This window comes from Malaya genurostris, chromosome 2 (assembly GCF_030247185.1).
Source record: "Malaya genurostris strain Urasoe2022 chromosome 2, Malgen_1.1, whole genome shotgun sequence".
In the NCBI taxonomy this organism is placed as follows: Eukaryota; Metazoa; Arthropoda; class Insecta; order Diptera; family Culicidae; genus Malaya; species Malaya genurostris.
The window spans coordinates 306,500,798-307,606,676 of record NC_080571.1 but is presented as its reverse complement, the minus strand read 5'-3'; the positions used below and the strand labels follow the sequence as shown (position 1 = coordinate 307,606,676).

The window sequence follows — 1,105,879 nt, the reverse complement described above, 5'->3', positions numbered from 1 at the left end:
TCAATGTCTTAAAAGATACTGTGCAATTTCATCCAGATCCGACTTCCGGTTCTGAAATTAGATGGCGATGAGAGTCAAAACTTTCAAACTGTCATTCAAAGTGATGCAAAACTGGTACGCATCGGTACGTGGTGGTACGGAATAAGAAAACACCACCGGCTTTGCTCCGCTCGCAGCGTGCTTTGTTCAATTTTGTATAGCGTGTAGGGTTGTCACATTTAAATCTATTTTAACTTGACATAACTGTTTACGAATTCAAAGTCTATGGTAGTTTATACCCAAAGAAAATTTTTGATTTTATTCAAGTTGGGAAGAAACAAGAAACAAACTGTTAAATTTGAATAGTAATGTTTTAATTTTTGTTTCTTGTTGTTGTTGTTGTTGTTATTTAACATCGACAACTTTAAATAATTGAATTATCATATCAGAAATTTTTGGGGAATTTTCGAACACAAAATTGTAAACTTTCTTTTCGTTCAAATTTAATTTTTTTTGTAGATTTACGTTATGGGTGTAGACAATTAATCAAATAGTTGAAACAACAACAACACACATTAGTTGGTACACACCAAAGAATTATGAAGTTTACAGGAGACGAATATCCTTGTATGGAATAATTCAACACAGTTCGAAATAATTTTGTGATTTTACATCTTATAAAATGCACACATTTTGAAAATTACTTGGCTTGAATTGAATAAAATAAAAACAATAGGTCGATAGCAATAGCGCGACTTGAACCGAGAAACATTAGATCACGAAGCACGCCAGTTAATCGACTGAGCCATAGAAGCACATATCTGCTCAATGAATAAATGATACATATAGATCCATACAGCGGCACTTGGTAGTCGAGTGCAAATTACATTCGGAGCCTGTAAAATTCTGTACGAATGGACAAGTTAAATAGTTATGAATTGTATCGTTTTTAGAATTATGTCACCTATTTATATTTTTTTCTGTAAATTACACAAGAACGTACACACAAAAAATAATGGAATTTACACGACATGTAATTCAATGATACTTTGAAATCGAGATCAATTGAAACAAAAATTTGACTGAAAACCATCATCGATGTAAAAGTAAATCAGAATGTCTTGATTTTTCAATGAATTATACAACATATTTAAATTTACGCTTGGTTTTGCTTTTAAAGTATATTGAAAAGTAAAGACATGAGGAGTAGCTTTATATTCAATTTCCTGCTCCAAATATGTGCATGAAAATAGATGTAAATATTTTTCTCTGTTTAGTTCATAGAATGACAGAATTTTACAAGACAGTTTCGGGTGTCAAACATACCCCGCTTTTCAAGCAGACGTGTAAATTTACATGTTCCAGTACTGAAGAATATATCAGAATGCATCAAACATGTGTTAGTTCAACTTTAAAATTGAGTCATCTTGACGCCCGAATATGTTGCTCTCAGAATACATAATAACTATTCCATTTCAATTCAATAGTTGCAAAAATTATGTGACTATTCGATTCTCGTGAACCGAAGAGAACCCGTGAGAAAGAAACCGAACGTAAGAAGATGAAATTTTGCGTGCTGTTACGATCAAGAATTGGTCAAATAAGAATGAGTGTAAATAGTTTCAATGTTTCATTAGAAATTCATACCATGTCTATATTCCAAATACAATTCATACAAAATACAGAAAATTCCAGGTTCAGAATCCAGATGGTCAGAATGGTTTTCAGAATTCGAGTCCAAAATCTTGTTCAGAATCCTGAGGTCAGATCCAGAATTCAAATTCATGTTCGAAATTCAGAAACAGAATCCTGCTTCCCGGTTCAACATTGGGTTTAGATCCAAAATTTCTGTCAATAATTCACATCCAGAACTAGGCCTGGAATCAGAACTCATGTCCAAAACACACGCAAATCTATGTATTTCTGTCAGGAGTTCAGAGGTCTATAACCCAGGTCCAAATTGGAGGACTGGAATTCGGATCCCGGTTTTTTGCACAAGAATCCAGGTCCATGTTCTAAAACTAGGTCCAGAATTCAAATCCAGAATTCAGTTGAAGAGTCAAGAGATTCAGGATCTAGTTTTAGGTTCAAAAACTCTGTCAGGAGCTGATCCGGGGTCAGAATTTTGGCCCAGAACCAAAGTCCAAGCCCAGGTAGAAAATTAAATTGCAGAATTCAGGTCCAATTTCAGAATTCAGATCCAGACTAAGAATTCCGGTCTAGAATCGAAGTCCCGTTTTGAAGTTCACTCTGTACTCAGATCACAAATTCATGTTCAGAGGTTAGGTCATATACAGAATCTGAATCCAAGGTCAGAATGCAGGGCCAGAACTCAGATCCAGAAACCAGGTCCTTAGTCATGCTTCAAAATTTTGGCCCAGAATCCAATTCCAGAGATATGTTTCTGAATCCAAGAAATCAGGTTCAGGTCTAGAATCCAAATCCATGCTCAGTATCCAAATGTAGATTTCTGCCTCAGGATCAGAATCTCTGTCAGAATTCTGGTTCACAAACCATGTCCAGATTCAGTATTCAGATCCAGAAATTTTGTCGGATATCCAAATCTCTAGGTGTAAAATCTCTGTCGACAATTTAGGTACACGTTTAGAATTGAGGAATCCATAATCCAATAACAGTCCAAATGCAAAATAGGTTTATTTTCGGAAACTCCGTCAGCAGTTCAGAAAACAAAATTCTGGCGCAGAATCCGGGTCCAGCATGTAGGTTAAGGTCTCTGTCAGGAGTTCAGATTCACAATCTTACCTTCAGGTGTAGAATCCAGATCTAAGTTCCGAATATAAGTACTGAATTCTGCTTCAAGTTCTGAGCCCATATTCGGATAAAGAATCTTTTTCAAGAATCCAGATTCAGTAAATCTTGTTCGATAGTTCAGTATTCTAATCCAGTATTCAGGACCAGAATCCAGATCTAGATATCGCTTAGTTATTACTAGGCGAGAGTACTTGCGAGTTTTTCTAACAATCATAGAACCAAATACTAACCAATGTAAGAAATACAGTCATGCACATCTTTGTTACCAAAACTGTTTGATTTCAAATGTTTTCATTTTTGTCTCTCACACATGTAAAACCAAAACCGAAAATGACTCGAAAAGCTACATTTGGGTAAGCACCAAAACAAAACAAAACACAGTGTTGTCCACATATGCCACGAGAAAACACACCTAATGCAGAACGTTACGTTAAAGACAGAATCAAATCATGACTGATAAAATGAAAATAACGAAATCCAAAAACCGGCGTCTCAGAGACAGTTACAAATCCGTCCGCAACCTACTCCAATCCGGAAGTATCGTTCTGCCAACTGAACTACTGTGGATGTTATGACACACAACTCAAAAGTATTTCCCGTTAGAAAAGAACTTGGTATTTGATCTGACTGTGCATGGTCGGTTGAGTTCACATTTTAGTTTATCCCCCGTGATCCAATTTCGCACTTAAAAACTTCATTCCGCTACCAGTCGATCTCACTTTATTTCTCCGGTTAAGCAATGATATGTGAGATTTGGTGGTAGTTTTGCTTACCCAATGTTTGAACGATAGGGAAAGCAAATTATTTTTTGTATCATTTCTATCTATTTTATATTTAAATCTCGAGTTAACTGCATCAATGTTGATTGTCGCAGAATTTTTTTGTTCTACTTGGTAGGCAGTAGAACGAATAATATATTTAAAATTTCGACCGAAAAAGTTTGGGAACCACTGATTTAGACAATTGATTAGTAGTGCCACGTTTCATTCAATCGAATGTACAAGAAACAACTAATATTTAGTTTTATTTCTATTGCCATTGGTTCCATTTGGTGCCCATTTCGCTGTCTTTGATGGGTACCAAGAGCTGGTGGTGTCCATTTGCAGGGTTTAGTTACAAAATTTGCTACCACACGGAACCACTCGCGATCCATTTTCAACCAGAATATTAGTTGATTTTCTGAATTCGATTGGTTAAAATTTGGTACAACTAATTGTTGTTTTAACTAAACTGTCATTTTTGTTTTTCGATTAACAGAAACGATGGTTGAAACAACTAATTTAACTGTTTGAAAAAAAAAATGCTGTTAGTTGAAAAATAAATCGGTTTTATTTGTTTTAGACATTGCAAATAGTTGAATCAATTCGAACAATGTTATTGATTTGCGAAAATAATCAAAATATACTTACTGATACACGTCATGATCTATTTGAAATAAGTTCGGTATGTTGAGATTCATGAAATAAAAATAATGTTAAAATATTAACAGTATTTTATATTGACATGCAATATCATTAGGACTGGGAAAACCACCGATCACTACTGATTTCAAGTGATCTTAACCAAGGAATAAATTATCATTACGAAATCAGAACTGATCTGATCTCTAAGAGATTTTGAATTTTGTATGATCATGATCATGTCAAGTCGAGATCAGTAAAGATCTAAATTCTAAAAAAATGCTTCTGATTCGATCGGAAATGATTGATCTAGAAAAACGTTTTTAATCAGCGAAAGTTCCCAAAGGGGCGAGTAAATTAGCGAAATTATTAATTTTACCTAAAATGAGTATCGAAAGATGATGCCTTCAAACGGTTGAACTAAAGTTATATCAGTGCATAACTTTAGTTCAATTTTAGTCGATTTATATGAGCTCGGGTGCATCAACCGCTGGGAATTGGAATTTTGCGACGGCAATTCAAACGCGCCATTCAATCGCAGCGCGTTCTGTGTGTTTGAAACCATTCGCTCCTGTTACTTTTATAAATTAAATTCATGTCAAGAAGCGTTTTATTGCTAATGCAAGAACATCATCATCGATATCAAACAGATGGAAGTAAATCAATGATAGAATTTGAAGCATAAAATTTTTGCGCATACCTGGAAGACTACGAGATGATCATTCATTAACACTTTCCAATTTGTTACCAAATCTTTTTTATCTTAAGCAAAGTTCACTTAATCACAACACCGGTGTTAGATAAACACTTGTTATCATAAATTTCTCAAATCGAATGAACACAATTTCACCAAACGCTTTAACCATTGATGTTGTTTTTATTGACATTTTGAAGCGACGCGAACAGATTTCAACTAAAAAAGTTGTTGATTTTTCATTGCGATTATTGTTTTGCTTTCAACTGTCCTCGGCATTTAACAGCATTCAAAACAACATATTTTTCAACTACGTAAATATATGCAAATCAAAAATCATATTGGTTGAATCAAAAAGAAATTAGTTAAATCAACTATCGCAAAAATCAAAAACTTCGATATCGCAATTTTATGATCGAAGGGTTCTCCGTGCAGAACTTGAATCAAATCATCAGAGTGTAATCTAGTATTGTGTAAACCGCAAGCATCAAGAGTTGCGGTGAAACCCACGCACACACGCACTCTCTTTGCAGCTGACACACGCAGCCATACACAATGGGAAAAATTCAAAAGTTGTTCGGTTTGTTTGCAATCAAATGATCGAGCAACATTTTAGCACGACACAAAACCAGATATTATCACTGTGAACTAGTGTTGCCGCACCTACATATAATCAGTTCTTCAATTTATTCCATCTGCTAAAACTGTTTCTCTTCTCAATGAGATGAATATAGGTTCGGTTGCTCTGAAGTTACAAACTCTGGTTTGCGTCTGACGCACTAAAGAGTTCCTTCTCTCAACCACAAGCACATAAATAAATGCTTCGAATTCATTTAAAGTGCTTCCCCTACCAGGAAAGCCGCTTCTGCCCGAAAGACCAAAGTAAATACACACAGAAGACACAAATCTCAGCTTGTTATTTGAATTAAACCACTTTGGAAAATGTTTTATGGCTACTTGCTGCCCAAGGGAGAGCTGTTTTCTGCCTTTAAAACTCGTCGAGAACCGGAGGAAGTTCTAATGTGCGGTTTCCTTTTTTCAGCAACAAAGAAACAAAAAAAAAATACCAACACTTTTTGGATTGTTTTACTGTTTGTTGAAAATTGCATGCGTTCATTGTTTCCCTTTCGTCGGTTGATCATGTACAAACCGCAAATTAGTGCCTCAGACTGAGCATTCTGTTAGAGTAGGAACTTAGCGAAGTTCAATGTGCTGGAATTTTCGATGGAAGGATAAATGTCTTGCACAGAATAGCCCCCAGGGTTGCAGCTTCCGATGCTGGAACACGAATAACGGTATTTTGTATTCATTAGCGCCGCTTTGTTTGCCTTTGTTCCTATCCTACTACGTGAACTACGACGCCCGCGATTTTTTCCACCTTCGAAAAATAAATAACGCCAAGGTGGTTGTACTGCCTATTGAAAACGACAAACGGTGGGGGTACATTGAATTGACTCCTTTGCGGATACTCGTTTGATGTAGGCGTCGTCACGTTGCACAATACAAAGGACCACGCGAGTCCCTTGTAATGGGGCTCTTAATTTAAAGCTTCCCGTTTTAATGACTGTTATGTGCCACATAAAATGGTGTGAATTTTTACTTGCAGCTTTTAGTGGGTTGCCATGTCAAACGTTTAATTATACAACAAAAAGCTATATTTAATTATACAACAAAAAGCTATCGAGAAATTTTTAGTTGTCAAAAATAATTTAGCGATAATGCATCAGCTACAGGAAAAAAATATAAAAACAATACACAGTATGGATGAAGAGAGAAGTCACGCAAGGTTTTTCGCTTTCTTTAGTTTTCGTTTTTCAATTTCATGCAATGTTGAAAATCACTCTTAATTTTCAGTCGACATGTTCACTGACATCCCGACTGTGGAGAAAAAAAAACCTGCTGAAATGAGTTGAATAGTGTAGGGTCGAGACCGAAGCAAAATTAAAACTTAATTTTCCTGCCATATATATAGCCCGTAAATTAATTATATTGCGATTGCACCGATTGCGACTCAAGTCAGAAACGAACGGTTCTTGTTTATGAAAAAAAATGAATAAATGACGGAATAAATTAGTTTGCGTTATACCAAATTTATTCAATTTGAATAATGAGGATTGAAATTAAAATTCACAAACATGTTGGAATATAGATTTCGTCAGAACAAATTAGATTGGAAATCGCCATCTTTTTATTTCGACCTAAAAAGTAAATGATTGGTTTAGTATTAGAACAAGAGCTGATTGCAAATGCCACCTCGGATGTTTTGCAGTTTTATTTGTGCAATTATTTATTTTCTTTAGATTGGATTATATGTAACTTACTAGAGATCTAGGGGATCTACAGTGCTTGGGAGATGCGCAGTGGTTTGTCTGAGAGGATTGAATCAAGCAACAAGTTTTCAACTGGTACCCGAATCTGCAGGTTTGTGTAGATATGTGGCTTTCGAATTTTGATTTCCAAAGATGCCCGTCCGCGATGATAAGCAAAATTTCACTACACGGAGAACCCTTCGATCATAAAATTGCGATATCGCAGTTTTTGATTTTTGCGACAGTTGATTTAACTAATTTCTTTTTGATTCAACCAATATGGTTTTTGATTTGCATATATTCAAGTAGTTGAAAAATATGTTGTCTTGAATGCTGTCAAATGCCGGAGACAGTTGAAAGCCAAACAATAATCGCAATGCAAAATCAACAACTTTTTCAGTTGAAATCTGTTCGCGTCGCTTCAAAATGTCAATGAAAACAACATCGATGGTTAAAGCGTTTGTTGAAATTGTGTTCATTCGATTTGAGAAATTTAATATAACAAGTGTTTATCTAACAGTGGTGTTTTGATTAACCTTGTTTAAGATGAAAAAGATTTGGTGACATCTCGTAATCTTTCAGGTATGCGCAAAAATTTTATGCTTCAAATTTGATCATTGATTTACTTCCAGCAGACTGTTTTACTTCCAGCTGTTTGATACCGATGATGATGTTCATGCATTAGCAATAAAACGCTTTTTGACATGAATTTAATCTACAAAAGTAACAGGAGCGAAGGATTTCAAACACACAGAACGCGCTGCGATTGAATGGCGTGTTTGAATTGCCGTCGCAAAATTCCAATTCCCAGCGGTTGATGCACTTAAGCTCATATAAATTGACTAAAATTATCGGTGCATAACTTTAGTTCAACCGTTTGAAGGCATCATCTTCCAATACTCATTTTAGGTAAATTTAATAATTTCGCACTCGCCCCTCTGGGCACTTTTGCTGATTCAAAACGTTTTTGCAATGTCTAAAACAAATAAAACCGATTTATTTTTCAACTAACAGAATTTTGTTTCAATAACAACATAAGTTATTTCAACTAAAATATTTGTTGAAATTGAAAGGTATGTGTCCTCACTAATTGACAGCATTTTTTTTCAAACAGTTAAATTAGTTGTTTCAACCATCGTTTCTGCTAATCGAAAAACAAAAATGACAGTTTAGTTAAAACAACAATCGATTAGTTGTACCAAATTTTAACCAATCGAATTCAGAAAATCAACTAATATTCTGGTTGAAATGGGATCGCGGGTGGTTCCGTGTATAAAAAGTCGTGCCAAGGAGCTTTACACAAATTTTTAGCCATCGTTTTCTTGTACCAGAACGGACGACGAAACATAGGTGCTCGAAGACTGTAAACAGCTTTCGGGGTTGGTTTTTTATACTGCAATGCAAAGAAACGCCACTGCCTATCATTTCCGGACAAATAAAGTGCTCGAATTCCCGAAGAAATATTTGATTTAGCAGACCAAATGTAGTTTCGGTTATGAGTTGGATTCGGGTACTAGAAATTGCTAACCCGACCATCTCTACTTTCCAGCTTGGTTTCGATCTGATTTGGCATCTTGTCACTATGCGGAATCTAACACGAAATGTCCAGAGCTTTACCCAATAGAGAAGTACTGGGCTCTAGTTAAGTGGAAGTTGTTTGAAACTAAGAAGAAAGCAAAGTGTACCGATGATTTTAGGAGACTGTCAAGAGCTTGACAGGTGTCTCAAGAAAAGTTTCAAAGAATTGTATAACGCTGCGGTTGAAAACGCTACCTTAACTTCAGTTCTTAGTTCGTGAAGAAATTTATATTTTGAATTTTGAGGACACTTGTGCACAAAATTCATGTTAAAAATGTTTTGTGGTACCGCAGGTTATAACAAGACTATGACAACCGAATCAAACAGTAAATATGCTATCTATTTCATACAAAGCGATTCTTTTGATGTTCTTATTAAACGGATTGTATAGTCTGCATGAATTCTAGATCTTTCGAATAGTTGAAAAATTGAATTCTTTTTGGTTCAGATGTCTTAGTCCTCTCTATTGTATTATATTAGTAGGGGAAAGTGGGGAATTTCAAACCACACTTTGGCTCTGACTTTGTCATTCGACATACGTATTTTTCCCAAAGTTATAGAAGTTAGCTGAAATGCCCTGGGCCTAACACATAGATTGCGCTAGTTTTATTGCAGTTATCTTTTTTCAGTTATTACTAACCTTCAAAAGACAGCATAAAAATTAAAATTAAAGGTAAAAGTTAAAATTTCATGATATTCTATTCATTAGTTTGTGAGTTATTGTGCTAAGATTGACACTACTTTTGTTATTTTCAGAGCAATGGATCAAAAACAATTTCGTATTATAATTTTACACTGCTTCCTAATGGAAAAAATACCGTTCAAGCAAAGCAATGGCTTGAAATGCGTTATGGAGGCTCCGCTCCATCAGAAACAAAAATAAACTTCAAACGTGGTCGTAGAGATGCCGATGATGCAGAACGCAATGGACGTCCAAATGAGGCGGTAACATCAGAAAACATAAAAAAGTCCATAATATCGTTTTGAATGAACGAAAAGTGAAGTTGTGTGAGTTAGCTAACGTCGTAAAGATATTAAAAGAACGTATTGGTTTTATACTGCATGGGCATTTGAGTATGAGAAAGCTCTATTAAAAGTGGGTATTGATGACTCCGAGCAGTGTTAGGCCATGTTCAAACGTAACAAACCGGAATTTTTGCGTCGATATGTGACAATGGATGAACCATGGATTGATCACTTCACTCCGGAATCAAAACGATCGTCATCTAAATGGACAGAAGCTGGAGAACCTCGTTCAATGCGCCCAAAAGTGCAATGATCGACTGGAAATGTTATGGCCTCGGTATTTTGGGTTGTGTGTGATGTAATATTTATTGACTATCTTGAGAAAAGAAAACTCATAAACAGTAAATATTATATACGTTGATGGAGCGTTTAAAGGCTGAAATTGCAAAGAAACGACCGCATATGACACAGAAAAAAATTGTTTCATCAAGATAACGTATCGTGTCACAATTCAATCAAAACAATGGCAACACTACATGAATTAAACTTCGAATTGCTCCCACATCCATCGAATTGGCTCCCAGCGACTATTGGTTGTTCCTAAACTTGAAAAAAAAATGCACGCCGGTAAGAAATTTTGAATGAATGAAGAGGTTATCGCTGAAATTGAGGTCAATTTTGAACCAAAAAATTATTCGTTCTACAAAAGTGGTATTGAAATGTTAGAGCGACACAGGAAGGATTGCGTTGCTCTTGATGGAGATTACATTGATGAATAAAGATAATTTTGAACCAAACAAATCGTGTTCTCTTTTTTGGGGCCGGGACTTTTCAGCCCACGTGTTAAAGGTTAAGCTGGAAGCAAAATGTCACATCGTAGGATGTACTAAATTCAAAATTTCGATGTTATTTCAAAGTTATAAGGATCATTAAAATATTTTCAATATTGACATTCATTTATGACTTCGTAATGAAAATAAGATTTCTATGAAAAATACAGATAAAAAAATGATTTCCTATTGACCATTGATCACAAAGCTTTTAAGGTGCGGGTACGGTCTAACACTTTAAAAAAAATCATTCATTTTTTCTTTGTATTTTCTTACAGTAAACATGTCAAATTTTCACGTCTTTTCGGAACAAAACCCTGGATGTTATGGGCCTTTGTCTTTGCTTATCTTATACTGCGAAGAGGCAAGAGCTCGGTGCACAGGCCCATGAGTTCTGCTTCGATTGACTTGAAAATTTAACAAAACATTATTGAAAACACTATTCTTTACGTTTCGTCTTCTACTCGCCGGTGCAGAACAGTTGAAATTGAACTGCATACTGCAAAAACTTAAACAGTTCAATTTGAACCGCTAAGCAGACGTAAAGCCAACACTATTTGCGAAACACTTTTTTATTTGGCGCCGAAGCACCATGTCTTTTTTGACGACCCGAGTAAAACGAATAGGTGACTGAACTGGTCGATCACAGATTTTGGTTGTTCAGGGGTTTGGATTTCTAATGTTTTTTTTTTGCTTCAAGGAGGAACTATTACATCATCATGCAGCTGCTAGTCGTTGGCATTGTAACAAAACATGGAAACATGGAACAATAGTGGAAAAATTTGCACAAAACAGCTCTTCTAAGGGCTATTAATGTTTACAAAAAAGCTATAAAAATTATTCAACTGATAAAATTTGCGGATCGGATGTGAAAATCATTATTTTAGTGCATCGTTCGCAGTGCTTTGCGCTACAGGAAAAAAATCGACAATTCTTTTCTTCTGAAAGACAGAAATGAGTTTCGTATAGCATTATGATAGTTTCTTTAGTAGAAATATGTAAATCCGAAACGAAAAAATAAGACCACCCATTTGACAAAATGTACAAGCGAAATTTCGTAAAAAGAAAGCCCTTCAAAAAAATTGCTTACGTATTGAATCAATCCGCACTGCAAGCAGTTCTGCTGCAGAACGTTCACAGGGGGAGAAAATATACTGAAAACATTCTACAAAATCGGCCCTTCTAAGGGCTCTAAGTGTTAAATAAAAAAACTATAAAGATAACAATCGTCAGTTTAGTGCAATTTAAGAAAAAATCAATTATTTTTGTGCACTTTTCGCAGTACGAGCTTCGCACCAAACAAGTGCTTCGCGTCTGAGAAAAATTCTCCAAATCGCGTTCAATATTGTTGAGAATACCCGAAATGGATCTCGTGCAGTAATTTGATAGTTTCTTTCATTGAAATATGCAAATTAGAAATGAAATAATCAACATCTAAATTCAGTATGTTGCTATTTTTGCAGCCCTTAGGACCGCCCATTTGTCCATTGAAATATGTCTGCAAATCAGCAGTAGAGTGATTAGTTCAGTACAAATCCATCACGATATTATTAATTTAGTACATCGTTCGCAATGCGAATTTCGCATCAAACAAGTGCAAATAAATTCAACATTTAGTGGCGTTGTATTCGAAAAATATGCACCGCAGTGATCAATATCAAAAAAAAAATCCACAATTCCGCAATTCTAAGGGCCAGAAATGAATCCCAAGCAGTGCAGTAAAATTTCATTTTCAATCGAATAATATAAGATGAAAATGAAATTTATAGCCATTGACCGTCAGCATATCCCTTCTAATTCATTTGACTTTTGCTGCCATTTTCAAGTGAAGCTCCCATAATTCATCGTCAGTTGAATAATCGTACCTAATCATTTGAAGTTTTGCTTGCTCAGTTTCAAGTGCCTTCGCTATTGGTAGTGAGCAAGTTCGAATGAATAGAATTATAAATGGAATAAAGTGTTGAAAATGAAAACTTAAGGAGGAAACAATTAATTTATGTGTATTCTGTGATTGATATTTCAGCTATCTGATTAGTCTTTCATCTATTATCTTGAACCAATTCGAATGTTTACATGAACCTCATTTGAAGGCCGCTCTCACACTATTGAATGAGATATTTTGTTACTTCAAGAGATCAACTGACGGTAGTTAAACTGAGCCTCGATTGAAGAGAAACGAGTGATGAACTGAATGCTGCTCGTTCGGGCCGTCAGCAAACTTTGTGTGTGTCAGCGAGTGAAGCTTACTGCAGTGGAGAGATCGTCAATGTGTTCCACATTCAGTTTCAATTGAATTGAATGAAGTTTTACTGCACTGATCCCAAATAGTGTTATGACAGTTTCTTTCGCTAAAAAATGCAAATCCGAAATGAAGTAACCTCAAAATTGTGTATGTTGCTATTTTTGTAGCCGTTAGGACTGCCCATTTGGCAAAATGTACAAACGAAGTCACGTAAAAAGAAAACCCTGCTCAAAAATTGCTTCACTATTGAATCAATCCGCACTGTGAGCAGCTCTGCTGCTGGGCGGATGATAAAGTCTAACCGATGTATTACATCGTGTAAGCTTACAAATGAACCTAAACGAAACCAAAACTTACGACTACTTAGGAAAACAATTTATAATATTATTTAAACAGTATATATTTAACATCTGGATATGGCAACCCTTAAACGAGCAAAACAATTCCAAACCTTCTTCCATTTCGGGTACCAAAAAAAGCGATAAACCCACTAAACCTCCGCCGTCACATGTTTACACATTTCATAAAACCGCACACTACATGCGCTCCTCGACCGCACTAATTGATGGGGAACATCATCACCTTTTCGGTTTTCGCTGTGGGGTGAAATGGCACTGACATGTTTTCCAGTTTTTCACACTTTTTTCTCCGCCACAATCCGGCTACTACTTCACTACTTTTCCGAGGCAATGTTCCACTTTCACTCGTCTCCAACCGAAAGATTAAACCGGCTCAGTCTGCTTGTTCCGGAAACGGTTGAAAAAACTTTTTAAATGTTTGAAGCCGGATTTTCATTCGCTGCGGCAGCACGGATCGTGAGGTCCCGATATGAGGCAGGATATGAGTTAATGCATTTTCCAGACATTGAACAAGAAGGCAACTGAATGCGAAGTTCACCGGTCCGGGTCTGTGATGTAGCAGCTACTAGGTATGGTGAATAGGTCACATACCAAACGAAATCCACCTCCACGTCGCATCGGAGCCGGTTTACAGTTTCGAGTGCCGGGGCGAAACTGGTAAAGCGTTCCGGCTGTTTACCCATCAAATTCCGCAAAAGTTGTCTGCTAACCAACATATTTTCGAATTCACGTGTGTGTGTGTGGGTGTGTCTGTATGTGGAAGCTGTTTTCACTTTACCGGTTGACAGTGGGAACAGTAAGTGTGCTCTACTGGAGTAGGTTGCACTGGATGTAAAACTTTTTCATCTTTTCGGCTAATAGATGTTCAGCTCCGCTGGTTCAGAAAGAATTCAGGATCTTCCGTTTTATGGTTGACAACATTGTGAGCGGAAACACGAAATGAACTGCATGATTCTATTATTCGGAATGTCATATTGAAACTGTTGGTTTGTATTCTTTCGGCTTATGATTATGGCTTACTTTGATGGTGATTTGTTAGAAAAGTGAAGAACCGTTTGCGACCTTTTTCATGATGAGTTACATCATTTCAATCAATCAGGAAATTTTTTATTCTACTTTCTAAACTATTGATTTACTTGTCCCAATAAATAAAATAATGAAATGGCGATCATAGTTCTAACGGTTTGAAATGGGATCGAGCTCTTGTCAGAACTAAATTCATTTCCTGTTGCATCGAAATATAATCGCTCATTTCTATAACAGAGTACCGATTAATTTGCTATAGAGCAATTCCATACAAAATCGAAGGTCTATTTTTCTGGTATTTTTTTATTTGGCTCGAATTTTTACGAATTTTTTACGATCAAAAGAGACAATTTGCATCATAAGTTTTCCATTTTTACTCTAGCCTTACTTTTGAGAATGGACTAACTAAAATTCCCTTGAAAATTTTCAATAATATATGTTCCAGAAACAATGAGTCGATGAATATTCTTCGGTGTTTTAGTTCTCATGACATTATTTAATGACCGTCGTTTCAAGCGGTAAATTGAAGTTCTATTAACTCATTACCCTGTAATGTCGAACCTGCCAATCGGATCGAATTTGAATCTAAACGTGTAATAGTCGATTGAAAATTCCATGAGATGTCGAAATAAGTTTCCGGCTTAGAGTTTACGATTATTTACGGTACTACCAGAACCGGTATTCAGGAACCAGCATAACCGAAAACGATTCGTATAAATTGCGATAGTTTTGAGTCCAACTTTGAAGCTTTTTTGGATTGTCATCTTCTATATCGGTATGAATTTTAAAAACTCATCACACTGTAATTCCAGAATCGGATAAAACTAGGGTAACGGCTCCCTATTTCATCTGAGCTCCTATTTCCATCTCATCCCTTCACCTCATTACTTTGAACATGAATAATATTTTACAACCTACCTGAACCAAACTGAAATGTTTTAAAATGATTATAAAAGCTATTATCACACTTTCCTATTGAAAGAAATGGTTTTAAGTTCTTCGGTTATCGTTTTTTCAATTTAAAATAAACTCACTTTTCAATTTAGGATACATTTTCGTCTCAAGATTTTCAGTTCGTCATGTTTCTCGTCTCAAAACATGATCACTACTTCGCAAAATTACACTACCATTGAATGCTGGATGGCTTCATAATTAGTAATGTTCACTTGCCACTTGTTTAATTAACGATTTAAAACTTCAAAAATTACCCTACAAACAATAAAAGTCTTTAAAAATACGAGATGAAAGTTTTTCACTAAGTTCACTTGATTGCGCTTTGTTTTCATCTCATTTGGTTTCGCAAAGTTGCCAAGTTATCTCATATTGTTACAAAAAATAAATTGTTTTTCTTCTTCAAATTATTATCAAAAAGTATGGTTTTGGTATCCGTGACATTAGTTTAATTATATTATTGGTATTAATATTTAAATAAAACTGGTTTGGCTTCAAATATTACCAGAAAGAGCGTGTTAAATACTAATGAAATAACATTTGTGGCAAATCTAGTAGCACTGGTTTCATTCCGCTATACGTCAACATAACGCTGTGAAGTGTGTGTGTTTCATCGGCTGTGCACAGAGATGCCAGATATTTTCACAGAAAATATGTATTACATTGCATAGAAAGTTTATATCTGCTCTATCTGTTTTCACTTTAAAAATGATGTTAATCTTAATCAATTATCTGCATAAAAGATTTCCATTTTAACATGTGATTTGTCCGTTGATCTATAAACTTTTAAAGAATCACTGCAATCAAATACTAATAGATACTCAGAGAGAAAATTCTAATTTTTTACTTCTCACTTTCTATGAATCTGTACAAATCTGTATTAAAGTAAGGAAATCTGTATAAAATCTGTACTTAGATTTCAATCAGTATGCGAACGCAAAGATCTATACGATACAGATAAATCTGTATAAATGGCATCTCTGGCTCTATACTTTGTTTTAAGAAGGGCTAATGACAAAATAAAAACAATTACTTTTTAGTGAACTTTAACACCAAATTAACTATACAGTAAAATTTTAAATTTAAAGCGAAAGGTAACGGAAACGACCGAAAAATTTTTAAACGTTGAAATGATTTCAAACTGGTTCTAAAAATATCGTTTGTTGTCCGTTGGCATTAGGCCGTTTTCAAGAAGAATTCTGACATTTTGAACCTGCGAGTGTAATAGTGGAATATTTTGTTTTGATTGCTGTCGCCGTTGCTAATTTATAGGATCACTTCCGGTGAAACCCTCAACGAGTGAACACGTCGTATCGTGTTAGTGCGGTGAAAATTCGAGTATTTCGCGAGAAAGAAAGGATTTTCATCCGTACTTCGGTGACTCCACGTTGTCACATAGCGAGGGTTTCACTTGTAGTCCAGTGAAAAGAAAGTCCATTGGACTATAAACGAAAGCTAACTGGCAATATAGCTAAATCGCTGTGCCATCAATCGGCGTCATCTCAAGTGAGGTGACGCCACCAGAAGTGAAGAAGAAGAAGAAGAATTTATAGGATGAATAAAGGATCAACGATAGGATGGATAAAAATCCATTGAGATGGAATTAGGAGCAGAGTAGTGAACACATCTTAAGTGTTTTTAGCTGTTTTATGAATATTTGTTAAATTTTCAAGAAATGTGAATCAATTCTCAATGTGGAGCAAGGCGAATGAAGCAGTTATATGAAATAGTTATAGTGATTTTAGTGGCTAAATCGGGGTTTGAAGGCGACGTCCTTACCAATGAGATGAAATAGGGAGCCCTTACCCTAATTAATTTTGTATGGGACCATAAATCCTTTCATTTGAATTTTTGTTTTTGAAATTCGATTTGGCTTTTTTTGAGAAACGATTCGATACTGGAACCGGAATTCTAAAATCGGTGTAGCCGAAGTCAGTTAAACCCACCTTAGGAGCTGTATAGTTTACATTTGATTCAAACTGTTTAGAATCAGTGCACGGGCAAAATTCCGACTCGAGAAATGAGCAAAACGAGTCATGATTTTGGGAAAATAGTATATTGTCATGTTATGATAATACACCATGATTAAAATTTCTCGGATCTTGATCCATTCCCACTTAGAAAAAAACGTTCAACGGTGGTCCTTCATTGGTCCAATACGTTGGATCGTTGGTCCAATGAAAGTCCAATCAATCGTTCAACGGGAGGCCAACACGGGACCTTCGTTTGCCGATTTTGAAACAGACCGTTGAACCGAATGCCATTTTTTTCGTTCAACAAACCCGGCAGACAGAGGTCCATTGTTGAGCCATTTTTAACATGAGGAGTTGGAGCCCCGTTGGACTAGTTTTACTGCAGAATTTCTGAAGTTTTTTCAACGTATTTGTTTGAACTAACAATACATACCTGCACAATACTTCTACTTCACGTAGAATAACAGCAAATTTTCTTTCTATGGAACGGTAACACTTAGGGCATATTCAGGAGTGTTCTAGTTCTAGATGCATAATTTATGTCAGTTTTAAAATTTAAATCTAGAAATTATAACAAAATAAACTGGCAGCCCCGACAGCGTTTTATCTGTGTTTCAAATATAGAAAAAATAGAACGGCAATGTATACTAGTTTTAAATTTGACAGTAGAACTGGTCGAATAAATAAAACTAAAACGGATTGCTGAGGATACGTTTGTTTCAGTTTCATTTACATTATAGACCACCCATATGAATCTTGCAGTTGCTGAATTTGCTCTTAAGTTTCACACTATTTTTACAAGAGAAAAAACAACAACAAACCGTTCCAGCAAATTGAACGAATATTTCGTGCAATATATCGTTCAACAAGCGCTCAAAAATCAACAAAATTGAACGGCCTGCTGAGAGGGAATTTGGACTGAATTCGTTGAAATTTAGCGTAACGCATTTGACGTTGTTGGGTTTAACTTCAGGCGTGTTTCTGCTACGATGATAATCTTTGCAACATAAATCCAGGCGCTATGTTTTAAAATATGAAGATTTCAAATATGAATGAAATGGAATGGTGTGAAAGTGTGTGGCGTATTGTTTACACGATTTCAACTAATGTCTCAAATAATGTACATTTGAATAGCAAAACAGTGTATGTTTTGTGAGAATACATTCAGATATATTCATACAAAATGTAAAACTTATGATGTCAATTTTCGGTTCATTATCTTTATGTTGTCAATTCTCTGTCAGCCGGTGGGTAAACCAACACAATTATAAACTAAATATTCCTCAGGATCAAGTAAAAATTTTCAGTAGTTATTGCTTTTCAATGTCTGCTTTTTGTCTATTAAACAACCCATCACATCATTTCTCAAGTAACGCATTTTCGGACCATGATTAATTTTCATGGGAGAAGACTTTTTGCTCATCTTTTCATGAGAAGTTCAAATGATTAGTTTCATGATTTTCTAATCATGACTGCAGTAACGGATTTCTTTCCGTGTGTAGACATCTTTGAGAAATCGTAGTGCGAATCAAATTTTTGGGTACCTTCCAAATCGAAAACTGAAACTGAAATAGACATTTTTATACTAATCACCCTGTATCCCCTAAACCGGTAGTTGGATCTGACTAAAAAGCGAAATGTTTTATAGGATCTTAAGACCTTTCATTTTAATCTTTTATGGTTCCTAGATTTCATTTGAATCTTAGATAGGTTTAGCCATCTATAGCTCCGGAAACAGAAGTCGAATCAAAACGTAATTCAGGAACCTTTTCATATGAATACGACATACGACTTTTCATATGAGTTTGTAGAACACGGTTGAGTCATCTCCGAGAAAATTGAGTGAAATTATTTATCACACACGCATTTGCTGATCTCGGCGAACTGATTCGAATGATATATGAGTGCTATGTTCTTCCAGCATTTATTGCTGTAAGTAGTTTAAATCAATATAATTATGGAATTGCCTTCAACACGAAAAAGCTGCCATCATCTGGTTTACATGTGTCATATTCGAACAATTATGTTGCCAAAAACGAACCGTGCTAAAATCGGTCCGAGGCAAAATTTCATGAAAAAGTATGCTGTACACAGTCTTTTTGGTGCTGTATTGAAACAATTGTATAAAAAATCGTGTTCCACGTTGCTCCCAAACATTACTTTGTCATTCAGCGCTCAAAACTCAAAGTCGCTTACACAATAATATCGATATCTCCGTTAAAATGGACGGATTTTAACAATCTATGGCTTTTTGGATAGCTATTACCGTGCGAAATCTAAGTCTGGAAACTTATTCTGTTTTCAAAGTCAAGTGTGACAGATACTGTCAAAAAAACTGAAAATTTTCAAATAAACCATTCAATAGCGTTCTGGGTGACGGGGAGACCTTTCATATGCGACTAGTTTGTTCAAAATCGGTCCGGCCATCTCTGAGATCTCCATCGACTGGCACCATTGAAGAAGGTTACACACTCTCCTACTCAGTGCGTGAGCGAAAAATAGGTATAAAGTGAGAAGACTAGTGTTTGATGGATAGAGCAGATGTTCGGATGTATGGTATCGGATCTACCTTGTCTGACTGGCGATTGAGAGTGTCTAAAACAAGATTCAGAGTGGCGAAATGGTAGCGCGTATGCACGGAATGCATAAGAACGCAGGTTCGAGTCCTGTATCTGTAGCGTATCTTTTTCCAATAAATCATCTTTTTGTTAGTTTTTCATTCATTTGGCTTCTCCAATATATGTTTTCGCTCAGTCATTGCAAAAACTGAACTTAGTTATGGTGGCTTGATGACAAACCAACTAAAATTAATAAATCTTTTCATAATTTTATCCAATTCTGGAATTACAGGATGATGTATAAGATGACAATCCCGAAAAGCTTCACAGTTGGACTCAAAACTATTGCAATTTATTCGTCATATGGCCATACGAATCGGTTTGGGTTATGCTGGTTCCTGAATACCTGCTCTGGAAGTACCTCAAATTACCGTAAACTCGAAAGTGGAGCTTACTTCTACATATAATGGAATGTTTAATCGATTGTCATACTTTTAGATTCAAATTCGAATCCGTTTTGCAGTTTCGGCCTTACAGAGTAATGAGTGATTAAAATCTCAAATTGCCGCCTAAAACGGCGGTCATTCTAATAATGCCATGAGAACTAAAACACCGAAGAATATTCATGCAAAAAAAAGTACGGGTGTGTAATGTCAAAGACATAACAAGATGTCGTGAATACGAATAAAACTGACACGCTTTCTTTATACTTCCGAATTCGAATTGGTAGTTGATCGATTGTGTGAATTGTGCAACTTTCCCCTTTTTCGCTACTAGAATTTTAAACGATGCGCCTAGACTAAATTACAGATTAGTTACATTAAACATTTTGAAACACAATTAAATATTATGAAATAACTAGATAGTTCTTTATAATAAAAATGGGCCGTATAGAGTACCGTAAAGTAAAATTTCGCATAATTTTTTGGGAGTATTATTATGGTTAAAAAAAGAACCGATTTGAAGAATTCTGGAATTAGGAACTGGACCTGAGTTCAAGAACTAAATTCAGAACTTAGAACAGACTCAGAATTTAGTTGGATTTTAGTTCTAGAACTACAATTTTGAAACTGAAATCAGTTCCGGAATCTTTTTCCAGAATCCAGTTCAGCACACAGGCTCTGAATTCTAAACCCATATTCCGGAACTAAGCCCTGAAAGGTGAAGACGATTTTTCGCCACGACCATCAAAATGGGTTGTATAGAGTACAGTAAAGCAAAATTTCGCATATTTTCTTGAGAGTATTATTATGGTTCTAAAAAGAACCGAATAGAATTCTAGAATAAGGAACTGGACCTGAGTTCAAGAACTAAATTTAGAACCAAGAACAAACTCAGAGATCAGTTGCGATTTTAAAACTATAATTTCGAAACTGAAATCAGTTCCGGAATATAGTTCCAGAATCCAGTTTCAGCACGCAGGTTCTGAATTCTAAACCTATATTCCGGAACTAAAATCTAAAACTTGAAGACGACTTCTCGCTACGACTACCGAAAAAGGTCAGCTTTCATTGACGACTGCTCCATCTGACGACTGAAGTCCAAATGAGAGCACGACCTGAGCGTTTGAGGTTTTTAACCACGCAGAAGGTGCACTCTCCGAAGTTGCTGGTCCCACGAAGTCTGCTTGCATCCAACGCACAAGAAGAAATGATCGAATTTCGACCACGGTTCCCCTTTTATACGCAGTCAGTTGAAGATATGTGCCTGACTACCTCAAAATCGTCGTCCTTGCGCGAAAAAGTCAAGCAAAAGTAAAGAATTTTCCGCGTTGTTTTCAAAGTTTGCGAAATCTTAATATTTGAGTTGTTTGTGGTGAGTTCAAAATATTATCCTAAATTCCTGATCATATTTTAGATTAAATGGTGAAAGAATTATGTTGCTGCCTTTAATACAAGTCGAGATATTCACGATTAAGTTCTGCCCATTCTTCCATATGACTAATTTTGAAAAGGCACCCCATAGTAAAGTAAGTCGTATTCACGACAAAAACACATGCGGATTGATAAAAAACCCCTTCTTAATACACCTAGTGGTGTGATAATGCCTTTCTCTTCTTTCATAACAGTCTCATGAAAATATGTTTCATACTTTTATTAAATAATTTTGGACACTAATTTTGACAACAATTGATGCAGATTGATTCGAATAGTTCACAAAAGCATGCTTCAGTGTTTATGTCACACAGTCAGCATCATTTTTCCAAACTAGTGCTTGACATTTGCGTTGCATATTTGTAATCAGTGATGCTAATCTAAACTATAGAGAAAGGCAAAAAGCCTTCTTAGTCCACTTAGTGGAATTTTCATATATCTTGAAAAATCACCATAGGGGGGAGTACATGAAATTTTCGAAATCGAAAAAAAATTTTTGATGCCAAAAGGCTTAGAATTGCATGAAACGTCGAGATTTAGTGTCATCTCGAAAAAAAATTTTTTTGAAAAAGTCGACTTTTTGGGACTTAGAAAAAATATGAAAATTTGTCTAAATCCCAGAAAGTTGATTTTTTCAAAAAAAATTTTTTTTTTGAGGGGACACTAAATTTCGATGTTTCATGCAGTTTTAAGAGTTTCGGCATCAAAAAAAATTTTCGATTTTGGAAATTTCATGTACTCCCCCCTATGGTGCTTTTTCAAGATCGAAAATTGTCAAACCTTTACCACCGGGCAGCACCCCTTAAGCATGTCCGATTTAGGTCAAATTTTGCATGAAGGCTTTTTTCGAGGTGCTTAAACTTTTAAGCAATAGAACTTAACGAAAATAGAGGTGATCCCAAAATTTTGGCACCCTTATATATATGAGCGGTAAAAATCAACGTGTTTTGTCGGTTACGTCACTTATACCATCATATATCTGGAACCAAAAGTCACAACCATTTGATCTTCGAACTTGATCAATGGCCCGACAGTAGCTTTCAAACGAGCCCAAGTTTGTTAAAATCGGTTCAGCCATCTCTGAGAAAATTGAGCGCGTTCAAATACAACGCTTTTTGTCGGTTACGTCACTTATACAATCATATCTCCGGAACCAAAAGTCACAGCCATTTGATCTTCGAACTTGATCAATGGCCCGACAGTAGCTTTCAAACGAGCCCAAGTTTGTTAAAATCGGTTCAGCCATCTCTGAGAAAATTGAGCGCGTTCAAATATCTTCGAAAAGTGCACACACACACATACACACACACACACACACACACACACATACACACAGACATTTTCCGATCTCGTCGAGCTGAGTCGAATGGTATATAACACTATGGGTCTCCGAGGCTCCGTTCGAAAGTCGGGTTTTCCAGCAATTCTAATACCTCTCTATAGAGAAAGGCAAAAACCCTTCTTAGTCCACTTAGTGGAATTTTCATATATCTTTAAAAATCACCATAGGGGGGAGTACATGAAATTTTCGAAATCGAAAAAAAAAATTTGATGCCAAAAGGCTTAGAATTGCATGAAACGTCGAGATTTAGTGTCATCTCTAAAAAAATTTTTTTTGAAAAAATCGACTTTTTGGGATTCGAATAGTTCACAAAAGCATGCTTCAGTGTTTATGTCACACAGTCAGCATCATTTTTCCAAACTAGTGCTTGACATTTGCGTTGCATATTTGTAATCAGTGATGCTAATCTAAACTATAGAGAAAGGCAAAAAGCCTTCTTAGTCCACTTAGTGGAATTTTCATATATCTTGAAAAATCACCATAGGGGGGAGTACATGAAATTTTCGAAATCGAAAAAAAATTTTTGATGCCAAAAGGCTTAGAATTGCATGAAACGTCGAGATTTAGTGTCATCTCGAAAAAAAATTTTTTTGAAAAAGTCGACTTTTTGGGACTTAGAAAAAATATGAAAATTTGTCTAAATCCCAGAAAGTTGATTTTTTCAAAAAAAATTTTTTTTTTGAGGGGACACTAAATTTCGATGTTTCATGCAGTTTTAAGAGTTTCGGCATCAAAAAAAATTTTCGATTTTGGAAATTTCATGTACTCCCCCCTATGGTGCTTTTTCAAGATCGAAAATTGTCAAACCTTTACCACCGGGCAGCACCCCTTAAGCATGTCCGATTTAGGTCAAATTTTGCATGAAGGCTTTTTTCGAGGTGCTTAAACTTTTAAGCAATAGAACTTAACGAAAATAGAGGTGATCCCAAAATTTTGGCACCCTTATATATATGAGCGGTAAAAATCAACGTGTTTTGTCGGTTACGTCACTTATACCATCATATATCTGGAACCAAAAGTCACAACCATTTGATCTTCGAACTTGATCAATGGCCCGACAGTAGCTTTCAAACGAGCCCAAGTTTGTTAAAATCGGTTCAGCCATCTCTGAGAAAATTGAGCGCGTTCAAATACAACGCTTTTTGTCGGTTACGTCACTTATACAATCATATCTCCGGAACCAAAAGTCACAGCCATTTGATCTTCGAACTTGATCAATGGCCCGACAGTAGCTTTCAAACGAGCCCAAGTTTGTTAAAATCGGTTCAGCCATCTCTGAGAAAATTGAGCGCGTTCAAATATCTTCGAAAAGTGCACACACACACATACACACACACACACACACACACACACATACACACAGACATTTTCCGATCTCGTCGAGCTGAGTCGAATGGTATATAACACTATGGGTCTCCGAGGCTCCGTTCGAAAGTCGGGTTTTCCAGCAATTCTAATACCTCTCTATAGAGAAAGGCAAAAACCCTTCTTAGTCCACTTAGTGGAATTTTCATATATCTTTAAAAATCACCATAGGGGGGAGTACATGAAATTTTCGAAATCGAAAAAAAAAATTTGATGCCAAAAGGCTTAGAATTGCATGAAACGTCGAGATTTAGTGTCATCTCTAAAAAAATTTTTTTTGAAAAAATCGACTTTTTGGGACTTAGAAAAAATATGAAAATTTTTCTAAGTCCCAGAAAGTTGATTTTTTCAAAAAAAAATTTTTTTGAGATGGCACTAAATTTCGATGTTTTATGCAGTTTTAAGAGTTTTGGCATCAAAAAAAATTTTCGATTTTGGAAATTTCATGTACTCCCCCCTATGGTGCTTTTTCAAGATCGAAAATTGCCAAACCTTTACCACCGGGCAGCACCCCTTAAGCATGTCCGATTTAGGTCAAATTTTGCATGAAGACTTTTTTCGAGGTGCTTAAACTTTTGAGCACTAGAACTTTACGAAAATAGAGTTGATCCCAAAATTTTGGCACCCTTATATATATAAGAGCGGTAAAAATCAACGTGTTTTGTCGGTTACGTCACTTATACCATCATATATCTGGAACCAAAAGTCACAACCATTTGATCTTCGAACTTGATCAACGGCCCGACAGTAGCTTTCAAACGAGCCCAAGTTTGTTAAAATCGGATCAGCCATCTCTGAGAAAATTGAGCGCGTTCAAATACAACGCTTTTTGTCGGTTACGTCACTTATACGATCATATCTCCGGAACCAAAACTCACAACCATTTGATCTTCGAACTTGATCAATAGCCCGACAGTAGCTTTCAAACGAGCCCAAGTTTGTTAAAATCGGTTCAGCCATCTCTGAGAAAATTGAGCGCGTTCAAATAGCACGATTTTTGTCGGTTACGTCACTTATACAATCATATCTCCGGAACCAAAAGTCACAGCCATTTGATCTTCGAACTTGATCAATGGCCCGACAGTAGCTTTCAAACGAGCCCAAGTTTGTTCAAATCGGTTCAGCCATCTCTGAGAAAATTGAGCGCGTTCAAATATCTTCGAAAAGTGCACACACATACACACACACATACACACACACACACACACACAGACATTTTCCGATCTCGACGAACTGAGTCGAATGGTATATAACACTATGGGTCTCCGAGGCTCCGTTCGAAAGTCGGTTTTTCCAGCAATTCTAATACCTTTCTATAGAGAAAGGCAAAAAGGTACACAGGTGTGTTGTGAAATTTTGAAAATGTACCCAGGTGAGTATAGTAAAAAAAGACGTAGTCCTACGTCAAAAAATGTTTTGTTATGACTATGACTGAACGGAAAAAGAAAGGCATTATCACACCACTGGGTGGATTAAGAAGAAGATTTTTATTCTCATTTTTGGTATAAAACATACAGAAAATTATATCCCTTCAGGTAAGTTCTGAACGGAGTAGTTTCGGACCTGTCCTTGAAGCTCGGATGAAAAATATGGTTTAGAAAAAAAAAACTTGTTTCATGTTTTTCTAACAACGTTCCTTGAGAAGCACGAGACAGAAGGGCTGGGGTCCGATGGAAGATTGATAGTACTTATTATCTTTTTTCCGGGCAGGACCAGCCTGCAAGCCGTGTGGAATCCGGCGGCAAAACAAATGTAGCCAAGAGTAGATTCACTGGTTTCCTGCTTCCATGTCGTAAATGGCCACTACTGTGGGAGTTTTTATTTTCCTAACATATATTTTCTTTACTATCACTTCGTTCAACAAAGTGCTTTTATTTCTTCTATATTTCTATTCATTCGAGCTTTTAAGAATGGTTTAGTCGGGAAGAAGTATTTTGCTTCTTTCGTGTTATTTCTCGTTTTTCAATACTATAGGTTATGGTGAGCTCAATTCATACGCGTTCCTCATCGCTCATGTTTATGTTGACGAAGCTTTCATTGAAAGCGTTTCACTTGGTTTGTTTGTAGTCTTCTTTATTTCACATGCTTATTTTACTAACTTAAATTTTGAATTTAGTTTTACAATGCTAAGCAGTCTGGATGATGGTGTGCAAATTCATCAGCGTCTTTTGTCTCTTTGTCGAATATGGCAATTTTTCAGCAATAAAATTTGTTCCACTGGAACAATATGCGTAATTTTATTAATCTAGCAAACATTTCTTCTAACTAAATATGCTTTTTTATTTTTTTGTTCTGCCCGGTAAACGACCAAAATGATTACAGCCGGGGTAAAATAAATGATACAAAATAAATTATTTTTTGGTTCGTATTTGTATGACCAACTGGGAATCTATTCGGATGGAGGACAAATTATATAGACAAAGTAGAATCTCGGAACCATCGAATGGCTAAGCTTGAATTCTTTTTTATTCAGACGTTTTGAATTGTGATTAGTTCAACTGTCTAGATATCAAAATTTATCTTGGAACTGTTAGAATGAGAGTAGCTTCAGAGCACAATTAAATGAGAAAATAATCAAGCATACATTTAAATCAGCTAGCTATCGTTATGAGAATGTGAGTAGGGATTTCATTCGTGTGATGTCTAGACTCATGTCCAATCACTACACGTTAGATACACATCTCCTCCGAATTGGACTTTCCATAACTAATCATTGTGCTTGTGGTGAGGGTTATCGCGATATTGTGGAGTATTGTGATGTCATGTGTCAACTATTGAATTCCTTGCGTAACCAAGGTTGACTATTCAATGTCCCAGTTCGTGATATTCTTGCTTGTCGTGACCTATCGTACATGAAATTCCTTTAAATTAAAAAATACATTGGTCTTATTTTAACATTTCCATTGCACCTCAGTTCAGGACTAATTGACCTTAAATTAAAATATCCGCATATTGCTCTATCGGTAACCGGCTGCCTAGACATTTAGGAAAACAATAAATTTAACAAATTTACATTTTGCTAGAAATTTTCCATTGCATTTCGACTATTTCAAATCAGATGCTCGTTATAAATAAGCTGTAATATCCATTTTTGTACATTATGGTTATAAAATTATTGTCCTTGATATCGCGGGATTCGGTTGGTTTCAAATCGATTGACTAAAGACTGTCTCAGAAAGTATGGACGCACTTTGATTTCGCTGTAAATAATTCATAAGTGTTAGATATTCAAATTTTATTCGATATACTGATAATATTAGACTACAACAACAGAATATTATTCTCAACATTTGCTACTTAGCCATTGTGGACTAGCTGGCGCACCTTCTTGCGAAGGTGCGAAGAAAATTATTTTGAAGAATACCACAGTATTATATATGATAGTATGATTGATATGAGAAAGGCATCATTACACCACTAGGTGGATTGAAACAGGGTTTCAAAATCTTTTTCGAACTGTTGAATGGTTTCGGCTGCCGAGACATGTTTCCTAAGATGTGCTTTCGTTAATGCCCAAAATTCCTCAATTGGTCGAAGTTGTGTGCAATTTGGTGGATTCATGTCTTTTGGGACGAAAGTGACATTTTTACTAGTATACCATTCTACCGTTGATTTCGAGTAGTGGCAAGAAGCAAGATCTAGCCAGAAGACAACAGGATCCTTGTGGCTTCGAATCATGGGTAGAAGTCGTTTTTGTAAACATTCCTTGATGTATATTTCGCAGTTCATTGAAGCAGTGATGATGAAGGGTTTCGAAATCTTACCGCAGCTACAAATTGCTTCCCAGACCACAGCTTTCTTACCCAATTTTTCGACTTCAATCGATGTTCCGGCAAGGATTTGTAATCGAGTTTCACGTAGGTTTCGTCGTCCATGATTATGCAGTTCAAATTTTACAGCAAGAATCGTATTGTACAGCTTTCGAACTCTCGGCCTGATCGATGCTTCTTGTTTCGGACTACGTTTGGGTTGTTTCTGCTTCTTATAGGTTCTAAGATTCAAACGTTCTTTAGCACGAAGAACATTTGACTTCGAAGTGCTCACTTTTTCGGGCACATCTCGAACTGAAACCTCCTTTTTTTGGTCGAACGCCTTCAGTATACGTTAACTTAACTGAGGGTTAGCAGGACCTTTTTACTTTTTTTTATATGTATAAAAAATAGGTATAGAATTTTTTCTACCTGTTTTCGGTTTATTCTCAAAGGTGTTATCCTCACCTAATTTCCTGATTGCATTTCGCGCGGCTTTTTCACTTACTCCTTCCATTTTTACTATATCTTTCTCAGTGCTAGTCCGTGTTCTGTGCACTATTTGTACACAATTTTTCGACGTTGTTCTGCTGAAAGTCCACGCATTTCGAAACAAACTAATGAAAACGAATAAACAACTGCACATTGGTTAGAGAAGAGTGTAAACAACAGAACGCAGCCATAAAAATTGACAGATTCTGAACCATTGTGAAATGGCAGCGGTTTTTGGTTCTGTCCATACTTTCTGGGACAGTCTTTACTGTCCTGAGAATTTGAACTGTACCTGACGTATGTCACTTCTAAGAAGAAATATTTCACCTCGAATGAGTTATATCACGCAAACTGATTCGCTTCCTCTCATTTTGCAACTTAAACGCAAAAGCATCCTCGTAGGATGGCTTGAGATAGAAAATATACTGTCTCATCTCGTAACAACCAGAAGATTTATACCCGCAAATCAAGTCATCGTCGACATAGCTCAACATTGTTTATTCAACCCCAGGGATCGTGAAGTCTGATAAATGTTAAAAGATGTCAGCCAGCTGTTTCCTCTCCCAGTACAATTCCTGTCCCGACTGTATGCTGAAATGCAGAGGATGCCTCTATTGGACTAATATTCCTTGAGTTTATGGTCAGCACTTCTGTGTTAAGACGCACGTTCCTACGTTGCAGTAAAGTTGTCATACAACATGCAAACTATCAGTTTTTCTGATGTGAATGTTTGATTGTTTATTTATTTTTCTGTGAATTTCTTATCAATGATCCTGAATGCAAAGCTCCAAGGCTCATCAACTCCGGTGCGTTACGAAACGAATAATGAATCTTGTTCTGAAAAGAAAGGATTCGATAACAATGCACCACAACCGGTTGTGTCGGGGTCCGGACGTACGGACGTATCTACGTTTAGGTCAATAAATCAATAACGTTAGTCATTTTCAACAATGGCTCATCCGGACGGATTTCATTCGACCATGCCGAGGCAAAACCCTATGCACCATGTAATGTATTGCAATGGTGCAAATGAAGACCTATTGGCTTCTGTTTGAACAGTGCTGACAAGCAGGAGAAACACGAGGTGCAGATGGGCTTGCCTGGGTTGGGCTGAAAATGAGCTGCGGATGTTTGTTGAACGCCTTCCTGGATTAGCAAGTTTTCCATTTTGATATTTATTTTTGATTTAAGCGTTACTAACTTATCACTAATCAATTACTTGAATATTAGGAGCCCCAAGCTACAATCAATGACGTTTCTCGATTATGTCTCTTTCATCGTAACATGATGACAAACAGGTTCCAGATTGGCGCTTGCCGTAATGTGTAGATTGAGTAGTATACTGCATCGTGCCAGCTAAGACCTAAGCTAAAGGCTTGGGACTGAGTGAGGCACTGCTGCTGTTCTTTGCAAGTATTGTGCCAACAGAAAAAGTGCCGTTTTCTCAGAGTTGAGTCAAGCCTCAACTTAACCCTGTGAACCAGTTGCACGATCCTCCATTATAAAATGTAAATTTCCCAGGACGAGCAGCGTCAGCTATTTATCATCACAAACCAGAGCAACCCGAAGCTTTGAGTTAAAGCACTGGCTGGTAGCTCGGTTTTATGTAAGCTAAAGGTTGCAACAAGATTAGGAAAGCACTCGTACCTGCAAGGTCGAATCCTTTTTCTCTGCAGTGGCGGGGCGGAAAGGGGTGGCAAGTGGAAATCTAATCCTTTCACCGAACTTCATCCTTTTGAGCAAACATATTCATGAAACATATTCGACATGCTCCGCTCAAGATCACTTTCGAGTAGATTTTCTTTTGTTCTGGTTGTCGGTTCTGACAGCGATTTGAATATTAGCTTCTCTTGTCTTGTGTTGGCATTACTCATCACTTCAAAAACACTGCTCAAATTGTTTAACTAAATACTTTAATCTGAAATGTGTTCGCCCCTCGCCACTCGCAGCCTGCACTGCCTGCCTGATCATCTCGGGTGGTTTTCCATCTCGTTTCGAAGATGGATGTCAAGAAATGTTCGGCTAAGTGACCCATTTTCACATCAGGCAAACTCATGTTTCAAACAAGCTAGTAGAAGGAAGTAGAAGAAACATTTACACTTTTTGTCTAATGAAAGGCAGCTCACAGGAAGGAACAGAAAGTTTAGTTGAAATTATGACTTATGTTTTTTATGAACCGGACATTTCGGTATCTTTGATATGAATTGCTTTATACGAAAATATATGAGATTTTGAAATGGCGGAAGAAATGTATTTTAAGACAGGTTTGTAGTCAAAATAATATGGGGTCTATTATACTTATTTAAACTGCATCAATGAGTCTTTCATTTTCCGTGCAATGAAACCACTAAACAAGTCGTTCAAATAAAATTTCCACAGATTGAATTTAGTTGGAATGAAATTAGTAGTAAAGAAAATGTTAGAATTTAATTTAGTATGTGCTCTATTTTTATACGCCATGTTTTATATAAAAAAGCTTTTTGGTTGCTGGAAGGTGTGATACTGGATGACTGTTGTTAGTACTTACGTCATTGTTGCGTGTTATGAATTCTAGTTGAAGCTAACGGAGAATATGCTCTATCGGTCGAGACTTGTGAACGTTAGTTTATGCGGTTTAACAGTGGTGATTTGCAGAAATGCGGTTGAGTAATGTCAGGAATATAACACATGGGCTGAAAAGTCCCGAACCACCTTTTTGCTTTTCTCATATAGAAAGGTTATGCAGTCACTGTGAAAATCGATTTTTTAACCGAGGCCCGGAGGGCCGAATGTCATATACCATTCGACTCAGCTCGACTAACCGAGCAAATGTCTGTGTGTGTGATCCGACTTACGGTTCCGGAGATATATGATGATATGCACCAAAAATATGGAAAAAAATATGAACTCACTTTTTCTGAGCTGGCTTAACCGATTTTCACAAGCTTAGATTCAAATAAAAGGACTAACAGTCCCATAGCCTGAAATTGAATTTTATTTGCATCCGACTTCCGGTTCCGGAGTTACATGGTAATATGTGAAAATTAGACAAAAAATGTGCACTCATTTTTCTCCGAAACGGCTCAACCGATTTTTACAAACTAAGATTTACTTCGACTTCCAGTTCCGGAACTAAAGCGTGCTAAGTGAAAAATTACCAGTTTCATTAGTAGTTTTTCACAAACGATGGTCAAAAACAGGTACAAAGCCGATAAAACTGTCTGATGATGATGGTCCCACCTCATACCCCTACAAAGGTGTGAGCTGAACGAGTTATCTAAGTGATAATTAATATTATTACATGCTTTAACCAGTAATCAAAAATTGAAACGAGCTGGTTAACTTAGCAGGCATAGATATTCCTTCGATAGAGCAGCTGAACAAAAAAAAATTACTATACTACATTATATATTACAATTACTGTCCAGGGTTGATCAAGAAAATTTCCAACCCGGGAAGATCCTTGAACAAATTAGGAATCGAACCCAATATCTCGACCAGTATCAGACAATAATTCACCAGGCCCTTCCCGCCGGACCAGTTCATCGTTATCACCACCAGCTACGATGGAATAACGAGACTGCGAATGAACAGAGCCAAGCCCAATTTCATCAACAACTGTAGATCCCAGCATAACTCAAGAAAACCATAATTGGTCTCAAGCAATAACATATCTTAATTCAGCTATATTCCATTTCTAGATTGTCTTTGACTGCGTTACGCGCGCGGGCTCAAACTTTGGTAGACAACTCATTTATTTTTACCTTTCTCATATAGATAGGCTATGCAATCACTGTGAAAATCGACTTTTTAACCGAGGCCCGGAGGGCCGAATGTCATATACCATTCGACTCAGCTCGACGAACTGAGCAAATGTCTGTGTGTGTGTATGTATCCGTGTGTGTGTATGTAACAAAAATATGCACTCACTTTTCTCAGAGATGGCTAAACCGATTTTCACAAACAAAGATTCAAATGAAAGGTCTCATAGTCCCATAGCCTGCTATTGAAAATTTCCGGTCCGACTTCCCGTTCCGGAGATATAGGATGATATGTACCAAAAAAGTGAAAAAAATATGCACTCACTTTTTTCAGAGATGGCTGAACCGATTTTCACAAACTAAGATTCAAATAAAAGGGATTATGGTCCCATAGCTTGCTATTGAATTTCATTTGAATGTGACTTCCGGTTCCGGAGTTATATGGTAATATGTGAAAATTTGAGAAAAAGTTTACACTCAATTATCTCTGGAACAACTCAACCGATTTTCGCAAACCGAGATTCAAATGAAAGGTCTTATAATAAAATAAGGTATTAAAAATTTGTGGAACATTTTATCAGGATCCGACTTCTGGTTTTGGAACTAAAGCGTGATAAGTGGAAAATTACCAATTTTATTAGTATTTTTCCACGAACGATGGTTAGAAACAGGTACAAATCCCATAAAACTGTCTGATAAATTCTTCTAGTTTGCAGAGCTTGTTAGTTTGTGGGCATGGAAACTTAATTCGGCACTACTGGTCCTCTCTTTTCCTGTTCCGAGAGCACCGAAAGTGGAGAAGAAAAACTCCTAAAATTAAATTCACTTCGATTTCTCTGCGATGCTTGAACCGATTTTCACAAATCTTGATTTGAATTAAAGTTAATACTGTCTTTAAACCTACTGTGAAATTTCATCCGGATCCGACTTTCGGTTCCGCAGTTACAGGACGATGAGTGTCAAAGTTTTCAAATCGCCATATAGAGTGACAATATGTACAACACCGAAAGAAGAAGAAAACACAAAACGAACAAGGCGTGCTTTGTTCTATTTCGTACACGTTGTGTAGTGATGTCAATAATAATAATAATCCTACTACATGTTTCATGCTGCTGATTCATGCTGTTTAGCACGCAGTAGTAACAGAAACGCAGGTTCGTTTCGTTAGATTTCGTTCAATTGGTTTGATCGAAATAGAGCATGAGATAGTAAGTACAGGTTTAACTACGTTCAAAACTGTTCCAATTTGTAGGTCATATTTGTTGGTAGTAAACGAACCAACTTCGGCTATTCCGATTATCTGAATCCGGTTTCGGAAGAATTGGAAATAGTGATCAAAAACTGCAAAAACGATCTCACTTACTTTTCTTGGAGATGGCCAAATCGATTTTCACAAACTTATAGGTTCAATAGAATAGTCTTACAGTTTCATACGGAATTCCTTAATTTGTTGTGGATACTACTTTCGGTTCCGGAACTACAGGGTTAACAGGTTTTATAGAGTTTGTGAGATTAGATCCGAACAAATTATCCTATTTCTATTCAATAAACAGTTGTTTTTGCGAATTTCACGATTATATTTATGATGTAATGAGTAATATGAGAAAGGCATCATTACACCACTAGGGGGATTAAAATAGATTTTTTTTTTATCTATATCAATTCTAAAATACTAATAACAAAGAATCCATCATCATCATACCGATCATAATAACTTCGAACATCTACAAAAAATAGTGATAAGTCATAATACATTCTTCCTCATTTTACATAATTTTTAAGAAATCAAATTATAATAAATATTTTAAAATCGGTTCATAACACAGATTTTACATGTGAAATACATAATTGTTTGACCTCATTTAGAGTTGTAGCACGTTTAATTTAGGGGTTAGCCAAATTTTGAGCTAGGGCACATAACCGTTTTCATTATTTTTACGTTTCGTCTTTGACTCATCAGTGCAGAGCATACAGTCTTGATAAAATTTTTAGCTATTCTATGATAAGTGCGATTAAAGTCACTGCACTTAGTCGTCGTCAAGTTCGTTTATTTTAACTGTTTTCGTTTGTGTAATCAGTATGAGTTGCGAAATTTGTGCACTGGATACCTCCGTCGACACAATCATGTGGACATGCGTTGGCTGCCCTCGAAAATTTCACGCGGCTTGCCTCGGTGATACCATTCAGTGCGGTTCTCTCAGGAAGAGAGACAAAACAGCAGATATTAATTCTTATGTGCTGCCATGTTGCTAGGTATGTCAAGAATTACTACAAGTTAAGATGCTTTATAGCAGCCTTGTTGAGCAACAAAAGCTGCTGGAGAAGAAACTTCAGGCCAGCACGGAAGTGCTGCATAAGTTTGCATTTCAACAGGAGAAGCCAACTGTAATACATGAGGCGATTGATGGACTAGAAGTCTTATTGACTACCATAAAAAATGAGCTGATCGCACTAAATGCAAATAGCAGTTTGCCGGGAAGTGTGACAAGTATTAAAAATCACATGACTGCACTGCTAGATACAGCTTTAAAGTCGACAAAGGAAAGTGTGTTCTCGACACTGTAAACCGTGACGTCAGAATTTTCTACAAATTTGCGAGACCTGAGTAACGAAATAAGTCAACTCAGTCAGCTATCACTTGACACAGCAACCTGTTTACCTAACAATTCGAATTCTGCGGTCGAGTTGGACATTCTAGAGGAGTTTTTTTTTATTTAAAAGATATTTTATTCAGGCCTATTTGCGTATAAGCTTTACGTGGCCGATTTAGCTGAGTTTTTAGATAATTTTTTTTGGTATTTGATCTCGTTGTCCCCCTTTTTCTAGGGGGAGAGGAGCTTCCATTTTCCTCCTGCGAGGATTGAGGGGCAGTTTGTTCGTGGTTCGTCTCGTCATCCATTGCCGTGGTATTGTTGTTGATTTCGTTGCTAGTTGCTGTAGATGCGCCTTGTTGTACATTGTTTGCAGTTGCTGGTTGGTTGGATGGTAAGCTGTTAACTGCAGCTGGTGTACTTTGTTCTATAGGGGTTACGTTGGATGGTTTCGTTGAAGGGAATACTTCCCTGTTGTTGGTGACTGTCACAGGTGTACTGGAGTTGCTTGGGGTTGATGTGAAGGAAGCACCGTTGTCCTTTGGTATAGTTGTCTCCTTCTCCGGTTTATCACATGGCTTACCGTAGTGAACAGATTTTTGGCAATATTGACATGTGGCCATCTGATTGTCATAGGTAACAAGTGATTTGCACGGTATTCTTGCATCCTGACCGAATGTCACAAAAGAAGGTATAGGCCTCCTCAAGCGCATGCGTAACAAACGTACGCCATTTAGAATACCGGGGAAAAAAATCTTCAACTTTTCTTTTTCGATAGAGAGAATCTCCCCGTATTGGGACATGGTATGGCGAATATAAGAATCGATGACGCTTGAGGGAAGATCATGCACACGCACTTCTATAGCACTATCTTCCATATATACTGGAATGTTGTACTTGATATTTTCATGCTCCACCTAGTTCACATTATTATTGTCTTTAGCGAATTGAATTGCATCCAACTCTTTATAGAACTGGATATAAACAACATTATTTGTCTTATTGCATTGAAGTAAATGCACACGTTTAATGTCAAGATGCATTTGCTCCTTAAGCAAACCTTCAAGTTCTCGTATCGAAGGTCGAATTTTGCACTGTCTGAAGTCAACAACAATTGTACTCTTTCGTACCGGCGGTAGCTTTTGTTCGTTTGGTTCACTCATTTTCGAGGTCTATTGTTCACTACACAATACTGTAGTTACTTGGTTTCTTCTGTCCCCAACGTAAGCGGTTTTGTTTTATCGACTGACTATTTTTACCCATATTTATGAAAAAAATAGCATTAGATCTTGCAACCCCTTTGTGCTGGCTTTTTAATAATTCGTTTCAGTCTGGGGTTTTTCCAGATACGTGGAAATACTCTTTCCATATACCAATTTTCAAAAATGGAAAAAAAGCAGATATATGCAACTATCGGGGGATTGCTATTCTTTCTTGCATTCCGAAGCTCTTTGAAGCGATCGTTAATGACAAACTGTTTAGTCAAATAAAAAATAGAATTACTCACATGCAACATGGGTTTTTCAAAGGACGTTCCACTACTACTAATTTGCTTGAATTCGTCCACTATACCGTGACCGCTATGAGCAAGGGAAATTACATTGAAGTTCTTTATACAGATTTCAGCAAAGCATTCGATCGTGTTGACATACCCATGCTTATGTTCAAATTACAGAAGTTGGGAATCTTACCAGGTCTTCTTAATTGGTTGGGATCTTATCTAACAAATCGTCAACAAATTGTAAAATTTAAGGGTAAAAAGTCGAGCCCCATTCATGTCAGTTCCGGGGTCCCCCAGGGATCTCATTTAGGTCCTCTTTTATTTATCTTGTTTGTTAACGACATTTCCTTTCTTTAAAAAAAATAAAAATTCTAATATACGCAAACGATACAGGGTCCGGCACTCGAAGTGTAACCAATTAAAAAGGCCATAAATTCAGTTTGGAAAATTACTTTTACTTGATTCAAAGTACAAAATGTGTAAAAATAATACAAAATTCAGAATCAATTCACTTTTGCTCGATATGACCACCTTTTGCCTTGACTATGGCGTTGAGACGGTCAAAAAACGAATCGCAAGCTGCCCGAATGTGACTTGCAGGTGTATTTTGGCCCACTCGCGGACAATAACTTTTTTCAGCGCCTCGAGACTGGTGTATCTTTTAGTTCGGACTTTGCTCTCCAAAATGGCTCAAAGAGAATAATCCATTGGATTCGCATCTGGTGAATTCGAGAGCCATTGTATGGACGTGATGAAGTTCGGAACGTTGTTTTTCAGCCATTCTTGGTTCACTCGAGCTTTGTGAGACGGTGCCGAGTCCTGCTGAAACGTCCATGGTCTGCCACCGAAATGTTTGTCTGCCCACGGCTTCAAAGCAACCTCCAGAATACTTTCCCGATAATATGTCGCATTTACCTTGACGCCAGGCTCGAAGGTCTGAAGTTGGTTACACTTCGAGTGCCGGACCCTGTATAAAATTATTTTTAGAAATAGAGAAAAGTGAGGATGCCAAGGTTTATCAAGAAGAAATTCTTTCTTTTTATACATGGTGTAAAAAAAGTCGTCTTCAACTAAATGTACCTGTTTTGGTGCATATCATCCTATATCTCTGGAACCGGAAGTTGGATCGGGATAAAATTCAATAGCAGGCTATGGGACCAAGAGAGCTTTTATATTTTGTGAAAATCGGTTCAGCCATCTCCGAGAAAAGTGAGTGCATATTTTTGTTACATACATACACACACAGATACATTTGCTCAGTTAGTCGAGCTGAGTCGAATGGTATATGACATTCGGCTCTCCGGGCCTCGGTTAAAACTCGGTTATCACAGTTATTGCAGATCCTTTCTATATGAGAAAAACAAAAAGTGTTGTATTAGTTGTGTTCAAACAATTAGTCAAATATTGGATATATTCACTACAAATTATTGTTGATTAAATATGGATAGCTTTCTTTCTTCCTTTCAGATTCTGCTTTAACTTTCGGGAAGTCAGGAATTCGACGACATGTCATCTGCACATTTTATAATTGTACGTATTCGAAACACAAGTAAAGTAATGTATATTTATGTATGTTTATGCGCAAATAAAATGAAATCTTGATCCCGAATTCTTTGTTTTCTTTTAATTGCTCATTAATTCATAAATTTCACTTCGTTGCTTTTGCCTAACATTCAGTAAAGGTTATGCCGCCCAGACAGTAAACTGTTTATTGACAATTCCGGTAATAGCTGGCGGTTGTCAAATTTGAGATTTTCGTGACTCCGCAATTTTATATTTTGCCGTGATGATTACATCACAATATTTCATGTTAATTCACCTCATCGGAGGTTTCCTTGTTTCACTGGAGAAAACAAGTTTCTGAAAATTAAATTGAACGCTTTCACTGCACTGCCGACAAATATTGGTAATTGAAGTTAAATTTAGACTAGTGTTAAATTCAAAAACTAATCTACATTTTATCAACACTAAAGACTGTCCCAGAAAGTATGGACGCACTTCGATTTCGCTGTAAATAATTCACAAGTGTTAGATATTAAAATTTTATTCGATATACTGATAATATTAGACTACAACAACAGAATATTATTTTCAACATTTGCTAATTAGCCATTGTAGGCTAGCTGGCGCACCTTCATGCGAACGCTCCTCATTAAATTCCGTACAGACTTCTTGGCGACAAGTTTTGACACCTTTTTCCAATCTTTTTCGAACTGTTGAATGGTTTCGGCTGCCGAGACATGTTTCCTAAGATGTGCCTTCGTTAATGCCCAAAATTCCGCAATTGGTCGAAGTTGTGTGCAATTTGGTGGATTCATGTCTTTTGGGACGAAAGTGACATTTTTGTTAGTATACCATTCTACCGTTGATTTCAAGTAGTGGCAAGAAGCAAGATCTCACCAGAAGACAATAGGATCCTTGTGGATTCGAATCATGGGTAGAAGTCGTTTTTGTAAACATTCCTTGATGTATATTTTGCTGTTCATTGAAGCAGTGGTGATGAAGGGTTTCGAAATCTTACCGCAGCTACAAATTGCTTGCCAGACCATAGCTTTCTTACCAAATTTTTCGACTTCAATCGTTGTCTTGGACTGGCTTAACACTTGCGATTCTCGTACCGTATAATATTGTGGTCCCGGCAATGATTTGTAATCGAGTTTCACGTAGGTTTCGTCGACCATGATTATGCAGTTCAAATTTCCAGCAAGAATCGTATTGTACAGCTTTTGAACCCTCGGCCTGATCGATGCTTCTTGTTTCGGACTACTTTTTGGTTGCTTCTGCTTCTTATAGGTTCGAAGATTCAAACGTTTTTTAGCGCGAAGAACATTTGACTTCGAAGTGCCCACTTTTTTCGCCACATCCCGAACTGAAACCTCCTTCTTTTGCTCGAACGCCTTCAGTATACATTTATCCAACTGAGGGTTAGCAGGATCTTTTTTGCGACCCGTTTTCGGTTTATCCTCAAAGGTGTTATCCTAACCGAACTTCCTGATTGCATTTCGCACGGAGTTTTCACTTACTCCTTCCATTTTTGCTATCTTTCTCTGTGACAGTCCGCGTTTTGTGCACCATTTGTACACAGTTTTTCGACGTTGTTCTGCTGAAAGTCCACGTATTTCGAAACAAACTAATGAAAACGAATAAACAATTGCACAAGTGGTTAGAGAAGAGTGTAAACAACAGGACGTAGCCAAAAAATTGACAGATTCTGAACCATTGCGAAATGGCAGCGGTTTTTGGTTGCGTCTTTACTTTCTGAGACAGTCTTTAAGGCACTGATTGGAAATGACAAACGAAAAAGTTCGGTTGAATTGGTTCGGGATTCAACTGTACGGCCTGCATTGGAATAAGTTATCCTTCATTATTTTTTGTTGCAACAGAAAATGCTTGAAGTCTATCATAAAGGATCGGATTTTCAGAATACAATCGTTTTAATTGTCATCGGCCAAAGCTCAATGCATTAAGTACCAAGTAATACAGCCGCAAATGATTTATAATTGACATAGATCATAATGTCAAAAGTCTTCGTCTAGTCTTTAGTAAAATTTTCTGCTGTGTATTTAGCCATTCGAATGACCTATTATGGTGTGCTAGTAATGGCTTTATCCGACGGTTTTTTTTATGACCACAACCTCAAGCAATCTGCCCGCAGTCGGCTTGGCGACGATGACGGCAGTACAAATCTAATTGGCTTCCGAGTGATGCGGTGGCAAGCATTAAGCTATATTTAAAATAAATTATTGCAGCCGGTAGCGAAACTTGCCAACAGGCCTTCCGGGCATAATTTATACCTTTAACGGACGTGATTTAATCCAATTCGTCTCGCATACGCCAAACGCGGCCGGGTGAAATTTGAGATTGTAATAATTAATGTAATTTTCATTTTCTCTGGTCGAGTGGCGATATTAATGATGCTCTTGTTAAATTGGACCAGACGATTCTAGAAATCAAACGGTTCGTTTTATTGGTGTATGATTAATGTTTGTCCGAGCCTTTTTTCAAAGGAAGTTCGTTGCCTGGGGGACAGGGAGTGGTGTTTATAGGTGTTGGTGTTACACACCAATCGCCATATGTTCGAGGATTTATCTGTATCACTTGGGTCGAATCGTATAAGCTTCACAACCAACACACAGGTTACTGCTAATATGAGTGCAATTCACGAAGCGATTAGATGCACTGTTATCGATGCACTTCACTTTTACTCTGGCATGTTTGCTTTGAACGAATGTAACAAGCTCGCAGCGTGTGTTGCCATTTCGAAACTTCACAGAAAAAAATTATGAATTTTACTTGCGACAGAATTCTACAAACGATACAATTCATAGCTACTTAACTTTTCAAATGACGCAATATTCCACTCGCACAAAATTTTACAAGCTCCAAATGTAATTTGCACTCGGCTACCAAGTGCCACTGTTTGGATTTATATGTATCAATTATTCAACGAACAGATATGAGCTCCGTGGTTTAGTTGAGTAACCGATGTGTTTGTGATCTAATGTTTCTCGATTCAAGTCGCGATGCTGCTAACGAATTTTTGTTTTTTATTTCGTTCGAATTCAAGACATATAATTTTAAAATCACATAATTTTATATGTTCTTGAATATAAATTTGTGTGAAATATGACGCTCCGATGATGTGCATCTTATAAGATGTAAAATTACAAGATTTTTTCGAACTGTGTTAGTTTAAATATGTCAAAAGCAAAGTCTTGGCATTACATTCCTTTCGTGGAATTTGGCCTTTCTGTTTCAACAGACTTTGCAGCCGATTCTTAGCGTACAGAATCATTGCATGGCTAGTACTATGGATGCTACTGACACAAAGAATCCTTACAGGTCGGGGCTCGAACATACGACAGCTGGCTTGTAAGACCAGCGTCCTACGCATTTAACCGCCAACCCGGGAATTATGTCAGCAACCTATGAATTTCTTTATTCGAAACACTAAAGATCAATTTCCTTACCGGAAAAACAGAGGAATAGAATTAATAGGGAAATAGAGAAATGTTTCGGCGGTTTCATTGCATAGCGGGACTTCTACCTTGTGGAGTCGAAATCATGCCATTTCTTGCAGATTTTTTTGACAGTTGTATGAAATGAACGCAGCTGATAACTTGCACAGTCATTAGACAAGTCGAATAAAAAAAAACAAACAGGGGAAAAGAGGCTTCTATAAAAAGGCGGAAATCGTCTAGAAAGCGCAGTAATTGAGCAATCGCTATGAAATTATGGACATATTAAAATGGTGTTATAAGGGGTGTAGCCGGATTTGCATATAGAAACTGCCCCCAAACAGAATAAAATTGATATACGGCGTTTGAAAGGGTTTATACTGGAGATGATTTTCCCAAAATTTTAATACTTTACCTGCAATATAGGTAGAGTTAGGGTGGTCCTTCTGATTTTTATTTTATTTAAATTTTTCAAGAACCTCTTTAGCAAAAAAATCAGGAATATTTTAGAAATTATGGGAAACCTTTCTGATTTTTTTTCAGAATTTTTCAAAATGTATTTCATGTGAAAAAAATGTCAAAGTATTCGAAATTTTTTAATCGCACCCGCAATTAACCCAAAATATTATGCTTTATACGACTAAATCAATTTCTAACTAAAGACTGTTCCAGAAAGTATGGACGCACTTTGATTTCGCTGTAAATAATTCACAAGTGTTAGATATTCAAATATCTAATACTGATAATATTAGACTACAACAACAGAATATTATTCTCAACATTTGCTACTTAGCCATTGTAGACTAGCTGGCGCACCTTCTTGCGAACGTTCCTCATTAAATTCCGCTCAGACTTCTTGGCGACAAGTTTTGACACTTTTTTCTAATCTTTTTCGAACTGTTTAATGGCTGCCGAGACATGTTTCCTAAGATGTGCCTTCGTTAATGCCCAAAATTCCTCAATTGGTTGAAGTTGTGGGCAATTTTGGTGGATTCATGTCTTTAGGGACGAAAGTGACATTTTTGGTAGTATACCATTCTACCGTTGATTTCGAGTAGTGGCAAGAAGCAAGATCTGGCCAGAAGATATCAGGATCCTTGTGGCTTCGAATCATGGGTAGAAGTCGTTTTTTTTTATTCCTTGATGTATATTTCGCAGTTCAGTGAAGCAGTGGTGATGAAGGGTTTCGAAATCTTACCACAGCTACAAATTGCTTGCTAGACCATAGCTTTCTTACCAAATTTGTCGACTTCAATCGATGTCTCGGACTGGTTTAACACTTGCCCTTCTCGCACCGTATAATATTTTGGTCCCGGCAAGGATTTGTAATCGAGTTTCACGTAGGCTTCGTCGTCCATGATTATGCAGTTCAAGTTTCCAGCAAGAATCGTATTGTACAGCTTTCGAATCCTCGGCCTGATCGATGCTTCTTATTTCGGACTACGTTTTGGTTGTTTCTGCTTCTTATAGGTTCGAAGATTCAAACGTTCTTTGAAACCTCCTTCATTTGCTCGAACGCCTTCAGTATACGTTTATCCAACTGAGGGTTAGCAGGACCTTTTTTTCGACCCGTTTTCGGTTTATCCTCAAAGGTGTTATCGTCACCGAACTTCCTGATTGCATTTCGCACGGCTTTTTCACTTACTCCTTCCATTTTTGCAGCCATCTTGGTAACTCGGAAGGTTTAGGGTTCTCTCCATGGTAGTTGGCGAAGCTCAAAACGAATAAATTTATGTTGAATATTTTCTATGCCTTGAATGTCGTTTTGATAGTAGGGTGACCAAACCACAGCTGCATATTCTAGTGTAGAACGGACCAAAGCACAATATAATGCTTCGAGGCAATATATGATTTTGAAGTCTCTCGTTACACGAAAGACGAACCCTAACAGTTTCGAGGCTTTATGGATGGTATATTCAATGTGCTGTTTGTAATTCATTTTCGAATCCAAGATAACTCCCAAGTCTTTAATACACGATTCTCGTCTAAGAACAGTTTGAAAGATCGAACATTTTTGTAACAGAACATTTTGAAGCATTAACGGTCATTCGATTTACTCTACACCAATTTGTAAAAATGCCCAGTTGTGACTGCAAGAACCTGGCGTCTTCGACGGTTTTGATAAGGTGAAAGAGTTTGAAATCATCAGCATACGATAACTTCATGCATTATAGCAAAATATTTAAATCGTTTAGGTAGAGTAGAAATATGAACGGTTCAAGATGACTGCCTTGAGGAACTCCGGAGCTGACCGTAAATGGAGACGTAGTGCAATCTCCTATTTTCACTGACATGTCGCGATCAGTTAAATATGAGCACAGCCAATTAAGAAAAGGTCCTTTGAATCCAAGTCTACTCAATTTCGAAATTGTGATCCGGTGATTGATCTTGTCGAAAGCAGCAGAGAAATCAGTATATATAGCATCTATTTGCAGAGATTTAATTATAAATGAAGTGTAAGATACGAGATTTGTAGTAGTAGATCGTTTTACTGCCTTTCTTAAAGACGGGAAAAATGTGTGTGTGTGCGTGTGTATGTGTGTGTGTATGTGTGTATGTATGTATGTATGTGTGTGTATGTGTCAAATAATCTCACTAGGTTTTCTCGGAGATGGCTGAACCGATTTTGATAAACTTAGATTCAAATGAAAGGTCTCGTGGTCCCATACGGAATTCCTGAATTGAAACTCCGACTTCCGGTTCCGGAATTATAGGGTAAAGTGTGTTCAATATTGTACACCGTCACTTAAACCGGCGAAACAAAAAACGTAAAAAAATTTCTAAACTGGTCTCAAAACTATACAAATCGATAGTCATTATCAGTAGGCAACTAAACAAACCGATTCCGGCTATCCTGGTTCCCGGTATCCGGTTCCGGAAGTGCCGGAAATAGTGGTCATATATACCAAAATGGATCTCAATCACTTTTCTCAGCGATGGTTTGACCGATTTCCACAAACTTAGATTCAAATGAAAGGTCTTCTGGTCCCATACGGAATTCCTGAATTTCATCCGGATCCGACTTCCGGTTCAAGAGTTATAGCGTAAAGTGTGTTCAATGTTGTACACGTCACTTTTCGGATGCAACAAACATTTAAATCGTAATTTAGAGTGCGTACTAGAAGAGTTTGTGTGTCATGTTAGTTGGTGGCCGTACGAGCCGACTTTGATTATAGCGGTTCTCGGGTTCCGGTGCCGGAAGTGCATATCATAGTGAACCCATTTCGTTTTCTTAAGGATGACTTACGCAATCAAAGCACTGTTTTATTCTGTATGTTATGTATAAACAATCTATTGGTTTCTTTCAAAAATCGAAGAGAAAATTTTGAATAGAATACCACAATTTTATATGTACATGAGAAAGGCATCATTACACCGCTAGGTGGATCAAAACAGGTTTTAGTAATATTTATTTATTTATTCCATTTATTCATCTGACAATATAATAAGTTTTAATGAATATATCAGTCAAGTTATAAAATATTCGATCGTAACACTTTCTGAATAAACCTATATGTCGGTTCATTAAAATCGAAAAGATTTTCAACAGTGGAAAATGTTCTTATATATGTAGTTATCGGTTCATGGAATCCGAACGTCGTTCGATGATATCTCGGTGGAAGTAGACTGGCACGGAAATCAAGTAGAGACAAAAGTTGCGGTGAGTCGATATCGCCATTGATTAGTTTTGCCACAAACACAGCTTGTTGAATTTTCCTGCGCCGTTCCAATGAATCCAATCAGACCAATCAGACGACAGCGATTGGGGTACGGTGGAGGGTCAAGCGGGTTTTGCCAGGGAAGATTTCTTAGAGCCAGCCAGACAAATCTTTTCTGAATACGTTCAATCCGTAAGTTCCAAACAATCTGATACGGGCTCCAAACTAAACTAGCATTCTCAAGTAGCGGTCGAACCAATGAACAGTATAATGCCTTCAATTAATGGGGATCTTTGAAGTCACGTCCGATTTTGGCAATAAAACCCAGCTGCCGTGTTGCTTTTGAAATCAAAGTTGAGCGATGTAGGTTGAATGTAAGTTTGGCATCCAACAAAACACCAAGGTCGTTAACATGATCAACTCTTTGGAGCATTTGTCCATCAATTTGATAATCAAAATGCAATGGATTCTGTATTCGGTGGAACGTTATGACCTGACATTTCGCAGTACTGATAATCAGCCAGTTTTTTTTTGCACCAAGCAACAAATGTATCGAGGAGCTGTTGGAGCCGGACACAGTCGTCAATAGATCGAATTACATGGTACAATTTCAAATCATCAGCGTAAACTAATCTGCAGCCGTTACTGAGCAGCAAAATAGCATCATTAAAAAACAAAGAGAACAGAAGCGGACCCATATTGCTGCTTTGAGGTACTCCTGACACATTCGTAAACTGAGATGAAACGCTCGAGCCCAGTTTTATTCGTAAAACTCTACCACAGAGGTAAGAGTATAACCAATCAATGAACTTTTGAGTTCCACCTAATCGTAACATCTTTCGAAGGAGTGTTCGGTGGTCTATTCGGTCAAACGCTGCTTTTAGATCCGTGTATACCGCATCGATTTGTACCTTTTCCTCCATACGCGAAATGCAGGTCGAAGTGAAATCTAATAGATTTGTGCTGACCGAGCGTCCAGGCATAAACCCATGTTGTTCAGTTGAGATATAATGTTTAGTGCGAAAGAGCATCTCATTGCTTACAATTATTTCAAAAAGCTTTGAAGCAGCAGATAAACTTGTTATGCCTCGATAGTTTCTCACATTACGACGGTCACCACTCTTGAATACAGGGAACATGAAGGATTGCTTCCAAATCTCAGGAAAAATGTCTTGCTCGAAAGATTTGTTGAAAATAATGCACAGAGGCTCAGCTAAAGCAGCATTACAATTAGATGAGATCCCATCAGGACCAGCCCTGAATGATGACTTAAGCTTGGAGCACGCTTTGCTAAAGACTGTCTAAGAAAGTATGGACGCACTTTGATTTCGCTGTAAATAATTCACAAGTGTTAGATATTAGTTTAAGTGTTAGATATTTAGTTTTATTCGATATACTGATAATATTAGACTACAACAACAGAATATTATTCTCAACATTTGCTACTTAGCCATTGTAGACTAGCTGGCGCACCTTCTTGCTAACGTTCCTCATTAAATTCCGTACAGACTTTTTGGCGACAAGTTTAGGCACATTTTTCCAATCTTTTTCGAACTGTTGAATGGTTTCGGCTGCCGAGGAATGTTTCCTAAGATGTGCATTCGTTAATGCCCAAAATTCCTCAATATTAAAAGTTGTGGGCAATTTGGTGGACATGTCTTTTGAGACGAAAGTGACATTTTTGGTAGTATAGCATTCTACCGTTGATTTCGAGTAGTGGCAAGAAGCAAGATCTAGCCAGAAGACAACAGGATCCTTGTGGCTTCGAATCATGGGTAGAAGTCGTTTTTGTAAACATTCCTTGATGTATATCTCGCTGTGCATTGAAGCAGTGGTGATGAAGGGTTTCTAAATCTTACCGCAGCTACAAATTGCTTGCCAGACCATAGCTTTCTTACCAAATTTTTCGACTTCAATCGATGTCTCGGACTGGTTTAACACTTGCCCTTCTCGCACCGTATAATATTGTGGTCCCGGCAAGGATTTGTAATCGAGTTTCACGTAGGTTTCGTCGTCCATGATTAGGCAGTTCAAATTTCCAGCAAGAATCGTATTGTACAGCTTTCGAACCCTCGGCCTGATCGATGCTTCTTGTTTCGAACTACATTTTGGTTGTTTCTGCTTCTTATAGGTTCGAAGACTCAAACGTTCTTTAGCACGAAGAACATTTGACTTCGAAGTGCCCACTTTTTTGGCCACATCCCGAACTGAAACCTCCTTCTTTTGCTCGAACGCCTTCAGTATACGTTTATCCAACTGAGGGTTAGCAGGACCTTTTTTTCGACCCGTTTTCGGTTTATCCTCTAAGGTGTTATCCTAACCGAACTTCCTGATTGCATTTCGCACGGCTTTTTCACTTACTCCATCCATTTTTGCTATCTTTCTCAGTGACAGTCCGCGTTCTGTGCACCATTTGTACACAATTTTTTGACGCTGTTCTGCTGAAAGTCCACGCATTTCGAAACAAACTAATGAAAACGAATAAACAACTGCAAAAGTGGTTAGAAAAGAGTATAAGCAACAGGACGCAGCCATAAAAATTGACAGATTCTGAACCATTGCGAAATGGCAGCGGTTTTTGCTTGCGTCGATACTTTCTGGCACAGTCTTTAATTTCAGTGGTCGTAATAATTGGATGAGAGCCACAGGGAGTATGCAGAGGAACGTTACCGGTCGCTTCATGAATTCGATCGTCAGTTAACATTTCGTCCGAAAAAAAAACACTGCTAAAATGCATACGAAACAGATCACAGATTTCAAGAGATGTTGATGCTTGAACTCCATCAAGTGACATTTGTGTTGGAAAGCCCGTTTCTTTACGTTGTTCGTTGACGTAACTCCAGAAGCTTTTCGGGTTCGTTCTAAGACTTCTCTGGATCCTCTGTTGGTGGTTATGGTAGAGAGTCTTAGTTAGACGTTTATAACGGTAGGTAAGACGCGAATAGTGCAATCTGAGATGTAGCGAAGGATATTTGGACAACTTCTTCAAGGCAGATCGCTTAGCACTGTTATAGTTTTTCAAGGTAGAATTAAACCATGGTGGGTGGATTGCTTGACGAGGTGTCTTTTTTTGGTATGAACTGATCCATGGCGTATAACACAACATGAGTTCAAGTTACTGCAGCTGAGTTGCATTCATTGGATAATATAGAGTTCCAATCTGAAGATGAGAAAAAATTACTCATAGCAGTGTAGTCTCCTTTTTTAAAGTTGTAGTATGTTGATTCAGTGATGTTCTTAAAGGTGATAGGTGGTTGGTCACAGAGAGTGTTGGTGATTGCCGAAAATTTGACAGAAGCTGCTCGACATTTATCAATATTGTATACAACATTTTCAATGCGGTAGAAGATGCTACAAGAACTCGAGTCTCTCAATGCATGAACCGCGAGAGAATTTTTCTACATTTCTTCGCTCCACTTCATACTCTGAGTATTTCACGGCTCTTAAAAAATTTACAGTCTGATAATGACTGGTGCTGTTGGGTATTTACCAAGAGAAAATCGCAAGTTGACAATTATCGCAGAAAACCGAATTGATGATTCGACTTGATGATTCTCATACTAGGTTGCAATTTTTGCAATTTCCCTTGTGTGGAGCACTCACACACATTTTCATAGACACAAGTTATACAAAAGTTAAATCCACATAGTTAGAATAAGCGGCAATAGTAAAGAGATTCTATCGCAATTATCCACTGCCCATACAGAATCGGATCGCGAAACGAGAATAAGTGACCGTTTGTTGCTTCAGAGAGAATCCCCACAGCAACCAGCTAACAACGAGAAATTCGCTCTCGCACTGGTGTCTGTTCTATGTTAAATGAACCATGCCGGTTTTTTGTTGCTGCGATGATATCCGTCTCTCTTTGATGGCACTGATTTAATCGTGTGAAGAGTTGCTAGTAAGTGTCCTTCGATACGATAAAAACCATTCTTGGTCACAGATATATATTCGAAGCGGTGGATGATGGTTACAAATTTTAACAAGTGTAGCTGGAGCTTCCGTTAGTGTAATCGAGGCAGAAAGTTCTTGACTGATGAAGCAAAGATCCAGCAGGCGCCCATTGCTACTATAAACGCCATTTAATTGGACTAAGCCGGCTGTGTTGTAGTCATCCAATAATTTTAAAGCTGTAGAAGATAACGAGCTTGTAGAATCAGGGTATAAGTATCTAGAGGAACAGCGAGTCCACTTGATACGAGGAACGTTGAAATCACCGATCACAATAATCCTATCGTTCAAGGATACTTGTGCCGTTATAAACGAGAGAGACTTTAACAGTTCGGCTGAAAAGTTCGTATCGTTTAATAGAAACACACATTTTTTGCCAAAATTCGTTTTTATTATTCAACATAATTGCACTCAGAGGCGATACAGCGATTATAGCGATCTTCCAACTTTTCGATACCATTTTTGTAGTACGATTTGTCCTTTGCCTCAAAATAGGCATCAGTTTCAGCGATTACCTCTTCATTGCTTCTAAATTTTTTACCAGCGAGCATTCTCTTGAGGTCTGAGAACAGGAAAAAGTCACTGGGGGCCAAATCTGGAGAATACGGTGGATAAGGGAGCAATTCGAAGCCCAATTCGTTCAATTTCAGCATGGTTTTCATCGACTTGTGACACGGTGCATTGTCTTGATGAAACAAAACTTTTTTCTTCTTCAAATGAGACCATTTTTTGAAATTTCGTCCTTCAAACGCTCTAATAACGCTATATAATAGTCACTGTTGATGGTTTTTCCCTTTTCAAGGTAGTCGACGAAAATTATACCATGCGAATCCCAAAATACAAACGCCATAACCTTACCGGCCGATTGTTGAGTCTTTCCACGCTTTGGGTTCGGTTCATCGCGTGCAGTCCACTCAGCTGACTGTCGATTGGACTCCGGAGTGAAGTGATGGAGCCATGTTTCGTCCATTGTTATATATCGACGAAAAAAATCGGTTTTATTTCGATATAACAGCTCCAAACACTGCTCAGAATCATCAATTCGTTGTTGTTTTTGATCGATTGTGAGCTCACGCGGCACCCATTTTGCACAAAGCTTTCTCATATCCAAATATTCGTGAATAATATGTCCAACACGTTCCTTCGATATCTTTAGGGTGTCAGCTATCTCGATCAACTTCACTTTACTATCATTGAAAATCATTTTGTGGATTTTTTTCACGTTTTCATCGGTAACAGCCTCTTTTGGACGTCCACTGCGTTCATCGTCTTCGGTGCTCATATGACCAGTACGAAATTTTGCAAACCACTTACGAATTGTTGCTTCGCCCGGTGCAGAGTCTGGATAACACTCATCAAGCCATTTTTTGGTATCGGCGGCACTTTTTTTCATCAAAAAGTAGTGTTTCATTAACACACGAAATTCCTTTTTTTTTCATTTTTTCACAATAACAAAAGTAGCTTCACTCAAAATGCAATATCTCACAAACTAATAATCAGATAGCTGTCAAATTTATACACGTATTTTTTGAAGGTTGGTACTAACTGAAAATGGTTTGGATTTAATGCTAGTGGCGCCCTCTCATAGAAACGATACGAACTTTTCAGCCGATCTGTTAAGTGTTGATCGATTAGAACAGAATCATTGACACGATCAGGCGGTAAGGACAGCACGCAGAGGTAAAGTGTGTAATTCTTGAAACTGATAGCAACCCAAATTTGCTCAACACAGTTGCAGTTCGGTATAAATGGCTGGCGTGATTTGATTTCAGAGCGGCAGGCGACTAGAACTCCACCTCCAGTTTTTTAACGCTGTTATGTGAGTTTCTATCCTGTCGGAAAACTGTATACACATTACCAAAAATCTGCTTCTATAATGTTTGGTCATTGAGCCATGTTTCAGTAATATCGATTTATGGAAGTACTCATATTGTGAGGGTTTTCAAAAAAATACCCAAAACTGGAGGTTGTCTTCTTGAATTTCTGAACGAATTTCACAGTGTAGTTTGACAGTGCACAATGCATCTAGCGTTCTGTCAAATACCCGACGAAAGTCACTGTTTGGGAGTTCTTCAATCGAAATGAAAACGCCGGTAAAAATTGATCATCAATTGGGTGCTTTAATGAGATAATGACCCTAAATGCCAACTCACGGGAAAACCAATGCACGATATGAAGTAGTTGGAAAATTTGGCAGAATTCGACAATTTGGACAATCTAACCATCGAAAAACTGTTCGAAAGTATGCCCAAAAGTTCAAGAATGGCAACGAATATCTGACCCTTTTTAAATTGTAATTCAATTTTTAGGTGAATATATTCACTGCTTAAATAAATCCCACTCGCTTTCTTCTCACACAAACTGTACATACAAGCCCATTCAGTATGAATAAGATTCCCTACGGCGAACCAATTTAATCGTTTTTGAGTTGTTTTCAAAGCTTCTCTTCCAATGAGTTTAAAGCCAAATAGCTGCTGGGATGCCACGAATCGGACAATCAAAGGTAAATGTTTTTAAAGAATGTTTTTCCACTGCAAAATACGGTAATGATAGACATTTTGGAATGAAATATACTCACAATGAGAGAAAACTCTTGTTAAACCAAAGCTCGAAAAGTACAAAAACTTTGCGCTTCCGTTCTGCCTTTTTATCAACATTCGTTATCCGCATGAAATGTTATTCGTGATGGCTCAATTACTTTTACAAGCTGCTGTGCTCAAGTTTCTTCGCACATCCGAACATGACTGAAATTGTTAACAGAAGAATACGACTGCGAACATTCTTCTCAACTTTTCCCAACTTTGTGGTGAAAATAAAAGACACGTAAGGATCAACAGCACCGATCTCCAATGGCTCGCTTCTCCGGTGCGGGTGAGCAAATACGACCTGACACGAAGCTCCAACCGCCACTGTGTTTATGAGTGGGAAATGTGCAGTGCATTCCGGCAACAATTCCACCACCAACCGTCAACAAACCCCACAGAGGTTAACCTGGGCTAGATCTGCCATTAGTACCCTCAGCATCTAAACCATAAGCATGTTCACATCCTTTCTTGGTTCTTGGTTTTGGTTTTCCAGAACGGGAAAACGAAAAACGGGCTACTGAACTACTAAAGTGCGACGGTTGGAACTGCCTTGTTGAGTTCTTTTCAGTAAAAAATAATTCTTTGTTATTCAGTAGTGCAGTGCCTGTTCAATTGATTAGTATGATTCGAGTTAGGATAATTTCCCGTCGACTGAGTTCGTTCTTCATATTTACACCTAAGGGGTTTTTTAAGATCAAACATTGAACCGTGAATATGTTGCAGTTTTTTCATCAGACATTGGAGCAATCTGCTTATCCATAATTTTAAAGGTATGATGGTAGCATCGTGCCTTGTGAAGAGTTTTCACAAATACTCTCTAGTTGTGAAAATAGCATGAAAAAAAAAGACGAACGCATCAATATTCTGCCCACGAATCGCGAATATTCGACTTACTCTCATGGTAAGCGGATCTTTTATCGACAGCCAGGAAGATTAATTGGAGGTAATCAAAAGCCGGGAGACGGAAAAACGTTGAAAGCAAGCTAGGAGTGTCATCAAGCTTAGCCGAATTGTTGATTTACAGGTGGGGGTGGTGAGACTAAATCGTTACGATATGCAAAACAGGGTACGATAGTGGAAGCTGTACATAAAGATGCTGACGAAGTTTGATTGCATGGTACAGGAGGATCAAGCATACGTCAAAACAGATACTATATGACCACTGGGAAAATAGAGGTAACCGAGATTTTCAAACGCGTTAAGCTATCGAAGTTTGCAACAATATCTGGTGTGGCAAGCCATCTGCTCCTGTGGCATGAAGAGCAAGCGAAAATTCCTTCCAAATCGGGGCCAATAACCGAAACCAGTTTAGTATTTTGTGTGTTTGTCCTTTCCTCTAGCAACTCAATTGGTCCGTTCTGTTTTGACGATATTTGGCATCTTGTCATTGCGAAAAATGGTCATGGAGTGGTATATTTCGAACAACGTGCAGGTGGTGTCCATGGATATGAACTCTATAAACACTCCAGAGATCCGTCCAATAGAAACATATTGGGAATTCGTCAATCGGAATCTCGGGATGAGTGATTGAAGAGCCTCTGAAAAAACTTGATCTAAGGGGTCAAACGCTAGACTCTACAGTTTGAATTCGCTGAATAAGAATGTTTTTTCTTCATTCTATATGAATCGAATTTTAAAAAGAAATTAGATATTTAGGAATTAAGTTCGACCGATTTATTTATTTCAGGGAAGTTTAATTTACTTAGTTCAAAATTAAACCAAAACAACTCAAAAATATGATACGTATAGTGCAGAAAAAATTTGATCGATGTTTCGTGAATGCCGTTGAAGATATTGTCTACCTAAAATCAGTTTGAAAAATTTAACAGCAGTACGAGTTCATTGAGCGAAACGAGAAGTGGTAATGAAAAGTAAATTCTAAAATCTATGGTAAATTAACTGTAAAATTTTTTTTAACGTTTGTATATCTCAGTATGTTGGACTTTGGCTGGAAACATAAATAAGCAATTTCAGGTTGATTTCTCATGATTAACAGTTGTACCCCACCTCACGAGTCAAAATTGAAGAAAGCTCGATAGACTTGTTCGTTTCTTTCGTTTGTTTAGAAGCAGCGAAACATATATTTTATTTTAGTTTAATTCGTGACCAAAGCGAAGTCCGCTTGAGTAGAGTTATTCTATGAATCATCATCTCCGGCAGGCATGAAACCCCCTCGTTCTCGTACTAGAAATAGTAGTCAGAAACTTCAAAACGGAACTCACTCAATTTTCTCAGAGATGGCTGACGTACGTATGTACTTGCGTTGCGTACGTGCGTACTTGCGTTGCCTACGTCGATACTGAGACTGGCCGCGCGATCGAGTACGACTTTACTTTCACGAACGATTTAACGACCTTTTTAACCGTAGTAACGCGACCGCATTTGGGGTTCGGATCGAGTGACGAACAAACACGTCTGTTCAGCTTTATTCAAATTCTATACTAATCGTTTGTTCAACTGTAAAGGTTGGTTGGCCCTCATTAGTAATGATAATGTGGTGCGTTTAGTAGCACGATGGCTGATGTGAAAACATTTTGGGCAATAAATTTCAAGAATAAAGTGATTGTCTAAGTGAGTGCAATTTAACACTTAATAACAATCGTTTATAAATTTATTGACTATAAATAACTCAAACATTATGCTCAAATAAAAGATTTTATAGCCTCATAAGCTGCTATTGAATTTTATCCATATCCGACTTTCGGTTCTAAAAGGTGTGCAGAAAACTGCAAACCGTCCAAAAGGGAAATCACTTCATTGTCTCAGAGACGCCTTAACCGACTTTTACAAACTGCAATGCTCAAATGAAAGGTTTTATGAACACATCAGTTGTCATTGAATTTCATGCGAACCTAACTCTCGGTTCCGGAACAAGAGAGAGAGAGAAGTGTGTTGAAAATCTCAGTCCGTCATTCATTCAGAAAAATTCTTCCTAATTTGACATGATTGTTTACAAACTGAAAAGGTTATAGTATTTTATATCTCAATAAAATTTCTAGTTTTTATTCAAGTTTGAAATAATTTATTTTGGAAGAATCTTCTAATGATATTTATGAAAATATAAGTAATATGAGAAAGTCATCATTACACCACTAGGTGGATTGAAACAGGTTTTTTTTATTCAAGTGATTCTTAGTTTTTATTACCGTTAATTTACATGCGGTATAAATTTCATAATTTCACTCAACGAGTTTTAATCATCTATTGATTTGATATGCACTTTATGAAACACAGAGTTCACAGAGAGTTTCATAACCTCAAAGCTGTATCACCCGCCATACATTTTTTTCGTATGTGTTTCGTGAAATATCCACACAAGTGAGTGACAATTACTGAAACTAATTTAACCATTGTTCTAGTAATGCCTTTTCTGAATTTCTCTTATCGAAACTTACTTAGGCTTTTGGCGTGAGACTACGCCTTTGTTTTCTATACAGAGGTGCGAGTTCAAAAATGAAGCCGTACGAACATTGATCAGTTTTTGAACATGTGTAGCTCAACCAATTTTGCATAATTTTTTTCTATCATTACACCTTTCAAAACAGTTTTGAAACATTTCTACCCATCAATTGGAGTAGATAAAATTATGTATTTTTAAAAATTTGTGGTTAAAACTTCAAATAACAACGAGCAATGTTCAATTTCCCCTGTTTTCCGTTATTATAGTTTTTATGTTTCATAAGTTAGACCCTAAATGAACCCCTCTACTTTAATTATAATTCGTGAAAAATTCAGTTCAAGAAATGCGGTGAATGACAAAATCATTTATGAATCAAGCATACACAAAACTCTGATCCTCGAAGTTCACACGTGATTTTTTGTGTCTGCGAAACTTGATGACCCACAGAAATATCGCTAAAGAGAAAATCGAAAGGAAGTGGAGTCTCCGATGATATTTCGATGCTGCGTTTCCACTACGCTTCAGTTCGACACCGGAGTGATTCGTGCAAGATTTAATCATTAAATTTCCATCAATGAAAAAATCTCAACTATTTACTCAACTGAGTCGCAACTAAAAAATTATGACTGGACTGTTTTCGATGCACGTAGGGTGGTCAACATGAACAACAATATTTTTTTTACATTCCAAGTAGTGATTATAGCGAAGAAAAACTGTCATAATTCCAGCTGGTTGATTGCACTATTTAGAATAAACCCAATAACACGCTATTTAGCATGAATTTGATTTATAGAAATAACAGGAGCGCAGCATGTTGCATGTCTCTTACATACATCATGACGCGTATGATTTCGTGTAGCGATAGCCTGCGCTCCTGTTACTTCTGCGTATGATATTCAAGTTGATTGGGGTAAAATTATCCAATCAGTTTCATAACATGCTTTGTGATTGTTTTACCTTTCTCATATAGAATGGCTATGCAATTGCTGTGAAAACCGACTTTACAACCGAGGCCCGGAGGGCCAAGTATCATATACCATTCGACTCAGTTCGTCGAGATCACAAAAAGTGTGTGTATGTAACAAATAATGTCACTCATTTTTCTCAGTCATGGTTGAACCGATTTTCACAAACTTAGATTCAAATGAAAGGTCTTATGGTCCCATACAAAGTTCCTGAGTTTCATTTGGATCCGACTTTTGGTTCCTTAATTACAGGGTGATATTAAAAAAAAAAATAGTCACACACGTTTCTCAGAGATCGCGAGACCGATTTTTACAAACTTAGATTCAAATGAAAGATCTTATGGTTTCATACAATTTTCTAGAATTTCATTTGGATCCGACTTCCGGTTCCGGAATTATAAGTAAATATGTGCAAATTTATTAAAAAATGCGCACTCACTTTTCTCGGGAATTTCTTAACCGATTTTCACAAACTAAGAAGCGAATAAAAAGTTTTAAAATTCTTTAAAAAGTCCCCGAAAAGTTGATCCAGATCCAACTTTCGGTTCCGATATTAAAGTGCGATTAGTGAAAATTTTCAATTTCATGAGTACTTTTCCACAAGCGATAGCGAAACGAGGTATACATTTTTATAAACCTTACTGCTAAATCCATCTAGTTGGCAGATCTTGTTAGTGAGCTTGAGCTTGAGCGACCACCCCTGGTTGCTACTCCGTTACTGATCGGTATTAGCTGAAATTGAACTGGTAATTCATCCTTCAATGTATATCTTCTGGTAAACCCAGAATTCATTGATCAGTACCGGCGCCGGCCAGGTCCGAACGTAGATCGTATAAGGAATGGGAAGGGATGTTAGTCCAACACTTGTTGTTACTAGAGGCGTATATACTACTGCGCACTCCACAAGTATCACGGGAGAAGGATATTTGTTAGTAAAAATTTCAGTATTGGTATTATTCGCGTGCGACTAAGTATGTTCCGGTTTCAAGATGCTCGGATGCACCACTATACTCACTGACTTCCCGAGTGAACGTTTCAACAATATCCTATATTGAAGACCCAGGAAGTCTTGATTCACAGCTCTTATTCGAGGAAACTGAAGAAAAATTTGCAATACTATCGCGTAAAGAATAAAAACTTCCCTATTTTTATAAATGAAATTACGTGATACAAAATAAACGAGTGAATAGGATTTAGACAAAATAGTTGATTTATTGCATTGACATATTCTACAGTTGTTATAAAATCATTTTAAATCACCAACTAAGGGTCAACAGATTTCACACGCGGCTTTCTTATCATTTCCGCTTTATTATTTTAATTATTTATTAAAATTATTAATTGGTTATGTTTGTTGATATGGGCAGCCGGCTACCGAGAAAAATATTAGTTTATTGTTTGAAATATTAATATCAAGTATTTTTTACTATGTATTCAATATACCGATATATGTTATCTCTGTTATTAACTTTGTAATATCAACGGATTTGCGCAATAGTTGATTTTTATCATTCAGTTTGTAATCCTGAAAGACAATCAATAACATGGAAGAAGAAAACATTCCACATAAAACTTTTCTCCGAAGCTAGACGGAAATTGATAGGTTGAATGAAGAGATAATTTAGTAAAATAGAGTAATCAGAAGTGAAACATTGAAAATATCTGATAACTGAAAGGAAAAAGAAACTCCTGTAATTGTTGCCTTTCATGACATGGAAGCAGAAACCCAGTGGATGTATTCTTGGTTCATTTTTTTTCGCCGGATTACAAAACATATTCGATTGAAATGAAGTTTTACCGCACTGCCAAGTAATTTCAAATTTCATTACCAATCTAAGTTCTATATACCGGAATCTAAATTCAATGAAAAAAAAAAACGAATTGACGAAATTTACGACATAGATATAGATTCAGGCTGCGATACTGAATAAATATATATTATATATAAATATACAAGAAAAAGGAAATACTCATCCGTATATGCGTTCATAATCTGAGTGTCCAGAAATTGAAAATTCTGCGCTAATGTTCCTCCTTGATAGTGTGAGGGATTACTCCGTAGTCTCTTGTACTTTGGACTGATTTTGATTGTTCATTTTTAATCTTAACTAATTTAATTTCTCTAATTTATTTCACTTTCACTTCCTACAAACTTCATACCGGTTTTACTCCATAAAAATGATTTAATTTTCCAAATTTCGGGAGCCTTGGCAGATTTTGTTAGTTAGTGAATATATAAAATAACTTTGGGACTACTAATCCTCGGTTTCCGCTTCAGAAAGCACCGATAATAGTGACGAAAGTCTCAAAAAACGGAACTCACTTCGATTTCTCAGCAACGGTTAAGCCGATTTTCACGAGTCATATTTCAAAAAAAGGCTTTCATTGTCTTTAAATATACTCTGCAATTTCATCAAGATCCGACTTTCGGCTCCGAAATTATAGGGCGATGAGTGTCAAAACATTCAAATCTTCATTCAAAACTGGTACGCGCATAATTACACCACTAGGTGGATTAAAACATTGTTTTGCCTTTCTCTATAGAAAGGTATTAGAATTGCTGGAAAAACCGACTTTCGAACGGAGCCTCGGAGACCCATAGTGTTATATACCATTCGACTCAGCTCGACGAGATCGGAAAATGTCTGTGTGTGTGTGTGTGTGTGTGTGTGTGTGTGTGTGTGTGTGTGTGTGTGTGTGTGTGTGTGTGTGTGTGTGTGTGTGTGTGTGTGTGTGTGTGTGTGTGTGCACTTTTCGAAGATATTTGAACGCGCTCAATTTTCTCAGAGATGGCTGAACCGATTTGAACAAACTTGGGCTCGTTTGAAAGCTACTGTCGGGCCATTGATCAAGTTCGAAGATCAAATGGCTGTGACTTTTGGTTCCGGAGATATGATTGTATAAGTGACGTAACCGACAAAAAGCGTTGTATTTGAACGCGCTCAATTTTCTCAGAGATGGCTGAACCGATTTGAACAAACTTGGGCTCGTTTGAAAGCTACTGTCGGACCATTGATCAAGTTCGAAGATCAAATGGCTGTGACTTTTGGTTTCGGAGATATGATTGTATAAGTGACGTAACCGACAAAAAGCGTTGTATTTGAACGCGCTCAATTATCTCAGAGATGGCTGATCCGATTTTAACAAACTTGGGCTCGTTTGAAAGCTACTGTCGGGCCGTTGATCAAGTTCGAAGATCAAATGGTTGTGACTTTTGGTTCCAGATATATGATGGTATAAGTGACGTAACCGACAAAACACGTTGATTTTTACCGCTCTTATATATAAGGGTGCCAAAATTTTGGGATCAACTCTATTTTCGTTAAGTTCTAGTGCTTAAAAGTTTAAGAACCTCGAAAAAAGTCTTCATGCAAAATTTGACCTAAATCGGACATGCTTAAGGGGTGCTGCCCGGTGTGAAAGGTTTGACAATTTTCGATCTTGAAAAAGCACCATAGGGGGGAGTACATGAAATTTCCAAAATCGAAAATTTTTTTTGATCCCGAAACTCTTAAAACTGCATGAAACATCGAAATTTAGTGTCCCCTCAAAAAAAAATTTTTTTTTTTAAAATCAACTTTCTGGGACTTAGAAAAATTTTCATATTTTTTCTAAGTCCCAAAAAGTCGACTTTTTCAAAAAAATTTTTTGTCGAGATGACACTAAATCTCGACGTTTCATGCAATTCTAAGCCTTTTGACATCAAAAATTTTTTTTTCGATTTCGAAAATTTCATGTACTCCCCCCTATGGTGATTTTTCAAGATATATGAAAATTCCACTAAGTGGACTAAGAAGGGGTTTTTAGATTAGCATCACTGATTACAAATAGGCAACGCAAATGTCAAGCACTTGTTTGGAAAAATGATGCTGACTGTGTGACATAAACACTGAAGCATGCTTTTGTGAACTATTCGAATCAATCTGCATCAATTGTTGTCAAAATTAGTGTCCAAAATTATTTAATAAAAGTATGAAACATATTTTCATGAGACTGTTATGAAAGAAGAGAAAGGCATTATCACACCACTAGGTGGATTAAGAAGGGGTTTTGTTTTTATTACCATTATAACTAATAGGATGCTGCTTTTATTGAAGATATTACACCTCCACCACGGTATTACTGGATTAATTTCGAATACATCACCACTATTGATTTACTTATTAACCACTCTACGCGCACTGAATTTTTTCCGAAAAGTTCAGTTTCAGATCATCGGTGAATATATTTATCATGTATTCTGTAAAGGGTTGAGATAGGGCTAAACTTCATTGCCCAAAAATCTTTTGTTTGAGAATTATATCCGATATATTCACTGACGAAATTTTTTCTTATGTTTCATCGAGGAGAATGCTCGCTTGTGAACTTTCAAACAGTTGATTTTTGCCATGTTAGGTCAGTGTCAGTGAGAATCGCGTTTGCAGAAAATCAGTGGTAAACTTTTCTTCAGTGAGTTTTCTGATCGATGTTATATTTTGTCTGAAAATCAAATTTCAGCCGCGATTTTCGATATTTTTGTTTTTTTTACCAACACTGAATGACACTGTTTGAATGCCAAGAGGTGGAGTAAGAAAATATTATATTGAAATCGTTTTTATATTTCTGGTATTTTCCAAACTAAGTTGTTACTAAAAAAGATTGTTATCAGTAGCAAATCTGTTTAATCTCTTTTTAAAAGACTATCTCATTTTTAACAAACGTTTCTGCTATTAAGTCACAATAAAATACTTGAAAACTACCACAAACATTCGCAGCACCGTCGTCGAGCGGCAAAGGAATGCACGTACCGGAATTATTTGAAGCAGTCTCCAGATAAAAACCTGGCACCATTAGGTGCTACCTGGTAATTTTTTTTAGAATGCACCCCACGGTGAGATATACTACACTGATTCTTTTACTTCACTTTCAAAACTACTAGTAATAGTATAGCCATTTTCTGTGAATAATGCTTTTTTCATTGGTCACACATTTCACCAGAAAAATTTACATTTCCATCGAGACAACGCCACCAAAAAAAACAGGACACTGAACTGAACATCGTACAGCCAGAGGCGTTGTAAAAGGATCATTAAAACTGAAATTGAAAATACACAACTTCTGGTTGCTCCAGTAATTGTGAAAACTTTCAAGAAATGGAAAGAAATCGCAATTGAACTAATTTTCAACAGTGCCAGCTGTGGCAAAGCCAACTTTGATTGAATGGAACGGTGGAAACATAATCGTAATTGGTCGAAGTTTGCCGTATAGCAAAAGTCAGGGTTTTTTTAAACTGCAGTTTTATGATGCTTCTGTAAGCAACTAATTGGCAACATTGTTTGTTTTGTGTTTCGATACTGTGAATGGGAATATCATGTTCATTGAATCAACCGCAGAAAAAAATGGTTAATGTTAATAGTTAAGAGTTAGAAAGTGATCTTTCTGTTTGCGGTTGTTGGAACTAAATACTCATCACAGCTGATACCGCAAACCAGTCATCAACACACACACACACACACAAACACCATCTCATTCTTCTCATCAACAGTGGCTGCCCCATTCAAGCTAGAATAAATTCGAAATCCACTTCTCGTCACCTCTCACCCATTGAAGCCCCCTTTTCTGTGGTTCACCCAAAGCCATTGAATTTCTCGCTCTCGTTCTCAAGTACAAGCACAAGCACAAACACAGCCAGCAGTTGTTCCTGAAACACTAGCAAACATTGGAAGACGACCGACCCTGTTCCCGCAGAGAGCTGTCCTGGAATTAGCCTGTCGAGGCAAACACATTCCGTCTAATCCCGGTTCGGCATTGGAGTTGACCCGGCGGTACTCGGTCACCTCTTCGTGACACCCGACATCACCTTGTTAATGCAGCAGTGAGCAACATAAAACAGACCGAAAATTGTCGTAAATAACCGTCGCCTCGTTGCTTGGTCCGGACGGGACGGGGAAACTGTGCTCTACTGTTTCGGTTCGGTTTCCTGGTTTCCGACTGGTCTCTTCAAATTGTCTGTTTGGTTGGTTTACTAAGGCTGGAACCGGACTACGGGAGTGTATTGCTACAAGCAGAGTGGTACAAGCCGAGCGGTAAATCAGAGGCCGAAAAATATCGTGCTGACAACTTAAATTTACCTTTACACTTTATCATGTTGTAGCTGTTTGCATGCGGAATTTAAAAGTAATATCAATTCCAAGAAGCCTATTTCGCAAGTGCTAAACAATTTCGTGGCACCCATGGTTGTTGGAATTAGTTAAAGAAGTGTTTCCGCAAAGAGTGGTAAATTAAACTGTATATGTTTTAGGGTAAAGGCTCCCTATTTCATCTGAGCTCCTATTTCCATCTCATCCATTCACCTCATTACTTTGAACATGTATAATATTATACAACCTACCTGAACCAAACTGTGAAATGTTTTAAAATGATTATAAAAGCTATTGTCACACTTTCCTATTGAAAGAAATGGTTTTAAGTTCTTCGTTTATCGTTTTTTTCATTTAAAATAAACTCACTTTTCAATTTAGGACACATTTTCGTCTCAAGATTTACAGTTCGTCATGTTTCTGATTATCTACTAATCGATTCGTCTCAAAACATGATCACTTTTTCGCACAATTACACTACCATTGAATGCTGGATGACTTCATAATTAGTAATGTTAATTTGCCACTTGTTTAATTAACGATTTAAAACTTCAAAAACTACCCAACAAAACAATAAAAGTCTTTAAAAATATGAGATGAAAGTTTTTCACTTAGTTCACTTGATTGTGCTTTGTTTTCATCTCATTTGGTTTCGCAAAGTTGCCAAGTTTTCTCATAATGTTACAAAAAATAAATTGTTTTTCTTCTTCAAACTATTATCAAAAAGTATGTTTTTGGTATCCGTGACATTAGTTTAATTATATTATTGATATTAATACTTCAATAAAACTGTTTTTGCTTCGAATATTACCAGAAAGAGCGTGTTAAATACTAATGAAATAACCAGTTCAGTTCATATTGGTTCAAAATTTTAATATAAATGTTTGTCAGTGTTCATTATCAATTATCTACATAAAAGATTTCCACTTTAACATGTGATTTGTCCGTTGATTAATAAACTTTTAAAGAATCACTGCAATCAAATACTAGTAGATACTCGGAGAGAAAAGTCTAATTTTCTACTTCTCACTTTCTATGAACCTGTACAAATCTGTATTAAATTTAGGAAATCTGTATAAAATCTATACAATACAGATAAATCTGTATAAATGGCATCTCTGGCTCTACATTTTGTTTTAAGAAGGGTTAATGAATAAATAGTAACAATTACATTTTGGTTTTTATTTAAAGTTCACCAAATTAACTTTACAGTAAAGTTTTAAATCCAAAGCGAAAGGTAACGGAAACGACCGAAAAATTTTTAAACGTTGAAATGATTTCAAACTGGTTCTAAAAATATCGCCTAGTTTGCATTAGGCCGTTTTTAAGAAGAATTCTGACATTTTGAACCTGAGAGTGTAATAGTGGAATATTTTGTTTTGATTGCTGTCGCCATTGCTAATTTATAGGATGAATAAAGGATCAACGATAGGATGGATAAAAATCCATTGAGATGGAATTAGGAGCAGAGTAGTGAACACATCATAAGTGTTTTTAGCTGTTTTATGAATATTAGTTAAATTTTCAAGAAATGTGAATCAATTCTCAACGTGGAGCAAGGCGAATGAAGCAGTAATATGAGATAGTTATAGTGATTTTAGAGGCTAAATCGAGGTTTGAGGGCGACGTCCTTATAAATGAGATGAAATAGGGAGCCCTTACCCTAGCTATCGAACAAGCCGTAAGCGACTTCTCGCCTTATTCCAGCAGTAGGAGTTTTGAGCGCTGTATGACAAATCAATACTTGGGAACAACGTGAAACACGATTTTTTATACTGTAATATACAATTGTTTCTAAGTACCAAAAAGACTGTGTACAGCTGAATTTTTCATGACACTTTGCATCGGACCGATTTTAGCACGATTCATTTTTGGCAACATAATCGTTCGAATATGACATGTAAACCAGATGATGGCAGCATTTTCAAGTTGAAAGTAAAGGGTGATTTTTTAAGAGCTTGAGAACTTTTTTAAACAATAAAACGCATAAAATTTGCAAAATCTCATCGGTTCTTTATTTTAAACGTTAGATTGGTACATGACATTTACTTTTTGAAGATAATTTCATCTGCCACAACGTCGAATTTTCAGTGAATGGGCCCTAGAAAAGTTGGCAGAAAATCCGCTTTTTTATCGACAAATTCTGTTCAGCGATGAGGCTCATTTCTGGTTGAATGGCTACGTAAATAAGCAAAATTGCCGCATTTGGAGTGAAGAGCAACCAGAAGCCGTTCAAGAACTGCCCATGCATCCCGAAAAATGCACTGTTTGGTGTGGTTTTGTACGCTGGTGGAATCATTGGACCGTATTTTTTCAAAGATGCTGTTGGACGCAACGTTACAGTGAATGGCGATCGCTATCGTTCGATGCTAACAAACTTTTTGTTGCCAAAAATGGAAGAACTGAACTTGGTTGACATGTGGTTTCAACAAGATGGCGCTACATGCCACACAGCTCGCGATTCTATGGCCATTTTGAGGGAAAACTTCGGAGAACAATTCATCTCAAGAAATGGACCAGTAAGTTGGCCACCAAGATCATGCGATTTGACGCCTTTAGACTATTTTTTGTGGGGCTACGTCAAGTCTAAAGTCTACAGAAATAAGCCAGTAACTATTCCAGCTTTGGAAGACAACATTTCCGAAGAAATTCGGGCTATTCCGGCCGAAATGCTCGAAAAAGTTGCCCAAAATTGGACTTTCCGAATGGACCACCTAAGACGCAGCCGCGGTCAACATTTAAATGAAATTATCTTCAAAAAGTAAATGTCATGTACCAATCTAACGTTTAAAATAAAGAACCGATGAGATTTTGCAAATTTTATGCGTTTTATTGTTTAAAAAAGTTCTCAAGCTCTTAAAAAATCACCCTTTAGTTTCATAATTATATATTATATGCATAAACTATTTAAAGCAATAAATGCTGGAAGAACATAACACCCATATACCATTCGAATCAGTTCGTCGAGATTAGCAAATACCTGTGTGACAAATAATTTCACTCAATTTTCTCGGAGATGGTTGAACCGTTTTCTACAAACTCAGATTCATATGATTTTCGTTTACTCCCAAACAAGGTTCTTGAATTACGTTTGTATCCGACTTCTGATTGCGGAACCACAGGATGATATGTGAAACGGAATTAATACAATGCAACTCATTTTTCTCGTAGAAAAACCGATCTAAGCTTCAAATGAAAAGTCTTAAGATCCTATAAAACATCTTGCTTTTTAGTCAGATCCTACTTCCGGTTTAGGGGATACAGAGTGATTAGTATAAAAATGTCTATTTCACATAAACTAATCAGGTTTATCGGGCTTATTTCAGTTTTAATGGTATTTAGCTTTCGATTCGGAAGGTATTCAAAAATTTAATTCGCACTACGATTTCTCAAAGGTGTCTACACTGATTTTTGAACATTTTGAATCAAATCTAAACTATACAGCACCAGGTATACTATATAGGTTCCAGTATCGAATCATTTCTCAGGAAAGGCCAAATCGAGTTTCAAAACTAAAAATTCAAATTAAAGAATGTATGGTCCCATACAAAACTAACGAATTTTATCCAATTCTGACTTTCGATTCCGGAATTACAGAGAAATGAGTTTTCAAAATTCAAACCGGTATAGAAGATTTGTTCAGGATTCAATTGAAAGAGTTTCATTGGCATGCAAATTTGATGAAACGATGAAGCAATTAATAAATATTGTCAGAGATTCACCGAAACGTGCTGAACAATTTAAGGAAACACAGATTGATGCGGAAATCGAGTAGTAACCATAAGCATTAAGTGATAGCACTGAACTGGCATGAAATCAACACTAATACGATATAAATGCCGTATTGTAATTCTAACATTGCGTTCAAGCCATATATTTGAAATGTAAATGCATAAAAAACACTGCAATCACGTAGCATTGAAATCAACACGTTGTTGGCTCGATTATAAAACGCTAATATAAAATGTACAAGTATTAGCGATTTTATGCTGTAAATATTGATTTAGTGCCACTATCGAACAAGTATAATGCTATTATAATACCGATATACTGCTTTAGTTTTTTTTCTGGAAAATCTTGACAGTTCAATTTGCCTGACGAGAACATAACAAGAGTATGAAAAAATATATGGGGACTAATTTCCTCAAAGTGTAGCTTTTTATTTATCAAGTAGGGACGAAGGAATCAAATTATTTGTTCCGTCGAATTCCTGAAATGGAAGTTTTGAAATCTTATTTTCATTTCTCTTGTTTATTGGGCTAACTTTACTCATTGCAAATCGAATGTAGTTTAAAATCGAATAATCAAAAATTTCGACTAGATAGCACTGCTAAGGAGAAGTTTCTAAACAGAGTAGCAATAAGATTCAAATTGAACACATTTCACTACACTCAAATGTATTCGGCATGGTTCAAATAGAAAAAGCAGAGCTTCAACAAATAATACCAAGAGAAAGTTTCTAGGTTAGAGATGCATCAAAAATATAATAACTGATTTCGTTTTACTTACTCGAGAGTTAAATGTTGGAACTGTTGATAAATTAATTGAAAGGAAAATAAGCAATGAGGAACTATCACTTGCTAATACGTTTGTTTTTAAATTTATCGGGACATACTTAAGGAGTGTATAGATAAGTAGTTAGCAACATTCAAACAGTTATTACTCTAAAATGGCATAATTTTTTGAAGCGTGTTTTGCGGTGACATGTTTGTTTACATGTCAATAACAGCTGCTCAATCGATTGGTTTCGGTACGGTTTATCGTTTCAATGATGAGTCGAATTGATCTGGAAAAGCGAAAGAAAATTCTGCACACTTGGTGCTCAGAAAGTGGTGTCACGTACAACGAAATTGCAAAACGGGTGAAAGTGTACCACACCAGTGTCAAAAATATTATCGAGAAGTTCGGTAAGACCCTTTCCATGAAGGATTTGCCCCGATCCGGTAGGAAAACGGGTCCCATCCAGCCCAGCCGGGACTTAAAAGTGGTTGAGTACATCAGGAAAAACCCATCGGTGTCGACGCGGGATTTGGCCAAGCAGTTCAACACCAGCATTGGGATGATTCAACGGATCAAAGTTCGGAACTCCCTGAAAACGTACAAGAAACAGAAGGTGCCGAAAAAGTCCCTGGTATAGCAAGTTCAGGCCAAAACAAGAGCGCGAAAACTGTATAACCGGATTCTACAGAATAAAGACGGTTGCATCCTGATCGACGACGAAACCTACGCCAAGGAAGACTCTCGAGCACTGCCCGGACCGCAATATTATACGAAATCGGTGTACCAGGACCTGGACGACGCTGACACCACGGTGGCGATGGAAAAGTTTGGGCAGAAGGTGTTGGTCTGGCAAGCAATTTGTACCTGTGGTTTGCGGTCGTCGATTTTCTTCACGAAGGGCACAATTAACGCCAAGGTATACCAAGAAGAATGTTTGAAGAAAAGAATGCTGCCACTGTACAGAAAGCATAAGGTTCCTCCTCTCTTCTGGCCGGATTTGGCTTCAGCTCACTACAGTGGTTGTCAAAAAATAATGTACAATTCGTGGAAAAGGACATCAACCCACCGAACTGCCTGGATCTTCGGTCAATTGAAAGGTATTGGGCAATTGTCAAGCGGCACTTTCGGAAGGAAGATACAGTGCCCCAAAACATCAAGGAGTTAAAAAAAACTGGACAGCTGCCACCAGGAAAGTCACAAAAGTTACTGTGCAGAATTTAATGAAGAATGTCAAGTCCAAAGTGCGAGCGTTTCACAGAAACTAGAATTTCCTTCAATATAGTCAGTGAAATGCATAAAAATGTAATTTATCTACAATATATCGAAAACTGATGCCAAAATATGTTTTTTCGCTTTTTTATTCAATAATCAATGTTGGTAACTAATTTTCGATACACTCCTTACTATCTATAATCTCTGAAATATGTAGGTCAAAATTTAAAGTAGTAGTAATACAATCGTTGCGAATATGTATTCGAAAAAAACATCAGCGGTGTAAAACAATTTTGTGGACGAAGCTTGAAGGTCCGGATCTTTCTCATCGTGTCATCGGTAAGAAGATTAGATCATGTGTAAAGCGTAACATTCCATCTGCGACAGCCGAAACTATCAACGGGTAGATATGTATAATGGAAATGCTTCCAAAGGCGTATACTTCCACACAATGATTCTACGCTACGCTGGTCGGATTTAGCTTCGTGCCATTGCTCGAAAAATGTTTTGGAAAGCTACAAAGCTAATGAGTCGTACCGAAGGACTTCAGTCCCCCAAACGCTCTGGAAGTGTGGCCAATTGGGAAGTTCTAGGCCACTATGAAGCAAGCGTGCTGAAAACATCCTAAGGAAGTGAAATCGGAGTAAGATGTTGAGAAAACATGGATTTCCACTCAAAAAATGTACAAGATCTAATGAGTTTTGTAAAGAGGAAAGTTTGTGATTTTAGATATGGATTTGATTCTCTGAAAGTAAAAATTATTCAAATATCGATAACTTCGTTCTCTGACTCAAAATTGAACAAACGGATAGAAACTCAATCTTTGACTAAGTGAAAAATTAGGTATGTCACTCATGACAATGAGAGTGTAAATCAGCTACTCTAGAAGCTAATAAAACAAGCTTGTCATACTATTGAATTCTCATATTGTCAATACTCGTACTTAACAACACATCTATTAATGCTAGATTCTGTTTGATTTTTTTATTTGTTTTAATTACAGAGAGAACAAGTTATCTAATTTTTGTTTATTGAGTGTTCCACGTGAATTCAGATGATCTGAGCGATCGGGTAAAGAACAAACGATATTGGATTCGAATGTATGGTAATATGAGTCGGCTATTTGGATTTTCGGATCTAGGACTTCTAGATCTTTGATAGCATTCCCATCTGAAACCACCAAAACTTTAACACTAAACAACAGGGATATTGCGATATTATATACTTTCTAAAGTATTATCTATGCACTGTAGAAAATTTGCTCAGCCCAGCATCTTCCAAACGATATAGCAAACCTTTGAATGCCAGCACCGAACCAATTCTAGCTTGTTTCCAATATGATTCACCATCAATCAAATTCAGATTTGTAGCTGCTCAAATCTCTACCATTCTCAAATGAGCGATTAGCAGAATTGGAACATCGATCGTACAAGTGCTCGTTAGATATAACTTGACGAAGTGCACCACCGGAAACCACCAAACTACAAAATGTTAATTAAATTATTCGGTAATTTACAATTACGTCTTGCTGCGAAAATTGATCCCATCGTGGATACGAATTTGATTCGGATTGGATGCCAGGGTTCGGTTATATTTGAGAGGGAGCCGAGTCCGGCGCATTTTCCATACTCCAATATTGTTCACGTTAAACTCACGCTAACCTCAAACTAGACGCTAATGATATTTGCAGTTGGATTTTCAATATTGAAAGCATATATCTATAATGTTGCGGTCGCGGTTGAGAACCAGCCCGTTGTTGAGCGGGATGTTAGCGAGACACGATGTCCAATCGTAATCCTAGTGAGGAATACTAGATTAGGTAAATATTCTCAATGGTAAGCACGTTAACCGGTTTTACTATTGGAGCGTTACACGGAGATCTGGGGGTTTGAATTGATTGATGTAATCACGGTGTATGGCGTATGAAACCGCCATGGACTTAGTAGCAATTTGTGGGCGCGGTATTTTATTGCTGAGTCTCGACGAAAAAAATGCCGAGATTTGCATCGCCGTGTGCTCGGTAATCGTCTCGGCAAAACGTATAATTACTGAGCATCTCTCAAATAACAACTTTTGTAACTGCCAGTTATTGTCGAAATTATCAGCAAGAAATTAACTTATAGCTCGGCAAAAGCGCCCAGAAAAAAAAATAAATTGCCGAGTCATCAGTCATGAAGCGTACAAAGAATTCCTCAATTTCTCTACCTGTAAATGAACAGATAACAAGTAAATTTGAAAAGTTGAGCCTTTAGTTCCACTTACTCAGCAGCCCGATGAATCCGCCGCTTATGTCTCACACGATTTGTATATTTTTCCGTTTCACGAGAAATGGCGACATAGCGCGACGCAAAATCGACTAGTGACTTTAAATGACAAGTGTCCTGTCGAATGTCGCTAAAAACAAACTCACTGTTCGAAGTTTCGGCAAACGTATTTGCTGATTTCGGTGTTCAAGGTGAAAAATTATGGTTCAAGTTCAGCAAATTATGTTGCCAAACTTCGCTTACTCCATAGTGAAAGTGACACGCGAAACGTCGATCAACGCGTGCGAGCTAATTGGATTAGATCAAAGTAAACCAGTCAGGACATCGAATCGTTTTGCATAGTTTCGCGTGATGTTTACTGTATGTCTTCAACCTTCCTCTAACATGTATCATGTCAAACTAAAGCATTAGTAATAATTTCGGGTAAATTTTTAGTTTCACGCGCTTACTTCCCTTACTTATTCAAAACCATCGTCTTTGTTTGGGAAAGCCCGTAAGCCAGCAGAAAGAATGCACGAAATAAAACTGCATCACAAGAAAATATTCGGCCAAACTCCCAGAAGGGGGTCCTTGGGCCCTGGCCCCTCCGAAATCGGACACTTTCTTCGGTTGTTTAGATGCATACTATTTATACATTCATTTGACCACTACTTTCAGTACTTCTGGAACTGGAATCTGAGAGCCGGTATTGCAAAAACCGATCATTGGCCATCAACTAACAAGACCGACATATTGGAAAAGTTTTATAATGCGGGGACGGGTATAGCGTGATGGGTAAGTCGATGCCTTTCACGCAGCCTGGGTTCGATTCCCAACCCCGCAAAATCGAAACAAAAAAAAAGTTTCATAATTCCAAAACCGGTCCAAAGTCGGATCCATATATATTTTCATAGTTTTTTTTCATAGTAATGTGGGATGACTAAATCTTTCACTGAAATCTACGTTTGTGAAAACCGGTCGCACAGTCTTCGGAAAATCCTCTTTAGGATTTTTAATCACTATTTATGTAATGTAATGTCCTCTTTAGGATTTTTAATCACTATTTCCGGAATCGGGAACAGAAATAAGTTTTTTGGCCATCAATCTTCTAATTAGAATAGTTTTAAATAACCTGCTTAGTTTTGCAATCGAATTTTTTGTGCTTATCACCCTGTATTTTCCGACCCAAAAGTCAGATCTAAATGAAACATTTCAGAATTTTTCTATTGGATCTTAAGCCCTCTCATTGAACATCGGTTTCGCCATCTTCGAGATAAGTTAGTTCACATATTCTCATTTTTGAACACTAATAACCCTGTAAAATCGGAACCGGAAGTCGGAGCCAGATAAAATTCTGGAAGGTTATACCTGGCCACAGGACATCTCGACTAAGTTTAAGTTTGTTTTAAAGTTTTAGTTTGGTTTATCTCGACGTACTTATTCGAATTGCATGTGGGTATCGGCTTAAAAGTCGGTTTTCACAGTAATTACATAAAGACTGTCCCAGAAAGTATGGACGCACTTTGATTTCGCTGTAAATAATTCACAAGTGTTAGATATTCACATTTTGTTCGATATACTGATAATGTTAGTAAATTCCGTACAGACTTCTTGGCGACAAGTTTTTTCCAATCTTTTTTCATTTTTTTACAATCTTTTTCGAACTGTTGAATGGTTCCGGCTGCTGAGATATGTTTCCTAAGATGTGCCTTCGTTAATGCCCAAAATTCCTCAATTGGTCGAAGTTGTGAGCAATTTGGTGGATTCATGTCTTTTGGGACTAAAGTGACATTTTTGGTAGTATACCATTCTACCGTTGATTTCGAGTAGTGGCAAGAAACAAGATCTGGCCAGAAGACAACAGGAGGCTTCGAATTATGGGTTGAAGTCGTTTTTGTAAACATTCCTTGATGTATATTTCGCTGTTCATTGAAACAGAGGGTAAAGAAGGGATTCGAAATCTTACCGCAGCTACAAATTGCTTGCCAGATCATAGCTTTCTTACCAATTTTTTCGAACTGTTCAATAGGTTCGGCTGCCGAGACATGTTTCCTAAGATGTGCCTTCGTTAATACCAAAAAATCCTCAATTGGTCAAAGTTATGGGCAATTTGGTGGATTCATGTCTTTTTGGACGAAAGTGACATTTTTGTTGTATACCCTTCTACCGTTGATTTCGAGTAGTGGCAAGAAGCAAGATCTAGCCAGAAGACAACAGGGTCCTTGTGGCTTCGAATCATGGGTAGAAGTCGTTTTTGTAAACATTCCTTGATGTATATTTCGCTGTTCATTGAAACAGTGGTGAAGAAGGGATTCGAAATCTTACCGCAGCTACAAATTGCTTGCCAGACCATAGCTTTCTTACCAAATTTTTCGACTTCAATCGATGTCTCGGACTGGTTTAACACTTGCCCTTCTCGCACCGTATAATATTTTGGTCCCGGCAAGGATTTGTAATCGAGTTTCACGAAGGTATCGTCGTCCATGATTATGCAGTTCAAATTTCCAGCAAGAATCGTATTGAACAGCTTTCGAACCCTCGGTCTGATCGATGCTTCTTGTTTCGAACTACGTTTTGGTTGTTTCTGCTTCTTATAGGTTCGAAGATTCAATCGTTCTGTAGCGTTCTTCCTTCGTTTCAGAAGTGCCCATTTTTTTGGCCACATCCCGAACTGAAACCTCCTTCTTTTGCTCGAACGCCTTCAGTATACGTTTATCCAACTGAGGGTTAGCAGGACCTTTTTATCGACCAGTTTTCGGTTTATCCTCAAAGGTGTTATCCTCACCGAACTTCCTGATTGCATTTCGCACGGCTTATTCACTTACTCCTTCCATTTATGCTATCTTTCTCAGTGACAGTCCGCGTTCTGTGCACCATTTGTACACAATTTTTCGACGTTGTTCTGCTGAAAGTCCACGCATTTCGAAACAAACTAATGAAAACGAATAAACAACTGCACAAGTGGTGTGAGAAGAGTGTAAACAACAGGACGCAGCCATAAAAATTTACATATTCTGAACCATTGCGAAATGGCAGCGGTTTTTGGTCGCATCCATACTTTCTGGGACTGTCTTTAACGAAGCCCAATAGTTCCCTGCATTATCTATTTAAGAAACGTTCGCCATTTCTTCAAACCGAACCAGAATAACATTGCTGGTTTTGATATTTTTAGCTAAAAGTGCAATAACAATTCTGTACTAAAGTAATTTTTTACGTTTATACGCGCCAAAGATTGTCGATGTCGGTGTTGTCATTTCCGAACCTAAATAGCGGAGAAACAGAGCACACATACACACAAAGAAAATTTCTGATCTCGTTGAGCAGAGTCGAGTTTTTCAAAACACCAAGGGTCTTCGGATCTTTGACCAAGAAGTCGATTTTTGCAGTAATTGTATCCATCTAGTAATTGTAATGATACCTTTCTCATTTGCGTTTGTCTGAGAAATCGATGAAATTTCAGCCTTCTGTTTATTAAAACTCGAATCCGGATGGAGCATCCGATGGGATCGTAAGAGATTTCTTTGGATTCTAAGATGATTTAGTTCCGTTTAGTCATATATTACTAATCGACGTGAGCTCCAATCTGGCGGTTTTAACCTCTACTTTCAATGCTTCCGGAACCGGAAATAATGGACTGGTAAATCAAAGTGAGTCTGTGTTGCCATAAAAGAGCAAAACCTGCAAATTTGGATAGTTTTGAGAGCATTCTTAAGGATTTCGTAAATTTATTGCGTTACCTGGACGGTTTGACATTTTTTACGCTTATCGACTTTTAACTCTCGAATTGGAAGTCGAATCCGGATAAAATTAATAACAAGCTGTTCCGCTATAAGATCTTTCATTAGAATCTTACTCCGAAAAAATCGGTCACTCTGGGAAATCGATGTGAGTCAAATTCCAGAAGCACGAAGGGGAACCGTTGAGCCGAATTTAGTTGTGTAGACCATTAGACCATTTGACCTGCTAACTGAGAAACTTAACTGATCAATTTTAAGAAATTCTCTGCTTTTCTCTTCATCGCACCTAAAAGCATGCTTAAATAGTGTTCTAAGGGATTATAAGACCTTCAAATGCCATCGGTTAAGCCATCTTTGGATAATTGAGTGCTCATTTTTATCATTTTCGCATATTCTTTATCTCCGGATCTGCATAATATAAAAAGTTTCGCTTTCAAATGACTTTTCAAACTTTTTACTAGTTGAGTATTTTCAATTGAAATTTTGGGTGAAACTAATTCAATGTGTAATGTTAGGTACAATATAAGTAACAGTGGTAGTTTTGTTATCGTTGCGATGATGGAATGGGAAGAATAATAGCGTTACGACGCTAATTTTAATTTGAAAATCCGGATCTCTCTTACGGTTTCAAAAAAGCAGAGCACTCTAATCGTGACAACCGAGACGATTAATGGGCAGGTATACATAAAGGAATGCTTCCAAAAGCGTCATCTTCAACTTCACAGGTCACACAATGGTCCAACGCTTTTTTGGCTGGAATCAGCCTCATGTCTTGGAGTGGTACAGAGCTAGTGTGGTAAACTTCCTGCCGAAGGACTTCTATTCCCCGGAAGTACCGTAATTGGTACTGGGCCATCATGAAGTAAGCGCTTTGGAAACATCCCAAGGAAGTGAAATCGAAGAAAGATTTGAAGAAAAATGAATTTCCACTCAAGAAAATGTGGGTCGAAATGTGATTCAAGACCTTGTTTGTGCATATGTATATGCTATTGAAATTGGATAAAACGAATATGAAAAATGATAAATAATAACTTTGATTTTATTACCAGAAAGTTAGGAGATGATCGGTCGAAATGGCGAATTTTGCCGAATATTTTCTAGTGATGCAATTAGATTCCGTTCATCTTCTGAGGTCTTCCATTCCATTCTCAGTATCTGTAGATTGAACTAGTCAGCTCTAAGAAAATTGAGTTCAATTTTTGAGAATTTGCAAATTTGACCGCGTAACTTCGGAAGTCAAATCTGGATAGAAAAAAAAGCGTTCTATGGAACAATAAAACCTTTCATATGAAATTAAATATTTCAGTGATATGCTCACACATGTATATATTTTGCGATCTAAACGAACTGATTCTAATGTTTCATGACATGGTTAAAAAGGTTAGTTTTTTTTCAGTATATCTATACGAGTATGGCAAAAACTGATATGGCAAAGCGAATCATAGATCGAACAATGCTACACGGAAAGACCGAAATCAGCTTTTTGGCGAAAAAATTAGTTGATTTTCTGATTTTAGTTAGTTATTTTTTGAGACTACTAAAAAAATCTTACTTTTGCTAATTCAGATTTTTTTATTCTAATTCCCTTATTATCAATAATATATTTGTTGAAATGGCTATATTTTTAGTTGAATTTAGCAATCAAACGTGCTGTCATTTCTTAGCTAAGGCACGCTTCATTTCCATTCAACTAATTTTTCAGTTGAGTTAGAGAAATAAAACGTTGTTTTCAACCAACATAAATGGTTGAATTGGTTTCTGCAATTGGCACCTATATGGCGCTCTGTCACCGAAAAAAACGTTAACACCGTAATGACTACTAGCCACTAGATGGCACACTACTGTCGAAAAAAATTTCAGTCGCGGTTGTCTTCTCTATATTGGCAGGTATTTTTTTTCTTCTAAATCGAAAATTTTTCTTCTAAATCGCTGTTTTCTTCGTTCGACTTCGTGAAATCGACTCTCTCACTGAAAACTTTGAGCACTCGGAAAACGTAAACCGAATACAAGTAGCACACCGGGCGGAGTAGCCCGGAAGGTTGGAAGATACAAAAAACATCATTTGACATAACAATTAGAGTGCAACATTCAAAACTCACTTCACTGTTCCGCGTAAAAACATTATAGGCTATCTGCACAGCTCCGGAAGCGCCACCATGCGGCGCATAGCGTCTCCAGCGCGGTGCGCTGCATCGAGCGCATGAAATGTCCAACAAAGTGTGATAGCTTACAAAGTTTACAATGGTCTCTAATTTCATCATTTACATAAACGCAACTGGAATTTCGAACACTTCTGTCCGCATTATCTGCAAAAACCAGATTTTGTTGGTGAGTTTCCACAAAAATTTTGTAAATATAAAAAATAGGTATCAGGAATCAGGAATCAGAACAAATTGGCTCAAATGGCACGTTCCCCTTGATATTTGGAGATTTGTGCCTTGCCATCAATTTGTTTTTAGCATCATTTTCCCGATATATAAGAGGGAAGGATTGAAAGGAAATGGCAAGGGTTGGACTAGGAGGATGGGAAAAATTGACGACACAAAAACACATAAAAGCAGAAGTAAATTCTGCACCCCTAAGGGATGCTGAACAATCTGCTGAGGATCACATTTAGTGGAAGCAGAAGGAAATTCTGAACCTCTACGAGGTCCCGAACAGTCTGCTGTTAATAAAACCTCCAACCCCCGAGAGGATTTGAAGATCTTACAAAAGCGACACCATTCTGCACTCCCGGAAGAATGCAGAACGATTCGCAGTATGTACGAGCAGAAGTAAATTCGGCACCCCCTAAAAGATGCCAAACAATCTGCTAAACCCTATTTAAGGTAAATACAGAAGGGATTCATTCACTCCAGGAAGAACGATGAATCCTTCTGACTATAGCTCCTTACCACATTGGGTAAGAAACGAGAGAATATCCTTCAATTTTAGCTCCGCATACACAGACTCAACCATGTATGGAGAACCAAAAACCCGGATACGTAGCTGCGTCAATGCGGGACAGTTACATATCAGATGATATGAAGTACCATAATCGCATTCACACAAATCACACGAATAATACTCAGCACGTTGAATAGTAGCCATGTGATAATTGAGTTTGCAATGTCCAGTCAGAGCTCTGACCAGAATACTGCAATGATGCTTGGAGAAATGCAGTAGACACTTTGACATTTTCAGATTTAAATCTGGTAGAAATGCTTTTGTCTGAGCGCAAGTTTGCAAGCTGCGCCAGTAGCTGGCATGTTTGGATACAGCCCAAGAACGAATCTTGTGCTTTATCCAACTAGTTGAAAGTGGTAAAGCTGGTTCAGGACCAACGAAATCATTCGTTGCACCAGCTCTAGCCAACTCATCAGCCCATTCATTTCCAGTAATACCAGAATGGCCGGGTACCCATAAGAAGTAAACAGCATTTGAAATGCTGAGGTCTTCAATTTGAGTTCGACATGCGATCACTAGATTCGACCGTGAGTCATTCGAACTGAGTGCTTTTAAGGCTGCCTGACTGTCGGAACAAAAATAAATTCGCTTACCACAGATCCTCTGCTGAAGTGCCGATTGTACTCCACACAGAATCGCGTAGAAACACAGTACAGTATCTACCAAGTGAATGAGACTGCTCCAGCCTCATTTCACGACAGTAGACACCAGCGCCAGCACGACCATTCAACAGAGAACCGTCCGTATAACAAACTATGTGTTCATCAAGTTGTCGTTCCAGACAACCAGACAACCATTCCTCACGAAAAGGATAGCTCACATTGAATGTTTTGAAAGGAAAACTGCATGTGAGAGTTAGGTCACTAGGAGCGAGTAAATACTCATCCCACGTAACCATTTGAGACCACAAGCGAGTGTGGCTGGTAGCATAATCTAATGGGTTACTGTTCCAAAGCCCTGTAACCTTAAGACGATATGCACAAGATAATGCTTCTTGTTTTAGGAACACATGTAGTGGTTTAATGCACAGTAGCGCCTCTAGAGCAGCAGTAGGAGTTGTCGTGAATACTCCTGTCATCGCCATTAGGACCATCCTTTGGAGATGATTTAGCTTTGACTGAACTGTCGCGACTTCTCCTTTCTGCCACCATACAAGACATCCATATGCTAAAATTGGTCTAACAATAGTTGTGTAGATCCAATGAATATATCTGGGTTTGAGTCCCCATGATTTTCCAAAAGCTCGTCTACATTGGCCGAAAGCCATGCAAGCTCTTTTAATTCTGAAGTCAATGTGAGCAGACCAATTCAGTTTTGAGTCAAGAATAACCCCGACGTATTTAACTTGTTCGACCACAGTGACCTCTGAACCAAAGAACTGCAACGGACGAGCTCCTGTGATTATCCTACGATGAGTGAAAAGCACCATTGATGTTTTGCCCGGATTTACAGATAATCCAACCTGACAACACCATTGTTCAACAGATCGCAGGGCTTGCTGCATTAAATCAAAAAGAGTGTTAATGCTTATACCGGTCATCAATATATGATAATCGTCGGCAAAACCATAAGTCGGAAATCCAAGGTTATTAAGTTTCCTTAACAAACCATCAGCGACTAGGTTCCATAAAAGTGGGGATAGTACACCACCTTGAGGACACCCACGGACACTCAGCTTTCTAATCTCTGCTTGCCGAAGCGATGAACAAAGAAGTCGATTGCTAAGCATTGCGTGTATCCAATTTGTGATACTTGAAGGTATGCCATGACCACGGGCTGCTACCAGAATTGAATTGAAAGACACGTTATCAAAGGCACCTTCAATATCTAGGAAAACTCCCAAGCAAGATTGCTTTTGTGAGAAAGCTTTTTCAATGTTGTACACAACATCATGTAACAGGGTTGTAGTGGACTTTCCACGCTGGTAAGCATGTTGCATTCCATGTAGCGGTTGCACGCCCAGACTAACATTCCTGATATAGTGATCGACTATGCGTTCCACTGTTTTAAGTAGAAATGAGCTAAGACTGATAGGCCTGAAACTCTTCGCTTCCTCATAAGTGTCGCGACCGCCTTTGGGAATAAATTTGACAATTATTTCCTGCCAGGCTCTTGGAATATATCCTGTCGCAAGACTAAAAGTAAGTATTTTCTTCAAAACATGTTTGAAATGTTCATACCCTTTCTGCAGTAACACTGGGAAAACTCCATCCTTTCCAGGAGATTTGTACGGAGCAAAACTCTCAACTGCCCATTTGACCGATTCAATCGTCACAACGCTTCGAGCAAGGGCCCAAGAATCGTAACTACCTGAAAAAGTCTCGGGAAGAGCTGTCGGTGATGGATCCATACATCCTGGAAAGTGAGTGTTAAAAAGATAGTGAAGTACATCACCTTCATCAGACAAGTGTTCACCATCTGAAGTTCTTAAGAAACTGACATTAAAGTCCTTAGACTTCGAAAGTAACTTATTTAATCTGCTAGCCTCGTTGAGACTAGAGACATTTGTGCAGAGGCTTTTCCAACCACTTCGCTCAGACGATCGAAGAGCATTTTTGTAAGCCCTTCGAGCCAACACGAATGCCTCCGACCCATTTCTGCGACGGTGGTTCCAAGCTCTTCTGCATAGTTTCCTTAGTCTAGCAAGTTCAGCATTCCACCAAGGAGTTCCTCTAGTAGCTCGCACAATCCGAAGTGGACAAGCCTCTTCATATGCTGCAACTATGAGTGAGTTTGTCTCGTCGACAACATTTTCCAAATCAATTGGGGTTTCAATTGTTGGTTGGTACCCGTAAAATCTAGTCGCCAAGCCCTCTTCATAGAGGTCCCAGTTTGTAGATTTGGGATTACGATATGCGATAATATCAAATTTAACGTTTGAATGATCAAAGAATATGTACTTATGATCAGACAACGAAGGTTCGAGCTCATCGGAGACGAGCCAATTCACCAACTCATGCGCAATTCTATCAGAGCAGAGAGTTACGTCCAAAACTTCCTCTCTTCCAGATCTCGCAAAAGTTGGGCGGTTTCCTGCATTGACTATGTGCAGGTTTGTACTGCTCACGAATTCCATCATATCAGAGCCTCTCGAATTTATATCTGTGCTGCCCCAAATGATATGGTGAGCATTTATGTCACTGCCGATTACAAGCGGTAAATCACTTTTGCAGCAGTATGATACAACCTTTTTGAAGTCATCGCTTGGCGAAGGTTGGTTATGCGCTGCATCGAGCGCATGAAATGTCCAACAAAGTGTGATAGCTTACAAAGTTTACAATGGTCTCTAATTTCATCATTTACATAAACGCAACTGGAATTTCGAACACTTCTGTCCGCATTATCTGCAAAAACCAGATTTTGTTGGTGAGTTTCCACAAAAATTTTGTAAATATAAAAAATAGGTATAGGATTCGCTCGAATTTTGGGAAATTAACTGAGGCAAGGAAGGCCATCCGATTCAGCTCGACGAACTGTTGTGTGTTGTTCACAAAGAGGTCAAAGGAAAAGTCTTCTCGTCAGCCAGTACACAACTGATTGATTCTGCGATTTGATGTTTCAAGCCATAGATTGTAAAAATCCATTCACTTTCAACAGCGTGCTAAGTGGTCCCAACCACATCAAAATGCGTTTTCTGTTTGAGTTTCAGAAGTTGATTTTGGAGCTCATTGTATTCAGAAAAACTTTTGTTTGGAACTGTCTTCTTCTTTGAATAAAATCAAAGTTGTCATTAATCCACTTAGAAGTGAGCTATAGGTTTTGATTTGCATACATTGCGTGGTAGTGAATTCAAGCCTCTTGAAGAATTACAGAACATGTTATTACAAAAAATATGCTGAACACATGAGCCCTTTAAAATGCATTGGTGTCGATATAAGGAGCATAATTGATATGAGGCTCCCAAAATGTAGTTTTTCCATCATAACTTTCTCAAACAAACAGACGAAAAAGGGAATTGAGGGAACCACGTGGTGGTTCCACAATTTTTACGCGACTCACTGTGATCAGGCCTTAAATAAATATGAAAATACACTTTTAGAAATGAGTGTCCTAAGATTCGTTACTAAACGTAGCACTCTAATATGCGTTAGTTTTTCCTTAGTTGTTCCCAAAATCTGTTGGGAGGTGTAAAAATGTTAATTCATTATTTCTATCTGAAACAAATGATAACGAACGAGTCTAAAATAAAACAATTACTGGTAGATAAAAACTGGCGTGTCGTTTACGTCACTTATATCATCACTTCTCTGGAACTGGTAAGGATAGCCATTTGATCTTCAAACTTCACCAATAACTCAATAGTAGCTTTCAAACGAATCTAAGATTGTTTTAATTGGTTCAGCCTTCAACACACACAAACACACATACACACTGAGAAACGTTTTCCGATCTCGTCGAGCTTGTCGTCTGATCGAGCTCGATCAAAAGTCGTTTTTTTCCTGTAATTCTATTACCCTCTATAGAAGAAGGCAGAAACATTGATGCAAAAGTATTCAAATGTATGTAGTGAGATTAAGTGTGGTTAATCGTTTTTGTACGCGAGTTTCCTTAAGGGTTAAGGGTCAAAACGATGGAAAAATCATCATTTTTGGGAATTTTTTCCAGAATTTTCGTTCAACAAAATGAATTCAAATCTTTTGCATGATATAAAGCATCATTCGAACAACATTTAGTAATTTTTCGGGAAAAAATAATGAGAAATAAGTCGGTAAACAAGTATTTTTAAAGACGCTTCTTAAAAATCATGATTTGCGGTGTCTACTGTATTTCAGCGCAGACTAATCAGAAGTGAACAAATGAACGCAGTATAGTTAGAGTAGAAGTTTTTCTAGACCCTAATGTTTCTGTTTGTTTTTTTTAAATTTTTTTTAATTTATGGTGGTTGTTCAAAGCGAAAACTACGATTTTTCACGAAAAAATCCGCCATTTTGTAGCTGTAAAACCTCCCCAAAGTAACAAACAACGAAAAGGAAAACGTTGGGGTCTGTTTTTTTATATGTAGAAAGTGTGCAACATTTGAAAAAAATGGTGCAGTAGTTTTTGAATGACGATGGACACGGACTTTCAAAACCTGCTTTCGAGAAAAACGCGTTTAAAATTTTTTGTCTATAAAATCAATGGAAACAATTTATTCCTCCAGGGAGCCCGTAAGACCTAACACTTTCAAAAAATCATATTTTTTCGTTTATAATTTATTATAATGAAACATTTCCAGAATGTTTTGTCAAGTTTTAAAGTCAATCGAATTAGAAATCTTTTGTCTGTGCGCCGAGCTCTTACTTCTTCGCAGAATGAGATAGCCATACATAAAGGTCCATAATTTCCAGAGTTTCGTTCCAATAAGCTTGAAAATTTAACAGAATATTCTTAAAATGTGTTACTATAAGAATATATAAAGAAAATAATAAATGATTTTTCAAAAGTGTTAGACCCAACTCTCGAATAAGGGAATTGACACGAAGTAAAGATAACTAAAAAACGGGATAATACAAATTTTCGCGTTTTAGCGAGCTATTGGTGCGCGAAACAGAAACCCATTGTAATTTCGCTCTTCCTTATTTTATTCCTTTCCTCAACGATTTACTAAGGAATTTTATTTGATTATGCAAATAATATTAATTACAATAGTCGAGTTTAGCTTGTAAAACCATGGTTAAGGATATTACAGAGTACCACGCTGGATATATCGTAACACATGCGAAAAACATCTAAACAATTTGCAAGCAGTTTCAACAAGACTGCCCTCTTTAGCCTTTTAATGGATTGTTTTGCTTTGACACTACTCATGAGTTTTTGGCTAAAAAACTTGTTAATAAAACCAATTTCATTTTTGTTTTCTTTGTGCTGTCCTTCAGTTATGATGGTGATAGATAAATAGAAACAAATTTTCTGATTTTAATAACAAAATTAGTTATAAATGAGAATTTCATGTTGGAATGAAATATTGCTGGTTTGTGTCCAGGATATTCGCCAACTAAACACATTCTCTAAAAATAAGAGTTTTTTTCAGCAAAGTAAATTCTCAATTTTAACTGACTTTATAGCTATTTTGGAAATTCTGTTGTTAAAATCAACTAATTCAAAAACAGTAATACGAATTAGGCGCAGAGCTAATTTCGGTCGTTCCGTGTATGGGTTATGATTTTATTTGTTTGAATTGTGATGAAAAAATAAGCTCTTTTCATATATGCCATTGAATTCTGCTGCGTGCAATAGTTCAACAAAAGTTCAAGCTTTTTTTCAGTGACTTGTATTCTTCTGGTACATACATTTGCACTCATTTTGCACCTCGCTACGGCCGATCAATGTTTTCGTATTTCGTGTTTTTCGTGATTTTTTGCACAGCACATGGTTTTATTTTCCACAGCTTTTTGTATGCTGTATTTGCCATCGATCGCTGTGTTTCAATGTTATTTCGCAACTTTTTCATGACCGGCTGTTTTTTTTCCAGAGAGAATCATATCGGGTCGAACCGATGGAATCTGAACCGATGGAATCTGAACCGATTATGGAATTTAAAATATGCTTTTTGTTTGCACATTGAAACGCACTGAATTTCATACCGTGGACCCACCGGTTGACGAACGAGGTGACAGAGGGCATGTGGTTTTCCCTCTTGTTGATTCTATTTGTTTACAATTCGATGTTTGGGCCCGAATCTAATACGGCTGGCGTGGTTGTCCTGATTGGAACAGATAAAAAATTGTATTCTACCCGGCGAAGTAATTCCTGCAAGCGAGTAATTGTGGTATACATTTTTAATGAATGAATAGTTTCAGTAGGATCAAGTCATTTTACGAGTTTTTGTTTTGAATAGTGATGTTTCATGTTTGCGATAATTGAAAAATCATCATGGTTTTTTTTGTGATGGCTAGGAACTAGTATAATTCCTGGTACATCTGAATACAGGCTTCGCTGCAAAATAATGAAATTAAAAACGAAACCTTATGAACTGTAAAGTAAGCTTTTGCGTCATCTGGCCGATTTCAATACCAATTGCGAACGTTTTTGGGTTCTCACCTGAAATATCTTCTAGGAATAGCTCGCAATTGCCAATTCAGAAACTAAAAACCTACGAAAGTAAAATACTAATTTCAAAAGCGGAGACGTGAAGATTCTTTGAAAGATCGAATCATAATTTGAGGAATTGATGCAAGTTCTGGTCATTAGCTAACAAGTTCAATATATCTCAGACTGGTGTCAATGGTTTTGTATGAATTTTTCATCGCCATTTTAAATTAAGACTTGAAATTCTTAGCACTATTCGTCCTACAATACCGGAACCGGAAATCGGACCGTGTAAAATTTCATAGTAGTTTAGTAGGCCGTAATATCTCTCCTTTGAGTCTAAGTTTGGGAAAGTTGATTCAACTGTAGCTGAGAAATCGAAGCAAGATTCGATTTTTTTAAAACTTCTGAGCACTGTTTTTGGTAGTTCAGGAATAGAAACATAGAGCCACCGCCAAAGCCGACTCTAGATATAGATCTATATATTACTTTTATGGTCCCTGAATCGAAATTTTTTTTTGGCATTAAAAATGCCTTACTCTTCACTATATGGGGCCGGGTGTCAATTAAAAGTTTCAATAATAGTCGCGTATCCTTTTTGTGTCATAATTTTGAACGTTAATAACTCGATCATTTGTTGATGGATTGTTATAATTTAACAACCAATCGATTCGGAAACTTTTAACTTAAACATGTATGACGACGTCGTTAAAGTATTTCAATAGCATACTATTGAAAAAATAGTTGGAATCGACCTATGTTTTCATCCACCAATCCCTGTTGTACAAAATGACGTCAACTTCTTGTTCGGCATAGGAGGCTTTGCGTCATGCATAAAGAACACCGCATCGTTATGCGTAGTATGAAGAGAAATATATGCTGCACAATATTTCTTTGCCTAGTTGATGTTTGACTGTGAATGAAACAAGTAGCTTGTCCAGTGAGCTGATGACTGGATTGTATATGCGTTCACTTGCTGGATTGTCACTTTTGCATTATGTGTTGGTGAAATATCCTGTTGTCTGTGCAACACCGTGTTCGCTTGAGTATATCATCTAGCTATTGAAGGACCGAATCAGCGTGGTTACCGATTCTTTTGAAATATCCCATGTATTTAGCAAATTTTTGGTCGATTTTGGCATTAAAAATATCTTACACTTCGCTTCCCGAGGCTGGGTGTCAATTTAAAACATGCAAAACTAATCGCGTAACATTTTTCTGCCATAATAAACGCTTATAACTCAGTCATTTGGTGATGGATTTATATAATTCAACAAACAATCGATTCTGAAACATTTAACTTAAACTTATGAGACAACGTAATTTGAATATTTCAATTGCATACCATTGAAAAATTGTTTTGAATTGTTCCTCGATTGTTAATGAATTGTCCTAATTTAAATGATTCCAAAGCTTCAATATTGTAAGCTTAAAAATGTTTTAATTTGTCAACGGATCGGTTTGCATACTTGAATCTCCATTCCCATACGAACAAAACGTGACAATGTAACTGAACAAGTTGTGGTCCCACCAGGAACTAAACGCTTCAAAAGATTCAAAATTAAATTCTGAAACTTATCGAACGAAGCAAAGCCGCACTTACCGTCGCTTACTAGTTTTGCATCGTCATTTTTAATGACGATTGGAATGTTTTGACATCGCCCTATAATTCCAGAACCGAAAATCGGATCAGGATGAAATTGCACAGTATATTTAAAGACAATAACAGCTTTAATTTAAATCATGATTCGTGAAAATCGGCTTACAGTTGCTGAGAAATCGAAGTGAGTTCCGTTTTCGGAGCTTTTCTTCACTTTTATCGATGCTTTCGGAAGCGGAAACCGAGGAGTAGTAGTCCCAAAGTAGTTTTATATATTCACTAACAAACAAGGTCTGCCAACTAGATGAATTTAGCAGAAAGTTTTATTTTATAAAAATGTGCACCTCGCTTTTGAAAAAATACCCATCAAATTGAAAATTTTCATTAATCGCACTGTAATACCGGAACCGGAAGTCGGATCTGGATCAACTTCTCGGGGACTTTTTAAAGAATTTCAAGGCCTTTTATTTGATTCTTAGTTTGTGAAAACCAGTTAAGAAATTTCCGAGAAAATCGAGTGTACATTTTTTAATAAGTTTGCACGTATTTCCTTGCAATTACGGAACCGGAAGTCGGATCCAAATAAAATTGAGGAAAATTGTATTAAGGCATAAGACCTTTCATTTGAATCTAAGTTTGTAAAAATCGGTTCAGCCATCTCTGAGAAACGTGTGTGACTATTTTTTTTGTCTTTTTTTGGGTGCATATCACCCTGTAATTCCGGAATCGGAAGTCGGATCCAAATGAAACTCAGGAACTTTGTATGGGACCTTAAGACTTTTTATTTGAATTTGTGAAAATCGGTTCAACCATCTCTGAGAAAATTGAGGGAAATTTTTTGTCTCATACACACACACATACACACACAGACAGACATTTTGTGATCTCGACGAACTAAGTCGAATGGTATATGACACTCGACCCTCCGGGCCTCGGTTGTAAAGTCGGTTTTAACAGCGATTGCATAGCCTTTCTATATTAGAAAGGCAAAAAGTAAAACGTAAAGCAGAAACTCTTCGGAATTTGTTCGGTGTCCGAAATTCTACAATTAGGCTAAAATTGCAGCGGTTTTCATAAAAATCGAGCGCACTTTTTTCATTTTTTATACAGTTTATCTCGTTACTCCGAAAGTTAGATCCGGACATAACACTATAGCAGGTTATGAGACCTTGAGACCTTTATATGAATTTCTGATCGTGATTATCGGTCCAGCAGTTTTTTGCGGAAAATGAAGTCCACTTTCTTGTGCACATTTTATTCCGGAACCGCTAGTTGAATCCGGATGAAATTTCATAGCAGTCTGCGGGACTATGAGATTTCATCTGAATTTAAGTTTATAAAAATGGGTCCAGCGGTGCATCTGAGCACGAGGAACTCCTCATTACTTTGGACTATGTAGGCTTTCATTTAAAGCTACATGTTTTGAAATCATTTGAGCGGTCTGAGAGAAAATGCAGTGCATTTGTTTCGCAAATTTTGCCCGTTACTTCTGAACCGGAAGTTAGATTTAGTTAAAACTCAACAACAAGCTATGAGACAATGAGACGATTTTCATTTGAATCTGAGTTTTTAGCGATAGGATAAGGTGCTTTCAGTTTTTCATATATAAGTTTATTTTGACCCGTTACTCTGGACTAAAAAACTACAAGGATCAGTCCCATGAGGTTGTTTGAGCTTGTGATGTGGAAGAAGGTAACCAAAATTTCTACTGATCGATATTTTCAATTAAACAGTTAAATAAATCGAGTAATTCGACCACGGTATGAAAGCTCTTTTGAAGTAGTTTAATATGTAAGTAGTCTCATCTGCACCTTCCTGCGCCTTTTGATAATAGACAAGTTAGAATTTTATTAAAAAAACCATGAAAAATTGCTCTATTTCATTAAACTGAAATGATAGCAGCATAGTATGTTTGAGAAAGTTGTGTAGCTTTTAAAGATGAAAAACTTTGTATAACATGAAAAACTCATATAAATTGAAAATATATATGTTTTCTTACAAAAACTGGTTTTTGGATACCCTTTTCAGAAAATACATTCTATCTTGAATTACGCTCAAGTTACGGGAATAGTATCTTTAGCAAACTTGTTTAAAATTACTTTTTGCACAACTTCGTCCAAGTAACTTAGCCCCTATGTTGCCCCTGAGCTAAAATAAAATTGTTATCTCACTTTTAGGTGGTTTAATCACATAAACAAATTTTGCCAAAAGATGGCGTTTATCATTCTAAGTAACTTTGCTGAAGATACTGTACCTCAAAAGCCACGATCCTATGAGTTATCAATTAAGAGCGTGAAATTGCGCTTTTGAACCACTGTGCACCGGTGCCATATTACTGTACTACAGGCTGTAAAAATATCATATACATCGCGAAGTATGCAATTCCGACGCATATATCTTTTTAAACTTTAATCCATTGAAATTCATTCCTTCGGGCGAACATCTCGTACAGTGGCTATGATTTGTCTCTACATCAGCATTCAACCGAAATCACATACCGGTAACAGACATTCGTTTCTACACCGTGGTTCTGACATCTTCAAAACGGTTGAAAACTCGTGCTCATGTTTACTCGATGTCGATGGACTCGCTTGGGTTTTTAAACCAGTGCTTCGATGTCGACTTTTGCTTTCTTAACCGCGTGTGTGAAATCGAATACCGCACATCGAGTGTTTCGTTCGTTGAGGCGGTATTATGTTTTCTTCTACGGTACCACCGTATAAAGGTACCGGTGCGCTTCATAGGACGGTTTGAAGCGTTTGACACTCATCACCTTGTAATTCTGGAACCGAAAGTCAGATTCGGATGAAATTCAGGAGTTAGCTTGAACCTCTGTGAGCGATGGGTATGAATTTTGCCGAAGGGAAGGAAAGCGATAAGTGAAATAACAATTGGCAAAAAGATCTAATTAGTGGACACCGAGATTGTGATGCTGATGATAATGTTGATGTTGACAGCGGAAGGGGACCCGAAATAATGTTTGATTCTGATAACAGACATTCTAGTGGACAATGATCCGAAGCATCAAAACCACCTCTATAGCACCTAGAAGCAGGAAAATGACATCATCATCTTGTATCTGCCCTCGAAAATATTGGAGCATTCATGAGGGCAAAATTTATAGCATATCAATTGAAAAAAAATTAAGCTCAAGTACAAGTCAGTTCAGTTGAACTAACGTAACAAGGTAGATTGTTAAAATCTCTAGTCGTTAGAGTCAAAAAAAGAAAAACTTAAATGATATAGTGCATGAACACCAATTTCCTGACAATCGCTATGGAAATCAACCAGTGTAATCCATCATAAACGGAGTTTAAATTGAATCCAGTTCACAAATGTTTTTATTCATAAAACTATGGGCGGGATAGAATGAATATTTAAATCCGTTCCGAATTCAATAGAGCGGAAAATATGGCAAACCCGGAGTTAGCTCGAAACATAGCGAAATCCCGTTTGGAGAAGCATCGTTGCACTGAGGTCAGAAGGAAAACTTTCTCATCTGGCAAACTATCTAACGGCTGATGAGACGGTCAAGTAGTTTTCCCCACCGACCGGAAAGATATATCGACTGCACTCTGCTGTGCATCACTGTAGAATGTATATTCGCATTCGTAATGACTGCGTGTTTCCTAGGGAAGTAGCAGTTGCTGGAAACGGTCGGTAGAAAGGTTTCGATCGAACTATTCTACGACGAAACAAAATCTGGCCAGTGATAGTCAGTAGTGTTTTAAAGGGAAGAAAAAAGCATATCCGAAGTCCAAGGTTTTCCCTTCCAACATTTCACGTCCGTCGCCGCGTCCATCCGGCAAACCAACTTCGAACTAATAATAAATCCATGCGAATCCATTCCAAATCCATTGTTGGAAACTTATTCCGAATGGTAAAAAATGCATACGGATACCATTTTACATTGTCTGACAGCTGTTGCACCGCAAAAATCGCCCTAATCGGTGCGGGAATCGGTTGAGCACTTGTGTATATTAATTATTCACAATCGGTCAACCGCATTTCATCACCCGACCGGACAACGGTTGGTTGGCCACTGACTGAAATTTAATTGCGACTTGAGGCTTCGGTATTGTTTGTGTGAGTAACGATGCAAATTAAGGGAAAAGTTTTGCTCTTTATTCATTGATACGATCATATCGGTTGGCAATTTAACACCATAGTGATATATGAGACAAAATAGAAATATTGTAAGCGAATGTTTTTTTTTTTTTTTTTTTTTTTTTTTTGACAGTGGCTCAGACCTATTGATCCATAAAGCCCGGTCTTGTGAATTGTGTTGCCAAATTAATCGAACTTATTAACGCGTCTATTTTGCTACCATAATTTGCTTCATGGCCCAGTTGTGACCGACCATGACTCGTCTATACTAATGTAATAACCTTCTCAAACATTCCTACCTATCTTCGCCAGATAATGCACTATCGACATGCAATCTTCTGATTTCTTTCCTCTCAGTATTTCGTTCAACGGTACTTTGTCTTGAAGTATTCTGAATTTAATTCGAACCTTACGATATTCTGGACAATCATATAAGATGTGGTGAAGATCCTCTGGAGTGTGACATGTATCACAATTTCCTGAAACTATCAGATTCCATTTTGCTAGTCTATCTTTTGTAATAGTATGTCCTGATCTAATTCTGGATAGCATTATAACGTTGAGTGTTTGAATGTTCATTGCTTTGAACCAAGGTGTCGACGTGACTGTTTTTGAATGTTCATAGTGAAATACTCCCTTTTCAGTTGAGATCTCACTATAATTTTCTTGCCATTGCTGCCAGATATCTTGTTTGAAGATGTTTATTAAGTCATCTTTGCTATAACTTATATTTTCTATATTCTCACTAGTTGTTCCGTTTTTTGCCGCGGTATCTGCCTTTTCATTACCTACTATGTTAATATGACCTGGTATCCATTGGATTTGTACTTTTTTTATATTCGAATGTAATATTTGATTAATTACTTTTATAACCATCGGATTGTCTGAATTTGTCGCGTTCATTAGCATTGTACATGCCACTTGGCTATCCGTAAATATGACTACTTCCTTTATTCCTAACATTTTGATATGTTCAATTGCTTTCGATATCGCTACTATTTCTGCGCTTGTTATTGTGAACCCCCGTTTCAGTCTACCATTTTGTTCACTATTTTTTTGTGGGTCATAATAGCCGTACCCTACTTCTGAATTTATTATTGATCCATCTGTGTATATCTGATATTTTGTTTTGTATTTTTGGTCGATCATTTTTAGTACTATCGATCTCTGTGTTGATACTGCCTGATCTTTACGATTCAAATCTTTGATTTTGTTAATCACTCGTATCCTGTCACTAATCGTCGTTCTATCAATTAGATCTATTTTTTTTCCATCTGGAAGAAGTAAAAATTGTTAATTGATGCGATTTTTTCAAGGTATGTCATGTGTTTGGGTAAGTGGTTTAGTTTCATCATTGTGGTAAGATTTGTGATTATTGGGTTATTGTTGTAATATAGTATTTTTGTAATTTCTTTTAAAGCTAATTGTTCAGCTCTAATTTTCAACGGTAGCGCCCCTGCCTCGAATAGTACTACGTGATTGGGAGTCGAGCGCAGCAGTCTGAGTGATATTCTAAGTGCCAAGAGGTGTATTGATTCTAATTTCCTTAAGTTGGTATTAGATGCTGCCGCTGTTATCGTAATTGCATAATCTAGGTGTGGTCGTATTATTGCTTTCGTTAATTGCAGCATTTGTAATGGATGTGCTCCACTTCGTTTTTTGCTGACCATTTTAAGTAAATTGATTTTAGATTTTGCTTTTGTTACTGTTTTATCTATATGCATTTTATATAACATCTTGTGGTCTATGTATACCCCTAATATTTTGTGGTATTCTTTTATTGGAATTCGATTATTGTTGATTCGTATGTTTATATCTGGATTGAATTTGTTTGTGAATACTATAGAAGCTGACTTATCAGCGTTAATTGTCATGCCCAAAGTGTCGGTGATTTTTTTTATACGCGTCAAGAACTTATTCATTCTGTTACTAGTTATACCCGTATTGGGTCCTACAACTATTGCTGTAAAGTCGTCTGCGAACTGTATTAAAACTTCGTCATCTTCATCTATTACTGCTCTGTGTATTATTATAGTGTAGATGTTGAATAAGACAGGGGATAATGGGCAGCCTTGTGGCAACCCTTGATTGGTAGTTCTTATTATTTCTTTACCATCGTTAAGTTGTAATATTGCCGTTCTCTTTTTAAGATATGTATAAATCCAGTTGGTAATTTCAGTCGGTATTCCTATTTCTATCAGCGTACTAATTAGTTTATCTGTATTTACTTTATCAAAAGCTTTGCTCATGTCCAAGAATGTGGCTATGGCAACCTCTCCTTCTCGTTTCGCTTGTTGGATTCTGGAAGCTAGTGCATTTACACAATTAATTGCTGATGATTTTTTTCTGAATCCGAATGAATACGATGGGATCATCTGATTGTTATCTAGGAATTCTACTAGTTTATCTTTGACTGTTGTATTAATAAGTTTAAGCAATACCGATAGCATTGCTAGCGGTCTATACGACTCGGGGTTATTTGGATCTTTTCCTGTTTTTAACAAGGGAATAATCTTGATTTTTCTCCAGTCTTCTGGTATCCTCTCGGAGTTTAGGACATTATCTAGCATTTCTATTATTTTAGTCTTGAAATTTAGGTTGATGTTCTTCAATATGTAGAATGATATATCATCTATCCCCGGAGTTGAGTGGTCTTTCTTTGACCTAATGTTTTCTTCTATTTTGCTATATTTGACCCTGATCAGATTATCAGTTGCGCTTCTAGTGTAGCTGATTTCTTTATCTATCATAGGGAAATTGAGATCCATAAATTGAGTAGCTAATTGCGGATTATTTAAAAGATTTACGTTATTTTTCGATGGTCTACCTCCCCCAAGGATTTTTATTTTATTCCAAATCTCTTTTTGGTTAGTGTCTGGGTTAATTGAGTTTATTGTTTCGTTCCATGTTTTCCTTTTTTCAACTCTGATTAATCTTTTCAGTTTCGCTCTGGCCTTTTTGAACTCTATAAGATTATCATAAGTAGAATACTTATGGAATGTTTTAAGTTTGTAATTTTTTATGTTTAATTGTTGTTGTATTTCTTTGGTCCACCATTTCTTTGGTATTTTCGTATGATTTATATTAGTTAATGAATATGTTGCTTCTTGAATTTTTTCTCTTATTAACGGTATAATATCTTCTGGTTCATGTATCATCTGTGGTTTTAATTTATTTATTTTTTCAATTGCTTGTTTTTTGTTGAAGTATATTGTTTTATATAGATATTTTGTGGCTGTATCGCATATTTCTAATTTTATTATGCGATGGTTACTGAAGAAGTCTTCGTTGATAACCTTCCATTCTGCCCTTGCAGCTATATTAGATGAAACGAATGTAAGGTCGATTGCCGAAGGAATCGTATTCGGGGCCTTAATAAGCGTGTTTGATCCATCATTTAATAGTACTAAATCACTATCTTCAAGAAGGTTAGCTATAAGTTCTCCTCTTGGACAATTAGGATGTGTAGGATTCCAAGACTGATGGTGCGCGTTAAAGTCACCAGCTAATATAGTGGTTATTTTCTGATTGTCTATGAAATCTAAAAGTATTTGCAATGGTGTTTTTATTTGATTATTATTTATGGGAAGGGGTGGGATATAGATCGATAAGACTAGAAGACGCGGGTTGGTATTGGTGAGCACGGTTGCTATCGCCTCTACCGGGTGTAGATTCGGTAAGTCTATTTTAGTTATTGTGATTTCTTTCTTTAATAGCAATCCTACGCCTCCATAACCTGTTGGTCTAGCATTATGTAAAAATTGGTAACCAGAAAACTTAAATTCTTCGTTAGGTTTTAGCCATGTTTCGCTGAGAATGGCTACATCTATGTCGTTTTTATTTAAATATTCTTTAATTGCTTCTCTTGTATGTGATGGTCTTATACTTGTTACATTATTTTGAATTATTTTGAGACTCCTGTTGTTTTGTGTATACATTTTGTGTTTTATTTGTTTTTTTATTCATATTATCACTGTTTTCAAAAGGGAGAATAATAGAGTTCAATTCGCTACTAATATTGACTAATAAAATATCTTGTTCTATGGATTCCGTTTTATGTGTATTTTGTAGTATTATATTTTGTATAGCTTTTATTTTTTCCGAAATGTTTCTCATATTATATTGTTCAATTAGATTTTCTTTTATTTCGGCTGTTAATCTCTCTATCTCATTGGTTCTATAAGGATTGACATCAAATACGTGTGGGATCTCCGGGATTTTTTCAGCTTGTGGGAAAATATTTTTGTTAGTTTGGTTTTTTATTTGTTCTAGTGTGTTCATGTTAGTAGAATTTCTATTTTGATTTAAATTATTTGATCTGTCCTTGTTTATATTTTGTGAGAGCAGTGGGAAATCTTTTGGGGATTCTAATCGGTATTGTGCTGATGTATTTTTTGGGTGTTTCTTTGATGCCTCAAAGAATGATAATTTTCCTGTTGACATTTCAATTCTAATTTTGTCTTGTCTTGCCCTTTCTGGACATAATTTGTCCGAAGCTTTGTGTTTACCTTTGCAGTTGGCGCATATTGGGATAGCCTGATTGCATTCGCTTTCAGTGTGTTCTTGACCACAATTGTTACATTTAGGAGACTTCGTTTTACAGAACTTTTCACGGTGACCGTATCGCCAACAACGGTAACATATTTTGAGAGGGAATATATACTGTTCACAAGGTGCGTTTATTCCGAATATTTTTACCGATTGTGGAAGTTTCTCTCCCTTAACTAATATTTTAATTGTGTAAGTGTCAATCAGTTTGTTATCAGGAGATTTACGTTTTATTCTTTCAATTTTTTGTATTGCGATATTTTCACTTTCAATATTATTAAAAATTTCGAGTTCTGTGAGTGAGGGGGGTACATTTCTTACTATACCGATAGTTTCTTTAAATCTAGTAGGCACAAATACGTTATACCCGAATGTTTCTTTGAGAAGCTTAGAATTTATTAAACTCTCTGCGTCTTTAGGCTTGTTAAATGTTATTTGGAATCTGCCCTTGCCGGCAGATTTCAAATCTGCATAAGTTTTAACTCCTATATTGTGTAGCATTTTAGCTATTTCCATGGGGTGAGGAAACTTTTCCCTGACATTATCTACTTGCAGCTGCAGTGCTTTGTCATTTTGTTTTTCTAAATAAAATGTTTTATAGATGGTGTTTTTCACCCATCCGTCATTACTTTTATGGTCCTTATTGTTATTTGTATGGTTTAAATTCCCTGTCATGTTGTTAACTGTCAATGATGCGTCATTTTTGTCCGAAGTCTTTGTTATGTCCTTCTTCTTACCTTTAATATCCTCGTTTTCGTCTTTTTGACTGATTACCTCTTCATCTAGCTGTTTTATCAATCTGTTTGAATCAAAGTTCTTGATCTTCTTGAATTTAGATCGTAAGATTTTTTCATCCAGCTCCAGGTTATCTGGCATCTTCATTCCCTCTTTTATTCTACGCTTATCCTTGCCTCTCTTTTGTGACCCTCCTCCTGTATCATCACCACATCTTCCATCTTCATCATCTACTTCCATTTCATCCAAAATGGACGCTAAAATGCTTAAAATTCACACGTCGATAATCTATCTCCGGCAACGACAGTTCGAAACGGAGACCTATAACTTATTCTCAAGACGAATCACCGTCTAATCACACCAAATCACCACTCCACTCGTATTTAAACAAAATAGTTGGTTTTATCTCATATAAAATCGTAAAAACTTTTCCGCGAATTCACAAGCCAAATTTTGGATGGACGTCCCTGTCAGGGTGAAGCGAATGTTTTGTTCATGTAAAGTGCAAAGCTATAGATAAGTAAAATGGTTGAACCCTGGATTACAGTTTTATATTACTTGTTGACAGTACAGGAAGAGATTTTTAATTATATGTCATATAGGGTAAGGGCTCCCTATTTCATCTCATTTGTAAGGACGTCGCCTTTAAACCCCGATTTAGCCACTAAAATCACTGTAACTATTTCATATTACTGCTTCATTCGCCTTGCTCCACGTTGAAAATTGATTCACATTTCTTGAAAATTCAAATAATATTTATAAAACAGCTAAAAACACTGATGATGTTTTCACCACTCTGCTCCTAATTTCATCTCAATGGATTTTTATCCATCCTATCGTTGATCTTTTATTCATCCTATAAATTAGCAATGGCGACAGCAATCAAAACAAAATATTCCACTATTACACTCTCACCCGCATTCCCATGGCTGCCAGATGGCTGACTAAACGCTGTCAGCTGGAAAAATATGGCTTGCAGACATTCTGGTGACCGACTGCCTTATCGCTGCCACATATACAACTCAAACGATACAACCGTACCCACCAGGATTTTTCCACATTATTATTATTGGTAAAAAATTTACTCGTTGAATTATCTAATTAATGGGGCAATGACTTACGGAGATCTAAAGAACTATCTTTTAACATCATTTTATTAGTGAAAACAGATAGAACAGATATAGACTTTCTATGCAAAGTAATACATATTTTTTATGAAAATACCTGGCATCTCTGTGCATAGCCGATGAAACACACACACACTTCACAGCGTTATGTTGGCGTATAGCGGAATGAAACCAGTGCTACTAGATTTGCCACAATGGTTATTTCATTAGTATTTAACACGTTCTTTCTGGTAATATTCGAAGCAGAAATAGTTTTATTGAAATATTAATATCAATAATATAATTAAACTAATGTCACGGATACAAAAAACATACTTTTTGATGATAATTTGAAGAAGATAAACAATTTTTGTTTTGTAACATTATGAGATAACTTAGCAACTTTGCGAAACCAAATGAGATGAAAACAAAGCGCAATCAAGTGAACGAAGTGAAAAACTTTCATCTCATAGTTTTGAAGACTTTTATTGTTTGTCGGGTAAATTTTGAAGTTTTTAATCGTTAACTAAACAAGTGGCAAGTGAACATAACTAATTATGAAGTCATCCAGCATTCAATGGTAGTGTAATTGTGCGAAATAGTGATCATGTTTTGAGACGAATCGATTAGTAGATATTCAGAAACATGACGAAGTGTAAATCTTGAGACGAAAGTGTGTCCTAAATTGAAAAGTGAGTTTATTTTATATGAAAAAAACGATCACCGAAGAATTTAAAACCATTTCTTTCAATAGGAAAGTGTGACAATAGCTTTTCAAATCATTTTAAAACATTTCACAGTTTGCTTCCGGTAGGTTGTAAAATATTATTCATGTTCAAAGTTATGAGGTGAAGGGATGAGATGGAAATAGGAGCTCAGATGAAATAGGGAGCCGTTGCCCTATTTAGAATGACAGGGTACTGGTAGGCATCAGAATTTAATTCTGTTGGTTGATTCTGAGTGGGATATTCATATTTCATAGAAATTAGATCTGTTTCCTGAACGTACTCTCGTAAATCGGAACTAGTGAGTATTTGTGCCGAGATATAAACCTTAATGGGAACATACTTTCTTGATGTGGAACACATCTTTGTTTTCTATATAGGGGTGTAAATTAGAAACTCAAGGAAAAAACACACGAAGAAATGTGGTCAGGTTTTGAACACTTACAGCTCAGTTTCAATTTTTCTCAACTCATCCAACAATCCCCCTCGCTCACGTGCAAAAGGTGGTAACCCTATCGAGCCAATCACTAACCGGTGAATCAAATGCAGCGAACACCCACCCAAACGAACACATATTTGGCATACAGCTCCACACTGCAAAGCAAAGTCCTGGCATTACATTCCTTCCGTGGAATTTGGCCTTTCTGTTTCAACAGACTTCGCAGCCGATTCTTAGTGTACAGAATAATTGCATGGCTAGTACCTATGGAGTATGGATCCTACTGGCACTAAGAATCCTTCCAAGGTCGGGGCTCGAACATACGACAACTGGCTTGTAAGACCAGCGTCCTATGCATTGAACCACCAATCCGGGCATTAAAAATCTATCAACGAAAGTCCTGAATTGGCCTGCTAGTTCCCGCAGAATCAACAGATTCAATATACTCAAGCGAACACGGTGTGCAGCAGATGGAAGAAAAAGACACACCACAAAAAGCAAGCATCCAGAGAACAAGCTTCCTGCTTCGTCGGTGGCTGGCTGCCGATTATTGTTAAAATTGTACGATGGCATTTATTTATAGATACCCTTTTGTGCGAACGTTCTGGCGATGCAGAAGGGAACGATACTTTCCAGTGATGCCGCTTTTCGTTGAAGTCAAATCCGTAGATTTGGTTTCAAGTGCACTTAAAGACTGTCCCAGAGAGTATGGACGCACTTTGATTTCGCTGTAAATAACTTACAAGTGTTAGATATTAAAATTTTATTCGATACACTGATAATATTAGACTACAACAACAGAATATTATTCTCAACATTTGCTATTTAGCCATTGTAGACTAGATGGTGCACCTTCTTGCGAACGTTCCTCATTAAATTCCGTACAGACTTCTTGGCGACAAGTTTTGACACTTTTTTCCAATCTTTTTCGAACTGTTGAATGGTTTCGGCTGCCGAGACATGTTTCCTAAGATGTACCTCCGTTAATGCCCAAAATTCTCCAATTGGTCGAAGTTGTGGGCAATTTGGTGGATTCATGTCGTTTGGGATGAAAGTGACATTTTTGCTAGTATACCATTCTACCGTTGATTTCGAGTAGTGGCAAGAAGCAAGATCTCGCTAGAAGACAACAGGATCCTTGTGGCTTCGAATCATAGTTACAAGTCGTTTTTGTAAACATTCCTTGACGTATATTTCGCTGTTCATTGAAGCAGCGGTGCTGAAGGTTTTCGAAATCTTATCGCAGCTACAAATTGCTTGCCAGAACATAGTTTTCTTACCAAATTTTTCGACTTCAATCGATGTATAATATAGTGGTCCCGGCAAGGATTTGTAATCGAGTTTCACGTAGGTTTCGTCGTCCATGATTATGCAGTTCAAATTTCCAGCAAGAATCGTATTGTACAGCTTTTGAACCCTCGGCCTGATCGATGCTTCTTGTTTCGGACTGCGTTTTGGTTGTTTCTGCATCTTATAGATTCGAAGATTCAAACGTTCTTTAGCACGAAGAACATTTGACTTCGAAGTGCCCACTTTTTTGGCCACATCCCGAACTGAAACCTCCTTCTTTTGCTCGAACGCCTTCAGTATACGTTTATCCAACTGAGGGTTAGCAGGACCTTTTTTTCGACCCGTTTTCGGTTTATCCTCAAAAGTGTTATCCTCACCGAACTTCCTGACTGCATTTGCCACGGCTTTTGTCGTGAATACGACTTACTTTACTATGGGGTGCCTTTTCAAAATTAGCCATATGGAAGAATGGGCAGAACTTAATCGTGAATATCTCGACTTGTAGTAATGGCAGAAACATATTTCTTTCACTATTTCATCAAAAATATGATCAGGAATTTAGGATAATATTTTGAACAGTGTGAGATAACCACAAATAACTCAAAAATTAGGTTTTCTCAAAATTTGAAAACAACGCGGAAAACTCTTTACTTTCGCTTGAGTTTTTCGCGCAAGGACGACGATTTTGAGGTAGTCAGGCTCATATCTTCAACCGACTGCGTATAAAAGGGGAACCGTGATCGAAAATCGATCATTTCTTCTTGTGCGTTGGATGGAAGCGGACGTCGTGGGAATGATTTAATCAACCAGCAGCTTCGGAGAGTGCACCTTCTGTGTGGTTAAAAACCTCAAACGCTTAGGTCGCATTTGGATTGCAGTCGTCCGGTGAAGCAGATGTCAATGAAGGCAGGCTTTTTGCGTGGTATACAGCCTCAAACGTTTAGGTCGTGCTTTCACTTGGACTTCAATTGTCATGTGGAGCAGTCGGCAATGCTTACATTTGGACTTCAGTCGTCAGGTGGAGCAGTCGTCAATAATAAGAGCAGACCTGTAACGTTGTACAAAACAACATTATGCAAAATCAACCCTTCTAATGGCTCTAAATGTTACCTAAAGAACTATAAAGATTACTTATTTGTAAATCGAAAATTAAAATTATCAGTGTAGTGCAAATCTAAGATAATTTGATCAGTTTTTTGCAATTTTCACAGTTCTAGATTCGCAACAGTGTTTAAAATCGTCATATCCAATCAGTGTTTAATATCTTAGAAAATTATACAAGTTGGCGCTTCTGGGATGCCAGAAATTAATCCCGTACAGCATTTTGATAGTATCTTCTACTAAAATATTGAAATCCGAAATTAAATAATCGGCATCCAAATTTTCTAAGGATTTGCTATATAAAATGCATAGCACCTGCTCAGAAGCCATTCATTTCGAATTTGGCTGTCGTTGTCATCGTGTTCATTATGGTGCGATCGAGGAATCTCCAAGCAAAGCTTGTTACCGCAAGTGGAAGAAGCAGGAGAGTCCAATAAAACACATATCAGTTTCGCATTCACGGACAACAGGTTATCCTGGAAATAGATGACGGAAGTCAATGGTATCCATCGGAATTTGAACTCAACTCGTCACTCTCCATCACGAACGGCTTCATAAAAGGTTCTTTTCAGAATCACCATTATTTCATCATAAGGTTATTTCGTAATATTTGTGTGTCAGAGTGTTTAATGTAACTAATCTGTACTGTAGCCTATCGATCAACTAATTTATATTCGGAAGTATAAAGTAAAATTATCAGTTCTATTCGTATTCACGACATCCAGTTATGTGTCAGACATTACACACCTGTACTTTTTTTCACTTACTTATTCTATTTTTGCTATCTTTCTCAGTGACAGTCCGCGTTCTGTGCACCATTTGTACACAATTTTTCGACGTTGTTCTGCTGAAAGTCCACGTATTTCGAAACAAACTAATGAAAACGAATAAACTACTGCACAAGTGGTTAGAGAGGAGTGTAAACAACAGGATGCAGCCATAAAAATTGACAGATTCTGATCCATTGCGAAATGGCAGCGGTTTTGGGTTGCGTCCATACTTTCTGGGACAGCCTTTAAATTGAGGTTCTAGTGTATAGCTCACTTTACCATGAGGTGCCTTTTAGAGATTTACCCTGTACAAAAATGGGTAGAGCGTAATCGTGAATATCTCTTGTTGTGTTCAGAACAGCAGCTATATTTTTTCTATATCATCGAAAATATGGTCAGAAATAACTCAAAATAGAAGTTTTCTGAAATGTTTGGTATGAACGTGCATCAAGGTGAAATTCAGTGCAAAAAAAAATTGCTCAAAATCTTCAACCGCATGAATAGAACGAATCATCACACAAAGCGTATCGTGCAAAACAGACTCATATAAATACGGAATATTTTCAGTGGTTGAATGCAACGGGTTTACTTTTTTTTCGCCAGTAAAACAGATACCAACTATGTATGGTTATGAACCATGAATATTTTCATTTTTTCACGGAGACACATTTATGCAAGTTGTCAAATTAGTCATTCAATTTATAATTAATCCGCTCTTATAATTACTATTCTGTCATATACCGAAATTGTACATTCTAATGATGGTATGATGACAACTTTTCAAAAAAAAAATTGAATAATATTCAAACAAGATCTTTTTTATGTGGAATTACAACTGGCTTGTAAGATGTTCACTAAAAATAACTGGTTTGTGAAATACATATCATATCCGTATTTAAGTGAATAATATGTTACCATTAGGGGCTGTCCATAAAAGACGTCCCGCTTTTTTGGCGATACCGACGACACGACCTGCCACTCGCTTTCAAAACTGTATCGTAAATTTAACTACCCCTCAGTAACTCCTAATGTCAAACTGAAGTCTTTGAAAACATATTTGAAACTGGCAACTTAGGACTTTAAACTGTTGTTTGTAGAATAACAGTTACCAGAGCCATGGTTACTTATTTTGTATAAATGAAAAATGTAAATAGAACAAAACGAACCAAGATGTAGCACCTAATTTCACCACGGTTTTAGCGTCGTTTGCATACGAATAAGGTGAAAATATTTCATATAGGTATAACAGAAATATTTAATTTATATAACCCCTAATGATTTATATTATGCGTGTTTTACATAATCAAAATGGTTTCAGAATTGAGCTGTAATTGCTGATATAAGACTTCCCTCCCAAATACGACTAGGAGAATGACCTACTGATCAAATTATTATAATGAAGAGAGGCTTTTATTTGCAGTTAGGCCCTTTTATCGTAGGACTACCAAAATATAGTATTCGGATTCTTAATCCGAATGTCTAGGAATCCCAATAAATGAAAAATCTTATAGAAAGTAATCGAGTGCAACAAATAAGTGGACGCTCTTTGAAATAGAACAAAAGAAAATAAGAACAAGTTTACCTGACCAAAACAGCAAGTTCTTTGAATAAGAAGACTACTACAAATTTCTTAACTACTACTCCATTATTTCTACTTTCTTTTTCCAAAGAACAATTGGATGGCCAACTCTAATTTTCGAATTGATTGATTGAGTTCGCAATCGTCACTTCTTTTTAGCGTCTCATGCGAAACCTCGTATAAAACTACAGTTGCATAAAAATGGATAATCTTGGACACTCAGATTTCAAAACTTTGCGGGTACCATCTCTCTCGATTTGAAAGTTGAACGTAATAAATTTAAGAACAGGAAACAAATCTAGATTCAAGATCAAGAAAACAGATGCGTGTATACTGAGGCGGTTTTGTCTCTTTCAAAATTGAAGAACTTGTTGGAGCTTCCAAATAATGTTACAATTAGGTTTCGGTTTTATTCATGAAAATACATGCTGCTAGATGACAGAATTAACATATAAGTCGTTTGAATAAAAAGTAATAGTTTTTTCAAACTTGCGCAGAAGTAATCGAGCGATACTCGAAATCAGAATAACTTTCCCAATTTGTTTGTTTATTAACTTTACTGGAGCCCCTTGGTAACTAACTTTTAGCAACCAGAACAGTGTTGTCTGAGAAATTTGTGCATTAATTATCCCTGGTCCCTTGAAAAAGATCACAACCAGTGGTCGAAACGTCGGGCAGAATATAACAGCCGTTCTTATTTAACAGACCGCTAAAGCCGAAACCATAAATTATGCAAAATATTTATACGGTCGACTAATAATCTTTGAGAAATTTGTTTTATTGATTTACAAGGGGACGCCCAATTTGCGGTAACTAGAGGTGAATCACTCACGAACACCTTTTATTCAGATTTTTCTTTGGAGTGGCTGGTCGTGTCGTCGGCAATACTTAAAATTTTCTCGATATTCAATCGAAGGAATCTTCTTAATAGATTAGACAATATATATTTTATATATATATTTTTCCTATAGAATGTAAACCTTTATTGTGAAGATTTTTTCTGGAAATAGAGCAAAGCAGTAATATAATTAGGTATTTCAAAAATGCGCTCATTGAAAATATTGGACGTCACATTTAAACAACCCTCCCCCCTTCCTCCTGTCACAAAAGGTCCGTTTTGTGAATCACCCCCCTCCCCCTTGTGGCGTGACGTCTTTTATGACAGCCCCTTACTCATAAATTTATGCAAGAATTATAGATAATTTTTGTCCATCCTTTGCGAGAAAATATCAGTAATTTATACTTTTAGAATTCTTAAAATTGTAGATGGCGGCTTTCGGTTTGTGCATATTCTTTCAAGTCGCTATACAATTTGTATATTCGATTAGTAAGTAATTGAAATTAATATCATATTAATTTCAAACCTATATTTAGAAATCCTAGATGACTAAAAACGTTTTGCTGTGGATTTTCCAATTCGTGATTAATTCGAACATTGCATTTCTATTCAATCGGTCTGTTCCAGTACACAACTCCGTATTTTTATTCTCGTGTGTTCAAGTAAAGTAAAGTATTGAAAGTTTGCAAAATTCACACATTCAATCAGCTAGTACGTGCGATTATCGATTTTTGGATAAGAGGAAAAATTATAGGAATCGAAAAGCAGTCAAAATGACTTTCTTAGGTAATCTAGTGTTTAAGAAAAATTTTGAAAAATATCTGTATAGCGGAAATAAACTACAGTGTGCCATAATTTTGTGTTCACCCTTTACAAATCTTTATCTATTTGTATCATTAGAATAGCTAAAATCAAACTCACTAATCTAGTAGTTTTTTAAACTTATCTGAAAAGTTGGAACAATGTTTACACATTCCCTTCTGGAGATTGTTCGGATAGCTCAATTTAGGCTCGTTACACTGATTGTATTCTTCGATTTGTACTACCGACTGATGCAATAATTAATTGAAAACTTCCACAGGCTCGGCTATCAACTGGATGAATTCAGTAAACATAAATTACCGTAATAAATCGTTTTGTTCACACCTTCGTCTTTGCCTGCCAGAGTCCGAACGCTCAGACCCCGGATAACGGAGGAAGTTGTCCAGCCGGAAGAGTGGTTCGTTGGAAACTTTCTGGGACAGGAAAAATTCAACTGAGCATTGCAAGTGTAGTCAAATTAGTCGGGAAATAGTTTCGCTGGGTGGCAAAGTTTTATCATCTCTCACAGATTCCGATCCTGCTTCCTTACCCTGAAAAGATGGCCACTGGCGAAATGAATAATGTTCTTTCCTCTCGGGGATGAACCATCCGCTTGCGATGACCTCCCCTCGAAAAAGGGGGTAAATGTCGAGGCAGAGAAAGTTTTCCAACGTTTTGTAAATGGGAATTTGTCTAATTGCGCAAAAACTGTACCTTGTTTTTAATCGTTCCAGAGAAGAGAAAGCTTCGGAAAGCGAAAGTATAAATTTTGTTATCAAGTGATTTATTAATGTTCCATGTCATAACTTACATTGGTTCAAGCATGAACATATGACAACTGGTAACTCTGAGTTCAGCGCATTTCCTTCCAAATCGTAAGACCGGATCGGATTCTGACTCGTATAATCTCGGTGTTACGATCGAAATTTCTCTACTCTTGAAACCGATATTTTCAGGTCAACGTCTCATTTTATCGTGTCTACGCCCACTGACCCAAGTTCAAGTTTTCGACTAGCATTTTTTTCAGCAGTTTACGGGACGATGAAAATAGCGAACTATCGTAAAAAAATCATTTCAAGCACCAACCTAATCCACTGAACTGAACCGTTCAGCAACACAAAGATAGGGCAGTGTTTGAAAAGAATTTTCCTTCTTCGAAACCATTTCGTCGTCTGGGTTCGAGTGTTAGCTTGAAATTGCTGCCGTCTCAAGCAGGGGGCTTCTTCTTCTTTTGATGATAATTTGTCGTTTCGGCTACATCAGGTGCTACCCAGAAGCGTGCAGATTTCATTAAAATCGGTGAATCGTGGTGCACCTGAACGATGCAGGCAAGGGAACGGACACTAAATATTAATTACTTTATTATATTTTATTAAATATGTCCTTATCGATGTTAACAATAATGACTTCTCCATTCAACAAGGCTTGCTTTTGAAACCCTCAACGTTTACTGATTCAGGATCGAATAACAAATTTCGCTGAAAGCAGAGGCAGAACAAGTGATTTGTTTAATATATTAATAAGTAAAATTCAATCTTATATTGGCAAATACGATTCGAAATATTTAAAGAGTTTTAAACTTTTCTTGGGTCAAAATTGATATCAATTTAACCTGTAGCTATAAAAATACCAAATGCGGTTTATCACACTTAGAAAAATTAAACGAGAAACCAAATAGAACCACACAGCTTAGGTAGATCGTTCGGTTCAATGATTTTATCACCCTGCTATGAGGAGATGTTTTGTTTTGAGACACAAAGCAGTGCTGGAAAGTTCAAGAGTGACCACGATGTAAATCTGTCCAAAAGTTTGCTCTGAAATAAAATGGATTCTGCCCGGGTTGGCTTGAATCGCCCAACAATTTGTTTTCATTAGTGATTGGACTTCAGCTAAGAGGATTTTTATTGAATGTTATTTAATGTGTATGTTATTTAAACTTTTCTGATTGATTAAAGAGAATGATATTACTGAACAAACCAAATTGGTAAGTAACATCTATAAGGTAACACATTCTAAATTTTTAATCATTGGTTTCAGGTTTCGTTCTCGACACATAACCATTTTAATTCGTTTACACGTCATCTTGAACTCATCAGTGCATCAGTAGTTTATGTTGAACTGATATACCGCCTAGTAGTTCAACATAAACGGCTATGCAAAGTAAAGTATCAGCCATTTTCAGAACACTTTTTGTTTTGCCATGCTATAACTGACGTACTGAATGAAAACATATTTTCGAATTATACTGGCCGATTTAGGTTTAGTCATTCAAGGGTTAGGCTAATTTTGTGCTTAGAGCACAGAATCAATTTTTACTTATTTTCGTTTCGTCTTAGAATCATCAGTGCATAACAGTGGTTCATGTTGAACTGCAAGGTGGCACAATAGTTCAATATAAACTGTTATGCATTGATGAATGTTAGACGCAACGTTAACAAATGAAACTAGCTAAGTAAGTAAAGTAAGCAAAGCAGAAGCAAAGAAAAAGCAAAGCTAAGGAAAAGCCGAAGCGAAGCACAAGAAAAGAAAAACAATGTAAACAGAAGAAAGCAGAAGCGAAACACAACAATAGCACAAGAAAAACGCAAGAAAGGCACAAGAAACGCTCAAGAAAAACATAAACAGAGCACAAGAATAACACAAAGGAGAAGCAAACGAAACGCGCAAGAGAAACAATAAGATAGCATGGGAAAAACGAAAGAAAAGCACAAGAAAAGCTAAAAAACATAAACAAAGTACAAGAATAACACAAATGAGAAGCAAAAGAAAAGCACAAAAGAAACAATAGAATAGCACAAGAAAAATACAAAAAATGAGTAAATAAAAAAGAAAAGCACAAGGAAAGCAGATGAAAAGCACAAGGAGAGTAAAAGATAAGCACGAGAAAGGCAAAAGAAAAGCACAAGAAAAGCGCAAGCAAAGTACAACTAAAGTTTAAAAAAGAAAAGTAGTAGCAAAGTAACAAAAGTAAAAACAAGAAAAGTAGTAGAAAGTTGACACTAGAAAAGCACAAAAAATCACATGAAAGCAAAAGAAAAGCAATAAAAAAGCACAAAAAAGCACAAGCAGAGCACAAGAAGAGTACAAGAAAATTACAAGGAAAACACACGAATAGAACAAGAAATGCAAAACAAAAACACAAGAAAAACAATAGAAATCACAAGAAAAACAAAAGAGCACTAGAAAAGCACACAAGAAAAGCGAAAGATAAGCACAAGAAAAGCTCTAGAAAAGCATAAGAAAGGCACAAGAAGATCACAAAAAATGAAAAAAAGCTAAAGAAAAGAACAAAAAACACATGAAATACACAAGAAAAGCACGAGAAACGTAAAAGAAGGCATAAGAAAAATACTAACAAAGCACAAGAAAATCAAAAGAAAAACTTTAGAAAAGCACAAGAAAACATAGGAAAAAAAAATTTAAAAGAGCTTGAAAAAGCACAAGAAAAGCACACGAAACTCACGAGAAAAGCAAAATAGAGCTTTGGGAAAAAACTAGAAAAGCACAAGGTAATCAAAACAATTTTTTAAAAAGGCACAAGACAGCACAAGAAAAACACCAGAAAAGCAAAGAAAAAGCACAAGGAAAACACTATAAAAGCACAAGAAATGCACAATAAGAGCAAAAGAAAAGCACAAAAAATGAAAAAAAGCCCAAGAAAAACACATGAAAAACACAAGAAAAGCAAAAGAAAACACTATAAGAGCATTTGAAAAGCACTAAAAAAGGCAAAAAAAACACAAGAAAAGCTATAGAAAAACACATGAAATGCACTAGAAAAGCACAAGAAAAGATAAAAAATAGCACAAGAAAGGAAAAAGAACAGCTTAAATGTCGAAATTGCTATAAATCTCTCGTGGAAGAAATATTACTGAAATGATTGATGCTCTCCGCAAGGCAAAAATGCTAAGCCGAATTGATAACCTTGCTAAAAAATATATTTCTGCAGAGTCCGCATTGTTTTGCCTGCCTCATGAATTTTTAGATCAGTGTGCGCAGTTTTCTTCAGTTTTAGTAAAACATTGATATAAAATTCAATGAGAAAAATACAAGAAAAGCTAAAGGAAACAAAGGAAAAGCATTTGAAAAGCACTAGAAAAGCACAAGAAAAGCATTTGAAAAGCGCTAGAAAAGCACAAGAAAAGCAAAAAAAGCACAAGAGAAGCGCAAGGAAAGCGAAATAAAAGCTCAACAAAAGCACATGAGCAGCCCAAGAAAGAAACAAGACTAGCACAAGAAAAGTAGAATAAACTAAGAAGAAAAGCAGCAGAAAAGCACAAGCAAAGCACAAGAAAAACAAAAAAAAGTAAAACATGATCACAAGAATATCACAACAAAAGCACAAGGAAAACACAAGAAAAGCAAACGAAAAATAAAAGAAAAGCATTCGAAAAGCACTGAAAAAGCAGAAGAAAAGCATTTGAAAAGCACTAGAAAAGCACAAGAAAAGCACAAGAAAAGCACAAGGAAAGCAAAAGAAAAGCACATGAGCAGCCCAAGAAAGGCACAAAAATGGAGAATAAACGAAGAAGAAAACTATTGGAAAAGCACAAGCAAAGCACAAGAAACACAAAAAAATGAAACATAAGCACAAGAATATCACAACAAAAGCACAAGAAAAACACAAGAAAAGCAAAAGAAAAACAAAAGAAAAGCATTCGAAAAGCACTAGAAAAGCAGAAGAAAAGCACTAGAAAATCACAAGAAAAGTACAAGAAAAGCACAAGAAAAGCACAAGAAAAGCACAAGAAAAGCACAAGAAAAGCACAAGAATAGCACAAAAGTAGGACATGAAAAACACAACAAAAGCACACGAAAGGCACAAGAAAAGCACAAGAAAAGTAAAAGATAAATACTAGTAAATTACTAGAGAAGCACAAGTGAAGCAAGCTAAGTACGCTATAAACTAGCAATAAACAAGCAATAGACAATAATAGACAAGTAAAGAGGCAATCGAAGACGCACGAAAAGGTGCAAGCATAGAGGCAAGCGTAGATCAGAAAGGGATAGCAAAGGCAAGAAACGCAAGCTAAGTCAAGCAATTTGTCTGTATATTCGCTGGGAATTACAATCCGTTAGTGAATTTTTACCATTCTGTTTTATCAGACTTCGCAGATTCACATTCTTAGTGTACACAACCAATGTACTTCTTGTATAAGAATCCAGTTGACTCTAAAAATCCTTCCAAATGGGTCCGGGAACTTGAGGTGAAATTGCTGCTCGTGTGCTCGTCACGGTTTTGACCAATTAAACAAAAACTAAATTGATTTTCGAGAAACAGAAAACACACAGAAGCATTTCGAAGTTAAATTCTCAACAACTAAGTAAGTTTGGAAATTTCAATTGGCTTGTTAAAAATGTAATTGTTTTCTGTTCCCTTCTTCGGTAATGATTCGAAAATTGAAAAGTACTGTTTGAGGCAAATTTAAATTCGGTTCTTCAAACCTGTTTGAATTTACCAGAAATAAATAAATTTTCTAAATATTCCGAAATAAATTTGAATTATTCGGTTTCGCTTCACAATTATACATTTTCTTTCTATTGAATGAAGCTCTGCAGCATTTTGAGGATTGCAATCCTTTTGATACGGTGTTGATGTTGTCTTCTCCGTGTCGCTTAGCAGTCGCATTTGCATAACGGCAAGACGTTTATTCAGGCCAACACCGAAATTATGTGCTTTTGGATGAATGGTAGCAGTCGTTCTTGCTCAAATTTGTTGACTTACACTATTATTTTTTTTTTGTTTTCAATTATAGAGGTTTCAGCCTAAAGGACATTAGCCTCCTATTGTGCAGGTTTTGACGGATTTGAAGAAACTGAAAGTGGCCAGTTTTGATTCTGGAACAATTTATTTTAAGGGTTTTCAGGGATTATCAACGAATTGTGGAACGATTTCAAGTACCTTTATTAAGATGTTTATTCTTCACATCCGTTCAGAAAATATTCATATGATTGGTCAGGTTCGAAACTGACTGAAATTTTAGTTCGATAACGTTGAAACTAGAGAGCCAAAACCAGAGCGACGATAGCTATTCGCTTTGAATGACAGCTTTTTCCAAATGAGCAAAAGACCTGTGAAATACAATGTAAAGAATTGTTGCCAACTTTACGGATGAAATGCCGTCACTTTGGTTTTAGACACACTAGTTGAAACTAGGTTCGAAATTGATTTCAAACAAACGGGAAATTGCATAAATTTTAGACCTGCCGTCTTGATCCATTCTTGTGTGCATTGGCTTGATGGGTTTGAACAACTGGCGTCTCCATCAGCAACGTTGATGTGGAGGCTCCCATATGTTAGTAAATGTTCCATGCTCTTAAGTCATCGAATCTCCCATGCATTTCCCAGATGCAGAAAATAGTTTTTTTTGACAAAACCGGAACATTTTGCCATTCGAGCGAAAGTGTGTACATGCCTGGTTGGTTTGGCCTTCAGAGAGAGAGAGAGAGAAAAAAAATTAACCCAGCTTGCGGAAGCAAACCCAATTTCCTGATTGCGTATTGTGTGAAATCAGGTTTCTGAAACGATGCCGAATTCCACTAATGGTGACTCAGAGCCCCAGCACTAATTAAAGCGCACCAACACTGAAACGTCCGTGCGGCTATCGAGCAGTGCATATAGGCTGGACAATTTTCTGAATGCTTGCAAAACTAACTAACTTACTGGCAGCTTTCATTTTATTTTATGTTTTTTTTTCGTAAGCACGATTGGCTACGCGCGGCATTCCGGAATGCGTGAACTTAGAAAAAAAAGTAACGAATTGTTTACAATTTTTAGGTTTTAATTAGCACAGCTAGTGAAGAGATAAAGTTCCAAAAGTGATATGATGAAAAAGTCGGTTCAGTTTAACTAGAGAACTAGTTTTCTTATTGTCGGAATGACAATTTATTTTTGTTTCTCATATTTTACTATTTTTTTTTCTAGCTGCACGGAAAAGCCCGTGATCGCAAAACAACTACATCATTAGCTTTTTGTTTTGGAATTTGATTATTATTTTTTCTTATCAATTTGGATTTATTAGAGCTTCCTGGATAATGGATTTGGATTTATTTAAGCAGAAACGGATAGTGAAACGCTAAAATTACACAAAATATGTCATTTTTACAACCGAGCAGTGGCACACTTCCTGCAGTTGTGCACCTGTGTTGTTTCATCTAACGTAGTTGTTGATTTGGAAATTTACCTGAAATGGAGGTAAAAAGTGTCAAATTTTCAAAATGCCTAATGCAAAAATCTTTTCCTAATGTCTATTGTAAATATATCACTATGTAAAGAGTGTATTGATAAGTAGTGAGCAACAATCAAACAGTTATTATTCTGAAATGGCTTAGTTTTTTGCAGCGTGTTTTGCGGTGACATGTTTGTTTACATGTCAATAACAGCTGCGCAATCGATTGGTTTCGATACGGTTTATCGTTTCAATGATGAGCCGAAATGATCCGGAAACGCGAAAGAAAATTCTGCACACTTGGTGCTCAGAAAGTGGTGTCACGTACAACGAAATTGCAAAACGGGTGAAAGTGCACCACACCAGTGTCAAAAATACTATAGAGAAGTTCGGTAAGACCCTTTCCATGAAGGATTTGACCCGATTCGGTAGGAAAACGGGTTCAAGCCAGCCCGGCCGGGATTTAAAAGTGGTTGAGTACATCAGGAAAAACCCATCGGCGTCGACGCGGGATTTGGCCAAGCAGTTCAACACCAGCATCGGGATGATTCAACGGATCAAAGTTCGGAACTCCCTGAAAACTTACAAGAAACAGAAGGTGCCGAAAAAGTCCCTGGTACAGCAAGTTCAGGCCAAAACAAGAGCGCGAAAACTGTATAACCGGATTCTACAGAAATTCACATCCAGTCCCCTGAACCATGCCTTTGTCGATATTTTAGGAATAATTGAGTGCATCCATCGACCCAGATCATCTTTATCCTAAGAAGCTTGCCAGCTGGTAAGTGTTCTTTGGCGAGACGCGCTATAGAATTCGTTGAAAGCAATCGGTCTCTCATAAATTTCACCCTCAATAGCACCACGTTTGGCTAAAATATCGGCTCTTTCATTGCCTGGAATGAGCCGGGTCCAAACTATTGTGATTTGATAATTATTGTTCAAAATGTCGTTCAAGCACTGTTTTATTTTGCCCAAGAAAAACGGTTCATTTTTGCCAGCAGCGTTTGAGCGGATAGCTTCAATTGCGCTCAGACTATCTGTGAAGAGATAATAATGGTTTGGAGATAATGTGACGATTATACTCAAACTATAATGGACTGTTGCTAACTCTGCTATATAAACAGATGCAGGTTCTTGAAGCCTAAATGAGACCGAAACATTATTGTTGAATATACCAAATCCAGTAGCCTCTTCAATTCGTGATCCGTCCGTGTAAAATATTTTCTCAGAGTCAATATGCCTGAACTTACTTGTAAATATTTTTGGGATTTCCATCGAGCGTAGGTGTTCCGGGATTCCACGCACTTCGCGTTGCATGGATATGTCGAAAAATAAAGTTGAGTCAGGGACATTTAGGAGGCTGACACGGATAGGAATATATCTTGAAGGGTTTATTTCCTGTGACATATGGTTAAAATATACTGTCATGAATCTTGTTTGAGATTGAAGCTCAACTAGCCTTTCGAAGTTATTAATAACCAGGGGATCCAGGAAACGATCTTTCAATGGAAGAACTCCCGCCAGAACTTCAAGACTCATATGTGTCGAATGCATGCAGCCTAAAGCAATTCGCAAACAACGATATTGAATTCGCTCTAATTTGATAATATGAGAATTTGTAGCGGAACGAAAGCAAACGCATCCATATTCCATCACTGAAAGTATCGTTGTCTGATACAAATTTATTAGATCTTCCAGATGAGCACCCCACCAAGATCCTGTTATTGTTCGAAGAAAATTTACTCATTGTTGGCATTTTGTTATCAGAAACCTAATGTGTCCTCCCCACGTGCATTTGGAATCAAACCACACCCCAAGGTATTTGAAAGTCAAAACCTGTTGGATCATTCTTCCCATCGTATGAGGTTGAAGCTGCGCGGGATCATGCTTTCTTGAAAAGACGACCAGCTCTGTTTTCTCCGCAGAGAATTCGATACCCAGATGAACAGCCCTAACAGACAAGTTATCTAAGGTATCATGCAATGATTTTTGCAGATCAATAGCTTTGGGTCCAGTAACTGAAACTACGCCATCATCTGCCAATGGTCTTGGTGTACATGGGGTTACTAGACAGCTGTCAATGTCATTCACGTAAAAATTATAAAGGAGCGGACTAAGGCATGAGCCTTGCGGTAGACCCATGTAGCTAATTCTTATTGTTGCCAAATCGCCATGTGAAAACTGCATGCGTTTCTCTGACAAAAGGTTGTGCAAATAATTATTTATAACCGCTGGGAGTCCATGTTGGTGGAGCTTGTCTGAAAGAACATCAGCGGAAACTGAATCAAATGCTCCTTTAATGTCTAAAAATACAGATGCCATTTGTTGCCATTGAGCGAAGGCAATTTGGATGTCAGACGAAAGTAATGCAAGGCAATCATTCGTCCCTTTATTTCTACGGAAACCAAACTGAGTATCTGACAACAAACCGTTCGTCTCGACCCAAGTGTCGAGACGTCGTAGAATAATTTTTTCGAACAATTTTCTGATGCAGGACAACATCGCAATGGGTCTATATGAGTTGTGATTGGAAGCTGGTTTCCCCGGCTTTTGAATGGCGATAACTTTCACTTGCCTCCATTCAGGTGGAACAATATTTTACTCAAGAAACTTGTTGATCAATTCCAACAGACGTCTTTATTCGAGGTCGGGCAGATTCTTTACCAAGTTGAATTTTATTCTGTCCAACCCAGGAGCGTTATTGTTACAAGACATGAGTGCTATGGAAAATTCCATCATTGAAAAGGGGCTATCAATGGAACCATTATTTGGAAAAGATTCCCTAATAATGCTATGCGTAGGAACAGAATCTGGACAAACTTTCCTCGCAAAATCATATATCCATCGGTTCGAGTATTCCTCACTCTCATTTCCTACGTTAAGATTCCTCATTCGTCTGGCCGTATTCCAAAGAGTGCTTATTGAGGTTTCTCTTGACAAACCTTTGACAAAATGTCTCCAATAGCTACATTTCTTGGCCCGAAGTATGTTCTTGTACTTTGTTTCTAAAGTCAAGAATTTTTCAAAATTCTGAGGAGTTCCTCCTCCTCGTTTTAAAAACGTCTTGAACGCATTTTGTTTCGCGTGCTTAGCATCTGAGCACTCTTTGTCCCACCAAGGGTTTGGTGGCCTTCTGTTAGACGATGGACCAAGAAATCGTTTGGTTTGGGCTTGTTCTGCGGCCTCCAGAATCGAACAAACGAGGAAGTCATATTCTTCAAGTGGGGGGAGCTCTTCCATTGAAGTTAAGACACTTGAAATATTACTTTGGTATTTAATTCAGTCAATATTTTTTGTCAAATCGTATGGAATATTAACTGAATTAGCAATGCCTTTGTTACTGCTAATTGAGATGATGATTGGTAAATGATCGCTACCGTGTCAATCAGGAAATACTTTGCAGGTGCAATCTAGTCGAATTGAAGTCGAGCAAAGAGATAAATCTAATGCACTTGGACGTGCAGGAGGTCTTGGAATCCGTGTCATGCTACCCATATTTAGTACCGTCATGCTAAAATTGTCGCAAATATTATATATTAGAGATGATCTGCTATCATTGTAAACGGAACCCCACATAATTCCGTGCGAATTGAAATCTCCTAAAATCAAACGTGGAGCAGGGAAGGGCTTCGACAATTTCATTAAGCTGTCGTTGTCCAACTTGAGCTCTTGGAGGAATATATACCGAAGCAATGCAAATGTCCTTTCCTTTAAACTTCTATACTAGAAGTCGAAGGAATGTTTAATCTATAAAAATAATAACATTTCTTAATTCCTAAAAGCACTCCACCATACGGAGAGTCTCTATCGAGACGTATAATGTTAAAGTCATTAAAATTTAAGGCTATGTTTGATGTAAGCCATGTTTCGCACAAAGCAAATACATCACATTTTTGACTATGCAACAAAACTTCAAATGAATCAAGTTTTGGCATGATGCTTCGACAATTCCACTGCAGGACATGTGTTTCAATACCAAGATATTCTTACAGTCAAAATGCAAGTATGATGAATATTTTCCTAGCATCCGAATCGGCTGTTTTGCCTTAGTGCATGAATCAATTCGGTTGTTTATTGTGGGGAAAGACAGTTCCTTTTAAGTTTCTGATAAGGTACGAAGGCTCAACTAGTTTCATGAAAACATGTTCAGTGAGCTGCTTTCTATGGCAAACCTTGCACGGAAACAGCTAAATCAACTAACTAAGCTGGAGATTTTTTTCTTCTCCAGCATCAAAAATTACAACTGAGCAAGAATTAAGAAACCCAACACTATAAATAGAACGTGGTTGTCATCAAAAACCACCAAATTATACACTATAATTATGTACTTGCTATAACCAACATAGACTTGAGCAACTCGAACAACAGTGATTGTTTATTTAATATTAAGATCAGGACTACATAGCATAAAATTTCACTATAAGACAAACCGAGGATCACTGAACTAGATCGGTAGTCGTTCATAAGAATCAGATCATTCGAAATTAAATAAAAAATCAAATTAAAATAACTCCATATTTCTCTCTCGGTAATCGGCTGCCGAGAGATTGAGGAAAAATATATAATTTAAAAAACCAACATTTCGTTAGGAATTAACGAATGCTTTTCGGCAATTCTAAATCAGATAACCATTATGACTAAATTGTCATTTTCATTTTTGTAGATTATTCTTATAAAATAATTGTCCTTGATATTGCGTTTCGAGATACGATCGGGGATTCGGTTGACAACCATCCTGAAACATCGTGGAATCAGTCGTCGTCGAGAAATCGGTATTTTAATTATTAATTTACATTAAGCGTTCAGGTTGCGTATATCGCGTGTAGATTTTCAGCTAGTTAGATCGAATTTTATTTACTAAAGTAACTAGTTTGGCCTAAATTCACACAATTGGTCAACTTTTTTCTACGTTTCGTCTTAGACTCTTTAGGGTTTATCTTAGACTCTTTAGGGTAATTGCTAATGCATTGATGAGTCTAGCATGAATCGTAAATTTTATTCCATTTTATGATACTGTACTCTAAAATTCAACAAAAACACAGCGGCCAGGTTGGCGCCTTTGGCGGAGTGAGTCCTGTTCTGTTTGGCACCGAAATTAAATTACTCTTCAGAACATCACACACAAACACACTTAGACACACACAAACATTCATTTCCACAGCTCAGCCGTAAACAAGGAGGTTTGAATGGTATCACTGCATTTTATACCCCGTATTGAATGGGATAGGACCGAGCAGATAGACAGAAGTATCGCCACTGGAAAACCGAACTCCAAGAGCCACCGAAAATAAGACTAAATTGAATGAGTATAAATTCATGCAGTTTATTTTACACTGGATCACATATCACGTCCTGGGTGGGGCTTCAGTGTGGCAGCAGGCATGTTTTCTTTCTCTTCTGTCGTTGTTGTTGGGGCCGTAGGGAGGCGCTGCTACGCCGAGGATCAAGCTTTCGATGGGCTTGTTTGATATTTTTCAATACAATTGGCTTCAAAAAATATCTGCAAAAAATAAAGCATTTATGTCCATAACCTATTGAATATTCTAATTGGCGGAAGTAGTTATGAATAAGAATCCTTTTGGTTCCACCCCATTGGCAACGATGGCTTAGCTAAACTTCATTGTTCAAACGTTGCACGTGTTGCGGGATCCGGGACCATTCGAAACCAAATGTATCGAAGTCAACCCGCTGAGCGATGTGAAAGCTAACAGTTAAATTGCACTGGGTGTTGGAGTTCCGGAGCCAGCTGGGACCATCCATTTACTGCTGGAGGGTGGCCGTTTTGAGTGCTGCAGCACAGCTACCGGCCGTGGTTAAGAGGATCAACGTTTGTCCTGCTGGAAACTTATTTCCTGTTGACCGCACTGGAGCCCTGCCTCTATCTAGTTGGGCTCTAAATTAATTGCATCAATTTTAGTGTGTGTGTGTGACTGGAATTTAAAACGAGCATAAATATAACTGTGTCCCCGTTGGTTACTTTCAGTTTCCTAGGCTTTGTCATTATTTGTGGTTGTTGCATAGAAGGTTAACTAAGTGACAAAACCTCTGTGAAGGACTGCAATTACACTGGAACTGGTCGGTTGGAACATTAATAAAAGACAACGCTTAGTTGTCATATATTGCCACCATATTTGAAATAACTGGCCATTTCATTCATTGTATTTATTTCGAACTGGTCTCAAAAGTTAGTTGACGCGTGATCGATTTCAATTGCAAAATCGTGGCTTGGTACGAAAACTAGTGCATATTTTTTCAAAAAAAAAAAAATGGAAATTGTAGCTGACGGTTAAAGCTACACAACGCACAGTGGTTCAAAAGCGCAATTTCACGCTCTTAATTAATAACTCATAGGAACATGGTTTTTGAGGTACAGTATCTTCAGAAAAGTTGTTCAGAATGATAGAAGCCATCTTTTGGCAAATTTTATTTTTGTGATTAATTCCCCTAAAAGTGAGATAAAAATATTAGTTCAGTTCAGAGCCAACATAGGGGCTAAGTTATTTTGACAAAGTTGTTCAGAAAGTTATTTCAAACAAATTTGCTGAAGGTACTATTCCCGTAACTTGAGTGTAATTCATAATATAATGTATTTTCTGAAAAGGGTGTCCTAAAACCAGTTTTTGTATGAAAACACATATATTATCAATTTATATGAGTTTTTTATGTTCTACAAAGTTTTTCATCATTACAAACTACACAACTTTCTCAAACATACTATGCTGCTATCATTTCAGTTTAATGAAATAGAGCTATTTTTCATGGTTTTTATTACAAAATTTCAACTTGTCTATCATCAAAAGGCGCAGAAAGGTGCAGATGAGACTACTTACATATTAAACTACTTGACAAGAGCTTTCATACCGTGGTTGAATTACTCGTCTGCGATCGTCTGCAGGCGAGATATGTTCTTTTCAAATATGCTTGTCCTTGACATTTGCAATGATAAAGTACACTTCATGTCATATCAGATTTCAGTATATATTCATTACTATGGTACTTGCCACAAAATATGATTTTTTTTGCACATCGAAGTCTATAAATTGAATAGTTTGGTAACTGTTTTGTCACGATTTTTTAAAAAACATTATATCGAATTAAGTTATGTCATTTTCTGGTAGAGAAAAGTATGATCGAAACTCATTTTTAGTTATTTGTATTTAGTTTATGATAGCTGACAATGTTCTTAACCAGCTAAAAGACTCTTAGCATCATCCGACAGATTCTTCTTGGACTGGCCATTCACGAATATTTTTAGCCAATGGATCTGATGAAACTAATAACCAATTCATGGGATCCCGATTCGAAAGTGATATGTATTGCTTGTCTGTATGAAAGAAACTTCTTAATGATTGTGAACAGTACAATATAGCACGCGTTTATCGATCTTCACTTCAATTGATGAATGGAGGATATTTGTCCGCAGAGATTTTCTATAGAAAAACTTACCAAAAAATAACATGACGTAATTCGAAATGATGATTGCCTTTTTTCAAAGCCGTGGCTTTTTATCTTACTTTCAGAAAACGTCTGGTATGATTACTAAACTTTTCTATTTGTAGACTGTAGACTTATTGTGAGAGTTACCATGGTAACGAATATATACTGAAATCTGATATGACATGAAGTGCACCTTATCATTGCAAAATTCAAGGACAAGCATATTTGAAAAGAACATATCTCGCCTGCAGACGATCGCAGACGAGTAATTCAACCACGGTATGAAAGCTCTTGTCAAGTAGTTTAATATGTAAGTAGTCTCATCTGCACCTTTCTGCGCCTTTTGATGATAGACAAGTTGAAATTTTGTAATAAAAACCATGAAAAATGGCTCTATTTCATTAAACTGAAATGATAGCAGCATAGTATGTTTTAGAAAGTTGTGTAGTTTGTAATGATGAAAAACTTTGTAGAACATAAAAAACTCATATAAATTGATAATATATGTGTTTTCATACAAAAACTGGTTTTAGGACACCCTTTTCAGAAAATACATTATATTATGAATTACACTCAAGTTACGGGAATAGTACCTTCAGCAAATTTGTTTGAAATAACTTTCTGAACAACTTTGTCAAAATAACTTAGCCCCTATGTTGGCTCTGAACTGAACTAATATTTTTATCTCACTTTTAGGGGAATTAATCACAAAAATAAAATTTGCCAAAAGATGGCTTCTATCATTCTGAACAACTTTTCTGAAGATACTGTACCTCAAAAACCACGTTCCTATGAGTTATTAATTAAGAGCGTGAAATTGCGCTTTTGAACCACTGTGCAACGATATACTTAGCTTTTTAAAAACCTAGTTGTAATTGATGTTTTTTTTTAAATTACAAAAAGTGTCCAGTTTAGCCCCGTTCTCTCCTGAAAAGTTGAGTTCAAAAATATATTGTTAGGAAATCATTCGGAAATTATAAAACAAGTATACACTGATAAAAAAAACATGAATGATTTCGTACTTTTCGATTTGGCTCCAATTTTTCAGAAGCATTTTACATGGCCAAAATAGACAACTTATTTCATCAGTTTGCATTTTAACTCTAGCCTTACGTTTGAGAAGGAGGTAAACAAAAATTTCTGGTAAATTTTCAGGAAGCTAAGGAGTGTATCGAAAAGTAGTTAGCAACATTGATTATTGAATAAAAAAACGAAAAAAAAAAACATATTTTGACATCAGTTTTCGATATATTGTAAAAAAATTACATTTTTATGCATTTCACTGAAGAAAATCCTAGTTTCTGTAAAATGCTCGCACTTTCGACTTGACATTCTTAGTTAAATTCTGCACAGTTACTTTTGTGACTTTCCTGGTGGCAGCTGTCCAGTTTTTTTTAACTCCTGAATGTTTTGGGACACTGTACCTTCCTTCCGAAAGTGCCGCTTGACAATTTCCCAATTCCTTTCAATTGGATGAAGATCCGGGCAGTTCGGTGGGTTGATGTCCTTTTCCACGAATTGTACATTGTACATTTTTTGACAACCACTGTAGAACGGAGTTGGTGTAGTGGGTTAAAGCCAAATCCGGCCAGAAGAGAGGAGGAGCCTTATGCTTTCTGTACAGTGGCAGCATTCTCTTCTTCAAACATTCTTCCTCGTACACCATGGCGTTAATTGTGCCCTTCGTGAAGAAAATCGACGACCGCAAACCACAGGTACAAATTGCTTGCCAGACCAACATCTTCTGCCCACTTTTCCATCGCCACCGTGGTATCAGCGTCGTACAGGTCCTGGTACACCGATTTCGTATAATATTGCGGTCCAGGCAGCGCTCGAGAGTCTTCCTTGGCGTAGGTTACCGAACTTCTCGATAGTATTTTTGACACTGGTGTGGTGCACTTTCACCCGTTTTGCAATTTCGTTGTACGTGACACCACTTTCTGAGCACCAAGTGTGCAGAATTTTCTTTCGCGTTTCCGGATCAATTCGACTCATCATTGAAACGATAAACCGTACCGAAACCAATCGATTGCGCAGCTGTTATTGACATGTAAACAAACATGTCACCGCAATACACGCTGCAAAAAATTAAGCCATTTCAGAGTAATAACTGTTTGAATGTTGCTAACTACTTATCGATACACTCCCCAAAGTAAAATTACTCCCGGCGGAGGTCAAGAGTGACTGGCCGGTGATGTTGAAGGCCGCATCCTGCTGTCCGTGAGGGTCCGCGGGAAAATCCCCAAGTCGCAAACACTCGGCGGGTATCCCGCATGCTGGACATCAAAGAGAGTGGCTCTCGGAGAGCGGTGAATAATAGCAATGCAGGAAAGAAAGGAGAGAAAAAGAGAGAAGTGAATATTGTTGGGCTCCAAATTATATTTGAGTTATTTTGTGGAAATTATGAATGTTAAAAATCGTTAAAAGGGTTAGATTTTTGCGGTAAACGAGTTATTTTTTAGGAAGTCATATGAGTTACGAAGTGTAACATACGTTGCTCTTTTGTAAGTTGCATGCGTTACTTTTAGCCTTTCTCATATAGAAAGGTTATGCAATAACGTAGGGCCGAGTGTCATATACCACTCGACTCAGTTCGTCGAGTACACGAAATGTCTGTGTGTGTATGTGTGTGTGTATGTGCGTATGTGTGTATGTAACGTTTTTTTACACTAACTTTTCTCGGAGATGGCTGAACCGATTTTCACAAACTTAGGTTCAAATGAAAGGTCCTGTGTTCCCATACGTAATTCCTGAATTTCGACTTCCGGATCCGGAAATATTAGGTAAAGTTTGTTAAAAATTGTATACAATCATTGAAAAGGGCGAAAAACCGGAAAAAGTTTTCTAAATCGACCTCAAATCTACTCCAATTAATAGTTTTTATCAGTAGACGGTCAAACAAACTGATTTCGGTTATTCTTTTTAGGAATCGAAGAAAATTATTTTGAAGAATACCACAGTATTATATATGATGGTATGATTGATATGAGAAAGGCATCATTACACCACTAGGTGGATTAAAACAGGTTTTTGGAAAGTTGTAGGTAAGTTATAAACATTACAAAGCGTTACATGCGTTACTTTTTTGCCTTCCGGTACGAAGCGTTACACGTGTTACTTTTTTTTTGAGCCAAAGAACCGGAAAGAGGAAGTGCACGAGCATGCCTTAGCTAAGCAAGATTCTGCAGATGAGAAAAATATCCTGCCGCTGGATCCCGCACAAACTTATTTGGGGTTAGAAAGACGAACGCAAGCTCATTTCGAGTACATGTTTGGCTGAATTCATTATTATACGCCAGAGAACAGAATGATTACTTGAAAATAGATTGAAGTCAGCACGAGTGTTTCAAAGCGGCATGAGTGTCTCGTAGGGTGTCTCAATGGGACGGAAAGATCACAATGTCGGCTTTCTGGGATCGGCATAGTATACTGTTGGACTACCTCAAATAAGAAAAACGCCAGTATTAGTGCATTAATGAAGCGATTGACGACCGAAATCGTTGTGAAATGGTCTTACATGAAGCACATGAGCATCGCTATCATGGTTAAACTCAACGGTTTAGGTTTCAATTACTTGGGCATCGCCCTCGTTCACCTGATTTGGCTTCAAACGTTCAAAGTGTCTATTAAACACGCCGGTAAAAGGCACACCGGGAATTCAGTACAGAAGTAATCTTCAGTAACTTTATTTGAGGGCCCCTCCCGGAACGAAATCCTGGGTACGGGCCTGTTTCATAAGTTGCTGATTGCTCGTGTAGATCTCAAGACCTATTTTCACTGAAGTTGTTGGACTACGGAGAACATTCCTGAAACAGCTCTAAATAGATAAGTAAGCAAATTGTAGTTCTAGAAATATGAGCAGCAAACAAATAACAGACTTTAGCCGTTGTAGTTCTTGCTGTGGCACAGTGTAATTCCAATGTGTAGGACAATATTCCTAGTAGTTCTTGGAATATCACTTGCGGATTGCCATAGTCTCAGAATATACTCATATGATCCTACACGGAACGACCGAAATAAGCTCTGCGCCTAATTCGTATTACTGTTTTTGAATTAGTTGATTTTAGCAACAAAATTTCCAAAATATCTATGAAATTAGTTAAAATTGAGAATTCACTTTGCTGAAAAAAACTCTTACTTTTAGAGAATGTGTTTAGTTGGCGAATATCCTGGACACAAATCAGCAACATTTCAATCCAACATGAAATTCTCATTGACAACTAATTTTGTAATTAAAATCAAAAAAATTGACTCTATTTATCTGTCACTATCATTGCTGAAAGACAGCACAAAGAAAACAAAAATGAAATTGGTTTTATTAACAAGTTTATTAACCAAAAACTCATGAGAAGTGATGAAATTGAAAACAACGTTTTATTTCTCTAATTCAACTAAAAAATTTGTTGAATGGAAATGGAGTGTGCTAAGAAAGGACAGCACGTTTAATTGCTGAATTCAACTAAAAAAATAGCCATTTCATCCAATATTTTATTATAATTAGGGGAATGAGAATTAAAAAATCTAAATTAGCAAAAGTAAGATTTTTTTAGTTGTCTCAAAAAATAACTAACTAAAATCAGAAAATCAACTAACTTTTTCGCCAAAATGCTGATTTCGGTCTTTCCGTGTAGTTGCTTTTGTGTATGAGCGTAATTAGATTTTTAATGTTAATTATACTAAAATTGAATGGAATTGATAAAAACCTATTTTTACACGAAAGACTTGAAATTACGCAATGTTTTATTTAATTTTCGATACCCCGACTGTGCGCGTAAATTGAGGTTCCAGTGTATAACTTTCTCCATATAGTCCCAATAATCATCTAAAACATTTTCAAACAAGCAACTTGTTCAAGAGATATAGTGATGGCTCCACTCGATCCAAAATTTTTATTCTCGAGAAATAAATGGATTACGGTAATATTTTCTAACCCGAGTGCACTAAACGGTGGTAATTTATGGTAAATGGGGAACGCTTTTAGTAGTTTCACAGTAAGTTGGCATTGTTCCAACCCATGCCACTGAAACCGCTTCCTTCATTCATCAAACTTTTCGAAATATTTAGAATTTCTCTCCCGCTGTCTAGTAGCAACGAAACTTCCAGACAGCTCGCCATTGTTGGGCAACTTTGTTTCCACAGCTACTTTCGGTCGTTCGAGTGTTTATTTGGAATCAGTAACCATGTCCATCGGAAAACAACACACCACGGAAACGGAGACTGGATGTGTCGGGGGAAAATACTTCCGATGCAAGTTTTATAAGATTGAATGGGGCGAAAACATGCAGCTTAAAATGTTTGAAATTGAATTTACTGAGAATGCATGTGTGGTCACGTCTTAAGAAGCTTTATACGTGTTTTTGTGGCTTGCATCAGCGGTATTGGCTCTTCTCAGATTTACGGCATATGTTCTTAGAAGCTGGAGGTTCAAAGAGTAGAGATTAGTTTTAAACCATGCGGCAAATCGACTCGTTTCGTACAGTAATTAACCGAGTTAATGAAATTCAATGAAACAGGCAAATAGTCTAAAATTTATACAAAGTTTTTGATGCATACTAAAAATGCTACCAGTAGAATAGTTGAATAAAACATTTTTTCACTCCCACAAGCGCCTCCATATCCATTCGTTCTATGCAAATGACAGAATCCTGAAGGACATTGTAGGCGAAAATCGAACAGCTTCCTGGAAGCGCCTGTTATCAATATTGTTTCGGAATAATGTGGGCAGCAATGAAGGAATGAATACTCACATTTTTTTGGCACGTTCCGGTCGTTTTGCTGATAGTAACATCAGGTCGCACTAACGTAGATGAGTTCGAAATCCGCCAGTGTCCAGTTGGGAACGCTGTGCGGTGCACTGAGCCAAAACGACCTGAACGATTGAATATTCATACACGAGTGAAAATTGTTCATGAATAAAATATTCTGCTGTTAACTACCGGAGCTGGACCGAATGATGGCGGGAACAATTTTCAGGTACGGTACGTATTCCGATTCCAGCAGAACCGATTCCGGTATCCATTTGGACTAGAGCGACTAGAACGAGAAAAAGTGCTTTAAAACGCAACCGATATTCATTCCCGGAGCGGACAGCAAGCTATCATTTCTGATGGCCCAAATGATCTCACGGAATGTGATATCTTATTGATGCGAAATCTAAAACGAGACGGGCAAAACTACATCCAATTAGGCTATTCACAATGATTGTTAAAATACCTGTTGGATTTGTTCTGGAATATAAATTTATTATTTTTTACAAAAAATAGCTTTGAACGAAATTGATGCTGAATATTACTTCGAATATGAAAGTGACGTTTTTTTTAATAACTATTTAATGGAATATGAGTTAAAATTAAATTATTAAGATTTAAATTGGGTGTTCAGCCACAAGTGGTGACTTTTCAGCTTTATTATATACATGATTTGGTTATTACCATGAGGACATCATTTGCTTCCGCAATTCTGAGATTTTTGTGTAGATAAAATTTTAAACCTACTTGTATTGTTTAATGGGGAAAAGGAACTTATATACTAACTTACTAACTAATACAGAGAGCGAATCGATTCAATTGAATATTGCATCAATTTTTGTCGGAATTTGCTTACAATATTATGTGACATTACATCTAATGGTTCTATATTTGTGAGTTTGTGTAACTCATTTGTACTAAACCAGGGAGGACGCTTCAAAATCATTTTCAGAATTTTATTCTGAATCCTTTGAAGCGTTTTCTTCCTGGTGGAACAACAACTTGACCAAATTGGTACTGCATAAAGCATGGCTGGTCTGAAAATTTGTTTATAAATTAACAATTTGTTTTTTAGACAGAGCATAGAATTTCTGTTTATAAGATGATATAAACATTTAATATATTTATTACACTTTGCCTGGATTCCTTCAATGTGATCCTTGAAAGTGAGTTTTTCGTCATACGTTAAACCTAAGTATTTAGCTTGATCAGACCATGTCAATTCCAAGCCATTCAATTTGAGAATGTGATTATTGTTTGGTTTAAGAAAAGAAGCTCTTGGCTTATGAGGAAAGATAATTAATTGCGTTTCTGCTGCATTTGTTTTAATTTTCCATTTTGACAGATAATCACTGAAAATATTTGAACTTCTTTGTAGGCGACTGCAGATCACTCTTAGATTTCTACCTGTGGCTAACAGACTTGTGTCGTCACAGAATAGCGATTTCTGACAACCAACGGGTAGATTTGGAAGATCAGAAGTGAAAATATTATACAAGATTGGAGCTACGCTCGAACCCTGCGGAACACCGGCTCGTACGGGTAGCAATTCAGATTTACAATTCTGATAGCTAACCTGAAGAGTACGATCAGTTAAAGAATTTTGAATCATTTTGATCGAATAAATAGGAAACTGGAAATCAGACATTTTTGCTATTAAACCTTTGTGCCAAACACTGTCGAATGCTTTTTCTATGTCTAGAAGAGCAACTCCAGTGGATAACCCAAAAGATTTATTTGATTTTATCATGTTCGTTACTCTGACAAGTTGATGAGTAGTTGAATGTTCATGACGAAATCCAAACTGCTCTGGTAAAAAAATTGAATTCTCATTTATATGAGACATCATTCTCAACAAGATAATTTTTTCAAAATGTTTACTGATAGAAGAAAGTAAGCTAATTGGGCGATAACTTGATGTTTCTGCTGGGTTTTTATCAGGTTTCAGGATAGGAATTACTTTAGCGTTTTTCCATCTTTTTGGGAAGTAAGCTAATGAAAAACACTTGTTGAAAATTTTAACCAGGAGTCTCAAGGCAACATCGGGAAGATTTTTAATAAGAATATTAAAAATTCCATCATTACCAGGAGCCTTCATGTTTTTGAGTTTCCTAATAATTGATTTAATTTCATCAAAATTCGTCTCAATAATGTCATCGTGTGATAACACTTGGGTTGAAATATGATCATATTTCAGTGAGACTTCATTTTCAATAGGACTCACAACGTTTAAATTAAAATTGTGGACACTCTCGAACTGCCGAGCAAGTTTTTGAGCTTTTTCGCCATTTGTAAGAAGTATTTGGTTTCCTTCTTCGAGAGCAGGAATTGGTTTCTGAGGTTTCTTAAGAACCTTAGAAAGTTTCCTGGAAGGTTTAGAATATGGTTTAATTTGTTCAACTTCTTTAGCGAAATTTTCATTTCGCAAAAGAGTAAATCTAAGTTTAATTTCTTTTTGTAAATCCTTAACTACTAGCTTAACTGCTATTAAAAACAGCAGGATCACGAGAACGTTGATATTGTCGTCGACGAACATTCTTCAACCGAATGAGCAGTTAAAGATGGTCATCGATGATAGGAGAATTTAATTTAGTTTGAGCTTTGGGATCTGAAAGATTTCTTGTTTCGATAATGTAATGATTCAAATTATCAATTGCTGTGTCGATGTCCGCAGAATTTTCTAAAATAGTTTCATCATCCACATGATTTTCAATGTGAGATCTGTAATCCAACCAATTAGTTCTATGATAGTTGAATATAGAACTAATTGGATTAATTATAGCTTCGTTGGAAAGTCTGAATGTTACAGGAAGATGATCTGAGTCAAAGTCAGCATGTGTAATCGGTTCACTACAAATGTGACTTTGATCCGTTAGAATCAGATCGATTGTAGACGGGTTTTTCACGGAAGAGAAACAAGTCGGATTACTGGGATGAAGAACTGTGAAGTAACCAACTGAGAGTTGATTATGAAGTATTTTACCATTACTGTTATTTTGCCTACAATTCCACTGGACATGCTTACCATTTAAGTCCCCTATTACGAAAAATTTCGATCGATATCTTGTAAGTTTTTGCAAATCGCCTTTAAAGAAATTTAATTGTTCGCCGGTGCATTGGAATGGCAAATATGCTCCAGCGATGAAATAAATTCCATGAATGGTTTCAACTTCGATTCCCAAACTTTCAATAACTTTAGTATTGAAAAAAGGTAAAATTCGATGTTTAATTTGCCGTTAAACATAAATGGCAACTTCACCACCCATTCCAGTAAACCTGTCAAATCCAGTAAAAACCTGTCAAATCGATGAACCACATAATGTGGATTACTTTTCAATTTGACATTTGGTTTAAGAAAAGTTTCTGTCACAATGGCAATATGGATTTTGTGAACTTCGAGAAAATTATAAAATTCAACTTCACTCGATTTCAAAGATCGAGCATTCCAATTTAAAATATTCAAATAATTATTTAACATCACTGTTAAATTTTAAATTTATTATAATATTATTTGCAAATTGTCATCCGATTTGAAATGCTTCAAAAAGTGATGAAGTCGAATTCATTTGGATGATCATTTGAAAAAGTTGATCTTGTAGGTAGATCATTTTATTTCAGTTATATCGCCTAAATCAACTTCATTTAAAGAAGCGAATGGCATTGAAGGAATATTTGTAGGTAGACTGCCATTAGAAGAAGATGATTTGGCCGGTCTACCTATTAATAAATTGTTTTCGTTGGAAGATGAACTGGAAAGCGGTCCTGTGTTTTGATTATTTACATTAGAAGAAATAGGTGGTAGATTTCTACCTAATATACCAGCATAACTGTCATTAACAGTTCGGCTGAAAAGTTCGTATCGTTTAATAGAAACACACTTTTTTTCGCCAAAATTCGTTTTTATTATTCAACATAATCGTCATCAGAGGCGATACAGCGATTGTAGCGATCTTCCAACTTTTCGATACCATTTTTGTAGTACGATTTGTCCTTTGCCTCAAAATAGGCCTCAGTTTCAGCGATTACCTCTTCATTGCTTCTAAATTTTTTACCAGCGAGCATTCTCTTGAGGTCTGAGAACAGGAAAAAGTCACTGGGGGCCAAATCTGGAGAATACGGTGGATGAGGGAGCAATTCGAAGCCCAATTCGTTCAATTTCAGCATGGTTTTCATCGACTTGTGACACGGTGCATTGTCTTGATGAAACAAAACTTTTTTCTTCTTCAAATGAGGCCGTTTTTTGAAATTTCGTCCTTCAAACGCTCTAATAACGCTATATAATAGTCCCTGTTGATGGTAGTTCCCTTTTCAAGGTAGTCGATGAAAATTATACTATGCGAATCCCAAAATACAGATGCCATAACCTTACCGGCCGATTGTTGAGCCTTTCCACGCTTAGGGTTCGGTTCATCGCGTGCAGTCCACTCAGCTGACTGTCGATTGGACTCCGGAGTGAAGTGATGGAGCCATGTTTCGTCCATTGTTATATATCGACGAAAAAAATCAGTTTTATTTCGATATTACAGCTCCAAACACTGTTCAGAATCATCAATTCGTTGTTGTTTTTGATCGATTGTGAGCTCACGCGGCACCCATCTTGCACAAAGCTTTCTCATATCCAAATATTCGTGAATAATATGTCCAACACGTATCTATCTATGATATCTTTAGGGTGTCAGCTATCTCGATCAACTTCGTTTTACGGTCATTGAAAATCATTTTGTGGATTTTTTTCAAGTTTTCATCGGTAACAGCCTCTTTTGGACGTCCACTGCGTTCATCGTCTTCGGTGCTCATATGACCAGTACGAAATTTTGCAAACCACTTACGAATTGTTGCTTCACCCGGTGCAGAGTCTGGATGACACTCATCAAGCCATTTTTTGGTATCGGCGGCACTTTTTTTCATCAAAAAGTAGTGTTTCATCAACACACGAAATTCCTTTTTTTCCATTTTTTCACAATAACAAAAGTAGCTTCACTCAAAATGCAATATCTCACGAACTAATAATCAGACAGCTGTCAAATTTATACACGTATCTTTTGAAGGTTGGTACTAACTGAAAATGGTATGGATTTAATTCTAGTGGCGCCCTCTCATAGAAACGATACGAACTTTTCAGCCGATCTGTTAGAAGAAGATGATGACGAGGTCGATCTACCTGTCAATAAATTGTTTTCGTTAGAAGATGAATTGGCAGGCGTACCTGTTTTTTGTGTTAAATTAAAATAAATCAGTGCCTTAGAAGAATTAGGCGTGGCATTTGTATCGGTTTTTTGATTTTCAGGTATGTTCTGTAAATTTAAGGTCGTTGATTTGACTTGTTGTCTAAGCGAACGAGCGTTTAAAATTTTTTCCCTGACAGGACATTTCAAATAATTGAATATATGATTTCCATCGCATTTTGAACACGAAAATTTTTTAGTGGTTTCATTCATTGGACAAACGTCTTTCGAATGCGATTTACCACAATTCAAACACCGTACATCCGTATGACAATTTTTGGTTCCATGACCGAAGCCTTGGCAACGACGACATTGCGTTAAGTTTGCAATACGATTATGTCGTTTATAATGTTCCCAATGAATTTTAATGTGGGAAATGAAACGTACTTTTTCTAAAGTTTTCAAATTGTTTACATCACTTCGATTGAAGTGTATTAGGTAAAGTTCATGGGAAATTCCAGAGCGTGGTTTAGAAGTACCATTCGCTCTTTTTTTCATAAGTATTACTTGGGAAGGGGCAAAACCAAGCAATTCTTGTAGTTCATTTTTAATACTTTGATCATTTGATAAGCCTTTCAAGACAGCCTTGAAGGGTCTGTCTGATTATATATCATATGAATACAATTTATGAAGTTTATCGGACAAATATCGAATAAGACGTTCGTAATCTTCCAATCCATCAACCAAGACTCGACACGGGGACGGGTATAGCGTGATGGGATAGTCGATGCCTTTCACGCAGCCCGCCTGGGTTCGATTCCCAACCCCGCACATAGGGTCAGAAAGATTTTCTGGTCCGAAGAGGCGAATAACCTAAGATGTTAAAGCCTCTATAATTGAAACAAAAAAAAACCAAGACTCGACATTCTCCTCTTCGTCCGATTTGAAATGAGACTTTTACTTCCGGGAGAAAAGTAGAAAGCTCAGTACGGAATGCTTTGAAGTCGGAAATCATCACCGTCACTGGTGGAATAGATTGTTGTTTCTCCCCAGAACGACAAGCATCCATTTTGGGAATTTTTGAAAAAATTTCTTCTATGTCGCTACAATCGGATTCAGGAAGAATCTCGTAAATATTGTTAGACGGCATAGGATCAGCGGAAGGGAAATCCGTCCGTTGTCTTTTATTTTTACATTCAGATTCTATAAGATCGTGAATGTTATTAGGAAAATGTTGAATAACGGATTGTGATTTATTCGGTATTGAATTTTTTTTAGCCTTAGGCTTGTTGCCTTTCCGGTTGGACGCAGGCATTTTTTAAATGAATGAGAATTTAAATTAAATTAACTAGGCTAAATTAGTCTTCGATTAGACTCCTAGCTAGCCTTAAAAAAGGCTGATTAATTTCTTAGTCACTCTAATATCACTCTTTGCATCACTTAGTCACTCTAATATCACTCTTTGTATAGCCTTGAGAAAGGCTGACTAATTGTTAGTCTTTAAAATGACTGTTAGTGATTCAGGTAGCCTTGAAAAAGACTGAAGTCTTGAATCAATGAAACTCTAGGTAGCCAGAAAAAATTTCCAGGAGCCAAGAGCTATACGCGTGCGGTGCGAACGACTGTTCAACACCGACTATGAAAGTGACGTTTTTTTTTTTTATTTAATAACGTATTATAAGGCACATTGCGTTAAGCTATAAGATGCCGAGGGCATATGTTTAAACTACTTAAACTAGATTTTTTTTTATTTTCACATCATATGAGCTTTGGGAGATCTAGTCTTCAACGGGTGGTCGGCAGTGGCTGGCTGGATCTTGTACGCTGGAGTAAACTGGCACGACGTTGGTACGTATCACTGTTGGTCGCATCTTTTCGTTCGTGTGGGTCCGCGGAAAACACCCCCGACTACGGGGAGGCGGCTGATGGCCCGCATAATCATCGACTTGAGCGGCTCTCCGTGGTGGTGAATTTTGTGGAAGAGAAGGAAAGAAACAGAGAGAAGTTTATGTTGTTGAAAAAGGTGGTAAGGGAGCGAAACTACTTAGGTCAGCGATAAGATCTAATTAGTTGACATCGAGATGGTGAAGAGACGGGGACGGGGGAGCAAAAATTAGTGACAGCAGAAAGATCTTGTTAGTTTTTCGATGAAGATGGTGGACAGACGACAGTTGGGGAGGTTCGAGCGGATGTTAGGTACGAGGTTGAAGGAGGATGTTGTGGAACCCTTCAGCAGATCAGACTTGTAAGTTAATGTTCTTTATGAACTGATATAATAGCAGCATATAGGGAAGGTCTCGATGGGCCAACACGTCTCGTACTGGGACCATGGGTGATATACCTCGGGCCCGAAGGGAGTCAATTAGCTGTGATCTGGCGCCACAATACTCGGTACATACCCAGACAACATGTTCAATGTCGTGATAACCCTTACCACAAGTGCAGAGACCGCTCTCCACGAGGCCGATACGCCGGAGGTGTGCATTCAAGATGTGGTGATTAGACATGAGCCGGGACATCACACGAATGAAATCCCGACCCACATTCATCCCTCTGAACCAAGGTTTCGTCGATACCTTTGGGATAATGGAGTGTAACCATCGTCCCAGTTCCCCATTACTCCATGAAGTTTGCCAACTTTCGAGCGTCCTTTGACGAGATACACTGAAAAATTCGTTGAAGCAAATTGGTCTTTCATAAATTTCACCTTCTAATGCGCCCACCTTAGCCAACGCGTCTGCCTCTTCATTGCCTGGAATGGAACAATGTGATGGGACCCAGACTAAGGATATTAAATAAGACCGACCAGATAAAGTTCTCAAATGTTCCCGTATTTTCCCCAGGAAATATGGGGGATACTTTCCTGGCTTCATTGCCCGGAGAGCTTCTATTGAGCTTAGACTGTCCGTCACAATGAAGTAATGGTCTTTGGACAAGGTTTCAATGATCTCGAGGGTGTACTGAATAGCAGCTAATTCTGCGACGTAAACTGAAGCCGGATCACTGAGTTTGTAAGAAGCGGTGATGTTTTGATTGAAGATGCCGAAGCCTGTGGACCTGTTGATGTTTGATCCGTCAGTGTAAAACATCTTTTCACAGTTGACTGTTCTAAATTTATTATAAAAAATATTAGGGACCACTTGAGGGCGTACGTGATCCGGAATTCCACGAATCTCTTCTCTCATGGAAGTGTCGAAAAACACAGTAGTATCAGAAGTATCCAAGAAATGAGCACGGTTGGGAACAAACGAAGAAGGGTTAATATTCTGAGCCATGTAATCAAAATACAAGGACATAAAACGGGTCTGAGAATTGAGCTCGACAAGCCTTTCGAAGTTTTCAATCACCATCGGATTCAAAATATCGCATCGGATTAGCAATCGATATGAGAGATCCCAAAATCGATTTTTCAACGGTAAGACGCCCGCAAGCACTTCGAGACTCATCGTATGAGTCGACTGCATGCAACCTAAGGAAATACGCAAGCAACGATACTGTATTCTTTCCAGCTTAATGAAATGCGTATTCGCGGCGGAGCGAAAGCAGAAACACCCATATTCCATTACGGACAATATCGTTGTTTGGTACAGCCTAATCAGGTCTCCTGGGTGGGCACCCCACCAAGTTCCGGTTATTGTACGAAGAAAGTTGATTCTCTGCTGGCATTTCTGTTTCAGATACCTAACATGACATCCCCAGGTGCCTTTGGAGTCGAACCAGACCCCGAGATATTTAAATGTGAAGACCTGAGCTATGTTTTCACCCCCTAGTTGAAGCTGTAGTTGTGCTGGTTCTCGCTTCCTTGTAAATACAACCAGCTCAGTTTTCTCCGTAGAGAACTCGATACCCATCTGCAGAGCCCATGTTGACAAGTTCTCGAGGGTATCTTGTAATGGTCCTTGAAGATCGGCTGCTTTGGGTCCTATAATAGACACAACGCTGTCGTCGGCAAGTTGTCTTAGCGTGCAAGATGGATTGATACATTCATCAATGTTGTTTACGTAAAAATTGTATAAAAGGGGGCTTAAGCATGAGCCCTGAGGAAGACCCATGTAACTGAATCGTATTGTCGACAAATCACCATGCGCGAAATACATGTATTTCTCGGACAATAGATTATACAAAAAGTTATTCAAAATTGGTGAAAGACCATGCTGATGCAACTTCTCAGATAGGATGTTTATTGAAACTGAGTCAAAAGCCCCCTTGATGTCTAAGAAAACTGATGCCATTTGTTCTTTACGAGCAAATGTCATTTGAATTTCTGTTGAGAGCAACGCAAGACAATCGTTCGTTCCTTTGCCCCTGCGGAAACCAAATTGTGTATCTGAAAGTAAGCCATTAGTCTCGACCCAATTGTCTAGACGAAACAGAATCATTTTTTCGAACAATTTCCGGATACAAGAAAGCATGGCAATCGGCCGATACGAATTGTGATCGGAGGCTGGTTTTCCTGGTTTTTGAATGGCGATAACTCTTACTTGTCTCCAGTCATGTGGGACAATATTATCCTCAAGAAGCCTGTTGAATAAATTCAATAAGCGTCTTTTAGCAGAGTCAGGCAAATTTTTCAACAAGTTGAATTTAATTTTGTCTAACCCCGGAGCTTTATTGTTACACGACAAGAGCGCAAGTGAGAACTCTACCATCGAAAAAGGTGTTTCGTTTCTGTTTGATGAGGCGACGCGCATGATCGTCTGTTCCGGAACAGAGTCAGGACATACTTTTTTAGCGAAATCGAATATCCAGCGGTTAGAATATTCCTCGCTTTCGTTCATGGTGTTTTTGTTGCGCATTCGTCGGGCTGTGTTCCAAAGAGTGCTCAACGATGTTTCTTTTGTTAATCCGTCAACAAACCGTCGCCAGTAACCTAGTTTTTTTGCTTTAACTAAGTTTTTCATTTGCTTTTCTAGCGCCGCGTAATTGCGATAATTATCAGGTGTTCCATATTTTCTGAACTTTTTGAATGCTAAAGATCTTTCCGCGTTCAATGATGAGCACTCTTTGTCCCACCACGGATTGGGAGAACGGATGTTAGTTTTCGCGCCGGGTACACGTTTCGTCTGAGCTTGAATCGCGGAGTCGAGAATCAAGCCAGCCAAAAACGTGTACTCTTCCTCCGAAGGAAGTTCTTGTGTTGTTTTGAGTTTCTCAGACATCGAATTAGCGTATTCTTTCCAATCAATATTTCGTGTGAGGTCATACGAAACATTGATTGTCTCCGATGGTCGTAATCCGCAGGTGATTGAAATTACGATAGGTAGATGATCGCTACCGTGGGGATCAGGGATCACCTTCCACTTGCAATCCAGCCGTAGTGATGTCGAGCAAAGGGATAAATCCAGCGCACTTGGTCTTGCTGGTGGTGCAGGAATCCGTGTCATTTCTCCCGTATTAAGAATTGCCATATTGAAGTTATCGCAAAGATCATAGATCACGGTTGATCTATTGTCATCATGAAGACAACCCCAACCCGTACCATGTGAGTTGAAGTCACCTAAAACTAACGTTGGTGCGGGAAGAAGCTCAATGATATCGCTTAGCCGCCGATGCCCAATCGAGGCCCTTGGAGGAATGTAGATGGAAGCAATGCAAAGGTCTTTGCCTTTAATTCTGACCTGACATGCGACAACTTCAATACCTGGTATCGATGGGAGGTTAATTCGGAAGAAGGAATAGCACTTTTTGATCCCCAAAAGTACTCCTCCGTAGGGATCATCTCGATCCAGGCGAATTATGTTAAAATCGTGGAAGTTGAGGGTTACATTTGAGGTCAGCCAGGTTTCACACAAAGCAAATGCGTCGCATTTCAAACTATTTAAAAGAACTTTGAAGGAATCAATTTTCGGGAGGATACTTCTGCTATTCCACTGTAGTACAGTGATTGCATCCTTAACCTCGTTCGATGTATTAGCCATCAAAGGATACAATCTCTGAAAGGAGGGGCCATTTTGCAGTCAACTGTTTCAAAAATGCTTTAATTGTTGGCATAAATGTCATCAACAGACTCTTGAGAGGATCAGTGACGTTGAAGGTTCTAAGAATCCAGTCCACAATGTTAGAGAATTTCAGTATTCCAGCACTTGATTGATTCTCAGTTTGTATTTTAGGGGTACTCGGGGTTTTTGGTGTACCGGGAAGTGCAGGAAACTCTTGGTCTGATGCTAAGTTCGCTAGACCAGGAGCCTTTTGCTTCGGTTTTTGGGAAGCACTTCGAGTATTTGTAATTTTTTTGGTCCCCGCAATGGATATCCTTGGGCCTTTACAAGGCAGTTTAGGAGATGAGATCGTATGAAAGTGACGTTGATTTTCGATTCTGTCTTACATTGAAGACTGCTTATCCGAAACGTCATTCAGCGAAATTACCCTGTTTGTGAATAGTCTTTTTTCAATATTTTTGATTGACATTTAAAACCTGAATATGAATAGAATAGGAACTGTTTTGGACAAAAAACTAGTTTCCAATAATTCCATTGGTCATTATGAAGTACACACACACACACACACACACTTAGAAAAACCTTTTTTTATTCTACCTAGTGATGTAATGATGCCTTTCTCATATTACTTACATTTTCAAAAATATCACTAGAAGATTCTAGACTAGAGTTTATTTTTATATGAGAAAAGCAATAAGTGTACTTTTATAGAATAGAACCGTTATGATGGTTTTGTGATAATATTAACAAGGTTGTACAAGTTGAATAAAAGATTTACAGATTTACATATTTTCACCTGAAAAATATAGTTTTAAATTTGGCAACCCTGCATGCTATACTAAATTGAAAAAAGCATGCTGCGAATGGATCAAAGCCGATGGTGTTTTCTTTTTACGTACCGCACGTACCGACGCGTACCGGTTTTGTATTTTCATTTGGAATGGCGATTTGAATAGTTTGAAACTCGTCGCCCTATAATTTCGGAACCGAAAGTCGAATCTGGATGAAATTTCGCAGAATCTTCTAAGACAATGAGAGCTTTATCTTGAATAAAGAAATGTGAAAATCGGTTTAAGTGAATTCCGTTTTTGGAGATTTTCTTCACTATTGTCGGTGCTTTCGGAACCGGAAACCGGGGACTAGTAGTCCCAAAGTAGGTTTATATATCTTCCAACTAACTGCCTACTAAATGATTTTACCAGTAAGTTTTATCAAAATTTGAACCATGCTTCGCCATCACTTGTGTGAAAATGCTCATGAAATTGAAACTTTTTCACTTATAACGGTGTTAAGGCCATCGTGCCAATGTACCATGCGCGCGGATGGTTTTAGGAAAATTTCGATACCAAAAACATACAAACCTTTGAAAAACTTTTATCTATCTGATGGCCGAAAATGGTTGAAAATTCGGAGGATCTTCCGAGTCTTATTAAAAATAGCTCTGTAAAATGAGTGTTTTTGTGATCTTTCACAATTATTTGGAGAAATAATGCGATGACATGGCGGTTTTTTTTTCAAATAAACCTTATGCTGGCTACAAGGATTACATTCAGACACATTTTTGGAAAAGCTTTTCACGCTTTTCATGGAAAATCAATGAACTTCATGTAACCGATGTCGTTGTATTTTGACGATTTGGAAGTACTAAATGGTATACCAATTATTTTGCAACGATGCTAATTCAATTTATAAACAGAATGATGTTATTTTTGTAAAATTTTCTAAGTTTTCCACAGAACAATATAAATTTTTCAATGAACTGAAGAAATGCCGCGTCTCGCGCCCGCTAACTACGAAAAGCAACAAAATGCAATAACATCACTCCCGCTCATTCTCCCACTGCAGCCAATGGGAAGCCAGGATACATCAGACAATGCAACCGATTCAGCTATAAATACACATTTTCAATAGATGTAAAATCAGGATTCGTCATCTAACACTCGATGTGGATAGACGAATAACCTACTACGACTAATTTCGATTTTGTTTTATTTTTTATTCGCAGTTGTCTACCTACCCAAGCTATGGGTAAAAACCGCCATAGATCCGAGAAGGATCCAAAGGATGCTAAGCGTCTGAAGCCAAGTGATGTACAGGTAAACGACCGTTTGCTGAGTAAAAACCAATATGCTGATCTGCCAGTTGATGTCGAAGAGGAACTGCAGAAAAAGGAAAAAATGCCGCCTTTCTACCTGAAGGGCTTCCCAGCAACTCTACGCTCGGATTTCAATACGCTGATCAGCAAAGGACTACAGGCAACAATCCGTTTATGTACTGAAGGCTACAAAATAACTGTTCCGGCTTTGAACCACTACAAAGGAGTGGAATGTTATCTGAAGCAGACAAAAGCGGAATACTTCACACACGATATTGCCGCCAACAAACCTATGAAGGTTGTACTTCGAGGACTACCCGACATGATGGAAGCCGAACTAAAGCAGGCACTGTCGGAGGCTGGACTAAAGCCTATGATGGTGTTTAAAATGAAACGACATAATACGGACAAAAAGTTTAGAGATCAACTGTACATGATTCATCTGGAAAAGGGCTCCATCACCATGAGTCAACTGAAAACGATTAAATCGTTATTTCACATAATCATCGAATGGCAAAAGTATAAACCGGTACATCGGGATGTCACACAGTGCACGAACTGTTTGAACTACGGCCATGGAGCGAGGAATTGCCACATGAAAAGTCGGTGTGGGAAATGTGCCGAACCACACAATACCAACGATTGCCTACTAGATGACATCGCTGTAAAATGTGTGAACTGTGATGGCGACCATCCATCTACTAGCAAATCGTGTCCCAAACGTGCTGAGTTCACAAAAATTCGACAATAGGCGTCCCGTAAACAATCAACGCGCAAGGATGTTCCACAGAAGGTTGAAATTAATTTCCCACGGCTCCCACCGAAGAGGGATATTCCGAATTTGCCGCCACTTCCTCGCAGCAATCCAAAGACTTCAGCCGCTGGATCTCAAAAAGAATCTTCCTCAAGAATCCCTCCTGGATGGGGCAATAATCAACCACAAGCAAAGGATGACTCTGGCGATTTATTCTCTGCTGAACAACTGATCGTCATTTTTGAAACAATGACAACAAAACTACGAAACTACAGAACGCGGTTAGATCAAATCAACGCCTTAGGCAAATTCATCATCGAATATGCAATATAATGAGTTGGTTATAGTAAATTGGAATGCTTGCTCACTCAGGAGCAAAACTGCTGAATTGTCCGACTTTCTTCAAGAGAAGAATGCCGATATTGCTATTTTAACTGAAACTCATCTTAAACCTGAAATTTCTATTTTTATTTCCAATTACAGGATTCACAGGCTCGACAGGACAACTACCAGAGGAGGGGGAGTTGCCATTGCCGTTAAACGATCCATTCAGCACAGGTTTCTGTCAGCCTTTAAATTGCAACTTATAGAAGCCATCGGAATTGAGATTGCAACGACGATGGGACCCATCATCATCATTGCAGCGTACTGCCCCAAACAAACCAATCTTCGAGACGGTACATTTGCTTCATTGAAGCGAGATCTGGCTATGCTCACTCGACGACAGAACAAATTCATCATTGCTGGGGACCTGAACGCACGGCATGAGCTGTGGGGAAACAAAAGACAGAATCGAAACGGATTCGTACTTGCCGAAGATTACGAAGCTGGACAATACAACATCTTCGCTCCGGATCAACCAACGCGACTTTCCAGATCGGGAGTTCATTTCATTTTGGATATATTCATCAGCAACATCGCCATAGACAGCTCTCCAGTTGTCTTCAACGAGCTCTCTTCGGACCACTTTCCAGTAATATTGACGTTGGGATCTTCACCAGAAACAGTGCCTATTCAACCTCGGAGGAACTATTATCGCACCGATTGGGTCCAATTTCAACAAATCGCCGACCGACTTATTAATATCGATCTGCCACTTGATTCCCCGATGGAAATCGATGCGGCCCTATCTTCCTTCCAGCATTCAATCACAGTCGCTCGTGATAGGACGGTTCCAGTACAACATATGCCGAGTTCCTCTCTTCAAATCGACAGTGTCACCAAGAAACTCATCCGACTTCGAAATATTTACCGGAGGCAGTATCAACGAACTGGCATCCTAGATAGGAAGACTTCTTATAACAACTTAACTAGGATAATCCAGGAAAAGATATCTGAGCTTCGCAACAGGAACTTCCAGGAAAAGCTTCGAGAAATTCTCCCACATTCAAAGCCCTTCTGGTCCTTAACGAAGGTGCTTAAGAAAAAACCGAAGCCTATTCCTCCTCTGCTGCCACCCCAGGACGCAGCTGAAGGAATACCTTTAATCACACCAGTAGAGAAGGCAAATGCGCTTGGCCAGCAGTTTGTGTGTTCTCACAATTTAGGACTCAACATTGTTAGTCCACATGAAAGAGCCGTTGCTGATAGCGTAGCTGAGGTTGACCAATCAGACAGCTTGGTTCCTGAGGAAAGTAGAGTCACTGCGAATGAGCTGATGGCTATTGTGGAAAAATCCAAAAATATGAAGGCCCCCGGTTTCGACAACACATTCAACATTGAGCTGAAACATTTGAGTGTTCGCTCATTTGTCTTCTTAGCTAAAATTTTTAACAGGTGCTGGGAGCTTGGTTACTTCCCTTCAAAGTGGAAGTTAGCTAAAGTTATCCCAGTTTTGAAACCGGGGAAAGATCCTTCCTTTTCCAAGAGCTATCGGCCCATCAGCTTACTCTCTGCCCTATCCAAGCTGTTTGAAAAGTCAATACAAAGGCGAATTCTTGCTTTCGCAGATGAACAGGATATATTTCTGGAAGAACAGTTTGGGTTCCGGAAAGGAAGATCCACCATCCACCAACTCACAAGGGTTAACAACGTCATCCAGCAAAACAAATCAGTGTCCAAAACGACTGCCATGGCAATATTGGATATTGAAAAGGTATTCGATAATGTGTGGCACGATGGCCTGGTGTTTAAACTGCATCGGTATAATTTTCCCATGTATCTTATTAAAATTATCAAAAATTATCTTGCAGATAGAGCATTCCAGGTTTCTCTGAATAATGCACTTTCAGAAAGATTTACTATTCCTGCTGGTGTACCCCAGAGAAGTATCCTAGGTCCCATTCTATACAACATTTTTACATCAGACATCCCACCTCTTCCGGGTGGTGGTGTTCTGCCACAATTTGCTGATGATACTGCCATTCTTTACAAAGGTCGTGTCATTAATGCTCTGAAGAATAAACTACAGACAGGTCTGGACGCTTTAACGGAATATTTTACAAGCTGGAAAATTGTGATCAATGCAGCAAAAACTCAGGTCATCTTGTTTCCACATTCAAGATCTCCAAAACTTGTTCCATCAGACGAATGCAGAATACGATTCGGTGATGAGGTCATTCAATGGTCCGATGAAGTTATCTATCTAGGACTCACCTTTGACAGACATCTGATATTCAGGTCACATGTTGACAAAATCGTTCAAAAATGCAGCATACTCATTCAGAGACCTAATCCGCTGATTTGTAGAACATCTAAACTATGCCTGAAGAATCAGATGGCTGTCTATAAACAAATCATCTACCCCGCAATTGAATACGCAGTCCCTGTTTGGCGGGGCTGTGCACGAACACACAAACTTAGGATTCAGCGCATTCAAAGTAAGATCTTAAAGATGATTCTAAATCTACCCCCTTGGACAAGGACTAGTGAAGTACATGAGATGGCCTCCCTGGATATACTAGAACAAAAATTCGAACAATACTGCACGAAATTCGAAGAGAGGTGCTCAATCTCTGAAATACAAATAATTCAAAATTTGTACGTATTAGGTTAAGGATAGTTATAAGTAGGTAGATATTTTATTAATAATTAAAATAAATATTATGATTAAACATTAGTATGTAAAACAAGAGTAACTAAAACACCTATTATTAATAACGAATCGTATGAACAACAAAGATGAAAGGCCAAAGGGTCAAAACACTTGTACTGTAAAATGTTGATGTAATACACAAAAATAAGATTAATAAACAGATATTTATGCAAAAAAAAAAAAGATGTAAAATCAGTATTTTTTAACCTTCGAATAGAAAACATTAAAAGCAAAAGCAAGTGAACTAATCATTCATCCGAACAATTCTTCTGGTGCTTTCGAACAGTCTACAGCCAGAACACTGCCGGTGGAAACGCTCTTGGAAAAAGCGGTGTTGTCTTCCGCTTGCTGTCGATTTCTTCCAGTGACCTTTCTTCGATCGATAGTGTTTTAATGCTTCAGTACAGTCGTTGCATCTCCTGCAAAGAGTTCTTCGATATAATTCAGATGCACCTTACTGAAAGTTATTAAACAAATCGTTCGCCGTCCTCCCTGTGATGCTCCAAGAGATGCAAGTATTCCAGTAGGTATTAGTTGAGTACTTGCTTTCATCAAACGTTGGCGCAAGCCAACAATGAGACTCGGAAAATCCTTCGAATTCTTTAGCCATCTTTCACAGATGAAAATATTTTGTGAATTTACATTTATTTTCATGCACATATTTGGACCAGACAATTGAATGGAAAGTTACATTACAAAACTAAGCGGTTTGCAAATATACAGTCTTGTTTAATGAAAAACTAAATGAATTTTCACAGTCGGTGTTGAACAGTCGTTCGCACCGCACGCGTATAGCTCTTGGCTCCTGGAATTTTTTTCTGGCTACCTAGAGTTTCATTGATTCAAGGCTTCAGTCTTTTTCAAGGCTACCTGAATCACTAACTAAGTGACTAAGTGATACAAAGAGTGATATTAGAGTGACTAAGTGATACAAAGAGTGATATTAGTGTGACTAAGAAATTAATCAGCCTTTTTTAAGGCTAGCTAGGAGTCTAATCGAAGACTAATTTAGCCTAGTTAATTTAATTTAAAATTTCATTAATTTCAAAAATGCCTGCGTCCAACCGGAAAGGCAACAAGCCTAAGGCTAAAAATAATTCAATACGGAATAAATCACAATCAATTATTCAACATTTTTCTAATAACATTCACGATCTTATAGAATCTGAATGTAAAAATAAAAGACAACGGACGGATTTCCCTTCCGTTGATCCTATGCCGTCTAACAATATTTACGAGATTCTTCCTGAATCCGATTGTAGCGACATAGAAGAAAATTCTTCAAAAATTCCCAAAATGGACGCTTGTCGTTCTGGGAAGAAACATCAATCTATGCCACCAGTGACGGTGATGATTTCCGACTTCAAAGCATTCCGTACTGAGCTTTCTACTTTTCTCCCGGAAGTAAAAGTCTCATTTCAAATCGGACGAAGAGGAGAATGTCGAGTCTTGGTGGATGGATTGGAAGATTACGAACGTCTTATTCGATATTTGTCCGAAAAACTTCATAAATTTTATTCATATGATATAAAATCAGACAGACCCTTCAAGGCTGTCTTGAAAGGATTATCAAATGATCAAAGTATTGATGAAATTAAAAATGAACTAAAAGAATTGCTTGGTTTTGCCCCTTCCCAAGTAATACTTATGAAAAAAAGAGCGAATGGTACTTCTAAACCACGCTCTGGAATTTCCCATGAACTTTACCTAATACACTTCAATCGAAGTGATGTAAACAATTTGAAAACTTTAGAAAAAGTACGTTTCATTTCCCACATTAAAATTCATTGGGAACATTATAAACGACATAATCGTATTGCAAACTTAACGCAATGTCGTCGTTGCCAAGGCTTCGATCATGGAACCAAAAATTGTCATATGGATATACGGTGTTTGAATTGTGGTAAATCGCATTCGAAAGACGTTTGTCCAATGAATGAAACCACTGATAAATTTTCATGTTCAAATTGCAATGGAAATCATAAATCCAATTATTTGAAATGTCCTGTCAGGGAAAAAATTTTAAACGCTCGTTCGCTTAGACAACAAGTCAAATCAACGACCTTAAATTTACAGAATATACCTGAAAATTCTTCTAAGGCACCTGCCAATTCGTCTTCTAACGAAAACAATTTATTGACAGGTAGATCGACCTCGTCATCATCTTCTTCTAATGTCAGTTATGCTGGTATATTAGGTAGAAATCTATCTCCTATTTCTTCTAATGTAAATAATCAAAACACAGGACCGCCTTGCAGTTCTTCTTCTAACGAAAACAATTTATTAATAGGTAGATCTGCCAAATCATCTTCTTCTAATGCAGTCTACCTACAAATATTCCTTCAATGCCATTCGCTTCTTTAAATAAAGTTGATTTAGGCGATATAACTGAAAATAAAATGATCTACCGACAAGATCAACTTTTTCAAATTCTCATCCGAATGAATTCGACTTCATCACTTTTTGAAGCATTTCAAATCGGATGGCAATTTGCAAATAATATTATAATGAATTTAAAATTTAACAGTGATGTTAAATAATTATTTGAATATTTTAAATTGGAATGCTCGATCTTTGAAATCGAGTGAAGATGAATTTTATAATTTTCTCAAAGTTCACAAAATTCATATTGCCATTGTGACAGAAACTTTTCTTAAACCAAATGTAAAATTGAAAAGTAATCCACATTATGTGGTTCATCGATTTGACAGGTTTACTGGAATTGGTGGTGGAGTTGCCATTTTTGTCCAACGGCAAATTAAACATCGAATTTTACCTTCTTTCAATACTAAAGTTATTGAAAGCTTGGGAATCGAAGTTGAAACCATTCATGGAATTTATTTCATCGCTGGAGCATATTTGCCTTTCCAATGCACCGGCGAACAATTAAATTTCTTTAAAGGCGATTTGCAAAAACTTACAAGATATCGATCGAAATTTTTCGTAATAGGGGACTTAAATGCTAAGCATGTCCAGTGGAATTGTAGGCAAAATAACAGTAATGGTAAAATACTTCATAATCAACTCTCAGCTGGTTACTTTACAGTTCTTCATCCCAGTAATCCTACTTGTTTCTCTTCCGTGAAAAACCCGTCTACAATTGATCTGGTTCTAACAGATCAAAGTCACATTTGTAGTGAACCGATTACTCATGCTGATTTTGACTCAGATCATCTTCCTGTAACATTCAGACTTTCCAACGAAGCTATAATTAATCCAATTAGTTCTATTTTCAACTATCATAGAGCTAATTGGTTGGATTACAGATCTCACATTGAAAATCATGTGGATCATGAAACTATTTTAGAAAATTCTGCGGACATCGACACAGCAATTGATAATTTGAATCATTATATTATCGAAGCTAGAAATCTTTCAGTTCCCAAAGCTCAAACTAAATTAAATTCTCCTATCATCGATGACAACCTTCAACTGCTCATTCGGTTGAAGAATGTTCGTCGACGACAATATCAACGTTCTCGTGATCCTGCTATGAAAAACATAGTTAAGGATTTACAAAAAGAAATTAAACATAGATTTACTCTTTTGCGAAATGAAAATTTCGCTAAAGAAGTTGAACAAATTAAACCATATTCTAAACCTTTCTGGAAACTTTCTAAGGTTCTTAAGAAACCTCAGAAACCAATTCCTGCTCTCAAGGAAGGAAATCAAATACTTCTTACAAATGGCGAAAAAGCTCAAAAACTTGCTCAGCAGTTCGAGAGTGTCCACAATTTTAATTTAAACGTTGTGAGTCCTATTGAAAATGAAGTCTCACTGAAGTATGATCATATTTCAACCCAAGTGTTATCACACGATGACATTATTGAGACGAATTTTGATGAAATTAAATCAATTATTAGGAAACTCAAAAACATGATGGCTCCTGGTAATGATGGAATTTTTAATATTCTTATTAAAAATCTTCCCGATGTTGCCTTGAGACTCCTGGTTAAAATTTTCAACAAGTGTTTTTCATTAGCTTACTTCCCAAAAAGATGGAAAAACGCTAAAGTAATTCCTATCCTGAAACCTGATAAAAACCCAGCAGAAACATCAAGTTATCGCCCAATTAGTTTACTTTCTTCTATCAGTAAACTTTTTGAAAAAATTATCTTGTTAAGAATGATGACTCATATAAATGAGAATTCAATTTTTTTACCAGAGCAGTTTGGATTTCGTCATGAACATTCAACTACTCATCAACTTGTCAGAGTAACGAACATGATAAAATCAAATAAATCTTCTGGGTTATCCACTGGAGTTGCTTTTCTAGACATAGAAAAAGCATTCGACAGTGTTTGGCACAAAGGTTTAATAGCAAAAATGTCTGATTTCCAGTTTCCTATTTATTTGATCAAAATGATTCAAAATTATTTAACTGATCGTACTCTTCAGGTTAGCTATCAGAATTGTAAATCTGAATTGCTACCCGTACGAGCCGGTGTTCCGCAGGGTTCGAGTGTAGCTCCAATCTTGTATAATATTTTCACTTCTGATCTTCCAAATCTACCCGTTGGTTGTCAGAAATCGCTATTCTGTGACGACACAAGTCTGTTAGCCACAGGTAGAAATCTAAGAGTGATCTGCAGTCGCCTACAAAGAAGTTTAAATATTTTCAGTGATTATCTGTCAAAATGGAAAATTAAACCAAATGCAGCAAAAACGCAATTAATTATCTTTCCTCACAAGCCAAGAGCTTCTTTTCTAAAACCAAACAATAATCACATTCTCAAATTGAATGGCTTGGAATTGACATGGTCTGATCAAGCTAAATACTTAGGTTTAACGTATGACAAAAAACTCACTTTCAAGGATCACATTGAAGGAATCCAGGCAAAGTGTAATAAATATATTAAATGTTGATATCATCTTATAAACAGAAATTCTATGCTCTGTCTAAAAAACAAATTGTTAATTTATAAACAAATTTTCAGACCAGCCATGCTTTATGCAGTACCAATTTGGTCAAGTTGTTGTTCCACCAGGAAGAAAACGCTTCAAAGGATTCAGAATAAAATTCTGAAAATGATTTTGAAGCGTCCTCCCTGGTTTAGTACAAATGAGTTACACAAACTCACAAATATAGAACCATTAGATGTTATGTCACATAATATTGTAAGCAAATTCCGACAAAAATCGATGCAATATTCAATTGAATCGATTCGCTCTCTGTATTAGTTAGTAAGTTAGTATATAAGTTTCTTTTCCCCATTACACAATACAAGTAGGTTTAGAATTTTCCCTACACAAAAATCTCAGAATTGCGGAAGCAAATGATGTCTTCATGGTAATAACCAAATCATATATATATAACAGGGCTGAAAAGTCACCACTTGTGGCTGAACACCCAATTTAAATCTTAATAATTTAATTTTAACTCATATTCCAATAAATAGTTATTAAAAAAAAAAAAAAAAAAAAAAACTAAATGAATTTTAATGTAATTTTACATCAATCATGGCTTTAAATCAGATTTTCATTTCAACTGATGTCAATTTCATAGTACTATCGGTTTACATGTCGTGTAAGTTTCATCTTTTCTTTCTGTGTTGTTCTGCAAATAGATAAAAGTTTTTCAAAGGTCTGTATGTTTTTCTTTCTGGAAAATTTTTCAAAATGTTCATCGAAAATTTCCAAAACCACCCACGCTCATGGTACGTGGACAATGGCCTTAAAGCGGAACCGAAAGCCGGATCCGGATTGACTTTTCAGGGACTTTTTAAAGAATATTATAAACTTTTATATGAAATTTCCAAGAAAATTGAGTACGCATTTTTTCATGAATTTGCACAAATTTTCTTTCAACTCCGAAAGCGGAATTCGGATCGCAATGAAATTCAGGAACTTCGTTTTGGAATGTAAGACCTTTCATTTGAATGTAAGTTTGTGAAGATCGGTTCAGCCATCTCTGAGAAACGTGAGTGACATTATTTGTCACATACACACATTTTGTGATCTCGACGAATTGAGTCGAATATTATATGACACTCGGCTTTCCGAAACCCTCTAAAAAAATTAAATTTACGCTTGACATAAATTCAATATATTCATAATATTCATCTACTAACATGTAAATACAAATTTTGCGTTTGTATCGATGTAAGCTTCAGTTAAATGACCTGTGAAGTCAATGATATCATTTATCTTTATAAGCCTAGTATTGTGAATGTGAGTGAATCGTGACGCTCCTTTTATGTGCATCTGTAGCCTTTCCATATTAGAAATGCAAAAATCGTGTAAATTTACGTCATTTCAGTTGCACATATAAGGAGCGTCGTAAATCACCTAAAATTTACAATTCAAAGCATTTAAAGATGAGTCATTTCCTTAAGTTCACAGTTAATTTAGCTGAAGTTTACTTTACATCGATACAGACACAAACATTATTTTCACAAGTTAATATTGTGTCATCGCCGAAGAAATTACGGCATGTTTGAATTTACATCAGGCGAAAATTTTGTTTATCCTAAGAGTGCAGCACAAGTTCCAATTTAAACTTTGAGCGACTTGAATTTTTAGGGGGAAGTAGGAAACCACACTTTGATTGTTACTGATAACTAACCAGAAATACGTAAGTTTTCAAAACTGTTGGAGTAAAGGTTAAACTAAAAGTAAAATGACACGTTTTAGGATCTACCGAATATAAAAACTCGAGTTTATTTCAAAGTCTTAAGGATTATAAAAATATGCTTCATTTGGTTTCATTTGGTTGGAACAAATATTCATGGAAAATACTCATTCATGAATTCATGTAAAGAACACAAGATTTTTATTAAAATTATCGCCAAAAATATTATGTTGTTTCCACAGATTGATCATGTTTTACTACGTAACGCGGCAAATTGGTGATAAAGCTTGAACATAACAAGGCACTTCTTTTTTGTTCATAACTTGTTTATTTTTCACGAGCACTTTTTATTATAACAGGTAATGAGAGCCGTCAAACCTCAAATTCAAATGCTCAAATAAATTGTGAAAAGTCCCGGACCTCACACATAGATGGCGCGTGTTTTGTTGCAGTCACCTTTTTTCAGTTAATACTAACCTTTAAGAGACAACTGTTAAAATTTCATGATATTCTATTAATTGCTTTGTGAGTTATTGTGCTAAGAGTGACGCTATTTTTGTTATTTTTAGAACAATGTATCGAAAACAATTTCGTGTTTTAATTTTACACTGCTTCTTGATGGGAAAAACACCGTTCAAGCAAAGCAATAGTTTGAAAAGTGTTATGGAGACTCCGCTCCATCGGAAAGAACAATAAAACGTTGGTTTACTGACTTCAAACGAGGCGTCTAAATGAGGCGGTAACACCAGCAAACATTAAAAAATTGTTTTGAATGATCGAAAAGTGAAGTTGTGTGAGTTAGCTGACATCGTAAAGATATCAAAAGAATGTGTTTGATTTATGTTGCATGAGAATTTAACTATGAGAAAGCTCTGTTCAAAGTGGGTCCCGCTTTTGCTCACTGTTGACCAAACAAGAGAACGTGTTAATGATTCTGAACAGTGTTTTACCATGTTTAAAGGTAACAAACTGGAATTTTTGCGTCGATATGCAACAATGGATGAAACATGGATTCATCACTTCACTCCGGAATCAAACCGATCGACATCTGAGTGCACAGCAACTGGTGAACCTCGTTCAAAGCGCCCGAAAGCACATCAATCGGCTAATATATTTCGATTATTTTAAGAAAGGAAATGGCAAAACTACAAGAATTGAAGTTCGAATTGCTCCCACATCCACCGTATTCGCCAGATATGGCTCCCAGTGACTGCTGGCTGACTACGCAAACCTGAAAAAATGCTCGCCGGTAAGAAATTGAAAGGTTGTCGCTGAAAATGAGGCCTATTTGTGAGGCAAAAGATAAATCGTTCTACAAAAGTGATATTGAAATATTTTAGCTGCGCTGAAATGATTGCGTTGCTCTTGATGAAGATTACGTTTATGAATAAAGTTAATTTTGAACCAAAAAAATCGTGTTCGCTTTGTTAGGCCCGGGAATTTTTCAGCTCATGTGTTATAAAGTTTGTTGCAAGTAGGCTTTAGTAAAGATGGTTTTTTCAATTCAAAGAATCGGCTCGAATCGAAACATTATGATTTTTGGATTGTGTGAAATTAATCTGTTATGAATGGATATTAATGAAAGGCTGGTGTTTCTGCGTATCATTTTTCGTCGGCTCCAGATTTGTTTGGTATCCTAATAATTTGTATGGCAATGTTATTCTACGCTCAGTACCTGATTTGTGTACTAAATATATTTAGTGGCAAAATTGCAATTTGTGTAGGAAGCCAGGTAAACAGTAGAACTTCTACGCGAGCACTGCTCTGTTCCGTAATACCGACGGTGTCGAAACATTTTCGTGTGAAACCGAGTGGAATACCTTCCTAATCACATTTACCGAATCCAGCAAACATTTTCGCACTTCGACGCCTTTCCGACTGGGTGTGGGCAATGGGTGATGTGTGAAAGTACACACACGCACACACACACGTAGACGTACGCGAGTACATTTCGGCTGGTTGACTCCATCTCTGGCAGTTGGTTCTTAGATTTGGTCGCCAGATTGTGGTTTTGCGGGTGTTGTTATCAGCATCGTCAATGTCAACGGGCCCCGGACTGTTGTAGCACTACAGTACAGGATCATTATCCGGTGCCGGTGCCGGAGCAAGGCAGAGTGTCCTCGGCGACGATGACGGGATGCAACATTTTACCAGCACTTTCGCTCGTTTGCCAGATTGTGGTAGCGGTTTCTGAGTGGCGGTTTGCTGCATTCTTTCGGGGAAGATTTATATTTTCAGATTACACCGGTACTGGCGAATTCGCTACAGTCTGAAGCCATTTCTTTTGATGATAGCAATCCAACGGAGAGCGCACTGGATGTGGTTGGATGTTGTGAGAATTGCTAATGGCGGTCGGTTGCTGCGTGTGGCTGTGCCATAACGATTTACACATTATACCCAAGAAAGCAATGTCATAACGCTTAATGGGGTCATTATCGTCTATATTGTTTTTGTTTGTGATAGTTTTATAATATACTGCAGCAAATTATTACGTACGAATTGGATGCAAAATTGTAGAAGTTTTAATTGAGAGCCTGTGGGGCAACCATTTAATTTCAGGTGCTGGATAATTTACCGTCATTGATATTCGTTTAACGGCAGATTCCAATTGGTTGTGAGCGAATCGATACTGACGTCGTAACACTTTGTTCTTTCGAATGGATAAAGTTAATCGACTCGGGAGGTAACAAAATCGAGAAGTCAAATGAAATTTTTTTTCAGGTGCTATTTTCTGCTAGCTTGATTGGATCAAGCGATGAGAAGATATTGACAAAAATAATTAAAATATGCAATCCTCTTTTTAATTGAATTCTGTTGATCAATTTAAAATTTGATATTGCAGCTTCCACGCAGTTATTATCAGCTTTATTGAAAATCAAACAAAAATGATAATAGTTTCGTGACGAAACTAACTTCGACAATAGTAACGTGCAGAATTGTTTTTATTGTTATTCATTGTGCAAAAAATGGGTACAAATCTTTGCTAATATTAATATTGATTTCAGTGATAATATACGAATATTCATTGTTGATATTTAAATGTGCCATACTTGAGAAATCGTTGCTTTTCACCATTATTTCCAATACCGGTATAACTAATTAGTTCTTCAACTATTGCCACCTGAAAACTAGAAACAATTATTAACCAATTTTAGGCAAAAGCCAATCTTCACTCGGTCGCTTTTGAAAAAAAACCTATTGAAATTCAAATATGTTTATTTAACCCAGTGAAAATACGAAAGTTTCCTTGGGATCTTAAGGGCATTCATTTGAATCTAAGCTTATGACATTATTTGTCTCCGAGAAAAGTGAGTGTCATACCATGACATTCACATTAGAAATGGTTGGGTAAGCTATTATTTGAACCCGAACCGGATCCGTACACGATCGGAAATGAAAATAAATTAGCGATACCCGACCCGAACCCGAGAATAAATTGTATTCCAAAACCGAACCCGACCCGTACCCGCTAAAAAATAATAATCTTTTCCCGTACCCGGGCCAAACGCGAAAAAACTTTGGTAACAATACCCGAGACCCGTACCCGTTGAAAATGGAAAAAAATCGTTACTCGCAATCGACCAGAACCCGACAAACAATTTATTCTGTACCCGAACCCGACCCGTAGCAGTTGGGTTCGGGTTACGGGTGAAAATACCCGAAACCCGACCATCTCCAATTCCCATCCGTGATTTTTTTCTGTCAATTGGTTTATTATTGTGATTCGAAGAAACATTTCTTTGATTGGGACTTGTTTCAACAGAACACCGTACATTTACACTATATGCAGTCGGCGTTGGTCTTTGGTCTCTTTTGTTTCGGTTTGGTATCACAATTTCTTCATCAATCCTTGAGTTCCTTTTTATATATTTTCATGTTTATCTATCTCAGTGCTTTATTCGTTTTTTGCCTTTCTCATATAGAAAGGTTATGCAAAAAAACAAACGACTTGCGTACCGAGACCCGGAGGGCTAACTGTCATATACCATTCGACTCAGTTCGTCGAGTGCACATTATTCCACATTTTCAAGTCACTCATTATTCTCGGAGATATTTTTACTAGTTGGGAAAAATTTGGGCTCGTTCGAATGCCATGATTAGGCCAATAATGAGGTTTGGAAGGTTCATGGCGAACAACTTCAGTTCAGATGACAACAGTTTAGGAATAACGTAATCGGCATACCACACTCCATTTCTTGGAGATGCCTGAGCTGATTTCGACTGATTTAAAAGCTACTATTGAATCATTTGGTAAGTTGAATTGGCTCATGGCGAACACCTATTGGTCCGAATATGTATATTTGTATGAGTGACGTCACCGATAAACCGCTCTTTTTTTTCATTTGATAATTCTCTCAGAGATTGCAGGGCCGGAAGATTGCGTTACTTTTTTAACTTTAGCGTGGTCAGAGATTGAGATGAATGGATGAATACTTCCGATTCAGGACATATAATAGTATAAGTGACGTAACCGTAAAATTTCTCAGAGATAGTTTTACCGATTACGACAAACTAGTTCTTTTGAAAGCTACCAATGGAGTCAATGATGAAGTTCGAATGCGGTGTATGCGTCAAAGCAGGCCTGAAATACCGAAATTATTCTGCAATTTCTCTCCGTCAACGACTTTATTTAGGTTAAAGTTGGGGTTAGAAAGGAATTTAAAAAATCTAGAATTTATTGTGAAAAGTAAATTTATTTCGAAAAATAGCCTAATAAAAACTATTACAATATTACTAATTTAATTATTCCATAGTCCAGAGTCCAGAGTCCAGAGTCCAGAGTCCAGAGTCCAGAGTCCAGAGTCCAGAGTCCAGAGTCCAGAGTCCAGAGTCCAGAGTCCAGAGTCCAGAGTCCAGAGTCCAGAGTCCAGAGTCCAGAGTCCAGAGTCCAGAGTCCAGAGTCCAGAGTCCAGAGTCCAGAGTCCAGAGTCCAGAGTCCAGAGTCCAGAGTCCAGAGTACAGAGTCCAGAGTCCAGAGTCCAGAGTTCAGAGTCCAGAGTCCAGAGTCCAGAGTCCAGAGTCCAGAGTCCAGAGTCCAGAGTCCAGAGTCCAGAGTCCAGAGTCCAGAGTCCAGAGTCCAGAGTCCAGAGTCCAGAGTCCAGAGTCCAGAGTCCAGAGTCCAGAGTCCAGAGTCCAGAGTCCAGAGTCCAGAGTCCAGAGTCCAGAGTCCAGAGTCCAGAGTCCAGAGTCCAGAGTCCAGAGTCCAGAGTCCAGAGTCCAGAGTCCAGAGTCCAGAGTCCAGAGTCCAGAGTCCAGAGTCCAGAGTCCAGAGTCCAGAGTCCAGAGTCCAGAGTCCAGAGTCCAGAGTCCAGAGTCCAGAGTCCAGAGTCCAGAGTCCAGAGTCCAGAGTCCAGAGTCCAGAGTCCAGAGTCCAGAGTCCAGAGTCCAGAGTCCAGAGTCCAGAGTCCAGAGTCCAGAGTCCAGAGTCCAGAGTCCAGAGTCCAGAGTCCAGAGTCCAGAGTCCAGAGTCCAGAGTCCAGAGTCCAGAGTCCAGAGTCCAGAGTCCAGAGTCCAGAGTCCAGAGTCCAGAGTCCAGAGTCCAGAGTCCAGAGTCCAGAGTCCAGAGTCCAGAGTCCAGAGTCCAGAGTCCAGAGTCCAGAGTCCAGAGTCCAGAGTCCAGAGTCCAGAGTCCAGAGTCCAGAGTCCAGAGTCCAGAGTCCAGAGTCCAGAGTCCAGAGTCCAGAGTCCAGAGTCCAGAGTCCAGAGTCCAGAGTCCAGAGTCCAGAGTCCAGAGTCCAGAGTCCAGAGTCCAGAGTCCAGAGTCCAGAGTCCAGAGTCCAGAGTCCAGAGTCCAGAGTCCAGAGTCCAGAGTCCAGAGTCCAGAGTCCAGAGTCCAGAGTCCAGAGTCCAGAGTCCAAAGTCCAGAGTCCGGAGTCCAGAGTCCGGAGTCCAGAGTCCGGAGTCCAGAGTCCGGAGTCCAGAGTCCAGAGTCCAGAGTCCAGAGTCCAGAGTCCAGAGTCCGGAGTCCAGAGTCCAGAGTCCAGAGTCCAGAGTCCAGAGTCCAGAGTCCAGAGTCCAGAGTCCAGAGTCCAGAGTCCAGAGTCCAGAGTCCAGAGTCCAGAGTCCAGAGTCCAGAGTCCAGAGTCCAGAGTCCAGAGTCCAGAGTCCAGAGTCCAGAGTCCAGAGTCCAGAGTCCAGAGTCCAGAGTCCAGAGTCCAGAGTCCGGAGTCCAGAGTCCAGAGTCCAGAGTCCAGAGTCCAGAGTCCAGAGTCCAGAGTCCAGAGTCCAGAGTCCAGAGTCCAGAGTCCAAAGTCCAGAGTCCAGAGTCCAGAGTCCAAAGTCCAGAGTCCAGAGTCCAGAGTCCAACTTCTACCAAATAGTCTTGTAATCCCATATAAAGATTCCTGAATTTCATTAGTATCCGACTTCCGGTTCCAGAATTACACGGTGATATGCACCAAAATAGTGAAAATAATACCTTTCGAAGGGCACTGATCAGATTTTCATAAACTTAAATTCAGATTGAAGCTATTTAAGATCCATTCAAAGTTCGTAAAATTCGTTCGAATCCGATTTTCGGTTCCGGAACTAAAGAATGGTGTGTGTTGGAAAATGAAAATCATATCATTCACTTTACTCGAAGATGCCTAAACCGATTGCCATCATTTTTGATTCAACTGAAACGGCTTAAGATGTCGTAATGAACTCCCAATTTTTATTCAGATCCAAGTTCCGGTTCCGGAGATATAGGGTGTTTAATATGTCAATTCCAAGAGTATGTTTTCCATGAGCAACCATCATAAATTATGTTCATCATAGTCTACGACTAAATAAACTCGTATCAGATTTGCATGAGCTCAAATTCAAATAACGAGTTTGATAGTCCCATAAAAAATTGTTTGATTGTATACAAGTCAGACTTTCGGTTGTAGAATTATCAGATAAGTTTAAAGTACTTTGAACCGTCACAGTGAATGACATTACCGAAACCCGTAAAATTTGTTAGAGTTAGACTAAAAACTTTTCCAATTTGTAGGGCACGTTAGCGAATGGCCATAAGAACTGTCGACATGGAACCAGATATGCGAGTATGGGTAGTGAAGAAAATATCATTTCGAAACATGGTGGTTAGTTTAATTGAATAAGCTATTTTGGACATTTTTGTTCATTGCGACATTTCGGCTACATCGAGAAATTAAAACACTTCTCTTAAGTTACAAGTCCAAATCCAAGTGTCTTTCTTTTTTTCATTAAATCGGTCGTATATATCTAAAAGGTTCTGAGCTCCCTGGCTAAACTAAATTTTAAAGTTCTCAGAGTATTTTAAGTGTGTATCCGAAAATGACGCTTTCGGGGTTTATGAACTTAATGTGAGCCAATCGCGTTGCTCTAAAGACTGCCACAGAAAGTATGGACGCACTTTGATGTCGCTGTAAATAATTCACAAGTGTTAGATATTCAAATGTTATTCGATATACTGATAATATTAGACTATAATAACAGAATATTATTCTCAACATTTGCCATTGTAGACTAGCTGGCGCACCTTCTTGCGAATGTTCCGTACAGACTGCTTGGCGACAAGTTTTGACACTTCTTTCCAATCTTTTTCGAACTGTTGAATGGTTTCGGCTGCCGAGACATGTTTCCTAAGATGCGCCTTCGTTAATGCCCAAAAATCCTCAATCGGTCGAAGTTGTGGGCAAATTGGTAGATTCATGTCTTTTGGGACGAAAGTGACATTTTTGGTAGTATACCATTCTATCGTTGATTTCGAGTAGTGGCAAGAAGCTAGATCTGTCCAGAAGATATCAGGATTCTTGTGGCTTCGAATCATGGGTAGAAGTCGTTTTTTTTTTATTCCTTGATGTATATTTCGCAGTTCAGTGAAGCAGTGGTGATGAAGGGTTTCGAAATCTTACCACAGCTACAAATTGCTTGCTAGACCATAGCTTTCTTTCCAAATTTTTCGACTTCAATTGTTGTCTCGGACTGGTTTAACACTTGTCCTTCTCGCACCGTACAATATTGTGGTCCCGGCAAGGATTTGTAATCTAGTTTCACGTAGGTTTCGTCGACCATGATTATGGAGTTCAAATTTCCAACAAGAATCGTATTGTACAGCTTTCGAACCCTTCAGCTCCTTGTTTCGGACTACGTTTTGGTTGTTTCTGCATCTTATAGGTTCGAAGATTAAAACGTTCTTTAGCACGAAGAACATTTGACTTCGAAGTGCTCACTTTTTTGGCCACATCCCGAACTGAAACCTCCTTCTTTTGCTCAAACGCCTTCAGTATACGTTTATCCAACTGAGGGTTAGCAGGACCTTTTTTCCAACCCGTTTTCGGTTTATCCTCAAAGGTGTTATCCTCACCGAACTTCCTGATTGCATTTCGCACGGCCTTTTCACTTATTCCTTCCATTTTTGCTATCTTTCTCAGTGACAGTCCGCGTTCTGTGCACCATTTGTACACAACTTTTAGACGTTGTTCTGCTGAAATCACACGCATTTCGGAACAAACTAATGAAAACGAATAAACAACTGCACAAGTGGTTAGAGAAGCGTGTGAACAACAGGACGCAGCCATTAAATTTGACAGATTCTGAACCATTGCGAAATGGCAGCGGTTTTTGGTTGCATCTATACTTTCAGGGACAGTCTTTATAGGCGAAGCTTTCGTGATGGAAGAAGGGTATGTGATAGTAGGGGTGGATAGAGTGTCAGTGGCTTTGCATTCCTACGAAGAGAATGAGTAGGAATTTGAAAGGAGAGTGAGAGTATGAGTGACCCGATAGAATATGGGTTTCTCATGAGCTTGCCGGGTCAAGCGTAAGAATGTTTTATAAGCTGAAATGTTTTGTTTGCGAGTGTTGTTATTACGTAACTGTTGAAATCGGATCGTTTCCTTGTTCGAGTGATACCGTTATGCCGAGTTGATATTTATGGTTGGAATGTTATTTGTAGTTTTATGGATTTTGGTTTTCGTGGGAAAGTTGTTTGGTTGCTTGGGAAAGTTATTAATTTTGATTGCTTATTGAGTGTAGGATAGATATTCATATTACACTATAAAGACTGTCCCAGAAAGTATGGACGCAACCAAAAACCGCTGATAGTAAAAATGGAAGGAATAAGTGAAAAAGCCGTGCGAAATGCAATCAGGAAGTTCGGTTAGCATAACACCTTTGAGGATAAACCGAAAACGGGTCGAAAAAAAGGTCCTGCTAACCCTCAGTTGGATAAACGTATACTGAAGGCGTTCGAGCAAAAGACAGAGGTTTCAGTTCGGGATGTGGCCAAAAAAGTGGGCACTTCGAAGTCAAATGTTCTTCGTGCTAAAGAACGTTTGAATCTTCGAACCTATAAGAAACAGAAACAACCAAAACGTAGTCCGAAACAAGCAGCATCGATCAGGCCGAGGGTTCGAAAGCTGTACAATAGATTCTTGCCGGAAATTTGAACTGCATAATCATGGACGACGAAACCTACGTGAAACTCGATTACAAATCCTTGTCGGGACCACAATAGTATACGGTGCGAGAAGGGCAAGTGTTAAACCATTCCGAGACATCGATTGAAGTCGAAAAATTTGGTAAGAAAGCTATGCCCTGACAAGCACCCTTTATCACCACTGCTTCAATGAACAGCGAAATATACATTAAGGAATGTTTACAAAAACGACTTCTACCCATGATTCGAAGCCACAATGATCCTGTTGCCTTCTGGCCAGATCTTGCTTCTTGCCACTACTCAAAATCAACGGTAGAATGGTATACTACAAAAAATGTCACTTCCGTCCCAAAATACATGAATCCACCAAATTGCCCACAACTTCGACAAATTGAGGAATTTATGAAAATATGAATATCTAACACTTGTGAATTACTTACAGCGAAATCAAAGTGTGCCCATGCTTTCTGGGACAGTCTTTATTCGAAGACTTCGTTGGATGTTGTTTCGTAAATAGCACAGTAAACTGTTGAATGGTGACGTTCTGCGAAGTTTTGCCTTCATGAAAGCCCAAAATTTTACGATGGGGCGGTTTCGGACGGTTGACCGTTGAAAATGCCAGATTTGAGTAAGGGCTGATTTTTTAGGGCACATCAGCATACTGCTTGCCAAACATAGAACTTTTTTGACGAATTTCGAATGCTTCTTTTTCCACGGTAGCGCAGTTTGAGTATATTAAATAAATTGGACGTGAAAATCTATCATAATGTAAATAAAATATACAAAAAATATATTTTTTACATAAATAATTTGTAGAAGAAGCACACTCCAGAAGCAACTAAATCATTACTACTATAGGGTAATTTAGCGATGTACAACACATGCTCGTTCTCGTAATGTCTCTTGTAAACAATCCTACGGGAACGGACGACAAACCGAGCTTTTCACTGAATAGCGTCGAATAAGTTTCCGATTCAATCACCATTTCCCATTGCCAACCGAAAAGTTTATTTAGTCACGTTCGGTTTGCCTGTCGACGGAGAACGTTTCTCGCTTCCGAAAATTTTTGTCTCATTTAGCGCGTGCTTGTCGAAGAATTAAAGAATGATTTTTCCGCCACGAGTCATCGAGCGCTTTCCTGCTTGTTTCTGTTGCCCCAGTTGGCATGGTGGAGAACTGGATGCTGGCCGGAAATCACCAATTTTTGAGGTAAACATTCCCTACGCCTCCCTTTTTTTTTTTGTTCAATCTTTGTTTGTGCACTAGGTATTTCTGTTCTTGTCACGTATCAAAAGACAATATTTTTGTCCTTCGATAGCAGGATTTAATTTTAAAAAAATTTTATTGGCTGCTCTGCTGTTCTTATGAGATACGTCCAGACCGGTAAATTGTATTTCTAATTAACGAAAAAAAAAGAAACGCTTTGAAAATAAATCATAGACCACTGGAATGGGAGATGGGTTGAACCACACGAAGCTCGCCGATGATCGTACCAACAACTTTTTAACCCTCGAATTCAGAGCGAGGTCACAAATCAAAAGTTTCATTTTTCAACGAAGAAAAAAGTACATGCACTCACTATTTCCCTAGGGGAAAATTAAACGAACTTTACTGCATTGTTTCTCTAATTAAAATATTTCCCACGCGGGATATAGGAACGCTTGCAGCTCGTAGGAAAAGTACACTGCGAATAGCTAGTAACGGAAGCTGCATATGAAAAATGTATAGCAGGAGAATTTCTTTAGTTAGTGGGAGAATTTCCGCCTGCTGACGTCTTTCCTGGCCTCCGAAATCCACCCCCAAAGCAGCTGAGAACCACTGCCAGTGTGGCATTCATTTTTCTTGTCCTCCAGTGCAAATCCGTGAATAAATCCAAATTAGTGACGGCTTACGAAAGTTGGTGGTGCTCTCCGCGGGACTAGGCACTAAGGCCGACTAGGACTAGGATACTGCCGGAGGTCGGGAGGAAGGGCACGGCATCGGACACGTGAAATGCAATTTTCTACCCAAAATGAGAAAATTAGTGTTTTCATTCTAGTCGTTTCGTTGCAGTCGAGTGCAATCGTGGCAGTACAACACGGCTCCGGAGGCTGTAACGACACCAGAATTGGGATGTAGTTTGGCGTCCTCTTTTTGACATCGGTTTGGGAATGGAACATTTTCCTGAAGTTGTTTGGGATGTAGAACTTTTCGTCATCTGAACGAGACAAATACTCCAACAGTGAGAATCCAATTCTTGCGTGATGGATCTTTATTAACTACGTCTCCGTACCGTGGTTGACATGAATTTGATTAATTTTGTAAATAGAAAATTTTAATTTACAAAGAAGAATACGTAAGCTTTCGGTTTTCTTTAGAAGGTCGACTTATAAAAATTTAGTCTTTTTGAAGAATATCCTCAACTCAACAAGCAATATGTTTCGAATGTCCTATCATAACTTCACTTCAAACTTCTTACTTGTATCCACTTGAAGAGTCCCAGAACGACTACAACAAAGTAATTATGGGAGGAAGGGAATGGAAACATACAACCGGAAGAGAGGTCGCGAATCTTTTGATGTTCACTGGCAACGGAAAAGCTTTACTAGAACCACGAACCACGAACCACTTTTGACTGTATGCAGTTTGTGGCTAATAGGAACTCGTTCTTGCATTCAGTAAGTGAATATTTGTTTCTCATTTGTCATTTTCGGACCAGCATCCATCGGTCAATTACGTTGGCCGAGAGTCTGGGTGCACCGAAACTGTAATATATTTCCGTTGAATGTTATTAATTAACAATAGATATTGCCCGCTAGATGCATCATATGGGAAGAGTTGGTCATTTCTCTCACTGACTCTTTGCCAAAGTGGTAAATATATATTCATTTTGCAATCGTGAGTGTAGGACATGAAATAAATATCTTTACTTTAGTTTACCTTTGGAACACACCCACACACACATACACCGGAAGTTAAATCTACTACATGGAATAAGAAGTCCCGAGTCTAACAAAGAAGTATAATCTCGATCTAGAACGATACGCCTGACCAATCGATCCTCCAACCAGTGTTGGTGATTGCCGAAAATTTGACAGAAGCTGCTATATTGCTCTCTATATTGTATACAACATTTTCAATCCGTTAGAAAATGCTACAAGAACTCGAGTCATTCAATGCATGAACCGCAAGAGAATTTTTCTACATTTCTTCGCTCCACTTCATACTCTGAGTATTCCACGGTCCCTTAAAAAAATACAGTGTGATAATGTTCGTTGCTGTGTGGAATTTCCCAAGAGAGAATCGCAAGTTGACAATTATCGCAGAAAATCGAATCGATGATTCGACTTTATGATACTCATACTAGGTTGCAATATTTCAAAACCCTTGTTTGGAGCATTCACAGATATTTTCATAGACACAACTTATACAAAGGTTATAGGCACATAGTTAAAATAAACAGCAATAGTAAAATGATTCTATCGCAATCATCCACTTCCCATACAGAATCGGATCGCGAAACGAGAATAAGCGACCGTTTGTTGCTTCAGAGAAGATCCCCACAGCAGCGTGCTAACCTTTGATTCTCAGAAATGTCATCAAGAGAAATTCGCTCTCGCACTGGTGTCTATTCTATGTTAAATGAGCCATGCCGGGTGTTTATTGTTGCGATGATATTAGTCTCTCTTTGATGGCACTGATTCAATCGTGTGAAGAGTGAAGAGTGAGCGTTCTTTGATACGATAAAAGCCATCCTTGCCTCCAACATTTTGATACGTTTTGAAAAAAAAAAGGATTTGTCAAGGCCTTCAAAATAGGCTTCCTTTTCAGCAACGACCTCAGCAGTCGACCAAAAAATATCTTTCCCTGGAGAAACCTTTTCAGGTTTGGAAAATAGATAATAGTCGCTGGGGGCCAGGTCTGGAGAATACGGGGGATGGTGGATCAATCCGTTGCTTTGCTTGCTTTTCTGCATGAACGCGCATCTTTTTCCATAGCTTGATGAAAACTAGAACTGGTTAGATTGGTATTGGTATTGGGCCATCTAGAGGCTAGTTTCTCATTAAAAATATGCACGGTTTGAAACCATTCACGTCTTTTCTGTGAGGGGTTCGAGACTTTTCATTCCATGTTTACTGAGGTCTTTTTCACGCGGTTTCTTTTTACGCGGATTTCCGAAGTTACGCGTTTTTTTTAAGCAGATTTCCGAAGTCGCGTGGTTTTTTATGTCTTAGAAATGCATGAAACGTCGAGATTTGGTGTTAGTTTACATCATTTGGGATTTGGTTTGTAAAAAACTCTAAGGATCAGCCCCATAGGGTTGTTCGAGCCATTATCAATAGAGTTCATTTTATATAAATTAGAAATTAATCTTAGACACTCAAAATTTACCCTGGATAGTCTCAGTTAATTTCTCAGGCGAAACGAATATGGAATTTCATCCGGGCTTGCATGACACAACTTCCAGCAGTTTCGCTTTTGCATCGATCGACCAAACAGAGCGATGCTTTTCCTTTAAAATCATCACGAAAAACTGTGATTTGTATTTTTGCAGTTAACTTAAGTTAAAAATGTAAAGTAGAGAGAAAAGGCGTAAAAACTAGTTTTCTTCCCAATTCTTCTATTTTGAGTTGTGTTTCATCACATCCACAGTAGTTCAGTTAGCAGGTTGAGTTTCGATAACTGTCTCTGAGAGTTTGTGTTGCCGGCTTTCGTATTTCGCTATTTTCATTTCATCAGTCATATTATTAGCCTGTCTTTCAGTTGGGTAATGGAAGAATTTCTACTTTGTGTGAATTTTTATGTGGCATATGTGAGAAAAGTGTGTACTTTTCTTAGGTGGTTTTCTAAAAGTTTTTATTAAGTATTGAAGCAGAAATAACTGACAGTTTCTTACAACCAATACGTATTCGTAACTAACTCCACATTTATTTAATCGTAAAAAGTAATTCAGATGTACAAACTACTCAATTCCACTCATGTGGAATAGCTTACCGCACTTCAGAACATGTGTTCAACTCTTAACCGTAACTATCTTTTTGATACATTCATGGTTCTGGTTTTACATCTTGTGTGAGAGAAATTCAAATAATGCCACAAGTTTTAGTGTGAAGGATGTGCATGATTGTCTTTAACAATTTAGTTAGTATTTGGTTCTTTGATTGCTCGAAAAACTCACAAATCTTCCCACACTGCTATGAATATGTGTAGTTTGACAACTATAGCTATATTGAATATATTGACCGGATATGAAGAAGGAATCGTAATAAAATTTTTGCAACAATATTTTATTGGCATGAATAAAACTTTGGAATGAACTTCTGGGTCCAATTTGAAATAACGTCATATCTCGAGATAAAGTCCTTCGGATGGAATTTTAAATGAATGCAATATTTCTGCAGATCACCATCATTAGCCTGTCATTTGGCGAGATATAGGCAATGTGTAAACTTCCTGCATCTCATATTTAGTTTACGCTTCAACAGTTTGCATGCGAAACTCAAAAGGTTAATGTCTCAGTGAAATCAATTAAAATCAAAGAAGTCTGTTGAAACAGAAAGGTCAAATTCAAAATTTTGCTTGTGCATCGCGAGAACTCATACTACTCGCTTGGAAAGCTGTCGAAATTGATGAATATGACCAAATTTCGGTATCTAATGATCGAATCCGATTCGAAAATACATTAGCATTCAAGGATTTTAAATAAACCAAAAAACGCCATCTTGGGTTTGGATCAGGGTCACTTCGCCGAAATCCATTTCGCCGAAAGCCGTTTCGCCGAAAGTCATTTCGCCGAAAGGGTTATTTCGCCGAATGACATTTCGCCGAATGGGTCACTTCGCCGAATGCCATTTCGCCGAATGCCATTTCGCCGAATGACATTTCGCCGAATGGGTCACTTCGCCGAATGCCATTTCGCCGAATGCCATTTCGCCGAAAGCCATTTCGCCGAAAGGGTCATTTCGCCGAATCCTGAAATCGTATTGAAATCGTAATTAGACTTGATTTAAATTAAAGACAAACGAAAAATGATAGCGTTAACGCCCGTTTTGTTAACCTACCATTGTACTTCTTGAATAATGATTGACTATTGTATTCTTGAATAAAGATTGATTCATGAACCTCAGAAAGAATTTCCCAAGTTTGTATGCAAGAGGCCGCCGCTTCCGACGGCGGGTCGGCGGCCGACTCAGCTGGCGTCGGCTCGGCGGCTTTGTGCCGCCGAGCCATCTTGGCTTCGGTTATGTGGCTGCGCCACATCAGTTATACAGGAGACATAACATGCACGGATATGACCCCTACGACGAAATTACCCTTTCGACAAAATGACCCTTTCGGCGAGATGACCCTTTCGGCGAAATGACCCTTTCGGCGAAACGGCTTTCGGCGAAATGACCTATTCGGCGAAACGACTTTCGGCGAAATGGCATTCGGCGAAACGACTTTCGGCGAAATGGCTTTCGGCGATATGACCGGCTCCCCTTGGGTTTTAGGATCACCTTAAAGATCGTTTTTCAATATCTACTCAACAAGCCCGTTCCGAAATTCTTATACTGTAAGGGCTTTGAGGAATATCAAAATACCAGAAGTCGCCATCTTGGAATTCAAAACCACCTCAAACATCATTTTTTGACATCTACTCATTAAATTCGTTCCGAAAATACACATATTGTAACGGTTTTAATGAATATAAAAAAACGGAAGTCACCATCTTGGATTTAAACCCGTTCCAACAATTCCTATATTTTAGTAGTTTCCATGGAATACAAATGAGCTAGAAATCTTTTTCATTGTATGTAGAAACCTCTTTTTACGAAGTAGGCTCGTAAAAAAAGTTTACGTTATTTGGGATTTGGTTCGAGAAAAGAGTTACGTGAAAAGAGGTATTTCGTAACTTAATGTCAACAATGCTATCACCTTGTTTTAACCAGTGGAGCATAAAAAACATATTCGTGCTCTAGTTGCAACGTAGTTTGTACTTAGTCGTATCAGAACTGGTTTCGGATTGCTACATGGGGTGTAATGGGAAGTCTAGTTTGCAACTTTCCAAAGTCTTATTATTCCTAATATCTCCACGATAACATCCATGAGTTTCACGAAAAAAACATGGCATGCGAAAGTAAATGTTAGTTAACCAATTTTTTTACCAAGTTGCCCACGAATCTTTTTTTGGCAAATACATACAATATGTGTACAAATGCATAGATAGTTCCTTTATATTCGTATTTAGTCCCCTAACTTAGCTAAGAAACTTACTGTTAATAAAATATCAAAATCAATAAATTAACAAAATATGATCCACAGGAGAAACAATCGGCAGCGAAAATTTGTGCAACATTACTGTCAAAATACACTTTTGGTAATGTACCCCTCAATTTTCAATTTTCAAACGTTTCACAACTTTCTTCAATTTTTTTTTGTTACTAAAAGTCACCTACAGTAGAAATTAAACTGTCGGTAACTGTTATCGATCGACAGATAATGAAATGTTAATTGCGATCGTTATCGAGCCATGATAAATGTTTGTGTCTATTGTCTATTAAATGATTTGAAGATTTTTCATATAAACCTCAAAAAGCGATGTAAATTTTAAACAAAATTTTCTCATTATTTTGTACCATAATGAAACAGTTACGAAGATGGAGATATTTTAAATTTATCTCACCTATCTATCTGTTTGTCTCAACTCATATACGAAAACCATTAGCTAGAGTGAGATCTGTTGTCTTTGTTCGATAGATTGACTTTAAAAGTATGATGAAATTAAAAGCGTTCGCTCGAGGTTTTGCTTCGCTATAGCAGTAGTATTGAACAATTTTCGAACTGTTTTTTTGTACGGTATTACTTCTTAGAGCCGAAGCATAGATATTGTATTCGTTTTTTTTTCAAAATTCATTGATTGGATGTCGAGTAATCGGCAAAATAACCTGGTGACTCTACTAATGAGATGACTATTGGTACAATAGATCTACATTATGATACATTACAAGTGATTGCCGCCTGTGCGTTTTATGTAAAAAGCGAAATTTCTCAAAAATAAAATCTCTGAGAAAGTCAATGCATATTGAATGAGGTTTTCCAAAATGTACATTTAGAGTGGTAAAAAATTTTGCTCCTCGGTTTGATTTTGTGCCTCATCTGAGACTAAGACTAAGAATATAAACCTGTTTTAATCCACCTAGTGGGGTAATAATGCCTTTCCTCATATCAATCATACTATCATATATAATACTGTGGTATTCTTCATAATAATTTTCTTCGATTCTTAAAAGAATAACCGAAATCAGATTGTTTGACCGTCTACTGATAAAAACTATCAGTTGGAAAAGATTTGAGGTCGATTTAGAAATTTTTTTAAGGTATTTCCCCATTTTCAGTGATGATATACAATTTTTAACCCACTTGACCCTATATTTCCGGATCCGGAAGTCGGATCCGCATGAAATTCAAGTATTACGAATGGTACCACATTACGAATGGTTTGTGAAAATCGGTTCAGCCATATCTGCTCATTTTACCCCATAATTTCGGAACCGGAAGTCGAATCCAAATAATATTCAGAAATTTTGTATGGGACCACAAGACCTTTCATTTGAAACTAAGTTAGTAAAAATCGGTTCAACCATCTCCGAGAAAAGAAGGTGCAAAAAAACGTTACATACACACATACACACGCAGACATTTTGCGTACTCGACGAACTGAGTCGAATGGTATATGACACTCGGCCCTCCGGGCCCCGGTTCAAAAGTCGGTTTTCACAGTGATTGCATAACCTTTTTATATGAGAAAGTCAAAAACAATGCGGTGTGGTGAGCAATAACACTTTTGCTAAATGGACTAGCCTGACGACCAAAAACAATGGTTATTGACATCAAACGGTGTCAAACGGTGGATCTGCGGAGCAATAGATTACACTTTTGCCTTAGGAGCAAGTTCATCTCCTTCTAGAAAATATGCGTGACATTTAAATGAACAAAAGTAATAGTGCAGTTTACATTCAATTCTCCTTCGAGTGCGAGGTAGCTGAAGAAGCCACCGACAATAACAACATACAATACGTTGAACTTGAACTTGTTAAACGTCACATACCAGTGAACGTGAAGGACCATGCTACAGGAGTGCGTGTGCATGATCCTCTTCCTTCTACTACCGAAGACTATGGTTTGAAAGCGATGTTGCAGAAGTGAGAGGTTCTTTCCATAGAAAAATGAAGGTGGAAGAATTTTTCGCTTGGCATCCTCAATTATGTCCGTGTAAGGGATTGCTTAAAGAAACTAATTCCTTCTTATGCAAGTTTTGATCAGAACACAATGTACCCATGTAAATCACTAATGACCTACAACAATCAGCTGGCCACATGTCAATATTACACTAATATAGTATAGATTAATTATTGTCAGATGAATTATTTCAAAGAATAAACTAATAATTACCAAAAATTCATTCACTACGGTAAGCTTTGTGTGAAAGTGGATAATGAGACATCTACATCGGAGTAAAATAAAGGACACACTATTGCTTGTCTGTTTCTCATAAATTTTTCATAATTCTAGACATGGTCGAAAATACCTACGGCTGTGCCTTTCTAATTTCGTCGAAACAGTCGCTTTCATTAAGCCGATTTTTAACTCTTATTATTTTTCCAAAGTGAACCCAAATGCATTAGGATTCAGATTGATTTTCTTAAATCACAAAAGCGCTCTGCAACGCTTACTTGTCGCTTGTTCGGTAAAATGTATAGAACGGAAAGTATCAGCAGTACTACACTTGAACTTGATCCTTGAGAAAAAAAATGTAGCTATAAACAGTGTGGTTTGTCGGTTACGTCTCTGTTCCCATTATATGTCCGGCAGCGTCATTTGTGTTTAATGACTCAACAGTTGCTTTCAAATGAAATCGGTTCAGTTATCTCCGAGAAAATTGCATGTAACAACATCGAAAATTGTGATTGTGGCCAAATATAGCTTTATCAAACAGTTTTCTGATCAACTACTATTAAAATGTGTCGGAAAAGTCGCTTAAACAAAAGCATTCACATGAATATTACCAATCTTTAGTGTGTTGGATAGGTATCATAAACCATTTCTTAGCGGAATGTGAAATGAGAATGTCTTTCTCGTGTCAAATTTAGGCAAATTTCAGATTGAATCGATTGAATTTACAAAACTGATGTTTGCGCCTTTTATTCGGTAAAATTCTAGAAGCAAAAGTATCAACAATAAAATGATTGAAATTAATCATGGACCATTTTGGAAGGGTATACGACCCAAGTAGCTCTAGATCGATCCACAATCGAGAAAATTGTGCGAAAGAGTGTGGTTTGTCGGTTACGTCACTTATTCGGTTATATCCATGATCATGCTCTATTTACAATGTGATCCGAGATCACATTGTAGCGTCCAAACTAGCCAAACGAGACTTAAACGGTTGAGTCATGCTTTTTGTCGGTAGGTTACTTATTCATTTATTTACTGGAAATAAACCGTTTGAACGTGATCTCATCTTATCGTTCTTAAGCGAGTCCTTAAGTTTGTCGAAGTCGGTTGAAATTTCTCTCGCGTAGCGCGTTTTGTCACCACCATTCTATAAAAAACAAATTATGGAAACAGATGTTGTTAACTTAACAAACTGAACTCTATCGTCTGATATCCTTTTAGAAAAACTTTTAATTATATTCCATTGACCTATAATGAGATTCATTTCTATTTCTACGCAAATTTCACATCCGACTGCTGTTGCGTTTTAAGTTTTAACTGTAAATGCAGCGTCCGAGTTGGGAGTTGGCCTAGCTACGGAGTTATGGTTGATACGGATTCAAGTTCTAGCTACCAATAATTGGGCCAAACCTCTTCAAGCACTCGCTTCGCGCTTCATGCAACGAACCCGGCTAACGAAGCATCGCTACCACGAGCTGACTGCATTAATTTCACGGTGCTACTTCCGCGGAATCGCCCAACTCCGCTTGCGACCGACACATATTTCCATTATTATTTGGATTCTTGTACCTTTGCATACATTATTCGCCTCATCTCTCGTGCTGGTGCAAACACACAACGTTGTATCCGTGCATCCCTCTGCTTTTATCACCCTGATCTCGTAAATCATCCGGGCGTTGAGTCCCGGGCTCTTCCGGCGATCCCCGGAGCCAGCAGTCTCGGTACTATTATGGCATTTAGTTTACATGACGGTATGCAAAGTTTTCTCCCGCCAAAGTACTTATTTATCTATGGCAACGTTGCATGGCAGCATGGCGAGGCCTCCCGGAGGAGCTCTTATCCCATATCGTACACAAGACGGTGCAGTTTTCCCTGCATGGATTATTCACGTTGGCGCTCGAACGAATGCACCAGCACATTCGGTGGAAGTCGTCTCGCGACCCAGTGGAACACTTGCACCGGGGTCAGACGGAAAAAGTTTTTCCACGTTGGGCGCTTCCCCGGAAATCCACCTGCCAGCTTCGGTTAGGATCTTTTCGACCTCGGTGGTGGGAAAGGAACTGGCGACTGGTGCCTGGTTTGGTGAACAACTATTCAAGTTCGCGTCGGGTTAAAAAAATAATGTACCAACAGCCGCCTGTACAACAATGTCTTACAAAGGTTTTTCTTTTTCAATCATGGCGAGAGTTTCTTGCCAAACAGTGAATTTCGTTATTGCATGAAGTTTTAAAATTCACGGCGAAAGATGTAACTTTATTGAAAATATGATATTGCTAGCTGGCATCGCCGACTGAAGCCTGATGCCAGAATGCTTCCGACAGGTTTGAAAGTTTATTATTTCAACGAAACTGAATTGAGTACAGCTCTTTCTCGAAACATCTGTTTGAAGTACATACTATTGAATTTTTTGCAATACCAGCGATACGTATATTGTTGGAGCCGACTATTACTAAGAGGCTCCTTATTGGTAAGCAATAGGAAACCGAATGCTTTTTGTTCTATTCTTGAAAACTATGTGTGAAAAAAATAATAGAGCTTAATAGATCTAGATCGGAAGTCGTACCCGGATTAAATTAAACAGCAACCTATGAGACTATAGGAACTTTTACTTTAGCCTAAGTTTGTGGGAATCGATCTGAGTCGCGTGGTATATGACACACTTTACCTCCGGGCCTCGGTTGTAAAGTCGATTTTCACAGCGATTGCATAACCTTTCTATATAGGACCCAAAGCTGCCGATCTCCAAGGACCACTACAAGATACCCTCGACAACTTGTCGACATGGGCTCTTCAAATGGGTATCGAGTTCTCTACGGAGAAAACTGAGCTGGTAGTATTTTCAAGGAAGCGAGAACCAGCACAATTACAGCTTCAACTAGGGGGTGAAACCATAGCTCAGGTCTTCACATTTAAATATCTCGGGGTCTGGTTCGATTCTAAAGGCACCTGGGGATGTCACATTAGGTATCTGAAACAAAAATGCCAGCAGAGAATCAATTTTCTTCGCACAATAACCGGAACTTGGTGGGGTGCCCACCCAGGAGACCTGATCAGGCTATACCAAACAACGATATTGTGCGTAATGGAATATGGATGCTTCTGCTTCCGATCCGCCGCGAACACCCATTTCATTAAACTGGAAAGAATTCAGTATCGTTGTTTGCGTATTGCCTTAGGTTGCATGCAGTCGACTCATACGATGAGTCTCGAAGTGCTCGCGGGCGTCTTACCGTTGAAAAATCGATTCTGGGATCTCTCATATCGTTTGCTAATCCGATGCGATATTTTAAATCCGATGGTGATTGAAAACTTCGAAAGGCTTGTCGAGCTCAATTCTCAGACCCGTTTTATGTCCTTGTATTTTGATTACATGGCTCAGAATATTAATCCTTCTTCGTTTGTTTCCAACCGTGCTCATTTCTTGGATACTTCTGATTCTACTGTGTTTTTCGACACATCCATGAGAGAAGAGATTCGTGGAATCCCGGATCACGTGCGCCCTCAAGTGGCCCCAAATATTTTTTATAAAAAATTTAGAACAGTCAACTGTGAAAAGGTGTTTTACACTGATGGATCAAACATCGACAGGTCCACAGGCTTCGGCATCTTCAATCAAAACATCACCGCTTCTTACAAACTCAGTGATCCGGCTTCAGTTTACGTCGCAGAATTAGCTGCTATTCAGTACACCCTCGAGATCATTGAAACCTTGCCCAAAGACCATTACTTCATTGTCACGGACAGTCTAAGCTCAATAGAAGCTCTCCGGGCAATGAAGCCAGGAAAGTATCCCCCATATTTCCTGGGGAAAATACGGGAACGCTTGCGAACTTTATCTGAACGGTCTTATTCAATATCTTTAGTCTGGGTCCCTTCGCATTGTTCCATTCCGGGAAATGAAAAGGCAGACTCATTGGCTAAGATGGGCGCATTAGAAGGAGATATTTATGAAAGACCAATCTGCTTCAATGAATTTTTCAGTATCTCTCGTCAGAAAACTCTCGAAAGTTGGCAAACTTCATGGAGCAATGGCGAACTGGGACGATGGCTGCATTCCATTATCCCTAGGGTATCGACAAACCTTGGTTCAGGGGGATGAACGTGAGTCGCGATTTCATTCGTGTTATGTCGCGGCTCATGTCAAATCACTACACCTTCAACGCACATCTCCGGCGTGTTGGGCTTGCGGAGAGCGGTCTCTGCACCTGTGGCGACGGTTATCAGGACATCGAGCATGTCGTGTGGCCGTGCGTAGAGTATCGTGACGCCAGGTCGAAGCTACTGAAATCCCTTAGGGCCCGAGGTAGACCGCCTGAGGTTCCGGTTCGGGATGTGTTGGCGAGTCGGGATAGTTCATATATGCTTCTCATATACCAGTACCTTAAACACATTGATGTACAAGTGTAATGTGATTATCCTCGTTCAGAAAGTATAAACTCCACCTACAGGCTCGACACTAACATCCGCCCGATTCTCTCGATCCCCGTCCCTGTCCACCATCTTCATTGGAACTAACAAGATCTTTTTTTTGTCACTAACTTTTTCGTACCCCCTTCCCTGTCTCTTCACCATCTCGATGGCAACTAATTCGATCTCTATCGTTTTCAGACATTTTGTTCCCACATCCCCTTTTTTACCCCGTTTCCACAATATTTATTATTTTTTTTTTCATTCTCTTCCGTAACATCACCATCATCGTCCACGGAAGACCGCTCCAGTCGAAAACCAGCATGCGGGCCACCCGCCAGGCCTTCGTAGCCTGGGGGTGTTTCCCGCGGACCCACACGGACCGAAGGATGCGGCCAACATGGATATTTGCAAACGCCATATGGAAGACCCTCATGCGATATCCAATTCACCGCCATTACATAATGATACTGTTCTAGTTTTAATATAGTCGTAATTAAGATTAGTATATACCCTTGGCATCTTAGAGCTTAAGCAGTGTGCCTTAAAAATTATATTATAATATTGAATAAAAAAAACCTTTCTATATGAGAAAGGCAAAAATGGTGGAGTTTATGCGTACAGGATTGTCACGAAAAACTTCAAAATCAAAATTTGAAAACTAAAACGCGCGAAATTCACACGAAGTCGAAGACTAAAACGCGCGAAATCCGCGCAATGTTGAAAGCTAAAATATAATTTGAAAATCTGCATAAATTTGTCATATAAACACAATAAACAAATCCGCATACAAACCACATGAAAACGATTTTATTTTTATTCTCCATCTCAGTTAATTTATATTCTCTTATGTATGGAAAATAAGAAGTTAAACAAAATTCCGCGAAGCTTTTCCTTCTCGGCAAGATTTACTCTTTTTAATTTCAGTTTCAATTATCTATCGCCTCCTGATCAGCTTTTATTTTCTGAGACAGTGCCTTCTCCTGACGTCGGATTTTGCTCTGAATGTCTTTCTTTTCCTCCTAATATTTTTTATTCTTTTATTTGGAACAAGGAAAATCCCACTGGAGTTAGTTTCTGTCAAACTTGCTCTCCAACAGGCATAAATCTCCTCATCTTTTGCATCAACAGATTACAATCGTCCGAATGATACATTTCCTTAAATTTAGTGCTTTTATAGTAACTAAATCTAATGATACAATAACATGAGGAACGATGTCTGGATAATATCACGTGACAAATGAAAGTCGAAAGAATTGAAACATTTGTTAAATATGCAGCACATGCTAGCAATGGGCTCGTTATATTCATAGTTAGTTCTAACATAGAGAATTCGAAGAAAAAAAAAAAGATCAAAGATTACGACGTCGAATGTCTAATTGTAACAATGGCAATAGCTTGGAGCATTCGATTCGCGACTGAAGTAGGTTTGCCACAAAACTATCCTTACAAACATCGCGACGGACACATAATAAATCGAGACCAATCAGTATGCCGCGGCTATGATATCTTAGTAAATTTAAAGGCTGTCTCCATGGAAAGTGTCGAAGAGTGAATCGGATAAATTTGCGTTGAAAAGCTTAAATGCGTTGGATACCGTTTTGATAATAAGGTGACCAGATAACAGCAGCATATTTGAGAGTTGAGCGAACTAAAGCGCAATACAGAAGTTACAAGCAATGTACATCAGAGAATAAATAAATTGTCATAACTTAGAGGCTTTGGAGATAGTAAACTCTATGTGCTCCATAAAATTTAACTAGGAGTCCAGAAGAACAGCTAGGTCCCTAAAGACGATGCGTGTTCGAGAACAGTTTGTGAAATATTATAGTCGAACTTGAATACAGACTATTTGCGACTAAACGAGATGACGAAGCATTTAGTGGCATTTAAACCATTTTGCTGATGTTACACCAATAAGTTAAATTATCCAACTGTCCTTGGAGGAACCCTGAGTCAGCGGCAGATTTGATTATATGGAATATTTTAAAGTCATCGTCGAACGATAGTTTTAGACATTTGGAACGTTGAGATACAATAAAAGGATCAGGGTCATTTCGCCGAAAGCCATTTCGCCGAAAGCCGTTTCGCCGAAAGTCATTTCGCCGAAAGGGTCACTTCGCCGAATGCCATTTCGCCGAAAGCCATTTCGCCGAAAGGGTCATTTCGCCGAATCCTGAAATCGTCTTGAAATCGTAATTAGAATTGATTTAAATTGAAGACAAACGAAAGATGATAGCGTTAACGCCCGTTTTGTTAACTTACCATTGTTCTTCTTGAATAATGATTGATTGTTGTACTCTTGAATAAAGATTGATTCATGAACCTCAGAAAGTAGTTCCCAAGAAAACTTGTTGACTATTAGCTAGTAAGCATCAAAGCAATTGCATAGGTGTAACTACCAGGCAGATGTAGGTGGTATTTTCCGTTTATTAAGTGAAAATGAAATAATACTAATGCGGCTACGCCACATCGTTTTAGTTCATGTGCTGTCCGACCTCGCTACCGCTCGTTCGGACCCAACTAAAGCAAAGAAACCTAGCTTTAAATAGACCGGGCAAACGAGGCGGTTACAGGTTTGTATGCAAGAGGCCGCCGCTTCCGACGGTGGGTCGGCGGCCGACTCAGCTGGCGTCGGCTCGGCGGCTTTGTGCCGCCGAGCCATCTTGGCTTCGGTTATGTGGCTGCGCCACATCAGTTATACAGGAGACATAACATGCAGGCGATATTACCTTTACGGCAAAATTACCCTTTCGGCAAAATGACCCTTTCGGCGAGATGACCCTTTCGGCGAAATGACCTATTCGGCGAAACGACTTTCGGCGAAATGGCATTCGGCGAAACGACTTTCGGCGAAATGGCTTTCGGCGATATGACCCGCTCCCCAATAAAATTATAAACGATCCAAGGTGACTTTCTTGAGGAACTTCAGAGGTAACAGCAAATGGTGAGGTTATATTTTCACTATCATTTCATGATCAGTTAGATATGATCGAAGCTAATTCAAAAATGATTCGTTAAATCGCAGTCTACTTAACTTGGAGATCGTTACGTGATGATTGATTTTGTCGAACGGTACAGCGAAATCGGTGCATATAGAATCTACTTGTAGTCGTGCTTGTACAGAAGGTATGATGAAGGTAGTGTAGGTTACTAAATTTGAGGAAGTTCTACACTTTGGCATGAATCCATGCTGAGTCTTAAATATGTAGTCAAAGCAACTATGTGTTATAAAATCCAGAACTATAATTTCGAACAGCTTCGATACAGCTCACAAAGCAGCAATTCCACGATAGTTGGATACTATGTGTTCTTGTTCACATAAGATTTCTTCCATATTTCAGGAAAAATTCGATAACGCGAAGAACAAGTAAAAATATTGGATAGTGGAACCAACAAACTATTTCTTATCACCACGGTTGGAATACCGTCGGGTCCAGCACTAGATGAACGTTTTAACTTTTGTCGTGAATACGACTTACTTTACTATGGGGCGCCTCTGAGAGAGTGATCAGTTTTTGATCGTGAATATCTCTTGTTGTATCTAACGAATCAACATAACTTTTGCTACATGCCATCTTAAATATGGTCACAATTTTATGAAAAAAATATCAGTTGTGTGACATAGTCTCAAATAATTCAAAATTAAACTTTTCTGAAATGTTTGGTATAAACGAGTTTGCGTGTTTGCCTTTCTCGTATTTTTAAAGCTCATAGCTCAGTAATCTGTGAAAGGATTTATATAATCTAACTACCAATCGAACCTAAATTTTTCAACTTAAACGTGTATAGCAACAACATTGAAGTATTTTAATAGTACACTATTGAAAAACCTGTTTCATTTGACCCATGTCAGCACCAGCCAATCAGAACGCGTTCTGAGGAAGAGAACAAAATATCTGTTGCTGTACAAGAGTAATTTTATTTTCTCGCAAAAATACGCCGATGATAGTTCTGGGGGATTTATTTTATTTGGGAGCAGGGAAAAGCCCGCTGGAACTGAAATTTACAATCTCTCTCATCCATCAGGCATAAAACCTCCTCATATCATAGATGCTTCAAAACAAAATACTATTAAATTCATTGATTTCATGAGCAAGTATATCAAGTTGGACATGAAATCTCTTTCACAAGCTACTACGCTTGGGGCACATGTATTAATCTCGTATTTGTTAAAAATGCCGTAGATATGTTTAATACTTTTCATATCATAGGCCTATTGTATCATTGATCAACCCAACGAATTAATGTTTTCTTCATTGGAAGATTATAATCGGTTGTAAGCGCTATACTTCCGCCGACAGACAACAGCTCAGGTTGGAAATAGATGACGGTCAGTCAGCGGCATCCATCGGAATTCGAATTTAACTCGTCACTCCCAAGCGCGAAAGTATCCATGAAGGGTCAACTAACTGATATTAGGAAGCGTTTCAGTTTTATTCGTATTCACGACATCCAGTTATGTCTCAGACATTACCCACCTGTACTTTTTCTTCTTCGTTTCTTTTCTTGTCCAACTTCGTTTTGTAAGCCTGTGTGCAAATTTTGCTTTAAGACTGCGATTTTTATCACACACTATATTTGTGACCATATTATTGAAGAATAGCATTCCATTTATTACGTTCTTTGCATTATTGAATGTGTTATCACTGATATGATATCTTTCATCAGATATCAATATCTTTGAGTGTGAACATCTTTTTGCGATTTCCGCTTTAGAATTGGAAAACGCTAGCACAAATATCGAAAAGTTTTTGTAATTCCTGGTATCTGAAATAGCAATTTGCAACCACTCGAGATCAGAGAGCATAAAATGGACAAAATTTTGTCCACTGAAGAAAACATTTGCTAGAACCTGCTTTCTGGTAAATTTTGATTCTATCAAAGTGAAAATTCACCAATTCGTCCAGCTCGACCAATTTCTGAAACGTTCGCCCATCCTTAATTTTATGGGGTTTCATAAAACTCACAAGTTTCAAAAATTTACAAAGAGGATGTTTCTTGAAATTCGCGCGAAATCCGCGCCGTAGCCTCAAAATCTGAACAGAAACCGCGTTAAAACCGCGAAAATCGCAAAATCCGCGCGACCATCACAACCCTGTGTATAAGAAATGAAAATTTGTAGTAGAGTAGCGGCTCTCTATTTCATCTTAGCTCCTATTTCCATTACATTCCTTCATCTCATAACTATGAATATGAATCATATCCTTTAACGTACCTGAACCAAACTGTGAAATGATTAATAATTGTTTATTTAAGGTATTGTAAAACATCCCGTTGAAAAATATAGGTTTTAAAACCTTCATTGATCGTTCAATGTAGGAAACATTTTCGTCTTAAGTTTAACAGTTCGTCAGGTTTCAGAGTATTTACTAATCCACTTGTCTCAAAACATGATCACTATTTCACATAATTACACCACTATTGAATGTTGGATGACTTCATAAATAGTCAGGTTCACTTGCTATTTGTTTAACTAACGATTTTAAACTTCTAAAATGACCCGACAACAAAAAAAGTCTTTCAAAAATATGAGATGAAATATTTTCAAGTAATTCACTTGATTGCGCTTTGTTTTCATCTCATTTAGTATCGCAAGATTGCCAAGTTTTCTCCTAACGTCATATAATAATTTTTTTTCTTCTTTAAATTGTCATCAACTAGCTTTTTTTTGTAAGTTTAAGGGGTAAAGGGTTTTTTACACCCGCATAACCAATTTTACTTAAGTTTACGTTTCGTCTTAGACTCATCAGTGCGTAGCAGTTTATGTTAAACTGCTACCTCCGACCTGACGGTTCAACGTAAACCGCTAGGCAGACGTAAAATTAATGCTATTTGCAAAACACTTCTTTGATATAACATCTATGTCTAATATCAAAACTGACGTCTCGGACGAAACGCGATTCGGCTTGCTAGCCGTACAGATTTTGGTAAGTTTAAGGGGCAAAGGGTTTTTTACACTCGAATTCATGCTAAGTGCACATAACTTTTGTACATATGTTGAACCGTCAGGTTGGAGGTAGCAGTTTAACATAAACTGCTACGCACTGATGAGTCTAAGACGAAATGTAAACTTAAGCATTTTTTTGTTTTGCGTGACATTAGTTTAATTATATTATTGATATTTATATTTCAATAAAACTGTTTCGGCTTCGAATATTACCAGAAAGAGCGCGTTCAATACTAATCAAATAACCATTGTGGCAAATCTAGTAGCACTGGTTTCATTCCGACAATACTCTTTGCAAGCGTATGAACAAATACAACAATGTGTGCGCAAAAACGAATTCCGGCGCTTCTCTTCCTGATTTTAATCAATACATCTTCCAAATGGTTGAAAATAAACAAATCAGTTCATTCTACTTAGAATTGCAATTCGCAAAAATCTAAGTCTAAAACTCTTCCGTTTTCCTTAAAACTGCTCCAGAAAAATTATTTCAGTTTCCGGTTACTTCCACTAACACATTTGATTAGGAACGAACACATTCCTATATGGATTTCCTCTTGCAGAAATTAAAGCGAAATAAAGATGCACGTACCTGCTTTTAGTAATTCCGCAAAATAGGATCCTTTAATTTAAGACGCGAAAGGCAATGGATATTAAATGTTGTCGTAAAACTATTTATTTTTCCGGAAAACTGCTTTTGTAACAGAAAATATTTAGTTTTGTTTATTTAGTTTTAGCGCAATCTAATACAACTGCATTGAAACAGTGTTGCTAACTTTTTTATTAGGGAAATAAAATCTACATTCATAAAATGTAAGCAATTTTCCATCAAACGTTGGTGAAAAATTGATCAAAACTGATATTTCATCGAAAGAGTCAGGCTTAACATTCATTTGAGAATAAATTATTGTTCAAAAATATTGTTTGAAAGTCAATCGTGCAAGCCACTTTGATAAACTGGTTTTACTGCATATAGGAATACATAGATTTATGACATACGTACCAAATAAAATGTACAAAAATGTGTATTACACACAAATTACCAACACAAGTTAACTTGGCTTACTCTTGATCCTTAAGGGTGTATGTTTCATCGGCTATCCATCTGATATTTTCATATTTTTTAAAAGGCCATTCCAGATTAACCTTACAGTAAAATTTTGAACGTAAAACGAAAGGAAGCGAGCCAAAAAAAGCCGAAATGATTCCAAACTGGTTTTGAAAATATTGTGTGTTGTCTCACAGTTGGCGTTGGGCCGTTTTAAAAAGAATATTGACATTTTAAACCTGAAGGCGTAATAGTGCAATTTTTTTTGATTGCTTTCGCTATTGCTAATTAATAGGACGAATATAGCACCAACGATAGGTTGAATGAAAATCCTTTGAGATGAAATTAGGAGCAGGGTGGTGAACATATCATAAGTATTTTTAGCTGTTTTATGAATATTAGTTCAATTTTCAAGAAATGTGAATCTATTTTCAATGTGAAGCAAGGCGAATGAAACAGAAATATTAAATAGTTATAGTGATTTTAATGGCTAAATCGGGGGTTTGATGCAACGTCCTTACAAATAAGATGAAATAGGGAGCCGTTGCCATACCTATTTTCATTAAAGGAAGAACATTAAAAATTGTGTCTTAAATTCCATGACATGAAAATCACTGAAATAAAAAAAATTAATTCTAATAGCGACCGCCGCGACTTGAACCGAGAATTATCGGATCACAAAGTACGTCTGTTAATCTACTGAGCCAAGTCGGGTAGGGAAGCACACATCTGCTTGGCAGGTAAAAGGTGCATTTAAATGCATACAGTCACACTTTAACTAACTAACTAACATTAAGTCATCACAAATAAAATTTCCCGTCATTTGACCAATTAGGTCTTTATGAATTACCTCGCATGAGGGATTAAGTTACCTGTAAAATTAATTGTTTTTTTTTCGGTTCCGGAGTTACAAGGAAATATGTGCAAATTTATGAAAAAATGCGTACTAAATTTTCTCCAAAATTTCTTAACCGATTTTCTCAAACTAAAATGCAAATGAAATGTCTTGAAGTTGCTTAAAGAGTCCCCGAAAAGTTGATCCAGATCCGACTTCCGGTTCTGGTATTACAGTGCGATTAGTGAAAATTTTCAATTTCATGAGTACTTTTTCACAAGAGATGGCGAAACGAGGTGCACATTTTTACAAAAAGTCAAAGTCTTGACATTACATTCCTTTTGTGGAATTTGGCCTTTCTGTTTCAACAGACTTCGCAGCCGATTCTTAGTGTACAGAATCATTGCATGGCTAGTACTATGGATCCTACTGACACTAAGAACCCTTCCAGGTCGGGGCTCGAACATACGACAACTGGCTTGTAAGACCAGCGTCCTATGCACTGAACCGCCAACCCGGGACATTTTTACAAAGCTTACTGCTAAATTCATCTAGTTGACAGATTTTGTTAGTAAGTAAATATAAAAAATTACTTTGGGACTACTAGGCCGCGGTTTCCGCTTCCGAAAGCACCGATAATAGTGACGAAAGGCTACAAAAGCGGAACTCACTTCGATTTCTTAGTAACGGTTAACCCCTTAACGCTCAAGGGAAATATGTTTCTCTTCTATAAAAATCGTTATCGATTCTTCAATTATTATTAAATCGTCGTTTTTTTTATTGAATGTTAAAAAACTTATTTCCAAGGTGACAAATGTGTTTCTGAACGAATAAAAACAAAGAACTGCCAATCTTTAATGCACTAGAAAAGTTTGTGCAAAACGACGTATAGAAATAAAAAAAACGTGTTATGTGCAACGTCCACTTGTGCTAAACAAGTACACGAAATCGTTTCGTAGAATACCGTAACTAACTATTTATTTTACTATTCTGATAATTAAAACAATTAAAGCAATTAAAGCAATAAATTAGATTACGATAAATTAAACCTAACCTATCGTTTATTTATTTCTGAGGATCACATTAGAAAGTGCCCTTGCATCTTAGAGCTTAAGCAGTGTGCCTTTATATATGTTTTTATTGAATTAAAAAAAAGTAAAACTCTCATTGTCCTCAAATATACTGAGAAAATTTCATCCAGATCCGATAATCTGATTTCGGAGAAAGAATGAGAATTGAAATTCGACTGATTCTCTCTGCTCTTATTTTGGTTACATTGGTATTGTCATCGGGGAGCGAGTGACGTTGGCATTGATACTCTCTTTTGTTTCAGTGAGAGACGAAAATGTTTCGTCTGTTTTTGTTTGCGTTGGTTGCGATAGCTCACAAATGATGCAGTGATTTAAAGGAATATGAATATACTGTTGGATTGGATTTTTGTCATTGAAAATATGCGACAATTGTAAGCTCTGCTGGGGATATGTTAGATCCGGTTTAGGTCTTATTATCCATCTTACAAATACAATTTACAGCTGCTTATAATTACAATGATTGGACGATTAATTGTGAAAATAATTGTCTCTCTTGAAATACAGTTTCATTCGAATTATAAATGAAATTTTGTTGTAAATAGATTTCGTTTTTTAAAATCAATTTTTCGAAGTTATCTCATCTGTATTTTGTTCTCGTTCAAAAATTTGATTTACTCAAACTATACATTTTGTTATTATTTGTTCTATTTTAGGGATCTATTTGAATAAAATTTTTAGAAAAAGTTTGGTACGAAATGCGTCCCATCTGTTGTTTTGAAAAATCAGTCTTGAGTCGGATTGATGAATGGTTTGTTATGCTGAAGAAATGTACAAAGTTTCATCCAAATCGAAGTATGCGATTTCCATTTCCAAAACTGTCCCAAGGCAAACAACGTATTCATTACGAGTGGACAATAAATGTCAATGCACATTTTCTCTCGGCAATCGAAATCTAAATGAATAGCTACTAGCACACAGCATGGTTTTCAATTAATTTAACTCTACCAACAGAAATAAACTTACTCCAGCTAAATGCCAACCAGTCAGCCAGCCTGGCCAATTATTCTACCACGGCTCTGCCCCGGAATGTAACCGTTTTGTGACGGATAAATTAATTTCACATAAGCTGCTCACAATGTGCCGCACCTTGCTGCCTGCCCATTTGAGATTGTTCCGGGCGAGGATTTGTTGCACGTGGTTCACTTTGTCGTGGCTTGTGTTTAAAATTTGTTCAACCACATAAATCAGAGCCCGGAATGATTAATTATGTTTGCAGTGAAATAAGCATTGTTTCGGAGCGCGCCGAAAACATGCCGTGCCGGCGCATAACAGTAGCAGCATGCAGTTTTTACCAAAATGCATACTGTTTTGGTTTGTTTACTTTCTGAATCATGAGCGATGGAGCCGAGCAAAATTTCATTTAAAGGAGAAAGACCCGCAGATATCACAAATTGGACACTTGGGTGAATGTTTCTTAGCATCAACTGCTTTGTCAAACTTGGCATCTGCAGCTTTTGAATGGTAAAGGCAAATGGTAAAGGCAAATGGTAAAGGCAAATGGTAAAGGCAAATGGTAAAGGCAAATGGTAAAGGCAAATGGTAAAGGCAAATGGTAAAGGCAAATGGTAAAGGCAAATGGTAAAGGCAAATGGTAAAGGCAAATGGTAAAGGCAAATGGTAAAGGCAAATGGTAAAGGCAAATGGTAAAGGCAAATGGTAAAGGCAAATGGTAAAGGCAAATGGTAAAGGCAAATGGTAAAGGCAAATGGTAAAGGCAAATGGTAAAGGCAAATGGTAAAGGCAAATGGTAAAGGCAAATGGTAAAGGCAAATGGTAAAGGCAAATGGTAAAGGCAAATGGTAAAGGCAAATGGTAAAGGCAAATGGTAAAGGCAAATGGTAAAGGCAAATGGTAAAGGCAAATGGTAAAGGCAAATGGTAAAGGCAAATGGTAAAGGCAAATGGTAAAGGCAAATGGTAAAGGCAAATGGTAAAGGCAAATGGTAAAGGCAAATGGTAAAGGCAAATGGTAAAGGCAAATGGTAAAGGCAAATGGTAAAGGCAAATGGTAAAGGCAAATGGTAAAGGCAAATGGTAAAGGCAAATGGTAAAGGCAAATGGTAAAGGCAAATGGTAAAGGCAAATGGTAAAGGCAAATGGTAAAGGCAAATGGTAAAGGCAAATGGTAAAGGCAAATGGTAAAGGCAAATGGTAAAGGCAAATGGTAAAGGCAAATGGTAAAGGCAAATGGTAAAGGCAAATGGTAAAGGCAAAGGCAAAGGCAAAGGCAAAGGCAAAGGCAAAGGCAAAGGCAAAGGCAAAGGCAAAGGCAAAGGCAAAGGCAAAGGCAAAGGCAAAGGCAAAGGCAAAGGCAAAGGCAAAGGCAAAGGCAAAGGCAAAGGCAAAGGCAAAGGCAAAGGCAAAGGCAAAGGCAAAGGCAAAGGCAAAGCAAATAATAATTATAATTCATCTCATTATGAATCTTTGATCCTTTCTCCATTAAAAGGAAGCACAACTAAACTCTTAATTGAAAATAAAGTTTATTCAACTCTCACACCAACCAAAATGAAGAACAAATGAATATCAAATACGCCACCGAAGGTTAAGACTCCATCATTGCTGCCGTATTTTAGATTGTGCAAACATTTTAAGTTGAATCCGTCCAGCGGCCAGCATCTTACCGTTTCACATTATCGCACCAGCGAACGGAAAGCCCGAACGTGCCCCACCCCATCGGGCGCTACCTGAACCGGTTCTGAAGACCGGGCCGAATAAATGTTCAACACTAATCATTCTACCATAAATTTAAATATTTACTCCACTCTCTTCTTTCGCATTTTAACTCTGAACGAGCCACTTGGATGCAGAATCCATTTCTTCTTTCGGGCACGGAAGGAACGTTGCCGCCAGTTCCTCCGATATCGCCCATTGGACCGACGGGGACGTCATCGTGAGGAAATCTGTGGAAAAAAAAGTGGAGACCAAACAAACCATACCATAAATATTCCATTCAGGCAAACAATAGAGAAGGGGCACAGAACAGGATGGAGCAAAACGAGAGGAAACTGTTTTTCATCTTCAAGTGGAAGTAGTTCCCCGTTATGCAGAGCATCGGCCAGAGGACGCTTCATGTTTCGACTGTTGTTTTGGCAATGAAGGACTTGTTTACCCGGCGGGTCGGGACCTGACCGAAACCATATCTTGACGTAGTCCGGCAGTTCAGAGGTTTCGAATGGAACGGAACCGTTATAAAAAATTACTTGTACAACGATCTACTAACGATGTTTTACAATTGGTCCTTTCGGCAAGGGTTTTTTATTCTCTCCGATAAGTAACTGCAAAACTGCTGTCGCGTATTTGTTGCGTTTTTCCCGTTGCTATATATTATGTTGTGAATAAAGGCCACTCCAAAAATGCGACAGAACGAATGCACATTGATTCAATTTGTTATTTCACTGATTGGCTGTTTTATCCGTTTATCGTTCGCACATTTTCATCTGTTTTCAATTTACTTATATTTATTATGCTGTAAATTTTACAAAATTCACAGCACAACAAAAAGTGCTTACGATTGCAACGAAATTGAAGCCACATAGTGCTACTCAAAAACAAAATTCAAAATAATGGAATTAATTTAATGTTTATACCGGCGCTTTTCAACCCGAGGTAAAGTATTTTTCAGTTGAACTTGGTAGTTTTTTTTGCCATAAGTTGTGACAGACATTTGTTTTTGTATTTTTTTTTTAATCGCGACCTACTGGCTTCAGCCCTTGATACTTATCTCTTTGGAAATACTTCATTAAGGTCTGAGGTCAGTAAGTCACGTAAAACCACGTGGCTCGCTGTGCGTATTATATTTCTCTACATGCTCTCTCGAAAATGTACAAAATGACTCTCGATGTGGCCGGGTGGCCAAGAAAGTTTTGAAATTTTCGTTTGCAAGTTACACATAAAATCTCATAAAGCTACCCCTTGTTTGGCATCCTTTTTGAGCCGATTTAATTTCTCTCTCATGTTTCGTTACGTTTCCTGGGAGCTGGAGCAGAAAACAATGGCGCCGCCGTAGAACGCGGTAAGTCGATTAACAAAATTAACATTTACTTCATTTTTATCGCGACAACATATATGTTTTTAAGCACCAATCGAATCGGTATGTGTGTGTGAATCGATTTCACATACAAAACTCCTGAATATTATTTGGATCCGACTTCCGGTTCCGGAATTATGGGGTAAAATGTGCAAAAATTATGAAAATAAGTGCACCAACTTTTTTCGTTGATGGCTGAACCGATTTTCACAAATTTCTCAATTTCATTTGGGTCTGACTTTCGGTTCCGGAGCTATGGGATAAAATGTTCAAAACAATTAAAATATGTGTTCTAACTTTTCTCATAGATAAAACGACCGATTTTCACAAACTTAGATTCAAATGAACGGTCTTTAGGTCACATACTCAATCTGGTGACATTTGGTGATACTCCGGTTTATAAAATGATCTATTGATAACATAGATGCTTCTGTGATTAAAAGATTTGTTTTCTTTCCACAACTGAATATGATGCAGATACATATTTGCAGAGATGCCAGGTCTGCAGATTATAATAATAAGCAAATAAGCTGAAGACATGATTTTGATGCAGACGTTTTTGTAGATTTTAAAAATCATATTATTTACAGACTTTTGTCACAATTTGAAAACTATTAAAATCGATGCAGACTTAATTTTTTCTTAGTTTTGCTCGCTAAACCGATTCCGTGCATCGTTCTTTATGGAGAACTTGAAGTTCGCTGATATTTTTAAGAGTTTACAGACTTTTCAATCTTCGGAAGCCTTGCTAAATCATCAAGTAGTGAGTAAATTCATCTTGAAAGACAAATTGAATTTTGATCGTAGCGCTTCCCTCAAGTTTGCAATCTTTCCTTTTGACCCCCAGTTGAATTTTCACCGTGAGTGTGGAAAAGTTGTTCTCATTTTTCTCTAATAACCTTCATCGACCAAATATTATCTGGAGCGGTCCTTAGACTTACATTAATGCTTAATTTATTTGTTGCCTTTAGACGGTTTATCCCAAGAAATTGACGTTTTCAATTGTAAGGATATTTTAGATTATCAACTTGAAAACGGCTCTTTCCTTTAAATTTCAGATTTTTTTTCAAAAATTAAATTATTTATTAACTAAACTAAAATTTACTATAAAACTACTCGAAATAAAAATTATTACATTAGGTTTTACATGATGATTTGATATTTTTAATATAATAATGTGGACTTTTTAAATTGAATATTTTTACATTATGAACAAAAAAAAAGAAGAGAGTAAAAAACAATAACAAATTTTTATAATTTGGGTGAAAATCATCTGGAATGGCGAAAACCGTGTTGATGTTTTTTTCTTTGATAGAGTTTTAAGTTTTTTAATTTTGGTCTAGAAAAGTTGATCTGTTAGTAGTGCACAGTTCGGGTGAACTAACACTTTCCTGAACGATAAACATGATTAGAATAACTTCATTATTCGAGTTCAAACGTAGCCTTCGCCTACTTGGAATGTCATAGAACGCGTCTCAGAAGACAACCTGATGGAACAGAGCTTCGTATATGTTCCGACTTTGCACGGTCGGTGATCAATTTTCCGTTCCGAACCTGTGGTTTTATATCGCAAGCAAGCACCAATAAGCCGTTTCCAGTTACCGATTTCGTCTCGCTTTCATCCTTCGCTTTTAGAACACTGACGGAGTTCTGAGTCAGGTTTTCTCACTTTCATAGTAGCATAATTGGCAGAAAGGTTTCCCCGAATTGAAGATGATAGCGAATCCACGTCCTGTCCGTAATTGTTTCGCTATTCAATTGATCAGTCATTTTCTTGTCAGTTTTTTCGTTGAATACTGATACAAACGCTTAAAACAAGATTTATTACTCAGTCCGTGTTGAACAGTCGTTCGCACCGCACGCATATAGCTCTTGGCTCCTGGAAATTTTTTCTGGCTGCCTAGAGTTTCATTGATTCAGGGCTTCAGTCTTTTTCAAGGCTACCTGAATCACTAACAGTCTTTTTAAAGACTAACAATTAGTCAGCCAAGGCTATACAAAGAGTGATATTAGAGTGACTAAGTGATACAAAGAGTGATATTAGAGTGACTAAGAAATTAATCAGCCTTTTCAAAGGCTAGCTATTCAAAGAACTATTATTCAAAATTGAAAATTCCATTCATTTCAAAAATGCCTGCGTCCAATCAGAAAGGCAACAAGCCTAAGGCTAAAAATAATTCAATACGGAATAAATCACAATCCGTTATTCAACATTTTTCTAATAAATTCACGATTTTATAGAATCTGAATGTAAAAATAAAAGACAACGGACGGATTTCCCTTCTGTTGATCCTATGCCGTCTAACAATATTTATGAGATTTTTCCTGAATCCGATTGTAGCGACATAGAAGAAAATTCTTCAAAAATTCCTAAAATGGACGCTTGTCGTTCTGGGAAGAAACATCAATCTATGCCACCAGTGACGGTGATGATTTCCGACTTCAAAGCATTCCGTACTGAGCTTTCTACTTTTCTACCGGAAGTAAAAGTCTCATTTCAAATCGGACGAAGAGGAGAATGTCGAGTCTTGGTTGATGGATTGGAAGATTACGAACGTCTTATTCGATATTTGTCCGAGAAACTTCATAAATTTTATTCATCTATATATATATAAATGCAGAGATCATTCTTTGTAATCGCATCACGTAAGAACGGATGGACGGATTGAGATGCTTTTTTTTTGTTTGATCAGTTTTCACCCCCACCGGGTTCGTACATCAAAAAAATTAGGAAAACTTACCGGAAAAGTGGGAAAAACCAATAAAGTTATTTTGTATGGACAATGGAATTTTCCACTGAAAAAGTCGCCAATGATTGCTAGATCATCGATAGGTGTTTGGCGCATAACGAGTTGCATAAGTGTTTGGCCGTCGAAGAAAGGAATACTAGATCGTTGAAAGAATCTTTTGGCGCGCAACGAGTTGATTTGTGTGAAGTGCATGCTTGATTCATGTGGTTCATGATTCCGAGCCACGTGCTTAATTACGTATCAACATTATTGATTGCCAAATGATTTAATGATGGAACGCATATGAGTGTTCTAGCTATACCGTAAACGGGATCAAAAATTCTGATATTGTTTACCAGAAGATGCATTGTGTGCAATGTAATCAGTTAGATGATTATTGTTGGCCATTTTAGGCGTGAGTTGAACAAATCACATTATAGAACGATTTTTGTATGAATCAATGATAGGATTCTGCTGTTTAAATAATGAGACCAAACAAAGAGGTTTGCCTTGCATTTAATATGCTGAAGTTCGTTCGCGTCGGTTTAATTCTGGTAGATTGAAAACCATTATTTTATGCATTGACTCGAACGATAAGCTGAAGAAGAATTGCACATTATTTTCATATAAAACTTTCTGATATAGATTCTCAGTACCGAACTCCACCATTCATTAATTGTAGGTGGGGTACTAAACAAAATGCTGTGGTGTCGACTAATGAGACGACTATTGATACAACTATTAAACGAATGCAGTATTCATGTAAAAGTTAATGGACACAATATTTAAAAGAATGATAACTTGAACGTTCGAATGTCCAAGAATTACTCATTTTATCTTTCGGTTTTTTAACAATATCAAACTAACTAGAGATTGTGAGAGAAGAAAGAATATGAACAATGTAGAGCAATAGTACTCAAGGAAGAGTAAGGATTTAAAGATAAAGTGCGGAAAAATTCGACGTAACAAGGTTCATTTAAGTAAGAAAAGGTTTCTAGCATCTAAACTTTTACCTTCTACCAGAGGAATCGAACTTATCGATGCGAAACATCCGAGTCTCTGATATGTCAAAAAATTACTGAATAATTACTGACTGACCAGAAGTTTAAAGTTTGATCGCAAAATTGTTAATCGAAACGAACATTCATCAAATAGTCGTGTTTAATATCACCAGACTAGCGAGAGTGATGAACTACAAGTCGCGAGGGTAGCTTTTGTAAATTTGTGGAATCAATTTAAAGTAGTCATCTTAGTTTTTTTTGCTTCACTTTTTATTGCTATATGTAGTTCACTTTTTATATACTATAGTTTGAGAGAGATCTACAATCGCTGTTCGATGCACTGACTCAAAAGATGATATGGCGATCGGTGTATTCGCCTAATTTTTGCGTAACAAGTGCTTTTAACATATTCACAATTTTTTTTAATGAATTCATCGCAGCCAAGTAATCAGTAAAATAATGGATCAAGAGTAAACCAGGTTAACTTGTGTTGGTGATTTGTATATTACGTACATCTTATTTGGTACGTATGTCATAGATTTATGTATTCATATATGCAGAGCAACCAGTTTATCAAAGTAGCTTGAACGATTGAGTTTCAAACAATCTTTTTCAAAAATAATTTATTCTCAAATGAATGTTAAGCATCATTCGAACAACATTTTGTAATTTTTTCGTGGAAAAATGTTGAGAAATAAGTCGGCGAAGAGGTATTTTTGAGCACGCTTCTAAAAAATCATGATTTCCGGTGTCTACTGTATCTCAGCGCAGACTAATCAAAAGTGACCAAATCAAAGCAGCATAGTTGTTGAAAGTGAAAACTACGATTTTTTTACGAAAAAGGTAAACGTTGGGGTCTGGTTTATTATATGTAGAAAGTGTGTGCAAAATTAAAAAAAAAAAAATTGTTGAAGTAGTTTTTGAATGACGATGGACACGGAATTTCAAAACCTGCTTTCGAGAAAAACGCGTTTGAAGTTTATCGTCTATAAAATCGAACGAAACAATTTATTACTCAAGGGAGCACGTAGGCTCTAACATTCTCAAAAAGTCATATTTTTTCTTTTGTATTCTGTTATAATGAAACATTTCGAGAATGTTTTGTCAAGTTTTTAAGTCAATCGAAGCACGTAAAACGTTTGACAATCCTACTGTCCGAAAACATAAATTAAAAAAAAAAATCGGCGAGACGAAGTTCGATGGGTCAGCTAGTATGATATAAAATCAGACAGACCCTTCAAGGCTGTCTTGAAAGGCTTATCGAATGATCAAAGTACTGATGAAATTAAAAATGAACTAAAAGAATTGCTTGGTTTTGCCCCTTCCCAAGTAATACTTATGAAAAAAAGAGCGAATGGTACTTCTAAACCACGCTCTGGAATTTCCCATGAACTTTACCTAATACACTTCAATCGAAGTGATGTAAACAATTTGAAAACTTTAGAAAAAGTACGTTTCATTTCCCACATTAAAATTCATTGGGAACATTATAAACGGCATAATCGTATTGCAAACTTAACGCAATGTCGTCGTTGCCAAGGCTTCGGTCATGGAAACAAAAATTGTCATATGGATATACGGTGTTTGAATTGTGGTAAATCGCATTCGAAAAACGTTTGTCCAATGAATGAAACCACTGATAAATTTTCATGTTCAAATTGCAATGGAAATCATAAATCCAATTATTTGAAATGTCCTGTCAGGGAAAAAATTTTAAACGCTCGTTCGCTTAGAGAACAAGTCAAATCAACGACCTTAAATTTACAAAACATACCTGAAAATAAAAAAAAACGTTACAAATGCCACGCCTAATTCTTCTAAGGCACCTATTTCTTCGAATTTAAAACAAAAAACAGGTACGCCTGCCAATTCGTCTTCTAACGAAAACAATTTATTGACTCGTCATCATCTTCTTCTCATGTCAATTACGCTAGTGTAACAGGTAGAAATCTACTTCTTCTAATGTAAATGATCAAAACACAGGACCGCCTTGCAGTCCATCTTCTAACGAAAACAATTTATTAATAGGTAGACCGGCCAAATCATCTTCTTCTAATGACAGTCTACCTACAAATATTCCTTCAATGCCATTCGCTTCTTTAAATGAAGTCGATTTAGGCGATATAACTGAAAATAAAATGATCTACCTACAAGATCAACTTTTTCAAATGATCATCCAAATGAATTCGACTTCATCACTTTTTGAAGCATTTCAAATCGGATGGAAATTTGCAAATAATATTATAATGAATTTGAAATTTAACAGAGATGTTAAATAATCATTTGAATATTTTAAATTGGAATGCTCGATCTTTGAAATCGAGTGAAGATGAGTTTTATAATTTTCTCGAAGTTCATAAAATCCATATTGCCATTGTGACAGAAACTTTTCTTAAACCAAATGTCAAATTGAAAAGTAATCCACATTATTTGGTTCATCGATTCGACAGGTTTACTGGAATGGGTGGTGGAGTTGCCATTTTTGTCCAACGGCAAATTAAACATCGAATTTTACCTTCTTTCAATACTAAAGTTATTGAAAGCTTGGGAATCGAAGTTGAAACCATTCATGGAATTTATTTCATCGCTGGAGCATATTTGCCATTCCAATGCACCGGCGAACAATTAAATTTCTTTAAAGGCGATTTGCAAAAACTTACAAGATATCGATCGAAATTTTTCGTAATAGGGGACTTAAATGCTAAGCATGTCCAGTGGAATTGTAGGCAAAATAACAGTAATGGTAAAATACTTCATAATCAACTCTCAGCTGGTTACTTCACAGTTCTTCATCCCAGTAATCCTACTTGTTTCTCTTCCGTGAAAAACCCGTCTTTAATTGATCTGGTTCTAACGGATCAAAGTCACATTTGTAGTGAACCGATTACACATGGTGACTTTGACTCAGATCATCTTCCTGTAACATTCAGACTTTCCAACGAAGCTATAATTAATCCTATTAGTTCTATTTTCAACTATCATAGAGTAATCCAACCATTACAGATCTTACATTGAAAATCATATGGATCATGAAACTATTTTAGAAAATTCGGCGGACATCGACACAGCAATTGATAATTTGAATCATTACATTATCGAAGCTAGAAATCTTTCAGTTCCCAAAGCTCCAACTAAATTAAATTCTCCTATCATCGATGACAATCTTCAACTGCTCATTCGGTTGAAGAATGTTCTTCGACGACAATATCAACGTTCTCGTGATCCTGCTATGAAAAACATAGTTAAGGATTTACAAAACAGAAATTAAACATAGATTTACTCTTTTGCGAAATAAAAATTTCGCTAAAGAAGTTGAACAAATTAAACCATATTCTAAACCTTTCTGGAAACTTTCTAAGGTTCTTAAGAAACCTCAGAAACCAATTCCTGCTCTCAAGGAAGGAAATCAAATACTTCTTACAAATGGCGAAAAAGCTCAAAAACTTGCTCAGCAGTTTGAGAGTGTACACAATTTTAATTTGAACGTTGTGAGTCCTATTGAAAATGAAGTCTCACTGAAATATGAGCATATTTCAACCCAAGTGTTATCACACGATGACATTATTGAGACGAATTTTGATGAAATTAAATCAATTATTAGGAAACTCAAAAACATGAAGGCTCCTGGTAATGATGGAATTTTTAATATTCTAATTAAAAATCTTCCCGATGTTGCCCTGAGACTCCTGGTTAAAGCTTTCAACAAGTGTTTTTCTTCAGCTTACTTCCCAAAAAGATGGAAAAACGCCAAAGTAATTCCTATCCTGAAACCTGATAAAAATCCAGCAGAAACATCAAGTTATCGACTAATTAGCTTACTTTCTTCTATCAGTAAACTTTTTGAAAAAATTATCTTGTTGAGAATGATGTCTCATATAAATGAGAATTCAATTTTTTTACCAGAACAGTTTGGATTTCGTCATGAACATTCAACTACTCATCAACTTGTAAGAGTTACGAACATGATTAAAGCAAATAAATCTTCTGGGTTATCCACTGGAGTTGCTCTTCTAGACATAGAAAAAGCAGTGTTTGGCACAAAGGTTTAATAGCAAAAATGTCTGATTTCCAGTTTCCTATTTATTTGATCAAAATGATTCAAAATTATTTAACTGATCGTACTCTTCAGGTTAGCTATCAGAATTGTAAATCTGAATTGCTACCCGTACGAGCCGGTGTTCCGCAGGGTTCGAGCGTAGCTCCAATCTTGTATAATATTTTCACTTCTGATCTTCCAAATCTACCCGTTGGTTGTCAGAAATCGTTATTCTGTGACGACACAAGTCTGTTAGCCACAGGCAGAAATCTAAGAGTGATCTGCAGTCGCCTACAAAGAAGTTTAAATATTTTCAGTGATTATCTGTCAAAATGGAAAATTAAACCAAATGCAGCGAAAACGCAATTAATTATCTTTCCTCATAAGGCAAGAGCTTCTTTTCTTAAACCAAACAATAATCACATTCTCAAATTGAATGGCTTGGAATTGACATGGTCTGATCAAGCTAAATACTTAGGTTTAACGTATGACAAAAAACTCACTTTCAAGGATCACATTGAAGGAATCCAGGCAAAGTGTAATAAATATATTAAATGTTTATATCCTCTTATAAACAGAAATTCTAAGCTCTGTCTAAAAAACAAGTTGTTAATTTATAAACAAATTTTCAGATCAGCCATGCTTCATGCAGTACCAATTTGGTCAAGTTGTTGTTTCACCAGGAAGAAAACGCTTCAAAGGATTCAGAATAAAATTATGAAAATGATTTTGAAACGTCCTCCCTGGTTTAGTACAAATGAGTTACACATACTCACAAATATAGAACCATTAGATGTAATGTCACATAATATTATAAGCAAATTCCGACAAAAATCGATGCAATCTTCAATTGAATCGATTCGCTCTCTGTATTAGTTAGTAAGTTAGTATATAAGTTCCTTTTCCCCATTACACAATGCAAGTAGGTTTAGAATTTTCCTTACACAAAAATCTCAGAATTGCGGATGCAAATAATGTCCTCATGGTAATAACCAAATCATATATATAATAGGGCTGAAAAGTCACCACTTGTGGCTGAACACCCAATTTAAATCTTAATAATTTAATTTAACTCATATTCCAATAAATAGTTATTTAAAATAAAAAAAAAAGATTTATTACTACTTTAAATCCTATCGTATGGAATGTAATGAAAAATCTTTCGCATTAAAGTTAATCTGACTCGTAGTTATGAAGCAGCGTGGTATATTGTGCGGATGTAGTTCGGGATGTTTGTTTGCTGATCTAAGTGCAGGAGACTGAACACAAACGAGCTCGGCGAAAAATAGTGGAATAGACTATTCAGTTATAGGTCTACGATCACTTCCCTTCTTCACCAAGAGTTTAACCTTTAAAATTTTCGCGACCTCTCCATTCTATACATTTTTTTATTTTTTTTTTGAGCCAGAGCCACCACCGATATTTTGACTACGTTCGGGCGATTGCCTGTTGCATCGTGAAACATTTTTGGCGTATGTTTTAGTTGCTTGGCAAACATTCAACAGCAGTATGCCAGCGGGACTTTATTTGTCGATTCACTATCCCTGGCTTTACGGGTAGGCGTATGTACTTTTGCCCACCTGTTCGTATCGTGTTCGATTGCGAGCACGTTTCGCTCGCGGAGGACCAAACTGATTCAGACTGAAAAAATCGATACGACAGAGTAGTTTGTACAGATGTTGGCTTCCGGCGGGGATCCTACAACCGTTTCGTTGCGAAGTCAAAAATCTGTCGACCACTATTCAGTTCCGGTGTCGTTCTAATCGGATTAGATTCAATTTGCATCAACTTTCTACTGTCTCTCTAGAGCTTGAGGGTTTTTATTTTAATAGATGATACATTATACGATGATCGATTTCGGAAGAAAAAAAAACGAGTACAAATCGACGGTTTAAATGTTTTAGCTAAAAATTCATTCTCAGCGATCCTACTCCCCATGTTGGGAAGTGATAATATCAGCGTTTCTTCTTATTTTCCCTTATCTGTGTTCGTATAAGAGATTTTGATTTCTTGTTGAAAATAACTCGTTCTTTACATAAATCGTGCTCTAATAAATTGGATACTATAATCTGACTCGGTTACATTACATGGCTAAAAAATCAACGAAATAAAAAATACGACAAAGATTGGTAACGACTGGGATTTTAACCGAGAATCATTAATTCACAAAGAGCGTCCGTGTATCGATTGAACCACATAAGCACATATCTGTTTGTTATTTAAAATTCATCATAGGCATAGTCGATCAAAACGAATAGAACATCAGGAAATCGTAAACTTTCCACCAATTACTACCAATTTTAACTAGGTGAGTGCGACACCTAACGGCGAGCATTTGTATTTATTGGACAGATGATTGCGCATGCGCTGCCGCATTGTGAATGGATAATCGAATTATACGTATAGAAAAGCTGCGCTGAGTGCGGAATCAATGTGACATAAGTATTCTGACTGATTGGGCAACAAACATCGTGGAATTCTTGTGGTAGATCACATGGATATTTCAAATAACCTTCCTGTATCATGAGAGATACAAAATATGAGGTTTTCGATCATTTTTGTTCGTTTTTTGCCTTTCTCATATAGAAACGCTATGCAATCACTGTGAAAAACGATTAGCAGAGGCCCGGAGGGCCGAATGTCACATACCATTCGACTCAGCTCGACGAACTGAGCAAATGTCTGTGTGTGTCCGTCCGCGCGCGTTTCTCTTTCTCTCTGTGTGTGTGTGTTTATGTGTGTGAGAGAGAGAGTGTAATAAAAATATGCTCTAGCTTTCCTCAGAGATGGATGAACCGATTTTCACAAACTTAAATTCAAATGAAAGGTCTTATGGTCCCATAGGCTGCTATTGAATATCATCCTGATCCGACTTCCGTTTCCGGAGATATAGGATGAAATGTACCAAAAATATGGAAAAAATATGCAAACACTTTTTTCAGAGATGGCTGAACCGATTTTCACAAACTAAGATTCAAATAAAAGGTCTTATGGTCTTACAGCCTGCTTATTTTATTTGGATCCAACTTCCAATTCCGGAGTTACATGGTAAAATATGAAAACTAGAGAAAAAGTGTGCACTCAATTTGCTCTGAAACGGTTCAACCGATTTCCACAAACTTAGATTCAAGTGAAAGGTCTCATAGTTTCCTAAATAATTGTAGAGCATTTTATTAGGATCCGGCTTCTTGTTCCGGAACTAAAGCGTGATAAGTGGAAAATTTCCAATTTCATTCGTAGTTTTCCAAGAACGATGGTCAAAAACAGGTACAAATCCGATAAAACTGTCTGATAAATTCTTCTAGTTTGCAGAACTTGTTAGTTTGTGGGCATAACAACTCAATTCGGCACTACTGGTCCCCCCTTTTCCTGTTCCGGAAGCACCGAAAAGTGTGAAGGAAAACTCTAAAAATAGAATTCAAGTCGATTTCTCTGCGATGCTTGAACCTATTTTCACAGATCTAGATTTGAATCAAAGCTCATATTATCTTTAAAGCTACTGTGAAATTTCATCCGGATCCTACCTCCGGTTCGGCAGCTACAGGGCGATGAGTGTCAAAGTTTTTGAATCGCCATATAGAATGACAATATGTACAACACCGGTAGGTTGGGGTACGGTAGAAGAAGAAGACACAAGACGAACGATGCGTGCTTTGTTCTATTCTGTACACGCTACAAAGAAAAAGAATCGGTTACGGATGTCTGCTACTAGTGTGTGATATTGATAAAAGACGGTGCTGCGGTTAATTAAAAATTTTACCTATTTTATGATAAGTGCGGCCGGAAGAATAAAAGAATGTAAAGCTGAGATAAAATAAATGATATGAAAAATAAAATAAAAGAATGTCAATGAATTGCAGTTTTTTTGAAAAAATATGCAATTTGCACAGCCGGTAGTGCAGTAATACCGTGACGGTGGTGTAGTGATGTTAATAGCAATAATAATAATAATAATAATAATAATAATAATAATAATAATAATAATAATAATAATAATAATAATAATAATAATAATAATAATAATAAAAATAATAATAAAAATAATAATAATAATAATAATAATAATAATAATAATAATAATAATAATAATAATAATAATAATAATAATAATAATAATAATAATAATAATATTAATAATTGTCGCAAACCCCTCGTCGCGACGCCCTTACATCCAACACCATGATCTTCCCAATCGGGTTCCCCACCTCTGGTGCGGCACTGAGTATAAAACGTCAGCCTACGAATGGTAAGATCACGACGAGTAAGAAACAAAAAGCAAGTGTTGGTCATCGCCATGCCACGTTTGATTGAACGTGCTGTGGATTGTTCAATAAATTTAAAGTGAATTAAGATCCGCTAGTTAGCCGTAAGTTTGTGACATCCACAATCTCTTTCGGATTGATGCAATACATTAATATAGGTTGTATTCAAGAAGGTAAATGCAAGAAGGTCATTGAATTCGATAACTTAACCTAACTCTTAGACTAACTTACATATAGATCACATTTACTTAAAACTACACAGAATACTGGGAGGACCAGTCGGATTGATATAAATAATGTCACTAGAAGCGTGACGGACAGAATTAAAGTCTAATAGAGAAAGGGACACTAAAACGTAAGTTCGCTCAATTTATATTAATTACACCTACAATGAACTATATACAACTTAAAAGTAATTACATACTATACACAGTGCTATTTAAAACATATCTTACATGGTAAAATGTAAAATTCGCTACAAATATTGCTATTATATTGGCAGGAATTTTTTAACGTCAGTCAACGTTAATGAACACATTACATCGTTTAAAAAATCGGAAAACTGTCTTTTTCTCTTGTTGCATTCGCAACAATAATAATAATAATAATAATAATAATAATAATAAAAATAATAATAAAAATAATAATAATAATAATAATAATAATAATAATTCTACTACATGTTTTATGCTACTGTTTCATGCTGTTCAGTTTGACTTACATATGCAGAAGTTACAGAAACGCAGGCTGGCTTCGTTTGTTAGATTTCGTTTAATTAGTTCAATCGAAATAGAGCACGAGATAGTAAGTCTAGGCTTGACTAGGCTCAAAACTGATTCAATTTGGAATTCCTAAATTGGTTGTGGATACTACTTCCGGTTCCGGAACTACAGGGTTAACAGGATTTGTAGAGTTTGTTAGATTAAATTCGAACAAACCTTCTTATTTATATTCAATGAATAGCTGTTTTTACGAATTCCACAATAATAATTATGATGTTATGAGTAATATGAGAAAGGCATCATTACACCACTAGATGGATTCAAACAGGTTTTATATATGAGGACTTCCCAACTATATCCCCTATAAAAGCTTTCAAGGACGACGAATACCACAAATTAAGTATTGAATAAATTAAGCGCCGATTGAAGTTTCTAGTTTTATCACTACCTTCTGCTGACCTTGTAATCACAAATCTCGATCCGACCATTCAACTATCCATCTCCTTTATTCCTTTTGCACTATCATCCGGAAACATATTGTTATGCACTTCAAACAGGTTTAGGTGATTCATATTAATTCAATGACGATCTAATCTTTATAAATAGAAAATAATCTGAGTAATCTTTCGTGAGAGTGTCAGGTAATCTACTTCATGGAAAACCCCTTGTTTGTTGATTAAGATTAAAAATTCATCCGTTTCCCATACAAAAACAGTATTTTGCCGTAGCCGAGTAGTTGCCAACCTGTTTACTTCGCAAGCGTCAATCAACCCAGGGACAGAAGAGAGAAAGAGCCCATTCAGCTGCAAGTTGAGAACAATTAAGTTCATTCCACGGCAACGTGGATACTAGAACGGTTCAACTTTGGCTTTGGTTTGATAATTAATTTCTTTTGGGGTGCCTGTGCTACGGAACAGAATGTCACGGCAAATAATGGGCTTCACAAGTGTCTCGAAATTTTGCATGGCGATCGAACAGGAAAATGAAAACAATATCATTTTAAAAAGCCATTACTTCAACCCATAAATTTGATTTTCAATAATATGTGGTCAGAACAATTGAAACCAACTGGCTAGTTTGAAGACTGAGCGTAGATCGATTGCTTTATTGGAAAGTGATAATACTACCTTGATCAAAAAGCCCGTTGCGTTAAAAACGGGTTCAATGGTGCGACGACATTGCCAATGTTAGAAGAGTGTTTCGGCAACGATACTCTGAAGAAAACAGTCGTTTATCAGTGGCTCGAACGTTTCAGAAGTGGCCGTGAGTCTGTGAATGATGATGAGAGAAGCGGTAGGCCATCGACATCGAAAACCGACGAAAACATCAACAAAATCAAAAAATGGATGACCGTAGCCCGCAAATTGACTATTAGGGGTATTATTTGGAAGTTTTAAGACGTTTACGTGAAGCTTGTGGATCTTGCATAGTCACACAATGCCATCGTTATCCGTGAACATTTGGCTAAACACGTAACGAATACCATTCAGCAACCCCCGAATTCACCTGATTTGGCTCCCTGCGGCTTTCTCCTATTCGGTCGACTTAAGAAACCGCTCCGTGGAACGCGTTTCAGCGCCCTAGATGAGATTAGGGAAAAATCGCAGATGGCTCTGATGGCCTTTCCAAAAACTGAGCTCCAAAACTTTGAAGGTTTTCATCCTACCTTTCTAAACCCTGGTCTTCTGGTTCAGATTTCTAGCAAGGATTTTGTCTTATTTCTTTGTTTCAGATTTTGTTGTGTGATTTCTACGTTATACGATGTGATTTTATTTTTCCATTTACAAACGAGAATTTGCGATTCTACAGAACTCTCTCCCATTTTCGTCGTTACCTAAAAAAAATACGCCTTAGAAATGGATGGTTCGTTTATATTACCCTGTAATTCCGGAACCTGAACGTGGATCTGAATGAAATCCAAAATGTTTGTATGAGGCCGTAGGAGTTATCATTTGAATCTATGTTTATATAACTAGAATCAGTAATTTCTGAGAAAATTATGAAGAATTTTCTTACTTTTTTTAATAAAGCTTGCTTCATTTAGAATTGGAACAAACTTTTGTTCATATTGTGGCGCACCTGGTAGACAGATTTGGAAGTTCACGAATGATTTTTGACATTCCGCAAATCGACTGTATTTTGTAAACAATCAACATGGAAGCCGAAAGAAGTGAAAAAATTGTGCACAGTTATTTGGAAAATCCATTATGGTCTGCATCTAAGCTAGCTAAACAGCTGAAATTGCCCAGAAATACCGTATCACGCGTTATCAAACGGTATAAGGAAACATTGACAACGATTCGGAAGCCTCAAGCCAATCGTCGGAGTGGAACTGTCGACCGGAAACTGCGTGGTAAGATTTTGAAGACGATTAACAGGAATCCTAATCTGTCGGACCGTGATTTGGCCAGCAAATTCGGTGCTGCCCATAGTACCGTGAGGAGAACTCGACTCTGGGAAGGAATCAAAGTCGTATCGAGCTAGCAAACAGCCAAATCGAACCATAAAACAGAAGAGTGTGGTCAAAATTCGTGCTCGGAAACTGTATGACCAGGTGCTGACCAAGTTCGACGAGTGTCTTCTGATGGACGATGAAACCTATGTCAAGGCTGACTTCGGGCAAATCCCAGGTCAAAAATTTTGATTGGCAACGGCTCGGGGGGATGTTCCAGTCAAATTTAAATTTGTTTTTGCCGACAAATTTGCAAGAAAATTTATGGTTTGGCAGGGCATTTGCAGCTGTGGCAAAAAAACGAAAGTTTTCGTTACAAATTAGACAATGACATCGAAACTATACCAAAAAGAGTGTCTCGAAAAACGAATTTTGCCTTTCATTCGATCCCATGACCATCCCGTAATGTTTTGGCCAGATTTGGCAAGCTGTCATTACAGCAAAGTCGTTTAAGAATGGTATGCAGAGAAAGGGGTCCAGTTTGTTCCGAAAAACCTTAACCCACCCAACTGCCCCCAGTTCTGCCCTATTGAGAAATACTGGGCAATCATGAAGAGGAGACTAAGGGCAAAGGGAAAGATTGTCAAATGCATCAATCAGATGACGACCTGGTGGAATGAGATAGCTAAAACGATGGACGAAGAAGGTGTGCGCCGACTAATGAGCCGTGTTACAGGAAAAATTCGAGAATTCTTCGAAACCGTGACGAATAATTTTATCCGTATTATTTCTTAAAAGTATGAAGAAAACGCTACATTTGTATAGAAAAAGATCTTCAATTCAATAATAAATAATTGAAATACAGGCAATTGTCTTTGTTCCAATTCTATCTGAAGCAAGCTTTAAGTATCTCCTTGTATCTCTCGAACCGGTAGTCGGATCTGAGTTGAAATTGAAGAAATTGTTATGGGCATTAAGAAATTTCACTTGAGCCTAAGTTCGTGAAAATCAACGATCTCGAGAACCTGAGTCGAATGGTAAGTGACATATAGTTCGAATGTCGGTTTTCCCCGTGAGTACACGGCCTTTCTATATGTGGTAAACTAAACCATTAGAGTAAAAATACCATATGTGAGACTAATATTACTCAAATTCTCATAAATAATATTGTGGTATTCTTCAAATTGATTCTGCTCGACTTTTGAATAAAAACGAAAAGATTATTCGGATATCAACCAACATTGCTTACAAATTAAAATGGTTCTCTACTAAATTTAGAAGACTTCTTATGCTTTTTGAATCGTTGCTCTGAATGACGGTTTAAAATTCTAACATGTATTACTCTTTTCGGATCTTTTCGGAATCGCAAGTTGGTTCCGAATAAAATTCAGGAATTCCGTATGGATCCATAAAATCTTTCATTTGAGAATCGATTTAAACTCAAAAAGTTTCATTTTAAAGTTTTTAGCAATCTCATATAGAAAGGCTAATCAATCACTGTGAAAACCGACTTTTTAACCGAAACCCGGAAGGCCGAATGTCATATACCATTTGACTCAGCGACCCATTCTCAAAAAATAAGATTTAAAGGAAAGGTCATAAAGTTTCCTAAAAATTTTTAGAATATTTTATCCAGATCCGTCTTCCGGTTCTGAAACTAAAGCGTGATAAGTGGAAAATTATCAATTTAATGAGGATTTTTTCACGAACGATGGTCAAAAACAGGTACAAACCCCATAAAGCTGTCTGATAAATTCTTCTGGTTTGCAGAACTTGTTAGTTTGTGGGCATATACACTTAATTCATCACTATTGCTTTTCCCTTTACATGTTCCGGAAGCACCGAAAGTAGTGAAGAAAGGTTCAAAATAAGAACTCACTTCGATTTATCAGCGATGCTTGAACCGATTTTCACAAATCTTGGTTTAAATTAATACTCACATTGTTTCAAAATCAACTGCTGAATTTCATCTGGATCCGGTCGGAATTTTAAGCTTCGTAATGTAAATGCAATTTTCACAGCCGATAGTGCAGTAATACCGTGCCGGTAGTGTAGTGATGTCAATTCTAACAATGATAATAATAATAATAATAATAATAATAATAATAATAATAATAATAATAATAATAATAATAATAATAATAATAATAATAATAATAATAATAATAATAATAATAATAATAATAATAATAGTAATTATAATAACTATAATAATTATAATAATTATAGTAATTATAATAATAATCTTACTACATGTTTTATGCTGCTGATTTATGTTGTTTAGCCGGACTTACATACGAAAAGAAACAGAAACGAAGGTTCGCTTCGTTTGTTAGATTTCGTTTATTTGGTGTAATTTTGTAGGTCATATTTGCTGCTGACAAACGAACCAACTTCGGCTATTCCGGTCATCTGAATCCGGTTTCGGAAGTAGTGGAAATAGTAATTAACAGCTGCAAAAAGGATCTCACTCACTTTTTTTTCAAGATGACCACAAACTTATAGGTTCAAAGGAAAAGGCTTACAGTTTTATACGGAATTCCTCGATTTGTTGTGGATACTACTTCCGGTTCAAGAACTACAGGGTAAACAGAATTTGTTAGGAATACACCACTAGTTGGATTAAAACAGGTTTTTTTTTTAATTTGGATGACCACAATATTTAATTTTTGGGGACGGGTACAGCGTGATGGGTAAGTCGATGTTTTTCAAGCAGCCATCCTGGGTTCGATTCCCAACCCCGCACACAGGGTCAGAAAACTTTTCTGGCCCGAAGAGGTAAACGAACTTAAGGTTAAAACCTCTATAATCGGAACAAAAAAAATATTTAATTTTTCTCTATAAAAATTGCAATCAACCAGGTGTTTACATAGAAGCTCTATAAGAAGAAAACGGACGATGCTTAGTTCGAGTAGTTATGATAGATAATAGATCTTTAATGGAGTCGCATGGTTGAATGTTAATTTTTTAAGAAAAACTTAATAATTGTGCCAAAAAAATATGAAACCGAAGCACTTCAACGTGTTCAAAAATTATTCATTAAATAATAAAAATCCAGAATGCTACCCAATTGGAAGTGCAAAACTATATGTTTCAAAATTTTTAAGTAGGAATGCAAAAAATAAACTTCAAACCCTCCTGACAATGACATTCCTGATTTTTCTTTTCTAATCTTTTGGCATGTGTCAATGTTTTGCTTGACATTTTTCAAAGTTAGATTTTCTATCAAATGAATAATCACAATTGACATTGACAATTCACTAAAGCATCCGTTAGAGTTTGCAGAAAATTTTATTACCAATCATTTTATAGTCAATTCATTTTTCGAACTATTGAACGAACGGTAAGTTGTTGGAAGCTCTGTCCAATTTTCCAAGTGTGTAATTTTCTTACAACCATTCGGTATTCTCTAATTCAGAATGGTTATTAATGGTAATCATTGAGATGGATGAAATAGTGGTGTGGTATTCTGAGCCATATGATATCTACAGTGAGTTTGAGTATGTCGATGTTAGCGTGTAAGCGGTCTGAACGGAAGTGAGTGAAAGAGAGTCGAGGCTTATGACGAGTGCTTGAAGGGATAGGGATATTTGCTGTTAGGGGAATATTTCAAGTGGTACTACGGAAGATTATCTTTCTACGTCAGTTTAGCAGCTTAAGTTGCATTGGTAGTTCATTTTAAGATGCTAGGTAGTGAACTGTTGAAAACGAATTGTGGAAAAGTAAAAAAATTATGTGCATTGCAAGGGATTGCCAAAGACTGTAAATTTCGGGTTTTGAGATCCAGATCTATTGATGGAAAGTGTTGTGTTTCTAAAATATCCGTTTTTTTGTCGGACGGATTGTCATATAAAGACTGTCCCAGAAAGTATGGACGCAACAAAAAATCGCTGCCATTTCGCAATGGTTCAGAATCTGTCAATTTTTATGGCTGCGTCCTGTTGTTTACACTCTTCTCTAACCACTTGTGCAGTTGTTTACTCGTTTTCATTAATTTGTTTCGAAATGCGTGGACTTTCAGCAGAACAACGTCGAAACATTGTGTACAAATGGTGCACAGAACGCAGACTGTCTCTGAGAATGATAGCAAAAATGGAAGCAATAAGAGAAAAAGTCATGCGAAACGCAATCAGGAAGTTCGGTGAGGATAAACCGAAAACGGGTCGAAAAAAAGGTCCTCCTAATCCTCAGTTGGATAAACGTATAATGAAGGCGTTCGAGCAAAAGAAGGAGGTTTCCGTTCGGAATGTGGCCAAAAAAGTGGGCACTTCGAAGTTGTTCTTCGTGCTAAAGAACGTTTGAAATTTCGAAGCTATAAGAAGCAGAAACAACCAAAACGTAGTCCGAAACAAGAAGCATCGATCAGGCCGAGGATTCGAAAGCTGTACGATACGATTCTTGCTGGAAATTTGAACTGCATAATCATGCACGACGAAACCTACGTGAAACTCGATTCCAAATCCTTGTCGGGACCACAATATTATACGGTGCGAGAAGGGCAAGTGTTGAACCAGTCCGAGACATCGATTGAAGTCGAAAAAATTGGTCTGGCAAGCAATTTGTAGCTGCGGTAAGATTTCGAAACCCTTCATCACCACTGCTTCAATGAAAAGCGAAATATACATCAAGGAATGTTTACAAAAACGACTTCTACCCATGATCCGAAGGTACAAGGATCCTGTTGTCTTCTGGCTAGATCTTGCTTCTTGCCACTACTCGAAATCAACGGTAGAATGGTATACTACCAAAAATGTCACTTTCGTCCCAAAAGACATGAATTCACCAAATTGCCCACAACTTCGACCAATTGAGGAATTTTAGGCATTAACGAAGGCACATCTTAGGAAACATGTCTCGGTAGCCGAAACCATTCAACAGTACGAAAAAGATTGGAAAAAAGTGTCAAAACTTGTCGCCAAGAAGTCTGTACGGAATTTAATGAGAAACGTTCGCAAGAAGGTGCGCCAGCTGGTCTACAATGGCTAAGTAGCAAATGTTGAGAATAATATTCTGTAGTAGTAGTTTAATGTTATCAGTATCACGAAGTGCGTCCATACTTTCTGGGACAGTCGTTAAATATTTAAATTTGTTACAAATTTTAACCAACAACAACCCAATTTGGTGCCGGTTCCTACGGACTCCGCTTGCAGCCAGTAAAGTTTTGTGGACCAGATAACCAGATTGAAATAATTTCCTCCATTAAAATTTGAGCCGTTCTAATGGATTCGTCGGTAATCACTTATCCAGCAGGACATAGAAAAACAGTCGACTGGTAATTGCTCTTCAGCACAGATCATTATTCACAATGTAAACGGTGCAGCTTTATGTATCTCCTCTTAACCCACCTAACGGTACTACAGTGCTTTTCTTTCACATTATAATCACTGAAAGCTATTGAGATTCTACACTGGTGTGAAAATGAGGTGAAGATTGTTTCAAATAAACCCATCAGGGGATAAAGTGTTATTTTGTATTCCTCATGTGACCATAACAATTTTGTTTGGCATTTTGAAGAAATCTAATCTCGCGAAAGTTTGATCCCGAAAGGCACATATTTTTTGAAGAAAATTGTTCTTGGGCGTCAATTGCCGAACATAATTTTTCTTCTCTGCTCATCGCAGTTTTCATTGTGCCGTACGTTTTCAATTAATAAAGTCATTCTCGTAGAGGATTTCTGCTTATGACAGCTCGATTCATATTTGATTGATTGCTTTTGAAAAGAATGGTTTTTTTCGAGTATTGCGATACCTATATGCAGGATGGGAAATAAGTACTTATTCTCATTATGTCGAGTTGATGAAATGTTTTATTTGAAAACATATTTAAAACAAACTATTTAGATTAAATTTTTGTTTAACGAATACCAACTTTTAACATCCGGAACGATTACGCTGCATTTCTGGCTGACAAAAGTAAAAACTGTTTCCACTATTTGCTCGAGTGGGTTTAGAATCGGATACGGCTAATGTTGCCACCCCATCGCAGAAATACACTGCGTACAATGAAAATGACGTGTACCCATAAATCAAATGCCAAGTGCAAGCAACCGACCTACTAGCCCACATCCCTGCACCATGGCCACCAGAGTCCCACTAGCCGGGGGTTTCGGGAAGGAAGGAACCGACCTGACCCGATGCAAAAATATAACATCGCAAACCGACGAACGAGCGGAGCGCATGTCCTGGGAAGAGTTCACTTGGATCTCGACAGTCAGTCAGCGGTTCATTTTACCGCAACACTAACCAGAGAGCCAGTGTCAACAAACCATCTCTTGTCCTATCGTCCTGGTGACGTCGACAGGCAGAAAAACATCGCACCACTGACACCGTTCTTTTCTGTTCTGTTTCTGTGCTCTTATCGAACGAAATTTATTCTACAATCAGGAAACGGATGAATTCAAATCCGATAGAGCTGTTGCGAGCACTGAAATCGCTTTAATAGCCCACCACGGGCTACGGTCATGACGAAAAGGTGAAAATTTCCGGTGAGTTGCGAAATGAATTGCTTATAAACAAAGTTGAAGACTTACAGCCTGAACATGGACAAAGTGAGTAAGAATCATCCTTACTGTGGATGTTACGAGGTCGTATTTTTGTGAGTAATCGGTTCCTAGTACTGGGAGTGGCAGGAGGTTAAGGGTTACACACTAAAAGTCAATTCTGTATAAAATGTTCAAAACGACGAATGTAACAATGAAAGATTCTCTTTGTTTACTTTCTCTTTCGATTATTACGGTACTATTAGCAATCCTTCTCTCCAAGTATTTACAGGTAATAATAACTAGGGCTATCTTTTTTTAATCTGCATTGAAGAAATTCCCGAAAAAAGCAGGAATATTTCGCAATAATCGGAAGAGAAAGTAAACAAAGAGATTCTCTCACTGTTACATTCGTCGTTTTGAACATTTCATACAGAATTCTTCAACACAGCTCGAAAATATAAACAATATTTCGTGTTCGAAAGGGAATCAAAAATAAAAATTGAATGTGAAATATCTTTTCTATTCCGATCTTGACTCTAATTAATATCCGAAACATTTCGTAGCGCATCAACATAATTTTATTTTAAAATTTAGTAATTTTATTACTTATTGCAAAAAATAATACACATTGTTTTCTCAGATGATCGCTATGACATAACCCATCCGCTTTGAACTTTCCAACAAGATGGTAGTGACTAGATTAACAACCTAGAGTATCAGTTTTGCAATGACTGAGCGAAAAAAAAAAACAGATTGAGAATTTAAACGAAAAAAATACTCACAGGAAAAGTGACTTTTAAAAATAAAACCACAACTATAGTCCGTGTCTTGCCTATGAGTGTAGCTTTTATTTTTTTTAGGTATTTAAAAAACAATGCACTATGGTCCGAAACGGGGAATTAGCGTGACAAAAATATTTTCACTATTAAATATTAGTTTTTTGTAGTTGGTGTCTTCACAAAAGTTGTTTGTAATCAAATGGCGCTCCTTTTGATAAAAAAAGTTACTAGGGTGGTACTTATTTTGATTGAAATCTGAAATCTAACTTTCTTAATTGAACTCAAAAATGATTTTGTTGTACAATATAGTTGTAGGAAATTTTATTGCGAGCAACTTTGCTGGAAAAAGCACCTCTCTAGCTCTTCATTTGATGAGTTACATCAATTTTTCCAAGTAAAAGTAGGGTGACTCCTGAAATATCACTTTTTTGTTCTTACTTTTTTTGTGATACATTTCACCGAAAAGTTGTCTTCAGAAGAGTTGTTGAACTAATCATTGCGCACAATTTTGTTCAATCAAGCTTTTTCATATAAGCTACCAGTAGAAAGTTATGATTGTTTTTTCATCAAAAACTAGTCATGCTTCGAATATCAATATTAATTCGATGCCAGATCGATAAAAATGTATCCTATGAGGTTCCTAAAAGGTCATAATATAAGTAAAAATTTAAGAGAAAACTGGAAGGGTGTTATTTTTTAACTTATTTAAATTAGTTTCGAAATTACTTTCAAAAAACTCAAAAACATTGCTCAATTTTCTCAGAGATGGCTGAACCGATTTTAACAAACTTGGGCTCGTTTGAAAGCTACTGTCGGGCCATTGATCAAGTTCGAAGATCAAATGGTTGTGACTTTTGGTTCCAGATATATGATGGTATAAGTGACGTAACCGACAAAAAACATTGATTTTTACCGCTCTTATATATATATAAGGGTGCCAAAATTTTGGGATCACCTCTATTTTCGTTAAGTTCTAGTGCTCAAAAGTTTAAGCACTTCGAAAAAAGCCTTCATGCAAAATTTTACCTAAATCGGACATGCGTAAGGGGTGCTGCCCGGTGGTAAAGGTTTGACAATTTTCGACCTTGAAAAAGCACCATAGGGGGGAGTACATGAAATTTCCAAAATCGAAATTTTTTTTTGATGCCGAAACTCTTAAAACTGCATGAAACATCGAAATTTAGTGTCATCTCAAAAAAATTTTTTTTTGAAAAAATCAGCTTTCTGGGACTTAGAAAAATTTTCATATTTTTTCTAAGTCCCAAAAAGTCGACTTTTTCAAAAAATTTTTTTTTCGAGATGACACTAAATCTCGACGTTTCATGCACTTCTAAGCCTTTTGGCATCAAAAATTTTTTTTCGATTTCGAAAATTTCATGTACTCCCCCCTATGGTGATTTTTCAAGATATATGAAAATTCCACTAAGTGGACTAAGAAGGCTTTTTTTTTAGATTAGCATCACTGTTCTCATACAAATAGGCAACGTAAATGTCATGCACTAGTTTGGAAAAATGATGCTTACTTTGTGACATAAACACTGAAGCATGCTTTTGTGAACTTCTCGAATCAATCTGAATCAATTGGTGTCAAAATTAGTATCCAAAATTATTTAATAAAAGTATGAAACATATTTTCATGAGTCTATTATGAAAGAAGAGAAAGGCATTATCACACCACTAGGTGGATTAGGAAGAGTTTTTTTATTGTTTGATAACTTGAAAGATGTTTTTTCAGTTTATATTTTAAAAAATAAATTAATTGCTTACAATTGTTTATTAGACAAAATATTGGTAGATGCAATACATGTTGAGTTATAATTGTTTAAGAATAATGTAGGTTGAAACACTTACGCCCTCTTCAAAAATTAGTCTTGAGTGAGAAAAAATCTGTGGACTAAAGACTGTCCCAGAAAGTATGAACGCACTTTGATTTCGCTGTAAATAATTCACAAGTGTTACATATTCAAATTTTATTCGATATACTGATAATATTAGACTACAACAACAGAATATTATTCTCAACATTTGCTACTTAGCCATTGTAGACTAGCTGGCGCGCCTTCTTGCGAACGCTCCTCATTAAATTCCGTACAGACTTCTTGGCAACAAGTTTTGACACTTGTTTCCAATCTTTTTCGAACTGTTGAATGGTTTCGGCTGCCGAGACATGTTTCCTAAGATGTGCCTTCGTTAATGCCCAAAATTCCTCAATTGGTCGAAGTTGTGGGAAATTTGGAGGATTCATGTCTTTTGGGACGAAAGTGACATTTTTGGTAGTATACCGTTGATTTCGAGTAGTGGCAAGAAGCAAGATCTAGCCAGAAGACAACAGGATCCTTGTGGCTTCGAATCATGGGTAGAAGTCGTTTTTGTAAACATTCCTTGATGTATATTTCACTGTTCATTGAAGCAGTGGTGATGAAGGGTTTCGAAATCTCACGCAGCTACAAATTGCTTGCCAGACCATAGCTTTCTATACAAATTTTTCGACTTCAATCTATGTCTCGGACTGGTTTAGCACTTGCCCTTCTCGCACCGTACAATATTGTGGTCCCGGCAAGGATTTGGGATCGAGTTTCGTGTAGGTGTCGTCGTCCATGATTATGCAGTACAAATTTCCAGCAGGAATCGTATTGTACAGCTTTCGAACCCTCGGCCTGATCGATGCTTCTTGTTTCGGACTACGTTTTGGTTGTTTCTGCTTCTTATAGGTTCGAAGATTCAAACGTTCTTTAGCACGAAGAACAGTTGACTCGAAGTGCCCACTTTTTTGGCCACATCCCGAACTGAAACCTCCTACCTTTGCACGAACGCCTTCAGTATACGTTTATCCCACTGAGGGTTAGCAGGACCTTTTTTTTGACCCGTTTTCGGTTTATCCTCAAAGGTTATCCTCACCGAACTTCCTGATTGCATTTCGCACGGCTTTTGTCGTGAATACGACTTACTTTACTATGGGGCGCCTTTTCAAAATTTACCCTCTGAGAGAGTGATAAGTTTTTGATCGTGAATATCTCCTGTTATATCTAACGAATCAACATAATTCTTGCTACATGCCATCGGAAATATGATCACAATTTTATGCTAAAACTTTCAGTTGTGTGACATATTCTTAAATAGTTCACAATTAAACTTTTCTGAAATGTTTGGTATAAACGAGTATCAAAGAGGATAATTCATATGGCGCGTTTGCCTTTCTCGTATTTTGAAAGCTCATAGCTCAGTGATCTGTAGAAGGATTTATATAATCTAACTACCAATAGAATCGAAAATATTCAACTTGAACGTGTATTACAACAATATTGAAGTTTTTCAATAGTACACTATTGAAAAACCTGTTTGATTTAACCCATGACAGCACCAGCCAATCAGAGCGCGAGATGTCTGTATCTATACAAGAGCATCCATATAAAAGTTGAATGGTTCACTTTTCCTATCATTTGCTGAGCAACTCTCCCCGAAACAAGACACACGACAGCAACATCGAGGACCTGTCGTCTCATTGTTTCCCGATATGAATGCACGAGACACCGTCAGCACAATGAAACCGAAAAAGGCAGCCAAAAAGTCCAGCAAGGCCCATTGCCGAAACAAGACACACACGAGAACCATCTCAGATCTTAATATTTCCTACCAAAAGATTCATCAAGATGGGAGTTAAAATAATTTGCACCGTCACTAACACATTCAATTACGAACGGCAATGCGAAAGCGAAAGTGATGATTTTGAACACATCTTTATACTAGTTTACAAATATGCCGTGTGAAACAGAGTTGCCACAGATCAATATGTATTTTTGTCGCGAGTACTTTAGTATGCGGCCGAAAACAAAAATTGTTAGAACAAATGTTTCCACTTGATTTGCGCATTCTACTTTCCAGGCGTATCAGAACTGGCTAAACTTAAAGCAATTCTAAATATTTCTTTATCACAGTGATGTGGTCATCCTGAAAAGGACGGGGTTTTCAACGGATGGCCAGCTGCAGATGACGAGGGAAGATTTTCGTTTTCGTTGTCATGGGCAGCGTTACCGGTCAACTCCAACACTTCGGCAACCAAGTACTCCATCACTGCCGCCAGATAGACCGATGCACCAGCACTGACACGCTCGGCGTAGTTCCCCTTCCGAGGCAAACGATGGATTCTGCCGCCAACTGGGCACTTCAGACCAGCACGGTTTGAGCGGGACTTTGCCTTGCCCTTAATTGTTCCTCCACAGCTCGACGACCCATTCAGTATTACTGGCTGCCGCTCTGCTAACTCTCTCTTTTATATCGTTTCACTGTTTCCCGTTCTGCGTATAGGAAAGGAATTCTAACAAAGGGGACGTCCTACCGTGCTACCACTAGCACGTATAAAAGGAAATGTGATGTGAGAAATAGCGTCATTTAAGTTAAAGCAGCTACTCTGTACGTACGAGACACCGTCAGAACGATGGCTCCGAAGACAGGTAGAAAAGCAGATTTGTACCGTCACTAACACATTCAATTACGAACGGCAATGCGAAAGCGAAAATGATGATGTTGAACACATCTTTATACTAGTATGGGGTCGTGTGAAAATATGCCTTGCGAAACAGGGTTGCCATATATACAGATTAATCTGTATTATCATTATTATTATTATTATTATTATTATTATTATTATTATCATTATTATTATTATTATTATTATTATTATTATCATTATTATTATTATTAGAATCACTCTTGCATACCGAAGATCGTAGATACATTTCAGACCAGGCCATTGCAATTGTCTCGTACTGAAATTTCGAGAAGAATCAGATATCTTCGAACTTCATAGCTTCAATAAAAATAAACTACAAATTTGTCGTACCTAGCTTCCTATATTAGCAAATTAAAAAGGAATTGTTTCAAGTTTGGAATATATAGTTGTAGAATAGTAGCTGTTTAATGTAACTAAACTGTACTTTAATGTAGGTGTATCGCTTCAAATTCTATTAGTGAAAAAGAGGAAAGCTTGCACAATTCATACAATCAATCAACTAACTGATATTCGGAAAAGTGATGGGAGCGTGTCAGTTTTTTCGTATTCACGACATCCAGTTATGTCTCTGACATTACTCACCCGCCTTTTTTCACTTACTCCTTCCATTTTTGCTATCATTCTCAGAGACAGTCCGCGTTCTGTGCACCATTTGTACACAATATTTCGACGTTGTTCTGCTGAAAGTCCACGCATTTCGAAACAAACTAATGAAAACGAATAAACAACTGCACAAGTGGTTAGAGAAGAGTGTAAACAGCAGGACGCAGCCATAAATATTGACAGATTCTGAACCATTGCGAAATGGCAGCTACTTTCTGGGCCAGTCTTTATTATGGTCAAGTCATATACAAGATTCGTGAATTTTTTCTTGATCTGAATTTCTAACTTTCAAACCGTGCTTTTCAAGCGACAATGCGAAGAACGGAACAAAAATCTTCTAAATTAGGCTCCCCAAATTAACGTTCTTGTTTTTAACTCAAGCTTTAATGAAAAGTTTTTTGAAGAACTATGAAAGTATAAGTGATATTCATCACACTAGTAGGTGATTGTCTAGAGTGACCGATCGAATTATTTCTACCTACAACTGACAATACACTTTTTTTATGCACATTGTTTCATACATGGTTTTTTACTGACTCTTCCCAAATACAAGCAAAAAGTTCCAATGAAAGCACGATTACTCAAAACAGGAACTCGCTATTACAGGAACAATCTGAAACATTCATTTAAGCGAACCTGTTAGTGAACCTATACTTAGCAGCATGATTCCATAGAGCATTCGCATATAACAAGCTCCAGAAGGAATCGTGTTTTTACAAGAATGCACACTTCTAATAACAGGTATTGAATAGCATGAAGGCTACGCCAAATGCTATTTATGCACAACACATTCCAACCCGTGACATTAATACTGCTATTAAAAATTTGCGCTGCAATCTCTCGTGTCAACCTCGCTGTATATTTCAATAAGCGGGTGAAACGTTCGTTCTGCTTTTCCGTGATACATTTGCATTCGCCTGCACTTATCGAGTTGACAAGAGTATTACAACGGAACCTCCCATTCGGGTGCTACACGGAACAACAAATTCCGTTGGAACTCTTCCGCGTGGCTGAAAGAAGCTTCCTGGAAACTGAAAACACCCCATCGTGTGCATCTGATCCAATCACGGAAAGCTCGGTTTAAAACTCAAAGAAAAATGTCCTTCTCGAGTGTTTCCCACCCCCCAAAAGGGAACCTAAACAATGACCCTTCTTTTAAGCCCAACGATTCAGCACAATCCAATCCACCTGAGCCACCGAATCCCGACTGGAGCGCCTTTCTGTGTCTCGCGTGCTAATCAACCATTATGGCTCCCTAAACAACGCTATCTAACGTCTTGGAGTGTAATAATAAAAGTACCTACAACGCCTCCCATAACCCGATGAGCCCCGGTGGCGCATTTTTAGTAGCGAACAATAAATTACAATTTTACTCACCGCGTAAAAACAACCTATTATAAACCTCACTATTGAAAACTAACCTGGTTTTTCCAGGTACTTCCTGCCATCCACCAAAACCGCCTTCGGGCAGATGAAATTCGAACCCGTTATCCCGTGGCCAAAGTACCTACCACCGAAATCTCCAACGGTTTTTTCTTTAAACAAATGCAATAATTTTATACATTAAATCTCAAACGTATTTTACGATGCGGTACTTGATGGGCTAGCACAAAAACCGTGAAAGTGTGCCGCGTTGGGTTCTTGCGATGCGTGCTTAGTGAGGAAGAGCAAGCAGACGGAACCGTTTCAGGCAAGTTCCCATCGGCGTCAGGTAGGGTTCCCGTATTTTAATTAAATTTTTAACCTAATTCAACGGCAACGTAGCGCATTCTGACAGAATCGGTGCCACTTTTGGGGTGGAGATAGACTGGAGTTATTTTTTTTTGTTTTCAACACTTGATAACGAGATAAGCAAACAGATTTTCTTTTTGGAAAAAAAATCGACTAAAAATGCTAAGTGGGATACAATGGTTTTTGCCGAAATCATTTTGCAAATAAACGACAATTCGAAATACGATGGGGGGCATTTAAAAATAAAGTAACGAAAAATTGAGGGGTTGTAATGCAAACGTTTTACATAGAAAGTAATAATAATTTAGATTTTTTCCTTTTCTCATATAGAAAGGTTATTAATTTGGTTGAAAATTGGACTAAAGACTGCCCCAGAAGGTATGGAAGGTTTGTAGTTTGACATGAATGCGTCTTACCTTACTCTGGAGCACCTTTTCAAAATTCACTCTGAACAAGAATAGGTAGAACTTAATTATGAATATCTCTTGTTGTATTTAAGGCAGTATCATATTTTTTTCTCCAAACCGTCGGAAATATGTTCAGCCATTTATGATAAATTTCTCAGTACTTTGAGATACCCATAAATAACATAACTCTAAATTGAAGGATCTAAAATGTTTGGTATAAATCAACATTATAGTGAAAAAATGAGGCGCGCGAAAATTCAACCGCATGAATTCAACGAATCATCGCACAAAGCGTATCATGCAAAACCGACACATAGAAATAAGGAATTATTTCAGTGATTGAACGCAGTGAGCTTACGACACGTCGCTATCGCTATCAGTATTCATTTTTTTTTATCTCATTGAATTTTATGTCATGGAATTTTAGACACAATACCAAATGTTCTTCCAGGAAAATTTGCGTGAACTGCGACGCTCCATTTATGTGCATCACATCACATGTAAAATCACAGGGTTTTTTTTTAAAAGTGTGTAGGTGTTCTTGAAATTTCACGTTTAACACTCCAAATGCCAAGCCCAAAAAAAAAGTTGGAACGGTAACTTTGAGCTGTCATAGCTCAGCTGTTTTTCAACCGATCTCAATAAATTTTACACCCTCGAATTTTGTACATTTCGTAAATTATTTTAAGTATGTCATTATTGACAATCGGTTAGGAAAAATGAATGAAAATGTGATTTCTCCCGTTCCAGGTTTTTTTTGTCAGGCGCAAAAAAATGCCCTATCTGCTATCTAATTTTGTTTCCTTTGGCATCAACGTCGCGACTGAATGTTGAGAGCTCCAACTTTATCGAGTCATAACTTTGTTGATAGTCAACCGATTTTCAAAATTTGTTCACCATTGAAATGGTAATAGTTTCAGAAATAAAATGCACTAAAACATCAGTAAAATAGAGTTGTCTACCTAAAGTTATAGAGAAAACTGTAAACAGAAGACCACAAAAAGATGGGATTTTTTACAATGGTCGTAAATATCTCTGAATTTAAAGCGATAACCTATATGTTTTTATACATCATTGGATTGCTAATAAAACCAGTTACAAATAGGGCTAAACTAGCAGGTTTTTATATTCAAAAGCATCTAAAAATAAATGATAAACACTAAAAAATTCCAAATTTTAGTTATTTTTACAAAATGCTTAGAAATTAAAGCGATGACATACACTTTTTATACACTTAATTATTGTTATTAATACTCACCATTATTTATAACAAATTAAACTCAATGTTCTTAATGAGAATCTAAAAACAAACGGCAAAAATACAGAAATTTCAAAACCTTTTACCTTTCTCATAAGGAAAGGTTATGCAATCACTGTGAAAACCGACTTTTGAACCGAGACTCGGAGGACCAAGTGTCATATTCCATTCGACTCAGTTCCTCGAGTACGCAAAATCTCTGTATGTGTGTATGTGTGTGTACGTATGTATGTATGTATGTATGTAACATTTTTTTTGTACTCACTTTTCTCAGTTTTTGCACCATCAAAAACAACCTGAAAATATACAGTGTAAATGTAAATATTGACAAATATCACAAAAAAATTATTTTTAACATATAATTCATAAATGAATGCGACGACTTCTACATTTTTTGCTCTTAATTGTTAGAATCATTATCATGAAGATTGTTTTGATGAATAAAATTATATATCTTCTCAAAACAACTAAACAAATGGGTAGAAATACATTCAATTTCTATCAGCGGAAATATATTGCCTAAAGTTATCAAGCCAGAACAGTTTCGTTATTGACTAATATAATTTAAAATTTTTTATATTTTGAAATCAATTTATTTAAAATTTACTCAAAAATGGAAGCTTCAATTTTTTTCGATTTTTGTGCTGTACTAAAGAATGAACACATATGATTCAAATAATTTTTATGTACATATAAAACAAACTCAATTGATATCTACTACAATTTTGAATTTGTCCAACATTTCCGTAGAATCTAAAAAATCGGTGCAGGATCGGAAATTTTAAAATTTCTGTTATGCCTTCAACGTTTCAGTATACACTCTAACCTCAATTTACGCGCAAAGTCGTGGGTGCGTAAATTAAATTTCGCGTAAACTGAGATTTTATTGTATCAAAATATGTTTTCATACTTCTATCGTTTGCAATCAATAGAAACTATAATTCTTAGAGACTCATAATTTGAATTTCACTAATAGATTTTTAGTTTTTAGATAAAACGGAAATTCTTAATTTTGGCGATGGCTTTGTACAATAAGAAAGTAGAACTTGAACTCGTGGTGTAACGATGCCTTTCTCATCATCAACTAGTATAACCTACAGAGTAAAGCAGTTCTCAGATCGATAAGACCATTTCTGAAAAAACGAAGTGAGTTCCGTGAACCGGTACAATCGAAGTCGGTTCGAGAAAAGTGACTGGGATCCATTTTGGAATAAATGAACACTTTTTCCGGTGCTTCCAGAATCGGAAACCGGGAATCAGGATAGCCAGAACCGGTTTATTTTATTTGTCCACTGATAATTACTACCGATTAGAATAGTCACGCAGTTAGTCTAAAATTTTATTTATGTTTTTTTGTTTCGCCACTTTAAGTGACTTTATTAATTTTCAACAGACTTCACCCTATAATTCTGGAACCGGAAGTCGCATTCTGATGGAACTTTGGAGTTTTATATAGGACTATGAGATCTTTCATTTGAACCTAACTTTGGTTAAATCTGCCACGCCATCTCTGAGCAAAGTGATGAAATAATTTGAAATTGTAATTTTTATACTAATCACCTTGTAATTCCGGAACCGGAAGTTGAATCGAAATGAAATTCAGGAACTTTGTATAAGACATTTATACCTTTCATTTGAATCTAAGTTTGTAACAATCGGTTCAGCTATCTCTGAAAAAAGTTAGTGCGCTTATTTTCATTTTTTTGCACATATCATCCTGTAATTCCGGAACCGGAAGTCGGATTCGAATAAAATTCAGGAACTTTATACGGGGTTACAAGACCTTCCATTTGAATCTAAGTTTTTGAAAACCGGTTCAGCCATCTCTGAGAAAAGTGAGTACAAAAAAATGTTACATACATACATACATACATACATACATACGTACACACACATACACACATACAGAGATTTTACGTACTCGAGGAACTGAGTCGAATGGAATATGACACTTGGTCCTCCGGGTCTCGGTTCAAAAGTCGGTTTTCACAGTGATTGCATAACCTTTCTTTATGAGAAAGCTTAGCATAAATTGTAGCTGGGTTGACTAACAATCGAATAATGTACAAAAACATATACTTCAGTGCTTTGAACTCAGAGATATTTACGACCATTGTAGAAAATCCCATCATTTTTGTGGTCTTCTGTTTACTATTTTCTCTATAACTTTAGGGGGGGGGGTTGGGGTTCGAACCCTAGTAGACTGCGTGAAAGGCGATTGTCTTACCCTTCACGCTATTCCCGCCCCCAGTATACACATATTAAACAAATCGAACGTTTCTTATATTATCTGGACACCGGAAATTAATCGAAAAAAATAAAACTAAGAAAAAACGCATCCTATTTTTTCATATTTTTATTTTGTATTTGTTTTAAAAATCTACATTTAACTTTTATTTGATTAGTCTTTCTAAAAATGAAGATGTTTCAATTTAATTAAGGTTTTAAATTAAAATAATTCGAAAAGGGGATCAGGTGTATTGTAGTCTTGAAAAGTACGGAAATGACTGCTATAATCTAATACAATTTCGTCAGAACATTGAATTTAAGTTGAAATGGATGCTATACAAAACTGTACAATTGTTAAAGAATTCAAGAACACACAGTGACTTCCGTAAAGAGACTGATGGTCGGTACCAAACACTCACCCGAAGGAGAAAATCAAGCCATATTCCCACGGTCGCCCCGCAACGCTCCCCTCTACATCGTAGGAAAACACCGAAACATAAATTCGAATAACCGCCCGGTCGACTGAGTTGTTTCGCCATCGCCAAAGTTTTTTTTTCTATTCTGTCGAAAAGAAAGGATGAATCAAAACTAACTCTTTCTTGCCAGTTCAGCAAAACAGAGTCGGGGTTGCTGCAAACTTAGAAGAGCAAAGTATTTCTTGTTGCCAAGATTGACGGAACTTCGGTTCCAACCTGCTACCGTGGGCAAGCTGAGTTTACGTGTTTAAACTTTTCTCCGTGTTCGAACTGCATCCCCCCCTCGAGTGAGACGTCAACAGAAAAAACAACTATTCAAGCAAGCAAGTGGCAGCTGGACTGCAAACTTTGGAGAGTAAATTAGTCAATGTAGATACTGACCATAACGTGACAGTCCGGGATGGAACTTCTGGCAAACTTTTGGTGAATTTCTGTTGCATTTTAATTTTTCAAGAACATCAGGACAGCGCTTCTGTCGACAGAACGATGAACAACTTATGGTTAATTTAGTGATGAACAATCATTTAAGAATCATTGTTTTGAGAATTTATGGGAGTGTGTCTCTGTTACCATTAGATTGAAATAGCTTATAGCTTAGACCAAGACCAAGACCAAGACCAAGACCAATACCAAGACCAAGACCAAGACCAAGACCAAGACCAAGACCAAGACCAAGACCAAGACCAAGACCAAGACCAAGACCAAGACCAAGACCAAGACCAAGACCAAGACCAAGACCAAGACCAAGACCAAGACCAAGACCAAGACCAAGACCAAGACCAAGACCAAGACCAAGACCAAGACCAAGACCAAGACCAAGACCAAGACCAAGACCAAGACCAAGACCAAGACCAAGACCAAGACCAAGACCAAGACCAAGACCAAGACCAAGACCAAGACCAAGACCAAGACCAAGACCAAGACCAAGACCAAGACCAAGACCAAGACCAAGACCAAGACCAAGACCAAGACCAAGACCAAGACCAAGACCAAGACCAAGACCAAGACCAAGACCAAGACCAAGACCAAGACCAAGACCAAGACCAAGACCAAGACCAAGACCAAGACCAAGACCAAGACCAAGACCAAGACCAAGACCAAGACCAAGACCAAGACCAAGACCAAGACCATGACCAAGACCAAGACCAAGACCAAGACCAAGACCAAGACCAAGACCAAGACCAAGAAATTTCACTCCTACAAAAACGGACCAAAATCATATTTGAAAAAGACGGGTGGGTAATGCCAGAGGCATAACTGGATGACGTGAATGCCAGTAAAACTGATATACTTTTACTAACTTCGGAAATTTTTTCTTCATCGCAGAATGGAATAAGCATACATAAAATCCCATAACTAACAGAGTTTCGTTCCAATCGGGTTGAAAGATGTTTTACTATATAAAAATATAAAGAAATTGTTTTTTTTTTTCAAAATTGTTAGACTTGTACGTTGGTACAAGTGTATTGGGTCCGGCGGGATTACTTTGAGGGGGACGAAATAGATCTGGAAAAATAAATAAAGAATTTTGAAATTGTAAACAAAGTATTACTATTTTTTGCCCGCAGTAGTAGATTTATAGGTGATCAGTCGACCACAACAAGCATCACACTCAGCATTCACACATCTCTTGCTAATGAACCGAATAAACAGTACACAGCCCATGCGAAAGACTCTGATCTGTCACAAAAAATGAACAATTTCGCTAGAGGCGAGAAATATTATAAGAGCATTTTGATTATAAATTGAACGACTAAATTGGACGTCTTAAACAACATGAACAAATATGTCTCTCTCATATTAGTCAAATGAAAATACTCGTGGTTTATTTGTCGATTTTGCGTCGATACATTTTGTGCGACGATTCGTACGGGAGCGGGTCATTTCGCCGAAAGCCACTTCGCCGAAAGTCGTTCCGCCGAATGCCATTTCGGAGCTAGGTTTCTTTGCTTTAGTTAGGTTTGAACGAGTGGTAGCGAGATCGGACAGCACATGACCCAAAACGATGCGGCGTAGCCGCATAAGATATTTTTTTCATTTTAACTTAATAAAAGGAAAATACTACATACATTTGGCTGGTAGATACACCTATGCAATTGCTTTGATGTTTAGTAGCTAAAAGTCAACCAATTTTCTTGGGAACTCCATTCTGAGGTTCATGAATCAAGCTTTATTCAAGAAGTACAATTGAAGGTTTTTTTTGACGCTGTTAACGTTATCATCTTCCATTTGTCTTTATTTCAAATCAATTCTAATTACGATTTTAAGACGATTTCTGGATTCTGCGAAATTGCTTTTGGCGAAATGGCATTCGGCGCCCATTCGGCGAAATAACCCTTTCGGCGAAATGACCCTGATCCGATTCGTTCATTTTATGTGTTTGGAATTTTGCGCGCCTTATTTTGGCACTGAATTTCACCTTATGCTCGTTCTTACCAAACATTCTAGAAAACTTCAACTGAGTTATTTTTGGATATTTCATATTACAGAAAACTTTGTCATGAGAACATAATTCTGTGGTATGCAAAAGAAGTTATGTTACTGGTTTAAATACAACAAGAGATAATCATTGTTCCCAGGAACAAGATAGGAAAACATTGTTATTGATAGCAGATTTGAGCACAACTCAATTTGTTTCCGACTAATACTCCGACAATCCGACAATCTCAAATGTAACAACTAGCTGCTATAAATAACTTTTAATTCACTTAAAAGTAAAATTCATTTGAAATTTCAGTTAAACTGAACGAGCACATCGACGCTATACTTTTCTTCTCACTACGATTAGCAGGTTTCCGTTAATCTCTTTGGTGGTTCAGTTCAGCATCCGTTCCCATTATTTTCGAAAGAGTTGCCAATCGTGAACTATCGGTGCCAACAATAATCACGATCAAGTTCTACCCATTCTGTCGCTTTCACGAAAAAAATGGCTTCATTTCGAAGAGACAAATTTCCGAAAAATTTCTTTATATGTACCCGAAATTTTACTTTCATTTTAATTCGATTTATAATGAGAAGATGTGGTGCAATAGTTCATGTTATATCACTTTTATTCATGATGTATTTTCAAAATTTGGAAATATTTCCTGTTTCTGCGTTCTTGAATATTTTATTTTAGTTTGAGAAATGACCGAATTTCACAAATTTAGATTTCAATGCATCGTCTTGTGGTTCAAAATATAGTATCTGAATTTTATTTGAATCCTACTTCCAGTTCCGGGTGATAAGTGCGAATAACTCCAATTCTAGTGTGTTTGTGAAAAGCGGATTATTCAAAACTAGTGAGCATTAACTGTAATCTAAGTTTTTGACCCAACAAACTTATTTCAGCAATTCCAGCTTCAGCAGTTTCCGGTTTTCGGTTCCGGGAGTACCCGATACAATTATTACAAACTTGTAATTGGACCTTACCTCGATTCATCGGGGGCGGTTGGGCCGATTTCCACAAATGTAGTTTCAAACAAAAGATCTTATGATCCCTAAGATTTTTTCGAAATTTCTACCGGATTCGACTTTTGGGTCTGTAATAAAAAGGTGAAGAAAGTTGAATATGTTTAACTGTGCTATAACTTATTTCAAAATGTAGATCTTGTTATTTGAAGATTAAACGGCTCCCAAATCACCTGCAATAGTGGTCAAAGGTCCAACAAAATGGAGCTCACTTAAACTTCTAAGGGATAGTTGGTTTCAGGCTTATCATTCAGGTGAACGAAATTGCTGTAATCACCAGGAAAGTTTCATGTTGAAAACTTTCAATGGCAAATGAACGTCGTTTATGTCAGTTACGTAGTGGCCGTTTCATGTAAGTGAAAGTATGCAGAAGAATGTAAAAGTTTATTGTAAAACAAGTTTTCCATGTTTTAAATAGATATTTCTATAATATAAATGTTTTAATTTCATCTGCGAGTAATGTATTTTCGGACAGTTCATGTCAATGTAATTACAAACTCTAACGCCTTCAAAATTGCTGCTAAAGTGAGGTGGTACTATTCGTATTTTCTTGAAAGTGCATCTGTAGCATTAGGCTTATCAGTAACACTCTAAAAAACAGAATCAAAAAAGCTCTTCCCGCGAACCATTCTGCAAGTGAAGGACAAATTTCTTTATGCCCTGTGAACGTTCTGCTGGTGAATTCCCTCGTGGGAATTTGAATTTTTGTTGCATTTCTATACCATCAGCTATAAGCAGCTACTTAGGCAAAATTTCGTTGTTAAAGCGGTGAACGATTAGCTGCTTCCGAAAAAAAACTTATTGCAATAGACGTCTTAAGTTCAAATAACTGAATAATTGGTTAGAACAACTGAGACACTTTTTTCTTTCATGCATACTGGAAACTTAGCTGGAATTGTGTCATTGTTCAGTTGCACGAGTGACACCTCATTGAAACGTTTCATTTTCCGCTTTGGGTGTATGTCATTGCTCAACTGTAACGTTTCATTACTTGTTTGTGGTGCGTGTCTTTGCCGGGTGTCATTGCTATACTGCCAGCACGGTAAATCAAAAATGACAGTTCAGTCAAAACAACAATCGATTGGTTGTACCAAATTTTAACCAATCAAATTCAGGAAAACAACGAATATTTAAGTTGTTTTGCGATCGCTGGCTTTTTCATGCAGAAATAGTAGTCAGAAATTCTAGAATGGACCTTGGTTCAATTTCTTATATTATCGGCATCTAGAAAGGTGCCATTACACCACTAAGTGGATTAAAACAAGCTTTGTAATAAGATGCTTCTCTCAACAAATCAACGTTTATTATGTAACGTCGTGTTGAAAGTATTTAAAAGCTTTGAATTAAAGAGTAATCAAATATTGCACGGAACGACCGAAATTAGCTCTGCGCCTAATTCGTATTACTGTTTTTGAATTAGTTGATTTTAACAACAAAATTTCCAAAATAACTATAAAATTAGTTAAAATTTAGAATTTACTGTGCTGAAAAAAAACTCTTATTTTTAGAGAATGTGTTTAGTTGGAGAATATTCTGGACACAAACCAGCAATATTTCAATCCAACACGAAATTCTCATTGACAACTAATTTCGTTATCAAAATCAGAAAATTTGATTCTATTTATCTATCACCATCATTACTGAAGGACAGCACAAAGAAACCAAAAATGAAATTGGTTTTATTAACAAGTTTATTAGCCAAAAACTCATGAGAAGTGTCAAAGCAAAACAATCCATTAAAAAGCTAAAAAGGACAGTCTTGTGAAACTGCTTGCAAATTGTTTAGATATTTTTCGCATGTGTTACGATATATCCATATATAAATTTCTAAACCGATATGTAAAAATGACATAAACTGTCAGTGTATTTATTAAGAATTTGTGCGCATTTGAAGCAATTGTGGGTAATAATGTTTTTACGCGAAACAGTGAAGTGAGTTTCGAATGGTGCACTCTAATTTTACACGTCAAATGATGTCCGGTGTACTACTTGTATTGGTTTTTGTTTTCCGAGTGCTCAAAGTTTTCAGGGAGAGAGTCGATTTCGCGAAGTCGAATGAATAAAACAGCGATTTAGAAGTAAAATTTGTGAAAAGAAGTTTATGTTTCGCTTATGTCTTTTTCTCCAATACAACATCGTATTTATACATGCCAATATATAAAGGATAACCGCGACTGAAATTTTTTTCGGTTGTAGTGTGCCATCTAGCGGCTAGTAGTCATTACGGTGTTAACGTTTTTTCGGTGACAGAGCACCATATAGCTGCAAATTGCAGAAACCAATTCAACCATTTATGTTGATTGAAAACAACGTTTTATTTCTCTAATTCAACTAAAAAATTAGTTGAATGGATATGAAGTGTGCCTTAGCTAAGAAATGACAGCACGTTTAATTGGTGGATTCAACTAAAAAAATAGCCATTTCAACAAATATTTTATTATTATTAAGGAAACTAGAAATAAAAAAATTAAATTAGCAAAAGTAAGATTTTTTTAGTTGTTTCAAAAAATAACTAACCAAAATCAGAAAATCAACTAATTTTTTCGCCAAAATGCTAATTTCGGTCTTTCCGTGTGTGTCTAATTTTAACGTTTTAAAACTGTGTATTTTCCGATAAATACACATAAATTCTTTCAGTTTCATTACACTTAGTCTTCGTGTCATCAGTGCACTAGCAGTTAAAAAAAGTTTGTCATTGACACCTAGCAGTTCAACTTAAACCGCTTCAAGATATTCAAATTTCAACAGATTCTGACCAAATTTTGTGCTAGGGCACATAACCGTTTTTATTAATTTTACGTTTCGTCTTTGACTCATCAGTGCAGAGCAGTTCAAATTGAACTGCTTAGTGCTAAACTTGGCTGTTCAATTTGAACCGCTAAGCAGACGTAAAGTTTCTGCTACTTACAGAGCACTTTTTGTTTTGCAACGGAGTGCAGTGTCTTTTCTGACGTGCCGAACGAAAACGTGTTTTCGACTATTTCTGCCGCGTTTAGCACTAAGCAGTTCAATTTGAACTGCTCTGCACTGATGAGTCAAAGACGAAACGTAAAATTAATAAATTCTTATTTGCTGCATTTGCCCTAGTTATAGCTCAGTTCAGTGATAACGTCTTTCACCAAACTCGGTTATTTTCACGGCTCATCAAAATTTCATGTGAGACGACTTGGTTCTGTAGAAAAATTCCTTTCCTTCGTATCACCTTTAAATATTACACATCTCATGAATGAGATGCTCCCCTTGGTATCGTTGTCTATTTGCACATAACTCATGGCATACCGGAACCGGTGTCTTCCTGATATGTTTGTACTCTTTCTGGCAGGTGGGCATTCAAAAACACAACAAATGAATGTGGTACAAAGTCCTACTGTCATCTACCGCCCCATCCGCTCTGTCTGTCTTTCGTGTAGAGTGTAGAGTAACGACGTGGGTCTTTGTTAATAAATTTACTGTGACGAAATCCGGACAAGCGGCCCTGCGTGGGAAGGTGAACCGTTCTCCGGAATCGTATTCGGTTCGACAGAACAGGACTTGTGTGCCTGATTCATTCTCGAGAAGGTGGGAAGGTGAGCCTGGAGCCAATGTCGTCAGTAGACGATAAACCAAACTGGCCTGGAATTTAATTATGTTGGATTTATGTTTGCAAACGTGGGTGTTTCCGAGTGGTAGCCTTGGTGAACTGAGGGATGCGGATTCAAACGATAAGGATTGTGTACTATTCTTGGCGTATGGATTTGGAAGGACAGAATTGATAAACGTGAAGCTATCTCTTTCGTGAAACTTTTCCTATTCAATTATCGCACAATCATTTTAGGAATATTAAATTTCTGATAACATTCTCGATTGAAGTTTGGCTTTACTTAAGTGTGTAAAGTATATTGTATCAAAACGCCTAGTGCTACGTTTCCTATCACAATTTTAATCCTAGTAAAGTACTTTCTTTGCCAACATCATTTATGCTAACATGTTACCCCGATGCTTCTTGTTCTGATCTCCAACTAAGATGTCTACTCAGGATTGGTCTGCAGTACTTTATAATTAAAATGCTTGAAGTAAAGCAACACTCACTCGGCAAAGTTTCTAGCAGCTGCACTACAGTCAGCACAAACACAGGATGGTTCAATTGGAAGAAAATCGATCGGACAAAAAGCTTCAAATTACACAATTTTGAAAGTATATTTTCGATTTGATCCATCGCATATGGGAAGTACTTAGCAATCGTAGACTGTAATAAGTTATGAAACGAAAGTTCGGCATCGTCGTTGGTAATGAAGTTTTCATTTTGTAGACACCATCTAGAACGACAGGACCATACGAAAGGGAATTGAAAAGCTTGGATTTATAAGGCTCAATTTGTAAGTTACATACACTTCGAAGGGGTATACATTAGAATCTTTGCTTAATTATATTCGTGTTCTTTTACCTTACCTAGTACAACACATAACTTTAACTGGTTCTAAGATTGGTTCGAACGAATGAAACTAATTAGTTTCGGTTCAGCATACATCACCAAAGAATAGGAGGAGAAAGTAAGTTTTTCCGTTGAAGAGAAGTTTCTTTTAGAATGAAATCAAGAGTCCGCTAAAGTAAAACCCGGGATCGGGTTGAAGATGGTAAATTCTTCGTTCTACTTCGTGTGTCTTCGTAAAGTTCTTTTTCCTTACTCAGTGCGTTTTCACTTTTTGCCATTAATGAGCAAAGTAGCGTAACGGGTTTTTATTCCGGTAGCATCCTCAACTTGATTTCCTAATCACGTACCCGAGAAATTCCTTTCGCTGCAACAAAAGCTCAATGTGCCACAATCACATAAATGTAATTACCGCAGCTTTGGAGCTCTCGATGCCACTCCTGCCAGTCATCTCGAACAGTGCGAAGGCAGCTTCGAGATCCACGTCGTGGGCCCTTCCATTCCACGGAGTGCCATTTAAAGTCTAATGACCAAATGACACGATAATTTTCTCCCTTTAAGCAGATTAATGAAGTGATGGGGTTAAGAAAATGGTGTAACCGAATTATCCCTCTCGTTGGCGGTAACCTTTACCAACTGATGGTTGGGGTAGGGTGACACGAAGTGACATCATTATGGACAGGAAGGTTCGGTGATTCATTCAATCAAACCAATTATTGCTTGGCCGACTCAGGACTGGAAATTCACTTACGACGGCTTGGATGATTCTACGGTTTATTGTGATTGTATTTCATTCCCGCGTGAAAAAAGGCGGGTGGGTAATGTCAAACACATAACTGGATGTCGTGAATACGAAAAAAACTGACATGTTCCTTAAAACTTCCGAATATCAATTAGTTGATCAATTGTATGAATTATGCAAGCATTCCCCTTTTCCACATTTTTCGCAAAAACAAAAAAGGCTTCACTTGATCTCGATTACTGTGAATTTCACACAGCGAAAAGTGCACAAATCTAACCAAACTGTTCTAGATTTGCGATAAACTGAGGATATTTCCTTTCGATTTGCGAACAACAAATCCTAATAGTTGCTTAGAAAACTTTTAGAGCCATTAGAACGGCTGATTTTGTGTAATGCTCTCCACCGTTGCTTTTTCACCAATGTAAATGACTGCAGCTGTGACGTAATCTCTTTTGTCGGAGGCGAAACTAGCTTTGCAAACGACTCAAAATACGTCTGCTCGCAGTGGCGATAGCATCAAAACTGATCCAATTTTTGTTGAGAGGCTTGTTTTTACCTGATTTCGTTTGTAGCTTTTTCACTAATGGGCGGTCCTAACGGCTATAAAACTAGCAGCATATAGAATTTTAATTTCGATATTTCATTTCGGATTTGCATTTCATTGAAAGAAACTATCCGGATGCTGTACGGGATTCATTCCTGCCTTTCAGAAGGATCAAATTGTGGAACTCACTTCGATATTAAACACTGTTCGGAACATTTTTCTCGAACGATTTGTTGTACAGCAGCAGATATTTTGTTCTCTTCCTCAGAACGCGTTCTGATTGGCTGGTGCTGACATGGGTCAAATGAGACAGGTTTTCCAATAGTGTACTATTGAAATACTTCAATGCTTTTTCTTTACACGCTTAAGTTGAAAAATTTCGATTCTATTGGTAGTTAGATTATATAAATCCTTTCACAGATCACTCAGCTATGAGCTTTAAAAATACGAGAAAGGCAAACGCGCCTTATGAATTATCCTCTTTGATACTCGTTTATACCAAACATTTCAGAAAAGTTCAATTTTGAATTATTTGAGATTATGTCACACAACTGAATATTTTATCATAAAATTGTGATCATATTTCCGATGGCGTGTAGCAAAAATTATGTTGATTCGTTCAGTCGGTGTTGAACAGTCGTTCGCACCGCACGCGTATAGCTCTTGGCTCCTGGAATTTTTTTTTCTGGCTACCTAGAGGCTTCAGTCTTTTTCAAGGCTACCTGAATCACTAACTAAGTGACTAAGTGATACAAAGAGTGATATTAGAGTGACTAAGTGATACAAAGAGTGATATTAGAGTGACTAAGAAATTAATCAGCCTTTTTTAAGGCTAGCTAGGAGTCTAATCGAAGACTAATTTAGCCTAGTTAATTTAATTTAAAATTTCAAAAATGCCTGCGTCCAACCGGAAAGGCAACAAGCCTAAGGCTAAAAATAATTCAATACGGAATAAATCACAATCCGTTATTCAACATTTATCTAATAACATTCACGATCTTATAGAATCTGAATGTAAAAATAAAAGACAACGGACAGATTTCCCTTCCGTTGATCCTATGCCGTCTAACAATATTTACGAGATTCTTCCTGAATCCGATTGTAGCGACATAGAAGAAAGTTCTTCAAAAATTCCCAAAATGGACGCTTGTCGTTCTGGGAAGAAACATCAATCTATGCCACCAGTGACGGTGATGATTTCCGACTTCAAAGCATTCCGTACTGAGCTTTCTACTTTTCTCCCGGAAGTAAAAGTCTCATTTCAAATCGGACGAAGAGGAGAATGTCGAGTCTTGGTGGATGGATTGGAAGATTACGAACGTCTTATTCGATATTTGTCCGAGAAACTTCATAAATTTTATTCATATGATATAAAATCAGACAGACCCTTCAAGGCTGTCTTGAAAGGATTATCAAATGATCAAAGTATTGATGAAATTAAAAATGAACTAAAAGAACTGCTTGGTTTTGCCCCTTCCCAAGTAATACTTATGAAAAAAAGAGCGAATGGTACTTCTAAACCACGCTCTGGAATTTCCCATGAACTTTACCTAATACACTTCAATCGAAGTGATGTAAACAATTTGAAAATTTTAGAAAAAGTACGTTTCATTTCCCACATTAAAATTCATTGGGAACATTATAAACGGCATAATCGTATTGCAAACTTAACGCAATGTCGTCGTTGCCAAGGCTTCGGTCATGGAACCAAAAATTGTCATATGGATGTACGGTGTTTGATTTGTGGTAAATCGCATTCGAAAGACGTTTGTCCAATGAATGAAACCACTGATGAATTTTCATGTTCAAATTGCAATGGAAATCATAAATCCAATTTTTTTAAATGTCCTGTCAGGGAAAAAATTTTAAACGCTCGTTCGCTTCGACAACAAGTCAAATCAACGACCTTAAATTTACAGAACATACCTGAAAATCAGAAAACCGTTACAGGTGCCACGCCTAATTCTTTTAAGGCACTGATTTCTTCTAAACAAAAAACAGGTACGCCTGCCAATTCGTCTTCTAACGAAAACAATTTATTGACAGGTAGATCGACCTCGTCATCATCTTCTTCTAATGTCAGTTATGCTGGTATATTAGGTAGAAATCTATCACCTATTTCTTCTAATGTAAATAATCAAAACACAGGACCGCCTTGCAGTTCTTCTTCTAACGAAAACAATTTATTAATAGGTAGACCGGCCAAATCATCTTCTTCTAATGGCAGTCTACCTACAAATATTCCTTCAATACCATTCGCTTCTTTAAATGAAGTCGATTTAGGCGATATAACTGAAAATAAAATGATCTACCTACAAGATCAACTTTTTCAAATGATCATCCAAATGAATTCGACTTCATCACTTTTTGAAGCATTTCAAATCGGATGGAAATTTGCAAATAATATTATAATGAATTTAAAATTTAACAGTGGTGTTAAATAATTATTTGAATATTTTAAATTGGAATGCTCGATCTTTGAAATCGAGTGAAGATGAATTTTATAATTTTCTCAAAGTTCACAAAATTCATATTGCCATTGTGACAGAAACTTTTCTTAAACCAAATGTAAAATTGAAAAGTAATCCACATTATGTGGTTCATCGATTTGACAGGTTTACTGGAATGGGTGGTGGAGTTGCCATTTTTGTCCAACGGCAAATTAAACATCGAATTTAACCTTCTTTCAATACTAAAGTTATTGAAAGCTTGGGAATCGAAGTTGAAACCATTCATGGAATTTATTTCATCGCTGGAGCATATTTGCCATTCCAATGCACCGGCGAACAATTAAATTTCTTTAAAGGCGATTTGCAAAAACTTACAAGATATCGATCGAAATTTTTCGTAATAGGGGACTTAAATGCTAAGCATGTCCAGTGGAATTGTAGGCAAAATAACAGTAATGGTAAAATACTTCATAATCAACTCTCAGCTGGTTACTTCACAGTTCTTCATCCCAGTAATCCTACTTGTTTCTCTTCCGTGAAAAACCCGTCTACAATTGATCTGGTTCTAACAGATCAAAGTCACATTTGTAGTGAACCGATTACTCATGCTGACTTTGACTCAGATCATCTTCCTGTAACATTCAGACTTTCCAACGAAGCCATAATTAATCCAATTAGTTATATTTTCAACTATCATAGAGCTAATTGGTTGGATTACAGATCTCACATTGAAAATCATGTGGATGATGAAACTATTTTAGAAAATTCTGCGGACATCGCCTCAGCAATTGATAATTTGAATCATTATATTATCGAAGCTAGAAATCTTTCAGTTCCCAAAGCTCAAACTAAATTAAATTCTCCTATCATCGATGACAATCTTCAACTGCTCATTCGGTTGAAGAATGTTCTTCGACGACAATATCAACGTTCTCGTGATCCTGCTATGAAAAACATAGTTAAGGATTTACAAAACAGAAATTAAACATAGATTTACTCTTTTGCGAAATAAAAATTTCGCTAAAGAAGTTGAACAAATTAAACCATATTCTAAACCTTTCTGGAAACTTTCTAAGGTTCTTAAGAAACCTCAGAAACCAATTCCTGCTCTCAAGGAAGGAAATCAAATACTTCTTACAAATGGTGAAAAAGCTCAAAAGCTAGCTCAGCAGTTCGAGAGTGTCCACAATTTTAATTTAAACGTTGTGAGTCCTATTGAAAATGAAGTCTCACTGAAGTATGATCATATTTCAACCCAAGTGTTATCACACGATGACATTATTGAGACGAATTTTGATGAAATTAAATCAATTGTTAGGAAACTCAAAAACATGAAGGCTCCTGGTAATGATGGAATTTTTAATATTCTTATTAAAAATCTTCCCGATGTTGCCTTGAGACTCCTGGTTAAAATTTTCAACAAGTGTTTTTCATTAGCTTACTTCCCAAAAAGATGGAAAAACGCTAAAGTAATTCCTATCCTAAAACCTGATAAAAACCCAGCAGAAACATCAAGCTATCGACCAATTAGCTTACTTTCTTCTATCAGTAAACTTTTTGAAAAAATTATCTTGTTGAGAATGATGACTCATATAAATGAGAATTCAATTTTTTTACCAGAGCAGTTTGGATTTCGTCATGAACATTCAACTACTCATCAACTTGTAAGAGTTACGAACATGATAAAAACAAATAAATCTTCTGGGTTATCCACTGGAGTTGCTCTTCTAGACATAGAAAAAGCATTCGACAGTGTTTGGCACAAAGGTTTAATAGCAAAAATGTCTGATTTCCAGTTTCCTATTTATTTGATCAAAATGATTCAAAATTATTTAACTGATCGTACTCTTCAGGTTAGCTATCAGAATTGTAAATCTGAATTGCTACCCGTACGAGCCGGTGTTCCGCAGGGTTCGAGTGTAGCTCCAATCTTGTATAATATTTTCACTTCTGATCTTCCAAATCTACCCGTTGGTTGTCAGAAATCGCTATTCTGTGACGACACAAGTCTGTTAGCCACAGGTAAAAATCTAAGAGTGATCTGCAGTCGCCTACAAAGAAGTTTAAATATTTTCAGTGATTATCTGTCAAAATGGAAAATTAAACCAAATGCAGCAAAAACGCAATTAATTATCTTTCCTCACAAGCCAAGAGCTTCTTTTCTTAAACCAAACAATAATCACATTCTCAAATTGAATGGCTTGGAATTGACATGGTCTGATCAAGCTAAATACTTAGGTTTAACGTATGACAAAAAACTCACTTTCAAGGATCACATTGAAGGAATCCAGGCAAAGTGTAATAAATATATTAAATGTTTATATCCTCTTATAAACAGAAATTCTAAGCTCTGTCTAAAAAACAAATTGTTAATTTATAAACAAATTTTCAGACCAGCCATGCTTTATGCGGTACCAATTTGGTCAAGCTGTTGTTCCACCAGGAAGAAAACGCTTCAAAGGATTCAGAATAAAATTCTGAAAATGATTCTGAAGCGTCCTCCCTGGTTTAGTACAAATGAGTTACACAGACTCACAAATATAGAACCATTAGATGTAATGTCACATAATATTATAAGCAAATTCCGACAAAAATCGATGCAATCTTCAATTGAATCGATTCGCTCTCTGTATTAGTTAGTAAGTTAGTATATAAGTTCCTTTTCCCCATTACACAATACAAGTAGGTTTAGAATTTTCCCTACACAAAAATCTCAGAATTGCGGAAGCAAATGATGTCTTCATGGTAATAACCAAATCATATATATATATATATATAACAGGGCTGAAAAGTCACCACTTGTGGCTGAACACCCAATTTAAATCTTAATAATTTAATTTTAACTCATATTCCAATAAATAGTTATGTAAAAAAAAAAAAAAAAAAAAAAAAAAAAAAAAAAAAATGTTGATTCGTTAGATACAACAAGAGATATTCACGATTAAAAACTTATCACTCTCTCAGAGGATAAATTTTGAAAAGGCACCCCATAGTAAAGTAAGTCGTATTCACGACAAAAGTTTATTGTATCGAGCTTTTTGCTCTATGCCTTATGCTTTGTTTTGATAACGATCCTGCGTCTCCATCATTGACAAAATCGTGGAGGCGCGTTGTTGTTTATTAGGCCGTTGCAAATCTTGATGTGAATACGTCATATTTCACTGTAGGGTGCCTTTGGTAGAATTCAATCGTGAAAACATCTCGTTGTACCTAATGATACTAGACAATGTTTGCTTCTTACCATCGGGATATAGTCAGCAATTCATAATTCATTTTTAGTAGTATGAGATATTCACGTATGTATAAGTAAAACATTAAAATTTTCTAATATGAATGGAATCAAAGAGTATTAAAGAGGAACATTCAGGACGTGTGTTTGCATTTCTCCTACTCTGGCGATGGTTTCGATGTAATAAGTCACCTTTAATTCAAATATCACCCAAGTAAAATTTTGAATAATTTGATTCATTCCAGCCTTCGTCGGTGACTGAGCATGACGTTTAAACCAGTGAACCAAAAGCACGTCACCTCAGTCGCTTCCAGGCCGATGTCTAAAACCAGATCATCCTGAATCAAAGGCAGTGCCGTAGTGAGGGTGAGACGAGTCAACATTCAGTGGGTACCAAAACATGATGGAATTGGTAAAAATTCGTAAGACAATTAGTTTATCAAAAATTTTATTTGTTCCGGAAAAACTATTTAAATTACTGTTATGAAAATCCGACGAGACACCGCCGTAATCTTTATCATTGATTTGCATGAAAGTGCAACTATGCTGCAATTTAGAATATAGAGCGCCATTCAGCGACGACCGCACCAATTGTTTTTCATAAGCAAAAGACGCTTTCTTCCCGATCGCGGACATATACTTGGACTTAGCAAAGATCAAATTTTCAGAAAGTTCACCTGCGAAGAGCAAAATTTAATTTTCTTAAAGCAAAAAATAATACTGATTTGTGCGTCCTCTACAGTGTGCATTTTAACACTTTAGTTTGGATAAAAAGGACATTTTTGTGATTGATTTGCTCATTCAGAGAGTTCCTCTTCCACCAAATAATTGCTTTCTGAGAGGGATTGCAATTCCCGAAAATTTGCTATTAGGAGGTCCAAATTTAGAAAATACACACGCACACATTTTTTTTAAAATAACTATTTATTGGAATATGAGTTAAAATTAAATGATTAAGAATTAAATTGGGTGTTCAGCCACAAGTGGTGACTTTTCAGCCCTATTATATACTCGATTTGGTTATTACCATGAGGACATCATTTGCTTCCGCAATTCTGAGATTTTTGTGTAGGGTAAATTCTAAACCTACTTGTATTGTGTAATGGGGAAAAGAAACTTATATACTAACTTACTAACTAATACAGAGAGCGAATCGATTCAATTGAAGATTGCATCAATTTTTGTCGGAATTTGATTATAATATTATGTGACATTACATCTAATGGTTCTATATTTGTTAGTCTGTGTAACTCATTTGTACTAAACCAGGGAGGACGATTCAAAATCATTTTCAAAATTTCATTCCGAACCCTTTGAAGCGTTTTCTTCCTGGTGGATCAACAACTTGACCAAATTGGTACTGCATAAAGCATGGCTAGTCTGAAAATTTGTTAAATTTGTTAAATTAACAACTTGTTTTTTAGGCAGAGCTTTGAATTTCTGTTTATAAGAGGATATAAACATTTAATATATTTATTACACTTTGCCTGGATTCCTTCAATGTGATCCTTGAAAGTGAGTTTTTTGTCATACGTTAAACCTAAGTATTTAGCTTGATCCGACCATGTCAATTCCAAGCCATTCAATTTGAGAATGTGATTATTGTTTGGTTTAAGAAAAGAAGCTCTTGCCTTATGAGGAAAGATAATTAATTGCGTTTTTGCTGCATTTGGTTTAATTTTCCATTTTGACAGATAATCACTGAAAATATTTAAACTTCTTTGTAGGCGACTGCAGATCACTCTTAGATTTCTACCTGTGGCTAACAGACTTGTGTCGTCACAGAATAGCGATTTCTGACAACCAACGGGTAGATTTGGAAGATCAGAAGTGAAAATATTATACAAGATTGGAGCTACGCTCGAACCCTGCGGAACACCGGCTCGTACGGGTAGCAATTCAGATTTACAATTCTGATAGCTAACCTGAAAAGTACGATCAGTTAAAAAAATTTGAATCATTCTGATCAAATAAATAGGAAACTGGAATGCAGACATTTTTGCTATTAAACCTTTGTGCCAAACACTGTCGAATGCTTTTTTATGTCTAGAAGAACAACTCCAGTGGATAACCCAGAAGATTTATTTGATTTTATCATGTTCGTTACTCTGACAAGTTGATGAGTAGTTGAATATTCATGACGAAATCCAAACTGCTCTGGTAAAAAAATTGAATTCTCATTTATATGATAACAAGATAATTTTTTCTAAAAGTTTACTGATAGAAGAAAGTAAGCTAATTGGTCGATAACTTGATGTTTTTGCTGAGTTTTTATCAGGTTTCAGGATAGGAATTACTTCAGCGTTTTTCCATCTTTTTGGGAAGTAAGGTAAGGAAAAACACTTATTGAAAATTTCAACCAGGAGTCTCAAGGCAACATCCGGAAGATTTTTAATAAGAATATTAAAAATTCCATCATTACCAGGAGCCTTCATGTTTTTGAGTTTCCTAATAATTGATTTAATTTCATCAAATTCGTCTCAATAATGTCATTTGGTAATAACACTTGAGCTGAAATATGATCATATTTCAGTGAGACTTCATTTTCAATAGGACTCAACTCAAATTAAAATTGTGGACACTCTCGAACTGCTGAGCAAGTTTTTAAGCTTTTTCGCCATTTGTAAGAAGTATTTGATTTCCTTCCTTGAGAGCAGGAATTGGTTTCTGAGGTTTCTTAAGAACCTTAGAAAGTTTCCAGAAAGGTTTAGAATATGGTTTAATTTGTTCAACTTCAACTTTCTTTTTTTTTTGTAAATCCTTAACTATGTTTTTCATAGCAGGATCACGAGAACGTTGATATTGTCGTCGACGAACATTCTTCAACCGAATGAGCAGTTGAAGATTGTCATCGATGATAGGAGAATTCAATTTAGTTTGAGCTTTGGGAACTGAAAGATTTCTAGCTTCGATAATATAATGATTCAAATTATCAATTGCTGTGTCGATGTCCGCAGAATTTTCTAAAATAGTTTCATGATCCACATGATTTTCAATGTGAGATCTGTAATCGAACCAATTAGCTCTATGATAGTTGAATATAGAACTAATTGGATTAATAAAAGCTTCGTTGGAAAGTCTGAATGTTGGTCAGGAAGATGATCTGAGTCAAAGTCAGCATGTGTAATCGGTTCACTACAAATGTGACTTTGATCTGTTAGAACCAGATCAATTGTAGAGGGGTTTTTAACGGAAGAGAAACAAGTCGGATTACTGGGATGAAGAACTGTGAAGTAACCAGCTGAGAGTTGATTATGAAGTATTTTATCATTACTGTTATTTTGCCTACAATTCCACTGGACATGCTTAGCATTCAAGTCCCCTATTACGAAAAATTTCGGTCGATATCTTGTGATTTTTGCAAATCGCCTTTAAAGAAATTTAATTGTTCGCCGGTGCATTGGAATGGCAAATATGCTCCAGCGATGACATAAATTCCATGAATGGTTTCAATTTCGATTCCCAAGCTTTCGATAGCTTTAGTATTGAAAGAAGGTGAAATTCGATGTTCAATTTGCCGTTGGACAAAAATGGCAACTCCACCATCCATTTCAGTAAACCTGTCAAATCGATGAACCACATAATGTGGATTGCTTTTCAATTTGACATTTGGTTTAAGAAAAGTTTCCGTCACAATGGCAATATGAATTTTGTGAACTTTGAGAAAATTATAAAATTCATCTTCACTCGATTTCAAAGATCGAGCATTCCAATTTAAAATATTCAAATAATTATTTAACATCACTGTTAAATTTTAAACTCATTACAATATTATTTGCAAATTACCATTCGATTTGAAATGCTTCAAAAAGTGATGAAGTCGAATTCATTCGGATGAGCATTTGAAAAAGTTGATCTTGTCGGTAGATCATTTTATTTTCAGTTATATCGCCTAAATCGACTTCATTTAAAGAAGCGAATGGCATTGAAGGAATATTGGTAGGTAGACTGCCATTAGAACTGCCATTAGAGAAGATGATTTGGCCGATCTACCTATTAATAAATTGTTTTCGTTAGAAGATGAACTGCAAGGCGTTCCTGTGTTTTGAACATTTACATTAGAAGAATTAAGTGGTAGATTTCTACCTGTTACACTAGCGTAACTGACATGAGAAAAAGATGATGACGAGTCAATAAATTGTTTTCGTTAGAAGACGAATTGGAAGGCGTACCTATTTTTTGTTTAAAATTTGAAGAAATAAGTGCCTTAGAAGAATTAGGCATGGCATTTGTAACGGTTTTTTTGATTTTCAGGTATGTTCTGTAAATTTAAGGTCATTGATTTTACTTGTTGTTCAAGCGAACGAGTGTTTAAAATTTTTTCCCTGACAGGACATTTTAAATAATTAGATTTATGATTTCCATAGCAATTTGAACATGAAAATTTATCAGTGGTTTCATTTATTGGACAAACGTCTTTCGAATGCGATTTACCACAATTCAAACATCGTATATCCATATGATAATTTTTGGTTCCATGGCCGAAGCCTTGGCAACGACGACATTGCATAAGTTTGCAATACGATTATGCCGTTTATAATGTTCCCAATGAATTTTAATGTGGGAAATGAGACGTACTTTTTCTAAAGTTTTCAAATTGTTTACATCACTTCGATTGAAGTGTATTAGGAAAAGTTCATGGGAAATTCCAGAGCGTGGTTTAGAAGTACCATTCGCTCTTTTTTCATAAGTATTATTCTGGAAGGGGCAAAACCAAGCAATTCTTTTAGTTCATTTTTAATTTCATCAGTACTTTGATTATTTGATAAGCCTTTCAAGACAGCCTTAAAGGGTCTGTCTGATTTTATATCATATGAATAAAATTTATGAAGTTTCTCGGACAAATATCGGATAAGACGCTCATAATCTTCAAATCCATCAACCAAGGCTCGAAATTCTTCTCTTCGTCCGATTTGAAATGAGACTTTTACTTCCGGGAGAAAAGTAGAAAGCTCAGTACGGAATGCTTTGAAGTCGGAAATCATCACCGTCACTGGTGGAATAGATTGTTGTTTCTTCCCAGAACGACAAGCGTCCATTTTGGGAATTGTTGAAGAACTTTCTTCTATGTCGCTACAATCGGATTCAGGAAGAATCTCGTAAATATTGTTAGACGGCATAGAATCAACGAAAGGGAAATCCGTCCGTTGTCTTTTATTTTTACATTCAGATTCTTTAAGATTGTGAATGTTATTAGAAAAATGTTGAATAACGGATTGTGATTTATTCCGTATTGAAGTATTTTTAGCCTTATACTTACTTGGGATAATACTTTACAGAAAATTAGATAACGAAATTAGATCAAAGAAGCTCAGTTGCAGAATTCGAGTCCAGAGTTCTAGTTTATTTTCTATATAGGAGTACGAACCTAAAATACGTAGAATAAAACCGTGCTTTTAGTGATCAGGTCGAATCGATTTGAGTAGCTAAAACTATATATAGCTACGACCACCAATTATCTTAAATATATATAGTAACTAGTTGAAGTTTCACGACTGTGAGTGGGTATTAGTTTACGAATTTCGGATAATCAGTCTACTGTAACAGTAAAAACAACATATTGTTTCAAAGTCCGACTGTTTCGGTGATTAATTTCACCTTTTCCAAGGATTAGAAACTATGCGTTTTGTTGTCCCTACAGGGACATAGTTTCTAAAAAACTACTACTACTACTACTACTGGAATAAGGCGAAAAATCGCTTACACAAAAATATCGATATCTCCGTTAAAAATGGACTGACTTTAACAATCTATGGCTTGTTGGATAGCTATTACCGTGCGTTCAGGGTGACGGGGAGACCTTTCATTTGCGACTAGTTTGATCATAACTGCGACTAGTTTGATAAATTATAACTTATCACTAGTGTTGATATGAATGGTCATTTTACAGTCCTTGCTCCGAAATTTTAAGCTTTCAAAATTGACCAATGCTCACATCCAGGTCAGTATTAGTCTACATTAATCTGAAAACTCCAACAAATTCATTGATTATCCAAATCGGCTCAGTAGCAACGAACGATACAGCCATTTGGAAATACCGTTCCGACAGTTTTTGAGGCTTGGTAGTCGGAATGTTAAGGAATGAAGAACTGCTCAAGTCCGTGCGGGTCGTGGGTTGTTCCGAAAGTATTGATCTTCCCACTCTAAAACTTTGAATAAATCAAACCCTAAGAAAAAAACCTATTTTAATCCACCTAGTGGTGTAATGATGCCTTTCTCATATTACTCATTACATCATAAATATAATCGTGAAATTCGCAAAAACGACTGTTTATTGAATAGAAATAGGATAATTTGTTCGGATCTAATCTCACAAACTCTATAAAACCTGTTAACCCTGTAGTTCCGGAACCGAAAGTAGTATCCACAACAAATTAAGGAATTCCGTATGAAACTGTAAGACTATTCTTTTGAACCTATAAGTTTGTGAAAATCGATTTGGCCATCTCCAAGAAAAGTAAGTGAGATCGTTTTTGCAGTTTTTGATCACTATTTCCAATTCTTCCGAAACCGGATTCAGATAATCGGAATAGCCGAAGTTGGTTCGTTTACTACCAACAAATATGACCTACAAATTGGAACAGTTTTGAACGTAGTTAAACCTATACTTACTATCTCATGCTTTATTTCGATTAAACCAATTAAACGAAATCTAACAATCGAAACGAACCTGCGTTGCTGTTACTTCTGCATATGTAAGTCAAGCAAAACATCATGAATCAGCAGCCGTAGCAGTTATTATTATTATTATTATTATTATTATTACTCCGGAACCGGAAGTCACATTCAAATGAAATTCAATAGCAAGCTATGGGACCATAATACCTTTTATTTGAATCTTAGTTTGTGAAAATCGGTTCAGCCATCTCTGAAAAAAGTGAGTGCATATTTTTTTCACTTTTTTGGTACATATCATCCTATATCTCCGGAACCGGAAGTTGGATCGGAATGAAATTCAATAGCAGGCTATGGGACTATGAGACCTTTCATTTGAATTTTTGTTTGTAAAAATCGGTTTAGCCATCTCTGTGAAAAGTGAGTGCATATTTTTGTTACATACACACACACATACACACACACACACGGACACATACACACACACAGAGACATTTGCTCAGTTCGTCGAGCTGAGTCGAATGGCATATGACATTCGACCCTCCGGGCCTCGGTTAAAAAGTCGATTTTCACAGTGATTGCATAGCCTTTCTATATGAGAAAGGCAAAAAACAATTAGGCCCAGGTACAATTTTTTTAATTTGATTATGAACTTTTAACTTTTATCATTGAATAAACAATGAGGTTGTTTTTTGGAATCGTTTGTTTGAAAGCTATGGGAAAGTCGCTTATTTCGTGTGTTTTACGAATTTTTGTAGCTCTATTAGATTTTTCCGTATAGTTAGTTGATAAAAGTACTTTTTTGTGAAAAATTTAACGTTGAGATTGAAATAAAAACATACGTATCGAATATTTTTGATTTCTAAACCGAAAAAAATAGTTAGATGGAAAAAATATTAAGGTGGCTAATTTATACCATTATTTTACTGTCAATATTTCGGTATGAAACTATCCCTGTAAACACGGAATAATCCAGATAACTCTTTATGGGTTTCCTAGTAATCCGAACGGTGGGAGATCCTTAGATTCTGTTTATTCCGATATTTCAGTCGTTCCGTAAACTTTTAACCTGTTCGCTTGACATTCTAATAAATGGGAAGAAACTCTAAAAATGTGCTCACATTCACCGTTTGAAACATTTTATGTCTAGCCTTTGCCCGCAGTTGTGTCGTGTCGAACCCATCAGGATGGTAATGAGTCGGTAGATTACACCTCTAAAAGCATCAGATGTCGTGTGTAAAACAAACAGAACAAAAAGTAATAAACCTTTTGTGTGTGTGCTGATTTTACTACTTACCGGCTAATGTCGTTTGGCAGAAAACGTTTCACGTAGATTCGCCAGCTTATTTGGTACGGCATTCTCGCCTTTCCTGCCTTTCACGGGAAACTCGGGACCGGAGGCGTGTCGCCAACTCTGGCACACAGTTTGTTGGCTTTGTCAACAACTAGAGGAAAATAGGATAACCATAAAGCATCCTAATTGTTTCTTTTCTTAAAGCCCTTTCCCACTCTGTCGCTTTCGCTTCAATCAATCGTTAAGCTTAAGCCCTCGATTAAAGGTGTCATAAAGTAGTTTGCCTTATTTGATCCCCCGGTGGACTTCGTTGGGTTACTCTCGCTATCGTACCGAAAGGCGAAGGACCATGACTCGGTCGGTTGGTTGGTTGGTTGGTTGGTTCGTTGGTCTATTAGTGCTCGTTGCGAATCGTCCTTTCCGTAGGCGGAAATTTACCCGGAATAACGGACCAACGAATGGGAATTTGTTTTCCTCGTACGCTACACCTGAGCTGTTCAGCCCCTGGCAGAACGGAACGGCACGGCACATTTTCTCGGTCGAACGAAGGCGCAGCAAAAATGCCGCGCTAACCGCGCTCTTTCGCACAGGATAGCGACCGTTGGCCTGCGGGAAATTACCTGTATCACACCGGATCACACAAAGTCCGACAGATCGGCAGACAGCGGAGGCGGATTAATGGATTCAGGGTCGTTTTAACAGGATTTGGGCAGCATCTATTAGTGTCCGTTACGGTGGCGAGGCGATTCCATTCCGTAAAGGTTTCAGGAAGAAGAAGAATTGTCGGTTTGAAAAAAATATTAAATAGTTGATAGAAATTATTCGGCAGCGTTTTTAACGAATATAAAACAAGAATGATAATTATCAATATCATGAACATAAATTAAGAAAAGTAGTTGCAACATTATATTCCAGTCAAAGAGTGCAATTTTGAATGAATAAAACAGAGCAGGTCTAATTCCCAGCTCTGGGCCAACACGCCACAAGCAAACCGAGTGAGTTCAGTCTACAAAACGGGAACTGATTGCGTGTCACTTCGACGAACACAAAGCTGACCAGTAGGAAATGTACTGAAATTTTAATTTCTAGGTGGGTAAGCTGAGGTACTGATTGCAATTGCTACCGGTTTGTTAGTCGGTAGGATTCAGTTGCATCAGTGACGTAGCGACGTCGGGTGCTCTTGGTCACACAGGGTATTCAGGAATCAAAATATCAAAATCGATTTGTGTTCAACATCTCATTAACGAATATCTGTTAACACGATTTCAAAGGCACACTGGGCCCATACTAGCCCCCACTCCCTCCCGGTACATACGCCACTGGTCCACAAACACAGAACAAATGAGTTGTGTTTTGCCAAAGTACTGTAATTGCCATTTTAACGTGGTTTGCCTGCCTCACATTGCTTGCATTCGTCAGACAGAGAGAAAGAGAAGGAGAGAGAGAGAGAGTAATCGCGTTTTGTGTAATTAATGTTGATTTTATAGTCATGTAAACTATGCAGGGATTATAGAATAGGAATATTAATTTTACATAATCTTTTCAGTCGAACCGATAACGAAGCTCTGTGCTCTGACCAGGACCTTCCGATTTGCCCGATGGGGACGATGGGTGACGACGGAAATTTATGCTAGCAGATAAATTATTGGTATTACATGCTTAGTGTAGTGTTTATACCATTGCAGGGCGAGTTTTGGGGGTAGATTTGTAATGAATATTAGAATATAATAACTTTTTCTTTGATCTTGATTCTATTCACGCAATCTATGCTCACTTCAACCATCATATTATAGAAGCCATTTGTTACGGATAATGTTTTTGATCCGTTGAACATTAGGCCGAGTTAACAATTTTCTGAATAGGAACTCGGGCAAGTAAAAAACTACAAGGATCGAGCCATTGATGTGGAACAAGGCAACCAAAATTTCTAATGATCTACAATCAAAAAGTTCAATCAATCGTCACACTTTCGAATCCGCAATTGCACGAGAGTCTGCTTAGATTGATCTTGATTAGGAACCAACACCGAAAATCGTTTGTTTTGATTTGTATTTGTTTTAAAGCCGACGAAATTACACCAATATTCCAAAAGTATGCAATTATATCTTTGTACATACTTGCGATACAGATTTTGATATTAAAGCTTCTCTTCGCCAAGCTTGTGTTCAAGTTTTGTATGCAAGCAGTTATTTTTATAGCGTTAAGTTTCTTTACCATTCTGCGATTTCAGTTGAAGCGATAAACTTTTTCTCATTATCAATCGAGTTCATCTTATATAAATTAGAAATTAATCTTAAGCACTCAAAATTTACCCTGGGGTTGTTGCAAATTTCTCAGGCGAAAAGGACATAGCATGGAGTTCATTCCGAACTCGCATGACACAAGATCAGAGCATATCAATTAAAGCTTCAAATCGTCTTGCTGTATAGCAACAACCAACCTCTAGCATGCTACGCGTAGGACTGACACGTTAGCTATAATTTCGCTTCTGTTTATAGATTTGCGTGCTTCCAACAACTTCGCATTTGCATCGATTGATCAATCAGTGCGATGCTTTCCCTTTGATATATCGCTTACTCCTTCAAAACCGTCGTCTATGGCAGGGAAATCCGGTATGCCGGAGATTTTTAGCAGACAAAATAGGAAACTGCTCGTTATTAAAATTTCAATCATATATAATTGAGAATACGTGGCTTGATACATTCGAATCGAAACTTAGAAATATTTTCAATCAAATGATGAAATAATATTAATAATTGATACAAAATAGACTGAGCTGTAAGTGTTTAAAACCTGACCACATTTTTGCGTGTATTTTTTCTTGAGTTTCTGATTTGCACCCCTATATAGAAAACAAAGATGTGTTCCACATCAAAAGAGTGATAGATAATAATGAATATGCATGATTTACAAATTCAGAAATAATGGTTCCCGGGACTTCTGATCCGTAAAACAGTGAGTAGTTATAGGACGAACTTAAAACTGCATTAAAAACCATGAAATGACTGAAAGAACTCCGTTATAGTTGTCATGAATAAAAAATCATGAAACCAATCATCCTTTTCTCTCATGAAATCATGACATTTATTCATAAATTTATGACCAAAATGATTCGGCCAAATCATGAGCAATAGCTCTTCCTCCATGAAAATCCATCATGGTCTTTATATGCGTTACACGCGGAATGCAATTTATTCGAAAATCTTAACTCCATTTTTCAAACCGGATTTCACTTTGGACCTTTCGAATAAAACGACAATGTAATAGATTGTGTGATAGATTGATGGGTAAAATTCGGACATTAACATAAAATATATACTAATATTGTGAACTTGATTGTGAAAATAATTTATCTAATAGTTTGAAAATAAGTGTGTTTAACGGATGTGAAATAAAAAGCGATTTGCGATTTTTTTTCAGAGCTATCGTTAAGGTCTGAGGACAGAGGGTCGCGTGTTGAGTTTTAAATTCCCTTTGCGCATCGTATTTCTCTTGTACTCTCTCGTATATGAGCAAACTGTACCGCGTTGCCATAAATCTATCGTATGGGTTGGACATTACATGATTCCAATGAACAATGAAAAAATATTCAACTTTCACAAAGATTGAATGTCTGTGTGTTTGGCAGCCTTGTCGAGCCAATTTTATTTCTCTCTCCTTTTTCAGAATGCTATCAGTAAACCAAAGCTAAAAAAAAATGGTGGATGCATTGAAACTGACTTTATTTCACAGAAAAATATAAGAATTTATTTTTATTGCGATAACATATATGTTTTTATGTACTAATCGAATCTAAACTAAATTATCTAGACTTTGACACGGTAGGTTTATGATATAAACCTTCAAAGCCGACATATTCGATGAACAAGTAGAGGTATGCATTTCCGAGCGTTCCAATTTTTAGCAGTTTTTCATTCAGAAAAAAATACAACATGACCGCTAAACACAATTAATCCTTCTGAAAATTGCACAGAATATTCTCAACTAAATTTCGAAGACATTGTCAGGTGGGTTTTTCTACATTCTGCACCGTTTCCAAGAAAATTTTATTTGAAACGGGAAAGTAGCAAAATCCTACCACTTTACGGTACTGCCCTCAGCCCTTAATAAAAAATAATTTTAAAGGTTTTGCATAATACAAAGTATCATTCGAACATCATTCAGTAATTTTCAGTAGAAAAATATGAAGGAATATTTTGAGGACGCTTCTTAGAAATCATGATTTACGGTGTCCACTGTATCTCAGCGCAGACTTTTCAGAAGTCAACTAATCAAAGCAGCATAGTTATAGTAGATGTTTTTCTAGACTCCAACGTTTTTGTTTGAGTTTTTTCTTAATTTTTGGTGGTTGTTTAAAGTCAAAATTACGATTTTTCTTCGAAATTTTGTAGCTGTAAAACCTTCCCAAAGTAACAAAAATCTAAAAGGAAAACGTTTGGGTTTGGTATTTTACATGGAGAAAGTGTGTGCAAGATTTGAAAAAAATTGGTGAAGTAATATGATCAGTATCTAACGGGGAAACAGATTGGAAAACTGACATATGAACACAATGATGTACTGAAAACCGCGAAAATGTTACCGCAGAGACGGGACTCGAACCCGTAGCTAACTCCTAACCGGGGAAATTGTTTTACCAATTAAACTACCCTGCATATGAAAACACATGAAGAGAAAGTTCAATTGATTGGACGAAACTAAGCATGCTTCACTGTACTTAGCCACCACGGTATTCACTTACAGTCCCCCGTATCGACGGAAACAAATTCAACAGAAACACATACAATGATCACGAGTCTATTTCTACCCATCTAGTTTTGCCGCACGATACTGATTCGAGACTTTTGTTTTTGTCTATTTCGCTATCTACGAGGTAACACACACGATAGTTTCATCCATCGATTTCATGGATCTCCACTAGTGTGTGGTAGCAGCAGTGACGATTGTGTGATCTAAAACACAATGGTAAAGGTACACAAACCTTTTATTGACCTTCAACGATTTGTTTTAGTCTTTTGTTAAAACGTAGAGCCGTCTTGAGCTAGTTTTAATATGATCAGTATCTAACGGGGAAACAGATTGGAACACAGAGTTAGCTACGGGTTCGAGTCCCGTCTCTGCGGTAACATTTTCGCGGTTTTCATTACATCATTGTGTTCATATGTCAGTTTTCCAATCTGTTTCCCCGTTAGATACTAATCATATTAAAACTAGCGCAAGACGGCTCTACGTCTTAACAAAGACTATAACAAATCGTTGATTGGTGAAGTAGTTTTCAAATGACGATGGACGACGTATTGTGTATAAAATCAAAGAAAAACATTTTTTTTCCTGAGGGGGCACGTAGGTTCTAACGTTTTCTACTATTATATTATTATTTTTTTTTTCAAAGTAACACATTCCAAGAATGTTTCTTAAAATTTTCAAGTTAATCGAAACAGAACTCTTGAGGCTATGCGTTCTTCTTAGTTGAATTCTAATACTATAAGAAAATACAAAGAAAAACTAATAATTGTGCATTATTATTCTTCTGAAAACTAATTACAGTTCAAAATTTGTCGGAAGTTGTAGGTTGTTATTTATATTGAATGAGTTCTCTCTTCACGAGAGCTCAATACCGCTCGATAGGTCGCAATTCCGGGAAGCTAGGTGGATTTGACGTTTTCGGTACAACATGGACTCCATTCGTTTTATATTATTCCAAAAGAATTTGGATTTTGGTGTAGTAACAAGATGTCAAATCAGGTTAGCATAGCGAGAGAGCTTCATGCCTACAAAGGAATGATAGCAATCGCTTCTTTAGGTATTCTTCACGTTACTGTTACTTTTTTAAAGTTCCGGTAGTGATGAAGCTTTGGCTTCCTCAACCACAGCTGCATATAGCTTGCCAAACCAATTATCTTTTGCGATACTTGGCCTAAATCTTCGTCAAGAAACGCTCCTCTACGCCGTTTCCTTTTCGGGTCGAATATTTACTTGTTGAGTTATACGAAGTTTTTTGTCGCAATATTTTAGTTTTTTGACAATATCTGTCACAATGTCTGTCACCTAGAAAACGAAATGTGATTTTAGACTAATAGCACGGTAATAGCGATCCAATGAGGCATAGAATGTTGAAATCGGTCCATTTTTAACGATTAACTTCGTTTTGGCCTTCTTCTTGCTCTTCTCTATTTCCGATACAAAAATTCACATTAAAATAAATTTCTGGTCCCATACAGAATTGGTGAATTTTATCCAATTCCGACTTCCAATTTCGAAATTACAGGGTGATGAGTTTTTAAAAATCCCAACCGTCATAGAAGATTTCTGTGAAATACAGTCAGTTTCAACGCGGTCACCATGGATCAGGGTCATTTCGCCGAATGGGTAATTTCGTTGAATTCTTCAATGGTCTTCTTATCGTGATTGAAATTGATTTGAAATAAAGACAATTGAAAAATGATAATGTTTATTTTCGTTTTGTTGAACTACATTCTTCTGAAATAATCCAGAAAGACTTGAATGATGGAATGATGGAACGGAATTTCCAAGAAAACTTGTTGACTTTATTAGAGTATCTATCAGGTAATTGTTTGTGGTATTTTTCGATACTGAGTGCTATCTGACCTCGCTACCGCTCGTTTGGACCTAACTGAAGTAAAGAAACCTATTTTGATATGTTTACGTTTCGTCTTTGACTCATCAGTGCATAGCAGTTCAAATTGAACTGCTTTATGCAAAACTCGGCTGTTCAATTTACACTAAACGAAATAACCCTTTCGGTGAAATGAATCTTTCTGCGAAATGACCTCTTCGGCGAAACGTCTTTCGGCGAAATAAGCCATTCGGCGAAATGGCATATTTTTTCACGAGTACTAATCATTAAAGGTTGCTTGCTAAGTTATTGAATATCTTCTACAGGACAAACCAATATAACGAATGAAAATTGTTGTCATAAGCTTCCCTAACCAAGTACTACGATCAATAAACTTTTTCTAACATACAGCCTCTTCCACTTTTTAAAATTTTCGTTTTTTTTTAAATGACCACTCTGATTATATCAACTATAATCGAAACCCGTATCAGTTGCGAAATCCGTGCTAATAAAAGTCGCATTAATTTTGGAATCCGCGAAAAAAATGTCGTTAATAAAAAAAACGTGCGAAAAAATGGGGTAAAATGAGATCTCAGTATACACGCTTAGAACATTTCGAAGAACTCGGTAATTTTTTAATCGAATTTTCAACAGCTGAACGTTCTGTGAATAATGGAATTTCCTTTGTAAACGGAATCACCCAGAGTGAATCACTTCTTACCTGTGCAGCTGTCCGTGATGCAATCCAATGAATGGTCGATGATTCGATTGACCTAGTGCCATCGTTACCCACACACGTTCGGTAAAGGATTTGATTGCCAATCGTTCGGTAATTGCTGAATTGTCAAACAACTGCCGTAAACTGTAAACGAAATGGATCTAACAAATCGTTTTATATTTTTTGTTGTGTTTTGTTTCTCTTGATTTGAATTGGATTTAAAAAAAACTTGGATTTGAATCGAATTTCAAAAAAACAACCTAAATTTTCAGCTTACGATTAGGTTTTTCGGATTTTTTTTTCTTAACAGAAACGAATGAAGAAAATTCGAATCAGTAGTGGCAATGGTTTTATTGCACTGTATATCCTCGAAAAGAAAAAAAAAGGGTTAAGAAAATAAATGTCCCAGTTGAGCGGAATTATGAGTCAGAAATTCATTTCTTTTTTACGTTTCGCATTCAGCTCATCAGTGCGTCAGCAGTTTATGTTGAACTGCTAACGCCACCTAACGGTTCAACATAAACCGCTGAGCAGACGTAAAGTATTTGCTACTTACAAATCACTTATTGGCACCGAAGTGCCATGTCTATCCTGACGTGCCGAAAGAACAAAACAAATTGACGACATACTGGCCGCCAACAGATTGTAGTCATTTAGGGGTTTGGTACCTCATGTGTACCGTTTTGTGCTAAAGTGCACATGACTATTTTTCATTTTTTTACGTTTCGCATTCAGCTCATCAGTGCGTCTGTACCTCAATTCATTCGACGAACCCTTCAAGATTTTTTTTCATTTGTTCAATAAAAAGACACTTACTGGAAATTTTAATAACTGTTTGACAGTTTTCACGACAATCAGTATTTACAGAAGTTCGGTTGTTGGAAGATAGTTTTACTATATGGACAGAACGATTTTTGCCGAACTCGGCAACTATTCAGATTTACCGTATGAATTGTATATTTATTTAAAGAATTCTGCAATGAAAACTTGCGTAAAACTGATCGTCCGATAAAACTTTGCATAATTTTTGTACAATAAAATTCATGAACCGAAACATCGGTTATTACTATTGATTACCGAAAGTTTACGTCAAAAATATTTCCGAACAAAGGAATTAAATCTTAGTGTGTACATCGATTTCTCATATTGACATCGATGTGAAAGACATCACCACACCAAATAGATGGATTAAACAGGTTTTTTCTTCAATATACCAAAAAGAAGTATTATCGGCGACGGTAAAGAACAGATATAAAATAATCGACTATTTGGTAGATAACGAAGTATTTCTATTGCTGAATCTATAGCTAAAATTGCAATAAAATGGCTTCAAATGTGCAACAAATATTATATTTTTTTTGAATTATGAAATAAAATTAGATACGAGAATACATGACTCTTCTTGAACCGAAAACAAAAGTATGAACACATCTCATTCGTTATTTACGCTTCGAAAATTGACTACCCTCAATAATTCTTTCACTCTTGGTTCCAAAGTCAACACTTAATAATTGTTTATTTATAAATTAACCTATTCAAAATTAAATGAGTTCTGCTACTTTGTAAATAAAGTGTCCGTTAGCCGTTGGCAAAACAACTTAAATTCGTTTGGTTCCATTCAAAATTATCTGCTGTTTAGAAAACTGAAGCAACCGCCACGCCTCTCTCTTGGTTCCGTCAATGGTCGATTTAATTAAAAATTCCGTTAAATTTGTCTTCCTATCATAACGATGGCAGCCACGTGTGGAATATCCCTTTCGGTCCTAATTGAGCCAGTTAACGATTTTTCGTGTCTCATCATGTTCAGGTAACATAAATTTCACGAAATCCAACGATGCCAAGCCGCCAACATTCTCATTCAATTAACTACGGAGCGGGTGCCGGCAGTATGTCTTTTTTTTGTCCTGTTAATGTCAACTAAATATTCCTACCCGGAGCGATAGTTTACCGCCGGGACTGGATACCTGCCCGAATGTTTACCCTAATGCCTCTACTCTTTGCAATGTGGATGCCATTTTTGCGGGGTTAACCGAAAAATTTGAGTACCTGTAAATTGTACTGCAATCGTATCCCCTCCACCGAACGATTGTAAATGTGCGGCAGGTAAAAACGATTGTCAATTACTATTTAAAATGTCTCCGGCCGAGGTCAAAAGTATTCAGTTCGTTCCAATAGTTTCCAGTGTCAACATAAGCAATCGTAATTTGGGGCGATTGTCGGACTAGTCGCTTTTCGAAGTGTAAACCTAAGTGACTAGACCGAACACTCGCGTCCTAAAACTCGATCAGTTCAACGGTGGACCAAAGTGACCAGTGGTGGTGAGTGGCGGATTCCGGGATGCTTCTGCTCTAGCTACTTTGGTGTTCTACCTTATGATTATAGGAGTAAAAAATCATAAAGCTAGACCATCACTGCAGATAGTGTCGGATTAGGCAGCGCAAAGTTGGCCAGCCGGACGTCGAATCTGCGGACACTTTCGAAGGTGACGAAAGTAGAAGGAACTCCCGGTGTGATATATGATTCGATTATATCACAGCAGTAGTTACCTGATATTTTTACACCGAATGCATCGACGTGGCGGTTGTGGAGTGTGAAGTACAGTTTTGGTGTTTCAGTGAACGAATCAAGAGGTTTTGCTGCCTACGTTGAAGGAACTTCTGCTGTGATCTGAGTTGTTGTCATATCACAGTAGTTGTACTTTAACGTCGGTATGCAGCGAGCGACGAATGAGAATTTTCTAAGGAATCTCGGTGAAAATTGAATACTAGTCTGTTAGAGAAAACATGTGCGGTTTATGCGTCAAACTCGGTCCAGTTGGTGGCATTGAAAGTATTCATCACTGGGCATAGTTTGTCGCATAATAATAGGAAAAACGACGAGATATCGGAGTTGAATATTGTGATTTCAGTTTTAAATACTGATAGACCATGAACACAAGTTACTAAACGAACTCTCGAATTGTTTGTGATTAAATGTTCTATGTTTAGTCGAAAAATTTATGTAAATGTAAGTATATTACCATGTTTCAAAAAGCTGTTAATCGTGAAGGCTTCGGGATCACAGCCAAAGCTACGAAATTTTAGCAGACTATTAAGAAGAAAGTGGGCTGTTACAGTTAATTAGATCTGAGTTTACGTAAAAATCGGGAGCTCGTAAATCGAGTTATGACGGAAAAAAAAGTTTACGTTATTTGGAATTTTGAACGTAAAAAATGTTTAGATTTAAACCTCAAACATCGTTTTCCGACATCTACTAATCAAACTCGTTCCGAAAATACCCATATTGTAAGGGTTTTCAAGGAATATTAATAAACCTGAAGTCGCCATATTGGAATTCAGAACCACCTCGAACATCGTTTACCGACATTTACTCAACGAACCCGTTTCGAAAATATTTCAATATTGTAGTAATTTCCGTGGAATATAAATGAGCCGGAAGTCTTTTTCATTGAATGCAAAAACCTTTTTTTTATGAAGTAGGTTCATAAAAAAGTTTACGTTATTTGGGATTTTTTTCGTAAAAAGAGGTGACGTAAAAAAGTGGACGTAAAATGAAGTAACGTAAAAAAAAAATTACGTAAACGGAGGTTTAGGTGTAATTGACTCACTTCGCCGAAATCATAATTTCTGCAATTTTTTTCCATTGTTTGTTTTCGTAAGCTTGTTTCAGCAAAACGTCTCGAAGAAACCGTCTGCTCGGCGAAGCATATCGCAGTATGAATTAATTGCGACAAACCGTAGTCAAAAACTGCTTGTACTGGATTCCGTGATCAGTGTTGGGAAAATCACAATTTCACTATCACTCGGGAAAAAATCAGTTCAAAAGATAAAACTCAGTGACTGAAAAAATCACTTCCGATATTAATGAAACAAGCATCCAAAAGCTCTGAACCTCGAAGTTTACAAGTGGTTTTTTTGTGTCAGCGAAACCTCATGACGAATTTTCATCCAAAGAGATAATCGACAGATAGAAGAGTCTCCGATGATACTTCGATGCAAAACTTTCACTACGCTTCAGTTCGACACTGAAGCGATTTGTGCTTGATTTAATTATTGAATTTTTATCTGCAAAAAATCTCATTCGCAACTGAGAAATAATAACTGCAATATTTTCGATGCATGTAGGGTGGTTAATATGAACAAACATATTTTTGCTACATTCCAAATATTTTTTTTTATTTAAATAACTATTTATTGGAATATGAGTTAAATTAAATTAATAAGATTTAAATTGGGTGTTCAGCCACAAGTGGTGACTTTTCAGCCCTATTGTATATATGATTGGTTATTACCATGACGACATCATTTGCTTCCGTAATTCTGAGATTTTTGTGCAGGAAAAATTCTAAACCTACTTGTATTGTGTAATGGGGAAAATGAACTTATATACTAACTTATCAACTAATACAGAGAGCGAATCGATTCAATTGAAGATTGCATCGATTTTTGTCGGAATTTTCTTATAATATTATGTGACATTACATCTAATGGTTCTATATTCGACCCCTCGTCCTGTCCACCATCTTCATTGGAACTAACTAGATCTTTTTGTTGTCACTAACTTTTCTGTTCTCCCTTTCCCCGTCTCTTCACCATCTCGTTGTCAACTAATTAGATCTCTGTCGTTTTCTAGGCATTTCGTTCCCATATCCCCTTTTTACCCCGTTTTTCTACAATATTTACTAGTCTATGTCTCTTTTATTCTCTTCCGTAACATAACAATCAACCCCAATGGAAGACCGTTCCAATCGATGACCAGCATGCGGGCCACCCGCCGGGTCTTCGTAGCCTGGGGGTGTTTCCCGCGGACCCATACGGACCAAAGGATGCGGCCAGCATAAATATTTACCAACGTCATCTGGAAGACACACGCTATATTCAGTTCATCAACCACTGCGGATTGCCAGCTGTAGACTGGTTTCTCGAGAATAGACAATTTCAACACCAATATTACAGTTTTATATTAGTCGTTAACTAAAATTAGAAAAAGCCGGCATCTTAGAGCTTAAGCAGTGTGCCTAAAAAATTATATTATATTGTTGAATAAAAAAAAATAATGGTTCTATATTTGTGAGTCTGTGTAACTCATTTGTACTAAACCAGGGAGGACGATTCAAAATCATTTTCAAAATTTTATTCTGAATTCTTTGAAGCGTTTTCTTCCTGGTGGAACAACAACTTGACCAAATTGGTACTGCATAAAGCATGGCTTGTCTGAAAATTTGTTTATAAATTAACAATTTGTTTTTAGACAGAGCTTAGAATTTCTGTTTATAAGAGGATATAAACATTTAACATATTTATTACACTTTGCCTGGATTCCTTCAATGTGATCCTTGAAAGTGAGTTTTTGGTCATACGTTAAACCTAAGTATTTAGCTTGATCAGACCATGTCAATTCCAAGCCATTCAATTTGAGAATGTGATTATTGTTTGGTTTAAGCGAAGAAGCTCTTGGCTTATGAGGAAAGATAATTAATTGCGTTTTTGATACAATTTACATTTTGACAGATAATCACTGAAAATATTTAAACTTCTTTGTAGGCGACTGCAGATCACTCTTAGATTTCTACCTGTGGCTAACAGACTTGTGTCGTCACAGAATAGCGATTTCTGACAACCAACGGGTAGATTTGGAAGATCGAAAGAGAAAATATTATACAACTGCTCGTACGGGTAGCAATTCAGATTTACAATTCTGATAGCTAACCTGAAGAGTACGATCAATTAAATAATTTTGAATCATTTTGATCAAATAAATAGGAAACTGGAAATCAGACATTTTTGCTATTAAACCTTTGTGCCAAACACTGTCGAATGCTTTTTCTATGTCTAGAAGAGCAACTCCAGTGGATAACCCAGAAGATTTATTTGCTTTTATCATGTTCGTAACTCTTACAAGTTGATGAGTAGTTGAATGTTCATGACAAAATCCAAACTGCTCTGATAAAAAATTGAATTCTCATTTATATGAGACATCATTCTCAACAAGATAATTTTTTCAAAAAGTTTACTGATAGAAGAAAGTAAGCTAATTGGTCGATAACTTGATTTTTCTGCTGGATTTTTATCAGGTTTCAGGATAGGAATTACTTTGGCGTTTTTCCATCTTTTTGGGAAGTAAGCTAATGAAAAACACTTGTTGAAAATTTTAACCATTTTAACTTTGGAAAGATTTTCAATAAGAATATTAAAAATTCCATCATTACCAGGAGCCTTCATGTTTTTAAGTTTCCTAATAATTGATTTAATTTCATCAAATTCGTCTCAATAACGTCATTTGGTAATAACACTTGAGCTGAAATATGATCTTATTTCAGTGAGACTTCATTTTCAATAGGACTCACACCGTTCAAATTAAAATTGTGGACACTCTCGAACTGCTGAGCAAGTTTTTTAGCATTTTCGCCATTTGTAAGAAGTATTTGATTTCCTTCCTTGTGATCAGGAATTGGTTTCTGAGGTTTCTTAAGAACCTTAGAAAGTTTCCAGAAAGGTTTAGAATATGGTTTAATTTGTTCAACTTCTTTAGCGAAATTTTTATTTCGCAAAAGAGTAAATCTATGTTTAATTTCTGTTTTGTAAATCCTTAACTATGTTTTTCATAGCAGGATCACGAGAACGTTGATATTGTCGTCGACGAACATTCTTCAACCGAATGAGCAGTTGAAAATTGTCATCGATGATAGGAGAATTTAATTTAGTTTGAGCTTTGGGAACTAAAAGATTTCTTACTTCGATAATGTAATGATTCAAATTATCAATTGCTGTGTCGATGTCCGCAGAATTTTCTAAAATAGTTTCATGATCCACATGGTTTTCAATGTGAGATATGTAATCCAACCAATTAGCTCTATGATAGTTGAATATAGAACTAATTGGATTAATTATAGCTTCGTTGGAAAGTCTGAATGTTGGTCAGGAAGATGATCTGAGTCAAATTCAGCATGTGTAATCGGTTCACTACAAATGTGACTTTGATCCGTTAGAACCAGATCAATTGTAGAGGGATTTTTTACCGAAGAGAAGCAAGTCGGATTACTGGGATGAAGAACTGTGAAGTAACCAGCTGAGAGTTGAGTATGAAGTATTTTACCATTACTGTTATTTTGCCTACAATTCCACTGGACATGCTTAGCATTTAAGTCCCCTATTACGAAAAATTTCGGTCGATATCTTGTGAGTTTTTGCAAATCGCCTTTAAAGAAATTTAATTGTTCGTCGGTGCATTGGAATGACAAGTATGTTCCAGCGATGAAATAAATTGCATGAATGGTTTCAACTTCGATTCCCAAACTTTCAATAACTTTAGTATTGAAAGAAGGTAAAATTCGATGTTTAATTTGCCGTTAAACAGAAATGGCAACTTCACCACCCATTCCAGTAAACCTGTCAAATCCAGTAAAAACCTGTCAAATCGATGAACCACATAATGTGGATTACTTTTCAATTTGACATTTGGTTTAAGAAAAGTTTCTGTCACAATGGCAATATGAATTTTGTGAACGTTGAGAAAATTATAAAATTCATCTTCACTCGATTGTAAAGATCGAGCATTCCAATTTCAAATATTCATATAATTATTTAACATCACTGTTAAATTTTAAATTCATTATAATATTATTTGCAAATTGCCATCCGATTTGAAATGCTTCAAAAAGTGATGAAGTCGAATTCATTCGGATGAGCATTTGAAAAAGTTGATCTTGTCGGTAGATCATTTTATTTTCAGTTATATCGCCTAAATCAACTTCATTTAAAGAAGCGAATGGCATTGAAGGAATATTTGTAGGTAGACTGCATTAGAAGAAGATGATTTGGCAGATCTACCTATTAATAAATTGTTTTCGTTAGAAGATGAACTGCAAGGCGTTCCTGTGTTTAGATTATTTACATTAAAAGAATTAAGTGGTAGATTTCTACCTGTTACACTAGCGTAACTGACATTAGAAGAAGATGATGACGAGATCGTTCTACCTGTCAATAAATTGTTTTCGTTAGAAGACGAATTGGAAGGCGTACCTGTGTTTTGTTTTAAAATCGAAGAAATAAGTGCCTTAGACGAATTAGGCGTGGCATTTGTAACGGTTTTTTGATTTTCAGGTATGTTCTGTAAATTCAAGGTCGTTGATTTGACTTGTTGTCTAAGCGAACGAGCGTTTAAATTTTTTTCACTGACAGGACATTTCAAATAATTGGATTTATGATTTCCATTGCAATTTGAACATGAAAATTTATCAGTGGTTTCATTCATTGGACAAACGTCTTTCGAATGCGATTTACCACAATTCAAACACCGTATATCCATATGACAATTTTTGGTTCCATGGCCGAAGCCTTGGCAACGACGACATTGCGTTAAGTTTGCAATACGAATATGCCGTTTATAATGTTCCCAATGAATTTTAATGTGGGAAATGAAACGTACTTTTTCTAAAGTTTCAAATTGTTTACATCACTTCGATTGAAATGTATTAAGTAAAGTTCATGAGAAATTCCAGAGCGTGGTTTAGAAGTACCATTCCCTCTTTTTTTCATAAGCATTACTTGGGAAGGGGCAAAACCAAGCAATTCTTTTAGTTCATTTTTAATTTCATCAGTACTTTGACCATTTGATAAGCCTTTCAAAACAGCCTTGAAGGGTCTGTCTGATTTTATATCATATGAATAAAACTTATGAAGTTTCTCGGACAAATATCGAATAAGACGTTCTTAATCTTCCAATCCATCAACCAAGACTCGACATTCTCCTCTTCGTCCGATTTGAAATGAGACTTTTACTTCCGGGAGAAAAGTAGAAAGTTCAGTACGGAATGCTTTGAAGTCGGAAATCATCACCGTCACTGGTGGCATAGATTGTTGTTTCTTCCCAGAACGACAAGCGTCCATTTTGGGAATTTTGGAAGAATTTTCTTCTATGTCGCTACAATCAGATTCAGGAAGAATCTCGTAAATATTGTTAGACGGCATAGAATCAACGGAAGGGAAATCCGTCCGTTGTCTTTTATTTTTACATTCAGAATCTATAAGATTGTGAATGTTATTAGAGAAATGTTGAATAACGGATTGTTATTCATTCCGTATTGAATTATTTTTATCTTTAGGCTTGGTGCCTTTCCGGTTGGACGCAGGCATTTATTAAATGAGTTAAATTTGAAATTAATTTAACTAGGCTACATTAGTCTTCGATTAGACTCCTAGTTTCGAAAAGTCTTGATAAAGACTGATTTTGTGGTAGTCTTAATAAAGTTTGATTATTTCGAATAATAGTTCTTTAAATAGCTGGCCATAATAAAGGCTGAGAAATTTCTTAGTCTTGAAAAAGACTGATTATATTAGAATATCACTCTTTGTATAGCCTTGAGAGAGGCTGACTAATCTTTGGTCTTTAAAAAGACGGTAGCCTTGAAAAAGACTGAAGCCTTGAATCAATGAAACTCTAGGTAACCAGAAAAAATTTCCAGGAGCTAAGAGCTATACGCGTGCGGTGCGAACGACTGTTCAACACCGACTGAACTGAGACGTTTTTTGCTTTTAACATACAGGTAACTTGCACTGGTAACTGGGAGTCTGTCATTGCTCAGTTGAACGCGTGACGCTTTATTGAAACGTTTCATTTTACGTTTGGGGTTTATGTCATTGATCAATTGTAACGTTTCATTGCGCGTTTGTGGTGCGTGTCTTTGCTGGATGTCATTACTAAGCTGCTAGCACGATAAATAAAAAATGGCAGAATAGTTAAAACAACAGTCGATTAGTTGGACCAAAAATTATAAAATTCATCTTCCTTCGAGTTCGAAGATCGTGCATTCCAATTTAAAATAACCAAATGATTATTTAACATCACTGTTGAATTTTATATTCACTATAATATTGTTTGCAAGCTTCCATCCAACTGAAATGCTTCAAAAAGGGATCAAGTTAGTACTGAATTGCCTGATAAATAGTTTTGTAGTGAAGAATGTTATGAATTTAACCAATCTCAATCCTGTGATTACGCTTTCGATGGGCCTTTGTTATCTAATCACCAATTTTCCCATTACCGCATGTCATTATGCTACCGATTTAGTTACCGCTAAATAATTGGGGTAAGAAATCACTTCCTTTTGTTTGTTCACCCTTCCGAGGAAGACGCAAAGTTAGTTTTCCACTAACTAATTTAGCGGTTCAATGAGCTGAAACTACGACAGCAGTTTAGACGATTCGCCGAACGTAAATTGTTTTAAAAAGTTATTAACACTACACTATTTGATATCATTAGCGATGTTTACTTCATGGCTTCAACACTTTTGATGGCACGGTCTGATCGTACGGGCACACTGGTTACCTAGCATACAATGTCGCAAAGTGATTTCCACCCGGGTTTGTACGCAAAGAGAAGACCCCGAAGGATGAGGGTGAAAAGTTATGGAAAATGAAAGTTGGCCTGGGGAGCATGGGGGAGTAAAATGCACAGCCGAAGCACTGATAATGAGACACTCTGTTCATTAGAAGAGTCATTTTACTCCTTTAAACCATTAATTTATGCCTACGGTACTCGCAAAAGCACTCTACGATAATGAAATTAAACTCTCACGTTAAACACTCGTGCTCTAACTAGCTCTTCCGCACGCGTGGTCTGTCTCCGATAATGGGGGCAATTTATTGACATGGGCGGGTGCACGTCGTCAAGTACCTTCTTTAATTTATGCCCTCCAAGCCGCCAAATTATACAAGAAATGGTCTCTTCTCCGCAGGAGGAAAAAAAAAAGTAACAGCCTGTCAGCCGGGACATGAGTGCTCTGTTAGTGTTGGAGTGGTCCTTTTCGGGAAACCGAAAGAGGCAGCGAAACAAGTTGTCTGGTCTGGAATGTATGGATGTGTTCCCGACACCAGACCGGCGGATGGTCTCGAGTGAACGACGGCATCATCAAAGCAGCGCACCGTTCCCTCAGCTGGTGGTATTGTGAGCGAAGGTTTATGAAGAGCTTTCCGCTGGGTTGTAGTTAGGAGTTGGCTGGATAGCACCGTCTCTTGAAAGCACTTCAAGCAAAGAAAGGAAGTCACGCGCTCAGGATGCAGTTCGCAATCTCTATTCGTTAGGAGATCATCTCAGCGATCCGTTCTTTTCAGTGTTGTTAGAGAATCGTTAACACAGCTTCGAATCCGTACAGTTTTGATATGGTAAACTTTTACGGTTGAGAGTGGAAAAAATGCCTTGTTCTTAAGCTTTCTGCAACAATACAATGACAGAATCCAGTAACCACCAAAGGAAAAAAAAAACATGTTTGCTATCCAGCTGACGAAACATGCTTCTTCCTAGCAGTCTGATTTTATGCTTTTATTTTTCAATTATAGAAATGCTATGCAATCATTGTCAATTTCTGTGACTTTCGAATCGAGACCCGGAGGGACTGTACACGAATAAAATGATAACAAAATATTCGCTTTAAGATGAATATTTTAGAAGCTCTGAGGAAATAAATCAAACACTAATTAATCAAGTAATTGAAATGTTTTGTTTAGTAATATCCAGATAGTGTATTTTTGGATGAACAAATCGATGAATCATTCGTTAGAATCGAACAAAAATTATGGAAGTTATGTTATTGTTTCGTAACTAAACAAAATGGCTCCGCATATGTATTAGGATGTCAATAAAATAGGATTTTCTTAAGGCAAAAAGCAAAGTCTTGGTTTTACATTTCTTTTATGGAATTATGTCTCAACAGACTGGTTAGACCAGTGCCCTATGCATTGAACCGCTATCCTGGGACAATGCGGTAGTATGATGGAATATTAAAAAAAAATTCGGTCTTGAAAAATCATCAAAGGAAGTTACTTTTTTGAGGTGCCAAATCATGTGGGCAGTATCGCGTTACGAAATTAGTGATGACTATTTTTTATTAACTCCATTAACAATAGTCAAAGCAAAATAAAAGTCATTTAACGAGTGTACAAAAGAAATATTTTAAGTAGCACCGTGTAATCGGTAAGGATTTTTCTACCTGGCGGGTTTGGCGGAATTAGAAGACATCGACATATATTAAACAACAACATTGGCCATGTACTTCTCCATAATCGGCTTCACGCAGTAGCACGATGCCAGATTACACCAAAACAGAATGTCACGTTCGCGAGACCGAAAAAAGAGCAACATGCGCCTTTTTCTTGATGTATTTGGCCGTTAATGATTGTGATTGTAAAGTCGGGCTTGTTAAATTAACCGCACCCACAGATCGCTTATCGCACTGTCATTTATTGTAGATATCATAATGAATTAATATAATGAATAATGAAGTCACTTACGGTTCCGGTAATATAATAACACATGGATCAATAAGTCCCGAGACTAACAATGGAAATAACATTTTTTTTGCAAATTTTTTTTTATTCATCAACATAATCACCTTTTAGGGTGATACCATGGTTCCAACGTTTTTCCAATTTTTCAATACCATGTTTATAAAAAAAATTATCTTTCGCTTCAAAATAAGCTTAAGTTTCACCGATGACCTCCTCATTTGAGCCAAATCTTTTTCCCTGGAGCATTTTTTTAAGATCAGCAAAGAGCCTGTAGTCACTGGGGGCTAAATCTGGCGAGTATGGGGTGTGGGGAAGCAGATCAAAGCCCAATTCGTTCAATTTCGCCATTGTTTTCATCGACTTGTGGCAGGGTCTTGATGAAAAAGGATTTTTTTCTCTGCATGTGCGGTCGTTTTTTGCGATTTCCTCCTTCAAACGCACCAGTAAGTCAATATAATAATCACTGTTGATCGATTTACCTTTTTCGAGGTAGCCAATGAAAATCACGCCATGCGTATCCCAAAAAACTGACGCCATGACTTTGCCAGCTGACTGCTGCGTTTTCGAACGCTTCGGACGGCTTTCGCCAGCTGTGCGCCACTCAGATGACTGTCGCTTCGACTCTGGAGTGTAGTGACCATGTTTCGTCCATGGTCACGTAACGACGCAAGAAATCTTTTGTGTAGCGAGTAAATAGCGATAAACTGCTTTCTGAATCATCGACTCGTTGCTGTTTTTGTTCCATCGAAAGCAATCGCGGCACCCACTTGGAAAAAACCTTTTTCATGCTCAATTTTTCATGAAGGATAGTAAATACACTTCCATATGATATCTGTGTCATCTCAGCAATCTCACGGAGCTTCACTTTACGATCTTTCATTATAATTTTTGTCACTTCACTCACATTTTCCGGTGTAAAGGCTTCGACTGGTCTACCCGAGCGTTCCGCGTCATTTGTGTCGGTACGACCACGTTTAAACTCGGCCAACCACCGAAAAATCGTTGCTTTTGATGGACAAGAGTCCGGATAACATTTTTCAATCCATTGTTTCGCTTGCACGGTGTTTTTACCCATTAAAAAACAATGTTTTATCAAAACACGAAAATCGGGGTTTTCCGTTTTTTAAACAAACTACAAAACGACTTTACTCCAACCTCGATAACTCAGCTGTTTCTGGTCGGATCGACTTAAAATTTTGACCCGTTTCAAGCAAAGGTTAGTACTCTAGAAAGACGTGGTTACTGGTTTACTACGAGCGCCATCTCTGCTTTTGTCTCGGGACTTATTGATCCATGTGTTAGTATAGGTAAACGTCAAAACTGATTACCGTTCAATTTTCTCGGATATGGACTATCCGGTATCGATAATTTTAGACTCGTTATGTGAGTTTATTTTGTCGGTCGCATCGAAATTCCATGTTTTGTGATATACTTGAAATTTATTCAGCAATACAGTCGTGGTGGAGTAATATCATCAATAAGAACAACTAATAATATTAACATACATACTGCAATGAATAAAAATTATAATGATAAGAAAAACATGCCCAAGCACAAAGCGTGCTATGCAGCTGATTAATAATACCCCATTTAGCTATAATATCATACACAGAAGTAACATGAGTGCAGGATTTTTCTACGCCAATTCAAAGGCCCAATGCTGCGCTCCTGTTACTTGTATAAATCAAATTCATGTCAAATAGTGTTTTATTGGGTTTAATCTAAACAGTACATGAACATCATCATCAGCATCAACCAGCTGGAAGTAAAACAAAGTCTTTTGTCGCTATAATCACTATTTGGTGTGATATATTTTTGTACTATTTTTGCATTCCGTATTGCTATTGCGCAGTGAAAACTATAAAAACTAACATTATCAATGTGATTACGGTCCAAACTGATTATTTTCATAAAACCATCATCTAGCATTCATTTCCCTTCATCTAGTGTTCATTTCATTGCGAATAATTAAACAACAGGTTGCGAAATCTAACACGGTTTGTATCAAACGAGAACATGTGTTGAAACTTCGTAAACCGTGCCGTAACGAAACCGATATTTTTCCCAACTCTGGCGATAAGGACTGTTAAAGGAGCATTCCAAAAAGTTAAAAATTGACAACTTTCCCTAATTTGAGCACCCTCAAGAATATAAATTGCCAAAAATCATTGATGTATATGCTCCTTTAGTATTTCTTATCACCCATCATTAAACATCCCAAAGATAGAAAATTGGAAATTTTCCAAGATTTTAAAAGTCTCATTGATACGCGGTAGTTAATTCCTGTAGGATTACTGTTGTCACTAATTTTCACACCCCTCATTGATTTTGATCGATGTTATTCAAAGATCACTGATAAACTGGTCTTAAGAGGATTAGATAACGAGCGATAATCTTCACTAGTGATAATGATTTGATGATTTTTCGAACTTGATTTTTCCAGCCTTTTTGAAGTTAACAGTTTCACTGCCTGTGAAGTTCCAGAATTCAACTGCAAGATCTTCTACATATGGGTATCGATTTCTTATTATCTTATTTGAAATTCGCAACAAAACGTTCTATCAAATGAGCACAACAATCAAACTCGCATATTTTTTTAAATATATTCCTGATTTTGTTTATATATTCGACATAAAAGGTAATTTGAAATTTACGTGTGAGACCACAGTTATGAAGATTTATAACCTTTTCGTGTTCATTATAGACCACTATAATTTTATATTCATTACACATATTGAATGTTATGTATTTTATCTAACAGATTCAAAGTCGTTTGCTGTATTAATTAAATGTATGTGCTTGCAACCACAGCCGGTGAAACATATTAAGCCCAGGTGGGTAATTATTCGTACCGGGGAGAACGACCCACTATTTTGAAGTATTATTTAGTCGATTGTTAAATAATATTTTGATTCGATAGAACTTTGCATTAGACGCGTAAATTCGAAGCTTGAAGCGTTTTCCATATTTTGTTGTAAAACAAAATTGCGCATTTAAGGGTTAAATGCGATATCAAACTACAAACTTTCTGCCGGGGAAAACGCAACAGGTAGCTGCAGCAAGTATGGCGTCAGTTTTTAGTTGCCCGAGGTATAATTAACGTCGACTATCTTGAAAAGGAAGTACCAACAAAAGTTTTTATTTATTAATGCGTTAGGAGTTATTAATTCGTTTGAAGTATGGAATCGTAAAAAACGGCCTCATATGAAGCAGAAAAAATCATCTTTCACCAAGACAATGCAATGCAGTCAATGAAAATTATGGCCAAATTGAACGTATTGGGCACCGATCTGTTTCTTCACCCACCATATTCTCAATAACCTAGCCCCTAGTGACTACTTCTCATTTGATGATCTGAGAGAGTCATCGCCGCAACTGAAGCCTATTTTAAAGCCATGGACAAATCATTCTATAAGTATGATATAAAAATTTAGATAATAAATAAAGAAATTTTGCTCAAGAAATGTTGTTTTCCTAGTTAGTTCCTGAACTTTTTGGACGATGTGGAAGCAACCTTCTCTACGGCAGTATCGAACCGCAGAAAGTGCAAGTCGATTCGACACTGAATTTGGTTTTCTGTGAGTAATTTTCTCAAATGCGTACGCACTCATTGAATAGCAGAAATCATATGGAAACCGTGAACTTATGTATACGAAACCGTCATATCAATTAGAGGAATGACAATGGTTTGAAAAACAGGGAGAATTAGACATTGTTCGTGGTTGAGTTGTAGATGTTCAAAACCTAGACAGTGGTTATGATTTTACTTCTATATTTTGAATTTGTACCCCGGTATAGAAAACAAAGACGCAATCCTACGTCAAAAGATTTAGAGTGATTTCATTTATGTGAAGAAAGAGAATGGAAACGCGAGATGTGACAAGGTTGATTTTAGCAAACTGAAATCTTTTACTAACTTTACTTTCGCAAGAGGAGTTGAACTTAAGCATCTCATCAATGCAAATCACTCGAGTCTCTGGTATGCCGGAAAGTACCGATAAAGGTCTTTTACCACTTACTATCCGAACCGACAAAACAACCTAGGCTAAACAGCCAGCACGCTGTGACTCTGGGGGCATAAGCAATAGTTCGAACAAACCTTTCATTCTGATGTTCAACTAACTGTATAGAGATTGAGAAAAATATCCATTCAGTGGAGAACTCAATGTGTATAAGAATGCTGTCGCAAGTAGAAACTGACAACTTCTGGTAACTTTTCTTTTACCGGTTCGTATAGTAAATGGTAAAATACCTTTTTCGGTACTTTCCGGCATACCAGAGACTCGAGTTATTTGCATGAATGAGATGCTTAAACTGTACTAGCATTTTATAATTCTGATTTTATTTCTTATTCTCTGTTACAATAGAACTATTTTTATTGTTATAACTGATACTAATATTACTATAATTTTTCGTTAGAAATTTCAGGTGGTTAATTACCCACCTTTGGAATTTTCGGGTGGGTAGTACTTCCCACCGTACCCACCTCTTTCACCGGCCCTGTTTGCAACCCACTATTTAACCAACAAGTTGTTTGAGTGCTAAAATATTTTTTTAAAACTAGATATTGGTGGCGAACATTTCATTTTAATCTGATAGTCTATGTCATGTTCATTAAAATATTTTCAAAAGATTTAAATTCATTAAAATTGTGAAAAATTACTCCTATTATCGATATTATCAGGTTTAAAAAGTAGTTTAATATAATTAAAATTACTAACGTGATTACTGTATTTGATTCTTGATCATATTTGAATGGTTTTTATGTATGACCACGCAAAATATTTTAAATAAATTTCAAGGTGGTGTAGAGCAACATCGCACCAGGATTTCCAAGAAATATAGAGAACAGGAAGGATTCTTAGTGTCAGTAGGATCCATAGTACTAGCCATGCAATGATTCTGTACACTAAGAATCGGCTGCGAAGTCCGTTGAAACAGAAAGGCAAAATTCCACAATAGGAATCTAATGCCAAGACTTTGATTGTCAATAAAAGTAAGGTTTAATATTTTTACAAAAATGTACGAGGTCTGTTCAAAAAGTTCCCGGAATTTTGTAATTGCGCGCGTCTGGAGAGTCCGGTGGTCAAAATTTTTTTTTATTAATGTTGGTACATATGTCCCTAATGTATGGTGAAATTTTCAGCTGTATTCATTGTTCACATTCTGTCTTGTAGCGGCTGGTGTAGACGTGTTTTTTTGAGCTCGGCGATTTTTGTCTTGGTGACGTTGGGTGCTTCCACGTGGACGATTGTGCTTTTGTTTCGACATCATAACCGTACACCCATGTTTCATCACCAGTTATGACCCTTTCAAGTAAATTTGGATCGTCGTTGACGTCGTTTAACAGCTCCTGAGCGATGGTAATGCGTTTGTATTTATGATCAAAATTCAGCAGTTTTGGAACGAATTTTGCTGCCACTCGTTTCATGCCCAAAACATTTGAAAAAATATGATGGTATGAGCCAACTGATATGCCAACTTCATCAGCAACTTCTTTAATAGTGATTCGGCGATCATCCATAATCATTTTTTCCACTTTTCCCACATTTTCATCGATTATTGACGTGCTGGGTCGACCGGAGCGTTCGTCGTCTTCAACGTCTTCGCGGCCATCTTGGAAACGCTTATACCACTCGTAAACACTTGTTTTTTTCATAGCAGACTCACCGTAGGCTCTCTGTAACATTTCGCACACTTGGTTACACTTTATTTCATTTTTCACGCAAAATTTAATACAAATTCTTCAATTCTTCCATTGTTCAAACTAACAAAAATCGCCGAGCTCAAAAAAACACGTCTACACCAGCCGCTACAAGACAGAATGTAAACAATTAATACAGCTGAAAATTTCACCATACATTAGGGACATATGTACCAACAACCATCTTTCCGGAATTTTTCGGATCCCGGCTCGAAAAAAGGAGTTCTTTTTTGACGCTATCCATGAAGCAATCCATTTTTCCAACTCTTCGATGGATTGAAAATTTTGATCTGCCAGGCCGTGTGCCATCGAACGGAATATGTGGAAGTCAGAAGGGGCGACATCTGGGGAATACGGCGGGTGGGGCAAGACTTCCCATTTCAGCGTTTCCAGGTACTTTTTGACCACTTTTGCGACGTGAGGCCGAGCATTGTCGTGTTGGAGGATGACTTTGTCATGTCGCTCTTGATACTGTGGCCGCTTTTCTTTTTTTTTCTTTTAGCGACTAAGGCGCATCAGTTGTGTTCGGTAGCGATCTCCTGTGATGGTTTCACCCGGTTTTAAGAGCTCGTAGTAAATTGTTATTCATCTTTGAAGGCTTTTTCTCTTCCACCATCATGTTTGTCTTCGAAATCGAAATCACCATTTTTAAAACGTTGAAACCACTCCCGACACGTTCTCTTACTCAGAGCAGCATCACCGTAAGTTTCGGAAAGCACTCGATGCGCTTCAGTTGCATTTTTTTTCGAATGGTAACAGAAAAGTCAAACTTCCCGCAAATGGCGAGAATTGGGCACATAAACAGACATTTTCGAGCGTGAATAATTCGAAAACAAGAGCAACTGTCCCTGAAACGGCGATGACAATTCGCAAGGCACTGTACACACTCACTTTAAAGGCATTTATGTATTTTAACCAGCCTCAGCCGGTACAGCTACCTATCGGAAAACGGCGGAAGCAAAGTTGTACACCTGATATTAATGTTATATTGTGATCGGGAACTTTTCGGAGGGATTAGCACAGGTTGCGACGCCATTCTCATGCGACTGGAGCACTCGTAACATAAATGCGTGAACCTCTTCGCTTGCGCGTGGTTGTCCTCTGAGAATGAGAACAAATTTGTCTCAGCACAATAAAAAGAGCTCGCATGCATAAGGTCTTCTACTACACTGTGTAATATACAATTTTGTTGCCTAATTTTTTAATTCACGGTGTTTGGTTTTTTGATTCACAATCGGATATCTTGATTCACATTTTCGTGCGCAAAATGAGCTTATTTCCATCTCTGGTTTGCGCGATATGATGGTATAAGTGACGTACCAATAAATCGTGTTGATTTCGCTACCACTTAATTCTCTCGAAGATGGCTGAACCGATTTCAACAAACTTATGTTCGTTTTTATTCTTCTATGTGTTAATTAAACAGGTATTAAGTTCAAATGGCTATCAATTACGGTTCCGACAATAAAGTGGTATAAAGGACGTGAGCGTCAAAACTCATAATTACTCATTTTTTTTTGGGTATGGATTAAATGATATCAAAAATTTTAGGATCGATCAATACTAAAATTGAGCTGTGGGTCGATTTCGATGACCATATGGCTGACATGTCTAGTTTCGGAAATATAATCGTTTTAAAGTGACGTGTTCGTCAAGTTATTTTTTTTTATAATCGCATCATTATTTGACTCAAAACAGTTTCATTTTGTAGGTTATGCATGTTGTTGTCCAAACATACATTCTTGTTCTGATGCAAGAGTCAATGAAAAGTATTATGAAAACCCCTAAGTAATATAAGCTTGAGAATATGCGAGTAATTTGAGAAAGATATCACTACATCACTAGGTGGATTAAATCCACTTTTTCTTATGTACCGAGATAGAGAGAGAGAGAGAACAGAGTTGGTCCTCGATGCAACGCATCGCAACCCACGATGGCAAATGTAGAGGGAAGTAATTAACAGGTTTTAGTGATTTTTCATATCAAAATCATTGTGCTTCATTCCACCACCGGCGCCCACTTGCACCAGTGCATCCACTGCTGTTCGGTTGGAATCAGGAATCAGAACAAATTGGCTCAAATGGCACGTTCCCCTAGATATTTGGAGATTTGTGCCTTGCCATCAATTTGTTTTTAGCATCATTTTCCCGATATATAAGAGGGAAGGATTGGAAGGAAATGGTAAGGGTTGGACTAGGAGGATGGGAAAAATTGACGACACAAAAACACATAAAAGCAGAAGTAAATTCTGCACCCCTAAGGGATGCCGAACAATCTGCTGAGGATCACATTTAGTGGAAGCAGAAGTAAATTCTGAACCTCTACGAGGTCCCGAACAGTCTGCTGTTAATAAAACCTCCAACCCCCGAGAGGATTTAGAGATCTTACAAAAGCGACACCATTCTGAACTCCCGGAAGAATGCAGAACGATTCGCAGTATGTACGAGCAGAAGTAAATTCGGCACCCTCTAAAGGATGCCAAACAATCTGCTAAATCCTATTTAAGGTGAATACAGAAGGGATTCATTCACTCCAGGAAGAACGATGAATCCTTCTGACTATAGCTCCTTACCACATTGGGTGAGAAACGAGAGAATATCCTTCAATTTTAGCTCCGCATACACAGACTCAACCATGTATGGAGAACCAAAAACCCGGATACGTAGCTGCGTCAATGCGGGACAGTTACATATCAGATGATATGAAGTACCATAATCGCATTCACACAAATCACACGAATAATACTCAGCACGTTGAATAGTAGCCATGTGATAATTGAGTTTGCAATGTCCAGTCAGAGCTCTGACCAGAATACTTCAATGATGCTTGGAGAAATGCAGTAGACACTTTGACATTTTCAGATTTAAATCTGGTAGAAATACTTTTGTCTGAGCGCAAGTTTGCAAGCTGCGCCAGTAGCTGGCATGTTTGGATGCAGCCCAAGAACGAATCTTGTGCTTTATCCAACTAGTTGAAAGTGGTAAAGCTGGTTCAGGACCAACGAAATCATTCGTTGCACCAGCTCTAGCCAACTCATCAGCCCATTCATTTCCAGTAATACCAGAATGGCCGGGTACCCATAAGAAGTAAACAGCATTTGAAATGCTGAGGTCTTCAATTTGAGTTCGACATGCGATCACTAGATTCGACCGTGAGTCATTCGAACTGAGTGCTTTTAAGGCTGCCTGACTGTCGGAACAAAAATAAATTCGTTTACCACAGATCCTCTGCTGAAGTGCCGATTGTACTCCACACAGAATCGCGAAGATTTCTGCTTGGAACACAGTACAGTATCTACCAAGTGAATGAGACTGCTCCAGCCTCATTTCACGACAGTAGACACCAGCACCAGCACGACCATTCAACAGAGAACCGTCCGTATAACAAACTATGTGTTCATCAAATTGTCGTTCCAGACAACCAGACAACCATTCCTCACGAAGAGGATAGCTCACATGGAATGTTTTGAAAGGAAAACTGCATGTGAGAGTTAGGTCACTAGGAGCGAGTAAATACTCATCCCATGTAACCATTTGAGACCACAAGCGAGTGTGACTGGTAGCATAATCTAATGGGTTACTGTTCCAAAGTCCTGTAACCTTAAGACGGTATGCACAAGATAATGCTTCTTGTTTTAGGAACACATGTAGTGGTTTAATGCACAGTAGCGCCTCTAGAGCAGCAGTAGGAGTTGTCGTGAATGCTCCTGTCATCGCCATTAGGACCATCCTTTGGAGATGATTTAGCTTTGACTGAACTGTCGCGACTTCTCCTTTCTGCCACCATACAAGACAACCATATGCTAAAATTGGTCTAACAATAGTTGTGTAGATCCAATGAATATATCTGGGTTTGAGTCCCCATGATTTTCCAAAAGCTCGTCTGCATTGGCCGAAAGCCATACAAGCTCTCTTAATCCTGAAGTCAATGTGAGCAGTCCAATTCAGTTTTGAGTCAAGAATAACCCCGACGAATTTAACTTGATCGACTACAGTGACCTCTGAACCGAAGAACTGTAACGGACGAGCTCCTGTGATTATCCTACGATGAGTGAAAAGCACCATTGATGTTTTGCCCGGATTTACAGACAATCCAACCTGACAACACCATTGTTCAACAGATCGCAGGGCTTGCTGCATTAAATCAAAGAGAGTGTTAATGCTTATACCGGTCATCAATATATGATAATCGTCGGCAAAACCATAAGTCGGAAATCCAAGGTTATTAAGTTTCCTTAACAAACCATCAGCGACTAGGTTCCATAAAAGTGGGGATAGTACACCACCTTGAGGACACCCACGGACACTCAGCTTTCTAATCTCTGCTTGCCGAAGCGATGAACAAAGAAGTCGATTGCTAAGCATTGCGTGTATCCAATTTGTGATACTTGAAGGTATGCCATGACCACGGGCTGCTTCCAGAATTGAATTGAAAGACACGTTATCAAAGGCACCTTCAATATCTAGGAAAACTCCCAAGCAAGATTGCTTTTGTGAGAAAGCTTTTTCAATGTTGTACACAACATCATGTAACAGGGTTGTAGTGGACTTTCCACGCTGGTAAGCATGTTGCATTCCATGTAGCGGTTGCACGCCCAGACTAACATTCCTGATATAGTGATCGACTATGCGTTCCACTGTTTTAAGTAGAAATGAGCTAAGACTGATAGGCCTGAAACTCTTCGCTTCCTCATAAGTGTCGCGACCGCCTTTGGGAATAAATTTGACAATTATTTCCTGCCAGGCTCTTGGAATATATCCTGTCGCAAGACTAAAAGTAAGTATTTTCTTCAAAACATGTTTGAAATGTTCATACCCTTTCTGCAGTAACACTGGGAAAACTCCATCCTTTCCAGGAGATTTGTACGGAGCAAAACTCTCAACTGCCCATTTGACCGATTCAATCGTCACAACGCTTCGAGCAAGGGCCCAAGAATCGTAACTACCTGAAAAAGTCTCGGGAAGAGCTGTCGGTGATGGATCCATACATCCTGGAAAGTGAGTGTTAAAAAGGCAGTGAAGTACATCACTTTCATCAGACAAGTGTTCACCATCTGAAGTTCTTAAGAAACTGACATTAAAGTCCTTAGACTTCGAAAGTAACTTATTTAATCTGCTAGCCTCGTTGAGACTAGAGACATTTGTGCAGAGGCTTTTCCAACCACTTCGCTCAGACGATCGAAGAGCATTTTTGTAAGCCCTTCGAGCCAACACGAATGCCTCCGACCCATCTCTGCGTCGGTGGTTCTAAGCTCTTCTGCATAGTTTCCTTAGTCTAGCAAGCTCAGCATTCCACCAAGGAGTTCCTCTAGTAGCTCGCACAATCCGAAGTGGACAAGCCTCTTCATATGCTGCAACTATGAGTGAATTTGTCTCGTCGACAACATTTTCCAAATCAATTGGGGTTTCAATTGTTGGTTGGTACCCGTAAAATCTAGTCGCCAAGCCCTCTTCATAGAGGTCCCAGTTTGTAGATTTGGGATTACGATATGTGATAATATCAAATTTAACGTTTGAATGATCAAAGAATATGTACTTATGATCAGACAACGAAGGTTCGAGCTCATCGGAGACGAGCCAATTCACCAACTCATGCGCAATTCTATCAGAGCAGAGAGTTACGTCCAAAACTTCCTCTCTTCCAGATCTCGCAAAAGTTGGGCGGTTTCCTGCATTGACTATGTGCAGGTTTGTACTGCTCACGAATTCCATCATATCAGAGCCTCTCGAATTTATATCTGTGCTGCCCCAAATGATATGGTGAGCATTTATGTCACTGCCGATTACAAGCGGTATATCACTCTTGCAGCAGTATGATACAACCTTTTTGAAGTCATCGCTTGGCGAAGGTTGGTTATGCGGTAAATATGCCGAACAATAGACATATTTTCTGTCTATGCCATCAATAGTCATACCAACTGTGACAGCACAAATATCCCGAGTTGTGAGCTCCGATATGAGAGAAACATCGAGAGCGCTGTTTGCAAGTATGCATGCTCGAGGCATTTCACGTGGATTAGTCATACCGATCTTGTTGAAGGCAACAAAGACTGGGTTTAACAATTTTCCAACGTAGAAGTTTCCCTTTTGGAAATATGGTTCTTGAACCAAAGCTATAGAAGCTTTACCTTCTTGAAGAAGTCTGGATAGATTCATAGTTGCTGTACGTTTATGCTGAAGATTGATTTGTGCCACTCTAACCATTATAAATTAGAGTAACGAACATTCCACCTCCAGCACCAACCGTACAACAACTACAAGAAACCAAATATATTGGCTTATAATCGCCTATAGCGAACCATGTAAGGATTTTTTTAAATGTTATTATCATTTAAATCCCACGAGTTGCGAAGAAAGAAGTCGTCCACTGTGCCAGAGCTTCGCTTAACACAGTAAGGGAACACCCCAAGATATTCCGTTCACGACTGCATTGTTTAACCTCCTGCAGCCATTCAGCCATCGGCACGGAAATACACCTTGGTTTAGGAGTTCCTATTTTTGTGGCCTTTTACGACATGGAACAGGAAACCAGTGGATCAATTCTTGGTAAAAAATAATTCCGCCGGATGCCACACGGCTTACCTGTTTGGTGGACTTATACCACCAGTACAGGTGGACCGTAGCGTTATTCTTAGCCAGTTGGGAAACCGCTACCGACACTACACGGCTATCTAGGCTGCTCAGAGAGGGAAGTTGACATTGATGGTCAACTTCCATGGATGGCCGAGCAGCCGACAATGAAAAGTATTATGAAAACCCCTAAGTAATATAAGCTTGAGAATATGCGAGTAATTTGAGAAAGATATCACTACATCACTAGGTGGATTAAATCCACTTTTTCTTATGTACCGAGATAGAGAGAGAGAGAGAGAGAGAGAGAGAGAGAACAGAATTGGTCCTCGATGCAACGCATCGCAAACCACGATGGCAAATGTAGAGGGAAGTAATTAACACGTTTTAGTGATTTTTCATATCAAAATCATTGTGCTTCATTCCACCACCGGCGCCCACTTGCACCAGTGCATCCACTGCTGTTCGGTTGGAGTGGGCCCACTGTGCTTTGTCTTCGATGCTGCACCGCCAGACACACGTAGACAGAATGTGCTTAAACACCGCCAGCTTTGATTCTGGAGTTCTTTTGTTTCGCGTACAAACGAGAACGAACCACGCCCGAAGCTTTTCATTTTTAATTGAGATTATTGATAGTGACATCGCTGCAGTTAGATACAGCTTGTTTTGCGGAGTGTTTTGTTTTTCCCTCAACTGTTTCCTGATCTCGCTATCTAATAACGCAAACCCATTGATAGTGAATGTAGTGCGGGGAATTTTTGCACCCCCTGGGGTGATAACCGGAAACCGAAGAGCTAACCCAAATTGTGTTATTAGATTATCTGAACATACACCCGTATCATTTTGCGGCGAGGAACCACTTTCCTTCCTTTTCTTGCAACATGTCTTTTTTTTGCTGCCAGTGACGCTCCAAAAAAGTTAGTAGTAATTTTATTCTAGACCTTTCGGAATAAATTTCTACTCCCAGTGTGATCGTTGGCCCCCCAGTTGGGTAGCAGCAGCACACTTGAGTGGGGCGCTTCGTTGTTTTGTGTTTGTGCTTTGACTGAAGGCGGTAGTTTGGCTGCCCGTCCCTGGTTGACGTGGTCGGGACAAGTTTTCTTTCCATGCCAGAGACGAAATGATAATAAAATGTGGTCGGTTCGAAAGTTTTAACCGCATTAGTTCGGGCTCCGTTGTGCCAAAAGTTGGGCTGCGCAACCGTCGTTTTGGTTCCGCTTCTTGATTCTCCTGGTTTTGGTGGTCAGAGGGTGCACAATATGTGGAAATTAGAAAAGCATACGTGACAAGAGGGAAAAAAAATTAAATTCTGTAAAGTGCAGTCAAGGCGAACACGGTCCACGTATGCCCTTGAAAAGAGTGCACAATTTGAACTTTTGACCTATTTTTTAAAGCTTTATTTCCCCACATGTTGTGTGATATGATATTGTGGAAATAAAAGTGTAATAAGTCGAAAAAAGAATAATGCTAATTCATCTCAATCACCAACACGTATCATACGAAAAGTTCCAGAATCGATCACTAATTAAGTGAAGTCAAACATTCAATACCGGCATCACGCTGAATTCATGAATGTAGTTACAGTTAGGAAGTTAATTACCTGATATGAAATATTGTTTAGCCCGAGCTGATGGGTCAGAATATGAGGCTCTGTACAGGGCCGGTGAAATTGGTGGGTGCGGTGGGTAGTACTACCTGCCCGAAAATTCCAAAGGTGGGTTTTTACCCACCTGAAATTCCGAGCGAAAAACAATAATGATGTTAGTATTATTTATAACCATAAGAATATTCTTTTTGTAACTGGGAATAATAATTAAAATCCCGAACCCAAAAAAGCCCCGAAACCCGAAAAAATTCTAATCCCGACCCGACTCGTACCTATTGAAAATGAAAAAAAATTGCACCAGTGCATAACCCGAACCCGACAAACATATCTTTTCTGTACCCGAACCCGACCAATACCCGTCGGGTTTCTTGTACAAATACCTGGCAGAAGGTATTACTAAAAGGCTAAAAAAAAAGTAAAAGGTATTACTAAAAAAAAGTAAAAGGTATTACTAAAAGTAAAAGGTATTACTAAAAAATTACTAAAAGATTTCTACTTGCTTAAATTAACCTTTTTACGTTCTTTGTCTTCACATAAAAAAATCACTCAAAATCTTTTGACGTAGAACTACGTCTTTGTTTTCTATACCGGGGTGCAAATTCAAAATACAGAAATAAAACTACAAGGATCAGCCCCATGGGGTTGTTCGAGCCATTGATGTGGAACAAGGCAACCAAAATTTCTAATGATCTACAATCAAAAAATTCAATCAATCCGAACCAACACCGAACATCATTTGTCTTGATTTGCATTTGTTTTATGACCGACGAAATTACACCATTATCCCAAATATATGCAATTATATCTTTGTACATCCTTGCGATTTCGATAATTAAGCTTCTCTTCGCCAAGCTTGTGTTCAAGTTTTTTATGCAAGCAGTTTTTTAGCGTTAAGTTTCTCTACCGTTTTGCGATTTCGGTTGAAGCGATAAACTAATTCTCATTATCAATTGAGTTCATCTAATATAAATTAGAAACTATTTTTAAACACTCAAAATTTATCCAGAGGTAGTTGTCAATTTCTCATGGGGAAACGACATTAAATGGAATTCCGAGCTTGCATGACACAAGATCAGAGCAGACCAATTAAGGGCTGAGGCCAGTGTGTTTTAGGGCGTTTTAAAGGGCTATTTTCACGCTTCAAATCTGATTTTCTTCAGAAACGATGACGAATATCAAAAAACCCAACTGACAATCTCTTAGAAATTTAGTTTAGATTATTCTGTGAAAAATTCAGAATGATTCATTGACTTTAGCGGTCGGAAAAGTCTTTTTTCTGAAGGAAGAATTGCATAGCTGAAAACGGCAACTTTCAACTTGTTCATTGAATATCTCGCCTTCAAAAGCATGGATCAAAAATCTATCCTGAAAATGTCTAGATAATTTAGTTTAGATGCGATTAGTGCATAAAAACATATATGTTGTCGCGATAAAAATTAAGTGAATGTTATTTTTGTAATGGTAAGTACGTTTCTATGGCGGCACCATTTTTTTCTGCTCTTGTATCCTGGTAACGTAACGAAACATGAGAGAGAAATAAAATAGGCTCATCAAGGCTGCCAAACAAGCGGTAGTTTTATTGGATTTTATGTGATGTAGTCAAACTTGTAACCGAAAATATCAAAGCTTTCTTGGCCACCCGGCCACATCGAGAGTCATTTTACACATTTACGAGAGAGCATGAAGAGAAATGTAATAAGCACAGCCAGCGACACGGTTTTACGCTAACAACTGGCATCAGCCCTTAAGCTTCAAATCGTTTCATGGCACGTTTTTGTCTTGCTGTCTAGCAACAACCTACCTCTAGCATGCTACGAGTTGGATTGAAACGTTAGCTTTAATTTCGCTTCTATTTATAGATTCGCGAGCTTCCAACAGCTTCGCTTTTGCATCGATTGCTCTCTCTTTGATACATCGCTTACTCCTTCCAAACCGTCGTCTATGGCAGGGAAATCCGGTATGCCGAAGATTTTTAGCAGCCAAATAGGACACTGCTCGCTACTAATCAAAATTTCAATCATATATAATTGAAAATACGTGGCTTGATACATTCAAATCGAAACATAGAAATGTTTCCTATCAAATGATGAAATAATATTATTAATTAATACAAAACAGACTGAGCTGTAAGTGTGTAAAACCTGACCACATATCTACGTGTAGTTTTTCTTGTGTTTCTGATTTGTACCCCTAATTAAGATGTGTTTCACATCAAAAACCTTAAAAACAGTGATCAGGTTTTGAATATCTAAATCTCAACTATTTTATGACTGATTTTCGATATCGTTATACATACTGTTTGGAAATTATACGCATCGATTCGAGTAGATAAATCCATATATATATATATATATATATATATATATATATATATATATATATATATATATATATATATATATATATATATATATATATATATATATATATATATATATATATATATATATATATATATATATATATATATATATATATATATATATATATATATATATATATATATATATATATATATATATATATATATATATATATATATATATATATATATATATATATATATATATATATATATATATATATATATATATATATATATATATATATATATATATATATATATATATATATATATATATATATATATATATATATATATATATATATATATATATATATATATATATATATATATATATATATATATATATATATATATATATATATATATATATATATACCATGTGTAATTATATCTAACAGGTCACGACAGTTTTCGCTGCTATTTAATGAGTGCATTCGCATTTAAGAAAATCACTCACACAACACAAGATTCGGTATCGAATTGATTCGCACTTCGTACTGTTCGATACTACCGTAGAGAAGGTTGCTAACACATTGTTCAAAAAGTCCACTAAACAACTAGAAAAACTACATTTCTTGAGCAAACAGTTTTTTTATTCATCAACATGTTCACTTTCAAATGCAATACAATCGTTCTAGCACTTTTCTAACTTCTCGATCCAATACTTATAGAATGATTTGTCCATGGCCTCAAAATAAGCTTCAGTTGCGGTGATGACTCTTTCATTTGAGCCAAATATTGTTGAGATTAGCCAAAGTCAATATTGTGGGTGAGAAAATAGATCGGAATCAAATTCGTTCAATTTGACTTTCATTGCTTTCATTGACTTGTGGGACGATGCATTGTCTTGGTTAAAGATGGTTTTATCTTCTTCATATGAGGCCGTTATTTTTCGATTACACACTTCAAACGAATTAATAACTCAATGTAATAATCATTTTTGATGGTAACTTCCTTTCCAAGGTAGTCGATGTTAATTATACCTAAGCAAAGTTTTGGCATTACATTCGTTTTGTGGAATTTAACCTTCCTGTTTCAACAGACTTCGCAGCCGATTCTTAGCGTACAGAATCATTGCATGGCTAGTACTATGGATCCTACTGACACTAAGAATCCTTCCAGGTCGGGGCTCGAAGTTAAGTTAATCATATCTTGAACATCTAAAAACTTACGCCATGATTGTTGCAGCTACCTGTAGCGTTTTGAGACGGTTTTTCCTGTCTGAATGCTTATATGACTCCGGAGAAAAATGGTGGATCCATGATTCGTCCACTGTTTCATACCAACGCAAGAAATCCATTTTATTGCGACTAAACAGTGCCAAACAGCTATTTGGCTCGTTGATGCGTTGTTGCTTTTGATCGATTGTGAGCGAACGAGACATCCATTTGGAAAAGACTTTTTCCATGCTCAGATTTTCGCATAAGATCGTAAATGCACTTTCAGTTGATGTGCTAACCATCTCAATACATCTAGTGTCACGAACTTTGATTTGGCGTTCATCCATCATGATTATAAAAACTTGTTTAATTTTTTCGGATGACTGCTTCATTTGGCCACATTTTAAATCAGAATACAACAAATTTTTTTTATTGAATCCGGGTGCGGGTAATACTTCTCAAACCATTGTTACGCTGGTGTGGGTTTTTACCTTTAAAAATCAATGTTTTATCAATACACGGAATTCAATATTTCCATTTTTTATTCATAAATGATGTAATGTCACTTATATGCCGGTTGGCTTAGTGTTTGTAGTCCGATTGACTTAAAAAAAAGACACGTGTCATCTGATAATCTGGTTTGACATTAGAAACGTCGTCTCTTGGTCTCTCGTCCTGGGACTTTTTTAACAGTGTGTTGTGCACATCAGCGAGTCTACTGCTTATGGCTTAGTTTTGTGCGCCGTTTGATTCGAACAAGACATTTTGATCGAGAATCAGTTTTTCGGCGTATTTTAAGAAATACAGGATAACCTCGGTCATAGAGTACCTGATGAATGAGTTCAGCACCTTTCATCATCAATTCCAATAAACTAATCAGTCAGGGTAACCAAAACTTTCAAAGAATTGAAGACACAAAAGACTGCTGCCTTAATATTCAAAACAAATAGTGGCAGTGATTTTTAAAACTAGTTGGGTAGCCCTACGTCAACAGATCAAACAACATCAAAGTAGTTTTATGTTATATTCAACCTTGAAATGCACAATTTTGTTTTAAAACAAAATACCGAAAATGATTCAAACTTCGCGTTTACGCGTTTCATGCATAGTTTCATCGAAACAAAAATCGATCTTGCACTATTAAGTGATAAATATCATTTTCATTAGAATTAAGAAATACTTCAGAATACTAAATTTCTGTTTGAGCTGTTAGTAGAATGTTGTCACTAATAGTACTGTTGTTGTACCGTTGAATTCCACTATGTTATATCACGTCATTACACTCTCACAAAGTCACTATTTTCACAGTCACTATTTTTCCGAAAGTGTATCAAACGTTATAATACAGATACGTATTTCGGAAGGCTATTTGCATCCTTCTTCAGTGTATCGGTTTTATAAGTTTATTGAAAGAATGCTGCAATGAAGTTCCTTTTATACAAACTTAAGTAGGTAGAAACGTAAGTAGGTAAACCACAAAATGAAAGGTAAAAACAGGTAACAGAAAACTGGAAGAGTTAAGTGTTTTCTATGTTTGTTTTTATCTTGGATATGGGTAGTAACTGGAAAAGCCAAGAAGATCTATTCCCTTGGTCTCGGTTTAATAAAGAGATGGAGTTATTTTTGAAAATTTCTAAACTTTCTGCTGAATCTAATTTCCATGGATTGGAAATTTGTCTTAAGATTTTTATGTCATTAGTAGAGAGTTCATGATCTTCAAAAAAGGCATGTTCTGCTACTTTTGACTTGAAGTGATGTGGTAGTCCCTTTTCCAATTCTTTGGATGCTTTCGCTATTTCTGAGATATGTTCCTTGAAACGAATGTCCAGTGTTCTCTTTGTTTGTCCGATGTATATTTTATCGCAATGAGGACACGAGATTTTGTATACCCCAGACTTTTTCAAATTCTCTGTAGGATCTTTTGTAGAACCTAGTAGAGTTTTCAATTGATAGTTCATACTGCTGAACACTAAATCTAAACCAAATTTTCTTAGTTTTGATTTTAGTGGGTGTGAAATGTTTTGATTGAAGTCGACTGATATTCTTTTAAAATTTTCAGAAGGGGGGGGTGTGAGAGTGTAATGACGTGATATAACATAGTGGAATTCAACGGTACAACAACAGTACTATTAGTGACTTCAGAATAGTGAGTCGTACGAGAAGTTACCCACCTGGGCCTAACATGTTTCACCGGCCCTGGCTCTGGTCTAACTATCCAGATGTCGTATGATGTCGAGTTCTGACTTGGAAAGATGTATGGCTGTACACTCATGAGTCGGCTACGAAGTCTATTAAAACATCGGAATATAACACCGTGGTTTTGCTTTTTGTCTTTTTCTATAGAATGGTAATAGAATTACTGAAAAAAACGACTTTTGATCAGAGATCCAGAGACCTCTAATGTTATATATCACTCGACTCAACTCGATGAATTCGGGGAATGCCTGTGTGTACCTATCAACGATTTTTCCTTCTCAAAAACTCGACCAAACCGTTTTCATCAAACTGTGGCTCGTTTTGAAGCAACTATAAAGTCATTGAGCAAGTTCGGAGTTCAAATGGGTGACACTTCAGGCTCTGGAAAAAATTAAAAATCAGTTATAATAATCGTCGGTTATAGTCATTCTCATAATCATCGCCGAAAATGTTGACGGAAGTTGTTTGATTTTCCGGGAATGATATTGGGATACCATTATCACTTCTAATCGATGTTGGAAAAATAAGAAATAAATAAATATCTCCTATGATAAAAATCTAGCGCGATTTTCGGCATCGATTATCACTATCCGCAAAATCAATTATAATTATGGTCATGCGCAAAATCTCAACCGGTTTAATATACTATCGTGATGTTCCGTAAACTCACATACGTTAATGAAATGATGATCATTCAACATCATTCTCAAGATTTACACCCTTGCAGCGATTTTCACTGTATCATGATGTCGGATGTTCAATACGCAATTGCAATATGCAACGTAAACACAGAGCAAAATAATTTTTTTTTTTATATCGTTTATTTATACCCGGCAAAATAATTCATTTTGAATAATGATTATAGAGACAAATAACTTTTTTGATTGTTTTACGTTTCGCATTCAGCTCATCAGTGCATTAGCAGATTATGTTGACTGCTAATGCCACCTCGCGGTCAACATAATCTGCTAATGCACTGATGAGCTGAATGCGAAACGTAAAACAATTAAATCAGTCATGTGCACTTCTGCACAAATCGGTACCCACGAGGTACCAAAACCTAAATGACAAAAAAAGTTGTTTTAATTCCAGAGTTGATTTACCTTAATTTTAAAACCAATTGAACGCTATTTATCACGAATTTGATTTATAGAAGCAACAGGAGCGCAAGATTTTGCTTGTCTCGAGCAGCCAGTGTATGCAGCCCTTGAAAACTTGTGTTCGTTGCATTTGTCGAGTTAGACAGACAACGAGGTCTCGCGCACCTGTTGCTTATGTGTAGAAAACTCAAGCAAATAATGTAATATTTTAGAAAATTGCTGCATGAAACATACTTTGAGATTGTGGTTATACTATTAAAATTATTATCATTTTAAATGTTATCAATCTCAGCATGTATGTTTATGGAACATCACAATAGCGATATTGAACGGCATGGGATTTTGCCCATACTCTCTTCAAGTGATCAAGATGCGAATTTTGCGAATAGTGATAATCGATGCTGCAAATTGGGCATGATTATATTCAGCGGTTAGAATACATTGGTATAAGTGGGGTATCCAATAAAACGCATTTTTGCCTTTCTCAAATAGAACGGCTATACAATCACTGTGAAAACCGAATTTTGAACCGAAGCCCGGAGAACCGAATGTCATGTAAAATTCGACTCAGCTGGACGAACTGAGCATGTATGTGAGTATGTGACAAATAATCTCACTCGATATCCTCAGAGATGGCAGAACCGATTTTCACAAATTCAAATGAAAGTTCTTATGGTTCCATAGATCTCTATTGATTTTTATCCCGATCCGACTTCCGTTTCTGGAATTACAAGGCAACATGTGCAAATCTATGAGAAAATGCGCACTCAATTTTCTCGGAAACTACCTAACCAATTTTTGCAAACTGAGATGCAAATAAAAGGTCTTGAAATTCTTTAAAAAGTCCCCTATAAGTTGATCCAGATCCGACTTTTGGTTCCGGTATTACAGCGCGATAAGTGAAAACATTTCAATTTCATGAGTATTTTCACTCGAGTGATGGCGAAACAAGGTGCAATTTTTTTTATAAAGTTTATTGATAAATTCATCTAGTTGATCTTGCCTAGTTGATTTTGTTATCCACCAATATACAAATCTACTTTGGGACTACTAGTCGCGGTTTCCGCTTCCGAACGCACCGGTTATAGTGAAGCAAAGCTCGAAAAACGGAGCTCACTTCGATTTCTCAGCATCGGTTGAACCGATTTTCACAAATCTTGATTCAAATTACAGCTCTCAGTTTCTTAAAAGATACTGCGTAATTTCATCTAGATACGACTTCTGGTTTAGAAATTATTTGGCAATGAGTATCAAAACTTTCATACTGTCATATAAAATTATGCAAAACTGGTACGCATCGGCACGTGCTGGTACGGAAGAAGAAAACGCCTAGCACACAGCGTGCTTTGTTCAATTTTGTGTTGCGTGCAGGGTTGCCACATTTAAATCTATATTAACTTGACATAACTGTTTACAAATTGAAAAGGTTATGGTAGTTTATACCCAGTTTTTTATTCAATTCAAATTTTAAACAAATCGAGGCCGAACCTTCTCGTGATGTTTTTTTAAAATATAAGTAATATGAGAAAGGCATCATTACACCACTAGGTGGGTTAAAAAAAGGTTTTTCTCTTAACGCTCATTTTTCTCGGAGATGATTGAGCTGATTTCAAAAAGCTTAGGCTCATTTGAATGCTTCGATTGAATTATTAATCAAGTTGACAAATTAAATTGCGGTCACTTCTGGTTTATATGTTGAAATTGTTTGTAAACAACAAATGTTCCGGAATCAGCAAATCCGTTGGCCGAGATTTCGAAAAGTTTTGCTAGCTTTTTTTTAGTTCTTCTACAGATCTTATCACAGTATGTCAATTTTCTGTGAGTATGTTACATTTTGTGCACTCAATAGACATATAAAAGTAATTATATACAATATTTGTTTTCCAGATAATTCTTAGATACCCACGATCTTATTTAGCGCAAATTCAATAAATAACCGCGTAATCTCGAATAAAACGCGTGAAAAAAGTCGCGTAAATTACATTCGCGTAAATTGAGGTTTTAGTGTATACTGGTATGTTATACTTGATGTTTTCATGCTCCACGTAGTGCACATTGTTATTGTCTCCTGCGAAATGAATTGCTTCCAATCTTTTTAGAAAAATTAATGTAAACAACATTATTTATCTTGTTGCATTAAAGTGAATGTACCCCTTTTAATATCAAGATGCTCCTTAAGCAAACCTTCAAATTCTCGTATCGAAGGTCGAATTTTGCACTGTCTGAAGTCAACAATAATTGTATTAGGTTTTTTACCGTCACTGCTAACCTCGATCGGATGAACACATTTTGACAGTTCAGCAGTACTGTTTGTAATCAGACTTCTTTTGTTTGCATATTGACAAACGGATGAGAACGTTGGTGGCGGCGGTGGCTTTTGTTCATTTGGTTCACTCATTTCGAGATCGTTCTATTGTTCACTACTCAATACTGTTCTTGGTTTCTTCCGTCCCGAACGTAAGCGATTTTGTTTTATCGGCTGACTTGGATGAGATGTGAAAGCGAACTGAATTGTAGGACTTTGAATTTATAAACTTGGCAGTTTAAATAAATGATATGATACAAACCAGAGCCTATTACCTATTACTCACATTTATAAAGTTTCAATTAATATCCTGCATCGAATATTTTTTGTAAAAAGAACGTGTTATGTAATGTTATGCAGTTTTCAATATCAATAATTATCAATATTTACTCTTGGATTGCTGAAAAGCCCCAAGACAAAGAAATATGCAGATGTAATTTCACTTTTTGAAACGCGCAACTTTTCAGTTCAATCACGGCAGAAAAAATTTCTCTAGTTTATAAGAAATAAAACTACATCGCTATACAAATAAGATCATAGATAAAATGAATCAAACTTTTTCTTAACAGTAAACAGGTAAAAACAGAATTTAATCAATATAGATGTTGCCAATAAAATCAACTCAAGTTTCGTTGATATACAATGAATAGGCAATTTATTTCAATAATAAAATCACCTGAAACAACCTTTTTGCCTTTCTCATATAGAAAGGATATGCAATCTCTGTGAAAACCGACTTTTTTACATTGATTTTGGGTATACCGGATCTTCGTTCCTGATTCCGGAAGTATCGAAAAAAAGTGATCATGTACTCCAAACCGGAAATCACTCCAATTTTCCACAAAAAGGGCTGAACCATTCTTTTACTCGAATGAAAGGTCTTATGATCCCATACAAAATGTTTGAATTTTGTTTGGATAGGACTTCCGGTTTCGGAGTTATGGGGTGAAATGTGCAAAAAATGATAATATGTGCACGGAAAGAAATCCGTTACTGCTGTCATGATTAGAAAATCATGAAACCAATCATTTTAACTTATCATGAAACCATGAGCAATAACTCTTCTCCCATGAAAATTAATCATAGTTCGAAAATGCGTTACTTGAAAAATGCATTTCTTTCAAAGCTCGTAACTCCAATTTTCTACCCGGATATCACTTTGAACCCTCTGCCTCAAGTGATGTGATAGATTGCTTAATAGATTAATGGTAACGCAAAAAGCAGACATTGAAAAGCAAGACCTACTGAAAATGTTTACTTGATCCTGAAGCATGTTCATTTAATAATCGTGTTGTTTTACCCACCGGCTGATAGAGAATTAAACATAACATAAAAATAAAGATAATGAACCGAAAATTGACATCATAAGCGACTAAGCACGGCTACGTTTTTCATTTGACAAACATCAATGTTACATTTTGTTTGAATGTATTCTTACAAATTTGATGTGACCGTTGTTGCTAGAATAAAATTCCGGGAGCTAGCGTAAGCCAAAAAATATATTCGATTGTGAATTTGGAACACCATGTAACGAAAATCAGAAAAATATTTTGTTCAACCACTTTGATTAATTTGTTACATAGATATAACAACACAAGCTGTATTGATTTACCTAAATATTATGAATTTTTTTTGCAAGAGTTCGACATAGAGTTTCTTTTTAAGAGGTTTGATTCAAAAGTGTTCTTTCGTGCAGTTCGTTTAAGTGTTTAAATTCTGAAACACAAAATCAAAACTGAAGCAATGAACGCAAGTAAACACGTTATTTTAGGCGTCGTCGTTTTTCAAAAACATCATATTTTAATTGTTAATGATTCTGAAACGTTTAAATTTCAGCGGAATCAGTCCAAATAGATCATGATCCGAGAAATTTTAATCATGGTAATTTTTGCCAAATCATGACTTTTTTTGCTCATTTCTAGAATCGGAATTTTGCCCGTGTGTGCTATTTTTTCTCGAAGATGGCGTGACCGATTTTCATAAATTTGGAATTCAATAAAAGGTCTTCTGAATTTTATCAGGATCCAACTTCCGGTTTCGTTTTATACCATTACTGAAAAGGGCGAAAAAAACACTTTTCAAAACTGGCCTCAAAACTACTCCATTTGATATCTGTAGACAGCAAAAAAAATACTGATTCCGGCTATCATGGTTCCCGGTTTCCGATTCCGGAGGCACCGAAAATAGGGGTCTCACTCACCTTTCTCAGCAATGTCAGCAATGGTTTGATCGATTTTCACAAACTTGAATTCAAATTAAAGGTCCTGTGGTCGCATATGGAATTCCTAAATTTTATCCGGATCCGACTTCCGGCTCCGGAATTGTAGGGTGAAGTGTGTTAAAAATTTTATACCATCACTTAAAGGGGAGAAACAAATACGTAAAAAAAATCTAAATCAACGTAAAACCTGCTCCGATTGGTAGTCATTATCAGTAGCCGGTCAAACAAAGTGATTCCTTCAAGAATCGATGAAAATTATTTTGAAGAATTCCACCGTATTATATATGATAGTATGATTGATATCATTACACCACTAGGTGGATTAAAACAGTTTTTACCTTTTTTTTTATATATAAAAAATAGGTATAGAATTCGCTCAAACTTTCGAAAAATTTTCCGAGGCCCGGAGAGCCGAATGTCATATACCAATCGATTCAGCTCGACGAACTGAGCAAATGTCTGTGTGTGTGTGTGTATGTGTGTGTGTCTGTATGTGTGTTGTCAACTAAGAGGTCGAGATCTCAGAGATGGCTGGACCGATTTTGATCAAACTAGTCGCAAATGAAAGGTCTCCCCGTCACCCAGAACGCTATTGAATGGTTTTGAGATCGGATGTTTACTTTTTGAGTTATACGGAGTTTTATGTCAAAATTTTCAGTTTTTTGACAGTATCTGTCACAATTGACCTTGAAAACAGAATATGTTTTCAGACTTAGATTCCGCACGGTAATAGCTATCCAACAAGCCATAGATTGTTAAAATCCGTCCATTTTTAACGGAGATATCGAATTTTTTGTGTAAGCGACTTTTCCCCCATATTCCAGCAGTAGAAGTTCTGAGCGCTGTATGGCAAAGAAAGGCTTGGGAGCAACGTAAAACACGATTTTTTATACTGTTACATACAATAGTTTCTAAGTACCAAAAAGACTGTGAGCAGCATTATTTTTCATGACATTTTGCCTCGGACCAATTTTAGCACGGTTCATTTTTGGCAACATAATCGTTCGAATATGACATATTGGAAAGATGGTAGTACTTCCGAATTCTGAACAATTTCATAATTATATTGATTTAAACTGCTTACAGCAATAAATGCTGGAAGAACAAAACACCCATATACCATTTGAATCAGTTCGTCGAGATCAGCAAATGCGTATGTGACAAATAATTTCACTCAATTTTTTACCTTATTTTCGAAGATGACTCAACCGTTTTCTACAAACTCAGATTCATATGAAAATTCGTATGCTCCTAAAAAAGGTTCCTGAATTATGTTTGGATCCGACTTCTGGTTCCGGAACTACAGGATGATATGTGAAACGAAATTAAAATTGTGTAACTTATTTTCCTCGTAGATGGCTGAACCGATCTAAGATTCAAATGATATCTAAGAATCATTGTCCCGGGTTGGCGGTTCAATGCATAGGGCACTGGTCTAACAAACCAGTAGTCGTATGTTCGAGCCCCGACCTGGAAGGATTCGTAGTGTCAGTAGAATCGTAGCACTAGCCATGCAATGGTTCTGTACACTCTGAATCGGCTGCGAAATCTGTTGAAACAGAAGGTCAAATTCCACTACAGGAATGTAATACCAAGGCTTAGCTAAGAATCATCTAAGATTTGCTGATTTGAATAGTCGACAACCAAATAAACTTATTTCAGTTTTAGTGGTATTCAGTTTTCGATTCGGAAGGCACCCAACAATTTAACTCGTACTACGATTTCTCAAAGATGGCTATACTGATTTTTAAACATATTGAAACAAATGTAAACTAATCAGGTGAATTTGTCTGACTTCGGCTACACCGATTTTCGAATTCCGGCTCCAGTATCGAATCGTTTCTCAAAGCTCAATCGTTTTCTCAAATAAAGCCAAATCGAATTTCAGAAAAAAATTCAAATTAAAATAAACTTATAGTCCCACACAAAATTAATAAATTTTATTCAATGCTGACTTCCGATTCTGGAATTACAGGAGGATGAATTTTTAAAATTCAAACCGATATAGAAGATGATAATCCCGAAAAGCTTGAAAGTTGGACTCAAAACTATTGCAATTTATTCGTCATATGGCCCTACGAATCGGTTTGGTTTATGCTGGTTCCTGAATACCGGCTCTGGAAGTACCTTAAATTACCGTAAATTCTAAAGTGGAACTCACTTCGACATATCATGAAAAGTTTAATCGATTGTAACCTTTCTAGATAGAGTAATGAGTGATTAAAATGTCAAATTGCAGCTTAAAACGACGGTCATTAAAATAATGTCATGAAAACCGAAGAATATTCATGAAAAAAACACATGCGGATTGATAAAAAAAGGTATCATCTCACTGATAGGTGGATTAAGCACGTTTTTCCGTTTGGCTAGACTAAAATTTTTATTCACATCAAACAAAGATCAATGTTGATGTTGAAAGAAAAAATAGGATTGAAACAAACATATGTAAGCTTGAAATTAGAATAAATCATATTTAAAAATCTACTAACTGTTAAATTAATTTATTCAAGTTCCTTTTCTCTGTGTGTAAACGTCTAAAGCGCTATTCACACTAGGCCGAGACCGGATCGTGTCCGCAACGTGCCGGGATTTGTTTGTAAAATATTCTCATCATATCGTGCACTTTCCGTGTCGCTGCCGTTGCTATTAGTAACATGCGCAATAGTTGCGTTTGATGTTCTCTGTTCCTCACCAAGATGGCACAGAATTGGTTGTCATTGCACTTGCTCTAGATGACGAAGCCAATCAGCATTTTTAAAAACAAAACAAAAGGAAGATTTGGGTGCGCGAACTTTGGTGAAAGAGAGCAGTTGAGGGAGATTTCGCCACCTTATATAAGCAGCTAAGAATGACGAGATCAAATTTCGAATGTCATAACCCTGTTTCAACTCATAAACTTCATCTGTATCGTAAAAAAAACATGACACACATTCCGATTAGCAGTGACTCCCCGAGAGAGGCTGTCAGTTTGCTTTAGGTATTTTCATTGATTTGTTTACAAAATTTCTTTGTAAATGTCAAGCAAACTCCAAACAAAAATTGTATAGAGATCATGGCTTATAGTTAGTATTCGTCTTATGATATCAGATATCTAGCAACAGGAGACACGCTTAAGACTATAGCATTTAGTTACAGACTTGGGGCAAGTACTGTCCACTCGATTGTTCGTGTAATTACCGAAAAATTAATCGACGATGCAATGCACAGTGGAGCAAAATGGACCAAAAACACGACGATTATTTTGAAGGCATGATACAGCTGACCACAAAGCACTTTTTTGGTGTAAAATGGTCAGTAAAATCGATTCCATGTATTTAGAAGAACCGCACGAAACGCTATCATGTTCATTTTACCACAAACTCCCTTTTTATACCGTATTGTATTCAGGCTTAACTATATAAGTATTTCCGATGTAAAAAAGTCTAACACATCGATTGCATATAGTTTTATTGACAGTATAAAACTCGTTATACCGTTTTACCCCATTTCTTTTCCAGTTATAATATTCAGTTGAAATATGATCTACAATCCAAAAGCAGATCCAATAAGATCTATCAATATTGATTCATATTACGCGCAAAACATCTGTGATCCAATTAAACACAAAGGGAATGACAGCACTAGCCTGTTTAACCCGTTTTACCCCAATTTATATCAAAAGTCGTATTTCTGGTTAAACTTTCTCTCGCATACCGAAAGCAGGCTGATTGCGGTTAATGAAAATCGATTGATATTACGAAGAAAGACCTGAAAATAAGATTACAAATGAATTCAATGACCGCACGACTCTTGTTATACCGTTTTACCCCAATTTATTTCAAGGAATTGGAGCAAAACGGGTATGATACTGGATTAGGCCTATCTTCTAACTATCATAAATCGTTTATACGGAAAAATTTGCATAAGAAATACTAACTTTGAAAATATTTGCTTAGGTTTTTTTAAAATTATTGAGCAAAGTCACGTTTTTGATCGTTTTTCCCCACTGTGCAATGCCGAAACCAACAGAAGATATGTAGAAGAAGATTGCCGCGATTTTTACACTATGTAGAACTTCCCGCTGTGTCTTGGAGCCTTGGATGCTAATATTCAAAGGCGCTTGCATTTGTAACTGTCAACGCATTAATGTCTTTGAGTCAACGCATGCTTTGACCGTGCTTCAACCGTGCTTCGAACGTGTGTCGATGCAGACACGGTTACGGCACGGTCTAGTGAGAATATTCACAAATTTGAAGCGTAAAGCGCTATCCACACTAGGCCGTGACGAATCCGGAACGGGATTTATTTGTAAAATATTCTCATCATACCGTGCACATTCCGTGTCGCAACCGTTGCTATTAGTAACATACATAATCGTTGCATTTGATGTGCTTCTGTCCCTCACGAAAATGGCACATTTTTCCAACGAACAACGAAGTCGATAGCCTTAATTGCAACTGCTCTGAATGACGAAGATAATCAGCAGTTCAAAAACAAACAAAAAAAAGAAATAAGATTTGGATGCACGAACTTTGGCGAAAAAGAGCAGTGCAGGGGGTATTCATCACCTTATATAAACAGCTTGTGAATGACGAGATTCAAGGAATATTTCCGAGTGTCAAAAGCCTGTTTCAACTCGTTGTTGAGTAAAATTCATCCGTGCCTTAAAAAGCATGACACTACATTCCGATTAGCAGTGACTCCCGAGAGAGGCTGGTCGTTTGTTTAAGGTATTTTCATTAATTTGTTAACAAGATTTCTATGTAAATTTCAAGACAACTCCAATCAAAAATTGTATAACGATCATTGAGATGGCTTATAGTTTGTGTTCGTCTCATGATTTCAGATATTTAGCAACAGGAGATACGCAAAAAAACCAATGCATTTAGTTACAGACATGATACTGTCTACCAGATTGTTTACGAGATATGTCATGTGATTACCGAAAAATTAATCGACGATGCAATGTCGAAAAGAACAGAAGATATGTAGAAGAAGATTGCTAACGATTTTTGTGGAATTTCCCGCTGTTTCTTGGAGCCTTGGATGGAAGCATGTGACATTTCCCGCGTTTTTTTTAGAACGGCCAATAAGCAACCTGTCAACTTCCACTTTTGAAAGAAATTGCAAGCGAGCTATGAAAGATAGAGTATTAAATTTAGCACCCGACGAAAGAGAAAACTTTTCTCTGCCGTTTACTATTATGACTTACTCTCAGCGAGTGCCGAGTCATTCGAAATTACTCTTCAAAGTGAATGTTGATGGATGGTTTATCGGCCGTTCTAAAAAAAAAGGCGTGAATTCTAGTCCCTGCCGAAAGTAACTTTGAGTCAAGGCATGCTTTGACCGTGCTTCGGACGTGTGTCGATACAGACACGGGTACGACACGGCCTAGTGTGAATATTCACATGGAGCTGCATTAAATAAATTTGAAGCGTAACCCGGACGGGATCCGGTCCACTCCCGTTCCGGATACGTCACGGCCTAGTGTGAATAGCGCTTAATGCTGAGGACGGGTGAGCCCTTTTGATAAGGTGACGTGAATACCGATGGGACTTTTTTAACACTATTACAAAAATTGTTCAATGTGTTTAATCATTATATCATCGCATTATAATGTATCGAATAAAACCGTTACGAAAATGCAACCGGTCTCCATTCCAGGTACAATATCGATGCCAGAAGATGTCGATTAGGGTGAGGTAAGGTTGTATGGGATTTGGTATGGGGAAATAAACTATAAAAATCAGGGCATGTGTTATTCTTCGTAGGAAATTTAACGAGGAAAAAAACCTTCGAGAACCGAAAAATAATCTGACATTTGTAGAAAAAGTTTTTAAAGGAAATCCCACACGATGTCCGAAAAATGACTTATCCCTTATATCTAGAAACAGTGGTTGTTTTTCTTTTTTTATCCTTGAAGATTGTTTTTCGGTGACGAACTTTGTTCCAAAACTCACTGTAAAGACTGAAACTGGTGGAGCTGAAATCGAAATGTTGTTCCACCCTAGTGTCCATCATTGCACGATATTCTCTTACTCGAAGCACCAGGATAAGGATAGCGCGATTGAAGAATGTGACATCCATACCAGGATGGGGTTCAGGAACGCCATTGCCGCCAATATATTTCAGCACCACTCGAACAAATTCATCGAGTTCCAGTGAGTTGATGCATAGTTGACGCCAGTGCCGTTCAACCTCCTGCCACCTTTCATTTCGGTTCGCATGTGCAAACCTGTTCCGATCGTCCTGACTGCATCAAGTACTGAAGAAGATTGAGTGCAATAAAGACATTCACCTTCATCGTTGCACCTGAAACCTGTGCAACCGTTCCTTAGGTACGGTCAAGACGAAATCATTGCTCTTTTAAGTTTGATGTTTGGTTTAGCACACTATCGAGATGATGATTGGATTTATGTGCGTTGGTTGGTTGAGAGTTATCGGGGATGTTGAACCGTTCTTTTCTCTGTTTATGCTGAAAATAAAAACGATATTTGTTCTGAATACGATTAACGACATTTTGAACAGTGGCAGGACAAACCGGTTCAGGTATCTATTAAAATCTTTAAGGAGCTTCAAAAGGGACATTTTTGCTTTGACCAATGATTTCGAAACCTAACCAAAATGTATGCAGATTTTAATTCAATAACAAATATTTACCTACACAATTGATGTTAGCTGGTAATATTAAATTTATTTTCTTCTATCGACAGTTGCCACATCATCCTTCGATAATCATTTCAGTTAACGGTTTACTTACAACAGTGAATGGTTCGAACGGGGGAAAAGATTAAAAGTCAGACGAAAATAAATTAACCTCTCAATCAGCGTTAATTAGGTCCCGCGGGAGATCCTCAGCGACTAAGTCGAATTTCGCTTCTATTAATGCGCTTTCACTGAATACCGACCAGTCCCGACTGCTCTCAATTGGGTCTGATGATAATCCTTCTTAAGATTTTTTTCGTTGTTCAAATTTGAACAGGAAATTTCCTGAATGATGGATGTTGCCACTAGAGAAAAATCCGAAAGGAACCCGTTAACCGGCATGTTCCGGACTTTTATTTCGACAAGGCGTGGGATGTTGCTTTGAAATCCGGGGCAGATTATCGATGCTTTGGACTAATGATGGCTTTAGGTTGGTGGGCATGGCTTTCTGTTCAAAAGTATGCTCCTGGAAGATGAGCAGCAATCTTTTCCATAACCGTGAAAGTGAAAATCTTTATCAATTTGATTTATACTGTCTACCGTTAGGAAGCAATTTATAACAAAATATGTATTACTTTGTATGACTTCCAAACGAGAAATATTGAGATAAATGAAACACCGCAAAATTGTGAAATTGTATCTCTCATACGCAAACCCCGGTCCTGTCGTCCAGTCACAAGTGGTGACAATTCTGATAGCTGACCTGGAGAGTACGATCAGTTCAATAATTTCGAATCATTCGGATGAAATAAATAGGAAACTGGAACTAGGATATTTTTGTTATTATGTGCCAAACGCTGTCGAATGCTTTTTCTATGTCTAGAAGAGCAACTCCAGTGAATAACCCCGAAGATTTATTCCTACTTTTGTCATGTTCGTTACTCTAACAAGTTGATGAGTAAAGTTAACTAAAGCTTGATGTTTCTGTTGGGTTTTTATCCGGGAATTACTTTAGCGTTTTTCCTTCTTTTAGGGAAGTAAACTAATGAAAAACACTTGCTGAAAATTTTAACCAAGTGTCTCAAGACAACATCGGGAAGATTTTTAATAAGGATATTAAAGATTCCACCATTACCAGGCGCCTTCTGGTTTTTAAGTTTTCTAATGGTTGACTTAATTTCATCAAAATTCGTCTCAATAATGTCATTTGGTGATAACACTTGAGTTGAAATATGATCATATTTCAGTGAGATTTCATTTTCAATAGGACTCACAACGTTCAAATTAAAATTGTGGACACTCTCGAATTGTTGAGCAAGTTTTAGAGCTTTTTCGCTATTTGTAAGAAGTATTTGATTTCATTCCTTGAGAGCAGGAATTGGTTTCGGAGGTTTTTTAAGAACCTTAGAAAGTTTCCAGAAAAGTTTATAATATGGTTCAATTTGTTCAATTTCTTTAGCGAAATTTCCATTTCGTAAAAGAGTCAATCTATGTTTAATTTTTCATGTAAATCGTCAACTCGGGGTTTCATAGCAGGATCACGACAACGTTGATATTGTCGTCGACAAACATTCTTCAACCGAATAAGCAGTTGAAGATTGTCAATTTAATTTAGTTTGAATTTTGGGAACTGAAAGATTTCTAGCTTCGATAATGTAATGATTCAAATTATCTATTGCTGTGTCGATGTCCGCACAATTTCCTAAAATAATTTCAAGATCCACATGATTTTCCATGTATTCAAGCCAATTAGCTCTCTGATAGTTAAATATAGAACTAATTGGAATCCATAATCGTTGGAAATTCTAAATGTTACGGGAAGATGATCTAGGTCAAAGTCAGCATGAGCAATCAGTTCACTACAAACCAAATCAATTGTAAAGAGGTTTTTACGGAAGAGAAACAAGTCGGATTACTGGTATAAAGAACTGTAAAGGGACCATAACCACGTAGACCAAAATCTGGTATTTTTTACCACCCCTCCCTCCCCCTTCGTAGACTTTCATAGACTTCCCATTCGTAACCAATAAACTTACATTTTCCCTTGAAAATGACCATAACCGATTCGATAGGAAATAGAAGAATGAAAGAAAAAACAATAAAGTCGCCTGTTGTTGAATATACTTCTACTTGGTCACAGAACTACGGAGTATCTCATTTGATATTCACTTTCACAGAACAGAATACAGTCGACGATGTTTTTAGTCAGTCTGTCGAGGTCATTCGACGTGACAAATTGCAATTCTGCTCTCAAGCAACATGCATTTGGTTGAAGGTTGAATACTCAATTTCAACTGTCTTTTTGATGATTCGAAGGAAACGCGCGGCCGGCTAATTCAACTAAGTAAATTGCTTGAAATATTTAAAAAAATATGAGACTACGTAGACTTTAGGCTAACGACCTCCCCTCCCCTCCCCGGAAACAAACGTTGACTATGTCAGAACTCCGAACCCTACCCCCCCTCCCCCCCTCCCCCACCGCTTCCCTGTGAGTCTACGTGGTTTATGAATGGCCCCAAAGTAACCAGTAGAGAGTTGATTATGAAGTATTTTACCATTACTGTTATTTTTCCTGAAATTCCACTGGACATGCTTTGCTTTTAAGTCCCCTATTTCGAATTATTTCGGTCGATATCTTGTGAGTGTTTACAAATCGCTATTAAAGAAATTCATTTGTTCATCGGTGCATTTGAAGGGCGAATATGCTCCAACGATAACAAAGATTCCATGACTTTCAATTATGATTCCCATGCTTTCGAAAACTTTAGTGTTGAAAGAAGGTAAAATTCGGAAGTTAATTTACCGTTGAACAAAAATGGCAAATTCACCACCCATTCCAATAAACCTATCAAATCGATAAACCACATAATGTGGGTTGCTTTTCAATTGGACATTTTGTTTAAGAAATGTTTCTATCTTCACTATGAATTTGAGAAAATCATAAAATTCATCTTCACACGATTTTAAAGATCGAGCATTCTAATTCAAAATATTCAATCAATTATTTATCATTATTGTTAAATTTTAAATTCATGATAATATTATTGGCAGATTGCCATCCAAATTTAAATGCTTTAAAAAGTGATGAAGTCGGATTAGTTTGGATGATCATTTGCAAAAGGTGATCTTATAGATAGATCATTTCACTTTCCGTTATAGCGTCTAAGTCGATTTCGTTTAAAGAAGCAAATGGCATTGGAGAACTACAGATAGGTAGTTGTCTACCTGTAACGCTAGCGTAACTGTCACTAGATGAAGAAGATAACGTAGCCGATCCACTTGTTAATAAATTGTTTTCATTAGAAGATGAACTGAAAAGCGTTCCAGATTTTTTGTTTGTTTACATTAGAAGAATTATGTGGTAGTTGTCTACCTGTTACGATAGCGTAACTGTCATTAGAAGAAGTTAATGATGTGGACGATCTACCTGTTAGTAAATTATATTCGTTAGAAGACGAATCAGAAGGCGTCCTGCTTATTGTTTTACATTCGATGAAATAAGTGTCTCAGAAGACTTAGGTGCGGTATTTGTATCGATTTTTTATTTTCAGATATGTTCTGTAAATTTAAAGTCGTTGATTTGACTTGTTGTTGTCTAAGTGAACGAGCGTTTAAAATTTTTTCCCTGACAGGACATTTCAAATAATTGGATTTATGATTTCCATCACAATTAGAACATAAAAATTTATTAGTGGTTTCATTCATTGGATAGACGTCTTTCGAATGCGATTTACCACAATTCAAATATGACAGTTTTTGGTACCATGGCCAAAGACTTGGCAACGACGACAATGCGTTATGTTTGCAATACCATTATGCCGTTTATAATGTTCCCAATGAATTCTAATGTGGGAAATGAATTCTAATGTGGGAAATTAACTTTTTCTAAAGTTTTCAAATTGTTTACATCACTTCGATTGAAGTGTATTAGGTAAAGTTCATGGGGAATTTCAGAGTGTGGGTTAGAAGTACCATTTGCCTTTTTTTATAAGTTTTACTTGGGAAGGGGCAAAACCAAGTAATTCTTTATTATTTTTACGTTTCATCTAAAAGAATTACTTGGTCATTTGGTTAACCCCTAAATGACCAAGTAATTCTTTTTGTTCATTATTAATTTCTTCGATACTTAGATCATTTGATAAACCTTTTAAGACAGTTTTGAAATGTCTTTCTGATTTTATATCATATGAATAAAATTTATGAAGTTTCTCGGACATGTACCGGATAAGACGTTCGTAATCTTCCAATCCATCAACCAAGACTCGACATTCTCCTCTTCGTCCGATTTGAAATGAGACTTTTATTTCCGGGAGAAAAGAAGAAAGTTCAGTACGGAATGCTTTGAAGTCGGAAATCATCACCGTCACTGGTGGCATAGATTGTTGTTTCTTCCCAGAACGACAAGCGTCCATTTTAGGAATTTTTGAAGAATTTTCTTCTATGTCGCTACAATCAGATTCAGGAAGAATATCGTAAATATTGTTAGACGTCATAGGATCGACGGGAGGGAAGTCCGTCCGTTGTCTTTTATTTATACATTCAGATTCTATAAGATCGTCAATATTGTTAGAAAAATTTAAATAACGGATTGAGATTTCTTCCGTATCGAATCATTTAATATTTATTTATTATTACCTTAGGCTTGTTGCCTTTCCGGTTAGACGCAGGCATTTTTGAAGAATATAAATTAACTAGGCTAAATTAGTCTTCGACTAGACTCCTAGTTTAGTTGAGTCTTCGTAAAAACTGATTTTGTAATAGTCCTAATAAAGACTGATTAGTTCGAAGAATAATTCTTTGGATGGCTAGCTTTGAAAAAGGCTGATTTATTTCTTAGTCTTGAAAAAGACTGATTATATTAGATTATCACTCTTTGTATAGCCTGAAAGGCTGACTAATTTGGCAGTCTTCAAAAAGACTGTTAGTGATTCAGGTGGCCATCGAAAAGACTGAAGCCTTGAATCAATAAAACTCTAGGTAGCCAGAAAATTTTTCCAGGAGTCAAGAACTATTCACGTGCGCTGCGAAGGATTGTTCAACTCCGACTGATATTCTCGTTTTGTTGTTTGACTTTGCTCGGGACATCAGCGTCATCATTGTGCTCACTGCCCTGCAATGAAAATGCGAAATTTTTAACCAAAGACACCTGTTCTGCATCGGTATCTAGTATATTCATCACATTTGGTACAACAAACAAAAATATTGCAACTATTGTGAAACAACACAAACACAAAAAAACAACCACAATTGACGGACATTTGATCTTTGAACTTGGTGCCTAATTTAATAGTAGCATTGTTTCAAATGAGTGTGTTAAAATCGGTTCAGCCGCTGTCTCTGAGAAAATTGAGCGGTAAAAAACAACCCATTTTGTCGGTTACGTCACTTATACCTTCATATCTTCGGAACTGAAAGTGCCAACGATTTGTTCTCCGAACATGATTTACAATTCAATCGACTCAGCCAGTTCTGATAGAATTTTGAGCGGAAAAAGAACAACGCATTTGGTCGGTTATGTCATTTATACCATTATATCTCCGGAACCGGAAGAGCCAACGATTTAATCTTCGAACTTGACTCACAGTTCAATAGTAGCTTTCAAATGAGCCTAAATGTGTTAAAATCGGCTCAGCCATCTCTGAGAAAATTGAGCGGGAAAACAACAACACTTTTTGACGGTTACGTCATTTATAGCATTACGTCTGCGGAGCCGGAAATGTCATCCGTTTGCTTGATTTACAATTCAAGCCATCTCTGAGAAAACTGAGCAGTAAAGGCGGAGCCCACACATACATACACACACAGACATTTTCCAAACTCGTTGAGATGAGTCGAATGGTATATAACACTACGGGTCTTCGAGGTTCCGTTCGAAAGTTGGTGTTTCCAACAATTCTACATTTCTATAGAGAAGGGAAAAAAATGAAGATGAGATTTGCGAGCCAACGGTCCCCCGACCTATGTTGAATTGGAACGAGAATAACGAAAAAATGTATTATTAATTACTAGTTAAAAGTTCTTTAAAAGACTGTTAGTGTATCAGTTAGCCTTGATGTATGAAAAACTCGTCATAATGTTAATAACAGAAAGTCATAATTCGTACTTATGACTTTAAAAGGTTTTATTAGCTGAGTGTAAGTAATTTTACTCAACCAATTAGTTTTGTCCAGTCAACTAAAGAATAAAGGTGGTTTATACAAGTACTATTTTCCGCATTGCATGGCTGCTTTTGGCTAATTGTGCTCTTTCTTTGCAAAGAGCGAGTGAAAGGAAATATCCAGGATAAAACTCAAGGGTAAGTAAAAAGTACTAAATTATTCAGTGCCTTACTGGATCCGTGTAGAATAATTTTCATTAGAGTAAAAACTTTTCTTCTCGTTGATTGCTTTGATCGTACTTTGAAATTGGATTTTTTGTCGTCACGGCAAACCACAATTTTTTGACGTTTCTGTGTGATTGTTTACATTCTCGGTTCAACATTAGACAAAAATAAGGCCATAGTCCATGTAAACTGTCCTACCGAACTGTCAAGGACGAAGCTTATGAATCTAAACATAAGCACTGCTATATGTTTGCATTATTAGATTTTACAATGAACTCATGATAAATCTAGTACATGTTTGACATGACCCGGTGGTTTTGTTTATATTTTCGATAACACGTGTTCAAATTAAAATGAGTATGTAACGCTGTTAGCTGCCAAATGATGCTCATTTAGCAATATTTGTGAGGTTATGTCATGTTCGAGGTAAACCTAATATGGAATAAAGTTTGCATATCTAATTTAATTCAGCGGAATCTGTCAAATTCCGTATATTGTCTACATTACAAAATTGTCTCTACGTAGAAACAGGAGTTTAAAGTCACACAGTCACGGTTTCTACGAGCAAATCTAATTTAGAGAGCTTCTTCCGGTTGGATTAGTTGATTTACATCAGGAGGGCTGATGTCTTCTCATTAGCAGATTTTTTTCATGCAGCGAATTAAGGATTGGATTTCTGGTCGCCGGTAAATCCCTGATGAAGATGATGATGATGATGAAGAAGAAGATAATGATGATGAGATAAATGGATTGTGGTTAGAAAACATGGAATTGGATTGAAAGTCATTTTCACGGATATAAATTTTCGTTTGATTGAAAAATACACTTTTGGTAGCTTGTAAAGTCTCGGATGATGATGATGATGATGAATCCTAGCATTTTCTGCTTTGGTAAATCTGTAGAACAAATTATATTGAATAGACAAAGACTCATTTTATAACACGTTTGTTTCAAACAAGTCTTAATCTGTTTTACGCTCTCTATCGTTTTTTATGACATACGCATAGAATCCAGGATGGAATGAAAAATGTCATAAAATAGCTACATTCTAGGCAAAAGCTCAAATCAAAACAACAATTTCTTCTGACATCCGCTACATTCGGGTGACAGGCGAATTTGATTGACAAATATTTATTGCAGTCATCACTGTCAGACCGCGTCGTCAATGGTTGCGACGGACGGACGGCTGGCCGCCTGTACTGTGCAGCATGGCCAACTGTGTGAGGCGCTAGCCGTAGAAAAATTCACGAACGATGATACGCGTTTTATTGTTCCCCAGTAACGCATCGATCAAGCTTTTATGACTTCGGTTTGGCATTCTTTCTCGTGTGTTCACTTGAACCGAATTCCAGCGACAATTTATCAATTTGATGCCTACCAGCGTTCCATTCGCAGGTCACTAGCTCGGGATGCACGATGTTTCGATATTTCCGATATATTTCATGTCGACCGCCGGAGTTCAACTTTGCTGCAACATATATAATGACATTCGCGTCCAGACATTGGCACGCTATCGGTCATTTTCATTAGTGAAGCTATGTTATGTAAGTTGTATGGATTGCACCGTGAATTGTTGTTTTTAGATTGCAAAAACTAAGGGTTTTTCTCGTCTTTTGCTTCTAGTTTTGTAGAATTAGCGGAACATTGTTTCGAATAAATTCTTAACAGTGGAACGAAACTCAGACTTTAGTCTTTTAGTCTTTTAGTCTTTTAGTCTTTTAGTCTTTTAGTCTTTTAGTCTTTTAGTCTTTTAGTCTTTTAGTCTTTTAGTCTTTTAGTCTTTTAGTCTTTTAGTCTTTTAGTCTTTTAGTCTTTTAGTCTTTTAGTCTTTTAGTCTTTTAGTCTTTTAGTCTTTTAGTCTTTTAGTCTTTTAGTCTTTTAGTCTTTTAGTCTTTTAGTCTTTTAGTCTTTTAGTCTTTTAGTCTTTTAGTCTTTTAGTCTTTTAGTCTTTTAGTCTTTTAGTCTTTTAGTCTTTTAGTCTTTTAGTCTTTTAGTCTTTTAGTCTTTTAGTCTTTTAGTCTTTTAGTCTTTTAGTCTTTTAGTCTTTTAGTCTTTTAGTCTTTTAGTCTTTTAGTCTTTTAGTCTTTTAGTCTTTTAGTCTTTTAGTCTTTTAGTCTTTTAGTCTTTTAGTCTTTTAGTCTTTTAGTCTTTTAGTCTTTTAGTCTTTTAGTCTTTTAGTCTTTTAGTCTTTTAGTCTTTTAGTCTTTTAGTCTTTTAGTCTTTTAGTCTTTTAGTCTTTTAGTCTTTTAGTCTTTCAGTATTTTTGTCTTTTAGTCTTTTAGTCTTTTAGTCTTTCAGTATTTTTGTCTTTTAGTCTTTTAGTCTTTTAGTCTTTTAGTCTTTTAGTCTTTTAGTCTTTTAGTCTTTTAGTCTTTTAGTCGTTTAGTCTTTTAGTCTTTTAGTCTTTTAGTCTTTTAGTCTTTTAGTCTTTTAGTCTTTTAGTCTTTTAGTCTTTTAGTCTTTTAGTCTTTTAGTCTTTTAGTCTTTTAGTCTTTTAGTCTTTTAGTCTTTTAGTCTTTTAGTCTTTTAGTCTTTTAGTCTTTTAGTCTTTTAGTCTTTTAGTCTTTTAGTCTTTTAGTCTTTTAGTCTTTTAGTCTTTTAGTCTTTTAGTCTTTTAGTCTTTTAGTCTTTTAGTCTTTTAGTCTTTTAGTCTTTTAGTCTTTTAGTCTTTTAGTCTTTCAGTATTTTTGTCTTTTAGTCTTTTAGTCTTTTAGTCTTTTAGTCTTTTAGTCTTTTAGTCTTTTAGTCTTTTAGTCTTTTAGTCTTTTAGTCTTTTAGTCTTTTAGTCTTTTAGTCTTTTAGTCTTTTAGTCTTTTAGTCTTTTAGTCTTTTAGTCTTTTAGTCTTTTAGTCTTTTAGTCTTTTAGTCTTTTAGTCTTTTAGTCTTTTAGTCTTTTAGTCTTTTAGTCTTTTAGTCTTTTAGTCTTTTAGTCTTTTAGTCTTTTAGTCTTTTAGTCTTTTAGTCTTTTAGTCTTTTAGTCTTTTAGTCTTTTAGTCTTTTAGTCTTTTAGTCTTTTAGTCTTTTAGTCTTTTAGTCTTTTAGTCTTTTAGTCTTTTAGTCTTTTAGTCTTTTAGTCTTTTAGTCTTTTAGTCTTTTAGTCTTTTAGTCTTTTAGTCTTTTAGTCTTTTAGTCTTTTAGTCTTTTAGTCTTTTAGTCTTTTAGTCTTTTAGTCTTTTAGTCTTTTAGTCTTTTAGTCTTTTAGTCTTTTAGTCTTTTAGTCTTTTAGTCTTTTAGTCTTTTAGTCTTTTAGTCTTTTAGTCTTTTAGTCTTTTAGTCTTTTAGTCTTTTAGTCTTTTAGTCTTTTAGTCTTTTAGTCTTTTAGTCTTTTAGTCTTTTAGTCTTTTAGTCTTTTAGTCTTTTAGTCTTTTAGTCTTTTAGTCTTTTAGTCTTTTAGTCTTTTAGTCTTTTAGTCTTTTAGTCTTTTAGTCTTTTAGTCTTTTAGTCTTTTAGTCTTTTAGTCTTTTAGTCTTTTAGTCTTTTAGTCTTTTAGTCTTTTAGTCTTTTAGTCTTTTAGTCTTTTAGTCTTTTAGTCTTTTAGTCTTTTAGTCTTTTAGTCTTTTAGTCTTTTAGTCTTTTAGTCTTTTAGTCTTTTAGTCTTTTAGTCTTTTAGTCTTTTAGTCTTTTAGTCTTTTAGTCTTTTAGTCTTTTAGTCTTTTAGTCTTTTAGTCTTTTAGTCTTTTAGTCTTTTAGTCTTTTAGTCTTTTAGTCTTTTAGTCTTTTAGTCTTTTAGTCTTTTAGTCTTTTAGTCTTTTAGTCTTTTAGTCTTTTAGTCTTTTAGTCTTTTAGTCTTTTAGTCTTTTAGTCTTTTAGTCTTTTAGTCTTTTAGTCTTTTAGTCTTTTAGTCTTTTAGTCTTTTAGTCTTTTAGTCTTTTAGTCTTTTAGTCTTTTAGTCTTTTAGTCTTTTAGTCTTTTAGTCTTTTAGTCTTTTAGTCTTTTAGTCTTTTAGTCTTTTAGTCTTTTAGTCTTTTAGTCTTTTAGTCTTTTAGTCTTTTAGTCTTTTAGTCTTTTAGTCTTTTAGTCTTTTAGTCTTTTAGTCTTTTAGTCTTTTAGTCTTTTAGTCTTTTAGTCTTTTAGTCTTTTAGTCTTTTAGTCTTTTAGTCTTTTAGTCTTTTAGTCTTTTAGTCTTTTAGTCTTTTAGTCTTTTAGTCTTTTAGTCTTTTAGTCTTTTAGTCTTTTAGTCTTTTAGTCTTTTAGTCTTTTAGTCTTTTAGTCTTTTAGTCTTTTAGTCTTTTAGTCTTTTAGTCTTTTAGTCTTTTAGTCTTTTAGTCTTTTAGTCTTTTAGTCTTTTAGTCTTTTAGTCTTTTAGTCTTTTAGTCTTTTAGTCTTTTAGTCTTTTAGTCTTTTAGTCTTTTAGTCTTTTAGTCTTTTAGTCTTTTAGTCTTTTAGTCTTTTAGTCTTTTAGTCTTTTAGTCTTTTAGTCTTTTAGTCTTTTAGTCTTTTAGTCTTTTAGTCTTTTAGTCTTTTAGTCTTTTAGTCTTTTAGTCTTTTAGTCTTTTAGTCTTTTAGTCTTTTAGTCTTTTAGTCTTTTAGTCTTTTAGTCTTTTAGTCTTTTAGTCTTTTAGTCTTTTAGTCTTTTAGTCTTTTAGTCTTTTAGTCTTTTAGTCTTTTAGTCTTTTAGTCTTTTAGTCTTTTAGTCTTTTAGTCTTTTAGTCTTTTAGTCTTTTAGTCTTTTAGTCTTTTAGTCTTTTAGTCTTTTAGTCTTTTAGTCTTTTAGTCTTTTAGTCTTTTAGTCTTTTAGTCTTTTAGTCTTTTAGTCTTTTAGTCTTTTAGTCTTTTAGTCTTTTAGTCTTTTAGTCTTTTAGTCTTTTAGTCTTTTAGTCTTTTAGTCTTTTAGTCTTTTAGTCTTTTAGTCTTTTAGTCTTTTAGTCTTTTAGTCTTTTAGTCTTTTAGTCTTTTAGTCTTTTAGTCTTTTAGTCTTTTAGTCTTTTAGTCTTTTAGTCTTTTAGTCTTTTAGTCTTTTAGTCTTTTAGTCTTTTAGTCTTTTAGTCTTTTAGTCTTTTAGTCTTTTAGTCTTTTAGTCTTTTAGTCTTTTAGTCTTTTAGTCTTTTAGTCTTTTAGTCTTTTAGTCTTTTAGTCTTTTAGTCTTTTAGTCTTTTAGTCTTTTAGTCTTTTAGTCTTTTAGTCTTTTAGTCTTTTAGTCTTTTAGTCTTTTAGTCTTTTAGTCTTTTAGTCTTTTAGTCTTTTAGTCTTTTAGTCTTTTAGTCTTTTAGTCTTTTAGTCTTTTAGTCTTTTAGTCTTTTAGTCTTTTAGTCTTTTAGTCTTTTAGTCTTTTAGTCTTTTAGTCTTTTAGTCTTTTAGTCTTTTAGTCTTTTAGTCTTTTAGTCTTTTAGTCTTTTAGTCTTTTAGTCTTTTAGTCTTTTAGTCTTTTAGTCTTTTAGTCTTTTAGTCTTTTAGTCTTTTAGTCTTTTAGTCTTTTAGTCTTTTAGTCTTTTAGTCTTTTAGTCTTTTAGTCTTTTAGTCTTTTAGTCTTTTAGTCTTTTAGTCTTTTAGTCTTTTAGTCTTTTAGTCTTTTAGTCTTTTAGTCTTTTAGTCTTTTAGTCTTTTAGTCTTTTAGTCTTTTAGTCTTTTAGTCTTTTAGTCTTTTAGTCTTTTAGTCTTTTAGTCTTTTAGTCTTTTAGTCTTTTAGTCTTTTAGTCTTTTAGTCTTTTAGTCTTTTAGTCTTTTAGTCTTTTAGTCTTTTAGTCTTTTAGTCTTTTAGTCTTTTAGTCTTTTAGTCTTTTAGTCTTTTAGTCTTTTAGTCTTTTAGTCTTTTAGTCTTTTAGTCTTTTAGTCTTTTAGTCTTTTAGTCTTTTAGTCTTTTAGTCTTTTAGTCTTTTAGTCTTTTAGTCTTTTAGTCTTTTAGTCTTTTAGTCTTTTAGTCTTTTAGTCTTTTAGTCTTTTAGTCTTTTAGTCTTTTAGTCTTTTAGTCTTTTAGTCTTTTAGTCTTTTAGTCTTTTAGTCTTTTAGTCTTTTAGTCTTTTAGTCTTTTAGTCTTTTAGTCTTTTAGTCTTTTAGTCTTTTAGTCTTTTAGTCTTTTAGTCTTTTAGTCGTTTAGTCTTTTAGTCTTTTAGTCTTTTAGTCTTTTAGTCTTTTAGTCTTTTAGTCTTTTAGTCTTTTAGTCTTTTAGTCTTTTAGTCTTTTAGTCTTTTAGTCTTTTAGTCTTTTAGTCTTTTAGTCTTTTAGTCTTTTAGTCTTTTAGTCTTTTAGTCTTTTAGTCTTTTAGTCTTTTAGTCTTTTAGTCTTTTAGTCTTTTAGTCTTTTAGTCTTTTAGTCTTTTAGTCTTTTAGTCTTTTAGTCTTTTAGTCTTTTAGTCTTTTAGTCTTTTAGTCTTTTAGTCTTTTAGTCTTTTAGTCTTTTAGTCTTTTAGTCTTTTAGTCTTTTAGTCTTTTAGTCTTTTAGTCTTTTAGTCTTTTAGTCTTTTAGTCTTTTAGTCTTTTAGTCTTTTAGTCTTTTAGTCTTTTAGTCTTTTAGTCTTTTAGTCTTTTAGTCTTTTAGTCTTTTAGTCTTTTAGTCTTTTAGTCTTTTAGTCTTTTAGTCTTTTAGTCTTTTAGTCTTTTAGTCTTTTAGTCTTTTAGTCTTTTAGTCTTTTAGTCTTTTAGTCTTTTAGTCTTTTAGTCTTTTAGTCTTTTAGTCTTTTAGTCTTTTAGTCTTTTAGTCTTTTAGTCTTTTAGTCTTTTAGTCTTTTAGTCTTTTAGTCTTTTAGTCTTTTAGTCTTTTAGTCTTTTAGTCTTTTAGTCTTTTAGTCTTTTAGTCTTTTAGTCTTTTAGTCTTTTAGTCTTTTAGTCTTTTAGTCTTTTAGTCTTTTAGTCTTATTGCCGTCATTTGTATTCTAGTCGTCTTTTAATCATCTTGTAGTCATATTTTAGTCGATTTTTAGTTTTTGTTTAATTGTGTTATGGTCGTATTTCGTAGTCTTTTTGTTATCTTTTAAGTCATCTATCAATTGTTTTTCAGTTGCCTTATGGTCGTATTTAATTCGTGTTTTAGTTTTTCGCCTATTAGTCGTTTTGTCATCTTTTTGTCGTCTTTCAGTCTTTTATTCGTATTTTAGTTGTCTTCTTGGAGTTTTTTAATCGTCTTTTGATCATCTTATGTTGGTCGTTCATGACGACTTAAAATCTTTTAGTTGTCTTTCATTCGTCTTTTAATTGTTTTTAGTTATCTTTTGATTGTCATTTTGTTGGCTTTGTGTCATAGTTTTGTCTTTTTTTAGTGGTTTTTTATGTGTCTCTTAGTCATTTTTTAGTACTCTTTAAGTCGTCTCGACTATTAGTCATCTCAACTATTAGTCGTCTTTTAATCGTCTTTTAGTTGTCATTTCGTTGTTTTAGTTGTATTGTAGTTGTCATTTAGTCGTCCTTAATTATTCTTTTAATTGTCTTTCAATTGCCCTATGTCGTGTTTTGGTTGTCTTTTTGTCGTCTTTCGGCGTTTTCTATCGTAGTTTTTGGCGTTTTTCTGTCGTATTTTTGTCGTCTATTAGTTGCATTGTAGTCATCTTTTAGTTTTATTGAAGTAGTCTTTTGGTCGTCTTTTTGTAGCTTTGTAGTCTTTAGTTTTCCTTTTTTTAGTCTCCTTCCAGGTATTCCATGGTCGTTTGTTAGTCGTCTTTTAGTCATCTTTCAGTCGTCTTGTTGTCGCTTTTTAGTTTTTTTGTCGTATTTTCGTTTTCTTCTAGTCATCTTTTAGTAATCTTTTAGTTGCCTTTTAGTCACCGTGTGATGTCTTTCTTTTTTATCAATTTCAGTCATATTTTAGTCTCATTGGTAGTTTAGTCGTATTTTAGCCATATTTCAGTCATGTTTAGTCGGTTTTTAATTGTCTTTTTATCGTTTTTCTGTAATCTTTTAATCGTCTTCGTCTTCGTCTTTAGGCAGTGTTTTAGTTACCTTTTTCTCGTGTTTTAATCGGTTTTAGTTCGTTTTTTGGTCTTTTTAACCGTTTTTCATTTATCTCCTAGTCCTCTTTTTCGTCGTTTTTTTATCGTCTTTTTGTTGGCTTTTGGTCGTCTTTTAGCTTTTGTTTTTGGCGTTTTGGCGTTATTTTAGTCTTATTTTGGTTATATTTTAGCTTTCTTTTCGTAGTTTTTTAATCGTCTTTTAGTCGTCTTATGTTCGTCTCCAGGTCGTCTGTTATTTGGTTTTTAGTCGTTTTGCATTAGTTTTTAGCCATCTTGTTTATGTCTTTAGTCGTCTTTTAGTATTATTTCAATCGTTTTAATCGTTTTCTAGCCGTGTTTAGGTTGTCTCTTGTCCTCTTTTAGTTGTCGTTTAGTCGTACTTTAGTTGCCATTCAGTCGTCTTTTGGTCGTCTTTTTGTGTTCTTACAGTTCATTCTTATTTTAGTCGTCTTTAAGTGTTCAAGACAACCTTTCTATTTAATGTTTTTTCGTAATTTTTTTAGTTTTGTTAGTCTGCGTCTAGTCTTGTATGTCTTGTATGTTTGTATTCCGTTCTCTATTTTCTGTTTTTCTAGAGTTTCAGCAAAAGTTTTTCTGGACTAGAGGTAAAATTTATCTGTAGAAAAATTGGAGCTTTCCTTCCTGATTGGCAGACCGCAAAAAAAAAAAATTCGAAGCTCTCGGTTAGGATTCGATTGATTATTTAAATGAAAATAAATTTGATATCAACTTTGTCTGTTGCAACTTTTCGATCGGAATGATACTGCAATACTTGGTATTTATTTTCTTTCGTTTTCCCAGAACATTTTATTGACCGCCGACATTAGCCGGCTCCTGTGGAAGGCAGGGCACTGGTTCGGTCAGGCTCAGATGCTGGAATGGTTTTGTTGAGCACTCGGTCAATATTGCGGGCTTTAAGCGGCTACAGCTATTTTCGTTCGGTGCTGATCTGGAGGAAAACTCTCTCATTCGGGCACTTTGCACAAACAGTCAGTCAAATATCATTTTGTTTTGTTTTTTTTTGGTTTTATTTCGTTCGCTCATTGTTCGCAGTATGGTTTTGACCCATCCGGTCGATGCGATTTTCGGTTAATACTTGGCTGTTGGATTTGCTTCTCTGTTTGTTTGTTTTTCCTTCGTATGGAAATTATGCAGAATCGATTGTAAATGTTTTGCTGCATTGTTGATGTTGCGTAGATGCGACGATTTCCGAACAATGAAAGAATCAAATAAAAATATTTGTATTGTTCATTGCTAAACAAAAGCAGGGCAAGTGTAGTGGTTGTATGATTGGTTGAACATTTGATCGAATAGCAGAATAGAAATAGTTTTTCCTCCCCGTAGTGTGAGTTGTCATCACAGGAACTTTCCACAGTGGATTTCTTACAAAAATCTGTTTTATTGATATCACCAAAAAGTATTGAATGAACGGTCAACCTTAAGCCTAACAATCCGTTACTCTGATATTGAATCTAAATCTGTTCTAGTTTTTAGATACTCACACTATTAATGCATATATAAATGAAGCCCGCTTTGAATGAAATCCTGCTTGTGTCATCCAGCCTCGATTTGGGCGGCCCTAACCATAGGTTTCATCAATCTTCTAGGAACCCATCCAATTCCTCGTTGAAAATACTTTTTGTTTCGTCGGGGGAGCGTTCGGTTTTCCTATCTTCCGTACAATCTGACTATTGACTAAAACACCACAACTGGAGTTTGCGAGATCCCGCGGAGGAGGGGCTCTCCTACTAAAACCGTTATTTGCTTTGAGAAAGTGGGAGTTGGTGGTTGTGGTTGTTGAAGGGGCGAAAGAAAAAAAAAAGGAAAAAAGGGGTTCTTTTCCCTGTTGGTTGTACGTACATCTATTTACAAATTGTCTTACATAAGAAATCGTTTGTCATCCGCCCTCCGTCGTGCGCTGGCTGAACAACCATTAATAGCTAATTACAATTAGTCAAGTTTAGTCATCGAGGCACTCACGCAATCACACTCGCACGATTCACACACCCACTCGTAGCCGGATAGCGGGAGATCGGGTGGGATTCTCTACAATAAATACAAACTCACAGACAGACCGTTTATGTACACAATGCCACCGATTACTGGTTCTGGACGACTTGGAGCCGCCAGTCAGATGTGAGGACGGTGTTCCTAGAACACGTCCTTCTTTTTGCTGTTCCTTAAAATACCACGAAGCGGAACGGTTGTCCCTCCAGAAGTACTGCCGCTGCTGCCCATGCTGCTACTGGTGGTGATGGCACTGGATGAGGTGCCAATGCCCACTATCGATGCGGATGAAGAATCGTCCCCGATGATGGCCACCGATGATGTTGCGATGGTGGTCGATGGACCGGAAGTGCCGGAACCGCTGGCACCATCGCAACCGGAGTTAGCATCATCGTGCTCCGTTCGTTAATCGAACCGCTCGATGACGTTGGCGGTGAGCTTGCCGGGTGGTGGCGGTGGCGGAGGGATGCACATTTCGTCGATCGTGCAAACCCGGTCGGTGTACGGGAACTTGAAGTTGATTTCGCTGCCTGCGGTCAGCAGTGACGTCTCGGTGCCATTCTTTTCGATGGTGGAATCTGCAAACGAAAAACCAAAAACAAAAAAAAAAAGATGAATAATAATGGTGTCGTGAGCAGGACGGCTAAAGACATTTTAATTGTGTGGTTTGAAAATGCTAGGGTTCACATTCTACGTGTCCGCACCGCTAATGTTGCAGTAGTCTAAATTACATGCTTGGGCGGATGTTTTGCTTCGCCGAAACATGTATATTTTTTCCAGTTTTTTTTAACAAGGCAGAATACCTTATTATGTTTTAATGAGTTAGACAAAAGGATGTGAAATTTTGGTACCGAAATCTGTATTTCTACAGATATAATGAGTCTGATCACCACCTATGGAACTGACAGTCTAGTTATCTGTCGACTAAAATGAATGTGTCATTATATGAAGTGGCAAAATAAGGCGGAATAAGTTTTTTACTCTCCTGAAAGCTAGGAAGGTTGTAGGTATACGAATCCAATAGAACTTCGAAATCCTTAAAGATAGATTCTCATTTGAGAACAGCTAGGGAATTAGTGTTAATCAATGCGACTGTTGTGCGTTCGAGAGAACGTTTAAAAGTGTTCTACACATTTTTATCTGATCTCATCAAATAGAAAAGATACACTAAGGTCTCTTTTGACACGGTTTTTTTTTCGCACGGTTTTTTTATACACGGCTTTTTTACACGGATTCCGGAATTAACACGGTTTTTACTTACACGGTTTTCACAATTAACACGGTTTCTGATGAGAGGTTAAAAAAGAACTGTCATTTGTTGTTTTGAGAAAAATTTTAAAAAAGGGAACAGGTTGTCTGTAAGAAAACGATTATGAGAGTTAATTTAAAGTTTGAAAGTTAACGAAAATCATTCATTCAACAATTCACGGGAGTATTGACTGTCGTTCCATAAAATGATTAATCAGTCTTCATCCATTCCAAGATTGCGACTTCCGGTTTGTTGATATTACTTGAACCCATATTGTAAGGGTTTTCAAGAAATATCAACAAACCGGAAGTAGCCATCTTGAATTTCAAAACTACCTCAAACATCGTTTTCTGACATCTACTCATCAATTCCGTTCCGAAGATACCCATATTGTTAGGGTTTTAGGCAATCTCAATAAACCGGAAGCCGCCATCTTGGATTTTGAAACGAGTCCAAACATCATTTTCTTGCACTTACTCTTCACATCTGTTCCGAAAATAAACTTATGATGCGCGGTTTGAACAATAATCACACAAAACTTTTTACGAAGTAAATTCCAAATAACGTAAACTTTTTTTACGAACCAAATCCCAAATAACGTAAACTTTTTTTACGAACTACCTCTTTTTACGAACCCCCGTTTAGTTCGTAAATAGAGGATTCGGTGTATTGTACTGTATTTTCGACTCAAATACTGTGTACTGTTTTTTACCCTCAAATCTACTGTATTTTAATTTGTACTGTATTTTTACACTAAAATTTAATGCAGAATTTTAAATCTTCAACGCATCGAATTTCGATCTGTGGCAGTACAAGAACATTAACAACACGTAGCGAATGTGAATGAGAACACAACAACAACACACACAAATTTTTTCATTAGTAATTCTTGTTCAGAGCGCGTCACAACAATCAAGCGAAACTTTGATGATTAAGAAAAATGTCTCAACCAAAAATAAAATATACTCTAAATCAAAATCATTATCAAAAACATCCGCTTCTCCAAAAATGTTATTATTACTTTCGCGCATTTTTCAGTTTTTGACGAATTTTAAAATGTCCTAAAAAGGAATTGAAAAATAATTGAGTTTATGAACATGCTTTGAACGATTTGTTTAGTCTTGTTAAGACGTAGAGCCGTATTGAGTAAGTTTTACATGATATGCGAATACAACTGTGTGATGAAAACCGCGAAAAAGCTACCACAGAGACGGTACTCGAACCCGAAAATAGTTCCTATCCTCCTAAATCGTTTTGCCAATTAAGCTATCCTGCATGTGAAACATACAAAAAAACGGACTAATTGAGGGCTGAAACACCTTGCGGAGCGATTGTTATTGAGAAATGACTACAAATGAACGCCGTAGGGCCCGAGCACAGCTGAACATGCTCGGTTCTTATGTTCAGTTAGGCTGTTTGTATGTGTGTCTCACATGTAGGATAGTTTGATAAGCAAAACGATTTACCCGTATTTGGCTTGCTACGGGTTCGAATCCCATCTCCGCGGTGGCATGGAATAATCATGGTCGACGAAACCTACGTGAAACTCGATTACAAATCCTTGCCGGGACCATATATATTATACGGTGCGAGAAGGGCAAGTGTTAAACCAGTCCGAGACATCGATTGAAGTCGAAAAATTTGGTAAAAAAGCTATGGTCTGGCAAGCAATTTGTAGCTGCGGTAAGATTTCGAAACCCTTCATCACCACTGGTTCAATGAACAGCGAAATATACTTCAAGAAATGTTTACAAAAACGACGTCCACCCATGATTCGAAGCCACAACTTCGACCAAATGGGGAATTTTGGGCATTAACGAAGGCACATCTTAGGAAACATGTCTCGGCACCCGAAACCATTCAACAGTTCGAAAAAGATTAGAAAAAAGGGTCAAAACTTGTCGCCAAGAAATCTGTACGGAATTTAATGAGGGACGTTCGCAAAAAGGTGCGCCGGCTAGTCTACAATGGCTAAGTAGCAAATGTTGAGAATAATATTCTGTTGTTGTAGTCTAATATTATCAGTATATCGAATAAAATTTGAATATCTAACACTTATATTATTTACGGCGAAACCATTATAATTGTTTTTAATTACTGCTCGACATATTGAAGTTAGTTTTAAATAGTTTATCAATACATCATCTACCATATTGAATATTACCATTTTCAGTGAAAATCGCTACGGGACTGATAATCGTGAGAATGATTTTGAATGATTATCGTTTTATGATCACGTGTGAGTTGTTTGAAACATCACTAAAGTGATATTGACCGGGGTGGGATTTTATCCATACTCTTCGAGCGATCATTATCGTCGTTGATTTTTCGGATAGTGATAATTGATCGATAAAATCGGGCATGATTTTTTTTTCAGCGATGATATTTGATAATTTGATATTTTCGCTACATCGAAGTCAACAGCATAAATATCTGCTCCGTACTGACGAGTCGAAGGGTGAAGTCAGAGAGAAAGTGACACGCGAAGCGATGCGAACCTTGACAGATCGCACGGAGTCGCGCGGCAGAGCTCCGTCCACTCAAATTCAGCGGAAAAATGACATGTATGTCAGAGTGAGTGTGATGCGTTGCGAAGCGACTATTGACCGATCGCATCGCACTCACTCTGACATAGTTACATGTCATTTTTCTGCTGAACTTGAATGGACGGAGTTCTGCCTTGCGTCTTGGTGCGATCTGTCAAGTTTCGCATCGCTTCGCTTCGCGTCGCGTCTCCTCATGCGGGTGACAATTTAAAGAGGTATTTTAGCTCTTAATTCGAATATCACTGCTGGTCGAAGAAAAGGGCTAAGTATGTTTTAACTATTTTCTTTTGATCGGGTACGAGTGATAATAAAATGAACTTTTTTCTGATCATGAATTTCCTAACACTGATTACTTCTAGCGAAAATATGAACACCACTGGCACTACTTATTTAAAGGTGCTAAATTATTTGTTCGCTTCCGTTGGATTTGTTCTGAACGTTGGAGTTGATTATTTTCAGACACTTTAAGGGCTGAGGCCAGTAGGTCTCGTATAACCACGTGGTTCGCTCTGCGTATTACATTATTTCTCTATGCTCTCTCGTAAATGTGGAAAATGACTCTTGATGAGGCCGGGTGGCCAAGAAAGTTTTGATATTTTCGATTACAAGTTTGACTACATCAAATGAAATTCAATAAAGCTACCGCTTGTTTGGCAGCCTTTCCGATTGGCCGATTCCATCTTTCTCTCATATTTTGTTACGTTACTAAGAAACAAGAGCAGAAAAAATGGTGCGTCTATAGAAATCGACTTACCTTCACAAAAATAACATTCACTTCATTTCTATCGCGACAGCATACATGTTTTTATGCACTAATCGGATCTAAATTAAATTATCTAGACATTGTCAGGATATATTTTTGATCCATGCTTTTGAAGGCGAGATATTCAATGAATAAGTTGAAAGACGGCGTTTTCAGCTATGCAATTCTTCCTTCAGAAAAAAGACATTCCCGACCGCTGAAGTCAATGAATCATTCTAAAATTTTCACAGAATAATCGAAACTAATTTTTTAAGCGATTGTACGTTGGATTTTTTGTTTTTCGTCACCGTTTCTGAGAAAATCAGATTTGAAGCGTGAAAACAGCCCTCTAGAACGCCCTAAAACACACTGGCCTCAGCCCTTAATAGAAATACTCTTAATAAGTAGTTTGATTATTTTGTTCGTTGAGTAGGTGAAATTGTTCCCTGTTTTCAAACCCAGACGTTAGATTGAAAAAAAAATCGTCTAGGCAAATTATTAGTTGAATATATCGAAATAGAATATGTGTGCTCGAATTCCGATTGGGTTTACTGGGGTGACAGACTGTGAACAGAACAAACGACAAACCCGGATCGACCTTCAACGATATTTTCCAAAAACGGATGGCGGTACTTCATGAAGGTTGACGGACACGTTGCGATGCGGAGGACAATGCGTTCATGATTATTTGTTGGTAGTGTCACAATGCGTTGAAACTTTACGGCCCCAACTGCTTACCTCGTTTCTCCTCGTGCGTGTAATATCTCGCCCGATGTCTCGAGAGGCAGATTGCTGTCGAAACCACAACGATGGCCAAAACAACGAACAGAAGCAAACCGCAGAACGCAAGCACACTGGCACTTCCAGCTGTAAAATTGAAAACAAAAAAAAAGAGAATGAGAAGGGATGAGTGAGTGTGTGTGTGAGAGATGAAGTCAACCGTCCCGGGTCCCGGGCAGGCCATTAAAAAGCGCCACTTGACAGAGTGCACCCTTACCTTGTTCCAAAAAGTTGTGCGATGTGCTGGCAGCATCATGGTCCTCGTCCACAATCACCTCCATGCAATCCTCGATGGCAAAATGTTCTAGGTCACTGATCACAATACCTCGCAGGCGTTCCGGCAAGAAGCACTCCGGTTGTTCCCTCCATGACAGCTGAAGGAAACGGTAAATGAGATTGAAAATTTGATGAAATGACGCAGTCGTAAAATTAAATTCAGGGGTTTTCCATCATCAGCAAAATTTGGTCAGCTTCATACCTCGTTGGCCATATCGATGATGGCTCCCATATGGCAACGGTCACATATCAGAGGATTATTGTCCATCCGTAGGTCACCGATCCGGGCTAGTTGGGCCGCATATCGGTCCTCGATTCCGGACAGTTGGTTGCGAGAAAGGTCCAGCAGCTGTAAATGGGTAGGACGATAAGTGAAAAAGGAAAATTATGGTAGGTGATAAGAAGGCGGTTGATTCCATCTAGCAATATCGTAAATTTCCCCAAAGCATGCAATCAGTTTTCAGTGTTCTATCACCGCGAAAGAAGAGATATACGATCAAATATTCACGTGACATGTTCAGACGGTGGTGGTGGCATAAAAAGGACACCCCACTGCAGCACTCTTCAAATTACACAATAAAATGCATACCACATATGAATTCGCCACGCCGGGCGGGTGTCGTCCAAAGAACACCGAGTGCTGGGAACACTTCCACTCTCACATAATAACGCAAGCACCATCAGGATATATCCTCCACCGTGAAGCGGCTTTCGGCTGGCTGGAGATGATGATGATGATGTTCCGTTCTGCACTTTGTACGGTAGGTGAATAAATTCAAGATGGAAACACGACGGGGTGTCTATTAGTGCCAAACTAAGTGAATAAAACACTCCGTTTAATCCACTCAGCAGTCAGGTTGATCATTTTATAGTTTGCGCATTTCAAACGGGTCGCATTCAGGCGCTTGTGGTTTTTGCGAGGGCTTTAAAACAAGCATCGGTGAGTAATTGTGATGGAAATGGAAGCTTTTTTCTGCATGAAAACTATCCGTTTTTGCGCTTCTGTTTTCATACCACCATAATTTTTTTTCATAAAGTTCATGGCTTTGTTGTCAGATATCGGTTGAGCCAGATGTTCATGGTGTTTGATTTTTTTTTTCAACGTAAGCATTTTTCACGAGGATAATCGAAAAATTAACTACATGTCACTGAAATTTTTTTTATGCAGATAAAGGCATATTTGTCTCTCAATTTCATTAAGTTTCTTATTTTTCCAAAGTTCGACAGCTGGTTGGCGGTTCTCTTAGAATCTGGATTTTTATCGATACCTTCCTTAAAGATTCGAAAGGTTTTATCAGTGATTGGATTAAAAGTACACCAGTGGTGCGGAGAGAGTTTCGTCTCGTCATTTTTCATTTTGAAATTCTGAACAAATTACCAGAACGACGGAGAAAGGTACACAGTATTCAGTGAAGTCACAGGGAATTTATACGATCGAGTTCTGTCGAAGCATAGGTAATACCTTCTCATTGATCGATAAACTCATACATAAACAAATAATTACTTGTTTACAGCGGGAGGCGATGTTTGCATGCAAGAAAAATAAAGCATTTGGCAAGGAACTTGAAACAGTGGGCTCAAAAACAAACGTTTTGTGCTGCTTCCACAAAACAGTTAAAGATCAAGAGTAAACCAAGTAAACCTGTGTTGGTAATTTGTATACACTAAGGTCTCTTTTTACACGGGTTTTTTTCGCACGGTTTTTTTATACACGGTTTTTTTTACACGGATTCCGGAATTAACACGGTTTTTATTTACACGGTTTTCGCAATTAACACGGTTTCTGATGAGAGTTTAAAATGCACTGTCATTTGTTTTTTGAGAAAAATTCAAAAAAGGTAACAGGTTGTCTGTAAGAAAATGATTATAAGAGTTAATTTAAAGTTTGAAAGTTAACTAAAATCAAAAGCTTGTCAATGGAAGTCGTCAGTAGTCATGGGAGCGTTGTTTAGTTTTGAGTTGGAATTCATTTTCTCTGGAATCCAATTGGAAATCACAATGAATTCCGAGTCAAATTTCGATCGAGTTTACCGAGTTTTTGAGATGGCTCTTGATCTCAAATCTAACTGCAGATTCTGTTGGTCGTGACAAGTTCAAGGCACTTTTCAGTCCCACAGATCGTTATTAAGAATTAATTGAATTTTATTTATTTCTTACCAAAGGCATCGGTTCTGAATATATTTCATGTTTCTATGCAGATCAAGAAATCAAGAGCGATTGCGTCAGCCTGCTGCTGGTCGTTTGCATTGCAGCAAAATACAATGAAACAACCTTACAAATAAATGTATAATCGTTGAAATCTATCAAACCGTTAGTTTATTATTGCATTTTTATATTAGAAAGTTTTCGTGGAACACCCTGTGCAACGAAAACTGAACAATTTTAAGCAACATTATGCAAAATCAGTCCTTCAAATGGCTCCAAATGTTATCTGTAGAACTATTTGAATTACTTATCGGTTATAATATGCAAATCGGAAGTGAATATAATCAGTTTAGTGAAGGTTCACAGTTTGATAGATTCTAATTAGCCTGCGTAATTGACTTGTTCAGTTCAGACCAGTATCTAGGTCCAGAATCCAATTCTAGAAATCAGTTCTGAAATTCAGTTTTAGGATCCAAGACCAGTTTTTTTTTTCATTTTTAGAATCCAGGTCTAAACTTCAGTTCCTTATCCAGAGTCCAAGGTCAGAATCGAGTACCAGAACTCTGGAGCTGAAACCGAATTGCAGAATTTGATTTTAAGCCTAGATCTGGACTGAGAACTAAAGTTTGGAAACTGAAATTAACGCTCAGACCAGAACTCAGTTCCCAATTCAGATTTTAATTTGAAAAACTCAGTTCTTAACATGGAGTTATGGTACTATGGACCTAAATCCGGGATGAGAATTCAGATTCAAAATATAGTTGTATTTCCAGAATTCCGTTCGAAAATGCAATAAAAAATCCAGGTTCGGAATTCAGGTGCAGCCCTAGAAATTGATTCCAAAACTCAGTTCCAAAATTATAGAAGTGTAACTGGAATCATGAACTAAACTCTATAGATTTTTGATCGAAACTCAGAATCTGGTTTCTAGGACTGAATTTGTACGTATTATCGTTCTTTTGAAAACTGAATGCATTATACAGAAGGCATGAGCCATTTAGAATAATTTGCTTATCGTACAATGCGTTTCCTAAGTGTTCTAATTTTAATTTGTCATCCAATGTGTTTAATCAAGTATGACTGGACCCTTCTCGTAATCCCAGGCTGTATTTTAGATTTCCGTTTCTATTGTGAAATAACAGTTACATTTTCACAGTTATGTGCACCTGGCATAAGTTTGGTGGTTAAAAATAAGCTTTTTCCCCTTCAAATTATCAAAAGTTACATTTTATCAAAAACAATACAAACAAATAATCAAATCTACGGTTTTTGGAATTATTACATCAAGTTTTCCACGCGGTTTTTTTTGTACGGTTTCCGCAATTAACACGGTTTTCTTTTACACGGATTTTTTTAACACGGTACATAACCCCCGTGTAAAAAGAGACCTTAGTGTATTACATACATTTTATTTGGTACGTATGTCACAGATCTATGTATTCATGTAGGTAGCGCAACCAGTTTATTACGGTGGCTTGAACGATTGAGATTCAAACAATCTTTTTTAACAATACTTTATTCTCAAATGAATGTTAGGCTTGACTTTTCTGGATGAAATATCAGTTTTGATCGATTTTTCACTTACGTTTGATGAAAAATTGCTTACATTTTATGAATGCAGATTTTAATTCCCTAATAAAAAAGTTAGCAACACTGCTTCAATGCATTCGTATTAGATTGCGCTACGCAAAATAAACAAAACTAAATATTTTCTCATTTAGGGGTTATCCTAAGTTTGTGCTTTGTGCACATAACCGTTTTTACTTTTCTTTACGTTTCGTCTTAGACTCGTCAGTGCAGAGCAGTTCAAATTGAACTGCTTAGCGCAAACTTAAACAGTTCAATTTGAACCGCTAAGTATTAGGCAAAAAAGACGTTTTCGTTCGGCACGTCAGAAAAGACATGAAAAAGTGTTTTGCAAATAGCATTAACTTTACGTCTGCTTAGCGGTTCAAATTGAACTGTTTAAGTTTGCACTAAGCAGTTCAATTTGAACTGCTCTGCACTGACGAGTCTAAGACGAAACGTAAAGTAAAGTAAATATTTTCTGTTACAAAAGCAGTTTTCCGGAAAAAAAATAATTAGTTTTACGACAACATTTCATATCCATTGCCTTTCGCGTGTTAAATTAAAGGTTCCTATTTTGCGGGATTACTAATAGAAGGTACGTAAATCTTCATATCGCAATAATTTCTGCAAGAGAAAATCCATATAGGAATGTGTTTGTTGCTAATCAAATGTGTTAGTGGAAGTAAGCTGAAATTGAATAATTTTCCTCGAGCAGTTGTCAGAAAAACGAAAGAGTTTTAGACTAAGATTTTCGTTTTTCATGAATTTCAATTCTAAGTAGAATGAACTGATTGGTTCATTTTTCAACCATATGGAAGATTTATTGATTGCAATCAGAAAACCGCTTGAGTTGAACGAATCGCCGCACTAAGCATAACAGGCCAAACCAACACATAGAAACCAGGAATGTTTTCTGTGATTGAGCGCAGTGGGCTAACCACACGCTTTGTTGGCTTGTAAAAGAAACTCTGATTGATTCGTTATGAATTTGTAAATATTGCACAATTTGATTATACCCCAATTCAATCGTTATTGTTGTTGACTAGTATTACACTAGCACTATGAACAATTTCATTATCGATTAAAAAAAAACTGTTGAAATAAGAAATTACTGGACAATCACTAGATAACGAAACTGCACCAATTAAATACAATTTTCGTAAACGTATATAGTTTTGAATTGTGGTTCTGACACCAGATTATATGAACGTTTCAATGTTCTAAATGAACGATAATGCTTGGCTTGTATTCATTTCATTCAGTAGCCTGTCTATATAAAATTTTTAGTATTGCTACAATCAGAAGTAATATCTATTAAATGATATCACACAACAAAGCAACATCAATGCATTGAGCTAAACAGAGTTGGACATTACAAGCATTATTAACGTCAGTTACCTTAGAAAATGAACGATTTCATATAACACCCGTTTTATTGTATTCAACTCGATGTTATTTCAACACAAAACCCAATGCATAAATTCGTGTCATTTTTCATAAGTATTTTTTTTTTCGTTCACGATATAACGCCACCGAACCCTCTGTGCACTCAAGCAATATAGAAGACGATGAGAAGTTTATCGAATTCACGTGAAACTTTTTCAAAATTTTGGTCGTTTCGGTTATTTTGGCTAATGTTTTATCATTTTCAGTTGCCTTTTCAGATTCTTTGTGAAATTTTACTTTAAACACTATTTGTCTTTCTCATATAAAAATGTTATGCAATGTGTGTGTGTGTAACGTTTTTTTGCACTAACTTTTCTTAGAGATGGCTGAACCGATTTTCACAAACTTAGATTCAAATGAAAGGTCCTGTGGTCCCATACGAAATTCCTGAATTTCCGGAAATATAAAGTAAAGTGTGTTAAAAATTGTATACCATCACTGAAAGGGCGAGAACCGTAAAAAAATTCTAAACTGTGGCCCCATACAAAATTCCTGAATGTTATTTGGATACGACTTCCGGTTCCGGAGTTATAGGGTAAAATGCGCAAAAAAAATAAAATATGTGTTCCAACTTTTCTCATAGATGGCGCGACCGTTTTTCACAAGGTCCTGTGGTCCCATACGAAATACCTGAATTTCATCCGGATCCGACTTCCGGATCCGGAAATATGGGGTACAGTGAGTGAAAAATTTTATACCATCACTGAAAAGGGCGAAATCCTTTGAAAAAATTCTGGATCGATCTCAAATTTTCTCCGATTGATAGTTTTTATCAGTAGATGGTCAAACAAACCGATTTCGGTTTTTCTTTTAGGAATCGAAGAAAATTATTTTGAAGAATGGCATCATTACACCACTAGGTGGATTAAAACCGGTTTTTCAGTTATAAAATCATCCCCGTGAAACGGAACCGTTAACCGTTTATACATACAAAAAACCAATTCCGGCTTGGCAAAGCAAAATTTCAATTTTCGAAGAATACTTAATTGTGATGAATTTATTTACGAAAATTCAAAAACTGTTTTTAGTTTTTCGAAATGCTGTCTAGTTTTTGAATAATTGATAAAAACGCGACGCGTGCACTCTACTACATTTTACCTTGAACAGCTGAATAACATCTGGGTTGGTTAATTTACTCTTCATAAAATGCAAAACAAGTATAGTTCTATAGAGTGCCCGATTGATTTCTGAAAACATTTTGTAGGACACCAATTAAAAATCAGAATTGGTATCTACAACCGTGCAATATTAATGATTAGTAATACTGGAAACGTGTACAAAACTTCATCTTAATCAGAGTATGTGAAGGCTGCTAATGAGCTACGCAGATTTTTTTGTTTGTTTTGAGTATTCTATGAAGTGACTATGAGCCGCTTTGCTGCTTGGTTATGGATGCAAGCTGATCTACGCTGACGATTTGAAGCTGTACTTAGTAATTCGTAATTATGAGGACTGCGTCCATCTTCAAGAACTGCTTGATGAATTTGTCGCATGGTGTCGACGAAACCATCTTGTGATCAGCATTGCCAAATGTCAAGTAATTACATTTCACCGAATACTTCGTCCATTAATCTTCGACTACAAAATTGATGGACAAACACTTACAAGAGTTGACTGTGTTAATGACCTTGGTGTTGTATTGGATGCAAAACTCACATTTAATCAGCATCGTTCTGCTTTAATATCTAAGGCAACGAAACAACTCGGATTCGTAGCTAAAATCAGCAGAGATTTTAAGGATCCACATTGTTTGAAGGCGTTATACTGTTCCTTAGTGCGACCATTGCTGGAAAATGCCAGTTTGGTATGGAGTCCATATCAACTCGTTTGGAACTTGCGGATTGAGCGTGTTCAGAAAAGATTTATTCGGCTTGCGCTAAGAGACCTTCCCTGGCGAAATTCCTTGGATCTGCCACCGTACCCTGATCGATGTCGCCTGTTAGGTCTTGACACTCTGGAACGACGAAGGAAGATTCAACAAGCTGCGTTTGTGGCGAAGATTATCAACGGCGAAATCGACTCTCCAAAAATCCTGTCTCTCATCGACTTCCGGGTTTCACAACGAACTCTACGATCAACAGGTTTGCTACAACGAAGATTCCATCGAACATCGTTTGGAGCCAACGAACCTATTGCAGCGTGTGTTCTAACTTTCTCCCTAGTTGAAAATTTATTCGATTTTGGTGAATCATCGCATAAGTTTGTTCAGAAAGTGTCGCAATCCTCGATTTTATGACTTAACTTTATATTCTTTAAGACTTTTATTGTCAGATGGAACAAGCAAACAAATAAACAAATAAACAAATATGAGCTGCTAGGTGGCATAACAATTCGACATAAACTGTTATGCATTGACGAGTAGAAGACGAAATGTAAAGAAAACTAACGGAGTGTCGCCAACTTGGACTCCGAATCAAGTTCAAACATTGTTTTCCGGTAATTATTTGTCCAATCAGTTTCACGAATTCACTATACGAATATTGTCATAGGCCTTATTTTCGTATTGTGCAAAATGCTCCTTTTACGAAGTAGGCTTGTAACAAATAGTGTACGTATTACTCATATCATCATCAACATTACCATTAACATTCATTGGTAATGTTAAATATTATTCAACAGTTTATTGAATAGAAACATCAATTTTGTTCGGGTCCTAATTAACATTACCTGTAATTAGTTTTAGATCAGAATTAGACGAATTTCGATTTAATTGAGTTTTTGGCTTTAAACAGTTCTTGTTCACATCTTATACCCACACAGTCAAGGATGGTGTACGGTCGAGAAGACAGAAACTAAGAAAATAGAGAGAAGTGAACAACAATGCCTTTTGAAATGAGCAAATTCAATTCACAAAAGCCTGAATCTTAGCCTTCTAGTTAAAATCAATCTGTGTTGATTTACTTACAAGAAGAACGAATGCATCTAGACGTAAAAGATGTATTTGAAATACATTTCAACAACGCTTGTAGCTCAGTGTTTAGATGCGAACGAGATGCAATTGCATTCACTTCGGTTAGCAATGAGTTGTAGAGTATGGAGTGTGATAACGTTTAATAGAAAATTAGCCAGGCCAATTAGCATTACACTCGAGAAGATCTGTCGCAAAGCCGAGAAACTCTTACGGTCGGGAGAAAAGTGTGGCGGATTTTTTTCTGCGCTATCCGCAACGGTGTGCGCGTGTTGCATATGCAACTACATTAGGCGATTCTAGCTTATGTGACATTTGGTAAGAGCGGAAGGTGCCCTTGTAAATCGCAGGTAACCTTCGAAAATCAGCTGAACACATGTCAGTTTTGTGAACAACCTACGGTTAACTACGGTAAGCCTCGCACTGGAACCGCGAAAAAGGATAACTGTTCAGAAACGATAGCGATTTCAATTTCAAGATTTCAATCCACCTAGTGGAGTAATGATACACTTTTCATATGACTCATATTTTTATGAATATCGCTAGGGGATCCTACAAAAAAAATTGTATTTAAAACTTGAATAAACACTAGAAAGTTTATTTGGGATAATTTATCCATTTTTTTGCATCGTCGCTCTATATGACGGTTTGCAATTTCTAACACGCTTTAACCTGTAACTCCGGAACCGAAAGCCGGATCGGAATAAAAATCAACAACGTTCTTTGGGAAAGTATATTTCATTTGAGCCTAATTTTGTGGAAATCGGCTCAGCCATCTCTCTTAGAACGTCGAGTGTATCTTTTTGTTACAGACACACACACATACCCACAAACATTTTGCGATCTCGACGAGCAGATTCGAATGTTATATGTCACTTGGCATTTGGATCACTGTATTATACTTCGTGAAAAAAAAACGTTCATGAGACTTTAACAAAATCTTAGTGTCACTTTCGAGAAACTTGATGATGATTTTTTACCCATAGAAACATCGCTTGAGAGATAATCAAAAGGGAGAAGAGCCTCCGCTGATATTTCGACAATGAATTTCCACTACGCTAGATATAATTAGAAAATCTGTAATGATTAAATTCGCAACTAAGAGATAATGATGGCAATATTTTCGATGCACGTAAGGTGATCAAAAATATTTTTTTGTCTGCTATCTTATCACTGCTCCATTGATAACAGTTCGGCTGAAAAGTTCGTATCGTTTAATAGAAACACACTTTTTTTGCCAAAATTCGTTTTTATTATTCAACATAATTGCCATCAGAGGCGATACAGCGATTATAGCAATCTTCCAACTTTTCGATACCACTTTTTGTAGTACGATTTGTCTTTTGCCTCAAAATAGGTCTCAGTTTCAGCGATTACCTCTTCATTGCTTCTAAATTTTTTACCAGCGAGCATTCTCTTGAGGTCTGAGAACAGGAAAAAGTCACTGGGGGCCAAATCTGGAGAATACGGTGGATGAGGGAGCAATTCGAAGCCCAATTCGTTCAATTTCAGCATGGTTTTCATCGACTTGTGACACGGTGCATTGTCTTGATGAAACAAAACTTTTTTCTTCTTCAAATGAGGCCGTTTTTTTGAAATTTCGTCCTTCAAACGCTCTAATAACGCTATATAATAGTCACTGTTGATGGTTTTTCCCTTTTCAAGGTAGTCGATGAAAATTATACTATGCGAATCCCAAAATACAGACGCCATAACCTTACCGGCCGATTGTTGAGTCTTTCCATGCTTTGGGTTCGGTTCATCGCGTGCAGTCCACTCAGCTGACTGTTGATTGGACTCCGGAGTGAAGTGATGGAGCCATGTTTCGTCCATTGTTATATATCGACGAAAATAATGCAATATCTCACAAACTAAGAATCAGGCAGCTGTCAAATTTATATACGTATCTTTTGAAGGTTGGTACTAACTGAAAATGGTATGGATTTAATTCTAGTGGGGCCCTCTCATAGAAACGATACGAACTTTTCAGCCGATCTGTTAAGTGAGTCAATGGCAGTTTCAATTCGATAATTTCAGACATTATCGGTGAGCGTAGGGTGGCTCTGTATTGAAAACCTTAGTTTATATTTTAGGAAATCAAAAGATGGGTGGTAAAGAAGATGAACGGAGCATGCAAATCAAAGTAGTTTGCCAATTCTTATGTGTGAGAGTGATCAAATTGATAAAAATTCAAAATTCAGAACTTCAATAATACTGACGTAGGTTTTATAAAGATAATCGGTTTGGATTTGTCACTACGCAATAGCAAATGCAAAATTAGTGAAAAAAAATCCACACAAAATTGTGATTACAGCGAGAAAAGAATATGTTAATTCTAGTTGGTTGGTTTACACTCATGTACTATTTTTATTAAGCCCAATAAACGTTGTTTAGCCTGAATTCGATTTATAGAGTAATAGGAGCGCAGGCTTTGACATGTGTCGGACACACAGCAGGCGCAGTGTTTGAATGGCGCGTTTGATTTATCGTAGCAAAATTCTGCGCTTCTGTTACTTCTGAGTACAATGAAGTCTTTTTTTTATGCGAATTTACGTACCGCATAAAAAAAAACCGCATAACTCTGAAAATTCGCATAAAAAAAACCGCATAACTCTGAAACTTCGCAGAAATAAAAAATCGCATAACTATGAAACTTCGCATAAAAAAAGACCGCAGAAGGGCAACCGCATAACTCTGAAAATTCGCATAAAAAGAACCGCATAACTCTGAAAACTCGCATAAAAAAAGTCGCGTAAAAAAAACCGCATAAATAAAGACCGCATAAAAAAAGACCTCAGTGTATAATATTCAAGCAAGCTATATATAGGGTTATATTTATTACTGAGCTCCGTAACATATTTTGTGATTGTAATTTTGCTAATGCTTCTATTATTATTATTATTATAATGATTATTAATCACAGCATGTGTGTTATTATAATTTTTTCAATAATATTTTGTGATTTTATGATATAATAAATTTCGTATACATCACAACTAGTGATTCACTAATCAACAGAGTACCAGCCAAAATTTAGCATTTTTTCATGCCCCTATGCTGGTTATTCGAATTAGGCAATCCTCGCATTTGATGCTTTGTAATAACATTTGCTAAGCGGCTGTTGATAAGGATATATCATAATTAATAGTGCAATCGTCTTCTATAGTTTCGACAATTTCAACTGTGATTAAAAGATTGATCTTGAAAAGAACGAATCTTTTTATTCTACTCTAGGATATGTTGTTTGAAAAAAAAACTTTTGACTTTTCATTTCGTCATAATTTAAGCAGTTCGAATGTATTGATGATTTAATATTAAATGGATTGCAGAAAATTTGCTCCTAAGCAGTCATTCTCTGTGAGGAATCTGTTTGAGGTCACGCCTCCCTCGTTTCCTGCTGGTGCTGTATATTAAAACTATAGAGGAGTAGTGTATGTGTATGAAGGAAACTGCATGAATGATGGATCTTTAGTTGTGTAGTTCAAAACAGAGCAACAAAAAAAAAACGGGAAGTTGAAAACAATGCCAGATGTGACAAAAAATAATATATGCGGTGCACTTTATTTGAGAAATTGCACAATATTTCACTATTCAATGCAGATCGAAAGTACGTTTTAATGCGGTAGATGTGAATGCAGTTGGTTCTCAATTTGTTCAGCAGCGCCACAGCGGAAAACAAAATGGCGATAGCGATGATTTATTTTCCTAACAATTTTAATTGTTGCTTGCTAGGGATGTTCGTAAATAATCCTGGCAGTATACATCTATAACACGCTTTTGTAATTATTATCCTGCTTTGGATCACATTAACCTAGTAATTAGTAGCTTAACGAAAATGTGCTTGTATCATGCCTTTCCGATTACATTCGTAACATTTCTCAGAACCCCAGCGGAAAACTACTCACCTGTAAATGCGCCAACGGTTGGATTATCTGCAGTGTGATGTTGTCGATGTGATTACCGGAAAGATTGAGAGCCCGCAGCTGTTTGAAGGGTCCGAACAGCTTCATCGGTAGCGGACCCATATCGGCAATCGCCAGGGTGGAGATATTCGGGATCATCTGGTGGAACGAAACAACACAGCCCAATATTAACAAACATTTCATCGGAATATGTCACATGGATGGGAAATAGGATTAGCCATTTGCTAGTTTGCCAGGACAGGGAATCAGTTGACCGGGGGTTGTTGGTTGGATGTTATAAATTACCTGGAAGGTAGGATCCACTTCCATCAGGTCCAGCTGCAGGTTGCCACTGATGTTGAATGTTTGTAACTTCGTTACTGGCTCCAGGCATTCCGGTTCGATGCGTGATAATTTATTGTACGAAACGTCCAGATATGTGAGATTCGATAGATTCTCGAATGCCTTTTCCGATATTTTCGCCAATCGGTTGAAGGAAAGATCTGCGGGAAAGTAGGGGAAAAAAACCGTTGGCATTGTATCGTTCGTATGTGCCACCAAAGTCAGTAGTGTTGCGTTGGTTGGTTTGTTTGTTTATTTGTTTGTTTTGTAAAATGGAAATTACGATGGTCCATGGGGAAAAATCTCACTTGTAAAATAACAATCGAAGTAATTTCTAGGCTAGGTTCAACCGGGCAAGGCAAGAGTATTCAATATTCATTGCAATCATATTTGCCAGACAAAGGGATATTGTTGCTGTTGGCTTACCTAGAAAGTCGAGTCCCTTCTGGTACTCGAACAGTTTGTCGACGACGACTGATAGCTGATTGCCGTCGAGTCGCAGCACCCGCAGCCGCTTCAGGTCCTTGAATTCCGTGCGCACAAAGTAGGTGAACTGGAAGTCGGAGGAAAAATGAAAAACAGAAAAAAAAGAAAAACCGTTGTTAGTGTGAAAAATTCATACGGCAAGCAATTTCACTCAAGAGCTTCCGCGCTCCGGTCTTTTGGAAGCTATTAGGAGAAGAGCTCTTGCATATAGAGTTTTTTTTATCAATAATCCCCGTGCTGCCTGAAAGTGGATCAGCGCCAGGAACGATGATTTCGGTGTTGTTGTCAACAAGTTTCCTGCAGATAAGTGTTCGACGTTCGAAAGTCGATTGTCGTTTGGGTCTGTGTATTGATCATAAGATATTGATTTAATGCGATATTGAGATAATGGGGGAGTGAATTTAATCATCAAGAGACGGGTATTTAATATTCTTGTGAAAAAAAAAACTGTTCCAGAAGTATGAACGCACCTAGTTCTCAGTGAAAGTAATGTTAAAGTGTTGGGAATTTAATTTTTAATTGTAATATGAGACTAGCACAACATATTAGTATTGTCAACTTTTGTAGGTAGTCAGGCACAGCTTTATGTGAAAGTTCTTCATTCGACTTTTAACAATCTTTTCCAATAGTTTCGGGTGTTGAAACATGTTTCTTCTGATGTGGCTTCGGCAATACCGAAAATTCTTCAATTGATCGAATTTGCGGGCAATTTTTGTCGTGAATACGACTTACTTTACTATGGGGTGTTTTTTCAAAATTAGCCATATGGAAGAATGGGCAGAACCTAATCGTGAATATCTCAACATGTATTGATGGCAGCAACATAATTCTTTCACTATTTCATCAAAAATATGATCAGGAATTTAGGATAATATTTTGAACAGTGTGAGATAACCACAAACCACGTCGTGGAAATGATTTAATCAACCAGTAGCTTCGGAGAGTGCACCTTCTGCTTGGTTAAAAACCTCAAACGCTCAGGTCGCAACTCTCATTTCTCGGTTGATTTTTCAATAGGGCGTATAAGCAAGTGACAGTTTCTTTTTAATCACTCTCTCTTTCGATTGTTGTGATGTGATTAAAAAGATTTTCTTTGATATCACTATTCTGTTTGAAAGTCGAAAATTTCGGGTATCATTTCATGCAAAGAGTTGAGTGATAAACGTGGAAACCGCTTGGTAATTAATAGAAGAGAAAGTAAACAAAGAGAAACTGTCACTTGATTATACGCCCTTTTGAAAAATTAATCGAGATTTGGACTTCAGTCGTCCAGTGGAGCAGTTGGCAATGAAAGCAGACCTTTTGCGTGGTATAAAGCCTCAAACGCTTAGGTCGTGCTTTCATTTGTACATCAATCGTCGGGAGTAGCAGTCGTCAATGCATTCACTTGGACTTCGGTCGTCAGGTGGAGCAGTAACTAGTAATGAGAGCAGACCTTAAGCGTTGTATAAAACCTCAAACGCTCAGGTCGCAGAGCCAGTTTCCCTTCGAAGAAGTTCGATTACATCATCCTGTTGGTGGTCGTTTGCATTGGAGCAAAATACAACGGAAAATGGTCAACAATGTGGAACATTCTGCAAAATCAGCCCTTCTAATGGCTCTAAATGTTACCTAAAGAACTAAAGGGTGATTTTTTAAGAGCTTGAGAACTTTTTTAAACAATAAAACGCATAAAATTTGCAAAATCTCATCGGTTCTTTATTTTAAACGTTAGATTGGTACATGACATTTACTTTTTGAAGATAATTTCATTTAAATGTTGACCGCGGCTGCGTCTTAGGTGGTCCATTCGGAAAGTCCAATTTTGGGCAACTTTTTCGAGCATTTCGGCCGGAATAGCCCGAATTTCTTCGGAAATGTTGTCTTCCAAAGCTGGAATAGTTACTGGCTTATTTCTGTAGACTTTAGACTTGACGTAGCCCCACAAAAAATAGTCTAAAGGCGTCAAATCGCATGATCTTGGTGGCCAACTTACCGGTCCATTTCTTGAGATGAATTGTTCTCCGAAGTTTTCCCTCAAAATGGCCATAGAATCGCGAGCTGTGTGGCATGTAGCGCCATCTTGTTGAAACCACATGTCAACCAAGTTCAGTTCTTCCATTTTTGGCAACAAAAAGTTTGTTAGCATCGAACGATAGCGATCGCCATTCACTGTAACGTTGCGTCCAACAGCATCTTTGAAAAAATACGGTCCAATGATTCCACCAGCGTACAAACCACACCAAACAGTGCATTTTTCGGGATGCATGGGCAGTTCTTGAACGGCTTCTGGTTGCTCTTCACTCCAAATGCGGCAATTTTGCTTATTTACGTAGCCATTCAACCAGAAATGAGCCTCATCGCTGAACAAAATTTGTCGATAAAAAAGCGGATTTTCCGAATGGACCACCTAAGACGCAGCCGCGGTCAACATTTAAATGAAATTATCTTCAAAAAGTAAATGTCATGTACCAATCTAACGTTTAAAATAAAGAACCGATGAGATTTTGCAAATTTTATGCGTTTTATTGTTTAAAAAAGTTCTCAAGCTCTTTAAAAATCACCCTGTATTTTGCTTGGAGATTCCTCGATCGCACCATAATCAACATGATGACAACGACAGCCAAATTCGAAATGAATGGCTTCTGAGCAGGCTTCCCAAATGTACCGCCGTGCGACATTATTATTGAGGCTGTCTTGCTACTCTTTCCATGACAGCCTTGTGATAGGTTTCATCACGACAGCCCTTAGACAAATAGTCCTGTACAGCCAACGTTGCCGTCATTCACTTCGTTCGACAGTTTATTCCATCTCAAGACATTTTGTCGTGGTCCACGACAGCCGAAGAAGCATGAAGTTCTCGCTGTTGCGACAGTAAACTTCGGGTATCAGTCACTGCGTTGTTTCTGTCGAGAGCAAAATATTACTCTCCCTTGACCAGGTCTGCGACAATAGCCGGTGCGGTTCAAATTTGTTGCTCTTGGTTTGCTATGAAGATTCGAGGCAAGCATGTGGGTTTTAGTTTTGCCTTTGGTGATTGCTTTGCGCAGCGGTTGATCATTGCGCACCGGGCATTGATAACAATATAATTGATAATTAATAATATACGAAACTACTAATACGAAATGGATTGAAGTACGGACTTTGGTTTAAATGAATAGTTAATTTTTATATTTTGGTCGATCTTCTTTGAATCGATCGATAAATGAAATTCTATAGAAAGAAAAGTTTGTTTTCAAGAAATTATATTCATAATTAAAGAGCTGAGACAGTTCGGCGTGCTCGTTTCAGAGTCGAAAATTTTCTACTCTAATTGGCTAAGTAGCTTGTAAAAAAAGTAGCGCATTTAAAAAAATCAAACGTTTGGAACTTTAAATATTGTAAATGAATAGTGGAACATTCTGAGAGCCGAGTTCATTGCATATATTTAACAGTTTTCTTTCTGAAAAGAAATTATGTTAAAAAAATGAAAAATGATATATTGAAAAATGTAGGTGTGATTCCCCGGTGAACGACCACAACTAAGTTTGAAAGCGGGAATAAATAAATATAATAATAATAATAATAATAATAATAATAATAATAATAATAATAATAATAATAATAATAATAATAATAATAATAATAATAATAATAATAATAATAATAATAATAATTATACTAATAATAATAATAATACTCAACACGTTGAATAGTAGCCATATGATCATTGAGTTTGCTATGTCCAGTCAGAGCTCTGACCAGAATACTGCAATGATGCTTGGAAAAATACAGTAGACACTTTGACATTTTCAGATTTAAATCTGGTAGAAATGCTTTTGTCTGAGGGCAAGTTTGCGAGCTGCGCCAGTAGCTGGCATGTTTGGATGCAGCCCAAGAACGAATCTTGTGCTTTATCCAACTAATTGAAAGTGGTAAAGCTGGTTCAGGACCAACGAAATCATTCGTTTCACCAGCTCTAGCCAACTCATCAAATAATAATAATAATAATAATAATATTGTGGCTGTCATTTCCGACCCTAAAAAATTCATTGGTTTAGTTATCCTAGGAGAAACAGAAAAAATCAAAACGTCGTTATTCAGAATAAGGGTGCATAAGATATTTTCGGAGTATTATCAATGAATGCTAGTGTATCTGTTTTTTTAGGAATAAGAAGGAAGCACTAAGGATGAATACTTCAGTAATTCAGATATATGAGCCGTTACACAAAACTCTCTGTTTATCTTTTAATTTTCGTTAGTTATTAAAATTCATTGCCTTCGCCGACAGAATATAAATCTAAAACAATTTCTTTATTTCACAATGGTATTGTAATGAAACGTTACTAAAGTTTCCTGTAAAGGTAATCCCAACAACGCAATCGTATGTACTAGTACCATTTCATTGAGGCAGCCGAAATAGTGCGAGCGCACTATGAACCACAGCTCGTCTCCAGAAACAGCCGGTTTATTGCTTCAAGAGACATTGATGAGACAGCCGGCTCGCGACAGCCCTTCATAACAGTAATTCCCTAAAAATCAAAGGATGTCTTCGATTGTCTAAGGCTGTCCCCGTAACATTTTATGCGAATGAGTGAACATAAAGAAACAGGATACAAACAGCCCGTTCGGTTTGACTACTCTCCGGATAGAATACTCTCATCAAACTGGTGAGTAGAAACTGTCTCAGTGACAGCATTCATTTAGGCATGCGAGCGCTGTTGCCATTACAGTTCGGCATATGCTTACACACATATTGTAGACTGGGCTTTCAACTTTGCACTCCGACAGTTCATGCTATCTCGTGGCGGATGTCATTGAAAAGCAGTACTGCTGGGAAGCCTGCTTCTGAGTCGGTGCTATGCATTTTATATAGCAAATCTGCAGAAAGTTTACTACAAACTACAACTGGTTGAAAAATGGGCCGTATACAGTATAGTGAAGTAAAATTTCGCAAAATTCTTTGGGTATAAAATTATGGTTCTAAATGGCAATTTAGAGAATTTTGATGTCGATTATTTCTTTTCGGATTTGAATATTTTAGTAAAAGATACTATCAAAACGCTGTACGAGATTAATTTCTGGCTTCCCAGAAAAGCCAAATGGTATAATTTTCTAAGATATTAAACATTGATTGGACATAAACGATTTTAAACACTGTTGCGAATTTAGAACTGTGAAAATTGCAAAAAACTGATCAAATTAACTTAGATTTGCACTACACTGATAATTTTAATTTTCGATTTACAAAGAAGCAATCTTTATAAAGGGTGATTTTTTAAGAGCTTGAGAACTTTTTTAAACAATAAAACGCATAAAATTTGCAAAATCTCATCGGTTCTTTATTTTAAACGTTAGATTGGTACATGACATTTACTTTTTGAAGATAATTTCATTTAAATGTTGACCGCGGCTGCGTCTTAGGTGGTCCATTTGGAAAATCCGCTTTTTTATCGACAAATTTTGTTCAGCGATGAGGCTCATTTCTGGTTGAATGGCTACGTAAATAAGCAAAATTGCCGCATTTGGAGTGAAGAGCAACCAGAAGCCGTTCAAGAACTGCCCATGCATCCCGAAAAATGCACTGTTTGGTGTGGTTTGTACGCTGGTGGAATCATTGGACCGTATTTTTTCAAAGATGCTGTTGGACGCAACGTTACAGTGAATGGCGATCGCTATCGTTCGATGCTAACAAACTTTTTGTTGCCAAAAATGGAAGAACTGAACTTGGTTGACATGTGGTTTCAACAAGATGGCGCTACATGCCACACAGCTCGCGATTCTATGGCCATTTTGAGGGAAAACTTCGGAGAACAATTCATCTCAAGAAATGGACCGGTAAGTTGGCCACCAAGATCATGCGATTTGACGCCTTTAGACTATTTTTTGTGGGGCTACGTCAAGTCTAAAGTCTACAGAAATAAGCCAGTAACTATTCCAGCTTTGGAAGACAACATTTCCGAAGAAATTCGGGCTATTCCGGCCGAAATGCTCGAAAAAGTTGCCCAAAATTGGACTTTCCGAATGGACCACCTAAGACGCAGCCGCGGTCAACATTTAAATGAAATTATCTTCAAAAAGTAAATGTCATGTACCAATCTAACGTTTAAAATAAAGAACCGATGAGATTTTGCAAATTTTATGCGTTTTATTGTTTAAAAAAGTTCTCAAGCTCTTAAAAAATCACCCTATACAAAGCTTGTTACTGCAAGCGGAAGAAGCAGTAGACTCCAACAGAATAAATATCAGTTTCGCATACACGGACAACAGGTCATCCTGGACATGAGGTCTTTCAGTATGACTTGGCAAATTATGATAACATAAAGTTAAAATTAAGTAACATTGATTGGCAAACCATTTTCAGGGAGTCTAATGTTGAAACTTCTGTGGAAATGTTTTATAAGATTTTATTTGATACTATTAATGATCAGGTATTTTTTAAGAGAATCAGACGACGACTTAACTATAAATATCCAATATAGTATAATGATAACATTGAAAATCTAAAAAATCGATAACAGAAGGCCCATAAAAAATATAAAAGAGACAGTAGTAGCGTCAACTTAGGAACTTACTTACAAACTTGTGAATTGAATCTGGCAATTGAAATCGCTTCCGAGGAGTACTATTCGAAAACGGAGAGTGAAATCAAATCTTGCCCGAAGAATTGCTTCAATTACGTAAAACAAAAACTGAAATCTAATAATTTTCCCTCAAAAATGTTTTTCAAGGGTAAGACTGCTGACAACTCGGAAGATATTTGTACACTATTTGCAAATTACTTCCAAGAAACAAATACTACGTTTTCCGAAGAGGATCGAGACCGTGAATATTTTAATTTCTTCCCTGAACATGCTTGTGACATTAATATTCATCACATTAGTGTCCAAGATATTATGCAAGCGCTCAATAAATTAGATTTTTCTAAAGGTCCCGGACCTGATGGAATTCCTCCCATAGTCATGAAAAAAACTATCGTTAGAACTAGCCACACACTTGTTTTGGCTTTTCAATAAAACACTCATGACCGGTATTTTTCCTAAAATATGGAAGGACTCCTATTTGGTACCGATTTACAGAAGTGGAAAAAAATCAGATGTGTGTAATTATCGAGGAATTGCAATTATCTCCTGCATTCCTAAACTTTTTGAAGCGATAATCAATGAAAAAATGTTTTATCAAGTTAAAAATAGAATCACTAATATGCAGCATGAGTTTTTTAAGGGTCGCTCGACTAATACAAATTTACTCGAATTTGTCAATTAACAACTGGCTGCTATGGATAAGGGTAATTACATAGAAGCTCTCTATACTGACTTCAGCAAAGCATTTGATCGCATTGATATACCTATGTTATTATTCAAACTACAAAAAATAGGAACTGGTCCTGAACTACTCAAATGGCTGGAGTCGTATCTGACTGATCGTCAGCAAATGCTTCGATTTAAAGGGAGGATATCCAACCATGTCCTAGTAACCTCAGGAGTTCCACAAGGTTCTCATCTAGGCCCTCTCTTATTCATTTTATTTGTAAACGATATATCTTTTTTTTTTTTTTTTTTTTTTTTTAATAACTATTTATTGGAATATGAGTTAAAATTAAATTATTAAGATTTAAATTGGGTGTTCAGCCACAAGTGGTGACTTTTCAGCCCTGTTATATATATATATGATTTGGTTATTACCATGAAGACATCATTTGCTTCCGCAATTCTGAGATTTTTGTGTAGGGAAAATTCTAAACCTACTTGTATTGTGTAATGGGGAAAAGGAACTTATATACTAACTTACTAACTAATACAGAGAGCGAATCGATTCAATTGAAGATTGCATCGATTTTTGTCGGAATTTGCTTATTATGTGACATTGCATCTAATGGTTCTATATTTGTGAGTCTGTGTAACTCATTTGTACTAAACCAGGGAGGACGCTTCAGAATCATTTTCAGAATTTTATTCTGAATCCTTTGAAGCGTTTTCTTCCTGGTGGAACAACAACTTGACCAAATTGGTACTGCATAAAGCATGGCTGGTTTGAAAATTTGTTTATAAATTAACAATTTGTTTTTTAGACAGAGCTTAGAATTTCTGTTTATAAGAGGATATAAACATTAAATATATTTATTACACTTTGCCTGGATTCCTTCAATGTGATCCTTGAAAGTGAGTTTTTTGTCATACGTTAAACCTAAGTATTTAGCTTGATCCGACCATGTCAATTCCAAGCCATTCAATTTGAGAATGTGATTATTGTTTGGTTTAAGAAAAGAAGCTCTTGCCTTATGAGGAAAGATAATTAATTGCGTTTTTGCTGCATTTGGTTTAATTTTCCATTTTGACAGATAATCACTGAAAATATTTAAACTTCTTTGTAGGCGACTGCAGATCACTCTTAGATTTCTACCTGTGGCTAACAGACTTGTGTCGTCACAGAATAGCGATTTCTGACAACCAACGGGTAGATTTGGAAGATCAGAAGTGAAAATATTATACAAGATTGGAGCTACGCTCGAACCCTGCGGAACACCGGCTCGTACGGGTAGCAATTCAGATTTACAATTCTGATAGCTAACCTGAAGAGTACGATCAGTTAAATAATTTTGAATCATTTTGATCAAATAAATAGGAAACTGGAAATCAGACATTTTTGCTATTAAACCTTTGTGCCAAACACTGTCGAATGCTTTTTCTATGTCTAGAAGAGCAACTCCAGTGGATAACCCAGAAGATTTATTTGCTTTTATCATGTTCGTTACTCTGACAAGTTGATGAGTAGTTGAATGTTCATGACGAAATCCAAACTGCTCTGGTAAAAAAATTGAATTCTCATTTATATGAGACATCATTCTCAACAAGATAATTTTTCAAAAAGTTTACTGATAGAAGAAAGTAAGCTAATTGGGCGATAACTTGATGTTTCTGCTGGGTTTTTATCAGGTTTCAGGATAGGAATTACTTTAGCGTTTTTCCATCTTTTTGGGAAGTAAGGTAAGGAAAAACACTTGTTGAAAATTTTAACCAGGAGTCTCAAGGCAACATCGGGAAGATTTTTAATAAGAATATTAAAAATTCCATCATTACCAGGAGCCTTCATGTTTTTGAGTTTCCTAATAATTGATTTAATTTCATCAAAATTCGTCTCAATAATGTCATCGTGTGATAACACTTGGGTTGAAATATGATCATATTTCAGTGAGACTTCATTTTCAATAGGACTCACAACGTTTAAATTAAAATTGTGGACACTCTCGAACTGCTGAGCTAGTTTTTGAGCTTTTTCACCATTTGTAAGAAGTATTTGATTTCCTTCCTTGAGAGCAGGAATTGGTTTCTGAGGTTTCTTAAGAACCTTGGAAAGTTTCCAGAAAGGTTTAGAATATGGTTTAATTTGTTCAACTTCTTTAGCGAAATTTTCATTTAGCAAAAGAGTAAATCTATGTTTAATTTCTTTTTGTAAATCCTTAACTATGTTTTTCATAGCAGGATCACGAGAACGTTGATATTGTCGTCGACGAACATTCTTCAACCGAATGAGCAGTTGAAGATTGTCATCGATGATAGGAGAATTTAATTTAGTTGGAGCTTTGGGAACTGAAAGATTTCTAGCTTCGATAATATAATGATTCAAATTATCAATTGCTGTGTCGATGTCCGCAGAATTTTCTAAAATAGTTTCATGATCCACATGATTTTCAATGTGAGATCTGTAATCCAACCAATTAGCTCTATGATAGTTGAAAATAGAACTAATTGGATTAATTATAGCTTCGTTGGAAAGTCTGAATGTTACAGGAAGATGATCTGAGTCAAAGTCAGCATGTGTAATCGGTTCACTACAAATGTGACTTTGATCTGTTAGAACCAGATCAATTGTAGACGGGTTTTTCACGGAAGAGAAACAAGTAGGATTACTGGGATGAAGAACTGTGAAGTAACCAGCTGAGAGTTGATTATGAAGTATTTTACCATTACTGTTATTTTGCCTACAATTCCACTGGACATGCTTAGCATTTAAGTCCCCTATTACGAAAAATTTCGATCGATATCTTGTAAGTTTTTGCAAATCGCCTTTAAAGAAATTTAATTGTTCGCCGGTGCATTGGAATAGCAAATATGCTCCAGCGATGAAATAAATTCCATGAATGGTTTCAACTTCGATTCCCAAGCTTTCAATAACTTTAGTATTGAAAGAAGGTAAAATTCGATGTTTAATTTGCCGTTAAACAGAAATGGCAACTTCACCACCCATTCCAGTAAACCTGTCAAATCGATGAACCACATAATGTGGATTACTTTTCAATTTTACATTTGGTTTAAGAAAAGTTTCTGTCACAATGGCAATATGAATTTTGTTAACTTTGAGAAAATTATAAAATTCATCTTCACTCGATTTCAAAGATCGAGCATTCCAATTTAAAATATTCAAATAATTATTTAACATCACTGTTAAATTTTAAATTCATTATAATATTATTTGCAAATTTCCATCCGATTTGAAATGCTTCAAAAAGTGATGAAGTCGAATTCATTTGGATGATCATTTGAAAAAGTTGATCTTGTAGGTAGATCATTTTATTTTCAGTTATATCGCCTAAATCGACTTCATTTAAAGAAGCGAATGCCATTGAAGGAATATTTGTAGGTAGACTGCCATTAGAAGAAGATGATTTGGCCGGTCTACCTATTAATAAATTGTTTTCGTTAAAAGAAGAACTGCAAGGCGGTCCTGTGTTTTGATTATTTACATTAGAAGAAATAGGTGATAGATTTCTACCTAATATACCAGCATAACTGACATTAGAAGAAGATGATGACGAGGTCGATCTACCTGTCAATAAATTGTTTTCGTTAGAAGACGAATTGACAGGCGTACCTGTTTTTTGTTTCGAAGAAATCAGTGCCCTAAAAGAATTAGGCGTGGCATTTGAAACGGTTTTTTGATTATCAGGTATGTTCTGTAAATTTAAGGTCGTTGATTTGACTTGTTGTCGAAGCGAACGAGCGTTTAAAATTTTTTCCCTGACAATACATTTCAAATAATTGGATTTATGATTTCCATTGCAATTTGAACATGAAAATTTATCAGTGGTTTCATTCATTGGACAAACGTCTTTCGAATGCGATTTACCACAATTCAAACACCGTATATCCATATGACAATTTTTGGTTCCATGGCCGAAGCCTTGGCAACGACGATATTGCATAAGTTTGCAATACGATTATGCCGTTTATAATGTTCCCAATGAATTTTAATGTGGGAAATGAAACGTACTTTTTCTAAAGTTTTCAAATTGTTTACATCACTTCGATTGAAGTGTATTAGGTAAAGTTCATGGGAAATTCCAGAGCGTGGTTTAGAAGTACCATTCACTCTTTTTTTCATAGGTTTTACTTGGGAAGGGGCACAAGCACTTCTTTCAGTTCATTTTTAATTTCATCAATACTTTGATCATTTGATAATCCTTTCAAGACAGCCTTGAAGGGTCTGTCTGATTTTATATCATATGAATAAAATTTATGAAGTTTCTCGGACAAATATCGAATAAGACGTTCGTAATCTTCCAATCCATCCACCAAGACTCGACATTCTCCTCTTCGTCCGATTTGAAATGAGACTTTTACTTCCGGGAGAAAAGTAGAAAGCTCAGTACGGAATGCTTTGAAGTCGGAAATCATCACCGTCACTGGTGGCATAGATTGTTGTTTCTTCCCAGAACGACAAGCGTCCATTTTGGGAATTGTTGAAGAACTTTCTTCTATGTCGCTACAATCGGATTCAGGAAGAATCTCGTAAATATTTTTAGACGGCATAGGATCAACGGAAGGGAAATCCGTCCGTTGTCTTTTATTTTTACATTCAGATTCTATAAGATCGTGAATGTTATTAGAAAAATGTTGAATAACGGATTGTGATTTATTCCGTATTGAATTATTTTTAGCCTTAGGCTTGTTGCCTTTCCGGTTGGACGCAGGCATTTTTGAAATGAATGAAATTTTTTTTTTTTTTTTTCATAAATACGTTTATTTCTTAAGGCAGTTTACATAAGTTTTTCTTCGCCGTAGCATCACTTTTACATAATATTCTTATCCTAATTTAATTCTAACATAGTCACAACGTTTTGCATTTATTAAAACATATTCTCTTATTACTTAAATATCATCTTAGGTAACTCGTCATTAATTATGAAATCTACTCGGAAATATTATTTGAACCAAACGATTAACTTCTATAAATTATAAAATAAGCTGTTATTTTCAGACATTTTGTTAATAATTTCATAAATTGTTTCGAGTTTGTTTGTATCATTACATTATTTTTATTCTAATTTAGCTATTGGTTGAACTCATGGACGCAGCTGGGATCAGAACTAAGTCTTGAAAGGGGCCTTTATTAAATTGAAACTCCAGTTTTCTTTATGAAATGATAAATAAGTTTCATGTATGAAAGGTCACGACAAGCAAGAATGTCTCGAACTGGGATATTGGATAGTCTACCTTGGGTACGCAAAGAATTTATTAGTTGAGATCTGACATCACGATACTCCACGCATGTCCAAACGACATGATCAATATCTCGATAACCTTCGCCACAAGCACAATGATTAGTCTCGGAGAGCCCAATTCGAAGGAGATGTGCATCTAACGTGTAGTGATTGGACATGAGTCTGGACATCACACGAATGAAATCTCTACTCACATCCAGTCCCCTGAACCATGCCTTTGTCGATATTTTCGGAATAATTGAGTGCATCCACCGACCCAGATCATCTTTATCCCAAGAAGCTTGCCAGCTGGCAAGTGTTCTTTGGCGAGACGAGCTATAGAATTCGTTGAAAGCAATTGGTCTCTCATAAATTTCACCCTCAATAGCACCACGTTTGGCTAAAATATCGGCTCTTTCATTGCCAGGAATGGAGCAATGAGCCGGGACCCAGACTATAGTGATTAGATAATTATTGTTCAATATGTCGTTCAGGCACTGTTTTATTTTGCCAAGGAAAAACGGTTCAGTCTTGCCAGTCATGTTTGAGCGAATGGCTTCAATTGCACTCAGACTATCTGTGAAGAGGAAATAATGGTTTGGAGATAATGTGACGATTACACTCAAACTATAATGAACTGCTGCTAACTCTGCTATATAAACAGATGCAGGTTCTTGAAGCCTAAATGAGGCCGAAACATTATTGTTGAACATACCAAACCCTGTCGCTTCTTCAATTCGCGATCCGTCCGTGTAAAACATTTTCTCAGAGTCAATATGCCTGAACTTACTTGAAAATATTTTTGGGATTTCCGTCGAACGTAGATGATCCGGGATTCCACGCACTTCGCGCTGCATGGATGTATCGAAAAATAAAGTTGAGTCAGGGACATTTAGGAGGCTGACACGGATAGGAATATATCTTGAAGGGTTGATTTCCTGTGACATATGGTTAAAATATACTGTCATGAATTTTGTTTGAGATCGAAGCTCGACTAGTCGTTCGAAATTATTAATTACCATGGGATTCAGCACCTCACATCTTATTAGCAGGCGTGATGAAAGCTCCCAAAATCGATCTTTTAATGGAAGAACTCCCGCCAGAACTTCAAGACTCATTGTATGTGTCGAATGCATGCACCCTAAAGCAATTCGCAAACAACGATACTGAATTCGCTCCAGTTTGATAATATGAGAGTTTGCAGCGGAACGAAAGCAAACGCATCCATATTCCATCACTGAAAGTATCGTTGTCTGATACAATTTTATTAGATCTTCCGGATGAGCACCCCACCAAGATCCTGTTATTGTTCGAAGAAAATTTACTCTTTGTTGGCATTTTGTTATCAGAAACCTAATGTGTCCTCCCCACGTGCATTTGGAATCGAACCACACCCCGAGGTATTTAAAAGTTAAAACCTGTTGGATCATTCTTCCCATCATATGGAGCTGAAGCTGCGCGGGATCATGCTTTCTTGAAAAGACGACTAACTCTGTTTTCTCCGCAGAGAATTCGATACCAAGATGAACAGCCCAATCGGACAAGTTATCTAAGGTATCTTGCAATGGTTTATGCAGATCAATAGCTTTGGGTCCAGTAACTGAAACCACGCCATCATCTGCCAATTGTCTTAGTGTACATGGGGTTACTAGACAGCTGTCAATGTCATTTACGTAAAAATTATAGAGGAGCGGACTGAGGCATGAGCCTTGCGGGAGACCCATGTAACTATTTCTGAGTGTTGCCAAATTGGAATGAAATTTTAAATTAAATTAACTAGGCTAAATTAGTCTTCGATTAGACTCCTAGCTAGCCTTAAAAAAGGCTGATTAATTTCTTAGTCACTCTAATATCACTCTTTGTATCACTTAGTCACTTAGTTAGTGATTCAGGTAGCCTTGAAAAAGACTGAAGCCTTGAATCAATGAAACTCTAGGTAGCCAGAAAAAAAATTCCAGAAGCCAAGAGCTATACGCGTGCGGTGCGAACGACTGTTCAACACCGACTGAAAACGATATATCTCTTATATTAAAACACATAAAAGTGTTGATTTAGGCCGATGACATGAAGCTCTTCCTAGAAATAAAGAGTGTCTACATCACTGGTGGTATTTCAAGATGAAGTGCAAACGTTCCATGTCTGGTGTAACAAAAGCCTTTTAATTTAAAAGATATTTTTATTCAGGCCTATTTGCGTACAAGCTTTACGTGGCCGATTTAGCTGAGTTTTTAGATAAATCTTTTTTTTGTATTGGATCTCGTTGTCACCCTTTTTCTAGGGGGAGAGGAGCTTCCATTTTCCTCCTGCGAGGATTGAGGGGCAGTTTGCTCGTGGTTCGTCTCGTCATCCATTGCCGTGGTATTGTTGTTGATTTCGTTGCTAGTTGCTGTAGATGCGTCTTGTTGTACATTGTTTGCAGTTGCTGGTTGGTTGGATGGTAAGTTGTTAACTGCAGCTGGTGTACTTTGTTCTATAGGGGTTACGTTGGATGGTTTCGTTGAAGGGGATACTTCCCTGTTGTTGTTGACTATCACAGGTGTACTGGGGTTGCTTGGGATTGGTGTGAAGGAAGCACCGTTGTCCTTTGGTATAGTTGTCTCCTTGTCCATTTTATCACATGGCTTACCGTAGTGAACAGCTTTTTGGCAATATTGACATGTGGCCATCTGATTGTCATAGGTAACAAGTGATTTGCACGGGATTCTTGTATCCTGACCGAATGTCACATAAGAAGGTATAGGCCTCCTCAAGCGCATGCGTAACAAACGTACACCATTTAGAATACCGGGGAAAAATTCTTCCACTTTTCTTTTTCGATAGAGAGAATCTCTCCGTATTGGGACATAGTATGGCGAATATATGACGCTTGAGGGAAGATCATGCACACGCACTTCTATAGCACTATCTTCCATATATACTGGAATGTTGTACTTAATGTTCTCGTGCTCCAAATAATGCACATTATTATTGTCTTCAGCGAATTGAATTGCATCCAACTCTTTGTAAAACTGGATATAAACAACATTATTCGTCTTATTGCATTGAAGTAAATGCACACGTTTAATGTCAAGATGCATTTGCTCCTTAAGCAAACCTTCAAGTTCCCGTATCGAAGGTTGAATTTTGCACTGTCTGAAGTCAACAATAATTGTATTCTTTCGTACCGGCGGTAGCTTTTGTTCGTTTGGTTCACTCATTTTGAGGTCGTTCTATTGTTCACTACATAATACTGTTCTTGGTTTCTTCTGTCCCGAACGTAAGCGGTTTTGTTTTATCGACTGACTTGGATGAGATGTAAAAGCGAACTACTAGAGGTCATCTTGTTCTCGACAAAAATATACACGGTTCGAAACTATCCACGTCTTTTCTGTGAGACTACAGTTCGAATTCCCAGCAAGCATAGCATTGTGCAAGTTTCTGGGGTCTGGGTCAGATTGATGCTTCTTGTTTCGAGCTGCGTTTTTACTTCTTCCAACTCTTACAGGTTCGAAGATTCACACGTTGTTTAGCACGAAAACCATTTGACTTTAAAGTGCCTACTTTTTTTACCGCATCCCACACTGAAACTTTCTTGTTCTTTTTTTATTTCGATTTACAGTTAAACATTGTCATTCACCTCTTTGGTCAGCAAAACTTCCCGTCCTCTTTCTCGTTGTTCTCGGGCGTGTTTAGTAATAAGACTCCAATACATTACGGATTAGTACATCCGAGGGTCAGCAGGACCGTTTTTCGATTTATCTTCTAAGGTGATATCTTCATCGAACTTCGTGATAGCTTTTCGAACGGCTTCCTCACTTACTCTTTTTATTTATGCTATTTTTCTCCGTTACAGCACATCATTTTGACGTTGTTCTACTGAAAGATCACGCCTTTTGAAACAAACTGACGGAGACAAATTCTCAATTATTACGAACTTGCACTGGTTTTTGACTGCGTCCATACTTTCGGGGACAGTCTTTAGCATTGATTAAGTTCGAAGATCAAACGGCTGTCACTTCTGTTTCTGGAGATTTAATGGTATAAGTGACTCATTACCGGTCAATTTTCTCAGATATGGAAGTACCGATATCGATAATTTTGGGCTCGTTCGAGACTAAAATTTGGCTGTGGTTTGATTGTGAAGACCACATGGTTGACACTTCAAGTTTTGGGGATATAATCGTACAAGTGACCTAATTGACACAACAATTTTATATTATCCGTATAATCATTTTAGATAAGTGATCTGTGATCATGTTCAAATGTATTATTTATGATAAACTTGGTTTTAAGAAATGTTGTGACATAAACGCTTATTGTGAGCTACCCGAGTCAATATAAATAAATTGGTTTGTAAAATTAGCCTTAATTGGTGTCAGAAATGATCATAATAAGAAGGAAAGAAAATTTAATGAGACTGTATCCCTAAGAGAGAAAGGCATTTTCATAGCACTAGGTGGATAAGGAATGTTTTTATCGTTGCTTATTTTATTGCTGCGTTTGTGATGAGATCGATGCATAGTAATAGAAACCAACATGATAAAGACTGTCTCAGAAAGTATGGACGCACTTTGATTTCGCTGTAAATAATTCACAAGTATTAGATATTTAAATTTTATTCGATATACTGATAATATTAGACTACAACAACAGAATATTATTCTCAACATTTGCTACTTAGCCATTGTAGACTAGCTGGCGCACCTTCTTGTGAACGTTCCTCATTAAATTCCGTACAGACTTCTTGGCGACAAGTTTTGACACTTTTTTCCAATCTTTTTCAAAGTGTTGAATGGGTTCGGCTGCCGAGACATGTTTCCTAAGATGTGCCTTCATTAATGCCCAAAATTCCTCAATTGGTCGAAGTTGTGGGCAATTTGGTGGATTTATGTCTTTTGGGATAAAAGTTACATTTTTGGTAGTATACCATTCTACCGTTGATTTCGAGTAGTGGCAAGAAGCAAGATCTTGCCAGAAGAGAACAGGATCCTTGTGGCTTCAAATCATGGGTAGACGTCGTTTTTGTAAACATTCCTTTGATGTATATTTCGCAGTTCATTGAAGCAGTGGTGATGAATGGTTTCGAAATCTTACCGCAGCTACAAATTGCTTGCCAGACCATAGTTTTCTGACCAAATTTTTCGGTTTAACACTTGCCCTTCTCGCACCGTATAATATTGTGGTCCCGGCAAGGATTTGTAATCGAGTTTCATGTAGGTTTCGTCGTCCATAATTATGCAGTTCAAATTTCCAGCAAGAATCGTATTGTACAGCATTCAAACTCTCGGCCTGATCGATGCTTCTTGTTTCGGACTACGTTTTGATTGTTTCTGCTTCTTATAGTTTCGAAGATTCAAACGTTCTTTAACACGAAGAACATTTGACTTCGAAGTGCCCATTTTTTTGGCCACATGCCGAACTGAAACCTCCTTCTTTAGCTCGAACGCCTTCAGTATATGTTTATCCAACTGAGGGTTAGCAGGACCTTTTTTTCAACCCGTTTTCGGTTTATCCTCAAAGGTGTTATCCTCACCGAACTTCCTGATTGCATTTCGCACGGATTTTTCACCATGAAAATTGACAGATTCAGAATCATTGCGAAATGGCAGCGGTTTTTGGTTGCGTCCATACTTTCTGGGACAGTCTTTAAGTTGCACGATCAGTATAAAAATACTTGACAGCAACTTAACGTGCTACTGCGATCGAAAGTTAGTGCATTTTCCCCAAATAAACGAAACTAATAATGTTGTCTACATCCAATTCTATAGGAAGTAGAAAGCATTTCAATGCACTGAATTAAATAGCCATGTGCGCTAGATGGATCATAAAAATTTTACGTCCGACATATTAATAGACGTGTATGAAGGATTTGTTCCTAGGTTGGCGGTTCAGGGCCCGGGGCGCTGTACAGTGGCCCCAATCATATAATAACACGCCTTTTTTTATTTGCGCTTCAGGGGTTGATTTTTAATCTTTTATTTTTTGGAAGAATTTCTGTTTGATATAGTCCGCTTTTTTAGTGTACTCAAAATTGTCATTAATCCACCTACAACTGAGTCAAAAAATTATTTTGCACATAATACGAAATAGAGCATTTATGTTTTCAGAAAAATTGTAGATCATGTTTCAACAAGAAACCATGTCAAAGACATGAAGACTTTGAAAAGCATTGGTGTCGAGATATTAGGGTAACAGAGGTATTTTGGCCCACTTTAGGATTCATTTTATTTTGGCCCACTTTGTAAAAATATCCACCAAATGCTGTAATATCTTTGAAAACCCCTTCCCCAATAGATAATTTAATGTGATTAGCTTCAAATTGATGCAACATGGGTTACTTAACATCGATCAAATCCATAAAGTTTGGTCGATGAAGTTAGGTGGGCCAAAATATATGAAGTGGCTAAAATACCTCTGTTACCCTATGCATTGTTTATTAGAGACCCCAAAATTCCAGTTTTTCCATCTTAACTTTTGTCAATGAATTTTTCGAATTTTCAAATGTTCTGCTATTATATTTTAATTATTAAAATACAAGTTTTAGTCAAAGAGTGGATATTTTTTTCCGTTTACAAACTAAAAAGTTTTTAAATAATCCAATTTCAAAATATCACATGTTTAAGTACCAATATTTCAAAAATGTGGAAATATGTGGAACCAATTTAAAAAAAAATTGAAAGTATGATCAAAACACTACTAAAAAAAATATTAGTCACAACTTAAATTCGCTTAAATTTATATGAAACACAGCCGCGACTAAAAAGTTCTTATCGATAGTAGTGTGCCATCTAGTGGCTAGTAGTCAGTACAGTGTTAGCCAACTCAACCATTCATGTTGTTTTAAAACAACATTTTATTATTCTAATTCAACTAAAAAATTAGTTGAATCGAAAAGTAGTGTGTTTTAGCTAAGAAATGACAGCTCGTTTAATTGATGAAATCAACTAAAAAAAAAGACATTTATACTAATATTTTATCATTATTATGAGAATGAGAGTTGAAACATTTAAATTAGCAAGAGTAAGATTTTTTTCGCGGTCTCAAAAAATAACTAACTAAAATCAGAAAATCAACTATTTTTTTCGTCAAAATGCTGATTTCGGTCTTTTCGTGAAGAAAATTGTTCCTTCCCATAATCCTCAGTGATTTGCCATTGGATTGTAAACGTCTTCAGTCTACCATTAAACCTGCACATGAAAGGACTAAACAAAAGTTTCGAGGGCAGCCTTAGAAAATAGGCGACTCAATTCTAAGTAGAGTAATCCGTACCCTCTATCATCTCAGCTCCACCCTTCATCTCATATGACGAAATGATCAGTTAAAGAGGGATTTCTGTTCAGTGCATTGGCTGAAAATTAAAAATGCGATGACAATGAAGATAAACGTTAACCCACTAGTCGTTTGATAATTCTGCCATCCGAAAATGTATTTTCAAACGGATAAATTTAGGCGAGTCGAAGTTCGATGGGTCAGCTAGTTTGATATAAAATCTTTTGTTATATGTGGTGTCTTTAGTTACACGTACACTAATTAGAAGTAATGACTTGAGTTGGAACTCAATTTTCATATAAAATTTACACTGTACTAGTTTCTAGTTAGTCTTTAAGCTCCATAGATTTTTTTATACCAAGTTCGAAATTAAAAAGTACAACCCCCCATTTAAAGGAAAAGCTTCCCTTTAAGTTTGGGGTTTGGAGTGGACACCAGCTAATATGCCACCTTGAGGACGAGCAACGATTTTTCGATCGTAATGTGATATTTTCGGTCATACACACACTGGGTTAACACAATAACCGGAACAATTTTTCGATTCGTGCTCACATTATATATCGATACAAGACTAACATTATACTTGTTAGAAGTTTTCTTGATCTCTCGAACCTATTCAAATAGCACGAAAACAATATCTATAAACACATTTTGATTCTTTAAAAAAAACTTCTGCTTTGTTTGGAACCTTACTCAGTTTCTGTTTGCATTGCAAGGAGAAAAAAATCCTTTAATTTACCAACTAAAGATTTGTCCGAACGGGAGAACATAAATGCAGCTGTTTGAACGAAACAAAAGCTTGTACAATCTTTTGAGCAACGAACTGATGACAACTACAATGATGAAAAAGACATTCAACCGCTTGTAAAGGGAGAGCAGTTTTAGTCGTATTAATTGGATCGCCGGAAAAGTCGGAAAACAAAAAACCCAGTGGCTCCGAGGCGGACAACTCTAGCATAAAGACTGTCCCAGAAAGTATGGACGCAACCAAAAACCGCTGCCATTTCGCAATGGTTCAGAATCTGTCAATTTTTATGGCTGCGTCCTGTTGTTTACATTCTTCTCTAACCACATGTGCAGATGTTTATTCGTTTTCATTAGTTTGTTTCGAAATGTGTGGACATTCAGCAGAACAACGTCGAAAAATTGTGTACAAATGGTGCACAGAACGCGGACTGTCAGAAAGATAGCAAAAATGGAAGGAGTAAGTGAAAAAGCCTTGCGAAATCCAATCAGGAAGTTCGGTGAGGATAACACCTTTGAGGATAAACCGAAAACGGGTCGAAAAAAAGGTCCTGCTAACCCTCAGTTGGATAAACGTATACTGAAGGCGTTCGTGCAAAGGAAGGAAGTTTCAGTTCGGAATGTGGCCAAAAAAATGGGCACTCCGAAGTCAAATGTTCTTCGTGTTAAAGAACGTTTGAATCATCGAACCTATAAGAAGCAGAAACAACCAAAACGTAGTCCGAAACAAGAAGCATCGATCAGGCCGAGGGTTCGAAAGCTGTACAATACTATTTTTGCTGGAAATTTGAACTGCATAATCATGCACGACAAAACCTACGTGATACTCGATTACAAATCCTTGCCGGGACCACAATATTATAGGGTGCGAGAAGGGCAAGTGTTAAACCAGTCCGAGCCATCGATTGAAGTCGAAAAATTTGGTAAGAAAGCTATGGTCTGGCAAGCAATTTGTAGCTGCGGTAAGATTTCGAAACCCTTCATCACCACTGCTTCAATGAACAGCCAAATATACATCAAGGACTGTTTACAAAAACGACTTCTACCCATGATTCGAAGCCACAAGGATCCTGTTGTCTTCTGGCGAGATCTTGCTTCCTGGGACTACTCGAAATCAACGGTAGAATGGTATACTACCAAAAATGTCACTTTCGTTCCAAGAGACATGAATACACCAAATTGCCCACAACTTCGACCAATTGAGGTATTTTGGGCATTAACGAAGGCACATCTTAGGAAACATGTCTCGGCAGCCGAAACCATTCAACGATTCGAAAAAGATGGGAAAAAAGTGTCAAAACTTGTCGCCAAGAAGCCTGTACGGAATTTAATGAGGAACGTTCGCAAGAAGATGCGCCAGCTAGTCTACAATGGCTAAATAGCAAATGTTGAGAATAATATTCTGTTGTTGTAGTCTAATATTATCAGTATATCGAATGAAATTTGAATATCTAACACTTGTGAATTATTTGCAGCGAAATCAAAGTGCGTCCATACTTTCAGGGACAGTCTTTAAATTCACACCACTGTTCGTTTAGCGTTGAAAGCTGTGCAGTCACCGTCCAATAAATTGTGCTTCGTCTTCGTAACTCCGGACACAAAATAATAAAAAACAATGCATACACTCACCTGATTTTGGCCCAGATCCAGCTCGGAAAGATGTGTCAGCATATTGTACACCTGCGGGTTCACGTTCAGCAGATGGCAACCTCTAACTTTTAGCACTTTCAATTCCTAGCGGGAGGAAAAACAAATACGGGGCAATGTAGTGTGTGCGAGTGCGAGTACATTTCCACTTCCAGTAGTGGGAAAATGTCAGCCGAGCGGAAATTAAACAACACCCACAATACGCACCTGCACGTCCTTGAACACTTCCGGTGGCAGATCGTCGATGGGATTACGACTCAGATCCAGATGTTTGAGTTTAGCCAAATGTAAAAATAGCCGCGCGTTCAGCTCGTCGATCGAATTGTCCGCCAGGTTCAACGATTTCAAGCTCTGTGGAGAAAAAAGAGAAAACAAAAGCCGTTTTAAAAACAAAAGATTTCACTAATGTAAAATGTCACGTTGATAAATTGGAGCCAGCTGTGACTGGTAACCCAGTAATTAATTTTAAGAGGTTTTCACATTTTTTCCATTTTGCATTAACAGTGCCGCTTTTCGCCGAATGGAGTAATTATTCGACATCAACTGTTTGGTTGTGGCAGCAAAAACGAAAAAAAGGAACGTTGTTTGTCGGACTCTCCACCGCCGCTTCTCGCCGAAAACTTGCGTGCATACTTTTCATTTTTCGAAACATCTGAAGAGTAGAGAGGGAAAGGTCGTTCGCATAAAATGCAAGCACCCATTTAACAAATTTCACTTTGAATGGAAAAAGTCGCGGGCGGAAATGCGGCATCCGTGTCTGGGATAGTGACGGGGGAAACATTCGACATAATTGTAATCAATATGGAACAAAAACTCAAATGGTTTTTCGGCCAGTGCTGCAATCGGCACCGAGCACACATGAGTCCTAGTTTTCAACCGTTTTAGAGAAATTAGAATCACGGCATAAACACGAATGTCTGTTACCGGTGTGTGATTTTTGTTGAATACAATACTGAGGTAATGGCAGGATAAAGAAAGATGTCTATTATGGTGGATTAAAACAGGTTTTTTTAAGGGTCTCGTTATCATAACAAACTTTCTAACTTAGCTGCGATTCGCGAAATTAACCTCGGAAAAGGGGCGACTCGATAAAGTCTTCTGTATAACAAACAATTAATTTTTGTCTACTAGAGAGATCGATTCGACTCAAGGCAATTTTTTTAAAAGAGGCAAATGTAATTTGTGTATGCATATCTCTCAAATCGTCGTAAATCGTAAAGACTAGGTGTCCATCGAGAAATCATAGGAAATCAAAACTTTCTAAAGGTTGTGCACTCAAAAACAAAAATCAATCGAAAAAAAAATAAAATCGATTGCTTTTTTTTTTCTCGCAACACTCTCAATTTAAACTAGTTTTCATTCAGATTAGTAACTTTTTAATACTGAAGAAGTTACAGTTGAAACAATTTACTAGCATTTGTTTCCAAAGCTTAGTAAAAAATAGGCAACTAAATGTCAGAATAAGAACAATAAAAGCTATGGCCAGGTGAAATTTGCCCCAAAGGAAGTTCATATCATTATACCATAATCGAAAGAGCTTGAACTGGAAATATTTTTCCCAAAATTACAATCCTTTAGCTACCATATAGACGAAGCTGGAGGTGGCTCTATTGACTTTCATTTTACATCGAAACCTTCATTTATAATTAGGTGTAACAGATCGGCTGAAAAGTTCGTATCGTTTCTATGAGAAGGCGCCACTAGAATTAAATCAATACCATTTTCAGTTAGTACCAACCTTCAAAAGATACGTGTATAAATTTGACAGCTGTCTGATTATTAGTTTGTAAGATATTGCATTTAGAGTGAAGCTACTTTTGTTATTGTGAAAAAAATGAAAAAAAAAGGAATTTCGTGTGTTGATGAAACACTACTTTTTGATGAAAAAAAGTGCCGCCGATACCAAAAACTGGCTTGATGAGTGTTATCCAGACTCTTCACCGGGCGAAGCAACAATTCGTAAGTGGTTTGCAAAATTTCGTACTGGTCATATGATGATGATGATGGTCCCACCTCATACCCCTACAAAGGTGTGAGCAGAACGAGTTATCTAAATGATAATTAATATTTTTGCACATATCTTAACCAGTAAACAAAAGAAAACGATCTGATTAATCTAGCAGGTATAGATTCTTCTTCAAAAGAACGACTGACCACAAAATAACATTCAAATATCTCGGATTTACTATCCAGGGTTAATCAAGAAAATTTCCAACCCGGGAAGATCCTTGATCACATCAGGAATCGAACCCGATATCTTTACCAGTATCAGACAGTAATTCACCTGGCCCTTCCCGCCGGACCAGTTCATCGCTACACACATCAGCTACGATGGAGTAACGAGACTGCGGATGAGCAGAGCCAAGCCCAATTCCATCAACAACTGTCGATCCCAATTAGTTTCCCGAATCTATTCCTTAAATAATTATCCAACCTTGCGATCAAGGTCAAGAGCAAACTTAACACACTGAATGCTAAGGCTCTTCGGCCAGTCCTGTTCGCTTTCCAAATAGTCACTACCTGCTTCGCGCGCGAGGCTCAAACGTTTGTAGACTGCTCATTATTTTTAACTCTCAAACAAACTAAAAATCCATCATCATCATACCGAACATAGTAACTTAATACGTCTCACAATAATATATATAAACAAAAAAAAATACAATCTTCGTAATACGTAAAAAAATAAAAAATCTAAAAAAATTGAACTAACTAACTAAATATTTGCTTACAAAGCGGACTTTATGTGTGAAATACATAACTTTTTGAACTCCACCAATGAGGCCGCGCGCTTGATCTCTCTTGGCATCGAATTGAAAAAACTTATTCCCTTGTACAACAATGAGTTTTGCGATCTGGCTAACAAAAAGCTTGGTGTTCTAGCATCAGACGCGTTTCTAGTATTGTACCTATGCAAATCAGTTCCTCTTTCAACTCGATCACACAAATATCGAGGCAGCATGCCATTTAATATCTTGAAAATAAATACCATGGTTAAGTAGTAAATTCTCTGTTTCACTGAAAGCCATTGTAATGCGTTCAGTAGAAAATCTGAGGAGGTATATCTACTACATTTTAGAATTAATCGCATGATCTTATTTTGCAGTCGCTGTAATCTCAAGATTTGTGTGTTATTAGCAAGAAACAGAATGGATGAGCAAAAGTCAATGTGTGGTGAAATGACTGTTTTATACAAAAGAATCTTACTATGGGTCGTTAAGTCATTTTTCAAACGACATAATACATCATATTTTTTGGCAATCTTCTTGATGACGTTATTGATATGAGATTTGAATGTTAACTTTTCATCAATTATGACTCCAAGATACTTCATTTCTCTAACGCGATCAATAATTTCACCATCAATTTCCACATTGGCGTCATGACCGGTGCTGACAGAAGAAATAACCATATATTTAGTTTTCGCGACGTTTAGTTTCAGTTGCTTAAATTTTAACCATCGAACCAGCGAACTTAGATCCTCGTTTAAATGTGCAACAGCTTCATTGAAATCTCTAGCCGTAATGAACAGAACAGTATCATCAGCAAACAAATTTATATCACAGAAACGTAAGACTCGCTTCATATCATTAATATACATGATAAATAGAATAGGACCTAACACACTTCCCTGAGGCACACCAAGTGAATTGCCGAGGGAACTAGACATTACATCGTTAAAAACAGTCTTTTGAGATCTACCACATAAATAGTTTTCAAACCATTCATGTGCCATTCCCCCGATGCCAAAACGCCGCAATGTCTGCAACAATAAAGGTCTTGAAATTGTTTCAAAGGCTCTCTTCAGATCCAAGAACACAGCAAAAATACTCTCTTTGGCTTCGATTTTCTCCTTCCATTTTGCCAATACTAGGTTCAAAGCGGTTTCACAAGAGTGACCCTTACGATATCCCGATTGTTCCGGTATTAGCAAACTGTTAGAGTTCAAATAGTTAATCAGCTGATCTTTAACAACAAGTTCCAAAATTTTTTCCAGCGTGTGCAGCATGTTAATGGGACGGTACTCCTCGGCTTTATCCGTTCCAGTAACCTTGGGGATAGGAACAACCAGAGATTCTTTCCACACTTTTGGCACGTGCCCCGTGTACAACGATTCATTTACCAGATCCAGTAGATCGTGTCCGATAACATGAAAGCAATCCTGTATCACTTTTGAGTTTACATTGTCAATACCCGTCGATTTTCCCAAATTAAAACAAATATTTTTCAGTTGTTCAAAAGTGATTGGTTGAAATTCATCAAGTCTACAATAGTTATTCATCGGCTGTGTTATTTCAACAGGTTCACCTACCAATTCAATACTTTGATTGATCTGCTGAACACTATTTATGAAATAACTGTTGAACTTTTCAGATATAATTTGTTCTGTGTGTTCTTCTATACCGTCAAAAGTTATACTTTTCGATGCACTATGTGTAGGCTTGATAAGCTGTTTGAGAATTTTCCATAACTCTCTACTGTTTTGTTGATTTTGATCGATTCTCCTCTGTATGTATTCATATCTAGTCTTCTTCAGTGCCCGTGAATAAATATTTCGTGCTTGTGTATATCTACTCCAGTGACTATCATTGTTAGTTCTACAGAATCTCTTGTACTGTTTATCCCTCTCCCGTTTTAACCGTAAGAGGTCTATTGAGTACCAACTACTCGAGCTGTTCAAACTAACATACTTTTCAATTACTAATTCATTAGTACACTTTTTCAGTATGTCAGTAAGAATAGATGCCCTGTGATCCAAATTTCCAGTCAACTGTGTACAACCCAAGCTTCTTGATACAAGTCGAGATATGGTTTGCTTTGAATGGTTTTTCCAACTCTTGATTTTCACCGTATCTTCCTCATTTCTAGAGCTACTCGTTACGGAAATTGCAATTGTTTCATGATCTGAAATCTTGCAATCGGATTCCGCATTTGAATAAACACCGTCGAAATTGGAATACACGTGATCTATCAATGTTTTACTGTATCTCGAAATTCTTGTAAATTCATTCACAGTTTGCCTCAAATTGAAGAATTCTGCTAACTGTTTCAATTGATTCGAACCTTGATCACTGAGCCAATCAATATTAAAATCTCCAGTAATAATATTTAGTTTACCAAATATGAGCACCGAAGACGATGAACGCAGTGGACGTCCAAAAGAGGCTGTTACCGATGAAAACGTGAAAAAAATCCACAAAATGATTTTCAATGACCGTAAAGTGAAGTTGATCGAGATAGCTGACACCCTAAAGATATCAAAGGAACGTGTTGGACATATTATTCACGAATGTTTGGATATGAGAAAGCTTTGTGCAAAATGGGTGCCGCGTGAGCTCACAATCGATCAAAAACAACAACGAATTGATGATTCTGATTCTGTTTGGAGCTGTTATATCGAAACAAAACCGATTTTTTTTCTTCGATATATAACAATGGACGAAACATGGCTCCATCACTTCACTCCGGAGTCCAATCGACAGTCAGCTGAGTGGACTGCACGCGATAAACCGAACCCAAAGCGTGGAAAGACTCAACAATCGGCCGGTAAGGTTATGGCGTCTGTATTTTGGGATTCGCAAGGTATAATTTTCATCGACTACCTTGAAAAGGGAAAAACCATCAACAGTGACTATTATATAGCGTTATTAGAGCGTTTGAAGGACGAAATTTCAAAAAAACGGCCTCATTTGAAGAAGAAAAAAGTTTTGTTTCATCAAGACAATGCACCGTGTCATAAGTCGATGAAAACCATGCTGAAATTGAACGAATTGGGTTTCGAATTGCTCCCTCATCCACCGTATTCTCCAGATTTGGCTCTCAGTGACTTTTTTCTGTTCTCAGACCTCAAGAGAATGCTCGCTGGTAAAAAATTTAGAAGCAATGAAAAGGTAATCGCTGAAACTGAGGCCTATTTTGAGGCAAAGGACAAATCGTACTACAAAAATGGTATCGAAAAGTTGGAAGATCGCTATAATCGCTGTATCGCCTCTGATGGCAATTATGTTGAATAATAAAAACGAATTTTGCCAAAAAAATGTGTGTTTCTATTAAACGATACGAACTTTTCAGCCGAACTGTTAATTTCAAAACCTTTTATTTTCGAATTAGTTTGTGAAAATTGGTCGAGAAATTTCTGAGAAAATTGAATGCGCATTTTCTCACAAACTTGCACATGTTATCTTGTAATTCCGGAACCGAAAGTCGGATAGAGATTAAATTCAAAAGCAGACTATGGAACCATAAGACCTTTCGAATTTAAGTTTGTAAAAATTGGCTCAGCCATCTCTGAGAAAAGTGAGTGATTAAATTTTTTCATGAAAAGAAATGAAACCATTTAGATACATTGCTATTTGTTTTGGCATTCTAAAGTATTTGGCATACTCGACCAGTGCGGTAAAATTGTATTTTCAATCGAATAATATAAGATGAAAATGAAATTTATGGCCGCTGACAGCATATCCCTACTAATTCATTTGACTTTTGCTGCCATTTTCAAGTGAAACTCCCAGAATTCATCGTCAGTCTAATAATCGTACCTAGTCATTTCAAGTTTTGCTTGCTCAGTTTCAAGTGCCAAGTAGTCTAATTGCGTCATTGTCTTCGCTGTTGGTAGTGAGCAAGTTCGAATGAATAGAATTATAAATGGAGTAAAGTATTAAAAATGATAACTGAAAGAGGAAATTTCAGCTATCTGATTTGTTTTTAATCTATTATGTTGAACCAATTCGAATGTTTACATGAACCTCGTTTGAAGGCCGCTCTCACAGAAAAGATATTTTGTTACTTCAAGAGATCAACTGACGGTGGTTAAACTGAGTCTCGATTGGAAGAGAAACGAGTGATAAACTGAATGCTGCTCGTTCAGGCAGTCAGTTTTACTGCACTGTACACGACTCTACCTTACTCTTTAAATAATCTAGTAGAGTAGTGAAAAGCATCAATCATTATTCTTGGGCAAGTTAGGAGAATACCTGAACGATTTGTTGAATAGTTATTATCGAATCACCATAATTTTGGGTTCGAAATCATTATTTTTTAATTCCTTAGAACGAGAGAGTGAACAATTTGGTCATATGTGGTGCACTATTTGTAGAAATTTCACTGCTTTTTACGACGTTTTCAGTGTGTCTCTGCTGAGTGTGGGTATTTGTCTACCGGAAAGCATATTGGGATTATGACGATCTGGGTCAGTGGTAGCACTGAAATATTTCCAAAATATGATCCATTGCATAGGTAAACAATTTTGCATCGTCTGCTTCTAATGCATATAAGTGGTGTGACAGAAAGGAACAAAACAAAATGAAATACTCCAAAGCATCCTGCCGGCGAGCTATGGATAAACGAGAGAAGTTGAGAGTGGGTGGGACAGTTACCCGAGTGTTAGTTTCTGAATAGAGTTCAGCCAGAGCAATCAGTACTGTAAAGCTTTATTCAATTCAATTGAAATCGAATGTGCACACACTGACGATTACTGTACACCGAAACCTCCATTTACGAATTAAACGGGGGTTCGTAAAAAGAGGTAGTTCGTAAAAAAAGATTACGTTATTTGGGATTTGGTTCGTAAAAAAAGTTTACGTTATTTGGGATTTGATTCGTAAAAAAAGTTTACGTTATTTGGAATTTAGTTAAGGAATTTAGTAAAAAAAGTTTTGTGTGATTATTGTGGAAACCGCGCATCATATGTTTATTTTCGGAACGGATGTGAAGAGTAAGTGCAAGAAAATGATGTTTGGACTCGTTTCAAAATCCAAGATGGCGACTTGCCTAAAACCCCTAACAATATGAATATCTTCGGAACGGAATTGATGAGTAGATGTCGGAAAACGATGTTTGAAGTGGTTCTGAAATCCAAGATGGCGACTTCCGGTTTTTTTTATATCCCTTGAAAACCCTTGCAATATGGATATTTTCGGAATGGGATTGATGAGTAGATGTCAGAAAACGATGTTTGAGGTAGTTTTGAAATTCAAGATGGCGACTTCCAATTTGTTGATATTCCTTGAAAACCCTTACAATATGGGTATTTTCAGAACAAGATTGATGAGTAGATGTCAGAAAACAATGTTTGAGGTGATTCTTAAATCCAAGATTGCGACTTCCGATTTTTTTTATATTCCTTGAAAACGCTTGCAATATGGATATTTTCGGAACGGGATTGAAGAGTAGATGTCAGAAAACGATGTTTGAGGTAATTTTGAAACTCAAGATGGCTACTTCCGGTTTGTTGATATTCCTTGAAAACCCTTACAATATGGGTATTTTCGGAACGGGATTTATGAGTAGAAGTCACCAAATTGTTTTCCGAAACGAGATCGAACATCGTTTTATGATATTCAATCATCAAATCCATTCCAAGAATACTCTTATTCTAAGGGTTCCAAAAGAATATCAATAAACTGGAAGTCGCCATCTTGGAATTCGGAACGACAAGAACAACATTTCCATGAAATATCAATTACTTAGAAATCGTGATCATTGTATGCGAAAAACTCTTTTTACCTTTTAGTAGGTTCATAAAAGTTATTACGTTATTTGGGATTTGGTTCGTAAAAAGAGTTACGTAGAAGGAGATAACGTAAAAAGAGGGTACGTAAACGGGGGTTTGGGTGTGGTTGAATCTCATTTGGCTTGTGTGCAATATCGTACTCAAGTTCAGCACAGTGTCCTACACATGTTCCAGAGAAGCGTAGTTGGTAGAGCGTCTCCCCGGGAAGGAGAAGTTTGAAAGTTCGAGCTTTTCCGATAGGCAATATATTTTCCCCCAAATCTTCATTTTTCGCTGTTTCATGCATTTTAATCTGCCCGTTAGTAGTGATGTGTACAAAATTGAGTTCCAGACTGGTTTACGTCTTAACACAAAACCCAACAAAGTTAATTGATATTTTTCAATTTAACGATCACTTTTCACCGATTTGTATTTTCGGGCCATTTAGTATTTTTTACACACTATAGTTCCTTTCCCAACTTCTGCCGAACGCAAGTTCACTAACTTTAAATAAGAGTGATGTGAAAACTTTGACTAAATTGTGAGAATATCAATAGAACATGCCTCAAAAAGAAATGTTTTTCATGTGATTTATAGTTGCTTACAGTTCGAATAAAACCGAACCCAGGTAATTCACTCAATTATGTGGAAATGCTTGCTACTTGCAAGCAATACTCCTTGTGCAATAGCCATTTATCAATTCCACAGTCTAAATCGGATTTTTCTCGAAAACTTCTGCAAGCCCTGCCAGCTGAAAGGCTCCAGTTCAGCGGTAAAACCGGGGCATAGTGGGATGCCAAATTAAATTACACCAAACGATCTTGAATGCACGGTAGCATTTTATTTCTTTCTCTCTCTCTCTCCCTCTCTCCTGCGATGCACGTGTTCCAACTCTCGAAGATAGAAACAAAACATGTGATGGTATTTTCTCTCTCTCTCTCTCTCTTTCTCTCTCGAGTCAACCGATTTCTGCTTTCGAGCAAATAATAATATTCGAATTCAGAAGAAATTATCATGGAAATTCAACTGCCATGTATTTACATTTTTTACGAGTCAAAACGAAGCAGCTGCCGATATTTACCTACTTTAGTATGAGCTCCGGACGAGCTCACGTTCGACAGCGTCAGCCGGAGTTGAATGTTTTTTTTTTGCCTACTTACCTTCAAATGGCCGAATGTTCCGCTGGCAATCCGTTCCATTCGATTCTTGGACAGATCCAGTTCCAGCAGATTGTCCTGTCCCCGGAAGTTGTCGACGATGATTTGGGTGATGTTGTTCCGGGATAGGTCCAGTGTGCGCAGTTTGACCAGACCCCAGAAGGAGTTCATGCCGATGGCCGGCACGTTGGCGTTGTTGATTTTCAGCACCTCCAGCCGGGAGAAGGTCTGAAAGATGGGCCCGATGTTGAGCGAGTTCTTCGAGCCCCGGATCAGAATCACCTCCACTTCCCGGTCAATATCCGGCACCGGAATCGCTCGCCATTCGACTGCAGAGAAACGAAATGGAGAAGAAGAATTGGATTTACTGTTATGTTGATTGCTTTTCAGTGCATGCCGGGGTGCGCAGTGCGCGCCCAACCGGAACCCGCGAAGGGAAATATTTCTTCTCGAGCCTTATGTTCGAGTCCAATACACCGTGAAGTGGCTAAAAATTTATTTCTTTTAGTTCCATTGATGTGAGAAGAAGTTGTTTTGCAAGAAATTTCCAACGGTACCATTAAGGGTGATATTTTAGCAAAAGGAACTCTTGGTAACGGTTTGAAAAGTGTTTTGCCATTTTTTCGATTTCTTCAAGTTTCGCTTTCAGCTCATCAGTGGTTAAAGCAGTCCAAATTGAACTACCATCTCCGTCTAGCAGTTCAATTTGAACTACTAAGCACTTTTTTTTCTTTTTCTATCGTGGTTTTTGTTCAACTCATTTATAGATAATCTTTAAAAGTATTTATCATAAACAAATTTTAATACATAAATAGTTCTAAATCTTAATAAAACGTTCCCAAATATATTTAATTCGTTTACAAGTCCTGAGGATTGAAGGTTTTTGGTTACAATTAATCATGCGTCTTCTTAACCGAAAACTTCATGGAGACGCATGACCCTTTGTTTACAAAATGCAGTAGGTCGGATCGACGATGATTTCCAGATAGCTTCCCATAACTGTTTTGAATTTTGATTATTATTGATCGTAAACTTTGAGACTTTTGTAACAGAAAATGTTTTCGTTTTTTCTTATATTTGGAGATCGCCAACCAAACCCAATTTTGGCTGAGAGATCACGTTAAGTATGGGGATAACATTTTCCAGTGGAACTTGACCATTCCGTTTAATCAGAAATGGCAGAGCTACGTACTTAATGGTACTATGAACACTTCCACATTTGAGCGTGATCAAACGACAGCTGGTTCGTAAGATTGTTTCTGAATGGTCATCAAACTTCAACTAATTTTACAAGACGGTAGTGCACAAATGCTCTTATCAAAATCTGTTTCAATCCTCCTTGTGGTGTGATGATGCCTTTCGTATCGTTTCTATGAGAGGGCGCCACTAAAATTAAATCCATACCACTTTCAGTTAGTACCAACCTTCAAAAGATACGTGTATAAATTTGACAGCTGTTTCATTATTAGTTTGTGAAAAAAATGGAAAAAAAGGAATTTCGTGTGTTGATGAAACACTACTTTTTGATGAAAAAAAGTGCCGCCGATACCAAAAAATGGCTTGATGAGTGTTATCCAGACTCTGAACCGGGCGAAGCAACAATTCGTAAGTGGTTTGCAAAATTTCGTACTGGTCATATGAGCACCGAAGACGATGAACGCAGTGGACGTCCAAAAGAGGCTGTTACCGATGAAAACGTCAAAAAAAATCCACAAAATGATTCTCAATGACCGTAAAGTGAAGCTGATCGAGATAGCTGACACCCTAAAGATATCAAAGGAACGTGTTGGATATATTATTCACGAATATTTGGATATGAGAAAGCTTTGTGCAAAATGGGTGATGATTCTGAAATTGAACGAATTGGGCTTCGAATTGCTCCCTCATCCACCGTATTCTCCAGATTTGGCCCCCAGTGACTTTTTCCTGTTCTCAGACCTCAAGAGAATGCTCGCTGGTAAAAAATTTAGAAGCAATGAAGAGGTAATCGCTGAAACTGAGGCCTATTTTGAGGCAAAGGACAAATCGTACTACAAAAATGGTATCGAAAAGTTGGAAGATCGCTATAATCGCTGTATCGCCTCTGATGGCAATTAGGTTGAATAATAAAAACGAATTTTGGCAAAAAAATGTGTGTTTCTATTAAACGATACGAACTTTTCAGCCGAACTGTTATAACCTACAGAGTGAAACAGTACTCAGGTCTGAGGAAACGAAGTAATAGTGGAACAGGTACTTCCGAAACAGGAGTCCGGAATAGTTGAAGTCGGTTCGAGAAAAGCGACTGGGATCCATTTTTGAGTCTATGGCTACAATCTCCGGTCGTTAATCGAAAACCGAGAATAAGAAAAGTCAACTTAATGTTTGACCGTCTACTGACAATGACTACCGATTGGAATAGTTCTGAAGCAAGTTTAGAAATTATTGTACGTTTTACTTCCGGAATCGGAAATCGAAAACTAGCATAGCCGGAATCGGTTTGCTTGGTTGTCTATTGACATTGGCTACCGATTGGAATAGTTTATATTTTTTTAAACGTGTCTAGTATAGCCGGTTTAAGTGACGGTATCAAGTTTTTAATACACTTCACCTTGCAATTCCGGAACCGGAAGTCAGATTCGGACAAATTGCAATTGCTTCATATGTACCCATGAGATCTTTTGTTTGGTCTCAGTTTATAAAAATCGGCTCAGTCATCTCTCGGTCAGTCAATCGAAGTGAGCTCCGTTTGTGGAAAATTTGACCATTTTTTTCGGTACTTCCAGAACCGAAAGCTGGGGATTGGTACATTCCAAGTTGGTTTGATTGGCCATAAACAAACAGAACCTACACACTGAAACAGTTTTTAGCACTGTTCTGAAGATGCGGATGAAATTCAAACCATATTAAAGTCTAGATAAGTTTGTGAGAATCGGTATCACAATCTCAGAGAAATTTATGTGAGTTCCGTTTCAAGGTTCAAATGTAAACCAAGTTTACTTGTGTTGGTAATAAGTGTATTATTACTTTGTACTATGTATGTATTACTTAATAATGCAGTAAAATCAGTTTATCAAAGTGGCTTGAATGATTGAGATTAAAAAAATCTTTTTAGCAATAATTTATTTTTAAACGAATGTTCAGTTCATGTGTAACATTCGTCGCGTACGGTCGAGTTTTTATTCTCTCCGCTCTGTGTCCATACGTTGTGTTTTGCTTGAGTTGCGCCAACTGGACGAATGTTTGCGTTTAATTCTTAAATTCTTTAAAGTTAAAGTGTTGTGTTGTGTAGGATGATCTTTTGTGTGCAGAGCAGAGATCGAAGTCCAGTTTGCAAAGAATTTTCGTAGCGGGCGATTGTTTTTCTCTGTCGCTTCTTCATTGTAGGTTTTGCTCGGGCTACGCCATCTGGATTACAATTGTACTCGGACCTTACTTTCCGAGTACTGAAAATTTTCAGTGAGATAGCAATTTCGATCAGTTGAACGAAGCGGATAGTGTTTGGAAAGACAGATAGCTTCGCTGATAGCAGAATGACTGTAGTCTATAGAATTCTTTTTTGCTCGTGTGTATTTTTTTTGTAATAACAGGCAGGTATTCTACCTACCAAATTAGAAAAGGTAATCGCAAGTGAAAAATCTTTTTCGGACGTAGTGCGCAATCTAGTGGGTAGTAGCAGTTACCGTTTAATATTTCGGTGACATGAGTTTGGTTGTACACGCTTAGAAAAAGTTACTCAGAGTTTGAGTACTAGTTACTCATTTTCAAATGATACATGGAAACGTCAAAAATTGAGTAGTTACCATCAATGATATTGAGTAACTCCTACTCTAAATTTGAGTTTAATGCAATAACTCGTTTTTTTGTTACTATTCGCAAGATCAGTCTAAAAGTTGTAATAACCATTTGTAGCAACAGGTTGTATTTTTTGTTAGTGAGATCGCGTATTTCGAGGGTGAGTCGCTCAACACAAACGGTGTTGTGTCTGCAAAAACCGGAATGATAAACTCCGTGTTGTGCTTTAGAATGGAAACGAATATGCTCAAATGTCATTTATGAGAAATAAGTGTATGATTGGTGCCTGAGCATAACTGACATGTATGTTAATTTGCGATTGACACACTACTCCAAGCGACCACCACTTGATATAGTATTGAGTTCAATTACTTAATATTTTAATACAATACATTCAGAAAAGGAGCAATTTTTTTGCAAATTTGGTATATGTGAAATAAAATTTCACTCAAAATTTGGGTGATAGTTACTCTATTTTTGGTACATGTACAAATAAAGTTTTACTCGGTAAATGAGTAGATTTTACCCAAATATCGTTTCCAGTGGAAGAACTCAAATTTGAGTAACTTTGGAGTTACTCTAAATTAGAGTTGTTCCACTTTTTCTGTAGATGAGTGAGATAGTACTCATTTTTGAGTAACTATTTTTAAGCGTGTACTGATGGTAAATTTGTAAACTGCAAGTACCCGAGCGCATTGATGAAAATGCTAGATACTGGTGAGATCGTTTCATAATATTGCATTTATTTGTTAATAATAATGGTTTCCTGTTCAGCAATTATAGTAACTATTATTATTATTATTATTATTTTTGATTTATCACTCATTGTCAATACAATGATTGAATCATTGAATGGGCGTTTCCGATTTTTTTTTCACAAGGATGCCTACAAATTTATCATGACATTTGGAATCATTTCACTACGCAATAAATGAAAATATGTTATATTATATTGTATTATAGTATTTTACATTATATTATATTATTTTATATTATATTATATTATATTATATTATATTATATTATATTATATTATATTATATACTATAAGCATATTTTATGGTATTATATTATATTGTGTCACAATACATTATATTGTTTTGCATTATATCGGATTATACTACATTTTTTGCCTTTCTCATATAGAAAGGTTATGCAATCACTGTGAAAACCGACTTTTGAACCGAGGCCCGGAGGGCCGAGTGTCATATACCATTCGACTCAGTTCGTCGAGTACGCAAAATGTCTGTGTGTGTATGTGTGTGTGTGTGTATGTGTGTGTGTGTGTGTGTGTGTGTATGTGCGTATGTGTGTATGTAACGTTTTTTTGCACTAACTTTTCTCGGAGATGGCTGAACCGATTTTCACAAACTTAGATTCAAATGAAAGGTCTTGTGGTCCCATACAAAATTCCTGAATATTATTTGGATCCGACTTCCGGTTCGAGAGTTATGGGGTAAAATGTGCAAAAAAAAGAAAATATGTGTTTTGACTTTTCTCATAGATGGCGCGACCGATTTTCACAAACTTCAGTTTAAATGAAAGGTCCTGTGGTCCGATGCGTTATTCCTGAATTTCATGCGGATCCGACTTCCGGATCCGGAAATATAGGGTAAAGTGTGTTAAAAATTGTACACCATCACTGAAAATGGGGAAAAACCTTAAAAATTTTTCTAAATCGACCTCAAATCTTTTCCAATTTGATGGTTTTTATCAGTAGACGGTCAAACAAACCGATTTCGGTTATTCTTTTAAGAATCGAAGAAAATTTTTTTTTTCGCCTTTTTCATATAGAAAGGTTATGCAATCACTGTGAAAACCGACGTTTATACCATTCGACTCAGTTCGTCGAGTACGCAAAATGTCTGTGTGTGTTTGTGTGTGTGTGTGTGTGTGTGTGTGTGTGTGTGTGTGTGTGTGTGTGTATGTAACGTTTTTTGCACTAACTTTATGGGGTAAAATGTGCAAAAAAATGAAAATATGTGTTCTAACTTTTCTCATAGATGGCGCGACCGATTTTCACAAACTTAGGTTCAAATGAAAGTTCCTGTGGTCCCATACGTAATTCCTGAATTTTATCCGGATCCGACTTCCGGATCCGGAAATATAGGGTAAAGTGTGTTAAAAATTTTATACCATCACTGAAAAGAGCGAAAAACCGTAAAAAGTTTTCTAAATCGACCTCAAATCTTTTCCAATTGATAGTTTTTATCAGTAGACGGTCAAACAAATCTATTTCGATTATTCTTTTAAGAATCGAAGAAAAATAATGTTGAAGAATACCACAGTATTATATATGATAGTATGATTGATATGAGAAAGGCATCATTACACCACTAGGTGGATTAAAACAGGTTTTTTATATTAGAATATATTATGTAGTATTATTCTATAATGTTATATATCGTATTGTGTTATACTATATAATAGTATGTTCACACTACGGTATTTAAACGTGATTTAAAATAATCAACAAGAAAAATGATATCAAGATAGCCTTAAAACGCATTTTTAAATCGAGGTGTGAACATCGTATTACATTAACTATATTGTTGTTGCTGTATTATGTTATGAGTTATTAGAGTATTTTACATAATGTTATATTATATTGCAGTTCATCATATTATATTTATTATACTATATTACATTATAATCCGCACTATATACAATACATGATAATCGCATCAGGGTATCATTGAAGTTACAACTGGACCATGAAGTGGAGTGCCAATCGGAGTCAAGGAGGAAAAGTGTTAGTCTTTAGATACTGATGCATTGCTCTCCTACAGTTGTAAAATATTCGACGCGCCCTTCTTCATCGAACCATCTAGTGGAAAGCTAGACAAGTAAAAACAAAATCATTACTCAATCTATTGGATCATACCGTTGGATGGAGATTCTTTGCTCTCCGCGGTTTTTCTCGTAGGTCATGCGGCCGCCCACCTCTTTTTAGCTCCATCACACAGTGGTATGTTGAATTTAGATTGGTAACGAATTTTGAAGTTACTGTCGAGTGGAACCGCATGCAGAGCAAGACTCCAGCTAGGATGGTGGCTACCTACATTCATATATACACGGAACCACCCGCGATCCCACTTCAACCAGAATATTAGTTGATTTTCTGAATTCGATTGGTTCAAATTTGGTACAACTAATCGATTGTTGTTTTAACTAAACTGTCATTTTTGTTTTTCGATTAGCAGAAACGATGGTTGAAACAACTAATTTACCTGTTTGAAAAAAAAAAATGCTGTCAATTAGTGAGGACACATACCTTTCAATTTCAACAAATATTTTAGTTGAAATAACTGGTGTTGTTATTGAAACAAAATTCTGTTAGTTGAAAAATAAATCAGTTTTATTTGTTTGTTTGTTTTGAGATCAGTAAAGATCTAAATTCTAAAAAAAATACTTCTGATTCGATCGGAAATGATTGATGTAGAAAAACGTTTTTAATCAGCAAAAGTGCCCGGAGGGGCGAGTAAATCAGCGAAATTATTAAATTTACCTAAAATGATGCCTTCAAACGGTTGAACTAAAGTTATGCACTGATAATTTTAGTCAATTTATATGAGCTTGGGTGCATCAACCGCTGGGAATTGGAATTTTGCGACGGCAATTCAAACGCGCCATTCAATCGCAGCGCGTTCTGTGCGTTTGAAACCCTTCGCTCCTGTTACTTTTATAAATTAAATTCATGTCAAAAAGCGTTTTATTGCTAATGCATGAACATCATCATCGGTATCAAACAACTGGAAGTAAAACAGTCTGCAGTCCAGTAAATCAATGATCGAATTTGAAGCATAAAATTTTTTCGCATACCTGAAAGATTACGAGATGATCATTCATTAACATTTTCTAATTTGTCACCAAATCTTTTTCATCTCAAACGAGGTTAACTTTATCACAAACCCGCTGTTAGATAAACACTTGTAAAATTCTCAAATCGAATGAACACAATTTCACCAAACGCTTTAACCATCGATGTTGTTTTCATTGACATTTTGAAGCGACGCGAACAAATTTCAACTAAAAAAGTTGTTGATTTTGCATTGCGATTATTGTTTTGCTTTCAACTGTCTCCGGCATTTGACAGCATTCAAAAAAACATATTTTTCAACTACTTGAATATATGCAAATCAAAAACCATTTTGGTTGAATCAAAAAGAAATTAGTTAAATCATCTATCGCAAAAATCAAAAACTGCAATATCGCAATTTTATGATCGAAGGGTTCTCCGTGTACATACATAATTTATTCTTAAACGAATGTTAAGCCTGACTTTGGGGATCGAATATCAGTTTTGAGCAATTTTTCACCAATGTTGGAAGGAAAAATGATTACAGGGTCCGGCACTCGAAGTGTAACCAATTAAAAAGGCCATAAATTCAGTTTGGAAAATTACTTTTACTTAATTCAAAGTACAAAATGTGTAAAAATAAAACAAAATTCAGAATCAATTAACTTTTGCTCGATATGACCACCTTTTGCCTTGACTTGATGATTTGAGAGAGCGAAGGAGTTGCTTCGTTTGGCCGAAAGCGGTCAATTTCCGAACATTGTATTTTCTGACGAGAAAATTTTTCCAATTGAGCATTTCGTAAACTCTCAAAACGATAGGTTTACTTGACCGACCGTTCATACGAGAATTTGAGTCATCGATTGGCCACCAGGAGGCAGCACCCGCAACAGATAATGGTTTGGGCCGCTGTAACCGCAGATGGGCGCTCTCCAATCGTTTTCATCGATCCTGGCGTCAAGCTGTATGCGACATATTATCGGGAAAGTATTCTGGAGGTTGCTTTGAAGTCGTGGGCAGACAAACATCTCGGTGGCAGACCATGGACGTTTCAGCAGGACTCGGCACCGTCTCACAAAGCTCGAGTGAACCAAGAATGACTGAAAAGCAACGTTCCGAACTTCATCACGTCCAAACAATGGCTCTCGAATTTACCAGTTGTGAATCCAATGGATTATTCTCTTTGGGCCATTTTGGAGAGCAAAGTCCGAACTAAAAGATACACCAGTCTCGAGGCGCTGAAAAAAGTTATTGTCCGCGAGTGGACCAAAATACCTGCAAGTCACATCCGGCCAAACGAAGCAACTCCTTCGCTCTCTCAGGGCATCAAGTCAAGGCAAAAGGTGGTCATATCGAGCAAAAGTGAATTGATTCTGAATTTTGTATTATTTTTACACATTTTGTACTTTGAATTAAGTAAAAGTAATTTTCCAAACTGAATTTATGGCCTTTTTAATTGGTTACACTTCGAGTGCCGGACCCTGTACATTTTAGGAATGCAAAATTTATTTCTCTAATAAAAAAGTTAGCTACAGTGCTTCAAAGCATTTGTGTTAGATCACGCTACACAAATGAAACAAAATTAACTATAAAGTAAGCTGAAACTGAAATAATGAAAAACAATTTTCAGAAAAACGGAAGAGTTTTAGACTAATGTCGTTTTCGCTTGAGAAAACTGAAACTAAGCCAGGGTAGTTTCATCAAACAAACACTATTCACGAAACTGTGTTGATTTCGCACTTAGCAACGGGGGTTTGAACAAACCTGATATAAAAGCCAGGTTCGAAACTGGCTAGTTATTTCCAGCATTCCTAGAATCTAAGACTGAAACCGGAGGCTGGAGACCGGTATAGCTTGAGAAGTTTATGAAAAAAATTCTAGGAAATTTTTGCTCTTTACGTAATCATTTAGGAAAAAATACCCTAAAAATCAAACTTGATAAAATTCAGAAATTTTGTGTGCTATTTTCAGATCTTTCATTCGAATCTAGGGTTGTCGGATCAATCATCTCTGAGAAAGGTTTATGAACATGTTTTTTTTTTGCACATTTCATCCTGCAATTCCGGACCCGAAAGAGGTGTCAAATTCAAAAGCGACCAAGTGATGAGTAGCGAATTCTTTTAAATTGGATAATAAAAATCTCTAGTTGGCAGATCATGATAATCGATGACCAAATCAGTTATACCGGTTAGAGATTGCCGGGTAAGCAATTTCTCAAACCCGAGCCCGATCGGAAATAAAACACTTCTATCCGTACCCGACCCGAATCCGAAAATGATTTTTCTTCCAAACTCGAATTCGACCTGTACTCGATAACAAATAAAAATCTTTACCCGTACCCGACCTGAACCAGAAAAAGTTCGAATGCCCGAAAAACTCAACCAAATTTTTGAGCCTGAACTCTACCCGAACCCGTTCAAGTTAAAAAAAAATCGTCCCAAACTCCCAAACATTTTTTCTGTAGAGCCCAAACTCGTGCCCATCGGGTTGGGTTTCGGGTACAAATACCCGAAATCCGACCATCTTCAATACCGGTATCCGGTTTTCGGTGCCGGCTATACCAGAAATAGTGATCAAACACTTTTTAATGGAATGAAGTTCGATTTCCAAGATGGCTAAATCGATATTGATAGGCTTAGAATCAAATGAAATCGATTACGATCTTATAGAAGACATTTAAATTTCAATCGTCTAAAGCTACACTGGTATCCAGATTTCAGTTCCGGAAATAGTGATACTACCTCCAAAATGGAACTCATTTCGCTTTTTTTCAGAGACGGCAAACTCGGTTTTCATGAGCTCACATTAAAGTAAATGAACTTACAGTCCCGTACAAAATTTCATCATGAATTTTACCATTCTGTAATTATAGTAATTACAGTTTGTAGTTCAAATTAGTTGATGATAAAACGAACCAAATTTCATTACAGTGGTCCCAAGTTCGGGTTCCGGAAGGTATTGGGAATACTGGTCAAAATATTAGAAATGGAACTCTTACAGTATCCCTTGAAAAAGATCATAAACAGTGGTCGAAACGTCGGGCAGTATATAACAGCCGTTCTTATTAAATATACCCTGTACGGTCAATTTATCAGTTCCTTAACTTTTTAGTAGGTGGATTGAAGTAGGGTTTATTTCAAATTTTGACAAGATGTTTGAAACGATGAACTGATCCTGGTGAATTATTGTTTGATACCGATAGAGATTATGCGGTTCGAATCCTCATTTTTTCAAGGATCTTTTGAGTTGAAAATTTTCTTGATTAACCCTAGATAGTGAACCGGAAGCATTTGAATGCTTTCTTGTTCTCAGTCGTTCTTTAGAAGGTCCCAGATCGTTTTTTTCGTACAGTGATACAGTATTATTCATCAGCTAGACAAATATTCTAACTCACACCTTTGTAAGGGTATGGACCGTCATCACCATCAGGGACAAGAATCATATATCATTCGATTCAGTTCGTCGAGATCGCAAAATCTTTGCTTGTATATATAACCAAAATATGAATTTTTCTCCGAGATATCCGACCGAAGTTTTCACGAACTTAGTTTTCAAATCAAAGCACTTTTTAAAACTTAAAAATTTTATTTTTTTTTGGATCCACCTTTCGAATTCGAAATTATCGAGTGATGAGTGAAAAGAATTCAATTTCAAGAGAATCCTTTTAAGAATGATAAAAGCACACAACTTCCAGAAAATTGTTCGAAAGGCTTGAAAATTTCATAGAACATTTTTGAAATGTATTCACTTCGGATATAGCTAAAGCTAGTATCCGTACTATATTCCACAGTAATGTACCGTTTTTTCTATCCAAATACTGGGTACTGTTTTTTACCCTCAAATGTGCTATATTTAAATTTGTATTGTATTTTTCCATTGAAATGTATTGTATAAATACAGAATTTTCTTTAACACATCGAATTTCGATTTGTCGCATTACAAAACGTCAGAAAGAACAGTGATAACACGTAGCGAATATAAATACATCAACAAAGCCTTGCTATTAAGGGAGAGTGTTCGGTTACCGGCACCCTTTTATTTCAAGCTCATAACGCCTGACTTAGTGCACATTTTGCGGACATCTATATATCAATGGAAAGCTAAACTCCCTAGCTAAAAACTGATTAAAGAACTAAGTTCATCCATTTGATTGAAAAAAAAATTATTGTCAATTTAGTAAAGAGATAAATTTTGGCAATTTCAAAAAAAGTTGTTCGGTTACCGGCACCCTAAGAAATTTTGAAAAAATATTAGTAAAGAATGCAATTATTCCGGAATTTATTCTTTTCGGAGGCGTTTTGGACAAAAGTCTTCATTGTCTGATTTTGACTTCGCCTCGGCTCTCTTGGCCGATGATTTGGATGGTGGCGCCTTTGGTGTTGATTTGGCCGGTCTTCCACGTTTTTTTCTTAGCCGGAGCATCATCTGGAGCTAGATGTTAGGCCCAAACTTTGGCTTGCTTTGTCTCGATAGCAGCCTGCACATCACTGACAATTTTTCACGATTTGTCGAAAAAAATGGGCTGCCAGTAACCGAAATCGGTAGACATTTTGAAAATGACAAAACAAATCTGCGAAAAATTTTTATAGCATCCGGTATAAAATCACGAAATATATCGATTTCACCTCATAAATATTCAATCCACCCACCTTTCCGATTTATACTCTTCAATTTATGATACCATAAAAAAAGTCAGAAAAAACATTTGTGTTGATTTTCACGCAATTAAAATTGTTTTAAACGCAGCAAAAAGAACAAGCGTCTGTTTGCTTCGGCACAAAAAATCGTGCTGCTATTACACACACATGACATTTGCGGGAATGACGATATCTGCTTTCTGTCAAAAGTTACGGTGGGGTGCCGGCAACCGAACATCTTCCCCTACATTCAAATTCAAATTCTTTTGTGGAATTTGACTTTCTGTTTCAACAGATTTCGCAGCCGATTCATAGTGTACAGAACCATTGTATGGCTGGTGCTATGATCCTACTGACACTAAGAATCCTTCCAGTTCGGAGCTCGAACATACAACAACTGGCTAGTAAGACCAGCGTGCTATGCAATGAACCGCCAACCCGGGATAATATAAAACCATGTAAACAAAAAATAGATTTGTTTCTTTCTCTTCTTTTTATCGTGTTTTTCTTTCAATATTTACTCCTGTTCAGAACGCGTAGCAACAATCATCATCAAAAATATCCGTTTCTCGAAACGAAAATAAGTTTCGTGCAAAAAATATTTGATGAGAAATTCGTCAATTTCTAATTTGTTTTAACTGAAAAATGCCTTAAATAGGGAAATAAAAAAAGCTATTGAGATTATGAAAACAAATCATCTGATGATTATTTGTTTTTGTTCTTTATTGAATATTGTCAGGAAAAATGCGTTCTGCTAAAAGTACTGTTTTTTTTTTCAAAGTCGATGTACCACATTTTCTTGATTTTTACGCAAAATGCACTGTTTTTCGTCAAAAACAAAAACAATGTACGAGTGTTACACACACTTTAAGAACCCTGTGATTTTGCATCTGCACATAAATGAATGGAGCGTCGAAGCTCACGCAAAATTTACGTGGAAGAACATGTAATATTGTGTCTAAAACTCCATGCATGAAATTCATTGAAATAAAAATAAAAAGAGTACTGAGAGAGCAACCGTCGCGACTTGAGCTTGAGCTTGAGCGACCACCCCTGGTTGCTACTTCGTTACTGATCGGGATTAGCTGAAATTGTCCAGGGAGTTTCTAGATGATCCGACCTGGGACTGGTAAATCATCCTTCAATGTACATCTTCTGGTGATCCCAGAATTCTTTGATCAGTACCGGCGCCGGCCAGGCCCGAACGTAGATCGTCTAAGGAATGGGAAGGGATGTTAGTCCAACACTTGTTGTTACTAGAGGACGTATATACTACTGCGCACTCCACAAGTGTCACGAGAGAAGGATATTTGTTAGTAAAAATTTCAGTATCGGTATTATTCGCGCGCGACTCAGTATGTTCTGGTTTCAAGATGCTCGGATGCACCACTAAACTCACTGACTTCCCGAGTGAACGTTTCAACAATATCCTATATTGAAGTCCCGGGAAGTCTTGATTCAAGGCTCTTATTCGAGGAAACTGAAGAAATATTTGCAATATTATCGCGTAAAGAATAAAAACTTCTCATTTTTTTACAAATGAAATTACGTGATACAAAATAAACGAAAGAATAGGATTTAAACAAAATAGTTGATTAATTGCATTGACATATTCTAAACAGTTGTTATAAAATCATTTTAAATCACCAACTAAAGGTCAGCAGATTTCACGCGCGTCTTGCTTCTTTATTATTTCCGCTTTATTATTTTAATTATTCATTAAAATTATTAATGAATTGGTTGATCTGGGCAGCCGGCTACCGAGAAAAATATAAATTTATTGTTTGAAATATTAATATCAAGTACACTAAGGTCTTTTTTATGCGACTTTTTAGGCAAATTTTCAGAATTATGCGGTTTTACCTTTTTTTATATATATAAAAAAATAGGTATAGAATTCGCTCAAACTTTCGAAAAATTTTCCGAGGCTCGGAGGGCCGAATGTCATATACCAATCGATTCAGCTCGACGAACTGAGCAAATGTCTGTGTGTGTGTGTGTGTGTGTGTGTGTGTGTGTGTGTGTGTGTGTGTGTGTGTGTGTGTGTGTGTGTGTGTGTGTGTGTGTGTTGTCAACTAAGAGGTCGAGATCTCAGAGATGGCTGGACCGATTTTGATCAAACTAGTCGCAAATGAAAGGTCTCCCCGTCACCCAGAACGCTATTGAATGGTTTTGAGATCGGATGTTTACTTTTTGAGTTATACGAAGTTTTATGTCAAAATTTTCAGTTTTTTGACAGTATCTGTCACATTTGACCTTGAAAACAGAATATGTTTCCAGACTTAGATTTCGCTCGGTAATACCTATCCAACAAGCCATAGATTGTTAAAATCCGTCCATTTTTAACGGAGATATCGATATTTTTGTGTAAGCCTTATTCCAGTAGAAGGAATTTTGAGCGCTGTATGAAAAAGCAATGCTTGGGAGCAACATGAAACACGATTTTTTATACTGTTACATATAATTGTTTCTAAGTACCAAAAAGACTGTGTACAGCATCCTTTTGTATTTGCCTCGGACCAATTTTAGCACGGTTCATTTTTGGCAACATAATCTTTCGAATATGGCATATGTAAACCAGATGATACCAGCATTATCGAGTTGGAAGTAATTCCATAATTATATTGATTTAAACTACTTACAGCAATAAATGCTGGAAGAACATGACTTCCATATACCATACGACTCAGTTCGTCGAGATCAGCAAATGCGTGTGTGACAAATAATTTCACTCAATTTTCTCGGAGATGGTTAAACCGTTTTCTACAATCTCAGATATGAAAAGTCGTATACTCCCAAACAAGGTTCCTGAATTACGTTTGGATCCGACTTCTGATTGCGGAACCACAGGATGATATGTGAAACGAAATTAAAATAATGGAATTAATTTTTCTCGTAGATGGCTGAACCGATCTAAGATCCAATTGACTAGAGAAACCATACTTCGCTTTACTTGGAATTTACTAAGAGTTATAAAACAAGTTACTAAGATAACAACTTGTTTTATCTTTCCAATATGGTTCCTGATTTCGGGAAAAAAAATCTGATAACTGAATTTTCTAGTGCAGTAATTTTAGTGTGAACTCATAATTGAATTTTAAGACCAAGCCTCAACCAAAGTGGATGTTTCTGTGTACCAACTTTACATTGTTAGTAGAATCGTTTTTAATAAAACAATCGCCGGTTAAGTGGAATGCACTAACGTTGTCTTTTCCACCGACGATGAAGTTTCTCGGTGAAAAGTTCAGTTACCCGGCGCAGTTCAACATTCCGGTGTTTTTCCCTTGAGAGTACCTGTGAGATAATCTAAATAAAGCAGGAAAGTGCCGGGTGCCGGGTACTGGTAGCAAAGAATGTCACTTCCCCAGCCGAGTGAGCTGCCGTTGTCAAGTTGTGAAAGCAAACGACGAAAGCTTATAATGATAGATAAACCCAATTTACTAAATAAACTCACCTTTGGAGCAGCTCGTCTGGTAAAGCCCTCTTTGATCAAGGCTGCATTCACAATCCGACGGGCATCGTTTGAGGGCCTGACCAGTGGAGAACGGCAAACTGGCCACGGTCAGCAGCAAGACCAGCATGGCCAAGGTCGACGTGCTTCGTGCATTCCTGCCTCTACCGACGGTTGGATGTCCTCCCATCTCGGATGGATTCATTTTACTGGAACGATAAGGAAGTGATATAGTTTAAGAAAACATTGCTTGAATGGCTGGTGTTGGTTTTGGTATGAGCAGCGGAGTGTTCCAAAATATGCCTTCTGATGCCGGGAAAATCTTTGCAGAATATGTTAAGTTCAGCTTCGATATCATCCATTGGCCAGGTAATTGTCTAACTTCCAAAGTTTATAGTCAAAGCTGTGTCTTAATTTATCTCCTTTAATCAACTGAATTCCATTTATCTATTTGTGGTATTTTGATTGAAATCAATTCATCGCAAATGCTTTCTAATTGATGGGTCATTCATAAGAAGCAATCAATTTCCATCAGGAAGCTCAAAAGTGATTTCCATTAGAATCATTCAAAAGCTGCATTTGCAAATAACTGAACACTTAAACTACTTGTTGCTGTTCCAATGTTACTTAAGGTTTTGTTTCGTCTGTTATTTGGCGCAACACGTTTTCTTCTCCATATCATGAAATGTGTACAGAAATTTATAATAAAATTTTCAGTAGTATGAGATTCGAAATCGATGTTTTCTTAACTGTTTGGTATGAACAACAGAATATTATTCTCAACATTTGCTACTTAGCCATTGTAACAGATCGGCTGAAAAGTTCGTATCGTTTCTATGAGAGGGCGCCACTAGAATTAAATCCATACCATTTTCAGTTAGTACCAACCTTCAAAAGATACGTGTATAAATTTGACAGCTGATTGTCTGATTATTAGTTTGTGAGATATTGCATTTTGAGTGAAGCTACTTTTGTTATTGTGAAAAAAATGGAAAAAAAGGAATTTCGTGTGTTGATGAAACACTACTTTTTGATGAAAAAAAGTGCCGCCGATACCAAAAAAATGGCTTGATAAGTGTTATCCAGACTCTGCACCGGGTGAAGCAACAATTCGTAAGTGGTTTGCTAAATTTCGTACTGGTCATATGAGCACCGAAGACGATGAACGCAGTGGACGTCCAAAAGAGGCTGTTACCGATGAAAACGTGAAAAAAATCCACAAAATGATTTTCAATGACCGTAAAGTGAAGTTGATCGAAATTGCTGACACCCTAAAAATATCAAAGGAACGTGTTGGACATATTATTCACGAATATTTGGATATGAGAAAGCTTTGTGCAAAATGGGTGCCGCGTGAGCTCACAATCGATCAAAAACAACAACGAATTGATGATTCTGAGCAGTGTTTGGAGCTGTTATATCGAAATAAAACCGATTTTTTTCGTCGATATATAACAATGGACGAAACATGGCTCCATAACTTCACTCCGGAGTCCAATCGACAGTCAGCTGAGTGGACTGCACGCGATGAACCGAACCCAAAGCGTGGAGAGACTCAACAATCGGCCGATAAGGTTATGGCGTCTGAATTTTGGGATTCGCATGGTATAATTTTCATCGACTACCTTAAAAAGGGAAAAACCATCAACAGTGACTATTATATAGCGTTATTAGAGCGTTTGAAGGACGAAATTTCAAAAAAACAGCCTCATTTGAAGAAGAAAAAAGTTTTGTTCCATCAAGACAATGCACCGTGTCACAAGTCGATGAAAACCATGCTGAAATTGAACGAATTGGGCTTCGAATTGCTCTCTCATCCACCGTATTCTCCAGATTTGGCACCCAGTGACTTTTTCCTGTTCTCAGACCTCAAGAGAATGCTCGCTGGTAAAAAATTTAGAAGCAATGAAGAGGTAATCGCTGAAACTGAGGCCGATTTTGAGGCAAAGGACAAATCGTACTACAAAAATGGTGTCGAAAAGTCGGAAGATCGCTATAATCGCTGTATCGCCTCTGATGCAATTATGTTGAATAATAAAAACGAATTTTGGCAAAAAAATGTGTGTTTCTATTAAACGATACGAACTTTTCAGCCGGACTGTTAGACTAGCTGGCGCACCTTCTTGCGAACGTTCCTCATTAAATTCCGTACAGACATCTTGGCGACAAATTTTGACACTTTTTTCCAATCTTTTTCGAACTGTTGAATGGTTTCGGCTGCCGAGACATGTTTCCTAAGTTAATGCCATGTTACCTTCGTTAATGCCCAAAATTCCTCAATTGGTCGAAGTTGTGGGCAATTTGGTGGATTCATGTCTTTTGGGACGAAAGTGACATTTTTGGTAGTATACCATTCTACCGTTGATTTCGAGTAGTCGCAGGAAGCAAGATCTGGCCAGAAGACAACAGGATCCTGGTGGTTTCGAATCATGGGTAGAAGTCGTTTTTGTAAACATTCCTTGATGTATATTTTGCTGTGCATTGAAGCAGTGGTGATGAAGGGTTTCGAAATCTTACCACAGCTACAAATTGCTTGCCAGACCATAGCTTTCTTACCAAATTTTTCGACTTCAATCGATGTTTCGGACTGGTTTAACACTTGCCCTTCACGCACCTTATAATATTGTGGTCCCGGCAAGGATTTGTAATCGAGTTTCACGTAGGTTTCGTCGACCATGATTATGCAGTTCAAATTTCCAGCAAAAATCGTATTGTACAGCTTTCGAACCCTCGGCCTGATCGATGCTTCCTGTTTCGGACTACGTTTTGGTTGTTTCTGCTTCTTATAGGTTCGTAGGTTCAAATGTTCCTTAGCACGAAGAACATTTGACTTCGAAGTGTCCACTTTTTAGGCCACATCCCGAACTGAAACCTCCTTATTTTGCTCGAACGCCTTCAGTATACGTTTATCCAACTGAGGGTTAGCAGGACCTTTTTTTCGACAACTGCACAAGTGGTTAGCAGAAACTTTACGTCTGCTTAGCGGTTCAAACTGAACTGCCTAGTTTAGCACTAAGCAGTTCAATTTGAACTGCTCTGCACTGATGAGTCAAAGACGAAACGTAAAAATAATATTTGAGTTTATTTTTTGGAATAATAGCTCAAGAAAGAACTCACAAAAAAGTGTTATTTTTCATTCGTTAGACCCTACCTCCCTCTTAAACTGGTTCGAATATGAGAGTTCAATCAAACAAGAACTCGGTTCGCAGCTCACAGGTGAACTTTACGCAGTATTTTTAACGAATCACGACTGAAAATGTTGCTGTGTATCACTTATCAGAGAGGATAGGTTTTTGTGAATAAAGATGATTTTAACAGCCGATTTAATGGAAATCTCCCGACGTTTGATATGAAAAATTGAAATTCTACTAGGATTAACAAAGGAGAGAACTAATTTATGAACGGATCCGAATCCATATGATATCAGAAAATATTCAAACAGCAAGAAAGAAGATTCTCTCGTTTATTTTTCACACTAATTTAGTAAAACTAGAGTTCAAAATTGTCATTTAAAACGCTTCGTTGAAGAACACCGTCTCCGCTAGCAAATCTTAGCCAAGAACCGACAGTGACTACAGTGATCGACATAACTTATTTTTTATCTGAACTCGCACGTCAACGCACAAAGATAAAAAAAAACTTCCATCTCCCCAGTGACGTCTCTCAGATCATTTGCCAGCTTTTTCAAGACTAAATTGTACGATTTTCGCCCCACATAAAATCTCGACTGGTGTTGTTGATTAATAACATGATGTCTCATTTTGCCATTTTGTTGCAACAAATTCAGTCTATCAGTCCAACCGGCTTCCAACTCGGGTGCATCCTTTCCGGTGCCAAACAAGGATCACATTTTACCGTTTACATGTTTCGGTAGCCTCCTACGGTAAGAACGGTGCTTACCATAGCCTCCAATCATGTTACCCGGTTGGCCCAGGCTCGGATGTTCACGTAAGCCGCCCTTAATCATCCTCGGCACAGCCACGAAGCAAGCATCAGCTCAAAAAGGATTTGTCTGTTTTTTTTTTGCACTTCATCGTATTCACACGCGAATGCTTCCATCATATTTATAAGCTACCGTTCTCGTGGTGGTTAGTGAAGGTGGGATTTCCTTGTTTTTTTTCTTGCTCCAAATTCCGCAATCTTGACGCTAATATATGGGTTGTAGGGCTATGAAGAAAATATGCAAAAATACGGTCGATGTGTTATCATGTTTGTTTTTTTCGTCAGAACAACCTGCGGTGTCGTGAATCATATCTTCCTCCGAAAAAGAGACGCTGTAGTACAACCTCAATTCATACATAATTTTTTTTTATAACATGCCTTTACTTCGATGTGTTTCACATGACACTGCGAAGCCATTTTTACATGGTGAAATGCAATATTTTTGAAACAAAAAAAAAAACAGTTTTTAATAAAAGACTGAACAAACGAATGCGTGTAAAGCAGCACGTTAATGAACAGTAATTATACAATCCTTTTTGGTGGCACGTAACAACATGTATCCTTTTGTGCGAACCCTTTAGCCGGACACTACAGCTTTTCGACCGCAGGCAAATAGTTGATTGCGGTACAATTATGCTAATTAGCGGATTATCGCCCTCCCCCAACGCAATTAATAACGATCCGAACGCTTAATGGAGTCAATCTTCCCGATCGGAATGTAAATCGCCAACTTCAAGCTGCTCCTACTTATTTGTTTGACAAGGGTATGAAAGCCTTCCCATCGTTCGGTCACGAGGCATCCTTCCGGAATAGGCACGATTAAGGGGGTTCTTTTTTGAAAAAAAAAAATCAATTGCTTCAAAGGGGGTCCCTCAATGCAAAATTGGTTGTTATTACTCTAATTGATAGATTATCAGTGAATATAATTGATATAATTGTACAGTTTTAAAGACGTACCTCGAATACCAACTGCCACGAATACTTTTCATTTTTTAAGATGTTAAACAGACACGCGCATGAAACTCTAAAAGCTTAAAGAATTTTTTTTTGACGTGGGACTACTTAAGCGTAACGAAATTAATCCAGATTTGATTCTCGCTGTTTAAGTATTTTCTTCAAATCTTTCACGAAGCAAATGGAAGAAGGCGTAAGATTAGTGCCACGTTTATTACGAAAACATAGTTTAAATAATGAGAAAATAGGTCCAACCACGTAACATCAAAATCAACTGAATCTTAAAATAGACCTTGTTATACCGTTGCTAGCTTCAGTCTTTGATAATCCATTGAGTGCGCAGACCTCCATCTATGTCAAAACAATGGAACCCGGCATCATTCAACTGCTGTTTCAGTCAATGGCGAATATGAGGTTTCGTTCCTCAAGCCTAAACACAGAAAAAACAACAACTAGTTCTTCTGTAAGCATATCTGCTGTTGGACGTGTGAATTTCGCTTCAAACAAGAGCGATTGCGTCATCCAGCTGCTGGTCGTTTGTATTGAAGAAACAAAATGAACGAAAAGTGGACAACGATGAGGAACATTGTACAAAATCAGCCGTTCTAAAGGCTCTAAATGTTATCTGGAGAACTATTAAGATTAATTCCTTGCCAATCAAAGGTAAAAATCATCAGTTTAGTGCAAATCTAGAATAATTTGTGGTGCACTTTTAGCAGTGCGAAATTTGCACCAAACGAGTGCAAATAAAGCCAGCATTTGACTGCTTTGCGTTTAAAAAAAATATTCCGAACAGTTTTTAAATATCGTATGTAATGCCACAATTTGTCCCTTCTGCAAGCCGAAAATGAATCCCATACAATTTTTTGATGGTTTTTTTCACTTAAATATTTAGATGTAGGAAATATTGCAATATATGAGCGATTGTACGGCTTATATTACGATTATATTTATGTAATGACTTTGTTCTAGGTTAAGACTCGAACTAAAGAAAGGCTTAGAATGGCGTCTTACTTCCTAGAATCAGAGATGGCATTTCACCAGAGAGATACACGCTAGAGTCAGATTTTTGCCACACCGAGGATGAAAAAAACGAAGCACCGCACAAAGAGGAAAGCGCACTTCTTCTCAGTGTCGAATAGACAGCATTTGAGTGTGTGCTTGTGGTTAAAGCAGCTGGCGTGAGTGAAACACATTCTCTTCGCATGAATCGCTCACACGCGCTCTCGTCTAAATATACCCAAGTGACCACTGGCGCGTGATGGTGAGCGAACACTTCTGTGAACTTCAATTAATAGAGAGTAGATCTGGCCTTGCTATGAAAAATTTGCAAGGAAAACCGAAAATTTTACGATAAATTGTTTTATTTTGCTGATTTTGCGTGTCCACGCTTCATCTACGAAAACCATACAGCAGAGTGCTCACCGGCGTGTACACCTCTGTGAAAGTATCTGCATCCACCTCAGAGAATTTATTAGCTAATGCTCTAGCACTTTGGTGCGATTCAGTGGAAGAGGTAAAAGGAAATAAACAAACGCACTCATGATGCGTGTACACTTTACACAACAGTGGTGTATAAATGTGAAAGAGAAGAGCTCTCGTTGAAGTTGTCAGTGCGAGGGGAGCAATTTTGCTTGCTCTTCGTCACACAGAGGAGATAGACATCTCTGCCTAGAATACAAACATAATCATCCGTAACCAAATAGTTTTTTTAGGACTCCAAAGCTACTAACGGTCTTTTTCAGGACCCTAGAAGTAACGTAAAAAAGTAACGTAATTTAGGAAACTGTATTCAATCGTCGCCCTACTTTCTAGAAAACAAACACAATCTTTTCTCGAATGCAATTCTACGTCAATCTAACGTCATGTCTCTGGCATTACCTACTCAATGTTTTTTTAAAGTACTTTTAAATAAAAACACCAAACAATTTGAGCCAAATCAAACCATAGAAATGGGGTCACTTCTACATCCAAAGCAAAGTCTTGGTGTGACATTCGTTTTGTGGAATTTGACATTCTGGTTTCAACAGACTTCGCAGCCGATTCAGAGTGTACAGAACCATTGCACGGTAGGTGCTACGATCGTACTGAAACTAAGAATTCTTGCAGATCGAGGCTCGAACATACGACAACCGGCTTGTAAAACCCCTATGAATTGAACCGCCAACCGACGGGACGTTTTCGATATCTGAAATCGGAGAATCACCAAATATATTTGTAGTCAGATGTCTTAAAAAACGCGAGAAACGAACATTTTATTTTTGAAAAAAATAGCCGTGATTGTCACCAATTTTCAGAAAAAAACCTTCATGGTCAACTTGAAAAATGCTAAGGACTGTCCCAGAAAGTATGGACGCACTATGATTTCGCTGTAATTAATTCACAAGTGTTAGATATTGAAATTTTATTCGATATACTGATAATATTAGATTACAACAACAGAATATTATTCTCAACATTTGCTACTTAGCCATTGTAGACTAGCTGGCGCACCTTCTTGCGAACGTTCCTCATTAAATTCCGTACAGACTTCTTGGCAACAAGTTTTGACACTTCTTTCCAATCTTTTTCGAACTGTTGAATGGTTTCGGCTGCCGAGACATGTTTCCTAAGATGTGCCTTCGTAATGCCCAAAATTCCTCAATTGGTCGAAGTTGTGGGCAATTTGGTGGATTCATGTCTTTTGGGACGAAAGTGATTTTTGGTAGTATACCATTCTACCGTTGATTTCGAGTAGTGGCAAGAATCAAGATCAGGCCATAAGACAACAGGATCCTTGTGGCTTCGAATCATGGGTAGAAGTCGTTTTTGTAAACATTCCTTGATGTATATTTCGCTGTTCATTAAAGCAGTGGTGATGAAGGGTTTCGAAATCTTACCGCAGCTACCAATTGCTTGCCAGACCATAGCTTTCTTGCCAAATATTTCGACTTCAATCGATGTCTTGGACTGGTTTAACACTTGCCCTTCTCGCACCGTATAATATTGTAGTCCCGGCAAGGATTTGCAATCGAGTTTCACGTAGGTTTCGTCGTCCATGATTATGTAGTTCAAATTTCCAGCAAGAATCGTATTGTACAGCTTTCGAACCCTGATCGATGCTTCTTGTTTCGGACTACGTTTTGGTTGTTTCTGCTTCTTGTCGGTTCGAAGATTCAAACGTTCTTTAGCACGAAGAACATTTGACTTCGAAGTGCCCACTTTTTTGGCCACATCCAGAACTGAAACCTCCTTCTTTTGCTCGAACGCCTTCAGTATACGTATATCCAACTGAGGTTTTTCGACCCGTTTTCGGTTTATCCTCAAAGGTGTTATCCTCACCGAATTTTCTGATTGCATTTCGCACGGATTTTTCACTTACTCCTTTAATTTTTGCTATCTTTTTCAGTGACACTCCGCGTTCTGTGCACCATTTGTATACAATTTTCCAACGTTGTTCTGCTGAAAATCCACGCATTTCGTAACAAACTAATGAAAACGAATAAACAACCGCACAAGTGGTTAGAGAAGAGTGTAAACAACAGAACGCAGCCATAAAAATTGACAAACTATGAATCATTGCGAAATGGCAGCGGTTTTTGGTTGCGTCCATACGTCGATACTGGAACAGTCTTTAAACGTGAGGAGGGGTGGGGGTTAATGCATGAGATTTTCGATATCTATTTTTTCCAGATATCTTAGAACTGCAAGAAACGTCGAGGTTTAGTTTTTTTTAATAACAATTGTTATTCAACGGTTAAGGGTATTTTTTCACCAAACGCGCTTTCCTCGTCCATTTTTCTGACGCCGATATTGACTAATTTTCCCTAGCTTGGAATGCTCTATGCAGGATTGTTTTCATCATCAATTTACTGAAAATTAGCAGTATGCAGCTTCAAAACTATGAACAGATAACAAAATACACTTAAGCTGTTGTTTTTTCTGCTGAAATGCAGTGTACATCTTAAGGACAACATTTCAAGTAATTCTCGAATCTTGGAAGAACACACACACAGACGTTACAAGATACTTTTGCGTATGCCACAGTTAGATTTTATATATTATATATACTAAAAAACTTGAAAAAACACTTTTACTTTGCGAAAAATTTGATATACACTGAGATCTCTTTTTACCCGGGTGATACGTAGCGTGTAAAAAAAAACCACACACAAAAACCGCGTAACTTCGGAAATCTGCGCAGAAAAAAACGCCTAACTTCAAATTCACGTAAAAAGAACCACGTAGCTTCGAAAGCCGCGTAAAATAAATGCCAAATAATCTAAAAATGCACGAAATGTCAATTTCAAAATATTTTTGTTTTTTAAGGAAAAAATTTTACGATTTCCGTAGACGAAAATTTTTGTTGATGCTCAAAATCTTAGAAATGCATGAAACGTTGAGATATGGTGTAATCTCAAAAAAAGGCTGTTTTTAAAAAATAACTTCTTTGGGACTTGGATAATTGGAGACCGCGTAACTTCGGAAATCTGCGTAGAAAAAAACCACAAAACTGATTATTTTTTGTTGATGCCGAATGTCTTAGAAATGCATGAAACATTTAGATCTGGTGTTTTCCGGAAAAAACTATTTTGAAAAAAATCGACGGGACGAAGAAAATTTTTTAGATTTCCCAAATCGAAAATGTTTGTTTTTCGATGCCAAATACTTAAAATACAAGAAACGTCGAGATCTGCTGTAATAAATAAAGGAAAATTTTCCAAGTGCCAGAGAGTTTCGGGATAACACCAGATCTCGACGTTTGAGCAATTCCAGAAATGCTTAGCAGATCATCAGACTCGACCTTCTCCGATTTGGATGAAACTTTGCACATGGCTTCAGTATGACAAATTATAAGTTTTGAGCCAATTCCGATGTTTTCTTTTTATTTAACTTTTTCGGATTATTTTGTAACTATTGAGAAAAAAATCAAAATTTTTTTTCAGTGTATATTTTTTTAGAGTGCCCAATCGATTTCCTACAACTTCATCCTGAACGCCATTTTTGTACGATTAACAGTTTCCGAGTTACAACGATTTGAAAAAGGCAATTTTTGTGAAATGCAAAAATACATACGCCTTTTTTAAAAATCAGTCGTGATTGGGTTTGACCTCTCCATCGCTTCAAAACTGATGGTTTGCTATACTGAAGCCATTTGCAAAGTTTCATCCAAATCGGAGAAGCTTGTCTGATGATCTGCTAAGCACTTTTGGAATTGCTCAGTAGTATGAAATGACCACAAATGACGCAAAATTATAGTTTTCGAAAATGTTGGGTATCGACGACTATCAACGAGAAAAACTCATGACTTTAGCTTGTCATTCTCGTGCTCGACTTTGCCGCAAGGGGCGCCATTGCATTCTCGCGTTACAACGTTTTATTCATTCTAGTCTGCGCAGTTGATCTTGAAGTATTTTGATATTTTCTTCCATCGAAACAAAAAAAAAAATATTTACACGATCTATCAACTTATAAGAACGGTTATATCTAAAGTATGAAGTCATCCAGTTATGTCTATGATATTACCCACCCACTTCTTTACTCGAAATTCTGAATATCATTATATGATAAAAAATAATTTCGAGGCAACACTCCCTCAAATATAAAACCAGAAATCTGTCTTTTTACTTAAATGATTTATAGTCTACTTATCGACCGAAATGGTGGCAGCACCAAAAAATAAAATTTATATTTTGCGATCTTGACGAACTGATCCGAATGGTACATGGACACTAACTCTTCCCGGTGTTTTACCGAGATGATGATCGAGTAGTCAGCGGTGCAAATCTCTGTAATTTATCTACAAAACGATTCAACGAAAAATTGTGGCTTGAAATTCTATCTAAGAGATGCCAGAAAATAGCTGCCAAAAGCAAGATTTGAACCGAGATACATTAGATCTCAAACTACACCCGTTAATTGGCTGAGCCACCAGAAGCACACATTGGTTTGATGGATTTGGTACATATAAATCCATACAGCAGCACTTGCTGAGGTTTTCATGAATTGTATCGTATGTAGAATTCATGTTTTGTCTGAGAATGTTTGGTGTAATTTTAATAATGCGTTTTTAGGATGCGAAAATTCAAAGCTATAACAATTTTGAGAGCGATTTATTAGTTTTTAGTTGGTTTGACGTAAAGCCGCCATATAACTAAGATCAGTTTTTGCAATGACTGAGCGGAAACATATATTGGAGAAGCCAAATGAATGCAAAACTAACAGAAAAGATGATTTATCGGAAAAAGATACGGTCAGAGACAGGACTGCGTTCTTATGCATTCCGTGCATATGCACGAAAAGACCATGTTCGGATGTAGACCATGTTCGATGTACGTTCTACTGTGTCTGACTGGCGTTTTAGAGTGACTAGAACAAGATTCAAAGTGGCGAAATGGTAGCGCGTATGCACGGAATGCATAAGAACGCAGGTTCGAGTCCTGTCTCTGAGTGTATCTTTTTCCAATAAATCATCTTTTCTGTTAGTTTTCCATTCATTTGGCTTTTCCAATATATGTTTCCGCTCAGTCAGTACAAAAACTGAATTTTTAGAGGTTCTTCTGAGAATTCCTTTGAATAAAACAATTTATTTTGTGCATTACCTTGAGAGATTATAATTCATTTTCTATCTCACGGTTTAACGATATTGAAAATGGCACATAATCTACGTCAAGCAAGACGTTGTTGAAACATCAAAACAAATGACGCTCGAGTCAAAAAACTTTCCTTCCATAAAAGTACGATCAAAAATCTTTCAATTCTTTCAACTATGCACACAAGTTGTGTTTCAAAGAACCGGTGGAATTTATGATTAAAGATGGACCGAGCATCGTTCGTTAGATTGGAGCATTTGCGCGCATAAAGGCTCATCGATTGCGCTTTTTCGAGCATAAAGAATGATACGTCGAGTCCGTACGCATTTATCCGTACTGAAACGTCAAACATCAAACGAAATAATCCGCACTGGGGAATGAATGCAGTGTAATCCCTACGACAGGGTGAAAGGTCGCCGTCCACAAGCGGATTCGTATTCAGCTCGTTTCCTTTTTTCTATTTGCTCTTTTTCAGGGACATAAACCCTATTCGAGACGCGATGTTCTGAATTTCAGCAAACCAATCCGTTCCCGGCTGTACATCCTTTTGAAAAAATAAACGAATTACAACAGTTTGTTGGAAGTTAAGTATAATGTATTTTTATTTTACACACAAGAAGACCAAGAGGAAAATAAACCAAAGAACACTGGGAAAGAACGGGCTACGAGTTAAGCGTCGACCTTCCATTCTGAAATGAATTGATCCTTTTTCAAATGTATGAGCGTGTATGCGTCGTATCACGAACATTCAATAGTAGCTATTCAGTGAAAAGCAATACACAGTCACTAAATACCCCACAAGCTTTTCTTTACAATCTCAGACTGTATAATCTCCCCAAAAAAAAACTTCAAAGCCCTCTGAGAAAATTCTGATTCTGGGAAAATTGAGCAGGTTGCTGTCACAGAAGAGAAGTGAGCAACATTTCGAGTGCCAGCAATGCCATACAAGAAATGTGATTTGTTGAATTTTAATTTCGGCAATCTTGACAAGCAGAAATGGAGGGAATGAAATTTGAATATCAGTTTAATTAAAAAAGAAAAAGGAAAAGAAATGGGTTGCCACTTAAAATTGGATATTGCAAAGGGGGGGTTGAGTGTGGCTTTGTTGGGTTAGGACACACTTTTGTAACAGCTTCTGATGAGTATTACGCTGCTTTGTTGTGCTGTTTTGTTTCAAATCGTTTGACACAGTCAACCAGTTATAACATTTTATTTTGTTTCGAAACGATTTTTTGTGCAAAGCAACCAGGGTTAAAATTACTTTAATTCTCTATAGAAACGGTTCACTACAATAGTCTCACACAGAAAGAAATTATGAATTTTACAGGTGACATAATTCTACAAACGATACAATTCATAACTACTTAACTTCTCAAATGACGCAATATTCCATTCGCACAGAAATTTGCTGGCTCAGAGTGTAATTTGCACTCGGCTAACAAGTGAGACTCTACGAATTTAAAGGCACGATTTACCAGTCAAGCAGATATGTGCTTCTGTGGCTCTCTCGACTAACTGGTGTGCTTTGTGATCTAATGTTTTTCGGTTCAAGTCGCGTTGTTGCTGTCGATCTTTTGATTTTTATTCCATTCCTTTTAAAGCCATGTAATTTTCGAATCACACAATTTTACATGTTCTTGAATATTATAAATTTGTGTGAAATATGACGCTCCATTTATGTGCATCTGATAAGATGTAAAATCACAAGAATTTTTCGAACTGTGCACTTCGGCATTTTTACTACCGTGTTCGTTTAGAAATCAGTACCTGAAGCAGTTAAACATAGAAAATAGTTCGTTACTAGATAGGGGAAAGTGTTATAAAAACTGGCCAAAACGCTCCCCTTCCTTTTTTAAGTATTCAAGACTTTTCTAAACAAAAGTTTTATCTCTAATGTTATCTTTTCGTAAGATCTTTCTGGTATGCAAGTTTGGCAGTTGTGGTTTGCTGGAAAATATGAAAAAACTGAAAATATCATTAGATAGCTTTTCGATGTAAGGTTTTGCTTCGATTAAACAAGCATTTTAATCGTGAAAAACGTCTAATGGTCGGTTGAAACTTAGTAATTAATTTTCAGCAGTGCTAATGTCTCTATTTACAGTATAAATATCTAGAGAAACAAAGCCATTTCTTTGATATACGAATTTTCTCATAACAATCACTCTATGGACATTATGCCCCACCTTCGATTCAACAGTATCCTTCTAGTTAAAATATTGTTTTAAAGATTTATAACGGTTATTAAAACAAAAAGTAGCGTTGGGAGGATAAAAAATGTTGGTTTTCAATTGTAATTAATTGATTATGCAATTGATTTCTGATGCAAAGAATATCTTCTTTATCTGCCTTTCTTCTATACCGACATTTCAAGTGGCATATTGCATCATTGTTGTGGGGCATACCACTAATTTGTTGTGAGGCATATTATACGGTTGCTGGGGCATTATGCCAACAGCAAGCGAAAAAATTGATAATGTGGTCGTTTTGGAAAATGTGTTTGTATCAATCAATTCTCATCACTTCTTCCGAAATCATTGAAAATTATGTTCCTCAGACGTAACAGATCGGCTGAAAAGTTCGTATCGTTTCTATGAGAGGGCGCCACTAGAATTAAATCCATACCATTTTCAATTAGTACCAACCTTCAAAAAATGGCTTGATAAGTGTTATCCAGACTCTGCACCGGGTGAAGCAACAATTCGTAAATGGTTTGCTAAATTTCGTACTGGTCATATGAGCACCGAAGACGATGAACGCAGTGGACGCCCAAAAGAGGCTGTTACCGATGAAAACGTGAAAAAAATCCACAAAATGATTTTCAATGACCGTAAAGAGAAGTTGATCGAGATAGCTGACACCCTAAAGATATCAAAGGAACGTGTTGGACATATTATTCACGAATATTTGGATATGAGAAAGCTTTGTGCAAAATGGGTGCCGCGTGAGCTCACAATCGAATTGATGATTCTGAGCAGTGTTTGGAGCTGTTATATCGAAATAAAACCGATTTTTTTCGTCGATATATAACAATGGACGAAACATGGCTCCATCACTTCACTCCGGGGTCCAATCGACAGTCAGCTGACTGGACTGCACGCCTATTTTGGCCTATTTTGAGGCAAAGGACAAATCGTACTACAAAAATGGTATCGAAAAGTTGGAAGATCGCTATAATAGCTGTATCGCCTCTGATGGCAATTATGTTGAATAATAAAAACGAATTTTGGCCAAAAAATGTGTGTTTCTATTAAACGATACGAACTTTTCAGCCGAACTGTTATTGCAAAGAAATACATACATTCTCGAAGAAAATATATCAGTACATTTAGAAATATCTCAATGTGTTTTTAAGGGGGGCATATTATAACACTTTACCCTACATAACAAAGTGACTAGAATGTAAATTAATGCTCAAATATCGTCTATACAAGAGTTTATTCACTTTGGATAATTATATGTATTGTTAATTCTAAATAATTGGATTATAAAGACTACACTCCAAAAAAATTTGAATTTTACAAGGTGACTTAATCCGACATACGATGTAATTCATGAAGACCTAATTTGTCAAATGACGGAAAATTCTATTTGTAATGACTTAATGTTAGATGAGCTTGAATTTTACTGGTTTCGATTGTAACTTGCTCTCTGCTAGCAGCTGCGACTGTATGAATTAAAATGCACCTTTTACCAGCCAAGCAGATGCATGCTTCTGTGGCTCAGTCGATTAACAGACGTACTTGCGATCCAATGATTCTCGGTTCAAGTCGCGGTGGGTTGCTATCAGTATTCTTTTTTTTTTTATTTCAATGAATTTCATGTCATGGAGTCTTAGACACAATATTAAATGTTCTTCGACGTAAATTTGCGTGAACTGCGACGCTCCATTTATGTGCATCTAATAAGATGTGGATTTTTCAAAGTGTGTATACACTTAAAAATTTTTACATCTTATTAGATGCACATAAATGGAGCGTCGCAGTTCACGCAAATTTACGTGAAAGAATATTTATTATTGTGTCTCAAACTCCTTGACATGAAATTGATTGAAATAAAAAAAAAAAAAGAATTTTGTAGCAACGCACCGCGTCTTGAACCGAAAATCATTGGATCGCAAAGTACGTCTGTTGAACGACTGAGCCACAGAGGCACACATTTGCTTGGCTGCAGCAGCAGCGCGACTTGAACCGAGAAACATTAGATCACAAGCACATCGGTTACCCGACTGAACCACAGTGCTCATATCTGTTCACGAAATAATTAATACATATAAATCCATACAGCGGCCGAGTGCAAATCACACTCGGAGAGTGTAAAATTCTGTGCGAGTGGAATAATACGACATTTAAAAAATTAAGTAATTGTGAATTGAATCGTTTGTAGAATTCTGTCACAAGTAAAATTAATAATTTTTTTCTGTGTACTTTCGTCGCATAGTTGCGTTTGTTTGTCAATAGCGAACAATCGAAAACGGAAATCTATGGACAAATCAATAAAGTACTTATTTACTGTTGATGATGTACCAAATAGTTTGTGACAAAAAACACAATCAATGTGGTTTCAATCGTTGCCCGTTTTCATATATTGAATCAATAAACATGACGATCCGCTTATGTCCCACTTCGGCGCTGACAGTTGAAGGCACGAAGCATTCCCATCATGTGACAGAGTTTTTGTTTTTTTTTCCAATCCTATAAAAAAAAATTGAAAGTACCTACGACAAGCGCAACGATGCTGCTACTACATTTGACCTGTCAAGTGCAGGAAAGGCTGAACGTGGACAGTTCCATTCGACACAGCATCCTGCCTGCCTGCCAGGGGCAGGGCTTCTGCCGGTTGCAGTGCAAAACCGAGCCACCAATCGTACATTCAATCCGAAATGAAATGTGAAATGACTGATGGAACGCGATTGGAAAGCTGACTGACACGAGATCGATTTTCAGTCAGCGAACAATTGGTATCTTCTGGGAAAATGGGAACGGTACTGGAATCATTTGCAAATGGATTTTTTTTTTCCTGTAATTGTTCGTGGTAAATTCTCTCAGTGCTCCTGACAAACGAAGTTTCAAAATGAGAGGTTATTGCATGTTAAGAAATGTGCAAAATTGCACTCATTTATTCGCATATCCGGATGTTCGTTCGATCCGTTTAATATCTAAAACGTGTCACCAAGCACCAGAAGTGCGCTGATGGACGGTCGTGTAATCATTGTCCTTTCATGTTCACCACGTAAACTGAATGTCTTTTCACGTTGGCTTTCCAGTTAGGCTGACGGGAAACAAAAAAAAATCTACCGTTGATATTGCGTAGTTCAATTATTTTCTCAAACGAAGAGCATGATAGGTTTTTATTCGTTCTGTCAGGGCAGTTCATTTGAAGCTTGGCCTTTGTTAGCGGAAGAATGAAAATGTATTGCAATGAAATGATCCACACCTTCATTTCATGTTTCATTAAATGCTTTACTCTGCCTTTCTTTACTGAGTAAGGTAATGAATCAAGCTGTCGTTGAATTAATATTACTTATTTTCTTATAAGCAATAGATTGATCCTACAGAATTAAGAAACAGTTTCTGAAATTGCCGAATATTTGAAAGCATATAAAATCTACTGATCGGATTTTGAAGGCATGGATCTAGAAAAATAGTTTGATCGCTACTTTCTTTCAAAAATCGGGTATTTTTGGTGTCGATATCACATCAGAGCGATACTCTTAGTATCAATACTTTTGGTCTCGATACTTAAAGTATCGCAACAGATTGAAGTCAATTACCATTAAGACTAAACATTTGTTTTTGTTTTAATTAAAGAAGCTTTAACCTTTAAAGTCGTTGCTGCCTCTTCGGGCCAGAAAAATTTTCTAACCCTATGTGCGGGATTGGGAATCGAACCCAGATAGGCTGCATAAAAGGCATCACGCTATACCCGTCCCCAATAGAACATTATTATTTCTTCGGCTCGAAACGTAGCGCAAAGTTCGCGCATGTATTGGTATGACGTAGACTAGCCGTCGTTGAAATTCGTTCTCGACAATCTCGCTTTGTCCCACAGGTGCGCTGAAAGAGAGTGCAATGAGAGAAAACCATCAACAAAACATGCACATAAAGGTCATACTCTCAGAGAATTCAATCATTTCAATTTTTCACACTTATTGCACTCTCTTTTGAGTGCGCTTAATAGCGAAGGAATAAAAGCAATAGGAATTGTTGAGAAAATAAGTGAAATGTAAAATCAACACAAAGGGGCGTGCGGAGATTTTTTGACGTGGACCAAAAATCGAGAAAGGCGAAGTGGCAAGGAATATGCGTATATTTGTGGCACAACAAAACTATGCACAGAAAAAAAGAATTGTAAAAATCTCGATGTGATTATCAACTGACGTGAACAAATTTAGACGTACTGAACATCAAATGCAATAATTTTCTGTTTCCAAGAAATATTTCAGATAAATCACACGTTATTACATCGGAACAACGTATTGACTACATTACATCACCTTAACTGAATACTGTATATGATTCTGATAGGAAATTCACGCATCTTTTTGTGTAATATTATAACGTTTAGAACGACACCGACATTGTTGGGATATTATATTGTAATCGCTGCACCTCAGTAGTGAGTAGTGATGTGCAGCAATTTTGATTTGAGTTTTGATACATCGTATCGATACCCAAAATTTCGGTATCCCGATACCCTAGCCATCGATACTTTGCCTTCCGAGTACCATCCCTACAAAGTACACGTACTCGATTTTGCCTTCGCTTCTCGTGATCAGTCCAGTCTCTTCAAGCTGTTTTGCTAATACCGCATTGTAGTTCATTCCGCACCGCTAAGCTGACACAATTAACTGTGTAATATTACCTTGTTGAGATCTAACGGCTTCAACTCGTACGGCGCTCAATTTACAACCCTTTGGATAAACACTAAAGTTTTTGGCGATAAGCAACGATTTTTTGTGTTTCGCTTAGTAATCCAGCAAACTATTCATAAGGAGGTTTTGATTGCTCAAAACTAACCAATTTGTGGTGAGTGTATGTGCCTGTTTTCATTTTCTAGCGTTTCTTCTTCGACTGATCAGTGCATTATCAGTTTATAATGTACAACTAGTGCAACTTAGTAGGCGATGACGTATCGAAGACGAAACATAAAAAAAAATTTTATCGAGCTCTTTTTCTGGTCTGATATAGCTTTTCAGGGAACAAAACATCAAATTCCTGAACTTCGAATAACACATGGGCTGAAAAGTTCCATGCTTAACACATAGATGGCGCTAGTTTTATTGCAGTCACCTGTTGATGTGGAACACATCTTTATTAGGGGTGCAAATCAGAAACTCAAGAAAAACTACACGTAGAAATGTGGTCAGGTTTTAAACACTTACAGCTCAGTCTGTTTTGTATCAATTATTAATATTATTTCATCATTTGATAGGAAATATTTCTACGTATTGATTTGAATGTCCATAGTCATGTATTTTGAATTGTATATCATTGAAATGTTGGTAAATAGCTAGCAGTGTCCTATTTTGTCTGCAAAAAATTTCCAGCATACCGGATTTCCCTGCCATAATCGACGGTTTTGAAGAAGTAAGCGATGTATCAAAAAGAGAGCATCGCTCTGATTGGTCAATCGATGCAAAAGCGAAGCTGTTGGAAGCACGCGAATCTATAAATAGAAGCGAAATTAAAGCTAACGTTTCAGTCCTACTCCTAGCATGCTAGAGGTAGGTTGTTGCTAGACAGCAAGACAAAAACGTGCCATAAAACGATTTGAAGCTTCAAGGGTTGATGCCAGTTGTTAGCGTAAAACCGTGTCGCTCGCTGTGCGTATTACATTTCTCTCCATGCTCTCTCGTAAATGTGTAAAATGACTCTCGATGTGGCCGGGTGGCCAAGAAAGTTTTGATATTTTCGGTTACAAGTTTGACTACATCACATAAAATCGAATAAAGCTACCGCTTGTTTGGCAGCCTTGATGAGCCGATTTTATTTCTCTCTCATGTTTCGTAACGTTACCAGGATACAAGAGCAGAAAAAAATGGTGTCGCCATAGAAACGTACTTACCATTACAAAAATAACATTCACTTAATTTTTATCGCGACAACATATATGTTTTTATGCACTAATCGCATCTAAACTAAATTATCTAGACATTGTCAGGATAGATTTTTGATCCATGCTTTTGAAGGCGAGATATTCAATGAACAAGTTGAAAGTTGCCGTTTTCAGCTATGCAACTCTTCCTTCAGAAAATAGACTTTCCCGACCGCTAAAGTCAAACAATCATTCTGAAATTTCCACAGAATAATCTAAACTAAATTTCCAAGAGATTGTCTGTTGGGTTTTTTGATATTCGTCACCGTTTCTGAGAAAATTAGATTTGAAGCGTGAAAATAGCCCTTTAAAACGCCCTAAAACACATTGGCCTCAGCCCGCGTTCATACGACAACAATAAATAAGGAAACATAAGCATCAAATATCACCCAAAACAAAACAGTTATGTCATTTCCCGTTTCTCCACGTTCCACACCTCTCTCAAACAAGTGCCATACGGCATGACCTAGAATAACAGCAACTCAGGAAAACACACTGACTCGAACCGACACTCACGAGAGTTAAACCTGACTACTCTCAACCTCCCCTTTCTGTATCACACTCACACACTTGTCTAGAAACATTACTCACTCTCTCCTACTCAAATACAATACAATACAATGACCGAGACATGTCATTGGTTAAATCAGATTTACGCTGCGCGTTCTAACTCCTCCCCCCGGATTTTTAGCAATCCATACTGTAAAAATCAATTAGCTAAGTTAGGAGAGGATAGGATATAAATAAGTGATTGATTTAAATAAAACATCATTATTATTCGTTTAAACTTAAAGACATGCTGTTTATAGTAAACTTAATTGGTATACTCTGATCTTGTGTCATGCAAGCTCGGAATTCCATGTTATGTCGTTTCCCCATGAGAAATTGACAACTACCTCTGGATAAATTTTGAGTGCTTAAGACTAATTTCTAGTTTATATTAGATGAACTCGATTGATAATGAGAAATAGTTTATCGCTTCAACCGAAATCGCAGGTATGGTAGAGAAACTTAACGCTAAAAAACTGCTTGCATAAAAAACTTGAACACAAGCTTGGCGAAGAGAAGCTTAATTATAGAAATCGCAAGTATGTAATGCAAGTAATTGCATACATTTGGGATAATGGTGTAATTTCGTCGGTCATAAAACAAATGCAAATCAAGACAAATGATGTTCGGTGTTGGTTCGGATTGATTGAATTTTTTGATTGTAGATCATTAGAAATTTTGGTTGCCTTGTTCCACATCAACGGCTCGAACAACCCCATGGGGCTGATCCTTGTAGTTTTTTCAATTAAAACTAGTCTTTGAAAGACGGCTGTCGAAATTTCATGATATTCTATTCATTTGTTTTTTGAGTTACTGAGCTTAGAGTGACGCTACTTTTGTTATTTTCAGAACAATGGATCAGAAACAAATTCGTAATTTAATTCTACACTACTTCTTGATGGGAAAAAATACCGTTCAAGTGAAGCAATGGCTGGAAAAGTGTTATGGAGACTTCGCTCCATCAGAAACAACAATAAAACGTTGGTTTGCTGACTTCAAACGTGGTTCACATTCACAAAATCGTGAGTTGCGTGAGTTAACTGATATCGTAAAGATATCAGAAGAACGTGTTGGCCTTATATTATATGAGCATTTGACTATGAGAAAGCTCTGTTCAAATTAGGTGCCGCGTTTGCTCACTGTTGACCAAAAACGAGAATGTGTTGATGATTCTGAGCAGTGTTTGACCATGTTTAAACGTAACAAACCGGAATTTTTGCGTCGATATGTGACAATGGGTGAAACATGGATTCATCAATTCACTCCGGAATCAAAACGATCCTCATCTGAGAGGACAGCAACTGATGAACGTCGTCCAAAGCGCAACAATCGGCTGAAAAGGTTATGGCCTTGGTTTTTTGGGATGTGCGTGGTGTAACAATAATCGACTATCTTGAGAAAGGAAATATAATTAACAGTGAATATTATATAGCGTTATTGGAGCATTTGAAGGCTGAAATAGCAAAGAAACGACCGCATATGACGAAGAAAATTTTTTTGTTTCATCAAGACAACGCACCGTTTCACAAGTCAATCAAAACGATGCCAAAACTACATGAATTGAACTTCGAATTGCTCCCACACCCACCGCATTCGCCAGATTTGACTCCCAGCGACTACTGGCTGTTTGCAGACCTGAATAAAATGCTCGCCAGTAAAAAAAATCGCACGAATGAAAAGGTTATCGCTGAAACTGAGGCCTATATTAGGCAAAAGATAAATCGTTCTACAAAAATTGTATTGAAATGTTAGAGCGGTGTTGGAATGATTGCGTTGCTCTTGATGAAGATTACGTTGATGAATAAAGTTTATTTTGAACCAAAAAAATCGTGCTCTCTTTGTTGGGCCCGAGACTTTCCAGCCCATGTGTTAATCTAGAATTTCTAAAACGGTTTTTGTTTCCAAATTCTTCATTCTGATATTTTCTAAAGTAAACGATAGGCCACTGGAACACTTTTCTAATCTATTTGACACGAAATTTGCCATGTTCGAGTTATAAAAAAATACTCGATAGCGATAGAAAATCATCTATGTTATGGTATAATGGCAAATGTCCACACTTCTAATATGCCAGAAGAAATTTGACATTCCTACCAGAAGTGCACCGGCAGTGCCATCTTTTGTAAAGCACTGAAAACTTTATTCAATAAATTTGGTACCTCTTGGATACCGGTTTGGGCTGAAGTGCACATGACTAGTTTCATTATTTTACGTTTTTACATAAAATGTGCGTCTTTTCCTTATTGGACGCTAAGGAAAAGACCCACATTTAGTGTTTTGGACGAATTTTAGATTTTTCGGTATAGGCTGTTGAAAAACGGCTTTTCCAATTTCCAAAAAACAACCGTATTGTTTATTCAATGAAAAAAGTTGAAAGTTCATGAAATGGGTCTAAGCTTTTTCTTTTTTTAGTTGAAAAAAGTAGCCTTAGGGGTTTCAAATATTTATGTTTTTGAGTTTTTGTCAGCGTCAGATAGAATGTGAAATCAACAACAAGTTTGAAAGGCAAATTCTAAATACGAACCAAACGGCCCTGCTAGGAATATAAAAAAAGGATTATTCGTTATCTATTTTGCAGCTCTCGACGATGATGGATCAATTGGTGAAATGACAATGAAGCTAACCTCCGAATCCATTCAACCCGTGAATTTGTTTTAGTTTGTTTTTTGGTTTCGTTCCATTCCATTATCCATAACCGCAAAGCAAAAACAATATCAATTCATAAGTTTTCTGCTCAACGGGACTCGAAAGGATAATCAAAAAATACTTGGCTGATGACTGACTGATGAGAGGCGAACTCGAAAAAAAGGACAATCCAGTACTAGGGGCATCCACTTGTTTTTGCTATCCAGAGGCAACTAAAACAACGAGAAAAGTTTTTGTTTTTCTGCTGTCCTTGAAAAGATACTTTTCTTATATAGTCACATTTTACAGCCACTGGAGAATGTTTTGCAATCATCGCAGAAGTTGGCGCTCCATCCGATCATCAAGGAGTTAAAAAGAATCCGAGAGTAGGCCTATAGGTTTTTTTTATTTGGTACTTGAAAAACAAAGGAACCAAAAAATATAATAATCTGACACAAAAAAGGAAAGCGGCTTACGGCTTGGAGTCGTCGAGGACCAAGAAAGTGACGTAACAAGCGATAACAGAGCGCAACCGGAGCGCAGATAAGCAAGCAAAATAAACAGAACTGCGATTGCTGGACTGTGATCCCTTTGGGGAGGAGTTCAACAAGTGGAAGATAATATGAATCTTGAAATGAAAATGAGCGATAAACTTTTCCATTTTGCAAGACATCGTCAGTGATTTTCGTTTGCTTCGGTTCGGAGACCGCCGTGCTTCACTCGTATCTGTGGGAATTCGTTTCGTTAGTGGATTACCATAAATATTTTTTAATAATTCAATCATACTGTGGCCGTGAGCGAGAAGCGTTTTTTTGTGCGACTGGAAGAGAGAAAATATGATAGCCAAGATGGGGATTAGTTTTTAGCACTAATATAAAACTGACACAATTTTCGTCGCAAAGACAGGCTAAGTGCGAATGTTCAAACTATTCCCAGTCCGTCGTTCGACTGCTGCTCTCTATATCCCGTTCGATGGTTCTCAAGATTGCATTGCAATATTTTCCAGGGGGCTTCGATAGAATTTTTTTTCTTACTCTATTACTCTGTAGGTACAATAAAACAGCATCCGTAGCAAATCGAACCGCCATTGGAACCCGAAGCAATGAACGCATTGTCATTCCCCGTTCGTTTTTTTTTTGCTTCGGAGATGGAAGCATATTGAGTTCCAAGTTTGCAACTGCTCTATGAATCAAAGTGGTCTGAAATATCTTACAATCGAGAGATTTTTACTATTGTTCGCAGCAATGTAAAATCGAAACAACTCGAACTGTATGGTTTTGGTTTTTTCCTCAGACAATAGCAGGTGCCTTATGCAATACTGACAAAATATTTCTCATGCATTGTTTGAGTGAAAGAGTTTTTTAAGTTTTTTTTCGTGATCCTTGTGCATCAATAAATATTATTTGGCCTACATTTTGTGTGACCGTATCTCTCAATATGGTGGATTGATAAAACAACATCGCTTTACAGATAGATAATGTGTGTAACAGTAACTATTCTATACTCGATTGTTAGCGAGTAACTGTTAAGAAGTGTATCGAAAATAAGCTATTTACATACATTTGTGTTGTACGCATGTATTTGTGATGATTTTTTATGCTCAGATCACATGCTGTGCGTTTGGATGTCAGCTTTCGTTTGTTTACTTGTTTGTGCGGTTGAAATTCTGCGTTTCAAAATGTCGCGTATTGAAAAGGAAGTGAAAATTAAGGTTTTGGACACATGGCTAAGTAAGAAGGGTATTACTATGCGAAAATTGGCGAAGCGGTTTGGAATTCATCATGCCAGTGCTAAAACCATTATTAATAAGTTTGGGGAACACTATTCTTTGGATGAGCTACCAGGAAGAGGCAGAAAACCCGGTTCTTTTAACTCAAAACTGGACCAGAAAGTGGTATCTCTGAAGAACAAATCAATGTCAATACGTGATTTGGCAAAAAAAGCAGAAACGAGTGTTGGAATGATCCAGCGTATCAAGAGGCGAAATCACCTGAAGACCTACAAGAACCAGAAAATCTCGAAACAAAGTGTAGAACAGAAGAAGCGACCAGCAACAAGGGCCCGGAAATTTTATTCGCGTCTTTTTCAGTGTCCGGATGCATGAGTTTTGATAGACGATGAGACTTATGTAAGAGGACTCAAAACCAATCACCTTCCAGGTCCACAATACTTCGTTGTCGTCGTTGGGGAGGATGTGAGCGATGCGGACAGGTCGATTCAAGTAGTGAAATTCGGTCGGAAGGTACTGGTATGGCAAGCAATATGTTCCTGTGGTTTGAAATCAACAATTTTTTTACACTACCGGAACTATAAATGCAGAAATCTATCGATTTGAGTGTCTCCAGAAAAGATTGCTGGCTTAATATAGGAAGCATAGTACACCTCCACTGTTTTGGACGGATTTAGCATCGGCTCACTATGCCAAAACCACTCTCAATTGGCTTGCGGAAAAGGGTATAAATTACGTTGAGAAAAATATCGATCTACCAAATTGCCCTCAGCTTCGACCCATCGAACGTTACTGGGCAATCGTGAAGAGAGTCTTCAAGAAGCCTGGTAAGGTAGCTGGGAACATGCAAAAAAATTTGGGCTCAAGCGTCCGAAAAATGCGATGCAACACTTGTCCGGAACTTGATGAAGAGCGTCCGATCAAAAGTTCGAAAATACGTGAAGGAATAACTCAAATTTCATCCGGTTTTCATTATGCTCAAGTTTAGCCTCGTACAATAAAGGATCAAGTTTTAGTTTGAATAGAATATCGTTTTTTTTTATTCAATAATATAATATAATTTTTCAGGCACACTGCTTAAGCTCTAAGATGCCGGCTTTTTCTAATTGGTGTTGAAATTGTCGATTCTCGAGAATCCAGCCTACAGCTGGTAATCCGCAGTGGTCGATGAACTGAATATAGCGCGAGTCTTCCAGATGACGGTGGTAAATCGCATCCTTTGGTCCGTATGGGTCCGCGGAAAACACCCCCAGACTACGAAGACCCGGCGGGTGGCCCGCATGCTGGTCATCGATTGGAGCGGTCTTCCATTGGGGTTGATGGTTATGTTACGGAAGAGAATGAAAGAGACAATATCGTTTTTTTATCATAATTTGAAGGAAAAATTTGTGGATAGCTTATTTTTGATACACTTCTTACAGCGTACCTGTATCTATTTTTCAACGTACCTTATGATAAAAAAAGAACCGGAATTTTATTAAAAACGTGATTAATCCACCTAGCAGTGAGATGATACCTTTTTTTTTTATCAATCCGCATGTGTTTTTGCATGGATATTCTTCGGTGTTTTAGTTCTCATGACATTATTTTAATTATCGTCGTTTTGAACGGCAAATTGAGATTTTTATCACTCATTACCATGTAATGCCGAAACTTCAAATAGTATCGAATTTCAATCTTAACGTGTGACAATCGATTAAACATTCTTTGAGATGTCGAAGTAAGTTCCACTTTAGAATTTTTCGTTATAAATGATGGTACTTCCAGAGCCGGTATTCAGGAACTAGCATAACCCAAAATGATTCGAATGACCATAAATTTATACGCCAAACAATTTGCATCATCTATATCGGGATGAATTTTAAGAACTCATTATCTGTAATTCCAGAATCGGATAAAACTCACCAATTTTGTATGGGACCTTAAGTCCTTTAATTTGAATTTTTGGTTCTGAAGTTCGATTTGGCCTTTTTGAGAAATTGATTGAGCTTTGAGAAACGATTCGATACTGGAACCGGAATTCTAAAATCGGTGTAACCGAAATCAGTTAAATTCACCTGAGTAGTGTGTAGACATCTTTGAGAAAATGTAGTGCGAATTAAATTTTTGGGTACCTTCCAAATCGAAAAATGAATACCGCTTAAACTGAAATAAATTTATTTGGTTAGCGACTCTCCAAATCTTCCAACCCGATATACCTGATTAAATTATGTGAAATTGACGTTTTTATACTAATCACCCGGTATATCCTAAACCGGAAGTAGGATCTGACTAAAAAGTAAGATGTTTTATAGGATTTTCAGACCTCTCATTTGAATCATAGATGGTTCTTAGAGTTCATTTGAATCTTAGATCGGTTCAGCCATCTACGAGTCAAATGAGTTGCATTATTTTTACTTCGTTTCACATATCATTCTGTGGTTGCGCAAAAATATCGATATCTCCGTTAAAAATGGACGGATTTTAACAATCTATGGCTTGTTGGATAGGTATTACCGTGCGGAATCTAAGTCTGGAAACATATTCTGTTTTCAAGGTCAATTGTGACAGATACTGTCAAAAAACTGAAAATTTTGACATAAAACTTCGTAAAACTCAAAAAGTAAACATTCGATCACAAAACCATTCAATAGCGTTCTGGGTGACGGGGAGACCTTTCATTTGCGACTAGTTTGATCAAAATCGATCCAGCCATCTCTGAGATCTCGACCTCTTTGTTGACAACACACACACGGACATTTGCTCAGTTCGTCGAGCTGAATCGATTGGTATATGACATTCGGCCCTCCGGGCCTCGGAAAATTTTTCTAAAGTTTGAGTGAATTTTATACCTATTTTTATATTTATAAAAAAAAGGTAAAAACGCAAAATTTCAATTTTTAATAAATTTCTTTATTATCGCCTGCAAAGTACTCTCCTCCTGCGACAATACATGCATGTCAACGCTTGAACCAATTTTCCATACAAGTTTTATAGGCCGCCAAAGGTATGGCCTTTAGTTAACGCAGCGAATTCTCTTTTATGGTCTCTATGGTCTCAAAACGCGTTCCCCGCAATGGCAATTTGAGTCTGGGGAAGAGAAAAAAGTGACACGGGGCCATATCTGGAGAATACGGTGCTTGGTTGATGATATTGGTTGAGTTTTTGGCTCTTTGGCCACATCAACACGACGCTGTTTTTGAATGAAATTCAGCTTTTTTGGCACCAGCCGAGAAGCGACGCGTTTCAAACCCAAAACATCAGTTAAAATGTGTTCGGCTGATCCATAAGAGATGCCCAACAACACAGCAATCTCTCTAATCGGTACAGAACGATTTTGCAACACGATTTGCTTCGCCGATTCGATGTTTTCTTCAGTAACAGATGTTGTTGGGCGGCCAGGGATCTCATCATGATCCAAGCTTGTACGACCACTTTTGAAGCGTTTATACCACTCGTATGCCTGTGTTTTTCCTAGACACGATTCACCATAGGCCTTTCGGAACACTTAAATCCATTTGCTACACAAAATTTGATGCACGCACGTTGTTCTAAATTTTCATCCATTATACAAATCGCCACACAATTAAAATAATTAAAAGTGCAAAAAAGGGTCGAAAATCGTCGTTTTGTTTTTTCTCGATAGAATTTTTTCATTCTAGTTCCGACCATAGCCGATTCGATACAGAATATGAAACTGTTTTGCCTTATTTCAAGAAATGATGATACTCACCAAAAAATCGAACCAGTTTGAGCAGCTATTTTTAGAAGCGACATATTGAAAAAATAAAAAGAGTTTCAATATATGGGATATTCCATACAAAATCAGCCACCCATATTTTCATCCAACTATTTTTTTTCGGTAAAGAACTCAAAAATCTGTATAAAATGTTCAAAATGACGTATGTAACTATGAGAGATTTTCTTTGTTTACTTTCTCTTTTGATTATTACGGCACTCTTAGCAATCCTTCTCTCCAATTATTTACCGATAATAATAACTAAAGCTATCATCTTTTAATCTGCTCTGGAGAAATTACCAAAAAACAACCTTTATAGTTTATTTTACAAAAAAAAAAGTTAAAAATTAAGAAACGAATAAAAAAATTTCAAAGTTTCAGAGTGGAAAGATCAATACTTTCGGAGCAGTGAATTTTTCAATCACGACCCGCACGCGCGAAGTGTACCGCAGTGCAACTCACTCGAATACGGGCTTAACTTGTCGACACATGTCGCGCCACTGATCGAATTCTAACTTTGAAAGTTGCCATATGTACTTTCATCTACCAAAAGTATAATTATGAAAGATTGTTCAAATAACAAGCGGAATTTGAAAAAATAAACAAGTTTTTTGGAGCTACTTGGCCGTAAATCTCATAGTTTTTACGGTTGCAACAATTCAAACGTGGTACGGAGTTTAGTGCTTTCCACACTAACTATTGGAATACATTTTGACGCTTGGCTTGTAGTGGAATAATCAAAACCGAAAGCTTATCCCACAGAAATTCCGAAGATTTATTAACGAAAAATGTCACATCCAAACTGCAGAAAGCGGTGATGTAGATACTGAAGATAGGAATAAATAAATTATATTTATATTCATATATGTCGAGTGCAGTAAGTCGAATGGCAGAAAATGATACAGGAAGTAGAATCAAAATCAGCTTATGGATAGCTCTACTAGTGGGATTATAAACTGCATGACATAAAACAAAATCAAATGCACTGGTTTCCTGGTATTATCCGATCTCCCGTCATCCGCATAACATGAACAAGCGGAAAAAGCATTCAATCTTTTTCAGACAACCTTAACGTTCTTTTAATGGGTTTTGAGCAAAACACCAAAACAACAACGAATGCAATTGATTTATTGTGTAAGTGTTACCAACATTTAAGGACATTTTTTATCACATTATCACATACCAACAAAAATCAAATGAATTAGCCGTCAGTTATTTATTTATACACAAAATTCTTTTTTTCCGTGGGTGATCCGTTACCCCGAATTGAATCCGGACATAAAAAATCTGCTTAGGGAACCGGACAAAAAACTAAAAAACCATGCTTAATCCACATAGTGGTGAGATAATGACTTTCTCTGGACGTTTAAATAGTATCATATTTACATTTATGAGATTATACCCTCAGTCAATAGTATTCTGCCGTGCCACGCAAGATTGTCCCATATATATCTCATATCTATTTACAAATTGAAAAGTTAATGTTATTCTTAAATAAACTTTTTAATTTTTATTTTAACTCATATGATTTGTAACCATCAATTTAAGAAAATTATCGCACGCAAAGCTATCTAGCTTCTATAACTTCACGTAATGCTTCTCATCTCACGATAATATCGAGTGAAACGCTTCGTCAAATGGAACATGGGTAAGTTGATGTCTTTCACGCAACCCGCCTGGATTCGATTCCCAATCCCGCACATTGGATTAGAAAGTTTATCTAGCCCGGAGAGCGGAGAGGCAAATGCCCTTAAGGTTAAAACCTTCATAATTGGAGCAAAAAAATTTATAGTACCTTTACTCAGGTGTTGACTCAGATTGGCCTCAAAACACTTCGTTACGTATAATGCTTCGAAAACTACTATTTTATACATCATTTGTAGGGTAAGGGCTCCCTATTTCATCTCATTTGTAAGGACGTCGCCTCAAAACCCCGATTTAGCCACTAAAATCACAATAACTATTTCATATTACTGCTTCATTCGCCTTGCTCCACGTTGAGAATTGATTCACATTTCTTGAAAATTTAACTAATATCCATAAAAAAGCAAAAAACACTTATGAAATGTTCACTACTCTGCTCCTAATTCCATCTCAATGGATTTTTATCCATCCTATCGTTGATCCTTTATTCATCCTATAAATTAGCAATGGCGACAGCAATCAAAACAAAATATTCCACTATTACACTCTCAGGTTCAAAATGTCAGAATTCTTCTTAAAAACGGCCTAATGCTAACTATGTTACGAGACAGCACACGATATTTTTAGAGCCAGTTTGAAATCATTTCAACGTTTAAAAATTTTTCGGTCGTTTCCGTTACCTTTCGCTTTGAATTTAAAACTTTATTGTAAAGTTCATTTGGTAAACTTTAAACAACAACCCAAATGTAATTGTTACTATTCATTCATTAGCCCTTCTTAAAACAAAGTGTAGAGCCAGAGATGCCATTTATACAGATTTATTTGTTTTGTATAGATTTTTGCGTTCGCATACTGATTGAAATCAAAGTGCAGATTTTATACAGATTTCCTAAATTGAATATTCTCGTGAGCGGGGCAATGACTTACGGAGATATAAAGAACTATCTGTTAACATCATTTCATTAGTGAAAACAGATAGCAAATATCGACTTTCTATGCAACGGAATACATATTTTCTATGAAAATATCTGGCATCTCTGTGCACAGCCGATGAAACACACACACTTCACAGCCCTATGTTGACGTATAGCGGAATGAAACCAGTGCTACTAGATTTCCCACAATGGTTATTTCATTAGTATTTAACACGCTCTTTCTGGTAATATTCGAAGCCAAAACAATTCTATTGAAATATTAATATCAATAATCTAATTAAACTAATGACACGGATACCAAAAACATACTTTTTGATAATAATTTGAAGAAGAAAAACAATTTATTTTTTGTAACAAGATGAGATAACTTGGCAACTTTGCGAAACCAAATGAGATGAAAACAAAGCGCAATCAAGTGAACTAAGTGAAAAGTTTTCATCTCATATTTTTGAAGACTTTTATTGTTTGTCGGGTAATTTTTTACGTTTTAAATCGTTAATTAAACAAGTGGCAAGTGAACATTATTAATTATAAAGCCATCCAGCATTCAATGGTAGTGTAATTGTGCGAAATAGTGATCATGTTTTGAGACGAATCGATTAGTAGATTTTTAGAAACATGACGAACTGTAAACCTTGAGACGAAAATGTGTCCTAAATTGAAAAGTGAGTTCATTTTAAATAAAAAAAACGATAACCGAAGAACTTAAACCCATTTCTTTCAATGGGAAAGTGTGACAATAGCATTTATAATCATTTTAAAACATTTCACAGTTTGGTTCAGGTAGGTTGTAAAACATTATTCGTGTTCAAAGTAATGAGGTGAAGGGATGAGATGGAAATAGGAGCTCAGATGAATTAGGGAGCCCTTACCCTATTATTATTAAAGTAATTTATGTTACCCCGTTTTCATCCTCCATTTGATGTGGTTCTGCTTCGTAGGATCTGCCGCTGTGTCCTTTGTCGGCAGTGGAGTTCTGACCAGTGCAGTAAAACTTCATTCAATTCAATTGAAACTGAATATGGAACACATTGACGATTTCTCCACTGCAGTAAACTTTCACTCTCTGACACATACAATGTGTGCTATCAGTGAAGTCTTCACGAAATTAAATACGAAAAAAAGATATCATTGTATTATCACGATAATTTGAGTAGGCTTTTTTTTGTATGAATAATCCATACCAATAATTTCCGCCAAAGTCTAGAGCATACAAAATCATGCCAAGGGTTTCGCAACTATAATCACAGATACTGCCATTCAAAACCTCAAGAACTACGGGCGTAAAATACACACACGATAAGAAAGCTGAAAAAGAGCTGCTGACAGACATTATCTAAATTACGAATAAATTTCCCCCCATTAGTAATTCTCTTCTAGTTTAATTCACCTAATGGTGGAGCTTTACCTTTCTCAGACGAACAACGCGGTTCTTTGTGTCCTGGTCAGGAAATAGCTCTTCCGGAAGACAGTATATTGATGCAGCTTGGCTAAAATCTGTCCAAGTTCGGTTCAAGTAGTTAACCCCTCATTCCTTTTGAGAACAGCTGCCTAAGCCGACATTCACCATGACAGTACGATTTGTCTGCACTGCTTTGCTCTGCTTCGGACGACCAGTCATTAATTATCAGCAAAGTAGAACCGATTTAAAAACAAATTACTTTCAACCTGACGTTGCAAGGCAGCGGAGGCACGAAAAAGATATATAATCCCTGCCAGCATTTGCCCAGGTGTAAGCTGCGGCCTCCAGCTTCGACAACTCTCGCCTGTTCGAAAAGAAAAAGGAATTCGACAACTTCTACCCGGGCAAGGCGAGGCAAGGCAAGGCAAGGCTAGTGTTCGGGAAGAAAATCAAATTAGAAGCCAAATTTATAGCTATCCATCAAAGTGACGGCTAGCGTGAAGGTGCCTGCGATTCCGAATTTGCCAATATTTAGCTCAAGTGTTTCAATTTTAGCTGTACTTCGTTTATCGATTGGTTGGCTGGTTTGTTGATGGGGGTGGTCTGTTCCAGAGAAAGTTTTTATGACTAATAAATAGATGGAATCAAAGTTTATGACGTTGATGGTATGCGCAAAGTGTTGAACCGAAATTTTCTACAATTTTTTTTTCAAGGCTAGGTATTTGGTTATAGCTTCGCGATAAATAGCAGCACACGTATCACTTTTTATGTTATTCTTTTTCTCAATACATTAGACAGTGATAGCAAATTTCACTTTAACTAATGATTTCCATACATTAGACAGAATTGTGGAGCCAAGATGATTAATGGTTCAGTTACACAACGCTTTTTTCCATAGATTTTTTCTATCTAACGAATTTCGAGATGTAGTTCTGGTTCCTCTTTTAGGATCGACTCAAAGATCTTATTAATTAAAGAGGAATTATATTGATGAGCACATTATTGACGATGTATCGTAAAATAAAGGTGGTGACAATAGATTATCGGCCCTAGATCTTAATGCAATCGCGAAGGACATAGACTAGTTGGACAACAATAAAGCGGCTTGCGCGGTGATGCATAGCCCTGCCTTGAGACATTACCAAAATCCAGGCGGACGAGAGCCGGAGATCCGTATCCGTTTTTTTACACTCAATGTTTTTATTCTATTTTTGAATTCGAACGGATCTTCCAAACTTGTCCACTTGAAACTACAGTGAAAACAGATCTTAAGAGTAATCCGCAGATTATGTATAATTTTTCAAAATTATTCATAGTCGTGAAGTCGTGGATACAACGAGTATGGATCACAAAAAAGAAACTCAATCAACCATGAGGTCTAAATTTCAAAGAGGGTTTCGGATGAACAAGAACTTTCACTGACATTATCACAATACCGCACTCAAAAGTCATGTAAAAGTCACCAGTCACGCGTTTATATACTGATTTCTTTTTCCCGGAAAAACTCTTGGGTACCCACGATTTTAAGTATGAAGATAAACAATTCCTTAAGGTACATTTCATAATATCCAATTTCCTGAAGTATATTGGATTGTTTTGCACATGTACAATTTAAAATTTCCTTTATTTACTTGAGTGAATTGAGTTGAAAATCACATTTATTTAAAATAAAACGCTTAAAAGAGCAGCGTATATCAAATTCGCGGAAATTAGGTTCGCGTAAATTGAGGTTTTAGTGTGTTTTTTTACAAAAAAAAAAATGAACCGCGTTGATATTACCTACTGTTGTGCAAAGACTCTAATAAAGAAAAGTATACCCGGGTAGGTGTAAATAGCAAACAAAGATCAAAATAATAACAAATTTTACCATCATATCTTGGCTTGATGTTTCTGTGTTATCATAGCGATACTTGATATTTTCGTGATATTGCATCCAAGGAATCAAAAAATTCTACGATATCTGTTTAACATCAAAATTAGTTATAATATCTTATTTCATTATTGATGAGCTATTCCAATTTCATTAAGTAAATTGATCCAGTAGTTCTATCTTTAAATAAAATACTATTGAAAAAAATGCATCAGAATCAGATAAGAGAAATACTTATGATGTTACTCTATTCTGAATGCTAGAAACTAAAATAATTGAGAAATTCGTCTTCTATAAATATTTTGTTCTTGGTTTCATATTACAATGACAGAATTTGATATTTTGTAGCTATTTTCTCATGCAGGTTTTGTTATGATTTTGATATTTCGACTCTTATTTCAAACTAAATAATGTTAATTTCTACCATTGAGATGTTTGGTTTTAATAACAGAATTTGTTATTGGTTTGCAAATCACTTCTACCAGGGTACACAGCACAACATTCTGAAATTTACATGTGGCGTGAATGCATGTATGACACAATTTATAAGAACCTGTTTTAACCCACGGATGATGCCTTTCTAATGTCTATGACATTCTCATATCAGGTGTACAACTTTGCTTCCGCCGTTTTCCGATAGGTGGCTGTACCGGCTGAGGTTGGTTAAAATGCATAGATGATAATGCCTTTAAAGTGAGTATGTACAGTGCCTAACGAATTGTCATCGCCGTTTCAGTGATAGTTGTTCTTGTTTTCGTATTATTCACGCTCGAAAATGTCTGTTTATGTGCCCAATTCTCGCCATTTGCGGGAAGTTTTACTTTTCTGTTACAACTGAAGCGCATCGAATGCTTTCAGAAACTTACGGTGATGCTGCTCTGAGTAAAAGAACGTGTCGGGAGTTAGTTTCAATGTTTTAAAAATGATGATTTCGATGTCGAAGACAAACATGGTGGTGGAAGAGAAAAAACCTTCAAAGATGAATAACAATTTACTACGAGCTCTTAAAACCGGGTGAAACCATCACAGGAGATCGCTACCGAACGCCACTGATGCGCCTTAGTCGCGCGCTAAAAGAAAAGCGGCCACAGTATCAAGAGCGACATGACAAAGTCATCCTCCAACACGACAATGCTCGGTCTCACGTCGCAAAAGTGGTCAAAAAGTACCTGGACTTCCACTTATTCCGTTCGATGGCACACGGCCTGGCAGATCAACATTTTCAATCCTTCGAAGAGTTGGAAAAATAGATTGCTTCATGGATAGCGTCAAAAGAGGACTCCTTTTTTTCGAGCCGGGATCCGAAAATTTCCGGAAAGATGGGAGAAAGTTGTCGCTAGCGACGGACAATACTTTGAATAATACATCTGTGAGCACTTTTTCGCAATAAAGCTTTAAATTTTGGAAAAAACGACGGAAGCAAAGTTGTACACATAATATATAAAACTTTGGTTTTCTATTCAAAATATTTTTCTTCGGTTCTTGAAAGGAACCAAACAGATTGTTTGTGAATTAACTAGTATAACCTAAAGAAACTTTTCTCTGATCAGTTAGGCCATCTCTAAGAAAATTTGGTGGTAAAAAAAAACATCGCACTTTGTCGGTTATGTCACTTATACCGTTAAATCTTCGGAATCGGAAGTGACAGCTATTTCCTCGTCAAAATTGATCAACAGCCCAATAGTAGCTTTCAAATGAGCTTAAGCTTATTGAAATCGGTTCAGCTATCTTTGAGAAAATTAAGTAGCTTTTCAACGGGTAAGCTGGTTCAAATCGGTTCTGCAATCTCCAAGAAAATTGAACGATGGAAAAACAACGCGTTTGTCGGTTAGAATTGTTAAAATCTCTGAGAAAATTGAGCTGAACAAAACAACGCTTACGTTACGTGTAATATCTCCGGAACCAGAAGTCACCGTTATTTGATCATCAAAATTGATTAATGGCCCAACAGTAGCTTTCAAACGCGTTAAAGCTTGTTGAAATCGGTTCAGCCATCTCTGAGAAAATTGAATGGTAAACAATCTCCATGAATGTGCTCGCACATACACACACAGATATTTTCTGATCTTGTCGAGGTAAGTCGAATGATATATGACAGTATGGGTCTTCGAGGCTCTGTTCCAAAGTTTTCCAGCAATTCTATTACCTTTATACAAAGAAAGGCAAAACTCTGTCCTATACGACGGATGATTATGTTAGGATTTCGCTTATAATATAAGTTGTGTCATAATAATGAATAATAGTGAATAACCTTTCACTCCCATCTAGTATTTCTTCCACGAAAGCAACCAACAACCTACCAGCTATAGGCCCGGGGTGTCTTTTGCTGTATCAAACATACGTCTCCACATAACTCGGTCCATGGCTGCTCGTCGCCAGCCACTCAAGGCACGGATGCTTCTGAGATCACCCTCCACTTGATCGATCCACCTTGCTCGCTGTGCTCCTCTTCTTCTTGTACCAGTCGGATTAGATTCAAGAACCATTTTCACTGGGCTGTCGTCCGACATCCTTAGGATATGCCCAGCCCATCGTAGACGTCCGATTTTAGCTGTCCGTACGCTAGGTGGTTCACCTAGCAGCTGTTGCAATTCGTGATTCATACGCCGTCTCCACGTTCCGTCTTCCATCTGCACTCCGCCATAGATGGTCCTCAGTACCTTTCTTTCGAAAACACTGAGGGCGCGTTGGTCCTCTGCCAGCATAGTCCAGGTCTCGTGGCCATAGAGAACAACCGGTCTAATGAGCGTTTTGTAGATGGTCAATTTCGTGCGGTTGCATACTTTTCTTGATCGAAGGGTTTTTTTTGAGTCCAAAGTACGCACGATTCCCTGCTAAAATACGTCTCTGTATTTCTCTGCTGTGCGTGTTCACGAAAAGACCTTTCTTTTAAATTGAAAAAAAATTGGGGGTGAATTTTACCTCGTGGTTGTCGTTCCTCGTTATTTTGAAGAATTTTGTCCCGTTGTAAGATTCTCTACACACATTTTTTTCGCTGGATCTCATCATCATCTCTGCAAAAGATACAAATGCGGAGTATTGGCAATCTCTAATTTGACAAACGTCAGTCATCCTAAGGGGAAGGGTATAGCGTGCTGGGTAAGTCGATGCTTTTCACGTACCCCACCTGGGTTCTATTCCCAACCCCGCACATAGGCCCAGCAAGTTTTTCTGGCCCGAAGAGGCGAATGAATGATTAAAACTTCTTTAATAGAAACAAAAAAAAAACTATTTTAATCCACCTGGTGGTGTAATGATGCCTTTCTCATATACCTTATGATAAAAAAAGATGGCCAAAGAGATGATTTCCAACGCAGATAGTGACCCCACATTCATCGAATGCATCATAACTGGTGATGAGGTGTGGATCTATGAATATGACGTCGAAACCGCACAACAATCCATTATAAAAATCGCCACACGAAAATTTTTCAACTTCTTTGTATAGACGCCAAACAAAAACTAATCGTACGATATGCGTCAAAATTTAACAGAATGTGTATAAAAGTGTTGCCAACGTTGAGAGAATAAAAGATTACCGATTGGACAAGCGCGGGAATTTTAAAATGAAAATTCCGGTTCTTTTTTGATCATAAGGTATGATACTTTGGTATTCTATTAAAAATGTTTTTCTTCGATTTTTGAAAGAAACCAAGGGATTTTTTGTGCATCAACTAGTATAACATAGAGAGTAAAACAGTTCTCTGGTCGGTTAGGCCATCCATTGGAAAACGAAGTGGGTTCACTATTATATGTACATACTTCCAGCACCGGAACCCGAGAACCGGTATAATCGAAGTCGGGTTCATACGGCCACCAACCAACATGACGAACAAACTCTACTAGTTTTTATTCAAACTTTGAATATTTTATACGATTTTGCCATCGTACTCTATGCAGTAATTTTTGGTAGGATCATAAGACTTTTCATATGATCTTAAGATTGGGAATAACGGTTTTGAGTCCAGTATATAACATTTTTTACGGTTTTTGTTCCGCCAGTTTAAGTGATGGTGTACAATATTCAACACACTTTACCCTATAACTCCGGAACCGAAGGTCGGATCCAGATGAAATTCAGGAATTCCGTATGAGACCTTTAATTTGAATCTAAGTTTGTGGAAATCGGTCAAACCATCGCTGAGAAAGGTGAGTGAGATCCATTTTGGTATATATGACCACTATTTCCGGTGCTTCCGGAACCGGATACCGGGAACCAGGATAGTCGGAATCAGTTTGTTTAGTTGCCTACTGATAATGACTATCGATTTGTATAGTTTTAAGACCAGTTTAGAAATTTTTTTACGTGTTTTGTTTCGCCGGTTTAAGTGACGGTGTACAATATTGAACACACTTTACCCTATAACTCCGGAACCGAAGGTCGGATCCGGATGAAATTCAGGAATTCCGTATGGGACCATGAAACCTTTCATTGGAATCTAAGTTAATCAAAATCGGTTCAACCAGCTCCGAGAAAACCTAGTGAGATTATTTGACAGACACACACACACACACCTTCCAGGCCTCGGGTAAACAGTCAGTTTTCATAGTGATTGCATAGTCTTTCTATATTAGAAAGGCAAAAAACGAACATGAGACTGTTGGATTGGATTCTTTCAGTGGGAATGTGTGACAATTTTAAACTCTGATGTTGAGGACAACTAAGATGGCTTCTTGTTTTTTGGTAAAAATTTGAGCCATGTGCACCAATAAAAGTCGCTATTCAAACAATATTTCAATCCCGACGATAACTTTTGTTTCTATGGCACACAGCTCGAAATTTTTTTCGATTTAACATTTTGTAAGATGCACATAAATGGAGTGTCAAATTTCACACAAATTTATATTTAGGAATATGTAAAATTGTGTGGTTTTAGAATTACATGGCTTGAAATCGAATAAAAATATAATCAAAAGATAGATAGCAACAGCGCGACTTGAACCGAGAAACATTAGATTACAAAGCACTCCAGTTAATCGACTAAGCCATAGAAGCACATATCTGCCGAATGAATTATTGATACATATAAATCCATACAGCGGCACTTGATAGCCGAGTGCAAATTACACTTGGAGCCTCTAAAATTCTGTACGAATTAAATATTGCGTCATTTGACAAGCCAAGTAGTTATGAATTGTATCGTTTGTAGAATTATGTCATCTGTAAAGCTCATAATTCCTCTCTGAGTTGTTCGACTTATTTTCAAAAGTTTTTCTTTGTTGAACTCAGTGTTGTAATGACGTCTGTTTATTCCTGAAGTGTACACACCAAACAAAAAAAGAATTTTGCAGGTGACTTAATCCCTCATACGATGTTATTCATAAAGACCTAATTTTTCAAATGATGGGAAATTTCATTTGTAATGACTTAATGTTAGATAAGCTGGAATTTTACTGATTTCGACTGTAATGTGCAATGTGGCTAGCGGGTGAGACTGTATGAATTTAAATGTATCTTTTATCCACCAAGCAGATGTGTGCTTCTGTGGCTCAGTCGATTAACTGACGTGTTTTGCGATCCAATGATTTTCGGTTCAAGTCGCGGCCTCGCTATCAGTATTCATTTTTTTTATTTCAATATTCTACCACTTCTACTTCTTATTAAATGTTCTTCCACGTAAATTTGCGTGAGCTGCGACGCTCCATTTATGTGCACCTAAGAGATGTAAAATCACAGGGTTTTTTCGAAGTGAACCGATTAGTGATCACAAATAACCACGCGTGTCCATCATATTCATTCAATTCGTTTTGTAAACTACTTTCGAAAAATGTTATGTTAGAGACTCAAGTGTAAAAGTAATCATAAATAAAATACATCCATATTACCCAGCGAATAGTAATGCAGCTCTGATAAAAATGGGCGCGTAAAAACTCTTGAAATGTATTGGAAAAAAGTACACTAGAAGCGCTGTCAATGTCTCCGCGTCAGTGGGAAAATCTTCATTTATGGTTGAACATAATCGAATATCCTGTCAAGTAAAAAAACCATCGGAAAGAGGTCCCAGAATTACCCTAGACTAAACACCTACCTTCTAACACCGTGCACTGTTTGACAATCCAATTCCAGGGTAGCGCACTGACTCGGTAATTAAATTACCGCAAAAGTTGCGCAACCAGCGAGTTGCTTTTGGGTTGCTGTGTCCGCCGGCGGAAATCCTGTGCACATCCGGCTGCAACTTCGACGGGGGAATGGCACTGATTGCTGTTCGTGTAAGCAATTACCAGTCCGGGAAGCAGTTGATATCGGATCGAGCTCGCGGTCACACCGAAACCGATAGCATATGAAAATCACAACCCACTCGTCGTCACGATGATTTTCCGTTTACCTAGCGTTACTAAACTAACGACACACTACAAGCGGGCAAATGCCCAGTCAGCGGTAATAATTAAAGTGCGCTTACAATTTGGCACACGATTGATCACCGAGGCGATGTTTGTCCTTGTGCAGGCAGGCAGGCAGTCAACCGTCTGCCCGTATTTCCGTCTCTCTCTCTTTGCTGAGTTTGGTTTACAAATTTCACGTTTCGCGAAGTTTCAATCGAAGCACGCGTTGGAATTAATTGTACAGATGGAAATGATAAGCCTTTCCCCAGTCGACAAAACGGGGAAAATGTGACTGCTAGTTTCAATTATACCGATGATCGATTTCGCCCTTCAGCCGTGGCCTGTGGTCACGTTTGTGCTGCGAAGCCGGATTCTCCTGCTAAAAGCTATCCAATTTTCCCGTTGATTTGTGATCCGGTCGTACATTTATCTTAAATGTCTCCTAATTGATATTGGTCGATCTGCAAATGGAGAACAGATGGGCTTTAAGTTTAAGAGGTTTACCGCAGTCGTTTCTCTTTATTTAGTGAATGGTATTAAATCTAAAGTGGTTCAAACTAAGCAGTTTCAGTATGGAAAGTGCAAATATTTTACAATCGCACCAAAGCACCAAACAAACAGGACCATCCACGGGAAAAGTTATTGCTACGGAAAATACATTTCACTTTTACCTAAATCAGTTACAAAGCTTTTCTCGCAGAAAGAAGCAGAACGAGAGAGAGGGAGAGGGAGAGAGTGAAAGAAAGCTGTAGCGGTGAATGGAAGCAAACAAACCAAGCTTTCCAAGCTATTTGCAGAATAGGAACAACACGTTTGTGTACTTTTCATAATCAAACAGTTCCTTGTTCACCTGGCCGGAGCAAACCAGAGGACCGGTGTGATAATTGTTCAGTGCCGTGTCCTGCACAGTAATAAACCGACACATGACTGCACCAAGGGTACTATTCCCGGTAATCAGTTCCGATCTCCGTACGGCACAGAGTCCCGAGTCCCGGTGCCACTTCCGGAGCCATTGAGTTCCACAATATGCCGGAATGGTAAATGTAATTTAAGCTAATGGAACAGAGATAAAGTTTCTATTATTGTGTCGTGGGCAGTACCGAATCGGTAAGTGCGTTTAATAGTGGCGATAGTAATAGTAATAGTAGTAGTAGTAGTACGAGAGCAGCAGATGACAGTTTTAAGAAACCCTGAGACTGTGGGGTGGGGTGGGATGGAAGTTTTAAAATGGAAATCGACTTACTTATTCCACCAGGAATAGCTACTAAATGAACTGCTTTCGTTGCTTAACTTCATTAGGAATCGTGACCAATGAAGCTTGAGGGCTGGATCGTATTGAAATGAATTCAAGAAATGGAACTTGTTTCTGTCGCTAGTAGCATCATTGTGTGTAATGACGAGTAGAGAGTTTCCTGGATAATGCAAGTTTTTCATTGTTGTGATTGGAACATTTTGTAAGTAATGTAAGTTCCGTCGCATTTTCACAGTTATCAATAGGATAGTTGTGGTTAATATTATTTTTATTATTATTGTCTTTATTTAACTCCGGTTCTTTTGTGGTCAATCAGAAATAAAAACAAAAGCAGGAAATTGAGGTGAAACTTTTCTTTCGTGTATATTTCATTGCTGAAGTACTAGTTAAGGTCTGAGGACAGAGGGTCGCGTGTTGAGTTTTAAATCGACCACGTGGCTCGCTTAATTCCCTTTGTGCATCGTATTTCTCTTGTACTCTCTCGTGTATGAGCAAACTATACCGGGTTGCCAGCATACATTTTATTATTTTGATGAGAAGTTTTATCACATAAATCTATCGTATGGGTTGGACATTACATGAATTCCAATGAACAATGAAAAAATATTCAACTTTCACAAAGATATAATGTCTGTGTGTTTGTCAGCCTTGTCGAACCAATTTTATTTCTCTCTCCTTTTTCAGAATGCTATCAAGAAACCAAAGCGAAAAAAATGGCGGATGCATTGAAACTGACTTTGTTTCACAGAAAAATACAAGACTTTATTTTATCACGATAACATACGAGGTCTGTTCAAAAAGTTCCCGGACGTCTGGAGAGTCCGGTGGTCAAAATTTTTTTTTATTGTGTTGGTACATATGTCCCTAATGTATGGTGAAATTTTCAGCTGTATTCATTGTTTACATTCTGTCTTGTAGCGGCTGGTGTAGACGTGTTTTTTTAGCTCGGCGGTTTTTGTTAGTTTAAACGATGGAAGAATTGAAGAGTCAAAGAATTTGTATTAAATTTTGCGTGAAAAATGAAATAAAGTGTAACCAAGAGTGCGAAATGTAACAGAGAGAGCCTACGGTGAGTCTGCTATGAAAAAAACAAGTGTTTACGAGTGGTATAAGCGTTTCCAAGATGGCCGCGAAGACGTTGAAGACGACGAACGCTCCGGTCGACCCAGCACGTCAATAATCGATGTGGGAAAAGTGGAAAAAATGATTATGGATGATCGCCGAATCACTATTAGAGAAGTTGCTGATGAAGTTGGCATATCAGTTGGCTCATGCCATCATATTTTTTCAAATGTTTTGGGCATGAAACGAGTGGCAGCAAAATTCGTTCCAAAACTGCTTCTGCTTATTCGTGATTTTTTGGCTAAAAACAAGACTTTAATCATGCCCCAACCTCCTTATTCATCAGATATCGCTCCGTGTGATTTTTTCCTGTTCCCAAAGTTGAAGAGACCCATGAAAGGACAGCGTTTTTCATCGATTGAAGAGATAAAGGCAGAATCGCTGAGAGTGCTACAGAGCATTACAAAAAGTGACTATCAGGGGTGTTTCGAAAACTGGAAAAAACGCTGGCATAAGTGTATTATATCTAGGGGGGATCACTTTGAAGGGGACCATATAGATGTAGACGAATAAATAAATATTTTTTTAGAAAAATGAGAATTCCGGGTACTTTTTGAACAGACCTCGTATATGTTTTTATGTACTAATCGGATCTAAACTAAATTATCTAGGCTCAGATTTATGTTACAAGCCTTCAAAGCCGAGATATTCGATGAACAAGTAGAGGCATGCATTTCCGAGCGTTCCAATTTTCAGCTGTTCTTCAGTCAGAAAAAAATACTACACGACTGCTAAACTCAATGAATCCTTCTGAAAATTTCACAGAATATTCTCAACTAAATTTCGATGACATTGTTAGGTGGGTTTTTCTATATTCTGCACCGTTTCCAAGGAAATTTAATTTGAAACGGGAAAATATCAAAAAACCTACCACTTCACAGTACTGTCCTCAGTTCTTAAAAGATAAAGTTGTTAACAAAATACAGACAGACCCGGCAGATAGAATGGGTTACTTAGTAGTTGTATCCACTCGAAAATTTCCGAGTTGGTAAAATACCGAGAGCATGATTATATTTGACAGTCGAGAGACACTGAAAAAAATGTTGCAGAACAACTCCTATTTCTGAGCTATATTAAAATATACTTCTGTTTAACTTTTTTTATACTTTCAGTCAAAGGAAATACCCCAAGAAAAATTTTAAATATATTTTCAAATGAAGTAAGTTTTTCTCGAAGTTCTTCTTACATTCTCTGCATTGCAGTTATTATACCACTTGTTATCATTTCATTTTCAGTGCAAATATGAACCCAGTAACATTCCATCCATCAAACTTTGAATTGAGCCGTAGTTTTAGTTGAATTTAACTACTCGATGGAAAATGTCAAATTTTAACCAAATGTTAAAATTATTCGCGACAAAGTTCACAGCGTTAATGGAACCGATTTTTACTTGGTTCATAAGTTCCTAGCACAGACAGACAGACACGACACTCAAATTAAGTTTTTGAAAGTTTAATGGCAATTCCATATTCGTATACAAGAAAAATATACAAGCTCGTTTTGATGCTTATTGGTTACTTTGGTATACTATAAAAAAACAATTTGAAAAAAAGATTGAATGATGAGTAAAAGGTTCGTATTCATACTAATGATCTTTTACACGCTGTAATAAATCAATGACAAATCTACTTGTATATTCCGTTCCATTCATGAACAGTAGAAACGCAGTCGAGGACTTTTTATAAGAGGGCAAACTACCGACTCAGACCAAAAATAATCTACCGGGCCTGAATACAGAAATTCGAACCATCACGAAAGTTATATGTTGTTTAATTTTCAAAATATATTAACCGAAGTAATCACTTAATTTCTCACGACACTTGTTATGATTAGTGCAAATAAAACTCTTATTATCGGTTGTATTCCTTCCAGAGACACCGAAAAGAAACTCACTAAAAGTTGTTAGTGTTGCTCTAGAACGGGACATAAAGGATATTAGTATTAAAAAATCGGCCATACAAAAATGTGTGGTCAAACTTCGATTAATCAACAAAAAAATCGATGCGTGCGTACAATAAATAATGATGTTAGCGATAGTCTTTGCTCCAGCCAGCTGAGAAGATTGTGATGGAATGAGATTTTTTGTTCAAAACAATTTTTAGCTACTTCATCCATGTTATCGAGAATTATTTCTAATTAATAAAGCTTTATACAATTGTGTTCGTGCGGTAGATAGAAAAAAAAACCTTTTTCAATCCAACTAGTGGTATTATGATGCCTTTCTCATTTTACTCATATTTTCAAATATATCACTAGAAGATTTTGTAAAGGATTTTTTTTTTCAATCTTGAATAAAATAAGAAACTTTCTTTGGGTATAAACTAACAACCTTTTCAATTTGTGAACAGTTGTGTCAAGTTAATATTTTTTTTTTCTTTATTTTGCATCGTCGCACTAAGTGATTAAATACACTTTACCCTATAGCTCTGGAACCGGAAATATGACCCGGATGAAATTAAACAGAAATCTATGAGACTATAGGAACTTTTATTTGAGTCTGTTTGTGGAAATCGATCATTTTATCTCTGAGAACATTGAGTGAGTCTCGTTTTAAACTTTTTGACCACTGAAAAGAATAAATTTTAATTTTGCAACCCTGCACACTATACGAAATTGAACAAAGCATGCTGCGAACGGAGCAAAACCGTCTCTATTTCTCAGCAACGGTTAAGCCGTTTTTCACGAATCATGCTTGAAATTAAGGCCGATGAATGTCAAAACATTCAAATCGACATGAAAAATGACGATGCAGAACTAGTACGCGACGGTTTTGCTCCGTTCGCAGCATGCTTTGTTCAATTTCGTATAGTGTGCAGGGTTGCAAAATTAAAATTTATTCTTTTCAGTGGAAAATGAAAAGAATAAATTTTAATTTTGCAACCCTGCACACTATACGAAATTGAACAAAGCATGCTGCGAACGGAGCAAAACCGTCGCGTACTAGTTCTGCATCGTCATTTTTCATGTCGATTTGAATGTTTTGACATTCATCGGCCTTAATTTCAAGCATGATTCGTGAAAAACGGCTTAACCGTTGCTGAGAAATAGAAATTAGTTCCATGTTTTTAGCTTTTTTTTTACTTTTATCGGTGCTTTCGGAAGCGGAAACCGAGGACTAGTATTACCAAAGTAGTTTTATATATTCACTAACTAACAAGATCTATCAACTAGATGAATTTAGCAGTAAGTTTTATAGAAATGTGCACCTCGTTTCGCTATCGCTTGTGAAAAAATACTCATTAAATTGAAAATTTTTACTAAAGACTGTCCCAGAACGTATGGACGCAACCAAAAACCGCTGCCATTTCGCAATAATTCAGAATCTGTCAATTTTTATGGCTGCGTCCTGTTGTTTACACTCTTCTCTAACCACTTGTGCAGTTGTTTATTCGGTTTCATTAGTTTGTTTCGAAATGCGTGGACTTTCAGCAGAACAACGTCGAAAAATTGTGTACAAATGGTGCACAGAACGCGGACTGTCACTGAGAAAGACAGCAAAAATGGAAGGAGTAAGTGAAAAAGCCGTGCGAAATGCAATCAGGAAGTTCGGCGAGGATAACACCTTTGAGAATAAACCGAAAACGTAGTCCGAAACAAGAAGCATCAATCAGGCCGAGGGTTCGAAAGCTGTACAATACGATTCTTGCTGGAAATTTGAACTGCATAATCCTGGACGACGAAACCTACGAGAAACTCGATTACAAATCCTTGCCGGGACCACAATATTATACGGTGCGAGAAGGGCAAGTGTTGAACCAGTCCGAGACATCGATTGAAGTCGAAAAATTTGGTAAGAAAGCTATGGTCTGGCAAGCAATTTGTAGCTGCGGTAAGGTTTCGAAACCCTTCATCACCACTGCTTAAATGAACAGCGAAATATACATCAAGGAATGTTTACAAAAACGACTTCTACCCATGATTCGAAGCCACAAGGATCCTGTTGTCTTCGGGCCAGATCTTGCTTCTTGCCACTACTCGAAATCGACGGTAGAATGGTATACTACCAAAAATGTCACTTTCGTCCCAAAAGACATGAATTCACCAAATTGCCCACCACTTCGACCAATTGAGAAATTTTGGGCATTAACGAAGGTACATTTTAGGAAACATGTCTCGGCAGCCGAAACCATTCAAAAAAGTGTCAAAACTTGTCGCCAAGAAGTCTGTACGGAATTTAATGAGGAACGTTCGCAAGAAGGTTCGCCAGCTAGTCTACAATGGCTAAGTAGCAAATGTTAAGAATAATATTCTGTGGTTGTAGTCTAATATTATCCGTATATCGAAAAAAATTTGAATATCTAACACTTGTGAATTATTTACAGCGACCATACTTTCTGGGACAGTCTTTAATCGCAATGCAATACCGGTACCAGAAGTCGGATCTGGATGACTTTTTCGAAGACTTTTTAAGGAATTTTAAAACCTTTTATTTGCTTCCTAATTTGAGGAAATCGGTTAAGAAATTTCCGAGAAAATTGCGCATTTTTTTAACAAGTTTGCACATATTTCCTTGTAATTATGGAACCGGAAATCGGATCCAAATGAAATTTAGGAAAATTGCATGAGGCCATAAGACTTTTCAATTGAATTCAAGTTTGTGAAAATCGGTTCAGCCATCTCTGAGATAAGCGAGTAAGTAAGTTTTTAATTTCGGAACCAGAAGTCGAATCAATATGAAATTAAGAATTCTGTTGGACAATAAAATCTTTCTTTTGAATTTGATTTTGTGAAAATCGATTTAGCCACTCTCAGTCGTAAAGTTAGTGATCATATTTTATATTTTTTGCACATTTTACTCCATAAATCCGAAACCGGAAGTCAGACCCGAACAAAATTCAGGAATTCTTTATGGAACCACAAGACTTTTCATTTGAATTTAAGTTTGTGAAAACCGGTTCTTCGAGAAAAGTTGGTGTATAATTCCGGAGCCGGAAGCCGGATTCAAACAGAATTCAGGAATTTTGTATGAAATCACAAGACCTTTAATTTTAATCTAAGTTTGTGAAAATCGGTTCGGCCATCTCCGAGAAATGGGCAAAACATATTATATACACACACATACACACACAGACATTTTGCGTACTAGACGAACTGAGCTGAATCGTATAAGAAGTCGGTTTTCACAGTGATTGCATAACCTTTCTATATGAGAAAGGCAAAAAGGAACTTAAATGATTTTCTCAGAGATGGCACCACCGGTTTTGACAAGCTTAGGCCCAGATAAGAAGTATTTCGGTAGACCGACTCCGGGAACATGTTCTTCCGGAAAAAAATCCGGAACATGTTCTCAAATCTATTCCGATTTGTATTTTATGCTAGTTATTTTTTTTACGAATACCACAGTAGAATTTATGAGTCGAATGTCGGTATGCTTCCTATATAAAACAGAGGTGGAAATAAGCCCATTTTGCGCACGAACATGTGAATCAAGATTTCCGATTGTGAATCAAAAAACCGAACACCGTGAATTAAAAAATTGGGTAACAAAACTAAAATTGCGATATTTTTTCTAAATTTTGAGAACTGTAACAGTTCAGCTGAAAAGTTCGTATCGTTTAATAGAAACACACATTTTTTTGCCAAAATTCGTTTTTATTATTCAACATAATTGCCATCAGAGGCGATACAGCGATTATAGCGATCTTCCAACTTTTCGATACCATTTTTGTAATACGATTTGTCCTTTGCCTCAAAATAGGTCTCAGTTTCAGCGATTACCTCTTCATTGCTTCTAAATTTTTTACCAGCGAGCATTCTCTTGAGGTCTGAGAACAGGAAAAAATCACTGGGGGCCAAATCTGGAGAATACGGTGGATGAGGGAGCAATTCGAAGCCCAACTCGTTCAATTTCAGCATGGTTTTCATCGACTTGTGACATTGTGATTGTGAGCTCACGCGGCACCCATTTTGCACAAAGCTTTCTTATATCCAAATATTCGTGAATAATATGTCCAACACGTTCCGTTGATATCCTTAGGGTGTCAGCTATCTCGATCAACTTCACTTTACGGTCATTGAAAATCATTTTGTGGATTTTTTTCACGTTTTCATCGGTAACAGCCTCTTTTGGACGTCCACTGCGTTCATCGTCTTCGGTGCTCATATGACCAGTACGAAATTTAGCAAACCACTTACGAATTGTTGCTTCGCCCGGTGCAGAGTCTGGATAACACTCATCAAGCCATTTTTTGGTATCGGCGGCACTTTTTTTCATCAAAATGAAGTGTTTCATCAACACACGAAATTCCTTTTTTTCCATTTTTTTCACAATAACAAAAGTAGCTTCACTCAAAATGCAATATCTCACAAACTAATAATCAGACAATCAGCTGTCAAATTTATACACGTATCTTTTGAAGGTTGGTACTAACTGAAAATGGTATGGATTTAATTCTAGTGGCGCCCTCTCATAGAAACGATACGAACTTTTCAGCCGATCTGTTATATTACACAGAATAGCAGCAGACCTTATGCATACGCCCTCTTTTTTACTGTGCTGAGACAAATTTGTTCTCATTCTCAGAAAAAAGCGGCAGAAATGAATGTACAACGCCTCGTACGTACGAGGTTTGTAGGACCCTCTGATAAGTCTCCGATCACAATATAACATTTATACAGTTTTGTAAGAATATCAAACCCTACATTTCTAGGTAGTTGTGTTTTTCGAGACTTTTTTAATTACTTTCCTTGGCGTACGGCACAATTGTTGATAATTAGGTTTTCGGAAGCGGGGAAAAGTATCTGTAACTATTCAATCATTCTAAAGCTTTTTTTCATCTACTTCTTAAAATTCATTCCAAAACGGTTTGCGTGGTCACAGAGATGGCATTTCACCAGAGAGATACACGCTAGAGTCAGATTTTTGCCACACCGAGGATGAAAAAAACGAAGCACCGCACAAAGCGGAAAGCGCACTTCTTCTCAGTGTCGAATAGACAGCATTTGAGTGTGTGCTTGTGGTTAAAGCAGCTGGCGCGAGTGAAACACATTCTCTTCGCATGAATCGCTCACACGCGCTCTCGTCTAAATACACCCAAGTGACCACTGGCGCGTGAGGGTGAGCGAACACTTCTGTGAACTTCAATTAATAGAGGCCTTGCTATGAAAAGTTTGCAAGGAAAACCGAAAATTTTACGATAAATTGTTTTATTTTGCTGATTTTGCGTGTCCACGCTTCATCTACGAAAACCATACAGCAGAGTGCTCACCGGCGTGTACACCTCTGTGAAAGTATCTGCATCCACCTCAGAGAATTTATTAGCTAATGCTCTAGCACTTTGGTGCGATTCAGTGGAAGAGGTAAAAGGAAATAAACAAACGCACTCATGATGCGTGTACACAACAGTGGTGTATAAATGTGAAAGAGAAGAGCTTTCGTTGAAGTTGTCAGTGCGAGGGGAGAAATTTTGCTTGCTCTTCGTCACACAGAGGAGATAGACATCTCTGCGTGGTCATACATAAAAGCCATTCTAATGTAATCTAGAATTAAATATAGTAATCACATCAGTAATGTTAACTATATAGAACTACTTCTGATAATATCGATAATAGGAGTGATTTGTTAGACTTTAAATAGTTTTGATTCCGAAAAATATTTGAATAGACATTTATTTATTTATCTATTTATTTGAAAGCAGGAAAGTCTTCTGGAGATGAATTTTATAATCTCTTTCTCCAAAAGGCATAAAACCCCCTTGTTGTTTTCTACCAAACAGATTATAATATCCAAATGGTATAATATAAGACTTCGATAAAACTAAATTACATTACAAATAGTTGTATGGTATTTGCTTGTAAAATTACCCTAGCCCTAGATGAAAACGGCCTTGTGAACATTCCTTCGAACAGATAGCAGATCCAAGTCGATAAGTCGGCAGCTCTCCACGTAGCTTGGAAGGTTGAATGGTTCACTCCATGGTATATTATCGAACTTAGTTTGTCATGATAAAAATATCTGATTTCTGTACAATTTGATTAAAATGAAGGGGTCGTCATCAATATTCAGCATTCAAAAATCTCCTAGATCTTAAACAACTTGTAGGTTAAATATGTGGAATGAATCCCGCAACCAAGGGAAACACTTAGAAAGTTTCCATGCAAAACTCAACACTCTTGCTCTGTAAGTACCGGCTAAGAATTTATCTGGTTATCCCATTCAAAGTTTTTTGTCCGGTTCTTGTACTAAAAATGGCTTCAAACGTTTTCTGCTCAGGAAAGTTCAAGTCTGGTTTTGCCACACAAATTATTAATTTGGTTCTCGTATTCAAAGCTATGTTACTTAAAGAGGTTTTCAGTGATAAGCTGCAATTCTGCAATTCCAGAATTATGAGGATTTTAACCTAAAGGTAGTTCACCTCTCTGGATCAGAAAAATTCCACCATAAAAATTAATGAATGAAATAATGAACACAAAAAGGTTATAAATCTTCCAGACTGATCCCACGCATACATTTCAAATAACCTTCTATGTCGGATATAAAAACAGATTCAGGAATACATTCAAAAACTGGTTTGATTGTTATGCTCATTTGATTAAATCATTTTGCTGAGAATCTACCAATAGTTTAGGCATGATTTATTCAAATTCTTGCATCTAATTAGAAACCGATCCCCATACGTGAAAGATCCTGCAGTTGAATTCTTGAACTTTACAAGCAGTGTCTCCAATCAAGATTAAAAAATTATCAGATCGTAATCACTAGCGAAGATGATCGCTTGTGTAGGAGAGCAATATTTGGCTCGGCATTTGAATGGTGCGTTTGATGTGTATGATTTTCAAGTTAACAGATCGGCTGAAATGTTCGTATCGTTTCTATGAGAGGGCGCCACTAAAATTAAATCCATACCATTTTCAGTTAGTACCAACCTTCAAAAGATACGTGTATAAATTTGACAGCTGTCTGATTATTAGTTTGTGAGATATTGCATTTTGAGTGAAGCTTCTTTTGTTATTGTGAAAAAAAAAATGAAAAAAAAAGGAATTTCGTGTGTTGATGAAACACTACTTTTTGATGAAAAAAAGTGCCACCGATACCAAAAAATGGCTTGATGAGTCTTATCCAGACTCTGCACCGGGCGAAGCAACAATTCGTAAGTGGTTTGCAAAATTTCGTACTGGTCATATGAGCACCGAAGACGATGAACGCAGTGGACGTCCAAAAGAGGCTGTTACCGATGAAAACGTGAAAAAAATCCACAAAATGATTTTCAATGACCGTAAAGTGAAGTTGATCGAGATAGCTGACACCCTAAAGATATCAAAGGAACGTGTTGGACATATTATTCACGAATATTTGGATATGAGAAAGCTTTGTGCAAAATGGGTGCCGCGTGAGCTCACAATCGATCAAAAACAACAACGAATTGATGATTCTGAGCAGTGTTTGGAGCTGTTATATCGAAATAAAACCGTTTTTTTCTTCGATATATAACAATGGACGAAACATGGCTCCATCACTTCACTCCGGAGTCCAATCGACAGTCAGCTGAGTGGACTGCACGCGATGAACCGAACCCAAAGCGTGGAAAGACTCAACAATCGGCCGGTAAGGTTATGGCGTCTTTATTTTGGGATTCGCATGGTATAATTTTCATCGACTACCTTGAAAAGGGAAAAACCATCAACAGTGACTATTATATAGCGTTATTAGAGCGTTTGAAGGACGAAATTTGAAAAAAACGGCCTCATTTGAAGACGAAAAAAGTTTTGTTTCATCAAGACAATGCACCGTGTCACAAGTCGATGAAAACCATGCTGAAATTGAACGAATTGGGCTTCGAATTGCTCCCTCATCCACCGTATTCTCCAGATTTGGCCCCCAGTGACTTTTTCCTGTTCTCAGACTTCAAGAGAATGCTCGCTGGTAAAAAATTTAGAAGCAATGAAGAGGTAATCGCTGAAACTGAGGCCTATTTTGAGGCAAAGGACAAATCGTACTACAAAAATGGTATCGAAAAGTTGGAAGATCGCTATAATCGCTGTATCGCCTCTGATGGCAATTATGTTGAATAATAAAAACGAATTTTGGCAAAAAAATGTGTGTTTCTATTAAACGATACGAACTTTTCAGCCGAACTGTTAAATAGAACAGTTCGAAAAAATCTTGCAATTTTACATCTTATAAGATGCATATAAATGGAGCATCGTATTTCACACAAATTTATATTCAAGAACATTGTGTGATATGAAAATTACATGGCTTGAATTGGAATGAAAGGAAACCAAAAGATCGACAACAACAGCGCGACTTGAACCGAGAAACACTAGATCACAAGCACATCGACAACTCGATAGAACCACAGAAGCACATATCTGTTCATTGAATAATTGATACATATAAAACCATACAGCGGCACTTGGTAGCCAAGTGCGAATTACACTCGGAACGTGTAAAACTCTGTGCGAGTGGAATATTGCGTCATTTGAAAAATTGAATAGTAGTGAATTATATCTTTTGTAGAATTACGTCGCCAGTAAAATTCAAAATTTTCTTCTTTGCTTTGTGATTGGAAATGTTTTTATTATCATTATAATTATTATTCATCGCAGCATGTGTCTTAAAATTATTAGCTGTTTTAATTGATGATATTATTCCACAACGACGGTATTACTGAATAAATTTTAAATATATCACGAAGCATGGCATTTCGATGCGACCGACAAAATAAACACCTTACGGTCCTAAAATTATTGATATCGGATAAACCATATCCGAGAAAATTGAGCGATATTCAGTTTTGACGCTTACGTCACTTATACCATTATATCACGGCAACCGTAAGTGACAGCCATTTGAAAAAAAATCATTCATTTCAAAGTTCATTATAATATTTACAATATATATGTTATACGAAAAGATAATACTGACTGTTTTTATTAGCTGTGAATAAAAAAATGTGCTTATTTCCATCCCTGATATAAAAGATACTGTGCTACCCACAAAAAAGCCTTCAGAATTGATTTTTTTTTGATAGGTTATGAGTAGGAGTTTTTGCTAATCTGAACGACAAACACGATTGAAAGCACCGACAGGATGAAAATTGAATAATAAAGAGTTTTTTTTATGTTTTTAATTATGTTTGTATAGATTTTATTCCCGTAGCTTCAGATCTCGATTGTCTATCGAGAAAAGAGGTCTTCTTGGTTAGTGCTATCGAATCGCAATGTACCACCGACAGCTCGCAGAGCCAAGTTTTCGAATATGAAAATAATTTTCAAGCAATTCGATTCGAATTTCCACTCCATCCGGTGTTTGCCATAGCCAAAAATAAAAAAAAAGCTTAGACTGTTTGCACGTTGTCCAAAGCACGAGTTCTCAAAGAGCCATAACAACGAGAAAGTTGGCAGGGTGGCGAATTTGGCGAACTGACTCCCGCAAAACAAACAGGAAATCGGTAAACTGAAGACAGTAAAACTCATTCGACTAGCGTGCGCCGAAATGCCTTCTGCTGTGGAAAAAGTCTGCTATCGCCAAAGAATAAAAATCGAATACTTTTCCGATGGAGATTTTTTCAAGTCTTATGGTTGAATATGGAAATTGAATTTTGGATGATACTTTCAAGCAAAATGACAGCAAAGTTCGATCAACAACGCAGATGACGATCTAGACAAATCCATTGGCTGTTGGAACTGCGGGCGGGAGGACATTTCAAAATTCCCGTATATTTCACGCTGATAATAGAAATAAATCAAATGAAATCCCCACGGTATGACTGTGGTTGTGGTGTGACATAAACCCATTAAAACCGGTGCTAGCTAGTGCAGTCGACATCGGCAGAGCAAATCCTTTTCGACATTTACCGCCCAGCGGATTTTTTCTGTTGTCTATCGTCAGGAGCAACAAAACAAACAAAAAAAAACGCGACATGAATACCCTCAAAACAACTGCCATGCAGTTTCCCAATCACGTTCCGGCTGTAAATCTAATTTTTCTTGACTTCATCCCCTCAGAAGTCCAACCGACCGACAGTCAGTCTCCCAAGCTCTTAACGACCACCGGCACCTAATAAATCGGATGGCAAGCTTCTCCACAGACTAGCCATAGGGAGGATTCGCGGTTTGGATGATGTTTCGGAAGCCAATCGGAAACCACTTTGAGATTCAGTTAAAACTTTTTACGAACTGGCTGGCTGGCTGTGAAACTGAAAAAAAAAACAATTTGTTCGATTTAAGCAAATGCAAAACCAGTTTATTTCAACTTTGCACGGAGCAAGAATAAACCTAATGCGGAATATTTTTTATCTTGCCGAAATTCCAGCGGCGAAATTTCATAACCAACATCCCATCATTTATTTGCACACTTTTGATTTGTACAGCAAATATTCGGACGGTGGGTTTCGAGAGAAATTATTATAAGTTAAAAAAAAACAACCAGGGAGAACAAAAACGCGAAAACGACCTTCACACAAACAAAGGAACCATGGCGCAGCAAAGGACGATGGAACAAAGCTATAAAAAACGGTTCTCCACCCCGCGGCCGAACGGGGACAAATCAATTGAGAATAAATATGATAAAATAAAGCGAAATGGAAGCAAAAAATTTAGTCATAATTGGAATTTCCCTCTTTTTCGTCGCGGTTTTTGAGCGGAAGTGAGGTTGGAAATAAAATTTTCTGCACTCGTCCCCTGTTTAAGAGGAGTGGTTTGCTTTTACATTCCATGCCCAATCCAGTGTCAACAGGAACGGGGAGGTAGCCGACATGCCGGGGCAGCGTTTTATTTATTTCGGAAATATGATTTATTTGATTTGATAAACGTTGCTGAATGATAATAATTTCGTACGACGACACGGGGTCGGATCGGGTGTGAAGAGTTTCGGGACTGCTGCTGCTGCTGCCAGTGATGGAAATCGGACAGAAACGAAGTATTTCGAGGAAATGAGGGCGGGTGTTCTGCCGGAAATGAATTGCATTAAACTTAAAATAAATTGACGGTTGATTCGGAGAACGTTCGTACCGGCATCGGCACCGAGCAAACAGTTGGCGGAACTCTTCTGGTTAGGATTTGGCTAAATTGCTTCCGATCAATTCTAGCCGGGATTTGGAATTCGCCGAAAAAAATAAATGATTGAATATTATTTTTGCGACGGGTCGTTTGAATTCTTGAAGTACTTAATTCATTCAGGAGTTCCGCCAATATTTATATATGAATCTAGATCTACCAACAAAACTGACTTGGTTTAGTGTTTTGGAGAATCCAGCCCTGCTCTTCACAATTAGAATCCTATGAACATTCAGACAGGAAAGCATACGATGTCTAATGTAGCTATAAAGAGGGTTTCTGAATCGTTTGGTGAATAAAGAAAAAACCTGTTTTAATCCTCCTAGTGGTGTAATAATGCCTTTCTCATTTTACTTATATTTTCAAAAATATCACCAGAAGATTTTGTAAACAAATTTTTGTTTTTTCAATCTTGAATAAAATAAGAAACTTTCCTTGGGTATAAACTAACATAACCTTTTCAAATTCTAAACAGTTATGTCAAGTTGATAAGAATTTTTCTTTATTTTGCACTGTTTAATCATTGCATTTAATTCATAATTTGCAGTGTTTAATCATTAACACTCTTTACTCTATGGTTCTGGAACTGGAAATCGGACCCGGATGAAATTAAACAGCAATCTAGTCTATTTGTGGAAATCGATCAAATCTCTAATCGATCTAAGAAAATAGAGTGAGCCTCGTTTTCAACTTTTTGACAACTACTTCTGGTACTTTTGGAACCAGGAACTTGGAACCAGTATAGCCAAAGTCGGTTCGATTAGTAAGTAACTAATTCAGCCTACGAATTGAATCAGTTTTAAGCCAAATCTAGAAGAATTTTACCCTCTAAATGACGGTGTGAAATTCAATAGCAACCTACAGAACTACAAAATTTTTTTCATGAGTGACATTATTTGACACATACTCACACACAGACACATAACATACATTGCTCAGCTCGATGAACTGTGTCGAATTATATAGAACATATTGTATAAACTTTCTATATGAGAAAGCCAATAAGAGAACTTTTATTGAAAAGCATCGTTATCATGATCTTGTATTAACACTAACAAGTAGGTACAAATTGAACAAAAGGATTAGAAATTTACATATTTTTCTCCTGAAAAATTTAAATTTTAATGTGGCAACCGAAATTGAACAAAGCACGCTGTGAATGGAGCAAAGCCGCACGTATCGTCGTGTACCAGTTTTGCATCGTCATTTTTTTTCGATTATAGAGGTTTTAACATTGTTGTCATTCACCTCTTCGGGCCAGAAAAGTTTTCTGACCCTATGTGCGCGGGGTTGGAAATCGAACCCGGGTGGGCAACGTGAAAGGCATCGACTTACCCATAACGCTATACCCGTTCCCCTGCATCGACATTTTGAATTGGAATGTTATTACACTCCTCGCCCTATAACTTTGGAACCGGAAGGTGGATCAGGATGAAATTGCACAGTATGTTTAAAGACAACGAGAGCTTTAATTTGAATAATGAATCGTGAAAAACGGCCGTGAGAAAAAACCGTTGCTGAGAAATTGACGGGAGTTCCGTTTTTGGAGATTTTCTTTACATCGATGCTTTCGGAAGCGGAAACCGGGGACTACACGGAACCACCCGCGATCCCATTTCAACCAGAATATTAGTTGATTTTCTGAATTCGATTGGTTAAAATTTGGTACAACTAATCGATTGTTGTTTTAACTAAACTGTCATTTTTGTTTTTCGATTAGCAGAAACGATGGTTGAAACAACTAATTTAACTGTTTGAAAATAAATGCTGTCATTTAGTGAGGACGCATACCTTTCAATTTCAACAAATATTTTAGTTGAAATAACTGTTGTTCTTATTGAAACAAAATTCTGTTAGTTGAAAAATAAATCGGTTTTATTTGTTTTAGACATTGCAAATAGTTGAATCAATTCGAACATTTGCGAAAATTTTAGTCAATTTATATGAGGTTGGGTGCATCAACCGCTGGGAATTGGAATTTTTCGACGGCAATTCAAACGCGCCATTCAATCGCAGCGCGTTCTGTGTGTTTGAAACCCTTCGCTCCTGTTACTTTCATAAATTGAATTCATGTCAAAAAGCGTTTTATTACATCATCATCGATATCAAACAGCTGGAAGTAAAACAGTCTGCTGGAAGTAAATCAATGATCGAATTTGAAGCATAAAATTTTTGCGCATACCTGAAAGATTACGAGATGATTATTCATTAACATTTTCTAATTTGTCACCAAATCTTTTTCATCTTAAACAAGGTTAACTTTATCACAACACCGCTGTTAGATAAACACTTGTTATCATAAATTTCTCAAATCGAATGAACACAATTTCATCAAACGCTTTAACCATCGATGTTGTTTTCATTGACATTTTGAAGCGACGCGAACAGATTTCAACTAAAAAAGTTGTTGATTTGGCATTGAAATTATTGTTTTGCTTTCAACTGTCACCGGCATTTGACAGCATTAAAAACAACATATTTTTCAACTACTTGAATACTTGAATATATGCAAATCAAAAACCATATTGGTTGAATCAAAAATAAATTAGTTAAATCAACTATCGCAAAAATCAAAAACTGCGATATCGCAATTTTATGAACGAAGGGTTCTCCGTGTAGTAGTTTCAAAGTAGTTTTATAAATTCACTAACTAATAAGATCCGTCAACTAGATCAATTTAGCAGAAAGTTTTATAAAAATGTGCACCTCCTTTTGCCATCGCTAGTGAAAAAATACTCATGAAATTGAAAATTTTCACTAATCGCACTGTAATACCGGAACCGGAAGTCGGATCTGGATCAACTTTTCGGCGACTTTTTAAAGAATTCCAAGACCTTATGTTTGCTTCTTAGTTTGTGAAAATTGGTCAAGAAATTTCCGAGAAAATTGATTGCATATTTTTTCATAAATTTTCACATATTTCCTGGTAATTCCGGAACCGGAAGACGGATTCAAATGAAACTCAGGAAAATTGTATAAGGTCATAAAACCTTTCATTTGAATCTAAGTTTGAGAAAATCGGTTCAGCCATCTTTGAGAAACGTGTGTGACTATTTTTTTTCCTTTTTTGGTGCATATCACCCTGTAATTCCGGAACCGGGAGGATATGAAACTCAGGAACTTTGTATGGGACCTCAAGACCTTTCATTTGAATCCAAGTTTTTGAAAATCGGCCATCTCTGAGAAAATTGAGTGACATTATTTGTCACACACACACACACACACACACACACACACACACACACACACACACACACACACACACACACACACACACACACACACACACACACACACACACACACACACACACACACACACACACACACACACACACACACATTTTGTGATCTCGACGAACTGAGCCGAATGGTATATGACAATCGGCCCTCCGGGCCTCGGTTCACAAGTCGGTTTTCAAAGTGATTGCATAACCTTTCTATATGAGAAAGGCAAAAACAAAGCCGAACTGACATGAATACAATAAAAACAGATAATAGCGAGCAGTTTAATAGCTAGAAACGTGCTTAATCCACCTAGCAGTGAGATCAATCCGCATGAATATACTACAGTGGTTTTAGTTTTCATAAAATTATTTTAATGACAGTCGTTCTAGATGACAGTTTGAAATTTCAATCACTCATTACCTTATAATTTCGGAACTGCAAATTGTATCGAAAAGAAAAACTATATCGAATCATAAAATTATTCCTTTCAATCTAAGCGTGTGACAATCGGTTAAGCGTTCCATGATATGTCGAAGTGAGTTCCACTTTAGGATTGTTGATCACTATTTATGGTACTTCCGGGACTGATTTTCAGGGACCAGCACAACCCAAAATGGTTTGTTTGGTCATGAGCTAACAAGTCGAGCAAATTGGAATAGTTTTGAACCGAACTTTGAAGATTTCTGACGATTATTGGTACCGGCATCCTCTATAACGGTATGCATTTTAGTAACTCATCCTCCTCTAATTAAAGAATCGGAAGTCGGAATAGGATGAATTCACCAATTTTGTAAGAGACTATAAGATTTTTAATTTGAATTTTATTAAATTTGTTTTTTTAACTTCCTTCACTCGCATAGGTTACTGCGATTTTCTCGAACAGCTATGCTATTACAAGAGACACAGCAAAACAATTTGATATCTACAGGAGACGGAAATTCTCACACGAATCAATTCATAAGAACGTAATTCGTAAGATGACTGAATTTTACAAGAATGTTTCCAATATGTGTCAAACCTACCCAGGCTTTGAAGCAGGCGTGGGAACTTCAATCTTTCCGTATTTTGAATTTTATTTGAATGCATTCAATTTGTGTTGGATCAACTGTAATAAGTTATTTTTACGCTCGACCTCCTGCACGTCCAAGTGCATTAGATATATGATATATCTCTTTGCTTTGCTTCAATTCGACTAGATTGCTCCTGGAAAATACTTCCTGATTTACACATTAGCGATTATTTACCAAACATCGTCTCAATTAGCATTAACAAATGCATTGCTAACAGTGTTGGTGATTGCCGAAAATTTGACAGAAGCTGCTATATTGCTACCTATATTGTATACAACATTTTCTATCCGGTAGAAGATGCTATAAGAACTCGAGTCTCTCAATATATGAACCGTGAGAGAATTTTTATACATTTCTTCTCTCAACTTCATACTGTGAGCATTTCACGGCCCTTAAAAAAATTACAGTCTGGTAATCAACGGTTCTGTGTGGAATTTCCCAAGAGAGAATCGCAAGTTGACAATTATCGCAGAAAATCGAATCGATGATTCAACTTGATGATTCTCATACTAGGTTGCAATATTTCAAATCCCTTGTGTGGAGCATTCACACATATTTTCATAGACACATAGTTTCATTATATTTTCATTATATGCACATAGTTAGAATAAGCGGCAATAGTAAAATGATTCTATCGCAATCATCCACTGTCCATACAAAATCGGATCGCGAGACGAGAATAAGAGACCGTTTGTTGCTTCAGAGAGAATCCCCAGAGCAGCGAGCTAACCCTTGATTCTCAGACAGATCATCGAGAGAAATTCGCTCTCGCACTGGTGTCCATTCTATGTTAAATGAACCATGCCAGTTTTTTGTTGCTGCGATGATATCCGTCTCTCTTTGATGGCACTGATTCAATCGTTTGAAGAGTTGCTGGTGAGCGTTCTTTGATGCGATAAAAATCATCCTTGTTTGTTAATTCATTCGGTATTCCATATGGTTTGACAGAATAATACTGACTGGATTAAAAACCAAAGTAGTATCTCTAGTATTCTAAATTCAATGGAAAAGCTCCTTCTACTTGAAGAATATGACTTCTTCGTTTGTTCGATTCTGGAGGCCGCCGAACAATCCCAAACAAACGTTTTCCTGGCTAACAAAAGACCTCCCCTCCCCCTGGTGGGACAAAGAGGCTAAACTAGCAAAATAAAATGCTTGCAAAACGATTCTAAAACGGGGAGAAGGAACTCCTCAGAATTTTGAAAAAAATCGTGGTTTTAGAAAACAAGTACAAAAGCATACTTCAGGCCAAAAAAAGTAGCTATTGGAGATATTTTGTCGAAGATTTGTCAAGAGAAACCTCAATGAGCACTCTTTGGAACACGGTCCAACGAATGAGGAATCGTAACGTAGAAAATGAGAGTGAGAAATACTCGAACCGATGGATATTTGACTTTGCTATGCAACTTTGCCCAGATTCTATTCCTACGCAGAGCATTATTCGGGGGTCTCCTCCAAATAATGGTTCTATTGATAGCCACTTTTCAATGATGGAATTTTCTATAGCACTCTTGTCTTGTAACAATAACGCTCTTGGGTTGGGCAGAATTAAACTTAACTTGGTGAAGAATCTGCCTGACCTCGCAAAAAGACGTAGTTTGTTGGAATTATTCTACAAGTTTCTTTAGCAAAACATTGTTCCACCCGACTGGAGGCTAGTGTAAGTTATCGCCATTCGAAAACCGGGGAAACCAGTTTCCAATCATAACTCATATAGATTTCCATTGATGTTCTATTAAGGGGCGGATAGGGTCTAACACTTTTGAAAAATCATTTATTATTTTCTTTATATTGTCTTATAGTAAAACATTTCAAGAATATTCCGCGAAATTTTCAAGCCTATTGGAACGAAACTCTGGAAGTTATGGACCTTTAACTATGGCTATCTCATTCTGCGAAGAAGCGATTGACTTCAAAACTTGACAAAACATTATTGAAATGTTTCATTATAATAAATTATAAAAGAAAAAATACGATTTTTTGAAAATTTTAGACCCTATGGGCTCACTGGAGTAATTAATTGTTACCATTAATTTTATAGACAAAAAACATTAAACGCATTTTTCTCGAAAGCAGGTTTTGAAAGTCCGTGTCCATCGTCATTCAAAAACTACTGCACCAATTTTTTTTTCAATTTTTGCACACATTTTCTACATATAAAAAACCAGACCCCAACGTTTTCCTTTTCATTGTTTGTTACCTTGGGGAGGTTTAACAGCTACCAAATGGCGAATTTTTTTGTGAAAAATCGTAGTTTTCACTTGAAACATCCACCAAAAAAAAAAAAAAACAAACTGAAACGTTGGGGTCTAGAAAAACTTCTTCTCCAACTATGCTGCGTGCATTTGTTCACTTCTGATTAGTCTGCGCTGAGATTCAGTGGACATCGAAAATCATGATTTTTAAGAAGCTTCCTCAAAAATATCTCTTCACCGACTTATTTCTCAATATTTTTCCATGAAAAAATTACAAAATGTTGTTCGAATAATGCTTTTTAGCATGCAAAACATTCAAATTCATTTTGTTGAACGATTTTTCTGGAAAAAATTCGCAAAAATGATGATTTTTTTCATCGTTTAGACCCTACCTCCCCTTAAACGAGCCTTTTGTCAAAGAAATACATGCATTTTCCACATGGCGATTTGGGATGGGTCTTCCGCAAGGCTCATACTTCAGTCCGCTCCTCCATAATTTTTACAATTGACAGACGATGGCGTGGTTTCAGTTACTGGACGAATTCTCTGCGGAGAAAACAGAGCTGGTCGTCTTTTCAAGAAAGCATGATACCGCGCAGCTTCAGCTTCATATGATGGGAAGAATGATCGCGCTGGTTTTGATTTTCAAATACTTTGGGGTGTGGTTTGATTATAAATGCACGTGGGGAGGACACATTAGGTATCTGATAACGAAATGCCAACAAAGAGTAAATTCTCTTCGAACAATAATAGGATCTTGGTGGGGGCTCATCCGGAAGATCTAACAAAATTGTATCAGACAACAATACTTTCAGTGATGGAATATGGATGCGTTTGCTTTCGTTCCGCTGCGAACTTCCATATTATCAAATTAGAGCGAATTCAGTACCGAGTTAGTAATTCAGAAATTGTTACTGAACAAACTTAATAATCATCACGATGTCCAACCAGCGACTGGCACCATTAAAGAAGGTGACAAGCGATTATAAATACACTCTCCTACTCAATGCTTGATCGGAGAAATAGGTATAAAGCGAGAAGACTAATGTTTGATAGACAGAGAATATGTTTGAATGTAAGGTATCGGTCGGGTGACGGCCAGGATGTAGACCATGTTCGATGTACGTTCTACTGTGTCTGACTGGCGTTTCAGAGTGACTAAAACAAGATTCAGAGTGGCGAAATGGTAGCGCGTATGCACGGAATGCATAAGAACGCAGGTTCGAGTCCTGTCTCTGAGCGTATCTTTTTCCAATAAATCATCTTTCTGTTAGTTTTTTTCATTCATTTGGCTTCTCCAATATATGTTTCCGCTCAGTCATTGCAAAACTGATTCTTTCCTTTCAGCTAGAACCAATACAAGAGCTCACTTTTGGATTCACTCCATTGGGAAAGCTCATTCAATGGCAATTTAAAAAACAATTTCCTTATATGTCTTGATCACATCACATTTCGAAATCAGTTCATCGCTAACTAGTCCACCTATTGCTACAATAGGAGGTAAACATATATCGTCATCTTCTATGAATCGTTTACATTGATGTAAAGTTTTCTGATCGCCGTAAGTGCATAGCATTTTCTGCTCATCAGGGGAACTATCGTGAAGAATAACGAACGAAGAGATAGATAGCTAATGGTATGGCGTGTTTTGTAACAATTTACAAAGAAAAGAAAATATCGTGTTACGAATATATCACCCATAATAGTTGATGGCCAAATAATTTAATATTTTACCATTGTTGGAATGAATAAAAAACATCTAATAATGACACCATCCCTTATATTTCTGTGCCAGTTACAGGCAACCGACTTGACATAACTACCCACAAAACACATGAAGACATGCAGTTTCGCGTTCCTGTCGATATTTCAAAGTGTCATGATTTTTTTTGCTTGCTCCCACTCAACGTTTATCCGTTTCGAACCGATAACAAGCCAAAATGTATAGGTTTCTACCGCACACTCTGCGCAGAAGACACACAAATCTCTCCCCGTTTGCCGTTATGATACTTGACTCTTGAAAAAAAAAAAGCGATTGCCAGAATTGACACGAAGCCACCCGCCGCCCAGGCTATCGCAAAACGTTGGCCTTGTTCCGATCCGATGTTTCGCACGTGGCTTGGTGACTTTACGGGTGTTTTATGATAATATGAAAAGCCATAAAGCAATATTTACGGCTTGAGACCGCGGGGGAAGTTATTATATATGGTTTATTGCCGGTACGCGTGGGAACAACGAATTCGGGGTTTGCGCGGAAAAGCTGCGAGACATGGCAACAGGTTAAGACTATCGCCGAACGATTCGGCAAACGAGTCAAGATCCGAAACACGATAACCAGGGGTGGCATTATGTATCTCGATTCGACTGAAATTTTATCGAATCGACCACGTTTCGTATTATGGTTCTCGATTCGAAGTCGATCATCGAGCTTCGTTCGACTTCACTCGAAGAAGTATTAGATTATCGAGAAGTTTTGGCATTATGGAACCAAAACAATCGAGCTCGTAAACGACTGAACTCGATAAAAAATGGTCGAAAGCCTTATTACTATCGACTATGAGTTTTCGAATACGTTTCTTTTTTATTTAGGTAGTTATCGATAACATCTTAGATTTTTCATAATTTTTTTTTCGAGTTATCGATAACATCTTAGATTTTTCATATTAATTGAAAGCTGCGTGGTGTTTACTTAAAATAACAAAAGTAAGTCGAAACTAACCTATGCCCAGTAACTGTAGTTTGTAATAAAATTTCTGAATCCTGTGGACAGAAAACGTCGCTCAAACGGATTGTAGGAAAAAGCTTATTCGCTCGATAACACGTTTTTACCCATATATCTAACTCAAGTAAATTGGAAAATTTGTCCAAACACCTTGAAAGTATTTAGAATATACCAAAAGCATCACAATCTCGTGCTATTAGCGTGTATTTGACTCTTCAATAGTACCTAAATAGATTATGAACACTACAAAGAATGGGTTGCTCCTGGTATATTAGCTAAAGCAATATCTCCTAATAAATATGATAAAATACTACAAAGAAAGCTGCAAAACCTAAAAGCCTTTGATTAAAACTACACATATGGATGACGTAAATTGTATTAGACTTGAAACAATACATGAAAAATACAGATTTTTTTTAATTATAATTTCAAAAGTTCATCGATAAATTGTGTACAAGAACACGCTTGAAAAAATTCTTTACGTTTTCAAATGAAGTGGAAACGAATCTGCTTCTTGATTTAAATTTCAGAAATGTGTTCATGTTAATTTCGTGCGGCAACTTAAAACCGCAGTATTACAAACAGTTTGCTTCTTTTCAGTACTTGAACTGAATAAATGTAATCGAAAATCGAAACAATAATTCAGTTTAATTTTTTTCATGATTGCAATGTATATGGGTTTGTTTACCTATGTATGTTATTACCAGAGATGCCAGATATTTTCATAGAAAATCTGTATTGATTCGTGTAAAATATCTTTATTTATCTGTATTCGCTAATAAAATGAAATTTCTACAATACAATTATGTTAAAAGGTGTTATTCCAATAGATTATGGTTATAGAGTGGTAGATTAAATTTCATATCTTATATTATATTCATCGACGAAATTTTATAGTTTTTTCCTATCAACAACAATTGAATTATGGTGCCATATACTTGTCTAATTTGAAAATGTTCACTTCATAAGTTGAGATGGATTTCAAAACCCAATATGCAACGTCGAGTCAGGTAATACAACTGTCAGTCTGGCAATAATGTTTCATGATGCCAAGACTTGTCTAACTTTTAAGATCAATTTAGTTACAAATTTTAATATAAATGAATTTCAGTGTTCTTCATTAAATATCTGCACAAAAATATATATTACAAAAAGTGATTTGTACGTTTGTTCCTAAACGTTTATCTCGTCATTGCAATCAAATACTAATAGATAGCTGAAATACTAATAGATAGTTTAATTTTTTCCTTAATACTTTTGGTGAAATCTGTATAAATCTGTATTAAATTTAAGAAATTTGTAAGAAATTTGTACTCTGTATTAAATCTGTATGCGCATGTAAAAATCTGATAATACAGACAAATCTGTATAAATGGCATCTCTGGTTATGACAGTTCGAGCAGCGTCAGTCGAAATCTAGTACCACATTGTTAGAATCTCGATCACGAGGTCGAAAGTGATACGTAATGCCTCAGTTCAGTCGAATCTACTTCAAAAATAATCGTTTCGAGCAACTCGATTCGAGATGCATAATGTCAGCCCAGGTTTAAAGCACGGTGTCGATTCGTGTGGGATGAATAATTATTTTCAAATATTTCCCGACGGGTAGCACATTTTCCACCGACCAGATTAAAAATAGACGACTAATTATGATTCCTCATTTTCACAGCTTCTCACAACGAAAGCAACAACAAGTGGAAAATAAAATGCGAAAAAACATCCCGATTCCGGTACACCACCGGACCCATTAGCTTTCAGCACTGATGAATGTGCGGTCATTATCATAATTAGTCCCAGTGTGGTGAAATATGAGAGACCTCGGACTGACGGACCGACTGACCATTTAGGCTTGGCTTCCACGAGACCCACCATTGTCCGTCGGCCGGCCTCCGGTTGCTGTCATTCGAGACCATCTGCAAACAATGACACCGAAGCTTCCGCTCCATCGAGTGCTTCACAGTGAGGATATTTTGTTCCGGTCCGTTCCCGAAAGGACTTGAAAATGTGTAAGGACGGAAGTGGTCTGTTTGCAAAGGTATGAAAAATAAATTAGCTCATGTCGGTGCTACTAACTGGGGTATGGTCTGGTCTCTCGGTCTAATAAAATGAGACGTTGATTGATTGAGGACGCACCCCCGTTCGACTGCCGGAAGGCTTTATCCAAAATAGACCGAACGATGTCCGTCTGTGACGTTTCGCGAGCACCTGGCACCAAATCTATCGTACGACTCGGACTGGGTCTATAAACGGCACGGTTGGGTCATTTGTCAGTTGATTTGATTGGTGGTAAATTGGTTTATCACGAAGCTGCCGGCAAGGATGATTTCGCGTTTTTTTTGGTTCATACAAGCTAGCCTAAAAAACACCAAGCAATCAGAATGTCTAATTAGTGCGTCCCATTTTTTTTTGTTTGTCACATAAACTGAAGCAACATGTGCTGTTGCTGCTGCTCGACGGCAGATAAAAATCCCGCCACAATCCCGAATAATCTAATTATAATCACTATTCGCAGTTCGATGCACACTCGGCATCATCAAATATATTCGCCCATTTCGTTATTAATGAGCAACTGTTCCACCACCATCGCCCATCGTCGAATGTCCAATTTTCTGCGAATTATTGCGCGTCGAAATTAGCACCTGACATTGCACCATCCACGCGAAAGCAGCAGCTTTTATCATGCATCAATTAGTCCACCCATGGGCGACTCGCGTAGTCCTGATGAACTATTGTTTGTTATCGCTGTTGTAGTACGAGAAAGCTGTGATAATGTTTATGTTGATTATGTTGAACGAGCGCTTTCGGAAAGTGGGCGACGGCCCCATTCCCAATCCGGATCCCAGACCGCCGGTGACTAATGAGTACCGTTCGGGCAAACTAACGCTAACAGGACATGGAAACAACTCGTTGAGCTCGTTCCAGATGGCCATTGGCGGTAATCTGTCATCATTTGTCTAGGTTTGCGACCGATTACGCTTAATGTATCGGTGCACTTTGGGATAGTTCCGCGGGAACTAGCACCGAAAAATAGGAATAAATAATCAATATATTCTCGTGATTTAACTCCTGATGCTGTGTGACCTCCAGAAGGAAAAGAAAAATCGTAAATGAAAATGCACTACCATCGCCGGTTTTATGACACGAACCGAGACGACGTTATTTCGTAACTCATGAAGCGGTGCTGCGTCGTGACTCACATGAAGGATGTTGATGATGCGAGGATTTTTATCCGATTATCGTAAATCTGATTTTCAGTTGAGGCTTGCACTACAAAGAGTTGAGTTTTATTACCCGTAAACTTGAAACGGGTATGAAAAAAAAGAGTCATCTCGAAAGGAAATATGTACTTTCGTCTCCACTTTGGGATCGGTTGCCTTTCTGTCGGTCGACATCCAGTGTATGCTGAGCAAAAGTGAAAAGAAAAAAAAATACCAGAGTAATGATAGAAAATCTGAATACAACATTGTTTCAAGGTGTTCCTATGTATTTATTTTACTTTATATGGGGGTTCCCGACCGATACCGTAGTCCTCCTCCAGATCGGAAGGTTGAAAAATCGTACAATTTGCGCGATGCTAGCTCCGGCAAACATCAGAAAAAGTAAACTACTTTCAGGTTCTATAATAAAGAATGGAAGCAAACCGTAATCCGCTGATCGCACTATCTCCGAAAGGACGACGGTTCATTTTTACGACGACGACGAGATCCATTTCTCAGCCCGGCTAGTTTTCGGGCAGCAGTGCGTGAAATTGCGTTCCTGTCGTTTGTCGCCATGTTTGCTACCTCAGCTTCGGCATCGCCATTAATTCCGAGCTTAGAACTACAATTTATGGCAGTGAAATATCGTTTTCCGCAGAAAACTGGGAATTCTCTTCCTAAAAAGATTAGGTGCAATAAGCTATCATAGCATAGAGTTTGGTAGAAACTTTCCACCGTGATTACGCCACATTGAACTGAAGTTACATTAATTTGCAGAGTTTCACTTTGAGTCCAGGCGAAAACTTTCATCAGCGGATTTCGGCTCTTCCCTAATAATTGTAGCGAATGAAGCGTAAATCGAAACAAGTATGCTTTTATTGATGGTCGCCTTTGTTCAATAATGAAGCTTTTTGACACGGACACGTTCCAAACCTCCAAACCTGCTGGAAGAGACCCTAGTTTTATGAAACAATTTATTTGAATTTCAATGATTGTCATACGCAGATTGAATCAAGCTATTCATTTTTACACGGATCGAAACTCCGATCCGAGAGTAACGAGGTAGAATGGGCTTAATAAATGAAAAAAATGTGCACTCGATTTTCTCACAGCCAACTTTATCGATTTTCACAAGCTTAGACTCAAAAGAAGGACCCTACAGTCCCAAAACCTGATATTGAAATTTATTTGGATCCAAGTCCCGGAGTAATTACACCCTGGGTGTAATGATGCATTCCTCATATCACTCATATCTATCTATATGGGATAACGGTTCCCTATTTCATCATGTTTCTATCTCATTCCAAGAATATGTAGATTTTATTTCCCTAATAAAAAAGTTAGCAACACTGCTTCAATGCATTTGTATTATAGATTGCGCTAAAACTAAATAAATAAAACTGAATATTTTCTGTTACAAAAGCAGTTTTCCGAAAAAAAAAGTTTTGCGACAACATTTAATATCTATTGCCTTTTGCGTGTTAAATTAAAGGTTACTATTTTGCGGGTTTGCTTATGGAAGGTACGTAAATCTTTATATCGCAATAATTTCTGCAAGAGAAAATCCATACAGGCTAATCAAATGTGTTAGTGGAAGTAAGCTGAAACTGAAAACATTTTTCTCGAGCAGTTTTAAGGAAAACGGAAGAGTTTTAGACTAAGATTTTCGCTTTTCTTAACGTCATAACTCACAAAAAAGTAACGCATATAACGCTTCGTAACGCCTATAGTTCACAATAACGTTACATGCGTTACTCATTTGTAAGTAACATGCGTTACTTACAAATGAGTAACGCATGTAACGCCTCGTAACGTCTGATTACAAAAATGTATTATATATAATGCTTCGTAACACCTATAACTTGCTAAACAGTAACGCATGTATGACTCACAAAAAAGGAACGCATGTAACGCCTTTATTAGATTAATCATTATTATTATTATTATTATTATTATTATTATTATTATTATTATTATTATTATTATTATTATTATTATTTTTATTATTATTATTATTATTATTATTATTATTATTATTTTTATTTTTATTATTATTATAATTGTCATTTATTTTTCCATGGTTTCATCCTCCATTTAATGTGAGTTTGATTCTGTTCTGCTTCATGGGACATGCTGCTGCGTTCTTTAACGGCAGTGGAGTTTTGACCATCACGTAACTTTCAAAACCTCTATCTCACGGTGTAATCTACAGGATCAATAGCCCCATATTATTTCTCAAGCTCAAGCTCAAACACACATTCAAGCACTTGAATATGTGTTTGTGTGTGTTTGGGCCCCTTCTGGGTACGTGACTGCTTGTAGATCTGTATAAGTGTTTGCTTAGTGCAAACACTCATACAGTTCAATTTGAACCGCTAAGCAGACGTAAAGTTAAGGGGGTCAAAATGATGAAAAAAACATCATTTTTGCGATTTTTTTTTCAGGATTATCATTTAACAAAATAAATTCAAATGTTTTACATGATACAAAGCATCATTCGAACAACATTTTGTAATTTTTTCGTGGAAAAATATTAAGAAATTAGTCAGTGAAGAGGTATATTTTAGGACACTTCTTAAAAAACATGATTTGCGGTGTGTACTGTATCTCAGCGCAGACTAATCAGAAGTGAACAAATCAAAGCAGCATAGTTAGAGAAGAAGTTTTTCTAGGCCCCAACGTTTCTCTGTCATTTATTTTTATTTTTTTGAATTTTTGGTGGTTGATTAAAGTGAAAACTACGATTTTTCACGAAAAAATCTGCCATTTTGTAGCTGTGAAACCTCTCCAAAGTAACAAACAACGAAAAGGGAGATTCTGGGGCCTGGTTTTTTATATGTAAGAAGTGTGTGCAAAATTTCAAAAAAATTGGTGCCGTAGTTTTTGAATGACGATGGACACGGACTTTCAAAATCTGCTTTCGAGAAAAACGCGTTCAATGTTTTTTGTCTATAAAATCAATGGAAACATTTTATAACAAAGGGAGTCCGTAGGGTCTAACATTTTCAAAAAAAAAATCATATTTTGTCTAATATAATTTGTTATAATGAAACATTTCAAGAATGTTTTGTCAAATTTTTAAGTCGAATCGAAGCAGAAATCTTGGGCCTGTGTGCCAAACTCTTACTTCTTCGCAGTATGAGATAAGCGAAAGTAAAGGCCCATAACTTCCAGAGTTTTGTTCCGATAGACTTGAAAATTTTACAGAATATTCTCGAAATGCTTTATTTCGAGAAAATACAAAGAAAATAATAAAAGATTTTTCAAAAGTTTTTGACCCTACCCTCCCCTTAACGCTATTTGCGTAACACTTTTATATATTGCGCCGAAGCGTAATGTCTTTTCTGAAGTCCCGAGAGAAACGAATAGGCGACTGAACTGGCCGAACACAGATTTTGGTTATTTAGGGGTTTGGCTAAAAGCCGCTTTGTGTTTTGGGCTGAGGACAGTACCGTAAAGTGGTAGGTTTTTTGCTATTTTCCCGTTTCAAATTAAATTTTCTTGGAAACGGTGCAAAATGTAGAAAAACCCACCTGACAATGTCTTCGAAATTTAGTGGAGAATATTCTGTGAAATTTTCATTGAGTTTAGCGGTCGTGTTGTATTTTTTCTGACTGAAGAACTAATTTAGTCTAGATGCGATTAGTACATAAAACATATATGTTATCGCGATAAAAATAAAGTCTTGTATTTTTCTGTGAAACAAAGTCAGTTTCAATGCATCCGCAATTTTTTTTTTTGTTACGATAGATTAATGTGATAAAACTTCTCATCAAAATAATAAAATGTATGCTGGCAACCCGGTACAGTTTGCTCATATACGAGAGAGTACAAGAGAAAAACGATGCGCAAAGGGAATTGAGGGAGCCACGTGGTCGATTTAAATTCAACACGCGACCCTCTGTCCTCAGACCTTAAACACACAACCGATTTTACTAATTTTTACATTTCGTCTTCGACTCTTTAGTGCAGAGCAGTTCAAATTGAACGGCTTAGTGCAAAAACTTTAAATTGAACCGCTGCAAAAAGTTTAATTTGAACCGCTAAGCAGACGTAAAGTTTACGCTATTTGCTTGTAGATGTTTTCAATGCTACATCATAAATCTTGCATTAAGACTTTAAACACCACGAAAGTCTACTGAATACCTCTATAAGAGGATATTTCTGCCAAGTGGCAATTGTTCATAAGGTTTATATACCAAAGTGAAGAATCAGCATAAACCTGCGTTAATCATCAGAATTAAAGAAAATTTTCAACGATACGATGCATACAAATCCTTTCAGTGGCACTTAGTAACCTTAGTAACCAAGTGCAAAATACACTCAGTGCCTGTAAAATTCTGTGCGAGACGAATTTTGCGTCATTTGAAACGTTAAGTAGTTACGATAGTAACCAATCGTTTGTAGAATTATGTCACCTGTATTTTTTTATGAGTTGGAGAACTGATAATTTATCTTCAATGTAACAAAACTAACTTGGAAAACCAGTGATCGGTTCGTTCGGGAAAGTATGTCTCAGTACGGTGAAGTTCTTTCCATCGAAGGAGAAGTATGGCGGAATTTTTTTCCGGGTATTCGGAATGGCGTGCGAGTGGTACATATGCAACTACGTAAAGAAATTCCATCTTACATCATTTGTGATCAAGACGGGATACATCCGTGTAAAACGCTGATTACGTATGAAAATCAGCTGGTTACATGTCAGTTTTGTGACCAACCTGCACACTACGGCAAACCTTGCACTGAAACTGCGAAAAGGACATCTTCAAACAAAAACAAGGACAACCGCTCAACAACGGAAACTAGTGAATGCAGTGCTCCTGTTTCAAAAACACTTTCACCATCAAACCAACTATCAACTGCAATTAATGTACAAAGCGCATCTACAGCAACTAGCAATGAACAAGGAAACGGAAACCACTAACAACTCCAACGATGTAGCAGTGGATGATATGAGCCACGGACAAAGTGACCTTCAATCTTCACTAGAAGGGAACGGATGCTCCTCTCCGCCTAGAAAAAGGCTGACAACGAGATCCAAAAATAAAAAACCTGTTTTAATCCACCTAGTGGTGTAATGATGCCTTTCTCATATCAATCATACTATCATATATAATACTGTGGTATTCTTCAAAATTATTTTTCTTCGATTCTTAAAAGTCGGATGCGAATAATATTCAGGAATTTTGTATGGGATCACGAGACCTTGCATTTGAATCTGAGTTTGTGAAAATCGGTTAAGCCATCTCCAAGAAAAGTTAATGCAAAAAACTTTACATACACACATACGCACATACACACATACACACACACATACACACAGACATTTTGCATACTCGGCGAACTGAGTCGAATGGTATAGGACACTCGGTCCTCCGGGCCTCGGTTCAAAAGTCGGTTTTCACAGTGATTGCATAACCTTTCTATATGAGAAAGGCAAAAATAATATTGTCTAACGAAAACATAGGTGAAACGGCCACGTAAAACTTATACCTATATATACAAATTGGCCTGGATAAAAACTTTTATAAACAAAAAAACTCAAAAAAAGATCCAGCATTGCGTAAGTGGTAAATACTTTCGTTTACTGATTACGTAGATTCATCCCGGAATGGTGCTCTGCTAATTGCGTGTGACAACACGAATTTGCACCCACTTTCGACAGAACTTTACGTAAGTTGCCTTCACATCACTTTTGTTTTCATTCTTTTCGTACAGCGTAACAAACACAAATTAAAAACAGATTTACAATGTTTTTTTCGGTGATGAAATGAATTGTGTTGAGTTTGTATAGCAAAAAAAAAAAACTGGTATCTCTCTTGTACAGATTGGCCACGTGAGTGATTATCGGTTGACGTTACTCAATAACAGTGATTGAAAATAGTTACTTCCAGCCTTGGAAATAATAGTAGGCCTGTTTGAATCTGTTATTGATTCGACTAGAGTTAATACCATTTCATAGCCTGATGAAATGGAAACGGTATGGAAAATTTGTTTCGTTTACTGAGATTGTATTGCAATTTTAAGAATTATTCCATAAAAAAATGTATCATCTGACAATTTGTCAGAAATTTTTCAATCCCAATGATTTATTCTCGACTAAAATTTGTATCAGAATTGTGATAAATTGTTCAAAAATTAAGGAACATTCCAATCCAGGAACTTAATCGTTTGGTTCTCTGATTGTTCTCACTACAAACTGAACTTCATTTGATATTTTTCATCTATTTAGAGAATCTAATTTTTTCCTGTTTTGATTTTTTTTGTTTTCGATTATAGAGGTTTTAAACTTAAGGTCATTCACCTCTTCAGTCCAGAAAAACTTTCTGACCCTATGTGCTGGGTTGGGAATCGAACCCAGGTGGGCTGCGTGAAAGGCATCGACTTACCCAACACGCTACATCCGTCCCATATTTTGAAATTATCGTATATTCTCAGATCAATTTTTTAATATTCGATGAATTGTTGGTTTATCTATAAAAGGTATGTAAATTTGACCAGTTTTCCCCCATAACTAGTAATGCAAATTGTGGTAGTAAGTCCTTTTTTTCTGCTCACTGATAATTTATTGCGCTTGATACAGATTTATGAAAAAATGGCCTGACAACTTTTATATAGACAAACCAAATTGTTGTTTTCTACAAGGCATTGGAATAATGTTTAATTTTGTTCAACTTAGAAAAGATAGATTTTCTGCATGTGTTTCTTAAGGCATTTGTTCTATTTTATTCGTTTGATTCGAATCACCCAAAATGTCTCAATATACCTATATCACAACGAATAATGATAAGCTTTGCCATGGATTAAATCGTGCAACGTCGAGTATTTAAGATAGTTAACAACAATTCTCTTTTGTCCTAGTGACCGCTCAACCCCAGCTTTCTCCCTTCGGCTCTTCGTTCTGCGAAGAAAGATGTCCCTCATTCTTAGCCTTAATATTGCAGGATTGCTGCTGTCGTATTTTCTTTCCATTTTTTTTTCTTTCTCACGTCAAGATTTTTATGATAATGCAGCATAAGTCGACGTTGCATGGCTGGGGAAAAATTGAATTCCGAGTGGTGAAGCGGAAAATCGCACTCAATAGGTGTCTAGCGAAGCAACACGCGAACGAGATTTCAGTCGAAAGATGAATTTATGCGTTTTTTCCGCTTTTTTCTCGGAGCGACGAGTGAAAGCCGGTGGAGCGAGGCTTAAGTCGATCAATCGATCTCCCGCTATTATGGATGCTTACAGGATAATTTTTTTAGTGAAAGCTCAGCAGAAATCAGGCCGGGTACTATCGAGCAAAATCTGCGGCACTAGGCAGAGAGAATCAGAATCCGCGTATTTAAGTTCATGAGTTTTATTGGATTATACTTTCAAGAAAAGGTTAAATCTTTTTACTACGAGAAGTGGCATCTTCGAATAACGCAGAAACTGACAGCAACTAAGAGTGAAGGGAATTATTGTGACTTCCAAGTAGTAGGCAACACGTTTTTTGTAACAATTTCATAAATCAACCAAGAAAAGCAATCATCTGTAGACAGTTTCTGTCATTCAGTGTTGTTATCAGTCCCTTTACGATACAATTTCATTCAATTAATTAATTAATAACAGCCTACGAGCAAGAATGACGAAGAAAAAAACTCGTTTCAAAACTTGAAATAAAGGTGAGCACTCATTCGCTGGTGCCAGTCCTAAAACATGAACAAAGGGAATCACTGAAAAGCAACTGTCAATCAAATTTCTATGCCCGACAGGTAAAACGCGCTGCTCGAAAAACCAAAAAGAGAATTGTTTGTCGAATATTGGGAATGTTCGATTTTGAGGTTAGAATAGCATTGGTGGCCAAACATTGAAATGGACGGCATAAAAGATCGTACTGCAAACCGCAACGCAAGGAGGATTTTGTGATTGTTGAATGTGAAAAGAAAACTGGCTAACCAAAGAAAACAATCCGTTTCGACGCATTCCCGGAACACTTTTTCGCTAGCAAGGTCTTCGCAAAAGAACGAAATCATTCTTGTTAATGGTGTTCTTCTTTACCGCCTAATTGACAGCAGTGCGCGCCGTCCTTCACTCGGCACAGTTTTTTTGTCAATATTTTCATTCCATTACATGAATTAAAGCCACCGTTGCACAGTGGTTTGAATCGACAAAAACGTGAACTTAATTCTCTAGCTGGTAAACCGTTGATCCGATATACACAGTTTGTTTGGAGAACTCATTCACAAAAATATTCCTCCTGATTTGATCACAGTAAAAAATGTGCAAAGCCTACTACGATAAAAATTCATTTCAACAACTTTTTTTCCTTAAGGAATAGAAAAACGATGTCTTCTACGAAGTTTTAGAACTTCTAACGAGAAAAAAACTTTACCGAAGAAGCTATAGGTCTAACGCCAAAAGGTTCGGATATATGAAGCATTTTCGTTTGAAACCATTTAAAATCAATTTTTTGTACATAATTTTTTACACGATTATTTTCAGTGTCTACTATGTTAGAGACAATTACTAAAAACATTCGTAACCGAATGTTCGAAGTGAGCACACGCGTTTTTTTTTAACAATCGACATCGGTAAGACGAAGGTGCCTATCACAGCAGAGGCTGTAGTATAGGCATTAAATAAAAGTGATAAAAAGTAGCATCCCCGCAAGTGAGTTCTGTCTGTGCACCGGTTTTGTATCGGTATCGACAGTAGACGCTATTGTGCTATCCTCGGGCAGCAGTTATTTCTATTGTTTGCTACCCGCATCGCAGCAGCCAAATCCTGAGTCAAGGTCACGCTGAAGCACAACGAAGGAGTGAAGGAGCAACTCACCTAACAGCTTACCGTGACATACTGTTAAGTATTTTCTCAAACTTTTTCTTTCAACTTTTACTATTCATATATTTTCTTTTCATTTTATTTCTTTCTTTCTCATTTCAAGTGCGGGAGACTTCTTTACTCCCGCACTTTAAATATGAATATTGATGACAGTGGGGGTGTCTCGGAGGAGGGCGAAGCTGAACGAATGAACGAAGAACATTTAGAGGCTGAGTTTGCTTCCGAGATGCCATCTACCCCTCCTATACCATCTCCCCCTCCGATACCATCTCCCTCTCCAATGCCATCTCCCTCTCCGATGCCTCCATCTCCCTCTAAGATATTGCCTGCTCGCCAAAAAGTTTACCAAGACGATGGCTCGGGGGGTCCGTGGGTGGTATACTTCCGGCCCAAATTAAAGTCTCTCAGAGTTTTAAATATTGCTCGGGACCTGGAAAAACATTTCTCGGCAATAAAAACAATAGATAAGGTTTCGCCAAACAAGTTACGCGTTGTTGTGTCCGACCTGAAGCAAGCAAACGAGATTGCTACCAGCGAGTTGTTCACGAAGGAGTACCGCGTGTACGTCCCGTCTCATGTGGTGGAGATCGACGGTGTGGTCCGTGACGAAAGTCTGACAATCGAAGATCTGATGAAGGACGGGGTAGGCCGTTTCAAAAACCCCGACCTTCATCCAGTGAAAATTTTGGAGTGCAAGCAATTGCACTCCAAATCGATAGATGGTAAATTTTACCAATCGGACTCATTTCGCGTGACTTTTGCCGGATCTGCACTTCCAAATTATTTGGTAGTGAGTGGAGTTCGTCTACCTGTTCGGCTGTATGTACCGCGGGTAATGCATTGTACAAGCTGCAAACAGCTAGGTCATACGGCAACCTATTGTTGCAACAAACTGCGATGCGGCAAATGCGGAGAGGCCCATGAGGACGATCTCTGCAGAAGAGCAGTGGAAAAGTGTTGCTACTGCGGGGAGAATCCTCATGATCTTTCGGTGTGCCCTACGTACATACAGCGTGCGGAGAAATTGAAGCGATCCGTGAAAGAACGTTCCAAACGTTCTTATGCGGAAATCTTAAAAAGAACCACTCCATCGACCCCTGAGAACCCGTTTGCAATCTTGCCAGTTGAAGAGGATACCTCTGACGACCCAGGCGAAGGACCTTCCTACACACAGGTTGAAGGAAGCAGGAAAAGACAAAATCTGGCTTCTCCCAAGCTTCCTCGTAAAGGCCTCAGACTGTCCTCTTCGTCACAAAAGAACCAAACGGAAACAAAAAGTGCTGACTCAAAACCGAAGCAAACACCTCCTGGGTTCAAAAAACTTAGGGATGATAAGGAGTACCCAGCACTTCCTGGGGCATCAAAAAACCCGAATGACCAAAAGCACAACCAGAAAATCCAACAAACGCTGGATTATTGAAATTTTCTGATATCGTGGACTGGATATTAACAGCCTTCAATATTACTGATCCTCTGAAAAGCTTCCTAACTGCTCTACTGCCAACAGTAAGGACATTTTTAAAACAGTTGACTGAACAATGGCCCCTCCTTGCAGCGATCGTATCTTTTGATGGATAATTTACCACTGAGAATCGAAGATATGATCATTGTGCTTCAGTGGAATTGCAGAAGTATCATCCCAAAACTTGATTCTTTCAAACACTTAATACATACTCATAATTGCGATGTATTCTCCTTGAGTGAAACTTGGCTTACTTCTAACAACAACCTCGACTTCCATAATTTTAACATAATCCGCCTGGACCGAGAAGACTCTTATGGAGGGGTACTTTTAGGGATTAAAAAGTGCTATTCATTTTATCGTATTAACCTCCCCTCGACACCGGGAATTGAAGTTGTTGCTTGCCAAATTAATATTAAAGGCAAAGATCTATGTATAGCTTCTATCTACATTCCTCCCAGAGTCTCGATAGGGCATCGTCGGCTTGCAGACATCATAGAACTTCTTCCTTCACCGCGGCTGGTTTTAGGGGACTTTAACTCGCATGGTACAGGATGGGGCTGCTTATATGATGATAATCGTTCTTCGTTAATCCAAGATCTGTGTGACAACTTCAATTTGACAATTCTAAACACGGGAGAAATGACACGGAACCCTAGACCGCCAGCACAACCAAGTGCGCTGGATTTATCCCTTTGCTCGACTTCGCTACAGTTAGATTGCAAGTGGAAGGTAATCTGTGATCCTCACGGTAGCGATCACTTGCCGATCATAGTTTCTATCACCAACCGTGGAAGACCATCGGAAACAATCAATGTTTCGTACGATTTCACACGAAACATTGATTGGAAACGTTACGCGAGCTCGATGTCTGAGAAACTAGAAACATCACAGGAGCTTCCTCCGGAGGAAGAGTATACATTTTTGGCTGGCTTGATTCTTGACACCGCAATTCAAGCTCAGACGAAACGAGTACCTAGCGCGCAAACTAGTATGCGTTCTCCCAACCCATGGTGGGACAAAGAGTGCTCAGAGCTGAAAACGAAAAAAGCTTCAGCCTTCATCTCGTTTAGAAGGAACGGAACTCCAGATAATTATCGGAAATACGCGGCGTTAGAATTTCAAATGAAAAGTCTGATTAAAGCTAAGAAACGCGGTTACTGGCGAAGGTTTGTTGACGGATTAACGAGAGAAACAGCAATGAGCACTCTTTGGAATACGGCCCGTCGCATGCGCAATCGAAATCACGCGAACGAAAGCGAGGAATATTCTAACCGCTGGATATTTGATTTCGCTAAGAAAGTATGTCCTGATTCTGTTCCGGAACAGAAGATATCCCGCGTCGCGACATTGAATACAAACGAAACACCGTTTTCGATGGTAGAGTTCTCACTTGCGCTCTTGTCGTGTAACAATAGAGCCCCGGGGTTAGACAGAATTAAATTCAACTTGTTGAAAAATCTGCCCGACTCTGCCAAAAGGCGCTTGTTGAATTTATTCAACAAGTTCCTCGAGGGTAATATTGTCCCACACGAATGGAGAGAATTGAGAGTTATTACTATTCAAAAACCTGGAAAACCAGCCTCCGATCACAATTCGTATCGGCCGATTGCTATGCTTTCCTGTATTCGGAAATTGTTGGAGAAAATGATTCTCTTCCGTCTAGACAATTGGGTCGAAACAAATGGATTGCTTTCAGGTACACAATTTGGGTTCCGCAGGGGCAAAGGAACGAACGATTGTCTAGCGTTGCTCTCAACAGAAATTCAAATGGCATTTGCTCGTAAAGAACAAATGGCATCAGTTTTCCTCGACATCAAGGGGGCATTCGATTCAGTTTCCATTAACGTTCTATCTGAGAAGTTGCATCAGCATGGTCTTTCACCAGTTTTGAACAACTTTTTATATAATCTATTGTCCGAGAAACACATGCATTTTGAGCATGGTGATTTGACGACAAAGCGATTCAGTTACATGGGTCTTCCTCAGGGCTCATGCTTAAGCCCCCTTTTATACAACTTTTACGTAAATAACATTGATGAATGTATCAACACATCTTGCACGCTAAGACAACTTGCCGACGACAGTGTTGTGTCTATTATAGGACCCAAAGCTGCCGATCTCCAAGGACCATTGCAAGATACCCTCGACAACTTGTCGACATGGGCTTTTCAAATGGGTATCGAGTTCTCTACGGAGAAAACTGAGCTGGTTGTATTTTCAAGGAAGCGAGAACCTGCGCAACTACAGCTTCAACTAGGGGGTGAAACCATAGCTCAGGTTTTCACATTTAAATATCTCGGGGTCTGGTTCGATTCCAAAGGTACCTGGGGATGTCACATTAGGTATTTGAAACGAAAATGCCTACAGAGAATCAATTTCCTTCGTACAATAACCGGAACTTGGTGGGGCTCTCACCCAGGAGACCTGATCAGGTTGTACAAAACGACGATATTGTCAGTAATGGAATATGGATGTTTCTGTTTCCGCTCCGCTACGAATATTCATTTCATTAAACTTGAAAGAATTCAGTATCGTTGTTTACGTATTGCCTTGGGTTGCATGCAATCAACCCATACGATGAGTCTTGAATTGCTGGCGGGCGTCTTACCGTTGAAAAACAGGTTCTGGGATCTCTCATATCGACTGCTAATCCGATGCGACATTTTGAATCCGATGGTGATAGAAAACTTTGAAAAGCTCGTCGAGCTTAATTCACAAACCCGTTTTATGTCCTTGTATTTTGACTACATGGCTCAGAATATAAATCCTTCTTCGTTTGTTCCCAATCGTGTTCATTTTGTGGATACTTCTAATTCTACTGTGCTTTTCGACACATCCATGAAAGAAGAAATTTGTGGAATCCCGGATCCTGTACGCCCTCAAGAGATCCCAAAAATTTTTAATAATAAATTTAAAGAAGTCGACTGTAATAAAATGTTTTACACTGACGGATCATATCTAGACGGGTCCACTGGCTTCGGTATATTCAATGTAAATTTCACCGCTTCCTATAAACTCAGTGATCCAGCTTCAGTTTACGTCGCAGAACTAGCTGCAATTCAGTATACCCTTGAGATCATTGACACTCTGCCCACAGATCACTACTTCATTGTATCGGACAGTCTCAGTTCCATTGAGGCTCTCCGTTCAGTGAAGCCTGGAAAGCACTCACCGTATTTCCTGGGGAAAATACGGGAACAATTGAGTGCTTTATCTGCAAAATCATACCAGATTACCTTGGTTTGGGTCCCCTCACATTGTTCCATACGGGGCAATGAGAGGGCGGACTCGTTAGCCAAGGTGGGCGCACTAGAAGGTGATATCTATGAAAGACCAATCTGCTTCAATGAATTTTTCAGTTGCTGTCGTCAGAAAACTCTAGCTAGCTGGCAGAATACATGGAATAGTGGAACTCTGGGACGATGGTTACACTCAATAATCCCACAGGTATCGACGAAAGCTTGGTTCCGGGGGTTAGACGTGAGCCGAGACTTTATTCGTGTAATGTCAAGGCTCATGTCTAATCATTATATGTTCAGCGCGCATCTCCGTCGTGTGGGGCTCGCTGAGAGTGGTGTCTGCGTTTGCGGTGAGGGTTATCATGACATCGAACATGTTGTTTGGACATGTGTCGAGTATTGTGATGCCAGGTCCCAACTCATAGGTTCCCTTCGGGCCCGAGGTATACCACCCTTCGTACCAGTCCGCGACGTCTTGGCAACTCGAAATCTTCCTTATATGACTCTCATCTATAACTTCTTGAAAACTATCAATGCTCAAATTTAGTGCTCTCCCTATCTCTTTCTCGTCTACAGCTCTACCGCACTCTTCTTTACGTTGCTGGAAGTATGGCTTGTGTAAACGATGCTTCGGAGCATGCACCTGCCTTGAACTGACTGAGTTGCTGGAAGCTACCCAAAAACGTCACATCAACGTCAGAACACACCAACGAAGCATCCCAATCCAGAATAATCTCTTCATTGCTACAAGCTGAAAAACATGAAGATTCATCGAACGCAAAATGTGTCTAAAAGATGTATGCCACAAACCAATGATGTATTCAAATTTCAATTCAATACTGTGTAGGTCCCACCCTCCCTATGTCCCCTTACTAACTGGGGAGTATGCCGCCCCGTAATACGGCATCCCTTTCTCTCTCCCTAACAACAAGACAATCGGCCACGTTAAGCTAAAGCAAATGAGCCTAATAAAAATTTTATTTGAAAAAAAAAAAAAAAATTACTAAAAACGTATAATTACATATTTTTGTTGAAGATTGTGCACGGATTGGCCTTTTCCCTAAAAAGTTATTTAACATTTAAGCTTTTATATACACTAATTTTAACTACTAATAGGAAGCAGGGTCGCAGACCAAACGGCATAGTTATACTTTTAATATATATTGAAAAATGAATCACAGTGAAGTAACTTTATATTAAATTTCCTGCTCCAAATATGCACTGTTGGTGTTGGTGAGAGCAGCAATAACATATTATTTTTAAGAACACAAAAGAGTTGGTTAATAATACAAATGCTGGTTCAACGTTACATACAGGCGTACACGTTAAAGTATCAAATCAAATTATATAAATTATGAGCCTAGACATTTTTTTAAAAGAAAAATACCTGAACTTGAGTATAAAAACGTGCACAGACTAAGAATAAAGTATAATAACCAACAAAAACAAGTTTGTTTGGTTTAAGGGAAATGTTGCCTTACTGCAATTATATTACATTTTCTACTGAAGTCGGTAATATCTCACGATTTTTTCGTGATAACGGTCAATAAGACATCTATCAACATTCACTTTGAAGAGGAATTCCGAAAGACTCGGTACTCGCTGAGAGTAAGTCATAATAGTAAGCTATATTGAAAAGTTTTCTCTTTCGTCTGGTGTTAAAACAAATGCTCTATTTTTTATACCTCGACTGCTATTTCTTGCAAAAGTTGTTGCCTAAAGGTAACTTATCGGTCGATATCACAAAAAAACGCGTGATATGAAGATAAACAATTGTATTAATGTACGTTTTTCCTAAGAAAATGGTAAAAAACACTCTACATTTTAAAAGGGCCACGCTACACACTTCGTAACTTTTTATTACTTCATTTAAGCTTTCCAAAAAGTATATGTACACAGAAAGAAATAATGAAATTTACACGAGATGTAAATCAATAGTAACATGGAATAGAAATGGGTTGAATCGAAATTTTGATTGAAAACCTTCATCGATGCAAAACTAAATTGAATTGCATTGAATTTTCAATGAATAAAACTGTATCTTTCAATTAACGCTTATTTTGCGATTAAATTGTATTGAAACGTACAGAATTGTAAAGTAATTTTATGTTTAATTACCTGCTCCAAATATGTGCATGAAAATAGATGTAAATTCACAAAATATTTTTATCTGTGTATGTGCCTTTTGGTCTGCGACCCTGCTTCCTATTAGTAGTTAAAGTTTGTGTATATAAAAGTGTAATTTTACGTTTTTAGTAATTGTCTCCAACATAGCAGACACTGAAAATAATTGCGAAAAAAGTTGGTTGCTAACAAATTTCTCTCCATAACTAGCTTTTGAAGTAGAAAATGATCTACCGTACAGAGTATGCACACCTAGAAACAATCATGTAAATTTACGTCTTCTGAAACCGATATTTATGAGCGTCAAAAATGACTCAATTTTACAATAATTCTAGCTTATATTTAATGCATAATGACATATTTTAAAGTGCTAAAACATGTAAATTTACACGTTTGCTTGAAAAGCGGTTTATGATTGACGTATATTTATATCATTCTTGTGAAATTCAGTCGTTTCACGGATTACGTTGTTATGAATTGGGTCGTATGTGGATTTGCGTAACCTGTAAATTTCATAATTATTTGCAGTGTGCACGCTTAGAAAAATGTACATTTTGATAGATGCACATAAAAGGAGCGTCGCGATTCACTTACATTCACAATTTAAAATATAGAAAGATAAGTCATATCTTTAACTTCACAGTTAATTTAGCTGGAGCTTACATCGATACAGACGCAAAACTTATTTTTACATGTTAGTAGATGTAATATTGTGTCCTCACCGAAGAAATTACGGCATGCTTGAATTTACGTCAAGCGTAAATTTAATTTTTTCTAAGAGTGTGGTTCTAAATTACTTGGGTTTACTTTACCAACAGATAACCGATTTGCTATAGTTTCACCGCAAAAAAGGTGGATGGGTAATGTCATCAAACATAACCGGATGACGTGATTACGAATAAAATGGATGAATCAATTTCTTTGATGTTAAAGAACCCGAATTCTGCATCTGGAATTCAGGAACCGAATTTTGGAACCGAATGCTACAACTGAAATTCTGAAACCTAATTTTGATGCTAGATTCTGGAGCTGAATTTTGAACCCGATCTCGGGAACTGAATTCTAAAACTGATTGTTAAATTGTATACGATTCTGGTTCGACATTGAATTCGTAACCTGAATTCTAGCCGTGAACTATGGACATGGATTCTGGCATGCAGCTGAATTTTAGCTTCAGAATTACGGTCCAGCATTCAGTTTTCAAATTCGGATTCAGAATTCAGTTCTAGAATTTAGAATGCGGAACAGAACTGAGTGTTGGGACCAAATTCGAAATTCCTGGATTCTGGTATGTATTTCACAATCGAACACTAGAAATACTACTGAATTTCGGATCAGAATTCTGGTCCTGTATTTCGGTCTTAAGTTCCAGAACTGAAACCGAATTCCGGATAGCAATTTTGGAAGTGAACTCTGACCTTAAATTCAGTACCAGGATTCGGTTTCAATATTCAGATTGTGGTCCAGGATTCCAAAGATTCTTCTCTCAATTCCAGATATCGGTTCCAAAACCCAGGCTCAGAGTCAAGTTTTGGAGTTTCGTTTCAGTTCCAGAACTCTGCAAGTCGAATCTAGCCTTGGATAAGGAATTGAATTTTAGATCTGCACACCAAAAAAATCTCAATTTTACAGGTGACTTAATCCCTCATACGATGTAATTCGTAAAGAACTAATTTGTCATATGACGTACAATTTCATTTTTAATTACTGAGATTAGCTTGAATTTTACTGGTTTCAACTGTAACTTGCATTCTGTTAGCAGGTGCGACTGTATGAATTTAAATGCAGCTTTTACCAACCAAGCAGTTGTGTGCTTATGTGGTTCAGTCGATTAACAGACGTGCTTTGCGATCGAATGGTTCTCGGTTCAAGTCGCGGCGCTCGCTGTCAGTATTCATTTTTTGTTATTTAAATGAATTTCATTTTATGGAATTTTGAACACAATATTAAATGTTCTTCTACGTAAATTTGCGTGAACTGCGACGCTCCATTTATGTGCATCTAATAAGATGTAACACCACAGGGTTTTTTCGAAATGTGTGCACACTTAAAATTTTTTACATCTTATTAGATGCACATAAATGGAGCGTCGCAGTTCACGCGAATTTTCGTCGAAGAACATTTAATATTGTGTCTAAAACTCCATGACATGAAATTCATTGAAGTAAAAAAACGAATTTTTTAGCAACCGACCGCCACTTGATCCGAGAATCATTGGATCGCAAGTTCGTCTGTTAATCGAATAAGCCGCAGAAGCATGCATCTGCTTGGCCGGTAAAAGGTGCATTTAAATTCATACAGACGCACCTGCTAGTAGAACGCAAGTTACAGTAGAAACCAGTAAAATTCAAGCTCATCTAACATTAAGTCATTACAAATAAAATTTTCCGTCATTTGACAAATTAGGTCTTTATGAATTACATCGTATGAGGGATTAAGTCACCTAAAAAATTCATTTTTTTTAGAGTGTGGGTTCTGCAAATCTTAATTGCAGACCCTGAAGTTAACAAACGCATTCACACCATTACACAAAAAACCCAATTTTAAAAGCGAGGAAAGTATGCGAAAAAAAATCTAATTCAAATTTATCATACTTTTACTAAACATATTATTTTCACTTCCAATTTGCATATTTCATCCGATAAGTAATTCTAACAGTTCGGCTGAAAAGTTCGTATCGTTTGATAGAAACACACATTTTTTGCCAAAATTCGTTTTTATTATTCAACCTAATTGCCATCAGAGGCGATACAGCGATTATAGCGATCTTCCAACTTTTCGATACCATTTTTGTAGTACGATTTGTCCTTTGCCTCAAAATAGGCCTCAGTTTCAGCGATTACCTCTTCATTGCTTCTAAATTTTTTACCAGCGAGCATTCTCTTGAGGTCTGAGAACAGGAAAAAGTCACTGGGGGCCAAATCTGGAGAATACGGTGGATGAGGGAGCAATTCGAAGCCCAATTCGTTCAATTTCAGCATGGTTTTTCGTTGTTGTTTTTGATCGATTGTGAGCTCACGCGGCACCCATTTTGCACAAAGCTTTCTCATATCCAAATATTCGTGAATAATATGTCCAACACGTTCCTTTGATATCTTTAGGGTGTCAGCTATCTCGATCAACTTCACTTTACGGTCATTGAAAATCATTTTGTGAATTTTATCACGTTTTCATCGGTAACAGCCTCTTTTGGACGTCCACTGCGTTCATCGTTTTCGGTGCTCATATGACCAGTACGAAATTTTGCAAACCACTTACGAATTGTTGCTTCGCCCGGTGCAGAGTCTGGATAACACTCATCAAGCCATTTTTTGGTATCGGCGACACTTTTTTTTCATCAAAAAGTAGTGTTTCATCAACACACGAAATTCCTTTTTTTTCCATTTTTTTCACAATAACAAAAGTAGCTTCACTCAAAATGCAATATCTCACAAACTAATAATCAGACAGCTGTCAAATTTAAACACGTATCTTTTGAAGGTTGGTACTAACTGAAAATGGTATGGATTTAATTCTAGTGGCGCCCTCTCATAGAAACGATACGAACTTTTCAGCCGATCTGTTAATAGTATTTTAGTGAACATTTATAGCCCTAGAGAGGGCTGATTGGTGGAATTTTCTCGGTCGTTTTTTCACTTTTCAAGACATTTTGCGTCAAGCAACTGGATGACGCAATCGCTCGTCACTATTTTTCACCTGGAGCTGTTAGTGGAATGTATTCAACAGTTGCACTTTTCTGTACCATTTAATTCCACTATTTCACTGTCACGTTATTACACTTTCACAAAGTCACTATACTTTAATGAAGCATAACAAACGTTACAATACAGATACGCGTATTTCGGAATGTTACTTACATCCTTCTTCAGTGTATCGGTTTTATAATATCGGTTTATCGCTCGTGTTTGAAGCGAAACTCGCACTGCGAACGACTCTCAGCAAAACTGCTTTCTGTGCAGATTGATTCAATACTGAAGCAATTTTGATGAAGGGATTGGAATTAATTTCTGGCGGTGCACTCAAATGTTTATTTTCATTTCCAATTTTCATATTCTAACAGATAGGCAATTTTAATAGTTCTTTTGTAAACATTTATCGTCCTTAGAAGGGCTGATTTGTAAAATTTCCAAGATCGTTATTTATTTTTCGGTGTGTTTTGTTCCAGTGCGAAGGATCAACAGCTGAATGCCGATGGAATTGCTCTTGTTTGGAACGAAACCCAAATCAACTACATTAAAACCGTCGGCTCGGGTACGAAACGCGTCAAAAATTTTCTTCTTTGATACGCATTGATACCGAACATTTCTGAAAGCTTTAGATTTGAATTATTTGTGATTATTTTATACAACTAAAAGTGTTATCATAAATTGATGATCATACTTCCAATGGCATGTTGCAAAAATTGTGCTGATACGTTAGATACAACAAGAGATATTCACGATCAAAAACTTATCACTCTCCTAGAGGGTAAAATTTGAAAAGGCGCCCCGTAGTAAAGTAAGTCGTATTCACGACAAAAATGACTAATACAGAAGATTATGAGGATTATCAGTTAGGATAACGTCCTAATGCCACCGTTTAAATTTTTATAATTTAATCTTGAATGGACGCTGGCAATGTTGGAGGAAGATTTGCGTTCAGCGACTCAATTAATTTTTGGTTGAATGGATACGTCAACAAGCAAAATTGCAGCAGAGCCATCTTAGATTCGGTTATGTGGCTGCGCTACATCAGTTGTTAAGAAGACATTGTTCTTTCGACGAAATTACCCATTCGGTGAAATGACCCTTTCGGCGAAGCGATTTTCGGCGAAACGACTTTTGGCGAAATGGCTTTCGGCAAAATGACCCGCTCCCGATCTCGATTCCAATCAAGATTTCATCAATTTTCTCAATTTTTTTTTTGTTATTTTTATTGAAAACCAAATCATCCTGTACATAAAATGTATGGGTGTTCCGCATAGAAACTACAAAATCGTCTTCGATGAACGAGAACAAATTAACAAACTAGGTATTCTTTTGTCATAGTTATTTGCCGGGAGTCGAGAGATTGCTAAACTAATTGCAACTAAAACTGCTGCAATCTAAACAATCATCCTGCAGTTCTCTTCGCACGTAATAATAATGCACATGATTCAACATTTGAAAAAAAAAAATTTTATAACACTAAGAGATTAGACGCAAAAACTGAATAAAACTTGGTAATAGGGTGCAAAATTACTTCCAATGTTCGGAATTCTAGCAAATCGAACTTTTTTCCATCTGCCCATCCGGGATTTCTTGGTACAAACTTTTCTATTGATCCGGAAAATATTGACTGACTGTTGCGTTCTACTCTCCTTTCCTTTCTGTTTCGTTTCACTGTTCTGGTGAGTTACCAGCAAGTAGTAAAATACAACGGAAAACAATTGGAAACTAAAACAGATAAGAGAAAACAATCTCGCAGTTCGCTTGGGTCTAATTTGGAATAAATCCTGTCAGACGACGTGTTTTTACATCCTTTATTTTAGTTCCCCGTGACCTTTTTCGCGACTGGTCCGAGCCGAGCAGAGCGAAGCAGTTCACCTTTTTAGCTTTCAGCACACACTTTAGGTTTGACTGTTCATGGTAGGACGTTTCGCGTCGCGAGAAATAAAAAGACTATGATTTTTGTTTAGATACAGTTGTCATTTGCCTATCCGTGCGTACCGTAAACAATGTCCGCGATAATCGTTTTTCCTGCTAGATTTAGAGTTCACACTGTAAAAACATTTTTGTGCGCTTAACGATCTTCTGCTGTTAGTTTAGAGAAATTTTCTATAAAGAGTAACGAAGAGCGGAGTGGCAGACCCAGTATACAAACCGTGATCTCTGATAGACCAAAAACTGCGGTCTGTTTCGATGATTGATGATTAGTGTCCTGGCTGATGAATTCCGTTTCACTTTAGATGCACTACAGTCTTCACGTCGTTGAAAACTGTTCCAATTGCAGGTGGTGAGATTCTATACAATGAAGCTGAGGTTCTATACTTAGAAGTGAGCGGAGATTGTGTAGAAATGTGAAGTAAGTTTGTCGGAAAATAAATGTGCTATAAGAATGTAATGTCACTATAACAAAATGGTCGTTACATTTCCAACGTGCCTCGTAAATTTCTAGTTTTCATTACGAAATATTAAAACATTTCCAGCGTAACAAATTAGTAAACAATGTAGTTACCACCACTATTGCGAATGGCCTGATACTTTCGAGACGTGTTTTCGACGAGCTTTTTAGTGTAGTTTATTGGAAGACAGCATAAAATCTTTAGAGTTTTCCGATAAAACTGCAGTTTTATCGGCTTTTCATGGTGATTCAGACATCCTAAGTAGCAATCCGCAACTAGTTCAGATACAACCCAAACCATTTTGCAACAAGAGCATGGATATGTTTTTATGTTCCACTGGTTGAAGCAAAATGACGGCAATGTTTCCTCACAACGACATTAGTTATCAAATATTTTTTTCGGTTCCCGGTCATCACATCTTTTGGTCATATTTAACTAATTATCATCTATACAAATATCGTTACTTAATTTAAACATATCTTTAATTACAGCAATGCTTTCAGTTACTAGTTTGTTACTTATTTGTCGTTGTGAAATCATTATAAACACGTAAAGACTGTCCCAGAAAGTATGGACGCAACCAAAAACCGCTGCCATTTCGCAATGGTTCAGAATCTGTCAATTTTTATGGCTGCGTCCTGTTGTTTATACTCTTCTCTAACCACTTGTGCAGTTGTTTATTCGTTTTCATTAGTTTGTTTCGAAATGCGTGGACTTTCAGCAGAACAACGTCGAAAAATTGTGTACAAATGGTGCACAGAACGCGGACTGTCACTGAGAAAGATAGCAAAAATGGAAGGAGTAAATGAAAAAGCCGTGCGAAATGCAATCAGAAAGTTCGGTGAGGATAACACCTTTGAGGATAAACCGAAAACTGGTCGCAAAAAAGGTCCTGCTAACCCTCAGTTGGATAAACGTATACTGAAGGAGTTCGAGCAAAAGAAGCAGGTTTCAGTTCGTGGCCAAAAAAGTGGGCACTTCGAAGTCAAATGTTCTTCGTGCTAAAGAACGTTTGAATTTTCGAACTTATAAGAAGCAGAAACAACCAAAACGTAGTCCGAAACAAGAAGCATCGATCAGGCCGAGGGTTCGAAAGCTGTACAATACGATCCTTGCTGGAAATTTGAACTGCATAATCATGGACGACGAAACCTACGTTAAACTCGATTACAAATCCTTGCCGGGACCACAATATTATACGGTGCGAGAAGAGCAAGTGTTAAACCAGTCCGAGACATCGATTGAAGTCGAAAAATTTAGTAAGAAAGCTATGGTCTGGCAAGCAATTTGTAGCTGCGGTGAGATTTCGAAACCCTTCATCACCACTGCTTCAATGAACAGCAAAATATATAAAAAGGAAGGTTTACAAATACGACTTTTACCCATGATTCGTAGCCACACGGATCCTGTTGTCTTCTGGCCAGATCTTGCTTCTTGCCAGTACTCGAAATCATCGGTAGAATGGTATACTACCAAAAATGTCACTTTCGTCCCAAAATACATGAATCCACCAAATTGCCCACAACATCGAACAATTGAGGAATTTTGGGCATTAACGAAGGCACATCTTAGGAAACTTGTCACGGCAGCCGAAACCATTCAACAGTTCAAAAAAGATTGGAAAAAAGTCTGTACGGAATTTAATGAGGAACGTTCGCAAGAAGGTGCGCCAGCTAGTCTACAATGGCCAAGTAGCAAATGTTGAGAATAATATTTGTTGTACACTCTAAAAATTTTACAGGTTACTTAAGCCCTCATACGATGTAATTCATAAAGACCTAATTTGTCAAATGACGGAAAATTCTATTTGTAATGACTTAATGTTAGATGAGCTTGAATTTTACTGGTTTCGACTGTAACTTGCGTTCTGCTAGCAGGTTCGACTGTATGAATTTAAATGCACCTTTTACCAGCCAAACAGGTGCATGCTTCTGTGGCTCAGTCGATTAACATACGTACTTGCGATCCAATGATTCTCGGTTCAAGTCGCGGTTGTTGTTATCAGTATTCGTTTTTTTTTATTTCAATGAATTTCATGTCATGGAGTCTTAGACACAATATTAAATGTTCTTCGACGTAAATTTGCGTGAACTGCGACGCTCCATTTATGTGCATCCAATAAGGTGTAAAATCACAGGGTGTGTAGTCTAATATTATCAGTATATCGAATAAAATTTGGGTATCTAACACTTGTGAATTATTTACAGCGAAATCAAAGTGGATCCATATTTTCTGGACCAGTCTTTTTGGGCGCCCTGTGAATTGATATAGTTGTAACATAAATATTACAAGATTATAACATACAATTTCTGTACCGATTCAGATAGCTATCGGTTGGTTTTTGCAACGCAACAATATTAACCTAGAAAAGTTTTCGTTCGCTTGAATGTTGCAAACACGTTATGGAGTCACAAGAAGTTTATGAACATAAATAAAACAAGCAAGTGTTTTTGATTGGTACAAGTTGTTCAAAGAGAGTCGAGCACGTGTTGACGACGAACCACGTCCCGGACGGCCATCAACATCATCTTTGATTATCGGGGTGTGGTGCACTTCCAATTCCTTCCAACCGGCCAAACTGTCAACAAGGAATACTATTTGAGTGTTACGCGTCATTTGTGCGAAGCTATTCGTAAAAAGAGGTCGAAATTATGGGCCGACAACTCTTGGTTTTTGCACCACGATAATGCACCGTTGCATACTTCATGATTTTTTCGCCGAAATTTCAACCAATATCGTTCCGAAACCACCGTATTTGCCTGATTTAGCTCCGTGTGACTTCTGGCTTTTCAGGAAACATAAGCGACTACTTCTGGGAAACCGTGTTGAGTCAATTGAAGACATCACACGTGAATTGGAGGCTATTGACTTTAACAACTGTTTCGAGGATTGGGAAAAACGTTGGTTTACTTTGAAAGTGATGAAATAGATTTGAAAGAATAAAGAAATAATTTTACCGAAAGAAACAAAATTGCCAAGCTCAAATCGAATTTCAAGAAAAAAATGAAGGTTAGCTAACAAAATTATCAATAAGTTCCGGATAGATGACTATAATTGGCTTCACGGAACATTCGAGATTCCAAGGCCGAACCTATAAGACTATAGGAACTCTTATTTGAGCCTAAGTTTGTGGAAATCGATCAAATCATCTCTGAGAAATTGAGTGAGTCTCGTTTTAGAGTTTTTGACCACTATTTCCGGTACGTCTGGAACCGGGAGCTTGGAACCAGTATAGCCGAAGTCGGTTCGTATAGTAACTAACTAATATTACCTACAAATTGAATCAGTTTTGAGGAAAATCGAGAAGAATTTTACCCTTTTTTGCATCCGGGCTCTAAATGACGGAGTGCAATTTTAAACACACTTTTTACCCTATGAAATGGAATTATGAGATTTTTTATTTTATGAGTGACATTATTGCTAAAGCTTGCTTCATTTAGAATTGGAACAATCTTTTGCTTATATTGTGGCGCTCCTGATGGACGGGTTTGAAAGTTCTTGGTGTCCACGTGTCGGGAATTTTGTCAGCTTCACGTATGCTTTTGACATTCCGCAAATCGACTGTACTTTGTAAACAACCAACATGGAAGCCGAAAGAAGGGGAAAAATGTGCACAGTTATTTGTAAAATCCTTTGTGGTCTGCATCGATATAAGGAAACATTGACGACGATTCGGAAACCTCAAGCAAAGCGTCGGAGTGGAACTGTCGACCGGAAACTGCGTGATGAGATTTAGAAGACGATTAAGAGGAATCCTAATCTGTCGGACCGTGATTTGGCCAGAAAATTCGGTGCTGCCCATAGTACCGTGAGGAGAACTCGACTCCGGGAAGGAATCAAGTTGTATCGAGCTAGCAAACAACCAATTAGGACCATAAAACAGAATAGTGTGGTCCAAATTCGTGCTCGGAAACTATATGGTACTGACCAAGTTCGACTGGTGTCTTCTGATGGACGATGAAACCTATGTGAAGGCTGACTTCGGGCAAATCCCAGGTCAAAAATTTTACTTGGCAACGGCTCGGGGGATGTTCCAACCAAATTTAAATTTGTTTTTTTCGACAAATTTGCAAGAAAATTTATGATTTGGCAGGGCATATGTAGCTGTGGCAAAAAACGAAACTTTTCGTTACACATAAGACAATGACATCGGAACTATACCAAAAAGGGTGTCTCCAATAACGAATGTTGCCGTTCATTCGATCTCGCGTCCATCCCGTAATGTTTTGGCCAGATTTGGCAAGCTGTCATTACAGCAAAGTCGTTCATGAATGGTATGCAGAGAAAGGGATCCAGTTTGTTCCGAAAAAACCTTGACCCACCCAACTGCCCCCAGTTCCGCTCTATTGAGAAATACTGGGCAATCATGAAGAGGAGATTCAAGGCAAAGGGAAAGGTTATCAAAGTAATCAATCAGATAACGACCTGGTGGAATAAGATAGCTAAAACGATGGACGAAGAAGGTGTGCGCCGACTAATGAGCCGTGTTACAGGAAAAATTCGAGAATTCCTTCGGAACCGTGACGAATAATTTTATCCGTATTTTTTCTTAAAAGTATGAAGAAAACACTACATTTGTATAAAAAGAGATCTTGAATTCGATAATAAATAACTGAAATATAGGCAATCGTCTTTGTTCCAATTCTATCTGAAGCAAGCTTTACATTGCTCAGCTCGATGAACTGTGTCGAATGATATAGAACACTTAGCCCTCTGGTCCAGTTCCTACTAGTTAATTTTTCAAGTGATTGCATAAACTTTCTATTAAAGAAAGGCAAAACCTGAAAGAAAAGCATCGTTATCATGATTTTGTAATAACACTAACAAGTAGGTACAAATTGAATAGAAGATTCAGAAATTTACATTTTTTTTCACCTGATAAAAATAGATTTAATTGTGGCAACCCTGCATGCTATACGAAATTGAACATAGCACGCTGAGAACGGAGCGAAGCCGCACGTTCCGTCGCGTACTAGTTTTGCATCGTCATTTTGAATGACGATTTGAATGCTTTGACACTAATCGTCCAATAATTTCGGAATCGGAAGTCGGATCTGAATGAAATTGCACAGTATATTTAAATACGATGTGAGCAATTGTTTGAATCATGATTTGTGGAAATCGATTGAACCGTTGCTGAGAAATCGAAGTGAGTTCCATTTTTGTAACATTTTTTTCACTATTATCGGTGCTTTCGGAAGCTGAAACCGGGGACTAGTAGTCCCAAAGTAGTTTTATATACTCACTAACTAACAAAATCTGCCAACTAGATGAATTTAGCAGTAAGTTTTATAAAAATATGCACCTAGTTTCGGCATCGCTCGTGGGAAAATACTCATGAAATTGAAAATGTTCACTAATTGCACTGTAATACCGGAACCGGAAGTCGGATCAACTTTTCGGGGACTTTTGTTTTTAAAGAATTTTAATACCTCTCAAATGCATCTTAGTTTGTGAAAATTGGTTAAGAAATTTCCGAGAAAATTGTTTTCATAAATTTGAATATATTACCGTGTAATTCCGGAATCGGAAGTCGGATCCAAATGAAATTCAGGAACTTTGTATGAGGCTATCAGACCTTTCATTTTGTTCTAAGTCTCTGACAAACGTGTATGACTATTTCTTTTCCTATTTCCTTTTTCCATATCACCCTGTAATTCCGGAACCGGAAGTAGGATTGGGATAAAATTCAATAGCGATCTGTGGGACCATAAGACCTTTCATTTGAATCTGAGTTTGTAAAAGTCGGTTCAGCCATCTCTTGAAACATTGAGTTGCATTATTTGTCACATACACACATAACATTTTGTGATCTCGACGAATTGAATCGAATGATATATGATACTCGCTTGTAAAGTAGGTTTTCACAGCGATTGGAACTTGGTCTAGTATAATTAACAGGTGAATCGGATGTGATGAGTTTTCTGACGGTTAGTGATAGTATGTGTTAAATGTGAATTGTATTTAGGTGAAGAAGCCCAGAAAAACCTTGGAATTTCATATGAAATATGTTTAATAATACCAAAATGCCCCTATGGGCGACGGTCTGACGAGCATATGGCTGGATTTGACATCATGCCACTTCCCGAAGGGCGTTCTAAAGTGGTATATGACGAAGGATGTCGATTTCGTGCTGAAAAGTCTGAACGCTCCGATCACTCAGAAATTGCACCCAATAGCAAAATGCTTGGTCGTTCTGAAAGAGCACTTTCCAAAACAACCTAAAGTAGTGAAAATATAGAAAGAAATGAAAAAAAGCCTAGTTTAACAGTAAAAACGTGTTTAATCCACCTAGCAGTGAGATGATACCTTTTTTATCAATCCGCATGTGTTTTTTGCATGAATATTCTTCGGTGTTTAAGTTTTCATGACATTGTTTTAATGACCGTCGTTTTAAGCGACAATTTGAGATTTTAATCACTCATTACTCTGTAATGTCGAAACTGCAAATCGGATCGAATTTGAATCTAAAAGTGTGATAATCGATTAAACATGATATGTAAGTTCCACTTTAGAGTTTACGGTAATTAAAGGTACTTCCAGAGCCGGTATTCAGGAACCAGCATAACCCAAACCGCTTCGTATGGCCATATGACGAATAAATTACAACAGTTTTGAGTCCAACTTTGAAGCTTTTCGGGATTGTCATCTTCTATGTCGGTTTGAATTTTAAAAATTCATCATCTCGAAAATATGATGATATCGAAATTTTTGTGTAAGCGACTTTTTCCCCTTTTCGGGAATCGGAAGTGGTAATTGGATAAAATTAATTAATTTTTGTATATAAGTTTATTTTAATTAGAATTTTTGTTTCTGAAATTTGATTAGGCTTTTTTTGAGAAAACGATTGAGCTTTGAAAAACGATTTTATACTGGAACCGGAATTCTAAAATCGGTATGGCCGAAATCAGATAAATTCACCTGAGTAGCTGTATAGTTTACATTTGTTTCAAAATATTTGAAAATCAGTGAAGACATCTTTGAGAAATCATAGCACGAATTAAATATTTAGGTGCCTTCTGAATCGAAAACTAATTACCACTAAAACTGAAAAAAGTTAATTTTTTTATCGACTATCCAAATCTGCCAACACGATAAACCTGATTAATTTATGTGGAATAGACAGTTTTATACTAATCATCCCGTATCCCCGAAACCGGAAGTTGGATCTGACTGAAGAGCAAGATGTTTTATACGATCCTAAAACTGTTCATTTGAATCTTAGATGATTCTTAGATTTCATTTAAATCTTAGATCGGTTCAGCCATCTACGAGAAGATTTCGTTTCACATATCATCCTGTAGTTCCGGAATCAGAGGTTGGAACGAAACATAATTCAGGAACTTTGTTTGGGAGCATACGACTTTTCGTATGAATCTGAATTTGTAGCAAAGAAATTTTCCGAGAAAATTGAGTGAAATTATTTGTCACACACGCATTTGCTGATCTCGACGGACTGATTCGAATGGTATATGGATGTTATATATTATTCCAGCATTTATTACTGTAAGTAGTTTGAAACAATATAATTAAAAAAAATCTGCCATCATCTGGTTTATATATGTCATATTCGAACGATTATGTTGCCAAAAACGAGCCGTGCTAAAATCGGTCCGAGCCTAAATGTCATGAAAAAGGATGCTATACACAGTCTTTTTGGTACTTAGAAACAATTGTATGTAACAGTATAAAAAAATCGTGTTTTCCGTTGCTCCCAAGCATATCTTTGTCATACAGCGCTCAAAACTCCTACTGCTAAAATAGGGGGAAAAGTCGTTTACATAAACATTTCGATATCTCCGTTGAAAATGGACGGATTTTAACAATCTATGGCTTGTTGGATAGGTATTACCGTGCGGAATCTAAGTCTGGAAACATATTCTGTTTTCAAGGTCAATTGTGACAGATACTGTCAAAAAACTGAAAATTTTGACATAAAACTTCGTATAACTCAAAAAGTAACCATCCGATCTCAAAACCATTCAATAATGTTCTGGGTGACGGGGAGACCTTTCATTTGCGACTAGTTTGATCAAAATCGGTCCAGCCATCTCTGAGATCTTGACCTCTTAGTTGACAACACACATACAGACACACACACACATACACACACACACACGGACATTTGCTCAGTTCGTCGAACTGAATCGATTGGTATATGTCATTCGGCCCTCCGGGCCTCGGAAAAATTTTCTAAATTTTGAGCGAATTCTATACCTATTTTTTATATATATAAAAAAAGGTAAAAACCCTTCTTAATCCACCTAGTGGTGTGATAATGCCTTTCTCTTCTTTCATAGCAGTCTCATGAAAATATGTTTCATACTTTTTTTTACATAATTTTGGACACTAATTTTGACACCAATTGATTCAGATTGATTCGAGTAGTTCACAAAAGCATGCTTCAGTGTTTATGTCACACAGTCAGCATCATTTTTCCAAACTAGTGCTTGACATTTGCGTTGCCTATTTGTATGAGAACAGTGATGCTAATCTAAAAAAAGCCTTCTTAGTCCACTTAGTGGAATTTACATATATCTTGAAAAATCACCATGAAATTTTCGAAATCGAAAAAAAATTTTTGATGCCAAAAGGCTTAGAATTGCATGAAACGTCGAGATTTAATGTCATCTCGAAAAAAAACATTTTTTTGAAAAAGTCGACTATTTGGGACTTAGAAAAAATATGAAAAAGTCACAGAAAGTTGATTTTTTAAAAAAATTGTTTTTTGAGATGACACTAAGTTTCGATGTTTCATGCAGTTTTAAGAGTTTCGGCATCAAAAAAATTTTTCGATTTTTCATGTACTCCCCCTATGGTGCAGTGTTAGTGAGTGATCGGGTAGTGGACACAACACCACAAACACCCTCCGAAATAAAAGTCGGTTTAAACAGTGAAAACTGCGCGAGTGGAAGCTATAGCAGTGGTTTCAGTGTTTTTAAAGGGTTGTCGCACCCTATAATGATGCAATGAGTGCATTTTAGTGGCTGGAAACAGCTTATTTTAAAGTGCCGATCAGCCAAATTGATGGCTGCTGATCTTTTTTCGCCATGGTCGCTTCGATCATCGCGTCTTCGCAAGCCTGTGTTTGTGTTTTTATTATATTGCCGGTCAAACATCGGTATATAGGATTCCATTAGCACTTTTGCTAGTAAACAGGTTTGATATGAACTCATACCATTCAGGTAAGTTTATTCTTCCTATGTGTGTCACTGTGGAAAAATAAATGTTTTTGCACTCTATCTTCACATTACATTCGGTGCCTTTGGGCACACCCATCGGTTGTCTTTAAATCGCAACTGGTGGTGTAAAACTATTGTACTGGTCAATACCGGTAAGATAGTAAAGTTTCAAACTTTTTTGTTTGGGCACTCGCTATATGTGTTAATAGCATTTTGGCTCATCTTTACACGATCTGTCGCTGTGTGATCGTTGGATTTAAATTATATCCCTTTACTACTTGGCGCCATGCAGGGAATCTGCCCGGTAAGCCAGCTGTTCTATATAGATACAGGAGTGTTAAATTGTACACCGCGGTGTGGACGGTTTGGGAACTGCTCGCGAACAGTGCTGCTCAAATTGATGTCCTGGTCGCTTCCTTTTTCCCTTGGCTGTGGGGACAGTGTACTGGATGCAAATCAGATGTCATTTTTGCACTTTGACCTCTGTGGTATTGATTGTTCTGTTGGTTTATAACAGCTTTTGGGGGGGCTGCTCTGGGGTTTTCAGTTGGGCTGCGGGTTTGCCGAGCATGTCTCGAACGTTTGCACCACTGTGTGTACAATTTATTACTCCGATTTAACACTTCAAGTGTATCTTTGGTCGGTGTGTGTAGATTTGGACAGTTTGTCACACTCGTCCATACGAAGCATTTATATTTACTTGTGAATATAATTGCGTACAAATTCTCTGCCATAGACGAATTTGGGATTACCTAATTAGGATTAAAGTATTAGTGAGTATCCAACTCTGTTCTTTTGGAACGGACTTTCGGCTTTCTTTTACTTTGGATCGCACTAGCGAAAGGTTGAGTATTTCCTCGCGCGCTTTCACGCTTTAAATTCGTATCGCTTTTTTCTCTTTTATTTTTCGGAAAATGGATACAAAGTACATCCAATCATCTGACTGCTCTCATTCCGAACCGTCTGATGGCCAGAAACCTGGGAGTTCCGTCACAAAGTGTCGGAACGACCAGAATATGGAAGTCAGAGGGAATGGATTCGAGAGTAGTCAGACTGCGATGGATGTTCAACCCGGTCCTTCGCCTTCCACCGTTGAAACAGAAGGCGAAGACAAAGGTAAAAACTTTGAGCGAAATCTAAAAAAGAAGATTCGCAAAAGACAACCTCTCGGAAAGGCAGCTTCTGCTTCCAGAGGCCACTTGTCCGAACAAACTAAGCGCTTTCAGGTCCGGATGTTGAACGGTATGTTCACTGAGGACCTGAAAGCCCATTTATTAAGAGACTTGAACAAATGTCTCTTCACAACGCCGTCTACGGAGTTTATACCAAGCTTCAAAGGCTGTGGACTTAGGTACGGCATCGTCTGGTTCTCTCCGGAGAATGAGATGAGCAGTGCCTGGCTCAAGCAGAAGCTTGGTTTGATAAACCAGCAGGCTGGCGATAGCAAGTTCATTATTGAACCCTACAGTCTACATCAAAATCGGGTTTGCCTTCCTATTCCTTGGGATACTGAGGAAGGGTTAGCAGAATCCGATGTTCTGATGAGATTAGATCTGCAAAATCCGGGGATTTTGTTGAATCGGTGGATGTTACTCAAGGCGGGTCCGGTTACTGTGGGAAAACGCATGTTTTTCTGCAGTATCGACGATGACTCAATGAGCCTTCTAGAGAAAACAAAATTCCGTCTGAACTATGGTTTTCAGAAAATCTATGTACGTATCGTTCATCAGAAAAACGTACATAGTAACAAACCTGAATAGGCATTAAGAGCAGACTGTTCGGGACCTCGCAAAGGTTCAGAATTTACTTCTGCTTTCACTAAATGTAATCCCCAGCAGATTGTTCAGCATCCCTCAGGGGTGCAGAATTTACCTCTGCTTTCTATGTTTTTTTTTGTCGTCAATTTCCCCCATTCTCCTGGTCCAAACCTTACCATTTCCCTTCGATCCCTCCCTCTAACACATCGGGAAAATGATGAAAACAAATAATATGTATGGCAAGGCACAAATCTCCAAATATCAAGGGGAACGTGCCATTCGAGCCAATTTGTTCTGATTCCTGATTCCTGATTAGTGGAATTTTCATATATCTTGAAAAATCTTAGAATTGCATGAAACGTCGAGATTTAGTGTCATCTCGAAAAAATTTTTTTTTTGAAAAAGTCGACTATTTGGGACTTAGAAAAAATATGAAAAAGTCCCAGAAAGTTGATTTTTTCAAAAAATTATTTTTTGAGATAACACTAAGTTTCGATGTTTCATGCAGTTTTAAGAGTTTCGGCATCAAAAAATTTTTTTTTTGCTTTTTCAAGATCGAAAATTGTCAAACCTTTTCCACCGGGCAGCACCCCTTAAGCATGTCCGATTTAGGTCAAATTTTGCATGAAGGCTTTTTTCGAGGTGCTTAAATTTTCGAGCACTAGAACTTAACGAAAATAGAGGTGATCCCAAAATTTTGGCACCCTTATATTTATAAGAGCGGTAAAAATCAACGTGTTTTGTCGGTTACGTCACTTATACAATCATATCTCCGGAACCAAAAGTCACAACCATTTGATCTTTGAACTTGATGAATGGCCCGACAGTAGATTTCAAACGAGCTCAAGTTTGTTAAAATCGGTTCAGCCATCTCTGAGAAAATTGAGCGCGTTCAAATATCTTCTAAAAGTACACTCACACATACACACACAGACATTTTCCGATCTCGTCGAACTGAGTCGAATGGTATATAACACTATGGGTCTCCGAGGCTCCGTTCAAAAGTCGGTTTTTCCAGCAATTCTAATACCTTTCTATAGAGAAAGGCAAAAACTGTCGATTTTGAGCTCCTGCAGAATCTTCTAGCCTGGGTGGGTGCCAAAGTTCACGCATACGGATATAAAAATGGAACAATTTATATGAATGATGCCAGAACTGATTTGTATTGTTTCTTTTTACTCCCTGAAAGTTTTGTGATAATCGGACTAAATTTAAACGATACAAACTTTAGGCAACCAGAAAAACTTCCGGGATCCAAAAGCTACTCGTGTGCGGAGGGAATGACTGATCAGCACCGACTGAGAGAAGAAGCTACTGTGTTCTACTAGAAGAGTCGTATGCAATTAAATCCACGGAAAAAATAATCAACTCATCACAGGGCGCTCATGCAATGCAAATGAAAACTATCGTTTAGCAATCAAGCATTAGGCGAAAACCAATTTAAAATTGCCAATACCGCAAGCAGAATCCGTACCGAAGTACCGAAGTCGGAAGCCTTGAACAGAAAAGCAATAACGATCTCGGTCTGTGTGTGTTCGGCGCAGCTAGCTTCCCATTCATATTCAGCAGAAGTAATAAGCTCCTGCAGCAACAAGTTAGCAATCATCATCGTTCACATCAATAAGATGAGAAGCTTTGAGAATCGAAAGATTGTTTTTTTCCATCCACCTACGCCACCCACGTTGGGATGAATTTTTCATTACGAGAAATTTTGCCCGAGATCGTTTCAGTCCGGTCACGATTGCGCCTCCAAATGCGCTCGATTCTGGGTACCATATGTTGAACGTGTTATCGCGTGCTTCGCGCGGGCTCCGGTTGTACAAACCCCCCCCCCCCCACCCCCTTCTGCGGCACCACCAAAATAGGTGCAAATGATAAAGCTCTACTCCATTTGGGCTCGGTTGGCTCGTCGGGGCTCGAAATAATGATACGCATAAAATTTACATGCTGTATCTGATGGGATATGCGTTGTGTTAGCGTTTCGGAACATTTCGGAGCAGCCTTCAAGGGATTCTGTGATGTACCGAAAATTTAAGAGCATTTGCCTTCAAATTCCCGCGATGACGCCATCGAATGCTGATAGGAGCGCGCTGAAAAGGTGATACGGCTTTGCAGTAAACCCCCGAATTATGAAACTGAGCTAGAAAAAGACTCCGTCGGTCGGTGCAGTGTTCTTTGAAAAGCGAGGGTTTACAGCTTTCTAACCCTCATATTCGGATGGGGTATCAGCGGAAAACATGCACACGCACGATTTTCTCTGCGGTTCAAACCTGGCGGTTGATGATGAAATAATAGAGGGATGAAACAGAGAAATTGTTATGATTATGGATGCCATCATCGAAATAATGACGACTGGGTGTCGGTGTGCTCGGGCATGACGGGAGTATGATCAAAGTATCATGTCGTAATTCGGTTCGTTTTTCATGTGAACATCGTTATGAGGTTGGGCCCGACCGCTGGAGAGAAACAAATGTATTATCTCATCTGGACCATTTCGGACTTGAGCGTAAAAGCTTATCAGTAAGCTGATTTGATTTGGTTTACTCACGACCAAACAAAAAAAAAATAACGAAAAATAACAATTCGCTTGGGTCAGAAATTCCCATATAATCGAAAATGCGGATCCCGGGCAACAAGTAGCTTATTTCGTAGGATGAAAGAAAACTGGAAAATGATTTTCCCCTGGCCACCGCTTCCCGCGAGGTTCGCGAAGGACAACTGGGCATTAAATGAGTTTTACAGGGACCAGACGAATCGACCAAATTAAGGGAACCGACGGGGCAAAAAGAAAATGTAATTGGTTCGAGTAAGGAGAGCGGAACGCAAAATTCGTATGATGTTGAATGTATATTGTTTTAATTTTTCAAGCGAAAGAAATGTGCATTGCCATTGGGAGTTACAAGGACGGAACAGGATATGAAGCGAAGGTTAATATGTTGTACGATTTTTGAAAGAATTTAGATTCGGATTGTGATGTTTCTATCTGAATCTGACGGTGTTCTTTTCAGTGGGACTCCGATCAACACAGCGTATTCAAACTACTTCTGTTTTTACCTTTTTTTTTATAAATATAAAAAATAGGTATAGAATTCGCTCAAACTTTAGAAAAATTTTTCGAGGCCCGGAGGGCCGAATATCATATACCAATCGATTCGATTGTATGGTTTTGAGATAGGATGTTTACTTTTTGAGTTATACGGAGTTTTATGTCAAAATTTTCTATTTTTTTGACAGTATCTGTCACAATTGACCTTGAAAACAAAATATATTTTCAGACTTAGATTCCGCATGATAATGCCTATCCAACAAGCCATAGATTGTTAAAATCCGTCCATTTTTAACGGAGATATCGACATTTTTGTATAAGCGACTTTTCCCCTATTCCAGCAGTAGAAGTTTTGAGCGCTGTCTGGCAAAGAAATGCTTGGGAGCAACGTGAAACACGATTTTTTATACTGTTACATACATTTGTTTTTAAGTACCCAAAAGACTGTGTACAGTATGATATTTTGCCTCGGACCGATTTTAGCACGGTTCGTTTTTGGCAACATAATCGTTCGAATATGGCATTTATAAACCTGATGATATCAGCATTTTCGAGTTGAAAGTAATTCCATAATTATATTTATTTAAACTACTTACAGCAATAAATGGTGGACGAACATAACAGCCATATACCATTCGAATCAGTTCGTCGAGATCAGCAAATGGGTGGGTGACAAATAATTTCACTCAATTTTTTTCGGAGATGACTCAACCGTTTTCTACAAACTCAGATTCATATGAAAAATCGTAAACTCCCAAACAAGGTTCCTGAATTATGTTTGGTTCCGACCTCTAGTTCCGGAACTACAGGATGATATGTGAAACGAAATTAAAACTGTGTAACTCATTTTTCTCGTAAATGGCTGAACCGATCTGAGATTCAAATGAAATCTAAGAATCATCTAAGATTCAAAGGAAAAGTTTTAAGATTCTATAAAACATCTTCAGTTTTCAGTCAGATCCGACTTCTGGTTCAGGAGATACAGGGTGATTAGTATAAAAATGTCTATTTCACATAAATTAATCAGGTTTATCGGGTTAGCAGATTTAAGTAGTCGATAACCAAATAAACGTATTTCATTTTTAGTGGTAATGAGTTTTCGATTCGGATTAAATTCGCACTACGATTTCTCAAAGATGTCTACATTGATTTTCAAACATTTTGAAACAAATGTAAACTATACAGCTATTCAGGTGAATTTGTCTAACTTCGGGTACACGGAATTTCGAATTCCGGTTCCAGTATCGAATCGTTTCTCGAAGCTCAATCGTTTTCTCAAAAAAAGCCAAATCGAATTTCAGAAACAAAAGTTCAAATTTAAATAAATCCAATTTTATCCAATTCTCAGTTCCGATTCTGGAATTGCAGGATGATGAATTTTTAAAATTCAAAGCGATATAGAAGATGACAATCCCGAAAAGCTTTAAAGTTGGACTCAAAACTATTGCAATTTATTCGTCATATGGCCATACGATTGGGTTTGGGTTATGCGGGTTCTGAATACCGGCTCTAGAAGTACCTTAAATTACCTTAAACTCTAAAGTGGAAATTATTTCGACATATAATGGAATGTTTAATCGATTGTTACACTTTTAGATTCAAATTCGATCCGATTTGCAGTTTCGACATTACAGAGTAATCAGTGATTAAAATCTCCAATTGCCACTTAAAACGATGGACATTAGAATAATGTCATGAAAACTGAAACACCGAAGAATATTCATGCAAAAAACACATGCGATTGATAAGAAAAGGTATCATCTCACTGCTAGGTGGATTAAGCACGTTTTGTTACTTGTTAGAACATTTTGATATTTTAACTACTAAGGTACAAGACTTGTATCAGCTCTTGCTACGAAAACAGCTTTTCATTATAAACTTGTTACGGCAGAATTTTAACGGTGAATTTATACTAAAGACTTATTGGCGATAAATATGTTCTACCACACAATTAAATAACGCGGAACAAATAAAGGAAAAGAAATAGCAACAGACAGAATTTGGATGTCGATTATTTCATTTCGGATTTGCATATTTCAGTGGAATAAACTATCCAAACGCTGTATGGGATTCATTTCTGGCATTCAGAAGGGCCAAATTGTGGAATTTTATACGATACTAAACACTGTTCGGAACATGTTTCTCGAACGCGCTAGCTTTATTTGCGCTAATTTTGTGAGAATTTCACACTGCGAAAAGTGCATAAATCTAAACTATTCTATATTTCACTAAATTGATGAATTTTACCTCCGATTTGCGTAATCGTAATAGTTCTTTAGATAACATTTGGAGCCATTAAAAGGGCTATATTTATATATATTTATACACACACACACACGCGCGCGCTCAGACGCATACATTGCTCAGCTCGATGAACTGTGTCGAATGATATAGAACTCTTAGACCTCTGGGCCAATTTTCACTATTCAATTTTTCAAGTGGATGCATAAACTTTTTATGAAAGAAAGACAATAAGTATACTTTTATAGAAAAGCATCGTTATCATGATCTTTTAAAAACACTTACAAGTAGGTACAAATTGTATAAAAGAATACGAAAATAACATTTTTTTCAACTAAAAAATATAAATGTAACACGGAAAGAAATCCGTCACTGATGTCATGATTATAAAATCATTAAGCCAATATTTTTTTTTCTCATGAAACCATGAGCAAAAAGTTTTCTCCCATGAAAATTAATCATGGTCCGAAAATGCGTTACTTGAGGAATGTATTTCTGTCAAAGCTCGTAACTTCAATTTTCTACCCGGATATCAATTTAAACCCTCTGCCTCAAATGATGTGACGGATTGCTTAATAGATTAAGGCAAAAAGCAGACATCGAAAAGCAAGAAGTACTGAAAATGTTTACATAAAGATAATGAACCGAAAATTTACATAATTAGAGACTAAACACGTTACATTTTGTATGAATATATCTGAATGTATTCTAACATATTTGATGTGACTATTGTTAGAATAATATTCCGAGAGCTAGCGTAAACCGAAAAAAAATTCGACTATGAATTTGGAATAATCTAACGAAAATAAGAAAAAAAAATTTTTTTCAACTATTTTGAAAATTTTTTTTCATAGATTGCTGTATTGATTCACCTAAATATTTTAAATAAGACGATTTTGCAAATGATGTTTCGAAGAAAAATAAAGCAAAATCATTCCGCGGTATATGCAAGAATCCGACATAGAGTTCTGTTCACTCGTGTTTTTTCATGCAGTTCGTTTAAGTGATTAAATTCTGAAACAAAAAATTAAAACTGAAGCAATGACCGCAAGTGAACACGTTATTTTAGGTGTCGTCGGTTCATAAAAACATAATATTTTAATTGTTAATGATTCTGATTAGAATAAATTTGTCGTGCTTTTAACTATTTGGCTCTCAAACGTATATCATTTGAGACATTAGTTAAAATCGCCCAAAAAATTCGTTCATCACACCATTCCATTTAATTCATATTTAAAATTTTCATATTTTAAAACATAACGACTAAATTTATGTTACAAAGATTACCATCGTAGCAGAAACACGCCTGAAGTTATACCCAGCAACGTCAAATGTTTTACGCTTAAATTTCAGTGAAATCAGTCCAAATGGATCATGATCCGAGAACTATTCGGACATACAGCTACTTACTGTAGTAATAAGTCCAAATGTATCAAATGTCAAGGGCCTCATAAGGATAATCTTTGCGATAAAGATGTTGAAAAATGTGTTTATTGTGGGGAAAGTCCTCATGATGATCTTTCAGTGTGCGCTGCATTTAAGCTGCGTAAAGACAAAATGAAGCTTTCTTTAAAAGCACGGTCTAAGCGCACATATGCAGAAATGCTCAAAACGGTCATACATGTCTCCCCTTTGGAAACCGAAAACGGTTTTTCAAATCTTGCGGAGCCAGAGGAATCTGACTCTCACGGAAATAGTGAAGATACCTCGTTTGTCACTCCTCAAGGGTCTGTTAAGAGAAGATTAACAAACCACAAAATACCAAAAAAGACACCTAAAATTATACCTTCAAAAAAAGATCCCCGTGGTAAAGCTAAAAAGCCAAATTTAAAACCAAAAACTGTGCCTCCTGGTTTGTCAAATTCACAAACCAATCCAGGAACTAGCTCAAGAAAAGACAATAATCCAGTGGGCTCCATTTCACATTCACCAACAGGATTACTGAAATTTTCGGAAATTGTAGAATGGATTTTCGCTGCATTCAATATTTCTGAACCTCTACAGACCATCATAACAGCATTCCTTCCAATAGCTAGAACTTTTTTGAAACAGTTATCAGCTCAATGGCCAGCTCTTTCAGGTTTTGTATCATTTGATGGATAATTTATCATCCGCCGCAAATGATTCAATCACTGTCCTGCAGTGGAATTGTCGAAGCATCATGCCAAAACTTGATTCATTTAAAGTTTTGTTGCATAGTCAAAAATGTGATGTATTTGCTTTGTGCGAAACATGGCTTACATCAAACATAGCCTTAAATTTTAATGACTTTAACATTATACGTCTCGACAGAGACTCCCCGTATGGTGGAGTGCTTTTAGGAATTAAGAAATGTTATTCCTTTTATAGATTAAACATTCCTTCGACTTCTAGTATAGAAGTTGTTGCTTGTCAAATAAACATTAAAGGAAAGGACATTTGCATTGCTTCGGTATATATTCCTCCAAGAGCTCAAGTTGGACAACGACAGCTTAATGAAATTGTCGAAGCCCTTCCTGCTCCACGTTTGATTTTAGGAGATTTCAATTCGCACGGAATGATGTGGGGTTCCGTTTACAATGATAGCAGATCATCTCTAATATATAATATTTGCGACAATTTTAGCATGACGGTACTAAATATGGGTAGCATGACACGGATCCCAAGACCTCCTGCACGTCCAAGTGCATTAGATTTATCTCTTTGCTCGACTTCAATTCGACTAGATTGCACCTGGAAAGTATTTCCTGATTTACACGGTAGCGATCATTTACCAATCATCATCTCAATTAGCAGTAACAAAGGCATTGCTAATTCAGTTAATATTCCATATGATTTGACAAAAAATATTGACTGGATTAAATACCAAAGTAATATTTCAAGTGTCTTAACTTCAATGGAAGAGCTCCCCCCACTTGAAGAATATGACTTCCTCGTTCGTTCGATTCTGGAGGCCGCAGAACAAGCCCAAACCAAACGATTTCTTGGTCCATTGTCTAACAGAAGACCTCCAAATCCTTGGTGGGACAAAGAGTGCTCAGATGCTAAGCACGCGAAACAAAATGCTTTCAAGACGTTTTTAAAACGAGGAGGAGGAACTCCTCAGAATTTTGAAAATTTCTTGACTTTAGAAATCAAGTACAAGAGCATACTTCGGGCCAAGAAATGTAGCTATTGGAGACATTTTGTCGAAGGTTTGTCAAGAGAAACCTTAATGAGCACTCTTTGGAATACGGCCAGACGAATGAGGAATCGTAACGTAGGAAATGAGAGTGAGGAATACTCGAACCGATGGATATTTGATTTTGCGAGGAAAGTTTGTCCAGATTCTGTTCCTACGCATAGCATTATAAGAGAATCTTTTCCAAATAATGGGTCCATTGATAGCCCCTTTTCAATGATGGATTTTTCCATAGCACTCATGTCTTGTAACAATAACGCTCCTGGGTTGGACAGAATCAAATTCAACTTGGTGAAGAATCTGCCCGACCTCGCAAAAAGACGTTTGTTGGAATTGTTTAACAAGTTTCTTGAGCAAAATATTGTTCCACCTGACTGGAGGCAAGTGAAAGCTATCGCCATTCAAAAGCCGAGGAAGGCAGCTTCCAATCACAACTCATATAGACCCATTGCGATGTTGTCCTGCCTTAAAAAACTTGTTCGAAAAAATTATTCTACGACGTCTCGACACTTGGGTCGAGACGAACGGTTTGTTGTCAGATACTCGGTTTGGCTTCCGTAGAAATAAAGGGACGAATGATTGCCTTGCATTACTTTCGTCTGACATCCAAATTGCCTTCGCTCAAAAGCAACAAATGGCATCTGTATTTTTAGACATTAAAGGAGCATTTGATTCAGTTTCCATTGATGTTCTTTCAGACAAGCTCCACCAACATGGACTCCCAGCGGTTATAAATAATTATTTGCACAACCTTTTGTCAGAGAAACGCATGCATTTTTCACATGGCGATTTGGCAACATTCAGAATTAGCTACATGGGTCTACCGAAAGGATCATGCCTCAGTCCGCTCCTTTATAATTTTTACGTGAATGACATTGACAGCTGTCTAGTAACCCCATGTACACTAAGACAATTGGCAGATGATGGCGTGGTTTCAGTTACTGGACCCAAAGCTATTGATCTGCAAAAACCATTGCAAGATACCTTAGATAACTTGTCCGTTTGGGCTGTTCATCTGCGTATCGAATTCTCTGCGGAGAAAACAGAGCTGGTCGTCTTTTCAAGAAAGCATGATCCCGCGCAGCTTCAGCTTCATATGATGGGAAGAATGATCCAACAGGTTTTGACTTTCAAATACCTTGGGGTGTGGTTTGATTCCAAATGCACGTGGGGAGGACACATTAGATTTCTGATAAAGAAATGCCAACAAAGAGTAAATTTTCTTCGAACAATAACAGGATCTTGGTGGGGTGCTCATCCGGAAGATCTAATAAAATTGTATCAGACAACGATACTTTCAGTGATGGAATATGGATGCGTTTGCTTTCGTTCCGCTGCAAACTCTCATATTATCAAATTAGAGCGAATTCAATATCGTTGTTTGCGAATTGCTTTAGGCTGCATGTATTCGACACATACAATGAGTCTTGAAGTTCTGGCGGGAGTTCTTCCATTGAAAGATCGTTTTTGGGAGCTTTCGTCGCGACTGCTAATAAGATGCGAGGTACTGAATCCCCTAGTTATTAATAACTTCGAAAGGCTAGTTGAGCTTCAATCTCAAACAAGATTCATGACTGTATATTTTAACCATATGTCACAGGAAATCAACCCTTCAAGATATATTCCTATCCGTGTCAGCCTCCTAAATGTCCCTGACTCAACTTTATTTTTCGACACATCCATGCAGCGCGAAGTGCGTGGAATCCCGGAACACCTACGCTCGATGGAAATCCCAAAAATATTTACAAGTAAGTTCAGGCATATTGACTCTGAGAAAATATTTTACACGGACGGATCACGCATTGAAGAGGCTACTGGATTTGGTATATTCAACAATAATGTTTCGGTCTCATTTAAGCTTCAAGAACCTGCATCTGTTTATATAGCAGAGTTAGCAGCAGTTCATTATAGTTTGAGTGTAATCGTCACATTATCTCCAAACCATTATTTTCTTTTCACAGATAGTCTGAGTGCAATTGAAGCTATTCGCTCAAACGCTGATTGCCAAAATGAACCTTTTTTCTTGGGCAAAATTAAACAGTGCCTGAACGTCATATTGAATAATAATTATCAAATCACAATAGTTTGGGTTCCGGCTCATTGCTCCATTCCAGGCAATGAAAGAGCCGATAGTTTAGCCAAACGTGGTGCTATTGAGGGTGAGATTTATGAGAGACCGATTGCTTTCAACGAATTCTATAGCGCGTCTCGCCAAAGAACACTTGCCAGCTGGCAAGCTTCTTGGGATAAAGATGATCTGGGCCGGTGGATGCACTCAATTATTCCTAAAATATCGACAAAGGCATGGTTCAGGGGACTGGATGTGAGTAGAGATTTCATTCGTGTGATGTCCAGACTCATGTCCAATCACTACACGTTAGATGCACATCTCCTTCGAATTGGACTTTCCGAGACTAATCATTGTGCTTGCGGCGAAGGTTACCGCGATATTGACCATGTTGTTTGGACATGCGTGGAGTTTCGTGATGTCAGATCTCAACTAATAAATTCCTTGCGTACCCAAGGTAGACTATCCAATGTCCCAGTTCGCGACATTCTTGCTTGTCGTGACCTTCCATACATGAAACTTCTTTATCATTTCATTAAATCCATTGGAGTTCCAATTTAAATTTTATTTTATGTTAGACTGTTTTCTCTTCCATGAGTTCAACCAATAGCCAACTATAGGATATTGAATATAAGTGGTGAACTGATACAAACAATCCTGAAATAGTTATAAGATCATGTACAAAATAAATGTATTTTATTTAATGTAATTTAAAATAGCAACTCACTTGATAAAAACAGTGTTTAGATTAACTAATGAGTACCAACATACTAATATGATATTCGAAATGTATTAGGTTTAAACTACTATGTATTGTGGATGCCACGGCGAAGAAAAACTTATGTATATTGCCTATGAAATAAACGTATTTATGAAAAAAAAAATGATCCGAGAACTGTTAATCATGGTGTATTATCATAACATTAAAATATACTCTTTTCCCCAAATCAAGACTCGTTCTGCTCATTTCTAGAATCGGAATTTGGCCCGTGTAATGTGGCAACCTTGCACGCTATACGAAATTGAACAAAGCACACTGTGAACGGAGCAAAGCCGCACGTTCCGTCGCGTACTAGTTTTGCATCGTCATTTTGAATGACGATTTGAATGTTTTGACATTCATCGCCCTATAATTTCGTAACCGGAAGTCGGTTTTGGATGAAACTGCATAGTATAAAGTTTGTATATATCGATTGATTTGGAGTTTTATCGAAAAAAATGCGGCTTTCTCAGTCAAATGGTAATATAAACAAATCGTTTGCCTATTTCTATTTGACTGAGAAAGCTGCATTTTTTCCGATAAAACTGCACAGTATATTTTAAGACAAAGAGAGCTTTAATATGAATCATGATTGGTGAAAATAGGCTAACCTTTGCTGAGAAATCGAAGTGAGTTCCGTTTTTGGAGATTTTCTCCACGATTATCGGTGCTTTCGGAAGCGGGAGCCGGGGACTAGTAGCCCCAAAGTAGTTTTACATATTCACCAACTAACAAGATCTGCCAACTAGAAGAAACTAGCTGCAAGTTTTATAAAAATGTGCTTCTCGTTTCGCCATCGCTTGTGAAAAAATACTCATGAAATTGAAAATTTTCACTAATCGCACTGTAATACCGGAACCGGATGTCGGATCTAAATCAACTAGTCTAGGGTTTTTTAAAATTTTAAATTTTCCTTAGTTTGTGGAAATCTATGAGAAATTTCCGAGAAAAGTGAGTGCGTATTTATCAATAAATTTGCACATATTTCCTTGTAATTCCGGAACCGGAAGTCGAATCCAAATGAAATTCAAGAAAATTGTATGAGGCCATAAGACCTTTCGAATGAATCTAAGTTTGTAAAAATCGGTTTAGCCATCTCTGAGAAAATTGAGTGACATTATTTGTTACATACATACATACATTTTGTGATCTCAACGAACTGAGTCGAATGGTATATGACACTCGGTTTTCACAGCGATTGCAAAAATCAACTCACAACGGAACTCGCAAGTATTTATTTACAGTATTACTTCGAAATATTCGCCGTTTGCTCGTATAACAGTTTCGAAATGATGTCTTCCTATTCTACAGAACTCTGGCCTAAATTGTTTTACGAAGGAAATCGCAATTACGATGAGAAAATTGATACAGTCGTCGTTTCAAGAAGCTATGGGATTTTCATCGTAGAACTGAAATTTGAAACATAAACGCTCAAATTACCCTGGATACAAAGCAGCTGCTGTTGCTCTAATATGCTTATGATTGAACACGGTAATTTATTTCCCAGGTCAACAATTCTAAAGAGGCCGAAAAAGCCGACAACTCACTGCCGAAAACGCGTACACTTCTAACCTTGAACTTGATCGACTAATCCTCTGCCTGTGTTTTATTCCCCTCCTACTCGCTCAACAGTCAAGTATTTATGTTGCCACGCCGAGAGCACTTGAAGCAGGCAACCGAACCAGAACGAACGTTTCGTGTCCCATCGCGATGATGTTCAGCCACTGGAAACAGGGACCGAGTGTCGGAACCGGATCACATCGACATCGGCGACGGGGGCACCACGGCGATCTGCCAGTCAAATCTTAGGTGATTATAATAATTGATGATTTGTTGTTGAGAGGATGAACAGCCGGTTCGCTGGAAATCGTTCCTTGGGCCACAAAACGATCGCCGGTGTAAGAACGCTGAGTGGAAATTTATGTACTTTTTCCTGCCGCACTGCCAGCCATCGGCGACGGCGGCTACACATTCTCGAATGACTGGTTCTTCGCGCTGCCAATCGAGCCAACCAACAACCGATTGAAGCCAACAGCAGCAGCAGCCGGCAATTATCTGCTTCATCTTTATTTATGGTCGCCTCCCGTCCGTCCGGTAGATTGGTGGCTTCGGGGACTTCCGTTTCACGGGTTCGGCTGCCTCCTAAAACGAGAATCTCCAACATATCGCGAATCGGCTGTGATTCGTGGGAACGAATCGCGGCGCGGCTGGAGCCAGTAGCAAACACTTGAATTTAAGCTGATCGATTGAACACGTCTCGGGTGTGCTCTTGTTACGAATAAAATAACTGATAAATTGTATCCTGCAAGTTATTATTTTTTTTTGCCCGCAATATAGTTAGTGTCTTGCTCAAGAAACGCAATGTTTCCTTTTGATATTTATTGAATTAGGAAAGGCGCTTTTCGGATCCATGCTCAATTCTATACGCCTGCGGCTACAGAACGAACCGAATTCCAATCTTGTCACTAATAGTCCGTGACTGGCTGAACAAATCTGTACGCTATAGTTTACGATTGGGTGGTCCTGAAGGCATAAAAAGTTCTCTCTATCTCTCTCTCTCGCTCGAACTGAGTGCAAACTAGAAATCTTGGGTCTGCGTTCGCCGAACGAACCACAGATTGCCGGAAATTCCCATACCCGAAGCAACACTTTAATTGGTTTAAATCACGAAAAGAAACTCATTCTGTCGAACAAAAGCGATTACCTGACTTGAAAATTAGAAAATAAGAAGAAAAAAAAAACGTTGCCCATTTTTTTGACACGCTGAGACAGCTTTCTTTCGAAACAAAAAATAGGGCCTTAACAACCGGACTCGGACACGGACTAATTAGATACCTACGTACAAGAGCGCCGCGTCATTCGAACTGCTTGCCGCGGCACATACAGGAACTGGTCCCAAATTGGCACCCGGGGGGGGCTTCGTTCGGTACGACTACAAGGATGATGTGACTCAGTCTGCAAAAAAAGGATACAACCAAACATGCGAGCAATGCAAACAGCGCCCAGTTGACTGCTCCGGAGGGTCTTGTAGTGTTCACCGAGTTGTTGGTGCGGTGCGGCGGTCCCGTGCTTTGTCCCCACGGCGGAACATTCAAACGTGAGCTCCGAACCGAGCGTCTGTTGGCAAATTGTGGTACCTTTGTGTAGTAAATAGAAAAAAAAAGTTCAAAGGATTCTACGCTACGGTACGGGCACAATGGTCCGTGCTCCCAGGTTGTTTGTGTTTTGTTGTATTAGATTTTTGATAAACACCTTTGTAGAAGTTTGTTTTTCGGTGTGCCCACCTTTCTGGCAAAACTGAAATGCCTTGACAGTGAAAGGGTTCATCTTTTGATGTTTCTCTCGAGTGACATTTTAAATTCTCGGTTTGAGTGAGCATTTTCATCCAAATGGAACAATAAATAATCGGATGGTGCCATAACTGATTAAATTAGCGGGTTGAGGTATTACTTCCCATTTGAAGATTCCCAGCCATGGGACTGGCAACTCAATCAGAAAACCGTATCACAATTATATTAAAATTGTAGCTCGTTTTGATATTTATTCCGAAAATGGCATATAACTACGATGTTCAGTCCATAGATAATTATATTTAAATTGCACCAAAATTCGATGCGTTAATAGTGGTATTTATTGATATATAGAACTATAATAAAAAATTAGTTGTGTTTTAAAGAATATATCGAAAATAATTTGTGTTAAACGCATGTATTTGTGAGGGTTTTTTATGGTCAGATCACAGCATGCTGTGCATTTGGCTGTCAGCTTTCGTTTGTTTACTTGTTTGTGCGGTTGAAATTCTTCGTTTTCAAAATGTCACATATTAAAAAGGAAGTGAAAATTAAGGTTTTGGACACTTGGCTAAGTGAGAAGGGTATTACTATGCGAAAATTGGCGAAGCGGTTTGGAATTCATCATGCCAGTGTTAAAACCATCATTACTAAGTTTGGGGAACACTATTCTTTGGATAAGCTATCAGAAATAACCAGAAAATCCGGTTCTTCCAGCCCGAAACTGGACCAGAAAGTGGTATCTAGTTAACTATAATTTTGCTTCTATTTATAGACTCGCGTACTTCCAACAGCTTCGCTTTTGCATCGATTGACCAATCCGAGCAATGCTTTCCCTTTGATATATCGCTTACTCCTTCAAAATTGTCGTCTATGGCAGGGAAATCCGATATGCCGGAGACTTTTAGCAGACAAAATAGCACACTGCTCACTACTAATCAAAATTCCAATCATTGATAATTGAAAATATCTGGCTTGATACATTCAAATCCAATCGTAGAAATATTTCCAATCAAATAATAAAATAATATTAATAATTGATACATTCATTCCTTTCGTGACCGTCTTATCGATCGGATGGTAGTTTGCATTAGAGCAGCTGTGCGTTAATCCATTCTAATCCGTTTCAAGGTCATTTATTATCAGATCTTTTGTATTCGTGAGCTTGTGCAGTATAATCATACAATACAGTATAAACAATAAATACCGTTAGACAGTGCCGGGTGCTATTGTGTTAAAACAATACGAACAGTGAACGGACGTTTAGTGTGGTGCCGTGAACCGGTGCTGTGTGCATATTAATTCTCAGAGGTCGTTGTAACTAACGCTTGGCCTCAGCGGCCGAGTTGCTACGGATCATTAGCTAAGTATTATATTTTTTCCCTTCGTGTCCCTTTATCGTCTTATATTTTGACTCCCCCTATAATTTGCGCGGAACCTCAACCGCGCTATGGCAAGTCCATTAAATTCTCCCCAGCCCACCGAAGATAAAATGGAAACAGATTTTAAATCTGCTCCAAATAGTAAGACTCACCGGGTTAAACAGTATCCCGAAGAGCCTTCACCCTCGGCCGGCCTTTATGTGGTTTATTTTCGGACCAAAGAGAAGAATAAACCGCTTAATATTTTGAAAATATTTAAAGACTTGGCGTCAAAATATACAACATTGAAATTTATCTCAAACATTCGTCCCGATAAGCTCAGGGTCTCGTTGACCAGTCTGAAACATGCTAATGAGATCGCTCGAAACGATCACTTTACGCGGGACTACCGCGTTTATATACCAGCTCGCGAAGTCGAGATAGACGGAGTGATCACGGATCCAAGTCTGACATGCGAGGACATTCTCAAACATGGGATCGGATGTTTTAAAGATCCCTTGCTTAAGAATGTCAAGATACTGGACTGCAAACGTTTGCATTCAGTATCGATCGCCGCGGATGGGACAAAGTCTTATCCCCACTCGGACTCGTATCGGGTGACCTTCTCCGGCTCGGCTTTGCCGAAATTCGTTCTCCTGGACAGGGTTCGTCTACCTGTACGACTTTTCGTACCACGGGTAATGAATTGCACTAGTTGTCAACAACTAGGACACACAGCTTCCCATTGTGGAAATCGGCCCCGCTGCTCGAAGTGTGGAGAGAGTCATGCGGATGGCGTTTGCGACAGAGACATTGAAAAGTGTCTTTACTGTGGGGCGGCCCCGCATGACCTCACAGCATGTTCTGCGTATAAATTGCGTGGAGATCATTTGAAACGATCTCTCAAGCAACGATCAAACCGCTCGTTCGCAGAAATGCTGAAAATCGCCACACCACCTGAACAGAACCCCTACACCTGCTTGTCTGCGGACGATTGCGACTCTGACGATCCTCAAGAAGGTACATCTTCAACTGTCCCTCGTAGTTTTAGGAAGAGGAAAAATATATCATCTCCTAAACTGCCTAGCAAGGGTTCGAAGATATCTCTTGAAGGCCCTCCAAAAGTAACAGCAGAAGGAAGTGTTGGTAAAAAAAACGAAAAGAAGAAGCCAAAAGCTCCTAGTTTCGGAGACTTGAAATCGGAGAAAGAATATCCACCACTTCCGGGGACACCCAAAACCCCGAAAGTCCCCAAGGAACCAGAAAACACATCAAGTGCTGGACTTGTAAAATTCAGTGACATTGTGGACTTTATATTTTCCGTCTTCAACATTTCTGACCCCCTAAAAGGTATTTTGATGACTTTCCTGCCAAAAGTTAAAATGTTTTTGATGCAGCTGACTGCAAAATGGCCCCTCCTCTCAGCAATCGTTTCCTTTGATGGCTAATTTTTCGAACGAGGTCAAGGATTCGATCACTGTTTTACAGTGGAACTGTAGAAGTATCATCCTGAAAATAGATCCTTTTAAATACTTAGTAAATAATCTGAAATGTGACGCATTTGCATTGTGCGAAACTTGGTTAACTTCTGATGTATCACTAAACTTCCACGATTTTAACATTATTCGCCTGGATCGAGATAATCCCTACGGAGGAGTACTTTTGGGGATCAAAAAGTGCTATTCCTTCTTTCGAATTAACCTCCCCTCGATATCAGGTATTGAAGTTGTCGCATGTCATGTCACAATTAAAGGCAAAGACCTTTGTATTGCTTCCATCTATATTCCCCCTAGAGCCTCAGGTTGGTACCACTGGCTCAGCAGTATCATGCAACTTCTTCCCGCACCGACGTTAGTTTTAGGAGACTTTAACTCTCACGGTACGGGATGGGGTTGTCTTCATGATGATAACAGATCAGCTATGATCCATGATATTTGCGACAACTTCAATATGACAATCTTGAATACGGGAGAAATGACACGAATTCCCGCACCACCAGCAAGACCAAGTGTGCTGGACTTATCCCTTTGCTCGACATCGCTACGGTTGGATTGCACGTGGAAGGTAATCCCTGATCCCCACGGTAGCGATCATCTACCTATCGTAATTTCAATCGCCAGCGGATTAAGACCATCGGAAACAATCAATGTTTTGTATGACCTCACACGAAATATTGATTGGAAATGCTACGCAATATCGATATCTGAGAAACTAGAAACAACACAAGAACTTCCTCCGGAGGAAGAGTATACGTTTATGGCTGGCTTGATTCTCGACACTGCGATTCAAGCTCAGACGAAACGTATACCCGGCGCGAATACTAACATTCGTCCTCCCAACCCGTGGTGGGACAAAGAGTGCTCATCACTGAACGCGGAAAGATCTTTAGCATTCAAAAAGTTCAGAAAATATGGAACACCTGATAATTATAGAAATTACGCAGCGCTAGATAAGCAAATGAAGAACTTAGTTAAAGCAAAGAATCTAGGCTACTGGCGACGATTTGTTGACGGATTAACAAAAGAAACATCGATGAGCACTCTTTGGAACACAGCCCGACGAATGCGCAACCAAAACACAACGAACGAAAGCGAGGAATATTCTAACCGCTGGATATTCGATTTCGCTAAAAAGTATGTCCTGATTCTGTTCCGGAACACAAGATATCCCGCGCCGCGACTTCGAATACAAACGAAACACCGTTTTCGATGGTAGAGTTCTCACTTGCGCTCTTGTCGTGTAACAATAAGGCCCCGGGGTTGGACAGAATCAAATTCAACTTGTTGAAAAATCTGCCTCACCTCGCCAAAAGGCGCTTGTTGAGTTTATTCAATAAGTTCCTTGAGGGCAATATTGTTCCACATGATTGGAGACAAGTGAAAGTGATAGCCATTCAAAAACCAGGAAAACCAGCCTCCGATCACAATTCGTATCGGCCGATTGCTATGCTTTCCTGTATCCGGAAGTTGTTCGAAAAAATGATTCTCTTCCGTCTAGACAATTGGGTCGAGACTAATGGTTTAATTTCAGATACACAATTCGGCTTCCGCAGGGGTAAAGGAACGAGCGATTGTCTTGCGTTGCTCTCAACCGAAATTCAAATGGCATTTGCTCGTAAAGAACAAATGGCATCAGTATTTCTAGATATCAAGGGGGCTTTTGATTCAGTTTCTATAAATATCCCATCTAAGAAGCTGCACCAGCATGGTCTTTCGCCGGTTTTGAACAACTTTTTATATAATCTATTGTCCGAGAAACACATGTATTTTGCACATGGTGATTTGTCGACAATACGATTCAGTTACATGGGTCTTCCTCAGGGCTCATGCTTAAGCCCCCTTTTATACAATTTTTACGTGAACAACATTGATGAAAGTATCAACACATCTTGCACGCTAAGACAACTTGCCGACGACAGCGTTGTGTCCATTATAGGACCCAAAGCTGCCGATCTCCAAGGACCATTACAAGATACCCTCGACAACTTGTCGACATGGGCTCTTCAAATGGGTATCGAGTTCTCTACGGAGAAAACTGAGCTGGTCGTATTTTCAAGAAAGCGAGAACCAGCACAATTACAGCTTCAACTAGGGGGTGAAACCATAGCTCAGGTCTTCACATTTAAATATCTCGGGGTCTGGTTCGACTCCAAAGGCACCTGGGGATGTCACATTAGGTATCTGAAACAAAAATGCCAGCAGAGAATCAATTTTCTTCGCACAATAACCGGAACTTGGTGGGGTGCAAACCCAGGAGACCTGATCAGGCTGTACCAAACAACGATATTGCCCGTAATGGAATATGGATGCTGCTGCTTCCGATCCGCCGCGAACACCCATTTCATTAAACTGGAAAGAATTCAGTATCGTTGTTTGCGTATTGCCTTAGGTTGCATGCAGTCGACTCATACGATGAGTCTCGAAGTGCTCGCGGGCGTCTTACCGTTGAAAAATCGATTCTGGGATCTCTCATATCGATTGCTAATCCGATGCGATATCTTGAATCCAATGGTGATTGAAAACTTCGAAAGGCTTATCGAGCTTAATTCTCAGACCCGTTTTATGTCCTTGTATTTTGATTACATGGCTCAGAATATGAACTCTTCTTCGTTTGTTCCCAACCGTGCTCATTCCTTGGATACTTCTAGTTCTACTGTGTTTTTCGACACATCCATGAGAGAAGAAATTCGTGGAATCCCGGATCACGTACGCCCTCAAGTGGCCCCAAATATTTTTTTATAATAAATTCAGAACAGTCAACTGTGAAAAGGTGTTTTACACTGACGGATCAAACATCAACAGGTCCACAGGCTTCGGAATCTTCAATCAGAACATCACCGCTTCGTACAAACTCAGTGATCCGGCTTCAGTCTACGTCGCAGAATTAGCTGCTATTCAGTACACCCTTGAGATCATTGAAACCTTGCCCAAAGACAATTACTTCATTGTCACGGACAGTCTAAGTTCAATAGAAGCTCTCCGCGCAGTGAAGCCAGGAAAGTATCCCCCACATTTCCTGGGGAAAATATGGGAACACTTGCGAACTTTATATGAACGGTCTTATTTAATATCGTTAGTCTGGGTCCCTTCGCATTGTTCCATTCCGGGCAATGAAAAGACAGACTCATTGGCTAAGGTGGGCGCATTAGAAGGTGATATTTATGAAAGACCAATCTGCTTCAATGAATTTTTCAGTATCTCTCGTCAGAAAACTCTCGAAAGTTGGCAAACTTCATGGAGCAATGGCGAACTGGAACGATGGCTGCATTCCATTATCCCTAGGGTATCGACGAAACCTTGGTTCAGGGGAATGAACGTGAGTCGTGACTTCATTGGTGTGATGTCTCGGCTCATGTCAAACCATTACACATTCAACGCGCATCTCCGGCGTATTGGAATCGTGGAGAGCGGTCTCTGCGCTTGTTGCGACGGTTATCAGGACATCGAGCATGTCGTATGGACGTGTACGGAGTATCGTGACGCCAGGTCTTTATTAAAGGACTCCCTAAGGGCCCGAGGTAGACCACCTGAAGTTCCGGTCCGAGATGTGTTGGCTAGTCGGGATATCTCTTATATGCTTCTTATATACCAGTACCTCAAACACATTAATATCCAAGTGTAATCTGTTATACCTCGCTCAGAAAGTATGATCTCCACCTACAGGTTCGACACTAACATCCGCCCGATTCTCTCGATCCCCGTCCCTGTCCACCATCTTCATTGGAACTAACAAGATCTTTTTTTGTCACTAACTTTTCGTTCCCCCTTTCCCTGTCTCTTCACCATCTCGATGGCAACTGATTAGATCTCTGTAGTTTTCAGACATTTTGTTTCCATACACCCTATTTACCTCGGTTTCCCCAATATTTACTTTTTTTATTTTTTCATCTCTTCGTAACATCACCATCACCGCCTACGGTCCTACGCTCCAGTCGATGACCAGCATGCGGGCCACCCGCCGGGCCTTCGTGGCCTGGGGGTGTTTCCCGCGGACCCACACGAACCGAAAGGAAGCGGCCATGTATAGCACCATCTGGAATTTATGCAATACTCAATTCACCGACACCTGCCGAACACCAGCTAAAAGCTTTTTTCAAAAATTCTAGACGACATAATCTAATGATACTATTCTAGTTTTAAGTTAGTCGTTAATTAAGATTAGAAAATACCCTTGGCATCTTAGAGCTTAAGCAGTGTGCCTAAAAATATATATTATACTATTGAATAAAAAAAAATAATTGATACAAAATATACTGAGCTGTCAGTGTTTAAAACCTGACCACATTTCTACGTGTATTTCTCCTTGAGTTTTTAATTTGCGCCCCTATATAGAAAATCAAGATGTGTTCCACATCAAAAAAGTGGAACTTCCTCCAACTTTACCAGCGCTCATTCATGATGAAATTATAGATAAAAGACAGAACGAGTTTCACAATAACATAAGACATGACTCACGCGTGATCTGTCAAAAACAGTGTTGCCAAAAAGATACCACCAAAAAATCACCTATAATTAAAACCAAAATTGAAGGTTGAATGAAGCGATGGTTTAGTAAAAAGAGTCTCCAAATTTGATAATTCGGATAATCGAAAGTAGGATAAGACAAATTCATGCAGTTGTCACTTTTAACGACATGGAAGCATCTATTCTTAGCTATTTTTTCCGCTGGATTCTACATAGCGTCTAGGCTAGTCCTGTTCGGAGAGAGATACTAGGTACTATCAATCTCTTAGTGAACCACAGTCCCTTTCCTCTGTGAGAATTTCCAAGAAGAGTTTAAACAGGTTTGTCAACGTGAGACCGAACGTTGTCGCGCAGTAGAATAACATTTTAGTGCATTTGTTCGGATTGAAATCGCTTTCTGAGCAGTGCTTGGTTCAATTGCATTAATCTAGTTCGATATCTTTCATTTTCGCTGTTTTGATTCGGTTTATGAAACTCATAATAAATAACACTGATTTGGAGCCACTGGAAAACCTATAAAACATGATTATCCGGCAGAACTGAACACATAGAAGCATATCTGACTACTTCCGTAGATTGTTCCTTTTTTAATTATTGTAATGTAAACTTGAATTACACATTCCGACGAAAAAACCGTTTTTCCTCCACTCACGAAGTGATTGTTCCAAAGCTTAAACACGACACTTCAAGATGTTCTTTTAAGGGTAACTTCTAATGCAGAAGAAAGCTTTAAAATACGTTTGATTCCTATAATACTAAAGGGTGATTTTTTAAGAGCTTGAGAACTTTTTTAAACAATAAAACGCATAAAATTTGCAAAATCTCATCGGTTCTTTATTTTAAACGTTAGATTGGTACATGACATTTACTTTTTGAAGATAATTTCATCTGCCACAACGTCGAATTTTCAGTGAATGGGCCCTAGAAAAGTTGGCAGAAAATCCGCTTTTTTATCGACAAATTTTGTTCAGCGATGAGGCTCATTTCTGGTTGAATGGGTGCGTAAATAAGCAAAATTGCCGCATTTGGAGTGAAGAGCAACCAGAAGCCGTTCAAGAACTGCCCATGCATCCCGAAAAATGCACTGTTTGGTGTGGTTTGTACGCTGGTGGAATCATTGGACCGTATTTTTTCAAAGATGCTGTTGGACGCAACGTTACAGTGAATGGCGATCGCTATCGTTCGATGCTAACAAACTTTTTGTTGCCAAAAATGGAAGAACTGAACTTGGTTGACATGTGGTTTCAACAAGATGGCGCTACATGCCACACAGCTCGCGATTCTATGGCCATTTTGAGGGAAAACTTCGGAGAACAATTCATCTCAAGAAATGGACCGGTAAGTTGGCCACCAAGATCATGCGATTTGACGCCTTTAGACTATTTTTTGTGGGGCTACGTCAAGTCTAAAGTCTACAGAAATAAGCCAGTAACTATTCCAGCTTTGGAAGACAACATTTCCGAAGAAATTCGGGCTATTCCGGCCGAAATGCTCGAAAAAGTTGCCCAAAATTGGACTTTCCGAATGGACCACCTAAGACGCAGCCGCGGTCAACATTTAAATGAAATTATCTTCAAAAAGTAAATGTCATGTACCAATCTAACGTTTAAAATAAAGAACCGATGAGATTTTGCAAATTTTATGCGTTTTATTGTTTAAAAAAGTTCTCAAGCTCTTAAAAAATCACCCTTTAGAAAATAACAGTCGAAGCGGTAACAAAATCAGGCTCGACTTTCTCCGATTCAAAATGAACTTTGCACATTTCATCAGTATGCAGATCATTATTTTTAATCGAATAGAGAGATCAATTCGACTCAAGATTAAATTTTAAAAAAGGAAATGCATTTTTTGCTTATAGAGCAAAGTCTTGGCATTACATTTCTTTTGTGAAATTTGGTCTTTTGTTTCAGCAGCCTTCGCAGCCGATCCATAGCGTACATAATCATTGCATGACTAGCACTACAATCCTACTGACACTAACAATCTTTCCAAGTCGGAACTCGAAAATACAACGACATACAGTTGCTTGGTTGACAAACAAACGAGTTATGCAAATTGATTGTGGAAACTATATCGTATATTTTGCCGTGATTTCGTTTATTCTAAAGTTTAAAATTGTACTGGATTGTAGATCCTGTAACGTGCTTTAACTAGTAATTATTCTCTTGTGTGTGCTACATTGAATCACGAAGTTATCATCAGAATTGATTACTATATTTCGGCTGAACCGAGAAGCCTAAATAACAAGTGATAGTACGGCATCATCCGCTGTTGTGTTGCCCGCACTGGGGCGAAGAGGAAGAAAATGACTTCTGTTCAATGCAGTGTGTGCTCTGCGCGTATTATTTCTGAAACCGATCGGATTTATTGTTTCGGTGGCTGTAATCAAGTGCTTCATATGAAATGTTCTGATCTGGGCAGTGCTTGTTTGGGTTTGATGCAAAAAAATATTGGCTTGAAGTATATGTGTTTCGACTGCCGTAAACATCAAACTACGCTTAACGATGTGTTAAAGATGTGTTCTGAACTGCTATGCAAAATTGATTTGCTGTCCACCGCTGTGAATAATCTTGAACCGAAATTTTTGGACACGATTAAATCGCAATGCCAAGAAGTAGAAGACCGCGTAGTACTGCGTATTGAATCTACTTTAGAGAATGTTGCTCAAACTGAAGAAACTTTTGCTACAGTCACTCGTTCCGGAAAAAATTCAAAACGAAAAGCCACTGATTTACCAAGCAATGACAATACAACGAATCTTACTGACAATAGTGGACTGTTGAGATCCGGCAAGAGACGTAAAACGGTTTTTCTAAAAACCGATAAAGCTAACACCAAGACTAGCCACAGTTCAGAATCAACAAGCAGCCTGCCTAGTACTGAAGTAGCATGCAATGAAACTATCATGAAAATGAAGCAAACTGTTCTGTTTAAGCCGAAGAAAACCCAGCCGATTGAAGCAACAAAACAGATAATTCGCGAAAAATTCGACCCAGTTACCTTTTCTGTGAAAGAAGTACAATACCGCAATACCGGAGAAGTTTCAGTACGTTGTGACTCGAATGAGCGTGCACTAAAACTGATAGATAGTGCCAAAACTTTGTTGCACGAGAACTACGACATCGAACTGCTGAGACCACTACGACCAAGATTAAAAATTGTCGGCATTACAGACGAATTATCAGAGGAGGAAATCGTTGAAAAAATCAAACTGCAAAATAATTTACCTGAGACAAGTTATTTGAAAGTTATCAGAGTGCTGAACAAACAAACCCGGAACAATAGTGGATTAACAGTAATAGCGGAAACCGATGCTCTATCGTTTTACCAATTGACAAAATTACAACGAATCAACATCGGCTGGGAGCGGTGTAAAGTTTTTGAAGTTGTTGACGTCATGCGCTGCTATAAATGCTCCGAATATGGACATAAGGCGGCAACATGCGTGAAACAGCTGTGTTGCCCAAAATGCGCGGAGGCTCACGAAGCTAACGAATGTGTTTCTGATATTGCCAAATGCATTAATTGTCACAACCAGAATGAGAATTTGAATGCTTTAAACACCGAGAAACTTGATATCAGTCATCACTCTTGGAGTTCACAGTGTCCCCTTTACAAAAAGCGACTAGAAAAAGCCAAACTTAGAATTGATTACACTATCTAGCAATCAATGTATGGTGCCCTTCCGGATGAGGATGTTCAAACGATATCGAATGAGTCAGTTGAATCTCCTGCTCTGTCAGGTAAACACATAACAAGTATATGTCCTTCCGAGGCTTCGATAGATACTACGCACGCTCAAAGTGGACTACACTTCCAGCTCTCTGCTGCTGTTGCCGGTTCGACCAATGATCGTGAACTCCATGAGTTTAACCTGCCAGCCACTCAGGGAACCAATAATAAGGATGTAAACCTCGCTCTTCAATCTCCTGATTCGTTCATCAGTCAAATTCAAGATACTGCTACTGAGCACAGTTTCTCAGGTAAATTTACTACACGTATATGTTCAGTCATAGCTGGGTCAGAAAACTACACTGCCTTAAATAGCCCCCCTTGCGTTCCAGACTTACACTCTAATATGGATACCGGCGAGCTGACTTTGTACTATCAGAATGTAGGCGGCATCAACACATCCATTGCAGAATATTCACATGCCTGCTGCGACGACGCATTTGATATTTATGCTTTTACCGAAACTTGGTTAAATAATGACACACGATCTAGTCAATTATTCAGTTCTAACTACAATGTATACCGTCAGGATCGTTCGAGCTCTAATAGTTCTAAACGTCGCGGTGGGGGTGTCTTACTCGCCGTTCGCTCGTGCTATAAAAGCCGTTTAATTGTTCCTCCTGAATCATCGGGTGTCGAACACGTATGGGTTGCAATCAGTTTACGCACCTGTACACTCTTCATCTGCGTCATCTACATTCCGCCTGACCGTACCAATGACACTCAATTTATAAATGAACACTTGCAATCCATGTCTTGGATCGTCTCTCAAATGCTAACAACCGATAACATCGTGATTTTAGGCGACTTCAATTTCAGTGGAACACTATGGCAATCCCATTCATCTCGCTACCTGTTCCCCGATGTTAGTCGTTCATCTATTGGAGCGTTGGCTACTCAGCTGTTGGACGAGTATAGCACAGCCGGTTTAGTACAAAAGAATGGATGTACTAATGATAACGATCGAATTCTGGATCTTTGTTTCTGCAGCAATGAAATTGCAAATACTTTTTCAGTTCAGAAAGCTCTTATTCCCCTAGTCAAAAGCAGTACTCATCATCCTCCGCTTTACATCAACTTTCTCTGCAGCCAACCTGTCACATATAATGAAGTTACAGAAGCAATATCATACAACTTCCGTAAATCTGATTTTATATCAATGAATCATTTTTTTGAAAGCATTGATTGGAACAATGTACTTCTCCATTGTGACTCTCACCAAGCTGCTGAAAAACTGAGCCATGTATTGCTTTATGCCATCGACCAATTCGTTCCAAAAATTACAAACTCCCATCCCCAGCCTAAATGGGCCTGCAAGCGACTCAAACGATTGAAAACTGCAAAAAAATCCGCTCTGAAAAAATATTCGAAATACCGAACCGATTACCTTCAATCTCGATATTTAGCTTTAAATAACTCATACAAACGGCTTAACAGAAAATTATTCGCAGCTTACCAGAAGAAGGTACAAGACAATCTGAAAAATAATCCTAAAGCTTTTTGGAAGTATGTCAACGAGCAGAGAAAGGAAAGTGGACTTCCGAGTTCGATGGTCTACGGTGATGTCGAAGCAACTACGACTGAGAGTATTTGTAACCTTTTCCGTGAACACTTTGGCAGTGTATTCAGTAACGATAACCTTGACTACGAAGCAATCGAAAATGCTGCTAATAACGTACCTTACTATCCATCGGTGGGTTTTCCAGCCAGTGTTTCATTTGACGATGTTATTGAAGCGTGTAAAAATCTCAAATACTCTTCGAATCCAGGTCCTGACGGTATTCCATCAATAGTACTAAAAAAATGTGCTTATAGCATTGCAGCTCCACTAGCCTATGTGTTCAATTGTTCGCTGTCTTCTGGCGAATTCCCTAACATTTGGAAAAAGTCAATATTATTTCCTGTGCACAAGAAAGGCGACAAGCATATCATCTCGAACTATCGTGGTATTGCGTCATTGAGTGCAGCTTCCAAGTTGTTTGAGTTGATCGTCATGAACTTCATGTTTCGCTGCAGCTCACATTACATCTCTGCCGATCAACATGGATTTGTTCCTAGGCGCTCAACGAATACAAATTTAGTACGTTATACTTCATTTATCATCCGTGAAATGGAAAAAGGTCATCAAATAGACGCTATTTATACTGATTTATCAGCTGCATTTGACAAGATTAATCATAGAATTGCATTAGCAAAACTTGAGCGCATCGGTTTCCACGGAAGGTTCCTTGACTGGATAAAGTCGTACCTTATTGGCCGCAAAATGTCGGTAAAAATCGGAGACATCACTTCTCAATCCTTTGCTATCACATCTGGCGTACCACAAGGAAGTCACCTAGGACCTCTTCTGTTTCTAATTTACATTAATGACGTCAATCTCTCGTTGAAATGCTCTAAGCTCTCATACGCAGACGACTTCAAATTATTCTTCAACGTGTCCTGCCAAAACGATGCTAAGTTTCTTCAGGAACAACTTGATATTTTCGGAAACTGGTGTCAGGTCAACAGAATGGTACTGAACGCATCAAAATGTTCCATAATAAGCTTCAACCGTAAACGAAATCCAATAATGTTCAACTATTCGCTTCTCGGTGTTGATCTACATAGAGTAAGCTGCATCAAAGATCTTGGTGTCATACTTGATAGCAAATTAACTTTTTGTGAGCATATATCGTACATCGTCTCAAAGGCATCCAAGCAACTCGGTTTTATCTTCCGAATGACGAAGTCGTTCAAAAACATCCACTGCTTAAAAGCATTATATATTGCCCTGGTTCGCTCTGTACTTGAGTTCTCGGCAGTAGTCTGGTCACCTTATTACCGTAATGGAGTACAACGAATCGAAGCTGTGCAGCATAAATTTGTCCGATTTGCTCTACGTCAGCTGCCTTGGAGAGACCCTTATAATCTTCCTAGATATGAACACAGATGTAACTTAATTGGACTTGAGCTACTTAGCGATCGACGCAACGTCTCTAAAGCAATGTTTATCTCCGACTTGATACTTGGTCATATAGACTGTCCTGATCTTCTTGAACAAATGGATATAAACATCCGACGCAGAACTCTCCGGAGCAACTCTTTCCTCGTCATCCAGTTTTCTAGAACAAATTACGCGAAGAATGAACCCCTGTCTAGTATGGCTCGCATATTTAATCGATGTTATACAATATTTGATTTTAATCTATCTCGTGTCACTCTCAAACGTTTATTTATTGCTTTTTTTTAAAACTTGACCTATTATTGAATGTATTTAAGAACCTTCGTATGTAATTTAATTTTGCTTAAGTGTAATGTAGTTAATGTTTGAATGTAAAGTATAGCTCGTATTAGTTTTAAGTAAAATTGTATCATTTGGATTTTGTATTATCTGTTGGTACTAAAAGATGAGGAGGTTTTGCGCCCTTTTGAGTAAGTACTAATAGTTGGTCAACTCAAGAGGGTTTTTCCCTGCTCCAATAAATAAATAAATAAATAAATAAATAAATAGACTGTCTTGTAAGACCAGCGCCGTATGCATTGAACCGCTAACCCGGGTTTTTTTTCTTGCACTTTCTTCATGTCGTTATAACTCGAAACAAGTATACTCTTGTACAAAAGAAGTGTGCAAGATGAAGTTGTAGAACGACAAGCGGGTATTTAAAAAAAAAGTGTATAAACAATTTCAAATATCAAAAACAAAATCAAGATCAACTTGCTTCAATTTGGATGAAACTTTGCACATATCTCCACTGTGACAAACCAATTTGACTTACGTTTGATTTGTGGGAATCCATCTTGAAAGCGACAGTTCGCTTACCTAAACTGAGAGTGTCTATGTGGGAATTCATTCATCAAATTATTACAACGTGTCGAAAAAGAAACGATATGAAATTGATTGGGCAGTGTAAAAATTATACACTAAAAAAAGACAGTAAAACACATATTCTAGAATTAAAAAGTCGACCAAATAAACATAATTCTCGGTTAATTTTTCAAAAGGGCGTATAAGCAAGTGACAGTTTCTCTTTGTTTACTTTCTCTTCTATCAATTACTAAGCGGTTTCCACGTTTATCACTTAGCTCTTTGCATGAAATGATACCCTTGGGACGGGTATAGTGTGATGGGTAAGTCCATGCCTTTCACGCAGCCCACCTGGGTTCGATTCCCAACCCCGCACATAGGGTCAGAAAGTTTTTCTGATCCGAAGAGGCGAATGACCTTAAGGTTAAAACCTCTATAATTGAAACAAAAAAAAAATGATACCCGAAACTTTCGACTTTCAAACAGAATAGTGATATCAAAGAAAATCTTTTTAATCACATCACAATAATCGAAAGAAAGAGTGATTAAAGAAAAACTGTCACTTGCTTATACGCCCTTTTGAAAAATTAACCGAGAATTATGAAAAACAAACAGAGATGTATACGAGGCTCGATCGATCACGATGACATTCAAAATGCTTCTGCATATTCTCTACGGTATTGTCGAACCGAACCGACTACTAGTCGGTTCGATAGTTTAATTAATGATTTTTTCGTCAAACAAATGTAAACAAAAAAAGTTACAATGGGTTCTTATCTGCTATTCTTTATTGCTATGATACGGTTTTAATTTATCTTTCATTTGTTTCCTGGACACAGTTAGATCGAATTTTTTTAGAGTTTTCGTTGTAAAAGCACATTATTTGATTAAAAGGTTTATTTTTGGCATACTTTGTCTTATATTTTGTTTTCCGAGAATATTTGTCGACTTCTAAGATGGCGGCTAGAAGCATAAAATTTTAGTTGTCGTTGATGAAATAAAGCATTTTAAGTGTGGTAGAGGAAATGTAGTCCAGTATAGTCTACGAAGCGAATACAATGGAAATTGTTTTTTGCACAGATTCGATGCGTTCGTGTACGGATGGGTTCCATACTATGCTACGGTATTCCAAACTTGGCCTGACATAAGTTGTATTTAATAATTATAATGTGTAAGGGTTCTGGAAATTATGATTGAAACGTTTAATGATGCCGAATATACAAGTTGTTTTATTGACAATTGTTTTACAATGCTTCACGGAAGTAAGTTTTGGGTCTAAAATTACGCCTAGATCCTTTTTAACACAACTTGTTCAACGCAATACTGCAAAGCGAGCAGTTGAATATACATCAAATGGATAATAAAGCGAATATTTCACCCATCCGCTCTGCATGAAGGCAGGCGTTGACTGATAAAAAATGTGATAGAGACAATATTTTTAGATTCTGTTTTGTGTGAAAGTTCATACTATGCAGAACGGTGGGGTATTTTTTCATGCATGACGTGAAACCTCCATACAGCGATACCAAAGCAGATCTGCTACTGGATAAAATGTAAGGTGCAAAGCAACGATCGAAACTGTCGGCCGTGGTTGAGGAATCAAGTGGATGACATCATTATGGCGTGCTGTGATTGATCGTGAAAACAAGGTCAGTTCAACCTGATTTTTCAATGGTGTACTATAGAAATACTTAAACGACGTTGCAATAGATGCTTAATTTAAATGTTTCCGAGTTGATTGACAGTGTAATTATTGAACATAATCAACTAGTGGTTGATTAAGTGGTTTTAAGTGTTGAAAATTATGTCAAAACACTTTCTTAATCCATTTATTGGTGTGATAATGCCTTTCTCTTTCTTTAAAACAGTCTCATAAAAACGTTTTTTATCTTTTTATTACATCATTTGTGACACTAATTTGGGCTCATTTTTGACACCAAATGATTCAAATTGAATCGAGTAGTTCACAAAAGCACAAAAGCGGATGATGAATAAAAGTTTTTAAGGAATATCGATAAACCGTAAGTCGTCATCGTGGATTTCGAAACGACCCCGTACATTGTTTTCCGGGACCTATTCATCAAATCCGGGTCGAAAATACCCATAAATGACCTGGAAATTGTTTTCATTTTATTAAAAAACTTTTTTTTTACGAAGCAGTTTCGTAAAAAAAGTTTACGTTATTTGGAAATTGGTTCGAGGAAAAGGATACGCAAAACGAGATAACGTAAAATAAGTGGACGTAAACGGAGGTTTGGATGTATGAAGTGATATTTTTTCGAACCGTTGTCGAGGAGTGAGTCGATACTAAGTGCAAATTGTTGGTATCTATTTCTAGTCAATGTGTCTAATGAACGGTTCCAATATAAGTAGCTTTTTGCGTAAATTTTAGACACAAAATTGCTGTAATCTGTGGTTCACCACATCCGCAGTAGTGCAATTGGCAAACAAGTGCCGTATCTGGGATAATTTCTTTGCAAATTTCCGTTGTTTGCGATTGTACTCATAACTTTTCTGGTCTGTTTTTTGTTGGATACTGATAAATTTTCAAATAAATTGCATAGCTGCTGTTACGCCATGACGAAGAAAATCAAAACACGATACGACGCAAGCTGCCATTATCGGTTTTATTTAAAAGTCAGAACAAATAGACTCAAGTGGCACGTTTGTGCAATTTTCTAAGGATTTATTCCAAACGGCTGTTCTAAAAAAGAAATGCAACCATTTTTTTGTATACCACTCTTAATTGCAGGTGCAAAAATTAGTGTAGAAAGTGCCAACGTCTACCCAATTATGACTCTATCATTATCCACCCGCTATTATTCAAATTCGATTGCAGATATTTTCAGCTGAGTGAAGGTCGATCGGAATCACTAATTTCTCAAACGGCATAGAACCGTTTTAATATACTAACTGCTTCGTCTTCGACTCGTCGGTGCATAACAGTTCATGTTGAACTGTTATGCCATTCGGCAGTTCCACAAAAAAACCGCTAAACAGACATAAAGTTTCTGCTACGTTTAGATCCTTGTAGCAATACTACCAATGGTTTTAACAACGAAGTGACATTCACAAACTTCCACCATCGTTTACCAATCTGGCATCCTTTCTGTTTAGTGGGAGTGCCTTCCGTAAGCAAGCATCTGCTGAGTTATGTTGGGATGCTCGCTCGGATGGGCAATTCAATTACGAGCACTGTGCAGTCTCCGACGTGACCGGACTAAGCGAATAAAACTGGCCTCTTCTTACTGTACCAGGGGAACCGAGCAACTCTCGACAATCCAAAGCGGAAATAGTTTTAATAAGCTAGGAGTGTGCCGGAGCTTTCAGCGAAGTAGAGTGGCTTTCGCGGTAACACTAATCAGAATCGGAATTTAAAAAAAATGCAAAAGACTGCTCCTGTTTTTATGATTTGAGAATCATCTATTAATTCTCTTAGAGAAAACACGTGTTTCACACGTTGAATAAAATTTTTATACCAACGAAGTACTCTACAGCATTCAACAATCCTTCAAAGGTATCCAAGGCATTGCCAAGGATTTGGTAAGGAAAAATCGGACCCCACCGATAGATAGAGGATCCGTTTTTTTTCTGTGCGAAAAGTGCATTTATCTTCTATCAAATTTCGGTTTCCGTTTTTATCGAGCCGGCCGAACTTTCAACAGCAGAATCTTTTTCCGACCGGCAGGGCAGCTTCCACAATCATCAATCTTGGTATGCTGCTGCGATGCCACCGAACAGTGAGGAAAAAAGACATGGTCTACCCATCTCCGATCAGCGAACGGTTTTTCCTCAAGCCGGCACGCGTGGCTTCCATCCATTTTGCTTTGTTTTTGCTTCAATCCGATTCGGGTTCAATCTTGTTAAGTTAAACAAAACGAAATCAACAATTCAACAACGAGAGCGCGCGGCGAAGGAAACCTGTTCGAGCGGACAATAAATCAAGCTGCTGTTGCTTCCCATCGAAAAAAACGGAGACGTTGAATGGCTGGAGAAAGTTTGCGATAGGACGTAACAGGAACAGCTTCTTTTTTTTTTTTGTTGTTGCAACCTTTTTCGACTATTGAAACCGAAAAGAACTTTACGAACAAAAAAAAAACAAGTTATTAATGATAGAAAAACTAGATATAAAATGTGACACTCTGAGCTGTTTGCGTCCAATTGAAATTTTGCTCAAGACGGGTTCGCTGCTAATGCTGCTATCTTGGCGGCAAATCTTACCCAGAAAGCATCCGTGAATATCGCAGCCTTCCAGCAGTCGGGGCCCACCCGAATGGTATCCGATAATGTCAGGATTAAAAAGTCGTTTCCTTCCACGTGCAGTCACTTGAGAATGGTGAAGATAAGCCTTCTCGATTTTTCTGCCGGGCTTTCCTGTTCGTGGGAAACGAAAGAAACCCCCGGTGCAATTCAGCCAACACAGGTATAGAGCTATGCGCCGATCCAGGCCATCAAAATCAGCGCCGTTAGACCATTTTTGACCGATGGCGGCGGCGGCTTTATTCGGCGTGGATTTGTATTAATTATTGGTGATGATGTCTTATGATGACAGAAAGGATTTTTTATTTTCTATCCAACGTTTCGATCTTTGGAGTAGACCTACATCAAGGAACATAACATTTAGATTTTAAAGCATCGTCTGGGTAGCCGTTTTAACATCCTAAACTATTTTTCACAGGGCTATTCTCATCGTATTTGCTGTGAGCGATAAAATAAACCCTTATTTCAAAATAATCGTTTTCATATTTATCGTAGGACCCCCTAGTAAAATAATTTCAAAATTGTGCATTCTTTAGAATCGGGTAAATAGAACGAAATGTTTATTATTAGGACAGTTTATGGCATTATGCAATAAAATAATATGTGAATTAATCAAATAAGTTGACGACACTGCCTACGCATATAGTTGATTGTCGTCAATATTTCGGCAGAGTCCATGAAAAGCAAGAAACACATAAATGAAAAGTCAGTTGTCTCATCCGTTAAGCTCGTAGCTTGTTTCCAGCAGGGATGACAGGTCATTTTTTCAAAAATCTGTGATCAAGCCAAAAACCTATCTGTGCAAAATCTGTGCACGTTCCCCCGTTTCCATAATAGCTGATCGGAATCATCTTGGTAAGCAAAAAAAGCTCTCACTACCGCTCTGTAATTTTTGGTGCTAAACTGTTATCAATTTCCAAAATCTGTTATCGATTTCAGAATCTGTGTAAATCTGTGACAATTTTCAGAAATCTGTGCCATTTTTTGAATCTGTGCAAAAGGTTGAAAATCTGTGGAACACAGATTAATCTGTCAACCTGGCTTCCCTGCTTACCAGCTGGTAAGCTGCGATGCTTTTAAAAAGAGCTGTGAGCTATCAAGAGAATTCCAGAGAGTCACACGAATAGTACTCAGGATATTCTCATTGGAAAATAAATTGTATTATGAATATATTTTCCTATAAGTATTATGAAAGTTTGCTGCATTAAGTTGCATATCTCGCTTCAATACAAGGTTCTCTAAGTAGAAATAGGTAACATGATGTATAACTTTTCCAGAAAAGAATAAACCTATGCATTACCTTCCACAAAATTATGGGGTTTTATATTTTCTACAATTATTCCAAACAAAGTATGTATAAAAAATAACTTTAAACAAGTTATGATTAGAAAACTAGTTTTGAGGGGGTTGTCATAATTCAATAACTAAAACTAACTTTGAAAAGGCCTTAAAAAAGTTCCATCAAGTTGCACTTATATTTTTGCCTTTCTCATACAGAAAGGTAATGCAATCACTGTGAAAACCGACTTTTGAAACGAGGCCCGGAGGGCCGAGTGTCATATACCATTCGACTCAGTTCGTCGAGTACGCAAAATGTCTGTGTGTATGTGTGTGTGTATGTGTGTGTGTATGTGCGTATGTGTGTATGTAACGTTTTTTTGCACTAACTTTTCTCGGAGATGGCTGAACCGATTTTTACAAACTTAGATTCAAATGAAAGTTCTTGTGATCCCATAAAAAATTCCTGAATATTATTTGGATCCGACTTCCGGTTCCGGAATTATGGGGTAAAATGTGCAAAAAATTGTGAAATATAGTGCACTAACTTTTCTCAGAGATGGCTGAACCGATTTTCACAAACTTAGGTTCAAATGAAAGGTCTTGTGGTCCCATGCGTAATTCCTTAATTTCATGCGAATCCGACTTCCGGATCCGGAATGATGGGGTAAAATGTGCAAAAAATTGTGAAAATAAGTGCACTATTTTTTCCTCAGAGATGGCTGAACCGATTTTCATAAACTTAGGTTCAAATGAAATGTCTTGAAATCCCATAAAAAATTCCTGAATATTATTTGAATCCGACTTCCGGTTCGGGAGTTATGGGGTAAATAGTGCAAAAAAAAGAAAATATGCGTTCTAATTTTTCTCATAGATGGCGCGACCGAATTTCATGCGGATCCGACTTCCGGATCCGGAAATATAGGGTGCAGTGTGTTAAAAATTGTATACCATCACTGAAAATGGGGAAAAATCATTAAAAAAATTCTAAATCGACCTCAAATCTTTTCCAATTGATTGTTTTTATCAGTAGACGGTCAAACAAACCGATTTCGGTTATTCTTTCAAGAATCGCAGAGAATTATTTTGAAGAATACCACAGTATTATATATGATAGTATGATTGATATGAGAAAGGCATCATTACACCATTAGGTGGATTAAAACAGGTTTTTTTTTATAGTATTGAGCATATCTTTACCTATAAATTTTGTAAAAATCAGCTGCATAAAGTTGCATATTTCGCTTCGGTGTAAGGTTTTATCATAGGTAAAAAAAGGTCAAATGTTGCATAACTTTGCCAGGAAACAACAAACCTGTGTACTACCCTCAACAAAAATATGGGATTTTTTATTGTCTTCAATTATTCCAAACAAAGTATGCATAAAAAAATAACTCGAAACAAGTTATGAACAAAAAACTGATTCTAAGGGGGTTGCCATAAAAACGCTTTGTATATCCGAAACGGTGCGACCTAGACTTTTGGTATATTTCACAAAGTAAATTATTTTCAATAGTTCTAAAATTTTGTAGAAGAAAACAAATTTCTATTTCTCCAGAAACAAAAGTTATGGTTATATTTTTTGTCAAAGTAGGCCATGAACAATTAGGGATAGAATCACATTATGCATAAAAATAACGGTTTGGCAGCTACTGATTTATGTTCACGTTTTTATTGATTCGAACCACTGTGCGTTCGGTTTTCAGACCATCGGCAAGGGTCGAGTAAACTGCGTTCGAGACGATGCTTTGTTGATTTCAGTTCTCGCATCCTGGTTTTGAAATTATCAGTGCACACGTGATCAGCACAAAAAAAAAGTTTTGCTCGATTGATAAATCGATCAATAGCAATTCAAATGGTATTATTTTTGACATTATCAGTGTGCGTAGGGTGGCTCGATATGGAAAATAGTAAGTTTTTTATCTTTTGCAAATTTGGTTATAAAATCAATAAAATAAGAATTGAAAAAATTGTTACATTTCCAGTGGGCATGTGGTGGTTCTAAAAATTTGTAAACTTTTTGACTATAATTTGGACATATTCAGTAAACGTAGAGTGGCTCAAAATGAAAAAAAATGGATTTTTTTACTGAAAAAATGGATTCAATATTTAATAAAACATCATATTGGCAAAAGTCAAAATATTCACAGATTTTCATATTGTGCCACCCTACACTCGCTGAAATTGTAAAAAAATATTCAATTTGAACTGCTGTTGATACTCGCAATGGTGGTTCGCATTTTGGTTCGGAACGAACACGTTTTGCGTGTTCGGAATCGATGCTTTACCACCACTGCTTATGATAAAAAGGATTTTTTTCTATCCAACGTTTCGACCTTTGGTGTAGACCTTTTTCAAGAAACATAACATTTCGATTTTAAAGCAACGCCTTGGGAAGCGCTTTGACATTTTCGATGTATGTGCATTCTTTAGAACCAGGTAAAATAGAACGTAATGTTTATCATTAGGACGGCTTATGCCATTATGCAATGAAATAATATCTGAATAAGTAAAATGAGTTGACGACCCGTTGATATAGTTGATTGTCGTCAATATTTCGCCAGGGTCCATGAAAAGCAAGATAAACCTAAATAAAAAGTCAGATGTCTCATCTTGACTTTGGCTCGAAAAACTGACACGTCTTGTCATTTTAGAACAATTAAAATTGACCAGACAATGTAGCGTCCGACTTCGATTATTATTATTATATCACATTACTTAGCCTTGATATTACCCATGAGATCGTTCGCCGAGCGGAGAAATGTAGCGTAGTGCGCGCGTCACGTTTTTTATCAATTATTCAAAAACTAGACGGAATTTCACTTTAATTTTCGCAATTAAATTTATAACCACTAACTCTGCTTAGAATTTTGAAATTTTGCTTTGTCAAACCGTAATTGGTTTTTGAAATGTTTAAACGATTACTGTTCCATTTAACGGGAATGATTTTAGAGCTGAAAAATAGTGTTTGTAGCAAAATTTCACAAAGAATCTGAAACGGCATCGTAAGCCGAAATAACCGAAATTTGAAGAAGTTTCTAGTGAATTTCATAAACTTTCCATTTTCGTCTATATTGCTTGTGCACTGCTGTTTCGTATGCAGACGGTGTGTTAAATTCACGGTGGGTTTGGTGGTGTTATATCGTGAGCAAAAATTACACATAAAAATGACACGAATTTATACATTCGATTTTGTGTTGAAATAACAACGAGTTGAATACAGTAAAATAGGTATAAGAAGAAATCGTTTAATTTATAAGTAACTGACGCTCGTAATGCTAGCAATGCCTAATTCTGTTTAGCTCAATGCATTGATATTGTTTTGTTGTGTAATATGATAAAATAGATATTACTTCAGATTGTACCAAAGCTAAATATGTAAGCCAGATAGGCTAATGAATGACATGAATATGAACCATCATTCGTTTAAAACATTGAAATTTATAACATTCGTATATTCAGAATTACAAATCAAAAAATATACGTTCATGGTAAATGTTTTTATTTGGTCTAGTGAATGTTCAGCAATTTCTTATATCAACAGTTTTTAATCGATAATGAAATTCGGCGAAATTCTTTCATGCGGTGAATCACTTATGGTACTGGTAAAGATACTGTAGTTTTTTTATGTGGTTTCTTTTTACGCGGTTTTTTATACGCGGATTTCCGAAGTTACGCGGTTTTGTTTTGTGCGAATTTCCCAAGTTATGCGGTTTTTTGTTTTGTCTTAGAAATGCATGAAACTTCGAGATCTGGTGTTATCCCGATTTTTTAAGTCAACTTTTTGTCACAAAAAAATGTACAGATTACACCAGATCTCGACGTTTCATGTATTTCTAAGACATTAGGCATCAAAAAAAAATTTTCGATTTTGGAAGTCTCTATTTTTTTCTGTTCCAAGGTCGATTTTCACAAAAAAAATTTTTTTGAGATTACACCAGATCTGGACGTTTCATGCATTTCTAAGATATTTGGCCGCAGCCGATTCTTAGCGTACTGAATCATTGCATGGCTAGTGCTACGATCCTACTGACACTAAGGAGAACCTATGCTTGCTACTAATCTCTGGAATATACTCTGTTAGCATATTTGTCAATACATATAACCTCATGCTAGCCAATTGTGAATATTAAAAATTTAAAATTGTATAATATTCACAAATCCATAACGAATCAATAAGAGACCGCTTTTTTCAAGCCAGCAAAACGTATGGTAAGCCCACTGCGCTCATACACTGAAAATATTCCTGGTTTCTATGTGTCGGTTTTGCCTGTTAAGCTTTGTGCGATGATTTGTTCAACACAAGCGGTTAAAATTTTGAGCGCATTCTTGGGACTACATTTTACCTTAACATTCTTAGTAAGTTAGTTATTGTTCAAAGAAGAGAGAAATTCACATTGACAGCAAATGAAGAAAATCGATGATGAATGTTTGGAATTTGATTTCAATTCCTACTTAGGATCTATCGCATATATTCCGTTCAATATTTTATAATTAGATGTATTATTGTTTAACTAAAAACTAATTTTTATCCACCTAATGGTGTGATGATTCCTTTCTCAGTGAGCTCCATTTGGTAATATTGACCCACTATTTCTGGTACTTCCTGAACGGGAAACTGGGGCCGGTATAACTGAAGTGAGCTTATTTGGAGTTTTGCCAACAATATCTACAAATTAGAGAAATGTATGAACAAATTTCAAGGATTTGCAACTATTTAAGTTGTCATTTGTGGAAAAAAAACTCTTTCAATTAAAATTTGTACATTGACAACCCTGTTATTTCGGAACAGGAAGTTTCATCAAGATAAAACTCAGGGTTCCAGTAGATTCTTTCATTTGGATCTAATACTATGTTAAAACGGAACTGTTCACACTTGGATTACGTTATACTCATGACATATTGTTTGTTATTGAGTTTGTTTAGAAACAAGCTGCAAAAATACGTCTTAGAAATTAATCACTTGTGTTGCATTTTCATCCCTCATCAAGAGCGAGTGGCGGTTGCTCTTTATTGTTTGTAAAAATCTGCGAGAAAAAATTCAAGATTTCATTTCCGGCTTCAAGAAGCTTGGTTTTCCACAATGCCTCGGAGCAATTGGTATTACTATTAATTCAATCGCTGCTACTTTTTCATAACTTCAATCAGAAAATTTTGAAAGCATCGAAACGTTAACCATTTATGTGAAATAAACATGTTTAAGCAACAATTGACCAAAAGTAATAATACCAAAAAATCATAATACAAAAAAAAAATTATTGTACCAGTTTCAGCAGGAACAGATTAAATTTTATCGAATTCAGCGTCTGAATACTGGATCTGAATTCGGGAACTGAATTTTAGATTGGATTCTATAACTGTACTTGATTTCAGGCTTACAATTTAATTTCAGAAAAATTCATAATTTAAAACAATGATGTTCGGTATTGATTAATTTATTCTCGTTATTCAAATCGAGAATTTTGATTCATGAATAAAATTCAGGATATGGTTTCAGAATTAAGTTCGGGCCCAGAATTGCAGTTCTGTTTTAGATAAAAGAAATAATGGCAAAAAGGATGTAAACTTCGGATAAATTCCGCTAATCTGTTCTAAGCTCTAAGAACCCTAAAAATAATCCAGTTTTATTCGAATTCACGTCCTTCAGTTATGTCTGTGACATTAACCTTCCATCTTTTTCTACGAATCAAACCCCAAATAACGTAAACTTATTTTACGAACCTACTTCGTAAAAAGAGGTTTTGGCATACAATGAAAACGATTTCCGGCTCATTTATATTCCATAGAAACTACTACAATACGAGTATTTTTGGAAAGGGTTTAACGAGTAGATTCCGGAAAATGACGTTTGAATATTTTGGAAATCCAAGATGGTGACTTCCGGTTGATTAAAATTCCTTGAAAACCCTTACAATACGGGTATTTTCAGAAAGGATTTGATGTGTAGGTGCCATAAAAAGGATGTTCGTGATCGTTCCGACTCCAAGATGGCCACTTCCGGTCTATTGATATTCCTTGAGAATACTCATAATCAGAGATGGCATTTCACTAGAGTGATACACCAGGGCGTAGGTTTCAATTATACACTGCGGATACATTTGCTCCGCTCCACACAAAGAGGAAAGCGCACTTCTTCCCAGTGTCCAGACAGACAGACTTTGAGTGCGTGCTTGCGATGAAAGAAGCTGGTGCGAGAGGACAACATTCTCTTCGCACGATTCGCTCTCACGTGCTCTCGCCTAAATACACCCAAATGATCACTGGCGCATGATGGTGAGCAAACATTTCTGTGAACTTCAATTAATAGAGAGTAGATCTGGCCTTGCTATGAAAAATTTGCAAAGAAAATCGAAAATTCAACGATAAATTGTTTTATTTTGCTGATTTTGCGTGCCCCACGCTTCTACTACGCAAACCATACACCAGAGTGCTCACCGGCGTGTACACCTCTGTGAAAGTATCTGCATCCACTTCAGAGAATTTATTAGCTAATGCTCTAGCACTTTGATGCGATTCAGTGGAGGAGGTAAAAGGAAATAAACAAACGCACTCATGATGCGTGCACACTTTATACAACAGTGGTGTGTATATGTGAAAGAGAAGAGCTCTCGTTGAAGTTGTCAGTTCGAGTGGAGAAATTTTTCTTGCTCTTCGTCACACAGAGGAGATGGACATCTCTGCTCATAATATGTATATTTTCAGCTTTGATGTGTAGTTACCAAAAAAAAGATGATGTTTGTGGTAGTTTTGAAATTCTAGATAGTGACTTCTGGTTTTGTTATATTCTTTGCAAACTCTTATAATTGAGATAAATTTGGAACGGATTTAATGATAATATACGAGAAAACAAAGCTTGAGGTTGTTCCGAAATCGAAGCTGGCGACTTCCGGTTTTCGATATTTCTTGAAAACTCTTACAATATGGGTATTTTTGGAAAGAATTTAATGAACAGATGCCGCAAAACGATGTTCGGTGTCGTCTCGCCTTCTAATATAACAACCTTCGGTTTATCGATATGCCTTGAAAACTCTTAAAATAAAGGAATTTTCGGAACAGATTGGATACCAACAAACGATGTTTTAGCGCGTTTCAAAATTCAATGGGAAGACTTCCAATATAGTGTTCTCATGCAATATCAAGTTTATGGAATAGGGTAATAACTCTCAAGGAATACTAATAAACCGGAAGTCGCCATCTTGGATTTCTAAATAACCCCAAATATTATTTTCCGGTACGAATTTTTCAAATCCATTTAAAAAATACCCATATTGTAAAGATTTTCAAAGAATATCAAGAAACCGGAAATCGCCATCTTAGGCTGTGAACCATTTCGCGGTTAATTTTAGCTTTTGGTTGAAATCTGACACTTGAGTGGTTATTTTGTGTCGAGTAGTTAAATTTAATTAAAACTGCGGCCCATTTCAAATTTTGACGGACGGAAAGTTATTTGGGTTTATTTTCCACTGGAAATTAAGTTCAACTAAAGAATTAATGTTAGAATTTTCATTGCAAGATTTTTTTCAGTGTCGGAAAATAACCATCGATCTGTCAAAAATAACCATGCTCTCGAGCAGAGTTATTTTTGGCATCATCAAATTAACCGCTCGAGTGTCAGATTTTAATCGAATGTTAAAATTGACCGCGAAATGGTTCACAGCCTTAGAATGCAGAACCACCTCAAAAATCGTTGTCCCGTTCCGACAATACCCGTATTGTAAGAATTTTCAAAAAATATCAAGAAACCAGAAGTCGCCATCTTGGATATCAGAAAACATCGTTTTGCGACATCTACTCATCAATCCCGTTCCAAAAATACCCATATTGTAAGGGTTTTCAAAGAAACCAAGAAACTGGATGCCGCCATATTGGATTTTGAAACGAGCCCAAACATCATTTTCTGGTACTTACTCGTCACATTCGTTCCGAAAATAGTCTTATGATGGGCGGCTTCCACATTCATTACACACACTTTTTCATGTTTTTGTCAGTGTAACACAATAAAAATTTCCAGTTTTTCTTGAAACAGGCCTACCCCAAAGGCCGAAACGTCGGACAGTAAACAACATTCGTTTGTATTATAAGACTGAGACTGTTTTCCTGTTTTTCACGATTTTTTACGAACAAAATCCTACATAACGTTAACTTTTTTCTACGAACTACTTCTTTTTACGATTTTTTTAGTAAGTAAATAAAGGTTTCGGTTTCGAACACACAGACATTGTACACGATACAGCGTTTGAGAAAAATCATAACCACTTTACTGGAGCTAAAGCTTGTTTCAGATAGAATTGGAACAAAAACAGTTGCTTGTATTTCAGTTATTTATTATTGAATTCAAGATTTTTTTTTATACAAATGTAGCGTTTTCTTCGAACTTTTTGGAAAAAATACGGATAATATTATTCGTCACGGTTTCGAAGGAATTCTCGATTTTTTCCTGTAACACGGCTCATTAGGCGGCGCACACCTTCTTCGTCCATCGTTTTAGCTATCTTATTCTACCAAGTCGTCATCTGGTTGATGTCTTTGACAACCTTTCCCTTTGCCTTGAGTCTCCTCTCCATGATTGCCCAGTATTTCTCAATAGGGCGGAACTGGAGGCACTTGGGTGGGTTAAGGTTTTGCGGAACAAACTGGACCCCTTTCTCTGCAAACCATTTTTGAACGACTTTGCTATAATGACAGCTTGCCAAATCTGGCCAAAACATTACGGGATGGTCGTGGAATCGAATGAACGGCAATATTCGTTTTTGGAGACATTCTTTTTGGTATAGTTCCGATGTCTTATTTGTAACGAAAACTTTCGTTTTTTTGCCACAGCTGCAAATGCCCTGCCAAATCATAAATTTTCTTGCAAATTTGTCGGTAAAAACAAATTTAAATTTGGATGGAACATCCCCCCGAGCCGTTGTCAAGTAAAATTTTTGACCTGGAATTTTCCCGAAGTCAGCCTTGACATAGGCTTCTTGGTCAGCACCTGGTCAAATAGTTTTCGAGCATTAATTTTGACCCAATATTCTGTTTTATGATCCGATTTGAATGTTTGCTACCTGATACGACTTGATTCCCTTCCGGAGTCGACTTCTCCTCAAGGTACTATGGGCAGCACCGAATTTTCTCTTAATAGTCTTCAAAATCTTACCACGCAGTTTCCGGTCCACAGTTCCACTCCAACGATTGGCTTGAGGCTGAGGCGAATCGTCGTCAATGTTTCCTTATACCGTTGGATAACGCGCCATACGGTATTTCTGGGCAATTTCAGCTGTTTAGCTAGCCTAGATGCAGACCACAATGGATTTTCCAAACAATTGTGCACAATTTTTTCCCTTCTTTCGGCTTCGTGTTGGCGAAGTAATATCATCAATAGAAACAGCAAATAATACATGCTGTGATTAATAATTATTATAAAGATATAAATAATAATTATAAAGATCACAAAGCATGTTGATATTTAGCTTGAATAACATACACATGAGTAACAGGGGTGCAGGATTTTGCTACGTCAATTCAAACGCGTCATTCAAACGCTGTGCCTGCTGTGTGTTTGAAACATGCGAAACCCTGTGCTTCAGTTACTTTTATAAATTAAATTCATGTCAAATAGCGTATTATTTACAATAGAAAAACATGATACATACGCAGAAATACGTAGAAATCTACATTATATACGTGTTTAGCCTCCACAAATTAGCGTTGAAACTAATTTTTATTGAGTTTCGTTGTAAAATAATGCCCACAGGTGAAAAAATCAGCAACGAAAAAATGATCGAAAATCATTGTGTTGATGCACAATTGCATACGTCAGAAGACAAGTTTAAGTGAGCTTCACTGTACATGAAGTAGAAGTCGATCAACGTTATTATTCGATCAGTTTTATTAGTAGTTGAGAGAGTTTGCGATTACATTCGTCTGCGTTATAGGCTTTCCGGCATATTCCACGTAATATGCTTTCCGGTAGAGACAAACTTTGTTCATATAATAATGTACGCAGACTATATAAGGGCAGTGCAGATCAGATCAGACACGATACTGTTCTATTACGGTATTGCGATACTGTTCCATTACGGTATTACGGTACTGTGGTATTACGGTACTACAGTACTACGGTACTTCGATAGTATATTCAGTTTTTATATTCGTCGTGATTGTCGTAGTCATAGTAATTGTTTGTCATAGTCATTTTAATATACTAGTCAGTTAATCAAGAATAAACGCGTACCAGTTTATTACATCACATCCGAAGTGTTCCGCGGTGTCCCCATCCGTGCGAAAGCCGTGCCATGGCTTAATGTATTCGAAGTGTCCGCAGTGTCCCAATCTGCACGAAAGCCGTCCCAGGCTTAAGTTGGAAGCCGTCGCAGACTTCATATTTCCGTACAATTTAAACACAACGTAGGGTTCAGATGAGCCTCATCATAATCGTGTGGTGAGCGCCATCACATTGTTATTTTGAGCTATGTAAACCTCATTTTCAAGGAAACGATTTACAACATTCATCAACTACCCTTGGTACCACATACATCCGGGAGTATAAATTCCACGCCGGAAATTTTTTCCCTAATATCCTTCCAAAAAAATCGAAATAGTACTATCAACACTAGTGATAATAATATTTTACATCGGCGTGATTTAATAAATCCGGCGCCGGTTTTTCCTTAAATTCGGCGGCATAACAAAACTACCGACGGTGGTGGCATTTTGGCGCTGCGGCACACAGGTCTACACACGAATCACGTGCGAAATCTTTGCATCCGTCCTGTTGAAGGCGATCTTGATATCCAACAGCAGCCGCAAACGAGCTGGAACTCAATGCGATGTAGTTCGCCGCAAAAGGAGTTCGAAGCTCGAGTAGAGTTTTAAACCTACGACTGAGCTTTTAAATTGAACCCAAGTCGAGTTCTAGAATATCAGGTTAGATTTTGACGGCTTGTCCTGAAGGGTGGTAGTCGAAAGTAGACCCTTTTAGTGGATTGCATTTTTGAACATTGACCTCATCATCTTACAGGAATCTAAACTCCGGATGCTCCGACAACATGAACTTATTACTGTAATGATTTGTCGGTGCTATCGTGTTTCCGATAGTCGATGTTGAGGAGCTTAGAGGAATAAGACCCATCATCGGCTTACTTTCTTTCGGACTGTGCCTCATCGATGGCACTCGGCACATCACACACACACAGCACCAGACAGTCCTTTGTTACCATCGGTAGATCGATGTGGAACACAGTCACATACACAACAGTAAAAAATAAGCAAACTGTCAAATAAAATGAGGATGTCACGGAGCCCGGGAACCAGTTTGAATCGAAAAAATCCGTCGAATGGAAGATGATGAACTGGATGCGATTGATTGCACGTACGGTGAAGCAAAAACTTCCAGATAAACAGGATAAGCGAGCGTGAGAGAGACGAATGAAAAAATAAAACACAAAACTGGTGCAATCAGGTTTCTGCAATGCGCGGCAAGGATTTCGACGGCATCTCAAATAACGGCGATAGCGATGGCGACGTGGTCAAAAGCGCCTGAGGCCATTGAAAAAAAAAGCGACAAACACTTGAATCGTGATTATACTCGATAATTTATAGTGCCATGGTCGGCTTGCAGCTGGTGTTTGAATGGGAGATTTCGTTAGTGCCTACGAAGGTGGTAAAATACAAGAACAGCATACGAACTACTTATGGATCGGGGCGGCGTTTTGTAAGACCAAGCGAGCAGTTCTCGGAGATAGAGGAAGCGTAAGTTAACTCTTGTAGTAAATAATGTTATCAAGGATTGGAGTAAAAATGTTGTTTCAAGCTTGAATCATGACACACTGATTATTTTGCGGTAGCGCTCCTAGTTGTCGGATCTGGAATGTGTCGACAGCAGTTTGTTCTGAAACGTTTGCTCATTCTGTGTTGATAATGTCGTCCCGATTCATTCCATTTCAGAAAAGTCATACTTGATGGAAGCCGCGAACCGAAAATTAATTCTTTGACAACGATTTTAAAATGAAATCATTTGTTCAAATTCTTCTACCATGCTGGTCTTATAGGCTTATAACCAAACAAGCTCACTGTGGCTGAACCCAAGGATTTTAAAACACAAACGTAGTAAGACTTAATTTTTAACAGGACGTCTTCTGAGTTGGGTCTCATCACATCCACAGTAGTTCAGTTGGCAGAACGATTTCCCCGGATTGGAGAATATATAACTGTCTCTGAGAACTTGTGTCGGCAGTTTTCCTTTGCATATTTAAATTTGTGAAAATCGATTTGGCCTTATAGAAGAAAAAGAAGAGAGATCCTTTTCGCAGTTTTTGACCACTATTTCCAATACTTCCGAAACCTAATTTCGAGGACCGGAATAGCCGAAGTTGAATCATATCACCAGCAACAAATATGACCTACAAATTGAAACAGTATTGAATCTACCTGAAGAAACTTTCCCTCTTTTGCTTCATCGCTTTACCCAAGTAGCAATCCGCAACTAGTTCTGATACGACAAAGTCCAAACTATGTTGCAACAAGAGCACGAATATGTTTTACTGGTTGAAACATGGTGACAGCAATGTTTCATCATAACATAACTAGTTACGAAATAGTTATTTAGGTTTCCAATAATAACATCTTTGTGTCATATTGAATTAAATATAATTTATAAGCTATCGTTACTTAATCCAAACATATCTTTAATCACAACAATGCTTCTAGCTACTAGTTGAAAATAAGTTTATTTGACTTCAATAGTAGCAACCCGTAACTAATTTTGATATCACTTAACCCAACTGTGTTGCAACAAGAGCACGAACATGTTTTTATGTTATACTGGTTAAAACAAGGTGACTGCAGTGTTTCTTTATAACGTAAACATTGAACTAACTATCATTTGTAAGTTATCGATACTTGATTCTAACATATCTTTAATCACAGCTATGCTTTTAGGTACTAGTTGAAAAAAGGTTTATTTTCCGTTGCGAAACCATTATAAATACATAAGCGTATATGTAAATCGTTACTGTGAATTGATGTAGTAATAACTTAGATATTATAAGATTATAACATATAATTTCTTCATTGATTCAGATAGTTATAGGTAGGTTTTCCCAACGTTATGATAACGAAAATGCAAACAAAACAACCTTTGTTGGCTTGAATATGGTGAACACAATATGGAGTCTCAAGAAGTGTATGAAACATAAATAAAACCAGGATATCACTTGTTTTAAAACTACTTTTTGCCGTGAAAGGCAGAATAGTCATTTTTGTTCTATGCACTGTCATAAACACGAAGAAAATAATATAGGGATTGAACATCGATTGTGATAATATTATAATTCTCATGATATATGGATTTAAAATGATGAGAAATCACTCTACTTGGAATAATTTTGAACATTATGAACATAGTGTTATTTTGCTGTTTATTTTTTATATCTTTATAAACAGATTTTGATTGAAGGCGCATAAAAAACAGTTAAGTAAAATTTAATTCCGCTCGACAGTTTCAAAATCGTTGTGAAATTTGTACCTTGTATCAAGTTTGTGATTTAAAGTACTCTTCTGCTTTCTTATTGATGATAGAAAAGTGTTCTGTATTCATTCAATGTTATAATGTCGATTGTGACTAAATTTCAACTAGTTTACTTGAAAACAAGTTATTTTCAAGTTATGAAAAGATAAGTTCTTTCAGTATGGCATTACAACGTAACGACAACTTATTTTTAACCGACATAGAAACTAGTAGAAACTGCGCTTTTTGAGTCATGCAAGTGGTTAGATGTTAGTAACAATCACTCAAATATCTGGTTGCAAACTAGTCACAAACAAGCTAGCGTAACAAAAATTGTTACTTGGGTAGGTAGGGATAAACAATTTTTAAGGCTTAACCCAGTAGTTCCGGAACAGGAAGTCGGATCCAGAGGCAAATCTGGAATTTTATTTGAGATTAAAGACTGTCCCAGAAAGTATGGACGCACTTTAGATTTCACTGTAAATAATTCACAAGTGTTAGATATTCAAATTTTATTCGATATACTGATAATATTGGACTACAACAACAGAATATTATTCTCAACATTTGCTACATAGCCATTGTAGACTAGCTGGCCCACCTTCTTGCGAACGTTCCTCATTAAATTCCGCACAGACTTCTTGGCGACAAGTTTTGACACTTTTTTCAATCTTTTTCGAACTGTTGAATGGTTTCGGCTGCCGAGACATGTTTCCTAAGATGTGCCTTCTTTGATGCCCAAAATTCCTCAAATGGTCGAAGTTGTGGGCAATTTGGTGGATTCATGTCTTTTGGGACGAAAGTGACATTTTTGGTAGTATACCATTCTACCTTTGATTTCGAGTAGTGGCAAGAAGCAAGATCTGGCCAGAAGACAACAGGATCCTTGTGGCTTCGAATCATGGGTAGAAGTCGTTTTTGTAAACATTCCTTGATGTATATTTCGCTGTTCATTGAAGCAGTGGTGCTGAAGGGTTTCGAAATCTTACCGCAGCTACAAATTGCTTGCCAGATCATAGCTTTCTTACCAAATTTTTCGACTTCAATCGATGTCTCGGACTAGTTTAACACTTGCCTTCTCGCACCGTATAATATTGTGGTCCCGGCAGGGATTTGTAATCGAGATTCACGTCGGTTTCGTCGTCCATAATTATGCAGTTCAAATTTCCAGCAAGAATCGTATTGTACAGCTTTCGAACCCTCGGCCTGATCGATGCTTCTTGTTTCGGACTACGTTTTGGTTGTTTCTGCTTCTTTTAGGTTCGAAGATTCAAACGTTCTTTAGCACTAAGAACATTTGACTTCGAAGTGCCCACTTGTTTGGCCACATCCCGAACTGAAACCTCCTTCTTTTGCTCGAACGCCTTCAGTATACGTTTTTCCAACTGAGGGTTAGCAGGACCTTTTTTTCGACCCGATTTCGGTTTATCCCTAAAGGTGTTATCTTCACCGAACTTCCTGATTGCATTTCGCACGGCTTTTTCACTTACTCCTTCCATTTTTGCTATCTTTCTCAGTGACAGTCCGCGTTCTGTGCACCATTTGTACACAATTTTTCGACCTTGTTCTGCTGAAAGTCCACGCATTTAGAAACAAACTAATGAAAACGAATAAACAACTGCACAAGAGTTAAAGAAGAGTGTGAAAAACAGGACGCAACCATAAAAATTTACAGATTCTGAACCGTTGCGAAATGGCAGCGGTTTTTGGTTACGTCCATACTTTCTGGGACAGGCCTTAAACCTAAGCTCATGAAAATCGGCCAACCCATCTCTGAGAAAATAGTCTGAGTTTCTTTTTAAAGTATTTAAACTCTACTTTCGATGCTTCCGGATTTGGAAATCGGGAGCTAGTACAGTCGAAATTAGTTTGATAGACTGTCTACTAACAATGACTAACGGTTTGAATAGTTTCAAGCCCAATTTAAGTTAAGAATAGTTTCCAGCCCAGTTTAAGTTAAGAATTTTTTCACGATCTTTGCTTCGATACTTAAAGTTACAATTTTATTAATACTCTTCACTTCGTAATTCCGGAACCGAAAGTTGTATTTGGATGAAATTCTAAAGCTTTATATGGGATCATAAGACCTTCAATTTAAATCTAAGTTTATAAAAATCTCTCACGCTCTATCAGAGCAAAGTGAGTAAGTAATCAACCCGCTGTATTTCAGTTTGGTTTTACATCTCATCCAAGTCAGTCGATAAAACAAAACCGTTTACGTTCGGGACAGAAGAAACCAAGTACAGTATTGTGTAGTGAACAATAGACCTCGAAAATGAGTAAACCAAACGAACAAAAGCTACCGCCGACACGAAAGAATACAATTGTTGTTGACTTTAGGCAGTGCAAAATTCGACCTTCGATACGAGAACTTGAAGGTTTGCTTAAGGAGCAAATGCAGCTGGACATTAAACGTGTGCATTTACTTCAATGCAATAAGACGAATCATGTTGTTTACATCCAGTTTTATAAAGAGTTGGATGCAATTCAATTCGCAAAAGACAATAACAATGTACACTATGTGGAACACGAGAACATTAGGTACAACATTCCAGTATATATGGATGATAGTGCTATAGAAGTGCGTGTGCATGATCTTCACTCAAGCGTCAACGATTCTTATATTCGCAAAACTATGTCCCAATATGGAGAGATTCTATCTATCGAAAAAGAAAAGTGGAAGAATTTTTTCCCCGGTATTCTAAATGGCGTACGTTGATTACGCATACACTTGAAGAGGCCTATACCTTCTTATGTGACATTCGGTCAAGATACAAGAATTCCGTGCAAATCACTTGTTACCTATGACAATCAGATGGCCACATGTCAATATTGCCAAAAAGCTGTTCACTACGGTAAGCCATGTGATAAACTGGACAAGGAGACAACTACACCAAAGGACAAGATGTAGGTGCATCTACAGCAAGTAGCAACGAAAAGAAAACGGAAATCGACAACAATACCATCGAAGCGGCAATGGATGACGAGACGAACCACGAACGAAGTGCCCCTCAATCCTCGCAGGAGGGAAATGGAAGCTCCTCTCCCCCTAGAAAAAGGGTGACAACGAGATCCAACTCAAAAAAAAATTTTTTTTTTAAACGGCTCAATCGGCCACGTAAAGCTTGTACGCATATAGGCCTGAATAAAAAATATCTTTTAAATACAAAAAAACCCCTGTATTTGTAAAGGCGAATTGTGTTTTATTCTTCCGTGCCAGCTCGTACCGGTGCGTACTGGATATGTATCGTCATTTTATAAGGCGGTTTGAAAGTTTTGACGATCATCGCCCTGTAATAGCGCATGAAAAATATGTAGTAAAATCTGTTGTTTTGTAGTATATTCTAATTTCACAGAGTATAATGCGATGCAAACTAGAAGAATTTATCAGTCAGTCTTATGGAATTTGAACTTATGTCTGCCTTCGTTTATGAAAAAAACGTACATTAGCTCCAAAACCGGAAGTCGGATCCGGATGAAATGTTATAGAAAACTTTTAATTAATAAATTTCGTTTGAATCTCAATTCGCGAAAACCGGTTAAGCCACTTCCGAGAAAATCGAATGCATGTTTTTTAATTAACCCTGTAACTCGGGAACCGGAAGTAGGATCCAAATGAAATTCAATATCAGGCTATGGGCAGTAAGACTTATTTTATTTTAATCTAAGTTAGTGAAAATCGGTTCAACCATCTCTGAAAAAACTGAGTGCATATGTTTCCCATATTTTTATGAATATCACTCTGTATGTCGGACCCGGAAGTCGGATCAGGATGAAATTCTTTGGAATGCTATGGGACCATGAGACCTTTCATTTGAACCTACGTTTGTGAAAATTGGATGAGCGGTCTCTGCAAAAATCGATTGCACGATTTTAGTTCATTTTGCACATTTTACCCCGAACCGGAAGTCAGATCCAAATTATGGGACTATAAGGCCTTTAATTTAAATCTTAGTTGAAGAAAATTAGTTCAATTTTTTCACATTTCACCCCGTTACTTCCGAACCAGAAGTCGGCACCAGATTAAATTCAATAGCAATATATTGGACCTAGAGAATTTTCATCTGAATCTAGGTTTGTGAAAATCGGATCAGCCATCTCCGAGAAAATCGAGTGCACATTTTTGTTACATACACACACATATACCCATCTACACACACACATGCAGACACCCACACGAACAAATATTTGCTCAGTTCGTCGAGCTGAGTCGAATGATATATGACATACGGCCCTACAGTCCTTGTTTGAAAAGTCGGATTTCACAGTGATTACATAGCCTTTCTAAGTGAGAAAGGCAAAAAGTAATGGTATAATAAATCGCCTTGTTTTAGATCCCGATAGTACAGGACCCTCTTCAGGCGCTATCATATATCTGTTGAGCTTCGTTCATAGTTCTTCAGCTACGTAACTACGTGACGTGACTTTGCCTGTAGCATTCTTGTAACATTTTCAAATTATGAGAGAATATTTATGTGTTTGTTTAAAAAGTTATGTGCATTTTGTAAGTAATTTTTATTGCTGGTAAGTAATCAAGACTGTTGAAAAGTCTTGGGTGGAGTGATCGAAATTCGATTCAAATAAGTACACACCAAAAAAATCTGAATTTTACAGGTGACTTAAATCCCTCATACGATGTAATTCATAAAGACCTAATTTGTCAAATGATGGAAAATTTCATTTTTAATGACTTAATGTTAGCTTGAATTTTACTTGTTCCGACTGTAAGTTGCATTCTGTTAACAGGTGCGACTGTATGAATTAAAATGCACCTTTCACCAGCCAAACAGTTGTGTGCTTCTGTGGCTCAGTCGATTAACAGACGTGCTTTGCGATCCAATGGTTCTCGGTTCAAGTCGCGGTGTTCTCTATCACTATTCATTTTTTTTATTTAAATGAATTTCATGTTATGGAATGTTTTACACAATATTAAATGTTCTTCCACGTAAATTTGCGTGAACCGCGACGTTCCATTTATGTGCCTCTAATAAGATGTAAAATCACAGGGTTTTTTCGAAGTGTGTACCTTATCATCCTATAATTGACTGGTATAGTGATCTGGTGGAACCGCTCACCTTGGCTCTGTTTACCTCTCAAACTTTGAGTTTTTATTTCATTTATTAGATATAATTAAAATTATACTCATTACATGAACAAATGGATTAACTTTTATCACAATTTTATTATCTAATTAATTTTTATGTGATTATTTGTAGATACCGCAACTTTTTTTTACCCGGGTTGGCGGTTCAATGCATAGGGCACTGGTCTTACAAGCCAGTTGGCGTATATTCGAGTTCCGACCTAGAAGGATTCTTAGTGTAATTTCAGGACTTTGCTTTGCTTGTAGCTTTTTATTGTTCTTTTAGTTTCATAATCTAAAACGTGAAACTCACGTTAAATTCTCACCGGTCAATAGAAACAAAGAACAAAACGGTATCGATAAGAGCAAATCCATCAAAATGCTAGACAATGCGATGAAAAAATACAATCGCGGTTAACTACAGACAGTGTAGAATTCGACCTTCGATACAAGAACATGAAAATTTGCTTAGTAAGCAAATGCGTCTCATCTCGAAACATGTGCATTTGCTTCAATCGAACAAAACGATTCATGTTGTTTACATTCGATTTTATAAGAAGGATAAAGCAATTGCCTTCGCGAAAGACAATATCAATGTGTGCTATTAGGAGCATGGATAGTAGAATATACGAATTTATAAGGAAGATTCAAAGAATTTCATCTTTTCGAATACATTCATAACTAGTGTTCGTGTAATAGTGCGCTTGCAATTCAACTTTAGCGTATGCTAGAATTTTATGTATGAATTCTTTTTATGTTTGACACTTTGTACAACTTGTTTCGATAGCGAGTCTTGCTGGTCCTGATTATCTGGGGAGGAAGTAAATGCGTGTTACAAAGTTGGCTTTGTTTAGTGTCTATTTATTCGTCAGTGCTTAAAGTAGTTCAAACTGAACTGCCATCTCGTGCCTAGCAGTTCAACTTAAACCGCTAAGCAGACGCAAAGTTTGCACTATTTATGCAACCCTCAAATAATATTGCATAGTGCTAGTTTGAACTGCTTTAAGCACTGACGAGCCGAAGGCGAAACGCGAAGACATAGAAACAAAATATGTGCTTTTTGCACAAACCAACAAAACCCCTAAATGTTTGTTTAGTGGATTCTTCATCTTTTCCGTGAAGCACATGTTGTTTTAACAAAACGACATCTCATTCGAAATGTTGGCAAAAACTCAAACTCAACAATTTAATCTGAAATGTTAGGTTTCTATTGTATTTGACGATACAATCAAAAATATGTTTTTCAAACGAACTCATAACTGAGCCTGGAGAATGCCGAAAAACCTCTGTCGTAGGGATGTCCGATACCGAGTCGATACTTTCTTTCGAGAATCGGGTATTTTTGGTATCGATATTACATCAGAGCGATTGTAGATTCTTTAACCTTAATGTCATTATAGAGGCTTTAACCTTAAGGTCATCAAACCCAGGTGGGCAGAGTAAAAGGCATCGACTAAACCATCACGCTATACCCGTCACCGATGGAACATTTTTTGACGTGAATACATCTTACTGTACTATGGGGCGCCTTTTCAAAATTTACCCACTGGAAGAGTGGTTTTTATCGTGAATATTTCTTGTTTTATTCAACGTATCATCATAATTTTTTTTACGCGTCTAGTGGTTGCAAATTTCTAGTAATATAACCACAAATAATTCGAAATTAATACTTCATATTCGGTAAGTGAAAAAGGTAAAAATTTGATGCTTCTTTTATTCTAGCCTGCGTAGTTGTTTCATTCAGTTCAGATCGGAATCCAGGTCAAGAATCCAATTCTAGTGTTCAGTTCTGAAATTTGGTTTCAAAATCCAAGATCAGAATCTATTTTTCATTTTCATAATCCAGATCTAGTATTCTGTTCCTCGTCCGGTTTCCAGGTCCAGAATTGAAATCCAGAATTCTGGAACTTGGACCAAATTTAAGAATTTTATTCTAAGCCTGGTTTATGGACCCGAAATCTGGAACATAGATCAGGATCTTGGTTCTAAACCTAGACTCTGGAGCTAAAATTTGGAAAAGAAATTTTTTGACTTGAATATGAATTTTGAAATAGAATTCTGGATTTAAAATTGAGGTTCAGACCAGAATACAATTGCAAAACTCCTATCCAGAATTCGGACCTATAATTTAAGTTCAGAATTCGGAAATTGAGTTCTGAACCTCAAGTTCTGGAACTGCAGCCTGAAAATCTGGATCAAATTCAGATCTAAAACTCAGCTTTTTTTCCAGATTTTTTTTTAATGCTTTTCAGAACCTGGTTTCAGTTAGAGAATGCTGGTCTAGAATTAGGATACAAAACTCACTTTCACAATTCTAGAAGTGTAACTGAATTCAGAGACTAGATTCTGAAAATTTCTGAACTATATTCCGGATCTGGATTATACAATTCAGTTTCGAAGCTAAATTCTGGATCCGATTTTGAAAAATGAATCCTAGATCGGACTAAAGCGAAGAATCCTGGTCTGGAATTCAGTTACAGATCTCAGGTTCAGTGATCAGTTCAACAATCTAGATTCAGAATTCAATTCTTGGACTTAGTTTCAGAATTCAGTTCCAGAGTCTATCATCATCCGGTTATGTTTCTGACATAACCCACCTCGCTTTTTTTTCTTCGACTTCGATGAAGCGCCAGGCTCGCGCATGTATTGGTATGACGTGGACTAGCCGTCGTTGAAATTCGTTCTCGACAATCTCGCTTCGTCTCACAGGTGCACTGAAAGAGAGTGCAATGAGAGAAAACACGCACATAAAGGCCACACTCACTGAGGATTCAATCATTTCAATTTTTCACACTCGTTGCACTCTCTTTCAGTGCGTCTGTGGGACGACTTGAGATTGTCGAGAACGAATTTCAATGACGGCAAGTCCACGTCATACCAATACATGCGCGAGCCTGGTGCTTCCGTTCAGTCCGTCCTCGGTACCGTCGTAATGGCAATAGGAATTGGCTTTTAACATAGTGTAGTATTCATGTATCGACATAAAGGTTATGACATGAAAATTTTTAAGAAAATATGTGAAATGTGAAATCATCATGGCTCCAACACAAAGTGGAGTGCGGATAATCTTTGACATGGACCAAAAGTCGCGAATACATTCATTTATTTTATTTTGAAATGAATGAATGTGCAAATATCAATTGATGCTTACAGGTATCGATACTTCATTGCCTTTTGATACTTTGTATCGATTCCCAAAATTTCGGTGTCCCGATACCCAAGGTATCGATACTTTGCCTTCCGAGCACCATCCCTACTCTGTCACCAGAAATTAAATGCTTGAAGGAGGAAATTTGCTCGAAACTGACTTCAAACAGTTAGGGTGTAATTTGAGTTAAACTCGGCAGTTAAGCACAGACATAAGTTAACTATTCAACCGTCTGGTGTGCATTTATTCGTCATTTTGTATGATCTAACAAAACCTAAACGTGCTAAATGTTTAAATAGAGCATTTTTATACTTACGTTCCTATGAACAGGTTAAATTTGACAATACCTGCAAAGAGACAGAATAGAAAAAACATACATTATTATACATACGAACATAAAAACAAATAATAAAACAACGATCAATGCCACTACTTGAGTTTCAAGTTGTTTACAAGAGAAAAATGTAACGGTTGTCCTGTTTGCACTCAACCTTCTGTTTTGCTATTGCTGCTAAAGAAACACGAATAACCTAATAAATAAATAAAAACATACACACACACAAACACAATCGATGCTTCCGGCACATTTTCAACTGTCGCAAGTTTGCCGTTTTCGAAAATGTAGGCACAAAGGAAGCTCCCACGCTCTATCTTGGTTCGCCGCCTAGGGGGCAAACGGAACCGTAAACTTCCGTCTGCAAGTCAATTCCCGTCGCTACTACCAGGTTAATGGCCGACCGAGAGTGTCTTGCTTTCTTCTTTCGAAAAGGGCACTTTTTTGCTTGTTTGTTAAGTACCACTCCGAACGATGGACTGTGAGGGAGGGAGAGGGGAAGTCTCGGTGATCGTTAATAGCTGCTGAACGACTATCCGCATTTTATGTCCAGAGCCGGGTGCGATGATTGCGAAAAGCACCCTCTTTTCTTTTTGTTTTGATTTACACATACAATTGGCAACTGATTAAAAATAGGCGGCTCTGGAACCGGCATATTAAAATAAAAATACGTAAGTAAATCGAGGACTATTAAACATCGTTGAAAATATTGAATTGAGAATCTAGGTTTTGCAAAAACTAATAACCAGTAGTCGAGTTTCGGTGGCAGAAGACATTCATCAGAGTCCTAGTGAAGAGAAGAAAACCTTAAAATGTTTTTCGCTTCTCATAATTGTCTTTTTCTTCTAAACGAATTCAACAGTTGAGCTCCAGTCACAGAATCTCTTGGAAGGAAAAAAGAATTGCAAAGAAATTTGACTAATTTTATTTACTTGTAATTCCAGTAAAGCTCAAGAATGATTTTTTTTAAACACTTGAAAAAGGAAAGAAAAAACTTTCTTTCTAATTTTTTTTCGCCAAAATCTTAAAGCGCCAAAAAATTTTTTCTTGAACTTGACGGTACAACCTGATCAGTTCTCCTGGGTGGGCACCCCACCATGATCCAGTTATTGTACGAAGAAAGTTGATTCTCTGCTGGCATTTCTGTTTCAGATACCTAATATGACATCCCCAGGTGCCTTTTGAGTCGAACCAGACCCCGAGATATTTAAATGTGAAGACCTGAGCTATGGTTCCACCCCCTAGTTGAAGCTGTAATTGTGCTGGTTCTCGCTTCCTCGAAAATACAACCAGCTCAGTTTTCTCCGTAGAGAACTCGATACCCATTTGAAGAGCCCATGTCGACAAGTTGTCGAGGGTATCTTGCAATGGTCCTTGGAGATCGGCAGCTTTGGGTCCTTTAGGGGTTAACCTTATTTTGTGCTAGGGCACATAACCAATTTCACTATCTTTACGTTTCGTCTTAGACTCGTCAGTGCAGAGCAGTTCAAATTGAACTGCTTACTGCGAACTTAAACAGTTCAGTTTGAACCGCTAAGCAGACGTAAAGTTATTGCTATTTGCAACACACTTGTAATAAGCACCGAAGTGCTAAGTCTTTCCTGACGTGCCGAACGAAAACAAGTTTCGACTAATACTGGCCAAGTTTCGACTAATACTGGCCAAGTTTCGACTAATACTGGCCGAGCTTTGGGTCCTATAATAGACACAACGCTGTCGTCGGCAAGTTGTCTTAGCGTGCAAGATGTGTTGATACATTCATCGATATTACTTAAGTAAAAATTGTATAAAAGGGGGCTTAAGCATGAGCCCTGAGGAAGACCCTTGTAGCTGAATCGTATTGTCGACAAATCACCATGCGCGAAGTACATGTGTTTCTCAGCCAATAGATTATACAAAAAGTTATTCAAAATCGGTGAAAGACCATGCTGATGCAGCTTCTCACATAAGATATTTATAGAAACCGAGTCAAAAGCCCCCTTGATGTTTATGAAAACTGATGCCATTTGTTCTTTACGAGCAAATGCCATTTGAATTTCTGTTGTGAGCAACGCATGACAATCGTTCGTTCCTTTGCCTTTGCGGAAACCAAATTGTGTATCTGAAAGCAAGCCATTAGTCTCGACCCAGTTGTCTAAACGAAAGAGAATAATTTTTTCAAACAACTTCCGGATGCAGGAGAGCATAGCAATCGGCCGATACGAATTGTGATCGGAGGCTGGTTTCCCAGGTTTTTGAATGGCGATAACTCTCACTTGTCTCCAGTCATGAGGGACAATATTACCCTCGAGGAACTTGTTGAATATATTCAACAAGCGCCTTTTGGCAGAGTCAGGCAGATTTTTCAACAAGTTGAATTTAATTCTGTCTAGCCCCGGGGCTTTATTGTTACATGACAGAAGCGCAAGTGAGAGCTCTACCATCGAAAACGGTGTTTCGTTTGTATTCGATATCGCGACGCGGGAGATCTTCTGTTCCGGAACAGAATCGGGGCATACTTTTTTAGCGAAATCGAATATCCAGCTGTTAGAATATTCCTCGCTTTCGTTCGTCGTGTTTTGGTTACGCATTCGTCGAGCAGTGTTCCAAAGAGTGCTCATCGATGTTTCTTTTGTTAATCCGTCAACAAACCGTCGCCAATAACCTAGTTTCTTTGCTTTAACTAAGTTCTTCATTCGCTTGTCTAGCGCCGTGTAATTCCGATAATTATCAGATGTTCCGTTTTTTCTGAATTTTTTGAATGCTAGAGATCTTTCAGCGTTCAGAGATGAGCACTCTTTGTCCCACCACGGGTTGGGAGGACGGATGTTAGTTTTCGCGCCGGGTACACGTTTCGTCTGAGCTTGAATCGCGGAGTCGAGAATCAAGCCAGCCAAAAACGTGTACTCTTCCTCCGGAGGAAGTTCTTGTGTTGTTTCTAGTTTCTCAGATATCAAGATTGCGTAGCATTTCCAATCAATATTTCGTGTGAGGTCATACGAAACATTGATTGTCTCCAATGGTCTCAATCCCCTGGCGACTGAAATTACGATAGGTAGATGATCGCTACCATGGGGATCAGGGATTGCCTCCCACTTGCAATCTAGTCGTAACGAGGTCGAGCAAAGGGATAAATCCAGCGCACTTGGTCTTGCTGGTGGTGGGGGAATCCGTGTCATTTCTCCCGAGTTCGGAATAGTCATATTGAAGCTATCGCAAATATCATAGATCGCGGTTGATCTGTTGTCATCATGAAGACAACCCCATCCCGTACCGTGAGAGTTGAAGTCTCCTAAAACTAACGTCGGCGCAGGAAGAAGTTGCATGATATCGCTGAGCCATTGGAACCCAACCGAGACTCTTGGGGGAATGTAAATGGAAGCAATGCAAAGGTCCTTGCCCTTGATTGTGATATGACATGCGACCACTTCAATACCTGGTATCGAGGGGAGGTTAATTCGATAGAAAGAATAGCACTTTTTGATCCCCAAAAATACTCCTCCGTAGGGGTTATCTCGATCCAAGCGAATAATGTTAAAATCGTGGAAGTTGAGGGAAATATTCGAAGTCAACCAGGTTTCACATAATGCAAACGCGTCACATTTCACACTATTTATTAAAATTTTGAAGGAATCAACTTTCTGGATAATACTTCTGCAATTCCACTGTAAGACAGTGATTGAATCCTCAACCCCGTTCGATGAGTTAGGCATCGAAGGATACAATCAATTGTTCCGATAGGATTGGAAATTTGGCTAAATATTCTTGAAATATTTTACTGTAAGAAAATACATAGAAAAAATAAATCAGTTTTCGAAAGTGTTAGATCCTACCCGCCCCTGAAGACCAAAGATGATACATTTTTTACCACAGTCATTTGAAAAAAGTTCAACACCTACGGAACAGAGTAACACATACACACAAAACCATAATATTAACTTTTGTTAATGGAAATGAAAATAGATACAAATCATCAATACAAAAAAATAAACAATTGTTTTGAGTAAACAGAAGGAGAATATGTTAGTTGAAGTCTTAGTATTTATTTCAAAGTTCAGTCATCAATTGTTATAATCAGGGCATTTTTTGTTGCTGCTCTCTGAGGAGAAAATATTGAGCTCATTCTATTCCTCATTGTTACAAAACAGTAACTATTGATTACAATATAAGTAGGACATTTTAAAGCAGCTGAGTGAAAATTTCTTAAGTGACCCCCTATTTTTCACAAGGTAACCGATTTTTCAATAAGTGTTATTGTTTTGGATTATTAGTATCTACGAACACGTTCGTGAAATATTTCGTCAATATTCGAATTTTTTGTACTATTTTCAGTTACATAAATATTTATATACCTTTTCATTGTAATGCTTCCTGAAACTTCAAAATCAGCAAAAAAAATTGTTGTGCTCAAATAGGGTTTTTGAAATATTTGTTAGTGGTATTCAATAAAAAAAGGTTAATGTTATAAGCTCAGTACGTTTACTGCACTTCATGAGAAAGATTATAAAATTAGGGCCGAATGGAATTCTTTCGCAGCCTCACATGGGAACAAAATTTGCTTTGGAATAGGCAGGACCGTGAAAAGACAGGAATATAAATTTAGTTTGGAGCAAATCCATACCAATCGAACCCAAACTGCGCATAATCTATTCAATTGAGCAAAGGATTCATTCAAAAATATAAACTTTGATTTTTGCATGATAAACGAACAAGACATTCAGGATAAACAAAAGCAACATCGATTTAAAAACGTAATGACGATTGAACAACACGGGAATGTAAGATTTTTTCCGACAACGAGGAGTTTGTTGTAAATGTTCTGTTCAAACCACCAGAAAAGATAGAATAATCTAGAGCCGAACTTGTAAAATAATATGTGATAGATAAATTTCCTGATGTACGTACATAACTAATAGAAAAACCTGTTTTAATCTACCTAGTGGTGTAATGATGCCTTTCTCATATTATTCATTTTCTCTTATACCTATGATCAAAAATGAACCGGAATTTTCATTTTAAAATTCCCGCGCTTGTCCAATCGGTAAACTTTTATCCTCTTAACGTTGGCAACACTTTTATACACATTCTGTCAAATTTTGACGCATATCGTACGATTAGTTTTTGTTTGGCGTCTAACTTCTTTAGTTGAAAAATTTTCGTGTGGCGATTTTTATAATGGATGAAAATTTAGAACAACGTGCTTGCATCAAATTTTGTGTTGCAAATGGATTTAAGTGTTCCGAAACGTTGAAAATGTTAGAAAAGGCCTTGAATGAATCGTGTCTAGGAAAAACACAGGCATACGAGTGGTATAAACGCTTCAAAGGTGGTCGTAAAAGCTTGGATCATGATGAGATCCCTGGCCACTAAACAACATCTGTTACTGAAGAAAATATTGAATCGGCGAAGCAAATCGTGTTGCAAAATCGTTCTGTATCGATTAGAGAGATTGCTGTGTTGTTGGGCATCACTTATGGATCGGCCGAACACATTTTTACTGATGTTTTGGGTTTGAAACGCGTCGCTTCTCGGCTGGTGCCAAAAAAGCTGAATATCACGATAATGCGCCGGCTCACACAGCGTTGGTTGTGTCGCAGTTTTTGGCCAAAAACTCAACCAATATCATCAACCAATTACCGTTCTCTCCAGATATGGCCCCGTGTGACTTTTTCCTCTTCCCCAGACTCAAATTGCCATTGCGGGGAACGCGTTTTGAGACCATAGAGACTTATTGAAAAATCGGATACCTCGTGAAAAAAGGGGGGGGGGGGGGGGGGGGGGGGTGTTGACTTAAGACATTTTTACTTAGCTTCCAAACTTTAATCAAATTTTTGCTCATAAATCTTTTCGCAATTATGAACTGTACTGTTTGAGTCTATTACTTCGCATCATACTTCATAGGGTAAAAGTTGTTTAGTGATGGCCTATAGATCTTGAAAATCAATAGCAATTAAACCTTTTTTCTGAAGAAGTCATTATTAAGACCATCTATGGAAATCCTCTCTCGCATTCCCTCGTTACAACTGCTATGTTTTGGACCATACGCGTACTCTGAAGTAATTTTTTTCTGGTAGAATTTTCTCCGATTTAAATGAAACTTTCTGGACATGTGGACTTTGTCCTAAATTGTCACATTACATACTTTGTTTTTCCAAAATTGATCTAGACTGTCTTTAAAAAGGGTTAAACTTTTCTAACCATTTGTTTTTTATTTTAAATAGTTTACGAAAACTGACAAAGCCTACAAAAAGTGTTATACTAGTGATTTTCACAAATCAATCAAATTTTCCAATATACTGAAAAACTTCCATATCGAATAATTTCTAAAAATTAAAATCAATTTAAATCAATCAATTATTCATTATCATCCGAGAATGCAATGAATCTCAATTTGAGAGGAGATTTCACAGAATACTGGTTGCCCGATATTTGCGGAAAGTATCAGGAATGGACAAGAAAAGGTTTTAGCGATCATCGGGAACATTATAAACGGCATAATCGTATTGCAAACTTAACGCAATGTCGTCGTTGCCAAGGCTTCGGTCATGGAACCAAAAATTGTCATATGGATATACGGTGTTTGAATTGTGGTAATTCGCATTCGAAAGACGTTTGTCCAATGAATGAAACCATTGATAAATTTTCATGTTCAAATTGCAACGGAAATCATAAATCCAATTAATTGAAATGTCCTGTCAGGGAAAAAATTTTAAACGCTCGTTCGCTTAGACAACAAGTCAAATCAACGACCTTAAATTTACAGAACATACCTGAAAATCAAAAAACCGTTACAAATGCCACGCCTAATTCTTCTAAGGCACCTATTTCTTCGAATTTAAAACAAAAAACAGGTACGCCTGCCAATTCGTCTTCTAACGAAAACAATTTATTGACAGGTAGATCGACCTCGTCATCATCTTCTTCTAATGTCAGTTATGCTGGTATATTAGGTAGAAATCTACCACCTATTTCTTCTAATGTAAATAATCAAAACACAGGACCGCCTTGCAGTCCATCTTCTAACGAAAACAATTTATTAATAGGTAGACCGGCCAAATCATCTTCTTCTAATGACAGTCTACCTACAAATATTCCTTCTTCTGCCTGTTCGTTTATTTGTACCCCGGATAATGAATTGTACCAATTGCAAACAACTGGGGCATACAGCTACTCATTGCAGCAATAAGCCACGTTGTGCTAACTGTGGGGAAGCTCATGCGGACGGCTCTTGCGGTAAGGATGCTGAAAAGTGTCTCTACTGTAAGGAGGGTCCGCATGACCTCTCTGACTGTCCCGCTTACAAACTGCGAGGAGATCGGATGAAGCGTTCCCTGAAGGAACACTCCAAGCGTTCCTTTGCCGAGATGGTTAAGAGTGCCACCCCTCCTAAACAGGCAACGAATCCATATGCCTGCTTGTCAACTGACGAGAGCGATTCTGACGACCCTTTGGAAGGTCCATCTTCAGCGGTCCCTCATAGCTGTAGGAAAAGAATGAATAAATCTTCTCATAAGCTACCTAGTAAGGGTTCGAAGGTGTCTTCCGAAGGGCTTCGAAAAGTTACAGCTAACGGGAATCGGGAAAAATCACCGAAGCAAAAAGCTCCTGGTCTCGGAAAACTCAATTCCGAGATGGAATTCCCACCGCTTCCAGGGACTAAAAAATCCCCAAGCGTCCCTGAAAATTCACCAGAGAACCAACTAGGTGCTGGACTTATAAAGTTCTCTGATGTTGTGGACTGGATTTTTACAACTTTCAATATTTCAGACCCTCTTAGAAGCATTTTAATTGCTTTCATGCCAACAGTAAAAACATATTTGAAGCAGTTGACTGCAAATTGGCCCCTTCTTTCAGCGATTGTATCTTTCGATGGCTAAATCATCCACCGAGGTCACGGATCTAATCACTGTTTTACAGTGGAATTGCAGAAGTATTATCCCAAAAATAGATTCATTTAAATTTCTAGTAAACAATCTGAAATGTGACGCATTTGCATTGTGCGAAACTTGGCTAACTTCTGAAATACCCTTAAACTTTCACGATTTTAACATTATTCGTCTGGATCGAGATAATCCCTATGGAGGAGTACTTTTGGGGATCAAAAAGTGCTATTCTTTCTATCGCATTAACCTCCCCTCGATACCAGGTATTGAAGTTGTCGCATGTCATGTTACAATCAAAGGTAAGGACCTTTGCATTGCTTCCATCTACATTCCCCCAAGAGCCTCGGTTGGGCATCGGTGGCTCAGTGATATCGTAGAGCTCCTTCCTGCACCGACGTTGGTTTTAGGAGACTTTAACTCACACGGTACGGGATGGGGCTGTCTTCACGATGATAACAGATCAACTATGATCCATGATATCTGCGACAACTTCAATATGACAATCTTGAATACGGGAGAAATGACACGGATTCCTGCACCACCAGCAAGACCAAGTGCGCTGGATTTATCCCTTTGCTCGACATCGCTACGGTTGGATTGCACGTGGGAGGTAATTCCTGATCCCCACGGTAGCGATCATCTACCGATCGTAATATCAATCACCAGCGGCTCAAAACCATCGAAGACAATCAATGTTTCGTATGACCTCACACGAAATATTGATTGGAATAGCTATGCGACCTCGATATCTGAGAAACTTGAAAGAACTCAACAACTTCCTCCGGAGGAAGAGTACACGTTTTTGGCTGGCTTGATTCTCGACACCGCGACTCAAGCTCAGACGAAACGTGTACCCGGCGCAAAAACTAACATCCGTCCTCCCAACCCGTGGTGGGACAAAGAGTGCACAAATTTAAACGCGGAGAGAGCCTCCGCGTACAAAATATTCAGAAAAAATGGAACACCTGATAATTACCGGAATTACGCGGCGTTAGACGTTAAAATTAAAAACTTGATTAGAGCTAAGAAACGCGGTTACTGGCGTCGGTTTATAGACGGCTTAACGAAAGAAACATCTATGAGCACTCTTTGGAACACAGCCCGACGAATGCGCAATCATAACACCACGAATGAAAGCGAGGAATATTCCAACCGCTGGATATTCGATTTCGCTAAAAAAGTATGCCCAGACTCTGTACCGGAACAGAAGATCACCCGCGCCGCGACACCAAACACAAACGAAACACCGTTTTCGATGGTAGAGCTCTCACTTGCACTCTTGTCATGTAACAATAAAGCCCCGGGATTAGACAGAATAAAATTCAACTTGTTGAAAAATCTGCCTGACCCCGCCAAAAGGCGCTTGTTGAGTTTATTCAATAAGTTCCTTGAGGACAACATTGTTCCACATGACTGGAGACAAGTGAAAGTGATCGCCATTCAAAAACCAGGAAAATCAGCCACCGATCACAATTCGTATCGGCCGATTGCTATGCTTTCCTGTATCCGGAAATTGTTCGAAAAAATGATTCTCTTCCGTCTAGACAATTGGGTCGAAACTAATGGCTTACTTTCAGATACACAATTTGGTTTCCGCAGGGGTAAAGGAACGAACGATTGTCTTGCGTTGCTCTCAACAGAAATTCAAATGGCATTTGCTCGTAAAGAACAAATGGCGTCAGTTTTCCTTGACATTAAGGGGGCTTTTGACTCAGTTTCTATAAATATCCTATCTGAGAAGCTGCATCAGCATGGTCTTTCGCCAGTTTTGAACAACTTTTTACATAATCTATTGTCTGAGAAACACATGTATTTCGCGCATGGTGATTTGTCGACAATACGATTCAGTTACATGGGTCTTCCTCAGGGCTCATGCTTAAGCCCCCTTCTATACAATTTTTACGTAAACGACATCGATAAATGTATCAACACATCTTGCACGCTAAGACAACTTGCCGACGACAGCGTTGTGTCTATTATAGGACCCAAAGCTGGCGATCTGCAAGGGCCGTTACAAGATACTCTTGTCAACTTATCCACATGGGCTCTTCAAATGGGTATCGAATTCTCTACGGAGAAAACTGAGCTGGTTGTATTTTCGAGAAAGCGAGAACCAGCACAATTACAGCTTCAACTAGGGGGTGAAACCATAGCTCAGGTCTTCACATTTAAATATCTCGGGGTCTGGTTCGACTCCAAAGGCACCTGGGGATGTCACATTAGGTATCTGAAAAGAAAATGCCAACAAAGAATCAACTTTCTTCGTACAATAACCGGGTCGTGGTGGGGTGCCCATCCAGGAGACCTGATCAGGCTGTACCAAACAACGATATTGTCCGTGATGGAATACGGATGCTTTGGCTTCCGATCCGCGGCGAACACTCATTTCATCATGCTGGAAAGAATTCAGTATCGTTGTTTGCGTATTGCCTTGGGTTGCATGCAATCGACTCATACGATGAGCCTCGAAGTGCTGGCGGGTGTTCTCCCATTGAAAAACCGGTTCTGGGATCTCTCATATCGTTTGCTCATTCGATGCGACATTTTGAATCCTCTGGTGATTGAAAATTTCGAAAGGTTAGTTGAGCTTAATTCTCAAACCCGTTTTATGTCCTTGTATTTTGATTACATGGCTCAGAATATTAATCCTTCTTTGTTTGTTTCCAACCGTGCTCATTTCTTGGATACTTCTGATTCTACTGTGTTTTTCGACACATCCATGAGAGAAGAAATTCGTGGAATTCCGGCTCACGTGCGCCCTCAAGTGGCCCCAAATATTTTTTATAATAAATTTAGAACAGTCAACTGTGAAAAGGTGTTTTACACTGACGGATCAAACATCAACGAGTCCACAGGCTTCGGCATCTTCAATCAAAACATCACCGCTTCTTACAAACTCAGTGATCCGGCTTCAGTTTACGTCGCAGAATTAGCTGCTATTCAGTACACCCTCGAGATCATTGAAACGTTGCCCAAAGACCATTACTTCATTGTCACGGACAGTCTAAGCTCAATAGAAGCTCTCCGAGCAATGAAGCCAGGAAAGTATCCCCCTTATTTCCTGGGGAAAATACGGGAACATTTGAGTACTTTATCTGAACGGTCTTATTTAATATCGTTAGTCTGGGTCCCTTCGCATTGTTCCATTCCGGGCAATGAAAAGGCAGACTCATTGGCTAAAGTGGGCGCATTAGAAGGTGATATTTATGAAAGACCAATCTGCTTCAATGAATTTTTCAGTATCTCTCGTCAGAAAACTCTCGAAAGTTGGCAAACTTCATGGAGCAATGACGAACTGGGACGATGGCTACACTCCATTATCCCTAAGGTATCGACGAAACCTTGGTTCAAGGGGATGAACGTGAGTCGTGATTTCATTCGCGTTATGTCACGACTCATGTCAAATCACTATACATTCAACGCACATCTCCGGCGTATCGGGATCGTGGAGAACGGGCTCTGCACCTGTGGCGACGGTTATCAGGACATCGAGCATGTCGTGTGGTCGTGCGTAGAGTATCGCGACGCCAGGTCGAAGCTACTGGAATCCCTCAGGGCCCGAGGTAGACCGCCTGAGGTTCCGGTTCGGGATGTGTTGGCGAGTCGGGATAGTTCATATATGCTTCTCATATACCAGTTTCTCAAACACATTAATATACAAGTGTAATCTGTTACATCTGGCTTAGAAAGTTCCTCCTATTTATCGACGTTGTTTCAACTGTGGCTAAGAATTATTTCTCAACTGCAGGTTCGACACTAACTTCCGCCGATTATCCCGATTCCTCATCTGTCCACCATCTTCATCGGAACTAACAAGATCTTTTTGCTGTCACTAACCTTCGCTTCCCCCCTCCCCGTCTCTTCACCATCTCGATGTCAACTAATTAGATCTCTGTCGTTTTAGTCATTTCATTCCCATATCCCCTTTTTACTCCGTTTTCCGCAATATTTACTTCGCTATATTTTTTTTTTCATTTTCTTCTGTAACAACACCATCATCGCCCACGGAAACTTATCAACAGCATGCGGGCCACCCGCCGGGTATTCGTAACCTGGGGGTGTTTCCCGCGGACCCACACGGACCGAAGAATGCGGCCAACATGAATATTCACCAACGCCATATGGAAGACTCTCATGAAATATTCAATTCACCGGCCGATCACCACATGAAGGCTGGATCTGCCAAAGTCAACCACTGCGACCCAAATATGACATTACTTAATGATACAACCCTAGTTTTAAGTTAGTCGTAAATTTTAAATTAGTAAAAGCCCTTGGCATCTTAGAGCTTAAGCAGTGTGCCTTAAACATTATATTCTTGAATAAAAAAAAAATATATTCCTTCAATGCCATTTGCTTCTTTAAATGAAGTCGATTTAGGCGATATAACTGAAAATAAAATGATCTACCTACAAGATCAACTTTTTCAAATGATCATCCAAATAAATTCGACTTCATCACTTTTTGAAGCATTTCAAATCGGATGGAAATTTGCAAATAATATTATAATGAATTTAAAATTTAACAGTGATGTTAAATAATCATTTGAATATTTTAAATTGGAATGCTCGATCTTTGAAATCGAGTGAAGATGAATTTTATAATTTTCTCGAAGTTCACAAAATCCATATTGCCATTGTGACAGAAACTTTTCTTAAACCAAATGTCAAATTGAAAAGTAATCCACATTATGTGGTTCATCGATTTGACAGGTTTACTGGAATGGGTGGTGGAGTTGCCATTTTTGTCCAACGGCAAATTAAACATCGAATTTTACCTTCTTTCAATACTAAAGTTATTGAAAGCTTGGGAATCGAAGTTGAAACCATTCATGAAATTTATTTCATCGCTGGAGCATATTTGCCATTCCAATGCACCGGCGAACAATTAAATTTCTTTAAAGGCGATTTGCAAAAACTCACAATATATCGACCGAAATTTTTCGTAATAGGGGACTTAAATGCTAAGCATGTCCAGTGGAGCTGTAGGCAAAATAACAGTAATGATAAAATACTTCATAATCAACTCTCAGCTGGTTACTTCACAGTTCTTCATCCCAGTAATCCGACTTGCTTCTCTTCCGTAAAAAATCCTTGTACAATTGATCTGGTTTTAACAGATCAAAGTCACATTTGTAGTGAACCGATTACACATGCTGACTTTGACTCAGATCATCTTCCTGTAACATTCAGACTTTCCAACGAAGCTATAATAAATCCAATTAGTTCTATATTCAGCTATCATAGAGCTAATTGGTTGGATTACGGATCTCACATTGAAAATCATGTGGATCATGAAACTATTTTAGAAAATTCTGCGGACATCGACACAGCAATTGATAATTTGAATCATTACATTATCGAAGCTAGAAATCTTTCAGTTCCCAAAGCTCCAACTAAATTAAATTCTCCTATCATCGATGACAATCTTCAACTGCTCATTCGGTTGAAGAATGTTCGTCGACGACAATATCAACGTTATCGTGATCCTGCTATGAAAAACATAGTTAAGAATTTACAAAAAGAAATTAAACATAGATTTACTCTTTTGCGAAATGAAAATTTCGCTAATGAAGTTGAAAAAATTAAACCATATTCTAAACCTTTCTGGAAACTTTCTAAGGTTCTTAAGAAACCTCAGAAACCAATTCCTGCTCTCAAGGAAGGAAATCAAATGCTTCTTACAAATGACGAAAAAGCTCAAAAACTTGCTCAGCAGTTCGAGAGTGTTCACAATTTTAATTTGAACGTTGTGAGTTCTATTGAAAATGAAGTCTCACTGAAATATGATCAACTCAAGTGTTATTACAAGATGACATTATTGAGACGAATTTTGATGAAATTAAATCAATTATTAGGAAACTCAAAAACATGAAGGCTCCTGGTAATGATGGAATTTTTAATATTCTTATTGAAAATCTTCCCGATGTTGCCTTGAGACTCCTGGTTAAAATTTTCAACAAGTGTTTTTCATTAGCTTACTTCTCCAAAAGATGGAAAAACGCCAAAGTAATTCATATCCTGAAACCTGATAAAAATCCAGCAGAAACATCAAGTTATCGACCAATTAGCTTACTTTCTTCTATCAGTAAACTTTTTGAAAAAATTATCTTGTTGAGAATGATGTCTCATATAAATGAGAATTCAATTTTTTTACCAGAGCAGTTTGGATTTCGTCATGAACATTCAACTACTCATCAACTTGTCAGAGTAACGAACATGATAAAAGCAAATAAATCTTCTGGGTTATCCACTGGAGTTGCTCTTCTAGACATAGAAAAAGCATTAGACCGTGTTTGGCACAAAGGTTTAATAGCAAAAATGTCTGATTTCCAGTTTCCTATTAATTTGATCAAAATGATTCAAAATTATTTAACTGATCGTACTCTTCAGGTTAGCTATCAGAAATGTAAATCTGAATTGCTCCCCGGACGAGCAGGTGTATAATTATTTCTCTTCTGATCTTCCAAATCTACCCGTTGGTTGTCAGAAATCGCTATTCTGTGACGACACAAGTCTGTTAGCCGCAGGCAGAAATCTAAGAGTGATCTGCAGTCGCCTACAAAGAAGTTTAAATATTTTCAGTGATTATCTGTCAAAATGGAAAATTAAACCAAATGCAGCAAAAACGCAATTAATTATCTTTCCTCATAAGCCAAGAGCTTCTTTTCTTAAACCAAACAATAATCACATTCTCAAATTGAATGGCTTGGAATTGACCTGGTCTGATCAAGCTAAATACTTAGGTTTAACGTATGACAAAAAACTCACTTTCAAGGATCACATTGAAGGCATCCAGGCAAAGTGTAATAAATATATTAAATGTTTATATCCTCTTATAAACAGAAATTCTAAGCTCTGTCTAAAAAACAAATTGTTAATTTATAAACAAATTTTCAGACCAGCCATGCTTTATGCGGTACCAATTTGGTCAAGCTGTTGTTCCACCAGGAAGAAAACGCTTCAAAGGATTCAGAATAAAATTCTGAAAATGATTTTGAAACGTCCTCCCTGGTTTAGTACAAATGAGTTACACAGACTCACAAATATAGAACCATTAGATGTAATGTCACATAATATTATAAGCAAATTCCGACAAAAATCGATGCAATCTTCAATTGAATCGATTCGCTCTCTGTATTAGTTAGTAAGTTAGTATATAAGTTCCTTTTCCCCATTACACAATACAAGTAGGCTTAGAATTTTCCCTACACAAAAATCTCAGAATTGCGAAAGCAAATATTGTCCTCATGGTAATAACCAAATCATATATATAATAGGGCTGAAAAGTCACCACTTGTGGCTGAACACCCAATTTAAATCTTAATAATTTAATTTTAACTCATATTCCAATAAATAGTTATTTAAAAAAATAGGTTTTAGCGGTATTTTATTTTTTGTAAATTGACTTTTAATTTTGAAAACCGTTTTTTTTTTTTCAGGATATAGGATTCTAGTAGACGAATTCCGCGCAAAATCTTATTCGGAGTTGGCAGACTTTATCACAAAATGCCTGTTTGCTGACTATCCAGACTATCTTTTTGCAAGGATTAGACATTTCTACCAATTTTTTTGCAAAAATGAATAATGACAAATCCTACAAAAAAATTGTTGTGATGATAATGCTCTCAAAATAAATCCATTTCTTGAACGAAAATTCTGAAAGAATTACTAATCGAAATTTACACTGAAAAAAATCGATCTTTAAAGTTTTAAGTCGAATCACAAAAAAAAACCATGCTTTACTAATTTTAGTTGTTCGACGTAAAGCCGCCATAACTAAGTTAAGTTTTTGCAATGACTGAGCGGAAACATATATTGGAGAAGCCAAATGAATGTAAAAACTAATAGAAAAGATGATTTTTTGGAAAAATGATCTTTGAATCACATCGATCTTCCGTCACACATAATCGGTAGTGATTTTGAGCTACTATTTCACTGATTCCTGTAAGATCAAATCACTGGACGATAGCCCGGTTTGGAGGTTTAATACACAGTACACTGGTCACACAAGCCAGTTGTCGTATGTTCGAGCCTGGAATATTCGATCAGCTTAGAGCATTGTGGAAGAAAATCGCATATGAGCAAGATCAGACATGAGTGCCGATTGATTTACGTTTAAAATCGTTGATCCCGATGAGGGGTCCTACAGGAATTTTTTTACTAGGGATAACGCATATCACTGAGCGCCTTCCCCACCTTTTGACCTATTTGGCGAAACGACTTTCGGCAGAATGGCATTCGGCGAAACGACTTTCGGCGAAATGGCTTTATGGCTACTAGCTGGGCATGTCAGTTCAATCTGAACTACTTTAAGCAACGAGTAACCGAAGGCTCGATGTTTAAAAACCTATTAAAATCAAGTGTGAATTTTATCGTTACCGAACATAATGAAACTCAGAAATGGAAGCTCTCCCGCAGTTATAGCATCAGTAGACCATCGTCTGTTTTCACAAAAACAACCATGATTCGACAGGATCACGGGTAACCAAATGTAATTACACAAAATGGAACAACACTTTTGCAGTTAGCCACTTGAGCCACTAAAGTTTTTGGCATCCCGTCAAAAACGAAATTCGGAGGAAAGGTTCCCCCAACAAAACACCACCGAATAAAAAAAGAAAAAGAAAAGATATCTTGAACACAAAATGTAGAAATTATGCTTCCCAGGGTGCTGGAATCTGGTTAAGCGCTGGGACACATCAACGCGTAAGTGGAAGTGCCTCTTGCCGGAATTTCGTCCTTTTCCTGGTTTGGTTTTTGTTAGGTCGAAAACGACACAAAAAAAAACAAAAATTCCTTGCTGACATAAGTCGCACATTGGGAACCGAAGGGAACTAGAGAATGAGCCAGCAAAGAATGTCTCGGTCGAATTTGTGAGAAAAGTTTTTCGATAAATAATTATTCGTGACGCTACTGCGCCAGTGTCGGTGCCGCAGCAAAGCCTGCCAGATAAGAGAAGCTAGCTATTCTTGGCCCGACGGCTGGCACCATTGTTTATACGCCAATTTGTCCCGGAGGAAGAAGCAAGCTGGTGGAGAAATATATGAAGGCATTTAACAACTAAGCGGTGAAAGAGAAAACTGAAATGTTCTCGTTTTGAGTGGAAAACGATGTGAAAACATGAAAAATCTGCAAAAAGCCAGTAGAAGACGCAGCGGTTACCGAAATTTTGATCGGTAAACTGTTCATTAGTAATGAATATTAGCTAGGGGAAAAAATGTTGCCAAGCAATAAGTCCTTCTAATACATATCTACCAGCTGAACCGATGAAGTGGTCACGAAACTAATCAAAGGTAACTTGCCATATGAATTCTAATAAAGCTATCAAATTAGTCACGACTCGGATGAAAGGCTCTCCTTGTGCTACCGACCCACACGATTCAATATTTAATCAGTTCCGTGGGCTATGGCTGTTGTGGTGGTGGTTAACCCTCTTTCCGGGAACTGAGTTGTATGTTGACTGCCGACCGGTCGGGCGAACTTCGCCTCGACTTTCCATCGTCTCCATCACAATCGAAGTTGCCACATTACCGGAAGCTACCTACTAATGAAATACGTTTTCCGGGCTAGCCAAATCGATTAATTTTCAATCTTTCTTTGATCGGTTGCCAGGACCGACCGAAGTTTGAATTCTATCGACTACTGCCACATACAACCGGGGGGCGAATTCTGTTACATATCAATTTAGTGATTTGATTTTTGGACTGAATCTTTACGTTCAAATATTCTCTAAGCTCTGTAGTTTTCTTGGTTCTTCATGGCAATAGATTTGTACCCCTGAAGGGTTATAGCGAAAGCAGACGTACCTTGTTGTACATTGGTTAAAGACGACGATTCCGTGGCTGAGAGTGTGTTCAGTGTTGTTGACGATTGCTTTAGAGGTACTGTGGTTGTTTGAGGTCGTTGTAAGAAAAGTATTGTTGTCGTTGAGTGTAGACGACTTCCTGTCCAGTTTCTACAGTGTTCGCCATAGTGAGCAGCTCTCCGACATTATTAATACAGAGTCAGCTGATTGTCATAGGTGACAAGTGATTTACATGGAATTCTTTTGTCCTGACCGAAAGTCACATAAGACGGTATAGTTTTCTTTTGCCGGATCATTTTGTCGACTGTCTCGGACCCAGTATGACAGTAAACTGAAGTTTTTCTTTTAATCAATTCTCTACACAGAAAAAAAAGTCATGAAGATGCTTAAAAATCTTTTATCGATACACGGATAAAAATATTTTGCAAATTTACATTTTTTTCCATGCACATATTCGAAGCGGGAAATTGAATATAAAGTTAAATTAAAATTCAGAAACATTTCAGCAGACTTAAAATAGCATAACTAAACGTTGAAGTAAAAATACGAAAAAAAGCAAAGTTTCGGCAATATATTCTTTGATTTTGAAACAGACTTCGCAGTCGATTCTTAGCGTTCAGATTCATGGTATGATTAATACATACATACACCAACGACAACTAACTTGTAATACTAACGCCAGATGCGAATGAACTGAAGATTACTATTGTAACTATCGATTTGCAATTTTTTTACAGTGCACCCCTCTGTCAAAGACAGATCATTCTCATACCCATTCCCATTCCCATTCCCATTCCCATTCCCATTCCCATTCCCATTCCCATTCCCATTCCCATTCCCATTCCCATTCCCATTCCCATTCCCATTCCCATTCCCATTCCCATTCCCATTCCCATTCCCATTCCCATTCCCATTCCCATTCCCATTCCCATTCCCATTCCCATTCCCATTCCCATTCCCATTCCCATTCCCATTCCCATTCCCATTCCCATTCCCATTCCCATTCCCATTCCCATTCCCATTCCCATTCCCATTCCCATTCCCATTCCCATTCCCATTCCCATTCCCATTCCCATTCCCATTCCCATTCCCATTCCCATTCCCATTCCCATTCCCATTCCCATTCCCATTCCCATTCCCATTCCCATTCCCATTCCCATTCCCATTCCCATTCCCATTCCCATTCCCATTCCCATTCCCATTCCCATTCCCATTCCCATTCCCATTCCCATTCCCATTCCCATTCCCATTCCCTTTCCCATTCCCATTCCCATTCCCATTCCCATTCCCATTCCCATTCCAATTCCCATTCCCATTCTCCGTTCTTATTCCAATTGGGATGAGTCTGCAGCTGAAATTTAAATTTCTCATCACTGTACGTTTCGTCTTCGACCCGTCAGTACAGAGCAGTTCAAGAATAACCGAAATCGGTTCGCTTGACCGTCTACTGATAAAAACCATCAATTGGAGAAGATTTGAGGTTGATTTAGAGAATTTGTACGGTTTTTTCGCCCTTTTCAGTAATTGTATAAAATGTTTAACACACTTTACCCTATATTTCCTGATCCGGAAGTCGAATCCGGATGAAATTCAGGAATTACGTTTGGAACCACTGGACCTTTCATTTGAACTTAAGTTTGTAAAAATCGTTCGCACCATCTGTGAGAAAAGTCAGAAAACATATTTTCATTTTTTCGCACATTTTACCCTATAACTCCGGAACCGGAAGTTCGTACTTAAATAATATTCAGGAATTTTGTAATTTAGTAAGATCTTTCATTTGAATCTAAGTTTGTGAAAATCGGTTCAGCCATCTCCGAGAAAAGTTAGTGCAAAAAACGTTACATACACACAGACATTTTGCGTACTCAACGAACTGAGTCGAATGGTGTATGAAACTCGGCCCTCCGGGCCTCGGTTCAAAAGTCGATTTTCACAGTGATTGCATACCCTTTCGATATGAGATAGGCAAAAAGATCCTTACCCCAATGACTCAACCAAGAATTTAAAATTTCACCTTCAGCTGGAAATCCTTGTTCAAAACAAAACAAATTCCTGTTCAATGCCAAAGACTGGGTTTGTAAATTCACAATCCTAACTAGAAACTACTTGTACGGAACAAGACAATACTCCAACGGGCTCCTTTACACAGACCCAAATTAGATTATTGAATATTCGAGAAATTATAGAGTGAATTTTCACAAAATTCTGTATTTCTGAACTCTTGAAGAGCCCTCCTACAGCATTGCTCCCAATAGGTTGGACAGTTTTGAAGCAATAAATAGCTCCAAGGCCCATTCTCTCAGTATTATTACCATTCGATGGATAATTTGTCATCCGTTGTAAATGATTCAATCGCAGTACTTCAGTGGAATTGTTGAGGCATCATACCAAACTTGATTCAAGCAAAAGTTTTATTACCTTGTCAAAAATGCGATGCATTTACTTTGTGCGAAACATGGCTTACATCAAATGCGACCCTTAATTTAAACAACAATTGAACCACGGATACGTTCAAGGCCGGATTTGTGGGAAGAAACAGACTAGTCAACGGAGATTAATGGAGACTCTAATTTGGATCAATTCGTACTGCACAAAACGAATCAAACCGTACATGTCGAATAAATTGATCTTTTGGCCGCAACAAGCTAAAACACATGGTTGTTATTTTCCTTCCGACATATTGCTGGCTCTAGCTTTCCGAGGATTTGTCTAGACTTGACCATAAAATCTTCGATTACGTCAACTAACTATAGACTTCCATGTTCGAACTGTTTTAAATTCGATTCGAGTTCTTACTCTACTGCCAACCGATGCCGTAAGCGTTTTTTTTCTCATTCTTTCTTTCTTTCTATCAACCCATAACTGCGGAGCGAGAGTTTGAAGGACGGTGGAGGGAGCGTGACAAAAATTGGCTGACAGAGCGGAACATGAGCAACCGGTAACCCAGGATGCTGTATGTTCTGCATTGCAACACTGCCAGGTAGATTGCGCCATCTGGAAGCGTTTACTTTTGTCGAGTAAGAAAAATAAACGTAAGCTGCGGAATATCTGATGTTACACGTAGGTATATGAAATCTGAAACATTTTTCATCGGAAAATCATGAATCTATCTCTTGTGGTAGGCTGCGGATACCGGAAAGTGGAAAGAAGCTACCGGGAACAGATACGACGTATTTTGTAGCGATTCGTATAACAAGATGTTCCGATTTACACAGGCTTTTTATTATGTACTGTGCTCTCTAACCGAGTAAAAATAAATCGAGGATGAAATGTGGCACTGGGCGGTGAACTATTGAAAATCAATAGCGAAACGTGATTGAGGACCGACACGTACGTACTCGAGAGGGAGAGAGAGAGGCCTTTTCGCAAATAAATAATTCATTGTGTGAATTGACGGTCGACTAACCTCAGCACGGATTGCCATTTGGTAGAAGTTGGTAGAAATCGGCTTGAATCTTTGACTCGGAATGTTGTGAGAACTGTCGTAGCGATAAGGCAGTTTCTCTGGTTCTTTGTTGGCAGTACTAAATGATAACATATTTAATAAAAGAAAAACGGATTGAGAACATTAGATTGATTTCTGGACGAAAAGTTCAACGGCTCAGAAATATAATTTCAGGATTTCATTCTTTGATTTCCTATGGATCAATTCTAATAGTTATAATCAAAAAAGGTGACCACACAAGGATCGACTTCCTCCGAGTTGAATGAAACTTAGTAGTTGGTCTTTTGTTTGACAAACCACTAATTTCTAGCGGATGGAGTGACCATTCAACTTGTATTCCTAAAATCATTAGTTAGAGTTGGATGTGCTATCTCTGTTCGATGCATAGTTTCAAAGGTGAACAATTTTAACTGTGATATTGCGGGTCATCCGTCGGGTTTTCAAGGCCCAGGGGTGTTTCCCGTGGACCCACACGGCCTGAAGGTTACGGCCACCATCGATATGCGCCAACGTCACCTGGATAAGTTCCGACCGACCAACCATTGTCAAGGTACCATGAGAAGAGGGAAAGCTTTTTTGATCAATTATTCACAGAAATTTCAAAACAATCAGTTCACTTTCACATCTCATCCAAGTCAGTCGATAAAACAAAACCACTTACGTTCGGAACAGAAGAAACCAACTATAGTATTGTGTAGTGAACAACAGAACGACCTCGAAATGAGTGAACCAAACGAACAAAAGTTACCGCCGACACGGAAGAATACAATTGTTGTTGACTTCAAGCAGTGCAAAATTCGACCTTCGATACGAGAACTTGAAGATTTGCTTAAGGAACAGATGCATCTTGACATTAAACGTGTGCATTCACTTCAATGCAATAAGACAAATAATGTTGTTTTTATCCAGTTCTATAGAGTTGGATGCAATTTAATTCGCTAAAGACAATAATAATGTGCACTATGTGGAGCACGAGAACATTAAGTACAACATTCCAGTATATCTGGAAGATAGTGCTATAGAAGTGCGTGTGCATGATCTTCCCTCAAGCGTCACCGATTCATATATTTGCAAAACTATGTCCCAATATGGAGAGATTCTCTCTATCAAAAAAGAAAAGTGGAAGAATTTTTTCCCCGGTATTCTAAATGGCGTATGTTTGTTACGCATGCACTTGAGGAGGCCTATATCTTCTTATGTGACATTCGATCAGGATACAAGAATACCGTGCAAATCACTTGTTACCTATGACAATCAGATGGCCACATGTCAATATTGCCAAAAAGCTGTTCACTACGGTAAGCTATGTGATAAACCGGACAAGGAGACAACTATACCAAAGGACAACGGTGCTTCCTTCACACCAACCCCAACCAACCCCAGTACACCTGTGACAGCCACCAACAACAATGAAGCATCCCCTTCAACGAATCCATCATCATCCCCTATAGAACAAAGTACACCAGCTGCAGTTAACAACTTACCCTCCAACCAACCAGCAATTGCAACCAATGTACAACAAGGTGCATCTACAACAACTAGCAACGAAAAGAATACGGAAATCGACAACAATACCATCGATGCGGCAATGGATGATGAGACGAACCACGAACGAAGTGCCCCTCAATCCTCGCAAAAGAGAAATTTAAAGCTACTCTCCCCCTAGAAAAAGGGGGAGACAAAGAGATCCAACTAAAAAAAAATATTTAAAAAACCGGCTCAATCGGCCACGTAAGGCTTGTACGCAAATAGGCCTGAATAAAAATATCTAAAAAAAAAAATTAATTGCGTGAAAATCAACACAAAAGTTTTTTCTGACTTTTTTATAGTATCATAAATTGATAAGCATTAATCGAAAATGTGAGTGAATTGAATATTTATGAGGTGTAATCTCGCGAAGCCGGTGGAAGACGTTCTAATCAACACCAAAGTCGCCACCATCCAAATCATTCGCCAAGAGCGCCAAGGTGAAGTGAAGACTTTTGTCCAAAACGCCTCTGAAAAGATTAAATTCCGTTTTTAATTTGAATAATTGCAGTTTTTACTTATATTTTTCCATTTGTAGCGAAATATCTTGGGGTGCCGGTAACCGACCACCTTTTTTGAAATGGCCAAAAATTATCACTTTACTAAATTGGTAATAGAGTTTTTTTAAATCGATTGAATCAACTTAGTTTTTTATTCAGTTGTTAGCTATGGACTTTAGCTTTCCATTGATGTTTATATGTCCGCATAATGTGCACTTAGTCAGAAGTTATAAGCTTAAAAGAAAAGGGTACCGGTAATCGAACACTCTTCCCAACCATTCTACAATTTTATCTTTAGTCGGTGACTGTCTGTCAACGAAACAGGTAGCTTGTCTAGGGAGTGGATGACAAAACTGAGTTACCACAATTTGCTCGCTGGATACTCATTTAAGTGCTGTGTGTGTGGATACTATTTTCCGTCTGCTGCACACCTTTGCTTGTGTATATTGAATACCGATCAGCCGTTGATTCTATTGCAATGCAGCTGGTCAATTTAGAATTATCGGCGATAAAGTTTTCGGATGTCATGTGAATTGTTGATGTATTTGCAACATTTAACTTGATACGAAAGTTATACTTCAAGCTATACTTGATACGAAAGCTATACTGTGCGCTTCAAAATGAAATGATTTGTCGACGGGGTCACGTGCATAATGGAATCTCCATTTACGATCAAAACGGTGACTCAGATTTAGTTCAAAGCTGTGTTATGAAGATAATCATAGATGCTTCGGTTTTATTAAATGTGACTAAACGTAATGAACTTAATCTTTCAGCATAAGCCTTCGCTACTATTATTGAACCAAACAATAACCATGTAACCTAATTGAATGGTTAGAAATTGATATAGTCTTATGAAGCATCATATAGATTTCAAAATGGTTGAAATGCAGTAGTCATCTGGTCGATGTGCAGTGTGGTACTGTTTGCGGGTAGGCCAAATATGTGTTCGTTTTGCGATATCTAAGACCCAGAAAAACGGTTATCTCGAATCTGCCATACAGTCTTCGGTAATATTGTTGTTGATACTTAGACCCACAATTAGTTAAGAACTTCTTCACCAGGGGCGTTTTGGAAAATACCTGAAATTTATTTTGGTTACAATAGGCAAAACTATTTAAACTTAAAGTATTTGAGCTTCGCATCAAGAATGCGGGAATTCAAGATTCATCAAACGGCAAAGTTTTAACTGGAAATCACGCCATCAGATGTAGCTAGTGTGCTTGAATACTTATTTCAATTATCGGAATAATGTTGTCACAAAAAAAACTAAAAGATATAGAGTGGTTTTGTTTATTGGAAAGTTGTTAAGAATGTTAACATTATGAAAACCATGTTTGTTGAGAACTTGCCCACCAAATGGCGCTAGGTGGCTAACAATTTTACGATAAAAAATGCATGTGATATCTCTTAAACCAGATGGTAAAAAATATCGGAATAATTGGAAAGAATGTTCAAAGGAGAAATTCAACACAGATTAAATAGCGCAAACAGTAGTAAAAAATTCTCTCGCTTAGTGACGCTAGTATGCAATGCTGAGTTGAAAATTGCTGTAAATCAAGATCATGTTGATTTATTAAGATGATTTCTCGAGAAGGTGTTTTAGGGTTGTTAAATTATTGGAAACAAAATTCTATTGATTAAAAAATTAAATGGTTTAGAAGAGTGCTTTAATCGAACAGTTTTTCATCAAGTTGGTTAAGGATAGACAAAATGAAAACTAAATGGTTGGGTATAATTTCAACGAGTAGATACCGTTTGAAATCGATTCCAAATCGTGGATATCATGTTCTGACTTATCAACATTTCTTGAAAATTCTTATAAAATAAGTATAGTATATAACCGTACTGTTTTCGGAAAGTTTGTGATGTTTGCTTAAACCAAAAATGTAGGGCAATTTTAATTAGAATTGATTGAGAATTGTCTCATCAGAAGCGCATTCAATGAACTTGGATCACGTGTAAAGATAATACTGATTCTGATTATTTGGAAAGGCAATGACCCTGAACCAGGTTTTGTGCAACACATAAATAATGGGGTAATCAAATTTTAAAGATATAAAAGAATCTATTTCTTATAGCAAAAGTGTTAGCCCACTAGCGCCACTTGGTGGATGAATTTCTAACGAATATGATTTTCAATATGTACAGGGTCCGGCACTCGAAGTGTAACCAATTAAAAAGGCCCTAAATTCAGTTTGGAAAATTACTTTTACTTAATTCAAAGTACAAAATGTGTAAAAATAATACAAAATTCAGAATCAATTCACTTTTGCTCGATATGACCACCTTTTGCCTTGACTTGATGACTTGAGAGAGCGAAGGAGTTGCTTCGTTTGGCCGAATGTGACTTGCAGGTATTTTGGCCCACTCGCGGACAATAACTTTTTTCAGCGCCTCGAGACTGATGTATCTTTTAGTTCGGACTTTGCTCTCCAAAATGGCCCAAAGAGAATAATCCATTGGATTCGCATCTGGTGAATTCGAGAGCCATTGTGTGGACGTGATGAAGTTCGGAACGTTGTTTTTCAGCCATTCTTGGTTCACTCGAGCTTTGTGAGACGGTGCCGAGTCCTGCTGAAACGTCCATGGTCTGCCACCGAAACGTTTGTCTGCCCACGGCTTCAAAGCAACCTCCAGAATAGTTTCCCGATAATATGTCGCATTTACCTTGACGCCAGGCTCGATGAAAACGATTGGAGAGCGCCCATCTGCGGTTACAGCGGCCCAAACCATTATCTGTTGCGGGTGCTGCCTCCTGGTGGCCAATCGATGACTCAAATTCTCGTATGAACGGTCGGTCAAGTAAACCCTATCGTTTTGAGAGTTTATGAATTGCTCAATTGGAAAAATTTTCTCGTCAGAAAATACAATGTTCGGAAATTGACCGCTTTCGGCCAAACGAAGCAACTCCTTCGCTCTCTCAAGTCATCAAGTCAAGGCAAAAGGTGGTCATATCGAGCAAAAGTGAATTGATTCTGAATTTTGTATTATTTTTACACATTTTGTACTTTGAATTGAGTAAAAGTAATTTTCCAAACTGAATTTATGGCCTTTTTAATTGGTTACACTTCGAGTGTCGGACCCTGTAGATCTCTACAAAGACAAAATCGCTCTAAATCTTTTAGGTTTTGAACTAGAGGATAATTTTGATATTGAAATGTTTACCATAGCAAGGATACTATCTACATCTGTTGGAGCGATTCCGAAATATGATTTTTACTTGTTGATAAGCTTTGAGTCTCTCGAAAAGTTGTTCGAAGATGAAGAAGCTAAAATATTCGCGATATTTCATGTTCTATTGTAAGCAAACTATGAATAGTTCTTGAAGGCACTTGACGATGGTATATTAGTAACTGGAAGTTCTATCTTCCTAAAATTAGCTTTAGATTCCTAGATAGTGTTTGATAACTATTTGAATATTTTTCAAATTTAAATCTATTGATGAGAGACTTTCAAAACTGCATTTTAAAGCCATTATGATCGGTCGTGTCTCTGTATATTTTTACATAAAGAAAGAAGCTGCATGATAAATATCTCTGAATTGTATGTCAGATTAGCATTCGTCGGTTTAAATCTTGTTTATTGAAACACTCAGAAAACGGCTGACATCAATCATGCTCGGGATGAGGAGGCTGTTGTCAGTGTATATTTGTTCAGTTGACGCTGCTTCAAAACATGATTAACAACATCCTAGCGAAAATGTTTGGAGCAGTGAAGACGCATTTTGTTAAGGACTGAATTGCTATTGAAGCAAACAAAAATCGAATGAAAATAAACAGGGTTTTCGAGAATTCATCAAGCGATTCAATTTCGTTAGTTGCAGTCAAAAGTTTTAAAAGCACTACAATTCAATAAAGCGTGCGTTGATTTCGTTTACCTATCCGTCATGAAACAGTCTGACTGAAACCGACTTTAGCTGCATGAAATTCATTTTCAGCATACACAACGGTATTCAATCAGCCAATCATGACTCTGATCGATCGGTGGGATTTCTTCGAGCTACACTTCACTCGAAGCACGCACTCGACGAAGCCCCGATGAAGACCTGCCGAAAACGACATTCAAATTGCCACTAAACATCTGCTATTAAGTCAAATGCCGAAATCTCCCAGCGATTGAAATTTTGCAGGCGGAACACGATTATGTTTTCCTTCCCCGGAACCACGTTCGGTTCTTTGAGGAAAAATGCGTCCTTCACTTTTATGTTTTTTTTCCTTTTTACAATAAAACAAACAAGCGAATCTCGTTGTAAATTATTACACAACTTACACAAAAATGTTGCGACTAAGTATCGAACCACCCTAGCCACCGACCCAGAGGCAGAGAACCATGTCAGTCACGTTACGTCGAACCGGAGAATAGGAAACCGATACTGTTTTGTCGATTTCAATTTTCTTGCTACCACCGAACACGGAGCTCACGCAATCCTGTCCAGTTCCGCCGCGATGCAATGATACTAGAGATGGGCAATCCGCAAACTAGAGTTCTTCACTAAAGAATGATAGGCCTTTATTCGTTTCTTTAGAAATGGAAGTAATCGAATTTTTCGAGGATGTAGTTTAACTGTATATTTTGGAAACGGTTGCTGATCTTAGGAATCTGGTATTCGCGATCATTAAAAATGCATACAAAAGAAAATGATTATTGTTAGAAATACATGCAAAGAGTAATCACTAATATTGAATCTATTTACTAAAAAAAATCTGAGCCGTTCTTTGAAATGAACGGTTTTGCCCATCACTAAATGATACTGAGTCAAAGCCGACAAGCCGATGCTAAAAGGATACAGGAAAGGTCCTACCCTAGCAATGTCCTGATGTGCGATATTGCAAACGATAGGGAGAGAGAAAAAAAACACCAAACGGTCTGCTGGATTGCACGCATGTTGAAAAGGGATCCCTCCGAGAAGAGAGTTATAAAAGTTAGCAGGCAACGAATGAAAGAAGCCCAACGGTAAAAAAAGTAATCGCAATCAAAGCCAGATACATCCTGATATGCAATTTTTACGCCTTCTCACATCCGGTGCTGCTCTTCGTCAAGTGGAATGCGGCTCTCGTCCGACAACGGGATCAGGGTTACCGAGAGCTCATCGATTTTTCTATGAAACCACACTTTTTTTTAACTCTTCCTTTTTTTTGTTGTGTAAAACAGTACCAAGGACACACGGCGTACGGTTCACAGCTCGCAAGATTGACGGCTAGCTTTCGTGCGTGTCATTTGTCGATTTGTTGAAGAGCTCTCTCGATGGATTCCAACTCGTTTGGTGGTGATGTTTAGGCTACCAATCGAAAAATGTCAATAATATGAGATTGTTGGAGGAATTGTGATTGCGAACCGTTAGCAACAGTGGACGTGATTTCGGTTTTTCATATTCCCGAAATGTTACGTTTCTTTATGTCATCCGAAAAAAAATCTAGCAAATCCTACGCGCGAGTGTACAGGCTTTAATCCTGGTAGGCAGCGTGAAGGATGATTGTTATATTTACATATGAGTCACCTTGCCTGCAGTTTGATGTTGATATTTGCTTTTCAGTTTTGAAAATGGATTCGCTTCAAAGTTTGGCTCGCATATCGAGAAAATCCGAACTACTCGCACGCCAAGTATTCGGAGAATGCTTATCGAGAATCACGAAGACTGGAAACGGGGTGAAAATAAAAGCTGTAAGGGAAGGGTATAGCGTGATGGGATAGTCGATGCCTTTCACGCAGCCCGCCTGGGTTCGATTCCCAACCCCGCACATAGGGTCAGAAAGATTTTCTGGTCCGAAGAGGCGAATGACCTAAGATGTTAAAGCCTCTATAATTGAAACAAAAAAAAAAAAAAAGCTGTAAGCCTGAAAACACCGAAAAGACTGACTGAGTTATTTACTGACATGTTCCGCATAACATCATGCCAAACCTCGGTAAAAAAGTGCTAACTGAGATATCAGCATATTATCAAAATATTATTAGAAGTTCTTGAAAAAAGGCACGGGGATTACTGAACGATCAGTAAATGTCGTATTACCGATCTTATTCGGTATTTCAATATGCCGACCTCGATAATCTGTTTTGAGTGTGTAAACATCTAACAATTGCCAAATATTACTCAGCTGGGTGGAACTAAGGGCAGTGTGAAGTCCACCCCATTGAACAGTGATGTCTTCTTATATAAAAGGTGGTAAAACCCCTTGATATCATTTAAAACAATGCGTGATATAATAAGTTTTTAATATTTATTAATCAAGAGATGGCTTTTCGGTCAATTTATGTTTCCTTTAATGTTCGATAAATTATTTTTGTGCTGCTGGTCAACGTTTCGAAAGTTTATTTCATCATCTTCAGGGTAGAACGACCACAGTTATCAAAGCCTGGCATAAAATATATGAAATATAAAATATAAAAAATGTTATGAAATTGACCAGGCATTTTTTGAAAACAGTTCAATACTGATATTGTTTATTTTTGAAACATGAAACACAAAAATAAACTATTTTTCTTTGTATTTCTGATGAAAAACATTTCTTGCATAGATTGCAATATTTTATTATGTGAATGTGTCAAATCTAATGCTGCGTGATTTAAAAAATCTCATCTCACTATTAGGTGAACTACGCACGACGTTGTAAGAATAATAACTTTCGAGAGAGATAAGAAATAAATAGTTAACACCTCGCTTGAAACGTTCATGAGAATTATGCAATTTTATCGTAAAGTTGTCACTCAAAACTGCTTCGATTATACATTACGGGACAGTATTTCGAATAAACAAAATATTCCAATCATTAGCAGAAACAATGTATTGATGAACAAAATTATATATCCGTTCAAAGAATCTCAAGAAATTTGGTACAGATACAAAGAATTTTTATTATTGGAAAAATTTTCCCAAACAAAATCAAAACAAAACTTTTAGATTATATGACATATATTTTTTCATTATTTTAGTTGGAAATTTATTATGAACAAAATTTACAAAAAAAACTGAAACTTGGATTTCACTGACAATCTCAAAAATTCTGGTAAATATACCTAAACTCTGAAAATAATTATATTTTTGTATTGCACAAAAGATCTAAACAATTGTTAAGTACAACTCAAACGCAATTGATAACTACTAAAATTCTGATTTTGTTTTAGGTTTGCCGTAGAATTTCAAAAAATAGGTAAAAGTTCGGAAATTTTAAATTTCCGAGTTATATAACTTTGCACCGTGGTCCGGATCCACAATTTAGGGGGACAAAAACATTTGTGGCTTAACCTTATACTTTAGAGCTATGATGTCTTCAAACCGGAATGATCAGTGAAAGATCAGCCATATTTTGATGTACATGGTATTAGGGTGGCTCTTATTATACAGGTGATCCAAAAATTATGCTGCGGATGTGTTGAGATAGATGACTGTATCCTTCGGCAAAATTGTAGATAAACTTATATCGAGCAGCTTTGCTGAAGACACCATTGTGGTATCTTCAACGGTTTTAGTGTTACAGCTTTTTTTAAAGAGCAACTTAGGGTGTTCCTTAAAAAATTAGATTTTTACTGTAGCATTTTTATTTTTCACTTTTCGTATCAGGTGTTTCTGAACATTGTTAAAACCAATTTTTCATGACTGTCGTATTCAGGTAGTGTTTTCTGAACCGAAGTTATGAGCAAAACTAGTTCAAAAATGAGTTATTTTTAAACTGCTGTATCTAATACTGCGGCAAACGAAAAAAAATCCGTTTCTTGCATTTGACAGAAGATACTTTCGAGCATGTTTATAAAAAAAGGCGGAGGAGATACTATTTCAAAAAATTTTTAAACTGTGTTCAAACATTGAGTTTTTTCATTGAAAAATACTCTAGTAACTGTACTGTAAGGCATTTATTAGCTACAGAGCAATTCCAGAAATGCTTAGCAGATCATCACACTCGACTTTCTCCGATTTGGATGAAACTTTGCACATGGCTTCAGTAAGGCAAACCATAAGTTTTGAACCGATGGAGAGGGCAATCCGACTCACGACTGATTTTTAAAAAGGGCGTATGTACTTTCGCATTTCACAAAAATTGCCTTTTTCAAATCGTTGTAACTCAGAAACCGTTAATTGTACAAAAATGGCGTTCAGAAAGAAGTTGTAGAGAATCAATAGGGCACTCCAAAAAAAATAAACACTGAAAAAAATGTTTGATTTTTTTCCTCAATAATTACAAAACACTTCGAAAAAGTTAAATAAAAAATATCAGGGTTTTAATTTTTTTTGATAATTTTTATTTTGAAGCTGTTATTAAAACCTACAGGTTGATGGCTATCCCATCCGTGCCTTTTGAAAAATGAAGACAAACAATTTACAGATATATTCGAAATTTTCGTTGGAAGATAATCATTCAAACAGTAGAACTAACGTAACTACGTCAAAACGAATAAACACATGTAGAATCAAAGAGGTGTGCCGGTTGACTACCTATTGTTTACAACCCAGAACACACAACATTGAACTCTTCAACAAGGGCATCGCAGGAATCAACGTGTCTTAGATATAAACGAAGAAAACCCGGAATGTTAATTATCCTCGGGAAAAATATTTTGATATTTCAAGAGGAATATAAAAGCAAATATTCGGGTTCCCGGCGGATGAAGAAGATCCTGAATTACTCAAAACGAAAGCAGCAGAGTTGGATGATGTGATTACTAAAACGATAGAGCAGTTTGCTAAGCCTGATTGCACTAGGAATAAAAAAGTGCGTTTGTTGTCAGTCTTGCAAAACTCGTGGTCGAAGGAGAAAATATCCACCCAATTCAAGGCGAATAAATAAATTGTGTCGGAGGCAAGAGAATCAACGGACGAAAAAAAAATCCAAGAAACAAACGGGACGCAGCAGGAACGAAACGATAGAAAACGAGGTGCTTCAATATTTCAACAGCGATGACGTCAGCAGAGTAATTCCGGGATCAAGAGATTGCGTCACAGTCAAAATGAATGGTAAGTGTGAACGCAAACAAAAACGATTGCTTTATTCATCATTGAAAGAAATTTTTTTGGGTTATAACGAGGAATTTCCAGATCGAAATATTGCGGATTTAGTACATTTGCAGCATTAAGACCAAAACACTGCAAGTTGCTGGGAAGTTCTGGTTCACATAACATATGTGTTTGTACAATCCATGAGAATGTTTCATTAATGATTCATGCTGTTGAAAAATATTTCAAGTATGATGATAACAATTATTATTTAAAAAAGCTACCGACTCAAGATCTGGAGACAAGCGTTTTAGACAATTTCGAGGAACGTGATTTCACTGAGATAAGATTTGAACAATGGGTTTATACTGACAGATGTGATCTAGAGAAATTTGTCAAACCGCGTTGAAGAATTTGCAGCATATTTTTGCGAAAAATTAGAAAAACTTGTGACTCATTATTTTATTAAAAATCAGCAATCTGATTTTCTTAAAAAGGCAAAATCTTATTTAAAGACAGGGGAAATTGTATTTTTTTGTGATTTTTCAGAAAATTTTTTATTTGTGCTTCAGGAAGCTGTTCAGAGCCACTATTGGAGCAATGATCAAGCAACCATTCATCCGTTTGAAATTTATTATAGAGAATCAGAAGAGTTTAAACATTTAAGTTTCATTGTGATTTCAGAAGTGCTTAAACACGATACCATCGCGGTTCGAGTGTTTATTTCACACTTAATGTCATTTTTGAAGGACAAAATTCAAATTAAAAAAGCAATAATTATGTCTGACGGAGCTGCCTCGCAGTATATAAACAGAAAAAATTTTGAAAGTCTGTAAATTTAAATCAATGTATAATATTGATGCTGAGTGGCATTTTTTTGGAACTTCTCATGGTAAAGGACCATGTGATGCATTCGGGGGTAATTTAAAGCGAATGGCACGACGTGAAAGCTTGGCTAAACTACATAAACACCCAATCACAACTGTAAAAGAATTATATGAATGGGCAGAGCAGAGATGTCGAGATGCATTCACGACCATTTCTTTTTGTTACGTGTCACAAGAAGAATATGAACGGGGTGTGACGGAGTGGAGTAGTGTTTATAAGGATACCAAAATGAATCCATGCACACAGAAATACCATTCTTTCGTTCCGATTTCAGAAACCACTATCGTCACAAGACTATATTCGAATGACGATGCACGTAGTACTCATACAATTTTCAAAAACTTAAAACCTCAAATATAATTAAGAATTATTCATGTACATGTAATAATTGTAGATATAGCAAGCAAATAAACAATTGATGGAAATATAAAAAATGGTGTTAGAATTAAATATCCAAGTATCTCAAGAACAGCTACTATTAGAAGAAGGGTATCATGAACAAATTTATTGCCTTTAACTTGTAGAATAATATTCTACTGTTTAAATGATTATCTTACAACGAGAACTTGAAATTTCGAATATGTCTGTAAATTGTTTTAGCTGTAACGTCTTCACTTTTCAAAAGGCACGGATGGGATAGCCATCAATCCGTAGGTTTTAATAACTGCTTTAAAATAAAAACTATCAAAAAAATCGAAACCCTAATTTTTTTTAATTTAATTTTTTCGGATTATTTTGTAATTATTGAGAAAGAAAATCAAAAAAAGTTTTCGGTGTATATTTTTTTTAGAGTGCCCAATCGATTTCCTACAACTTCTACCTTAACACCATTTTTGTACAATTAACGATTTCCGAGTTACAACGATTTGAAAACGGTAATTTTTTGAAATGCAAAAATACATACGCCCTTTTTAAAAATCAGTCGTGAGTCGGATTGACCTCTCCATCGCACAGTGATGCCTCTTCATACAAAAGTTGGCAAAAATCATAAATACATCGATAAACGTCAGCTGGATGATTTTTTGTTAATAATTTGAGGTCTCTGAACGAACATATTTCCATCTTGATAATGTATGAAAAACCTTATACCTTGAAAACATCAATTTTCTCCAAAAGGGCTTATCTTATTATGTTTATTTTCTGATATGTTGTTACTTACAGCTGATGAAGTTTATTTCACTATGAGTAAAGATGGGAGAGTAACAAACGAAAAAGGCGGGTGGGTAATGTCAGAGACATAACTGGATGTCGTGAATACGAAAACAACTGACATGTTCCTTAACACTTCCGAATATCAGTTAGTTGATCAATTGTATGAATTATGCAAGCATTCCCCTTTTCCACATTTTTCGCAAAAACAAAGAAGGCTTCACTTGATCTAGATTACTGTGAATTTCACACAGCGAAAAGTGCAAAAATCAATTCAAACAGTTCTAGATTTGCACTAAACTGAGAATATTTTCCTTCAATTTGCGAACAACAAATCCTAATAGTTCTTCAGAAAACTTTTAGAGCCATTAGAACGGCTGATTTCGTGTAATGCTCCTCACCGTTGTTTTTTCACCAATGCAAACGACTGGCAGCTGTGACGTAATCGCTCTTGTCGAAAGCGAAACTAGCTTTGCAAACGACACACAATACATCTGCTCGCAGTGGCGATAGAATCCAAACTGATCCAATTTTTGTTAAGAGGTTTCTTTTTACGTGATTTCGTTTGTAGCTTTTTCACTAATGGGCGCTCCTAACGGTTATAAAAATAGCCGCATACAGAATTTTCATGTCGATTATTTCATTTCGGATTTGCATAATTTATTGAAAGATACTATCAATATGCTGTAGGGATTCGTTTCTAGCATTCAGAAGGACCAAATTGAGGAACTCACTACGATATTCACCACTTTTCGGAACATTTTTCTCGAACAATTTATTGTACAGCAGCAGATATTTTGTTCTCTTTCTGAGAACGCGTTCTGATTGGCTGGTGTTGACATGGGTCAAATGAGACAGGTTTTTCAACAGTGTACTATTGAAATACTTCAATGCTTTTGCTATACACGTTTAAGTTGAAAAATTTCGATTCTATTGGTAGTTAGATTATATAAATCCTTTCACAGATCACTGAGCTATGAGCTTTCAAAATACGAGAAAGGCAAACGCGCCTTATGAATTATCCTCTTTGATACTCGTTTATACCAAACATTTCAGAAAAGTTTAGTTTTGAACTATTTGAGATTATGTCACACAACTGAAAATTTTATCATAAAATTGTGATCATATTTCCGATGGCATGTAGCAAAAATTATGTTGATTCGTTAGATACAACAGGAGATATTCACGATCAAAAACTTATCACTCTCTCAGAGGGTAAATTTTGAAAAGGCACCCCATAGTAAAGTAAGTCGTATTCACGACAAAAATGTTTTATTTGTTTTTCACTAAAATATTGATTTTTGGGAAATGCTCTGCATTTTGCATTTTTTTTTTTGCATGGCGCATAACTTGTCAGGTCAGTTTCAAAAACTACGACACCACCATAAATTGGATCAATTCATTCGTCGAATCTGAGAAAAAGGAATTTTTCAAACGTGGTATCCGAGTATTACCAGGAAGATGACAGAAAGTAGTACTTAACGATGGACTATACTTTGAAAAACTTAGCAGAAAAAACGGCACTAATGTATTCCAACGCCTGACATATTATAAACAGATTTATATAACAACATTTATATAGGTGTTTTATGTTATGTATTTTATAAATATTCTGATTTTATTTATCACATAGCCGTTTATTTAAATTTTACTCGCACCGACTTCATTTACAAAAGTTTAGCCTTTGTTTCTGTGATTTTTATTGTCGACCCCGCAAACAATTGAAAATAACCTTCAAGGTGCAGAGATGTGCAGGATCGCATAGTGGTTTTCGAAAAGTAGAGAAAAAATGCTATAAAATCAAATAATATTGAACGGTGGCAGCCCTTTCCTACCTATATAGAACTCTAATCGCAAAACATAATCATTGTGCCGTATATTTTGTATGGAAGGATAAAAAGAAAGTTTACAATACCCTATCTTTGAGAGGATATGGAGAGATTATCTCTTATTCAAAAATTTTCATACTTTAAACTGTAATCCTTCACTTATCTGAGAATTAAAAAAAATATAATACCGTGCAGAAATAAAATATTTTTTGTTTTCGGATTTCTGCCACCTTGGCATCACTGTGCATCGGTTCAAAACTTATGGTTTGCCATACTGAAGCCATGTGCAAAGTTTCATCCAAATCGGAGAAGGTCGATTCTGATTTTGTCACTTTTTCGTCTACTCATTCCTACACGGAACGCCCGAAATTAGCTCTGCGCCTAATTCGTATTACTGTTATTGAATTAGTTGATTTTAACAACAAAATTTTCAAAATAACTATAAAATTAGTTAAAATTGAGGATTTACTTTGCTGAAAAAAACTCTTATTTTTAGAGAATGAGTTTAGTTGGCGAATATCCTGGACACAAACCAGCAAAATTTCGATCCAACACGAAATTCGCATTGACAACTAATTTCGTTTGTAAAATCAGAAAATTTGATACTATTTATCTATCACCGTCATTACTGAAGGACAGCACAAAGAAACCAGAAATGAAATTGGCTTTATTAACAAGTTTATTAGCCAAAAACTCATGAAAAATGTCAAAGCCAAACAATCCATTAAAAAGCTAAAAAGGACAGCCTTGATGAAACTGCCTGTAAATTGTTTTGATGTTTTTCGCATGTGTTACGATATTCCATATAAAAATTTCTAAACCGATATCTAAAAATGACGTAAACTCTTAGTAGAAAGTGTATTTATTCAGAATTTGTGCGCATTTGAAGCGATTGTGCGTAATAATGTTTTTACGCGGAACAGTGAAGTAAGTTTCGAATGTTGCACTCTAATTGTTTATGTCAATATTTTTGTATCTTCCAAACCTTCCGGGCTACGCCGTTCGGTGTACTACTTGTATTCGGTTTTTGTTTTTCGAGTGCTGAAAGTTTTCAGTGAGAGGATCGATTTCGCGAAGTCGAATGAAGAAAACAGCGATTTAGAAGCAAAATTTCAAAAAAGAAGTTTATGTTTTGCTTATGTCTTTTTCTCCAATACAACATCGTATTTATACCTGCCAATAAAGAAAACACAACCGCGACTGAAATTTTTTTTGATAGTAGTGTGCCATCTAGTGGCTAGTAGTCATCACGGTGTTAACGTTTTTTCGGTGACAGAGCGCCATATAGCTGCAAATTGCAGAAACCAATTCAACCATTTAAGTTAGTTGAAAACAACGATTTATTTCTCTAATTCAACTAAAAAATTAGTTGAATGTATATGAAGTGTGCCTTAGCTAAGAAATGACAGCACGTTTAATTGGTGAATTCAACTAAAAAAATAGCTATTTCAACAAATATTTTTTTATTATTAAGGGAATTAGAATTAAAAAATCTAAATTAGCAAAAGTAAGATATTTTTAGTTGTCTCAAAAAATAACTAACTAAAATCAGAAAATCAACTAATTTTTTCGCCAAAATGCTAATTTCGGTCTTTCCGTGTGGAATTGTTGAATAGTAAGAGCAAAGCAGCTGCAATATCATATGGGTGGTCTATAATGTAAATGAAACTGAAACAAACGTATCTCCAGCAATTCGTTTTAGTTTTATTTATTCGACCAGTTCTACTGTCAAATTTAAAACTGGTATACGCTGCCGTTCTATTTTTTCTATATTTGAAACACAGATAAAACGCTGCTGCGGCTGCCAGTTTATTTTGTTATAATTTCAAGATTTAAATTTTAAAACTGACATAAATTATGCATCTAGAACTAGAACACTCCTGATTATGCCCTAAACATTTTAAAATAAACAGCTGTCAAATAATTTCAGATCCGACAGCTAGCGGAGCTACTGTAAAAATAACAGTTCTCTCATAAAATATATTAAAAAACTCAGGCTTTATTCAGTGAATTTTGCATCGTTGAGTTTACGGTACGGAATGTCCCGTGGTAAATCTGTCAATTTCTCCAGTCGCTCTTTCAAATCGAGAAAACGTCACAGTTTGCTGATTTCACTCATCCGATTGTCGTGAGCAATAATTCTGAATGACATAAGAACAATTGAGAACTCATTCTCAACCGAATCTGGCATTATCGTTCCGACGTGCGGCTGTCATCACCGTTGCTGGGTTGCATATCACCACGAGAGATGTGATAACTTCTAGCACTTATGGGTTATTGCTACCAGTGATAACCCATTAGAACCCCTCTCCCCCTCCGCCAGCCGTTCCGTTTCTGTACCATTTTTTTCTATTTGTTTCGATGGCACGACCACATTCAGCATTCCTCAAATGTGCTGTGACAATAATGCCACTGCTGCAGCGAAGAATCATAGACAACTAACAGATAGAAGAAGAGAGGAAAAAATGATACAAAGTCCTCTGGATATCGTCAACAGACGTTGGAACAGTAGCACTCGGAAAACGATGGAACATTTTTCTCTTCGCACTCTCGGTGACCCGCATTGCCCCTGATACCGTCGCGTTCCCCGGCTCCCTTTGGCAGCAAAATGCAGCCTGGCATTTCCCACGGTTAATTGAGTTATAAAAATTATAGTTTTTAGATTGAATTCCCGAACCGAACCGAACCGCGGCGGATGCGAGCGATGAGAGGATGTGAGGACGGAAATGGGCGCAAAAAGCGCAGCATCCAAAAAGCATAACTAAATCATTCCTTCGTGTTAATGTCGTTCAAGAGGTTTGTCTGAATATGGCTCATTCTTCACCGAAATGAAACGATAGAAGAAGATAAAGATAAAGAAATATATATAGAGCGGAATTGTTTATGTTTATCTGGCTAAGAAGCGTATTACCGAAGAAGGTGCTCTCGGTTCTCGGGTTTGGTTTGGTGCAAAGAAGGAAGAACGACAAAAGTAACGCCGGATGATGAGGATCCCTGGTGTGAATGTCTGTGAAATTTATTTATCTTTTTTCGAGTCGCGTGGTTCACAGACCAAAGAAGGATACATCGTTCGAAAAGGGGGAAACCCCTTGAAGAGTGTCGGTGCTTCATTATGAAAATGGGTTATTTCTATGAAAATGGGATTTAAATAAACATTAGCGAAGGAAAGGCGGAAGACTTTCTAGCGGCATCACCATAGTAGGCCACGCACAAACATACGTGATCAAAGGGAAGAAGAATAAACACTTGAGTTTTAACAAACGGTTTCCATAAAACAGCAAGTGATTGCATCGCCGTGTCGGGATCACTCGAGGAAGACATTTCATTGATGGGTGGTGAGTGCGAGAGCGATGGGAATTTCCGTGAACTGCCCGCGGACAATTTCGTTGATTTGTTTTAAAACTGTACCGTTTCTGGTTTGTTGTATGATTCGATTTCAATCTGACGGACTCCGAACATTTTATTCCAGACAGAGATTGTGCATTGTTGTTTAAAGTAAAAATAAAAACCAAATTGGTATCGCAGAACTAAACGAAGAACGATCCAACAGTATTCAAACTAAGCTGCACAATGCGCTCCAACTACCGAAACCGGAACGACAGAACGACAATTCGATATGCAAAATGTGTTGCATGCAGCAGTTTGCACTTTTACTTAGGTTGATTTTGTGTGAGTTCTCCCTTATTAACATGTAAATTTGCCACGACTGATTTTGTGCCGAGAGTAATGCTATTTAATTTCATAGTCGACTATTGGCTTTCATGCTCCAACATTCTTAAGCGATTAATTTAAAGAACGGATTGCAACTAAAATTAAGAAAAACTGTTTTAATCCCCCTCTAGTTGGGATTATGAAAGAAACTTGCCACAAATATCAATGATGAACAAAGGAACGATGGCTCGAAAAGTAAGTTATAATAATGTAAAAACTGTACACACTAAACATAATAATTTTATCATCTTTTGACGAACACCGAATAATTTCAATCTACTGAGATAGCAGCACAAATGAATATTTGTTGACAGCAGTACCTTAAGGTATCGCTGCGGTGAAATATTTTTTTTTACCCAACAAGCACAGGTTATTACACTTCAATGACAGTAATATGTATGAAACAAGTTGAAGACGTAAATTGTTTTCAGCTTGATGTCAAACCTAACTCAGTTTCCACCCTAACTGGAGTTTCGAGTCGAGTCCGTTTCGAACCAGGTTTTTTATATTAGGTTTGCTCAAATTCCCGTTTGCCATGAGCGAAACCAACACAGTTTCATGGAAAGTGTTTGTTTGATGAAACTACCCTGGGTCAGTTTCAGATATTTTTCAAGCGAACACGACAATAGAATAATAGAAGCGTGCATTATAACTGAAATCTGGAAAGCGTGAGAGGCGGAGCTTGTGCGCAGCGTTGCCATTATTCCAGATTTATCTGTCAAATGACAGATTTTTCTCGTTTCGGCACTCTAACAAACCAGATCTTTAACCAGATTTTACAAATTCTACCAGATCTCATCGAATCTTTACGGTATTGGCCTCTAGACGATAGATGGTGAGATCTTTTTTTCTTTACTCACTGAAATTAAAGCCGTAACAGATCGACTGAAAAGTTCGTATCGTTTCTATGAGAGGGCGCCACTAGAATTAAATCCATATCATTTTCAGTTAGTACAAACCTTCAAAAGATACGTGTATAAATTTGACAGCTGTCTGATTATTAGTTTGTGAGATATTGCATTTTGAGTGAAGCTACTTTTGTTATTGTGAAAAAAATGGAAAAAAAAGGAATTTCGTGTGTTGATGAAACACTACTTTTTGATGAAAAAAAAGTGCCGCCGATACCAAAAAATGGCTTGATGAGTGTTATCCAGACTCTGCACCGGGCGAAGCAACAATTCGTAAGTGGTTTGCAAAATTTCGTACTGGTCATATGAGCACCGAAGACGATGAACGCAGTGGACGTCCAAAAGAGGCTGTTACCGATGAAAACGTGAAAAAAATCCACAAAATGATTTTCAATGACCGTAAAGTGAAGTTGATCGAGATAGCTGACACCCTAAAGATATTAAAGGAACGTGTTGGACATATTACTCACGAATATTTGGATATGAGAAAGCTTTGTGCAAAATGGGTGCCGCGTGAGCTCACAATCGATCAAAAACAACAACGAAAAACCATGCTGAAATTGAACGAATTGGGCTTCGAATTGCTCCCTCATCCACCGTATTCGCTGAAACTGAGGCCTATTTTGAGGCAAAGGACAAATCGTACTACAAAAATGGTATTGAAAAGTTGGAAGATCGCTATAATCGCTGTATCGCCTCTGATGGCAATTATGTTGAATAATGAAAACGAATTTTGGCAAAAAATGTGTGTTTCTATTAAACGATACGAACTTTTCAGCCGAACTGTTACATAGTGAGACACAGACAGATCCAGATAAGTTTTTGAGTCAGAGACAGATTCAGTCAGAGACAAATTACATGGCCACTATGTTTGTGCGACTTATCGAGGGTTGCCAAACAAGTTTTCAGTAACGAATATTTGATTTGATAAAGTGCACATTGGTCATAATGAAACAGAAAATATATGTTTGTGACAAGTTTTTTTTTTTGTTGGTGATTTTTACATTTAACATGTATGGCCAAATATTGGTATCCGACAATCAGAACTAAAATATAGAATTCAAACTTGTTTAAACCTATTCTACATACTCAAAATCTGTTCATATTTCTGCTTCATATGCCTTGCTCCACATTGAGAATTGATTCACATTTCTTAAAAATTAAACTAATATTCATAAAATAGCCCAAAACACTGCTCCTAATTTCATCTTAATGAATTATTATTCATCCTATCGTTGGTTCTATATTCGTCATATTTATTAGCAATGGCGAAGCAATCAATATAAAACATTGCACTATTACACTCTCAGGTTCAAAATGTCAATATTCTTCTTAAAACGACCCAATGTCACCTGTGAGACAACACACAATATTTTAAAAACCAGTTTGGAATCATTACGGCTTTTTTTTTGGGTCGTTTCCTTTCGTTTTACGATTCAAATTTTACTGTAGGGTAATCTGGAATGATCCTATTAAAAATATGAAAATATCAGATGGCTAGCCGATGAGACACATCCACACACAACAGCGTTATATTCACATATATAGGAAAGGAACCAGTGCTACAAGACTTGCCACAATGGTTATTTGATTAATATTTAACACGTTCTCTCTGGTAATATTCGAACCCGAAACAGTTTGATTGATATGTAAATATCAATAATATTATTAAACTAATGTCACGGATACCAAAAAAATAATTGTTGATAACAAATTGAAGAAGAACAAAATTTCTGTTTTATTACATTATGAGAAAACTTGGCAACCTTGCGATACGAAATGAGATGAAAACAAAGAGCCTTAAAATGAATTAAGTGAACAATTTTCATCTCATATTTTTGAAGACTTTTATTGTTTGTCGGGTATTTTTAGAAGTTGATTAATTAAGTAAAAAGTGAACATTACTAATTATGAAGTCATCCAATATTCATTAGTGGTGTAATTATGTGAAATAGTGATCATGTTTTGAGACGATTCGATTAGTAAATATTCAGAAACGTGACGAACTGTAAAACTTGGGACGAACATGTTTTCAAAATCCCTAGGCCTTGTATGATGAGCTACAGGGCGTGTACCTCCGCTTGGCGGATGTGGGGGTGGGAGTCAATTTATACTTCGCGTATTGACAAAGTCGGACCATACCGAGATCGATCGTTCGCTTATAAATGTAAAAAGATGAACATTATTATGTTATCTGGGTCGATCACGGTGTGGACAGGACTAATACTGCTTGAAATTGATAATATGTTATTAGGTGGTTTCGAGCATTCTTATGCCTGGAATTGGTCACCAATTTGAATTATCTTGATCCAGTTGGGATTAATGTTAATATATAACATTCGTCCTGAACTGGTGAATTTATTTAAAAAAAGAGGACTATTGTTATCAGAAATAAGAGTAAATTGACCTCTTATGAACCACCGAGGAGCATTCAAACCTTTCCGATCCGGTTCGGTATCGGTACTAATTATGGACGAAGTTAAATTTTTATCGTCAGAATTCTCTAACCCAAGGCCAGAAAAGAAATTCGCCCATCCAAGCCTACAAGAAGAACTATTGGACTGTACTCCTGAACACGACAGCACAACTTTAGAAACGGAGGAGGAAATTCAAGCATGCGACAGTGGCTGGCGCTTTATTGGAAGTGAAAAAAATCTGGACACGAGACTGGAGTGAGTATGACAAGAAACAGCGCACTCGAAGGCTGCAAGAAAAACAAGCCGAAAAAGCAAATCTTAGACGGAAACATCGGAAGCGGAAACAACAAAATAATATAAAAATAACAAATAATTTCAACAACAACAAATATTACAGAATTCGCAGTAAAAACAACAACAACACCAACAACAGAAAACACGACAACAACAACAACAACAACAGCAACGACAACAGCAGCAACAACAACAACGACAATAATGTGCACTACAACAGCAACTTCAACACTAATAGTAACAATACCTGCCACAACAATAACAATAATATGTCATTACAATGTACCTTACCCTTGGACAAAGACTTACTAGCAGCTGCACGGGTTCAATTCTCCGGGCATCCAGGTGCAGATATTGCCTCAAAATTCATAAATTTTCAAAAAGGTGAAACAATCAACCCTTACAAAGGAACAAGAAGTATTCAAAACAACACTACTCCGGTCTTTGGAAGTAATGACATCAAAGCTGCACCACCCACTAACTATGTGAACACATCTACAATATCACAGAACATAAATACGTCTGCAATATCACAGGACATGAATACAGACAACCAATTCGAAATTGATCCAATGCGTCCTCCCAATGTACGTCTTACTTCACAATCTGCAAATGGCGACGAACGCTTCTTGAAAGCAAGACTTCGTGACCCGAAAATAATGCACGTCGTCCGTCTGTATTTGTCATACATGAAAAATCAACAACCTACAGTATCCTTCGAGGGTATGACACCAACTAGTATAAAAATGCTATTAGCATCAGAAGGCCTTCCAACAACACCTGACCACCTCCTACGCATCTTCATCGAAGTGCATCAGGAATATGGAATGAAACCTAAGGAAGCGCTGGCCGACCTGGACTATTATGGGAAATTTTTGACAAGTGAACACATCCGCCGACTCCAACTAATCCGGGAAGCCGAATACAATTTTACAAGGCCGAATTTTCGGAAATAACGACGCCCTCTATTGAGGTAGTATCCTATAATGACGTAAGTGACACTACACTTCATTCAAATCCTCAGATTTCTTCGCATTCACAACAGAATGCGATTGAAATTCTTGTCTACAGTCAGAATTTCAATCACATGAAAAGCCCAACCAAAATGAAAGGAATTCAACCAAACATTTTATCATCTTCTTTCTCAGTTATTCTTGAAACTGAAAGTAGTTGGGACGAAAGCGTAAAATGCGAAGGAATTTTTGGAAAAAACTATAACGTATTCCGGCATGACCGTAACTTAGCACTATCCAACAAAAAATCTGGAGGTGGAGTCTTCATAGCAGTAAGTGCTGACTTTCCATCCGACAAAATTGAAACAAATAAACACAAAGAATTTGAAGATGTTCCCCAAGGTTCACATTTAGGCCCTCTTCTTTTTATCTTGTACGTAAACGACATTTCCTTCTTACTCAAACATCTAAAAGTACTTGTATATGTAGACGACATGAAGCTCTTTATGGAAATAAAAAATGCTGTAGATGCTGAAGTATTCCAATATGAAATTAACGTATTCAACATTTGGTGCAATAAAAGCTTACTCCAACTAAACGTTAAAAAATGTAGTTCAGTAACGTTTAGTAGAAAAATCATGTCTCCTACTATTAACATATATTTAGGAAACCAACCTGTAGAAAAATGTAAAATTATTATAGGCCTAGGCGTAATTTTAGACTCAAAACTTACTTTCGTGGAGCATTATAATACAATTGTCAATAAAGCAAATAGTATGTTAGGCGTCATTAAATGAAATTACCACAATCTGTACGGCCTGTAAGCCGAAACTTGTTTCGTTCGAGACGTCAGTTTAGATGTCAAACTTCTTGTGTACCGGGGGTTTGCGGGGGATCTGCTGACGCACTGATGAGTCGAAGACGAAACGTAAACTTAAGTAAAAATGGTTATGTGCACCTAGCACAAATTTGGGGGAAAAGGCAAACTTTTTCCCCTTCAAATTACCAAGTCATTAAACGTTTTAGTCATAATAAAATTATTATATACAACATACGTCAGGCCAATTTTGGAATACTGCAGCATAGTATGAAGCCCATGTACCTCCGTACACGTAGAACGCATCGAAACGGTTCAAAAACAATTTCTACTGTATGCGCTTCATAGACTAAACTGGACTACATTTCCTCTTCCATCATATAAAGCGCGTTGTATGGTCATAAACTTACAAACACTCGAAGAACGCCGCAAAGCTACAATGCTTTATTTTATCAACGACATTATTTCTCAACGAGTACAATCTGAATCATTGCTTTCACAACTAAAATTTTATGCTCCTAGTCGCCATCTCAGAAGTCGTCAAATATTCTCGGAACAAAAATAAAAAACAAATTATGCCAAAAATAATCCTATTAATCAAATGATGCGCTTTTATAACGAAAACTGCCAAAAAATCGATCTAACTATGTCCAGAAAACAAATAAAAGAAAAATTGAAACCAAATCGTAGAAAGAATGTATAGTACAAAAGAAACCATCGTAACTTTTTTTTGTCTGTAGTCTACATTTGTTTGACGAATAAATAAATAATGTTTACAAATTGCAATGACGGCGAACCTTATTGATGAGGTGTGGATACACTCTAAAATCAGGAAAGGTTTGAATATACCTACTGTGCCAAACTGTGTTACGACTGTAGTCGAAAACAGACTAATCCTTCAAAATAGTGTTGTTTGAGTGATTTTTACAAAATTAGCCAAATTTTCGAATAAAAACATGGATAAAAATCGATTTCAAAAATTTAAAATCGATTTACAAAAAATAAACTTTTCAGTGTAATTATATTGAAAACTAAACAAACAAAAGTCATAATTAACACATGGGCTGTAAAGTGCCGGGCCTAGCAAAGAGAACACAATTTTTTGGTTCAAAATTAACTTTATTCATCAACGTAATCTCCATCAAGAGCAATGCAACCATTCCAGCGCCGCTCTAACATTTCAATACCACTTTTGTAGAACTATTTATCTTTTCTCTCAAAATAGGCCTCAGTTTTAGCGATAATTTCTTCATTCGTGCGAAATTTCTTACCGGTGAGTAGTTTTTTCAGTAGTTTTTATTGACTTGTGACACGGTGCGTTGTCTTGATGAAACAACGTTTTTTTCTGCCATATTCCGTCGTTTCTTTGCAATTTCAGCATTCAAACGCTCCAATAACTCTAATAGTCGATAAGTAGGTGTACGCACATCTCAAAATACCGAGGCCATTACCTCTCCAGCCGATTGTTGTACTTTGGACAAGGTTTGCCAGTTGCTGTCCACTCAGATGACGATCATTTTGATTCCGGAGTGAAATGATGAATCCATGTTTCATCCATTGTCACATATCGACGCTAAAATTCCGGTTTGTTCCGTTTAAACATGGCAAAACATTGTTCAGAATCATCAACACGTTCTCGTTTTTGGCCTACAGTGAGCAAACGCGGCACTCACTTTGAACAGAGCATTCTCGTAGTCAAATGCTAATGCAATATAAAACCAACACGCTCTTTTGACATCTTTGCGATGTCAGCTAACTCACGCAGCTTCATTTTTTGATCATACTAAATGAATTTGTGTATTTTCTTTCATGTTTTCTGGTGTTACCGCCTCATTTGAACGTCCACTGCGTTCATCGATGTTTCTTCTACCACGTTTGAAGTCAGGAAACCAACGTTTTATTGTTATTTCTGATGGAGTCTCCATAACACTTTTCAAACCATTGCTTCCCATCAAGAAACAGTGTAAACTTAAAAAACGAAATTGTTCTTGATCCATTGTTCTGAAAATAACAAAACTAGTGTCACTCTTAGCACAATAACGTACAAACTAATGAATAGGACATCAGGAAATTCTAACAGCTGTTGTTAGTATTAACTGAAAAAAGTTGGCTGTAATAAAACTAGCGCCATCTATATGTTATAGCCGGGACTTTTCAGCCCATGTGTTATGTTATGTCAGAATTCAATAAAACACACCGTGATTTTGGAGTGTCACGATTTTCAAAGAAATCTATTCGAGCATCGTGTTTCAGCAGTTAAATATCTACATTTTACTTCGTATATTCTTCAACAAGAAATATAAGCCAGTAGCCCCATAATCGAATTTGTCACAAACAAAGGTCATCGATATGACAAGTTGGGGGCCTTTGTTGAATAGATGATTAATTTATCGTTGGCCAATGAATATTACAGCATACCAGATGAGACAAAAACATTCCACGGACCCAAATTGCCTCAGCCAAGCAATTGTCCGGATCAGAAACTTGCGGTCGCATATAAATCAACCTTTCTCGGAACCATCCACGCCCACACGCACCCGGACGATATACAGAAGAAGACGAAGAAGAAGAAGAAGAAAAAACAACTTAGAGCAGAACACCCTTAAGTTTTGAAGCATCAGCAAACATGGTATCGATAAATTTTGCAAACTCTAATCGTGCCCCTTTTGGCAACCAAAAAAAAAAACCGGCATCCGCACCAGAGCTCTGTTTCGGAGTAGGTTGGGTGGTTTTACGACTCAGTTTAGCTCGTCAAGTGAAACCAAAAGTTGGTGGGGTTCGAGTTCGAAACAACGGAAACGAGACTTCTTAGCAGAAGAAGTTGAAGAAAAAAGTTTTCAACTCGGTCGTTAAACGAACAAATTATATTTTGCGACAGTGGCCAGTAAATTTCGCGGCTCAGTAAGTTTACTGCCAACGGTGAGAAAAGCCTGTCAGGAGGAAATTTTTTTGACTTTGGAAGGCTGATCGGCTGAAGTTTACGTGGGCGAGAAAAATTAACAACAACTGTAGTGATGAAATGAGTTTTAGATATATCAACTAAACTTTTCTGGTGAGCAATACCCGGGAAAAACCAACAGTTCGACCAGGAAAGCTAATTAAATTAATAACTCAAATTGAATTAGAAATTATCACATTTTCCGCAAAGCTCATATTTTCTGGCGAAAAACGTTAAATTTGTTAATTGTTCCAGTAAAACTCGTAAAGCTTCGCCAAAACATCATCCGAGGGTGGAAAAGCAGTTTCGGATGGTTCGTCAAACATTTCCTTGGAACTGAGTTCCCCTGACTGACGGAGGAGCTCGTGGAATCGCTTTCAACCAGCAGTTCTGATTGTCCGGAGGGGTTTCGTGTGTATGTTGGTTTACGAAGTAGGGGTAGCAACAGGCCACATCAACTTCCTCCGTCCACATTTCTTCAACTAACCCCAAAAACCAGAAAGGATTCGACAAAGTTTTTCTCACCAACACGGTGGAACAAAAAGTCCGAAAAGAGTTTTCACTTCGCTGAACTTACCAGAATGGATCCTACCAGTCTATGTGCTGTTTAGCCCGGGTAGCTGTTTGATGGATTGATGTTGTGGGATCATCAAAGTCAAACTGAAACCCATCTGCACTACATCAAGTCGGTGGGGCTATGCTTGGGACGTAGCGGGCAAGGCGTGTATGTACTACAAAGCGAGGAATTGTTCCAGCATTAATTGAAAGCACAATTTTCACAAGTTTAAAGTTGATTGAAATTAACAAGTGGCGCTTCTATACTCAGACAAACTTGCGGTGCCGATCGTGTATGTGCCGGCTCGGGATGAACAAAAGCGGGAGTGTGTTAATAAAATTCAGAACTTATCTCAGAATGTTTGTAAGTTGTTCCTTTCTCGGGTTGTAAAAGCTAGTGAATACGAGTTCGAGCCACCTAATAACTAGACGAACAGATTGTTTTCAACAGAAATTATTTTCAGTAAAGTGTGACTGTATGTTGACAACAGTTTGTTTGTGAAGCATCCAAATATTTGTATCATTTAATTCGAGAATATTTATTGATGCAATTCATAATTTTGGAACAAATACTTTTTCAATATCTTGCTTACTTATTCTAATGTCTAAAACTATTTTAATAATAATCTAATAGCTGTTAACTGCTCCAAGATGTAATTAAATACATTACAGAAGACCATTCGATTGAACAGAACATCGTCATATATTTGAAGAACTACTTTTCATTTTATTCGTTACCGTCCTTGTATCCTAAGCATATCCACAAGTCCATGCTTAGCCATCGGTATATTATCTTTTCTATCGTTGGTCTGATAAAAACATTTGAACCGTGAAAACGTCTTACTTTACTATGGAGTGCATTTTTAAAATTTATTTAGGAGAGAAATAAGTTTTTGATCGTGAATATCTCTTGTTGTATCTAACTTACTAACATAATTTATGATAAAATTTTCAGGTGTATGGCATAACCACAAATAATTCATTCAAAATTTTCTGGAATGTATGGTATCAAGGAGCAGAGCTAATAAAAGTCATTTTCATTGACTAAAAATAGACGAAAATGACAAGAAATTACTGTCACACTCTTAACTTCGCTTGCAAACTATGAGAACGAAATCCATGTCCAGTCAATGACATAAGCGGGACAGTAGTTTCAAAATTGTGTTTTTTCTTTCATTTGCCCTTTCAGTCATTTGCAGTTTTCGGTGAAAATCCCATAGTATGCAGTGTCGATATTCAACCCAAGCTGTGAGAATTGAAAACGACAGAAAAAGCTTTCTCACTGACTTTTACCTGTTGGTGTACGAATTTGTAGTAGTTTTGGTTTCCAAAGAGGTTCTAGGATGTAATCAGGGCCGGTGAAACATGTTAAACCCAGGTGGGTAATTTTTCATACTGCGGAGAACGACCCACTTTTTCGAAGTATTTCTCTATTCTAATGGAAATAATATTTATCCCTAAAACGTGCAGTCGTTTTTTTTTTTCAATAGAATATCGATTATATAAAACTTTTCATGAAATACGTAAATTAGAAGTTTGAAGAGTTTTGAAACAAAATTTCGCATCTAAGGTTTAACCTGGTTTCTAAATCACTGCCAATATTTGTTTTCAATTCAAAGTACCAACCTCCAAAGAACATTTAACATCAATAGCACCACGAACACTGAATCTAATTCATTTCTAAAAAATAGAAATAACGAATTCCGTGTGCCGTGTGTTGATAAAACATTGCTTTTTAAAGGAAAGTGTTTTCCCCACTAGGATCAATTAAAAATGAAGGTTTGTGGTATTCTGATTTTGAACGTGGCTAAATGAAGCAGTCAACCGGAAAAAAATTAGCAAGTTTTGATAATCGTGATGTATGAACGCAAAATCAAAGTTCGTGAGACTAGATATGCTGAGATCGTTAGCACATGAACTGGAAGTTCTTTTACGATCTTGTACGAAAATCTGAGCATACAAAAATCGTCACCAAACGGATCTCGAACACGGCCGCTCATAATCAACAAAAGTCTGCCGCAATAAAATGGAATGCGTTGGTATGGAACAGTGGACGAAACATGGATTCACAATTTTTAACCGGAGTCATACCAGCATTCAGACTGGGAAAGCCATCTGAACAGATAGCTGGAACAATCATGGCATAAGTTTTTTAGATGCTCGAGGTATAATTAACATCGACTATCTTGAACAGGAAAGTACCATCAAAAGTGATTCATCGTTAACCAAGACAATGCACCGTGTCATAAGTCAATGAAAACAATGACAAAATTAAACGAATTGGGCTGCGATCTGTTTCCTCATCCACCTTGTTCACAATTACCTAGCCCCAGCGATTGCTTGTCATTTGCGGATTAGAAAAATACAGTCATCGTCGCAAAGGAAGTCAATGTTTAGACCAGTGACAAATCATTCTATAAGGATGGTTTTGAAAAATTATGAAAAGTGCTAGAACGATTGTATGTCATTTGAATATGATAATGTTGATGAATAAAAAATATGCCTGCACACGAAATTATGTTTTTCTGATTAGTTCCTGGACTGTTTGAACGATGTGTTAGCAACTTTTACTTCTTTTCTGAACCACACAGAGTTCAAGTTTATTCGATACAGAATCTTGGTTTGTGTGAGTGATTCTTAGAAGCGAACACACTCACTGAAACGCAGAAATTTAATGGAAACCGTGAACTTGTATGTATTTGTTAGAAGAAACCATGACAAAGATTTTCGTTACTAACTGAAATTTCGATCACCAATTATCTGAAATATGATTTTAGAGATATAGATTCATCTACTCCAATCGAAGTGTAGAAATATTTTTAATGCAGTTTATGTAATGATATGGAAAATTAATTAAAAATGATTGAGATATAGATGTTCAAAACCTTAGCACTGTTTGTACGGTTCTCAGTATTTTGAATTTGCACACCGGTATAGAAAGCAAAAATGTAGTCATCCGCCCGATTCTCTCGATCCCCGTCCCTGTCTACCATCTTTATTGGAACTAACAAGATCTTTGTTTTTTGTCACTAACTTTTTCGTTCTCCTTTCCCCCGTCTCTTCACCATCTCGATGGAAACTAATTAGATCTCTGTCGTATTGAGACATGCTGTTCTCACATCCCCTTTTTGCTTAGTTTTCCACAACATTTACTTCTCTTTCATTCTCTTCAGTAACATCACTATCACCGACAACGGTGAACCGCTCCAGTCGATGACCAGGCTGCGGGCCACCCGTCGAGTCTTTGTAGCCTGATGATTTTTCCCGCGGACCCACAAAACTGAATAATGCGGCCAATATAGATATTAGCCAACGCCATCTGGAAGACTCTCATGCTATATTCAATTCACCGGCCACTGCTGATCGCCACCAGAAATTTGAATTTTCGAGAATCCGCGACCCCGATACGACATTACCTAATGATAGATACTTTTCTAGTTTTGAGTTAGTCGTTAATTAAGATTAGAAAATACCCTTGGCATCTTAGAGCTTAAGCAGTGTGCCTTAAAATTATATTATATTATTGAATGAAAAAAAACGTAGTCCTACGTTAAAAGATTTTGAGTGATTTTCTTCATGTGGTAAAGGTGATATAGAAGGTGAGATGTGACAAGGTTCATTTCATCATGTAGAAATCTTTTAGTAACTTAACTTTCACTTTTTACAAGAGGAGTCGACCTTAAACATCTGCCGGAAAATTCCGATGAAGGTCTTCTACTATTTACTATTCCGGCAAAGCTACCAAAAGTTGTTACTTTCTACTTGCTACTGCATTCTTCTTTTGCAGGTTTGGAATGTAAAGAGTAAAAGACCTTTATCGGTATTTTCCGGTATCTCAGAGACCCGAGTGATTCGCATTGATGAGATACTTGAGCTAAAAGATTTCTGCCTGCTCAAATTATTCTTGTCACGTCTCACCTTTCTGCGATATATCTTCACATCCTTGCTCTACCTTGAGAACTAGCATTCTATAATTTTGATTTTATTTATTGTTCCGAATTACAATAAAAATATTCTTATTATTATGAATAATGCTAATATTTCCATTGTTTTTTGTTCGAAATTTCAGGTGGGTAATTACCCACCTTTGGAATTTTCGGGTGGGTAGTGCTACCCACCGTACCCACCTCTTTCACCGGCCCTGGATGTAATTACTTCAATTTGCCATATTTTTGTCACTTTTCATAGCCAAGCGTCACAGATTTTTAATCCGTCGATGAAATAATGAGAATTGAAATTCTGCTGTTGCTTCCTGAAGACATTAGTTTGGTTTCGTCTTGTCACAGAGGAAAGAGTGACGTTGGCACTCTCTCATTTTTTTATGAGAAACGAAATGCTTCTTCTCTCTTCGTTTGTTCTGGAGTCGGTCATTTACGAATGAGACAGTAAAACATTGAAAATGAGACTGTTGGAATGGTTTCTTTCATTGAGAATGCGTGACAATTTTAAGCTCTGTCAACGAGTATCAAAGAGGAAAACTCATCGCGGGTATTTGCCTTTCTCGTACCCGCGACGACGGTTTTGATGTATTGTAATCGATTTTTCATTTCTACGTTATCTACTAGGTAGGTAGAGAAGGTTAACACTGGATATTCGAGCCGTGAGCTATTACTCTTCTGTCAACAATTTTTTTTTGATCGGAAAATGCGTTACTTGCGAAGTGTATTTCAATCGAAACTCAAATTGGATTTTCGGTTTTTGCAATGACTGAATGGAAACATATATTGAAGAAGTCAAATGAATGAGAAAGTCGCAAAAAAGAAGGTTTTTTTGGAAAAAAACTACATGGACCAGCTCCATGGAGTTGTTCGAGCCATTGATGTGGAACAAGGACACCAAAATTTCTAATGATCTACAATCAAACAGTTTAATCAATCGTCACACTTTTGAATCCGCAATTGCACGAGAGTCTGCTCAGATTGATCTTGATTAGGAACCAACACCGAACATTGTTTGTCTTGATTTGTATTTATTTTATAGCCGACGAAATTACACCAATATCCCAAATGTGTGCAATTATATCTTTGTACATACTTGCGATTTCGATATTTAAGATTCTCTTCGCCAAGCTTGTGTTCAAGTTTTGTATGCAAGCAGTTATTTTTATAGCGTTAAGTTTTTCTACCATTCTGCGATTTCGGTTGAAGCGATAAACTTTTTCTCATTATCAATCGAGTTCATCCTATATAAAGTAGAAATTAATCTTAAGCACTCAACATTTATCCTGGGGTAGTGTTGTCAATTTCTCTGGCGAAACGACATAACATGGAATTTCATCCGAGCTTGCATGACACAAGATCAGAACATACCAATTAAAGCTTCAAATCGTTTTATGGCACTTTTTGTCTTGCTGTCTAGCAACAACCTACCTCTAGCATGCTACACGTAGGACTGAAACGTTAGCTATTATTTTCGCTTCTATTTATGGATTCGCGTGTTTCCAACAGCTTCGCTTTTGCATCGATTGACCAATCAGAGCGATGCTTTTCGTTTGAGATATCGCTTACTCCTTCAAAACCGTCATCTATGGCAGGGAAATCCGATATGCCGGAGATTTTTATCAGACAAAATAGGGCACTGCTCGGTGCTAATCAAATTTTCAATGATATATAATTTAAAATACGTGGCTTGATACATTCAAATCGAAAGTTAGAAATATTTCCAATCAAATGATGAAATAATATTAATCAAAACAGACTGAGCTGTAAGTGTTCAAAACTAGACCACATTTCTAAGTGTATTTTTCCTTGAGCTTCTAAAATTGCACCCCTATATAGAAAATAAAGATGTGTTCCACATCAAAAGATACGCTCAGAGACAGGAGTTGAACATGTGTTCTTGTGCATTCCATGCATACGCGTTACCATTTTGCCATCCTAAGCAGTGTGATAGACACGGTTTTAGCTCACAACCGGGTTTGGTTAGCGTCCATCTAAATCCATGGTCTAAATCCTAGGCCGCCTCACGACCTGTATCCCATATTCAAAACATCTTCTCTGCTCTATACCTATTCTGCCGCTCAAGAACTGGATAGGAGAGTATATTTATAATCACTTGCTGCCTTCTGTATTGTACCAGTCCCTGCCTGGTTTGGTTTCCCGTACCAACCTGCTTCTGGTAGGAACGAGCAGACAATCAAAACAGCCTTCATAGGGTCTGTCGCTGACCATAGCCACACTCTAAAAAAATTTGAATTTTACAGGTGAATTAATCCGTCATAAGATGCAATTCATAAAGACCTAATTTATCAAACGACGGAAAATCTCATTTGTAATGACTTAATGTTAGATGAGCCTGAGTTTTACTGGTTTCGACTGTAACTTGCGTTCTGCTAGCAGGTGCGACTGTATGAATTTAAATGCACCTTTTACCAGCCAAGCTAATGCATGCTTCTGTGGCTCAGTCGATTAACAGACGTACTTGCGATCCAATGACTCTTGGTTCAAGTCGCGGCGGTTGCTATCAGGATTCTTTTTTTTTTTTATTTCAATGAATTTCATGTCATGGAGTTTTCGACACAATATTAAATGTTCTTCCACGTAAATTTACGTGAGCTGCGACGCTCCATTTATGTGCATTTAATAAGATGTAAAATCACAGGATTTTTTTTAAGTGTGTAGGTCTTTGTCAAATAGCGTAAAATTGGATGAGACTGAATGTTACTGGTTCCGACTGTCATTTCCATTCGGCTAGCGACTTTATGAATTTATATGCACCACTTACCAGCCATGCAGATGTGTGCTTTTGTGCAAAGTCCTGACATTACATTCCTTTTGTGGAATTTGGCCTTTCTGTTTCAACAGACTTCGCAGCCGATTCTTAGTGTACAGAATCATTGCATGGCTAGTACTATGGATCCTACTGACACTAAGAATCCTTCCAGGTCGGGGCTCGAACATACGACAACTGGCTTGTAAGACCAGCGTCCTATGCATTGAACCGCCAACCCGGGACGACATGTGCTTTTGTGGCTCAGTCTATTAACGGACGTACTTCGTGATCCAATGATTCTCGGCTGGAGTTCCGGCGGTCGCTCTCAGTTTTACCTTTCTCATATAGAAAGGCTATGCAATCACTGTGAAAATCGACTTTTTTTTAACCGAGGCCCGGAGGGCCGAATGTCATATACCATTCGACTCAGCTCGATGAACTGAGCAAATGTCTGTGTGTGTGTATGTAAAAAAAATATGCACTCACTTTTCTCAGAGATGGCTAAACCGATTTTCACAAACAAAGATTCAAATGAAAGGACTCATAGTCCTATAGCGTGCTATTGAATTCTGATCCAGCTTCGGAGATATAGGATGATATGTACCAAAAAAATGAAAAAAATATGCAATCACTTTTTTCAGAGATGGCTGAACCGATTTTCAAAAAACTAAGATTCAAATAAATGGTATTATGGTCCCATAGTTTGCTATTGAATTTCATTTGAATGTGACTTCCGGTTCCGGAGTTATATGGTAATATGTGAAAATTTGAGAAAAAGTTTACACTCAGTTATCTCTGGAATAACTCAACCGATTTTCGTAAACTAAGATTAAAATGAAAGGTTTTACAATATCCTGAAAATTTGTAGAACATTTTATCTGGATCCGACTTCCGGTTTCGGAAGTAAAGCGTATAACCAGTGGAAAATTACCAATTTTAGTAGTATTTTTCCACGAATGATGGTTAAAAACAGGTACAAATCCCATAAAACTGTCTGATACATTCTTCTAGTTTGCAGAGCTTGTTAGTTTGTGGGAATGAAAACCTAATTCGGCATTACTGGTCCCCCCTTTTTCTGTTCCGATAGCACCGAAAGTGGAGAAGAAAAACTCCTAAAACTGAATTCACTTCGATTTCACTGCGATGTTTGAACCGATTTTCACAAATCTTGATTTGAATGAAAGTTCATACTGTCTTTAAAGCTACTGTGAAATTTCATCCGGATCCGACTTCCGGTTCCACAGTTACAGGGCGATGAGTGTCAAAGTTTTCAAATCGCCATATAGAGTGACAATATGTACAACACCGGAAGGAGAAGAAAACACAAAACGAACAAGGCATGCTTTGTTCTATTTCGTACACGCTGTGTAGTGATGTCAATAATAATAATAATAATAATAGTAGTAATAATAATAATAATATTAATAATAATAATAATAATAATAATAATAATAATAATAATAATAATAATAATAATAATAATAATAATAATAATAATAATAATAATAATAATAATAATAATAGTAATAATAATAATAATAATAATAATAATAATAATAATAAAAATAATAATCCTATTACATGTTTTATGCTGTTTAGCTTGAGCTTGAAAAACGTTCAAATCTGTTCCAATTTGTAGGTCATATTTATTGGTAGTAAACGAACCAACTTCGGCTATTCCGATTATCTGAATCCGGTTTCGGAAGAATTGGAAATAGTGATCAAAAACTGCAAAAAGGATCTCACTCACTTTTCTTGGAGATGGCCAAATCGATTTTCACAAATTTATAGGTTCAAAGGAAAAGTCTTACAGTTTCATACGGAATTCCTTAATTTGTTGTGGATACTACTTTCGGTTCCGGAACTACAGGGTAAACAGGTTTTATAGAGTTTGTGAGATTAGGTCCGAGCAAATTTTCCTATTTCTATTCAATAAACAGTTGTTTTTGCGAATTTCACGGTTATATTTATGATGTAATGAGTAATATGAGAAAGGCACCACTAGGTGGATTAAAACTGGTTTTTTTGTTTCAATGAATTTCATTTCATGGATTTTTCAAATCACACAATATTACATTCTTGCACGTAAATTTTTGTGAACAGCTTCATTTATGAGCAGTGTTTTTTCGAAGTTCATACGTTTCCAACTAACTCGATTCATAGCTGTTAGCCACTCAAGGCACGGGTACTTTGTTGATTGTCCTCCGCTTAATCGATCCTCACTTTCCTTTACAGTAGAAGCTTACTACAAAAGATTAACAGAAAAAAATAATGAATTTTACAGGAGACATAATTTTACGAACGATACAATTTATAACTACTTAGCTTTTAAAATGACGCAATATTCCAGTCGTACATAATTTTACAGGCTCCGAGTATAATTTGCACTGGGCTAGTAAGTGCGACTGTATGAATTTATATGCACCGTTTACCAGCTAAGCAGATATGTGCTTCTGTGGTTCAGTCGATTAGCTGACGTGCTTCGTGATCTAATGTTTCTCGGTTCGGGTCACGCTGTTACTCTTTATCTTTTGTTTTTTTTTATTTCATTCGATTTAAAGCCAAGTAATTTTCAAATCACACAATTTTACATGTTACATGAATATTAATTTGTGTGAAACACATCGCTCCATTTATGTGCATCTTATAAGATGTAAAATCCTAAGATTTTTTCGAACTGTGTTCTAATCGATTTCAGAATTGATTTCATTCACATCTTTATATAGTTTTCCTTTACTTAGCGTAGACGAAATGGCAAGTTTCGAACGAAACGAACGCCATCTGCAATGGATTTTGCTTTATTTCTTCAACATACACACTTAAACTGAATTGGCGATTTCAGCTGTGTAAACCTCGGTAGCCAATGTTTTCAGTAAAAATAACGTTTCATCACAGCAGTACCTTAAGGTAGTGCTGCCAACCAATGTTTTTTGTGCTGATTTATCAGTAGAATAAGAATGTTCCATAGATCGGCTGTTCTAAGCTCGACAAAAGATGAACAAATTACCGAATGAGGTTATAAGTGTGTACCTGAGGTCTATAATTAGCTCAAGAAACTGAAATGTGCACACTTAAAAAAAATCCTGTGATTTTACATCTTATTAAATGCACATAAATGGAGCGTCGCAGCTCACGTAAATTTACGTGGAAGAACATTTAATATTGTGTCGAAAACTCCATGACATGAAATTCATTGAAATAAAAAAAAAAAAGAATCCTGATAGCAACCGCCGCGACTTGAACCAAGAGTCATTGGATCGCAAGTACGTCTGTTAATCGACTGAGCCACAGAAGCATGCATTAGCTTGGCTGGTAAAAGGTGCATTTAAATTCATACAGTCGCACCTGCTAGCAGAACGCAAGTTACAGTCGAAACCAGTAAAACTCAGGCTCATCTAACATTAAGTCATTACAAATGAGATTTTCCGTCGTTTGATAAATTAGGTCTTTATGAATTGCATCTTATGACGGATTAATTCACCTGTAAAATTCAAATTTTTTTAGAGTGTGGATAATATATTGATGAATAAACTTATCTCAATAAACGGTTCAAAAGTAAGAATGCGCTCCGTAAATACAACAATTTCTGAACAAGATGTGTGTCAGAGGTAGCTGCATCATTGATGCGACGTAAAAAGCTATTTCCCAACAGAGGGCAGAAGGTGAATAAGACTAGAGATTTGTGAGTTGTTCTCTTGCCTGAAAAGAATGCCTGCGTCAAGGACATGACTTAGGCTGAGAACCATTTCGCGGTTTATTTTAACTTTTGGTTGAAATTTGACACTCAAGTGGTTAGCGGTGGCAGAGAGAAAGGTTATTTTTGACAGACCGATGGTTATATAGTTTGAAAGTTATTTCCCGTGGAAACTAAACCCAAAAAACTTTCCGTCTGACAAATTTTGAAATGGGCCGCAGTTTTAGTTAAATTGAAGTACTCGTCACAAAATAACCATCAGTGTTAAAATTCAACCAAAAGTTCAAATTAACCGCTAAATGGTTCACAGCCTTAGTAATTGAAAACGTGTGGCGTACGTACACCTGGGGTTTCGGTTCAATACGTACAAACACGTGGTCGTATGTTTGAGTTCGACTATTTTTTTTCTTGGCATTACATTCCTTTTGTGGACAAAATGACGCGTAATAATTGATTTCCGCTTTTGCAAAGTTTCCATTTGCTTCCAATTGCTGTGATTACGATTCTGTGTCTAGCAGTCTAGTCCTATTGCGAAACAGCCAATGGATCATTACATTTTTTTTCCATAAAACAGTACACTTTATACGAATTATACATCCAAAAATTTTCCCTTTCAATTACTGATGGTGAGATATTTTCCAATAAGCACTTCAATGTCGTTACTATCTGACAATTCGTACTGCTAGATCTTGACGTTGAACGACAGCTTGGGAGTAACATGCGATCAATTTTCGTTACTCTGCTCAAACCGGCGGCTGACTTCCAGCATTTATTTCAACACAATCACACCGAACAGATCCACCCTTCGCCCGGACAGGATTGCTTCGTATCAATTGGCACAATCGAAAAATCCAATCAACCTGCAATCGAAACTCGTTACGTGGCTCCCGAGGGACGCGCGGGTGACAGAGAGGAGCCGAGATACCACCAATTGGCACCGTGATTGATGCCCTGCAATGTGTGTGTATGTTGATACCCGTTACCCTAGCCTTGGCCAGGGCCAGGCGAGCGCAGTTGTTCCGATGGTCCATCTCAGTTTACAATCAAATCGGAAAGTGTAACATGATTGCTATTGAAGTTCGAACAAATCTTTAGCAACCTGATTGGCGCCATTCTTCGGGACATGCAACCGTGAATGACGTCAGCCATTCGGGATTCTTCAGTCCTGTTGAAAACTGCTCGTCACCTTCGGCAGATTGTGAAAGATGAGTGGCTGAACTAGCGGATGCTCGCTACTAATTAGGACGACTTTAGAACGCTATCGTATCCGCCCTCTCCGCCCAGTAGCGAAAGAGTCATCCTAAATTAGGGATTATGCTACGCCACTGACTTTCACAATTCTTTCAAGAAAAAGGTTTAAGCCCCGTATTTATATACCAGGCACCAGTCAAAGGACTAATTTCAGATAATTAATGTGAAACTTGGCAGTCCCACCACTAAATACGGTCGTTTTGCTTGAGAAAGAATGATTTAATTGAAATCGGATTCGAAGCTAATGACAGGCTACAGCACCGCACGAATGGAAAGGGAATGGAATCGGTCTGTGCTCGTGGGAACTTTCTGTCTCCGGATAAGATGTGTGCTTGAAAAGCAAAGCATCATCAGCGATTGACACTGTCAGAGTCCGATATTACTTCCATCGTAGAGAGCGGATGCTTCCTTTGGTTCTCATTTCGTCCTACATCCATCGGAACATGTGTCTTGCCACCACCACGGCGGCGGAACATTGAAACATAACAAGAGCAGATAATTGCTCGTCTTTGTTACATCGATTACGAGATTTATGAGTGCTAATGACGAGGTGTGTTTGTTTATGTTCCAGGCGGCGGCGTGGTGCCTGGCCTGGATGTGATGCTCGGGATTTTTGTTTTGAGCTTCGAAAGAATGGCTCTACTGGAACCGTCGATTTGCTGGTTGTGGAAGGAAAGATGCTGCAAATGGATCGTTCGAGCAATCCATCGTTTGTGTGAATGATAAGATGAACATTTCAAACAGGAAAAACCCCTAAATGATCATTTGTAAACAACATTAATTACAGGAAATTGCATGAGAAGAGAAATAAAAACGCATGATTGAAAGTCATCAAGTAATCTTTATGTTGACGGCATGCAGGCTTGTCACGGTCACGCAGATTTTATGGTGATTACAATTGAGTTAATCGCTCAAAAAGAGAAAAGAAAAAAAAACATTTCAATTATAAGGAAGACCGATTGGTACCGTAAATTATCTCTCGGTTCATATTTTATGACTTTCTATAGTGGTTCCGGGTCCAGAAGTGAGCTTCCAATGTTTAACAAACGATATCAGACCAGTCGATATCTAATTAATTTTCGGAGCATGCTGCTTCTGTTTTTCAATATTGCAGAAAATTGAGGCGCAGAATACGAAGGTATTCTCGATACGTTTTGAAATACCTCTAACAACACTTATTTCAATACAACAAATCGGATAACCGCATTGTATAGTTGATTGATTTAAATGGTATACGTGCTCAGAACACGTTGTCATTCGCGTCTACTTGTGATATTTCCAGTAAGTATTTTTGTCGTGAAAATGTCTATACCAGTGGCGTCTCGTGACAAAATTAACGGGTTGTGCACTGCTAATGTGGTATGATTTCAGATGTAAGAGTTCACTGCACTATGGTCCGAAACGGGAAATTAGCGTGACAAAAATATTTTCACTATTAAATATTAGTTTTTTGTAGTTGGTGTCTTCACAAAAGTTGTTTGTAATCAAATGGCGCTCCTTTTGATGAAACATGTTACTAGGGTGGTCCTCATTTAGATTGAATTCTGAATTCTAACTTTCTTAATTGAACTCAAAAAAGATTTTGTTGTACAATAAAGTTGTAGGAAACTTTATTTTGAGCAACTTCGCTGAAAAAAGCACCTCTCTAGCTTTTCATTTGATCGAGTTACATCAATTTTCCCGAATAAAAGTAGAGTGGCTCCTGCAAATTCACTTTTTTTGTTCTAACTTTTTTGTGAAACGTTCTACGGAAAAGTTGTCTTCAGAAGAGTTGTTGTACTCATCATTGCGTATAGTTTTTCTCAACTAAGCTTTTTCATATGAGCTATCAGTAAAAAGTTATGATTATTTTTTCATCAAAAACTAGTCAAGCTTCAAATATCAACATTCATTAGATGCCAGATCGATAAAAATGTATCCTAGGCGGGTCCTGAAAGGTTATTGAAAGGGTGTTATTTTTTCAACTTATTTAAATTAGTTTTAAAAATACCTTCAAAAAACTCCGAAACATTGCATAACTCTGAAACGCCTTATTGTATCAACATACTTCCTTCAGCAGAATAACAGAATCAAATTAGTTCTACAAATATTCCATTCATTGTCCTTTCGAGAAATGAGACACACAAAAACTACAGCCGAAAATAGATTGCAGGAACAATTTTAATTATTTATTACCAAAATAACCACTTCAATTGAGTTTGAGCAACTGAGGATTAGAGATATTGTATAATATGATTATTTCGAACTAGTTGGCCATGATAAATCTATGAACAGAAATTTTCATGATCTCGACAGCCATTCCAACAAGCTGGTGCAAGTTAATAAAATGCAAATATTTTTATCCACATCGTGCCGAGACGCCTATGACACTGGCCCTTCTTTTTCATCCACTTGTGTACCGAATAGCCTGTAAAAACCGGAAAACGACGCACAATGAGTTTTGGTTCGAATATATACATTCTACTCATTTTAACAAACTAATGATTTTTTTGGGTTTCAGGAAGTGCTTTGACTTACAACAAATCAATTTTCGGCTGTAGTTTTTGTGTGTCTCATTTCTCGAATGGACAATGTATGGAACACTTGTAGAACTAATTTGATACTATCATTTTGCCGAAGGAAGTATGTTAATACGTTAAGGCGTTTAAGAGTTATGCAATGTTTTTGAGTTTTTTGACGGTATTTTTAAAATTAACTTAAATAAGTTAAAAAAATAACACCCTTCCAATTTTCTCTTAAATTTTTGCTTATATTATAACCTTTCAGGAACCGCATCGGATACATTTTTATCGATCTGGCATCTAATGAATATTGATATTTGAAGCTTGACTAGTTTTGGATGAAAAAATAATCATAACTTTTTACTGATAGGTCATATGAAAAAGCTTAGTTGAGCAAAATTATACGCAATAATTAGTACAACAACTCTTCTGAAGACAACTTTTCCGTAGAACGTTTCACAAAAAAGTTAGAACAAAAAAAGTGAATTTTCAGAAGCCACTCTACTTTTATTCGGGAAAATTGATGTAACTCAATCAAATGAAAAGCTAGAGAGGTGCTTTTTTCAGCAAAGTTGCTCAAAAAAAAAAATTTCCTACAACTTCATTGTACAACAAAATCTTTTTTGAGTTCAATTAAGAAAGTTATATTTCAGATTTCAATCTAAATGAGGACCACCCTAGTAACATTTTTCATCAAAAGGAGCGCCATTTGATTACAAACAACTTTTGTGAAGACAACAACTACAAAAAACTAATATTTAATAGCGAAAATATTTTTGTCACGCTAATTTCCCGTTTCGGACCATAGTGCACTGTAAGTGAAAACTAAAGATTGAGGAATGGATATTTGCTTTTATTTTCACTACAACTAAATTCGGCCCTCTGCACGTCGACCAAACCTGTCAATACTTCATCACTGAAACTGCTTCGCAGTTGCAACTGAGACAGCAATTTATTTTCAACCACCATAAGCATAAGCCAAGGAAGCCTCTCCTGAAGGTGCGCCTACAAGTTTTCACAGAGCTAAACGTGACTGAGAGAACAACAAATCTCAGAGCTGAGCTTAGTAATTCCTTATCTGCTTCAATCCTTGCACGGAAAAGACACTAACTCAACGATAAGAGATACTTGAAATTTTATTTTTTTTTTTATTTAAAAGATGTTTTTTATTCAGGCCTATTTGCGTACAAGCTTTACGTGGCCGAATTAGCCGATTTTTTAAATAAACAATGTTTTGAAGTGGATCTCGTTGTCACTCTTTTTCTAGGAGGAGAAGAGCTTCCATTTCCCTCCTGCGAGGGTTGAGGGGCACTTTGTCTTGAAATTTTATGTTGGATGCATGTGAGATTTGTTAAATAGACCTAATTTCGGTGCACAAGGAAAATGATTCCTATTACCACACGTTAAAAATAAATTATCTGTTCTACGGTTTTCGGCTTATTTTGATGATTCCTTTTTGTCTTTCACATTTAGAAAGGTTATGCAATCACTGTGAAAACCGACTTTTGAACCGAGTCCACAGTATTATATATTATAGTATGATTAATATGAGAAAGGCATCATTACACCGCTAGGTGGATTAAAACAGGTTTTAGCATTCAAAATGCCTCACTCTTCACTATACATGGCTGGGTGTCAATTAAAAATTAGGAAACTAGCCGCGCTAGATTTTTTGCCATAATTTTGAACGCTAATAACTCAATGATCTGTGGATGGATTTATATAATTTAACAACCAATCGATTCGGAAACATTTAACTGAAACATGTATGGCAACGTCTTTTCATTATTTCAATAGCATACTATTGAAAAATTGTTTAGAATCGACCTAAGTTTGCACTAACCAATCAGAGCAGAGCAAATGATGTCATCCTATTAGGTTTTTCGGGTACGGTCGACTGTTTCGATCGTTGGTCTGCACCTAGAATTTCATATAGTAGCAGATCTGCTTTGATCGGTATAGGGAGTATGTACGTAATACAAGAAAAAGTATCGTTCCCTTCTGTATCGCATGAACGTTCCCATAAAACGAAATCTATAAATACAGGGTCCGCCATGTAACTTTTTTTTAAACATGCAATAAAACACAAACGGTTCATCCGATTTCAAATTTTTTTTTTCATATTAAAGTACAATCTCTCCGGTTAATTGTGGAATATAATCTCATTCAAATGGCTGCCTCGGCTGGCCTTGCAGTACGCCATACGGTCGGTGGAATACGGTGGTGGAAGACAGAAAAAAACGACGAGGTTAGAATCGGCATGTAGATCTAATTAGTGATAAAAATAGATGGTGGAAGACAGAAAAAAAGAGGAAATAACGACCAGGTTAATTTGGGCGAGCGAATCTAGAAGACGGAATGGGGGTTGAATGAAAATAAAATATTAACGGTTCCAGACAAATCCTAATCTGACAGGTGACTATGAAACGAATTAACATTTAAATAAAAGATCATATAATCACATAGAAAATTCATTAATTTTAGTTAGATTCAACTGCCATTTTCGGAATTGCATTATGATATTCATTAAAAAGTGAATACAATATCCTCATTTTTCTTTAAAATTCGATTTCGACAAATTAAGACCATATAAGCGAAGATCCGAAACAGGAACAAGTTCGTTATAACTGATCTTAAACAGTTTTCAAACTGCAAATAGTGTTATAAATCAAGTCCCTTCCAATCCTCTTTGGCTACTTCGATCCCCGGTTTCCAGCTATAGTGAAAAAATGGAACAAACATCGATTTCTTAGGAAAGGATGAAACGTTTTAACAAAATTAGTTTCGAATCCTGGGATCAGTAATCAGAACAAATTGGATCAAGTGGCACGTTCCTCTTATTATTTGAAGATTTGTGCCTAAAATAAAAATTAAATGTTATTAAAAGTACTCAAAACGAAGATTCTTCCAGTTCGTCGATTTAACAGTTTCGACTAAAGGGAGTGCGTAATGATAATTTTGAACTGTCAAAGTTTTAATGAATGCATGAATGTTTTTCTGTTCTTTTTTTTTGCATATAAAAAGAACAAGTTTTTCGAATAGATTCAAATGCATCGATTTGCACAGCTTACACATCGAATCACGCCGAATTACCATCGCCAGACCATTAATCAAACTGACTATTCGCTCGGCTAGAATTATCATCATCAACTTTCAACGGAACTTTCCAAATTTATTATACAGTTCGACGGCTTAATTCGATTTGTGCTGCGCCAGAAGCAGTCATTTGAACAATCATCCAAAATACTTTGTCCCGAATCAGCAACTTTGTTCCGTCAACTGGCCGAGTTATGCATTTGGCAGTCGGCAAAGCTATAAATTTGAAGCTGGATTGAAAAATGTCCTCTCGGTGCGAACTTCGTTTCGTATTCAGGCCCTAATTCAGTGTCATAAATCAAGGCATCCATTCGGTACGATGGGGCACTAAATTGAAGTCGGTTTTCCTCTCTCGTTTGAGGAACCACCAGGACAACCTGACGAAACTTCAGCCAGAGACCACGGGACTGAGTCGCCGGAATTTCGATATTGATACCGGTTAGCCGCTGTCTATTTTCAGTCATCGGGTGCATCGGTGTGCAAACCGACAATTTAAAGTACTGATGAGACATGCATAATTTATGCGGCGCTTATCATAAACATTATTGAGTGCAGCCTCGGAGGGTGGTTCGAAGCCTTTCTAAGGGCTGAACTAAATGAATAGTGACGCTCGGTTAAGCATTCCACGTCAAGGAGAATTAACCGCAGCTTTTGTAGTAGTTAAATCGATTCAATTTATCCGACAATTTTCAACAGAATTGCTAAATACTTGTTGCCATAATTCCATAATGCTACCGACAGGCGAATAATTACAGTACGGAATAGTGGCGGATGCTTCTGCACCGTGGGTTCAAATTGGACCATTGCGGGGTGCATATGTGAAGGGTGACACTCACATGGACACTTGTAACTTATGAGTAAAGTACAAAATAGGTAACAAGTCATCAGACTTCACATAGTTGGATTGGGATAAAACTTCTTATACGTCTTCAGTATGACGGTACGGATTTTTGATAAGAGCAAATTTATTTTTGCATGAACTAATATTAAATCGCTGTAACTCGAAAACAGTTAGCTGTACAAAAATTGAAAATTCTTAATAAATATTCTGGACACTCTTAAAAAATATGCGCTGAAAATATAATGTTAGAGTCAGAAAAATAACCGAAAAATAGAGTTAACAAAAAGTTTCCATATTTTTTAAGCCCGGGTTGGCAGTTCAATGCGTACACGCTTAGAAAAAGTTACTCAGAGTTTGAGTACAAGTTACTCATTTCCAAATGATACATGGAAACGTCAAAAATTGAGTAGTTACCATCAATAATAATGAGTAACTCTTACTCTAAATTTGAGTTTAACGCAAAAACTCGTTTTTATGTTACTATTCGCAAGATCAGTCTAAAAGTTGTAATAACCATTTGTAGCAACAGGTTCTATTTTTTGTTAGTGAGATCGCGTATTTCAAGAGTGAGTCGCTTAACACAAACGGTGTTGTGTCTGCAAAAACCACAATTTTTTGTGTCCAGAAGGGATCCGTACTGATCCGTTAAGCTACGATTGACACACTACTCCAAGCGATCGCCACTTGATATGATATCTCGAAGTTAGAAATCAATTGTAAACGGAATAATAAATAAACACAGTATGATTATTTTATGTATTGCGTGTCAATTACTTAATATTTTAGTACAATACAATTAAAAAAGGAGCAATTTTACGCAAATTTGGTATATGTGGAATAAAATTCCATTCAGAATTTAACTAATTACTCTATTTTTGGCACATGGGAAAATAAAGCATTACTCAGTAAATGAGTAGATTTTACCCATAAATCGTTTCCAGTGGAAGAACTCAACTAAGGAGTTACTCTAAATTAGAGTTGTTCCTCTGTTTCTATAGATGAGTGGAATCTTACTCATTTTTGAGTAACTATTTTTAAGCATGTATGGCGCTTTGATATTGAAGTTTTTACACTAATCACCCTGTAATTCCGGAACCGAAAGTCGGATCCAAATAGAATTCTGAAATATCCAACTGAAAAATCTCGGAGAAAATTGAGTGCATATTATTGCTTTATACAAACATACACACAGACATTTTGAAATCTCAACAAACTGAGTCGAATGGTATATGAGTAGGAGTATGAGAAAACAAGTGAACAAGTGTTTTTTACTGGATTTCGTTATTGCTTTTTTTCTTGGTGAAGCGGGATCCTCACTATCATCATGGTTAAATTGGGGGTCAATTGATTCACTAATTGCATTTTTGTCCATTGATTCGTCGTCGGCCCTTTTACTGGTTATACCACAACAAGTCGTTGACAGTAGTAGCAGACCTGCGTTAAATTTTATCTTAACCCAAAGAAAAACACTTATGCTAGCAAATCTCTCAAGTAACAATTTTGTTACGGCAGTTTATTTGTGACTAGTTCGAATGAGAGTAGGCGGCGCCAAAAATATCGGAAGCAAAACTTTTCGCTCCCGTCAGATTTTGTTCCTGAAATTTGGAAAATTAAGTCATTTTTATGGAGTAAAACCGGTATGAAGTTTGTAGGAAGTGAAATAAATCAGAGAAATTAAATTAGTCAAGATTGAAAATGAACAATCAAAATAAGTCAAAAGTACAAGAGACTGCGGAGTAATTCCTCAAACTATCAAGGAGGAACATAAGCGCAGCATTTTCAATTTCTGGATACTCAGATCAAGATTTGTTGATTGAAATTTTGATTAGTAGCGAGCAGTGTACTATTTGGCTGCTAAAAATCTTTGGCATACCGGATTTCCCTGCCATAGACGAAGGTTTGAAGGAGTAAGCGATGTATCAAAGAGAAAGCATCGCTTTGATTGGTCAATCGATGCAAAAGCGAAGCTGTTGGAAGCACGCAAATCTATAAATAGAAGCGAAATTAAAGCTAACGTTTCAGTCCTACTCATAGCATGCTAGAGGTAGGCCGTTGCTAGAGTGCAAGACAAAAACGTGTCATAAAACGATTTGAAGCTTTATATGGCTGAGGCCAGTTGTTAGCGTGAAACCGTGTTGCTCGCTGTGCGTATTACATTTCTCTCCATGCTCTCTCGTAAATGTGTAAAATGACTCTCGATGTGGCCGGGTGGCCAAGAAAGTTTTTATAATTTCGGTTACAAGTTTGACTACATCACATAAAATCCAATAAAGCTACCACTTGTTTGGCAGCCTTGCTGAGCCGATTTTATTTCTCTCTCATGTTTCGTTACGTTACCAGGTGCCGCCATAGAAATGGACTTACCATTACAAAAATAACATTCACTTAATTTTTATCGCGACAACATATATGTTTTTATGCACTAATCGCATCCAAACTAAATTATCTAGACATTGTCAGGATAGATTTTTGATCCATGCTTTTGAAGGCGAGATATTCAATGAACAAGTTGAAAGTTGCCGTTTTCAGCTATGCAATTCTTTCTTCAGAAAAATTACTTTCCCGACCGCTAAAGTCAAACAATCATTCTGAAAATTTCACAGAATAATCTAAACTAATTTTCTAAGAGATTGTCAGTTGGGTTTTTTGATATTCGTCAGATTTGAAACGTGAAACACACACTGGCCTCAGCCCTTAATTGGTGTGCTCTAATCTTGTGTCATGCAAGCTCGGAATTCCATGTTAAGTCGTTTCCCCATGAGAACTACCCCGGGATAAATCTTGAGTGCTTAAGATTAATTTCTAATTTATATTAGATGAACTCGATTGATAATGAGAAATAGTTTATCGCTTCAACCGAAATCTCAAAATGGTAGAGAAACTTAACACTAAAAAAACTGCTTGCATAAAAAACTTGAACACAAGCTTGGCGAAGAGAAGCTTAATTATCGAAATCGCAAATATGTACAAAGATATAATTGCATACATTTGGGATAATGGTGCAATTTAGTCGGTTATAAAACAAATGCAAATCAAGACAAATCTCGATGAACATTAGAAAAGGTCCCAAGTGCAAGTGACAGTTTCTCTTGGTGTATTTTCTCTTTCAATTATTACGGCAAATTCCAGTAATTTCCAACAAATTCTACAGTGCATATCGAAATTTAATGGTTTTTGCTATAATCCTATGTGAAATGTTAGATGAGAAGATTGCTGATTGGACCGTAATACTCGAAAGAGAAAGTAAACAAAGAGAAACTGTCATTTGCACTTAAAACCTTTTCTCGTGTTTGTCTTCAAATGATGTGTTGGTGTTGGTTCGGATTGATTGAACTTTTTTTATTGTAGATCATTAGAAATCTTGGTTGTCTTGTTCCACATCAATGGCTCGAACAACCCCATGGGGCTGATCCTTGTAGTTTTTTCGTTCAACAAACCCGACAGACAGAGGTCCATTGTTGAGCCATTTTTAATATGAGGAGTTAGAGCCCTGTTGGACTGGTTTTACTGTAGAATTTCCGAAGTTTTTTCCCCTTTTTTAAATTAACACTACAGACCTGAACGTAGAATACCAACCAATTTTCTTTCTATATGAAGGTAACACCTAATATTGCAAGAGAAAAAACAACAACAAACCGTTCCAGCAAACTGAACGAATATTTCGTGCAGTATGTCGTTCAAAAAGCGCTCAACGACTAACAGAATAGAACCGCCTACTGAGAGGGCGACTAAGTAGTTAACGTTTATCTCTTTTATTCTTCTGATTACTTAGCCTACAACCAATGGAATTCGACACACATTCGTTTCAGTTCAAAAAAGCAATATCACCAAAAATTAATGTGAAAATGTGAAATACTTCTGTTAAGAAAAAATTGAGCAAATGCACAGATTGTCATCCCATCCTTTAAGTCAATAAAGAATCTCTCTGTAATGTCTTCGACATAATGGATGTAAGGTGTCACGCTTTCTCTTCCATATGTGATTCTTGCTTTCGGTAATGGATAAAAAAGCTCACTAACCAGAATTGTGTATTGATAAACTTAACACATACATACAAAGCAAACAAAGCATTCTGAACAGTCCGTTTTAAAGAATTACTCATACTTGAATGTTCGCCCGACGCAACAGAATAAACTTTGAAACAGTTCCTTGTACAGTTTTTAAGCAGCGACAAAATTTTCTCAGAACTTGTTCTGTATATTCAAGTTACCAAAAAGTGTCACGCGTTCTTTAGGGCTCTAATAAAGTGGATATTGTTCAGGTATTGATCTTACCAATTTGAACATTCTTCTCAGAATATGATTAGTAAGTAAAATGCATGGAAAATCTATTAGTTTGACATTAGCGCTTCTACAGAACAATTCTTTCATTGATTCATTTAAAAATTATCTGATTTGTTAAACTCGCGCTCACAATGACCAATATTATTTATCTATCTCCATTACACACAATCCATCAACTGGTAAACGATATCACAACTTTTTCTTCTGCCTACCGCGGTTTTCCAGATCATTCATATACATTCCGAGATTGAGTCATTTGGCAAGCAATAATTTTGATACCCAATTAAGCACGTGGCTCGAAATGACAAATTACATGATCCAAGTATGCATGTGAAATCTCCACACAAAACAACTCGTAGCGCGCCAAACGAATTTTTCAATGATCTAGTATTCTTTCCTTCGACGGTCAAGCACTTATGCAACTCGTTGCGCGCCAAACATCAATCGTAGATCTAGTAATCATTCACGACTTTTTCAATGGAAAAATCCGTTGTCCATACAAAATAATTTTATGGATTTTTCCCACTTTTCCGGCAAGTTTTCCTTATTTTTTTGATGTACGAACCCGGTGGGGATGAAAACTGATCAAACAAAAAAAATCATGTAAATCCATCCATCCGTTCTTACGTGATGCGATTACAAAGAATGATCTCTGCATTTTTATATATATAGATAGAATAGATAGATAGATAGATGAAATTTGAAATCGAGTGGACAACTTGGCAGTGCGGTTAAACTTCATTTCAATCGAATATTTTTTGGTGAATATGAAATTTATGGCCGTTGACTATCAGCATATCCCTCTCATCTATATATATAAAAATGCAGAGATCATTCTTTGTAATCGCATCACGTAAGAACGGATGGACGGATTGAGATGCTTTTTTTTTTGTTTGATCAGTTTTTATCCCCACCGGGTTCGTACATCAAAAAAATTAGGAAAACTTACCGGAAAAGTGGGAAAAACCAATAAAGTTATTTTGTATGGACAATGGAATTTTCCGTTGAAAAAGTCACCAATGCTTGCTAGAACTACGATTGATGTTTGGCGCGCAACGAGTTGCATAAGTGTTTGGTCGTCGAAGAAATGAATACTAGATCGTTGAAAAAATCGTTTGGCGCGCAAAGATTAGTAGTGGAGATTTCCCGTGCATCATTTAGAGCCACGTGCCTTATTGGGTATTAAAACTTGACAAATGACTCAATGACGGAATGCATATGACTGTTTTCTAGAAAACCGCTGTAGGCAGCAGAAAAATTTCTGATATCATTTACCTGTTGATGAATTGTGATTAATGATAAATATTGGCCATCCCGGCCTAACAAATCAGTAAATTTTTGAATAAATCAATGCAAAGTTTGTGCTGTAGAAGCGTTTAGGTCAAGCTAAGAGATTTTCCGTGCAGTTTGTTTTCTAATGATTTAGAGTATACTAAGCCTCTCTAAGCAACCAAAGGTCCACAGTACATGAAATATATCCACTTTATTAGAGCTCTAAAGTTTGCGTGGCACTTTTTGGCAACTTAAACATACAGAACAAGTTCTGAGAAAACTTTCCCGCTGCCTTAAAGCTGTGCAAGGAACTGCTCTCTGTTCAGAGAATTGACTCAAAGGATGAGATTACAATCTATGCATTTGATAAATTTTTGCTTAACAGAAGTGTTTTCACATTAATTTTTGGTAATATTTCTTATTTGGGCTAAAGCGAATGTGTATCGAATTCTATTGATTGTAGGTAAAGTAATCAGAAAAATAAGGAAAAAGAGTTGGAGGAAAGAATACTAGATCGTTGAAAAAATTGTTTGGAGCGCAACGAGATGCTTTGTGTAGTCAATTTAAGAGATTTTCCTTGCGTTTCTCTTTCTAATGGTTTAGATTAGACTATGCGCACACAGTAAGTGGCTATCAGATATCAATGTTCAAGATAATTACCATAATGAATTGAGACTGTCATTTCATGTTGCATATTCTGTGAAGAATGTTCAAACTGGTAAGATCAATATCAAATTACAATTTCAGCGTCGTCTCCAAGCAATCAAAAGTTCCACAGTACCTGAAAATATCCACTTCATTAGAGCTCTAAAGTACGCATGGTACTTTTTGATAACTTGAACGTACAGAACAGATTTTGAGAAAAATTTCTCGCTGCTTAAAAGCTGAACACACCGAATTTTTTTTTCGGATGTCGGTACAGTTTTACTGACTTTCAAACAGCTGGACATTCGGTAGAAGTTTTATTTGCTGGATGATCGTATAGTTCCAATGAACTTCGATCTGTCATAATTCTAATGACTTCTTCATCATTCAATACCGACGTTCGGCAAAAATCATAAAACAATCCTAAAAATATGTAAACGTCTTGACCCGTAAAGTATTACTGTTTTTGGTAAATTGTATTAGAGATCTAGGAAAGGAAGGAGCATTTTTGTTTTCAAAACATATTTTCATCCGATCAATTTATTTATTTGCGTGTGATGAATGAATTGAATTACATTTGCTCTTCAGAAATATTTTTTTCAAATAAAATGATCAAATATCTTTCGGATGCAATTCAGTAGAATATGGGATCACCCTTCATATTTTTAGAGAGCAGAAATGATAAGTTGTAGAAGGCTTTTTGAATATATTCACTAAATGAAAAATTACCGCTAGGAATCAGTATTATCTATTTTTTGCAAGCAATCAATTCGCACGACTATTTTTTGCTTTACAAATCTAGAAATTTTTACACCTTTACGACCGAAAATTATGTTTTTTGACAGATCTCTATTTCTGCTGAATGTTTAGTGATGATTACTGAAATTCTTCATTATTTTTTATTAATTTTCCGGATATTGGTAAAACTTTTACTGAGTTCGTCAAGAGAAATGACATTTCAGAGTTCACAGACCGTGTCAGTAAATAATAAATAATCGTAACTTTTACATAGGATTTTCCGATATTCAGTAGTTCTTTGACAGATGACAGTAAGTTGGGTAAATTTTACGTATCTTTCAGTAAAAATAATATTTTACAGATCGTTGCCGGAAAAATTATTACCGAACACAAAAATAGAAATTTTTTGTGTATAAGAAACTGCTTTGAAGTTTGTTCTGTCGGGTGAACATTCACGTATGAGTAATTCCTTAAAACGGACTGTTCAGAATAGATATCTGTGCATTTGTTCAATTTTTGCTTAACAGAGGTGTTACATATTTTCACATTAATCTTTGGTGATATTTCTTCTTTTTGAGCTAAAGCGAGTGTGTCTCGAATTCCGTTGATTGTAAGTTAAGTAATCAGAAAAATAATGGAGAGAAACGTTGACCACTTAGTCTTTTGACAATTCTTCTGGCGAGACGAAGTTCGACGGGTCAGCTAGTTTATTATACTTTTGTTAGAATGTGAAGTTTACTGCAGTAGAATGAATGCTCGTCAGTGTGTGCACACATTCGATTTTAATCAATTGAATGAAGTTTTACAGCACTGCTACTTGGTGACCACTTTGTCGAACAACCGATAAATTTCCCACACACAAGCGGCTGGGGTCCACTAGAAGATTGATAGTACCTATTAGCTCTCTCTCCGAACAGTACCAGCCTAGATGCCGTGTGGAATCCGGCGGAAATAAATGAACCAAGAATAGATCCACTGGGTTCCGGCTTCCATGTCGTAAAAGACGACAATTGCTGGAGTTTCTATTTCCTTTCAGTTAGCAGTTATTTTCAATGTTTCACTTCTGATTACTCTATTTTACTAAATTATCTCTTCATACAACCTACCATCAATTTCCGTATAGCTTCGGAGAAAAGTTTTATTTGGAATGTTTTCTTCTTTCGTGTTGTTGATTGTCTTTCAGGATTATAAATTGAATGATAAAAATCAACGATTGCGCAAATCCATTGATATCACAAAGTTAATAACAGAGATAACGTACATCTTTATATTGAATATATAGTAAAAAAAACACTTGATATTAATATTTCAAACAATAAATTAATATTTTTCTTGGTAGCCGGCTGCCCAGATCAACCAATATATCCAATTAATAATTTTAATTTTTTTTGCTATTAATCCGTTGTGCCAAACACTGTCGAATGCTTTTTCTATGTCTGGAAGAGCAACTTCAGTGGATAACCCAGGAGATTTATTTGCTTTTATCATGTTCGTTACTCTGACATCATTCTCAACAAGATAATTTTTGTCGTGAATACGACTTACTTTACTATGGGGTGCCTTTTCAAAATTAGGAAGAATGGGCAGAACTTAATCTTGATTATCTCGACTTGTATTAATGGTAGCAACATAATTCCTTCGCCATTTCATCAAAAATATGATCAGGAATTTAGGATAATATTTTGAACATTGTGCGATAACCACAAACAACTCAAAAATTAAGTTTTCTCAAAATTTTAAAATAATGCGGGGAACCGTGGTGAAAATCGATTATTTCTTTTCGTGCGTTCGATGGTAGCAGACGTCGTGGGAGTTCAACCTTCAACCAGCAGCGACGGAGAGTGCACCTTCTGCGTAGTTAAAACCTCAAACGCTCAGGTAGCAACTCTCATTTGCTTTTCGGTAGTCGTAACGAGGTTTAGAATTCAGAGCCTGCGTGCTGAAACTGGATTCTGGAACTGTATTCCGGAACTAATTTGAGTTTCGAAATTGCAGTTCTAGAATTGAAACTGGATTCCGAGTCTGTTATTGGTTCTAAATTTAGTTCTTGAACTCAGGATCCAGTTCTTTATTCCAGACTTCTTCTATTCGGTTCTTTTTAGAACCATAATAATACTTTTGAAGAATTATGCGGAAAATTACAAGTTTTAGAGCTTAGTTCTGGAATATGGGTTTAGAATTCAGAATCTGCGTGCTGAACTAACTCAACTCGTCACTCTTCATCACGAACGCTTTCATAAAAAGTTATTTTCAGAGCCACCATTTTTTTATTATAAAGAACTATACTGCTTATTTCATAATATTTAATTGCGTCTCAGAATGTATAATGTAACTTTGTTATTTAGTCTAGGCGCATCGTTTAAATTTCTAGTAATGAAAGAGGGGAAAGTTGCACAATTCAAACAATCGATCAACTACCAATTCGAATTCGGAAGCATAAAAAAGCGTGTCATATTCGTATTCACGACATCCAGTTATGTCCAGACATTACACACCCGTACTTTTTCGAAAAGTTTACTGATAGAAGAAAGTAAGCTAATTGGTCGATAACTTGATGTTTCAGCTGGGTTTTTATCAGGTTTGAGGATAGGAATTACTTTAGCCTTTTTCCATCTTTTTGGGAAGTAAGCTAATGAAAAACACTTGTTGAAAATTTTAACCAGGACTCAAGGCAACATCGGGAAGATTTTTAATAAGAATATTAAAAATTCCATCATTACCAGGAGCCTTCAGGTTTTTAAGTTTCCTAATGACTGACTTAATTTCTTCAAAATTCGTCTCAATAATGTCATCTTGTAATAACACTTGAGTTGAAATATGATCATATTTCAGTAAGACTTCATTTTCAATAGGACTCACAACGTTCAAAATAAAATTGTGGACACTCTCGAACTACTGAGCAAGTTTTTGAACTTTTTCGCCATTTGTAAGAAGTATTTGATTTCCTTCCTTGAGAGCAGGAATTGGTTTCTGAGGTTTCTTAAGAACCTTAGAAAGTTTCTAGAAAGGATTAGAATATGGTTTAATTTGTTCAACTTCTTTAGCGAAATTTTCATTTCGCAAAAGAGTAAATCTATGTTCAATTTCTTTTTGTAAATCCTTAACTATGTTTTTCATAGCAGGATCACGAGAACGTTGATATTGTCGTCGACGAACATTCTTCAACCGAATGAGCAGTTGAAGATTGTCATCGATGATAGGAGAATTTAATTTAGTTTGAGCTTTGAGAACTGAAAGATTTCTAGCTTCGATAATGTAATGATTCAAATTATCAATTACTGTGTCGATGTCCGCAGAATTTTCTAAAATAGTTTCCTGATCCACATGATTTTCAATGTGAGATCTGTAATCCAACCAATTAGCTCTATGATAGTTGAATATATAACTAATTGGATTAATTATAGCTTCGTTGGAAAGTCTGAATGTTGATCAGGAAGATGATCTGAGTCAAAGTCAGCATGTGTAATCGGTTCACTACAAACGTGACTTTGATCTGTTAGAACCAGATCAATTGCAGACGGGTTTTTCACGGAAGAGAAACAAGTCGGATTACTGGGATGAAGAACTGTGAAGTAACCAGCTGAGAGTTGATTATAAAGTATTATACCATTACTGTTATTTTGCCTACAATTCCACTGGACATGCTTACCATTTAAGTCCCCTATTACGAAAAATTTCGATCGATATCTTGTAAGTTTTTGCAAATCGCCTTTAAAGAAATTTAATTGTTCGCCGGTGCATTGGAATGGCAAATATGCTCCAGCGATGAAATAAATTCCATGAATGGTTTCAACTTCGATTCCCAAGCTTTCAATAACTTTAGTATTGAAAAAAGGTAAAATTCGATGTTTAATTTGCTGTTGGACAAAAATGGTAACTCCACCACCCATTCCAGTAAACCTGTCAAATCGATGAATCACATAATGTGGATTGCTTTTCAATTTGACATTTGGTTTAAGAAAAGTTTCTGTCACAATGACGATATGAATTTTGTGAACTTTGAGAAAATTATAAAATTCATCTTCACTCGATTTTAAAGATCGAGCATTATAATTTAAAATATTGAAATAATTATTTAACATCACTGTTAAATTTTAAATTCAATATAATATTATTTGCAAATTGCCATCCGATTTGAAATGCTTCAAAAAGTGATGAAGTTGAATCCATTCGGAGATCATTTGAAAAAGTTGATCTTGTAGGTAGATCATTTTATTCTCAGTTATATCGCCTCAATCGACTTCATTTAAAGAAACGAATGGCATTGAAGGACCATTGGTAGGTAGACTGCCATTAGAAGAAAATGATTTGGCCGATCTACCTATTAATAAATTGTTTTCGTTAGAAGATGAACTGCAAGGCGGTCCTGTGTTTTGATTATTTACATTAGAAGAATTAAGTGGTAGATTTCTACCTTTTATACTGGCATAACTGACATTAGAAGAAGATGATGACGAGGTCGATCTACCTGTCAATAAATTGTTTTCGTTAGAAGACGAATTGGAAGGCTTTTTTGTTTTTTGTTTTTGTTTTAAATTCGAAGAAATAAGTGCCTTAGAAGAATAAGGCGTGGCATTTGTCCGTTACGTTTTTGATTTTCAGGTATGTTTTGTAAATTTAGGGTCGTTGATTTGACTTGTTATCTAAGCGTACTTTTTCTAAAGTTTTCAAATTGTTTACATCACTTCGATTGAAGTGTATTAAGTAAAGTTCATGGGAAATTCCAGAGCGTGGTTTAGAAGCCGTTTTCTACAAACTCAGATTCATATGAAAAGTCGTATGCTCCCAAAAAAGGTTACTGAATTACGTTTGGATCCGACTTCTGGATGATATGTAAAACGAAATTAAAATGGTGTCACTCATTTTTCCCGTAGATGGCTAAACCGATCAAAGATTCAAATGAAATCTAGGAACCATAAAAGATTAAAATGAGAGGTCTTAAGGTCCTATAAAACATCTCGCTTTTTAGTCAGATCCGATTTCCGGTTTAGGAGATACAGGGTGATTAGTATAAATATGTCTTTTTCATATAAATTAATCAGGTTTATCGGGTTTGCAGATTTGGATTGTCGATAACTAAATAAACTTATTTCAGTTTTAGCGGTAGCAACCGAAAGGTACCCAAAAATTTAATTCGCACTACGATTTCTCAGAGATGTCTACACTGATTTTCGAACATTTTGAATCAAATGTAAACTGTACAGCTACTCAGGTGAATTCAACTGACTTCGGCTACACCGATTTTCGAATTCCGGTATCGAATCGTTTCTCAAAAAAGCCAAATCGAATTTCAAAAACAAAAAAATTAATTTAAAAGACTTATAGTCCCATACAAAATTACTGAATTTAATCTGATTCCGACTTCCGATTCTGGAATTACAGGGTAAAGATTTTTTTTTAAATTCAAATCGATATAGAAGTTGACAATAGTAAAAGGATTCAAAAGTATTGGAATTTATTCGTCATATTAATTTATGGCCATTCGAACCATTTTGGGTTATGCTGGTTCCTGAGTGCCGGCTCTGGGAGTACCGTAAGTAATGACGAAAAATTCTAAAGTGGAACTTACTTCGACATCTCATGGAATGTTCAATCGATTGTCACACGTTTAGATTCAAATTCGATCCGATTTGCAGTTCCGACATTACAGAGTAATGTGAAATTAAAATCTTAAACTGCGACTTAAAACGACGGTCATTGAAATAATATCATGAGAACTGAAACACCGAAGAATATTCATGCAAAAAACACTTGTGATAAAAATTGATTGATAAAAAAACCTGCCTTTTTCTTTGTATTTGATCATGATGAAACAATTCATGGATATTTTGTCAAATTTTCAAGTCAATGGAAGCAGAACTACTGGACCTGTGCGCCGAGATCTTGCCTCTTCGCAGTAAGAGAAAAGTGAATATAAAGGCCCACTACTTCCAGAGTTTTGTTCCGATAGGATTGAAACTTTGTTAAAATGTTCTTGAAATGTTCTAAAGGGTGATTTTTTAAGAGCTTGAGAACTTTTTTAAACAATGAAACGCATAAAATTTGCAAAATCTCATCGGTTCTTTATTTTAAACGTTAGATTGGTACATGACATTTACTTTTTGAAGATAATTTCATTTAAATGTTGACCGCGGCTGCGTCTTAGGTGGTCCATTCGGAAAATCCGCTTTTTTATCGACAAATTTTGTTCAGCGATGAGGCTCATTTCTGGTTGAATGGCTACGTAAATAAGCAAAATTGCCGCATTTGGAGTGAAGAGCAACCAGAAGCCGTTCAAGAACTGCACATGCATCCCGAAAAATGCACTGTTTGGTGTGGTTTGTACGCTGGTGGAATCATTGGACCGTATTTTTTCAAAGATGCTGTTGGACGCAACGTTACAGTGAATGGCGATCGCTATCGTTCGATGCTAACAAACTTTTTGTTGCCAAAAATGGAAGAACTGAACTTGGTTGACATGTGGTTTCAACAAGATGGCGCTACATGCCACACAGCTCGCGATTCTATGGCCATTTTGAGGGAAAACTTCGGAGAACAATTCATCTCAAGAAATGGACCGGTAAGTTGGCCACCAAGATCATGCGATTTGACGCCTTTAGACTATTTTTTGTGGGGCTACGTCAAGTCTAAAGTCTACAGAAATAAGCCAGTAACTATTCCAGCTTTGGAAGACAACATTTCCGAAGAAATTCGGGCTATTCCGGCCGAAATGCTCGAAAAAGTTGCCCAAAATTGGACTTTCCGAATGGACCACCTAAGACGCAGCCGCGGTCAACATTTAAATGAAATTATCTTCAAAAAGTAAATGTCATGTACCAATCTAACGTTTAAAATAAAGAACCGATGAGATTTTGCAAATTTTATGCGTTTTATTGTTTAAAAAAGTTCTCAAGCTCTTAAAAAATCACCCTTTACTATAAGCAAATACAAAGAAAAACTATAATGATTTTTCAAAAATGTGTGAGACCCTACCCACCTCGTAAAAAGAGAATAAGTAAGTATTCCATAACTCACTGCGTAAACTGGTCCACAGTACTCCGTTCTTGAAATGTTTTACTATAAGAAAATACAAAGAAAAAATATAATGATTTTTCGAAAAAACCGTAAAAGGAGAATAAGTAAGTATTCCATAACTCACTGCGTAAACTGGTCCACAGTGTTCCGATATAGGATTCGCTTTACCTGTAGCTGAAAGTATTACCTAACTTAAATTGATTAAAACTATTCAACAACACACTTTGAGGACGAAATTGAAGTTAAGCAGCTTCAACCGCTTGCCTGATCCGAACTGGGCTTTTGGCCATTTACTCATTGGTCATGCGGTCACCTCCACCTCCAGGCACAGGTCAAGTAACACCATCGTCATCAGTTGGTTCTGATAAATGTTTGCCGTGTTACCACCCGGAAGTTAATTACGAATCGTATCGTAGCCGAAGCTTAATCCTTTTGATATGCGATTTACCATTTCGTGACTAAAATTGAGCCAAGTTTGAAAATGATCGATCTCGATTTCACCAGCTGGAAAGGAAGCACCTGCATGGCAGTTTCAAAATGAATTGAATTCGAAAATATACTTGCAATCCAAAGCACAGACCATAACTAAAGTAGGTATCAGTTGGTCCATTCAGCCGGTGCCCTGCATCCTGTAACGGTGACAATGAAGCGACGATGGGCGGAACTACACCCGACATGGAAAATGATTGGCAATCACTGCACCCTTACACTGTAGGGAACCCCAGGTCCTTGTGTAATGGTCCATATCTACATGAATGTGTGCATATGAAGAAGCTCCGGAGCTGATTCTCCACAGCCACTGTCGACCGTAGACGAGAAATGGAAGAAAAATAGTGACAAAATTAATGCACCAGAGGGCACGTGTGCTGTTGAATCATTCACAGTCTGATGAGTTCGTGACTTTCAGCCACTTGGCACCGGAGCCGCAACCGTAGTCAGCACTTATCGCACAGTGAGCTGATCGGTTCGAATCTGATTTACGGGAGATCCGCTTAAGAACAATTCCCAGTCACATTTCCAACCAACTCTGGAAATTGGTTGGCTAAAACATTACGCAATCATAGTGGCCCACTATGCAGGCAGTAGATGATAACATTCGTCACATGGAGCAACATGAGAAGTTTGCTTTTCGATGTCACAGAGAGAATAGCAAAATGCAAAATGGGTATCGCCCGGGGGGGAAAATACAAGCTTTTAAAGGTGTGCAAATAACATGATGGAGAGAGAGAGGGAGAAATAATGTCTTTTTTTCATGGTTCGAAGGTGCGAGGGAATTTGCGGTGATGCTGGTTGATGATCAACGAAGCGAACGAAGTGAGTTGTGGTTTGGATTTTCACAAAACAGAATAAAAAGTTACGTACACAAAATAGGCTCTAGGTTACGTCATTCATTTCTACTGTCCGGATACGGGGGACAGTGAATGGTAGTTAAGCTTTTGTGGACAAGTTCATTGGTTACTCTGGTGTCGAAACACGATCCAACCTCGTAAATCGCAGATGTCTGCTAATCTGTAAATCGAATGCATTTTCGATGGCTCAATTATTAGCTTCCATCAATCATAACCTGATAAGCGGCAAATTAAACTAATTCCGAGAGCATGTGAATCTAATCTCTGGTAGATTTTAGTTAATCCATTAATTGCGATATTGCGAACGTGCTTTGTATGCTTGCTTATATAGACTACAGGAAAGCACTTACTCGTGGGAAAGTTGACAGTTTGAACTGTTTGCATTGCCTTTAGTAGCGCACCAGAACACATAAATTAAATTAATTGAGTGCTTAGTTGATTGAATATGGTAACGAAAACAGAAAAGTACATAACCAACAGCATCCATTTTTTTTGAATTGGCAATAGAAGTTAAAACTAAAATCTGACATCAGATTAGACATAAAAAACTACCGGATCTTTTTTTATACAAATGAAGTGTTTTCTTCATACTTTTAAGAAAAAATACGGATAAAATTATTCGTCACGGTTTCGAAGGAATTCTCGAATTTTTCCTGTAACACGGCTCATTAGGCGGCGCCATCGTTTTAGCTATCTTATTCCACCAGGTCGTCATCTGATTGATGTCTTTGACAACCTTTCCCTTTGCCTTGAGACTCCTCTTCATGATTGCCCAGTATTTCTCAATAGGGCGGAACTGGGGGCAGTTGGGTGGGTTAAGGTTTTTCGGAACAAACTGGACCACTTTCTCTGCATACCATTCTTGAACGACTTTGCTGTAATGACAGCTTGCTAAATCTGGCCAAAACATTACGGGATGGTCGAGGGATCGAATGAACGGCAAAATTCGTTTTTGGAGACACTCTTTTTGGTATAGTTCCGATATCATTGTCTTATTTGTAACGAAAACTTTCGTTTTTTTGTCACAGCTGCAAATACCCTGCCAAATCATAAATTTTCTTGCAAATTTGTCGGCAAAAAGAAAGCAAAGAATTTTCTGGTCAAATCACGGTCCGACAGATTAGGATTCCTCTTAATCGTCTTCAAAATCTAACCACGCAGTTTCCGGTCGACAGTTCCACTACGACGATTGGTTTGAGGCTTCCAAATCGTCGTCAATGTTTCCTTATACCGTTTGATAACGCGCCATACGGTATTTCTGGGCAATTTCAGCTGTTTAGCTAGATGCAAACCACAATGGATTTTCCAAATAACTGTGCATAATATTTTTCTTTCTTTCGGCTTCCATGTTGATTGTTTACAAAGTATAGTCGATTTGCGGAATATCAAAAATCATACGTGAAGCTGACAAAATTCCCGACACGTGGGCGCCAAGAACTTCCAAGTCCGTCCACCAGGAGCGCCGCAATATGAGCAAAAGTTTGTTCCAATTCTAAATGAAGCAAGCTTTAGAGGTTGAATCTCGATACAACTGTTGTCGTATGTTCGAGCCCCGACCTGGAAGGATTCGTAGTGTCAGTAGAATCGTAGCATCAGCCATGCAATGGTTCTGTACACTCTGAATCGGCTGCGAAGTTTGTTGAAACAGAAGGTCAAAGTCCACTACAGGAATGTAATACCAAGGCTGTGCTTATTTTTTTGCTCGATACAACTGATATGATAAATAGTTTTAACCAAAGATTTGAGAGAGTTACAAAATTATATTTAGTACGATTCTGCCTTTTTTGCCTTTTGAACGGAGCCTTGGAGACCCATAGTGTTATATACCATTCGACTCAGTCGACGAGATCGGAAAATGTCTGTGTGTGTATGTGTGTGAGCACTTTTCGAAGATATTTATACGCGCTCATTTTTCTCAGAGATGGCTGAACCGATTTTAACAAACTTGGGCTCGTTTGAAAGCTACTGTCGGGCCATTGATCAAGTTCAAAGATCAAATGGCTGTGACATTTGGTTCCAGAGATATGATGGTATAAGTGACGTAACCGACAAAACACGTTGATTTTTATTGCTCTTATTTTGGGATCACCTCTAATTTCTTAAGGCGCTAGTGCTCAAAAGTTTAAGCACCTCTAGAAATGTCCTCATGCAAAATTGGAACTAAATCGAACATGCATAAGGGGTGCTGCCCGGTGGTTAAGGTTTGAAAATTTTCGATCTTTAAAAGGCACCATAGGGGGGAGTACATGAATTTTCCAAAACAGAAAAAAATTTTTGATGCCGAAACTCTTAAAACTGCATGAAACGTCGAGATTTTTTGAAAATATCAACTTTCGGGGAAAAATTTTGATATGTTTCTAAGTCCCAAAAAGTCGATTTTTTCTAAAAAATTTTCTTTTTTGAGATGACACTAAACCTCGATGTTTCATGCAATTCTAAGCCTTTTGGCATCCAAATTTTTTTTTTCGATTTCGAAAATTTCATGTATGAAATATATTTTCATGAGACTGTTATGAAAGAAGAGAAAGGCATTATCACACCACTAGGTGGATTAAGAAAGGTTTTTTTTTGTTTAATGTCAGGTGGGTAATAACTGGTTGACGTGAATAGGAATAAAATTTTCACATTTAAAAAAAATCCAGGCAATGATATTTTACAAATTTTTTTGTGCCATTCATCATCAGAGAGAAGCTCTGTTCTTTTTCCTGACATTAATATTATGTTTGATCCGATGAGGGTCTATATACCTTCCGTCGCGAAAAAGGAAGCCAAAATCTTTCGATTAATCTAAAAAAAACGTGATTAATCCACCTAGCAGTGACCTTTTTTTATCAATACGCATGTGTTTTTGCATGGATATTCTTAGGTGTTTTAGTTCTCATGACATTATTTTAATTATCGTCGTTTTAAACGGCAAATTGAGATTTTAATCACTCATTACATTTTTATACTAATCACCCCGTATCTCCTAAACCGGAAGTCGGATCTGACTAAAAAGTAAATGTTTTATAGGATTTTAAGACCTCTCATTTGAATCATTGATGTTTCTTAGATTTTATTTGAAATTAATTGCATTATTCTAATTTCGTTTCACATATCATCATGTGGTTCCGCAATCAGAAATCGGATCCAAACGTAATTCAGGAACCTTGTTTGGGAGTATACGACTTTTCATATGAATCTGAGTTTGTAGAAAACGGTTTAACCATCTCCGAGAATATTGAGTGAAATTATTTGTCACACACGCATTTGCTGATCTCGACGAACTGAGTCGTATGGTATATGGAAGTCATGTTCTTCCAGCATTTATTGCTGTTAATAGTTTAAATCAATATAATTATGGAATTACTTCCAACTCGATAATGCTGGTATCATCTGGTTTACATATGCCATATTCGAAAGATTATGTTGCCAAAAATGAACCGTGCTAAAATTGATCCGAGGCAAATTGTCATAAAAAAGGATGCTGTACACAGTCTTTTTGGTACTTAGAAACAATTATATGCAACAGTATAAAAAATCGTTTTTCATGTTGCTCCCAAGCATTGCTTTTTCATACAGCGCTCAAAATTCCTTCTACTGGAATAAGGCTTACACAAAAATATCGATATCTCCGTTAAAAATGGACGGATTTTAACAATCTATGGCTTGTTGGATAGGTATTACCGAGCGAAATCTAAGTCTGGAAACATATTCTGTTTTCAAGGTCAAATACTGTCAAATAACAGATACTGTCAAAAAACTGAAAATTTTGACATAAAACTTCGTATAACTCAAAAAGTAAACATCCGATCTCAAAACCATTCAATAGCGTTCATTTGCGACTAGTTTGATCAAAATCGGTCCAGCCATCTCTGAGATCTCGACCTCTTAGTTGACAACACACATACAGACACACACACATACACACACACACAGACATTTGCTCAGTTCGTCGAGCTGAATCGATTGGTATATGACATTCGGCCCTCCGGGCCTCGGAAAATTTTTCGAAAGTTTGAGCGAATTCTATACCTATTTTTTATATATATGAAAAAAGGTAATGATGCATTTCGATGCATCCAAAAGCATCGAATGGTACATACTTTGTTATGTTTATAAATTCGTCGTAATATGTGGAAAATTGTAGATTTGTTTTTGTAGTCATTCGAGTTGACGGTGATATCACGAAAAATTTAATAAAGTTTAAAGCGAGGGTTTTAATTGCTATTGCTAGTTAGTGATCGTTGGTTGTCGGTTCAATGCATAGGACACTGGTCTTACAAACCAGTTATCGTATGTTCGAGCCCCGACCTGGAAGGATTCGTAGTGTCAGTAAGATCGTAGCACCAGCCATGCAATGATTCTGTACACTCTGAATTGGCTGCGAAGCCTGTTGAAACAGAAGGTCAAATTCCACTACAGGAATGGTTTTGCAGAACAGCAATGTTTTGCCTGATTGGTAATGTTTAAAAAAAACCTGTTTTAATCCACCCAGTGGTGTAGTGATGCCTTTATCTCTTATATATTACAGCAAGATTCATCAACATACTACAAATTAAAAAAGTTTAGAAACCAGTTTTGAAGATTTCTTTTGCATAATACTAATACATTTATATTTAAGCTAATTAAAATCGATTGAATCATATTATGAGAAAGTGAAATGAGCTCTATTTCAAAGATTTTGACCGGTATTTCCGGAATCGAGAACTGGATACCGGTATAGTGAAATTCAGATCATTCAACCAGGCTCAATTTTTAAAGAATGTCCAAATTTTCTGCGCGTACGATTTAAATGGCGATTTGAAATAAATGACGCGTCCAGTATAACCAAGAACAGTTCGTATGGCCATAAACTAACATGACCTACATGAACAGTTTTGAGCACAACTTAGAAGATTTTTAAAGATTTTCAGATGAATCGCAAATGGTAAAAATCCGTTGAGTCATCTTGGAGAAAAGTGACTGACATTATTATCATTTTTTATGCATATCACCGGAAATCGGATCAAACTGAAATTTGGAAACTTTGTATGAGTCCGCAAGACCTACCATTTTAATCCAAGTTTGTGAAAATCGGCTTAGCCATTTTCGAGAAAATTGAATAACATTATTTTCACTTTTTTGGTACATTTCACACTGTAATTACAGAACCGTAGGTTGGATCCAAATGAAACTTGGAAACTTTGGGAAATTTACTCACTGAATCGAATGGTATACAACATCCGGCTCTCCGGTCCTCAATTGAAAAGTTGGTTTTACACAGTGATTGCATAGCCTTTCTATATATGCCTCAATCCCTCCAACATTTCACTTCTTTCAAAAATATATCACTATTCACTTCGAATAACTGAGATTGCTTACAGCTCGATTAGAAACAGATATCCTACACACTTAAATGTTATTGCTGATTCTCTATGAAAAAATTACCGAAATTTGCTCAGTCGATTTCTCGGTAATCATCTCGGCAAAATGCATAATCTCGGCCATCCTAAATTTGATAACTGTCAACTGTCGAGCGGAGAAATGATTTTACATTAATATTGTAATAACTAACTATCACAAATGCGACTGCAAGTTTGAGAAAAAGGAATCTTTTATTAATACTTATTTTAATTAAAAAAAACAAACCCCGAAAAAATATGTCGAATAAAAACATTTGTTTCTAGTCCTTTTCAATGCTTTTATTAGGAAGTAAACAAACATTTTAAAACATATGTTCTAAAAAGTAGCTAGTTTTTTATGCCGCTTTTTTCTATTCAAAATTCTCGAATTTCACATGCTGTTCGAAATTTCGGCTTCCGACTTTTCCAATAGTTCCTATATCGAAGTTTTCATGATTTATGTAGGCAACGGTAATTCGATCATTGTCCGAAGTGGTAAAGAAATTGAATACGACTTCAGCTTCGTGGTGTTCAAGTGAGTTGTTAAGTGAAAGAAAAACTCCGAACATTCGTTAAACTCACGTTATAGTTGTGTTTCAACTGAACATAAGCCCTTAATTATATTCACGATAAAAACAATCATGATTGTCTAGAAATAAATAAAATAATCATGAATCGACTACAATGAAACTTTAGTCCTACTTTCACTAGAGAAATTTTGAGATTTAAATACATTTCGCATTCAAATTCTTGGTGCTTCTCAGGTGCGATCAAAACATGTTTTAATAGTAATTTGATGAATCATGCAAAAATGAACTGAAATGTAGCTCATTGATATATTATTCGGCAAGAAAAATAAACGCTCATAAAATAAACTCCAAATGATAGAAAAAAGTTCCAGCAAAGTTCGCTAAAACTAAGACACATTAATCATTTAGGTTTTGATACCCCGTGGGTACCGGTTAGTGCTAAAGTGGACATGACTGTTTAGATTGTTTTATGTTTGGCATTCAGCTCATCATTGCATTAGCAGATTATGTAGGACTGCTAATGCCACCTCGCAGATCAACATAATCCACTAAGCTAGACGTAAAGTCATTACTATTTACATCGCACTTTTTTGCACCGAAACGTAAATGACTACCATATGTTTGCGGCCATCAAGTCGTAAATCTATATTCACTTTGCACTTCGGTGCAAAACTGTGCGTTGTAGTTGCAATGACTTTACGTCCGCTTAGCGAATTATGTTGATCCGGTATTAGCAATCCAACATAATCTGCTAATGCACCGATGAGCTGAATACGAAACGTAAAACAAACAATGCACATTCGATTCTAAAGACATTTTTCACTGATTTTAAATCTTTGTTTTATTGTCTTTCGTAGTTATCCATTTATTATTTTTGGCTAGAAATTGAAATGGTTGCCTTTTCCATATAGTATAGCTATACAAACGCAGTGAAGTTAAAATTTAAATTTTGATATTTTTTCTAAGTCCCAAAAAGTCGATTTTTTCAAAAAAATTTTTTCTCCGAGATGACATTAAATCTCGACGTTTCATGCAATTCTAAGCCTTTTGGCATCCAAATTTAATGTAACCCCCCCTTATGATAATTTTTCAAGATACATGAAAATTCCACTAAGTGGACTAAGAAGAGTTTTTTAGATTAGCATCACTGTTCTCATATAAACAGGCAACGCAAATGTCAATCACTAGTTTGGAAAAATGATGTGTCAAAATTAGTATCCGAAATTATTTAATAAAAGTATAAAATATATTTTCATGAGACTGTTATGAAAGAAGAGAAAGGCATTATCACACCACTAGGTGGATTTAGAAGGGTTTGAATAATAACTGGTTGACGTGAATCGGAATAAAATTGACTTGCATTCTTCACACTTCCAAGTATCGATGCAGGTTCTCATTAGTTGATTGAGTAGTTTGAATCAAGGACAGAATACATCATAAAATGATGACTAGCTGCCACATACCTTTCTCTCCCCTCCTTACTTTTTCTACCACACTTCTTCTTATGTGAACAAAAAGAATAACACTAATTAAAACACATTTTTTATACACGAGCCTCAACAAATTTTCGTTGAATTGCTACTGTAATTGGTGCAAAAATTTAGCACATCTGAACTTCTTGGAATTTTCATATTTATTTTCATTCACTTAACGAACGATTATTTCAACACGTTTTGGTCACATATGGGCTGAAAAGTCTCGAGCCTATCACATTGATGGCGCTAGTTTTATTGCAGTCGCCTTTTCCAGTTAATACTAACCTTTAAAAGACAGCTGTTACAGTTTCATGATATTCATTAGTTTGTGAGTTATTGTACTAAGAGTGATGCTGAACAATTTCGTGTTTTAATTTAACACTGCTTCTAGGTGGGAAAAATACCGTTCAAACGAAGCAATGCACAGTGGTTCAGAAGCGCAATTTCACGCTCCTAATTGATAACTGATAGGAACGTGGTTTTTTGAGGTACAGTATCTTCAGCAAAGTTACTCAGAATGATAAACACCATCATTTGGCAAATTTTATTTATGTGGTTAATCCCTCTAAAAGTGAGATAAAAATATTATTTTAGTTCATGGCCAACAGAGGGGCTAAGCTACTTCGACAAAGTTGCACAGAAAGTTATTTCAAACAAACTTGCTGAAGGTACTATTTTCATAACTTGAGTGTAAGTCATGATGTAATGTATTTTCTGAAAAGGGTGTCCTAAAGTTTTTGTAAGAAAACACATATATTTTCAATTTATATGAGTTTTTCATGTATTACAAAATTTTTCATCATTAAAAACTACACAACTTTCTCAAACATACTATGCTGTTCTCATTTCAGTTTAATGAAATAGAGCTATTTTTCATGTTTTTTTTATTACAAAATTTCAACTTGTCTATCATCAAAAAGCGCAGAAAAGTGCAGATGCGACTACTTACATATTAAACTACTTCAAAAGAGCTTTGATACCTTGGTTGAATTACTCGTCTGCGATCGTCTGCAGGCGAGATAAGTTCTTTTCAAATGGCTTGAAAAGTTCAGCTCCATCGAAAAAACAACAACAAAACGTTGATTTGCTGACATCAAGCATGGTCGTAGAGACATCGATGATGCAGAACGCAATGGACGTCCAAACGAGGTGGTAACACCAGAAAACAAAAAAAAAACAAAATCGTTTTGAATGATCGAAAAGTTGCGTAAGTCAACTGATATCGTAAAGATATCAGAAGAACGTATTGGCTTTATATTTCATGAGCATTTGACTATGAGAAGGCTCTGTTCAAAGTGTGTGCCGCGTTTGCTCACTGTTGACCAAAAACGAGTACGTTTTGATGGTTCTGGGCAGTGTTTGGCCATGTTTAAACGAAATAAATCAGATTTTTTGCATCGATATATGACAATGGATGAAACATGGATTCATCACTTCACTCCGGAAGCAAAGCGATCCAAAACGCCCGAAAGCACAACATTCGGCTGGAAAGATTATGGCCTCGATATTTTAGGATGTACGTGGTGAAATATTTATCGACTATCTTGACATTTTAAGATTTTACCCAATTTTTTCTTTCGCAATACACAGATTTAAGTTTTCAGCACTTGACATGCCAAATCAATGATGGCATGAAAACAAATTACGAGCAATGTCACAACTAAAGGTACATTCGTTAAAATGATTTAGCAATACTTTTTATCAAATTTCTGATTGTTTAAAATTTCCTTGTCAACGAATATTTTAGAGTTGTCTACTAAATCAATTAAATCAATTATGCTTATTAATTTCCGTTCAACCCGAACCAAATGAATGTTGAAAATTTTTGGAACACAAGGTTCATGGAATTTATTATTGGTTCATAATTTTGTTCAACTTATGTCGGATGCCACTTGTACTCACTTATCGATTCTGTTTCTGTTTTCTGAAAAAGCACCGAATTCCGTATTCCCGGCACAAGCGGAATCTCTGCCGACAATGTCACAGAAGTTCACTTTCTATACAAATTGTGTTGTTGTTTTTTTCTCTCGGTGAGGCAATATCATGCACCATACGTACGATGCTCCGAAAGCATCCGGCAGAGTAACTGAATTGTATCCGTTCATCTGAAGTCGAACGTTACCCGTTAGCGGCTTTCGAATACGTACTGCGGAAAACCAGATGAATGAATGCTTTTTCCAATCAAAAGTATGGAAACATGCGATCCCCGGGTGCACACCGAAAAAATATCACTTTCTTTGATTTATGCTCGCAGCTGGGTGTGGGTGTGCTTGTGTGATTGTGAGTGTGTACAAATGTTATCAGAAGCACAGCATGCATGTCTTCACCCAAGAGGCCACGCGGTATTGCGAACTTCATTCAGAATTCACGGTTTTTCGATTTTTGTCGGATTGAGCAACGAATTTCGCGCTCATATGATTTGTGAAGCGCATTGCTGATTTGTTTCCGGAACAGCATTTCAAACGAGTTACTGGGAACAACAATATCCGGAAGAAGCTGGTATTTGCCGGTTGAAACAATAACATACCTTCGCGAAACAGCCTCCGTCTGTTTGCTTGCACCGCGGGTGAGACGACTCTCCGAAGTACGGTGGAGATTTCCAGCAGACTTTTTGATCTGGGATGTTTCGGGAATTGGAATTAGTATTCGGATTGAATCAGCTCAGCATCATTAGCTGCATTCCGTTGCTTTGCCATCATTTCATTTCGACTGAGAACGTAAATTCTTAAGCTATAAAGACTCGTTCATTAGGAGCTAAAAATATCACCCGGGAATGGAATCGAATATTTTCGGAGCGCCGATCTTTCATGGGAATATGAATATGAGATGAAGTTAATCTGCCATAAGAAATGTTTTGATTCAATGAGCGGTGCACTTAATTCAACTGTATATCCTATTTAAAAGCGAAGAAAACCGCTGGCCGTTCGAGTTTCCAAAGGTTACCCAAACGTCAAAGTGCATTAGCGGAAAAAGCAGCATACTCTTAGGCGCGGGAGATGATCCGCGTTCACGCAATGGCAAACACCCACTCATCTAAATGGCAAACACTCCCCACGGACAAATAAACCGATATTTCGACGACGTTAATTCGACTGCACTTTTAGCATCCTCATTTGGGTTCCCGGAGATAGAAGCATCCAACAGGACGTAGCTGAAGCGACGATTCAATGAAAGCCATCGGTGCTAAAAGTACAACAGTGGAATTAATCAGGATTCCGGTCCGAACAGGCTGCCGCTGCATCAACAGCTGGTGAATCAGTTGTTGTTGGTCTACGGTTTCGAAAAGCCGGAAGCTCGCTTGAGGCAGGATAAACAACCGGTCTGTTAGCAACGCAATCGTCGGAAGAGTTAACCCATTTGGGGTACTTTTCTGCCCATCTACTGTGAAACGATGTTCTCTTCGTTCGGCTATAGATTGACCAAAAACATGAAAAATGAAAATCATCATACGAGCCTCATTCTACGGTGATCGATTTTGGCAATAGTTTCATTGATTCATATCGCATTATTCCCGTGATGACAGCGGGCATAGCTTGTGGCCCCTCGGTCCAATGTCGGCCTCCCGTAACCGAAAGAAAACAGAAATCATTTGATTGCATTGAAAGCACCCGGAGGTTCGTTTGTTCAATGTATTAGTCACACTACGGCAGAGGACATAATATGCGGCTATACTCCGAATCAGTGGTTTTCAGCTTCACAACATACAGTGGTGGACCCCTGTCAAAATGAGCCAACCCCTCCAGCTCGATTTACACGTTTCTTCAGACGACCCTCTTCTGGAGACATTCACACACAACTGGCAACTCTGCTGGCTTAAGCTTGTTGTGTTTTTTAAGTGCGAGAGTTTTTAAACGTTTTTATACTGTTTTTCCATATATTTACTGTATGAAATTCGACTATTGTGTATACATTTTTCATACATTGCGAGTGTTGTGTTTTGAATAATCGATCCGCTGTGCTTTCGGCAATTAATCCCACCGCTGCTTACTGCTTACAATCAGCCACCGTCGCTCAGCTCTCTAAACAATAAACAACCGTTTCACCAGTGCTATTCTTTTGTGTGCGGCTTAAGTGAACCCGATCTAACACGGCAACGATGAGCGCTGAGAATAACTGTGCCAAATGCAGCCAGGTTATATCCGGCATCGATTCGGTTTCATGCCGCGGGTATTGTGGATGTAAGTTCCATATGACCTGTTCTAACGTCTCCCGAGCCGTCTTGAGTTATTTTACATCGCATCGCAAAAATTTGTACTGGATGTGTGATAATTGTGCCGCTTTGTTTGATAATTCGCATCTTCGTTCGATTTCAAAAGCTGCTGATGATAAATCACCTCTAGTGTCACTCACTGAGGCGATCAACAACTTGCAATGCGAAATAAAGCAATTGTCGAGTCAAACTCCACGTACTATCACACCGAGAACTCGAATATGGCCCATTGATCCTCGCCGTGCAGCCAAACGGCCCCGAGGACCGGACTTGTCACAGAAGGCATCCGAATGCTTGTCGGGATCGAAACAACCAGGAGAGAATGTTGTTTGTGTTCCTATCTGTGAAAGACCGGCGAACAAATTCTGGCTTTACTTGTCCCGCATAAGACCTGATGTGACTAATGACGACATATCTAAAATGGTTCGTGCGAACCTCGAATTGTCATATGATCCCGAGGTGGTTAAGTTGGTGGCTAAAGGAAGTGATGTCAGCAACATGACTTTCATATCTTTTAAAGTCGGTTTGGACCCAGCTCTAAAAATTAGCGCTTTGGACCCAACAACCTGGCCACAAGGAATTTTATTCCGTGAGTTTGAGGACTATCCGGATAAAAAATTTCGGGAACAATTCTCTCTGACTCCAACGTCGCAGCAATAGAAAGAGGTTTTATACTGGGACGCGCCGAAAGTGAAATTATGGAAGCCTCTGATCCCACCACCACAGTCGAGCCACTGCAGCCAGCGTTCGTCAGCCGTCCCGGTCCTGTGGGTGGTAATGGTGATGAGGTCTTCCTAGCCTCCAATTTCGGCAAGTATACATTTTTGTCGGATCATTCCATCGCTGATTTGTTTCCCGCTTCCAGTTTGTCACCAGATCAACGATCACTGGCATGCAGCGCCACTGGTATTATGGAAGCCTCTGATCCCCCCGCCACAGTCGAGCCACTGCAGCCAGCGTTCGTCAGCCGTCCCAGTCCTGTGTGTGGGAGTGGGGACGAGGTCTTCCAAATCGATATTATAGGCAAGTACGCTCCCGTTATGGATGTTTCAAGCACTGAAATTTTACCCGCTTCCAGCTCTATGGCGGCGAATCAGTCATGTCTTTCGAGTATCCGGGTATACTACCAAAACGTTGGTGGTATGAATGCATGCATTGATGAGTATTTGTTGGCTTGCTCGGATGAATGTTTCGACGTGATAGCTTTTACGGAGACCTGGTTTAACGATAGCACCCTGTCTGTGCAAGTCCTCGGTGAAAACTATGAAGTTTTCCGAACGGATCGTAGTTCCAGCAACAGTACGAAGAGTACTGGTGGCGGCGTACTTGTTGGTGTTCATCGTCGTCTAAAAGCACAAATAATCCAATGTACCAGTGGTAGTTGCGTTGAACAGGTATGGGTACAAATTAAGTTGGCTAGTTATTCAACTTTTTTCTGTGCGGTTTATTTTCCGCCGGACCGTACTCGTGACCTGCCGTTGATCGATGCCCATCTTTTGTCCCTCGAAGAGATATGCTCTTACGCTTGTCCTGTCGACGAAATATTAATCGTTGGGGATTTTAATTTTCCCAATCTAAAATGGCAACCAGCTTCGAAAGGCTTTCTTTTCGCTGATCCTTCGCAGTCATCTTTTCATGCTGGCAGTATCAGTTTGCTTGATCGTTACAGCACAAATCTGATGCGCCAATTCAACCACGTGACGAATGAAAACAATAAAATACTGGATCTTTGTTTTTCGAGTAAATCCGATTCCGCTCCCAAGATTGCTGCTGCACCCGTTCCTATGGTGAAATATGTAAAGCACCATCCTCCTTTATGCCTTGAGATAGAAGCTTCTCGGCAGTCTCATAGCTCCAATGTGGATGGAACCGTCAGATATGATTATAAAAAAGCAGACTATAGAAAAATTATCGACTTTTTGTCGAATATTGATTGGAGTGAAGTTCTCGACAAAGACGATGCAAATCTTGCTGTTCAAACTTTTTCCAATATTTTGACGTATGCTATAGATCATTATGTGCCGAAACGACTAAGTAATGCTTTCAGACAAGCTCCATGGCAAACTACTGAATTGAAACGATTAAAATCATCTAAAAGATCTGCGTTAAAAAAATATTCCAAGCATGGCGGGTATGCACTGCGTGCAAACTACGTACACATCAACTCTTTATATAAAAGGACAGCAAAACGTTGCTACGCACGTTACCTTCGGAATGTTCAGAACAAATTGAGGTCCGATCCTAAATCTTTTTGGAAATACGTAAACGACCAACGAAAAGAATCGAATTTGCCTTCGTCGATGGTATATGGAATAAGTGTTGGAACTAATCTAGATGAAATTTGTCAACTGTTTTCCGAAAAGTTTTCCAGCGTTTTCTCCAATGAAGTGTTGTCACCGAACCAAATCGCCCAAGCAGCAATGAACGTTCCAGTATCACATCAGTTGTTGGATACTATCAGTGTTGACGAAGATTCAGTAAAAATGGCTATCGCCAAAATGAAATCTTCGAGCTCTTCCGGACCCGATGGTATTCCTGCAATCTTTGTGAAAAAAAGCTCCATCGGTTTAATTTCACCTATCTGCCAAATTTTTCGTTTATCGCTAACATCTGGGATCTTCCCTGATTCCTGGAAGTTTTCATACATGTTTCCAGTTCATAAAAAAGGAGACAAAAAAGACATCGACAACTACCGTGGAATTACGTCGCTCAGTGCTATTCCAAAGCTTTTCGAAATGGTGGTACTTGATTCTATATTCAATCATTGTAAATGGTTTATTGCAGAAACACAACATGGGTTTATGCCGAAACGGTCCACGACTACCAATCTCTTGACTTTCACGACGTTTGTGACGAATGCTATATCCTGCGGTTTACAAACTGATGTTATCTACACGGACCTTTCCGCTGCCTTTGACAAAATTAACCACGCCATTACTGTTGCTAAGTTAGACAGATTGGGATTCGGTTCTAACATGCTGCGTTGGTTTTCCTCATACCTTAATAATCGCCGATTAGCAATCAAGATAAATGACGCTGTATCCAAAGAGTTCATCGCTTCTTCTGGGATTCCACAAAGCAGCCATCTCGGACCTCTGATCTTCCTCCTGTATTTTAACGATGTGAATCTTTCTCTAAATTGTCCACGTTTATCTTTCGCTGATGATCTCAAGCTATTCGCCTATTCCAAATAGTTCGAAGTAACGAGGATGCTGTTTTCCTCCAACACCAACTTGAAATTTTTTCAAAGTGGTGTGAGGTAAATCGAATGGCTTTGAACATTGATAAATGCTCAATCATCACGTTCACACGCAAAAAAATCCTATAAGATACAACTACTGCCTTGATGAAGTAGTGATCAACAGAACCACGTGTGTTAAGGATCTCGGTGTAATTCTAGACGAGCAATTATCTTTCAAGCAGCATATCAACTTTATTGTAGCAAAGGCATCTCGTAGTTTAGGATTTGTAATGAGAATAGCAAAACATTTCACATTTTTTTAACGGCTCCTACCGAATAGAATCAATACAGCGCAGATTCGTCCGTTTTGCTCTTCGACAGCTACCTTGGAATAACCCCAACGAGTTGCCTAGCTACGAAAGCCGTGGATTATTGATTGGACTCGACACCCTTGGCATTCGACGTAATTTGTCCCGTGCTATGTTGATCGCCGACATGTTGAACAACAAAATAGACTGCCCTGCACTCCTCAGCGAAATTTCTTTAAATGTACGCAGTAGAGCTCTTCGGAATAACGTCTTTCTTCGATTGCCTCTTAGCCGTACGAATTATGGATATAACGGTGCTATTATTGGTCTACAGCGAACTTTCAATGGAGTATCTGCCGGATTCGATTTTCACATTACGCGTAGCAGAATTCAAACAAATTTTTTAAACATACTTAGAAATAGGAATAGTTTTTAATCATTGGGACTACACATTGTCTGTTGATTACATGTAAATAAATAAATAAATAAATAAATAAATAAACGTGAACGTTGTGGGATGAACCAAGTTTTAATGCGTTCATGAAGAATGAATCAAATTTATCATGGCGAGTGGTGAAAAAGGCATTTCGGAAATAAAGCACTCTTAAATAATACAACCAGGCAAAAAAAAACTTAAAATTAAACAGTACAAATTTTTAACGTTTACGTTTTTCGATGTGAATATGTTTTACTTTACTGTGGGGCGCCTTGTTTCAAATTCAAATGGAAAGAACTTAATCGTGTACAGCAGTGATTCCCAAAGTGGTCCCTACTTAAGCTAATAAAAGTCATTTTCATTGACTGAAAAATAGACGAAAATGACAGAAATTACTGTCACTCTCAGCTTCGTTTGCAAACTATGAGAACGAAATCCATGTCCAGTCAATGACATAAGCGGGACAGTAGTTTCAAAATTGTGGTTTTTCTTTCATTTGCCCTTTCAGTCATTTGCAGTTTTTAGTGAAAATCCCATAGTATGCAGTGTCGATATTCAACCCAAGCTGTGAGAATTGAAAACGACAGAAAAAGCTTTCTCACTGGCTTTTACCTGTTGGTGTACGAATTTGTAGTAGTTTTGGTTTCCAAAGAGGTTCTAGGATGTAATTACTTCAATTTGCCATATTTTAGTCACTTTTTATAGCCAAGCGTCACAGATTTTTAATCCGTCGATGAAAGAATGAGAATTGAAATTCTGCTGATGCTTCCTGAAGACGTTAGTTTGGTTTCGTCTTGTCACAGAGGAAAGAGTGACGTTTGCAATTATGCTCTCTCATTTTTTCGATGAGAAACGAAAATGTTTCGCCTCTCTTCGTTTGTTCTGGTGTCGGTCATTTACGAATGAGACAGTAAAACATTGAAAATGAGACTGTTGGAATGGTTTCGTTCATTGAGAATGTGTGACAATTTTAAGCTCTGGTTCCTACAGCCCACTGCACAGTGATTCTTCTCCATACAAAAGTTGGCAAAAATACGTCGATAAACGTCAGCTGGATGATTTTTTAGGAATAATTTGAAGTCTCTGAATATATTTCCGTCTTGAAAATTTATGAAAAAATATTCGATCCACCTAAAAGTGACATGATGCATCGTTTTCTATGGACCGGAAGATGATGACTTTTTTAATAAATTAACTTGTGTATTTTTATTTATTTCATGATTGAGTAGGAGCTTTCACTAATGTTTCAAATAATGATTAAACTTGTGCGGAAAATGTATACACAGAGAAAAAAACTTTTCCTTATATCTTGAAAACATCAATTTTCTCCAGAAGTGCTTATCTTAATATTTTTATTTTCTGATATGTTGTAACATACAACTGATGTAGTTTATTGCACTATGATTGAAGATGGAAGAGTAACAATCAAAAAAGTGTTTTTTTTTTGTTTTTAACAAAAATATTAATTTTTGGAAAATGCTCTGCATTTGGCATTTTTTAAGTTTTTCGATTTTATGAGAGAACACAAGTATCAGGTGTACATCTTTGCTTCCGCCGTTTTCCGACAGGTGGCTGTACCGGCTGAGGCTGGTCAAAATACATAGATGATAATGCCTTTAAAGTGAGTGTGTACAATGATTAACGAATTGTCATCGCCGTTTCAGTGACAGTTGTTCTTCTTTTCGTATTATTCACGCTCGAAAATGTCCAATTCTCGCCATTTGCGGGAAGTTTTACTTTTCTGTTACAATTCGCAAAAAAATGCAGCTGAAGCGCATCGAATGCCCTCAGAAACTTTCGGTGATACCACCAGACATGACAGTCACTATCTTTTTTTGGCGCACATTGCTTGATGAAGAGCTCTTAAAACCGGGTGAAAACACCACAGGTGATCGCTACCGAATACAACTGATGCGTCTTAATCGCGCGCTAAAAGAAAAGCGGCCCCAATATCAAGAGCGATATGACAAAGTCATCCTCCAACACGACAATGCTCGTCCTCACGTGGCAAAGTGGTCAAAAAGTACCTGGAAACGCTGAAATGGGAAGTCTTGCCCCTCCTGCCGTATTCCCCAGATATCACCCCTTCTGACTTCCACTTATTCCGTTCGATGGCACACGGCCTGGCAGATCAACATTTTCATTCCTTCGAAAAGTTGAAAAAATGGATTACTTCATGGATAGCGTCAAAAGAGGACTCCTTTTATCGAGCCGGGATCCGAATATTGCCGAAAAGGTGAGAGAAAGTTGTCGCTAGCGACTGACAATACTTTGAATAATACATCTGTAAGCACTTTTTCGCAATAAAGCTTTTAATTTTTGAAAAAAAAAAACGGCGGAAGCAAACTTCTACACCTGATATAAAAAAAAAAATAGGCATAGTATTTTTGCTTCATGACAATGCAAGACTCCATGCTTCGAAAGTTGTAAAAGTTTATTTTTATAATCGCTGCAATGAAAAGTTCTGCCGAAGGCGCTATTTTTTACCTGACATTGTTCCATACGGTTGCCATTTGCTCCAATCCATGACTCATAACTTGTCAGGTTAGCTTCAAAATCTACGACACCACCAAAACTTGGATCGATTCATTTGTCGAATCTGAGGAAAAGGAATTTTTCAAACGTGGTATTCGAGTCTTAGTGGTGGTATATAACGATGGACTATACTTTGAAAAACGGTACTGCAATGATACTCTCACTAAAAATCATGAAACTTTAATAGTTTATTCCAACGCCTAAAAATAGATTTATATAACGACATTTATACAGGTGTTTTATGTTATGTATGTTATAAATATTCTGATTTTATTTGTCATAAAGCCGTTTATTTAAATTTTACTGACACCGACTTCAGTTACAACTTTGATTAGTAAATCATTAAATGCTTGTGAGATTTGAGAGTAAGAAAGTGAAGATGAATGCTTATGTGGTGTTACAGCCAAAAATAGTCCAAATAAGAATGAGTGAAAAAATGTTTCATTAGATATTTAAATTATGTCTTTTTTCCAAATTCAATCCATATAAAATACAAAAAGAAAATTCAGGTGCAGGTTCACATTAATAAATCAGGGACATGCCTCGGGTCTCTGCTGAATTTTCAGAATTCGAGTTCAAAATCTTATTCCAATACAGAATCAACGTCCAGAATCCTGCTTCCCGGATCATAATTTAAATTCAGATCCAAAATTTCTTCAGGAATTCTGATCCAGAATCTAGGTCTGGGATAAGAATTCATGTCCAGAACTGAATTCCAGGTCCATGTACATAGAAATCTATGAATCCCTGTCAGGAGTTCAAGTCTAGAACCCAGGCACAAATTTTAGGCCCAGAATTCGGGACCTGATTTCCGCTCAGGAATCTAGGTCCATGTTCTGAAACTAGGTCCAGAATTCAGGAGAAGAGTCAAGATTCTGTACTTAGTTTCAGGTTCAAAAACTCTGTCAAGAGTTCCGGTTCTGAATCCAAATCCGGGATCAGGATTCTGACCAAGATCCAAAGTCCAAGTCCAGGTTCCAACTTATTTTCCAGAATCCAGGTTCCGGTAAAAACTCTGTCAGTAATTTTGTTTCTGGAATCTGGGTCCAAGTTCAGAATTCATATCCATAAGAGGTCCAGTACCTCGTTCCAGATTCCAGATCCAAAGAATTCTGGTCCAGAATCGAGGTCTCGAATTTAGGTTTATTTATTGGACATTCGACCAGAAAAGTTTGGGAACCACTGTTCTAAACCTAGAATTAGGTTCAGACCTCAGGTAGACCAGAATCCGGGTTCTGAATTCAGTGAACCTGGATTCTGAACTGAGATTTTTTATCCGAATATGGATGAACTTGAAGCAGAATTCAGTACTTGGATTCTGGATTCTAGACCTGGACCGAGATTGTGAACCTAAGCTCCTGACAGAGACCTTAACCTAGATTCTGAGCCTGAGCCTGAATTCGAAAAATGGGCTTGGACTTGGACTCTGGGCCAGAATTCTGTTTTCCGAACTTTTGACAGAGTTTCTTTTCGATTATAGAGGTTTTAACCTTAAGGTCATTCGCCTCTTCGGACCAGAAAAATTTTCTGATCCTATGTTGGGAATCGAACCCAGGTGGGCTGCGTGAAAGGCATCGACTCACCCATCACGCTATACCCGTCCCCAAACTTTTGACAGAGTTTCTGGAACTAAACTTTGAACCTAGACTGTGAACATGAGTTTTGTGCCTGAATTCGTGACCAGTATTTTTCCCATGGACTTTAAATTTGGAATGGATTCTGGATCTGAGTCCCCTAGGATTCCTCAATCCTTAACTTGAACCTTACTTATTGACAGAGATTCTAAACCCAGACCAGGTTTCTGAACCCCAGGGCCCGACAAGTTTTCTGGATCCTAATACTGAATCTGGACATGGATTTTGAACCAGAATTCTAATAGAGAAATTCTGAACCTGAAACAGAAATCTGCACTTGGATTCTGAGTATGGAGTCGGATTCTAGACCTGAAATTAATTTCTTGACTTGAACCACTGGCGTAGATTTTGAGTCTAAATCTGGATTAAGGATTCTAAACAAGATTTTTTACTCTGATAATTTGACAGATTTTGTAGCCTGATTTAGGACTTTAATTCTGGATCTGAGCTATGTACCTGCATTCTGGATAAAGATTCTGACTTTGGATCTGTATTCTGGCCCTGAACCAGTATTCTCTGCTTGGATTCGGAACCTGGATCTTAATGGAGCAACTTGACCTAACCTATCAATATGAATTTGAGATCTGAGTGCGGAATCTGAATTCTGAACCTAAACCTCTATTCTGGACCAGAATTCTTAGTCTGGGCCTGGATTCTGTAACGAGATACTAAACCTCTTGACTTATGGATATGAATTCTGAACTTGGACCCAGATCCCAGGACCAAAATTACTGACAGAGTTCTTACCTGAAGCTGGATTCTGGAAAATAATTCTCAACCTGGACTGGGCCAGAATCCTGATCCCGGATTTGAAATCATTCAGGACCAGAAGTTTTGGAACCTGAAACTAAGTCCTGAACCTTGACTGTTCTCCTCAATTCTGGACCTAGTTTCAGAACATGGACCTAGATTCCTGAGTGGAAATCGGGTTCCGAATTCTGGGCCTAAATTTTGTGCCTGGGTTCTAGACTTGAACTCCTGACAAGGATTCATAGATTTCTATGTACATGGACCTGGACTTCAGTTTTGGACATGAATTCTTATCCCAGACCTAGATTCTGGATCAGAATTCCTGAAGAAATTGTGGATCTAAACTTAAATTATGATCCGGGAAGCAAAATTCTGGACGTTGATTCTGTATTTGAACAAGATTTTGAACTCGAATTCTGAAAATTCAGCAGAGACCCGATATCCCTGATTTATTAATGTGAACCTGCACCTGAATTTTCTCCTTGTATTTTGTATGGATTGAATTTGGAAAAAAGACATGATTTGAATATCTAATGAAACATTTAAACTTTTTTCACTCATTCGTATTTGACCTATTTTCGGCGTAACACCACTTAAGCATTTATCTTCATTTCCTACTCACAAATCTCCCAAGCATTCAATGATTTACTAATCACATCATTCTTACAATTAATAGATTAAAGACTGTCCCAGAAAATATGGACGCAACCAAAAACCGCTGCCATTTCGCAATGGTTAAGAAACTGTCATTTTTTTGGCTGCGTCCTGTTGTTTACACTCTTCTCTAACCATTTGTGCAGTTGTTTATTCGTTTTCATTAGTTTGTTTCGAAATGCGTGGACTTTCAGCAGAACAACGTCGAAGAATTGTGTACAAGTGGTGCACAGAACGTGGACTGTCACTGAGAAAGATAGCAAAAATGGAAGGAGTAAGTGATAAAGCCGTGCGAAATGCAATCAGGAAGTTCGGTGAGGATAACACCTTTGAGGATAAATCGAAAACGGGTCGAAAAAAGGTCCTGCTAACCCTCAGTTGGATAGACGTATACTGAAGGCGTTCGAGCAACAGAAGGAGGTTTCAGTTCGGGATGTGGGCAAAAAAGTGGACACTTCGAAGTCAAATGTAAGAACAGTGTTAAACCAGTCCGAGACATCGATTGAAGTCGAAAAATTTGGTAAGAAAGCTTTGGTCTGGCAAGCAATTTGTAGCTGCAGTAAGATTCCGAATCCTTTCATTACCACAACTTCAATGAACAGCGAAATATACATCAAGGAATGTTTACGAAAACGACTTCTACCCATGATTCGAAGCCATAAGGATCCTGTTGTTTTCTGGCTAGATCTTACTTCTTGCCACTACTCGAAATCAACGGTAGAATGGTATACTACCAAAAATGTCACTTTCGTCCCAAAAGACATGAATCCACCAAATTACCCACAACTTCGACCAATTGAGGAACTTTGGGCATTAACGAAGGCACATCTTAGGAAAAATGTCTCGGCAGCCGAAACCATTCAACAGTTCGAAAAAGATGGCAAAAAAGTGTCAAAACTTGTCGCCAAGAAGTCTGTACGGAATTTAATGAGGAACGTTCGCAAGAAGGTGCGCCAGCTAGTTTACAATGGCTAAGTAGCAAATGTTGAGAATAATATTCTGTTGTTGTAGTCTAATATTATCAGTATATCGAATAAAATTTGAATATCTAACACTTGTAAATTATTTACAGCGAAATCAAAGTGCGTCCATACTTTCTGGGACAGTCTTTAGCTATACAATCCAGAATTTGTATTTCGCAACGACACATTGAAAAGTTTTCCACATTTACTGAGGGCCTAATTCAGAAAGATTTTTTTTTTCTAGCGAAGCTAGAGCCGACTTTGGGAATCACTGGTTTAGAATTTAGTTTCAGAACTTAGTTCCAGAATACAGGTTCAAAAGTAAAAATTAAAACTGAGAAACTAAATCTAAACACTGGATTTTTTAGTTTCTATGGAACTGGTTTTCTTGACTAGATTTTAGAACAAAATTTTGAGCCTAAATTAAAGGCCGGAAGCTAAAATTTAAAATTTTGATTCAGAAATTCAACTCCAGAACTCAGGAACAAAATATATGAATTTTAGATCTGGTTTCTGAAACAGAATTTTAGATCTGAGCTCGAACCCTGAATTTCGGTACAGACTTCCGAACCAGATTGTAGTTCCTAATTAAGTTTCAGAGTTCAATTAATAAATTAGGTTTCAAAATTCCATTTTCATTTCAGAATTCAAAACCTGTATGCTGGCACTTAGTTCGGAAACTGGGTTCGAGAACTAGATGTTGAAACTGAGTTCAGTCCCTCGATTCAGGTTCGAAATTCACGTTCAGAACTCTTTTCTAGAATTGAATTCAGCAGCTGGATTCAGAAAATCAGTTCTGATCCAGAATTCTACAACTAAATTCATTAACTGAGCTCTTGATCAGAATTCCAAACCAGAATTTTTCAACTGAATCAGAATTCAGCCATTCCCAGTTTTTGAGTTTATTTATTGAATTCAGTTCCAGTTCCTGATTGTTGGTCCAGATTTTCTGTTCACGTGTAGATAAATAATTGATGGCAAAAAGTACTCCACAGTGGTAAAAATCGAAGAGATTTCAACTGTTTTTTCAAGATCCTTTATCATACTCCCAAGAAAGTATGCGAAGTATCGGACTAGGCCGCTAGCGTTGTGCTGTATTCGTGATATTTGAATAGTGTTCTTATTGGAATATAATTTCCATACTGTACTTACTAAATACTATATTAACGCCCTAGAACGGTTTAAGTTTACCTGCAAAAGAAAATAAAACAAAAGCATCGTTTAGTTTTTTATTCATATTTTATAACGATATTTGACTAACATCAAAGACGAAACAGCCTCCGGCTGGAAATTTCCTCGAGTAAAGAAAACTAACTAAATAACAATAATAAGTTCAAGTGCTAATTATTTTGTTCTATTTGATCATTAAAATGACTTTGTTTTTCAGGAAGTTATATTAAAATAAAATTGTTTGTCAAATATTAATAAAGCCATGCCATTTTTCAACAAATAAACATATTCGAAGACAACTTTCACACTTTGACGGATTTAGATTCTACGATGTTCTATTGTATTATGATATATTTTTCATGATTTTTAAAAAGTTCAGAATATTGAGAAAATATCAATTGTTATAACAAATTGTATAGAAAATTTCTTTTTTTGATTTTTTTAAAAAGTTTCAGTTTATTATGTTATCTACGATTTGTCAAACTTTCATTTATAAGCACTGCAGCGGTTTTCAAAAGAACGTGATGATATTCAGATATCGGATGGCATCTTGTACTCAAATTGATTGTGTTATGTAGAATATTCAAATATAGAAAATATGGAAATATGCAATACAAATACGGAAAAAATTGCATTTTGAATATTGATTAAAGAGACAAAAGAGTTTGTATTAATTACTGCTGAGCAATTCCAGAAATGCTTAGCAGATCATCAGACTCGACCTTCTCCGATTTGGATAAAACTTTGCACATGGCTTCAGTATGCAAACCATAAGTTTCTGAACCGATTGAGAGGTCAATTCGACTCACGACTGATTTTTAAAAAGGGCGTATGTATTTTTGCATTTTACAAAAATTGCCTTTTTCAAATCGTTGTAAATCGGAAACCGTTAATCGTACAAAAATGGCGTTCAGGAAGAAGTTGTAGGGAATCAATAGGGCACTCTAAAAAAATATACACTGACAAAAATTTGATTTTTTTTCTCAATAATTTCAAAATGAACCAAAAAAATTAAATTAAAAAAAAGTCAGGATTTCGATTTTTTATAATTTTTATTTTAAAGCTCTTATTAAAACCTGCAGATTGATGGCTCTCCCATCCGTGTCTTTTGAAAAATGAAGAAGTTGCAGCTAAAACAACTCACAGATATATTCGAAATTTTAATTTCTCGTTGAAAGATAATCATTTAAACAGTAGAATATTACTCTACACGTCAGAAAAGACATTGCACTCCGTTGCAAAACAAAAAATGTTCTGCAAGTAGCAGAAACTTTACGTCTGCTTAGCGGGTCAAATTGAACTGCCGAGTTTAGCACTAAGCAGTTCAATTTGAATTGCTCTCCACTGATGAGTCAAAGACGAAACGTGAAAATAATAAAAACGGTTATGTGCCCTAGCACAAAATTTGGCTAACCCCTAAATCATTACTCTACAAGTTAAAGGCAATAAATTTGTTCATGATATCCTTTCTTCTAAAAGTAGCTATTCTTGAGATATTCGGATATTTAATTATAACACCATTTTTTTATATTTCCATGAATTATTTATTTGCCTGCTATATCTACAATTATTACATGTACATGAATAATTCTTAATTATATTTAAGGTTGTAAGTTTTTTTTTTAAATTGTATGAGTACTACGTGCATCGTCATTCGAATACAGTCTTGTGATATTTTTTTAGAGTGCCCAATCGATTCCCTACAACTTCTTCCTGAACGCCATTTTTGTACAAATAACGGTTTCCGAGTTACAACGATTTGATAAAAGCAATTTTTGTGAAATGCAAAAATACATACACCCTTTTTAGAAATCAGTCGTGAGTCGGGTTGACCTCTCAATCGGTTCAAAACTTATGGTTTGCCATACTGAAGCAATGTGCAAAGTTGCATCTAAATCGGAGAAGGTCGATTCTGATTTTGTCACTGGAATTGCTCTGCTAGTAGATTCAATATTTCGATTATACCCAATCAAACGCTATTTAGCATGAATTTGCTTCATAGAAGTAACAGGAGTGCAATGGTTTTGCTTGTCTCAAGCACACAGCAGACGCAATGTTCGAATGGCACGTATGAATTGGCGCAGCGAAATCCTGCGCTCCTGTTACATCTGTGTGTGATATTTAAGCTATTTTTAAGATATTTAAGCGGGTATTTTAAATTCAGATGCATGAAACAAACATTGTGGATACATTTTAACTATTGCTATTATTGTCATTATAATTATTATCAATCGCAGCATGTATGAAAATAAATGTTTTTTTGACGGTATTACTTATTATTGATCAGAAAAATCGCTTCATGGCTCGTAGTAATGAAAATGATTTTGAATTATTATTTACCCAACACTGCAGATCAGACAAAAGAAGATGCTTTTTCCTGAAAGCAATACACAGAAAAAAATAATGAAATTTGAACATCATGTAATTCAAAGATACTTTGAAAACCATCATTGATATACAACTAAATTAGAATGCGTTGATTTTTCAATGAATTATACAACATATTTTAATTTACGCTTAGTTTTGCTTCTAAAATAAATTGAAAAGTAAAGATCTGAGGAGTAACTTTATAAGAAGTGTATCGAAAATAAGCTATTCACATACATTTGTGTTGTACCATGTATTTCTGATGTTTTTTCATGCTCAGATCACAGCATGCTGTGTTTTTTATGTCAGCTTTTGTTTGTTTACTTGTTTGTGCGGTTGAAATTCTGCGTTTTCAAAATGTCGCGTATTGAAAAAGAAGTGAAAATTAAGGTTCTGGACACACGGCTAAGTGAGAAGGATATTACTATGCGAAAATTGGCGAAACGGTTTGGAATTCATCATGCCAGTGCTAAAACCATCATTAATAAGTTTGGGGAACACTATTCTTTGGATGAGCTACTAGGAAGAGACAAAAAACCCGATTCTTCCAACCCAAAACTGGACCAAAAAGTGGTATTTCTAATCATAAAGAAAAAAACAGGAACGAGTGTCGGAATGCTCAAGAGACGACCTACAAGAAGCAGAAAATCTCGAAACAAAGTGTAGAACAAAAGAAGCGAACAGCAACAAGGGCACGGAAATTCGCGTATTTTGCAGTGTCCGGACGCATGCGTTTTGATGGACGATGAGACTCATGTAAAGGAGGACTCAAAAACCCCTCCAGGTCCACAATACTTTACTTTCGTCGTTGGGGAGGATGTGAGCGATGCGGACAGGTCGATTCAAGTGGAGAAATTCGGTCGAAAAGTGCTGGTATGGGAAGCAATATGCTCCTGTGGTTTGAAGTCAACCATTTTTTTATACTACCGAAACTATATTCTATCGAAGTGTCTCCAGAAGAGATTACTACCTTTTTATAAGAAGTATAGTATACCTTCACTGTTTTGGCCGGATTTAGCGTCGACTCACTATGCCAAAACCACTCTCAACTGGCTTGCGGAAAAAGGTATAAATTTCGTTGAGAAAAATATCAATCCACCAAATTGCCCTCAGCTTCGACCGATCGAACGTTACTGGGCAATCGTGAAGTGGGTCTTCAAAAAGACTGGTAAGACAGTTGGGAACATGCAGGAGTTAAAAAAAATTTGGGCTCAAGCGTCCAAAAAATGCGATGCAACACTTGTCCGGAACTTGATGAAGAGCGTTCGATCAAAAGTTCGAAAATTCGTAAAGGAATATCTTAAATTTCATCTGGTTTTCATTATGCTCAAGTTTAACCTCGTACAATAAAGGATCAGTTTTTGGTTTGAATAGAATATCGTTTTTTATCATAATTGGAAAGAAAAATTTGTGGAAAGGTTATTTTCGATACATTCCTTATTCAATTGCCTGCTCCAAATATGTGAATGAAAATAGATGGAAATATTTATCCGCATGTTTTTTTTCGACCTCCAGTCGTTCCGTTCTTTGTTCCGCTTTCTGATGGCACGGCTTGTTATTTTCGAATCTTTAAGATTTTCTCATACGATATGAGCGTCCTGTCTAGGTGCTGTGAAACTTTTTCTTCCACGACCGGATCTATCAGGCACAGAACCGCGTTGGTGATATTTTTTCTCTTTATATAGCGAACAGCAGAAAAACTTGCTCTGAACTTTACTGCGATTTTTCTGTATGAAAGCTCGTTTTTCGCAGTCTCTTACTATAAGATTCTGCACTTGCATGTTTTCGATAAATATGAATGAACTTGCCCATAACTTGCAATGCATAATAAAATGATGTTTTACAGGTAAAAAAAAACCCAACGGGTTAATCAATTTGATGTTGTCTTCGTAAACATAGAGTTGGCTATTCGATGTGTGCTGTTTTTTTCTGGCCAGACATAAATAATAAATTATATTTCAGTTTTTGCAATGACTGAGTGGAAACATATATTTGAAATACCAAATTAATGAAAAACCTAAAAGAAAAGATGATTTTTTGTAAAAAGATACACTCAAAGACAGAACTTGATCCTGCTTTCTTATGCATTCCTTGCATACGCACTACCATTTCGCCACCCTAAGCCTGATGATAGACACAGCTCTAAAACTCGGTTAGGCATGATAGAACGTACATCGAACATGATCTACATCCTGGTCGTCTCCCGACCGGTACCATACATCCAAACATCTTCTCTGTTCGTCAAACACTAGTCTTCTCGCTCTATACCTATTTTATTATATATGTTTTGAACATCTTCGAAGAACTATGACCCATATTTCCCCTAATTCTATTATTCACTTAAAAGTCTAATCCAAAGCAACCGGTATTCTATCTGTGATGAAACTGGTAGAAATCAGTATCAATATATGTGATCAATATCCGATCAAGTTATTTCAGTGTGCAAGTTTACCGAACATAATGACAATATGAAAAATAATTCCTTGTATCGATGCGAATATCGAGCCTCTTATCTACTCTTGTTTTACAACCGAAGTTTTATGGCACAAACAATTGCTTCCAAAAGACTGCACAGATATTCATCGCTTGCCCTTAAAGAATCAAATTTCTTTAAACAGAAATTTGATTTACAAAATGCGTAACCGCACTTTTGCTTCAGTTCACTTCCCGGAACATCACCTTAAGAATCCACGCTCTCTCGAGTGAACCCAAAACTAAGCTCCTGTTCTGTTTGGGTGTTGAACCATCCCAGTGACATGTAAACAACGATAATCAGCCTTTTATTACTGTCCTGCCTTTCGGATCAGCTTAGGTCAACCCAACTGACACTGACAAGGGTCTGTGCCGTTTCTGGTACGTTTCCACTTGACAGGCGCTAGAATACCGATCCTTATCTTCCACAGTGACAACATTATTGTGACAGTTTCGACACTCGATCGAATTCTGCAGTTGTTAATTTGACACCGTCAACAAACCGATTTCAGCCTAAACTGTAACAGACAGCTCATTTCGTTGTTTCGATGATAGCTTCGTTAGTATTTTTGTGGTTGTGGCGGTTGGTTGGTTGGTTGTAAACACCGTTCCAAGAACACTTTCATAAACCTTGTGATTAGACTGTTCGTTCACCAATAGGTGTTTGGATAATTCTCGTTTTGCTGCGAGATAATGATGTTCTTCGTGGAAAGTTATACATGGTCATAACCAGTAGGCAGTAGTTATCTAGCATTTAATTGAGTAACTAGCTGAGTAAATAATAGCCTAATTACTGATTCCTTTATGAACAGTAGACCTTAAAGTTCGAAAGGGCAATCTCGGTCAGAAATTTTACATTACTTCATATGAGATACTAAGTAAACGGATTACAATTAAATCGATTTATTCCACCTTTGTTGTAATTTAAAAATTTATATTAGCTCAAAGACTCATTCACCATATTAGAATATCATAGCTGAAATTTAATCGAGTGAAAAGTTTCCTAATCAAATTCAGATCAAACGTTTGACATTTTCTCATGATTTTGTGGTTACAGCAATTATAATCTTGCTGGAGGAGTGTACTTAATATCATTAAAATCTGCTTTTAATAAGCTAATAATTAAATTCGACAAATTCCAATGAATCAAGTCGAAAAGATATGAACAGCACTGCATTAGTACCGTCCTACATTTGCCATGCCGGGCTGAAGTTGAACGAGTCGACAAAGTGAGATACCAAACACGTGCTCTGTCACCCAGATTAACTCAAAGTTACCTGACAGGGCGCTGGCGGGATAAGGATTTGACAAGGACCACTCGAAAGTGACACCCAACCACCACTTTGTTGCTGCAGTGCTGGTGCGAGGTATGGGCGAATTGGTGGACTAAAATGTTTTAAAAATTGAAAAGAAATATTGACCCAACATGACCTGGTTGGATGATCTAAATAAAAACTTAGGTGCACTTTGCCCGTAGAACAAAAAAAAGTCTGTTCCAATTCCCCTGGTAGTGTAATTCTGACTTTCACATCCACAATTATACGAGAATTATTCCCGGAACTGGAACCAGAATCACTATAGTCAAAGTAGGCGTGTTTCGTCATCAATTAACAAGACCTACTAAATATTGAGGAACAGTTTCAAAATTTCGTACTTTCTGTGCTTTGTCGTTTATATGCCAGCCAAAGTAATTTCGGATCCGGAAGTTGAATGCGGATTTACAAATTCAATAACAAGCTTGAATCATCTGTCTTGGACATAGATTGAGGGCATTTTTCTTGAATGCGATGCTTCCTTGTTTGGTACTAACGGTGCACGAAGCCGACGCAATACTTCATACTCTATACCAAGACGAACTGCTTTTTATTCAACAGTAGTCGCTAATAGTGATCGGATCTGGTGTTGTTTTGACAGCGGACTGTTATGGAAGATCTTCTCTATCAATGCTCAAAAGAAAACAAAAAAGAAGGAAACAAACCGTTTTGTGGGATAATGGGATATTTTACATTTTGATGTGGAACACGTCTTTATTTTCTATACATGCAAGCTCGGATGAAATTCCATGTTATGTCGTTACGCCTAAAAAATTGACAACTATCTTAAAGTTAATTTAGAGTGCTTAAGATTAATTTCTAATTTATATAAGATGAACTCGATAGATAATGAGAAAAAGTAAATTGCTTTAACCGAAATCGCAGAATGGTAGAGAAACTTATCGCTATAAAAGTAACTACTTGCATACAAAACTTGAACACAAGCTTGGCGAAGAAAAGCCGAAATTCGTATCGCAAGTATGTACAAATCTATAATTGCATATATTTGGGATATTGATGTAATTTCGGTCGGCTACTAAACAAATACAAATAAAAAAAACAGACTCTATATTCTGAGTTCAAGTGCTCGGTGTTGGTTCCTAATAAAGATCGATCTAAGCAGACTCTCGTGCAAATGCGGATTTGAAAGTATGACGATTGATTGAACTGTTTGATTGTACATCATTTGAAATTTTGGGTGACATCAATGGCACGAACAACCCCATGGGGCTGATCCTTGTAGTTTTTTTTATAAATATGAAAAATACATATAGAATTCGTTCAAACTTTAGAAAAAATTTTCGAAGCCAATCGATTCAGCTCGATGAACTGAGCAAATGTCCGTGTGTACGTTGTCAACAAAAAAGTCGAGATCTCAGAGATGACTAAACCGATTTTGATCAAACTAGTCGCAAATGAAGGGTCTCCCCGTCACCCTGAACGCTATTGAATGGTTTTGAGATCGGATGTTTAGCTAATACCTATCCAACAAGCCATAGATTGTCGAAATGCGTCCATTTTTAACGGGGATATTGAAACAACTACTTTTCGCCTTATTCCAGTAGTAGAAGTTTTACGAGCTTGATGATAAAGCGATGTTTCAGTTCGCTTTCACATCTCATCCAAGTTAGTCGATATAAAAAAATCGGAATCCTAAATATTTCTGGACTTTTGTAAACTCGAAACGCAAGTGCTCATCGATTCCTTCAAAAGTTTGTCTCGATGGTGTTGAATCCATGTCAACCTTGGACTCATGCGATCTGTTCGCAAAGTTCTTTGCTTCTGTGTTTGCCGAAAATACTGCCTCCGGTATCGAAGCGGAGACCGCCGCGGTGGATGTTCCTGAGAATATAGCGCACATTGACACATTTTTGATTACTCCCGTTATGATTGTTGCCGCAGCGAAAAAGTTAAAACGATCGTTTTCGCCCGGACCAGATGGTATTCCTTCTGTGGTGTATAGTCATTGTGCTTCTGTTTTAGCTGATCCTTTGTGCACTATATTTAACAAATCATTTGAGCAAGAAATTTTTCCAGTGACTTGGAAGCAGTCTTTTATGTTTCCTGTATACAAGAGCGGTGATCGTATTGACGTAAGGAATTACAGAGGCATAACGAATTTATCTGCTGCATCTAAGCTATTTGAAATAATTGTGAGCACTGAGGTACTTTTTCGTACAAAAAATTACATCTCTTCTGATCAGCATGGATTTATGCCAGGTCGTTCGGTCAGCACGAATCTCTTAGATTCCACTTCCACTTGTATCTCGAGTTTGGAAAAGAGAGTACAAGTTGATGCAGTATACACTGACCTTAAAGCAGCTTTCGATCGAATTGACCACCGAATACTTTTGTGCAAGATTTCGCGGCTGGGTGCAACACAAAAGTTTACTGAATGGCTTTGCTCTTACTTATGTGGTAGAGTTTTGCGAATAAAGCTAGGCTCCTGTGTATCATCTCCGTTTTCAAATCTATCTGGAGTTCCTCAAGGCAGTAATATGGGTCAACTTTTGTTTTTGCTGTTCTTCAATGATGCTGTTTCGCTGCTCGGTGTTGGTTGCAGATTAGTATATGCCGATGATTTGAAATTGTATCTTGAAGTTCGTTCTATCGACGACTGCATCCGGCTTCAAAATCTTCTTGATACATTCGTCGCCTGGTGTCATAGAAACTGGCTTATTATCAGCATTGCAAAATGCCAGGTCATAACGTTCCACCGAATACTGAATCCAATTCGATTCGACTATGAAATTGATGGACAAAAACTCCAGAGAGTTGATCATGTTAATGATCTTGGTGTTTTGTTAGATGCTAAGCTTACCTTCAATCTACATCGTTCATCTATAATTTCAAAGGCAACACGGCAATTAGGTTTCATTGCGAAGATCGGGCGGGACTTCAAAGATCCGCATTGCTTGAAAGCGTTATATTGCTCCTTGGTTCGTCCTATACTGGAAAATGCTAGCCTAATTTGGAATCCGTATCAGCTGGTTTGGAACTTACGGATTGAACGCGTACAGAAAAGATTTGTTCGTCTTGCTCTAAGAAACCTTCCTTGGAGGAATCCGCTTGAGCTCCCACCGTATCCCGATCGTTGTCGACTGATCGGACTCGACTCATTAGAAAGACGCAGAAAAATTCAGCAAGCTGTTTTCGTGGCAAAACTGATTAACGGTGATATCGACTCTTCGAAGATTCTGTCTCTACTTGATTTCCGTGCTTCACAACGATCGCTGCGCTCCACCAGTTTACTGCAGCCGAGATTTCATCGAACGACGTTCGGGTATTACGAACCGATAACATCTTGTTTGAGGACGTTTGGCACTGTTGAACATCTCTTCTATTTTGGTGAACCAACTCACAAATTTTCGCAGAAAATACTACGTTCTACAATTTTATGACTTGACTGATACATATTCATTAAGACCATTTTATTGTCAGATGAATTTCATAATTATAAATAAATAAATAAATAAATAAATAACAAAACCGCTTATGTTCGGGACGGAAGAAACAGTGAACAATAGAACGACCTCGAAATGAGTGAACCAAACGAACAAAAGCTACCGCCGGTACGAAAGAATACAATTGTTGTTGACTTCAAGCAGTGCAAAATTCGACCTTCGATACGAGAACTTAAAGGTTTGCTTAAGGAGCAAATGCATCTTGACATTAAACGTGTGCATTTACTTCAATGCAATAAGATGAATAATGTTATTTACATCCAGTTTTATAAAGAGATGGATGCAATTCAATTCACAAAAGACAATAATAATGTGCATTGTGTGGAGCACGAGAACATTAAGTACAACATTCCAGTATATATGGAAGATAGTGCTACAGAAGTGCATGTGCATGATCTTCCCTCAAGCGTCACCGATTCTTATATTCGCAAAACTATGTCCCAATACGGAGAGATTATCTCTATCGAAAAAGAAAAGTGGAAGAATTTTTTCCCCGGTATTCTAAATGGCGCTTGAGGAGGCCTATACCTTCTTATGTGACATTCGGGCTGGATACAAGAATTCCGTGCAAATCACTTGTTACCTATGACAATCAGATGGCCACATGTCAATATTTTCATAAAGCTGTTCACTACGGTAAGCCATGTGATAAACTGGACAAGGAGACAACCACACCAAAGGACAACGGTGCTTCCTTCACACCAACCCGAAGCAACCCCAGTACATCTGTGACAGCCACCAACAACAATGAAGCATCCCCTTCAACGAAACCATCCAACGTATCCCCTATAGAACAAAGTACACCAGCTGCAGTTAACAACTTACTCTCCAACCAACCAGCAACTGCAACCAATACACAACTAGGCCCATCTACAGCAACTCTCAACGAGCCCAAGACTACGATCAACAAGGAAAACGAAAAGAAAACGGAAATCACACACAACACCGACGATGAAGCAATGGATGATGAGATAAGTCGCGGACGAAGTGGCCCCCGATCCTCGTTGGATGGAAATGGAAACTCATCTCCCCCTAGAAAAAGGGTGACAACGAGATCCAATAGCAAAAAAAAAATTTAGGTAACAAAAATGTAAGCCAGTCGGCCACGTAAAGCTTTTACGCAAAAAGGCCAGAAAAAAAATTTATTTAAAAAAAAAGCGATGTTTCGGAGCAAGGTGGAACACAATTTTCAAAACTGTTCTATGCGATTGTTTCTTAGTACCTAAAAGACAATGAACAGCACCCTTTTTCATGACGTTTCGAATTTAGCACGGTTCGTGTTTGGCAACAACAATGGCAGTATTTTCAAATTCGAACAATGGCAGTATTTTCAAATTCAAATCAATTACATATTCATATTGGTTTATACCGCTTGCAACAATAATTGCTGGAAGAACACAACTTCTTATACTGGGGACAGGTATAGCATGATGGGTTAGTCGATGCCTTTCATGCAGGCCACCTGTGTTCGATTCCCAACCACGTACATAGGGTCAAATAGTTTTTCTGGCCCAAAGAGGCGAATGACTTCAATGTTAAAATCTCTCGAATCGGAACAAAAAAAAACTTCTTACACTCTTATACCATTCGAAGAAGTTCGCCGAGGTAAGAAAATTTGTGTGTGAAAAATAATGTCATATGAGCAGTCCTATGATTCCATACAAGATCCCTGAATTTCATTCGAATCCGACTTCTGGCTCCGGAGCTACGGGATGCTATGTGTAACGAAATAAAAATAATGGCACTCATTTTTCTCGTAGATGGCTGAACTGATTTCCTCCATTCGAGATTCAAACGAAAGGTCTTAAGATCTAATAAAAACTTCTAGTTTTTAATCGGAACTGACTTCTGGTTCTGGAGACATGGCGTGATTAGAGTAAAGCAGCCAATTTCACATAAATTAATCACAATAATGATTCCAAAAGTATTGGGAATGGAAGGAGCTAAATCGATTCCTCAGAGAAGGCCGAAACTCCGACTTCCGATTCTGAAATTACAGTGTGATGAGTTTTTAACATACAAACCGTAATAAAGGTGAGATACCAAAAAATCTTCAATATTGTTTTCAACTGTTTTATTCGTCATATGAAATTCAAGTCACGAACTAGTATTGAAGAGAAAAACTCATGATGCTTGTTTGACTTTCTCACGTTCAGACGACGAGTTTGATGCAGTGAGTGATATTCTATTTATGGGTTTCAACTGGGTCGATATGAAATGTAAAAATTGTTACGTTTCATTCATTCTAGCATGCGCAGTTGACTTTTAATATCATTAAATAAATTTTTTGATTCATTCCATCAGTCACGTACCCAGAAAGGGGCCCGGAGGGGCCCTGGTCCCTCCCGAAATCAAAAACAGATATAGAATTATTTAGAAGGCCTCAGACATGTGTTACAGAAATAAGGCGTGTATCGAAAATAAGCTATCCACAAACTTTTCGTTCAAATTATGATAAAAAACGATATTTTATTCAAACTAAAAATTGATCCTTTTTTGTACGAGATTAAACTTGAGCATTATGAAAATCGGATGAAATTTAAGTTATTCCATCAAGAATTTTCGAACTTTTGATCGAACGCTCTTCATCAAGTTCCGGACAAGTGTTGCATCGCATTTGTTGGACGCTTGAGTCCAATTTTTTTTGAACTCCTGCATGTTCCCAGCTGCCTTACCAAACTGCGTGAAGACTCTCTTCACGATTGCCCAGTAACGTTCGATGGGTCGAAGCTGAGGGCAATTTAGTGGATTGATATTTTTCTCAACGAAATTTATACCCTTTTCCGCAAGCCAATTGAGAGTGGTTTTGGCATAGTGAACCGACGCTGAATCCGGCCAAAACTGTGGAGGTGTACTATGCTTCTTATATAAAGGCAGCAATCTCTTCTGGAGACACTCAGATCGATAGATTTCTGCATTTATAGTTCTGGTAGAGTAAAAAATGGTTGACTTCAAACCACAGGAACTTATTGCTTTCAATACCAGTACCTTTCGACCGAATTTCTCTACTTGAATCGACCTGTCCGCATCTCTCACATCCTCCCCAACGACGACAGTAAAGTATTGTGGACCTGGAAGGGTTTTTGAGACCTCCTTTAAATAAGTCTCATCGTCCATCAAAACGCATGCGCGAATGCAATTTCCGGGCCCTTGTTGCTGCTCGCTTCTTCTGTTCTACACTTTGTTTCGAGATTTTCGGCTTCTTGTAGGTCCTCAGGCGGTTTCGCCTCTTGATACACTGGATCATTCCGACACTCGTTCCTGATTTTTTGCCAAATCACGTATTGACATTGACTTGTTCTTTCGGGTTTTCTGCCTCTTCCTGGTAGCTCATCCAAAGAATAGTGTTCCCCAAACTTATTAATGATGGTTTAAACACTGGCATGATGAATTCCAAACCGTTTCGCCAATTTTCGCATAGTAATATCCTTCTCACTTAGCCGTGTGTCCAGAACCTTAATTTTCACTTCTTTTTCAATACGCGACATTTTGAAAACGCAGAATTTCAACCGCACAAACAAGTAAACAAACGAAAGCTGAAATCCAAACGCACAGCATGCTGTGATCTGAGCATAAATAACCATCACAAACACATGCGTACAACACAAATGTATGTGGATATCTTGTTTTCGAAACACTCCTTAACAATACAGTAAACGTAAAGAAATGTAATACAATAACAGTTCCAGTGGGAAAGTTTATAGTGTCTGTTAAAGACACCTATAAAAGACACACCGAGAATTAGGTACATAAGCAATCTTCAGTAGGATTTTTTGTCTTTGAGAAACACAACCTTACCCCCCCCCTTACCCTTACAATTCTGGAAGTAAAAAATGATATCTTGCACAACGTACACAATATGTCAACTTATGAGAACGAGTTTAGATATTCAGTAGTGTTGAGTTTTATTCGTATTCACGCCATCGAGTTATGTCTCTGACATTACTCACCCACTTTTTTATATGATTTATTTATACACGGCTTCAACTTTATTGCGGTCGTTCGCCGGGTACAGCTTAAATATCTTATAAACCCGCCACTAATTAAATCCCTGGATTGACTTTATAAATGCACTTTCCCGTGACAGACAGACGACAGCTAGTTTTCTTTAGATATTTAAGTCATTTATAAAATGAATAATTTCCAACAAACGACTTTATACCCAAAAATTTTTGAAAAGTAATTATATACATATTTTTATACGTATGGAAATTGATAAACATGTTCTGAGTCATCCTGAGGATGTCCCTGGTTCAGAGCAGCTAAGTATATCCATACCACACGAACTAGGCTACGTTACCCATTTGAACCACCGGTAACGGAAAACAGAACCGTGGCCTTTTTGGAAATGATTGGTTCTGCGTTGGAAATATATTATTCCGTCATCATGCATGGTAATTTATTCGGATTTGGCTTTGAGCTTGTATATTTTCCGGTATACTCAAGTATAGAAAAACATCCGTTAACCCGTATATCCCGTTAGACTTGCGCATAGTGTTTTTAAGTTTGCGTATTTGCCCACGCTTTCTGAGGGATCGAGCGCCTCCTTGCTATGGTCGTATAAGCCAAAGATTTTCAGTAAGCTTTCATCTCAAATGTCTGCTCCGGAGTACCGATTTTCATATACAAATACGAATTTCAGCTCGTTTAGCTTCAAATTTTTAAACAAGGCATATTGAGACGTTTAGTTTTGGCACGATTTTGGAAACATTTATCTTATTTTACTCAGCAGACAAAAAACACTGAAATGGTCACTATCTGCGGTGGCCAGTCAGTTATAACTCCTCTACATTCGAGCCATTTGAAAAAAAATATGAAACTTCGGTTTGAAACATTTTACCAAGTAGTTCAAGTTGAACAGTTGAGTGACCCCGGAAGGCCAATTTGAACTGCTAATGAACTGATAAGTCGAAGATAAAGCGTGAAGAAAGTGAAAATAAATGTGTGCTTGTTGCGGAAAATGGTTGCTCCGTTGCCAAAACACTTCTACAGGATCATTGTCCAATGGCCAATGGAATAAACGACAATATCTTGGATGATGTCATATAAATTTTTGTAGCCCGACTGATTCCAATCGTTAAAGAACAACAATTCAAGCTACTCAAACATATCCAGAAAAACACGATATGTTTAAATTGTACAAAATATGGTGCAAATTTTCAAGCAATTACCGATATTTTTATTAAACAGCAGTTGGTTGCAATTTTTCTGGTTCAATGTGAAGTACAAATGTTCATAGTAACTACAAACTACTATCAATCACCTATCGAATTACCTTCTCACTGCAAGGTAGATTCAGTGCGTTTTTACTGTCCGAAATCTGCTCTCCGAACCGAAATAAACTCTCGAAATCGAAAGTCAATATAAAAATCAAACCATTTTTTGACTCGTATGCGAGTATGAGTGTTACTTGACGACCATATCAAATAACAGTCGGATGGTACTAAGTCGGCGCTATAAGGCGGATGAAGTCAAAGTTTCCATTGATTATTATTCAATCAAATTTCCAACGAAATCTGTGAGTAGTCAGGATGAAAAACTATGAATAAGTGCTTTGATTTTTAAATTTGGGTTACGCTAAAGTTTCGAACAATATTGTATACACACCTAGAAAAAATATAGTAAATTTTCGTTTTCTGAGACTGACATATATGAGCGTCAAAAATAACTCAATTGTACAGTAAATGTAACTAATATTTAATGCATTCTGATATTTTTTTAAGTGCTGAAACATGTAACTTTACACGTTTGATTGAAAGGCGGAGTAGGTTTGTTGTATGTTTATATTATTCTTGTAAAATTCAGTCGCTCCACAGATTACGTTCATATAAATTGTGCCGTATGTGGATTTGCGTCACCTTACCTAGTTTACATCTTAATAGATGCACATAAAAGGAGCGTCGCGATTCACTTACTTTCACGCATGTATAGCTAAGTCCTATAATTAATTTCACAGTTAATCGATACATCGATACGATCGATACAGACGCAAAGTTTATTTAATATTGTAATATTGTGACATCACTGAAGAAATTGCGGCATGCTTGAGTTTACGTCAAGCGTAAATTTCATTTTTTCTAAGAGTGTAGTCTATAAAAATATATATGAAAATGAAATTAATCATTAAATCATTATTCATCCTCTTTATATAAGTTTAAATGAACTCTACGTCAAAAGTAAGTCAAAGAAATGCCCTGGTATCACGGTTCCCTTTGTGGAATTTTTCCTTTTCTGATTCAACAGACTTCGCAGCTGCTTCATACCGCATAGAACTATTGCATGGCTGGTACTACGATCCTACTGACACTAAAAATACTTCCACAGGTCGGGGCTCAAACATACGATAACTGGCTTGTAAGACCAGCGCCCTATGCCCGGGTCAAAAGTAAAGAATTGGTATTACATATTACAAGACTTGTCGATTCTTAGTATACATAACTATTTCATGACTGGTACTGCAATCTTATTGTCATTAATAATCCTTTCAGGCATAAAATTTGATTTTCATACACCTGAAATCAAAGAACTATAACATAAATTCCTTATGAAAAGTTCAATCATTTCATCGTTAAATATAAGTGCTTTTCTATCGTGCAACTCTCGAACTTGCGAAGAACTGCTCACCGAACCCAGAAAAAGCATTCCACTGATGGATTCGCTTGAACCGCAACAAAGATTTATGATTCATCGTGGGAAAGTAACGCGTTCGAGCTTCGAACGTTGAAATGATAGCAACCTCTCCCCGGTAAAAGGAAACTGCGATAAAATAGATGGCTTCACTCGAACCGAACCGAAGAAAAGTCTCACCTTCCGACATACAAAGTACTGCATAATGAATGAGCCAAGTGAAAATTGAAAGAGATCCTGTGTGCCAAGACTAACTTTTCACATACAGCACATCCAACTTCATTAGCATCGTTCCGGCAGGCGACATCAATGGTAATTTCATTGTGGTGACCAAACAAAAGTAATGGCTTTCGGTTTCGCCACGTGCCCAAAATCTGAAAACAGGCCCTGCTCATTTTGTGGGTGGGAGGCCATGAAAGCGAACACAACGACGGATCGGGTGTTCAGTGGGGAACCGGAGTCGAACCTCCGGCTCGCACCTGATCCTTTGTAGGTAGGATGCTGCTACCGTAAGCTTCTTTGGTCAATTCTTGGCCCGGACCACCCCTCTCAAAGTCGAAGAACAACCTGCAACAACTCCCGGTAAACTCGGCTTTGTGTTCACCGGTTGTGGTTGTGGTATCAGCAAAGTTTCACTTTGGTCCTGTTTTATTATATGATTGTTGAGACAGACGAAAAAGGACAATCCAGATGGGGTACACGATCCACCGCATGATATTCTTTTATGACACAGACAACGAATTCTGATTTTGCATTTCTTACAAGTGGATAGGCGATTGCAATCACAGTGGAATTTGGCTTTTAATCAAAGGACAAAGTAGCATATGAACCAATCGAATCTGTTTGTCGAGTCTGTACATATGATATTGTAAGTGGACGAAAGAGATAACCGATTTCTACAAACTCAAATCAAACAAAACTTTCACAGATTACATGGACTATTTCGTTCAGTTCATCTTTGCTTAATAAAAAGTGTTTTTTTGCTGGTATCTTTTTGGTAACACTGTTTTTGACTGCTTTTCTCCCCGCATGCAAATTATTGAATTTTACTATCAAACTTCATGCTTGGTTAAGAATATATTTATTGGAAAATTATGTTCAGCGACGAAGCTCATTTCTCATTCAACCAGAAATGAGCTTCGTTGCTGAACATAATTTTCCGTTAAATATTTTCTTAATCAAGCATGAATTTTGATAGTAAAATTCAATAATATGCATGCGGGGACAAAAACAGTCAAAAATAGTGTTGCCAAAAAGATACCAGCAAAAAAATCACCCTTTATTAAGCAAATACAGTTCAGTTTATACTGAACGAAAAAATCCATGCAATCTATGAAAGTTTTGTTTGATTTGAGTTTGCATAGATCAATAAGCAAAATTGCCGCATCTGGAGTGAAGACCAACCGTAAGCATTGCAAGAGCTACCAATGCATCGTAAAAAGTCACTGTTTGGTGTGTATTATAGGACAGTGGCATCATCGGGCTGTACTGTTTCAAAGGCGACGATGGGCGGAACGTTACTATGAATGGCGAGCGCTACCGTGATATCATCGACGATTTTTTGCCCAATTTGGAAGAATTGACCATGTGTGACATGTGGTTTCAACAACACGGTGCCACATCCCATACGGCACACAAAACAATGACCAAAATGAGAGCCGCTTTCGTTGAACAGTTTATCTCACATTTTGGGTCTGTCAATTGACCGCCAATAGTCCAAAAGCGGTAATTCACACGATCTAATTAACGCCTTTGGACTATTTCTTGGGGTACCATGTCTACAAGGGTAAACCACCAATCATTGACGCACTGGAAGTCAATTTTGAAACATTTATTCGTAAAATAATGCCCGATAGGTTGTAAAAAGTGTGCCCGAATTGGACCTTGCTCATGGGCTATCTAAAGCGGAGCCACGGCCAACATTTGCATGAAATCATCTTCAAACATTAAATTATATTGATCGTTCTATCAATTCCAATAATCAATAATCAAAAAAATTTCATCAATTTTTTTCATTTTTTTAAATCAGATCCTATACCTCTTAAAAAATCACCCTTTAGTAAATACATCAAATGCTCGTTATGATGACAACTAACGGTTTTCACGGTCTTTGGTGTGATTTAAACCATTTAAGTGATTTCAAATAGCACCGCTGCGTCATCTGGTATTTAGTTTCTTTTTTTTGTGTATTGCCTAAATTAATTGGCATTAAATGACTTCCAGCTTTAATTCATTTTCAACGGTATGTATCTTACAAATAAGTTATTAGATGAAGTAACTTGCCCGGTTTCCGAAATTAACAAGCATGTTGAACCAAAGTTTTCGAAATCTATGCTCGTTTTTGCCTTTCTCATATAGAAAGGCTATGCAATCACTGTGAAAATCGACTTTTTAACCGAGTCCCCGAGTGTCATAAACCATTCGACTCAGCTCGACGAACTGAGTTAATATCTCTCTGTGTGTGTATGTGTGTGTGTAAATATCGTTTTCCGACATCTACTCATCAACCCCGTTCCGAAAATACCCATATTTCAAGGGTTTTCAAGGAATATCAATCAACCGGAAGTTGCCATCTTGGATATCAGAACCACCTCAAACATCATTTTCCGACATCTACTCGTCAATTCCGTTCCGAAAATACCCATTTTGTAAGGGTTTTCGAGGAATATCAATCAACCGGAAGTCACCACCTCGGATTTCAGAACCACCTCAAACATCATTTTCCGACATCTACGCATCAATTCCGTTCCGAAAATACCCATATGGCAAGGGTTTTCAAGGAATACCAATCAACCGGAAGTCGCCATCTTGTATTTTAGAACCACCTCAAACATCGTTTTCCGACATCTACTCATCAATTCCGTTCCGAAAATACCCATTTTGTAAGGGTTTTCGAGGAACATCAATCAACCGGAAGTCGCCATCTTGGATTTAAGAACCACCTCAAATATCATTTTCTGACATCTACTCATCAATTCCGTTCCGAATATACCCATTTTGTAAGGGTTTTCGAGGAATATCAATCAACCGGAAGTCGCCATCTTGGATTTAAGAACCACCTCAAATATCATTTTCTGACATCTACTCATCAATTCCGTTCCGAATATACCCATTTTGTAAGGGTTTTCGAGGAATATCAATCAACCGGAAGTCGCCATCTTGGATTTAAGAACCACCTCAAATATCATTTTCCGACATCTACTCATCAATTCCGTTCCGAAAATACCCATATTGCAAGGGTTTTCAAGGAATATCAATCAACCGGAAGTCGCCATCTTGTATTTTAGAACCACCTCAAACATCGTTTTCCGACATCTACTCATCAATTCCGTTCCGAAAATACCCATATTGCAAGGGTTTTCAAGGAATATCAATCAACCGGAAGTCGCCATCTTGTATTTTAGAACCACCTCAAACATCGTTTTCCGACATCTACTCATCAATTCCGTTCCGAAAATACCCATATTGCAAGGGTTTTCGAGGAATATCAATCAACCGGAAGTCGCCATCTTGGATTTAAGAACCACCTCAAATATCATTTTCCGACATCTACTCATCAATTCCGTTCCGAAAATACCCATATTGCAAGGGTTTTCGAGGAATATCAATCAACCGGAAGTCGCCATCTTGGATTTCAGAACCACCTCAAATATCATTTTCTGACATCTACTCATCAATTCCGTTTCGAAAATATCCATATTGTAAGGTTTTCGAGGAATATCAATCAACCGGAAGTCGCCATCTTGGATTTCAGAACCACCTCAAATATCATTTTCTGACATCTACTCATCAATTCCGTTTCGAAAATATCCATATTGTAAGGTTTTCGAGGAATATCAATCAACCGGAAGTCGCCATCTTGGATTTAAGAACCACCTCAAATATCATTTTCCGACATCTACTCATCAATTCCGTTCCGAAAATACCCATATTGCAAGGGTTTTCAAGGAATATCAATCAACCGGAAGTCGCCATCTTGTATTTTAGAACCACCTCAAACATCGTTTTCCGACATCTACTCATCAATTCCGTTCCGAAAATACCCATATTGCAAGGGTTTTCGAGGAATATCAATCAACCGGAAGTCGCCATCTTGGATTTAAGAACCACCTCAAATATCATTTTCCGACATCTACTCATCAATTCCGTTCCGAAAATACCCATATTGCAAGGGTTTTCGAGGAATATCAATCAACCGGAAGTCGCCATCTTGGATTTCCAAAATACCTCAAACATCATTTTCCGGAATCTACTCTTTAAACCCGTTCCAAAAATACCCATATTGTAGTAGTTTCCATGGAGTCGGAAATCGCTTTCGATGTATGCCAAAACCTCTTTTTACGAAGTAGGTTCGTAAAAAAAGTTTACGTTATTTGGGATTTGGTTCGTAAAAAGAGTTACGTAAAAAGAGGTAACGTATAAAAAGTGTTCGTAAACGGAAGTTTGGGTGTAATATACCCGGTTTGTTGAAGTTACCGCATGTACAGATGGCTTGCCAGACGAGATGCTTTGTCGCTAATTTCACTATCTTCTGTTCATCTAACTAGGCTTCCACCGTCGTTCGTAGTGTAAAATTTGTAAAAAGTCAGCCCCCTGCGTGATGCAACCTGTATGTTTTGCTAACAGCGATTCATATAGATTTCGGGACTACCATTTCACTTTTTCATGCGAAATATTCTTCTAACCTTCAATCTCGCAAAGCTGACTCAAGGCAGCATTTCGTAAAAGTCATTTTTTATTTTTATGATGGAAAAATTCGACCAATCTCAACTCATTTTGCATACCATCGAACAATTCAGTACTTTGCATTTTACAGCATTTCCGAACGCATGCTGTTGATATTGACTCGAAAAATACAACATATTCAATATTTTGCACGTTGTACTTTTTTTGCTGCATCAACTATGGGAATAGCCTGTTTTTAGTAGGTTCCAGAATTTTAACTACTTGCTTTCTTAGCTACAGGGCGTAGCACAAATTGAGTAGAAATTTGAGCAATTTTTTTTTACTATACTCGCAGCTTGTTTTGCTCACAATAGAAACCAAATATCTATCGGCTACCAACATTCAGAGCAATAAAAAGTACCGCCACAGAATCTAGAATAAGCAATTCCACAATCCCTCCTCCCTCCCTAGTACAGTCGAGAATCAGGGAATCAAGGGTTTGGAGTTTCTCAACCATGGCCGCATATTAAATTCCTTTTTATTGTCTGTGGCAAGTGCGCGTGTTGCTCTACTGTTTCTCGTTTGCACTTGTTCCACCGTTCTGTGAGTGATTCTTATTTTATGCTCTGGTAAATTTGATGATAACTGTTTCCACACTTTTGTGTTCATAGTTCGTAGTGAACCCATTGTACTCCAATAAAATAATCATTCGTGTTCTAACAGGCAGCATAAAAACAAAACCTGTGGTGACCTAGTCTATTCTCGAATCTATTGTTTTCTTTTTCGTTGAACAATTAGGATTGTTTTGTCGCGTAAATTGAACTCTTGGAGCTTCATTTCGTGGAGTATAGTTTTGACGATGGATAACTTCGTCATAAACCAACCATAGAACTATAATCTTGTACCACCGTTTTCCCGACTCCCACTAATCTAACCGTCTAACCAAACCAGCATCCCTTTCCTGAAGAGCAAAATAAATATCCTTTACTTATATTATCCTCATAAACACAGCTTCATAAACATAGATTGAGGATTTCATCTTATATCAATTTCCCAACCCACTCCCATGTTTCCCGAACGCGGTCTGTCAGCTCCAAACAACGATTAAATTTTCTAGCTGACAACCTTTCAAGTTGCTGCTGCCGTGGCCGCCCTGGATAGCGGTTTGCGTGTGTATGTGTGTATGTGAGTGCGTACTTGTGTGCTTCTGAAGCATTCATTCTTCATCCGTGGAGCCAGCGGGACTCCACATCATCGGGGCCAGATAAGCTGGAAACATAAGTTTCAATTCCAGCCTTCCGGCTTCTTCCGCCGTACTCTCTGCAGCCAGTTCTTCCTAAGCATGACTTTCGGGGTTTTTGGGATTCAGCTCATCCAAACAGCCCAGCGAAACGGTTCCGGCTGTGCGATGTCTGCTTTCTTGAGAAGTTTACTGCACACAGGCACATACACACACGCTCAAAACACCTACCTTTCTTCACACATTGGTGCCACATAGGTGACAATGATAACCTCTTTTGCCGAGGAAATATTTGCTGATTTAATTTCATTTAGGCGTGGATAAACTTTGAGCAGCTCTCGCAGGATATGAGATGATTTAAAGCGGAATAACTTTTGTCATTGTTCTGCAACCTTGGGGCCATATCGTTGGATTGTTGATTTTATTATATCATACAAAAGCATTAAAGTTTAATTTGATCAGATTAGAGTTTCGGGTTAAGTTCAGCTGCACTCTCTCGAACGACACCGCAGAGCGAACTCAATGAAATTAATAATATTGACTCATGAGTTTAGCCAACAGGTATGAGCATAGCTTCCGGCTATGCTCTGATTTGCCCTTTACCGACAAAATGATGAATCGATCCGGTTAATTATGAGAGTTTTATTAGATAATTATGTTGGTCTGAAATTATACACCGATAAAAATCGACACGGTAGACTGAAGTGTTTTACACTTAATTTTGCCGCACATGACACGACACATTATTCGCAAGTGTAAATCATTTCAATTTTTATTTAAATGAAATCAAATCAAAACCTATGGATATTACATTTGAATTACATAAACCAAACAACAGATTTATTCCAAATGTATAACTCTTCATACAGCCACGTACCCTGAGTGTCAAAACTAAATGAAATGCAGGCTAAATCCAGGGCACAATAAAGGGCAATATTAAAAAAGGCACTAAATTGTACTGGTTGACCGGAAAGAGAAAATGCGCGAACTTACCGTAGTTGGACAAGATTCTGCCGCTGGATCCCGCATATGCTTATTTAGGACTAAAAAGACGAACGCAAGTGCACTTCGAGTACATGTTTGGATGGATTCATCATTATACGCTAGAGAACAAAATGGCTACTCGACAAAGGACTGAAGTCGTGCTTCGAAGCGGTACGAATGAACGCATGCATGGAAGGCTGGATTTCTGGGATTGTCATGGTATACTGTTGGAGGATTACCTCAATGCAAGTATCATCGTGCATTAATGGAGCGATTAAAGACCGAAATCGCTGTGAAAGAGCCTGACATGAAGTACATGAGCATCGCTACTACACGGAACCCCTCGCGATCGTGAAACAACCAAAATATTAGTTGTTTTTCTGAATTTGATTGATTGAAATTTGGTACAACTAATCGATTGTTGTTTTATCTAAACTGTCATTTTTGTTTTTCGATCAACAGAAACGATGGTTGAAATAACAAAATTTTTGGTTGAAAAAAGACGCTGTCAGTTAATCAAGACACACACCTTTCAATTTCAATAAAGATTTTAGTTACAACAACCGACCTTGTTTTTTATTTAACAGTTATGTGAGTTGAAAAACAAATTGGTTTTAGTTGTTTTAGATATTACGATTAGTTATTTCAACTTAAGTAAAATTATTCTTTTAGAATGACAATAAAATATTCCTTATTGATATACGTTCTGATTCTTTAAATGAAAATTCAGAATATTAAAATTTATAAAAATATGTAATATTTCATAGAAACAATGTATTATATTATGACGGTTTAAATAAAAGTTAATGTTATTGTAGTTCTGCGGGTAGTGCTTCTACGTACTGAAAACGGCGGTCATGCACAGAAGTAACGCATCAAATTAATTGATTTCTATGATTGGTAACTGATTTGCGAAAAAACTAGTATATCAATTCAAAGTCTAATGAGATCCTATGTTCCTAAAATTTATTTTTGATTTTTAGTTTTCGGTAAAGGATCACACTAATATTTCCCCAATCCAAATATTATTTTTAATGAAGCTGAAAAATGATATTACCCTCCATCTATCGGTATGATAAAACCTTTCTCAGCCCTTGCATTATATTTAATGAATATTAAACATTACCAATTTAATCACTTTGTTCATACAATATTTGTACATGACTTGAAGATATCATTTTTTTTTTATTTATAACAATTTTTATTCAGGCCAATTTGCGTATAGCTTTACGTGGCCGATTTACCCATGTTTTTGTTACACAATATAATTTTTTATTGTTGGATCTCGTTGTCACCCTTCTTCTAGGGGGAGAGGAGCTTCCATTTCCTTCTAGCGAAGATTGGAGGTCATTTTGTCCGTTGCTCATATCATCCATTGCTACATCGTTGGAATTGTGAGTGGTTTCCGTTTCCTTGTTTTCATTGTTGATCGCAGTCTTGGGTTCATTTGCAGTTGCTGTAGATGCGCTTTGTACATTGATTGCCGTTGATAGTTGGTTAGATGGTGAAGGTGCTTTTGAAACAGGAGCACTGCATTCACTAGTTTCCGTTGTCGGGTGGTTGTCCTTGTTTTTGTTTGTTTTGTTTGTTTTCGCAGTTTCAGTGCATGGTTTGCCGTAGTGTGCAGGTTGTTCACAAAACTGACATGTAACCAATTGATTTTCATACGTAATCAACGTTTTACACGGATGCATCCCGTCTTGACCACAAATGATGTAAGATGGAATTGCTTTACGTAGTTGCATACGTACCACTCGCACGCCATTCCGGATACCCGGAAAAAAATTCCGCCATACTTCCTTTTCGATGGAAAGAACTTCACCGTACTGCGACATACATTCCCGAACATACCCCTCGCTGGTCTGCGGGGGAAGGTCATGCACGCGTACTTCTATGGCATTGTCCACCATGTACACAGGGATTTTATATTTAACATTGTCATGATCAATACTGTGCACCCCGTTATTAACCGAAGCAAATGCAATTGCATCTTTTTCACGTTTAAACATAATGTACACACAGTTCGACGCCTTGTTGAATTGAATCTCACTTACATCATTAACGTTTAGATGCATTCGTTCCTTAAGCAAGATTTCAATTTCGGTTGCTGCAGGTCTAACTTTGCAGCGCTTGAAATCAATACAAATTGAATTTGGCCTTGTAGGCCAAGTTTCAGGCTTTGTTAAATCGTATTTGCCCATTTCGTACACTCTATTGTTCACTGCACTGTATTGTCTTTGTTTCTATCGTCGCGACCGTAAGAAATTTTCGACTGTGTCTTTTGCGATGCGAGCACGAACTGATGAAGATATCATGATTCTCATTCATTAACATGCATTTCACGATGGAAAATCAAGTTGATTTTAAGACCAAAATTCAAACGCATACAATTCACTGGGTTCTAGTTTTGGTAAAGAAAGATTTGTTAATTGCAATATCTCTAACGGCTATCAGTTCTGTGCATAGCACTTTTATATCAATCGTTTTTTCTTGTAACAAAAGAGCAGTAAAGATGTAGATAATTTATCATCACATTAATATTCTGACAACTAGTGTTATGATAAACATTAATTTACTATCATTTAAAAGTTACTCTTCACGAGTTTTACAAACGTATAATAAGCGAATTTCGTTTGCATGAAAATGTTTAAGAAACGCGTTTGAATGTCAACTAAAGTAATGGTTGATTTTCCATTGCTATTTTTGTTTTGCTTTGTGCTGTTTTTGACATTAGACAGTATTAAAAGCAACATATTTTTCAACTACTTCAATATGTGCAAATTAAATAGCAAATTAGTTGAATCAACTAATTATTAGTTAAAACAACAACTGCAAAAATCAAAAATGGCGAGATCATAATTTTTTTATTGGAGGGTTTTCCGCACGGAACCACCCGCGATCCCATTTCAACCAGAATATTAGATGATTTTCTGAATTCGATTGGTTAAAAATTGGTACAACTAATCGATTGTTGTTTTTTTTTCCTGGGCAAAATAAAACAGTGCCTGAACGACATATTGAACAATAATTATCTAATCACTATAGTCTGGGTCCCGGCTCATTGCTCCATTCCTGGCAATGAAAGAGCCGATATTTTAGCCAAACGTGGTGCTATTGAGGGTGAAATTTATGACAGACCGATTGCTTTCAACGAATTCTATAGCCAGCTGGCAAGCTTCTTGGGATAAAGATGGTCTGGGTCGCACTCAATTATTCCGAAAATATCGACAAAGGCATGATTCAGGGGACTGGATGTGAATAGAGATTTCATTCGTGTGATGTCCAGACTCATGTCCAATCACTACATGTTAGAAGCACATCTCCTTCGAATTGGGCTCTCCGAGACTAATCATTGTGCTTGCGGAGAAGGTTATCGGGATATTGATCATGTCGTTTGGACATGCGTGGAGTATCGTGATGTGAGATCTCAACTAATAAATTCCTTGCGTACTCAAGATAGACTATCCAATGTCCCAGTTCGCGACATTCTTGCTTGTCGTGACCTTACATACATGAAACTTATTTATCATTTCATAAAGAAAATTGGAGTTTCAATTTAATAAAGACCCCTTTTAAGACTTAGTTCTGATTCCAGCTGCGTCCATGAGTTCAACCAATAGCTAAATTAGAATAAAAATTATGTAATGATACAAACAAACTTGAAACAGTTTATCAACAAAATGTCTAAAAATAACAGCTTATTTCATAATTTATAGAAGTTAATCGTTTGGTTCAAATAATATTTCCGAGTAGATTTCATAATTAATGACGAGTTACCTAAGATGATATTTAAGTAATAAGCGGAATATGTTTTAATACATTCAAATCGTTGTGACTAAGTTAGAATTAAATTAGGATAAGAATTTAATGTAAAAGTGATGCTACGACGAAGAAAAACTTATGTAAACTGCCTTAAGAAATAAACGTATTTATTCGGCATTTTTGTTTTTCGATTAGCAGAAACGATGGTTGAAACAACTAATTTAACTGTTTGAAAAAAAATGCTGTCAATTAGTGAGGACACATATCTTTCAATTTCAACAAATATTTTAGTTTAAATAACTGGTGTTGTTATTGAAACGAAATTCTGTTAGTTGAAAAATAAATCGGTTTTATTTGCTTTAGACATTGCAAATAATTGAATCAGCTCGAACAATGTTATTGATTTGCGAAAATAATCAAAATATACTTACTGATATACGTCATGATCTATTTGAAATAAATTCGGTATGTTGAGATTCATGAAATAAATATCGTTGTTAAAATAGAAAACAGTATTTTATATTGACATGTAATATCATTAGGGCTGGAAAAACCACCGATCACTGCTGATTTCAAGTAATCTTAACCAAGGAATAAAATATCATTACGAAATTAGAACTGATCTGATCTCTAAGTGGTTTTGATTTTTGAATGATCATGATCATGTCAAGCCGAGATCAGTAAAGATCTAAATTCTGAAATAATACTTCTGATTCGATCGGAAACGATTGATGTAGAAAAAAGTTTTTAATCAGCAAAAGTGCCCGGAGGGGCGAGTAAATTGAAGCTTGCTTCATTTAGAATTGGAACAAACTTTTTCTCATAATATGGCGCTCTTGGTGGACGGATTTGGAAGTTCTTGGCGCTCACGTTTCGGGAATTTTCTCAGCTTCACGTATGATTTTTGACATTCCGCAAATCGACTGTACTTTGTAAACAATCAACATGGAGCCAAAAGAAGGGAAAAAATTGTGCACAGTTAATAGGAAAATCCATTGTGATCTGCATCTAGGCTAGCTAACCGGCTGAAATTGCCCAGAAATACCGTATGGCGCGTTATCAAACGATATAAGGAAACATTGACAACGATTCGGAAGCCTCAAGCCAATTTTGGCTAGAAAATTCGGTGCTGCCCATAGTACCGTGGGGAAAACTCGACTCCTGGAAGGAATCAAGTCGTATCGAGCAAGTAAACAGTCAAATCGGACCATAAAACAGAATAGTGTGGTCAAAATTCGTGCTCGGAAACTATATGACCAGGTGCTGACCAAGTTCGACGGGTGTCTTCTGATGGACGATGAAACCTATGTCAAGGCTGACTTCGGGCAAATCCCAGGTCAAAAATTTTACCTGGCAACGGCTCGGGGGGATGCTCCAGCCAAATTTAAATTTGTTTTTGCCGACAAATTTGCAAGAAAATTTATGATTTGGCAGGGCATTTGCAGCTGTGGCAAAAAAACGAAAGTTTTCGTTACGAATAAGACAATGACTTCGGAACTATACAAAAAAGAGTGTCTCCAAAAACGAATTTTGCCGTTCAATTGATCCCACGACCATCCCGTAATGTTTTGGCAAGATTTGGCAAGCTGTCATTACAGTAAAGTTGTTCATGAATGGTATGCAGAGAAAGGGGTCAAGTTTGTTCCGAAAAACCTTAACCCACCCAACTGCCCCCACTTCCGCCCTATTGAGAAATACTGGGCAATCATGAAGAGGAGACTCAAGGCAAAGGGAAAGGTTGTCAAAGACATCAATCAGATGACGACCAGGTGGAATAAGATAGCTAAAACGATGGACGAAGAAAGTGTGCGCCGCCTAATGAGCCGTGCTACAGGAAAAATTCGAGAATTCCTTCGAAACCGTGACGAATAATCTTATCCGTATTTTTTCTTAAAAGTATGAAGAAAACGCTACATTTGTATAAAAAAATATTTAGAATTTAATAATAAATAACGGAAATACAGGCAATTGTCTTTGTTCCAATTCTATCTGAAGCAAACTTTAGTGAAGTTTTTTAAATTTACCTAAAATGAGTATTGAAAGATGATGCCTTCAAACGGTTGAACTAAAGTTATGCACTGAAAATCTTAGTCAATTTATATGAGCTTGGGTGCATCAACTGCTGGGAATTGGAATTTTGCGACGGCAATTCAAACGCGCCATTCAAACGCAGTGCGTTCTGTGTGTTTGAAACCCTTCGCTCCTGTTACTTTTATAAATTAAATTCATGTCAAAAAGCGTTTTATTGCTAATGCATGAACATCATCATCGGTATCAAACAGCTGGAAGTAAAACAGTCTGCTGGAAGTGAATCAATGATCGAATTTGAAGCATAAAATTTTTGCGCATACCTGAAAGATTACGAGATGATCATTCATTAACATTTTCTAATTTGTCACCAAATCTTTTTCATCTTAAACAAGGTTAACTTTATCACAACACCGCTGTTAGATAAACACTTGGTATGGAATCATAAATTTCTCAAATCAAATGAACACAATTTCACCAAACGCTTTAACCATCGATGTTGTTTTCATTGACATTTTGAAACGACGCGAACAGATTTCAACTAAAAAAGTTGTTGATTTTGCATTGCGATTATGGTTTTGCTTTCAACTGTCTCCGGTATTTGACAGCATTCAAAATAACATATTTTTCAACTACTTGATTATCTCTCGATCCCCGTCCCTGTCCACCATCTTCATTGGAACTAACAAGATCTTTTTTTGTCACTAACTTGTTCGTTACCCCTTCCCTGTCTCTTCACCATCTCGATGGCAACTAATTAGATCTCTATCGTTTTCAAACATTTTTTCCCACACCCCCATTTTTACCCCGTTTCCACAATATTTACTTTTTTTTCATTCTCTTCCGTAACATCACCATCATCGTCCACGGAAGACCGCTCCAGTCGAAAACCAGCATGCGGGCCACCCGCCGGGCCTTCGTAGCCTGGGGGTGTTTCCCGCGGACCCACACGGACCGAAGGAAGCGGCCAACATGGATATTCGCCAACGCCATATGGAAGACCCTCATGCAATATTCAATTCACCGGCCACTACCGATCGCCAGCTGAAAGCTGAATTCTCGAGAATCCGCTACCGCTACATTACATAATGATACTATTCTAGTTTTAAGTTAGTCGTAATTAAGATTAGTAAATCATTCAGTAAAAACCATTCAAGCGAAGAGGTTGTGTTTCGATTGTACTGGCTCGTGAGTTAACGGCTGCTACCGAGACAATTCTAAGCTTCAGGTAGTTAAACTGCCCATAGCAAACGCAATATTCGGGGCGTTTCCCGACTGGAAAGCTAGCAACGAAGGCCATCCCGTTCATACGCACAGAGGTGTAGAGACACAGAGGTGCGAGAGCATAGAAGTGACGAGTCACAGAGGTGCCATCGCATAAAGGTGCGAAGACGAAGGGGTGCAAAGGCACAGAGGTGCTAAAGCAACCCAGTGCTGATCTACCAGGTACCAGAATTTGTACGCTGCGTAGGATCAAAAGAGACGGCATATATCGCGAGGTGCTACACTGCAAGCATCGCATTTGATCGCCACCAAGAGCAAAAGCACTGTACCTGGGGTCAGGTACAGCAAGTGCAGTGGTGTTCACAACGACGGCAGAGCAACTGAGATAGCAGTAAACGACAGAAGACTGCCAATTGGAAACAGCAAAAGACTGCCAATTGGAAATCGTTGGAAGAGCTTCACGTCGTTCTTCACGATAAAGGAACAGAGACATCAGCTACAAGGTAGATTTAATTTAATTTATTTTTTATTTCTTATATCTGAAATTTTACTAAACATAAGTTTTTATTTTGGTATTATTAATTTACAAAAAAAATTTAATGTAATGGATGATCTCATGGAAGATCATCCGAATCCGATTCCGGATACTAGTAAAAGTTTAAATACTCCGAGGGCTAAACATTATCCACAGGGTACCACTGGGCCATGGATAGTCTATCTTCGAAAAAAAGAAAAGATTTTAAACTTGATGCAAATTACAAAGGATTTGACATCACATTTCTCTGAAGTTAAAGAAATCTGTAAGGTTAATAGAGATAAAATTCGAGTTGTAGTTAACGACTTGAAACAGGCAAACGATATTGTAACCTGTAAATTATTTGCTATTGAATATCGAGTTTACATTCCATCGAAGGAGGTAGAAATTGACGGTGTTGTGACTGAAGCAAGTCTGACAGCAGATGATTTACTTAAAAATGGAGTTGGCCGTTTTAAAAACTCCATGCTTGAGGGAGTTAAGATACTCGAGTGCAAACAATTGTACTCAGCATCTATTGTCGATGGAAAAAAGTCTTATCGTCCCTCAGATTCGTTTCGCGTAACATTTGCCGGATCTGCATTGCCTAGCCATGTCTATATCGATAAAATTCGTCTTCCTGTTCGGCTTTTCGTACCGCATGTTATGAATTGCACGAACTGTAAAAAATTCGGACATACAGCTACTTACTGTAGTAATAAGTCCAAATGTATCAAATGTCAAGGGCCTCATAAGGATAATCTTTGCGATAAAGATGTTGAAAAATGTGTTTATTGTGGGGAAAGCCCTCATGATGATCTTTCAGTGTGCGCTGCATTTAAGCTGCGTAAAGACAAAATGAAGCTTTCTTTAAAAGCACGGTCTAAGCGCACATATGCAGAAATGCTCAAAACGGTCATACATGTCTCCCCTTTGGAAACCGAAAACGGTTTTTCAAATCTTGCGGAGCCAGAGGAATCTGACTCTGACGGAAATAGTGAAGATACCTCGTTTGTCACTCCTCAAGGGTCTGTTAAGAGGAGATTAACAAACCACAAAATACCAAAAAAGACACCTAAAATTATACCTTCAAAAAAAGATCCCCGTGTTAAAGCTAAAAAGCCAAATTTAAAACCAAAAACTGTGCCTCCTGGTTTGTCAAATTCACAAACCAATCCAGGAACTAGCTCAAGAAAAGACAATAATCCAGTGGGCTTCATTTCACATTCACCAACAGGATTACTGAAATTTTCGGAAATTGTAGAATGGATTTTCGCTGCATTCAATATTTCTGAACCTCTAAAGACCATCATAACAGCATTCCTTCCAATAGCTAGAACTTTTTTGAAACAGTTATCAGCTCAATGGCCAGCTCTTTCAGGTTTTGTATCATTTGATGGATAATTTATCATCCGCCGCAAATGATTCAATCACTGTCCTGCAGTGGAATTGTCGAAGCATCATGCCAAAACTTGATTCATTTAAAGTTTTGTTGCATAGTCAAAAATGTGATGTATTTGCTTTGTGCGAAACATGGCTTACATCAAACATAGCCTTAAATTTTAATGACTTTAACATTATACGTCTCGACAGAGACTCCCCGTATGGTGGAGTGCTTTTAGGAATTAAGAAATGTTATTCCTTTTATAGATTAAACATTCCTTCGACTTCTAGTATAGAAGTTGTTGCTTGTCAAATAAACATTAAAGGAAAGGACATTTGCATTGCTTCGGTATATATTCCTCCAAGAGCTCAAGTTGGACAACGACAGCTTAATGAAATTGTCGAAGCCCTTCCTGCTCCACGTTTGATTTTAGGAGATTTCAATTCGCACGGAATGATGTGGGGTTCCGTTTACAATGATAGCAGATCATCTCTAATATATAATATTTGCGACAATTTTAGCATGACGGTACTAAATATGGGTAGCATGACACGGATCCCAAGACCTCCTGCACGTCCAAGTGCATTAGATTTATCTCTTTGTTCGACTTCAATTCGACTAGATTGCACCTGGAAAGTATTTCCTGATTTACATGGTAGCGATCATTTACCAATCATCATCTCAATTAGCAGTAACAAAGGCATTGCTAATTCAGTTAATATTCCATATGATTTGACAAAAAATATTGACTGGATTAAATACCAAAGTAATATTTCAAGTGTCTTAACTTCAATGGAAGAGCTTCCCCCACTTGAAGAATATGACTTCCTCGTTTGTTCGATTCTGGAGGCCGCAGAACAAGCCCAAACCAAACGATTTCTTGGTCCATCGTCTAACAGAAGACCTCCAAATCCTTGGTGGGACAAAGAGTGCTCAGATGCTAAACACGCGAAACAAAATGCTTTCAAGACGTTTTTAAAACGAGGAGGAGGAACTCCTCAGAATTTTGAAAAATTCTTGGTTTTAGAAACCAAGTACAAGAACATACTTCGGGTTAAGAAATGCAGCTATTGGAGACATTTTGTGGAAGGTTTGTCAAGAGAAACCTCAATGAGCACTCTTTGGAATACGGCCAGACGAATGAGGAATCGTAACGTAGGAAATGAGAGTGAGGAGTACTCGAATCGATGGATATTTGATTTTGCGAGGAAAGTTTGTCCAGATTCCGTTCCTACGCATAGCATTGTTAGGGAGTCTTCTTCAAATGATGATTCCATTGATAGCCCCTTTTCAATGATGGAATTTTCCATAGCACTCATGTCTTGTAACAATAACGCTCCTGGATTGGACAGAATTAAATTCAACTTGGTGAAGAATCTGCCCGACCTCGCAAAAAGACGTTTGTTGGAATTGTTCAACAAGTTTCTTGAGCAAAATATTGTTCCACCTGACTGGAGACAAGTGAAAGTTATCGCCATTCAAAAGCCGGGGAAACCAGCTTCCAATCACAACTCATATAGACCCATTGCGATGTTGTCCTGCATCAGAAAATTGTTCGAAAAAATTATTCTACGACGTCTCGACACTTGGGTCGAGACGAACGGTTTGTTGTCAGATACTCAGTTTGGCTTCCGTAGAAATAAAGGGACGAATGATTGCCTTGCATTACTTTCGTCTGACATCCAAATTGCCTTCGCTCAAAAGCAACAAATGGCATCTGTATTTTTAGACATTAAAGGAGCATTTGATTCAGTTTCCATTGATGTTCTTTCAGACAAGCTCCACCAACATGGACTCCCAGCGGTTATAAATAATTATTTGCACAACCTTTTGTCAGAGAAACGCATGCATTTTTCACATGGCGATTTGGCAACAATCAGAATTAGCTACATGGGTCTCCCGCAAGGCTCATGCCTCAGTCCGCTCCTCTATAATTTTTACGTGAATGACATTGACAGCTGTCTAGTAACCCCATGTACACTAAGACAATTGGCAGATGATGGCGTGGTTTCAGTTACTGGATCCAAAGCTATTGATCTGCAAAAACCATTGCAAGATACCTTAGATAAATTGTCCGTTTGGGCTGTTCATCTTGGTATCGAATTCTCTGCGGAGAAAACAGAGCTGGTCGTCTTTTCAAAAAAGCATGATCCCGCGCAACTTCAGCTTCATATGATGGGAAGAATAATCGAACAGGTTTTGACTTTCAAATACCTCGGGGTGTGGTTTGATTCCAAATGCACGTGGGGAGGACACATTAGGTATCTGATAACGAAATGCCAACAAAGAGTAAATTTTCTTCGAACAATAACAGGGTCTTGGTGGGGTGCTCATCCGCAAGATCTAATAAAATTGTATCAGACAACGATACTTTCAGTGATGGAATATGGATGCGTTTGTTTTCGTTCCGCTGCAAATTCTCATATTATCAAACTTGAGCGAATTCAGTACCGTTGTTTGCGAATTGCTTTAGGCTGCATGCATTCGACACATACAATGAGTCTTGAAGTTCTGGCGGGAGTTCTTCCATTAAAAGATCGATTTTGGGAGCTTTCATCACGCCTGCTAATAAGATGTGATGTGCTGAATCCCATGGTAATTAATAATTTCGAACGACTAGTCGAGCTTCGATCTCAAACAAAATTCATGACAGTATATTTTAACCATATGTCACAGGAAATCAACCCTTCAAGATATATTCCTATCCGTGTCAGCCTCCTAAATGTACCTGACTCAACTTTATTTTTCGACACATCCATGCAGCGCGAAGTGCGTGGAATCCCGGACCACCTACGCTCTATGGAAATCCCAAAAATATTTTCAAGTAAGTTCAGGCATATTAACTCTGAGAAAATGTTTTACACGGACGGATCGCGAATGGAAGAAGCGACAGGGTTTGGTATGTTCAACAATAATGTTTCGGCCTCATTCAAGCTTCAAGAACCTGCATCTGTTTATATAGCAGAGTTAGCAGCAGTTCATTATAGCTTGAATGTAATCGTCACATTATCTCCAAACCATTATTTCCTCTTCACAGATAGTCTGAGTGCAATTGAAGCCATTCGCTCAAACGCTGCTGGCAAAAATGAACCGTTTTTCTTGGGTAAAATAAAACAGTGTCTGAACGACATATTGAATAATAATTATCTAATCACAATAGTTTGGGTTCCGGCTCATTGCTCCATTCCAGGCAATGAAAGAGCCGATATTTTAGCCAAACGTGGTGCTATTGAGGGTGAAATTTATGAGAGACCGATTGCTTTCAACGAATTCTATAGCGCGTCTCGCCAAAGAACACTTGCCAGCTGGCAAGCTTCTTGGGATAAAGATGATCTGGGTCGGTGGATGCACTCAATTATTCCTAAAATATCGACAAAGGCATGGTTCAGGGGACTGGATGTGAGTAGAGATTTCATTCGTGTGATGTCCAGACTCATGTCCAATCACTACACGTTAGATGCACATCTCCTTCGAATTGGACTTTCCGAGACTAATCATTGTGCTTGCGGCGAAGGTTACCGCGATATTGACCATGTTGTTTGGACATGCGTGGAGTTTCGTGATGTCAGATCTCAACTAATAAATTCCTTGCGTACCCAAGGTAGACTATCCAATGTCCCAGTTCGCGACATTCTTGCTTGTCGTGACCTTCCATACATGAAACTTCTTTATCATTTCATTAAATCCATTGGAGTTCCAATTTAAATTTTATTTTATGTTAAACTGTTTTCTCTTCCATGAGTTCAACCAATAGCCAACTATAGGATATTGAATATAAGTGGTGAACTGATACAAACAATCCTGAAATAGTTATAAGATCATGTACAAAATAAATGTATTTTATTTAATGTAATTAAAATAGCAACTCGCTTGATAAAAACAGTGTTTAGATTAACTAATGAGTACCAACATACTAATATGATATTCGAAATGTATTAGGTTTAAACTACTATGTATTGTGGATGCCACGGCGAAGAAAAACTTATGTATATTGCCTATGAAATAAACGTATTTATGAAAAAAAAAAAAAAGATTAGTAAATACTCTTGGCATCTTAGAGCTTAAGCAGTGTGCCTTAAAATTATATTATAATATTGAATAAAAAAAACTACTTGAATATATGCGAATCAAAAACCATATTGGTTGAATCAAAAAGAAATTAGTTAAATCAACTATCGCAAAAATTAAAAACTGCGATATCGCAATTTTATGATCGAAGGCTTCTCCATGCAGCTTGTGTTGTTATATCTATGAAACAAATTAATCAAAGTGGTTGAACAAAATATATTTCTTATTTTCGTTAGATGGTGTTCCAAATTCATAATCGAATTTACTTTAGGTTTACGCTAGCTTTCGGAATATTATCTTAGCAACAACGGTCACTTAACATAACACATGGATCAATAAGTCCCGAGACTAACAATGGAAACAACATTTTTTTTGCCAAATTTTTTTTTATTCATCAACATAATAACCTTTTAGGGTGATACAATGGTTCCAACGTTTTTCCAATTCTTCAATACCATGTTTATAAAAAAAATTATCTTTCGCTTCAAAATAAGCTTCAGTTTCAGCGATGACCTCCTCATTTGAGCCAAATCTTTTTCCCTGGAGCATTTTTTTAAGATCAGCAAAGAGCCAGTAGTCACTGAGGGCTAAATCTGGTAAAAAACCTTTTTCATGCTCAATTTTTCATGAAGGATAGTAAATACACTTCCATATGATATCTGTGTCATCTCAGCAATCTCACGGAGCTTCACTTTACGATCTTTCATTATAATTTTTGTCACTTCACTCACATTTTCCGGTGTAACGACTTCCACAGGTCTACCCGAGCGTTCCGCGTCATTTGTGTCGTTACGACCACGTTTAAACTTAGCGAACCACCGACAAATCGTTGCTTTTGATGGACAAGAGTCCGGATAACATTTCTCAGTCCATTGTTTCGCTTGCACGGTGTTTTTACTCATTAAAAAACAATGTTTTATCAAAACACGAAACTCGGTTTTTTCATTTTTTGAACAAACTACAAAACGACTTTACTCCAACCTCGATAACTCAGCTGTTTCTGGTTGGATCGATTTAAAATTTTGACCCATTTCAAGCAATGGTTAGTACTCTAGAAAGACGTGGTTACTGGTTTACTACGAGCGCCATCTCTGCTTTAGTTTCGGGACTTATTGATCCATGTGTTATGTAAGAATACATTCAAACAAAATGTACCATCGATGTTTGTCAAATGAAAAGCGTAGCCGTGCTTAGTCTCTTATTAAGTAAATTTTCGGTTCATTATCTTTATTTTTATGTTATGTTTAATTCTCTATCAGCCGGTGGGTAAAACAATACGATTCTTAAATGAACATGCTTCAGGATCAAGTAAACATTTTCAGTAGGTCTTTTCGAACCATGATTAATTTTCATGGGAGAAAAGTTATTGCTCATGGTTTCATGAGAAGTTGAAATGATTGGTTTCATGATTTTCTAATCATGATAGCAGTAACGGATTTCTTTCCGTGTGGACCCTCTTCACCTCAATTCGGTTATGCCCCTGACATTACCGACTCGCAAATTTCTACTCACAAACCTCATTGGAACTTGATTGTAATGTTCTTGTAAAAACCACTTTTGCTATGTGGCAATGGTTTGCGTATTGGTAGTCCTTCCTTTCGCTACGAGAATCGAACCTCTCCGAGGGTTGATACTTCGTTAATTACCGCAATATTACTGATCTAATTAACAAGTATTTCTACCCGATCGACCAATCAGCCAATGTCAATTTTTCATAGCTTTCCACATCTGGATGCCCGGACGAGCAAACAACAGTTGCATTCTCGTTTCACATAGTTATCAGTTAGCACTTCTTCTACCGTCGATGGTTTCCACTGGAAACCAAGCATCATTTCCATCGAAGCTTCAAGATGAAGTGCAATCAATCCGCCCCGGCGCTTCCCACTTTCCTTGGGGGCAGACGACTGAGAATCATTAGCACTTCAAGACAGAAACCGACGACAGCGAGATGTAAGTTTCAGTCAACCGGTTCAGAGTACGTCTGGAAAGGGCAGGCCGAGGCAAGAATCCTCATAAATTGGTGCAATCGATGACGAGTGGCTGTTTGAATGTTCCGCTCTGCTTTAACCCTTCACTAGTTACCACGAAAGAATAGTTAATTTTGGTAGTTCTCCCGATTGAGACGTTTCAGGCCACCCTCGGGGCGAAATGCTAAAAGCGACCACGATTGCCGCCTTCGCTTTCACCACCGAAACCACCATCGCCCTAAACTTAGTGGGAAGCTGATTGAGCGGAAGGAACCGAAAATGCTCCCGCTACGAATTTTCACAGCGAAATCCGTTCAGCTCAGAAAGTTGGTGAATTTTGTCGTCTTGAAATTCGTCCTGGTATTGGCGTAGGTAGCACCGTAGTTTCAGCTTCGGCTACCATTCCTACCCGCCGTCACCATTTCGCTGCTAGGAAATGAAACAATTACGCACCGATGTCTGGAAGAGGAGAGAACTACGGAAATAAAAATACGTCTTGCAGGAAATTTAATGTAGAATGAAATTTCTGCTGCATCCTGCGAACGGGTTCGACACAAAAGGCCCGGGATTAACACTTCACTTTACAAACTTTCTTTCTTCGTCGAGGAATGAAACTAGGCTAATCCAGTATCATATCGAATGGGCGCTTCAGAACCAGACGTCGGTTGATCGGATCCGATTCTGCAAACGGTGCAGTATCGGTAGATGATTATGATGCTCGACCATGCGTGAATGATTGAAAATTATTAATGGCACCTCTGGGGAGTAATTTTCCATCATGTTAGAGGGCTCAATGTGGGCACACCCACCTCATAGTATGTACTAACAAATTGACGGTTCTAGTCCGATTGATGCGTTACTAATCTGACTGCACTGAGGCTGACGGTAAATATTTGATTGTGCAGCTTTCATTCGCTCTGTGCACGTTTATTATGTTTAATATTTTCCACAATAACACTGGGACTTGGGATGGTGAATGGAAGCGAATGACCTAAAGTTGACTGCCGTTGCTTCATTGAACAAAAAATACAGTATGAAGAAATATTTCGCTTTTTGTTTGTTGAAATATGTTCGAGATTACCCAGGAAAGCTTCGGCTTGGAAGGATGATTAGTGCCAATAGGATTGTAGTAATACATAGTATAAAATACAGTATACACCTTCAACCGATTCTTGGGCTCGGCAATACGAAATTTTACTGATTGTACAGTAATATACGTGCTCTTTTTCCGAAATTCGTTAAAGTAATACTCTGGTATTTCGGTAGTATGCACGTGGGTATCCATGAATTATCTGGAAAAAAGAAATCAGTACGGGAGACCGGGGCGAAACTGATCACTCGTAATAATTCGAACACCAAGTGTCACTTATATTCGGCTAAGTTCACTTATACGTCGGCCCCAGAATTACAATCAATTGGCCTATCTTTATTTGACATGCCGTCCAGTTATTTATGCCTCAGTATCCGATGAGTGCGATAGTGTCGATTTTGTTTTACCAAAAGTTCCAGAATTATATTCGGTAAATGTTTTTTGCTAATTAAGATACGCTGAATCGAATGGTGCTGGTGGTTGTTTCGACGAAATTATTTATGCTTGTGTTATTACCTCGCAAAATCGAAAGGAAACGGTCTATTTTGTATCAATTTTAATTATTAATTCATCATTTGATTGGAAATATTTCTAAGTTTTGGTTTGAATGTATCAAGCTATGTATTTTCAATCGTATATGATTGAAATTTTGATTAGTAGCGAGCAGTGTCCTATTTTGTCTGCTAAAAATCTCCGGCATACCGGATTTCCCTGCCATAGACGACGGTTTTGAAGGAGTAAGCGATATATCAAAGGGAAAGTATCGCTCTGATTGGTCAATCGATGCAAAAGCAAAGCTGTTGGAAGCACGCGAAATTATAGCTAACGTCTCAGTCCTACGCGTAGCATGCTAGAGGTAGGTTGTTGCTAGACAGCAAGACAAAAAGTGCCATAAAACGATTTGAAGCTATAATTGGTATGCTCTGATCTAGTGTCATGCAAGCTCGGATAAAATTCCATTTTATGTCGTTTCCCCTGAGAAATTTACAACTAGCCCAGGGTAAATTTTTAGTGCTTAAGATTAATTTCTAATTTATATAAGATGAGCTCGATTGATAATGATAATGTCACATAGGCATACACACATACATTCACAGACAAACACACATTTTGTGATCTCGACGAACTGAGCCGAATGGTATATGACACTCGGCCATCTGGGCCTCGGTAAAAAAGACGGTTTTAAGTTTTGAACACACTTTACTTCATAACTCCGGAACTGGAAGTCAGATCCGGATTACCTTTGGAACTGTAGGAACTTTCATTTGAGCCTAAGTTTGTGAAAATCGGTCAGCTCGGCGAATTGTGTCGAATTTACTAGTCGATTTTTAAAGTGATCACATAACCTTTCTACACGAGAAAAGCAAAAAGTGTTGATTTTTAGCAGTGTAGCTAGCCAATCGTTGACCGCTTTCTTTATGAAGCAGTAAAAAAGATTAGAAGCGCTTTATTGCAGTACGAGCCGATGTAAATGGTTGTTCCGGATTCGTATGATTTTTTTCGTTCAGGTTTTAAAGGAAATCCATTTTTCTTCGCCAGTAACAATTCGATGCAAAACTGATTTTTTTTCGTGTTCCTTTACTGATGTACATATGTATTCGCAATGATCTTTATATTCGCTAACGATTGACGCTTTGAACAAAATGATTGCAAGAATCTTCGTGCAACTTAATCTGGTTTGGAGCTCGAATTTGAACTACATAAAGACTGTCCCAGAAAGTATGGACGCACTTTGATTTCGCTGTAAATAATTCACAAGTGTTAGATATTCAAATTTTATTCGATATACTGATAATATTAGACTACAACAACAGAATATTATTCTCAACATTTGCTACTTAGCCATTGTAGACTGGCTGGCGCTCCTTCTAGCGAACGTTCCTCATTTAATTTCGTACAGACTTCTTGGCGACAAGTTTTGACACTTTTTACCTTTTTGCCTTTCTCTATAGAAAGGTATTAGAATTGCTGGAAAAACCGACTTTCGAACGGAGCCTCGGAGACCCATAGTGTTATATACCATTCGACTAAGTTCGACGAGATCGGAAAATGTCTTTGTGTGTGTATGTGTGTGTGTGTGTATATGTGTGCACTTTTCGAAGCTATTTTTAACGGTGAATTTTCTCAGAGATGGATAAACCGATGTTAACAAACTCATTTGAAAGCTACTGACGGGCCATTGATCAAGTTCGAAGATCAAATGGCTGTGACGTTGATTTTTACCGCTTTAAGGGTGCCAAAATTTTGGGATCACCTCTATTTTCGTTAAGCAATAGGGCTCAAAAGTTAAAGCACCTCGAAAAAAGCCTTTATGCAAAATTTGAGCTAAATCGGACATGCGTAAGGGGTGCAATTTTCGATCTTGAAAAAGCACCATAGGGGGGAGTACATGAAATTTCCAAAATCGAAATTTTTTTTTGATGCCGAAACTCCTAAAACTGCATGAAACATCGAAATTTAGTGTCATCTTAAAAAAAATTTTTTTTCAAATCAACTTTTTTGGATTTTGATATTTTTTCAAAGTCCCAAAAAGTCGATATTTTTAAAAATATTTTTTTTCGAGATGACACTAAATCTCGACGTTTCATGCAATTCATCAAAATTTTTTTTTCGATTTCGAAAATTTCATTTCAAGATATATGAAAATTCCACTAAGTGGACTGAGAAGGGTATTTTTTAGATTAGCATTACTCTTCTCATACAAATAGGCAACGTAAATGCCAAGCACTTGTTTGGAAAAATGATGCTGACTGTGTGACATAAACACTGAAGCATGCTTTTGTGAACTACTCGAATCAAACTGAATCAATTGGTGTCAAAATTAATATCCAAAATTATTTAATAAAAGTATGGAATCTATTTTCATGAGAATGTTAGGAAAGAAGAGAAAGGCATTATCACACCGCTAGGTGGATTAAGAAGGGTTTTTTTTTTATAAATATAAAAAATAGGTATAGAATTCCCTCAAACTTTAGAAAAATTTTCCTAGGCCCCGTGCAGAATTGTCGAGTTGAAAGCAATTCCATAATTATATTGATTTAAACTACTTACAGTAATAAATGCTGGAAGAACATAACAGCCATATACCATCCGGTTTCGGAGATACAGGGTGATTAGTATAAATATGTCTATTTCACATGAATAAATCAGGTTTATAGGGTTAGCAGATTTGGAAAGTCGATAACCAAATAAACTTATTTCATTTTTGGTTGTATTCAGTTTTCGTTTCGGAAGGCACCCAAAAATTTAATTCGCTTGATTTTCAAACATTTTGAAACAAATGTAAACTATACAGCTACTCAGGTGAATTTATCTGCCTTCGGCTACACCGGTTTTCGAATTACGGTTCCAGTATCGAATCGTTTCTCAAAGCTCAATCGTTTTCTCAAAAAAAGCAAAATCGAATTTCAGAAACAAAAGTTCAAATTAAAATAAATTCAATTTTATCCAATTCTGACTTCCGATTCTGGAATTATAGGATGATGAATTTTTAAAATTCAAACCGATCCAGAAGATGACAGTCCTGAAAAGCTTTAAAGTTGGACTCAAAAATATTGCAATTTATTCATCCTATGGCCATACGAATCGGTTTGGGTTATGCTGGTTCCTGAATACCGGCTCTGGAAGTACCTTAAATAATCGTAAACTTATTGTACCGTAAACCGATTGTCACACTTTTAGATTCAAATTCGATCCGATTTACAGTTTCGCCATTACAGAGTAATGAGAGATTAAAATCTCAAATTGCCACTCAAAACGACGGACATTAGAATAATGCCATGAAAACTGAAACACCGAAGAATCTTCATGCAAAAAACACATGCGGATTGATAAAAAAAGGTATCATCTCACTGCTAGGTGGATTAAGCACGTTTTTTAAATCTTTTTCGAGCTGTTGAATGGTTTCGGCTGCCGAGACATGTTTCCTAAGATGTGCCTTCGTTAATGCCCAAAATTCCTCAATTGGTCGAAGTTGTGGGCAATGTGGTGGATTCATGTCTTTTGGGATGAAAGTGATATTTTTGGTAGTATACCATTCTACCGTTGATTTCGAGTAGTGGCAAGAAGCAAGATCTGGCCAGAAGACAACAGGATCCTTGTGGCTTCGAATCATGGTTAGAAGTCGTTTTTGTAAACATTCCTTGATGTATATTTCTCTGTTCATTGAAGCAGTGGTGATGAAGGGTTTCGAAATCTTACCGCAGCTACAAATTGCTTGCCATACCATAGCTTTCTTATCAAATTTTTCGACTTCAATCGATGTCTCGGACTGGTTTAACAATTGCCCTTCTTGCACCGTATAATATTGTGGTCTCGGCAAGGATTTGTAATCGAGTTTCACGTAGGTTTCGTTGTCCATGATTATGCGGTTCAAAGTTCCAGCAAGAATCGTATTGTGCAGCTTTCGAACCCTCGGCCTGATCGAAGCTTCTTGTTTCGGACTACGTTTTGATTGTTTCTGCTTCTTATAGGTTCGAAGATTCAAACATTCTTTAGCACGAAGAACATATAACTTCGAAGTGCCCACTGTTTTGGCCACATCCCTAACTGAAACCTCCTTTTGCTCGAACGCCTTCAGTATACGTTTATCCAACTGAGAGTTAGCAGGAACTGCAAACTTCGACCCGTTTTCGGCTTATCCTCAAAGGTGTTATCCTCACCGAACTTCCTGATTGCATTTCGCACGACTTTTTCACATATTCCTTCCATTTTTGCTATCTTTCTCAGTGACAGTCCGCGTTCTGTGCACCATTTGTACACAATTTTTCGACGTTGTTCTGCTGAAAGCCCACGCATTTCGAAACAAACAAATGAAAACGAATAAACAACTGCACAAGTGGTTAGAGAAGAGTGTAAACAACAGGACGCAGCCATGAAAATTGACAGATTCGGAACCATTGCGAAATGGCAGCGGTTTTTGGTTGTGTCCATACTTTCTGGGACAGTCTTTAAGAAGAATTTAAAGCATATCCACTGCCGTAGTGATGGAACGAGAGTGAATTTTAAATCATTTGATTGGACCAGATTGATGGAATAAGTAAGCTTCATAAAGTGACGCTGTTAAAACATCAGCTCTGACACAAATTTCCCGGTACCGGAACCATCCGTCAAGAAGTTCTCGCTCGTCAAAATAAACGCCAACGAATGACGGCTCGTTGTTCGAGTTCAACTCGCTAAAGCTCAGTTTATTTCTGGTATTGCGTAGCCCGGCGCGATGTGACTCCGAAGTTTACACAACATCGAAAGTGGAGAGTAGGTACACTTTCTTTCCCACGACCCAAAACCGAAAATCAGTTCCCAGACGAAACATATTTGACTGAACAATTTCGACATCCATTAGCCATACTGTCAACACGAATCGAAAGCTGTTGAAGCATAAATTTTCCGTCGTTTGAAATTCACTGAAGGATCCGAACAAATCAACTCGAGCGAACCGGTTCTTCGCCGACGCTGAGATTAATGAAATTTCAGTGATTTTATTTAACATGGATAAAAAGGAAAAGCGAACTCTTTCATCCCATCGAAGATCAGAAAGTTTCGAACCGAGATGGGAACTAGATTAAAACATAACCTTCCAACGTCAGCATGATCGTCAATGTCGTGTCCGTATTCGGCAGATGTGACAAAGCGCCGGTCGAGTGGCGGATGGACGGAATGAAATTATTAATCGTATAAACTTCCGAACATCAAAAAGCGTCATTGTCGTCCTTGTTGTTGTCGTCGTCGTCCACCACACAAATGCTGTATCATTTTAATATCGGGGTTGAAAGGGATCCAATTCGTTAAATTGACCCTGTTTGGATGGCCCAAGTTGGGGAATGTGAAATCAGACGATAAATATTAACTTCTCTTTCTCTCTCTGTCTACTTGAGTGTCCTGGTTCCGTAGCAGCTTCATAAAAATTGACTTTTTATTTTTCGTTATTAAGTCGTTCCGAGGAAAAAAAAGATTTCGGACAAGCAAAGCTAAAGTGGAAATAATATTTATCCTGAAAACAATCCAACCATCACTAATGACAACTCTCGTACAGACTTGGCAGGCGATAACTTGCACAGCTAAATGCATCGCCCTAAAGTGGCGAATCTAATGCAATTCTGCAGTGCAGGCGCCAGTTTGAAGAATTTGCCATGACCTACTGAAGCGTCCATTCCATGTTTTTTTATCCGGTTCGAAAAAGAGCCAATCCACCTTCGCACCCAATAAATTAAGTGCAACTCAACTTTCATCAGTGCCGTCGCCATCATCATCATCATCATCGTCGCTTGCTATGGTCAGGTCAAACGAATGAAAGCAGGAAAATGGAGTGCCGTGAGACCACAACGACGAGCAAGCAAGCAGCTAGCAGCAATCCTGGCAGTAAGGAGCAAGCTGACATTATGCATTCCCGGTCCGATGCTGTGGCGGCGAATGTACGGTTGCTGCACTGCTCCAATGGCCGCAAAGTGCAGTCTGGTTCGGTGTGACCGCCTGACTCCAGTCGCACTTGAATTATAAAGCACTTGAACTGTACTGGCTAAAGGTGAGGAAGTTTTCTTTGCACACGAGAGTCGTAGTTGGGGAAAACTTGGGAAAATGCAGTAGGAATGAATTATACGGAAGTAAGTGATCCCATGCGACGGTTCCACCCTCGGAGTAGCATCAGGACACCTGCCAATAGTTATTTTGTTTTGTTCCGAGCATGTGTTTCTTCTTATGAAAACAGGAAACCGGACAGTACCTGGAACGGAAAGGAGAAGACTACTTTGTGAAGGCAGCCATCCAAACACATCGTCGTTTTGCATAGCAAAAAAGGAACAGAGCATAAAATCTAAATCGTATTATTCCATAACGAAGCGGAATCCTTTGCTAAAATTATGATAATCCTTGTTTGCCGGATTCACCGCCAGGTTGATAAGAAACAGAGCGTTAAACCATTTGAACGTAGAATGAATTCATGATAATTACCCTCGATAGCAAAGACTGCGGAAACGGATCCGGAACGGAATGACGAGATATCCCAGACCCAAGGACGGGTGATTAATGACTAAAACCACGTGTGGGCTCCATTTAACAGACTTATAAACGGGTTTTCAAACGATTTTCCTAATCAATACGAAAAATTAATAATTTAATATTTCGACAAACTGGTTTTGATATTTGCATTTGATACCAACGTCTTGACTTGAAACATCTTGGCAAAAATAATTTCGAGAAACACCCTAAATTACTGCAACAACTTAGAATTCGTCGAATTCGGTTGACCAAGCCTTCGGTGATAATTGTATGTTGCAAGCAAGTGTTTTTGATACAAGTTGTTCAAAGAGGATCGAGAGCGCGTTGACGACGAACCACGTCCAGGACAAGGAGCCATCAACATCAACTGATGATAAACACGTCAATTAAATCAAGGAATTGGTGCTCGAGAATCGACGGTTAACAGCCAGAGACCTTGCTGGGATCTTTGGAATATCGGAAGGATCAATAAAAATCCTTTTTAATTGACCATTTGAGCCTAAGAAAAGTGTAAGCACTATTGGTTCCAAAATCACTCATTAATTTTTCGTGATTTTTTCGACAAAAAATTCACCTGATTTTGCTCCGCGTGACTTCTGGCTATTCAGCAAAACTCAAACGACCGCTCCGGGAAAACCGTGAGTCGCTACGCGCATTGAAAACTATTCCGGAAATTACCTTTTACAACTGTTTCGAGAATTGAAAACATCGTTGGCACAAGTGTTTTGTGGCCGGGGAAATGAGTTTGAGGAGGACAAAAAAGATTTGGAAGAAAAAATAGAAATTTTTAAAATTATGAACAAAGTCTTACTATGTTTTGTTCGCAGTAGTACATGTGTGTGTTTGTAACGTTTTGTGCACTTTCTTTTTTCGTAGATAGATGAACCGATTTTTACAATCTTAAATTCAAATGGAAGGTCTTTCGACCCCATAGAAAATTCTAGAACCGATTCTCACAAACTTAAGTCGACAAGACTTCTGAATTTCATCCGGATCCGGCTTCCGACTTAAAGCAGCAATGAAGGAAACGTGAAAAATGTTTAAAACTGGATTCAAAACTATTCCTATTTATAGGGTATATTTGTTGCTGGCCATTCCATTTCGGGTTCTAGATGTAAAAATTATTGTTTTAATCCACCTAGTGGTGTGATAATGCCTTTCTCATATAACTCATGTTTTCAAAAATATTACTAAAAGATTCTTCAAAAAACTTCCAGATAAAAGTCATTAGCGATCCATAAGACCATGAAACCTTTCATTTGAGTATCTACTAAGCTGTCTCTGAGGAAATGAAGAGAGTCCCGTTTTTGAGTTTTTGACGACTATTCCGGGATTTCTGGAACCGGCCTTGCTGAAACCGAACAAACTAAAAATTGAAACCATTTATATCAAAATTTAGAAGACATTGCAATTTCATACACACACTCTTAAAAAAACATGAAATTTACGCTTGACGTAAATTCAAGCATGCCGTAATTTCTCCGATGATGACACAGTATTACATCTTCTAACATGTAAAAATAAATTTCAACATGAAATTCAATAGCAGACTATGGGTCTATAGGTAAAATCGGTATCTGAGAAAATCGAGTGTACACATTTTTGCTACAAGAACACAAACATGCACACTCAGACATTTTGAGTACTCGACGAACTGAGTCGAATGGTATACGACAATTAGCCCTCCGACCCTCGGTTCAAAAGTCGCATCGGAATTCAGTGCCCTGATTTGGTTTTGTTCAGTTAGCTTTTAAACATCAACCATATATAAAACTGAGAATGATGAAGACGGCTTCTGAGTGGCATATACCCGAACTCATTGCCTTTTACTATTGTCGTTAAGTCTCAAGGGGCAAATAGGACAACCATAGTGCGATTTCAATATGGAAAACGTGTGAATAACCGATAAGGTCCACCAAATTTACAGTTTACTGCATTAAATCGATTAGAAAAATAAGACGATGTTTTAAAGAGCATGTACAAGAAAGTTTTAGTATTTCGTAAAGATTTTCTGACGATTCATGCTAAAAAAAACTTGCAAATAATGTTTATTCCAAAACAGTCTTTGTATGTAACATCACAATATTTTAATGATCGAAGACACGTTGAAACAAAGGTTATTGTTTCAGGTTTTGGTTCATTCTCACTTATCGAATAATTGCCTTCTAAAATTTTTTTCTTGAACGAATTTGAGACAGCAAAAAGTACACGAAGCTAATAAAATTTTTCTAGATTTGTACTAAACTGATGATTTGTACCTTCGATTTGCAAAGAAAGGCCGGCTTAAGATAACTTTCAAAATTTTATTCTGAATCTCTAGAAGTGTTTTACTCCTGGTGGCACAACTTGATCTAAAAAAATTGGCACTGCATAGCGATTTATTATTTTTTGTTTCACCTGTGAAACAGGACTTTGTCGTGAATACGACTTACTTTACTATGGGGTGCCTTTTCAAAATTTACCCTCTGAGAGAGTAATAAGTTTTTGATCGTGAATATCTCTTGTTATATCTAACGAATAAACATAATTTTTGCTACATGCGATCGGAAATATATTCACAACTTTATGATAAAATTTTCAGTTGTGTGACATAATCTCAAATAATTCAAAATTAAACTTTTCTGACATGTTTTGTATAAACGAGTATCAAAGTGGATAATTCAAAAGGCGCGTTCGCCTTTCTCGGATTTTTAAAGCTCATAGTTCAGTAATCTGTGAAAGGATTTATATAATCTAACAACCAATAGAATCGAAATTTTTCAACTTCGTTCGAAAAAAATGTTCCGAACAGTGCTTAATATCGTAGTGAGTTCCACAATTTGGTCCTTCCTAAAGGCAGGAATGAATCCCGTACAGCATCCTGATAGTTTCTTTCAATGAAATGCAAATCCGAAATGAAATAACCGACATTAAAATTCTGTATGCGGCTATTTTTATAGCCGTTAGGACCGCCCATTAATAAAAAAGCTACAATCGAAATCAGTTTGGATTCTATCGTCACTGTAAGCAGATGTATTGTGTGTCGTTTGCAAAGCTTACGTCACAGCTGCTAGTCGTTTTCATTTCTGAAAAATCAACGAAAAGAGGAGATCATCACATAAAATCAGCCGTTCTAATGGCTTCGCAAATCGAAGATAAAAATCCTCAGTTTATTGCAAATCTGGAACTGTTTGATTAAATTTGTGCACTTTTCGCTGTGTGAAATTCACAGTAATCTAGATCAAGTGAAGCCATCTTTGTTTTTGCGAAAAATGTGAAAAAAGGAATACTTGCATAATTCATACAATTGATCAACTAATTGATATTCGGAAGTGTTAAGGAACATGTCAGTTGTTTTCGTATTCACAAATGATCCATTTTCAAGCGTACAATATCGATGTAATGTTTTCGAATCAAGTGAAAATGTGGTAAATCCTTCAATAAATCACCGAGATACAACCGCTCCGCTGCTAGTCCCCTGAACATCAAAGTCTAATGAAGAATCCAGCCAACTCGTCTGTGATCTGGTTGAGTACATCAGGAAAAACCCATCGGCGTCGACGCGGGATTTGGCCAAGCAGTTCAACACCAGCATCGGGATGATTCAACGGATCAAAGTTCGGAACTCCCTGAAAACGTACAAGAAACAGAAGGTGCCGAAAAAGTCCCTGGTACAGCAAGTTCAGGCCAAAACAAGAGCGCGAAAACTGTATAACCGGATTGTACAGAATAAAGACGGATGCTCCTGATCGACGACGAAACCTACGCCAAGGAAGACTCTCGAGCGCTGCCCGGACCGCAATATTATACGAACTCGGTGTACCAGGACCTGGACGACGCTGACACCACGGTGGCGATGGAAAAGTTTGGAAAGAAGGTGTTGGTCTGGCAAGCAATTTGTCCCTGTGGTTTGCGGTCGTCGATTTTCTTCACGAAGGGCACAATTAACGCCAAGGTGTACGAGGAAGAATGTTTGAAGAAGAGAATGTTGCCACTGTACAGAAAGCATAAGGCTGCTCCTCTCTCCTGGCTGGACTTGGCTTCAGCCCACTACGCCAACTCCGTTCTACAGTGGTTGTCAAAAAATAATGTACAATTCGTGGAAAAGGACATCAACCCACCGAACTGCCCGAATTTTCGGCCAATTGAAAGGTATTGGGCAATTGTCAAGCGTCACTTTCCGAAGGAAGGTACACTGTCCCAAAACATGCAGGTGTTCAAAAAAAACTGGACAGCTGCCATCAGGAAAGTCACAAAAGTAACTGTGCAGAATTTAATGAAGAATGTCAAGTCCAAAGCTCGAGCGTTTCGCAGAAACTTGGATTTTCTTCAACATAATCAGTGAAATGCATAAAAATGTAATTTTTCTACAATATATCGAAAACTGATGTCAAAATATGTTGTTTTTTTCACTTTAATCGAATAATAATCCATGTTGCTAACTACTTTTCGATACACTCCTTATGCTACTGACACCGGTCATAATTGACTTCCAGTTAAAACATATTTTTCAAAAGCTTTACGATACAAAAAAATCAATTATTATGAAAGAATTCAAATGTCAATTTTATCATTCGCAAACAATCTAACCGCTTAAACTAGATTATGTTTTTAATTGATCACTTGAAAAAATGTTTAGTTCGGTGCATCCACCATCATGTTTATTTTTGTATTTATTATGGAAACCTTCGAATTGTTCTATTTTTAATGTAATTGATTGTCTTGCCTGCAACCCTTTTTTTTAAGTCCAAAACGTAAATGTAAGAAAATGATTCATCTCAATTATGTCAAACGACCACAACAAAAAACGCAGCAGAATAAAATTGAAAGCGAAACCAAAAAAGCGGCTGAGTGATGTCATAGACATAACTGGAGAAGGAGAATGAAAATGTCAATTGTTCGAATTAGTTAGTTGTGTGAATTTCGCAAATTTTATTGCTTCGCTTACAGAATTGTAACGGTGCATTTATAGTAAAGATTGACTTATTGGCGACAAATATTTTTTAATTGAGTTTAAATTAAATTTAAAATTGAGTGAAAAACAATAGCAATACACAGAATTTTGATGTCGATTAGTTCATTCCGGATTTGCATATTTCAGCGAAAGGAACTATCGAAACGCTGTACGGAAATAACTTCTGCCAGAAGTTTCAAAAGGTCCAAATTGCGGATTTCTCTACAATATTAAACACTGTTCGGAGCATTTTTCTCGTACGCAAAGCAGTCAAATGTTTGCTTTAGTCGCACTCGTTTGGTACGAATTTCGCACTGCGAGAAGTTCACAGAGCTTATTAATTTATCCTAAATTTTGCACTAAATTGAAGATTTTTTTCTCCGAATTACATAGAAGCAATACTGAAAAACCGAAATCAGCATTTTGGCGAAAAAGTTAGTTAGTTAGGTAGTTATTTTTTTGAGATAATTAAAAAATATCTTTTTTTTACTAATTTAGATTTTTTAATTTTCATTCTTTTATTAACAAGAAAATATTAGTTGAAATGGCTATTTTTTAGCTGAATTCACCAATTAAACGTGCTGTCATTTCTTAGCTAAGTTTGCACTCCATTTCCATACAACTAATGTTTCAGTTGAATTAGAAAAATAAAATGTTGTTTTCAACCAACATGAATGGCTGAATTGGCTTCTGCAATCTGAAGCTGAATGGCCCACTATCACCGAAAAAACGTTAATAATGTTATGACTCTAGTAGTCACTAGATGGCACACTACTACCGAAAATAATTTTTCAGTCGTTCAGTTGTCTTTCCTATATTGGCAGGTATAAACACGATGTTGTATTGGAGAAAAAGATATAAACGAAACATAAACTTCTTTTCGAATTTTTTTTCTCTAAATCGCTGTTTTCTTCATTCTACTTTGCGAAATCGACTCTCTCACTGAAAACTTTGAGCATTCGGAAAACAAAAACTGAATACAAGGTAGCCAGGATGGTTGAAAGATACAAAAAACTTCATTTGACATATACAATTAGAGTGCAACACTCGAAACTCACTTCACTGTTCCACGTAAAAATATTATTACGCACAATCGCTCCAATTGCACACAAATTCTGAATAAATACACTTTTCACTAAGAGTTTACGACATTTTTACATGTTGGTTTAAAAATTTAAATATGGATATATCGTAACACATGCGAAAAACATCAAAACAATTGGCAAGCAGTTTCAACAAGGTTATCCTTTTTTAGCTTTTTAATGGATTGTTTTACTTTGACACTTCTCATGAGTTTTAGGCTAATAAACTTGCTAATAAAACCAATTTCATTTCTGTTTTCTTTGTACTGTCTTTCAGCAATGATGGTGACAGATAAATAGAGTCAAATTTTCACAGATTTCAATCACCAAATTAGTTATCAATGAGAATTTCATATTGGATTGAAATGTTGTTGGTTTGTGTCAAGGAAATTCGCCAACTAAACACATTCTTTGAAAATAAGAGTTTTTATCAGCAAAGCAAATTCTGAATTTCAACTAATTTAAAAGTTATTTTTCAAATTTTGTTGTTGAGATCAACTAAGTCAAAAACAGTAATAGGAATTAGGCGCAGAGCTAATTTCGGTCGTTCCGTGAATCTTTATAGTTCTTTAGATAACATTTGGAGCGATTAGAAGGCTAATTTTTATTATAATGTTCCCCCATCGTTGTCCATTTTTCGTTGTATTTTGCTCCAATGCAAACGACGAGCAGGAAGATAATGCAATCGATCTTCTTTGAAAAGAAACTGGCTCTGCAAACGTCCCACAATTGATTCAATACCGAACTGAATTCTCAATACTGGAACTGGGACAGAGCTCGAGACCCGAACCAACCGGAATGATGCACTTGCTCCACTTCCTGCTTAATCAACTGCGCAGGCTAACAGGAACGAAAAATATCAAGTATTAACCTGTTAACAAATTCATTGCCGGTACCATGATTAGAAAATCATGAAAATCATGAAACATTACCCTTCATGAGACCATGCCTAGTACTGATGATTTTGTGATTTAAATTATTATGCTCATAATATCATTAATAATGAATTAGATATGAATTCATGAGAAGATACGTTCCACGATTTACATAATTTCCTAATCATGGTACCGCAATGGATTTTTATCCGTATACCCAGATGGGACAAAGGCGTCATGAGTTTTCTTCTTCGACACTCGTTGATTTCAAACATTTCAGAAAATTTGAACTGTTGAAAATGTGCCCCATAGTAAAGTAAGTCGTATTCACGACAAAACTATGTGTGTTCCAATATTCCATAATTCCATGTCAGAAATCACCGTCCCCATCTAATCGTGTCACAGTTCTGGTTTTTTCTCCAAATGAAATCGAGCTCCCGCCCGCCCATCTAACAAATCAACGATCCATCGCAATATCATTATCACCCTAATCGGCTTAGAGTCGGAGGCCACCGGAGACGCTGTCTTGGCATAAATACCTCATAATGTAGAAACACGGGAAATCTTCGCTCCACTGTGACGACACACTTTCAGGATCATTTGCTTTATCACTGCTACTCACTTTATCCTGGCTTGGGTCACACTCGGCGGTGTAATATTTCATATTTTGAACACTTCACCACTTCACATTCTTCCAATATTTACTTTTCGTATTTTATCATTCACACTTCTGCGGCCACTACTGCTACTGCTGCAATAATCCGATCAGCAATTATCGAATTACAGCGGAACCCTCCATCACCACCGGGCGCGGACACACGGTCCGTTGAAATCGTACACTCACTGTTTTTTTCCCGTCACTTCGGTGGTCCAACCGGGGGGAACCGGATTTCAATTTAGGTTTTCACTTCACCCTGCGTTCGTCACCACACACACACACACCCATAACAAACAAACTGCATCCTTAATCATCGAGTGCTGCCTTAAAACTTCGTCTTCTTCTTCTTCTGAGTTGGACAAAATAACTTTTTTTTAAAAAAGTATATCCTTCCTGTCCGCCGGACTACGAACCACAAGCGAACCGAATCTCTGAATCAAAACAAATCACCGTTAATCCAATAATCACCGCCCGAGAACTGTGAACGCTGGGGTCTTACCGTCGCACTGAGCTTGATTTATTTCCTGTCGGCCTGTCGAACGCAACTCAGCCAAATTGGCACCCGTTGGCGTGTTTTTCTTAGATATTAATTTTCCGGAAAATCTCAATTCATTCGATCGTTGCGTTTGGGGGATGCGACGGTCAACAGTCACTAAAATCGCACTGCTCACTCAATGATTGCGTTCAAGGATGTCCTTTTGCCTCCTACTCCACCAGGTGGTCGTTATTTATCGAGAGGTGAAACAGATGAATGTTGCTCTCGCCATTCGTTTTCCAACCAAACCGACCCGCTACGGAACACGCGACTTCGCCAGCAAACAAATCGAACGACCGACTCGTCAACGAACGAACAACGAAAAATACGTCCAAATCCAATCGCAATCAGAAGTAAACTGAGACCCAAAGAACGACGGCCAGAATGATGCTGATGGGTGGTGCTGTGGATCGAACAAAAAATAAAGGGAAAAACATCGAACATAACATAGAATAGCAAAAAAAACGCGCTTACTTGGTTCAAGTGTCGGTCGCTTACCGGTGCCGTGAGCGGCAGAGAGCGGCGAAACCTGAAAGACCGAAAAGAGCGTGATCCGCGTGCCGAATGAACACAAGCGAGAGAGAGAGCATAACCATATAGTCAGCATGTTTGATGATTTCGGGCACTGGTCGGGACAGGGAATAGACAGAACGTTGCAACATAACAGGCTTGATTCTTTAGTCTCGCTTTTCAATGCACGTATCGAATTCAACCCCTAATTTAAAAAATAAACATTGTTTCGACACCAACACACACACACACACACCGGCACACAATAGCCCAAACTAGGAGGACTAAAGACTGACAGACACATCCTTGGCCGGGACGCGTTAGCTCGGGGATCGGATTTATGTTTATTGCGATGGGTTACGCAAAAACTTTGAACTGACGATGATCATGGGGGAATTGAAAACGAGAACGATTTGCTGGCAGGCAGGGAGAAATGACACCGATGCGACTGGTTAACGGGAAATGTGCATCCCAAACCAGACGGCTAAAATATGTGTCGATTCCGTTGGTGTGTGCCCAGCATTATTCAGCTGTCGATTAATACTTGTTGAATTCGGAGGGATTTTCTCCCGGTTCTTTGTTCGCTTGGTTAGGGTCTTTGTCAAAGTTGCAGTTTCGAGGTTAGATACAGATTTTTAAGCACTTGAAATAAAATATCTCAACCATTTCGCTTCAAGCGTCTTAGTTGGGTTCAAGCCTTGACCAGGGAGGATTCGTAGCAATGGTTCTGACCGTTAAGAGTCGGTTGTGAAATCTGTTGAAACAGAATGGCCAGTTTTCTTAAAAGGATCGTTAATACCAAGACTATGCTAGCTTGTTATAGTTTTGAATTCAGAATAATGATAGCTAGATTAAAATTTTGGATCAGTTTTCCGTGTTTTTATACGATACATAAAAGCCCCGAATATCAAACGTAACTAAAATATTAGTTACACTAGCTGAATTACCCGGCGTTGCTCGGAAATGTTTCGTGAAGGGAGGGCCGAAAAAAATCTCGAAGTTGTCCTGCTTAGTGAAATACTGTGATTGTAGTGAAACATAAATTAGACGGCAACTCGATTGAACAATACTCCGTTCATGTTCAGATTGCAAATGATCAGTGTCGCATCTAAGATCTCACAATAATCATAATTTTCATGGTATTCTCGATAAATTGGGTCAGTTTTATATTTGAATCCCTTTTGTTAGAAACATTTAAAACATCTTTCTTTCTATAAATACATTCTTAGTAACCTTCAAGTTTCATATGCATATGTGCTTGTAACGTACTTTCGTACTTCCTCGTCACATTCGATCTACAATACCTTTGGCTTCCATGGCTACAAACACTTGCTACTTACTCCACTTTATAAATTTTTTTTTTTGACATCATTAATTGCTCAAAATTTTCCATCTGATAATGATTATTTTATAACGAAAGGCTGTTAAACATCATAACTACATTCGTTTTTATATAATTTTTTCTACCATGGCTTTAACTTTTTTAGTCGTACACTCGGGAGGAAAACCAAATTCAGTTTATACAAATGTTGTTGTAAACTTATTTCCATCACCTTGTGTCGACAGTTTTCTCAATTTACATAAAAATGCACATTGATTGTATGATTTTGTTAATTCAGATCAATGTTGAGAATACTTATTCCCCCTCCCTCTTGTAAATATTTTTGTAATTTTTTTTGTAAATATAGTTGCTAGAAATTTGCTGTACTCGTAAAGAAGTACCGATTTTTCGTAAAACCCGATCAATTTTCCCTTACACTTTCCATGTTCGGGGCACTTGCTACACACTCCCTCACCCTCAAAATAACCTTATAATCTGTTTTAATTTAACTTCCTTTTTGTCAGAGAACTTATTACAGATCTTCTCCATGATTACCCTGAGTAGTGTAGAAAGTATCTGTGTTTTTCGAAAAATATCGATTCCCACCTTTTGTACATGTGCCAAACTTGGTGGCGATTCGTTCGGTTGTTTCGTAGTTATGCTGAGACTTAAATACACTGGCGTTCATAGGCAGATAAAGATTATTTTCCCTTAGTTCTTTGAACTCCCCGGCAAAATGGAACCAGATCTTTTGAAATTATTTAAAGAAAATTGCGTTGCATTTGAATTAAAAACAGCGATACTATCTACTACGACCTTGAAATTCTTGCACTCTCTTGTTTTACCAAATATGGGAGATAAAAAATTATTTTCAAAAATCCCTCCTTCTAGTATAAATCCGTGACATCTGTTATCTCTGTTTGATAGATTAACTTCAGAAGTAACATGAAACTTGGAACATTTTCTTTGCTAAAACAGCAGTATTGAACCATTTCCGAGCTACTACTATGCGTTATTGCTTCTTAGAGAAGAGGCAAAGACTTTGTATTCGGTTCTATAACAATTTATTTATTAAAAGTCGAGTGATCGCTAAAATAACATGGTGACTCTACCAATGAGATGACTATTGGCACACTAGTTTTAGTTAGGATCTATTAGAGTAGAAATAGTAACTCAATGTTGTAATGCTTGCGTGTGGAATACATGTGGGTATGTATGCATGTGTGAATGTGTGTAACTGTGTGTGTATGTATGTGTTTTTGTGTGTATACATTTTACCGTTATATTAAATTGATAGTGATACATTTCGATAAAGAGTCTAGGTTTACTTGCTTCTCAAAAAAGCCTGAGTTTATGGTAAACACAGATAATGAACAATCGAAGATAATGAAATGGAAACATGTTCTAGGGGTGATAGCTAAATAGTTAAAGAGTAAAATTATATTTCGTAATAGTCAAACATCACTGAGCGTTAGCGACATGTTTACATTTCCTTATCCGTTGAACCATTCTGAGTTGGCAAAACACACATAATGTATATACAGTACACTAACCCTTGATTTCTCTATCTTGCTTGCATGACACGCCGACAATGTGAGAAAGAATCGGATGAAGCAGAAGCGCTTCTAAAACTCAACAGAACAAAAGGAGAGAAAAGAATGGAAGGAAGGAGGAAGAAAGGAATAAAAAAAGAAGGAAGGAAGGAAGAAGAAAAGAGAAAAATTAGAGAATTAGAGAGTGGAATGGAATATTGGTTAATATAGTTAATATTGGAAATGTTGGTAAGAAGAATAATATTATTGCATACAACTAACTTTTACATTCAAGGAACAAAATAACATACCATCAAATGACGGAGTGGAAATAATGTAGAAGGAAAAAATACAACGAAACTCAGTTGAATTGAACAATGGGGGATAAGGTAACACAAAACTAATGGTAAGGAAATCAACATTATTAAAAAATGCTGGGTTACAATGTAATTTCCTCATAGTGAAAGAGGCGTTTATATGGCGCGCATGCGCTAATTCGGCCTGATACAAATTAACGGGGAGGGCAATACTTTTTGGACAGGGCTGTAAAAAGCTGATCAAAACCCTTTCCCCACCAAAATGTAATATAAGGAAACTATAAGGAATTAAATTTTTATTGTTTCTCTTTGGTTACATTTCTGTATAATATTACATGTCAAGTGATGTAGTAATGTTACTTATCATCTTTTAATTTACGGTAGCTAACTAGTTGATAATTTTTGATTAAATTTCTTTTTAACAGTTTAACTGAGAGACAGTTTGATTTATAAAACTAAACTACAACTAAAACTATAAACAAATACTAAAATAGCGAACTAATTAGAGGATATTCATAAATTGCACATTTTTCTTGGAATTTTCTATTGGCTGCAATTAGTTTCTCGTTGACGGTAGTGACGTCTGCTATTTGGTGAACTGTTGAAGTCCTGGTGAACCACGGAAGATCCAGAATCATTTTCAGGGCTCTGTTCTGCAGCACTTGGATTTTGTTCCGATGTGTAACGGCACACCTCCCCCACACAGGCAACCCGTACTGAAACACTGGAGCGATGATCTGGGTGTAAACGGCTAACTTATTCTTGCGGATGAGAGATGACCTTCTCTTGATTAACGGGTAGAGACATTTTATGAGCAAGGAGCATTTAGTTTTTATCTTATCGACATGCGAGCGGAAAAGTAGTTTACGATCAAAAGTGAGCCCCAGGTAGACCACCTCATTGGACCAGTCGATTTGAAGCCCATCAACCACGATTTTGCAATCAGCTGGTGGAATGAGTCGCTGAGATAGACTGTATGGAAACAGGATCGCCTGAGTTTTGGAAGCGTTTATTTTTATCTTCCAGGTGTTCATGTAATTGACAACGGTGTCAAGGCAGTTTTGCAACTTTTTGGTGAGATGTTTTGTGACCCTTCCTTTGCAAAGGATAGCTGTATCATCCGCGAAGAAGCAGAATTGGCAACCATCAGGAAGACGAGGGAAATCCGAGGTGTAGACGTTGTACAATACTGGTGCGAGAATACTACCCTGAGGTACTCCGGCGGGTACAACAAACCCGTTTGACAGGGTTCCGTTCACGCTGACTTTGAAGCTTCTGCCACTGAGATAGTTTTGTACTATCTTGATGAGGTACACTGGGAAGTTATAGCGATACATCTTGTAGATGAGACCTTCATGCCAGACGTTGTCGAATGCCTTCTCGACGTCCAGTAGAGCCATTGCTGTAGACTTTGCGACGTGCTTGTTACGGTCGATGATGGTCACTACTCTTTGCAACTGATGAGTTGTGGAATGGCCCTTTCTGAATCCGAACTGTTCGGGCAAGAAAATGTTGTTGCTTTCGATGTGCAACAGAACACGATCTAAGATGAGTCTTTCGAAGAAAGGAGCTTTCAAACCTTTCCGATCCGGTTCGGTTTAGGTACTAATATTTACAAATTGCCATGATGGCGAACCTGATACGCTCTTAAATCAGGAAAGGTTGGAATGTACCTAAATTTCTCTAACTTTAACACAGATGTCAAACTGAAAGTGTGAGATGTGCGTTTCTGGAAGAGAACGGTTCAAGTGGACCATTTCATACAATCACATCTAGTATTTCTTTACGAAATACATGTAGTTCTTGTTCCCTGGATGCGTGCTTAACACTAGAGATCCGAAAACCTAAATTTCTCAAAAGTAGTCAAAATGATTAGATTATCTCTTCAAAAAAAAACTGTGACAGAATAACTAAAAGCTAGTGCAGTGTGCCTTAGTGCATATATCGTTAAATAAAGAATAAAAACCTATTTTAATCTACCAAGTGGTGTAATGATGCCTTTCTCATATTACTCATTACATCATAAATATAACCGTGAAATTCGCAAAAACAGCTGTTTATTGAATAGAAATAGGAAAATTTGTTCGGACCTAATCTCCCAAACTCTACAAATCCTGTTTAACCTGTAGTTCCGGAACCGAAAGTAGTATCCACAACAAATCAAAGAATAAGTTTGTGAAAATCGATTTGACCATCTCCAAGAAAAGTGAGTGAGATCCTTTTTGCAGTTTTTAATCACCATTTCCAATTATTCCGAAACCGGATTAGCCGCAGTTGGTTCGTTTGCTACCAACAAATGTGACCTACAAATTGGAACAGTTTTGAACGTAGTTAAACCTATACTTACTATCTCATGCTCTATTTCGATTAAACCAATTAAACGAAATCTAACAAATGAAACGAACCTGCGTTTTTGTTACTTCTGCATATGTAAGTCAAACTAAACAGCATGAAACAGCAGCATAAAACATGTAGTAGGATTATTATTATTATTATTATTATTATTATTATTATTATTATTATTCTTATTATTATTATTATTATTATTATTATTATTAATATTATTATTATTATTATTATTATTATTATTATTATTATTATTGACATCACTACACAACGTGTACGAAATAGAACAAAGCACGCCTTGTTCGTTTTGTGTTTTCTTCTTCTTTCGGTGTTGTACATATTGTTACTCTATATGGCGATTTGAAAACTTGGACACTCATCGCCCTGCAACTGCGGAACCGGAAGTCGGATCCGGATGAAATTTCACAGTAGCTTTAAAGACAGTATGAACTTTAATTCAAATCAAGATTTGTGAAAATCGGTTCAAGCATCGCAGAGAAATCGAAGTGAATTTAGTTTTAGGAGTTTTTCTTCTCCACTTTCGGTGCTATCGGAACAGGAAAAGAGAGGACCAGTAGTGCCGAATTAAGTTTTCATGCCCACAAACTAACAAGCTCTGCAAACTAGAAGAATGTATCAGACAGTTTTATGGGATTTGTACCTGTTTTTAACCATCGTTCGTGGAAAAATACTAATAAAATTAAATCTAAGACGAAACGTAAAGAAAAGTTAAAACGGTTATGTGCCCTAAGCACAAACTTAGGTTTACCCCTAAATGACCATACCTGAATCGGCCAGTATTAGTCGAAAATAACGTTTTCGTTCGGCACGTCAGCAAAGACATGGCACTTCGGTGCCAATTAATAAGTGTTTTGCAAATAGCATTAACTTTACGTCTGCTTAGCGGTTCAAGTTGAACTGTTTAAGTTTGCATTAAGCAGTTCAATTTGAACTGCTCTGCACTGACGAGTCGTAAGAAACGTAAAGAAAAGTAATAAAATTAGCAATTTTCCACTTATAACGCTTTAGTTCCGGAACCGGAAGTCGTATCCAGATAAAATCTTTTTCAAATTTTCAGGATATTGTAAGACCTTTCATTTGAATCTCGGTTTGCGAAAATCGGTTGAGTTGTTCAAGAGATAATTGAGTGTAAAATTTTTCTCAAATTTTCACATATTACCATATAGCTCCGGAACCGGAAGTCACATTCAAATGAAATTCAATAGCAAACTATGTTATGGGACCATAGTACCATTTATTTGAATCTTATTTTGTGAAAATCGGTTCAGTCAACTCTAAAAAAAGTGAGTGCATATTTTTTTCATTTGTTTGGTACATATCATCCTATATCTTCGAAACCGGAAGTCGGATCGGAATGAAACATAATAGCAGGCTATGGGACTATGAGACCTTTCATTTGAATCTTTGTTTGTGAAAATCGGTTCAGTCATCTCTGAGAAAAGTGAGTGCATATTTTTGTAACATACACACACATACACACACACACACACACACACACACACACACACACACACACACACACACACACACACACACACACACACACACACACACACACACACACACACACACACACACACACACACACACACACACACACACACACACACACACACACACACACACACACACACACACACACACACACACACACACAGACAGACATTTGCTCAGTTCGTCGAGCTGAGTCGAATTGTATATGACATTCGGCCCTCCGGGCCTCGGTTAAAAAGTCGATTTTCACAGTGATTGCATAGCCTTTCTATATGAGAAAGGCAAAAACAAGCTAAATGAAACAAGAATATTCAGCCGAACGACGATAAGCCAGTTGTTGTATGTTCTAGCCTCGACCTGGAAGGATTCTTAGTGTCAGTAGGATCGTAGCACTAGCCATGCAATGACTCTGTACACAATGAATCGGCGTGCAAAGTCTGTTGAAACAGAAAGGCCAAATTCTACGAAAGGAATGTAATGCCAGGACTTTACTTTGCCAAGTAATAAATAAACAGATCGCACTCATTTAGGGCACACATCAAAGCGCTCGGTTATACGAACTACTATAACAAGGCAGTCAACTTTCGAATAATTCACTTTGGTACATTTTCCGAGAAGTAAAACAAGCCATCGCTTCACACTAGGAAGCACCAGTAACTTTCTCCAACACAGCGTCGTCCGGCTAGAAGAAGAAACAAGTAGAAAAGGATGCATGAAAGGGCCTAATAAAAACACCCGAATGAAGCAATATCACGTAATGCGTCATAATAAAAGACTCATAAGGTTAATAACTCCTTCCGAGGACCACCGTTATTACATATGTTTCAAGAGGCGGCAATTTGCCGGGTGGCGACTGTCTCTGTGTGCGGAAAAACGGTCGGCTATGGATTCGGAATGCTATTTCGTGAGAATACGACTTCAAGTGCTGATGCACTCATGATTCAAATTGCGATTATTCACGAATGATTACCGAGCCGGGGCAGAATGTAGGTGCAAAACCATTTACGATAGCGTATCGTAAAGTTGGTAATTTTTGCAACACGCTACACCGTTGTAGTAACTCGACTGGAATTAAAAGCTCCGGCAACATAAAACTGCCTCGGTACGGGTGGCGACTGCGCCAGCCGTGAAAAATGTAAACTTTTATTGGCGGTAGAGAATTCCTAAATACCTACCAGATAGCCTAGTTACTATTTACGACTTTACCCTGGTGCTGGGGAGGCCTAAACGTGATTCTATGCTATGACCTCCCGAAGTTCGTGGGTTAACTCCGACAACCACCAGCCACCAGAGGAGGAATCAAATGTTGGGTTGCCTATTGTTTACGCTCTGATGATCTTGGTATTATTGATGAACTGTTGGTTGGTTGGTGTGTAAGCATTTATGACCACAGGTGTTACCTCTGCGATAGACACGTATTTAGGTACTTGCTGACCAAAACTGGTAGCAGAGAGAGAGAGAGGAAAGGTGCGTATTTTTTTATTAGAGAGAAAATATAGTTGTTCTGTAATCAACGGCGTCGTTGGTTCAATTGTTTGTACCTGGTTCATACGAGTTTGATGGCGTTTTGTATAACGGTTTCGAACATTCGTTAGATGATGCGATGGATAACTATTACCAGAATTCATAGCAATTAAAATATGAACAACCAGTAGATTTATCAAGGTCCTCAGAATTAATTATCATCAAAACATGCAATTTTCATAATAATCATATTCTCATACTGTAGGACTCTTCAAAATACTTTTCGATGACTCTGAAAAAGGAACCAGAAAATTTGTTAGGGCATCATCTAACACAACAAACAAAGTGTGACAGTTCTGAGTCGTATTTAGAAGATAATAAAATGCATTTTCTGCGTCGCAACTATCAAATCATCATTTGAAATCTTAAACACACTTCACCCTGTAATTCCTTAACTGGAAGTCGGATCAGGATAAAATTCAGTAGCTTTCTTTGGGACCACAAGACCTTTCATTTGTTTTCATTCTTTGTTTGTGAAAATCTTTAAGTCATCTTTGCGGAAAATTAATTGAGTGTCATTTTGGAGGAAATCACAAAGGAAACAGAATAGCTAGAAAAACAAATTTTTGTTTGAAGCCCCAGAGACACCTAGTTTTATATACTCTTCGGCTCACTTCAGCGAAATCAGAAAATGTTTATGTGTGTACGCGACTTTCCAAAAAATTTCTGCACACCCATTTTTTCCGAGATAACTAAACCGATTTCAGCGAGCTTAGGCCCATTTTAATGCTACTGTTGAGTCATTGATTAAATTCATAAAATAATTTGCAAAAATGACACTTCCGGTACAAAATTCGAAAAAATCTTGTGATTTTACATCTTATAAGATGCACATAAATTGAGTGTCGTATTTCATACAAATTTGTATTCAAGAACATGTAAAATTGTTTGATTGGAAAATTAGATGTCTTGAATTCGAATGAAATAAAAAAAAAACAAAAGATCGATAGCAGCAACGCGACTTGAATCGAGAAACATTAGATCACAAGCGCATCGATTACTAGACTGAACCGCAGAGCTCATATCTGTTTAATGAATAATTGATAAATATAAATTCATACAACGGCACTTGATAGTTCAGTGTAAATTAAATTCGGAGCTTGTGTTTGTAGAATTCTGTCACCTGTACAATTCATAATTTTTTCCGTGTATGGTAAAAGATACTTAACCGACCAACCGCACTTTTCGCCATTTTCAAATGTAAAGGTTATGTTATCAATGTGTAAACTGACTATTGAACCAAGCCTGGGAGAGCCGAATGTCATATACCATTCTACTGAGCTCGACAAACTGAACAAATATCTGTGTGTGTCTGTATGTGTGCCTACACAGATAAAAATATTTGGAGCAGGCAATTGAATGGAAATTTACATTACAAAACGAAGTGGTTTGTAAATATATAGTTTTGTTCAATGAAAAACTAAATGAATTTTAATGTAATTTTACATCAATCATGGTTTTAAATCAGATTTTCGTTTCAACTGATGTCTATTTCATAATACCATCGGTTTACATGCCGTGTAAGTTTCATCTTTTCTTTCTGTGTATATGAGCGATTATGTATGTGTGTATGTAACAATAATGTGCACTCGACTTTCTCGGAGATGGGTAGACCGATTCTCACAAACTTAGATTCAAATGAAAGGTCTCTTGGTCCCATCGGTTTCTATTAAATTTTATCCGACTTGAACTTCCGGTTCTGGAGTATTACCCTGTTACTCCAGAACAAAAAAAAATGGAAAAAGTGCACTCGATTTTCTCAGAGATCGCTTAACCGAATTTTTTCAACTCAAATTCAAGTTGCCATTAAAATTTATTTAGATCCGACTTCCGATTTCGGAGATGTGGGGTAAAACGTTCCAAATGAACTAAAAAAGTGCACTCGATTTTCTCAGAGACCGCTTATCAAATTTTCACAAGCTTACACAGAAAAAAATTATGAATTTTACAGGTGATGTAATTCTACAACCGACACAATTCATAACAATTTAACTTGTCAAAAGACTAAATATTCCATTCCCACAGAACTTTACAGACTCCGAGTGTAAGTTGCATTCGGGTACCATTAATCGCTATGTGGATTTATATGCATCAATAATCAATCGAGCCGATATGTGCTTCTATGGCACAGTCGATTACTGCCGTGCTTTGCGAGCTAATGTTTCTCGGTTCAAGTCGCGCTGTTTCTATCGATCCTTTGATTTCAAGCCATAAGATTTTCAAATCATGTAAAATCGCTAGATTTTTTCGAGCTGTGCACTCTTAGACAAAATGAAATTTACACTTGACGTAAAACCAAATATGCCGCAATTTCTTCAGTGATGACACAATATTACATCTACTAACATGTAAAAATAAACATCATTTAAATCGTGAAAGTAAGTGAATCGCGACGCTCCTTTTATGTGCATCTATTAAGATGTAAACTTTTCTAAGTGTGTACACACTTAATCTGTTTTAATCCACCTAGTGGTGTAAGAATGCCTTTCTCATGTACATATAATATTGTGGTATTTTATTCAAAAATTTTCTCTTAGATTTTTGAAAGAAACCAAGAGATTGTTTGAACATTAACTAGTGCTTTGATTGCGTAGGTCATCCTTAAGGTAACGAAGTGGGTTTAATATTATGTGCACTTCTGGCACTGGAACCAGAGAACCGTTATAATCAAAGTCGGTTCGTATGGCCACCAACTAACATGACATACAAACTCTACTAATACGCACTCTAAATTACGATTTAAATGTTTGTTGCATCCGAAAATATGCAGTAATTTTTGGTAGGACCATAAGACTTTTCAGTTGACCCTACGATTGGGAATAACGGTTTAGAGCCCAGTTTATTACATTTTTTACGTTTTTTTCCGTTCTTTGTTTTGTTCCGCCAGTTTAAATGACGGTGTACAATATTGAACACACTTTACCCTATAACCCTATAATTCAGGAATTCCGTATGGGACCGGAAGACCTTTCATTTGAATCTAAGTTTGTCAAAATGGGTTCAGCCATCTCCGAGAAAACCTAGTGAGATTATTTGAAACACACACACACACACACGCACACACATACACAGACATTGCTCAGCTCGTTGAACTGAGTCGAATGGTATATGACACATGGCCTTCCGGACCAATTTTCACTAGTCGGTTTTCAAGTGATTGCATAACCTTTCTATATGAGAAAGGCAAAAACCTGTAATTTTACATCTTATTAGATGCACATAAATGGAGCGTCGCAGTTCACGCAAATTTACGTGGAAGAATATTTAATATTGTGTCTAAAACTCCATGACATAAAATTCATTGAAATAAAAAAAGAGAATTCTGATAGCAACCGCCGCGACTTGAACCGAGAATCATTGGATCGCAAGTACGTCTGTTAATCGACTGAGCCACAGAAGCATGCATCTGCTTGGCTAAAAAAAGGTGCATTTAAATTCATACAGTCGCACCTGCTAGCAGAACGCAAGTTACAGTCAAAACCAGTGAAATTCAAGCTCATCTAACATTAAGTCATTACAAATAAAATTGTCCGTCAATGACAAATTAGGTCTTTATAAATTACATCGTATGAGGGATTAAGTCACCTGTAAAATTCAAATTTTTTTTAGTGTAGAGTTTTATCCAGATCCGGCTTCCGGTCCCGGAAATACAGGGTAGCGTGTATGAAATTGCAACCTGCCATAAGCGATAATGCAAAAGACGTAAAAATACTTTTTAATTTGTTTCAAAGCTAATTCTATTTTTAGGTTATGCTAGTTGCTGGCCAACCGAACCGATTGCAGCTGTATATGAAAATGCAAAAAATGAAGAACTCGGTTAAATCTGTTAAAAATTGGAATGCTAATGCTAATGTATTCCCTAAAAAAATTTTTTTTTTGCTCAATATTCAAGGAAAAGTTCTTTGAAGAATTCCTTAGTACTATTAATTAAAAAAAGGGGTATAAGGGTTATATGGGAGAGACATTACAGCACCACTAAGTAGATTAAACAGCTTTTTTCTTTGTATTCAACTTTCTCGGTGATGGATTACCCGAATCAAACTAACTTTGGCTCGTTTGGAAGCTACTAGAAATTCATTGATTGAGTCCAAAGACAGAATGGATTACCTTTTTAAGTTCGATGACGTATGTATATTTCGCTGTTTATTGAAGCAGTGGTGATGAAGGGTTTCGAAATCTTACAGCAGCTACAAATTGCTTGCCAAACCATAGCTTTCTTTCCAAATTTTTCGACTTCAATCGATGTCCCAGACTGGTTTAACACTTGCCCTTCTCGCACCGTATAATATTGTGGCCCCGGCAAAGATTTGTAATCAAGTTTCACGTAGGTTTCGTCGTCCATGATTATGCAGTTCAAATTTCCAGTAAGAATCGTATTGTATAGCTTTCGATCCATCGGCCTGATCGATGCTTCTTGTTTCGGACTACGTTTTGGTTGTTTCTGCTTCTTATAGGTTCGAAGATTAAAACGTTTTTTAGCACGAAGAACATTTGACTTCGAAGTGCCCACTTTTTTGGACACATCCCGAACTGAAATCTCCTTCTTTTGCTCGAACGCCTTCAGTATACGTTTATCCAACTGAGGGTTAACAAGACCTTTTTTCGACTCGTTTTCGGTTTATCCTCAAAGGTGTTATCCTCACCGAACTTCCTGATTGCATTTCGCACGGCTTTTTCACTTACTCCTTCCATTTTTGCTATCTTTCTCAGTGACAGTCCACGTTCTGTGCACCACTTGTACACAATTTTTCGACGTTCTTCTCCTGAAAGTCCACGCATTTCGAACCAAACTAATGAAAACGTATAAACAAATACACAAGTGGTTAGAGAAGAGTGTAAACAACAGGACGCAGCCATAAAAGTTGACAGATTCTGAACCATTGCAAAATGGCAGTGGTTTTTGGTTGCGTCCATACTTTCTAGGTCAGTCTTTAACTTATTAAATTCTGTAAAACCGTTTTAAAGAAATCTTTTCAATAAGTTAATAAAGGTGCGTGGGTATTGTCGGAGACATAAGTAAATAATGTGAATACGAATAAAATGGATCGTTCAATTTCTTTGACGATAAAGATTATGAATTCTTTAATTGGAATTCAGGAACCGAATTTTTTATCCGAATGCTAGAATTGAGTTCTGAAACTCAATTTCAATGCTAGATGCTAGGGAATTGAGTTCTGAACCTGAACTAGGTAACAGAATTCTGAATAGTTACACTCACCACTGAGCCTGTGTTGTGGAAATTCGAGACTGGACCTGAATTCTGAACCTGAATTCTGAACCTGAATCCTAGCAATGAACTCTGGACCTGGATTTTGATCCGCAGTTGAGTTTTAGTTACAGAATTCCAATCCAGTATCTTTCATCCGATCCGATCTTTTCAAATTCGGATCCCAGAATTCATCTCAGAAGATCCAGAATTATGTTCAAAGTTCCTAAATTCAGTTTCATTTCTAGAATTATAGAACTGAACTATGGTATCAATTACGATTAGAATAATCTTTTAACCAGTGATGGTGATTGCCGAAAATTTGACAGAAGCTGCTCGATTTTTATATATATTGTATACAACATTTTCAATTCGATAGAGGATGCTACAAGAACTCGAGTCTCTCAATGCATGAACCGCGAGAGAATTTTTCTACATATCTTCGCTCCACTTCATACTCTGAGTATTTCACGGCCCTTAAAAAAATGACAGTCTGATAATGATTGGTGCTGTGTGGAATTTACCAAGAGAGAATCGCAAGTTGACAATTATCGCAGAAAACCGAATCGACGATTCGACTTGATGATTCTCATACTAGGTTGCAATATTTCAAAACCCTTGTGTGGAGCATTCACATACTTTTTCATAGACACAACTTATACAAAGGTTATATGCACATAGTTAGAATAAACGGCAATAGTAAAATGATTCTATCGCAATTATCAACTGCTCATACAGAATCGGATCGCGAAACGAGAATAAGCGACCGTTTGTTGCTTCAGAGAGAATCCCCACAGCAGCGAGCTAAACTTTTAATCTCAGACAGGTCGTCGAGAGAAATTCGCTCTCGCACTGGTGTCCATTCTATGTTAAATGAACCATGCCGGTTTTTTGTTGCTGCGATGATATCCGTCTCTCTTTTATGGCACTGATTGAATCGTGTGAAGAGTTGCTGGTGAGCGTTCTTTGATACGATAAAAGCCATCTTTGCTTTTAACACAATTCAATTCTACTATATATAGTTGAATTGAATGGTGTTAAAATATTATGCTAGTAAAATTATTCTACTAAACGCTCAAGTGACAAATCAGTGCCCAAATTCTAGGCTTGCATTCTGGTCTAGAACTCCGAACCTGAACTCTGGAATGCAGTTTAGAACTCAATTCACAAAATACAAATTCATTATGGATCTGAGTTTTGTTCTTGGATTTCGGTCTGAATTCTGGAACTATATTCCATATCTGAATACCCGCCAGGATTTTCTGAACTGGATTCTGATCTGAACCTGTTTTCCAGTTCCAGAATTCAGTTTCAAAATTCAGATTCAAAGTTCAGGTCTCGAATCCTGATATCAGATCCAGAATTCGGCTCCAAATCCCGGCTTAGAATCAAGCTACACTGAGGTCGGGGGATACGTACCGGAAATCCATGTAAGAACTGAAGCGCAACTTCGGAAATCCGCGTAAAAAAACCCTCAAAACTAAATAAAATTTTTTTTTATGTCGAATGTTTTAGAAATCCATGCAACGTCCAGATCTGGTGTAATCTAAAAATATTTTTTTTCTATCAAAAACTTTCTTAACATCAGATCTCGACGTTTTATTCATTTCTAGGACAACATAGGAAAACCGCTTAACTTCGGGAATCCGCGTAAAAACGCTTAAAAAAACGCATAAAAAACCGCATAGCCAAGGAAATCCGCGCAAAAAAGGGCCGCATATAAAACCGCATAAACAACCGCGTAAAAAAGACCTCAGTGTATGTTATTTTATTACTGGATCTCGTTGTTACCTTTTTACTAGTGGGAGAGGCACTCTCATTGGCATCCAGTGAACTAGAAGGGTGCAATGATTCACTATTCACGTCCTCGTCCATTGGTTCGGTGTCGCTGTTGTGGATACCATCCAGGCGGGGTTTTCCTTATTGTTTTTTTTTGCCCTGGCGTTGGGTTTGTTTATAGACGTACCTTTATGTACATATTAGGTGTACAACTTTGCTTCCGCCGTTTTTTTCTAAAATTTAAAGCTTTATTACGAAAAAGTGCTTACAGATGTATTATTCAAAGTATTGTCCGTCGCTAGCGACAACTTTCTCCCATCTTTCCGGAAATTTTCGGATCCCGGCTCGAAAAAAAGAGTCCTTTTTTGACGCTATCCATGAAGCAATCCATTTTTCCAACTCTTCGAAGGATTGAAAATGTTGATCTGCCAGGCCGTGTGCCATCGAGCGGAAATAGGGCGAAGTCAGAAGGGGCGACATCTGGGGAATACGGCGGGTGGGGCAAGACTTCCCATTTCAACATTTCCAGGTACTTTTTGACCACTTTTGCGACGTGGGTCCGAGCATTGTCGTGTTGGAGGATGACTTTGTCATGTCGCTCTTGATACTGTGGCCGCTTTTCTTTTAGCGCGCGACTAAGGCGCATCAGTTGCGTTCGGTAGCGATCTCCTGTGATGGTTTCACCTGGTTTTAAGAGCTCGTAGTAAATTGTTATTCATCTTTGAGGGTTTTTTTTCTTCTACCATCATGTTTGTCTTCGACATCGAAATCACCATTTTTAAAACGTTGAAACCACTCCCGACACGTTCTTTTACTCCGAGCAGCATCACCGTAGGTTTCTGAAAACATTCGATGCGCTTCAGTTGCATTTTTTTTCTTTCGAATTGTAACAGAAAAGTAAAACTTCCCGCAAATGACGAGAATTAGGCACATATACAGACATTTTCGAGCGTGAATAATACAAAAACAAGAACAAATGTCACTGAAACGGTGATGACAATTCGTTAGGCACTGTACACACTCACTTTAAAGGCATTATCATCTATGTATTTTAACCAGCCTCAGCCGGTACAGCGACCTATCGGAAAACGGCGGAAGCAAAGTTGAACACCTGATAGATTGTAGATGATAGTTTCGATGATGAGAGTGTTTCGTTGTGGTTGATGACAGTTACAGAAGTGCTGAGGTTGTTTGTGGCTGGTGTAGAGAAAATACCGTTGTCCTAGAGTGTAGATGACTTTTAGTCCAGCTTTTCATAATGGTATGTCGTAGTGAGCTGCTTCTGACAATATTGACATGTAGCCTACTGATGGTCGTAGGTGACATATTATTTACCTGGAATTCGTGTGTCCTGATCGGCAGTCACATATGAAGATATAGCTTTCTTTATGCGCGTACATGACAAACTTACGCTCCTGAGGATACCGGGGTCAAATTCTGCCCCTTTCCTTTCTCAATAAAAAGAATCCCTCCGTTCTGCAACGTGGTTCTTCACATGAATTTGTCGAAAGTGGCTGAAGGAAGATCATGCACACGTACGTCTATGGCTTGATATTTTCATACTCCACGTGATGCATGTTGTTGTTATCTCTAGCAAATTCAATTGCTCCTCACTCTTTATAGAACTGAATGTTGATTAGGCTATCCGTCTTATTGGGCTGCAGTAAATGCACCTATTCTAATTCGATGTGCATTTGGTCTTAAGGCGGTTCAATGCATAGGACGCTGGTCTTACAAGCCAGTTGTCGTATGTTCGAGTCCCGACCTGGAAGGATTCTTAGTGTCAGTAGGAGGATCCATAGTACTAGCCATGCAATGATTCTGTACACTAAGAATCGACTGCGAAGTCTGTTGAAACAGAAAGGCCACAAAAGGAACTTTGCTTTGCTTTGTTCTTTAGGCAAGGTTTCGATTGACTCACTCATTTCCAAATCGTCTTTTTGTTCACACACTGTATTGTTTTCTGTTTCTTTCATCCCGGCCGTAAATGGTTTATTTTTTAGACTGTCTTGAACGCAGAACGAAAGCAAACTGCGGAATTATATGTCAGTGATATGCTAGCTATTTGTCGAGCAGAACAGCACTTAATAAGAGATACCAGCCAGTTATAGCGTCGCTATGACGCAACACTGAACTACGTAATCGCGACTAACTTGCACAATTCTCCGTATCATTTGCGTAACCCCATATGCCCTTTTTAAGAATGACTTGAGCCCACAATTGTTCATTCTTTACATAAATGAAATGAGAAATCGTCTGTGAGGGATCCTTCCCGTAGACTTCTTTTTCAATTGAATCTACGAACAACGGATGAAAGTTCATAGCCTCGTAATTCTCTGAAAGTATTTACATCAATCCTAATGGAGAAAAACTTTTGTAATTTTGAAACGTCGCGAAATCAATTTCAAATCAATATTGAGGCATCACGGCAAACATTCAACAAACGGTAGCAACATTTGGCCAATTTCGCATTCATACTTCCTACAACGGTTCAAGTGCACACCTGTCCCGAGCAAGCAGTAACACGCAATTGCATACATTATTTCTGGACGACGTATTTTACGATGATGCGCATGCCGATTTATTTACCTATGTTTCCCTTCGTAATCACACGAACGTACGTTCCAAGGATACCGTCTGTCTTCCCTCTTTTGGACTTGCCTACCGAAACAGTGAATTTAGAAACTCGCCTGCCCTGCCTCTGTCGTCTGTCAGCAAACCAAGCTGCCTTTATTATCCTGTACCCCCTTCGTGGTAGGTTTTTTTTCATTGTGTTTTATTCCTGTGGACATTTCGAAACAATGAATTGAAAAACGTAAGCTTGACGCTATTCGACTCCTAGGGACCCGACATTTAGGGCTTTGTTTTTGCACACGAAGCAAAATTTGTCCTTTCCAAAAGTTCGTTTCGGTTTAGTTTTCGGAGCAGGGAAGATCGTGGTCGCCGGTGAAACGTGGAGAAGATTATGATTTGGGGATTATAAAATTGAGTAAAATTTATGTGTTTTAGCTCGTTGAAAGAAATCCCGCTCCGATTCCGAACGTGTAACGATTGCGGAATAGTTTTGCTTTATTTACGGTAGGCAAATGTCCCGAAGACCACCCACTGGATGCGATCGGGCTCTGGGAATGGTTCCCCGTTCGGTCACGTTGCTTAATTCGTCATGGGGTGTAAATTGTTCCGATGACTAGGAGGTGCTTTGTGCTATAATCGAGATCGGTTGAGTATGAATGAAATAAAGAGGCTGGCAAATTGCTGGTTTGGAAAGGGGATCCTGTAATTATCCGGCTGTTTGGATTGTGAAGCAGTCAATTATTGGATTATAAAGCCACACACACAACAATTAGGCATGGATGAAACCTGCATCATTTATTTTGCAACTGAAATCATAAAGTCGACATGAGTACCATCAAGCATAGTTGGGAAAAAAAAGTATTTGAATTACCAATTCGAAGCTTTCAAAAATATGTAAATTGCACTAATTCGTGTTGTGAGTAAGCATGTCAGTGAAGCTCGTTAATCAAACGCTTTGAACAAGAAAAAATTTTAAAAAAATATAATTCCAAGGCTCTGTTCTCTCATCAATATTTGTATTTGATTTCAATGCCTTACCCAGTTCGTAATTTGCTTAGTCCAAAGCGCTATGCAAATTGGCATTTCTTCTCCTCTTTTCCACAGTTAATTTCGATCAGTGATGCTAGAATTTAGGGTTTACAAAGTATCGAGTATCGAACATCAAATCAGGTGCACATCAAAAGTTCAATCGGCGAAAACCGGATTTTCTCTTCCGGAAGCTCAATGGCACGATCCGTGCATAATCTTCAAAAGCAAAGATTTACTCTCCCGGCAAGCTCCAATCCTGGAGCTGCTGATTTGCGTCGATGAATCTGCTGATTGAAGAAACGCATCGGAATGAAAGTCTGCACAAACAGGATTGAATTTTCCGGTTCAAAGAAGCGAGCCAGGAACTGCGACGCTGTTGTACTGTGGTGCTCATCGCTTTCCAACAGAAAACGCAAAAGAAGATTCATTCAGATTGGCTGAATCTGCTTTCTTTTATCACACTCTCACTCGGCGTTTCGCACTCTCTCTATCCTTTTCCTTTTCTTTACCTCCATGATGTGGCATTGAAGGCGGAAGTGATGCAGTTCCACTTGGCGCTAATGCCAGTTCTTCGCACAGTACTGCGTCAGAAGTTTTTCTCGGAAAAAGTTTCATCCCCATTCAATGCGCTTCGAATGTTTGATATTTGTTCAATCCGCAAACCATGGTAACCGTACTGTCAGACGATGTACTGTCGACACACCGTAGGTCACGTCACGCCTGGCAATATGCAATGAGTTGAGCAAATTTTGCCCTTCTGTTTTGCGGAAACCGGTTTCACCCTTCCCGTAGAAGACGAACTGCGTCGAAACGGATGTGATTAGGAATGATAGAATATCTCTTTCTTAGTGTGTGTGTGTGTGTGTGTGTGTGTGTGTGTGTGTGTGTGTGTGTGTGTGTGTGTGTGTGTGTGTGTGTGTGTGTGTGTGTGTGTGTGTGTGTGTGTGTGTGTGTGTGTGTGTGTGTGTGTGTGTGTGTGTGTGTGTGTGTGTGTGTGTGTGTGTGTGTGTGTGTGTGTGTGTGTGTGTGTGTGTGTGTGTGTGTGTGTGTGTGTGTGTGTGTGTGTGTGTGTGTGTGTGTGTGTGTGTGTGTGTGTGTGTGTGTGTGTGTGTGTGTGTGTGTGTGTGTGTGTGTGTGTGTGTGTGTGTGTGTGTGTGTGTGTGTGTGTGTGTGTGTGTGTGTGTGTGTGTGTGTGTGTGTGTGTGTGTGTGTGTGTGTGTGTGTGTGTGTGTGTGTGTGTGTGTGTGTGTGTGTGTGTGTGTGTGTGTGTGTGTGTGTGTGTGTGTGTGTGTGTGTGTGTGTGTGTGTGTGTGTGTGTGTGTGTGTGTGTGTGTGTGTGTGTGTGTGTGTGTGTGTGTGTGTGTGTGTGTGTGTGTGTGTGTGTGTGTGTGTGTGTGTGTGTGTGTGTGTGTGTGTGTGTGTGTGTGTGTGTGTGTGTGTGTGTGTGTGTGTGTGTGTGTGTGTGTGTGTGTGTGTGTGTGTGTGTGTGTGTGTGTGTGTGTGTGTGTGTGTGTGTGTGTGTGTGTGTGTGTGTGTGTGTGTGTGTGTGTGTGTGTGTGTGTGTGTGTGTGTGTGTGTGTGTGTGTGTGTGTGTGTGTGTGTGTGTGTGTGTGTGTGTGTGTGTGTGTGTGTGTGTGTGTGTGTGTGTGTGTCTATAGCAACGGCAAAGGGAAAAGGGTTCAAATGTCATTTGCATGAGCTACCAAAGCATGGTATTAAATTTACGAAATGAAAATCGTGTTGCTTGCAGCAAGGAAATTGTTTGCTTCCTGAGTGTTTAGAGAAACACTGTTTGGTTTTGATTCCTCTACTAATTTCATTTCAACTTTAGGAAATCTAGTTAAGAAATGTGATCCTACAGAATCAGGTTCTGAACAATATAATTCGACAGAGTTCGTAGAAGTGAATGGTCTTATGCTGAATTGACATTTGACGATATCCGATTCAATGCAACGTACAAGTACGGTGCCATCCTCTAACAATGTAAAATGAAACTTTAGTTTTTTTTTGCATAGCCCTTTTATATGATCAAGTTGAGCTATAAACAAAATTTCAACTTGACGTATTTAACCGGCTCAGCCCTCATTTTACTAATGTGTGGGTAACAGCTTGCCTAATGTTAGATTTTGACATTTGCGTTTTAGTTATAAAAATGGCATCGAGGCGAGAGTGACAACTCGTCAAAATTTAGCTCGCGCATCTTGGAAATCCGAACTACTTGCTCGTTATGTTGAAGTCATTGTTGAATGTGCCACCAAATTGTCGCAATAAGGTATTTTCAGGGTTTAGGATCATTTCGCCGAGAGGGTCATTTCACCAAAAGTCGTTCCGCCGAAAAGCCATTTCACCGAAAGAGTCATTTCACCGAAAGGGTCAGTTCGCCGTGAGGTTCGATGAATGAATTCGTACAATTTTCTTAATATCGTAATTGGAAATGATGTAAAATAAAGCCAAATGTAAGTTGATAGTGTTTACACCCGTTTTATTGACTTAACGGATAAATTCCACGCATTTTATCCAGCAAGAAATGATTTAGATTTTTTGAGATTAATACATGATACTCAGAACGCAGTTTCCAAGAAAACTTTACTTTGGTGTATCTACCAGGCAAATGTTTACGGTATTTTCCGTTAACTGAGTGCAATTGAAAAATATCTGACGTAGTGTCATCACATCGATTTCGTTCGTATGCTGTCTGTCCTCGCTACCTACGCTCGATCAGATCAAACTAAAGCAAAGAAAACCTAGCTTCGAGTAGACCGGGCATACGAGGCGGTTACAGATTTGTATACCAGAGACCGTCGCTTCTGACGATGCGCCAACTCAGCTGACGTAGCCTAGGCGGTTTCGTGCTACCGAGTCATCTTGGCTTCGGTTACTCACGCCACAGCGATTTTGCAGGAGACATAAAAACAAGTATTACAGTTCGTGCTCGCATCTCACCCGACACAGTCGAAAATCGTTCGCGGTCGAAGCAAAAGAAATAAAGACAATACAGTGCAGTGAATAGTAGAGTGTACGGAATGGTCAAATACGATTTAATAAAGTCTGAAACTCGGCCTGCAAGACCGAATTCAATTTGTATAGATTTCAAGCCTTGCAAAGTTAGACCAACAGCAAATGGAATTGAAATCTTACTTAAAGAACGAATGCACGAACGAATGACGCTAATAATGTAAGTGAGATTCAATTCAACAAGGCGTATAACTGTGTGTACATTATGTTTAAACGTGAAAGCGATGCACTTGCATTCGCTTCGGTTAACAACGAGATGCACAGCGTTGAGTGTGACAACAATAAATACAAAATCCCTGTGCACATGGTGGACAATGCCATAGAAGTACGCGTGCATGACCTTCCCCCGTAGGCCACCGATAAGTTCGTTCGGGAGAATATGCCGCAGTACGGTGAAATCCTCTCCATCGAAAGGGAAGTATGGCGGAATTTTTCCCCGGCATCCGGAATGGCGTGCGAGTTAAGCGTATGCAACTACGTAAGGCAATTTCATCTTACATCATTTGTGGTCAAGGTGGGACACGTCCGTGTAAAACGTTGATTACCTATGAAAATCAGCTGATTACATGTCAGTTTTGTGAACAACCTGCACACTACGGTAAACCTTGCACTGAAACTGCGAAGAAGACATCGTCAACCAAAGACAAGGTCAACCGTTCAACAACGAAAACTAGTGAGCGCAGTACTCATGTTTCACCATCAAACCAACCAGCAACTGCAACCAATGTACAACAAGGCGCATCTAAAGTAACTAGCAACGAGCTCAAGACTACGAACAACAAGGAAAACGAAACGAAGACGGACACCAACAACAATACAACCGATAAGGCAATGGATGACGAGACGGGCCACGAACAAAGTGCCCCTCATCCCTCGCAGGAGAGAAATGGAAGCTCTTCTCCTCCTAGAAAAAGAGTGACAACGAGATCCACTTCAAAAAAGTCTTTATTTAACAAATCGTCTAATTCGACCTCGTAAAGCTTGTACGGAAATAGACCTGAATAAAAATATCTTTACAAAAAACAAGTATTACTTTTTTTACGTTTTAGTCGAAATGGCCCTTTCGGAGATATGGACCTGTCGGTGAAATGCCCCTTTCAGCAAAATTACCTTTTCGACAAAATGCCCCTTTCGGTGAGATGACCGAAAGGATCCATGTGGCAGAACGACTTTCGGCGGAATGGCATTCGGCAAAAAAACGCATTTTCAAACGAGATTTTTTTCAACTATATATTTAATAAGGCACGCTGCCTTAGCTCTTCAAATGAATTGTCGCTGGCCGAGCAAGCAAGGAAGTGTCATTTAATTCGAATATCAAGCCACAATACAAGCTGGATTATCGACTTACAAGAAAATGGTGATTCCAACTCGTTAGGTTATTTAGGCAAAACAAGTTAAGCAGAGTACGTGGTTCACAATTATAAAACCTACATCAAAACTGACTCTAAAAAAGTACGGATGTGTAATACCCAAGTAGCAATTTTTGTTATGCTAGCTTATTTATGACTAGTTTGCAACCAGAAATTTGAGTTATTGTTACTAACATCTAACCACTTGCGTGACTTAAAAAGCGCAGTTTCTACTAGTTTCTATGTTGGCTAAAAATAAGTTGTCGTTACGTTGTAATGCCATACTGAAATAACTTATTTTTCCATAACTTGAAAATAACTTGTTTTCAAGTAAACTAGTTGAAAATTTGTCGCCATCGACATTATCAACATTGAATGAATCCATAATGTTCTTCTATCAGCATTAAAAAGGCAGTATACTATTTGAATTCACAAATTTGATACAAGGTACAAATTTCACAACGATTTTAAAACTGTCGAGCGGAATTAAATTTTAATTAACTGTTTTTTTTTATGCGCCTTCAATCAAAATCTGTTTATGAAGATATGAACAATAAACAACGAAAAAACCTTATGTTCGGAATGCTCAAAATTAATCCAACTAGAGTGATTTCTCATTATTTTAAATTTATATATTATGATAATTGTAATATCCCAATAGATGGTTAATCCCTATACTGTTTTTTTCGAGTTAATAAAATAGTGCATAGAACAAAAATGACTATTCTGCTTTTCATTATTTTCGCCAAAAAGTAGTTTTGAAAAAAGTATTATCCTGGTTTTATTTATGTTTTATACACTTCTTGCGACTCCATAGTGTGATCGCCATATTCAAGCAAACAAAAGTTATTTAAGTTGTATTTCCGTTATCATTACTTTGGGAAAACCTACCGATAGCTATCTGAATCAATGAAGAAATTGTATGTTATAATCTTGTAATATCTAAGTTATTGCTACATCAATTCATCGTAACGATTTACATTTACACTTACGTATTTATAATGGTGTCGCAACCTTTTTTCAACTAGTAGCTAAAACCATAGCTGTGATTAAAGATATGTTAGAATCAAGTAACGATAACTTACAAATGATAGCTCGTTCAATGTTTATGTTATAAAGAAAGACCCCCCGTCACCTTGTTTTAATCAGTATAACATAAAAAACATATTCGTGCTCTTGTTGCAACATAGTTTGGACTTACTCGCATCAGAACTAGTTGCGGATTGCTACTTGGGATGTCAGAGACATAACTGGATGTCGTGAATACGAAAAAAACTGACACGATTTTTTTACACTTCCGAATTTATAGCTGATCGATTGTGTGAATCGCGAAACTTTCCCCCTTTTCATTACTAAAATTTTTAACGATTTACGACGTCGATTATCTCATTTCGAATTTGCATATTTCATTGAAAGAAACTATCAAGATGCTGTACAGGATTTATTTCTGCCTTTCAGAAGGACCAAATTGTGGAAATCTCTACGATATTTAGCACAGTTTGGAACATTTATCTCGAACGAACAGCGAAAAGAGCTGTGAGCTGCGAACTATCAGCTCTTTTTAAAGATTCGATTCATTGGAATAGCTCAGGAACGAATTGCCCATCTCTACGACCACTGGAAAAATGAGTTACAGAAATAGCAAACACGTGACGCCCTTCGTTTCTTAACCATTCATGGTTTCAGCATGGTCATAGTGAAAATGAGTTACACGAATAGTTCCCAAGATATTCTCATTGGAAAATAAATTTGATTAGGAATATAATTTCCTAAAAGTATTGTAAAAGTTTGCTGCATTAAGTTGCATATTTCGCTTCGGTACAAGGTTTCCTAGGTAAAAATAGGTAAAATGATGTATAACTTTTTCAGAAAAGAATAAACCTATGCATTACCTTCTACAAAATTATGGGATTTTATATTTTCTACAATTATTCCGAACAAAGTATGTATAAAAAATAACTTGAAACAAGTTATGATTAGAAAACTAGTTTTAAGGGGGTTGTCATAAATCAATAACTAAAACTAACTTTGGAATGGCCTAAAAAAAGTTCCATCGAGTTCCACTTATTAGGTGTACAACTTTGCTTCCGCCGTTTTTTTTTCCAAAATTTAAAGCTTTATTGCGAAAAAATGCTTACAGATGTATTATTCAAAGTATTGTCCGTCGCTAGCGACAACTTTCTCTCATCTTTCCGGAAATTTTCGGATCCCGGCTCAAAAAAAGGAGTCCTTTTTTGACGCTATCAATTAAGCAATCCATTTTTCCAACTCTTCGAAGGATTGAAAATGTTGATCTGCCAGGCCGTGTGCATCGAACGGAATAGGTGGAAGTCAGAAAGGGCGAATACGGCGGGTGGGGCAAGACTTCCCATTTCAGCGTTTCCAGGTACTTTTTGAACACTTTTGCGACGTGAGGCCGAGCATTGTAATAGAAAAGTAAAACTTCCCGCAAATGGCGAGAATTGGGCACATAAACAGACAATTTCGAGCGTGAATAATACGAAAACAAGAACAACTGTCACTGAAACGGCGATGACAATTCGTTAGGCACTGTACACGCTCACTTTAAAGGCATTATCATCTATGTATTTTAACCAGCCTCAGCCGGTACAGCCACCTATCGGAAAACGGCGGAAGCAAAGTTGTACATCTGATAGAATTTTTTTATAGTATTGAGCATATCTTTTCCTATAAATTTTGTAAAAATCAGCTGCATAAAGTTGCATATTTCACTTCGGTGTAAGGTTTTATCATAGGTAAAAGAAAGTAAAATGTTGTATAGCTTTGCCAGGAAACAAAAATCCTTCAATTCTTAATTCTTCAATTATTCCAAACAAAGTATGCATAAAAAAATAACTTGAAACAAGTTATGAGGGGCTGTCCATAAAAGACGTCACGCTTTTTTTGACAATTTTTGACTCCCCATCCCCCCTTTGAAACAAATTGTCACAGAAGCAAAGACTCCCCACCCCCCTATGTCACATGTCACGAATTCAAAATAAATAAAATTCATCTCAATATGTATGACAAACCATACAAATATGAGGGAAAAATCGATTTATTACATGCTGTCATTAGATTAAAAAATATTCCTAAAACTACAAAATCATCGGAATTATTGTATTAATATCAATTATATAAATTAACAAAAGTATTTGGTTGGAATTGATGAAACATTTAAATCATCTGTTTTATTCCTCCTAGGGGTACACAGATATATTATTGTTTTAGGTAAAGAATAATATTTCCTTAGTGTAGCGTACAGGGTTGAGAAAATAAAGACAAAAACCTCATCAAAATGAGATCTTTGCCGGAGAATCTTTTCATGATCAGTTGATCAGTGAATTTTAAATCACATCGATCGATATCGGTACTGATCTTCCGTCACACAATGGGTAGTGATTTTGAGCTGAAATGATTCTTGATTCGAATTTGGATGATTCGAAAAGCTTTGGTGTTGGTGGAGGAAAATCACATATGATCAAGATAGGACATGACATGATCTACGTCTGAAATCGTTGATCTCTCGCCCTTTTTCAAATAGAGTACAATTGAATAAACTGCATCAGAATCAGATAAGAGAAACGTGACGTCTTTTATGGACAGCCCCTGAATAAAAAATTGATTTTAAGAAGGTTGCACAAAAACGCTTTGTATATCCGAAACGGTGCGACCTACACTTTTGGTATATTTGACAAAGTAAATTATTTTTAATAGTTCTAAAAGTTTGTCGAAGAAAAAAAATTTCTCTCTTCAGAAAAATAAGTTATGGTTATATTTTTTTGTCAAAGTAGGCCATGAACAATTAAAGATAGAATCAAATTACGCGGTAAAATATTTGTAAATAATTTCTTAAAAGCAACTATATTCATTAAAAGGAAGGTTTGGCAGCTACTGATTTATGTCCACGTTTTGCCTTTCTCATATAGAAAGGTTAAGCAATCACTGTGAAAACCGACTTTTGAACCGAGTGTCATATACCATTCGACTCAGTTCATCGAGCTGAGCAATGTCTGTGTGTGTGTGTGTGTGTGTGTGTATGTGTCAAATAATCTCACTAGGTTTTCTCGGAGATGGCTGAACCGATTTTGACAAACTAGGATTCAAATGAAAGGTCTCGTGGTCCCATACGGAATTCCTGAATTTCATCCGGATCCGACTTCCGGTTCCGGAATTATAGGGTAAAGTGTGTTTAATATTGTACACAGTCACTTAAACCGGCGAAACAAAACACGTAAAAAATTTTCGAAACTCTTCTCAAAACTACACAAATCGATAGTCATTATCAGTAGGCAACTAAACAAACCGATTCCGTCTATCCTGGTTCCCGGTATCCGGTTCCGGAAGTACCGGAAATAGTGGTCATATATACCAAAATGGATCTCACTCACTTTTCTCAGCGATGGTTCGACCGATTTCCACAAACTTAGATTCAAATGAAAGGTCTTCCGGTCTCATACAGAATTCCTGAATTTCATCCGGATCCGACTTCCGAATCCTGAGTTATAGGGTGCGTACTGGAAGAGTTTGTCTGTCGTCTGCTTTCATCCAACACACAAGAAGAAATGATCGATTTTCGACCACGGTTCCCCTTCTATAACGTTCAGTTGAAGACATGTGCCTGACTACCTCAAAATCATCGTCCTTGCGTGGAAAATACAAGCAAAAGTAAAGAGTTTTCCGCGTTGTTTTGAAATTTTCAGAAAACCTAATTTTTGAGTTGTTTGTGGTTATCTCACACTGTTCAAAATATTATCCTAAATTCATGATCATATTTTTGATGAAATAGTGAAAGAATAATGTTGCTGCCATTAATACAAGTCGAGATATTCACGATTATGTTCTGCCCATTCTTCCATATGGCTAATTTTGAAAAGGCGCCCCATAGTAAAGTAAGTCGTATTCACGACAAAATAATAATATTTCAGATGAATTGAGTTTTAATTCATTTTTAAAAGAAATTTGCCTCTTGAAGGCAGTATTTCAAACAGTTAATATTAACCATTTCACTTCGTATTGGGAATCTACTTATATTTTGAGATTTAACACATGAATTTATTTTATGAAGAAGACCATTACAATAGGAATACGGCTAAAGTTATAACAATCAAAGATATTGTTTGTTTCGATAAACAATCAAAGATAGATCAAGGTGTATTATCATAACATGAAAAACATTTCGTTTTCCTGTCGAAGTGGGTTCTATGAATATTACCGATTTTACCAGTTGCCACTACTCCGATGTGATTCCGGACTGGTATGCTGCCAACAACATCGAATTTATGCTCAAACTAATGAATTCTCCGAATCGCCCAGAATTTCGACCAATCGAAGAATAATTGAACAATTTTAAAATAGTGACTTTGACGGAATGGAAGAAACGTGCTGATTTCGGTCGAACGAAAAAAATGTACACAAATAATGCTGTAACTTTCAAATTTTAATAAAAGTATTGTGAAACAATCAATCATGAACTTTTTAAACTTATTGAATCTAGAATCACAGGTCTCTTTTACTTTTATTCAGTCTTGATTAAGGAATAATTCGGAATCCCATAGCCCAGTTAATTTGAAAAAAAAACTATTACGAAGATTCTAACCGAAAAACCGCCGTCATTTCGCGAGGCAGTGAAAGATAAAGTAAGAATCGAAAATCAGTTAAAACCGATGAAATCAATGAACTGTTCGGTCATCCATCGCCACTAGGTAATCTTACTCACAGAAAGAAATTATGAATTTTACAGGTTACATAATTCTTTAAACGACACAATTCATAACTATTTAATACTTCTCAAATGACGCAATATTCCAATCGTACAGAATTTTACTGGCTCCGATTGTAATTTGCTCTCGGCTACCAAGTCCTACTGTTCAGATTTTTGTGTATCAATTATTCATTAAGCTGATTCAGTCAACTAAATGGCGTGCTTTGTGATATAGGTTCAAGTCGTGCTGTTGCTGTCGATCTTTTGATTTTTATTCCATTCGATTTAAAGCCATGTAATTTTCAAATCACACAATTCTACATGTTCTTGAATATGAATTTGTGTGAAATATTACGCTCCATTTATGTGAAATCACAAGAATTTTTCGAACTATGCTGATTCATGAAAAATAGCGGGAAGTGAGAAGAGGTGCAAACACTTTTTCCCGGTATCTGTGCGACTTTGAGCTTTGTAAGCCGAAATCATATGTATATCGCTAACATTTAACACCGTAATTAGAGAACTCAACTCATTAATTTATCAAATCAACGACCATGGAACAAGATTATTCCACTCAAATGACTCCTCAGCATACGGAAACAGCCATCGATAATGCTTGGGGACGGATTTATCAATCCAATCATCGTCTTGCGAGGAAACTACAATACGCCTTTCACAGATCGAGTGCCGTTGTTGTACTCCGTTCCCAATTTGAATGCAACAATTATCGAAGCAAATGAGTTGGTAATAGTGAAATTGAAATTGAAGCTCTCCTTGCACTTCCGCTTGCCTCTTTTCCAGGATCACCTTTCAGTCGTTTTCTCCTGCTCCTGTCTTTAGAAATACTAAGCGCTTCGGTTGTTACGTTCTCTCGCGTGTTTCCGAGGTGTAGCATTTATCTCATCCTAATAGGACCGAGCACCATTGCATGTTTGCATCGCTGGTGCAGTAATCTGTCATACACGCAAAGCCAATCCATTATTCCATTGCATGTACTACTCTCACCCACCCTACGCTCGTCGCGTAGGTGGTCTTTCGGTAGATCGATCGAACGACGTGTCGATCTCAGGAGGCTTGGTGATAAATGTAGCAAATTTATTTCGTAGTGCAGATAACATTACTAGCATGGGTAAGCGTCCCGGGTTGGCGGTTCAATGCATAGGGCACTGGTCTTACAAACCAGTTGTCGTATGTTCGAGCCCCGACCTGGAAGGATTCGTAGTATCAGTAGGATCGTAGCACCAGCCATGCAATGGTTCTGCCGTACACTCTGAATCGGCTGCGAAGTCTTTTGAAACAGAACGTCAAATTCCACTACATGAATGTAATACCATAGCTTTTATGGGTAAGCAAAAACTTATTAGGCAACACTTCAAAGCTCTTTGACATATATCGAAGAGAACATTACAAATGGACCCAAAAGCCAATGACAGATTTTCTTTGTTTACGTCGATATGTGAAATAAGCATGATTTGATACAATGGTAACTACACTCTTACTAACCGCTACTACCTAATTTCGGGTAGAAACCTACCCAAAAACGACTAAAGTGCATTTTCGCATTTTTTGGGGATTAGCGTATTACTGACACTAATTAGTGATTACCTCAATATTTAGGTAAATGGAGGATTACCCAAAGTGTTGTCGAGGTAACTTTGGCCATTCACGCTATATATTTTTTATGATCAAGTGAAAGTTTAAGTAGATAATGATTCAGTTACTATCCATTATGAACTCCAAAAGAATAATCGGTTTTTGCCCTCAAACTTGGGTGGTATCCACATTTTTTTTCCTACCTAATGAAAACTCGACAATAAGCGATTTCTCCTAAAAAAAAAGCCAACTCGGTTCTTAGTGTGGATCCAGCATAAAAAACTATTTTTCTAATACTTCGATGAAATGCAGTGAGATTTGACCGTAAAATAAACAAGAGATATAGCCAACCGGGGAACAATTTGACACATTAGCTGACATTCACGTAACCACGTTGAAGTTGTAGATGGCGTGTCTGAAACTCTTACTTGTAAAATGAAACGTTCATTGAACATGTAACTTTGTATTACTATGACAAATCATACATTCGTTTCGTGTTTTGTGGAATCGTAGGGACAAACAGTTGTAGGGACAAACGCAACAAATGAAAAAGGTATACTAAAGAAATGAATTGTTTGAAATTAAAACACCATGTTGGGTAAGATTTTGGGATTTACTTTTGCCCTTTTAATTTTTGACTATGCATAGATTTCATGACTACACTGCGATTTCGGTTGAAGCGATAAACTATTTCTCATTATCATTCGAGTTCATCTTATATAAATTATAAATTAATCTTAAGCACTCAAAATTTATCCAGAGGTAGTTGTCAATTTCTCATGGGGAAACGACATAAAATGGAATTCCGAGCTTGCATGACACAAGATCAGAGCATACCAATTAAGGGCTGAAGCCAGTGTATTTTAGGGCGTTTTAAAAGGCTATTTTCACGCTTCATATCTGATTTTTTCAGAAACGGTGACGAATATAAAAAAACCGAAAATTTCAGAATGATTGTTTGACTTTAGCGGCCGGGAAAGTCTTTTTTCTGAAGAAAGTGTTGCATAGCTGAAAACGGCAACTTTCAACTTGTTCATTGAATATCTCGCCTTCAAAAGCATGGATCTAAAATCTATCCTGACAATGTCTAGATAATTTAGTTTAGATGCGATTAGTGCATAAAAACATATATGTTGTCGCGATAAAAATTAAGTGAATGTTATTTTTGTAATGGTAAGTACGTTTCTATGGCGGCACCATTTTTTTCTGCTCTTGTATCCTCCATTTTTTCCTCTGCTCTTGTAACGAAACATGAGAGAGAAATAAAATCGGCTCAACAAGGCTGCCAAACAAGCGGTAGCTTTATTGGATTTTATGTGATGTAGTAAAACTTTTAACCGAAAATATCAAAACTTTCTTGGCCACCTCGGCCACATCGAGAGTCATTTTACACATTTACGAGAGAGCATGGAGAGAAATGTAATACGCACAGCGAGCGACACGGTTTTACGCTAACAACTGGCATCAGCCCTTAAAGCTTCAAATCGTTTTATGGCACGTTTTTGTCTTGCTGTCTAGCAACAACCTACCTCTAGCATGCTAGGAGTAGGACTGAAACGTTAGCTTTAATTTCGCTTCTATTTATAGATTCGCGTGCTTCCAACAGCTTTGCTTTTGCATCGATTGACCAATCAGAGCGATACTCTCTCTTTGACTCATCGCTTACTCCTTCAAAACCGTCGTCTATGGCAGGGAAATCCGGTATGCCAAAGATTTTTAGTAGCCAAATAGGACACTGCTCGCTACTAATCAAAATTTCAATCATATATAATTGAAAATACGTGGCTTGATACATTCAAATCGAAACATAGAAATATTTCCTATCAAATGATGAAATAATATTAATAATTGATACAGAATAGACTGAGCTGTAAGTGTTTAAAACCTGACCACATTTCTACGTGTTGTTTTTCTTGAGTGATTTGCACCCCTATTAAGAAAATAAAGATGTGTTCCACTTCAAAAAACACTGTGCATTTTGCGTAAAATTAAAAGAAAATACAGTACATCGGCTTTTAAAAAAACAGTGCATTTCGCAGTACGCTTTATATCTAACAATTGTGAATAGAAAACAAAAGCAAATAATATTCAGATGATTTCTTTCCATAATCTCAATAGTTTTTTTATCATATAGAAAGGTTATACAATCACTGTGAAACCCGACTTTTGAACCGAGGCCCGGTGAATCGAGTGTCATATACCATTCGACTCAGTTCGTCCAGTACGCAAAATGTGTGTGTATGTGCGTATGTGTGTATGTAACGGTTTTTTGCAGTAACTTTTCTCGGAGTTGGCTGAACCGATTTTCACAAACTTAGATTCAAACGAAAGGTCTTGTGGTCTTGATCCCACATAAAATTCCTGAATATTTTATGGATCTGATTTCCAGTTCCGGATTTATGGGATAAAATGTGCAAAACCGTGTGAAAATAAGTGCACCAACTTTTCTCGAAGATAGCTGAATCAATAGTCTTACGGTTCTTCACAAAGCTTCTGAATTTAATTTGGAACCGACTTCCGGTTCCGGGTAAAGTGTTTAAAACCTTTTATACCATCACTTAAAAGGGCGAAACAAAACACGAAAAAAAAATCTGAACTGACCTCAAAACTACTGCATTCGATAGTTATTATTAGTAAACGGCCAAACAAACTGATTTCGGCTACGCTGGTTCCCAATTTCTAATTTCAGAGGCACAGAAAATAGTGGTCATATTTTCTCAAATGGATCTCACTCACTTTTCTCAATGCACAATGGTCCGAAACGGGAAATTAGCGTGACAAAAATATTTAAATATTAGTTTTTTGTAGATGGTGTCTTCACAAAAGCTATTTGTAATCAAATAGCGCTCTTTTTGATGAAAAAGGTTACTAGGGTGGTCCTCATTTAAATTGAAATCTAAAATCTAATTTTCTTAATTGAACTCAAAAATGATTTTGTTGTGCAATATAGTTGTAGGAAATTTTATTTTGAGAAACTTTTCTGAAAAAAGTACCTCTCTAGCTTTTCATTTGATCGAGTTACATCAATTTTAATTACTTCATTACCAAAATAACTACTTCAATTGAATTTAGGCAACTGAGAGTTAGAGATACTGTGTAATATGGTTATTTCGAACTAGTTGGCCATGCTAAATCTATGAACAGAAATTTTCATGATCTCGACAACGATTCCAACAAGCTGGTTCAAGTTAGTAAAACGCAAATATTTCTATCCACACGGTACCAAGACGCCTATGACACTGGCCCTTCTTTCTCATCCACTAGTGTACCGAATAGTCTGTAACAACCGGAAAACGATACACAATGAGTTTTGGTTCGAATAAATACATTCTACTTGTTAAGGATTGAGTCACCCTAATAAATATGTTCGATGTTCATAGTGTGTGTCTATAATTTGTTATCTGTCTATCATTTTATCGATCAAGAGAATTTAGAGAAAGAGAGGTAGCTACATTTGGCTTAATTAGAAAAATAGATCGAATAAACGCTCTCTTGTCTTTAGACTACCAACCGATACGGACGCAATTCCGCGAGTTTCGATCAGTGCCAAAATCCGAAATCCATGTGCTTTTCCTGTGGTCACGAACAGTCTGTTCTAAAATGTGCAGCTAGCGAAGAATTTGAACACTACTCATTTTAACAAATTAATGATTTTCTCGGGTTTCAGGAAGTGCGTTGACTTAGAAAAAATCTATTTTCGGCTGTAGTTTTTGTGTGTCTCATTTCTCGAAAGGACAATGTTTGAACATTTATAGAACTAATTTTATACTATTATTTTGCTGTAGAAAGTATCTTGATACGATAACGCGTTTAAGAGTTATTCAATGTTTTTGAGTTTTCTGAAGGTATTTTTAAAACTAATTCAAATTAGTAAAAAAATAACACCCCTCCAATTTTCTCTTAACTTGACTAGTTTTTGATGAAAAAACAATCATAACTTTTTACTAGTGGCTCACATGAAAAAGCTTGGTTGAGCAAAATTGTGCGCAATGATTAGTTCAACAACTCTTTTGAAGACAACTTTTCGTAGAACGATTCATAAAAAAGTTAGAACAAAAAAAGTGATTTTTCAAGAGCCACCCTACTTGATTTCGGGTAAATTGATGTAACTCGATCAAATGAAAAGGTAGAGAGGTACTTTTTTCAGAAAAGTTGCTCGCAATAAAATTTACTACAACTTTACTGTACAACAAAATCATTTTTGAGTTCAATTAAGGAAATTAGATTTTAGAATTCAATCTAAATAAGGACCACCCTAGCAACTTTTTTCATCAAAAGGAGCGCCATTTCATTACAAACAACTTTTGTGAAGACACTAACTACAAAAAAAAATAATATTTATTTGTGAAAATATTTTTGTCACGCTAATTTCTCGTTTCGGACCATAGGGCAGTGATGGTTTGACCGATTTTCACAAACTTAAGTATTAATCCTGCGGTTTTGTACGAAATTCCTGAATTTCATCATTAGGTCATCAGGGTAAAGTGTGTTTAGAATTTTATACCAGCACTTAAAGGGGCGAAACAATTAACGCAAAAAAATCTAAATCGTCTCAAAACTACTCCAATCGGTAGTCATTATCAGTAAACGGTCAACTAAACCGATTCGTGTTATTCTTTGAAGAAATTTTTTTGTAGAATACCACTGTATTATAAATGATAGTATGATTGATATGAGAAAGGCATCATTACACTACTAGGTGGATTAAAATAGGTTTTTAAGGTATTTTTTAGTTCAATATGAACCAATTTTCAGCAAAATTGTTGCGACGCGCTCTAAATAAGAATTAAATAAGAAAAAAACCATGATGAAAACGGGAAAAAGAGAAAAATCCATTTATTGTTTGCATGTATTTATATTGGATGCGGGTCATTTCGCCGAAAGCCATTTCGTCGAAAGTCGTTCTACCGAATAGGTCATTTCGCCGAAAGGGTAATTTCGAATACATCATATTATTATTTTTTGTGTTATTATGTCTCCTGGATAATTGATGTGGCGCAACCACATAACCAAAGTCAGAATGGCTCGGCGACGCCAGCTGAGTTGGCCGCCGACCCGCCGTCGGAATCGGCGGCTTCTCGCATACAAACCTGTAACCGCCTCGTTTGCTCGGTCTACTCAAAGCGAGGTTTCTTTGCTTTAGTTTCTGATCGAGCAGTAGCGAGGTCGGACAGCAAACGAACAAAAACAATGTGGCTTTCGGTGAAGTGACCCTGACCCATTTATATTCACTACGTGTTGTCACTTTTCCATATTGTATCGCGGCAAGTCGAAATTCGATGCATCGAAGAAAACTCTGTAGTAATTTTTGATACAACAAATACAGTACATTTTGATGGGAAAATACAGTACAAATTAAATACAGCACATTTGAGTGTAAAAACCCTTCCTAACACCACAATTGAATAGAGTTTTAAGACCTTCCATTTGAACCCAAGTTTGTGAAAATTGGATGAGCGGTCTCTGAAGAAATCGAGTGTAAGTTATTAGTTAATTTGCACATTTTACTCCGTAATTCCGGAGCCGGAAGACAAACGAAATTCATTAGTAGGATATGGGACTAAAAAAGGCCTTCTTTAATTTGAATCTAACTTGAAGAAAATCAGTTGAGCGGCCTCTGAGCAAATCTAGTGCACTTTTTCATTATTTTGTTGCACATATTACCCCGGTACTCTCGAACCAAAAGTTCAATCTAGGTTCAATTTAATAGAAACCTATGGGATCAAGAGACCTTTCGTTTGAGTCTAAGTCGGCCTCCTGTCACGACGCCATCTTGATGAGATCAAAATCGGAACTTCAAAATCAGCTGATTGCAACGTAAACAAACAAACAGTAATACATTTGTTTTACGCGTTTACCTTGTTTAGTGCACGAAAATTAGTGAATTTTGGGTCGACTCTCTCACAATAACTTGTCGGTTTACCTAAAATACAGCAGACAGTGTTTTGGGACATCAAGTGGAGATAATTCTCACAATTTGAGAGTCGCGATGAGTATCAAAACATCGCAGTGTTTGGGGCTCGAAACGCGAGGGGCTCAACGTAATCGGTATACTTTCAAATGGCTGGTGCTCACATACCGGTGTCAGATGGGTGGTCTAAGTTTATAAAAGTTGGTTCAGTCATATCCGAGGAAATCGAGTGCCCATTTTGATTGCATACACACAGACATACATACAGACACACGCACAGACGTTTTGCGTACTCGACGAACTGAGTCTCAACTCAAAAGTCTGTTTTCATAATGATTGCATGGGCTTTCTATATGAGAAAGGCAAAACGTCCGCACGGGGCCATGCCTCCCCCAATATTTTGGCAACTGGAATAAATATTAGAAAATTTGCTAGAAATATCTTATGATATAACCCTTTTTCTGTTATCTCCGTAGTTCGTCTCCGTAATCTTTCATATTTCTTAACTAAGTTACTAAAATTTTTGAACTAATTTTCTACAATGTGAAATGTGCTATACTTTCCCGCTTTCGAATAGTGGTTATTACTGGAATAGTAGGGAAAATATTTGTGATTTTTACTTGGTTGCTTTGTTCTAACCTCTCTTTTTCCTTTATAAAAATGCTTTATATATAGCAAAGTTCAATGATCTGTAGTAATAATTTTTTGTGCCCCCCCAATATTTCATGGAACTTGCCGCCCCTGCGCGTAGGTATAAAAAAAAGGATGTAATACGTAGGTTTGCTGACGGTACAAATAGATGTCAGAAGCGCATGACGCTTTGTTCGAAAAGTTTCTCACTCTACTGCATTTCTCACTTCACCACACTTACCCCTATTACCCCTAGAAGCAAACAAAACATAATCATGACGTAGAACCAACTGTATCATTCATTCTTGAGTGATACCACAATATTGCCAAAGGCGCTTTACATTTAGAGTGCCTAAAACCAAACACCTGATCCGTAATGTTGGCAACAACTCAAAACATTTAATCCGATTTGTTGACAGTTTTTTTAGTTTTATATTGTATTTGACAAGTCGGTTGCTCGTTACTATCAAAAAAGTGTCTTCTAAATGAACAGCTGTCATCACTTTGGGTTTAGGCACTGTAAATACATATGCTATCGCGTGCTCATCAAAAGGTGAGATAACTAGGTGCTCACAAGTTCCTACTTCATGCCTCTCCGTTAGTCTATGACGACATTTGGTCAATAGAACGTCGTCGACTGGGTGCCATTATCTACTGCGTTGGTAGCAAAATGAGAGGGTGCGAATTGGTTAGTATGTAATCACTCATTTGAAATGAAAAAAAAACAAAAATTATTCAAATAGGTCAAGTATTTCGGTTTGACCTCTAATTACTGAAGTGTGTTTAAACACCTTTACGTGGTTTTAAATTGCATTTCATTTGTCCAAACTTTTAGTCCACTTGTTTTGATAAAAACCGTCTGTAACATTCCTTGCTGTCTTCATTGAGTAGCATTTTTCGTCTCGTCCTTAAGTAAAGCAAATTAATTTTTATGAATAAGAGTAACTGTTTTAGTAAAAATAATTTTGCTTCTCTTATAATTAATGTTTTTGCAGAGGAAGAGGTTATAGGAAACCAAATCAGATGTGTGAAATATCATACTATGTTACAAGGTTCAATTAAAATATTCCAGAAATTTTTGAATAGCGCGACTCTTAGTGTCACCATCTGTCTGAAATTTTTATCCGTCAATTGTGTATCCTCCAGTAATTGCGTAGTATTGTGAAAAATATTGATTAAGAGCGTCATGTTTCTTGCAATCAAAAATAATTACTAATGTTTTATGATAGATTTTGCTGGGGAATATAGTCGCTATTCCGATGATAGCCAGTTGTGGCGTTTTGAATAACGAAGGTGTAATTTTTCGCAAAATTGCAAATTATTAAACTTACGTCACTCCTCAATTTTTTTTCACATTTTGAAAATATGAAGTTTGTTTTCGAGCAATGAAAGAATGCATGTGCAGCTCATTCAGAAGCAGAAAAAAGTCAACGTCGGAGAGCTCTGGTCGGTGCGGATAGCCTTTTAAGCCCGTATCCGATCGTAATTGAAAAATTCACTGCTCCGAAAGTATTGATCTTTCCACTTTGAAACTTTGCCAAGATTTAGTTAAACCCCTTAGGCTTCTTTTTTCAACAAAAAAAAAGAAAAAAAAATTAGGCCCAAGGTTGACATTCTATTATTTGTTTATTAATTTTTAACTTTTTTCATTAAATTAAGTTTTATGAAATCGCTTATTTGAAAGCTAAGGAAAAGGCGCACATTTCATGTCTAGGACGAATTTTTGTATATTTATTAGATTTTACAGTATAGGCTGTTGAAAAAAGGTTCTTTTTTGAAAACGCGAAATTTCCAAAAATCATATCTCGTAAATTCCACGTACCATATTGAAATAAAAAATGCGTGTCGAATATTTTCGAGTTCTTTACCGAAAAAAAAGTTAGATGAAAAAAAGGCGGGTGGGTAATGTCAGAGACATAACTGGATGTCGTGAAAACGAAAACAACTGACATGTTCCTTAACACTTCCGAATATCAATTAGTTGATCAATTGTATGAATTATGGAAACATTCCCCTTTTCCACATTTTTCGCAAAAACAAAGAAGGCTTCACTTGATCTCGATTACTGTGAATTTCACACAGCGAAAAGTGCACAAATCTAACCAAACTGTTCTAGATTTGCACTAAACTGAGGATATTTCCCTTCGATTTGTGAGCAAGAAATTCTAACAGTTCTTTAGGAAACTTTTGAGCCATTAGATCGGCTGATTTTGTGTAATGCTCTCCACCGTTGTTTTTTTCACCAATGCAAATGACTGCAGCTGTGACGTAATCGCTCTTGTCGGAAGCGAAACTAGCTTTGCAAACGACATAAAATACATCTGCTCGAAGTGGCAATAGAATCCAAACTGATCCAATTTTTGTTGAGAGGCTTGTTTTTACCTGATTTCGTTTGTAGCTTTTTCACTAATGGGCGGTCCTAACGGCTATTAAAATAGCAGCATATAGAATTTTAATTTCGATATTTCATTTCGGATTTGCATTTCATTGAAAGAAACTATCCGGATGCTGTACGGGATTCATTACTGCTTTTCAGAAGGACCAAATTGTGGAACTCACTACGATATTAAACACTGTTCGGAACATTTTTCCCGAACGATTTGTTGTACAGCAGCAGATATTTTATTCTCTTCCTCAGAACTCGTTCTGATTGGCTGGTGTGACATAGGTCAAATGAGACAGGTTATTCAATAGTGTACTATTAAAATACTTGAAAGCTGTTGATATACACGTTTAAGTTGAAAAATTTCGATTCTATTGGTAGTTAGATTATATAAATCCTTTCACAGATCACTGAGCTATGAGCTTTCAAAATACGAGAAAGGCAAACGCGCCTTATGAATTATCCACTTTGATACTCGTTGATACCAAACATTTCAGAAAAGTTTAGTTTTGAATTATTTGAGATTATGTCACACAACTGAAAATTTTATCATAAAATTGTGATCATATTTCCGATGGCATGTAGCAAAAATTATGTTGATTCGTTAGATACAACAAGAGATATTCACGATCAAAAACTTATCACTCTCTCAGAGGGTAAATTTTGAAAAGGCACCCCATAGTAAAGTATGTCGATATTTATGACAAAAAATGGGTGGCTGATTTTGCGTGGAATGCCCCGTATATATGTATGTTTGTATGTTTGTAATGCCATAATTTTGGAACTACTGAACGGATTGCCACCAAACTTGGCACAGGTACACCTTGCATTTCAGAGATGGTTAAAGGAGTATTTTTATAGGGGAGGGAGCGTAGCAAGTGTCATAAACAGGGTGGGGTCATGAAAAAATTCGTATAACTTGACGAGAATCGATACGTTTGGAAGACCATAGAAACATTTGGCATACATTAGATATGACTATATGGGGGTTGGATGTAGCAAGTGCCTTTACAAAGGGAGGTGTATTGTTTAAAACGGCATAACTCCGAAACTACTGAACTGATTGTTATCAAACTTGACACTGATACTTTTTGCTCTTCAGAAATGGTCATGAACGTATATTTATAGGAGAGGGAGCGTAGAAAGTGTCATTAACAAGGAGAGGTAAAAAAATTCATATAACTTGACAAAAATCGATATTTTTTTACCACAGAAATATTTCGCACACCTAGGATATGATAATATGGGGGGTGGATGTAACACATGGATCAATAAGTCCCAAGACCAAAGCAGAGATGGCGCTCGTTGTAAACCAGTAACCACGTCTTTCTAGAGTACTAAACTTTGCTTGAAACGGGTCAAAATTTTAACTCGATCCGACCAGAAACAGCTGAGTTATCGAGGTTGGAGTAAAGTCGTTTTGTAGTTTGTTTAAAAAACGGAAAAACCGATATTCGTGTTTTGATAAAACATTGTTTTTTAATGGGTAAAAACACCGTGCAAGCGAAACAATGGATTGAAAAATGTTATTCGGACTCTTGTCCATCAAAAGCAACGATTTGTCGGTGGTTCGCCGAGTTTAAACGTGGTCGTACCGACACCAATGACGCGGAACGCTAGGGTAGACCTGTGGAAGCCGTTACACCGGAAAATGTGAGTGAAGTGACAAAAATTATAATGAAAGATCGTAAAGTGAAGCTCCGTGAGATTGGAAAATTGAGCATGAGAAAGGATTTTTCCAAGTGGGTGCCGCGATTGCTTTCGATAGAACAAAATGCACCCTGCCACAAGTCGATGAAAACAATGGCGAAATTGAACGAATTGGGCTTTGATGTGTTTCCCCACTCCCAGATTTAGCCTCCAGTGACTACTGGCTCTTTGCTGATCTTAAAAAAATGCTCCAGGGAAAAAGATTTGGCTCAAATGAGGAGGTCATCGCTGAAACTGAAGCTTATTTTGAAGCGCAAGATAATTTTTTTTATAAACATGGTATTGAAAAATTGGAAAAACGTTGGAACCGTTGTATCACCCTAAAAGATGATTATGTTGATGAATAAAAAAAAAATTTGCAAAAAAAATGTTGTTTCCATTGTTAGTCTCGGGACTTGTGTTAGCAAGTGTTTTTAAAAAGGGAGGTGTAATGTTTGAAATGGCATAACTCCGAAACTACTCAACGGAATGCTGTCAAACTTGGCACATGTACTTCTTGCTCTTCAGAGATGGTTAAAAGAATATTTTTGTGGGGGCGGGAGTGTAGCAAGTGTCCTTAACAAAGGGGGTCATTAAAAAAATAATCTAATTTGAAGAGAATCGGTACTTTTTGAAGACCATAGATACTTTTTTCACAACTTAGATATGATTATAAGTATATTTTGTGGGGGAAGGGTGTAGACAGTGCCTCTAAAAAAGGGAGTGTAAAGTTTGTAACGGCATAACTCTGGAACTACTGAACGAATTGCTATAAAACTTGACACAGATGCTAAGGGTATTTTTATTGCAGAGATAAGGGTATTTTTATTAGAGAGGGAGCGTAGCAAGAGTCTTTAACAGTGATCATGAAAAAAATTATTTAATTTTATGAGAATCGATACTTTTTGATGACCATAGATACTTTTTGCGCAACTTAGATATAATTATAAGGGTATTCGTGTGGGGTGGATGTAGTACGTGCCTCTAAACAGAGAGAGTAATGATTGTAACGGTATAACTCCGAAACTGCTGAACGGATTGCTTTCAAATTTGGCACAGGTATTTCTTGCTCTTCAAAGATGATCATTAGGATGTTTTCAGGGGGAGAATGTGTAGCAAGTGCCGTTAACATGGGGGGAGGGATCAATGACGAAATTTATATAATTTTAAGAGAATCAACATTTAGAGTAGAAAGAGGGTTGTATGAAAATAAATTTTCATCTCCCATTTTTTGTAAAACAAGAGAATGGCAGGAATTTCATGGTCGTAGTAGATATGATTGCTGTTGTCAATTCGAGTGGAACACGATTTTCTTTAAATAATTTCAAAAGATCTGGTTCCATTTTGCCGGGGTGTTTCGAAAACTAAGGGAAAATAAGCTTTATCTGTCTATGAACGCGAGTGTATTTAAGTCTCAGCATAACTACGAAACAAGTGAACGAATCGCCACCAAGTTTGACACATGTACCAAAGGTGGGAATCGATATTTTTTGAAAAGCACAGATACTTTCTACACTACTCAGGGTAATCATGGAGAATATCTGTAATAAGTTCTCTGACAAAAAGGAAGTTAAATTAAAACAGATTATAAGGTTATTTTGAGGGTGAGGGAGTGTAGCAAGTGGCCCGAACATGGAAAGTGTAAGGGAAAATTGATCGGGTTTTACGAAAAATTGGTACTTCTTTACAAGTACAGCATATTTCTAGCAACTAAGTGAGGTTCACAAAAATATTCACAAGAGGGAGAGGGAATAAGTATTCTCGACATTGATCTGAATTGACGAAATCATACAATCAATGTGCATTTTTTTATGATTTTTCACAAGGTGAAATGCATTTACGCACAGAGTGTGGGACTCTCCATAGGACTACCACTGTATAATTGGAACTACCCACTAAAACACCTTGGATCTACAACCCTACCTACCGTGAACTACCGTTCGGGGTGGCATTTTTTATGTAAATTGAGAAAACTGTCGACTTAAGGTAAGGGAAATAAATTTACAACAACATTTGTATTAACTGAATCGTTATTCCATAGATTTTCCTGCCCGGTGAACGACCAAAATGGCTGAAACCGGGGTAAAATAAATGATATAAAAACGATATTCTATTGTACGAATGTAGTTATGATGTTAAACAGCCTTTTCTTATAAAATAATCATTATCAGATGGAAAACTTTGAACAATTACGCGGAAATATTGATGTCATAATTTTTTTTTAAAGAGGAGGAAGTAGCAAGTGTTTTTAGCCATGGAAGCCAAAGGTATTGTAGATCCAATGTGACGAAGAAGGACGGAAGTACGTTACAAGCACATATACATATGAAACTCAGAGGTTACTAAGAAGGTATTTATAGAGAGAAAGGTGTTTTAAATGTTTCTAACAAAAAGGTTCAAATATAAAACTGACCCAATTTGTCGAGAATACCATGAAAATTATGATTATGGTGAGCTCTGAGATGGGACATGGGATCATTCGGAATCCAAACATAAACGGAATATTGTTCAATCGGGTTGTCGTTGTGTTTCATTACAATCAGAGTATCAATGGGAAACACATTTTCTAGAATGTTTTTTCGGCCTTGGCTCCACGAAACATTTCCCAGCAACGCCGGGTAAATCAGCTAGTTGACGGATAAAAATTTCAGACAGATAGCGACCCTAGGAGCCGTGCTGTTGAAAAAGTTCTGGAACCTTTGAATTGTATCTTGTATGTCCCCAATTGTATAATTCGCTGGTTACGAAAATTGGATACGATTGGTAAGAAATAGGACATTTAATGCAAACAAAATTGGAAAATGTTAATTGTAAATGCAAAACTAAAAAAACATGCCATTTGCAAGCAATCGCAAGACTTTCTGTAATGTTTAAATCCATTTGATGCAATCATTGCATTGAGGCGGGGCTGGTCGATGGAACGGTGTGCTCGAAGCACTACTTTCTCTGTATACGAAATGGGTCTTCGGGAGTCGACTGATTTAACACAGCCCTGAATCCTGGACTAATGTTATTTGCATGTATAAACAAACCTCATGTAAATATCTTTCTTTCTGTAAACCGCTGTCAGACAGTGGGGCTTGGGAAAAGTTAAAACACACACATACTCTAACTGCACATGAAATCAAGTTTAATATCAGTTTCGATGGCAAATTCAGGTGAATTAGCTGTAAAGCTACACAGAAAAAAATTATGAATTTTATTGGCGACAGAATTCTACAAACGATACAATTTACAACTACTTAATTTTTCAAATGACGCAATATTCCAATCGCATAAAATTTTACATGCTCCAAATGTTATTTGCACTCGGCTACTAAGTGCCACTGTTTGGAATTATATGTATCAATTATTCAATGAACAGATATGAGCTCCGTGGTTCAGTTGAGTAACCGATGTGCTTGTGATCTAATGTTACTCGGTTCAAGTCGCGATGCTGCTAACGAACTTTTGTTTTTTAATTTCGTTCGAATTCAAGCCATGTAATTTACAAATCACTTAATTTTACATGTTCTTGAATAAAAATTTGTGTGAAATATGACGCTCCTATTATGTGCATCTTATAAGATGTAAAATTACAAGATTTTTTCGAACTGTGTAATGAAATGAATTAGTTTTATGTGTTTTGGGTATAGTGTGGATTAAAAGATATGTAATATAAAAAAATGTAAATGATTTCAACGCAACAAGTAACGAACTTCGTTCGCATATTTTTTTTTCAAAAAACTCCTCGACTCGAAATACCCCACCTGTCAATTCTGTGCGCCATACTTATGCAAGAGCAGTGAGCTCCACTTCTAAGGAGCAGTACTTTGCTCCCTACAACTATTTGCATGCATTAGTCGACAGTCCACAGTCCCCAGAGTATCGAGAAAGCGCGTGCCAGTATCAGCCGAGCATTTCAACATGTTCGCTATCGAAGATCAAAACCCGTTTACTTTTACATATAACCGGAACCGGGCGGCATCTCAAAGGCTGTCATATTCTTCAAGAATAATTCTTGGCATCGTACACGTGTTCAGGACCGAGCCATCAAAAGACAGCTCCTCACCGCACAACGTGTTTACCACGAACGAACTTTTCCATCCTCGCGCACATCCTTGCGACCGTGCGCTATCAGTATGTATTTATGATCTACTCCTAAATGTAATCTATTCCGCCATACACACGTCCCGGCGTGCCGTCATCTATGCATACATTGTCTCGAAGATCCTCCTCTTGTGCCGACGACGACGATGACTGCATCGTCGGGGGCGACAAAAACGGGACCATTAATTCGAACGATAAACAAGATAGATACCGGCTGGCTTATTCTCGTTTTCACGCTTTGCTTGTCCCATGGCTGCCTTTGGAAAGAACAGGGCGCTTACCGTTGCTGACGACGCAGACCGGCACAGGACCGATCCGGTAAGGATCTTCCTGAACTTCTGGGCTTGGGAGCATATGGTCTATGCTCAGCATCTTTTGCTGTTTGTGTATTTTCTTTTTTTTCTCTCCTTTGGTTCTCTTGTCATGATGCAGAGCCACTCGAGTTTAGCAATATTCCTGCCTGATTCCTGGTTACCAATTTGTCTTGAGGAGTTACATTTATTTATTTTTTATGTGGTCGGTTATTCTATCGGGGCCCGTTTTTCATCCGACCTCTGCCTAATCGCATGTGTAATGTTTGCGTTTTTTTTTTGTTTCGTTCCTCAATCGCAGGTGGTGCTTCCGGAAGAGATATTGGTGAAGCGGGGAAAAAAACTATTTTGCGAAGAAATATGACGTTAACATTACATTTTTTCTTGAAGGCTCGTTACGTAACGTTCTTGGTTTGATCGATTTACTGGACATTTCTCACTGTGTATCGTTGCTATTTATTGTACGCTCACAATTCTATCTAATTATTCAATCCTAGCCATCGCAACGAGCAGCATCGAACATTTCAGAAATTCTAATTTCACATTCCGATATTCCGTTTGACTGGAACTCGGTGCTGCGTTAGAATTCGTCACTCAGTAATTCCAATAACCAATAACACTTCGTGATTGTTGATGGCCAAGAATGATTTAATGGTACCATTTGCGACCGAGACGTGTCGGCGTTCGGCACCGGGACCTTCTCAGAATCCGTTCGGTGTTGTGGACGGAATTTGCGATGAACGCTGTCCCGTGTCCGTTTCGTTTGTCCGTCCGAAAGCGTCCGATACAATTCGAACGGGGAACACTATCCTTACCGCGACGAAACACACATCGGCTAGAGACAGAATGATAAATCTAACAAAGAATTATAGCAACATAGAATAACTGATAGGGAGCAGAACGAACGGAAGCCGGAAAAAAGACGCAGTAAAAACTGGTCCGCAAGTACGGGAACGAGGACGCGGGAAGTGAAGTGGGAGAATTTTTAATGCTCGTTATTCCGTACAATAGATAGCTGCATGTGGATATGTGGAATATAGGCGGAGGGAAAGGGGATGATCATTCGTTGCTCTACCACACACAAACAAACACCAGAACCAGTGGAACCTACGGCGACTGCTTGCATGCTCGTAAATGAATGGTGCCCGGCTAGGACACACAACACCAGCTGTACCAGAGACCGACAAGGAAATAATGAAGAGCAGATTTTCGTTGATTGAATTTTGCTCTCCCCTCCCTCCCTTCGTTAGCGAAAGCAGGAAAGAAAACAAACTTTATGGTTTCGGAAATGTGTTGTTTGTGATTGGAATGAATGAATGGTGTTTATAATGCCGATGGCAGAATTGTCGGCTGCGGTTGTTGGGAGTGTCGGGCCGGTAAATCGATAGCGACAAGTTATTGGCCGGGAATAGGGTTATCAGGACGATTTGATTTCACGAAGAAAAGGGATTAGCTATTCGATCATTTCCTAATTATAATTACTAATACCATTTGTAACTATCCTAGATTAATAAATTTGCTAAATTTGAATAACATAAATACTATATAAAGGCAAATATACAAGCTCAGTACAAACACGCATGTAAGAAGAAATTTACTTTAAAAAGCTTTTGTTATTTTGGAAATGGGTTGCCAGTCATCAGACTACACATTAGGGTGGGACAAAATATTGCTTTCAGCTCCACCAAATTTTTCGTGTTCCACAAGCACCATGCAAAATTTTAGTTTGATCGGAGAAACTATATTTTCGCGCCCGAATGAATACTAAAAATCAGTGCATGTGTTATTTTCGTAGGAAATTTATCGAGTAGGAAAACCTTCGAAGACAGCAAAACAATCCGACATTTGTAGATAAAGTTATTGAAGGAACACCGACACAAGGTCCGCTCCTTCCAGTTCGCTTTCTCATCTCATCCAAGCCAGTCGATAAAACAAAACCGCTTACGTTCGGGACAGAAGAAACCAAGTACAGTATTGTGTAGTGAACAATAGAACGACCTCGAAATGAGTGAACCAGACGAACAAAAGCTACCACCAACACGAAAGAATACAATTGTTGTTGACTTCAGACAGTGCCAAATTCGACCTTCGATACGAGAACTTGAAGGTTTGCTTAAGGACCAAAGGCATTTTGACATTAAACGTGTGCATTTACTTGAATGCAAAAAGACCAATAATGTTGTTTATATCCAGTTCTATAAAGAGTCAATTCAATTCGCTAAAGACAATAATAATGTGCACTATATGGAGCATGAAAATATCAAGTACAACATTCCAGTATATATGGAAGATAGTGCTATAGAAGTGCGTGTGCATGATCTTCCCTCAAGCGTCATATATTCGCCATACTATGTCCCAATACGGAGAGATTCTCTCTATCGAAAAAGAAAAGTGGAAGAATTTTTTCCCCGGTATTCTAAATGGCGTACGTTTGTTACGCATGCGCTTGAGGAGGCATATACGTTCTTATGTGACATTTGGTCAGGATACAAGAATTCCGTGCAAATCACTTGTTACCTATGACAATCAGATGGCCACATTTCAATATTGCCAAAAAGCTGTTCACTACGGTAAGCCATGTGATAAACTGGACAAGAAGACAACTACACCAAAGGACAACGGTGCTTCCTTCACACCAACCCCAAGAAACCCCAGTACACCTGTGACAGTCACCAACAACAGTCACCAACAGCCCTTCAACGAAACCATCCAACGTATCCCCTATAGAACAAAGTACACCAGCTGCAGTTAACAACTTACCATCCAACCAACTAGCAACTGCAAACAATGTACAACAAAGCGCATCTACAGCAAGTAGCAACGAAATCAACAACAATACCACCGAAGCGGCAATGAATGACGAGACGAACAGCGAACAAACTGCTCCTCAATCCTCGCAAGGGAAAATGGGAGCTCCTTTCCCCCTAGAAAAAGGGTAACAACAAGATCCAATACAAAAAAATTAACAGATCGGCTGAAAAGTTCGTATCGATTCTATGAGAGGGCGCCACTAGAATTAAATCCATACCATTTTCAGTTAGTACCAACCATCAAAAGATACGTGTATAAATTTGACAGCTCTCTGATTATTAGTTTGTGAGATATTGCATTTTGAGTGAAGCTACTTTTGTTATTGTGAAAAAAATGGAAAAAAAGGAATTTCGTGTGTTGATGAAACACTACTTTTTGATGAAAAAAAGTGCCGCCGATACCAAAAAATGGCTTGATGAGTGTTATCTAGACTCTGCACCGGGCGAAGCAACAATTTCGTACTGGTCATATGAGCACCGAAGACGATGAACGCAGTGGACGTCCAAAAGAGGCTGTTACCGATGAAAACGTGAAAAAAATCCACAAAATGATTTTCAATGACCATAAAGTGAAGTTGATCGAGATAGCTGACACCCTAAAGATATCAAAGGAACGTGTTATTCACGAATATTTGGATATGAGAAAGCTTTGTGCAAAATGGGTGCCGCGTGAGCTCACAATCGATCAAAAACAACAACGAATTGATGATTCTGAGCAGTGTTTGAAGCTGTTATATCGAAATAAAACCGATTTTTTTCGTCGATATATAACAATGGACGAAACATGGCTCCATCACTTCACTCCGGAGTCCAATCGACAGTCAGCTGAGTGGACTGCACGCGATAAACCGAACCCAAAGCGTGGAAAGACTCAACAATCGGCCGGTAAGGTTATGGCGTCTGTATTTTGGGATTCGCATAGTATAATTTTCATCGACTACCTTGAAAAGGGAAAAACCATCAACAGTGACTATTATATAACGTTATTAGAGCGTTTGAAAAACGAAATTAAAAAAAAAACGGCCTCATTTGAAGAAGAAAAAAGTAGTCTTAATATATCTAGCAACACTGCTGCTAGAGGGTAAGAATATGATTTTGCTTCCTTTTATTATGCTATAACGGTTGATTTGAGTTATTTGATGTCTTCCAAAAAGTTTCTTAGCTCATTATAAAGATTTAGAGTGACAAGCAATGTTCCAAAACTCACCGTAAAGACACAAAAAAGCCTAACTTTTCAATTTGAAGAGATAGGTTTTTGGAATCTTTTACAATATTCTAGAAAAACTTAAATACAATAACTTTGCCGAAAATATAAACTCTCTAGCTCTTATAGTTTAGAAGATATAGACGACACTGTTTTGTGCAAACGAAAACATAATTTACATGACTTGGAGCATGGCTTGTCACTTAAAACGAATCCTCATTCTAAGTTGGGTAACTTTCGTGAGCACATCAAACAACTAAGACCAACCGTTATAGCATAATAAAAGAAAACAGAATCATATCACCATCACTAGCAGTAGCGCACAATTGGGAAAAACTATCGAAAACGCGAATTTACTCGATAATTTCATAAAAATCTAAGCAAATATTTTCAAAGTAGGTAATTCTTAAGCAAAAATTACCGTAGAATCGATTGGTGATAGTAAGAAGATCTAAAAAATTTATAATCATGTCCGTTATGCTCCAATTTATCTTTTTTCTGATTTTACTTCGATGACTTACTGTGAAACTCTGAAAAAAATGCATTCGACTAATCGTAAGCTACTCCTGACATGTTCATAAGTTCGATAAATAGTTTGTTTTTAGTAAAAAATAACCACAAAAAAACTGTATTCTGTTTAAGCCCAAATCAAGGATGGCTTTTATCCTATCAAAGAACGCTCACTAGCAATTCTTCACACGATTCAATCAGTGCCATCAAAGAGAGATGGATATCATCACAGCAAAAAAAAACCGGCATGGTTCATTTAACATAGAATGGACACCAGTGCGAGAGCGAGTTTCTTTCGATGACCTGTCTGAGAATCAAAGGTTAGCTCGCTGCTGTGGGGATTCTCTCTGAAGCAACAAACGGTCGCTCATTCTCGTTTTTTTAAGGGCCGTGAAATACTCAAAGTATGAAGTGGAGCGAAGAAATGTAGAAAAATTCTCTCACGGTTCATGTATTGAAAGACACGAGTTCTGGTAGCATCATCTACCGAATTGAACATATTTTATACAATATAGATAAATAACGAGCAACTTCTGTCAAATTTTCGGCAATCACCAACACTGCCCCAAATCATCTTCTTCTATGAATTTACAGAAAAAATAGTTCTACTGATAGGTGTTTGGACCAATTATGGATAAACAAGGCAGTTGTATGTTCCGCATATAACTTAAAAAAAAAAAAGTTAGCAGATATTTTCCTTGATCGCATGCTTCGTGCTACATCATTTTATCCCAATTTTCCCTCAAATATAATTTTATGTTGAATTCAGATTTACAATCCTGAAGCAGATCCAATATGACCTATCAATATTGGTCCATATTAAGTAAATAAAAACAAAAGTTTAACAAAATTCGTGCGGTCATTGAGTCTATTTGTAATCTTATTTTTAGGCCTTTATACGTAATATCAATCGATCTTCATCAACCGCAATCAGCCTGCTTTAGGTATGCGAAAGAAAGTTTAACCAGAAATACGACTATTGATATAAATTGAGGTAAAACGGGTTAAACAGGCTAGTACTATCATTCCCATTGTGTTCAATTGGATCACAGATGTTTTGTACGTATTAAGAACCAATATTGATAGTTCCTATTGCATTGGAATTTGGATTGTAGAGCATATATCAACTGAATATTATAACTAGAAAAGAAATGGGGTAAAACGGCACAACGAGTTTGTTACTGTCATTAAAACTATATGCAATCGATTTGTTAGACTTTTTACCTTTTTTATATATATAAAAAATAGTTTTAGATTTCGCTCAAACTTTAGAAAAATTTTCCGAGGCCCGGAAGGCTAAATGTCATACCAATCGACTCAGATCGACGAACTGAGCAAATGTCCGTGTGTGTGTTGTCAACAAACAGGTCGAGATATCAGTAATGACTGGACCGAGTTTGATCAAATTAGTTGCAAATGAAAGGTCTCCCCGTCAGCCTGAACGTTATTGAATGGTTTTGAGATCAGATGTTTACTTTTTGAGTTATACAATGTTTTATGTCAAAATATTCAGTTTTTTGACAATATCTGTCACAATTGATTATGAATACAGAATATGTTTTTAGACTCAGATTCCGCACGGTAATAACTATCCAACAAGTCATAGACTGTTGAAATCCGTCCATTTTTAACGGAGATATCGATATTTTTGTGTGAGCGACTATTCCCCCTATTCCAGAAGTAGGAGTTCTAAGCGCTGTATGATAATACAATGCTGGGGAATAACATGAAACACGATTTTCATACTGTTACATAAAATTGTTTCTGAGTATTAAAAAGACTGTGTACAAAGTCCTTTTTCATGACATTTTGCCTCGGACAGATTTTAGCACGGTTCGTTTTTGGCAACATAATAGTTCGAATATGACATATGTAAACCAGATAATAGCAGCATTTTCGAGTTGAAGGCAGTTTCATAATTATATTGATTTAAAATACTTACAGCAAAAAATGCTGGAAAAACATAACAGCCATATACCATTTGAATCAGTTCGTCGAGATCAACAAATGCGTGTGTGACAAATATTTCCACTCAATTTTCTCGGATATGGTTCAATCGTTTTCCACAAACTCAGATTCATATGAAAAGTAGTATACCGCCAAACAAGGTTCCTGAATTACGTTTAGATCCGGCTTTTGGTTCCGGAACTACAGAATGATATGTAAAACGGAATTAAAATAATGTAACCCATTTTTATCGTAGATGGCTGAATCGATCTAAGATTTAAATGAAATTTAAGAACTATCTAAGATTCAAATAAAAGGTCTTAAGATCCTATAAAACAGTTTAGTCAGATCCGACTTTCGGTTTAGAAGATACATGGTGATTAGTATACAAATGTCCACTTCACATAAATTTATCAGGTTTATCGGGTTTGTAGATTTGGATAGTCGATAACCAAATAAACTTATTTCAGTTTTAGAGGTATTCAGTTTTCGATTCGGAAGGTACCCAAAAATTTACTTCGCACTACGATTTCTCAAAGATGTTTACACTGATTTTCAAACATTTTGAATCAAATGTAAACTATACAACTCTTCAGGTGAATTTATCTGACTTCGGCTGCCCGATTTTTGATTTCTTGTTCCAGTAGCGAATCGTTTCTCAAAGCTCAATCGTTTTCTCAAAAAGACCAAATCTAATTTCATAAACAAAATTCAAATTAGATGACTTATGGTCCCATACAAAATTGGTGAATTTCATCCGATTCTGACTTCCAATTCTGGAATGATGAGTTTTTGAAATTCAAACCGATACAGAAGATGACAATCCCAAAAAGCTTTCAAGTTGGACTCAAACCTATTGCAATTTTTTCGTCATATCAATTTATGGCCATACGAATCGTTTTCGGTTATGCTGGTTTTTGAATTAGAATCAAATTCCATTCGATTTGCTGTTTCGACGTTACAGGATAATGAGTGATTAAAATCTCAAACTGCCGCTTAAAACGACGGTCATTAAAATAATGTCATGAGAACTAAAACATCAAAGAATATTCATGCAAAAATACATGCAAATTGATAAAAAAAAGGTATCATCTCAATGCTAGGTGAATCAAGCTCGTTTTTACATCAGAAACACTCTATTCACTGTTCTGCAAGTACTTCGATTTTATGTTAGATAGTTAAGCTTGAATACAATACAGTATAAAAAGGGAACTTGGGGTAAAATGCGCATGATAGCGTTGCGTGCGGTGCTTTTAAATAAGTGCAATCGATTTTTCTGATTATTTTACACCAAAAAAGTGCTTTGTAGTCAGCTGCATCATGCCTCCAAAAATCGTCGCACTTTTGATCCACTTTATCCCACTGTGCATTGGTGCTAGATATATTAAGGTCTGAGGACAGAGGGTCACGTGTTATGTTTTAAACGACCACGTGGCTCGCTCAATTCCATTTGCGCAACGTATTTCTCTTGTACTCTCTCGTATATGAGCAAAACGTACCGGGTTGCCAGCATACATTTTATTATTTTGATGAGAAGTTTTATCACATTAATCTATCGTATGGGTTGGACATTACATGGATTCCAATAAACAATGAAAAAATATTCAACTTTCACAAAGATAGATAGTCTGTGTGTTTGCCAATCTTGTTGAGCCAATTTTATTTTTCTCTCCTTTTTCAGAATGCTATCAGGAAACCAAAATGGCGAATGCATTGAAACTGACTTTGTTTCACAGAAAAATACAAGACTTCGTCACGGTAGATTTATGATACAAGCCTTCAAAGCCGAGATATTCGATGAAGAAGTAGAGGTATGCATTTCCGAGCGTTTATTTTTCTGCAGTTCTTCAGTTAGAATAAAATACAACACGACCGCTAAACTCAATGAATCATTCTGAAAATTTCACAGAATATTCTAAACTAAATTTCGAAGACATTGTCAGGTGGGTTTTTCTACATTGTGCACCGTTTCCAAGAAAATTTTATTTTAAACGGAAAAATATCAAAAAACCTACCACTTTACGGTACTCTCCTCAGCCCTTAAGGAATGAACTATTGTTCGGACCTTGTGTCGCTTTTTCTTTAATATCTTTAATTTAATATCTGCTAATGGCGTATTGTTTTGCGGTCTTGGAAGATTTTTCTCCTAAATAAATTTCCTACAAAAACAACACATGCCCTGATATTTAGAGTTCATAGGTTGATCACTAGATTTTTTTTTTTGTAAAAAGTGAATTTCTCCATGCTAAATCCCATACAAACTTTAAACCTCGGGTGCGAAAATATAGTTTCTTCGATCGAGCTGAAATTTTGCATGGTGCTGCTGAGACCCAAAAGGAACACGAAAAGTTTGGTGGAGCTGAAATCAATATTTTGTCCCACCCTACTGCACATAGCCCATATGTGGAGGTTGGTGTTTACAGGACCTTATTCAGACAGGTTTTTCAATAGTGTAATGTTGTTAAAGTTGAAAAAACCGAATTTATTGGTAGTTAGGTTATATAACTACCTCTACAGATTACTGAGCAATAGGCTTTCAAATTTATGATAGAAAATCTAACACAGAAGAGAAATGTCTTTTACTACCTCAGAACCGTCGTCTCGGTTACATAACTCTTTGATAGCATACATTTCAGAAAACTTTAACTTTGAATTGTTAACGATTATGTAATCCAACTGAAAATTTAATCATATATTGCTGAACATATTTCCCATGGCTTGTAGTGAAAAAATATGTTGATACGTCAGAAAAAACAAGAGATATTTACAATCAAAAACTCTCCCAGAGGGAAAATTATAAAAAGGTACCGCATAGTTAAGTAATAGCTATTCACGTCAAAACAAAATTACTGATCACTTTGTGATGCAATCGGATAACAGAAGCGAGATAATCGTTCATGGTCTCAATCTGTCGAAATCTCATATGTGTAATCTATGGCGTATCTAGGGTTATTTATTTTTTTTTTGCTTACTTAACCAACGATTGAGGCGGCTTATTTTGCCCCAACTTTAGCTAAACCACGTTACTGGGATTTTCTCCCAATGACAGTTTAATAGACAAGTAGAAGTATTAGTGAATGACTGAGTGATTGGAGAGGGATGCCTCAATCTTTGATGAGCCCATAAAAAATCGGCAATTTGTGTTCATTTTTATAGATGCAAACGTTATAACGATTTGAAGAACAGTGCTCGAAAATGTATATATCTATATAATACTTATCCCGGACTATTTTCGAATTTTCATTCCAGGAAGAGCCAACCTCGATATCACTTCGCTTCTAAGAACCGCAAACAAGACTCTTGGTAATAATTTCCGGCGAATGAAGCCTATTAAAATGAATGTGAATGCAATTACCCTTCATCACGGTGATACATTGTCGTTGGTTTTTTTCGTGAGCTTCCGCTTTCTGAACTCTATTTTCCTTTCTTCACCTTCGTTGCCACTGCTGTAGAACTACGGATCATGCACCATATTTGCAATATCCGATTGAAGCGTAATTGACGAAAAATGTAATTATATGTTGCTCTGCTTTCCATTTCTGCTATGACACTCGCCAAAATGTGTAAATTTGGTTTTGGTGCACGTGTACCTGGGTTATACATGGATACAATGTCGATTCACGAAGCCGCACACGTGGTATGGCAGAGTAAGGCCAAAGGGTGGAGATATTATATTAATCAATAAATCTCATTATCATGCACTTGTAGTGTTCATCATTCAATTTCAAAGTGGAAAGCTGTTTTTTTCTGTACTCTTTAACAACGGTTTTTTTTTACATATTAAATAAATTTAAATTTATTCGATTTAAAGAGGCGACTTTCATTTATGCTTAATTTATTTATACGAGTGCTATTCGATGTTTCTTCAAAAAAAGATGTATGAAAAAGTGTGACAGTGACCCATATATTTTCATTGTACATTGTATGGAAAAATTCGAGATTTATTTCTTACTCATTATTGGGCGCTTAGAAGAGAAAATGAGATTCAAATGTTTCTACCCAGCAAATAATGGTGAGCGAAATAGTGAATCTGGCTTAAATTTGTGTATTTTCCGTCATTCGATGCAAATAAACCGTAATCCAATTTTGACCACTTCTTAATTTATCAATTTAAAAAAGATATGTAGATGCAGTAAAAATTATTTCATTGCAGATGCGCAAATCCACATATAACTCAATTTATAAAAACGTATCTCGTAAAATGACTGAATTTTATATGAATGATTCGAATATGTGTCGAATGTACCCAGCTTTTCAAGCAGACGTGTAAATTAACATGTTTCAGCAGTTAAAAATATGCCGGAATTAATTAAATATATGTTATATAAACTGTAAAAATGAGTCATAAACTTTGAGAACAACTAGTACAACACCACTTATTACTGTATGAAGAAACAAAGTTTCTTAATAATCTTGTTCTTCTTGAGAGTACAGTATTCCTTCTTGTTCACCTGTCTAGTTAAAATAAAACGGATAGAGGAGAGTGTTCGATTACCGGCGCCCTTATATTTTAAGCTTATAACATCTGACTAAGTGCACATTATGTGGACATATATACATCAATGGAAAGCTAAAGTCCCTAGCTAACAACTGAATAAGAAACTATTTTGATTTAATCGATTGAAAAACTTTATTATCAATTTAGTGATAAATTTTGGCCATTTCAAAAAAGGTGTTCGGTTACCTGCCGGTTACCTGGTGTTCGGTTTTCGCTAAAAATGGAAAAATATAGTAAGGACTTCAATTATTCAACGAAAACACGGAATTTATTCTTTTCGGTGGTGTTTTGGACCAAAGTCTTCATTGTCTGATGGTGACTTCGCCTTGGCACTCTTGGCCGTTGATTTGGATGGTGGCGCCTTTGGTGTTGATTTGGCCGGTCTTCCACCGGCTTCGCGGGATTGAATACGTTGCTGCAGCCGAATTTATTGGTTTCTTATTCACTAAGCAACGCTTCACCGATATGAACTAACATAACATTTTCATTTTGTAAACAGTTATGTCAAGTTGATAAGAATTTCTCTTTATTTTGCATAGCCGATGTCGGTTCGTTTAGTAAGTAACTAATATAGCCTACAAATTGAAGCAGTTTGAGCCAAATCTAGAAGAATTTTACCCTTTTTTGCATCGTCGCACTAAATAACGCACTGTGAAATTTTAAACACATTTTACCCTATGAAAGCATGATGAAATTTAATAGCAACCTATGGAACTATGAGATTTTTTATTTTATGAGTGACATTACTTGACACATACTCACACATATACACATACACACACAGACACATACATTGATCAGCTCGATGAACTGTGTCGAATGATATAGAACACTTAGCCCTCTGGGCCAAGTTTCACTAGTCAATTTTTCAAGTGATTGCATAAGCTTTCTATACGGGAAAGGCTTTTATAGAAATGTATCGTTATCCAGATTTTTCAATAACACTAACAAGTAGATACAAATTGAATAAAAGATTTACAAATTTATATATTTTTCACCTGAAAAATCAAGATTAAAATGTGGCAATCCTGCACGCTTTACGAAATTGGACAAAGCACGCTGCGAACGGATCAAAGACGAGTGTTTTCTTCTTCTTTAGTACCAGCACGCACTCATCGCCCTATAATTTCGTAACCGGAAGTCGGATCTGGATGATATTGCACAGTATATTTTAAGACAATGCAAGCTTTAATTTGAATCATGATTCGTGAAAATCGGTTTAACGGTTGCTGAGAAATCGAAGTGAGTTACGTTTCTGGAGATTTTCTTCTCTATTGACTTCCGGTTTCGGAATTACAATGCAATATGTGCAAATCTATGAGAAAATGCGCACCTAATTTTCTCGGAAATTTCCTAACCGATTTTTATATGCTAAGATGCAAATGAACGGTCTTGAAATTCTTGAAAGTCCCCAAAGTTTTGCAAATGTGCAAAATAACTTTCGATGTGGCCGAGTGGCAAAGAAAGTTGTGATATTTTCGGTTACAAGTTTGACTACATCACATAAAATCCAATAAAGCTACCGCTTGTTTGGCAGCCTTGCTGAGCCGATTTTATTTCTCTCTCATGTTTCGTTACGTTACCAGGATACAAAAGCAGAAAAAAGGCGGGTAGGTAATGTCAAAGACATAACTGGATGTCGTGAATACGAAAACAACTGACATGTTCCTCTAACACTTCCGAATATCAATTGTATGAATTATGCTAGCATTCCCCTTTTTCACATTTTTCGCAAAAACAAAGAAGGCTTCACTTGATATCGATTACTGTGAATTTCACACAACGAAAAGTGCAAAAATCAAATCAAACTGTTCTAAATTTGCACTAAACTGAGGTTTTTCACCTTCGATTTGCGAGCAACAAATAATAATTGTTCTTTAGAAAATTTTTAGAGCCATTAGAACGGCTGATTTTGTGTGATGCTCTCCACCGGTGTCCACTTTTCGTTGTTTTTTCACCAATGCAAACAACTGGCAGCTGTGACGTGATCGCTCTTGTCGGAAGCGAAACTAGCTTTACAAACGACACAAAATACATCTGCTCGCAGTGGCGATAGAATTCAAACTAATTCAATTTTTGTTAAGAGGTTTCCTTTTACATGATTTCGTTTGTAGCTTTTTCACTAATGAGCGGTCCTAACGGCTATAAAAATAACCGCATACAGAATTTTATTGTCGATTATTTCATTTCTGATTTGCATTTCATTGAAAGAAACTATCAGGATGCTGTACGGGATTCATTCCTGCCTTTCAGAAGGACCAAGTTGTGGAACTCACTACGATATTAAGCACTGTTTAAAACATTTTTCTCGAACGATTTGTTGTACAGCAGCAGATATTTTGTTCTCTTCCTCAGAACGCGTTCTGATTGGCTGGTGTTGACATGGGTCAAATGAGACAGGTTTTTCAACAGTGTACTATTGAAATACTTCAATGCTTTTGCTATACACGTTCAAGTTGAAAAAATTCGATTCTATTGGTAGTTAGATTATATAAATACCTTCACAGATCACTGAGCTATGAGCTTTAAAAATACGAGAAAAGCAAACGCGCCTTATGAATTATCCTCTTTGATACTCGTTCATACCAAACATTTCAGAAAAGTTTAATTTTGAATTATTTGAGATTATATCACACAACTGAAAATTTTATCATAAAATTGTGATCATATTTCTGATGGCATGAAGCAAAATTATGTTGATTCGTTAGATACAACAAGAGATATTCACGATCAAAAACTTATCACTCTCTCAGAGGGTAAATTTTGAAAAGGCACCCCATAGTAAAGTAAATGGTGCCGCCATAGAAATGGACTTACATTTACAAAAATTACATTCACTTAATTTTTATCGCGACAACATATATGTTTCTATGCACTAATCGCATCTAAACTAAATTATCTACACATTGTCTGGATAGATTTTTGATCCATGTTTTTGAGGGTGAGATATTCAATGAACAAGTTGAAAGACGGCGTTTTCAGCTAAGCAATTCTTCCTTCAGAAAAATGACTTTCCTACCGCTAAAGTCAATGAATCATTCTGAAATTTTCACAGATTAATCTAAACTAATTTTCTAAGATATTGTCAGTTGGAATTTTTGATATTCGTCACCGTTTCTGAGAAAATCAGATTTGAAGCGTGAAAATAGCCCTCTAAAACACACTGGCCTCAGCCCTTAAATCTACGTTTGGGCTACTAATCCCCGGTTTCCGCTTCCGAATGCACCAGTAATAGTGAAGAAAAGCTCCAAAATCGGACTTATAGGGCGATGAGTATCAAAACTTTCAAACTGTCATACAAAATGATGCAAAACCGGTACGCATCGGTACATGCTCGTACGTAAGAAGAAAACCCCACCGCCAGGCACACAGCTTGCTTTGTTCAATACGCTATGCGAAATTGATAAATTGAAGGGTTGCCACATCTAAATCTATATTAACTTGACATAACTGTTTACAAATTGAAAAGGTTATGGTAGTTTATACCCAAAGAAAGTTTTTGATTTTATTCAAGTTTGAAAAAAAAAGTCGAGACAGAATCTCCTAATGATGTTTTTAAAAATACGAGTAATATGAGAAAGGCAACATTACACCACTAGGTGAAAAAAAGGTTTTGTTTTCTTACTTCTATTTTCGGTGAAATTTTCGGATTTATATGTATGAATTATTCATGAAACTGATATGTGCTTCTGTGGTTCAGTCGACTAACTGACGTGCTTCGTGATCTAATGTTTTTGGGTTCAAGTCGCGCTTTTTCTGGCAATCTTTTGAATTTTATTCCTTTCGATTTAAAGCCATGCAATTTTCAAACCACACAATTTTACATGTTCTTGAATATAAATTTGTGTGAAATATGACGCTCCATTTATGTGCATCTGATAAGATGTAAAACCACAAGAATTTTTCGAACTGTGTTGATATGAATAAAAACAGTAATAGTAATTAAAATCATTCGAAAAATCAGGTACCAATGTTGACGCGAGCAGTAAAGAGTATCCACAACAGGATAAAATCGTTTCCATGGTTAAGTTGTTGATTTCCAGTTACACTCAAACCTCCGTTTACGAGCCGAGCACTGTTTTACGTTACCTCTTTTTACGTAACACTTTTCACGAACCAAATCCCAAATAACGTAACCTTATTTTACGAACCTACTTCAAAAAAAGAGTTTTTTTCATACAATGGAAGTCATTTCCAGCTTATTCATATTCGGCAATTACAACAATATGAGTATTTTAGGAACAACTTTAAGGAGTACACACCGGAAAATGATGTTTGAGGTATTTTTGGAAATCCAAGATCTTCCGGTTTATTGATATTCTTCAAGATCTTTAACAATAAAGGTATTTTAGGAAAGGGTTTGATAAGTAGATGACGGAAAACGATGTTTGAGGTGGATCTAAAATCCAAGATGGCGACTTTTGGTTTATTGATACTCATTAAAAACTCATACAATGTAGGTATTTTCGGATCGGATTTGATAATTAGATAACGGAAAATGATGCTTAAACACGTTTCAATAATCAATATAATGAGTTTGGGTGTATGGATATACCATGAAGACCATTACGATATGATTATATGTCATTTGAAAAGTAGATGTGTTTCAAAAAACGATTTTTGCAGTAGGTTTTTTACTCTAGATGGAGATCACCAGTTCATCGATATTGTTTGAATATTGTACTATATGCATAATATTAAAACCAACATAACAAGTCTAAAAAGCTTGTTCGAGTGGCTTGCATAATAATTATATATTGTTATAGTCGTATTGTATGATCACTATCACTATTTTATTGAGCGACTAAAAGTCTTAATCCAATATTTAAAAGCGACCTCAAACATAAATCTTTTGCTTCAAGTCAATTTGTGTCAAGTGTTCTGCAAATATTTTTATTTTCAGTGTTAAATAAAACACAGCTGAAAATTGAGTATTCCGTATCATTATTTGGTATAAGTATGGTGTTGACTAGTCAACATTCTAACCGATCGCAAACTAAAAAATCGAATATTCCGCATTCTGCTGTGACATTTTTTTTTCACAAGATCAAGAACACGCCTAAACCCCGACCTGTTCTCTGTGGATGAAAACGCCTGCGGGCACGGTAAGAAACATTCAAACAAACACACCGTTTTTATTCATCATGGCTTCTGCCAGAAGCAAAAACACATCACCCTGACTAAACGACTTCTGTCAGCCAATCATAATCGTGAAAGCTTTTTTATTTTGTTCGACTCGCATCTTTCCGTTCCTCGGTGGACCTGGGCTCGGTTTATCAGAAGCATCCCGTGTATTTCGAAGCCGAAGCTTGGAGCGTTCGTTCCCAGCAGTCCAGCCGGAACGATTCCCGGACAAACGATGACCGTGGCCGTAAAACGAGCCGGCTTGGTTGAAAATTGATTTTTTTTTGTGTTTGTCATGACATAGACCACTTCGTCCCGATACGGTACCGTACTGAAAACCTACTCCACATCAGCATATGTGTAGTGGATATGCGTGCTGCAGTGCGGTTCGGCAAGTGGCCGATATCGATTGATGACAAGCGAACTTATCGCACACTTAAAAAAATGCTAATTTGAAACAATTTCAATATGCCAAAAAACAAGAGTTCATACAGTTACGAATAATTTTCAATAGTGATGGGTTCCGTTGGAGTATTAGCTAATATCAAAATTGACAAAATCGTTCCACTTGACCCCCTGTCGTTCGGAAACGCCTGGAAGCTTTGAGTGCAATTTAATGACCGGTCCTAGCCGCAAGCAAAAGGCCATTCGGGTGCGTTTTATGAGCCGATTTTGCCGACCACCGGATGAAACGACCGATATTGACTGTCGTCCTCGATGTAAATAAAGAGGAAGCTTTTAACCGGCTGGGTGATTAACAAATGGGTTAAGTGATGCGACCGGAAGCATTCGAACCATTCTATCCTGTGTTCGGTCGTATGTTCGCAACCCAGTGAGCAGTGAGCCGTGGATCGTGGTCTTGTTTACTTTGTCGACCATGTTTAATTGCTTCCTCACGAGGGTGATGTCGGATGCCTCACTAGCAAAGCGACACAGACATTCAACAGCCATTTTTCTGGGTCATTGCAAGGTGAGATAACTAAGTGCTCACAGGTTCCTATGGGTTTGTCTTTCCCTGAGGGTATGATAACATTTACTTAATGGAACTGCCTGAACAGGATCTACGCGTACTAGTGAAATGAAAAAGTAGAAATGTCGTTATAGAGGAATATCGAAGTTCATTAAAAATCTGAGTTCTTCACATTTCAGCTCGAAAACGACTACCTCTAGAAGGAGAACCCGCAGATCACAAATTACAATATTGCAATTGTTGTTTCAACTAAAATGTTATTAATTTAACTAACATATCTGTTGCCAAAGCTATTCAAGTAAACAAAATTGCTGTATTCAAATGATGTCACTTGGCGGAAAACGAAGACAGCAAAACGCAGAACAAAAATCCTCATTTTTTCACCAGAAACGTTTCAAATCGAAAATTTTTGATGGCAAATGTTATTTATGTCAGTTACGTAGTGTCCGTTTCATGTAAGTGAAAGTAAGCAAAGGAATACAAGAGTTAATTGTGAAACAAGTTTTCCATGTATTAAATAGATATTCATCTGCGAGTACTGTATTTTCGGATAGCTCATGGCAAAGGTAATTGGAAACGCTTAACGCTTCAACATTTACTGCTAAAGTAAAGTGATAGTGTTCGTATTTTCTTAAAATGCATCTTTAGTATTGGACTTACTAGCAACATTCCTGAAAGTGGAATCAAAAAAGTTCTTCCAGCGAACTTTTCTGCAAATGGAGGAAAAATTTCCTAATGCCCTGTGATCATTTTGCGGGTGAATTCCTTCTTAGGAGTTATAATCTTTCGTGGCGTTTCTATATCATCTGTGAGTTAAGTGATAAAGCTATAAGCAGCTACTTAAGCAAAATTTCGTTGTTCCAGCGGTAAACGATTAGACAAGCAGTAAAAAAATATATAATGCGACAGGCGTCTTAAGTTCAAATAACTGATAAATCGATTAAAACAACCGAGACACTTTTTGCTTTCATGCATACAGGTAACTTTGCTGGAATTGCATCATTGCTCAGTTGCACGAGTGACACCTCATTGAAACGTTTCATTTTCCGCTTAGGGTGTATATCATTGCTCAACTGTAACGTTTCATTTCTCGTTTGTGGTGCGTGTCGATAAATCAAAACTGACAGTTTAGTTAAAACAACAATCGATTAGTTGTATCAAATTTTAACCAATCATATTCTAAAAAAAACGTGCTTAATCCACCTAACAGTGAGATTAAAACTTTTTTTATCAATCCGCATGTGTTTTTTTTCATTAATATTCTTCGGTTTTCATGACATTATTTTAATGACCGTCGTTTTAAGCTGCAATTTGACATTTTAAACACTCATTACTCTATCTAAAAAGGGGACAATCGATTAAACTTTTCATGATATGTCGAAGTGAGTTCCACTTTAGAATTTACGGTAATTTAAGGTACTTCCAGAGCCGGTATTCAGGAACCAGCATAATCCAAACCGATTCGTATGGCCATATGACGAATAAACTGCAATAGTTTTGAGTCCAACTTTCAAGCTTTTCGGGATTATCATCTTCTATATCGGTTTGAATTTTAGAAATTCATCTTCCTGTAATTCAGAATCGGAAGACAGCATTGGATAAAATTAATTAATTTTGTGTGGGACTATAAGTTTATTTTAATTTGAATTTTTGATTCTGAAATTCGATTTGGCTTTATTTGAGAAAACGATTGAGCTTTGAGAAACGATTCGATACTGGAGCCGGAATTCGAAAATCGGTGTAGCCGAAGTCAGACAAATTTACCTGAGTAGTTTACATTTGTTTCAAAATGTTTAAAAATCAGTGTAGACATCTTAAGGAAATCGTAGTACGAGTTAAATTGTTGGGTGCCTTCCGAATCGAAAATTGAATACCACTAAAACTGAAATGAGTTTATTTGGTTGTCGACTATTCAAATCATCAAATCTTAGATGATTCTTAGATTTCATTTGAATCTTAGATCGGTTCAGCCATCTACGAGAAAAATGAGTTACACAATTTTAATTTCGTTTCACATATCATCCTGTAGTTCCGGAATCAGAAGTCGGATCCAAACATAATTCAGGAAACTTGTTTAGGAGTATACGAATTTTCATATGAATCTGAGTTTGTAGAAAACAGTTGAGTCATCTTCGAAAATAAGGTAAAAAATTGAGTGAAATTATTTGTCACATACGCATTTGCTGATCTCGACGAACTGATTCAAATGGTATATGGGTGTTATGTTCTTCCAGCATTTATTGATGTAAGTAGTTTAAATCAATATAATTATGGAATTGCTTTGAACTCGAAAATTCTGCCATCATCTGGTTTACATCTGGCATATTCGAACGATTATGTTGCCAAAAACGAACCGTGCTAAAATCGGTCCGAGGCAAAATATCATGCTGTACACAGTCTTTTTGGTACTTAGAAACAATTGTATGTAACAGTATAAAAAATTGTGTTTCACGTTGCTCCCAAGCATTTCTTTGCCAGACAGTGCTCAAAACTTCTACTCTGAGTTGACAACACACATACACAAACACACACACACACACACACACGGACATTTGCTCAGTTCGTCGAGCTGAATCGATTGGTATATGACATTCGGCCCTCCGGGCCTCGGAAAAATTTTCGAAAGTTTGAGCGAATTCTATACCTATTTTTTAGATTTATAAAAAAAAAGGTAAAAATTTAAACAATTTAGCATGGAACCCACATCTACTTTCCACAAACACAGTTTTAGCAAAAAAAAAAAATACTGGAAACAATGATTCCCAAATGCTTTTTCTCTTCTTTCCCCATAACTAGCAGCATTTTTTATCTGACAATTCGGAAAACGTATCCGTCGCAATGACACAATTCAAACAAATCGCAGGAAACCTTCGAACAAACGAGAACATTTGGTTTCATATCTAACATCATCTTAATGATTCTGACGAAGCGAAACTGAATCGGGACTCGTTCTTCTTTGTTGCAGGCAGGCAGGTTTTTCTTTTCCACTCTCATTGATCTCCCAGGATAACTTGCCGGATTCTCTACATTCGGTCGTGGGTTGAAGCAAACAAAAACTCGTCACCTTCCGGTTTTGCGATGAGAATGTAGTTCCTCTATGAGGCAAAAGATGGTATAGCCGATTAGAGTGAATTTTCAATGTACCATGCTCAAAAAAAAATCTAAAGCATATGCATGTCATCCTCAAAGAACTTGAGACTCCTTTTTGACAAACACACTGGTGTTATTTTGAAAATCAATTTTCGTCTCACCGAAAAGATAGCTAGTTTTATTAAATAGCCAACCAAGCCATCCTCACGTTTCCGAACAAACGAAGCAAGATTTTCGTCTGCTTGGCCTGGCAGATAAAATAGCAAAACTATGCGAAAGGAAAAACAAACCACTTTTCAATGTTTGTTTTCTTCGGAACACCGTTGCTCTGATGTGCCGATGGCTGATCATCGGACAGTTTTTTACTCGAATCGTCGGTATTTTTTTCGTAGTTTTCGCATTTCTGGAGCGAAGCATGCTTCAATGAACATCAATTTCATGCGAAACACATAGGAAAGTTTTTTGATTGTGGTCCAAAATTTGAACCAATTCCCGATCCGACAATGGCATTACGACTATATCGAATTTGAAAGCATGTTTGTTTTTGATCATTGAACTGATTATTAACTGTCGGCCAAAAAATCAAAACATGTAAGAATTATTATGGAGTTTTCAATGATTTTATGCAGAATTCATTGAAAAAAAGGCATCGAAGGTTTTTTTTAATAAAGATTACATCCTTTATTCTCAAACTTTACAGTTCTTTGCAGCTAAATTCTTACGAAAAAAAAAGTACGATAATCTTCCTAGTAGTAGTTTTTCATATAAACTTTTGTGCCAATCCTTTGTTTTTTTTAAATTCAGATTTAATACAGAAATTTAATAAAATACGTAATGTTTTCGGGGGGAATGACCCAAATTGAGTATGGAAAAATGCGTAAAGGTTCGTCAACGAAAATTGTGTAATACATAGGATTAAAAATCCCAGGCCCAACACATAGATGGCGCTAGTTTTATTGCAGTCATTTTTTTCAGTTAATGTTAATCTTTAAAAGACAGCTGTTGAAATTTCATGATATTCTATTCATTAGTTTGTGAGTTATTGTGCTAAGAGTGACGGTACTTTTGTTATTTTCAGAACAATGGATCAAAAAGAATTTCGTGATTTAATTTTACACTGCTTCTTGATGGGAAAAAATATGAAAGCTCCGCACCATCAGAAACAACAATAAAACGTTGGTTTGCTTACTTCAAACGTGATCGTCGTAAACAAAATCGTTTTGAATGATCGAAAAGTGAAGTTGCGTGAGTTAGCTGACATCGTAACGATATCAAAAGAACTTGTTGGTTTTATATTGTATGAGCATTTGACTATGAGAAAGTTCTGTTAAAAGTGGGTACCACGTTTGCTCTCTGTTGACCAAAAACGAGAACGTGTTGATGATTCTGAACAGTATTTGGCCATGTTTAAACGTAACAAACCGGAATTTTTATGCGTCGATATGTGACAATGGATGACACATGGATTCATCACTTCACTCCGGAATCAAAACGATCGTCATCTGAATGGACAGAAGCTGGTGAACCTCGTCCAAAGCACCCAAAAGCACAACAATCGGCTGGAAAGGTTATAGCCTCGGTATTTTTGGATGTGCGTGGTGTAATATATATCGACTATCTTGAGATAGGAAACACCATTGACAGTGAATATTATATAGCGTTATTGGAGCGTTTGAAGGCTGAAATTGCAAAAAAACGATATGGCATATGGCAAAGAAAAAAATCTTGTTTCATCAAGAAAACGCACCGTGGCACAAGTCAATCAAAACAATGCCAAAACTACATGAATTGAACTCCGAATTACTCCCACATCCACCTTATTTGCCAGATTTTGCTCCCAGCGACTACTAGCTGTTAACAGACCTGAAAAAAATGCTCGCCGGTAAGAAATTTCGCACGAATGACGAGGTTATCGCTGAAACTGAGGTATTGAAATGCGGCGCTGGGATGATTGCGTTACTCTTGATGGAGATTACGTTGATGAATGAAGTTTATTTTGAACCAAAAAAAATCATGTTTAAAAACTAACATCTGAAAAGTATTTCTTTTACGAAAACACTAAAACTTCTTTGACGTGGTTTCGTTTTACTTTGCTATGGGGTGCCTTTTCAAAATTTAACCTGTACAAGAATGTGTAGAACTGTTGTATTTAAGACCGCAACATAATTTCTACTCCATACCATCGGAAATATGTTCGGAAATTAATGATAAAATTTTTAGTAGTATGAGGTATTAAATAATAACTGAAAGTTGAAATTTTTTAAATGTTTGGTATGAGCGAACACTGAGGTGAAATTCAGTGCCAAAATAAGGCACCCAAAATTCCAACCGAATGAATTGAACGAATCATCGCACAAAGCGTATCGTGCAAAACCGACACATACAAATGCGGAATATTTTCAGTGACCGAGTACTGTGGGCCTCGCTAGCAAAACAGAAACTAACTATGGATGGTTATAAACCATGAGTATTGTTACTTGACTGCTCTGAGGCAGACATATTAGTGTAAAAGTGTCGTATAAGACGGTCAATTTTTCAATTCAATTTATAATCAAAATGAACATCTGAAAGATGTTTTTCGAGAGCTTGTTGATTTTAAATTTGAATTAATATTTATTATGAAATAGCCAATTTTTTTGTAGATAATTTCTTTGCATCAATAGTTGCTTCCAAATAAACCAATGACTTTACGTATCCCCACAAAAAATAATCGAGTGGCGTCAAATCACACGAACGCGGAGACCAAATCACTGGTCCATTTCTCGAAATAATGTAGTCGTTGAAATGTTGTTTCAATAAGTCGATTGTATCGGCCAAAAGTCTGTATTGATTTTGACGTGTCTTCGAAAAAGTTTTACAAGATTATATTACGCTTCTTTTGAAAGTGGAACCTTAATTTTTGTTAAGGGGGTAGTATCAATTTCGAATAAAAATAATTTTTTTCACAAAATTTTTTTTCTATCTAATTTTGAAGAAAAAACATTTGAAGTGTTTTTGACACGCATAAACAAGCTCATGCTTGCTCGCGCAACTTAAGCAAATTGTTGTGATTTTTATTTTGTTTACTTTTTGACAATTATCAATATTAGAAAAAATCTAAGTGGTACTCGGTGCAATTTTTGTAGGCCTTTTCAACGTTTGTTTTAAATGTTGAAAATCCAAAAAATTATCAAAAGTTCAACTCATATTGAAAAAATGGAAAAATGTCTTCCAAACAAAATATGAAAAAGTATTGTAAAAGTACAAATCTTTACGAAGAGATTTCATTTAATTTTTTTCGCGAAGCAACACGTTTTTTAAGACGATATGTTGATCGTGCGACGCTCACTTAGAGATGTGCGAAGCAGCTCATACCGGTGAGCAGCTCCGAACCGATCAGCTCACTAAAGGGAATCGATTCAATGTATCAGCTCATCAGCTCATTGAGATTGAACTGAAGGTTTGTTTTGAGCGCCGTTTTTCTTTCATATGCATAATCGAAATCATTGATGCACAAAGAACAATGCTATGCGAACTAACTTGTCTGCGAATTATTATTATGTCATATTTGAAAATATCTGCAAAAGTGGTATCCCTGAATGTACCTTAGCCTACTGAGTGAGAAGTAAGATTTCTTATTGACAATGGCTCATTTAATCTGTTAAAGAAGGATAGATACCCATTTGGAAGAACAACCAGTGCGGTGAACTGGTGGGCTGCGGTTCTTTTAAAAAGAGCTGTGAACTATCAGCTCACTTTGAAGGTTCGATTCGCTGGAATAGCTCAGGAGCGAATTGCCCATCTCTACGCTCACTGCAAAAGTGAGTTACAAAAATAGCAGACGCGTGACGCCCTTCGTTTCTTAACCATACATGGTTTCAGCATGGGCACAGTGAAAATCAGTCACACGAATAGTTCTCAAGATATTCTCATTGGAAAATAAATTGGATTAGGAATATATTTTCCTATAAGTATTGTAAAAGTTTGCTGCATTAAGTTGCATATTTCACTTCGGTACAAGGTTTCCTAGGTAAAAATAGGTAAAATGATGTAGGGTAAGGGCTCCCTATTTCATCTCATTTGTAAGGACGTAGCCTTCAAACCCCGATTTAGCCACTAAAATCACTATAACTATTTCATATTACTGCTTCATTCGCCTTTCTCCACATTGAGAATTGATTCACATTTCTTGAAAATTTAACAAATATTCATAAAACAGCTAAAAACACTTATGATGTGTTCACTACTCTGCTCCTAATTTCATCTCAATGGATTTTTATCCATCCTATCGTTGAGTTTTTATTCATCCTATAAATTAGCATTGGCGACAGCAATCAAAACAAAATATTCCACTATTACACTCTCAGGTTCAAAATGTCAGAATTCTTCTTAAAAACGGCCTTATGCCAACTATGACACAACATACGATATTTTTAGAACCAGTTTGAAATCATTTCAACGTTGAAAAATTTTTCGGCTGTTTCCGTTACCTTTCGTTTTAAATTTAAAATTTTACTGTAAAGTTAATTTGGTGAACTTTAAATAAAAACTAAAATGTAACTGCTCTGCACTGATTAGTCAAAGACGAAACGTAAAAATAATAAAATGTAATTGTTACTATTTATTCATCAGCCCTTCTTAAAACAAAGTGTAGAGCCAGAGATGCCATTTATACAGATTTATCTGTATTGTATAGATTTTTGCGTTCGCATACTGATTTAAAGCAAAGTACAGATTTTATACAGATTTCCTTAATTCAATAGAGATTTGCACAGATTCACAGAAAGTGAGAAGTAAAAAATTAGACTATTCTCTCTAAGTATCTATTAGTATTTGATTGCAGTGATTCTTTAAAAGTTTATTAATCAACGGACAAATCACATGTTAAAGTGGAAATCTTTTATGCAGATAATTGATTATGATTAACATCATTTTATTAGTGAAAACAGATAGCGCAGATATAAACTTTCTATGCAACGTAATACATATTTTCTATGAAAATATCTGGCATCTCTGTGCACAGCCGATGAAACACACACACACTTTACAGCGTTATGTTGGCGTATAGCGGAATAAAACCAGTGCTACTAGATTTGCCACAATGGTAATTTCATTAGTATTTAACACGCTCTTTCTGGTAATATTCGAAGCCAAAACAGTTTTATTTAAATATTAATATCAATAATATAATTAAACTAATGTCACGGATACCAAAAACATACTTTTTGATAATAATTTCTGGAGTTCCACAAGGAAGCAATCTTGGTCCATTACTGTTTTTGATCTTCATAAACGACGTTTCCTTTCTGTTACCACCGGAATGCAGATTGTTTTATGCAGATGATGCAAAAATTCTGAAAGTCATCAAGAATCTCGAGAACTGTTTTGAACTACAACAAATGATACAAAAATTCGCTGATTGGTGCTCAAAAAATTTCTTATGCTTGAGTATCGAGAAATGCTGTGTCATATCATTTCATCGGAAATCGGATCCTATCCTGGTCACTGACGCGAGTAGAAAGCATTAAGGGCCTTGGTGTCACATTGGATCGTGAAATTACCTTCAGACTCCACTATGACAATATTTTAGCCAAAGCTAACCGTCAACTTGTTTTTATCATTAAGGTTGCTAAAGAGTTTCGGGACCCGTTATGTCTATAAGATCATTATATTGTTCACTTGTACGTTCAATATTAGAGTCAAACGCTGTAGTATGGAGTTCCTACCATGCTCACTGGATCGCCAGGATTGAGGCTGTTCAAAGAAGATTTGTTCGGTACGCTCTGCGTTTGCTACCGTGGCGAGACCCTGTAAATTTACCGCCATACGAAGATCGGTGCCGCCGTTTGAATATCGAGCCATTGGAGTTACGACGTATAGCCGCTCAAGCAACTTTCGCTGCTAAACTACTGTTAGGGGACATTGATAGCCCCACTTTACTTATGCAACTCAATATCTACGCACCTGAAAGAACACTTCGCCACTTCCTAGATGCGAGGAACAGAGTGTATGGACAGCACGCACCTTTTCGAATAGTCTGCATGCGGTTCAACGAATTTTTTCATCTTTTTGATTTTAATGTGTCACCTGTTGTGTTTCGTCAACGATTGCTTAACCAATTCCAAATTGTGAATAATTAGCTTTATGTTTTTAGTCATTATTTTTATTTCTCTTTCATTAAGACAAAATATGTCAGATGATACTATTTACACAAATAAACAAATAAAAAGGACTAAACATATGCATTCCCTTCTACAAAGTTATGGGATGTTATATTTTCTACAATTATTCCGAACAAAATATGTATAAAAAAATAATTTAAAACTAGTTATGATTCGTAAACTAGTTTTAAGGGGGTTGTCATAAAACTAAAACTAACTTTGAAAAGGCCTAAAAATAGTTTTTATCGAGTTCCACTTAGATTTCTTTTATAGTATTAGACACATCTTTTCCTATAAATTTTGTAAAAATCAGTTGCATATTTCGCTTCGTGTAAGGTTTTATCATAGGTAAAAGAAGGTAAAATGTTGTATAACTTTGCCAGGAAACCAACAACCTTCAACAAAAATATGGGATTTTTTATTTTCTTCAATTACTCCAAACAAAGTTTGCAAAAAAAAAAATAACTCGAAACAAGTTATGAAGAAAAAACTGATTTTAAGGGGGTTGCCATAAAACGCTTTGTATATCCGAAACGGTGCGACCTAGACTTTTAGTATATTTCACAAAGTAAATTATTTTCAATAGTTCTAAAACTTTTTAGAAGAGAAAAATATTCTATCTCTTCAGGAAAAAAAGTTATGGTTATATTTTTTGTCAAAGTAGGTCATGAACAATTAAAGATAGAATCAAATTACGCGGTAAATATTTGTAAATAATTTCTTAAAAGCAACTATATGGATTAAAAGAACGGTTTGGCAGCCAATGATTTATGTCCACGTTTCATTGATTCGAACCACTGTGTGGCGTGTGGATTATCATTGCTCCAAATACGACAATTTCGCTTGTTGATGTATCCTTTAAACCAAAAATGCGCTTCATCACTGAAGAGAGTTTTACGCTATAAACAGTTTTAATTGAACATTGATTTTTAAAATTAATTTTTACGATTTGGAAGCGTTGTTCTGAAGTTAACCTATTCATGATAATTTTCCAAACAATACTGAGTTGATACAAGTTTGTGAAAATCGGTTCAATCGTCTCCGAGAAAATCAAGTACACTTTTTTGTGCATACACACACAAACACATAGAGACATTTTGCTACCTTGACGAGCTGGTGTCCAGGTGTCATTACACCCATAAGTGGATTGAAAAAGTTTTTTTTTATATTTATCTAAAGAGGTGATCAGTCATCTAATGAGAAACATGTCAGTTCTACTCGTATTCACGTCATTCAGTTATGTCTTTGACATTACCCATCCGCCATTTCGTATTTTTGGATCATCTTTTCTATACGGGTTAGTAATGTTAAACACTAATCATTCTGTGATTCCGCAAACGGAAGTCCGATCGGAAGTGAACTTACCAACAATTACTCCAGAATCACAATACCTTTCGTTTGGTGAAAAAGGACCCGGTAATTTTTCGAGGAAATTTTTGGCATATTTTTGATTCCTGCCCTTACACCCATTTTGCGTTCTCGTCAAACTGATTCGACTGATGAGCGATACTCGCGGATCTCCATGGCCCAGTTCAAAAGTCGAGTTCCACTGTGATTGCATAATTCCCCAAATTTGTTATTCCCAGAAGTATTTCAATTTCCAATTGTACAATTTTTTCATATCTGTGTGCTTCGTTCATCATCTGTTTTGTACAACAATAATGATAAAGTTTCTTGAATGTTTTCTTACCACTAGAGAAAATTCCCACGCACACAAACCCACACACACAATATCAATGAAATTAAATGAATAGACGTGCTGGGATTATGGGAAAATCATATTTCTTCCTTTCCCCATCCATCCGGAACTGAAAAATGCTCAGCAATTTGTTCGCACCTATCGAATCGAGATAAAACCTTCTTCAGTTGAAGGCCACCTGATATCAGATCGGATCTTGCTAGCCGGTTATCTTTGATGGAATACTCCTGGCACCGCTTTCTCGTCTTGCGCTACTGAAACCGGAAGTTAGATGGAAAGGAAAGTTAAAAATAATTGTGTTTGTGAGAAGTTTTCCCTTGTTTCAAGTTTGTACGGCTCTGGGGACTGGTGCGGGATGTTTCGCCCAAACGAATAAGAAACTGTGCCCGGATCTTGTAACTATTGTGATCCGGTTCGTGTGTTGGCGCACTGTTGGCGTTCATTTGTTGCCCTCGGATGAAAGGAAACTCATTTCGTCGTCGTCGGCGTCGCCGGTGTCGTCGTCATCGTCATCTTCGCTGAGTGCCGACACGGTAGCACACAACTCAACTTCTACTGCAATTCTGACAAGCTTTCCGCCCAGGTCTTGGCCCTTATGGGACAACCGAGAACGATGCAAGTATTATGTACGGTGTTTTTAATCCTTCCTAAGTCCCTAGTTTAATTGCCGCTTTCCCCATCCATTATGTATTACGACAGCGTCTGAATGAGTGAAGTGCTGATGAATACTACGAGTGTTTTGACGGTCCGCGGCGGATTCTGCCGAGGATTTGGGCTTTGCCGCGTTGAGCCTGGATCGCCTGCAGCATGAACATTTACATACTTGACTCAGGTTGGAATATGCAAAAAGAAAAATTATTTGATGTTCGGGCGGTGGTTGTTGATTTAATCGTGCAAAGTTTCAAATACACTGAATTTTCCTAATCCAGTACCGGCTGACCGCAATCCCAAGTAAAAATTGGGTTCCAAGCGCAAATTTAATTCGAAGCTTATAAGTATGGAAATCCTTTGTTTCATGAATAAAATATAAACGTGTCGAGAGTCGTCAATTGATGGCTTCACTACGAGAGAGAGAGAGAGAAAAAAGACGAAAGTAAAGAAAAATCTAAAATTGAATGGAACAAGAACTCATTTCTCTATCCGCTGGCCAACCGGTTCAATGATTGGAAAAGCGTGCTTTGTATGAAATATTTTTCGCCCAAAAGGAGGAAAAAAGCGTCTCGAAACGTTTGAAAAAACGGATGGTGTTTTCAGATAATTGAATTGGCGGTTTTTTTACTTTTTGCTGCTCGACTGGCAGAATATGAAAGTTGGAGATGTCCAAACTGTTAAAACATTAGCCTGTTTCAACCCGGTGAAAGCCTGTCCTGTAGAGCTTTCGAGGTTTGTTCGTCCAGCAAAAACAAACCGTATAAATTCGTGTAATTGGTTCCGATCTGCCATTGTCTGAAGGATTTTTATTTTGACTTGTGCAAATCAGGATTTGAAACTCTCTTCTACGTAATATTTCTACTTGCGGGCCTGACTTATTCCAATTAAAATTACATTAACAACAAACAAATTATAATATCGATATGTTTTTTAAGGCACACTGCTTAAGCTGTAAGATGCCAAGGGCATGTTTTTTCGTATGTTTTGACGCCAGGAAAACAATGACGCAATCCAGAAAATTGAAGAATTGAAGAAGATCCATTTTTCCTGATAGCAAGATAGAATCTAAAATCATATTTAGCGAAAGCAGCATGGTAAACTAAAAAAGGATATAAATGTCCAGCAACTGTAGGTCGCAGTTTTTTTTTTCAAATAAATATTTATTAAGATTTAAATTGGGTGTTCAGCCACAAGTGGTGACTTTTCAACCCTATTATATACATGATTTGGTTATTACCAAATTTCTGCAGTTCTGTGATTTTTGTGTAGGGAAACTTGTAAACCTACTTGAATTGTGTAATGGGGAAACGGAACTTATATACTAACTTACTAACCAATACAGAGAGCGAATCGATTCAATTGAAGATTTTTTTCGATTTTTGTCGGAATTTGCTCACAATATTATGTGACATTACATCTAATGGTTCTATATTTGTGAGTCTGTGTAACTCATTTGTACTAAACCAGGGAGGACGCTTCAAAATCATTTTCAGACTGCTCGGCCATCCATGGAAATTGACCATCAATGTCAACTTCCCTCTCTGAACAGCCTAGATAGCCGTGTAGTGTCGGTAGCGGTTTCCCAACTGGCTAAGAATAACGCTACGGTCCACCAGTACCGGTGGTATAAGTCCACCAAGCCAGGTAAGCCGTGTGGCATCCGGCGGAATTATTTTCTACCAAGAATTGATCCACTGGTTTCCTGTTCCATGTCATAAAAGGCCACAAAAATAGAAACTCCTAAGTCAAGGTGTATTTCCGTGCCGATGACTGAATGGCTGCAGGAGGTTAAACAATGCAGTCGTGAACGGAATATCTTGGGGTTTTCCCTTACTGTGTTAAGCGAAGCTCTGGCACAATGGACGACTTCTTTCTTCGCAACTCGTGGGATTTAAATGATTGAAACATTTAAAAAAAATCCTTACATGGTTCGCTATAAGCGATTATAAGTCAATATATTTGGTTTTTTCTAGTTGTTGTACGATAAGTGCTGGAGATGGAGTGTTCATTACTCTAATTGATAATGATTAGAGTGGCACAAATCAATCTCCAGCATAAACGTACAGCAACTATAAATCTATTGAGATTTCTGCAAGAAGGTAAAGCTTCTATAGCTTTGGTTCAAGAACCATATTTCCAAAAGGGAAACTTCTACGTTGGAAAATTGTTAAACCCAGACTTTGTTGCCTTCAACAAGACCGGTATGACTAATCCACGTGAAATGCCTCGAGCATGCATACTTGCAAATAGTGCTCTCGATGTTTCTCTCATATCGGAGCTCACAACTCGGGATATTTGTGCTGTCACAGTTGGTATGACTATTGATGGCATAGACAGAAAATATGTCTATTGTTCGGCATATTTACCGCATAACCAACCTTCGCCAAGCGATGACTTCAAAAAGGTTGTATCATACTGCTGCAAAAGTGATTTATCGCTTATAATCGGTAGTGACATAAATGCTCACCATATCATTTTTGGCAGAACAGATATAAATTCGAGGGGCTCTGATATGATGGAATTTGTGAGCAGTACAAACCTGCACATAGTCAATGCAGGAAACCGTCCAACTCTGCTCTGATAGAATTGCGCATGAGTTGGTGAATTGGCTCGTCTCCAATGAGCTCGAACCTTCGATGTCTGATCATAAGTACGTCTTCTTTGATCATTCAAACGTTAAATTTCATATTATCACATATCGTAATCCCAAATCTACAAACTGGGACCTCTATGGAGAGGCTCGGCGACTAGATTTTACGGGTATCAACCAACAGTTGAAACCCCAATTGATTTGGAAAATGTTGTCGACGAGACAAACTCACTCATAGTTGCAGCATATGGAGAGGCTTGTCCACTTCGGATTGTGCGAGCTACTAGAGGAACTCCTTGGTGGAATGCTGAACTTGCTAGACTAAGCAAACTAGGCTAGCAGATTAAATAAGTTACTTTCGAAGTCTAAGGACTTTAATGTCAGTTTCTTAAGAACTTCAGATGGTGAACACTTGTCTGATGAAGGTGATGTACTTCACTATCATTTTAAATACTCACTTTCCAGGATATATGGAGCCATCATCAACAGCTCATCTCGAGACTTTTTCCGGTAGTTACGATTCTTGGGCCCTTGCTCGAAGCGTTGTGACGATTGAATCGGTCAAATAGGCAGTTGAGAATTTTGCTCCGTACAACTCTCCTGGAAAGGATGGAGTTTTCCCAGTGTTACGGCAGAAAGGGTATGAACATTTCAAACATGTTTTGAAGAAAATACTTACTTTTAGTCTTGCGACAGGATATATTCCAAGAGCTTTACAGGAAATAATTGTCAAATTGATTCCCATAGGCGGTCGCGACACTTATGAGGAAGCGAAGAGTTTCAGGCCTATCAGTCTAAGCTCATTTCTTCTTAAAACAGTGGAACGCATAGTCGATCACTATATCAGGAATGTTAGTTTGGGCATGCTTACCAGCGTGCAGAGATGTCCATCTCCTCTGTGTGACGAAGAGTAAACAAAATTTCTCCCCTCGCACTGACAACTTCAACGAGAGCTCTTCTCTTTCATATATATACACCACTGTTGTATGAAGTGTGCACGTATCATGAGTGCGTTTGTTTATTTCCTTTTACCTCTTCCACTGAATCGCACCAAAGTACTAGAGCAGAGCTAATAAATTCTCTGAGGTGGATGCAAATACTTTCATAGAGGTGTACACGCCGGTGAGCACTCTGGTGTATGGCTTACGTAGAAGAAGCGTGGGACACGCAAAATCAGCAAAATAAAACAATTTATCGTTAAATTTTCGGTTTTCATTGCAAATTTTTCAAAACAAGGCCAGATCTTCTCTCTATTATTTGAAGTTCACAGAAGTGTTCGCTTACCATCACGCGCCAGTGATCACTTGGGTGTATTTAGGCGAGAGCACGTGAGAGTGATTCGTGCGAAGAGAATGTTATTCTCCCGCTCCAGTTTCTTTCAACACAAGCACGCACTCAAAGTCTGTCTGTCTGAACACTGAGAATAAGTGCGCTTTCCTCTTTGTGTGGAGCGGAGCAAATGTATCCGCAGTGTTTAATTAAAACCTACGTCCTGGTGTATCACTCTAGTGATACGCCATTTCTGCCAGCGTGGAAAGTCCACTACAACCCTGTTACATGATGTTGTGTACAACATTGAAAGCAATCTTGCTTGGGAGTTTTCCTAGATATTGAAGGTGCCATTGATAACGTGTCTTTCAATTCAAATCTGGAAGAAGCCCGTGGTCATGGCATACCTTCAAGTATCACAAATTGGATACACGCAATGCTTAGCAATCGACTTCTTTGTTCATCGTTTCGGCAAGCAGAGATTAGAAAGCTGAGTGTGTGTGGGTGTCCTCAAGGTGATGTACTATCCCCACTTTTATGGAACCTAGTCGCTGATGGTTTGTTAAGGAAACTGAATAACCTTGGATTTCCGACTTATGGTTTTGCCGACGATTATCATATATTGCTGACCGGTATAAGCATTAACACCCTCTTTGATTTAATGCAGCAAGCCCTGCGATCTGTAAACCCGAGCAAACATCGATGGTGCTTTTCACTCATCGTAGGATAATCACAGGAGCTCGTCCGTTACAGTTCTTCGGTTCAGAGGTCACTGTGGTCGATCAAGTTAGATACGTCGGGGTTATTCTTGATTCATGGGGACTCAAACCCAGATACATTCATTGGATCTACACAACTATTGTTAGACCAATCTTGTATGGTGGCAGAAAGGAGAAGTCGCGACAGTTCAGTCAAAGCTAAATCATCTCCAAAGGATGGTCCTTATGGCGATGACAGGAGCATTCACGACAACTCCTACTGCTGCTCTAGAGGTGCTACTGTGCATTAAACCACTACATGTGTTCCTTAAACAAGAAACATTATCTTGTGCATACCGTCTTAAGGTTACAGGGCTTTGGAACAGTAACCCATTAGATTATGCTACTAGCCACACTCGCTTGTGGTCTCAAATGGTTACGTGGGATGAGTATTTACTCGCTCCTAGTGACCTAACTCTCACATGCAGATTTCCTTTCAAAACATTCAATGTGAGCTATCCTCTTCGTGAGGAATGGTTGACTGGTTATTTGGAACGACAACTTGATGAACACATAGTTTGTTATACGGACGGTTCTCTGTTGAATGGTCGTGCTGGTGCTGGTGTCTACTGTCGTGAAATGAGGCTGGAGCAGTCTCATTCACTTGGTAGATACTGTACTGTGTTCCAAGCAGAAATCTACGCAATTCTGTGTGGAGTACAATCGGTACTTCAGCAGAGGATCTGTGGTAGACGAATTTATTTTTGTTCCGACAGTCAGGCAGCCTTAAAAGCACTCAGTTCGAATGATTCACGGCCCTTCTGGTTATTTTGGTTCACTCATTTTGAGATCGATCTATTGTTCACTACACAATACTATACTTGGTTTCTTTCGTCTCGAACGTAAGCGGTTTTGTGTTTAATCGACTGACTTGGATGAGATGTGAAAGCGAACTGGTTCCCACAAGTTGTTCATCGAAGATTATTTACCAGTCTCAGTTCTGATCATCTTGATTTTTTTTTCTTTCCGATCAGTACCGGAGTAGCAACCAGCGAAGGTCGCTCAAGCTCAAGCTCATATTATCTAATAGTTCAATGATCCAAATTTCACTATACCAGCATCCAGTTTTCGGTTCCGGAAATTCCGGAAATAGTGACCAAAATCTTTAAAAAGGAGCTCACTTTAATTTCTCAAATATGCTTAAATCAATTTTCACCAACTTATATTCAAATGTAGTATTTATTTTCAGTTCGCTTTCACATCTCATCCAAGTCAGTCGATAAAACAAAACGTTCGGGATGGAAGAAACCAAGTACAGTATTGTGTAGTGAACAATAGAACGACCTCAAAATGAGTGAACCAAACGAACAAAAGCTACCGCCGACACGAAAGAATACAATTGTTGTTGACTTCAGGCAGTGCAAAATTCGACCTACGATACGAGAACTTGAAGGTTTGCTTAAGGAGCAAATGCATCTTGACATTAAACGTGTGCATTTACTTCAATGCAATAAGACAAATAATGTTGTTTACATCCAGTTTTATAAAGATTTGGATGCAATTCAATTCACAAAAGACAACAACAATGTGCACTATGTGGAGCACGAGAACATTAAGTACAACATTCCAGCATATATGGAAGATAGTGCGAAATGGCATTCGGCGAAATGGCATTCGACGAAATGGCATTCGGCGAAGTGGCCCATTCGGTGAAATGTCATTCGGAGAAATAACCCTTTCGGCGAAATGACCCTTTCGGCGAAATGACCCTGATTCCCTCCAACCAACCAGCAACTGCAACCAATGTACAACAAGGCGCATCTACAGCATCTCTCAACGAGCCAAGACTGCGATCAACAAGGAAAATGAAAATAAAACAGAAATCACACACAACACCGACGATGAAGCAATGGATGATGAGATAAGCCGCGGACGAAGTGACCCCCGATCCTCGTTGGATGGAAATGGAAACTCATCTCCCACTAGAAAAATGGTGACAACGAGATCCAATAGCAAAAAAAATTATTAAGTAACAAAAATGTAAGCAAATCGGCCACGTAAAGCTGTTACGCAAAAAGGCCAGAATAAAAATTTTATTATAAAAAAATGTAGTATTTAAATGCAGTGACATTATACAAAAGAAGACTTCAGAATTGGATTCTAAACTTTTAAAATCTGTAGTATTTTGATATAACTTTCCGTAATATATATGAAGAAAGGTATTACACTATTTTTGAAGAACGAAACGGTCGATGGAAATCGATATCGGTGGATGTTGGCTTATTATGTCTGCCAACAAATACGTCAAAATGGTCTTCAAGGGTATTGGTTTCAGGAAGACAGAGAACCACGCCATATTGCGAATCAAAAAATTCAGTTCCTGCAGAAAAAAAATCACTGGTCTCCCGGTTTGACTCCTCCAGACTTCTTTTTGTGAGATTTTTGAAGCAAAGTGTACACCAGCAATCCTCAGACCATTGAACTCATATAGAGAAATTAGAGCTATATTTAAAGACATTCAACATTTGCATATCGACATAAAAAATGGTGCACCCTGAACACTTTATCTACTTCTTCTTGCAAATCATCGCTTAGCATACTGAATCAAGTAATTATGGGAACAACTTTTCTGAAATTCATGCTCGTTTGATGAATTGAAATGTTAGTACAAATTCATCCCAACAAATGTACAATTTGGTTACATTAGCAACCATCAACACGAGTTCCAGCAATAATACAAAATTCTTGTTCGACAAAACTGCTGAAACGTACCGAGCTTCGTTAGCAGTAGAAAGTAATTAAATACAAACATACAATTGGCCGGGCAGCAAGCCGCCACCACCACCGGCACCGGCACCGTCATCAGCCTCAGCAAGAAACCGGATGCAGTCGTAAAACTCCTTGCACTGGATGGACGACGGATCGTAAAGTTCTGAAGCTCTCATCTCTCATGGAGCGCGCCACTCGGATTGCTTCGGGTAAAATGTTTCGAAATGACATTGGTTGGAAGTTGGCGCTTACGGAAGTTTTGAAATCATCTCTCGAAATTTGTTTTGAAATTATTTCGCAAAAACGCATCGCTCCCGTCCTGACAACGTGGGCGGCTGACGGAGCCGAGCTGAGTGAGATGCAATTAAAAATTATACTTTTACTCGCGGAACATCTCAGGCGGGATGCAGCGATAAAAACACAGTCGTAATTGAATAATTATTTTCCGAGCCACGGTTGCTGGGCGAAGCTGAGCCGTGGCAGAAGGAAAACTTTTTGCCGAAAGATCCGCGTGTTGATTACTGCCGTTAAATTGAGATGAGTAATAGTTACGGCTGTCGGATAAAAACCGGATGCGCGGATTAAGAACACAGCGGAATTAAAACTTTTGCGGAAAAGTTGTTCGCACGTTAGAAAGCCGTAGGGTTGTTTCAAAAGGGGACCGATTGACTGGTTCCGGTGTTACGTTCTTGCGAAACAGGATCCTGTCGTAAGAGAATAATTGAAACGAAAAGTACCGTTTCTGTATTGACGGAGTGTCAATAATTGTTTTTTGCTATGCTTGAATCTTCAACGTTGGTGTCATCTTCGGTGCATCAATCATTCGTTTTCACGTCAGAGTGCATCAAGTCCGATACCGTTCAGTACACCCAGGCTAAAGGCAAGTCAATAATCAACGTAGAGTAGGACTAGCGATTGATGGCACAGCACGGGTAGCATTTTCCCATCCGTCCGAGTGCTTCGACACGTAATCAATTCTGGCATACTCTCGACCGATCCGTCCGACAACGAGCTTCATAATTGTGTCAAATTATTCTATTACAGTCTAGCATTTCTCACATTATGCTACTACGGACCCGGATTGGATCACTGGGTGCATTCTAAGTTCGGTAGCCGGTATTCTGAAGGAATTATGAGACAACTTATTGATATTTATTACGCATTATGCTCACTGTAGTGCATTTCATTCTTGGATGCTGGACAGGGCGGGGAAGATGCACCGGGTTGCATCTCGCACCCATGAAGCGGCTCGTTGGAGCACATTTCTACAGCGTCTCGACACATCTCATTACGGCTGGAATTGAAGTGAACGATAATCGAGTATAATGGCCAGAGAGAAATGTACGTTGCTGCGGCTGTACTGGCACTCATCCGAGAATATGCTTCCAGGGAATCCAGAACCAGTCTTTTGTTGAGTAAGCAGAAAGCCGGAAATTGTGGGGCCCGTAGAAGGTGCCAGGGAATGTTCAGATCCAGAAACAATACCGGGTTGAGCTGCAACGATAATATTTCTGGGAGTTCGTTTGGTAGGGAAATTAATCAGCACAGCGTGCGTAATGACATGTTTCAAGGAAAGTTGGTGAATAATTAATAGTGAAACCATAACGCATTTCATAATTACTCATAAGTATTCAGTCATGTTTCAATGGATTTCAGCCGGTTTTTCAAATAAATGATGAGTGATTCCTTCATGGATAAAATAGAACAATTAATTCACCTTCAAGTTTTACTGAGCAAAAGCTACAGGAAGAAGTTTTAGTTACGGGAATGAAAGTTATGGATTTTCTTGCAATAATATTTATGTTCGATTTCCTTTAAAATTAGGTACAAGTTTTTGTTTCGATAAGATATGTCATCGTGCTAATTTTGATCAGTGTATTCCATGTCGTTGTAGGATCATTTCTAATCATTTCATAATTTTGACTTTTCCAGTAGATTTTGCCAATAACTGACTCTTCAATATATTAAAATTTGTATGCCAAAACACGTGTAACGCTTTTTAAAACTGATAACTTTCAAAACTAAAAAACAATGCACGTAATGCTTCGTAACACCTAAAACTTCTTTCAAGTAACGAATTTACGCTTCGTAACGCCTCCAACTTACAAAAATGTAACGCGTGTAACACTTCGAAACGCCTGTAATTCACAAAAGAGTAACGCACGTAACGCCTACAACTCACAAAAAGCTAACGGTAACGTAACTAAAGGTAACGCTTCGTAACACCTACAACTTACTAAAAAGTAACCCATGTAAAGCATCGCAACGCTTGTAACTAAAAAGTAACGCATGTAATGCATCGAGTAACACTTGTTACGCTTCGTAACGTCATAACTCACAAAAAACTACAAGGATCAGCCCCAAGGGTTTATCGAGTCATTGATGTGGAACAAGGCAACCAAAATTTCTAATGATCTACAATCAAAAAGTTCAATCAATCCGAACCAACACCGAACATCATTTGTCTAGATTTGCATTTGTTTTATAACCGTCGAAATTACACCGTTATCCCAAATGCATGCAATTGTATCTTTGTACATACTTGCGATTTCGATAATTAAGCTTCTCTTCGCCAAGCTTGTGTTCAAGTTTTTTATGCAAGCAGTTTTTTTAACGTTAAGTTTCTCTACCATTTTGAGATTTCGGTTGAAGCGATAAACTATTTCTCATTATCAATCGAGTTCATTTAATATAAATTAGAAATTAATCTTAAGCATTCAGAATTTATCCAAGGGAAATTGTCAATTTCTCATGGGGAAACGACGTAACATGGAATTCCGAGCTTGCATGACACAAGATCAGAGCATACCAATTAAGGGCTGAGGCCAGTGTGTTTTAGGGCGTTTTAAAGGTCTATTTTCACGTTTCAAATCTGATTTTCTCACAAATGGTGACGAATATCAAAAAACCCATCTGTCAATCTCTTAGAAAATTAGTTTAGATTATTTTGTGAAAATTTCAGAATGATTCATTGACTTTAGCGGTCGGGAAAGTATTTTTTCTGAAGGAAGAATTGCATAGCTGAAAACGGCAACTTTCAACTTGTTCATTGAATATCTCGCCTTCAAAAACATGGATCAAAAATCTATCAATGTCTAGATAATTTAATTTATATGCGATTAGTGCATAAAAACATATATGTTGTCGTGATAGAAATTAAGTGAATGTTATTTTTGTAATGGTAAGTCCATTTCTATGGCGGCACCATTTTTTTCTGCTCTTGTATCCTGGTAACGTAACGAAACATGAGAGAGAAATAAAATCGGCTCAGCAAGGCTGCCGAACAAGCGGTAACTTTATTGGATTTTATGTGATGTAGTCAAATTTGTAACCGAGAATATCAAAACTTTCTTGGCAGCCCGGCCACATCGAGAGTCATTTTACACATTTACGAGAGCGCATGGAGAGAAATGTAATACACACAGCGAGCCAGCCCTTATGGCAAGTTTTTGTTTTGCTGTCTAGCAACAACCTACCTCTAGCATGCTAGGAGTAGGACTGAAACGTTAGCTTTAATTTTGCTTCTATTTATAGATTTGCGTGCTTCCAACAGCTTCGCTTTTGCATCGATTGACCAATCAGAGCGATGCTCTCTCTTTGATACATCGCTTACTCCTTCAAAACCGTCGTCTATGGCAGGGAAATCTTGTATGCCGGAGATTTTTAGCAGCCAAATAGGACACTGCTCGCTACTAATCAAAATTTCAATCATATATAATTGAAAATACGTGGCATGATACATTAAAATCGAAACGTAGAAATATTTACTATCAAATGATGAAATAATATTAATAATTGATACAAAATAGACTGAGCTGTAAGTGTTTAAAACCTGACCACATTTCTACGTGTAGTTTTTCTTGAGTTTCTGATTTGCACTCCTATATAGAAAATAAAGATGTGTTCCACATCAAAAGTATCGCATGTAACGCTTCGTAACGCCTATAACTTAAAAAATGTAACGCATGTAACGCTTCGTAACGCCTATAACTTACAAAAAAGTAACACATGTGACGCTTCATAACGCCTATAATTCATAAAAAAGTAGCGCATGTAACGCTTCGTAACGCCTATAACTTAAAAAATGTAACGCATGTAACGCTTCGTAACGACTACAACTTACTAAAAAGTAACACATGTGACGCTTCGTAACGCCTATGATTCATAAAAAAGTAACGCATGTAATGCTTCGTAACGCCTATAACTTACAAAAAAGTAACACATGTGACGCTTCGTAACACCGAAGATTCATAAAAAGTAACGCATGTAACGCTTCGTAACTACTAATCAAAATTTCAATCATATATAATTGAAAATACGTGGCATGATACATTTAAATCGAAACGTAGAAATATTTCCTATCAAATGATGAAATAATATTAATAATTGATACAAAATAGACTGAGCTGTAAGTGTTTAAAACCTGACCACATTTCTACGTGTAGTTTTTTTTTGAGTTTCTGATTTGCACTCCTATATAGAAAATAAAGATATGTTCCACATCAAAAGTATCGCATGTAACGCTTCGTAACGACTACAACTTACTAAAAAGTAACACATGTGACGCTTCGTACCACCTATAATTCATAAAATTTAACACATGTAACGCTTCGTAACGCCTATAACTTTCAAAATGTAACGCATGTAACGCTTCGTAACGATTACAACTTACTAAAAAGTAACTCATTTGACGCTTCGTAACGCCTATGATTCATAAAAAAGTAACGCATGTAACGCTTCGTAACGCCTATAACTTACAAAAAAGTAACACATGTCGTTACGAAGCGTTACATGCGTTACTTTTTTGTAAGTTATAGGCGTTACGAAGCGTAACATGCGTTACTTTTTTGTAAGTTATAGGTGTTAAGAAGCGTTACATGCGTTACTTTTTTATGAATCATAGGCGTTAGAAGCGTTACATGTGTTACTTTTTAGTAAGTAATAGTCATTAAGAAGCGTTACATGTGTTACTTTTTTGTAAGTTATAAGCGTTACGAAGCGTTACATGCGTTACTTTTTTATGAATCATAGGCGTCACGAAGCGTCACATGTGTTACTTTTTTGTAAGTTATAGGCGTTACGAAGCATTACATGCGTTACTTATTTATGAATCACATCGTTACGAAGCGTTACATGCGTTACTTACAAAAAACTTACAAAAAATTAATTCATGTAACGCTTCGTAACGTCAATAACTTATAGAAAAGTAACGCATTTAACGTTCAAGGTGAGATCTGTACCGAACCGTAATGATAAACAGAATGTGACGGCTAATACTCGGGCTCGCAAGTTGTATCACGTATATTTGACGAAAATTTCCTGTGTGATTATAGACGATGAAACTTATGGGTTAGAAGATTTTAAACAGATTCTCGGAATATTTATCTTGAAATTACCAACGACGTAAAGGAGCATTTCAGGACGAAGAAAAAGGTCTAGCTTCCCAAAAAAATATTTGACTTGGCAGGCAATATGCAGCTGTCGAGCAAGCCAAAGTTCCAACATTATCGGAACGGTAAACATGTAAATATACCGCGAAGAATGCTTAAAGAAGTGATTGTTGTGGTATTCTGTATTCCTTGCTAGCTACAATTAGTTTGAGTATGGTGAGGTAAGCGTGTAAGCAGTGTGTCCCAGGACGCGAGAAGAAAAAGCAAAGTAGTGAGTGAGAGCAGCAGAAGCAGGTGAAAGTGGATAACTGCTTGAAGGAGAATATCACACTTGTTACCATCCCTACGTAGCCATGACGCTCCTCCGCTATTCTGGCCTAATTTGGCATCTTGTCACTATGTTAAAGTTGTTTTGGAATGGCATAAAGCCCATGTAGTACAGAAAAAGGCGAATCCACCTATCTGCCCGACGCACAGTGATGCCTCTCCATACAAAAGTTGGCAATAACCATAAATACGTCGAGAAACGTCAACTGGATGATTTTTTTATTAATAATTTGAAGTCTCTGAATATATTTCCATCTTGATAATGTATAAAAATATTCGATCCACCTAAAAGTGACATGATGCACCGTTCGCTATGGACCGGAAAATGACGACTTTTTTTAAATAAATTAACTTGTGTATTTTTATTTATTTCGTGATTGATTAGGAGCTTTAACTAATGTTTCAAATAATGATTAAACCTGTGTGTAAAATTTAAACACAGAGAAAAAAAACTTTTCCTTATATCTTGAAAACATCAATTTTCTCCAGAAGTGCTAATCTTAATATTTTTATTTTCTGATATGTTGTAACATACAACTGATGTAGTTTATTGCACTATGATTGAAGATGGGAGAGTAGCAATCAAAAACGTGTTGCTTTTTTGTTTTTTAACAAAAATATTAATTTTAGAAAAATGTTCTGCATTTGGCATTTATTAAGTTTTTCGACTTTATGAAAGAACACAAACCCTAGTACAAAATAAAATTTGGTTGAACACTACCGCTTTTCTAATAATAGTGGATTTTTATTATGTTAAAGTATCTTATTAAACTATGCAAAATGAAAAATGACAAAAAAAAATTACGCTGAGCAAACATGCATAAAGTAGTTTTCGTGGTTCGAATTTGGGAATTTTTATATGGACTACAAGAAAGTTCCGGAGAACAGAAAAAGTGCATGTGGTGGGATCAACTGGGCGCTATTTATTATGAGCTACTCAAATGCATTTGGACAAAGCATTGTATGAAAAGCGGACGCAATATGAAGATCTTCATGGCATAGTATTTTTGCTTCATGACAATGCAAGACTCCATGCTTCGAAAGTTGTAAAAGCTTATTTTCATAATCGCTGCAATGAAAAGTTCTGCCCAAGCCGCCATATTTTACCTGGCATTGTTCCATACGGTTGCCATTTACTCCCATCCATGGCGCATAACTTGTCAGGTCAGCTACGACACCACCAAAAATTGGATCGATTCATTTGTCGAATCTGAGGAAAAAGAATTTTTCAAACGTGGTATCCGAGTCTTAGTGGTGGAATATAACGATGGACTATACTTTGCAATGATACTCTCACTAAAAATCATGAAACTTTAAAAGCTTATTCCAACGACTGATATATTATAAATAGATTTATATAACGACATTTATATAGGTGTTTTATGTTATGCATGTTATGAATATTCTGATTTTATTTATCATAAAACCGTTTATTTAAATTTTACTGACACCGACAAAAGTTTGGCCCTTGTTTCTGTGATTTTTTATTGTCGACCCCGCAAACAATTGAAAATAACCTTTAAGGTGCAGAAATGTGCAGGATCGCATGGTGTTTTCTGAAAAGTTGAGAAAAAATGCAATAAAATCAAATACTATTGAACAGTGGCAGCCCTTTCCTACCTATATAGAACTCTAATCGCAAAACATCGTCATTGCGCCATATATTTTGTATGGAAGGATGAAAAGAAAGTTTACAATATCCTATCTTTGAGAGGATATGGAGAGATTATTTCTTATTCAAAAATTTTTATACTTTAAACTGTAATTCTTCACTTATCTGAGAATTCAAAAAAATTAATACAGTGCAGGAAAAAAATAAATTTATTTTTTGGATTTCTGACACCTTGGCATCACTGTGCGACGTTGCGACCTATCGAGCGGTGTTGGGCTGAAGGTCGATTTATACACACATGTTTGTGCCGGTTCAGTGCAGAATACCTAGCACGGTGGTTTAAAATCATCCTTACGACCGGAATCGTTTCATACCGGGAAAAGATCCGAAACGGGTATTATTTTGCCAATAGAAAATAGATGGATGAATTTTTTCTATGACCCGGATCGGCGGTTCAGAGTTTAAGGAGCTGATATCGCAAACTAGTTATCGTCCTAGAAGGATGTTTAGTGTCAGTACGATCGTAGCACCTAGCCATGCATTTGTCCAGTACACTGATGAATCGGCTTCGGGGTCAGTAGAAACAAAAGATCATCTTCCGTTTCAAAATGTAGTACCCTGGCTTTGCTATGCTTTTGTTAAACATCGTTTAGACACTGAACCGGTACGAATAGGTGACAGACATCCGAAAACAGAAAACCTTTATTCGAGCATAAAATGTTGTGCCTCCACACCGGCAATCAGTTGTCATAGAAAATCAAATCTAACATTCGGCGGATTTATTTCCACCCACACCGCATCCAGCTTCCCACAAAATCCTTCTCAGTCGACAAGAAAAAAGTAAGCTCATGAAGCGTTTTGTGCGAGAGGAAAATGATTTATGAATTGGATTATGCATGACTGAAGAAGTGTTCTTCCTTCGGTCTGGCAGACGGCTCAAGCATTCGTGTATCCTTTTTCATCCTAACAAAAGTTCTTGCAACGAATAGTGATTCATTTACTGTTGCTACTCGAAAAAACTGCATTCACTTGTACACACCCTCACTGGGGCCCGCAAGGAATCACCAGCAGAAGCCAGACGTTAGTCGAATGCCTGATAAGACTGTGCCAGCGTTCCACGGGATCCTTCTGCATCCGGTCAAGCGCAGTGAATCCAGACAGAGACTTTGCATTTGCATCTTTCAGAATATCTTCCCAGAATGGGGGTTTATAAATTGTGCCGCCTCAACTAGTCGAATCGATTCTTCTGCTTCCATAGAGAACTCTGTGGTGTTCGAAAAATAACCGAATGCAATGACTCTGACGTTTCGAGGAGAAAACATTTGCAAATGTGTTCGAATGTGATACGGTTCGCAATACTTCAAACGCTCATCGACGTACCAAATTGAGTCACATTTCCAGCAACCTTCGAACCATGGAGAATTGGCCGCAGAGGGTGTGTCCGATTAAAATGGCACATCGAAAATACTCTCTAACTTTTGAACCGCGAGAGTAAAAAAAAGCTGTTTTAATCCACCTTGCTCAGATTGTTCGATAACTGTTTCCGGTGTCAAAATAGCTAATAAAATTCTTATGGTTATCAGATAACAAGACTAAAATGTTCGACTAGTTCAAACGATGTTTTGACGAATTTTTTATCCTGTAATTCCGGAGGCAAAAGTCGGATCTGAATTAAATTTCATAGCTACCTTTGAGGTCATATGAACTTTTGTTTTGAACTCCAGTTGGTGAAAATCGGGTTGATTATCTCGAAGAAATGGAACTGGGTTCCGTTATTTGAAAGTTTTCGTTTACATTTTTTCTACTTCCGAAGACAACAGACAAGATCTAAATATTGAAATCGATTTCGGCACAGTTCTGATGAGCATGTATGGTCTTTTCACAGTCACATTTATTCAAGGTTTGAATTTTTTAACACTTTCCCTGTTATATTTCCGTTACTGGAAATCGGAACCGGATAAAATTTAAAGGTTAACTTTGGGACCATAGGACCTTTCATTTAAATCTTAGTATGCGAAAATGGTTTCAGTGGTTTCTGAGCAAATAGATATGAGTTTTTCCCATTTCAATGCTTCTTTATTCGTAACTCTGGAATCGGGAGCCTGGTCCGAATGGAATTTTATTGCGGGATTTGTGACCATAACCCCTTTCATTTTAATCAAAGTTTGTAAAAGTGATCTCAGTGGTTTTCGAAAAAAAATCAAGCAAATGTTGTTAATTCCAGCGATTAAAATTTTGACAGAAACTTTTTTTGCCTACAGGGTCCGCCATGTAACATTTTTTCAAACATTCAATGAAACACAAACGGTTTATCCGATTTTAAAATTTATTTTTTCATATTAAAGTACAATCCTTCCGGTTAATTATGGAATATAATTTCATTCAAATAGCTGCCTCGGCTGGCCTTGCAGTACGCCTTACGGTCGGTCCAGTTTTTTTTGTACATTTTCGATTGTATGCAGTTTTATTTCAGCTATGGCTGCACGAATCTTGTCCTTCAAGGCTTGAATTGTCTCTGGCTTGTCCACATAACACTTATCTTTGACAGCCCCTCAAAGATAATAGTCTTATGGCGTCAAATCACAGTTCCGAGGCGGCCAAACGACATCCGAATTTCGACTGATAATTCGATCTTCGAAGACTGTGCGCAGAAGATCGATCGTAGCGTTGGCTGTGTGGCACGGAGCGCCATCTTGTTGGAACCAAATGGTGTCCAAGTCTTACTCTTCAAGTAACGGGAAGAAAAAATCGCTAATCATGGCGCGGTAGCGCTCGCCATTGACCGTGGCGGCGGCTACTGCCTCATTTTCGTAGAAAAATGGCCCAATGATGCCACCTGACCAAAATCCGTACCAAATAGTCACTCTTTGAGGATGCATCGGCTTTTCCATGATTGCGTGCGGGTTTTCCGCCCCCAGATGCGACAATTTTGCTTAATAACTCCCCGAGATGAAAATGTTCCTCATCCGAGGAGATGATTTTTTTTGCAAAAATCGGTGTCTTTTTCAAGCTGATCGCAAGCCCAGTTGGCACTATTTTCACGCGTTCTTCAAGCGTATACACAACCATTTTCGTTCAGCGGAAGGATAAAACTAAGTTTCTGTCAAATCAGAAGTAACATTAAGGTTACCAATGTCGAAATAACCGCTAGTTCAAAAAAAAGTTGGATGGTTGACCTTGTACACTAATATTTGAACAAAAGCCACTTGTCGATGGCAGGTTATATTTTTAAGCAGATTTTAAAAAGTTTGTGCAATCAATCCGCTTCAACGGCAGTAAAAAGATCGTTTTTAACCGGCAAAAATAATAGTCCTGCACACAAAATTTCAAAAATGTCCATTTAGCATTTGAGGATAAGTGAAACTGCGGGTCAATAAATATCTGCAGTGATCATTAGAACTCTGTAAATTTAGAGATACAAATGTGGCATCACTAGCTTTCATATAAGCAAAGTCTTGTCATTACATTCCTTTTGTGGAATTTGGCCTTTCTGTTTCAACTGACTTCGCAGCCGATTCTTAGTGTACAGAATCATTGCATGGCTAGTACTATGGATCCTACTGACACTAAGAATCCTTCCAGATCGGGGCTCGAACATACGACAACTGGCTTGTAAGACCAGCATCCTATGCATTGAACCGCCAACCCGGGATGAGCTTCCATACACTGAGTTTATTTGTATATGTGTACTGAGGGAAACGGACTGCGCAAATAATCTTCCCGCAGAAGTCTAGTCAAGTATGAAATACGCAATACTTTTTTTGGACCTTTCGTTCACTTTGTCCCGTCAATCTGGAATTGGAAATCGGGGCTTTCTCAATGAAAAACCTATTCGGGAATGGCCAATGTTTGAAACATCGAAAGTATTTTTTTTTTGTTGAAAAATACATTATTGAGGCTAAACTAGAACATACGAACTTTTAGCTTGCTCATTTGAACTGCTCTTCGTAAAACAATATTTTGTTTCCTGTCGTCCATTCGGTAAAGACATTCGAAAAATTTTGTATCATTTATCGGCATTTGTATCTTGATTAAATGAGAATTTATGGCAACATTTCAAGATAATAATAATTCTTCAACGAAGATGAAAATCTTTTTTTTTTACCATCAAACTTGATCGCAGAATAATATTGGTAGCCAGAGCTAATAAAAGTTATTTTCATTGGTTCAAAATAGACGAAATTAATGTCACTCTCAGCTTCGCTTGCGAACTATGAGAACGAAATCCATGTCCCGTCAATGACATAAGCGGAAGAGTAGTTTCAAAATTGTGTTCTTTCTTTCATTTGCCCTTTCAGCCATTTGCTGTTTTCAGTGAAAATCCCATAGTATGTAGTGTCGGTATTCAACCGATGCTTTGAGAATCGAAAATGACAGAAAAAGTTTTCTCAATGACTTTTACCTGTTGTTGTACGAATTTGTAGTAGTTTTAGTTTTCAAAGAGGTTCTGGGATGTAATTATTTCGATTTATCATATTTTATTTGTAATTATTTCGATTTATCATATTTTAGTCACTGTCTATAAAGAGTACAGAGCATCACGGATTTCCAATACATCGATGAAAGAATGAGAATTGAAATTCTCCTTATACTCCCTGCAGACGCTAGTTTGGTTTCGTATTGTCATAGAGGAAAGAGTGACGATGGCAATTATACTCTCTCATTTTTTCAATGAACAATGAAAATGCTTCGTCTCTCTTCGTTTGTTCTGGTGTCGGTCATTTACGAATAAGACAGTAAAATATTGAAAATGAGGTTGTTGGAACGAGTTTTTTTTTTCATTGAAAATGCGTGACAATTTTAGGGTCTGTTGATGGCACTATCTGAATTGAGTCGATGGATTAAGCAACTTTTATTGAATTCTCCATAAAAAAATTGTGTTTTTTAAAAGGTATTTCATGCAAATGTTGGCCGCGGCTCCGTTTTAGATGGCCCATGCGCAAGGTCCAATTTTGGCACACAATCTCCAACATATCGGCCGGTATTTCACGAATAACGCCACCGGTCCATAATCCACACTAAACAGTGGATTATTATTAACACAAAGTACCCCTAAATCCAATTATATCGATTTCATTTGAACGTCGTGGACTGGATTCTGGCGATCTACCTGATGATTATTGCTCCAATAAAATCAGAGCCAACGACCGTTGAGGAGTGATGCCACTTTTTTCTGAGCTCTAATCCGTAGACTTGATTTCAAGTCTGCTCGTGTTCATATATGAATATGAAATTAACTGCTTAGAGCCAGTACGTCAAAATTTCATTTCAATCGAATAAAGACTGTCCCAGAAAGTATGGACGCTCTTTGATTTCGCTGTAAATAATTCACAAGTGTTAGATATTCAAATTTTATTCGATATACTGATAATATTAGACTACAACAACAGAATATTATTCTCAACATTTGCTACTTAGCCATTGTAGACTAGCTGGCGCACCTTCTTGCGAACGTTCCTCATTAAATTCCGTACAGACTTCTTGACGACAAGTTTTGACACTTTTTAAAAACAAAATTTCGAACTGTTGAATGGTTTCGGCTGCCGAGACATGTTTCCTAAGATGTGCCTTCGTTAATGCCCAAAATTCCTCAATTGGTCGAAGTTGTCGGCAATTCTCGCACCGTATAATATTGTGGTCTCGGCAAGGATTTGTAATCGAGTTTCACGTAGGTTTCGTCGTCCATGATTATACAATTCAAATTTCCAGCAAGAATCGTATTGTACAGCTTTCGAAACCTCGGCCTGATCGATGCTTCTTGTTTCGGAATACGTTTTGGTTGTTTCTGCTTCTTATAGGTTCGCAGATTCAAACGTTCTTTAGCACGAAGAACATTTGACTTCGAAGTGCACACTTTTTTGGCTACATTCCGAACTGAACCTCCTTCTTTTGATCGAACGCCTTCAGTATACGTTTATCCAACTGAGGGTTAGCAGGACCATTTTTTCGACCCGTTTTCGGTTTATCCTTAAAGGTGTTATCCTTACCGAACTTCCTGATTGCATTTCGCACGGATTTTTCACTTACTCCTTCCATTTTTGCTATCTTTCTCAGTGACAGTCCGCGTCCTGTGCACCATTTGTACACAATTTTTCGACGTTGTTCTGCTGAAAGTCCACGCATTTCGAAACAAACTAATGAAAACGAATAAACAAATGCACAAGTGGTTAGAGAAGAGTGTAAACAACAGGACGCAGCCATAAAAATTGACAGATTCTGAACCATTGCGAAATGGCAGCGGTTGTTGGTTGCGTCCATACTTTCTGGAACAGTCTTTATGAAAATTTATGACTGTCAGCCTATCCCTTCTCATTCTTTTCATAGAGATTTCATTGAACGATTGAGCAAGCTTACAAAAATGAGTGATCGGTGATAAATAAATGTATTTATACTTTTATAATTGGACATGCAAAAATTATCTATTAAAATGTAAGATAATTGATATAATAAAATAATAATATTGCAAAATCTGTAAATTTTGTTGTTGTTGTTGTTGTTGTTGTTTTTTTTTGTGTTTTTTTTTATTCAATAATATATATTAAGGCACACTGCGTTAAGCTATAAAATGCCGAGGGCATTAATTTTACTACTTAAATTTAGAGTAATTTATTCTATTTCGTGATGTGATTTCGAGATCAGATTTCAAGGATGTAGTCTCCAACTAGTCATCGGCAGCGTCTGGTCGGTTGGAACTTGTACGCTGAATTATCCTGGTGACGTTGGTACGCATCGATGGTTTTCGTATTCTTTCGTGTGGGTCCGCGGGAAACACCCCCGGGCAGCGAGAACCCGGCGGGTGGCCCGCGCGTTGATCATCGACTGAAAGGAGTGAAACAAGGAGAAATAAATGTTGCTGGAAAAAGGGATAAGAAAGTGAAATTACTTAGCTCAGCGAAAAGATCTAATTAGTTAACGTCGAGATAGTGAAGAGACGAAAGAAGGGGGAGCAAAACAAAATTAGAGTCAGCACAAAGATCTTGTTAGTTCCGAAGAAGATGGTGAACATATGTTGGATGAGGAGTTGCGAGCGGATGTTAGGATCGAGGTTGAACTGAAATATCATCGGGGGATAAGTGAAGACTTTCTAAGGAATACTAGCTCATTTTGCAAAAAAGCAAGGACTCGTTTCGCTTTTATTTCATTGGCTTAAACATCCACGTGGAATGGGATAAAGGTTTCTGAGAGAACACAGATCAGACTTGTACGTTGATGATTTTTATGAACTGGTATAAGAGTGACATATAGGGAAGGTCTCGATGAGCCAACACGTCTCGTACTGGAACCCCGGGTGATATACCTCGGGTCCGAAGGGAGTCCATTAGCTGCGATCTGGCGCCACAATACTCGGTACATGCCCAGACAATATGTTCGATGTCGTGATAACCCTTACCGCAAGTGCAGAGACTGCTCTCCACGAGGCCGATACGCCGGAGGTGTGCATTCAAGATGTGGTGATTAGAAATGAGCCGGGACATCACACGAATGAAATCACGACCCACATTCATCCCTCTGAACCAAGGTTTCGTCGATACCTTCGGGATAATGGAGTGTAACCATCGTCCCAGCTCCCCATTACTCCATGAAGTTTGCCAACTTTCGAGAGTCCTTCGACGAGATATACTGAAAAATTCGTTGAAGCAAATTGGTCTTTCGTAAATTTCACCGTTCAATGCGCCCGCCTTGGCCATAGAATCTGCCTTTTCATTGCCCGGAATGGAGCAATGCGAAGGGACCCAGACTAACGATATTGAATAAGACCGTTCAGATAAAGCTCCCAAATGTTCCCGTATTTTCCCCAGGAAATATGGGGGATACTTTCCTGGCTTCATTGCCCGGAGAGCTTCTATTGAGCTTAGACTGTCCGTGACAATGAAGTAATGGTCTTCGGGCAAGGATTCAATGATCTCAAGGGTGTACTGAATAGCAGCTAATTCTGCGACGTAGACTGAAGCCGGATCACTGAGTTTGTAAGAAGCGATGATGTTCTGATTGAAGATACCGAAGCCTGTGGACCCGTTGAGATTTGATCCGTCAGTGTAAAACATCTTTTCACAGTCGACTGCTCTAAACTTATTGTAAAAAATATTAGGGGTCACTTGAGGGCGTATGTAATCCGGAATTCCACGAATCTCTTCTCTCATGGATGTGTCGAAAAACACAGTAGAATCAGAAGTATCCAACAAATGAGCACGGTTGAAAGCAAACGAAGAAGGATTAATATTCTGAGCCATGTAATCAAAATACAAGGACATAAAACGGGTCTGAGAATTGAGCTCAACAAGCCTTTCGAAGTTTTCAATCACCATTGGATTCAAGATATCGCATCGGATTAGCAATCGATATGAAAGATCCCAGAATCGGTTTTTCAATGGTAAGACGCCCGCGAGCACTTCGAGACTCATCGTATGAGTCGACTGCATGCAACCTAAGGCAATACGCAAACAACGATACTGAATTCTTTCCAGCTTGATAAAATGGGTGTTCTCCGCGGATCGGAAGCAGAAACATCCGTATTCCATTACGGACAATATCGTTGTTTGGTACAACCTGATCAGGTCTCCTGGGTGGGCACCCCACCATGATCCAGTTATTGTACGAAGAAAGTTGATTCTCTGCTGGCATTTCTGTTTCAGATACCTAATATGACATCCCCAGGTGCCTTTTGAGTCGAACCAGACCCCGAGATATTTAAATGTGAAGACCTGAGCTATGGTTCCACCCCCTAGTTGAAGCTGTAATTGTGCTGGTTCTCGCTTCCTCGAAAATACAACCAGCTCAGTTTTCTCCGTAGAGAACTCGATACCCATTTGAAGAGCCCATGTCGACAAGTTGTCGAGGGTATCTTGCAATGGTCCTTGGAGATCGGCAGCTTTGGGTCCTATAATGGACACAACGCTGTCGTCAGCAAGTTGTCTTAGCGTGCAAGATGTGTTGATACATTCATCAATATTACTTAAGTAAAAATTGTATAAAAGGGGGCTTAAGCATGAGCCCTGAGGAAGACCCATGTAGCTGAATCGTATTGTCGACAAATCACCATGCGCGAAGTACATGTGTTTCTCAGCCAATAGATTATACAAAAAGTTATTCAAAATCGGTGAAAGACCATGCTGATGCAGCTTCTCACATAAGATATTTATAGAAACCGAGTCAAAAGCCCCCTTGATGTCTATGAAAACTGATGCCATTTGTTCTTTACGAGCAAATGCCATTTGAATTTCTGTTGTGAGCAACGCATGACAATCGTTCGTTCCTTTGCCTTTGCGGAAACCAAATTGTGTATCTGAAAGCAAGCCATTAGTCTCGACCCAATTGTCTAAACGAAAGAGAATCATTTTTTCAAACAACTTCCGGATGCAGGAGAGCATAGCAATCGGCCGATACGAATTGTGATCGGAGGCTGGTTTCCCAGGTTTTTGAATGGCGATAACTCTCACTTGTCTCCAGTCATGAGGGACAATATTACCCTCGAGGAACTTGTTGAATATATTCAACAAGCGCCTTTTGGCAGAGTCAGGCAGATTTTTCAACAAGTTGAATATAATTCTGTCTAGCCCCGGGGCTTTATTGTTACATGACAGAAGCGCAAGTGAGAGCTCTACCATCGAAAACGGTGTTTCGTTTGTATTCGATATCGCGACGCGGGAGATCTTCTGTTCCGGAACAGAATCGGGGCATACTTTTTTAGCGAAATCGAATATACAGCTGTTAGAATATTCCTCGCTTTCGTTCGTCGTGTTTTGGTTACGCATTCGTCGAGCAGTGTTCCAAAGAGTGCTCATCGATGTTTCTTTTGTTAATCCGTCAACAAACCGTCGCCAATAACCTAGTTTCTTTGCTTTAACTAAGTTCTTCATTCGCTTATCTAGCGCCGTGTAATTCCGATAATTATCAGATGTTCCGTTTTTTCTGAATTTTTTGAATGCTAGAGATCTTTCAGCGTTCAGAGATGAGCACTCTTTGTCCCACCACGGGTTGGGAGGACGGATGTTAGTTTTCGCGCCGGGTACACGTTTCGTCTGAGCTTGAATCGCGGAGTCGAGAATCAAGCCAGCCAAAAACGTGTACTCTTCCTCCGGAGGAAGTTCTTGTGTTGTTTCTAGTTTCTCAGATATCAAGATTGCGTAGCATTTCCAATCAATATTTCGTGTGAGGTCATACGAAACATTGATTGTCTCCAATGGTCTCAATCCCCTGGCGACTGAAATTACGATAGGTAGATGATCGCTACCATGGGGATCAGGGATTGCCTCCCACTTGCAATCTAGTCGTAACGAGGTCGAGCAAAGGGATAAATCCAGCGCACTTGGTCTTGCTGGTGGTGGGGGAATCCGTGTCATTTCTCCCGAGTTCAGAATAGTCATATTGAAGCTATCGCAAATATCATAGATCGCGGTTGATCTGTTGTCATCATGAAGACAACCCCATCCCGTACCGTGAGAGTTGAAGTCTCCTAAAACTAACGTCGGCGCAGGAAGAAGTTGCATGATATCGCTGAGCCATTGGAACCCAACCGAGACTCTTGGGGGAATGTAAATGGAAGCAATGCAAAGGTCCTTGCCTTTGATTGTGATATGACATGCGACCACTTCAATACCTGGTATCGAGGGGAGGTTAATTCGATAGAAAGAATAGCACTTTTTGATCCCCAAAAGTACTCCTCCGTAGGGGTTATCTCGATCCAAGCGAATAATGTTAAAATCGTGGAAGTTGAGGGAAATATTCGAAGTCTACCAGGTTTCACATAATGCAAACGCGTCACATTTCACACTATTTAGTAAAATTTTGAAGGAATCAATTTTCGGGATAATACTTCTGCAATTCCACTGTAAGACAGTGATTGAATCCTCAACCCCGTTCGATGAGTTAGCCATCGAAGGATACAATCACTGAAAGGAGGGGCCATGTAGCAGTCAACTGCTTCAAAAATGTTCTACCTGTTGGCATAAATGTCATAATCATACTTTTAAGAGGATCAGTGATATTGAAGGTTCTGAAAATCCAGTCCACAATATCAGAGAATTTCAGTAGTCCAGCACTTGATTGATTCTCTAGTTGAATTTTGGGGGTACTGGGGGCGTTTGTTGTATCAGGAAGTGATGGAAATTCTTGGTCTGATCTTAAGTTTGCCAGACCAGAAGCCTTTTGCTTCGGTTTCTGTGAAGCACTTCCTCGTGTTGTAACTTTGTTGATCCCCGCAGAGGACACCCTTGGGCCTTTACAAGGCAGTTTAGGAGATGAGGTTGGCTTTCTTTTCCTAGAACCGCTAGGCATAGCAAAGGATGTTCCCTCTTGAGGGTCATCGGAGTCAATCTCGTCAGAAGGCAAACAATCATAAAAGTTTACCGATTCGACAGGTGGCATGGCGTTCTTCAGCATTTCTGCGAAAGTGCGCTTGGAACGTTCCTTAAGAGATCGCTTCAATTTTTCCCCGCGCAGTTTGTACGTGGGCCATGAACTCAATTCATGTGGATTTTCCCCACAGTAAAGACACTTTTCAGCTTCTTTACCACAGGAATCATCCACATGGTCCCCCCCACATTTAATGCATCTCTGTTTATTGCCGCAATAGGTTGCTGTATGGCCCAACTGCTTGCAGTTAGTGCAATTCATCACCCGCGGCACAAAAAGTCGAACCGGTAAGCGAACTCTGTCCAGAAGGATGAAGTTAGGAAGGACAGATCCAGCAAAAGTCACCCGAAACGAGCCTGATGGAGAATATGTTTTTGTATTATCCTCTGCAATTTTTATTGAATTCAATTGCTTGCAGTCCAATATTTTTACCTTCTGAAGTGTAGGGTCCCTGAAACAACCAACCCCATGGTTCAGAAGGTCTTCACAATTCAGGCTCGCTTCCGTGACCACGCCGTCAATTTCTACTTCTCGCGCTGGTATGTAGACTCGATAGCTCCGTGTAAAAGCATCGTGGCGAGCGATCCTATTCGCCTGCTCTATAGTTTTTACGACCACTTTCAATTTTTTTGCTCGAACCTTTGTTATCTGAATCACGTCCGGATAATGTTTAGCCAGTTCGCGCGATATTTGCATCAAATTAAGCGGTTCATCTTTTTTGGACCGGAAATATACCACATAAGGCCCAGCAGAACCGATCGGCCACACGCGAGTACGAGGGGGATTGTCAGAGAAAGGAAGATCATTTTGGTCTTCTATAACATTCATATTGATGAGGAGTTTGCCATTTGAGGGGGAAGGTCTCCACCCTCGCTCATAATAAGGTGAAGGAGACGCTTTACAAAGATATGCTAGCGAGAAGGAAAGAGCGAACAAATACTATAATAATACTTGCTGCTGGTGTGCAGAAAACTTCTCAACACAGCAACCAATGAACGCTGACCACGTGTTTGGTTTTACGATGGCGGTAGATGCTAAGCAGTATCTTCAGACACACTCTCACTATCACACAATTCTTCACTGCACATATACAATATAGCCGATGGCTATCAGTTTACGCCTGGAAGGCTAAGTCCGAGCTGGCTACCGTCCGGGAGGCAGAGCTCGACCTTGGCAGCCAATATGGAGATTCGTTGCTGTAAGCACGTGTTATCACAACGATTTTTGTGGTATCGAAAAATGCACTTTTTATCCGTACAACGGATCGAATTGCACTAGATCGGGATGGGTTAGCTCCGATCCCATACACTGGCACTGAAATTACCCGTAACAAACGGTCGCAATCCACAAATAGGCACTCTACAGAAAACACTTGGGGAGATTCTACCAAAGCGACCGATTACAACGAGTGTTCGATACGAAGTGTTGTTGTTGTTGTTATTGTTGTTGTTGTTGTTGTTGTTGTTGTTGTTGTTGTTGTTGTTGTTGTTGTTGTTGTTGTTGTTGTTGTTGTTGTTGTTGTTGTTGTTGTTGTTGTTGTTGTTGTTGTTGTTGTTGTTGTTGTTGTTGTTGTTGTTGTTGTTGTTGTTGTTGTTGTTGTTGTTGTTGTTGTTGTTGTTGTTGTTGTTGTTGTTGTTGTTGTTGTTGTTGTTGTTGTTGTTGTTGTTGTTGTTGTTGTTGTTGTTGTTGTTGTTGTTGTTGTTGTTGTTGTTGTTGTTGTTGTTGTTGTTGTTGTTGTTGTTGTTGTTGTTGTTGTTGTTGTTGTTGTTGTTGTTGTTGTTGTTGTTGTTGTTGTTGTTGTTGTTGTTGTTGTTGTTGTTGTTGTTGTTGTTGTTGTTGTTGTTGTTGTTGTTGTTGTTGTTGTTGTTGTTGTTGTTGTTGTTGTTGTTGTTGTTGTTGTTGTTGTTGTTGTTGTTGTTGTTGTTGTTGTTGTTGTTGTTGTTGTTGTTGTTGTTGTTGTTGTTGTTGTTGTTGTTGTTGTTGTTGTTGTTGTTGTTGTTGTTGTTGTTGTTGTTGTTGTTGTTGTTGTTGTTGTTGTTGTTGTTGTTGTTGTTGTTGTTGTTGTTGTTGTTGTTGTTGTTGTTGTTGTTGTTGTTGTTGTTGTTGTTGTTGTTGTTGTTGTTGTTGTTGTTGTTGTTGTTGTTGTTGTTGTTGTTGTTGTTGTTGTTGTTGTTGTTGTTGTTGTTGTTGTTGTTGTTGTTGTTGTTGTTGTTGTTGTTGTTGTTGTTGTTGTTGTTGTTGTTGTTGTTGTTGTTGTTGTTGTTGTTGTTGTTGTTGTTGTTGTTGTTGTTGTTGTTGTTGTTGTTGTAGTTTACTTTCATGAACAGTCTTTCAAATAAATCTATCCCAGTTTTATCGAAGACACCCTTTTGTTTAATAATAAATTTGCATCACCGGGAGCAGACCAGATGAATGGAAAATACCAAACGATGCAAGCCAACCCACCTGGATGCGGGGAATCTAAACGACCGGTCGGGTCTTTCTGGTGCACCAGATAGACAAACACTGCAGCAATTTGTTTAGATTTAGAAAATGCTCTTCTCGGGCAGAAAGCATCCGTTCCGCCCCCCAGCTCGTAAATTGTGATGAACTATGAGAGAAAGATACTTTGCACGAATGAAATTTTTTCCTTCTTCCGTCGGGGATATCAACATTGTACTCACAATAGCTCAACTATTGTTACTGAACTCAGTTCATCGTAAAGAAAACCACTTCGGATTTCGATTGCATTCATTCTCCGAGGCGTCCCATTTCGCCAGAGCTTCCATTTGTGATGTTGTTCATTGTCGAGGCACTATTGTGCTTATAATTTGACACATTTACTAGTGCTCATAATTTTGCAATCCACGGAGTACAAAGAGCGGCATCGCCCGGCAATGCTCGGTGGAATGCTTTTGTTCCCCTGCAGCTACTTACGTGCATCGAGGAATAGGTATAGAGTGCCTAAATACAATGCAGAACTAACTCCTCCACAACGAAGACGGCGAAGACGAAGACGGCGAAGACGACGACGACGACGACGAGAGCAAGCACATCGGGCCAGACAGACCCCAGTCTGTACGTGCCGTTTCGTGTGCAGAACTTCACAAATAGCTTTCCTTTCACTTCGTTGTGCACAATAGAAAGCCCACACAGTAATGCACGAATATATCCGTTGCATCCGGACCCAGTGTCTGGGCCATCGGCAGCAAACTTTCCACTTTCAGTCGAAACCATTTCTTCTCCCTATCAATTTGACTGCATAAAACCGCACACGTTTGGTATGGGAACTACTACTGCACACATACTTATCATTGTCGGCACACACGAACACATGCACACAACGAAACTTCCTTGAATAAGCAGGACCACAGATCAAGACAGAGCGCGGCTGACTTGTCGTCAGGACTCTGGAATAATAGAATCGCCGCAGCTCCCCCAATCCTCCCTTTCCCTGGACACTCTCGGAGCTTTCCCGTGCAATCTCAGAACCCGCTTCCTTCAGGAGGCGCACGCTCGCTCACACCCACTTACATCCCACCACCGGAAGTAGTAGCAAACTTGATGCAGCATTGTAAGTAGCAGCAGTTCGTTTGTGTAAAATGAACGACCGTACGAGGCGAGTTCTCCCGTCGTCCTTGCTATGTTGCACAGCTGCCGACAAGCTTCGGCATTTTTTTTTTTTTGGTTTGATTGTTGGGATGCAGTCAGCCAAGGTTGAGATTGCAGTCAGTCGAGATGGAAAGAAGTAAACAAACGCCGGATAGTTTTGCATAAACGTCCGTACAGACGTGGAATAAATGGGCACGTCAAGCGATCAGAGTTCGGCAGGGCACCCCAAATCTTTACTGACTGAACGGAGCCGGTTGTCAACGAAGCCATGGAAACAGTGTGAAACTTTTGAATTTGTTCTTCCATCCACACGATTTGACTCGGCGAGTCACAATCCGCTTTGAACCAGTGAACCACAATATATTGCGAGCTTTCGGTAAATTGAACTAAATTGAAATTTTTCATGGCTGTGCGTTGTCAGCATTGTTTCGTTTTTTTCCTGCTAGGTGAGGTGGAAAGTAGCATTCTTGGGAATGAGAAATGTGTGTTTAATTGGTTTTTCATTATTTTATTCAATTAAAAATTAAAAAGTCGATATATTTATCATACTACAGCGATTTTCCAACCATTCGATCCCGTTCGAAAAGTAATTTTTGCGAAAGGTCTGCAAAAGCTTTTTTTTTTTTTGATGAGCCATCTTCGAAGGTTTGTGGATAGAAAATATCCCTAAGCGAGCCAAACCGGGTGAATATGAAAATGACGAAAACTCTCAGTTCTGCTAACAAATTATGAGAACGAGATCCATTGGCCAGAAGGGTGCCAATATTTTGGAGTTATCTCTAATTACGTTAAGCGGTTGTTCTCGAAAGCTTAAGCACCAAATTTGTATGGAATTTCTGATGGCAAACTGATCATAAGACCTTTCAATTAGGGAACATATTTTCGTCACATACACACACCGAGGCTTTATGCGTTCTCTACGAACTGAGTCGAACCGAGAGTTTCAATGAATGCATAAGCTTTCAATAAAAGCAAGGAACAAATTTAAAATATACTGCATCACGGATGCAGTGACAATAAAGTCATTGAACTGAGTCGAAAAACTTTTGAAGAATCAAATTTTGTTGAACTCAGTAACTTTATAAAGACGAATGTTTCGAAAACAATACATACTCTAATAATTCCATTTATCGATTGATTGAAATAGTTATAATGGCATAATGACATATTTCTACTGTCCGAACTGCGACAAAACCACCCTTTGCAAACATTCTTTTTGAAAAATGATTGTATTCCTAGTTATGTGCCAAACAATTTCAAATTTTATATCAAATTTTGTTTCTTCAGATCAGCCATTTCGAAAATTTTTTCTTGAATTTGATTTGAATTGTACAAAATTTTAAGGTGAAAAAATGAGCACGGCTTTACGTCGAACAACTAAAATTAATAAATCGTATTAGGTTTAATTTTTCGCTTCAAAAGTAAATTCAATTGTAGCAATATGAAAAAGCATCAGATCTAACATATTTTACACCAAAAGTTATTCCATCATTAATGATGAACGCATAATGCTAAAAAATTATGATGAACAGTGATGCAGTAATGACGAGCATTAGTTGTACTACTTAGTAAGGACACTTTTAATGATCGTGTAAGGACTCCTTTTCATTCATGTTTGGTGTTCAGTGAACATGGTATAGCATACAGTATCGGTATTCAATCGAAGCTTCGAGAATCGATAATGACAGAAAACGATTTACATTGATTTTTACCTGTTGGTACTTGTATCTATAGTAATTTTGATTTCCAAAGCGTTCTTAAGAGGTTCAGGAGTGTAAAAACTTTGATTTATCCTATTTTAGACACACTTCATAGCCAAACTCTTCAAATTTTGATTATATTGAACAAAGAATGAGAATTGAAATTGGACTGAATCTACCTACAGACGACATATTAATTTCATCTTGTTGTAGGGAAACGAATGATGTTGGAATTGATACTCTCTTTTGTTGAAGTGAAAGACGAAAATGCTTCGTCTCTCTTCGTTTGTCTTTCAAATCAGACAGTAAACAAACGATGGTGAGGCTGTTAGATTTGATTCTTTCATTTTAAAAAGCGACAATTTTCAGCCCTGATTCGGAGACTTGATTCACCTGCTCGAATACTACAAAATACTAGATACTACAAATGTGTTCAATTTTTTGCAATACATAAACATACAAATATTTATAAAAAAAACCTATTCTTAATCCACCTAGTGGTGTGATAATGCCTTTCTCTTTGACCGAAACAGTCTCTTAAAAATGTTTTGTTGTCTTTTTCTCAGATAATTTCTGACTATAATTCGAGCTCATATTTGACAGCAATTTATCCAGACTGATTCGAGTAATTCGCAAAAGCATGCTTCAGCGTTTATGTCACATATATGGCATCATTTCTCAAACCAAGGGCTTGACATTTGCGTTGCCTATTTGTATGAGAAGAGTGATGCTAATCTAAATGAGGGCTAGTTTCGAACTTAGTTTCAACAAGAGTGACTATAACCAGAGAGACGACTTCTAATCCGTCATGTTGGAAACAATTCAAAAGATTTAATCCAAATGTTGGCAGTATCGTTAGCTTTACATTGTAATTTACAGGTTGTTTGCTCGTTTGGAACTGGAAGCTGTCATTCCAACTGAACAGCTGTCGTCACTCTGGTTATAAGCACTCTAGTTTCAACGTTGTTGAACTGAAAAACGAGTCAATTTCGAACATGTTTTTTTTATATGTGATTGGCTCAAATCCCCGTTGCTAAGGGCGAATTATTACTCTGGGGCAGTTTCAGTTTTCTCAAGCGAAAATGACATTACAGAACTAACACATGAACTGAAAAGTCCTGGGCCTAACAAAGCAAATAATTCTTTGGTTCAAAATTAACTTTATTCATCAACATAATCTCTATCAAGAGCAATTGCCCTCAATTCACATTCCAAATTCAAATACCTCAATTGGTCGAAGTTGTGGGCAATTTGGTGGATTCATGTCTTTTGGGACGAAAGTGACATTTTTGGTAGTATACCATTCTACCGTTGATTTCGAGTAGTGGCAAGAAGCAAGATCTGGCCCGAAGACAACAGGATCCTTGTGGTTTCGAATCATGGGTAGAAGTCGTTTTTGTAAACATTCCTTGATGTATATTTCGCTGTTCATTGAAGCAATGGTGATGAAGGGTTTCGAAATCTTACCGCAGCTACAAATTGCTTGCCAGACCATAGCTTTCTTATCAAATTCTCGACTTCAATCGATGTCTCGGACTGGTTTACCACTTGCCCTTCTCGCACCGTATAATATTGTGGTCCCGGCAAGGATTTGTAATCGAGTTTCACGTAGGTTTCATCGTCCATGATTATGCAGTTCAAAATTCCACCAAGAATCGTATTGTACAGCTTTCGATCCCTCGGTCTGATCGATGCTTCTTGTTTCGGACTACGTTTTGGTTGTTTCTGAACATTTGACTTCGAAGTGCCCACTTTTTTGGCGTATCCCGAACTGAAACATCCTTCTTTTGCTCGAACGCCTTCAGTATACGTTTATCCAACTGAGGGTTAGCAGGACCTTGTTTTCGACGTGTTTTCGGTTTATCCTCGCTGAACTTCCTGATTGCATCTCGCACAGATTTCTCACTTACTCCTTCCATTTTTGCTATCTTTCTCAGTGACAGTACGCGTTCTGTGCACTATTTGTACACAATTTTTCGACGTTGTTCTGCTGAAAGTCCACGCATTTCGAAACAAACTAATGAAAACGAATAAACAACTGCACAAGTGGTTAGAGAAGAGTGTAAACAACAGAACGCAGCCATAAAAATTGACAGATTCTGAACCATTGTGAAATGGCAGCGGTTTTTGGTTGCGTCCATACTTTCTGGGACAGTCTAATAGCAGCTGTCAAACGAGCCTAAGCTTGTTAAAATCCAGCCAGCAGGCATCTCCGAGAAAATAAAAACAAATTATTCTAGAAATACTTTTCATGGATTTTAGAGGTTCACGCACTCCTTTTTGCATCTTTTTACAAAACAAAAAGAGAGTCGTGTCGATTCATGCAGTTTTTTTTGTTCTTTTTTGAGTGAACGGGTGGTTTCAAGAAAACAAACTTCAAAGTTTTGAAACTTCTTAGCACGAATAAATTAAAAAAGCTACCACTCCGACTATATTCAAAGTTCGACTTTGAAACTTTGCAATTTGGTCTCAGCTATTATATTTATCGACGATAAGCAATTAAAAAAAACATTTCCACCCCTTCAATCGTTAATTTTTGTTGGTAGCGATACTCTTGCCGTTTAGAGCAGCAATTCCGGTTTCCATCGCTTTAACAATGCGCTGCAACCAAAAACCAATAATAATACTCCTAGGTCAGTTAAATAAGATTTGAAAAAGAAATTATATGACAACGCAACAAGATCGAAGTATGCTAGTTACTATGGAACAAAACAAATTTGTTTGACATATTTTCAAGTATTGATATTGTTTTTTTTTTCGCAGCTGAAGATTTAAAGTTTGACTTGATATACATTGGGTTTAGTTTTGATAAATTTACTTGAAAGAATTGATATATACTTTTGTATATATATATATATATATATATATATATATATATATATATATATATATATATATATATATATATATATATATATATATATATATATATATATATATATATATATATATATATATATATATATATATATATATATATATATATATATATATATATTCTTTTGACTTTAAATAGATATTTTAAAGAAGCGTCCGTCCATCATCCATCGATCTTCTTTAAATAAACTTTAGTGTTAACCTTTTCCTAATATACACGGGTAAAAATCTATTGTCGGTACCATGATTTTTCAATCATGAAATCATGAACCATGTCTTCTCATTAAATTTCATGAGAAAAATGATTGATATCATGAAAATTTTCATGAAAGATGTGTTTTAGTTCAAGATATCAATCGTTTTGATCGTGAAATCATGACTTATCATTCATGATTCATGATTTCATGGTTTTCAATCATGGTTCCGGCAATAAATTTTTATCCGTGTATGACCGATAACAGCATCCGCATATTTTTCTAGAGGATGCGAAATTTGGAGAAAATTTTTCCACAAAACTTGCAGTATCTCTTCTGTTAAAAAACCTGTTTTAATCCACCTAGTGGTGTAATGATGCCTTTCTCATATCAATCATACTATCATATATAATACTGTGGTATTCTTCAAAATAATTTTCTTCGATTCTTAAAAGAATAACCGAAATCGGTTTGTTGGACCGTCTACTGATAAAATCTATCAATTGGAAAACATTTGAGGTCGATTTAGAAATTTTTTTAAGGTTTTTCCCCATTTTCAGTGATGGTATACAATTTTTAACCCACTTTACCCTATATTTCCGAATCCGGAAGTCGGATCCGCATGAAATTCAAGAATTACGTATGGGACTACAGGACCTTTCATTTGAACCTAAGTTTGTGAAAATCGGTCGCGCCATCTATGAGAAAAGCTAGAACATATATTTTCTTTTTTTTTTGCACATTTTACCGCATAACTCCCGAACCGGAAGTCGGATCCAAATAATATTCAGGAATTTTTTATGGGACCTCAAGACCTTTCATTTGAATCTAGGTTTGTGAAAATCGGTTCAGCCATCTCCGAGAAAAATTAGTGCAAAAAAAAACGTTACACACACATTTTGCGTACTCGACGAACTGAGTCGAATGGTATATGACACTCGGCCCTCCGGGCCTCGGTTCAAAAGTCAGTTTTCACAGTAATTGCATAACCTTTCTATATGAGAAAGGCAAAAAACAGGTATTCATATTAAAACGGTCGTTCTCCACAGATGCCATAACAGTGTGGTGCAGTGGCATGGGTTCGATTGTGTGGCTCAAAATAATAATGAGTTCTTAACCACTATTAAACTATTAAACGATTATTACACAGGTGTACTATAATTCATATCAATTGTGCGCATGAAACTTTACATAAAGCATTCACTTAGTTTTATAGAGCGTTTTTAGCCAGAGATCGAAGATATGATATTTAAAAAATAAATTGAAAAATGAAATGGTGAAAAACACCTATCACATTCGAGACAAATGCGCTCAATTTTGTATAAAATCGAGAAAGTTAATTAAAAGTTTTTCGGGTTCAATGCAAACATTGAAAAGAAACATTTCGAGATTTTCTACACGAACTGTCAATTTTTTTACTAAACTGCTAATTCTAGTAGTTCTGTCTTTTATATTGTTACTTGCGTTAGTCCCTCCTTTATGGATGTAAAAGTGTAATGACGTGAATATTTCAAGAGAATCTTTTGACGCCTCCAGTATCAGTATAGAATCAACTCGCACTATTTGCGATTCATCAAAAAGGCTTATTTTGATTTTCCTGTGAAGATTGATTTCGTTTGAAATTGATTAAGTTCCCTTAACTATAAACTTCGCGTCTGATAGGCCGAAGGCGAAACGTGAAGAAAACCTAAATGAATATGTTCCCTTTAATATTTTTCGCTTGCAAAGTGTCATGTTATTTGAAAATATAACATTCTCCTCATATTTTATGTTGCTCTACAATCGCGTAAATACGTAACTCTTGACAACCAAATTAGAAAATTAAATACAACACAGTGCAAAATGAATAACAACGATATTTTTGCACGAGGGACTGGAAACTGGCAAACAAAGAAGTGAGGGTCAATGTTGAATAACAGTACTTTTCCGTAGTGGCTCCAGCACACCGGTCTGCAAATGGGAAGCGCCGTCCCACGAACTAGAGATGGTCGGGTTTCGGATATTTGTACCCGAAACAGAAAAAGATATGTTTGTCGATTTTCAACGGGTCGATATGGTGTCGATTTTCAACGGGTATGGGTCGGATTCATGTTAGAAAATTTGGTTGGGTTTTTCGGGTATTCGAACTAGAATACCCGAGCTTTTCCGGGTTCGGGTCGAGTGTGGGTGAAGATTTTTATTTCTTTATCCAGTACAGGTCGAGTTCGGGTTGGGAAGAAAAATTAATCTCGGGTACGGGTAATTTTTTTTACTTTTGATCGGGTACGGATCGGGTTCGGGTTTGAAAAAATGCTTAAACGATCATCTCTACCACACGAACCACGAGAAGATGCTCAATGCGAGTTGCTCCAACGACGACAGGACGGGAGCGTGCTCGAGCGGAATACAAATCGAACCGGTTGAGCAGAACAAAACAAACTAATAGCTACGTGCACCTGCATTAATGTACGTAAGTGCCCAAAATTTTATTCTACTCTGCCCTCTATGATTCAATGAAAAGTACGATCTGTGTACTTCGATGTTTTTTCATTCATTATGTTCTCCGAGCAGCGCACCACAACATCTCAAAAAAACTGGATGCTACTTTAATTTCCTAATAACATAGAAAATTTAATTAGATTCTATCGTAATGCCTCGCATAAGCGTGTAATTCAATTTTTATTGAAATAGTTTGTTTGAAGTAATTGGTTCCGTTTTTGGAATATACTATATATATATATATATATATATATATATATATATATATATATATATATATATATATATATATATATATATATATATATATATATATATATATATATATATATATATATATATATATATATATATATATATATATATATATATATATATATATATATATATATATATATATATATATATATATATATATATATATATATATCTATACATATATATATATATATATATATATATATATATATATATATATATATATATATATATATATATATATATATATATATATATATATATATATATATATATATATATATATATATATATATACATATATATACATATACATATATGTATATATATATATTTCTTTTTATCAAATTCATGATAAATAGCGTTTAAAGGGTTTAATCGAAGCAGTGCACGAAAGTTAATCAATCTTGTATCAAAACAGTTTTTTGTTTCTATAATCAGTATTCAAATTTTTTTTTTCGATGTATCTGCATAGCTTATTGCTATTGCGTATTGAACTTCCGACATCTAAATATCATCCATGATTAAACATTAGTATGTAAAATAAGAGTAACTAAAACACCTATTAGTAATAACGAATCGTATGAACAACAAAGATAAAAGGCAAAAGGGTCAAAACACTTGTACTGTAAAACGTTGATGTAATACATAAAAATAAGATTAATAAACAGATATTCATGCAAAAAAAATCTAAATATCATCATGTTTTAGTAAAAATCACTGCTTGGCTGTTAATCGTGAAAATGATCATTCATAATCAGGTGAGCAATTCCAGAAATGCTTAGCAGATCATCAGACTCGACCTTCTTCGATTTGGATGAAACTTTGCACATGGCTTCAGTATGGCAAACCATAAGTTTTGAGCCGATGGAGAGGTCAATCCGACTCACGACTGATTTTTAAAAAGGGCGTATGTATTTTTGCATTTCAAATCATTGTAACTCGGAAACCGTTAATTGTACCAAAATGGCGTTCAGGAAGAAGATGTAGGGAATCGATTGGGCACTCTAAAAAAATACACACCGAAAAAATTGTTTTGATTTTTTTTTTCAATAATTCATTCGCTTTAAATTACCCCCGAGTGCATCACATGGTCCTTTACCATGAGAAGTTGCAAAAAAATGCCACTCAGCATGAATGTTATAAAATTATATAATTTTTTTCTGTTTTTGTACTGCGAGGCACCTCCGTCAGACATAAATAAAACCCTAAATATAATTTAAAATTATTCATGTACATGTAATAATTGTAGATTGCCTGATTTACACGGTAGCGATCATTAACCAATCATCATCTCAATTAGCAGTAACAAAAGCATTGCTAATTCAGTTAATATTCCATATGATTTGACAAAAAAAATGTAGACTGGATTAAATACCAAAGTCGTATCTCAAGTACCTTGAACTCAATGGAAGAGCTCCCCCCCACTTGAAGAATATGACTTCCTCGTTTGTTCGATTCTGGAGGCCGCAGAACAAGCCCGAACCAAACGATTTCTTGGCCCATCGTCTAACAGAAGGCCTCCAAACTCTTGGTAGGACAAAGAGTGCTCAGATGCTAAACACGCGAAACAAAATGCTTTCAAGACGTTTTTAAAACGAGGAGGAGGAACTCCTCAGAATTTTGAAAAATTCTTGACTTTAGAAACCAAGTATAAGAGCATACTTCGGGCCAAGAAATGCAGCTATTGGAGACATTTTGTCTAAGGTTTCTCAAGAGAAACTTCAATGAGCACTCTTTGGAATACGGCCAGACGAATGAGGAATCGTAACGTAGGAAATGAGAGTGAGGAATACTCGAACCGATGGATATTTGATTTTGCGAGGAAAGTTTGTCCAGATTCTGTTCCTACGCATAGCATTATTAGGGAATCTTTTCCAAATAATGGTTCCATTGGTAGCCCCTTTTCAATGATGAAATTTTCTATAGCACTCATGTCTTGTAACAATAACGCTCCTGGGTTAAACAGAATTAAATTTAACTTGGTGAAGAATCTGCCTGACCTTGCAAAAAGACGTTTGTTAGAATTGTTCAACAAGTTTTTTGAGCAAAATATTGTTCCACCTGACTGGAGGAAAGTGAAAGTTATCGCCATTCAAAAGCCGGGGAAACCAGCTTCCTATCACAACTCATATAGACCCATTGCGATGTTGTCCTGCATCAGAAAATTGTTCGAAAAAATTATTCTACGACGAACGGTTTGTTGTCAGATACTCAGTTTGGCTTCCGTAGAAATAAAGGGACGAATGATTGCCTTGCATTACTTTCGTCCGACATGCAAGTTGCCTTCGCTCAAAAACAACACATGTATTTTTAGACATTAAAGGAGCATTTGATTCAGTTTCCATTGAACATTGAACATTGACAGCTGTCTAGTAACCCCATGTACACTAAGACAATTGGCATATGATGGCGTGGTTTCAGTTACTGGACCCAAAGCCATTAATCTGCAAAAACCATTGCAAGATACCTTAGATAAATTGTCCGTTTGGGCTGTTCATCTGGGTATCGAATTCTCTGTGGAGAAAACAGAGCTGGTCGTCTTTTCAAGAAAGCATGATCCCGTGCAACTTCAGCTTCATATGATGTAAAGAATGATCCAACAGGTTTTGACTTTCAAATACCTTGGGGTGTGGTTTGATGGAGAGGACACATTAGGTTTCTGATAACAAAATGCCAACAAAGAGTAAATTTTCTTCGAACAATAACAGGATCTTGGTGGGGTGCTCATCCGGAAGGTCTAATAAAATTGTATCAGACAACGATACTTTCAGTGATGGAATATGGATGTGTTTGCTTTCGTTCCACTGCAAACTCTCATATTATCAAACTTGAGCGAATTCAGTATCGTTGTTTGCGACTTGCTTAGGCTGCATGCTTTCGACACACACAATGAGTCTTGAAGTTCTGGCGGGAGTTCTTCCATTGAAAGATCGTTTTTGGGAGCTTCAATCTCAAACAAGATTCATGACAGTATATTTTAACCATATGTCACTGAACGTTTCACACAGATTTCCAAAGATTCTAAATGAAAATTTGCATCACAGATGATAAAGAGATTTTTCAAGTTCAGGCGTTCACTGAGCAGTAAAATGTGACAGAGCATATATTTATGAACTCCGTTTTGTGCGAAAACTCATACTGTGCCGGTGGGGTATTTTTAAGGCAAATCGCAAAGCCTTCCCACCGACCAAAGCAGAACTAGTACTGAATAAAATTCGAGGGGTGAAGCAACGATCAAAATCGTCGACCGTAACCTTGCGCGACAGCCAAACCAACTAGGTTATAGCCGATAGTTTGTTTTTTATTTCATAACAATAAAGAAAACTGCACACACTGTCCTTAAAACTAATGAGGCTGACACTTGTTATGGGAATTTTATTAATTCAGTATGTAGATCTGATAACAAATCTGTTTATCGATTCAAAAAAGGGTCAAAACGGTAATGTCCGGATGGATGGATGTAGGGATTGCCACCCAAAAAATTCGGATCATATCTCTTATCTGTGTCCACTTCAGTGGCATCCAACGGGCAACCTACATCCATTTATGTCGTTTCCTGTTCCTGTTTTCCTATTAGCAAAAAAAAAGAAATCAAATAATGATTATTGGCAGTCAAACATTAGCTAAATAGCGAATCATGCAAAATTACGCCGTAATCGAGTTTTATCTTTGATTTCATCCCAATTTCGTCATTATTAGTTCTTGTTATTTATGGTCTCTAGTCAAACTGGAGCATCCATTTTCGTTAATCGGCATAGGATGCAACTGGTTTTCCATTTAGAGTCCAGTTTAATTTTTGTTAATCGTTGCTCCCATTCATCACTTTGTTTGAAGTCTCGTCCTGAGTGCACTTTTTCAAAGGAGTAATGGGTTTCGATGTAACCCACTGGATTTTTCAGAAAGATTACCGGGTTGAAAACAAAATCCGAGTACGATTCGAATTGAACTACTGCGTACCGATGAGTCATAAGTCACAAAACTCTCCTACCTCACACTAAATTGAATTCTTTTTTTCCTAGATTCGTTGTTGGAATTTTGCTTCGCTTTTAGATAGCACATAATAAATTAATGGTACGATGTAACTCAATATCTAGTCGGAAAAGTGCTTACCAAACTCTGAAGACGGGCTTAAACTTTGCAAAACAAAGTTCTACATGTGTTTTCACTTGATTTGATTAGTTTCCACTCATGATGCAGTGTGAAAATGTATTTCGAATTTGCTACTTTTAGTTTGCAATAAAATTCAAGAGATTTACGGTCGAGTGTTTTTGTTGTCAATTAACTACAGCGTGAGTAGAAAATAGTTTCGTTGCTAGACAGATCTTCGTAATAACTAAATGAATGTTTTCTATAAGCTACCATGTTTTAGTTCCACTGAACGCAACTACATAATTTCCGATGGAAAAAAGCTGGTGCGAAATTATTGCTAACAATGACAACTTCAATAAGTTATTAGACACGGTACAAAAAGATGAAATTACATTTCGTACATTCAGCTTCTGTCCGACTCAACTGAGCCTTTTTTTTTGAGTTTTAGGTGTTCCACTTTCCAACCTGCAAAGTGCTTCCCTGAAATATACGACCTTGATTATAGACTACCAGAGAGGTAATGGGCGAAAATATATGCTAAGCGTTATGCTACATCACTACCCAACTTGGATAAATATCATTGGCACTGTGATGTTTCCCCAAATGAAAGCTGGCAAAAATCACAAATACTCGATAGTTGCATGCTTCCATCAATAATTTCAAATTGTCTAATATTTTTCTTCGATTTTGTTTTCAAAATATCTAGAAAATATTGCTCGCATCGTCTTGATGACGAAAAATAATTTATTCAAAATTTTATGAGCATAACAAAAATAACAAATTTGACGATAGAATAGACGATAGACTAATTTATAAATAGGCGTACTCTCATGAAATGTTCATGTTCTCAATTTTTTTCTCATATATTTTGAAATGGACTGCATTTAGGAAGTAGCTCAGTGATCTGTAGAAGGATTTATATAATCTAACTACAAATAGATTCGAAATTTTTCAACTTAAACGTGTATTACAACAACATTGAAGTGTTTCAATAATACTCTAATGAAAAACCTGTCTGATTTGACCCATGTTAGTACCAGCCAATCAGAACGCGTTCAGAGAAAGAGAACAAAATATCTGCTGCTGTACAGCTACATCGGAGTAAAAGATGAATTCCACTTTTTCCCTTCGTTTTCTTAGGAACAGTTGTCGAAGCAAGATATGCGAAAGAGCAACATCGAAGACCTCACGCTTTTGGAATGAAGCGAGCGCCGCACAGCAGAACTGTACCGAAGAACAGTCGCAACCGGACACACAGCAAAAACACACCAAAAGCCTACCAGTGGAAGTCTTCAGCTGTCATGGGAGCGCTGCTCAGCTAGGTTATCCGGAATTTGAGTCGGAAATCATTGTGAGTTGCAAATGTACTTACTGGTTGCGCCCGAAATGGATTGTTTCATCTTCTCTGGAATCCAATTGGAAACCACAATAAATTCTCAGTCACATTTCGGACGAGTTTACGGAATGCACACGCCAAGAGCTATCTCAGATCTAAATGCAGATCCTTTTGGTCGTGACAGTTCAAGGCACTTTTTAGTCCCACAATTTGATTTGTCTCCATTTCTTACCAAAAGCATCCGATTCATCAATATGGAAGTTGAAAAAAGATTTCGCCGTCCCTAACACATTCAATTATGACAGGCAGCGCTTTCACGCAATGATGCACACTGATAAAAATCGGCACGATCGATTCATATGTAAATAACACTTTAATTTAATATGCTTTTTCATTTCAATTCAAGGCGATTTATTTTAAGATTTCATGTGCAAATTCACAAAGATACAAGACTAGTGTAGGCTAGTATCGTTTCGATAATCCACAGTTTTTATACTTATTCTGAGAATGAAGTGGACTTTTCATACATAAATTTCAAGTGCTTTACTTGTAGTAGTAGTTTAAATGATTTACACATGATGTTAAAGTGTCATTAATAAAAAAAAAAAAAAACATGATGTTAAGGTGAACATATTTTTTTTCAGTGTAGAAAACATCTTTACACTAGTATGGGTGTCGTTTCGAAATATGCCGTGCAAAACAGGGTTGCCACATATACAGATTAATCAGTATTTTATTTCTCCTGAAAAATACAGATTTAAATGTAGCGAAGCGAAATAATTTCTTACCAACGCTAAAAATCCAAATTTGTTCAAAAAGTATTTTGCCTTAAATATTTCATGTTTCTTTGCGATGAATTCAAGGACACCCCGTTTTTATGACCGTTGGGATCTCCAATTTGTGAAAAAGCTACAAACCAAATCACGTAAAAAAAGCTCCCAACCAAAATTGGTTCAGTTTGAAATCAATCGGAATTCGAATTCAACTCGTCATTCTTCAACACGAACGCCTTCATGAAAGGTACTTTTAAGAACCACCATTATTTTATTGAAAGAACTATGAAAATTATTTCGTAATATTCAATTGTGTGTCAGAATGTTTGATGTAACTTATCCGTACTTTAGTGTAGGAGTGAAGAAGGGGAATGCTTGCACAATTCACACAATCGATCATCTAACTGATATTCGAAAATGTAAAGGAAGCGTTCCAGTTTTATTCGTATTCGCGACATCCAGTTATGTTTCTGATATTACCCACCCGCCTTTTTTACATCGAAATGCCAAAAATTGTGATGGATTCCATTCTGACTTTTCGTCAGCTTGGTGGCTTACGTTTAACCGTTAGGTGGCGGAAATAGCTTAACATGAACTGCTAATGAACTGATGATTCGAAGACGTAACATAAAAATTAGTATACTCATTTCACCTAAAACTCAAAAATGACTTATTGATCAACTTGCTTCTTTATCAAGAATGTTGTCCAACGCTACTCGTTCATGTTTGGGGTGCAACAATTGCAAATATGTCTCGTCAAGTGAGATGTAATATTCCAAATGAATGGTAGGAAATAATTGAAATTGATTGTTTCTGATTACAACTACTGAAATTTTCACATATCCTAAATCTTATATTCTGAAAAGCAAAAATGTGAAGCCCTACTTTTGAACCGAGGTCTGAGTGTCGTATATCATTAAAATCAGTTCGTTGCAATCGCAAAGTGTGTGTGTATGTGTGTGATTACATTTAGGTCAACTCTTTTTCTCAAAGATGGCTGGACCGATTTTCACAAGGGGCAAATCACTCTTAACTTTGTCTGAACTCAAACAAGTTTTACCGGGAGTAAAAAGGTTTAGCAGGGATCTCGCTGGATTAGAATGGGATTAGAAAAGTTTAGCCGAGATTTTGACATAAGAAGCTGTCAACGTAGTATTTGTTTCTTTTCTGTTTTTTTTCTTTCTTTTTGCAACTGCTCAACGTAGGCAAAGACATCATATTAACAAGATATCCAGCTCTCACATTTCCCGAACAAATCATTGGCAACATCCTTTTTTGTAAGCATGGTGCCCTCATCGAATCTCGTACATAGAAGTAGAGGAAGGAAATATCAAATTCGTGCGCACCAAATTAGCAGCACTGCGCACCTATACAATTGACATGATATGTTGAATGTGATACCGTACTATGGCGTTGCTGAACTAATATTTTCAAAGAAAATTTGTATTGCTTTGTATAAAAAATCTGTACTTATCTGTATTCTCTAATCAAATAAAATTTTGGAAAAGTTTATACTAGCTTGGATGTCTGTTCTGTATGAGCATGTAAAAATCTGTATTATACAGATAAGTCTGTATAAATGGCATCTCTGTTTGCGAGCTCGAATGACAGATACACTTCAAACAAGATTTGGCAAAACTAGGTTGGATTATCTTAAAATTACACAAACTTATCTAGACTAGTTGGGATTAAATGAGATTAGAGAAGGTTATTTTGGAATGAAATGAATTTATTAGTATGAGATTGTCTAGAGTTTAGAGTCATTTGCCCCTTGGATTTTCTTTGTGATATGACTTACGGTTTCGGACTTGTAGAGGGTCATTAATGTTAAAATTTTAATTTGAAAAATATTTTTTAGATGACCATGAATAACTCATTTTACTTTAACCACAGTAAACAGATATACAGGCTCACATATGAACTGCGCAACCCATACACAACCTGACAGAAATGAGCCTGTTTCATATATGTTCCACTGAATTCAGGACGGCGCTAGTGTACCTAAACAATACGGGTGCAATGAATCACGAAACAAAAATATTACAAGAGAAACCAGTACTTGATTACGTTATTTACGGTCACTGTGTATGCTTCCAGCAAAATATTTAAAAGAAGCGTAATTTTCATATTGTGACTGACGTAAGAATTCCTGAATGAATTGTGAATGTTTCTAACAGCGCTGCATAGCAACAAACTCATCAGTATCACACGTCATAAATCTCCAAACATGCGTGTTATGTAATCTTTCTATCTTTTAAATCACTCTACTTAACGTCTTCTCTTTGGTCTTAAAAGATAACTATCAATAGTAATTGATAGAGTTACAAATAAAATGTTTTTTTGAAATGTGGTGTGTGACTAAAGAGCACCTAACGTATTTAGTCGTGTCAATGAAAACGCAACCTTACTTCACGTTCATTGTTTATTGAAATGTGATGTACTACTTTTAAACCTTCTATTGATGAAAAGAGAAAAATAATACTTATACTAAACAATAGTAACTTATCATCATAATTATTTTATAAATGTCAAGAAATGCTAGCAAAATTTATTTTACTTATTTAAATATAAAAATTTAAACCGCATATTGTCGAAAAACAGATACGCTAATTCCAAATGTTATTCTATTTACGACGACATTATGGAACCAGAGAACCAAAACTTTTACTTATATTCTCGATGTATGGGAGCTGTCAAGTTGTCCACGGGTTGGAACTGCGTGTATAATTTGCTCAATCTGCATGACGAACTCTTGCTGATGTCACCACGATCGACACGAGGTGCCACCACGATTTGGGTGCTGCTTTCACTTGAGGCCCAATTTTGGGTGTAACATTCACTCCACGCTAGATGTTTATGTTTGTTTATGGTTTATTCCGATCAAATTCACGTGTGATTTTTGCGACATAGAAAAAAGTTGCCTCTAACAAAATCGTGTGATAAGTTAAAAAATTGTTGGAATATTTCTATAACAGACACGAGAATTTTGTTACCGTTCCGGAACGTAGTGGAACGTTTTGAAAGATCGCGGCCAAAAGCCGAGTAGGTGGCAGTAATGTTTCCAACGTATAGCAAATTTGAAATTAACACAGGATTTTGAAAAATTTAGTTCGAGCTTGTATATCTGTTATCTGTGCTTTAACCGATTCCTGAAGTACCGGAAAGAGTAATCTGAGACTCTTAAATGACTCTAATCTCTCATTTCGATTTCTCGTAGATGGCTGGGTCGATGTTCACAGTCTTAGATTCAAATTAAAGGACTTTCGGTATGATGGGAGGCTGCTAAATTTTATCTGGATCTGACTTCCGGTTCTAGAATTATAAGGTGAAAAAAGTTTTAAAAAATCAATCCGTAATTTAGGTGACGATACGAAGATCGTAAAAACTTAGTGAAACTGTCCCAATATGGTGATTGGAAAATAGACCGACTTTGGTTCTACCAGTCCCAAGTTTTCGGTTCCGGAAGCAGTGATAAAAAATTTAAAAAGAAACTAACTAAGCCATCTTGAATGTTGAAACGAACTCAAACATCCTTTTCCGGCATCTACTCATCAAATACGTTCAAATATACCGAAAATGTATGGATTTTCAAGGATTTGCATAAAATCAGGACAGTAGGTCGCGTATAACCACATGGCTCGCTCTGCGTATTACGTTTCCCTCAACGCTCTCTCGCAAAAGTGCAAAATAACTCTCGATGTGGCCGAGTGGCCAAGAAAGTTTTGATATTTTCGGTTACAAGTTTGACTACATCACATAAAATCCAATAAAGCTACCGCTTGTTTGGCAACCTTGCTGAGCCGATTTTATTTCTCTCTCATGTTTCGTTACGTTATCAGGATACAAGAGCAGAAAAAAAATGGTGCCGCCATAGAAATGGACTTACCTTTACAAAAATAACATTCAGTTCATTTTTATCGCGACAACATATATATTTTTATGCACTGATCTCATCTAAACTAAATTATCCAGACATTGTCAGGATAGGTTTTTGATCTATGCTTTTGAGGGCGAGATATTCAATGAACAAGTTGAAAGACGGCGTTTTCAACTAAGCAATTCTTCCTTCAGAAAAAAGACTTTCTTGACCGCTAATGTCAATGAATCATTCTGAATTTTTTACAAAATAATCTAAACTAATGTCTAAGAGATTGTCAGTTGGGTTTGAAGCGTGAAAGTAGCCCTCTAAACCACCCTAAAACACACTGGCTTCAGCCCATAAGATCTTACTCACCAAATACGTTTAGGAAATACACATATTTTAAGTGTTTTCAAAGAATGTCGTTATACCGCATGCCATCATCTTGGATTTTGAAACGTTATTCTGAGACTGGAAGATAAATCCGAACAAAAATCAAAAGCAGTCTATTTTTACATACATTGACCCTTTAATTTGAGCCTAAGTTTGTGAAAATCGACTTAGCTGTTTCTGAGAAAATTAAGAGAGTTCCGTTTTTTGAGTTCTCGACTACTATTTTCGGTACTTTCGGAACCGGGAACTGGGAACCGGTATAGCTGGAATCGGTTCATTCGCATCTAACATAACCTATGAATTGAAATAGTTTTGAACCAAATTTAGAAGGATTTTTACGTTTTTTTTGCATTATCGCTCTATAAGACAGACTGCAATTTCATACACACTACCCTATATTTCTGGAACTAGAATCCGAATCTGGAGACAATTGTCACAATTGAACAATGATCCGGTATACTCAGAGTCAACGGTCATAAACTAACCATGCCTGTCTAATTGAAGAATTATACGGCTATTTGAATGTATTTGGCTTGATTTTTTTCATATCGTTTATAAAAATACTCTCCAGAAAATGGAATTTTTATACTTATCAGCCTGTAATTCCAGAACCAGAAGTCGTATCCGGATGAAATTTGGTAGTGTTATAAGGGGTTTCATTTAAACCTTAGCTTGTGCAAATTGTATGATCGGTCTCTGAGAAAATCGAGGGAACTTTTTCAGTTCGTTTTGCTCATTTTACCTCATAACTTACGAACCGTAAGTCGAATCCAGAAGAAATTTATTAGCACACTATGTGACCAAAAGACCTTTTATATGAATCTAAGTTTGTGAGTATCGGTCCAACCGTCTCTGAGAAAATCGAGTACACAGTTTGTCGAACTAAATCGAATGGTATATGACATTCGGTTCTCCGGGTCTAAACGTAAAAAATGAAAGATAAATTAATTGTTCCCTCTTTCAGTTTTCATTTTTAATTTCTCAAAACACATCTCAAAACTTTTCAAACAGTCGAAATTATCGATTTTAACTTGCTGGTTATATTTGAAAACTCAACTGAGAACCGCCATACTCTTTTTATCATTATGGTCAGAAAGAGTTTTGGTTATAGAGTTGATGTTTATGCTTACTCATTCACACTTGCTCACTACCCACAGTGAAGACAATGAAGATAGTGAAACAGGTAAACTACTGGACATTACTAACTGAGCCAGCAAAACTTCAAGTGACTAGGTACGGTTATTTAATTGACGATGAATTCTGGGAGCTCCGGCAACAAAAGCAAAATTAATGAGAAGGGATATGCTGACAGTGAACGGCCACACATTTCATTTTCATCTAATAATATTCGATTGAAATGAAGTTTTACCGCAGTGATCCTAATGAAGGGATCGGGACAAAACTCTTTCAATATGATAATAAGGCAATTATTTGAATCAAAGTTCGACCGGTTCAGTCACGGTTAGTTTGTTTTAGTTGAACACTAAACATCTTGTAATTCCAGAACCGGAAGTCAGATCTGAATGAACTTCAGGAGTTATATATCGAATCATAAGACCTTTCTTTTGAGACATAAGACCTTTCATTTGAGAACTAAGTTTGTAAAAAAAGGCCGAGCTATCGCTGAGCAAAGTGAGTTCGTTCCATTTTAGAGATTGGGGCCACTTTTTACGGTGCTTCCGAAATCGGAAGCCGGAGACTGTTATAATCGGAATGGATACGTTCGTCCGTCAACTGACAAGGCCTATCGACTGGAACTGATTTGAGCAACCAGTAATCCCATTTTTCCATGTTTTTCATCACTGCTCTGTATAACTGCATGAAATATTCAACACAATTTATCCTGTAATTCGGGAGTCAGATCCAGATGGAATTCAAAAGCTTTAAACCATTGATTTGAATCTAAGTTTGAAAAAATCGGTTACGCCATCTCTGAGAAAGTAAGTAAGTAACATAAAATTGAAATATTAACACTAATCACCCTAAATCCTAAATTTTATCTAGAATCAGAGGTCGGGACCATAGAAACTTTTATTTGAATTTAATTTTGTAAAAATCAGTTCAGCCATCTCCGAGAAAAGTTGGTGCATTTTCTTATTTTTTTGCACATTTTATCCTATAATCCCGAAACCGGAAATCGGATACAAACAATATTCAGGAATTTTGTATGGAATCGCAAGTCCTTTCATTTGAATCTAATGTCGTTTTCGATTAATGGCAAACCTAACCCAATGTCCAACCGAACTGCTGCCAAACCGTTTGTTTGAAGCTAGTTTCGACCCAGTTTCATGTTCTGTATCAAATTGGCTATGGTCAGAACTAGAATAAAGAGTTTCCAACTAGAAAAACGTGCTTAATCCACCTATCAGTGAGATGATACCTTTTTTTAACAATCCGCATGTGTTTTTTTCATGAATATTCCTCGATTTTCATGACATTATTTTAATGACCGTCGTTTTAAGCTGCAATTTGACATTTTAATCACTCATTACTCTATCTAAAAAGGTTACAATCGATTAAACTTTTCATGATATGTCGAAGTGAGTTCCACTTTAGAATTTACGGTAATTTAAGGTACTTCCAGAGCCGGTATTCAGGAACCAGCATAAACCAAACCGATTCGTATGGTCATATGACGAATAAATTGCAATAGTTTTGAGTCCAACTTTCAAGCTTTTCGGGATTATCATCTTCTATATCGGTTTAAATTTTAAAAATTCATCCTCCTGTAATTCCAGAATCGGAAGTCAGCATTGAATAAAATTAATTAATTTTGTGTGGGACTATAAGTTTATTTTAATTTGAATTTTTTTCTTAAATTCGATTTGGCTTTATTTGAGAAAACGATTGAGCTTTGAGAAACGATTCGATACTGGAGCCGGAATTCGAAAATCGGTGTAGCCGAAGTCAGACAAATTCACCTGATTAGTTTACATTTGTTTCAATATGTTTAAAAATCAGTATAGACATCTTTGAGAAATCGTAGTACGAGTTAAATTGTTGGGTGCATCCGAATCGAAAGCTGAATATCACTAAAACTGAAATAAGTTTATTTGGTTGTCGACTATTCAAATCAGCAAATCTTAGATGATTCTTAGATATCATTTGAATTTTAGATCGGTTCAGCCATCTACGAGGAAAATAAGTTACACAATTTTAATTTCGTTTCACATATCATCCTGTAGTTCCGGAATCAGAAGTCGGATCCAAACATAATTCAGGAACCTTGTTTAGGAGCATACGAATTTTCATATGAATCTGAGTTTGTAGAAAACGGTTGAGTCATCTTCGAAAATAAGGTAAAAAATTGAGTGAAATTTTTTGTCACATACGCATTTGCTGATCTCGACGAACTGATTCAAATGGTATATGGGTGTTTTGTTCTTCCAGCATTTATTGCTGTAAGCAGTTTAAATCAATATAATTATGAAATTGTTCAGAATTCGCAAGTACTGCCATCTTTCCAATATGTCATATTCGAACGATTATGTTGCCAAAAACGAACCGTGCTAAAATTGGTCCGAGGCAAAATGTCATGAAAAATAATGCTGTTTACAGTCTTTTTGGTACTTAGAAACTATTGTATGTAACAGTATAAAAAATCGTGTTTTACGTTGCTCCCAAGCCTTTCTTTGCCATACAGCACTCAGAACTTCTACTGCTGGAATATGGGGGAAAAGTCGTTTACACAAAAAATTCGATATCTCCGTTAAAAATGGACGGATTTTAACAATCTATGGCTTGTTGGATAGCTATTACCGTGCGGAATCTAAGTCTGAAAACATATTCTGTATTTCAAGGTCAATTGTGACAGATACTGTCAAAAAACTGAAAATTTTGACATAAAACTTCGTATAACTCAAAAAGTAAACATCCGATCTCAAAACCATTCAATAGCGTTCTGGGTGACGGGGAGACCTTTCATTTGCGACTAGTTTGATCAAAATCGGTCCAGCAATCTCTGAGATCTCGACCTCTTAGTTGACAACACACATACAGACACACACACATACACACACACACAGACATTTGCTCAGTTTGTCGAGCTGAATCGATTGGTATATGACATTCGGCCCTCCGGGCCTCGGGAAATTTTTCGAAAGTTTGAGCGAATTCTATACCTATTTTTTATATATATAAAAAAAGGTAAAATAACAAAATGACGATCATTTTTCGAATTTCGATCTTATTTTTGCACTGTTTCTTATGACCAACTTTTTTAAAGAACAATGATTATTTCTGTTTGTAGTTCCGAACATAGAGAGGTATCTAATGAGTGAAATATCGTTTTTTGTCATGTTGATACGTGCAATAGTTTCGGAATACGACTGTTGAAAACATGTGATATCGAAAAACAGCCGAACAAAGTTATTATTCGCGACTGATCGTGCCACCGTCTCTCCCTTTTTCTACCAACTTCTTGTTCGCGTGAAACCACGGAACTAATTCTATATCTTTTATAAAACTATTTTCTAGCAATTCACGGAATTCTTTTTTTCGATTTTTTGAACATTATTTAGAGGATCCTGGCCTTGAAAATAACTGCTATGCTGCAGAAATATGCAGAGTAGCACATCGAGTCTTGAAAAGTAGAGAAGAAACGCTAAGAAATCATTTATCAGTGAACAGTTACAGCCATTTTCTGCCTATCAAAAACCCTACATACAAAACATTATCTTTACGTCCAACATTTTCCGTGGAAGGAATGAGATAGATCTCACAGCACAATTTCAAAAGAAACTGGAAAAAAAATATTATTGAAAAGAACCTTTTTTTTAGATTTTACCGGCCTTGGCATCACTGTGCAATGCAATCAGCCTACTGCTCGTCGCTCTTCTGTTATCCTTTTCCACATGATTTCGCTTCAGAGGTCTGAACATTGTTGCAAAACTTACAAACACAACTCATTCGGGCCGGAACTGTTCCGATGGTGGAAAAGTTCCTACCCGACCCGCACATCGGAGCGCTACCCAGAAGGACCACGTCAACATACGAACGACGGCAGCAGAAACGGCAGGTTTGATGGAGCTCTAGCTCTGTTCCTATCCCAGTTCCCCTATCGGTAAATGTAGCGTAGTGCATCTGGAAAGAGTACCCCCGAGGAAAGAAGCAAACTCGAATTCAGGCCAACATTGTCCAAAGTGTTTTGTCAGCTGCATATATCAAGCCTCCGTACGAAAAACTTTCCTCCTGTGCGACCTCCAACGAGTGCAGGATCCACCCAGCCGGCGAAATATACGCCCGTTACTACGGGCGGATATTTTTCGACTAGCCTCGACAGGCTCCGTGGCACCGTTGTTTCGAAATATAATGCAAATGTGCAATTCGGAGTAAAGTTTTGATTCTTGAAACGACGATTGTGATCAGTCTGGATGCCACCTCACTGTGCTTATGATACTCTGCGCAGCTTTTCGCTTCAAGGGAGACGCACGGTTGTTTGAATTTTGTTTCAGGGTCGTATCGTTTAATACATAATTTATGGCTTGGTAACGGTACTTGAGTGCGTCATTACCCACTGAATGTAAAATATGGATGGTTAACTCAAAATATACTAGTGATCCAGTGGGGCTCTCGTTAAACCGTGGCAGTAGCAAAGAACTTCGAGTGCATTTTCGATTGGTAGAATCGCTAGTTTTTTTGAAATGGCACCGAAACACGCCCACATCTAATCTATATTTTGTGCATCGATTTAACAAATATGAATAATGAGCTTTTTCAGTGAAGGACACAGTTTGGTTTTAGGCTTGGAGGATGAGGTTTGTTTGATTCAATTTCGAATATGAGTGCAACGAATGAAACATTTTGAATGTGAAAATTGTGCCTTAATTTTGGCTTTCATCGAAAATCGATTTTATTACTAAAACATTGGATAATTATAGCAATAAGTTTTTCTTGGACCCTGTTGTTGTTGTTTCTGTTGCCAAAGAGTAAACAAGAGTCAAAGAGTCAAAGAGTCAAAGAGTCAAAGAGTCGAAGAGACAAAGAGTCAAAGAGTCAAAGAGTCAAAGAGTCAAAGAGTCAAAGAGTCAAAGAGTCAAAGAGTCAAAGAGTCAAAGAGTCAAAGAGTCAAAGAGTCAAAGAGTCAAAGAGTCAAAGAGTCAAAGAGTCAAAGAGTCAAAGAGTCAAAGAGTCAAAGAGTCAAAGAGTCAAAGAGTCAAAGAGTCAAAGAGTCAAAGAGTCAAAGAGTCAAAGAGTCAAAGAGTCAAAGAGTCAAAGAGTCAAAGAGTCAAAGAGTCAAAGAGTCAAAGAGTCAAAGAGTCAAAGAGTCAAAGAGTCAAAGAGTCAAAGAGTCAAAGAGTCAAAGAGTCAAAGAGTCAAAGAGTCAAAGAGTCAAAGAGTCAAAGAGTCAAAGAGTCAAAGAGTCAAAGAGTCAAAGAGTCAAAGAGTCAAAGAGTCAAAGAGTCAAAGAGTCAAAGAGTCAAAGAGTCAAAGAGTCAAAGAGTCAAAGAGTCAAAGAGTCAAAGAGTCAAAGAGTCAAAGAGTCAAAGAGTCAAAGAGTCAAAGAGTCAAAGAGTCAAAGAGTCAAAGAGTCAAAGAGTCAAAGAGTCAAAGAGTCAAAGAGTCAAAGAGTCAAAGAGTCAAAGAGTCAAAGAGTCAAAAAGTCAAAGAATCAAAAAGTCAAAATTCAGAAGTAAAAATTCGAATTTTGAAATCCAAATAGCATCGACTCCTGCATCCAACAATCCATGAGCCGTCGCAGCCAACCGATAATCGAACCGATGTCGATCCCTTAGCGGTGGGTGTCTCGTGTCGACCTCATTACAAGCTGTCAGTCGGAAGCGGAAGCAAAATTTAACAAGCTGTGTAATAGTGCAGGTGTAATCTGAACGTGGTGAACGGCTACAATCCATACCGGAATCATGCATGCCGACTGACAGGTAGTCAATTTTCAACCGATCGGCTGAGTGCGGAGGGGATGCGGATTTCTTCTGTCAGCGACCGAAATCGAGATTGAAATTCGAATGGCTTACGAAAGGGCCGGTTAATGTTGCCGACAGGGAGATAGGATATGATTGACAGAATTTAATTTGGGTCAGACAAACGCAAATCTTTCCCACGAGTGGAACTTGATGTGCCATTTATGAGATCCCGGGGGAATGCAACAAGAATGAGTATTCAATTCTATCGAGTTAGTCGAAGGCTTTTAATGGAATTGATGATTTGAAAAACGGTTACATTCAAGGTATCCAGAAATCGATTTCAGTTTAGTCAATTCAGATATCTAATTTTAATCGAAGTAAGTAAGTGCCAAAAATTGATTTTCTGCGCTGGAATCAATCATTCAAGACTTTTTCATTGTATTAGTAAATCATAATACAACTATTACCTCCGAAACAGGAGAATTTCCCACAAAGTTTGTTTTATTCAATTGTGTCTTCCATCCCAAATGTGCAGGCATTCCTTTTCACTCCACTCCATCCAAAACTTCGCGCACCCGATTGCCGTAGTCTTCAACTCTGGATTCTTAAAAATTAACATAACACTATGAAAAATAACTACAAAATTTAATAGCCTCCTCAACGGCTCATTAGGCGGCGCACACCTTCTTCGTCCATCGTTTTAGCTATCTTATTCCACCTGATCGTCATCTGATTGATATCTTCGACAACCTTTCCCTTTGCCATGAGTCTCCTCTTCATGATTGCCCAGTATTTCTCAATAGGGCGGAACTGGGGACAGTTGGGTGGGTTACGGTTTTTCGCAACAAACTGGACCCCTTTCTCTGCATACCATTCTTGAGCGACTTTGCTGTAATGACAGCTTGCCAAATCCAGCCAAAACATTACGGGATGGTCGTGGGATCGAATGAACGGTAAAATTCGTTTTTGGAGACATTCTTTTTGGTATAGTTCCGATGTATTTGTCTAATTTGTAACGAAAACTTTCGTTTTTTGCCTCAGCTGCATATGCCCTGCCAAATCATAAATTTTCTTGCCAATTTGTCGGCAAAAACAAATTAAAATTTGGCTGGAATATCCCCCCGAGCCGTTGATAAGTAAAATTTTTGACCTGGGATTTTCCCGAAGTCAGCCTTGACATAGGTTTCATCATCCATCAGAAGACACCCGTCGAACTTGGTCTGAACCGGGTAATATAGTTTCCGAGCACGAATTTTGACCACACTATTCTGGTCCGATTTGGCTGTTTGCTAGCTCGATACGACTTGATTCCTTCCCGGAGTCGAGTTCTCCTCACGGTACTATGGCCAGCACCGAATTTTCTGGCCAAATCACGGTCCGACAGATTAGGATTCCTCTTAATCGTCTTCAAAATCTTACCACGCAGTTTCCGGTCGACAGTTCCACTCCGACGATTGGCTTGAGGCTTCCGAATCGTCCGTTTGATAACGCGCCATACGGTATTTCCGGGCAATTTCAGCTGTTTATCTAGCCTAGATGCAGACCACAATGGATTTTCCAAATAACTGTGCACAATTTTTTTCCTACTTTCGGCTTCCATGTTGATTGTTTACAAAGTACAGTCGATTTGCGAAATGTCAAAAATCATACGTGAAGCTGACAAAATTCCCGACACGTGGGCGCCAAGAACTTCCAAATCCATCCACCAGGAGCGCCACAATATGAGCAAAAGTTTGTTCCAATTCTAAATGAAGCAAGCTTTATGTTCCAATCACACTTTCGAATATCGATTATCATGCGATAATCGTATGTAACGGTACATTTATACTGAAGTACGACTTATTGACGACAAACATATTCTTCCATGCAACACGGAATAAATGAGTAAAAAATTACAAGAAATGCTATGAAAACTTCGCATAATCCTTTGGGAATAATTTATTGATCTTAAAAAGAACCTATTCACAAAGTTTAGTCGATGTTTTCAACCGTTCAAAGCTTTTTACCATCACTCATTCATCTATGCCAGAGCCCTGATTCTGGACCTATTTTCAGCAACTGAAAATTAATTAAAGAACTAAGTTCGAAACCTGGAACAGGCTCTGAATTCAGTTGCAAAATTCACGTTCGGAATCCAAATAAATAATTTAATTCATGAGTTTAGTTATAGAATTCTGGTTTCGAATTTGATTCTAGAACTGAACTCTAAACTTGAACTTCGAGTTTGAATAAACAAAGTAAATTTAGTTCCAAATTCTAATTATAGAATTCATTGTTCGAATTTAGTTCCAGCATACAGCAGGTATGAATTCTGAACTTGAGTTCTGGAAATTAATTCTGAAACTGAATTTAAGTAATCAAATTCGTAAACTGAATTCAGGAATAAAATTCTGGTTCAAAAGGAGTCTGTTCCGAAATTGTCCCGGGTTGGTGGTTCAATGCATAAGTCACTGGTCTTACAAGCCAATTGTCGTATGCTTGAATCCCGACCTGGAAGGATTCGTAGTGTCAATAGGATCATAATACTAGCCATGCAATGAATTCTGTACGCTAAGAATCGGCTGCAAAATTTGTTTGAAACAGAAAGGCCAAATTCCATAAAAGGGATGTAATGCCAGTAACAGTTCCGAAATTCAGGTTCGGAGTTCTGATATACTATTTAGCCCCTCCAGTTCCAGAATCCAAATATAGCTAGTTGAAATCCTAAGGCGGGGTTCTTGAATCGAATTCCGAATACAAATTACCGAACAAAATTACGTTCAAAAATCTGGCAAGAAATCAGTTCCAATATTTAGGATTCAGTTCCAGAGTCTCAGTTTTAAAATCTGAATTTTAAAATTCTAAACCTTAAAATAAATCCAGACTTCAGGTGGATCAGAATCCAGGATATGGATTCAACTTTAGAAATCAGTTACAGAATCAAATCCAAAAATCAGTTCCCGAATCCAGATCCAGTATTCCGAAACTGAGTGCGATTACTGATAATCTGATGTTGCTGCTGCTTGAGAATGTAACTGCTTAAAAGTGAATGAGAGCGCGACCTGAGTGTTTGGGGTTTTATACTACGCAAAATTTGTCTATGTGCTGGTTTCACACGATACGTTTTGTGCGATGATTCGCTCAATTCAAACGATTGAAATTTTGCGCGCCTTAGTTTGACACTGAATTTCATCTTAATGCTCGTTCATACCAAACATTTTTTAAAATTTAAATTTTGATTTATTTGTGGTTATTTCGTAATACTGAAAATTTTATCTTAAAATTCTTAACATGTTACCGATTATAGGGAGAAAAAAATTATGTTGCTGCATTAAATACAACAAGAGAAATTACTGATTAAATTCTGATCATCCTTGTACAGAGTGAATTTTGAAAAGGGACCCCATGGCAAAGTAAGACGTATTCACATCAAAATTCGTTGAAAACTGCCTATTTATATCAGTTTAAAGCTATGTTCAATAATAAAGCTATGGAATAATAAAATCATCTGTATATCGGTAACGAATTGACGTACACATGAGGTTTGATGTATGAACCTAAGGTAATTTTCTTTACTTTAAGGAAAAAATATCAATACAAATCATTTTTCTTCTCTTCTAATGAAAATTCGCACTTTCTTCTTGATTGCTCCCATGAAACGCTTCACTCCTCCGGAGTCAACTTTCTTGGCACATTTGTTCCACAGTTTGGTCATCTGAGACGCGTCCCGAGCCGTTTTTTCACTTTTCCTAAGCTTCCGCTTTGTTTCACTCCGGTAAAAATTTCTCGATGGGCCGGTATACGTTCGTTTTTTGCCTCAGCTGCATATGCCCTGCCAAATCATAAATTTTCTTGCCAATTTGTCGGCAAAAACAAATTAAAATTTGGCTGGAATATCCCCCCGAGCCGTTGATAAGTAAAATTTTTGACCTGGGATTTTCCCGAAGTCAGCCTTGACATAGGTTTCATCATCCATCAGAAGACACCCGTCGAACTTGGTCTGAACCGGGTAATATAGTTTCCGAGCACGAATTTTGACCACACTATTCTGGTCCGATTTGGCTGTTTGCTAGCTCGATACGACTTGATTCCTTCCCGGAGTCGAGTTCTCCTCACGGTACTATGGCCAGCACCGAATTTTCTGGCCAAATCACGGTCCGACAGATTAGGATTCCTCTTAATCGTCTTCAAAATCTTACCACGCAGTTTCCGGTCGACAGTTCCACTCCGACGATTGGCTTGAGGCTTCCGAATCGTCCGTTTGATAACGCGCCATACGGTAGTTCCGGGCAATTTCAGCTGTTTATCTAGCCTAGATGCAGACCACAATGGATTTTCCAAATAACTGTGCACAATTTTTTTCCTACTTTCGGCTTCCATGTTGATTGTTTACAAAGTACAGTCGATTTGCGAAATGTCAAAAATCATACGTGAAGCTGACAAAATTCCCGACACGTGGGCGCCAAGAACTTCCAAATCCATCCACCAGGAGCGCCACAATATGAGCAAAAGTTTGTTCCAATTCTAAATGAAGCAAGCTTTATGTTCCAATCACACTTTCGAATATCGATTATCATGCGATAATCGTATGTAACGGTACATTTATACTGAAGTACGACTTATTGACGACAAACATATTCTTCCATGCAACACGGAATAAATGAGTAAAAAATTACAAGAAATGCTATGAAAACTTCGCATAATCCTTTGGGAATAATTTATTGATCTTAAAAAGAACCTATTCACAAAGTTTAGTCGATGTTTTCAACCGTTCAAAGCTTTTTACCATCACTCATTCATCTATGCCAGAGCCCTGATTCTGGACCTATTTTCAGCAACTGAAAATTAATTAAAGAACTAAGTTCGAAACCTGGAACAGGCTCTGAATTCAGTTGCAAAATTCACGTTCGGAATCCAAATAAATAATTTAATTCATGAGTTTAGTTATAGAATTCTGGTTTCGAATTTGATTCTAGAACTGAACTCTAAACTTGAACTTCGAGTTTGAATAAACAAAGTAAATTTAGTTCCAAATTCTAATTATAGAATTCATTGTTCGAATTTAGTTCCAGCATACAGCAGGTATGAATTCTGAACTTGAGTTCTGGAAATTAATTCTGAAACTGAATTTAAGTAATCAAATTCGTAAACTGAATTCAGGAATAAAATTCTGGTTCAAAAGGAGTCTGTTCCGAAATTGTCCCGGGTTGGTGGTTCAATGCATAAGTCACTGGTCTTACAAGCCAATTGTCGTATGCTTGAATCCCGACCTGGAAGGATTCGTAGTGTCAATAGGATCATAATACTAGCCATGCAATGAATTCTGTACGCTAAGAATCGGCTGCAAAATTTGTTTGAAACAGAAAGGCCAAATTCCATAAAAGGGATGTAATGCCAGTAACAGTTCCGAAATTCAGGTTCGGAGTTCTGATATACTATTTAGCCCCTCCAGTTCCAGAATCCAAATATAGCTAGTTGAAATCCTAAGGCGGGGTTCTTGAATCGAATTCCGAATACAAATTACCGAACAAAATTACGTTCAAAAATCTGGCAAGAAATCAGTTCCAATATTTAGGATTCAGTTCCAGAGTCTCAGTTTTAAAATCTGAATTTTAAAATTCTAAACCTTAAAATAAATCCAGACTTCAGGTGGATCAGAATCCAGGATATGGATTCAACTTTAGAAATCAGTTACAGAATCAAATCCAAAAATCAGTTCCCGAATCCAGATCCAGTATTCCGAAACTGAGTGCGATTACTGATAATCTGATGTTGCTGCTGCTTGAGAATGTAACTGCTTAAAAGTGAATGAGAGCGCGACCTGAGTGTTTGGGGTTTTATACTACGCAAAATTTGTCTATGTGCTGGTTTCACACGATACGTTTTGTGCGATGATTCGCTCAATTCAAACGATTGAAATTTTGCGCGCCTTAGTTTGACACTGAATTTCATCTTAATGCTCGTTCATACCAAACATTTTTTAAAATTTAAATTTTGATTTATTTGTGGTTATTTCGTAATACTGAAAATTTTATCTTAAAATTCTTAACATGTTACCGATTATAGGGAGAAAAAAATTATGTTGCTGCATTAAATACAACAAGAGAAATTACTGATTAAATTCTGATCATCCTTGTACAGAGTGAATTTTGAAAAGGGACCCCATGGTAAAGTAAGACGTATTCACATCAAAATTCGTTGAAAACTGCCTATTTATATCAGTTTAAAGCTATGTTCAATAATAAAGCTATGGAATAATAAAATCATCTGTATATCGGTAACGAATTGACGTACACATGAGGTTTGATGTATGAACCTAAGGTAATTTTCTTTACTTTAAGGAAAAAATATCAATACAAATCATTTTTCTTCTCTTCTAATGAAAATTCGCACTTTCTTCTTGATTGCTCCCATGAAACGCTTCACTCCTCCGGAGTCAACTTTCTTGGCACATTTGTTCCACAGTTTGGTCATCTGAGACGCGTCCCGAGCCGTTTTTTCACTTTTCCTAAGCTTCCGCTTTGTTTCACTCCGGTAAAAATTTCTCGATGGGCCGGTATACGAGCAGTTGGGTGGATTTGTGTTTTGTCGTGAATACGACTTACTTTACTATGAGGCGCCTTTTCAAAATTTACCCTCTGAGAGAGTGATAAGTTTTTGATCTTGAATATCTTCTGTTGTATCTAACGAATCCACATAATTTTTGCTACATGCCATCGGAAATATGATCACAATTTTATGATAAAATTTTCAGTTGTGTGACATAATCTCAAATTATTCAAAATTAAACTTTTCTGAAATGTTTGGTATAAACGAGTATCAAAGAGGATAATTCATAAGGCGCGTTTGCCTTTCTCGTATTTTGAAAGCTCATAGCTTTTCATGATTTATATAGTCTAACTACCAATAGAATCAAAATTTTTCAACTTGAACGTGAATAGCAACAGCATTGAAGTATTTCAATAGTACACTATTGAAAAACCTGTCTCATTTGACCCATGTCAACACCAGCCAATCAGAACGCGTTCTGAGGAAGAGAACAAAATATCTGCTGCTGTACAACAAATCGTTCGAGAAAAAACTTTCCAAACAGTGCTTAATATCGTAGTGAGTTCCACAATTTGGTCCTTCTGAAAGGCAGGAACGAATCCTGTACAGCATCCTGATAGTTTCTTTCAATGAAATGCAAATCCAAAATGAAATAATCGACATTAAAATTCTGTATGCGGCTATTATTAAAGCCGTTAGGACCGCCCATTTGTGAAAAAGCTACAAACGAAATCACGTAAAATGAAACCTCCCTACAAAAATTAGATCCGTTTCAATTCTATCGCCACTGCGAATAGATGTATTGTGTGTCGTTTGCAAAGCTAGTTTCGCTTCCAACAAGAGCGATTACGTCACAGCTGCTAGTCGTTTGCATTGGTGAAAAAACACCGAAAAGAGGACCACTGTAGGGAGCATCACAAAAAATCAGCCATTCTAATCGCCGCATATCGAAGGTAAAAATCCTCAGTTCAGTGCAAATCTAAAACAGTTTGATTAGATTTGTGCACTTTTCGCTATGTGAAATTCACAGTAATCGAGATCAAGTGAATCCTCCTTTGTTTTAGCAAAAAATGTGAAAAAGGGAAATGCTCGCATAATTCATACAATTGATCAACTAATTGATATTCGGAAGTGTTAGGGACCTGTCAGTTGTTTTCGTATTCAAGACATCCAGTTATGTCGTTATTATCGCAGTACCACTGGATGACTTCCCGGCTAGAGTGGCAACTCGCCAAATCAAGCCAAAACTTCGCAGGACATTTATGGGCTTTAATGAAAGGTAGTACGCGGTTTTTGAGCCATTCTTCATTGTACAGCTTCGAGTCCACCGTCTTATTCGTCACGAACACTTGGTCTTTGCTCCGCAGCTGCATATCCCCTGCCAAATTATCAGTTCAATCGCACTAACATCTTCTCGTGCCGTCGCCATGTAGAGTTTTTGGCCAGGAAGCTTTTCGAAATCCATGTTGACGTAGGTTTCATCGTTGATGAGCAGGCATCCTTGGTACTTCTTCAAAACCGGCTGGTACAATTTCCAAGCTCAAGTGTTGGAATTCTTCGAACGATTTTTGTGCCACGATACGAAAACGGTATTTGATCAACAAACCGCTGCATAGTGGGGAAAAATCTTTGAAAACCCGCAAAGAATTCTGTAACTCATGAACTAATTGAGATAGGTCAACAAACTAAAGCGTTTCTTATGTAAAAATGTCCAAGAAATTCAATGGAATGGTTTACAATGGCCGCACGAATCGCAATCCTGCTCGTTTTACTCCAAATGTACAGCAGTTTTGGGGTTTCCTATAACATTCGCTCTGTAACTTGAAAAGAAGTCCAGTGCGGTATTCTGGAATAGCCTACTTTCATGTAAAAAGTCTGGAGAATCGATTAGAAGAACCCACACTGGCCGCACGAAACGTTTTGGTGGCTATTTTGCTCTATTTCCTCCATTTCATGATATCTTATTGTAAATCAGTATTAAATCATGGTAAAACTTATTGGAAGTTTACTAAATCTAGCTTATCTTATGTAAAAAAGTCTGTAGAATCGAATGCCAGTTACTTGATTAATAGAAAACAATTTGTATCCATCGAAAGTGACAGTAGCAAGCTTGCTCCAATAATCATTGGTGTTCCACAAGGAAGTAATATTGGACCACTATTGTTTCTTTTATATATTAATGACATAGGTAATTTACATCTTAAAGGAACTCCACGACTATTCGCCGACGACACAGCTCTGTTCTATCCTGACAGTGACATCAATGCTAATATTAATTCAATGGAAAGTGATTTAAGAACGCTTGATCAATATTTTAATGCGAACCTTTTATCATTGAATGCCACAAAGACTAATTATATGATTTTCCGTTTCCATAATCATCCCCAGCTCGGACACAATATTATTGAAAAAGTTGACTATTTCAAGTATCTGGGCATATATTCCGACCCCACATTAATCTGGGCTCACCACATAAAGTTTGTTGCCAAGCACGTGGCGTCGTACTGCGGTATTTTATGGAGAGTTAAATCCCTTGTTCCCCAGCGTGTTCTGTTAAATTTTTATTTTGCTTACATCCATTCACAGCTCAACTACTTGGTATCGGTGTGGGGGCGAGCCGCTAGTTCTTATCTGAAGAAACTTCAAACTCTACAAAACAGGTGCCTAAAATCATATTCAATAATTCCTTACTATTCTCGAGTCTATTGTTATACTCTGACAGAAACCATAATGTTTTACCAATAAATAAACAATCGTGCCACATTTGCGGCTAGACTAAAGTGCCATTTAAAACACAGACTTAACGAGATATTTAGCTAATGTAGTTTTTTTTTATGATGTAATGTACTTATCGTCAACAGTATTTCATATTAATAACTAATTTCCTAATATATTTGTACTTTCTCTCCAACATAGCGTAGTAATTAAATTGCGGATCCCTTAGAAGGAAATCTTTTCCACTGAGACTCCACTTTATGTTAATAATAAATCAAATCATGAACAAATAGAATCTCAGCGTATTTTGTATCAAAATTAAATTTGTATTTCTAGTATTATTATTGCCAGTGTTTATTTGTTTCTTGTTTTCCTCTGAGACTAGTTGCGTTCACAACCAGTGGGCTCCAAATTGAAGCTTTATGGTGTGGGGGAGTGTGGTGGGCAAAAAAAAAAGATATCATGAAATGAAGGAAATGGGGTAAAATAGCTACCGAAACGTTTCGTGCGGCCAGTGTACACTCTTCCATTCGATTCTCCAAATATTTTTACAAAAAATCAAGCTATTTCAGCAAACCGCACTTGATTTCTTTTCAAGTTACAGAACAAATACTACAGAAAACCCTAAAACTGCTGGACATTTGGGGTAAAACGAGCAGAATGGTGATTCGTGCGGCCATCAAAAATCATTCCATTGAATTTCTTGGATATTTTTTACATAAGAAACACTTTTGTTTATTGCCTTTTTCCATGGTTCCCGAGATCTTTGCGGGTTTCCTGGGTTTTTCCCACTGTGCGCTGTGAAAGATTTTTTGGAGCGGTCACTCACCGCACGGAAAACCCTCCAATCAAAAAATTACGATCTCGCAATTTTTGATTTTTGCAGTTATTGTTTTAACTAATAATTAGTTGATTCAACCAATTTGCTATTTGATTTGCACATATTGAAGTAGTTGAAAAATATGTTGTTTTTAATGCTGTCTAATGTCAAAAACAGCACAAAGCAAAACAAAAATCGCAATGGAAAATCAACCATTACTTTAGTTGAAATTCAAATGCGTTTCTTAAATATTTTCATGCAAACGAAATTCGATTATTATACGTTTGTAAAACTCGTGAAGAGTAACTTTTGAATGATAGTAAATTAATGTTTATCATAACATTAGTTGCCAGAATATTAATGTGATGATAAATTATCTACATCTTTACTGCTCTGGTGTTACAAGAAGAAACGATTGATATAAAGTAGTGCTATGCACAGAACGTGTTAAACCAAAACTAGAACCCAGGGAATTGTATGCGTTTGAATTTTGGTCTTAAAATCAACTTGATTCTTCATCGTGAAATGCATGTTAATGAATGAGCATCATGTTATCTTCAAATCATGTACAAAAATTGTATGAACAAAGTGATTAAATTGAAAATGTTGAATATTCATTCATATAATCTGTTGAAACTGTAACTTGCAATGGCTCAAAAAATAAAAATCAGTGCATTCGGTTCGACTTTTTGTTCGTAAGTAATATAGTGGTCACAATTAGAAAGTTTCGTTGACACAAGCACTACTAAAAGAGAGTATATTAAAAACAAAAATAAAAATGGTTTCAATGAATAATTCATTTAATATAAAACAAGGGCTGAGAAAGGTTTTATCATACCGATAGATGGAAGTTAATTTCTTAACATACCAAATTTCCAATTGAAAAATCAGAACGTATATCAATAAGAAATATTTTATTATCATTCAAAATCAATAATTCTGCTTAAGTTGAAATAACTAATATTAATATCTAAAACAACTAAAACTGATTTGTTTTTCAACTAACATAACTGTTAAATCAAAAACAAGGTCGGTAGTTGTAACTAAAATCTTTATTGAAATTGAAAGGTGTTTGTCTTGACTAACTGATAGCACCTCTTTTTTTTCAACCAAAAATTTTGTTATTTCAACCATCGTTTCTGTTGATCGTAAAACAAAAATGACAGTTTAGAAAAAACAACAATCGATTAGTTGTACCAAATTTTAACCAATAAAATTCAGACAAATAACTAATATTTTGGTTGTTTCACGATCGCGAGGGGTTCCGTGCGTGCCGCTGCAACACAATAAGTGATTCCGGATTCTAACTGGACAGAGCATTATATTTATTCGTCTGACATTTGAATTGAAATTAGTTCAGTCAACTGCGAAAAATTTGCGCAGAGAGTGAATTTTCAAAAAGGTGTGCATTTATCGACAGCAGCCTCCATAAAAACAGAAATGAATTTTTATCTTTATTTATTTTCATACTAAATGCGACGAGCTTCTATGGACAGTAAATCTTTTCCATATCTTCGACACTTAAATTCCAAAAGGCTTGTAATTTTGATTGCAAATCAAAACCGATTTGCGCTAATTGATATTCGTCTGATTCTCAAAGATATATTTAGTCCACGAGATCGTTTTTCATGCTTGGATACTTCATAAATTAATAATTGACCAGTTGATTCATCCTTTTGGTGTCTGATCCACATCTTCGCTCCCCGATTGATGATATTCAATCACTATTAAATGCAATTATTGATACGTGAGCATTGATTGAAATCATTATGTACTCACATTGGGCATCTCAGAACGGTTTTGACGACGAAGTATATAAGTATATTTTCTTATTCAACGCAAATATTAATTTGGACGTCAACCATATAATTAATTGTTTCCAACTAGGCAAATTCCGAGTCACAAACAGGGTTGCCACATATACAGATTAATCTGCATTTTACAGATTTTTCAGATAAATTTGTGACCAAGATTCTGTATATGCAGATTACAGATTTTTGGCAAAAAATACAGATTTGTACAGATTTTTGATAGCGTGGATTAAAAATTGCTTAGGCTTTCAAAAATTGCTTCTGATAAGATAAAACGATGGCCATAACGTAAGGTAGTAAAGAAGAAAGATTACCAATTGATCAATCAGATTAAGTTTCACTTTCAGATTGGATTTTGAAAGATTTTCGTCAAATCATTAGTTCGAAAGGCTCCAACACAAAAACAACTTCCAGCGTTTTTTCAACTACAAAATCATAAATTTCAGACTAAGAAAAGTTTTGGTATCTTTAAATTTGTGTTCTAACGACTTTTTCATTCCGTTGTGCTTCGATTTCTTAGCACTTCTATATACAGATTTTCAATACAGGTTATTGAGCTCCCGATACAGATTTACAGATTTTTCTTCTGAAAAATGCAGATTTAAATGTGGCAACCCTGGTCACAAAGTGTGAGAGCCACTTCCACACGATGACACAAAACACTTCCTGTTGTATTACAGGTAAACCATCGAGTTATTATGACAGAACCTACAAAAATAACTCAAACTTTCGAGCTGAAATACGTACGCATTACTGATTGTTAAATTACGTTGCAGGCAGCTGATTTTTTGACGTTCTAATTCTGGTCTCATTAAAATGGCATCGTGATAGGAAGTCGAATTTTTCCATGAACTGCCAAGCTTGAACATAAAATGTTTCGGAATACAAGAGAAGAAAACGTAAAGAATATGAATATAATTGCGACTCTTACTTCTATTGCCATGTTTCGTAAGAAAGAAAGCCGTATACATTGTTCAATTAACTGCAAAAACGCCTCTTCGCGGTACTTTTGCGTAGCGTAGAAAGTACAATAATATACAAATAGATTTGCTAGAAACCAACCTCTCGCATATTCCGAAAAATATAATTCCTGGTATTAGCAACAAATGATAATTAGATCGAACAGCAGCCATTACATGTACAATGAATATCAACACAGAACATTTCCGTTAACAGGCTCCCCGACCGGAACAGTATATGTTTCCCCGTATATGTAAAATTCCGGATTGTGTGTGCGATGTCACACTGGGTATGCTCACATGTTTTCGGTTGATCGGCCACCAAACCCCCAAGCGAATTGATTCTTTGATCATTGCGATGCCGTTGGCGTCCATAACTTGTACTATACACCCTATGAAAATGGATACACAGCGACAGTTATGAAACAGAACAGTATTATATTTGCCCTTTCGTTCCGTATGTCGTGCGGAGTAACAAGCAATTCAGTACTCCAGCACCCCGTTGCCTGAAACCGGATCGTTGAGCTGCGTCCTTTGCTAATGGAGCCAAGCTGATCGAATGCGCGACCAAGTGTGTACCCAATACCAATCATACTACCGTGATTGGATCGGAGGATGCCATGCCAAACGAAAAGTAGTCAATCCAATGATGGCGCTTCGGAAAACGAATAGTGCAGTCCTGATAATGGCATGATTATGCAGGGCAAAGTAATTGATCGGGGTGAGAACAAATTTGATTATTGCTGATCCGGTTTCAGTCGGTACTCACTGTGTCAGATAACAAATCGTCGGAGGAAGTGACTGAATGGAGAATGAATGCATTAATATTTGATTACATTGCGACGGGAAGTTCAGGTTGAATGATTCAATTGAAAATTCGATTGGAAGCACGGATGCAGCTTCCGACCCCGCTCAACTGAACAAGTTTGTTTTCAATTTATGGTAGTTTCGAAACATTAAGTACTTACTAGTTCTGGTGACATAATTTAAGGTAGCTTGAGGATTTAAAATACGGTAAAAATACAGCCATTGTTTTTGTTGCTTACGAATGGACTTGAGTATATAAGGCAGAAGGAAACAAGGACAATAGCACGACGATACTTTGGTTAAAATGTTAGCTTTTGTTAATTGTACGTTTTTAAACTGTGGAACCATTAAGTGGTTGTGATTTTTATCAAGAGAAATATAATCCTGGTTATCGAAATTACTCACTTATTTGTATGTCTCATACATAATTTCTCTGCCACATAACCGAAGCTGAGGTGGAGCAACTGTCAACAGCAGCACAAACACGTTTCTCACTTCAACAAAAGAGAATATCAATGCCAACGTCACTAGTTCCCCTACGGCAGGCCCGTACCCAGGATTTCGTTTCGTGAGGGGCCGGTTGACTTTTCTAATTTCGGATGCACAAAAAAAAAACCTGTTTTAATCCACCTAGTGGTGTAATGATGCCTTTCTCATATCAATCATACCATCATTATAATACTGTGGTATTCTTAAAAATAATTTTCTTCGATTCCTAAAAAGAATAACCGAAATCGGTTTGTTTGACCAGCTACTGATAAAAACTATTGAATGGAGAAGATTTGAAGTCGATTTAGAAAACTTTTTACGGCTTTTCGCCCTTTTTAGTGATGGTATACAATTTTTAACCCACTTTACCTTATATTTCCGGATCCGGAAGTTGGATCCGCTTGAAATTCGGGAATTACGTATGGGACCACAGGACCTTTCATTTGAACCTAAGTTTATGAAAATCGGTCGCCCCATCTATGAGAAAAGCTAGAAAACATATTTTCATTTTTTACACATTTTACCCCATAACTCCGGAACCGGAAGTCGGATCCAAACAATATTCAGGAATTTTGTATGGGACTACAAGACCTTTCATTTGAACCCAAGTTTGTGAAAATCGGTTCAGCAATCTCTGAGAAAAGTTAGTGCACTTATTTTCACAATTTTTTGCACATTTTACCCCATAATTCCGGAACCGGAAGTCGGATTCAAATAATATTCAGGAATTTTGTATGGGACCACAAGACCTTGCATTTGAATCTAAGTTTGTGAAAATCGGTTCAGCCATCTCCGAGAAAAGTTAGTGCAAAAAAACGTTACATACACACATACACACACACAGACATTTTGCGTACTCGACGAACTGAGTCGAATGGTATATGACACTCGGCCCTCCGGACCTTGGTTCAAAAGTCGGTTTTCACAGTGATTGCATAACCTTTCTGTATGAGAAAGGCAAAAAATAGTGCAAAAAACGTCGGAATGGAGCTCACACCGATTTCACAGCTATTGCTTGGTTTATTTCACTAACTTATAGGTGTTTTTATCCCGTATGATATTTTATTTCCTCGAGATCTAGGTCCAATTTTATGTTTCTTCATTGACTTCTATTAAAGTCAAAGGAGTTTTTGTTTGGCAGAGTCAGTAAGTTGATGAGGGCACAGTGATTCTCTTAACGTGGCAATTGAACACGATTCAGTCAAGACCGACATGAATATGAGCCCAAATTGTAACTTCGTATTCAAGAATACTGCACACTAGTGAAATATAATGTTTATTGAAACGATAAATATCATAAAAATTTGCGCAAAGGCAGGCAGAATTCGCGATCGAAAATGATGCTCGCGTTTTTTTACAGACTGAACTCCCCCAACTTCCTGATGGGTTCTACCTCTCCCTGTTTGCCGATAATTCAGCTATTATGGTCAAATGCAGATTCACAAGAGGTGCTACCAAAAGGCTACAAGAGTGTCTGAACAGCTTCCAAGATGATGCTTCTACTTGGAAAATTAAGCTAAATGCCACTAAAACGCAAACTATTATTTTTCCATACAGTCATTCTCCAAGTCTCAAGCCGTCAGATGACTGTTAGATAGTCATGGAAAACACGCCTATCGAATCGAGTAATTTATGTAGGTCTGACTTTTGACCAAAAATTGCTCTTCCGTTTTCATCTCGAAAAAATGAAAACAAAATGCAATAAAATAGTTCGATCACTCTATCCCTTGCTCAATAGAAACTCCAAAATGTGCTTAGAAAACAAATTAGCAGTCTACAAACAAATAAAATTGCCTGTTATTTGTTACGCGGCTCCAATATGACAATCGGTAGCGATGTTATATAAAAACAGATTGCAGGTGTTTCAAAATAGAACGTTTCGCATGACCATATGCCACAAGAACAAATGTTTTACACAGTTTATCTAAACTTCGAACCATTGATCAAACAATAACTGAATCATGTTATAAATTTAGACAGAACTGTATCCATTCGGAATATGAAGTAATTAATTTACTTTTTACGTAGATATTTCTAGGATTAGGTTAGTTTGTAAGTAGTTTTAAGAAATCAGCAAAATCAACACTTGCTTCCTAGCAATACTATTACAGCATATGCAAAATACAATAAATCAGAACTAATGACACAAACTGGAACAAAGATGAAAAGAAACACTGTATCACTTAGTTTGTAAACTATTGTAAAACTACGAAAAACTTAGAATAAAGATTACATTAAACGACAAAAAAAACTAACGTTTCAGTCCTACGCGTAGCATGCTACAGGTAGGTTGTTGCTAGATAGCAAGACAAAAAGTGCCATAGAACGATTTGAAGCTTTAATTGGTATGCTCTGATCTTGTGTCATGCAAGCTCGAATGAAATTCTATGTTATGTCGTTTGGCCTGAGAAATTGACAACTACCCCAGGATAAATTTTGAGTGCAATTAACTTCTAACTTATATAAGATGAACTCGATTGATAATGAGAAAAAGTTTATCGCTTCACACGAAATCGAAGAATGCTAGAGAAACTTGACGCTATAAAAATAACTACTTGCATACAAATTTGTACACAACCTTGGCGAAGAGAAGCTTTAATAGGTATCAAAATCGTATCGCAAGTCAAAGATATAATTGCATACATTTGGGATATTGGTGTAATTTCGTCGGCTACAACAAACAAACAATGGTTGGTTTTGGTACTTAATCAAGATCAATGTAAACAGACTCTCGTGCAATTGCGGATTCAAAAGTGTGACGATTGATTAAAAATATCGATCATTAGAAATTTTGGTTGCCTTGTTCCACATCAATGGCTCGAACAACCCCATGGGGCTGATCTTTGTAGTTTTTATTTAAAATCAGATTTCAATCAACCTTGCTGTACATGAAGACTTTGTAACAAAAAAATCACTTTGCATACTTTGTTTCTCCAAAAATGATCCAGACTGTGTTTTGAAAAGGGGCAAACTTTTTCTACCATTTTGACCATCAAATTTAAACCCTCATTTGTCTTAAAAGATACTGTGCAATTTCATCCAGATCCGACTTCCGGTTCCGAAATTATGGGGCAATGAGTATCAAAACTTGCAAACTGTCATACAAAATCGGTACGCATCGGTACATGCTGATACGGAAGAAGAAGAAAACGCACCCGCCTAGCACACAGCGTGCTTTGTTCAATTTTGTATAGCGTGCAAGGTTGCCTTTTTTAAATCTATATTAACTTGACATAACAGTTTACAAATTGAAAAGGTTATGGTAGTTCACACCCAAGAAATTCTATTCAAGTTTGTAAAATAAAATCTGGACAGAATCTTCTAGTGATAAAAAGCATAAGCTATATGAGAAAGGCATCATTACACCACTAGGTGGATTGAAAAACGGTTTTTTTTTAAATGGCTGTAGTCGAAAAATAACGAATCCTACAAAAAAGTGTTACACGAGTCGTTTTTACAAAATTAGTCAAGTTTTTGAATAAAAATATTTAAAAAAAAATTCTAATTGACTTATACACTAAAAATCGATTTTGAAAATTTAATTCGATTTGAAAAAAAAATCCGATTTTGATTTGGATTTTGTTACAAGATAGGTGATTATGTTTCCTACCTATAATCAAAAATTAAACTTGGGCACTGTTAAGCAAAAAAAAGTTATTTGAAAAGAACTTTTCCTTGTCCAAACTGAATTTTTTTTCAATGTAATTTTTCGAAAACTAAACCAATGAAAGTCACTATTATCTTAGAATTCAATAAAACTCAGTTTGTGAGTAGATATTGTCTAATATAGAAACTAAGTATATTTTTATTAAGCAAGAGTGCCATTGAAAAGAGTTTTGTAGACAATAACTATATGGCAACTCCTCCACCGGCAATCACTACACGTCGTATCGCAACTCTATCTTCACTTTCTGCGTAGCCCTGATTTAAATTTTGTTTTTATCTCTTTCGCTGTCTGTCTGCCTATGTGTTTTCACACGCAGGGTAGTACAGAGGGGTCTCGTATAACGCGGTACACCGGGGGCGTGAAAAGCGAATCCGCGATAAACGGGACCCAGAGCATATGGGATTTTGACTGATTGGGGCTGTGAACGATTATCTCGCTTCGGTCGACAGATAGAGCTATACAGTCTTCGGCAAACTTGTTGTAGATACTTAGACCAACAATTTGGTGTAGTTTGACCGACAATTTGTTGAGAACTGCTTCGCCAGGGGCGCTTTAAAAAGAGCATGAAATAATTCATATGGTCACAATAGAAAAACAGTTTGTACGTGAAATATCACGAATATTTTACTTTCGGTGGTGTCGGTGTTTTCGGAAAGAATATTCCGGAGGTCAGAACAGATCAAATGATGTAAACATAATTGAAATTTCTCGCATAGCTGACTCTAGTGTGCAATTCAGCGTTCGAAATTCCTGCAACTCAAAATCATGTTGTCTTATTAAGATGGTTTCTTCGAGAAGGTGTTTTAAGGTTCTAATACCTATTGAACGATTGATGAAACAGTTCATATTGTATCTACAATGTGATCTTCTGTAATTGAATACCATACATGTTTATGAGAGTGATTTTATCGATCAGTTTTTGAATAAGTTGATGAAGGAGAGACAGATTTTAAACTGTTTTTCTAGGCGTTAGTGAGTTACTAAAGTATTAAGATGAATAAGCGACATCTGAAATCTGAGGAACTTGATAGAGTGAAATCTCGAATTAATACTTAATGTTTTGATTATTTATACAATTATATATAATGTTAAGTACATAAAATGTGACATATAGTGCTCATATAGTTTCATTTTGTTTTTTATTTGAATTAAACCTTTTTATTGAACAGGGAAAAGCCCAATGGAGCGAAAATTTCATAGTCACACTCTTCATCAGGCAGTAAATCTCTAAATTCAGTTTTTGTAACAAGTGCGGATAACCAATTCGAAATTGTAACAAAAGCTGCTACGTAAACGACCAAAGACATATTTCGGTGAACTGATAAAAAGGTAAAAATCGAGAAATTTATAACACTCCTGATAGCTGGAAAGTTTGTAGGAATCACTGCAAGGAAAACAACGAAAAGCAAACCGAAAAAGTTTATTCTGAATGGCTTCGACGCGGTGGATGTCGAGTTAACAATAAAGAGCCAAAAAGACAGTATCATTTTCAAGAATTGCAAAACAGTTCACAATATAGTGCCTTTAGGCAATACATGTTTTAAAGGTCTTTGTGATACTAAATGTAAACCCTAGTACTTCGAAAATTATGCATTTGATGTTATCCTCAAAATTAAGTTTTGTTTACAACAGGGCTCACAAATCCTCTACGGTCGTATTCCGTTTGAAAAAATTTCGGGAAACGATATTGTCGTATTCGTATTGTTGAGCGTTTGCGATAGAAAGAATTTACGAATTATTTTGATGCATACAAAACCATTCTATTGAGACCGCATCAATCGGAGAAAAAAATCGAACTGTTTCTGCGGGAATTTAGTATTACCCAGATCTTTGAAAGGATTAATTAATTTAAATTCATTGGCTAATGTTAGTTTTAGGAATTGTTGTGGAAGGTTAAATTTATTTAAATAACAAATAGTATCAAAAATAGTCGAAAATGAAGATATTATTCAAATTAAGTAAGTTATATTTGTGGTTAGATTTGTTCACTCTGATCGTTCTTCCATTCAATCAATAAGTTCTTTAGTTGTGTATTAGATTGTCTAAGGATGTGTTGCATTTGTTCTCGTCGTTCGATGTTGTTATCCAAAGAACAAAAGTTCTCCAATTCGTTGAGTAGCAAAATTTTGAAGTTGATTTCTTTAGCGCTTGGTTGTGGAATAATAATATCGTCTATATCATCTGTATCTGCGTAACATCAGCGACAATTTCTTCTGCCGTAATCAATTTATCAGCGATGATGTCATCAATTTCCTCACGAGAAAGATGTTCAGCACCCATCTTTTCACCGAAATCCTTAATTTAAGAAATAATTCTTTCGTTCTCAATATCATCGATTTGTGTACCAGGCTAAAAAAAAAAGATGGAAGTAGTTTTTTCTAGCAATTTTTCAGCGTTGATGACTTAATTTGAACTAAAACTGATTGAATGCAATCAAAGCAATTATTATGTTGCGATTTAAGCAAAATTGTTCTAACTCGAGAATGAAACAGTTTTGCACCCAATCTTGGATAATTTCTCAAGTCATCCAGCCTTCTTTATTGCTCCGGTAGTGTACTTGGAGATTCGAACGCTACAAATTTTTTAAAGCACATGGATTAGCTACATTTTTAACACTCCAAATACCAAGCCTGAACAAAGTTGGAACGGTAACTTCGAACTGTCATAGCTCAGCTGTTTTTCAATGAATCTCAATAAATTTTACACCCTCGAATTTTGTGAAGTTCGTAAATTGATTCAAAAACTTTGTAGCAGACGATTGGTAAAGGAAAACCAATGAAAATTTGATTTTTCCCGTTCCAGATATTTTTCACACGCCCAAAATGCCCTATCTGTTTAATTTCTACTGGATGGTTAGAAAGGTAGCTACAACGTATTTATAGGAATCAATTTCACGTCTCTAATACAACCTAATGAAACGAAAGAAAGAATCTATGATCGTTCTCTCTGTTGCACTGTAGTTGTTTTTATATTCTAGATTTCAACGCGACTCAACTAGTATGCAAGAAAGTAATTCTGCAGAAACACACTAACACAATTACGATAGCGTCGCGTAAAATGTATGCTTAGTGGATTTGCTAGAGAATCGCACAGCTATTTTAGCAAACCGAAAAATTCAGAAAACTATATAGAAACCGCATGTTTCTAAACTTGAGAAATTCCATAAAAGTAATCTTATTTCTTACCAAGTTCCAAGTATAAATCACGAAACAAACAAATATAATTTTCTCAAAAAACCTTTTTTTCGAATACTAAACTACTGTTCCCATTATCGAATATTTTTTGATAAACCAAGCAATGTTGAGGAAGAAACACTGCTCCTAAATTATCACACACAAGCTTTTATCAATCTTCTAACCAGTTTGTAAACCCTCGAAAAAACGATCTTAATAAATCAAAATAAATCAAGATTACAGGAATTTCCAACCCAGAATTGCACACCAGCGTCACCATGTGAGAAAAAATTTTACTGTTCACACTATTTAATCTGTTTTTACCTCCTCTACTTTTTTCCGAAAACACCGCCCATCTATATCATCAGGTTTTAGAGATATCACATAATAAATTTTATATTGTAAGATTGTGATCACACAAGCGCCATTCTATGGGCAAGTTCTCAACTAACATAGTTTTCATAATGTAAACTATAACATTCCTTACAACTTTCCAACAAACAAAACCGCTCTATATCTTTTAGTTTTTCTATAAGAACATAATTCTGATAATTGATATTTGTATTCAAGCACACTAGCTACATCTGATGGGTTAAGTCCGAGTTAATACTTTTGCTGTTTGACATACTCCCAAATTCCCGCATTCTTCAAAATACTATAATTTGCGAGTTACTTGAAGCTCAAATCGTTTTGTCTGTACTAAGCGAATGATTTATATCATTCAAAGCGCTCCAAGTGGAGCAGTTCTCAACTAATTGTCTGTCAAACTACACTAAATTGTTGGTCTAAGTATCTACAACAAATTTGCCGAAAATTGTGTGGCTCTATCTGTCGACCGAAGCGAGATAACCGTTCACAGCCCCAATCAGTCGAAATCCCATATGCTCTGGGTCCCGTTTATCGCGGTTATCCGGCAATAACGAATCCGGCAACAACGAATACCGGCAAAACCGAATCCGCGTTGTACGAGACCCCACTGTATATTTTTTGTGATGCAATGTGAGTTCGTACACGCTTTGTTTCATATACTTTTTTGATGAGGAAAACAAAACGAAATATTTACAATGCTCTCTCCGAACTTTGAAAAGCTGTGTGAAATAAGTCATTAATTTTTATTCAACCTTTTGGTTATTTGGAAAAGTGTTCACAACTTCCTATCTCATGAAGGTTCTTTGATAACATTTAGCTAATGAAAGGTCATCGAATAAATACTCTCTCGTGCACGAAATAACGACGACTCATCAGAGGGGCTCTTTAGCAATGACTAAATTCCAAGCGTAACCCCGCGATTGGAGGAAAAACATTTGAAATTTAAAATATTTTCTCCAGTAAACCGTCCCACGAACGAAAAACGGTCACGTTTGATCCTCAAGTGCTCCCAGCAATTGCAAGAACGCGAGACACCAGAAAGAAGACATATCAGATGCGAGAAAAACATTTAACAAAAACCGTTTCAGTGCAGTATTTTGTTTTGCAAAACGAAAATAAATTGTTTCACCATGACAGGGGTGGGCACAGTTTTTTTTCTAGTGTTCTGCAGAAACACTTTAGCTAAAAATGCAGGCTAGGTTCCAAGCAAAAATGAAAACAGTTTTCCATTTCGGACACATCATTATAAATCAAGAGCGAATGTTTTGTTCCACTGTACTGGCAGGGAATGGGAACTGGAAGCCTCATGGACATCATTAGCAGTAACTGGCAATACGTTACATATAACACATTTTTCAGCTCCGAAGCCAGTGCAGCTTCGCCATTCTTCGCCAGCAAAGGAATCTCTGCAGGGATGCATTTTCCAGCTGTTATCATATGGGTACATGAAATCCACACTCTCACAGAAATCACTTAATCATCATTCCACCGCCGCTGCCGACCGGCCGACCGAACGATCGGTCTTGGAATGATCCCCTTTTTCACGGAGAGGTATTTTGGCTTACTGCCAGCCGGCATCAGTGGAGTGTGCCGCCCCGTTTGACAGCCCCATCGGTGTTCGTTGGATTCCACACTCACACAAAGTTCCAGTCGACCAGGCCACAAAAGCGTACGATAGTGTTTCTCATTGTTGTGTTGCTTTGAAGCTGCATAAACTGCACATACATATATCCATTCGGAGGAGTTTTACTTTCGAGCTAGGATAGGATGATAGTTCGGGAAAAGTCCTACTGGGCGTAGCGCCACTTACCGTCATACGTCCTGAAAAAGCTATCACGTTCGTCATCGCCGTTTTTAAGGAATCTCGATTCTCGGGAGTAAAATGGGTCATAATCATGGTGTGATAGTCCTCGTCGCGGCTTCTAACAGCATGGAGCCGTAGTAGATTCATTGCAAATGGTTCTACGGGAGCTGCTGAGCTGTGACTGGGGACGTTTCAACTGTGTCTGATCGCTTTTTTCGCTTTATTTTTTTGATGGCTCCTAGAGTGCTTGTGAAATGATTTTGAATTGCTCGAATAATGTAACAGAATGTACGAAACGGTCATAAAAGTGGTCGAGTGGGCAATGAACAGTGCAAAAAGAATCTGCTGTTTTCGATGTTCTCCGCTCGACTCCGTCGGACTAGGACCAAACACGCTGAGCACCAACATTTCAGCCAGTCAAGTAAAATAAAGAAAAGCTACTTTCTCGGCTCGGATAAAGATCATCGTTTCCACTTTCATTGTCTGTAATGGGCCATTCGATGAAGAAAGACTTTATGAATGGGCACCACTTGACCCAGTCAGCCGACCGGCACACTCCGCACGTCAAATGTTCATAATAACGACGGCACCTATAGAATTCATTCTAATTCGACGCATTATTCATAACCCACTTCCTAAGATTTAATTTCTTGTGAGCATTTCGGTGCGCTATTCCTCGCAGCTGTTCTTCTCCAAGACGCCGAGAACCCTTCCTTTTGTGAGTGAGCACGTGTGCTTCCGGGCGCGTAACAAAGCGCGTCGTTGCGCCGACTTTCATACATACATACATACTTCGTAACGCTAGGTGCTAGTGCTATTAGCCGCATACAGCGCAGAACAAATAATCGCTTCCGGCGGCGGTGAATATTTAACGGATGTAAGACGTCCGAAGCCAGGTCGCTCGTTCCCGGGAGCGCACCACTGCTGGGACATTCCGTCACTTCGGTGACGATGTGTTTGCACCTGTTTTCTGCCTTTGTGGTGTTCGGAGTATATTTAAAACGAATGTCTTTTGTTGTGTTCTAATTAAATTCACTGGGTAAAAACATCGTAAAGTCATGAATTTCGGTGTTTTCTTACAATGCATGTTATTTTTAATAGAAAACATCAGCATACATTTTGAACAGAAATAAAAATATTTCTGATCAATTTACTGTCCTTCAACGTCTTTTGTTTTCGATTTTTTGTTTTTTACTCTTTTGGATAGATAAATGTGTAAGTTACCGAACATAATTTTTTCTTCACTTTTTGAGAAAAATATTAAACGCGTTTTTCTGAAAAACCGATTTTTCGAAGTCCATAAACACGATTCTGCAAATTCTACTAACCGATTCTTCTCAAACTTGGAAATACATTCTTCCTCCTACGTTTTTGAAATTTTACCATTTTCATATTATGGTAATTTTTCACCTCGAAATTGGGGAAAATTTAGCGTAAGATCGCGCTTCTTTACTTAAAAATGCCACGAATTGTAAAAAAAATCAAAATAATAACTTGAGAACGACGAAGGGGGGGTTGAAATAACTCTTTTTTAAGGAATTGACATGGTCTGATCAAGCTAAATCACATTGAAGGAATCCAGGCAAAGTGTAATAAATATATTAAATGTTTATATCCTCTTATAAACAGAAATTCTAAGCTCTGTCTAAAAAACAAATTGTTAGTTTATAAACAAATTTTCAGACCAGCCATGCTTTATGCAGTACCAATTTGGTCAAGTTCTTGTTCCACCAGGAAGAAAACGCTTCAAAGGATTCAGAATAAAATTTTGAAAATGATTTTGAGGCGTCCTCCCTGGTTTAGTACAAATGAGTTACACAGACTCACAAATATAGAACCATTAGATGTAATGTCACATAATATTATAAGCAAATTCCGACAAAAATCGATGCAATCTTCAATTGAATCGATTCGCTCTCTGTATTAGTTAGTAAGTTAGTATATAAGTTCCTTTTCCCCATTACACAATACAAGTAGGTTTAGAATTTTCCCTACACAAAAATCTCAGAATTGCGGAAGCAAATAATGTCCTCATGGTAATAACCAAATCATATATATAATAGGGCTGAAAAGTCACCACTTGTGGCTGAGCACCCAATTTAAATCTTAATAATTTAATTTTAACTCATATTCCAATAAATAGTTATTTAAAAAAAATTTAAAAAAACTCTCTTTTAAAGTAAATTTAAGAACTCTCATCCAAGTCAGTCGATAAAACAAAACCGTGCCGAACACGGAAGAACCCAAGTACAGTATTGTGTAGTGAACAATAGAACGACCTCGAAATGAGTGAACCATACGAACAAAAGCTACCGCCGACACGAAAAAATACAATTGTTGTTGACTTCAGGTAGTGCAAAATTCGACCTTCGATACGAGAACTTGAAGGTTTGCTTAAGGTGCAAATGCATCTTGACATTAAACGTGTACATTTACTTCAATGCAATAAGACCAATAATGTTATTTACATCCAGTTTTATAAAGAGTTGGATGCAATTCAACTCGCAAAAGACAATAACAATGTGCACTATGTGTAGCACGAGAACATTGAATACAACATTCCAGTATATATGGATGATAGTGCTATAGAAGTGCGTGTGCATGATCTTCACTCAAGCGTCTCCGACTCTTATATTCACAAAACTATGTCCCAATACGGAGAGATTCTCTCTATCGAAAAAGAAAAGTGGAAGAATTTTTTCTCCGGTATTCTAAATGGCGTACGTTTGTTACGCATACACTTCAGGAGGCCTATACCTTCTTATGTGATTTTCGGTCAAGATACAAGAATTCCGTGCAAATCACTTGTTACCTATGACAATCAGATGGCCACATGTCAATATTGCCAAAAAGCTGTTCACTACGGTAAGCCATGTGATAAACTGGACAAGGAGACAACTACACCAAAGGACAACGGTGCTTCCTTCACACAAACCCCAACCAACCCCAGTACACCTGTGACAGTCGCCAACAACAATGAAGCATTCCCTTCAACGAAACCATCAGTATCCTCTATAGAACAAAGTACACCAGCTGCAGTTTACAACTTACCCTCCAACCAACCAGCAATTGCAACCAATGTACAACAAGGTGCATCTACAGCAACTAGCAACGAAAGGAAGACGGAAATCGACAACAATACCATCGATTCGGCAATGGATGACGAGACGAACCACGAACGAAGTGCCCCTCAATCCTCGCAGGAGGGAAATGGAAGCTCCTCTCCCCCTAGAAAAAAGGTAACAACGAGATCTAACTCAAAAAAAATTATTTAATAAATCGGTTCAATCGGCCACGTAAAGCTTGTAAGCAAATAGGCCTGAATAAAAACTATCTTTTAAATAAAAAGAACATTTTTGATTTCAGATAATTCTACGCCGTTATCGGGTTCACCGCCCAACGTGGTTCTCAAAGGAGGTTTTGGGGAATGTTCTGTTACCGCCATTTTTTTTTCAATATTTATATACGGAAATTTAATTAAATATTCTATAAATGACGCTTTATAGTGAAACAAATGGTTGAGTAAATTTGATTAAGCTGTTTCTTCGTAAAAAAAAACCTGTTTTAATCCACCTGGAGGTGTACTGATGCCTTTCTCATATTACTGAGCGATTCCAGGGATGAATCGACGAAAAAGAGACAAAATCAGAATCGGCACATGGCTTCAGAATGCCAAACCATAAGTTTTGAGAGGTTTATCCGACGCTCGACTGATTTTTGAAAAGGGCGTATGTATTTTTGCATTTCACCAAAATTACCTTTTTCAAAGCATTGTAACTCGGAAACCGTTAATTGTACAAAAATGGCGTTCAGGAAGAAGTTGTATGGAATCGATTGGGCACTCTAAAAAAATATGCACTTAAAAAAATTTTTGATTTTTTTTCTCAATAATTACAAAATAATCAGAAAAAGCATGGTTTTAATTTTTTTTAATAATTTTTATTTAAAAGCTGTTATTAAAACCTACAGATTGATGGCTATCCCATCCGTGCCTTCTGAAAAATGAAGAAGTTACAGCTAAAATAGTTTACGGGTGCATGCAAATGATCAAGTTCTTCTCGTTGTAATTCGGAAACCGTTAATCGTACAAAAATGGCGTCCAGGAAGAAATTGTATGGTACACTGAAAAAAAAAGATTTTTTTTCTCAATAATTTCTAAATGAACCAAAAAAATTAATCTTAATTAAAGCAATCTGAGACAGACAGGAGAAATTGTAATTATTTGCGATTTTCAGAAAATTTTTGATTTGTGTTTCAGGATGCTGCTCGAAGCCGCTATTGGAGCAATGATCAAGCAACCATTCATCCGTTTGAAATTTATCATAGAGAATCAGAAAAGCTTAACCATTTGAGTTTCATTGTGATTTCAGAGAGTGCTTAAACACGATACCATCGCGGTTCAAGTGTTTATTTCACACATAATGTCATTTTTTTTTTTTAATTATAGAGGTTTTAACCTCAAGGTCATTCACCTCTTCGGGCCAGGAAAGCTTTCTGACCCTATGTGCGGGGCTGGGGATCGAACCCAGGTGGGCTGCGTGATAGGCATCGACTTACTCATCACGCTATACCCGTCCCCTTAATGTCATTTTTGAAAGACAAAATTCAAATCAAAAAAGCAATATTTATGTCTGACGGAGCTGCCTCGCAGTACAAAACAGAAAAAAAAATTGCAAGTCTCTGTAAATTCAAATTAATGTATAACATTGATGCTGAGTGGCATTTTTTTGCAACTTCTCATGGTAAAGGACCATGTGATGCATTCGGGGGTAATTTAAAGCGAATGGCACGACGTTAAAGCTTGGCTAAACTACATGAACATCCAATCACAACTGCAAAACAATTATATGAATGGGCAGAGCAGAGACGTCGAGATGCATTCACGACCATGTCTTTTTGTTACGTGTCACAAGAAGAATATGAACGGAGTGGTACTTTTAGAAGAAAGGATATCATGAACAAATTTATTGCCTTTAACCTGTAGAATAATATTCTACTGTTTAAATGATTATCTTTCAACGAGAACTTGAAATTTCGAATATGTCTGTAAATTGTTTTAGCTGTAACTTCTTCATTTTTCAGAAGGTACGGATGGGATAGCCATCAATCTGTAGGTTTTAATAACAGCTTTAGAATAAAAATTATTAACAAAATAAAGCAATGCTTTGTTTTTATTTAACTTTTTTGGATTATTTTGTAATTATTGAGAAAAAAATCAAAAAAATTTTCAGTGCATATTTTTTTTAGAGTGCCCAATCGATTCCCTACGACTTCTTCCTGAACGCCATTTTTGTACAATTAACGGTTTCCGAGTTACAACGATTTGAAAAGGGCAATTTTGGTGAAATGCAAAAATACATACGCCCTTTTTAAAAATCAGTCGTGAGTCGGATTGACCTCTCCATCGGCTCAAAACTTATGGTTTGCCATACTGAAGCCATGTGCAAAGTTTCATCCAAATCGAAGAAGGTCAAGTCTGATGATCTGCTGAGCATTTCTGGAATTGCTCTTATATATTCAAGTATATCACTAGAAGATTCTGGGAAGAATTTTTTTTTTAATCTTGAGTAAAATAAGAAACTTTCTTTGGGTATGAACTAACATAACCTTTTCGATTTGTAAACAGTTATGTCAAGTTAGTAAGAATTTTTCTTTATTTTGCATCGTCGCACTAAACGATTAAACACACTTCACCCTTTAGTTCTGGAACCGGAAGTCGGATTCGGATGAAATTAAACAGCAACCTAAGGAGTGTATCGAAAATAAGCTATCCACAGAATTTTCTCTCAAATTATGATAAAAAACGATATTTTATTCAAACTAAAACTTGATCCTTTATTGTACCAGGTTAAACTTGAGCATAAAGAAAGCCGGATGAAATATAAGCTATTCCTTCACGAGTTTTCGAACTTTTAATCGAACGCTCTTCATCAAGTTCCGGACAAGTGTTGCATCGCATTTTTTGGACGCTTGAGTCCAATTTTTTTTGATATCCTGCATGTTCCCAGCTGCCTAACCAGTCTTCTTGAAGACCCTCTTCACGATTGCCCAGTAACGTTCGATGGGTTGAAGCTGAGGGCAATTTGGTGGATTGATATTTTTCTCAACGAAATTTATACCCTTTTCCGCAGGCCAATTGAGAGTGGCATAGTGAGCCGACGCTGAATCCGGTCAAAACAGTGAAGGTGTACTATGATTCTTATATAAAGGCAGCAATCTCTTCTGGAGACACTCAGATCGATAGATTTCTGCATTTATAGTTCCGGTAGTGTAAAAAATGGTTGACTTCAAACCACAGGAACATATTGCTTGCCATACCAGTATTTTGAGTCCTCCTTTACATAAGTCTCATCGTCCATAAAAACGAATGCATCCGGACACTGCAAAAGACACGAATACAATTTCCGGGCTCTTGTTGCCGCTCGCTTTTTCTGTTCTACACTTTGTTTCGAGATTTTCTGCTTCTTGTAGGTCTTCAGGTGATTTCGCCTCTTGATACGCTGGCTCATTCCGACTCTCGTTCCTACTTTTTTGGCCAAATCACGTAGCTCATTCAAAAAATAGTGTTCCCCAAACTTATTAATGATGGTTTTAACACTGGCATAATGAATTCCAAACCGCTTCGTCAATTTTCGCATAGTGATACCCTTCTCACTTAGCCATGTGTCCAGAACCTTAATATTCACTTCCTTTTCAATACGCGACATTTTGAAAACGCAGAATTTCAACCGTACAAACAAGTAAATAAACGAAAGCTGACAGCCCAACGCACAGCATGCTGTGATCTGAGCATTAAAACCATCACAAATACATGCGTACAACAAAAATGTATGTGGATAGCTTATTTTCGATACACTCCTTATGACAGTTCCTATAGACTTATATTTGAGCTTGTTTGTGGAAAGCGATCAAATCATCTTTGAGAAAAGAGAGTGAGTCTCGTTTTAAACTTTTTGATCACTATTTCCGGTACTTCTGGAACCAGTATAACCGAAGTCGGTTCGATTAGTAAGTAACTATTATAGCGTATAAGTTGAATCATTTTTCAGCCAAATCTAGAAGAGTTTTACCATTTTTTGCATCGTCGCTCTAAATAACGGTGTGAAATTCAATAGCAACCTATAGGGCAAGGAGATTTTTTATGCTATTAGTGACATTATTTGACACATACTCACACACATACACGCACAGACTCAGCTCGATGAACTATGTCTAACAACATAGAACACTTACCCCTCTGGGCCAATTTCCACTAGTCATTTTGTCAAGTGATTGAATAAAGTTTCTATATGAAAAAGGCAATAAGTGTACTTTTATAGAAAAGCATCGTTATCATGATCTTGTAATAACAAGTAAGTACCGTCGCGTACTAGATTTGCATCGTCATTTTAAATGACGATTTGAATGTTTTGACACTTATCGCCCTATAATTTCGGGGATGAAATTGCACAGTATATCTGAAGACAATGAAAGCTTTAGTTTGAATCATGATTCGTGAAAATCGTTGCTGAGAAACCGAAGTGATTTCCGTTTTTGGAGATTTTCTTCACTAATATCGGTGCTTTCGGAAGCGGAAACCGCAGACTAGTAGTCCCAAGGTAGTTCTATATATTCACTAACCAACAAGATCTGCCAACTAGATGATTTTAGCTGTAAGTTTTATAAAAATGTGTACTTCGTTTCGCTATCACTTGCGAAAAAATACTCATGCAATTAAAAATTTTCACTAATCGCACTTTAATACCAGAACCGGAACTCATATCTGGATAAACTTTTCAATGACTTTTTAAAGAATTTCAAGACCTTTTATTTGCTACTTAGTTTGTGAAAATCGGTTAAGAAATTTCCGAGAAAATTGAGTGCGAATTTTGTCGTGAATACGACTTACTTTACTATGGGGCGTCTTTTCAAAATGTACCCTCTGAGAGAGTGATAAGTTTTTGATCGTGAATATATATTGTTGTATCTAATGAATCAACATAATTCTTGCGACATGCCATCGGAAATATGATCACAATTTTATGATAAAATTTTCAGCTCTGTGACATTCAAATAATTCAAAATTAAACTTTTCTGAAATGTTTGGTATAAACGAGTATCAAAGAGGATAATTCATAAGGCGCGTTTGCCTTTCTCATATTTTTAAAGCTCATATCTCAGTGATCTAAATATCAATAAAATCGGAATTTTTCAATTTAAACGTGTAGAATAAAAGGATTAAAGTATTTCAATAGTACACTATTGAAAAACCAATCTCATTTGATCCATGTCAACACCAGCCAATCAGAACGCGTTCTGAGGAAGAGAACAAAATATTTGCTGCTGTACAACAAATCGTTCGAGGAAAATGTTCCGAACAGTGTTTAATATCGTAGTGAGTTCCACAATTTGGTCCTACTGAAAGGCAGGAATGAATCCCGTACAACATCCGGATAGTTTCTTTCAATGAAATGCAAATCCGAAATGAAATAATCGAAATTAAAATTCTGTATGCGACTATTTTTATAGCCGTTAGGACCGCCCATTAGTGAAAAAGCTACAAACGAAACCACATAAAAAGAAACCTCTTAACAAAAATTGAAACAGTTTGGATTCTATCGCCACTGCGAGCAGATGTGTTTTGTGTCGTTTGCAAAGCTAGTTTCGCTTCCGACAAGAGCGATTACGTCACAGCTGCCAGTCATTAGCATTGGTTAAAAAAAGGGTGGAGAGCATTACACAAAATCAGCCGTTCTAATGGCTCTAAAAGTTTTCTAAAGAACTATTAACATAGGATTTGTTGTTCGCAAATCGAAAGTAATTATCCTCAGTTTAGTGCAAATCAAGAACAGTTTGGTTGGATTTGTGCACTTTTCGCTGTGTGAAATTCACAGTAATCGAGATCAAGTGAAGCCTTCTTTGTTTTTGCGAAAAATGTGAAAAAAGGGAATGCTTGGATAATTCATACAATTGATATTCGGAAGTGTTAAGGAACATGTCAGTCACGACATCCAGTTATGTCTCTGACATTACCCACCCGCCTTTTTAATAAGTTTTCACATATTTCCTTTTAATTCCGGAACCGGAAGTCGGATCCAAATTAAATTCGAGAAAATTATATAAGGCCACAAGACCTTTCATTTGAATCTAAGTTTGTAAAAATCGGTTCAGCCATCTCTGAGAAACGTGTGTGACTATTTATCTTCTTTTTTTCGGTGCATATCACCCTGTAATTTGGGAACCGGAAGCAGGATCAAAAAGAAACTCAGGAGCTTTGTTTGGTACCGTAAGACCTTTCATTTGAATCTTTGTTTGTGAAAATGGCTGAACCATCTCTGAGAAAAGTTAATGACTTTATCTATTAGGACTTTATTTATTAGGAGAGTTGACATCACTGGGAGTGCGATGCGGTGTCCTGGTGCTGCTCACTAAAAAGTATAATTTCAATGTGTTGTTTTATAGGTATAGTTAAAAATTTGGTCGAAATAGATATTTTGAGTTATAGTGCAGGTGTGGCAAGTGTGTGTTTAGTAGTGAAAGTGCTATTTATTGAATAATATTGATCCGCGAAACTAAAAATGCTCAAGCGGCGGAAACTGAGAATTTACCGCCCGAAAATTCAACGATGTTAACCTGTTAACCGATCGAAGCGCCGTCTGCATGTCATTGTCGGTGTTGTCGGATTTCTACGGAATGTGTGAAAGTTTACAAGTCGATCGTGTCATTCAGACTGAAGGTCTAGGGTTGGTCTGTAGCGAACCCATTTGCGAGTGTTTTTATTGAGTATTGAAAATCAGATTTTGTTGAGATCATATTGTTTACCAAAACATATCCGGATCTTTTTCCCTCCCTACTGTAATATGAGCCTTTAACACTAAATCTCCTCACACATTCCGGACCATGTAATATGAATATTTATGACTAAATCTTTCACACACCCCAGACCACACGCACTTAACAAAAACCCGTAAAAGCACGAAAATCTAGAAACCTACATAAAATAAAAACATTACCTACATGAAGGCAACTAAAATATCAACACTTGCACGTTCCGGTGACCCAGCGAAAAAACGCCGTGGTCATAAAATTCGACTACAGAAACAAGGAAGCATCAAGTTTCAAATCGTTATGTCATCGAAGTTAACAGAAAACAAAAACACAACAGACTGTGTCACTTCCCTCTTCTTTACGTCCCTCATGTCCCACAATCGATACAAGTCTACACGACCTAGAATAACAATAACTCAAGAACACACACTAACTCAAACCGACTCACTCACGACAATAACCCAACATGCTATCGCCCTCTTCTTTCCGTATCATACCCGCTCACGCTCATCAAGTAGCTTTACTCACTCTCTTACCCACAAAATATACAATGGCCGACACGATACAACGAGTCCCATTGGTTAAATCCGATTTACATTGCGCTTTCTAACTCCTCCTCCCGGATTCTCAGTGATCCAAATTGTAGAAACTATTTAGCTAGGCTAGGAGAGAATAGACTATATAATTTAAAGAACTGATAAAAATAAAGCAATCTTAATCTCAACCTTAATCAATTCTCACTACTAACAAATCTCCTATCCCGTGATGTTCGTGGAGATACGGTGGTACCCGCGGTCTCTAGAAACAACGAGTATCGGACTAACATTCCTTCCTTTCCCTCAGTAGCACAGCCATTGGTCGTAGCCAGCGTCATTATTGATCATTTAATAACAAGTAAGAAGTGAGTGGGTATGCACAGTGAAAATGATTTGCTTCTTCCAAGCTTCATTTTCTTGGCTCATTGTACATTTCCACTCATTCGGTCAATCACAAAGTGCAACTACGGGCGATCTACTTCAGTTCAGCTCAGCTCAGCGGCGCCTAATCGCAGCTTTTCGAAGGCCAATTCACATCACCATTTCTACTGATTATTCGATTTTCAAAGGTTGTTTGCAGTCCGTCGATTGTTTCGTAGCGCCGTCCTGTTGAACCAAACATTTTTCTTAAATAAATTTCATGAATCAACCTTTCAAATAAATGTATAATAATTGAAAACTATCAAACCGTTTTTTTGTCGACTTACTTTACTATGGGGCGCCTTTTCAAAATTTACCCTGTAGAAGAATGGGCAGAACTTTATCGCGAGTATCTCTTGATGTACTTAACCCAACACCATATTTTTTTCTACAAGCTATCGGAAATATAATCAGGAATTTGTGATTAAATTTTCAACAGCGTCAGATAACCATAAAAACTGAAAAACAAAGTTTTCTAAAACTTTTGGATATAATGAGGAAAATTCATCACGCTTGGTTGCCTTTTTCGCACCCAGACGACGGTTTTTAGGTAGTAAAGCGCATTTCAGTTTCGATTATCTCCTGAACTAGTTTAAAAGGTAAGCTTTGATTGAAAATCATTCATTTCTTCTAGTGCTTCAGACGGAACTGGATGTCGAGGTGAGGTTCTCCCACCAACATTAGTAAGAACAAACCAAATATAAAGCGTGATGCGCTCAGGTCGTGCTTTCATTTGGACTTCGATCGTCAGAAGCAACAGTCGCCAGTAATGAGAGCAAATCTTTTGCGTGGTACAAAACCTCATACGCTCAGGTTGTGCTCTCATTTGGACTTCGGTCGCCAGGAGGAGCAGTCGGCAATGACTGCGCAGACGTTTTGCGTGGTACAAAACCTTAAACGCACAGGCCGCAGAGCCAGTTTCCCTTCAAAGAAGATCGATTGCATCATCCTGCTGCTGGTCGTTTGCATTGGAGAAAAATACAGTGAAAAATGAACAACAATGGGGAACATCATGCAAAACTTTTCTAATGGCTCCAAATGTTATCTAAAGAACTATAAAGATTGCTTCTTTGCAAATCGGTAATTAAAACCATCAGTGTAGTGCAAACTTGGGATAATTTTATTAGCTTTGTGCAATTTCCGCAGTTCAAAATTCGCAACAGTTTTTAATATATTACCATAATTTGGCCTTTATGAATGTCAGAAATTAATCCCGTGCAGCCTTTTGAAAATTTCTTTCACTGAAATATTCAAGTCTAAAATGAAGTAATCGACATCAAAATTCTGTATGTTGCTGTATATTACCAGAAAACATAAATGCAAAGTCAACGGCGAAAATTCCTGGTTTTCTTGCTTGTGAGCAATTCCATTAGAAATCGATTTGGCTCATTCTTTATGATCAAAAGAGACATTTTGCATCATAATTTTGCCATTTTTACTCTAGCCTTTTGAGAAGGGATTAGGCAAAAATTTCTTGAACATTTTCAATAATATATATTTCAGAAACGGTGGATCCGATCGATTTGGTATCTTCTGCAATGTTTTAGTTAATTATAATGAGTATGTAACAAAAATCAGTACTGTTGACAGTTCTTGTTAAAATACTGTTTATTTTAAAAAGGATGAATGATTTTTATTATTTTAAAAAGGATGCGCATTCCAATGGTGACATTGAACTTCATCTTGTAGTACAAAAGTGTAGTTTTCTGTAAAATTATATAACACATGTACTGAAAAGTCCCGGGCCTAACACACAGATGGCACCAAGAATACCAACCTGTGAGACAGCTGTTAAGATTTCATGACATTATATTTATTAGTTTGTGTGTTATTGTGCTAAGAGTGACGCAACTTTCTTTATTTTCAGAACAATGGATCATGGATGGTAAAAATTTCCTTCAAACGAAGCAATGGCTTGAAAAGTGTCATGGAGACTCCGCTCCATCAGAAACAACAATAAAACGCTGGTTTGCTGACTTCAAACGTGGTCGTAAAGGCACCGATGATGCAAAACGCAAGGGACGTCCAAATGAGGCGGTAACCCCAGAAAAAATAGAAAAATTCCACAAAATCGTTTTGAATTATCGAAAAGTGAGGTTGCGTGAGTTAGCTGACGTCGTAAAGATATCAAAAGAAGGCGTTGACTTTAAATTGCATGAGCATTTGACTAAGAAAGCTCTGTTCATAGTGGGTGCCGCTTGTGCTCACTGTTGACCAAAAACGAGAACGTATTGATGATTCTGAGCAGGGTTTGGCCATGTTTAAACGTAACAAACGGAAATTTTTGCGTCGATATGTGACAATGAATGAAACATGGATTCATCTCCGGATTCAAAACGATCGTCATCTGAGTGGACAGGAACTGGTGAACCTCGTCCAACGCGCCCGAAAACACAACAATCGGCTGGAGCGGTCATGGCCTTGGTATTTTGAGATGTTTGTGGTGTAATATTTACCGACTATCTTGAGAAAAGAAGTACCATTCACAATGAATATTATATAGCGTTATTGGAGCGTTTGAAGGCTGAAATTGCAAATAAATTATCGCATATGGCAAATCAAAAAAATTGTTCTGTCAAGACAACGCACCGTGTCACAACTCAATCAAAACAATGGCAAAACTACAACAATTGAACTTCGAATTGCTCCCACATCCACCTTATTCACTAGACTTGGTTCCCAGCGACTGCTGGCTATTCGTAGACCTGTAAAAAAAATCTCGCCGGTAAGAAAATTCGCACGAATGAAGAAGTTATCGCTGAAACTGATGCCTGTTTTGAGGCAAAAGATAAATTGTTCTACAAAAGTGGTATTGTTAGAACGGCGCTGGAATGATTGCTGAATTGCTCTTGATGGAGATTACGATAATGAATAAAGTTAATTTTGAACCAAAAAGTCGCGTTCTCTTTGTTGGGCCTGGGATTTTTCAGCCCATGTGTTATAGCTAAAATCCTATTTCCTGCAAGTTATTTTTTGCATTTTTTAAAAAAGTAGACTGCTTCCTTTTAATTAAATCTTGTGGTATTAAGGGTTTGGTTCAAGTTGGCGGTTCAATGCATAGGACGCTGGTCTTACAAGACAGTTGTCGTATGTTCGAGCCCCGATCTGGAAGGATTCTTAGTGTCAGTAGAATCGTAGTACTAGCCATGCAATGATTCTGTACGCTGTGAATCGGCTGCGTCTGTTGAAACAGAAAGGTCAAATTTCACAAAAGGAATGTAATGCCAAGACTATTCTTTGGTATCAAGTGTCATCGACTTGATTGTAAAAACAAGCGAGGCATAACAGTTCTCAATACCGCCAACGAGGTACATTCTAGAGATCTGTTCAACAGACTGCGTCCATCGACAGAATCTTTTGTCGGCGAATACCAATGCGGTTTTCGAGAAGGACGTTCAATGGCGGACCAGATGTTCACCTTGCGACAAATTCTCGGTAAGTTTCGGGAGTACAACTTGAGAACTCATCATCTGTTTGTAGATTTCAAAGCGGCGTACGACTCAATGAAATGAAACGAATTGTGGCAGATCATGCTAGAACAATCAAGCTATTCTGAGAAAGCTAACTAGACTGATTCGTGCGACGCTAGATGGATCGAAATCAAGTGTCGAGATAGCTCGTACGATATCCGATGCTTTCGTGACGTTAGATGGATTGAAGCAGGGCGACGCGCTCTCAAATTCGTTGTTCGATATAGCGCTCGATGTTGCGGTAAGAAGATCCGGCATACAGAGAAAGGGAATTGCGCTCGACATTGATAACAGATCGGCTGAAAAGTTCGTATCGTTTCTATGAGAGAGCGCCACTAGAATTAAATCCATACCAGTTTCAGTTAGTACCAACCTTCAAAAGATACGTGTATAAATTTGACAGCTGTCTGATTATTAGTTTGTGAGATATTGCATTGTTATTGTGAAAAAAAATGGAAAAAAAGGAATTTCGTGTGTTGATGAAACACTACTTTTTGATGAAAAAAAGTGCCGCCGATACCAAAAAATGGCTTGATGAGTGTTATCCAGACTCTGCACCGGGCGAAGCAACAATTCGTAAGTGGTTTGCAAAATTTCGTACTGGTCATATGAGCACCGAAGACGATGAACGCAGTGGACGTCCAAACGAGGCTGTTACCGATGAAAACGTGAAAATAATCCACAAAATGATTTTCAATGACCGTAAAGTGAAGTGGATCGAGATAGCTGACACCCTAAAGATATCAAAGGAACATGTTGGACATACTATTTACGAATATTTGGATATGAGAAAGCTTTGGGTGCCGCGTGAGCTTACAATCGATCAAAAACAACAACGAATTGATGATTCTGAGCAGTGTTTGGAGCTGTTATATCGAAATAAGCCCGGATTTTTTCGTCGATATATAACAATGGACGAAACATGGCTCCATCACTTCACTCCGGAGTCCAACCGACAGTCAGCTGAGTGGACTGCACGCGATGAACCGAACCCAAAGCGTGGAAAGACTCAACAATCGGCCGGTAAGGTTATGGCGTCTGTATTTTGGGATTCGTATGGTATAATTTTCATCGACTACCTTGAAAAGGGAAAAACCATCAACAGTGACTATTATATAGCATTATTAGAGCGTTTCAAGGACGAAATTTCAAAAAAACGGCCTCATTTGAAGAAGAAAAAAGTTTTGTTTCATCAAGACAATGCACCGTGTCACAAGTCGATGAAAACCATGCTGAAATTGAACGAATTGGGCTTCGAATTGCTCCCTCATCCACCGTATTCTCCAGATTTGGCCCCCAGTGACTTTTTCCTGTTCTCAGACCTCAAGGGAATGCTCGCTGGTAAAAAATTTAGAAGCAATGAAGAGGTAATCGCTGAAACTGAGGCCTATTTTGAGGCAAAGGACAAATCGTACTACAAAAATGGTATCGAAAAGTTGGAAGATCGCTATAATCGCTGTATCGCCTCTGATGGCAATTATGTTGAATAATAAAAACAAGTTTTGGCAAAAAAATGTGTGTTTCTATTAAACGATACGAACTTTTCAGCCGAACTGTTATTATTAGTGTGGATCGTAGAGCAGTGGAAGAGGTTTTTGTGCGCTTCAAGAAAGAAGCTGCGAGAATAGGGTTGGCGATAAACTCTACCAAGACCTAGTACATGGGGGTTGGTAGAGAAAGGGGCAGCCGAAACGGTGTCGGATCCGAGAGGGAGATTGATGAGTTACGATACGAGGTTGTTGACGAGTTCGTATATCATATATAGTTGGCGTCGGTATTGATTAGCATGTAGGAATCAAAGCGGTATACACAACGTGCAACAATTAGTCCTGATCAATAACAAAGTAGCAACACACGGGTGATCTCTAATGCTTATATTGGAGACCGTCATCCCATTCAAATCGGCACGTAATTTGTGAATGACGCGGATATTTTTGGCAAATTGTTTGAAATCTTCTCACTAAATGTTGGACACACAAATTCGGGACCACTGATTGAAATCTCTGCGAACGATTCTTTTTCAAGGTATATGAAACCGCTTCCATAATGAGGTACAATTAATGAACAGGCACGAACTTCTAGATCTAATCTGATGCAACACGTTCTATCCCCTCAAAATGGTCGTGATTTGTTTACAAACATTACCATAATGATAAGCATTATTACGCCTACTTGTTATCTCAATCTGTGCAAGCGGCGAGTGCCGTTTTCTTTTTTTGCTGTCAACCACAATAAATTATCGGCTCAACAGTAATAACGTCAACAACATTCACACAAACGCAACGGCGGTTGTCACTACTGTAAACACATAACCTTCAATCAGAGAGAGAAAAAAAAAAGTGTCAACTAAAGTGAAATTGGTTTCGGTCGTTTTGCTTCGGTTTGCAGTCTTCAGGGACTTCGTTCAGGACCGAAGTTTTTATTAAGGAACGCGCCCACGTTTCACACGTTTTCGGTGTGGCCGATGACGGTGGCATTCGGTTGACACGCGTCCCATGTTTATAAACACCATCAATTCTGTTATTTTTTCTGCTGAAACGGCGACGAACTAATTCTGAATTTTTCCGATTCGAAATTAGCACAAGAGTGTTGTCGTTAAGATATTTGAAAAAGGATATCATCAGCATTGGTGAAAAGAAACATAAAATCGAAGCAAATACGATAAATTTCTGAATTGATATGAAATGGTCGATCCGGACCACGATCGGGAGGAAAGCAACGAAAAAAATACACAAATTACATACAAAGAAAGGATTACTTCGATACAGTCTATTCAGAAGAACTCTTGATTTCATAAACATCCACTCTTTCAACCGAAAATAAAAATGTCAATGATGATTGGGTGGCTCTTTAACATATACAAATTTCTTACCGTCGTGAATCGTTTCTCCGAAACACCCACCCGGATAGAGCTTTCACTTTTTCATGAACATCGCCGAGGGTCCGCCAAGAAGGAACTACACTCGAGTCGGAAGCCAAAATAAACGACCCTTGATGTGCGGAAAAAAGCCGATGGAATAAAATTGTTGACATTATGTGCGTAGACATGTGTAGCATCAAATCGTTGCTTCGTTTTCTTTTCACTTGCTTCGCAAGATTTCCGCTAGCCTTTTACAGAAGGCAGAAACCGCACTTAAAGGAACTTACGCCTTCCTGTGTTGTTGGTCTGCCCGTCTGCAGGATAAATAACCATAAGCTTTAAAGTCAGTGCCGTCTGACAGCGAGGTAAAATTGCTTTCCGGTGAAGTGATATCCACAGCCAAATGGAGAGCTGCTCTAGGAGATGTTTTTTCCTGCTGTTTTTTTTTTTCATTTACCTGTTATAAGAAAAACATCATAATGATAATCATTGAACAATTGAGCATGGTAACAGACATTTTCAGACCTAGAAAATCACTGATCTTGATGAATTGATAGAAAACATTTGCTCCCACACACGTTTCGTCTTCGATTTATTAGTGTGTTAGCAGTTCGTACTGAACGGTTAGTGCAACTTAACAGTTCGTAATAAATTGATAATTAACTGACAATGTTCACCAATCGTTCAATTATGATTCAAAGTAAATAATGAAATGTTAAGAGTATGCTTATCTGTGATACGGCATTACTGAGCTACCTGGTCTTGTTATCAAGAAGGTGCTCTGAGCACAGAAAAAAGCACAGAAATCGAACATCCTTGAACGGTCTACTTATTCTAATTCAGCATACCTTTTCAGTGCCAAGGTCTACGGAGCTGCTGTCGGAATCGGTCAAGCGTGGCAGTAACTGACTGGAAAATGAACAGAATGAAAGGCTAGTGATTATTTGTTGGAATTGTGAATGAATATTTTTTAGGCGGTAATTTCTACAGTAAAATATAATAATATTACAGAAAACATGTTGACCGTGACTCGGCATAATCTTTTTTTTTTTTTTTTGAATTTCCAAACACAAGTTTAAATTTGCATCTGCTGATACATAACCTATAGTTAGGAACTAATTAAGAATATACCATTTGCATGAATCAGTTTCAATTATTTTAACACCAGACGGCTTTAGTTTTCTACCTTCCAACCATTTGAGAACAGAGTTCAAAATTTAGCTTTCCTTACGTATTGTGTATGCCATATTCTTCTCTATACGGGGCTACTAGCTGCGTTACCTATTTCTGTCATCATTTTGATCGTCTATAACTCAGTCATTTGTTGATGGATTTATCCAATCGTTTCGGAAGCAATTACCTTAAGGGGTTACAGCACTGTAGAAAAAAAGGCGGGTGGGTAATGTCAGAGACATAACTGGATGTCGTGAATACGAAAACAACTGACATGTTCCTTGACACTTCCGAATATCAATTAGTTGATCAATTGTATGAATTATGCAAGCATTCCCTTTTTCCACATTTAGGCTTCACTTGATCTCGATTACTGTGAATTTCACATAGCGAAAAGTGCAAAAATCTAACCAAACTGTTCTAGATTTGCACTAAACTGAGGATATTTTCTTTCGTTTTGCGAACAACAAATCCTAATAATTCTTCAGAAAACTTTTAGAGCCATTAGAACGGCTGATGTTTTTGTAATGCTCTCCACCGTTGCTTCTTCATCCATCGAAATGACTGCCAGCTGTGACGTAATCGCGGAAGCGAAACTAGTTTTGCAAAAGGCACAAAATACATCTGCTCGCATTGGCGATAGAATCCAAACTGATTAAATTTTTGTTAGGAGCTTTCTTTTACGTGATTTCGTTTGTAGCTTTTTCACTAATGGGCGGTCCTAGCGGCTATAAAAATAGCCGCATACAGAATTTTAATGTCGATTATTTCATTTCGGATTTGCATAATTTATTGAAAGAAACTGTCAATATGCTGTAGGGATTCGTTTCTAGCATTCAGAAGGACCAAATTGAGGAACTCACTACGATATTCACCACTTTTCGGAACATTTTTCTCGAACGATTTGTTGTACAGCAGCAGATATTTTGTTCTCTTCCTCAGAACGCGTTCTGATTGGCTGGTGTTGACATGGGTCAAATGAGACAGGTTTTTCAATAGTGTACTATTGAAATACTTAAATGCTTTTGCTATACACGTTTAAGTTGAAAAATTTCGATTCTATTGGTAGTTAGATTATATAAATCCTTCCACAGATCACTGAGCTATGAGCTTTCAAAATACGAGAAAGGCAAACGCGTCTTATGAATTATCTTCTTTGATACTCGTTTATACCAAACATTTCAGAGAAGTTTTATTTTGAACTATTTGAGATTATGTCACACAACTGAGAATTTTATCATAAAATTGTGATCATATTTCCAATGGCATGTAGAAAAAATTATGTTGATTCGTTAGATACAATAAGAGATATTCACGATCAAAAACTTATCACTCTCTCAGAGGGTAAATTTTGAAAAGGCACCCCATAGTAAAGTAAGTCGTATTCACGACAAAAGAGAAGGACTTTTTTGGGGAATTATTTTAGGATCCAAAAAATTGAGTTCTCCGAATTTTGTCAAAAAACACTTTTTAATATGTATATTTAAGTACAAAAAAATTATTAGTTTTAAAAATTGAAAAACAAAATGGCGGCATTTCCGCGAAAGTGCTGCATTTTGACGGCAGGAAATTCAGCTCCCGCAATTTTCGATCTGAAATAAAAAACAAAACATTTTCTGTTTTCATATTACATAGAGAGCATAGAGGTACGTAGGGGTTTTTTAATTAATTGATTTTCTGTAAAATGGTAGCCCTTTGAAAATAACACCGCATTTTTTCATAACAAAATTGTTCACAAAAAAAAAATATTCACAATTTTCAAAAACCCCTACGTACCTCTGTGGAGATAACTATCGAGAATATTCTGTAAAATTTTTGAATTGATTGGTCAATACTTACTTGACCTATGTTTCCGGCCAGTTCAAAAAACGTGGTTCTGAGAAAAATGTGTTTAAAGTTTTCGGTGCAGTAAGTCATACTCGAAATTAAGACGTCTAGAATTTTCTCCCGCTTTTCATCTTTTGGAATATTATTTTTAAGATCATACATGACCTTTAGCAAATGAAAAAAAAATCCGATTCTTTTTGAAAATTCTACTCTGGTGTAACCCCTTAAACATATTAAGCAATGTCGTTTAAGTATTCCATTATTATACCATTGAAACATCGGTTTGCGTTAACCTATGCTTTCACGAGCCAACCACATCATACCATAATGATGTCATCTTCATGATTTCTCTAACACGGCTTGTAGCGGTTCTGCTTCAGTCGGCGCAGGGAGGACATGACAAAGTATCGTTTCGTTCTGCACAGTACGAACCATCGCACAAAACGGAATGTATAAATATATTCTCTGTCACAATTTAATATGACGCATTTCTCGCCAGCTCGGCCAAATGCTGGCAACACTCTCTCAAAATTGAATAAACCTTTCTAGGCATGCATACTTTTTCTCAAAAAAACCACTTTGCATACTTTGTTTTTCCAAAATTAAAAAAGGCTGCCTTTTGAAAACGGCCTTTTTTAACCTATGAGTGTATCCAAAATAAGCTATCCACAAATTTTTTCTTTCAAATTATGATAAAAAACTATATTTTAACTAAACTTAAAATTGATCCTTTATTGTACGAGGTTAAACTTGAGCATAATGAAAACCGAATGAAATTTAAGTTATTCCTTCACGAATTTTCAAACTTTTGATCGAACGCTCTTCATCAAGTTCCGGACAAGTGTTGCATCGCATTTTTTGGACGCTTGAGCCCAAATTATTTTGAACTCCTGCATGTTTCCAGCTGTCTTACCCTCTCCACGATTGCCCAGTAACTTTCGATGGGTCGAAACTGAGGACGATTTGATGGATTAATATTTTTCTCAAAAAAATGTATACCCTTTTCCGCAATCCAATTGAGAGTTGGCATAGTGAGCCGACGTTAAATCCGGCCAAAACAGTGGAGGTGTACTATGCTTCTAATATAAAGGCAGTAGGCTCTTCTGGAGACACTCAGATCGATAGATTTCTGCATTTATAGTTCCGCTAGTGTAAAAAATGGTTGACTTCAAACCACAGGAACCTATTACTTGCCATACCAGTACCTTTCGATCGAATTTCTCCACTTGAATCGACCTGTCCGTATTGCTCACATCCTCCTCAACGACAACAGTAAAGTATTGTGGACCTGGAAGAGTTTTTGAGTCCTCCTTAACATAAGTCTCATTGTCCATCAAAACGCATGCATCCGGACACTTCAAAAGACGCGAATACAATTTCCGGGCCCTTGTTGCTGCTCGCTTCTTCTGTTTTACACTTTGTTTCAAGATTTTCTGCTTCTTGTAGGTCTTCAGGTAATTTCGCTTCTTGATACGCTGGATCATTCCGACACTCGTTTCTGCTTTCTTTGGCCAAATCACGTATTGACATTGATTTGTTCTTCATGATTAGAGATACCATTTTCTGGTCCAGTTTCGGATTGGAAGAACCGGGTTTTCTGCCTCTTCCTGCTCATCCAAAGAATAGTGTTCCCCAAACTTTTTAATGATGGTTTTAACACTGGCATAATGAATTCCAAACCGCTTCGCCAATTTTCGCATAGTAATACCATTCTCACTTAGCTATGTATCCAGAACCTTAATTTTCACTTCCTTTTCAATACGCGACATTTTGAAAACGCAGAATTTCAACCACACAAACAAGTAAACAAACGAAAGTTGACAGCCAAACGCACAGCATGCTGTGATCTGAGCATAAAAAACCATCACAAATACATGCGTTTAACACAAATGTATGTGGATAGCTTATTTTCGATACACTCCTTAATAGTTATAGTGGTAAAACGACAAATCCTACAATAAAGTGTTCTACTAGTGATTTTCACAAAATGAGTCAAATTTTTGAAAAAATACTGAGTAAAATCTTTATCGAGTTCTAGACTGAAAAATATTTACTTTAACAATTTAAAACCGATTTTCAAAAAACCCATTGTTGATTTTGATAAAATTTTGTCCCAAAATAGGTAATGATGTTCCCTGTCAATCTTCCATATATTGCAAGATGGGCGTTTTCAAGGGAACCCCCTGTATTAATTCATCTAGTGGTGTAATGGTGCCCTTCTCATTAACATTTCACGAGAAATCGATGCAAGTTACACATTGGACATTTTGGATAACTGTTTCCGGAAGCGGAATCGGAAGACTGTCACGGTTGCAGTAAGTTCTTGGGGCCATCAAGAAATCAGGCCTACAAGTTCGAGTAGATTCACAATCTGCTACGAAAATTTCGTACTTTTTTTGTCGTACACTATATGAAGTTTGGTACACTATATGAAGTCGGATCCGGATAAAATTCAACCTCATTTAATAGGATAATAAGACAATTATTTGAATCAAAGTTCGGCCGATTCAGTCACGGTTATTTTATTTTTTTTTTGTTATAAGCTAATAAGACTTGCATTCAAGAATTTACCAGCTAGTTTTAAGGAATTTGTTCTATTTTCAATACCCATTATTAATAAATTCAATGAAAAGATTGTCTCATTCCGAAAATTGATTATAGAGACAAAGTCTTTGTTTTAATTCAGTTGTTTGGTTAACTCTATTTCGATTTTTGAGAATAAACGAATCGAGTGAAATCCTGCGCTTCTGTTATATTTGTGTATGAAGTTCAAGCTAAACAGAGTATTATTTTTGTATCAGTTGCATAAAACCTACTTTGTGATTGGATTTTTAATCAATTTTGGTCACAGCATATACGTAAAATTTATTTACAATTTTCATTGACATCACTACACCACCGGTACGATATTTGTACTACCGGCTGTAAAACTTTTATATACAACGCGAGCTATGCAGTTCCGATGCAAAGATCCTTTCAAATAAACTTGAATTCATTGAAATTCTTTTTTTTCTGGCGCGCATCTCGTAAGGTAGCTGTGATTTGACTCTACCTCAGCATTGTATTCAACAAAAATCACACCTGCAACATACATTCGAGCTTCGGTGTTGGCTTTCATTTTCTTTGTCGCGTGTACGAAATCGAACGCTATACACATCGTGTATCGTTCGTAAAGACGGTGTTGTGTTTCCTTCTTCCGTACCAGCGAATTCGAATAAACCCATTACCTCGGCTTCTAAAATGTTTTCAGTCTCAAGCAAACCATGAACTTCAAACAAATTGAAACAAGGCGTAATTACCAACGAGCTCAAGACTACGATCAACAAGGAAAACGAAAGTAAACGGAAACCACACACATGATACGATAGGTCACGGACAAAGTGACCCTCGATCCTCACTAGATGGAAATGGAAGCATCTCTCCCCCTAAAAAAGGGTGACAACAAGATCCAATAGCACAGAAAAAACTATTTTTAGGTAACAAAACTATTTTTAGGTAACAAAACTATTTGCCAAACGCCAACGTAAAGTTTGTACGCAAAAAGGCGTGAATAAAAAATGTTATAAAAAAAGACGGTACGAAAATTTTGACACTCATCACCTTGTAATTCCGGAACCGGAAGTCAGATCCTAATGAAATTCAGGAGGAACCATAAGACCTCTCATTCAATCCTAAGTTGTAAAAATCGGTCTTCGCTGAGAAAAATGAGTTTGTTCCATTTTAGAGTTCGTGACCACTATTTCCGGGGTTTCCGGAACCGGAAGCAGGGACTGGTACAGTCAGAATGGATACGTTTGGCCGTCAATTGACGAGGTCTATCGATTGGAATTGATTTGAGCCCTCAGCAACCTAATTTTCCCGTGTTTGGCATCACTGCTCTTTATAATTGCTTGAAATGTTCAACACTTTCTTGTAGTTCCGGAGCCGAAAGTCGGATCCAGATGAAATTCAGAAATTTGGTAAAGAACTATAAGACTTCATTTGAATCCAAGTTTGTAAAAATCGGTCACGTCATCTCTGAGAAAAGTAAGACATTTTACCCTATATTTCCGAAACCGGAAGTCAAATCCAAACAAAATTTTATCGGAATTTAAGTTTTTACACATTTTACTCCATAATTCTGGAACCGAAAGTCGGAACCAAACAATATTTTAAAATTTTGTGTGAGAATACTAGACCTTTCATTTGAATCTAAGTTTGTGAAAATCGGTTCGGTCATATCCGAGAAAAGTTGGAGCAAAAAAAAAACGTTTCATACACTCATACGCATCCCTAACCGTTTTCAAAAAATTACAATGTTTGAAATTCCTATATTGGTACAATGATGCCTTTCTCATGAATGTCTACAAGGATATTAACCACAAAACATTTTAGAATGCTTGGCAGCTGTCCATTCAAACTAATCTTGTTAGAATCGGTTCATATATTTATATTTTGAAACATTGCTAGATGAAAAATTATTCAGTTTGGTTGTGTCGTGACGTGAAATTTATTAAAATTCACCTGTTGGTATAATTGTCCTTTATCAAAAATAAATATATTACGATGGTATCAACCGTAGAATATGCATTTGATTCTTGAACTGAGATTTATATATTGAACAACAGAGAAACTGTTTGAAAATTAACCTCAACTTATGGTCATATAACTTTCATCGGTAATGGGTACCGAAAACCAAAGTGTCCAATGAAATTTTGTTTAGTCGTCAAAGAAACGAGAACAGTACAGAATCTCAGATGTTCATCCTTTTGCCTTATGCCTCGAATGGGAGTTATCAAACTGTTCGCACCCAACAATTTTGAAGTTAAATATTGGATCCAAATAAAATCAATTAGCAGTTAGCTGCTGAATTTGCTCTTAAAACACAGATAAAACGTCGCTGGGGCTGCCAGTTTATTTTGTTAAATTTTAAAACATGACATAAATTATGCATCTAGAATTATAACACTCTTGAACATACCCTTACCGCAGTTTTTTGTTTATAGTCAAAATATCGAACGCTACTTTGTCTGGTTATTTTTTTAACATGCTCAAAAATATTACAAATTCAAATGCTCATTTACATATATTATGAGGAAAAAAATTGGAGGTTAAAAATAAATTAAAAAAAATTAAAATAGAGTAATTAGCACTCAAATTTTGAGTGTAATTGTATTCCACATATACCAAAGTGTATTGTATTAAAATGCTAAGTAATTGACACGCAATACTTAAAATAACTCTACTGTGTATATTAATTATTCCGTTTACAATTGATTTCTAACTTCGAGACATCATATCAATTGACGGTCGCTTGTTAGCTCAGTCACCAATCAGATACTTGTTCCTCATGAATGGCATCAACGGAGCACTCCTGGGCACAATATCTGCGTCGGTAGCACAACCAAGAACACAGTTTATCATTCCGGTTTTTGCAGACACAGTTTTGTGTTAAGCGACTTATCCTTGAAATACGCGATCTCACTAACAAAAAATAGAATGTTGCTACAAATGGTTATTACAACTTGGAGACTGATCTTGCGAGTACACCCAAAGCTCCGTTTACGTAATAATCGGGACTTCGTAAAGCGAGTTATGACGTAAAAAAAGTTTTCATTATGTAGGTATATTATTGGATAACCCGTTCCAAAAATGCCCATATTGGTAAGGTTTTCAAGGAATATCAATAAGTCGGAAGTATCCATTTTGGAATTTTGAATCACCTCAAACTTCGTTTTCCGACATCTACTCATCAAACCCATTCCGAAAATATCCATATTGTAGTAATTTCTATGGAACATAAATGAGCGGGAAATGATTTTCATTGCATGCAAAAACCTCTTATTACGAAGTAGGTTCGTAAAAAAAGTTAACGTTATTTGGGATTTTGTTCGTAAAAGAAGATTACGTAAACAGAGGTAACGTAAAAAAAGTTTTCATTATGTATGTATATTATTGGATATGTATAATATAATGGCTTTGGAACAAAAATTATTAGTATTTGCGGGAAAAGGATGTTCTAGGTCGCATCAATTTCCAAGATGACAAAATCCCAAATAACGTTAACTTCCGGTTAATTGATATTCCATGAAAACCCTTATAATATGGGCATTTTTGGAACGGGTTTGATGAGTAGATGTCGGAGCACGATGTTTGAGGTCGTTCTGAAATCCAAAATGGCGGCTTTCGGTTATTCCTAGGTTGTGTCGGCATTTCTTAATATACTTGAATACTTTCACAATATACATATTTTCCACACGGTTGTTATTAGTAAGAGCTTACATTTTTGGAGCAGGAGCCTAATATCTGCGAGAGATCTAAATTATAGCCGGATTAAGTAGAAAAAAAGATTAAAATACCAGACAAATCAGTTTCAGATTATCAAGACTGTTGAAAATGCTGAGAAAGTACCATAAAAAATGAAATTGTGGATATAAAAGACTAGAGCAGATGGCTATGCCATCTTGGAATTCAGGACTACCTCAAACATCGTTTCCCAACCAGTGTTGGTGATTGCCGAAAATTTCACAGACGCTGCTATATTGCTATCTATATTGTATACAACATTTTCAATCCGGTAGAAGATGCTACAAGAACTCGAGTCTCTCAATGCATGAACAGCGAGAGAATTTTTCTACATTCCTTCGCTCCACTTCATACTCTGAGTATTTCTCGGCCCTTAAAAAAAATTGCAGTCTGATAATGATCGCCGCTGTGTGGAATTTACCAAGAGAGAATCGCAAGTTGACAATTATCGCAGAAAATCGAATCGATGATTCGACTTGATGATTCTCATAGTAGGTTGCAATATTTCAAAACCCTTGTGTGGAGCATTCACATACATTTTCATAGACACAACTTATACAAAGATTATATGCACATAGTTAGAATAAGCGGCAATAGTAAAATGATTCTATCGCAATTATCAACTGCCTGTATAGAATCGGATCGCGAAACGAGAATAAGCAACCGTTTGTTGCTTCAGAGAGGATTCCCACAGCAGCGTGCTAACCTTTGATTCTCAGAAATGTCATCGAGAGAAATTCGCTCTCGCACTGGTGTCGATTCTATGTTAAATGAGCCTTGCCGGGTTTTTTGCTGTTGCGATGATTTCCAACTCTCTTTGATGGCACTGATTCAATCGGTGAAGAGTTGCCAGCGAACGTTCTTTGATACGATAAAAGCCATCCTTGTTCCCAACATTCATTCATCAAACCCGTTCCGAAAATACCTATACTGTGAGGGTTTTCAAGGATTATCAATGAACCGGATATCGTTATTTTAGAATTCAGAACCACCTCAAAAATTGTTTTTCGACATGTACTCATCGAACCCGTTCCAAAAATACCAATATTATAATGGTTTTCATGCACGGAAAGACCGAAATCAGCATTCTGGAGAAAAAATTAGTTGATTTTCTGATTTTAGTTAGTTATTTTTTGAGACAACTAAAAAAATCTTACTTTTGTTAATTTAGATTTTTTAATTTTAATTCCCTTAATAACAATAATATATTTGTTGAAATGGCTATATTTTTAGTTGAATTCACCAATTAAAAGTGCTGTCATTTCTTAGTTAAGGCACGCTTCATTTCCATTCAACTAATTTTTCAGTTGAGTTAGAGAAATAAAACGTTGTTTTCAACCAACATAAATGGTTGAATTGGTTTCTGCAATTAGCACCTATAAGGCGCTCTGTCACCGAAAAAAACGTTAACACCGTAATGACTACTAGCCACTAGATGACACACGACCACCGAAAAAAATTTCAGTCACGATTATCTTTTCTATATTGGCAGGTATAAATACGATGTTGTATTGGAGAAAAAGACATAGGCAAAACATAAACTTCTTTTTGAAAATTTTTCTTCTAAATCGCTGTTTTCTTCATTCGACTTCGCGAAATCGACTCTCTCACTGAAAACTTTGAGCACTCGGAAAACATAAACCGAATACAAGTAGTACACGAGACGTCGTAGCCCGGAAGGTTGGTAGATACAAAAAACATCATTTGACATATACCATTAGAGTGTAACATTCGAGACTCACTTCACTGTTCCGCGTAAAAACATTATTACGCACAATCGCTTCAAATGCGCACAAATTCTGAATAAATATACTTTCCACTAACAGTTTACGTCATTTTCACATATCGGTTTAGAAATTTATATATGGATATATCGTAACACATGCGAAAACCATCTAAACAATTTGCAAGCAGTTTCAACAAGACTGTCCTCTTTAGCCTTTTAATGGATTGTTTTGCTTTGACACTTCTCATGAGTTTTTGGCTAATAAACTTGTTAATAAAACCAATTTCATTTTTGTTTTCTTTGTGCTGTCCTCCAGTAATGATGGTGATAGATAAATAGAAACAAATTTTCTGATTTTAATAACAAAATTAGTTATAAATGAGAATTTCGTGTTGGAATGAAATATTGCTGGTTTGTGTCCAGGATATTCGCCAACTAAACACATTCTCAAAAATAAGAGTTTTTTTCAGCAAAGTAAATTCTCAATTTTAACTAACTTTATAGCTATTTTGGAAATTCTGTTGTTAAAATCAACTAATTCAAAAACAGTAATACGAATTAGGCGCAGAGCTAATTTCGGTCGTTTCGTGATGGTTTACGTCAATTAGCAAAATTGCCGTATTTGAAGTAAAGATAATTCACACGCCGTTTAAGAATTTCCTATGCGTCCATATATATGTACTGTTTGGTACAGTCTAAGGAGTGTATCGAAAATAAGCTATCCACATACATTTGTGGTGTATTTGTGCTGGTTTTTATGCTCAGATCACAGCATGCTGTGCGTTTGGCTGTCAGCTTTCGTTTGTTTACTTGTTTGTGCGGTTGAAATTCTGCGCTTTCAAAATGTCGCGTGTTGAAAAGGAAGTGAAAATTAAGGTTCTGGAAAAGGGTATTACTATGCGAAAATCGATGAAGCGGTTTGGAATTCATTATGCCAGTGTTAAAACCATCATTAATAAGTTTGGGGAACATTATTCTTAGGATGAGCTACCAGGAAGACAACAGGCAGAAAACCGGGTTCTTCCAACCCAAAACTGGACCAGAAAGTGGTATCTCTAATCATGAAGAACAAATCAATGTCAATACGTGATTTTGCCAAAACAGCAGGAACGAGTGTCGGAATCGTCCAGCGTATCAAGAGGCGAAATCACCTAAAGACCTACAAGAAGCAGAGAATCTCGAAACAAAGTGTAGGTACTGGTATGGCAAGCAATATGTTCCTGTGGTTTGAAGTCAACCATTTTATAAACTACTGGAACTATAAATGCAGAAATCTATCGATCTGAGTGTCTTCAGAAAAGATTGCTGCCTTTATATTAAAAGCATAGTACACCTCCACTGTTTTGGTAGGATTCAGCGTCAGCTCACTATGCTAAAACCACTCTCAATTGACTTACGGAAAAGGGTATAAATTTCATTGAGAAAAATATCAATCCACCAAATTGCCCTCAGCTTCGACCCATCGAACGTTACTGGGCAATCGTGAAGAGGGTCTTCAAGAAGACCGGTAAGGCAGCTGGGAACATGCAGGAGTTCAAAAAAATTTGGACTCAAGCGTCAAAAAAAAAGCGATGCAACACTTGTCCGGAACTTGATGAAGAGCGTTCGATCAGAAGTTCGAAAATTCGTAAAGGAATAACCTAAATTTCATCCGGTTTTCATTATGCTCAAGTTTAACCTCGTACAATAAAGGATCAATTTTTAGTTTGAAAAAACATCGTTTTTCATCATAATTTGAAAGAAAAATTTGTGGATAGCTTATTTTCGATACACTCCTTGTGGGCTGGAATTACCGGTCCATATATCTTTAAAAATGAGAAAGGACGACGAGTTACCGTTAGTGGAGATCGATACAGAATCATGATCAATGATTTTTTGTTGCCAAATCTTCAAGATATGGATGTGGATGACATGTGGTTTCAACAGGATGGTGCCACTTGTTGTACTGCAGCCGAAACAATCGACTTATTGAAAGAACATTTCAACGAGAACATTATTTCGAGAAATGGACCGGTGAATTAGCCACCGTGTTCGTGTGTTTTGACGCCACTCTATTATTTTCTGTGGATACCTTTTCAAAAAACAGTCGTGGCGGTCATCTGCCCAAAATCATATTTAAACGTTAAATGCCTAGAAATTATCTACAATCAACCAAAAAAAATCGTCATTTCATAACTGGGAATGTGTTTCATTTAAATTTCAAATCAGCCAACTTTTAAAATACTTAAAAATTTATAACAAATTTTACCAGTGGTTTTGACCATAGTTGTGTAGTTTTACGACAACAGTTCTAGTAAACACATAGAGCTGTCCTTATAGTTATTTTTTTCACCCAAACGCCTGAATAACTACAACATGTACGGCCATTAAGCTAAAACTTATTCGTATTCAATATGAACTGCTAATGAACTGATGAGTCGAAGATGAAATGTTAATTAAAGTTATATGACTCTTCTGAACTTTTGGAGTGCCGAACGATTAATTTTTATGTTTTTCTTAACTCCAATAGGTTTAAATGTTAAACTCACTGATGCTCTAAAAATGAGGGTTGCAGAATGGTATGTGGTTTGCACTCCAACTGTCGTTAGTTTATTAGCGTTATTAGCACTGTTATCTGTTTTATTAATTTGTTTGATGACCGACTGGTTCCATTTGTTCTTGATGCTCCACAGTAACTAGAGTTTCCGCTCTTCCCGAAGCACGATAATATGCTAGGAGTTGCTTATATTCAATTGCATTCACAACTGTTGAAGTCGGAGCAACGCTTATCTAGAACATATTGATGATGGTAATCCTATTACATATATCTTTCTTTCCGTCAATCTTCGTCCAACAAAGCGAACATAATTGTACCAATATTGCCCGTGAATCAGGGAACGGAATTGAACAACCTGTTAAATCGACATAACAACCTGGGGCAATTGTGGCCATCGAAGTTTTATTACTTTTTGCAAAACACTAACACCGGAGCCAACATTTTCTCACTTCCGGTTCCAGGGAAGGGGTAAATGGGCAAAGTTCCATCACAGTAACGGTTCGGTTCGATTCGGTCACTAGTTCAGAAGACCCGCTGGACCGAAAACTTTGCACAGGGTGAAAATCCAATAAAAAAAGAAATTCAATTGTGAACAACATTTCGGAAATGCACGTACTCCAGGAACACCCCAAGGAATCGTTTTGTGTTTTTTTTTTTGGAATCTTCCGCCCACTGCTCCCACCTAGTCGTCGACCCACATTTTCTCCGGAGAGCAGTCGAGCCGAACCACCACACCGTTCCGCCGATCCCTACCGCTATCATCCATTAACCGATTGTTTGACTAGATAGCGGATATTTATCAATGGATGACACATTCTAGTGTGGGAAACGTAGTTTTCGGACGGAAGCCGCCTCTCAGCAGGAGGTTTCTTTTTCGCACCATACCGCGCCAATCTATCGACGATCAGGCTGAATTTATTGCCCCCCTCCGCTTTTCGGGACTCATAGAATATTTATGAACTTTTGTACGATGTGTAGTAAATTCCTGCTTTCCTTTTGCGCTTCACAGGTACTGATGTTTCCTTCATTCTCGTTTCATTTTCAACTTATCACGGAAGTTTATGCTAATCGAGAATGCAAATTTTTTCCTGGACGACCGAGATGGGAACATTTTTTTTTCAATGAATTTAAGCGTGTTGATTGTGGAACGAGGAATTAAAAACCTTCGTTCGGCTTTAACAGGTCGTTTTTCCAGCCTGGGTTACTTCATCCATCCCATTCGGCTACGGTTGAAGTGAGCATGTAGATAAATGGCAATAAAATGCATTCATTTATAAATTGACCGCAATAATTTTATTGGATGTCATAAATATAACACTTTTACCGCACCGGGCTCCATGCTCGATAGCAAAAAGGGTGGTTTCGTTTTATGTATGATCCAGGATCATCATCACATTTGCTACGGAAAAATATGAACTAGAAATTTGTAGCTGTCCGACCGAGTAATTTCCGACATCGGCAGTTATTGCATATTTCGTTTTTGTTCCGGCCAGGGTATAATTGGTTCATCACAGAAAGCAGTTTTAGTAACCAATTCTGATGTGATCCTGGTTTTATTAGTATATAAAATTAAAGCAGAATTTTCAAATAAGTATAAAAAAAAAATCACGGTAATAAAACATTTAGTTTTCTTTTACTACTTTGAACCAGAGGTGGAAATAAGCCCATTTTGCGCACGAAAATGTGAACCAAGATTTCCGATTGTGAATCAAAAAACCGAACACCGTGCATTAAAACATTGGGTAACAAAACTAAAATTGCGATTATGTTTTAAATTGTGGGAAATGAAATTGAAGACCTTTTTAAATTCTAAGTAAACAGAAAATTTATCTTATCATAAATCTTTCATTTCAAAATTGATTATAATATCTACAATAAATATGTGATAATATGATAATGTGATAATGTGATAATGAAAAGATAATCCTTCTGTGGAACTTGGCCTTTCTGTTTCAACAGATTTCGCAGCCGGTTCTTAGTGTACAGAATCATTGCATGGCTAAAGACTGTCCCAGGAAGTATGGACGCAACCAAAAACCGCTGCCATTTCGCAATGGTTCAGAATCTGTCAATTTTTATAGCTGCGTCCTGTGGTCACACTCTTCTCTAACCACGTGTGCAGTTGTTTATTCGTTTTCATTAGTTTGTTTTGAAATGCGTGGACTTTCAGCAGAACAACGTCAAAAAATTGTGTACAAATGGTGGACTGTCACTGAGAAAGATAGCAAAAATGAAAGGAGTAAGTGAAAAAACCGTGGCAGTTCGGTGAGGATAACACCTTTGAAAATAAACCGAAAACGGGTCGACAAAAAAGGTCCTGCTAACCTTCTGTTGGATAAACGTATACTGAAGGTGTTCGAGCAAAAGAAGGAGGTTTCAGTTCGGGATGTGGCCAAAAAAGTGGGCACTTTGAAGCCAAATGTTCTTCGTTCTAAAGAACGTTTAAATCTTCGATCCTTTAAGAAGCAGAAACAACCAAAAAGGAAGTCCAAAACAAGAGGCATCGATCAGGCCGAGGGTTCGAAAGCTGTACAATACGATCCTTGCTGGAAATTTGAACTGCATAATCATGGACGACGAAACCTACGTTAAACTCGATTACAAATCCTTGCCGGGACCACAATATTATACGGTGCGAGAAGGGCAAGTGCTAAACCAGTCCGAGACATCGATTGAAGTCGAAAAATTTGGTAAGAAAGCTATGGTCTGGCAAGCAATTTGTAGCTGCGGTAAGATTTCGAAACCCTTCATCGCCACTGCTGCAATGAACAGCGAAATATACATCAAGGAATGTTTACAAAAACGACTTCTACCCATGATTCGAAGCCACAAGGATCCTGTTGTCTTCTGGCGAGATCTTGCTTCATGCCACTATTCGAAATCAACGGTAGAATGGTATACTACCAAAAATGTCACTTTCGTCCCAAAAGACATGAATCCACCAAATTGCCCACAACTTCGACCAATTGAGGAATTTTGGGCATTAACGAAAGCACATCTTAGAAAACATGTCTCGGCAGCCGAAACCATTCAACAGTTCGAAAAAGATTGGAAAAAAGTGTCAAAACTTTTCGCCAAGAAGTCTGTACGGAAATTAAAGAGGAACGTTCGCAAGGCTATGTAGCAACTGTTGAGAATAATATTCTGTTGTTGTAGTCTAATATTATCAGTATATCGAATAAAATTTGAATATCTAACACTTGTGAACTATTTACAGCGAAATCGAAGTGCGTCCATACTTTCTGGTACAGTCTTTAGATACTTTTTGTCCATGATTGGTAGGTGATTATAAAAAAAATTATATTTAAAAAATCGTAAAATCGGTTCGCGGACATTCTTTAAAATAGCCATACAATTTGTATTTTCGAAACGGGTTTGACAAGTAAGTTATTGAAACTAATGTCATGTTAATTTATAAATTAAATTTTATAATCTTAGATGGCTAAAACGATTTGCTGTGGATTTTTCTATTCAAGAATAAATTTGAACATTGCTTTTTCGATTTAATCGGTCTTATCCTCCACACTACCCCGTAATTTCCGCTCTCGTATGGTCCGCCCTATAATTGTACCGTTACAATTATCAAAGTGAAGTATTGAAAGTTTGCAAAATATACACATTCAATCAACTAGGACGTGTGATTATAGACATTCGGGTGTGTGAAAAAAGCATGTCAGTTTTAATCGTATTCACGTCATCCAGTTATGTCTCTGACATTACCCTCCCGCCTTTTTTATATCGGCCCTTATTACCGGTATCACTTCACGGTGGAAATCAAGTGAAGTGAATGTAGGTCCTTATTACGGAAGTCGCTTCAGAGACAAAAGTAATTACTTGAATGAACTTGATGTCATTATGAACAACACGCCACCAACATTTTGTTGAAAAAAATTAGTTTTTTTCTACCACAGTGATCACTTCACTATGCGTGATAGGTAAAATCAAGTGAAGTGACATGTAAGTGAAGTGAATGTGAAAGTGGAAGTGAGAACTGTAATAATGGCCGCCATTATCGTTCACGGTATAACGCCACCGAACCAAATGTGCATTTCTCACACCACCACTATACGAAACAGTAGTGCGCAAGCAATATATAAAATGATGAAAAGTTTATGAAATTCATTTTTTTCACTTTTTCTATTTTTGCTGTCTTTCTCAGTGACAGAGTTCTGTGCGCAATATTTCGACGATGTACTGCTGATGGACTGATGGAAACTAATCAAACGCTTATTATTTATTTGGAATTTACTTCGTAAAAAAAAGTTTCTGCAGTGAAAGTTTCAAAACCTTATCATATGGATATTTTCGAAATAAATTTAGTTCCGGAAACTGAAATGTCGACTTCCGGTTTATTGATATTTTTTGAAACCCTTTGAAATGTGGGTAATTGTGAAACGGATTTGATGTGTAAGTACCAAAAAACAATGTTTGAAGGCGACTTCCGGTTTTGCCTTTCTCATATTGGAAGGTTATGCAATCACTGTGAAAACCGACTTTTGAACCGAGACCTGGAAGGCCGAGTGTCATATACCATTCGACTCAGTACGTCGAGATCACAAAATGTCTGTGTGTGTATGTATGTATGTGTGTGTGACAAATAATGTCATTCAATTTTCTCAGAGATGGCTGAACCGATTTTCAACAAACTTGGATTCAAATGAAAGGTCTGGAAGTCTCATACAATGTTGATGAGTTTCATATGGATCCGACTTCCGGTTCCGGAATTACAGGGTGATATGCACAAAAAAAGGAAAAAAATAGTCATACACGTTTCTCAAAGATGGCTGAACCGATTTTCACAAACTTAGATTTAAATTAAAGGTCTTATAGCCTTATACAATTTTCCTATGTTTTATTTGGATCCCACTTCCGGTTCCGGAATTACAAGGAAATATGTGAAAATTTAGGAAAAAATATGCAATCAATTTTCTTGGAAACTTCTGGATCAATTTTCCCAAACTAAGAAGTAAATAAAAGGTCTTGAGATTCTTTAAAAAGTCCTCGAAAAGTTGATCCAGATCCGACTTCCGGTTCCGGTATTGCAGTGCGATTGGTGAAAATTTTCAATTTCATGAGAATTTTGTCACAAGCGTTGGCGAAACGAGGTGCACATTTTTATAAAACTTCCTGCTAAATTCATCTAGTTGGCCGATCTTATTAGTTAGTGATTATATAAAACTACTTTGGGACTACTAGTCCCCGATTTCCGCATCCAAAAGCACCGGTAATAGTGAAGAAAACCTCCATAAACGGAACTCCCGTTGATTTCTTCACAACGGTTAAGCCGTTTTACACGGTTTATGATTCTGATTAAAGCTCTTATTGCCTTTAAATATACTGTGCAATTTCATCCCGATCCGACGTCCGGTTCCGAAATTATAGGGCGATGAGTGTCAAAACATTCAAATTCAAAATGATGATGCAAGGGAACGGGTATAGCGTGATGGGTAAGTTGATGCCTTTCACGCTGCCAACTTGGGTTCGATTCCCAACCTCGCACATAAGGTCAGAAAACTTTTCTGGCCCGAAGAGGTGAATGACAACAATGTTAAAACCTCTATAATCGAAAAAAAAATGACGATGCAAAACTGGTACGTGACGGTACGTGCGGCTTTGCTCCATTCACAGCGTGCTTTGTTCAATTTCGTATAGCGTGCAGGGTTGCCACAATAAAATTTATATTTTCCTTTTATTCAATTTGTACCTACTTGTTAGTGTTACTACAAAATCATGATAAAGATGCTTTTCAACAAAAGTGCACTTATTGCCTTTCTCACAAAGAAAGTTTATACAATCACTTGAAAAATTGACCAATGGAAATTGACCCGAAAGGCTAAGTGTTCTATATAATTCGACACATTTCTCCGAGCTGAGCAATGTATGTGGGTGTGTGAGTATGTGTCAAATAATGTCAACAATAAAAAAAATTCTCGTAGTCCTGTAGGTTGCTATTGAATTTCACACCGTCATTTAGAGCGACGAAGAGTGAAATTCTTCTAGGTTTTCCTTAAAACTGATTCAATTTGTAGGCTATATTGGTTACTTACTAAACGAACCGACTTTGGTTATATTGGTTCCAAGTTCCTGGTTCCCGAAGTACAGAAGTAGTAGTCAAAAAGTTTAAAACGAGACTCACTCAATTTTCACAGAGATGATTTGATCGATTTCCACAAACAGGCTCAAATAAAAGTTCCTACAGTCTTATAGGTTGCTGTTTAATTTCATCCGGGTCCGATTTCCGGCTTCAGAACTATAGGGTAAAGTGTGTTTAATCATTTAGTGCGACGATGCAAAATAAAGAAAAATTCTTATCAACTTGACATAACTGTTTACAATTTGAAAAGGTTATGTTAGTTTAAACCCAAAGAAAGTTTCTTATTGTATGCAAGATTGAAAAAAAAAATTTCTTCACAAAATCTTCTGATGATATTTTTGAAAAAATTAGTAATATGAGAAAGGCATCATTACACCACTAGGTGGATTAAAACAGGTTTTTTTATAATCCTTGACAACCCTTTAAAATATGAGTAAGGATTCATGAGGAATATCAATAGATCGAGAGTCGCCATATTAATTTTCGAAACGATCTCAAACATCGTTTTCGACATCTGCTCATTCAAATCCATTCCAAAAATACACATATTATAAGGGTTTCGAAAGAATATCGATAGACCGGAAGGAATTCGTTCAGGGAATACCAAAAAAGTGAGGGATTTCTAGGAATTTCGATGTACCGGAAATCGCCATATTAGATTTCGAAAGGAACTGAAATATTGTTCTCTGATATCTAATCATCAAATCCGCTCCGAAAATACCCATATTGCAACGTAAACGGAAGCTAAAAAAATATACATTTGTAAAATTCGAGTAAATCATTTAAACACTAGAATATGATTCTACAGATCAAAAGAAACAGAATTAATTATAAAAAGCTATCCATCTAGAAGCAACAGTTCAGAGATATCAAGATATGATATTTTCAGATCTTAAATTTTTATTATTATTATTATTATGATCACGGTCTTAGCTAGTTTGAATTGCTCTTTTATATAGCAATCATCTATATCTTGCTGAAAAAACCTAAATTTAAAACTTAATTTAAAACTTTCCAGTTTTAACTATTAAAAACATGGTTGAATATATAAATTTATTTGACAAAAATTGAAATAACAAATCCCAATCAACACTGTGGATAAAAATAACTTGTTCTGCATAGTCGAAATAAACATTTTCCAACGATATTCGTATTCTAATTTACAACGAAACGAAACCTTGCCTCGCACCATTCAATCAAGCCAAAAACAATTTTCACCGGTTCGTTTGCCTTGGACAATTTACATTTCATTCGACTGTATGTCTCATGTTTCATCAATCGGGTTAAACTGAACTGAACAAGGAGTGCGGCGTCCAATGATCAGGACGAAAACCCTTGTCAAAATGACCATTCTCATCATCGCACGAACCAGTCAAACCAACAACGATGACTTGTGTCACCAAAAAATCTAATCGCCAGTGGAAAAACCAAACAAGCTGTTTTCCGAATGACGCTGCCGGCAACGACGACGACGGCCATGCTTGGCAGGACCGGACCGGTCATCTGCATCGTGTTTTTTTTTCGTTTCAACCGAATTCGACATCGAAAATCGTCGGTTCAAATTCATGCATATGCAATGGTTCATAGCTCAGCTGGTTATGGATTCTTCGCTTGCAAAGGGAATCCTTTTGCAAATCAAATCAAACTGTGATTTAACTCGCTGCTGCTGTCCGCTTGAAATGAGTTATCCTCGAAGGGAATCCCCAAACACGATCCAACGATGCCACAACTGACCACGGCAACGGTGGCACGGAGGGTAGGTGGATTTGTGGAGTTTCTGCAGAGGCATTACAGCAAGGTCGGTAGTAAATCTGAAATGTTGGTCAAACTGAAAATGCTTCAAACATTGGTGTGCCTCTAACGGTAGCACCTACTAGTCTCTAGCAAACACGTCGCACCAAGGCACACTCGTCGTCGGTGCCGAGGAACAACGTCCTTGCCGTTGCTGTTTCTCGTTGTGTCCGACAGAATGTCCAGTGTCAATGTTGCAAGGAGGAAGCACTAGACTGCTGGCCCGGTAATGTGAGTGGGGATTAGTTTCGAGGCAGTTTCATAAATAATTCCGTTGACGATATGAGACAGGAAGATTTGTGGCAGAGCAAATTTCGGTGAAAAAAGTTTTTACCGATGGTTCCACCGCCATCGGTTGGTTGGTTCCGAGAATCAACTGTTCTGTCGTCAAAAAAGGGAACTCTCATCGTATGTATGATAAGCAAACTAACCGAATCGGGTACGGTTTCACATATGGTGCAGCTTAGCGTAAAGTAAATAACTTATTCAAAGGTTTTTCTTTACATTTTAGTGGAATGGTATAGCGCGGACCACGCGCCAATTTCATTGAAAGGATGTCCTCGACGCTATCGGAGCACAACATTTGTATGTTTGTCAATATCAGAGGGGGGCGGCGGTGTAAATTGTTTGGAAGGTGCGATGCAGTAATTGCTTATATTTTCCAATTATTCACAATATTTAGATGCCTAGGGGAAGCTAATCTACTACCATTCGAAACGAGGTGCCGGGAAGCGGTAACGCGATAAAATGTCTGTTTCACTGGTCACGACAGCAAAACACGAGTTAAAGCAATTGAAACACAAAATATCCCGGTCAACTTTATGCCGCCGAAGTAGCGACGACGAAAATTTTCAATTTAAATACAGAGCTTATTTTTGATGAAGAATTTCTTACTCACTTTTTCGCCTTCTACCTTCTGCTCTGCGTAGACGACGATGTAGCAAATATATTTTCATTAAAATTGAGTGATTGAAAATGGCTCTCGTAAAATAGAGGTGTCAACCCGGCAGTGGCAGACCTAGAAGATACCGATGTGCCTGCGGACTTACCAATGACTTCTAATGATTTACACCATTTCACACATTATTATTATTATTATTATTATTATTTCTTTAATAATTGTGAAGCCAAGGTGAGTTTCCGATGCCTATGAAAAATTCAGCTCAGCTTCAGAGTGACGAAATCTCAACCGTAATGTTGGCAGGAACTCCAAACATTTGATCCGTAATTTTTTTTTTATTTAAAAGATATTTTATTCAGGCCTATTTGCATACAAGCTTTACGTGGCCGATTTAGCTGAGTTTTTAGATAAATTTTTTTTTGTATTGGATCTCGTTATCACCCTTTTTCTAGGGGGAAAGGAGCTTCCATTTTCGTCCTGCGAGGATTGAGGGGCAGTTTGTTCGTGGTTCGTCTCGTCATCCATTGCCGTGGTATTGTTGTTGATTTCGTTGCTAGTTGCTGTAGATGCGCCTTGTTGTACATTGTTTGCAGTTGCTGGTTGGTTAGATGGTAAGCTGTTAATTGCAGCTGGTGTACTTTGTTCTATAGGGATGTTGGATGGTTTCGTTGAAGGGGATGCTTCACTGTTGTTGGTGACTGTCACAGGTGTACTGGGGTTGGTTGGGGTTGGTGTGAAGGAAGCACCGTTGTCCTTTGGTATAATTGTCTCCTTGTCCGGTTTATCACATAGCTTACCGTAGTGAACAGCTTTTTGGCAATATTGACATGTGGCCATCTGATTGTCATAGGTAACAAGTGATTTGCACGGGATTCTTGTATCTTGACCGAAAATCACATTAGAAGGTATATGCCTCCTCAGGAAGTGTTTTTGAGTCCTCCTTTACATAAGACATTGTCCATCAAAACGCATGCATCCGGACACTACAAAAGACGCGAATACAATTTCCGGGCCATTGTTGCTGCTCGCTTATTCTGCTCTACACTTTGTTTCGAGATTTTCTGCTTCTTGTAGGTCTTCAGGTGATTTCGTCTCTTGATACGCTGGACCATTCCGACACTCGTTCCTGCTTTTTTGGCCAAATCACGTATTGACATTGATTTGTTCTTCATGATTAGAGATACCAGAGTTGCTCAAAACCCGTAATAAAATGTATATTCTCGGCCATTTTGAATTTGGAAATCGTTCTCCGACATCGACTCATCGAATCTGTTCCAAAAATTCATACACTGTAATGGTTTGTTAGCGAGTATCGATGAACCGGAAGTCACCATCTTAAATTTTGAAATGAATTAAAACATCCTCTTCCGGCATTTTTGCTTCAAATCTGTTCCCAGAATATACAACACGTTTCTTATCAGAGCATATGTTTCCATATTATGCGAAATCCTTTCTTCACAAAGTCGATTCGTTATTTGGAATTTATAACGTAAAAACCCGTTTCAATCCTCCTATTGGTACTATGATGCCTTTCTCATATTTTTCATACCATCATAAATATTACTAAGGAGTTCTAAAAAACCTATAGTTTCGGCAGTATTATGCACAACTAAATCAGTGATTCTGTATAAAACCGTAAACTTTTTCCTTCTATAAGTTTGTGAAAATCAATTTGGTCATCTAGAAGAAAAGTAAGGTAAATCCTGATTTCGAAAGCCGAAATAGCCGATGATAGTCTGATCACCAGCAACAAATATGACCGACAAATTGGAACAGTTTTGAACCTAATTGAAAAGAAATTTTCCATATTTTGCTTCGTCATTTTAGGTAGTGGTATAAAATTTTAACGCTCAACTCAGAAGTACCGGAACCGAAAGGCGGATTCAGATGAAAATCCGAAATTTTATTCGGCAATGATTATGATTTTCGGCCAAACCATCTTTGAGAAAATAGTCTGAATTTCAGGAGCATTTAATCACTATTTTCGATGCTTCCGGAATCGGAAATCGGGAACCAGGACAACCGGAATAAGTTTGATAATTCATCTACTAACAATAAATTTAACATTTAATTTATCAGTCAGTTTTATGGAGTTTGTACTTCTGTTTGCCATTGTTTATGAAAAAACGTGATTAATCCACCTAGCAGTGAGATGATACCTTTTTTTATCAATCCGCATGTGTTTTTTGCATGAATATTCTTCGGTGTTTAAGTTTTCATTACATTATTTTAATGACCGTTGTTTTAAGCGACAATTTGAGATTGTAATCACTCATTACTCTATAATGTCGGAACAGCAAATACAATCGAATTTAAATCTAGAAGTGTGATAATCGATTAAACATGCCATGATATGTAAGTTCCACTTTAGAGTTTAGGGTAATTTAAGGTACTTCCAGAGCCGGTATTCAGGAACCAGCATAACCCAAACCGATTCGTATGGCCATATGACGAATAAATTACAGTTTTGAGTACAACTTTGAAGCTTAATTGGATAAAATTCATTAATTTTTGTATGTATGTATGTATAAAACTAATTAATTTTGTATATAAGTTTAATTCAATTTGAATTTTTGTTTCTGAAATTTGATTAGGCTTTTTTGAGAAAACGATTGAGCTTTGAGAAACGATTTTATACTGGAACCGGAATTCTAAAATCGGTATGGTCGAAGTCAGATAAATTCACCTGAATAGCTGTATAGTTTACATTTGTTTCAAAATATTTGAAAATCAGTGAAGACATCTTTGAGAAATCATAGCACGAATTAAATTTTTAGGTGCCTTCTGAATCGACAACTGAATACCACTAAAACTGAAAAAAGTTAATTTTTTTTTATCGACTATCCAAATCTGCTGACCCGATAAACCTGATTAATTTATGTGGAATAGACATTTTTATACTAATCACCCTGTATCCCCGAAACCGGAAGTTGGATCTGACTGAAGAGCAAGATGTTTTAAAGAATCTTGAAACTTTTCATTTGCATCTTAGATGATTCTTAGATTTCATTTGAATCTTAGATCGGTTCAGCCATCTACGAGAAGAATGAGTTACACAATTTTGATTTCGTTTCATATATCATCCTGTAGTTCCGGAACCAGAGGTCGGAACCAAACATAATTCAGGAACTTTGTTTGGGAGCATACGAATTTTCCTATGAATCTGAATTTGTAGAAAAGAAATTTTCAGAGAAAATTGAGTGAAATTATTTGTCACACACGCATTTGCTGATCTCGACGAACTGATTCGAATGGTATATGGATGTTATGTTCTTCCAGCATTTATTGCTGTAAGTAGTTTAAAACAATATAATTAAAAAAAATCTGCCATCATCGGGTTTATATATGTCATATTCGAACGATTATGTTGCCAAAAACGAGCCGTCCGAGGCAAATTGTCATGAAAAAGGATGCCGTACACAGTCTTTTTGGTACTTAGAAACAATTGTTTGTAACAGAATAAAAAATCGTGTTTTCTGTTGCTCCCAAGCATTGCTTTGTCATACAGCGCTCAAAACTCCTACTGCGTGAATAGGGGAAAAAATCGTTCACACAAAAATTTCGATATCTCCGTTAAAAATGGACGGATTTTAACAATCTATGGCTTGTTGGATAGCTATTACCGTGCGGAATCTAAGTCTTAAAACATATTCTGTTTTCAAGGTCAAATGTAACAGATACTGTCAAAAAACTGAAAATTTTGACATAAAACTTCGAATAACTCAAAAAGTAAACATCCGATCTCAAAACCATTCAATAGCGTTTTGGGTGACGGGGAGACCTTTCATTTGCGACTAGTTTGATCAAAATCGGTTTAGCCATCTCTGAGATCTCGACCTCTTAGTTGACAACACACATACAGACACACACATACACACACACACACACACACACACACAGACATTTGCCCAGTTCGTCGAGCTGAATCGATTGGTATATGTCATTCGGCCCTCCGGGCCTCGGAAAAATTTTCGAAAGTTTGAGCGAATTCTATACCTATTTTTTATATATATAAAAAAAGGTAAAAACACATGAAATTGGAAATTTTCCACTTATCGTCGTACTCTCGTTCCGAAACCAAAAGTCGGATTTGGATAAAATATTCCAGAAAATTTTTGATAATTCTAAAACCTTTCGTTTGATTCTCAGTTTGTAAAAATCGATCAAGCCATTTCCGAGTGCAGACTTTATACTTAATTTTCACTTATTACCCTATAACTCCTGAGCCGAAAGTCGGATCCAAATGAAACTCAATAGCAGGCTACGGGACTATAAGACCTTTTATTTGAATCCAAGTTTGTGAAAATCGGTTCAACCATCTCGGAAAATGTGAGTGCATATATTTTTCATATTTTTTGTGCATATCACCCTGTAACTTTGGAACCGGAAGTCGGATCAGAATGAAATTCAATATGGGACCTAAGACCTTGCATTTGCATCTTAGTTTGTGAAAATCGTTTCAGCCATCTCCGAGAAAAGTGAGTGACAATTTTTGTCACACACATACACAGTGACATTTACTGAGTGTGTCGAACTGAATCGAATGGTATGACATTCGGCCCTCCGGGCCTCGGTTGAACATTCGTTTTTCACAGTGATTGCATAACCTTTCTACATGAGAAAGGCAGAAAGTTTGTTATTTGGGATTTACTTCGTAAAAAGAGTTACGTAAATGTAGGTAACGTAAAAAAAAATGAACGTGTCTTGCTGGGCCCGGGTTACAAATTATCCTAGGTACGCCACTGATCATTTTCAGTCTTCTATTGCTCCAAATATGCGCGGTAAAGCTCACTATTGATTTTTTCTTGTATTTCCTTTTTCGAGATCCTAACAAAACAAAAAACGACGCCAGGCCGCTTCGTATCACTTGAACAAACTTCAGTCCATCGCTGGGCAATTAGTTTGTTATTTGTGTTATATATTCACTTTGGAGGAAATAAAATACGTGTTATGCGTTAGCGAGCAGGACTGCAAAGAGACCCTCAATCGTTTATGCGTATGAATATATATCTATCTATTTACATTTTATTCACAGTGTTGGCAGTACTTTTATTTACATTCGCGCAGCGAATGTTTCGTCGTAGTGCGTTCTTAACGAGAATACACTGTAAAGAATTTCCTATATACAACAACTCCTCAACCCTTTAGTTAATTGTCTATCAGATTATAAATCTATTAATCCTTGTTTTAACACGAATGCAACAGTTATTGCAAATATTCGAATATCTCCTTAATTTGAAGAATGTGAAAAAATTGTATAAAATAATCCATATTATTTGATTGAATACATGATTTATACGAATGCAAATATAGGAAAAAAATATATTACACAATTCTACCATAATTCAATAAATGCATCTATAAATTTCCATACGAATGAAACCTTTTATTTTTATGCTGACTATGCTTAAATGATCTCGACATTAATCGGAAACACTACAACACTAATTGAAACATAACGACATTAATCGAAAAAAATAGTCAAGCACACTAAACATTTTTACAAATATTGAACCTGAATTATAAACTTTTCATTACGTAGGATCCAACTTTTTACCACTTTATCACTGTTCCTCCTCGAAATTAATGAGACCTTCTGCTTCTACATCACCGTTCCTCCTTGCAAAATATGGATCCTCCTGCTGCAGCCAAGTTTTCCTCCTTACAAAATGTGGATCCTCCGGCCGAATATCCATGATGCACACAAGTCACTTGGTTCTCCTCGTCGCCATTGTTATATATTCACTTTGGAGGAAATAAAATACGTGTTATACGTTAGCGAGCAGGACTGCAAAGAGACCCTCAATCGTTTATTCGTATGAATATATATCTATCTATTTACATTTTATTCACAGTGTTGGCAGTACTTTTATTTACATTCGCGCAGCGAATGTTTCGTCGTAGTGCGTTCTTAACGAGAATACACTGTAAAGAATTTCCTATATACAACAATTTGGTATGTAATAGTGGATGTAGGTTTAGTCAATTGTTACACACAAATTCACCCGACTTCGAATCCGTATGGTCAATCAGGATTCCGATGTACGTTCGTATTTTGGCTCAGTATTTATGAAACTGAATCGTACTAAAATTTTTCATTTCTGCCTAGTTATGCCGGTACCTTCTTTCGGCGATTTAAGTGCATTTTTGTGGCCTGGGAGATAACGTTTCACCCCACCTAGTAGTTCAAAATTTGAATTTAAAAAATCACAAAAATGGAAATCTTCAAGAAAACTAAGCGCTATGAACTAGCAAGGATTTGCATTTCAGCAAAAAAAGATCCGCATTCTGATTTGTTAATTCTGTTAAATACTACATGTATATGATTATGTTTGCCCTTGAATCTAGCAGCACTGTAAATTAATCGGGAATTCGTGTCACATCGTCTATATTGTGGATTTTTACGCCGGAGCTCTTCTTACACCTCACGGGGGTTCAGGAAGCAGGAAGCAATTTTCGGCGCTTCCATCATTGGATTCAGAGATTTGGTGTCTACGATACCATTTGTTGTACCATATAAACTACTGTTTTCGGTTAATGGTTTGAGAAATGGATTCAAGAATTGTGTGTGAAGACAAAATTTCCTCAGCTATATATACAGTAATTCTACAATAAATAGAGCTTACTTCACTTTCTCACACACGATTGATTAGATTTTCACAAACTTAATTTGAAATGTACACTACAATGTAGAAGTATTATGCAATAGAAATCATCAAAATTCTTTTTTAAACTTTTTTAAATTGTAGTATTTCGGGAAATTTCTGCTCGTATATATATATAAGAGAATGAATAATATGAAAAAGGCAGCATTACACCGCTAAGTGGATTAAAACAAGTTTTTATATTGTAGAATTTAACATTTTTTTACGTTTCGTCTTTGAGTCATCAGTGTAGAGCACCTCAAATTGAACTGCTTAATGCAAAACTTGGCAGTTCAATTTTAACCGAAACTGTACGTCTGTTTAGCCGTTCAAATTGAACTGCCAAATTTAGCAATAAGCAGTTCAATTTGAACTGCTCTGCTCTGATGAGTCGAAGACGAAACGTAAAAATATTAAAAACGGTTATGTGCTCTAGCGACAAATTTGGCTAACCCCTAAATGATAAATTTATCGAAAAAATCATAACTTTTGAACAACTGAACCAGTTCAGTTTTTGATGTGTTGTGTAGAAAAATCTATACTTTTCTCAAAAAAATGGAAATATTAAATTGGATTTTATTAGGATTTTTTCACTTTTAATGGTTTCATGGTTTGCTGATAGATTTTTTATAAATTTAGACTTTCTTACATATCAAAAAATTAGCGAAGTGAAATTTCCTGTTTTGTCTTTCTCATATAGAATTGCCTTTTAACCGAATGTCATATACCATTCGATTCATCTCGACAAACTGAGCAAATGTCTGTTTGTGTGTGTGTGTGTGTGTGTGTGTGTGTGTGTGTGTGTGTGTGTGTGTGTGTGTGTGTGTGTGTGTGTAAGTGTATGTGCGTGTTTGTGTTTGTATGTGTGTGTGTACTCGATTTTCTCGGTGATGGCTGGACTGATTTTCACAAACTCAGATTCAAATGAAAAGTGTATTGAATTTTAACCGGATAAGACGGTTCGGGAAAAATGCAAAATGAACTAAAAACGTGCAATCGATTTTCTCAAAGACCGCTCATCTAATTTTCACAAACGTAGGTTTAAATGAAAGGTCTTGTCTTATCACCTCATATTACCTCACCAAATTTCACCCGGATGGGATTTCTGGTTTCGGAATTACAGGCTAATAGACAAAGCCGTCGAGAGGGGGGATTTATCCCGGGTCCGGACTTTCAAAATTTTTTGTTGTTGCTCACAATAGAACATACCTTGGGATCTTTTTTTGCTCGTTCAATCCTCCTAGATAGAGGTGTTTTCGTAGGGGGCCAGTATTGAAATCTTCCCGAGCCCGGTTTTTTCTCTCGGCGGCCCTGCTGATAGGTTTGAAAATTTCAATCAAATACATTCAAATGGCCGCATAATTCTTGAATGGGACGATAGTTGATGACCAAATACATTGATTTTTGGTATACCGCATCTTCATTTCAGATTTTGACAATACCGGAAGTATCGAAAAAAAGTGATCGTGTACTCCAAACCGGAAATCACTCCAATTTCTTAGAAACGGCTGAACCGATTTTCTTAATCTTAGATTTGAACGAAAAGTCTTTTGGTTTCATGGTTCGGGTATAGTAGGGTAAAATGTGCAAATAAAATGAAAATGTCGTGAAATACCATGGGGCGCCTTTTCAGAGAGAGTGAGAAGTGTTGGATCATGAATATCTCTTTTTGTATCAAACGTATCAACATATTTTTTTCAGTTCGTGCTCGCATCTCACCCCACGCAGTCGAGAATCGTTTACGGTCGAAACAACAGAAATAAAGACAATACGCAAGTGAACAATAGAGTGTACGGAATGGTCAAGTACGATTTAACAAAGCCTGAATCTTGGCCTACAAAACCTAATTCAATTTGTATAGATTTCAAGCGTTGCAAAGTTATACCAGCAGCAAATGAAATTGAAATCTTACTTAAAGAACGAATCCATCTAGACGCTAATAATGTAAGTGAGATTCAATTTAAAAAAGCGTCTAACTGTGTGTACATTATGTTTAAACGTGAAAGAGATGCAATTGCATCCGCTTCGGTTAACAATTAGGTGCACAGCGTTTTGTGTGATAACATTAAATACAAAATCCCTGTGCACATAGTGGACAGTGCCATAGAAGTACGCGTGCATGACCTCCCCCGCAGGTCACCGATCAGTACGTTCGGGAGAATATGTCGCGGTACGGTGAAATCCTTTCCATCGAATAGGAAGTATGGCGGAATTTTTTCCCCGGTATCCGGAATGGCGTGCGAGTGGTACGTATGCATCTACGTAAGGCAATTCCATCTTACATCATTTGTGGTCAAGGTGGGACACATCCGTGTAAAACGCTGATTACCTATGAAAATCAGCTGGTTACATGCCAGTTTTGTGAACAACCTGCACACTACGGTAAACCTTGCACCGAAACTGCGAAAAGGACATCTTCAACCAACGGCAAGGTCAACCGTTCAACAACGAAAACTAGTGAGCGTAGTACTCCTGTTTTACCATCAAACCAACCAACAACTACAACCAATGTACAACAAGGCGCATCTACAGCAACTAGCAACGAGCTCAAGACTGCGAACATCAAAGAAAATGAAAAGAACACGGAAATCAACAACAAAACCACCGATGCGGCAATGGATGACGAGACGAGTCACGAGCAAAGTGCCTCTCAACCCTCGCAGGAGAAAAATGGAAGCTCTTCTCCTCCTAGAAAAAGAGTGACAACGAGATCCACTTGAAAAAATTTGTTATTCAAAAAATCGGCTAATTTGGCCACGTAAAGCTTGTATGCAAATAGGCCTGAATAAAATAACCTTTTAAATAAAAAAAAAATAATTTTTGCTACATGCCTTCGAAAATATGATTATAATTTTAAGAAGAAATTTTAAATTGTATGACATAATCACACATAATTCAATATCAAATTATTTGAAATGTATAAAAGGCTCAATTTTCTTAGAAAAAAACATAGCGTCGTCATATCTGCAAACCACGAAAACCGCTTAAAACTTATGCCCACTCATGTTTTCTAGAAACTAAAAGATTTCTACACAACATATAAAAATTTTAGCGAATTTGGCTGCTTCAAAAATTATGAAGAAAATCGAAAAAATCTTTTCTTTGAACCACCCTTACATGAAAATGGTTACCCTAATCACAACATGAAAACAATGAAGGTCAAATATTTTTCTATGGAAAACAGTTGTAGTAAATATTACGTACTTCGTAGGGAGATCGTAGGGTTATCTCCTTATTAGAGTCACCATATCATTTTGCCGATTACTCGACTTTCAATCAACGAATTGTGATGAAATTGGATACAATATCTTTGCTCCGCCTTCAAGAAACAATACCGCAGAAATAATAGTACGAAAATTGTTCAATACTGCTGTTGTAGGGACGGGAAAACTCGAAGCGAATGCACCTATTTTCATCTTACCCTTATGTTCAATTTTTGAAGAGAGACAGCAGATCTTACTCTAACTAATGGTTTTCGTATATGAGATAACTACTGGAGCTGAGATAAGTACTGGAGCAGTTACCCTATTATGATCAGTAGTCATAAAAAAGTAACTCTCTTTATTAGGTGAATATTTTTTCCTTGAATATAATTGCTTCCAGGCGAGAGATTACCGCAAGTTAATCAACTTGCTTTCAGGATCTATCGGAAAAAAATAATAGTTGTTTTTAATAGCCTTTAACTTGAACAGATGCAACAAAGGGAATCTATTTTTAGCAGCACACCATTATGCCTTGATTAATTGAACCAATTATAACAACATCGGTTCCCTGAATCAAATCACTTTCGTTGGTAGCGTGAACATTTTCTACCAAATTTAATTCAATTAATTCCAAAATGACAGGCAATTCCCGTCAGGATTTTCCGTTCATCCGGCACCCGAAACCTCCGTCTGCCTTTTGTTTTCGGCTGGCTTTTCCAATTCATCTGTCAGTCGATAGCACTTCCTCAGCTGCTGCAGACGGCGTTTGCCATTAAAAATTATGCCCCGCTGAAGGCACATTCCGGCTTGAAGGAACTCCACCGGTGGCAAAGTAGCTATGTACAACAATTTGGAATCGAAGAGCAAATCGAACGGCGTTTTTACGGGACAGCTCGCTAACGATGGCACGGGGCACATTCAAATTTATTGACTTCCAATTTATGACCCAAACATCGTTATGGCTATCACCTTTTCCCGTGCCGTCCACCCACCGAAAGCTCCCCCTTCATCGATCCTGGCTGGCTCCCCAGCCCAACTGTGCCGGTGAGGACAAAGAAGAAGAACGTGAAATGTTGATTGAATCGGCTTGGGATTCTTCCCGACAGTCGCTGGAATCCCAAACAAAGCGAAGCCGGACCAGAAAAGCATACTTTCCTATCAGCACGCATTCTTGTTCGATATGAATATTAGATGCTCTCTTTTCTGAGAAAACCAAAAAAAACGCTTCCCGGCAAACAATGCTGTGTGTTGTAGCAAAAGCGGATCAATTCTTGGCAGGCAATCTCACGCAGGGGTGATAACGAGTATGGTTTAGGAGCTTCACTGCTCCGTTGACACGCAGGCTGACTATGGGTTGCTGAGGTACGCGATTCCCGAGGATTGCTACCGGAACCAGACACGGGTGGTCTGAGTCAGCATGTTTTACCGGGAAAGGTGACACAACCCGGATTGCGATTATGATACCACCACTGTCCCGGGTGTTCGGAATTGGGCTGAAGAAACACGCTGGTGTTGGTGGTCGACCAAAAATAGAACGGAATGCACTCCATGTTTTGGTTCCCGAGTATGGCAATATATTACGGTATTATTATAAGAAAGAGGCAACATGCGTGCTGCTTTATCGTTGATAGTACGTGAGGCCACGAACAAAGTAATACTATTATGGCAATACAGAAATCCTTCCCGAAATTTGTAAGTGAAAGCGATGTCATGGTTGAGATTTTACTGTACGGAAACGGAATCAGATCGATGATAAGCAGATTCTCCTAAGCACTTCTATTTCAATTCACTACAACCATTGGCTCTGTTCGATCCGTTGACTAGAGTAAAAGAATACAAATTGAGGAAAAATACGAAGATGCAGATGAAATTCAAACTGTTCCCATGTACCTTATGATCAAAAAAGAACCGGAATTTTCATTTTAAAATTCTCGCTCTTGTCCAATCGGTAAACTTTTATTCTCTCAACGTTGGAAACACTTTTATACACATTCTGTCAAATTTTGACGCATATCGTACGATAAGTTTTTGTTTGGCGTCTATGTAAAGAAGTTGAAAAATTTTCGTGTGGCGATTTTTATAATGGATGAAAATTTAGAACAACGTGCGTGCATCAAATGTTGTGTTGCAAATGGATTCAAGTGTTCCGAAACGTTGAAAATGTTAGAAAAAGACTTTGGTGAATCGTGTTTAGGAAAAACACAGGCATACGAGTGGTATAACGCTTCAAAGGTGGTCGTACAAGCATGGATCATGATGAGATCCCTGGCCGCCCAACAACATCTGTTACTGAAGAAAACATTGAATCGGCGAAGCAAATCGTGTTGCAAAATCGTTCTGTACCGATTAGAAAAATTGCTGTGTTGTTGGGCATCTCTTACGGATCAGCCGAACACATTTTAACTGATGTTTTGGGTTCGACGTATAAGTGACGTAACCGACAAAATGCGTTGTTTTTTACGCGCTCAATTTTCTCAGAGATGGCTGAACCGCAATCCTATGCTCGTTTGAAAGCTACTGTCGGGCCATTGATCAAGTTCAAAGAAAGTTTTTTTTAAAAGTTTGTAGATTTTTTTTATCTGGTTCCGGTTTCGAAACTAGAGCGCGATAGGTGGAAAATTTTCAATTTCATGAGTGACTTTTCATAAACGATGGAGAAACCATCACCGATGGAGAACAAATCACATAAAACTGACTGATAAATTCTTCTAGCATACAAAACTTGTTAGTTTGTGAACATATAAATTTAATTCGGCACTGCTGGTCTCCCATTACCTTTTCCGAAGGTAGTGAAGAACAACTCCAAAAATAGAACCCGCTTTGATTGCTCAGCAATGCTTGAACCGATTTTCACGAATCTATATTCAAATTTAAGCTCATATTGTCTCAAAAGCTACTGTGAAATTTCATCCGAATCTGACTTCCGATTCCGCAATCACAGGGCGATGAGTATCAAAGCTTTCAAACTGCCATATAAAATGACCATACAAAACCGGCACGCACCGGTACGTGCTGGCACGGAAGAAGAAAACACAACACGCCTTTACAAACGATGAACACAGCGCGCTTTGTTCAATTTCGTACACGCAATAAAGAAAACGAAAACCAACATTGAAACCGATTAATTATTCCTTTTTTTCTGATACAGAGTGACCGATTTCACAAACTTAGGGCCAAATTAAAGGTCTCATGCAAAGCTTTAGAATCTTATTCGAATACATTTTTCGGTTCCGGTGAAGAATGTTAAACATTTTATATCGTCATTTCAAGCGGCGAAGCAAAAAACGGCTCAAAACTATTCAAACCGTTAATCATTGTTAGTAGATGGATTATCACATCTATTCCGGCTATCATGGTTCTCGTTTTCCGATTCCGGAAGCACCGAAAATAGTGTTGAAATACTCCAAAAAGGAAAATCAGACTATTTTCTCGGAGATGGTTTGGCCGATTTTTACGGACTTAAGTTGAAGTAGAAGATCTTATAATCCCATACAAAATTCCTGAATTTCATCTGGGTACGACTTCCGGTTCCGGAACTAGGCGGAACTATTCCGGAAATTTTAAACCATCACCTAAAGCTACGAAGTGAAGGAGGGAAAAAACATCTTTTTACGTAGGTTCAAAATTGTTCTTGTAGATCATATTTGTTGCTGGCTAGCGAACCAACTTCGGCTATTCCGGTCTTCGAAATTCGGTTTCGGAACTATTGGAAAAAGTGGTCAAAAACTGCAAAAAGGATCTCACTCACTTTTCTTGAAGATGGCCAAATCTATTTTTACAAACTTATAGAACTTATTTCCCTTTGAAAGTTTTGCGGTATCATACAGTATTCCTGAATTCGTTGTGGTTAATACTTCCGGTTTCATAACTATAGGGTGTTTTGATTCGTAGATTTAGCTAGATTACGTTCGAACAAACTGTTCTGTTTCTATTCAATGAACAGTTGTTTTCAGAACTCCACAGTAATATATATGATAGTATGAGTAATATGAGAAGCAACATTACACCACTAGGTGGATTAAACCAGGTTTGAAGACACGCTTTTGAAGTCTATAGAACATTTGAGTATTGCGATTTTTCTTACAGATGCTTGTCTGGTGATTTTATTTAGACCATGTTTAGTTAGGACGTACGGAAATATCATTTAAACTCCTGGAAATATTCATACGATACTTTATGATTTGAGTGAGGAAGTAAATATCGACATACGATTGATAGTTCGATTAGGAGATATCTTGCCTTTTGATACATTTTCGGTAACCGGCTGCCTAGAGCAATAAACAATAAACTGCTCCCTCCTGTGAAATGTAGAAGATTTCTCGGTTTTCTTCCCAAGTAGATCTTCATTCGGGACGTGGTCAGCGTTTGTATTTAACAGCATACACAATGTGAAACCGCATGCCATTCCCAAGCAAGATGATTCAGTAAAAATATTTTACAAGCATTTTGACCTTCCTGATCAATAACGGAGTAGCAACACACGGATGGTCTCTAATACTAATGATTGTTTTTCAATATTGCCAAACAGTCCACGTTACTATTAATAATTGAACAATTCAGGTACTCATTCTGATTTAATATTACGGAAAAAACTCAGTCTCGTAATGAAAAATGTGCTTTCAGTTCGCTAGTGTTTGAATATAATGTTTTTTACTTGTTCCATAAAGTGATAAGTCAAAAACAATTCCGCTATAATAAGAATATGTACGAACTAATGACAATGAGTTTTTCTCTTTGATACTCGTTGATACCAAAACATTTCGGAAAAGTTTTGAATTTTGATTATGTCATACAACTGAAAGTTTCACCATAAAATTATGATCATATTTTCGATGGCAAGTAGCAAAAACTATGTTGATACGTTGGATACAACAAGAGATATTCGCGATCGAAAACTTATCATCTCTCAAAGGGTAAATTTTCAAAAGGCTCCCCATAGTAAAGTAAGTCGTGTACACCACAAAAAAGTAATAAGATTCAAGCTACAACTATTTCAACACCGAATGTTTAGATACTTCGAAAATGCCACTGAATACAGGTAACCAATAGTATTATGAGTAAATGAGACCAACACGTCTTAAGCGGCTGATGCTATTAAAAACTATACAAACGAATGAAAAAATCTTTCACATTTTGGCCGACTTCAAGTTATTCCTATAAGCTATATGTTTAATATTTGACCAACAGTCTAGAATCCTCTGTCCATTAGCGGAATACCCTTTCTAATTGTTAATTCCAGCTTATAGTAACTTCTTAGTGGACATAAGCTCTGGCACGCTGAAACACTATCGATCGACTGAAAAACTCGTTAAAAGTTTTAGCGAACAGCAAATAGACCAATAAGCTTCCTGTTTTAGCAGCCAAAGTCTCGACGTACACCGAATGTAAGACCATTCCGTAAACCTTTTTTTCTTCCTTTCTCCTGTTGGGGCTCTCATTTTAAAATCCAATTTTGATACACCCTTTTTGAGGCAGATACGGACTGGCTTCGGTTGGCGAAAGAAAGAGAGCGGAGGTTCGGTTATTTCAGTTCGCTGATGAATAATTAGGCGAAAAGTTTCGGATAATGACTGGCAATTTCTGCCGGTGGTCGGTGCTTTCGCAACGGATTTGACTGCTTTCATGCCGATTTTGAGGTCTGCTCCTGGAGGTTGCTTGGCTGGTAGGTGCCAACAGCACCGCAGGTTGTTCCCGGTCCGACAACGGGAGGCTGCATATTTCCTGTCAAACCGGAACGGGAGGCTGTACGGAACAGAAAACACGATGAATATGCAAATTAAAACGAAACTTTTTTTTTTGCTCCCTCCAAAGCAGAGCCGTGTGTTTGGCGGAAAGAGCATCAATGTGGCAACAAAAACCAACACCGGCAGGTCCAAAAATGGGTTGGCTCTTCGTGAACGGAAATGGGCCAAATTTTGGACAATTTACACTTCCATGCTCCGGCGGTGGGGGAGAGGAGGGACAAGCTGGCGGTAGGGTGTTGAGCATATTTTAGTCAGGTTTTTGTTTTCATTCTAGCTTTTTTTTCGATTTCGTATGTTACAGCAGCGCTCTTCATATTTCAAGTTTATGTTTCACTACATCAAGGTTGTTCGGAATGCTTGGTTATCGGAAGTATGTTCTCAATGTTGGAAAGTAAGAAGATATCATTTGATCAATAATTTTTTTAGTATATTTGAAAATATTTGACTCACTATTATTTTTCATAGGGCAGATTTCTGGGAAAAGTCACTTTTTGTTAACATTATTTCGTTGTAGCTCTTTTGTGTTTTATTTCAAATTCAAGCTTTTGTCAGTCAACATATTATATAAAATCTTTGTAAAGTTTCGAGTATTTGAAATTCCTAAAATAACAAAATTGTGAGCTGCATTGTTTGTTCAAAAATCCAAAATAGGCAGGTAACCCCTTTGAATTAATTTGGCAAACGTCCTCTCGAGAAACGCTGAGAACCGCAACAGAGAACAGCAGATAAAATGACAATAATGTACCATTAAATTTAACATGAAAAGTTAAACATGCCCGTGGGAGTTGCGGTAAGGTACCAAAGTGCAATCGAACAATGCACATCGTTGAATGAAGGTCATGTTTAAACTCATCGTGGCACGTTTCACGCTATGCTTGTATGTATGATCGCGAACAGCGGTTTGTGTTTCGTGAAGTCAACACCTAGGGGAAACAGGATGACTTTCCAAGAGGGAAATGACCTAAAGGAAAAGACGTTAACATTCACTGATCGAAGTGTTCAACTAATAAAATATTCGTAAAGCTATTGGGGGCAGTACGTTGGCTCAACTAAGCACCACGGACATAATATATAACAGGATGACTCGAATGGACCTGGGTGTTTTACTTTCCGTCCAAAAAAACAATAAAAACATTATCTATTCTTTGGCTTTTATCAAGACGAAACTCTGAGTTGTGACATCTGACTTATAAAAATAAATACTGTTTTGAACAGCTTGGGCGATTTTGCCCCGTGTCTATGTTCCATCCGGTCGAATGCCCATTTTTGATATATTATTTTGTCGTGAATACGATTTACTTTACTATGGGGTGCCTCTTCAAAATTTACCCTCTGAGAGAGTGATAAGTTTTTGATCGTGAATATCTCCTGTTGTATCTAATGAATCAACATAATTCTTGCGACATGCCATCGGAAATATGATCACAATTTGATGATAAAATTTTCAGTTGTGTGACATAATCTCAAATAGTTCTAAATTAAACTTTTCTGAAATGTTTGTTATAAACGAATATCAAAGAGGATAATTAATAAGACGCGTTTGCTTTTCTTCTCATAGCTCATAGCTCAGTGATCTGTGGAAGGATTTATATAATCTAACTACCAATAGAATCGAAAATTTTCAACTTGAACGAGTATTGCAAAAACATTGAAGTTTTTCAATAGTACACTATTGAAAAACCTGTTTGATTCGACCCAGGACAGCGCCAGCCAATCAGAACGCGAGATGTCTGCTTCTGTACAAGAGCATCCATATAAAAGTTGAGTGGTTCATTTTTCCTACCAAAATACCGTGCTGAGTTCACAAAAATTCGACAACAGGCGTCCCGTAAACAATCAACGCGCAAGAATGTTCCACAGAAGGATGAAATTATTTTCCCACAGCTCCCACCGAAGAGGGATATTCCGAATTTGCCGCCACTTCCTCGTAGCAATCCAAAAGATTCAGCCGCTAGATCACAAAAAGAATCTTCCACAAGCCACAAGCCACAAGAAACCACAAGCAAAGGATGACTCTGGTGATTTATTCTCTGCTGAACAACTGATCGTCATTTTTGAAACAATGACAACAAAACTACGAAACTGCAGAACGCGGTTAGATCAAATCAACGCCTTAGGGAAATTCATCATCGAATATGCAATATAATGAGTTGGTTATAGTAAATTGGAAAGCTTGCTCACTCAGGAGCAAAACTGCTGAATTGTCCGACTTTCTTCAAGAGAAGAATGCCGATATTGCTATTTTAACTGAAACTCATCTAAAACCTGAAATTTCTATTTTTATTTCCAATTACAGGATTCACAGGCTCGACAGGACAACTACCAGAGGAGGGGGAGTTGCCATTGCCATTAAACGATCCATTCAGCACAGGCTTCTGTCAGCCTTTATAGAAGGCATCGGAATTAAGATTACAACGACGATGGGACCCATCATCATCATTGCAGCGTACTGCCCCAAACAAACCAATCTTCGAGATGGTACGTGTGCATCATTGAAGCTAGATCTGGCTATGCTCACTCGACGACAGAACAAATTCATCATTGCTGGGGACCTGAACGCACGGCATGAGCTGTGGGGAAACAAAAGACAGAATCGAAACGGATTCGTACTTGCCGAAGATTACGAAGCTGGACAATACAACATCCTCGCTCCGGATCAACCAACGCGACTTTCTAGATCGGGAGTTCATTCCATTTTGGATATATTCATCAGCAACATCGCCATAGACAGCTCTCCAGTTGTCTTCAACGAGCTCTCTTCGGACCACTTTCCAGTAATATTGACGTTGGGATCTTCACCAGAAACAGTGCATATTCAACCTCGGAGGAACTATTATCGCAAGACTGGGTCCAATTTCAACAAATCGCCGACCAACATATTAATATCGATCTGCCACTTGATTCCACGATGGAAATCGATGCAGCCCTATCTTCCTTCCAGCATTCAATCACAGTCGCTCGTGATAGGACGGTTCCAGTACAACATATGCCGAGTTCCTCTCTTCAAATTGACAGTGTCACCAAGAAACTCATCCGACTTCGAAATATCTACCGGAGGCAGTATCAACGAACTGGCATCCTAGATAGGAAGACTTCTTATAACAACTTAACTAGGATAATCCAGGAAAGGATATCTGAGCTTCGCGACAGGAACTTCCAGCAAAAGCTTCGAGAAATTCTCCCACATTCAAAGCCCTTCTGGTCCTTAACGAAGGTGCTTAAGAAAAAACCGAAGCCTATTCCTCCTCTGCTGCCACCCCAGGACGCAGCTGAAGGAATTCCTTTAATCACACCAGTAGAGAAGGCAAATGCGCTAGGCAAGCAGTTTGTGTGTTCTCACAATTTAGGACTCAACATTATTAGTCCACATGGAAGAGCCGTTGCTGATAGCGTAGCTGAGGTTGACCAATCAGACAGCTCGGTTCCGGAGGAAAGTAGAGTCACTGCGAATGAGCTGATGGCTATTGTGAAAAAATCCAAAAACATGAAGGCTCCCGGTTTCGACAACACATTCAACATTGAGCTGAAACATTTGAGTATTCGCTCATTTGTCTTCTTAGCTAAAATTTTTAACTGGTGCTGGGAGCTTGGTTACTTCCCTTCAAAGTGGAAGATCCACCATCCACCAACTCACAAGGGTTAACAACGTCATCCAGCAAAACAAATCAGTATCCAAAACGACAGTCGGTGTTGAACAGTCGTTCGCACCGCACGCGTATAGCTCTTGGCTCCTGGAATTTTTTTTTCTGGATACCTAGAGTTTCATTGATTCAAGGCTTCAGTCTTTTTCAAGGCTACCTGAATCACTAACTAAGTGACTAAGTGATACAAAGAGTGATATTAGAGTGACTAAGTGATACAAAGAGTGATATTAGAGTGACTAAGAAATTAATCAGCCTTTTTTAAGGCTAGCTAGGAGTCTAATCGAAGACTAATTTAGCCTAGTTAATTTAATTTAAAATTTCATTAATTTCAAAAATGCCTGCGTCCAACCGGAAAGGCAACAAGCCTAAGGCTAAAAATAATTCAATACGGAATAAATCACAATCCGTTATTCAACATTTTTCTAATAACATTCACGATCTTATAGAATCTGAATGTAAAAATAAAAGACAACGGACGGATTTCCCTACCGTTGATCCTATGCCGTCTAACAATATTTACGAGATTCTTCCTGAATCCGATTGTAGCGACATAGAAGAAAATTCTTCAAAAATTCCCAAAATGGACGCTTGTCGTTCTGGGAAGAAACATCAATCTATGCCACCAGTGACGGTGATGATTTCCGACTTCAAAGCATTCCGTACTGAGCTTTCTACTTTTCTCCCGGAAGTAAAAGTCTCATTTCAAATCGGACGAAGAGGAGAATGTCGAGTCTTGGTGGATGGATTGGAAGATTACGAACGTCTTATTCGATATTTGTCCGAAAAACTTCATAAATTTTATTCATATGATATAAAATCAGACAGACCCTTCAAGGCTGTCTTGAAAGGATTATCAAATGATCAAAGTATTGATGAAATTAAAAATGAACTAAAAGAATTGCTTGGTTTTGCCCCTTCCCAAGTAATACTTATGAAAAAAAGAGCGAATGGTACTTCTAAACCACGCTCTGGAATTTCCCATGAACTTTACCTAATACACTTCAATCGAAGTGATGTAAACAATTTGAAAACTTTAGAAAAAGTACGTTTCATTTCCCACATTAAAATTCATTGGGAACATTATAAACGGCATAATCGTATTGCAAACTTAACGCAATGTCGTCGTTGCCAAGGCTTCGGTCATGGAACCAAAAATTGTCATATGGATATACGGTGTTTGAATTGTGGTAAATCGCATTCGAAAGACGCTTGTCCAATGAATGAAACCACTGATAAATTTTCATGTTCAAATTGCAATGGAAATCATAAATCCAATTATTTGAAATGTCCTGTCAGGGAAAAAATTTTAAACGCTCGTTCGCTTAGACAACAAGTCAAATCAACGACCTTAAATTTACAGAACATACCTGAAAATTCTTCTAAGGCACCTGCCAATTCGTCTTCTAACGAAAACAATTTATTGACAGGTAGATCGACCTCGTCATCATCTTCTTCTAATTTCACTTATGCTGGTATATTAGGTAGAAATCTATCTCCTATTTCTTCTAATGTAAATAATCAAAACACAGGACCGCCTTGCAGTTCTTCTTCTAACGAAAACAATTTATTAATAGGTAGACCGGCCAAATCATCTTCTTCTAATGGCAGTCTACCTACAAATATTCCTTCAATGCCATTCGCTTCTTTAAATGAAGTCGATTTAGGCGATATAACTGAAAATAAAATGATCTACCTACAAGATCAACTTTTTCAAATGATCATCCAAATGAATTCGACTTCATCACTTTTTGAAGCATTTCAAATCGGATGGAAATTTGCAAATAATATTATAATGAATTTAAAATTTAACAGTGATGTTAAATAATTATTTGAATATTTTAAATTGGAATGCTCGATCTTTGAAATCGAGTGAAGATGAATTTTATAATTTTCTCAAAGTTCACAAAATTCATATTGCCATTGTGACAGAAACTTTTCTTAAACCAAATGTAAAATTGAAAAGTAATCCACATTATGTGGTTCATCGATTTGACAGGTTTACTGGAATTGGTGGTGGAGTTGCCATTTTTGTCCAACGGCAAATTAAACATCGAATTTTACCTTCTTTCAATACTAAAGTTATTGAAAGCTTGGGAATCGAAGTTGAAACCATTCATGGAATTTATTTCATCGCTGGAGCATATTTGCCATTCCAATGCACCGGCGAACAATTAAATTTCTTTAAAGGCGATTTGCAAAAACTTACAAGATATCGATCGAAATTTTTCGTAATAGGGGACTTAAATGCTAAGCATGTCCAGTGGAATTGTAGGCAAAATAACAGTAATGGTAAAATACTTCATAATCAACTCTCAGCTGGTTACTTTACAGTTCTTCATCCCAGTAATCCTACTTGTTTCTCTTCCGTGAAAAACCCGTCTACAATTGATCTGGTTCTAACAGATCAAAGTCACATTTGTAGTGAACCGATTACTCATGCTGATTTTGACTCAGATCATCTTCCTGTAACATTCAGACTTTCCAACGAAGCTATAATTAATCCAATTAGTTCTATTTTCAACTATCATAGAGCAAATTGGTTGGATTACAGATCTCACATTGAAAATCATGTGGATCATGAAACTATTTTAGAAAATTCTGCGGATATCGACACAGCAATTGATAATTTGAATCATTATATTATCGAAGCTAGAAATCTTTCAGTTCCCAAAGCTCAAACTAAATTAAATTCTCCTATCATCGATGACAATCTTCAACTGCTCATTCGGTTGAAGAATGTTCGTCGACGACAATATCAACGTTCTCGTGATCCTGCTATGAAAAACATAGTTAAGGATTTACAAAAAGAAATTAAACATAGATTTACTCTTTTGCGAAATGAAAATTTCGCTAAAGAAGTTGAACAAATTAAACCATATTCTAAACCTTTCTGGAAACTTTCTAAGGTTCTTAAGAAACCTCAGAAACCAATTCCTGCTCTCAAGGAAGGAAATCAAATACTTCTTACAAATGGCGAAAAAGCTCAAAAACTTGCTCAGCAGTTCGAGAGTGTCCACAATTTTAATTTGAACGTTGTGAGTCCTATTGAAAATGAAGTCTCACTGAAATATGATCATATTTCAACTCAAGTGTTATCACACGATGACATTATTGAGACGAATTTTGATGAAATTAAATCAATTATTAGAAAACTTAAAAACATGAAGGCTCCTGGTAATGATGGAATTTTTAATATTCTTATTAAAAATCTTCCCGATGTTGCCTTGAGACTCCTGGTTAAAATTTTCAACAAGTGTTTTTCATTAGCTTACTTCCCAAAAAGATGGAAAAACGCTAAAGTAATTCCTATCCTAAAACCTGATAAAAACCCAGCAGAAACATCAAGTTATCGCCCAATTAGCTTACTTTCTTCTATCAGTAAACTTTTTGAAAAAATTATCTTGTTAAGAATGATGACTCATATAAATGAGAATTCAATTTTTTTACCAGAGCAGTTTGGATTTCGTCATGAACATTCAACTACTCATCAACTTGTAAGAGTTACGAACATGATAAAAACAAATAAATCTTCTGGGTTATCCACTGGAGTTGCTCTTCTAGACATAGAAAAAGCATTCGACAGTGTTTGGCACAAAGGTTTAATAGCAAAAATGTCTGATTTCCAGTTTCCTATTTATTTGATCAAAATGATTCAAAATTATTTAACTGATCGTACTCTTCAGGTTAGCTATCAGAATTGTAAATCTGAATTGCTACCCGTACGAGCCGGTGTTCCGCAGGGTTCGAGTGTAGCTCCAATCTTGTATAATATTTTCACTTCTGATCTTCCAAATCTACCCGTTGGTTGTCAGAAATCGCTATTCTGTGACGACACAAGTCTGTTAGCCACAGGTAGAAATCTAAGAGTGATCTGCAGTCGCCTACAAAGAAGTTTAAATATTTTCAGTGATTATCTGTCAAAATGGAAAATTAAACCAAATGCAGCAAAAACGCAATTAATTATCTTTCCTCACAAGCCAAGAGCTTCTTTTCTTAAACCAAACAATAATCACATTCTCAAATTGAATGGCTTGGAATTGACATGGTCTGATCAAGCTAAATACTTAGGTTTAACGTATGACAAAAAACTCACTTTCAAGGATCACATTGAAGGAATCCAGGCAAAGTGTAATAAATATATTAAATGTTTATATCCTCTTATAAACAGAAATTCTAAGCTCTGTCTAAAAAACAAATTGTTAATTTATAAACAAATTTTCAGACCAGCCATGCTTTATGCGGTACCAATTTGGTCAAGCTGTTGTTCCACCAGGAAGAAAACGCTTCAAAGGATTCAGAATAAAATTCTGAAAATGATTCTGAAGCGTCCTCCCTGGTTTAGTACAAATGAGTTACACAGACTCACAAATATAGAACCATTAGATGTAATGTCACATAATATTATAAGCAAATTCCGACAAAAATCGATGCAATCTTCAATTGAATCGATTCGCTCTCTGTATTAGTTAGTAAGTTAGTATATAAGTTCCTTTTCCCCATTACACAATACAAGTAGGTTTAGAGTTTTCCCTACACAAAAATCTCAGAATTGCGGAAGCAAATGATGTCTTCATGGTAATAACCAAATCATATATATATATATATATATATATAACAGGGCTGAAAAGTCACCACTTGTGGCTGAACACCCAATTTAAATCTTAATAATTTAATTTTAACTCATATTCCAATAAATAGTTATTTAAAAAAAAAAAAAAAAAAAAAAAAAAAGTATCCAAAACGACTGCCATGGCAATATTGGATATTGAAAAGGCATTCGATAATGTGTGGCATGATGGCCTGAATTATCAAAAATTATCTTGCAGATAGAGCATTCCATATTTCTCTGAATAATACACTTTCAGAAAGATTTATTATTCCTGCTGGTGTACCCCAAGGAAGTATCCTAGGTCCCATTCTATACAACATTTTTACATCAGACATCCCACCTCTTCCGGGTGGTGATGTTCTGTCACAATTTGCTGATGATACTGCCATTCTTTACAAAGGTCCTGTCATTAATGCTCTGAAGAATAAACTACAGGCAGGTCTGGACGCTCTAACTGAATATTTTACAAGCTGGAAAATTGTGATCAATGCAGCAAAAACTCAGGTCATCTTGTTTTCACATTCAAGATCTCCAAAACTTGTTCCATCAGACGAATGCAGAATACGATTCGGTGATGAGGTCATTCAATGGCCCGATGAAATTATCTATCTAGGACTCACCTTTGACAGATTGATCTGATAGTGAGGTCACATGTTGACAAAATCGTTCAAAAATGCAGCATACTCATTAGGTCTCTGTATCCGCTGATTTGTAGAACATCTAAACTATGCCTGAAGAATCAGATGGCTGTCTATAAACAAATCATCTACCCCGCAATTGAATACGCAGTCCCTGTTTGGCGGGGCTGTGCACGAACACACAAACTTAGGCTTCAGCGCATTCAAAGTAAGATCTTAAAGATGATTCTAAATCTACCCCCTTGGACAAGGACTAGTGAAGTACATGAGATGGCCTCCCTGGATATACTAGAACAAAAATTCGAACAATACTGCACGAAATTTGGAGAGAGGTGCTCTCTGAAATACAAATAATTCAAAATTTGTACGTATTAGGTTAGGGATAGTTATAAGTAGGTAGATATTTTAATAATTAAATTAAATATTATGATTAAACATTAGTATGTAAAACAAGAGTAGCTAAAACACCAATTATTAATAACGAATCGTATGAACAACAAAGATTAAAGGCCAAAACACTTGTACTGTAAAATGTTGATGTAATACACAAAAATAAGATTAATAAACAGATATTTATGCAAAAGAAAATATGGTAGCAACTCTCATTCGCTTGCTGGCCATCAAGGCGAGCAGACTGCCATCGCGAGAGTTAAACCAGCAGCGACGGAGAGAGCACTTTCTGCGTGGTTAAAACCTCAAACGCTCAGGTCGCAACTCTCATTTGCTTTTCGGTAGTCGTAACGAGGTTTAGAATTCAGAGTCTGCGTGCTGCAACTGGATTCTGGAACTGTATTCCGGAACTAATTTGAGTTTCGAAATTGCAGTTCTAGAATTGAAACGGGATTCTGAGTCTGTTATTGGTTCTATATTTAGTTCTTGAACTCAGGATCCAGTATTCCATACTTCTTCTATTCGGTTCTTTTTAGTCACTCTTCATCACGAACGCTTTCATAAAAAGTTCTTTTCAGAGCCACCATTTTTTTTTATTATAAAGAACTATACTGCTTATTTCATAATATTAATTTGCGTTTCAGAATGTTTAATGTAACTAATTTGTAATTTAGTCTAGGCGCATCGTTTAAATTTCTAGTAATGAAAGAGGGGAAAGTTGCACAATTCAAACAACCGATCAACTACCAATTCGAATTCGGAAGCATAAGTAAATCGTGTCATATTCGTATTCACGACATCCAGTTATGTCTCTGACATTACAGCCAATCAGAACGCGAGATATCTGCATCTATACAAGAGCATCCATATAAAAGTTTAGTGGTTCATTTTTCCTACCATTTGCTGAGCAACTGTTCCCGGAACAAGACACACGAGAGCAACATCGAGGACCTGTCGTCTCACTGTTTCCCGTTCTGCGAACAGGAAAAGGAATTTTGGAAAAGGGGCTGTCCGTACACCGCTGCCAGTAGCGGGTATAAAATGAAATGTGATGTGAGAAATAACGTCATTTACGTTAAAGCAGTTACTCTGAACTCACGAGACACCGTCAGCACGATGACACCGAAAACCGGTAGAAAGGCAGCCAAAAAGTCCCGCAAGGCACATTCAAAGCACTTTTCAGTGCTAAAGATCATCCTAAAGAACTGGTTGAATTTTGTCGCTTTCCTACCATTTTCTGAGCAACTGTTGCCGAAACAAGACACATACGAGAACCATCTCAGATCTCAATATTTCCTTCATCAAGATGGAACTTAAAATAATTTGCACCGTCACTAACATATTCAATTAGGAACGGCAATGCGAAAGTGGAAGTGATGATGTTGAATACATTTTATACTAGTATGGGGTCGTGTGAAAATATGCCAAAAGGGTCGTCGATACATTTCAAACCAGGCCATTGCAATTATCTCGTACTGAAATTTCGAGAAGAATTAGATATCTTCGAACTTCATAGCTTCAATAAAAATAAACTACAAATTTGTCGTACCTAGCCTTCTATATTGGCAAATTAAAAAGGAATTGTTTCAAGTTTGGAATATATAGTTGTAGAATAGTAGCTGTTTAATGTAACCAATCTGTACTTTAATGTAGGACCATCGCTTCAAACTCTATTAGTGAAAAAGGGGCAAACTTGCACAATTCATACAATCAATCAACTAACTGATATTCGGAAAAGTGATGGGAGTGTGTCAGTTTTTTCGTATTCACGACATCCAGTTATGTCTCTGACATTACCCACCCGCCTTTTTTTCGACTCGTTTTCGGTTTATCCTCAAAGGTGTTATCCTCACCGAAGTTCCTGATTGCATTTCGTACGGCTTTTTCACTTACTCCTTCCATTTTTGCTATCTTTCTCAGTGACAGTCCGCGTTCTGTGCACCATTTGTTCACGCATTTCGAAACAAACTAATGAAAACGAATAAACAACTGCACAAGTGGTTAGAGAAGAGTGTAAACAACAGGACGCAGCCATAAAAATTGACAGATTCTGAACCATTGCGAAATGGCAGCGGTTTTTGGTTGCGTTCATACTTTCTGGGACAGTCTTTATGTATGATTTGGTTTTTTTTAAACAAAACATTTCTAACGAGAATTTCGAAGCACAAAGAGAAGTGATACCGCGGTAATTTGCTACGTCTTGCTTATTTCCTTTTTTGAACACAGGGAACATGTACGATTTACAACCTATATGAACCCAACGCTGTTTTAAAATACTGTTACAGATTGTGTTTGCTTTTGACATTAATCGGTTAGTAACAGCAATAAGTACACCACCGCCTCTTTTTTTACCAAAACTTTTTGAGTCACGATCATTCCGGTAGACTGTGTAACCAGATCCAAACAACTGGTGATGTCGTATTGCGGTCGCAATATCGAAGCAAAATGATATTGGCTCTGATAATTCGACCTAATACTAATAAACTTGTAGTTCTAAAACCACTTCTAACCCGACAAGGCTAAATAAGCCAGTAATAATTGTTTCGATTGTACTCGTAAAGAGAGTTTTGAAAATTACGATAGCACAAATGATTATTTTGGTATTTTATTTGACCGTTTGAACATAGAAGTGGTAATTCCTGAAACATTCCCATGGTTAACTCCATCATCCACACTGTGGAACACATGAATCATTAATAAGTTGGAATGCATATTACGCATGTAGATACTAGATACTGTACCCTACAACCAATATTACCACAACCCTTCAGCCCTCCCCAAACCCCCTCTATCGAACCCATCGATCAAACACTTCCACCCGACACGCGTAATCAATTCATTAAGTAATTAAACACAGCCCGGGTCCACATCGTTCGGTGTCACAACTCTGAAGTACAAAATTAAATTTGCATTTCCCATCCCGTCTGCCAAGAATCACATTTTCATTAGTTCGAGCAGTAAATTAACCCTAATTGCGTCGAAAGCTCGGCTATTGAAATCGTTTCCGTTCGGCAGCAACTGAATCTTTCCGTTCGGTTCATATTATCTAATAAACTGCAAACATTAATTTCATCCTCGGTCCAGCGTTTGCAGTTCCTCTCCTGCTGTCCCGTTCCACCATTGAACGATTTGGATACATACCACTCTGGAAGGCTGCGATCGTTTTCGGTTGTCTGTTCTCCATAAACTACATCACAAATTTAAGAATATTAGACGCACTATGTTTCGTCTGACCGGACAAAATAATTACAGAAATACGCAATAAAATTACGGATCATGATCAAATTTATTACGATTTCCAGGTCATTCGGTTTCATTTGGGTTTCTCACTTGTCTGCTCCGTACACGCATTTTGCTTTATGGGAACCGGTCCAAGTGTGCCCTGAAGTAGGTTTCCTTGAAGTCAGAGCAATAAAAATGACTTATTATAGAGAAAATAAATTAAAGTGAAAATATTAACAACGATTGAAATCTTCTCCTCCATAGGGTTTGTTCATAGAAACCATAGTTTTCTTAAAATCGATTATCAAGATCAAAACTTCGTAATCGTTCGCCTTCCCAATGTGGAAAAGGAGAGCCGGTTGTCAACCGGGATCAAGAAGTCGGTGAGTGATGAAAGCGGAACACGATAAATCCGCGTCAGTATGTCATATCATCATCTAGCTAGGCTTGTAAATTAATTAAATATTTATTGGATGTACATTAGTTTACAAAAATCTATTCTGTAACATGAAATAAATCACTTGTTTATAGCAGCTATATTGAATAAACCGGACACTAATGTGTTATTCAGGATGATTTATTTTTCTTCGCACGAATGATTGATATCATAACCGAGTAAATGCAGGCAATTGCAGGGTCGCAATCAAATTTTCCTAACTCTGCCGGAGATTATAATGAAAAACCTCTTTTAATCAACCGAGTGGTGCAATGATGTCGTACTCATCATCGTTCATAGTTTATATTAAAAATAGAAGCTTCATTGTAGAATTTTCGATCTCTATTGCTGTTATTTCCGGAACAGGAACCCGAAACTAGTATAACCGGAGTAAGTATCTAAGGTCATCTATTAAAAAGACCTATAAATTGGCATAGTATTACAATGTTTTTATTTGCACTCCGGGTAAAAGAATATTAGACGCACTATGTTCCTCTGGAACAGTACTCACTTAAGAGCTGAGGACAGTACCGTAAAGTGGTAGGTTTTTTGTTATTTTCCAGTTTCAAATTAAATTTTCTTGGAAACGGTGCAGAATATAGAAAAACCCACCTGACAATGTCTTCGAAATTTTCAGAATGGTTCATTGAGTTTAGCGGTCGTGTTGTATTTTTTTCTGACTGAAGAACTGCTGAAAATTGGAACGCTCGGAAATGCATACCTCTACTAGTTCATCGAATATCTCGGCTTTGAAGGCTTGTATCATGAATCTACCGTGACGAAGTCTAGATAATTTAGTTTAGATGCGATTAGTACATAAAAACATATATGTTATCACGATAAATATAAAGTCTTGTATTTTTCTGTGAAACAAAGTCAGTTTCAAAGCATCCGCCATTTTTTCGCTTTGGTTTCCTGATAGCATTCTGAAAAAGAAGAGAGAAATAAGATTGGCTCGACAAGGCTGTTAAACACACAAGCATTCAACGTGGTCGATTTAAAACTCAACACGTGACCCTCTGTCCTCAGACCTTAAGGACTTAGGCCAGTAGGTCGCGTAAAACCACGTGGCTCGCAATGCGTACTACATTTCTCTCCATGCTCTCTCGCAAATGTGCAAAATGAATCTCGATGTGGCCGGGTGGCCAAGAAAGTTTTGATATTTTCAGTTACAAGTTTGACTACATCACATAAAATGCAAGAAAGCTGCCGCTTGTTTGGCAGGCTTTTTGAGCCAATTTTTCTCTCTCTCATGTTTCGTTACGTTACCAGGGAACTAAAATTGCGCCGACGTAGAAACCGACTTACCTCCACAAAAATAACTTACACTCCATTTTCATCGCGACAACATATATGTTTTTATGCACTAATCACATCTAAATTAAGTTATCTAGACATTGTCAGGATAGATTTTTGATCCATGCTTTTGAAGGCGAGATATTCAATGAACAAGTTGAAGGCTGCCGTTTCCAACTAGGCAATTCTTCCTTCAGAATAAAGACTTCCCGGCCGCTAAAGTCAAACAATCATTCTGAAATTTTCACAGAATAATCTAAACTAATTTTCTTAGAGATTGTAAGTTGGATTTTATCGATATTCGTCACCGTTTCTGAGAAAATCAGATTTGAAGTGTGAAAATAGCCCTTTAAAACACCCTAAAACACACTGGCCTAAGCCCTTAAAACTTGATTTTAATCTCGGAGTAATTAATTAATAAAAAGCGGGTGGGTAATGTCAGAGATATAACTGCATGTTGTGAATACGAAAATAAAACTGGTACGCTTCCTTTACACTTCCGAATACCACACAGAAAGAAAAGATGGAACTTACACGACGTGTAAACCGATAGTACTATTAAATAGACATCAGTTGAAACGAAAATCTGATTTAAAACCATGATTGATGTAAAATTACATTCAAATTCATTTAGTTTTTCATTGAACAATACTGTATATTTACAAACCGCTTCGTTTTGTAATGTAAGTTTCCATTCAATTGCCTGCTCCAAATATGTGCATGAAAATAAATGTAAATTCACAAAATATTTTTATCTATGCAGTTATTTGATCGATTGTGTGAATTGTGCAAGCTTTCCCCTATTTCACTACTAATATTTGAAACGATGCACCTACACTAAAATACAGATTAATTACATTAAATAGCTACTATTCCAAAACTATACTATTTAATGCGAATTTTCCGAGTTATGCGTTTTTTTATGCGGTACGTAAACTCGCATAAAAAAAACTTCAGTGTATTCTAAACATGAAACAATTCCTTTTTAATTTGCTAATATAGGCTAGGTACTACAAATTTGTACTTTTTTTTGAAAACTTAAGTCAGAAGATATCTGATTCTACACGAAATTTCAGTTAGAGACAATTGCAATGGATTGTTCTGAAATGTATCAACGATATTGGTTCTGCAATAGTAATAACAATAATAATAATAATAATAGTAATAATAATAATAATAATAATAATAATAATAATAATAATAATAATAATAATAATAATAATAATAATAATAATAATAATAATAATAATAATAATAATAATAATAATAATAATAATAATAATAATAATAATAATAATAATAATAATAATAATAATAATAATAATAATAGTAATAATATTTTTAATATTATTTTAAAAATAATACTAATAATAATGAACAAATGGCCAAATTTCATAAATAATTTTGAAACAATAAAATCAATCATTCCAAATATTGACAAAAATCAGATTCAAACTAATCAACAAGATGAAAAATTATTGGAATATGTCAAGAACTTTTACTCCGCTGTTCGTAATATTTTTTTTTTTTTTTTAAGGTTTCTGAATTTTTTTTTTTTTTTTTTCTTCAGATCGTTTATTTGATATGGCACATAGCTTTAGCTCAGAGGTGCCAAAGTCTGTATTGTATTTTTTCGTACAATATAATTACAATTATTATTTAACATATATACATACACATACAAGGTTGGTGGGAGAGATAAAGAGTGGGGAATACATTTATGGTTAAACTATAGAAAATTTAAGGTTAGTGTTGAAAAAGGGAGCCGAATTACTGGCGGTTACTCCAGGTTAGTATGGAAAAAACAAATAGTTACATACACACTCAAACAATATACAACAACAAAAAACAGATAATAATAATGTAATAACTTCAAAGTCTTCGTGTAATCTTCGTTTCATTTTGGCTCAAAATTTCCGATGTGTGATTACCAAAAACCAATCAGTACGTCACCATATGGCATTTTGGGGAAAGGTGAACTGTAAAGGATGTAAATAAAGAAAAGCAGTAACTAGATTGATAAACCAATATTTTTCAGAAAGATGTAAATCGAGTACATATAAGTGCAATCGCGACTTGCTAGTACATCTCGCACCGGCACATTTGGTGGCCTACCTCGGGCCCAAAGGGAGTCTCTTAACTGTAATCTTGCGAAACGATTCAGGGCACATGACCACACAATATGCTCGATGTCGTGGTAACCATTGCCACAAGCGCAGATACCATTTTCAGCGAGGCCAATTCGCCAGAGATGCGTACCCAACTCGGAGTGATTAGACATAAGTCGGGACATCACACGAATGAAATCGCGACCCACTTTCATCCCCTCAAACCAAGGCTTCGTCGATACCTTTGGAATTATAGAGTATAGCCAACGTCCTAGGTCTCCATTGCTCCATGAAGCTTGCCAACTTTCGAGTGTCTTCTGACGAGAAATGCTGAAAAATTCGTTGAAGCAGATTGGTCTTTCGTAAATATCACCTTCCAATGCGCCCACTTTAGCCAATGAGTCTGCCTTTTCATTGCCCGGAATAGAGCAATGCGAAGGGACCCAGACTAACGATATTAAATAAGACCGCTCAGATAAAGCTCTTAAATGTTCCCTTATTTTCCCCAGGAAATATGGGGGATACTTTCCTGGTTTCATCGCCCGGAGAGCTTCTATTGAGCTTAGACTGTCCGTGACGATGAAGTAATGGTCTTTGGGCAAGGTTTCAATGATCTCGAGGGTGTACTGAATAGCAGCTAATTCTGCGACGTAAACTGAAGCCGGATCACTGAGTTTGTAAGAAGCGGTGATGTTCTGATTGAAGATTCCAAAGCCAGTGGACCTGTTGATGTTTGATCCGTCAGTGTAAAACATCTTTTCACAGTTGACTGTTCTGAATTTGTTATTAAAAATATTTGGGGCCACTTGAGGGCGTACGTGATCCGGGATTCCACGAATTTCTTCTTTCATGGATGTATCGAAAAACACAGTAGAATTAGAAGTATCCAAGAAATGAGCACGGTTTGGAATATATGAAGAAGGATTGATATTTTGAGCCATGAAATTAAAGTACAAGGACATGAAACGGGTCTGAGAATTGAGCTCGATAAGCCTTTCGAAGTTTTCAATCACCATCGGATTCAAGATGTCGCATCGGATTAGCAATCGATATGAGAGATCCCAGAATCGATTTTTCAACGGTAAGACGCCCGCGAGCACTTCGAGACTCATCGTGTGAGTCGACTGCATGCAACCTAAGGCAATACGCAAACAACGATACTGAATTCTTTCCAGTTTAATGAAATGGGTGTTCGCGGCGGATCGGAAGCAGAAGCATCCATATTCCATTACAGACAGTACCGTTGTTTTGTACAGCCTTATTAAGTCTCCTGGGTGAGCTCCCCACCAAGTTCCAGTTATTGTACGAAGAAAATTTATTCTCTGCTGGCATTTTTGTTTCAGATACCTAATGTGACATCCCCAGGTTCCCTTGGAGTCGAACCAGACCCCGAGATATTTAAATGTGAAGACCTGAGCTATGGTTTCACCCCTTAGTTGAAGCTGTAATTGTGCTGGTTCTCGCTTCCTTGAAAATACAACCAACTCAGTTTTCTCCGTAGAGAACTCGATACCCATCTGAAGAGCCCATGATGACAAGTTGTCGAGAGTATCTTGTAATGGTCCTTGAAGATCGGCAGCTTTGGGTCCTATAATAGACACAACGCTGTCGTCGGCAAGTTGTCTTAGCGTGCAAGATGTATTGATACATTCATCAATGTTGTTCACGTAAAAATTGTATAAAAGGGGGCTTAAGCATGAGCCCTGAGGAAGACCCATGTAACTGAATCGTATTGTCGACAAATCACCATGCGCGAAATACATGTGTTTCTCGGACAATAGATTATACAAAAAGTTATTCAAAACTGGCGAAAGACCATGCTGATGCAACTTCTCAGACAGGATATTTATAGAAACTGAGTCGAAAGCCCCCTTGATATCTAGGAAAACTGATGCCATTTGTTCTTTACGAGTAAATGCCATTTGAATTTCTGTTGAGAGCAACGCAAGACAATCGTTCGTTCCTTTCCCCTTGCGGAAGCCAAATTGTGTATCTGAAAGCAAACCATTAGTCTCGGCCCAATTGTCTAGGCGAAATAGAATCATTTTTTCGAACAATTTTCGGATACAGGAAAGCATAGCAATCGGCCTATACGAATTGTGATCGGAGGCTGGTTTCCCTGGTTTTTGAATGGCGATCACTCTCACTTGTCTCCAGTCGTGTGGTACAATATTACCCTCTATGAACTCGTTGAATAAATTCAGCAAGCGTCTTTTGGCGGTGTCAGGCAGATTCTTCAACAAGTTGAATTTGATTCTGTCTAGCCCCGGTGCTTTATTGTTACATGACAGGAGCGCAAGTGAGAACTCTACCATTGAAAACGATGTGTCGTTCCTGTTTGATGACGTGACGTGGGTGATCTTCAGCTCCGGAACAGAGTCAGGACATACTTTTTTAGCGAAATCGAATATCCAGCGGTGAGAATATTCCTCATTTTCGTTCGTGGTATTATGGTTGCGCATTCGTCGGGCCGTATTCCAAAGAGTGCTCATTGATGTTTCTCTCGACAATCCCTCTACGAACCGACGCCAATAACCGCGTTTCTTAGCTTTAATTATGCTTTTCATTTTAAAATCTAACGACGCGTATTTTCGATAGTTATCTGGTGTTCCATTTTTTCTAAACGCGATGAAAGCTGAAGTTTTTTCTACTTTCAGCTCTGAGCACTCTTTGTCCCACCACGGGTTGGGAAAAAATATATAAATATATAAAAAATATAAATATATAAAAATCTGGTACAAATTCAAAATATAGGAAAACCAACAATGAATTCCGCTCACTTCAAACACTTTTTAAACAATTATGGATTTTTAGCGGCGTAAAGAAATTCTTTCCTTTCGCAACATTTGAATCTATATTTTGCAGGAGAAATAAAATACGGATTAATCTGGATATGTGACAAACCTGTTTCGCACGGCATATTCCGAAACGACACCCATACTAGTATGAAGATGTGTTCTACAACAATACTTTCATTTTTGCATTGCGCGAGAGTGTTACCCGTCGTAATTGAACGTGTCAGTGAGGGCGCAATCTTTCACAACTTCCATTTTGATGAATCTGATGCTTTTGGTGATTTTTTTATGTGGAACCGAAAAGTGTCTTGAATTGTCACGACCAACAAAATCTTCATTTAGACAGAACTGGGATGGCTCTAGGCGTGTACACTCGTGAACTCGTCCGAAATTTGACTAGGAATCCATTGTGATTTCCAATTGGATTTGGATTAACTGAGCAGCGCTTCCATGGCGACTGACAACTTCCACTGGTAGGCTTTTGGTGTGCGTGTCCGGCGGCGACTGTGACTTCTTCGGCACAATCCTGCTGTTTGGCGCTCGCTTCATTCCAAAAGCGGAAGTCTTCAATGCTGCTCTCCCGTATGTTCGGCTTCGAAAAGTGTTGCTCAGAAAATGATGAGAAAATGTAGAATGTTCATCTTTTATACTGATACAGTTGTACAGTAGTAGATATGTTGTTCTCTTCCTCAGAACGCGTTGTGATTGGCTGGTGCTGAAATAGGTCAAATCAGACAGGTTTTTTAAAAGTGTACCGTTGAAACATTTCAATGTTGTTGCAACACACGTTCAAATTAAAAAATTTCGAATCTATTGGTAGTTAGATCATATAAATCTTTCCACAGATCACTGAGCTATGAGGTTTCAAAGTACGAAAGAGGCAAACAAGCGTCATGTGGTTTCCTCCAAACATTCCAGAAAAGTTTAATTTGGAATTATTCGAGATTATGTCACACAACTGAAAATTTTGTCATAAAATTGTGATGGTATGTAACAAAAATTATGTTGATACGCTAAGCTTATTACTCTCTCAGAGGGTAAATTTTGGAAAGGTGCCCCATAGTAAAGTAAGTCATATTCACGACAAAAGCGATCGATCTCTTTAACCATAATCAACAAATTGAAGATATGTAACTACCGAAATTCGGTAATCCATCAAAGTAGCCATTTTTCTTCAGTGCAGAACTGAGCAATGTCAATCAACATAATTTGTCAACTAATACATTGTGAAATCTTTTCGTTAACATTTGCGATATTCTCTTAAGTGATGATTCATTTCATTGTAGGAATCATAAATGTAAAATGCAGTAGAAGCACATTTCAAGCAAGCTTTTCGCGACAAAAACCTAGATACCACTCAAACGTGAAATATTTTGCAATCTGTCCATTGTGTAAAATCAATTTTTAGTGATATTACAAGCTTTCAGAATGTCAAATTCCACTACAGGAATGTAATACCAAGGCTTTGCTTTTTGCAAGCCCTGTCCATAGTGTACTTTTATCTTTCGATACACGTTTGAAAGACTGCGAGCGGAACGAAAAAACGGATCTCAGGAACCACCAGAAGGACGCGAAAGTGAAACAAAAATTGCAGAAGAGTTCAGATCTTACGGTACGTGCCCGATCATCAAGCTCTAACAAGTTTATAACAAAAACTTGCTTTCGTACAATTATCAAAAAGAAATAGTTCAGATATGATATGTTTATCGGGTACTTGGGCTAGAGAAATGGAAATGTCTTCAACATTCATGCATACTTTCAAGCACCGACAAAGTATGAAGTCGTTCAAAACGAAAACTGCACCGACCCGTAATAATAAACAGAAAGCGACGGCTAAAGTCCGAGCTCGCAAGTTGTATCGCGAATAGTTGACGAAGTTTTACTGACTTTCAGCAGCTTCTCGGAATGTCTTTTTATATTACCACGTAACGAAAACGCGTAGAGGAGCATTTCAGGGTGAAGGTTTGGCAGGCGATATGCAACTGTGGACGAGCAACTTCATCACTTACGGAGCGAAAACAGATGATATAGCGTGCAGAATGCCTAAAGAAGTAATTGTTACCATTCCTACTCAGCCATGACGATCCCTCGCTATTCTGGTACAATTTGGCATCTTGTCTCTATGCCAAAGATGTTGAATCGAAAGAAACGAATAAATCTAACTGTCTGAAGTTGCGACCTATCGAGCTAAAGTGCGTACAAACCAGAGTGCCGACTTCTCATCCGTAATGTTGGTAACAATTCAAAACATTTCGTCCGAAATATTGGCAATCAAAATTTCGAAAATCTTGGACAAAAGCAGTGAAATCGCTTGCAGAGAAGTCTACACAGGCCCTAATGACTGGGGTAAACTCAAACGTTCGTAGCTTCTTTATGCAACCTAACTAAGTAACTGTAATTAGTTTTAAGATGACTAATAATGCACAATTGAATGAATAAAAAATATGTCTTGGATTGAACTAACAGAAAATTAATTTTATTCCAAATTTAATCTGCCAGATTCTGTCACGAATAAACTTTAAAATATGTTGACGACTCGATTGGAAACCGACAAGAAAAATTAAAAAAAAACTGTTTAATTCAAAAATGAATTTCGAAGAAATTTGAAAAACTCGTATAATTTTTGAGTAATTTTATAGATAAATTATAATAAGTGCGTGTGTTAAGTCTAAGCTTATGAAAGTCGGCTTGGCGATCTCTATGCCGAATACCGAAATTGGCAACTGGAATCGTCACAGTCAGTTTGTTTTACCATCAACTAACAATATCTTGAAATTGGAACAGGTTTTAATGCAGATTCGAAGACTTTTCATCTTCAATGGAACTGCAAGACCATTGGTGATTTGATTTTAGGTTATTGAAAATCACTTCATCCATATTTGCGATTTCGGAATAGATCCACTTTTTGAATTTTTTTTTACCACTTATTACAATAGAACAATACACAATGTTAAATTTTAGCCTTTGACCCTTACTATCATTATCACTTCCGCTTTCACTTTCACTTCACTAATAACATCAAGCTCATCCAAGAAATCAGTTTTTTCTATGAAGGTACTTCCGTAATAAATACCTACACTTACTTCACTTGGTTTTCATCGTGAAGTGATAATAAGGGCTTTTGAAAAGGTAAAAAAAACACCGCCACAAAGATACATTTGAAGCATTGCTTTATGTAAAGACAACTGATTCTGGCATTCTAGTAGTTTCATACAAATAAATCTAGAATTTTAGAATGAGCTAGGTTAATCTGCAAATTACAAATGAGAGGCAGAAATCAATGAAAATTCTGGATCCGTTTGCTCCGACATACGTCAAACCATTTGTTTTGAACCTATTTCAAATAGTTGTAATTTGAAACATAAAATGTTCAAAAATGAAGAAGATGTAGAAAAATGATCGGGCTTTCCAAAACAAATACACTGGAAAAAAAATCCTAAATACTTCGAGAATAGCTATTTTTAGGAGATAAAGACTGTCCCAGAAAGTATGGACGCAACCAAAAACCGCTGCCATTTCGCAATGGTTCAGAATCTGTCAATTTTTATGGCTGCGTCTTGTTGTTTACACTCTTCTCTAACCACTTGTGCAGTTGTTTATTCGTTTTCATTAGTTTGTTTCGAAATGCGTGGACTTTCAGCAGAACAACGTCAAAAAATGGTGAACAAATGGTGCACAGACCGCGGACTGTCATTGAGAAAGATAGCAAAAATGGAAGGAGTAAGTGAAAAAGCCGTGCGAAATGCAATCAGGAAGTTCGGTGAGGATAACATCTTTGAGGATAAACCGAAAACGGGTCGAAAACAGGTCCTGCTAACCATCAGTTGGATAAACGTATACTGAAGGCGTTCGAGCAAAAGAAGGAGGTTTCAGTTCGGGATGTGGCCAAAAAAGTGGGCACTTCGAAGTCAAATGTTCCTTGTGCTAAAGAACGTTTGAATCTTCGAACCTAGAGGAAGCAGAAACAACCAAAACGTAGTCCGAAACAAGAAGCATCGATCAGGCCGAGGGTTCGAAAGCTGTACGATACGATTCTTGCTGGAAATTTGAACTGCATAATCATGGACGACGAAACCTACGTGAAACTCGATTACAAATCCTTGCCGGGACCACAATATTATACGGTGCGAGAAGGGCAAGTGTTAAACCAGTCCGAGACATCGATAGAAGTCGAAAATTTTGGTAAGAAAGCTATGGTCTGGTAAGCAATTTGTAGCTGCGGTAAGATTTCGAAACCCTTCATCACCTTTAATTCAATGAACAGCGAAATATACATCATTGAAGGTTTACAAAAACGACTTCTACCCATTATTCGAAGCCACAAGGATCCTGTTGTCTTCTGGCCAGACTTGCTGGCTTGTTGATGATTTGTTCGAAAGAACTATACAAATGATACAATTGATCGCCTCTAATAAATTGCAAAAAAAAAAGCATCGGAACTCCGGACCTAGCCCTGAGCGCCCATGCATAATGCCGACACTGGTCGCCGGAAACGCTAATAACCGTAATTTACATAAATTGTAATACTGCATACATCGAACCGACTGCTTTCCTATTCTGGCTCCAACTTTCAAACTGAGTTCATATTTATATACATGCTACTGCCACGCATCAGAGATGATGAGGTCCATAAAACTAAATTAATATTATTTTTGGTCAATGAAAGATAAACAATCATCCGACACGCTTGTTGAAATCAATTTACCCGGGACAGAGTTCAATCGCACCTTTTCACCTACGCGCTGATTTAAATCCCGGCCCTTGCACAAATAATTAGATCTCATAAAATCATAACCGTCACATCGGCTAAAAACAGTAAATAAAACAACGCGAAATTTATCGCCTCATTGATATTGCCATACCATGCTTCCCAGCAGCGGTTGTCTGTCAATCTGACTGACCAAAATGCCACATTGCCAGTGATTACCGTCATTGGCAGCCGGATCAATCGACCGAACAGATTGTTTCCGGAATATTGCCGCTCAAATTGATGATAAGCTGTCAATATATATGGGCTACATTCTCAAATAATTCAATTTGCACGGGATTCATTGAATTTAAATGTACACACTAAACTTCATACGGAAATTTTATTATCTTTCGACGAATTTTGAACAGCCGGGTTACCGATTATTCTCATTCTACTGATGTATCAGCACAAATAAACATTTGTTGACCGCTGTGATGAAATGTTATTTTTACTGAAAAAAATCAGCCATCGAAGTTTGAACAGCTGAGATCGGTAATCTAATTTAAGTGTGTACACTCCTTCCACGGTCGTGGGTGGCCTATAATTGTGGATCAACTTTCAGTTAACATTTAAATAGGTACATTTGCAATGTGCAATCGTCTGTGTTGAATATTTTGGAATGGTTATCAATCAGAGTATGTCAATCACATGAACGAACGATTTTTTGTTCATATTAAGCTTTAACCGATCAATCGTCTATGTATGGGAGCACTACAATATGATTTCCTTCAAAAAATATTTATTCTTGTTTTTTGTTTTTATGATTTATATTCAGTTAATCAATTGTTTTTATTTCATTTCAACGACATTTGAGTGACTAGAAAATATATTTGGAAAAGACAAAAAAAACAAGTAGCAATCGTAACTTATCAAAGCCTTTTGATGTCGCTGAATTTTCTCGAAAATGAAAGGATTTGCGGTCTCATACAAAGGTCCTGAATTTAATTTGGATCCGACTTCGGATTCTGGAATTGCAGGGTGATATGCAAAAAAAATGAAAATAATGTCAATCATTTTTCTCAAACATGGCACAACCAATTTTAACCATCTTAGATTCAACTAAAAGTTCTTCATATTCGATAAAAATGTTTTGATTTTTATCCAGATCTAACTTCCGGTTCCGGAGACAGAGCGTTTATAGTAAAAATGTCAGTTTCAAGAGTTGTTTCACAAGGTTATGTGATAATAAACGAATTATTTAAATTGACTAACGAATTTATCTAGTTTGCAATTTCAATTAACAGGACTGATATTCCCACAAAAATATCCAAGTCATTACCCATGACCTTGACAATCCCAGAAAAACCGACAACATGGTCTTTTCGACTCATTGAGACTCGTGCTGACTACAGTTTATTGTCATTCTGTTTTTTTTAACGTATAATAATGGATCTTTGTTTCTTGAACAGGGATCAATCGACACTAAAAGTTCAACCAAATTTGCATCAGCAGAGCCAAACATGCATCTGAAGTGCGCTTGCGTTCGTATTTTAAGTCTCAAATACGCATGTTTGGAACCCAGCAGCAATATATCTTTCCAATTTGCAGAATCGTGCCCAAACTATGACGTGTGCGCTCAGTAGTTATCCTTGCGGCATCGGTTAGGACACGCATCTTCACTTTCAGTCATTTAGCACCATATTATATAGTTTGAAATCGTTTTCAACCACATCATTGGGTCACATGCTTTACAATAAAAATACAGGTCGTTGTCGGGGTTTAATATATAGATATAAAAACTCTTCTTAATCCACCTAGTGGTGTGATAATGCCTTTCTCTTTCATCGAAACAGTCTCATGATCAGTGCAGTAAAACTTCATTCAATTCAATTGAAACCGAATGTGGCTCACACTGACGATCACTCTACTGCAGTAAACTTCACACTCTGACATACACACAACGTTCGCTGACGTACCGAACCGGCAGCACTCGGTTCTTCAATCGATTCTCTTCTAATCAAAGCTCAGTTTAACCACCGTCAGATCATCTCTTGAAGTAATATAATATCTCTTTGAATAGTGTGAGAGCGGCATTCAAATGAGGGTTATGTAAACATTCAAATTGGTTCAAGATAATAGATGAAATACAAACCAGGTAACTGAAATATCATTTACAAAATACACATTAATAGTTTTTGCAATGACTGAGCGGAAATATATATTGGAGAAGCCAAGTGAAAGAAAAACTAACAGAAAAGATGATTTTTTGGAAAAAGATACGCTCAGAGACAGGACTCGAACCTGCGTTCTTATGCATTCCGTGCATACGCGCTACCATTTCGCCACTCTGATCTTGTTTTAGCCACTGCAAAACTCGAAACAGACACAGTAGCAACGTACATCGAACATGGTCTACATCCTGGCCGTCTCACCCGACCGATATCTCACATCCAAACATCTTCTCTGTTCATCAAACACTAGTCCTCTCGCTTTATACCTATTTCTCCGATCAAGCATTGAGTAGGAGAGTGTAAATTAATAAATCGTACACATTAATAGTTTCCTCCTTCAGTTTTCATTTTTAATTTAATTTACAATTCTATTCATTCGATTTTGCTCACTACCAACAGCGAAGACAATGAAGCAGCTAGACTACTTGACCCTGGAAACTGAGCAAGCAAAACTTCAAATGACTAGGTACGATTATTTAACTGACGGTGAATTATGGGAGCTTCACTAGAAAATGTCAGCCAAAGCCAAATCTAAATTTTACCGCACTGCTCATATTTTTTACCTTTTTATTAAATAATTTTTGACACTAATTTTCGACACCAAATAATAATAGTATGATTGATTCGAGTAGTTCACAAAAGCATGCTTCAGCGTTTATGTCTCATATGCAGCATCATTTGAGTGAGACAAATCTAATAAAAACCCCTTTCAATCCATTTAGTGAAATTTTCATAGATCTTGAAAAATCATCCTCGCCATTTCCGAAATCGAAAAAAATGAATGCCAAAAGTCTTAGAAATGCATAAAACTTTGAGATTTAGTGTCATCTAAAAACAATAGTTCAAATCGACTTTTTTCTGGGAATTTAAATTTTTTTTTCAAGTCCCAGAAAGCCGATTTTCTCGAACAAATTTTTTTGACACTAAATCTCGACTTTTCATGTAATTCTAAAACATTTGGCATCGGTGGCAGAGAATGTGAAAAGATTTTCACTATTTATTAAAACTTCGAATTAGCAGAAAAATTTCAAATTTTCAAACTGCTCTCTGAAAATGTCCAAAATTGGATAATTTCGAACTGCTGCTGATTCACCCATCAATAGAACATAAAATTGACATCAGTCAAAATATTTTCCATATACAGGTACCTTATGCTCGTTGAAAATGCATGAAATTACTCAATTTTATTTGCTGTTGACTTACCAATTTATTAAACATCGAATTTGGACAAGTAAAAAAAATCCCTATTTCATATTGAGCCACTCAAAATCCCTATTTTATATTGAGCCAGTCAAAAAGTTTACAAATTTTGCATATTGAGCCACCATACGCTCGCTGGAAATGTTCCAAATTAATAAATTCTTATTGTTATTGATTCTATAACCAAAAACCATAAAATTTGCAAAAGATCAAAAGCTTACTATTTTCCATATCGAGCCACTCTACGCACACTAATAATGTCAAAAATAATACCATTTGAATTGCTATTGATCGATTTATCAATCGAGCAAAACATTTTTTTTGTGCTGATCACGTGTGCATTGATAATTTCACACCCAAGATGCGAAAACTGAAATCAACAAAGCATCGTATATAACGCATAGGGATGTCGGAATTTTAGAATTACTTGATTATTTAATAATCGAGTATAATTTTGAAACTAGTCGATTCTATTATCTGGGACATTAATCGATTACTCGATTATTCATTCGATTATTACTATGGGATTTTTTAAATTATTCGATTATCTCAATAATCGAATATTAGTTTTAAGCTACTCGATTAAATATTACTCGATTATTTGGGTTATTAATCGATTACTCGATTAATCGATCGATATTGCGACATCCCTAAACGCAGTTTACTCGACCTTCGCCGATGGTCCGCCAACCGAACGGTTCGAAACAGATTGTTTCGCCGAACACCGAGCACAGAACACCTTCGCATTAACCGAGGGAATAGTTTTCGAACCTATCGCATGCTTACACTCGGTGAACATTTTTCAGTAAATTTGCAAAAGCATCGGCGTTCGGTTCGCAATTTACCACCTGTGGCAATGAGGTATTGATTTGAAACGAACTTGAAAATTCTTTTTTTGAAATTATATTAAACATAAATTCGCAAAAGACAATAACAATGTGCACTATGTGGAGCACGAGAACATTAAGTACCACATTCCAGTATATGTTATATGGATGATAGTGCTATAGAAGTGCGTGTGCATGATCTTCCCTCAAGCGTCACCGATTCATATATTCGCAAAATTATGTCCCAATACGGAGAGATTCTCTCTATCCAAAATGAAAAGTGGTAGAATTTTTTCCCCGGTATTCTAACTTGAAGAAGGCTATACCTTCTTATGTGATTTTCGGTCAAGATAAAAGAATTCCGTGCAAATCCTTTGTTACCTATGACTGTTCACTACGGTATGCCATGTGATAAACTGGACAAGGAGACAACTACACCAAAGGACAACGGTGCTTCCTTCACACAAACCCCAAGAAACCCCAGTACACCTGTGACAGCCACCAACAACAATGAAGCATCCCGTTCAACGAATTCATCATCATCCCCTATAGAACAAAGTACACCGGCTGCAGTTAACAACTTACCCTCCAACCAACCAGCAATTGCAACCAATGTACAACAAGGTGCATCTACAGCAACTAGCAACGAAAAGAAGACGGAAATCGACAACAATACAATCGAAGCGGCAATGGATGACGAGACGAACCACGAACGAAGTGCCCCTCAATCCTCGCAGGAGGGAAATGGAAGCTCTTCTTCCCCTAGAAAAAGGGTGACAACGAGATCCAACTCAAAAAAAAATTTATTTAAAAAATCGGCTCAATCGGCCACGTAAAGCTTGTACGCAAATAGGCCTGAATAAAAAATATCTTTTGAATAAAAATAAGTTTTTCAATCGCAATCGCGATCACAATTACATATTTCTGAACAATTATCACAGTACTGTTTTAGACTAAAAACAAGAAAGTTTGGTTCGAAATCATCGAGATAAACCTACAAATTGCTTTCGAATCATCGAGCCAAACCTACAAATTCCTTGGGAATCATCGAGCCAAACCTACGGATTCGAGCCAAATTTACGGCTTGATGTTTAAATCACACTCCACTCTGTAACTCCGGAACTGGAGGTCGGATCCGAATAAAATTCAATAACAACGTATAAAACCATAAGATCTTTCGTTTTAATCTACGCTTCCTATACGAAAAAGGAAAAACTCGACTTTCTACACGAGAAAGGCAAAAATAAGAGCAGCGACAACAAAAAGGAAAAAAAAACGCGAATAGAGAACCCATTGCTCCCCAGCCTTCAGTGAATTTTAGTGGAAGCTCGTCTACCCCCAAGCCTCCAACAATCAATTTGATTCGATTTACTTCAAAATTTGATGAAAACCCGACACCGTATTGAAAATGTAATCTTGATGTTTGATAAAGCAAAATGAAAGAAATGCCCTAAAGCTGGGTATAAATAAACCATATAAAAAATTAAAATATATATAAAAATTATTAAAAAAATATGTATGGGCCATTTCACGCAAAATCAGCTACCCAAAATTTTTTTTCATCTTATTTTTTTCGGTAAAGAACTCGAAAATATTCAACAAGTTTTTTTTTAATTTAAATATGGTATGTAGAATTTTCGAGATATGATTTTTTAAAGTTTCGCGTTTTTAATAAAGAGCCTTTTTACAACCACCTAAACTGTAGAATCTAATAAAGATACAAAAATTCGTCCAATACATGAAATGTGCGCTTTTTCCTTAGCTTTCAAATAAGCGATTCCATAAAACAACCTTTAAAGTTAGTTTCATGAAAAAAGTTAAAAATTAATAAGCAATTATAAAAATTTCAAACTTGGGCCTAATTTTTTTTTCGTTTTTTGTTGAAAAAAAGAAGCCTTAGGGGTTCAACTCAATGTTGGCAAAGTTTCAGAGTGTAAAAATTAATACTTTCGAAGCAGTGAATTTTTCAATCGCGACCCGCAAGCGCGGAGCGTACCGCAGCGCAACTCGCTCGAATACAGACTTAACTTGTCGACACATGCCGCGTCACTGACAGAACACAAAACATCATTTGCTTGCAAAAAATCGAGTTTCTCAAGAAGAGAAGTCTCCACGTTCCGTCTTCCATCTGCACTCCGCCATAGATGGTCTTCAGTACCTTTCTTTCGAAAACAGTGAGGGCGCGTTGGTCCTCTGCCAACATTGTCAAGGTCTCGTGGCCATAGAGAACAACCGGACTAATGAGCGTTTTGTAGATGGTCAATTTCGTGCGGTTGCGTACTTTTCTCGATCGAAGGGTTTTTCTGAGTCCAAAGTACGCACGATTCCCTGCCAAAATACGTCTCTGTATTTCTCTGCTGGTGTCATTATCGGCGGTCACCAGTGAGCCCAAATACACGAACTCGTCAACCACCTCGACATCGTCACCATCTATCAATATTCGTGATGGGAGGCGTAGTGTTTCTTCTCTAGAGCCTCTTCCTCTTCCATGTATTTGGTTTTCGACGCATTCATGGCCAGTCCGATACGCCTAGCTTCAGCTTTCAGTCCGATGTAGGTTTCCGTCATCTTCTCAAGGTTACGTGTTACAATATCAATATCGTCAGCGAAGCCAAAAAGTTGTACGGACTTTCGGAAGATCGTGCCACTCGTGTCGATCCTCGCTCTTCGAATCACACCTTCCAGGGCAATATTGAACAAGATACAAGAAAGTTCATCACCTTGCCGTAGCCCTCTAGATTCGAAGGGACTCGAGAGCGTCCCAGATACTCAGACGTAGCACTTCACTCTATCCATCGTTGCTTTGACCATCTGCCATAGCTGTTCTCGATCGATGGTGTCGTATGCCGCTTTGAAGTTAATGAATAGGTGATGTGTGGGTACGTTGTATTCACGACACTTCTGGAGTACTTGTCTTATCGCGAATATGTGATCCGTAGTGGCGCGGGCTCCAGTAAATTCCACTTGGTACGGCTCTACGAATTCCTTAGCTATTGGTGATAGACGACGGCAAAGGATTTGGGAGAGTACCTTGTAGGCGGCGTTCAGCAATGTGATTGCGCGGTAATTGCAACAGTCTAGCTTATCGCCCTTTTTGTAGACGGGACATACCACTCCATCCATTCATTCCTGCGGTAGAATCTCCTCCTCCCAAATCCTAGAAATCATCCAGTGCAGCGCTCTAGCCAGTGCCTCTCCTCCATGTTTGAGCAGCTCGCCTGGCAACTGGTCATTGCCCGCGGCTTTGTTGTTCCTCAGCTTGCCGATCTCCTCACTTATCTCCGACAGATCAGGGGCTGGGAATCTGTCGTCGACTGAGCGTGCACCCAGATTGATTCCTGTACCGTTCTCTGTATCTTGTGCTTCGCCATTCAGATGCTCGTCATAGTACTGCTTCCACCTGTCGATCACCTCACGTTCGTTCGTGAGAAGGTTACCACTGGTATCTCTGCACATTTCGGCCTGTGGCGTGTAGCCTCTTAGTGAGCGGTTCACCTTCTCATAGAACTTTCGTGTGTCATTAGCGCGATACAGCTGTTCCATCGCTTCGCGATCTTGGTCTTCCTGCTCGAGATTGAGTACCGGCGTTCCTTTGCGACGAGTATTGTGCATCGTCGATAGTTTTGAGCGCATACAAACCGCGACAAGGTCGTGGTCAGAATCAATGTTGGCACTGCGGCAGGTGCGGACATTGATGACGTCGGAGAAGAATCGCCCGTCGATGAGAACGTGGTCGATTTGATTTTCCCTATGTTGATCAGGTGATCTCCAGGTGGCTATGAGGATATCTTTGCGGGGGAAGAAGGTGCTTCGAACTACCATTCCACGGGAGCTGCAAAGTTTACGCATCGTTGGCCGTTGTCGTTTGTTACCGCGTGCAGGCTCTCCAGCCCGATTACGGGCCTGTACATTGCCTCCCGGCCTACCTGAGCATTCATGTCGCCGATGACGAGTTTTACATCCCGCCGGGGACAGCTGTCGTAGGTTTGTTCCAGCTGCGCGTAGAATGCTTCCTTCTCGTCATCGGGTCTCGTCTCATGTGGGCAGTGCACGTTGATGATGCTGTAATTGAAGAAATGGCCCTTGATCTTTAATACGCACATTCTATCACTGATTGGCTGCCACCCAATCACGCGCTGGTGCATCTTGCCCAACACTACAAATCCAGTTCCTAGAACGTTGATTGTGCCACAGCTCTGGTAGAAGGTAGCCGCTCGATGCCCACTTTTCCACACCTTCTGTCCCGTCCAACAAAGTTCCTGCAGTGCTACGACATCGAAGCCGCGGATTAGAAGCTCATCATGCAGCATTCGGTCGTATCCTGGGAAGCCAAGCGATTTGCAGTTCCATGTGCCAAGCTTCCAATCGTAGTCCTTAGTTCGTCGCGTAGGTCTAGGTGCCGATTATTTCGAGTCGTATTTCTTACTTGTTGATTGTTCGTAACTTCCTTTTTCCGGGCGGCTTGTTAGGCCTGCACCAACCTCCTATGGTTACTCGTACCCCAGCCGATACCGCGGGGAGGTAGGGATATGAGTTACTGGACAAGAGGCTAAGAACCACATTGGGGCCTGAATTGCGCATTGTCCAGTCGTTTACCAACCAAAAATAAAATTTTGGGTGGCTGATTTTGCGTGGAATGCACCGTATATAAAAATGGATGTAAGTTTGTATGTTTGTAACGCCATAACTTCGGAATTACTGAACGGATTGCCACCAAACTTGGCACAGGTACTTCCTGCATTTCAGAGATGGTTTAAGGAGCATTTTTATAGGGGAGGGAGCGTAGTAAGTTTCATTAACAGGGGGGGTCATGAAAAAAATCATATAACTTGTCAAGAATCGATGCGTTTTGAAGACCATAGAAACATTTTGTATACCTTAGATATGACTATACGGGCGGAGGTAGCGTAGCAAGTGTCCTTAACAAAGGTGGTCATAAAAAAATTCAAATTTGACGAAAGTCGGTACCTTAGATACTTTTGCACAAATTAGATATGATTATAAGGATATTCGGTAGGGGGAGAGTGTAGTAAGTGCCTCTAAAAAGGGAGTGTGATGTTTGTAACGGCATAACTCCGGAACTACTGCACGAATTGCTATAAAACTTTTTATAAACATTTTAATAAATAGGATGGAGTAGCAAGTGTTTATAACCATGAAAACCTAAGGTATCGTAGACCGAATGTGACGAGAAAGTACGGAAGTGCGTTACAAGCACATATACATATAAAACTCGGAGATTACTAAGAAGGTATTTAAAGAGAGAAAGGTGTTTTAAATGTTTCTAACAAAAGGGTTCAAATATAAAACTGATCCAATTTGTCAAGAATACCATGAAAATTATGATTATTGTGAGATCTGAGATGGGATACTGAATGGAGTATTGTTTAATCGTGTTGTCGTCTATGTTGTGTTTCATTACAATCAGAGTATCAATGGGGAGGACAATTTCTAGATTTTTTTCGGCAACGCCGGGTAAATCAGCAACTTTGATCGAATACAGTCGACTTTTGCAAAAAAGATGGCGCAAGTGTTGCATAGGATTTGATAGGTAGCGTCAATTCCAAGGTACAGGTATTTAGCCTAGGAGGCGGAATGAACCAATTTGGAAAAAAAATGTTTGAATAACAATGTTGCTTGAATATCGAAAATGCAAAATGTTAATGAACATCGTTCGTTTTCCTTCGCCTTTTATTGATAGTCGCTTCGGACTTGTTTGTACATTCGGCTGCGAACGAAACCGATGCTGCATCGCTGCTCGCATGAAGGCATATTCTATACAGTTGAGATTCGCATTATTTGTGTGATTATTTTTGTCGAGTACAGTCTTTGGTCATGAAATTTATCTTGTATACTAATAAATCCTAATTTTTTATTAATGTTTTCTTCCCTAGATTCAGGCCTCCCAAGTTAAAACGAAATTCTTATCCAATCCAACCCATCAAAATAAAATGAAACAATCATAAAGTAGGCTGTTTAGCACTGACACATGAACAATTTAAAATATGCACCAAACGATCAGAAAATTCCACAGCCTTCCCTTCTTCTTTAGTAAATAAGTCGTTTATTTTTCCCTCGAAACTTCCGTTTATTGTTTGTGTTCCTTTTCCTACGTCTAAACGCTTCCCTCTCCATACGACGTGTTAGGTAATTATAAGGCCATGAGACGTGCTCAAATTTTAATTATTAATTACCGTTCCGCCATCTTTGATAGCAGAGTCACAGCCAAGTGGAACGGGCAAATGTTGGATCGTAATATCGGCTACCGCCTAATAACGCTAATGTCCCGCTGAAAGTAATTAAAACAAAATCAATAAACACGTTAAAACCAAAACAACCCAATTGCTTTACGATTATCTCATTTTCAGACCCCACAACAGCTCATCACACTGCGACCGTCCGTCCCCCGTGGCGGATAAACATAAAACAGCAGCAGCAACAACTACAACAACAACAAAAAACGCCTGGCGAACAAACTAATTTCGCGGATGTTTGCTTCATAACCGACGGGCGGACAGTGGCCAGATGGAGCGACCTCTAGTTTCAGCTTATTACTAGAGCATCGCAGCATCGAGAGCATGTTCGTGGTGGGTGTCCTGCTGGCCGGCGGCAACACAAAAACGACAACAACTGAAAGCGGAAGGAAATTGATGAGAGGCGTTTTTCATTCGACTTTTCCCAATAAGGCTTTTGATGCGGTGGGCGGCACAAAAAATCAGTGTGAAGAAATCATGCACTCAAAACGGGCGATCAGTGCCAACGGCAACTGTGTTTGGGAGAGTGCGAGGGAGCGCGAGAGGAAAGAAATTAACGACCGAACAAAACCGTTTAATTTCCAAACGAGCTGAAGCAACTTTTGTTATCTGGTAAATTAAGCAGAAATGAGAAATTTCACAGAAGAATGCCAGAGTGTAAACACTCAAGAATCCGGTCGAAAATTCGCAATCAAGCGGTGCCGTTCGGAACTGTAGAAAAGGGGGGAGGGCTAATATGCGCCGTACCGGAGCTGAATAAACGAGATGGATCTGTAGGAAACCCGAATCGCCACGGATCGGTAACAGGAAGGCAAAAAATTAAAATGAGAAAGAAATTTCAATAATGTTGACGCTGCCACTCGTCGAACATTCCGGTCGGTTGAAGGTAGGCAAGGATGAGGTGACAGAGGGAAAAAATGTGCGAAAATGGTTTCCAAATTCATACAAAGAAAGCTTAATTCAGCTGAAAATCGGAAGCTCCACGGCAAAATGATTCCGGTGCCGGAGCCTGTGTTGTTCCATTTCAGTGGACTAATTGAAAACGGAGTCCACCCGAGCCTAACAAGGTGTAACCGTGGAAAAGTTGGTCGTTCGAATATGAGTGCTTTGTTGTTAGTGAAAAAAACGGCAAAGTGGCTCGAAAAACATTAATCAAATTTCAGCCTATCGCAAACAAATCTAAAAGCAATTCTCTCACATGAAGGTAATTACGCTATTTACAGATGATTTATGTCACCGAACAAAGCGAGCACATCGCCGCGGAATTTGGGCGGGTGAAAACATCGCTATGACTTTTATTTCTTATTTCAATTTTAGAATTTGATAATGTTTGAAGTTTGACCTTGTATTCTTTGCACAGGAAATATCGACATCAATTTACATAAACTTTTAATATCAATGTCAAAGGTCAATTAGGCCAATTAGTGTCCCTTATGTCCGGGAACGAACCCATTTTTATTATCATCCGATGAAAAACGAACTGAAAAAAACAATGGCAGGAATAAAAATTTGTAAAAAAATAACTCAGGGACGAGGCTCGAACCTGTTACTTCCATTTACCCGAGAGAATTGTTTTGCCCAATTGAATTTTATGAACACAACTCAAAATCGGTTCCCATCCCGAATTTTTTCGACAATTTTCATTCCTGCTATTCCACTCATAAATCTATTACCGCCCTGTTTATCATGTAATATTGTTAAAAAGTGTTACAAAGTGCCCATGCTCAAGGTCCCATTTTGACACACTCTCTCCAACGTATCGGCCGGTATTTCACAAACAAATGCTTCAATATTGGCTTCCAGTACGCCAATCGTTGCTGGTTTACGCTTCTAGACATGCGCCTTAACTTGACCCCACAAGAGTCCAAAGGCGTTAAATCACACGATCTAGGCGGTCCCAAACGTGAGTTGAACTGTTCACCGAAGGCGACTCTCAATTTGGTCATTGTTTCGCGTGCCGTGTGAGATGTGGCACCGTCTTGTTGAAACCAAATGTCAGGCCTGTCCAATTCTTCCACGGTAGCGCTCGCCATTCACAGTCCGATCGTCGCCTTTGAAGAAGTACGGCCTGATGATGCTACCGGCCCCTAATCCACACCAAACAGTGACTTTTTTGGGAAGCATTGATACACGGAGAACCCGCAGATCACAGAATTACAATATTGCAACTGTTGTTTCACGCCCTGGTTGTTTCGAATAAAATGTTGTTGATTTAACTAACACATCTGTTGATTTTGTCATAACTATTCAGGTAACCGAAATTGCTGCATTCAAATGCTGTCACTTGGCGGAGAACGAAGACAGAAAACGCAGAACAAAAAACCTCTTCATTTCACCAGAAGCGTTTCATATTGAAAATTTTCAATGGTAAATGAACGTCATTTATGTTAGTTACGTAGTGGTCGTTTTATGTAAGTGAAAGTATGCATAAGAATACAACAATTAATTTAGAACAAGTTTTCCATGTGTTAAATAGATATTCCTACAGTATAAATGTTTTAATTTCATCTGAGAGTAATGTATTCTAGGACAGTTCATGTCAATGTTATTAAAACCGCTTATCGCTCAAAAATTTGCTGCTGAAGTGAAGTGGTACTATTTGTATTTTCTTCAAAGTGTATCTGTAGCATTAGGTTTACCAGCGAGCCATTCTGCAAGTGAAGGAAAAATTTCCTAATTCCCTGTGACCATTTTTCTGGTGAGTTCCCTTTTGAGAATTGTAACCTTTTGGTTCATTTCTATATCATTTGTGAGTTTAGTGATAAAGATATAAGCAGTTAATTAGGTAAAATTTCGTTGTTGAAGCAGTGAACGATTAGCTGCCCCCCGAAGAGACTAACAGTAAAAAATATTTATTGCAATTGGCGTCTTAAGTTCAAATAACTGAATAATTGGTTGAAACAACTGAGACATTCTTTTGCTTTCATGCATACAAGTAACTTTGCTGGGATTGTGTCTTTGCTCAATTGCGCGAGTGACATCTCATTGAAACGTTTCATTGTTCGCTCATGGGGTGTTTGGCATTGCTCAACTGAAACGTTTCATTACTTGTTTGTGGTGCGTGTCTTTGTTGGGTGTCGTTGCTAAGCTGCCAGCACGATAAATCAAAAATGACAGTTTAGTTAAAACAACAGTCGATTAGTTGTACCAAATTTTAATCAATCAAAATCAGAAAAACAGCTAATATTTTAGTTGTTTTGCGATCGCTGGCTTTTCCGTGTAGCTATTGCAATGCTTCTTGATAGACTTCACTCCGGGTGCGGCAATTTTGCTTGTTGATGCATCCATTCAACCACAAATGAGCTTCGTCGAGGAACACAACTTGTCGATAAAAATTTGGGTCTTCCATAAATTTTGCCTTCCACCAAATGTTGGACGTTGTAGATCGATTCATGATTAAATTATAGGCCAAACTCAAAAAGTTTGACAATGACACAAAACACGATTCACGTGTGATCTATGAAAAACAGTGTTGCCAAAATGATACCAGCAAAAAATCACCCTCTACTAGTACTCGTATTGTCATTTGAGCCAATACAAATAATGATTTTAGGGTACAAATATACAAACTCTTCCCGATAGGTTTATTGTAATTTGAAACAATGGAAAAAAGTTAAAACTATCAAACTTCAAAGTCTTACGTTGAGTTGGATTAAAAAATAACTCTGGCTGTCTTCTTCTGAATGCTCAGTAATTGCGCTGATAACATCCAATTTTTTTTACACAAAGCATGTTGCTAATAATCACTACTACCATTCTGGCTATTAAAGCAATTGTTGCTAATAATCAATACTTAAATCGAATAAATTAAATCAATAGGCATGTTCACAAACTCAAGTTTCGCATTGGAAAAATTATCACAATTTGCAAACGAATATGTTTACGATCTACACTCATGGTTATGAAACTGAGGTCCCGCATTAGTTTTAGTTTCCTCCAGATCTTTTAAATTTTGATATTCTTCACGAAATACCAAATAAAAATCTCATTCCATTACAGAAATCGTCTTTGACATGGTCACCTAATTATCACTTGTTTTACGCGCTTTAATAAGTTAATTCATATGAAAGATAAATTCTTGTATTATCACTTGTACAGTACAGTCCATTCATCGATTCGTTCAATAATTTGCTGATCGGTTGAATTGAATACGATATTAGAATATTTTCTCCGACCGACAATGGTTTTATTACAACATTCCTTCGGTTAGCATTACGCCATGAAGTCATTTTCTCAATTATTTTGACACATTTTTAAGCACGTGGTTCGAAATGACGAATCACATGGATCACGTTTGCATGTAAAATCTCCACAGAAAACTACGCGTTTCGCGCCAAACGATTTTTTCTAAGATCTAGTATTCTTTTCTTCGACGGCCAAACACTTATGCAACTCTTTATGCGCGAAACACCTATCGATGATCTAGCAAGCATGGGCAACTAATTCAACGAAAAATTTCATTTCCATACAAAATAAATTTATGGATTTTTCCCATTTTTCCGGTGAATTTTATATTTTGATGTACAAACCCGGTGGGAATAGAAACTGATCAAACAAAAAAATAATTTTTTTAAATCCGTTCATCCGTTCTTACGTGATGCGATTACAAATAATGACCTAATTGAGATTTTGATTGAAAATGTGTGAAAAAATACTTAATTGAGATTGAATTTGAATGAAAACAAAGACATCATATTAACAAGATATCCAGATCTCACATTTCCCGAACAAATCATTGGTAACAACATTTTTTGCGAGCATGGCGCCCTCAGGCGAGTTCGCATCGAATCTCGTACACAGAAGTAGGGAAGAGAAATGTCGAATTCGTGCGCGCCAAAATAGCAGCACTGCCCACCCATACAATTGACATGATATGTTGAATGTGACACCGTGCGATGGCGTTGCTGAACAGAAAATTAATTTCGCTCCAAGCTGACAGGGTCTGATGAAAGGCTGCTATTAACACATTGCCGCAAAACTCAATTACCGGTGGTGACATCTGCAAATGAAAAATGGAACTAAGCAAAGCAAAGCCTTGGTATTACTTTCCTGTAGTGGAATTTGACCTTCTGTTTCAACAGACTTCGCAGCCGATTCAGAGTCTACAGAAACAGTGTATGGCTGGTGCTACGATTTTACTTGACACTAAGAATCCTTCCAGGTCGGGGCTCGAACATACGACAACTGGTTTGTAAGACCAGCGCCCTACGCATTGAACCGCCAACCCGGGAATGGAACTAAGAAAAGGAGGATTATTCCAAAAATGAATTTGCCTGTTTTCATCAGAAATCGTTAAAAACATGAACTAATTTGCTAAATTTTGCTGAATGGTGTGTCAATTATTTTTTAGAAATTTAGAATCTGTTACCAGAACTGTTCATTTGAAAATGCAAGAAAATAATTTTCTTTTATGTTTCGTTTGATTATTTTTAATTCAGTTGACCCATATCGAGATCCAGAAATTGTATCGAGTCGGTTAAGGTTCCTTTGAACGCCAGAGGAATAAATCTAATGACGGTAAGAAGCTACACAGTTCGAAAAAATCTTGTTATTTTACATCTTATAAGAGGCACATAAATTGAGCGTCGTATTTCATACAAATTTATATTCAAGAATATGTAAAATTGTGTGATTTGAAAATAAGGTCTTGAAATCAAATGAAATTTAAAAAAAAACAAAAGATCAATAGCAGCAGCGCGACTTGAACCGAGAAACATTAGATTACAAGCACATCGATTACTCGACTAAACCACAGAGCTCATATCTGTTCATTGACCAATTGATAAATATAAATCCATACAGTGTCACTTGGTAGCCGACTGCAAATTACACTCGGAGCATGTAAAATTCTGTGCGAGTGGAATATTGCATCATTTGAAAAATTAAGTAGTTGTGAATTGTATCGTTTGTAGAATTCTGTCACCTGTAAAATTTATATTTTTTCTGTCTATTTATCATCACTATATCACTTATTTAGCTAGGTTTGCGTGGCTATAAGGTCCTTCAAGTGATATTTCATAATGTATACGACGAATAAAATCATTTGAAAATGATAAACATAACATTCACACGTTAAAACCGGAACTAAAAGTTTTCTTTGCTTCAAATAGAATCTTGAGTGCTGCAAAAATAACAGAGGTGGAAAATTATTTTTCTTTCTCAAAAATAAACTTTTCGCATGAATGATGTAAATAATTGTAAATAAAAAAGTTAAGAAATGACTACTCATCCGACAACAACAAGAACAGTGACACCGACGAAAAACTGGAGAAAGATGCGATTTGTTAACCAACTGCCCTCAATCTTCACTGAATAGTAATGAGAATACTTCTACCCATTGGAGAAGGTCACAACGTAATATGATAGACCGCCTTTGTTTTGCTTTAAAGATCATGAGTAGCATCAAATAAATGAATAAGTAGAGAAATACAAAATCTACGCATGATACAGCAATTTGTTTAGTATAGAAAACCTTCTGACTATTCTGTGGAATATTGTTTTCGATTGATTAGTGCTCCAGTACCGATGAATTTCACAGTCTGTAACTGATACTTTTTGATGCGATTACACAGAACAATATTGGGTACGATTAAAAATAGATCCTGACACTGAATGTTGCGCATACTGACTTCAGGCCTGAAACACGAACGCAAGCCTAACTCGAATACGTATTTGATCGTGCTTAGACTTTTGGCGTCGATAAGTGGTAACTGTTTATGAAACCTAGACCCACTATTACACGCCAACGAACAGAACGAATGCCTGGCAATAAACTATAGCCAGAACGAGTACTTCGCCATGACCTAGGAATATCATTTCCTCCCACACCTCAAAAGATCTATGAAAAAAGAATCAGCTCGCACGAAGAAACCATCAACATGCCGCGGAACACATTCTATCCAGGAGTTGATTTATTACCCCACCTATTGAATAATGCCAAATCCACTTATGTAAATCAAAGAACGCGCCTTTGTATAAAAAAATAGTAAATATTATAAAATATTAAATACCCTGAAAGGATGAAGGAAAAGGTCAGATTACACTAACAACAATGTAAAGAAGTTGAACCAAATCAGACCATATTTAGATCATTTTTTTAATGATTCTTGGTTTCTAATTGAACTTGTATTAGAAGACAGAAAACGACCAGAAATCATACTCCGTTTTTCTTGGTCTTCGATCAGAAATCAAGATGTATTTCGAATCGATCGAGGATTGGATTTGATTGGAAGCGCTTGAAATGGACGATTCGTCGTTACGTGATTTCAAACTAGCCGTCATATGCTAGAAATTGGTCGCCAATTCGAATTGACTTGAGTTGGGACAAATCTGGAACTAGCACATTCGTTCTGAACTGGTAAATTTCGTTCGAGAAAGAGACTTACAACTATAAGGAATAGAGATAAATTATCCTATGACACGTAATCATTTTCTTGCCAAGGCATAGATTCAATGCGCTGCCAGGGATTAAACCTTGCTTCAGATAGAATTGGAAAAAGACAATTGCCTGTATTTCAGTTATTTATTATTTAATTCAAAATCTTTTTTTATACAAATGTAGCGTTCGTACAAATGTAATTAATCGTCACGATTTCGAAGGAATTCTCGATTTTTTCCTGTAACACGGCTCTTTAGGCATTAGGCGGCACACCTTCTTCGTCTATTGTTTTAGCTATTTTATTCCACCAGGTCGTCATCTGATTGATGCCTTTGACAATCTTTCCCTTTGCCTTGAGTCTCCTCTTCATGATTACCCAGTATTTCTCAATAGGACGGAACTGGTGGCAGTTTGGTGTGTTAAGGTTTTTTCGGAACAAACTGGACCCCTTTCTCTGCATACCATTCTTGAACGATTTTGCTGTAATGACAGCTTGCCAAATCTGACCAAAACATTACGGGATGGTCGTGGGATCGAATGAACGGCAAAATTCGTTTTTGGAGACACTCTTTTTGCTATAGTTCCGATGTCCATTGTCTTATTTATAACGAAAACTTTCGTTTTTTGCCACAGCTGCAAATGCCCTGCCAAATCATAAATTTTCTTGAAAATCTGTCGGCAAAAACAAATTTAAATTTGGCTGGAACATCCCCCCGAGCCGTTGCCAAGTAAAATTTTTGACCTGAGATTTACCCGAAGCCAGCCTTGACATAGGTTTCATCGTCCATCAGAAGACATCCGTCGAACTTGGTCAGCACCTGGTCATATAGTTTCCGAGCACGAATTTTGACCACACTATTCTGTTTTATGGTCCGATTTGGCTGTTTGCTAGCTCGATGCGACTTGATTCCTTCCCGGAGTCGAGTTCTCCTTACGGTACTATGGGCAGCACCGAATTTTCCGGCCAAATCACGGTCCGACAGATAAGGATTTCTCTTAATCGTCTTCAAAATCTTACCACGCAGTTTCCGGTCGACAGTTCCACTCCGACGATTGGCTTGAGGCTTCCGAATCGTCGTCAATGTTTCCTTATACCGTTTGATAACGCGCTATACGGTATTTCTGGGCAATTTGAGCTGTTTAGCTAGCCTAGATGCAGACCACAGTGGATTTTCTAAATAACTGTGCACAATTTTTTCCCTTCTTTCGGCTTTCATGTTGATTGTTTACAAAGTACAGTCAATTTGTGGAATGTAAAAAATCATACGTGAATCTGACAAAATTCCCGACACGTGGGCGCCAAGAACTTCCAAATCCGTCCACCAGAACCGCCACAATATGAGCAAAAGTTTGTTTCGATTCTTAATGAAGTAAGCTTTAGATGCATAATATAATATGTGGCTTTCGAAATCACGTGGATCCAGTGTTGGGAAAATCATGATCAGAAAAAGTTCATTTCATTATCACTCGCTAAAAAATCAGTTCAAGAGATTTTCTAAAAAAAACTTTGTGACTGAAAATATCACTTTCGAGATTTTCTTTTACGAAACAAACATACACAAAACTCTGAACCTCGAAGTTTACAAGTTATGTTTGTAGTCAGCGAAACTTGATGACGATTTTCCACCCACAGAAATATAACTAAAGAGATAATCGAAAGGTCGAAGAGTATCCGATGATATTTCAATTCTAAATTTCCACAATTCCACGCCGAAGTGCAAAAATCTCTACTAATAATAAAATCGAAACTAAATCGCAAATCATAACCATTATGATTGCGATATTTTCTATGCACATACGGTGGTCAATATGAACAACATTTTTTTCCACATTCCAAGTAGTGATTATAGCGACGAAAGGCTGTTTTTTTATTCCAAATGGCTGATCACACTGCGCTATTTAAATTAAACTCAATAAAACGCTATTTTGTATGCATTTGATTTATAGAAGAAACCGGAGCGCAGCATTTTTCATGTCTCAAACACACAACAGGTGCAGCGTTTGAATAGCACGTTTGAATTGGCACACAGAGCACTAAATTGTAGGAGCTAAATTTCAGCTACATTTTCAGAGAAGTTCAGTTTTTGTTTATCGGCGGATTCATTCATCATGTATTGTGTAATAGGTTAAGATATTATCAGCAATGATTTACACGTTAGACGCACATCTCCTTCGAATTGGGCTCTCCGAGACTAATCATTGTGCTTGTGGCGAAGGTTATCGGGATATTGATCATGTCGTTTAGACATGCGTGGAGTATCGTGATGTCAGATCTCAACTAATAAATTCCTTGGGTACCCAAGGTAGACTATCCAATGTCCCAGTTCGCGACATTCTTGCTTGTCGTGACCTTCCATACATGAAACTTCTTTATCATTTCATAAAGAAAATGTGAGTTTCAATTTAATAAAGCACCCTTTTAAGACTTAGTTCTGATTCCAGCTGCGTCCATGAGTTCAACCAATAGCTAAATTAGAGTAGAAATTATTAAATGATACAAACAAACTCGAAATAGTTTATGAAATTATCAACAAAATGCCTGAAAATAACAGCTTATTTTATGATTTATAGAAGTTAATCGTTTGGTTCAAATAATATTTCCGAGTAGATTTCATAATTAATGACGAATTACCTAAGATGGTATTTAAGTAATAAGAGGAATATGTTTTAATAAATTTAAATCGTTGTGACTATTTTAGAATTATGTTAGGATAAGAATTTTATGTAAAAGTGATGCTACGGCGAAGAAAAACTTATATAAATTGCCTTAAGAAATAAACGTATTTATGAAAAAAAATATCAGCAATGAAAATTCATTTCCCAAAAGTCTTCTGTTCGAGAATCATATCAGATATATTCAACTTTTTTCAAAAATATCTTCGAGGAGAATGCTCGCTTGTGAATTTTTCACAACTGATATTTTGCCATGAGAGATGAGTTGCAGTGAGAATCGCGTTTGAAAAAAATAGTAGCGAAATTTTCGATGATTTTTTTTTGTCTGAAAATCAAAAAATTTTAGCCACGATTTTCGAAATTTTGATTTTTCCCAACACTGCGTGGATCACATCATCCAAAAAATTCATAATAAATTAAGTTCTCTATTAGATTGCGTTGTAGAATACTTGGCACTTTTCCAGTCATTCGTTGATGCGGGAAATTATGCGAATTTTCAAAATTATGCGGTAGTTTTCGAAACACTTTTTTATACGAAATGTATTTCTAAGACATTTCGTATAAAAAAATGTTTCGAAAACTACCGCATAATTTTGAAAATTCGCATAATTTCCCGCATTAACAAATGACTTATTGTCGAGATTTATTTGCTATCTCGAAAAGTTTTTTTTTTTTTCAAAAAACTCGACTCTGGTACTTAAAAAAAAGTTTATTGATGTGATTAAATTTTGAAATTAAATCGAAATTGTTTTGCCTTTCTTCATAAAAAGGTAACAGAAAAGTAAGGAAATCCCACTTTTGATTGGAAACCCCTAGTGTTATATTCCATTCGACTCAGCTCGACGGAATCGTAAAATGTTCATGGTTATGTGTGTTCACTATTCACGGATTTCGCGATTTACGTAAGCTTAGACCCATTCCAAAGCTACTCTTCTACCGTGAATTGATGAGTGGATCAATAGTGGTGATGTATGTTTGAGAATCAATCCAGGCGTCGGAGAATTGTATGAGTGACGTAACCAACAAAACTCCTTTTTTATTTCTCCGCTCAATTTCATCGAAGATGGCTGAGCCAATCTAAACATATTTTGGCTTGTTGGAAAGTAACTTTAGGGTTGTGAATTATGTTCAAAAATCACTTGGCTGTCATTTCCGATTCCGGGGATATATAATTGCATAAGTGACAAAAACGACTAGATTGTTTTTTTCTCTCTCCTCAATTTTTTCGGAGGTGGCTAAACAGATTTCATATCAATCCTTGACTCGTTTGAAAGCTACTGTAGAATCATTGATCAAGTTCGTAGATCAAACTGCGGATACTTCCGGTTCAGAATATGTAATCGTATAAGTGACGTAACCGACAAAACCATTTTTTCCTGTCCACTATATTTTCTCTAATGTCGTTCTCATGAAATCATCTCGTGGAGTGTTTAGGGCACTTCTCGCGCTGACGAGCATCCAAAACAGGTTTAATTGATTGGCACCGCACCGCGGAAAAAATGCAGTTTCGGGGTAATTCGCAAGCAACTATTTTTCCCTCGAATTGCCGAAGTTGTACAAATTAATTAACGCACAGGAATGTCTAGCTTTTGTTACAATCTGGAAGGATGATCATTTCGGTGATAGTCTCGGTTTCCAGAAGCGTTATTAGCGTTCATTTGGATGGCGTAGCCTTGTTCATCAGGTATGGAATGTGTGGAGCCTGAAAACCTATTCAATAATTGAAATAGCGTTTTATGATTCAAATTCTCATTTGCAGCGGAATGGTTTTCTAAACTGAATCTTAACTTCCCTGCTGAAGCCCATTATGCAATCAATTGTTCCGAAATGAGCCCACTAAGAAGATTTCGTTGTTTCTACACCGTTCCAGGCCAATTATCCCAACGGTAAATCATTTAAATTGCACGCCTTGTTCAAACATTATAAGCCATCCTCTCCAAGTCAGGCAAAAAGTGGGTCAGTAGGACCAGCCAGCCCGACTCACTGCTGCGGTAAATCTAGCAGAAGTAATCGCCAGCCAGACACAGAGAATGGACCGAAGAAAGGTTTTTCTTTTTCGATGTAGTTTTCCACTTGAATTTTTATGTGATGCTATCGGTGGAAAGTGATCTCGGTAGGCAACAAACCGGACGGGGAGAACTTCCCGTGCAACCAAACGAACAAAACTAACAAAAAAAAAATGATGATTGCAAAGTAAAACCGTGCAATCGTGAAACACGGGAGGATTCATTAGTACGTTTTTTTTTGTGCCTTTCGTGCATTCATCAGAGTTTTTCCTTTGGCTTGTGATTGTTTCAGTTTTTCTCTGAATGTATGGGAGCGGGGGAAAAAATTACAGCACGGATAGATTTCCTTTCTCGTCAGAGTGGCTTGATGCTTTCCGGTGGGGAATGCGGTTCTGTGGCCAGTTTGTGGCGGAAGACGAGCTGAAGTTCCACTTGAGAATTTTATGACTGGACTTTTGAGTTAAACCGTCTGCCGAGATTGAAACTGATGCCACGGCCGTAATAATACCGTAATCACACCGACGGACGGACTGGCAGAACTCTAACTTTTTCATTTTTTTCGTTTGGGTTCTATGATACGACTGTGTATGCCGATTCCATCAAGTGATGGTTGTTGCTGTTTGAAGTTGATCCGATTCAAGTGGTTTGATTGAGTTTGACGAGTTAATGATGTTGGGTTTTTGTTTCTTTCTTTCTTTCTATAAGCACCTTGCGCAAAAGGTACAGCGTTTCGCAATGTTACGTTTTCATTAGCAATGCATCAATGGAAGAATGTTTCCTTTGAGTAAAATGTTTCATTACGTGAAAGGCGAGAGACAGGTTCTTAAATCATGTTCCGGGGCTAAAATTAGGGTTCGAGAACATAGCAAAAAAAATACTTTCAATTTTTCTCCACCGTCAACCACATGAACCTCTGACACGGTGACGAAGCGCTTTGCTCTTGTTGCTTCCGCCTCCCGTACTCGAACTCGTTCCGACCGCGGTTCTGGGCGATGTCGACTTTTGGGCAGGATGACAAATTTCGGTACAAGACACGTGCTCTGCCTTAATGCCAGGTCCCGTATATTATGTCAGCTATAAAAAAAACATTCACACACACACAGTCTGGTGATGATGGCTGACACTGAATATATTAAACAAGTGTGGTGGGTGAGCAGTACTCCGGGGAATGACAAGCGCGGGTGGCTTCAAAACCGGTGAAAAGTTGTTGAGGCGCGACTGTTAATTTCTTTCCTCGCTTTCGGCAGCCGTACAGGAACCCGTGGCTCGTGGGGCTTTTCCATCAGCTTTAAAATCTGTGCGGTACTTAGTGATAGGTTCCTTGTGTAATCAGCGCAGTGTAATTATTTTTCCAAACTGGTGCAGTTCCAGGAACATTCTCGAACTGACGTGAATAGGAATTGAACGGACAATTGGGATATTCTAACTTTTATTACCAGCAATGGATTTATTTTATAAACTGATGGTAAGTACCACGTGGTTTATGGTGAATTTGCATTAGCGACGGTTTGTCTTTCTTCATTGTCGTTAAGTGAAAATACTATCAGAACGAAACGAGACGTGAACGACGATAATTTATATTTGTTCCATGACCATAAATATTATAACTATTTTTATTTCACTATGGTCTTAACCTTAATAATGATTTGCCAAGAAGTGGTAGACAAAAATAATTATAACACTTTATTTTACAGAAAAGACTTAAACGGTTTTATTCATCAATGTATTTTTCTTGAAAAGCAATACAATTGTTCGCACAGCGTTCCAACGCTTCTACAACACTTTAATACAACAATTCCTCCTTAGCTTAAAAAAAACGCTTCAGTTTCAACAATGACAACTAAATCGATACAATTTTTTGCAACGTTTTAAAGATTTTTCTCTTCGCACAATTTTCTCGGAGAACCTGGCTAAACCGATTGCAACATCTTTAGGATCGAAACAACTTTGGTCGTGAATACGACTTACTTTACTATGAGAGAGTGATAAGTTATTGATCGTGAATATCTCTTGTTGTATCTAACGAATCAACATAATTTTTTCTACATGCCATCGGAAATATGATCACAATTTTATGATAAAATTCTCAGTTGTTTGACATAATCTCAAATAGTTCAAAATAAAACTTCTCTGAAATGTTTGGTATAAACGAGTATCAAAGAGGATAATTCATAAGGCGCGTTTGCCTTTCTCGTATTTTGAAAGTTCATAGCTCAGTGATCTGTAGAAGAATTTATATAATCTAACTACCAATAGAAAAATTTTCAACTTGAACGTGTATTGCAACAACATTGAAGTTTTTCAATAGTACACTATTGGAAAACCTGTTTGATTTGACCTATGACAGCACCAGCCAATCAGAACGCGAGATGTCTGCATCTATACAAGAGCATCCATATAAAAGTTGAGTGGTTCATTTTTCCTACCATGTGCTGAGCAACTGTTCCCGAAACAAGACACACGAGAGCAACATCGAGGACCTGTCGTTTCCCGTTCTGCGAACAGGAAAGGAATTTAGGCAAAGGGGCTGTCCGTACACCGCTGCCAGTAGCAGGTATAAAATGAAATGTGATGTGAGAAATAGCGTCATTTAAGTTAAAGCAGCTGCTCTGAACGTACGAGACACCGTCAGCACGATGAAGCCGAAAAAAGGTAGAAAGGCAGCCAAAAAGTCCAGCAAGGTCCATTCAAAGCACTTTTCAGAGTGCTTTTCAGACAATTCTAAGCACTTTTGAGTGCTAAAGATTATCATAAAAAACTAGTTGATTTTTGTCGCTTTCCTACCATTTTCTGAGCAACTGTTACCGAAACAAGACACACACGAGGAACATCTCAGATCTCAATTGTTCCTACCAGAACACATTCAATTCCGACCGGCAATGCGAAAGTGATGATGTTGAACACATCTTTATATTAGTACGGGGTCGTGTGAAAATATGCCATGCGAAACAGGGTTGCCATATATACAGGTCATTATTATTATTAAAATTACTTTTGCATACCGAAGATCGTCGATACATTTCAGACCAGGCCATTGCAATTGTCTCGTACTGAAATTTCGAAAAGAATCTGATATCTTCGAACGTCATAGCTACAAAAAAAATAAACTACAGCAAATTAAAAAGGAATTGTTTCAAGTTTGGAATATATAGTTGTAGAATAATAGCTGTTTAATGTAACTAATCTGTACTTTAATGTAGGTGCATCGCTTCAAACTCTGTTAGTGAAAAAGGAGAAAGCTTGCACAATTCATACAATCAATCAACTAACTGATATTCGGAAAAGTGATGGGAGCGTGTCAGTTTGTTCGTATTCACGACATCCAGTTATGTCTCTGACATTAGCCACCCGCCTTTTTTTTTTGTTGTGAATCAAGTTCGATAATCAAGTGACTGTCGCTTCTGGCTCCGGAAATATATTGGTATAGGTGACGTAACCGACAAAACGAATTTATTTTCTCTCCGCTCAATTTTCTTCGAGATGGTTTAACCGATTACGACAATATTAGGCTCGTTTGAAAGCTACTACTAAATCGTGCATCAAGATTGAAAGTTAAATGACTGTCCCTTTCGGTTAAGGAGATGTATTTGTATTAGTGACGTAACCGACAAATCGCATTTTTACTCTCTGCACAATTTTTTCGGAGATGGTTGAACCGATTTTAGATAAGTTAGGCTCATTTAAAGCTACTATTGGGTTGTAAATTGAGTTTAAAGATCGAATTGCTGGCACTTACAATTTCGGAGATATATTGGTATAAGTGACGTAACCGACAAAACACATTTTTCTATCTCCACTTTATTTTTCCAGATTGTAGTCAATTATCAATTTCAAATGTAATATTACTGATACTTTTGGTTTCAAAAATGTTGTCAAATACACGACGTAAGCGTTAAGTCAAGTTTTTCTGAACTAACAGATACAATCTGAATGAATTTGCATTAAAAATCAGCAGTTCAATTTGAACTGCTTCCAGTACTCATGGGTCGAAGGCGAAACGCGAACAAATTGAAACAAAATATGGCTTTTTGCACACACCAACAAACCCCCAAACGTTACTATTCTTTTATTTGGGAAAACGGAACGGAACCCACTTTGATTTATCAGCAACGGTTACACCGGTTTTCACAAATCATAATTCAAGTCAAAGCTCTTATTATCTTAAAAGATACGGTATAATTTCATCCACATCTAACCGCCGGTTCCGAAGTTATAGGGCGATGTGTGTCAAAACATTCAAATCGTCATTCAAAATGACGATGCAAAACTGGTTCGCGTCAGTACAAGCGGTACGAAAGAAGAAAACACCACCGGCTTTGATCCGTTCACAGCTTGCTTTGTTCAATTTCGTATAGCGTGCATGGTTGCCATATTTAAATCTATATTTTTCAGGTGAAAAATATATAAATCCGTAAATATTTTATTCAATTTGTAATTACTTGTTAATGTTATCGCAAACTCATGGCAACGATGCTTCCCTATAAAAATATACACATTGCCATACCTTTCGATGCAATTCGTCGAGCTGATCAATGTCTGTGTGTGAGTATGTGTCAAATAATGTCACTCATTATATAAAAAATCATGCTTTTATAGGGTGAAAGGGGGTTTAATATTGCAGACCGTCATTTAGAGCGACGATGCCAAAGAGCAAACTTTGTTTCTAAATATGGCTCTAACCTATTTCAATTTCTAGGTTATGGTAGTTGCGGGCCACACGAACTGACTTCGGCTATATTGGTTCCCAGGTCTCGGATCTGGAATACACCGAAAACTCCATTTACGAACTAAACGAGGAATCGTAAATCGAGGTAGTGCGTAAAAAAAGTTTACGTTATTTGGAATTTGGTTCGTAAAAAAAAAGTTTTGTGTAATGAATGTAGAAACCCCTAATCATATAGGAGTTTTCGGAACGGATGTGAAGAGAACCTGCAAAAAGATTATGTTTTCGGTCGTTTCAAAATCCAAGATGGCGACTTCCTGTTTGTTGGTATTCTTCGAAAACTCTCACAATATGAATATTTTCGAAACAGATTTGATGTGCAATTATCGAAAAACGATGTTTCAGGTCGATCCGAAAGTCAAGATGGCGGTTTATTGATATACCTTTGAAATCCGTGCAATATGAGTAAGGATTTTCAAGAAATGTCGGAAGTCATCATATTGAATTTATAAACGACCTCAAATATTGTTTTCTGATATGAAATCTATTCCGAAAAAAACCCTTATATTTATGGTTTTCAAGGAATGTAGACTAACCGGGAGTTGCCATTTTGAATTTCGAAACAACCTCAAACGTTGAGTTTTCTTGCATCCAATCATTAAATCTGTTCCAAAAGTATCCCATTTATGAAAGTTTTCAAAAAATATCTATAAACCGGAATCTTGAATATCGGAACAACGCCAAACATAATTTTCCGACTCCTACTAAGTAAGGTTTTTCGAGGAATTTCAATCAATCGGAAGTCCCCATCTTGGATATCCATTTTTCGGAGTATACTCCTTAAACGCGTCCCAAAAATACCCATATTGTATAGTAGTTTCCATAAAATAAAGTTTTGTAAAAAAAAGTTTACGTTATTTAGGATTTAGCTCGTAGAAACAGATTACGTTATTTGAGATTTGGTTCCTAAAAAAGATTACATTATTTGAGGTTTAGTTAGTAAACGTCAAAAAAGTGTTCATAAACGGAGGTTTGGGTGTAACCGGAAATAGCTATCAAAAACTCTGAAACGGAACTGACTTCATTTTCTCAGACTCGCCTTAGTCGTATCCAAAAAATTTAGGCTCAAATTAAAGATCTTACACTCTTAGATTTTTTTACCGAATCTCGGCAAAACTTACGAACAATCGCATCAAATGCGCACCAATTCTGATTAAATACACTTTCCACTAAGAGTTCACGGCATTTTTACCTTTTTTTATAAATATAAAAAATAGATATAGAATTCGCTCAAACTTTAGAAAAATTTTCCGAGGCCCGGAGGGCCAATCGATTCAGCTCGACGAACTGAGCAAATGTCCGTGTGTGTGTATGTGTGTCTGTGTGTATGTGTGTGTTGTCAACCAAGAGGTCGAGATCTCAGAGATGGCTGGACCGATATTGATCAAACTAGTCGCAAATGAAAGGTCTCCCCGTTACCCTGAAGGCTATTGAATGGTTTTGAGATCGAAGGTTTACTTTTTGAGTTATACGAAGTTTTATGTCAATATTTTTTCAGTTTTTTGACAGTATCTGTCACAATTGACCTTGAAAACGGAATATATTTTCAGAGTTAGATTCTTCACAGTAATACCTATCCAACAAGCCATAGATTGTTCAAATCCGTCCATTTTTAACGGAGATATCGAAATTTTTGTGTAAGCGACTTTTTCCCCTATTCCAGCAGTAGAAGTTTTGAGCGCTGTCTGGAAAAGAAATGCTTGGGAGCAACATAAAACACGATTTATTATACTGTTACATACATTTGTTTCTAAGTACCAAAAAGACTGTGTACAGCATTCTTTTTCATGACAATTTGCCAGTATTGAATGGAATACGTACAGTTACGAAATCTAAAGTTCTAAAATTATTTGCAATTTATTTACATTTTGTGAACAAAACAGATACTTTAATTAACATTAATGAATTGGAATTCTACCTAAAATATGAACTCTAATATGTAAATAGTATTTTAAGCAATAAACAGACAAAATATTATTCAAAAAAAAAAAAAAAAAAAGTACCCAAAAGACTGTGTACAGCATGATATTTTGCCTCGGACCGATTTTAGCACGGTTCGTTTTTGGCAACATAATCGTTCGAATATGGCATATGTAAACCAGATGATGGCAGAATTGTCGAGTTGAAAACAATTCCATAATCATATTGATTTAAACTACTTACAGCAATAAATGCTGGAAAAACATAACAACCATATACCATTCGAATCAATTCGTCGAGATCAGCAAATGCGTGTGTGACAAATAATTTCACTCCATTTTTTCGGAGATGACTCAACCGTTTTCTACAAACTCAGATTCATATGAAAAGTCGTATACTCCCAAACAAGGTTCCTGAATTATGTTTGGATCCGACCTCTGGTTCCGGAACTACAGGATGATATATGAAACGAAATTAAAACTGTGTAACTCATTTTTCTCGTAGATGGCTGAACCGATCGAAGATTCAAATGAAATCTAAGAATCATCTAAGATTCAAATGAAAAGTTTTAAGATTCTATGAAACATCTTTTTTTTTGAGTTAGATCCAACTTCCGGTTTCGGAGATACAGGGTGATTAGTATAAAAATGTCTATTTCACATAAATTAATCAGGTTTATCGGGTTAGCAGATTTGGATAGTCGATAACCAAATAAACTTATTTCATTTTTGCTCTGGAAGTACCTTAAATTAACCTTAACTCTAAGGTGGAGATTACTTCGACATATCATGGAATTTTTAATTGATTGTTACACTTTTAGATTCAAATTCGGTCCGATTTGCAGTTTCGACGAACATTCGAATAATGTCATGAAAACTGAAACACCGAAGATTATTCATGCAAAAAACAAATGCGAAAAACATCAAAACAATTTGCAAGCAGTTTCAACAAGACCGTCCGATTTAGCTAGTCAATTCCATTTTTGTTTTCTTGGTGCTGTCTTTCAGCAGTGATGGTGACAGATATTTTCTGATTCTAATCACACAATTAGTTGCCAATGAAAATTTCATGTTGGATTACGATTTAGCTGGTTTGTGTCCAGGATATTCGCCAACTTAACACGTTCTCTAAAAACAAGAGTTTTTTTTTCAGAAAAGTAAATTCTGAATTTCAACTAGTTTGAAAGTAATTTTGGAAATTTTGTTGCTGAAATCAACTAATTCGAAAAAAACAGTAATACGAATTAGGCGCAGAGCTAATTTCGGTCGTTTCGTACATAAGCCATGTGCGAACATCTTTTGTTGGATTTGACTCGTTTTGAAACACCCACACAGTCGCCTGTTGTCTAGTCTCGGGCTCATGATTGGTCGCCTGTCACAATTTTATAGGTGATCTTTTCAAACAACGCGATCGAATATCCTCAACATTTCCATTAACATAGAAAGAACATTTTCTCGAGGTAATTTCATTTTTTTGACGAACCGATATTTACCAATCACAGTAAACCCGCATGGCAAAGTGTTCTGAGTACGCACACTATTTAAAACATCTCAAAACTTATAAAAGCGACCTCCGTATACCAGCACTGCGTAGGGTTGACTCACGAATCAGTAGATCTGTTCTCCAATCCGCAAAATTTGTGGAATTCGGTTGATCCTATGTCCTATATAAAGATCCTGTCCCAACAACCACAATGCTATTGCCACTCACCTCATGACCTGAACCAATCATTTTGCACAACGTTGCAGGCTTCCGGCCTTCCTCGTTAACGGCATCGTCAGCCAACCAGACGGAAACAGTTCAAAATGTTAACTGCCGGTAGCAAAGCAATGAAAGACTCCGTAGACAAACTTAAGGACCGTTCAATCCTCTTGTGCTAGAATTAGATTTGACATTGTTACCCCTGCAAGTGCATTGCTTGCATCGTGGTTAAGTTAGCTGCTCTGTGCGGTGTTCGGAAGTGCTTGTGGGGAAATTTGGAGGGATTTCTCTCCCTGAAATGTAGCACCGTGTCGTTGTTGGGTGAAAGGGCACAAGTGTGTGTGTATGTATACGTGTGTTTGTGCAAATACATTTTTCAACTGAAGCATTGCTTGGGGCCAAAACAGCTTATTTCCTGCTTCTGACCTGCTTCCAGGTCAACTTGGATAGGAGAGACGGAAGAATGCCGAAAAAAGCAACCTTTACCAGATAAGCTATTTTAGCAGCACGATGTCCAAAACCATGAGGCAGAAGGCCAGGAAACTAAAGGACAACCCGAAGCGGATCGGTAACGGCAGATAGCTGGCAGTGAAAAGCGAAAAGCTTCAGCACCAGAAGATATGTTCAATTAGAGTCGGGAACAAATGAGACTAGTGGGAGTGTTTCTTTTTTTTTCTTCAACTTTTTGGCTGGTTGCCTTATGGGTGCTATTCTTTAACACTTCCTTTGCCATAGCGGAACGAACGTCTCTTCTGTGTAGGACACAATTCCCATTCAGGAAGGATTGAACACTCACCAAGCGGTGACGAATCGGAATGAAGAGGTAATCGGGGGAATGTTTCTGCTGTGGAAGCCCCACACACCGGTACTACTAATGTGTTTTCTCATTGTCAGTCCAGAATTTGCCAAAAGGTGAGCAAAAATTCGGATCTTGATAGCCGAAATTGGTTCGAGTGTGAATTGCTTGGAAGTGAATAAAAAGGACAATTTCTTTCGAGTGGCTGTCGATCTGGCACCGCATCGTATACGACCGGCTAAGGAAGAGACCCGGTCGAGAAACAAAGGCGTGATGGAGGAAATGGCGTGCACAGGTTTTGGAAATTTGTACAAATCCTCAATCGGATAGTAAGTGTAGCATTAAATAAGGAGCAGTGCGACGGATGTCAACAGTTATTGAGTCACTAGTTCTAAAAAAGGTGGCGATTCAAAAGGGATATTTCCTGGAGCTAACATTCTCTTTGTTCACCGAATTGAATCAGAGAAAAATCCAATAAACTGAAACAGTGCGAAACAAAATATCGAACCTAAATCAACCAACGACAAATGTTGAGCAATGATTTGCTTCTCCGTAAATCGATCGATAAAATGCCGGGTCTTCCGGCACTCATAAATTATTTTTTATGACCGATTTCTCGGAGCCCAGTGAAAAGTGTATCCTATTTTGCCCCAACCACCAACCTTCGCATCATTGCAAGATTGGCGATCATTCGCCAACCATTTGCACCCGGTTCTATTCGACACACACACGATAAGTGATTAATCACCCTATTAGCAGACCCAATCTTTCCGCACCGACCACAAAATAAGTCGAAACCTGACGTCGTTAGGACTTGCCAAATGAATCCTTTCCCATTGAGCAGCATCACATTTCCATGTCCTCATCGGCAATGTCTCCGAAAGCCAATGATGATAACGGAATCAATTATACTGATTTATGTCACCGATAGAGCCTATAAACGGGCCAACCTCCAGACGACGATACTAAATAGATCAATAAAGTCGGCTATTCGTTCAATTCTTGCCGTCATGCTCAGTCAGAACAGAACTGTTGCAGAACCCCTAGTTCCGCAAGCAGGGAGTTTGATGTGTCTGCTATCAGTCTGCTACGCTTGGTAACTACGCGAGATCCATGTGTGTGTGGATTTCGCCTCGCCGGAGAAAAAGTTATTCATTCTACTGGCAGATATCCAAAGCATGAATACTTTATCCAATTTGAGGCAGAAGCAAACGACGATATATAAATGTTAGTCCTTCGATGTAAATAGAAGGAAAAGATCAACCTGCTCCGGTCGCTGCAAAACCCGGTGGAACCGCACGCACGAGCGCGCTTAAATTGATAATGCGATCAAGGTGTGTCGTTTTCCATCACTTATTTGATTCGGTCCTTCCCAAATCTCTGGTTTAAATTTTTTAGATTAGGACAACTTTCTACCTGAAATGACAGTGTTGGGAAGGGGGGGTGGTAACAGAAGATACTTCGTGTGAGTGTCTTCTTCACATTTTTATCCCCGTGTCGTTGTCAGCGTGCGGGGGAGGACGAGTACGCAGGAAAATGATGGGAAAATCTTGAATCAAATTATGGAGATTTAGATTTTGCCATCTACGACTAGACGGTCGTTTGCCTCGTTATCGTCGTGAGAAAGCACTGGAATGGAAGTCAATACTCAGTCGATTCCCAACCCTGATTGCCCATTAGGGGATTTTTAAATAACTGTTCAATCCAAGGGTTCCTCGATGTTTTAGTGAAAAAGAATAGCTTTGGATGATTCTCGTTTCCATCAACATGTTTTAAACATTTATCTGCAAATTTTAAGTTTGGACTTTGAAGAAAGTTGCAAACATAAGTTACACGTTTTCTTTTCAAATTTCTTCCCATCTTTCAAACAATTTGTGAATTTAGGACTGAAAAATTCTAGTTTTTTGAGCCAACTCTTGAATCTCTTTTTACAGAAATGATAAAGACTCCGGTAATAACATCCTGCACTGATCGATTTAGGAAGTAGGGCCATTTTTGGACTATGAGACATGTCAGATTGAATTTTCCTACCATCTACATCACCTATCATTTTATTTTACCCGAGCCGCCATAAGAGGCCAAACGTTGTTATGATGCTAAATTACGGACTCGTTCCTTGTCTTACGTTCAGCCCGTTTTGATATGATACGTATTACTGTACCAGGGGCGACTTTTCAAAATTTACCATCTGAGAAAGTGATAAGTATTTGATCGGAATATCCTTTGTTGTATCTAACTCATAACTCGTGTTTGCCTACCTCCCTTTCCCGTACCCGTGACAAAGGTTTTGAGGTAGTAAGTGACATTTGATTTCTGTGATACCTACTAAAAGGTTAACAATCGATATATCTCGTTAATTCTGGCTGTTGACTGAGCAAAAAGTAAGACAAGTGCGTCTTAAGCAGTTCATTTCAATTGGTTTAGGTTCAGAGATCAGTTCCAGAATCCAGTTCTAGTATCAAGAATTCGGTTCCTGAATATAATTACAGTCCATCCGACCCTCCGATGATTCTCACCTCACGTGCCATCATTTGATAGTCACAAAATTCCGAGCGGGAGTAAAATTGCGTATACTTACTTACTCTTACTCTTTCAGTCGTAGACCACGCGGGTCTCTGCTGTATACAGGAAGCGTCTCCATTCAACTCGGTTCATGGTTATTCGCCGCCAGCCTCGGTAGCTGCGAAGGGTCCGCAGGTCGTCCTCAATTTGATCGATCCGCTGCGCGCCAACTGGTTCTCCACGTACCGTCTTCCATCCGCACTCCGCCGAAGATAGTTCGCAACACCTTCCGTTCAAAAACACCTAGTGCGCGTTGATCCTTCGCAAGCAGGTCCAGGACTCGTGCCCGTAGAGGATAACCGGTCTAATCAGCGTTTTGTAGATAGTTAACTTCGTACGATGGCGAATTTTGCTCGATCGAAGCGTCCTGCGCAGTCCGAAGTAAGCACGATTTCCTGACAATATGCGTCTCTGAATTTCTCTGCTGGTGTCATTATCGGCAGTCACCAGTGAGCCCAAGTACACGAACTCGTCGACCATTTCGATTTCATCACCACCAATCAGAACTCGTAATGGGTGGCTGACGTTATCTTCTCTCGAGCCCCTGCCTTTGTCTTTGACACATTGATGTCTAGTCCGATCCGCTTGGCCTCAGCTTTTAGTCCGATCTTCCATCTTCTCAAAGTTGCGTGCTATAATGTCAATATCATCAGCGAAACCAAGTAGCTGGACGGAATATCTGAAAATCGTGCCACTCGTGTCTATCCTCGCTCTTCTTATCACACCCTCCAAAACAATGTTGAATAGCAGACACGAAAGGCCATCACCTTGCCGTAGCCCTCTGCGAGTTTCGAAGGGACTCGAGTTTATCCCCGATACTCGAACAACGCACATCACTCGATCCATCGTAGCCTTGACCAATCGTGTCAGTTTGTCCGGGAATCTGTAGTCGTCCATGATAAATCTTTTTATCCTAAAAAACCGAAGGTATGTTTTTTCAATTCGTGATTGCTTTCAATATAAAATGTGCTTTTACATTTATGTAACTTGCATCGTTCTGAATAAACGGAAAATCATTTTTCGAAAATAGACATGGTGGTCCGAAACCAACCCCTTCGTTTTTTCACAGTTAAGATTTGCTTGAGCCTGTTTGAGTAATAATTTTTGTTTGACTTCCAAAAACTTCCACTGAACATCGGATACAGAGCTCAAAAGAAGCGCAGAAAAGGATAAAGGCGAAACATTGTTATTAAATGTTCCACAATGTACAAATGTAGTCCATACTGTAAATATACAATTATTTTACAGCCGCTGTGTTTCTCTTCAAACATGAAGAATCCATTTAAATTAGTTTTTGCAATGACTGAATGGAAACATATATTGGAGAAGCCAAATGAATGAAAAACTTAACAGAAAAGATGAATTTTTGGAAACAAAAAGATACGCTCAGAGATAGGACTCGAACCTGCGTTCTTATGCATTACGTGCATACGGGCAAATGAAATCATGTCAATAGAAATCCTTCACAAACACATAACTTGCTTCAGTATTGAATCAATCCGCACTGTGAACAGTTTTGCTGAGGAACGAATTTATTTTGGGCACCATTCGCAGTGTGAGTTTTGCTACGAACAATCATTTAGCTTCTGGTCGTTTGCATTGGAGCAAAATATACCGACTAGTGAAGAACGACGGAGAAAATTCTACAAATCAGCCCTTTTAAGTGCTATAATTGTTGACAAAAGTGCTATACAAAATAATAAACTATCGAATAATGCACATCGGAAGTTGAAACAATCAGTTTAGCGAACCGTTTTCAGTGCAAACTTCTTACTTCAGGGTATGCAAGTGGTGTTAGATATTTAGTTCATCAAATCTGAATTCAACCCACCCACCCTTTTCTCTCTTGATTTCATTTCACCACGGTCTGTTGATGGTTTGACTACACGAAAATCATTCGTTATGTACGACACTCTTCTGACATTAGAATATGCAGAGCATGATCCTTCCCAAGTGAAAATATTGCTTTAGTTTCGTTTCCAGGGCTTGGCACATTTTTTACCTTTTTTTATATATATAAAAAATAGGTATAGAATTCGCTCAAACTTTAGAAAAATTTTCCGTGGCCCTGAGGGCCGAATGTCATATACCAATTAAATCAGCTCGACGAACTGAGCAAATATCCGTGTGTGTATATATGTGTGTGTCTGTATGTGTGTTATCAACTAAGAGGTCGAGATCTCAGAGATGGCTGGACCGATTTTGATCATACTAGTCGCAAATGAAAGGTCTCCCCGTCACTCAGAACGCTATTGAATGGTTTTTAGATCGGATGTTTACATTTTGAGATATACGAAATTTTATGTCAAAATTTTCATTATTTTGACAGTATCTGTCAAACTTAGATTCCGCACGGTAATAGCTATCCAACAAGCCATAGATTGTTAAAATCCGTCCATTTTTAACGGAGATATCGAAATTTTTGTGTAAGTGACTTTTTCCCCTACTCAGCAGTAGAAGTTTTGAGCGCTGTCTGGCAAAAGAAATGCTTGGGAGCAACATAAAACACGATTTTTTATACTGTTACATACATTTGTTTCTATGTACCCAAAAGAATGTGTACAACATGATATTTTGCCTCGGACCGATTTTAGCACGGTTCGTTTTTGGCAACATAATCGTTCGAATATGCCATATGTAAACCAGATGACGGCAGAATTTTCGAGTTGAAAGTAATTCCATAATTATATTTATTTCAACTACTTTCAGCAATAAATGCAGGAAGAACATAACAGCCATATACCATTCGAATCAATTCGTCGAGATCAGCAAATGCGTGTATGACAAATAATTCACTCAATTTTTTTCGGAGATGACTCAACCGTTTTTTAAAAACTCAGATTCATATGGAAAGTCGTATAGTCGGAACTACAGGATGATATGTGAAACGAAATTGAAACTGTGTAACTCATTTTTCTCGTAGATGGTTGAACCGATCGAAATTCAAATGAAATCTAAGAATCATCGAAGATTCAAATGAAAAGTTTTAAGATTCTATAAAACATCTTGTTTGTCAGTCAGATCCAACTTCCGGCTTCGGAGTTACAGGGTGATTAGTATAAAAATATCTATTTCACATAAATTAATCAGGTTTATCGGGTTAGCAGATTTGGATAGTCGATAACCAAATAAACTTATTTCATTTTAGGTTGTATTCGGTTTTCGTTTCGGAATGCACCCAAAAATTTAATTCGCACTACGATTCCTCAAAGATGTCTACATTGACTTTCAAATATTTTGAAACAAATGTAAACTACTCGTATACAGCTACTCAGGTGAATTTCTCTGACTTCGGCTACACCGAATTTTGAATTCCGGGTCCACTATTGAATCGTTTCTCAAGGCTCAATCGTTTTCTCAAAAAAAAGCCAAATCGAATTTCAGAAACAAAAGCTCAAATTAAAATAAATCCAATTTTATCCAATTCTGACTTCCGATTCTGGAATTATAGGATGATGAATTTTTAAAATTCATAGCGCTATAGAAGATGACAATCCCGAAAAGCTTTAAAGTTGAACTCAAAAATATTGCAATTTATTCCTCATATGGCCATACGAATCTGTTTGGATTATGATGGTTCCTGATTACCGGCTCTGTAACTACCCTAAATTATCCTAAACTCTAAAGTGGAAACTACTTCGACATATAATGGAATGTTTGATTGTTACACTTTTAGATTCGAATTCAATCCGATTTGCAGTTTCGACATTACAGAGTAATGAGTGATTGAAATCTCAAATTGCCACTTAAAACGACGGACATTATAATAATGTCATGAAAACTGAAACACCGAAGAATATTCATGCAAAAAACACGGATGCGGATTGATAAAAAAGGTATCATCTCACTGCTAGGTGGATTAACCACGTTTTTTTTCAACGATTTGTTTTAGTCCTGTTAATATGTAGAGCCGTCTTGAGCTAGTTTTAAATTTGATCAGTATCTAACGGGGAAAACAGATTTGAAAAATGACATGCGAATGCAACTACGTAATGAAAACCGCAGAGAAAAAATGTTATAGCAGAGATGGGACTCGAACCCTAAGCTAGCTCCTAACTAGGGAAATAGTTTTGGTAAATAAACTACCCTGCATATGAAAACACATGACGAGACAGCGCAATTGTCTAGAAGAACCATGCTTCGCTTCACTTGGCCGCCACAGCATTCAATTTCAGCCCTATCTCTAAGGAAATCCAGTCAACAGAAAAACAGCACACACCGCGTCTATTTTCACTTCTGCTTTGCCGCTAGACGCTGAATAAAAGTCAAAATAAAGATTTATGCGCAAATGATCATGTACAGAGTTTCTGTTGAGTTAGACTAATTTCTGAGTTCTGTTTCTGATTTAGAGTAGTTAAATTGACGCTTTCACCACATTTTTTTATATATAAATAAAAAAAAATCTGCAAAAATGTTATCTGTGATTGAAGTTACTAAAACAATTCACACTACAGGCAAAAACGGTAGAACAATGGTAATTTCAAAAAGACTGTTCCACACCCGCGACATAAGCAAAATGAAAAACTTCCATTAAAAGGGATCACAAATTAGACGAATAAGGCGATTTCAAAACACTAAAAATTCTATTTGGTATAACGGTAGCATAAAAAATTTGGAAAATTTAAAACAGATGGCTCACAGAAAAATATAAAAGAGACAGTAGTAGCATCAACTTGGTGAAGTACTTACAAACTTGCGATCAATTAAATCTGGCTATTGAAATTGCATAGCTATTTGTTCAATATTTGCAAAAAGTATCAGTACAGGACAAGAAAAAACTTTTTCTTAGAAAAACTGTTTCCTTTGGAAGCTCCCATCTTGCAGTATATGGACGTTTGGAAGGGAACAAAATTACCTATCTTGCAACAAATTTCACTCAAATCCAAAATGGTATTTGGTTTTAAACTTTTAAGATCGTTTTATTTCAGTGCTGTATTAGATTAGACAAATGTTGTTCCAAATCGTTGGCAGAACCAAAATTGATCTAGACTATTTTTTGAAAGAGGCCAAACTTTTGTGTCAATTATATTCAAACGATTTCAGTCGAAAATTTCAAATTCAAAATCGTTTTAAGAAAAACGAAAACGTAATCTAAACCGAAGACGAAATGTAAATAATAGAACTTTCTCCTGACAGAACCAGCCTAGATGCCGTGTGGAATCCGGCGGAAAAAAATAAGCCAAGAATAGATCCACTGGGTTTCTGCTTCCATGTCGTACAAGCCGACAATTGCAGGAGTTTTATTTTTTTTAAATTGAATGATAAAAATTAACTAATCCTTTGATATTACTAGGTTAATAACATACATCGGTATATTGAATAAGTAGTAAAAAATACTTGCTTGTTTGATAAATTGATATTTTTTTTCTCGGTAGCAGGTTGCCCAATCTATCTATAAATTTTCTAAATAATTAAAATAATAAACAATCAAGACGCGCGTGAAATCTGTAGACCTTTGTTTGGTGATTTAAAATGATTTAATATAATTTTTAGAATATGTCAATACAGTACGACGTTATTCAGAATAAGGGCGAGTATTTTAAATTTTCTTTCAGTTTGCACGAATAAGAACAAGGAATCAAGACTTCCAGGGGTGGCCGCTCAAGCTCAAGCTTTCATGGTTATGCCGTTTACATTGAATTTTATGAATATTCATGATGGCAATAATCCAACAACAGTTTATTGTTAAAGAATTATTTTTGAAAAATAAATTAAAACATTACATGGAGTATAGAATTGATCTTAAATAAACCAGAAAATATATCAAGCATACCCCGCTTGCCCCCCTCTTCCCTAATTACGTTTTCCACCAACCTTTTGATAAAAAAAGTTTGGCCATTTTCAAAAGACTGACCAGATCAATTTTGGTGCTGTCGAGTCCGAATACGAATTGATTTGTTTAATATATTCCAGGGAATTAGGGCTATCAAAAACATACCCCTGTTCTGCCTTTGAACAAAGAAAGTTATTGAAAAATTTCGAAGAAGCGTGCTCTTCTCACTGCCAGTTGAGCTTACCAGTTCGTCCAGTTCCCACAGCATGTAGCTAATTATGCAAAAAAACGAGAATAAATAAAGACAGAATGAGAGCATTAGATCAGAACATCCATTAACGAACAACAAAAAGTTCGAAGCTTCAGAACTTGTTATTAGAATCCATCGATTCACATCATTAAATCAAATGTTAACCTTGATTTGTTTCGTCTCTCCTGCTGTGCAAAGCCTTCAAGAAAAAATCTCTATCCAACTTCAAGCGACTTCCTTTTCTTTGAGCACAGTTCAGTGAAGCAAAATCAGAGTACTACATTCCAATACGAAACTTGACCTTCTGTTTTTTTTTCAATAGACTTCACAGTCAATTATCAGTGTACATGATCATTTTATGGCTAGTGTTACGGTCGTACTGACACTAATGTCGTTTTGGCTTGAAGCCAATACTAATTCCAACTGATTATTGATTTTACAGCAATAGGGGTTGAAACTAGGTTGAGTTTTGCTTCGAGTGAGCTTCTTTTAGGTTCTGGTTTGCCAGGTCAGTCTTATGCTGAACCGGAATACACAGTTCAGTATTAGTCCTAAATATTATTATTACTTATTATCTTATTTCACAAGACACCGCTCAATGCTTCGTTGGAAATAGCAAATTTGACAGAACTAATAGTTAACGAAGAAGGTTTCACTTTCACGGACCACGCCAACTACGATAACACCAAACAGCTGTTATTACCACCCATCTGACACCGGTATGTGAGCACCAGCCATTTGAAAGTATACCGATTACGTTAAACCCCTCGCGTTTCGAGCCCCAAACACTGCGATGTTTTGATACTCATCGCGACTCTTAAATTGTGAAAATTATCTCCACTTGATGTTCCAAAACACTGTCTGCTGTATTTTAGGTAAACCGACAAGTTATTGTGAGAGAGTCGACCCAAAATTCACTAATTTTCGTGCACTAAACAAGGTAAACGCGTAAAACAAATGTATTACTGTTTGTTTGTTTACGTTGCAATCAGCTGATTTTGAAGTTCCGATTTTGATCTCATCAAGATGGCGTCGTGACAGGAGGCCGGTTATTACCGATAAAATAGCCGCTGGTACAACACATTCTATGCAAAACGATGAGTAGCTTCTTCTGTTTCCTTGACCGATCGGTAAAACAATGTCCGCGTTTTCCTGCTGCTGCTTCTGCTGCTGCTAGATGCAAACATTCTTGGCAAACTGACAGCCCTCTTTTGTTAGAGCTTTTCAGGAGACACGGTGAATAACCTCCGGGTATATTCTTCATTGCCGGTGAATGGTCCCCGTTTAGATGACGGGCCAAATGACCTACCAGCGATGACGGTTCCGCAGTCCATCCGTTCTGCTTCGTTATCCTTGGTAGTTAGCAGTTGCGGGGAAGAACATGGCTGATCCAACCAATCCTTGACAGCCAGTGGATCTTTTAGAATGAGCTAAGCATGGTATTTCAGCATTTCTCATCAAAAATGATTCTACATTTTCTCATTATTTTAGCCTTCCGGAGACTCGAAACTTTCTTCGTATACCACCTTTCTTTCTGGTGTTCTTATCTTTCAAGCAAATAGTGATTTTTTATTCACTTGAACATAAATTTATTTTACGGATAGTAAAATTTCAATTTGGGACACCGATTCAGAACTTATCCTACGGAACGGTGAAACGATTTAATATAAAAAATATTTTTAAATATTTTCACAAGACGATGATGAATTTTTATGAAATTTCAAGAAGATCCTACAAAGAACGTGAATTAAAACTTGTTTGCGCGACACGTGTTTGCAGAGACGTAACATAACATAACATTGCACATTGCATTTTGTACTCAAGTAGACTAAAATTTTCCGTCTGCGAACTGAGTTGCATGTGAATTGCTATGCACTGAGGAGTCGGAAGGTCTTAAGTGGAAGTTTAAAAAATATTACAAGATTCTGTTTCAGGTAAAATAATATTTATTTTCTTCGAATTTGTTTTTACATTTATTTGTTTATTTTTTGGCATTAAAAATGCCTTACTCTTCACTATATGGGGCCGGGTGTCAATTAAAAGTTTCAAAAATAGTCGCGTAACCTTTTTGTGTCATAATTTTGAACGTTAATAACTCGGTCATTTGTTGATGGATTGTTATAATTTAACAACCAATCGATTCGGACACTTTTAACTTAAACATGTATGACGACGTCGTTTCAGTATTTCAATAGCATACTATTGAAAAAATGGTTGGAATCGACCTATGTTTTCATCCACCAATCCCTGTTCTACAAAATGACGTCAACTTCTTGTTCGGCATAGGAGGCTTTGCGTCATGCATAAAAAACACCGCATCGTTATGCGTAGTATGAAGAGAAATCTATAAATATAGGCTGCACAATATTTCTTTGCCTAGTTGATGTTTGACTGTGAATGAAACAAGTAGCTCGTCCAGTGAGCTGATGACTGGATTGTATATGCGTTCACTTGCTGGATTGTCGCTTTTGCATTATGTGTTGGTGAAATTTCCTGTTGTCTGTGCAACATTGTGTTCGCTTGAGTATCTTATACATCATCTAGCTATTGAAGAACCGAATTAGCGTGGTTACCGATTCTTTTGAAATATCCCATATATTAAGCAAATTTTTTTTATCAATTTTGCCATTAAAAATGCCTTACACTTCGCTTCCCGAGGCTGGGTGTTAATTTAAAACATGCAAAACTAATCGCGTAACATTTTTCTGTCATAATTTTGAACGCTTATAACTCAGTCATTTGTTGATGGATTTATATAATTCAACAAACAATCGATTCGGAAACATTTAGCTTAAACTTATGAGACAACGTCATTTAAATATTTCAATTGCATACCATTGAAAAATTGGTATGAATTGAGTATTTTATTTTGGTTCTCTGGTAACTATCAGGCCAATTTAGAATTATCGGCGATAGATTTTTCGGATCTAATTTGCAGCGCTTGTTCCTCGATGATTTGTTAATGGATTTTCCTAATTTAAATGATTCCAAAGCTTCAATATTGTAAGCTTAAAAATGTTTTAATTTGTCAACGGATCGGTTTGCATACTTAAATCTCCATTCCCATACGAACAAAACGTGACAATGTGACTGAACAAGTTGTTGTCCCACCAGGAATTAAACGCTTCAAAAGATTAAAAATTAAATTCTGAAACTTATCTAAAAGCGGTCTCCTCGGTTTAGTAGTATAATTGAGTTCCACAGGCTCACACATACAGTAAAATTAGATGCAACATCATATAGTATCAAAGATAAACTCAAGGTCAGTTTACCTGCGATTTTATGTGTATCGTTTGAATAGGAACCTTCGTAGAATTTGGTTAACCGCCAGTTTCAGTTCAATTATTATTTGCTTCAAAACAATAAGCGTCTGATGGCTACACGCGTTGTAACTATGACAATGTTCATTCATGTTTCAATAACATCAAGTTACAATATGAACAAAATTTCGGGTATCCATTCCGTATATTCCTAATATGCCAAAGCGAAAATCAATGTAAGTAACTAAATATTTTATGCGGACTGTTTCATATGTTTTCTTCCTCGTATTGTTACCATATTATTTACCGACACTTTCCGAAGATTATCGACGATTTTGAAGGATTAATAAAATTACACCATTATTGAGATTAGTGGTACAACATTCTCTTGGATCGATTAACTATTTATAAAATTAATAAGTCCACCCATTATTAGGTTAAAACTGGGGGTAAATAAACGATATAAATCAAATCAAATTAATAAGTTTGTACGTTGCTCTAAAATTATCATCTTAAAATAAAATAGTTTCATTTGTTCAGGTTTAAATCTTTAGGTTGTTTGTAACTCAAATTGAGCTTTCAAGTAACTTTGAAGTGTAGTGAAGTTTAGTGTATCATTATCATTATCATCTTTATTTTTGTATTTATTATGAAGACCCTAGAAACGTTTCATTTTTAATGTTATTGTGTTCGGTCGTGTCTTGAATACAACCCTCTAATTTTTTTTTAATAATGCTCATCTGGCAATAAGTCTTAATGAACTACTAAAAGCTACCTAACAAGTTAACTGAACGGAATAAAAATAATTATGGACAACTTAGTGCCATAGTAACCGGTTACGAAACTGAGATGACGTTGTGACAACGAATCATTGCCAAATTTACATAACATAGATTTGACTTTTCAAGTGATTAAGAATTTTTCTCCACATCATTGATAATTTTCTCAGGTTATACGTTTGAAAGTAGAATTTTTTTTTTAATTTCCACCGATTTGAAATGAATTTGTTTGTTTAATATTGCAAGATAAGCAAGATATGTAAGCATACATCCCTTTCGACAGTGAATAGTTCTCCACAAAATATCAAAACATTAGCACCTATGAATTATCATGTATAATATTTTCCTTACTTTGTCAATGGATATTTCTAAACATTATATGATGTTTGGTGCGGCACTACCACCAAATACAAATTATAATACGGAGTACTTCGACATATTCTCGAGGACACCTTTTGCGCTATGTGGTACATTGACAAAGGTACATTGTCATAGTGACAATGTACTCTTCAAGAATATCCATAAAACTAGCAACGCTTCAAGCAGAAAATAAATATTGCTATAGATACTGTTTATTATTTACAAACATGAAAAATTGCTAGAAACGATTATATCTACTCCAACTTTGTTACAAGTGATATCGGATACGACAAATCACTCGTAAATAAAACTTTGTGATATTATTTCAAACAAATCAGTTGATCATATACAATTAATCTTCCCATGTAATCGATCGTCACACAGAAGGACCGACTTAATTTAAATTTTTGCTGCGAGGAAAATGAAAACCGTCGGTTCAATATCAACACTATATACGAAGCGGGAAAGGGAACTTCGAATGCTTTCTTTTACTCCACCATCACAGAATTTGTTTGTAATATTGATCTCAAAGAGCCAGTGTGAATATATGAATGAATCGGGTGTACACACTGTTCTAATCGTGGTCATCCAGCAGTTGACTACTACGAAAATCTCGTTATTTTGAATAAATTTATTATTATCGATTGAAACATCTCCTCTATATGACTAAATCACAAGATTTGATCTCGATTCTAGTGGTGTACAAGAATAATTTTGATTCAAGATCGCTCTAGTAATTCACCAAATTTCAGATTGTTCAGAACATGAAACTATTTGTGAAGAACAATCAATCGGGTGGCGAGGTGACTGTTATCCATTGTGTCACAGATTAGAAAATCTTTGATGGATAACTTCCAGCGAGGAGAAGAAAAGTAGAATTAAAGAAAGGAACCGTTGACAAATTAATTTTTTTTATACAAATAGAAACAGTTGTTGAGATGTTGTTATTAATTATTTAAAATAGCTTGCACCAATTGCAAATATAGTTCTTCCACAATAAATATTTTGAAATACTTCGTACTACATTGTCTGAAAATATACATCACTGTTAAAATGTCCCGAAACTATTTAACATCGTTTATCATCACGCCGTTTCTTTCCTTCCGGATGACAGAAACAAGTACAGCTTCGATATTGAGTATTTGCAGCATTGAAGCGTTTGAGCTTCCAACGATTTAAGAAGCGCTGTATGAGTTCTGCAATCTGTGGCGATAGTCAATGTATACTGCAACAAACAATAAATTCTTATACATTCTTACTGTATTATTTATTCTTTAGTTACCTGTTGGGCTACGATAAAATTGCTTCAAGCATATCGACTAAGACTGACAAACGATCGTTGGAGTTTTTTTTTGTAAATAAAACGAAAATAACAAGCTGAATACAACCATAGCAACTTTACATAAAGTTGCCAGTTGGAAACATTTTCACTTCATTTCCGTTGTCAAAGCTTAATAAACCAAAAGGCTAGGCTAAACTGATCTTTTAGTGAACCAAACATTAGCTAAACGTTTTTATGGGACCTAGGCGTATTATAATTTGTATTTGCTACCACTACCAAAAGTGTGAATAGAGAATCAATTGAAGCCCTAGATCGTTGATTTTATTAATTTTTTAATAATTGTGCTAGTTTTTATGTGTTTAATCTCGCGTAAAATATGATGTGAGTGCTTCAGGCATTTGTTAGCTCGAGCACCATTCAACAACATTACATGTATGTTTTGCATTGTCCTATTCAACAGCATCAGAGGGCCTGACGTGGCGTAATCCATCGGTTGCGAAGATTCGGCCATCACGTAACTCCCTGTAATATTTACCCAAGTTTTCTTTAGTTTCATTCACCCTTTTGCCTTTCAAAAAGTAATGTTTTATAAAAGAACAAAATTCGATATTTTCCATACTTATCATGATGACAAACACATTAGCAAAAATCGACTGTTAACGCAAAACAAATTGCTCTAGTGCGCTAAAATTTAACATGTGTGCCTTTCGTAAAATCGATGAATCTGATTATTGATTACGCCGTTGCCTAATTGTCGCAGTGGTGTTCGGAACTTCGAAGAGATCAGTTTCGGTTTTCGAAACAGTTTTGGCATTATAATTCTCAAAAAATCAAAAATCAGCTATCATCACCGATAATAATCGTTGGTGATTATCGTTTACGACTTTCTCTAGCCGATAATGATATTCAGATGTCGGTAGTGCAATAAGCAGTGCAAATTCAGAGAAAAAAACCGTTTTTTTCCACGTAGTAGTGTAATGATACCTTTCTCATATTACTTATGTTTTCAAAAACAACTTAAATAAAATCAAAAACTTTCTTTGGTATAAACTACCGTCACCTTTCCAATTAAAAAATAGCTAAGTTAAGTTAATACAGATTTAAATGTGGCAACCCTGCACGCTATACAAAGTTGAACAAAGCACGCTGTGTGCTAGGCAGGTGCGTTTTCTTCTTCTTCCGAAAGAGCACTTATCGATGCGTACCGATTTTGCATCATTTTGTATGACAGTTTGACAGTTTTGATACTCATTGCCCTATAGTTTCGGAGCCGGATGTCGCATCTGAATGAAATTGCACAGAACCTTTTAAGACAATGAGAGCTTTAATTTCAATTATGATTTGTGAAAATCGGTTTAACCGTTGCTGAAAAATCTAAGTGAGTTCCGTTTTTTGAGCTTTACTTCACTTTTGCCGGTGCGTTCGGAAGCGGAAACCGGACACTAGTAGTCCCAAAGTAGTTTTATATATCCACCAACTAACAAGGTCTGCCAACTAGATGAATTTACCAGAAAATTTTAAAAAAATGTGCACCTCGTTTCGCCATCGCTTGTAAAAAATACTCTTGGAATTGAAAATTTCTTCTAATCGCACTGTAATACCGGAACCGGAAGTCGGATCGGGATAAAGTTCAATAGCGATCTGTCATATATGTCGAGCTGAGTCGACATATATGACATTCGGTCCTCCGGGCCTCGGTTCAAAAGTCGGTTTTCACAGTGATTGTATAGCTTTTCTATATGAGATAGTCAAAAATACATTCTGATTATTGATTATACCGACAAAAGACTTTGTTTTAATTCCGGAATTAATTTACTCTCATGGTCCATTCATATTAAACCCAATTAAACGTTATTTATCATGAATTTGATTTATAGAAGTAACAGGAGTGCAGGGTTTTGCACAGTGTTTGAACCAGCCATCTGCTGAGAAGCTATATTGGTTACGATAGCGCTTGGTAGAGCGCTCTTCAACAGGGCTAGTTTGAACGAATATTTTTTTAGCTCCTGCATAGCTAAGCAAAGTCTTGGCATTACATTCCTTTTGAGGAATTTAGCCCTCCTGTTTCAACAGACTTCGCATCCGATTCTTAATGTACAGACCAGCGTCCTATGCATTGAACCGCCAATCCGGGACTTTTAGCTCATGCACTCCTGTTATTTCTCTGTATGAAATTCATTTAAATAGTGTTAATATTTGCTATTTACTTTGTGATGTCATTACAATTGTTTTTAATCACAGTTTAATATTAAAATTAGTTGGAAATCGTTTTTTAATACATCACCTAGCATATTGAATATCACCATTTTCAGTGAAAAACCCTGCACGCTGCACGCGTACAACGATGAGGTGACAGATATGCTTTGCGCACAGAATGAATGTACAGTGAAACAAAACAACTCAAAACTTTGCTTGATTTCCCAGATCCGATGATCAATAATATAGAAACCGAAATTTTTGCGGTTTCAAGTGTATTCCTAGTAACTGATTTAAGGTAGACATAATCAATGCCTCTCTGAATTATTGAACTAGTTTTTTGGGTGAGTGTTCATCGGATGACAGTTTCACTCATATCAAATTTTATGATTTTAAATACATTACACGTTTGTTCTGGAATATAGGATTTTTTCTTCATTGTTCAAATAATTTGCATTAGGGAAAATTTATTGTCTATAATTTTGATGTTCTACGACATCAAATCAAAATAGAAAATGGAGATAATATGAGAGGCTTTTAGAACTAATTTTCGGAACACTAGCACCATTTTTTATGCAACGAAGCTGATTTCTATCAACAAGATGATGAATCACGAAATTTTGTTTGTAAATTATGCCGACTTTTGCAAAATTCGCATAAATTTCAAGGTGTTCAGTCATAATTCTTTTTTCACCCGCATATTCACGACCTTCTTGAATTTTAAATCATTCCGAAACAGGTTTGACATAGGTTTAATGCTTCAGTTGCACCATAAATTTTATCAAAAATGGTCTACTAGACTGGAATATAATAACTGGTGTTTAGTAGGATTTTGACGAGTTTAAAATAGTTATGCTATATTTAAGAAGTAACACTGAAAACTACTACAAATATTTATTAAATTGAATATGTTACGTGTTCAACTTTAATTTACCCACACTGAAAGACATGATTCGCTTTTTTTTCATACCCAAAATAAGACTCTTTCTAAACAATTAAAAAATATTTTTTTCTTTCTATCCAACGGCATTCAACCTGATGATATGAGACAAAATCATTAGACGATTTAGAGTTTCCAAAAATGAATATAGGAGTACAAATGTGATGAATGGAATTTCGATTGGTCATCAATAAACAGGATGACTACGCAATTGGTTTATTGATGTATTGGATATATATCGTTTATTATTATCACATGTACATTCAAAATATGAATCATAATGTTTTTAAATCCATTTCAACAATAAATTTACTTGTTATTGAATAGAAAACAATTGGTCAATAGTTCTGATTTTTATGTACAAATATGAATATATTGTTTTACTTATTTGTATTTCAAAACTTCACCAAATTTAAGAACATTTCTTGGTTTGACTGCTTCTTGAAAATATGGTACAACGTTGATGAAATATATAAGTTTTATGCATTTTTATGCTTGTTTGCATTTTACAGAGGTTTTTTTTTTCAAAATAAAACGATGGCTGATGCTAGTATTTGATGTTCAGAAAAATGAAATATTGTTTCATGTGTTCACCATCGTTCGCCAATGGCGCTGATAGCAGTAAACAGTGATGTGCATTTTCACAGTACAACGATAAATGACCGTAGTACGCATATCACCGTTGTATCCTGATGCTCGCGTGATACCACCGTGATTCTGGGTGACAGACATGTGATTTCATGGTGTACAGTGATTCCGAAATCACATGTCTGTCATAAGCATTAGATTGCTGTCATAGTGAGCGCAAAGGGATGCGGAGCGTTTCTTAGCGAAGTACTGTTAGCGCGTTGCATTCACTCTGACAGCAGTCACGTACCCAGAGGGGGGGCCCGAGGGGCCCGGGCCCCTCCCGAAATCAAAAACAGATATATAATTATTTAGAAGGCCTAAGGCATGTGCTGCAGAAATAACAAGACAGTTAACGTAAAGAAATAACAGATCCAGTGGAAAAGTTTAAAGTGTCTGTTAAAAACACCCGTAAGAGGCACACCGAGAATTAGGTACATAAGCAGTCTTCAGTAACATTATTTTTTTTACCTTGGGCCCCTCCCGAAACGAAATCCTGGGTACGGGCCTGTCTGACAGGTTTGCTTCGATCACATTTAACTACTTAAACCAATGACTTCTCGTATCACCACAAAAAATAATCGACTGATGTCAAATCACACGAACGCAGAGGCCAATTCACCGATCAATTTCTCGAAATAATGTTGTCATTGAAATGTTCTTTCAATAAGTCAATTGTTTCGGCCGCAGTATGACAAGTGGCACCATACTGCGGCCGAAACAATCGACTGCGGCGATTGAAATTTTGCCCGCCTTAGTTTAGCGCAGAATTTCACCATAATGCTTGTTCATACCAGACATTTTAAAACACATCAGTTCTAAGTTATTTGTGTAAAGTAGGAAGTTTTCACGCTAAAAATCTGGGTTGCCCAACCTTTATTCTTTATATAGTTTTTATTCTTTATTAGCGACTGCTACAGTGTAAATTTTATGTAAAAATATGCTTTCAAATCTTAAAAGCTCTGACAGAACTCCATTCTTCATAATCTCCAAACTTGATGGCCTCTTAGTTTGCCGGAAAATTTGTGTGAGGTTGCTTAGCACTGTCTTGCGATTCATCTCCAATCCCTCCCTTAAACTAAATTTTTTTTTTTCATAAATACGTTTATTTCTTCAGGCAGTTTACATAAGTTTTTCTTCGCCGTAGCATCACTTTTACATATTATTCTTATCCTAATTTAATTCTAACATAGTCACAACGTTTTGCATTTATTAAAACATATTCTCTTATTACTTAAATATCATCTTAGGTAACTCGTCATTAATTATGAAATCTACTCGGAAATATTATTTGAACCAAACGATTAACTTCTATAAATTATAAAATAAGCTGTTATTTTCAGACATTTTGTTAATAATTTCATAAACTGTTTCGAGTTTGTTTGAATCATTACATTATTTTTATTCTAATTTAGCTATTGGTTGAACTCATGGACGCAGCTGGGATCAGAACTAAGTCTTGAAAGGGGCCTTTATTAAATTGAAACTCCAGTTTTCTTTATGAAATGATAAATAAGTTTCATGTATGAAAGGTCACGACAAGCAAGAATGTCTCGAACTGGGATATTGGATAGTCTACCTTGGGTACGCAAAGAATTTATTAGTTGAGATCTGACATCACGATACTCCACGCATGTCCAAACGACATGATCAATATCTCGATAACCTTCGCCACAAGCACAATGATTAGTCTCGGAGAGCCCAATTCGAAGGAGATGTGCATCTAACGTGTAGTGATTGGACATGAGTCTGGACATCACACGAATGAAATCTCTACTCACATCCAGTCCCCTGAACCATGCCTTTGTCGATATTTTCGGAATAATTGAGTGCATCCACCGACCCAGATCATCTTTATCCCAAGAAGCTTGCCAGCTGGCAAGTGTTCTTTGGCGAGACGAGCTATAGAATTCGTTGAAAGCAATTGGTCTCTCATAAATTTCACCCTCAATAGCACCACGTTTGGCTAAAATATCGGCTCTTTCATTGCCAGGAATGGAGCAATGAGCCGGGACCCAGACTATAGTGATTAGATAATTATTGTTCAATATGTCGTTCAGGCACTGTTTTATTTTGCCCAGGAAAAACGGTTCAGTCTTGCCAGTCATGTTTGAGCGAATGGCTTCAATTGCACTCAGACTATCTGTGAAGAGGAAATAATGGTTTGGAGATAATGTGACGATTACACTCAAACTATAATGAACTGCTGCTAACTCTGCTATATAAACAGATGCAGGTTCTTGAAGCCTAAATGAGGCCGAAACATTATTGTTGAACATACCAAACCCTGTCGCTTCTTCAATTCGCGATCCGTCCGTGTAAAACATTTTCTCAGAGTCAATATGCCTGAACTTACTTGAAAATATTTTTGGGATTTCCGTCGAACGTAGATGATCCGGGATTCCACGCGCTTCGCGCTGCATGGATGTATCGAAAAATAAAGTTGAGTCAGGGACATTTAGGAGGCTGACACGGATCGGAATATATCTTGAAGGGTTGATTTCCTGTGACATATGGTTAAAATATACTGTCATGAATTTTGTTTGAGATCGAAGCTCGACTAGTCGTTCGAAATTATTAATTACCATGGGATTCAGCACCTCACATCTTATTAGCAGGCGTGATGAAAGCTCCCAAAATCGATCTTTTAATGGAAGAACTCCCGCCAGAACTTCAAGACTCATTGTATGTGTCGAATGCATGCACCCTAAAGCAATTCGCAAACAACGATACTGAATTCGCTCCAGTTTGATAATATGAGAGTTTGCAGCGGAACGAAAGCAAACGCATCCATATTCCATCACTGAAAGTATCGTTGTCTGATACAATTTTATTAGATCTTCCGGATGAGCACCCCACCAAGATCCTGTTATTGTTCGAAGAAAATTTACTCTTTGTTGGCATTTTGTTATCAGAAACCTAATGTGTTCTCCCCACGTGCATTTGGAATCGAACCACACCCCGAGGTATTTAAAAGTTAAAACCTGTTGGATCATTCTTCCCATCATATGGAGCTGAAGCTGCGCGGGATCATGCTTTCTTGAAAAGACGACTAACTCTGTTTTCTCCGCAGAGAATTCGATACCAAGATGAACAGCCCAATCGGACAAGTTATCTAAGGTATCTTGCAATGGTTTATGCAGATCAATAGCTTTGGGTCCAGTAACTGAAACCACGCCATCATCTGCCAATTGTCTTAGTGTACATGGGGTTACTAGACAGCTGTCAATGTCATTTACGTAAAAATTATAGAGGAGCGGACTGAGGCATGAGCCTTGCGGGAGACCCATGTAACTATTTCTGAGTGTTGCCAAATCGCCATGTGAAAAATGCATGTGTTTCTCTGACAAAAGGTTGTGCAAATAATTATTTATAACCGCTGGGAGTCCATTTTGGTGAAGCTTGTCTGAAAGAACATCAATGGAAACTGAATCAAATGCTCCTTTAATGTCTAAAAATACAGATGCCATTTGTTGCTTTTGAGCGAAGGCAATTTGGATGTCAGACGAAAGTAATGCAAGGCAATCATTCGTCCCTTTATTTCTACGGAAGCCAAACTGAGTATCTGACAACAAACCGTTCGTCTCGACCCAAGTGTCGAGACGTCGTAGAATAATTTTTTCGAACAATTTTCTGATGCAGGACAACATCGCAATGGGTCTATATGAGTTGTGATTGGAAGCTGGTTTCCCCGGTTTTTGAATGGCGATAACTTTCACTTGTCTCCAGTCAGGTGGAACAATATTTTGCTCAAGAAACTTGTTGAACAATTCCAACAAACGTCTTTTTGCGAGGTTGGGCAGATTCTTCACCAAGTTGAATTTAATTCTGTCCAACCCTGGAGCGTTATTGTTACAAGACAAGAGTGCTATAGAAAATTCCATCATTGAAAATGGGTTATTATTAAAACCATTATTTGGAGGAGATTCCCGTATAATGCTCTGCGTAGGAACAGAATCTGGGCAAACTTTCCTAGCAAAGTCAAATATCCATCGGTTCGAGTATTCATCACTCTCATTGCCCACGTTACGATTCCTCATTCGTCTGGCCGTGTTCCAAAGAGTGCTCATTGAGGTTTCTCTTGACAAATCTTCGACAAAATGTCTCCAATAGCTACATTTTTTGGCTCGAAGTATGCTCTTGTACTTGGTTTCTAAAACCATAAGTTTTTCAAAATTCTGAGGAGTTCCTCCTCCCCGTTTTAGAAACGTCTTGCAAGCATTTTGTTTTGCGAGTTTAGCCTCTGAGCACTCTTTGTCCCACCAGGGGTTGGGAGGCCTTCTGTTAGTCGTTGGCCCAGGAAAGCGTTTAGTTTGGGATTGTTCTGCTGCCTCCAGAATCGAACAAATGAGGAAGTCATATTCTTCAAGTGGAGGGAGCTCTTCCATTGAATTCAAAATACTAGAGATACTACTTTGGTATTTAATCCAGTCGATATTTTTTGTCAAATCATATGGAATACTAGCGGAAGTAGCAATGCAATTGCTACTGCTAATTGAGATGATGATTGGTAAATGATCGCTACCGTGTAAATCAGGCAATATTTTCCAGGTGCAATCTAGTCGAATTGATGTTGAGCAAAGAGATAGATCTAATGCACTTGGGCGTGCAGGAGGTCTTGGGATCCGTGTCATGCTACCCATATTTAATACCGTCATGCTAAAATTGTCACAAATGTTTTGTATTAAAGATGATCTGCTATCATTGTAGACGGAACCCCACATAATACCGTGCGAATTTAAATCCCCCAGAATCAATCGTGGTGCAGGAAGGGCTTCAACCATTTCATTAAGCTGTTGCTGTCCAACTTGTGCTTTTGGAGGAATATAAACCGAAGCTATGCAAATATCTTTGCCTTTAATGTTTATTTGGCAAGCAACAACTTCTATACTAGAAGTTGAAGGGATGATTAATCTATAAAAGGAATAGCATTTCTTAATTCCCAAAAGCACTCCACCAAACGGAGAGTCTCTATCGAGACGTATAATGTTAAAATCATTAAAATTTAAAGCTATGTTTGAAGTAAGCCATGTTTCGCATAAAGCAAATACATCACATTTTTGACTATGCAATAATATTTTAAATGAATCAAGTTTTGGCATGATGCTTCGACAATTCCACTGCAGGACAGTGATTGTATCATTTGCGACGGGTGATAAATTATCCATCAAAAGATACAAAACCTGAGACAATTGGCCATTGAGCTGATAACTGCTTCAAAAAGGTTCTAGCTATTGGAAGGAATGCCATTATGAGGGTCTTTAAGGGTTCAGATATATTGAATGCTGAGAAAATCCATTTAATAATTTCCGAAAACTTCAGTAATCCTGTTGGTGGCTGTGAAATGGAGCCCACTGGATTATTATCTTTTTCTGTACTAGATCCTGGATTGGTTTGTGAATTTGACAAACCAGGAGGCACAGTCTTTGGTTTTGACTTTTTTTGTTTAACACGGGGATCTTTTTTTGAAGATGAAATTTTGGGTGTCTTTTTTGGTAATTTGGAGGAAGACTTCTTTCTCTTAACTGACCCTTGGGTAGTGATAAACGAATTACCTTCACTATTTTCGTCAGAGTCAGAGTCCTCTGGTTCCTCTAGATTTGAAAACCCGTTTTCGGTTTCCAAAGGGGGGACATCAATGACCGTTTTAAGCATTTCTGCATATGTGCGCTTAGACCGTGCTTTTAAAGAAAGCTTAATTTTGTCTTTGTGCACTTTAAATGCAGTGCATACTGAAATATCATCATGAGGACTATTCCCACAATAAATACATTTTTCAATTTCCTTGTTGCAATCATTATCTTTATGAGGCCCTTCACACTTAATACATTTTGGTTTATTACTACAGTAAGTAGCTGTGTGGCCGAATTTTTTGCAGTTCGTACAATTCATTACATTTGGAACAAAAAGCCGAACAGGGAGGCGAATTTTATCGACATAGACATGGGACGGCAACGCAGACCCGGCAAATGTCACTCGAAACGAGTCTGATGGGCGATAAACTTTTTTTTCCTCATCATGAACTACTGAGTACAGTTGTTTGCACTCCAGTATTTTCACACCCTCAAGCATAGAGTTCTTGAAACGACCAACACCATGCTTGAGTAAATCATCTACCGAAAGACTCGCTTCGGTAACAACACCGTCAATTTCGACATCTTTGGAGGGTATGTAAACTTTATACTCTTTATTGAAATGTTCCGAAGAGACAATATCATTCGCGTGTTTCAAATTATTTACCACAACACGAATTTTATCGTTATTTACTTTTATGATCTCTTTGATTGAAGAGTATCGTGATGTCAAACCTTTATTAATTTGAAAAATGTTTAATGGCTTTGATATACGTCTAAAAAAGACTATCCAAGGCCCAGAAGAGCTCTCCTGATATTTTTTCGTTCGTGGGGGTATCGGATTCATGCTAGGATTTACGTCCATGGATTCATCCATTACATTAAAATTTTTAACTAAACTTTAAAATAAAATTTGAAACCAACACTACACAGTACTCAATCAAAAGGAAAAGAAAAAACTTCTACCTTGAAATTGTTGTCTATCTCCGTTGCACTGCCGTGTAGATCCTCGTTGCTCTAGATGTTCTTGTTGGATGTATCTGGACGTTGATACAATGCTGAAGCTCACTGTAGCGATAGAATATGATGTGATGCTACTGCTACCTGACATCCAGCACCACTCGAATTCCGGTTTGCTTTCGTCTTCGCCAGCTGTAACCAGCGCAGGTCACCGGTGTATACCTGCGTGTTGTATGGCAGTGGAAAGACCGAGTTGTCTTGTCTCCTTCTTCCTTGTGCTCCGCACCGATATGCTTCTGCACCGAAGTGCCTTCGCACCGGTGTGCCTTTGCACTCTCCTGCTTCTATGTGCCTTTGCACTCTTCCTCTTCGATGTGCCTTTGCACTCTCCTGCTCAGCACTTGTGGCTGTATATTGCGGCCTGGGTAGAGTTTGGGAAACGCCCTTTGTTGTTTCCTTCACCAGCTTGGCCCAGCACTAGGGCTCTCTTATGCAGCACGACTATACGTTTTAACGGCTGCTGCCAACAGGTCTCTACCTGTAGTTCAACCGTTGTCGTATTTAACGCGTGTAAACTAACCAGCGTTATTAAACTGTACGCTTCTATACACAACCTTCTCGGTTGAACGGCTATTACTGAATGACCCTTAAACTAAATCTCGACCGTTAGTTTCATAATATCACCTCAGGAGCTCGCTACATCCACACAAGTAAATCCTGACGTGTCGTGATTTCCATGTCCGAGTCCTAGAATGAACGCCGCAATGATAAGCAAGAATTCCCAAATAGCAATTGATTTCGAGTTCTTAGCCGCATGATGGCGTAATTTGATTACGATTAAATTGAGCGCTGGTGGGAATCGCATTTTTCATTCCCACTTCATTTTCATTTCCGTGCTCGACTCACTTGCCGGCCCGATGATCCCGAACTCACCGACGGCTCACAGCGGACGTACTTACAGCCGTATTCCGAATCCGGGGCCGTAGAAAGGACACAAATTTGCTATATTTTTCCTGTTCGTGAAATTGAAATGCTGCTACGTGTCTGCGGTAAATTGTTGATTGTTGATTGGGATTTTATCGAATTCTGGTGGGAGGATTTTTTTTTATTTTGCTATCGAACCGATATATTATCTTCCTCGGTAGAGACGGATCCGGCACGGTTGGAATGAGCTGTGAGAACGGAATTTCGCATGCCAATGATTATTATTTTTGAACGAAGGCGCACGCGAACCGAAAGCATCGCCGGTGCGGTGCGGGCGAAGTTGGACTGCCGCCAATTTCCGTTATCACATCCGGGGAAAGACGACGGGGAAATGATGGACGGCGAAACTGGGGTAATTTGTAAGATATGATTTATGTACCATTTCGTTTACGTTTCCATTGATTATACAAACGGGGAAAAGGCAGATCGCACTGGGTTTGGCCGAACGGGAAATGACTTTGGAGATGTTTTGGTGGCCCGGTTCAATCGACATGAAACATTATATTAATAGCATCATTTGTGGAAGATTGATAGTGGCTCTTCATGAAACCCCAGACTATACATATATAAGAAGCAAAAGAACGACGTGTCTAACCGAATCGAACCCTACACAGATAAAAATATTTTGTGAATTTACATTTATTTTCATGCACATATTTGGAGCAGGTAATTGAATGGAAAGTTACATTACAAAACTAAGCGATTTGTAAATATACAGCCTTGTTCAATGAAAAAGTAAATGCATTTCAATGTAATTTTACATCAATCATGGTTTTAAATCAGATTTTCGTTTCAACTGACGTCTGTTTAATAGTACTATTCGTTTACATGTCGTGTAAGTTTCATCTTTTCTTTCTGTGTATGCCGCAATGAAATTCGGAAATTCTACGAAAGCCATTGTGTTGGTTCAACGAAATCATTAGAAATTCAAATCACTCGTCAAACATTTATAACGGTATGCTTCGGCCACCTGTTTATTCCAGTACTTTGAAACAGTTCCGTAAGCCACTTCATCAAACGGTCACCCGGATTTCAATTACAATGTTTTTATAATGACCGTATTCATCAGCAGAAACAACAGTAAATGGTGTGTTTATTGATATCAGAAAATGTTTACGACTTCTGTTGTACAACTTCAATGTTTCCGCTCCCACTCCCGCTCCTTGGGTTCGGGCAACCAACTGAAAATCATTCCCTTGTTTGTTCGGTTGTAATTTTTATTAGCTCTTACAACAACATCATTTCGGAATGCTTTGGCCCGAACGCCTCTCACATGGCAAGCTTGGATCGCCCTTTTAAAACCACTGTAGTGAAAAGATTTTATTTCAATTCATAATACGATAGGTATAGAAAGACACCAGCCAATGGGAATCAACAGTTGGCTTATCTAACACTAGGAGCAGGCATGCCAATAAAAGCTTCAATGAATCCGTTTTGGCTTCTTTATCCTACTCGGGCATCACCATTTCAAAGCTGAACGAACAGATTAATGTGTTTGATTTGAGATACCGGGCCGAATTTCCACGTCATGCTGGTAGTTATCGGTTGTTCTTCATCCTGATTCTCTATAGTCCCATCCAAACTCACTGAGTTCTGCTTTAACCAACGTGACACGAGACCGTCTCGTCATCATCATCATCATCATCATCATCAGCAGAAACACCGGAGAATGTGATGGAAATGATTGATGGTGACTGGTGACGGGCCTAAGGCTCACTTCTGATTGATGTATTTGATACCTGTGCCATAGCTATAGTGAGGTAGCACTACTATCACAAGTGCCCGGTGAACGCCTGCTTGCGGGAGGGAGACAATCTGTTGCGCGGCATGTTTATGGTTTGTTAGAAGGACTGACTAATCATCAAAGCAAATGAGTTCGATGAGCTCCTCGAATTAGGGTTATTAGCGGCTATCTTCGATCCAAACCGGCCGTTAAAATATTCATCGATTTCTGTGGAGAAGGGTCTGATGTAGATTAAATATTTAAGCGCTTGGTTTACCGATAGTCAGTACCGTGAAGACAATGGCGATCAGAGAGAAATCGTTGGTGTACCTTGTTTTGTAACTCCGTTATTAATCAGGACCAATTGGGGGTTATAAAATTATCTTCTAATGCAACATGGTAGGAAATAACACGTTGTTTAACACTGTTCAAACTGCATTGATCAAGATCGATACCGGCCACATCCGGGCGCTGATCTTCGTAGGCGGAAAAGGATTGCTATTTTGATGCATGTTATTTGAGGAGAGTAGGAAGTTTAGAACCACCACCCGAGTAGAGTGTGAGATCAAAAATAAGACTCAATTTGATGTTGTAGCAAAGCAAAGTCTTGGCATTACATTCCTTTTGTGGAATTTGGCCTTTCTGTTTCAACAGACTTTGCAGCCGATTTTTAGTGTACAGAATCATTGCATGGCTTGTACTATGGACTTACACTAAGAATCCTTCCAAGGCTGACATTATGCATCTCGAATCGAGTTTCTCGAAACGATTATTTTTTAAGTCGATTCGACTGAACTGAGATTTCGACTGACGCTGCTCGAACTGTCATAACCAGAGATGCCATTTATACAGATTTATCTGTATAATACAGATTTCACCAAGAGTATTATGGAAAAAATTAAACTATCTATTAGTATTTGATTGCAATGACGAGATAAACGTTTAGGAATCAACGTACAAATCACTTTTTAAAATATATATTGTTTGTGCAGATATTTAATGAAGAACACTGAAATACATTTATGTTAAAATTTGTAACTAAATTGAACTTAAAAGTTAGACTAGTTTTGGCATCATGAAACACTATTGCCAGACTGACAGTTGTATTACCTGACTTGACGTTGCATATTGGGTTTTGGGAATCCATCTCAACTTATGAAGTGAACATTTTCAAATTAGACAAGTATATGGCACCATAATTCAATTGTTGTTGATAGGAAAAAACTATAAAATTTCGTCGATGAATATAATAAAAGATATGAAATTTAATCTACCACTCTATAACCATAATCTATTGGAATAACACCTTTTAACATAATTGTATTATAAAAATTTCATTTTATTGGCGAATACAGATAAATACATATATTTTATACGAATCAATACAGATTTTCTATGAAAAAAGGCGGGTGGGTAATGTAAGAGACATAACTGGATGTCGTGAATACGAAAACAACTGACATGTTACTTAACACATCCGAATATCAATTAGTTGATCAATTGTATGAATTATGCAAGCATTCCCTTTTTCCACATTTTTCGCAAAAACAAAAAAGGCTTTACTTGATCTAGATTACTGTGAATTTCACACACCGAAAAGTGCAAAAATCAAATGTAACAGTTCTAGATTTGCACTAAACTGAGGTTTTTTACCTTCGATTTGCTACGAAGAAATCCTAATAGTTCTTTAGAAAACTTTTAGAGCCATTAGAACGGCTGATTTTTTGTAATGCTCTCCACCGTTGCTTTTTCACCAATGCAAATGACTGGCAGCTGTGACGTAATCGCTCTTGTCGGAAGCGAAACTAGCTTTGCAAACGACACAAAATACATCTGCTCGCAGTGGCGATAGAATCCGAACTGATCCAATTTTTATAAAGAGGCTTGTTTTAACCTGATTTCGTTTGTAGCTTTTTCACTAATGGGCGGTCCTAACGGCTATTAAAATAGCCGCATATAGAATTTTAATGTCGATTATTTCATTTCGGATTTGCTTAATTTTTCAAAAGAAACTATCAATATGCTGTGGAGATTCGTTTCTAGCATTCAGAAGGACCAAATTGAGGAACTCACTACGATATTCACCACTTTTCGGAACATTTTTCTCGAACAATTTGTTGTACAGCAGCAGATATTTTGTTCTCTTCCTCAAAACGCGTTCTGATTGGCTGGTGTTGACATGGGTCAAATGAGACAGACTATTGAAATACTTCAATACTTTTGCTATACACGTTTATGTTGAAAAATTTCGATTCTATTGGTAGTTGGATTATATAAATCCTTTCACAGATCACTGAGCTATGAGCTTTAAAAATATGAGCAAGGCAAACTCGCCTTATGAATTATCCCCTTTAATACTCGTTTATACCAAACATTTCAGAAAAGTTTAATTTTGAATTATTTGAAATTATGTCACACAACTGAAAATTTTATCATAAAATTGTGATCATATTTCCGATGGCATGTAGCAAAAATTATGTTGATTCGTTAGTTACAACAAGAGATATTCACGATCAAAAAAGGCGGGTGGGTAATGTCAGAGACATAACTGGATGTCGTGAATACGAAAACAACTGACATGTTCCTTAACACTTCCGAATATCAATTGTATGAATTATGCACGCATTCTTCTTTTTCACATTTTTCGCAAAAACAAAGAAAGCTTCACTTGATCTCGATTACTGTGAATTTCACACAGCGAAAAGTGCACAAATCTAAGCAAACTATTCTTGATTTGCAGTAAACTGAGGATATTTCCCTACGATTTGCAAACAACAAATCCTAATAGTTCTTTAGAAAACTTTTAGAGCCATTAGAACGGCTGATATTGTGCAATGCTCTCCACCGTTGTTTTTTTCCCCAATGCTAATGACTGGCAGCTGTGACGTAATCGCTCTTGTCGAAAGCGTGCAGACGACACAAAACACATCTGCTCGCAGTGGCGATACAATCCAAACTGATTCAAGTTTTGTTGAGAGGCTTGTTTCTACCTGATTTCGTTTGTAGCTTTTTCACTAATGGGCGGTCCTAACGGCTATAAAAATAGCCGCATACAGAATTTTAATGTCGATTATTTCATTTCGGATTTGCATATTTTATTGAAAGAAACTATCAATATGCTGTAGGGATTCGTTTCCAGCATTCAGAAGAGTCAAATTGCGTAATTCTCTACGACATTAAACTCTGGAACATTTTTCGCAAAAAAAGGCTTCACTTGATCTCGATTACTGTGAATTTCACACAGCGAAAAGTGCACAAATCTAAGCAAACTGTTCTTGATTTGCAGTAAACTGAGGATATTTCCCTACGATTTGCAAACAACAAATCCTAATAGTTCTTTAGAAAACTTTTAGAGCCATTAGAACGGCTGATATTGTGCAATGCTCTCCACCGTTGTTTTTTTTTCCAATGCTAATGACTGGCAGCTGTGACGTAATCGCTCTTGTCGAAAGCGTGCAGACGACACAAAACACATCTGCTCGCAGTGGCGATACAATCCAAACTGATTCAAGTTTTGTTGAGAGGCTTGTTTCTACCTGATTTCGTTTGTAGCTTTTTCACTAATGGGCGGTCCTAACGGCTATAAAAATAGCCGCATACAGAATTTTAATGTCGATTATTTCATTTCGGATTTGCATATTTTATTGAAAAAAACTATCAATATGCTGTAGGGATTCGTTTCCAGCATTCAGAAGAGTCAAATTGCGTAATTCTCTACGACATTAAACTCTGGAACATTTTTCGCAAAAAAAGGCTTCACTTGATCTCGATTACTGTGAATTTCACACAGCGAAAAGTGCACAAATCTAAGCAAACTGTTCTTGATTTGCAGTAAACTGAGGATATTTCCCTACGATTTGCGAACAACAAATCCTAATAGTTCTTTAGAAAACTTTTAGAGCCATTAGAACGGCTGATATTGTCCAAAGCTCTCCACCGTTGTTTTTTTTCCCAATGCTAATGACTGGCAGCTGTGACGTAATCGCTCTTGTCGAAAGCGTGCAGACGACACAAAACACATCTGCTCGAAATGGCGATTGAATCCAAACTGATTGAATTTTTGTTAAGAGATTTCCTTTTATGTGATTTCGTTTGTAGCTTTTTCACTAATGGGCGGTCCTAACGGCTATAAAAAAAGCCGCATACAGAATTTTAATGTCGATTATTTCATTTCGGATTTGCATATTTTATTGAAAGAAACTATCAATATGCTGTAGGGATTCGTTTCCAGAATTCAGAAGAGTCAAATTGCGTAATTCTCTACGACATTAAACTCTGGAACATTTTTCGCAAAAAAAGGCTTCACTTGATCTCGATTACTGTGAATTTCACACAGCGAAAAGTGCACAAATCTAAGCAAACTGTTCTTGATTTGCAGTAAACTGAGGATATTTCCCTACGATTTGCGAACAACAAATCCTAATAGTTCTTTAGAAAACTTTTAGAGCCATTAGAACGGCTGATATTGTGCAATGCTCTCCACCGTTTTTTTCCCACTGCTAATGACTGGCAGCTGTGACGTAATCGCTCTTGTCGAAAGCGTGCAGACGACACAAAACACATCTGCTCGCAGTGGCGATTGAATCCAAACTGATTGAATTTTTGTTAAGAGATTTCCTTTTATGTGATTTCGTTTGTAGCTTTTTCACTAATGGGCGGTCCTAACGGCTATAAAAATAGCCGCATACAGAATTTTATTGTCGATTATTTCATTTCGGATTTGCATAATTTATTGAAAGAAATTATCAATATGCTGTAGGGATTCGGTTCTAGCATTCACAAGGACCAAATTGAGGAACTCTATTTGGCCCGTCGCTGCTGGTTGATGATTCCACTCCCACGACGTCTGCTTCCATCGAACGCACGAAAAGAAATGATCGATTTTCGACCACGGTTCCCCTTTTATACGCATTCAGTTGAAGATATGTGCCTGACTACCTCAAAATCGTCGTCCTTGCGCGAAAAACCCAAGCGAAAGTAAGGTGTTTTCCGCGTTGTTTTCAAATTTTAAGAAAACTTAATTTTTGAGTTGTTTGTGGTTATCGCACACTGTTTAAAATATTATCCTGAATTCCTGATCATATTTTTGATGAAATGGTGAAAGAATTATGTTGCTACCATTAATACAAGTCGAGATATTCACGATTAAGTTCTGCCCATTCTTCCATATGGCTAATTTTGAAAAGGCGCCCCATAGTAAAGTAAGTCGTATTCACGACAAAACTTATCACTCTCTCAGAGGGTAAATTTGGAAAAGGCACCCCATAGTAAAGTAAGTCGTATTCACGACAATATCTGGCATCTCTGGTCATAACATACATAGGTAAACAAACCCATATACATTGCAATCATGAAAAAAATTAAACTGAATTATTGCTTGAGTATTTTCGATAACATTTATTCAGTTCAAGTACTGAAAAGAAGCAAACTGTTTGTAATACTGCGGTTTTAAGTTGCCGCACGAAATTAACATGAACACATTTCTGAAATTTAAATCAAGAAGCAGATTCGTTTCCACTTCATTTGAAAACGTAAATAATTTTTTCAAGCGCGTTCTTGTACACAATTTATCGATGAACTTTTGAAATTATAATAAAAAAAATTCTGTATTTTTCATGTATTGTTTCAACTCTAATACAATTTACGTCATCCATATGTGTAGTTTTAATCAAAGGCTTTTAGGTTTTGCAGCTTTCTTTGTAGTATTTTATCATATTTATTAGGAGATATTGCTTTAGCTAATATACCAGGAGCAACCCATTCTTTGTAGTGTTCATAATCTATTTAGTTACTATTGAAGAGTCAAATACACGCTAATAGCACGAGATTGTGATGCTTTTGGCATATTCTAAATACTTTCAAGGTGTTTAGACAAATTTTTCAATTTACTTGAGTTAGATATATGGGTGAAAACATTATTTGCTCATTGTTATCTAGCGAATAAGCTTTTTCCTACAATCCGTTTGAGCGACGTTTTCTGTCCACAGGATTCAGAAATTTTATTACAAACTACAGTTACTGGGCATAGGTTAGTTTCGACTTACTTTTGTTATTTTAAGTAAACACCACACAGCTTTCAATTAATATGCTTTCTAAACAGTTCGACTTGTACATAATATGCCAAACACACAAAATATATATAACGATATACAAAACAATGCATTAAAATAAAGATTATCAATACTAATATGTTCATGAAAATCTAAGATGTTATCGATAACTACCTAAATAAAAAAGAAACGTATTCGAAAACTCATAGTCGATAATAATAAGGCTTTCGACCATTTTTTATCGAGTTCAATCGTTTACGAGCTCGATTGTTTTGGTTCCATAATGCCAAAACTTCTCGATAATCTAATACTTCTTCGAGTGAAGTCGAACGAAGCTCGATGATCGACTTCGAATCGAGAACCATAATACGAAACGTGGTCGATTCGATAAAATTTCAGTCGAATCGAGATACATAATGCCACCCCAGGTCGGGGCTTGAACATACGACCACTGGCTTGTAAGACCGGCGTCCTATACATTGAACCGCCAACCCGGGACGATTTGATGTTGTGTTGTTCGCATATATCGATTGTCTAATTTGCTATCGTTTTGGTCGTTTCAACGGTTAAAAGATCAAAATCGAAAGCAACAAAAAATGCTGTGTGACATCAAACTGTAAACTAATTTTTCTCTCAGTCTAAACAATAAAAAAAATCAAATTTTTGCGAATTTTTTTTCAGAATTATCGTTCAACAAAATAAATTCTAATTTTTTGCATGATGAAAATCATCATTCGAACAACATTTTGTAATTTTTTCGTGGAAAAATATCGAGAAATAGGTCGGTGAAGAAGTATTTTTGAGAACGCTTCCTAAAAATCATAATTTGCGGTGTCCACTGTATCTCAGCGCAGACTAATCAGAAGTGAACAAATCAACGCAGCATAGTAATAGAACTAGTTTTTCTAGACCCCAACGTTTCTGTTTGATTTTTTTTTAATTTTTTTAATTCTTGGTGGTTGTTCGAAGTGAAAACTACAATTTTTCACGAAAAAACCCGCCATTTTGTAACTATGAAACCTCCTCAAAGTAACAAACAACGAAAAGGAAAACGTTCTGGTCTGGTTTTTTATATGTAGAAAGTGTGTGCAAAATTTGAAAAAAATTGGTGCAGTACAAGGATAATTTTTTTTATTATAATATTGATATTACAAATTTATCCTTGTAAAATCATTCTGTTCGAACACTTAAACGAAAAGTTGGTGCAGTAGTTTTTGAATGACGATGGACACGGACTTTCAAAACCTGCTTTCGAGAAAAACGCATTTGAAGTTTTTTGTCTATAAAATCAATGGAAACAATTAATTGCTCCAGGGAACCCGTAGGGTCTAACATTTTCAAAAAATCATATTTTTTCTTTTATAATTTATTGTAGCGAAACATTTCAAGAATTTTTTGACAAGTTTTGAAGTCAATCGAAGCAGAAATGTTTGGCCTGTGCGCGGAGTGCTTACTTCTTCGCAGTATGAGATTTTACAAATAATATATTACGGATTGAGTTGTGATTAAGACTGAATGCCTCTTTATTTTATCAGTTCCTTAATTTATATCCTATCCTCTCCTAGTCTAGCTAATTAGTTTTCTCTTTTTTACAATTGATGAGAATCTAGGGGGAGGAATTAGAACGCGCAGTGTAAGTCGGGTTTAACCAATGGGACTAGTTGTATCGAGTCGGCCATTGTATACTTTGTGAGTAAAAGAGGAAATAAGCTTCTTGATGAGAGTGAGCGGGTGTGATACGGAGAGGAGCGGGCGATAGCATGTTGGGTTATTCTCGTGAGTGTCGGTTTGAGTTTGTGTGCGTTCTTGAGTTACTGTTATTCTAGGTCGTGCTGGTTGGTATTCAATTGTGGACATGAGGGGCGTCAAGAAGGGGAAGTGACACAGTAGGTCATGTTTATTTTGTGTGTTCGGCGATGATATAACAATTTGAAACTAGATGCTTCCTTGTTTCTGCAGTCGAAATTTATGTCTACGTCGTTCCTTTCTTTGGGTCAGCGTGAAGTGCAAGTGTTGATATTTTAGTTGACTTCTTATAGGTAATGTATTTGTTTCATGTAGGTTTCTAGGTTTTCGTGGAATGGTGTTTTTACGGGATTTTGTCAAATGCGTGTGGTCTGGGGTGTGAGAAATATTTAGTCTTGAATATTCATATTACATGGTCTGAAATGTGTGAGGAGATTTAGCGTTGAATATTCCTATTACATGATAAGTAAAGATAAAGCACCATAACTTGCTAAGTTTTGTTCCGATAGGCTTGAAAATTTCACTGAATATTCTTGAAATGTTCTGCTGCAAGAAAATACAAAGAATATAATAAAAGACTTTTCAAAAGTGTTAGATCCTACCCGCCCCTTAAGGATCAAGAGTAAACAAAGTTAACTTGTGTTGGTAATTTGTACATTAAGTATATTTTATTTGTTACGTATGTCATAGATCTATGTATTCATATATGCAGTGCAACCAGTTTATCAAAGTGGCTTGCACGATTTAGTTTCAAACAATCTGTTTTAACAATAATTTATTCTCAAATGAATGTTAAGTTTGATTTTTTTGATGAAATATCAATAAGCTTTAAATGTTGATCAAATTTCACCAACGTTTGATGGAAAATTGCTCACATTTTATGAATGTATATTTTAATTCCCTAATAAAAAAGTTAGCAACACTGCTTCAATGCATTTGTATTAGATTGCGCTACACAAAATAAACAAAACTAAAGATTTTCTGTTACAAAAGCAGTTCCATATCCATTGCCTTTCGCGTGTTAAATTAGTAGTTCCTATTTTGCGGGTTACCTTAAAGAAGGTACGTGAATCTTTATATCACAATAATTGCTGCAAGAGGAAATCCATATAGGAATATTATACCTTTTGTATTCGTGACTTTTTGCAGTAGAGCAATACAGTATAAACAATAAATACCGTTAGACAGTGCCGAGTAATAATTGTAGATATAGCAAGCAAATAAACAATTCATGGAAATGGTGTTATAATTAAATATCCAAGTATTTCAAGAACAGCTACTTTTAGAAGAAAGGATATCATGAACAAATTTATTGCCTTTAACCTGCAGAATAAAATTCTACTGAATGATTATCTTTCAACGAGAACTTGAAATTTCGAATATATCTGTAATTTGTTTTAGCTCTAACTTCTTCATTTTTCAAAAGGCACGGATGAGATAGCCATCAATCTGTAGGTTTTAATAAGAGCTTTAAAAAAAATTATCAAAAAAAATCGAAACCCTGATTGGTTTTTATTTAATTTTTTTGGTTCATTTTGAAATTATTGAGAAAAAAATCAATTTTTTTTCAGTGTATATTTTTCTTAGAGTGCCCTACAACTTGTTACTGGATGCCATTTTTGTACGATGGACGGTTTCCGAATTACGAGACCCGTAAATTGTTTTAGCTGTAACTTCTTCATTTTTCAAAAGGCACGGATGGAATAGCCAGCAATCTGTAAGTTTTAATAACAGCTTTAAAATAAAAATTATCAAAAAAAAATATAACCATGCTTTTTTTATTTAACTTTTTCGGATTATTTTGTAATTATTGAGAAAAACTACAAGGATCAGCCCCATGGGGTTGTTCGACTCATTGACGTGGAACAAGGCAACCAAAATTTCGAATGATCTACAATCAAACAGTTCAATCAATCGTCACACTTTTAAATCCGCAATTGCACGAGAGTCTGCTTAGATTGATCTTGATTAGGAACTAACACCGAACATTGTTTATTTTACAGCCGACGAAATTACACCAATATCCCAAATGTATGCAATTATATCTTTGTACATACTTGCGATACGATTTTGATATTAAAGCTTCTATTCGCCAAGCTTGTGTTCAAGTTTTGTATGCAAGCAGTTATTTTTATAGCGTTAAGTTTCTCTACCATTTTGCAATTTTGGATGAAGCGATAAACTTTTTCTCATTATCAATCGAGTTCATCTTATATTAATTAGAATTTAATCTTAAGCACTCAAAATTTACCCTGGGTAGTTGTCCATTTCTCAGGCGAAACGACATAACATGGAACTTCAGCCGAACTTGCATGACACAAGATCAGAGCATACCAGTTAAAGCTTCAATTGTTTTATGGCACTTTTTGTCTTGCTATCTAGCAACAACCTACCTCTAGCATGCTACGCGTAGGACTGAAACGTTAGCTATGATCTATTTATAGATTCGCGGCAAATTTTGTGAAATGCAAAAATACATACGCCCTTTTTAAAAATCAGTCGTGAGTCGGATTGACCTCTCAATCGGTTCAAAACTTATGGTTTGCCATACTGAAGCCATGTGCAAAGTTTCATCCAAATCGGAGAAGGTTGAGTCTGATGATCTGCTAAGCATTTCTGGAATTGCTCTAGTCGTAAACTCAATAACGGAACTGTCGTTTTTCCCAAACTTAGGCTCAAATAAAAGGAACAACGTATATAGAAATAGACTGATTTTGACCTTTGTTCGGATCTAACTTCAAATTCCAAAAAAACAGGGTGAAATGGGTTTATAATTTTAATCCGGCATGTAGAGCGACAATGCAAAAAAAACTACAAGGATCAGCCCCATGGGGTTGTTCGAGCCATTGATGTGGAACAAAGCAAGCAAAATTTCAAATGATCTACAATCAAACAGTTCAATCAATCGTCACCTTTTGAATCCGTAATTGCACGAGAGTCTGCTTAGATTGATCTTGATTACGAACCAACATTGAGCATTGTTTGTTTTATATTTATATCTTTGTACATACTTGCGATACGGTTTTGATATTAAAGCTTCTCTTCGATAAGCTTGTGTTTAAGTTTTGTATGCAAGAAGTTACTTTTATAGCGTTAAGTTTCTCTACCATTCTGCGATGTCGGTTGCAGCAATAAACTTTTTCTCATTATCAATCGAGTTCATCTTATATGTTATACATTAATCTTAAGCACTCAAAATTTACCCTGGGGCTAATGTCAATTTCTAAGGCGAAACGATATAACATGGGATTTTAATCCGAGCTTGCATGACACAAGATCAGGGCATACCAATTAAAGCTTCAAATCGTTTTATGGCACTTTTTGTCGTGCTGTCTAGCAACAACCTACCTCTGGCATGCTACGCGTAGGACTGAAACGTAAGCTATAATTTCGCTTCTATTTATAGATTCGCGTGCTTCCAACAGCTTCGCTTATGCATCGATTGACCAATCAGAGCGATGCTTTCCCTTTGATATTTCGCTTACTCCTTCAAAACCGTCGTCTATGGCAGGGAAATCCGATATGCCGGAGATTTTTAGCAGACAAAATAGGACACTGCTCGCTACTAATCAAAATTTCAACCATTTTTAATTGAAAATACGTAGCTTGATACATTCAAGTCGAAACCTAAAAATATTTCCAATCAAATAATGAAATAATAGTGATAATTGATGCAAAATTGGATGAGCTGTAAGTGTTTTAAACCTGACCACATTTCTAAGTGGGTTTTTTTTTTGAGTTTCTGATTTGCACCCCTATATAGAAAATAAAGATGTGTTCCACATCAAAAAACGAAGAATTCCTAATAACTCGTATAAACCAAAATGGGACTATTCGAAACATGTCTGGAGATAAATGTAAAATAATGGATCTCGTTTATCTTAACCCGACACGAACTAGAACTGAATAGCGTTTCTTGACCGTGTGCAGTGGATTAAACGTTTCATCAATCACCAATCAGTTATGATGATTCAAATCTTCACTCCACTTTTTTCGCATCAATCAAGTTCGAAGATTTTGCCGTAATTTCGGCAAGTGACGAAATTTCTCCAAGAAGCGTATTTCAATTATGCAAAAACTCACGAACTTATTCCCCATTAATTAAAACTTGCCTTATTGAGTGCTAGCACTCATCGGCTTGCCAGTCGGCCAGTAGTGATAATCCAACCAGAAATCGGGCTTCCATTTCATTTAGCAGATTTTCTTCTCTGGCGCCCCCGCAGCCAGAAGATTTCGGAAAAGTTAGCCAGCAGTCGAAAATCCTGGCAATTATAAATAATTAATGGTTTCTACTCTAGAACAAGCAAAGGTAGCAACGACAGGAAAACGAATAGCCCATACTTAATTTTGAAGACCCTTCTGATGAGTATTTATTTCATCGGGACCCTTTGCTGGCCCATCAGTAACTATTGGGTGCTACAGAAAGGACGCTGTTTTTGTGTGGAAAACTGAATATTCAACAGAGCAAATTAAATTACGTCAAAGCATTATTTTCGGCTCGCGGCGTTGTTGGAGTTGTTGGCCGTTGTGCTGCCCGTTTGTCGGAGGCGGAGAATCGGTTCGGTTGGGTTTGATTTAATTTGTCCGATTAGTTGTTATGAAGTCGGTTGAGTTTTTCATTATGTTACTGGTCATTAAACGGATAACTATCCGATGCAAACAACGATCTTATTGAGTTCTTACTGCAAAGGGTATTCGGTAACCAGATGAAAGCCCTTTTCATCAGAAATTCGAAATGGGTTAACCCATTTCCGGAAATGTGAATATGCAAATGTTCACTTTGAGAATTATACGTGCATTTATTAGTGATTAAAAAGCATCAAATATTTTACATTTCTTCTGCATTGAGTTCAAATTCGTTTTTCCACACACACAAAACGGAAGCAAACACATATTTTCAACAACTCCCCGATAGCTTTTAACCCCTCCCAGATGCTACGGGTGGACCTACCGGTACAGGTATGTTTGATCCGGCAGAAACTATCTAAACCGGAACACTTTCAAAGTAATTCCAAAGCACAAGTTTTCCGAAAATGAAACAGGTTCCATTTTCACACTTCACTGCCGAACCGGGCCCATCGGATGAAAATGGAAAAGTTGGATCATATTAAGATTATCTCATCATTTCGATAGTGTATTGTCCGGAATTCTCGAGCAAACCGCACCCCGGCAAACCGGTTTTCTTTCCAGAACCACCCTCAAGAAAAACCCACATGAATAGGTGCTTATCGTAGTCAAATGGAACCCACCCGGTCGGTACTTTTTCTACTCTTTGTGGATGACTTAATTGAATATTTTCCGGTTACGGTACTTCGGTTTTTTCGAGTGGTGATTTCGATATGTGATCCGCTTGTTAATCACGTTTCGTTGGTTCCGTTCCACCTTTGCCGGCTAAAACGGAACAAATGAGCAACAACAATAATCGTTAGAAAGAATTCGGATAGCACAGCCAGGAAAAGTGACTGCGAAAGAAAACCATTTCCATTTACTCCTACTCCGGTCTCGGTCCGGACTCCCTGACTGATGAGTGTATGTAAAGATTAAAACTAACGATAGGAAAAATCGGATATGAGCTGTTTCCTAAACCCGGATTAGTTAGCTTCGGGAGCCGAAGGACGATTTAGGCAGACGGTTTACAGAAGATTTGCTATGCTCTGTGTACCTCCCAGACTTTCTATTTGCTTTCTAGAAAGTACACAGATGGGTGGCTAAACTACTGGGAAAAGAGCGAAAAAGTACTTGTGAACTCTCAATAGCTTGCAGAAAAAGGAAGTATAACATTCACTTGACTTTTATCGCTTCCAGCTGATCAAAGAACCGACGAAGGGTTCTCGTTTCGAACACTGGAAATGTTGTTTGTATTGTTGGCACCTTCGACGGAATCGAGCAAGGTAAAGGATTACATTGAGTTGAAAAGTTTTCCGTTGAGATTTAACTGCCATAAGCTGGCAGGGAATGAACTGCTCTTATCCGACAGTGACATTTAAAGTATGTGCTCTTGTGTGTTGTCTTGACGATGTGACTGAAGATTAGTTACCTTATCTCGGGGAACCGTGCAGAGCTATTATTGGTGAGCAGAGTTGCTAGTATTTTTCATGACAAATATGAAATATTTGTTCACTATCGAAACAAGTGGTGGTCGGATAAATCTGGACTATAAGGCAGAATGTCTCATCCACTACTATCCAAAATTTTTCATTCTACCATATACGAAACATGTGACCGAGCGTTGTCGTGATGAAAAGTTACAGACTCGTGGTTTTGAACAATGAACTTTTGGTATTGTGACCTCTCAAACCGCACACACAGAAAAATTTCTCTAACTTTTGATCCGTTGGGTAAAATCGGTTAAAATTTTGCGTAGAGATAATCAATTGTGAATTTTTTCCACTCAGTCAGTGGATTTCATCAGGTGTACCAAAGTTTCCGAAATGGCAAGAACAGAACAGTGCGGATGCGAAAAAGTTTGACACTAGTAGTTTGAGGCACTGTCGCATCGTGCCATCGGAAAAAAGTAAGGAATCGCGAATTGCACGGTGTTTGACATCGTGAAACGATTCAAAGATTGGAAGCAGAGATCCGGAAAAAACCGTTAGGTCAACTAGAAAAATCACAAATGCGTTGTTGATGTCTTCAAACGGAATTGGAACGCCTCAGTTCAAGATGTGACTGAAAAGTTGCATGTAAGCAACACTTTCGTACAGAATATCAAAACCCTAGAAGCGCTTCGCACGTTCAAGGTTCAAGAACCGTGACGAAAAGCCGCTCCCGGTAATAATAATGACTAGAAGTTAACGAAACCACACTGCTGCGTAATGGATGGCGAGATATTTGTGAAGGTGGTCTTCAATTGGATTCCACCTGTAAGTGACTGCTAAGGATAAATTTGATGATAAATTTTCCGAGAAACTCGGGACACAGAACGTGTAAAAGTACGAAATTACGTTCTTAATTTGGCAAGCGAGTTGTACCTGCGAAAAAAGAAATACTCATTTCGTTACCGAAAGTACCATGAATGGATAGGTGCATTTGTAAAGTGTCTCCCAAAGCAGCCGTTCCCTCTTGTGAATGTTCATGAATCTGGGGAATACGGCGGGTGGGGCAAGACTTCCCATTTCAGCGTTTCCAGGTACTTTTTGACCACTTTTGTGATGTGAGGCCGAACATTGTCGTGTTGGAGGATGACTTTGTCATGTCGCTCTTGATATTGTGGCCGCTTTTCTTTTAGCGCGCGACCAAGGTGCATCAGTTGCGTTCGGTAGCGATCTCCTGTGATGGTTTTATCCGGTTTTAAGAGCTCGTAGTAAATCACACCGAGCTGATCCCACCAAATACAAATCATAACCTTGGCGCTGTGCATATTCGGTTTTGCCTTCGACGAAGTAGCATGCCCGGGCTTTCCCCATGATTTTCTGCGTTTAGGATTATCGTATCGAACCCACTTTTCATCACCGGTTACGATTCGATGTAAAAACCCCTTACGATTTTGTCGTTGAAGCAGTTGCTCACATACAAATAGACGGCGCTCGATGTCCCTCGGTTTCAACTCGTACGGCACCCAGTTTACTTCTTTCTGAATCATGCCCAGGGCCTTGAGTCGTTTTGAAATGGCTTGCTGACTCACTCTCAACGATTCGGCAAGCTCTTCTTGGGTTTGGCACGAATCTTCATCGAGCAGTGCTTCTAGTTGTTCATCGTTGAAGGTTTTTTCTCTTCCACCACCATGTTTGTCTTCGACATCGAAATCACCATTTTTAAAACAAAGATACCACTCCCGACACGTTCTTTTACTCAGAGCAGCATCACCGTAAGTTTCTGAGAGCATTCGATACGCTTCAGGTGCATTTTTTTTTTTCGAATTGTAACAGAAAAGTAAAACTTTCCGTAAATGGCGAGAATTGGGCACATAAACAGACATTTTCGAGTGTGAATAGTACGAAAACAAGAACAACTGCCACTGAAACGGCGTTGACAATTCATTAGGCACTGTACACACTCACTTTAAAGGCATTATCATCTATGTATTTTGACCAGCCTCAGCCGGTACAGCCACCTATCGGAAATCGGCGGAATCAAAGTTGTACACCTGATAGTTAAAATGCTTTGAATATGATACTAACGCGCAAATTTTTATTGGTGTAGTTTTGAGGTGTCTCATTTTCGCAAACAAAAATGCTTCCGGACGAGGGATGCATCCGATGTCGTATGTCCGAGCACCGACTTGGAAGTATTCTTAGAGTCAAGTGTTCAAGAATATACAAACAAACTTGACCTTGTTTTGATTACTGGGCAATAGAAAAACGATTTCAGCTATGTATTCGAACAAAAAAAAGCCTCTTCTTATTTCTCCTAGTGGTGTGATAATGCAGTCTCAATAAAACATATATTTTTCGTTAGGATATTCAGTGACTGGGCTGGTTTTTTAACATAAAATCATTCAGATTGTTTCGACAAAGCGTGACTCAACGCTTGCGTCACATCAAATATATTATATATCAATATGGGTCACTTTAACAAATTCAAAACAAATCGAAAAAGACATCGCAGTAACACCATCTCGCGACGGAAAAGGATATTAGCTCAGTCATGTTTAATAGTTTGCGTTTAGCGTGCACCCAGAAGTGAAATGTCGAAACTAATTGAGCATGATGTCCACATTGAGGTGTGAACATTTTCATATTTAAATGTGTTTTTTTTTTACGAAAGTAAATATCGCGTATAAATAAGGCTCGTATATTTTTCTTGACGAAAAACAGTACATTTGGCATGAAAATCAAGAAAATACAGTACATCGATTTTGAAAAAACTACATTTTGCGATACGCATTTTTACTAAAAATAGTGAATAAACAACAAAAGCCAAAAAAAATTATCAGTATCTAACGAGAAAAAGGAATATAATCAAAATAACATGCGAATACAACTATGAAAGGGTTATTTCGCCGAATGCCATTTCGCCGAAAGCCATTTCGCCGAAAGCCATTTCGCCGAACGAGTCATATCGCCGAATTCTGAAATCGTCTTAAAATCGTAATTTTAATTGACTAAAAAAAGAGCAAATGAAATATGATAGCGTTATCGCCCGTTTTGTTGACCTACAATTGTACTTCTTGAATGAAAATTGATTCTTGTACTTTTGAATAAAGATTAATTCATGAACCTCAGAACGGAGTTCCTAAGAAAACTTGTTGACTATTAGCTACTAAGCATCAAAGCAATTGCATAGGCTTTGGTTATGTGGCTGTACCACATCAGTTATACACAGGCCCGTACCCAGGATTTCATTTCGGGAGGGGCCCAAAGATAAAAACCCAAGTAGCACGTTAAGTTGATGTCCTGTATTTTTCTACTGATTGTGCAATTTATCAATTTAGTTTATATTACTATTCTGGTGACTGTTGTGTTATGGAAAAAGCGCAATTTTTCTTGGTTGTGCAGCATATCTTTAAGTACTTCCGTTGTTACGAACATTTGTTCACAATTATTGTGCAACTAATACAAAAACTCATGCATCGATCCCATTACAAATGCAGCCATTAAATCAGCGAAAAAACAATTGTGAAACTCATGGAAAATACTTCGTAATGTAAACAAGAATTGAATTGATGTTTACAAAAACATAGCAAACATAATTTCTAATGAATAAGTTTCACATTTGATTTTCAATATAACTGTACGTGAAACAAACATGGAACTTTAAAAATATTCTGCACAGAAATAAATGGTAATACTACATATTGTAGAATTCATCTTTTATGTTTTAGTAAACAGAAAATAAACAACGAACTGCATTTTTGTGGTGAAACATGTCTTTGTACGCCTGAAATTTTCAAGCGCCTTTGAATGTACGTTTTTTTGATGAATGAACATCAATTTCTATGAAAATAACAATCTATTCTTTTCAATGAATATGATCGAGATAGTGTTTGAAATATGTATAAGAAAGCTATCAAACATTCATACACCTTTTCAGAGGATTTTAATCATATTGATGATTCATTTATTATGAAAAATCTTGAAATAAATTCTTCTTCAATTTTTCCATTATGGCATCGAGGGTAACAGTGTGTTGAAAAGAAAATGGTTCACCCAACGTGATGATTTATTTTACCTAAATAAATGGAAATATAAACATGTAAGTATTGAAAAGAGAAATTTTTGTTTTTATTTTTATCAAACTAGTTGACTTAAACAACAATACAGTTTAGTAATTCATCTTAGTGAACCCGACATTTGTGATACGCACTGTAGGTATTATTTTGGTGAGCCCTAATGCTTTAGTTGCAAAAACGAGTTGCTCAAGCGGTATTATATAACTATGATGAACTTAACTTTTCGTTCAATATCTTTGAAAAGTGATGTCAGGTCTGTTCATTTTTTCGCGAAATGAAAACCGAATACAAATTATCTGATTTGATTTTTGTTTTCATTGCGTATGTAATGCTGTATTTCTGAAACTTTTAGGATAATATTCTCATGTCGGCAAGTTTTGCGTTCATTTCAAGCAGATAAATCTGGTACAACTTATTTTCAAGTTTCGAATTGTTTTTCTCAAAATGAAGAAAACTGCACACACTTATCTAAAATTTCATGAGGCAACCGAGACTATGCGGACTCGGCAGCAAAATAATTTTTAGTGTGAGGTTTTCAATTCGGCCTATCATTTTTTGCCTTGCGGAGAGCATAAATTTACTAATTTTTTTCTTCACTCGAGAGCACAACCGATTCTAATATATTTAAAAATCTTCCTGAACTTATCTAACATAAAAAACAATTCTAAAACAATTGTAGAACCTTTTGAAATTTCAATAAGTTACATTTGCTATTTGGGAAGAATAATGTTACTGAAGATTGCTGATGTAATTAATTCTCGGTGTGCCTTTTACGGGTGACTTTAACAGACACTTTAAACTTCTCCACTGGAACTGTTATTGTATTACACTTTTTACGTTTACTGTCTTGATATTTCTGTAACACATGTCTGAGATCTTCTAAATAATTATATATCTGCTTTTGATTTCGGGAGGGGCCAGGGCCCCTCGGGCCCCCCCTCTGGGTACGTGACTGGTTATACAGGAGACATGACCCTTTAGGCGAAATGACCCGCTTCCTCTAGATACCATGTCTTTCAACTGTGTGTCACTTGTATTCCAAAACAGAATATGAAATTGGTTTGCTTTTTGCTTTCTGACAATTGGTTTCCATGAAAGAGCCACCATATTCAAAAATTAAAGAAAGTAAATTTTATGGAGTTTAATATATGTACTTTTATCTGTAAATAGTATAATTATAAAATATTGTTTAACATGTTTTTGGAGGAACCAGCCCTTAAATTATTTTGCATGTGAAACTCACGAAGAATTAAATACCAAAACCGAGCAGTTTTAGCTCAGGCACTATGCCGTTCAATTAATATGTTTCTTCGCGTGCTTCACATGTAGGATAGTTTAATTGGAAAAACAATTTCCCCAAATAGGAGATAGCTACGGGTTCGAGTCCCGTCTTGCGATAGCTTTTTCGCGATTTTCATAACATAGTTGTATTCGCATATCATTTCTCAATCTGTTTTCCTCGTTAGATGCTAATCAAATTTAAAATTAGCTCAAGGCGGTTCTACGTCTTAACAAGACCAAATAAATCGTTTAAAGCAAATATTTATCAGATGATTTATTTTCATAAAGTCAAGTTTTTTCTATTTCCCTTTTTAGGAATTATTAAGCTCGATAAAAAGTAAAAAATGCACGAAATAATCATCAAACATTTTCTGAAAAGCGAATATTACTGATAATGATTTTGATTTAGTTCTTGTAATGTGCTTTGAACAAGAATGAATAAGGAAAAAAAATGTTGTATGTTATAGGTTACATTCACATTACATTACAATTTGTTGTTTGTATGTATTTACATTCGCTAAGTATTGTATTGCTGACGTTTTGTATAGCCGCAAATCGAAATGAAATTATCTAGACTTAAAATTCTGTATTTATTTTTTGATGTGAAAAATACAGTACATTTCAGTATAAAAACACAGTACAAATTGAAATACAGTACATTTGAGGGTAAAAAGCAGTACGTAGTATTTGGGTCGGAAATACAGTACAATACTGTAAAATACAGTACGGATACGAGCGTTACCTATAAATAATGTAGAATTACGCTCTTTTAGACCTATCGTCTTCACTTTCAAGAGTTATGAAGTAGTATTTAACTTTGCTCAAGAATGTTATGTTTAGTGCTGGAAAGACGAAACCTATAGGCTGTGAAGACAATGTTTGGCAGATCACTTCTGATGTATAGAACAAAATTAAAGTGAAATGAACGGTGTATTACAAGTTTTTTTGACTGCGGTATTTTTTTCATTGCGTTCATGACATTTAATTTTAATTAGCATTATCTTTTCCCTCAGGTAAAGTTAGAATGTAAAAAAAATCGTCATTTTTTAAATTGTCTATGAATTGAAAGTACATATACTAAGCGATCTGCATCTTGGTTTCGATATTCATTTTCTAAAAAGTAATTGAATTTCATTCAGCAGACGAACCATTTCAAAATTCGACAAATATAAAGTTTGCTTAGCACTAAAAAAATGTTAATAAATAGTATGATAAGTGCAATACAGTAAGCAAAAGAACAAGTTATACGTATTACTTTTACTGCAATTGATAGCTCACGTTGAAGCAAAATTGTTAAAAAATTTGTAGTGTATTAGTAACCTTTTTTGCCACCGCTTTTAACTGTGATATCCCTCGTGAATCGCAAGAGTGATTCATATTGATATATAGTATATTTGGTCGCATATTAACAATATTCTCGAAAGCAAAAGTTTCAGCAAAAAAACATTTGAACTTAATCATTGGTTATTTTCTACAACTAAGTGCGGATAGAAAAAAACGCGTATCTCCGGAACCGAAAATGAAAATGGTTGTCATCTTCGAACTTGATTCACAATCCGATAGTTGCTTTCAGACGAGCCAAAGTTTGTTGAAATCGGTTCTGCCATCTCCAAGAAAGTTGTGCAGAGAAAAACATCTTTAAAAAAGTGCGCACACACTCAGACATTTTTCGATCTCGTCAAGCTGAGTCGAATGGTACACGACACTGGGGGGTATCCGGAGTTTCCAGCAATTATTTTACCTTTCCGTAGAGAAACGCAAAACATAAAATAAAATAAAGCATTATAGAAGAATCGCAGCAGACGTTGCTGTAGCTTCTAAACGATATTCCTGTGCCAAGCACGCCTTCCGTTCGCTTCAACTTGATCAAAAGAGTTAAAAATTTTAACTCTTTATTTCTACCATTACACCGTTTTACAAATCCACTAGTGCCCTGTTCGAAAAGTTTTGCCAGCAACATTGGCGCCATCATCGAAGAACAATTGCTGAAGTCTTGCAAGAATCGTTCCGTAAAGTGGTGCTAGACTGACTTCCTTTGAAGTGTTCAACAATTGCACAAGCAGGAGCTGAAGCGACTGATGTCTTTGTACGTTACCTGCTTGTTGTAACACTTCAAGTTTCCCTTTTTTAGCTCGGGTTAGCGCGATGCTGCCTATTGCTGCTGCTACAGTGTATTTAAGTGGAAAAACTTTTCTAATTTATTCATTCTGTTATCGTGAATCGCAATTCTTGTAAAGTTTCAACAACGTTTGCTGGCAGGTTTGCTGATCGGTTTAGGATTGAACTTGGTACCGGAAAGGCGCCAAAGGGTGTGTAGAATCGCAGCTCAGACGCTGGTATAGAGAAGGTTTTATGTACTTTATTTTTTCGATCCAAGTAGTCCAGTCTCAGAATCTTGATAATCAAAACGAGAGCCTTACGCGTGGACCGGTAATGTCATTATTAACCAAGCGTCACGTGTAAGGGCAGTAATGATGCATTCTCCATACAACATATGGAATGTCATTACGTAGTAGTAATTAAAAATGACATTACTAATTCTCGTGTAAGAGCCCCTAAACAAATTAAACTGTTTGGATATTCAACGCATTGTTTCCTACCACCTGAGGAATTTACGGTTATTTTCCACTAAATGAATGTTTTTCCCATGGTCTATTTATTTCGACCACTGTTAATGGTTGTTTATATAGTACAAGTTCGGGTTTCAATGGGTGTGTTCTATTGGGCTTTCAGAAAGTCATAACGCTTCGATCGGCTCAGCACCTTGCATTCGAACTTGCATACTGTGACAAATCACGCATGTCAAATCGCACGCGACAGAGATTTGCATCGAACTTTCACTTGTATGCATTACACCGGCTTTTAAGTGAATTTGAGTGAATAATCCTTCACCGTGATGAGTACGAGACAAGCCAAAGCCCTTGTTTCAATTCTTAGAAGCCATCTAAAAGTCAAAAACTTTTCCTTTTAAATGGTTCGGATGCAGACTCTTCACGATAGATTTACGAATAATAGCTCTTGAATTCCTGGGAAAATGCCATTGCTGCTCAATTTTACAGCAATAAATCTTATTATGAGACGCAAGGAACTCTTGCTCGAGATTGAGAGTGTTCCGAAACAAAGAATCAGAAGTACAAAGACAGCGCAATAGTGACTGGAATCGAGCAGAAAACATCAGCTCAGCACGCGTCTGTGCATTTGAATTGGGAAGACCCCTATTTTTGACCGAAGAATAGTTTTTTTACTAGTAGCCAGGGTATTTTACTCCTGACATTTGAAAGTAATAAATGTTTTGAAGAGTTCAGTAAGGCATGTAAAAATATAGAGGACTTCTCATACGAGAATTTGGAAAATTTGAATTAAGTTACTCTATCATCAGAACAAAAGTCGGAAAACGTAACCAACAACCCTAGCAGTGTCACTAGCCCTTATCACTAGCGGAATTGAATCCCCGTTTTTTTTTCCGTGTCAATCGCATGGAAGTTTCATCATCGCAATGTTCAATGCGCCATTTTTTTTTAATTCGGTTGTCTCCATTCGGTTTGATAGACAGACTTCATGCCACAATGCGGACAAGGTACAATTTCTCCCGTGTCAATTGGATGCTTGTTTTCCCTTCGGGCAGCAGAATATGGCTAGGGTGGTTTGAAATGGAATTGTTTCTCAGCGAAACCATGGCAGGTGGAAGCTTTATGGTATTTTTTTCCGTTCCTCCGTGAACTGAAAAATGTTGGTCGAAGTAAATCTAGACCGTACCAGACCTTTCGGATGAAGGATTTATTTTTGTTTGTTCTACTGTTTTTTTTTTTCGTTTGCATATTGTTTCCATTCTTTCTCTCTCAGTGTCACTCTGGCTTAAATTGAAAATGCTTTGGTCTGACCCAACATGCCAATGCCAATTGCGAGTAGCAACTCTGCGGGGCGAAAAAAACAATTGTTTTCAGTACACTAAACAATGTAGTATTGGCGCAATTCTAGTTGACTAGCGGACCTCATCTGCTGTTGATGAGGAGAACAAACAAGCAGCAGTAGAGGGACTGGAAAAACAAAACGCACTAGTAGAAATTCTAGCAACGTTTTACCATAGATAGCAGACATCCAAAAGTAGAGATCTCTAATTTCAAAGTAATACCTAGTTCATTTCACTATCCTTGCTTATTTATTGGTTATTTATTGGTCAAAACTCCCCTGCCAGTAAGGCACGCAGCGGCGGGTCCTATAAAGCAGAACAAAGTTAAAACCACACAAAATGGAGGAACAAACCGAGGTAAAATAAATGACAATAATAATAATACATAAAATAGTAGCTTAGTTTTTGAAGCTATATAGGTTACGAAGTTTTTGAGGCTTGTTTGAGTCAACGCCTGAGTAAAGGTGTTATGGAAAATTTTTTTTTTATTAATTCGCATCTTCGGACTAGAAACTACGGGGTAGGGAATCGAACCCTGGTGAGTTGCGTGAAAGGCATCGACTTACCCAACACGCTACACCCATCCCCAAAATTTTCCATTCGGCGAAGAATTTCACTCGTAATTATCGTAAGATGGAAAGCGTTACGTTGAGTTAAAGCTAGAAAGGCATACGTTAAGGGTTTAGGGCGTTTTACAGGGCTATTTCCACGCTACAAATCTGATTTTCTCAGAAACGGTGACGAATATGCAAAAACCCAACCGACAATCTCTTAGAAAATTAGTTTGGATTATTCTGTGATAATTTCAGAATGATTGTTTGACTTTAGCGGTCGGGAAAGTCTTTTTTTCTGAAGGAAGAATTGCATAGCTGAAAACGGCAACTTTCAACTTGTTCATTGAATATCTCGCCTTCAAAAGCATGGATCAAAAATTTATCCTGACAATGTCTAGATAATTTAATTTAGATGCGATTAGTGCATAAAAACATATATGTTGTCGCGATAAAAATTAAGTGAATATTATTTTTGTAATGGTAAGTACACCATTTTTTTCTGCTCTTGTACTTTGGTAATGTAACGAAACATGAGAGAGAAATTAAATCGGCTCAAAAAGGCTGCCAAACAAGCGGCAGCTTTCTTGGATTTTATGTGATGTAGTCAAACTTGTAACCGAAAATATCAAACCTTTCTTGGCAGCCCGGCCACATCGAGAGTCATTGTGCACATTTGCGAGAGAGCATGGAGAGAAATGTAATACGCACAGTGAGCCACGTGGTTTTACGCGACCTACTGGCCTCAGCCCTTAATTTTATTAAATTGAGGGTTACAAATCATATGAGTTAGGGGAAGATGGTGTAAAACGCACCCCCGAGGCATAATGCACCTTTTGCTTTTCTCAAAAGTTAAAAAAAAAATTTCTCTGAAATTTTAATGAAACTGAAAGTCCGCCATAATAACAGATTACTATAAAATTTTGGTATCGATGGTTCAATCATATCTGAAAAATAAAAAAAAAAACAATTATATCTCTGTTACGAGTAATTTTTGACGTTCGTTCCATAGTAATTTTCTAGGGTGATCACAAGTGTTAGATACTGAAATTTTATTCGATATACTGATAATATTAGACTACAATAACAGAATATTATTCTCAACATTTGTTACTTAGCCATTGTAGACTAGCTGGCGCACCTTCTTGCGAACGTTCCTCATTAAATTCCGTACAGACTTCTTGGCGACAAGTTTTGACACTTTTTTCCAATCTTTTTCGAAATGTTGAATGGTTTCGGCTGCCGAGACATGTTTCCTAAGATGTGCATTCGTTAATGCCCAAAATTCCTCAATTGTTCGAAGTTGTGGGCAATTTGGTGGATGGTCATGTCTTTTAGGACGAAAGTGACATTTTTGGTAGTATACCATTCTACCGTTGATTTCGAGTAGTGGCAAGAAGCAAGATCTGGCCAGAAGACAACAGGATCCTTGTGGCTTCGAATCATAGGTAGAAGTCGTTTTTGTAAACATTCCTTGATGTGTATTTCGCTGTTCATTGAAGCAAAGGTGATGAAGGGTTTCGAAATCTTACCGCAGCTTCAAATTTCTTGCCAGACCATAGCTTTCTTACCAAATTTTTCGACTTCAATCGATGTCTCGGACTGGTTTAACACTTTCCCTTCTCGCACCGTATAATATTGTGGTCCCGGCAAGGATTTGTAATAGAAATTCACGTAGGTTTCGGCGTCCATGATTATGCAGTTTAAATTACCAGTAAGAATCGTATTGTACAGCTTTCGAACCCTCGGCCTGATCGATGCTTCTTGTTTCGGACTACGTTTTGGTTGTTTCTGCTTCTTATAGGTTCGAAGATTCAAACGTTCTTTAGCACGAGGAATATTTGCCTTCGAAGTGCCCACTTTTTTGGCCACATCCCGAACTGAAACCTCCTTCTTTTACTCGAACGCCCTTAGTATACGTTTATCCAACTGAGGGTTACCCAAGTAGCAATCCGCAACTAGTTCTGATACGACAAAGTCCAAACTATGTTGCAACAAGAGCACAAATATGTGTTTTATGATATACTGGTTAAAACATGGTGACAGCAATGTTTCATCATAACATAACTAGTTACGAAATAGTTATTTAGGTTTCCAATCATAACATCTTTGTACCATATTGAATTAAATATAACTTATAAGCTATCGTTACTTAATCCAAACATATTTTTAATCACAACAATGCTTCTAGCCACTAGTTGAAAATAAGTTTATTTGACTTCAATAGTAGCAACCCATAACTAGTTTTGATACCACTTAACCCAACTGTGTTGCAACAAGAGCACGAACATGTTTTTTATGTTATACTGGTTAAAACAAGGTGACAGCAGTGTTTCTTTATAACGTAAACATTAAACTAACTATCATTTGTATGTTATCGTTACTTGATTCTAACATATCTTTAATCAGAGCTATGTTTTTAGCTACTAGTTGAAAAAAGGTTTATTTTCCGTTGCGGAACCATTATAAATACGTTAACGTATATGTGAATCGTTACTGTGAATTGATATAGCAATAACTTAGATATTATAAGATTATAACATATAATTTCTTCATTGATTCAGATAGTTATCGGTAAGTTTTCCCAACGTTATGATAACTAAAATGCAAACAAAACAACCTTTGTTGGCTTGAATATGGCGAACACAATATGGAGTCTCAAGAAGTGTATGAAACATAATAAAACCAAGATATTACTTTTTTCAAAACTACTTTTTGCCGAAAATAGTGAAAGGCAGAATAGTCATTTTTGTTCTATGCACTGTCATAAACACGAAGAAAATAATGTAGGGATTGAACATCGATTGTGATAATATTGTAGTTCTCATGATATATGAATTTAAAATGATGAGAAATAACTCTACTTGGAATAATTTTGAGCATTCTGAACATAGGGTTATTTTGTTGTTTATTTTTTATATCTTTATAAACAGATTTTGATTGAAGGCGCATAAAAAACAGTTAAGTAAAATTGAATTCCGCTCGACAGTTTTTGGATCGTTGTGAAATTTGTACCTTGTATTAAGTTTGTGATTTAAAGTACTCTTCTGCTTTTTTATTGATGATAGAAAAGTATTCTGAATTCATTCAATGTTTATAATGTCGATGGTGACTAAGTTTCAACTAGTTTACTTGGAAACAAGTTATTTTCAAGTTATGAAAAGATAAGTTATTTCAGTATGGCATTACAACGTAACGACAACATATTTTTAGCCGACTTAACAACTAGTAGAAACTGCGCTTTTTGAGTCACGCAAGTGGTTAGATATTAGTAACAATCACTCAAATATCTGGTTGCAAACTAGTCACAAACAAGCTAGCGTAACAAAAATTGTTACTTGGGTTAGCAGGACCTTTTTGCCTTTCTCATATAGAAAGGTTATGCAATCACTTGAAAAACCGACTAGTGAAAATTGGCCCGGAGGGCCAAGTGTCATATACCATTCGACTCAGTTCATCGAGCTGAGCAATGTCTGTGTGTGTATGTGTCAAATAATCTCACTAGGTTTTCTCGGAGATGGCTGAACCGATTTTGACAAACTTAGATTCAAATGAAAGGTCTCGTGGTCCCATACGGAATTCCAGAATTTCATCCGGATCCGACTTCCGGTTCCGGAGTTATAGGGTAAAGTGTGTCCAATATTGTACACCGTCACTTAAACCGGCGAAACAAAACACGTAGAAAAATTGCCTAAACTGGTCTCAAAACTACACATATCGATAGCCATTATCAGTAGGCAACTAAAAAAACCGATTCCGACTATCCTGGTTCCCGTTATCCGGTTCCGGAAGTACCGGAAATAGTGGTCATATATACCAAAATGGATCTCACTCACTTTTGTCAGCGATGGTTTGACCAATTTCCACAAACTTAGATTCAAATGAAAGGTCTCGTGGTCCCATACGGAATTCCTGAATTTCATCCGGATCCGACTTCCGGTTCCGGAGTTATAGGGTAAAGTGTGTTCAATTGTACACCGTCACTTCAAATATTTTCGGATGCAACAAACATTTAAATCGTAATTTAGACTGCGTACTAGTAGGGTTTGTGTGTCATGTTAGTTGGTAACCGTACGAACCGACTTTGATTATACCGGTTCTCGGGTTCCGGTGCCGGAAGTGCATATAATAGTGAACCCACTTCGTTTTCTTAAGGATAACTTACGCAATAAAAGCACTGTTTTATGCACAAAAAATCTCTTGGTTTCTTTCAAAAATCGAAGAGAAAATTTTTGAATAGAATACCATAATATTATATGTACATGAGAAAGGCATAATTACACCACTAGGTGGATTAAAACAGGTTTTTCGACCCGTTTTCGGTTTATCCTCAAAGGTGTTATCCTCACCGAACTTCCTGATTGCATTTCGCACGGCTTTTTCACTTACTCCTTCCATTTTTGCTATCTTTCTCAGTGACAGTCCGCGTTCTGTGCACCATTTGTACACAATTTCGACGTTGTTCTGCTGAAAGTCCACGCATTTCAAAACCAACTAATGAAAAAGAATAAACAACTGCACAAGTGGTTAGAGAAGAGTGTAAACAACTGGACGCAGCCATAAAAATTTACAGATTCTGAACCATTGCGAAATGGCAGCAGTTTTTGGATGCGTCCATACGTTCTGGGACAGTCTTTACCATTCGATTCAGTTCTACGGGATCGGAAAATGTCTGTGTGTGCACTTTTAGAAGATATTTTTACCGCTCAATTTTGTCAGAGATGGCTGATCCGATTTTAACAAACTGTCTGTCTGTACTGCGCTATTGATCAAGTTCAAAGTTAAAATGGCTGTGACTTCTGGTTCCGAAGATATGATGGTATAAGGTAACCGACAAATTGCGTTGTTTTTTTTACTACGCACACGGAACCCCTCGCGATCGTGAAACAACCAAAATATTAGTTGTTTTTCTGAATTTGATTGATTAAAATTTGGTACAACTAATCGAATGTTGTTTTTTCTGATCTGTCATTTTTGTTTTTCGATCAACAGAAACGATGGTTGAAATAACAAAATTTTTGGTTGAAAAAAGATGCTGTCAGTTAGTCAAGACAAACACCTTTCAATTTCAATAAAGATTTTAGTTACAACAATTTGACCTTGTTTTTGATTTAACAATTATGTGAGTTGAAAAATAAATCGGTTTTAGTTGTTTTAGATGTTACGATTAGTTATTTCACCTTAAGCAAAATTATTGACTTTGAATGATAATAAAATATTCTTTACTGATATAGGTTCTGATTTTTTATATGGAAATTCGGTATGTTAAGATATTAACTTCCATCTATCGGTATGATAAAACCTTTCTCAGCCATTGTTTTATATTAAATGAATTATTCACTGAAACCATTTTTATTTTTGTCTTTTAGTAGTGCTGGTAACAACGAAACTTTCTAATTGTGACCACTATATTACTTACGAACAAAAAGTCGAACCGAATGCACAACTCACACAACTAGTGTTATGATAAACATTAATTTACTATCATTCAAAAGTTACTCTTCACGAGTTTTACAAACGTATAATAATCGAATTTCGTTTGCATGAAAATGTTTAAGAAACGCGTTTGAATTTCAACTAAAGTAATGGTTGATTTTCCATTGCGATTTTTGTTTTGCTTTGTGCTGTTTTTGACATTAGACAGCATTAAAAACAACATATTTTTCAACTACTTCAATGTGTGCAAATCAAATAGCAAATTGGTTGAATCATTTAATTATTAGTTAAAACAACAACTGCAAAAATAAAAAATTGCGAGATCGTAATGTTTTGATTGTAGGGTTTTCCTTGTAAGATCAGCAGTGATTGGTGGTTTTCCCAGCCCTGTTAAAAACTGATGATATTACTTGTCAATATAAAATACTGTTTATTTTGGAACAACGATACTTATTTCAAATAGATCATGACGTATATCAGTAAGTATATTTTGATTATTATCGCAAATCAATAACATTTTTCGAACTGATTCAACTAATTGGAATGTCGAAAACAACTAAAACCGATTTGTTTTGCAACTAACAGAATTTTGTTTCAATAACAACGCCAGTTATTTCAACTAAATATTTGTTGAAATTGAAAGGTATGTGTCCTAACTAATTGACAGCATTTTTTTCAATCAATTAAATTAGTTGTTTCAACCATCGTTTCTACTAATCGAAAAACAAAAATGACAGTGTAGTTATACCAAATTTTAACCAATAAAATTCAGAAAATCAACTAATATTCTGGTTGAAATGGGATCGCGGCTGGTTCCGTGTAGATTCTTTTCATGTGTATAGGTAAATACAGGAATAAGTGTATAAATCATTATTGCAAATTTCAGAAAATCAGTGACTTTTGTTCCGAAAAAAGAATGACAAACAAAAAAAGGGTCACTATGGATGCATCTATCGTCTGGAATCAATTTAAATAAGAGAAAATATTCAATCGTTTTCCATCTTACGCAACATTACATATTGCTAGTTTGCATAAAGTATGTTTGCTTCAGAAACTGCAAACATTTTACCCAACCCGAGTAGGAAGTTATACGGTAAAGCCAGCGATCGCAGAACAACTAAAACATTAATTGTTTTTCTGAATTTGTTTGGTTAAAATTTGGTACAACTAATCGATTGTTGTTTTAACTAAACTGTCATTTTTTAGTCATCGTGCTGGCAGTTTAGCAAAGACACCCAGCAAAGACACGCACCGTAGAACGAGTAATGAAACGTTACAGTTGAGCAATAACATACACCCCAAACAGAAAATGAATCGTTTCAATGAGGTGCCACTCGTGCAACTGATGCATGAAAACAAAAAGTGTCTCAGTTGTTTCAACAAATTATTCAGTTATTCGAACTTAAGACGCCTATTGCAATACATATTTTTTACTGCTAGTCTCTTCGGGGGACAGCTAATCGTTCACCGCTTGAACAACGAAATTTTCCCTAAAGAGCTGCTTCTAGCTTTATCACTAAAATCACAGATGATATATAAATGCAACAAAAGATTAAAATTCTCAAAAGAGAATTCACCAGCAAAATGTTCACAGGGCATTAAGAAATTTTAAGAATGTTCCTGATAAGCCTAATACTTTAGCAGCATATTTTTAAGTGCCATTAAAAACAATTACATTGACATGAACTGTCTGAAAATACATTACTCGCGGTTGAAATTAAAACATTTATATTGTAGGATGATTTTATTTAATACATGGAAAAATTGTTTTACAATTAACTCTTATATTCTTCTGTATACTTTCGCTTACATGAAACGGCCACTACATAACTGACATAAATGACGTTCATTTGCCAATTTTCAATATAAAACGTTTCTGGTGAAAGGAAAAGGATTTTTGTTCTGCGTTTTGCTGTCTTCGTTCTTCGCCAAGTGACTGCATTTGAATACAACAATTTCGTTTTCGTTTCGTAAATGGTTATGTCAAAATCAACAGATATGTTAGTTAAATCAATAACATTCTAGTTGAAACAAACAGGGCGCGAAACAACAATTGCAATATTGTAATTTTGTGATCTGTGGGTTTTCCGTGCAGTTTCTCAGAGTTGGCTAAACCGATTTTAACACTCAGGCTCGTTTGAAAGCTACTATTGAGTCATTGATCAAGTTCAAAGATCAAAAAGCTATGACTTTTGATTCCGGAGATATGATGGTAAAAGTGACATAACCGACAAATTGCGTTGTTTTTTTACCGCTCTAATATATATGAGGGTACTTCTAACTTCGTAAAGCGGTAGTGTTCAAAAGTTTAAGCACCTCAAAAAAAGTCCCCATGCAAAATTTGAGCTAAATCGGATATGGAACTTAAAAAATCCCAGAAAATCAATTTTTCAAAATTTTATTTTTTTTAGATGACACTTAATCTTGACGTTTCATACAATTCTAAGACTTACAGGAATACATTTGCTTAGACGCATGCACTTTTTTCAGAGTTTTACAATCAGTCTTTGAAATAAAGTCAGAAAAAGAAACAAATTGGGGCATTTGGTCATGAGGGATTACTCTATTACCAATCGATTTTACTGGTAGTTTCACATAAGAAATACCTACTTTAATAATAGTTTCTTGAATTTCTATGGAACTTTTAATTATTTGGACTCTTCTACCGTTTCTTTTCACAGTGGTTGAGTTAACACAATGATTTTGTAAAAAGTTGTGTAGTCCTACGTCAATACTTCGAACAATCGGGTAGAGCTTGCAGTTTTTTTCTAACGAGAGGTCTAACAATAGTTCTAACAAGATAGCAAATGTTTTATGCACACTTTTCATTTCGGTTGATATATTTGATACAATCAATCACCGTCTTAGCCAACAAATTATTCCTTCTATAAGTTACAACAAAAGAAAGTGTTTGTCTACGTCCTAACCAGTACCGTTCCCCACGGTTGAACCCGGGTCCACACGCAAAGGGACCTTATCGGAATGATCTTCGTCGCCCGAGTACCGAACGCAACCAGCACAGCAAATGGTAATTAATTAAATGGAATCACAAAACCGTGAGAAGTGTTCGTCTCGATGTAACTCGTTTCGTGTAGCCTCTTTCGGCACGCTAGTTACACAGTTCCCCGAAACAATACCTTTCTAGTGGATCCCAAAGGGCAAGATGCCTTTTGTGAGTGAGGACCTGCTTTCGATTCGAGTGGCAGGTTAGAGTGCATAATTTTGTTGAAACAATAGCTAACAAAATAACTTATTATGTTTGCTCCATTCAGCCTATACATCAACTCTAGCTCGGATCGTGTCATTTTCTTCGGCAGGGATGCTTCGTGCCGCCGCAGTACGTGTGAAAATCATTTCATCAAACTTTTCCGGTCTCGCTAGGCATCAATGTTCTCGTCATCGCCACGACAGCGCGTGAGTGCCATCGGATGGCAAGTGCGCAAGGACTCCCACATGATTTAATTTAACTTCCGCTGAAAGCTTGCTCTTCAGGCTTACACGAGAGTCATTTTAATTTAAGGTGACCGAAATCCTGTGGCGTAGCGTACGCCAGCATCTGTCTCGTACTCGCTCTGCTGCCGGGCGGAATGTTCGTGTAATTAACTTATGATGTCACAGGCGTGACTGATATGTAAGTTGTTGGTTTTTGAAATTTGAAACGTGCACTCTAGTCGAGTCTGCTTTATCACAGGAAGAACATTAAGTGCAAATGATGTTGTTATGTACTGTGTATGGATGGTGTATGGTTCGTTAGAGCTGAAACGAATTTCAAATTCTGAATATTTTACCAGATCATGACTAACTATATTCATTACTACAACAATACTTTTATATATTAGTATACTATTTCTTCAGTAGTCTTCTTTTTAGCCATTACTTGTCTATCTTTTGTTGTGAATTAATTTTTTAAATAGGTTTAATTCATGTTTGAAGGGTTTTACTTCGCAGATAGAACAAACAACATTATTGTAACATGCCACTTGAACCAATTAGTTCTGATTGACTTTTTGCACCAATTGAGAACCTTAAAAACTTTTTACAGCAACCTTTCGATTGATTGTTTGATGCTCTATGAAAGTCTCAATCATACAAAATTAATTGATTACTAGTTGTCTTAGTCGATTCTTTTTCTGTAAGATATGTTGCAAAGTAGATAAGACAAATGTAAAAAGTCAAACAATTAAAGAAAAAACTACAAGGATCAGCCCCATGGGGTTGTTCGAGCCATTGATGTGGAACAAGGCAACCAAAATTTCTAATGATCTGCAATCAAAAAATTCAATCAATCCGAACCAACACCGAACATCATTTGTTTTATAACCGACGGAATTACACCATTATCCCAAATGCATGCAATTATATCTTTGTTCATACATGCGATTTCGATAATTAAGCTTCTCTTCGCCAAGCTTGTGTTCAAGTTTTTTATGCAAGCAGTTTTTTAGCGTTAAGTTTCTCTACCATTTTGAGATTTCGGTTGAAGCGATAAACTATTTCTAATTATCAAATTAATCTTAAGCATTCAAAATTTGTACAGGGGTAGTTGTCAATTTCTCATGGGGAAACGACATAACATGCAATTACGAGCTTGCATGACACAAGTTCAGAGCATACCAATTAAAGGCTGAGGCCAGTGTGTTTTAGGGCATTTTAAAGAGCAATTTCCACGTTTCAAATCTTATTTTCTCAGAAACGGTGACGAATATCAAAAAAAACCAACTGAAAATCTCTTAGAGAACTAGTTTAGATTCTTTTGTGAAAATTTCAGAATGATTGTTTGACTTTAGCGGTCGGGAAAATCTTTTTTCTGAAGGAAGAATTGCATAGCTGAAAACGGCAACATTCAACTTGTTCATTGAATATCTCGCCTTCAAAAGCATGGATCAAAAATCTATCCTGACAATGTCTAGATCATTTAGTTTAGATGCGATTAGTGCATAAAAACATATATGTTGTCGCGATAAAAATTAGGTGAATGTTAGTTTTGTAATGGCAAGTCCATTTCTATGGCGGCACCATTTTATTCTGCTCTTGTATCCTGGCAACGTAACGAAAACATGAGAGAGAAATAAAATCGGCTCAGCAAGACTGCCAAACAAGCGGTAGCTCTATTGGATTTTATGTGATGTAATCAAACTTTTAATCGAAAATATCAAAACTTTTTTGGCCACCCGGCCACATCGAGAGTCATTTTACACATTTACGAGAGAGCATGGAGAGAAATGTAATACGCACAGCGAGCAACGCGGTTTCACGCTAACAACTGGCCTCAGCCCTTAAGGTGAAATGTAGCGGAATGCGAAAATTGCGTTTTTGATCAATTATTCAAAACTAGACCGATTTTCGAAAAAGCAAAAACACTTAAGTTTTCGAAATTAAATTTATCATAACTAAGTATTCTTAGAATTTTGAAATTTTGCTTTGCCGAGCCGTAATTGGTTTTTGAAATGTATAAACGGTTACTGTTCCGTACCACGGGGATGATTTTAGAACTGAAAAGTAGCGTTTGTAGCAGGATTTCACGAAGAATCTGAAAATACAACTCAAAATTATAAAATATTAGCTAAACAACCGAAATTTGAAAAAGTTTACATAAACTTTTCCGCATTTTTTTATTGCTTGCGCGCTGCTGTTTCGTATTGAGGTGGTGTGAGAAATGTACGGTGGGTACGGTGGCATTAAATCGTGAGCAAAAATTACATATAAAATAATGACGCGAATTTAATCAGCATTGGGTTTTGTGTTGAAATAAAAACGAGTTGAATACAATAAAATGGGTATTGTAAGAAATCGTTTATTTTCTAAGTAACTGTCATTTATAATGCTAATAATGTCCAATTCTGTTGAGTTCAATGCATTGGTGTTGCTGAAGCAATAAAGCTTGGCTGTGTAATATCGTATAACAGGTATTATTTTAGATTGTACCGTATTGGGAGAATACTGAATCCACACCAGGAAAATGTCTGGGTGTGGAAGTCTTGGAGTTACATTCCTTTTGAGAAATTTGGCCTTTCTGTTTTAACAGACTTCGCAGCCGACTCATAGCATAGCTACGATTACATGGCTAGTGCTACGATCCTATTGACAGAACAGAAATAATCCTTTCTACTTATTAGAAGATGATAATGAAAGTCAATTAGAATGGAATATATTGGCATTGAATGTAATCGATAAGTAAATTCGACCGCGCTCTATCATGCGAGGCAAGTAAATACTTTTACGTAAATTCTATCTCATCGGTGGGAAGGGACTGCTGCACGAATGACAAAGATATAAAAATAAACTTGAATGTTATCTCGTCTTCAATCGTTCTTTTGAAGTAGAATCCATGCTTGCTACTAAACTCAGGCATATACATGGTTAGCAAGATTGACCAACTTATACATATACATATAGCCTCTTGTTAGTCATTCATAATTCCTCATGATTTATAGCTCTAGTGTAATAGTAATCACTAACAATAACGATTGAATTAGCATATATTCAAAGTGTGAAGGATTCGAAAATCCATTACGTCCAGTCTTTTTTACAAGCCAATATAACGAGAGGTAAACCCACCGCGCTCAATCATTGAAAAAAGTTCTTGTTTCTATGTGTCCGTTTTTCTTGGTATGCTTTGTGCGACGGTTCGTTCAACTGAAGCGGATAAAATTTTGCGCGCATTTTATGACGCTACATTTCACCTTAAAGCTTCAAATCGTTTTATGACACGTTTTTGTCTTGCACTCTAGCAACAACCTATCTCTAGCATGCTACGAGTAGGACTGAAACGTTAGCTTTAATTTCGCTTCTATTTATAGATTCGCGTGCTTCCAACAGCTTCGCTTTTGCATCGATTGACCAATCAGAGCGATGCTCTCTCTTTGATACATCGCTTACTCCTTCAAAACCGTCGTCTATGGCAGGGAAATCTGGTATGCCAAAGATTTTTAGCAGCCAAATAGGACACTGCTCGCTACTAATCAAAATTTCAATCATATTTAATTGAAAATACGTGGCTTGATACATTCAAATCGAAACATAGAAATATTTCCTTTAAAATGATGAAATAATATTAATAATTGATACAGAATAGACTGAGCTGTAAGTGTTTAAACCTGACCACATTTCTACGTGTATTTTTCCTTGAATTTCTGAATTGCACCCCTATATAGAAAATAAAGATGTGTTCCACCAGTCGGTGTTGAACAGTCGTTCGCACCGCACGCGTATAGCTCTTGGCTCCTGGAATTTTTTTCTGGCTACCTAGAGTTTCATTGATTCAAGGCTTCAGTCTTTTTCAAGGCTACCTGAATCACTAACAGTCTTTTTAAAGACTAACAATTAGTCAGCCTTTCTCAAGGCTATACAAAGAGTGATATTAGAGTGACAAAGTGATACAAAGAGTGATATTAGAGTGACTAAGAAATTAATCAGCCTTTTTTAAGGCTAACTACTCAAAGAACTATTCTTCGAACTAATCAGTCTTTATCAAGACTTTTCCAAACTAGGAGTCTAATCGAAGACTAATTTAGCCTAGTTAATTTAATTTAAAATTTCTTTCATTTAAAAAATGCCTGCGTCCAACCGGAAAGGCAACAAGCCTAAGGCTAAAAATAATTCAATACGGAATAAATCACAATCCGTTATTCAACATTTTTCTAATAACATTCACGATCTTATAGAATCTGAATGTAAAAATAAAAGACAACGGACGGATTTCCCTTCCGTTGATCCTATGCCGTCTAACAATATTTACGAGATTCTTCCTGAATCCGATTGTAGCGACATAGAAGAAAATTCTTCAAAAATTCTCAAAATTGACGCTTGTCGTTCTGGGAAGAAACAACAATCTTTGCCTCTAGTGACGGTGATGATTTCCGACTTCAAAGCATTCCGTACTGAGCTTTCTACTTTTCTCCCGGAAGTAAAAGTCTCATTTCAAATCGGACGAAGAGGAGAATGTCGAGTTTTGGTTGATGGATTGGAAGATTACGAACGACTTATTCGATATTTGTCCGAGAAACTTCATAAATTTTATTCATATGATATAAAATCAGACAGACCCTTTAAGGCTGTCTTGAAAGGCTTATCAAATGATCAAAGTATTGATGAAATTAAAAATGAACTGAAAGAAGTGCTTGTGCCCCTTCCCAAGTAAAACCTATGAAAAAAAGAGTGAATGGTACTTCTAAACCACGCTCTGGAATTTCCCATGAAATTTACCTAATATACTTCAATCGAAGTGATATAAACAATTTGAAAACCTTAGGAAAAGTACGTTTCATTCCCCACATTAAAATTCACTGGGAACATTATAAACGGCATAATTGTATTGCAAACTTAACGCAATGTCGTCGTTGCCAAGGCTTCGGCCATGGAACCAAAAATTGTCATATGGATATACGGTGTTTGAATTTTGGTAAATCGCATTCGAAAGACGTTTGTCCAATGAATGAAACCACTGATAAATTTTCATGTTCAAATTGCAATGGAAATCATAAATCCAAATATTTGAAATGTCCTGTCAGGGAACAAATTTTAAACGCTCGTTCGCTTAGACAACAAGTCAAATCAACGGCCTTAAATTTACAGAACATACCTAAAAATCAAAAACACCGTTACAAATGCCACGCCTAATTCTTCTAAGGCACTAATTTCTTCGAATTTAAAACAAAAAACAGGTACGCCTGTCAATTCGTCTTATAACGAAAACAATTTATTGACAGGTAGATCGACCTCGTCATCATCGTCTTCTAATGTCAGTTATGCCAGTATAACAGGTAGAAATCTACCACTTAATTCTTCTAATGTAAATAATCAAAACACAGGACCGCCTTGCAGTTCATCTTATAACGAACACAATTTATTAATGGGTAGATCGGCCAAATCATCTTCTTCTAATGTCAATCCTTCAATGGCATTCGCTTCTTTAAATGAAGTCGATTTAGGCGATATAACTGAAAATAGAATGATTTATCTATAAGATCCACTTTTTCAAATGATCACCCGAATGAATTTGACTTCATCACTTTTTGAAGCATATCAAATCAGATGGCAATTTGCAAATAATATTATAATGAATTTAAAATTTAACAGTGATGTTAAATAATTATTTGAATATTTTAAATTGGAATGCTCGATCTTTAAAATCGAGTAAAGATGAATTTTATAATTTTCTCAAAGTTCACAAAATTCATATTGCCATTGTGACAGAAACTTTTCTTAAACCAAATGTCAAATTAAAAAATAATCCACATTATGTGGTTCATCGATTTGACAGGTTTACTGGAATGGATGGTGGAGTTGCCATTTTGTCCAACGGCAAATTAAACATCGAATTTTACCTTCTTTCAATACTAAAGTTATTGAAAGCTTGGGAATCGAAGTTGAAACCATTCGTGGAATTTATTTCATCGCTGGAGCATATTTGCCATTCCAATGCACCGGCGAACAATTAAATTTTTTCAAGGCGATTTGCAAAAACTCACAAGATATCGATCGAAATTTTTCGTAATAGGGGACTTAAATGCTAAGCATGTCCAGTGGAATTGTAGGCAAAATAACAGTAATGGTAGAATACTTCATAATCAACTCTCAGCTGGTTACTTCACAGTTCTTCATCCCAGTAATCCGACTTGTTTCTCTTCCGTGAAAAACCCGTCTACAATTGATCTGGTTCTAACGGATCAAAGTGAACCGATTACACATGATCACTTTGACTCAGATCATCTTCCTGACCAACATTCAGACTTTCCAACGAAGCTTTAATTAATCCAATTAGTTCTATATTCAACTAACATAGAGATAATTGGTTGAATTACTGCTCTCACATTGAAAATTATGTGGATCATGAAGCTATTTTAGAAAATTCTGCGGACATCGACACAGCAATTGATAATTTGAATCATTATATTATCGAAGCTAGAAATCTTGCAGTTCCCAAAGTTCAAACTAAATTAAATTCTCCTATCATCGATGACAATCTTCAACTGCTCATTCGGTTGAAGAATGTTCGTCGACGACAATATCAACGTTCTCGCGATCCAGCTATGAAAAACACAGTTAATGCTTATGACAGACATGTGATATCGGAATCACTGTACATCATGAAATCACATGTCTGTCACCCTGAATCACGGTGGTATCACGCGAGCATCATGATACAACGGTGATTTCCGTACTACGATCATTCATCGTTGTACTGCGCAAAATCACATCACTGTTTACTGCTACCAGCGCCATTGGCGAGCGATGGTGAACTCATGAAACAATATTTCCTTCTTCTGAGCATCAAATAATACCGCTGACAGACATGTGATTTACGTACAATGATTTCTGTACAACGCTGTACGCGTACAACGATGAGGTGACAGACATGTTTTGCGCACAGAATGAATGTACAGTAAAAGGAAACAAGTCAAAACTTAGCTTGACTTCCCAGCTTCGATGAACGATAATATAGAAACCAAAAAAATTGCGGTTTGAAGTGCATTCCTAGCAACTGATTTATGACAGATATAATCAATGCCTCTCTGAACTATTAGACTAGTTTAAATGTAATTAGCATTAGAAAATAAATGATGTCCACAATTTTGATATTCTACCGTAACATTCACTGACATCAAATAAAAACAGAAAATGTAGAACTAATTTTCGGAACACAGTGCTTCTTATGCAGCGGAACCAAAAAAGTAAATAGATTTAAGATATTCTTAGTATGTAATCATAAAAAACGGCATGGCACACACATATTTCAGAAAAATGCTATCAACGTAACAGTTTATTCATTACGAAATTTTCATAAAAAGGAATATGTTTACCATAAAGCTAGTTTCAAAACCTTCTTGAATTTTAAATCATCCCGAAATAGATTTGACATAGGTTTGATGTTTCATTTTGCTTCATAAATCTTATGAAAAATTGTCATAATTGTTTGGTCTTTGAGGAGTTTAAAGTTGTCATGCTATATTTATGAAGTAACACTGAAAACTTCAACAAGTATTCATTATATTAAATATGTTACTTGGTACGTGTTCTACTTCAATTTACCCACACTGAAAGACATGATTCGCTGTTCTCTATTCATACCCAAAATAAGACTCTGTAAACAATTTAAAAACAAGTTTTCTTTCTATCCAACGGCATTCAATCTTATGATATAAGGCAAAGTAATTAGAAGATTTAGAGTTTCAAAAAGTGAATATAAGGGACCATTGTGATAGACGGAATTTCGATTGGTCATCAATAAACAAGATGATTACACAATTCGTATATTGATGTGTTGGATATTTATCGATTAATATTACCACATGTGCATTCAAAATATGAATCATTTTGTTTTTAAATCCATTTCAACAATAAAATTACTTGTTATTGAATAGAAAATAATTACTCAATAGTGCTGATTTTATGTACAAATATGAATATACTGTTTTCCTTAATTGTGTTTTAAAACTTCACCAAATTTGGTTTGACTGCCTTTTGAAAATATGCTACAACGTTATAAAATATATAAATTTTATGCTGCTTGTTAGCATTTTACAGAGATTTTTTAGAAACAAAACGATGGTTGTTTATTATTTGATGCTCAGACGAAAGGAAATATTGCTTCATGAGTTCACCATCGCTCGCAAATGGCGCTGGTAGCAGTAAACAGTGATGTGATTTTGCACAGTACAACGATCAATGACCGTAATACGGAAATCACCGTTGTATCATGATGCTCGTGTGATACCACCGTGATTCAGGGTGACAGACATGTGATTTCATGATGTACAGTGATTCCGATATCACATGTCTGTCATAAGCATAATAAACAACCATCGTCATATTTTGAAAAAAATTTTGCTAACAAGCAGCATAAAACTTATATACTTTGTAGCATATTTCCAAAAAGCAGTCAAACCAAGAAATATTCATTGATTTGGTGAAGTTTTGAAATACAAATAAGGAAAACAATTTACTCATATTTGTACAAAAAATCAGCACTATTGAGTAATTGTTTTCTATTCAATAACAAATAAGATTATTGTTGAAATGGATTTAAAAACATAATGATTCATATTTTGAATGCACATGTGGTAATAATAAACGATAAATATCCAATACATGAATAAACCAATTGTGTAATCATCCTGTTTATTGATGACCTATCGAAATTCCATTTATAACATTGGTGCCCTATATTCACTTCTGGAAACTCTAAATCTTCTTATTACTTTGTCTTGTGTCATCGGGTTGAATGCCGTTCGATGGAAAGAAAACTTGTTTTTAAATTGTTTAGAAAGAGTCTTATTTTGGGTATGAATAGAGAGAACGGCGAATCATGTCTTTCAGTGTGAGTAAATTGAAGCAGAACACGTTACATATTCAATTTAAGAAATACTTGTAATAATTTTCAGTGTTACTTCATAAGTATAGCATAACAACTTTAAACTTCTCAAAAACCTAATAAAACCATTATCAGATTATATTCCAGTGTAGTAGACCGTTTTTCAAAGATTTCTGAAGCACAGTACATTCATTCTGTGCGCAAAACATGTCTGTCACCTCATTGTTGTATGCGTACAACGTTGTACAGAAATCATTGTACGGAAATCACATGTCTGTCAGCGGTATAAGGATTTACAAAACAGAAATTAAACATAGATGTACTCTTTCGCGAAATGAAAATTTCGCTCAAGAAGTTGAACAAATTAAACCATATTCTAAACCTTTCTGGAAACTTTCTAAGGTTCTAAACCTCAGAAACCAATTCCTGCTCTCAAGGAAGGAAATCAAATACTTCTTATAAATGGCGAAAAAGCTCAAAAACTTGCTCAGCAGTTCGAGAGTGTACACAATTTTAATTTGAACGTTGTGAGTCCTATTGAAAATGAAGTCTCACTGAAATATGATCATATTTCAACCCAAGTGTTATCACAAGATGACATTATTGAGACTAATTTTGATGAAATTAAATCAATTATTAGGAAACTTAAAAACATGAAGGCTCCTGGTAATGATGGAATTTTTAATATTCTTATTAAAAATCTTCCCGATGTTGCCTTGAGACTCCTGGTTAAAATTTTCAACAAGTGTTTTTCATTAGCTCACTTCCCAAAAAGATGGAAAAACGCTAAAGTAATTCCTATCCTGAAACCTGATAAAAACCCAGCAGAAACATCAAGTTATCGACCAATTAGCTTACTTTCTTCTATCAGTAAACTTTTTGAAAAAATTATCTTGTTGAGAATGATGTCTCATATAAATGAGAATTCAATTTTTTTACCAGAGCAGTTTGGATTTCGTCATGAACATTCAACTACTCATCAACTTGTAAGAGTTACGAACACGATAAAAGCAAATAAATCTTCTGGGTTATCCACTGGAGTTGCTCTTCTAGACATAGAAAAAGCATTCGACAGTGTTTGGCACAAAGGTTTAATAGCAAAAATGTCTGATTTCCAGTTTCCTATTTATTTGATCAAAATGATTCAAAATTATTCAACTGATCGTACTCTTCAGGTTAGCTATCAGAATTGTAAATCTGAATTGCTACCCGTACGAGCCGGTGTTCCGCAGGGTTCGAGTGTAGCTCCAACCTTGTATAATATTTTCACTTCTGATCTTCCAAATCTACCCGTTGGTTGTCAGAAATCGCTATTCTGTGACGACACAAGTCTGTTAGCCACGGGTAGAAATCTAAGAGTGATCTGCAGTCGCCTACAAAGAAGTTTAAATATTTTCAGTGATTATCTGTCAAAATGGAAAATTAAACCAACTGCAGCAAAAACGCAATTAATTATTTTTCCTCATAAGCCAAGAGCTTCTTTTCTTAAACCAAACAATAATCACATTCTCAAATTGAATGGCTTGGAATTGACATGGACTGATCAAGCTAAATACATAGGTTTAACGTATGACAAAAAACTCACTTTCAAGGATCACATTGAAGGAATCCAGGCAAAGTGTAATAAATATATTAAATATTTATATCCTCTTACAAACAGAAATTCTAAGCTCTATCTAAAAAACAAATTGTTAATTTATAAACAAATTTTCAGACCAGCCATGCTTTATGCAGTACCAATTTGGTCAAGTTGTTTTTCCACCAAGAAGAAAACGCTTCAAAGGATTCAGAATAAAATTCTGAAAATGATTTTGAAGCGTCCTCCTACCTGGTTTAGTACAAATGAGTAACACAGACTCACAAATATAGAACCATTAGATGTAATTTCACATAATATTATAAGCAAATTCCGACAAAAATCGATGCAATCTTCAATTGAATCGATTCGCTCTCTGTATTAGTTAGTAAGTTAGTATATATGTTCCTTTTCCCCATTACACAATACAAGTAGGTTTAGAATTTTCCCTACACAAAAATCTCAGAATTGCGGAAGCAAATAATGTCCTCATGGTAATAACCAAATCATATATATATATATATATATATATATATATATATATATATATATATATATATATATATATATATATATATATATATATATATATATATATATATATATATATATATATATATATATATATATATATATATATATATATATATATATATATAATAGGGCTGAAAAGTCATCACTTGTGGCTGAACACCCAATTTAAATCTTAATAATTTAATTTTAACTCTTATTCCAATAAACAGTTATTAAAAAAAAAGTTCTGCCCATTCTTTTATAAAGTGAATCTTGGAAGGAGGTTTATACAGTGAATTTTGAAAGGGATTTTTTTGTCCCGGGATGGCGGTTCAATGCATAGGACGCTGGTCTTACAAGCCAGTTGTCGTATGTTCGAGCCCCGACCTGGAAGGATTCTTAGTTTCAGTAGAATCCATAGTACCAGCCATGCAATGATTCTGTACACTAAGAATCGACTGCGAAGTCTGTTGAAACAGAAAAGCCAAATTCCACAAAAGGAATGTAATGTCAAGACATTGACTTTGTTTTGAAAGGGCGCCCATAGTAAAGTAAGACGTAGTAAATAAAATGTAAATTATGGAAAATCAAGAACTGGAGACGAAGATCGGAAGTCGAAATTTAAACAAGAAAAAGAATTCGTCATTCACCCGTCATTTGGCATCCTCGGGTAATTATTTGCTCACAAATTTCAAAAGATGGAAAATCAACGCACAAATTTTTTTTCATTCCCGATGATGTTACTCTTAAACCTCTTGACCTTCAATTCCACTCTGCTTCACATCCAATCCGGACTGTTTAGGACTACGATTGATGGTTTTCTCTTCATCATCAAAACTATATTGAATTACTTCATCAACTCAGCCCATTCTTAAGTCGACGCATGTTGCAGAACTGTTTTCTGCATATGTCAATAAACATCACTATAATGAGTCATTGAAAGTCAGATCGAAAATGCTGGGCCCGTCTTAGGAGAAACTAAATAGATCACATTGCTTATCAACCAACAATTGAGTCTTCACTTCGGTGCCATGTCAGCAAACGACACTGGTAGTATCGCATATCTCTACAGACTCGGTCAGTCAGCATCTTCTTTGCATATGTTTCTGGCTGGCTTGGCCACCCACGATGCCGTCGGCACTGGGTTGAACCCCTTCCAGTGGGGCCGAAAGCAAATGATCACAATAACAAAAAGATACGCTTGTGATGATCTGGATTGTCGGGAAAGACATGTTTGCTGTGAAGATTGCTCATGCTGATGCATTATACTAATGCCAAAACTAATCTTCTAGACAGGCATGATTGAACCAATGGAAACGCCTGGTAGTTTCCGAAATTCTGACGTTTCTCCATCGACCTCAGTTATCTTTGCTTTTTCACACCATTACCCATTCACCGTGATCCGAGTAGAAAAGTATTTCAAATATTTAAGACTACAACCCTTTCCAAAGCCCCCCGGGAGTCAGTAGCAAGAACAGCACCTACCGACCGGCATCGTTAGTTGAATTAATCGACAAACAAACGCGAACGTTCATCGTATCTTGCGTCCTGCTTGGCCAAGCATGGAACTGTCAACGGACCAAGCCTGCTGTGCTACATTTTGCTACCCATAATGGAGCTGTAAGCGGTGATGGAGCCCGTGGTAAAAAAAAAACTCGACGAGGTGTTCCTGTTTGCCACAAACCAGGCTATACAGAATGTTATGCTCTGCCAGGATGATATAGTGGCCTATCGCTCATCAGGTTCATCAGTGCCGATGTCGCTGGTAGACCTGCCCGTGAGCACCGGTTAGAGGTGCTGGAAAATACTCCAGAAACAACGTCATGACTTCATCAACGCCCGGTTGTATATTTTTGCATTACGCAAAGTCATTCTGGAATATGCTCCGCCTGACTGATTCGATGGTGAGGTAGCACGTTCAGGTCGGTTTATGTTGCTGTTGCTCAGCGCAATTATGACAAATTGTATCGTGCACGCAGCGTGAAACATGACCATAAATTAGAGGTTTAACGAAAACACGAGCTGAACTGGAATGTCACAGCAAGGAAATTCGAGCCAGTACAGTTGGGATGCAAAATTTTTGCGACAACAACTTACAGCTCGCAATCCGGAAGCAGTAATCCCATTTTCTTTTTTGGGAAAAAGAAACTTGCTCAAGGCTGCTTTCATTTCCCTAAACCTTCACCTGAATTAGGTTAATGTAATGCTTAACAAACCAGCACCGCAAAATTGTTCTCCGTCGAGACATGCACGACCAAAATTTCTTCATAGACCAACAAAAAATAATAGCATTCCGTGTACTTGCAGATGAGCCGCATCCCTTCTCCAGAAAAATAAGAGGAACATAAACTAACTGATTCTGACTCGACTTGGCAAAACAGTCAACAACTTCTCGTTGAAGGAGCTCCGGTAGGATAGGCTGATTAGACTGACTGCATAAAAATTATGCATAAGCTCGGATGGCAACGGAGTAAAAAAAAAAGAAAAAAACACAATTTAACCTTTCCGGAATAGTTTAAGCAGCAGAGTTGAATCTTTTGAATTATTCTCATCATGTTCAGGATGCAGATTCAGTTTCCTTTTTCTTGTGGATGGAAATGATTTTGTGTAAGAAATTTTGAATAATAGGTTGAAGTTTAGCTCTCATTGGCGTGATCTCTAATCGATCGATGGAAATTTGGGTTGACCAGACAGTCATATCGGATTTTTGCATCGAATTCGAGAGTAATTTATTAGCATATCAAGCAACTAATAATCAGTAATGTATTGTTCGCTTTGCTTAATAACTTTTACCCTCCTTTCGCGAAACTGCAGAATTTCCGCTCATATAACTTCTGGGTCTTACATGAATGCAAAAATAGTTTGGAAGACGCGTTTAAGAAAAGCTTCTTCTATGAGCGGGGTTTGTCGTTCCTTTCGAGCGTATATTAAAAAGACGGGTGGGTAATGTCAAAGACAAAACTGGAGGACATGAATGCGAATCAAACTGGTATGCTTCTTTCACAGTTACTAAAATTGAGTGATTGAGTGAATTCCGAGTCTTTTACTGATTCGCTTCCAGAATTGTAACAATGTATCAACACTTAAGTTTGAGTTATTGGTGGCAAACAAAAATAACGCCGAACAAATGAGAGTATAAAATTACAACAAACAAGGTATAATTGTTTTTTGTAGATTTGCATACTCAGTGGAGTTCACAAAGTTCTTTGGAAATGTTTTCATAGTTCTAAAAATAACCGATTTTTGGATCTTATCTAACTTTCACAACTGTTGAGTACTTTTCGCCTTTTTTATTTTATATATATATATATATATATATATATATATATATATATATATATATATATATATATATATATATATATATATATATATATATATATATATATATATATATATATATAATAGACATAGAATTCGCTCAAACTTTAGAAAAAATTTCCGAGGCCCGGTGGGCCGAATGTCATATACCAATCGATTCAGCTCGACGAACTGAGCAAATGTCCGTGTGTGTGTTGTCAACAAAGAGGTCGAGAACTCAGAGATGGCTGAACCGATTTTGATCAAACTAGTCGCAAATGAAAGGTCTCTTCGTCACCCAGAACACTATTGATGGTTTTGAGATCGGATGCTTACTTTTTGAGTTATACGAAGTTTTATGTCAAAATTTTCAGTTTTTTATATAAAACTGTCACAAATGACCTTAGGGGCTGGGGTCCACTAGGAGATTGATAGTACCTATTAGCTCTCTTCGGACTGTACCAGCCTAGATGCCGTGTGGAATCCGGCGGAAAAAAATGAACCAAGAATAGATCCACTGGGTTCCTGCTTCCATGTCGTAAAAGGCGACAATTACAGGAGTTTCTTTTTCCTTTCAGTTATCAGATATTTTCAATGTTTTACTTCTGATTACTCTATTTTACTAAATCATCTCTTTATTCAACCTATCAATTTCCGTCTAGCTTCGTAGAAAAGTTTTATTAGGAATGATTTCTTCTTCCATGTTATTGATTGTCTTTCAGGATTATAAAATGAATGATAAAAATCAACCATTGCGCAAATCCGTTTATATTACAAAGTTAATAACAGAGATAACATATATCGGTATATTGAATACATAGTAAAAAACCCTTCTTAATCCACCTAGTGGTGTGATAATGCCTTTCTCTTCTTTCATAACAGTCTCATGAAAATATGTTTCATACATTTATTAAATAATTTTAGACGCCAATTGATTCAGATTGATTCGAGTAGTTCACAAAAGCATGCTTCAGTGTTTATGTCACACAGTCAGCATCATTTTTCCAAACTAGTGCTTGACATTTGCGTTGCCTATTTGTATGAGAACAGTGATGCTAATCTAAAAAAAGCCTTCTTAGTCCACTTAGTGAAATTTTCATATATCTTGAAAAATCACCATAGGGGGGAGTACATGAAATTTTCGAAATCGAAAAAAAATTTTTGATGCCAAAAGGCTTAGAATTGCATGAAACGTCGAGATTTAGTGTCATCTCGAAAAAAAATTTTTTTGAAAAAATCGACTTTTTGGGACTAAGAAAAAATATGAAAATTTTTCTAAGTCCCAGAAAGTTGATTTTTTCAAAAAAATTTTTTTTTGAGATGACACTAAATTTCGATGTTTTATGCAGTTTTAAGAGTTTTGGCATCAAAAAAAATTTTCGATTTTGGAAATTTCATGTACTCCCCCCTATGGTGCTTTTTCAATATCGAAAATTGTCAAACCTTTACCACCGGGCAGCACCCCTTAAGCATGTCCAATTTAGGTCAAATTTTGCATGAAGGCTTTTTTCGAGGTGCTTAAACTTTTGAGCACTAGAACTTTACGAAAATAGAGTTGATCCCAAAATTTTGGCACCCTTATATATACAAGAGCGGTAAAAATCAATGTGTTTTGTCGGTTACGTCACTTATACCATCATATATCTGGAACCAAAAGTCACAACCATTTGATCTTTGAACTTGATCAATGGCCCGCCAGTAGCTTTCAAACGAGTCCAAGTTTGTTCAAATCGGTTCAGCCATCTCTGAGAAAATTGAGCGCGTTCAAATACAACGCTTTTTGTCGGTTACGTCACTTATACAATCATATCTCCGGAACCAAAAGTCACAGCCATTTTATCTTCGAACTTGATCAATGCCCCGATAGTAGCTTTCAAACGAGCCTGAATTTGTTAAAATCGGTTGAGCCATCTCTGAGAAAATTGAGCGCGTTCAAATATCTTCGAAAAGTGCACACACATACACACACACATACACACACACATACACACACACACAGACATTTTCCGATCTCGTCGAGCTGAGTCGAATGGTATATAACACTATGGGTCTCCGAGGCTCCGTTCGAAAGTCGGTTTTTCCAGCAATTCTAATACCTTTCTATAGAGAAAGGCAAAACACTTGATATTAATATTTCAAACAGTAAATTAATATTTTTCTCGGTAGCCGGCTGCCCAGATCAACTAATATAACCAACTAATAATTTTAATAAATAATTAAAATAATAAAGTGGAAATAATAAAGAATCAAGACGCGTGTGAAATCTGTTGACCTTTGTTTGGTGATTTAAAATGATTTTATAATAACTGTTTAGAATATTTCAATGCAATGAATCAACTTTTTTGTCTAAATCCTATACGCTCGTTTATTTTGTATCACGTAGTTTCATTTATAAAATCGTGCTTAATCCACCTAGCAGTGAGATGATACCTTTTTTATCAATCCGCATGTGTTTTTTTGCATGACTAAAAAACGCGAAAGGTAGATGCATAAACGAGTGACTGCATACTCGACAGCCGACTGTCCGGAGTTTTGTCAATTTCGGAGATTGACTGTTTCGTGCATTATATTGCCAGCACAAAGTAACACATAAAACGATAATACTTTAAAACATTCTTGGTAGCCGGCTACCCAGAGCAATAAACACATGATAACATTATTAAAACATTTACTAACAAAGTATCCTCTCCTGTGATACATGTGGGAATGCAGAGGATTCCTCGGTTCCTAGTAGCAACATGCATCGAACTAACAATCCTTTCCCTCCCAAGTAGATCTGCATTCGGACGTGGCCGGCGTCGGTATTGATCAGCATGCATGGTTCAATACAGTTTGCACAGTGTGAAACAATGTGTTATTCCCAAACATGTTACTTCAAAAAATCATTTTGCAATCAATAACGGAGTAGCAACACACGGGCGGTCTCTAATGCTAATGCTGATGCTAATGCTAATAAAACTGTCACAAATGACCTTGAAAACAGGATTTGTTTTTAGACTTGAATTTCGCTCGAAAAAAGCTATCCAACAAGCCATACATTGTTAAAATCGGTCCAGTCTGTGTAAGCGACTTTTTCCCCTATTCCAGCAGTAGGAGTTTTGAGCGCTGTATGACAAAGCAATCCTTGGGACCTATGTGTAACATGATTTTTTATACTGTTACATCCAATTGTTTCTAAGTACCAAAAAGACTGTGTTTAGCATCCTTTTCCATGACATTTTGCCTCGGACCGATTTTAGCACGGTTCGTTTTTGGCAACATAATCGTTCGAATATGACATATTTAAACTAGATGATGGCAGCATTTTTGAGTTGTAAGCAAATTCATAATTATATTGATTTAAACTACTTACAGCAATAAATGCTGGAAGAACATTACACCCATATACCATTCGACTCAGCTCGTCGAGATCAGCAAATGCATGTGTGACAAATAATTTCACTCAATTTTCTCGGAGATGACTCAACTGTTTTCTTCAAACTCAGATTCATATGAAAAGTCGTATGCTCCCAAACAGGGCTCCTGAATTATGTTTGGTTCCGACTTCTGGTTCCGGAACTACAGGATGATATAGAAATCTAAGAATCATCTAAGATTCAAAGATGATCCTATCACACATCTTGCTTTTCAGTCAGATTTTCCGGTTTAGGGTACTCGAGGTGATTAATATAAAAATGATTTTTCACATAAATTAATCAGGTTTATCGGGTTTGCAGATTTGGATAGTTCAGTTTTAGTGGTATTCAGTTTTTGATTCGGATTTAATTCGCACTACGATTTTTCAAAGATATCTACACTGATTTTCAAACATTTTGAAACAAATATATACTATACAGCTCCTCAGGTGAATTTATCTGACTTCGACTACATCGATTTTCGAATTCTGGTTCCAGTATCGAATCGTTTCTCAAAGCTCAATCGTTTTCTCAAAAAAGCCAAATCGACATTACGACAATTATTAACTGTAGCTTGATACGCTCAACTCTAGAATACGCACCATTTTTACCTTCGAGACATTCAACGCCTTGAATCAATCCAACGCAAATTCGTCCGTTTTGAACTTCGTCGTCTTTCGTGGACCTTTCGAGCTACGAAGATCGTTGCAAGCTGATTGACCTAGATTTGCTCTCTGTTCGACGTGACATCTGTAAGGTCATTTTTGTCACTGATTTCGTATAGATTGTTCAAATCTTCTACAATTGTTACACTTAGATAGTCATCGCCGTACTCTTCGTTTCCAACTATTTCTTAGAATACTCTCATCTAGAACTAACTACGTTTATTACGAACCTTTAATAATTGCTCCAATGTATTTGACCTTCATCATTCTCGTAATGCTCTAAAAAAGCTGTTTCTCAGTTATCGGTCTCGATAGGATTTAGTAACTAGAATACTATATTTAGTATTAGTTTTCTCTCTTCATTGTATAATTTCTAAGTTTTAGTTTTAAGTTATTATGTATTATGTAATATTTGGATCATTCTAATCTGTTGGTTCAAAAGATGAGGAGGTTTTATGCCTGTTGGAGAGAAAGTTTTAACTAAACTAGCACTACTGGGCTTTTCCCTGCTCCACAATTACAGAATGATTAATTTTTAAAATTCAAACGGATATAGAAGATGACAATCCCGAAAAGCCTTAAAGTTGAACTCAAAACTATTGCAATTTATTCGTCATATGGCCATACGAATCGGTTTGGGTTATGCTGGTTTCTGAATACCGGCTCTGGAAGTACCTTAAATAATCGTAAACTCATTGTACCGTAAACCGATTGTCACACTTTTAGATTCAAATTCGATCCGATTTGCAGTTTCGCCATTACAGAGCAATGAATGATTAAAATCTCAAATTGCCACTTAGAACGACAGTCATTAAAATAATGAAATGAGAACTAAAACACCGAAGAATATTCATGCAAAAACACATGCGGTTTGATAAAAAAAGGTATCATCTCACTGCTAGTGCTTTAATTTTGAACCCGAATTCAGAAACTGAAACTGAATTCAAGAACGAAATCAGGAATCTGGAACAAACTGAGAATTCAGTTGCAAAATACAGGTTCGGTATCCAGATCCAGAATTCGGTTCATGAAATTAGTACCAGGTTCATGAACTTAGAACCAGAACTCACTTTCAGAAAACAGGTTCCAAACTAAATTCTAGAACTGAATTCTTGAAATCAATTCTAAAACTGAATTCAGGAAGAAAATTTGAATTCAAAATTGAAGAAACCAGTTAAAATTTCAAAATTGTGTTTCACCTATTACCAGTCACCATGTGTTACATGTATAGATAGTGGAAGGTATCAATGGAGGACTATGACTTAAACAATGAAAACCTTAGTTACTCAATAAAATGAGAATTAAATTAAATAATATTTGCAAAATATAGCCATTATAATTTACAATAAATTACATAAAACATTGAACGGATTACAATAAATTTTTTATTCATCAAGTGTGAAATTACTGGAGTACAGAGTGAAACACTTGGACTCAAAGTATATCACGTGGTTTTTAGAGGCACAACATAGTTTGTTTTAAGCAACTCTTCCCATTTCGAAAACATTAATACTATATAGGATACGATCAGCAATCCACTAATAATCAAACATTATTTTCTACGCAATATGCACTGAACCAGCTCCAAAAATACCCATATTGTAAGGGTTTTCAAGGAATATCAATAAACCGGAAGTCGCCATCTTGGAATTCAGAACCACCTCAAACATCGTTTTCCGACATCTACTCATCAAACCCGTTCCAAAAATACTCATATTATAAGGGTTTTCAAGGAATATCAATAAACCGTCGCCATCTTGGAATTCAGAACGTTTCGAAAATACCCATATTGTAGTAATTTCCATGGAATATAAATGAGCCGGAAACGATTTTCATTGTATGCAAAAACCTCTTTTTACAGAGTAGGTTCGTAAAAAAAGTTTACGTTATTTTAATTTTCATCGTAAAAAAGATTACGTTATTTGGGATTTTGGTCATAAAAAGAGTTACGTGAAAAGAGGTAACGTAAAAAAAAACTTACGTAAACGGAGGTTTGGGTGTATCTTGTTAAAATGATTCCGTTTGGACGTACAATGAATAAATTACTCCTGAATAACAATAACATTCAATGGCACTCCGGGATGTCGGTTAATAGTAACCATATCGTAATAATGCGTGTTCGTTCATTTTCTTTTTCTAATTTTCTCTTCGATCTTCCAAATCTCTCTCAACTCCCTGAATAACAACTTTCTATCGAATATCAATAAGTTATGTTAACGTTTCATCTGAGACATCAGAAAATATTTTGCTCTCCTATGTAGCCGTTAGAATTGGAATATTCAAGTAGAATACTCTTTCACGAGACTTGAAAAGCGACATCGCTGTAGCAGCTCAATCTGAACTGTTATGCACTGAAGAGTTGCAGGTGATAGGTTATCAATTTAATTTCTTTTTTTCTTTATTTCAAAACCATTAGAAGAGTTTGAGTTTTCAAACTAGTTCCAGGGATCCCTAATGCAATAAAAATGCATTCCGTCCCTAGTCGTCTGGTCTTATAAGAAGATTGCTGTTTATTTCTCTTCCGATTTTCTCAACAACGACTCAGGTGCAATATCGGTCCATGTGAGAATCATCGACACTGTTGAACTTTCAATAAAACTTTCAAACTAAATCAAACATCCTTACAATAGATAACTTTCAAAGCGACACACAGTAGTCTAAAACTGGAAAAAGACGGTCAAAAGTCTGTACTGACTTTCACTGATTTTTAAGAGCTAACGTGTCTTCGAAGAAGTTTTACAAGATTATATTACGCTTCTTTTAAAAGTGGCAACTTAATTTTTGTTAAGGGGGTAGCACCATTTTCTAATAAAAATAATTTTTTTTTCAGTTCGGGTTTACATCTCATCCAAGTCAGTCGATAAAACAAAACCGCTTACGTTGGGGACAGAAGAAACCAAGTACAGTATTGTGTAGTGAACAATAGTCCTCGAAAATGAGTGAACCAAACGAACAAAAGCTACCGCCGACACGAAAGAATACAATTGTTGTTGACTTCAGACAGTGCAAAATTCGACCTTCAATACGAGAACTTGAAGGTTTGCTTAAGGAGCAAATGCATCTTGACATTAAACGTGTGCATTTACTTCAATGCAATAAGACCAATAATGTTGTTTATATCCAGTTCTATAAAGAGTTGGATGCAATTCTATTTGCTAAAGACAATAATAATGTGCACTATGTGGAGCATGAAAATATCAAGTACAACATTCCAGTATATATGGAAGATAGTGCTATAGAAGTGCGTGTGCATGAATGCATCTCATGCGTCCCCGATCCTTATATTCGCGAAACTATGTCCCAATACGGATTCTCTCTATCGAAAAAGAAAAGTGGAAGAATTTTTTCCCCGGTATTCTGACATTTCCCGGTTGTGACATTCGGTCAGGATACAAAAATACCGTGCAAATCACTTGTTACCTATGACAATCAGATGGCCACATGTCAATATTGCCAAAAAGCTGTTCACTACGGTAAGCCATGTGATAAACCGGACAAGGAGACAACTATACCAAAGGACAACGGTGCTTCCTTTACACCAACCCCAAGCAACCCCAGTACACCTGTGACAGTCACCAACAACAGGGAAGTATCTCCTTCAACGAAACCATTCAACGTAACCCCTATAGAACAAAGTACACAAGCTGCAGTTAACAGCTTACCATCCAACCAACCAGCAACTGCAAACAATGTACAACAAGGCGCATCTACAGCAACTAGCAACGAAATCAACAACAATACCACGGCAATGGATGACGAGACGAACCACGAACAAACTGCCCCTCAATCCTCGCTGGAGGTAAACACGCATAAACATGCTTATGCTTGCACGCACAACTTAAGCAAAAAGTTTGGGATTTTTATTTTGTTTACTTTTTGACAATTAACAATATTATAAAAAATCGAAGTGGAACTCGATGCAATTTTTTTAGTCCTTTTCAAAGTGGGTATTAAATATTGAACATCCGAAAAAATTTCAAAAGTTCAACACATACTAAAAAAAAATGGAAAAATGTTTTCCAATCAAAATATGAAAAAGTATTGCAAAAGTACAAACCTTTACGAAGAGATTTCATTTTTAAACGTGTAAATAAATTGAGTTATCGCAAAGCAACACGTTTTTTAAGATGATATATTGATCGGGCAACGCTCACTTAGATATGTGCGAAGCAACTCATACCGGTGAGCAGCTCCGAACCGATTCAATGTATCATCTCATCAGTTCATTTAAATTGAACTGAAGGTTTGTTTTGAGCGCCGTTTTTCTTTCATATGCATGATCGAAATCATTGATGCACAAAGAACAATGCTATGCGAACTAACTTGTTTGCGAATTATTATTATATCATATTTGAGAATATCTGCAAAAGTGGCAGCCCAGAATGTACCTTAGCCTACTGAGTGAGAGGTAAGATTTCTTATCGACAACGGCTCATTCAATCTGTTAAAGAAGGATAAATACACATTTAGAAAAACGACCAAAAGCTCATGCACACATTTTTTCTCATTTATAACTCGCTCTTCAAGAGCCGAAAATCCGTTCAGTTTGTAGCTTGTTTCCATCTTACCAGCAGGGATGCGAGGTCATTTTTTTAAAATATCTGTGATCAAGCCAAAAACCTGTCTGTGCAAAATCTGTGCACGATTCCCCGTTTCCATAATAACTAATCGGAATTATTTTGGTAAACAAAAAAAAAGGTCTCACTATTTCCTAACGCTCTGTAATTTTTGGTGCTAAGCTGTGATCAATTTAAAAAATCTGTGATCGATTTCAGAATCTGTGTAAATCTGTGCAATAGGTTGAAAATCTGTGGAACACAGATTAATCTGTGAACCTGGCATCCCTGCTTACCAGTGCGGTGAACTGGTGAGCTGCGGTTCTTTTAACACTCCAAATACCAAGCCTCAAAAAAAGTTGGAACGGTAACTTTGAACTGTTATAGCTCGGCTGTTTTTCAACGAATCTCAATAAATTTTACACCCTCGAATTTTGTGAAGTTCGTAGATTGATTCCAAAACTTTGTAGCAGACGATTGGTAAAGGAAAACCAATGAAAATTTGATTTTTCCCGTTCCAAGTTTTTTTCACGCGCCCAATATGCCCTATCTGCTTTCCAATTTTCTTTCCTTCGGCATAAACGTCGCTTAGAAAATATTGAATATTTCAACTTTACCGAGTCATAACTTTGTTGTTAGTCAACCGATCTTCAAAATTTTTTCACCATCGGAAAGGTACTACTTCCACAAATAAAATGCACTAAAGAAAACTAAAAATAGGGTTATCTACCCAAAGTTATAATGAAAACTGTAGATAGATGTCCTAAGAAAAGAAGAGACTTTTTACAATGATCGTAAATATCTCGAAATTCAAAACGGTGACCTATATATTTTTATACATCATTCGATTGCTAGTGATACCAGCTACAATTTTTGTTCAACTACCATTCCTGCACAATCAAAAGAAAACATCAAACAATCGATGAATTTATAAATATATATATGAATTTTTCATTTTTTTTTCGCATGTTTGTATATAACTCAAAAATTAAAGCGATGACATGTACATTTTTTTGATTCAGAATATTGGAATCATTACCAGAAACAATGTACTGATGATCAAAATTATATATTCGTTCAAAGAATCTTAAGAAATTTGGTACAAATACAGAGAATTTCTATTATTGGGAAAATTTTGCCAAAAAAAGAAACAAATCAAAAATTTTTAAATTTTATAACATATATTTTTTTTTTTTAGTTGGAAATTTATTATGAACAAATTTTACAAAAAAACTGAAACTTGGATCTCACTGAAAATCTTAAAAATTTTGGTAAATATACCTAAACTTTAAAAATAATTATGTTTTTGTATTGGACAATTTTTATGCACAGCCCAAATGGAATTGATAACTACTCAAATTTTTTTTTTATGTTTTAGGTTTTCCGTAAAATCTCAAAAAATCGGTAGAAGATCGGAAATTTCAAAATTTCTGATATATATTGCGATCCAACGTTTCTGCAAATCAAAGTGAAAATATTGGAATCCGTTTTGATTTCATCTGTTTCAAAGAGACGTAGAATTTGTTTCTATTAATAAAATAAATTTTGTGACAACACGAAAATTTTAAATCATTTCAATGGCTGTACAATAAGAAATAGAACGTAAAATTATATGAATTTCATATACTAACCCATGGCAAAAGAAACCAACTACAATTTAAAAAAATCCTAAACAATATCAATAATAATCGATAGAATATTAAAATTTAAATATCACAAACTTAGAATTATTTCGGAATGTATAGAGTTCGACAATTTTTTGAATTTTCTATTAGTAAACAATTCAGAAAAAGTAGAAATCTGAATTTAGCACAAAAATCACACAAAATTAAGTAAAACTTGATTTTATCCACCTAGTTGTGTAATGATGCCTTTCTTATATCTCTTTTATTCTCATATAAAAAATGTATTCTTCAAACAGTTTTGTTTGATCTTTGAAAAACATGAAAGCTAGTTCATGAACTAGTGTAACCTACAAAATGAAACAGTTCTCAAATCGGTTAGGCCATCTTTCTCAGTGAAGTGAGTTCCACTATTTTAGGTTCCACTTATGAATCTGGAATCGCCCCGAATATTGGCTTTGCAGCAACCTTTGCGATTAGCAACAACCAACCAATCTATTTGCAGCTTAAAGTTGTCTTCGTCTCGAAAAACAACCTCTTCGTTTGAATGCTTTTGACTGAATGAAACCCTACACCTATGTTATCAGAACTAATTGGCTCAAGTGGCATATTCCCCTAGTTATTTGGAGATTTGTGCTTTGCCGTAGCTTCTAATCAACTTCCTGATGGGAAGGGAAGGATAAAAAGAACATGGAAGAGAATTGGGAATTGGGTGAGGTGGGGAAACAGCACACAATATAAAGAAATAAATCGTCCTGCATCCCCGAAAGGACGCTGAACGATCTGCAGGTGCCAAAATGCAGTTGATAAAACCTCCAACCACCGAGAGGCCTTAGAATGCGAATATTTTTCAATGAAAAAACCCAATGTATAAAAATAATTTAAAAAATGTTTAAAAAATATCTCCTCCGCCTTATTTTACAAACATGCTCGAAAATATTTTCTGTCAAATACAAGAAACGGATTTTTTTCGTTTGCTCAATGTTAGATATAGCAGTTTAAAAATAACCTGTTTTGAACTAGTTTTGCTCATAACTTCCTGAAACGCTACCTGAATACATCAGTCATTAAAAAATTGGTTTTAACAAACTCTAAAAGATGTTCAAAGATACCTATTCGAAAAGAGAAAAATATAAAAGGTAGAGCAAAAAATCTGTTTTTTTGAGGAACACCCTAAGTTGCTTTTTAAAAATAGCTGTAACACTAAAACCGTGGAAGATAGCACAATGGTGTCTTTAGCAAAGCTGCTCGATATAAGTTTATCTACAATTTTGCCGAAGAATGCAGTCCTCTATCTCAATACATCCGGAAAATAAGTTTTGGATCACCTTAATAATAAGAGCCACCCTAATACCTTGTACATCGACATATGGCTTATCTTCACTGATCATTTGTTTTGAAGACAGCTCTAAAGTATAAGGTTAAGCCACAAATGTTTTGTCTCCCTAAATTGTGGATCCGGACCACTGTGCAATGCAATTTAACTCGGAAATTTTAAAACTTCCTATCTTTTACCTATTTTTTGAGATTCTACGGCAAACCTACAACAAAATCAGAATTTTAGTAATTATCAATTGCGTTTGGGTTGTGCATAAAAATTGTTTAGATCGTTTGTCCAATACAAAAATATAACTATTTTTAGAGTTTTAGGTTATTTACAAAAAATTTTAAATATTTCAGTGAAATCCAAGTTTCAGTTTTTTTTGTAAATTTTGTTTATAATAAATTTCCAACTAAAATAATAAAAAAAAATATGTCATAAAATTGAAAAGTTTTGATTTCATGTTGTTTGTCAAAATTTTCCCGATAATAGAAATTCTCTGTATTTGTACCAAATTTCTTGAAATTCTTTGAACGGTTATATAATTTTGGTCATCAATACATTGATTCTGGTAATGATTCCAATGTTCTGAATAAAAAAAATGTACATGTCATCGCTTTAATTTTTGAGTTATATACAAACATGTGAAAAAAAGTGAAAAATTCATATATATTTATAAATTCATCGATTGTTTAATGTTTTCTTTTGATTGTGCAGGAATGGTAGTTGAGCGAAAATTGTAGCTGGTATCACTAGCAATCGAATGCTGTATAAAAATATATAGGTCATCGCTTTGAATTTCGAGATATTTACGATCATTGTAAAAAGTCTCACCTTTTCTCAGGTCATCTATCTACAGTTTTCATTATAACTTTGGGTAGACAACCCTATTTTTCGTTTTTTTTTCAGTGCATTTTATTTCTGGAAGTATTACCTTTCCAATGGTGAACAAATTTTGAAGATCGGTTCACTAACAACAAAGTTATGACTCGGTAAAGTTAAAGTTTTCAATATCCAATTCGCGATGCAGGTGCCGCATGAATGCAGATAGGGCACGTTTTAAGCTTGAAAAAAAACTTGGAACGGCAAAAATCTGATTTTCATTAGTTTTTCCTAAAAGATCGTCAATAATGATATACCTAAAATAATCTACAAACTTCACAAAATTCGAGGGTGAAAAATTTATCGAAATTGGTCAAGTAACAACTGAGCTATGATAGCTCAAAGTTACCGTTCCAACTTTTTTTGAGGCTTGGTGCTTCGCGTAACTTTTTTAGGCTTGGTATTAGGAGTGTTAAAAAGAGTTGTGAGCTATCAGCTCTTTTCAAAGATTCGATTCACTGGAACGAATTTCCAGAAATAGCAGACGCGTGACACCCTCCGTTTCTTAATCATGCATGGTTTCAGCACTGCCATAGTGAAAATGAGTCACACGAATAGTACTCAGGATATTCTTATTATAAAATAAATTGGATTAGGAGTATAATTTCCTAAAAGTATTGTAAAAGTTTGCTGCATTAAGTTGCATATTTCGCTTCGATACAAGGTTTCCTAGGTAAAAATAGGTAAAATTATGTATAACTTTTTCAGAAAAGAATAAACCTATGCATTACCTTCTACAAAATTATGGGATTTTATATTTTCTACAATTATTCTAAACAAAATATATTAAAAAATGGCTTGAAACAAGTTATGATTAGAAAACTAGTTTTAAGGGGATTGTCATAATTCAATAACTAGCGCGTACCCACGCTTGGCGGATGAGGGTGGTAAAGAAGTTGAACACAGTCAAACCATACGGAGATCTATCGTTTGCTTATAAATGTAAAAATTGAGAATTGTTTTGTTTTCTAGATACTCAATTCGATTCTAGATACTCAATATATTTCTCAAAGGACTAGAAAACTGCTCATAATCCTTAGCACATTGCAATGATTATGACAGAACCGATACTACCTACTGATCTGTGGAAGAAATGAAATATGCTGATCAAATCTCACATAATTGGTGGTTTGTATTTGTGCATAGCAACATTGCAATGTATAGAAAGGGGAATGGAATCATGTCCTCTTTATCACCTCTGGGAGCCGCAAACAACGTGGACAACATCGTCAAAGTCTGCACACCTAGTAGTTTGATTGCATGTTAATTGTAGCTCTCTTTTAGATTGCGCTGTAGAATGCTTCGCACTTTCTCTGACATTCGTTACTTTCACTCAGTTCCTCACAAATGCTACACTCACTCATCAATATCCCACTATGCGGATGCAAAAAAACACAAAAAAATACATCGACAAAGATAGAAACAGTAGGCGGAAATTACAAAAATTAGTGTTAGTAGACCTATCAGTTTCAGATAATCAAAGCAATAATCGTATGTACCGCTTCAGGCATAAAAGATTTCATAAGAAACCAAGATCGAAGCGGATACAATACGAAATTATCCGAAGTTTCATTAACGAAGACATTGAAAACACAGAATCAGTTGGTAGAATCACAAAATACCAATACGATACAGACGCATGACCCAATGCACAGTGGTTTGAATCGACAAAAACGTGAACTTAATTCTCTAGCCGTTAAACCGTTGATCCGATACACATAGTTCCTTTGGAGAACTCATTCACAAAAATATACCTCGTAATTTGATCACAATAAAAAATGTGCAAAGCCTACTACGATAAAAGTTCATTACAACAACTTTTTTCCCTTAAGAGATAGAAAAACGATGTCTTCTACAAAGTTTTAGAACTTCTAACGAGAAAAAACTTTGCCGAAGGAGCTATAGGTCTAACGCAAAAAGTTTCGGATATATGAAGCATTTTCGTTTGAAACCATTTAAAATCAATTTTTTGTACATAACTTCTTTCGCAATTATTTTCAGTGTCTACTATGTTCGAGACAATTACTAAAAACATAAAATTACACATTTTCGTTGAAGATTGTGTACGGTTTAGCCTTTTCCTTAAAAAGTTATTTAACATTTAAACTTTTATATGCACTAACTTTAACTACTAATAGGAAGCAGGGTCGCAGACCAAAAGGCACATACACATACTTTTTGGAAAGCTTAAATCAAGTAATATAAAGTTACGAAGTGTGTAGGGTGGCCTTTTTAAATTGTGTGAATGAGACAACAAAATATAGAGAGCTTTTTTGACCATTTTCTTAGAAAAAACATTTACTAAAACGATTATTTTTGGTTTATTAAAAGGTGCTTTGTAGGAAATGTTCAAAAATTGGAATCGGTCGTTAGTGTAGCTTTGGTGCAATGGTGTTATGATTGAATATAATTTCATGATGCATTCTTGTATGCAATTGATCAAACTAAAGAAGCATGTTAACGTTCTCATTAAATTTCGAAAAGTTGTACTTATTCTTTTAATAGAATATTCCTTATCCGTTCTCTTAATTCCAATCCAATTCATTTCAAGGGTGATATCTTACACCATTACCAGTACGCCCAAAAACATCGATTAAATTCAAGTCTTCTGCGATTAATTTCTATGTATTGAAATGTGTAAGTGTAGCCTGCTTGAAAGGCTGAATCCTTTTTGTAAAATCATGTCGTTCTACGAAATACGTCCTAATGAATTAAGCCATACACTGAAAAAAATAATGAAGTTCACGCGATTTCTAAATAAATAGTACTATGAAATGGACATCAGTTGAATAAAAAATTCGATTCAAAACTATTCTCGATGTAAAACTAAATTGGAATACATTAATTTCAATGAATATGACCGTTTATTTAATTGACGCTTAGTTTTACTTTTACAGTATTGACAAATGAAGCACAAAGAAGTAACTTTATATTAAATTTTTTGCTTCAAATATGCACTGTTGGTGTTGGTGAGAGCAGCGCGGCATATTATTTTTAAGAACACTAAAGAGTTGGTTGATAATACAAATGCTGGAGCATTTGGTCGATGATAATATTTCAATAAAATGCGTGAGTGGTTCTACGTTACATACAGGCGTCCACGGAAAAGTATCAGATCAAATTATGTAAACTATGAGTCTAGACATTTTTTTAACAGAGAAATGCCCGAACTTGAGTATAAAAACATGCGCAGACTAAGAATAAAGAATAATAACCAACAAAAACAAGTTTGTTTGGTTTTAGGGAATTTGTAACTAATCTGTTGTCTTACTGCAATTCTATTACGTTTTCTACTGAAGTCGGTAATATCGAGTTTTTTTGTGATAAATCAACATTCACTTTGAAGAGGAATTCCGAAAGGCTCGGTACTCGCTGAGAGTAAGTCATAATAGTAAGCTATAGTGAAAAGTCTTCTCTTTCGTCTGGTGTTAAAACTAATGCTCTATTTTTATACCTCGACTGCAATTTCTTGCAAAAGTAAATGGTCAAAAAAGCTCTCTATATTTTGTTGTCTCATTCACACAATTTAAAAAGGCCACCCTACACACTTCGTAACTTTATATTACTTGATTTAAGCTTTCCAAAAAGTATATGTATGTGCCTTTTGGTCTGCGACCCTGCTTCCTATTAGTAGTTAAAGTTAGTGCATATAAAAGTTTAAATGTTAAATAACTTTTTAAGGAAAAGGCCAAACCGTACACAATCTTCAACGCAAATGTGTAATTTTACGTTTTTAGTAATTGTCTCGAACATAGTAGACACTGAAAATAATTGCGAAAGAAGTTATGTACAAAAAATTGATTTTAAATGGTTTCAAACGAAAATGCTTCATATATCCGAAACTTTTTGCGTTAGACCTATAGCTCCTTCGGCAAAGTTTTTTCTCGTTAGAAGTTCTAAAACTTTGTAGAAGACATCGTTTTTCTATCTCTTAAGGGAAAAAAGTTGTTGAAATGAACTTTTATCGTAGTAGGCTTTGCACATTTTTTATTGTGATCAAATTACGAGGTATATTTTTGTGAATGAGTTCTCCAAAGGAACTATGTGTATCGGATCAACGGTTTAACGGCTAGAGAATTAAGTTCACGTTTTTGTCGATTCAAACCACTGTGCAATGGTTGACTGGTTACTGGTTGAAGCAAATTTCCTGCCCAAGTGACACATTTTTTGGTGAATTTGCAATAGAAGATACTCGTATTTTTCGTTGCAAATTGGTAACCGTAAAGGATTCTGTCGCTTGGGTTACGAGGGTTTCCTCCTTCGTTGCTGGTGTTCATTTGGGCACCATAGTCTAGTTCGCCCGGTATGGAAAGCGTGGAGTCTTGTAACCCCCCACCTTCGGCCAGAGTTGCCCATAAAGGGATAAAAAAGGTAGTAATGTACCTATAACTAACCTGATATGTCATTCGTTTCGTCCAGAAACGCTGACCTGGGCAGCATAACTGAAGATAGAAGCTTTTAAAAAAAATGTTGCAAAACTCACAAGATATCAACCTATGTTTTTCGTGATATGGGATCTATTCCTTGAAATAGTCGGCAAAGCAATAGGAATAGTCGTTTACTTTATAATCAACTGTCTGCTGGTAACTTATTAGTTTTATTTCCAAATCGTCAAACTTGTTTCTATTATACAATCGATCTGATCCTAAATGAACAGCCATATTTGTAGTTAACTGATTACTTATGCATACTTCGAATCGAATAATCTTCGAATAACTTTCAGAATTTTAAATAAAGCAATAATAATTCAATCAGTTCTACATCCAGCTGTCATAGAGCTAATTGTCTAAAATACAGACTCTGCCGAAATCGATACAACCATAGATCATTACATAATTGAAGCTGGAATGGCCTAAAAAAAAGTTCCACTTAGAATTTTTTTTATAGTATTGGGCATATCTTTTCCTAAAAAATTTTGTAAAAATCAGCTGCATAAAGTTGCATATTTTGTTTCAGTGTAAGGTTTTATCATAGGTAAAAAAAAGGTAAAATGTTGTATAATTTTGCCAGGAAACCTATGCACTACCTTCAACAAAAATATGGGATTTTTTATTTTCTTCAATTATTCCAAACAAAGTATGCATAAAAAATAACTTGAAACAAGTCATGAACAAAAAATTGATTTTAAAAGGGGTAGCCACAAAAACGCTTTGTATATCCGAAACGGTGCGACCTACACTTTTGGTATATTTGACAAAGCAAATTAATTTTAATAGTTCTAAAAGGTTTTCGAAGAAAAAAAATTATCTATCTCTTCAGAAAAAAAAGTTATGGTTGTATTTTTTGTCAAGGTAGGCCACGAACAATTAATGATAGGATCAAATTACGCGGTATATATTTGTAAATAATTTCTTAAAAGCAACTATATGCATTAAAAGAACGGTGTGGCAGCTACTGATTTATGTCCACGTTTTTATTGATCCAAACCACTGTGCGACATCCTGAGCATGGCTTCTGCAACCATCAGGAGCTGTTTCGTCATCTTCATTGTTGTGAGACAACGACAGCAACAGAATCATTTGATACTTCAATATTTTACGTTTATTTTTATTTCGATTGTTGTTTGGGTTTTACAACGAAGAGAACAACCGCAGCCAGCTTGCGATTCCCACTGATATTGAATGAGAAGTTTTGCTCTACAGTTCGGTTCCACCGCACGGAAAAGCCAGCGATCGCAAAACAACTAAAATATTAGTTGTTTTTCTGATTTTGATTGGTTAAAATTTGGTACAACTAATCGACTGTTGTTTTAATTAATCTGTCATTTTTGATTTATCCTACTGGCAGCTTGGCAACGACACCCAACAAGTAATGAAATGTTTCAATTGAGCAATGCCAAACACCCTGAGCGAACAATGAAACGTTTCAATGAGATGTCACTCGTGCAATTGAGCAAAGACACAATCCCAGCAAAGTTACTTGTATCAAAGACATCATATTAACAAGATATCCAGCTCTCAAATTTCCCGAACAAATAATTGGCAACATCCTTTTTTGCGAGCATGTCGCCCTCAGGTGAGTCCGCATCGAATCTCATACATAGAAGTAGGCAGACCCTGTCAGCTTGGAGCGATCTCAATCTTCAGTTCAGCAACGCCATCGTACGGCGTCTCATTCAGCATGTCATGTCAATTGTATGGGTGCGCAGCCCTGCAATTTTGGCGCGTACGAATTTGACATTTCTCTCCCTTACTTCTATGTATGAGATTCGATGCGGACTCACCTGAGGGCGACATGCTCGCAAAAAAGGATGTTGCCAATTATTTGTTCGGGAAATGTGAGAGCTGGATATCTTGTTAATATGATGTCTTTGAAGTAGGGGAGAGAAATGTCAAATTCGTACGCGCCAAAATAGCAGGGCTGCGCACCCATACAATTGACATGACATGTTGAATGAGACGCCGTGCGATGGCGTTGCTGAACTGAAGATTGAGATCGCTCCAAGCTGACAGGGTCTGCTTGTATGCATGAAAGCAAAAAAATTTCTCAGTTGTTTCAACCAATTTTTCAGTTATTTGAACTTAAAACGTCAATTGCAATAAATATTTTTTACTGTTAGCCTCTTCGGGGGCAGCTAATCGTTCACTGCTTGAACAACGAAATTTTACCTAATTAACTGCTTATATCTTTATCACTAAACTCACAAAGGATATGGAAATGAACCAAAAGATTATAATTCTCAAAAAAGAACTCACCAGAAAAATGGTCACAGGGAATTAGGAAATTTTTCCTTCACTTGCAGAATGGCTCGCTGGTAAACCTAATGCTACAGATAGACTTTCAAGAAAATACAAATAGTACCACTTCACTTTAGCAGCAAATTTTTTAGCGTTACGCGGTTTTAATAACATTGCCATGAACTGTCCTAGAATACATTACTCTCAGATGAAATTAAAACATTTATACTGTAGGAATATCTATTTAACACTTGGAAAACTTGTTTTACAATTAACTGTTATATTCTTCTGCATACTTTCACTTACATAAAACGATCACTACGTAACTAACATAAATGACGTTCATTTACCATTGGAAATTTTCAATATGAAACGCTTCTGATGAAATGAAGAGGTTTTTTGTTCTGCGTTTTGCTGTTTTCGTTCTCCGCCAAGTGACAGCATTTGAATACAACAATTTCGGTTACCTGAATGGTTATGTCAAAATCAACAGATATGTTAGTTAAATCAACAACATTTTAGTTGAAACAACCAGGGCGTGAAACAACAATTTCAATATTGTAATTTTGTGATCTGCGGGTTCTCCGTGCGGAAATAAGGTTGGGGTTCACTGGCACAGCAGTGCCACTGTAGAACTCCGGGAGAATCTCACTTCTTGTCAAGCCAAGACGGTCTGCCGACCGAACACAACCGCTGTTCGTATTGTTAAATATTTTATGAGAACTTCTCAGTGCCATTGTGCGAGCAGCACGTTTATTGTCGTTGAGCTACGACGTCGGAGGCCACAGTTCTTCTCGGTGGCTACTGTCCTTGACGGGACAAAACCAACCGACTTGAACTCATTAGAACTGCGATGAACTTTGTGTCTGCTGTAGATCTATGGTTTCCGGTTGTGCAGGGCGGAAGGACGTTCAGTTCTAGGAGCACATCCATGCTACGGGCAGATTACAAATATTTCAGTAGAGCCATTATGTAACATTTCCATGAAACGTATTGAATTCAAATCCACAGACGAAGTGACTCGTTTGCCCATGAATAAAACGGCAGTATGTCAGGAATGTCGATTATCCCGTTCCGTGTAAAGCTTTGATCTTGCACGGCTGCTGATAATGTCATTTCGCGATTATTCTACTACCACCTGCAGCGATGAATGGATGCGGTACCTAAGATGGCCGGCAAGGTGTCCTTCCTGCGAATGGAATCGATAAAGAATCGCTTAAGCTTTACTATATTCCTGACGTCCTGCTGCGAGAGCTTACATATAGCGACGGGAAGCGAAACCTTTCCGAATGTGGAAACCACTCTAATCTTTTACTGCGGTAAATCATGCCCAAATCGCCGGAAAACATTCCTTCAAAGCGATTTTCAGGGAAGCGAAACTAACTGTAACTGTCGTGTAGGATTGCGCCAGGCGAACCCATTCCGACATGATGGCAGAAAGTCGAATACAATTGAAATGGCAATTTGGGATCAGAGGAAAGAATTTCATCATCGTAAAGCGGAGTGACTTTGAGCATTGTTTGCAGCATTTAGTGAGTTTAGGGATCAGGTATCAGAATAAATTGGCTCATAACGGGATGTTTGTTTTACACTTTCGAAAAACGAATATTGCTTTCATGGATTTTACAATCAACATGGTATCTAATCAGAATACCAATCAACGAAAAGTGTTTAGACGATCTTATTTATTTATTTGGAGTAGGGAAAAACCCGGTGGAGCTAGTTTCTGTCAAACTTGCTCTCCAACAGGCATACAACTTCCTCTTCTTTTGCATTAACAGATTACAATCATCAAAATGATACATTTCACTTAAACATAATATTTCTAAACTAACTAAAATTAAAACCAATTAGATAGTAAACCTAGGAACAATTTCTTGACAACATTTCGTGATAGATTAATGGAACAGTGGTTGAATATTCGGTACATGCTGGCAAAATGCTCGTTAAACCCATCATTAGTTCTAGCATAGGGGATTCTAAGAAAAGAATAGTTTCGAAGATTACGGCGATGAATATCTATTTGTAAAAGCTGTATGATCTCGGGACAGTCTATTCTTGATTGGAGGAGATCTGCCACGAAAGTAGCCTTGCTGACATCGCAACGAACAGATAACAAATCGAGATCAATCAGCTTGCATCTGGTATGGTAACTTGGAAGGTTCCAAGGGTATCTCCAAGGAAACCGACACAGAGCGGATCGAACAAGCTTTCGTTGGATTGCTTCAATGCGTTGGATATCATTTTGGTAGTACGGTGGCCAGACAACCAAGGCGTATTCGAACGTAGAGCGAACTAAGGCACAATATAATGCTGTCATGCAATGTACGTCATCGAATTCTTTAGTAACGCGGAAAATGAATCCTAGTAGCTTAGAGTTTTTGGAGATAGTAAACTCAATGTGTTCCTTGAAATTTCACTTAAAGTCCAGGAGGACACCAAGGTCCTTCACAGACGATGTACGTTCCAGAACAATTTGTGAAATATTATAGTCTAAACTGACTACAGACTGTTTGTGACTAAAAGAGATGACGGAGCATTTGGAGGCGTTCAAAACCATTCTGTTGATACTACACCAATTAGTCAAATTATTCATCTGCTCTAGTAGGAACTCTGCGTCAGCTGTGGGTTTGATGACATGAAATAATTTGAAGTCATCTGCGAACGATAGTTTCATACACTTGCTCGAAAAATTTAGATCGTTGAGATTAAGTAAAAATATAAACGGTCCTAGATGACTTCCTTGAGGAATTCCAGAGGAAACGGCGAATAGTAAGGTTGTACAAGTTGACCGGCTGAAATGTGCTCGACTATACAAAAGTGAAACTATATAATCGATATTTATGGAACTGGCCTTTGAGCAAAAGATGCTGCAATCAAAAATTAGTCAATTTAAACTTGAAATGCGCTTTGACGTCAATACGTCTTGCTTTATCATGGGGCGCCTTTTCAAAATACGCCCTCCAGAAGAATGGGTAGAACCGAATCGTGAATATCTCGAGTTGTACTAAACGCAACAACATAATTCTTTCTTCATGCCATCATAAATATGATCAGCAATTTATGATTAAATTTTCATCAGTGTGAGATAATAATAAATATCTCAAAAATTAGACTTGAAGAAACATTGCAGCAAACTTGAAGAAACATTGTAGCAATTCCATGAGAAACTGATAAACGATCTCTCAGAATTTCGTAATATTTGGAAGAATCGTTCTCCACCGAAAAATATTAGATCCGTATTTTTTTATTTCGTCATTAGGGTGACCATTTCCTTGTAGATTTTCTTCGATTTTCTTGAAAAAATATTTTTTTTAAATCATATCTTTTGAACCACTTGACCGATTCCTCTAATTGTTGGATACATTGTCAATAAATGTCCATAATTTTTAGGAAAAATATGCAAATATGATAAAGTTGAAGTTCTATGTTTAAAAAAGTCAATTGTATAACTTTTTACGGCTCCGAATTCTAAACTTTGATTTGGAGGTTTGGGACTTAGTTTAAGAATTCAGTTTTCGAATACAGGTTCAAAAATTCAAAATTAGACTTTGTAACTTAATTCCAATTTTGGATCCTGGAACTAAAATTTTGAAGCTGGTTTCATAACTAGATTTTGCAACTGAATTTAATACCTTAAGTTAAGCTATTGAGCTAAGAGTGACGCTACTTTTATTATTTCAGAACGATGGATAAAAACAATATTGTGTTTCAATTTTACACTGCTTCTTGATGGGACAAAATACCGTTCAAGCAGTGTTATGAAGACTACGCACCATCTCTGTACAAAGTGGGTGCCGCGTTTGATCACTGTTGACCAAAAGCTAAAACGTGTTGATGATTCTGAGCAGTTTTTGGCCATGTTTAAACGTAACAAACCGGAATTTGTGCGTCGATGTGTGACAATGGATGCAACATGGATTCATCATTTCCCTCCGGAATCGAAACGATCGTCATCTGAGTGGACCGTAACTGGTGAACCTCGTCCAAAGCTGGTGAACCTCGTCCCAAAATCACAACAATCGACTGGAAAGGCTATGGTAATATTGATCGACTATCTTGAGAAAGGAAATACCATTAACAGTGAATATTATATAGCGTTTTTGGAGCGTTTGAAGGCTGAAATTTAAAAAAAACGACCGCATATGGCAAAGAAAAAAAATGTATTCCATCAAGACAACGCACCCTGTCACAAGTAAATCAAAACAATGGCAAAACTACAAGAATTGTACATCGAATTGCTCCAACATCCACCATATTCGCCAGATTTGGTTCTTAGCAACTACTGGCTGTTCGCAGACCTGAAAAAACGCTCGCCGGTAAGAAATTTCGCACGAATGAAGAGGTTAGGCAAAATATAAATCGTTCTACAAAAGTTGTATCGAAATGTTAGAAATGATTGCGTTGCTCTCAATAGAGATTACGTTGATGAATAAAGATAATTTTGAACCAAAAAAAGTGCTGAAATTCAAGAAATAAATTTTAGATCCGGATTCTGCAAAAAAATTTAGATCTGAGCTCCGAACCTGAATTTTGGAATATTCTGAGTTCTGAACCAGAATTTAGTTCCTGAACTCAGTTTCAGAATTTACTTCCCAAATTCACTTTCAGAATTCATTTACAGAGTTCCGGTTCAGAGTTCGAAACATGGACTCTAAAACTAGAATTTGAATATGCATTCAGTTCCTTAGTTCTGGTTCGGAAATCAAGTTTAGAACTTAGGTCAAGAATTAATTAGGGCTTAATTCATGAAATAAATTCTGGATTCTGATGTTCTGGATCCCAAATCTGAATTTTACAACTGAATTCTGAGCCAGCCTCAGGTTCCGAATTTAGTATCTGGTGCAGATAAATAAATGATGGCGAAAAGTACTCAACAGTTATAAACATCGGATAAATTCCACAAACCGATAGAACTACTAAAATATTTCCGAAGAACTATACCTAATCTTGTCTACTGAATATGTAAATCTACAGGGTGGGCCATTTAAAGTGGAAGCATTTATTACTGAACAACATTTTTATTTGTTTTCATTTAGATCATAATTTATTTTGGTTCATGGAGATATGTTACAGCTATTTTTTTAAATTTAATTTTTTATCGCGTAAATGGCCAACTTTAGCCTTGAGTACAAAATGTGCCCCTTTTTCGGCATTTTTCATCGTTTTGGCCAACGTATCGGTCGATATGGCGACGACGATTTCACGTCGTATGTTGTCTTTGTCTGTCGAATTTCAAATAGCCCCTCAAAAAGAGGTCTGAGGGGCTATTTGAAATCCAAGGGAGTCTCATCGGGTGATCTCGGGTGCCAGCAGAATCCCCGTTTTTCGATATCCCTCGTCCGAGGAACAATGGTCGTAACAAATCGATTGTTAGTCGAGCTGCATGACATGTTGCACCGTTCTATTGACACCAGTAGCCATTCAAACCATTTCCACGAACAATGGGCATCACGAAATCACTTTTCATGGCTCGATAACGATCGCCATCATCAGTTTTCGTTGATCCATCATCGTCTTGGAAGAAACCAATCACCATATCCGTTCAAACACCACACCAAACTGTAACTTATAGAGGCTTTTCCACAATTATTTGAGGGTTTTCAGTGGCACAGAACCGACAATTTTGTTTATTAACGCATCCATTTAACGTGAAATGTGCCTCCTTTAACACGATGATTTTTTGCCAAAAGTTGGCCTGGTTCTGAATGTAAAGCTGAACAAGCGAGTTCATTTTGAGACAAAAACAAAATCTCAAATCAGCGTCTGACGACAAAGCAGAAAGCAAAGATATACTTGCGATGCTGTGTATGCTCCCATACAGATAGAACTATAATAGAATACTGTGTAGGTCAAGTAAAGTGAAGTATGCTTGGTTCTTCTAGTCAATTGGATTGTCTCTTCGTGTATTTTCATATGCAGGGTAGATTAATTGGCGAAACAATTTCCCCGGATAGGAGCTAGCTACGAGTTCGAGTCCCGTCTCTGCGGTAACATTTTCGCGATTTTTATAACATAGCTGCACTACCCATACTTGTATATCTGTCCCATATGGAAAATCGACATGTCGAGAAAAAGGCGATCGAAATTTTATTTCCGAATTTTTTTATTTATTGTGCTACCTAATGCTAAATCAAGGTATTACTACATGAAATATCGGTAATACACCTTTACTATTCCAATATTGCAACAAATTATTGAAATTTGCACTGAATGGGACTGATGCGGGTACTTAGCATATGGGACAGACATGAGTTGATATTTTTTCACATTTTACTGAACAAACCCTCAACTTTTATTACAATTTCTGAGAGTATACTGAGGATAGATTTCATTTCTCAAGCTGACTTAAAAATGGCGAAAATCGATATGGGACTGATATGCGAATATGGGCAGTGCATTCGCATGTAATTTTTCCAATCTGTTTTCCTCGTTAGATTCTGATCAAATTTAAAACTAGCTCAAGACGGCTCTACGTTTTAACAAGACTAAAAACAAAACATAAATAATTTGAGTTCAAAAAAAGTTGATGACCTTCTGAGTATGTTCTGAGACTATGGAAATGCTTACGAGATGTTCCACGATCCAAGAACTACTTCTAGTATTGTCCTTAGGGACTACACTGTGTCACAGCAAGAACTACAACGGCTAATACATTTTTTGTTTGTGGTTCATTCCTTTAGAGTTATACATTGCTTATTTGTCTATTTATAGCTGTTCCAGGTAGGTTCCCAGTCGTCCAAGAACTTCAGTGAATACAGGTCTTAAGATCTATACGAGCATTCAGCAGTTTATGTATAGTTTTTGAATGCTGCTCATAGTCGTAGAGCTACAAACTGTTTACTTGTGTATTTTGATCTTTTCTCGGAACATTCCCAGTTATCCAAGAACTTCAGTGAAAACAGATCTTAAGATCTATACAAGCATTCAGCAGTCAATGTATAGTTTTTGAATGCTACTCATAGTCGTAGAGCTACAAACCGCTTGCTTGTGTATTTTGATCTTTTCTCGGAACATTCCCAGTTATCCAAGAACTTCAGTGAATACAGGTCTTAAGATCTACACGAGCATTCAGCAGTCTATGTATAGTTTTTGAATCCTACTCATAGTCGTAGAGCTACATACTGCTTACTTGTGTAATTTGATCTTTTCTCGGGACATTTTCAGTCGTCCAAGAACTTCAGTGAAAACAGATCTTAAGATCTTTACGAGCATTCAGCAGTCTATGTATAGTGTTTGAATGCTACTCATAGTCGTAGAGCTACAAACTGCTTACTGGTGTATTTTGATCTTTTCTCGGAACATTCCCAGTCATCCAAGAACTTCAGTGAATACAAGTCTTAAGATCTATACGAGCATTCAGCAGTCTATGTATAGTGTTTGAATGCTACTCATAGTCGTAGAACTACAAACTGCTTACTGGTGTATTTTGATATTTTCTCGGAACATTCCCAGTCATCCAAGAACTTCAGTGAATACAGGTCTTAAGATCTATACGAGCATTCAGCAGTCTATGTATAGTGTTTGAATGCTACTCATAGTCGTAGAGCTACAAACTGCTTACTGGTGTATTTTGATTTTTTCTCGGAACATTCCCAGTCATCCAAGAACTTCAGTGAATACAGGTCTTAAGATCTATACGAGCATTCAGCAGTCTATGTATAGTTTTTGAATCCTACTCATAGTCGTAGAGCTACATACTGCTTACTTGTGTATTTTGATCTTTTCTCGGGACATTCCCAGTCGTCCAAGAACTTCAGTGAATACAGGTCTTAAGATCTATACGAGCATTCAGCAGTTTATGTATAGTTTTTGAATGCTACTCATAGCCGTCGAGCTACAAATTGCTTGCTTGTGTATTTTGATCTTTTCTCGGGACATTCCCAGTCATCCAAGAACTTCAGTAAAACAGATCTTAAGACCTATACAAGCATTCAGCTGTTTATGTATAGTTTTTGAATGCTACTCATAGTCGTAGAGCTACAAACCGCTTGCTTGTGTATTTTGATCTTTTCTCGGAACATTCCCAGTTATCCAAGAACTTCAGTGAGTACAGGTCTTAAGATCTACACGAGCATTCAGCAGTCTATGTATAGTTTTGAATCCTACTCATAGTCGTAGAGCTACATACTGCTTACTTGTGTATTTTGATCTTTTCTCGGGACATTCCCAGTCGTCCAAGAACTTCAGTGAATACAGGTCTTACGATCTATACGAGCATTCAGCAGTTTATGTATAATTTTTGAATTCTACTCATAGCCGTCGAGCTACAAATTGCTTGCTTGTGTATTTTGATCTTTTCTCGGGAAATTCCCAGTCATCCAAGAACTTCAGTAAAACAGATCTTAAGACCTATACAAGCAATCAGCTGTTTATGTATAGTTTTTGAATGCTGATCATAGTCGTAGAGCTACAAACTGCTTACTTGTGTATTTTGATCATTTCTCGGGACATTCTCAGTCGTCCAAGAACTACAGTGAAAACAGATCTTGAGATCTATACAAGCATTCAGCAGTCTATGTATAGTTTTTGAATGCTGCTCATAGTCGTAGAGCTACATACTGCTTACTTGTGTATTTTGATCTTTTCTCGGAACATTCCCAGTCATCCAAGAACTTCAGTGAATACAGGTCTTAAGCTCTATACGAGCATTCAGCAGTCTATGTATAGTTTTTGAATCCTACTCATAGTCGTAGAGCTACATACTGCTTACTTATGTAATTTGATCTTTTCTCGGGACATTTTAAGTCGTCCAAGAACTTCAGTGAAAACAGATCTTAAGATCTTTACGAGCATTCAGCAGTCTATGTATAATGTTTGAATGCTACTCATAGTCGTAGAGCTACAAACTGCTTACTGGTGTATTTTGATTTTTTCTCGGAACATTCCCAGTTATCCAAGAACTTCAGTGAAAACAGATCTTAAGATCTATACGAGCATTCAGCAGTCTATGTATAGTGTTTGAATGCTACTAATAGTCGTAGAACTACAAACTGCTTACTGGTGTATTTTGATATTTTCTCGGAACATTCCCAGTCATCCAAGAACTTCAGTGAATACAGGTCTTAAGATCTATACGAGCATTCAGCAGTCTATGTATAGTGTTTGAATGCTACTCATAGTCGTAGAGCTACAAACTGCTTACTGGTGTATTTTGATTTTTTCTCGGAACATTCCCAGTTATCCAAGAACTTCAGTGAAAACAGATCTTAAAATCTATACGAGAATTCAGCAGTTTATGTACAGTTTTTCAATTCTGTTCATAATCTTAGAGCTTTATACTGCTTACTTGAGTATTTTGATCTTGTCTCGCATGTGGTAACACGAATATTGACCGAGAACGACAAAGTTCGTTACTGCACTGTGTTACACAGGTAGATCTGAAGGCCTGAACTCCAAGTAATATTTGGATTAACCAGCACTTCCTAGTAATTCGTCGAAATTGATTGAAACACTAAAAGTATAGACCACAATCAATAAACTCTAAGGCTAAGGCTAAGGCTTGTTCCGAGGAGGTTTTGGATGAGCGAGTTCTTCTACAGATCTTATCACAGTATGGCAATTTCCTGTAATCAGTCCTACGAGTACATACCACACTCAATAGTCATACAAAAGTCACCCGTTAGGTGATTATATACAATAAATGTTTCCAAGAGAATTCTTGGATGCCCAAGATCTTATTTATATGAATAGTGTAGTACTAGATTGTTTAATATCTTCGAAATTAAACAATCTAGTACTACACTATTCATATACTATTCACAACATTCTATTCCCTGAAGGCAGCTTGTTTTGCATATGCATATAAATTGAAATTTCCACCATTTACGCGATCATTGCGTAAATTAAATATAAAATCGCGTTATTTCAAATAAAGCGCGTAAAAAAGGTCGCGTAAATTTAATTCGCGTAAAAAAAGTTCGCGTAAATTGAGGTTTTAGTGTACTCAACATTTTAAACATAAGGAATCCAGCAAATTCCGGCATTTAACACGAGAAACGTAAAACGTAAAACGCATCAAACACGCATATCGCTATGACGCATGAATATGCAAAATCCCGTATAAGCCTACGTCTTTTGCTGGCGTCGCATCGATTCCTTCGAAAGCACATCACTCTTCACGTCTTCAAAGTGCGGAATATTTTTCAATGCAAATTAAAAGTTTAATTTCTAATTAAAATTTTACCGTGAGATTATAACGCTACCATATTCAATGGTGTTCTTCTTTTCCGCTAGCATCGCTAACACAGGATTATATCGGGAAATAAGCGGATTCATGCCACTCGCCGAGTGTCGCAGAGCAGAGCCTTCGCCCCGAACGGTTGAATCATTTTCATTCACCGAGAATACCGCTGTCGTGTGGAACTAGTTAGATATTAATATTTATTCACATACGCTCTTCCTGATTCATCAACTTAGCAGCTTAGGACCGGTTTATAATTCTAGGGTGGCGAAATGACTATTTTAATCTGGGATTCTGTGGCAAACCAAATTCGGAATGGACTTCTCTCGTCAATGGGGACAAATCCTACAGAATTGCTTAGCCCGTTTCAATAGGCACTGGGTTTCCACATGGTCACCCTACGACAGAATGAGGAACGACCCAATAGAGTCCCAGTTTCCCTCAACTGTAAATTACCCCCGATGTTCTGCATGGTCTGATCCACTGTGTTCATCCGAGCGGACATCGTGTTAATAAGAGATTTGTGATTCCACGAGTCGACGAAAAAAAAATCACCAAACGAAGGGAAATTCTACAGCTACGGCCGCCATAGGCATCGAAACGGACTCTCCTGGTGACGGGACGACACTCGAAGCACGTTTAACGTAATCCTACTGGCTGGATCTATTTTTCAATATTTTATTAGCAATTACTTCCTGGCAGTCTTCTCAGTTCAGGCAGTAGCAGTGCCTTCCAGCATGTGGCAGGACTTCATATACGTTGGCAGAGCAGCACACTCGGGTGAATGTGAAAGTTTTTAAAACGAGCCAGTTGAGAGCATCACTCATCGAGCTCGAGCCGGGACAAGAATGACTACTGTTTCAGCAAACGGCAACGGTCTGGTCGAAAAAAAGGATGTGCATTTTTCAGACACGTTCCCACACTGTTGATTGTGTCGTGAGCATGTTTCAAAGTTTGATGAATAGCTGAGTACACAACTTTGCTTAATTATGATACGTAATTTGCAGAGCGACTGGCTTAGAAAAAAAAACTCACTTCAAATCCCCCTCGAAACGGTTCTGCACAGATGAAGAATGGTTCGGTTCACCACTCACTACTCACTCGTAAGGAAAAAAAAAGAAATGGAAAATTGGTGTTGGCTGCTTTTGACACAATTGTTTGCTCACCGGGGTTGTTCGCTTCTAATTGGTTGGCAAATTTGGAAACATTTTGGATCCAGAAACTGATGTTTTAGTTTTTTTTTGTTGACCAGATGGTGTAGCTTGAGTTTGCAACATTCACTACCATACAAACGCCTAACACTTTACAAAATCCGGAGGTCGGTGAATTCGTTAGTGATGTCTTGATTCGGGAAGGGGGAACCGAAATGAGTTATTTGGCCATCAACTAACAAGATCTGCTAGTTAGAAGATTTTACCAATAGTTTTGAATAATCCGCTTTTTATGTGTTTATCACCTTGTAACTTCAGACCCGAAAGTCGGATCTAAATGAAATTTAGAATTTTTCTATTGAATCTTTTATTTGATACTTAGTTTGTGAAGGTTAGTGCACATATTTTCACTTTTGAACACTGATAACCCGGTAAAACCGTTATTGGAAGTCGTTCTTTAAAAAAAAGTTTTTCTGAGGCAAAAGTTGGATAAATATTATGGGGCTAGTGCTCCTGCAGATTACACCGTGAAATCGTGGTTTTTAGAGTGTAGCCACGGCAGGCCTTAATGTCAAAATTAAAGGAAATACCACTGGATGACCGAAAAGTGAACGTGCCATAAGGATTACTGAACGAACATATCATAGTTTTAGCCAGATTCTGCCAATGAAAAAGATATCCTGCCACTGAATGCCGCTTTTGCATACTCAGAGTTTAAAAGACGAACGCGAGCACACTTCGGAAGCATGTTCGGCTATGCTGATGCAGATTGGTGTTGGTTGGTTACTGTTGACGAAGCCTACCCGATCAACAGAGCATAACAGGATTCTATCAAAATTATATATGATCTTAATATTTATATCTCCTTATGTTATAAATATGATTCCAAATCAGAAGCAAACATTCAGATTCAGCAAACAAGTCCAGATATTATATTAAGGGCCGTCATATTTCAGCTTAAACTGTGCTAGAGAATTGAGAAAAAAAGAGTTCAAACACTTTCGTCGATCATGTTTTTGACTTTCAACCCGAAAAATGCTATGCTCCAATAAAGAGCAGTTACAAAGATTTTTTTTCCAATTTCACATCCCTGAAGATGCTTTTGAAAACAATAATTTGAAAGTTGATTAAATTAGAGAACGTTCCTAAGTAATTCCTACTTAAATTGTGCAAAATTTTTGTTCAAATATAGATTTTAAATCGAGAATAAATATTGTTCAATATGATTTTGCATTTTTCTCTTGCGAACAAAGAAAGGTAAGGCAAAAGCTTTAAAACTCAACGAATAAATAAATATATTGGAAAAAAAGATATAGTATTCGACTCAGTTCATTGAATTCTGCATTGTTTCCTCAGATATGATTTTCACAAGCTTGGAGTCAAATGAATGCTTGAATTTTTCAATTTTATCGGTGACCGATTTTTGTTTCCGAAAACACAGAGTGATAAGTGTTAAAAATTACAAAACGTCTTCAAAAGTGACACTGCAAAAAACGAAAACCAAAATCTAAACTAAGCTCAATACTTCTTCGATTTATAGGCCTTTTGGTTGCAGTTTGAAAATAGCGCCTTTAGTTTTACCGGACCCCGGATTTACTGGAAATAGAGAAAAAGTACGGGTGTGTAATGTCAGAGACATAACTGGATGTCGTGAATACGAATATGACACGATTTATTTATGCTTCCGAATTCGAATTGGTAGTTCATCGATTGTTTGAATTGTGCAACTTTCCCCTCTTTCATTACTAGAAATTTAAACGATGCGCCTAGACTAAATTACAGATTAGTTACATTAAACATTCTGAAACGCACTTAAATACTATGAAATAAGCAGTATAGTTCTTTATAATAAAAAAAATGGTGACGATTTTAGTTAGTTCAGCACGCAGACTCTGAATTCTAAACCCATATTCCAGAACTAAGCTCTAAAACATGAAGACGATTTTTCGCCATGACTACCAGAATGGGTTTTATAGAGTACAGTAAAGTAAATTTCCGCATAATTCTTTAGGAGTATTATTATGGTTCTAAAAAGAACCAAATAGAAGAAGTCTGGAATAAAGAACTGGATCCTGAGTTCAAGAACTAAATTTAGAACCAATAACAGACTCAGAATCCAGTTTCAATTCTAGAATTGCAATTTCGAAACTCAAATTAGTTCCGGAATACAGTTCCAGAATCCAGTTTCAGCACGCAGGCTCTGAATTCTAAACCTATATTGCGGAACTACAATCTGAAAATTGAACTTCTCGTTATGACTACCGAAAACCAAATGATGGCAGGTGCTCTCTCCGTCGCTGATGGTTTAACTCCCGCGATGGCAGTCTGCTTGCCTTGAAGCCCAGCAAGCGAATGAAAGTTGCTACCTGAGCGTTTGAGGTTTTAACCACGCAAAAGGCGCTCTCTCCGTCGCTGCTGGTTGATGGTTTAACTCTCACGATGGCAGTCTGCTCGCCTTGAAGGCCAGCAAGCGAATGAAAGTTGCTACCTGAGCGTTTGAGGTTTTAACCACGCAAAAGGCGCTCTCTCCGTCGCTGCTGGTTGATGGTTTAACTCTCGCGATGGCAGTCTGCTCGCCTTGAAGGCCAGCAAGCGAATGAAAGTTGCTACCTGAGCGTTTGAGGTTTTAACCACGCAAAAGGCGCTCTCTCCGTCGCTGCTGGTTGATGGTTTAACTCTCGCGATGGCAGTCTGCTCGCCTTGAAGGCCAGCAAGCGAATGAAAGTTGCTACCTGAGCGTTTGAGGTTTTAACCACGCAAAAGGCGCTCTCTCCGTCGCTGCTGGTTGATGGTTTAACTCTCGCGATGGCAGTCTGCTCGCCTTGAAGGCCAACAAGCGAATGAAAGTTGCTACCTGAGCGTTTGAGGTTTTAACCACGCAAAAGGCGCCCTCTCCGTCGCTGCTGGTTGAAGGTTTAACTCCCACGACGTCTGCTCCCATCGAACGCACGAAAAGAAATGATCGATTTTCACCACGGTTCCCCTTTTATACGCATTCAGTTGAAGATATGTGCCTGACTACCTCAAAATCGTCGTCCTTGCGCGAAAAACCCAAGCGAAAGTAAAGAGTTTTCCGCATTATTTTGAAATTTTGAGAAAACTTAATTTTTGAGTTGTTTGTGGTTATCTCACACTGTTCAAAATATTATCCTAAATTACTGATCATATTTTTGATGAAATGGTGAAAGAATTATGTTGCTACCATTAATACAAGTCGAGATATTCACGATTAAGTTCTGCCCATTCTTCCATATGGCTAATTTTGAAAAGGCACCCCATAGTAAAGTAAGTCGTATTCACGACAAAAGAAATCCTAAAAAAATTCTTATCGATTTATCTTTAGTTCTTGCTGTACTTTATACTATGTTGATCTGATGATTTTTTACGTAGTTCTAAATAAAAAACTTTGTCAATATTACTTTGCAAAATGTTCACTGGTGGCGCTGATGATATCAACATGCTTTAGGCTCATCACTAAAGTAATATCGAATCACTTTCACAATTTTTGGATCCAAAATCAGTAAAATCGAAATGAGTTGGTTAGGTCATCAATTAATAAGATCTACAAATTGCCGATATCGCATTTTGCCCATTGTCATCTATATCATTGCATGAACATTTTTACATTCATGAATCAGACAAAACTGATTTATCGCACCATAATACCTTCGATTTGAAAAGTTCAGTATATCCATACAAGATAAATTTATGATAGTCTCATATCGTAGTATTTTGATTACATCCAATCCGGAACCATGAGCTGGGATTCGATATTTGCCATGTAGAGTTTGAAGCAACCGACCCGCATTATGAGACTATCCGTTTCAATCATTTTTCTGTGGGTCAATCTAGGTAGATATCAAACAATCAAACCGGAATCAAAGTTCAATTTTTATGGTTTTTGAACAATACTTGCGGGGTTTCTGGCTGCGGATATCGCAAACTAATGTGACTAATAGGCAATTGACTGATCATCAATCATAAAAACTTGCTATTCGAATCGATGTTATATACACTTCTGATTTTGCACTGTTTTTCAAACGAATTTTTATTCTAATCTAAATTTACGATAATCGATTCAGCCATCGCCGAGAAAAATAAGTGCACATTTTAATCAAATATACACGCCAATCGACACACATACGCGTACAGATTCGAATGTTATTTGAAAGTGGGCCCTCTTGGTACAAAGAAGAAAAAACTGAAAAATTATCATTCATTAGTTAATTTTCTCAGATTCTATAAGGTAGTTTTGTTTCACAGAATTTAGTCATTTCCGTTCATTTACATTCAGTACCAAAAAAAGCTTGCTCATAGTTCTAAAAAAGCCCCATTGTCATTTATATGTCGGTTGGAAGCAAACGACGAGAGAGATGGAGAGCGATAGATTATTTTTGTAGAAATATGGACTTACACTAGTTATTATGTGATGCCAATATATCCTTCTAACCTCAGTTGGTTCTCATGCCCCGATGCAATCGTAGCCTATGTTGGTAACTCAAAACTTCCCGGTTCGGAACCAGTCGCTTAGCTTGTGCATGACTTTTTTTATGGCAAATCAAATCGCCTAAAGGTATGCAATTTCATCTTACCTCGCGAAATCTATTTTTAGATTTGCACGGTAAAATCTTTCCACCCAAAAAATGGGTAATAACAGCTGAAAAGTCGTACTAAATTTGTAACAAATTTAGATAAAATATTGATATTGGCAAATCAAGGTTTGTTACAATTTTGTTATCACCTAGGTTGAATTTAGTTATAATTTTTGTTATTTTAACTATTAACGAGGCCAAAATTATGACTAATTTTAATAGAAAAAACGATACAACCCCAGATACAATTTTGTTCTCCCTTTTTGATCGGGTAGATCCATTATTATACGCCAGATAACAGAATGATTAACCAACAATAAACTGAAATCGACATTTTTATGTTGTTGCATCGTCACTCCTAATTACGAATTTAAACTTTTCATATTTCATTTGTATTCAGGCTCGGAATTGGTTTAGCGATCAAGAAAAGTTTACAAATGTCTACGGAAAAGTGAGTTTCAAAAAGTCTGTAACTAAAACATGTCTGTAGCTTATAAAGGGTGATTTTTTAAGAGCTTGAGAACTTTTTTAAACAATAAAACGCATAAAATTTGCAAAATCTCATCGGTTCTTTATTTTAAACGTTAGATTGGTACATGACATTTACTTTTTGAAGATAATTTCATTTAAATGTTGACCGCGGCTGCGTCTTAGGTGGTCCATTCGGAAAGTCCAATTTTGGGCAACTTTTTCGAGCATTTCGGCCGGAATAGCCCGAATTTCTTCGGAAATGTTGTCTTCCAAAGCTGGAATAGTTACTGGCTTATTTCTGTAGACTTTAGACTTGACGTAGCCCCACAAAAAATAGTCTAAAGGCGTCAAATCGCATGATCTTGGTGGCCAACTTACCGGTCCATTTCTTGAGATGAATTGTTCTCCGAAGTTTTCCCTCAAAATGGCCATAGAATCGCGAGCTGTGTGGCATGTAGCGCCATCTTGTTGAAACCACATGTCAACCAAGTTCAGTTCTTCCATTTTTGGCAACAAAAAGTTTGTTAGCATCGAACGATAGCGATCGCCATTCACTGTAACGTTGCGTCCAACAGCATCTTTGAAAAAATACGGTCCAATGATTCCACCAGCGTACAAACCACACCAAACAGTGCATTTTTCGGGATGCATGGGCAGTTCTTGAACGGCTTCTGGTTGCTCTTCACTCCAAATGCGGCAATTTTGCTTATTTACGTAGCCATTCAACCAGAAATGAGCCTCATCGCTGAACAAAATTTGTCGATAAAAAAGCGGATTTTCCGAATGGACCACCTAAGACGCAGCCGCGGTCAACATTTAAATGAAATTATCTTCAAAAAGTAAATGTCATGTACCAATCTAACGTTTAAAATAAAGAACCGATGAGATTTTGCAAATTTTATGCGTTTTATTGTTTAAAAAAGTTCTCAAGCTCTTAAAAAATCACCCTTTATTAGAAATCAACTGGTTTACAGACAAGTCTACAGATCTGACATCTGTGATCCAGATACGACAGTTGGACCCCGATGAAATTTGAATATAAATTGATTAAAATCGGTTAGCCATCTTTTCGACAAATAATCAACAAATTTAGCAAACTAGAAGAGCTTACTGAATAGATTCGAAGTATTTACTCTTTTTTACATTGCCACTTGAAACTCATCTCTTAGTAGTTCCGGAACCAGAAATTGAATCTGTATTATGAGACTAAAGCTTGCTTCAGATAGAATTGGAACAAAGACAATTGCCTGTATTTCAGTTATTTATTATTGAATTCAAGATCTTTTTTTATATAAATGTAGTGTTTTCTTCAAACTTTTAAGAAAATATACGGATAAAATTATTCGTCCCGGTTTCGAAGGAATTCTCTAATTTTTCCTGTAACACGGCTCATTAGGCGGCGCACATCTTCTTCGTCCATCGTTTTAGCTATCTTATTCCACCAGGTCGTCATCTGATTAATGATTGCCCAGTATTTCTCAATAGGGCGGAACTGGGGGCAGTTGGGTGGGTTAAGGGTTTTCGGAACAAACTGGACCCCTTTCACTGCATACCATTCTGAAACGACTTTGCTGTAATGACAGCTTGCCAAATCTGGCCAAAACATTACGGGATGGTCGTGGGATCGAATGAACGGCAAAATTCGTTTTTGGAGACACTCTTTTTGATATGGTTGCGATGTCATTGTCTTATTTGTAACGAAAACTTTCATTTTTTTTGCCACAGCTGCAAATGCCCTACCAAATCAGAAATTTTCTTGCAAATTTGTGGCAAAAACAAATTTAAATTTGGCTGGAACATCCCCCCGAGCCGTTGTCAAGTGAAATTTTCGACCTTGGATTTACCCGAAGTCAGCCTTGACATAGGTTTCATCGTCCATCAGAAGACACCCGTCGAACTTGGTCAGCACCTGGTCATATAGTTTCCGAGCACGAATTTTGACCACACTGTTCTGTTTTATGGTCCGATTTGGCTGTTTGCTAGCTCGATATGACTTGATTCCTTCCCGGAGTCGAGTTCTCCTCACGGTACTATGGGAAGCATCGAATTCTCTGGCCAAATCACGGTTCGGCAAGTTAGGATTCCTCTTAATCGTCTTCAAAATCTTACCACGCAGTTTCCGGTCGACAGTTTCACTCAGACGATTGGCTTGAGGCTTCCGAATAGTCGTCAATGTTTCCTTATACCGTTTGATAACGCGCCATACGGTATTTCTGGGCAATTTCAGCTGTTTAGCTAGCCTAGATGCAGACCGCAATGGATTTTCCAAATAACTGTGCAATATTTTCTCTTCCATGCTTCCATGTTGATTGTTTACAAAGTACAGTCGATTTGCAGAATGTCAAAAATCATACGTGAAGCTGACAAAATTCCCGACACGTGGGCGCCAAGAACTTCCAAATCCGTCGTGCCCGTTTTTTACAAACTAAAACTCAAACGAATTGTCCAATAATTCTTAACAGAACTTCTAAATTTCTCATGGATCTGACTTCCGGTTCCGGAATAATAGGGTAAAGTGTATTAAAAATTCTATACCGTCACTTAGAATTAACTGGCATCAAAACTATTCTATTCGATCGTCATTATCAGTAGACGGCCAAACTAACTGATTTCGGCTATCCTGGTTCCCGGTTTCCAGTTACAGAGGCACCGAAAAAAGTGATAGTAACATATCTTTCCAAATGGATCTCACTCATTTTTCTCAGCGATGGTTTGACCGATTTTCACAAACGTAGGTTCAAAAGGAAGATCTTGTGGTCTCACATGGAATTCTTAATGTCATCCGGGTCCGACATCCGGTTCCAGAATTATAGGGTAAAGTGTGTTAAAAATTTTAAACCATCTTGAAGGGGCGAAAAAAACGTAATCAATTTTCTAAATCGATCTTAAAACTACTCCAATCGGTAGTTATTATCAGTTAAAGGCCGAAAAATCCGATTCCGGTTATTTTTTCAAGAATCAGAGAAAATTATTTTAGAGAATACCACAGTATTATATATATATATATATATATATATATATATATATATATATATATATATATATATATATATATATATATATATATATATATATATATATATATATATATATATATATATATATATATATATATATATATATATATATATATATATATGATAGTATGATTGATATGAGAAAGGCATCATTACACCACGAGGCGGATTACAACAAGTTTTTGTATAATAAATTGGTACAGAATTCGCTAAAACAAAAGAAAAATTTTTCTTAGGGTGGGAAAATGTGTCAGTTCAATTCGCATTCACGTCATCCAATTCTATCCCTGACATTACTCACTCGTTTTTTTTTGCTTTCGATTAGGTACGGGTCGGGTTCGGGTTTTCAGAATTTTTTTACCCAACCATCTCCAATCGGCTCTTCAATCGGCTTTTGTTGTCGCCAATGTAGTACCCGCATAGTGGCAAGATGCCAAGTTAACCCACAAAAATGTCGGACATTTATGCTTTCGGAGAAGTGGTGTTTCTAGATTTCGTTTCTGGTGACATTCCAGCCGCCACGTTTCGGCATTCACATTTACGATCGAGAACAAAGGTGATACCACATTTACGAATCGCTAGCAGAATCATCACCTTTATAAAAGTTTCTACAAAAAAGGTGAGAGGGAAATGGAAATGTCATAACTGGATAACGCGAATACATATAAAACTGACATGCTTTTTCCACACATCCGAATATGCAATTTTTCATACTTTCAATAGTTTACTTGCATACATGGAAAGACCGAAATCAGCATTTTGGCGAAAAAATTAGTTGATTTTCTGTTTTTAGTTATTTTTTGAGACAACTAAAAAAATCTTACTTTTGCTAATTTAGATTTTTTAATACTAATTCCCTTAATGATAATAAAATATTTGTTGAAATGGCTATTTTTTAGTTGAATTCACCAATTAAACGTGCTGTAATTTCTTAGCTAAGGCACACTTCATATCCATTCAACTAATTTTTTAGTTGAATTAGAGAAATGAAACGTTGTTTTCAACCAACATAAATGGTTGAATTGGTTTCTGCAATTTGCAGCTATATGGCGCACTGTCACCGAAGAAACGTTAACACCGTAATGACTACTAGCCACTAGATGGCACACTACTAACGAAAAGAATGTTTTAGTCGCGGTTGTTTTTTTTTATATTGGCAGGTATAAATACGATGTTGTATTGGAGAAAAAGACATAAACGAAAAATAAACTTTGTTTTGAAAATTTTTCTTCTAAATCGCTGTTTTCTTCATTCGACTTCGCGAAATCGACTCTCTCACTAAAACCTTTGATAGATAAAAAAAACAAATTTTCTGATTTTAATAACGAAATTAGTTGTCAATGAGAATTTCGTGTTGGATTGAAATATTGCTGCTTTGTGTCCAGGATATTCGCCAACTAAATACATTCTCTAAAAATAAGAGCTTTTTCAGCAAAATAAATTCTCAATTTTAACTAATTTCATAAATATTGTGAAAATTTTGTTGTTAAAATCAACTAATTCAAAACCAGTAATACGAATTAGGCGCAGAGCTGATTTCGGTCGTTCCGTGTAATCGTAACGGTACAATTATATGGTGGGACACACGAGAGCAAGAAATTGCGGAATTGCGTACTGGACAAGACCGATTAAATAAAAAATGCAATGTTCAAACTAATTCATGAATTGAAAAATCTACAACAAATCGTTTTTAGCCATCTAAATTTATGTTTGGAATTAATATGACATTAATTTCAATAACTTACTTGTCTAACCCGTCTCGAGAATACAAATTGTTTGGTGATCTACAATTACCACAAATATCTAGAAATCGAAAACCGTCATCTTATTGATATCCACTCACCAAGTGTGAACAAAAAGTATTTATAATTGCTTTGAAAATTCATCAGAAATGGTAACATATTATTCATTTAGGGGTTTAGTATCTCATGTGTACCGTTTTGTGCTAAAGTGCACATGACTAGTTTTCAGGCCCGTGCGCAGGGGGGGGTTTTGGGGGTTTTAACCCCCCCCCCCCATGAAGAATTTTTTTTAAATTAAGTTTCATGAACAATGGAGTACTTATTATATTAAAGTGCAAATAACTTGACAATTCATATTTTTTTATAAATTTTTTATCAATTTATAAACTCACAAAATTTGAAACCCCCCCCCGCGCACGATCCTGTCAGAATTCGTTTTACATTTTTGGACACCCCCCTCTCCCCTTGAAACCCCCCCCATGGATGATTCCTGCGCACGGGCCTGCTAGTTTTGATTTTTTTACGTTTCGCATTCAGTTCATCAGTGCGTCAGCAGTTTATGTTGAACTACTAACGCCACCTAACGGTTTATGTTGAACCGTTTATGTTTATGTTGAACCGTTAGGTGGCGTTAGCATGCTGACGCACTGATGAGCTGAATGCGAAACGTAAAAAAATAAAAATTTTTTTAGTTTTTGCAATGACTGAGCGGAAACATATATTGGAGAAGCCAAATGAATGAAAAACTAACAGAAAAGATGAATTTTTGGAAAAAGATACGCTCAGAGACAGAACTCGAACCTGCGTTCTTATGCATTCCGTGCATATGCGCTACCATTTCGCCACTCTGAATCTTGTTTTAGTCACTCTAAAACGCCAAACAGACACAATAGCGCGTACATCGAACATGGTCTACATCCTGGCCGTCACCCGACCGATACCTTATATCCAAACATCTTCTCTGTCCATCAAACACTAGTCTTCTCGCTTTATACCTATTTCTCCGATCAAGCATTGAGTAGGAGAGTGTATTTATAATCGCTTGTCACCTTCTTTAATGGTGCCAGTCGCTGGCTGGAGCCGCCAACCCGGGTCAAGTAATATAAGTCATATTCACGAAAAAAATCAATTTCGCCAAATTCAGAAAATCCGTCCCACGCTTATTAGTGTAAAACTATACCCCGAATGCGTGTTATAGTCAAAACATCGTCGTATAGTTTAAAGTCTTACAAGAATCAGCTTCAATCCAATTGTATCTCAGACCCTTTTGTTTTCGTTAGGTCTTTGGGGAATTACGCTCTTTATTACGTGGGACCATTCCAAATGATCCGCTAGATACCTCCGTTTTGCCATTAAACGCTATAGAAAACTTGCTAGTTCAAATCTAGCACTTCCTCGTCGACCACGAATGGGTAAATGTCATTTAGATAAACGAAGTTCGGCTGCTGTCAAAATCAGTCTTATTACTTTTCGCACACTGCTTCAAAAGTGCACTCACAATTGATACGATACATCCTTTATAATGTCATTTGATCAATACGACGCCATCGGCTGGAAACTATCGCCTTTTGCGTTAGTGTGTTGGTCCATTCGCGCTTGCAGAATCAATGAAAAGTACAAATAGGTTAAGTACGTTTTTTACCTTTTTATATATATAAAAAATAGGTATAGAATTCGCTCAAACTTTAGAAAATTTTTCCGAGACCCGGAGGGCCGAATGACATATACCAATCGATTCGGTTCGACGAACTGAGCAAATGTCCGTGTGTGTGTGTGTGTGTGTGTGTGTGTGTGTGTGTGTGTTGTCAACTAAGAGGACGAGATCTCAGAGATGGCTGGACCGATTTTGATCAAACTAGTGAATGGTTTTGAGATCGGATGTTTACTTTTTGAGTTATACGAAGTTTTATGTCAAAATTTTCAGTTTTTTGACAGTATCTGTCACAATTGAACTTGAAAACAGAATATGTTTTCAGACTTAGATTCCGCACGGTAATAGCTATCCAACAAGCCATAGATTGTTAAAATCCGTCCATTTTTAACGGAGATCTCGAAATATTTGTGTAAACGACTTTTCGTCCTATTCCAGCAGTAGGATTTTTGAGCGCTGTATGACAAAGAAATGCTTGGGAGCAACGGAAAACACGATTTTTTATACTGTTACATACAATTGTTTCTAAGTACCAAAAAGACTGTGTACAGCATCCTTTTTCATGACATTTAGCCTCGCACCGATTTTAGCACGGCTCGTTTTTGGCAACATAATCGTTCGAATATGACATATATAAACCATATGATGACAGAATTTTTTTTAATTATATTGTTTTAAACTACTCACAGCAATAAATGCTGGAAGAACATAACATCCATATACCATTCGAATCAGATTGTCGAGATCAGCAAATGCGTGTGTGACAAATAATTTCACTCAATTTTCTCGGAAAATTTCTTTTTTAGAATTCCGGTTCCAGTATAAATTTTAGAATTTCGGTTCCAGTATAAAATCGTTTCTCAAAGCTCAATCGTTTTCTCAAAAAAGCCTAATCAAATTTCAGAAACGAAAATTCAAATTAAAATAAACTTATATACAAAATTAATTAATTTTATACATACATAAAAAAATTAATTAATTTTATCCAATTATGACTTCCGGTTCTCGAATTACATGATGATGAATTTTTAAAATTCAAACCGATATAGAAGATGACAATCCCGAAAAGCTTCAAAGTTGAACTCAAAACTGTTGTAATTTATTCGTCATATGGCCATACGAATCGGTTTGCTGGTTCCTGAATGCTGGTTCCTGAATACCGGCTCTGAAAGTACCTTAAATTACCGTAAACTCTAAAGTGGAACTTACATATCATGGCATATTTAATCGATTATCACACTTCCAGATTCAAATTCGATCCGATTTGCAGTTTCGACATTACAGAGTAATGAGTGATTAAAATCTCAAATTGTCGCTTAAAACGACGGTCATTAAAATAATGTCATGAAAACTTAAACACCGAAGAATATTCATGCAAAAAAAACATGCGGATTGATAAAAAAAGGTATCATCTCACTGCTAGGTGGATTAAACACGTTTTTATCATAAATTAGATACAACAAACTATATTATTTATATACCTCGACTGATAAGATAAAAAAACGTACAATTGTCCTACATTTACGCGTGCGACACCACCTACCGTTGCTAGTCATGTCAAGTTCGTGCAAAAATCGTGGGGGTGCAAAATGCCATGAGTTATGCTGATTTTGGTTCTTATCAACATTGCAGCCACGTATTCGGTTTCGGTCGCCGCCTGCTTCAGAACCAAATTCACCGAGTGTTTGCCCAAACCCCCCACGCAGGAAATTGTTGCAATTTTTACTGCTGCGCGTTCCGTCGTCAAGTGGAAAACATCCGTAGCAGTCGGGACCAAACTTTTCAAACCGAAAAGGAGTCACGTTTCCAGGAAGGGTGTGAATTTTGACTATTTGTACGGTTTGATCATGCTTGAATGTGAAGACGAATTGCTACATTAGGTACGATAAGCGTATGCCGGCAAAACTTCGCTTCATTATTGATTTTTAACGAGTTGCTATCTAAAGTTTTTCTTCCGTTTCGGGTTTGGATACTTACTTGAGTTTGAATAATTCATACTTTGTTACAAAGACAGACTAAAAGCAAAAAAAACACTCTTTGCCCGAGTTTTTATTTAGACTAGGGGGGGGGGGGGATTAAACACCAGCCAAATTACACAAGTTAGCAAGCCAATTGGATTGACGATATTGACAGTAATATAGTCACGTGTAAGGACCGCTTTACGGAAAGTTGCCCTGAGGTAGCCTTGCGAGTTAAAGGATTAAGAGCACATCTATGTATGACCACCAACATCGAGATTCATTGTACCTTCCGGTATTTCGCGCAAATCGCACCAGTGGCATTGCATAAGAAAAAAAACTATGCTCTTCCGTGTTCCATCCCCAGGAACATACTTTTAAAATTAAAGCAATTAAACTTGTGCTGTGCTGTTAGGTCAAACTTTCCTAATTGACTGCACTACTCCAATGTTGTTCCATGGCTTGAAAAATTTGTTACACATTGCGTGCGGTCCGCTCATTTTCTGCGTAAAGAGGAAACCTTTTCGGAAATTTACAAAGAACATATAATTGTGATTTTATTCAATTTGTAATTTATATTTTAGACAATGATTATATTTAATGTTGTTAAATTTTAAGGTCACTTTTCTTTCAGTGCAAATTTTGAATTATTTCACGGACCGCCTATCTCATATAGAAAGGTTAAGTAATTACTGTGAAAACCGACTTTTGAACCGAGGCCCGGAGAGTCGAGTGTCATATACCATTCGACTCACTTCGTCGAGTGTCTGTAACGATTTTTTTTTTCGAAGATGGGTGAACCGCTTTTCACAAACTTAGATCCAAATAAAAGGTAACGTGGTCCCATTACAAAATTACTGAATATTGTTTAGATCCGACTTCCAGTTCCGGAACAATGGAGTAAAATGTACAAAAAAAATGAAAATATGTGTACTAACTTTTCTCGGAGATGGCTGAGCCGATTTTCATAAAGTCTGATTAAATGGAAGGTCCCTTCTCTTAGATAAATCCGGAGTTCCGGCTCCGGAATTACAGGATGATTAGTGTAAAAATTCCAAACTCAAATTACTCACTTTTCTCAGAGACGGCGTGACCGATTTTTACAAACTTGGTCTGAATGTTCTTATGGTTCTATGCAAAAATTTCAAATTTCATCCGGATCCAACTTCCGGTTCCGGAATTATAGGACAAAGAGTGTTGAATATTTCAAGCAGTTATACAGAGCAGTGATGCAAAATACGAGCAAATGGGGTTACTGGGGGTTCAAATCAGTTGATCATCAATTGATAGGCCTTGTGAGATGACGGTCAAACGTATTCATTCCGGCTATACCAGTCCCCGGCTTCCGGTTGCGGAAGCACCGGAAATAGTGGTCACAAACACTGAAATGCAACGAACTCACTTTGCTCAGCGAAGGCCAAGCCGATTGCTACAAACTTTTGTTCAAATGAAAGGTTTTATGATTCCATACATAGCTCCTGCATTTTATCCGTATCTGATTTCCGGGATTAACACATGGATCAATAAGTCCCGAGACTAAAGCAGAGATGGCGCTCGTAGTAAACCAGTAACCACGTCTTTCTAGAGTACAAACCTTTGCTTGGAACGGGTCAAAATTTTAAGTCGATCCGACCAGAAACAGCTGAGTTATCGAGGTTGGAGTAAAGTCGTTTTGCAGTTTGTTTAAAAAATGAAACGAACCGAGTTTCGTGTTTTGATAAAACATTGTTTTTAATGGGTAAAAACACCGTGCAAGCGAAACAATGGATTGAAAAATGTTATCCGGACTCTTGTCCATCAAAAGCAACGATTTGTCGGTGGTTCGCCGAGTTTAAACGTGGTCGTACCGACACAAATGATGCGGAACGCTCGGGTAGACCTGTGGAAGCCGTTACACCGGAAGATGTGAGTGAAGTGACAAAAATTATAATGAAAGATCGTAAAGTGAAGCTCCGTGAGATTGCTGAGATGACACAGATATCATATGGAAGTGTATTTACTATCCTTCATGAAAAATTGAGCATGAAAAAGGTTTTTTCCAAGTGGGTGCCGCGATTGCTTTCGATGGAACAAAAACAGCAACGAGTTTATGATTCAGAATGCAGTTTATCGGTATTTACTCGCAACAAAAAAGATTTCTTGCGTCGTTACGTGACCATGGACGAAACATGGATACATCACTACACTCCAGAGTCGAAGCGGCAGTCATCTGAGTGGCGCACAGCTGGCAAAACCCGTCAGAAGCGTCCGAAAACGCAGTCAGCTGGCAAAGTCATGGCGTCAGTTTTTTGGGATACTCATGGCGTGATTTTCGCGATTTTCGTGCGTTTGAAGGAGGAAATCACAAAAAAAACGACCGCACATGCAGAGAAAAAAATCCTTTTTCATCAAGACAATGCACCCTGCCACAAGTCGATGAAAACAATGGCGAAATTGAACGAATTGGGCTTTGATCTGCTTCCCCACCCCCCATACTCGCCAGATTTAGCCCCCAGTGACTACTGGCTCTTTGCTGATTTTGGAAAAAATGCTCCAGGGAAAAAGATTTGGCTCAAATGAGGAGGTCATCGCTGAAACTGAAGCTTATTTTGAAGCGAAAGATAATTTTTTTTATAAACATGGTATTGAAAAATTGGAAAAACGTTGGAACCATTGTATCACCCTAAAAGATGATGTATGTTGATGAATTAAAAAAAAATTGCAAAAAAATGTTGTTTCCATTGTTAGTCTCGGGATTTATTGATCCATGGGTTACAAGATGATGAGTGTTCAATCAAAACAAACTAATCCTGAACCTGAACCGGACGAACATCCACGGAACGACCGAAATTAGCTATGCGCCAAATTCGTATTACTGTTTTGGAATTAGTTGATTTTAACAACAAAATTTCCAGAATAACTATGAAATTAGTTAAAATTGAGAATTTACTTCGCTGGAAAAAAAACTCTTATTCTTAGAGAATGTGTTTAGTTGGTGAATATCCTGGACAAAAAACCAGCAATATTTCAGTCCAACACGAAGTTCTCATTGACAACTAATTTTGTTATTAAAATCAGAAAATTTGTTTCTATTTATCTATCACCATCATTACTGAAGGACATCACAAAGAAAACAAAAATGAAAGTGGTTTTATTAACAAGTTTATTAGTCAAAAATTCATGAGAAGTGTCAAAGCAAAACAATCCATTTAAAAGCTTAAAAGGACAGTCTTGTTGAAACTGCTTGCAAACTGTTTTCATGTTTTTCGCATGTGTTATGACATATCCATATATAAGTTTCTAAACTGATATGTAAATTTGTGAATTTGTGCGCATTTGAAGCGATTGTGCGTAATTATGTTTTTACGCGGAACAGTGAAGTGAGTTTCGAATGTTGCACTCTAATTGTATATGTCAAATGATGTTTTTTGTATCTTCCAACCTTCCGGGCTGCGCCGTCCGGTGTACTACTTGGAATGGAAATGAAGTGTGCCTTAGCTAAGAAATGACAGCACGTTGAATTGGTGAATTCAACTAAAAAACAACATTTCGACAAATATTTTTTTATCATTATTAAGGGAATGAGAATTAAAAAATCTAAATTAGCAAAAGTAAGATTTTTTTAGTTGTCTCAAAAAATAATTAACTAAAATCTGAAAATCAACCATTTTTTTCGCCAAAATGCTGATTTCGGTCTTTCCGTGATAATAACGAAAGTCGCTAGTTCAAAAGTTAACTTTAATATGAAAGGAATTCACTTTAACATACCGCGAGTATGTTTCCGTTTAATGCCAAACCTAGCCCAATTTCCACCCTTACTACTGTCAAACCGTTTGTTTGAAGCCAGTTTCAAATCTAGTTTCAATGTCAGCGAACTGAACAGTTTCAAACCTGTTTTTATATCGGCTTTGCTCACACCCCCGTTGCAAGGTACGAACCTATCACAGTTTGGTGAAAAGTATTTGTTTAATGAAACTATCCGAACAACATAAAACATTGACAAAATCGAAAACACAAAATTGCCCGACGCCTACGCCGCCTACTGCGATTCCCCTCATGCATGCTCATCTTTTAACAAATAGAGGTGTGCTCGGATCGGAACCGATATCTTTGCTAAAAAGTGCACAATTTGTTGTGAAAATGTACACCATCTAGAACATAGTGATGCATAAACTCGAAATAAATGCATCGTTTTTCATCCTATCCTTGACCCAATGAACGGAACAGGGATAGCAGATTGCTTTCCTTGAATAGATAGGATGTGTGTTGGAGCAGTGATGGAAAAAAGCACGATTACCCTATTTATTATTTGTTAAATATTTCATCGCCTTAAGATGTTTTATTAAAATTGCACTGTTCAATAATTCACGATGACCTGAAGAACTGCGAAATAACTTAGTAGTTGATACTAGTTCATAAAAATCAAAAGAATTTTTTACCTGCAATAAGTCCAGATGAATCGACGTTGAATAACACTTCCATTTTCCGTTCATTCTCATTTTTCGAATTATAACACGTTTTTAATTAGCACTTATAATTTCTAATAACTACTTGATTCTATAAGCACATGAATCACAAGAAACGGGCGAACACGTAAAAATCCAAAGATCGTTGAACCCGACCGAAGCTAGCAAACACAGTTTTCAACCAATCGATGGAACCCCGCGGCACACAACTTTTGTTTAAGAAACACTTAACGTTGGAACTTAATCCATAACCGAAAACAATTGTAATCCTTTGGAAAAGCTTGGGTTCACTTCTGGGTAACCCTTTCATAAGTCAAATTTTTGTGTTTCCACTGTCTCCGGGTTTTCATTTCTCATAGGCACTAGAATGGAAATAAAAACCCTTTGAAGACAATTCAGTTTCCCGACCCGAGCCGAGGGAAACTAATTTTTCATCCGGTTCTACTCTAACGGGTCTTGACTGGCGTAGGATCCGGAAACATGAAAGTGATTTGCTTGAGGTTCTCTCCTCCCCCTTCCCAGAACTACTACGACATAGCTTTAATGGGCGTGACACGACATCGAAACGCATACCGGAACAAAGCCTCGCCAACTGGCCGTGGAAATTTGTATAATATTTTTGCTTTCCACTTCAACGGTGCCGCGTGAATTGATTTCTGAATTTGACATCGAAAGTCATGTTTATATTCACCGCCGAGTCGTAGTCGCAACTGAAAGCATCGAATGCAGAAGTTGCGATTTGGTTTTTAAAATTAATTGTTTTGTGGAGATTTGTGTTCTGTTTGGTTCGTAAATAACTCTATCACACTCAGTACTACAGAAAAAAAACCTTTCCAATTCCAATCGTAACCGGAATCGTTCAACATCCGCTGAAAAACAAAGTAATTAATTTGCTAGCCGTATCATTGCGCTTCTATGCAGTCATTCCGAGAGAAAAGCTATGGCAATCGGTTAGCTAAGCTGGACCCACTACGCGTCACATTCAATTCCAACTCAATCACACCATAAATCGCAACATAGATTTAAATCCCGAATTGCAACTACCTAGCAAACAAAAAATAAAATAAACAAAATTCACCATTGAAAACGGTTTTCCATCTGTGTAACAGCTAAGGGTATATTTTCCAGCCCCTGAATCACCATGTACTGTCCAAATCTGTGTTACAGGTGCAGATTCCCGGCCAGTTTGTGATTGCCGACAGTACGCATTGAACGGCCGCTGTCAGATCCTGGAATGTCGAATCGAAATACTCAATTAGTCATCGGTACATCGATCACATGCACCATGGATGGAGGATGGATGGCCCAGTTTCCTGAAAAAAAACTGAATTCACGCGTCACCGCGAACTTGGACCAACCGCGGTATAAAGGACCATCGAAACCGTACCACCGTACCGAACCAGTCCCCGTTAGATACTGTCCGTTCAGGCGTCGACTGGGAGAGTCTGTCTTCTCTTAGAAGCACACTCGGTCTTTGCTAGCATTCGGTACCCAATCGGGCTATGATGGACCAGGATGAATCCAACATCCCCATGCCGGATGAGGATGCTCATGTAGCGGTTGGTGAAGTCTCGCTTCACAGGTGGTACGGATTCATTTCCAGCATAACAAAACCATGTGACCACGTTTAGTTCGCGCTACGAACTGCTAGACCACGTGTTTGCTGAGCAAAGAGAGCCTGTCGTCCTGTCGTAGTCTCACGCTTGCTCCGGCATATGCCCACGAATAGAGCGACCAAAACAAAACACGGAACAGAAAACTGAGTTTCGGTTCACTTGGGATGATGAGTGGAAAAACATAGAATTGAGAGTTTCTGGAGAAAATACGGATGCGTGAGAGGTGAAAATTCTGAGAGTGAGAGAAGAAGCGAATGAACTCGCCATCAGTTAGAGGTGATCGAAAAGTAAAAACAAGATTCCAGACTAGAATTTCAATAGGACTTGGCCGGAAGAAACACTAATCATTATAACGATTACTGTTGGCATTTTTTCGTTTATTCAATAGTACAAATAGAAGTCAGCAATTTAAGTAAACTCGGAGTAGAAGAAAATCGAGTTCAAAGTGATTACTACTACTTTTTTAGTGTAAACTACAATTAAACATGGAAAATCTTCAGAAATGTGTGAAATCGGGTAAGGTTAGGTTTTTTCGGAGCAACATTTTTTCAAACAGAAACCAGTGTTATGTTGATTTCTCGAGTACTAGAATGTATAGTGATCGAGTACCATTTACTTTGGATACTTTATTTGTTATTTCCGAGCATTTGAAAAATGGTATTGAACCAAGTTTAATGCTCCATTCTAAATAAACGTTAGTTTTCGTACAATAAATTAAGATCAACGTTCACGGAACCGCAAAACAACCTCATTTTAAGTACATTTCACTCAATTTGGGGGTTCCGTTCAATAACCTAATTTTAGGTAAAGTGGCTCTAGGTAATTTCCGTAAGGCACATGGAAAAAAATACTTAAAGATCAGATATATTTACTCTACAGTTGATTCGTAATGACTCAATTTCAAGTTGGTACGGTTTACTTTATTTTACCTTATTGAATGAAACTTTCGTTTTCGAAGACAAAAGGTAAAATTTTTTAAATAATTCACTTTGCAGAAACTGGTTACCTACGATGCAAGTTGTAACAAATTTACTCAATATAAAGTGTGTAAAGATTAGCTATTCTCGGCTAACCTTGCAACGAAACGACAATCAGCTTTCAATTTATTCTGAATCTGGTCCCTAATATGGAAGCGGGTCATTTCGCCGAGAAGGCCATTTCGCCGAAAGGGTCATTTTTTACGAAAGGGTATTTTTGAATACATAACATCGGAAGCGGCGGCGTCTTGTATACAAGCCTAAAACCGCCTCGTTTACCCGGTCTACTCAAAGCTAGGTTTCTTTGCTTCAGTTAGATCCAAGCGAGCGGTAGCGAGTTATCAGTTATCGGAAAATACCGCAAACAATCGCCTGGTAGGTACGCTAATAAAGTCAACAAGTTTTTTTTAGAAATTCCGTTCAGAAGATCATGAATAAACCTACAAAAATTATTCAAGTCTCTGGATCATTTCAGAAGTAAGATTGTAGGTCAACAAAACGGGTGTAAACATAATCATTTTTTATCTATATATATATATAAAAATGGATGTAAGTTTGTATGTTTGTAACGCGATAACTTCGGAACTACTGAACGGATTGCCACCAAACTTGGCACAGGTACTTCTTGTATTTCAGAGATGGTTTAGGGAGTATATTTATATGGGAGGGAGCGTAGCAAGTGTCATAAACAAGGGGGGGTCATGAAAAAATTTGTGTAATTTGACGAGAATCGATACTTTTTTTAGACCATAGAAACAGTTTGCATATATTAGATAAGATTATATGGGGGGTGGATGTAGCAAGTGCCTTTAAAAAGGGGGGGGGGTGTAATGTTTGTAATGGCATAACTCCGGAATCACTGAACGGATTGCTATCAAACTTGGCACATGTACTTCTTGCTCTTCAGAGATGGTCATAAGCGTATTTTTATGAGAGGAGAGAGCGTAGCACGTGTCATAACCAAGGAGGGGTCATGAAAAAATCCACATAACTTGATGAAAACCGATATTTGTTGAAGATCTTAGAAACATTTTGCATACCGTAGATGTAATTTAATGGGAGATGGATGCAGCAAATGCCTTTAAACAGAGGGGTGTAATGTTTGTAATGGCATAACTTCAAAACTACTTAACGGATTGCTATCAAACCTGGTACATGTACATCTTGCTCTTCAGAGATGGTTATATGAATATTTCCATGGGGGAAGGGAGCGTGGGAAGTGTCCTTAACAAAGGTGGTCATTAAAAATATTATCTAATTTGACGAGAATCGGTACTTTTCGAAGACACTTTTTGCACAACTTAGATAAGATTATAAGGGTATTCTATGGAGAGAGGGTGTAGTAAGTGCTTCTTAAAAAGGAGTGTAATGTTTGTAACGGCATAAATCCGGAACTATTGCACGAATTGCTATAAAATTTGGAACAGTTATTTCTTGCTCTTCAGAAATTGTCATAAAGGTGTTTTTATAGAAGAGGAAGCGTAGCAGGTATCAATAACAGGAGGGGCCATGAAAAAAAAATCATAAAATTCAACAAGAATCGATTATTTTTGAAGATCATGCAAACATTTTCCATACCTTAGATATGATAGATAAGGGAGTGTATATAGCAAGTGCATTTAAAAAGGGGGGTGTAACGGCATAGCTCCGACACTACTGAACGGATTGCTATCACACTTGGCATAGCTGCTTTTTGCTTTTCAGAGATAGTTGTAAGGGTATTTTTATGGGGGAGAGAGCGTAGCAACTATCCTTAACAAGGGTCATGAAAAAAATTATTCAATTTGACGAGAATCGATACTTTGTGGAGACCATAGATACTTTTTGTGCAGGGTATTCGTGTGGGGTGGATGTAGTACGGCCCTCTAAAAAGGGGATGTAATGTTTGTAACGGCGCAACTCCGGAACTACTGAACGGATTGCTATCAAATTTGGCACAAAGAAGCTCTTCAGAAATGATCATTAGGACATTTTCAGGGGGGAAAGTGTGTAGGAAGTGTCCTTAACATGGGGGGAGAGGGTCAATGACGAAATTTGAATAGAATCGATATTTAGACTAGAAGGAGGGGTTTTTGAAAATAAATTTTCATCTCCCATTTTTTATAAAACAAGAGAGTGGCAAGAATTTAAAGGTCGAATTTTTCTTTGAATAATTTCAAAAGATCTGGTTCCATTTTGCCGGGGAATTCAAAGAACTAAGGGAAAATAATCTTTGTCTGCCTATGAACGTGAGTGTATTCAAGTCTCAGCATGTACCAAAGGTGGGAGTCGATATTTTTTGAAAAGCACAGATACTTTCTACACTACTCAGGGTAATCATGAAGAAGATCTGTAGTAAGTTCACTGACAACAAGGAAGTTGAATCAAAATAGATTATAAGGTTATTTAGAGTGTGAGAGAGTGAGGTAAATGTCCCGACTTGGAAAGTGAAAGGGAAAATTGATCAGGTTTTACGAAAAATTGGTACTTCTTTACGAGTACAGTATATTTCTAGCAACTAAGTGAGGTTCACAAAAATATTCACAAGAGGAAGGGGAAATAAGTATTCTCAACATTGATCTGAATTGACGAAATCATACAACCAATGTGCATTTTATTATGTAAATTGAAAAAACTGTCGACTCAAGGTAATGGAAGTTTACAACAATAATTGTATTAACTGAATCGTTATTCCGTAAGTTTTCCTCCCTGATGAACGACCAAAATGGTTAGAACCTTGGTAAAATAAATTATATAAAAACGTCATTCTATAGTACGAATGTAGTTATGATGTTAAACAACCTTACGTTATAAAATAATCATTATCAGATGGAAAATTTTGAACAATTCATGATGTCATAAAATTTTTATAAAGAGGAGGGAGTAGCAATTGATTATATCCATGGAAGCCAGAGGTATTGTAGATCGAGGACGAGGAAGTACGGAAGTGCGTTACAAGCACATATAGATATGAAACTCGGAGGTTACTAAGAAGGTATTAATAGAGAGAAAGGAGTTTTAAATGTTTTTTACAAAAGGGTTCAAATATAAAACTGACCCAGTTTGTCGAGAATACCATGAAAATTATGATTATTGTGAGTTCTGAGATGGGACACTGATCATTCGCAATCTGAATATGAACGGAGAATTGTTCAATCGAGTTGCCGTCTAAGTTATGTTTCACTACAACAGTATTTCACTAAGCAGGACAACTTCGAGAATTTTTTTCGGCCTTCCCTTCACGAAACATTTCCGAGCAACGCCGGGTAATTCAGCTAGTTTGTCATATTTTTTGGGGACGGGTATAGCGTGATGGGTAAGTCGATACCTTTCACGCAGCCCGCCTGGGTTCGATTCCCAACCCCGCACATAGGGTCAGAAAGTTTTTCTGGTCCGAAGAGGCGAATGACCTTAAGGTTAAAACCTCTATAATCGAAAAAAATGTCTTTTTTATCAATTCCAATCACGGTATTAAGACTAATGAAGAATTTGACGAAATGCCCATTCGGTGAAATGGCTTTTGGCGAAATGGCTTTCGGCAAAATGGCTTTCAGCGAAATGACCTTTTCGACGAAATGGTTTTCGGCAAAATGGCTTTCGGTGAAATGACCCTGATCTCCCTAATATGTCACTAGACACTAGTCAAAACTGCGCTTTTTGAGTAACGCAAGAGATTCGATGTAAACAACAATCATTCAAATATTTTGTTCAAAACGGAATAAATGAGCCACAGTAAGAAAAATTGAGGTATCATTAGCAGTTCAACATAATCTGGTAATGTATTGACGAATCAAAGACGAAACGTAAAAAACTATGAAGGATTTATAATTTGGACAGGGAACATCGAAAAATCGTCAAATCGAGATCACTACCGAAGAAGATCGCTTTTGATCTATCCCAATAAGAATCACTACTGATATGATCTTTTTCAAAATCAGTTGATCAGTGATCTTTAAATTACATCGATCAAAATCGGTACTGATTTTCTGTCACACAAAATCGGTAGTGATTTTAAGCTAAAATGATTCTTGATACATCTAAAATCAATCATTGGATGGTTCGATCAGCTTTGATGATCTAGATCAGACATGAGTGCCGATTGATTTACGTCTGAAATCGTTGATGTTCCGATGCAGGGTGTGAAAATTAGTGACAACAGTAATCTCACAGGAATTTATAACTAGGAAAGGATAACGCGTGTCAATGTAACTTTCAAAGTCATGGAAAATTGTTAATTTTGTATCTTTGAGAAGTGCTCCTTTAACACTCGACAGTATTCACTACGCAATTTCAATTTAGTAAAATATATTTCACACCAACATAGCGACACGACTTTGTTAATGCTGATAATGATGTTCATTCACTATTTTGAATAAACCCAATAAAACGCTATTTGACATGAATTTGATTCATAGAAGTAACACAGTTTTCAAACACACAGCAGGTGCAGCGTTTGAGTTAGAGTTGCAAAATCCTGCACTCCTGTTACTTCTGTGTATGATATTCAAGCTAAATAGGGTGAATTGATCAGCTGCAAAATATGCATTGTGATTGAACATGTTTTTCTTATCATAATAGTTATTATTCATCACAGCATGTTAATATTATTTACTGTATTCTTCTAGGCTTACCTCTAAATGACCAAACCTGAATCGGCCAGTTAGAGTCGAAAATCCGTTTACGTTCGGCACGTCAGCTTAGACACGGCACTTAGGTGTCAAACAAACTGTGTTCTGCCAATAGCAGAAACTTGACGTCTGCTTAGCGGTTAAAATTGAGCTACCGAGTTTTGCATTTAGCAGTAAATTTCAACAAATATATGCCGAAGACTGGAATTCTGTTGCGATCGACCAAATAAACTCATTGAAATTCTTTCATTCTTTCTGCCATACTCCTGGTAAAGTGGCTACGATTTTTCTCGATCGCTGTATCGAGTGCAATCAAAACCAAACACTGATAACAGACTTTCGTACTGGCATCGTGATTCTGTTTTTATTTTTCAATACGGTTGAAAACTCGTGCACATGATTGCAGCAAACATCAAAAGACGAACGATAAAATGAGAAATATAGCAAAGGGGAAAGTAATCTCAAGTCAACAGAGCCTATTAAATAGAAATTTGGAAATAATTTATCCAGTTTAAATTGAAAAAAAAATAAAAGCTTCTAATGTATCAGAATTGTATTATCGTTCGATAGAACTAATTCCTTTGTATTTCAATTCCTAAGGATCATTCAAGTACCGGTCGTCAAACATGCTCCGAATTGATTCTGTGTGAGTTGCGAGTTGTCCTGAATATCGTTCGAAACGGCGACCAGGCAGTTGCTGGCACGGCCAGTAAGAACTGTTTCACTGACACTTACCAGTGTCGTAATTATAGTGTAAACTGCGGTTGCTCGATCGGTGAACGAGGGAAAGTCGGCAAAATACTGAAAATTGAGAAACTGGTCATTACATTTCCTATAGAATAAACCCACGAATGGATACCTACCGAAACGCTACAGTTTCCGTTGGTAACAGTGCAGAGATTCAATCTTAGAGCCGATACACCAACAGCCGAGACCAGAGCATTGAATTGAGTACCGACCGCTTGGAGTAACGTGTTGAACCCGGCAGTTTCCAGCTGAAGACAAGGTGCTAGTCGGGACAAAGAAAGATCCGGCTGTTTATAAAGCGATCCATATTTGGCTTGGCACATGCTGGCATATTTGCTAGAACTGGTCGACGTTACATTGGTGATATTCGCGAGTCCCGCTATCAGAGCCGTGGCAACATTTGACATCTCCGTACTCAGGGTGGCATAAACCGTACTCGTCGTGTTTTGGGTACTGGAAACTACCGTTGCCATTGCGGTAGAGTTAACCGCAAGATTTCCGTACAAAAAGGTCGTCAGATTTGTTGCCACTCCTCCATTGTAGAGAGCTGACCGAGCCAGTATGGTGCTATAGGAAGTATTGATCGCGGCAAGACTCGTTGCAGAAAGGGCAATGATAGCACTCTGTAAATCTGTGGCCGATTTGTTGAAAGCGGTTGAGACCACTGCCAACGCATTCGAATCTTTGGTGATCGTTGCGTTAGCTGCCGCGACCAGTATGACGGTGGTTTGTTTGTCCTTACCGATCGCGGTAATTGCCGATCCAATGCTCGTCAAATTACCGGCGATGTACGTTAAGGGGGTTGTAATGGTACCGACTACGGTAGAAGTGATAACTTTAGTAACATTAGATGGCGTATACGCGTATGTAGCCGAGCTGATTGTCGTTAGCAATATCCCAATTGCGTCGAAAACACTTGTGAGACTGCTGACCAAGGTCGATAGGTTAGTCAAGCCAGTCGTCAAACTACTGTACCATGCCGGTCGGGTTGTAGTTGCTAGTGTAGCTGCGTCCGTCATTGCGGTTCCGAGAGCTGTCGACGCCGTCGTTACGAGCCCATCCAGTGTTGTAATCACGTCAGCGGTATAACCCGAAGTGTTTGTAGTCGCACTTTGAATTCCGGTAAGCAGACTGCCCAGAGGTAGCACAAAATCTGCCACCACAAGTCTTAAGGCCGCGACAGCACCACTGGAATCTAGCGTTGCATTCACCGTAAAACTAGCATTCGCCGCTGTAATAATGCTAATGCCATTTCCAATAGAACTCTTCACCGAGGCCGATAGAGACGGTATTCCTATTTTTAAACCAAGATCACCACAAACGGAACTGAAAGCCACCACGGCACACGCTAACAGAAGCCACTTCCTCATGATATCGATCGGTGAAAGCCACAGCATTAACTGTGTGATTAGTTTATCATCCGATATATTTATACTTTCCCAAATGGCGATGGCACGGAAGATCTGATACTGTCGACATATACACACTTCGATTCTCTACTACCAACCCATACAAAGTAGATCCAGTCCTTTGTAAAACCAACAGCCATGAAATATGAATTAATTATAACTGAAGAAAATTTTGGATTATAATTTCTTAGTTTTCTTAATGCTTCTGAAAAGCTTTAAACTAAAGTTATTCTGAATTTACGCTATATCAAACTATTCACTATTGAGAGAAATGTCTCTCTTAGTCTAAATAGCTTCGCCCAAATCTCACGATGAATGGATTAATTAGCTGAATGATGCTAAATAATCGCCATGCCGACACCAACGAAAGTAAAATTAACCTACACAACGGTTCAGAGGAAGTATACCTATATTCTGATTTGCTTTCTATAACTTCAAATTTATCGAACCAGAGCCAGCTTCCTTCAACTCGCCTGAATGATATACTTAATACGTGTAGAAATACGCTCAAAATTCCAACTGTTCAAATAAAAACATTCAGCGCTAGATGACTGCAATATTAACTTTGCTTGAAATACTACTCAATCAGTTGATTTTATTCGTACGAATTTGTTTAATTTTATAGTCCCGAAAGCATCCGAGAAAAATTATTTAAAGTTTCAATCACATGAGATGTTTTTGAATAATGAAAATATTCCATAAATAATAATAATGACATCATGAATTACGGCTACAGTGGCGGACAAAATAATAAGACCACTCAACCCTACGGATTTATCTATAGATCTACGGATTTCTGTCTTTTCTACGGATCTACGGATGAATCATATGAAATCTACGGATTTTAGCATTATTCTACCAGAAATCTCCTGATCTAGCATTATTTCTCTTGATATAAAAGGAAAATAATCAAATATTGTTACGTCGTCTGTATATTTTTGTTTACTTGTCCAATTAACCCATTAATGCTCAAGGGAAATATGTTTCCCTTCTATAAAAATCGTTATAGATTCTTTACTTTCTATAAAATCGATGTTTTTTTACGGAATGTTGAAGAAAACTTATTTCCAAGGCGACAAATGTGTTTCTGAACGAAGAAGTTAAAAGAACTATCAATCTTTATTGCACTAAAAAAGTTTTTCTATACGTCATGAAAATAGAACACATAATAAATGTATTATGTGCAACGTCCACAAGTACATGAAATCGTTTCGTAGAATGCCATAACTAACTATTTATTTTTTCTGATAATTAAAGCAATAAATTAAATTACAATATAATAAACCCAACTCTTCTTTTATTTATTTCTAAGAATCATAGGGAAAAATTTCCCATGAAACTATAGGAAACTTATGCACCCTTATGCTATGCTTTTTTGGTGATATTCTCACAATTTACACCCCCAATAGCTAAAATATTGCCTTGTAGTGACATATTTCGTCCTGCATTTCCTATGGTCGTGAAAGGGTTGTAATCATGCATCTATTAGGCACCGATCTGTCATTATTGGAAGCCTGCCTTTGTAGATTAGAGCTTAGAGCTGCTAAGTTTATGTAAATGTACTAGTATAAGTAAAAACTGCTAAGAATGTATGGACGCACTTTGATTTCGCTGTAAATATTCAAATTTTATTCGATATACTGATCATATTAGACTATAACAAAAGAATATTATTCTCAACATTTGCTACTTAGCCATTGTAGGCTAGCTGGCGCACCTTCTTGCGAACGTTCCTCATTAAATTCCGTACAGACTTCTTGGCGACAAGTTTTGACATTTTTTCAATCTTTTTCGAACTGTTGAATGGTTTCGGCTGCCGAGACATGTTTCCTAAGATGTGCCTATGTTAATGCCAAAAATTCCTCAATTGGTCGAAGTTGTGGACAATTTGGTGGATTCATGTCTTTTGAAACGAAAGTGACATTTTTGGTAGTATACCATTCTACCGTTGATTTCGAGTAGTGACAAGAAGCAAGATCTGGCCAGAAGACAACAGGATCCTTGTGGCTTCGAATCATGGGTAGAAGTCGTTTTTGTAAACATTCCTTGATGTATATTTCGCTGTTCATTGAAGCAGTGGTGATGAAGGGTTTCGAAATCTTAACGCAGCTACAAATTGCTTGCCAGACCATAGCTTTCTTACAAAATTTTTCGACTTCAATCGATGTCTCGGACTGGTTTAACACTTTCCCTTCTCGCACCGTATAATATTGTGGTCCCGGCAAGAATTTGTAATCTAGTTTCACGTAGGTTTCGTCGTTCATGATTATGCAGTTCAAATTTCCAGCAAGAACCGTATTGTACAGCTTTCGAACCCTCGGCCTGATCGATGCTTCTTGTTTCGGACTACGTTTTGGTTGTTTCAGTTTCTTATGGGTTCGAAGTTTCAAACGTTCTTTAGCACGAAGGACATTTGACTTCGAAGTGCCCACTTTTTTGTCACATCCCGAGCTGAAACCTCCTTCTTTTGCTCGAACGCCTTCAGTATACGTTTATCCAACTGAGGGTTAGCAGGACCTTTTTCCGACCCGTTTTAAGTTTATCCTCAAAGGTGTTATCCTCGCCGAACTTCCTGATTGCATTTCGCACGGCTTTTCACACAATTTTTCGACGTTGTTCTGCTGAAAGTCCACGCATCTCGAAACAAACTAATGAAAACGAATAAACAACTGCACAAGTGGTTAAAGAAGAGTGTAAACAACAGGACGCAGCCATAAAAATTGACAGATTCTGAACCATGGCGAAATGGCAGCGGTTTTTGGTTGCGTCCATACTTTCTGGAACAATATTCATTTAAATTATTAATAAAATATCTACCTACTTATAGCTATCCCTAATCTAATACGTACAAATTTTGAATTATTTGTATTACAGCGATTTAGCACCTCTCTTCAAAATTCGTGCAGTATTGTTCGAATTTTTGTTCTAGTATATCCAGGGAGGCCATCTCATGTACTTCACTAGTCCTTGTCCAAGGGGGTAGATTTAGAATCATCTGTAAGATCTTACTTTGAATGCGCTGAAGCCTAAGTTTGTGCGTTCGTGCACAGCCCGCCAAACAGGGACTGCGTATTCAATTGCGGGGTAGATGATTTGTTTATAGACAGCCATCTGATTCTTCAGGCACAGTTTAGATGTTCTACAAATCAGCGGATACAGAGACCTTGGGAGTATGCTGCATTTTTGAACGATTTTGTCAACATGTGACCTGAATATCAGATGTCTGTCAAAGGTGAGTCCTAGATAGATAACTTCGTCGGACCATTGGATGACTTCATCACCGAATCGTATTCGGCATTCGTCTGATGAAACAAGTTTTGGAGGTCTTGAATGTGGAAACAAGATGACCTGAATTTTTGCTGCATTGATCACAATTTTCCAGCTTGTAAAATATTCAGTTAGAGCGTCCAGACCTGTCTGTAGTTTATTCTCCAGAGCATCAATGACACGACCTTTGTAAAGAATGGCAGTATCATCAGCAAATTGTGACAGAACACCACCACCCGGAAGAGGTGGGATGTCTGATGTAAAAATGTTGTATAGGATGTGACGTAGGATACTTTCTTGGGATACACCAGCAGGAATAGTAAATCTTTCTGAAAGTGCATTATTCAGAGAAATCTGCAAGAAATTTTGTCGTGAATAAGAATTACTATGGGGCGCCTTTTCAAAATTAGCCATATGGAAGAATGGGCAGAACTTAATCGTGAATATTTCGACTTGTATTAATGGCAGCAACATTATTCTTTCACTATTTCATCAAAAATATGATCAAGAATTTAGGATAATATTTTGAACAATGTGAGATAACCACAAACAGCTGAGCTGAAGAAGAGCTGAAGTAGATCGCCCGTAGTTGCACTTCTTGATTGACTTAATGAGTGGAAATGTACAATGAACCAATAAAATGAAGCTTGGAAGAAGCAAATCATTTTCACTGTGCATACCCACTCACTCCTAACTTCTTATTAAATGATCAATAACGACGCTGGCTACGACCAAAGGCTGTGCTACTGAGGGAAAGGAAGGAATGTTAGTCCGATACTCGTTGTTTCTAGAGACCGCGGGTACCACTGTATCTCCACGAGCATCACGGGACAGGAGATTTGTTAGTAGGGAGGGAAAGAGATCCGGATATGTTTTGGTGAACAATATGCTCTCAACAATACCTGTTTTTCGATACTCAACGTTATAAAAGGCGAACCGTGGTTGAAAATCGATAATTTCTTCTTGTGCGTTAGATGGAAGCAGACGTCGGGGGCGAGAAGACGCATTCAACCAGCGGCATCAGAGAGTGCACCTTCTGCGTGGTTAAAAACCTCAAACGCTCAGGTCGTAGTTCAGTTAAGGTGATGTAATGTACTCAATTCGTTGTTTCGATGTAATAACGTGTGATTTATCTGTGATATTTCTTGTAAACAGAAAATTATTGCATTTGATGTTCAGTACACAGAAAGAAATTATGAATTTTACTGGTGACATAATTCTACAAACGATACAATTCGTATCTATTCAACTTCTCAAATGACGTAATATTCCATTCATACAGAAATTTACTGGCCTAAAAAAGCCTTGGTATTACATTCCTGTAGTGGAATTTGACCTTCTGTTTCAACAGACTTCGCAGCCAATTCAGAGTGTACAGAACCATTGCATGGCTGGTGCTACGATTCTACTGACACTAAGAATTCTTCCAGGTCGGCGCTCAAACATACGACAACTGGTTTGTAAGACCAGTGAATTTACTGGCTCCGAGTGTAATTTGCACTGGGCTAGCTAGTGAGACTGTATGAATTTATATGCACGATTTACCAGCCAAGCAGATATGTGCTTCTGTAGCTCAGTCGACTAACTGGTGTGCTTTGTGATCTTATGTTCTTCGGTTCATGTCACGTTGTTGCTGTCGATCTTTTGATTTTGATTTCATGCTTTTTGAAGTTATGTAATTTCCAAATCACACAATTTTACACTGTTGAATATAACTTTTGTGTGAAATATGACGCTCAATTTATGTGCATCTGATCTGATGCATATGATAAAATGTAAAATCACAAGAATTTTTCGTATTTTTCATATCAATTGATGATCACATCGAGATTGTTACAATTCTTTTTGCCTTTCTCTATAGAAAGGTAATAGAATTGCTGGAAAAAACCGACTTTCGAACGGAGCATCGTAGACCCATAGTGTTATATACCATTCGACTCAGTTCGACGAGATCGGAAAATGTCTGTGTGTGCGTGTGTGTGTGTGTGCACTTTTAGAAGATATTTGAACGCGCTCAATTTTCTCAGAGATGGCTGAACCGATTTTAACAAACTTGGGCTCGTTTGAAAGCTACTGTCGGGCCATTGATCAAGTTCGAAGATCAAATGGCTGTGACTTTTGGTTTCGGAGATATGATTGTATAAGTGACGTAACCGACAAAAGGCGTTGAATTTGAACGCGCTCAATTTTCTCAGAGATAGCTGAACCGATTTTAACAAGCTTGGGCTCGTTTGAAAGGTACTATCGGGCCATTTATCAAGTTCGAAGATTGAATGTCTGTGACTTTTGGTTCCGGAGATATGATTGTATAAGTGACGTAACAGACAAAAAGCGTTGTATTTGAACGCGCTCAATTTTCTCAGAGATAACTGAACCGATTTTAACAAACTTGGGCTCGTTTGAAAGCTACTGTCGGGCCATTGATCAAGTTCGAAGATAAAATGGCTGTGACTTTTGGTTCCGGAGATATGATTGTATAAGTGACGTAACCGACAAAATGCGTTGTATTTGAACGCGCTCAATTTTCTCAGAGATGGCTGAACCGATTTTAACTAACTTGGGCTCGTTTGAAAGCTACTGTCGGGTCATTGATCAAGTTCGAAGATCAAATGGTTGTGACTTTTGGTTCCAGATATATGATGGTATAAGTGACGTAACCGACAAAACACATTGATTTTTACTGCTCTTATATATAAGGGTTCCAAAATTTTGGGATCACCTCTATTTTCGTTAAGCTCTAGTGCTCAAAAGTTGAGGCACCTCGAAAAAAGCCTTCATGCAAAATTTGAGCTAAAGTGGTGAAAGTTTGACAATTTTCGATCTTGAAAAAGCACCATAGGGGGGAGTACATGAAATTTCCAAAATCGAAAATTTTTTTGATGCCGAAACTCTTAAAACTGCATGAAACATCGAAATTTAGTGTCATCTCAAAAAAAAAATTTTTTGAAAATATCAACTTTCTGGGAATTTTCATATTTTTTTTAAGTCCCAAAAAGTCGACTTTTTCAAAAAAATTTTTTTTCGAGATGACACTAAATCTCGACGTTTCATGCAATTCTAAGCCTTTTGACATCAAATTTTTTTTCGATTTCGAAAATTTCATGTACTCCCCCCTATGGTGATTTTGCAAGATATATGAAAATTCCTCTAAGTGGACTGAGAAGGCTTTTTTTAGATCAGCATCACTGATTACAAATAGGCAACGCAAATGTCCAGCACTAGTTTGGAAAAACGATGCTGACTGTGTGACATAAACACTGAAGCATGCTTTTTTGAACTACTCGAATCAATCTGAACCAATTGATGACAAAATTAGTATCCAAAATTATTTAATAAAAGTATGGAACATATTTTCATGAGACTGTTATGAAAGAAGAGGAAGGCATTATCACACCACTAGGTGGATTAAGAAGGGTTTTTTGTTGTGCATTTGTGCACCAGTATACGCACATTCCTTGCCAAATAGATTGCACTTCGCCTTTCGCGAATTTTGGTCCACGTCAAAGACTTTTCGCACGCCACTGTGTATTGATTTCAAATTTCACTTATTTTCTCAACAATTTCCATGTCATGGCGTTTATGTCGATACACGAATACTACACTAAATGCCAATTCCTATTGCTATTATTCCATCGCTGTTAGGCGCACTAATTGTATCCTCTGAGAGTATGACCTTTTCAATGCACCTGTGGGACGAAGCAAGATTGTCGAGAACGAATTTCAACGACGACTAGTCCACGTCATACCAATACGAAATATGAATGTTCCATTGGGGACGGGTATAGCGAGATGCCTTTCACGCAGCCTACCTAGGTTCGATTCCCAACCCCGCACATACGGTTAGAAAGTTTTTCTAACCCAAACAGACGAATGACCTTAAGGTTAAAGCCTCTATACGTGAAACAAAAAAAACTGTCGTAATGAGAATTGACTTCAATCTATTGCGATACTTTAAGTATCGAGACCAAAAGTATCGATACTAACAGTATCGCTCTGATGCGATATCGATACCAAAAATACCCGATTCGTGGAAGAAAGTATCGATACCTCAAAGTATCGACTCGGTATCGGACATCCCTACCCACACATGATATTGGTCGGAATGACCCTATCTGCTTTCTGTCATAAGTTACGGTGAGGTGCCGGCAACCAAACACCTTCCCCTACTATTAGTGAAATCTATTGAAACAGAATGATCAAATTCCACAAACGGAACGTAATTGCAAGACTTTGCTTAGTTGTAATTAAAAACGAGAATTTCCCTGATCACCATACCAAACCGCTCACAATACTAGCGTGGTCATGGAATGACCAACATCGGTTTCAAACTTTGACACTCGGTCTGTGGGACAAACAAGGTCCGACTGCGCCTTCAAAGTAATGTACGTAACAGTAAATAGCTTTTCCTGCCAGTGTATTATCATTGGTGCAACGTTCATCCATTTTCATACACCGCGCACTATCTATGGGCACTGTGTCAATGCGTTGTGAGCCCCAATGGTGGTAGCCCGCGTGCTGTCATATTCCGCAAGGCATACAAACTCTATGAACGATCAGCTTCTAATTGAATGGCTCCCGGTGTTTGGTTTAACTAAGCCACGGGGCAGTGGTCGATCCACAAGCGAGACAGAAAAGACTGGATTCGTGTTGGGCACAACACGGTTGTCGGTGCGCGGTGTAGGAAGTGTTCTATTCGTCGGTCAGAACGCAGGACGGAAGAAATGGAAGCAGAAGAAAAAAAAACGGGCCGATGACAATCAAATAATGACGTATAACGACGAACTGTGGAATGCCGGTCGCGTAAGCGGAAGTGGTCATAGCGCGATGGGAGCTTCCACTGCAATAACCAACCATCCCAACCATAGACATATCGCGAGAGAGAGAGAGAGAGAGAGAGAGAGAGAGAAAGAGAATTGATCAGCAGAGTTGCAGTTCACTACATGCCAAATGTTTTGTTCTGGTCTCGAAGGAAGGAAGGAAGCAAGTGAAAAGCTCAAATAGATTACAAAACAAAATTAAATGGTTGTGGAAAATTGCAACTACATATAGGTTCGATATATCCAGACCACGTTGCATTCAGTTTAGATGGCCAATGCGCCGATACGCCGGCCACAGAACCAACCGGGGATGGGTTGGCAGTTGGCTGCACAAATGCCGGGTGAAAGACGCTCGGGGGAATCGGTGGCAAACGGCTTACGAGTTTGTTTGCGTTCAATTCTGCAATTGTGTATCGATGCAATCAGTGAATTTTGCATTTACAGTACCGTCACCGGTTTGCGTGCCCATTTACCCGGAGGGGGGCGCTTGTGGGATTATTGGGTGCCCAAAATCAGGGAGCATTGGGAAGCAAAACAGCGAGAAAATAAATTGGTAGATTAATGCTGAAATTGGCTAGTGCACAGCTCCGAGCGGGGAATTGCATACCGGAGTGATTGGTTCATCGAGTGATATAAGCAGCTTGATTTGGTTGAAGTATTGATAACAAAGATCTATTCAATTTCAGTAGTAGACTTAATTGAAAGTTACCGAAGTACAATAAATGCAGTAAAGTTTGCGTAAAATATGTTTTGATGTGAGATAATATCAAAACCATATTTCAATAGATGTTTGACAACAACTACTACAATAATCAACAATTTAAGAGTTCAAGAACAAAGATTCGAAATAGTTATTCAGTAAAGGATCGAAGTAGCTTAGCTTAGCTTAGTTGACCGCCCGTGAGTTTCCTGTGATTGATCAGAAACCAGTTGAAATTGCATATTGAACCAAATGCATGATATTTGGGGAGTCGTAGATCATGCTCAACGTGCAACCTACTAAACTGACTTAAAACATGGACTGATTAATAACATAGATGGGCACGCCCATGCAGGTGGTGATGCAGGACCGAGGAATTCTCTGCATCACCACAAGTGTCATAGGAAAGGAGTGGTGTTAGTGGGGTGAGGAAATGATCAGGATTTATCTTGGTAGATAATGTGATCTACTTATTACTTATAATATTATCATGTGTTTATTGCTCTGGGTAGCCGGCTACCGAGAATTTGTTGCAATTTTATCTCGTTTTGTATTAATGTGTGCTCCCTACTAGAATACGAAATTTCTTCCGAAACTCTTAAAGCTCCGGACAGTCGGCTTTTTTGCAATATACATCACTTGATCAACATCAATCAAACAACAACGCCTTACGCGATACGAAGTAATGTCAATATCTACTCTCCAACCAAAACAAAAAAACAAATGGATTCTCCTTGCAGTCTAAACTATATTTACATCCGTCCTAGTTAAGCACGGACGCAACTTTGCGTTCAACCCGAAGAAAAATAGATCAATTTTTACCCGAATAATCAACGGAGTTTAGTCTAGCCCGATTTTTAGTAAGAAGAAGAATTATGATAAGATTGTAAATAAGGAGAAATATCTCTAAAGAACGATCTCACCAGCCAAATCAATCTACAGTTCAGCCAAATACAAATTATAATACGGAATACTTCGACAAATTTTCAAGGACACATTTTGCATCGTGCGGTACACTGTCATGATACACTGTCAGAGTGACAATGTACTTTAACGAGTTTTCTATAAAACTAGCAACACTGAAGGGTAAGAACAAGTTCATCATAGTTACTGTTTATTATAGTGAAAAATAAAAAAAAAACAAACAGTTTTCATCTGATAATCAAGATCACAAGCGAAATGTAAGTTAAACAATAATCTAAAATGGTTAAGCCACAATGAATATATAGCTGTATTGATATTTGTAGATTCGTGGGTGTTTGTGTTCATTTTTCATCTTTTGTGCTAGTGCCGGTGATATTCAGACTGATTGTTGCAGTTTCATACAGCAACGATAAACATAAACAAACAAGTTTGTTTTGCACTGTAGCAACTAGCATAAAGCGTTGCCAGAAACGATCTCCTTCCACATTTTCAAACTATCGCAATGAAAGGGAGTAATTTGCTAGGTTTACTTGTTCAGGCTGTGAACCAAACATTGGCGGTTCGATTGTATGGGACTTAGGGGTATTATTATTTGTATTTGGTTCAGCAACGCCATCGCACGGCATCACATTCAACATATCATGTCAATTGTATGGGTGAGCAGTGCTACCATTTTGACGCGCACGAATTTGGCCTTTCTATCCCCTACTTCAATGTACGACATTCGATGCGGACTCGCCTGAGGGCGCCATGATCGCAAAAAAGGATGTGGCCAATCCCAGTAAATCCAAACATCGGACGCATCGTACACGAAAGCTTTTGATTGCGTTTCGAGCTTACATAGGGCCAAAGATATACCAAAGCAGCGAGCGGATGTCTGATACTCGGGGGATGGAATATATCGGGGTTGGATTTCAAACCCCGAATTTAGGGCCAGAGTTTTTCTGGGCCTAACATGCGAATTACCTTAAGGTTAAAGCCTCTATGATCGAAACAAATGTTTAACAATCTTTCTCACCCTATCGGAAAGACGTCGGCTCGAAAATGTCTTGTTTGATATTCCTTCGCTCTGTTTCTCTAGCGATACATAATGTAAACATAAAGCTTTTTTAGGTCAGCGCGGTTGATGCAAATGGTGCAGAATTGTTCGATGACGGGCCGATCGATGCGCTACGATCGGCCCTATATCGTGCTCAATCGGTCCGATAATCGGACCGATGATCGTACTTATGCGGGTCTACAAATTTCACTGGGATAATTTGTTCGGGAAATGTGAGACTGAAAAAATTAAATAAAATAAACTTTCGAGGATTGGCATATTGTCGCGAAACTGAAATGTAGAGGCGCTGCTTGTTTAGAGATGATACTTTCTGCAAGAGCTGTCAAATCGGTAGGAAAATTTCTAATTACTCCACGTTTTCAACGATTTCTTATCAAAACGGGCAAATTCATTACAAAAATCATAGTAGAAGTTGAAGAAAAAGTTTTTACTCTGAGGTGGTAGTAGTATCCAAAATAAATAGTACTCGATCACTATAGATTCTAATACTCGAGAAATTAACATTGGTTTGTTGTTTAAAAAAATGTTGATCCGAAAAAACCTAACCTTACCCAATTTCACACTTTTTTGAAGATTTTCCATGTTTAATCGTAGTTTACACTAAAAAAAAGTAGTAGTAATCATTTGGAAATCGATTTTCTTCTACTCCGAGTGTTCTCTTTTAATTGTTGATATCTATTTGTACTCTTGAATAAACGATAAAACTGTTGCAAATCACTACTGCCGATATGAAAATTTCCGAAAAAACCTCCTTTTCTTGGTTCCACTTTTCATTGGCAGGTATCGTTACTGGTAAATCAGTTTTGCAATAATGTGCCAATCTGATAAAATAAATATGATAACACCGACAATGATATGCAGATGGCGCTTCAATCGGTTGATGTCCTTCCAATTTTCGCGGCAAATTTACAACGTCGTTTAATTTTTAGCGGTAAATTCACAGTTTCCGTCATTGGAATATTTTTCATTTTCGCGAATCAGAAATGTTCAATAATAAAACTTTTCACTAAACAACACACACTTGCCACAGCTGTACTATCACTCAAAATAACTGTTTCGATCGATTACTTTACTACAAGTTGCCTGATACCAGACCCTGTCAGCTTGGAGTGAAATCAATCCTCAGTTTAGCAACGCCATCGCACGGCCTCACATTGAACATATCATGTCAATTGTATGGGTGCTATTTTGGCGCTCACGAATTTGACATTTTCTCCCCTACTTATATGCACGAGATTCGATACGGACTCGCCTGAGAGTGCCATGCTCGCAAAAAAGGATGTTGCCAATGATTTGTTCGGGAAATATGAGAGCAGGAAATCTTGTTAATATGATGTCTTTGCTGATACACATTGAAATTAGACTTTTTTTGAGCACCGCATCACACTCCCAGTGATGCCAACTCTCTCCTTATTCAGTAAAGGATCGAAGTAAAACACAACATTGAAAAGCAAATATTTATTCAAAAAGCGAAGTTTCTTTTTGATCTTTTAAAAAAATAGGTTGTTACGACAATGGCTTCGAAAAATTGAAGACTGCAATCGAAAAAATAGCAATACAGAAAATTTTGAAAAAAAAACTAGTTTAGAGTGTTAGGTTTACTAGTGAAAAATGTCGCCAGGATATTTTTTTTAATTAACGATATATTTAATAAGACACACTGCCTTAGCTATAAGATGCCGTTGGTAAATCGTCAGGATATGTCATGTGGTTAACGAGATGACCTCTAAGCAAAATGTGTATCGACGCAGATTTATGGACACGGTTGTTGTAAAACCCAGGTCATTTCCACAAAGGGATTGCGAAACAGTTGCGAATCGACAATTGGATCGCATTCGATCGTAAAGACTGTCCCACAAAATATGGACGCACTTTGATTTCGCTGTAAATAATTCACAAGTGATATATATTCAAATTTTATTCGATATACTGATAATATTAGACTACAACAACAGAATATTATTCTCAACATTTGCTACTTAGCCATTGTAGACCAGCTGGCGCACCTTCTTGCGAACGTTCCTCATTAAATTCCGTACAGACTTCTTGGCGATAAGTTTTGACACTTTTTACCAATCTTTTTCGAACTGTTGAATGGTTTCGGCTGCCGAAATATGTTTCCTAAGATGTGCCTCCGTTAATGCTCAAAATTCCTCAATTGCTCGAAGTTGTGGGCAATTTGGTGAATTCATGTCTTTTGGGACGAAAGTGACATTTTTGGTAGTATACCATTCTACCGTTGATTTCGAGTAGTGGCAAGAAGCAAGATCTAGCCAGAAAACAACAGGATCCTTGTGGCTTCGAATCATGGGTAGAAATCGTTTTTGTTAACATTCCTTGATGTATATTTCGCTGTTCATTGAAGTAGTGGTGATGAAGGGTTTCGAAATCTTACCGAAGCTACAAATTGCTTGCGATACCATAGATTTTTTACCAAATTTTTCGACTTCAATCGATGTCTCGGACTGGTTTAACACTTTCCCTTCTCGCACCGTATAATATTGTGGTCCCGACAAGGATTTGTAATCGAGTTTCACGTAGGTTTCGTCGTCCATGATTATGCAGTTCAAATTTCCAGCAAGAATCGTATTGTACAGCTTTCGAACCCTCGGCCTGATCGATGCTTCTTGTTTTGGACTACGTTTTGGTTGTTTTTGCTTCTTATAGGTTCGAAGATTCAAACGTTCTTTAGCACGAAGAACATTTAACACATCTCGAACTGAAACCTCCTTCTTTTGCTCGAACGCCTTCAGCATACGTTTATCCAACTGAAGTTTAGCAGGACCTTTTTTTCGACCTGTTTTCGATTTATCCTCAAAGATGTTATCCTCACCGAACTTTCTGATTGCATTTCGCACGGATTTTTCACTTACTCCTTCCATTTTTGCTATCTTTCTCAGTGACAGTCCGCGTTCTGTGCACCATTTGTACACAATTTTTCGACGTTGTTCTGCTGAAAGTCCACGCATTTCGAAACAAAATAATGAAAACGAATAAACAACTGCACAAGTGGTTAGAGAAGAATGTAAACAACAGGACGCAGCCATAAAAATTGACAGATTCTGAAGAAAATCCAGAGACGAGTTGACAGCAAAAGGAAGGCAGTCCTGTGACCAGTGAGGATTTACCACAGACTAACAGATAGGACTCTCAAATTAGAATCTTTAAACATTTAAACGGGCATTTCGAATATACCGTTAATTGGCACAGTGACCACATGTTTCATTATAGCACCACTGACACACTTCTCACCCGCCCACTTCTCCCAGTCAGCACATTCTTACCTTATTATGGGTAGAAATCTACCCAAAATCAACTAAAGTGCATCTCCATATTTTTAGGTAATTAGCGTATTACATAAACCAGACTAACGAGCGATTACTATTTTTGTACGATGAAGTCAAAGTTTGAGTACAGAATGTTACTACCCATTCTCAAAAAAGTAATCACTTATTTACTTAAAATTAATATTTTTTCCTAACTAAATTTGGGTAGCTCATAGAAAATCTCGGCAATGAGCGATTTCTCCTCAAGAAAAAGTAAACTCGACTTTTCGTGTATGCTAGACTGAGTTTATTTCAGCTGTTTTTCTAAGAAGGGTGAATCTTACAAAAGTAAACAAATCTAGTTTCTCTCTCATTTACACAGCTTTATCCTGTGAAACCAATTTGGGAACCAAGGTCCGGGCTTGCACTATTTGAATCCGTTCGTCGACATCAGCAAATGTCTGTATGTGTGTAATGTTTTTGTACTTTCAACAGTCTCTGAGATGGCTGAACCAGCTACCGGGAATACGTTTCAATTTTATCGTGTTTTGTAAATAATATGTGCTTCCTACTATAATACGAAATTCTTTCCGAAGCTTTTAAAACTCCGGCTGTCGGAAGGTCCAATACATATATTTAATTCATAGTGCTTTATTTTTTTTTCAATAGACCGCTGTGATACTAGCATATAACTCGATCACCATCAATCGAACAACATCTACTTCCTAACCAAAACATTAAAATACCCAATCTTTTTCAAACTGTTGAATGGTTTCGGCTGCCGAGACATGTTTTCTAAGATGTGCCTTCGTAATGCCTAAAATTCCTTAATTGGTCGAAGTTGTGAGCAATTTGGTGGATTCATGTCTTTTGGGACGAAAGTGACATTTTTGGTAGTATACAATTCTACCGTTTGAGTGGTGGCAAGAAACAAGATCTTGCCAGAAGACAACAGGATCCTTGTGGCTTCGAATCATGGGTAGAAGTCGTTTTTTTTTTAAACATTCCTTGATGTATATTTTTTTAAACATTCCTTGATGTATATTTCGCTGTTCATTGAAGAAGTGGTGATGAAGGGTTTCGAAATCTTACCGCAGCTACAAGTTGCTTGCCAAACCATAGCTTTCTTACCAAATTTTTCGACTTCAATCGATGTCTCGGACTGGTTTAACACTTGCCCTTCTCACACCGTATAATATTGTGGTCCCGGCAAAGATTTGTAATCGAGTTTCACGTAGGTTTCTTCGTCTATGATTATGCAGTTCAAATTTCCAGCAAGAATCGTATTGTACAGCTTTTGAACCCTCGGCCTGATCGATGCATCTTGTTTCGGAATACGTTTTGGTTGTTTCTGCTTCTTATAGGTTCGAAGATTCAAACGTTTCTTATCACGAAGAACATTTGACTTCGAAGTGCCAACTTTTTTGGCCACATCCCGAACTGAAACCTCCTTCTTTTGCTCGAACGCCTTCAGTATACGTTAATCCATCTGAGGGTTAGCAGGACCTTTTTTTCGGCCCGTTTTCGGTTTATTCCAAAGGTGTTATCCTCACCGAGCTTCCTGATTACATTTCGCACGGCTTTTTCACTTACTCCTTCCATTTTTGCTATCTTTCTCAGTGACAGTCCTCGTTCTGTGAAACATTTGTACACAATTTTTCGACGATGTTCTGTTGAAAGTCCACGCATTTCGAAACAAACTAATGAAAACGAATAAACAACTGCACAACAACAACTGGTTAGAGAAGAGTGTAAACAAGAGGACGTAGCCATAAAAATTGACAGATTCTGAACCATTGCGAAATGGCAGCGGTTTTTGGTTGCGTCCATACTTTCTGGGACAGTCTTTATTTACAAACGTTCTAGTTAAGCATTGTCGCAAGAAATATCTGCAGGGCTACAAAACTTCGCGCGCACAGCTTAGCGTTTGACCCGAAGAAAAATAGATTCTTTGATCAAACGTTCCCCGAATAATCGACGGAGTTTAGTCTAGCCCGATTTTTATTTTTTTTTTCATAAATACGTTTATTTCTTAAGGCAGTTTACATAAGTTTTTCTTCGCCGTAGCATCACTTTTACATAATATTCTTATCCTAATTTAATTCTAACATAGTCACAACGTTTTGAATTTATTAAAACATATTCTCTTATAGCTTAAATATCATCTTAGGTAACTCGTCATTAATTATGAAATCTACTCGGAAATATTATTTGAACCAAACGATTAACTTCTATAAATTATAAAATAAGCTGTTATTTTCAGACATTTTGTTGATAATTTCATAAACTGTTTCGAGTTTGTTTGTATCATTACATAATTTTTATTCTAATTTAGCTATTGGTTGAACTCATGGAAGCAGCTGGGATCAGAACTAAGTCTTAAAAGGGGTCTTTATTAAATTGAAACTCCAATTTTCTTTATGAAATGATAAATAAGTTTCATGTATGAAAGGTCACGACAAGCAAGAATGTCTCGAACTGGGATATTGGATAGTCTACCTTGGGTACGCAAAGAATTTATTAGTTGAGATCTGACATCACGATACTCCACGCATGTCCAAACGACATGATCAATATCTCGATAACCTTCGCCACAAGCACAATGATTAGTCTCGGAGAGCCCAATTCGAAGGAGATGTGCATCTAACGTGTAGTGATTGGACATGAGTCTGGACATCACACGAATGAAATCTCTACTCACATCCAGTCCCCTGAACCATGCCTTTGTCGATATTTTCGGAATAATTGAGTGCATCCACCGACCCAGATCATCTTTATCCCAAGAAGCTTGCCAGCTGGCAAGTGTTCTTTGGCGAGACGAGCTATAGAATTCGTTAAAAGCAATTGGTCTCTCATAAATTTCACCCTCAATAGCACCACGTTTGGCTAAAATATCGGCTCTTTCATTGCCAGGAATGGAGCAATGAGCCGGGACCCAGACTATAGTGATTAGATAATTATTGTTCAATATGTCGTTCAGGCACTGTTTTATTTTGCCCAGGAAAAACGGTTCAGTCTTGCCAGTCATGTTTGAGCTAATGGCTTCAATTGCACTCAGACTATCTGTGAAGAGGAAATAATGGTTTGGAATTAATGTGACGATTACACTCAAACTATAATGAACTGCTGCTAGCTCTGCTATATAAACAGATGCAGGTTCTTGAAGCCTAAATGAGGCCGAAACATTATTGTTGAACATACCAAACCCTGTCGCTTCTTCAATTCGCGATCCGTCCGTGTAAAACATTTTCTCAGAGTCAATATGCCTGAACTTACTTGAAAATATTTTTGGGATTTCCGTCGAACGTAGATGATCCGGGATTCCACCCACTTCGCGCTGCATGGATGTATCGAAAAATAAAGTTGAGTCAGGGACATTTAGGAGGCTGACACGGATAGGAATATATCTTGAAGGGTTGATTTCCTGTGACATATGGTTAAAATATACTGTCATGAATTTTGTTTGAGATCGAAGCTCGACTAGTCGTTCGAAATTATTAATTACCATGGGATTCAGCACCTCACATCTTATTAGCAGGCGTGATGAAAGCTCCCAAAATCGATCTTTTAATGGAAGAACTCCCGCCAGAACTTCAAGACTCATTGTATGTGTCGAATGCATGCACCCTAAAGCAATTCGCAAACAACGATACTGAATTCGCTCCAGTTTGATAATATGAGAGTTTGCAGCGGAACGAAAGCAAACGCATCCATATTCCATCACTGAAAGTATCGTTGTCTGATACAATTTTATTAGATCTTCCGGATGAGCACCCCACCAAGATCCTGTTATTGTTCGAAGAAAATTTACTCTTTGTTGGCATTTTGTTATCAGAAACCTAATGTGTCCTCCCCACGTGCATTTGGAATCGAACCACACCCCGAGGTATTTAAAAGTTAAAACCTGTTGGATCATTCTTCCCATCATATGGAGCTGAAGCTGCGCGGGATCATGCTTTCTTGAAAAGACGACTAACTCTGTTTTCTCCGCAGAGAATTCGATACCAAGATGAACAGCCCAATCGGACAAGTTATCTAAGGTATCTTGCAATGGTTTATGCAGATCAATAGCTTTGGGTCCAGTAACTGAAACCACGCCATCATCTGCCAATTGTCTTAGTGTACATGGGGTTACTAGACAGCTGTCAATGTCATTTACGTAAAAATTATAGAGGAGCGGACTGAGGCATGAGCCTTGCGGGAGACCCATGTAACTATTTCTGAGTGTTGCCAAATCGCCATGTGAAAAATGCATGTGTTTCTCTGACAAAAGGTTGTGCAAATAATTATTTATAACCGCTGGGAGTCCATTTTGGTGAAGCTTGTCTGAAAGAACATCAATGGAAACTGAATCAAATGCTCCTTTAATGTCTAAAAATACAGATGCCATTTGTTGCTTTTGAGCGAAGGCAATTTGGATGTCAGACGAAAGTAATGCAAGGCAATCATTCGTCCCTTTATTTCTACGGAAGCCAAACTGAGTATCTGACAACAAACCGTTCGTCTCGACCCAAGTGTCGAGACGTCGTAGAATAATTTTTTCGAACAATTTTCTGATGCAGGACAACATCGCAATGGGTCTATATGAGTTGTGATTGGAAGCTGGTTTCCCCGGTTTTTGAATGGCGATAACTTTCACTTGTCTCCAGTCAGGTGGAACAATATTTTGCTCAAGAAACTTGTTGAACAATTCCAACAAACGTCTTTTTGCGAGGTTGGGCAGATTCTTCACCAAGTTGAATTTAATTCTGTCCAACCCTGGAGCGTTATTGTTACAAGACAAGAGTGCTATAGAAAATTCCATCATTGAAACACCTTCGACAAAATGTCTCCAATAGCTACATTTTTTGGCTCGAAGTATGCTCTTGTACTTGGTTTCTAAAACCATAAGTTTTTCAAAATTCTGAGGAGTTCCTCCTCCCCGTTTTAGAAATGTCTTGCAAGCATTTTGTTTTGCGAGTTTAGCCTCTGAGCACTCTTTGTCCCACCAGGGGTTGGGAGGCCTTCTGTTAGTCGTTGGCCCAGGAAAGCGTTTAGTTTGGGATTGTTCTGCTGCCTCCAGAATCGAACAAATGAGGAAGTCATATTCTTCAAGTGGAGGGAGCTCTTCCATTGAATTCAAAATACTAGAGATACTACTTTGGTATTTAATCCAGTCGATATTTTTTGTCAAATCATATGGAATACTAGCGGAAGTAGCAATACAATTGCTACTGCTAATTGAGATGATGATTGGTAAATGATCGCTACCGTGTAAATCAGGCAGTATTTTCCAGGTGCAATCTAGTCGAATTGATGTTGAGCAAAGAGATAGATCTAATGCACTTGGGCGTGCCGGAGGTCTTGGGATCCGTGTCATGCTACCCATATTTAATACCGTCATGCTAAAATTGTCACAAATGTTTTGTATTAAAGATGATCTGCTATCATTGTAAACGGAACCCCACATAATACCGTGCGAATTTAAATCCCCCAGAATCAATCGTGGTGCAGGAAGGGCTTCAACCATTTCATTAAGCTGTTGCTGTCCAACTTGTGCTTTTGGAGGAATATAAACCGAAGCTATGCAAATATCTTTGCCTTTAATGTTTATTTGACAAGCAACAACTTCTATACTAGAAGTTGAAGGGATGTTTAATCTATAAAAGGAATAGCATTTCTTAATTCCCAAAAGCACTCCACCATACGGAGAGTCTCTATCGAGACGTATAATGTTAAAATCATTAAAATTTAAAGCTATGTTTGAAGTAAGCCATGTTTCGCATAAAGCAAATACATCACATTTTTGACTATGCAATAATATTTTAAATGAATCAAGTTTTGGCATGATGCTTCGACAATTCCACTGCAGGACAGTGATTGTATCATTTGCGACGGGTGATAAATTATCCATCAAAAGATACAAAACCTGAGACAATTGGCCATTGAGCTGATAACTGCTTCAAAAAGGTTCTAGCTATTGGAAGGAATGCCATTATGAGGGTCTTTAAGGGTTCAGATATATTGAATGCTGAGAAAATCCATTCAACAATTTCCGAAAACTTCAGTAATCCTGTTGGTGGCTGTGAAATGGAGCCCACTGGATTATTATCTTTTTCTGTACTAGTTCCTGGATTGGTTTGTGAATTTGACAAACCAGGAGGCACAGTCTTTGGTTTTGACTTTTTTTGTTTAACACGGGGATCTTTTTTTGAAGATGAAATTTTAGGTGTCTTTTTTGGTAATTTGGAGGAAGACTTCTTTCTCTTAACTGACCCTTGGGTAGTGATAAACGAATTACCTTCACTATTTTCGTCAGAGTCAGAGTCCTCTGGTTCCTCTAGATTTGAAAACCCGTTTTCGGTTTCCAAAGGAGGGACATCAATGACCGTTTTAAGCATTTCTGCATATGTGCGCTTAGACCGTGCTTTTAAAGAAAGCTTAATTTTGTCTTTGTGCACTTTAAATGCAGTGCATACTGAAATATCATCATGAGGACTATTCCCACAATAAATACATTTTTCAATTTCCTTGTTGCAATCATTATCTTTATGAGGCCCTTCACACTTAATACATTTTGGTTTATTACTACAGTAAGTAGCTGTGTGGCCGAATTTTTTGCAGTTCGTACAATTCATTACATTTGGAACAAAAAGCCAAACAGGGAGGCGAATTTTATCGACATAGACATGGGACGGCAACGCAGACCCGGCAAATGTCACTCGAAACGAGTCTGATGGGCGATAAACTTTTTTTTCCTCTTCATGAACTACTGAGTACAGTTGTTTGCACTCCAGTATTTTCACACCCTCAAGCATAGAGTTCT

General features: G+C 37.2%; 2 protein-coding genes across 8 annotated transcripts; both read right to left on the bottom strand.

Annotated features, from left to right (window-relative positions):
* Positions 1-306,637: 306,637 nt before the first annotated feature.
* Positions 306,638-1,077,103, bottom strand: LOC131431005 (insulin-like growth factor-binding protein complex acid labile subunit). 7 transcript variants are annotated; one of them, XM_058596358.1, is made up of 15 exons: positions 1,076,763-1,077,103; positions 1,075,658-1,076,553; positions 860,688-860,748; positions 413,104-413,859; positions 373,044-373,249; positions 357,383-357,708; positions 347,942-348,085; positions 347,717-347,821; positions 325,597-325,723; positions 325,135-325,331; positions 324,832-324,987; positions 313,061-313,207; positions 312,800-312,956; positions 312,541-312,669; positions 306,638-307,843 (listed from the first exon to the last, which is right to left on the bottom strand). In XM_058596358.1, exons 5-15 carry the CDS (start codon positions 373,243-373,245, stop codon positions 307,671-307,673), a joined length of 1,863 nt encoding a protein of 620 aa, XP_058452341.1. In that variant the 5' UTR covers positions 373,246-373,249; positions 413,104-413,859; positions 860,688-860,748; positions 1,075,658-1,076,553; positions 1,076,763-1,077,103; the 3' UTR covers positions 306,638-307,670. The 7 variants fall into 7 exon arrangements, with proteins under 7 accessions (XP_058452341.1, XP_058452340.1, XP_058452343.1 ...); XM_058596357.1 differs by having other exon boundaries at positions 1,075,658-1,076,046; XM_058596360.1 differs by having other exon boundaries at positions 1,075,658-1,076,913; positions 1,077,043-1,077,093.
* A 6,316-nt stretch (positions 1,077,104-1,083,419) lies between these two features.
* LOC131427477 (mucin-3A-like) lies at positions 1,083,420-1,085,013 on the bottom strand. Its single transcript, XM_058590703.1, has 2 exons — positions 1,083,748-1,085,013; positions 1,083,420-1,083,685 (listed from the first exon to the last, which is right to left on the bottom strand). The coding sequence occupies exons 1-2, from the start codon at positions 1,084,999-1,085,001 to the stop codon at positions 1,083,491-1,083,493; spliced, it is 1,449 nt and encodes a 482-aa protein (XP_058446686.1). The 5' UTR covers positions 1,085,002-1,085,013; the 3' UTR covers positions 1,083,420-1,083,490.
* Positions 1,085,014-1,105,879: the final 20,866 nt, after the last annotated feature.

Excerpts from the sequence above, each read along its gene's own strand:
- LOC131431005 (XM_058596356.1), bottom strand. The coding sequence starts at position 373,245 with ATGAATCCATCCGAGATGGGAGGACATCCAACCGTCGGTAGAGGCAGG. Across the intron at positions 313,208-324,831 it reads AACCGTTGGCGCATTTACAG|CTGCTGGACCTTTCTCGCAA; the intron begins GTGAGTAGTTTT and ends ACCCATTTACAG. Across the intron at positions 312,957-313,060 it reads TCATCGATATGGCCAACGAG|CTGTCATGGAGGGAACAACC; the intron begins GTATGAAGCTGA and ends CGTTTCCTTCAG.
- LOC131427477 (XM_058590703.1), bottom strand. The coding sequence starts at position 1,085,001 with ATGAGGAAGTGGCTTCTGTTAGCGTGTGCCGTGGTGGCTTTCAGTTCC. Across the intron at positions 1,083,686-1,083,747 it reads ACGGAAACTGTAGCGTTTCG|TATTTTGCCGACTTTCCCTC; the intron begins GTAGGTATCCAT and ends CTCAATTTTCAG.